The sequence below is a fragment of the Ochlerotatus camptorhynchus genome, unplaced genomic scaffold (genome assembly GCF_037179485.1).
Source record: "Ochlerotatus camptorhynchus isolate MF236.1 unplaced genomic scaffold, CSIRO-AGI_Acam_v1.1 ptg000056l, whole genome shotgun sequence".
Lineage (NCBI taxonomy): Eukaryota > Metazoa > Arthropoda > Insecta > Diptera > Culicidae > Ochlerotatus > Ochlerotatus camptorhynchus.
The window spans coordinates 960,426-2,113,858 of record NW_027040546.1 but is presented as its reverse complement, the minus strand read 5'-3'; the positions used below and the strand labels follow the sequence as shown (position 1 = coordinate 2,113,858).

Sequence of the window (1,153,433 nt, the reverse complement as noted above, 5' to 3'; positions counted from 1 at the left end):
TGTCTGTACCTAATGTAGAAATTATACCTATCGATCTGATACTTAAATGAGTTTGAATGGTGAAAACAAGCAGTTGATCACAAAGATTGCTTTTTACCGCATACATCTTAAAAAGTTATCATAGGAAATTTGTGTAACACCATTTGGTTAAAAGGTAAGCATAACCTTCAGTTGTATTTCCATGAAATCATTTTTAAAGATTATTATTTTTAATTTTTTTAATACAGGAAGCAACATGAGTGAACGAGCATGTTTTATCAGGTGCATTCGGCAGTTCGAGGAAGTCAAGTGCTCGAAAGAGCTGAGGAATATTTCGAATATTACCATCCAGAAATTAAAATCGATTGGATATTCTGAAGCATCAGGATTGAATACTGGTTTTCGCATTTGCACGTCCTGTCGTCTTCGTGTTGATAAACAAGCTCTTTTGATCTCAAACGAGGAACTGCATGTTGCCGGAAGCTCAAAGATGCCAACTACAGTGATACTACCTGTCGTACCGAGCTGTGAAAGCCTTACAACTGTACCATCAATGACATCAGTTACTTCAGTTCAATCGTACCAAGAATTTACTCAACCAGTCAACATCGAGATATTCAACCGAGGCATTGCAGGAATCCAGGTATCACCGATAGACGTGGGAAAACTCAACTACATCCACTACCCCGAAAAGAAGCACCGTGAAATCAACGAAGGTATTAGAAAGAATCTTTTCAACTTCGAGCCTGAGGCTGACGAAGTGAATGAACTCAAAGAAGTTTTAGAAAACATGAAGGAAAAGTTTTCCAATGCATCCACTGCAAGAAGTGAAAAATTATTAATTTTATCGTTATTGCCTTATTCATGGTCAACACAAAAAGTTATGGATCAATTTAATGCTAGTAGGGTAGAGAACTACTTCGGCCTAATCGCCTATTTTGGGCCTATCAAGCAGAAAACTTCAAATAAATCGATGATTTCAGAGTTAACAAGTCAATTATGCGTTTGGTACGATAATTTAGTTAATAAGCTACAGAACGAAGTCAATGAGAACGCGTGATATGAAGATTTGCACCCATTATTCTCAAAAACAAAAGAAGCGCTCCGACCGAATCAATTTTTATCTTCATCCGATAGGCCGAAGTGACTTCTTTGGCATTTCAATGGTGTTTCAATGCGTTGGGCCGAATTTAGAATCCGTAGGCCGAGTTTGGCGTCAAGAAGCAGTGTTAGACTTTTGCCAATATCTCAACGATTGGTTTCTTTTTATCAAATCTTACGGTACGTACGGAAAGGTAAATAAATTTGGAAGCCATCAGTAATAATAACATTCCGTTTGGTGCTAAACTGCGCTAGATTAAGAAATACTAAGTGCGGGTTGTGCTTAACAGGCCGGAAATGGGGTAGTTAACCCTAGATATATTGCAACAGAGGCTAAGTTGATAAAGGAAGGTCATTCGTCAAAAACCGCAAAATATAATTAAAGCCAAACGATACTCAAACTGTAATGATAATGATGCCAAAATATTCGATGTATTTAAGAAGTGATGTAAATAAAAATAGAAAGTAAGTATATTACAATGAAAATAAATTATGTATCATTTGTCCATAAGGTTTTCGAATAAAAGAAAAGTAAAAAAGAGCAGATAAATGTATTTTGTGGATTTAAGTTGATATTTTAAAATAAAAAAGTAGTCGGGATTCGCTATTACAAATTGTAATAGCGAACCCCGACTACTTTTCCGATAGGGCCTGTGTAGGAAAGCGCTTATAAAATAAAATTTTTAATACATTGCAAAAACGGCTTGCTTGATTGCTATGGTGTCTTCGGAAAAGTTGTGCAAAATTAAAATGCAATTCTTGAAAAAATATACACGGTTAAAAAAAATGTGTTTTTAATGAAAATGTAAAAATCGTGAAATATTCAAAAAACCATAACTTTTTTGTTTTTGAGTTTACCATCACCAAACTTTGCCAGTTAGTAGCAAACATTATGAGCTTCAATGAGGCTTAAAACGAAAATTTGAGAAATTATGAAAAAATGAGAAATTAACCTTTTTTAATAATAAATATAATTTTTTTCATTGATACAAACGAAATTTTTTACGTTGTATATTTTTTACACAATTGCCAAAATAATATCTACAACTTTGCTCTAGATCTCAAATCAATCGAACAAAGCGTTTCGGCAATATATATTTTTAAACTCATTAGTACTATTTTTACACAGGTCCTTTTCAAAAAGTAGTCGTAATTCAATATGAAAAACTGAGAGCACAAAATGGCGCCTATACTAAAAAGGAACAACTGTGCAAAGTTTCAGCGTAATTGGAAATGATCGGTCAGGATCGATTTGCGAACCTTCGTGGAATGCCTCTAATAGCTCAAGCAGGGCTAGAAAGCACCTCAGAGCGTTAGCAAAGCAACTTTGTGCATGCATCTCACAGCACACGACAAAGAGTGTGTGGTTCTCCCATTTACTTCGCACACTCTTTTTCAACGAATCTGTGAGAAAGCGATGCACACAATGAGCGGTACACTCCGTGCAGGGAACGAATATAATACAACAAGTGCTAATGTCTTCTCTGAATTCTTTGCAGACCTTGCTCTCCACGAGAACATGCATAGGAGATGAAGAAGGGCATAACGAAGAAGAATTTTGTCTTTTTGCTGGGTTTCCCATTTGCAACCCTACACTGAGTGGCGCTCTTTGCGCCGGAGCCGTCGGAGCGATGGCTACACATTAAGCTTTCGTTATTGCTGGGTGTGTGTCTGTCTTCTCTTCTCCGCTGCTTCACACTTGTGAATGGTGAAAGACAAGCAAACTTTGTGTATGCTTGATTCTCACTTTGTTTATTTCAAAAAATCAGTACATTGCGCACATTGACTGATCAGATGACAGCCCTGAGCTCAAGTTTTAAGTATAGAACAAAAATCTAAACAACTCATTATGAAGGAAAACCCACAAGGTTTGTCATGCCTAATAATGGTTACAGTTTATGGCGGTGTCGAACGAGGAACGGTGTTTCGACTTATCGTTCATAATAAGGTGCTTTGTTACTGAAAAAAAAATGTTGATCTTATTTGATGCTGTTTCATTTTACGCCATCGGTTGCTTGTTAAGTTACTTTTAGCCCAGTAGCCCCATACTGCGATCTGATGATGTTGCCATGCCAAAAAGCTTGTTTTCCTCCCCGATTCAACTCAATGCACGCACGGATGCTTTTCCTTTGTTCTGATGCCATCCGGAAGATTTTTATATTCGTAGGTCGAAAGATGCTACCTTTATTCACCGGTTTCGTGGAATCCTTTAGAACTTTTGCTACCGAATGGGTTTTTGCAAATGAGTTTCCCGGCCGTTACTGAGAAGCTCACTTATGTGCCGTTTCGTATGCGAATCCTTTGTTCGAATGCAACGCTTGAATGGAGGGTACTGATTTTTTTTAAGACGTTCCATTATTCGTGCACACAAGCAGTGTGAGCTGGAAAACCTTTCCAGTGCTTAACTCACCACTTTATGATAACCATAATTTGATGGTATTTTCGAAGCAAACTAACCCTGCAAACTCACTGGCATGCATACCTACCTACTGTGGGAAAAACGTCCCTTCGAATGAATTTCCACTGCACAAGTCAACCACGTTCTTGGAATGCAAATGAGCAATTGCAAACCGTCCTCGTTGGTCCGTAGGAAAAAGTTGCTTAGCTCAGCCACATTTCTTTATGCTCCTGGAAGCGCAACGAGTAGCTTCGAGTTGCATCCACAGTACCATTTCTCGAGCAAATTTGAATAAAACAATGATAAATTCCTCGCATAGTTCTGTGACCAAGTGGCAGTGGACGCAGGCCTTTCCCAAGCAGTATAGCTACGCAACGCAGTAAAACAGCTTGTAATTGTTGGTTGGCTTAATTAAAAAGGCACAACTTTGCCCGAGTCAGAAGGTCTACGCGGTCCTCGCGTGGGAGGGGACAAAGTGGAAAGCGATTAATTTTAACAGAAAGCATCGTCCTCGGGAATGTGCTAGTAAGACACTGAGCCGGGCGAAAAAAATGTTCGGTCCTCAGTCAGTAGTGGATGGGAAAAGTATGCGAGCAACTGGCCAGGAAAAATGAACTATTTTTGCGTACTCTTTCAAGTACGCTTGATTAAAATTCATTTCACAGAACGAGTGGCGGACGACGACAACGACGACGACGACGACGACGAGTGGATCGTTCAAGATAAAACAAAGTAAGTTGGACCTGGACTGGAAGTGGCTTGCAGCAATTCGTCGGTTGGTTTCTTTGCCCAACAATGTGGTTTCTACTCTGTCAGGCGCAAGAGCTATTGGAAGTAGATGCAGAGTGCAACCGTTCTTCCGGTTCGGTCGTCAGAGCCAATTACCAATGAGACAACTTTTCGAACGAAAAGGATGGTTCAATTTGAGATGGCATATTGTTCTGACGATGAACTACTTTGAAGATGATATGTGTGCTCCGGAAACTTGGAGTGTGAAATGCAGCACCTGTTCTGTTTGTCATTCTGTGTTTGGAAATAGTTAGTTGTTAACTTGATGACCAATGGAAATTTTTCTAAAGAAGTGCTGTGGCTGTTGTTCATCCACATAGGCTCCCCATTTCAAAGTGGTTTTTATGAGCATACGCCTCTATTTACCATTATTGACGATCCGATTTACCGTCTGAAATAGAATATTCATTGTTCCCATACTCTAGCAGAAAATTGCTGCCAAACCGCGAAGCGGCATAAATTCATCCAACAAATTGGTTGTATCTTTGAGTTATCTCATAATCGAATACACGACCCGAGCTAGCACAATAAATTCGATCACTGATATAGGAAGGTCGTATCTTCTCCCGCACGAAACGATTTCGCTGACAGTGGAAACAAAAAGAAGCGCAGATCCAGAGTCAGCTCAGGAAGCAACGTCGGCCAAGGTGGGAGGCTTCCGCCTTGATTCGATCCTGACTTTGATTGATTCTTACCCGCACTGAATAACGGGGCAAAAAAAAAAGAAAAGAGGCACTATACAAGAATTTATGGAAGCTATTTTCTGCTTCATTTTTTATGATTTATATGCTGCCAAGAGCGATGCGGTATCTGGGTCGCATGAAGCCCGGCACCCGGAAGATGGTGCTTATCTGAATGCTAATAAAACTCTTGATGAAGTGAGAGATATACGCGGCAGCTTTCTACTTGGGAATATATCTTTCGGGTGGCTCATTGTGATTGACTTTATGAATGGTTGAAGGCGGGTCTGGAATCGTGAGGCTTTTGTACATTACAGTTAGATCTCGACTATGTCAACACGTAGTTTTGTATGTTGTATGTTGGCCTAAGCGGTCAATGCACGGTATTAGCAAGCCGGAGGAAGTGGATTCGAGTCCCGGTCACCGTTCTAGGAAATCTTTCGGGTTGGACATTTTCTCGACTTCCCTAGACATTTCCCAAGGCTCTCAACTAACACACCGAATGCGGTGGGTAAAAAACGTTACGCCTACTACGAAGCCTCCGAAAAACGTGCAACGGCAAGTTTGCAATGAAATAACTCAGCCATTTATTGATGAATTTAAAAAAAATATTATAGTACCACTTGAACTCTTAAGGCCGTTCGCAATGCTGAGTTTCAAAATTGTTTCAAACTACTCGACAGGTCTAAAATTTGAAACTGTCAAAAAATGAAACTGTAACACGATCAGCGCAATGCACATTTTTTTTTATCTAGTTCGTTTATTTGGTAGGCTCAATCGCGTTAGCTTTACGGAGCCGATAGTTCATTGTTCTTTGTTTGTAACAAAATATACTTAATTCTATGTCTAGTAGGAGTTGTGCCGAATAGTCGCGGCTTACTCGAAGTTAGAGAGGTACATTGTCGAAGGATAGGATCAGCGGAGGAGCTTGGGGGTAAGGTTTCGTTGTCTCATCAGAGTGTTGTCGCCAGTATGAATGGTAGTGCGGTTCTAGTTTCATCTGGAGTTCGACCGGCTATTGTGACCAGTGGGCGACGATGAGACTCATCGAGACGGGGGGACAAGACAAACAAAAACTATTAAAGAGAGACAAAAGACAAAGGAATTAAATTCTTATACTAGACATTTAAAGAAACACATAAACCGACTGCATATAGCAGATATCGCGAGTTCCCAACACGCCTTTGATAGGAACATAGGGTTGTCTTCTTTGGGCCTCGAGGGTATTCAAAAGTCGCTCTCTGGCGGCATTATCCGTACATTGCCAAACTGCGTGATCGATGTCATCGTAACCGTTTTCACACCAACAGATATTGCTGTCCACGAGGTTTATTCTATTGAGATGAGCATCTAGCGAGTAGTGGTTGGACACAAGTCTACTCATCACGCAAATGAAGTCATGACTTAAGTCCAAGCCTTTAAACCACGCTCTCGAAGAAACATTAGAAATAATTGAATGTAACCACCGTCCAAGATTTCCATTGTCCCAATCGGTTTGCCAACTCGAAAGGGTACTCTGACGCACTAAATGGTAACATTCATCGTGTGAAATTTGCCTGTCATAAAATTAACCTTCCTGCGCGCCCACCTTTGCGAGAGATTCCGCCTTCTCATTTCCTGGGATTGAGCAATGTGAGGGAACCCATACAAAGGTAATCATATATGATCTTTCGGCCAGTACACTCATCTGCTCCCTTACCTTTGAAAGGAAATAAGATGAGTGCCTACCTTGTTTCATCGACCGAATAGCCTCAATCGAACTGAGACTATCCGAGAAGATAAAGTAATGGTCTGCGGGCATGTTGGAAATCATCCCAAATGCGAAGTTGATTGCTGCCAGCTCAGCAACGAAAACGGAACAAGGTTCCTGGAGTTTGCGGAAGGCGCTTGAGTTTTCATTGAAGACACCGAAGCCAGTGGATCCACAGAGACGAGACTCGTCTGTAAAATATCTGTTCACGCAATGGACGTGTTGGTACTTTTCAGTAAAAATACGCGGGATAATAATAGGTCGAAGTTGATCGGGAATCCTATGAGTTGCTTGTTTCATGGTCAGATCATATTCAATTGAGGAACTGCGATTGGTGAAGTGAACACGGTCTGGAGTATAACAAGGAAGACACATATCTGATGATATGTAGTGGTGGTAGATTCTCATAAATCGAGATTGTGTGTTCAGCCCAAGAATTTTTTCAAAATTAGCAATTATAAGTGTGTTCGTCACTCCGCATTTGATTAGTATTCTGAGAGAGAGCTCCCAGAAACGGTTCTGGAGGGGTGTTACTCCTGCCAGAACCTCGAGACTCATGTTATGCGTTGAGTGCATACAGCCGAGAGCAATACGCAGACAACGATATTGAATTCGTTCCAATTTTATTAGGTGACATTTTCTTGCCGAGAGAAAGCAGAAAGAGCCGTACTCTAGAACAGAGAGAATAGTTGTTTTATAAAGCGTTATGAGGTCTCCCGGATGAGCACCCCACCATGTGCCGCAAATTGAACGGAGAAAGTTGATCCTCTGCTGACATGTTTGCTTCAAATACGTAATATGGGTATTCCAAGTGCACTTTGAATCAAACCAGACCCCAAGGTACTTGAAAGACAATGATTGGGTAATGTTTCTGCCCAAAAGATTAAGCTGCATTTGGGTTGGGTACCGCTTTCGAGTAAACACTACCAGTTCAGTTTTCTGCGGCGAGAATTCGATCCCTAGATTCCTAGCCCAAGAAGACAAGTTATGTAAGGAACTTTGCAATGGTCCTTGCAAGCCCACGGCATGTGGACCTCTTATGGAAACCACACCGTCATCTGCAAGTTGTCTTAGCGTGCATTGTTCTGTGGTATGAGTTATGGTCAGACGCTGGTTTGCCAGGTTTTCGAATGGCTATTACTTTGACCTGTCTCCATTCAGGCGGTATAATGTTGTTTTCTAGTAAGGAATTGAATAAGTCTGGCAAGCGTCTTTTGGCGATATCTGGGAGATTTTTCAGAAGGTTGAATATAATCATATCGCTTTCCGGTGAGGAGTTTTTCGATGAAAGAAGAGCCATAGAGAATTCCAACATTGTGAATGGTCTATCCAGCGAGCTGCCGCTCGGAGACGCTTCTCGAAGAATGTGTTGTGCTGGAGCTTAGTCCGGACAGACCTTTTTAGCGAAATCGAATATCCATCGGTTGGAGTATTCTTCACTCTCATTAGAAGATGAGCGGTTACGCATGTTGCGAGCCACCCCCCACAAGGTGTTCATTGCGGTTTCTCTTGAAAGTCCCTCGACGATATTGCGCCAATAACCGCGTTTTTTCGCTTTGACTAATTGTTTCAGCTTTGTCTCAACTTTGAATATTCCTCGAAATATGTGGAAGTTTTGTGTCTACGAAAAGCTTTAAAAGCATCAGATTTTTCTACATACAATTTTGTGCATTCTTCGTCCCATCGAGGTGTGGCTGGTCTCCTTTTGAAGGGCGCACTTGGAACTTTTCTTTTTTGTGCTTCCAATGAACTTTTGTAAATCAAATCGGCGAGGAATCGATATTCTTCCAATGGTGGAAGCGTATCTATTGATTCAGCACCGATTGTCACCGCCGTTGCATATTTCTGCCAATCTATGTTCCTTGTAAGATCACATGGAATACGAGATGGGTCTGCAGAGTGAGGGGCACACTTAACTGAAATGATGATTGGCAAATGATCGCTACCATGGGGATCATTGATAACCTTCCACAGACAATCCAATGATAGCGATCTTGAACACAAAGATATGTCGAGTCGGCTTTCTCGAGCCGGAGGTTTTGCTATACGTGTCGCTTCACCAGTGTTCAAAATAGTCAAGTTGAAATCGTCGCATAAATCGTAAAAAATAGCCGCTCTATTGTCGTCATATAGATCGCCCCACCCAGTACCATGGGAGTTCATATCACCCAGAATTAATACTGGGGATGGAAGAATCGAAACTAGATTCCAGAGTTGACTACGGCTAATGGAGGTTCTTGGTGGAACGTATACTGAAGCTATGCAAAGATCTTTGTTCTTCACATTTATTTGGCAAGCGACGATTTCGACGCCTGATAGAGCAGGAAGGGAAATTTTGTAGAAAGGGTAGCACTTTTTGATCCCTAAAAGTACTCCTCCATAAGAATCGTCTCTATCCAGGCGAATAATGTTAAAATCGTGGAAGTTGAGTTCTTTATCGGAAGAAAGCCATGTTTCACAGAGAGCAAATATATCACAATCAGAATTGTGAAGTAAAAATTTGAACGAGTCTAGTTTAGGCACTAGACTACGGCAGTTCCACTGTAGCACCGTGATCATATCTTCAACCTCGTTCGACGAATTATCCATCGAAAGATATGATTGATGCAAGGAGGGGCCATGAAACAGTCAATCTGCTTAAGATATGATTCTAATATTGGAAGCAAGGCAGAAACTAAGCTTCTAAGAGGGTATTGTATGTTGAAAATGTTGATTATGAATTCCACAATGTCCGAAAAAGCTAGCAAATCTCGTTCAGACTTGGATTTCTTTTGAGAAGTTTGAGGAGCAGCTTTATTATTTTTCTTATCTTTTTTGGGTAATGGTGGGAAGTTCCTGCTGCTGCCAGGGATTGGATCAGCAGGAGCCTTCGGTTTCATTTTTTCGTCCCCATTACCCTGGGAATTTGTCAATCTTCCGGAGGTGACTTTAGTTTTTTACGGCGCACTTTCGGGGAGGGGCATTTTCTTTTTGAGGGTCCGTCCATTTTTGAAGGTGCGTGTACCACCGTAGAATCACCTTCATCGGATGAGTCAGAGTCCGATTCTTCAGCTGAAAAAATCGAAAATTGGTTTGCATCTTGGACGGCTGATGCAGCCTTCACCATTCGAGCATATGTCTGCTTGGATACGCACAGATTTAAAAGCTGTTTGGTATTCATCTCTACATATGTGTGCGTGTGGAAAGTTTGTGTGCTTCGGAGACTTTAGCACGAACGGAGAGGGTGATTCTGATTAAAGAATATGTTTTCTGTAACAAGATGATTACAACAACGCAATGCAGTGTCAGGTAACGAGTTCGAACAACGATAAGAGGTTCTGGACGATTCTGTTGTCGAAACATGTAAAGATTGCTATTCGATGATGGAGGAGCTTTCGGTGCCAATATTTTCAAAGTTGTGGGCACTAGAATGGTTCAAAATATCAATTTTGCTCCACCAGGCTCAATTGACTTTAAATCAGGTGCTCTCCCAAAAACGATGCGAACTCAAACTGCACTGGCTCCAAGAAGTTTATGTGGGAATTATGATGAGAAAAGTGAACTTTATGTTCTTAAAGTCCTAGTACTGCGCCATAATGATTTACGAAAAAGCTTTTTTATCTGCTCTTATGTGAAATTTTATCAGCTGCAACTTTGCGATAGACCACTTCTTGATTAGACTTCAAGGTAGGTGTGGGTTCTGGAAATACCGAGGAATCAACCAGTTTGCTCCACGATGCGGAAGCACGTCTTACCTATACTGCAGCTGGTATCCGAAAGAGGCCGAAGCTCGGTTTTGCATTGTCAAGTGGACTGCTGCAACGGGCTGGCGTTACCAAGGTGTACATATGAGGTGGGACCAACAAGTAGTGTGACGGGCAGTGCTGCCGTTTTATATTCTACGCCCACACAGTAGGGTAAACGCTCCTGCTCCTATAGTTGCGTTACGTTAGAAGCGTTAGGTTCCTATAGTTTTGCTTTGAGTCTCCATGCACAACTATCGGAACCTAACGCTTCTAACGTACCGCAACTATAGGAGCGTATCCCCTAATTAGTTATTATTTGATTTCGAAGCCGATAACTTTCTGTTATGATTTATCGACTGTTTTCATGGCAACATAGCATCTTTCATAGTAGCCTAGATTTTTTGCCCTATTCTTCGCGCCAAGTACACTAATGTTGACTGCTATTTATTGAGTTTATGGAGCATGTCAGAATAATTAATAAATGAGCTTGGTGGAGTATAATAGATATTTTGAACCACTCTAATGGGACTGAATCGCATAAGGAGATTAGGCAAGTGGTAAGAATCGATACTGATATGCTGAAACGGTAGCTTGCTTCAATGGTGGAAGCGGTCAATCTAGGTTTATAAGGAAAAACAGGCTCTGGATTACATTGAAATGAAGCTGCTTGTGATGTGGTTTACGACGGCACCATGTATAAGACAACGGCTGAGAGAAAGCTTTGGAGATCTCTAATCACCTGATGATTAGGCATATTTTATAAGACACCTGGCTTCATGCGATGTATCTAAGCAACGTGTTTTGAATTATTGGACTGTTTGAGATATTCAGAATGTTACCTGAATTTCTGAATCACGTGGTATCGTAAGGGAATATCTGAGAGACGCATTTTTAAGTGTTGGATATCATCAGAATGGTAACTATTTAATCTGAAGGCTTGGAAAAGTAACCTGAACATTAATTGAAGATCTCTGATCACCTGATGGCCTGTGGAATAATTTTTAAGCAACTTGGTATCATAAGAGAAAACTGAGAGACTTGGTTTGAATTAGTGGACAGTATAATTGATCAACCAGAGTATTGAAAAAAAAAATGCAGCGACATTTTTGGAAAAAAAATAGGAGTCATCTGATTTCCTGAGAGAATATCTGACACACTTTATATGAACTGTTGGACAGTTTGTGATCTTCAGAATAGTACCTGTGCACAGTTTGTTGACAACCCCGGTTCTGCAGCAGTCATCCGTCTGTGTATACTGTTTTTCTTGCTTATTTTTTCTATCTTCGCAACGGTTTTAATTTGTTAGTCATATCGCGTTTGTTGAGTATTGCTTCGCAGTGTATAGTGAGGGTGCAGTTTTGCTTTGATACTTGTCGTCGCCAGCGTAATTGTGCAATTGTGTAACCTTTGTGTTGTTTACAACGTCCATCGTAATCGTCAACGACTTATTTCATCGACAACTAATCATCGTACACGTTTGATTGGAAAAGCTTGGCTGGCTCACCATCCTGAATCTAGTATACTGGTAGGCGCTTTCGTTTTGACTTGACGTGGTACACACGATGGAGAAGACCTACGCAGATTGTTGCACGGCTGGCTATCAATGGTATCGACCAAGTTGCTTGCCGAGGCTTCTGTGGTGAGTGTTCCACATGCCGTGTGCTGGAGTGTGACGAGCACTTCTGGGATATTTCACGACGCACAAAAAGAATTTACTTTAGATGTGCGTCAAGTGTGCTTAATTGTTCGAGAATTCACACTTTTGTTCAATATAACGTTCTTATGAGCCTTCCCCACTCGCATCGTTATCGGAGGCAATCAACGATCTGCGTGTCGAAATTAGGCAGCTTTCAACTATGCCCGCCGCTCTACCTGTACTACCAATTCCACCAAAACCTGCTCTGCAGCCCCCTCAAGTTCCAAGGGTACGTCACACGCCTATCACACCAGCTCAATACGGTTCCAAGGAAACTACCAAGAACATTGTCACGGTCACGAATCAAAACCCTTCGGATGACAAGGACACATTCTGGCTTTATTTGTCACGCATCCGTCCCGACACAACCAACGATGTAATCTCAGCGATGGCCAAGGAATGTCTGGAAATCATCACGGAGCCTGATGTGGTGAAACTCGTACCAAAGGGTAAGGACATTTCGGGTTTGTCATTTATCTCGTTCAAAATCGGCCTCGACCCGAAGTTCAAGAACGTGGCATTGGATCCCTCAACATGGCCAGAAGGTATCCTGTTCAGGGAATTTGAAGACTATGGCTCCTCAACTTTTCGGAAGCCAAATTTGGAAGCTTAATCAACGTCCTCACAACCTGACGAGTACTACCCGGCAATCTTCGGGATGCACTGAAAAAAGCCTCATGGAAGTTCCGGAACCAGTCAAAGCAGTCGTGATTTGCAGTTACCGTTCCTGTCCTAGCCGTCCCGGACCTGCTTTTGACATCGGTGATGGGATCTTCCAACTCGCTACTCCAGGCAAGTACCAATATGTTAAGAACCCTACCGTGCCTGATGCTTCACTGTGTTTCAGCCATACCTTTGCTGCCATACGCTCTACTGATTCCACAATCTTGGAATTCACCTCACCGAGAAGCACGCCACAAAGCATCTTGGAAGCCCCCGAGCCCTCCGACCCAGTCGAGCCTGCAACGCCAACCTCCACACTTTCACTCTCCGGTGTATCCTGCCATAAAAGTCGTCTCGGCCCTGCGGTCGGAAATGGTGAGGGGGTCTTCCAGTCGGCGTTGCCAGGCAAGTACATCGATTCGACGTTCCATCCCCCTCCTTATAGTTTCGTGGTTTCCAGCTCATTATCCAGCGATGTCAGCAACAGCGCATGCACATACCCTCGCAGTCAAATTGATCCTATCTTCACCATTTACTACCAAAACGTAAGAGGTTTACGAACGAAGACAACCGAGCTCCGCTTAATGCTTTAAACATGTGACTACGACGTTCTGGTTCTCACCGGAACCTGGCTTCGAGCGGACATTCAGGACTGTGAGCTATCGTCAGATTATCATTTCTTCCGCTGCGACCGTAATCGAGCTACACCAGTCAGCTTTCCAGAGGCGGCGGTGTACTTATTGCGATAAAATCCAAGCATTCATGCACATCAGTTTCGCTCGAGAATTGCGACCGTCTGGAGCAAGTGGCTGTGCGCATCACTCTGCAGCACCGCTCGCTATTCATCACCGGAATCTATCTCCGTCCTCCCTCCAGCCCGGATTTATACACGTCTCACACTAGTGCACAACAAACTATCTTTGAGAGATCTTCGAACGCCAATATCATCTTGGCAATGGGCGACTACAACCTTCCGTTTCTGAGTTGGACTTTCGACGAGGACGTGAACGGTTATTTACCATCAAACGCGTCCACTGAACAGGAACTGGCTCTCATGGAACCGATGCTTGCTAGCGAGCTAATCCAAGTCAATTCACTGTCTAATTTGAATGGAAGACTGCTTGACTTGCCTTCATCAGTGATCCGGATAACGTTAACCTTCTTAAGCCTCCGGTCCCTCTACTGGATATCGAAAATCATCATAAGCCATTCATCTTACGACTTGATGCCGACTGCAATCCGCCCATGATATCGGACTGTGATTCGTATCCACCTGAATTGGATTTCAGGCACTGCGATTTCGGCTCGTTGAATAATGAACTGTCCACTATCAATTTGCAACAGATTCTGGATGGTGTTTCTGTCAACGCTATTGCTGACCAATTCTACGACAATCTGTATGAAACACTCTATGCGCGAATTCCCCTCCAGAGGCGTGTTACGAGGTTAAGCTCAGTGCAACCCTGGTGGAGCCCTGAGCTACGTAATTTGCGGAACGTATTGCGTAAGTCGCGCAAATGCGTGAAACGAGATACAACGGACTGTTGAAGTCTAGCTATGGAGAGTACGTCCAGCAAACGCAAGCGAATCTGAAGCAGCACGCATCGGCGTTTTGGAAGTTCGTGAAATCACAACGGTCTGGTAATCGTATTCTAGACATAGTTGAGTTTAACGGGATCGCTGCTAGCTCCCCTGTCGATGTTGCTAACTTGTTTGCGAGCTTCTTCCAATCAGTTTACAACACAAATTCACCACCTCTAAATCCTTCAAGTTTCGATCGCATCCATGAGTACAACCTGAATATCCCAACGTAGCGCTTCTCACCGGACGACGTTATGAAAGCCTTGAATGACCTCGATGTTTCTAAAGGCCCTGGGGTAGATGGTATTCCCCCATCTCTGCTCAAACATTGCGCACGCTCACTCGCTTCTCCGATCTGCTGCATATTCAACCGTTCGCTGAGCGAAAGATCACTTCCCAATGTTTGGAAGACAGCTTCAATTGTGCCAATCCATAAAGCGGGTAATCGAAACCGAGCTGAAAACTACCGTGGAATATCAATTCTCTGTTGCATTAGCAAGGTCTTTGAAACCTTAGTGCACAATGCTCTGTAAAATGTGGTTCATCCTATAATATCGGAGTTCCAGCATGGGTTTGTCCAGCACCGCTCTACTACTACAAATTTACTGTGCTACACTAATACCCTGTTTCGAGAGGTTGAAGCCCAGCGACAGGTGGACTCCATTTAAATCGACTTTTCAAAAGCATTTGACACAGTGCCACACGTGTACGCTACCGAAAAATTAAGAGCTATTGGATTCCCTACTTGGTTAGTTGATTGGATTCTCTCTTACTTGACCGACCGCCATTCCTTCGTTTCGATCAATTTTGCACGCTCGAAGGCCTTTGCAATTACTTCGGGAGTACCGCAAGGAAGTGTGCTCGGCCCAATGCTGTTTGTCCTTTTCGTCAACAATCTGTGCCTTCAGATTTCTTCATTTAAGCAAATGTTCGCCGACGACCTGAAGATATTCAGAGTCATCGCGACCGTACTCGACTGCCTCGCCCTGCAAAATGACATAAATGGGCTACTCCTATGGTGCCAAGAAAGTGGTATGAGTGTCAACATAGGAAAATGCAAGGTGATATCGTTTTCCCGTCGGAGCACCACCGTCAACCACCAATACACAATTGGATCCGTGTCATTAGAGCGTGTTACCTCAATTTGTGATCTTGGTGTTACTATTGACTCGAAGTTAAGATTCAACGAACATGTTGCACTTGTCACGGCTAAAGCTTCTACGGTTCTTGGATGCATTCGACGCTATACGTGGCAGTTTACAGACATTTTTGCACAAAAAACATTGTTCTGTACTTTGGTACGTAGCATCCTGATCATCAGAGTCGAAATAATTCAGAAGGTTTTCATTCGATTCGCGCTGCGCAACCTTCCATGGAACGACCTGCTAAATCTGCCTGACTACACTGCACGCTGTATGCTGATTGATTTGGAAACCTTACGTGCTAGGCGCACAAACATTCAGCAACTAGTTATTTTCGACTTACTGCGTGGCAACATTGATTGTCCTCAACTACTACAGGATGTCCCTCTATACGTTCCACCCCGACAGTTGAGGAGCTCACAACTTGTCACTGTGCCGGCTCACCGGTTTGGTTACGGTTTCAACAATCCATTCGACGCTTGTCTGCGAGCTTTTAACGATACTAACGAGGATTTCGATTTTGTGATTAGCAAAAGTACTTTTAAAAATAGGATTAAGAATATTAGGTAAAGTAGTCTGTACGATTTTTATTTTTTATCGAAGATGAAACAACAAATAAATAAAATAGTACCTGAACAACCTGAACATTTGAAAAAAAATATCCTGAGTACTATCGCTGCCGAAAAGTTATGAAATAATGTCTGAGTCGCTTGAAATCGTATGAAAAAGATTTTAATGGTTGATTATTTATGGAGATGGTCTTTGAAACAATTTCCAAGCAACCTGGTTTCGGAGGTGAATATCTGAGAGACGTTTTTTTTCATTGTTGGATAGTTGAAGATCTTCAGAATAATATCCTGAAGACTTGAAAAATATCATGGAAAGCTTTTGGAGATCTCTGCTCACCTGAAGGTATTTGTCTTTCTGAATCATCTGGTAGCATGAGAGAACATGTGGAAGATGTGATTTGAATTGTTGGACAGTTTGAGATCTTCAGAATAGTACCTGATCATCCAGAAGTCTTGACAAAGTATCCAGAGGACTTTGTGGAAATCCTAAAACAAATGAAGGTCTTTGGAATAATTTTTTAGCTGCCTTTTGTCATATGAGAGAATATCTGAGAGATGTGAGTTGGATAGTTGAATATTTTCAGAATGGTACCTGATCAACCTGCAGTCTTGAAATAACCTGAGGTTTTCATGGGGATCTCTGATCAGCTGATGGTTTTTGGAATAATTTGTGAGCTGCCTGGTATCATGAGAGAACATCTTATAATGATTTGAATTGTTGTATAGTCTTTAAAATAATACCTGGTCAACCTGAAATCTTGAAAAAATATCAAAAGGACTTCATGAAGATCTAAAAACCGCTGAAGATCATTAGAATAATTTCTGAGTAGCTTGGTATAATATGAGAGAAATTCTGTAAATATCCATGCATTTACATGAAGTTTTAAAATCTACTATAAATTTCCAGAACTTCTATGATGTTTCCCGGTCTTTTATGAAATACCACTCACTTCTATGACATTACGTGAACTCCAATTATACTCCTTGAAACTGTTTAAAAATGCAAGTTTCAAAAAGATTACTGTTCTCTATGAAACTCTCCTATTTTTATGAAGTTCTCCGAACTTCTCAGAAGTTCCCAAAACTTCTGTAAAATTCCCAAACTTCGTTAGTGAAAGCAGTCACGCTTACCACTACACCACCGGCGCCGGCTGTTTGTGTTTTGGAGGCATTGATTTTGATTTTCCACGTGGTAGCAAAATCAGCAAAGGCGTTAAGGCATCGTTGAAGTTCGTTCGATATTTCGCGAGGCAGCCTTCCTTTGACGGATATTGCGGTATCATCTGCGAACAGGAAAAACACGCAACCGTCACCGAGGGGAGGAATGTTGGAAGTGTAAATGCTGTAAAGCAAGGGGCCCAGCAGACTGCCTTGTGGGACTCCTGCTGGGATGGAAAACGTGTCTGAAAGACAACCATTCAACGATACCTTAAACGACCTTTGCTGGAGGTAGTTACGGGTGATTTTAACCAGATATAAAGGAAATTTGAAGTTACGAAGCTTGTACACAATTCCGTCATGCCAAACATTGTCAAACGCCTTTTCAACGTCTAACAAGGCCATGGCTGTGGACTTTGATACTTCGAAGACTTTGGATGCTATTCATCACCCGTACTAGCTGGTGATTGGTGGAGTGCCCCTTCCTGAACCCGAACTGTTCCGGTAGGAGAATGTTGGGCTCCTCGACAAACTTGAGCAAACAATTGAGAATAAGTTTTTCGAACAATTTTCTCAGCGCTGATAGGAGGTTGATTGGTCTGTAGCTTGAAGGCAATGTTGGATCCTTCCCGGGTTTTGCGGATAGGTATGATTTTTGCTATTTGCCAGATGCTTGGAACGTAGTGCAGTTCCAAGCATCTGTTGAAGACAGCAGCCAGTAGAGAGTGAACCTTCATGCTGAGATTTTCCAACACTAGGTTGAATATTCCGTCGAACGCATTGCCCAACCTGAACTTCGAGCGAACTTTGGATGCTGAAGCCAAGCAAGTGTGATTTGGCAATATGCTCACCAATCGCATTTGCTTTCTCCTGAGGGGTGATTATGAGCCGATCGTCATCATATTCATCAATGAGTGGTGGAATGCGTTTGGGATAAGTCTTTAGGACCTCGGTAACTTTCCAGAATGGTCTGAAGCGGTCGTTCAGATTCTGGCCGAGCCGCCCGAAACTTTGGTTCCGGAGTGAGACCATTCTGGAAGCAATCTCCTTGTTCAGATCAGCAATTTCCTCGCTAGATCTCCGATTCTTTGGAACTGGCGTCTACGATCATTTCTCAGGCGAATCAAGAGTTGGGTGTTGGAATCAATGGCAATAAACTTACCCCTCACAGGAACTCGTCGGACGTACGCCTCGCAGCCACGGTTCTGGCTTGATGGAGTCCCTCCAACACTCGGTCGATGTACTCGATGATGTGTCTGTCTACCACGCGTCCAAACTGGGCCCAGTTTACGCGATGGTGGTCCTTGCGCAGGCTTGGAGAAGGGTCCACATTGTAGCCCAGTTCAGCCACCACCGGTTGGTGGTCGGAGCTGAGTTCGTTCAAGACTACCGAATAGGACAAGCCGTTATTTGTTAGGAACAGGCCTAGTGTCGATGGGTTGCCCGCCGGTGATATAAATGTTCGTTCATCCGAAAACCAAACGGAGTACAGCCCATGCTGTGAGTGGTCGAACAGCAGACGACCGTTCTAGTTCTGCAAGTAGTTTCGCCAGGCCTCATGGCGAGCGTTTAGATCTTCTCCAACTACGAAGCGGGAACCGGTATAGGTGATGGTGGACAGGTCCTTCTTGAATTAAGTCGCTAGTCCACTGCTGGCGGCACAATGTCGAGGGCTGTAGCTGGCAATGAGCTGGACGTATCCAGTCGACGACTCCACCTCCACATCAAAGGCCTCGATGATAGAAGTGCGGATATGGGACAAACTGTGGTATTTTATCCAATTCTTGACGACGACCGCAACAACCCTCCCCCCCCCCCCTGGAGCTGGTGCGCTCAAGCCGAATAATGTTGTGGTCAGGCAACCAGAAGCTGTCGCCGGACTTTAGATGGGTCTCGGATAGAAGGCTCACGTCGATGCTGTGCTTACGGAGGAAGTCGGCAAGCTCAATCTGTTGAACTTACCGAGGACTTGGAACTGCTAGGGCTTATTCCGGCACTTACGAAGAGCGCCGGTCATGTTGACGAAGATTTCCTTCAGTTCATCTGCTGAGGAATCCTCCGTTCTGAATGCTGGAGTGTTGTCCTTCTTGTGTCCTGGTTGATTGTTGCTTGCCGCCTGCTTTCGGATGCGTTTGGAGCACTGTCTGTCGGAACCGTGATGTGCACCACCACAGTTGGCGCATTTTAACGCCACGGCTCCATCCGCAGGGCAGTCAGAAGTGGCGTGTTCGTGAGTGCTGCTGCGTGGTTTGATGTTGCAGTTGCAGGTACCGCGTTACGTCACGATGGCCGCCACGGTATAGCTCCCACCAAACGATGATGGAGTAGATCGAGCGGATGGCTTGCAGTGCATTGAGCGTCACCGTCCCTTTCTGGAAGTGCACCAGGAAAAGGTAATACAGGTACGTCTTCAAGTTTTCGTCGAAATTTGGTAGACCCCTGATGACTACCTTGAAGGGCTTCTCACAGGGGATGTGGTGCGTGAAGAATTCCGCTTGGAATCCTTCAGATATTTCACGGCCACCTCGTACTCCGCTTTCGTTCGGAGCATCACCTTGGTGCCGATCCTGCCGAGCTTAAACTCAGCTGCAACGCCGAGCGATGAGAGATCGCCAATCAGCGTGTTGAGTGGCACTTGCTTCACCACCCCACTCGGGCCGGCAGAATTATCATTGTCGACGGCGTCGCCGAAATCACCGATGATATTCGTCACGGTAGCATCGTCACGTCCTTTCGTACCATCGGACTGGCCCTGATGTTTCTTCCTCTTCTTGGTCCGCTTCACCGTGGCTAAGGTGGTATTCCCAACATCGGTCGGAAGAGTAGCGTACCTATTCGAAATAGGTACACTCAAGCTACCCTCACCGCTGTTCTTCTTCTCCGCTCTCTCTCGGAGCCGGGTGCTGTTTTACAGCCAATTTTCACTTCAGCTGATGAAGAATTCAACTTTAAGGAAATCATCCGAATTTCTAAAGCATATTGTTAAAAGACTCGAGCAATGTAATACCTCCATTTACGAACCAAACCACGGGTTCGTAAAACGAATTCGCGCTTAAAAAAACTCGTTATTTAGTATTTTTAGAATCGGAGTGACAGGTAGGAACCGGATATGCATTTCTGACACCATTTTGAATTTCAAGTTGGCGGCTATCAGATACAGAAAACCTTGGGAAAACTGGCAACTACCCCAACAATATGTGTATTTTTGAAATCGGGGTGACGTGTGGGGACCGAAAATCTATGTTTGACGTCATATTGAAACCCAAGATGGCGGCTTCCGGTTAGAGACAAACTTGGAAATTCTGTCAAGTATCCTTCAATATGGATATTTTTGGAATCAAGATGACGTGTAGAGACCAGAGACCAGATGGCGGCTTCCGGTGAGAGATAAACTAAAAGTACTGTCAAATACCCCACAATATGAGTATTTTTGAAATGTGGGCGACGTGTAGCGACCGGAAATTTTTTTACTGTCGCCATTTTCAAATCCAAGACGGCCGCTTCCGGTTACAGAAAAACTGGAAAATACTATCAATAAATTCACAATATGGGTATTTTTGGAATCCGGCTGCCGAGGAGAAACCGGAAATCCATGTCTGACGCCACTAAATCCAAGATGGCGTTTTCGGTAAGAGAAAAACTGGGAAATACTGCCTGATTACCCACAATATGGGTATTTTTGGAATCGTGGTGACGTGTAGGAACCTTAAACTTTACCTTGCAAAAGTTTAGAAACGTCGTGAGATGTTTGCTCCGCTACAGTTTAGTTTATTTTGATTTGTAGTAGATGCCTGTAGTAAACCAGTACTGATACCATATTGCTCTTCCCAACGTCAAACAAAATCAAATTCCTTTACCCTACGTTCAAGTTTCTTTAATAAAACAACATAATCGAGCTCACACAGACTGCCAAACAAAGGTAGTCAAATTTCACGGAACAACAACTTAACTAGACAGTGTACCAGTTAAACATAATTAGTGCACTTACAAAGTGTGCTCATTTGACACACGAGGCGGAGACTGTTCATAAGTTCATAAAATGTTATATCCCACCAACGAAAGGAGGAGCTGAAATTTGGCTCCAACAAAATTGCAATGCATATAGTACTGCTTCGTTCCGTAGATACAAGATTTTATAAACAATAACCTGCGCCTTGCTCACGGAACTTTCCTGCTAGCTGTGATGACAATCATTGTTAACGCAACGCAGGATGACTCCCTCCCCCACCACCACCCGGTCGGAGATGATTATGATGGGAGTGAAATTTAATACCCTATATGAGTAAAATCCGGCGGAAAACTGTACAAACATCCCATAACGAAATTGTAACAATGTTGCACGGAAGATAATGAGAAACTTTTACCAACGCATCCGGCCACCGCCACCGCCGCCAGCGCTCGACTTTCCTGGGACGGTAGCAGCAAATTGGGAACTCAGGTTTTCGGAGCCGACGAACATGCCAAGCGGATTTGAAACGTTCTCATTCTCGACGACAAGGACTAAACAGACGGCACCTGTCATCATCGAGTCAGTCATCGTTACCGCTGGTGTGTCGTTTTCCCGACTGCTCCCTTTAGAGCATTCCTCATTTCCGTCACCGAGTGGAGAATGATGGATGGGTTGTCTTTATACATACGCTGCAACACTTTTGTCTCCCTGTGAAAAGTTTGATAATATTCGAGCGAGGAAACGGAACAATGCAAAAGTTCCTACAAAGTGTCAGTCGCCGAATGCCACGAGCAAGCGTTCCGGATGGTTATTTGAATTAGCTAATTAAATTTCGTCTCACCGGTTAAATTACATCTACGGGTGGGGCTGTCGGGATGGACAACGGGTAGGTACTGACCTGAAATGAAAAGGAAACAGAAATTGATTTTTAATCCAACAGTCCACACAGTCTTCTGTCATTTACGCTAACTAGGTCTACTTGATATGCTCTGAAGCTATTTCCCAGAAACAGTGGAATGATACTGGCTCATTAGACGTAGTTTTTCGGAGAAACTATGGGGCTGGTGTTGCAGTCCCATGTAGGTTATGTGCGCACACATATGGCTGTGTGTGTTAATGCATCTGCTCATTGTTCCCCAGCACACAGAAGACAACGCCGCCCGCCACACCATCCATTCGTTATAGCTATTGTTAGGTCTCGTTCGTTCGACTTTGCCGTGCAGTCGTCGTCATTGTGTACTTTGTCTCAAAGCTACCATGAGCTATGCACGGACGATCAGATCGACTCAAAATTGAGTCGAGTCGGCTCAATTTCGCCAAAAGTGAATTTACTCAAAAGTGAGTTGAAATTTCCAGGCAAATCCAAGAACATTTTACTAAGTCTAGGAGTATACTAATAGACTGAGTGAAATCTCTGTCAATTTCCCTCATACTTAATCGAGAAGATTTTCCTGGAAAAGCCCGGCAAATTCCACTCAATCTTGGGTCGGTCTGATCATTCGTGTGGTCTGTGATGGCGTGGGCCGCACATTGTCATTCTTTTTTGTGTGTTTGCATCCTTTTCAACCGATCCTACGACATTAATCTGGCTATGTGCAGGGTGTCTGTTTGTTTTCCCGGAGTTTGGTTCGTGCTTTTCTCGCTTCTTGCCTCAGCACGGGTGTCTGCAGAGGGGCCATGGTGTACATGTGGATTTAAAAGCCGCCTCTTTGTGAGAACCGTCATGCCTTCAGAACGGTTTGATGGCAGAAAATGAGGCCAAAGTCAGATGCATTTTGATTATTAATATGGCCACTTGTTTCACCGTAATCAAGGGTGAAAATTAGGGCAATAATAGAGCATTCTTTATGCTTTATGCTCGAATTTTGCTGAACAAACTATGGATGTTCTCTAGACTGATGCAAAATTTGAAATTTTCGCTCCACAGTGCTCAAACGGTTCCAAATTGGGCCCTGATTAGCTTCCCAAAATTTGAACTCATTAAGTGAGAAACTGACTTGGCACAAACCATTTGAAGTTTATAAGGGAATTACTATGGAGAAACCATAATTTCGGTTCATATCTATCTCAAAATTCACCAGTTCACTCTACTTTAGAAAATGATAGCTGAGCTTGTTAATTTTATCAGCTATAACTTTGTTCAAGACCACTTTTCGATCAAATGTAAGGAACAAAAGTTATTAATGATTCAAGTCACTGATGTCTTATGATTATGCTCAATCAACTGTTCAGCAGGCAACATTAGTGTTTATGGCGCGCAGAATAAAGGACAAAAATCATGGCTTCTATGTCACACTGCAGAATATAGTGTTGCCCAGAATACAGTTGCTTAATCTTGCCATAAGATTATCAATCTCTTAAACAATTAATAACTATTTAGTTTGACGATTGGCTGAAAAACAATGTTCTGCAAAGTTGTAGCCGATAAAAATTCCCATAAGAATAGTAATAGAATTTGTTAATAATACAATATGTAAAAAAGCTAGAAGACAATGAACAAAAAGTTTTGTTTTCCCATAGTAATTTCCATATAAATTTCAAATGGTTTGTGCCAAGTCAGTTCTTATCAAATGAGTTTAAATTTTCGGAGGCTAATCAGGACCCGATTTGAAACCGTTTGGACACTGTGGAGCAAAAATTTCAAATTTTGCATCAGTCTAATGCTCTCTCAATTATCTTAAGTTTGCATTTTGAATTTATCATTTTGTCAAGCTTCTGCAAACATTTTCCATCAGATGTCACTGCTGTTGTTGGCGGTGGCATTTATAGGAAACTTTATATAATCTCTTTTCCGTTAATTGTTCACAGAGGACAGTGCAGTGCAAAACATATCTGGTACCTCTATATATCCGGAGAACTTTGAGATTTGGGCGTAATTGCTTTTGTAAACAAACACATCAATCGCCGATTTCTCGCGTATAAAAGGTCAATTTCAAGAACAAACTATACCTAATTAAATAGAAATCATTCCTCTATCTGTTTGTGCTATTAGTTTTTGAGATTGAGCTCTTATTCGCGAGAAATCGGTGATTGACGTGTTTGTTTACAAAATCAATTACGCCCTAATCTCGAAGTTCTCCGGATATGCATTTAGATTAATATCCGAAGTCCCTCCTTCTTTACACATTCTGCACTCAAAATAGCTCACCCCCTCACAGGATTTCCTGCCGAGTTGTATGAATGGAGCGGGGCACACAGTATCGTTTGTGCAGAATATGTAAAAAAGGAGGGACTTTGAATGTTAATCTTAATGCATATATAGAGGTATCAGACATGTTTTGTAGTGCCGGATACACTATTTTGTAATCTGTGAAAGGGAAATCGCAAATCGAGTGTCATAAAAATACATGGCATGTTGAGAGATTGAGCTCGGGAGAGCTAATTTTCTCTCACATATTAGAACTTTTTGGCTCTTGGGTAGCTTGTTTAACAATAATTTCCCGGAAAAAACTCAACGACAAAGTCACTGATTAATTCGTTCAGGTTGTCGTTCACTTTTTTTGAACTGAATTTGCACCGAAAGCGAATAATTTCCACTTCTCTCAATTTTTATATGGGGATTTTTATCACTTCCTACCAGCGGAACAGCCCCATCTCTGTGGAAAATGGTCGGACGATATGATTAATTATGGTTTGCGTTCCGAAAATATATCATCGATTTAACACCTTATAGATAATACAAGCTTTTGTAGAGCGTCGCTTGAAAACTTGTCTAGTTCTAGTCTTGATGAGTCCTGAGTAACTGATTCTTAGTGAAGCAGTTGGGTTAATCTTCTTTCCATGCAGAGTCATTTTCGAGTTGTTTCATTTGCAACAAATGAAATTTTCATCAAAATTTGTTTCACAGGATGTTAGTCTCAATGCTGTTCTGAAAGCCTACGTTTAAAAACAAGGAAAAACTTAATATTAACTTGATTTATGCCGCATGGCCAATTAGATGAACACTAGTGCCATAACTGGCACACTTTCCCTATTTTAATTCTAATTCGATGTCACGGAGTTCTTCAGCAAAATAGTTCTACGATACGTCGCTATGCCGAAAAATAATATGAAATGGGTTTTGTATGATCACGTTGAAACCCTAGATCTACAAAACCTCATGGAATTATGAATTAACATACAATCAAAGAGTTTTCTTCAAATAATGAGCTAAAATTGTTGACGATCAAGTAATCCACGATTAAAGATTGTACTCGAAAAAAAAGCAACATTTTCTTTTGGGAATAACTTTTCATAGCATGGGTAAAAATTGATGGAGTTTTGTTTAAAACTAGTTTAGAGGGCAATGTTTGCATGTGCAAAATCTTTACAATCTGTCAAGTGGTTATCGAGCTGGTTTCCTAGCAAGAAATTCTTCGACAAAAAAATATAAGAGCTGTCGTGGAAAATCCAGGCCAGTCCCACAGGTGGATTGCGAAACAGTTCGGAATCGAAAATTCAACCGTGTTCCGCATGGTAAAATCATTGAAGGAGACCCAGACGACACAGCGGTGGGCTGGCAGCGGAAGAAAAGCGAAGGCGATCGTTCCGGTGAACGCAAGGAAGGTGAGGGATTACTTCAAGAGCAATCCGAATCTTTCGATTCGGGACGTGTCCAAGCTGGTCAATTCTTCCGTCTGGTTCGTCCAGCAGACAATGAAGCGGGCCGGACTTCATGTCTTCAAGGTAAGGAAGGCGCCTAACTGAACCGATAAACAAAATACGGTGGCCAAATCCCACACCAGGAAGCTGTACCGCGAGTGGTTGGTGCAGCTGAAATGCATCGTAAGACGACAAGACGTACATTAAAACGGACGCCAAGCAGATCCCCGGCCTGGAGTTTTTCATCGGCAAGTCCCGCCTGGATGTTCCGCAGAAGTTCCGGAAGAAGAAGGTCGAAAAATTTGCCAAGAAGTACTTAGTGTGGTAGGTGATCAGTGGGTGCGGCCAATTCAGCAAGCCGTACATAACAGCCGGCACCATCAACGGCCAAATATTTCAAGAAGAATGCCTCCTTCCTCCTATCCCACGTAGGTGACACTCCGGTCACTCCGGTGACACTCCGGTGACGAAGCCAACGATGTTGTTTTTGTGCCGAAGAAGGCAAATCCGCCAAACTGCCAGAACTTCATGCAAGAGAATAATTCTAGGCGATTATGAAGGGCAAGCTCCGGAAAACAGGGAAGGTCTTCAAAAACGACAAGGATTTGAAGAAAGAGTGGATGAAAGTATGTAAGAAAGATGGCACAAGTGTTGCACAGGATTTGATGGGTAGCATTAAGTCCAATGTGCGGGCATTTATCCTAGAAGAGGAGGTTGAATAAACCAAATTTGCAAAAAACATAGCTAATATGTGTTTATTTATTTCCTGAGAGTTTCAAAAGTATCCGACATGAAATTAACTTTTTGTGATCACTTTTGTACAACCTTAGAAGAAAGGTTTGTGAATTTAATAATTTTACTAAGGTTCACGACCAGTCGAGAGGTGGAGCGGGAAGCGTCTTCCGAATGGTATCACCCGGGAACCACAAATCATCGCAGAGGCTCTAGGAGACCACTTTGCGTCACTGTCTGCCTTCAACTAATACGACACGGTTTTCATCCGTAGGAACAACGCGTCCCCGCAAAGTTTGAACAACATAGTTATTCCGGAAACTCCTACTCCACTACCGATCAACGCCCCATTCCAGATTGCCAACCTCAACCTGGCACTCAGCCACTGCGTTGGGAAATCAGCCGGCCCGGACGAAATCGGATACCCTATGCTCAGACATCTACCGTCGGAAACCAAACTTGCGATGTTGAGCATACTCAACAATATCTGGACGGAGAACATAATGCCGTCGGAGTGGACCCACAGCTTGGTGGTCCCCATTCCCAAACATGGGGAGATGATCTCCAAACCGAAAGACTTCTGGCCAATTTCGTTAACTTGTTGTTCTTGTAAAATCTTGGAGAGGATGGGCAATCGTCGATTAATGCAATTTTTGGAGGATAACAACCACCTAGATCACCGGCAGCACGTGTTCAGACCTGGTCATGGAACCGGAACCTACTTCACCGGCCTAGGAGAGGTTCTCCAGAACGCCATGGAAAACAATCTCCACGTTGACGTCGCGTCCCTGGATCTAGCAATAGCATACAACCGTGCTTGGACACCCTGGGTCATTCAGCAGTTAGGTGATTGGGGGCTGGCTGGCCACATTCTAAATTTCATTAGAAATTTTCTCTGCGGCTGGACCTTTCAGGTTTTAATCGGGAACCACCACTCCTCAATTCGAGCGGAAGAGACAGGAGTTCCACAGGGTTCCGTCATTGCGGTCACTATTTTCCTGGTAGCAAGGAACGGGATCTTTGAGGGTCCTTTTCCAAAGGAGATTTATATTTTCGCTTATGCAGACGACGTAATACTCTTGGCAATTGGCCGTACCCTCAAAGCCCTACATAGGAAACTTCAGGCAGCTGTATCGGCCACACAATGATGGGCGTTCCAGGTGGGATTCGTGCTCTCAGCCGAAAAAAGCGTAGTCTCTCACGACTGCCGATCCTCACACCGTCCATTACAATCAGCCATTGACTGTGATGATGGTACCACAATACCTTTCCGGAAGACGGTCACTATACTTGGGGTGCTCTTGGACCGGACGTTAAGCTTCGCTCCTCATTTTAACAATGTACGGAACAGCTGCCGCACAAGACTTAGCTTGTTGCGGACACTTTCCAGCCCTCATCGTAGTAACAACAGGAACATTATGCTTAGGGTAGCAGAAGCAATCGTCAACAGTAAAATCTTCTACGGAATTGAGATTTTCTGTACGGCTAGTGACCTCTTCATTGCTCGGCTAGGTCCCACCATCCACTCCTGCGGACTCGGCATGTGTTGAATTCGGTGTCCTGCCTTTCCGGTACCAAGTTGCCGAGACCCTGGTAAGCAAAAAAATAAGCTACTTGGAGAAGACTGCCGGAAACGAAGAAGTCTGTCTTCTCAGAGAGGGGAACAGAGCTCTAAGGAACCTGACTCATCAGGAGCTCCCCCCAGTGTCTTGGACCGGAACCAGAGGATGGGCGGAACCAAGCCTTCACGTTGACCTCTCGGTTGCTAGACGATTCCAGGCTGGTAACAACTCGGGGGCCTCCCTTAGCTCAGTTGGTAAAGGCGCAGCTACAAAGCAAGACCATGCTGGAGGTGATTGGGTTCAATTCCCGGTCCGGTCTAGGAATGTTTCGGGTTGGAAAATTTCTCGACTCCCTGGACATATAGTATGATTGTACTTGCCACACAATTATACTAATGCAAAAATGGTAGCAGGCATCGAAAGCTCTCAATTAATAACTGTGGAAGTGCATCTAGAACACTAAGTTGAGAGCACGCAATAAGCTAATGTGCCATAAGCAATAAGCTTGAAATGCGAAGAAGAAGAAGAAGAAGAAGAAGAAGACGAAGAAGAAGAAGAAGAAGAACAACTCGCGAGAAATGTACGCATACGTGACTGAACTGCTTCGTACGAAATACTCCGACCACCACCACAGATATACGGATGGCTCAAAGACCTTGGGAGGAGTCGGCCTTGGAATTGTAGATCCCGCTGCCAGTTTTCTCTTCCGACTCCTGGACCAGTGCTCTGTGTTCTCTGCAGAAAGTGCGGCAATCTTCCACGCCATTACCATGCACGCCAGCAAACCGCCCTGTATCCTTGTGGACTCTGCAAGTGTTCTAACAGCTTTGGAATCCCAGACATCCAGACCTCCTTGGATCCAAGGGATCCAACTGGAAGCTCCGTCGAACACTACCTTCCTATGGATCCCTACGGGCTACGGGCCGATCTGGAAGGCTCGCTACTAAAACCGTTCCAGGACCTGATATCAAGACTTGGATGAAGTTCAAACTTCGGAATGCTTTGGCACAGGAGTGGGCCAGCAAAAAGGGAACCGTTCCTCCGTAAAATCAAACGGGAAACCACCAAGTGGCAAGATTCCCCAAACCGTCATGACCAACTGATTCTTTCTCGTCTCCGCTCAGGACATACTCGAACGACCCACAATATGAAACGTGTGACTTCGTTTCGAAAACACTGTGATATTTGCAACACAACGATGACGGTTGAGCACCTCTTAGTGAATTGCCTAGGGTTCCAGGGAATTAGAAATCTTTATGGGATCCCGACGCACATTAGAAATGCCTTGGCCAATGACCCTTCAACCGAAGCAGCTGTTATATGTTTCATCAAATAAGAACATCTGACCTAACTCACTGACAAGAACCAACCATAACCGACCCACTGCATTGAACCAGGACCAACCTCTATAACGAACTCTGAATACACCACCATAACAATATGCCGACCAAAAGCACCAAACCAGAATCATCTACTAACTACGACAGGACCTCGACAGCCAACTCTGATAAACAAATACTCTATTACCAGGGAGGTCTCTTCTGGACTGTCCACTTCTGGATACCCCACCTTATTAACTCTATAACTAGGGGGTCCCTTCTGGCTCCCCAACGCTATTTCAAACTCTGTCAATAGGGGGGACCCCTTCTGGATTCCCCAATATTCGTCGAGAAATGAACCAGCCTCTGGCTGAAAGTCTCGCTAATAAAGGTAAACTAACCTAACCATCTAGCAAACTGCTCTAATATTTGCTTGCAGTTTAATACGGACTCGGGTAGCATTGTCCCCACAACGACTAAGACTATATCGTCTTCATATACGAATATCTGAACATCTTTGGGGAGACATTTGAAGAGGGGCTCCATGGCGATCAAAAACAGTGATACGGCCAAAACCGATGCTTGAGGGACTCCATTTTCCTCTATATAAGAGCACGACGACTGATTTCCGACAGCAAATTGGAAAGTACGATCGGACAAAAAGGATTGGATGAACTTTGGTAAGCTACCATTGACTTTCCATCCCGATTGTAAGCTTTTGAAAAATCGAGAGTCGCTATATCGATGTGCCTGTTTTCACTCATAGCTTGGTCGAGTGCACTTCCTAGGTCCGCCAAGTATGTTGATGGTCCACATGCTGACCGGGATTTAGGAGGTTTTTTTTCTTCAAGGTATCAAACGACGATTCACCATTCGTTCCATATTTTTTTCCAATGCAGCTAGTTAAGCTGATTGGTCGAAAATCACGTGATTCTGCATCTTGCTCCGGCTTTTGGAATTAGGATAACGGTACTATTTTTCCATTGTTCCGGGAAGAGTCCGGTGATTCAACGCTGATTATAGCTGGATTGATTTGTTCTTAAATAGTGGAAAACTCTAAACATATGTCGAAACCAATCTTGTAAATAAAATCCCAAATATATTGAATACTTTCGCTTCTTGCTGAGTATGAACAACCCTGAGATTTTTGAGGTTTGCACCGGAAAAAACTAGGAATTTCAAAATGAAAACTCACTGGCCACCGGGTATTTTTTTTAAGTAGACCTCCTTTTCGTAAATCACAGGTCTTTGATGTTTTGGGTAGCATTTTTCAATATTATGAAATGCACATCTTTACCCAAGAAACCATCTTCCTTGAACGATCAGTTTAAAAGATAGAATGGAGTGCCTTATTGTGCCTGCGCTAGAAATTTTGGCCACGATACCGGCCTAACTGCTCCAATGTTCTTCTGTCTTCTTGTCGCGATAGTTTTTTTTTTGAACCCATAGAACTTAATGAAACTCAATAACATTCTATGAGGCACAAATTTGTGTTGGCATAATATATATATACAGTAATACTCGATATAACAGCAGCACATGTCGATTTTCATAGAAAATTGTCAACTTTGACAGGATGTAGCTTTGTTGACTTCTGATCGATTGAGGTTTCATAGTCACAGAGCTACAAATGTATTCAATTTTACGATTACAAAATACAACATTTTTGGAAGCACCTGCCGGACTTTGCAATCGTAAAATTGAACACATTTGTAGTTCTGCTATTATATCGAACAGCACTGTAGTTCATCAAATTATGCTGGAGTTAATATTTTGAAGTTCTACGGACTCAACGCTGTCTTGGATGATGTACCAAATGAGCATGAGCATGATTGACCACCCGTGGATGCAACTCCGTTATTGCCAGATTAACTGTAATTACACAGAGAACCACTTTTAGATCAATTCTCTGTCAAATGAGCAAACGACCTGGCACGAGCCGCTCCGATTTTGATGAAACTTTCAACATGTCTTCATTCTATTCATTTTAAAATGGATTAACTGAAAATGTAACTGAACTTAACGTTAGCTTTCCATATTAAACAGTAATGAACGATGGACCAAAGAGCGATCCATCCCTGCCTCGCGGTACTGGAAACCACTTTAACGGCTTCCAGCTAACACTGTCCGTTTGATATTCCAACAGGCTCCATCCCGGTATCACTTGCAATGTATTTAATTGGCTCGCTCCGTATGTAACGTGGCATCAAGATGGAATTGGTTCTCGTATTTTTGGGTTAATTAAAATTTTGCGGGGTCACTGCATTCGCTGGATGGCACTTTGCCACCGTCGTTGGTGATTGGTGTACCTTCTGGATGAAAAAAATAACGTTCTATGTTTTTGAATTTCCGGGAAAACAGTAACTCAGCCAAATTGGATCAGGCATTCAGAGTTATTAAAAAAATGAAAAGAAGAGTTGATGCGTGCCCTCATCTCGATTTTAGCGTTCTCTTCCATTGTTGATAATTTAGAGCTGTGAAGCTGTGGGCATCAATTTAGATTCGTATTTTGTGTGGAAAAACGACAAATAACAAATTAATCGATCCAACCATCTTCAGAATGATAATTCCATACCATCTGTGCAAGGATAGGCCACGGTTTAATTAGTAAAATAAATTGGCATAATTTCCTCGCGTGAATCCGGCGTTGCGTGTCGAGTTCGTAATATCCTCGCTCGTACGCACGTACCTATCTACTTCTGGAAGCAAAAGATGTTTGGGCATTCCGGAGGGAAGTCCTATTTATTTGTCCGAAGCCCCTTTTTGTGAAGAGCGCGGATCCCGCCAGTAGGGAGTGCTGGATGTAATAAATGCAAAAGTATGTATATTTTAGGCAGCTTCGGAAGTAATCAAATCAAGTGTAACTATTTATAAAAATTGCAATCAAGAGAGGACAAATATACTAATTTTGAAACAGTTGTGTAAGTTTCCGTTTAGTGTGCTGCACTTAAATGGATCGAGTAACGCTATGGGTCATTTCTAGAAAAATTTCTAATATTGTATGGAAACGACCATCTTTTTAAGGTTTTCTGACAAGATCCCAGTTTGCGTGAAAAGAAACACAAGGTTAAAGGGTGATACGGTCAAAATTTGGTCAAGGGAAAACGCGTGTAAATCGGTGAAATCGTTTATTTAAAAAATCAAATTAAATTTCTTTTTCAAGTTCAATGAGTATAAAATTCAGGAAAAATATTCAGTTAGGCTTCCGCTTTTCCAAATCCGAATTGCCGGGCCTTACGCTTGACCCCTGCCATCAGATTTTGTACAGCCACCTTGTCCACCTTCTTCGCCGCAGAAAGCCAGTTTGCCTTGAACTGCTGCTCGCCCTTAGCAGTTTTTTTGGTCTTCTTTAGGTTCCGCTTGACAATAGCCCAGTATTTCTCAATTGGGCGGAGCTCTGGCGTGTTGGGAGGGTTCTTGTCCTTGGGAACCACCTGCACGTTGTTGGCGGCGTACCACTCCATGGCCTTTTTACCGTAATGGCAAGATGCCAAATCCGGCCAAAACAGTACGGAACAACCGTGTTTCTTCAGGAAAGGCAGCAGACGTTTATTCAAACACTCTTTCACGTAAATTTCTTGGTTGACAGTCCCGGAAGCTATGAAAATGCTGCTTTTCAAGCCACAGGTACAGATGGCTTGCCAAACCAGATATTTCTTTGCGAACTTTGACAGTTTCATGTGCTTGAAAACATCTGCTACCTTTCCCCTTCCTTTTGCCGTATAAAACTCCTGTCCCGGAAGCTGCTTGTAGTCGGCTTTGACGTAGGTTTCGTCGTCCATTACCACGCAGTCAAACTTCGTCAGCATCGTCGTGTACAGCCTCCGGGATCGCGCTTTGGCCGTCGTATTTTGTTTATCATCGCGATTTGGAGTCACTACCTTCTTGTAAGTCGATAGTACGGCTCGTTTTTTGGCTCGATGCACGGTTGTAGACGATACACCCAGCTTATTTGCGGCATCTCGGAGAGAGAGGTTAGGGTTTCGCTTGAAACTACCGGCAACTCTCTTTGTCGTCTCAGCGGCTTCCGGTTTTCGATTTCCCCCCGATCCAGACTTCCTGGCTGTCGACAAACGTTCCCCAAACACTTTAATTACATTTGTAACGGTTGATTTGGCAACTTTTAGCGATTTTGCCAACTTTGCGTGCGAGTAGCTCGGATTTTCGCGATGCGCGAGCAAAATTTTGATACGCTGCTCTTCTTGCTTGGACGGCATTTTGACAACTGAAGAGTGAATTCCAAAATCAAAATAGGAGCAACATTCTACACACACACACACCTTCAAAATGAGGGGTGTTCAGGTTTTTTAAATGCAAAATTGAAAGAAATACGTCAAGTTGATATTGACCAAATTTTGACCGTATCACCCTTTATACTCATCAAGGTTGACTAAAAGTATATTGGTACGTCTCTCGCGTGCTGCTAGCACACCTCTAGTGTTGGGAATCGAAAATCTTTGACAGTGGTTTGTTTACACTTCTATAGATAACAAATTGTGCAAGTTTGATCAAACTAGTCGATCGCGTTCAGCAATAACGTCAAATGGAACTCGAAAGAAGAAAAAATATTGTGCACAAACACCTGCAAAATCCGGAGTGGTCCGGTCTCAAGCTGACTAAAGTGCTGAAGATGCCAAAAACAACAGTTTGTCGAGTGCTCAAAACCTACAAGGAAACCCTGAGTGTGGAAAGGAATCAGTGGACCTTCGAAAAAACTGAAACCAGGGATCGTCAGCTATGCAGCAAGATGTTGAGGTGCATTAAAGCCAACCCCGGTCTTTCGGTCCGAGATGTGGCTAGAAGGTACAACGCCAACTTTCAAACGATGCAGATCATCCTTGCCAGGGAAGGATACAAGTCGTGAAGCGAATTGAAGAGAAAACTGGTGTGGATGCCAGATACAATTTATCAAAAAGACAAATATGAGTAGAGGGACGGACCTGAGGTGGAACTCACGACCTTCTGCTCAATAAGCAGAAACGGTTACCAATGAGCTGGATCACCGAGGTTGTGCCGGGCATACAGCAAGCTGCTATTTTTTGTTAAATACGAACATTATGGTATATTTAACAACCCGGTATTTCTGATGGCTTGAATGTTTTGGTTTACAATCGCAATGATAACATCGGCCTAGCGACAACCAATTAGGAATGTTGGCGAGATGGGCCGTAAACGGTCTCAGCCGTCAAACAGGACACAACAAAGAAAAAAAAGCCGGAGAGCAACCAGAAGTGTCTCCGCATTGAAAACAACGGGATGCGATAATTTAACGGCCCCGAAAATGTCGAATAAACAGCCTCTACGCCAAGTGGAAGGAGCCAGAGGCGCTGTGGGAAAATTCCATCTTTTTCCTGACCAGCAAGAAGAAGATCGAGAAGCACGGTGAGGAGGGCATTCCGTCGGTGAAGCTGTTGGTTCGGGATAAGAACGACAAAGACGAGGCCAATTTTGAAAAGCTGCTGGAGGTAGTCAAGGGATCCAAGGACGGAAAACGTTGGGCTTTTTCTCCAAGGGCAACTTTCCGGGTAAGTTCTGTGAATCGTGGCGATCCTTTTTCAAAGACAAGAGCTTCGATACGGTGAACATCAGCATCTCAATCGGGTACATCATATGCTACAACGAGGACTCCGAGGTTATCACCATCATGGAGATTATCGATGCTGATAAGCAATTAAATATGCCAAACTGTCAGAGGGCGTCGAGCAGGCTCTGACGGACAAAAGGTACGTCTCTAGTGTGGATACAAACTGTTTGGAGATGTGCTACCCGGTAACTATCCAGTCGTTCAACTTGAAGTTCAGAGCATTCAGATTGATCATGCTATAAGTACGCGTTACAAGTCCTACTGCTCCAATGTCGTCCGAACGTTGCTGGTCAATATGACTGAAACGTTTTAGAAGCACTTCACCTTTCTGCTCAATCTGGAAGATGAACTACTGAAGGTTATGATTCCGAGCAAGGAGCTCTCGGAGATTTTCGATGTCGAAATGGATTATTCCAGGAAGGAGGGTCCCAAGCTAAGACGTTCGCTTTTTCCATCGGGTTGGAGTTCCGGGAGAATTCGATCGTAGTACCTCAACCAATGAAATTTGGTAAAATTGTAAATTATTTGGCTTGAGTGAAAGCAATAAAAATTCATAAAAAATTTATGTTGAGGTAACGGCACGGGAATGGCAGGATGTAGCATTTTCACAAGCAGACCACCAGCACTCGGTCAATTGGTCATTTACCAAACCAAGCTCACTTGAACAATACCGAGCTACTTTTTACGGCACAATCACATGAAATCTGTATTGCTTCCACTCAAGCTAATTAACTTACAATTTTTTTATTATTTTAAAAATCGAAAACCATTTATTCCAGCTCGTATAAGATGACACGTATCCGAAAATAAAGCTACTCTGTTACTTAATTTTAAATATAACAGAAATCTCACATCAAATTTACATTACCCTTCATCGCCATAATATTGAAGCTACTATCATAGCATATTCAACGTTGCCACAGTAGTTGGACCCAGGCATGGAAAATCATTTGCATTCATTTCGTGCGTTCATTTACATTCATTTGTCCCTAACTTTTTTCAACAACAGAATTCTGCAAAATAATGCAAGGAGTTTTTGTAGGCTTTGTTATTAACTACAACTTTTGGTAACAACTCAAATCCATATCTCTTATGCATGATAAACTAGAGCGAACAGAAGCCACTACTGTTTTTCAGTGAATGTATTTTACATTCACTGAAAAACAGTAACAAGTTCTGCCCGCTCTAGTTCGTGATGCATAAGAGATACAGATTTGAGTAATGTACAAAAGTTGTAGCTTACAACAAAACCTACAAAAGCCTTATATATCATTTTGTGGAATGCTGTTGATGAAAAAAGTTAGAGGCAAATGAATGTAAATGAATGCATGAAATGAATGTAAATGATTTTCCATGCCTGGTTGGACCAGGAGTTCTTGATTAGCCAGTAATCTTTTTCTTTGAGTTTTCCGTATCCAACCACCACCACTGCATGATCCAATCCATCCCAATTGTTCTTGCATTTCGGTTCGTAGTACACACGATTTGCGTAGTAGCTGAAAGACTTGTGACCGGCATCGATAGCAATTGACAGCCCTCGGAAGCGTACATTTCGAATTTAAATGTGAACCGAGAAGTGAATTGCTGGTCTGACTTCCTCTAGTATATTCAATTTGAGGAATGTTTCTGAAATACACAGTAAAACAGCACGTAATGTTGTGAACAACTTCAATGACAACTGTCCAGCAGTGCTCCAATTTTATTTAATGAACAATCCAATGCCTACGAGCTTGTACCGAAGGTGTGCCGATGGATGTGCCCAAGCTGTGCCAAATCTACTGTCGGCACACTGTGCTGAGTGACTTACCCCTTGGGTCCTGCACTTTTTTGCTATTAGGAGTAAACTTATCTCACATTTGTATTGATCTCATTGACCATGTAGATCTACTGTTTTGTCAATAAGATCAACCCAAATTTGATTTCACTTTACTCATCATCGCAAAAAGTGTAGGAATTCAGCGATGAGTAAATTTGCCTCATGTTTTCCTTTTTTTTTAATTTAGGAGATGACTCATGTTTTCCTGTGGAAAACCTCAAAAATCTGCCGAAAAATGAGGAAAATTGTAGAAAATTTTACTCAGTCTAGGGGTGGTACCAATAGACTGGAAAAACATGACAAATTTACTTATCACAGAGTTTCTGCACTTTTTGAGAGAACAACCCAAATTTGAGTTCAGTTTACTCTTATTCTTCGTCTTCTTCTTCTTCACATTTCATGATTATTGCGAGCTCTCAACTTAGTGTTCTAGATGCACTTCCACAGTTATTAATTGAGAGCATTCCATACCTGGTACCATTTTTGCATTAATATAATTGTGTGGCAAGGACAATCATACTCTATACCGCAAAATTTACCTTCCCGAAAAATTCCTAGACCAGACCGGAAATCGAACCCAGCCACCTCCAGCATGGTCTTGCTTTGAAACTGCACCTATACCGACTGAGCTAAGGGAAGAGTTTACTCATAAATCGCAAAAAGTGCAGAAACTCAGTGATGAGTAAATTTACCGCATTTGCCGCATTGTGTGGGTGAACCGTTCGGTTGAGCTTGACGGAAAATTCCCATCATGAAACGAGCAAACGAATATCAACAGCAAGTTTGTAAAAAGCAATTAGCAGCTGAATATATGCCACATTTAATTATTAGTTTTTCACCAAAGGGATTGCGGAAAACGAAACCATAGGGTAGCAATTTACAGCGGGAAAATCTCCTATTTTTGGCCCCTCGAGTAAATATCATCAAATTAATCTATGATTTCGTCGTTACCGAGTAAACTGTACGATTGGGATGATACTTCAGTTCAAAAGCTTCAACAGAAAGTCTTAAAGAGCGCAAAGTATGAATATGTTCACCCCTTTGTTCTCAACATTTTTTTCCATTCCATTTCTGTCTTCATCCGTATGAAAAAGTAAATCCAATGACGTTCCCATGTGGTTCTACGAAATTAAAACTCGTAAGCCGAATTCGAAAGCAAGTATCAGTGTTGTCCTTTTAACAATAAATAAATAATTTGTAACTCTTTATCAAACCCAACGGTACATATGGAAATGTAAACGTAAGTAGAAGTCATAGGGTTTTTGATCTAATTACTGTACTACTGAGCACAACCCGCACTTTACTTCACGGGGGGCGACACATCTAAAATTAAATTTTAGATTGAAAAATATCACACTCGCGAATCAATCTTCAATAAAACAATCATTTTTCGCATCTACTTGCATCGCACATCATCTTTTTGCAGGAATTCTTCAGAATCGTCATCAATCTGCTTTCTATCTACTCAGCGTGCGCGCAGCTAGCCACAGCAAAATACAATCTTTCCTGCATCGTAGATAGAGGCGTCCCTCTTGCTTTACCTCTCTTTTTTTTAAAGGATATGAGCATAGAATTAAATCATTTGATTCTACTACACAACACTTTTAACATCATTTAGCGTTGAATTTGCTAAAGAGTCGCGATTGGATTTTCTTCGTCCGTGTTTGGATGAAAGCAGAAAAAACGGGATTTGCTAGGAGCACTTCTTTTGTTTTTGAGAACAATGACAATGAGTGTATAGGGGAAATGGATGTAATGTCGGCCTAAATGCCTCTAATTTGGGCCCATACATACATTCAGCAATCGACTACATTTTCAATAGCGACCAAAAATATCCATTGGTACGGTCCCCCCTGTGACGCATTCATCTAGATAAAATTGATAAATAGCAGATTTTAAGCGATGGGCCCAATCCTAGATCCATAGGCCAACATTAGAGCCATTTCCCCTATATTCATACAATGCGAGCTAATATTTTTTTTTTCTTTGATTTGTTTTCCGTCGATCTTGTTTTCCGCGCTGAGCACCAATGCTACCGACGTGCCAGGAAGGCAGCTCCCACACCTGGACCCTACCTATCGACCCATCAACTCATGAACCGGGGACCAACGGCTTTACTTCCCATCCGAAGGAAGGCGTGATCAGAGATGTTATGCCTCAGAACATCCCGGCGGCGTCGACTAGGCGTGAAATAGTTTCATGTTTTCTGATCGATAGATCGGGAATGGGCGATTACGAAGAATTAGCACTTTACCCTATATAGTAGAAACATTCTACATATTTTGTGGAAAAATCCGCTCAAAAAGGAGAGGTTAACTGCGGGTTTTGCTTAGTAGGTCCAACATTATATTCAACCCTTATATGGATGGAGTGCAGATTAAAGCTGTTTATTAAAACGAAGCACAACGAACCTAATTAGCTGCCGGAGTGGAAAGGGGTACGAATTAAAAAACCTTTGAAGACCGAGAGCTTCGAGGAAAAGAGAGCGGATTTGTTTGGCTTATTTAGGAGTTCTGAAAACATCACCATAGAGACGTGTACTGATTTATCACTCAGTGGAGAATACTTTGACTTGCAGCCCAGGTTACAGTGATTCGATCTCAACCAAGAAAATAAACAAAATGTATTCAGTAGGCCACACTTCACCATTCAAACAGATTAGTGAGAAAACAAACCTTTCATTCATCCATGTCTGATAGACAGATAAAGACGATTAAACGTCAAACAGGTCTTTTGAAGCGCCTTTGGGTTAGCGTTGCCAAATATACCGTTTTTCGAAATTGATAAACAGATGATTAGGTTCCACAGAATTCGGATTTTTGAGATTGTATTCCGATTTACACTCAGGTCTTTTTTTACACGGGGAATGTGTACCGTGTAAACAAACCTTCCTAAATTTTGATTTTTCATATGCTTCAAATCGGATTTTGATGCCATTTGTAATTATAGCGTGCTATGGTCCATATAGACATATTTTTAAAATTTCTGTATTTGCACCAAAAATTGGGATTTTTTGAAGTATGCCATTCGATTACCTATAGCTTAAAACACATAGTGCGATTGGAATCAAGTCGATAGGTTGTATCATTGTCAAGAAATCGTTAAAAACGTACCGTGTAAATCGCGAAAAACCGCGTAAAAACCGCGTAAAAACCATGTAAAAAAAGACTTCAGTGTACTTACAATTCGCAAAAAAGTGCTGGAACTCACCGATGAGTAAATTTGTCTCATATTTTTCTGTGGAAAACCTCAACAATCTTCCGGAAAATTGTTTATTGTTGCCATACATCAACAGGCTGGCTGTAGCCCAAATGATGTTAATAATACTAATCATAATAATAATAATAGTAAAATTACATCTCAAATAATCACAGAAAGAAAAACAAAGCTACTTGGTCAGAATGTAAAAAACATAAATGGAAATACACTAATTTTCTCGGTCAGTCATTGCGGCCGGCGAAAACAGATGAGAATCTCAGACGAAGCGCATCACGTGTGAGGAGAAAGTCGAATACAGATGCGACTCTGTTGAACACACGCTGTAATCCGCAAATCGCACCATATGCCCCATAGTTCGTGCGACGCAGTGGCAGTCTCAGCAGGAGGTTGTTACGGAGTGGTCGGGGTTGCACGTTTAGGTCAATTTGCCTCAGGATAGCCTCACAATCTATTCGTCCCCGTAGAGTGTCGGCGATAATCAAAGCTCGGCTGATGTCCCTTCTAATCCGGAGAGGTTCAAGGTTTATCAGTTGGCAGCGACTCTCGTAGCTGGGCAGCCGAAGCGGATCTCTCCAGGGCAGTCTACGAAGCGCAAAACGAAGAAAGCGACGTTGAACAGATTCGATTCTCTCGGCACCATTGTTGTAATTCGGATTCCAAACCGCAGAACAATACTCATGCGTCGATCGAACGAGGGAGCAGTATAGAGATTTTAAGCAGTAGACATCGGTGAAATTCTTAGCTATCCTGAAGATGAATCCTAAAGTCCTAAGCGACTTATAGATGACATAAGAAATGTGTTGCCTGAATGTTAGCTGTGAATCCAACACCACACCCAGGTCTTTCACCTGATTCACGTGTTCGAGTGTCGATCCAAGCAGGTCATAGCTGAATACAATCGGTTTCTTTTTTCGTGAGAACGTTATGGCAGAGCACTTTGCTGGGTTCACTACCATGTGATTTAAAGTACACCAACTGGCGAAGACATTAAGCTGATGTTGAAGATTGTGGCAGTCAGCGATCGAGCAAATTCGTAAAAATATTTTGAGGTCGTCTGCATATGATAATCGAGGTCCTTCGATAACCAGATTCACGTCGTTGAAGTAGAGTAGAAAAATCAACGGTCCCAGATGGCTTCCCTGCGGTATACCTGATGTGGAAAAGAAGCTAGCTGATTTGCAATCTCCTATAGCAACCATATCTTACATGGTGACCAGTAAGATACGAACGGAACCAACTCAAGAGATTACCGCTCACCCCAAGCCTGTCGAGTTTAGCAATCGCAATGTCATGATTCAACTTATCGAATGCCGCGTATAGATCGGTATATACAACGTCCGTCTGTACCCGTTCAGTCATACTATCGGTAATGTAGGATGTGAGGCATAGCAGATTGGTGGTTGTAGAGTGACCGCCAGTAAGCCCGTGTTGATCAGCACTCAGATAATGCTTGCTGTGAGAGAGCAACGGTTCCATAATAACAAGCACGAATAGTTTCGAAACAGCACTCAGCGATGTAATTCCACGATAGTTATCCACGGCTCGTTTGCTTCCCTTTTTGTGGACAGGAAACATGTGGGCAAATTTCCAGGAGGATGGAAATATGCCACTAGAGAGGGACATACGGAATAGACGGAATATGAGAAAAATTGACGAAATTTTTTCTTAGTCTAGTAGTACCTAGTACTCATATTCGGGAACTTTTTCTGAAACAGAAACTGAAACGTAAACTGAACCCAAATTTGGGTCGATCTCTTTGGCCGTGATGAGGTAAGCATGGCACTTTATTGAAGTACGAGCCGAGCATTTCAATAGCAGTTTATTCACGTCTTCATACTACTCCATGCACCGCACCAACCGACATTCAAGTAATCGAAGCCTTTGCTCTGCCGTGTGAACATCGTCCGAAAAGTTAATGTGGTTTGGCCCTGTTTGAAATCGTTCAGATGGGAGACGTTATATCACATCTAAACCTTTCAGTAAAGGAACCACAGCAACTCCAACATAGTCTACCGAGATAAACTTCCTCCTTCACCAAACTGTGCAATTCATCGCCTGGATTATAGATCATCATTTGCGAGTAAAAGTGGCATCGGTCCATCGTGGATACGAAAACAAATTATCCCAATTACACCAAGTGAGCTTCAAACACCACATACAAAGTCAAGTTGGATGGCAAAAAAAATCTCTTTCCTTGAGGGGGAAAAATGGAAATAGATCCATTCCATCACCATGCTCGCTCTGATTTCAATGCTATCGATAGCAAGTCGTTCAGATGTTCCACTGTGGCAGGAAAGAACAGAGTTTCTATGAAAGGAATAGCTTTTCTACATTGTAAATCCTCTTGAAAATGTCAGCACCATCACTCCATTCCTTTCTATCCGCACAATGACGCTTTGCGCGTAGCTCTGTAATCCGAGCATCCGAACATCTCTCGCTGGGGCTGTCTCTGGCTTGTATGTGTGCATAATGGTATTAACCAGCTTATGGAATTAAATTTCCATTCTTGTCGATAACGGCGGAATTCTGAACCATTTGGAGAATGGTCTTTGCTCCCTTCCCGACGGCGACCGTCGACAATGATGGAAAGCACCGAACAACGATGCCCGTGCGCATAAATTGTCGGATTCTGGAAACCTGACCGGTTTCGTCGATCCCACCACCATCTTTGTGCTCCGGGTCTGCAACATCCTACTGCAGCATCCCATAATTATAGAGATGTTGCTGTTGATAGTGCCTCCTCCGTCATTGTCATCATCATCATCATCATCATCTGCAGCAGCAGCAGCAGCAGCAGCACACTGCGATTCGGGTCGGACGGAAATTTAATCCTTTTCGCCGGGATCTGTCACTCTGTGATGAACAAAAGGATTTTCGCTTTCGCTGCGTTAACCGACGAGCGACGGTGGTGGTAGTGACTAGATTTTCCAGGCGATATTCAATTATCTGCATCCTTTTTCCAGACACATCAATCCTTCGTGGGTGGATGTCTATCAAAAAGCAGAAATAGCTCGCGTGCAATCCGAGCTCTTCGGTACGCGGGTGAAGCCTATATTAATAGTAGCAGGAGCAAGAAACCTACAGCGGATTAAGATGCACCGTAGGCCGACAAGACTGTTGATGCCCTGCTAGCCTACCTGGCAATCTACTGTTTCGTATGATTCTGCTAACCTCTCGTCCGGTGGCATGCACAGGCTCGCAAAATGCCGCTGGTGGCATAAGGGTAAGGGTTTACCAGCGATATTAACATTGACAGGCGGGCTTAAAGCCCAGCTTGCAAATACTCATTTCAGCTTAAATACTATTTTTCGGAATTATGGAACTATGAAATATTATAATGATAATTTGTATTTGTAAGATGCAAGAAGGGGGTGTAAAGTTTGTGTTTACACAAGAAACCTGTCAATTTCGCTTTCCAAAGGTTGACAATTAGCGATTTTATCATCGCTGAGTGCTCACTCATAGCGAGCGCGATAATGGACAACGCTGGGTATTTTGAAGTAAGTTCTATGAAAAGCTTGACAGAATTTGGGACGGGAGAGTGATCAATAAGAAGCCTAAAAGAAATGATAAATCATGGTCATATTACAATTGCTTGACCTGCAGGAACATTGTTATAACTTACGTCCTGTGGTAGTGTCCTTTATGGCAATATCTGCTTTCATATAATCGTGGATCGTTCTCGTGGAACTTCCATAACCATAAGAACTTGCGGATGTTCGCAAAGCTTTGGGAAACCCCAGGGTGATCGAAACATTAGAATTTTTATTTAGAGAACGGATTCACGGAATTTTTTAGTGTGTATATTGAGTATTTTTTGGGTTCGCTGTTTTTTGATTTTATCCCTCCAGAAAGCTTCCGGTGGCGCGGAGTTCAGTCTCAGTTTGTGATGTTTGTTGAAATGTACCCGTTCGTTGTGATTTTATGTTATAAATTTTACGTATGCCTCGAGGAATAGTGTTTTAAACGAGAACAAATTCTACGTGGATGAGAGAGTGTAGTTAGTAACAACGCGACCCGCTTCATTACTTAGCAGATTCCCACCATCACACCAGATCCCAAACAATAAACACTTTCATCGATTAGCCGAATCAGCTAATTGTATGCCAAGCCAGACGATAGTTAGATTGGATCACTTTCATTGGAATCACGACGATCACCGATAGCATGATGTCACCAGACCACCCAGCAGGAGAATCACCAGAACGCATTAGCAGCGTTTGCAGAAACAAATAAACACCCGCATTGCTCCCACACTCGATACTAACCCAGAACTAACTTCGTAGCATAAGTCGATATTGTAATTTAGTCTTAACCGATCATTGAATAAAAGTGGAGCATAGCTCCAAGAATATATTTTTTTGGACTTCCTTAACCGGAAATCCTTAACTGTGTTGTGCTGGAACTGGGAGATGAGCGTAAAGTTGGGCTTAGACAGGGCAAGTCAATTGATCAAGTCAGTTGAATTCAACTAACTTGAACGCGAATTGAACGTATAAACCATGCCATTCAATTGAGTTGATCAACTCACTTGAATTGAAAAAAGTTGAACCAGGCTCAACTTTTCAAGCCAATTGAATTCAACTGTGTTGATCATTTGACTTGCCTAGTCTAAATCCAGCTTAATGGCGACGACGACGACGGCATCAACAACAACAACTGAATTTCTGCCCGGAGACGGGGCGGATTTGGGTTCGCAGAAGAAACTGGTCAGTGTCAGTAGTGAACAGGAACAGGATGATCTGGATCTATTCCTGAGTGAAATCACAGTGCAATTTGATGATGGAGTGCAAACATTGTACGTTGGCCCCGTCGAGATTGTTGTTGATGATGATGATGATGATGATGATGATGATGATGATGGTAATGATGACCATGACGGCGATGGTGACGGCAAAGGTAGTGATGATGCAGAATGTGAAGTTACTCCAAAAGATGAACGAACAACAGAGGTAGATAGCATGACCGATCCTGAGCAGGAACCAATTACAGATGCCTCCTCCACTCCGGCCCAAGATGACGTCACTGAACAAGACGCCGATGTTGATCTTATAATCTCAGAAGCAGCATTAGCATCATTAACACCAGCCACGGTCGACGCGGCGGAAGCGACTCAACCAGAAGAAAGCAGCAGACAACAACTACCACAGCTTCCGTTGGCGTTGATTACTACGACTACAATTATGACAACGACGCCGCCGCCAGCACCACCGCCACAACCGGCGAGTGATGGTAATATTACTGTTGCACGGGCGGGGGGTGGGGAACCTCCCAAGGAGGCGGTAGATTCAGCAAACGATGTTATTGATCGGAAAAATGGTGAAGATTCGCAGACAGTCTCGAATGAAGATCTGAACAAACAACCAGTCCTAAGTGCGAAAACATCTCCGCTGAAGTCTTGTTCTACATTGCCAACAGCAGCCTCACTACCGGTCGAGATCGTAACGTCCCCGGTGAAGAGTACGGCCAAGCCAACGGATATTATTTCTCCCACCACAAAGCGCAAAGATTCGGAAGATCCGCAGTCTGAGTCACAGCAACAGCGGGAACAGTCACCTCCAGCAGAACCACACTCACCGCTAAATTCACCATCCAAGCACCCGAAAGTTGGCACGGAAGATCCAATCAAAGAAGAGATCAAGCAGCTTTCTCCGGTTGTTCCAACCGCTGCTAGCGAGGATAATCGATTGGTTAAGAAGCTGGAAGAGGAACAACAAGCATCGAGGGAAGCGCAACTGGTCGAAGAGGAAGAGGAAGAGGAGAGTCCCGAAGGGGAGCTTATTGTGCCGAACGTGATAGTGCCCGGAACGTACGATAAGGATTCTTCGCCAGCCGGCAGCGATAGCGGAAACGAAAATGAAGGTACGGATCTGAGTAAGATTGCCTCACAGGAAGAGGAAGAATCAGAGTTGACACTGGACGAGACTGTAAAGAACATTCCAGGGAAAATTATCGTAGGCGGAAGCGACGACGGCCGATGTTTTACCCCCTCAAAATTCTTCCCATTGTCTGAGTGGATATGTGTGGGTCGTTCACGGCGAGCACAAGAAACCTTGGGTGGACAAGTCGCTGATCAATTCCAGGTGCACTGCATTGGTTGAGAAGCACACAAAGAGGGTAAAAAGGTAAATGAATCATTAAGCAATGACGATGTTCCTTAATAAGTAAAAAAAATCTCCTGAAAATAGATCGGGTTGCTCCTTAAATGATTGATCAAAATACGTTAAAAATCTTAAAATGCTCAGTAAATATTTAAAGTACGCTCCCTAAAATAGAGAAAACTGTACATTAAGCATTTGAAAATGCTCCTTAGTATGCACCCTTTTGCACCATTTTGAAGTATAATTGTACCATATATCATCGGAAAAGCTGCTGTAGAAAGGTTAATAAGTACCATGAAATCAGATGAAATGTTCAGTAAAATGCACAAATGCACAAAATGATTTACTGAACATTTCATCTGATTTCATGGTACTTATTAACCTTTCTACAGCAGCTTTTCCGATGATATATGGTACAATTATACTTCAAAATGGTGCAAAAGGGTGCATACTAAGGAGCATTTTCAAATGCTTAATGTACAGTTTTCTCTATTTTAGGGAGCGTACTTTAAATATTTACTGAGCCTTTTAAGATTTTTAATGTATTTTGATCAATCATTTAAGGAGCAACCCGATCTATTTTCAGGAGATTTTTTTTACTTATTAAGGATAATTTCATCTGTTTTATTGAGCAAAAGTAGGGCTGCCCACAAAGAGGCACAGGTAAGCTTTAGCAGGGGTGGCGCGTTTGTGGATCGGTCGAAGATACAGTGGACCAGCGTAGTCAACACCCGTGACACTAAATGAACGACTCGCAATGACTCGTTGTGCAGGCAATTGTCCAATCTGCTGCTGAGAAAGTACGGGATTGAGTCAAGTACAACGGAAGCAACTTCTTACTGTACTATGTACTAGTCTACGACCCCTTGGTGGCCAGAATTCCTGTCGAATAGCAGTCAACAGTAGGCGCCCGCCGCCACGAAGCAATTTGCGGTGGAAATGCTCGACAATTAGGCGGGTGAACGGATGGTTGGTGGGAATCAAGGCAGGGTGCTTGGATTGGTAAGGCAATAGAGCAAAATCAAGACGACCTCCCACTCTCAACACTCCCTTTGGATCAAAAAACGGGCTTCAGCTGTTTGATTTCCGCAGCATTTCCATCCTCCTGGGCTAACCGGGTAAGATACGTTTTGGCTTTGTTGATTTCTGCTACGGTGAGTACTTGACTGACGGGAACAGTTGATGGTGAAGGCTGTGTGCGGGAACGGACGTTAGCGACGAAGCGAATGCAGTATCCGATGACGTGAAGCAGACGACTGTAGGACAACCAGCGCAGGAACCATGGGTGGACAGTCGATGACACTTGGGTAACAACAACGGACATGTTTCCACTGACAGCCTTTTGTGTATTGTTGGATTTCCGAGACTCTGATGGCCTCGTTGGTCGGCCAGACGTTTGGAGGTGATCGTTGCCATTGTAGTGTGACTGCGGAATCCGACCTTAAGTAGGATGCAGAAACGTTGACGACAATGGCCTTCTTGATGCGAGTGTGTAGTGTAGTGTGTGCACTGCTATCACCGACAAACCGACATGATTGATTATCCTTTGCGTGCCTAACGTCTAAATTTGCATAGATTTCATAATTCAATTAGCTCTAAAAACATAATTTCTGAATCTTTTTCTTCACAACACGCTGCATTTCGTCGGAAATCTATTGAAATTTTTGAATTCATCTGAAAACATTTGGATCAATACATGGTTCCAGAGTTATTCCAGTTCCCGTTGGGGTCACTTATGGTCGGCATTCAGCTTTACTGTTCTTTAATAAGTATACACACGATGAACATCATGTTTTTTTTTCTCTCAAATGATGTAATTGGACCAATGGCAGCTATACCGACGGTTCACGATCACATTGGGTATCCCGGAAATGTTCCAGTGGACGGTTCACGATCACATTGGGCATCCCGGAAATGTTCCGGTGGACCCGGGGAAGTGGCCAATTATCAACAAGAACCAAAACCCATCATGCGACATATCAAACTTCATGATTTGACAATTTTTGGCCAGCAATGGCCTTATTGAGAGTCCACGGTCACACTAGCCTTCCCAGACATGTTCCGGTGCCCCTGGAGAAGTGGCCAATTCTCAACAGACCCAAAACCCATCGTGCGACATATCAAACTTCATGATTTTACATGTATTGGCCGGTAATGGTCTTAATGAGAGTCCACGGACATACCAGCCCTCACGGGCATGTTTTTCCGCTCTCAGAAATGTTACGGTGCCCCCAGAAAGTGGCCAATTCTCGACAAGAACCAAAACCCATCGTACAAACTTAGTTTTTTTTTTCTACCGAACTCGGCTGTGCAAATCTCGGCAAAAAATGTTTTACTGAGATCTCAGAAAACATTTCATTTGTTTGCTGAGATTCAGCTAAGCATTATCCGAGACTCAGCAATCAAATGTCACTTTTGCTGAAATCTCAGTGAAACTTATTTTTGCCGAGATTTCAAACTTCATGGTTTTTCTTAACTCGGTGGGGAATGGGTTTATTGAGATGACATGTTCACATTGGCCACCCCCGGTACCCTTGGGGAAGTGGTAAATTTTCAACAAGAACTAAAACTGGTCGTGCGACACAGCACAGTTCATCATTAAAAAAAAAACTCGGATGGTAATAGCCTTCTGACAGTAAACGGTCACACTAGCTCTCTCGGGGATGTTCCGAGGCCCCGAAGAAGTAGGCAATTTTCGACAAGAACCAAAACCCGTCGTGCGATATATCAAAATTCACGGTTTTTCAAAACTCGGCCGGTAATGACCTTATTGAACCCCACAGTCATATTGACCTTGCCGGATTTGCTGCGGTGCCCCCGGGGAAGTGACTAATTCTTAGATAGTACTAAAACCTGTCGTGCGACACATCAAGCTTCATATTTTTTCTGATCTCGGTTATTCTGGTTTAATTGATAGTTCATGGTTATATTCGCCATCCCGGGAATGTCCCAGTGCACCCGGCAATGTACAAGTGTATACAAGGAAATTATTAATTCTCGATCTGAACCATAACCCGCCATACATCAAACCACAAGATTTAAGGTGATTCCTTGTGGAGTTCACAAATGGCCACCACGTAGGCTATACATGCACTTCCACTTCGAATTTACAATTACACACATATCGGAAAATAATGCCCCATTTCACCTGAAATTGCTAGAAGCTGATATTTGTGCAGTCAAAGTTCCGAAGTGGTTACGAGAATAAGGATCTCACAGCGAAACACCATAACGTAACTCTGTCAGTTTTAGTTTCAATGAGAGTCCACGATCACATTGGAGCTCTCGCGCATATTCCGGTGCCCCAAGACAGTGGACAATTCCCGATTAGAACCACAACCCGTCGTGTGATATATAACATTTTATAAGATGGTAATAGTCTTATAGAGAGTTCACGATCACATTGGCCTTCCAGGACATGTTCCTCATGTAATGTGTGATTAACGGAAATTTTAAGCGTCAATTCTTAATCAATTAAATTACATTTTAATTACCTTTGCGGACTAATAAGAGTGCTTTTGATGACTTTATTGAGCATCATCTTGCCGCTTTCATGTTGCAAGAATGTGATGTCAATTACTCAAGGTCTGACCCAACTAGTATCAACTCAAATTAGGTTCAGTGGTTATCGAGATATGTGGACTCTAAATAAGGCTGGCACAAGCATGAACTTTGATTTGCAGTGCTATAAGATAAGTCGCACGATAGGTTTTGGTTCTTGTCGATAATTGGCCACTTCCCCGGGGACACAGGAACATGTCCGGGATGCCCAATGTGACCGTGGACCGTCGGTATAGCTGCCATTGGTCCAATTACATCATTTGAGAGAAAAAACATGATATTCATCGTGTGTATACTTATTACAGTAATACCGAATGCCGACCAAAAGTGACTTCAACACGAACCGGAATAGCTCCGAAACCATGTATTGATCCACATTTTTACAGATGGAGAAAAAGATGGAGAAATTATGTTTTTTGAGCTAATTGTATTTTGAAGTCTTTGCAAATTTAGACGTTAGGCACGCAAAGGTTATACAAATTACAAAGGAATTTCTGATCATAGCACAAAACTGCCATCTGCTACCGTGTTCGCGGAAAATATTTACCCTAGCCACGAACGTACAAAATTTGTGAGTTGGTTCGTGTCTAATCTATTTCGAGCAAATTATTTTTATCTAGATAAAACATTGCTATGGTTTTGACAGATGCGATCGTTGCACATTTGAATCGGCCGTTATGGATTCTCGATCAAGAGTTAAGTTTAAGTTTCATGTCGGTTTGTCGGTGCTGTATCACAGCTGCACACAGTTCCAACCGGGCAATCGTGATTCGTTTCAACGGTGCTACACGGGATTTCGACACCAGGAGTTGGATCCTCACTCGTCCTTGACTGTCTTCACAGCGGGCGTACGTGCATGCACCGTAAGCGGTCTGGGATGCATCTGCAGGTGTGCAGCTGGATTACTGAATCTGGAAGGAAAGCATATCTGTCAACACGGTGTTCAGAGATCTTCGACAGTTCTTGCTGATACGTTCCCCATTTTGACTTGACTGGTTGTGGTAAAGGGTCATCCCAATCGCAGGAGAGCATCCATAGTTCCTGGATGATGATCTTCGCTCGAACGACTACCAGTGCGATGAGTCCAAGAGGGTCGAAAAGTTTGGCGGTATCGGAGAAGATGGACCGCTTCGTTGGAGGCTCATCGCTGATTCGAATTTGGGAATCAAAACGGAGAAGATCAGCTTCATGTTCCCAGATAATTCTCAACGCCTTGATGGATTCATCGGGGTTGAAGTGGAGCGCGTATTGCGTTCTAACCTGTTCGTCGTTGAGACCTTGAAGCACCTCAAGACGATTTGAAGTCCATTTCCGTAGTTCAAATCCACCGTTTTTTTAGCTCATTTGCAAACAGTTGGGTGGCCCCGGTTGCCAAAAGAGCAAGAAAAACTGAGCTAAAAGTGCACCCGCTAGCACCAGTTTTCTGGTGAGAAATAACAATCTCACTCAGTGTCGCCAGAAGCAACAAAGCTACATTCAAATTATTGCCCACATTAAAATACGTTAAACACTACCGCCATCTAGTCATCCGATCGCGTCATAACGTGAGCAAGGAGACGAACACATATACAATTTATTTTGACTTGGCTTGCGTCTCATCTTGTTTGACAGATCCGGAATGATTTGAAATTTGGGCGTAATTGCATTTGTAAACAAACACGTCAATCTCCGATTTCTCGACAATGAAAGCTCAATTTCGAAAACTAATAACAATGAGGTAAAGGAATTATTCCTCTTTCATGTGGCTTAGCTTACTTACGAGATTGAGGTTTTATTCACGAGAAATCGGCGATTGACGTGTTTGTTTACAAAAGCAATTACGCCCAAATCTCAAATCACTCCAGAGATCTGGTTGCAGTGGCATGTCGGTTTGTCGGTGAAAGTACGGCACTGTGCAAACTGTATATAGAAAGTGGAAAGCGAGCAAAGAACAATTTTAAGGAAGGTACGAATCGGATCGAGCATTCCTTTTACCAAACTCATACGTTGATGAGGGATGGTGAGGGGTGTTTCCCTCCGCCTTCACTGACAAAATGCATGATCGCCGATTCGCTCATGTATCTACGATGTGCGGAAACGATTCAATCGATTGTTCACTCTCAAGTCGCCATCTGACGTAAGTATGGCCGAAATGTATGGGAAATACGCCAAATTCAACTTGAAATATGACCATCGAACAAAGATAAAGCTATTGACAAAATGAGCCTGAGCAACAATGATCTAGTCGATGGTTTTTAAATTGCAGCTATTGTTTTCCTGCTGCAATTTCAAAAGCCGTCAACTGCTAGAAAAAGTTTCTTCATTCCAAACTGGTACTTGAAAATTCCTTGAAGCGTCCAACAATGGTCGTCATGATGGTGGATATGCCCTATCACTTAAAGTTTTCTAGACCGCAAATTTCGGGCAGTGTTGCGACAGCGCTTATGAAACTCCTTGTGTGCTTCAAGTTTCATGGTTGTATGTTTTGTGAGAGCGAGTTTGTTATTTGTTGCTCCCCTTCTTGTGACTTTCTACCCACATATTAAGAGCTAAACGATCTGGACCCACGATTGTGTCATGGAGTATTTAACGTTCTTCTTTTTCATCTCTTGACAACCGGACATGTCGATATACATCTGTACAGTATACATCCACAGACAAACAGACGTAACTCTTCATTGTGTGTCTTCGTTCATGCATTTAACGGTTGATTTGAATATTATCAGTTCCGCGAACTACTCGCCGCAGCGCTGGCATCGGATCACTTTGACGTTTCCATACATTCGATAGAACTTTTATGCAATATTGTTTACGAGTTAGCGAGCAATCTTGTTTTCCGCGAGAAGCCAGAGAGATGTCGTTACTGAGGTTATATGTTTTGAGATACTATGTTTTCAAGAACAAGTTTTTCAAAGAGTTACGTCTGTTTGTCTGTGATACATCTGTGACCTTTGTACAGTGAGAGGCTAACAGAAAAATCTCATTGCACAATTAAATTTTATTTTTAGGATTTCCATCACTGACTGCGTTGGTCGATGGGCTGACCATGTAGTGCTAAGCGTTTACTGAGCCTCTGACCTCTACTTTATTTCGCCGTCAGTCCAAATTATTCCGGTTGTCACCAGCAGAGCAAAAAATTGGCCTCGCAATGCGACATTCCAAAATTAATTACAGCGCAACAAATTAATCAAAGTTGAAACTCTCCACCCCTCTCCCTCACAGTACAGTAGACCTCGTATTTTTATTTACGTAAGATAAGATGTATAGGTAATTATATAAAAAAAAAATACTAGGATGACTATACGTGCTATGTATTTGATCAGCCTGTGTTTGCTCGACCGAAACAAAAAAAAAAAATCCGTCGTGATTGAATCTCAGTTCCTGGTCAGCACATTTTTTGTTTTGTTCGTCGCGTTGATGAATTTGTCCCGAGCACGTGTCACTGTTGCGCGCAACGGCGCTTTTGCTGAAGCTGAACAAATTCGCCGGAGTTCAATCGAAAGCGCCAGGGGAATTAGTTCACGTCATTTAAGTAATTTGTTTTCGTCCCTGTAGCGGACTGCGGCAAGCATGTGTGGTTGTGTGTAGTAGTAGACTTTTTGCAATCGTACGAATTGTCCCGTTTCACGCTGGAATAAGTCTAAATGAGTGCCGGATCGCTCCCGAATGAGGAAGAAGGAACTGGTTGACGGTGATTGGGAGTCGGAGGGAAGTGGTCCTCGATGAAGAGTGACATATTTAGGTAATTACACATCCAATCGAAGCGAGCCATTTTGTGCTGTCTACTGTTGTGTGGTTCGGCTAGTTCAATTACAGGCTTTGCTTGGCATGTTTGGAGGATTACTTGCTTTTGTTGTTGTGCTAGTTGCTTTGTGCTACTCTCATCAGCTATATGGAGATACGAAATTGGTTGTTGAAATGACAGTGGCAGAACCACGTGAAAATGGCATAACGGATTTGTCAACATGGTGGGAGGGATCGATGGGGGGGGGGGGGATACAAGTTAATTGCCTGCTCTGTATTTACTGATTTTAGTAATGATGAAGTTGTCGTTAGAGGCAATTTGAGCTGTAAACGTACGGTTATAATAGATAACTTGAGCCAAGCAGCATTGATGCTAATTATTGGATTAATGATTTCAATTGCCAATCTTTAATTATGGATCTATAACTATGGTTTACACTTTGCATTGTTGGTTCTCTAGATGTTGTTTTACTTATTAGTGCTGCAGGTTTTTAAGTTATTTTTTAATTAAAGTAAATTCTGCGAAAGATAAAAAGGATTGGATACAATAGTTAATTGAGTGGAATTGAAAGGAACATAATCTTTCTGCTGTTTAATTTATGCATTTCGCTTACAACCCTATTTCATTACTTCAATAAGAAGGATTTGTTTTAAGAGAATTCGGATAATAAATCATAGACTATTTCTGCAGCAAAAAGCTGAGAAGTATTCCAAAGAGCTTTTATAAAGCATTATAGTGACAAGCGGCTTATCTCCTTCCTAGTGCCACACAGTGGACACCGTCCATACAAATCTCGGACAAAAATCCAAAAGTTGTCTGAATTTGATGGAAATTTCATATTGTACTGATTTTTTGATGCTGCGTCCGTTTTTGATGTTTTTACTTTAAGTGGCGATCCATAGAGTACGTCACGCTATATTGAGGGAAAATCAGCCCATCTCTCTCCTCTTTCAATGCATTTTGCCTAGACTTAATACAGTGTTTGTCAAACATTATTCATGTCCCGCTCCCCCCTTAGAGCGTGACGTACTTTATGGACGCCCCCTCATCACCTTACTTGAAACCGCTTGAAAAACGGTTTTTTTACCCGAGACGCGCAAGGTCGAGTGTCATATACAATTTATCATTAACAATATCTGTATTTGTGTGTTTGTGTGTGTGTGTGTGTGTGTGTGTGTGTGTGTGTGTGTGTGTGTGTGTGTGTGTGTGTGTGTGTGTGTGTGTGTGTGTGTGTGTGTGTGTGTGTGTGTGTGTGTGTGTGTGTGTGTGTGTGTGTGTGTGTGTGTGTGTGTGTGTGTGTGTGTGTGTGTGTGTGTGTGTGGCTTTTCCAGGAAAAAACTTCTCGTATATTCGGAAAATCCACGGAAATTTTACTCAGCCTGGTCTATACTAATAGCATCAGAAACACAATAGTTATTCCCTTTTCATTGTTATATAAATTTTCTTAAAAAGAACAGACATACTAGGTGGTTTACACGTTCTGGGCAGTTCCGAGGAGAAATTCAGATCAATTCGCGAATACAAAACGAGGCATGTGGGAATAATTGATGTTATAATAGGCGCTTTGTATCGCGAATACCTACGCCGCTGGAACAATGCAAAACGAATGAATGAACGATTTCTGACAGCAAATGCAGAATGGTTAGATCAATTCATATTGGTGGAGCTTCCAGTTCCAGTTCAGGTTCGAAGCGTGGTCGGCTGAAAAAGGAATTCAACAGCAGTTGCGATAGAAGCAAGCGTCGCAAAACAGAGAACCTGAGATGAGCTTGTAGTTTGAGTGAGTAATTACTTTAATTGGTTATAACTTTGTTTTTTGAAACTAGTATTGACGCATTTCGTGCCAAATCGTATTCGGATCTGGCAGCAAGCTCTCAGATTTCAATAAAACTTTCTTCAGCACTTAAGTTCACTTTAATTAATCGAGAATTTCATATGAAAAGGGCTCATGATGCATTTCTCGCCAAATCGTATTTGGAATTGGCAGCACTCTCTCTGAGTTCAATAAAACTTTCTGGACATGTAGACCATGTCAAAACAATATCATTCTCTTATGCTGTTGTCTACTACTGAGGCAAAATCTGATAATATGTGTGAGAAAAAAGACAAGATTTTTCATATATCATTTATTTATATATTTTCAATGTTTGAAACCTATTTTCATACATGCTATTTTTTCCTTTTTCCAATCAAGTTTAATATTTTTGGCTCATCTTCTGAATTAGAATACCTTTTTGCCGCTACTTTGTCACCAGTTATAGGCACAAAACTGTGGAATTTCCGTGTGCCAGATATTGTCTTTGTGCTGTTATATAGTTCTTCGACTGTTCAGTGGATATGTACTCGAAAAGTAGTTTTGTGATATTTTTATCTGTTTGTTCAACTGCCCAGTTATATAATTCTCGTGGAGTTGTTATAGTGTTTCCATAATCTTGAGCAAGACTAGCTTTCTTTGCAATTCGCTTGAGAGTGCCACCAATGGCAGACATAGTTCTTCAGTAAACTTGGCCTGCACGTTGATAAAACTCGTCCTGGTTTTGGCACAAGCAATACTGGCAACACCGCCAGGCGTTTTTTTTTTTGAAAATGCGTAAATATTTTAGGCAATCACCCATATCGACTTCAATTTGATAATAAGATTTCGGACCCTGTTAAAAGCTATTTCTAGTGGAGAATCCATTGATTCTGAAAAGTTTCAGAAATATGCCACATACACGGCTCGTCTGTACGTCCAACTCTATGACTGGTACCACATGCCGACATCGGTCCATAAGTTGCTGATTCACGGACATTCGATAATTCACGAAGCATCAGTACCGATTGGCAAGCTTTCAGAGGAAGCTCAAGAAAGTCTGAATAACGAGCTTCGGAGGATGCGAAATGACAATGCCTGGAAAGGATCACGAGAAAAAACGCTACGCGATGTATTTTGCAGATTGTTGGTAGCATCAGATCCGATTGTCACCAGTTTTCGGCATGAAACAGCTAAAGCGTCGAGGGATTTGTCTGAAGAGGTGAAGTCCTTATTAATTTTTGATAAGAAAAAGATATAGTAAGCCTGAATTCGAGCCCAGCGATGAGAGCGATGACAGTTAAATGAAGTACATCAATATGGTTTGAGAGTAAATAAACGTTTTTGAGGATAATAACCCTATCTTTTTTTTTTCTAAGACATATCAAAATTTTCATCGTCAAACATCATCTCTATGAAAAGTGGACTAACAAAAATCAAAGCATCGCAAAATCCTTTTGTGTTACAAGGGGCAAATCAAGATGTACATTTCAAAAAAGTACAATAATTTTCCATCATTGTGCACTACAAGCGATCTTTTCGAACTGTTTCAAAAAAATGTAGAAGCTCCTTAAACATTAAGATTTGCAATTTTCTGCATGCCTTATCATTTATAGTCGAATGTAGGAAAGAGAAGGAATACTTGTATTGGATAAATCGAATGGCAAACATAAGCTGGATGGAAACCCTTCAAATTAAAACCATTTTGACCCAAATCGGACATATAGTTGAAAAGATATGTTCATATTAATGACAGAGGATTGCTGTTGTTTTTTTAAGCAAATTCTCACAGTATTTCTCGACCTCCTCACCTTTGAATAGCTGCTAAAAAATAATTTTCTTTATAATGTTGTGATATTGTGGAAAAACTTTATTCAATATGCATGTAAAAATAAAAAAAATTCAAACCATTGAAAATCAAAAAATAAATTTTTGATTAAAGTCCAGCTTGGCGCCATTGTGTGCCAGCGTGGAACTCTACACAGAGCTGCGCACGATGGTCCCCTGGTGAGACAGGAGGTTGATGCAGGGCCAACAAGCCACCCGGAATAAATATATAAAGTTGCAAATACCGAAGAAAGAAATACGGATATGAGCAATCGACACAGACCTACGCGACGAAATAAAGACTACGATTGGAAACTCGTATTGTGGAATTGTAAACTGCTCGGTTAATCAATGACGAACTTCAACCACGCAACTTCGAAGTCGTAGCAGGAACTTTGCTGGACGGGACAAAAGGACTTTCTACCAGAGATGTGGCACCACCAACGAGCTGGGAACCGCTGGGTAAGATGCGCCAACGCGTGATTGGTTGGCAGCCGATCAACGCGAGGATGTGCAAGTTGAGGATTAAGGGCCGTTTCTTCAACTACAGCATCATCAACGTGCACTGCCCACACAAAGAAAGACCCGACGACGAGAAAGCAGTGTTCTATGCACGGCTGGAGCAGGTGTTTGACGGCTGTTCGCAACGGGACGTCAAAATCGTCATCGATGACATGAACTCTCATTTAGGACGGGAGGCAATGTACAGACCGGCAATCGGGCCAAACGTCCTGTATGCCGTATCGATCGACAACGGCCAACGATGTGTGAACTTTGTAGCTTCTCGGAGTATAGTAGTCCGAAGTACCTTTTCCCCACAAAGCCACCTGGAGATCACCTGACCGACACACAGAAAACCAAATCGATCACGTTCTAATCGACGGGAAATTATTCTCCGACATTATCAACGCAGTGTGAACATAGAGATTCGAACCACTAAAGGGTGATACGGTCAAAATTTGATCAATATCAACTTGACATATTTCTTTCAATTTTGCATTTAAAAAACCTGAACACCCCTCATTTTGAAGGTGTGTGTGTGTAGAATGTTGCTCCTATTTTGATTTTGGAATTCACTCTTCAGTTGTCAAAATGCCGTCCAAGCAAGAAGAGCAGCGTATCAAAATTTTGCTCGCGCATCGCGAAAATCCGAGCTACTCGCACGCAAAGTTGGCAAAATCGCTAAAAGTTGCCAAATCAACCGTTACAAATGTAATTAAAGTGTTTGGGGAACGTTTGTCGACAGCCAGGAAGTCTGGATCGGGGGCAAATCGAAAACCGGAAGCCGCTGAGACGACAAAGAGAGTTGCCGGTAGTTTCAAGCGAAACCCTAACCTCTCTCTCCGAGATGCCGCAAATAAGCTGGGTGTATCGTCTACAACCGTGCATCGAGCCAAAAAACGAGCCGGACTGTCGACTTACAAGAAGGTAGTGACTCCAAATCGCGATGATAAACAAAATACGACGGCCAAAGCGCGATCCCGGAGGCTGTACACGACGATGCTGACGAAGTTTGACTGCGTGGTAATGGACGACGAAACCTACGTCAAAGCCGACTACAAGCAGCTTCCGGGACAGGAGTTTTATACGGCAAAAGGAAGGGGAAAGGTAGCAGATGTTTTCAAGCACATGAAACTGTCAAAGTTCGCAAAGAAATATCTGGTTTGGCAAGCCATCTGTACCTGTGGCTTGAAAAGCAGCATTTTCATAGCTTCCGGGACTGTCAACCAAGAAATTTACGTGAAAGAGTGTTTGAATAAACGTCTGCTGCCTTTCCTGAAGAAACACGGTTGTTCCGTACTGTTTTGGCCGGATTTGGCATCTTGCCATTACGGTAAAAAGGCCATGGAGTGGTACGCCGCCAACAACGTGCAGGTGGTTCCCAAGGACAAGAACCCTCCCAACACGCCAGAGCTCCGCCCAATTGAGAAATACTGGGCTATTGCCAAGCGGAACCTAAAGAAGACAAAAAAAAACTGCTAAGGGCGAGTAGCAGTTCAAGGCAAACTGGCTTTCTGCGGCGAAGAAGGTGGACAAGGTGGCTGTACAAAATCTGATGGCAGGGGTCAAGCGTAAGGCCCGGCAATTCGGATTTGGAAAAGCGGAAGCCTAACTGAATATTTTTCCTGAATTTTATACTAATTGAACATGAAAAAGAAATTTAATTTGATTTTTTAAATAAACGATTTCACCGATTTACACGCGTTTTCCCTTGACCAAATTTTGACCGTATCACCCTTTACTTAGTTGCAGTATGCATGCGCTCAAAGCTCTCGACGGTGCATAACACCCGACCCAACTTTGAGCAATTGATCATTTTGTCAAGCTTCTGCATTTAAGTTCCATCAGATGTGACAGCTGTTGTTTGTGGTGACATCTATCGGAAACTAGACACAACCTGTTTTCCTATAATTGTTCACAGAGGACACTGGTATAGGACATGCCTGGTACCTCTATATATGCATTTAGATTATTATTCGAAGTCCCTCCTTTTTTACACATTCTGCACACAAAATACCTCACCCCTCACAGAATTTCCCGCCAAATTTTATGTATGGGGCAGAGCATAAAGTATCTTTTGCGCAGAATATGTAAAAAAGGAGGGACTTCAAATGTTACAGCATATGCATATATAGAGACAGACATGTTTTGTAGTGTCAGGTACTCTATTTTGTAATCTGTGAAAGGGAAATCACAAATCGAGTGTCAACCAAATACATGGCATGTTGAAAGATTGAGGTCGTGAGAGCAAATTTTCTCCCTCAAATTTGATTTTTTGGCTCTATGGGAGCTGATAGTAAATCAGGTAAAACTGTATGGGGTTATTCAATTGTAGCTTGTTTAACAATAATTTCCGGGAAAAAACTGAACTACAAAGTCCCTGATTAATTTCTTTAGGTTGTCGTTCACTTTTTTTACCTGAATATGAACCGAAAGCGAATTATTCTCACTTCTCTCAACTTTTAAATGGGGATTTTTATCACTTCCTACCAGCGGAACAGCGTCATCTCTGTGGAAAATGATCGAACAAATCCATTAAATACGGAATACCGGAGTTACCCAGGATTACGCGCAGCAGCTGGAAGCTACAATACCCACGGAAGAGCAGCTTGGCGCAGCTACTCTTTATAATGACTGAAGGGACATCCGTTCCGCCATAGGCAGTACTGCTGCAGCGGCACTAGGTACTGCGATCCCGAACCGAAGAAATGACTGGTTTGACGGCGAATGCAAACTGTTAGTAGAGGAGAAGAATGCAGCACCGGCACGAGATTGAATGTGGAGCGATACAGACAAGCACGGAACAGACAAAACTCGGTTTTCTGAAGCAATAAGCACCAGCAGGAAGACCAAGATCGGAAGTTCTACAAGAAGCTAAATGCTGACTAAAATTAAATTGGTACGCCCCTCACCCGCCACTAGCATGCCTCTAGCATGCCTTGGGTATCGAAAATCTTTGACAGTGGTGTGTTTACACTTCTATAGTGCAAGTTTGATCAAAGTAGTCGATCGCGTTCAGAAATAACGTCAAAGGGAACTCGAAAGAAGAAACAATATTGTGCACAAACACCTTGAAAATGCGGAGTGGTCTGGCTCCAAGCTGGCTAAAGTGCTGAGGATACCAAAAACACCAGTTTGTCGAGTGCTCAAAACCTACAAGGAAACCCTGAGTGTGGAAAGAAATCAGCGGACCTACGAGAAAACTGGAAACAGGGATCATCAGCTGCACAGCAAGGTGTTGAGGTGCGTTAAAGCCAACCCCGGTTTTTCGATCCGAGATGTGGCCAGAAGGTATAACGCCAATTTTCAAACGGTACGGAACATCCTTGCCAGGGAAGGATACAAGTCGTACAAAGTCAGTCAATATCCGAACCCGCACATAAAGCAGAATTCCGTGGCCAAAAAGCATGCAAGGCCGTGTTTTGACGAAACACAAGGGCTGCACTTTGATCGATGACGAAACATACGTCAAACTCGATTTTAAGCAGCTTCCCGGTCAAAAGTTTTACATCGCGACTGGACGTGGGGATGGCTGGCAAATGACTGGGATAATGCGTACCACCGGTACTTCGGGTACTTGAACGTTATAAAATAGACCCGTCACGCAAGTGAAAGTGGTCCCAGTAACTCCTATCCCTTCCTCCCCGCGGCGCCTTCTGGGGTACGAGTAACCTTAGGGAAGATCAGGTAACCAACCCCGGTGGGAACTTTGGTCGTATGCTGACAGGGAAGGGGGAGCTGCATCTTTTTCGGATGATGTGGCTTACAAAACCCGAGCGTCTGTTCTGCATGTTAGAGGCGGCTCAAACAGCGTCTGACTGGCATCCAGCGGCTGAATACGAAATTTTTCTGCGCGAAAGCTTTACCCAAGATGGTAGTCCCATCACGGTGTATAGGAGACCTTAGGCCAACCACCTACTGTCTCCGAAACCTTCAAAAAATTACGAACTGATTTTATGGCAACGACTTTTAGCGCTAAACAACGGACAAGAATTGGAACATGGAATGTACTGACGCTAGCCCAACAGGGTAAACTGGCACAACTCGCCAGTGAGGCCCACCGTATGAAGCTAGAAATTCTGGGACTTAGTGAAGTCCGCTGGCCGAACTTTGGAGAACACAAGCTGCCTTAGGGACAGGTACTTTTATATTCTGGTATGCGAGGTGAAAACGCTCCGCGACATCGTGGAGTTACGCCCAAGCACAGGCTGCGCTCATCATGTGGGAACCTCTCGATGAGAGAATAATCGTTGCCAGATTCAGAACACGGGTCCGAAACGTTACCATAATCCAATGTTAAGCGCCAACCGATGCTGCCGAATTGCAGGACAAAGAGAACTTTTACAGTCAACTGAATGCTGTCGTGGATAAGACTCCAAGAGGTGATATCAAGATCTACACAGGCAACTTCAATGCGAAGATCGGCTCCGACAACTCGGACTATGAGCGCATTATGGGACGCCTTGGTCTCGGAGATATGAGCGAGAACGGCGAGCTGCTTGCAGAGTTTTGTGGCAACAACGACATGGTGATCGGGGGTTCGCTCTTCCCTCATCGCCCAGTGCATAAAGTCACATGATGGGTCTCCCGTGATGGATATACAGAGAACCAAAACGACCACATCTGCATCAGCCGAAACTCATCTCCTGGTCGGTGAGATCCGCCTACGCAGTGCGCGGGTTCAACGGCGGGAGGAGAGACTCGGGCGGCGATTCAACACACGCCGACTCGAAGACCCAGCAGTGAAGAGATCGTTCGTCGAAGAACTCGAGGCACGCGCAGCTAATATTCCGGAAGGTGACAGCGTAGAAGAACAGCGGACGAGCATCAAGAATGCCTTTACAGTGTTGGAAAAGTTCGAGATATTTCACGAAGTTCACCAAGGGAAAAGTTCGTGAGTCATAGTGAGTTTTCACGAACTTTTCCATTACTGGCCTTTAGAATGCTTAAGCGAGAACAACCTGGGTGAGCCGCGCACTAAGAGGAAGGAGTGGATCACCGATGAAACCTGGAGGAAGATCGAGGAGCGGAGAGAAGCAGAAACCGCGATAGAGCGAGCAAGGACCCGAGGAGCCAAGCACGAGGCCCGTCAGCTATTCGTCAATATCTGAGACACCGTGACTTTTCCGGCCGACTGGATGCAGGGCGTCTTGGTAAAAGTCCCCAAGAAGGAGGATCCAACTGTATGCGACAACTGGCGAGGCATCATGTTACTGTGAATTGTGCTCAAAGTTCTGTGTAAAGTTATCCTCAATCGGATACAGGAGAAGATCGACGCGACTCTCCGACGACAGCAGGCAGGATTCCGTGCTGGAAGATCCTGTGTGGACCATATTGTCACGCTCCGCATCATCTTGGCGCAGGTCAATGAGTTTCAAGAGTCCTTGTACTTGGTAATTATTGACTACGAAAATGCTTTCGACCGGCTAAACCACGAAAACTTGTGGGGTGCTCTGAGACGCAAGGGAGTCCCTGATAAGATCATGAACCTCATCGAAGCGCAGTACGAGGCTTTCTCATGCAGAGTGTTGCACAACGGAGCTTTGTCTGACCCGATTCAGGTAATCGTGGGTGTGAGGAAAGGATGTATATTATCACCGCTACTGTTACTCATCGTAATCGACGAGATCATGGTTGGAGCCGTTGACCGTGTACCGAACCGTGGGTTGCTGTGGCAGCCTATTACTATGGAGCATCTCAACGACTTTGATTTGGCTGATGATGTTGCGTTATTAGCACAACTGCGCTCTGACATGCAGAGTAAGCTCGACAGCCTTGTGGAACGCTCCGCTCTGAAGCAGGTCTAACCATCAACGTTAACAAGACCAAATCATTGGATGTCAACACGGAAAACCGTTCCAATTTCACGGTAGCTTGACGGGCAGTGGAGAAAGTCGAAAGCTTCCAATATCTTGGCAGCCAGATAGCGTCGGACAGCGGCACCAAGAGCGACATAGGTGCACGGATTAAGAAGGCGAGGGCGAAATGTATGGAGAGCGAATCAGATCAGTCGACGCACCAAAATCCGAATTTTTAACTCGAACGTGAAGTCTGTGCTGTTATACGCCAGTGAAACATGGTGTGTATCCGCAGAGAACACTCAGAAGCTGCAGGTGTTTATCGACCGATGCCTGCGGTACATAATTCGTGTCTCGTGGCCCCACAATTGGATCTCAAATTCCGAGCTTCATCATGTGTGCCATCAGAAGCCGATAGAGACAGAAATTCGTGAACGGAAGTGGAGGTGGGTCGGCCACACACTACGACGGAGCGGAAACGAAATCTGCAAGCAAGCACTGGACTGGAATCCAGCAGGACATCGCAGCATAGGTAGACCCAGAGGCTCGTGGCGGCGGAGCCTAAACAGTGAAAATAAGAACGTTGACCGAAATTTGACTTGGGCACAGGTCAAGGCCAAAGCTAGTAACCGCCCAGGATGGAAATCTTTCACAAAGGCCCTTTGCACCCCTGGAGGTGCGCAGGATCGTTAAGTAAGTAAGTACGGACATGGGGATGTGCCGGGAAGATTCAAGTTCATGTTTTCCGACAAGTTCGCGAAGAAGGCCATGATTTGGCAAGTGATTTGCAGATGTGACCTGAAAACAGTACCATTCGTCACATCCTCGTCGATGACATCCCAAGTTTACATCGAAGAATGCCTGAAAAAGCGTGTATTGCCGTTCATCCGCAAGTATAAAGGCCAAGTCATTTTTTGGCCCGATTTGGCCAGCTGCCACTACTCCAAGGTGGTTCTGGAGTGGTATGCTGCCAACGATGTTTTAACCCAAGCTAATAACTCCTCAGAATTGCCCGGAATTTCGACCAATCAAAAAATCCTGAGCTATTTCAAAGCAGCGACATTGACAAAGCGGCGGGGCAGTCAAGGATATCCAGCAAATGCGGGCAAAATAGAAGAAATGCGCTGATTCCGTGTCCAGCGGTGTGTATCTGGTTTGCCTACAGGAATTAACTCTTCGCCATTGTCATCGACTAAACTGAATTCCTGCGTTGAGAATGAAAATGTGATACTGAAAATGTGGCTCATCGCGATGTGATACTGAGGCTGCATTTATCAAATATTGCCAATGATGTAATTGAGAATGAAGTTTAGGATATGGTTATCAATTATATCGATTTTCATTGCCATTCTTTTGTTTTTGAAAAGTAACTTTTTTATCCTCTAGAACTATAGTTTATTTCATTAAGACTGCAAACTGTCGGTTTTTTTCGGTTAAATCTATAATGAAGAACAAATTGTTTTCAGTTATATTATCCAATTCTGTTGCAACTGTCCAAAAAATGTTCACTCAAGGTACCTTTTCCTCTTCCATTCTTGTTTTGCACAGGAAACACCTATTCTTCAAGCCAGCATAGTATGTCTTGTACGCCATTTCCGGTGTGCCGCACCATGCTTCCAAAACTTTACCTTTTATCATGGCAGTTTTCCAACCGCAGCTACGAAAACATCCATACCGTTCAGTAGTAATGGGCAGCTTTGCAGCTCTAACCAACTTCTCCTTCTGAATCACTCAACTTTTCCCGTTACTCTCGTCCGAAAACTATGACATTACCTAGGCAGTCCCCTCTTGATTGATGGCACCAAATCAGTCAAGTAGATGAACCAAAGTCATCTCGTTGGATGTATGTATATAATACATGGAATGGTCTGGTATCATATTGCACAGTCACCACCTACACACACAATCCCGTCTGAAGAAGGGAAGATGAGATTGATCATCATAGGCTACCTCTTTCGGTCCTTGGGCGGCCCGTGCTCTCTCAGCCTCACACACACACATACCAGAATTAGGGAAAAGTGAGTGTGATCAGTTTACCTAATGAGTATATTATTAACCGGACGGATTATACCCGATGATGATTGAGCAACAAGCGCGTCGTTTGTTTGTGTTTGGATTTGGCTGGTTGAAGGATGGGGACGCCTGACTATGCACCATGAATGATATGATGGATTAAGTCCACATCATTTGTCGGGGCAAGCAATTTTACCTTAACGAGAAACTAATCCCTGTCTGACATGAGTAGTTTATCTTAACTGCCCTCCGTTGCACCAGGAATGAGCTGGCATGAGCAAATTTACAGCCCACTTCAGAAACTTCCATCGGAGAATGGCAAACGACTCGAATTTCGTTAACCGCAAAGAACATACGTGGTTCTACAAATTGGAACTTACCGTCACCCTCCATTTCCGATGGAAACTTTTCTCCGGATACTGGGACAATATAGGACAACTACAGCCAGAACTACAGGCAAGAAACCCCATTTCAGTTGTCTATATGGCACAAAATGAGGCGAGTTGAATGTGGAAAACAAAAAGTGCTCCACAGAAGAACAGAAACTCTTACTTTGCGGAATCAACGTCCGGATTTAGTTCGTCTACTGCACCGGCTGCGATGCCTTTGAAGCTCCGGACACATCAGTCCCAACTTGTTTCATCACCCACTCACGAACTCGGAACTCCAGAACGGGCCACGAGGGAAAAACAACAATGTGTTTCGATTGCGAGACTGTACGATGACTGACTGAGAGGACTTTGGGCGCTAAATGCTCTCCCTTTGAAGAAGGGCTGCTGCTGCTGCAGCGCCACATGGATGAAACTGGCTCATTTTCTGTTTGTGTTTTAATAAAACTTTGTGAAACTTTCCGCACCGCAACCGACCACCAACCTCGGATAGTCCTGTAGGGTGAAAAACGGGAACCTTGCGAGAGCTTAACGGATACAAATGGAAAACCCACAAACACACACGCACACACACACACACACACACACACACATAGAGAAACAGGTTTTATCCTAGATCTCCCCCCAAGCCTTCAAAAGCCTTCGGTTTCCGCTCGCTGCTACGAGAAAAGGAAGAAGCTTTCGAAAAGTAGGATTACGGTTTTTTGAGTGGTGGAATATGCAGCGAAAAACTTGATGGGATGGATGAGTGTTTGTGTGGATGTTTTTCGAGCTGAAATTGAATAGATTGTGGAAATTTTTGACCCGGAAGCGGTGCGTGTGGCGGTAACAGCGGAGAAAATGAACAGAAACAAAAGCGCTTTGTGTGGTTGATTCACGAAACCGGAATAACCCGTGCTCGAGAGAACAAAGAAGCGGTGCGCTCAAGCTGGGCTGTGTGATTGGATTGAATAACAACTGGCTGGGATTAAATTCGATGCTTGTAAGATCGTAACATCCAAGCCGATTTCTACAAAAGCTGTAAATTCCGATAATTGGAGCATTCCAGCAGAACACGGCCGGTCCCATTGCAACTAGGATTGAGCGTTACTTCGTCGTAATCACCCATTTCCGTTGAATCGATCACAACGCATCAATAATATCAATTATCCCACCGTGCACAAATTAATAATACGGCAGTTCCGGTGCATTAGATCATAAGCTACGCAGGTCAAAGCCTTATAGAGCGCATTGTACGAATATTTACACCCATTGTTTTAAAACAAAAGAAGCGCTCCCTAGTGAGTCCATTTTTTCTGTCTTCATCCAAATCTGCAAGCAAAAGTCAAAATCTGGCAAATCAATTAGGCAGATTACTTTAAGAATCTGAATGATTGAAGAGGAATTTTCCAAATCGTTATCCAAGCAGGATAAACTCAGGTAGGGTCCAAACAAGAATCGGAGAGGAATAAGAGTCAAACAAGGTACAAAATCTACAGGTTTATTGAGCACTGAAAAGAGATGCTTAAATTTGTTGTAGCTTAAGGTAGGAGTAACACTTCCTTCAGCAGAAAGCAAATAGATCCGCACGGCAAGGGAGCACGATGCGGAATCTCTCCTCGTTTAATTTTAAGCTACAGTCGGCATAAACAACAAAATTGTTTACAACACTGCTGGTGTATGCAAAATCACATTCACGTTAATAACGTGAGCGCTATACATCGCACAAATGTACATACATTTTCCAAATCGTGAATTAATTAGTGTAGCTTCCCGAGTAGACGAGAATTTCAATAATAGCATATTCTGCTATCAGATCAATAACTGATTTATGCGTATTTTTACACTTGTCTTTCAAAAGCTTTATGAAGGAACGTGGAATTTAGTATAAAAGCAATGTTTAGGAGATAATTATTGGTGTTTTTATGAAGTTAAGCTTGTTTTTAAGCTGAATTCGAGTTCGATGAACAAGAGGTGAGTGTTATGCCTGTTTGTATGTGATCTGTATTGCACTGAGCACATCACTTTTGGAAATTATCTCACGGTATAATGGAAGTAATCAGAACTTACCGTTTGAAAAGACGTTAGTTTTCATCAACAAATTGAACTGGTAGAAGGCTTACCTGCAAAGAAAAAGAAATTACATAAATAGTCAGATTAATGTTATAAATTATTGATGCATGTTAATATATCAAAGTTCATCAGCTATATACAGTAGAGAATTAACATAAGTGGACTTATTAACTGTCGTTTGACGTTTTTCATCGAATGATCACAATTCATTCAAACGGCTACGAAACAAGTTAGTTCGTGATGCAAAGACAAATGACTTGTAAAATCTTTTCGATCCCAAACTACCCGCCCAAGAATTATGGAAAAGTCAATGGGTGTCGATAAAACGAATTTTTCATCGATGAACGACTTTGATTCTGACAAAATCAATGCTAGCTTTGCTAAGAGCTTTAGCAGTTCTAATATATCGAATGAATTTTGTACTGAATGTCGTAATGAACACATTCCTGCGACTGAATTCTTCTTAAATACCGTTAATGAGATTGATGTTATCAATGCAAAGCAACATGTTAAGTCAACCGCTATTGGATTAGATTTACTACCGTCCTTTAGTAATCAAACCAATTTCTCAAATTTTCAGGTTCATCATCTTGATGGACTGAACAATTATAAAATAATTCCTTTAAAAAAGCAATCTTCCAGTCATGCCATTGATAACCCACAGCCAATACGTATTCTTAGTGCTTTATCAAAAGTTTTTGAACGTTTGTTGAAAATCCTATCTGTCAATATGTTGAGCTTAATAAATTTCTCATTAATCTCCAGTCAGGGTATCGACCAAAACACAGCGCAAAAGCAGCAATGATAAAAGTTTTCGACGATTTTGGTATTAAAGGGTGTCCACGATGAAATTGCCACACTATGAAATTGCTCTAACTTTTTAACCGTTGGGTAGAATTTAATGAAAATTTGGGTGGATTTAGTTCATAGTGCATTATTTACATCCTGCAAGTTTTAAAGTCCTGTGATCAAAACTCGCGAAAATGGAGTCGAAAGAACAGCTCGTGCGTGAAAAAATCTTGCGCATTCATCACGAGAACAAGGATCTCTCGCATCGTTCCATCGCTAAAACGTTGGGAATCGCGAATTCCACGGTGTCACGAGTGATTAAGCGGTTCGAGGAACGGTTGACCACCGATTGGAAGCCCAGAAGTGAAGGAAAAAATATTCCGTATAACACCAAAAATCACAACCGCGTAGTTGGGGCCTTCAACCGAAATCCGAACGCCTCCGTTAAGGATGTGGCTAAGAAGCTGCACCTAAGCCGAAGTTTTGTCCAGAAGGCCAAAACTAAGGCTGGGCTTCGAACGTTTAAGGTACAAAAAGCCCCTAATCGCGACGAGAAGCAGAACAAGTCCGCCAAAACCCGTGCCAGGAAGTTGTACCTCAACATGCTGACGAAAGTTGAATGTTGCATCATGGACGACGAAACATATGTGAAGGCCGACTTCAAACAGATCCCCGGCAACCTGTTTTTCACGGCCAAGGATAAGTTCAGCGTTCCGGAGCATGTCCGCACTCAGAAGATGTCCAAATTTGCGAAGAAATTCCTGGTTTGGCAAGCCATCTGCACGTGCGGGAAGCGGAGTGCACCTTTCGTGACCCAGGACACGATGAACGGACAGGTGTGCATAAAAGAGTGCCTCCAGAAGCGGCTGCTTCCTCTCCTGAAGGCCCACAACGTCCCAACAATCTTCTGGCCGGATTTGGCCTCATGCCACTACTCCAAGGACGTGCTGAAGTGGTATGCGGACAATAAGGTCAATTTCGTGCCGAAAATGTTCAACCCTCCCAACACTCCGGAGCTCCGCCCCATCGAGAAGTACTGGGCGATTATGAAGCAGCACCTTCTTGAACGACCTAAGGTAGTGAAGACAGTCGAGGAACTGAAGAAAGTATGGGTTTACATGCAAAAAACGGTTGATTCACAGGTTGTGCAGAATCTTATGGCCGGGGTTAAGGCCAAGGTGCGGGTATTTGCGTATGGACTGTAAATAAAATACGAGTAAAATGGTAAAATGAAGTTTAATAGTTATTTCTCAATCCCTGAAAATTTGATGGCAATCGGATGAAAACTCGAATTTTGCGAATCAATTTTGTGTGTGGCAATTTCATCGTGGACACCCTTTATCTCTGATAATTCCAAGCCTGCTGTGTTGATACTTCTCGATCATTCTAAAGCTTTTGACACTATTTCTCATAAAATCATGAATAGGAAACTTTGATTTAATTTAAATTTTTCGAACCATGCTTCAACATTTGAAAGGTAGAATGCAAACTGTTTACAACAACGATTTGGTTTCTGCCTTCATTCCTATTTCATCGGGACTCTATTTCTATTTTCTATGTACCGTAAGATGTGGTATCTTTGATAATGCGGGTAGCTTTGATATTAGAATTTAATCACTAAACATTGGATCCATTTTGTAGCTTAAAGTATTACCTTTGATAACGTATAGAGTTTTTATAAAGTTTTTTTTTTTTCATATTTCCAGAAATTGTTTTTTTTTTTTATTTCCGCCTGTTTGAAAAGGTACTCATACAATCACGTATCAAATTTATTTCTGATAGAGCCATCACAGAATTAATGCTGTCTTCTTATTGCTTATGATGATTCTGATTAAATATTATTCAAAGTTTCATATTTCTTGAACTTGATTTTTTTATGTTTTACGCATATTTTTTTCAAAATTAATCGAGCATTATCAAAGTACCGTGGAGGCACCATATTCGAAGCGGTTCCTAAATCGACGCACTCAATAATGTTCGAGTATTTTCAATAATTGTTTTTGAAATGTTACTTCTGCATATATTAGTTTCAGTGCTCAAGGGATGATGGTGTAACAAGGTTTAAAAAAATATCTTGTCAAAATCGAGATGCGATCAAAAATAGACGAGTGCGTCATCATTAGGAACGCGTCAAATATGGTGCTGGCACGGCAACCCAAAAACAAAAAAAAAAACAAACTTTGATCACAAGACAAAAAAAAAGTGCAAATGCAATAAATTTCGTTAAAAATATTATTAACGAATTGACTTAGGATCCTCAGTACTTGTTTAAAATAAAATAAAATTTGAAAAACATTTATTGTTGTCAAAAATATTAGGTACGTATAGTACTTCAAAAAACTATCAAAGTTACCCCGTTTTACGCTACATACATGAATTGCCCAGCATACGAAAATATTATAAAGTTCATCCCTTCGCTGATGACGTGCAATTATACATTGATTGTTCAGGAAGTTCCGCATCTGAAATATCTGAGAAAATATATGCAGATCTAGCTTGAGTTTAACATAAACATAGAGAAAACGCATTCAATTTTTATCAGCATTAGCAGCAAAAGAAGTTATGTATTGAAACCCACCTTAATGCTTAACAATCAATTCAATGCTATTGAAAGCGCAAGCAACAAGTCCTGGAGTGACAATTCAACACAATTTCTCCTTTGACAAATTAATTTAGCAACAGTGTGGCAAAGTAAACGCTGGTTTAAGAACACTTACCCTTGCCTGTCCTTTTCTTAGTAGTGACACCAATATTAAATTGTTTAAAAGCTTACTATTTCCTCACTTCATTGCGTTTGACTTTCTATTATCCGACGCTTCGGCATTTGCTCTGTCTAGACTGCGAGTAGCACTTAATTCTTGCCTATTCTATATTTTTCAACTTAAGCCCATTCTCCAGTGTTTCACACTACCGCCATCGGCGTTTCTATTTAATTAATTGGAGTCTTTCAGAAGCAATCGATCGAGGAAGTAAAAACTTTTTGTTAGAGCCGTGATTCAATGGAATTCATCTCCCAACGATTTAAAATTAGAAAGATCTTTCCTAGCATTTAGATGTATTGAATACTTCAACTAAATATAAATGTTTGGTAAACTAATGGAATTGCATTTAATGTAAATTGTCATTAGAATTAATTTATAACAACGAGTTCGAAGTAGACTGCGCTGAAAATCTGACGTGTAGTTTTTTCAGCTGCGTTTTTCCTTCCGTAAATTGAACAATTATGATTTCAAAATACTTCAAAGTATGTGACAAAATGTATTTCCAAGCGTTCAAGAAATAGTCAGTGTCGATTTTCCGTCGGTTGTGTTTTCCCCCTTTATTTGGTTGCTGATCCGGTCAGAGTCTATAGGAGGTCGTTTGCCCAACCTGTTACCAGAGCCAAACTTCAAAGTGCATTTCTTCACAAGCTGCTTATTCATCTCCATCTACGGCTCTTTGTGAGAGAATTGCCTCTGATTCACGCTGACGAGTGGCTTGAACATGTTCACTTGAAGCATCGGAGCTGGTATAGTAATTTTTCTGGAACAGCTGATAAGGAGGAGCTCCACTTGACTATTTGGGTGAGATCGCTCTTTTTTTTATCTTCAAATAATTATGTTTTATAGATCATTACCAACATAGGAGAAAATTCGGTAAGATCCTTGCATTGCATTATTTTATGATTCTTCAATATTGTACAAATATTTACACATTACATACAACTACACATAGTAACTCGGACCGTTTGGTACGGTATGTCCACGCATCCTTCCACCCCTGTAGATTCGAGAAATGTTCCCATTCATTTCCAAGAATCATCTTTGCGGCAAATACAACGCAGTAGACCTGGCCGTATTGATGTTTATATCATATCTCAGATATGCTGTAAACAACAATTAGACAAGAAAAATGATTAGACCTCATCTAACCTAATCATTTTCCAGGATGCTTTCTCGTATTGGCTGCGTTTGTATTAGATTAGATTAGATTAGATTAGAATTAATTTATAACAACTCGAATTAGTCTAGAAATTCTACGCGCAAAACAAATGTAATGATTATGAAAAGATGAATGTATTATGTTACTGAATAGTACTGAATAAATACTAAAAAATAATAATAAAAAGGGTTACCATCGAGTTACCACTGCCTTTGGTCAACAGAACAGTAAAGTTGGCGCATCACACTATCAAACCACTCGACATTTTGGCAATCACCGACCAATGCCGAGGAAAGAGAGAAGACAACTCTCGCGCAACACGAAAAAAGGCCTAACATTGTTGATCTATTCTATTCATCGATTTTCTCTTTCGCGAATAATCCGACTGCAAATGCATTTCGCATTGAGTGTGTTGTTTCAGGCGCAAGCTAACATCATTTTCTGTCGAACCGTGCTGCGAGCTTAAAGAGAAATTCGTTTATGTTGCCGTGGTAAACCAAAGAGATAGTCGATGAAGAGAATCGATCAACGAGTATAGACGCCTTCAAATTTTACACGAGCACTAGTCAATATTAATCATAATCCCTGTGAAGGTTCACTACTTCGAGATAAGCACGGATAATGTACATATTTTATCGCAACGGCCTCTATCAAATGAAATAAGGTCTATAGCTCCAGGCACGCTGTTGGAACCGTTCATCAAGACGTCAGCACCTGCGACACAAGCACCAGAAAGTTGACAGGCATTCATCTAATAATCTTCCATAATTGTTCATTATACATCAATAACAAACTCTACGAAAACTTCGAGTTTCGTTTTCACCAACATACAATTCTACCTTTGCAACCGATGAATATCAAACCGTTGCAAATTGATAGCCACGTCAACATTTCAGAGTTTCAAAAACTCAACTTCAGAAACAGACAGTTCTTGGACGAAGTAAACTTGAAAAACAGGATGGGACTTGCATTGCTCAGCAACGCTATTATCCGCCTGCTTGCGTTCTTGGTCTTTGGCATTATTAAATATCGACAACTAATCAAAGCAGCACATTGTTCGGGACAATCAATACTTATGGAGGGAGCAGTTAAACGCGGTTCCATCTCAGCAACAGGAATTGACAACGCAGTAGCACTTGGCTTATCGACGCATGGAAACACCGGAGCAGCACTGCCGCTCATGGCAAGTCCGTCCCATAGCATTCAGCAAGCCGAGAAAAAGCCGTTTTGAGTTTTCATCGTACCATTGCTTCATATGATATGGGACAACCAGTTTGATTGTTCTTTCAAACTTTTCCAGAACAAAGTCGTTGAGTTCATACAGTTGCAAGTGAAAGCTCGTATATGCTGATGATCTAAAAATCTATGTGGTGGTACGCTGCATCGAGGACTGCTTTCCCCTGCAAAGGTTGCTCAACATGTTCGTTTACTGATGCCGCTCGAACTAGCTTGTCATCAGCGTCGCGAAATGTCATGTGATGACCTTCTATCGGTCCAAAGACCCGATAATTTAAGAATACCACATCGATGATACTGTTCTTAGCAGAGTAGATCAAGTGACGGATCTTGGTGTCGTATTGGACTCGAAGCTTTCCTTTCATTCCCATTATGCGTCGATTATTTCCAAGGCTAATCGCCAACTTGGCTTCATCTCTAAGATTGCCAAGGATTTCACGGATCCACACTGTCTAAAAGCATTGTATTGCTCACTCGGCCGATCCTACAAAATGCTTCAGTTGTATGGACTCCAAACGACGTAACATGGAATCTAAGAATCGAGCGTGTGCAAAAAAAGATTGATACGGCTTGCGCTCAGAAACCTACCGTGGCGTGATTCTTTGAACCTTCCAGCGTATCCCGATAGATGCCGTCTGCTTGACCTCGAAATGCTTGATCGAAGACGTAAGCTACACCGGGCTACGTTTATAGCTAAATTACCAGGAGACTGGCAACCCCATATCAATCCTATACGTTTGACAGTAGGCAAGATCACGGGCCTTATTTAAATACGGCCCGCCTGACGTATACATGAACGAAAGGGACGCAAAATCGTGTTGTAAGCAGAAAGACAAGAGCAGATGAAAGCACCAAAAACATGGCCGCCAGCCAGGCCCCTGTAAATTACTCAACGGAGACGTCGATTGCTCTCATCTTCTGTCACTGCTTGATTTCCGTGCTTCAGGAACGATGTTACGTCAGCAATCCCCGGTGCAACCGAATTTTCATCGTACTCTCTATGGCTACAAGCAGCCTATTTCTAGACTAACATTTGAAAGGGGCGGAAGAGCCAAAATGTAAATAAACCATATTTTGCCTTACATAGAGAGAACAGTTCACAAACTACTTGATAAACACGAAAAAGTAAAAGAAAATATTATTTCAAATCATCAAAAACGTTTCCTTTTACATGGTGTATTTTCTCTATGATACATCTGGTTGTCCGCCTTGCACCAAAACTAAGAATTATATTGTTTTAATATGCAAAATGTACTGATTCTGTTGTAACTAGTCACACCCGCCGATTCATTTGAAATGCATCCGATTTATATTTCTCGCGTAACATTTGAATAGGGCCTATGATCAAAATGTAAACAAACCGATTTTTGATACCATTCTGTAGCACTGGTAATTAGCTACCAGTCGTATAGGAATGTTCCGCATTATCGATAAAAATCATTAAAAATAACTTGATTTTAAAAACGACCGATCCACGAAATTTTTCCAATCATTCATTCTAAAACGGCCTAACCTCGGGCCTAACATATATTTTTTTTCGTTCGATGAGGTTCCATTCATAAGCCTAGCGACGTAGAAGGGCCGATGATTGAAAAAATTTCAAATCAAAGCTAGGCCCTACTGCTTGAGGCAGGGCCGATGATTTATTTGATGTTAAGAAAAGGCTTAGCAAAGGGCCTACAATTTATAATGACAAGCACAACGGCTTAACAAAAAGGGCCTTACCATTTAAAGATTCACAAAAAGGCTTATTACTGTGATATTAAATTTTTATCGATTTTCATGTATTTTTGAAAACGTTTGGCATTTTTTGGATGTTGTGTACTGAGATATAGTTACTATTGTTATTGTGAACAATATAAATGCCTAAAATACTTCAATTTATTTATATAGGAATTAAATACTGGCGGAAAAATTTACAATTCATTTTCTGGATTGTTTACATTTTCGACATAGGCCCTTTTCAAATGTTACGCGAGATTTCACGTGTAAACAACAAACAAAAAGAAGACCAAAAATCTCCGCTCGAAATTCCACGCTCACAAAATTTGCGAACGAAGAACCAGAAAACAAAAAATCCCGAGGGTGTATTTCCTCGGCGTATCACCAGTGTTGGCAGTTCAAAGGGTGGAAGATCCGGGGGGTAACAACATGTAAGAAATTATCAAGGCGTATGTGTTTTCTTCTCAATTTCACGGCAAAAAGAAAACTTTTTTTGCGGTTTTAGTGATGCACGATGATAGATTACACTATTAACTATATTTGACGCCAACAAAATCATTCAGGAAATGGAAAGTCGTGAAATAAGATTAATATTTAGGTCATCAAAATTCGGAAGCGATTTTCTCGATATGGTGATTTTGGAATTCCGACCTTTTCAAATGTTAGTCTAGATTTGTGCAATGGTTCGTATGTTTGTATCCGTCAACTCCGCGTTTGATTTTGGTATGTTCACACCTCAATTTGTGAATAGAGTAAGCAGACTGAACCTTATTTAAGATAACGAATAGTTTATTCATTAAGATAATTTTGTCAGATGATTTAATAATAAATAAATAAATAAATTATGAAAATATGAGTTGTGAACTACAATTTCCATTGAAAAACTCAGTTTTGACGAAAACGTAAATGGGACCGACTTGCGATGAGTGGCAGAGCAGTGTCAGCACTATCACCATCGGACACCTGCGGACAACGTGACAATCGGACCATCGTGACTAGGTGCAAGGTCAGCATAGTTAGAGACCTAGTTTAGAATTAAACTCACTGTATAGTTTGAACAGCCAAACGATGTAGATCGTCTTAGGTTTTGCTTTTGAAAACCCATAATCCTCGAGAAACGATTTAATTTATATATTAGGATAGGAATACTTTGTGTTTAGGTCAAGTAACTGTTTTAAAATTTTCGGCTATTCAACCCAAAATAAGAATCCGCAAAACAAATTTTTTTTAAATATTTTATGGCTGGTTGCATATGAAAAAAGAGGACCTTGATCCAGTGAACAACTTCACCAAAGGCAGCAACTTTCTAGATGGCAAGGATTTCAAGTTATAACATAAACTAGGGAATCACAAATTCAAGCACACTAGCACCGCGTAGTGAGAAAATTTAGAACTTCTGTGTACCAACTATTAGGTCTTGATCCAATGACCAACTTCACCAAAGACAGCAACTTTCTAGATGGCAAGGATTTCAAGTTATAACATAAACTAAGGAATCACAAATTCAAGCACACTAGCACCGCGTAGTGAGAAAATTTAGAACTTCTGTGTACCAACTATTAGGTCTTGATCTTTACTAGCGCCGCGTTATGAGAAAATTTCAAACTTCTGACAACCAACCATTAGGTGTTGATCCACTGAACAACTTCGCCCAAGACTGCAACGTTCTAGATGGCAAGGATTTCAAGTTATAACAAACTAGGGAATCACAAATTCAAGCACACTAGCGCCGCGTAGCCAGAAAAATCCGAACTTCTGGGCACCAACCATTATCCAATGACCAACTTCACCAAAGAAAGCAACTTTCTAGATGGCAAGGATTTTAAGTTATAACATAAACTAGGGAATCACAAATTCAAGTACACTAGCACCGCGTAGTGAGAACATTTAGAACTTCTGTGCACCAACTATTAGGTCTTGATCTACTGAACATTTTTGCCCAAGACAGTAACTTTCTAGGTGGCTAGGATTTCAAGATATAACATAAACTAGGGAATCACAAATTCAAGCACACTAGCGCCGTGTAGTGAGAGATTTCTGAACTTCTGTCCACCAATCATTAGGTATTGATCCAATGACCAACTTCTTCAGAGGCAGCAACTCTATAGATGGCAAGGATTTCAAGATATAACACAAACTTGAAAATCATCAATTCAAGCACACTAGCGCCGCTTAGTCAGTACAAGGATTCTGAACATCTGTTCAACAACCATTAGATCTTGATCCACTGAACAACTTCGCCGAAGACTGCAACTTTCTAGATGGCAAGGACTTCAAGTTATAACATAAACTAGGGAATCACAAATTAAAGCACTCTAGCGCCGCGTAGTGAGAAAATTTCGAACTTCTGTGCACCAGCCATTAGGTCTTGATCTACTGAACAACCTTGCGCAAGACAGTAACCTTCTATATGTTCAGGATTGCGACATATTCCATGTTGGTCCCTATTAAGTCAAATCCCATATGCTACGTGTACTCCAATTACGCGATTCCCTCGTGTAAACGGAATCATTCGAGACCAACGTAAATGGAATTCGTGTAGACCGAGTTCACGTTTTTCGGGGGGGGACTGTACTCGTATAAGCTTCGTGTTGTAGCTTATGAGCTAACGCATCGAAACAAACCTATTATTGATTTGTATTCGGTGAAATCATGGATATTATTGATGATTTCTGCTCGATAGAACGGAAACGGACAATTACAACGAAGTAGCGCTCTACCCTATTTGTTGAAGCTTGAAACTCAAAGTTCCCAAGTCTCTCACTCCAGACCCTGCTCAGAAAAACACATCCCAATCGAAACGATGACGACAATCACCAACACTCTGGCACGCATATTTATGCCCATCCATAAACCATTATGTTTGAACAGATATCACTCATGCAAAGCCGGACACGCATAGCCGAACGAAGCAGAAAACAAAAGCATAATTCCGATAACGAACATGGGAGCCGCGCGGAAAGTTTGCCTCCCAAAACTTATTTGTGTTTTTCGATCGGCATGACATCGAGGAGACACACCCGACCCAACACCAAAACAAAACCGACGAACGGAATCGAATGGCCTAGCCGACTGGAGCGGGGTTGGAGTGGTGCGACATGGAGAGAAATTAAATTTTCGTCATGCTCAGAAATTGACACAAATCCCCAGACGCATTGAAACACGGACTGACTGACACACACACACACACCACCAAGCGAGATACATATGTAGATTGCGCGAGCTTCTGTCTGTGGAATGCAAAATTCGCGTTCGCAATGGAAATGTGCGTTCCCTTCACGTGTGGTGCTCGTTAAGTTTTAATTCATCATAAAAAAGAGAGGAAAGTTCTGCCGACGACGGGGGGCCATCTTCTTTTGAAACTTCTTTTCGCTCAAACTTTAAAGTCGGGTAAGGGGGGAGCTGGTGGAGTTCAAATCCCAAAGGAAATTAATATGAGTTTTTTCTTCGCTTCCAGCCGGATGTGTGTGGGTTTGGGAAAATATGCTGCCGCTTTTTTCCTCTGTGACGCGCTAGGAAAACGTCAAAATCGGTGAAGTGTGAAATAGGTCGTTGAGAATAAGGCCATACAGGGGGCCCATCAGCGACGAAAGACGACGAAAATTGGGGTGAAAATATGACACTTGAGGCTTGGTACGGAGTGCTTGGGGACGCATGACGAGTGTGTTGATTTACTTTGGCAGTTGGGAGATGTGAGTCTGCTTTTGTTTTGACTTGAGTGCTGATCAAGTACCACGCGATATGTGTACTTTGGGAGCACTTTGAAAAGCTCGTCAAACGACATGAGTACCATGGAAACTCCAAGCCGAATTTCACCATGGCAACACAATTCGGCCAAAAGTATCGAATCTCAGTCGGAGGGAGTTCGATGTCGCATATTTCGTGCTCGGACGAACCACGCCCGCAAATCAATAAAAGCCATACCCCATTCCATCGCAATTGGCTTTCTCCAGTATTATTTATTCAATTTCAGCACAAATAATCTATTCCAGCGCGTTCGATCCGTGCGCTTCAACTCTCGATGATGGTACGGGAAGTCATGGAAACTATAGAAACCATGAAGGGAATCCACATTTTCATCATTTTCCGAAGCACGCAGACGAAAATGGAGTGGGAGGCAGAGGCGAACGGCACATGATAAAACATAATTTCCAAACTCATATACATGTACCGTAGCAGCAGCAGCACAAGGTTTCCTCCCTCCGTTTTTATTATATTGCAATTCATTTTTATACATTTCCATATATTAAGCATCAACAGCAGATTTTCGGCTCCAATGTAGTCAGAATCGACAACACCAGCTATAGAAGAACTTGGAACAGGAACGTAGTTAGATGTTCTTCACACAAACTAAGGAGGCGTGCGAAAAGGAGACTCAAACTGGTTAATTTGAATCTTCCGACATGTCAACAACCTGCCTTTTGCAGTGAGTTGTCTGGATCAAATATCTACCTCAATTAACAATATAGGGGAAATGGATGTAATGTCGGCCTAAATGCCCTCAATTTGGACCCATACATAAATTCAGCAATCGACTAAATTTTCAACAGCGACCAAAAATATTAATTAGTACCGTCCTAATGACGCGTTCATCTAGATAAAATTGATAAATTGCAGATTTTTAGCGATGGGCCCAATCTTTGATCCATAGGCCAACATTAGAGCCATTTCCGATTATAGATCAACGATCTCTCTTAACCAATGATTTGACTTGATCAACAACCTGCCTTCATCAAAGTTTTTTTCCATGATGAACTATCTTCACTGTTCAAAAGCCTTAATCAACAATTTTCTCTGATCAATAGCCTACCACGATCAACGACTTGCCCGGATCATCAATATCTAACTTTGTCAACAATTAATTTTAATCAATAATTTTCCTCGATCAGTAAACTACTTTGATCAACTACTAGATCATCAATCCATCTTGATCAATTATCAATATTCATCAGATATATGCCTTGCTCTACAATATTCAACTTGATCAACTTGATTAAGCATTTGACTTGATCAGCATTCGACCGTGATAAGCGAACTTCCTTGATCAATAATGTTCATTTAACAATTTTTCACGATCCAAAGTTTGTCTAGAGGATAGTCCATTTCGCATAAAGACGATCTTCGCAGAAGTTGACAAAGCTTCTCAGAAGTTCCCACAAGTGCAAGAGATCGATAAATGGGAGCTCCGCTTAAAGGGAAAGAGGTGCGTCTCTTAAATATTCGCGCATTGATTATTGAAAGATCTCCAGCTGATCAAACCATTCTGGTTATTTGTTGAAATGAAGACTCAATCATGTTAATCAAGATGGAAATCTTCAGTTGTTCAAACATTCAAATGGCATTATGGGATAAAAATAAACGTTTGATTTAAAATATGTACTCACCAAAATGGGTGTTTTTTGGAATCAGGGTAATGGCTAGAGGCCGGAAATTGATATCCAACGCAATTTTGAAATCTAAAGATGACGGCTTCCAGTTTTACCAAAAGTATGAAAAACTGTCAAGCCTTGTTAAGCCTTTTTCGCGTGAACCGAATACGCTGACGCAAACTAACAACACCATCGGGCAGAGGAAATTCTCCCCTTCCCGATAGTGCTCTTGGTTTTCGTGGGCGTACTTCGGTTCTCGTGAAAAAGACCTAGCAAATTATTTACCAAAGTTGATAGGCTCTTTTCAAATGTTACGCGAGCATTATTCGTGTGTTCATTTTTAGTTACAGGGCCCCGCTGCTGTGTCAAAAAAAATTCAGTAGATGAACAAAAGTTCACCCGTGCACAGGTCTATATTAGAAATACTCAGAGGGAGAGATGGGCGGAGAGAATGTTTTGAGCCAAATGAACTGTCATAATCTGAGCCAATCGAACATTCCAATTAGAATTTTTCTTATTCTTACTAGAATAAATTTGAGAGTATTGCAATCGAACAGAAATTCAATCACCTTTATGTTTTGTGTGCTTCTCAAATTCAACTAGTTTTTGGAATCAAAAACAATATTCTAACTCTATTGATTAATTGATCTTCGCCGGTTAACGAATGGCACCAAGAAATGTGCAAAATATTGCGATCCAATCAATTATTATTTTGTACCTAAATCGAATCAAAAATACAAGTCATGTGAAACGTTAGCTTCTAGCAAGGGTTGCAAGATAATTTAGGAACAAAGCCCTGCTGCCGAATTGTATTTTGTTTTCTCCGCCTATCTCTCCCTCTGAGTATTAATAGTCTATATGGGTATTTTTGGAATTGGGGTACTTCCAGTGTAAGAGCAAGTGGTTATACTGTCAAATGCCCATCACCCTGTGCTTTTATCAGAGAGCGTAAGGGCGTCGCCGTGTCAAATTGGTCGTGACACATTGCGAGTATGAGAAAGTTTTTTTTCTTTATTACCGTGATTTTTAGCCGTTGGCTAGTTCATCACGTTATATAGCAGATGGTCAGGCTAGATCCTGCCTAAAAACATAGGCTTCAATTTGACATTAACGTGATGTATAACTGGCTCTGATTTCCCAACGAATGAGACATCGGGGCCGTGGTGAAGACTGGGTGTGCGAACAAGGTAGAGCTCCACCGTAGGAGACAGCCCAAGTAACAATTTTGGTTTTATAAGGGTTCTGTAGACCATGATTTAGAGCTTGACGTCTAGGAGGGGTACGTTCTTGGTGTAGCGGGGACGGGATGCACCAGATCCCACCAGTCTGTCCGCAGCCTCGTTTCCGGGATCACCGCAGTGTCCGGGGATCCACGTAAAGACGGTTGAAGGTGGGGCGTACCGTTTAATGGCTTGTATCCAGGGGTGGCTCGAGGCTTCGGCTTTCAGCGCTTTGATGACGCTGTGTGAGGATCGGTTGATCTGCCGGAGTGATGGCTGCGTCTAGAATAGACTAGGCTTCAGCGGAAAAGACGGAACACTCCTCCGGTAGACTTTGACTCGTTGTAGTGTTCGGTCTTGCCACTCCGAGTCAAAGTCCAGCCCGCGACCGCGATCCGTCCGAAAAACGATGAACGTGCCAGAGATCAACTGACCCGAGAAACTCTGCAACAGAACGTTTCAAAGCTACAGAGCTATCTCCGGCTTTGGAATTCACTCTTAATCCGCGTATCTTTTTTGACGACGCTTGATCACCAACTCTTCTTGAAACTAATCCTGGTCATATTTCAGAATTTCTGTATTTCTTTCTTTTTGCAGTTTCTATATAACACCATCGCATACTAATTTTAACATTGATTCAATAATGCAGGGAGTGCACATTGCAAGTGCTCGGTGGAGCTAACGAAGAGTAACATTGGACGCGAGTTTCCTCGCAGAAGATCATGGGAATACAATAAGGTAAGGAGAAAACAGAAGAGAACGAAGTAAACGGCGGCGTTCGTTGCGAGCTGTGTGATGAAGACGAAGGCGTTTGGCGGAGGTCAACAAACAAAAGCTAAAGGTTAAAGTCCGGAAAAGTTAATGATCGCAGTCACGCAGACCAGTTTTGGTGAGATCATTCCATTTTTATCTAATAAATTAGGAATTTTGGGAACGTTGGAGGCATTTGGTGAGATCCTTAAATTATACTATATTATATAAACCATTCGTTACATCAAATATGATTGTTAAATTTCACTCTTAAATAACTCGGAGCGTTTGGTACGGAATGTACTCCACGGATCCTTCCACGCCTGTAGATTCCCGAAATGCATCGCTGATTAAATATATTTATTTAAACTCGAATCATTTCACAGAATCATCTTTGCGGCAAATGCAACGCAGATCTAAGATTGGGTCCATCGCTAAAAATCAGCTATTTATCAATTTTATCTAGATGAACGCGTCATTGGGACGGTACTAATCGATATTTTTGGTCGCTATTAAAAATTTAGTCGATTGCTGAATTCATGTATGGGCCCAAATTAGGGGCATGTAGGTTGACAGCACATACATTTCCTCTATCTCAGATATGCTACAAACATCAATGTTGACAAGAAAAATGATTAGGCGTTATTATAACCTAATCATTTTCCAGGTTGCTTTCTCGTACTGGCTACGTTTGTATTTGATTAGATTATACTGTCAAATACCCATCAATATGGGTATTTTTTTATTCGGTGTGATGTCAAGAGGCTGGAAATCGATATCCGACGCCATTTTGAAATCCAAGATGGTGGCTTCCGATTTCAGAAAAGCTTCAAATACTTAACAATATGGGTTTTTTGTTTCGGAACGAGGACGAAGCGCAGATGCTGAATATCGATATCTAACGTAATTTTGGAATCCAAGATAGCGGACATCAGAGTTTCAGTTAATCAGGATGACGTCTAGAGCACAGAAATCGATGACCGACGCCATTTTGAAATCCAAGATAGCGGCTTCCGCTTTTATAAACAGTGTGAAATACTGTCAAATACCCATCAACATGAATATTTTCGACATCGGGATGACGTCTAGAGGCTGTCAATTGAAATCCGACGCCAGTTTTAAATCCAAACTGGCGACTTCCGGTTGCATAAATCGTGAGAAATACTGTAAAATACCAATAAATATGGTTATTTTTGGAATCAGAGTGATATCAAGAGGCCGGAAATTGATAGCTGACGCCATTTTGAAATCCAAGATAGGGACTTCTGGTTTCATGAATACTGTCAAATGCCCATCAATATGGTTATTCTTTTGAATCGGGGTAATGTCTAGAGGCACCATTTCAAAATCAAAGATGGTGACTTTCGGTTACATAAAATATGGGAAATACCGTTAAACACCCATTAATATAGGTATTTTTGGAATCGCTGTGATGTCTAGATGCCGGAAATTGATATCCTACGCCATTTTGAAATCCTAGATGGCGTTTTCCGATTTAAGAAAAGCGTCAAATTCTTAACAATATGGGTATTTATGGGACGGGGATGAAGCGTAGATGCTGAAAATCTATATCAGACGCTATTTTTTAATCCAAGATAGCGGACATCGGGTTTCAGAAAAAAATGTCGAATACCTCACAATATTGGTATTTTTTGGATTCGCGATGACGTCTAGAGCCCAGAAATAAATGAACGACGCCATTTTAAAATCCAAGATAGCCGCCATTTTAAAATCCAAGATAGTGTTCGTAAATAGTGTGAAATACTGTCAAAAACCCATCAACATGAGTATTTTTGAAATCGGGGTGACATCTAGAGGTTGGCAATTGAAATCCGACGCAATTTTTAAATCCAAGATGGCGACTTCTGGTTGCATAAATAGTGAGAAATAAATATAATTATTTTTGGAACCAGCGTGACGTCTGCAGTTCGGAAATTGATATCCGACGCCATTTATAAATCCAAGATGGCGACTTCCGGTTTCATAAAAAGTGGGAATGGCTGTCAAATACCAAACAATATGGGTATTTTTGGATTCGGGGTAATGTATAGAGACCAGGAATTAATATCCGATCAAGGCGTGAGACAGGTTTACTCTGAGTTGCTTTTTTGTCTAGGAGCACGCAATAACCTTTAACTCCAACGCAGGCAACGGCTGTTATTAAATTAATTCCATTAACTAATGCTTAAATTGCATGAATTACACAATGCAGAACATTAACTACTTATTAACTCAATTAATTACAGTTGAAATTTCGCAATTAAAGTACATTAATTACATTTTCAATACTTTTAATTACATTAATTATGGATAGATAATTTTAATTACCGTCAGTACTACTTCAAAACGCATTAATAACTTTAAGTACTTTTGATTGCATTTTAACTTCAACGCACCGGTTTTTTGTATTGAGTTTCAGCGAGTTACTCGAGTAACTCAATGTACCTCAAATTTCATGGAATGAGAACGACCCAAATTGGAGTTTAGTTCACTCATAATCGCCAAAAGTGCAGGAACTCAGTGATGAGTAAATTTGTCTAATGGTTTTCTGTGGAAAACCTAAAAAATCTGCCGGAAAATGAGGAAATTGACGAAAATTTTATTCAGTCTCGGAGTAGTACCAATAGACTGAGTTAATGCAATCTTTACTTTTCTCAAATTCGGAAATTTTTCCCTAAAAAATCCTGGGAAAACATGAGACAAATTTTACTCATCGCTGAGTTCCTGCACTTTTGGCGATTATGAGTGAACTAAACTCAAATTTAGGTCGTTCTTTTTTTCTTTTTTTTTTTCCTTCGGTTTGTTTTTATCCGTCGATCTTGTTTTCCGTGCTGAGCACCAATGCTACCGACGTGCCAGGAAGGCAGCTCCCACACCTAGACCCTACCTATCGACCCATCAACTCATGAACCGGGGACCAACGGCTTTACTTCCCATCCGAAGGAAGGCGTGATCAGAGATGTTATGCCTCAGAACATCCCGGCGGCGCCGACTGGGATTGAACCCAGGCCTGCTGGGGTGAGAGGTAATCACGCTTACCACTACACCACCGGCGCCGTTAGGTCGTTCTCAATCGCCGTGTAGATATTTTCTCTGCTTACTCCGCTTACTACCTTTAGGAATATGCTTCTCATATTTAACGTCCGTTTTGTTTGTAAACAAAGCAAGTCCAAAGATATCCAGAGGCTTTCGAATAGCTTAAATATTATGGAAGAACCTGTGCCGGTGCCTACTTACTACCAGCAAGCACTTACAGCTCTAGCCAGCTTTCAGCAGTTGTTCTTCCTCCTCAGCAGCCAGTCCCAATTGTCACTTCAAAGGATCATCGCAGATCAAACTTCTTCTAAACATCTGGAATTCAACCTATAATGCAACGATCCCATTAGCACGAATGATCCAGTAGTCGTAACAGCATTAGCACGAATTACCAATGAAAATGGTAATAACTAACTCCGATCCCCTTATCGTTAGCACCATGTAAGTTAGCTATTGCGTGAAGATTCCATCACAGCACATCCAGTGAAATCCGCCGCTAGAGTTTCTGATTTGGAAAACATCTGCCCGGTGGGGCAACAACCGATTAACACCAAATTCCAGGTGCGACGGCAACGCTACCCGCCATTACCCCCGCGGAATATTCAGCCAGAGCAGCGGCCGTCATTTCCGAAGCCGTAGAGGAGGAAGACGTTGAAGTAACCGCTACCAATGTTTCCGGTGAGTGCGATCCTCGTCCGGACTTCAAACCCATCAATGATCAACCGGACGAAATCAAAGTGAAAACCGGTCAGGAAGACGAAGAACAAATCAAGCTGACAGATTATCTTCGTTGTAGTATAGTATAGCATCGTCATGAGAGGTGATCAAGTTCACAAGATCGCTACCAATCACTCGATATCGTCAGCGCTGTTCATAAACAGATGGAGACGAACAATAAATTCTACACCTGGGCCGCTATGGACTTAGCCAACGAGAAACCGAAGAACACGCCGCAGCAAAATCACAGAAACGGGACCGGATGGATGTCCACCGTCAGTAGAACGGCACAGTGGTAATTCAGAGCTCGGTTCGCAGTTTCATCCAGTTGCAGTTTATCAAGCCATTGGAACGGGATTGCTTCGACAAGTATTGTAATACGTGCAGAGTACGTAATTTGCTGGATTTAGAGTATTTGGCCAGGCAGATCGAGTTTTTCCACCATATCAAGCCAGACAAGAATTCACCGTAAGGTAGCTAGGCAGCAATAGGTTCCGTTCACGTTCACAGTTGATAAGGATTGAGCAAAGGTTATTAAGCAGAGATGAAATCCAAGACGGCCACTTCTGGCGTCAGAAAAAGTGGGAATACTGTCAAATATCCATCGCTATGGGTATTTCTGAAATCCCAGTGACGTCTAGAGGCCAGAAACCGATGTCCGACGCTATTTTAAATTTAAGATAGCGGGTTTAGTACAGAAAAAGTGTAAACATGTATAATACCCTTCAATGTGGGTACTTTTTTCAATCGGGGAGACGTCTAGACACCGGATACCGATATTCGACGCCACCTTGAAATGCAAGATGGCAGCTTCTGATTTGAGAAGAAATGTCAAATATCTTACAAACGGCCGTGCGTCCCCATTTTGAAAATACCCATGTTGTAGGGTATTTGACAGTTTTCTGATACACGATGGCCGCCATCTTGGATTCCAATTCCCGTATTGATGGGTATTTGTAAGTCTTTTCCACTTTTTCTGAAATAGGAAGCCGCCTTGGACACCAAAATGGCGTCGGAAATCGATTTACATACAATACAATATGCTTCAGAATCTGGCTGAAAATAACATATTTTGTAAATTTTAGGATGCTGATTCCGTTTTAAAATTATCCGGGTAAGGATAGGGATATTATTTTAAGAGCAACGTTCTCGCTGGCTGGAAGATTTATTCGAAGATTAAGATCGTTTGTTGAGAGATTGGGAAATCCCGCTTGTTGCTACTTTCATTCGACGATATTTTTATATTGTGTTTGGCAAGATACTTTCTCAAACTGGGGGTGATGCCATTTTTTCTTTGTTTATAGGCCGTACGACTGCGCCCCTTGATTTAATGCACGGCGGCTCTTTATTCAGGATTCGCTCCTCAAGCCGCTGCCATAAAATACTATCTAAAGTGCACACCTGTGTAGAATTTTCATTGCAATACTACTATAAACATTTGCAAATTTCACGAACACCATTAAGCCTGTTGGCCTGGACCTTATATAAAGGACATTGCGGTCATCGCCGCCGTGGTCTATTGGGGGCTGTGATTGCATTGGGCCAACTTAAGACTGATCTTATTCGCCTTATTCGTGATGGAACTTTTCCACATGCTTGAAGGAGGCAGTGTGTGACCGAACTGTCAAATGATTTTGACATTCAGTTTTACATTTTACAGGCATAATATTAACAGTGTAATAGTTGGATTTTCCCTGACGGCAGCTCTATTCATGTTTCCTGCGGGTCGTAAGTGTCGTTTGTCTCTTTGCTTTACGTCATCTTTGGTATAAAGCTAGCCAACTCGTTTCCTGCCTTTTGGAAGAAAGGTGATCGTAATCACTTCAAATCCGAAAGTAGTGAACCCCACACATCCAATGGATTTTGGAACAATCACCGTCCTTTGAGCCATCTTCAAAGTCCTGGTGAAGCTTTTGTTGCATCAACTCGTCTAATACATTGACTATTCTGACCCTCAGCTGCTAGCAAAGGAATCAATCTGGGTGTAGTGCTGAGTTTTGTCATTGTCATAAAAAGATTTCACGCGATTTTGAAAAAAATATTGTTGTTATTGCCACTGAAAGAATTGACTCTCATATAAATATTTTTCAAAATCTCATTCATTTTTTGTCAGTGATAAACATTCACCTGGTAACGAAATGTGTAATTTTGTTTTGTCAATATCATCGTGTTCTCGAAATCTCGACCATATTTTGCAGTAACGTGATTGCAGCTGAAATAAATTACATAGAAGTAACCACGACTGTTTTGCGACGAGTGTCCTACTAAGAATGCCATCTACAGTAGCTTCAGAGATAAACGGAACCATTTGTCACATCCTCGACGATGACATCCCAAGTTTACATCGAAGAATGCCTGAAAAAGCGTGTATTGCCGTTCATCCGCAAGCATAGGGGCAAAGTCATCTTTAGGCCTGATTTGGCCAGCTGCCTCTACTTCAAGGTAATTCTGGAGTGGTATGCTGCCAACAAGATCGATTTTGTCCCCAAGCTTATGAATCCTCCGAATTGCCCGGAATGTCGACCAATCAAAAAATACTGGGCAATTTCAAATCAGCGACTTCGACGAAGCGACGGGGCAGTCAAGGACATCCAGCAAATGCGGGTAAAATGGAATAAATGCACTGATACCGTGTCCGTTTCCCCTGTGTGGGCGCTGATGGGTTCCATCAAGAGGAAGGTTCGAGATTTCGTCCGAACTGGAGAAATGTAACCATCTGCAACCAATGCTGTAACTTTGAAAAATCGAACAAAGCTGATAGGACCTTCTATAATGTTCATCTAGAATTATATTCTGCAAGGAAGACAGTGTATCGATTGATATAGCTTCTCACTTCATGTTGAACTTTTGCAATCAGTGCAACACTTTGCAAAATCTTTTGAAACAAAATAAAAATGCCAGCATAGCACAGAAGTGGAACTTTGGATCAGAAAGTGGCTCCAATTTTCATTGGCGAACACTAGCGCACCTAGCGATAGAAGGCATCTTCTTGCCTGCAGTTAAAATAGGGCAGCATACATCGTATATTGAGCAGAAAAACGCACCCCTTTTTGATTAACCGATTTGTTTGCACTTCTCCTTCTGTTTTCTGTAAGTCAAGCATTCAACATTGCACTATTAAAAAAAAAAAATATTACGACGAGCCTTTCTATCATTCTAAGGGAGCAACACCCTCAACACACTGCTGGTACTACGCTTGCTACCTAATTTGAATTGCACGGCATGTTCGATTGAATTTGTACTCACACATACAGCAAACCAAATCATGCCCAATCCACCCGAAGAAACCACCAGAAGACAACACCGCCATAACAAGTTTGAAATTCACGAACGTCTTCCATCAGACCGCAACGTGTACCCTCCTCCCTCGCCACCACCGGCATACAATAGCGGCAGCTGCAAATGTGCACCCTCGTAAAACTTACGCCACCCCCCTCAATAAGGAGGAAAAATGAAAACGAAGACACAGCGCAAATTTTCCCAAGAAGTATTTCCAGATAAAAAAAAAACGTCAGCACAAAGCCAGGGACCGTCTTATTTCTCGTCGAAGAACACCACAAGCCCCCGTGTGAAGAAGTGCTTTTTATTACCTCACGCACTGCACGACATAAAACCGGGCAAAATTTTAAGATATCAGGGTGTGCCTCGTGGAAAGCACAAAAAAAAACGGGAACCTACCCGATCTCGGCACGGAAGCCGGCAGTATTAGTTTTGCATACAAAATGGTACATTATCTACAAATTGCTTCTGTTGGATGGAGAAGGAAAAAGTCGGCGCTTTCCTCCGGTTCGGGGCAAGAAAAGCGAATTCATGCGTGCCAAGCCGGACCAAGCCGGGAGCGAGACTATCCATGCCCTCCGAAGACTCGGAAAAGCGGAAAATTTATGGCCCTTCACTGGCGGAATATCAATTAGCGGACGATGCGGGGCCGGCCGGGAACGGAAGCCCGATCGGTTTGTGAAGATTTATCCCCGGAGAGCGATTCCCGGCATGGAAATGGAATTCGGAATCTTTGACACCCCGGAGAGAACATTGCGGTCAACAATGGCACGATAGTTCAGTTTTGAAGAAATCATGGGTTTTGTTGGGGTAGCTTTCGCTGGGGGTATTTTAATCATCGGAGGGAGAACATAAATTTAGGGATAGCGCGTGACTTGTTGTGAGTTTGGTTGGAATCGATCCCATGAGGATTGGAGGTCAATCCAAGGGGAAAGTTATGGGAGCGGTTTTCTCGGTCAGTTGTAAGTTGTGTGCCAACAAATCAACATTTAATCCAGTATTCTGGTATCATTGTTTGACATTCCCGTTCAACTTTCAGCAAAGAGTTGACTTTGTTTTCAGTGCGCAAAATAGGAACCTCCTTAATTCTACTGACGCAGAACTCCACCAATTTCTACCAGGGTCGTCTTTATCTTTCTTGGGAGCCCTGGTCTATTTTTTTTATTGAGGGGCCCCCTATGATTTGTTATCAATTAGGTGGTTCCCATAAAGGCTTTTCCCAGAGATGGCGCTGTTTTCTAGGTAGCCATAGTTCAGTGTTCACTCGGCTGTCGACAGAAGCAGACCACTCTCAATGTGTGTCATGCGATCGTCTGTTTACTCGGCAGCAACCATTGTGTGGTCCTCCTCATTGTTCTTCATCAGCAGTTTTTTCAGTCGATGCGTCGTCGACTTTGCAGAGCAACCGTTTCGTGATGAATGTGTGAGTGCTGACCACGTTTTGCGTCCATTGCTACAATGGAAGCGCTCTGACCCTCGTTGGCGAATCTGCCATACAAGTAAACCACTGACTGGAAGCGGTTCCCGTTCTGGTAGAGGAGGCTTATTGGATAGCGGAAGATAATTCTGTAAAGTTAATTCGGTTGAGCCTCATCAAATAAATTGATAAAAATAGGTAGATAGGTATATAAGTATGTAGGTAGGTAGGTAAAATTCAATATGGGAATAGAGAGAAAATCAATTATTTAAATAATTACAAGCAATAATCAAGAATTCACGCGGGCCAGTACAAAGGGATGGTAAATATATGAACTTTTACTTTAAAATTAACTGGATAATTTACTGTAAAATCAATAAACCAGTTCATTACCATACACTTTACGTTCAACCTTACTACCAAGAGAGTATGCTACTTTGTCTCTCACACAATTCTCTATATCACGAGCTGAATCTCTCAACATGCCATGTATGTTGATGGCACACAATCTGTGATTTCCCTCGTATTTTACATACTCGGAACAAAATACATTTTATAGGCCACCTCATTTACAAAAACGGCGGGAAATCCTAGTAGGGACGAGGCTTATTTAGAAAGTATTTTCTGTGTCGAGTATGCAAAAACGGAGGGACTTTGGATGTTAATCTTTGTGTATATATAGAGGTTCACTGAAACCCCCATTTAAGTCAGTGGACAAGGATGCTCTGCTTGAACGTCAAGCAGTACAGTTCGGTTTTTGCTCGCTCTGTCGAGTTGTTCTAAAGTTTATAGTTTGTTCCAAACATTCGCAGTTTAATCGCGTCGTCAGTAGTGTCGGTCGCTTCGTGTGATGGGAAGACAGCGCTCCCGGAGCAGGCTCCGAGAGAAATCGGAGAAGAAGAACAGCGGTGAGGGTAGCTTGAGTGTACCTATTTCGAATAGGTACGCTACTCTTCCCACCGATGTTGGGAATACCAGCTCAGCCACGGTGAAGCGGTCTAAGAAGAGGAAGAAAAATCAGGACCAGTCCGATGGTGCGAGTGGACGGGACGATGCCACCGCGACAAACGTCAGCGTCATTAATGATTTCGGCGACACCGTCGACAACGAAACTGCTGCCAGCCCGAGTGCAGCAGAAATGAAGCTTCCTCCACTGATGGTGAAGCATGTGCCACTCAAGACGCTGATTGCCGATCTCTCATCACTGAGCGCAACAGCTGAGTTTAAGCTCGGGAGGATCGGCACCAAGGTGATGCTCCGCACGAAAGCGGAGTACGAGGTGGCCGTGAAATATCTGAAGGATTCCTAGGCGGAATTCTTGACGCATGACATCCCCGGTGAGAAGCCCTTCAAGGTAGTCATCAGGGGTCTTTCAAACTTCGACCCCAAGATGGTCGAAGCTGTATTCAAGAACCGGTACAAACGAGCCCCAATCGCTGTCTTCCGAATGACAAGGAGAGATGAAAACGTGAAGACATACCCAGATTGTCTCTTCCTGGTGCACTTCCAGAAAGGGACGGTGACGCTCAATGCGCTGCAAGCCATCCGATCGATCTACTCCATCATAGTACCGTGCGAGCCATACCAAACGCGAGGACTTCAAGCGCATCCGAAAACAGACGAAGTCCCGGCATTTCGGACGAAGGATTTCCCGCCTCTTCGTGCTCCTCAGCAAAGGCAAGCGAATTCGCGGGTGCATTCCGCTCAAGCAACTTCCGGTGATTCTGCTGGCCAAGCTCTCCATCCTCCCTGGATTCTGGACACAACCAACAGCGCAAAACAACAACCCCGATCTGTTCTCAGCGAATGAACTGATGGAAATTTTCGTCAACATGTCCGTTGCTCTTCGTAAGTGCCGCAATAAGCCCGAACAGATCCAAGTGCTCGGTAAGTTCATCATCCAGTTTGGCGTCTAAACCGCTAACTATTGTCACCTGGAATGCTTGCTCTGTAAGAGCAAAAGAGATTGAGCTTGCGACTTCCTCTGCAAGCACAGCATCGACGTGGGCCTTCTAACCGAGACCCATCTAAAGTCCAGCGACAGCTTCTGGTTGCCTGACCACAAAATTATTCGGCTTGATCGCACCAGCTCCAGGGGGGTGTTGCGGTCATCGTCAAAAAAGGGATAAAATACCACACTCTGTCCCATATCCACACCTCTATCATCGAAGCCCTCGGTGTGGAGATGGAGTCGTCGACTGGATACGTCCAGTTCATCACCGTCTACTGCCCTCGACAGTGTGCCGCCAGCAGTGGACTAGCGGCTAAATTCAAGAAGGACTTGTCCACCATCACCGGTTCCCACTACGTAGTTGGAGGAGATATAAACGCTCGCCATGAGGCCTACCGGAACTAACAGCAGAACCAGAACGGTCGTCTGCTGTTCGACAACTCGCAGTTGTACTCCGTTTGGTTTTTGAATGAGCCAACATTCATCTCACCGGCGGGCAACCCATCGACGCTACACCTGTTCCTGACAAATACCGGCTTGTCCAAGCCGGTAGCCTTGACCAAACTCAGCTCCGACCACCAACCGGTGGTGGCTGAACTGGGATACAACGTAGCCCCTGCTCCAAGTCTGCAGAAGGACTACCACCGCGTAAACTGGGCCCAGTTTGGACGCGTGGTAGACAGGCACATCATCGACAACCCGCCGCTTGACACCGTAGAGGACATCGACCGAGCGTTGGAGGGACTCCACCAAGCCATAACCGTGGCTGACGAGGCGTGCGTCCGACGAGTTCCTGTGAGGGGTAAGTTTATTGCCATTGATTCCCACACCCAAATTTTGATTCGCCTGAGAAATGTTCGTAGACGCCAGTTTCAGAGGACTGGAGATCTGGGCAAAAATCGTGAAATGGCCGATCTGAACAGGCCGATTGCTTCCAGAATGGACTCACTCCGAAATGAAAGTTTCGGGCGTGTTGTCCAGAATCTGGACGACCGCTCCAAACCGTTCTGGAAGGTAGCCAAGGTCCTGAAAACTCATCCCAAACCCGTTCCACTTCTCAGAGTCGAAAATGATGACGATCATCACCCCACAGGAGAAAGCAAACTATCCAAAGTCCGCTCGATGATCAGGTTGCGCAATCCGTTCAAAACCTAGATGTCTCCCCTTGTGTCGTGCCTCCGACGGATATGATTACAGTACAACAGATTTGCTCAGCGCTGAAATGTACCAAGAACATGAAGGCTCCCTAGGCTGTGCGTTTGATCGAACCTGACGTTTGTTTTTTTCCGTAGAGTTTTTTTTTCTATAATCGGTTGCTGATCTGGCCATGACCAGGCCCAGGAGACAATTTCTAGTTCCTCAGTCCCTAAAATTTGCCACTGAGAAGCTGTTCCAAAGACAAGTAGAACCTCCACGAGGTGTCCCATCATTCGTCCCATCATTCGTCCCATCATTCGTCCCATCATTAGTTCCATCATTCGTTGAGTCGCAGCGTTGAACCTGACTATTGGCCATGAAAAGGCTTGCCATCAAAAATCGACTACATACATCCGAACATTTGTTTATCTCAAATCGACGGAAAACATTTCGCGCAACTACCATAAACCGGACTAGTTCCTGTTGATCTTCGTCAAGCTTCGTCTACAATTTGGACTTCTACATCAACACATGCCAGGCAGCCTTCAGCTTCAATTGGCTAAACTTGGTGAGTTCGTTCCTTTTTGTAAATTTTTATCTGTTCAAACCAGTAACGTTGGGAGATCACCTTTTTGTAGTACGTTACTGGTATAAGATCTACCACCGAACCCTAGGCGTTACAACTTCAAACTAAGGAATCAGGATTTTCCAGTAATCAAAGGATTACATTTTAGTGTTTGTTACTTTTTATAACTTGATAATAGTGACAAGAAGCGGCGCCGCTGGTGTAGTGGTAAGCGTGATTACCTCTCACCCCAGCAGGCCTGGGTTCAATCCCAGTCGGCGGCGCCGGGATGTTCTGAGGCATAACCTCTCTGATCACGCCTTCCTTCGGAAGGGAAGTAAAGCCGTTGGTCCCCGGTTCATGAGTTGATGGGTCGATAGGTAGGGTCCAGGTGTGGGAGCTACCTCCCTGGCGTCGGTAGCATTGGTGCTCAGCACGGAAAACAAGATCGACGGAAAACAAATCAAAGAAAAAAAAAAAAATAGTGACAAGACTCGGGTAGCGACCACCACTGTTATGCATTTCTATATTGTATATTTTAAATCAAAATTATTGATTATGTTCATAAAGTTTACATAATCCTTTTCCCTTTGTCCTACTCCTTTTTCTTTCCCTCTTCTCTTTACAGAAAGCGAGTAATGGCGCTAAAGCCATAAGCCATAAAAGGCTAGGACAAGAGTTAGTGCTCATGCCCCAACCGTCTGAAGAAAATGGAGCATCACTTAACCTTTCTAGATTTGATACTTCCAACAATCAACCAATCATATAATTACCAAAATCGGAACGTACGGTACGAGAAGTCCCCGTTTCATCCATTTATTGGATTCTGATGTCTTCTGAATCATCTTGCCCCTTAAATACTGCACAGTAGGCCTGGCCGTTTTGATATGTGTGACGCATCTTCGATGTGAAACATTTATCAAAAAGACAAGAAAAATGATTGAGGTATATCTATTATTTTCCAGGATGCTTTCAAAAACTAGTTGTGTTGGTATTAGATTAGATTATATTAGATTAGAAGGATATAAAATATAAAAAAAATCGCATTTTTCTAATTTTTTAGAACAAATTTACGTGAAAAATCATTTCTTGTAAGTTAGCATGGCATAAAGTTGAACTCAAAAAACCACAAAATATCGACCTTTTGCGTTTGCTGAGGGTCTAATTTATTTTCATGATGAGACAGTCACAATATTTTTACATGTAAATTTTCTCAGGATAATTTTATTTTCGAAGCGGCAAACTTCCCCTTAAAACAACTGATACTGTTCTGATCTTCTTCTGTCGTTTCCTCTCCCAACAACTGAATCCACCTGTCAAACGACCAGCCCCTGAGGTGAGCAGAAAACTACAGCTTGAAATGTAAATATTATTTAAATGCTTGAATAACTTTTCATTACACAATGGTCACGCCATTGTTTGCAGCTGTAAAGAGAACAGCTTCTTACCCGTCCCGATGCAACGGTACATATTTCTCCGTCTCTGTTTGATTCAATAAATTATTCATGGACCCTAATGAAGCAGCTTCAACTCTCTGGCAAATGACAGCTCTGTTTCAGAACCATCAACAGTAAACTCTTTCTTCGGAAAAAATTGGCAACTTTCTGTTTGAGTTTCGGTATCAAATATCATTACGCTGGCAAAAACATGTACGTATGCCTCCGGCTGTCGCCAGGAAATCTGTAAACCTGTCAAAAGGCAACACGTACGCAGAGCGCTTTGACCTGTCAACGAAGAGTCGTCCAGTTCACCTACCACCCCCCCTCCCTGGGACTTGTAAGGAAAAGTCATGACACCTACTCACCGGCAGACCCAAAACACCTACCAAATTTGCCACAGCATAAAAGGCTGGTGACAGCTGGCTCTGCTCAAAGTCCGCAGTCACCCGCAGCTGAACCATGAAACTAATTGGAGGCGTTAAAGCTTCTATATAAGCTTTATTGCGACCGACGACGGCGGAAAACCGAGGGTGGGTTGGTGGGTGGTTTGACGAATTTCCTTCAGTCGCTTTTTATCCGCAGGGGAAAACGGAAGTATTGAAGCTTACCATCACCGCCGCCGCCATCGTTCGCTCACGATTCAGGATCGTTTATCATAATGTTAGGCGGGTAAGTACGCACTAGGAGAACGTGCTTGTGGTTCGATACCGGTTCTAAGCACGCATCGGGTAAGGGGAAAAAAAAGGGTGCCAGAAAACTCATTTCTTTTCCACGGAAGATAGAACGCAGGCGGAAGGCTTGCACCATTCATTCAGGGAGGTGTCAAAATGAGCAATGATGATGGCGTGAAACAAAATACTCCTTCCCGCTGCCGCTGAGCTGGGAATTGTGTGTACATAGCCGTGACTAAGGAGGGAGAGGGGGATGGGGGCTGGGAGGAGTGATTACAATCTGCGTAGGATTCGTGCGTAACTGAGGAATGTCCTTGGTGATGAATGTGATACTCGCAGGACAACCTACCAAAATCGTTTATTATTAATGAAAAGTAGTAGCATGTTGGAAGGAGATCTAGATGTTCATGAAACTAACCTTAAAAATTAAACGGTTTTTCACGGTGTACGGGAATACGAGAGGAATTTTCTGCCTTTCGGTAGCTCCAAACCATTTTTTAATGTAGAAAAAATTAAACAAACATAATCTTGCAATGATGATTACGATGGTCGGTAAATGCTGTGTAATGCGCAATACAGATCCCATTGAGATCACTAGCCTCTTCCCAGCAACTCCTATCCCTACCTCCCCGTGGTACCGGCCGGGAACTGTGAGCAACCTTAGGGAAGATCGGGTAACCAACCCCGGTGGGAACTTGCTTCGGCAAGCCTGAGCGTCTATTCTCCAGGAAGAGCAGCTCACAACAGCGTCTGTTCCCCATGTTACGGGCGGCTGATCTACGTTCGAGTGCCAGTGAAGGACTCTAAGCACAACTGTGCTCCCTGGTCCTCCGGAAAGTTAGGGGGTTGGTGTCAGGCCCTGCGAGCCAGCCGTAAAAAAAATATTGCAACGGAAAATCAGCTACAGAGGAATACGAACCGAGACGAGCGGCAACGACCCCAGCGACGAAATCGGACTTGCGATTGGTAACTCATACCATCTACCAGAGTTGCGGCAACACACGCGAGCTGGGCACAGCTTTCATCGTGATGGGCGAAATGCAGAAGCGCGTGATCGGTTGGTGGCCGATCGACGAAAGAATGTGCAGGTTGAGGATCAAGGACCGATTCTTCATAATCAACGTGCACAGCCCTTACTCCGGAAGCACTGATGATGACAAGGACGCATTTTACGCGCAGCTCGACCGCGAGTACGATCGCTGCCCAAGCCACGACGTCAAGATCATCATAGGAGACCTAAACGCTCAGGTAGGCCAGGAGGAGGAATTCAGACCGACGATTGGAAAGTTCAGTGTCCACCAGCTGACGAACGGGAACGGCCTACGACTCATCGATTTCGCCACCTCCAAGAACATGGCCATACGTAGCACCTTTTTCCAACACAGCCTCCCTTATCGTTACACCTGCAGATCACCACAGCAGACGGAATCGCAAATCGACCACGTTCTGATTGATGGACGGCACTTCTCCGACATTATCGATGTCAGGACCTATCGTGGCGCTAACATGACCACTACCTGGTGATGGTCAAACTGCGCTCAAAACTTTCCGTCATCAACAATGTACGGAACCGACGCCCGCCACGGTACAACCTAGAGCGACTGAAGCAACCGGATGTCGCGCAGAATCTCGAGGCAGCGTTGCCAGAGGAGGGCGTGCTCGATGTGCCCCCTCTAGAGGACTGGCTGGAGTACAGTAAAAGCAGCCATCACCGACGCAGCCGAGAGCACCATCGGGTACGTGGAAAGAAGTCGACGGAATGAATGGTTCGACGAGGAGTGCAGAGCGATTTTGGAGGAGAAGAACGCAGTGCGAGCGGTAAAGCTGCAGCATGGAACCCGACAGAACGTGGAACGGTATAAACAGAAGCGGATACAGCAGACCCGCATCTTTCAGAAAAAACGCCGCCTGGAAGAAACGGAGTGCGAGGAAATGGAACTGCTGTGCCGTTCCCAAGAAACACGGAGGTTCTACCAGAAGCTCAACGCAGCCTCTTGACGGACGGACGTGAGGTGATTGAAAGATGGAAGCAGCACTTCAAGGCGCACCTGAATGGCGAGGAGAACGTAGGCACGGGAAATCAGCACAATGGAGGAAACGACTACGTTAGTGCAGCAGAGGACGGAACTGACCCAACTCCCACGCTGAGGGAAGTTAAGGATGCCATTCAGCAGCTCAAAAACAACAAAGCAGCTGGTAAGGATGGTATCGCAGCCGGACTCATCAAGATGGGCCCAGAAAAGTTGGCCACCTGCCTGCACCGGATGATAGTCAGGATTTGGGAAACAGAACAGCTACCGGAGGAGTGGAAGGAGGGGGTAATCTGCCCCATTCACAAGAAAGGCGACCATTTGGAATGTGAGATCTTCAGAGCGATCACCATTTTGAATGCCACCTACGAAGTGCTATCCCAGATTATCTTCCGTCGTCTATCACCTAAAATGACCGAGTTCGTGGGAAGTTATCAAGACCGCTTCATTGACGGCCGATCGACAACAGACCAGATCTTCACCGTACGGCAAATCCTCCCGAAATGCCGTGAATACCAGGTCCCAACGCATCATTTGTTAATCGAATTTAAGGCGGCATACGACAGTATCGACCGCACAGAGCTATGTTTCCATCATGGACGAGAACGGCTTTCCTGGGAAGGCTGATCAGACTGATCAAAGCAACGATGGACGGTGTGCAAAACTGCGTAAGAGTTTCGGGTGAACTATCCAGTTCATTCAAATCTCGCCGGGGACTGCGACAAGGTGACGGACTCTCATGCCTACTCTTCAACATCGCTCTAGAAGGTGTAATGCGACGAGCCGGGCTCAACAGCCGGGGTATGATTTTTACGAAATCCGGTCAATTTGTGTGCTTTTCGCACGACATGGACATTATCGCAAGAACATTTGGAACGGTGGCAGAACTATACACCTGCCTGAAACACGAAGCAGCAAAGGTCGGACTGGTGGTGAGTGCGTCAAAAACAAAGTAATTGCTAGTAGGCGGAACCGAACATGACAGGATTCGTTTAGGAAGTAATGTCACGATAAACGGAGATACTTTCGAGGCAGTGGAGGAATTCGTTTACCTTGGATGCTTACTGACGGCTGACAACAATGTGAGTCGTGAAATACGAAGGCGCATCATCAGTGGAAGTCGTGCCTACTACGGGCTCCAGAAGAAACTACGGTCAAAAAAGATTCACCCCCGCACCAAATGTACCATTACAGAACGCTAATAAGACCGGTGGTCCTCTATGGACTCGATACATGGGCTATGCTCGAGGAGGACCTGCAAGCACTCGAACCACGAGCTCGCTGCACTCTACGGCGAATCCAGCATCCAGAAGGTGGCCAAAGCCGGAAGGATGCGGAGGGCAGGGCATGTTGCAAGAATGCCGGACAACAACCCTGCAAAGTTGGTGTTCGCTACTGATCCGGTTGGCACAAGAAGGCGTGGAGCGCAGAGAGCACGATGGGCGGAACAGGTAGAGCGTGATCTAGCGAGCATTGGGCATGACCGAGGGCCGCAAACCGAGTATTGTAGCGTACTATTGTTGATTATGTCTTATCTTAAATGTTGTAATGTATAAATGTATGTATGTAACCATGCAATAGGATCGTCGATCAAAATTTGACCACCGCTTACTTTTTGAGATAAAACTACTTATTCTAACGAAGAACCAACGCATCTACCATTGAAATTTAATTAAAGAATAGTGAAACTATTTCTCATGTTTACAAATAGTGGTGACAATCTTTTGAAAACACCTTATTTATTTATTTATGTTATGGTCAACAGGTACAATATTCACCCCAATGACAGCATATTTATTCTAGACAAATTAACATAAAATACTCTTGAAATTGCACTTATTTCTAAAACGGGAAACATTGAAGTCAAATACATTGTAGCATCTGTTAAAGATGCGACACATCCTCCGCATGGGCTCATTCCATCCATAGTTGGTTCGAGAGAGGCGGTTGTTCAGGAAAGCATGCGATCGTAGATTACGGCTTCGGGTATTGATGTCGATACTACTCAGCAGTGTAGAACAGTCAATGTTTCCCCGAATAAGATCACCGGCGAAGCTCACCATTGCTACGTTACGTTTCGCCTCCAAAAGCTTGATAAAAGCATACAACGGCTTTCATAGCTAGGCAGATTTATAGGGTCATTCCAGCGAAAATGCCTTAAAGCATATCGGATGAACTTCCGTTGAATAGCATCAATACCCATGGTTTCATTTTGGTAGCATGGAGACCACACGACCGTCGAATACTCCAAAATAGGTCGCACCAACGAACAGTACAATGCTTTTAGGCAGTATACATCTTTGAATTTTTTGGCGAAGCGGAATATGAACCCGAGTTGTGAGGAAGCTTTGGATACTACGTATGCAACATGATCCTTGAAGCTGAGCTTGGAGTCGATCAGTATTCCCAGATCCTTGATAGTCGATTCACGTTTCAAAGTTATGCCCGTCAGGGTGTAGTCATTTATTTATTTATTTAATTAAATCTTCAACATAATGTTGTACAGATATTTTCTGGGCTAGGTATCGAATTCTATGTCTGTAAGTAGACTTACTAATGTTAAAATCATATACATCAAACGTTTCATTAAACACACGACAGCACAAAGTCCACGGTTCGTTGAATCCATAGTTGGTCCGATGGGTAGGTTGCCACAGAAGCGTGTAACTACGTAGAACTCTTCGAGGAGCGTTGATGTAGATTTGGCTCACAAGAGAGTTGCAATCCACGTCACCGTTAAGCAATCCAAACACGAAGAGTCGCTGAAGTAGTTTCCTTCTTGCTGCCAACGTGTCCAGGTCAAGCAGCCTGCACCGTTCTTCGTAAGGCGGCAAATTTACCGAATCGTTCCAGGGCAGAACACGTAAAGCGTATCTTACGAAGTTTCGCTGAATGGCTTCGATTCTGTTAGCTTGAATAGCGTGAAAGGGTGCCCACACAACAACAGCATACTCTAGAAGACTGCGGACGAGAGCACAGTATAGTGATTTCTGCGCGTAGATGTCCTGGAATGCGTTTGTGTTTCGTTTCAAGAAACCTAATGTGGCGAATGCTTTAGCAGTTATCATGGAGATGTGCTCATTGAATCTAACTTTAGAGTTGATGATAACACCCAAATCCTTCACTGAAGAAAAGAAGAGCAAACTACTGAGTCCTATTCTATAGTCATGTCGTAAGGGCTCTCGTGAACGGCTAAAAGATATTGCGCAGCATTTTGTGACATTAATCTGCATACCGTTCAATGTACACCAACGCAAAAGGGAATCAATATCCTTCTGGAGTGCGCAACAGTCAAGTCTTGATTTAATTGTACGAAAGATCTTTAAGTCATCGGCGAACATAAGTTTCGAAGAACACAGTCGACTACACAGATCGTTCACGAACAGGATGAAAATTAAAGGCCCCAAATGGCTACCTTGGGGAACACCAGAAGGTATCTCGAAACTAGGCGAATTAACACCGTTAATGCTCACATAGGCTGAGCGGTCAGTTAAGTAAGACTGTAGCCACTTCGTGGCCCAATTAGGTAATCCCATACACCTCATTTTGTCCACTGCAAGCACATGTGGAACCCTATCGAACGCCTAACTGAAGTCCACGTAGATCGCATCAACTTGTCGTCGTTTTCAATGGAGTTGATCAGCGAGTTGGTGAAGAAGCGAACGCTTGCGGCCAAAGGAAATTACAGAGCATTTCGAGACATTCAGTGACATGCGATTAATACGACGCCACTCAGCGAAGACTTCCAATTGTTGCTGCAAGAAAATGGCATCACTAGGTTCTTTTATCACGAAGTAGAGTTTGAAGTCGTCCGCATACGAAAGTTCAAGGCATTTCAGGATAGTATTCACGTCATTCATGCCAGAAATGGCCCAAGATGGTCACCTTGGGGAACGCCGGATGTCACGGGGAAGGATGAAGAAACATAGTCTCCAAGCTTGACAGACATGTTTCGACCACTCAGGTAGGAGTAGGTACGTGATGACCACGTTCTACTTCACGAATGGTGAACGAAGTGAACTTAACTAAATTGGTCGTCTTGGAACACTTGGGCATGAAGCCATGCTGATCCGTCGAGATACAGTGTGCAAAACTTTGAACCAATTTTTCGAGTATAATCAACGCAAAAAGTTTGGAGGCAGCACTTACCGAAGCTATTCCACGGTAGTTTGAAACAGTCCTTTTGCAGCCTTTCTTGTGGATTGGGAACACGCAAGCTGGGAAAACGCCAGACATCAAGAAGAGATTGAAAACGTTGGCTAGAGGTATCACGAGAGCAGTCAGGCAGCGTTTGAGGACTAACGCAAAATAACGGGAAAATAAAGGGTGATACGGTCAAAATTTGGTCAAGGGAAAACGCGTGTAAATCGGTGAAACCGTTTATTTAAAAAATCAAATTAAATTTCTTTTTCAAGTTCAATTAGTATAAAATTCAGGAAAAATATTCAGTTAGGCTTCCGCTTTTCCAAATCCGAATTGCCAGGCCTTACGCTTGACCCCTGCCATCAGATTGTGTACAGCCACCTTGTCCACCTTCTTCGCCGCAGAAAGCTAGTTTGCCTTGAACTGCTGCTCGCCCTTAGCAGTTTTTTTTTGGTCTTCTTTAGGTTCCGCTTGACAATAGCCCAGTATTTCTCAATTGGGCGGAGCTCTGGCGTGTTGGGAGGGTTCTTGTCCTTGGGAACCACCTGCACGTTGTTGGCGGCGTACCACTCCATGGCCTTTTTACCGTAATGGCAAGATGCCAAATCCGGCCAAAACAGTACGGAACAACCGTGTTTCTTCAGGAAAGGCAGCAGACGTTTATTCAAACACTCTTTCACGTAAATTTCTTGGTTGACAGTCCCGGAAGCTATGAAAATGCTGCTTTTCAAGCCACAGGTACAGATGGCTTGCCAAACCAGATATTTCTTTGCGAACTTTGACAGTTTCATGTGCTTGAAAACATCTGCTACCTTTCCCCTTCCTTTTGCCGTATAAAACTCCTGTCCCGGAAGCTGCTTGTAGTCGGCTTTGACGTAGGTTTCGTCGTCCATTACAACGCAGTCAAACTTCGTCAGCATCGTCGTGTACAGCCTCCGGGATCGCGCTTTGGCCGTCGTATTTTGTTTATCATCGCGATTTGGAGTCACTACCTTCTTGTAAGTCGATAGTCCGGCTCGTTTTTTGGCTCGATGCACGGTTGTAGACGATACACCCAGCTTATTTGCGGCATCTCGGAGAGAGAGGTTAGGGTTTCGCTTGAAACTACCGGCAACTCTCTTTGTCGTCTCAGCGGCTTCCGGTTTTCGATTTCCCCCCGATCCAGACTTCCTGGCTGTCGACAAACGTTCCCCAAACACTTTAATTACATTTGTAACGGTTGATTTGGCAACTTTTAGCGATTTTGCCAACTTTGCGTGCGAGTAGCTCGGATTTTCGCGATGCGCGAGCAAAATTTTGATACGCTGCTCTTCTTGCTTGGACGGCATTTTGACAACTGAAGAGTGAATTCCAAAATCAAAATAGGAGCAACATTCTACACACACACACCTTCAAAATGAGGGGTGTTCAGGTTTTTTAAATGCGAAATTGAAAGAAATACGTCAAGTTGATATTGACCAAATTTTGACCGTATCACCCTTTAGTGTTTTACAAATTCGTCGAAGAGATTATTAAATTCCATTAAAAAGTTCTCTGTTAGAAAAAATCTAAACATTTGAGTGTCAAAAGTAGCCTCGCATTTCAAAAGAAGCCCCGCACGACGGTACCTTAGAATAGCGCTTGTTCATCTGAACATCTTTACCAAAGACGGAAACCATCTATCTGGCCAAGATGTTAAGATATAGCGGACTATTCTTAGTTAATGTCACACTAGAGCTGTCTGGTGAGTTAATTCTGAACTAAACTCTTTACCTTAAGATTAGCCTTGTCCATCTGAACAACTTTGCGCAAGACGGGAACCTTCTGTCTATATAAGCTGTTAAGTAAGGGCAAACAAAATTAATGTCACACTAGCGCCACCTAGTGAGTGAATTCTGAGCTGAACTCTTTACCTTAGGATAGGTCTTGTCCATCTAAACAACATTGCTGAATACGAGAGCCAATTATATGAGCAGGATCGGTAGACAACGCTACATAATGTGTATTCAAGATGGAACAACTTGATCATTTTCGTTTTAGCACCATCTAGTGAGTAAATTCTGTCATACACTATCCATAGTTTTGAAGACCTTGTACTTGTGTACATCTTTGCAGAAGTAAGCAACATCCTATATGGTTGGGATAAAGCCTGACTAAAAGTAAAGTGGTATGCTCCTCGCTCGCCGCTAACAGGCCTCTAGTATTGTGAATCGAAAATCTTTGACAGTGTTTACACTTCTATATAGTAGGCAACTGGTGCAAGTTTGATCAAAGTAGTCGATCGCGTTCAGAAATAACGTCAAACGGAACTCGAAAGAAGAAACCATATTGTTCACAAACACCTGAAAAATCCGGAGTGGTCCGGTTCCAAGCTGGTACAAGAGCGGAACATGCCGAAAACAACAGTTTGTCGAGTGCTCAAAACCCACATGGAAACCCTGAGTGTGGAAAGCAATCAGCGGACCTACGAGAAAACTGGAACCAGAGATCATCGCAAGGTGTTGAGGTGCGTTCGATCCAACCCCGGTCTGTCGATCTTAGATGTGGCCAGAACGTACAACGCCAACTTTGAAACGGTGTTGAACATCCTTGCCAGGGAAGGATACAAGTCGTATAAACATCCGAACCGACATATGAAGCAGAATTCCGTGGCCAAAAAGCGTGCAATTCTCTTGTACGACCGTGTTTTGACGAAACACAATGGCTGCACTTTGATCGATGACGAAACATGCGTCAAACTCGATTTTAAACAGCTTCCCCGTCCAAATTTTTAAATCGCGACTGGACGTGGAGATGTGCTGGGAAGAATCAAGTTTGTGTTTGACGACAAGTTCGCGATGAAGGCCATGATTTGGCAAGCGATTTGCAGTTGTGGCCTGAAAACGGAACCATTCGTCACATCCCCGACGACGACATCCCAATTTTACATCGAAGAATGCCTGAAAAAGCATGGATTGCCGTTCATCCGCAAGCATAGGGGCAAAGTCATCTTTAGGCCTAATTTGGCCAGCTGCCACTACTCAAAGGTGGTTCTGGAGTGGTATGCTGCCAACAAGATCGAATTTGTCTCCGAGCTAATGAATCCTCCGAATTGCCCGGAATTTCGACCAATCGAAAAATACTGGGCAATTTCAAAGCAGCGATTTTGACGAAAGGAGGGGTGCAGTCAAGGTCATCCAGGAAATTCGGGCAAAATTGAAGAATTGCGCTGATTCCATGTCCGTTTCCACTGTGCGGGCGCTGATGGACTTCATCAAGAGGAAGGTTAGATATTTCGTTCGAACTGCAGAAATATAATCAACTTATGCTTTAACTTTAAAGTTTTAATAAAAGTTCTGTAAAGCAACCATTAATGGACTTTTTAGACTTATTGAATCACGAATTACAGGGTTTTTTGTGCGTACAAATTAACTTTCAGTCAGCCTTTATCATGATAAATATAAACATATCTAACATCTAAACATGCCACTGTATGGATATATTTGTACAAAGACCCCTCCGCGCGAGAGATCGGCCTCTCCAAAAACAGTCTGATAATATAAACTGAAATGCATTTAAATTTACTCTGCAAAACATATGAAATTTCAGAAATCCATTGAAATTACGTTAAGAAACGCCAATTTGAATTTGGGGTCAAATTGACCCCAGGGTACAGACCCTGCGCTTCGGTCAGAGAGCGTATAGGGCGTCGTTGTGCCAATTTGGTCGTGGCACATTTCGAGTATGAGAGAGTAATTGCAGATAGATCAAAAGTGCCTGAGAAAAATGCAAGTACTTTCGCAGATTACCCGAAGTTGTGATAGTGAAGGTATGATCACAGAAAAGCAGACATAACACTCTTGAAACGTTCATCAAAATCGTTTTTAACGGTCAATTTAAATGTTTCTTATTTGGTAGTACTGCCATTTGTGGTGCACATAATCAATTCTCTAGAGTTTGACGTTTACACACTACAACCATCTGTTGAGTGTATTGCCCATCAAAGTATATACGACAGATGGCGGTAGGGTTTAGAATTATAAATTTTCAATGTGTTGTGTCTGCTTGTCTGTGAAAAAACATTGAGGTAACGTTAGGATAAATTCAAAACATTGAGAAATATTACGCATCACTTTCAGAAATACTTCACTTCGCAACCGATGAACCATTCTGACGGCCATATGAGTACCCAAGTAACCATATAGTCGCAATATAGCTTGTATATTCTTACTTTGCTTGAGTATGGTTAGTTGGGGAATCTGATGAAACTGTCACTTCTTGAAACTGATCCCTTTCGTATTTCTTTCATTCTCCTTTCGCAAACGGAGCGCTCGATGGACCAGTGACTTTGGACGTGAGCCTCGTCCCAGATCACCATGGCAATTCAATAACATATGGTGGACATCAAACCGACCAAAAAAGGCGGAATCATATTAGAACCAACCAACCAAGGACGGTCTACGGAAGGAAATTGCCGGTGAAGCACGGAATGAAATACGAAGCGTTAGAGAAAAAGTCCAAGGGATTCCAAAAGAAGCAAATAACGACGGTGGAAGAGCAGAATATGGTGAGAGCTTTCCATTTATTAAAAAAAAAAAAAAAATATCAAAATTACACTAAATACATGCCAGGGTTGAAAAGAATATTTTCGAACCTGGACGCGTTTATGTATCACCAATATCCATTTGATAACGGTGATGCATACATGCGGGGCTTATTGTGATTGAAAGTAACCTCGGAATGGGCGTGACTCTCCAGACATTCTGAAATGGGTTGCTGGATCTGCAATAGAGCTCTCACCTTCTAACTCCCGGACTAAAGGGTGTCCACGATGAAATTGCCACACTATGAAATTGCTCTAACTTTTTAACCGTTGGGTAGAATTTAATGAAAATTTGGGTGGATTTAGTTCATAGTGCATTATTTACATCCTGCAAGTTTTAAAGTCCTGTGATCAAAACTCGCGGAAATGGAGTCGAACGAACAGCTCGTGCGTGATAAAATCTTGCGCATTCATCACGAGAACAAGGATCTCTCGCATCGTTCCATCGCTAAAACATTGGGAATCGCGAATTCCACGGTGTCGCGAGTGATTAAGCGGTTCGAGGAACGGTTGACCACCGATCGGAAGCCCAGAAGTGAAGGAAAAAGTATTCCGTACAACACCAAAAATCACAACCGCGTAGTTGGGGCCTTCAACCGAAATCCGAACGCCTCCGTTAGGGATGTGGCTAAAAAGCTGCACATAAGCCGAAGTTTTGTCCAGAAGGCCAAAACTAAGGCTGGGCTTCGAACGTTCAAGGTACAAAAGGCCCCTAATCGCGACGAGAAGCAGAACAAGTCCGCCAAAACCCGTGCCAGGAAGTTGTACCTCAACATGCTGACGAAAGTTGAATGCTGCATCATGGACGACGAAACATATGTGAAGGCCGACTTCAAACAGATTCCCGGCAACCTGTTTTTCACGGCCAAGGATAAGTTCAGCGTTCCGGAGAATGTCCGCACTCAGAAGATGTCCAAATTTGCGAAGAAATTCCTGGTTTGGCAAGCCATCTGCACGTGCGGAAAGCGGAGTGCACCTTTCGTGACCCAGGAAACGATTAACGGACAGGTGTACATAAAAGAGTGCCTCCAGAAGCGGCTGCTTCCTCTCCTGAAGGCCCACAACGTCCCAACAATCTTCTGGCCGGATTTGGCCTCATGCCACTACTCCAAGGACGTGTTGAAGTGGTATGCGGACAATAAGGTCAATTTCGTGCCGAAAATGTTCAAGCCTCCCAACACTCCGGAGCTCCGCCCCATCGAGAAGTACTGGGCGATTATGAAGCAGCACCTTCTTAAACGACCTAAGGTAGTGAAGACAGTCGAGGAACTGAAGAAAGTATGGGTTTACATGCAAAAAACGGTTGATTCACAGGTTGTGCAGAATCTTATGGCCGGGGTTAAGGCCAAGGTGCGGGCATTTGCGTATGGACTGTAAATAAAATACGAGTAAAATGGTAAAATGAAGTTTAATAGTTATTTCTCAATCCCTGAAAATTTTATGGCAATCGGATGAAAACTCGAATTTTGCAAATCAATTTTGTGTGTGGCAATTTCATCGTGGACACCCTTTACTTCTGCGTGAAGTTGACAATTTCTTAGGAAGGTACAAATCGATTTGATCATCTCTCTTTACCAAACTCCCCCGTTGGAGAGGAATGATGAGGGAAATCTCCCCCGCCACCACTGGTAAAAAGAGATGATCACCGACTCGCTCATGTACCGACGATGCGTTTGAAACAGTTCTATCGATTGTACCGCATTCTAGTTGTTATCTGAAGGAAGGCATCCAGTCGTAGGTTTGGAAATTTTTACACGTTTTTAGAAGCAGATTAAATCATGAAATTCATCTAGTATTAAGAAACTCCGGCGGACTTATTGGAATGGCCATAGATCGTGAGAATAAAACACTTGTGTATCCTACGATGTATAAAACTATAAGAGAGTGAATGTTCTTTATTACCGAACTTATATTGAGGTTACTATGGTATCATGGAACAAATTCAAAATTATTATGGCATGCTGCGTTTACACGTCGTTATTATCTCCTACAGAACGCACCTAGTCACGAAAGAATTAATAAAATCCGTCGTCAAATAAAAAGTTACAGTTTTTTAAAGCAGTCTGTGGTCAAATTGACCGCAATGTACAGACAAATTAACTATTACTTTTTCCATTTAATTTTTACGTGTTTGTCACGTTCAAATGAGTTCTATATGTTGTTAAAATTCACATTTTTGTAGAAGACATTCACCCGCTATCCCAAGTAACAATTAATGCTGAACAGTAAGAACAGAAGCTGATTATGGGTTGATTTAAGGTGTACAAAGCTGATAACAGCAGGCTGAATATAAAGTTGATTAGTAGTGCCTGAAGCTAATTGTATCCCCATAATTCAACCTCAATAGGTTAGCTGATCTAAAGATTGAACAAGCTTTATTTAAGCTTAACACTACTCCATACATCATTAATGCACTACAAATATTGTGATAGCCTGATTTGTTAAATGACTTTAATTTCACTCGTTGCATTTCCGGCATTTTAGTTATTATATATTCACTGTCTACCTTTCTAATCCCAAGCAGCGGCAGCAGTAGAGACAAGGTAGAGGATCTTTTTAGGAATAGCTCTAGGTACACTTGTATTTCTGTGTTTTGACTGCTATATTGCACTGAATTTTCAGATAGATATTCAAAAATATAACTCAGTTATGGCAGCAACACAGCTTCCACATGACGATCGAAATAAATCGCGCACTTGTCACCACATTGTGAAAATGAGATAAATTTTTTTGTTTACAATTCTGCATTGCTGTATAATACACTTCCGGTTGCTGTTATTCAATTTAAATTTGACGTGTTTCAAATCAATGATCATACCTTTTGTCACACATATGCTTAAGTGGTCCAGTAAGATGATTGATGCCTGTGAATCAGCGACTGCCGGTTCAAATCCCGAAATGAAAAGGTAGTTTTTAGACTTATGATAACAATTTAAATATATAAATCCAATAAGTTAGTCAGCACCTTGTTGCAGTCCCATCAAAATATTTAAGATATGAAGCGGTCTTCAATTATTTTTTTCCAAATAAAACTAGAAGGCTGAACAAGAGTTGGAAAAGACTGTTATTTAATGCCTTAAAAGGCTTACAATTCATATAACTGTTAAGCTTTTGGCTCATTAAAATCACCAGATTTAGATGTTTGAAAGCTGAACAAAGGTTAACATGGTCTATGTACAACAATTATTCCAACTAAGTCTGAATTAAAATCGATTGAACAACACTCGTTAAGCATCAAATTGTTACCTGGGATTCTTTGTATTTTCGGAGAGATGGTACAATTTTGATCCAAGTTTTCACATTTTTGTATTTTAATAAATCATACGGTGGCAAAAGGTGCCATCATAAGCGACACATATAAATACAAACGACACATATAAATTTCATAAGTGCAACTTATGAAAGATTTTCGTCTAACATAAGGTAGCTCTTATACGGCTTTAGCCATTCAATTTTCCCAATCGCTTGCAGACGTGTGGTCCAGACACAAGACCCGTAAACTCAGCGTCCATGGTTCAATTCCAGTCTGCTGCGTTTAATGATTTTTTTGGTCGACATTGATTTTCATAAGGCAAATCTATGAAATTCGTATCGATTTCTTGTGGCGAAAAATCATAAGTGGTTCTTATGGAATTCTTGCCTTCTTTTTCCTCGGTGTATATTAATAAAATGAACGGTTTTTGGATTAATTTCACGCGACCGCGTTATCTTCCATCTGCCCTTTGATTCAGTGAGGGTTGGGGCGCGTTCTGCCAGGTTGGTCGAGGCAGATTTCATGTGTGAGTAAGTAATGCCACTGGACATTGTTATGTGCAATTTACTTTAAAAGGTGCGTTTTATATTTCACCACAAGTAGTTCAACAGAGCCTGGATGAAATGTGGCGCTTGAGAAGATCACTTGAAGATACAATATGACGGAAAATTGATACTAACTGTATGAAACACAAGTAAATGCTTCCAGAAATTAGTTAAGATAACATATTGAAAAATGCATGAACCATTCTGAATTGCCATTCTGTTGTGGTTATAACACAACATTGCTAATAATGTGTATATCTATATCTTTTCCAGTACCTTGGAGTCAACTAAGTAAAAGTGAAAGAAGAGGTGCAAAATGAAGCACATGCGATACGACAATAGAGTGATGCTCGATAATAAAATACCCGGATACACTGTGTAACGGTTTTATAAGACGCAACTAGGAGCTCAAGATCATCATACAAAGATAATGTGCATTACGGGGCATTTAACCTATCTAACAGCCCCTTTCTCTATTGTATAATTCCCATAAGAATCTCTTCAGAACTACCTTTAATTCGCACGGTGTGTCTGAAAGAAAACCTTATTATAAGAAAATCAGTATCATTGAAACACTCACCAAACGAAAGCGTAGGTTCACGCAATGAAGATAGTGTCGAAATGATCAATGTTTTTCATTTTTTTTTCGTATTTTTTATTATGAATCACGTCTAAACATCATTGTTTTAACCCAACAAATGTATGGAAAACTAACCCTCAATAGAACCTTTCAGAACCCCCTTGGATCTGTCACCCACACGAAAATCGTGCGAGTGCAACGAGATGAACACGGGGTATTGTGAACGGAAGCATGTAATTTGAATATCTAAGAAGGCATAACAACCGTGTGTTTCCTACTGCAAGCTCGGCTTTGTAAATTAATCGTTCGGTTGCTAGGTAGCTAGCTTTGAAAATCCCACCGCACACCGGAAATCAAACCAACTTCAAAGACGTTATTCATCTCCGCTTCCGTCAACCCCTTGACGTAAGCTTCCATCCTGCCGGGACGCCCCGGAACCAGATGGGGTATCCCACATGGATCGAGATTAATGAGAACTGGCAACGCACAATCACACGCACTCAAACACACACTGACACACACGTTCAATCATTTCCTCCTTTCGTGTCTCTCAGGGGAGTGGTGGAAGAACTGTTGCTTTGCGTTCAGAAGCCCCAGTTTCTTGGAAAAGCTGACTTGATGGTCGAAATGGAAAGAATCATGTTGCCCCCAAGCAGAATACGATGTGTGATGATGCTACCGACGCTCGGTACATTCGAGTCTGTTATGGCTAAGAGCTAAGATCTCTGAGGTTATTAATTTGCCTATCTTTGATTAATGTTGCATGTGAGGCCAAATTATTCCCCGAGCTACTCAGCTACCACACACACTGCACTGACGGGTGGATGGTGTGATGAAGCAAGGCTTTGTTGTGCGCTCCTTTGCTCGAGAACCAACTGCGAGAACGACTGAGTCAAGATGTTGCCACAGTCCAATGCTTTTGTAGAACGGAAACACGAATGCAGTCGAATGAAAGGAAAGAATGGCGAGTTGGGCTGCGTCACCATAATGGTTATTAATCGTGTGATAAAGTACAGGTGAGACCGATATATCAAAATAAAACACGATTTATGGACGGTTCGGAGCAGAAATACAGTTCAAACTTAAAGCTATGTCGAACTTATGGACTCTAATGAAATGGCACTCGGTGGTTACGATTATCGCATCGTTATCCCGTCAAACCACAATCGGTTCTATAATTGAGCCTCAGTATTAACGATTATGACAATGATCCCAATCATAACCTCCCGGTTGGCATTATGCGGGGTGCATTCACCTCACCCCCCCCCCCCACGGCAGCACTTTTAAAATGGAAACAACGTTCCACCCATTCCTCAGAAGCCAATTCGAATGGTGTGATGCAGCCGCAAATCATCGTCATTTGAATTTAAGTGCCATCATTTTGATTGGAAACCGGGCTCCTATTGTTCGTTGTTGTTGATTGGTTAACATGGCGTAGTATTTTATATTTATTCCCATCATTTATCGGAACCAAATTGCACAAGAGCTCAATTTTTATGCGGTGCCCTTTGGCTCGCTGCTGATGGGAAGTCGTAAAATTTGTTTGATTCGTGGTAAATATTGAATTATGCATGTGGCCGTTCCGGGACTGATTCAACGGCATTTGAAGTATTTCACAGTGCACCTGGACTGCATTTCATTAGTAAGCTTAAATGAATACATTGAAAATGAAATTCAGCAGCTTATATGACGAATTCATTCGGTGTTTCCTACATCGAAATAGATTCGTACTTTTAATGAAGCTTTTAAAATGCCACAATCGCTTACTTATTTTAATTCGTATTGGGTACATTCGTATACTCAAAAACAGAATATGCATGCATTGTACGAAGATAAAACAAAGTTCAACGAAAATTTCGTTAACTAAACCAATGGTGTTTCTGGTTATCGTGGCATATACGTACAATCACAATTTTAGCTTTAATTTCACAGATGAGTTAAATTAGTAATTTTAGCGCTCCACAATAATTGATGAGGAGAAGATAAAAGCAAACTGATACAAACGGGCACAGGTTCATTAGCACCCATCTCCATCATCAACTTGACGATTCCACCTACATGGACGGCTGTCGAACAAATTTCTCAAACCCACCAGCATCATTCATAGCAACAAAATAGCATAACAGCAGTAGGTATAGTATATTAAACAGCAGCCACAGAAACCTTTCCAACACACAATACTCAACGTATCAATGCCATTAGAGTGAGCGCTCAACTTCCGAGCTGAACAGACGCGCTTTTGTTAACGTTCTGTGGAAGTCGAACACAAGCTAGTTACCAGTGCCAACTGTGTTTTTTTTCTTTTTCTCTCTCTGCTCATCGCTTAGCCGTTCCGTGTCGCTCCGCGTCCAAACGACTTCGCGATGGGCCGTCGAGAAAACACCTTTCGCATAGATTTTGCGAACGTGCCGAAGAAACCGGATAATGCCAAAGTGCACAAGTTCTGTGCGACCATATTAGGTCTGAAGTGCTACGAATCCAAAACAGTAGAACCCTCGGTGTTTCCTTCGTGAAAGTTGTCGACCTAGCATTGGCGCAACGAATTTGCGAGGAACACGACAACAAGCACGAGATTACAGTCGACGGGAAAAAGTATCCGTTGAGAATCACACTGGAGGAGGGAGCAGTGGAGGTGAGGCTGTACGATTTGTCCGAGGACGTGTCGGACCTAAAAATCGCCGATTTCCTAGGAAGATACGGTGATGTCATTGCTGTACGAGAGCAGCGAAATGGAACCGAAGTCGATTTTCCTGGAATCTCAACCGGTGTTCGTATGGCGAAAATGATCGTTGAAAGGAACATTGAGTCGTGGGTCACGATAGACGGGGAGATGACACAAGTGTCGTATTTCGGGCAACGTCAAACTTGCCGACACTGCCGGGAATACATCCACGTAGGAGCTACCTGTGTGCAGAATAAAAAACTGCTCGTGCAGAAGACGTATGCCGATGCCGCAAAGCAGATGAGTCCATCACCTAAGACTTCACAAACAACGAAGCAAACCGCATCCACTGCGAACCCAACGAACACAATATTAAACTTCGTCACTCCTGGTACCAACCAAACCAACACAAACTTGGCAAGTATGCAGCCGCCGAAACAAATTCCCCAACGAAAACAACAGAGGTTGTTACCACCACCGGTCGTCACTGATGAAAATTTTCCTACGTTAGCCTCTACCTCGGCTTCGCTTCACCCATCGGATAGCGGGCCGTTGATCCCCTCTACAGGTCAACACCCCCCTGCTAGTGGCGGAGTGGATCGCAAAACTGCTAGTGGTAAGTCCGATGGAAACGAGACAGATTCATCTGTCGGCTCATCCAGCTCCAAAAGGCATCTCCGCACTCGTCCACCAGGCAAGAAGCCTCGAGTGGAGAACGACGACGATACGCGAGATGGGAGTAACCGACCGTCCTAATGGCTGAGTTCTCCAGTTATAACCTCGCAACTATCAACATCAACAACATCACGAACACAACGAAGATCGACGCACTTCGGTCTTTCGTACGAACGCTGCAACTGGACATCGTTTTTCTTCAGGAGGTGGAGAATGAGCAGCTCTCTCTCCCTGGTTTCAACGTCATCTGTAATATGGATCACGCGAGACGGGGAACGGCAATCGCGCTAAAAGACCACATACAATTCTCGCATGTCGAGAAAAGCCTGGATGGCCGCCTCATTGCTTTGAGGGTGCAAAATACGACTCTCTGCAACGTCTACGCACCATCGGGGACAGCTTTTCGTGCGGAAAGAGAGAGATTTTTCAACGGCACGATCGCTTACTACCTTCGCTTCAACACGCAACACGTTATCCTTGCCGGTGATTTCAACTGCGTGCTAGGTCCGAGTGACTCTACGAGTGCCAACTCAAGTCCAGCTCTCCAGGCGACCGTACGGCAGCTGCAGTTACACGACATATGGTTTAAACTGTACCCCACATCCCCCGCACCCACGTACGTCACTCACAATGCGGCATCCAGGCTCGACCGTATGTATGTCAGCGCTTGGCTATGCGAGCATCTGCGAAGCGCTGCCACGCACGTATGTTCATTTTCAGACCACAAGGCTCTTACAACACGAATTTGCCTTCCCGACCTCGGCCGCGAACAAGGAAGTGGTTTTTGGTCCCTCCGCCCTCACCTTTTGACTGCCGCAAACATTGACGATTTTCAAGTCCGGTGGTAGTTTTGGACCCGCCAACGGAGGAATTTCCCCAGCTGGATGGCATGGTGGCTTTCATACGCGAAGCTAAAAATCAAGTCATTTTTCCGCTGGAAGTCGAGCGAAGCATTCAGCATCTATAACGCTGAACACCAACGTCTGTACACGCAGCTACGACTCGCATATGATGCGTACTATCAGAATCCCACCATGCTGGTGACTATAAACCGCGTCAAAGCGCAAATGCTGATGTTTTGCACAAAATTTTATCCGCGTCAACGAGACGTTCGTTGCGGGCGAGAGCTTATCCACCTTCCAGCTGGGCGACAGACGAAGGAAAAAAACAACTATAACAGAACTGCAGAACGAGCGAGGAGAACAAATACAAGGCTCCCTGGAGATCGAACAACACATGTTCCGATACTTCAGGGACCTGTATGCGGCTGGAGAGGCGAGGCAGGTTGGGGAAGAAACGTTTATAAACGAGAGAGTCGTACCCGAGAACGACGAAACCAACGATGCTCTAATGGCAGAGATCACTATTGACGATTTGAAAAATGTCATCCGAACATCGCAGAAACGAAAATCGCCTGGTACCGATGGCCTGCCGGTAGAGTTCTACCTACGAACATTCGACGTCATCTATCGGGAGCTGTACTTCGTAATAAATGAGGCTATGACGAATGAGCTCCCCTCGGAATTCACCGCTGGCACAATCGCGCTGGTCAAAAAGAGAGGTGGCGATGGGACAGCGAGAGCATACCGTCCGATTAGCCTGCTCAACGTCGATTATAAAATTCTTAGCCGTGTGATGAAGGCCCGTTTGGAACGCGTGCTGCAGATACATCGAGTTCTGAGTGACGCTCAAAAATGCGCCAACACCGACCGCTCTATTTTTCAAGCTACACTCTCGCTCAAGGATCGTGTGGCCCAGCTTATCGCAAGAAAACAGAAAGGGAAGCTGATCTCGTTCGACCTAGATCACGCGTTTGATCGGGTCTCTCATGAGTTTCTTCATCGAACCCTTCTCTCTCTGGGAATCAATCATGATTTCGTCGGCTGGCTCTCTCGAGTGGCCGATACCTCTTCATCACGACTGTTAGTGAATGGGCACCTTTCACAGTCGTTCCGCATAGAACGATCCGTACGTCAGGGAGATCCGATGTCGATGCTGCTCTTTGTGCTCTACCTCCATCCCCTCCTCACACGGGTGGAGCGTGTGTGTGGCGGTGATCTTTGCGTTGCGTACGCTGACGATATCACGGTGATAGCAACATCAACGCAAACAATTGAACGGATCTTTCAGCTGTTCGACTGCTTTGAAGTCGTTGCCGGGGCAAAACTAAATCGCCATAAAACAGTGGCAATCGATGTTGGATTCATCAATGGGGATCCACTGTTGATACCAGGACTACAGAATACAGAGAAGGTGAAGGTTCTGGGTGTAATTTTTGTAAACTCAGTGCGGCTGATGGTGAAGCTAAACTGGGATACGCTAATCAACAAAATTCGGTAGCTTATATGGATGCATAACATGCGCTCCCTTACCCTGCAGCAAAAGGTAATATTACTTAATACCTTCATCACAGCGAAGGTGTGGTACCTCTCTTCCATATTACCACCGCAATGTATCCACACGGCAAACCTGACAGCGACAATGGGGACTTTCCTGTTTCGAGGATTGGCAGCACGTGTCCCAATGCAGCAGCTGGCGCGCAGTAAAGAGCATGGAGGACTAAAACTGCAATTGCCAGCGATGAAGTGCAAAGCGCTTCTCGTCAATCGCCATCTTCAAGAGATCGATTCCCTTCCCACTATCAGTCCCTTCTCGCCCAAAATATTCCTTTCCCTGCCGATCTTCCCTGCCTAAAACTCCTCTCTCAGCAATTTTCCTTGTATCCGCACCACATCCAACAAAACCCCACCAGTGATCAAATTCACCGCTTCTATCTGGAGCAAACCGAGATACCAAAAGTGGAACGGAACCAGCCAGGCCTGAACTGGAAGAAGATATGGGCAAACATTTCGTCAAGAAGACTGTCATCGAGCCAGCGCAGCGATCTCTACTTGTTAGTGAACGAAAAAACGGAGCACCGCAGACTGATGAACATCATCGGCCGTGCAAACGACCCACATTGTCAGCACTGCATGGTGGTCACCGAATCTTTGCAACACAAGTTCAGTGAGTGCCACCGAGTAACCGCGGCATGGGCGTACGTGCAACGAAGGATGACGGTGACTCTCGGTGGGTGGCAAAGGCCTACGTTCGAAGACCTTCTACGCCCGATCCTGGGTACAATTGCAACAGAGACAAGAATCAATTTACTTAAAATTTTCATAAAATACATCAACTTTATTAATGCAAATATTAATAGTAGAATCGATGTAGGTGAGCTAGAGTTTGTTCTAAATCTAGAAGAATAATTAAATTTTTTATCTGTTTGAATGTGTTATTTATTATTAAAAACTAAATAAACAAAATTTTTACAAAAAAAAAAAAAAAAATTAGTAACAGGAACATGGACAATCTGAACGGACACCTTAGAAGACAAGAAGAGAAGCAGTTAGTACACTGAACCAAAACATCCGCAATACTTCGAATGATTATTGCATTGCTCGAGCCCTTTAACAATATGCATTCGAACTGTTCGTAACAGCTTTGATATTGATGGCTATGCCTCCACCTCGTTCGTCAGCTCAGATCAGCAAATGACGTTCGATAGAATTATTTACATCATAGTTTTGAATGATTTGCGTTATGAGGCTGAACCAATACCATATGCATTTCCATTTAGTTTGACAATCATTCTGCAGAGAGCACTACGCATTTTAACTGAAGGCCCTATCCCTTCTCATAACAATTTTCATCCTATAGTCGAGAGGAAAATCATATTATTTCAAAACAACCGTCATCTGGTTGCAGCTATCATTCGAAAAAGCGATTTCGATGTTTCGTTTTGAATGGTCTGAGGTTTGATTCGATCAGAGGATGGTGTTTGTGTACAGTTGTAGCTGAGAAAATTTTCTACAATCACTGCCAAGTCAGTTTCTTACTAGAGTAGTTCAAATTTTGGGAGGCTAAGCAGGGCCCAATTTGGAACCGTTTAAGCACTGTGGAGCGAAAATTTCAAATTTTGCATCAGTCTAATGTACATGCAGGCATGGAAAATCATTTGCATTCATTTCATTCATACATTTACATTCATTTGCCTCTACCTTTTTTCATCAACAGCATTCCGCAAAATGATGTATAGAGCTTTTTAAGGTTTTGTTATTAACTACATCTTTTGTACGTAACTCAAATCTGCAGCTCTTTTGCATCACGAACTAGAGCGGGAAGAACTTGTTGCTGTTTTTCAGTGAATGTAAAATACATGCACTGAAAAATAGTAGCGGCTTATGTTCGCTCTGGTTCGTCATGCATAAGAGAAATGGATTTGACTTGTTTGCAAAAGTTGTAGCTAATAACAAAACCTACAAAAGCTTTGCATCATTTTGCGAAATGCTCTTGAAGAAAAAAAAGTTAGAGGCAAATGAATGTAAATGAATGTACGAAATGAATGCAAATGATTTTCCATGTACACAGGCTACACGATGTTAATTTTCTACTTGTATTATCCAATTTATGTATGCAACCGGCTCTTGTTGCTGATGTTATTCCTCTAGCAAATGTGCTATAACCTCTTCTCCCATCATTCTCTGGGGGAGCGGAAGATCCGCACAAAAGCAAATAACCGAAAATCGAAATGCAGCACTCCAGCTTATCAGCTCAGCTCCGGATGCGAATTATCGACTCGAATGATTCACTGGGAGCTGTTTAGGATGACAACTCTCGGACCCGTCAAGCTCTCCGACTCGTCCAGCTCTTCTTTTTTTTCTCTCTCGATTATTCAGTATTCAGCTCCGGATCCGATTCTGAGCTGATGATCTGGAGCTGAAGCCGAGCATAGTGAGAGAAATTTTTCTGGAGAATTAACATCAGAAATAAAATCTGTATGTATGTTTACGCGATGCTTGATCAGTTATTGCGATAGTGGCGTTTTGCATTGAAAAGTAAAGCCATGTTGTAAGGTACAAATTTATTGGTTTAAACTACTTTTACGATTTTATGCAGGTTTAAGCACTAAAACTACTAATTAAAGTTCCGGTTTTGAATTTGTGTCATAATTTCAATAATAGCCGGTGGTGTAGTGGTAAACGTGATAACCTCTCACCTCAGCAGGCCTGGGTTCAATTCCAGTCCCAGGTGTAGGAGTTGCCTCCCTGGCGTCCGTAGCATTGGTGATCAGCACGGAAAACAAATCAAGGAAAAAAAATAATTTCTATAATTTCAATGTGAGCTGAAGAGCTGTTCAAATGAATCGACTCCCTTTAGTGAGCTGGATAGGTTTGATCCACTCAGCCAGATGAGCACCTCTAGTTGACAAATACACCGGGTCACCTGCCCAAGAGCTCGAAACATTCTTACCCAAAGATGCTAAAAATGGGACATCAAAATACAAGATCACTCCGGCGAAATCCGATGCGGAAACAGCCGTTGTGGCTTTTGACCCGTGTAAAGAAAGTAAGTGTGAACATCCTACAACTGATGGAGAAACGTTAACACATTTGTTGAAAGCATCGCTGGGTACTGGAATTTTGGCAATGCCAATTGCTTTTAGCTATGCTGGTTTTGTGGGAGGTATTCTGGCTACGATTCTGACCGCAATAGTTTGCACCCACTGTGCTTATGTTCCGGTGAAATGCGCACATACGCTATATCAGAGAACGAAACAGACAGCTATGACATTTGCGGAAGTAGCGGTAGTTGCATTGGAAAATGGACCTCGATGGGGCCGGATTTTCAGTGTTCGGAAAATCATTCTCAAATCTCATTCATTGAGCCTCCCTGCGAGAATAAACTCGCGTGCGAATGCGGCAAACAAAATTCCCGCATGAGATTCTCATGCATATTCACGCACTCACACTCACAACGCCGAAAAATCATTCCAGTTTTAAACTCATAAAATACCTCTCAAACGTCAATTAATATCATGCCTATGCATGTTGTGTTAGTTTTCCAACTCCTGATGCACAAACAATTTTTTTTCTTGATTTGTTTTCCCTCGATCTTGTTTTCCGTGCTGAGCACCAATGCTAACAGCCTTTTGGATTTCATTCTGATTTTTCGTGGTTTTATAACGGCAACAAGAAATTTTTTTAGTTTAAATACAGCAAAACATTCTTGATTAGCAGTTCAGCTTTATACTGTTTTAAAAACCCTTTAAGGCCTGACGAGAAAATCAAAAAGTGGTTTTTTAAAAAGAATTTAATTCAGCACTCTATCCCTTTATAAAACTGTTCAGTTAATCAATCGGGATTTGTTTTATTGATGTCACAAAAAAAAAATATGCCATAGAGGTGTTTTATAATTATAAAAGCTATTGGATGTGACTAAAAGATGATCGGGTGGTCACCCTATCATCGATCGGGGCTGATGGTTGCATTTTGATTGAACCATCAGCATAAAGCAATAACAAAACTTAAGGCGACGGAGTTCTCACCAAGAACTCCCAGCGCAGCAGAAAATGTGCACCGAGCGGATCGAAAGAGTCGTGGTAAACGGCCCTTGCGGGAGCGGGGCAAGCAATTTCTGATAGCAGAAACATTTTTGGTGACCCCGACGTGATACCGGCGCTAGTGCGTTAAGCCCGGTTGCGAGTGCAGCTAAGTGCATCTCTAAAAACCGTGATTGTCGGTGCTGCTCCATAGCAGTAAATTAAGGATCGTTTATTGATTGCCCGCGTGCAATCTCAGAGATACCGGCGCTAGTGAATTAGCCCGGTCGTGAGTGAAGCAAATTGCACTTCCTAAACGTGATCGCTGCCGGAGCACCGCAGTTGCAAATCTCAAGTGTGTGAACATCACCCGAAAGCGATCCTTAATTAATTGCGCGGGTGCAATCTCAGTGATACCGGTGCTAGATGGTCGGCCCGGGTGTGAGTGAAACTAATTCCATCTTAAAATCGTCATTATCGCTGCTGTCCAGCAGCCGCCAAATCAAGTGCGTAAATACCGCCAGTGCGTGATCGTTAATTGATTGCCCGCGTGCAATCTCAGTGATACCGGCGCTAGTGAGATAGCCCGGTCGTAAGTGAAGTAAATCATACTGCCTAATCGTGATCGCTGCCGGAGCCCCGCAGCTGCAAAACTAAAGTGCGTGAATATCGCCAGAGAGCGATCCTTAATTAATTGCCCGGGTGCAATCTCAGTGACACCGGTGCAAGTAAGTTAGCCCGGGCTGCGTGAATATTTCCCGAGAGCGATCGTTAATTGATTGCCCGTGTGCAATCAGAGTGACATAGTGCATAGTGAAAATTGCCGCCGGCAATTGAACATTACACTTCTAACGTAACCCGGTGAACAAATAGTGCACAGTGAAAATGCCGCGAGCTGATGAGGAGCGGGCCGAGCTGGTGGAAACCAGTAAAAACCAGATGGTCGCTTTGGAAAACAGTATGAAGCGGATGGCGAGTGACGCCAAGAAGTTAAAAGACTAGGCCCACACCTGGGTGCAGATAAAAACAACCACAGGAATGCTGGACGGCCTGTACGAGCAGGCGTCTAACGTCTTGCTGCGATTGGAGGGCCTTGATGGTCCTCAACAGAGTAGAGAGCCTTTAATGGCTGTCTACCTGAACGCTAAGGTGCTGCTGGAAGAGATGGCTCAAAAAGTAATGCCAGCGTCTTCAAGCAGCTCTTCGAATCCGCTGCTGGACCAGACTATCCAGCAGCCTTCAGGGCGATCCGACCACTTACCGCGGATCGAACTTCCAAGATTCAACGGTTCACCCACGGAGTGGCTCTCGTTCAAGAGCCGCTTCGAGAAGAGAATATCTGCTCTTAATGAAGATGCAGATAAATTCGCATTTTTAGGAAAATGCCTAGAGAACTTCGAGCCTGCCAAAAATTCAATTGAGGCACTCGAAAACTCGGGAACGAGCTTTGCCGAAGCGTGGCAAAGGCTCGAAACGCGCTTCTACAAGCGCAGGATAGCCTTTGAAGGATACTTTTCTAAGCTGCTCAAGGTGAAGAAAATCATGAGTCCCAATGCCAAGGGAATTCTGGCTCTGATCGATGCAGTAGACACCACAGTCCACGCCGCTCACCAAATCCAAGGTGAGCGGAATCAAACACTAGATTGCGTTGCCAACGGCCTAATTATTGCCATCGTAAAAGGCAAATTAGACGACGCAACCATATCCAAGCTCGAAGAGGGCTTGGATCTACAAAAGATATATATTTGGGCCGAATTCAAGGCCGAGTTGGAAAAGCGGGCCAATCAGTTGGCCTGCCAATACCTGGAAGAGGCTCCGCTGAGAGCGCGTCATAACAAGACCGCAGCAGTAGCTACGGCTACACAAAACAAAGAGCCAATCAAAAAAGCTCAATCACAAAATAACAAAAAAAAAAATTGCTTCGTTTGCGGAATTAAAGAGCACAGCATCTTTTATTGTGCTGCTTTCAACAAGCTTCCTATCAAGGAGCGGTGGGAGGCTGTGTCAAACGCCAGGCGGTGCTACAATTGCATCTCCTGGGGACACTCCGTACAAAAGTGCCCCTCTAGCCTCAATTGCAAGGAATGTGGAGCGCGCCATCATACGCTGTTACATTTCGAAGTTGCGGAGAACCCTCCGCAGACAACCCAAAAGGTAAACGAAGGATCAACAACTACGGCTTCGGCCTCGACCAGCACCTCCAAATGACTAGGAGGCAGCTACGTGTTCCTGGCTACCGCCCTCATCCAAGTGAGGGGAGCTACGACCTGGTACCAAATAAGGTGCCTACTCGACTCAGGCAGTCAGGTCGAAACTATAAGTGAAGAGGCAGCCCAAATCCTTGGCTTGCCTTTCTTGAAAGCCCAACTGACCATAAATGGGATCAACGGAGCTATTACTACACGGCGAAAAATTACAACTCGAATCGCATCTAGGAGTGGCGATTTCACAATGACAGTGGATATGATGGTAGGCCCGCGCCTGTTGGAGGACCAACCCAGTATCACACTACGCGCAGGGGAAATAAGGGTGCCATTGGGCATTGAATTAGCTGACCCGTCCTTCTATCAAAAGCAACCAGTCGAAATATTGCTTGGATCGCGAATATTCTTCCAAATTATGGGACCCAGATCCATCAATCTGGGCAGCGGACCAATCTTCCAAGAGTCCGCGTTTGGGTGGCTTGTCGGCGGACTAGCATCGTTGCAAGTACCACGTCAAGCTACTATGGCTGTTATCGCAGCTAAGCCTGAAGCATCAAGAGAGGCAGATTGCGCATCAGCCCCAGATCATAGTGACAAGGATCAAGGACTAGATAATCTGTTCAGGAGTTTTTGGGCGCTTGAGGAGGTGACTTCTGCGGAAGCGAAGCCCTGTCACAGCGCGAATGCATGCGAGGAACACTTCCAAAAATACACGACAATAGGAGCGGATGGGAAATATGTAGTCCGCCTTCCCTTTAAAAATGAGCCACAGCTATTGGGCCATTCATTTGAGCAGGCCAAGCGACGCTTACTATCTTTAGAGAAACGCCTTGCCCGCCATCCTGAAGTATACAAGCAGTATAGAGAATTCCTAGCTGAATACCTCGCGATGAATCACATGGAGATAGTCCACCCCAAGGACAAGTCAAAGATTAGGTACTACATACCACACTCTTGTGTAATCAAACCGGATTCCATTTCAACAAAATTGCGAGTAGTATTTGACGCCAGCGCTAAAACGTCAAGTAACATATCGCTCAACGACAGTCAACACAGTGGTCCTGTAATACAGCGGGAATTATTCGACCTGCTGTTGGATTTCAGATGCCACGATAAGGTGGCTACAGCCGACGTCGCGAAGATGTATCGACAAGCAAATCTCCACGAAGAGGATTCGTGGTTCCAATGCATCCTCTGGAGGAACGATCCCTCCGAGGAAATACAAGTGTACCGATTGAAAACGGTAACCTACGGCGAAGCGGCATCGTCCTTCCTGGCTTGCCGAGCGCTTCATGAGGTCGGAGAGGAAATTCGACTCGAACAACCTGAAATTGCTGAGGCTATTCAACAATGCTTCTACGTGGACAACTTCATGATGGGGGGAGATTCCGCCGAAAAACTTTTGGAGAAGCGGAAAGCAGTGGAATCAGCCCTGATGAAGAGAGGTTTTCCTCTACGCAAGTGGGTGTCCAACGACGTCAACATTCTCGCCGGAGTATCAGACGAGGACTTGGAGAAAGAAATCCGAAAAGGGGACCATGACATCATAAAAACATTAGGTGTAGCGTGGTCGCCTAAGGCCGATACGTTCCGATGCATCGCGGAGGACCAGGTAAATTCACATGAAAAAATGACTAAACGGCAGCTCGCCTCAGAGATATTGAGGCTGTACGATCCACTGGGCATCATGCAGCCAATAATCATCACAGCCAAAATCCTTCTTCAAGGACTTTGGAAAATTAAGCTAAAATGGGGAAATCCCCACTGATTCACAACATGAATGGCAACAATTGAAGAAAACACTGCCAAAACTCGCTAGCTTGGCAATTCCCCGCCAGGCAATCCCAAGCAATCCTGTGCACTTGGAACTACATGGATTCTCAGATGCATCAAACCTGGCTTATGGTTGCGCGATCTATGCGTATTGCATAGACGAGAAAAATCGAATGTCAATGAACTTATTGTGCGCTAAATCTCGAGTGGCACCAATGAAGGATATCACCCTCCCACGAAAAGAGCTTCTGGGCGCAAAGCTGCTGGCGGAATTAATGAACAGAGTGATTTCAATTATACCAGCAGACGTTCAGAAAACATACTACTGGTGTGATTCCCAAGTCGTCTTGGCTTGGATTCATTCAAGCGTACCCCACAGTGAAGTGTACGTTCGCAATAGAATCAACGTAATCCAGTCCCTCACGCAGCGAGCGAATTGGCGCTATGTGCCAACGGATCAGAATCCTGCGGACATAGTCTCGAGAGGTATCTCCGTGAGGAAACTTCTAACCACAAAAAAGGATATGTGGCTGCATGCCACAAACTATGCACTAGAGAACAGGGAGGCATATGACGCTCCGCAAGTTATAGCAATCTGTTCATCAACCGACAGAGACAATACAAGCAATGAGGTGGAGGACTTAATATCAAGTTACCCGCACCATAGCTCGTTCCAGAAAACGCGAAGGCATTTCGCCATCATCAATCGGGCCATGAACAACTTCATGGCTAAATCGGTGGCCATCAAGAGCCGCGGGGTTGACCGAGAGCCACGTTTCGGGTCCTTAACTGTCAACGAACTGGAAGCTGGTGAGCAACTAATCGTCAAGCATTTACAGCGAATCAGTTATTCCAAGGAATTCGCTCACTTAGAAGAACAAGGAACCCCTACAAAGCAGGGACCTCTTCAACATCTCAGTCCAATCATCGAAGATGGACTCATCCGCATCGTGAGTAGGCTTAGTCTAGCCGACCTGCCACAGAATCAACGACGTCCAGCTGTAATACCCCGAGAACATTTCTTTGGAAAGGTTATACTGGACCACATTCATCGAAGAAATCTCCACGCCGGTATGGAGACAATCATCGCGGACTTCCAGCAACACTATTGGATGCGGAACCTCCGAAAAATGGCCAAAACGGTCGTCAATCAATGTATCTTGTGCGCACGAGCAAGGCCGCGCAAGCTCCAACAGCAAATGGGTCAGTTGCCAAGGCCCCGGGTGAATCCATCCCCAGCATTCACTCACACCGGAGTAGACCTATGCGGTCCGTTCCAGATTTTACCAAGCCCACGGGCCAAGACGAGGATGACAGTGTACGTGTGCATCTTCGTCTGTCTATCAACGAAAGCGGTACATCTCGAAGTGGTGGAGGATCAATCCACCGGTGCATTCATCGCTGCTTTAATGAGATTCACTTCGCTGCGCGGTAAGCCAGAGGTAATCTATTCGGACAACGGACGGAACTTCGTCGGAGCAGGTAGGGAACTTGCAGAGCTAAGAAAAATCTATAACAATGAGATCTTTCAAAATGAATTGGTCGGAATAGCAGCCGACAAGGGGATAAATTTCTCCTTTATACCACCCCGAAGCCTAAACTTTGTAGGGCTCTGGGAAGCTAACATTAAAGTGGCAAAACGATTGTTCACGGCAGCAGCCCGTGGGGCATGCTTCAATATTTTGGAGTTGCAAACTGTACTCTACCAGGTGGCGGCTATAATGAACTCTCGCCCCCTCACAGTGGTCTGGACTGACGCTAGCATTCCAGAACCACTGCATTTTGATTGAACCATCAGCATAAAGCAATAACAAAACTTAAGGCGACGGAGTTCTCACCAAGAACTCCCAGCGCAGCAGAAAATGTGCACCGAGCGGATCGAAAGAGTCCGCTTCGATCGTACCGCGACCGTGCGGTATCATTATCTAGCAACCAGCGCGGCAACAAAGTATCACAATGTGGCCCTTTGGAAACGACGAAACGTTTGAGCACAGCAATATCACAACCCACGATGTGATATCTTATTCGCTAGACGGTGGCTTCATCCTGGTGGCCGTCGTCGTCGTCATCGTATGGAAGTGGCGGCGCAACATGAGCCGCCTAAAATCACTCGAAGCAACGTCGAGAAGGAACAATCTCAACGTCTAAGCGGGCGTCATCCGACGCCCGCCGAGTCAGCAGTTTTGGTGCACCCGGCACCAAGAAGGATGGCTCGGATCTGTGCACACGGCACCAGCAGAGTAAAATTATACCCAACTCTGTAATGAAAAATTCTAATAAAATTCAGTCTTGATCAGAACATCAACCGCGTCGAGTTGTTGATTTATATCACAGCTTCTTGCGGGAATAGGGTCTCGGCCTATTCCCTAGTTTTGCTAATTTCGAAGTTGTGGTAAACGGCCCTTGCGGGAGCGGGGCAAGCAATTTCTGATAGCAGAAACAGCTATTATAAAACCGTTCGGTTTCAAACGGGATCAAAAAGCATATATTGATGCGATTTGGTGTATCACAAAACCTCCCATTGTTAACAAATAAAACTAAACAGATAGATCCACCTAGAGACAGAGAAAAACATAATCGAGTGGGACTTTCAAAAGCAGAATCACAAGGATAATCGAGTAATAATTCCAGCCATGCTGACGACGGAAGAGAAAAGGAAACCAATTCCAGAACTCTCTGGAGTGCCTCACAGCTCTGCCAAAATCGGTCAACAACAACAACAGAGCAGGCGACTGAGAGAAGCGAAGTGAATGCGGTTTACGAAGCACTGAGAGCCGTCAAATAAGACGCTTAAAATTGATGGGAATACACAGCAAATTGTCAATGGCAGCCTTCTCCAGAAATAACGTTGCGATGATAATCTGAATAGCATTAGTGCCAAACTGGGACTGCGGAAAACTTCTGACAGGAAACTTCAGAAGCTGTTCGTCAGCTGAAATTTGGCTGCCTTCCGAACCATATTAACGAATTCATTATGCGAAAGGGTTAACTGTTCCAAAAATTCCAAGCAAGCGCACATAAACTTCATCGCATCATTCGGAAGAAGAAAAACTTTTCGAGAACGATTGAGCTTCCCCCTGTTCCAAGTTACTGCTTCCAATAGATGAATTGCCCTTATCAATAATGTCACGTAACTTGTTGATCCAACGCTGGAGAAGAACATCGTTGCAATGCTCGCACAACAAAACAATCGAAACATAAACAGATTTTGACGTTTAACTTTTTCCAGGCAACTTTACCACCATTAATGCCGTCATAAAACTAAATGGAATAGGGTCAACCAAAATGGCTTCCTATAAAAACAATTCAGTCTGCAAATTATCTTCTTAAAAGCCGCATTAAAATGCTTTGTATTTGTTAGCGATTTAATGTAAGCAAAATAGCTTTTTCACAAATGGCCTATGAAAAATTAATGTTTATGCTATCGCCATATTGTTTATATACCATTTGCTTTTTACAATTTTTCAAGATTGATTCATCAATGAGCAGTAATAGAGATTACGAAAATCATCAAATTGTCTCGGTGGACTTATTTTTTACGTACTTCCGAAGCACATTTCACATTAGATTTAATCTGTCATCTAAAAATATTTATTTTAGTAATTCTTTTACTTTTAATGATGAGGAAGTTTATGAGGATTTTTGACAGATTCATTTTTGAACATTGAATTTGACTAGATTGTACGATATTTATGTATCTCTTTGTATCTTGATAGATGCTTTATTTTTAGTGTGCTTAGCAAGCGTCAATGGCAAATGACACAAGTGTTGATGACAAATGGTTTTTTTTAACACTGCTAATTTTACACGTGACGGAATCCATCTTTGACATAAAAGATGAGACTCCAAGACTAAAAAGTTCGTTGCTCGGTGAAAAGGACGTTTGATCAAGCTATATTTCGTGTCTGTTATGACTCAAATTTATGTCAAAATTGACGCTCGTATATGTCACTCTCTGAGTACCTAAAATTACAAGATTTTTTTCACTTTCCATAACATACACACAACGAAAAAGACATGTACATTTCAGTGCCCTGAGACCGACACATGCAAGCGGTCCTTTTGACATAAGAATCAGTTGAAAAGGACGGGAAAATCAATTCAATCAAACGCACTTTTCGTCGAGTTGCATATGTTTCAGTTTCAGGACACTTAATTTTACATGCCATGTTTGTTTACGTTCCATGATTTACGTCAAAGCTGAATTACGGCTCGTGTAAAAATAATAATTTTTAAGTGTGTACTTTGGAACATGTTCAGTGTACACTGTCAATATCGCAACAAATTTTGAACTAGACATAGAGCATTATACCGGCACTGATATGAGCTTGCGCGTCATGATTGCACTTCTGCTAGTTCCATTGATTCTACTTTCATGGATTCCAAATTTGAAATACCTTGCACCAGTCTCGATGATTGCCAACGTCTTTACGTGTACCGGATTGGGAATAACATTCTATTATTTGGAGACTGACATGCCAGCTTTGTCCGAGCGGCCTATGCATATTTCTGTGTTAAGTTGGCCTTCGTTCTTCGCGATTGTCATTTTGCTATGGAAGCTATCGGCGTTGTTATGCCTTTGGAAAATCAAATGAAAACTCCTCAAAACTTTATCGGTCTGTGCGGAGTACTCAACCAAGGCATGGCTGGTGTTACCTTAGTTTATATTTTATTGGGATTTCTTGGACTCGGAGGTGCAGCATAACTCTCAATCTACCCGTAGAAGAAATTCCAGCTCAAGTCGTAAAGATTATCATTGTCCTTGCTGTATATTGCACATTTGGCCTTCAATTCTACGTCTGTCTGGATATTGCATGGATTGGTATTAAAGACAAATTTAAGAGAAGCCTATGTTTGTCAGCTATACAATGAGAACCATCCTCGTTACAGCAACTGTGCTGCTTGCCGTTGCTGTGCCAACTATTGGACCATTCATTGGATTAATTGGAGCTTTCTGTTTCTCGATTCTTGGTTTGCTCATTCCGATTTTGATTGAAACCGTTACTTATTGGGACCAAAGATTCGGAAAATTCAGCTGGTTTATATGGAAAAATGTAATGCTTTGCTTTTTTGGCAAAATTGCCTTAGTATTTGGATCTAAAAGTTAAATCATAGCTATTCTCAAGCTATACAATAAAGATTTCTTTTAGATTTCATTATTTTTTTGCTACTGCGCTACGCGTTGCTGCGAGGCACAAAAATACGTCCAGCTATGATTGTACTAATGCTTATTTGTACTTATACTCTCAAGACTATTTTGGGGATTATTTTGCATATTGATGAGTACGAACAAGCAGGGTGTTTTACAGAAGATCTTTGAATACCTTATGTGCATTACGGATTGTGATACAAACTAAGACAAGTGCCTAGTTTAATTCAAGGGTGCAAGTTTTGTAAAAACTGCCTAGAATGAAAATGGTTTCGTCAAATGTTAGATAACAACGTGTAATAAGTGTGTTTCTTACTCAAATAAACAAAGAAACAGGTTAGCTGATACATTGAAAACGAACATATAAAAGAAGTTGTTGAATTGCCGACTGATTGCTCGAATTGGCTTGTGTATAATTTCGGCGCCGTGGTTCAAAAAACAGAAAGTCGCGATGACGAAGAGGCTTCTCAGGGGCATACACACACTTAGAAATTATTATTTTTACACGAGACGTAATTCAGCTTTACGTAAATCATGGAACGTAAACAAACATGGCATGTAAAATTAAGTGTCCTGAAACTGAAGCATATGCAACTCGACGAAAAGTGCGTTTGATTGAATTGATTTTCTCGTCCTTTTCAACTGATTCTTATGTCAAAAGGGTCACTTGCATGTGTCGGTCTCAGGACACTGAAATTTACATGTCTTTTTCGTAGTGTCCATATTTAGCTGAGACAGCAGTGTTGCACATTCAATGTCACCCGTAAGCAGCTCACCTCTAATGGTTCGATTCCCAGGAGACGGCAACGCTCATCGTACGGTGGCAAGTTCGTTGGGTCACGCCAGTTGAAGAAACGAAGAGCATATCTCACAAACTTGCGTTGAACGGATTAAATTCTAGTGATTCAGCTAGCATGGAAAGGGCACCAAACAACTAAACTTGACTCTAATAAGGATCGCACAAGCGAGCAGCCTGAGGCATAGCGGGTCACGGAACTCGTCGGCAGTTTTGAAAATAAAGCCCAATTGTCGATTAGCTCTGAAAATGTCATTTTAGTGGAATCTGAAAGTCAGTCTGCAGTCTAAGGTAACGCCGAGATCCTTTATGAGCTCTATACGAGCAAAACAGCTTCCGTAGAGAACATAGTCAAACAAGATTGGTTAGATTTTTCGGTGATAATGTTACATTTTTCGATTCTTAGACTCATCAAATTGCTTGAGCACCAGACAGCAAAAATACCTAACATATTCTGGAGATCGCAATAGTCCGATACACTTTTAGTAATTTTGTAGATTTTCGTATTGTCTGCATGGAAAACTTGGCATCCTGATGGTATCAGAAAGGCGACGTTGTTTAAAAGATCGAAAACAGTAGCGGTCTTAGGTTCCTGCCTTGCGGAACTCCCGAGTTGTTTGAGAAAACATCCGATTCCGATGCACCAATCTTAACCCGTACATAGCGATTCACCATGTAAGATCTGAACCAATCCACAGCCGTTGACAAGACGCCAAGTATCTCCAGCTTGGCCAGCAAGATGTTATGGTCTACCGTGTCAAATGCAGCTTTTAGATCCATATCCATGCATCGCAGACAGCAGTAAACTGCACCAGGTTCGTGGACACGGACCGCTTCGGGTAAAAGCCGTGTTGTTCTGTATCGATATAGTTTGTGCAGCACCCGAACAGAGCATCATTTATGATAATCTCGAATTTTGAACAGCCTCGCCAGTGGAAGGCAGAGATTGGCTACACAACGTTTTAGAACTGACGACGGAGTGCCGTCAGGTCTGGCGGCGAACGAGAGCTTCAGTTTGCGTGCTGCGGCTATCACCGTATCTTCTGAAATCCGCGGAATATCGAAACGTGGCATCTCAAAAGTAGCATTCAGCACTTGTGTCGGCGAAGCGGAGAAATCGTGCAACACTTGCCTGAAATGACGAGTAAACAAGTCGCCTTTTTCTCTTTCGCTATTAGCCGAGTCATTCCCAAGAAACATGAAACAAGGCAACCCGGATTCCTTCCGTTTAGAGTTGACAAACGACCAAAAACTTTTCGGATTCGTTCGAAGGTTCGCTTCCGTGCGTCTCACGTGTCGATTATAGAGAAAACGATTGTAATTTCGGTAGCTACAACTCGCAAACTCGGGGAATAAGGATAAATGCTTCCTATGTAAGGCGGAGGGACACCGGATGAATTTCTGCCCTAAGCAAAGGCCCGTAAACAACAGCAGCAGCGTGAAAAATAACCGGATGTGGACAAAAGCAGGATTGGTGGTGTAGCGCCTAGAGGTGCATCATCGAACAGCAGCAGTCAGGAAACAAAGGAAGGGATAAAGGTGCTGCACGAAGAGGTGGTGAAAATGAATGCTAGGAAAATTAAATTAAAACTCACAAAAAAATAACCGTCATTTTGAAAGAACCCAGCAGAATTTTGAATTTTTGAAAAAAGATCTAATAAGGACCGAAACGTCGAAGTAAGACAGCATGAAAGTGTTTTCACTTCTGACTGCAGAGTCAAAACCCGAAAACGTGGTAGCCTCTCACCCCAAAGGGCCTGGGTTCAATTCCAGTCGGCGCCGCCGGGATTTTCTGAGGCATAAAATTTCCGATCACACTTTCTTTTGGAAGAGAAGTAAACCCGTGGGTGCCCAGTTCATGAGTTGATGGGTAGATAGGTAGGCTTCAGGTGTGAAAGCTGCTTCCCTGGCGTCGACGGAAAACAAAAAAAAAAAACTTTTCTCGAATCAGCTTACAATAAACATGGAATTTAATTGAACTGCCCTTAAATGCCCTAAATGATCTCCCTGAAGTTCTTCGTACGGTCTTAAAATGTGAAGGTTCCGAAATATTACTGATGTTTTCTTAAGTTCTCTGGACATTCCTGAAAATTTCCTCGAAACTTATTATTCTCGAAATTAATCATAAGTTAATGAGTCCGTCTTGAATTGATTGCAACTTACCTTTACTGTTGTGGGCTTCGTAAAGTCTATGGAACTTTCGTAAAATCATTGGAACACCCCTTAAGATCTTTGAATAAGGACCTAGGTTATCTGAACTATTAGAAACTTCATTGAAGATTCGGAATATTTTCCCAAGTTGTTTCAACTTCTCTGAAGTTCAATTGACTTCCCTTCAATTTTTTAGATATCCATGACGGTATTTAAACATCTCTAAAGTTTCTGCAGTTTTCCTGAAGCTCACGCCGGAGCCGCCTTGAAATGCATGGACCTTCTATGCATTTCCCATAACGTTCCAAAATTTTTCAAAACTTCCCTTATGCTCCCACAGTTCGTTTATGGAACTTGCCTAACATATTTGGCATTTCCTTCCATTATTCGGAACTTTCTAGTCTTAGTTTTTGATTCGATTGAAAGTGATGTTTTCGTGCTACGATTAATTGAATATGTCAAATACACCATTTTGAAAATAAATGCAAGATTCAAAACAGCCATATTTTAGCAGAAATTTGAATGAATGCCCATAACAAACAATGAATGAATGCCCATAACTTGCAAATCGGAGAAGATCGAGACAAAAAAATGTTTTTTGCGATTGAGATGTGAACCTCTTCAGAGGACCTGGAGTCGATCGATTCGGACCCGACTCCACAGCCTTGTATTGAACAATGCCTTGATGAATTTTTGAATCCGTATGGGGATGTTTACTTGAAATCAAAAAGTATTTCGTATATAGTATACGCATTCGTATAGCTTCGTGGGGATCATGTGGGCATAAGTTGTATTTGCAACATTTTTTAGGTTTATTAAAGCAACTGAATCTTAGATATTGAAATTCTTCAGACTCAATTAGGTTTTGCAGTGCCCCAAAAAATCATGTTGGATAGGGGAAATGGCTCTAATGTTGGCCTATGGATCTAAGATTGGGCCCATCGCTAAAAATCTGGTATTCACGGTATCCAGCGAAGCAGCTGGCGAGCCAGTTCAAAGTCAAACAGTGCGGAGACCCTATTGAAGAGTCTCTGTAAACTACCGATTGCGCTGAACATGCTATAATTAGTTCGCTGTATGGGCAGACGCAGCATTGAATTATTACGTTGGGCTTGGGGTTGAACATTGATCTCATCTTACTCAAGAAAAACAGGGTGCATCCTTGCAAAATATCCGCAATGCCCTTGCTGTATCTCTTCGGAGCGACATGGGCTCCAGATGATCCAAACGATTGCAAACGACTTTCGCAGCTAGGCAATCGGAAGGGATCGGTCCACGGCAGTTTACGTAGCGCATATCTCAGGAACCGTCGCTGAAAAGACTCAACTCTTTCGACACCGTTGTTGTAGTGAAGAGCAATGGTCAATGGAAAGAAGGAAAACTGAAACAATGGTCTTAAAATAGCATAATACCTACTGTTACATTGATCTATGCAAAATAAAACGCATTTTAAACGCCAACAAGATTTTCGTACTCGGATTTGTTCGTGTTCAGCCTTTAAAATACCTTTTTGAGCATGTTGAACATCAAGATTTATTATCCAGAATATTTTGGTGATCCCTAAATACATTGCCATTAAAACTATAACCTCCACATGATATTATGGAGCTCTAAAAATCTCTTCGGGTTCAACAAATTATTCGGGACATAGTATGATATCTCGTTGAGTCTGTAGATCATCAAGATCTTAGCATCAGTATTATTTTAAGAATTTAAAAAAATATTCGATTGCACAACTTTGTATATCACAAGATGTAACGAGGTCCTTCGATGCGTGACAAATTTGTATGCTTAAGTAAGACATCATACAAGATATTGTTCAGCAGGTAGAGCTTCAAAATCAAAATTTTAGACCCATAATTAATTTGTCATTATAGCTGTATCCCACATGATGGTGGTTCATTACGCTAAACGTGGTGGTTCATTACGCTACGGGTAAAGATATTTCGTCGGGACATTGCAGAACACCTTGTTAAGTCTGTAGAACGTTAGTTCATAGCTCCAATTTTGATAGCTCGAATTACTTCGTCATTACAAAACTATACTGAAATGAGCCTTTTTTTTCAGCCCCTTCACGCATCAGACTTTTATCTTTCCACTTAAAAAGCGCATGAGTTCCGTTTAACATTAGAAAACATGTTCAAACAGAGAGCTGATAAAATCGGGTCATTACTGTGTATACCATCCCCAGTAGCACATATCGGTCAGGAAAAGTTGCAGCAACCTATTTATGACTGAAATCACTATTATAGAAGTTTTTACAATTGATTTGCAACAAGAGTGCTATTAAGCATATGACATTATGATACTCCATGAACCTTAACTGCTTCTAGCATTCATTCGAATCTTACAAGAATACCTCGTTGAGTCAGTAGAACTTCAAGATCAGATCTTTGCACAACTAACAATTGCTGTAAAAGCAGCATAAACTATGTGTTGGGTGGGATGATTTGGAGAATCAAATACCCCGTTCACATTACAACCTATATTACGTGATGTGATGATCATGAAATTCTTCATGAAAATAATGAATTCTTCCGAGAAGGTCATTGTAGCGGAATTCTTAATTTTCTGCCATTCTGCTGATATTTCATTTTGCGCCGTAGTGATTTATAGCGGTACGGATTCCTTCAAGAAAGACCTCACACAAAATAGAGAAGCATGCCAAATCATATGTTTTTGACAGCTTTTACAGCAAAACAGATGTAATTTTAATACAAAGTATATACAGCTGTAGTATACATTAGGCTTGGTGGCCTAGTAGATACCGTTTCTGTTTAATGTGCAGAAGGTCGTGGATTCAATCTTAGGTTTTTCCCATCAATGAGGTGCTACCTCTTCTGTTTCCAACCACATTGGTATTGACACATGATTTATCGTATCGATTCCATTTGATTAGCTTCATGTTGAGGGTTAGGAGATGATGTTAGAAGATCAGTGCCCTAGTTGCGACCGTTTTTGCTTACTGAGCCGAAGATCATGGGTTAAATTACCGGCTACTTCCTGTTGCCCTTCGGTTTCTGTAAATATGACCAGTTAATCGCAACTGATTTTGAACTCTAAATGACCCAAAATTCTATCACTAGGAACACTTTAATGCTCCAAAATTGATAATTTTTTGTTTGGACATATTGCTCTTTTCTTTCGAATCAAAGCTGTGGCCGCTTGTCATTTAATATCAACAGTGATAACATACGTTTCATACACTTACACTTCTGTCGACTTATACCCAACTTCCTTCGAGACTCACCTGGAAAAAAGAACAAGCGAAAAAAACAAACATTAATAAATTGTACGCATAATTAATGCTCATTTGGGGAAAGAATCACTCATCTCCCCTTCAACCCACTCGCTTAGCCTCACACGTTGTCAGTGAAATTAACCAATTAATTATACAGTCATCCTTTAATTCACACCCCCACCCCAGCACCGCTTGATGAGGCAAGGCAATCAAACTTTGGCCGTAGATAGGAGATAAATCGCTCCTCTGCGGGGGTAAAGTTGTTCCTCATTTAACAGTCACTTCCGGGTGAACAACTTCCCATCACCGTTGAGAGCGCAACAGGAGCAGAGCACTAGTAGAAACCACCTGCCTCTAACATATCGCCAACAAACAAACAAACAAACTCACCCGCACACACGGGAAGGGTGCGAAGCTTACTCATGTCGTATGGAAAGATTTGTTAACCAATTTCCCACCTCGTCACCGGAACGAATGAAAATTTACTGCCACTTATCTTGATGAGATTCCTCGTTTTACGAAAAACTCAACAATTCTGGTCTGGTTTCTCTCCGTTCCTGTCGGCGGCGTGGTGGCGAAAACTTTTCTAACCAAATTAAAAGACCTAATTACACAGAACTCCGATTCCACACCATAAAGCCCGAATCTGTGCCCGTAACTAACTTTCCCCATCGGGTGGTAGAAATAGGAATAATCTGTATCGAGTTTCTTTATAACTCCGGGGAGCAGGAAAAAAAAATCCCAAATTCAATTATGTATATCACGTGAACGAATAAATTATGCAAACGTTTCGCGTTCAGCGAGCGAAAGCTGCGAATCCAGAACTTCCCGAATTTAATATGCAGTGCCCCATTAGCATCTCGTGAGAGCGGCGGCGTGAGAAAGTCATGTGAGGGCGAGAACCCGGTACACACCTTCGTCCATTCGGAATGAGAAAGGATATAAGCTGAGGGCTGCTTGCTTAAGCCACACATGCACGCACACACACACACTGACACTCACATGCAGAACAGATGACATTACCAATTCATGGGAATCCATTAACAGTGCACTAATTTGATGGGCGAGTCTCTCGACGACGACAACTTGCACGCATGTTCGTTTTCTTCTTGGGCTGCGGAAGATGAGAAAACTTGCCGATGTTGTAATTAGTGAGTTGATTGTTAGTTAGGATCAGCATGTTCCGGAGTATTTTTCACACGAGATGAAGAAGTGTTCTAATTGTTTGGAGGTCTCGGAATCTCAGGGAGCTTGTTTTCGGTTAATCAGTTGTTAGCAGTTCTTTGTGTAGGATACATTTATAAAAAAATAACTAATTGAATTGAGGACAAGATTTGAAATGCACGTGCATACTGGATGCCATTAGTGGATTCAAGTACCACTGGTTGCCGTAGCTTTGTTTTTTTTTTGCAAATTTGCAAACACACACACGTGTCCTGCCGATCATGTGTGCTTTGTTTCTTCGCATCTTCTAATTTTGCAAACAATTAAAATTAACTTGACTAAAAGTCGATCAACCGTAGAAAAGTAAACTTCCCAGTAATTTTGGAAAAATCTTCAGCGAGATTTTGAGTATGATGAGTATTTACAGACGTTAAAGGAACGTCTTGAAAGTCAAGGGCAGTTTGGATTAGTTTAGACATCATCATTTGATTTCAAAGAACTACGTAAAAGTTCGGGGGGATTGTAAAAGCTCAAAGAACGTTGTGGAACTACACGGAACAGTTGGCAAACACTGGAAATCTTGGACGGTGGTTACATTCAATTATTCCTAATGTTTCTTCGAGAGCGTGGTTTAAAGGCTTGGACCTAAGTCGTGATTTCATTCGCGTGATGAGTAGACTTATGTCCAGACTCGCTAAATACGCATATCCATAGAATAAACCTCGTGGACAGCAACATCTGTCGGTGTGGAAACGGTTACGATGACAGAGAGCGATACCCGCGAAGCCCGAGGAAGACAACCCTATATCCCTTCCTGGACGTGTTGTCATGCCTAGTATAAGAATTAATTTCCTTTGTCTTTTGTCTCTCTTTATTAGTTCTAGTATTAGTTAGTCATCGGTGCCTACTGGTCACCACAGACGGTCAAATTCCAGATGAATCTAGAACCACATTACCGTTCATATTGGTAACAATGCTTTGATGAGTCAATGAAGCCCCACCCCCCAAGCTCTGATCCTACCCTTCGACAATGTACCCCTCTAACAATGAATTATCGGCTCCGTAAAGCTAACGCGATTGAGCCTTCCAAATAAACGAACTAGTTAAAAAGCATACGGAACTTCATAGATCTTCATGAAACTTATCAGAACGTTAGAAAATTTTGAAATAATTCAGGAAATTGCGTAGAAGTCCAGGAAACTTTCTAGAAGTGCAGCAAATTTAGTAGACGTTCAGCTTACTTTGAAGAAGCTCAACAAATTTTGAAGAGTTTCAGCAAATTTTGTAGGAGTTCAGATAACTTTGCAGAACTAAGTAAATCTTTGTAGAAATTTTGCGAGGAACTTCGATAAACTTCAAGGACTTTGTAGATGCTCAGAGAGCATCGTAGAAATTTGAGAAGCTTCGTAGAGCTTTGGAGAATTTCGTAGAACTTCAGTGAACATAGTAAAAATTCTGGGAGAACTTCATAAAAGTGGAAGCTTTGCACAAGTTTGGGAACTTCATAAGGAAACTTTGTTTAGCTTCAGGGAACTTCTTAAAGAAACGTTTGCTTTAATTCTCATACCGTAGTCTGATGGACTTGAAGTAGGTCAGGAAATTCAGTAGAAGTTCTGGGAACTTCGTAGAACTTCTGGGAACTTCGTAGAAAATCAACGAAGTCATTTAAAGATCGGGTATTTTCGTAGAAGTTCAGCTTCATTGTAGGAGTTCAGTGAACTTTGTAGAAGTTTAGCGAATTACGTAGCACTGCTAGAAACTTCGTTAACCATCATAGAAATGTAGGGATTTTTTTAAGTTTCTTAGAAGTTCGGTCAACTTTATTGAAGCTTAGCTACATGTCTCTTCATTGAAGTTTGATAGACATGAAATAGGCCAAGGGATCTAGTAGAATTTCTGGAAACTTCATAGAACTTCAGGGAGCTTCGTAGACATTTAACGAGAGTACTTAAATATCAAGATCAGATATCTTCGAAGAAGTGCAGTGAACGTCATAAATAGTAGTTCAGCAAACTTTGTAGAAGTTTATCGAATAACGTAGCAATTCGAGAAACTTCGTTAAGCTTCATAGAATTGTAAGCAGTTGCGTAGATGCTTAGATAATAACCATATAGGCTCAGGGAAGAATATCGTAGAAGTTCAAAAAATTTGCAAGTACTTTAGGGACCTTCGCATCCGTTTAGGGAACTTCATAGTAGTTTGTCAGAAAACTTACTTCAAACAAGCTCTAAGAATTTCCTGGATGTTTTGGAAACTTTGTTTTATTTTTAGGAAGTGCCTAGATGTTCAGAATTACTCGTAGAAAGGTTCAGAGTTCTCTCAGAAGTTTGGAGGACTGAATTTATTGATTTCGATTGAAAGTGTTGTGAGTTGGGTTGTGGAACTGGTTTTACCGGTAACACCAGGTGATTTGGTAGCGGTAGGAGGTAGCGGTATCTGAAAATAGCGGTAGTTTTGGTACTGGTCATCAGAAAAATACTAAAGCTTATTTAAATTTTCGATGTTAAATATATTTTAAAGTATTTTAAGTAGTACTGTCATCTAACACCCCGATGGGTCTACGTTCAATCCCAGCCGAGGTCGGTGGGATTTTTCTGAGGCATAAAAATCTCTGGTCACATCTTCCTTCGGAAGGGAAGTAAAACCGTTGGTCCCGGCCCATATGTGTTGAATGGGTGCGATATCCTACGCAGGTGTGGAAGCTGCCTTCCTGCACATTCGATTGCCGTCAATGGATGGCAATCGATGTCCGTCGGTGATTGGCACTAGATTGCGGAACAGAGACCGACGTTAAATAAAGGAAAGAAGTAGTACTGTCAAGATCGATTTTGATATATTTTAGAAAACATCGTAAACCAACACGCTGCACACAACAGAGATGAAAGTAGTACAGTAGGTGAAGTCCTCAACGGTAATTATCCATACGCACTGAGACCACCTGCCAATCTATGTACTTTAAGAAGTTTAAAGATTATTTAGGGTAAGTTATAAAACGTTCAAGATAGTTCCATGTGCTTACAAAAAATCGTGAGTTTGATGAAAATCAGAGAATTTCATGACAGTTTCATCAACTTCAAGGATTTTTAAGAACTTCAAGAAATCTTTTGATAAGTTTATGGATCCATGTATTTAATCAGATATTTAATGAAATTCTGAGAATTTCAAGAACAATGTGAAAACTCTTCTTCTTCTTCTTCTTCTTCTTCTTCTTCTTCTTCTTTTTCTTCTTCTTTTTCTTCTTCTTTTTCTTCTTCTTCGCATTTCAAGCTTATTGCATATCGCATATTTAGCTTATTGCGTGCTCTCAACTTAGTGTTCTAGATGCACTTCCACAGTTATTAATTGAGAGCTTTCGATGCCTGTACCATTTTTGCATTGCTATGATTGTGTGGCAAGCCCAATCATACTTTTATGCCCAGGGAAGTCGAAAAATTTTCCAACCCAAAAAATTCCTAGACCGGACCGGGAATCAAACCCAGCCACCTCCAGCATGGTCTTGCTCTGTCGCTGCGCCTTTACCGACTGAGCTAAGGGAGACCCAAATGTGAAAACTCTATGGTTTTATTAAGGGGAAGCTGGGGAAGCTGGGAAAAACTGGTTTTCTAGGATTTTCCAGAATGGATTCATATTCATGTATACATATTTTCTCATATATACCTATTATGAGCAATGTTGGACTCTAAAAAAATCGGCAGATTGATTTTTGCGGTTTTAACATGTTTATTTTCGACCGAAAAAATTATATATAATTTTTTCTATATTTTTAGAATAATCAAAACGCAGTTTTTCTCGGTGGGGGAGGTAGCTCATCGATTCTTCCGGTTCGCCTCCTAGCATCGTGCTATAAGGTACCAGACGATAACCACGGTAGTTGATCGATAGCTCGATGACGTCATTTCGTTGGCGTCTGCAATGGGAAATTCTCATAGCAGATGTTGACGATGGGACGTTGTCGAGTTGTTGAATAGCAACTATCGTGGTAACTCACCGATTACCTGTCGATCTGCCAAATTTGGAAAGACGTCTGCATTGAATTGTCTCATATAATAATATTCCACCCACTATACCACAAGAAATTGCGAGTAGCTGAGTGGAATGGAGATAAGTTAAGCATTGGGTACAGGACCAAGTCTCCCCTGGGTGGTACCAGAAGATGAGCGCAATAGAATCATCAAGTTGCCATAAGGCACGGAATGAGACTATTGCATGGCTGGGTAGTCAAAGTCTTCCATTCGTTAGTCATTTCAGGTGGATTAGAACAGGTTTAGGTTTAGGGTGGGCGTTGGCCAGATTTGGATTTTTCAGATATAATCCTAAATAGGACCTAGATTATTTAATACACTAGTAACCTCAACTTCTGTCACAATGTTTCATTGTGACTAAATAATCAACACTCAATGGGTAAAATATCAAATTTGCGGTAAATTTGAAAAAAGCGAACTTCCTGTGCACTGCCCACTGGACGATTCTGAAGCCTGACCAAGTGAGTGGGTTACGGGGTTATTTATACGTACGTCATTTCCAAGTTATATATAGATACATTCATACCATTGGCATTTTGTATTTGAGATAAGACAGAGATAGGATGCGGAGGGCCCGCTTAGGGGGAGTGTAACCCATGTTATGGCTTCCATTTATTAAATAGTTCAGATAGGCTGGAAATGATAGGTTCATGGTGAGAAAATGTACCATATGGTGCCCGTTCACTCATAAAAATTAGATTCAAATTGTCAGGCCCTGCCCTGGAATAAGGGGATTGACGATGATTTGTCAAGTTTCATTTTGCATTTGCATATAATTGTATGTTTAGGTTTGCTTTTGTAATTGTAAGATAGATAGTTTGCCTCAATTGAAACGCTTATTCATTGCACTTTGAGTCATAAAGTAGTTTTATTTATTCTCCTACTAATCTATCTACACACTTAGTTTTTTTCTACCGAGCTTGGCTGTGCGGGTATCGGCGGGAGTGACATTTGATTGCTGAGTCTCGGATAATGCCTTTTCTAATAATCTGCCTATGTTTCTTTTCTTTGTTATCTTCTTTATCCCTGTTTTATTTTTCTGCTCTTCTTTTCTCTTCTCTTCTTTTGTTTTGTTTGTTTACATATAACTAATACTAATACCTCCTTGTTTTCTCTATAATTTGTCTACTATTTCCCACCATCACGATGAGAGATGAGCTACCGTACATGGTACACGCTCATATACACTCCCAAACTAGTATGCCGCAAGTAAGTATATCACAGAGGCAACTAAAGATCCAGAAACAAAAACCGATGGCACTGAAGATAATTAGCTGTGGTGATTTATATGACTACATAGTATTATTTATTTATACTAACCTAAACACAACGTGGGGTGACCCAAATCCAAACGATCACTAACCAAAATAATAGACTTATCTTTTTTTCAGCAGGTGTAATTTCTTTTAGTTCTGTTTCTCTCTTTTCAGCAAAACAACAACAAAAAAACCTCTATAACTCTTCTTCATTCTTGTAATCTCCTACTATCCCCTATAAATGTATTGGAAACTAGTGGGACTGTCTGTGCAAACAGAAACAGGCCTGCTAGTGGAAGAAGGTCGTTATGCTATACGGTCTAGCATAGGCCTACGGCCAGGTTTCAGTAGGTACACACTCGCTTAACGGCAGATTGGTTTACAGTGGTCGACCAGGGTGTGCGCTGATCAATTACAAAATTACAATTACAGCATTTTTTCATACATCAGCTTGAATTACGTTGTTCAATATTACATTTTTTTTTGCTGTGCACTACACCACCGGAGCCAGCAAAGTTCAACAATCCATCGTTGCTTATGCCTTTGTTGTCGTTTGGAACCAGTTTTGCGAGGTAGGCGACGATTGTGCGTATTTCTCGCGTAACTTTTGAAAAGGGCCTATTTATAGCCTGAACAATACGTAAAGAGCAAAGTGAAACATTGAACGTCGCGTGAAAGTGGAACTTAATGAAGGCCTAAGTACTTTTTCGTAGTTTTTAGTTTTCGGATTTGAAAAATCGTCGGTTACAGTGGCCTGCTTACTGAGCAGAAAAACGCGGTCCCAGGTCCTTACATATCAAAGAGATTTATGGTAAAATCGCTTGTGTATCGTGTATTTTGCGAAACTCGTTGTTGTCGTTGATTCCGGGTTTGAATGGATACAAAAATTTGAGCAACGGTATTATGTGATATGAGGGGCTCGGTGGCCTTAGAGCAACCGATTTTGCTTACTGAGCAGAACATCATGAGTCTAATCTCAGACCCATCCACATTCAAGATTCGTCAATCGTTTTATTTGTTAATATGACTACATGGTAATAACAGCAACTCGGTGATTAAAAAGGTGCTCGTCTGCCTAGTGGCAAACGTTTTTGCTTACTGAGCAGAAGACCGTGGGTTTAGTCCCAAGCTCCTTCACGTTACATGATCGTTAGGACATCAATTCAGCTTATCGTTTACCAAAACGAACCCTGCTGCAAACCCAACCCTCTTATCCAACACCCCAGTGATTCCTCGTGGAAGTGCAGAGGTGTTCTCGGCTTCCATCAAAGCGAGTGTCATGTCAACACAATCCTTCCCATTCCTTTCTTGACCTGTGTTCGGGCGCGGCCGGCGCTGGTATTGCCTAATTTAAGATTACCAGTTTTTACACATTGAGGTTGATTGCTAGTCCCAAGCAGCGTCCATTGGTTCTCTGTGTAATTACAGCTGATCTGGCAATAACAGAGTAGCAACCGTGGGCGGTCAATCAAGCTCAAGCTCAAGCTCAATAATCAAAACGCAGTTTTTCTCGGGTCTTCAAGCTTCTTCTTAACATCTGAAATCATAGTATTCAGCATTTCATGATAATACGAGAAATTCTAGGAATTGCTCTGAGAATTTCAAAAACGTCCAGAACTACGGTCTAAAAAGTTTTAAAATCATCAATTTTTTTATATATGGTGTTTATTTTTCCAGGCATTTGAAATTAAAAAAATAGTGACAAATTTCAGATGGCGCTTGAGTGTGAAAAATCGATAGAACTGTTTCCGCTCATCGAAGGTACCTGAGCAAATCGGCGATCACCTCTTTTGCCAGTAGTGGCGAGGAGGATACTCCTCATCATTTCTCCCTAACGGGGGAGTTTGGTAAAGGAGATGATCAACCCGATTCGTACCTTCCTCAAAATTGTCCTTTGCTCGCTTTTCACTCCCTATACAGGGTGACTGGTAGTTTGTGTTACACCCGAAAGGAGGTGAAAGTAGACCACATTAGCAGCATACAATTGTACGGCAAGGTAGGTCGGAAAATCATTCCTTATCGAACTATTGAGCAAATTAATTTTCTTTTGATTAAAAGTGCCCCATTTTGCTCGGGTATTCATAAGCAATCAAAAATGTTGCACGACCGTTGGATCGAATATCTCGTTCATTTTTTAACAACAATAACACTAAACTCAAAATTAAGTAAAAAGAACTCAAATTTTAGGTAGTTTTTTACTCCGTGCATAACCAAAACACTTGCGAAAGTACCAAACTGTCGAAAAAACTTAACCGTTGAAAGAGGTATCCTCATCGAGACTGGCTGCGCAGTAGTATCGAAAACACTGCAACACCGTGCTCTGGAGGTTTCGCACGAGGGTCAACCAGCGATCGCAAAGACATGCCGACATGCCCAGCGATGTAGCGAACTGAGTGGAGTCATGTAAAACTTGTTGTGTTAACGGAAAATCGGAAAGACCAACCCCTATACTTTCCTGGAGACGTGGGAAATGTACCGCCACCAGAAGTTGCACATTTAGTGTCTTACTGCAAGAAACAAAATAAAGCATTCATAGTTGGATGTGACGTAAATGCCCATCATACAGTGTGGTCCAGTTCAGACATCAACAGCAGAGGTGAGAGCCTTTTAGACATTATCTCAAAACATGAAACAGATATATGTAATAAGGTGGATGATCCAACTTTTATAAACACAATTAGGCAAGAAGTTCTTGACTTAACACTATGTAGTCCAACGATTTCTGACAAAATCAAGAATTGGCATGTATCGGATGAAGTATCTTTGTCCGATCATAAGCAAATTATATTTGATTATGAAGTTAATCAATAAATCATTGAAACTATAAGAGATCCCAGGAAAACTAACTGGGAGCAATACAACTCAAAGCTTATAGTTGGAGTCAATGAGAGGATATTCAAAAACATGTAATGAACTTGAGAAAAATTCTCATCAGCTTTCAAGCTTAATCCTACAAGTTTATTACGACAGCTGTCCTGCAAAGGAACGCTCTACGAATAGGGATGTACCTTGGTAGAATAAAACCTTTGAGAAACTTTGGAAGAAAACCCGGAAGCTATTTAACCGGGCGAAAATAACAAGACATTGGGATTAATAAAGGGAAGCCCTCACATGTTATAATAAGGAAATCCGAAGATCTAAAAGGAAGGACTGGAGGCATACATGTGAAAACATTGAAAATACTCCAGTTGCAGCCAGATTGCAAAAAGTCCTTTCAAAAGATCATTCAAATGGCTTATGAACTCTTAAAAATGAAGACGGCACTTTTACTAAGTCTGTGAAAGAAACATTAGAAACAATGATGAAAACACACTTTCCATGTTCAATTACAAACATAAATGAAGACCAAAATACACGTGCAGCGCAAACTAGCTCTGAAAAAATCAGGACGGAAGTTCAGACACCAATGAATGAATCGACTGGGTTAGAGATTGCCAGGAAAGACGCTCGTTATCTGGCCAATAGAATTTTTACAGAAAAACAAGTCGAATGGGCGATTGATTCTTTTGCTCCTTTCAAATCACCAGGTAGGGACGGAATTTTTCCAGTACTACTTCAGAAAGGAATCGAAACTTTGACACCCATTCTAACAGGCTTGTTTAGAGCAAACTGAAGATTAAGTTATATTCCGATAACTTGGCGTCAAGTAAAGGTTATAACTTCTAACTAAAACTTCTTCTAAATCCTTCAGGCTGATCAGTTTATCATCCATTATGCTAAAAATAATGGAGAAAATAATAGATCAGCATATAAAATCAACGTACTTGATTACAATTCCTTTGAGTAAATATCAGTTTGAATATCAAGCTGGTAAATCAACAGTAACAGCTCTTCACACGCTTGTTGCAAAACTAGAAAAATCTTTTGAATCAAAAGAAATGTCACTAGTAGCATTCATTGATATTGAAGGAGCATTTGATAATGCATCTTATAACTCCATGAAAAACAATATGTTGAAGCGTGGATTCGACAAAAGCATCGTTAAGTGGATTAATGAGATGCTTTCTAAAAGAGAAATCTCAGCAAATCTTGGAAGCTCATCCATAACAGTTAGAGCTGTAAAAGAGTGTCCTCAAGGAGGTGTGCTTTCACCTCTTGTATGGTCTTTAATTGTTGACGAACTTCTCAAAAACTTAGAAGCGAAGGGCTTCGAGATAATTGGCTTTGCTGATGACATAGTCATAATAGTACGAGGAAAATTTGATAATATCATTTCAAATAGAATGCAAACTGCTTTAAATTATGTTTCGTCGTGGTGCGCTAAAGAAGGGTTGAATATAAATTCACGGAAAAGGAAATTTTCTATAAATAACTTAACATTGAAAGAAACCTCTTTGGAACTTTCACGAACAGTCAAGTAAATATCTGAGAGTCATTCTTGACAGTAAACTTAACTGGAATTCACATATAGAGCAGGTTGTTAATAAGGCAATAAATGCTCTTTGGATAAGTAAAAAAACATTTGGTAGGAAATGGGGCCTAAAACAAAAAATGATCCACTGGATTTATTTGACGATTGTAAGACCCAGAATATCCTAGTTTGGTGGCCGAAAATTAATGAAAAATCGGCTCAAAAGCAGCTGGGGAGACTGCAAAGACTAGCTACTCTCTCAATAACTGGTGCAATGAACAGCACACCGAGTATTTCTCTAGAAGCTCTACTTTATCTGATTCCGTTGCATCAATTTATCCAATTAGAAGCTGAAAGGAGCGCTTTAAGGATTCAACGAACAAAGTACTTCCTTGAAGGTGATCTTACAGGACACCTTAGCATTGTAAACATGTTTGATATTGATTATCTTGTATATTATGACGTTTTCGTTTTTGCGGTGTAGCTACACCGGTGCAACACTTTTGCACCGAAACCGTTCGTTTTTGGTTTTGGTGTTACACCGGTGCAACACTTTTTCTGCACCACTCACGATGGTGTAGCACTCGAAAAATTCGCGGTGTAGCTATATGTTTATCGCAGAACACCAATACATCCAAAATACATGGTTGTCAAAACTCGCGTTTTCGTTGTGAGTCACAACTTGTGACGCAGCGATTACAGCTGATTACAGTTTTCAATTTTGCAAAAAAAAATGAGGTTGGAATGGAAGAACTATTTCGATTGTTTGAATCATCGGATTCAGAGAATGAATATTTTATGATGTTTAATATTCTTAACAAAAGAAGAAAAACGTTGCATCGAATGAAATAATTACTGGTGGGCGTAGTGGATCGTTATTCAGACGAAGAGGTAGGCATATTTTGCTTTTGAGAATAATCAGAATGATGGGTTGAAGGAAAATATACTTATGGTTTGCTGAACTTGACGGTTTTATCCGTCTCCGACAAACGTGCAAGCCGTAGCGCCAATCAAATTGAAAAAAAAAATCATTCGTAAGTTCTGTGTTGGTGGCAACTGAAAGATGAACGGCGACAAGATCAGCATCGCCGAGCGGTGCAAAATCTCGACCTCTGCTAACAGTGAGGTCACCGTCGGATGCCCGGTCCCCTATCTGACCTTAGTCCGCTCCGCAGACGGTGTTTGTGTTGCCAAAGGTGCCTTCACCGGTTAAACTTCGGCGGCTCTGCTTAAGGATCTGATCATGGATTGTAAGCCGGATGAACTGATCACCGACAAAGTTGTGCAAGGTCTGGTCGAAGGCCAGATGATCGCTTGCATTGTTAAGACGCTGCAGGACCTGAAGTCGGTCAAACCGAAACCGTTTGCTTCCACCAGACCACGATGTGTGGTGCAATCCACCTATTTTTTTGATCCACCTTGCTCACCTTCGTTGGCCAAAAAATCCACCCACACTCGCTTTTCCTGTCTGGGTTCTCTTGGACCATTTTTATTGGATTCCCACATAAACAATAACCATAACCACAACCAATCGACCACCAGTAAAAAACAATACTTTCTACTGTAACTGATAAAATTGAATGAGGAAATCGCAAAAAAAAAATCATTGTTGAGATACTTAACAAACCCTCTTGTTTACTGTAAAATCCTCAATAGAAACAATAAGTCCACCCGAAACGAAAATAATATTTATCAAGCGGCAGAAAGTTAACAGTGACAGATGAATCTGATATCACACACACCAATAAAGCCACACCGAAAGCGTTCGTTAATTCGGTGCAAAGTGTAGCACCACACCGGTGTAGTGCAACGCAAAAACGAAAACGACATTAAAAAATGAAGACTGGACGGAGAAAAAATATAATTTCGATCGTTTATACAATGCAGCAGAATTTGATTGTAATGTTTGAGAAAGTGGGGGACCAACTGTTCAACTATTTTTTTATACAGACGGTTCAAGATTGAACAACCGTGTGGGAGCAGGGGTGACTGGTCCAGGGATTGATATCTCAATATCCATGGGTTACTGGCCAACCGTGTTCCAAGCAGAAATTCAAGCAATTCTTGAATGCTCTGTAATATGCTTGCGCAGAAATTATAAACATTCGAATATCTGCATTATGTCTGATAGTCAAGCAGCATTAAATGCTTTAAAATCAGCAACATGCAATTCCAAACTCGTATGGGAATGTGCAATGTCACTTCAGAAATTGGCCTGTCAAAACCAAGTAAACTTATATTGGGTTTCTGGCCACTGTGGAATTTAAGGGAATGAAAAAGCCGATACGTTAGCCAGGCTAGGATCATCACAGCAATTCATAGGACCAGAACCATTCTGTGGAGTTTCTACTTGTTCTCTTAAAATGGAAATCATTAAATGGAAAAAAAATGAAAGTGGAGACCAATTAGAACAACACTTCCATTGCTAGACAGTCGAAACGGTTCATAATTCCGAACATTTCAATGACTAGTAAAATTCTCGAATTATCAAAGAAAGATCTCAGTGTCTATACTGGTTTGATAACAGGATATTTTCCAAGTAAATATCATTTGAAGCTAATAGGAAAACTTCAAGAGGATATGTGTCGATTCTGTGGTATAGAAAAGGAAGACTCTGAACACCTGCTATGCTCTTGCGCAGCAATCTTCAATGAAAAACGTATTTTTCTGGATAAGGGGCTGGCAGAACCCTTTGATATATTTGGAATGCAGGTCCCAGTAAAGTAGTACATTTCATTCGAAATGTAATACCTGGCTAGGAAAATGCTTTTGGTCAGTCTATGTCGGTCGTTTCACAAAATAGTGATACGACATAACTGATAAAGCAATATAAAAACGGGGCATATCACAATAGATCAAAGTAATGGTCGCAGTGATGACTATACCCAACACGGAAAAAAAACCCTATGCAACGGGTTTTCGCCCCAAAGACTGCTTGGGACTGTGGCTTTGGATTTTAATAGCCCTTATGCAAAATTCAGAGGAATTTTCATCCTGACTATAGGTCAAGATTCATTATCGCTCGTCCCGTGAAGTCAACTAATTTTAAAAGTATAAAAAAAGTTCTCGAGGATGGTTTTGACAAAAAGGGTTACCCCAAACCATTAAAAACAGACAATTGGCCCCCATTTAACGGTAGAGTTTTCGCGGATTACCGCAGACAACGGGACATTTCAATAACCTTCTCGACACCCCCTCTTTTCTTAACAAAACGGGGTAGCGGAAAGCTGCATGAAGCTGATTTACAAAGCGATATCGACAGATTCAGTGAACAAAACAAATTAGATCAAAGAACTTAAGAAAGCAATTAACACACAACGCCGCTGCACTCAGTATTAGCAAGGTACCACCCAAAGAGGTCATGTATGGACAGAAAATCACGCGTGGACTACCGTTAATTTAGTTAATTTTCCTCAAATCGGAAGCCACCGCCACTGTCTTAGATTTATAAATAGCGTCGGATATCGATTTCTGGCTTCTATACGCTACTCATATTTAAAAACCAGAAACCGCAATCATGGATTTAAAAATAGCGTCGGATATCTATGTTTATGCTCTAGACGTCATTCTGATTCTAAAAATAGCTGTATTGTATTTGACAAAATTTCACACTTTTTTTTAACTGGAAGCCACCATGTTGGATTCAAAAATGGCATCACATATATATTTCCAATCTCTAGTCACCCAGATTCCACAAATACCCATATTGATGGGTAAACAAACCACCCGATGATGATAAATTTGACATCCTCTTGCACAGATCTATGCACAATGCACTTAAATGAACCGAGTGAACAATCAACAAAAGTCAGAAAAACTGCGCGACTTTAGATCGCACAGCCTCGCTTCAACGCGAAAATAAGTTCATTTGACAATGAAAGACAAAATGAACACGAGTCAAGCTAACACAAACAGTATGAAAACTGATCGAAAGTGGTTCTGTTGATGTTGAAGGGGATCTGCTCGAAGGGAAGACAGAATGACTTTCAATTGAATGTGATGGTTGACAGCTCCGTCGTCGCTTGACTATTTTCGATTGAAAGTGACTTTATTGGGCCCTGGTTATTAGTGGACATTCGAACTCAATGTTTGCAGACGAAAGTTTTTTTTTTCCTTGATTTGTTTTCCGTCGATCTTGTTTTGCGTGCTGAGCACCAATGCTACCAACGTGCCAGGGAAGCAGCTCCCACACCTGGACCCTATATATCGACCCATCAGCTCATAGACCGGGGACCAACGGCTTTACTTCCCTTCCGAAGGAAGGCATGATCAGAGACGTTATGCCTCAGAACATTCCGGCGGCGCCGACTGGGATTGAACCCAGGCTGAAAGTATATTGCCTTGCTAAGTATGCCGTGTCACTGTACAGCTACCAAACTGTAGATGTATATGCAAAATAGCTCACTAGATGCTATTCAAGTTTCAACAATGGAATTGTCAAAGCTAGCTTGCCACAATTTCCTGACCGTAGGGTTAAGGGGGTAAAACGTGGGGAAAAACTAGCACCATAACAAAATTGTTGCAGACAAAATGAAACTTAATACAGATAGGGTTAACTACCCCATTTTCGGCCTATTAAGCACAACCCGCGCTTAGTCTTTCTTAATCTAGCGCAGTTTAGCACTAAACGGAATGTTATTATTACTGATGGCTTCCAAATTTATTTACCTTTCTGTACGTACCGTAAGATTTGATAAAGAGGAACCAATCGTTGAGATATTGTCAAAAGTTTAACACTGCTTATTGACGCCAAACTCGGCCTAACGCATTGAAACGCCATTGAAACGCAAATGAATTCACTTCGGCCTATCGGATTAAGATAAAAATGTATTCGGTATGAGCACTTCTTTTGTTTTTGTGAATTATGGGTGCAAACCTTCATATCACGCGTTCTCATTGATTTCGTTCGGTAGCTTATTAACTGAAGTATCGTACCGAACTCATAAATGACTTGTTAACTCTGAAACCATGGATTTATATGAAGTTTTCTGCACGATAGGCCCAAAATGGGCGATTAGGCCGAAGTAGTTCTCTACCATATTAAGTTAAACATTGAAAATTGTTCAATTTTTGATAAACACCAAAAAAGCTCTCTTATTGAATTTAATTTTGAAGGGGAGAGTAAAACGGTCAAACGTTGGGGTAAAATGGTCATTCAATCGTTAGGTTGGTATTATTATTTAGTTATAGAAAAGCTAAAAGTTTTAGGATGGCATGTTTAAAATACACGCATAACATTTGAAAAATACCTCAGCTAAAAAAATAAAAGATTTAGCATCATTCAACATTATTCAGCGGGATTTTTATGTAAATAATGCATTACTTATAAAATGACATAATATTCCCAGTTGATTCTTATAATTGATTATTTTTTTAGAAGCTCTACTAGAAAAAAATCTCATAATATTATTCCATTACAATGGAACAAAGTTCGAGTTTTAGGAAACGCAACGTTCGAATAACGAGCTTATTCCACGATTTATCTATGTTAAGAAATATTCGTTGAATAGGAAAAAAGTGATGTTTTTAAAACACACGATTTGTATGAAGCTCGCTTTTTTTTTTCTTTTTGGAACGAGCAACTTAGCTTCTTGGCATCCTCTTGCACAGATTTATTAATTATTGTATTTATAGTTGTAGATGGCAAAACTGGCATAAATATGAATATTTCAAGCTTAACGTTGCATTAAGTCTCAAGTAACAGTGATCGATTCTCTCCGTCAACTTTCTCTTTCGTTAATAATTTGAGTACATAACCGTTTCTTGTAGTGTTTGTCGTATTAGATGCTAGATAAAAGCTTCTTTTATTGATATGCGTACTGAAATTCGTGGGAATGTCTTTACATGGCCATGAGGATACAAAGAGAAAGTTGACGAACAGAATCTGACAATGTTACCTACGACCTAATGCAATGTTCAGCTTGATTTACGTCCGTTCTGCTCGAAAACACAAAAAAGCACTCATAACTAATCCATTCGTATGCCAAAGTGAAACGTTTCATTGTGTTTGAATTAGAATTAGATTTTTTATCAACATCTCAATTTGCGACTCTTTTTCTTAAATCTAACGGTTCGTATGGCAAAGCAAATTATTTAGAAGTCATCTCTGATAAAACATTCAATATTTTGTTCAAATCCGTTCGAAAAATGGAGTTAAAGTATGAAGGAAATTAGATCTTAACTCTACATGCATATCATTGCTGTTGAGACACGCCAGCTCACATGAACTGATCGCTTGCGGCAACACGTTCCGACATTTTTAGGTCACCTTTCTCCATTTTGTCGGTTTGTATAAAAAAAACGAAGAAAAATCAATTGTCACTCATCAATCCTTAATGCAAACACGCCGTCATTTTTCATCCTTTCATAGCTTCAGCGCCGACAACGAGGACGATGATGACGACCGACGAAGACGACGCCACCGCATTTCTTCTCTCAATCCCTCACTTTCCGATTCTATTGAAATTCAAAGGGGCCTTCCTCTCGGTCAAGCGGTTCCTGCCGGATTCCCATGCTTTCTCGGGACACACCCCAAAGGTAATTTTTCTTCGGGGGTTTTTTTTTGTTGAACAAACTTTCAATCCCCACTGCCAGAAGCGTTTCAATTTTTCGTTCGATTTCCGTCGCGCGTTTGCCCCCGTGCACCGGAATTGACGTATTGAGTCTCTTTCGGTGGGCGGTTAGGTAAACTGCATTGCCATCGATCTCTTTCAATTTATTCAAGTGTAAAATAATCCATTTTTGTGCTACCTCACCGGTGAATGGATGGAGCTTTTTTGGCCGTCGTTGGTTGATTGGATCGCACCCCCGCACATCGGCGTTGTCGCCGTCACGGAGAAGGAAATCGGATGCAAGGGCTAAGAATAGAATGCAATTTATTACACCTCCGAGCAGTAGAATGTTGGTGTTAAAAAGCCGAAGTGGTGCCCCCCATTTAGCACATGATTTCTTGAGGCTAAATAAATAGCACCCAACCGCCTGGTCAACCGAATCGTGTGCAAACTGTATCCCCCCAAGGAGAGTTATCGTATTCTGCCGAATTTTCTCGCACCTGCCACCTTGTCATCAATCACATTTTAGAGAATAAAAAAATAGCAACCCGAGCAAAGTCGGTTAACAAAATGAAAGCAAATCGATATTAAAGTGTGCAGTTCCTATCATAATGAAAACTCATTTTGATTTCAAATGTTGCGACATAAGTCTGATATCATATTGTGCTTTCATTATGCAGTCAAGACGTTTTAAATGAAAGCAACTTAACTTGAAGTTCTGCTGTTTACGTCTTGTTTAAAATTTAATTGAAATTCATCTGTCGTTGAACTAATGATTATCGTTTATCTGATTTGTTTAACACATTTTAGGTTATTCGTGACTTGCCCGCGGTGAGATTGGTGCCTAAGTCTTTCAGCTTGAGAAACATGAATGGTAACCATTTACTCTAGGCCCGTATTCAGTTAAACATTATGAATGCAAAATCAGTAATCAAATTGATTTCATTGAAAGCAAGATTAGTTTTCCGTTTGCTTCAACAGTGTAAATTTTGCTCTCATTTTTGCTGTGTTAACCGTTAAGTCAACCAAAATGAGATCAATTGGAGTATTCAATATAAGTTACATCATAACAGCAAATTTTGATTTCAATTTGATCTTCAGCTTTGCTCGGGAAGCCATCGCCTCTCTCAATAAGCGCCTTTTGGCCTGCCGGGCGGTTAGGTCAGCCCCGGGATTTGCTTCCGCCCCAGTTGCCTGCACCATCACGGCGTTGGGTTGGAGGCGTTTCTCAGTTCATTTGATGGAATGTAGTAAATCGTTCGATCGTTTTTCGTTCAGTCGTTCAGGGCCAAAAAAAATGTAGCAAAAACGTGGTATTTTTTTGGTCAAGCTTTGTGAAAGGATTCAACGGTTCACTAACGATGTACCTCGCTGTCAGGGAGGTGCAAATTTGCTGAGGTGACCTGAATCTTTTCACTTTGAAAAATGAGGTGGAAATAAAAGGACCATTGACTGGGTGGTCATGGTGTCGATCCGATGCAGCCCAATTGATGGATTCATTGTGCGAAAGGGGGGTTGGTGGATGAGTTTAGAGGAAAATGAATACGTTTTAGGTGTCAGGACGTAGTTACCAAACACGCGTCTGGGGTTTGATGATTATGTCAAACGTTTATACGTTCAGTATGGATTCCAAGAGTTTAGCAAAGTGATTAAGGGGCCTCCCTTAGCTCAGTCGGTAAAGGTGCACCTACAAAGCAAGACCGCGCTGGACGTGGCCGAGTTCGATTCCCGGTCCGGTCTAGGAATTTTTCGGATTGGAAAATTTCTCGACTTCCCTGGGCACATAGAGTATGATTGTACTTGCCATACAATTATACTAAGGCAAAAATGGTACAGGCATCGAAAGCTCTCAAATAATAACAGTGGACATGCATCTAGAACACTAAGTTAAGAGAACGCAATAAGCTAAAATGCGAAGAAGAAGAAGACATGAACAAAGAGATTAATGTGAATCTAGGAAGAGAAGAGTTCAAACTTGATCGATGCGATGATGAGAATGAGTGTGATTAACCGCCCGCAGTTTCTACTCCCTCATTGCAAGATCGCATGCCATTCTACAGAGAACCAACAGTTGATTTATCATCAATGTATTAAAACTGGCTATCTCATACTTTATAATAGGCAATTCCTGAGCCAATCACGCCTGAATTCAGATCAATTAGGAATTGTGTAGGAATGCGTTGACGTAATAGTCGCTTTGCTGGAAGCTAGAATACCCACTTCCACTGGGATGTTGTATAAAAGGGTTTAGTTTACAGCAGGGTTTGTATTGAGCAGTTCCAGGCAAAATAGCGAAAAACTACTCAAACTTTAGATTTTACCTCACCACACAGCTCTAGGAATCTTCGCAAAATTGTTAGCTAGGGACAATAAACTATGTTTGTACTGGAGTTCGATCATTAAAATTCTGGCCAAATTTATGGAAATGGCGTACTCGATATTTTTCAAAAAATCATAGCACGAAACCGGCTAATCAAATTGAAATGACGTCGGAGACAAAGTAGCAGGAAACTGGTTTGCCTTATGAGTAGCTCCACGGTAAATGACGAGTCGCAAAAAATTGACTTTTTCCAATTTGCATGAAACTTTGCAAAATTGTTTGTTATGGGCAATGATTTACATTTTTACAACTATTCGACCATTTTATATTAAATAACGATGCGTCCGCCCCTGACGTTGATGGCGTTGTTTAAAATAGTGTATAATCTAGCTGATATGGTACTTTGCAAAACATTTGCACTTTATTACTGTTGCACGATGAGCAGCACCATACTCTACAGGTGGCGATGGTGGCATTTGGTCCTTGGACATCTACAAGGTCCTTTTATCCTTTTCGAAATTATTCTTAATTTCTAAAAGTTCCGTCAAATTTTCCAAGCACCATCATACTTATCTCATAAAGTCTGGAACGCGCAAAAATGGGTCAACTTCAAATTGGTGTATTTCTGTTAAAAATGCATTAAAAAAAAACTTAAATACTGCATTTGGAAGATGATATGATGAGTTTTCACCGTTTGCTCAGTTTTCAAAATGACGTCCAAGCAAGCGGAGCAGCGTGTCAAAATTTTGCTCGCGCAGCAAGAGAATCCGACGTTCTCACACGCCAAGTTGGTAAAATAGCTGGATGTGGCCAAATCGACCGTGACAAACGTTTTAAAAGTGTTCGGGGAGCGTCTGTCGATTGCCAGGAAGCTTGGAAGCGGTGGCAATCGTAATCCCGACGTGTCAGCGACGAAGAAGAAGGTGCCGGTGACCTCTCCATCTGGGACGTCGCTGGAAAGCTCCATGTCTCCCATACTACTGTGCAGCGGGCCCAGAAATGAGCCGGGTTGTCGACGTTTAAGAAGGTGCAGGTGGCAAACCGAGATTACAAACAAAACACGTTGACAAAGCAGCGGTCCCGAAAGCTGTATACGAATCTGTTCACAAAGTTCGACTGTTTCGTCATGGACGACGAAAATTATGGGAAGGCGGATTTCAAGCAGCTTCCGGGACAGGAGTTTTATACCGCATCAGGAAAAGGGAAGGTGGCTGAAATTTTTAAAACCATCAAACTATCGAAGTTCCTGAAAAAATATCTTGTCTGGCAGGCCATATGCACGTCTGGTCTAAAAAGCGGCATTTTCATTACTACGGGAACCATCAATCAAGAGATCTACGACCAGGAGTGCCTGGAAAAGCGGCTGCTACCCAAGAACCACAACCATCCCAACAGCCCAGAACTCCGCCCTATCGAACGGTATTCGGCCTTGGAAAAAACGGAATCTAAAAAAAACTAATAAATCCATGGAAACGAGCAGCAGTTTAAATCTTACTGACGTTCGGCGGCGAATAACGTCGATGAGACCACTGTGCAAAATTTAATGGAAGGGATGGTTAAGCGGAAGGTACGCAGTTCGGATTTAGCAAACCAAAAGAATAAACTAACATTTTTTCCTTTAAATATATGAATTGAACTACCAATATTAAAAAATAAGAAGATTTTTGTGATATGAATTATGACTGAAAGAAACGATTTTTTTGTCGACCAATTTTTGCGCGTTCCAGTCTTTATCATACTCGATTTTCTTCGAATTTCAGGAACAACGTGATTCATTTTTAAAGAATTTCCGTGGGCAAAACAAAGTGAAATACGTTTACTGATTCAGTACCAGGTTTTTTCCGTTTATATCTGGTTCTTGCTTCAGACGTTCCCATGAGCTTGTGGGAGTAACCACTGTTTGGCATTACTGCCGAAAGTTAAATCAGTCCATAAAATGTAACACTTTTGGAAGTGAGTCTTTCCTGGGGGATTCAATATTATAACAACTGAACTAAAGCGCATTCGCATTCAACTTTTCTGAAGTTTACTTCATGAGCTGAATACACGGATACAGTATTTCAATTTTTTCCGAAGTGATTCAAAACTTTTGCAAAGGTCAGTACTGTTCAAAGTGATCCTGTACGTGCTGAGCTGTTCTGAAATGTTTCAGTACTAATCAAAGTGATCCTAAGCTATTCTCAAGCTATTCAGTACTTTTTGAAGTGATTCTGAACTTTTCCAAAGTGATTATAAGTTTTCCTAATGTAATATAATGTCAGTACAGATAGATCTCGTTTTTGGAACCATAACTACAGTGCACTCTCTACAACTCGGTATTGAAGGGGCCATCGAATTATAAAATTATTAAGATTAGAATTACAATCACATACAAATTCGCTTTCGCAGTACCCATGACTTTCATGTTTACTACGGTTCTGTAACTCGATATCGAGTTAGTGGACATCAAGTTGTAGAGAGTTGACTATACTTCATCTATGTTGCCAAAATCCAGACCTATTTCGATGTGTCACAATTGAGTGCTAATATGGCTTAACAATAAGAATCAATACTCCCTTAAGTGAATTCTGTTGAAAAACTATTGAAAATTCGTGGATGTGAGGAGGATCTCTCGGTTTCCAACAAAGCGATAATCACGTCAACACATTCCTTTTCATTCCCTGGTTGACCTGCATTTGGACGCGGCCGGTGGTGTTATTACCTATTGTAAAGTATGAGAACACCAGTTTTTACACATTGCAGATGCATGCATCGTTGGTTGCTTATCTGTGTAATACAGTTGACCTGACAATATTGGAGTTTCAACCGCTAGCGGTTAATCATTCTCATGCGTACTTATTTCTGTAAGTTCTGTTCCAACTTTTTATGATCAATTCGGATTTTTCTGAAGTGATATGAAATGATCCAGTGATTTCTGACTATTATGAAATGATCCAGTTATTACAAAGTAATTCAGTTCTCGTGAAAGTGATTGCAAACTTGAGAGAATTGAAACAATACGTGCCGAGGTTTTGTGAAGTGATTCTGTTCTTCCCAAATTCATTCACTTCTAATGGAAGTGATGACAAGCTTTCTGGAAAGATTCAGTATTTTCCAAAGAGATTCAAAAATTTTCTTAAGTCATTGAATACTATCCGAAGAATTTTCGAGCTTTTTTGAAGTGATTTCAAACTTTTCAAAAGTGATTCAGTTCTATTTGAAGTAATTCAGTACTTGCGAAAGTGATTACAAACCATCTGAGGTGATTCAGTACTTTTTGGAGTGATTCTGAGTTTTTTGGAAGTGATTCAGTACTTTCTGAAATGATTCAGTATTTCCGAAGTGATTCCGAACATTTCTGAAGTGATTCAGCTATTTTCGAAATGATGTTGTTCTTTCGGAAATGATTACAAACTTTCTGGGATGTACTTTCCAAAGCGAATCCGATTGTGAAAGTGAACCAAGTGTGATTCCGAAGAGATACTGAAATTTCCTGAATTGATTCAGTTTAGGATTCAGTACTTTCTGAAGTTATTTCGAAATTTCTAATTTTTGAAGAGAATCCGACCTTTTCTGAAGTGGTTCAGTAATTTCAAAGTGATTCCGGACATTCCTGAAGTTATTCAGTCTTTTCCGAAGTGATTCAATTATTTCCGAAGTGAACTTTCCGCATTGATTCAGTGCTTTCCAAGGTGATTTCGAATGTTTCTGAAGCGTTTTTTAACCTTTTATGAAGTTATTCAGTACTTTGTGAAGTGACTCTTCACATTACTGAAGTGATTCAGTACTTTCTAAATTGAATCCATATTATTATCAATCGATTCAGTTCGGTCAGAAGTGATTCCAAACATTTCTTATACATTCCGAAGTGATTCAGAATTTTTTGAAGTGATTGAAAACATTTCTGAAGTGATTCAGCAGCATTTTCCGAAGTGAGTTCAAACTTTTCTGAAGTGATTCAGTACTTTCCGAAGTGATTACGATCTTTTATGAAGTGATTCAGTACTTTTCGAAGTGATTACAAAATGTAATGAAACGATTCAATACTTTTCGAAGTGATTCCGAACTATTCTTAAGGGATTCAGTACTTTCCTAAGCGATTTCGAGCTTTTTGATATGATTCCAATCTTCTCTCCAATAGCTCACCGTGAGAGAATTTTCATAGCAGCATCAAGTCAAAATTTCTATATTTCTCCGCTAAGTCAGCCAATAAAAATTTGCACCGATAGTGGTTAACCTCAATCGGATGAACTTTTTAACAGTTCAGTGTTACTATTTAACAAATTTTTGCAAGTTTTTCCTTAATCATGTCTATCAGGGGCACAGGCCACTTTAAATTTATCAGTTAGTTTTGTTAGTTTTCTTTATTATCGAGACTTTCAGCCGTAGATCTCCAATTTGCATGAATCTTTGCATAATTGTTAGCTATGGGCAGTGATTGTAATTTTTGCTAATATTTTGCCATTTTGGATCTTGTAATATTTACAAAATGTAGTTTGTTAACACGTAATTGTAACACGGAAACGGTACTTCTGATCGTAATGACGTTGTAGAGAAAAATAAACATTAAACAATAAATCGCCTCCACTAGACTGATGCAAAATTAGAAATTTTCGCTCCACAGTGCTTAAACGGTTCCAAATTGGGTCCTGCTTAGCCTCCCAAAATTTGAACTACTTTAGTTAGAAACTGACTTCGCACAAACCATTTCAAGTTTATATGGGAATTATTATGGGAAATTAGCTTGGGAACAAAATTTACCGTAGGTTATTCAATTTTTATTGATGAGGATGGCCTTTGAAAACTGAAGATTTTGAATGAAATTGAAAACACAAATTTTTTATTTAACGGATATTCTTAATACCCTAAAAGCCACACATTTGTTTATTCAGTTTCTGATTTTGACTCGCAATCAGAGCTCTCGTCTTGCGCTTGTAATAACTGCATTGCAGTTGGTGCCAACAACTGAACTTTCTTTTTTCGCTGTTGTCGCAAACTTGCTATGAATGGATCTGAGGTCATCAACAGCCTTATATAAACATCATGATTGGTGGCCTCTCTGTATGTAAATATTAAAAGATATAAAAGATAATTATTCCAAATTGAAGCTTAAAAGTATTGCGTACCTTGAACATTTTCTTGAACGATTTTCGCGAAATCTTTTCAGGTCCTTGTTCCTGCACTCCTGTGGTTCTTCAGACAGGCATACGATTGGAACGATGGCAGCTACTATTATATCTGCGCCGTAAATTAGGACGTGGTGTACAGATGACGGCATATAGTACCATCCGTAATACTCTACGTAGCACTGTGCAGTTTCGTGGCAGAAGTCTCTGAATGCATCTATTTTGATTGGTTGGCCACATGCCCGAACACTTAGAATTGCTGCAAATTTCTCTACTAGTTTCTTTTTCAATCCAGTAATTTCCGAAGTCAAAGTTGGGTCCTCAAAAAAACGACGGGCAGTGTTCCCGTCATTGGAAGAGCCTGAGCCATGCTTCGGTATATCAATGAGCAATCCGATGCGTCGCTTGAAGCCTTGTTGAATGGCTTTCTTTCTTGAGGCCAGATTCTCCTTCTGCACCGGTGTTCTAGCAACATTTGCTCTCAAGGCGATATGAAATATGCAAAAGGCACTCCATAAACCAATATCAATGAATATTATAGATTAAAGTATGGAAAATAAAACATGCAGATCAACAAACCTTATGCGCGCATGCAATGGCGATAGGCCGAATTGAAAAGTGGATTTATCAACCAATCTCGATTCTATCGCATCAATCTCGTTGAACTGCTTCGGAGATGCATGGCACACAAAGCATTTCTGGCTTGAAATTCCTGTGACGGAATTGCACACTTTTCCGTCGACTATGGAACACACCATGACATGGTGAATTTTCAATCCATGTATATCAGTCGGCACCAAACGTTGAATTTGGTCATCAAAATATTCCTTTTTTGCAAGGAAAGTGCAGCCGTCTCCTTGACGAATTGCATTCGCATTGGCCGACATAATCTGGTAGAAGATGGTCTTTGATTCATCCAAAGAATTTTACCCGGATTATTGCGAACTCGCAATTGAAGTGGAACCATAGAGGTTATAAAAATAGAGCTGTCATCAGAATCATCACTTGAAAATGTTTGCTTATAGTTAGAATGATCAGATGATCCATCGAAACCCCATTTGGACAGAAGTTCCAGGTCTTCACTGGTTTCCGGAATACCTAGCAAAAAAATGCGTTTGACAGTATGGTCCATCAAAGATTGAAGCTGAGTTCCAGCAGATATTTCTGATACCGTTATATTCTCTGGGAGACACCTTTCACAAGCTTGAATCAATCTTTTATACGACGGGTAAATCTGTGCCACATTGCATTGCCTTGTTGTATTGCGTAATAAGGTCCATTGGTCCTTAGAGAAGTCCCCATCAATAAATAACAAACCTTCATCTTCAGTCATAGATCGCTTACATTTGGAATCATTGTGTGACTTCCAAGACTGTCGAACCAACTTAGCCGCATCCTCCGATCCATCAGTACTTGCCTTCATTTCCGTTGCATAAGCCAGTTCCTCGCTTGTTCCCGAATCTCTCAGAACTTGAACCCTGCGTCTCTTGTTTTGTTTATTCAGCTTAGTGAATGCTTTTTTCGGTCGTCCTTTGACACTTCCGTGTGAAATTTTTGGAAAAACGTTTCCTTTCAGCCAATCTGCGTTTGCAACTAGAAAGCGGCTAAGCGTCCTGTTAGCCCTGGTCCAGCGCTTATCTTGATCTGCACAGAACCTTGCAATAGATTTTTTCACAATTTCGCGGTTGTCTTTCGAAATTCCAACTAATTTTGAAAACACGTGATCCCGGACATGACACAATTTCAATTCGCGAGATTTGCCTAATTTCTCCTTCCATACTACTAACAATTCACTCCGATCCGGATGATAGGAACTCATTTTGCAAAGAAACTCAAACCGAAGAAAGAATAATCACTTAAACCGCAAGCAAACGCCAACTGAAATATTCACTTTGACAGCAAGCTCATGCTTGATCCTATATGACCATATTATATCGAGGATCAAAGTACACTCATAAAATAAATCACATAACCAGTGGAAAATATCCATGTGAATTTCACATAACTTTCATGTGATCCCTTAATTGAAAATTGCACCACTAAATCACATGAACGTTATGTGTCCAATGAAATCTATATGATTTCTCATATAGAATTTCTAATGCTATGTGATATTTAGGTAAAAATCATTGTTTTTGTTTTTGGAAAAATACTATGTGCGTTCCTAGTAGAAACTAAGTGAAAACTTTTTTCAGTGTAGGCTGTGCGAGTGGTAAAGCAAGAGATGTCTACATAAACATAAAGGAGAGACAGATGAGAATGTTTATTCGTGTTGGTAACTAATACTTAAACCAGTCTTCGGTATTGGACATGCAACGTAGTGTTCGAGATGAACGTGTTTTCGCTGTGTTGCTGCTTTTCAAGTGTGCACTCACACACAATCTTTTGAACCTTGTGTTCGAACATGTATCACACATGTGGGCACGTCCCATGTTTGTGCATAATGTTTGAACATTGTGTTTTGAACGTCTCAAACAACAACAGTTCAGCGAGTGGCAAAGTGTGTTTTGATTAAATTACGATTAATCTCCAGTGCCTTAATTTTGAGTTCTTGATGAACATGCATGCATTGCGCGTAACTAATGTTTTTGAGTTCACAAATATGTTTATGGCTGAATATAGGTATAACGTTGGTTCAAAATATATAGAGAACATATGGATTTTGTGTACCAACATTCGGTAAAGAAAAAGTAGTGAAGTAAAACGGTGATCAAGTGCACACCCCCTCCCACCATTTTTGCACCCCACCATATCGAGCCAGTTTTAAACATCTTTGGTGTTGCCTCCGCCGCACCACACCACTGGGCGCTCTGCCACCCTTGCTTGCTTCGTATAATACGTAAGCAGGCCGTAAAAAATGCGAATGTGCGATCTTTTTCTACTTTCCAATTTACAAAAGTATTTTTCATCATACACCCAGTGCCTGTAAAAAAAAAACAAATAAAAAAGCTAAATAAAGCTAAAGTCAAGCTGAACATTGCATTAGGTCCTAAGTAACATTGACAGATTCTCTTTTGACTTTGACTTTTTGACTTTAAATGATCTTTATTTCTTGTGTTTGTGTGGTTTACATGTATGAATTTTCAAGTGACACAGATGCGTCTTTTCAACTTTAGTACATTTGACATTTTAATTATTAATCACAGTGCCTAGTCCTATCAGGAAGCTTTTATCTAGCATCTAATACGACAAACACAACAAGAAACGGTTATGTGCTCAAGTTATTAACGAAGGAGAAAGTCAACGAACCGATCAATGTTACTTGGGACCTAATGCAATATTCAGCTTGAAGTGCGATTGTGTCAGTCACATGTTTTCATCAGGAAAGTATTCTACCACAGTCCATTCTACGCGCACAAGTATTGATAGTCCTAAAATGAGGATAACAATAACAATGCAACATTTTTGACTGGATTACTACATTGCCGTCCAAGAGTTTTTTGTTGGAAATGACTTGAGAAATATTTTTCTGGAACATTTAAAAACGATATCTCGTTTGGGAGATTTTTCAAACTGAGTACCCCCCTAAAAATCTAGAATTCATATAAATTCACAATACGACCATTATACCGTATGCGTGATAATATTTGCACCATCCTACAAATAAGGTTTCCGTTTCACCTGTGCATACAATGCCTTGGTTTTCTTTGCATGCACGTAACCTATAGCTCATACCGCAGTAGGCTGTGTATAAAATCAAACGAGTTACTTAGTTTGACAGTTGCACCATGACGAATTGGCAGCGTATTCGTGATTTGTTCCACGCGTAAATGTCGCAAAAAAACATTTTAATCGTCGTGGGAGTGTCCCGATTGTAACTAATGAAGACTTCCACCCGTTGCCGGGACGGCCGTCTTTACTAGTTTGCCGGACTAGCTCACCAAATAATAAAACTCAGGGTCGGCACAAAACCACGCTAGGAAAAGACTCAAGGCGAAACACTCCAACTATCGTAAAGGAAACCACACTAGATCGATTTCTTTGGTGCATGCAAAAGATGTTCGCGACACAAGCAAATTAGATTGAATTTTAAACTTTTAAAAATTTATTCAAAATGGAATTGGAACTTTTTTGGACACTTTTGACTCACTGTTCTCTCGTTGATGCTGCTCACTGCTACCGCGGCCTCGTTGGTGGTGCACCACGTGAATCGCTGACCTCGTTCCCGCGCTCGGCCGACCGCCTAACACGCCTCCTCGATGAAACCGCTACCTTCTTCGCACTTTCCGATTGTACGATGCGTTGATGGAGTTTTTGGAGAGGACCGTATGGTGACGGACGGTCCGTTCGACAGCCTGGGAAGCGGTCTAACGTGAATAGCACTCCGAAACTATTTGGCTTCTGACCGGTAGCTACAAACTATCACTGCACGCTCTTCAACACGTGTCGTTTAGAAAAAATGTCCAAAAGATTCACAGGACCACTTTCTAAGTTTGCGGAACACGGTTGGAATTGGGCACAACGTTACTCGAATGCGAGAACACTCCTTGACGTTTAGCGACCGATCAAAGGTAACGCGGCAAAAGAACTTCTGTTCTGAATTTTTTTAGAAAATTTTGTCGAACACTCCGTATAACTTCACTTCCCAGGATTAAGAGAGATTTGTGGGGGTGAAGTGAGCTTATATAGCTTTGCCAAGATAAGTTAGGTAGCATTCCAACTCATCGTACGATCATCACGCCATTCTCGATCGCCTGAGTCTGCGCGCCTTCGGCTCACTTCGTGCGTTCGAGCAGTTGGGTTCGAGTATCGGCAGCCCGGTCGAATTCGAACATGCGAGTCGCCCTAACACTACCTAGATTTTAGATGGCCCTAGCTGCTTCTACAATGCTCAAAAGAGATACAATTCGTCTCATTTGGCAGCACATCCCATATTTTTGCACCATGCTAGTCTTCTGAAATTGTTTTTTTTTTCAGGACAGCGTGACAACGAATTATATCCTCTTTCAGCATGATAATTTCAAAATTTAATTTAATTTCATTTATTGCATTTAATCGTCTTTTTCTTTATATAATTCAAACTTTCTTTGCATGATTATTTACATTTACTGACAATATTCCTGTAGATCTTAGTTCAAATTTCTCACCAAGCCATCATTTCTAGGTGGAAACTTCTTCGAAGGTTACACGATGGACCGTCAAAAGAGTTTTGAACCGAGAAAAGAAAGGACAACTATCCGCAAAGGTGGCCACAGGTCGTCCGCGGTCAGCTCGGGTTCCGAGGGTTATCGCTGCTATCAAAAGGAAGATTCAGGTGAATCCAGTGCGTTCAATAAGGAAAATGGTAAAGGAACACGGGATCAGTGAATTTATGGCACGGAAGATCGTAAAGGAAGATTGCGGGGCAAAGTCGATGGCACGGAAAAAACTCACATGTTTACCAACCGCATCCGGGAGCTACGAGTCGAACGATGCAAGAAAATCTTGAACTTCCTTAAGCGAAAAAATCCGGTAATCCTGTTCACCGACAAGAGCATGTTTACCGTCGATCCCGTATCAAATTCCCGAACCGACCGGTATATTAGTTCTCTTCCGGTAAAAGACGTGGTCAACGAGCACAAGAACGTGTATCTGACCAAGCATCCTGCTAGCGTTATGGTGTTTGGATTGATGACTTCCGATGGTAAAAAAACGGACCCGGTGTTCATTCCAGAAGGCGACAAGGTCAACACGGTGGTCTACATCGGGATTTTAAGTAAGTATGTTCTTCAGTGGATCAAAGAACAGTACGGTCCGAAGCCAAAAGTTGTATTTCAACAAGATGAGGCTCCGTGCCACACCTCGAACCGTACTCAGAAGTGGTTGCAGGAACATCTTCCGTTCTGGGCGAAGGATGTGTGGCCGCCATCCAGCCCCGATCTTAATCCGCTGGATTAATCAATATGGCGTGTCATGAAGGCCAAGGTCTGTTCTAAACGCCACCCGAGTACAGCAAGCCTCAGACAAACATTGACCCGTACTTGGAGAGAAATGGATCCAGACTACATTACAGGGCGGACTCGATTATCCGGAGTCTTGAAAAAAATCTCACTCCGAATAATCGAGCCCTGCGGATAATCGAGCCATAAATTTTTTTTTTTTTTTGTCTTATGTGGCCTCATTTAATGTTTTTAGTGGTCCCATTGAACGCTATTGGAGGATTATGGAATCGGACCACAGGTTTTGTAGATATGGTCGGAACAAGTTCCGGCGTTTATGCACCATGAGGCTAAATTTAACTTGAAAGGAACAAAACCCATTAAGCGACACATCAAAAATGATCATTTGATGTGTCGCTTAATGGGTTTTGTTCCTTTCAAGTTAAATTTAGCCTCATGGCGCATAAACGCCGGAACTTGTATAAATCAAAATTTGATATCAAGATCAATGGTGGCAAAAATTAAGTACCTTGGACCATATTGGCCACTTCCTGGCAAGTTCCGGGTGCCTCCGGAAAAGTGGCCAGAACCAGACTTGCATAATAACCTTTCATGCGACACATCAGATTATATCAAAATTCGATAACCAGATCAATGGTGGAAAAAATTAAGTACCTTGGACAATATTGGCCACTTCCGGACAAGTTCCAGGTGCCCCGGGAAAGTGAACAGAATCGGACTTGGATAATAACCTATCATGAGGCACATTAAAATATATCAAAATTCGATAAGAAGATCAATGGAATTGAACCCATGGACCATCCGCTTGAGAAGCGAACGTGTAGCCAACCACGCCATGGGACCCCTCAACTTGAGAAAAATCGTAGTCTCGCGACTCTCACGAGTGTGTAGAGACAAAGTTGAGCTTGGGTAAAAATCACGGCTACCGTGAAGGCACCATATTTGACGCGGTTCCTAACTTGACGCACTCGATCAATTTCGACCATTTTCCCTGAATATTTTTGAAATGTTAACATTGCAAATATTAGTTCCACTGCTCTAGGGATGATAGTGTAACAATTCAACTGATGGTTGCTGATAAAGCGGCTGCAGGCGAAAATAAAGACGAGAATGCGGAATTCGATGTCATGTCTGATGCTGACATAGTCAATGCTGTTCTTAACCATGATTCACATTTTTATGAAGGAGAAAGCGTGACGAACACCACTCTGGATGAAACTGCAAACATTTCTACAGCAGATGACAACCAAAATGAGGAGTACGAACCAGTTCCAGATCAGGGTTACTTCCACTCACTTCGCTATAATTTTTTTTTTTTTTTGGAATTATGGCATCATTGGATGCTATTATGAAAGTTTGTACTTGTCTGAAACAAGAAAAGGTTGGAAGGCATGTATTTAACACATAAAACCTGTCCATTTCGCTTTCAGTGCGTCACAATCAACGAATTTATGACTCGTGAGCGTTCACTCAAAGTGACGCACTGAAAGCAATAATGACAGGTTTTATGTGTCAAACACCTAGTTTTCAACCTTATCTTGTGACTTACAACTACTAACTATCATTATAATATCTAATAATTTCATAATTCCGAAAAACAATTTTTTTATAGCAAGGGAGTTGAAGCAAGCCTGTTCCAGATCAATCAGCGCTGAACAGTATTGACACTATCATCACATGGGCTGAGGAAAACCAATTGCCGTTGGAACGGCAGTTTTAACTTCGTGAAATCAGGGGAAATATTATTGATAAAATAGTCAATAAGGATTGATTTGTGATCAAATTTGCAATTCTCTTAGTTTTTACTGAATCAGTTTACTGATGAACTACTGTTTTTTTACTGAAATGATGAATAACTGAATTGAACTACAAAATAAGATAAGAAAATTGATATAAATTTTCAGGTATGAAGCCATCAAAAGACCAATTCTCACGAAACCCCCCTTTAACCCTCCGTTACTCACGCCAACTTTTCTAACACTAGTACTCGCGCGTTGTACTTTGTACAACAGTGTGAGTTTTCTATTGCCATTTTGCAGCCAAGCTACCAATCGATATGAAACCAACGGGTATTCTTTAAAAAACTTGTTTTTAACTAAACAAGCTAAAATTTTATCGCAGTTAACCCACAAAAATGCGGATAATAGAGAAAATGTGAATGGAAACCGCGTAAACGGTGTCCGTACTACGTGGGATTTGACTTAATTGGTTACAACATGGAAAATCTCGAGATCCTGACCAGATAGAAAATTACTGTCTTGGGCAAAGTTGTTCTAGAGATCATAATCTTTTTGCTGGTGGAGAGTAGTTCAGAATTTTCTCACTAAGTAGCGCTAGAGTACATGTGATACATCTCGAGATCATGACCAGATAGAATGTTACTGTCTTAAACAAAGTTGTTCAGAAGTTTAAAGCCTAGAGTTTATGAGAAAATTCTAAACTATTATTATTATTTAACTTTATTAGGGAGGCTTTCAGCCTTGGGCTGGTTCGCCTCCAAGTATTCTAAACTATTGTTCACCAGCCAAAAGACTTTGACCTCCTGAATAACTTTGTTGCAGACATTAACTTTCTATCTGATTATGATCTCGAGATATAGCATAGATCCCGAGCTATTGAATATGGGAGAAAGGTACGTATATACTAGCACCGCATAGTGAGAAAATTCTAAACTATTGTCACCCAACAAAAATATCTTGACTTCCTGAAAAACTTTGCCGAATACATTTACTTTCTATCTGGTCAGGATCTAGAGATATTTTATATGCAAGAGATTCACATCTATAGTAGCGCCGCAAAGTGAGAAAATTCTGAACTACTATCCACCTGCGAAAAAGCCTTGACATCCTGAACAACTATGCCGTAGACAGTACCTTTCTAATTGGTTGGAAACTCGAGATATTTTATATGAGAATTTCACGTGTGTACTAGCGTCGCGTAGTGAGCAAATTCTGAACTATTGAGCACCAAGCAATAGGCTTTGATTTCCTGAAAAACTTTGTGAAAGACAGTAACTTTTTATCTGGTCAGGATCTCGAGATATATCACATGCAAGAACTTCACATGTATACTAGCGCTACGTAGTGAGGAAATTCTGAACTACTGTCCGCCAACGACAAGGCTATGATCTCCTGAACAACTTTGTCATAAACAGTAACTTTCTATCTTGACAGAATCTTGATGTATTCCATGTTGTAATCAATTAAGTCAAATCCCACGTAGTATGGTCACAGTTTTCGCGGTTTCCATTTACATTTTCCCTATTATCCGCATTTTTAAGGTGTTTACTGTAATCAAAGTTTAGCTTGTTTAAATCAAAACAAGTTTTTTGAGGAATACCCATTGGTTTCAGATCGATTGGTAGCTCAGCAACAAAATGGCAATGGAAAACTCATGTGTGTTGTACAAAGTACAACAGCGCGAGTAACGGAGGGTTAAAGACCCTTTGACCCTTAAGACCCTTAAGCACGCAATACGTGGTCAGCACCTCACACACTCATCACGAAACGGTTGCTTTCCAAAGTCAACGACGCATCGACCGAAAGAACTGCTGATGAAGAACAATAAGAAGGGTTATTTCAAATTTAACATTAAAAAAAAAAAAATCCTCGAACTTGTTCATCGGGGACGCAAGTGTTCGAAGGTGACTGACTTATGAGCAGTGTATTTTTAATATTTAACATTTGAGTGAGGTTTTTCTCTCATTTAAACGTGTATAAATATATTTTTTGTAAGGTCAAATTGCTATATTTTACCTATTTTGTAAACTGTTTTTTCAGTTTTGAGCAAAGTAGTCGTCGACTACCCGTGACTTCCCGCAACCATAGCACTGAAAACATTCGAATTTTCTTTAACACTCCGAATACGGTGGGTAAAAAACTTTACGCCGACTACGAAGCCTCCGAAAAACGTGTAACGGCAAGTTTGCAATGGCACAACTTAGCCATTTCTTAATGAATTTGTGGTGTGTCCAGAAAAATTGTGGTACCTTTAGAATTCCTAGGGTTTCTAGATGATTTTGATTGCAAAAAACTTGAAAATAGAGTCGTCTACTTTTTTAAAAAGCGAAAAGATTTGTTACACGTTTTTTTGAAAGGTGTGTTTGTAGGGTTTTGCAAGTGGCGCAAGATATGTAATTTAGATAAAAGGGCACACATGTTCACAATTAGCCAGAATTCAGTCATGGTTCCTATGTATGGATCCTGGAGAAAACAGAACGGTCCTCGAAAAATTCGGAACATCCGTAAAAATGGTCAATCCATGATTCTGATCCTAGACCTCTGCGGTTTTTTTTTAACATTGGAACTGTGATACAAAAAAATATTTGGGGCCGTGACATAAACATGTACCTGAATGGCCATGGGACCGTCCTCCGGAAGATCCGGAACATCCGTAAAAGTAGTAAATCTACGATCCTAATCCTAGAGCTCCCCGTTTTGTTTTATAAACATTAGGAACTGTGATGATAGAAAGAATTTGGGCTTGTGACATAAACATGAACCTGGATGTCCATAGGACCGTCCTCCGGAAGATCTGTTGATGAAAAAAGTTATAGGGAAATGAATGTAAATAATTTTCCATCCCTGTCTACACCAGTTGCTTTGTTGTTCTTCAGTCGACCGATCGCCTCCTCAACTTTTTGAAGATCAGGGGCCAGTAGCCTGTCGTCTTCTGCACGTTGTCCAAGATCTGTTGCCGTGCCACCTTCGTTTTCTGCTGCATCACCGTTGCTTCCACCTCTCAATTTTATGGAGTGATCTATCTATCATGTTTAAGTCACGATCACAAATTCATTCTTATATCACAGTTCCTAATGTTTTTGGAAAAAAACTGCGGAGCTCTAGGATCAGTTTCATTGATTAACCTCTTTTACGGATGTTCTGGACTTACCAGAGGATGGCCCCATGGCCATTTGGGTCCATGTTTATGTCATGACCCCAAAATATTTCTTATATCGCAGTTCCACATGCTTTTGAAATAACCGTAGAACTCTAGGATCAGTTTCGAGGATCGACAATTTTTAAAGATGTTCTAGATCTTGCGGAGGACGGTCACATGGCCTTCTGGGTACATGTTTATGTCACGACTGCAAATTAATTTATATATATGGCAGTTCCAAGTGTTTAATAAAAAAAAACCATGCAGCTCTAGGATCAGTTCCATACATTGACCACTTTTACGGATTTTTCGGATCTTCCGGAGGACGTTCCGATGGCCATCTGGGTCCATGTTTATGTCACGATCCCAAAATCATTCTAATATCACAGTTCCTAACGTTTTCAAGAAAATCACGGAGCTCTAGAATCAGTTTCGTTAATTTCCCACTTTCACGAATGTTCCGGATGTTTTGGAGGATGAAGCCATGGACATCCAGGTTCATGTTTATGTCACAAGCCTAAATTCTTTCTATCATCACAGTTCTTAATGTGTTCAAGAAAACCACGGAGCTCTAGATCAGGATCGTGGATTTACAACTTTTACGGATGTTCCGGATCTTCCGGAGGACGGTCTCATGGCCATCAAGGTCCATGATCCAAATTCATTTTTATATCACAGATCCTAATGTTAAAAAAACGCGTAGCTCTAGGATCAGTTTCATGGATTGATCACTTTTACGGATGTTCCGGATCTTCCGGAGGACGGTCCTATGGACATCCAGGTTCATGTTTATGTCACAAGCCCAAATTCTTTCTATCATCACAGTTCCTAATGTTTGAAAAAAAAAAACGCGGAGCTCTAGGATCAGGAGAGTGGATTTACCACTTTTACGGATGTTCCGGATCTTCCGGAGGACGGTCCCATGGCCATCTGGGTCCATGACCCAAATTCATTCTTATATCACAGATCCTAATGTTAAAAAAAACATGGAGCTCTAGGATCAGTTTCATGGTTTGTCCACTTTTACGGATGTTCCGGATCTTCCGGAGGACGGTCCCATGGCCATCCAGGTTCATGTTTATGTCACAACCCCAAATTCTTTCTATCATCACAGTTCCTAATGTTTGAAAAAAAAAAAAACGCGGAGCTCTAGGATCAGGAGAGTGGATTTACCACTTTTACGGATGTTCCGGATCTTCCGGAGGACGGTTTCATGGCCATCTTGGTCTATGACCCAAATTCATTCTTATATCACAGATCCGAATGTTAAAAAAACGCGTAGCTCTAGGATCATTTTCATTGATTGACCACTTTTACGGATGTTCCGGATCTTTCGGAGGATAGTCCTATGGACATCCAGGTTCATGTTTATGTCACAAGCCCAAATTCTTTCTATCATCACAGTTCCTAATGTTTATAAAAAAAAGCGGAGCTATAGGATCAGGATCGTGGATTTACCACTTTTACGGATGTTCCGGATCTTCCGGAGGACGGTCCCATGGCCATCTGGGCCCATGACCAAAATTCATTCTTATATCACAGATCCTAATGTTAAAAAAAAACATGGAGCTCTAGGATCAGTTTCATGGTTTGTCCACTTTTACGGATGTTCCGGATCTTCCGGAGGACGGTCCCATGGCCATCCAGGTACATGTTTATGTCACGACCTCAAATATTTGTTTATATCACAGTTCCTAATGTTTTCAAAAAAACCGCAGAGCTCTGGGATCAGGATCATGGATTGACCATTTTTACGGATGTTCCGGATTTTTCGAGGACCGTTCCGTTGTCTCCAGGATCCATATATAGGAACCATGACTGAATTCTGGCTAATTGTGAACATGTGTGCCCTTTTATCTAAATTACACACCTTTCAAAAAAACGTGTAACAACTCTTTTCGCTTTTTAAAAAAGTAGACGACTCTATTTTCAAGTTTTTTGCAATCAAAATCATCTAGAAACCCTAGGAATTCTAAAGGTACCACAGTTTTTGAAATTCATTAAGAAATGGCTAAGTTGTGCCATTGAAAACTTGCCGTTACACGTTTTTCGGAGGCATCGTATTCGGAGTGTTAAACAAATACCAACCAATTTCCTAGCCATTTGCATGATATTTTTTTACATTTGCTTTCTTTTCATAAATAGTTATATATTCGAAATTTGCAGAAGTACATGTTTCTTGTATTTTGTTCGAATAAGAGTCTGAGTCGGTCGATTTAGAGCCGACTAGACAACGCTGCGTATGACGAAAAATGGCCTAGTGACACATTTGACCTAATGGCATTCGGCCTCGCGACATTCGGCCTAGTGGCGTTCGACCTAACGACCCACCACTGATTTACTAATGTATGCTTGGAAGCCGTCGTAAATCGCTGACACAGAGACCTATTCCACATCCGTGATTAATTTAGCATATTTTAAAACTATTAATTTCCGTTAGTTTAGACAGCTACCGAAACGATTATTATGGATGAAATAAATCCAAACCAGACCGTAACTTTCCCCTCCAAATTAAAATGGGAAACAACCCTAAAATAAGATCCAGCAAGCGAGTTCAAAACAGTCATAAAACAGTACTAAACTCACCTCAAGCTAATGGCAATGTTCTTAAATCCAACGTAACCTTGGTACCTGGAAAAATTACCAGCAATTTGGCCTTGCGGCATTCATTAAGTAGGGTACCCCTGGGATAAAATGGTCCCACGCTGTATTTCACAGCACTCCGATTGTCAATTCGTGAATTTAACGAGCGGCATTGCTAGTTCAGTACTTGAGAACCTCAGGGGTGCATTGTGAACTGTTCTCTCTTACTGATTGTACCACTTAAGAAAAGCTTGGTTAATGCCCAAAACGTCTATCTTATTGCACTCTTTTGGGAGCGTTCAAAGTTTAGTCAGAACCGTTCACCCTGTCAGGTGAATTCACATTCCTTTTTCAAGCAATCCCCCTGGTTACAACCTGCAATCCCGACCCATCCTGCACCTCGTCAACGGTGGGGTTATTCTGTTCGGATACTTCTTAAGACATCTCCAACACGCCCCACTCCCCTTCCTCCGACCAACACCAATGTCATGGAGAACAGGTTCGGCAGTGGCTCTTCCATTCTCCCGCTGTTCTTAGGTAACGGCGAGTGTAACGTCCAACTAGTTGCTACATCCGAACAGTGAGAGAATGAAAGAGACGACAGATTTACATTGCCGGACCTGTTCTCCGTGGCATTGGAACAACACGCTCAGCTTGAACTGCTTGACACCGGAGCAGAGTAGCGGAGCGGAGAGGTCACCTGGAGAGCGAAAAATGTAATAAAAGTATGTTTTCTTTTCATTAAGTTTAGTATTTCTTTTTATTTGCATTTTTCCTTCGCCAGCCAGCGCTGCTGTAGTTACCTGTGCATGCCAACCGTGGAGGATGGTACAAATTGGTGGAATGGCTGACAGAAAAAGCAAGAAACGGTGCAAGGGGGACTTTCTTTACGAGTTTCCACTTCTTGGTTGTTCCAACGCTCCGCTACTGAAGGAACTCACGGCGTTCATGCTGATGATGGCCTGGAGTGGTTTTGGTGAGCGCTAGCAGTAGCAGCATAACCGAGCTGCATCATCACGGGTGGTGGTGCTGGTGGGTGCCACCGGACGACGAACGGAAGTCATGCTGGGGGAGAGTTTAATCAACTGTACCGAGCGCAGAGAGCTATGAAATTTAGAACACACCCGGATGGTCCTCCGTCAGCAGCCAGCGCGGGGAAACGAGGAGTAAATGGAGCAGAAATAATAATTTTAAGAACGTGAGCGGAGTTCGCTACTTGAGTGATTCTCCCGGGTGTGAATTCTTAAAATTCGTTCCGGAGAAGTACCTACTCACTCGGCAAAATGGGAAATGGATTTCACTTGATTGCTTACTCGGAATTCCTTACACCGATGAACGAAATCCGTACAACCGTCTTGAAATAGAAGCAATTTAAAGGAAATTAATCAAATTGCTGATAGGATGCAAATCCATCTCGCAAGGTAACATTTTTCAAAGCGTTTCATTACAATTTCACCGGAAGACAAACACGTCCATTCGGCTAAAAGCAATCAGATTAATCGAAATCGTTTTTTCGACCTCACAACAAGCCGAGCCCAAGTTCATCGCAATCGTGCTGATTAAAATATTTACCTCATTTTTCTTTGTGACTGTGGGTATTTATTTTAAGCCAATCTCCTCTTCCTTCCTCCCAGCGGCGGCATTTCTGCCCGTCACTTTGCAGCAATGTCAACAGACACCAATTTCCATCGCTCCCAGAGCCTTCCGGCGACAAAAAAAACGGCGAAGAAAAATTACCTTCAAAAAGAGAACCGACTGTAGCACGTCTCTAAATTTGTGTAATTAATGAAAAACAAGCTTGTTCTGCGGTGTGGAAGCGGAAAATTTTGTAAAAGTTTTGTCTATTTGGGATTAACCTTGCAGGTCCAACTCGATGGATGTGATTCTGGCAGGAGAAGGATGGCACTGGAGCTTGTGTAAATGAACACTCGTAGATTATAAAATTTAAATCATCAACAGCAAGGTTGAGTTTGTTCTGGCGCTTGTTTCAAGTTTATAATTGAGGATCTTTTATGTGTGATGTTGAATGCTGCTTGGTATTCAATTTTTAGGACACTAATTAATTAAGATGATTTTTTGTTAGCTTGAAAGACATTCAAAAACTACAGACAGTCTACAGCCAGGAAGGTGGTACCCATATCTCTACTAATAACAAGTATCCATAGCGAGCATCTAGCGGCCCGCTTAGATTTATATGTGATCACGTTGTTATGCCATGTCTAAACTTCGGAAGTTTAGATAACTTCGCAAGTAACAATTTGTTGCTTAACAAGTGTTGTTTCAACGATTTTAATTCAGCCTTTGTTTGAATATTTTTTGTACATAGACACCGTTAACTTTTGTTCAGCTTTTAAACATCTAAATCTGGTGATTTTAATCAGCCGAAAGCTTAACAGTGATGTCTAGACTTTGTCCCAGTACAACCGACTTTACGGGATACAGCCCGAAGTAACGGTTCTCTGGACGAACCATTCACAATGCTGGAATTTTCAATCGCGCTTCTTTCGTCGAATAACTCTGCTCCGGGAAGCGAAATGATCAAATTCAACCTTCTAAAAAACCTCCCCGATATCGCTAAAAGTCGATTACTCAACCTGTTTAATTCCCTTACGGAACTCAATATAGTTCCACCAGCATGGAGATAGGTTAAAGTAATAACTATTCAAAAGCCTGGGAGACCAGCGTCTGATCACAATTAGGCCGGAACAAATATCAAGTTTTTCTTTTGTCAACCACCCCTTCAAAATTTTTGGAATATCACCAAGAGGGAAATAAAATAAAACTTTCAGTGTATCTTTAATTTTCGCAAATTCATTTGGGTATGGATACTCGCTTCGCTAGATTTTATTATGTTGTTGTTGTTGTTGTTGTTGTTGTTGTTGTTGTTGTATCACCTTGTTCTTTTAAAGAATTTTCACATAAATTGGTACTTGACCAGTACGGCATGACAGGTCCTTGAAATTGGATCAGCCGGTTTCAGTTGTTGAAAACGGATTTTATCGAACATCATTCCTAATCTTGTTTGGCAACTCACTACACCGTTTGAAAAATTCATGTAAATTTCTGCGAGATATAGCGCACATAAAATTAACGCTAGATGTAGCATAACTTTACGCGATATTTCGTGTAAATTTAAGCGCAATATCGCATAAATTAGCAATATTGTATGCAAGCTTGTAAACGATTTCGCTGTTTATGCCAAGTATAGCTCAAAATTAAACGAATGGAGATTTTACGCGATAGTTAAAATTCAGAATTTTTTTCTGTGTAGGTAAGCCACCTTCAATCTGATCGATCCCTCTTGTTCGTTGCGCACATCTTCGTTTTGTCCCAGTCGGATCACTACCAAGAACCATTTTCAGTGGGTCGCTATCCAACATTATTATGATGTGCCCAACCCACCGTAGTCGCCAGATTTTTGCATTAGATCTACATTTCTTAACTTACAAACCTTCTTCAATGATACTTAATGATTTACTTCTTTTCTACAGTGATTCAAAAATTTCCGAGCTAAATCCAATCTTTTCAAAATTGGTTTAAAATTTTTAGAAGTGAGATCGAATCAGAAACGATTCAGGAAATTCCTAACTGAGGTGACACTTTTCAAAGCAGATTCAAAACTAAGTCGGAACTTTTTTGAAGTGAGTTCAAACTTTCGAATAAGTCATCAATATTTTTCTTACTGAGTCTAAACTTTTCTGTCATGTTATTCAATCCTTTGTAAAATTGTCAAAACTTTTCTGACTTGATTCAACATATTCCAAATCCAATCTTTAAAGAATTGGTTTCGCATTTTCTGAAGTGAGGCAACATTAGCTGATTAATCCTTTTCCTAAATGAATCCAAGGTTTCCTGCATTGATTCAAGTTTTTCCGAACTGAAACCAAACTAGCCAGAACGGGTTTGATATTTCCCTAAGTGAGCTCCAGATTTTTGTTAACTGCTTTGGCATTTGGCAAGGACACAATCTTGCTTAGTGAAAGTGTAGAAAGTTTTCCGAAGTGAACCGACAATTTTTTGAGCTTAAATTTTCCAAATGGTGTCCAACCTTTTCTGAAGTGGTTAAAAACCTTTCTTAGGGAGTCCAAACTTTTCTGTTGAGTGATTGAATTATATTGAATGTTAGTCTGAGCTTTCCTGAAGTGATTTACCTAACTTTTAACGTAGATTCTACTCCCTTAGATCCCTTCCTCGTTCTTGTGAGATTCACATCGTTTGAAAATTATCCTGAGATTTTAAAGAATGGACCTTCGTGTGTTCATATCTGATTGTAGATTTTTTTTAAAGCAAACACAATTGTTGAGTTACCTGGGTTTTCATCCACAAAAGTACGTATTTTTATAGAAATTTGGGTTTCATGATCAGCCAAGTTGGATTTTGGCTCCGTCCTTTGAAAAACAGGCTTGGATGTTATGGAATAGACCATTGTGAGTTCATACGTGATGGTAGATTTTTTTGAAGCCAGGTTGGATTTCGGTTCAATCTTTTGAAATTTGTGCCTGGATTTTATAGAATGGAACTTGCTGGACGAACCTGGTTAATATCCACAAATGAAGATATTTTCATAGAAAATTAATTTTTCTGTTTTTCCGAACTGAATTTTGGCTTCTATCTTTGAAAAATATGCTTGCATTTTAATAGAAGCTGCTGAATCCATACGTGAGGGTTGAATTTCTTCAATTTTTGGGAACACCGAGTTTAAATTCACAAAAGTACGTATTTTCATAAAAACTTTGATTTTCTGTTCTGCCAAGTTGAATTTCGGCTCCGATCTTTAAAAATAGACATGAATTTTATAAAATGGACTTTGCTGAATCCGAACTGGGTTTAAATTCTCAAAAGTACGCATTTTTATAGAAATTCGGGGTTCTTGTTCAGCCAAGTTGAATTTCGGCTCCTTCCTTTGAAAAATAGGAGTGGATTTTACCGAATTGCTGAATCCATCCGTATTTTCATAGAAATTTGGTTTTTCGGTTCTGCCAAATTGCATTTTGGTTCATATTTTTGAAAAATAGGCTTGTATTTTTTAGAATGGACCTTGCTGAATCTATACGTGAAGGTTGAACCGGGTTTGTAACTCGAAAAGGTTTTTTTTTTTGGTTTTCCTTTTCTGCTAAGTTGGATTTTGATACTGTCCTTTGAAAGTTATGCTTAGATTTTATAGAATTTACCTTGCTGAATTCATATGTGATGATTATTTTTTTAAGCACACCCAAAGCCAGGTTTAAATTGACAAAAATACGTTTTTTTGTTAAAATTTAAAATTTAGATGGAAGACTCGCTTTCAATCTGTTTCGCAATTTTCGGAGCTGATAGTGCTCCGCCTTCTTGATTATAGCTCTGTCAATTCAGTCAGTTGCCTTTGAAGGACGCCCCGATCGCTTAGATGGTGAGATAGAACCACTCTTTTTGTACATCTGCACAATTCTAGCGACCGTATCTTTGTGAAGCTGGACAATATCGACAATATCACGGTAGCTTTTGCCAGTTTTGTGATGTTTAATAATCAAATTTCGGATACTGATTGAAATTTGGTCTTTTTTGGGCAAATAACTTCCAAATTTGAACACAAAACTGAAATTTTGAGCACGAAAATTTCAAAAGCACTATATGACAGATAGACACAATGTTTACATTCGATAAAGTTGCAGAATACACACTAAAACTCTGTAAAACACACTTAAATCATAGCATCCGTTTGGGGGTGGATAAACTTGTTTTGCGTAATTTTTTTACAATTTTTCATAATTTATCTCATGAAATCTCAAGAAAAGATATAAACGCTGTATTTTCAATGGCAATGTGATAAATAAACATACAGTGATAAATCAATGTAAAAGGAATTTTAAATGTTTTATTTTTTTTGGGTTTATTTTTATCCCCCCCCCCCCTCGACTGGTGTGAGCATCGAGGGACAAAAGAAAACTTGTGATTTGTTCCGGCCTTATGAGAAAAAAATTATCCTATCAAGACTTGACCATTGGGTTGAATCAAACAACCTACTTTCAAATACTACAAGTTCATGTTTAAGTCCCTTGCTTTATAATTTCTATGTCAAAGATATTGATAACTGCTTCGATAATCGATGCTCGCTTAGACAGCTTGCAAACGATGCCGTGGTTTCCCTGAGAGGTCCATGTGCGGAAATCTTGCAAAGATCATTGCCGGATTCCCTAGATAATCTGTCCTTCTGGGTCAGACATTTGGGGATCGAGTTTTTACCGCAAAAAACTGAATCGGAAGTGTTTACAAGGAAGCGGATTCCAGCACAACTGCGTCTAAATTTTTTGGGCAGAGACATCTCAATCTTTGACCTTCAAATACCTTGGAGTCTGGTTTGATTCAAAATGCACTTGGGGTACCTAAGGATCAACTTTCTACGATCAATTTCCGGGACATGGTGGGATGCTCACCCGGAAGACCTCATTAAACTATATAAAACGACTATTCTTTCAGTTATTGAGTATGGCTCTTTTTGCTTCCTCTGAGCAAGAAAAACCAACCTAATTAAATTGGAACGCATTCAATATCGAGAACTTCGGAGAAGTTACAGAGAACTTCAGAGAAGCTACATAGAACTTCGGAGAAGCTACAGAGAACTTCGGAGAAGCTACAGAGAACTTCGGAGAAGCTACAGAGAACTTCGGAGAAGCTACAGAGAAGCTACAGAGAACTTCGGAGAAGCTACAGAGAACTTCGGAGAAGCTACAGAGAACTTCGGAGAAGCTACAGAGAACTTCGGAGAAGCTACAGAGCACTTCGGAGAAGCTGCAGAGAACTTCGGAGAAGCTCAGAGAACTTCAGAGAAGCTACAGAGAACTTCGGAGAAGCTACAGAGAACTTCAGAGAAGCTACAGAGAACTTCGGAGAAGTTCCAGAGAACTTCGTAGCAGTTCCAGAGAACTTCGGAGCAGTTCCAGAGAACTTCGAAGAAGTTCCAGAGAACTTCGAAGAAGTTCCAGAGAACTTCGGAGCAGTTTCAGAGAACTTCGAAGAAGTTCCAGAGAACTTCGGAGCAGTTTCAGAGAACTTCGGAGCAGTTCCAAAGAACTTCGGAGCTGTTCCAGAGAACTTCGGAGAAGTTCCAGAAAACTTCGGAGCTGTTCCAGAGAACTTAGAGAACTTCGGAAAAGTTCCAGAGAACTTCGGAGAAGTTCCAGGGAACTTCGGAGCAGTTCTAGAGAACTTCGGAGCAGTTCCAAAGAACTTCGGAGCTGTTTCAGAGAACTTCGGAGCAGTTCCAGAGAACTTCGGAGCAGTACCAAAGAACTTCGGAGCTGTTTCAGAGAACTTCGGAGCAGTTCCAGAGAACTTCGGAGTAGTTCCAGAGAACTTCGGAGCAGTTCCAGAGAACTTCGGAGAAGCTACAGAGAACTTCGGAGCAGTTCTAAAGAACTTCGGAGTTGTTCCAGAGAACTTCGGAGAAGTTCCAGAAAACTTCGGAGCTGTTCCAGAGAACTTAGAGAACTTCGGAAAAGTTCCAGAGAACTTCAGAGAAGCTCCAGGGAACATCGGAGAAGTTCCAGGGAACTTCGGAGCAGTTCTAGAGAACTTCGGAGCAGTTCCAGAGAACTTCGGAGCAGTTCCAAAGAATTTCGGAGCTGTTCCAGAGAACTTCGGAGCAGTTCCAGAGAACTTCGGAGCAGTTCCAGAGAACTTCGGAGCAGTTCCAGAGAACTTCGGAGAAGCTACAGAGAACTTCGGAGAAGTTACAGAGAACTTCGGAGAAGTTACAGAGAACTTCGGAGAAGTTCCAGACAACTTAGGAGAAGTTCCAGACAACTTCGAAGAAGTTCAAGATAACTTGGGAGAAGATCCAGACAACTTCGGAGAAGTTCCAGACAACTTCAGAGAAGTTTCTGAGTAGTTCCAAAGAAATTCCAGATAAGTTCCCGAGAATTTCAGAGCAGTTCCAGAAAGATCATCAGAAAACTGAACAACTTGAACTCTTTCCTTTAAGCGAAGACGAAGACAACATATCAACCTTTAAGAAGTTCTATCTACTTCATTGATGCCGGAGAAGCTCCAGAGAACATTGGAGAAGTTCCACAGAACTTCGTAGAAGTTCCAGAAAACCTCAGAGAATTTCCAGAGAAGTTTCAGGGAAGTTCAGTGAAGTTCCAGAGAACTTTAGTGAAGTTCCAGAGAACTTCAGAGAAGTTCCAGACAACTTCAGGGAAGTTCCAAACAACTTCGGATAAGTTCCAGAGAACTTCATGGAAGGTCCAGAGAACTTCTTGGAAGTTTAACGTCATGTTTGTGAACAAGCGTATACAAGTAAAAATATTTTTATTTGTTTTTTTATATTTTACTTTAAATTTTTTAAAAAAATGCTACGAGCACGAGAAAGGAGTGATCTATGGCCCCGGTATCGCCGATTAACCGTAAGCTCCAGAAATCATGTTTTTACACAACCCAAAACTTAAAACGCGTTTTTCTCGAAACGGTGTTTTCCAAATTGGCGAGAAAGATAACTCAAAAAGTTCTCATCCAAATTACTTGAAACCTGGCGCATCTTAAAGGAAATAGATTTTAACTCTATGTGAACACTGATATCATGAAAAATTTAACAATAAATAATTTTCAGGTCTGCCTTAAGTGGAAAAAAAAAACAGTGAAAACCCAACTTTTTTTTCAGATATTTTTTTCTAAATTTTTAAATTGTTTTTTTTTTTAGTGGTTTTAGAGGTTCACATAGAAGAAAAATGTTTTCTGAATAAGGTCCAATTGATAAAAGTAAGTTTTGTCCATTTTTCAGGTCTCTAGAACGCCCGACAATTACCAATCCCCACCGGAGGCGACCTCCTTCCGATGTGACCCCAAGGAGCCGCAGAGGTCACACACCAATGAAAAAAATCTCAAATATAAAGGAAGAAATAAGCAATTTAATGCAAAAAACCCCAAACGTTTGCGTTGTTTCATTTGCTCACAATAAAATTCCGAAAATCGTCGAGTTTTTGACGTGTTACTTGTATTTCCCCCTTAGGTACGAGAAATGGATGAGATGGGTGAGCATACATTGCTTTTCCCGGTACGAATTGGATTTTCCCGGATTTTCACGTTTTTTTTTCTGGGCATTACAAATTCCCGGTTTTTTCCCGGTTTTTCCCGGTTGGATGGACACCCCCTGCTATTTGGCGTGGATGTGCTCTGTTGTGACATCGCTCATGCAAATGTTTCGTGAGCTCTCCTGCAGTTTCGAAGTGATTAGCCTTTACCATATTTTGAACGATAGCTAAATTTGTTAAGCTTACCATAAGACATTAAATTAATACAATATCAATTACAATACTCCCCGTGATTGTAGCTACCGCAAACGACCTCCCCCACCTGAGCCTCCCAATGATGCACCACCGGTTGTCGTTATTTGAAGAGAGACACACAAAAAAATCCGTACAATAATTCGGATGCTCCTTTCCGGTCTGTGCCTCATCTTCCTGTCCTTTCCTGCTCCTTGCTCCCCATTGTTGGCAAGGCTACCCCAACGACGATGAGGTTCCTTTGCTCTGTTTTTTTTTTTTTTATTGTATTCCGTTGGATAATGAAAATAAATGGAAAAGAATAACAATGCAAGGGACGAATTGTAAAGAGGCATATTTATGGTCCTTCGTCCATTTTCCATCGTTTGTTGTCTTATTCTTCTTTTTTCGGGGTTGTTTTGTTTTTTTGTAAGTGTGTCACTCTCCCGCAGTCGTCGAGTGTGGTGTCCTCTGCATGATAATGGCTCTTCCGGCGCGGGCGCGCGCTCGTTCTTTCTTGGGATGGGGATTATTAATATTCATTGCGATATTGTGTTGCGGGATCTTTCGGGTTGTGTTTTTTTTTATATCGGTTTTTGCTCGTGTATGTGAGCTGAGAGGGTCCCGAAAGGTCAATCTTAGATTGTGTAAAATTTACCGCGCGGTGAGGATTTATAACCTTCCTGAAAGCTTCCGGGAAAATCGATAAATTTCTAGCTCTTAACGAGTATCTTATCAGCCATTGTTTCTCAAAGCGAAAATGTTTCAACATCATGAGCAGCTCAACTCGTTTACCGTCGGTTTAATCCTGTTAAGAGCAACCCGTCTTCCGGGAAAATGTTCCGACCGTAATCCCATGAAGATTCAATAAAACTTTCTCCTCGAACGTCGAAAAAAAAAACCTCAAACTCAAACAATCAGTGGTGTGGCAGCGCGGTCCCCCAATTCGTAATCTCCAGACAAATAAAAGGCAATAAACAAATATTCGAATCGATCGAATGTGAATTTGAGCCAACCATCGCGCGCCAATCGGTAGGTGATGGCTTAGGTTGTGGACGTTGGATCCCAGCTCCAAAAAGAGGTCAGCATTGTCGATAAAAGTACGTGAGGGTGACTTTAATCGGCATGCGAACCTTTTTCTGATCCCCGATAAAGCTGCATTAGTCTGCTCGATTTGGGAACTGTTGGCTTCCAATACGATTAGGGTTATTTTTGTTTTTCCGATTTATCCCTCTTTAGCCTAACACGGTGGTGTTCATGATTGCTTCCTAACGTGCGAAGTATTAATGTTTGGTCACATTACAGAACAGCGTCGTGAGCGCTAGCCTCTTTAATTTTATGAAATATCTTCTGGTAACTTGTAATTTCCCTCGACAACCACCATTTCCATGGCTTCACCCCGCCCTAATCTCGGTCCCAAACCGACGTTGTTTCCTTGCTTCAATTTCTGCTTATCAAATTTCAAAGGGATTATATGGCAGACAATCATCTTCCTCACTTTCATCTTTCCCCTCGCATCGGAAGTTGGCAACACCCCAAAACCCCACCTGATTCCTGAAGCAAAAAAAAAACTGTGTTACATCTCAGCAGCTCGGAAGCGGCAAAGAAACTCTTTATTTCAACCTTCATCGAACCACTTCAAAGCGCGCAGGTCGGTTTCGAAGTTTCTGCCACCATCGTGCGATGATGTTGGTTCGATTGCCACATAAGAATGCTGGCTGGTCGGTCGATCGGATGGATGGTGGGTGATGATTGTGGCACACCCCCGGAAAGAAGCAATCAGTGAGCTATTCACTGCATACCTTCTTATCTTTTCCTGCTCCTCCTCCTACCCAATCACCAAATCAGCAAATCGATATTGAGCACCTGCAAATTCCTGACATGCTGGTGCAAGGAAACAGGTGGATTTCAATCCCCGAAGGCCAATGGAAAGTTGAAGATGACGTCGGATGCTCTTACCCACCCGAGGAGGACTGACACGGGGTGACCTCCAGCGGGGAAGCAAATAATTGCTTTCTCGAACTCTAGCTGGGAAAAATGATGGTGGTGCATACCTGGAAAGACAGAAAACGGAAACTTTTGTCAGAATGGATAAGATACTCGAAGCAATAAGTCGAGATGGGTAACAAGTTATTGCGAAAATCGACAGAATGGGTATCGAAGATTTTAGGAAGTGTGTATACGCTATGCAACTCGAAGTCACATTATCAGTCAGTTCAATTATTTCCGATGGGATGAGAATAATGAATGTCTGTGAGTGGGGCCGACCTTGGGGCTGCTGACAATGTTATCTTTCCTAATCCAATCTCCATCCGGCTCGGCCCAAGTCAAATCTTGTCTGGAAAGCCGGAAAATTAGCTCGGCCCAAGGCGTTTTCTGCCATCAACCCGGCGCCATGTCTTTACATCTAGTGGAGTAATAATAGACGGCTTGAATATGTGCTAAACAGCCGAGTGGACCAGGCAAACAGGCTTGGTGATGTCAATTTATGGACTAGAGTAAACGCTCCCATAGTTGCGGTACGTTGGAAGCGTTAGACTCCTATAGTTGCTTGTGGAGACTCCATAAGCAACTACTTACCCTAGAAATTTTGAGAGAGCCGTTCAAGAATTGCTGATTTACCAAAGTGCCATTGTCGTTCCAGTTATGCTGACAATTGCAATCGTGTATTTTTTGGAATTCCGAGTCAAGAGTGTTACAACTACGAAAACAAATTAGGTGAATGAAAGTTTCATACGGCAGTGAATGGCTCTCTTCCATTGCATAGGGAAGCGATAGCCAATGGGTTGCGGGCGGGTTTCAGAAATTTATACAAGTTGATTGCAAGATTTTTACAGTTCGGTAGATGTACTGGTAATCAACTACTGTCTTCGAAATCTGCAAATTATTACAAAAAACAACAGAGAAAGACATCTTCGAACTGTACGGAACATCACAATTGAAAGAGGATTTTTGTGAGAAGAGCAAGTATGAACTCTATCGATAATAAATACCTCATTGCTGTTCGATAGTAATGAGGTACCACGACACACACTGAACAAAGGACACGGAAATATCACGAACAGTGCTGTGCATGGTAAATTTATAACGGATTACTTTGCATGGTAAAATTATAACGGATTACTCAGAATTTTTTTCTTATATTCGCCTCCACGAAGTGTTTCCTACCCGGGACATCACGGAAAACAATTACCAAAAATCAGAAGATTTCTTTTGTGCGATACCAAATTTTCAGGGGAGGATCTTGTTTTCCGTGCTGAGCACCAATGCTACCGACGTGCCAGGAAGGCAGCTCCCACACTGGACCCTACCTATCGACCCATCAACTCATGAACCGGGGACCAACGGCTTTACTTCCCATCCGAAGGAAGGCGTGATCAGAGATGTTATGCCTCAGAACATCCCGGCGGCGCCGACTGGGATTGAACCCAGGCCTGCTGGGGTGAGAGGTAATCACGCTTACCACTACACCACCGGCGCCGTTAATTGATAGTCTTAATTTTAACAGATTTGTAGAACAATTTCCTATCAATTGATGTATTAAGAATCAAAATCCATCATCTCCGGATCAAAATCAGACCATTTTCATGGAGCGACTTTGGTTTTTGAAATTGCACCGCCAATGTTGCCTTATAAATACATGGTATGTCAGATTTATACTTATGGGAACTGACATCCGATGGATGACTTTGACATTTCTCGCGTCACTTTTCATATAAGCCAATCTACATTGATCGATTCTCTTCATCGACTCTCTCTTTCGTTGATTAGTTGGCTGCATTTATATTTCGGGTTATTTTTTCTACATAATCTATTAAAAGAAACTATTGTTAAAATGAACATGTTTTTGGAGCCGAGTTTTTAACGAAAGAGAGAGTTGATAAAGAGAATCGATCAAAGAAGATTGGTCTTTTTGAAAGTTAACGCGAGAAGTGTCCAGAAAATTCTCTTTAACAAATTAATTCTTCTTCTTCTTCTTCTTCTTCTTCTTCTTCTTCTTCTTCTTCTTCTTCTTCTTCGTATTTCAAGCTTATTGCATATCGCATATTAGCTTATTGCGTGCTCTCAACTTAGTCTTCTAGATGCACTTCCACAGTTGTGAATTGAGGGCTTTCGATGCCTGTACCATTTTTGCATTGATATGATTGTGTGGCAAGTCCAATCATACTTCTATGCCCAGGGAAGTCGAGAAATTTTCCAACCCGAAAAATTCCTAAACCGAACCGGGAATCGAACCCAGCCAGCTCCAGCATGGTCTTGCTTTGTAGCTGCGCCTTTACCGACTGAACTAAAGGGTGTCCACGATGAAATTGCCACACACAAAATTGATTCGCAAAATTCGAGTTTTCATCCGATTGCCATCAAATTTTCAGGGATTGAGAAATAACTATTAAACTTCAGTTTTACCATTTTACTCGTATTTTATTTATAGTCCATACGCAAATGCCCGCACCTCGGCCTTAACCCCGGCCATAAGATTCTGCACAACCTGTGAATCAACCGTTTTTTGCATGTAAACCCATACTTTCTTCAGTTCCTCGACTGTATTCACTACCTTAGGTCGTTTAAGGTGCTGCTTCATAACCGCCCAGTACTTCTCGGTAGGGCAGAGCTCCGGAGTGTTGGGAGGGTTGAACATTTTCGGCACGAAATTGACCTTATTGTCCACATACCACTTCAGCACGTCCTTGGAGTAGTGGCATGAAGCCAAATCCGGCCAGAAGATTGTTGGGACGTTGTGGGCCTTAAGGAGAGGAAGCAGCCGCTTCTGGAGGCACTCTTTTATGTACACCTGTCCGTTCATCGTGTCCTGGGTCACGAAAGGTGCACTCCGCTTCCCGCACGTGCAGATGGCTTGCCAAACCAGGAATTTCTTCGCAAATTTGGACATCTTCTGAGTGCGGACATGCTCCGGAACGCTGAACTTATCCTTGGCCGTGAAAAACAGGTTGCCGGGAATCTGTTTGAAGTCGGCCTTCACATATGTTTCGTCGTCCATGATGCAGCATTCAACTTTCGTCAGCATGTTGAGGTACAACTTCCTGGCACGGGTTTTGGCGGACTTGTTCTGCTTCTCGTCGCGATCAGGGGCCTTTTGTACCTTGAACGTTCGAAGCCCAGCCTTAGTTTTGGCCTTCTGGACAAAACTTCGGCTTAGGTGCAGCTTCTTAACCACATCCCTAACGGAGACGTTCGGATTTCGGTTGAAGGCCCCAACTACGCGGTTGTGATTTTTGGTGTTGTACGGAATACTTTTTCCTTCACTTCTGGGCTTCCGATCGGTGGTCAACCGTTCCTCGAACCGCTTAATCACTCGCGACCCCGTGGAATTCGCGATTCCCAACGTTTTAGCGATGGAACGATGCGAGAGATCCATGTTCTCGTGATGAATGCGCAAGATTTTATCACGCACGAGCTGTTCTTTCGACTTCATTTCCGCGAGTTTTGATCACAGGACTTTAAAACTTGCAGGATGTAAATAATGCACTATGAACTAAATCCACCCAAATTTTCATTAAATTCTACCCAACGGTTAAAAAGTTAGAGCAATTTCAGAGTGTGGCAATTTCATCGTGGACACCCTTTAAGGGAGGCTGGTGATGGGATGGTGGTTCTGAAAATGACCGATTTTTCGTAATGGTTGAGTAATGCTGAGCTATTAAGGTGTTCAACACAGATAAGGCAGGCAAGCTGTATATTGTTTGGAACAGTGACGAGCTTGGTATAGATGGCCAACAACGGCTCATGGCGAGCAACTGAAATCCGATCAGTAGCGGTGCAACTTCTTCCTCTTTCTTCGGCGAATGGACCGCTCAGTGGGCTGCAGCTCGCGCTTGCGGGCAGCAATTCGTCAAGTACTGGAGAACAATCTACAACGCCAAGCGCCGAAAGCACCGCTGCTGCTGCTGCTGATGATGACCACTGGAAACCACCACTCACCACACGCGGTGATTGAATAAACACCGTTCGGTGAAGCCGGAGTGAATCCGATTTTAAAATCTGTGTTAGGGAAAGCGCTTTTCTCAGTCAATCGGTGATAATTTTCATTATTTCTTTCGTGCAATTTTCAAAAGTGACCTTTTAAAAATTAATAAATAGTTGATATTAGGAGATTCGTAGATGACATTCCAATCGATTGGTTTGTTTAGAACTAACATCCATCCGCTATTGACAGAATAATAAGTGGTCAAAAACTGACCACTTTTCGTAACGCGGTCGATTTTGATTTTTTTGAAATTGCACCCTCAATATGTTGCTGAAAGACGTAATCCTACGTCAAAACGAACATGAGTGTACACTAGGGTGTTTCATTCTGGGAAAAGATTGATATTTTTGATAGGCCACCCCCTAGCTCAGTTCATAAAACAAAAACAAACATCTGTGCAAAGAATCAGCAAAATTGGTCAACATTAAGAGGTCGCGCCAACGATTTGAATTTTGTTAGGGATTTACGTCAAATTTGTATGGGAGAAAATGATGACCCACTAAAATCATTCTAACTTTTTTTTAACCGATTTGCATGAAATTAAAATATGTTATACTTAAAACTATAATAAACAACTTTGTTGAAGGCTGCAAGTCTATTTGATGCTCCATGAAACAGAAATTGGCTTTCGGAACTCAGATTGCAGATAAACCTTGATTTGAGCAGAAAAGCAGATATGATAGGGTATATTTCATAGCATGCTTTGCCAGATTATTTTTTTTTTTATCTCAATGTTTATAAACATATTGTGCTGTCATCTTTGGATACAATAATGCCATGGAGTTGAGAGGTGATATGGATAAGTGGTTGATCGGTCAGCCCATTACCAGGTTTACCGGTAATTCCGAGTAACCGAGAAATACTGCAGCTCTTCTTTTTTCATCGCGCACAATCTCGCTCCACGATACGACAATGCTGCTGGAAGGTGGTTCAATCGGCAGAAAAAGTTTAGTCAGAGCTCGTATACCAATGAGGAAACCAGCCATAGCCTAGTACAACGCCACGCGCCGAAAGCACTGCCGCTGCTGCTGCTGATGATGACCACTGGAAACCACCACTCACCACACGCAGTGATTGAATAAATACCGGTCGGTGAAGCCGGAGTGACATTTTGAAATGGATAAAAAGTTCATTTCAGGAGATTCGTAGATGATATTCCAATCGATTGGTTTGTTAAGAACTAACATCCATCCACTATTGACAGAATAATAAGTGGCCAAAACCTGACCACTTTTCGTAACGCGGTCAATTTTGGTTTTTTTAAAAACTGCACCCTCAAAATGTTGCTGAAAGGCGTAATCCTAAGTCAAAACGAACATGGGGGTACACCGATGGGGACCTAGCAACTTGAGAGAACACAAGATAACACTAACTACTAAATCCTCAGATCAATCCGTTTTTAAAACACATGAATTAAATTAAAATGATCGAGATTTCGGCTCGCCAAGATGTCTTTAACCCGCAAAGGTTGTTTTCCTCGGGCCCTGAGGGATGCGGATAACTCGGTTCTAGCAACACAATGTAAAGTGCATGACCAAAGCACGTGGTCGATATCGTGATAGCCACTACCACAAGCGCACAAATTGCTGCCTGCGAGCCCGATTCGGAAGAAATGCGAATCTAACGAGTATTGATTGAACATGGGCCTTGACATGGCACGTATAAAGTCACGGCTCATGTCCAATCGTTTGAACCACGGCTTGTTCGATACCTGTGGGAGAATAGAATGTAACCATCTTCCCAGATCCCACTCTCATTCCATTTTTGTTGCCAGTTGGTGAGGACTTGCTGACGGGTTATTGAGAAAAATTCCGCAAAAGCGATTTGTCGATCAAAAATATCGCCTTCCATAGCGCCCACCTTAGCCAACGAGTCCGCTTTCTCGTTACCCGGAATAGAGCAATGAGATGGTATAGGAGCAGTTAGTTGGTGATCTGGTATTCGACGGATTTCTTGCAACATGGTCAGATCAAAACTTACAGAGGAACTATAAAAGCCTTGGAGGCAAACACGAGAGGAATTGAATGAAGAAGGACCAATCTCCAGCGTCATGTACTCGTAATAGAGACTCATGAATCTTGTTTGATGATTTCTGTCGAGCAGCTTCTCAAAGTTTTCTACTACCAATGGATTCATTACTTCACAACGGATAAGAAACCGGAAGGACAGTTCCGCGAAACGACCTGTCAGTGGGAGAACACCCGCGAGTTCTTCGAGGCTCATCGTATGCGTCGAGTGCATACAGCCAAGCGCGATTCGGAGATGTGTGTTTTTGCCGCGGATTGAAAGCAGAATGTGCGCGGTCAAGGCGAATAATGTTGACATCGTGGAAAGCAAGATCGTTGTCTGAAGAGAGCCATGTTTCACAAAGGGCAAATGCATCAGAAAGTGAGTTGTTAACTAAAAATTTAAATGGGTCATGTTTTGGCATAAGACTTCTACAGTTATTGGCATAAGACAGTTATCCATCAAAGGATATGATCGATGCAAGCAAGGACCACCTAGAAGCTAGTTGCTTCAAAAGAGTTTTCACCATTGGCAGCACTAAATAATTAATGCTCCTCGTTGAGTCAGAGATATTGAATATACTCAAGAAGCTCTTGCTGATTATTCAGCTGCTTTTCTGGCCGAAAAACAGGGACATCTGGGGTTTTAGATGATCCTGGAAGTGACGGAAAGTTCTTGTCATAATTACAAGGTTTGAACCCCGGTGAAATGGGTTCCGTTACTTCTTGATTTTTCCAAGGTGGAAGGGTGGTCCGTACGAGTGGCCTTACGAGGCTGTTCGGTGGTGTGTTTTTTGGCTCGTTTTCTCGTATTGCCTATGAAGACAAACGGACTACCCTCACCGCCCTCTGAGTCAGAGACTAGATCATCAACTGGAAAAATGGAGAACGTGTTACTGTTTTTTGGTGTGGTCTGAGAAGATGAAGCGGTATTCTTCAAGAGTTCTGCTATTGTTCTCTTGGAGCGAGCTTGCAGAGACCGCTTAATTTTGCCTCCCTGCTGTTTATACCTCGGGCAGTCAGTCAGGGTATGCAGGCTCTCCTTGCAGTACACGCGTTTTGGAGGAGCACCGCAAGAGCCCTCTTGATGCTGCTCACCACACTGATCGCAGCGTGGTTTCTTCGAGCAGCAGTCCGATGTGTGACCAAGTTGTTTACATTTCGAGCAGTTCATTACCCGAGGTACAAACAGACGTACAGGCAGCCGAACCTTGCCAATAGTCACGTAGTGAGGTAACGCTGAACCCGAAAAGGTCACACGAAACGAGTTTGACAAGGAATAAGATTTTTTGGAGCCTACGACGGATACTGACTGCATTTGAAGGCAGTCCAATATCTTCACCTTCGGCAGAGCATGGTTTTTGAAGATTCCGAAGGAATCGGGACCCAAGAAATCATCACTAGTCAAACTCGCTTCGGTGACCACTGCTTAAATTTCTACCTTACTACTGGGTATGTAGACTTGGTATTCCAATGGAAAAAGCTCGCACGCAACAATGTGGTTAGCCTGCTTCCGGTCATCAATGGTAACGCGCAGTTTTATTGGTGTTACCTTGAAAATATCAGTAACGGCCGAAAAATGTCCTTAGAGATCCTCGGAATGTTCAAAGGTTTTTGTTTGGGCCGGATAAAAACAACCCATGGGCCTTTCGAGCCTTCTGGGTAAGCCTTTAGACGGGGGAGCGGGGTTATGGTGTGGGGAGTGCAGGTGAACGAGGAGGAGATGGTGTGGGGGGGGGGGGGCTGTGGTCGATAACTTTTCTTAGGATATGCTCCAGTATTTTTGCTGGAGGACGAGTCAACTGGAACGTCAAGGGTATGCATTTCAACAAGGTCCTCGAGATTATCGGATGTGGGGGACGTAAAAGGCTCATCGTCTGAGATGGAAAGCGACCATCCCCCGCCTTTATAAAAAAAAAAATTTAATTGGATTGACGCAGTGATTGACAGTTTTTATGATGTTTTCAGAAGTTTGTTATAAAGAAGGTTGAAAACACGTTGTTATGACATCTCATAAATTAATACAACTCATAAATTAGTTAACTCCTAATTTGCGGGGTCGTATTTTTCCTCCTACGAATCCAAAATGAAATCAAAGGTTGATGCAATTGGCTCCAAACATTAAAAAAAAAAGTTTATCGAAAAAAAAATGGTACATACATTTTTCTTCTATGTATACAAAAAGATTTAAGATTAGAAGAACTATTGGCGTGGAGTTTCCCCACCTTTTTGCTATAACTACAGAAAAAAAATACGTATGGTTTACAATGACATTTCAGGATTAATCGTTAAGTGGCAGGTCATTGCATACAAAATCGGCGAAAAATTTATACTTTTTTGATCGCAAACGTTAATATATTTGTTTGCTGTGTGACGCTTGGTGAGGAGCTAGCTATATAGTTATAAATAAAGGACGTAAATAGTTAAGAAAAAACCAAGACATAAGTTGAAAAGTTCAAAGAAGACAGAGAATTATAAACCACGGTAAAATTATTTTAATAGAATTGACTACCCCTTGATCCCTTTACTCATTTTACAGCTAGTATAATCAATTTGACCGATCGATGTCTTTCTATACCACTTGAAATCACTGAAATGGGGTCGATTTTTGATCATCGAGTTCCATTTATGTTATGTGCATCAGGAGTGCAGACTAGTTTGAAGCTGAGTTGCCGATAAAGTGATGTCACACACAAGAACACGTAAGAGCACACGAGTACTTTATAGCGAATTTGTTTATTATTCAGTTCCAACCTGGATCGGGTATCAAGATCGGCTCTGCTTGTTTTCTGAAAAACGTCAGTTTTTTCTTTTTTTTTAAACTACCTCAGGTTGAGGTTCCCACTGACAAAAAGTTCGGTTTCGCTCTGGGTTCGAATTGGTTCCAACCCCAATAGTAAACAAATTCGCTATTAGTTAGGGAGATCAAAATCGCACACATATAGGTGAGAGGAACACACACACACAAGTAAAATGAATTCGATTGTAAATAAATAAACGTAGGGTAAATAATGTGGAAGTATCGCTAATCGACAAAATATACCGCCTGAATAGTTCGTAACAATACATGTTTTCGTAAAATAACCATCTCCCTAGCTTCAATAGATTTAATGTATTCGACGTCACTTCGCGTTGTCCGTTATAGTTTTCGTGTCCCGTCCTCATGTTGAGAGTTTGAATGTTGGGTAGAGCAGTCCACTTCCAGATCGGGGCGACGTCTAGTGGCAAGTGACGAGACTACCGAAGATGATAAATTCAAGCTGAACATTGCATTAGGTCCTAAGTAACATTGACAGATTCTCTTCATCGACTTTCTCTTTGTATTCCATGACCTTGTAAAGACATTTCTAGGTATTTTCAGCATACAGATCGCTAAAAGAAGCTTTTATCTAGCATCTAATACGATAAACACAACAAAAAACGGTTATGTGGTGAAGTTATTAACGAAAGAGAAAGTTGACGAAGAGAATCGATCAATGTTACTTAGGACAATGCAATGCTCAGCTTAAATTCTCCTCCGTAGAGGTCTTTAGGTAAGCGTGAGCTCTGACTGACTCTCTGAGGGACTATCGTGCTTGTGATTTTATTGAGATAATAGGGTTTTCCCGTTAAGACGTTTAGTTGAACGCCATCTTGCCTGATCCGTAAATCCTTTCTAAAGCTGGGCTTAGACTAGCCAAGTCAAATGATAAACTCTGTTGAATTGAATATGCTCTTTCCATGCACCATCAATGTAGAGTGCGCTAGCCGATTTTGCGAGGAAATGTCATCCAATCCATTTGTTTACATCATAATGACGATTTTCAAAACTCAAAATAATGTTCATTTTATTGCACAACTTGCAAACTTCCGTCGAGAGTGGTCTTATGTTTCGATTATCTACAGATCTGAACTGATTTACAGCTGAAATAACCACACATTAAAAATCCGGAAGATCATAGCCGGTGGGACAATTTTATTATTCTAAATTTTTCCCTTCAAAAATATATGGATGCACCAGCCGGATCACTGCACACCGGATACAGCAAACAAAATATTCCACGTGGATGATGATTTCTAGCACCTGAGGTGGATAAATTAATCAGGAAAGGTGACAATATTTTCCTCTTCCTATGCTTCACGGTGAAAATTTCCACCCTCATCACCCTTTTAAGGGTTCCTCTATTCACCGCCAGAGGCTGAATCAATCGCTTAGTTCCTATTGGATTCGCCTATTGGCTTGAAAAGTTGAGTCTGGCTCAACTTTTTTCAATTCAAGTAAGTTGATTTATTTGTTTTCCGTGCTGAGAACCAATGCTATCGACGCCAGGAAGGCAGCTCCCACACCTGGACCCTACCTATCGACTCATCAACTCATGAACCGGGGACCAACGGCTTTACTTCCCTGTTAGAGATGTTATGCCTCAGAGCATCCCGGCGGCGTCGACTGGGATTGAACCCAGGCCTGCTGGGGTGAGAGGTAAGCACGCTTACCACTACACCACAGGCGCCGCTAAACATATTTAACTTAAAATATGTGAAAAAAAATCGATTAATATAGGTGCACAAAAATATTGTACGATTCGAATAAAATTCCTGAATATTTCCCTGTTTTTGCCGGTTGTTTTCGATTCCTGGTTTGTTCCTGGTTTTAACAATTTAGTGTTGCCATAACTTCAGTTGAGTTTAAAGATCTAAAGGGAAGTAACGTAGCTTCCGGTTGTTCTGTGAGCTCAGGGCAGTTCCAAATTGCGGGAACTTCAGGGAAGTTCCAAGAGTTTAAGGTTAATTTGAAGTACTGCAGGGCAGTTCAAAAAATCTAGAAAACAACAAGGAAGTTAAGAGAACTTAAGAAAAATGAAAAAAAACTTCGCATGAGTTCAAATTAATTCGCTTTTACAAACATTGCCCGCATTTGCCGCTTCGTCGAAGTCGCTGCCTTTAAATTACCCAGTATTTTTCGATTGGTCTAAATTGCGGGCAATTCGGAGGATTCATTAGCTTGTTGATAAAACCGATCTTGTTGGTAGCATACCACTCCAGAACCAGCTTGGGGTAGCGACAGCTGGCCAAATCGGGTCAAAAGATGACTTTGCCTCTATGCTTGCGGATGAACGGCAATACAAGCTTTTTCAGGCATTCTTCGATGTTTTTTTTTTTTTTTTTTTTTTTTTAACTCTTTATTTGTTCCAAATTCAAAATAAATTACATTTCATTTTTAACCTAGGTGCTCCAGTTACTGCAGTAACGTACCAGCCTTAATTGTTATGATATATATCTAAGTGTTTTTACATTGTTCATGTCTTGGCAATTAAGTATTTTAAACAGGTTTTTTAAACCTGCATGTCAGTATAACAATTGATATCTTAAAACTAAAAACTAAAACTAAATCTTATCTAAGTATAAAGGGAATTAATCGTTGCAATTGAGGATTGCAACGATTTTTGCCTGAAATTATTCATTATTTTGTTGGACATTTGTGCTAAAGTCTCAACATTCGAAATTCTATGTACCTCGGTAGTACTGTACCAGGGGGGCAACTTCAAAATCATTTTCAGAACTTTGTTCTGAATCCTTTGAAGTGCTTTTTTCCTGGTAGTGCAACAACTAGACCATATTGGCACAGCGTAAAGCATGGCCGGTCTAAAAACTTGTTTAAATATTAGAAGTTTATTCGTCAGGCAAAGTTTGGATTTCCTGTTTATAAGAGGATACAAACATTTAATATATTTGTTACATTTGGCTTGAATGCCCTCAATGTGATCTTTAAAAGTTAATTTTTGGTCAAGTATTAATCCAAGATATTTCACTTGGTTTGACCAGGAAATTGGAACTCCGTTCATAGTGACTATGTGACTACTACTAGGTTTCAAAAACGAAGCTCTAGGCTTGTGTGGAAATATTATAAGTTGAGTTTTGGAAGCGTTGGGAGAAATCTTCCATTTTTGTAAATAAGAGGCATTCTTCGATGTAAATTTGGGATGTCGTCGTCGAGAATGTGACGAATGATCGCTTGCCAAATCATGGCAAATCGCTTGCCAAATCATGGCATTCTTCACGAGCTTGTCGGCAAACACGAACTTGAATCTTCCCGGCCATCCCCACGTCCAGTCGCGGTGTAAAACTTTTGATCGGGAAGCTGCTTAAAATCGAGTTTGACGCATGCTACGTCATCGATCAAAGTGCAACTCTTGTGTTTCGTCAAAACACGGTCGTACAAGAGGCTTGCACGCTTTTTGGCCACAGAATTCTGCTTCATGTGCATGTTCCGCACCGTTTGGAAGTTGGCGTTGTACCTTCTGGCCACATCTCGGATCGAAAGATTGGGGTTGGCTTAAACGCACCTTAACACCTTGCTGCGCAGCTGATGATCCCTGGTTCCAGTTTTTTCGTAGGTCCGCTGATTCCTTTCCACAGTCAGGATATCTTTGTAGGTTTTGAGCACTCGATAAACTGTTGGTTTCGGCTGCTTCAGCACTTTAGCCAGCTTTTTAGCCGAACCACTCCGGATTTTCCAGGTGTTTGCGCACAATGTTTTTTCTTCTGTCGAGTTCTATTTGACGTTATTTCTGAATGCGATCGACTACTTTGATCAAAACTTGCACCAGTTCTTCTCTATAGAAGTGTAAACAAACCACTGTCAAAGATTTTCGATTCCCAACATTTCCCATTTAACTGTAAGTCAAATTCAGGATAAATTCAGGACAGCACCATAAAAAAATTTCAAATAATTTTGTTCATTATACCTGCTATATTCATTTTACCCCAGCGACAGTTTCTACCAGGATGTACTCACATTTTTGCTTGTTTTTTGACAGATTTTGTACTGTAACCAGCATCATACTCAGCAGGAGTTGAAGATGGCATTTGCTACCAACAAATTTCTGAGGATAAATTGCTTCGATGTTCCCTCATTTTCTCATTTCCATCAACTTTTCAAATTATTTTTTATCAAGTTCTATAATCAGTTTTTTTTTTTTCAATTCGATCAAGATTGCACAAACTTCAAGAGACTTTTCTAAGAATTTTTCCAAACATCAGAGCTAAACAAAGTATCCAAATCTTCCAGTGAGTTCTTAAATCAAACTCTGAAGTTCTAAGAAATATGCTAAACTTCTACAATGCTTCTTGTACTTCTATGGAATTCCCTGAGCTTCTACGAAGTTTGCTGAGCTTCTACAATGTTGGCTGAACTTCTACGATGTTCCTTAATTTTTTAAATAAAATCCCAGCGCTTGTATAAAGATTTACGAAGTTCCTCGATTTGCTACGTAATTTGCTTGAATTCTACAAAGTCCTCTGAATTCCTATTAAGTTCGCTGCACTTCTACAGAGTTCTTTGAACTACTAAGCATTTCGTTGATTTTCTGCAAAGATTTCAGAAATCCGACAGAATTTCCTGATGGTTATTAAGTCTATTAAATTTAACGAAGTGCTCTGAAGCTAACTTAGTTTTTTTTTTGAAGCTTATTGAAATTAAACAAAGTTTTCTTAACTTCAACGAAGATTCTCAAACATGTTTAAGGTTCCCAATTTTAAGAAGTTTTTCTTAATTTTTACAAAGCACATCAAATTTCTTGTTAAAGCTTTACAAGGTTCCCCGAATTGATATTAAATTTTCATAATTTCTACGATGTCCCCTGGTCATCTACAAAGTCCCTGAAGATTTAAAAAGTCTTATTAAAAATAACCCTGAACTTCAATAGTTTTTTTCGAGTTAAATTTCTTTAAAGTTCTCTAATTTTCAACAAGTTTTTATGAATTTATACAAAAATCTCTGATCTTCTACAAAATTGGCTGAAGTAAGTTCTACAAAATATGTTGAAGATCTATTAAGTTCACTGAGCTTCTACAAAGTATGCTGAGCTTTCAAAAAGATGGTTGAAGTTCTATACAATTTGTGGCACTTCTAGAAAGTTGCCAGATCTTCTATACAGTTAAATTAATGTCTACGAAGTTTTCCAAAGTTAAGCTATGTTTCTTGACGATCTTTGAAGCTCCTTGAAATTCTGCTTGTAGTACATAGTTTTAGTTTACGTTTAAGAAATTCTCTGAAATCAAATGATGATGATGTCAAATTTCAATACATTTTCTCAATACACCTGGGATCACTGAGCTGAATAACTTCCAGTTCATGTCAGAGAAAACGAGTACAGTAGTGAGAATTTATTGCGATATCTATTTTTTTAGCCGGCGCTGGTGATGTAGTGGTAAGCGTGACTCTTTTCTCACCCCAATGGGTCTGGGTTCAATCCCAGCCGAGGTCGGTGGGATTTTTCTGAGGCATAAACATCTCTGGTCACGTCTTCCTTTGGAAGAGAAGTTAAGCCGTTAGTCCCGGCCCATGTGTGTGTTGAATGGGTGCGATATCCTACGCAGGTGTGGAAGCTGCCTTCCTGTACATTCAATTGTCGTCAATGGATGGCAATCGATGTCCGTCGGTGATTGGCACTAGATTGCGGAACAGAGACCGACGTAAAATAAAGGAATGAAGAATCTATTTCTTTATTACGCTACCTTTACGGAATGTAATGACCCTAATAAAAGGTGAATGGTTATTTTGCTTACCGGTGTGTTTAGAGTATCATCCAAAACCATCTGTGGAATAGTTTTACCATTTGAATTATCGTTCGAAAATGGTTTTTTTATTTGAAGAATAAACGTGAAAAAGCCAAGGGGAGGGGCACAAAACTGAGAGTTCGCCATCTAAACAGAAATCCGGAGTACGGCCTTGAATGTATTTGAAAAATTTAAAAATTACCCCTAAATATTATTAACGATTTGGGAAGTGCAATAAACTTCCTATTAAAATTGACCAAGAGATTGATTTAAACTATCTTAAAAATTTTCTAATACGTAATGCATCATGGATTGTTATTTTTTCATTATCCCTCAAATTGTTTTTAAATTCTCCACAACATTACTATGGAATTCTTCCTAAAATTCGTTGGAGTTCCAGACTCCAGTTTGAAATACTTTATGTTTCTGCAACTCAAGCAAATTATGAAAATTGTAATATTTGTCATGTAACCTTGAAGTAACCAGGGGGAGGGATCACAGTGAAGCGGTATCGACTTTGTGTCTTTAGAGAAGTTGAACAAATGCAGCATTATTTGCTCACTAGTTAAATTAAGACAGATGTAAAACCTATTCTACGAATCTGGTGCCGCCCCCTACGTTTATGACACTACGTATAGCTATCAAAATCATTGGGAAGGGATTTATTTTATATCTCTAGCGAACAGAGCCATAATAAGCCATTATAAGAAAGCGTGGTTCACGGAAGAATATGCAAAATTACTTTCAGCTGCAATCCAAGCCAAGATCAAATTACATTGCAACATCTGTTCCATTCATTTCCAACTTTAACAAACTTGGATTCCACAAGCCAACTGCGCTTAGGCTTCGCATAACCAGCAAAAATTAGTCGAAACAAAAAACTTAACATCGAGTTTAATTTCCTCCCATTATCATTCCACTCGAACGACTTGCCTCACCTGCCGACACTTTGTTCTGCCCCGCTGACTTCCCTTCGACTGTGTACAGACCAGACCAAAGAGATAGTTGAAATTCCTGGCTCGTGCGGCGTCTCAAAGCTTTTTCTCCGGTATCAACTTTTCAGAAAGTTTCCACATCGTGCCATCGTCAACCGGAGCAGGAGTTTGAATTTTCGCACCGATTCCCGGACGCCTTAGGCGGAGCGAGAATTTCCTAATGGCACTTGACTGTGCTCCACCTATCCATCCGGTTGGTCGGTCGGTTTGACAGGTCGGTCGGCAAGCACGTGTCACTCTTGGCACAGCAGTTTAATCGATTTCTACACTTTTTAATGAAATGTAAACAGAAGATACGTAAAGCGGGTAACCTCTGGCACCGCACCCGTTCGCCATTTAACGATGAACCAACAAATGACTTCTGGCAGCAAAGAAAGGTTTCTTTTGTGATTTCCCGTCCATTCAGCGTTGTCGGCTGTTGTCACTGCGAGCGATATTAGGTTTCGGCAGAGACATCCCATTTCAAGCATTGAGAAAGGCGCACAAGTATTTCGGAATCCGGATCGTACATTTGTAGTAGCAGAAACCTCGGGCAATTCTTTCCCCTCGCTCGCCGCGGTTGTGTCGTTGTATGTACCTACACAGCAGCAGAAAGCAAACATTTTAAATATTGTGCTCCCCCTTTCAGGAGGTTGTCATCGCTGCCTGCCGCGTTCCGTATCTTTCTCTCTCTGCTGGGTTGGCCCTTTTGTTTCGATTCTGCTGTTGTTGTTTGGGACGATGCGCGCAAGTAGTGCGGAAAATAATATTTGCTCCTTGTTTGGTGCCTGCGGGGGACCAAATGCGACTCGCTCGGTTGTTGGTTCTATTGTTGTCCTCGAATTCCGGGTGTCTTCTACATCTACCAGCCAGCGATAGGAGATAGGGCACGTAACCACGTGTGCAGGGAATATATGTAGTTCATATATTTGTTGTATTTATTGGGGTTCCATTCCTGTGGTTCCCCTCTACCATCGACGCATGAACGAACCTCAGGTCTGACTTTGATGAAGTGGATTTGTGAAAGAATAGAGGAATTTGTTTATTGCTTCCTGGTTATGTTATATGCATGACTGCATGGAATTGAGTGGAAACTAATTGTTTTTTGACTTTTTTAATGTAATGGCTGGGAATTCGGATTCAGAGGGGGCTACAATGTTCGGTCAACAGTTTTTTGCGTCTCAATTAAGAACATATTTGGACAAAGTTAGCAATGTTCTAATCAGGGAAGTGACAGCATATTTTCTCTCTATGGAATTTAACAGTACTCTCTTAACTGCGCTATACAGTTAAAGCCCATGGGCAGGTTTGGAAAATCATTTACATTCATTTCGTGAATTCGCTTACATTCAATTGCCTATAGCTTTTCTGATCAACAGAATTCCGTGAAATGATGTATTTTTTGATATCAGCTACAATGTTTGTGAATAATTCAAATCTGTATCTCTTATGCATGACAAACTAGCGGGCAGAACTTGTTATTGTTTTTCAGTGAATGTAATTTACATTCACTGAAAAACAATGGTGGGTTCTGTTCGCTATGGTTCAACATGCATAAGAAATACAGATTTGAATTTTTGACAAAAGTTGTAGCTAATTATAAAGCCTACAAAAGCTTCATACATCATCTAACGGAATTCTGTTGATCACAGAAGTAGGAAGCAAATTAATGTAAATGAATACACAAAATTAATGTAATCGATTTCCAATGCCTGCCCATAGATCATGAATTTTATGAATTTTAGCCCACAGCAGGAGTTTCTAGTTATATAAACGAAACTGAATTTCAAGATATTCGGGGAGGTTGATTATCCAGGAAAAAATTAATTGAAGTTTTCGGATTTTCCCAAACATCGCGTACTTTTAAAATTCATTACTTATGAACTCATGGTGGCTACTTATGGTTACGCCATGAGTAACCAGCTTCAAAAACCGGTTATTATTATTAATATATTTTTTTAGTCAACATTAACTGGTCGCTGAAATATCAATCTACATACGCTTCTTTTATGAAAGATGCGAACCAAAATTCATGGGAGAATGTTTGGATGGTTCACTTCAGATTAAAATGCGTTCATACTAGAGATGGGCAAAACAGTTCAGTTCACAGAACCGTTCCTTGTAGAACCATTCCGCATAAAGAACTAGGTTCTTTGGAACCGTTCTTCGCTCTTACAGGTTTTTTTTCGTTAGTTGTTTGTTTGAAAAAAAAAATAGAAATGGCAAAAATAAATTTCAATCAATTTGATAATTTCCAATAAACTTTTTCTTCTTAATAAAACAACCTTTATTTTTGAAATCATATTTGAGTCTTTGGATTGTATTCAATGAGTTATTCGGTGATCGTTTTACAGTAATATAATACCAAGATTTTCTCAAAGGTTATGATTCAGGAAAATAATTTTCGAAACGTTCGTGGCCTTCAATCTGCTCCTTCTTTCGTTGCATATCTGTCCTGTTTTAGAAAAAATGCGTTCGAATGGTAAGAAGGTAGTGGGGATGCACAGCATTTCTTGCATTACAGTATAAAGCCTTGGGTAGATCGATTTCGGTTCTGCCCACCATGCTAAAGAATCATTGATTCTTGAGAGAAGAGGTTCTGCCAAGTATTTGTCCAGCTCGATACTACAAACACCAACGGGGTCTTGCTCATTCTGCAACTTGCACACGGAATCGTCAAAGTCTTCCCAGAGTAATGATTTTGGCATACTGGCTATCTGAGCTTCTTGAACCGCGGATCTAGAATTACTGATTGAGACACTAATTCCTTTAAGACTCTGGATCCTAATCGCTTGTTTATTCCGTCCATCAGATCGTTTCCAAGCTTCTTCACTTTCAGTGGGAGGTCATAACCTAACAAATATTTTTGAACGCGTTGCTTCATAATTTTAGTCAGTACCACACTGTTGGACAGTGATACGTTCCATTCAGCAGAAATTTCAACTGTAACATCATAGAATACTTTTAGCATACCAACAGAGTACTCAACTATGCGCCAATCGTCAGTACCTAAAGCCAGTTTAGTATTCAACAATGCCAGCGTCGAAATTACCGAATTTTTGCTAGTCAAAATCCGATCCAACATTTCGTAGTTAGAGTTCCAGCGAGTGATTACATCCTGTTTCAATTTTAATGGCGAACAACGGGAGAACTTATTGTCACAATAGACGAGTGCATGGATGGGTTTGAGTTCACTCACTATTCATTTTATTTTTCAAATGACGGGACGGGACGAATTTTCGCGCAAAAGTGATGTTTTACCTCTTAACGCTTATAAGATAAATTAACATTGTTAGATTAAACATAGTCGCTAGAACCGATGGAAACTATTTTCTATATCTCTACTCCAACAGTGTCCGTCATTTACGTGCATGCGAAAACAAGACCAAACAAAACAATTCTTTCTCTCACTATCTTGCATGAAGCCGAAAACATACCTGAGCGCTGAGCTATCGTTCGTTCGGCATACATGTCGTTCTCAGTCTTTTCAGTCCATTCTTTCTCGTTCTTGCTCTTCGTTCGTTCTTTCTCGTTCATACCGGGAGTACGCACCACTCAGAACGAACGAGAGCGACATACACTCTTATTGTGAACTACCACTCTAATTCAGAACTACCGTTCTTTAAAAAAAGAACTACCGTTCTTTCACTCACTGCCGGGACCTAGTTCTTCTGAACCGTTCGAGAACGAAGCGCCCATCTCTAGTTCATACAACATACAACATGAGAAATGTACTGTCTTCACCTTTATTTCAACGTGGAATAAAAATATTGCAAAATAAAAAAATAAAACAAGTATTTAAATGAAATTCTGCTTCCAAATTTGCAAATGTGCTATGAAATTGTGAGGGCATCAGATATAAAATTGGATGCGTCCATCATCTAGTTTGGTTTTACCAACCGGTGAACACTCGTGTTTATTTCAGTTACCGTGTGGACGTAATTTGTGATGAGCCCCGGTCCCTTTCAAATTGTATCATTATTTATGTACGGTCCATATATTTGATATGACGTTTCACTTTCATCTAGTGATGGCCGATTTTCATTCGAATTATCGATTAATCGATTATCGAACCGAAAAGTAAAATATTTGCAATCGGTTATATCATGCCGATATAAGCATTAACACAGTCCGCATCGTGCTCTCTTGCCGTGCGGATCTATTTGCTTTTTGCTGAAGGAAGTGTTACTACTACCTAAAGCTACAACAAATTTAAACAGCACTTTTCAGTGCTCAACCTGTAAAATTTTTCTACCTTGTTCAACTCTTATTCCTCTTCAATCCTTGTTTGGACCCTACCCGAGGTAATCCTTCTTGGATATCGATTTGGAAAATTCCTCTTCAATCCTTCAGATTCTTATAGTAATCTGCTTGGAAGTCGATTTGGATAAAAATTTACTGCCGCCATGGCGCCTAAACGCAAAAGAAAGGGGCAAACTCTTGACCCCCCTTCTGATGAAATTAATTTGAGTAATCAATTTGATTTGCTCACGGATGATGAGAATGATCCATCATCCAAGAAAAATTCTAGTAAACTTTCCCGGCTTAATGCCAAGAAGGAAAAGATTCCCCCTATTGTGATAACCACTACCGATTTCCATGCTCTTCGCATGGAACTTTTGAATTTCGTGAAAGTTAAGTTTTCACTACAAATTGGACGTCGGGGTGAATGCCGTGTATTGGCTGAAACCTTGGACGGATTTAAATGTCTTCTCAAGTATCTTACTGAGAAGAAGCACAAATTTTTTACTTACGACACCAAAACTGAACGTGTGTTCAAGGTTGTCATGAAAGGACTGCCCAATGGTGAATCCCTGGATCAGATCAAAGATGAACTGGCAAAATTACTTGGAGTTGTGCCACTCCAAGTAATCAAAATGAAAATGAAATCCCGTCCTGGCGATTCGCGCAACGGGATTTCTAATGATTTTTATTTAGTTCACTTCAAGTCTAGTGAACTAAACAACCTTAAGGCCTTAGAAAAAGCTAGCCTTATGCTCCATGTCCGAGTGAAGTGGGAACACTTCAGGAAGACTGGAGGAAATTTCCAAAACCTCACCCAGTGCCGTAAATGCCAGGGATGGGGTCACGGAACTAAAAATTGCTACATGCCAGCTAAATGCATGAATTGTGGTGATTCCTCTCACGCAAAGGACGACTGTCCTGTGAAGGAAGATCCTAAGAAATTTAAATGTTCAAATTGTGGTGAAAACCACAAATCCAATTTTTGGGAATGTAAGACTCGCAAAGCGATCCTACAATCTCGTTCCAACCGTCAGGTAGGAAACGCTCCACGTTTCCGACCAGGTACAAATTCCTCTGCTGTTAACAACGGTCAGCGAGGAACAAATTCTACATTCGTACCCGTAGGTACAAATATCTCCCCTGCTTCAAATGTTTCATCTGTACCTACTCCCCTCGCTGCTAACAATGTTCAGCGAGTTAATGGAGCTACCTATGCTGCTATTGCAGCGGGTAGAAATCAAAATACTAACCAACGTTCTAACGGAAATTTTGACAATTTTGACTTAGGAAGCATTACTGCCCCCAAAATGGAATTTTTACAGAATTCATTAATTGACATGATTTCTGATATGCTTAAATCTAACTCCATGTTTGATGCTATTCAAACTGGAGTAAAATTTGCAAATAATATTGTCATGACTTTAAAATTCAGTAATGGATTTTAAAGCATTAAATATTGTAAATTGGAATGCTCGATCTCTTAAAGATAATGAAGACGAGCTATTTAACTTTTTAAGAGTTCATAACGTGCATATTGCCGTTATAACTGAAACGTTCCTTAAACCTGCCCATAAGGTTAAGAAGGACGCAAATTACTTGATTTATAGAAATGATCGTCTTGATGGACCCTGTGGTGGCGTTGCCATCATTATTCATAGACGAATCAAACGTAAAATTCTTTCTTCATTTGAAACCAAAGTTTTTGAAACTTTGGGAGTTTCTGTTGAAACAAAATTTGGACAACTTACGTTTATAGCTGCCTATTTGCCATTCCAATGCGTAGGCCAGCAAAAGAATTTTCTCAAGGGTGACCTCCAGAAACTTACCCGTCATAGGTCTAAATTCTTCATTATTGGTGATTTTAATGCAAAACACCGCTCATGGAATAATGCTCAAAGCAATTTCAATGGTAATATTCTGTTTGATGATTGTTCTGCAGGTTATTACACTATTCAATATCCAAACAGCCCAACATGCTTTTCTTCTGCAAGAAATCCCTCCACTATTGATTTGGTCTTAACTGATTCATGTCAACTTTGTAGCCAATTGGTTACCCATGCTGACTTCGGTTCTGATCACCTTCCAGTAACTTTTGAAATATCCCAAGAAATAATTTCTAATCCCAACAGCTCTACTTTCAATTACCATAGAGCTGATTGGGAGCAGTATCGAACATTTATGGAATATAACTTCGATCCAAACATTCCTTTGCAAACCAAAGATGAAATTAATTATGCTCTTGAATCTCTGACTACTTCTATAGTTGAAGCAAGAGCTGCCTCAGTACCAAAATGCGAGGTTAAATTCGATTCAATTATAATAGACGATGATCTTCAGCTCTTGATCCGTCTTAAAAATGTCCGTAGGAGACAATATCAAAGAACACGCGATCCTGCCATGAAAGTTATCTGGCGGGATTTGCAAAAACAAATTAAAAAGCGATTCTCTGCCCTGAGGAACAAAACTTTTGAAAATAATATTTCTAAATTAGACCCGAGTTCCAAACCCTTTTGGAAACTCACAAAAATTTTGAAAAAACCTCAAAAGCCTATTCCAGCGCTTAAAGAAGGTGATAAAATTTTGATGACAAATTTGGAAAAAGCTCAGAAACTTGCTAAGCAATTCGAGAGTTCCCATAATTTCAGTTTGGGTCTTACTAGTCCTATTGAGAATCAGGTTGCTCGGGATTTTCTGAATATTTTCTCTCGGGAAAATATTTTTGATGATTCCTGGGGGACTGATTTGGACGAAGTAAGGTCTATAACTAAAAATTTTCAAAATATGAAAGCTCCAGGTGATGATGGAATTTTCTATATCCTCATCAAAAAACTCCCAGAGAGTACCTTGTCTTTCTTGGTAAAATTATTTAACAGATGTTTCCATTTGGCATACTTTCCTGATAAATGGAAAAATGCAAAAGTTGTTCCAATTTTGAAGCCGGATAAAAATCCAGCTGAAGCTTCTAGCTACCGTCCAATAAGTTTGCTTTCTTCAATAAGTAAACTTTTTGAAAAGATAATTTTGAATAGAATGATGCTTCACATCAATACGAACTCAATTTTTGCAGATGAGCAGTTTGGATTTCGCCATGGGCATTCAACTACTCATCAACTCTTGAGAGTTACCAATTTAATTCGTTCAAACAAATCTGAAGGCCACTCAACTGGAGTTGCTCTTCTAGACATAGAAAAAGCATTCGACAGTGTTTGGCATGAAGGTTTGATTGCTAAATTGAAAAAGTTTAATTTTCCACTTTACATTATGAAATTAGTTCAAAATTATTTAACTGACAGAACTCTGCAGGTAAATTATCAAAATTTCAAATCTAATCGACTACCTGTTAGAGCAGGAGTTCCTCAGGGTAGCATTCTTGGGCCTATATTGTATAACATTTTAACTTCGGACCTCCCTGATTTGCCTCAGGGTTGCCACAAATCTTTGTTCGCTGATGACACAGGCATTTCCGCTAAAGGAAGAAGTCTTCGTGTTATTTGCAGCAGACTGCAGAAAAGTGTAGATATTTTCTCTTCTTATTTACAAAAATGGAAGATTTCTCCCAACGCTTCCAAAACTCAACTTATAATATTTCCACATAAGCCTAGAGCTTCGTTTTTGAAACCTAGTAGTAGTCACATAGTCACTATGAACGGAGTTCCAATTTCCTGGTCAAACCAAGTGAAATATCTTGGATTAATACTTGACCAAAAATTAACTTTTAAAGATCACATTGAGGGCATTCAAGCCAAATGTAACAAATATATAAAATGTTTGTATCCTCTTATAAACAGGAAATCCAAACTTTGCCTGACGAATAAACTTCTAATATTTAAACAAGTTTTTAGACCGGCCATGCTTTACGCTGTGCCAATATGGTCTAGTTGTTGCACTACCAGGAAAAAAGCACTTCAAAGGATTCAGAACAAAATTCTGAAAATGATTTTGAAGTTGCCTCCCTGGTACAGTACAACCGAAGTACATAGAATTTCGAATGTTGAGACTTTAGCACAAATGTCCAACAAAATAATTAATAATTTCAGGCAAAAATCGTTGCAATCCTCAATTGCAACGATTAATTCCCTTTATACTTAGATAAGATTTAGTTTTAGTTTTTAGTTTTAAGATATCAATTGTTATACTGACATGCAGGTTAAAAAACCTGTTTAAAATACTGAATTGCCAAGACATGAACAATGTAAAAACACTTAGATATATATCATAACAATTAAGGCTGGTACGTTACTGCAGTAACTGGAGCACCTAGGTTAAAATGAAATGTTATTTATTTTGAATTTGGAACAAATAAAGAGTTAAAAAAAAAAAAAAAAAAAAAGCATTAACTTCTCCAGAGGATCATCACCGATCGTTTCAAACATGTGCTGCACTCTCATTGGTGGAAAAATGGCAGCACAGCGAACAAAAAAAAATCGATTAGTTGTTAATCGAGTAATTAAAAAATGGAACACCTCTGATTTTGGTGTGTTTGTTTTGATAAAAATGAGCGAAAAATTTCATCTCTATCGAGGGGGTAGCAAAACCACAAAATTACCTTGAATACGAGGGGTATTCAATGGATGAAAGGGACCGTGAAAGAGGACACTAAAATCGAAAGTTTTTCTTCCGACAGTTTCATCTTAGTATTCATCTTTGGTTTTACTGGAGCCGACTTAAGCGCATTAGTGCATGAGCTCTTGAAGGAGAACATATATTACTGCACCCATCGTGATTGAAAATTGTTTGCAAACAAATTCGTCTAAAACTGTAACATACAAATGTTCTCATTAGATGGAAAACTTGCTGCACCCATCAGATATAAACAGTTTGATTTCATGTATTTCACCTCATGAATACCAATGCGCTCCTAAATGCAAACCAAAAATTTATTACATTCATGTTAGTTGCATTTCTTATCATCCTCCGCAGTGAATGATACGTTTAACTTGGCCATGTATTCAGGCTTTGGAATTGTAGAGTTTGCATTGACACACGATAACAAATTGTCATCCTGGAAAATTCTCGTCAAACAACCATTTCTTGCCGCATGACAAAAACAAGAATCCATCGAGTCGTGACTCTCTACTTTTGTCCTACGTCTCTTATACTATTCTCTGTGACAAAGTATTACAGGTCACACTCGGCTCTGAGCTTCAAACAATTTTATACCCCAAAGCAAACTTATTCGTTCATGTTCGAATGTATGGATTCTGTCTCTTTTCTTTCGTCTACCAACCAAATTCAAAATGTCATTTATAAAGGAACATCACGACAAGAATCCATCCATTCTAATACGAACGTTAGATTTCACAAAAAGTCTGAAATAATATTAAATTCCCTCGAATATTGGTATTTCTGGAATCGAAATGACGTCTAAAACCCGTAATTAGATGTCCGACGCCATCTTGAAATGCAATATGGCGACTTTCGGTTTCAGAAAAAGTGGAGAATACTGTCAAATACCCTTCAATTTGCTTATTTTCGGAATCGGTATGACGTCTAGAGACCTAAAATTGTAACGTTCTCCGTGTTACGCTAAACTGACGGCTTAAGCGCCACCTTCCAAGGAAGGACCGTCAACTCATCCTTAATTACCCAGCAAGAAACTTCCCTTCTCAGGGCAGGTCACTCAGATGTTGACACAAACGAACTTACTTATTTTGACCCAAACGTCTAAAGCCAACCAATCGGATTAGGATACTCAAATTTAAAAATACCAATTCAAACCGCGAAAACGAAATAATTCTTTAAAATCAAGCAAGGGGAAATATACAATAGTTTTGTAAACCCAAACCAATCTAACAAATATAAACATATACAAATAACGTGACGCAAAAAAGGTGTGGAGTAACTAAGGGCCTGTTCATAAACTACGTAGACCCCCCCCCCTCCCCCTGTGTAGACAATTGTCCATACAAAAAAATTAAAATTTGTATGGGCCGTGGACAATTGTCAACCACCCCCCCCCCCCCTAAAACTTTCTACGTAGTTTATGGACAGCCCTTAATCTAAACTAGATTTTTTTTTATTTTATTCATTCCAATTGGATAAAACCCGAATATACTAAACTTAAGTTTATGAATTCAAAATTCAAGGGAAATAGAAATTTATTGAATTAAGGCAAACGCGCGTGAGCAAGTTAGGGGTATAGGCGTAGTGGAGTGATGAGCTGAAGTAGCGGTACGCAGCGCACGCCGCACGACTTGGCGAGACGAGTCGTTCCAACAAAGGCTACCAATTGCGCAGTAGCAGTGGTAATGGGTCGTAGCCGAACGGTTGTGCTACGAGAAAATGCGCAGTAGCAGTAACGGGTGGGCGTAATTTTCCGTCTGACCAACACACAGCATAAGACGGTGGATGTCCTAGCTGCTCGAAACAGTCCACTTCAGTTTCGATGATATTTACCAATTCTAGCACTAACCAATACAAGCCGATACAAGCCGCCCGCATTGACTGGGCAAGGAGGGCCTGTTAACGAGGAAACCTCACATAATTGGCTCATCAATTTACTCCTAACAAATTAGGCTTACCTGAATTTCAAATTTCACCAACTTCACAATATATATTCAATATCAATTTCTATTTTGATCAAAAGATGATCCTGCACACGTCAAATTAAAGAAAACTGCGGAAAATTATTTAAATGCATTTAAATCACCAAAATTCACAAACCGCCCGAACTTACTTCGAGTTTAGATGTTGCGCAGTAAATTTCAATCTATTGCCTTCAACTTAAATCAGCAATTATCAACTTCTGATAACTTCAAAGCACTCCACTCCAGGGTTACTTCCACTCACTTGCTATAAAAAATGTTTTTCGGAACTATGAAATCAGTGCCAACATTTCAAAGGGGCGTAATTGTATTTGTAAACAATGGTTTTAGCCGTCGATTTCTCGCAAATAAAAGCTCACTCATGAAAATTAATTACACCAGCAGATAGAGGAATGTTTCCTCTATCAGCTAGCATTGTTAATTTGAAGGACTGAGCTTTTATTTGCGAGAAATCGACGGCTAAAGCCATTGTTTACAAAAGCAATTACGCCCCTTTGAAATGTTGGCACTGAAATCATGAAATAGTATAATGCTAATAAGTACTTGTAAGTTACAAGAAGAGGCCATGAAGTATATGTTTGACACATAAAATCTGTCAATATTGCTTGCAGTGCGTCACAATCATCGATTTTACGACTCGTGAGCGCTCACTCTGAGTGAACGTTCACGAATCATAAGATCGCTGATTGTGACGCTCTGAAAGTGGAATTGACAGGTTTTATGAGTCAAACACATACTTTACACCCTCTTCTTGTTACTTACAAGTACAACATATCATTATAACATCTAATGATTGCATAATTCCGACAGATATTTTTTTTATAGCAAGTGAGTGGAAGCAACCCTGCTCCACTCAAATGATTCGATAGACGCGGAGTAGCTTGGGTTGTGCCTTAAAACTACTGCGTAATTTCTTCCTATTGGCAGATTCGAACTAATAAACGAAATTTGTACAAGGTGTTTAGCACAGTAGTCAAAATCTATTGAATTCTCTACGACGCAAAGGTTTTAAATTTTAAAAATGGTATCTTAAGTGCCGTGTCAAAAACTAGGTGGCGTCTACAAAAGGTGGATGTCTAAGATAGCATACAAACTGACGGCATGCTCTGAAAATTCATGGACATCCCAAGCTTTCATGAAACTTATCTTTACTTGTATGGGTAGTACGAACGAACGGGTAAACATGAATAGAAAAATAATAGGGTTCAAAACAACGTTGCAAAATCAATGTCCAGCGCCATCTTCAGATCAAAGTTGGCGGTTTCCGGTTGCATAAAAAGTCGGAAATACTTTAAAATACCCTTTAATATGAATGTTTTCGGAATCAGGATGACGGTTAGAGACCAAAAATCGTTGTCCAGTGCCATCTTGAAATCCTAGATGGCGCCTTCCGGTTTCATAAAAAGTTCGAAATAATTTAAAATACCCTTATATATGGTTATTTTTTAAATAGAGTAGACGTCAAGATACCGAAAATCGATGTTCGACACCAGCCACCAAGGTTACTTCCACTCACTTGCTATAAAAAAATATTATTCGGAATTATGCAATCATTAGATGCAATAATGCTATTTTGTACTTGCAAGTAACAAGAAAACGGAGTAAAGTATGTGTTTGACTCATAAAACCTGTCAATTTCGCTTTGAGAGCGTCATAATAAGCGATCTTATGATTTTTTTTTTTTTTTTTTTTGTAAAAGTACGTTTATTTGTTGTTGATTGTTTCATTAAAATTACTTACATAATTCTTTAAACCTCGACTTCAAAATTAAATTTCAGTGCATCAATATCTATCCTACCATTACAATTATCAATGAAGGTGATATAAATAAAAAGAATCTTCAGTATCAGTGTTCTTCTATTCACTGACAGTCTCTCCAGTGAGGGCCAGAGGAGATTATCGAGATGGAGAGAGCGTCGACTGCCAGTCACCACCAGCAGCTTTTGTTGAAGTAGATCGTATGCAGCCTGTACTCTAGGGCAGCCGAAAAACTTGTGTTGAATTGTTTCAACCATCACATTACAAAAAGTACATTGTTCTCCATCCGTTCGCCTCATTACATTCATCAGCCGACGATGCGAGATTTTTTGGTTAACCCAAAAGTACAACACACTGCGCTGCAAAGGTAATAAATCACGCACGGCTATATTCTTCCATACACGGGTCCAGTTGATTGTAGGGTTTGTTGTTTCCACTTTTGGTCTGTCTGTACGATCTATGAAGAATCGATGGATGAGATCGGCGGAAGGGTGTTGTTGGATTTGGAAGGGGAAATTTTGGACATTATTAAGGATTAGCTTTAAGCATGGAAGGTCTGAAATGGAATTTGCTTGGGGTGGATTTATTTGGGTTAGGTAGGAACTATAGTAAGGAAGGGATTCGATCTCGTGTAAGTGGCGGTTTATTAACAGCGCCTTACACTTCATCGCTGGTAGATGCAGATTAAGCCCGCCGTTTTCTCTACTGCGTGCTAGCTGCTGCATCGGAATGGTCGCACATGCTCCACGGAAAAGGTAATTCCGCATTGTGGCTGTCAGTTTTGCCACGTGGACTGCTTTTGGGTGAAGATTTGCAGCTATATACCATATTTTTGATGATAAGAAGGTGTTGAGCAGCGTTACCTTTTGATGCAAAGCCAAGCTGCGCAGTGAGTTTAGCCACACTTGCCGGGCAAAGTTAGTCACGAGCTTGTCCCAGTTTAGTGTGACCATCAATCGCACCGAGTTGGCGAAGATCACTCCAAGAATTTTGATGGTATTTTCTGTTCGAAGCCACGGTACCGTCAAAGGGCTGTTAATGAGGCCAACGTCGATTGCCGTTGTTTTATCTTCATTCAACCGTGCTCCTGCTACTTGCTCAAATCGCCTGAACAAATCTTTCATCGCGTCGAGTTTACCGACGCTGGTGACGATGGCACTGATATCATCTGCGTAAGCGACGATTAGATCTGCTCCACACACTTGTTCTAACCGCCGTAAAAGTGGGTGCAGATAGAGAACAAAAAGATGCATTGAGAGAGGGTCTCCTTGGCGAACCGAACGTTGGATCGGAAATGGTGCAGAGAGGTGCCCATTGATAAGCAGACGAGATGAAGAAGCTGCTGCTATACCGGAAAGTAAGTCAACAAGTGTCGTGTTGAAACCCAACGCTCGCATCGTATTGAACAAAAACCTCTGGTCCACACGATCAAATGCATGGTCCAGATCGAATGAAATCAGTTTGCCCTTCTGCTTGTTCGCTTTCAGCTGTGCTATTCTATCTTTCACTGCTAGCGTAGCCTGGAAGATATTTCGTCCAGTGTTAGAACATTTTTGCGAGCCTGACAACACACCATGGACTCGGAGCACATTTTCGAGACGCTGTTTCAGGATACGAGAGAGAATTTTATAGTCCACATTGACCAGACTTATTGGTCTATATGAACGTGCGTTTTCCCCAGTACCGCGTTTCTTCACCAAAACAATCACCCCATCGACGAACTGAGTTGGGAAGTTTGACCTGATTGCATCATTCATTATCAAGTTTAGTTCACGGTGGATCACATTGAAAGTTCGAAGATAGAATTCTTTCGGCAAGCCATCGGGACCCGGTGACTTTTTCGATGCACTTGTTCGGATGGCGGAAAGAATTTCGACTGTTGTTATTTCGCTCATGCAGGCTGCGTTTACATCATCCTGCTCAGGGATGACTCTCTCACAACGAAAGGGACCGTCTTCTGCTTCTTCGTCCACATGACCTCGTGCGTATAGTTCGGTGAAGAATTGAACCATATGATCCTGTATTGCAGCAGAATCACCGATGATCTCATCTCTCTCGTTTCGCAGTTGCTCGATGGTGGTTCTGCGGCGCCTTCGTTCCCCCAGCTGGTAGGTCGACAAAGGCTCACCAGCAACGTGGGTTTCGTTGATTCGCACGAACATCTCGGAAAAGCGTCGTTGATGTGAGAGCATTTCGGCTTTTGTCCGATTGATGGTGGTGAGCATGGCACGGTTGTGTTGGTAGCCGTCGTACGCTTGCCGTAGTAGCTCGTAGAGGCGTTGCTGTTCCCGATTGAAATCGTCGAAAGCGATTTTAGATTTCCAACGGAAGAAGGATTGTATTTTGGGCTTTGCGCACGATAACCACCATTCCATCCATGATGGATAATTTCGGCGTTGACGAGTCCAATATTGCCACCGTATTTGGAACTCGTCGATATTTTCTGTGGTCAGGAGGTGGGGACGGAGGGACCAGAAACCACGACCATGTGCTCTCTCGGGAAGAGGAAGGCAGATTCTCACGGTGACGGCTTTGTGATCCGAGAAACAGCACACATGGACAGCTGTTGATCTCAGCTGTTCTCGGAGACCGGCGCTTACATAGAGCCGATCGAGCCTGGACGAGGAGTTGTGCGTGATGTAGGTGTATTCTGTTTCGCGTGGCCGAAGCTGTTGCCACACGTCGTATAGATGAAGCTGCTGAACGGTGGCTTGTAGAGCAGGGCTCGAATTGTGCCCCGTCGCATCACATTGTCGAATCACACAATTGAAGTCACCACCGAAGACAATGTGGTCGGTGCGATGACGAAGGTAGTATGCGATGATGTTATTGAAAAACCGTTCTCGTTCGGCGCGATAGACGGATCCCGACGGGGCATACACATTGCACAGCGTAGTATTGTGTACACGCAGTGCGAGTAATCTCCCGTCCAGACTCTTCTCTACGTGGGAAAATTTGATGTGTTGTTTAAGCGCAATTGCCGTTCCTCTCCTTGCATGGTCGACGTTGCAGACAACGTTGTAGCCGGGCAAGGTAAGCTGTTCGTTTTCCACCTCCTGTAGGAACACGATGTCGAGCTCCATCGTGCGAACGAACGAACAAAGGGCGTTTAGCTTGGTTTGGTTGGTGATTGTGTTGATGTTGATGGTTCCGATATTGCAGCTGACGTACTCCATCATTGTTGCATATCTTCAGCGGTAATTTGGACGTGTTCGTGTTCGGTGGTGTTGGTGGTGGTGGTGTCTTCTCCGGAGTGTCTCATTTTCTTGCCTGGTGGTTGTCTACGCGAACGTCGGCTGCTGTTCGAGGCTTGTGAAGCTTGTGAGCTGTCCGTTTCGTTGCCATCAGTCTTGCGATGGGATAGGATGGTGCCGATCGGGATAGAAGCCGGCGTGAGTTGGATGACAGCTTGCATTGCGGAGGGTTTTGTTGTAGCAGGTGCAGCGGGAAGCGCCATCGTGGTTTTCGGTTGTGTTGTTGCAGCTCGTGTCTCGCTTGCTTCAAGGAGATTTGGGGCCAGTCCCGAAGTACCTGGTTTTCTGGTCACAAACGAACTGTGTGCTGTATTCAAACCCGATGATGTTTTTCGTGGATCTACCCGAGATTTGTTTGACGGAGTTTTGATTGGTGCGGGATTGTTTGCTTTCCCTTTCGTAACATTCGCGTACGATTGATCTGCTACAAGCTTCTGCACCAGCAGTTTTTGTTTTGTACACATGGGATGCCAATGTGTGCAAATTCATGGCAGTGCAAACAGGTTTGCCGCTGCCCCTTGTAAGCCACCGCAGTTTCCTCGCCTTGAATCGTAACGAGAGAAGGAATGTTCTTCGTTACCACTACACGCGCGACACGAACACCGGTTTTAACACCACCGAAGTCATTGTAACGGTTATCCCATAGTAAGTCACGAACGTAGATGACATCACCGTATTCGGCGAGGAAAACTGCGATTTCTTCGTTGGAGACGCCTTCGGGTAGCTCAAAAAACTTCACCTCCACCGCTCCATCCTCCATCGTAATTCGTAGCTTGTAGGACTTTCCGTCAAACACGAACTCGTGCTTACCATCGTGTTGCTCCACGATCTTCTCGGCAAGTTCGAGGTTGTTAACCTTCACGAAGGTACATCCAAGCCGCCTGCTTGGCTGAAGTTGAAGCACATTTTCGCGCGTTAGACCAAGTTCTTTCGCGACGAACTTGTGGATCTCGTCATGGGAAAGATGCTTCGGAAACTGCGAATAGTCGACGCGAAACGTATTTTCGCGGCGCGGCATCGCGGCAGAGGCGAACGCGATACTTGGTACGACGGTGGAAAATAACCGACAAAAACGTACAAAATAGTCTGTGAACGACTTCCAAAATCTGCTTGTCCGAAAACATTGACTGATCGGCTCGGAAGTTGAGCGCTAACTGTTGATTCGTGACCGTTCACTCAGAGTGAGCGCTCACGAGTCGTAAAGTCGCTGATTGTGACGCACTGCAAGCAATATTGACAGATTTTATGTATCAAACATATACCTCATGACCTCTTCTTGTAACTTACAAGTACTAATAAGCATTATTCTATATCATGATTTCATAATTCCGAAAATCATTTTTTATAGCAAGTGAGTGGAAGTAGCCCTGCCAGCCACAAAGAAAAAAAAAATAAAGTCGGTCTCTAGACGTCATTTCGATTCCGAAAATACCCATATTTACAAGTATTTGACAATTGTTCCCACTAGTGGAGGCAAACCAGCCCCAGGCTGAAAGCCTCCCTAATAAAGATAAATAATAATAATAATAATTGTTCCCACTTTTTTGAAACCAGAAGCCACCATCTTGGATTTCAAAATATCCATATTGAAAAAAAGCGAAATACTGTCAAAACCCTTCAGTATGGGTATTTTCGGAATTGGAATGAAGTCTAAATACCGGAAATCGATGTGCGACGCCATTTTGAAATACAAGACGGTGGCTTCCAGTTTCAGAGAAAGAGAGAAGTACTGTCAAATACCACTCAATATGGGTATTTCGAAATCCAAGATGGCGGCTTCTGGTTTCAGAAAAGTGGGAACAACTGTCAAATACTCTTAAGTAAAGGTACTTTCGGAATCGAAATGACGTCTAGAGACCGGATATCATTTTTTTGTAGCTTCCGATCAGAAAAAGTGAAATATCCGTCAAATACCCTTCAATATGGATATATTTGGAATCATGGTCTCGTCTAGAGACCAGATATCGTTGATCGACGTCAATGTCATTTTTAAATCCATTATGGCGAATATTGTCATTATTCGACGCACTTTTGAAATCCAAGATGGCGGCTTCCATCAAATACCCTTCAATATGGGAATTTTCGGAATCGGGATGACGTTTAGAGATTGACAACGAATGTCTTGAAATCCAAGATTGTAGCCACGGTAATAGCTAGGAACCAGAAATTGCTGTTTAATGCCATATTGAAATCCAAGACGGCAGTTTTCGGTTTCAGACAAACTGAAAAGTACGGCCAAATACACTCCCGATCATAAGTTTAAGGACAGCCCCAAAAAAACATGACAAATTTGTTATGTTCATATCTCTGTCATGTTACGTCCAATTTTCGTTCTCTTTAGATCATTTGAAAGGTATTGAATGGAACTTTCCTTAATTTAATTTAATAATTTTCTAATTTTGTGTGCTAAAAGTTCACCAAAAGTTATAATATTTTTCAAAATTTACTCTGAAGAATCGTGACCGATTTTCTCAGAATTGGGTTCGCCAAATTTTGAAATTAAAGTAGTAGTAGAACACTTATGCTTTACCATTCATACCATTCAAATACCCTTTGGATATTTGCATGGTTTTTGGGGGTGTCCTTAAACTTATGATCGGTAGTGTACCCCCCACAATGAAGGCCTAAAATCGATATCGATATCGATATAGATTTGTTTTAGTCTTAGAAGTATAAAATGAATTACTCACATATCTAACTCAAATTCAAGGCGTGTAACATCGATTGTATCATCAATTGAGTTAACATAGAAGAGGTTAGTTACAAATAACTTCATTATTCTAATTCTAGTGTTTAATCCAATGTTTTGTAAACTATGTTGGATAAGGTCTTCAAAGGAAAGTCGGCGCCAGGATGTTTAAAGGTTTTCAGGACACTCCCATTTATTTCAATACAGTACCAAGTACTGCATTTAGCCTAGTCAGTAAAGACACGGTATTACCAAGTGGACAAGGTTATCAGGACGCAGATCACATTATTTGGTTGACCAGCATTTGAACGTGATCGGCACTAGCATTGTCAAGTTTTAGATCACTAGTTCTTACACATTGAGGATGATTGCTAGTACCAAGCATCGTCTATTGATTATCTGTGTAATAAGAGCTGATCTGGCAATAACATAGTAGCATCTGCGGGTGCTACAATCATGCTCAGAAAACAGTTATTTATTTTTAGTGCCATGATTATTGCATACATTTTAAAAATTATTACTGTTTATATTTAATATAATCTAGACAAAGCTAAAAAGAAATTGTCCATGAAACTGCTTGGAAACTTAATTTTGGACAAGTGCTGTGTGTTTTTGGATGTCATTATGGATGCAGACCTCAAATATGATGTAATGTGGAAATTAACCATGGTGGCTTTTACGTCACTTATTCATCTCACGGCAGTAGAGCTATCCATCCAACTATATTTACGAGTCGACTTGTCCAAGAAGCTGCACGACGACGATTTCCCCTGATACGGCTTTGGATTAGAAACAAAAGCAAAGAACTTGATTGAAAAACTACATTTCCAATAAATTTCCAATCAAGCAAAGCTTCTTAGTAGTTGCCGGATCTCTTGCTCGCATAAATTTCCGTTTGCCCTTAATTGAAATACTCTGTTACTTTTTAGCAACCCACCACCACGCCGCACCAGAACCCTAGCAAAGAGCATCAGACTTCATCATCATAAAACAACACTCCACAACAGACGGTAGCAAAATCCAACGTGCCCTGCTTCCGCAAAGCGTAAATCTTGGCCCTGTCGATAGATAGCGTAAGAGTGCGATCTCCTTTTGCCTAAACCTGCTCCAAACTATCAGTCTCTGAGCTGCTTCTTGCACAACATCCAAAGGTACATCCAAACGACAGGAAGAAATAAAGCAGAGCCAGGAGCAGCTTCGGAGACCCATAACTTATCGCGTTGGCTACCCGAACAAATCCAGAACGTGTTTACTTTCTTCGCTGATTTTCTTTTTTTTTTTGTTGTTGGTGTTGTTCGGTTGATATCAGCTCGTTTCCTGCAAAAGTGCAAAGTGGATGTACCTAGTTGTTGTTGTTCGGAGGCGGAACAAATGATGGCAAAAAAAAAGAAAACGACAAAGTACGAGATGTGCAGCACTACAGCATTGGAAGCCGTAAAAAAGCAGTGAGGGATGGTAGGCAGGCAGGCAGAAGATTTACGGCAAAATGCTTCAAGTGGCCTCACCGAATCCCCACTTCTACGGAGCCGCTTATCGCTGGAACTTGCATCCCCGACGCCACCGACGCCACCGACGCCGCTAGTTGGATTTTGATGGAATGGCGTTCCCATGGAAAAGGGAAGGGGGGGGGGGGGGGAGTTGGAGTTTCATTGCACTCTTTTTGAACAGGACGACGTCTTTTTGCACTTATCCTGGCTGTCTCGCGAGCTTTATTCTTTTCTTCAGAGAGAGGACGAGAGCGTCGTCAGAAAACAGTAAAGTCAGTAGTGTACAAGAAAAATAAATAAGCAGCCGGAAATATTAGGCCCTCCGCGTGTTGGACGAATTGATAGTGAATAGTACAGGAAGCTGACTGGCTTGAATGCGGGTAGTTGGGACCGGGACGGGTGGGTGGATGCAAGTCGGTAGTAAAAAGTAAATTTTCTCGCTTTACTGTGCGGCAGTGTTTGAGATCGGGGAGTGAGTCGTCTTTGAAGAAAAATGAGATGAAAATGAATATAACTACTTGTTTGCATGTTTCTTCCTTTTGCCTGGCAGCAGAGTTGTAGACGTATGGCATGACTTCCTGGTTGTGATCCAACCCGTGGAAGCAATAAGGCTCCGGATGGCTTCCTGATTTGGTGTAAGGACATTTCAAATGAACTTATATGAAAATGTTTTGCATGGCAAGGAGTGAAGCTTTTCAACAATTTCAATTGGTGCTCACTGAATTTCATCCTTTGGACTTCTAAGGATGATTGCAGTTGAAGGAATGTGACCTTTTCATAGAAGACTTTTGCTCTCAAATCTTCCACTAGAAGTCTTTTGGGCGTGTAATAAATTACATTAATATAGCACATACAATGGTTCATGCATTTTTCCAAAAGTTTTTGTTCTACGATTTTTGGCAATATGTGTGTGACCAAAGCTTTCAATGTTTCGAAATTAAATTTTTCGTCTCCAAAGGGGTAGTTTGGTAAAGAGAGATGATCAAACCGATTTGTACCTTACTAAAAAGTTGTCCTTGCTCGCTTTCTACTTTCTATATATAATTTTCACACTGTCGTCCTCTAAAGTGGACCCTACACGTTTGTTTTTATTGACAATAATTGTATTGTCAATACATTCTATATTGACGTCAATACATCGGTATTGACAATATTTCTGTGTTCACATCATCAATATTATTGTCAATAATTCCCCTTCTCGTCAATATATTGATACGTGTGGGGTTTGCTTAAGGGAACTATCAACTCTATACTTTCATCTCTTCATCTATCGTATAAAAATTACCACTGTACGCGATGAACGCTTCCAATAGGAAAATGAACGACGTCATCGAATGGCGCACCCTGATTGGCTGACGCAGCCGAAGAAAGAGTATAAAAGTAAACAACATTCCAATTCATGTTTCATGATTCTCTGCTTGATCGTCAAGCAGTTCAGTTCGGTGTTAGCTCGGTCTCTCGAGTTGTTTGAAAAGTTCGTGGCGATAGTGTTCGCGCTCTCTTTCGCGGTTTGTCGTGCGTGTGTGTGTGTGCCCCGAAATGGGGAAGCATCGGACGCGAAGCCCGGGGAAGGAAACTCCGGTGTGCCTACCTCGAACAGGTTTGCTGTTCTCCCCATGGATGGGAATATCCAGCCAGCTGTGTTGGAAAAACGCAGCAAAAAGAGGAAGAAGAATCGAGGCCAGTCCGATGTCACTGCGACAAACGCCAGCGACATCGGTGATTTTGGCGACGCCATCGGCAAAGAAAATTCTGCCGGCCCGAGTGCGGCAAAAGTGAAACTACCTCCATTGGTAGTGAAAATGCTCATCTTAATGAGCTCATCGCAGATCTAGCGACGCTGGGCGTTAAAGCCGAATACAAGTTGGGTAGAGTCGGCACCAAGGTGGTGCTTCGTACCAAAGCGGATTATGACTTGGTCGTCGCCCACCTGAGGACTTCCAAGGCGGAATTCTTCACGCACGACATCCCCGGTGAGAAGCCCTTCAAGGTAGTCATCAGGGGTCTACCAAATTTCGACCCCAAGATGGTCGAAGCTGAAATCAACCGGTACAAGCTAGCCCCAATCGCTGTATTCCGAATGACAAGGAGAGACGAAAACGTGAAGACGTACCCGGATTGCCTCTTCCTGGTGCACTTCCAGAAAGGGACGGTGAGGCTCAATGCGCTGCAAGCCATCCGATCGATCTACTCCATCATCGTACGATGGGAGCCATACCGTGGCGGCCATCGTGACGTAACGCAGTGCCAGCGGTGCCTCAATTTTGGACACGATACCCACAACTGCAACATTAAGCCACGCTGTGGCAATTGCGCTCAAGACCACGCCACTTCCGACTGCCCTGCGGATGGAGCCGTGGCGTTAAAATGCACCAACTGTGGTGGTGCTCACCAAGGTTCCGACAGACAGTGCTCCAAACGCGAGGACTTCAAACGCATCCGAAAACAGGTGTCAACTAACAACCAACCAGGCCGCAAGAAAGACAAAGTCCCGGCATTTCGGACGGAGGATTTCCCGCCTCTTCGTGCTCCTCAGCAAAGGTAAGCGAATTCGCGGGTGCATCCCGCTCAAGCAACTTCCGGTGATTCTGCTGGCCAAAGCTCTCCATCCCCCCCTGGATTCTGGAGACAACCAACAGCGTAAAACAACAACCCCGATCTGTTCTCAGCGGATGAACTGATGGAAATTTTCGTCAACATGTCCGGTGCTCTTCGTAAGTGCCGTAATAAGCCCGAACAGATCCAAGTGCTCGGTAAGTTCATCATCCAGTATGGCGTCTAAACCGCTAGCTATCGTCACCTGGAATGCTTGCTTTGTAAGAGCAAAACATATTGAGCTTGCCGACTTCCTCCGCAAGCACAGCATCGACGTGGGTCTTCTAACCGAGACCCATCTAAAGTCCGGCGACAGCTTCTGGTTGCCTGACCACAACATTATCCGGCTTGATCGCACCAGCTCCAGGGGGGGGGGGGGGGGGTGGTGTTGCGGTCGTCGTCAGAAAGGGAATCAAGTTCTGCACTCTGCCCCACATCCGCACTTCTATCATCGAGGCCATTAGTGTGGACGTGGAATCACCTACTGGAAACGTCCGGTTCATCGCTGTTTACTGCCCACGCCAGTGTACCGCAAGCAACGGATTAGGAATCCAATTCAAGAAGGACCTGACCACCATCACCCGTACTAGCTCATCGTTGGGGGTGACCTGAATGCCCGCCATGAAGCTTGGCGGAACTACCAGAGGAACCGGAACGAATGTCTATTGTTCGACCACGCACAACATGGACTGTACACTGTGCAATTTCCGGACGAACCAACTTTCATCTCTCCGGCGGGAAATCCCTCCACGCTGGACTTTTTCCTGTCAAACATCGGACTATCCAAGCCAGAGGCGCACAACGATCTCAGCTCCGACCACCAACCGGTGGTGACTGAAGTCGGTATCAACGTGGTTCCTGCTAGAAGCTGCCTGCGTAAAGACTACCACCATGTCAACTGGGTGCAGTACGGACGAATGGTGGACAGCAACATCGATGAAAATCCACTGCTCGACACCGTAGATGACATCGACCGGGCGTTGGAAGGACTCCAACAAGCCATATTCGAGGCTGACGAGACATGCGTTCGACAAGTTCCTGTGAGGGGTAAGTTTGTTGCTATTGATTCCCACACCCAATTATTGATTCGATTGAGAAATGTGCGTAGACGCCAGTTTCAGAGGACTGGAGACCTGGGCAAAAAACGTGATATGGCCGATCTGGACAGGCAGATTGCTTCCAGAATGGACTCACTCCGAAATGAAAGTTTCGGGCGTGTTGTCCAGAATCTGGACGACCGGTCCAGACCATTCTGGAAGGTAGCCAAGGTCCTGAAAACTCATCCCAAACCCGTTCCACCTCTCAGAGTCGAAAATGATGACGATCGGCTTTTAATTACCCCACAGGAGAAAGCAAATGCGATCGGCAAGCATGTCGCTTCATCGCATTTGCTTGGCTCGACTATCCAAAGTCCGCTCGAAGATCAGGTTGCGCAATGCGTTCAAAACCTAGATGCCTCCCCTTGTGTCGTGCCTCCGGCGGATATGATTACAGTTCAACAAATTTGCTCAGCGCTGAAATGCACCAAGAACATGAAAGCTCCCGGGTTTGATGGGATATTCAACTTGATCTTGAAGAGACTCAGCATGAAAGTGCAGTCTCTTCTAACCACTATCTTCAACAGATGCTTGGAACTGCACTACTTTCCAAGCATCTGGAAAGTAGCAAAAATCATTCCAATCCGCAAGCCCGGTAAGGATCCAACATTGCCTTCAAGCTACAGACCAATCAGCCTCCTTTCAGCGCTGAGCAAATTGTTCGAGAAACTCATTCTCAATCGTTTGCTCAAGTTTGTCGAGGAAAATAACATTCTCCTTCCGGAACAGTTTGGGTTCAGAAAGGGGCACTCCACCAATCATCAACTAGTGCGGGTGATGAATAACATCCGAAGTAACAAAGCTGTATCCTCGTCCACAGCCATGGCCTTGTTAGACGTTGAGAAAGCGTTTGATAATGTCTGGCACAATGGGCTTGTATTCAAGTTTTGTAACTTCAACTTCCCATTACACCTGGTTAAAATCACCCGTAACTACCTCCAGCAAAGGTCGTTTAAGGTATCGTTGAATGGTTGTCTTTCAGACACGTTTTCCATCCCAGCAGGAGTCCCGCAAGGCAGTTTGCTGGGCCCCTTGCTTTACAGCATTTATACTTCCGACATTCCTCCCCTCGGTGACGGTTGCGTGTTCTTCCTGTTCGCAGATGATACCGCAATAGCCGTCAAAGGAAGGATGCCTCGCGAAATAACGAACAAACTTCAACGATGCCTTAACGCCTTTGCTGATTATGCCACCACGTGGAAAATCAAAATCAATGCTTCCAAAACACAAGCGATCATGTTCCTCCATCGGCAATCGCCCAAACTGAAACCGGATCCATCTTGTACTGTAATCATGGATGGCACAAGGGTTGAGTGGTCCGCTGAAGTAACCTATCTCGGGATGTTGATCGATGAAAAGCTCCTCTTCCGTTCGCATGTAGAGAAAACTGTAGTCAAGTGTTCTACGTTGGTTAGGTGTCTGTATCCGCTGATTTGCCGCAGATCCCGCCTCTCAAGGGTGAACAAACTGGCCGTCTACAAACAAATCATAGCACCTGCGATCCTCTACGCAGCTCCGGTGTGGGAATCATGTGCACAGACTCACAGGAACAAAATTCAGGTCGCTCAGAATAGAGTGCTGAGGATGGTTCTTGATCGTCCTTTCGACACTAGAATAACAAATTTACATGAAGAGGCAGGCATTGCCAATATAGATTCCAAAATTAACGAAATTAAGACTAAATTTGCACAAAAATGTAATTTATCAGAACATGCTTTGATAAGCAATTTGTATATAGTAGGTAAGTTGTATATAGTAGTTGTAGGTTAGTTATAGTTGTAAATAGTAGTTATAAGTAGTCTCCTTTTTCAAATTTAAAACAAACCAATCCCACCAAGGTGGTCATTCTTAAAACAGGCCTGATAGGACTAGGAACTGTAATTAATAATAATTGAAATTTCAAAGGAACTAAAGTTGAAAAGACGCGTCTGTGTCACTTGATAAGTAATACATGTAAACCACACAAATTCAAGAAATATAGAACATTTAAAGTAAAAAAAAATTCATGTTTCATTCTGTATCCTGCATTTAACCATTGAAGAGGAAGCAGCGAATAAACAAAGGCAGAATTGAGAACAGTGTCTCATTCTTTTCGTCCGAGAACGGAGATTTCCCGGGCATTCTGGCTTCGTCCAGTTCCTGTTCGTTCATCCACTGGTTGCATGTGGTGATCGATTCATCTTCCATAAGTTCCACCTAGTGGACACTTTTAAAAGAGTTGAACTTTCCTGTTTCCCTGCTCATTGGAGCCTTGTGTTTGGCAATTTTGCCGTGGTCCTTCGAGAGAGAGAAATTTACTTCGCTGGTGGCTGTAGTGGTTACAGTTACAGTGGTGGCTGTGAGGTGCACAGCTGTCGGTGGCTTGATCACGAGTTGTGTCGTGGTCCTTCGTTCGAGAGAGGCAGCCCGTCGCTGGTGGCTGTAGCGTGTACAGCCAACGGTGACCCTTCGATCCAAACGCTGGTGGCTGTGAAGTGCATAGCTGTCGGTGGCTCGATCACAAGGTAGGTTTTCGTCTGTGCTGTTGTGGTAAGGGCAATGAATCTACCCCAAGAGAAATTGAGTAACCACTTTAGTCTGTTATTTGAAATTAGCATCTTCAACTATGTAAATCGTTGACTTCACGCAGAAGTAATACAAAACATATAGTCAAAGTAAAATAAAATTGTTAAATTTGTTTAATACTGCAGAGAGTTAAGTTGTGTTAAAGTTCATATTTGATTTTGCTTTGGCTACAATCATCCCATGGGGTGCTTGAACATACAAACATGTCATCGATATTCTTCATACAATAGGATTGAACGAAAAGTGGTCCATAGCAAAAATCGCTACAATTGATTCCCATTCTGTGCATATAAAGAAGTGTAATAGCAGACCCACATCTTGAATAAAAAGACAATCCTATATTACCTCTCTCGGTACTTCTGACTTCAACTCCACAGCCATGATTGTGATATTGTCGGTGATACATGATTACTAACTTCCGATAAACCTTAACCCTTCATACATTTGGTAATTCTGCATGATCAGCACCACTGTGAAGACAACGTTTTTCAATGAAAATTTTTCCGACACGTCAGATTGACTGTTTTCTAACTGAAACTTAAGTCGCCAAGCAAGCCGATCCGCTTTGCAAATAGATAACGAACCTTTGTCTAATTTCCGCAGAACTCAATTCCATTCACTTGTGCCAAACACCGAAAGGAGCCGAAGAGCGAAAGAAAAACTAATCACTTGAAAATATGACTCAATTTCCGCTCGGTGACGATCGGAAAAGCAGAACAATACAACACGACCGTCCTTTTTCCTTGTCATCGAACGGCAACCAACGGAATAAATACCAAAAAAAAAAACGCTCCTATCTCACCCTAAGTCGCTCTCCCGTGTCTAATCAAGCAAATGTCTTATCGTATTCCGTTTGCCCGTTTCATTCCTCACTTTGTTTCCAACCCGACAACCATCTGATTTGTGGACGTGACATGTAGAAAAATAACCTCAGCGCACCATCTCTGTGACTTCAAAGTGGAAACAACAATATTTTCACAGCACAGCAGGAACCCGATGAATTGGAAATTGGGAGATGTGGGGTTCTCCCTCACCGCGTACCGCCCCCTTCCCCACCAGGGTGAGTGTTGTTTGTGTTGTTAATAACTTTCATCAACCCGTTTGAAAGTACTTCGAATGGAAAATGTTCTTCATTCCGTTCAATTTTTTTTTTTCGCTTCGGGTACTTCATCATCATTTATCATAACTGGCGGCAAAACCCTTTGCTTGTTCTGAAATCGATGGAAAATAAATTGTTTCTTTTGCCCATTTTACCACCTTCTGTTCGCGGAATCGACAAATCCTTGAATTTGACAAATCACTGGAGCGCTTCGAGGTTGCAACCAGCGGGGGGTGTTCTGATTTTAATGGTGATGAATGGAAATTATTTTCGATCACATCTTGCCTTTTGCAGGTGTCACTATATATTAATCTAGTTGGGTTGAAAAATTACGTTTTAAAAAAATTCAAATCAAATAATTTCCTTAATTGTGAAAGCAAAGGAAAATATCGTTCCCAGCACCAGGCAGCCCAATCCAGTGGAAAATTTCCAATTTCACAATAATCAGCCAACTGAAAAAACGACAAAATTAGTAACTCCGATTCAATTATCAACTCGCAGTCCCTTGCCACCCACCCATCCCCATCAGCCCACAGCCGAGTGCTCGAAGATAAACATCTGTTCGTCGAGATGCTTCATGCAATCATATTCCACTTCTGGCCTTCGGTCATCTTTTTCCAATTTTTACTCTCTCCGAGCTTCCTTTGACCAGAAGGCAAACAAGTATTTAGGAAAAGTTCTGGTGGGTTCCCATTCAGTGAACCGAATTTAATGGTTTCGATCTTTGGGGTTTCCATCATTTTTTTTTTTTCCTTTAAGCTTTTCATCAGTCCAAAGGGTTGCTGTATTGAGCTGAGATTGACTCTTCCGACGCGAAACTGCAGGAGTTTTTGTGCCCGCAGTAGCTGGAGACGAAGTTGACCGATGAGTGCGGATGAAATTGACCTCCGATACAGATGCAGTACTATTCAGCTGGATGAGAAAAAGATTAGGAGTTAAAACCTTCTTCATGTATAAAATTGTTACAATTGTGTCGTTCTACAGAACATCCACTTTCTGGGGTTTTTTTTTGGCTTCGGGGAAGCCAGAAACACTTCTGGAGGAATTCAGAAGACGATTTTATGCAAAGTCGGTTACATCTTCTTAGGAAGTTTGAAGACAAGTTTCCATAGGATGCCAGATAAACGTCGGAAGAAACTTCCATTATCTGTCCATAAAAAAAACCTTCTGGGGAAGTCTGGAGAAATTTCCAGAGGAAGTCGAAACAATTGAACTTGCCACACAATTATACTAATGCAAAAATGGTACAGGCATCGAAAGCTCTCAATTAATAACTGCAGAAGTGCATCTAGAGCACGCAATAAACTAATATGCGATATGCAATAAACTTGAAATGCGAAGAAGAAGAAAGAAGAAAGAAGAATAGCTTCCTGGAATAGTTCAGAGTAATCTTCTGCGTAAGTCTTCGGTTCCGCTGGTAGGTATCCCAAATTTCAAATGGGATAGCATCAACTGTGCTCAAAGGTAGCCTGTTCTGTAAATATGCTGCTGTATTTACAGCCTCCGCCCAGAAAGGTCTCGGAAATCCAGCGTCTAGTAGCATGCAAAGTCCCATCTCGTTGAAGGTCCTATTCTTCTTTTTGCCACACCATTTTGCTGAGATGTATAGCCAGCCGTGTATTCAGCTTTGATATCTTCTTCGGCGTAGAATTGTCGAATGCTTTGGCTTGTATATTCACCTCCTCTGTCCGATCGAATCACCTTGGGTTTCTCACCAAACTGGATTTCCGCAAATCAAACGTATTCACGAATCTTAGCTTCAACTTAAAATTTCTCTTTCAGGAAGTATACCATCGTGTATCTGCTATGGTCATCGATCATGGCCAGATAATATCTGCAACCACCCATAACCTACGTCGTCGGTCCACTGACGTCGCTGTGAACAATGTCAGTTAGCTCTCAACTTCCAAGAAGAATAGATGCGTGTATCGACTTTGTCGTGTGTGACTTTGTGCGTATCCGTGAGTGAGTGATCGCCGTGAGTTTCGTGACGCGTTTAGCCGCTATCGCGTGCCAATGTCGACTATGCGAATGTGCCGAAGAAGCCATCGTCCGAGAAGGTCCACAAGTTCGTTGGAGACACGCTGAGCAAGAAACGAGAAGAGGTTTAGCGGATTCAATACAGCCGCAACACCGGAGTTGCCTTCGTTAAAGCCGCGTTCCTCGAAATGGCGCAAAAAGTCGTCGAGGGAAACGACAACATGCACGAGCTGACAGTCGATGGGAAGTCTTACAAATTACGATTGGTGGTGGAGGATGGAGTGGTGGTAGTGAGGCTCTTTAATCTGTCAGAAGATATCACAAACGAGAAAATAACAAAGTTTTTCAGCGCGTACGGGGAGATACTCTCGATCCGACAGGAGGTATCGGACGAGAAGCACTTTTTTCCTGGTCTACCAACCGGCGTCCGTATCGTGCGGATCATCATCGACGGTGAAACAACACTCGTGTCGTACAACGGACAGCAGCAAACCTGCAGGTACTGTGGCGAGTACATACACAATGGCATCTCGTGTGTACAGAATAAAAAGCTGCTGGTCCAAAAACTTGCTACACACAGCTCTTCGTACGCTGACGCCACAAAAAACCCGACCCCGCCACGTCCAAAACTCCCACGGCCGAATCCTCTACGACCAAATCCTTCACGCACGAACAGACCGCGTCCAATTGACCCGAAGCCACATACTCCACCCGTCACACCGAAACCGGGAGCTCAAAAGCAGCTACAGACACAAGAATCAACATCATGATGATGACTTCGTGAAACCAACAGACGTCCAGCAAAAGGAGAACGACAGCAACACATAGACAAGAGTAACGCGCAAATCGGGGTAGCTTCAAAAAAGTGAGGGCAACGAGACTGATTCGTCAACGTCCAGCAGGCAAAAAATGCGCTGTGATACCGGCGATGACTCACACGACAGAGAATCCAACCTCTAAGCCGTCCTCTTCACCAGTTACAATATTGCTACGGTGAATGAAAACACCATCATGAACACGACCAAACGCTCTTCAAACATTTGTCCGAACGATGGATCTTGACATCGTATTTCTTCAAGAGGTAGAAAATGAGCAGCTTACCCTGCCTGGCTTCAACGTTATAGCCAACGTTGACCATGCGAGGAGAGGTACCGCTATCACATTAAAACACGAAATTCCATTCTCACATGTCGAGAGGAGCCTAGATGGCCACTTGGTCGCTGTGCGTGTTCACGATACCACGTTTTGTTGTGTTTATGCCCCGTCTGGAACAGTATTCTGCGCCCAGGTAGAGTGATTCTTTAATACCACCATCGTCTGCTGCCTCCGACACCACACCGCCCAAGTAACATTGCAGGTTTTATCGAGGTTTTATAGCATTCTACAAGTCTAAATCATGATCTACAGAACCCTCATAAAACCAAAATTGTTACTTGGGCGAGCACGTAATTCTCGCAGGCGACTTTAATTGTGTGCTACGGCAGTGCAATTCGACTGGATGTAATAAGAGCCCTTCTTTTCAAGCCACCAGCTTCATGACACGTGGCTAAAACTACGCCTGGAGACCCTGGTCACACGTATATTAAGGCAAATTCTTCATCAAGATTAGATCGTATTTATGTAAGTAGTGGACTGTGTGAGCAGCTGCGAACTACACACACGCACGCATGCTCTGCTCATTCACCGATCACATGGCTCTGACTGTTCGAGTGTGTTTACCTCATCTTGGTCCAACACAAGGGCGCGGGTTCTGGTCGCTGACATTGCTTCGGAAATTAATGAAATGATGGGCAGCAATGATGGGTAGCAATGATGGCATCATCTTTTTCGGGGATTTCAATCAGCCTCGAATCGTCTGGAAATCAGTGAACAACGTCTACGCATTTGCTGATCCTCTTGCATCAAATTTGTCTCAAGCTTGCCGCATTCTTCTGGACAGCCTTTCTTTTGGAGGGTTGAGACAACGAAATATGATACGCAATCACTTGGACAGAACGCTTGATTTGATATTTTCGAACGACTGCATGACATATTGCAGTTCAGTTGATGAGACCCCGGAGTCGGTTGTGGATATCGATCCTCGTCATCCAGCTCTTGTTGTCACGGTGTATTGTTCAGCAATCTTTCCATTTGTTGAGAACGTCGATGAACATCATCGTGACTTTAGTAAAGTTGATTATGACGCACTCAACTCTATGCTTTCTCAAGTTGATTGGTCTACTGTTTGTCGGTGTAGCAACGTAGGTGATGCTGTTAGTTGCTTCAACAGTATACTGCGCGATTGCTTCACATTCTGTGTTCCATTGTCAAGACCTCGGAGAAAACCTGCTTGGTCCAATTCTCGCTTATAGTACCTTCGACGTATTCGATCTAAGATGCTTAAACACTTCTCGGCACGCAAAAATGGTATCACCAAACTGGCGTTTACACGAGCTAGTCGCAACTATCGGAACTATAACCGTTACTTGTACGGCAGATACGTAAGACGTGTTCAGGACAATCAGCGAAGAAACCCTAAACATTTCTGGAATTTTGTAAACACGAAATGAAATGACAGCGGCCTTCCATCTACCATGCGCATGGAAGATCAATCTGCCTCAACCGCAGAAGCCAAATGCGAACTACCTATTTGCTGCACGATTTGCGAGTGTTTTTCAGGCATCAACTGCGTCTCCATCGGATGTTGAAACTGCGACAAGGTCCCTGCCCGTGGACGCATTCGACATTGATATTTTCGATGTTAATCAGACGATGGTGGAGAATGCACTGAAGAAGCTGAAATCATCTGTATCACCTGGACCGGACGGTATTCCTGCGTGTATATTGAAAAAATGTAGTGGCATGTTGATTACACCTCTGCAAGCTATATTCAACCTCTCTCTTCGAAGCCAGCAGTTTCCAATCGCTTGGAAGATGTCATACATGCAGCCTATCTTCAAGAAAGGCAGTAAAGTGGATGTGTCGAGTTATTGTGGAATAATTTCGTTGCCTGCCGGATCCAAACACTTTGAGATAATTCTCAATGATGTTATGTTCCAGGCCTGTAAAACGTACATTTCAACATCTCAGCATGGATTTTTTTCCGCAACGTTCAGTCATCACTAATCTGTGTCAATACACGTCGTTTTGCATCAGCGAAATGGAGCAAGGAGGTCAAATCGACAGCATATACACTGACATAAAGGCTGCGTTCGACTCAGTTAATCACGATATTCTGTTGGCTAAGCTGGAGCGACTAGGAGCATCTTCGAGAATTTGTAGTTGGCTGAGATCATATCTGACTGGCCGTCAATTGTTCGTGAAAATTGGATCAGCCGTGTCTGCACCTTCCATTCCTCGATGTGGGGTGCCGCAAGGGAGTAACTTGGGGCCGCTGTTATTCGCGTTGTTCTTCAATGATGTGTCCCACGTTCTTCTGAATTGCTGCCTAATGTTCTAAGCAGACGATTTGAAAATCTACCTGGTCGTTAGGAGCACCAATGATTGCCGTCAATTGCACCAACATCTAGATTTGTTTGTCAGTTGGTGTGCACTGAATCATCTAGCAGTCAGTGTGTCCAAATGCTGTATCATATCCTTTCGAAAAACGAGAAATCCTATCCTACATGACTATACTATCAATGGCACTGTACTGAATCGGGTTGATCATGTTAAAGACTTGAGTGTGGTACTGGATAAGCAACTCACATTCAAAATTCACTATTCGGAAATAGTTGATAAAGCAAATCGTCAACTTGGATTTATTCTCAAGATAGCGAACGAATTTGATGACCCTCTGTGTTTGCGATCTCTGTATTGCTCGCTAGCTAGATCAATTCTTGAATTTGCTTCTGCCGTCTGGTCTCCGTACGATGCTGTGTGGATTTCACGAATCGAATAAGTGCAGCGGAAATTTTTGAGATGTGCTCTACGAGGCTAGCCATGGACCGACTCATTACGACTACCACCCTACGAGCACCGCTGTGCGCTGCTTGGTATTGAACCGCTAGTGGATAGACGCAAGTTCAGCCAAGCTATCTTAGGAGCCAAAATTTTACGCTCCGAAATAGACTGCCCTGCATTGCTGAGTCAGCTCAACATCTACGCCCCTCAACGAGTGCTGCGATCTAGACAGCTATTGCGCCAGCCAACGAGACGAACACAGTACGGATCCAACAATCCCATCGATTCGATAAGTCGAAGACTCCAAGACAATTACAGCTTGGTTGACTTCAATATCTCTGCCAACTTCTTTCGAAACCGCCTACGGAATCGACCCGAATGATTGTGTTTTTTTTTGTACAACGTGTTAAAGTTTAGTTTTTAGTTAAGTTTTATTCATTAAGACCACGATGTCAGATGGATTTATACAATAAATACAAATACAAATACAAATACAAGTCGAAAGTTGCAAGTTTTTTTTCGTTAGAAATCGAAAAAAGTGTACGACGAGTTTCGTCATGCGCAGCAATCCCTTCATGACCAACTGCTATAGGACTACGACGAATACTACCTAATGGGGTGTTTACACTTATGCTATTTCACTAGCGCTAATGAGCTAGCAAAAAAACTCACTAGCATAATGTAAACATCAGCGTCTACCAGCATGAAATTTCAGGAGCAACTGAAATTCGCGCTAGTTGGAGATGGAAACACCTCATAAATCCGGCAATGTTATTAACTATAAACTGATCGCACTGCAGAAACGTTTCACGCAAGCCTTCGTTCGTATACGAATATATATATATACACGAGCATTTTGTAGCAGGACAACCTATTCGACCATTCCCAGCATGGTCTCTATTTCGTCTGGTTTCCGGACGAACCAACCTTCACATCACCGGCGGGCAACCCATCGACGCTGGACCTGTTCTTGGCAAACACCGGATTAGCCAAGCCGGTTGCCGTCAACGACCTGAGTTCGGACCACCAACCGGTGCTGACCGAGCTGGGCTGCAACGTGGCCCCTGCACCGTGCCTGCGGAAGGACTACCATCGAGTCAACTGGGTCCAGTTTCGACGCGTGGTCGACCGCCACATCGACGACAACCCACCGCTCGACACAGTGGAGGACATCGACCGGGCCCTGGAGGGTCTCCATCAAGCCATATCCGTGGCTGACGAAGAGTGCGTACGACGATTTCCTGTGAGGGGTAAGTTTCAAGCAATTGATTCCCACACCAAACTCTTGATTCGGCTCAGAAATGTTCGTAGACGCCAGTTCCAGCGGACTGGGGATCTGCAGCGTAAATACGAAATGGTCGATCTGAATCGGCAGATCGCTTCCAGAATGGGCTCAATCCAGAACGAGAGTTTCGGGCGGCTCGTTCAGAACCTGGTGACCGTTCCAGACCATTCTGGAAGGTTTCCAAGGTGCTGAAGTCTCACTGCAAGCCCATTCCACCACTTAGAGTCAATGACGAACGGCTTATCACCAACGAAGAGAAAGCCAATGCGATTGGGGAGCACATTGCCCAGTCGCATTTGCTTGGCTCCAAAATCCCAAGTCCACTCGAGAACCAGGTTGCGCAGTGCGTCCAGACGTTAGATGCCTCCCCTTGTGCCGTCCCTCCAGAAGAACGGATTACAGAGGAACAAATTTGCTCAGTGCTGAAATACAGTAAGAACATGAAGGCTCCCGGATTCGACGGAATATTCAACCTAGCGTTGAAAAATCTCAGCCCGAGGGTGCACTCGGTGCTGGCTGCCATCCTCAACAGATGCTTGGAGCTGCACTACTTTCCAAGCATCTGGAAGGTGGCAAAAATCATCCCGATCCGCAAACCTGGGAAAGACCCTTCACTACCGTCAAGCTACAGACCGATTAGCCTGCTCTCAGCGCTGAGCAAGCTGTTCGAAAAATTGATCCTCAGCCGACTAAACAAGTTTGTGGAGGAACATGACATTCTTCTTCCGGAACAGTTCGGGTTCCGTAAGGGGCATTCCACCAATCATCAGCTAGTGCGGGTGATGAATAACATCCGGAGTAACAAAGCTGTATCCAAGTCCACAGCCATGGCCTTGTTAGACGTCGAAAAGGCATTTGACAATGTCTGGCACGACGGACTTATATACAAGCTTTGTAACTCCAACTTTCCACCATACCTTGTGAAAATCACCCGTAACTACCTCCAGCAAAGGTCGTTCAGAACGGCACCGGTGGTGTAGTGGTAAGCGTGATTACCTCTCACCCCAGAAGGCCTGGGTTCAATCCCAGTCGGCGCCGCCGGGATGTTCTGAGGCATAACATCTCTGATCACGCCTTCCTTCGGATGGGAAGTAAAGCCGTTGGTCCCCGGTTCATGAGTTGATGGGTCGATAGGTAGGGTCCAGGTGTGGGAGCTGCCTTCCTGGCACGTCGGTAGCATTGGTGCTCAGCACGGAAAACAAGATCGACGGAAAAAACAAACCAAAGGAAAAAAAAGGTCGTTCAGGGTGTCGTTGAATAGTTCCCTTTCGGGACAATTTCCGATCCCAGCAGCTGTTCCGCAAGGGAGTCTGCTGGGACCACTGCTTTACAGCATCTACACGTCGGACATCCCTCCTCTAGGAGACGGTTGCGTGTTCTTCCTGTTCGCAGATGACACCGCGTTAGCCGTCAAGGGTAGGATGCCTCGTGAAATTACGAACAAGCTCCAACGATGCCCCGACACCTTTACTGATTATGCCACCACGTGGAAAATCAAAATCAACGCCTCGAAAACCCAAGCGATCATGTTCCTTCACAGACAATCGCCAAAACTTAAACCGTCTCCCTCCTGTACCGTAATAATCGATGGTACAAGGGTCGAGTGGTCCGCTGATGTTACTTATCTCGGGATGTTGTTCGATGAGAAGCTCCTGTTCCGCTCGCACATAGAGAAAACCCTAGTTAAGTGCTCCGCCTTGGTTAGGTGTTTGTATCCTCTCAAGGCAAAACAAACTGGCTGTCTACAAACAGATCATAGCCCCCGCGATCTTCTATGTCACCCCGGTGTGGGAATCGTGCGCTCAGACCCACAGGAACAAAATCAAGGTTGCACAGAATAGAGTGTTGAGGATGATCCTAGATCGTCCATTTGACACAAGAATAGCAGACCTCCATCAAGAGGCAGAAATACCCAAAGTAGATTCCAAAATTGAGGATATGACAACCAAATTTATCCAAAAATGCAATCAACATGCAATGAACATGCTTTAATAAGCAATTTGTACATAGTAGGTTAAGTGTATATAGTAGAGTAGGTTAGTTTTAAGCTGTAAACAGTAGTATTAAGTAGTTTCTCTTCAAATTCTAAAAACAAAACGAACCAATCCCACCAAGGTGGTCGACCGTGTACTAAGTCTAGGACTAATTCTGTAAAACAAATTTTGAATTTTGCCCATACCTAAAGATGAAGAAAGCATTATAATGTAATGTATATGGTAATCATCCAAGTTGAACTGAAATAAATATCATTTAAACTAAACTAGCAGGAGAACCTATGTCCGTGTTCCAGCTCAACGAAAAGAAAATAAAAAGATAGAGGGAAAGTCATGGACGACTCGCAAACCATTCAGTACCACGTACATCGGTATTTCTCGGAATTGTATTCTGATCCAGGTGGAGAAACAGTTCAGTCCGAGGAATTTCAGAGTGACCAGGTCATTCCAGGAAACGACGCGATAAACGAGGCATGTATGGACGCGATCACAATGTTAGATAGGGTTAACTACCTCATTTCCGGCCTATTAAGCACAACTCGTACTTAGTATTTCTTAATCTAGCGCAGTTTAGCATCAAACGAAATGTTATTATTACTGATGGCTTCCAAAATTATTTACCTTTCCTTAGATTTGATAAAGAGAAACCAATCGTTGAGATATTGTCAAAAGTCTAACACTGCTTCTTGACGCCAAACTCGGCCTACGGATTCTAAACTCGGCCTAACGCATTGAAACGCCATTGAAACGCCAATGAATTTACTTCGGCCTATCGGATGAAGATAAAAATTGATTCGGTCGGAGCGCTTCTTTTGTTTTTGGGAATAATGGGTGCAAACCTTCATATCACGCGTTCTCATTGACTTCGTTCCGTAGCTTATTAACTAAAGTATCGTACCAAACGCATGATTGACTTGTTAATTCTGAAATCATGGATTTATTTGAAGTTTTCTACTCGATAGGCCCAACATGGGCGATTAGGCCGAAGTAGTTCTGTATCCTATATGGGCCGCTATACAATCAAGCGCCTCTAAAAAGTCATCGGGCCAGACGGACTGCAGAAGGAATTTTATCTCCGAGCATTTGACGTCATCCATCGTGAGCTAAATCTCCTAGCACTGAAAGGTAGGATCGCTTATTTGAAGGTGCGTAAACAGGTCGGCAAACTGGTCTCCTTCGATCTGGATCATGCCTTCGGTCGCAAACCTCACACGCATCAATATATTGACGCGAAGGGGAATTATTGACAATAATATCGATGATGTGAATTCAGAAATATTGTCAATCTCGATGTATTGACGTCAATATAGAATGTATTGGCAATTCGATTATTGTCAATAAAAGCAATCGTGTAGGGTCCACTTTAAGCAAGGCACTCATTTCTCTTTGAGAACATGCGCAGCTCTACCCTCTTTCCGCTTGTTGATAAACGGGCAACTGACGACATCGTTCCCCATCCAGCGATCGGTAAGGCAAAGGGACTCAATATCGATGCATTTGTTTGTATTGTATCTACATCAATTGGTAGATTCCCTCGAGGTAGTGTGCGGCACAGACTTGATTGTGGCATATGCGGATGATATAAGCGTTATCACCACATCGACACACAAGATTCAAACAATGCGCGATCTTTTTCTTCGTTTTGAACGAGTGTCTGAAGCAGTCCTCAACCTGAATAAGACGACGTCTATTGATGTTGGCTTCGTCAATGGTAATCCGATTCAAATTGATTGGATAAAGACTGAAACCCATATAAAAATATTGGGTGTGATTTTTGCTAACTCTATACGGCTCATGATCACCCTCAACTGGGATATAGTGGTAGGCAGGATAGCTCAACAGGTGTGGCTGCATTCGATGCACACGCTAACCCTTCATCAAAAGGTGTTTCTTCTCAACACTTTCATCACGGCCAGGGTATGGTATCTGTCGTCCGTATCGCCACTGTACTGTGTCCATACGGCCAAAGTAACAGTTTTTTTTAGAAGACAGCCAGCGCGTGTGCCAATGCAACAACTGGCTAGACGACTTGATCAAGGAGGAGTGAAACTGCAGCTGCCAGCGCTGAAAACAAAAGCGCTGCTGATCAACCGACATCTCCAGGAGATCGGCTCCATTCCCTTCTACAATTCCTTCCTCTCTCATACAAATCCTGACCCTCCCCCTGCTGACTTTCCCTGGCTAAAAACTATCCCGCAAACATATGGTTTGCCCCCCCCCCCCAAATCCAACAAAATCCTTGTTACCTCGAACAAACTGACCAACCACGAGTGGAACTGCGACATCCTGCAGTGAACTGGAGACGCGTATGGCTCAACATTGAAAGCAGAAAATTGTCATCAGCCCAACGTAGCAGCTGGTAGTTACTCGTCAACGAAAAAGTTAAGCACAGACTGCTATGGCACACCATTCGGTGCGTGGACAGCGAGCAGTGCTTACACTGCAATACAGCAACGGAAACACTGAAGCATAAACTGAGCCTCGAGTGACGGCGGTGTGTTCGCATTTGCAGAACGTTTTAGCGACCATCCTTGGTGGTCGGAGACCTCTCTCTTTCGAGGACCTAATACATCCAGTTTTGGACAGAATAGGCAGAAGACAAAGAATTGAAATCCTTAAACATTTTATTAATTATGTCACCTTTATCATAGATTGTGATAACGCAGTAGACGTAGGCGAACTTGATTTTCACTTACAAGTTGAAATGTAATAAATTAAAGTGTAGTTAGTTTTAAACAAAATCAACTAAATAAACTAAATTATAAAACGTAAAAAAATGTCCAGAATCTCTTTTGAAGTCTTCACAGCCACTGCTGGAAAGGCGGGCCGCGCCATCTTCCCATCGAGGCAACATTCACATGTTATCTGGATTCCACAGTTCTTCACATTCATACCGGAACCGAATGGCACCAGGATCCCTATGGTCGAGTCTGCGGTGCCACACACGTTGGCAATCTTGACTGTGCCGTCGATCACCTACCATCAGGGAACGCGATTCTTCCACAGTATTCAGCCGGTACAAACCACCAGCTCGATCAGCCATCGCAATCACCACACCGTTGAACAACAGACTGCATCTTTCTACGTCGAATACCGCACGAACTCCTTTCTTTGCAAGCTTCGTCACTGACACCAGATTCCCTTCTAGTTCGGGAGCGTAAATCACGTAGGTCAAAGTTATTTTAAACTAGCGGACGTACGGAGTTGTCCAAGTGTAGAAAGGATTTGCTATCGTTTGTGAGGTGGGACGTTGCACCCGAGTCTACTACCAACGAATTCGCGATATCACTACGACTCCGAACCATGAACGCTATACTTCTCACCGACAGCTTTTCCGCTAGGAAATCACGGCAGTCCGTCTTCCAATGACCTTACTTGTCACAGAAGTGCTTACCTCTGCCAGCCATCTTCAACGCTTGCTCATGAGATGCTCCCCTGTGCTTGTTTTGCTTCTCTGCTTTGTCAATGAGTTTCACCTTTACCATTTCAAGCGTTAGGTCATCTTCATTACGAGCCTCTAAAGTCGTCGTCAGTGGATCGAAAGAATCCGGAAATCCTCGAAGAATGAGTGCTACCTGCAAAAGTTCTCGAACCCGGAACCCCCTTGACCTTTTGTCCAAGCGAAGCCTTGTTGTCTTTTCTCGAATGATGTTGTACTGACTCTCCTCCACAGTGAGATGGATCTACATACTTCCAAAGTTGTTCCCGTCTCAGCAGCGCATGATCCGCAAACGACCATTACTGGTAATTAGAATTGTTGAGTCTTGGAATTCCTCCCCACTCCATCTCGGGGTAGACAACTTCGCTTCTTGACGTTCACCTTTGACCTGATACTCTGACTTGATTTCTCTTATTTGCCTAGTGGTTCTACTCTGGACCCATAATCTGATAGAGTTATGCAGCTAGAGCGAATTGGAAACACAACTTGTTTTAGTGAGGTTTGTACAAGGAATGAAAAGTTTTATTTATTCTACTCAACAACTGCTAACACCTATACGTTGCTACGTTGCTTTGATGCCGACTATGTTGCTTCGCAACAATTTTCTCATTGAGAATAGACTAAGGGTTCTACTACTACTTTCATTTAAACATTTGTCCAACTCAATTCTGAGAAAATCCATCATGATTCTTCTGAGTAAATTATGAAAAATCATGTAACTTTTGGTGAACTTTCAGTGTACAACATTTGAAAATTACGTTAAGCCATTTCCCTACGAAAAAAGTTCCAATCAGTACTACGATATTTTTTTTGCGAAGCCAAACTTATGATTGGGAGTGTATTTTGTTCATCTGTGCACCATTGAGTGGCTACTTTCTCTCCCTCTCTCTCTCGAAAAAAAAGTAAATCACGTCAAGTCATCACGAATGGACACTGATCAGAATCGAAATGCGTTTGAACAGGTCCTTTTTGCAAAATATTAACCCAACCAGCATTCATTGGTGCTTTAGTCTCCGACAGAAGCCCTGTGTTTATTGTTCCGTAAAAAGCTTACTTAAAAATTCACGACCTCATGAATGATTTAGCTTCTTTTCTTCTGCGAAGGGTGAAAAACGAAAAGGAGAAACATCCAAGCTGCAGCTCGTTTCAAGTGCACACGTTAGAAGAAACTTCTAGCAAACCCTAGAACGGCAGAAAAGCTTATCAAACACTCGAAAAATTCTCCACAGACAAGCGAGAGGTAAATTGAAGTGAGTCTCCACAGCCAAAATCCTTCCTCTTGCCAGCCGCCGCGCCGTCGTTGTCGTCGGACCTACCATACATTTCTTTCCATCACGGCAGCAGCAATGCCTTGAAATTCAACCCCCCCACGCAGCTTTTGTACATTATACTGTTCATGTTTTCACCCGATAGTGATGTTTGTCTGTCTGTATACGCTAGAAGTGTGTAATCACACAACGGGAAACGAATCACCTGAGCTTCAAGGTGGGATCGCTGGGAGTGATACCGTCGTCGGTTTCGTCGTCGTTCGTCGAATAAAAACGAAAGATTGTGTAAATTGAAAGAGCTATAACACCTGGGGATTCAATTTCAAGCTTAAGCGCACTCCGTTTGAAGCTTTCAAACGGTGCGAGAAGGTGATTTACGACAAAGTAAATAAAATGCCTTACATTGACAGACGAGTAGCAGTGGAGACACATCGTTGGAATGCAGAGATGTTTAATGCTATCAAAAGCAAAAACCAAAGGACAGGATGAACACGAAACATCATATGAGAAAATAGATTACATTTAGAAAAATCCATTTCCGGTTTATTTAAACAAAGCGTACAGAACTGTCATCGATGTCCCTACCCCGACTTGCACAAATGGGATGAAACTTCTGCCATGCGACAAAGGAACATAATTTTCCCGACATGATGGACAACTCCGTTTTTCCTGTTCCCGAGCAAACGAATGCACATTCATCACAACCGGTACATTCAACTGGTACATGTTCCACGGTGATCGCATCATCCCTACCAACTAAAATATTCTATCCATAGATAACTGCTTCTGCCCTGTTCAGTTGGTGGCACTGTGCACTGTGGTGTCTGCCAGATAAAAGTGGATGGAAATTGCTTTTTCTGCCCGGTCTTGTCAACCCGGGGCGCATCTCCCGCTATGACACATCTTTCTGTTTCCCTGCCACTCACTTCCGCGTCCTCGCAGTTGCCAACGAATGTTCACCGTTCTGTGAAATAACAACCCCCACAGCAGCAGCAGCTTCCATGCAGTTGAGGAACCTCGATGCTGAACTATATCCCAATGAATGGAGAGGTTGGCCGAAAGTTGATAACATTCATGCAAATCTAATTGACGATAACAACCTTGAGAATTGAGCTTCCGGGATCCCTGGAATCCTCGGTGAAACAAAGCATGGAGAGTTGCTGAGAAAATACACGGGCATATTTTTTAGGCTTGCAGGTCGCTTGAGTGCTTTGAAGTTATACCGTAATGCACCGAAATCCCGAATATTAGTCCATAAATCTGGACACTTTTAAAAGTTGATTCTGAATGCCCGATGTCCGGGAGTGAGCCCAAAAATTCCACCCTGGATTATGTTAGTCACTCAGAGCAAACCACAACACCCACCCACTTTATCATCACCAAGAACTCTACACGGTGGAGAATCATAGAACTTGGCAGAACGATTCTGAAAAGAAATGTTTATACATTTGATCCGATTCGGAAGACATTGTTAACTGTTTTCGGGGATGTCATTTGATTTTAATAGCTTCGTGTAAGCGATAATGCACGATCGTCCGTCGTAGCTTGTTGTGATGTAAGGGGCACGGTGGCCTTAGAGCGACCGTTTTTGCTTACAAGGCTTTATAAGATCACATCACTTTCCAATGCGAATCCAAATCTAAATCACCGTTCCCACTAACAAAATCGTCCTTCCCGGTCGCTAGTAACAACGGGTGTCGAAATAACAATCCTTTCCCTCCCCGATGACCGTAAAGACGTGACCGGCGCCTTTGTTGACACACTGATAATGGATCGCTCATCCTAAGCCCCATTCATATGGTTCTTCCGCTTAATATGGTCAATCACGTATGTAGTAGCGACTACTGAAATGTATGGTCATGAATGCTCATGTTCTTGCTCACCAAGAACTCTACGCTGCGGACTACGACTGCAGTACAGTGTGAGAGTGTGGAACCAAGAGAGAGAGGCTCTCTATGCAATCGGAGGGCGATCGAATTAGATGAAGGAACAATCGTGAGACTTCGGTGTAATTTTAAGACTAATCACACACGCAGGGATAGGACAGCCAGGCCAACCTGGGTCCTCAACATGAATAGCAACCGGTTAGGAGGCCCAATGCAACCATTTCAATGTGTTCAATGTTCCTAGTATCAAATGTGTGAAATTAAGTTAATTGAGTGCTAGTAATTCACAATCTCGGTTGAAACCACCTCAGCATGGAACTACAACGGATGGATGACAAGACGGAATCCCAATAAACTACTATCCCTAAGAGTGCGAATACTTCAACACTCCGGTGCCAGGTGAAGTTCTTCCGCTGGCTACAATTCCTCTACTGTGATGGAGGTCGGTCGGCTTTTTTTTATTTTGGAGTTACGAATCAGTGCTGTCCTGGAAAGTTCTGATCTAGCCACTTACTAATTTTTGGTGAAGCTCTCGGTAATGCCTTTAAATACACGTAACTTTTATAAAGATCTCTACACTTGCGTACACTTCTTTAGACTTTGGAAGTAAGATGTCGCTCTCTACAGCTGTTTTGACACCAGGACGTATCGATCCTAGAGCACGAGCAGCAGCAAACCTCCAACCGCTCCCAAAACGCGGCTTCGGTGCAGGCAAAGCGTACCGTTCAAGCTTCGGACAGACTCGTCAACCAGAAAGGCCATCGACAGACGTAAGCTACGTCATGTGTGAAGAGTCGAACCCGTAGCTAACTTAAATTGGCCACAGGGCCATTCTTTTGATTTTCGTTTTGATCTCTTAGCCCACCGTTGGATGAGATTGAGCCGAGCGACTACGATGTCAGCAGTTACACAGCAGCTTGATTGTTAACTGGTACTGGCGGAACGGACGTGCCAACCCCAACGACGGATACGATCATGACGGCCGACTCAAGGTTCACACGCTTACCAAAAACACGGGAATCGTGGTGACGCAAGCGGACTCGTTGGTCGGAGGCGTCATACGAAGGATCACGGTGTCTCGACCGTGACGATGCAGCGAAACTTCCCGCAGATTACGCCGGTGCACCCAGCAGCATCGGGGGTAGTAAAATGGGCCTTGCGTGAGTAGAAACCCAAATATAAAATAGAATACTCGAGAAAAGTAGGGATATATAGCCCTAGTTAGTAAAGGAGAAGATGGCCGAAGTCTCGTTGGCTTGGTTCTCGTTGGGAATAAATTATTTGCTATGAATCTCTAAGTTGTGGGCAACCCAACTAACAATTTTCACAATGTAAACGCTTTACTCATTTCATTTATGCAGGCTCAAGCTTTATTCAAACGTTATACGATATGAGGAAACCTTTACTCAACCTCTATACAAGCAAATCTGGCGAACTTAGTCAGCTAATTATGGTTGTTGGGACGGTTGGGACAAGCTCTTATTGCATATCTATTAACGCTTCTATACAGCTGTTATCCAGCTGTTTAGTTGTGTGTCAACTTGAAAGGCGCTTATTCAACGTTTTCCCGGTTATCCAATAATCACTACACAGCTTTCTTATGAAGCCGGGTTAAATACTGTTTACGCTTTTTCTTATGGAGGAATTTATTGAGTTTATTTTGCTGTGAAACAAATTAATCGAAATTAGTTATAAAGCAACACCACCAAATTATTTTCACTGTACCGCAACCTGGAATCGAACTCGAGACTACCGCATTAGCTATCCTTGACACTACCAACTGAGCTACGCCAACACTTTGAACTGACGTAAACAAAGCTACATGCCCTTCTACAACAAGATCGCTGAGTAGAGGCTTTATAATAGTGCAAATGAATCACTTTTCTCGACTAGTTAATTCAGCTTTGTAAAGAAGCAGAGTAAAAGCTTTAAAACTGCACAAGCCTAAAAATGAACTTAGTTGACAGTGAAAATGCTTCCAAAGTAGCTCTGACTCAATTTATTAGCTGAGTACAGGATGTTTAGTTGTTGAAAAAGCACTTTTGATGTTTATGTTATTCAGCAAGAGTGGTTGGTTGTGTAGAAGCCATCAAATGAGTAATAAAAAATATTCCATTTACCTTGAAGTTGATTAGTATGTGTTTAAAAGAGACATTAGCGTTTTCTGGCTGTTGTTATTCAGTGCGACTGACAAATTGAATAATGGTTGTGAAAAAGTTGAGTAAACGCTCTCCAAAACTATTTTGCTAGCTTCTGCTTATAGCTGTATCTGCAGCTTCTTTTCAGCTACTTTATAGCACAACGTTGACGGCAATCGAATGTGCAGGAAGGCTGCTTCCACACCTGCGTAGGATATCGCACCCATTCAACATACATGGGCTGGGACCAACGGCTTTACTTCCCTTCCAAAGGAAGACGTGACCAGAGATTTTGATGCCTCAGAAAAATCCCACGGACCTCAGCTGGGATTGAACCCAGACCCATTGGGGTGTTATAAAGCAGTCACGCTTACCACTACACCACCGACGCCGGCTCTTTAATGTAAGTTGAAATGCCCTGAGGTTCTGCGATCTTATCTGTTGTTCTAAGAGATTTCCTGAAGATCTCGCTATTTTCCTGAAGTGCTTCTCTGAAGCTCTGAAATATATGAACATCTCCGAAAAATCTTTAAAATTGGCTACCTTCAAATTTCCGGAGCTTCTTAAAGATAATCGAAATTTTCCTGAAATTCTTGGAACTGACCTGTTGTTTTCGAAACTTGTCCTAACAAATTATTAAACTTTCAAAAATTCTGTAGTTTCATAATTTTTTTGGAATGTTCCTGAAGTTATTTGAACTTTACCTAAAATCACGGAGCTTCCCTGAAGATCTCTAAATCTAGCTTCCCTGTGTTTTTTGGAACTTATTAAAAAAAAATTACAACTTTGTTCAAGTTCTCTGGACATCTGTGATGTTATTTTGACTTCCTGGAAGTTCTCCAAACATCCATGAAATACTCAGAACTCTTTAATGTCTAATCTAATGCAACCACGTTGAAGTTCTTGAAGCTTCCTAGAAGAGCTCGTAACTTTTCCAGATGTTCTGGGAACATTCCTTATATTCTCGGAGTTCGAAAAACGTCTAAGAAACTTTCGGAACTTCCTTTCATTTTCCGACACTTAATCAAAGTTCCTTAAATTGTCGTTAAGTTATTAGGACTGCCCTGCAGTTCTCTCATATTTCCTGCAGTTATTCTAATTTACCTGAAGTTCTCGCACAGATATTTCTCACATATTTCCACAGATTTTCTGCAATTAAAGGAACTGCACTAAAGTTCTCAGAATCAGATCTTTAAGCTTCCCTGAAGTGCTGGAAACATCTGTACAGTTCCTACAATTTTCCTATACTCAATGGAACTACTTTGAAGGTCTTAAATTTTCGCAGAATTGGATCTTAAGACATTTATCTTCCCTGAAGTTCTCCGGACGATCTTAAAGGTTTTGAAAATACTCAGAAGTTTTTGGATATTCTTTGATAATTTTGGATTTTTTTTAAACACCTAAATTATTTTCCTGACTTAATCTGAACTACTAGAAAGTTCTCGAAACTTTCCCAATGCATTTGACGGTCATGGAACTGTAATTTTCCATAAGATGCATACACTTTTCGGAACTTTTTCTTCTCTGTAGTTAGAACATCTATAAAGTTACCACAATGTTTCTGATGTTCATGGAACTGATCTGAAGTTTTTTTTTACCCTTGATTTGTTTTCCGTCGATCTTGTTTTCCATACTGAGTACCAATGCTATCGACCCCAGGAAGGCAGCTCCCAAACCTGGACCCTACCTATGGACCCATCAACTCACGGACCGGACGGGACCTAGTCCCTTTGAGGTGAGCGGCAGCTACGCTTACCCCTACACCACCGACGCCACTCGTGGTTCTAAAGTTCTCAGAAGTGTTGAAAAGTTATCTGGTCATTCCTCAATATAATTAAACATACCTGAAGCTATCTGAGGTTCTTTGAATTTCTTGCAACTTTTGTTAAGTTTAATGTAACTGTCCTGGAGTTCTCTGATCTTCATTTAGATCAACGTTCCTCAATCTATGGGTCGCGACCCACCCGTGGGTCGCAGGCTGCCCTCAGGTGGGTTACAGGAATTTAATTTTTTAAATTATATGGAATCAAACCTGAGTTGGAACTTACACCTATTTGTAATGGACAGCCCTATGGGGTTGTACGCAATGGTGACGTAAGACTACGTGGTCTTACATAATAAATCTTATTTGTTAACTGCAGGAGGAGCTTGTGTTTTGTGTAGGATTAGGAATTTGAGCGGGATTCTCTCTGTTTATACTCTTGAGTATGACGTGCTTGACATAGATTGCCCACAGCGACTCCCGAAGAGCTACTGATTCCGATCAATAGCGGTGCAGCTTCTTCCTCTTTCTATGGATGCTCATGTTGGCTGCAGCTCGCTGCTTACAGGCAGTCTTTCGTTGGGAACTGGAGAACACCCTTACTCATCACGTGGTGATTGAATAAACACCGTTTGGTAAGACCGGACGATGATGATGATGATGGTCCCACCTCTTACCCCTACAAAGGTTTGAGCTGGACGAGTTATCTTTAAGATAATTAAATATAAACATTTTAACCCGGTTTGCAAACAAAATCGAGCTGATTACAATTACAGATATAAATGTCCTGTTAAATATGCTATAGGCATCAACCAAAAACATTCAAAAGTGTAACTAGTTATCAAAAGTCCAAGTATAGTCCTCGACAATAATTCCATTTACACGTAACCTGGGATTTACACGTTTAAGCTTCCGCAGTCCCAGGACTATATCCAAGGAAACGACTTCCAGCCAGCCCTTTACTAATTCAAGGCTTTTGCCACAATTTCCACGTATTAGTCATGTATACCTGTATTCCGCGCGCGAGGCTCAAACCATTGTAGACTACTCAAAGCTATTTTTACTATTACTACTACAAAATCAAAAAACTAAAAATCCATCATCACCATCGAGGCACACAATGTAGTTTTTTGTATATGCTACACAAATTACTAAAATGTCTTTATGACAGTCTCCATACAAAATAATCCGTTAGAGATAACTTTGTCAAGATACATGATTTATCCATTCATAAAAATTTAACTGCTCAATAAACAGCTTTTACATGCGAAATGCAGCGTCTCTTGAATTCTGTAAGTGTAGTTGCACGCTTGATGTGTCTAGGCATCGAATTGAAAACATTTCGACAGTGAGCATGCATAAGGGCGTATACGCGATGATCGATTCTCTTCATCGTTTTTCTCTTTGCATTTCTACAGCTAAGCGAAACAATGTTGTACAATTTGTTCAATGTAGAGTTGTAATAGGTTGTATTGGCTTTCAAAAGCAACAACAAACGCACCGACAAACGTTAAATCTAGCGAGTTATTAAGAAAAGAGAAAATCGATGAAGAGAATCGATCATCGCGTATACGCCCTTATGAATGCTCACTGTCGATTTATACCTTTGAAAAATAATGAATTTTGTGAAGCATTATTCAAAAGATGTGGTGTTCTTACTTCATCCGCGTTTCTAGTGTTATATCTATGAAAATCACTTCCTCTTTCAATCCGATCACACAAATATCGAGGCAGCAAACCGTTAACTACTTTAAAAATGAACACCATAGTCAAAAACACAATTCTTTGCTTCACTGACAGCCATTGCAAAGCGTTCAGCATAAAAGTTGAGGAAGTGAATTTATTACATCTTAAAATCAAACGCATTACTTTATTCTGCAAACGCTGTAATCTCGATATTTGTGTTTCATTGGCCAAAAATAAAATGGAAGGGTAAAAGTCTAGATGAGGGGAGATGATGTATAACTTATTTTACTACCAATAGTTAAATCGTTTTTCAAGCGACATAGGATTCCATACTTCTTGGCAATTTTCTGGATGACATTGTCAATATGAGAATTGAACTTGAGTTTGTCATCAATAATCACGCCAAGATATTTAATTTCAATAATCAATCAATAATCAATTATCAATAACAACAGAGACATCATCATCTACACGATTCCGCGAAATTACCATGAATGTAGTTTTACTTATATTCAATTTCAATTGTTTATACTTCAACCATCTACTTAGAGAACGCAAATCTTCATTCAAGCGTGAAACGGCTTCTTCTAAATCTTTAGCTGCAATGAATAACACAGTATCGTCAGCAAAAAGATTTATATCACAAAACCGTAAAACTCGTCGCATGTCATTAATATACATAATAAATATACATAATAATATACATAATAAATAAAGGGTCCTAATAAACTTCCCTGAGGCACTCCAAGGTCATTGTCAACGGGACAAGATACAAAATCATTAAAAACAGTCCTTTGTGTTCTGTCAGATAAATAGCTTTCAAACCATTTGTATGCAGAACCCGAAATTCCACAGCGCTTGATTGTTCTCAACAATAAGGGCCTAGAAATTGTCTCGATTGCAATTTTCCAAGTAAAATTTGACTTACTTCTCGTAATCCAAATTCGTTTGCGCTTTTTCTGATGAAAATAATGATAAATAGTTTTTTGTGGGTCTGGTGCTAAGTAGTTGTCGACCACCCGTGACTACCGACAACCGCAGTACTGTCAGACACTGGATATTAAGGCTTTCTAAGGCGATTCAATGCTATTTTAGGGTTTTTAGGGCCATTTTGGTGGATCTATTCCTTTTTGGCATCAATAAAAAAATTTAAAATTTTAGGATTGATTTATAGATTCTTGGTAATTTTTGGGGTTTTAAGAGCCATTTTGCCGATTCTAGAAAGCGTGATTTTCAAGGCTGTTTGACTTAACTATAATTTTAATTATAACAATATTGGTGGGTCGCGAGATTATTGAATTTCTCAAAGTAGGTCGCAATCAACGTTAGTTTGAGAACCACTGATTTAGGTTTTACTGAAGTTTATCAAACTGCCTTGAAGTTCTTTAAAAAAGCATGCGTTTGACTTAAGTAGCTCGTCAGTCATGCCTCCTCACAGTAGAAATTAGCAATTTTATCAACTTTCAGTCACTCAATCACCCACTCACTCAGGGATCATAATATCACTGATTGCGACCGTCAGGAAGCGAAATTGCCAGGTTAAATGTGTCAAACACAAACATTTTGCAACCTCTTTCTATCGCTTATGTATACAATATGTAATCTGATCACTTTATAACTTCGTAATTTCATGCTTTTATGCGAATTGAGAATTCACCGACTTAATATTTTTGAAACTCGCAATAGCTTGAGAATGGAATTTTTTTTCTCTTGAACACGATGAGCTTTCACTCAGTGTTTATTTTTTTGTTCGGTTAAACCATACAATTATCGACAAATTCTTTTCCGACGTCATTTCGATCAAATATACCGTTTTAAAGTTATGATTAAAAAAAATAGATTCCAGTTTTTGCACAAGCCGTTATACAAATATTAATCCGGAATCATTTTAAATTCTTAATGGAACGTATCATCTAGGGTACCAACCAACATATGCGGAAACGTTCATTCAAATCTGATAGAATCAGGACAAAAGTGCGAATTTGAGTGAACGGGATTCAAATATGAGTTAGATTAATTTACCATGTAGGCCCTTCGAAAAACTATCAAGCCGAACAATGCATTACGTCCTAAGTAACTTTGATTCTCCTCGTCGACTTTCTCTTTCGCTAATGACTTAGCCACAAAACCGTTTCTGTCCGTGTTTGCCGTATTAGATGCTAGATAATAGCTTCTTTTATCGAACATGGTCATAGTGATGTAAAGAGAAAATCTACGAAGAGAATCTGTCAATATTACTTAGGACCTAATGCATTGTTTGGCTTGCTATTACTTGACTTGACAGTTCATTGTGCGGTCGTGAGATGATCTATTTGACTTTTATTTCTATTCTAAAACCATCGTGATTTATGTTATCTGGATCAAACGGAAAGAAAACTCTGTCTCTTTCTTCCTCATCAGTTCTTTCGCGAGAAGTGAAAATGACATGGCTACGTATGAATGATAAGGAATTAAAAATAAGCGCGATTTCACATGCCGAACCTTTGTAGATCGAGGTTCATCTTCAATAGGACGAAGTTCCATCCAATTATAGACCCAATTTGAGTACAGTAGACTTCATTAGGATGCGAACTCATACTGCACTTGGCCCTTCGAAGTTTATGTGGGAATTGAAAAATTGAACGTTAGGATAATTAGTTATTAATTGATTAGGAAGATGATGTTCTTCTGACATGGTCCATTTACTACTCAGCAGACAACATTGGAATAATAGGACAAAAATCGAGGCTATTATGTCATAAGGGCAAGATGAAGTGTTGCCCTGAAAACAGCCGATTAATCCTACCAGCAAGTTATCAACTTGGAAATTAATTTATAACAAATTTTTTAGACTTTCAATTAAAAAGTGGTTTTCATCAAAGTTGTAGCTGAGAAATTTTCACGTAAGAGGGGGGGGGGCTCTGATGGACAACTTTTCCGTAAATCAATATGGTGCAGGGCTAGAACGATGAGTACAAAAAATACACTTTTCTTATAGTAATTCCCATATAAACTTCAAAGAGCCAGTGCAGAATCAGTTCGCAACCAAATTAGCTCAAATTTTGGGATATTGATCAGTCTGATTTGGATCCGATTGATCTTGGTGAATCAAATTGATAGGTATTTTGCAGCTGGCAGAGAACCAATAGTTCGGAGGGCCCTTTAAAAAATTTCGTTGTTGAAATTGATTCGTGTGACTTCATCCATCAGTATTTTCAGCCTTTCAAGCTGTATCCGACATCACTAGTTAATTCAAACATGTACTTAAATTTGAGAACTCTTCAAATATATTTAGACAAAAAGCATGGTGTGTTCGTCCCAAGTAGTAGTCAACCTGAAAATGTGATGAGAAATAAGAAAACTGGATTGTAAATTTTGGGATGAATCCAACATATTTGTCACACTTAACGGTCAGTATCTGAATCGAAAACCATGTTTTCCAAAATGTTTATTTAGTAGGCTCAATATCTTTGAAAGCTCTGCGGAGCCGAAGGACTAAACAAATTTTACAATGGGGTTCAAAATCGATTTCCTATATTTTTTGTGCTTGCAACGCATCGAATCTCGACAGATCCGCAAACCCTTTCTGTCGAGGATACTGATGTTCGTTTTTGCATGCTTTATCGGCCTCCTGAGGGCACGTCCATTATCACCACCTCTTCATGCAGCACCTCTACCACTTCCTCTGTTGATTTGCTGGTGCTGTCTGACAATGCACCTACAGTCACTACACCAGGGTACGAACTGCTATCCGAGTTGCAAGGAATTTTGCAGTTCTTCAAGAAACTTCGTGGTACTTCAGGGAACTTTTTAAAAGTTCAGGAAACTTTCTTGAAGTGCAGATTTTTCTTTAAAGTTCAGCTATCTTTGTAGAAGCTCACCGAACTTCAGTGAACTTTGTAGAGTTTCATAGAACTGCTTCGGTAATTCTTCTTCTACGTACCTGAAAAAGTTATAAGACAACGACACTTTACACTGAATGAGGCTAATCATACTGTCGCTAATGTGATTAGTAACACTTATGCTTCATTTAACTATAATGTTCCGTTAACTGTTTTCACTATAACACTGTCCTGATTTTGAATGTTTCTTTGGTATTATCATTATATTTTGTTTTATGCATTAAGACCAAAATATGTCAGATGAATGATGAGCTAAATTCAGTGAAATTATTTGAAGTTCTGAGATCATGGAAAAGTTCAGAAAACTTCGTAGAAGTGGGAACTTTATTCAAGTTTAGGTATCTTCGTAGAAGTTTATTGTTTAATGGCAGGGAACCTCTTTATTATTCAGGGACCTTTTTTATAACTTCAGAGCTTTTATAAAACCTCATGGACTTATTATAGTTCAGAGAATTCCGCACAAATTCAGGAAATTTCGTGCGTCGAACTTTGCGGAAAATCAACGAGAAACGTAGACGCGAAGCAAGCTTTGATGAAGTTTTGTGGACTGCGTAATAATTCGAGGAACTGCGTATAACTTCATAGAAGTACAGGGCATTTTGAAAAAGTTCAGGGAATTTTGTAAAGATAGAAGGCTTCAGGGATCTTCGTTTTAGTTTAGAGAACTTCATAGCAATTTGTCAGAGATCTTAAAAATCTCATTGGACTTCCTGAAGATGAAGATTTTGGACCATCGTTTAATTTCAAGGTTCTTTGAAATTTGAGTAAATTTTCTAAAACTTAAGGAAATTTTGTAGATGTCCAGGAAACATTGCATAAGTAACAGGATATTCCTTCAGATATGCTCCCTAGATAGCCAGGAAGATTTAAAAGATCAGCATTTGCTGATGTTCTTCTGATCTGAATTAGCGAGTTGCTAAAAAAAAAGGATGACTTAAGAATGTGCTTAAGTTTTTGAATATCATAATTTTTTAAATGGATAGATCAACTTTCAACACGGTATTTTCCAAATTTAAACCATACACTCTGGCAACATGGTGGCAACATGGTGATTTGATTGGTTGATCTGTTGCAGGTTGTAGCAGTGGCTGTACCACTTTCTGGTTTGTTGTAGCGAGATGGTGGCGCTTGGTGGTCACTTTGTGGAATTGGTGCCGATACTCAGGTGCTTCCTTCTGACACTGTTGGTATACAAAGGCAAGTTCGCCCATTATCTAACCGAAAAGGTTATTTCTTCTTAGCGATTAAGGACATCAACGCGAAAACGATGCCATCGAAACCCGCAGAGCAATGGTCAGCAGAAGCCACCTAGATCGTACCGTGCCAACCAGAAAGCGATTTGAAGGAACGGAACAGAAATTCGGTAGACTTGGTGATATTTATAATTGAAGTGGTAAATATATCACTGTACTGGTCTACACGCTCATCTGAGTTAAAGCCAACGATGCCCGTTCATGTCTCTATTTTGCTGCAGCTATTGGGTCACCGCTTCTGTTATAGAATTCATCTGAATGTTCGATCACATGAGGCACATTAAAAAAAATCTGAACATTTTTAAAGTAATGGTTACAAAGTACAAGTGAAAGCGTAAAGGTAATACGCCAAGAAAAAAATGTTCTGCAAAAAATTCTTCCACCCATTGAATTATCATATGCAACATTGCTGCATTCGTAGCATTCCGATATAATCTATTCAAAATACGTAACATTCCATCTAACAATGTATACCAGTTGTGATGCCGATGAACGGTTAAATTACGTTGAAAATGTGTGAACGTCTTGCAACGGTCAAATCCCCGTACTAAACAATACCGATACACTTTTTGTAGATTTTTTGTTCATTCTATATTTTGAAAATAACGTGTCAAAAGATGTTAGTCATGCAAGTGAAGTTAAGTGTTGAACCGGAAAAAAATGAACAAAGAATATTCTAATTGACCAGCCAATTAATGGCTTTTGCTATTAGAGGATTTCAAGAATTCAAGCACTGCAAATATATGCTACCTTTCCTCTAAAATAGGAATGGTTTGTGCAAACGCAAATGAAATGTCGGTCAAAGCAACCAAGTTTCAACAGACTGTATTTTGCTTACTTATACCTTCCAGAACTTCGAGCTCTGCAGTTCTAGCATTAATTGTACCACATGAGATGAGGCACATGAGATCAGCGCGAGCCTCCCGCACGCCAGGATTTTTGGGTGTCGCATTTGTTTCTCGCTCGTATCTTATTCTCGCGTGTCTCTTTCTCGCTCGTCACATGTTGTTTTCGTTGCGACGGGAGACGGTTTGTTGAGAGTCTCGGCAGCACATTTTTGCACACACGAGGAAAATGTAACTCTGGTCACGGCTACACGAATCTCGGCTGATCTGCTTCCTTCCACTGCTGCTGGTATTTCTGCTGTTGTTGCTGTTCCTGCTGCTGCTGCTGCTGCTGCTTCTGATGCTGCTGCTTCTGATGCTGCTGCTGTACATCCGTTGCTTTCAACAATCGTCACAAGAATGCTTCAACGAGCTGAGTTAGTTTAAATGATCTTTATTTTAGTTTAACTTGGACGATTACCATATAAATTTTTACTAAGTGATTTAATTGCTTTCTTCATCTTTAGGTATGGGCAAAATTCAAAATTTGTTTTACAGAATTAGTCCTAGACTTAGTACACGGTCGACCACCTTGGTGGGATTGGTTTGTTCCAACGAGCTGAGCTCAGCTAGCCCGTATTTATACCCTTCTTAATTTCCCCTTCTTTACCCAGTCAGTGCTACTAGCTGTGACGGGATTTCCCCTCACGACGTAATGGGATTTTGTTCTCCTGCTCTCTTTTCTACTATCACCTCTGCCATGTTCCACGCTAACTAGATTCTGCTCATATTGAATGTTTAATTAGGGGAATTTACGTATTCTCGGCAACCTAAGCAGCGACCTTCTTTCTATAGCCTTTTCTCTAAGGAACGTACACATATGCAGTATTGGTTTGTTTACAATCTTTTGCTGCCAGCTGCTCTAACAATTCCAGTCGAAAGAATTGTCAAAAACTGTTTTGAAACGCTTTTACAAAGCTCCAATCTTCTCTAGTGAGAGCGAGTATTGTCGGCAACCAGTTTTTCTTCGGCAACCGTTCCATTTGAACTGCATGTAAATCTGCTGTTCTATTATCGGCAACTCGAAATCAGCTACAATTTTTAGTGCGTGTGTTTCATTTTAAGAAAACCTTGCTAGATTGCTTTTTCTCAGTGGTAAAAATATAGTCAAATTGAAGCTGAAAGCATAAATAAACATTCAGCGAAGTGTTTTCGTAAGAAAATCCAGTGAAAATAGTGTTTCAATTTGGGTTGCCGAAAATATCCTGGCATGCCGAAGCCGTCATTTCCCCTACTTGATTTAATTCTCAAATTGTTGTACCTTCAAATAAAATTATCATTTATCATTAATATTCCACATCAACTCTATCTACCACAATCCACACTTTGTGTTTTCACAGAGAGCGCACTCTAGTGAATCTTCAGTGGAAACACTAAGTGTGGCCAAACGATTCAATTTTTTTGAAAAAATTTCGGGAGAATACTAGCGTTAACCTACGTATCTCTTTTAAGATGGATTTAATGAAAATTCAAATCGACTTAACGTTAGCTTTCAATATTGAAAAATAATAAACGATGCTCCAAAGAGCGATCCATCACCCAATGGAATCAAACCACACTCATCCCATTTATGCTACCTTTCCACGTTCATATAATCGGCCAACATTGAGTGAAGATATATCCCTTGTGGAACATTTTCCCATCGTCTCCAAGACATTATGCTGTCATTTCACCGGTGATTAATGTAGTTGAAAATTACGATGCCATTGTTCTTATCCATTTATTTTCGAGCCTCATTTCTTCTGACGGTGACCGTTACTGTCCACCGAAAACTGACATTCAAACCATGATACAACAGAAAATGGAATGAAAAGCAGACCATACTTCACGAAAAAAAAAAAATGAACATAAAATTCACTGACAAATTGTTTCCTCCTGCTTTTCCTCACTTCAAATTACGTATGTATGAATGCGTAGACTTTCGGATGTGTTGGTTCCAATCCGCCCTACCAAAAAAAAAGAGAATCCCTGAATCCACTCGAATCGACCCCAAAAGGCATCTTTTTCTTCGCAGGCAGCACCATCACTGACTGCCGCCGCCGCCTGTCCATTTCAAGTTCATGGAAAACATATTAAAAAGAAAATTATACACGAAAAGCTCCAGCTCCGGGGGCCGGCACACTTGAATCGAACTCGCATCCCAAAATGTAAACTTTTCCGGCCCATCAGTTGATTAGATTGCGCTTCGGGAAACGAGCGAAAGAGAGAAGTTTTTTTTTTATTCTTCTCCCCGGCAGGACAAATGGAAGATGGAATCCATCTTCTGACTGATCACTTTTTTTTCGGGAGCCCCCCCCCCCTCCATCGAAAAAAAAACGTAACTAAGAAAACGAGTAGGGCACGCCGGTCGGCAGCCGACACATGATGAATTGTTGGCGAAACTGCCTGCGAGCGATCTGGACGAAATCTTTGAATACGTAGCCAAGCTTTTGTGTTGGATGGCGGGGGAGGGGGCGTGGATAGTTACCAGTTAACAAATGTTGGAGAGCCTTTTGAACTGGAAAGCAGTTGCTTTGTCATCGTGCTTGTGGGAGAGTGGGAGGACACAAAGTGGACTAGGTAGTGATGTTTTGCTTTTGTTCGGATTTTAGCCGAGAGCGATTCTTGGAAAAGTTCGATGTTTGCTGAGAAACGGAACAATTGCGATGCAGGAGATTTCCTTGTTCCATTCCATGCTTGTTGAACAAGTTGTTTTGAGACACAAGTAAGCTCTGTTTTAATGTTCGAAGAGATGAGATGTGCTGAAATGTACATGGTTGATTTTGCCACGTGGCAAGCCAAGTAGGTATATTCAACTTAGCCACTCTTCAAGAGAGGGAGAAAGAGATCATTTGTTTTGTTTAAAACTTTGCCCAACTATAATGGTGAAGCAATTGTTCATGAAACTTCTAGTTCGGTCAGTGGCACGGAAACGAAAAAGTTCCTTTCAATTTACTTTTTTACATTGTTTAGTTTCATCCCGAAGGTAGGAGATACCATTGTGGAAGAGTAATGAGGTATTCGTTTTTGATACGGGTATCAATTGAATGAGGATTCATCCTGAGAGAGCCAGCATCTCTCAAGATGAATCCTCATTCAATTGTAGGTATGCCGTATCATTTGAAGAGTTCTGGGATCTCTCTAGTAGTAAAATAACGTTTATTTCTGTTAATTATGATTTTACGTTGTTTTAACATTTTAATTGATTAGCCTATCAGGTTCTTCATCTTTGTTTCATTTGTTATTATTATTTACGTATTCACGTTTTTCTACTAGTCTGCAGAATACCTCTTGGGGAGTGCGTTATGTTTGAATTGAAGAAAGGGATAACGTACCTTACTACGAGTATAACTTAGCCTAACGTGCCACGGATGATCGGATGACCTGATGAGTTGATCTCAGACAGGTGTCTCTAAACGTTTCCAGGATAAAAACTCTCCGTTCTGCTAATGTCTGAATTCCAGCCAAGAGGTGGATCTAAGAATTTCTAGTTCGCGGGGACTGTTTAGGATCATCCTAAGGATCTTGTCTGGATCCTTTAGAGTTTGAGGTGATGACATTTGGCGCAACTCTCACAGATTGGCATACCGTACTTGATTACGGGAAGGATGATTTGTTTGTAGACAGAAAGCTTATTTTTCAGGGACAGGGTAGACCTCCTGTTGATGAGTGGATACAAGGATCTTATCAGGATATTACACTTGGTTTTCGTTTTATCAACGTGCTCCCTGAAAATCAGCTTGCTGTAGACTACCTCTTTCGACCATTCCAACACTGTGCCGTTCAGGCAGATCTTATTGTTCTCCGATGGAACAAGTCTGGGAGATTTAGAGTGTGGAACAGGACAGACAGGACGTCCAGGCCTCTCTAAAGATTGGCGGTCAGAGTTCCGATGACCCCACCCTTGTAGAGGATGGATGTGTCATCCGCGAACAGAGACAACGATCCACCATCAGGGAGAGCCGGACTATCGGAGGTGAACAGGTTGAATAGAATGGAGCCAAGGATGCTTCCTTGTGGAACCCCGGCACCGATGTTGAAAGCATCCGATGTGATGCCATTCAGAGAGGCTCGGAACGTTCTGTCTGATAGATAGTTGTTAATTATCTTCACTAGAAGATTGGAAGACCATAATGGTGCAATTTGAACACCAGGCCATCATGCCAGACATTGTCGAACGCTTTTTCAATGTTCAACAACGCCATGGAAGATGTTTTCGAAACAGACTTGATCCGTCTGAGAATGTTTGTTACTCGAGTCTGCTGGTGGACGGTTGAACGCCCTTTCAGAAAGCCAAACTGTTCCTCGAGTAACAAGTTGTTTTCTTCGGCACCTGTTAGGAGCCGGTGATAGACTGCTCTTTCGAACAGTTTTGATAACTGAGAGAAGGCTGATTGGTCGATAACTTGAATGAGAGGACGGATCATTCCCAGGTTTCCGGATGGGTATAACTTTGGCTGACTTCCAACACGAGGGGAAGTAGCCAAGTCTGAGACACTGATTAAAAGTTGTAGAATGTAGAACTCAAGTGTTTGAGTTCCAGATTCAGGATGTTATCAAAACCTGTGGCCTTCATGTTTTTAGATGATTTGATATAGGACAACAGTTCGTCAGCCGTAATTTTGGATTCCTCGGGGAAATTATTAGGAATCTGATGGAGGTTGGTTGCGTTTTCAGCAACCTGAGCTTTGGGAGGGCTGACGAAGTTTTGTCCGAGATTATGGGAGCTGACGAAGTGTTGACCTGTCGCGGCAGCCTTCTCTTCTGGAGCTATCAAATGAACCACTGGGTCGCCGGGACTATTCATGGTGTAAGTGGTGGAATGGGTCTTGGCTTATTTTTAAGGATTTTGGTTAGTTTCCAATAGGGATTTGCACAATCTGGGAGAGAGCGGATCCTGAAGTTCTGATTTTTGAGGACCACCAACCTGACTTGGATGGTTTTGTTAGGCAATTACAGTGGGTCTTCAAGACAGGCAAGCCAGAACGTTGGTATTGCCTTCGAATTGAGCTACGGAGTCTAACCAAGTTTTTGGTAATTCTATCAATTTTCAGAGTGTTGCTCACCTGGCACGTGTTGTTCCCTGGTCCGGGATATCACCTCCTCGATGGAACGCAGACACCGATCACGTCTTCGGGCGTCTCCGGAAGGACACCGTAGTCGACAGTGGAGTCGACACAGTCTTGGAACTCATCCCAGCTGACACGATGATAGTTGCGTCGGGAAGCTTGGAATCGTTTGACGGGTGAGCCCACTTCGGCCACCACCGGATAGTGGTCCGAACTCAGCTCCTGATGGGTCACAGCTTGCGAGATGTTGTCTCCCATGTTGCTAACGAAGATGTCGACGATGGAGTGCACGCACGCCGGAAGAAATCAGCCGGGTGGGAGAGTCAGGCGCCAGGACGGTGTAGTGAGCCTCTTGCAAGTCGTCGTTCAGGATGGTGCCGTTTAGATTCCGCCTTTGGTTGCCCTAAGCTTGATGTTTGCCGTTCATGTTGACAATATCCCTCCGCAGGTCTGCCGCGGATCCATCCCTGGCGTTTCAAAAAGAACTATCCACTCTCAATGCTTCAACCATTTTCAGCTGGAAACTGGGTAGGAGCCGGCAGCAGATATTGTTCCTGGTAGTGGTGGCCACACCACCACCTCTAGAGCTTGTCCGATCCAGCCTCACAAGCCGGAATCCAGGAATAAATACGTTCATCTCCGGTTGATAGCGATGTCGATGCTCTGTTCGTTGAGGAAGTCAATGAACTCGATAATTTTGCTCTTGAGCGAGCAAGCGTTCCAGTTTGCGATTTTGATGAGCTCATGGTTCATAACTGAGCATAAAGGTAGCCACAGCTTGGAGCAGGTCGGATTTGTTTTTGATGGTGTTGGCAATGTCGTGCATCTTGAAAAAGATGATCATTAGTTCCGCTGCGGTAAACGAAGAACCATCGTTGATTTCGGGCTGCGGTAGGGACGGTCCATCCTGACGCCAGTTTAGCCCAGGGGCTGAGAGGAGATCCTGCGGCTGTGGAACAGCAGTCGTCTGTTGACCTGAGTTTGCAGAGGCTCCGGCAGTTTGAGCTTGAGTAGCAGCGGCATGAGCAACAGCCAATCGTTGATTGAGTGGCAGCACTGGAATCGGTCGTCGTGGAACCGGTGGGAAGTTCTGATCATTCATCTCCGGCACCTGCTTGCGACCGGGCTGGTTTTTCATCGATGCTTTCTTCCGGATTTCGATGTACTCGGCGCGCTTCGGGCAGGCCTTGCCTGTAGCTTTGTGAGCAACACCGCAGTTGGCGCAAATGGGATCGGCTTCATCGAGTCTGTCGCAGGCGTCGGTTTTGTGTTGTTTGCCCCACTTGATGCAGTGGCAATTCTTGATACAGCAGGCAATTCGAGCATTGGGTGACTCCACGGGAGACCAGCTTTTACCGCTGGAGGTCCATCAAAGTTGTTGAGTTCTTCTCAAGGTGAACCAGGTATAGCTGGAGGCGGTACTTGACGGCCTTATTGTGGCGGGCCATCTTGTGAATTTGCACCGGCTTCAGTCCAATAGCCACCCTCTTCCAAGAGGACGCCTGTGTCCATGTCGTATAATCCGCGCAGGACGACCTCCCGATGTCGTGGGAGAAGTACTCCACCTGTGATTGGTCCAGTATGGTCTGTACCGCCTTGTAATATTTCAATGCCGGAACCATCAGTTTGTATCCTTCCGTGCCCAGCTGGATGGTGCACCGGACGCCCTGAGTGATGAAGAAGTTTATTTTTTCCCGCAGTCCGGGAGGGAAGCCTTTCCGGTAGAAGACCGGCATTCTGTCCTTCTTCGACAGTCCTGTTGTTTCCGTCATCGGTTCTGCACCGTCCTTCAGAACGGAGAACCGATTGTTGTCGAGCAGCTTCTTCGCGGCTGTCGCACTGTCACTGTTGTTTTCAGGCCTAGACCGTTTCCCGGGATTGCCAGCACTCTCGCCACCGCGCGATTTTTACCCATGGCTGAGTCAGCGAGAGCGTCTCTATTCAACGCGAGATAAAACGGAACAACGAAATCGAACAAACGAAGAGAGCGAGAGAAAAACGTCAACTGTACTGCACAACAGTCTGGCAGTGGGACGAATAAAACGATATGCAAGCGTTTTTATTATCGCTGCTTTTCTCCTCCATTCCTTTGATTGTTGAAGGGGTGAGCGGTCAACCGAGCATTGTGCTCGTTCATGTGAGCATGCGCAATGTGTCGTGTGTTCGATTTGCGCTCTATCGTTGCGTCCGTGTTTGGGAATTTTGATTTTTTTTTAAGTTATCCCCAGTATAGAAATTAAAGACTTAGTACTACGTCAAAAGTATAATGCCACCTGGCTTACAGGCCTTGTTATGATGCCGTGAAGGCTAACAAGCATACCAAGCCAAATCGATCATTCACGCAGAATACCGTAGCTAGAACCCGTGCTCGAAAGCTGTATGACCTGCTGACCAAGTCCGATGGGTGCATACTTATGGATGATGAAATCTATGTAAAGGTCGGTTGCGGACAGCTTCCAGGACTAGAATTTTGCAAGGCCATGTTGGATTTTGGCTGCGTCCTTTGAAAAATAGGCTTAGATTTTATAGAATGGACCTTGCTGAATCCATGCGTGATGGTACATTTTTTAAAGCATGCACATTTTTTTTAGAAAACGGGGTTTAAATTCTGAAAATTATATATTTTTATTAAATTCAGTCAAGTTGAATTTCGGCTTTTATATTGAGTGATTGAATGATATTTAATGTCAGTCTGAGCTTTCCTGAAGTAAATTAACTACACACTTAGATTTTTTCTACCAAGCTCGGCTGTGCAAATCTTGGCAAAACAAGTTTTACTGAGATCTCAGCAAACATTTCATTTGTTTGCTGAGATTCAGCTAAGCACTATCCGAGACTTAGCAATCAAATGTTACTTTTACTGAGATCTCAGTTAAACCTATTTTTGCCGAGATTTGCACAGCCGAGCTCGGTAGAAAAAACTAAGTGTGTAACTTTTAATATACCCAAGTAACCACCAAGCCCGCTAACTACCCTATAATCGCCAATTTTGGCTCCGTTCTTTGAAGAACAAGTTTGGATTCTATATAATAGACTTTTGTGAGTTCATACGTGGTGGAAGATTTTCTTTGAAGCCAATTTGGATTTCCGTTCTATCGTTTGAAATTTGTGCTTGGATTTTATAGAATGGAATTTGCTGAATCCATCCGTGAAGGACAGACTGGATTAATATTCACAAAAGCAGGTATTTTCATAGATTTTTTTTTTTCTGTTTTGCCAAACTGAATTTGGATCCTATCTTTGAAAAATGAGCTTTTAGAATAGAATTTGTTGGATCCACACGTGAGGGTTGAATTTCTCATTTGTTTAGAAAACCGAGTTTAAATTCACAAAACTACTTATTTTTATAAAATCTTTGATTTTCTGTCCTGTCAAGTTGAATTTCAGCCCCTTCCTTTGAAAAATAGGCGTGGAATTTATATAATTGCTGAATCCATTCGTCTTTCCATAGAAATTTGTTTTTTTTTCCGTTCTGCTAAATTGCATTTCGGCTCATACTTTTGAAAAATAGGCTTGTATTTTATAGAATGGACCTTGTTTAATTCATACGTGAAGGGTAAACCGGGTTTGTAATTCGAAACGTATTTTTTTTTTTTTGTAATTTGAAATTCTTTTTCTGTTAAGTTGGATTTTGATACCGTCCCTTGAAAGTTTTCTTAGATTTTATAGAATGAACCTTGCTGTATTCATACGTGAAGATTATTTTTTATTTTTTTTTTTCACAAAGACAGGCTTCAATTGACAAAAGCACGTATTTTTGGTTTTATGTTCAACCAAGATGGATTTTGGCTCCTTCCTTTGAATAGTAGGCTTAGATTTTGTTGAATAGACTTTCCTGAATCCATACGTTTTTTAGGCACGCACAATTGTTGAAAACTGGGTATTAGATTTATAAAGCAGGTATTTTCATATCAATTTGGGTTTCCTGTTTTGCCATGTTATATTTGAATAAGGAGGAACTATCGAAAACAGAGTATTTTTTTGATAAACACTATTAGGTTTGTAGTATTCCTGGTTTACCCGGAATTCATCAAAATCCAAAAATCAGTTGCTTTGATCCTACTCATCTACATTATAACCAATGTTCTTCCTCAAAAGGATACAAAAACTTATGCGCGAAATGTCTTGTTGAAAACCCGAATAGTAAACATAATAAAGTCAACATTTCAACAACAGGAGCCACGTTATGCATTAGTGTCAAAAAATCACGGCTTCAAAGAAGTATAAGGCGAAGACTAAGAAGTAATGTAAAAGTTTGAAATATATGGTTCATTTTATTTTTAGTTTATTTATAATCCCCCCCCCCTCTCCCTCGGCTGGTGCGAGCATCGAAAAAACTTGTGATTTGTGCCAGCCTAAATAAGAGATTATATTTTGGTTAATAATCTAAACAAATTATTTCCACGCAGAATTCGGGGTTTTGATAACGAGACGTAATTTCAAGGAGGTGGTGGAGATATTGTGAAATTATATTTTTCAGTTTTTTTTCACAAATATTTACAGACTTTTGAAATCACTGTTTTACATCAGTAATCAAATTACACGTGCAGTGCATTTTGCAACACGGATTAGAAATTCGCCCGTTTTCAAAACCACACACGCTAGCTTGAAAGTACCCATTAATGGTTGAAAAGACCCATTTTGAAGAAAAGTGGCTTAACTCATTAAATGAGTTACTCATTAATGGGTTAAATTTGTTTAATCATTAATGAGTTAAGCCACTTTTCTTCAAAATGGGTCCTTTTTTACTCATTAATGAGTACTTTCAAGTTAGCGTGCACAGGAACGAGCTGTCACTGTTATAGAAGGTCATAGTTCTAGATAGAGTTGGAATAAGGGCGTAACAGCTTTTGTAAACAATGATTTCTCTCGAAGATTTCTAGGAATTCAAGGCATGTCCACGCAAACCAACATTACCGTCGGGTAGGGGACGTCTTACCCTACCTGTTCGTGATGTTGATTTGCGTGGGCGAGCCTTGACTTTCAATACATCATGGAATGAAGGCATTGTTTACAAAAGCTGTTGAGACAGTGTACGCGATGTGATTTAATTTCGATAAAATTAATCGACGCAATTCGGACGTTTCCTTATGGCGGAACAGATCGCAGATTTGTGGGAAACGCTCACGAAGATCGGAATCATGCGCGAGTGCGAAAAACGAGGATTGCCAACTGCCGGCAATAAAAAGACTATGGCAAAGCGAATCATCAATCATGACACGACGATGACTGCAAACGAGCAATAGGAGGCCGATGAGGCAGACGACGATGCTGCTTCGGTGCTATCTGCAAGGTCATAGGTTCAAGACCGTTACGGACTGCATGGCCTTCAAGGATTCGATGTCCAAGAAAAAGTTGCATGCTCGAATTGCACGCTGGGTAGTGGATTTAGCCAAATTCATCTACGAAGTTGAACATCGTCGGGGAGAAAAGCTTCCTCACGTAGATGCACTTTCAAGAGCAAGTGTAATGGTCGTGTCTGCACCGATTGTCGCAAAAATGCGTGCAGCACAAAACAATGACGACAGATTGAAGGCGATTTCATCAGCGTTGGATCAAGGTGATGAATCCAACGGCTACACTGTTTCCAATGATGTCCTGAACAAAGGTGATGGCGAATCGAGGCCAATCTACGTTCCGGAGTCTATGGAAGTGGAGATTATCCGATCGGCTCATGAAAGAGGACATTTCGGTGTCAAGAAGACGAAGGAAAGGATCGATGCGGATTATTTCATACCAGGACTGGAAGAGAAGATCAAGCACTGCATTGCCACATGTGTCACCTGCATCGTCAACGAAAAGAGAAAAAAAGGAAAGCCTGAAGGAGAGTTACAGCCAATCCCGAAGGGCGATATTCCGTTGTGGATCAGCAAGGCGTCCAACTATATCTTAACCACAGACAAACAGACGTAACTCTTCATTCTGGATCATCGTTTGCGCATTTAACGATTGATTTGAATGTTATCGTTTCCGCGAACTACTCTCCGCAGCGCTGGCATCGGATCACTTTGACGTTTCTATCTATTCGGTTTTTCTTGCATGCAACATTGTTTGCGAATCAGCGAGCAAGCTTGTTTTCCGCGAGAAGCCCGCGAGATGTCGTTACTGAAGTCCTATGTTTGGCGGTACTATGTTTTGAAGATAATTTTATTCAAAGAATTACGTCTGTTTATCTGTGTCTTAACGGTCATCGACCCCTTTTCCAAGTTTGTATTGCTATTCCTAACGAAGTCAACTACCGCTGAAGAAGCCGTGAAGAAACTTCGAGTTATTACCGACACCTTCGGTTACCCGAGGAGAATCATTTGCGATCGAGGAGCGGCTTTCACGTCAGGACCAAGATGATGAAGAACATCGAGTTACACAAGATCGCCACTGATGTGCCACGCGGCAATGGACAAGTTGAACGAATTCATCGGATCATTATTCCAATGATCACCAAGATTTCCGTAGATAAACCTGAAGAGTGGTTCAAGCAAGTTTCTGACGTTCAGAAATGCTTGAATAACAGCTGGCAGAGAGCGATTGGTTTAACACCCTTTCAATTGCTGACCGCCATGGAAATGCGGACCAAGAAGGACCAGATTTTACATGAAATGCTGCAAAAGAAATTGCTTGGAATCTTTGAGGAGGAAAGAGAGGAGCTGAGGAAGACGGCACCCAAGAGTATCCAGATAATGCAAGACGAGAATCGAAAATATTACAACCTACGCAGGAAGCCGGCTGAGAAGTATCAAGTTGGAGATCTGGTGGCGACACCGAAAACCCAGTTTGGTATCGGTCAGAAGGTGAAGCCAAAGTTCTTTGGACCGTACGAGATCATCAATGTGCTTCCCAATGATCGTTACGAAGTGCTAAAAATCGACGACGAAACCGAAGGGCCTAAGAAGACATCATCTGCTGGTGATTGTATCAAGCTGTGGACACTTCCGGGTCGGAAGTAGTGCCAGAAATGGCCGTGGGGAACGAACGGGTAGCCCCTCGGCCAAACTTGTGAAGAAATCAGTTATTACCAAACCGTAGCACGAAGTACCTCGCGTGTGCGCGTTGTAAGATTTAATCAGTTAATAAAGTTACTTTTTCGTTATTCTCTCAACTCTAAACCCTTCCTTCTTACATAAATACTTGCACTAATCATTATGTTGAGTTCCATGTGATTTGAAGTATCGCACGATGCATTTGGACGCATGTCAGAATCTGTCCACTTCCCGTGGGTACCCGGTACATCTGAAAGAGGCCATTGTGATCATTGGGTCTGAATATGTCCACCATTGATCTTATAGTAAATTCTAATGTGATTTGAAGTGTCGCATGATGAATGTTTGATAGATAAATCTTTTGCAAATTTCCCAGTGGAATCTGGAATTCACATTTTAGTTCATATCTTCGGAACTATAATTCCGATCGGGAAAAAAATCAATAGCAATCTATGGGGATCTGAAACACATCTTCTCGAACTTGTTCCACTCAAATTGATCCAGCCATTTCTTCAGCAAAAATTGAGTGAGATACACTCATACGAACTTACATACATACATTCATACACACATTAATACATACAAACATACATACAGAAACATTTTACGATCCCGTTGAGATGAGTCTATTGGTATATGCCATTCGTCTCTCCGGGTCTTGGAACGAAATTGTGTTTTTCAAGTGATATCATAGCCTTTCGGTACACCTTGGTGTACCAGAAAGGCAAAAAGGCTGGTATCATCAAATTGTGTTATATTTAGCCAAGTTTGTCTCCCCCAGTTGTGTAATTATTTTGCAAAATGTAATGAATATTTTGCTTGATATATCTTATTTTAAAACTGTGTTTGTAAAATGGTTACAACAGTGTTAGTGCTTAGCGCCAATTCATTGTACTTGGCTTCGTTGTACAGTACTCTCCATTTCTCGATGATCTTGATTTCGCTATTCTTAATCTTTTTAGCAAACCTGATCCTGATGCATCAACACTTTTTGAGCACGGAGAGTTTAGAATCGTATTAGTAAGCTTAGAAATTGCTCTTTTGATTGTCGATTTCTCCATATTTAGGTGGTGGAAAGTTGAATCTCTCACTAAGATGTGCTCGTTCCCCCGCTGCTGGCGTGCAAAAGGACCAGCACTAAGTTACAAACGGATTTCCACACTACATGGCATTTAAGATCGACTCAAATTTACTCAAGTTTACTTGTAGACTGAGCCTCATATATCTTTTTCGAATATGAAAAATTTACTCATTCTAGAAGTATATCAGTATAAATCACATATCCAATAAAAAATATTCATTAGAATTTCACTCAACTTTCATTTGATATCATATTAGGGAATTGCACCACAAAAGAGCATGGACCTTATGTGTCAAATGAAATTTAAGTGATTTATCATATATAATAGACTAATGTGATCACATGAATGTTATGTGAAATTCAGATTCTGTTAAAAAAAAACCTGGCATCTCTGCTCGACACTAGCATGAACAAAAGCCTGGTTCATCGCACCAACCGAAAAAGAGATCACGTGCCATCGAGGTCAAACCGGGGCACAAAGGGAAATGCGAGAGCATAACAAGCACAATTTTTTCAGCAACACGAGAACAAAACATAGGGGAAATGGATCTAAAGTTGGCCTATGGATTTTAGATTGGGCCCATCGCTAAAAATCTGCTATTTATTAATTTTATCTACAGGAACGCGTCATTAGGACGGTACTAATGAATATTTTTGGTCGGTATTGAAAATTTAGTCGATTGCTGAATTTATGTATAGGCCCAAATTAGGGCCCCAATATGGAAATTTGTTTAGTGACAAGCTAAAAAGATCCCGATTTTGGTAACATAGATAAAGTGACTACAGTATGGCCAAAAAATAAGAACCCATTGGTATATGTGAAATCCGTAATATTTCAGGATTTGGCACGGGAAATTGTCAAGCTTCCAAGATTCCTTAAATGTTTACTCCAGGAAATTATACAGAAATAGCCGGCATAGCAATTGAACATAGCTGAGCATCTCATCAAGTAAATAATAATAAAACAAAACAATCAACGTGTTTGGGCTAATCTCTTTATCTGCCATTTGACAAATCGGCAAATGAGAACATTCCTGTTCCCAATACCAATAATTCGATGTCATCGGTTAAACCCCCTCTGGTCAATCATTCAACACAAACATAACAACTGACAGTGTACAAACCTCCATTCCTTCCGTCGGTCATGTTTCATCGTTTCAAATGACTCACCTGAAAATAAATTCGAAAAAAAACCAAGTTAGAACGGACCATTTTGAAATAAGCATCATTGGATGCAAAACTAATTTTGCCAACGATAGCAAAGTAAAAAATAATCTGAAATCGGATACATTATGTCATTTGGTTTCCCTCTTTTTCTTTTTTGCTGAGAGTGAGGACTTAATCAAGCTACTTACATGCTAACTTTTCCCCCACAGTCAGTCCCAGATTGGACCAAACTTGTGAAACTCATTTCAACTGAGTTTGAATTTAATCGCAAATGGAAGAGGAATTCTGCAAATGGAAAGGTGAAAATCCCCTTTTTTACGAGCACACCGAGAAAGCGATGGGTGGTAAAGTCCTCCTAAGTCATGTTCTAATCATGCTGAAAGTGTTTGCTGTGAGACCTCGGAGCTGGCGCTCGGCTTCAAGGGAGATGGGGAGGTGATGGGGGTATCAACGCAGGTAAATAATTGAATTAATTAGACAGGAATCTGTTTTCTACGGTTGAAAGATTTATCGCAATAGATAAGAAGGAAATTTGTTGAGGGTGAATTAGAGTTTGAAAAAGACACAGAAAGAAATTCAAAATGATCCGGTGCACAGCTTTTTTGCTTAAATTAAATTCAATTACTTTCCCATAATGATAGCTATGTTCTTGCGCTTGATAAACACTGCACATATCTAGTCTGGGAAAAGCACTTCAATCTTGTTATGGTGTTTGTAGCCGCACAAGGAAGGAAATGTAAATCATATTGGCAATGGATGCTACGGATACAGATTTCCGTATACACAAGAACGTTTCCTGGTAATTGGATGCCTTAAGCATACACAATACAACCTTTGCAGGTTGGTGGAATCGTGTTTACATTCAGTTTGGAGTATGTGCATGAATTAACATCTTTGGTCAAGCAGACTTGACATGGAACTCAATTGATCATTGCCGCAGCGAAGTGAGATAGGTTCCAATTATGATGACCTGGATTTTAGTGAATCTAAAGGGTGATACGGTCAAAATTTGGTCAATATCAACTTGACGTATTTCTTTCAATTTTGCATTTAAAAAACCTGAACACCCCTCATTTTGAAGGTGTGTGTGTGTAGAATGTTGCTCCTATTTTGATTTTGGAATTCACTCTTCAGTTGTCAAAATGCCGTCCAAGCAAGAAGAGCAGCGTATCAAAATTTTGCTCGCGCATCGCGAAAATCCGAGCTACTCGCACGCAAAGTTGGCAAAATCGCTAAAAGTTGCCAAATCAACCGTTACAAATGTAATTAAAGTGTTTGGGGAACGTTTGTCGACAGCCAGGAAGTCTGGATCGGGGGGAAATCGAAAACCGGAAGCCGCTGAGACGACAAAGAGAGTTGCCGGTAGTTTCAAGCGAAACCCTAACCTCTCTCTCCGAGATGCCGCAAATAAGCTGGGTGTATCGTCTACAACCGTGCATCGAGCCAAAAAACGAGCCGGACTATCGACTTACAAGAAGGTAGTGACTCCAAATCGCGATGAAGCCCGGCAATTCGGATTTGGAAAAGCGGAAGCCTAACTGAATATTTTTCCTGAATTTTATACTAATTGAACTTGAAAAAGAAATTTAATTTGATTTTTTAAATAAACGATTTCACCGATTTACACGCGTTTTCCCTTGACCAAATTTTGACCGTATCACCCTTTAAACTGATTACTAAAAGAAGACTTTCCGAAGGGTTGGTATCTGCATTGTGTAAGAACTGAACTGTGTCAAAAATCTATCCAACGATTCCGCCAATCAGTGACAGCATAAAACTTCCACTGTCGTGTTCTATTCAAAGTTTTCCAGCAGATGTTGTTAGCATAACAGAAACTTGACACACTCGTAAAAGTTGAAACGAGATTTGAAAGTCATAAAAAGCTCAAAATCTGCCAACGGCTTTTTACGAGTTCAGCGTCTCCACCATCATCATCATCATCTTCATCATCATCATCCTCATCCAGGTTAACCCGTCCGTTATGTAGTAGTGCAGAGACAGTAAGCTCAAATTGCTGCTTATCTTAAATCTGGAGTTCATAAATCCGGCAACATTTAACGACTTTCGCTGGCAGAGATTTGCAGAATCCCAAAAATTGCTCAAATTTCTCCCTCTCTTCAGCAGTTTCATCAACCGTCATTTCCACGAGGAAAAACATTTCCCCACCAAAGACCAACCAACTGTAGCGTCGTCCGGTTTGAAATATAAGAAATTCGAGAAATTTAATTAACGAGTTTTCAACACACCCGGACGGAATACTGAATACTCGTCGACAGATCTCGCCCGCCTCCACACCTTTCACCATCCAGTCCCAACTCCAACGCGACAGCGGCCATAATGCAGATTTTATTGCCCACTCGGTTTTTTTTTATTAACTAGTGATTCCGGGAGAAATTCCTCCAAACGCTGACGTGTATTTCTTTTCCGGATTCCATCGCCGCTGGTTGATCGTCGGTTCACGTTGTGACACGTCCCGTCAAATGCGAAATTGCCCTAGAGAAAGAATAAACAACTCCTGGCGTCCGGAAAAACAGACCCGGAGAAGAAGCTGTCCTGGCTAATACTCGCTCATCATTCCGGTCACGGAATTCTTGTTTGAAGCCCATTTCGGAAGGAGATTCGTCAAAATAAAATCTTCCACATCCACTTTGGATTCGACTAAATACGACGAGCGAGGACGATGACGATGACGAAAAACTCAATTAATTAAAATGAATTTCATTTAATTCAATTGCCCACTCGTCGGACAAGCCAGGGAAACGATCAACTGCTGCTGCCAACTGCAAATAAATAATGTCAGTTCACGGTTAGTTGGATCGGGGAAGCTTCCGAAAGGCACGACAAGATGCGAAACAAGCGGAGGCGGACATTTTGGTTTGTTTTTTTTAAGGAGGCAAAATTAAATTTTTTAAAAGTCATCTAGCGAATGGAAGCTGGAATATTTAAATTATCCGCCAGGAGAATCATGATATGTACTGAAGATGATACGGCCCAGGAGCTTGAATGGAAGAGCTCATTTCCGCACTTTGATTCTCAGAATGCAAGTGAAAGATGAGCCAAAAACATATTTTCGGAATATCCATTGATCAATATTCTTGAACTTTTTTAATGAAACTCCATGAACTTGAATGATCCGAACGTTTATGATGAAACTCATTGAGCTTATTGGGCTGCCACGATGATGTTCCTTGAACTTCTATGGTGATGAACATCTTTATCTTATTTGATTAATTTATGTGCCGAAGTTTTTCGATGCATGTGCAGATGCACATCCTTCCAAACTTCTATGACAAAGTTGTATGAATTTCTATGATTAAGTTCTTTGAAATTCTATGATGAAGTATTCTGAAATCTTATGATGAAGTTATTTTTTTTTCTGCTCCTGATTTCTATGATGAAACTCATTAAGACTTCATTAAAAAATTTAAAATTTTCTATAATGAAGTACACTGTGCAACAATGGACAACATCTTCAAGCATTTTTATTAAGTTTGGACATCCATACTGTTTTTGGTCATCAATGATGAATTTTAATATCTGTAGGAGCTCTTCCAAATCATCGTTATGTCATAGATTCCTGTGAAACATATCGGATCTTGTCTTTATTTTTCTCTTAACTTTCATTCCATTATTTATATTGAAACATCAAATGCAGGGTACGGGAGGGTCAACCAGACTGTACAGACTCCCTGTCTTTGACATTTCGTGAATAGAGGGCGAGCTCTTCTCCCCACTCATTGGGACATTCTCCTTTTGGATGACCTGTTTTTTTTTACCGGTTGTATGATCCTGTTGTTGGAAGGAGATTCTCATTTATCCCGTGGATGCACGTGGGCAATGTTGCCCACGGATTCACCCAAACCGTGTTTGGACCTTCATACAATGGCAGGTTTAGTACAATTAGATGTTATTAAACTTGATCAAGTCGAACAGCGAGGATATTCCACAGTCTAACGACAGTTGTTTTACTACAGTGAGTGGTAGTTCCATATCATGCATACCATATCCATGTCATCAGTGATGAATTTTCATGAGATTCTAGGCTGAAGATCCTTGAAAGCTTTAAAAACAAAATCATGTAACTTGTAGAATGAAGTTTCTTGAATTTGTATGATCGTGAAATTTCATTAACACTAGCCCTTACTTACTGTAGTGACAGATTTAACTTAAAACAGAAAAGAGAAGAAGTAGAAGAAGACTATGAACTTCTTTGATAAATATCTGAGATGAAGTTTTTTTTTAACTTCTCGTATGAAGTTCTTCAATCTTCTATAATGCAGTTCATGGAACATATTTGCTTAAATTCCTTGAACTTTATTGATGAAATTATCCAAACTATTGTGATGAAACTACGAAGATGTTACTCGGCGTGTGTTAATATCAATATTGATCTCTTTGAATAATTTATGTGATGAAAGTTTTTGATCAAACTTCAATGAATTATGTATCTAGGGGTGCAACACATCTAAATATCAATTTTAGTTGGTCATACAATCCTACGTTAGCGAATCAATCTACTAAAAATAATTTTACATCTCTTGCATCTACGGGCAACGCGCTCCAAATTTTGCAGGATTTGTTTTTAAATCTCCATCAATCTCCTTTTTATCTACTAAGCGAGCACGCCTGTCACAACAGCAAAGCTAAATTTTTCCTGCATTTTAGATAGAGTCGCCCACCTCGTGAATTATTTTAACTTCTACGATGGAGTTCCTTGTATATATGTGATGAAATTCTTTGAATTTCTATGATGAAAGATGTCTGAAATAATATGATGAAGTTTTTAGTTTCTTGTGAAAGTCATGTGATGAAGTTCATTATAGCTTTTTTTCAACTCATTAAACTTATTTGGTTTGTACTATTTGAATATCAAAGATGAAGTTTCTTGAAATTCCATTCTTCAGATCCTTGAAAGTTTTTTTTTTTAAAGAAATCCTGTAATTTTTTGGATGGAGTTTCTTAAATTTCTATGATCATGAAGCTTCATGAATTTTTCATCAATTTTTGTGATGAAGTTTTTTGAACTTCTCGTATGAAATTCATCAATCTTTTAGTGCTTGGAACTTATTTGACATAACATGAGTTACATGAACTTATATGATGAAATTCTTTGAAATTTCGTGACAAAAATCTTTTAATTTCTTTGATGAAGTTCTTTGACCATTTATGATAAAATAGCTTGCAGTTTAATAATGCATTTATTTTTATTTTTTCTTCAATCCTACGTAAGCGAATCAATCTACGAAAAATAATGTTTCATCTCTTGCATCTATGGAAATCTATCTACTGGCAACGCACTCCAACTTTTGATTAATTTTTTTTCAAAATCTCCATCAATCTCCTTTTTATCTAATAAGCGAGCACGCCTGTCACAACAGCAAAGCTAAATTGTTCCTGCATTCTAGATAGAGTCACCCCCCTCGAGAATTATTCGAACTTCTATGATGGAGTTCCTTGTATTTATATGATGAAATTCTTTGAATTTCTATGATGAAAGCTGTCTGACATAATATGATGAAGTTTTTAGTTTCTTGTGAAAGTCATGTGATGAAGCTCATTATAATTTTTTTTTCTCCTCATTAAACTTATTTGGTTTGTACTTTTTGAACATCAAAGATGAAGTTTCTTGAAATTCAATTCTGAAGATCCTTGAAAGCTTTTTAAAGAACTCCTGTAACTTGTTGGATGGAGATTCTTAAATTTCTTTGATCATGAAGCTTCATGAACTTCTTTGATCAATTTCTGTGATGAAGTTTTTTGAACTTCTCGTATAAAGTTCATCAATATTTTAGTGCTTGAAACTTATTTGACGAAATTCCTTGAGCTTTAGTGATGAAATTATCCGAACTGTTGTGATGAAATCAATAGCAATTTTTTAATATATGTGATGAAGTTTTAACAACTGCATACATGAAATCTACCAAAACTTCTATGATAAAGTTCTTTGAGCTTCTATGATGAAAATTATATGAAATACTTTGATGAAGTTCATTGTTTTTTTTTTGCAGTCCAATGTTCTTTGAACTTCAATGTGAAAGCTATGGTTAAGCTCCTTATAACTTATTTGGTTTGAACTTCCAGGATGATGCTTCTGCATAATGATGATGAAGTTCTTGGAACATATTTAACGAAATTCTTTGAACTTTAATGATGAAATTATCCGAACTTTTATGATGAAACTCATTGAAGGTTTTTTTTTGATTATTACGATAATGTTGCTCGAACTCGTAGAATATTGATTCCTTCGATTAATTTATGAGATGAAGTTTTTTGAAATGCATACATTAAATCTATCAAACTTCTTAGATTCCATGATTAAACTTTTTGAACTTCGATGACTAAGCGCAATAAAATTCTACGATAAAAGAGCTTGCCTCAATGATGAAGTTCTTTACCTTCTATGATAAAATCGCTTTCTTTTTTCTAGCACTTCAGAGTTGATGTTTTCGGAACTTTTTTGAGGAAGTAAGGGGCATAAGGAAATTTTTTGAGAGGATTAACACCCTTCATCCACCTGCGTGGACAATCATCCATATACAGTGAGGAATCCGGATGAAGGAATATGGGCAAAAAAAAACCATCCGGGAATAAGGATTTCCAACTGTTTATTTGTTTTAAACTTATATGGACCATGACAATTGGACAAACTCCCTTAAACTGTCCACATTGTATATGGAATAATTCAATTTAATCAAGCAATAATAATATGTGTAATGCTTTTCTGTGATAAAATGCTATGAACTTCTGATGATGATGATGACGATGGTCCCACCTCATACCTATGATGGAGCGCTTTAATTTTCTATGATAAATCTATTTGCACATCTTGATTTTAAAGTGCTATGTTCGATAAATTTCTATGAGCTTCTATCATGAAGCTCGTTGATCTTCTATGGTGAAGCTCGATATTCTTCTATGCTGAAGCTCGTTGATCTTCTATGATGAAGCCCGTAGATCTTCTATGATGAAGCTTATTGATCTTCTATGGTGAAGCTCGTTGATCTTCTATGATGAAGCCCGTAGATCTTCTATGATGAAGCTCATTTGATCTTCTTTGATGAATCTCATAGATCTTCTATGATAAATCTCGTTGGTTTTCTATGATGAAGCTCGTTGATTTTATATAATGAAGCTCTTTGATCTTCTATGATGAAGCTCGTTGATATTCTATGATGAAGCTCGTTGATCTTCTATGGTGAAGCTCGTTGATCTTCTATTATGAAGCTCAATAATCATCTATGATGAAGCTCGTTGATCTTCTATGATGAAGCTCATTGATCTTCTATAGTGAAGCTTGTTAATCTTCTATGAGGAAGCTCGTTAATCTTCTATGATGAACCTCGTTGATCTTCTATGATAAAGCTCGTTGATCTTCTATGACGAAACGCCCACCTCATACCTTTGATGGTGCACTTTAATTTTTTTATGATAAATCTGTTTTCAAATCTTTTATTAAAGTGCTTTGTTCGATAAATTTCTATGATCTTCTATGATGAAGCTCGTTGATCTTCTATGGTGAAGCTCGATATTCTTCTATGATGAAGCTCGTTGATCTTCTATAATGAAGCTCGTTGGTATTCTATGATGAATCTCGTTGATTTTATATAATGAAGCTCTTTGATCTTCTATTATGAAGCTCGTTGATATTCTATGATGTAGCTCATTGATCTTCTATGGTGAAGTTCAATATTCTTCTATGATGAAGCTCGCTGGTCTTCTATGATGAAACTCGTTGATCTTCTATGATGAAGCTCATTGAGCTTCTATGGTGAAGCTAGTTGATCTTCTATGATTAAGCTCGTAGATCTTCTATGATAAATCTCGTTGGTCTTCTATGATGAAGCTCGTTGATTTTATATGATGAAGCTCATTGATCTTCTTTGATGAAGCTCGTTGATATTATATAATGAAGCTCGTTGATGTTCTATAATGGAGCTCGTTGATCTTCTATGCTGAAGCTCGATAATCTTCTATGGTGAAGCTCGTTGACCTTCTATGGTGAAGCTCGTTGATCTTCTATGACGAAGCTCATTGATCTTCTATGATGAAGCACGTTGATCTTCTTTGATGAAGCTCGTTCATATTCTTTGATGAAACTCGTTGATATTTTATGATGAATCTCGTTGATCTTCTATGACGAAGCTCATTGATCTTCTATGATGAATCTCGTTGATGTTTTTCATTAAACTCGTTGATATTCTATGATGAAACTCGTTGATATTTTATGATGAAGCTCGTTGATCTTCTATGGTGAAGCTCGTTGATCTTCTATGATGAAGCTCAATAATCATCTATGATGAAGCTCATTGATCTTCTATAGTGAAGCTTGTTAATCTTCTATGAGGAAGCTCGTTAATCTTCTATGATGAACCTCGTTGATCTTCTATGATAAAGCTCGTTGATCTTCTATGACGAAACGCCCACCTCATACCTTTGATGGCGCACTTTAATTTTTTTATGATAAATCTGTTTTCAAATCTTTTATTAAAGTGCTTTGTTCGATAAATGTTTATGATCTTCTATGATGAAGCTCGTTGATCTTCTATGGTGAAGCTCGATATTCTTCTATGATGAAGCTCGTTGATCTTCTATAATGAAGCTCGTTGGTATTCTATGATGAAGCTCGTTGATTTTATATAATGAAGCTCTTTGATCTTCTATGATGAAGCTCGTTGATCTTCTATGACGAAGCTCATTGATATTCTATGATGAATCTCGTTGATGTTTTTGATTAAACTCGTTGATATTCTATGATGAAAGTTGATATTTTATGATGAAGCTCGTTGATCTTCTATGGTGAAGCTTGTTAATCTTCTATGAGGAAGCTCGTTGATCTTCTATGATGAACCTCGTTGATCTTCTATGATAAAGCTCGTGTATCTTCTTTGACGAAACGCCCATCTCATACCTTTGATGGTGCACTTTAATTTTTTATGATAAATCTATTTGCACATCTTTTATTAAAGTGCTTTGTTCGATAAATTTCTATGATCTTCTTTGATGCAGCTCGTTGATCTTCTATGGTGGAGCTCGATATTCTTCTATGATGAAGCTCGCTGATCTTCTATGATGAAACTCGTTGATCTTCTATGATGAAGCTCATTGATCTTCTATGATGAAGCTCATTTGATCTCCTATGATGAAGCCCGTAGATCTTCTATGATAAATCTCGTTGGTTTTCTATGATGAAGCTCGTTGATTTTATATGATGAAGCTCGTTGATCTTCTATGATGAAGCTCGTTGATATTATATGATGAAGCTCGTTGATATTCTATAATGAAGCTCGTTGATCTTCTATGCTGAAGCTCGATAATCTTCTATGGTGAAGCTCGTTGATCTTCTATGACGAATCTCATAGATCTTCTATGATGAAGCACTTTGAGCTTCTTTGATGAAGCTCGTTTATATTCTATAATGAAACTCGTTGATATTTTATGATGAATCTCGTTGATCTTCTATGACGAAGCTCATTGATCTTCTATGATGAATCTCGTTGATGCTTTTGATGAAACTCGTTGATATTCTATGATGAAACTCGTTGATCTTCTATGATGAAGCTCGTTGATCTTCTATGATGAATATCTATGGTCAAAAACCTTGAACGGATATGATGATGATCTTCGTACTTCACTTATCTGAACTTTTAAAATAAATGTCTTAATGCTTCTATGATGAAGCCTGTCGAACTTCTATGATGTAGTTCTTCGAACATCTTTTTTGAAGTTAATTTGTCATAAACATCGAAATTGTTTAAAATCTTGTATGTAACATTGCAACATAACTTAAATTAAAAACCTTAAAAATTTACTCCAAATAGAGCGTTAACAATTACATGTATTTTTCAAACAGTGTAGAATTTACTTCTGAGAATTGAGTATCTAGACTTAGACCGTAGAACATGATTTCAATGCAAAGGCCTTCGTTGTTATGTAACGGTATTTGTCAAGGGATCATTTGAAAGTAGTTTTAATGATTTAATCGGATGCTAGGCTGCAGATTTCTGAACTTTACAGAAATTTCTTGAAGTTGTCTGCGTTTTGATGAAATCTTATGAAAATCCTTGCATTTTCAAAACGCTTTCGCAGTTCCCGGAGCACATTTGAGAAAATTTCCAAACATTTGCCAAGGCTTTAACAACTTTGAGTAGAACTTTAGGAACACACCTTTTAAGACTCCGGCCACACCCGGATTCATACGTTTGATTTTTTTTTAGTTTAGTAAATAGGGATTTCTCACGGTAGTAGATCTCAAAAATTTTTGGACTAATGTTCTTCTGCACGGTCAATAATTGCTGAATGCGGGTCTAATTGCTGATTGATGGAGGATTCAAAGAACCTTAAGCAATTTTAGACCCACATTCTGAAGACAATTTCTACTAACCGGCTGCAGCATGCTGGTTCCAAGCCCGTCAATCATCTTTCTACTTCGATGATACCCAATCAGCTCTGACAGCACTAATGCAGCCACTGAAGCTCAAGGGAAATCGTTCACGATCTGATCTGCTTGAGAGAAGCAACTTTCCTAAATTTGTAAACATATTTAACCATAAAAGCATCATTTATGAATTCTCTTATCAATCCTTTGGAGATTTTCGAACTTTTCTAAATAAGATTATGCTGCCCTTGATTCATTAGTGGGATACATTTCCAGAATTTTAAATTAATTTACGTAGAGGATTTAAGGTATTCTTTGACCATTTTGCTGGAAGAAAAAGGATGCATTTTTGTTCTTTGAATTTTACTATGTCTTTAATTCACAAGTTAATTTTTAACTAAAACATTGTCAATTTAACGTAGCTTAAAACGAGCAATTTTGCTTGTTTGCGACGCCAAATGTGATGCCCTCTAGCTTAGCTTCATCGTGTCAAACGAATTTCAAACGAAAATGATTTAGTTAAATTCCACTTGGAAGAACATCGAGTGGATCATTTCGGAAAACAAACATTTTCATTCGCCTGTGACCATCGCTAGCCGTCTTCGTTGGCGAATTGGAACCATAGAGGGACAAGCCGTACTGTGCAGAGGTAAACGACCATCCCGAAATGGCATGTGGATGAACCGGCACCGTTCTTTGGATAAAATGAAAAATGGAAAGGAACACCGTTCAAAAGACATCGGATCCTACCGGGGCACATCCACGTCGTACGCATTGAAAATAATGAACCCCTCCCCTCCCCTTCCCTTCTAATTCCAGCTCCCGACAAGTTGACCTCGGGTTTCCATCTCAGCGCTACCGGGAAAGATCACAGAAGCAGTAGCAGCTTTATGATCTATATCGTCAGCATAATTTTCAAGAGCTTGGCTATCTTCCATGTATCTACCTACCTACGTACATATCTGGAGGTGAACCTTCGTAGAAGACCAACGACTGACGACGACGACGATGTCAGGGGGAAGGTCGAAGAACACATTACGTAATTCGATGTGCTTGTGACTTTCGTGCTTCTGGTTTGCCGTTCTGTGCGAGTCTTGAGAGCCACCTTGAGTTGCAATAATGTTAAGCTTCTTGGCCACTAGTGCCGGTAACACAAGACGGCAGGTGAGGCAAAATTATACGTTCACGGAAGAACTTCAACTTTCTTTTTTACGAGGAGAAACTTCGGAAAAAGTTAGAAATTTTGTATGCCACTCACTCATGCACAACGCTTTTCGGTGCGAGCTCGTGACCGTTAACGTCATTGAAATTTATCGTCGATAACCGATCGAATCCAATTTTCCCAACGAGCTGTGCAAGCTGAACACCCGCTATCTGCCCTCGAGGGGAATGGGAATCAAAACTAATATTATCAAATCTGCATCCATATCCATATAAACTTGGTAGAACGCACCCTCCAGTCATATCGAATTTCCATCGAACCGAACCGGTCATTCCGGAACATGCACATACACTCAACCCAGGAATGCGGTGAAGCATTAGAAGGATAGAAACCGGGAACTCCAACCATGGAGACGGTAGAAAAACGCAAACAATCTCATAAATCTTACTTTGGCTTCACATATGCATGTCTGCACTGGTAAAAACAAAGTCGAGTCCTTATCTTGCCCTGGAACAACAGCTCCCCCCATTGAAGAACAGGATTCTGGAACCGTACCAACCTCAAATGCTCATGGGTGGTTTTTTGTCAATTTCCACATTTTTTTGTGTGTGTGAGAGATTTAGTTTTTGTTTGACGTTGGAGCTAGGGTAAATACTCGCAAGTCTCGAACTATGACTTACAGTGTAGAATACGGTTATCTGTCCCAGAATAGTATTGCGAGTGATATCAATGGATTGCGCTTCCGGTGAGTTGGAATCCTTTTAGGGAGTGCTTCTTGCTCTCTTGGATCCACAAATTAAAGCTAAACTGACATCATGACTATTTGAAAGTTGTCACATCGCGATGCAGCTTGCATGATTGTGGTCACATTGATTGGTTGGTGGTGAGTGGTGGGCGGTGTTTGGGGAGGGGTTGTGTGCAGCAGTGCCGTTAAGCCACCGTTCAGACTGATGGCTATATCTCGATCCAGGCAGCATAGGGTACTAGACCAAAGACCGCAAGAAGATGTAGGGGGACTGGAACAATTTGACATCCAAAATGTTATGAAAATCCAAGGTAGCACAAAATGTTCACCAACATTCAGATTACTAGGGTTGATAACTACTTTGACATAAGCGCCCATTTCCGTCATATTAAACAGAAACAGAAAATATATAATACATTCGTTACGATATTTTGGTTCAAAAGCTACAAATCAAAGTCTATTAGAATGCATACTATGAATGTTCTGAAAATTCTTCTCTAAACCAAAAACAGCTCTCCTAGTGAATCCATTGTTTTCCTTCATTCGCATCACGAAGTGAAATTCAATGGCGTTTCAATGTTTTGTGATGGAATTGAAACTTGTAAGACGCAATCTGAGTCAAGAAGCGGTGGTAGATTTTTATCGATATCTCAACAATTTGTGGCTCTTTATCAAATCTCTTCAGGTAAATCGAATTACCAGTTTTCATTCGAATTCGCATCAGAACTCACTTGGAATTTATGTTGAGATGTCTTTGGAGTTTTATCTAAAAGCCCGTGGCATACTCCCTCGACTATTTTGCTCAAAATTATGATGCAATTTTCCTTAAATGTATCCTGGAATTGTCCTTACAATCCTCATGGAATTGTTTTCAAAACTGCTATTCTTCTATTCCCAAGAAACCCGTCTCAGCAATCTCTGTGTCTAGCGCTAATTTTCCCAAAACTTCTCATTAAAATCGTCTTGAAAATTCTCTCAGAGTTTTACTTGGAATTGGTTTGTCCAATTTAACATTTGGTTCTGGAATGTGCATATTTCCCACAAAAATGAAATTTGAACAAGTTTTTGAAATTCTGGACTTAAAAGTTGTAATATTTCAAGAAATTTCCAAGTATCTGGAGTCCAATTTCTTGACCAGTTTTAAAAGCCTCATTCTAAAGAAGTTCTGGGTGAAACAACTTTGAGAATAACATCAAGTGCAATTTGCAATGTTAGTTCACGTGAAGCCTGAGATAGTTTTGAGTAGAATTTCAAGAAAACTCTGACATGAATTCAAAGTAAATTTTAAGGTAAACTCATAGGAATTTCTGAGGAGCAGAACTCCTGTCAACTTCAGAGTAAAATTCCAAAAGCATTCTGAGAATTGTTTCATGAAGTGGGAGAAAACGAATCCTAAGCATAAGCCCTTGGATTTTTTTTAGAATACTTAGGGTGGAGGAGGATGCTTAATGGAGGATTACAGTAAAATTTCAAAATAGCTCTAGGAGTCTTCAATGGAATTCGTAAAAAAAACTCCAGGTGAGTTTGCCAAACGAATGATGAAGGAGTAATCTAAACAATTTATGAGGAGAAATGCAAAGAATTCTTAGGAGACTTTCAATGTTAGTAGAATTAAAAGGGAAGTAGTGAGATTCAAAAGGAAATCTTAAATAAATTTATTTAAAATTCTGAACATCTTTCCAAAAGATTTCTTTCTAAGAAGAATTTCAAGGTAATTCCGAGGAAAATTAAATGAAAATTTAATTAGTACGATAGTTTCAATGCATATTTCAATGGAAGTGCGAGAAGCATTCCAAATATATTCGGGTACTATTTTTTAGAAAAGTCAGAGAAGCGTTCCAAGTAAATTTCTAGAATAATTTCGTGAGATCTCCGGGAGAATACAAAGCGAATGCTGAGGAGAACTCTAAATTTATTTTCATGATAAATCTTCGTTGAATATGGAATGGACTATTCTGAGTTCTTCAGAAGTACTTGAAAGTTAATAAAACTGTCTTAATATAAGTTGAACTTTTCAGACTTCCTAAAGTTTGCTAAATTTTCGTTACAATTATGGATCTTCTACGCAGTTTTAACAATTCGCTGAATTCTCGAAACTTCTTTAACATTTTTGTAATTTATTTAATGTTAACCCAAATGCTTTGCGATTCTCTGGTCTTTCCTGAAGTTCTCAAAACTTCTCAAATGTTTGTGCAGTTGTCATGAAACTACATGAAGTTGTTGTACTGACCTGAATTGAATTGAATTGCCCTAAAAAATTTTCCGTGAACTTCTGAACTAATGTGTAATTCTGAAAATCTCTGAAAGACTGGGAACTGCTTAAAATTTCCCGCTAATTGTCGGAAACTAATCAAACTGAACCCTCCCTGAAATTCTTCCTATTTTTGGAGCTTACATAACTTTTTTGAAATGCTCGAGCATTTTGCGAATGTTCATGAAAGTTCCTGAATTTTTCGGATATTCCCAGAGATTTATACTGAAGTGATCGAAATTTTCTGAAAATCTCTGCACTTATGTGGCGTATTTCGGAAGTTTCTAGAATTCCTTTAAGCTCCCTCAATACTCTCGGAATCAAAACGAAATAACTAATATAGTTTCACTGAAGTTCTCAAGATTATTCTGAAGTTCTTGGAACTGCCCTTAAATGAACGACACTAAATCAGAACTTCTCCAATGGTCTAGACTGCTAAAAAGATTTCTGAATTTCTTGAAAGCTCTGTATACTGCCCTGAATTTCTCGGTATTTTTTTTTTATAAGAACTCTCAATTTTACTGAAGGGAATAAAATTACCTTGAAGTTTCCACAACGCTCACGGAACTTTGCCTTAAATCACTCATTTTCTCTGAACTTTTCTATGCTTACCTGAAGATCTCTAAATTTGCTAAATGTTCAGACAGATTTCTGATATTTACATTCATTATTCCCTGGCGCTTCTGAAGTTTTCAGATCAATCATAGAATTATCGGAATATCCCATAATTTCACGGAACTTCTTGTAAGTCGCTGTAGTTAATGGGATTTTTCAGGAGTTATCTGATAGTACTCGGACCTTCAGTGATTATCAGAAAACTATCGGTGCTAAAAGTTCTTTCATTTTTTTTAACTAATGGAATTCGTTGATATTCTATAAGATAAACTTACGCTATTTTTTCAAATCCTTGAAATTTTCATTCCATTTCCATTCTCAAATTTCCTGGATGTTAACATAATTTGCTGTAGTTTCTTGAAATTTCACTAGATTCTCGAAACTTTTTAAATGGTTTTACAATTTCCTTAAATTATTTGAACTGCTCTTTTTGATTCTCTGATCTCCTCCAGATACCTCTTTTGGGTCAACTAAAGAAGCTTTACGGGCTAAGCATGGAGGATTTGGTGATCAGGTATTATTGTTGAACTCAAGAGGCGTTACATGAAAACTAAAGAGTTGATCGTTGAAGGTTTTATGGGACAACTCAAGCAACACATAAGTTCTATAACGACATGTGCGCGGCAAGAGTGAAGCTACCTCCGCTGGTAGTGAAAAATGCCCATTTAACGGGCTCATCGCGGATCTGACGTTGCGTTGCTGGGCGTCAAAGCCGAATTCAAGTTGGGCAGAGTCGGTGCCAAGGTTGTGCTCCGTACGAAAGCGGAGGACTTCCAAGGTGGAATTCTTCACCCACGACATTCCCGCTGAGAAACCTACCAAACTTTGACCCGAAGTTTATCGAACATGAAATCCGAAACCGGTACAAGCTGGCCCCAAGCGCCGTCTATCGGATGACAAGGAAGGACGAGAATATGAAGGCGTATCCGGATTGCCTTTTCCTGGTATACTTCCAGAAGGGAACGGTGACGCTCAACGCGCTGAAAAATCCGCTCCATCAATTCCATCATCGTCCGCTGGGAGCTATATCGTGGCGGCCATCACTGTGTGACTCAGTACCAACGGTGTCTGAACTTTGAACACGGTACCCGAAACTGCAACATTAAGCCACGCTGCGGCAATTGCGCTCAAAACCACGTCACCTCCGAATGTGCTGCAAGCTCTGCACTCTGCCCCACATCCGCACTTCTATCATCGAGGCCGTTCGTGTGGAGGTGGAATCACCAACTGGAAACGTCCGGTTGATCGCTGTTTACTGCCCACGCCAGTGTACCGAAAGCAACGGACTAGGAATCCAATTCAAGAACGAACTGACCGCCATCACTCGTACTAGCTCCCGATTCATCTTGGGGGCGACCTGAATGCCTGCCATGAAGCTTGACGGAACTACCAGCGGAACCGGAACGGATGTCTATTGTTCGACCACGCACAACATGGACTGTACACTGTACAGTTTCCGGAAGATCCAACTTTTATCTTTCCGGCGGGAAATCCCTCCAGCCTGGACTTTTTCCAGTCGAATATCGGACTATACAAGCCTGAGTCGCACAACGATCTCAGCTCCGACCACCAACCGGTGGTGACTGAAGTCGGTGTCAACGTGGTTCCTGCCAGAAACTGCCTGCGTAAAGACTATCACCATGTCAACTGGGTGCAGTACGGACGAATGGTGGACAGCAACATCGATGAAAATCGACCGCTCGACACCGCAGATGACATCGACCGGACGTTGGAAGGACTCCAACAGGTTATAAAGGGCGAACACGAAATTATTGCGACACCGAAAATGTCATGCCAATTTTCTTATAATGTTTAGAATCAAACCAAAATTTTAGGGTAGTTTTATACATATATTTACTTCAAAAATCAAAAGAAAAGTTAATCGATGGAGCCTTGAGTGTAAAATTGAACGCATTTTCGCTTGATGCCCTCCATCAAAGTCTTTACAGTGTCATCCGGTACCAGTTTCTCAGTTTTTTTTCCATTTTCTTAACATGTCCTTCTCGTCTTTTACTGTCTTCTTGCTCTTCCGAAGTTCCCGCTTCATTATTGCCCAGTACTGCTCCACCGGGCGCAGCTCCGGACAGTTTGGCGGATTCATGTCCTTTGAAACAAAATGGACAGAATTGGCCTCATACCACTCCAGGACACTTTAAGAATAGTGGCATGATGCCAAATCTGGCCAAAATAGCGGAGCTTCGTCGTGCTGCTGCAAGAACGGCAAAAGGCGCTTCTCGAGGCACTCAGATTTGTAGATCTCGCCATTTACTGTGCCCTTTGTCACGAAAGGCTCACTCCTCAGTCCGCAAGAGCAGATGGCCTGCCAAATGAGATATTTGGAGGCGAACTTCGACATTTTCTTCTTCTTAAATTTGTCGTCCACATCGAACTTGCTCTTGCCGGTGAAAAACTCCAACCCCGGAATTTGCTTAAAATCGGCTTTTATATACGTTTCGTCGTCCATCACACAGCAGCCATATTTTGTCAGTATCTTCTCGTAGAGCTTCCGTGCCCGAGTTTTATCCGTCGATTGTTGCCGCTCATCGCGGTTTGGGAAGTTCTGTACCTTGTATGTATGTAGTCCAGCTCTCTTCTTTGCATTCTGGACGTAGCTCTGTGACATGCCGATCTTTTTAGCCAAATCACGACTTGAGACGTTGGGATTTGCTTTAACCATCCGCTTCACCTTTCCCTCCGTCTTTTTGTTCTCCGGTCCCGGTTTTCTTCCAGCTCCTTTGCCGTGGTCCAGTCACGTTGTGTGGGGGTTCACTCAGCATGGAGGAAAGCCGATATCATGCGCAAAGAATCTTCGATTTTCATGAAACTTTACACAGGTTTCCGGTATAGTACAACGATTATGTTTCACGGGGGTCATTTGGAAACAAGCGTGATTTTTCACAAGGGTGTATTTGCTTTGGCGCACAATTTATTCAAACAATCCTGCTTGGAAAAACTTAAAGTCTAGCGCAAAGCCGTCTAGAAAAAAAAAATGGAACGCTGGATGCTGAATCAGCTGCGACAATGGAGACAATCAACGAATGGGGTCTGCAGGAAAGAATAGTTGGAATGAGCTGTGATACAACTAGCGTTAACTCTGGCGTAAAAAATGGTATTATAACCCGTCTTCCAGTTCTACTGAAAAGAAGCTTGCTACCATTGGCATGCCGCCATTACATCGCCGAAATTGTATTCAAACACGTTTTTGAAATATATGGTGATAAGTCGAAGTCGAACAATCTTGATTCTTTCAATTAATTCAAAAAAGAATTCAACCAAAATCGGAGCAACCGAAAATTCTGGACCGTTATGGATGATCCGGAGCTGAACCATGGAAAGACGGAATCATGGCGTTTTGTAACGACCAGCTGGTGATTAAACAACAACGATCGGATTACGAAGAGCTCTTCGAAGTGGTCGTAATGTTTTTGGGTGGAATTCCTCCAAAAGGATTAAGATTCCACAAGTCAGGTAGCCTCAGCCGTGCGAGGTGGATGGGTCACGAAATATACAAAAATGAAGCCGATGAAATATTGAAGTCTGAGCAGCAGCACGTCGACTGATAAGGTTTGAATAAATTGTGCGCCAAAGCAAATACACCCTTGTGAAAAATCACGGTGGTTTCCAAATGACCCCCGTGAAACATAATTGTTTTACTATACCGGAAACTTGTGTAAAGATTCATCAAAATCGAAGATTCTTTGCGCATGATATCGGCTTTCCTCCATGCTGAGTGAACACCCACACAACGTGCAGTGCTGCTAGAAAAAAAGAATAATGAGCAGTTCGTTTGGTTAGCAATAAGTAATGGCTAAATAACTTTTTCCACAAGCGTCGGATCGTTTTGCGGTCTTGGAAGAAAAGTTTTCTTGTAAAATTTCCTAGGGAGTAGTTGGGTTGATTTATTATTATTATTATATTAGAGGACCGCACCAGATTTTTATTTGAAAAAGTAAGTTTTCCCATAGAAAATCCTATGTAAAATTAAAATTTCACCAACCGACCTGAAATTTTACACAGTTATTCTAGGACCCAGAAGGAAATCATACTGGAGCTGGAATTTGAATTTTGTCCCACCCTAATGGACACGCAATCTTCATTTCCTAATTTCAAGAAAGATCGCAAGTGATCGCAGCTGATTTTTTACTATAGAGCATTTCCAGCCCAAAACGCAAACCGGTTGGACATGAGTGTTTCCGATTTGAATGAAACATTTCTCACGTGTTCGCTGCTACTAATGGTTGCATTTTTCATTTAAATATGATTTTTTGCTCCAGAGTAACTTTTGAAAAGGGCGTATAAAAAAATGGATTATTTTTTTTTTCAAAAAATCATAACTTGAAAACTATTGATCTGATCAAAATGGCATATGAGAAGAAGTTTTAGGTAGTTAAATTATCTTTGCGGAAAAAATAAACTGAAAGAAAAACTTAGTAAATTAGTATTTAAAAAAACGTAAAACGATGATTATCTCAAAACACCCCCCCTTCGATCTTTATAAATTTTTTTTTTCAAGAAAACTGAAAAAATGCCCTAATTTTTAGTGAAGAGTGTATGCTGGTAACTTTCTTAAAAAAAAATCTATATTTTTTGAAATTTTTGTTGGTTTTTACAAGTTGGTGAAATTGCATATTTTTTAGTAAAATAATAATTTATTTGGATTCTAGGCATAATTTTCAAAAACTTTGCATATATAAACTTTTTTCCTAAGTCCAGCCGTTCTCAAGTTAATGCAATTTAAAAAAAAATATTATAATAATTTTCTATATATTGGGCCATTTTCAAATGTTAGTCGTGATGTCCAGCAACGAGATGTTTTTCCATGAATAAATATTAAAAAAAAACAAACAATTCATTCTCAAATATGGTAGCTGTCAGACTTACCCGTTTCTATTTAGACACAGCGGAAAAGAAACAAGTTTATAAGTAAATACTCTCAAATATACCCAAATAATCAACAAACCCACTCATGTGCCTTTTTTCTGTCCTCTATTAGTTGTATACCTGGATAGAATTGTGTATGTCATAACAGAGGCTCAAAACATAAACAGTTAAACAAATATGTTATTAAACCTGTAATTGAGATAAATTCTCTAGGTACTTCTCTGACGTATACCATATTGTGCCTTAAGAGCTCATCCCGCGATATCACAACTACATAAAAAGGCACCCCGTGGAGGTTTCTTACACTCACACTTAAAAAAGTTTGCTATAATCAATTGTACCTAATGAAGATAGGTATAATGTCATATATATATATATATTGGGACGTTCTTCACCTGTTCCATTCAGTTCATCTCTCTTAGCGTTTCAAGTTAAAAAGCAAGTAGTTTTTTACGATGGATAACAATTTCAAGTGTTGTAAACCTCTACCTAAATCAAAAAAGTGTTGTTCAGATACAAGAAATTTGTCAGATGGAGTAATAGAAAAATTAAAATGTTTTGGCTGTAAAATACCTCTGGATAGTTCTTTGAAAATTTGTAGTAGATGTCGTCTTCAAGTTTACCGTTTGCCATCAAACAAAACGCCTTCGAATGACGGAATGCAGCAAGATCTGGAACAACCTTCTACCAGTGGTGTACGCTCAACAGCACCCATAGATATCGAGAGTGAATCCATGGTGAATATCATCCCATCGGTTACGTCTCTGGCTTCATCGACTTCAGCAGATTCTGTTGTTAATAGAATCTGTTTGTCCCATAATATTGAGACATTCAACCAAGGCATCATGGGTATCCATGTATCACCGATTACGACAAAGAGGCTGAGAAGCGCGTGTTATCCTCAACAGAAAACCAAAGAAATCATGGATGGGGTTAAGCGACACATATTCGATCTTTCGGAAGATGATGACCAAGGAATCCTCAACGCCAAGGCTAAGGATTACGATGAAATGATGAGCCAACTAAAGGAAAAATACGCAGATCCGGAATGCACTCGAGAAGAAAAGACCCAAGTATTATCCGTATTACCAAAATCTTGGCCTGTACAAAGAATCATGGATGAATTCGGTGTCAACAGATATACTGCAGCACAGGTAAGATTTATATTTTTTTTAAACACCATAAAGGAAAAATTAAAAATAATTTTCATTTTCTTTCTTCCCAGGTAAAAGATTTGGTCGCCGAAGATGGAATATTATGTTCCCCTCGTTCCAAAGCAGGACATGGACTGAGAGCAGAGTTAGTAGATACAGTTGTGAAATTCTACGAAGATGACGATATAAGCAGAGTTATGCCGGGCCAAAGAGATTATGTCTCTGTAGTGAAGGGTGGTGTACGCCAGGTAATACAAAAACGTCTACTAACAATGTCGCTCAACTTGCATTTTGCGGAAACCCATAAAGATATCAATATTAGCTTTAGCTCATTTGCAGCCTTACGACCAAAAAATTGTAAACTTCTTAGTAAATCAGGATCTCATAATGTTTGTGTATGTACGATTCACGAAAATGTTAATCTAATGTTGAACAGCCTGAAAAAAGATCGCATATTATGTGATCGCACTATCTATATGGAACAACTTCTTTGCGATTTACAATCTAGAACAGACTTTTGCCATCTTCGAACGTGCATGAATTGTTACGATACGTCATTATCCGAAACAAAATTATTAGAAATATTGGAAGAGAAACAAATATTAGAAGTGTCATTTGAACAGTGGACTACGACAGATAGGTGTAATATTGAGTTGAAAACTTTGCCTTCCGAAGATTTTTCATTTTTCTTTACGGAAAAGTTAGATAAATTAATATATCACGATTTTATAAAAAAATAAGCAGGCAGAATTCTTAAAAACAAAAAAACAAACACTAGAAGATGGCGAAGTCGTTGTTATTTGCGACTTTTCTGAAAACTACACATTTGTTCTGCAAGATGAGGTTCAAAGCTATCATTGGAATAATTCTCAATGTACAATTCATCTATTTGTCGTTTATTTTAATGATAATGGTACACTAAACCATTTAAGTTTTGTGGTTATTTCGGACATTTCAAAGCATGACACAGTAGCAGTTCAGTTGTTTATCTCAAAATTATTAGAATTTTTAAAGTCGCAAATAACAGTCCAAAAGTGTATTTTTATGTCAGATGGAGCAGCATCACAATACAAAAACATAAAAAATTTTGCTAGCATTTGTCGATTTAAAGATAAGCATAATGTAGAAATTGAATGGCATTTTTTTGCAACTTCACACGGCAAAGGTCCTTGGCGGTACCCTTAAGAGAATGGCAACCAGAGCAAGTTTAGCTAAGCAACACGAGCACCCTATAACGAACCCTAAACAACTGTACGACTGGGCAAATAGTCGTAAAGAAGATCTTCAAACAAAAATGTCATTTTGTTATGTTTCTACCGAAGAATACAAAAAGGCTTACACGGAATTTGATCCAATTTTTAAGAAAGTGAAACCAATTCCTGGAACTCGAAAATATCATTGCTATATTCCAGTTTCAAACAACCAAATTGCAGTAAAAATATTCTCTAATTCAAACGATACACCCAAATTATTCAATGTATTCAAATAATATGAGTTGTAAAATAAAATAATAAATATATACTGTTTCTTATCTCAACAAATCTTGTTTCTTTTCCGCTGCGTCTAAATAGAAACGGGTAAGTCTGACAGCTACCATATTTGAGAATGAATTGTTTGTTTTTTTTTAATATTTATTCATGGAAAAACATCTCGTTGCTGGACATCACGACTAACATTTGAAAATGGCCCAATATATAGAAAATTATTATAATATTTTTTTTTAAATTGCATTAACTTGAGAACGGCTGGACTTAGGAAAAAAGTTTATATATGCAAAGTTTTTGAAAATTATGCCTAGAATCCAAATAAATTATTATTTTACTAAAAAATATGCAATTTCACCAACTTGTAAAAACCAACAAAAATTTCAAAAAATATAGATTTTTTTTTAAGAAAGTTACCAGCATACACTCTTCACTAAAAATTAGGGCATTTTTTCAGTTTTCTTAAAAAAAAAAATTTATAAAGATCGAAGGGGGGGTGTTTTGAGATAATCATCGTTTTACGTTTTTTTAAATACTAATTTACTAAGTTTTTCTTTCAGTTTATTTTTTCCGCAAAGATAATTTAACTACCTAAAACTTCTTCTCATATGCTATTTTGATCAGATCAATAGTTTTCAAGTTATGATTTTTTGAAAAAAAAAATAATCCATTTTTTTATACGCCCTTTTCAAAAGTTACTCTGGAGGAAAAAATCATATTTAAATGAAAAATGCAACCATTAGTAGCAGCGAACACGTGAGCAATGTTTCATTCACATCAGAAGGGGTCGAGACAAAATTGACATTATTTTTAACGATTTGGGCTGGAAATGCTCTATAATCTTCTATACACATGTACTTATAATGCCTCATATACGGCATTACAGGATATTACAGGATAATTCAACTTTTTCATCACGATACATTTATTTTATAGTTTAAATAGCACTTGAAGACAATATTTTCAAAAACTGCTTCTACGAAGTCAAAATTAAGTGAAATCAGCTGATGGCATGTGGAATAAATATTTTAATACCTGCTTGATCACCATCCATTTTTGCAAATTAATGTGATTATCCCAACAACAAGTAGAGACTTATTCTTACAAACCAACACAATGCAACAACCGGCAAGTTTGATCGGATGCCTCAACGCGGTAAATTAAGAAAAAAAAAAGAGTACAAGGAATTGTTACCCTATCTCTGAAGTATACAATGCATGCATTCAGGGTCTGTTTTGGCTTATTTTGAGAATTCGACTTTTGGCCAGCTAGCGTAGAACAAATACCCCTCCGTGCGACGGTAGAACCATGTTGATGATTTTTAACATCAAACCGGTATCGAATTTCGATTATCGTAGAGATCGTATTTTTAAATATCGCTTATCGTATCGATAGTTAACATCCGATATTAATCGATAATACCGGTCTTATCGATATCGTCACAGCACTACATAGCACTAGTGACGAGGCATTTGAAATCAACCAAGCACTTGGTAGCGATTTATCTCGGGAAGCCATCCCCTATTACGCCCCCTCCAATACAGTAACGGTTAACACACATTCTCACAAATGTTTGCCAACGGATAGAGCAGCAAAATATTTCACAATCGCAATCATTTAGGAAAACAACGCTCCTCCAGTTCAGCCTACCAGCTTTGAGTTTGAAAAAGTGAGCATTCCAGCATAATGAAATAAATACTTGCCTTGTCCTCTGGCCGGCATCGTCGCGTCGTCATTTGCCTTTGTCGTTTGGTGTTTGTTCCCATTTCAGGCACACTCCATCACGCCGTGCGCGCTGTTTAGAGAACTCTCTGCTGGAAAGGTCACACAATCCCCAACAGCAGCAGCAGCAGCTTTGAAGCGGACGTGGAAGGCTCTAGAGTCCTTCGGTTGGCACTGAGCCCATCCCTCTATTCTATTATTATAAACGCTGCGCTTTGATGGCAAACAGGGCTGAGTTTGTCCCCGCTGGATGTGTGTGTGTGTGTGTGTGTGTGTGTGTGTGTGTGTGTGTGTGAGTATGACCCGGAATGAATTTTTGTTGATGCAGCTGCAAAATTTTCGGGCAAACATGTCTCTATCGTCCGGGTGCACGACACAGTTCTTAGATGTGATGACCATGAGGCAGCCAGCGATGATGGCGGTCAATGTTTGTGGAAACGCTTTTATCAATCCCCCATAATTCGGTCGGGGTCCATCGGCCGACGGTCATTGCGAAACTAGGCGGCAAGAAATCGCTGGTTATGGCTAGGGTGCGGTTTGGCTAGCTTGCAGTAAATTTCCTGCGAATATTAGTTGCTTGCTTGGCATGCTCGGATTTCAGATATCTCGATCAATTTCGTTTGAAAAACAAAACAAAGTGCAAGAGATGTTGCTTTCTTGTACACTCAAATGAAATGATATATACAATTTGTCCCACAAAACCTTCACCTGGACGATTTTCGGGGCAATGGATTTCTGGAAATCGGTATGAATTAATCACTTCATTCGAGCAGTTAAAATGACGTTTACTACCACTCGAACTTTGAAATAAAACATTATTGTGAGATTTTTTCTTCTAGAACCACGAAAAAAGTAGCCAACATTTGAGCGTTTTCATAAAAAAAATAGAAATTAGTTGGTCCAGTTTTGTGAAATCGCTGGTAGAAAGTCACGCCAAAACTGCTTGACAAAGTGGTCAATTACCTAATTGAACGCGGAATTTTCCAAAAAGTGTCTAAGCAAATGTGAACGAGAATACCTTTTTTGGTGTAGGTGAAGCGATCAACACGGACGACAACGGCGACAAAGTAGTAAATGCTCCTATAAGGGAGAACAGTCCATAATGCACCCCTGGGGTAGAATGCCCACTTATAGAAAAACAGGGATAACTTTTCTTCAGATGCATTTTCCGGGTAACGGATTGGGTTTGTTTTCAACTAGAGGTTTCACAAATAATTCTTGATCATAAAATCATATATTGACCTACTGATTCCTTTAAAAGAAATAGCATTTTGTGCAAAATATGACACAGTTGTTAAAATCGTCGACTGCAAATTAAGCTATTAACAGCATGTATCGCAAAAATTGAACAAATTCACTTTTCGGATATTTTTTAGATGTTTTACTTAATGAATCACAGTTTAAAACTCTCTTTAGATCTTATTTCTGATGTAACATAAAAGAATAATCATCAGGCGTTTTGCCCCGCTATCACTTTGGAACCAATTTATAAAATTCCTTGAAAATCATGAAAATTCATCGTTTTGTAGTTCGAAATCACTTGATCTTCGTAGAAAACATGGTAATGAACCATACACCATTACTTTCTTCTTGATTTTAGCTTTCATACGCCAACAATTGACGATTTTGCTTAAACGGTGCGTTTTGCACCATTGTACCCTACTGTGAAACGAAATGGAACTTTAATTTGCTCCAGAACAAAGAGGATAACATTTATCTTGTGCTGGTTGTGAAAAACCAAAATGAGCACTGGAATTGTGCTGGTTTTGTAATGGTGGGAACGACCTCGGCGAGAAGCGTGCAGAGCTTCCACGGTCAAGAACTTTCCAGCCTGACTGAAAACGGGGTAAGCAGCTACATATATGGTTTCCGCATAGGGAAATAAATATTGCACCATTATCGAGTAATTACCGGTTTTTATTTTTGCTTTATGACTGCCATTTTTCTTCAATTTTTCTACGGGTTTTTATTTGCTTAGATGATATAGTGGTACATACATGTGAAAACTGTGCACCGTGTTGTTTTAAGAGAAGGGTTGTAACCGATACTGTTTTGGGGTTGGGCAATACATTTTTTTTTAATTATTATATTCTGTTTAGTGTTGGGGAAAAAATCAATTATCACCAATGCCCAAGATCACGATGACAAAAGGAACAAGCTGTGATATCGTAACTACAAATATCAACCTGACAAAACTCACCAGCTATAATTCGAAAATGGACTGCACACGTTTGTTTTTTTTTACGTAGGACTACGTCTTTAATTTCTATACTGGGGGTACTGTATGCAAACCGAAAATGGAACATGCAACAAAATTATGAAAGATTTTGATCATTAATAACTCAGTTGCGCCTGGACCAATTTCAATAATGTTATCACCAATCGATCAGAAATATTTCTACGCATCTATAGCAATGCTTGCGACTGATGATTTTTCATCAATGTACAAAATAAAAAGTGATAATTGTATCACTGTTTTCATGAAATAAACGTTCTTCCCAAGCCCAGTCATCATAATCGAGTACCATTTGGTTGCACATCATTTTGCTTAAACCTGAAAAGATATAAAACAGCACTGCTGTCTAGCCTCAACTCGCCCCCAACGACCACATAAAATGCTCTCCAGAGTTGTAATCTTGTAACCAAATTTGGTGCATGTGATTTTGATCGATTGTCTTCATCAACTTTCTCTTTGAAAAAAAAAATACTACAAATTTGGAGTTAACATAATTGATGATTGATCAATTAAAAGAACTAAATGCTTTCCTCATTTGTTCCTTCCACTAGCGGTCCTACGTCAAGATTCCGTTCGTGCCTCTAGGCACAGACCCTTCTACTTTTTCTTGATTTGATTTCCGTGCTGAGCACCAATGCTACCGACGCCAGGGAGGCAGCTCCCACACCTGGACCCTACCTATCAGCTCATCAACTCATGAACTGGGGACCAACGGGGTTTACTTTCCGTTCCGAAGGAAGGCGTGATCAGAGATGTTATGCCTCAGAACATCCCGGCGGCGCCGACTTACCACTACACCACCGGCGTCGCTGTTTGCTTTTATTGACAATAATCGTATTGTCAATACATTCTGTATTGACGTCAATACATCTGTATTGACAGTAATTCTGTATTCACATCATCAATATTATTGTAAATAATTCCCCTTCGCGTCAATATATTGCGAGGGTATTGGCTTCAAAATTTTTCTGAGGTTGAAACCTGGCCCCTTCAGAAGCTTCAGTACCTCCTTACAGATCTGTTCGTCTTCTTCAACGGTATGACAGCGTGCTAGCATGTCGTCAACATAAAAGCTCTTCTTGACCACCAGCTCTGCGCCTTCCTCATCACACATGTTCAGACAACGACTGGCAAGATAAGGTGCAGACAATGCACTATGGGCAAAAATGGGTCAAAAATTACCCAAAATTCAATATCTCAACAGCACGCTGAATTCCGGCCATGAAAAACGACTTTTCCGAAGGAAAATCGTCCGGGGAATCGATTGCACGTGGTCCTATAGACCGGATAGCCTTTTAGGTATGTGTTTTGGACCATTTTACCCCATTTTCCCCTACGTTTTGGAGGAAATGTTTTTTCATAGCTCTATTTTTCGTAAAACATAAGCACTTTATGCATGGTTTTAGAATACTATGTCTTTAAACAACAGTTCATGAGATATAAGGGGAATACGGGGTACACTTTATACACTTAATATCTCATGAACTGTTGTTTAAAGACATAGTATTCTAAAACTATGCATAAAGTGCTTATGTTTTACGAAGAATAGAGCTGTGAAAAAACATTTCCTCCAAAAAGTAGGGGAAAATGGGGTAAAATTGTCCAAAACACATACCTACAAGGCTCTCCGGTCTATGAGACCACGTGCAATCGATTTCTCGGACGATTTCCCTTCGGAAAAGTCGTTTTTCATAGCCGGAATTCAGCGTGCTGTTGAGATATTGAATTTTGGGTAATTTTTGACCCATTTTTGCCCATAGTGCAATGTATCGTGGCTTATCCGCAATGACTCCCGAACAAAATCTCTCCAGAAATCTTGTGCAGCAGCTGATCTAGTTCGTACTGGCATACCATCCGGTACATTTTCTCTCGCCTACAATAGCATACTTGATCAACCGGAATCACAAAAAGATACGTCATTTAAAGATACACACGAATCCGTAGAACACGATGCCTCGAAAACTACTCTTAGTTTTGTGGTAGTGCTGTCTGGTTTCAGCACTGCATGATGTGGTAGGCAATATTGCGGACCAGTTTCCTCATCGTCGTATACTACCTCCGTCATATGACCTATGGAAAGGTACTCGTGCATGAAAGTCGTATACAACGCCGTTTCTCCATGCAAAGGTACCGTTTCTTCGCTATCGCCTTCGCGTTTCCCAGTTGATCCAGCATATGCTTCCTTTACTAGGATATAATTCAACATTTCCCATCAGGATCTCTTGTTGTTGGCTCCTCAAAGATGGGTTCACAGGCAGACTCCTCGATGAACAAACAGCTCGTCGTACGACTGGATTCTAAATCCTAGAACTTAGTTAGTTCCTCGAAGACTTCTTCCGTAGTTACCGATGACGAAGCTACCGTGCCATGGCTGACAACAGAGGTTTCAGGTAATTCTTAGTGCTGTGCACTTAGCAGCAGCTCATAGGAAACAGCTGCACCCAGAATCACATCGATAGATCCAGGTTCATTGTTCATATTCCACGATGAAACCTCGATGTGCTGCAGCGACAGATTTAGAAACTCAGTTTATCGAACTTAGAAATATATCAGTAAATTAACAGAACGGAAAGTTAATTTCTGGGCAGTAGAATTGCGAGAACTCCAGGTTAGCTCAAAATCATCAAGGAACATACAAAAAACCTCAGGGTAGTGCCATAAACTTGAAGTAAATTGCAAGAACTTTAAAGTAGCTCCGTGAACCTCAATAAATTTTAGAAAATTTCAGTAAAGTTCCGTGAGTATCAAACAGTTAGCAGATCATCAAGAGAATGTGGGAGCAGTTTAAAGAAAGTTCCATAAACTTCCATAAAGTTCCATTACCAGACAACCGCAAAAGCTTTTAAGAAGTTCTGGGACCTTCAGGTTAGTTCAGACAACTCCTGAGAAGTTTAGATGAATCAACGGCTTATTTTAATAATTTTAGAGAAGTTTAGAATACTTGGGGGACGCTCAGATAACTTCAAAGCAACTAAATTAATTGTAAGAAGTTGCAGTAACTTGCAAGAAATGCCGAGGAGCTATGTAAAATCCCGATAATTTCAGAGATGTTCCGAAAACTGGAAAATTTCATGATCTTCAGCAGTGTCCCATACATCCCAGGATGATTTCCGGGACATTAGGCAAGTTCCAAAAACTTCAGGGAAGTCCAGAGAAGCTCAGGGAAATTACAATACAATAACGTCAGGGAAGCTCCGAATTTGTTTGGAAAGTCTATTCTTTCAGGGCTCAGTTTGCTGAGCTTTAACAAAAATTACTGCACACTTAGAAAAAATTATGTAAATTTAGGTGCTCTGAGACTGACATATACGAGCGTCAATTTTGACATAAAATTGAGTCATAATAGACGTGAAATTCAGCTCAATCAAACGTACTTTCGAGCTTTTCAGTCTCGAAGCATTTAATTTTACATGACATGTTTGTTTACGTCTCTTCCTTTATGTCAAAGATGGATTCCGTTACGTGTAAGATTAGGTATTTCTAGGTGTGTAGTTACTACACTCTTGTCGAACATGGAAAAGAGGTGTCAGATGGTTATGACCAACAAAGTTTACTTAGCGGCAATTTTCGTTGATCAAAGCATTAACTTTAAAAATAGCCCATTCATAACGAACGAAGGAAGAGATGTGGCTTTGGTTAGCGAAATGTACAATCAAGTTGTGGTTTATTTACAATATCAAAGGAATTCTTGATGCTAACCTGGTCGAAGAGAGATAACGTTCCAAAAGATGCCTTTGAAGCATACATGCAATCTTTGGATGATACGAACAATAATAAAGAGGAATCTGAAATTATCGACGAGCTCAACAACTTGTCTCGATTGCCAACGTTGAAACTGCAGACCATCGTTGGAAAAGAGGAGACAATTTTGGAATGGTGTTTGTTAATTTATTTGATAAGGCTCAACCGAATTAACTTTACAGAGCCGAGGATTCTTGGTCACTATACAATACATCTTAAAACTATAGTCAAAAGGTACAACACAATAAACACTTTATCTTCCGCTATCCAAAAAGCCTCCTCCATCAGAACTGGAGCCGCTTCCAGTAGTTTCATTGTATGGCAAATTGTTGTACGCCAACGAGGGTCAGAGCGCGTCCATTGCAGAAGTGGACGCAAAACGTGGTCAGCACTCACACACTCATCACGAAACGGTTGCTTTCCAAAGTCGACGACGCATCGACCGAAAGAACTGCTGATGAAGAACAATGAGGAGGACCACACAATGGTTGCTGCCGAGAAAACAGACGATCGCGTAGCACACATCGAGAGTGGCCTGCTTTTGTCGACAGCCGAGTGAACACTGAATTTTGGAATGCAAATCAGATTGGATTTAGCCTTTGTATGTATAAGTATGCATTAATGATTTGAACGTATGTATTGGTTTTGGTACAGGAATACCAATACATATAGGACATTAGTGTTTATCTTTGTAAAGGGGGGAAGTATTGTAATTTTGCAGTTTTAAGTTTAACTATAAGATTTTCTAAAAAATTCTCGGCAAGTGTAAAATTCAGATTCAAATAAATTCATACATGTAAGGGGTCATGTACTTATTACGTAAGGGTTTATCGGGGGAATTGAGCTCAGCATTTTCTTATTTTTCGAAATTGCGTTATTTACTTATTTTTTTTCCGTCGATCTTGTTTTCCGTACTGAGTACCAATGCTACCAACCGCTTCCACAACTGGACACTACCTATCGACCCATCAACTCATGGCCCGGGAACCAACGGCTTTACTTTCCTTCCGACTATAGAAGGCTGTGGGGGGGGGGGGGGGTCTGGAAATCTAACTCATGACCATCCACTTGAGAAGCAAACGTGTAGCCAACTACGCCACGGGACCCTCCTCTGTGTACTTATAACTCGGATTTGTTAGAGAAAAAAGTTAATGGACGATCCTAACTAATATGAATAAGTATTTTATTTAAATTAATGCTAGTATAGACACACCGAACACCAACTTCAAGTTTACGGTTATGGTCTAATCTAGAATTTGTGGATCCGAAATCCGAAAGAAGCTCCAATTTCAATAATGGTCCTTCGACGATGATATGTTTGATTAAAGAACATAAAATAATGGCATTTTTTGTGTATAAGCTTGTTCAATATGTGATTTTCAGATAATATTTACTCTTTATTTCAAAATCACTGAGATTGCATCTTATCCGTCCATAAAGTTTATTCGGAAGTTTTTTATCCTTTCTCAACATTTGTATCTTTAAACTTGAAAAAAACACTCAAATTCATTGCCCTCACTATTGACCGAATATGCTGAATCTGATTCAGAAAGAATGTTCAGGATCTCTTCAAACTCCTCATCGCTTTCCGGTTCCGGTTCTGGATTATACATCGCCACGCTTTCACATACTGGATTCCTGTGTTTACGCTTTTAAGCTTCGTGTTTTAAAGCCGCCTTTTTGCCTTCGTTAAATGTGGCATTTTTATCTCTGATTCAAAAACTGCGCCCATAACACGAAGAAGTTACGCACGAATTGAGCATAATTTTTACATTCATTAGTCAGCTGGCAGTGCTGCCAAAAGCCAGATTAGTATTGAGTCATAATTTCTGTTAGTACTCGACATTATCATTAACGAAGTAGAAATGCATTATTACGCGTAATAAGCTATCGCAATCAATATTTCTTTCAATTTTAACGCAATCCTCACGCAACATTCATTTGAGAATTGATGTTTTATTTTGAATTCGGTGAAATGATTCTAGCAACCTTGTGAATCATCCCAACTGAAAATAAACACACACACCCTCTGAGACTGTGCCAACAAAATAGGACTGGTCATGTGTTTTATTTTTTCCCTTTCTCACTGGTGTTTGGCAATGATGATGACGTAAAACATTTTGCATTTTAAGAGTGCGAGAGTAAAAGAAACAACAAGCCTGACTGCCAGACCAATGCATAGAGAATTAAACAACAGGAAAGTGCTAGTACGGCGCCGGGGGGAAGCGATCGACGTTTCCAAATTTTCGCAAAGTTCGTTTGGTGAAGTTTTCGCGATTTTGTGCTAGTCGCCGCGGATTTTTTTAACGTTTTATTAATAGTTGAGTCATAGACCAACAACGTGAAGCCGTGTACAAGAACGAAAAGTGTTGAGAAACATAAAAAATGAGCAATGAACCAAAACATTGCTTTTTTGGAGTGTGTTAGTGTAGTGTAGTAAGAGGGTGTGCGTTGGCGGCCCAAAATAAAATGATGGCGTGCCTCAATTGAAATGGGCAGCTTTTTTATCGAAAAAGATTAAAACTCAGATTGATGTGAGCGGTATACTAAGGTAGGTATTTTAAGTTTTTGTTAATGGTATTCCCAATTTTCACTGTGCGCCGGAATCCACGTAAAATTGGGTAATTACAGTAGTGTCTCTCAAACACACATACACTCGAAAGTATGAGTTTGTATGTAGTTGAATTTTTCGAACTGATTTCCACCTTAAATCAAAAGCCACCAAGCCAAATTTGTTTTCTTTAGTTTCGAATATCCTGACAATCTCATGCACGCAAGTTAGCGTTGAAAGCACTATCAGTGCCTTGTCGATTTTTCTAACCAAGTTTAGAACTCAGTTGAAAGAAGAGGCACTCAAACATATTTTGTTCATTCGCCTTAACACTGATATGTTGAAAATGGTGGATTTCTGTAAAACCTAAAAAGAAACAAATTTTGACGAAGTGTTTTATGAATTATGTGATTCAAATAAATCGTTTTCCAGTATAAATGCATTATCGTATTTATCAAAAAGACCATGAATGGGTACTATTGATCTTCACTTGTTTATGATGTATGTATATACTTTTTTAAAGAATTTTCAATTAAACACCAACGCACCTCTCCCTTCACCCTTTTTTATTTATTATACAGCCTCTATTAAGCTTTTGAGGAGATGTGAATCCGTCACCTTGGCCATTTGCGCACTTTAAGTGTATATAAAATGAAATGCTATGTAACCTGAATTCGCTTTCCATTTATCGGCTGATATTGATATTGATATTGAGTCACTCTTCGTGTAGAATAATATTGGAAACTTTTTTTGCTTTTACCGTGGACCCCCGTTAATCTGAACAACACTGGGTTGATTTTTAATTTGAACTTCTAGTAACCCTATGACCATCAGAGAAGCGAGTTTCTGGTAGCCTTGTTTGATGTTTTGTTTGGATTCTGCGTTCCGTTTCGCAACGTTTCATATCGCTTTTCTCTGCTCCACGTGCTAGATGACATTTGAGCAATGTTTAGTTTGCACGGCGTGCAGATAAGTGTGCATATTAAGAACTGTCAGATTAGCGGGGGTCCACGGTACTAACACTAGGACTATTTGGAAATCTGTGGCCGCAAATTGTTTGTTTCTATTCAGCATCATGGTGACTGGTATGAACTGTTCTGAGAGCACTAACACATCTGAAGAATTCAGTTGCTGCCGTAGTAAGTTTTGTTGTTTGACAGGTATTCAATACAATTTGTTAGCTTTTTTTTACCTCTGCGATGTGTTCCTTGAACCTTGTTTCCGAAGTCCTTTTCGTCTGACCAATGTAGATTTTATTGCAATATGGTCAAGAGATTTTGTAGGCTCCGGCTTTCCCTAAGACATTTATTGAAACTTTTGTTGATCCTAACAGTGACTTCAGCTGATTTGTCCTGCTGCTGAATACGAAATCTAGGCCTAGTAGGCTTCAGCTACTGGTTTGAGAGTTGTCGAAATATGCCTTAAATGATCTTTCATCGATTACTGCTTGAATTGTTTTTTCTTGATACCAATTAGGTCTAGCGATTTCAAAAATGTGAGCTATTTCCTTTGATTTGCCTGTATCGCTAAGAAGAAGAGTTTGCATCCTGTGAACCATGTGGTCAAAAGCGGCCATTTTGTGTTGATGGGAATGGTTTGAAGTGCTTGGTGTTACTCTCTTTGTTTTTGTTGGTTTCCTATATATTTCGAAATTGAACGAAGACGTTTCCCTGATGATGAGAAGATCTAAGAAGGGGAGTTTTCCGCCTCTCTCTTCTTCGTGAGTAAATTTGATGTCCTTGTGAACGTTGCTTATGGTCTCCAAAGTTTTTGTTAAATCTTCCCTTTTGACAATGCTAAAAATTTCATCCACGTATCTACACCAACATTTGGGAAACAAATTCCTATCCTTCAGAGTATTTTCTATGTTAGCCATGAACAATTCACATAAAAATGGAGCACCTTTAGTTTGTTTATAAATATTTCCTCTGAAAATGAAATAATTTTCCTCCATAAAAAGACGAGTAAGCTTGAAATATGGCCGAACTTTGTTTTTCCAAGTAGAATCCTCACGTTGCTTCAGAAGCCAGTCCTCTTAAAGGCTGATGGCTTCCTTTACTGGTAAAATGAAACCATGACTTCATGCTTGCAGGCAGCCTTTCGTTGTGTACTGGAGAACACCACAACTCATCACGCGGTGATTGAATAAACACCGTTTGGTGAGACCGGATGGAATTCAACTTTGAAATCTGTGTTAGGGAAATCACTTTTCGCAGGCAAATGGTGATAATTTAACTATCATAGCAATAATTGCACATTCGTTTTCAATAGTGACATTTTGAAAAATGGTAAAGTCTTAATTTAAACAGAGTCGTAGAAGAAATTCCTATCGATTGGCGTATTAAGAATTGCAATCCATCATCTCTGAATCAAAATCAGACCATTTTCATGCAGTGAGCGACTTTGGTTTTTGAAATTGCACCCCCAATGTTGCCTTCAAGAACATGGTATGTTAGATTTAAACATATCTGGATAGAGCTGGAATAAGCCGTACCAGCTTTTGTAAACAATGACTTCTCTCGATGATTTTTTGGGAATTCAAGGCACGCCCACGCAAACCAACATTGCCGTCGGGTAGGGGAAGTCTTACCCTACCTGATGATTATGTTGATTTGCGTGGGCGAGCTGTGACTTTCAAGACATCATCGAAATAAGTCAATGTTTACCAAAGCTGTTACGCCCTAATTCCAGCTCTATCTTGTTATGGGAACTGACGTCCGATTGATGACCTTGATAAATGTACAAAAAAACTCTTTTACTAATTTATGGTGGACCTGAAAAGGACCGTTTTGTCGTGATGGTTGAGTAATGCTGAGATATAAGTGTTTTAAGCACAGATGATGCTGATGAGTTGTATGTTGTTTGGAATGAGGGTGACGCGCTTGACATAGATGGCTCACAGCGACTCACGAAGAGCTACTGATTCCGATCATTAGCGGTACGGCTTTTGCCTTCTTCTATGGATGTTCATATGTGGGCTGCAGCTCGCTGATTGCAGGCAGTCTTTCACACAGTGATTGGGCTGAATCCTATCAGTGCTTGAAGGGCAGCTTTGATGGATAGCTGCTTCCGGGGAGCCTTTCGTTGTGTTCCTAAAGGGTGTCCACGATGAAATTGCCACACACAAAATTGATTCGCAAAATTCGAGTTTTCATCCGATTGCCATCAAATTTTCAGGGATTGAGAAATAACTATTAAACTTCATTTTACCATTTTACTCGTATTTTATTTACAGTCCATACGCAAATGCCCGCACCTTGGCCTTAACCCCGGCCATAAGATTCTGAACAACCTGTGAATCAACCGTTTTTTGCATGTAAACCCATACTTTCTTCAGTTCCTCGACTGTCTTCACTACCTTAGGTCGTTTAAGAAGGAGCTGCTTCATAATCGCCCAGTACTTCTCGATGGGGCGGAGCTCCGGAGTGTTGGGAGGGTTGAACATTTTCGGCACGAAATTGACCTTACTGTCCGCATACCACTTCAGCACGTCCTTGGAGTAGTGGCATGAGGCCAAATCCGGCCAGAAGATTGTTGGGACGTTGTGGGCCTTCAGGAGAGGAAGCAGCCGCTTCTGGAGGCACTCTTTTATGTACACCTGTCCGTTCATCGTGTCCTGGGTCACGAAAGGTGCGCTCCGCTTCCCGCACGTGCAGATATCTTGCCAAACCAGGAATTTCTTCGCAAATTTGGACATCTTCTGAGTGCGGACATGCTCCGGAACGCTGAACTTATCCTTGGCCGTGAAAAACAGGTTGCCGGGGATCTGTTTGAAGTCGGCCTTCACATATGTTTCGTCGTCCATGATGCAGCATTCAACTTTCGTCAGCATGTTGAGGTACAACTTCCTGGCACGGGTTTTGGCGGACTTGTTCTGCTTCTCGTCGCGATTAGGGGCCTTTTGTACCTTGAACGTTCGAAGCCCAGCCTTAGTTTTGGCCTTCTGGACAAAACTTCGGCTTAGGTGCAGCTTCTTAGCCACATCCCTAAAGGAGGCGCTCGTATTTCGGTTGAAGGCCCCAACTACGCGGTTGTGGTTTTTGGTGTTGTACGGAATACTTTTTCCTTCACTTCTGGGCTTCCGATCGGTGGTCAACCGTTCCTCGAACCACTTAATCACTCGCGACACCGTGGAATTCGCGATTCCCAACGTTTTAGCGATGGAACGATGCGAGAGATCCTTGTTCTCGTGATGAATGCGCAAGATTTTATCACGGACGAGCTGTTCTTTCGACTCCATTTTCGCGAGTTTTGATCACAGGACTTTAAAACTTGCAGGATGTAAATAATGCACTATGAACTAAATCCACCCAAATTTTCATTAAATTCTACCCAACGGTTAAAAAGTTAGAGCAATTTCATAGTGTGGCAATTTCATCGTGGACACCCTTTAGAGAACACCACCGCTCACCACGCGGTGATTGAATAAACACCGTTTGATGAGAACGGATGGAATTCAACTTTTAAATCTGTGTTAGGGAAATCGCTTTTCGCAGGCCATCGGTGATAATTTGATTTATCGTAGCAACAGTTGCATAATAAAGTCATAAATTTAACATGAGATTTTACAGATGCGTAGAAATATTTCTGATCGATTGGTGATAACATTATTGAAATTTGTTCAGGGGCAGCTGAGTTATAAACGTTCAAAATCTTTCATAATTTTGTGACATGTTCCATTTTTGGTTTTCACAAAGTGAACCCCCATATAGAAATCACAGACGTAGTCCTATGTCAAAAATTGAATTTGATACGCCCGAATTTGTTGAGAGCGTGTAGCTTGTCGCGCGCATTGTTCTGGTCTCTCTTTTGTACAATTAATGTAGCGCACCATAGATTTGAGAGTCTGCCGAGGCTCCGTCTCACAGCTCGCTGTCGCATTTGTGTACGCGCGAGATTTCCGGAGGCCTGATCCAAGGTACTTTAACTGGTAAAAAGGGCCAACTTGAAAAACTTCCACACAATGTTTGCTGAACCACTACTAAGTTCTGTACACTTTTACGAAATGCCCAGAAATGTTATGTTTCCAATATGTTGATGATGTTTTATGAAGCTCTTTAGAGTAAAATAAAAAATCCTGCCTTCAAAGAAGTTCCATGAATATCTAGGAAATTCGCAAAATTTCTAGGAAATGCACCAATTTTTAATAAACTTCACACAATTTTATCAAAGTTTAATGAAGCTCTTCCTCAAAATTCCATGAAAAAGTTTCCTGAACTCCAATAGAATTCATAAAAAATTAGAATTTGTGAAATTGTGCGAGGTTTTGTGAAGATCTCCGAAGTTGCTTGAATTTCTGCAACTATCTTTGAACTTCACGCAGTTCTCTGACATCTGAAATGTTGTTTACAAATTTCCCATCTCTTCTAAGAAGAACTAAGAAGAAAGAGGCAATAGCAAATGTAAGTGCATAACCACTACTAAATTAACCATTACAGGACTGTAAAAGGGTCAGATCTTACCATAGGTGGATAAATTTAGGTTTTTACCATCAACTTGATCTGAAAATTTATAAATCCCGCTATATTATAGCACCCAAACTGAATAGAAAACATATTACCCCATCCCCATTTAAAATTATACTTTTCGCCAAATGAAGCCTCCTACGAAGCAAAGCCATGAATCACTGATGCAACTGATCCCACTCAAACAACTTTTCCTTAACAAAAAAAAATATTTGTCACGCAGATCTTTTTTCCGACAAAAAAAAACTTTCCTTTCTTTTTGTAAGAGTGACAGAGAAGAAGAAAAAAAAAATTAAACATCTTCCAATGGCATTCATGCACAAGGTGGCTTCCTGCCATTCACCCAACCACATGCACCGACCGACACAATAAGCCTATTTTCCTCAACTCAGATCGGAGTGCGGCCTTTGTTTGGTTCGGGAAGCGGAGTTGTTATACTTTTTTTTTTCTTAAATTAAAAAACTTTTCCTCCACTGTCTCATTTGCTTTCGGTTGCATTTTTCTTTCATTGTGTTGAATAGTTCATTCTGGTGGGATTTTTTCGCACTTCAGTTTAAGGTTCAATTTACTTTGGTGCGATGTCCGAAAAATCAAAACCCATTTATTTTCGACGCAAAAAGTTCTCGTTAGACGTAATGAGGTGAGTTATTTTACAATCTGACGTGCGTCAAATAAAAATGGGATTGAATTTTTGGAAAATGCATCAAAGTAAATTGCACCTCAAGGCGAGGCAAACAAAACTGGAAACGAAACTGCCAGTTTCGTTTCGTTTTCTTATTAGTCAAAACCAGGAAAATGGGACTGCTATGAATGCTGTGCATTGGTGAGGGGCGTTCCAGTTTTTTAATGTTTTTTTAAAAATGTTATTTTCTCAAATGGTTGTCAGTTTTTGTAGGTTCTGCCATTTCGTTAAATAATTTAATTTCAGAACTACAAGTAGCTGTAAACAATTTCATAAGAAACAAGAAAACAAGCATGGTAAAATGTTGGTCTGCTTACCCCTCTAGCAGCCGAGTTCGAGTGTTTTGGGAAACTTTTGTCTCATTCCGGAGGAGGCCTCTCGACAAAAACTCCTAACGAACGCACTAATTGAAAGCCGACAGTCGGTGACAATCATTAGCATGCCTCTTTTCATTCGTCGTTCGTGGTGTAACCTTTTGATTGGGTAAAATTCGGACCAAATTGAAATACATTCTCCAGACTATCTTGTCAAAAAAGGGTGGGTGGTTGTGGACGAAAATTTAATTTTCTTGACCGAAGACTACCGGTGTTCGCTCCGTTGGATAATCCCTTCCGGCAGATCCCCCAGTGACAGTGACGTATACGACACAGTGAGGATCTGCCGGCAATAGAACAAGAAAGATGGTTGACATTCCTGAGGCCAGATTTATTGTATCCATTTCCCGGGGAAGAATTGCTGCATAAATTTGCTCTCTTACAATCGTGCCCCATCACAAAGACACACACACATACACACATACACACATACTTTGGGGAACATGAGAAAATGTCTTTCATTCAGGAGACCGTCTCTTGCCAGTTGAAGAAGAAGAAGATGAAGAAGGATCGTAATTGCTGGGATCCGGTCGATGGTGTGACGAGATGGTCGGTACTGGCGATGTATGAGGAGGAGCAAAGGTTAACCTACTATCTATTGCATCCCAGTTTATCCGTCGGGTCTGACTCTTGAATGGAGCCATTCTTGAACGTAGGTGGCAAAGTGATACCTTGGCTGCAACAGTCTGCCATTTTGAAGTGAACGAATGGAATTTTGCATTTAACGTGATGGGAGGAGGTATGAAGTTGTCACGGATTCGCATTTTCTGGGTTGTCTGGTTTTAGTTCGATAGGGGTACGAATGAATATTATACTATGTGCCAATATTCATGTGTGAAATTTGTGACACGTCCACTGAGAGTGGCAGAAACTGAGTAGCGGTTACTTAATTTTGAGTATTTAATGTTGAGTACCTTGGTTTTTGCTAAAATGTGTGAAATTCTAATCAATTTTGAGATAACTTCAGTGCCTGCACACATAAGCCTCTGGGAGGGGACCTCTCATCATCTATCTACACCAGTGTTGCCAGATATTCGGATTTATCGTTATTTATACCGAACTTGATACCTTGATAGATATGGTTTCTCAGAATATCGATTTTTTAGATTTTGAATCGATTAATACCGATTTTTTTAATAATCACAATGATTGCCTGCCCGCGCTCGGAAGATAGCATTGTGAGAGACTTTTATCTTAGGGCTCAGTATCTGTCAGCGAGGGTAAAAAGAGTTTTACCCCCACAGACTCGTTTCGCGTGACCATTTCTGGTTCAGCCCTTCCTCAGTACATCGAGTTGGGAAAACTTCGGCTACCTGTGCGCTTGTTTGTTCCTCGGGTCATGATCTGCCAAAACTGCAAACAGTTGGGACATACGGCCTCTCACTGTGGCAGCAAGGCACGCTGTTCCAAATGCGGGGAGAAGCACGAGGATGGCGCTTGCACAGTCACGGCACCAAAATGCGTGTACTGCAAAGGATGTCCTCCTCATGGTCTCTCGTCGTGTCCGGTGTACAAACAACGCAGGGAAAAACTAGAGCGCTCTCTTAAAGAACGTTCCAGGCGGTCTTTTGCAGAAATGCTTAAGACAGCCAAGCCATCGACCAACGAAACAAATCCCTTCGCTCTTTTGTCAGATGACGAGTCTGGCTCTGACTTGGATGAGGAGGGAGTTTCTTTCAGTTTTCCGGAAGGTTCTGCCCGGAAACGAAAACGCATCCGTTCGTGGAAAGTTGCAGATCAAGAACCCCAAATCAGCTTGCCCAAATCAAGGAGTGGTGGAAAAAAGGAGACTTCTACTCCTCCTGGATTCCGCAGAACTGATTATACCCAGGATTTTCCACCTCTCCCGGGGACATCCAAAACCCCCGATGCCCCAATTTTCAGAACACAAGCCCCTGCTTCATCTGGGTTGTTCTCATTTGATAACATTGTGGACAGTATCCTCAATTACCTCGATATTTCTGATCCTCTGAAAAGCATTGTTCTGGCAATGCTTCCTACTGTGAAAACCCTCTTGAAGCAGTTGACATTGAAGTGGCCCCTCCTTGCAGCAATCATCTCCTTCGATGGATAATTTTCCAAACGAGTTCGGGGATTTGATCACTGTTCTACAGTGGAATTGTCGAAGTCTTATTCCTAAATTAGACTCTTTTAAGTTTTTAGTTCACAATAATGATTGTGATGCATTTGCTCTTTGTGAAACTTGGCTCTCTTCAGATACTGATCTTCCTTTTTATGATTTTAACATTATTCGACTGGATCGTGAGAATTCGCGTGGAGGCGGGGTACTTTGGGGGATCAAAAAGTGCCATTCCTTCTATAGAGTGAATCTTCCACAATTTCCAGGTATTGAAGTTGTCGCATGTCAGGCTTTTGTTAAAGGCAAGAGCCTTTGTATTGCTTCTGTGTATATTCCTTCCCCAGTTTCGATTAGTCAAAAACAACTTTCAGATATCTGTTCAGTTCTTCCTACTCCACGGTTGATTATGGGAGATTTTAATTCCCACGGTACAGGCTGGGGGGAACTGTATGATGACAACCGTTCTACTTTGATATATGACCTCTGTGATAACTTCAATATGACAATTCTTAACAATGGAGAAGTAACACGTCTGGCTGGTCCATCCTCAAATGGAAGTAGATTAGACCTCACACTTTGCTCTAATTCATTATCGTTGGATTGCACGTGGAATGTGATCCAGGATCCCCACGGTAGCGATCACTTGCCGATCGGCATTTCGATTGCCAGTGGGTTCAATTCGTCGGAATCCGTTAACGTCGCGTACGACCTCACCCGTAATATCGATTGGACAACGTTCAAGACCGCGATAGATGAAGCCGTGTCGTCGGTAGAAGAGCTTCCACCGTTGGAGGAATATAACTTCCTCTCCAATCTAATCTTGGACAGCGCGCTTCGAGCTCAAACTCGGCCGGTTCCAGGAACGTCTTTTCGTAGGAAACCTCCTACCCCTTGGTGGGACCAGCAATGCACTGAGGTTTATCGTAAAAAGTCCGACGCGTTTAAGCTTTTCCGGAAACGCGGAACACCCGAGTATTTCGAAGCGTACTCGACTCTTGAACACGAACTCAAGAGCCTCATCAAAGTCAAGAAACGCGGATACTGGCGGCAATTCGTGGACGGTTTATCGCGCGAAACGTCGATGAATACGCTTTGGAACACGGCGCGAAGGATGCGTAACCGGTCTTCAAACAACGAGAGCGAGGAGTACTCGGATCGGTGGATTCTCAAGTTCGCGCAAAAAGTATGTCCTGCAAGCGCTCGGAAGAAAGCATTGTGAGAGACTTTTATCTTCTTGAATATCTCAAATTGTTAGAGCCTGCTCAAAAAATTATTCATTTAAAACGCTTCATTTTTTTATAATTAATTTATTTGATAAGGCTCAAACGAATTAACTTTACAGTGCCGAGGATTCTTCGTCACTATACAATACATCATAAAACTATAGTCAAAAGATACAACACAATAAACACTTTATCTTCCGCTACCCAAAAAGCCCCCTCCATCAGAACTGAAGCCGCTTCCAGTGGTTTCATTGTATGGCAGTTACGCCAACGGGGGTCAGAGCGCTTCCATTGCAGCAATGGACGCAAAACGTGGTCATCACTCACACACTCATCACGAAACGGTTGTTTTCCAAAGTCGACGACGCATCGACTAAAAGAACTGCTGATGCAGAACAATGAGGAGAACTGCATAATGCACAGTGGGAATTTTGGCAGCAAATTGTCTGCCGCTCAAACCACACATTGTAACATATGACTTCCTTTGAGAAAAATATCAAGAATTTGTCCCCAAAATCTCGTATTTTCTGTAGTTCTGTCCCATTATGATACTTCACGGATCCAAATAGTCAGTACCTTTTATCAGTCATAGCCAATTTGTCTTCTAGTAGTCAGCTTGTGCCTTTTAAAAATTTATTTATTACATTTATAGGAGAGCATAGGGTCAATTAAGTCAGATTTTGTAATAAAATATAAAAGTTTTCCGAATTTAAACTCAATATTAAAAAAAAAATAGATGCTCAGAAAGTGGATTACAATAGTCTTAAGGACAAAACTGATTCAAATGCATGTTTTGAGCGTATTTTGCCCCGGAATCTCATATCAAAACAAAAAATAAATATGTACGCTGCACAAAATACTCAGTAAATTGGTTGCAATAGTCTAAAAGACCAAAATTAGGCATGTTTAAGCATAATCCTTGTTTTGCACCGGTACCCTTGTTACTCGATTTATTTGTTAAATTACTTGAATTGCAAGCCTTCTTTTTAATCAAGACCATTCTTTTTAATTTGGTTCGAAAATTTAACAAGTCAACATTACGGCCGTTTTACTAGTACAGACACCAGCCATTTTATATTTTGACAGGTCTACTGATTTTGGTTGTGGTTTGCGTAGGTATGAGAGTCACAACTAATACTTTTCACTCTCTCTTTCTTACCAACGCAAATCTAGTCCGTGGACCCCAAGCACGCTCAAGTCTGTACAGTTTTAATCGTGCATATGGGTAAGAGGGGCATAATGAGCATCCCGCACTCCAGTTCCAAACTTCTAATTGTTCAAATTAAATTAATTGGTCGTAGGTTCAATATCACCATTGCAATGATTATTGAGCAATGAATTTGCTGTCACCTGAGTGTCACGTGAGTGTCATGATATTTTGCATCACTGGTTCGAAACTCGTGACGAAGTTCAATGTTTCCCCTGGTGCAGTATGCCTCGTCGATTCGTACCTACTTGGAAGAACTCGAACTGTCTTTTGTGGCAATCAATGTTCTGAAAATGGCGAGGTAACATCTGGCGAACCACAAGGGTCGGTGATCGGCCCTTTGTTGTTTTGCTGCTTCATTAACGATCTCCCAACGGTGCTAAGATGGTGCTCAATTCAAATCTATGCTGAAGATGTTCAACTATATATAAGACGGTTTGGCCCGTGTGTTTGTGAGCTAATAAGAATGGTGGACGAAGACCTTGAGAGAGTTACTGAATGGTCTGATCGTAACGAGCTTTTTGTGAACCAGTCGAAAAGCAAGGCAATTTTCGTTAAGGGACGCCGTCGTAACTCTGTTCGCACTGATTCGCTGTCTGTTATCTCCATGAAAGGACAACCCATTGAATGGACCGACAGAGCTGTAAATCTTGGTTTCGTGTTTCAAGCTGACTTGGAGTGGGATGGACTAATTAATCAGCAATGCGGGAAAATCTACGCTTGTCTGCACACGCTCTATAGTACAGCTTCTGCCGCACCCACGAATGTTCGGCTTAAGATGTTCAAAGCTCTAATACTGCCGCATTTTCTGTTTGGAGATCTTCTGCATGTGCATGTCACGCGAACTACATGGGCAGGTCACTTAATAGCTGTGTCCGTTTCGTCTATGGGCTTGATCGGTACGCAAGAGTGAGTCATCTGATTGGTTGCTCGTTGCAGAATTTGTATGCATAACGATCTTGTGTAGGTACCAACAAGTCAATTGCAATAGAAAATTTTTCACTGATGGATCACGCATTGATGCATCCACTGGCTTCGGTGTCTTCAATGAATACTCAACCGCCTTTCGGAAACTTCAGGAACCTTGTTCCGTTTATGTTGCTGAGCTAGCAGCAATCAACTTCGCATTGGGGATGATTTCCGATATGCCCATAGACCATTACTTCATCTTCTCGGATAGTCTCAGTTCGATTGAGGCTATTCGGTCGATGAAACAAGGTAGGCACTCGTCTTATTTCCAATCAAAGGTAAGGGAGCAGATGAGTTTGATGGTCGAAAGATCATATATAATTACCCTTGTATGGGTCCCCTCACATTGCTCAATCCCAGGCAATGAGAAGGCAGACTCTCTCGCAAAGGTGGGCAACAACAAGGCGAGATTTATGATAGAAGAATTTCACATGATGAATTTTTCCCATTAGTACGTCAGAGTTCTCTTTTAAGTTGGCAAAACGATTGGACAAGCAATTCTCTTGGGCGGTGGTTACATTCCATTATTCCAAATGTTTCTTCGAGAGCGTGGTTCAAAGGGCTGGATGTAAGTCGGGGATTCATTCGAGTGATGTCAAGACTTATGTCCAACCACTACTCGCTAGACGCACATCTCTATAGAATAAACCTCGTTGACAGTAATATATGTAGGTGCAGAACCGGTTATGATGACATCGATCACGCAGTTTGGTATTGTCCGGGTAATGACGCCTCCAGAGCACGACTATTGGATACCCTAGTGGCCCGAGGTAGACAACCGTTCCGTGAAGTAAGAGATGTATTGGGAACACATGATCTTCACTACATACGATCTTCACTACATATCTACGAATTCCTTTGTTTGTCTGATGTTAGAGTTTGATGTGACCGCCCCCTCCTTTCCAAACAATTTCCCGCCATTGTGTCCCAGTCTTATTATCCTTCCAATCGAAATTGTTACTCATTAACCTCGAGCCCGCCACGAGTAATTGGTACCCAATACTAACCTAAAACTACTGCTATTTAAAATGTAAATTCAAACATTACTGATTTTGGGTCTGCAAAGTGTCACACACGACTGAGCCTAGTAAATAAACGAACTAGTAAAAAAAAAAAAAAAAACGATCTTGTGTATTTTTGTGGAAACTTGCCACCAACTTGTTTCAAAGCCATCGATCGCAAAATTTGATCCTTGCACCGAACAACACGTCAGGTTACGCAAGCACAATGTTCGTCAGAGGTGTGGTAAATTGGAATATGCTGCCTTCTACGATTAAACGTTCGACTTCGGAAGCAAATTTTAAGCGGGGCTGCCTCGAGTTTTGGAATTGTCGATAAAGGTTAGACATAAAGCTCGATTCAAAGTAAATCTGGACGCACGGTTTAATACACCACCGCGCCCCTGGTGATTGGAACAAAAAACGTTTAACTGGCATTTGTTGATGTTTCATTGACGAAGAAATTGGTGAAAAGTTTTGCTCGATCAATCGACGCATCCCGAAATTACGGATCATGGAACTTGAGAAAAGAAAATTAATTGTGGTCATGGTCTGCCTTAAAAATAGCAAAAGTGTTAAAATTCTTAAAATCAACGGTGAGTCTTGTAATCAAACGTTACAAGGATACTCTGAGTGTGGATAGAGCACAGCGCATCTATCATAAAAGTGGCACAAAGAGCTGAGGAGAAAGGTGTTGAGGTCCGTGAAAATCAACCCAGGTGTCTCCACACGTGATTTGGCAAAGAAATGCGATTCCAACTTTTCCACCGTGCGTAACATCCTTTCAAGAGAAGGATATAAGTCTTTTTGTGCCAGTAAACATCCGAATCGCTCCCTGAAACAAAATTTAGTGACCAAAAAGCGAGCACGATTACTATACGAACGAGATTTCTCGCGTAACATTTGAAAAGGGCCTATGTCCAAAATGTAAACAATCTAGAAAATGAATTGTAAATTTTTCCGCCAGTATTTAATTGCTATATAAATAAATTGAAGTATTTTAGGCATTTATATTGTTCATAATAACAATAGTAACTATATCTCAGTACACAACATCCAAAACATGCGAAACGTTTTCAAAAATACATGAAAATCGATAAAAATTTATTATCACAGTAATAAGCCTTTTTGTGAATCTTTAAATGGTTAGGCCCTTTTTGTTAAGCCGTTGTGCTTGTCATCATAAATTGTAGGCCCTTTGCTAAGCCTTTTCTTAACGTCAAATAAATCATCGGCCCTGCCTCAAGCAGTAGGGCCTAGCTTTGATTTGAAATTTTTCAATCATCGGCCCTTCTACGTCGCTAGGCTTATGAATGGAACCTCATCGAACGAAAAAAAATATATGTTAGGCCCGAGGTTAGGCCGTTTTAGCATGAATGATTGGAAAAATTTCGTGGATCGGCCGTTTTTAAAATCAAGTTATTTTTAATGATTTTTATCGATAATGCGGAACATTTCTATACGACTGGTAGCTAATTACCAGTGCTACAGAATGATATCAAAAATCGGTTTGTTTACATTTTGATCATAGGCCCTATTCAAATGTTACGCGAGATTTGACGAAATTTGATGGTTGTATTTTAATGGATGACGAAACATATGTCAAAATGGATTATAAACAAATCCCCGGACGAAAATTTTACCTAGCAACTGGTCGTGGGGGTGTCCCTTCTAGGTATAAATTTGTTTTTGCTGATAAGTTTGCTCGGAAACTAATGATTTGGCAAGGAATCTGCAGTTGTGGCCTTAAAAGCAAGGTTTTCATCACATCTCACACAATGACGTCGAAGGTTTACATTAAAGAGTGTCTGAAAAAGCGAATTTTACCCTTCATTCGGCAACACAAAACCAACGTTATGTTTTGGCCGGATCTATCCAGCTGCCACTACTCTAAGGAGGTACTAGAATGGTATGCTGCAAACAATGTTAATTTCGTCGCCAAAGAGATTAATCCTCCGAATTGCCCTGAGTTCAGACCGATCGAAAAATATTGGGCAATTGTCAAGCGAAAACCTCAAGGATGCGGTAAAAGTTATGGAATTATTTTTGTTCGCCTGCTTGTATGGGAATCTCTCATAGTGAACTGGTAGCAAGGTAGAGTAAGATTTTTAGTTGCCCATAACAAACAGCCACTTCCACATTCAATATATTTTTTCCACCATACAATATCATTCTCAACTCAACAAATATTGAAAAAGTATTTATTTAGCTAAGAATGGTTGCTTTTTTCTCCTGGGAAGAGGCATTTGATTTGCCAACTACCATAACCTCACCGAGACGTAATGATCATTAGTGGCGCAATAGCTCGGCAATCAACGTACCTATCGTGAGCGATAAGAGCACTTTTTGTAGGCTCCATCGCTCAGAACCCACAAAGAGTCAGCACTTTATTTGCCGGTAATCACTGTGGTGGAGTTTGCGATAAAGAAAGTTGGGTAATGTAGACAGCGCGAAAAGAAAAACTAACCTCTTTCCAATACCAACGCCGAGTGCGAAGCACGCAGCAAGGTAATAAAGAAATGGGCTCTTGCCGGCACGAAAATCCAGTGTAAAAATGGTTATCACTCCATCCAAAGAACGCGGATAACGGTCTTCGTTATCTAATTGTCATGCTAAAGCTTACGGTAATTGCGCTTTTGTTTCACGACTGACAGTTCAAAGTTAGATCGTCCAATTGCTTTGAATTTGTTCTGATATTCTAGGAGCGCATACTTACGGGGTACTCTAAATGTCATGGTGGATGTTTACCTGAAAAGAAAAGAGAGAATCCACGGTTAGACAAAATTTAATAATAAAGGCACTCTACACAGCACAGTAGCACATTGACACAAAACGACGCCGTGCCCTAGATTAAGTTCACTCCGGTCTCGTTTTTGTGGTCAATCTATTTTGCTGCCCGAAAACCACTGAACCCAAACCCGCAATATACTGTGCCAACTGCCATTATTGCATAAGGCTCGCGCTCGCGACAAACTCATGAACATCCCACTCTCGACCACCCCCTCCCCTAATCCCATTCCTTTCAGTCGGATTTCCGGCAGTTCAACCGTTCTCTAATCCCTTCGTTGAAAGCCATCGCATCGTCTCGTCGAGCAGACACAAGTTTCGCAAAGCCATATTCAGCCAGTCGCGTTGTCGCATCTCGAAGGACCCCCCCCCCATCTCCCCCTCCCTCTTCAAGTAGCAATCGCTTTGGAGCTCGATAAAACCAAACATCACCACAACACATGGCCCCACCCTCGGGTGCTGGGAAAACTTCTCATCGCTTTATCTATGTTTTGGCATTGTGGCGTCCTCTGTTCAACCGGGCAGCTGGTGGGGATTCCACGCGAAATCTGACAAAATGTTTCCCCGTAAAGAGTTGAAATTTTGAAACCGACCAATCGAGCAGTCTGGTCAACCTAGCTGTTGATTCGTACGTCGTACAGGTAGTCGGTCCATCAGCTGGTTAGTTGTTCAAATTTTCCGATTTACCGTGGAATTCACCCTGTATTCTGCATCCACGGCTTGCTCACCCTTCCTAATTGGTGCTCCGGAGTGTGCGAGTCTCACGCTGGACATAATTTCCGCTGCACTGGACATTGACCGCACTAATTCGCTGATAACTAACTGCTGTGCCCCATTCGGTAACCGTACAACGATACTCGTGGACGCACATAGCCATTAATAGCAGATACCTATCCCAGCATCGGCACCGTTTCAGGTTGGAGGACAACATTTGCAACGCAATTCACTGGCTATTGGTATTTGTACACGTTCACCGTTAATAGCCATCAACCCAACCAGAATGCGACTGGGGGACCCGACCCAGACCGCACTACAGACAATCATCGCTCTGTTTGAGGATCATCATTACAAGGTTCGCATCTTGTACACACATGCTCACCCAGAGAGGGCATGGTGGTACAGTCGATCTGGACGGTAAATTGGAAAATGTTCCCTTCTCTCATAAGGACGTCGTTGAAACAACAACGGCGACGACGACGATGATGATGATGATGAGAATAGCCGATGGCAAACAGAACTTGGCAATTGAAATTATTGTAAGCATCTTGTAAATTGTTTCCCCGATAGCTCCGACGGTGCTGATGGTGACATAGCGAAGGCTCAAATAGCCTCAGAAGCGGTGGTTCTCTATCTTCACCCTGTTGATAATGAGGTTATGTTTGTTTCTGGCTCAATTGTCACATCTCCACCATTGCTATGCGAACACATGGCATCCGGAGCCGACAATTGTGGAACGGATCGGGATGGTTTTGAATGACTGATTGCATTAGGACACGGTTGACGAGTTAAGTTCTAGGTTGTCAGAAGTGGTCTGGTGGTTCGCACAGACACGTTTAATTGGTGAGCACTGTTGCGCCAAGCTGAAGCCAGAAGATGTTGAGGTAATTTCTGGCAGTAGAGTCATAGGTAGATGGGAAGCACTAATTGTCAGAACTGCTCAGGTAGTTCCTTTACAAGAACAGGATTCAGGAGATGAATGCACATGGTTAGCACTTTGTGAATAATGGTGGGTGTGCAATCAGCGCTCTCGTTACTGGAACAACACACTATTTAATTATACTTACCTATACTTAGTTACCCACATATGTATGATTTGCAGAACTCTCGATTCTCTTCATCGGTTTTCTCTTTTGGTAACCCGTAAAAGCATGGGACAAACTTTTTATATTCAACTTTTTAGATGCCATGGTCGATTTTTTTAACACCATTCCGGTGAGTGGTTCTTACATGGGCAGTATTCCCCACAGGCTCCTCCCTTTTCCATGAATAAATATTTAAGAATATGTTGGCATTGCGACAACATATTAATTTATTTAGTGGAACTCAGTGTTCACTCGGCTGTCGACAAAAGCAGGCCACTCTCGATGTGTGCTACGCGATCGTCTGTTTTCTCGACAGCAACCATTGTGTGGTCCTCCTCATTGTTCTTCATCAGCAGTTCTTTCGGTCGATGCGTCGTCGACTTTGGAAAGCAACCGTTTCGTGATGAGTGTGTGAGTGCTGACCACGTTTTGTGTCCATTGCTGCAATGGACGCGCTCTGACCCTCGTTGGCATACAACAATTTGCCATACAATGAAACTACTGGAAGCGGCTCCAGTTCTGATGGAGGAGGCTTTTTGGATAGCGGAAGATAAAGTGTTTATTGTGTTGTACCTTTTGACTATAGTTTTAAGATGTATTGTATAGTGACCAAGAATCCTCGGCTCTGTAAAGCTAATTCGGTTGAGCCTTATCAAATAAATTAATAAACAAACAAAAAAAAAATTTAGTGGAACTCCCACAAATGATTGAGAATAACCATAAAACCCCCTTGCCTATCTTGGAACCGGTTCCGGATGTTCCAGATTATAGTTACCATATCAAGCAACATATCAAATCACGTCTACTCCACCAATGGCACACATAATGACAACCATAAAGCCATATGGCCATCATAGAACCATTTCTGGATAGTCTTCTGAAAGTCGACTCCCCTTGCACCATAAGCTTTATGAGCCTGTCCAGGGTTCACATTTGGCTGATAGACTCCATCTTTTTCTTCCTCGCATTTCAAACTTATTGCTTATTGCATATTTGTGCATTCGATCTTTTGTCCTTCAACCTTTTGTCATGCAACTGAGGACTGGTTCTAGTTTATAATATAAATTCTATGCAAAAGAAGTCATGCAAGTTTCCAACCTGTAAGAGTTTCTTGCCAGAACCGGGAATCGAACCCGTAGCCTTCGGCTTCGTAATACCAATCGGTGGAAACTATCGATTTGAAATTGGCTCACTATTTGACTAGCCTATTGGTCCCAAGCAAATCGATTAACCTACCCCATTCTAGTCAAAATTCTAGTACGACACTATGTTTGTTTTGGTTCGCTATGAAAGTTTGACAGATAAAATTAGGGGTTCGTGGATTTTGCTATGTTTCGAGGGGTGCATCGATTAGGTATCGATGGTAATACTGTACCTTACAGTGCAAGGGGACGTAGAACATTTTTCAATAAATTCTACGGTTCGTTTCCCGATTCTGAAACCCTTTCAGGTTGGAAATTTTCATAGCTTCTTTTGCATAGAATTGATATTATATACTAAAACCAGTTCACTCATCTGAGTCATCTCTCATTTCCGAAAAAAAGCGTGTGGTAAATTTTAGGGAAGTACACATACATACAGCACAACAAGGGAAACAGCCAGGAGGGGGAGGGGGTTGTGACAGAAGGACGTGATTAAAAACATTATTTTATATCGAAAATACCAGTTCCAAATCCTGGAAATCAATTTCCACTAATTTCACTAAAAATCATGCTTCCCAATTCTAAGAAAGCAAGTTAGATTTCCTGGAAAACAGCTAAAAAATGTATGCTAAGTATACATTTTCACTGACTTGGATTCAAGACGTTCCTTACAGAGGTTAATGACGATCCCGGAAGGGACTCCAGACGTTTCAGACTTAGATTCCAGATGTTCCCGAAGATGATTTCCTACGTTCCAGACATTCCCGATAAATAATCCAGATGATCCCGACTGCTACTAAAGACCTTTCCAAAGTATTTTTGGAAATTTTGGACGATTATTCCAGCGGGATTACAGACGTTCCTAATGAGGATTCCTGAAATTTCTGGCGAAGATTTCAGACGTTCATAACGGAAATTTAAGATGTTCGGTTCCGGCAACACTGTCCAACATCACTCTTTGTTTGTTGTCGTCGCAGATTTTAATTCGCCGTTTTTCGTTGTTTTTCGCGCTGTTTATTATCGGACGCGCTCGTTAGTGCAATATTTGGTCAAAGCATATCGGAATCTAGTGTTGTTTACCTAGTTGTGCCACAGTGTTTTATGCGATTGTGTTTTTGTGAAATACGCATTGTATCATCGTAATCGCTCATACCTACTTTCTCGCTGTCTCTCTTCCGAAACGCCATCTACCAGTAAACTTTGGAAGCTAGCACATCTCAGTAACCTGAACGTTGCATACATCTAGGTGCTTTCATTCTTACTTGGATCACCGTAATATTGCGCTGCATTAAACAACGGGAAGAGATTTCTCATCGTCACGAGCGCTTGTAATACTTGTTCGGAGCCTATTGACGGCAATGACAAATACGTTCTCTGCAGTGGAGTATGCAACAGATTGTTCCACTTTAATTGTGCTGGGCTCAATGTTACCAACTTCAAGGCATGGTCATCCAATGTAGGTCTACTGTGGTTTTGCGATGCTTGCAGAGTTAACTTTAACCCCGGCCCTGTGTGTGAGTTTGGAAACGTGGTCTTCCAAACTAATACCGCAGGCAAGTACGATTCATTCTTTTTCAGTCCAACTACTGATTCGTTGCTTGGTTTCAGTACTACACCGTTTAGCCGTCATTATTCAAGACCTTCAACTCAGCATGTTTCAACTCTGGGACGCAACGATACTGGCTATATGGAAGCCCCTAATCCCCCTACCACAGTCGAGATTTTCCCGTCATCGGCCAACAGTCGTCCTGGCCCTGTGTGTGGGGTAAGAGAAGGGGTCTTCCAACCCGCTATCTTTGGCAAGTACGTTTCTGTTTTAAGCAGTTCAACTTCTGATCAATCTACTGGTTCTAGCGTTGCAATCAACTGTCCCTCTTCAAACGTCAGCGAGTTTAACTATCCAAACAGCACGGTAGTGACCAGCAGCAATAATGATGCAGCTCATTCAGGACACAACTTTCTATTCGTCTACTACCAGAACGTCAGAGGTCTGCGCACTAAAACGACAGAATTGAAGTTAAGGCTATCGAGCTGCGACTACGATATAATTGTTTTTACCGAAACATGGCTCCGGTTTGATATAAGCGATACGGAACTCACTTCCGACTACTCTATATTTCGGTGTGATCGAAGTGAAACTACTAGTAATTCTTCGAGGGGTGGTGGAGTTTTCGTAGCTGTTAAAAATAATTTGCACTGTACTGGACGATTGTAGGCAGCTTGAACAAATTCCTCACCATTCGCTGTTGATCATTGGCATCTATCTTCCCCGAATTCTGACGCAAGTTTATATTCGGCTCACGCTACGGCTGTCCAGAACTTATTGGATCGTTCGTCGGACAATGACATTATTCTACTCTTCGGGGACTACAATCTTTCTCATCTGCAATGGTGCTTCGATGAGGACGTTAATGGGTTTATACCTTCGAACGCTTCCAGTGAACAAGAGCTCAATCTCACCGAATCCATCTCTGCGTGCGGGATGGTTCAAGTGAATTCTTATACGAACCCGAACGGTAGACTACTAGATCTAGCATTCACGAATTCTCCAGATGTCATTGAAGAACTGCGGCCATCACTTCCACTCTTATCCACCGACGCCCATCCCCCACCGTTTATTTTACTAGTGGATGTGCACAGCGTCATCATTAACCACCAAATCGACGCGGATTCGGATGCCATTGACCCAGATTTCAGGCAATGCAACTTTGATTCACTTAATGCCGCGTTTTCGTCGATCGACTGGCAGCTTCTTCTACATGAACACACTGTTGATGCAGGAAGCCTTGGTGGACGGCTGAATTGCGAAATCAGCGTAACAGACTGAGGAAAGCACGCAAACGATATTTCGCTGATAAATCGAACGAGAACAGAGATTTCCTTCATCTATTTAATTGAATCATCCTATAATGAACTTCTCTCTTCAAGCTACCAAGTATACATGCGCAAACTTGAATCCAACCTAAAACAAAATCCGTCGATGTTCTGGAGGTATGTTAAAAAGCAAAAGGCTAGCAATCGTGTACCGAATAACGTTAACTACGGTGATTCCATGGCCAGCACACCTGAAGATGCTGCCAAACTTTTTTCGATTTTTTTTCAAAGTGTGTTCTGTTCAATTTCTCCTATACCTCGCCCGGATTGTTTCCAACACGTGCCATCTTATGGTATCCACCTTTCAATCTTCAGTTTTTCTTGTGACAAAGTGTTAAGTACGTTGGCTAAATTAGATGCTTCGAAAGAAGTGGGAGTCTGCCACCGATATTAGTGAAGAACTGCGCTGCATCTCTGGTTGAACCATTGACGTTACTGTTTAACTGTTCGTTAGAACAAAAAACGTTCCCAAGTTTATGGAAAACCGCGTCAATGATTCCTGTACACAAATCTGGCAGTTTAAACAATGTGGTAAACTATCGAGGGATTTCAATTCTCTGCTGTCTGGGAAAGGTTCTCGAATCACTAGTGCATAAGGTCGTGCTGAATGCAGCGAAACCGATTATCTCTGAGTATCAGCACGGATTCATACCACACCGGTCTACTACAACCAACTTACTGTGCTATACCAACGTACTGTTCCGTGAGATAGGACGTCGCAACCAGGTGGACTCTATTTACATCGACTTTTCGAAAGCGTTCGACACCGTCCCGCATGCCTATGCCACAGAAAAACTGAAACACACACAGGGTAGCGTGTTAGGACCTTTGCTCTTTGTCCTCTTTATTAACGACCTGTGCCTTCGAATATCCTCTGGAAAGCTCCTTTATGCTGATGACCTCAAAATCTTCAGGCTTCTACTGCAGGCTAACATCGACGTAGTGTCAATCTGGTGCAAAGAGAATGGTATGAGCGTGAACATCAATAAATGCAAAACGATCACATTTAGTCGTTGTTTGTCAACGCTCACTCACCAATATCGAATTGACACTACTCCGCTAGAACGTGTGCAATTTATTCGCGACTTGGGAGTTATAATTGACTCTAAACTTAGATTCAGCGAACATGTCTCCACCATGACAGCAAAAGCTTTCTCCGTACTCGGGTTTATTCGTCGTAATGCTTCTCAACTAACCGATGTGTACGCATTAAAATCACTCTTTTGTGCTTTAGTGCGCAGCATTTTGGAATACGCTGCCCCGGTTTGGGTACCATATCACACGTCCCAGGTGATCCGCATTGAACGTATACAAAAAATGTTCATACGATTTGCACTCCGGAACCTACCGTGGAATGATCCCGTGAATCCTCCTGATTACCAACAAAGGTGCCGTTTAATCAACTTAGAGTTGCTATCAGTGAGACGGCTGAGATTGCAACAATTGGTTGTATTCGACATCCTGATGAACAACACCGACTGTCCAGATCTTCTACAGGAAGTTATGCTTAACGCACCTCAGCGCCAATTACGAAACTCTGCCCTTATTGTCATTCCCAGTCACAGGACTAGTTATGGGTATAATAGTCCGCTAAGTTCCTGTCTTAGAGCTTTTAATGCTGTTTGTGATGACTTCGATTTTAATTTAACTAGGCTCTGTTTTAAAAATAGGTTAAGAGTAAATGTGATAGGTTAAGATTAGTCTGTGCGAAACCATCGAAGACTGAATAAATAAATAAATAAATGTTCGATAACATCAATCCAGGCGTTCCCGACTGGTTCTTCAAACGTTACCGAAGTGTTACTCAGTGTTGGCAAAATCATCAATCAGATGATATTTTTCCGCTCTCATACGCTCTCAATATCACGCGTGATATTGGAACAAAATATCATGCTTGATATTGATTTTACAAGTTCCTTTGATATTGCGAGACTATTCGCAACGTGCAAAAATCAAGCTGAGAGTTAGCTCGAAACAAAAATGATTCCGTTGCACATTGTTTTCTTAGAAAGAGAAAGCATAGTTTGCTTTCTCTTTTTACTCTTCACCGATGGCAGACACGAAGGGACTGCTGCCAGCCGTTATGCAAGTTTCGGTTGCATTAGGGTGTAAAGCAAAACCCATTAAACTAAATCTCACCACAGTTTGGTGAGATTTGCTGCTGGCGAGTGTTGTTAGCTTGATATTCCGAGCTGCAATATCACAGCTTGCAAAATCATCCGCAGCTGTTTACTAATTGGTTTTTGTCTAAGAAAATCAAGCGTGATCTTAGGCATTGGTGAGATTTGATTTTTTGATATTTTCCCAACACTGGTGTTACTAAATAATCTCGATAGAGGTTCCAGACGTTCCTAACTTGGATTCCAGACGTCCCCGACGGAGGTTCCTGAGTTCCGTGTGGAGATTTAAGAAAATTTCGATTTGGATTTCAAACGATACAAACGGGGATTCCAGATATTCCCGAAAGAGATTGCAGACGTTCCAGACTTGGATTCGAGACGTTCCCGATGGAGGCTCCAGATGTTTCCAGCACGGATTTCAGCTGTTCTTGACGTGGATTCTAGAAAATTCTAACGGAAATTTCAGGCGTTACTGGCGGAAATTTCTTGATTCCAGACGATCCTAACGGATCCCTAAGACGGTTCAGATGTGAATCAGGAGCTGTCGTGTGGTTACTGGTGGTTACTCATGGTAACTTTTTTTTTAATCTAAAATAATTGGGCGCGAAAATCAATATGTTTCTACATGCGTTTCTCTAATAAAAAGCAAACGTTTGATATATATTCCGCTTACAAATCTCTTCTGCACTCATCAGGTATAACATTTTGCGCAAATATAAACTTCAAAAAAGTTCCAAGAACTACAGAAAAGTAAAGAACTTTGGGAGAGTTTAAAGATTTTCAAGGGTAAGTTCCAAGAACTTAAGTGCAGTTGAATGAACTGTAGGAAAAAATTGTGATCTAAGAATATGAAAGAACGTCATGACGAACCATTTATTAAATGCAAATTTCAGCAAGTTTTATTAAAATTTACTATAAAATTCGGTTCAGCTCAGGGAACTCCGGGAAATTTCTGATAACTTTAGGGCAGTTTCATAAGCATCCGGAAAATTGTGGAAACTTCTGGAATATTTTGAGAACTTCAGAAAAATTACAGTTTCTAACAAGACGTTTTAAGAACTAAGTCAAGGCTGGGTAAGTCACTCAGCACATTGTGCCGAAATTAGACTCGGCACAGCCTAGGCACATCCATCGGCACACTTTCGGCATACCTTTGGTACACCTTCGGCACAATGAAGTAGGCATAGGATTGTTATAAATAAAATGGGAGCACTGCTGGACAACTGTCTTTGAAGATGTTCACAGAATTACGTGCTGTTTGACTGTATATTCAGGAACATCCTCTTATTAAATTTATCAGAGGAACTCAGACCAGCAGTTCACTGATAGATCTAAATACGAAAATGTGTGGGCTCAAGAGAAAGAAGCAGTTAATCAGACCCCAATAGTACCCTTAATTCAAATAATGCTGCAACTCACACAAAACAAACTAAATAAGTCTATTTATCGTCCTCTATAGTCGGTCTAAATAGCAGCTTTTTAGCGATGAGCCTAATCTTAGATCCATTGGCCAACATTAGAGCCATTTCCTTTATGTTGTTTAAAAATTTGTTTATGATATTTTGCACTGCAGCATACATGTGATTACCATTTCCTGCATGAAATTTAAAATTTTAAATAACCATAATAGCGGCCATTTGTGTATTAAATCAACTTTCTTTTCAATCGACGGACCGGCAAGATTCAACCAACAACTTATTTTTTTTTCTAATCCATTCCCATCGCAAACCATTATAATATGAATTCAAAAGCTTCAACTCAGCTGTGCTTCCTTCGTGATGCAAATGTAAACTCATCAGCGAATCCTTCAAAGAAAGCCATTATCTTATTTCCATTATCCGCACTCGACAGACGCTCTCGGTAAAACACATTTTCTTGTACTTTGCACATCCGCTTCAAATTAACCGCTCCCTGCTGCATCCATCGCCTTCTCCAATCGCCTGGGCCAATCATATTCTTCCTTGGCTCTGAGTGGCTGGCACTACTACTGTGTGTGTCTGTATTCTCCACTTCTCAATCAGCCAATCCGCTCCAATTGCAGTGATTGATTAGATGCTTAAAATCAATTTACGCTTATTCTTGCTCTTTCTTCTTTCGAAAGATTCTGACGACGACGACGACGACGGCCAGCACTCGGACTTTTTGATTCAATCACTTTGGCCATTCATCCGGTCACTTCACCGCACAATCAGGACAGTTTTCGGAATTGAAGCATGATCCCCGACTTCCAGTAGCCTGCCTTTTGCCCACTAATGCGGGGGAACATTAATTCGGTCTGAAACTTTCCCTTCAAAACTTCCCCCTTGATTCCACTTCGATTCGAACTTTTTCCAAGCGGAGAAATTTGTATCACTCAAAGAAAAAAAAAAAAAAAAACCTACCAAGATGCAGAAAAAGGATTCCGGATTTCGGGAGGCAGAAGAGGATGGCAAAATTAATTGAGTTTAATTATTCATTTATTTTGGCCCGGCGTAGCAAGTGGTAAGATTCCGGTTTCTTCCTTGAAGTGGCAGTAGGATAAGATCTTTCCTGTTTAATTTTGAATCCCCTTTTTCCTCCGAGAACCAGATCTTCGGAGATACCGGTTCAAATGAGCACAAACACAGTTCGGTTGACACATTTTCCGCCCCGGATGGTGGTTTTCTTTTAGTTGTTCCGGTTTGGCTTGGGTGCCCGGGAAAGTTTCCTCGAAACCGAATCATCGGAAAATGTGCACTCGCACTGCCTGTGCTCGAGTGCGATGATAGGTCCAACTTTTCCAACTAACCAATATGTCAGCTTGTATTTGTCGTCGTTTTGGGTCCGCTCGGGTTCTGATTTGGGGAGAAAACTTGCCTCAGCACAGCATTTAGTAGCCCATTAAGGGGTTTGAAATATTGAAATGAGGCACAGTTTGCCTGGGTTGAATGTGATTAGAGAAATGTGATCGCCAGCTAGGAACGGGGGGAACATATGGGACAAGTTTTGGGAAGAAAATTGTGTGGAATTCGATGTAGGAATTCTTAATTTGTACGGGCGATTATCGAGCTTGGCATGTGGGATGCTGAATTATATATTTTATTGCAAAATGAATTAAACCGAATTAAGATAGCAGTCGTTTAGCTCAATTCCGTGAAACTCCCTGAAATCTCTTCTATCAGACATTGAAATTCATTCATCCCCACCCGCGTAGGGTCATGTGGCCTGTTCTTGGTTGCTTGCCTCTGACTAACCTCAAATTTCTAATGAATTTTTCTTCCTCAACAAAGAAGCTCCACTTGACATTTTCACTAACAAATTTTTTGCGAAGCATTTGCTTTTGATTGATGGATGTCGAATTCTTGTCGGTTCTTAAGGTGCTGATTTATGCCACCCGAAATTTATTATAAGTTCTCTATTACTTGGCTATTTTTTATTTCTATGAGTTCTGGGGAACAATTTTGACGTAGACGTAGAAAACTTTGGCGTAGAATTAATAGAATTTTCCAGTGCACATACAATTGAATTACATTGTGAATTTTTGTTTTCGTTAATTTAGCTGTGCGAATACAGAAAACTTCTGTGAATTTCGGGAAAATTCTGCAATCTTCAGGAAAACTAAGCAAACTTCTGAGAAGTTCTGAAAACTTCTGGAAAGTACTGCGATGTTCAGGAAAGTTCTGCGTACATATGTGAAGTTTAGCAAATTTCATGAATGTTAAGTTTTTTTTCCATAGATTTCGTGTGTACGATTAAGATCCTTCTTATTAAGAGTAGGGTACACGTTAACTTGTCAGCTGTCAATATCGCCAAAAAAAAGAAAATTTGACGAAGGGCTACGTCTGTGATTTCTATATGGGGGTACACTTTGTGAAAACCAAAAATGGAACATGTAACAAAATTATGAAAGATTTTGAACGTTAATAATTCAGCTGCCCCTGGATCAATTTCAAAAATTTTATCACCAATCAATCAGAAATATTTCTCCGCATCGAGAGCAATGCCACCAATTGTTTATTTTCAACATGAAACTTTTTAAAAAGTGGTAAATGTCAACCTTTGTCCAATTTACAAATATGTAGTGATAATTTTATCACTGTTTTCATGAAAAAAAAAAACGTTCTTCCCAAACCCAGTCGTCGTAATCGAATACCACTTGGTTGCACATCATTCTGCTTTAACCTGAAAAGACATAAAAGAGCGCTGCTGTCTATTCTCAACTCATTAATACTCTGAACCTTGACAGATCTACCAAAGACCTTATAAGACTCCGTAACACCATCCGAAGGCAGTACCAACGCTCTGGTCTGGTCTATCCTTAATACCCAATGTAATCGTCTAACAAAAACCATCAAAGCCAGAATGGTGGACCTCAGAAATCAGGACTTTGCCAACAGGATCCGCTCTCTCCCAGATTGTGCAAAGCCCTTTTGTAAATTAACCAAAATCCTTAAAAATAAGCCAAGACCCATTCCACTACTGGATAGTCCCGGTGGCCCAGTGGTTCATCTGATAACTCCTGAAGAGAAGGCAGCCGCGATAGGTCAAAACTTCGTCAGCTGCCATAATCTCGGACAAAACATCATCAGCCCTCACGAAGTTGAGGTTGCTGAAAACGCAACCAACCTCCATCAGATTCCTAATAATTTCCCCAAGGAATCCGAGATTACGGCTGACGAGCTGTTGGCCTGGTGTTCAAATTGCAGCAGTATAGTCTTCCAATCTTCCTAGTGAAGATAATGAACAACTATCTATCGAACAGGACGTTCCGAGTCTCTCTGAATGGCATCACATCGGATGCTTTCAACATCGGTGCTGGGGTTCCACAAGGAAGCATCCTTGGCACTATACTATTCAACCTGTTCACCTCCGATATGCTGGCTCTATCTAATGGTGGATCGTTGTCTCTGTTTGCAGATGATACATCCATCGTCTACAAGGGTATGGTCATCGGAGCGCTGACTGCCAAACTTCAGAGAGGCCTGGACGTCCTGTCTGGATATTTCAACAGCTGGAAGATCTGTATCTACGCGGCCAAGTCTCAGGTCATCATCTTTCCACACTCAAAATCTCCCAGACTTGTTCCATCGGTGAATAATAAGATCTGCCTGAACGGCACAGTGGTGGAATGGTCGAAAGAGGTAGTCTACCTCGGTTTAACACTAGACAACAAGCTGATTTTCAGGGAGCCCGTTGACAAAACCAAAACCAAGTGTAACGTCTTGATAAGATCACTGTATTCACTCATCAACAGGAGTTCTACTCTATCCCTGAAAAATAAGCTTGCTGCCTCCCTCAGCTCAGTCGGTAAAGGCACCGCAGCTACACAGCAAGACCATGCTGGAGGTGGCTGGTTTCAATTTTTCGGGTTGGAAAATTTCTCGACTTCCCTGGGCATAGAAGTATGATTGGACTTGCCACACAATCATACCAATGCAAAAATGGTACAGGCATCGAAATCTCTCAATTAATAACTGTGGAAGTGCATCTAGAACACTAAGTTGAGAGCACGCTATAAGCTAATATACGATATGCAATAAGCTTGAAATGCGAAGAAGAAGTCTACAAACAAATCATCCTTCCCGTGATAGAATACGGGATGCCAATCTGGGAGAGTTGCGCCGAATGCCATCACCTCAAACTCCAAAGGATCCAGAACAAGATCCTTAGAATGGTCCTAAACAGTCTCCCGCGGACTAGAAATTCTGAGATCCACCACCTGCCTGGAATTGAGACATTAGAAGAACGGAGAGTATTCATCCTGGAAAAGATCAGAGACACCTGTCTGAGATCAAATCATTAGATCATACGTGATCTGGCACGTTAGGTTAAGTTATGCTCGTAGTTAGGTAGATTTTCAATTCAAACAAGACACATCCCCTGGTACTCTGTAAACTAGTCGTAAAACGCAAATATTAAATTGTAATATCAAATTAAACAAAGATGAACAGCCAGGTAGGCTAATCAATTAAAATGTTAAATCAATGTTTGATGGAGGTAGAAACCTAGCAAGCGACGAATAATCGAAGCAACCTACAAATTAATGTATTCTCATAGTCTGAAATAAAATGCCATTCCAAGTTTGTCTCTCATAAAGCTAAGACGTATTTTCAAGTAGTAGTAAATCCGGCCTACGGCCATAGCACATTCAAGAGGACGGGCATCAATATTAAGCAGTGCGGTTTGGTTTTGCCTTGTGAGACCTGTCTGCAGGGAAAGATGGCATGACTGCCATTTCCAAAGGAAGCAACGAAGAAAACGACGGCTGTGATGGACCTGGTACACAGTTACCTGTGTGGACCAATGAGGACGGTGACCCCGGGTGGTCGTCGTTATTTCCTGACGCTTATTGACAACCACAGCCGGTACACAACGCTGTCTCTGATGCGAGAAAAATCAGAAACATTTGACGCTATCCAGGACTATGTGCAGAAAATGAAGACGAAGTTTGGCAGACCGCCGAAAGTGCTGAGATCCGACCAGGGAAGATCATGACGTTCTCAAGCGTGAAGGTATCCAGCAACAATTTACGGCAGCATATTCACCGCAGCAGAACGGAGTCGCAGAAAGAAAGAACTGTTCCTTGGTGGAGATGGTCAGGTGTATGCTTTTGGAAGCAGGTATGCATAATCGCTACTGGGGAGAAGCAATCAACACAGCAAGTCATCTGCAAAACATGTTGCCAACGAAAGCGGTTAATCAAACTCCTTACGAGATTTGGCATGGAGTCAAGCCGCACGTTTCGAACCTGCAAGTGTTCGGAACATCAGCATACGTATTTGTTCCTGAAGTCAAACGATCGAAACTCGAATCCAAAGCCGAAAAACTTACTTTTGTCGGCTACTCGTTGCAACACAAAGCGTGGCGTTTCATCAGCATGAAGACGAACAATGTGACGATTAGCCGGGATGCTCGATTCCTGCCTTCGATGATCGACAAGGGGGAAATTTCCACTGAGGACGAAGGTACGTTATTCTTTCCGTTATCGCTATTAAATCAAAACCGTAGTGAAATGGATACACCGGAGAAGCTGAGACAACCTGAGCCAGCAATCGATCGTGAAATCGTGGAAGAGGAAGATCTCACTATTCTCACTATTCTCCGTCGCCTGCCAGAAGAAACTTCTCATCAAACATGCACATGTCAAGACAACGTACTTGAATGGTGAGCTACTAGAACCCGTCTACATACGGTTGCCTCCTGGATGCACAGCGGATGCAGAAAACGTGGTTTGTTGTCTTCGCAAAGGATTGTACGCCCGTATTTCGAACCACAAATTGGACAAAACGCTGATACAAATGGGGTTCAAGCCGTCCAAGAACGATTGTTGTCTCTACGTCATGCAGAACAGAGGTAAAATCGCTTATATTGCTGTATATGTTGACGATTTCATTACAGCATGCGAGACTGAAAACGACTACAAGGCCATCGTTAATGAGCTGAACCAATATTTCACGGTGACGGCGCTCGGGGATATCCAGCACTTCCTTGGTATCCAGATCTTCCGTTCCGAGAAACACGTTGCACTAAGTCAGAGAGCCTACATCCAGAAGCTTCTGACCAGATTCGGTTTGGAAAACGCGAAGCCATCCGCTATACCATTGGACCCAGGCCACCTATATCCAAAGAAGGAGATCCCGCTGCCCAATAACCATCAGTATGCCAGCTTGATTGGTGGGTTGTTGTACGTGGCCATGTGTACTCGACCTGATGTTGCATCAGCTGTTTCAATCCTGGGGAGAAAAACTAGTTGCCCATCACAGGCTGATTGGGTGGAGGCGAAGCGTATCCTGAGGTACTAAAAAGGTACTATTGACCACGAGCTAATCCTGGGAGCCGATTCCACGCAATTGGAGGTGTACGTAGATGCCGACTGGGCTGGTGACACCAAAGATCGCAAGTCAACCTGTCAATTCGGCTTGAACTGTCAATCCTGCTACCTATAGTGCAAAGTAAACAAACATTACAATGCTATGAAAGGTCCACGAAAGGTATTGCAATAAAGGGTGTACTGTTTAAAATCCGCACACTTTAAATTCATTTTCAAAATTCGAGTTGTTATCCGAATTTGAATCTACCTAACTAATAATCAAAAATTTAAGTAAGGTAAAGGATAAAAATATATAGGGCTTTTGATCTAATTTCCGTCCTACTAAGCACAACCCACATTTTACCGCTCTTTTCTGAACGGGTTTGATAAAAAAATTAAATATTACTGACAAAGATTACTCCTAAATTTATTCACCGTTCCATACGTACCGTTAGATTGGATAAAAAGTCACAAATTGTGGAGATATGATTTTAAATCTAACATCGCTTCTTGATTCTAAATTCGTTCTAAAAGTTTCAATTCCGTCCTAACGCATTGAAACGCCATTAGATTTTCTTCGTCTTACGGATAAACGTATTCGCTTCTTTTGTTTTGAGATCACTGAGCTCTAAAAGGATTTAACGCAGTGTTCACTCGGCTGTCGACAAAAGCAGGCCACTCTTGATGTGTGCTACGCGATCGTCTGTTTTCTCGGCAGCACCCATTGTGTGGTCCTCCTCATTGTTCTTCATCAGCAGTTCTTTCGGTCGATGCGTCGTCGACTTTGGAAAGCAACCGTTTCGTGATGAGTGTGTTAGTGCTGACCACGTTTTGCGTCCATTGCAGCAATGGACGCGCTCTGACCCTCGTTGGCGTACAACAATTTGCCATACAATGGAACTACTGGAAGCGGCTCCAGTTCTGATGGAGGAGACTTTTTGGATAGCGGAAGATAAATTATTTATTGTGTTGTACCTTTTGACTATAGTTTTAAGATGTATTGTATAGTGACCAAGAATCCTCGGCTCTGTAAAGTTAATTCGGTTGAGCCTTATCAAATAAATTAATAAACAAAAAAAAAAAAAAAAGGATTTATGTTGTAGCTAATGAACTAACGGGGCTACAAAATGGTGAGTGACCATCTGGAAGGAGCGATATACCTAGCTCCGGTCCTCACAAGTTCCTACCTCACGCCTCCACGAGTCATATGATCACAAAAGACTGCCAGCTGAAACATGAACACAGCTGGTTGGCGTAGCCTGGGCAATGTTGTCAATCCGACAATAGCAGAGTGAGGAGGTGCGACGCGAACACTGGCGCGGTAACCATAGCACGGTGATAGAGGATATGCTTCGCCAACCCGAGCGTCTGTTCACCATGGAGGTGCGGCTCAAACAGCGTCTGACTGGCATCCAGCGGCTGAATAAGAAATGCTCTTCCTCGTTTTGAAGGAGTAAAAAGAAACAATTAAAATTAGATTTGGCATCATTCATTTAATTATTTCGCCTTTATATCCGAATGCGCAAACCTTAGCCTTGACCCAAGCCATAAGGTTCTGCACGACCTCAGAATCGACAGATTTTTGCATATTAACCCATATTTTGTTATTAACCCATGCTTTCTTCATTCTTTTACATTCTTCACCACTTTAGGTAGTTTTAGAAGGTGCTGCTTCATAATGGCCCAGTATTTTTCAATTCGGCGCAGGTCCGGAGTGTTCAGATATTTCGGCACGAAATCGATATCATTCACCTTATACCACTCTAGCACGTCCTTCGGGTAGTGGAATGATGCCAATTCCGGCCAGAAGATCGTCGGACCGTCGTGAGCCTTCAGGGGAGGGAGAAGCCGCTTTTGGAGACACTCTTCCAAATATACCTGTCCATTCATGGTGCTTGCGGCAACGAAATTTCTTAAACCGGAAGCCGCCATCTTGGACACACATTACACTAGTGCACACTGCAGTACTTTAGAGTTAGAGTACACTACATTATACTTTCCATTTAAGTTTCCCATTTTCCACTCTCCAAAAAGCAAAAAAATAAGAAGAAGCAGACGGAAAAACTATCGCGTTTACATATTAGATAGATATGTACATAACAATATTCACTACTATACTAGCACCACGTAGTGAATGAAATCTCAACTAATCTGCCCATCGTCCGAAATTTATTGGTCACCTGAACAACTTTACCGAAGACATACACTTTATAGATGGCCAGGATCTTAATATATGACTTATACAAATAATCCCTTATTCACTAGCGCCACTTTTAAATTAATTCTCTAATAATCTACCCACCGTCCAAAAGGTGTCGCACCGAAGACAAATATTCACTTGTATACTAGTGTCACATAGTGAATAAATTCTCAACTAATCTACCCAACATCCGGAAGGTATTGATCACCTGAACAACTTTGCCGAAGACAGCAATTTTCTAGCTGGCCAAGGTCTTATTATATAGCTTATACAAATATTCCCTAGTACACTAGCGCCACGTAGTGAATGAATAATATACTAATATGCCCTAACATTTTGATGATCTGAACAACTTTACCGGAGTCAAAACTTTCTAAATGGCCAGGATCTCAAAATATAGTTTATACAAATACTTGGACACTAGCACCGCGTAGTGAATAAATTATCAACTAATCTGCCCACCTTCCGTAAGATCTTGATCACCTGCACAATTTTTCCAAAAAAAGTCATTTCTAAGTGGCCACGATTTCAAGGGGCAAAACAAAATTAAGCCCTATTCAAAGTTGCTATGGAAAAACAATCTCTAGAAACTAACCACGTCAATAGCAATGCTTCTTTTTTTTTGAATTAGAGGACATCGAGTTATATAATAAAAACTACACGGGATAGCCCTACGGGAATGTACGCAATGGTGACGTAGGACTACGTGGTCTTATATAATAAATATTATTTGTTAACTGCAGCACGAGCTTGTGCTTTGTGTAGGAATTGGAATTTGAGCGGGGTTCTCTCTGATTCTACTCTTTAGTATGACTATGATTGTCCTGAAAAGAACCGTTTGATATTGATTTTAGTTGGGACATGTTCAGAAACTTGACTCTTTTGGAAAATCTTGGTGGCCCTGAAAAGGACCGATGGTAATACAGGCTTAAAGCCTTTGGAAGATGATGATGACGTGTAGGCAGTTGGATCAGAAAATCGGACCGAGCAATCCCATATTCTTCGGTTAAATGATTGGGCACTCGCAAGAGTATTAGCCCGTCTGCTACTGGACAGGGGTGGAACTGGTGTCTGCCGTCGAGTTATTAACGATACAGAAAGTCGATGAAGAGAATCGATCAAAATCACTTGCACCCCTGCTTCCAAGCTTGGTTACAAGATAACAACTCTGAAGAGCCTTTTGTGTGGTCCTTGGGGGCGTGTGGTTCTGAATATGATAATGAGTGTGCAAAATGTCACGCAATTGCAGTCTCCCTATTTACACAACCCCGAAGATCGGAGGTAAATGAGACTTCGACTTGTTTCGTCTACTAACGACTCTCTGATGACTGTGTTGGGGAAGCAGCAATGCTACATCGACATGTTTCGTTTACTAACGACTCTCTGATGACTGTGTTGGGGAAGCAGCATATTTACTTTACTTTTCCTGGTCCGACGTCCCTCAGGATTGCACCTGCGTTACAATGTTACGACAACTAACTCGGCTCGTGGCCGCTTGTCTCCAATTTCTTGACCGTCTCACACTTGCTAGATCTTGCTCCACTTGGTCTAACCTCCTTGCTCGCTGTGCTCCTCTGCGTCTTGTACCGGCTGGATTCGAGGCAAACACCATTTTTGCGGGATTGTTGTCGGGCATTCTTAAAATGTGTCCCGCCCATCGTACCCGTCCAACTTTCACGACTTTCTGGATACTGGGTTCGCCATACAGTTGCGCCACCTCGTGGTTCATCCTTCTCCTCCATACACCGTTCTCACATACGCCACCAAAGATGATCCTAAGCACTCGTCGTTCGAAAACATCCAGTGCTTGCAAGTCGTCCATGCCTCGTGCCCGTAGAGAACTACGGTTTTATCAGCGTCTTATACATTGTAAATTTAGTACGGGGTGAAGTTTACCCGACCTGCTGCAGTTGTTATCCAACAGCACCAATGATCCGAGGTACACAAATCCATCCACTACCTCGAACTCATCTCCGTCGATTGTCACGCTTTGGCCTATGCGAGCCCTATCGCGCTCGGTTCTTCCAGCTAACAAATATTTTGTCTTCGACGTATTCACCTTTAATCCAACCTTCTCTGCTTCCCGTTTCAGCCTGGTGTATTGCTCCATCATGGCCCGAAACGTTCTTCCGACAATGTCCACGTCGTCAGCGAAGCAGATGAACTGGCTGGACTTATTGAAGATCGTGCCCCGCACGTTTCATAACATCTTCTAGCGCAATGTTGAACAGGAAGCACGAAAGACCATCGCTTTTTCGAAGTTCTTTGCGAGTTTCAAACGGGTCCGATAACGCACCCAATATCTTCACGCAGCACTGTACCCCACCAACGTAGTCCTGATCAGTCTGGTCAGCTTCCCGGGAAAACCGTTCTCGTCCATAATCTTGCATAGCTCTTCACGGTCAATAGCGGCCTTGAAATCGATGGTGGTGCGTAGGGACTTAATATTTCCGACATTTTTGGAGGGTCTGCCGCAACGTAAAGATTTGGTCTGATCGACCGTCCACAAAACCGGCTTGATAACTCCCCACAAATCTGCTTGCTAGCGGCGATAGACGGCGAAAGATGATTTGGGAAAGCACTTTGTAGGCCGCGTTGGGATCAGTGATCACTCGATAGTTCTCACATTCTAGCTTGTCATCTTTTTTATATATTGGACATATAACTCTGTATCTGTATCCTAGATCCTGACTATCAGTCGGTGCAAACAAGTGGCCAACTTATCCGGGTCCATTTTGATAAGTTCCGCTTCGATACCATCTTTACCAGCTGTTTTGTTGTTCTTAAGCTGTCTGATAGCATCCTTAACTTCATTTTTCGTGGGAGCTGGCATTTCCCCCCTCATCCGCTGTACCGATGAAGCCATTCCTCCTGCTGCCTTGGTCCTTTGCCTCTGCGCTATTCAGATGTTCATCGCAGTGCTGCTTCCAGCTTTCAATCACCACAAGTTCGTCCGTCAAAATACCCCCTTCCTTATCCCGACACATTTCCGCTAGCGGCACAAAGCCTTTGCGGGATGCGTTGAATTTCTCATAGAACTTGCACGTTTCGTGAGAACGATACAGCTGCTGCATTTCTGCGCACTCCAGCTCGTCCAGGCGGCTCTTCTTATTCCGGAAAAGATGGTTTGGCTGTCTTCGCTTCTGTTAGTATCGCTCCACATTTTGAAAATCGAAGCAGCATATACATGTCCATAGTTGGTTTTTTAGTTATTTCGACGCGTATAGACAAAGCTTGACATTTACCACCTTTTCTATAGTTGGTTGTTGAAAATCACAACCAGAAGCAGGGCAATTGATGCGTGGACATTTTTTTAATCGATTGGCGATAACATTATTGAGATTGGTCCAGAGGCAGCTGAGTTATTATAGTTCAAAATCTTCCATAATTTCGTTACATGTTCCATTTTCGGTTTTCACAAAGTGTACCCCAAAATAGAAATCACAGACGTAGTCCTACGTCAAAAAATATATCATTGAAGGGGTATATTTTGATGTTAGAGATGTTTATGTCACGAAATCCCAACCTTATAGGATGTTGCTTCCTTCTGCAAAGAACGTTCAGGAATACAAGGTCTTCAAAAATGTGGATATTGTATGACAGCATTTACTCACTAGATGGCGCTAAAACGAAAATGATCAAGATGCGCCATATTCAATACACATTATCTAGCGCTATCTCAGAGGACATCTGTATGTGTGATCACGCCTCTACTTTATGTATTTGTCCAACACATTGAAAATTTTTCGGTTGGTTCTGGATGGAAATATAAGAATATGAAATAAAGCTTTTTAATTCTAGTCGAAAAAGGCATTTGTCACCGGTAGGTGGATTAATCAGGGATTTATTTGGTATTTGACCACTGTGGCGTGGTGTGAAACAACGAACGGAGATAATGCTGGTACTGTGCTGGGCTTCCTGTGCGAAGGGCAATTAATGCCATCAGAGAAGGCCATGTCGAAGCTGCCGGGGTTCTACTCCAACCGATATGCGGTCTGCGGGATTATCCGTGGTAGCGACGTGTCGCCACTGGCAACCGTGAGTAAGCCGTTGAATTTTGCAATCCCGTTTGACACGAACACCTTTCATGTGGTAGGAGGAGTGGGATGATTCAATAAAGAACGGGAGATGAGTCTGTCCAAAATTTTGGACTTCCGGAGAATGGAAGAATGGTGATTATGCAGAACCCATATCCCTTCTCGGAAGCGTCCGTGAAGCAGGTATTTACCACGCTTGGTGATTCTCCACAAGCTGTTGCAACGGGATCTAAGCAATAGGCTCTCGGCCTGGAATTCCCACCTTCAAAAGCCTAGAGGTTAACCAGTAAGATTAGGTAACTTACGAATACCTGATTCTGTTCCTGATACCAAGCAGTTGTGATGATCAGCCTGACATAAGAGATAAAAAACCGAAGAATAATTAAAAAAAAAAAAAAAATTTGCAAGCAAAATTATTTCTAAATAACAAAAAAACGTATTTGGATCAGTGCTGAGATTTTTCATCGTCATTCACAGACTTTCGCGCGATATTGACAAAATTGATCGTCACATAGTCACTGACAGACTTGGTTCTCAAAAAAACGTTCATCAAATTCTCATTATTTTTTCGTTAATGACAAAGATTCACCTAGTGACAAAAAGTGTAATTTCGTTCATTCTGTGTCACATTATTGTTATCCAAGTATTAATGTATGGAACATTAACGGTTCCATGTAATTGTGTTGCTCAGTCATGTAATTTCGTTACAAATTTAGTTAATTTAAAAATCTACAGATGTTCGTTACTGACAGCATTGTCATTGACATTTAGCTTAGCTCGCCTTGACGATGACTGTTAGCTCAAATGAGTGACAAATCAATTGCCATGTTACACCCAATGCGCTTTCTCTGGAATACATTTCACAAACCTTACGTCATTCAAACATTTTCAGTGTGCTATCAAAAACAGTTTCAATCAATCAGCCAGGATCGCATAATGCTAAAAATATTTCACTGTATTTGAAATAATCGCAACAATCTTGATAAAAAAAACGCGAAACACGATACCAGCTGTCATTCAACGAAACTGACTGCCCATTGACTTGAAAAAGCCGAAAAAATATCTTTCTCTCAAATCAACCAAAAAAATCTCAAGCGAGTACCGGGTTTGAACGCCAACGCCCAAAATCATTTCACTTGGAAGCAAATGTAACTTCTCTCACCCACATGAACCCCTCCCCCTTTCGCCCAATCCCACACCCTTCCATTCACAAGCACACATTCAAAAAACACATTCCAATTTTCCAAACGTTCTCCGTCTCCCTCTCTCACTGCTACTTTCGTTATACATAGAGCCGAACTCATCCACAAGCCAGAAATGGGTGCACTCTTGCCTGCCCCCCACATCCATTGCTCGTTCTGCAAGAGTGTAGTACTACAACACACACACGTATGATGAAAAACCGATTAAATTTGCCTTTTTCACGGGAATTCATTAAACATTCAGTTTCAGAGCTTTTTGAATATTTGAACAGGCAAGCTTCCCGGCCGCTCCTCCTCCTCCACCGAGTGAGCATGAGTGCTCTCGCGAAGTTAGTGCAGTACAATCCCAAAATGGCTTGGATCGAAAGAAAAATAAAATCCAGCCCAAAATGTTCGACATGCCGATGTGATGCCGCGGAATTTTGAAAAACGACATTCTAAAGCGATGATGGATCTAGTTCCGGCGAAAATAATTCATTTTTACAACCCCCCGCTGGAACCGTTCGCTCGTTCGTTCGTTCGCTGGTTCATGCGCTCGTTCGTTCATTCGTTGTCGGTCGAACGTTGTCGGGTTAGGTTTGGCACAGTAGGCTCTGCCGGCAGAGTGGGCAAAACTTGGATTGCCGCAGAAATACCCCCGCCTTCTCCGGATTGATTTAATATTCATGATTCGGTTTTAATTTTAATGGCAATGAAAGCCATTTCGACAGAGCCCGATGGTGACTATAGGCTCTCACTATGCAACACAAAGTGTCTGCCGTCTCAAATTGGGCACTTAGGAAATCTTCCTGAGCCTTTGCCGCCAAAGCAAGCGGAGCTCATTACGGCGAGTGACAGAGAGCTAGCTGCTTTCCGCAGTACAGAGCGATCAAGTATTCGCAACTCGTTAAAAGTTTTAATGAAATCGACAGGGGCTTTTCGGGTGAAGTCTTGTGCTACGAGGAATGGCGGGGACGCAGGATTCACACAAAAGTCAGATGATTCGGGGAATTTAAAACACACGCACTATTGATGCCTCCTCGTCAAAGTACGAATGACGCACGCATCGGCGTAGCTCGTTATGGTTTACAATGTGAAAGTTTTTTTTTTGGCGGCCAATTTACCGAATTCAGTTAGTACCAACCACTAGCCAGGGAGGGAGAGGGAAAAGGGAAAGCCTCAAGGGAAACCACTTTTCTCCTTAACTGTCTGATAATGAAGCAAGCAATATGTTGTAGGTATTTACTTTTCATCCATCGAGAAGTTGATGCGAGACCTTTTTGCGAGGCGTTTTGGCGTCGGGATGGGAATTCAACACCAGCCTGCCTCAGGGATGAAGCTTGTGTGTGTGTGTGTAAGCTGATGAGCGGAATTGTTGCTTTTGTGGCCCACCTCTGCTCAGGGATATCAATTATGAGGCTTTCTTGGAAGCGAACAACCTAATGAATGTTTGAGTCAGTTTTCATTGGCAACCAGAAGGGAAAATAGGTTATCAAGGGTTTAATAACGCGCGGTATTCATACTTTACACAGTCACGAAACTCGTGTGTGCGGGCGTGGCCAAGTTATGAAATAGAGACGACCAAATTTCGACCGAACTGATACATATTTCAAATATTGATTTGAAAAATTATTTTCTAGTCCCAGAATCTTAAACAAATAATACTCAAGTCTGGGAATTGGAAATGTTTACTAAGGACAACATTTGACCATGTCCTATAGTTTTGCAAATTTGCATGCCTACAAAAATTCCAGTAGAAGTTCAAAGGGTTGAAACACGTTGTTTTGTTGCAGAAGAAAACCATCTTAAGCCTCGATACCTAATTTTGAGGCCCTAGAGTGGGTTTCAAATTACGGATTTAGCTAAGAGTCCCAGGGCTTTTTAAAGAGGGAGGCTTTTCAATATACGGGAACCTGATAAGGAAAAAATTGCAATGATTAAATACTGTGGTTAAATGCGGTTTCTTCACTTGAATTACATTGAATTTTCTATGAACACCTCGGAAGTTCTATGAACTGCTCGGAAGCTATACGATTATCTCGGTAGTTCTATAAACTGCTCAGAAGTTCTAGAACATATCGCAAGTTCCATGAACATCTCGGAAGTTCTATGAACTGTTCAGATGCTCTGTGAACTGCTAGGAAGTTCTACGAAATAGATGTGCGTGGGGGCGCCAACAATAGCAATGACTGCGAGTGCCTGGTCGGCTTGACTATGGTCACACAGCTATGTCCATCGACACCGATGATGGCGGTCCGTGACCGGACAAACGTGCAATCGCTGAAGGACTCAGCGATTGATCAGATGAATGTGAAATCACTGGAGGCACTCCCAGCCGAACAAACTTGAAATCGCTGGAGGTCCGAGTAAACGTGATTCCAGCCAGGTCATGGTTGCGAAACTTCGGAAGACATCATGGGCTGGGTCATAACCAGTAATGGCATAATCATTGGCAAATTGATATTGGAGCAAAATATCATGCTTGATATATTGATTTTACAAGCAAGCAATATCAAGCAAGACTATTCACTACGTGTAAAGTTAAAGCTGAGAGTTGGATCGACACAAAAGTTACTCCGTTCAACCTCGTTTTCTTAGAAAGAGAAGGCAGAACAAGTATCTCAGATTTTCAAAATTTTATTTATATTCTTAACTTGAAGTTACTTAAAACATTCCATGTATATTTTCCCAGAAACACATTTGTTGGCTCTAAAACTTTACCTCAGACGTCATTTCGATCAGAAATGAAGTTTCCGTCAGTGGCCCAGAATACGGATTTAGGTGGAAGGATATGTTTTGAGTTTGAAATTGAAACTTCAGACTTAAAGTCTCTTCTACAAAATTGTTCATTATAGTTAGGCCCTCATTTTTATGGCAATACATTCTAGGGTGGTTCTTATTATCATTAAAATCAAAAATCTAACTTTTTTGTTTGAAAAAATTTAGGTATACTTGGGCAAAGTTATAACCAATGCTGTGGTTGTGACTAGTCGCGAGTAGTCGGCGACTACTTAGCTGCAAACCGAAAAACTCAGGTTAATTTAAAAATCAGTATATTTGAAATGACAAATTCAGAGAAAAAATATCAAAATCGTAAAATTTGAATTTTTTTGCGTCCCTGATAAACACGTTCTGGAAAACATTTAAAAAAGATATATTTGGAATGACTTGTGCCTCTGGTAAGCATGTTTGAAATGATTAATTTCGTTCAATTTAAAGTGGATAGCGCCTCTAATATAAATGTTCAGGGAAAAATAAAAACAGTTCAGTATATAAAATCATAAAAAAAATAAAATTTTTAAATAGATAGCGGCCCTGGTTGTTGTAAAAGTTGAATAAAAATATTGAATTTTAAGTGACACCCCTGGTAGACAAGTCCGGATGAAAATTAGAAATAGCTTGTGCACCTGGTAAACATGTTCAGTTTGAAATATGAAATAATCTGCGACCCTGATATACATTATCAGGGATACAAAATGGTTAAATTAGGAATTGCGCCTGATAAACATGTTTTGGAAAAAATGATAAAAAATTAAACTTGGTTCAGGGGCTTTGATTTAAAAAATGTCAAATTGAAAATAGCTTGCGCCCCTGGTAGACAACATCATGAAAAAAAAAATGAAAAATATGTTAAATTTGAAATGGCTTGCACTGCGGTGTGCAAGCACAAATTATTCAAAATAGTTAAATTTGAAGTCACTTGCGCCTCTGCTAAACATGATCTGAGAAACATGTAAAATCATATGTGAAATGGGTAGTGTCCCTTCCAAGTAAGTTTTATAAAATACTACAAAGCAACTATAAAACAACATTCATAAAACCCTGGTCAAGGCTATTTTGTCATTAATGCATCCAACAAAACCTCATTAAGACTAAAATATGTCTAGTTGGCCCACCTTGGAGAAGGTTCTGAAGGGTGTAGTCTCGATGCTCTTCAAGATTGATTTAATGGAAAAGGTTGTATGACGAACGCATTGAGAACCATTTGAAAGCTACAACAAAAGCTATTTAGCAACAATAAAAACCCTTTCCGAGCCATTTCCCCTAGCCGCTTGCTAAATCCACTAGAAAAGCATCAATCAAGATAGAAAAGGATTTATGAATCCGATCTTAACAAAATAATTAAAATAGAAACTGAAGGTATAAAAATCTTGTTGAATATTCAAATTTGTTACAATAGTTCTCATTGAGTGGCTTAGCTTTAAGTGCCTTATTAAATATTATGTGAAATGTAAGTGAAAACATCGAAAAAAAATTAAGTCCACCCTCGTAAAATGTCGATTTGAGTAATTATTTCACATTGAAAAAAAAAAATTATTCCTCAGATCGAGCTAGGTCGTGATTTTTTTATGCTTTTCACATTTAAATGTTTGCTCATTGCTAAATTTCCAAAAATAAAGTTAAATCCAAGAAAATATATATTGAAAATCGAAGATTTTCAAAAACAAGCAAACTAATTCTAACATGGCGTGGCAAAAAAGTTGATTTACATGGGTCATTTGTGAAAAAGTTGTTTTGCCTTCAAGAAATCCTTAACAAATTCATAAAGTTTTAAAATGGCTTTTGTGAAGAAAAATTGCATTTATCGACAGCCATTTTGCTTGATCCTAACACGTTCAGATTTATGGCAGCATTTATGGAGGCAAAGTAGCCTGCAAAAAGTTAAACGTCAAAGTTTGTTTATCTTTCGATAGTTGCCCTGTGAGATCCAGGATTCTTCCACGTGGTTTTCTTCCGATGGATTGGAAGCAGTTACTCTGATAGTTTGCGATACTGTTTTACAACATTTCGCATTTCGAACAGCTGGAAGTGCAATCGTTCCCGAAAAAGATCCCCTTATTCCGGATGGTTACAGAAGTGCACCATCCAACGATGCAGGGATGTACGTTTGAATGAAATTTTCGATGAGTTGATTCTTTCGCCGAATAAAATCGCTGCTATGGATCAGAAACCAGCTAATCTCCGCTACCTAACAGTTTCAGTAGTTTGCTGTAGGTTGTTATTTCGATTGTCATCAATTCGTAAGATCTGGAGAAGGCTGGTATGTTTTTAAACTTTCGACAATGTTTTATGAATTCGAAGGCCACGCTCACTTTAATCTTCTCCGCCAGATGATCAGTCGTTGATGGTATGCTGGTTCTTCTAAAGAAGTAAATTTTGCTGAAATCGACTTGAATTTTACATCCAAGACGAATCCTTCGAGATTTCTTAGTCATAAATTTGGCGATGAGGAACCATCTTTTAAACTCAATTTGTAGGAGACAGAGTGGGAAGTTTATGATGCACTTTAAAATGCCTAAAAAGCAACAATAAATGGTGTTTGGTCTAATGAAAAACCTAATGGTTTTATGGTTGCTTTTATAATGATAGAACGCGTTTATAAAGTATTTTATCAAGACATTAATAAACAATGGCTAATGACGTTTATGCTTGAATAACAGAACAGTTTTAAGGAGGGATTGAAAACTGTTTTAAATTTATTTTTAAAACCAGACAGTTTTTGACTTTCTTGCCAGATTATAGAAGGTTTTTAAAAAGCTGAATAACTCAGCAGGAATGTTTTACACTTTGAAATACTGCATTTAAGCTCAATGGTTTGTTCATTGCCGTTATAAAACTATCATTAACACTCCGAACACGATGTCTCCAGTAAAATGTGTAACAGCAAGTTGGCAATGTTTGAAAAATCATTGCTCAACCATTTATCCGAATATTTTAAATCTGATAATAGCGAATATTTTTTTAAAGTATGTTATTTGAAATGACGCTTATGGATTTGATATACGTTAATAGATGGTTGAGCTATGATTTTTCAAACATTGCAAGTTTTCCGTTACACATTTTATCGGAGGCATCGGGTTCGGAGTGCTAATCAGAGTGGATGCCAAATGGTTTCTGAATTGTTACTTGGGCTGGTAGACAAGTTTTCGGAAAAATCAAAAAAGGGCTTGTGCCCTTTGGAAATATGATCAAGGAGAACTAAAAAAAAAGTATAATGCTAGCGCCCCTGGTGTACCTGTACAGGAAAAAAATGATAAAAATCTTTAAATTTTGAAATATTTCACGCCCCTTACATTCAGGAAGAATTTTTAAACGTAGTCGGGGGAAAATTGACAAAAATTTTAAATTTGAAATGACTTGCGCTCCTGACAAACATGTTACGGAAACAATCAATCAAAAATATTGAAATTGAAGTGGCCTGTGCCCCTGATTGAGGAAAAATTAAAAAATAAAGTTAAATAATACCACTGAATTGTAAAAAAAATGTTCATCTGATTGAGGTTAACCACTAACGATTCAAATCCTCATTGGTGGACACAAGTTGGCGTAAGATATAAATTTGACACGATAATGCTTTCAAAATTCGTTCAAGGTGAGGTATGGGAGAGAAGTTTGGAATCATATAAAAAAGATCGACATCACTTCGGAAAGTACTGAATCACTTCATGAAAATTAGGAATCACTTCGGAAAGTACTGAATCATTTCAGAGAGCACTGAATAACTTATGAAAAGTTTGACTTTAGAAAAGTTTGGACTCACTTTTCAAGTGCTTAACCACTTCAGAAATGTGTTCAATCACTTCGGAAACTAATGAACCACTTAGGAAAATGTCGTATCACTTTAGAGCTGTTCGGAATCACTTCTGAACGTACTGAATCGATTCAGAACAGTTTAGAATCACCTCAGAAATGTTAAGAGTCACTTAACAAAGTACTCAATAACTTCATAAAAGACTGGAAACACTTTATAAATATTCGAAATCACATTGAAAAGTACTGAATCATTGTGGAAAGTTCATTTTAAAAATAATAGAGTCACTTAGGAACGCAATGAATCACTTCGGAAATGTTCAGAATCACTTCGGAAAAATACTAAATATCTTCAGGCATGTTTGGTATCACTTTGGAAAAGTTTATGATCACTTCGGAAAGTACTGAATTATTTCAGAAAGTACTGAATTACTTCGGAATAAAAAAGCTTGCCAATTCGTTTTCTTCGTCATTTACTTTCGAGCAACGGACGGATAAGCGTCGGACACGACATATGAGTGGAACAGCACGCATCGCACCAATACGAAGACGGCGACGACGACGAATGCACCCACATCGACCGGAGGAAAGGTTTCCCGCAATAGGCAGCATGACTTGGCCGCCGTCATCCGGTCGGCGTCGACTTGCACTGGTGTGTAGCTCTAGTTGTTCTTTCACAACAATCCAATTCAATGCTAATCAGACCACGCCTTAGTCTAGTGTGAATGCTGTCATATACTTGCAGCACCCTGACGAAAAATACTCCCAAAAGGCCAAAGGGAGGGGCGTAATTAGCAATTCTGCAAGTTTAAAAGTGACTGTAATTCAGTGAACGTGATCAGTTGCAATTCCATTAGCAGTGAGAACAGTCATCACAGCTAATTTAAAATACCCAGAAAGTGGACGCGGACATCAGAATGAGAAGCATTACCAACGGTAACGACATGCTTCGAACGTTACATAGCTGAGTTTGACTACAATGATCACCTGCGTAATGCTGCTGCCAGAAAAGCCAACTGAGCATGCTCTCTGGAGATACCCAAGTACACCAGTTTGTTCGCTTCGATCCAAAATGGCAGCTTTCAACCGCTGTGCAATGGTGTAAGTACGCCATCCCGAAAGTGCCAGCATCTAAATCTCTTGGATACCAAATGGCCTTTTTCAGGGTCGCTTTATTTCTACGCTATAGAATTTCTTTTAAGATCTATAGATGGAGGTTAAAACAGGTTCACAGAATTGAAATATTTTTGAACCATGGAGAGAAATAGCAGCGAAAAATCATCAATCAGTGCCAATAGCAGTGTTCGCAAAATCACTATCAGCTTTGGGTCATTGAGTCTCCGTGAGGGAATAAACTTGCGTAAATCATCCAGCTCTAAACCTTCCCGCAGACGTCAATTGGTAGCACGTTTATGCATTTCGTGTTTGTTCTCATTAAGAGTTAAGATAATAGTTTATCGATCAATCAAAAGAACTAAAAGCTCGACATCCCACTAGCGGTCCTACGTCAAGCTTCCGTTCGTGCGCCTAGGCACAGACCCTTGTACTTTTTTGTTTTTTGATTATAACTATGATCATATCCATAATCTTCCCCTTATTTAGCCAAGTACTTGTGACTTAACAAGGGGGCCTCGGAGAAACAAAAGTCCGTTGCGCCATTGCTTCCGTTAACGCAGTAAGGGCTTCATACTGCGGAAGTTTTGATTTGATAACAAACTGGTAGTTTTGGGAACTTTGTTTTGCCCTCGAATGTTCAGGAAAACCCTAGAAATTGTTCAAGGTTTTTTTCTAAAATTAGGAGAAAGTCAAGTATGATATGAGCTAAATAAAAAAACACATATTATTGTGCTTGGAAATTGTTGACCGAACTTTTGGAGACTAATCATAATTTCAAAACGAAAGGAAAAAACGACTTTGTAGATATTCAAGGCACATGAAAGCGATTTTCCGCCCCTCGGGTTTTGTTGTGTAGCGAATGCCACCTTCGCCACCTGTAGAGTACGGTGCTGCTCGATAAAGTGCAAATGTTTTGCAATGTACCATATAAACTAGATGATACACTAACAACGTCATCAACGTCGGTGGCGAACGCATCGTTATATTAGGCAGATTTATATTTTAAGGGCGCTGGTCAATATTGGGTGCGACTAGAGATGTACAATTCAGCTCACTTTGCAGAGCGGATCGGAGCTGCTCAGCTCACCAAAAAGAACCGATTCTTTAGAACAACTCATCAGCTCAGATTGATTTCACTATTATTTTCAATTATTTTTTTAAGTGAGAATTATACAAATTTACAGTTTTAGGCTGGTTTATTAAGTAGTTTCTCTTGTTTTTATATTTATTATAAAAATAGTATGGTAGATAGGATTAGTAAAGAATAATCAACAAGTTACGACAAATGGATCAATTAAAACATTGCTGTTGAAAAAAAGAATTTGTTCAATATGCTGTGCTGACAATCTGCTCCTTTTTTCGGTACTTATTTGGCCTGCTTAAAAAAATATTCGTTCGCAAGGAACCGATGTCGCTGGAACACAAAGACGCTTGCGCATGAGGCGAAACAGGTTTGGGTACACCGCTTTCCTGGTTTCCCACCACTCCACTGTGGTTTAAAAGTGCAAATTCGTGTGAACTTAATTGTTTTCTGAGATGTACGTACGTTTTAGCATTAAGGTGTCTTCAGAAGATTTTCATAGTTCTGGATTCCGCACCTTTTGGAATGTTCACTTTAATTTTTCTTAAGGTGCAACTGCACTTCAAAAAACTAACTTTTTTATATTAACAGATATCGAGATGATGTCTTCTACAAATTTGTAGAGCTTTCAATTTCAAGAAACTTTGCTGAAGACATCAAGTTGCCATGACTTCATTGTATGAAGATATAAGAGATTATTTGCCAGTTGCACCTTAAAATCAGTTGTTTGAGTTTTTCTATGTCTTATTCACGTTGTATCTCTTTGGTGTTTTCTGCAAAGTTTTAGATAATATCTAAACACACAACTTTTCTGAAGACACCAAAGTGCTATGATTTGATTGGCGAGAGATACAGTGATTTTTAAGCAAAAAATCACCATTTTTCAAAAAGCTATAACTAAGCTGGCCGCAAAGCCGCACTTGCAACAAGTTTCATTTGAAAGCTCAGAATTTGTACTTGAAATGTTGTGGCGATCATTAGTATCCGTTAGTATCCTGGAAACTGTGGTGGATTTTAGTAAACAAAGATTTAAGATTTTTGTATGGGGCTATTCAAGTAAAAACGATATTTTGCTATCTAACAATGGTCTCGATTTTTTTTTGTTTAATTTCTAGTTTGTTTTTTATTATTCTAAAGTAACTTAAAAGTAAAATAACATGTAAGATTAATCAAAACATAACACCGAATTTAAAAGTGATGTTTTTAATACAAAAAGATTTTGACATCCTCTCTTACACAATGGACCCTTTGATATCGAGCTAGGGAGATTCGACTGTAATTTGTTTTTAAGGAGGAAAAATGATCAAAGCAAACTATATTTTTTAATTGAAAAAAAAAAATTTAGTTTGTCGGCTGCTGTCGTAAGACCTGTTACTGCATTTCAAGTACCAAGAGAAGATCAGAACATCGTTTTCAAGAAACATCCATCGAAAATGTCCAATTATTCATCAGGTATTGATTTTAATCTTCGTAAAACTTATTGAAAATTGTGAAACATTGAAGGAACATGCTAACTTTTTTGTTCAGTTAAAATTGATAAGCGTAAATTGCTGCAACTCTGGAAGGAAACCCAAGGAAGTGAAATTGAAAAAGTTCGAAAAATGAGTCAAGAAGTGTATAAAGCGTACAACATTGACGAGTCTGATTTAAATAGAGATGATGTGGAGAAGGCTCTGTTACCGATTGGCAAATATTTTAAAAAGCTTTATCGCAAGTTCCACCGATCCGAGACATAAATGATCAAATGCAATATCCGCTACTTCGAAAAACCCTTCAATCTTCCCACTCTCTTGCTCTCTGAACTTCCTTCAACAAGCCGAGGTAGAACAACGACACCTTTCCGAGATAGTTCTGAGGCTGTAAAACGCCGAAAGACTGCGTATCTAAGACGGGGTCATTCCGTTAGCAACTTGACTTACGCTACTCAAATGAAGTTGCGTGAAGGTGGATCCGTAGATGCGGCAAAAGTAGTGAAGGAAGCAACAATGACAACCCCTACCCGAGCATCAAAGATACTTGTTTCGTGGAGAAATTCTCAGGAGAAGCAGCCCTTACAGTATTCCGGCTGGAAGCACTAGCAATGATCATAGATGCCAACTTGACCAAGTCACAATACCTCAAAATCCAAGGAGAAGCAAAACTGAGAAACGTGAATATGTACCCGTCGTACAACAAAATTGTCAATGCCAAGAAACAGTGCTATCCGGAAGATCAATTTATTATGGTTGATGAAAAAAATGCCGAAGTAAATCTTCAAAAGCTTTTGGACCATACCTCAAGTAGGATTGTTTTGGCAAACAAGGAGCATCTTGAAGATTTTTCAGATGACGAGCTCAAGCAGTTTGTACCTTTTTTATTTTCATTATAGAGACTTTGAACCAATAATTTATTTTCCTCAGGTTATACTTTTGGTAAAATGGGGATTCGATGGCAGCAGCGGACATGCGGAATACAAACAAAAATTTGAGAATGACGACGGAGAATCTAGTGATTCAAATACGTTTATTACTTCCTTAGTTCATATTAAGGCAGATGTAAAGGGTGATACGGTCAAAATTTGGTCAATATCAACTTGACGTATTTCTTTCAATTTTGCATTTAAAAAACCTGAACACCCCTCATTTTGAAGGTGTGTGTGCGTAGAATGTTGCTCCTATTTTTATTTTGGAATTCACTCTTCAGTTGTCAAAATGCCGTCCAAGCAAGAAGAGCAGCGTATCAAAATTTTGCTCGCGCATCGCGAAAATCCGAGCTACTCGCACGCAAAGTTGGCAAAATCGCTAAAAGTTGCCAAATCAACCGTTACAAATGTAATTAAAGTGTTTGGGGAACGTTTGTCGACAGCCAGGAAGTCTGGATCGGGGGGAAATCGAAAACCGGAAGCCGCTGAGACGACAAAGAGAGTTGCCGGTAGTTTCAAGCGAAACCCTAACCTCTCTCTCCGAGATGCCGCAAATAAGCTGGGTGTATCGTCTACAACCGTGCATCGAGCCAAAAAACGAGCCGGACTATCGACTTACAAGAAGGTAGTGACTCCAAATCGCGATGATAAACAAAATACGACGGCCAAAGCGCGATCCCGGAGGCTGTACACGACGATGCTGACGAAGTTTGACTGCGTGGTAATGGACGACGAAACCTACGTCAAAGCCGACTACAAGCAGCTTCCGGGACAGGAGTTTTATACGGCAAAAGGAAGGGGAAAGGTAGCAGATGTTTTCAAGCACATGAAACTGTCAAAGTTCGCAAAGAAATATCTGGTTTGGCAAGCCATCTGTACCTGTGGCTTGAAAAGCAGCATTTTCATAGCTTCCGGGACTGTCAACCAAGAAATTTACGTGAAAGAGTGTTTGAATAAACGTCTGCTGCCTTTCCTGAAGAAACACGGTTGTTCCGAACTGTTTTGGCCGGATTTGGCATCTTGCCATTACGGTAAAAAGACCATGGAGTGGTACGCCGCCAACAACGTGCAGGTGGTTCCCAAGGACAAGAACCCTCCCAACACGCCAGAGCTCCGCCCAATTGAGAAATACTGGGCTATTGTCAAGCGGAACCTAAAGAAGACCAAAAAAACTGCTAAGGGCGAGCAGCAGTTCAAGGCAAACTGGCTTTCTGCGGCGAAGAAGGTGGACAAGGTGGCTGTACAAAATCTGATGGCAGGAGTCAAGCGTAAGGCCCGGCAATTCGGATTTGGAAAAGCGGAAGCCTAACTGAATATTTTTCCTGAATTTTATACTAATTGAACTTGAAAAAGAAATTTAATTTGATTTTTTAAATAAACGATTTCACCGATTTACACGCGTTTTCCCTTGACCAAATTTTGACCGTATCACCCTTTAAACGGAAAAGTTTTGTTCCAAAATCCCCGACCATCATCAACCCGATTCTGTAGACCTGTGAGGATTCAGCTCGTGAGTGAAACTACGGAAGTATCAATCAACGAGAAGAAACATAAAGAGAATCAGATTGACCAGCTTGTTCCAACAGTAATTACGGTAGAAGGCCGTACCATTATTGTGCGCTATGAGATGGTTTTGACAATGGTAGACGGAAAGGTCTGCAATGCTGTTACGGGCAACAAATCGTTACAAACTTGCTATATTTGTAATGCAACCCCGAAATTGATGAACAATCTTGATTCAGCAACTGAACGCGTGGAGAACAGCGATGCTTTCCAGTTTGGGCTTTCAACTTTGCATGCCTGGCTCCGGTGAGATTTATTGAAATTAAGTGTTAAGTATTATGGTTTGATACAATATCAATATTTTATAGCTTTATGGAATACTTTCTTCACTTGTCTTACCGACTTGAAATTAAAAAATGGCAGGTAAGAGGACAGAATGTTCAAGCCATGAAGATTAGAAAGAATCAAATCCAAAAACGGTTCAAAGTGGAAACTGGCCTGATTGTTGACAAGCCTAAGCCTGGAGGATCTGGAACGTCCAACGACGGCAATACTGCCCGACGTTTCTTTTCCGATCCCTAGAAAACAGCTGCAATAACTGGACTGGATGTGACAGCACTGGAACGATGTGGTACCATATTGCAGGTAATAAAATGGAATACTGAAAAACCAGATGTACATACAAACAATACAATATTCTTAGGTATTAGCGTCAGGGCACAAAATCAACACGGAACGGTTTTCTAGTTATTGCATTGAAACAGCAAAGAATCTAGTGGACCTATACCCCTGGTACTACATGCCAGCTTCAGTGCATAAAATCCTGATTCATGGTGCCCAGGTCATCAATCATTTCACGGTTCCTATCGGACAGCTTTCCGAAGAAGCACAGGAATCGAGGAATAAAGACCTCAAACGATACCGCCGAGACCACACTAGAAAATGTTCCAGAACGATCTTGAATCTTGATTTGATTTGCCGTTTGCTAGTGTCTTCAGATCCACTAATCTCAAGCATGCGGAAAAGCCCCAAAAAGGAGACAAAAAATTTGTCTCAAGACGCAAAGTTCTTGTTGAGCTTAGATGATGGAGAAGAAATGGATTCGGAGGATGAACATGATGTTTCAGATGATTTTGAAGTTTAATTTGTTTATCAGAAATTTTTAATTGTTACTTTGGTTTTATGTTTGGATTAGTTTAACATGTTATTTAACTTTTAAGTTAGTTTAAAATAAGTAAAAACAAACTAGAAATTAAACAAAAAATCAAGACCATTGTTAGTTAGCAAAATATCGTTTTTACTTGAATAGCCCCATACAAAAATCTTAAATCTTTGTTTACTAAAATCCACCACAGTTTCCAGGATACTAACGGATACTAATGATCGCCACAACATTTCAAGTACAAATTCTGAGCTTTCAAATGAAACTTGTTGCAAGTGCGGCTTTGCGGCCAGCTTAGTTATAGCTTTTTGAAAAAGGGTGATTTTTTGCTTAAAAATCACTGTATCTCTCGCCAATCAAATCATAGCACTTTGGTGTCTTCAGAAAAGTTGTGTGTTTAGATATTATCTAAAACTTTGCAGAAAACACCAAAGAGATACAACGTGAATAAGACATAGAAAAACTCAAACAACTGATTTTAAGGTGCAACTGGCAAATAATCTCTTAAATCTTCATACAATGAAGTCATGGCAACTTGATGTCTTCAGCAAAGTTTCTTGAAATTGAAAGCTCTACAAATTTGTAGAAGACATCATCTCGATATCTGTTAATATAAAAAAGTTAGTTTTTTGAAGTGCAGTTGCACCTTAAGAAAAATTAAGGTGAACATTCCAAAAGGTGCGGAATCCAGAACTATGAAAATCTTCTGAAGACACCTTAATGCTAAAACGTACGTACATCTCAGAAAACAATTAAATTCAAATTGGTTTAGTTTATGGGGTGGTTTGTTAACTGTTTTCTGCATATCAGTGAACTTTACCAATGCAAAGCTACTTTTCTTGAAGTATTGAACAATTTGTTTCACATTATCGAAAATCGATTTGATGGACTTTCCAACGGCGTTTTGTACAACCAAATTAAGCGAATGAGCAAAGCAAGAAACGGTTTGCATACATTGTTGGGAAAATATCAAAAAATCAAATCTCACCAACGCCCAAGATCACGCTTGATTTTCGTAAGACGAAAATCAACAAGCAAACAACTGCGGTTGATTTTGCAAGCTGTGATATCGCAGCTCAGAATATCAAGCTAACAAAACTCACCAGCTGCAAATTTCAAATGAGCAGGTCATGCAGCGCTGTCCATTATCCATTATCCAATCTATCATTGTATATTATCCCTATCCCTATCCGGATAATTTTGAAGCCTGGTTCGTTTTTGTATCAATAAATCTGCAGAACTTTGAGATTTGGACGTATTTGATTTTGTAACCAAACATGCGAATAACCGATTTCTCGCAATTAAAAGCTCGATCTCGTAAGGAGACAATGCAAAATGATATAGAAATCATTATTCTGCCTGATTTTGATGTATGCAAGAAATCGGTGATTGGCGTGTTTTGTTAGAAAAGTAAATACGTCCAAATCTCAAAGTGCTCCAGATTTGTTAACACAAAAACGAAGCTCATGATCATCAAAACAACAACAATCATTACTTGTTGTCTGTGCAACATTCAGTAATGACGTCTGATCATCTAGTTACTCAGTCGACACTCAGGTTCCGAATGTCAGATATGAACGTCACTTTTTTGTCGGATCAATGTACGATTAATTTAAGGTCGATGTTGAGCCAATGTTGGGTTGATGTTAGGTCAATTTTAGGTTTATGTTGGTGTCGGGTTGGTTTAGCTTTTTCGCCGGAATGTCGACTATAGCTCCGTTTATGTGTATGTTGCACTCAATTGAATGATATGAAGCGTTTCTCAAATGAGAATGATCCATGCCTTTGTCAAATGACTAAGCAAACTGATACCACCCATTCGAAGGAAGTCCCTTTGATAGCGGATAGCTGTTTTTTTTTCATTTTCATCAAAAATGTTCAATTGATTTTGACAATATACAGCACTGGTTTCCGTGCTACAATTTATTAAAATATTTCAAATACGTCATATATAGAAGATTGTACATGATCCATTTAGGCCGAATTTTACCCACAGCAAACAATAATGCAACATTTAATGCAAATTTTAGAAGATCGAGCGATTCGTCATTTGGTGTGGAACTGTTCATGTTCGTTATCAAACTCGTCCGTAGCTTTTACCTCTGAGCGATGGTTGGCGAAATTATACCTGTCTCTCGGCGTTTATATAAGAAACCGTGAAAGTAACCTGTCTTTTTGCCATGTTGTCTTCGGTGAAACCCCTTTCCCATGTACACCTTACAGTAACGCCATCCAGCACAAAACTTTTCTAATTTACTTCCAAATTTACTTCCACATCCTTTTTTGCACATCCGGTCCATACCACGGAAAACCTACCTTATGGCATACCGAACAGGGGTTCAAAACCAACAAAAAAAAGTCCGTCGTTAATTTTGCCCCCCTCAGTCGCTCACACTTCTGTAAGCAGCAGAAATTCATCATTAAACCCCCGTCATTTCAGCTGAGACAACCGAAGGAGGACCAACAACCGTGTTCATCCGATAGAGAATGGTATTTTTTGAGCCATTTCAAACAGCGCTCTGCTATCATCATCGTCGAAATAATGCGAAAAAAAGTTAACCCATATAGCTTTTCGTGGGAAAAAAAAATACATCTAATTGAGATTTGCAACGTTATTTATGGCCCGCCTTAGTCACAGGAATGGGATGATTTATGAGCCCGCTGAAGAAAGTTTTTTTTTTCCCGCACCACCTGAACAGATGCGGATGGGAGGGATTAATTATTATTATCGGCGGCTGAAAGCCAGGTCTGGCTTACCCGGGTGAAGGAAAATGTTGAGATAAAGTACGTACCTGATGTCCGGAGCAGATCGATCCGTTCGGCACTCGTATTCTAAATGGACTATGTACAGGACACGATGTTCGCGGACCCCAACGCGACGGTCCGGGTAATGGCACTGAGTTAAAACTATTGGTATTGCTGCAGGGATTACAAAGGCCCGGCGGTGGCATCGGCCCATGCAGCGACAGCTGCGACGGCCCGTGGACCAACGGGGAAAAACCCATCCCGACTCCTACTCCGCTTCCTGCTCCTCCAACTCCTCCGAGTCCGCCAGGTCCCGGTCCTCCACCTATCATGCCGGCCAAGCCCGGACCGGGACCAGGACCCGCACCCGGTGGCCCCGGCCCGGGACCGTGATGACACATCGGACCACCGCAGTTCGGAATCGGCCATTGGCCACCGGGACCACCACTGTTCAGTCCGGCGCCGCAATATGGATCCACGGCGAAGTTTTCGGCGCTACCAGAGCATTGCAAGCGTAAGGTTGGCGGCGGCGAGGATTGTCTCGAGTATATTTTGGGAGGCTGCTACACCGGTGGTCGGGCGATGATGGTGGTGTTTTGCCTTTTTTTTTTCTTCTTCTTCTTCTGTTCCGGGCTTACTGCGCTCTGGCTACACTGTCAAAATGGATTCGAATCGATTTCGGAGACGTGCGGGGGCTCCAAAGTTCTTATCACTTGCTCTTATTCCACCCGGCACGGCAGCAGCAGCAACACCATTGAACGGGGGCGACGACAACGACAGCAACGGAGGCGATCGATACTTGGCGAACCATTATCACACTGCACAGCTCATTGGGCAATCCGTTTCCACACTTTTAGACTCGAGAGATGTCCGCTTGTTTATTGTTGTTGTTCACTCTAGTTTCCGATTGCAGATAATTTTGATTATTTTTTTCTCGCACCACTTCAGGCTAAATTCGTTCCATGAACCACTTTAGTTTTCTGATTTAAAGTTTTGCTATTTTTTTTTAGATATAAAATTAAAAGCTTTCTTTATCAACAAACCACAAACCTTTACTTGTTTTTAATTTTAGATAAATTTTACCTACTTTCTCTGATTTTCATTAAAGTCAATGTTTAATCTTCTTTTGACTATTGTTACTGTTGTTTAGTTTACTCTTTAAGGTACATACAAAAATTAGTTTAGAACTTTGTTAATCTCTTTTCCTTGTTAATTAATTAACGATCTTTAAATAACATTTGATGCTACTTTTGGTTGACGGTATTGATGTATGGGTGAGAAACAAATGAGCAACTTTTTGACGAATGTTTTTTCTTCACTCGTTCTCCACCACCGGTTTCACTTCTAAGGAAGACTGTTGATTTAACACTTCCTCCGACTGAGTTTTGCTGTGAGTTGAGTAGTTTTTTTGGTCAACAGCTTAGTGGTTTTCTGTTTCTGTTGGGTTTCATTGTAGGTTCACTTGCTTTGCTAAAAAATGGTGATAGAAAAGACGGTTAAGGTTGTTGATCAAAGTAGTAGCACTTACTTTGGTGACGACGGTGGTGATGGAAATCCCGAAGCGGCGATAGAAAGTGCTGAGGAAGGCGTTATTGAGTGTGAGTTTTTCTTCTACAGTTGATTCAAAATACAGTCAACCCTCCACAACTCGATATACTATAACTCGATAAATTCTGCGGTCCCTTCATTTTCCCATGTATTGTACTCTCCATGAGTCGATAAATGATGTCCCACATTAAATTGCATCACGGAAAAAAACACTGTAGAAAATTACGCATTGGGTATTTTCTCTTGAAAATTCGGGTAGAAGTAGTTCAGAGTGTATTGTTTACACTGTATTTTTATCGCTGTCAGTTTATCGAAAGTTGGCGTCACCCGAAAAGCAACGTCGTGAATAGATTTTGCGCAAGCACCTGGAAAATCTTCAACTCTCTCATCGGGACATTGGAAAACAACTCGGAATCGTGCAGTCAACGGTGAGTCGTATGATTAAACGTTACTACGAAACTCTGAGCATCGAACGGAAGGAGAAATACGGTCAGAATGGATGTTTCATTAGTGATCAGGATCACAAGCATGTCGTGAAAGCGTTTACGCGGAATCGCAATGCTTCGGTCAGGGATGTGGCCAAAAAGTTGAATCTGTCCAATTCTTTCGTTCAGGGAGCCAAGGACTGGGAGGGACTTCATACGTACAAAGTGTAGAAGGCTCCAAATCGTGACGAACAGCAAAATACGGTGGGAAAGTCACGGGCCCGGAAACTGTACACCAAGATGCTGATGAAGCCCCGGCGTGCGATGTATTCACACGTACTTTTCAAGCTCTTTCCTAACAGGATGGCTGCAAGTGCATCATGCGAGGTGTGTTTATGAAGGAATTCGTGTTTTGTTCGGAACTGATGCACCCCGGCAGAACATTATCCGACATTATCCAGGACTTGACGACTTTTCTGCATCAAGGAGAGGTAAGGCTCACGCACATTAGATCCGAATTGGACGCATTGCTACAAAGTGACAGCTAAATCTATTGTCTAACTGTCAATTTTACGTCAACGCAACGCAAACGGATCTAATGTGGGTGGCCTTGTACTCGTGTTTTCTACGAACCTGCACGCTCCTTAGAGGAAGAAAATTACGAGGATTACGACACTTTGCAGGACCCCAGTGCCGCCCGGTGGGACGAAATCAAAAAAACTACAAGGGGCAGCCTTATGGGGTCATACGCAATGGTGACGTAGGACGACGTGGTCTTTTATAATAAATGTTATTTGCTAACTGCAGCAGGCTGAAATGAAAATGGTTAACGTCAACTCGCCGTTCCACATCGGCGAGCCATGGTCACTTTCAATTGGAACTTGTAGACCACTGCATGCGAAAGCTAACCTCACTTTTGCTTGTACTTTTATTCGTCATTCTTCACAAGAGTGAAATAGATGTGCAGTAACGAACAAGAGCAAAACAAACCCAGCAGAAATGTCAAAGTTTATGGTGAAGAGTGGGTGCGGGGAAATGTAGGTTTGCTCTCGTGCAGTGGTTTATTGGAACTGATATTTTACGGTTCTCATTCTTCGATTGCTTCTGCAGCTTATTCATCAAATGTACGCAGATATGTAGGGATAACCTTCCTACGTCTGAGCAGTCCATGGCGATCAGCATCCTCTTACACTGCTGCTTTTCTTGTGGTCACCGTAGAAAATATTTGTCCTTTTGCGGTCATATTTGCAGACAATGTCAGTAAGTATTGTCATGATAAACAGGTGGTTTTTAGCTTCGAATTTCTGAACCATCGATCATAATTTGAGGTAAATCGAGTAACTCGGTCCATTGTACCAAGCAACAGGTGAGCAAAAATGAGCGGCACGCTGAAGGTATCAAACTGTTGGTTACCAAGTACCCTAATGCGATTCAATAAATAATATGGCACTGGACATCGAACGACACACTAGATGCTAACGACACCACCAAATGGGAGGAGCTTCGGTCAGCTACTGTATGGACGAAAGCAACAATACAGGGCATATCAGCTGAAGTTCCTTCTCTTTTTTACGGTTTAGTCGCTTGTCAATCGGACATGAAACAATAATCATTTTTTGAAAGCTAGCAAATCATGCCCCACCCATTTTGCGTATTTTATTATTATTATTTAGCTTTATTTAGGAGGCTTTCAGCCTTAGGCTGGTTCGCCTCCTTTTGCGTATTTTATCATACACATCACATCTGCTTTGCTTTTCTAAACTAAATTATGCGTTGTATAGAAACCAGTGCTGAGATTCGTCATTGTCATTGACAGACTTTTGCGCGATATTGACAAAATTGTTTTTCACATAGTCAATGATAGGCTTGATCCTCAAAAAAATCTTTGTCAAAATCTCATTCATTTTTTCGTCAATGACAAAGATTCACCTGGTAACAGAAAGTGTAATTTCTTGCATTTTGAGTCACATTATTGTTATCCAAGCAGTTCAGGACGTAGATGCTTATTCACTTTAATGGCTCCATATAATTGTTTTGCTCTTGCCATTTAATTTCATTTCAAATTTAGCTAATAAACAAATCAGCACATGTTCGTCACTGACAAAAATGCTACTGACAATTGACATGGTTTGCCTTGACGATGACTGTTAGCTCAAACGAGTGACCAAAGCAGAATTTTGAGTATCACCGTGTATTGTCGAAATTTTGCAGCACTGATAGAAACAACCGGTAGAATATCAGTGTCCAGCTAGCTAAAGCTCCTTCCCGTTTAAGTGTTTCTCGTTAAACTCCTTCTTTCAACAAATTGGTAAATCTTAGCCTTTAGCAGAAAGACGCTTAACACTTTTTTCGGCGAATTTATGATCCTGTTCCACGTCATTGTTCTTCTACTGCGCTAAATCAAACGAGTGGAAATAAGAAGAGATGTCGGTAACGCGCTCGAATAATTAAAATTTCGATAAATATTTAATCGAGTACCCGGACGATTAATCGCTAATCGCATAATTGGACTTTTAGGCATCACTAGAAAAAAGTAAAATTTCATGTTTTTTGGTGGTCCTTCGAAAATTTCGAACAGCATAATTGCAATCAGAAAGTGTAACCCAAGAACCAAAAGCGGTGCGATGCTAGTTTTCATTGCTTAGAAGCAGAGGGGTGAAAGTCAATTCTCTTCATCGATTTCCTCTTTTGATGACCATGGCTTTACTAACCTATTTCGCACTATTTCTTCTATGCTCTTCTATCATCCAGAACAACAAACGTATCAATGAATGTGTTTGCCATGGAGCTATTAACAAAACAGAAAGTCTATGAAGAGAATCGATCAAAATCACTTACATCCCTGCTTCCAAGCTTGGTTACAAGATTACAACTCTGGGGAGCATTTTGTGTGGTCGTTGGGGGCGTATGGTTCTGAATATGGTTATGAGTGTAGAAAATATTACGCAATTGCATCCTCCCTATTTGCAAAAGCCCGACGATCGGAGGCGAATGCCACTTCGACTTGCTTCGTCTACTAACGACTCTCTGATGACTGTGTTGGGGAAGCAGCGTATGCATGTACGTAATTGGTGGATTTGTTAGTTATTTCGACGCTTTTGGACAATGCTTGACATTTACCTTTTTTTAATAGTTACTTGTTGAACATCAGCAATCAAAAGCATTGCTATCGATGCTTAGAAATATTTCTGATCGATTGGTCATAACATTATTGAAGTTGGTCCAGGGGCAGCTGAGTTATCAACGTTCAAAATCTTTCATAATTTTGTTACATGGTTTTCACAAAGTGTTCCCACATATAAAAATCACAGGCGTTGTTCTTCTTATTTGCATTTCTAGCTTATTGCTAAGTGCATATAAGCTAATTGCGTGCTCTCAACTTAGTGTTCTAAATGCACTTCCACAGTTATTTATTGAGAGCTTTCGATGCCAATACCAATGCATAAATTTGTATATTGTGCGGCAAGCACAATGATACGCTATGCCCAGGGAAGTCGAGAAAATGTCCAACCCGAAAGATTCCCTCGACCGGACCGGGAATCGAACCCGCCGCATCTGGTTTGGTAATATCGTGGCTATGAGGCCCCTTAAAAAAAATCACAAGCGTAGTTCTACGTCAAAAAGTGGCCATTTGTGGCGAAATTATTTAGTGTTGCACTTTGATGTCTTCTAGAATGTTTTTTCATTTTTTGAGAAATTTATTTGTTGTGAAAATGTTTGATTAAGGAATAAAAAAAACTTTTTAATGTTAAAATCGATGGACATCTTAGGAAACATTGTAGATGAAGTCATTATAAGAAACTATGACTCAGTTCGCTCAAAACTGTTGGAACAGCAGCTGCGTGTTTTTTTTCGGTGCGAGTCACGCGATAGTCTGTTTTGCTGTTACTCCGTTGGAAACAAACAACTAGTAGAGATGTCGGTGGAAGTAAAACTGACGATCAGATTCAGCTTCCCCGTTGATCGGGGAAAACATCAATAGAAGACGTAGTGAAGCCGCTGGACGCGGATTACACAGATGATCGCCACATACCGCATAGCGGAGGAAAAATCTATGTTCATCAAGTTCAAATCAGAGGCTTGATGCTTCATTGTTTGTTAAACAACTGTGAACACTTAATTTTCCATTATGCCGATGGGAAGTCAGTTGAGGTACGCATGTCACCTGCTGGGGGGCGCCGTCCAGTTCGTGACGGTTTACGACCTATCACCAGAAGTCCCGGATAGCGATTTATCATTGCTGCTAGGGAAATACGGTGATGAAAAGCGTGTAGTATGGGAAAATTTGTAGCTACCTTTGACCTTGATATGGTTACAGGTGTGCGAGGTCTGTATATGGATCTAGAAAAGGAGGTTCCTAACTCACTGCCTTTTCTTAATCGCAAGGGAACCATATTCTACCAAGAGGACAAAAATGTATATTTTCTTTGCAAAACGGAGGGGCATCGGATGTATTCCTGCCCCAAGCGGAGGGATCGAAAGCAGCCAGTACAACAACGAAATTATATGGTAGATGTGGTGTAGATATGGTTGGTATAAAAAGAGAGAGAGAGAGAGAGAGAAAGATTAGTAATTTCCATTTAATTCCACTACCTTATTTGCTTTTCCTTGACATATACGCGTATTTCGTGTACAATGTGCAGACTTCTTCAGTGTCTTGTACTAATAGTCGAGTATTAGTGCACATTGTAGACGAAATACGCGTATCTGTCAAGGATAAGCAAATAAGGTAGTGGAATTAAATGGAAATTACTAATCTTTCTCTCTCTCTCTCTCTTTATACAGGTATTCCACTAAGACGCCCACATTCATCAGGATGGTTGGTATGTTATAATCATAATGATAATAATGTTTCAGTGCATTACATAAACTGAAAACTTAAGTCGTCTTACACTGAACTTGAGTGAAATCTAGTCAGCGTGTAGAAAGATTTAACTAAACACACTCTGCCGCACACAGATAGATGCATGTGTGAACGAACCGTGGAATGGCCTGAGTATCAGCGGTGCCAGATACACCGATTTGTTCGTATTTGTGCCGATTTTTAAACTTGATACCGATACACAGATAAGGCTCCTCAGGATACCGATTTTTTAATCGTATGCCAATTGATACCGATTTTTTAATAATCACAATTATTAATGCCTACCTGCGCTCAAATTTCAGAAAAAACTGCCTCAGCTCTGGTACTCTCTTCGGTTCCAAGCTAATCGATGCACCCCTCGAAACATAGGAGAATCCACGAACCCCTCATTTTATCTGTCAAACTTTCATAGCGAATCAAAACCAACATAGTGTAGTACTAGAATTAAGACTAGTATGGGGTACCTTAATGGATTTGCTTGGGACCAATAGGCTAGTCAAGTAGTGAGCAAATTTTAAATCGTTACTTTCTACCGGTTACTTTTATCGTTCTGAATATGCTCAAAAAAAATCCATTTAAAAAATATCTTAAAGAGCATCCATTAAGTCCGTCCCGCTTTAAGGGGGGAAAAGGGATAGCAAATGTGTGACAAGCAACCCAACTAACATTGTTAGCTGAATAAGGACTTATTGAGGCAAACATATGCTGCTTCAGCTAAAAAATATTCAGCTTTTAATCAGCTCAAACTGTTTGTTGGGATTGTATTAGGTAAAGGAAAAACGTGACAGAAGGGGGGAGGGGGAGGGGCTGAGTTTCCCTAAAATGACGTCACGTACTTGCATGCTCGCTTATGCTTGGTGGTATTTCGACTAGTGTTTCCATTTCCTCACCTTTCCTACCCAGAAATCGAAAAACTGGCTTATGGCTCATCACGGTAATTTCTGGGAATCGGGAAATACTTTTATCTTTTATGTCACCAAAAAAGTCCATCAGAATGTTAATTTTTAACTTTTTGAAGGTATTTAATCTAATTATGGTACTAACTTTTGCTTGAAGATGCTACTGATTTTCACCGGAAATTTATATCGACATCTCCCAGAAATCTCTCTCTTCCCGAATGTTTCCATATTTTCCAGGGAATCTTTTCCCAAGTAACAATTTTGGTTTTATGAGGGTTCTGGAGACCATAATTTAGACTTGTATCATGCTTCAAAACCTTTATAAACTTCTTCCGAATTTTTTTTCCCCGACTCCGATTTTTTTCCCAAAAGTTTTTTGAATTTTCTCTTTATTTATCTAGGAAGCTCCCCGGACATTTTTCCGACTTGTCTAAGAACTTTCCATTAAATTCCTCCACAAGAGCTTCGTTCTTCTTTCTCTGGATATTTTTTTGGGTTAATTCAGTAGCTAATTCAAACATTCCCCGGAAATTTCTTCCGACTTTCCTTAAAAGATCGGTCTTAAATAGGGGCATGACCCTAAGATTTTCCAAGCTAAAAAATAGTTCAAGTCATTCCAATACGAAATATCCCTTTACAAAGTGTCTGTAATTTTCACTCCAAAGTACTCAAACGGTTCCAAATCAGGTCCGGATTAGTCTCTCAAAATTTAATCTCATTTGGTAAGAAACTGACTTGGCACAAACCATTTGAAGTTTATATGGAAATTACTATGAAAAAACCAAACTTTTTATTCATTGTCGTCTAACCATTTTCCATATTGCAATGTTGGAAATTTCTGTTGGAAAGTTTTGCGGCCAAATGTCAAATTAAATAGTTATTAATTGTTTAAGAGATTGATAATCTTATAGCATGATCAAGCAACTGTTGTATGTGCAACACTGTATTCTGCAGTGTGACATAGTAGTCATGACTTTTGTGCTCTATTATACGCGTCAGAAACATCAATGTTGCCTGCTGAACAGTTGAATGACCATAATCCCAATTTCATTACTTCATTATGATGGCTACCAAGCCTTTGAGATTTTCCTTATTAGAGAGTTGAATGGATTTTTCTCCTTTTATTTACTTAAATCTTTGGTTTTAATTAGTTAGGTAGGTTCCCATTCAACACATTGTTGTTTAATTTTTATACCTGTGATCTTGACTTTTATACCTAGCGGATGAGTAGTTCTTTAGTGGGAATGACACTGATGAAGACAGACATTGTAGTCGAAATACGTATCTGTAATGGATACCAAAATTAATTCAATAAACTTTTACGAACTTCAAGAGCCCCGCTGCAGTGGAGGAAACTTCGTTGCAGTTTATCAGAGATCTTATTTCAAAGAAGCTCCATGCATTGCTTGGAGGGAACTTCGTTAAATTTCAAGGAGCTTTCCAGATGTTCAAGAATATTTAATAGGTGTTTTTTTTCAGAAGTGCAAAAGAGTTCAGAGATCTTCGTAGAATTAGGAGAGATCGAAAAAATATGAAATTTGGAATAAATTCAGGGAACTTCGTAAATGTTGAGTACATTTTGTAAATCTTAAGGGAGTTTTGTAGTTCCAGGATGTTCTTTCAGACATCCTTCCTAGACAACAGGGAATATTCAAATGATCTCCATATAGACAAAGATATTAGTAAAGTTCACTGGATATTTTTCCAAGACTTCAGGTTGATCAAGTTCTGAGAATCTCAACTTTCGAGACGGTAGGTTGTTCAGGAAGCATTCCAAAGTTTTCCTGCTAATTGAATCTGACGGAATTTTTAATGATGTATGTAGATTACATGGACATGTTTGTACATTATCTATAGGGAAGACCCGTGACTTGGCGATTTATTTATATTGTCAATAATTAGCACTCTAGCAGATGTCACTGAAGTTATCCAGTACCATACCATCCAGCATGTAAAGGGTGATACGGTCAAAATTTGGTCAAGGGAAAACGCGTGTAAATCGGTGAAATCGTTTATTTAAAAAATCAAATTAAATTTCTTTTTCAAGTTCAATTAGTATAAAATTCAGGAAAAATATTCAGTTAGGCTTCCGCTTTTCCAATTGCCGGGCCTTACGCTTGACCCCTGCCATCAGATTTTGTACAGCCACCTTGTCCACCTTCTTTGCCGCAGAAAGCCAGTTTGCCTTGAACTGCTGCTCGCCCTTAGCAGTTTTTTTGGTCTTCTTTAGGTTCCGCTTGACAATAGCCCAGTCTTTCTCAATTGGGCGGAGCTCTGGCGTGTTGGGAGGGTTCTTGTCCTTGGGAACCACCTGCACGTTGTTGGTGGCGTACCATTCCATGGCCTTTTTACCGTAATGGCAAGATGCCAAATCCGGCCAAAACAGTACGGAACAACCGTGTTTCTTCAGGAAAGGCAGCAGACGTTTATTCAAACACTCTTTCACGTAAATTTCTTGGTTGACAGTTCCGGAAGCTATGAAAATGCTGCTTTTCAAGCCACAGGTACAGATGGCTTGCCAAACCAGATATTTCTTTGCGAACTTTGACAGTTTCATGTGCTTGAAAACATCTGCTACCTTTCCCCTTACTTTTGCCGTATAAAACTCCTGTCCCGGAAGCTGCTTGTAGTCGGCTTTGACGTAGGTTTCGTCGTCCATTACCACGCAGTCAAATTTCGTCAGCATCGTCGTGTACAGCCTCCGGGATCGCGCTTTGGCCGTCGTATTTTGTTTACCATCGCGATTTGGAGTCACTACCTTCTTGTAAGTCGATAGTCCGGCTCGGTTTTTGGCTCGATGCACGGTTGTAGACGATACACCCAGCTTATTTGCGGCATCTCGGAGATAGAGGTTAGGGTTTCGCTTGAAACTACCGGCAACTCTCTTTGTCGTCTCAGCGGCTTCCGGTTTTCGATTTCCCCCCGATCCAGACTTCCTGGCTGTCGACAAACGTTCCCCAAACACTTTAATTACATTTGTAACGGTTGATTTGGCAGCTTTTAGCGATTTTGCCAACTTTGCGTGCGAGTAGCTCGGATTTTCGCGATGCGCGAGCAAAATTTTGATACGCTGCTCTTCTTGCTTGGACGGCATTTTGACAACTGAAGAGTGAATTCCAAAATCAAAATAGGAGCAACATTCTACACACACACACCTTCAAAATGAGGGGTGTTCAGGTTTTTTAAATGCAAAATTGAAAGAAATACGTCAAGTTGATATTGACCAAATTTTGACCGTATCACCCTTTACTAATTTGTAGTACAGGAAGCCATCCAGTACCATACCATCCAGAATGCATCATAAATCAACTATTGCATACTTCACGGCGTAAATGGAGCAATTGTGCTAAATTAACTTTTAAATCAAAATTTATTTTAAATCAAAATTATTTGACTCAGTATTCCCATCCAGCAAGTATTTGTAGAAAAATTTTCAAATTTCCTTGAAGAACTCCTCTTTGAAATACATGTGAATCAATCAGACAATTTCAAAACAATTAGCCAAGATGTCTTAATGTTTAAATGTCTTGTTTAGATATTCTAGAATATTCTAGGTGACGAACTGGAATGGTTTGTCACTGGTTTTCCCAAATTATATGTAATATCCTGGGTAATATCATTAATGGTTGTTAATTTTGATTTAAAAGTTAATTTAGCACAATTGCTCCATTTACGCCGTGAAGTATGCAATAGTTGATTTATGATGCATTCTGGATGGTATGGTACTGGATGGCTTCCTGTACTACAAATTAGTACATGCTGGATGGTATAGTACTGGATAACTTGTGACATCTCTAGTAGCTGAATTCCAGGCATAAATTTCAACGAAGAGATGTTAATTTTTATATATGTTTAATTGTGTAAGTTTTGTTTCTTTGAAATGTATGCCCAGAATTCAGCTGCAGGATGTTTGAATGCCTTAGCACATAAAACAAATCCGTGCTTTTTGTATATTCTGATTGAATAAATCAAGAACACTAAAAAGCTCGTGTAAATAATAAATTAGTACGTTCGAATGGGTTTAGCTAAAACTAACTCCAATTTAAATTATAAAACACTCCCAATACTCTGTACTTAAAAAAAAACTACAAGGGACAGCCCAATGGGGTTGTACGAACAGTTGACGTAGGACTACGCTCACATATTTTAACTATTTTGATCGAACGTTATTTAAAATTCCCGATATTATTATGAAATCCGTTGATTTCCTCCGAAGTGTAATAATTGATAAGTGTCCATTTTCCATTTATTACTAACAAGATTCTTTTTCAGTTCATGTATAATTATTCTTGTGTAAGAAAATAGTTCAAACTAACTCTTTCTTAGAAAATTGTGGTGGCCCTGAAAAGGGCCGTTTCGATGGTTTGTGGCTCTGAAAAGAACCGGTTTGATGTGGAAATAGTTCAAGATCTCAGGAATGACCATAGCAACCATTATTCAAGGTTGATAATTTTTAACAATCATTTGGCCATGATCGACATAATAAATTGAGCATTGTGTGTCCGGTGTATGAGCTCATATTTTGACATACAATTGAATTCACGACTCCAAAACACTGTACAATTACACGAAACTCTTTTACATCCAACTGAGCTGATTGGGTCAACCATAAACTTGTCACCTACTGAAAATCAGCCCAATTGGCTAGAAAACAGCAGAGAAATTGCGGTGGGTGGACGACTCCTCTCACCGGGCTTTTCGGGGGATTCTTATAATGGTTCATTTATGTGCGCGATCATCCTACATCGCTATTAGTTCAATCAGGCAGATCGACTTTTTGTTCGGCTTCGGCTTGTTTCGTGCTTCGGCGGATGTTCTTCGGCATGACGATGACGCGCTTGATCAAGATGGCCCACAGTGGTGTTTCTCACGATGAGCAACTGAACCCGAACAGTGGCGGTGTGGCTTCTTCAATACTTCTCTGGCTAGAGCAGGCTACCTTGGTAGCAAGCTGCTTGCAGGGAGCCTGTCAACCGGTTCACATGTCGTGTGTTGGGCGATCGATATGAACACGTCCGAACTTCCAAAGAAAGTTTTGCCTCGGCTTGTTTCGTTTGGCACCAACTATGTGATGGCTGTGTTAGGAAAGATACCTTGTAGTCTAAGCAATGGTATAGGAAATTTTAATGCTACCAATTTTAGTAAATTTCTTAGCTGTTTAACTATTTTCAATATATGTACTATATGCCACAACATTGCTAAATGAATTCCCCGTCAAATGGCATATTACATGACATTTTTCACATTAATGCTTTGGAGAAATATGCGTTCAAAATCTTTCATAATTTCGTTACATGTTCCATTTTCGGTTTTCACAAAGTTTACTCCCATTCAAAAATCACAGACGTAGTCCTAGGTTAATAATTATACTTGGAGAAATTGGCAAGAACCTATTCCCTCGGTATTTTTGAAGATCAAAACATCTAGATTAAGGCCCTTGCATCGTTTTCAAGGCCCATGACATTTGATGATAATTTCTAAGAAGCTTATTCCAAGGGAGTTCTGGGATAACTGTGAGAAAAATGTCAAGTGAAATTTGCTTTCAAGGTAGTCCAGGTTCTATGTGAAACCTGAATACCAAGGTAGATCTCAGTAGAATTCCAAGTAAACCCTGAATAGGATTCGAAGCAAAATTTAATGAAAATTGATTCGAATTTCTGAAGTTAATTCCTCAGGAATTCTCAAGGAAAATTTAAGTAGAAATCCAATGGGATTTTGAGGATAATTTCAAAAAGGTTTAGGGATAAAAAGAATCCGGAGCATAATTCCATGGGAATTTTCGGATAATACTTCGGGAGAATGCTAAATGGAAGGTTACCATTAAATCTGAAAACAATTCCAGGAGTACTTCAACCTTGGAATAGAACTCCAGGGGAGTTCTGATTTGTATGCCAAATAATTTTAAATAAGAATTCTATGGAATTTGTAACATCACTACAAGCGAAATCCTAGGAAATTGTCCATGTGAGTAGAATTCCAAGGGAAGAAGTGAAGTTCAAATGGGCATTCTGAAATGAATTCGGTTAAAATTCTGAGATTAATTCCAAAGGATTTCTTAGTGAGGAGCATTTCAAGGTAATTCTGAGGAAGATTCCATAGGAATTGAATTCCGAGGATGATTCCAACGAAATTTCAAGGATCATTTCAGGGGAATGACAATCATGTTCCGGTGATATTTTTTCTATAATTCAAAGGAAAGTTCCAAGAGAATTGTGAGGAACATTTCACTTAATTACTGGGAGTCCTGGGCAAAACTAAAAATTAATTCCTAGGAAAATTCCACAGGGATTTCTAGACAATACAATTTGGAGAATTTTATGCTTCAGAAACTCCCATCGGCGTCGACTTAGATTGAACCCAAGACCTTTGGGGTGAGAGGCAATCACGCTTACCACTACAGATACGCTTAGCGAAGTTTAATGATTTTGAAGAAAGTTCGGTGAGCATCAAACTTTCGAAAACTCCCGGGAACATTTTCCTGATAGCGGGTGTATAAATTTGAGATAAGCGAGGGGCGCACATATCAAAATTCAGTGAGTAACCAACTCTAAATTGACCACGACAGCACTGGTCAAAACTGATTCCGGGCTAAGTTTTGAAACTAACTTGATAGGACTTGTGTGTGGCCCAGAAGCGTCCCACAAAAGTCATGACAAAGCGAAGCGAACCAAAACAAACTCCCCCACATTGTTTCGTATCACGACTTGAATCTTTACGCCGTATTTATTTTTCTAATTGTCATCTTGGCCCACTTTAAGCATTTTTATTGCCCAACCAAGCTCGGCTCAGCAGTAGTGCCCGGCCAAAAACAAAAAAAAAAGGACCACGACGATGACGACGAAGACGACCGTTAAACTGTTTGACAAAGTTTGTTTCCACCCTCGTCATCAAGAAATCAAATAATCAGCCAACACGCAGCAGCCGCGCCCAATGTTCAGGATACGGCCAAAAGAGCGCAGGCCAATTTAAAACCTTGTCGGGTGGAAGTGTGGGTCGTTGCGGGTGGAGGAGGGAAAACTTTTTTCATCATTCTGCCATAAATTGTCCGCTGTCCATCAATGGCCACTTTCTTTTCCTTCTTTCTCTTCACCCCTTTTTTGCCGCTCGCTCTGAGGAAAATTGGAAGGCTCTGCATCCTACAGATTCTTTCAACAGATTGACGGCGTCCACGGCCTCTGCTGCTGCCGCTTCATTTTTGCTTCATTTGATCTATCCTATCGTTGTCCCAATAAAAAGTGGATTTTGACGGGAGCGCACAAAACTGTTAACTCAGCACTGTGAGCAACCTACGGCTACAATAACGATGATGAAAAAAGGACCTTCTAAGGAGGAGGGACAAAAACGCAGATTTAATGATCCAATCGATTCCGGTCGAGCGCAGGAAGGGTAACCGAATGGAATTTTACTCCGAGAATGTTTGCCATCAGCTCTCTCTCTCTCCCTTAACTTTGATAAAATTCCAATTAGTGGAATCCTAATCCCACTCTGGGCAATTAGTCTCCACGTCGCAATGGAGATGGAAGATTTTTTTCGCGGAACAAGTCCAAAATATGGCGACGCATGGTTCCCGTTCGAACCGAACTATGGCGAAGGCAGCTATAATTAGATAACCAAACTTTTCCGATTTCACAGTTTAACAACAATTGAATCATCGCAATCCCCCGCCGACCCCCCCTCCCCACCCACATTTCCTGGAGAGCTTAGCGTTCGTTTGTCCTAATTAGAAGCCGGGAAATCCACCAAAGATTGCCATCTCTTTGTCCTGCGTTACTTTGTGTCAATCTCATTTCCCGTTGATGGTTGAGTTTGCTGCTGCTGCTGCTGCTGCTTCTGAAGTAACTAACTGGGTTGATAAGTCGCATCTTGCTTGCCGGACGAAGCTCGTCGCTTTTAATTATTTTCTTCCGTCCCTTTTATTCCCCCCAGAAGCGCCCCGGAGGTGTTTTTTTTCTTCTTTTGTCTCATGTGAAGCTTCTTTTTTTTAATTCATTGATTTTTTGCTGTTCCCCGGAAGGAGGGTAGCATTTCAACCGAACTGAATGGAACATTGATTTCTCGTGCCACAGTTTATCTCGTTTTTACACCCCTTGGGGCAGTGACAGAAGGTAAATATTCCATCGGATTGGGTGTCAACTCGAAATATTTCACTAGCGTTGCACTGGTGTGTGAATGTATAAGTGCAATCAATAAAGTTCAATCTTCATTTATTTTATTTTTTGCATTATCTGCATCTCTTTGGACGTTGGCTCGACGCTTCCAGGGATTTTCGTTCGTTAATAGGTTTTTTTTTTCGATGATCGATTATTTGTTTAGGCTCAAATACGGAGCTGATTAAAACAGAGATTTCAAGCTGAACATTATTAGGTCCTAAGTAACATTGACGGATTCTCTTCATCGACTTTCTCTTTGTATTCCCACGGCCATGCAAAGACATTCCCAGGCATTTTCCGCACACAGATCGATAAAAGAAGCTTTTATCTAGCATATAATACGACAAACACAACAAGAAACGGTTTTGTGGTTAAGTTTTTAACGAAAGAGAAAGTCGACGAAGAGAATCGATCAATGTTACCTAGGACCTAATGCAATGTTCAGCTTGATTTGTGTTCTAGGACCAGCGTTTTCAGTTTTCCAGATTTATCTGGATTTTCCAGATTTTCAGTCGTCTTGCCAAATACACAGACAGACCACGTATATTTCCAGATTTTCAAAATATTTTCCAGATTTTCCTAGATTTTTTAAACATCACTGCAATTGATTTACTCTCTTATCAAAAAATAATAAGTTAAACTTTCAAAGTGTTTTTATGTTACTTCATACGTGAAGTTAGCGATTTTCAGAGTTGGTTGAAAATGCTAACATGAAGCTTTAGTGTGATAATTTATTAGCTAGAGAATGATCTTTAGAAGAGGGTAGGTGGATAGTTCCGTTCGAGTACGGCAGTTGAAAATGAGCGAAGCGCCATTAATGCGACAGTTTTTAAAGTTAGACGCACATCTTTTGCCTAACTCGTACGATGTTGTTACTTTAATTATTAAAGGCCATCAACGTTGGAGATTATTGCAACATCGTACATGGAATTGTTACAACATGTTTGCATGTTAATGGGTTGCAAAATCATGAAAATTGAGACATTTCCTAAAGATAATTGGCAGAAAAAAACCCTTAATTTTTTTTAAATATCGGGCCTTTCTTATTTGAAATTTTTTAGTTGATTTTGGCTATAATTTATTTTTTGAAATCGTGGACTAGAAAATCAAAATTTGAATATGGAGGAATTTTTATAATTTTGCAATTTAGAGAAATTGAAAACAGTTCAGGATTGAAAACAGCTTCAACAAACAATTTCAATCTGTGATCTAGGCATTACGATCGATTCGAAGCTAAGGTTTAACGAACACATAAACATCGTAACTGCTAAAGCATATACTGTGCTTGGTTTTATTCGTCGTCATGCTTCTGGTTTCACCGATGTTTATTGTCTCAAGACGCTATTCTGCTCGCTGGTTCGCAGCATTTTAGAATATGCTTCCCCGGTTTGGTCTCCATTTTACGTTACGCATATCCTTGCGGTTGAAAGGATTCAGAAAAGTTTTATAAGGTTTGCATTGCGTCAGCTCCCCTGGAATGATCCAGTCAATCTTCCAAGTTATCCCGACCGATGCAAGCTGATTGATTTGGAATCCCTCTCTGCCAGGCGTCTCAAATTGCAACGACTGTTTATCTTTGACCTCATAACAGGAAACGTGGACTCTCCTGAACTTCTGGAACTGATTCCATGGAATACTCCACCTCGACGATTCCGTAAATCCCCGTTACTTGCAATTCCATTTCACAGAACGAACTTTGGATTCAATAATTGTTTTAATTCTTGTTTGCGTTCCTTTAATGATGTTTGTAGCGAGTTTGATTTTATTTTGACCAAACATGTGTTAAGTGCTAGAATAAGGCGTTTAGATTAAATTAGGTTTTAAGTAATGAGTCTGTACGACGTAGTCGAAGATGGTGATCAAATAAATAAATAAATAAATATATTGACGCGAGGGGGAATTATTGACAATAATATTGATGATGTGAATCCAGAAATATTGTCAATTTCGATGTATTGACGTCAATATAGAATGTATTGACAATACGATTATTGTCAATAAAAGCAATCATGTAGGGTCCACTTAACACACCATCGACTGGAAATGCTCTCGCCACGTGGGGCTTTAGGTAGTGATGAAAACGTCGCTAGAACTATTCCACAGCCGCAGTCAGTTTATGAGTAACAAGAGGGACGCACATTTTTGCCTGTGGACTTGGAGACATACTTCAAGTCCCCGCGTACATCGTACGGGTTAGGCAAAAATGTGCGTCTATCTTGAAAAACTGTCGCATTAATGGCCCTTCGCTCATTTTCAACTTCTATTCAATTTTCATACTGCCGTACTCTAACGGAACTATCCACCTACCCTCTTCTAAAGATCATTCTCTAGCTAATAAATCATCACACTAAAGCTTCATGTTAGCATTTCCAACCAACTCTGAAAATCGTTAACTTCGCGTATGAAGTAACATAAAAACACTTTGAATGTGTTAAGATGATACTTAAGGAACGTTGATGGCAAATTCAAGGAATTGCTGGGAGCATATGTAAGGAAATCTGCGAGAAATACAATGAGTAATACTCATTGAGTATGCTGAAGCAAATCGTGAGAATAATTCCAATGGAATTCTGTCCAAAGTTTCTAGGGAGATTCATTTTTATTAAATTTTAAGAAAAAGTGTGACGGTCGTTCTGAAGAGTGAAATTTTTAGCAATATTCTAAGGGAATTTCATCGAGAAACTCGAGGCACAATAATGCAAATTATTGGGAATTATTACCAGTTTAAGGGAATTGTGAAATTGTAGAATGATATCTAAGAGATAACAAGAGAGCTCCTAGAATGCTGCTGAAAAAGTTTGGAGATTATCAAGATTATTTTTGGGGACTCCAGAAAAAAATATGACGGCATTCTAGGATGATTCAAAAGGAACTCTGAAAAAATGTCGAAGATATCCTGTGAAAAGTTTCAAGTAAATTCAGACTAACAAAACACTTCATGATCTGAGTTCCAGAAAAAATATAAATTCCAGAATTAAGAATCATTTCAAGACCCTGAGACTTCAAAAATGACGCATTCAGACTTTCATTTGAGTTATATAATAAACTATTTTATGGCATGAAATGCCATATGCGTGGTGCGTGTCATGCGTGGTTTATGTAAAATGTGCGTGAGTACCACCATCCCAAGTAACAATTTTGGTTTTATGAGGGTTCTGTAGACCATGATTTAGATTTATAGCATGCTCTAAAACCTCGATAAAACTTACAATGTTACTTGGGATGTGAGGCTTTGGTTCTTACTTCAGCCAGGTGACATTTTCATAAAATTAAAATTGCCTACTGATCTACTAGGTGTTATGTGTTGTACAGGGTGCGTGACGAATTTTTGCAGTAAATTTCAAATAGTAATTTCTCTTGCTTGCGGATCTTGATTAAGATATATTTGGCAGCACTGAATTGCTCATACTGTTAGGTGTAAGATGTAAACAAATAGTGTTGAGTAAACGTAAAGATGTCGAAACAAAAGAGCAATCGGTCAGCCGCTGTCGCTTTGTTGCGCGCCGGAGTAAGCGTAATAGAAATAATTCGGTGGATAAATGTGTCTGAAAGAACAGTGTATAATATAAAAAAGGCCTGGGAAAGTGATAAAACGGAGAACCTGCTCATACTGCTAATAAAACACAGAAATGGCTTGCGGAAAATATTTCGGAATTTTGGGAGAAAGAAATTTGGCCCCCAAGCAATCCCGATATCAATCCGTTGGATTATTTTGTATGGGGCATCGTTGAACGGAATACCAATAAAACCCCTAACACCACACTTAAGTCCCTAAAAGCTAAAATCAAGGTAGTGATGACATCTATGGATTAAAACATTGTCAAACGTCCATATGGCAGTTTCCGGAAGCGTCTAGCTACAGTCGTCGAAAGGGAAGGTGATTTTTTTGAATAAAATTAGTTACAACTTCCATATTTTGCGAAAGAAAATAAATCACATAACATTCATTGCTAGAATAGCTAACTGGTGTAATTTTTCTCAAATATGTCATTTACTGCAAAAATTCGTCACGCACCCTGTCTAGAACTAAATTGTTAGTCTGACCAGCCTCAGGGTAATATTAGAATTATTTAGAACTAATGAAATCTTTCAGACATATTCTTGTACTGCATCAAATAGTACGGGCTACATCGTCTATTGTTTGAAAAAAAAATCCATTTCATCAAAGTTGCTTGCTTCTTTGCTTCTCATACTTAAAAAAAAAGTTACAGTGTAAACATATTTTCTGCAGTATTTTTCCCAAAATTTAACTCAAATTTGAAATTATGTGTAAAGAATATTTAAAATTTGTGGGCACATTGTGCCAATAATTTTCTAACTTTTTGATGCTAACAAGTTATTTGCTTTATATAATTTATTTAGACATGTAATTCATAAACATTCTGGTACTTTAAATAAATTCCAGATGATTATACTGACCGATTTTTACGGGAGATTGGCACATCAATTTGATTTCAATTACAGGACTTTTTAGAGCTTTCCAGATTTTTCAGATTTTATATTTTAACTGGTCCTGATTTTTCTGAAAATGACCTGGCAACGCTGTCTAGGACTAAAAAATGAGGGTCTGTGTTTGAGTTCATTGCTTCCCAGGAGGTGACTGCTGTCTGCTTTCTTCGGTTTTCGTTTCTTCACTGCGTTCCTGCTGTTTCCATTAGCATTGACCACACCGTCGAAAAATTTGCTCTACCAGCAAATTTAGACAGTTTCTTATGGGAATTTCCGGTGGAGTGAAACGATAGTACAAAGTCCACCATGTTTCATGCACAGTCTGACGTTTTCTTGTGGATTTTCTCATAGGAGTAAAGAGCTACAGAGTCGCCGTCAACGCCAATAGCTGCTTTGTAGCGGTTCCTGGCTTCCACACGCTTGTTTTCTCCGGCCTTCGCGTTCATTTCGTCGATTACCACCATTGTCTGTTTTTATCATTTACCATCACACGCAAGGAGTAGCGCTTCAACCAAGTGTTGATGAATTGCGTTCGTTTTGAAATCTTCGCTGTTAAGTACGAGCGAAAAGAACAAATCAACAGTGAGCATGCATCAGGGCGTAAACACGATGATCGATTATCTTCGTCGATTTTCTCTTTTGTTAATAACTCGCTAGAATTATCGTTTCTCGGTGAGATTGTGGAATTTAATCACGGCCTAAATACTTTTTCGTAGCCTTTTGTTTTCGGATTTGAAAGATCGTCGGTTGCGGTGGCTTGCTTACTGAGCAGAAAAACGTGGTCCTAGGTCCTTTCATATTAAAAATGTATGGTAAGATCGCTTTTTTTTCCTTTGGTTTGTTTTCCGTCGATCTTGTTTTCCGTGCTGAGCACCAATGCTACCGACGCCAGGAAGGCAGCTCCCATACCTGGACCCTACCTATCGACCCATCAACTCATGAACCGGGGACCAACGGCTTTACTTCCCATCCGAAGGAAGGCGTGATGAGAGATGTTATGCCTCTTGTTTATCGTGAATTTTGCTAAACCTTTCGTTGTCGTCGGTGCCGGGTTTGAATAGTTATAACAACTTGAGTAACGGTATGATGTGATATGAGGGGCTCGGTGGCCTTAGAGCAACCGTTTTTGCTTACTGAGCAGAACATCATGAGTCTACTCTCAAGCCCATCCACATTCAAGATTCGTCAATGATTAAAAAGGAGCTCGTCTGCCTAGTGGCAAACGTTTTTGCTTACTGAGCAGAAGACCGTGGGTTCAATCCCAAGCTCCTTCGCGTTATACGATCGTTAGGACATCAATTCAGCTTATCGTTTACCAAAACGAACCCTGCTGCAAACCCAACCCTCTTATCCAACATCCCTGTGATTCCTCGTGGAAGTGCAGAGGACTCCTCGGCTTCCATCAAAGCGAGTGTCATGTCAACACATTCCTACCCATTCCTTTCTTGACCTGCGTTCAGGCGCGGCTGGCGCTGGTATTGCCTAATTCCAGATCACCAGTTTTTACACATTGAGGATGATTGCTAGTCCCAAGCATTGTCTGTTGGTTCTCTGTGTAATTACAGCTGGTCCGGAAATAACAGAGTAGCAACCGTGGGCGGTCAATCATGCTCATGCTCGTGCTTATGCTCAGAATTATCGTTTATCGGTGCGTTTGCTGTTGTTTTTGATAGTCAAGTTACAACTCTGCATTGAACAAATTCTAGAAAAAAGTTTCGCTTAGCTGTAGCAATGCAAAGAGAAAATCGATGAAGAGAATCGATCATCACGTATACGCCCTTATGGCATGCTCACTGTCGATATGAGTTCATTTCCCCTGATAAACATGTACCATATACTGACGATATCTTAGATGGTGCGACCATACCACATAAAATTGGGATGATATCCCGAATTGGTGGTTAGGCGCATCTTATGGTTATTGTTTATGCGGGTATACATCAACGAATACGCGTTGATTATCCAACCCAAAATTGTCAAAATCAGAAGCGATCCTCTAAAGCAAAACAATCAAATTCACTTTGGGCAAAATGATTATCAATTCCAGAGCGTAAAACCTCGATATTATCATCAATTCAGCATGAGGCTATATTTTCATAAATCTGTGTATTAATCAACACAACACGTTCTTAAGCGCTGTATTTGTGTAATATGAAAATAATTATTTTGCATTTCATCCTCAAAATCATCCCCACCAAGATGAAGATCAATATTGATATTGACAACAACACAGGTGATAATAAACTTCCAGCCACGAAGGAACAAAAACAAATGTTGACTTCGATACTCAGAGGTTGCCTTGATCAAGAGAATGTGTTTACACGGAACCGAAAAATAGCCCAAAATTAAGTTCTTTTCACTTTTCACTCATCTCCCATGTTCCGTTCAATAAGCTAATTTTCAGTAAACCACCTATAGTAGTTGACATTTGACTACGGCAAAAATAATTACTTACTCGTGAGTATTTTCTACCCTAAATTAAGTTCAATTGACTCAAATTTTAGAATATCTCATATACCCACTAGTAGCTAATTGAACGAAAGTCATGAGAAAGTCGAATCTCTCGTTCCGTTTTTGACAACAACAAAAAAGTGAGAGTGGTATGCAAAACTCAAAATTACCCAAAATTAAGTAAAAAGAACTTAAATTTAGGGTAATTTTTTTCTCTGTGTATGTCAAAATTCAAATTTATGCAGGTAGTTGGTCTATCTGTTAAAGTTGTCTTCAGCTAAGTTGAGTGTATAAGGAATGATTTTTATCAGCACCTCCAGTTCATACAGAAAACATATGTTTTTGTTTTGATACAACATAAACCCCTCCGATTACTTAAAAGAAGTGAGGTGAAAATTTCCATTTTCACATAATTATATACACCACGTACACCAGAGTACATATCGAGGTACAACTCTGATGGGATTTTTTCCCGCATGACACGCTTTACTTTATTGCATTTCACAAGCACCAACGCTAGATCACGGTCAGCAACTTCAGACGGAAGGATAAAAACACGCACATATTGAACGCAATCCCCCGCATGCGTGATAATGTTTGCACCATTGAGCAATGTCAAAATTTAAAAAAATCTCAAAAATTTCGTTTCAGAGTTTTTTTTTTATTTATTCAAAGGGGGATGTTTCTCAGAGTCTTAAACTATGTAAATCATTGATCGAGTTTCCACTTGCTGCAATTACGGCCTTCTCACGCTTCCGGAATGCACGAAAAGTTCTAATAATGTAGTCTGAATCCATTTCTCTCCGGCACGGGTCAATGTTTGTCTGAGGCTTGCTGTACTCGGGTGGCGTTTAGAACAGGCCTTGGCCTTCATGACGCGCCATATTGAGTAATCCAGCGGATTAAGATCGGGGCTGGATGGCGGCCACATATCCTTCGCCCAGAACGGAAGATGTTCCTGCAACCACTTCTGAGTGCGGTTCGAGGTGTGGCACGGAGCCTCATCTTGTTGAAATATAACATTTGGCTCGTCGACCACGTCTTTTACCCGAAGAGAACTAATATACCGGTCGGTTCTGGAATTTGATACGGGATCGACGGTAAACATGCTCTCGTCGGTGAACAGGATTACCGGATTTTTTTCGCTTAAGGAAGTTCAAGATTTTCTTGCATCGTTCGACTCGCAGCTCCCGGATGCGGTTGGTAATCATGTGAGTATTTTTTTCCGTGCCCTCGACTTCACCCCGCAATCTTCCTTTACGATCTTCCGTGACGTAAAGTCACTGATCCCGTGTTCCTTTGCCATTTTCCTTATTTAACGCGCTGGATTCACCCGAATCTTCCTTTTGATAGAAGCGATTACCCTCGGAACCCGAGCTGACCTCGGACGACCTGTGGCCACCTTCGCGGATAGTTGTCCTTTCTTTTATAGGTCTAACACCCCTTTGACGCTCCACTGGGACACTCCCACGGCGATTGAAATGTCTTTTTGCGACATTTGCGCGTGGGACAAATCACGAATTCGCTGCCACTTCTTCATGGTGCAACTGTCAAACTAAGTAAATCATTTTCTTTTATACACAGCCTACTACGGTATGAGCTATAGGCAGTGATGCCACATTTTATTGATTTTCAATCTGTATCTTCATAGCAAAAAATCTTTTTAATGTGTATCTGGCTGACAAAAATCTGTAGTTTAGCAACAAGCCCGAAAAGTTGGTGTTGCCAAAATCGAACGGTTTTATTTTTAAATTTAATTTTTAATTTAGATGATTATGAACCACCGTGAGTCATCTTTATTACATAGACGTTCTTTATAATTATTCTTTTATTAAAAATTGTAATCACATGGAACAAAAGTACGTTATTTTCAAAATCCGTTCGATTTCGGCATGGTCCTAAAATCGAACCATGCCAAATCGAACGGGTACTGAAATTTATTTTTTAATAACTCAGTGTGGATTTACCTAAATCTTCATTGAGCTCATTCCTAGTTCAGAAGGAGTTTGTTCAATGCTCAGAATCTTGAAAAATTACTGAAGTTTCCTTTCTAATGAATTGCATTTTTGTTTTTCGAGGGGCTGTTAATTTGAGTATCTTCGATTCCTCTACCCGAATTGAAAAGGTGTACTTTGTAATTTTCTGTATTTATGTAATTTTTTAAACAACGTATTTTCGATGTATTTTTGTGTATTTTATTTATGGTATTGAAGTTTCAAACGCTGCATTTTCTAAACATTACTTGATTTATGGTATTTTAGTTATAACGTGTACACATTTACGTATTTTTATGGATTTTTTTGAGTATTTTAGGAAGTGTGTATTTTGAATTTGAATTTGATCACCCCTCGTTTTTTTTTAAATCATGAAATTCTATAATCTGGATTTTTTAAGTGATTTGTATCTTTTCTAAAATTCAGAAAATACAAAACATTAAGTTACAGTAGTAGTAAGAAACAAATTTGTTTCCAACGGAAAATTCCCAGGTTAACTAAAATGACTTGTTTACCGATTTGACATACACTTATAGTTAATGAAATATTGTATCTGTCACCATATAAATTAAACAAAAAGAAAGGGAAAATAATATCCCTTTCAACGAGAAATCAGAACATCTGAACATCAGAAGTCCATTCAAAAGAGAAGAGAAGACCATTCGAAGGTAATCCCATCATTTTTTATTTGGTGTAAAATACGTTTTGGGTTTGATGCTCTCATATTGAATTCAAGCTGCTCAAAAGTAAGAAACGATCATATATCAGAATTTATAAATATAAAACATAATATAAAATATATTCTCCTAATTTAAAATATCTGTGTATTTTTCAAAAATCTGTATGGTTACAGATAAATCTGTATATGTGGCATCACTGGCTATAGGTTACGTGCATGCAAAGAAAATCAAGGCATTGTAGGCACAGGTGAAACGGGAACCTTATTTGTACGATGGTGCAAACATTATCACGCATACGGTATTGAACGCAATACCACCGACGAACTGACGTGCCAGCTCATAGAAGCTACATTCAAATTCTTGCCCAAGACGCCATATTTAAAATACGTTAAACACTACCGCCATCTACTTATCCGATCGCATCATATCGTAAGCAAGGATACGAACACACGTACAATTTATATTGACTTGATTTGCGTCTCACCTCGTTTGACAGTTCTAATCGCCCGTTTGCCAGATCGAATTGCTCATTTGACAAATCGAATTACGGACAAACGAAATGCTCCAGTGGCATGTCGGTTCGTCGGTGGCAATACCCCGCATGCGACTGATGCAAAATTTGAAATTGTCGCTCCATAATGTTCATAGCTCATAGCTGTGACGCAACGTTATGTCAGCTCATTTGCGAATGTAAGACAAGGTGCTAGACTGGAACAAGTCTGTGTATCACTGGACTTACATGTCTATAGACTGTATTTATGCGCTGTGTCGAAGTTATGGAAGCGCATATTGCCTCAGTCAAAGAGTTGTGCGACAAGGTATCTTGTGATGATAATATAAGCCTTATCTTCAATCGGGAATCGATGGCAACAGGGTCTACCTCACCGAAACATCTTCACTGACCGCTGCAAGTATTGCTCTCGTTGATGGAATGGATTTCGTTAATCTCAGTCAACACAATACAGTCCGAAATTAACTTGGCCGCACGCTGGATTTGGTATTTTGCAACGGTGAAAATGATTTCGATATCGACGAATCCGCTGTGCCGCTTTTACATATTGATGCTCACCATCCTTCCTTAATTCTGTTGCTACCTGTTCCACTTGACTGGCCATCTCACTCAGCTTGCAACGTGGATGATAGAGCAGGGCTTCTAGACTTCAAGAAAATTGATTATGTCTCATTACTGGTTCCTCTCAAAAGACGACCAATTTCCCCAGCTTGGAGTACTCCTCAGCTTAGAGTACTGAAGCGTGAGCGTAACGCAGTCCAGGTAAAATTACGTCGTCACAGAACAGCTGACACGAAGCGTGACTTCAAGCGTGCTAGTATCGCTTACTTTAAACATAACAGTACCTTGTACAAATCACATGTCCTCAGAGTCCAGTGAAATTTGCGGCATAACTCCCGAAATTTTTGGAGCTTTGTCAACAGCAAAAGGAAAAATTCGAGTATACCGTCTAACATGCTACTCGATGGGAAAGAGTTCACTTCTCTTAGCGAAGCGTGTGAGATGTTTGCTAAACACTTTGCATCGGTCTTCGATAAAAAATATGACAAGTGACGTTGAAGCTGAATCTGTTGCCTCTGATACGCCTAGTGACTTAGTAGAACTGAACACATTCGAAGTAACTCGATATGGTACTTTCAGCAGCAAGGAGACTGAAAACCTCTCTCTTTCTCCTGGTTCAGATGGAATTCCGGCAGTGGTGTTCTGCCGTTGCTCAGCTGCCGTAGAACCTTTAGCAGCCATATTCAATGCTTCCTTTGAGCAAGGAAAATTCCCAACATTGTGGAAGCAGTCGTATATGTTTCCTGTTTTCAAAGCCGGCAAATAAACGGGATATTAAGAACTCTCGAGGTATCACCAGGCTTTCGGCAGCGTCTAAACTTCTTTCCTTTATTTAACGTCGGTCTCTGTTCCGCAATCTAGTGCCAATCACCGACGGACATCGATTGCCATCCATTGACGGCAACCGAATGTGCAGGAAGGCAGGTTCCACACCTGCGTAGGATATCGCACCCATTCACAACACACACACATGGGCCGGGACCAACGGCTATACTTCCCTTCCGAAGGAAGACGTGACCAGAGATTTTTATGCCTCAGAAAAATCCCACCGACTTCGGCTGGGATTGAACCCAGACCCATCGAGCGTCCACACTGTTTGAGATCATCTTGAGCGAATTTGTCCTGAATCGCTCGAAGAACGACATTTCAACTGACCAGCATGGATTTATTACCGGTAGATCGGTAGCTATAAACCTTTTGGATTTCACCAGTACATGCATCACCGCGATGGAGGATAAGGCACAAGTCGACGTCATATATACTGATCTGAAAGCCACATTCGACAAAATCGACCAGAAGGTTTTGTTATGCAAGCTTTCGACTAGGAGCGTCTGAGCAACTTAGGTCGTGGTTGCGTTCCTACTTGACTGGACGAACTCTTCGAGTACGACTAGGATCTTGTGTCTCTTCTACGTACCTCAGGGAAGTAACCTGGATCCACTTTTGTTTACGTTATTCTTCACAAGGATTGTCATCGTCTTCAAGCTCTGCTAGATTTGTTTGTGGATTGGTGTCGTCGCAATTAGCTCATCATCAGCGTTCCAAAGTGTGCAGTTATGACGTTTCAATCCTTTACGACTACATTGCATTGAAAATGTAACGCTTCGCATAATAGAACGTATGTCTGATCTTGGTGTTCTTTTGGAAACAAAGTTGACCCTCAATCTTCACTATTCCTCGATCATCTCTAAGGCAAATCATCAGCAGGGATTTATTTCGAAGATTGTACGAGATTTCAAAGACCCTCACTGCTTGAATGCACTATATTGATCTTTAGTTCGGCCCATACTTGAGAATGCATTTGTGGTCTGGTTGCCATATGAGCTAGTGTGGAATCTCCGAATAGAACGTGGTCAGAAATAATTTTTGAGGTTGGCTGTAGCTTCTGAGCTGCAACTTTGTTGAAGACCACTTTTTGATCAAACGTAAGGACCAAAAGTTGTTAATGAATCAAGTCACTGGTGTCTTATGATTATGATCAATCAACTGTTCAGCAGGCAAAGTTAGTATTTCTGGCGCGTAGAATAGAGCACAATAATCATGGCTGCTATGTCACACTGCAGAATACAGTGTTTCCCAAAAAACAGCTGCTTGATCGTGCCATAAGATTATTATTCTCTTGAATAATTAACAACTATTTAAACCAACGTTTGGCTGAAAATCGAACTTCTGCAAAGTTTTAGCTGAGAAAATTTTCCATAGTAATGAAAATAGTAATTTAAAAAAAAGCAATATGGAAAATGGCTAGAAGTCGATGAACAAAAAGTTTGGTTTGTCTTTAGTCTAATCAGACTAATCAGGACCCGATTTGGAACCGTTTGAACACTCTGGAGCGAAAATTTCAAATGTTGCAACAGTCTAATGCAACATGCGTACATCCACTGCCTTTCCATTCACACATTTAATTCGGAAATTTGAATCTTCCGGATTAAATGTCAATTAATGCATATGGAGCATCAAATTTTCTGACCTGAGCTTTATGGAAATTGCTTTCTCCTACGCAACACGACACGTTGCTTCCATTTGAACGGAATCCGCATAAAGTGCTTTCGCGAAGTTAGTAATTTCGCTCATGGAGCCGCTCTGCCAAGAGCAGGGCCTCCATCGGGACCTTTCTCCAACGATCATTGTGTAGTCGTTATAGCATCAATTACCAAAACAATCAACCATAAGCAGGTTACAGCTCCAACCCTCCGACAATCCCAGACCAGACGTACTCAATGTGTGTTCGTTGAATTTCTGAACAAAAGCTTGATTGAAAAGCTTCTAATAACTGCACATTGATTATACAACTAACTAAGCACGTCCCCTGTACAAATAATAGGCCTATACAAATCACCACCAGTGGGCCAGGCAAGCATTGAAGAAAGCGTCACCCAAATCCGTTGTTTACATCAAATATCCTCAAGTATATATGTACTGCTTCTTTTGAACTTACGATAATAGCCCATTCCAGACGGAATTATTGAATCCCGATAAACATGCATACTGAGTTGTTTGATAAACTCGTTCCTCCGAAGCTCGAAGCTTCCAGCCACCATTAACGATCCATTATTGCTTTCAAGTGAATTAGGCCTCGACATTTAGGAGCTTATCGCAAAAGAACAGAAAAGATTTCCTGGAAGGCAGCACGTGCTCGTAATGCATTTTCTTATTTGCGATGGGAAATCCCATTAACTGGTGCGTGAATGGGTTTTTTTCCATTGACCCACAAATGGTGTACGGTGGAAAAAGTGAGTTTTAAAATCAACTCAGGTAGTCAGCTATCAAGCAATTTTACCAGTTTTCGCAATGTTTTAGTTTATTTTTCGACTCAATTTTGGGTTCCTCTCATCGGCCGTGTTTCCTAAAGTTTATCTCCATCGCAATTTCCCTCTAACTTTCCTCCGAGCCGAGTGCAATTTAAGTTGCTCATTGTTTCCCCTCGCTGGATAGTGGGGAACGTGGGCGCTGTCCAGCTCACTGGAGCATAACCGGAGGAAAACATAGCAACAGCCTTCCATCATCGTTCGCTCACCCAGCGGGCTGCATAATTAGGGAGAAATTATAATTTAAAATAAAAAGTATATTTCAATTACTATAATTATAACCCCCGAAACCCCCGAGGAGTGTGGAAGCCATACCATCTCAAACCAGAGAAGCATTCACAATCCACGCCCACGCGTCCCATGCGAATGTAGGCCAAAAACGTGGCAGCACCAAGCGAAAATTATCATTACTACTGCAGTGTTAAATTTCCAGTTCAACCCAGGGTCGGTTTTCGGTGGTTTCAAGTCTATGGGTGTGTGCGTTGGATGGTGTGGTTGCAAATTAAAATAAAACAGAGCATAAAAATCCGTCGCCACACCCCGACCTTCCCCTGTCATCAAAGAGATTGGGAAGCATAAAGCAACCGATCATAAAGCACATCATGCGGTCCGAACGGGGGGGAATTTGCGAGAAGACATACGTTCCAAACGGGGATGTGACAACCAACCCAGGAGGCAGAAAAAAAGAGGTGTGGCACTGTTGGTGCACATGTTGTTTGCTGTGCCTCTGAATTTCGGACTAATTAGTGCTTATCATTGTTCTCGCACCTCGATGAGAGGGTGAAGGAAGAGGAGGCATCATTAAAGCTTAGTTACACTGCGTCTGTTGACCGCCGTAAATTTTTTGTTTGGATTAAAAAAAATCAGAAGGGAAATGAGGAATGAGAAAACTCATCTGAAATATGAATAAAAATTTCGAAATCCGTCAATCATATCGATTCGCAAGCTGCACACATGGGTTTGTCCCCCTTGAACCATTTTGCAATTTGTATAGGAAAATCATTACTTTTTTCGATTTGTTTTAAGCAAATAACCAGTGATAATTAAATGCTCGATTTTGTATCAATTTTAATTAGCTTTTTAATGACATAGGTTGATTCCGGCCTCAGTTGTGGTGTACCTCACAATGCTATTGATGACATTTTGTCATTTCTGAATATGATTGATGTTTGTTTAAAGTTGTAAAATGGTTAATCGTGATGTTTTTATTTTATCCATTTTATACGTCGAGGATGTGCGTGGCCGCCATCAAAATTTAAAATAGAATCATTGGTGCTCATATTAAATGTCCAGAATCACATTGACCACATCCAGACTTGATCTCCGGGCAGTGAAGTTGCCAGTATTTGACTTGGGTCAAAGCCCAACAAGTAACGCTTTACACAATATGAGCTTTCGGTATCGCGATCACAATTCTCATAGGATTTGAAGTGTCGCATGATGGGTTTTGGCTCAAGTCAAATCATAACCACTTTCTTAGGGGTGCCCAGAACATGTCCAGTAGGATGGGTTATCTTTACGACCCCCTGTTCCCCAATGCTCTTCCATCATGTAAAGAGGTCTCCAACAACTGTGCAAAATTTAATCGAATTTGGTTATAATCTCGATTTTCCGGAGAATTTTAAATTGAGTATGCGAAAATGTATGGGAAACAGAATAATCCTATGCATTTGCTTACCAAAATTCCAAATATGGCTCAAATTTCACCAAATCTCGGACTAAGATTGAGAATATTATACAAAACAACTTCGTCCAAGACTGCAAATTGATTTGATTTTTGAACAAAAAGTAATTAAGCTTTCACTTTAGGCCAAGAGTTAGTAACAACGCGACCCGCTCCATTATTCAGCAGATTCCCACCAACACACCAGATCCATAATTGTATGTCAAGTCAGACGATAGCCAGATTGGATCACTTTCGCTGGAATCACGACGATCATCGATAGCATGATGTCACCAGACCACCCAGCAGGAGGATCACCAGAACGCATTAGCAGCATTAGCAGAAACATATAAACACCCGCATTGTTCCCACACTAATCAAGAACTAACTTCGTAGCAAAGGTCGAATTTGTAAATAAGTCTTAATCGATCAGTGAATTTAGGAGGAGCATGGGTCCTAAATATATTTTTTTGAGTTTCTCTCCGGAGAAGTTCTTAGCTCAAGTGTTCCACACGTACTTAGGTATACTTGAAAATATCGACACTTGGTTCGATTTTGGTATCGAAAGTTATCTACTGATAATTGCGATACTATCGCATCAAAGCATCATCACCACGCTCCGCATGTACTGGTTTCTTTGGTTTATCAAAGACGAGAGTCTTGTGGTGTCCCCAAAAATCGTACTCATCAGCATTTTCCTGAATCACACCAGGATCGCAAACATCCGCTTCAGCGTGGAAATCATCTGACAAAGCTGCTAGAATTTTGACCATGGCCTTATCGCAAGCTGTTGGATCTTGGACGTGAAAGGTCTTGAATCTGGGATCTAAAATGTTGACAATTGCAACTGGAGAAGACGGCTCAATTTGTCCAAACCTTGTCTTAAGCTGTTTTAAGAAACTGTCTTTAACTGAATGTATCGCTGGTAGGTCACTTGAATGTGATGATATTTATGATGTGAGGCAATTTACCATTAGTATGATTTTTGAAACCATACTAAGCCCAGTGCAAAAGATTCTCATCGATCAACACAAACGCAACAAATGCATTAACCAAAATCACGTCAATCGCGTTTGTCCTTTTTGGCAAGTAATATTTCACCATATTTTGACACGATTGAAGTGCATCTGATGTGAAATCAAAATTAATTTTATGCTGTGTAGTATCGCAACATCCCCACAAGTAATAATGGATAATAATAATGGATGTAATATTAAAATTTATTTTTTGCTGTGTGGTGTAGAGGCTGTAGATGCATTGTCATACAGCACCAGTAAATCAACAGAGGAAGTGGTAGAAGTCGATAAAGCATGCAAAAACGAAGCTCAGCATCCTTGGCAGAAACGATACGTTGCAAGAAAAAAAAGAAAATTGATTTAGATCACCATTGTAATATTAGTTTAGTCCTTCGGCTCCGTAGAATTTTCAAAGATATTGAACCTACTAAATAAACATTTTGGAAAACATGGTTTTCGATTCAGAGTGTGACAAATGTGTTGGATTCATCCCAAAATTAACAATCCAGTTATCTTATTTCTCATCATATTTTCAGGTTGACTACTACTTGGGATGCTTTTTTTTCCAAATATATTTAAGCAGCTCTCAAATTTAAATACATGTTTTAATTAACCAGTGATGTTATCGGCAACAGATTGAAAGGCTGAAAATACTGCTGGATGAAGCCACACGAATCAGTTTCAACAAAGGAAGATATTTTTAAAGGGCCCTCCGAACTATTGGTTCTCTGTCAGCTGCAAAATACCTATTATATTATGATGGTTTCAATTTGATCAACCAAGCTCAATCGGTTCCAAACCAGGCTGATCAATCTCCTTAAAATTGAGTTAATTTGATGACGAACTCATTCTGTACTGGCTCTTTGAAGTTTATATGGGAATTACTATAAGAAAAGTGTATTTTTTGTCCTCATCGTTCTAGCCCTATACCATATTGATTTGCGGAAAAAGTTGTCCATCGGAGCCCCTCCTCTTACGTGAAATTTTCCCAGCTACAACTTTGTTGAAATCCACTTTTTAATTTAATGTCAAGAAAATTAGTTATTAATTAATTTCCAAGTTGATAACATTCTGGTAGGATTAATCGGCTGCTTTCAGAACAACACTGCATCGTGCCCTTATGACATTATAGCCTGGATTGTTTGTCCTATTTTTCCAATGTTGTCTGTTGAGTAGTAAATGGAGCATGTCAGAAGAACATCATCTTCCTTATCAATTAATAACTATCCTTACGTTCAATTTTTTAACTCCCACATAAACTTCAAAGGGTCAAGTGCAGTATGAGTTCGCATCCTAATGAGAAAAAAATTTGTGAGAATGATCAGGAGCTGATTTGAAATCGTTTGAACTTGGTGGAGCAAATTCATGAACCATGAAAATTCCATGCGCATGGATCGGTAACAAATAACCCCGCCGGTAATTCGTCCGTAAGCGTTTAACTCATCTTCTGCTTGAAATACTTCTATAAAACCACAATCTCTTAACCCTCAAAAACTGAACACCAACCGATTCAAATCAATCATCTGTACCAGCAACACGAGAATGTGACAGGAATACTCGATCAACAATTCTCTGTTGTGTTCTTTATCACCAACCAGCCACTTTTAGCATGCACGCAGAACTTAGGTGCGCTGCCGATCTCCCTGGAGCTCGCCGACCTTAGCTCATGAGACACAGCACATTAAACAGAGAAAATCCTCCTCAAATTCTTATTCCTACACAAAACACAAGCTCCTGCTGCAGTTTACAAATAACATTATTTATATAAGACCACATAGTCCTACGTCACCATTGCGTACAACCCCATAGGGCTGTCCCTTGTAGTTTTTCGTAGATTTATTCGTTAGCGCGAGATTTTCGGACATCTTAGGATTGCACCCTAGAGGAGGCTACAATGTGTGGAATTCTCGGCTTATGGAGAGTACATTATATGGAGAAATGGAAGGATCACCGAATCCACCGAGTCATAGAAGATCTCGAGTTTTTTTTTAAGTTGAAATTAAAAAAGCATTGCGAAAACAGCAGTTCTTGCACAAAAAAACCCAACCACTTCAACCGTAAGACAGCCTTGTATTTGCTCGCAAAGCGTATCAAACCAATACACACGAACGAACGGATGTACCCTTTCAACGGGAAAACGGCCATTCTCATTTCGCCTGCCAACGGTCGATGTCAACTCTGCTGACGAATTCGGTTTTTGTTTTGTTTTACGGACGGATCCCTTCCAGCCAGTTTTCCCTTTGTTTGTGATTATTCTGCAAATCGCCCCAATAAATGGAATAAGGTGTTCCCACCCACCACCGCGACCACCGCCTTGCCGAATGCTAACCGTTGGGATTGAATTGCTGCATCCTTTTTTTTTTCGCCCTCACTGTCATTCGGTTCGTAGTTTGCGGTTTCAGCAAAAAACAAAAATGAAAACCTCAAGATGTTTCCGCAGCCGTTTTGGCGCAGTTTTGGCGGCACAGCAGCAGCACGTGGCGTCGGTCGGTGGGAGGCGCCATCTGGCGCCTGCTGGGTCACTTGATGGCTTATCTCCGACGAACGGATCAGTTCGATGCAGCTTCGATTGGGTTTTCCCTTTTTTACGATCGCGGCTAGATTGTGTTATCAAAATTTAAAATTCTGATCGCAAATTCTACGAATTTCAGCAATTTAATAACGAAAGACTTCCTCTGCTTACCGGAGAAGAAGTTTGAACTTCCAGTTCGTTGACTGTGTAATTTACTCACTCGAACCAACAGCGTTTTGGACTGGCAAGTTCTGAAAGCAACTGCTGTACGTATTAGCTTGAAACGAGCTCAAAAAAAATAGGGAAAATAAAATATAATAACAACTTTAGCTGAAGAAAAAAAAAAGAAGGGAAAAAGACGAGTAAAACTGAAATATAAAACTGACGCCTGGTAGGAAAAGGATAAAAACCATCCAACTAACCAGCCATCCGAACCGAACAAGAAAGGCAGCATTCAGAATCAGAAGAGGGACCGGGCAAAAACCGACGGACGATTCCGGCCAAAGCCACGATGGAAAAGTTCCTTTCTGTTGGTATTATTATTTTCCCCCAACTGCCATGCTGCCGGCGGTACAGTACGCGCGCCAGAGTCCTTGTTGGGTTTTGTGTGATGTGTAGTTATGTTACGTAACCATAGCGCGCGATGATGGGTTGGTTTTTTCTCTGCTCTCGAGTTCCGACAGACCGCATCATCACAAACGGACAAATCCCTTTCGGTTTGGCTTGCTTTGCCGGGTTGTGATGTGGTCCCGGCCCTCCTCCCCAGACATGGGCGGCGAGTGTATAGTTTACGGAACGAGTTTGAATTGATGAAAATGATGGACCCATTCAGCGTGGATCTGCACCTTATTTGTGCAGTTCAATTGTGAATGTATGAGTCGCACTTTTGAACGCGAAGTATGGTACCTTGGGGAGTCAAACTTGCGGAAATCATCCAACTAGGAAGTTGGATGGAGTTACTCCGCATTGAATTTTAAGTTTTTGGTATTACAGGCCATATTTCTTCTTGTGAAGAGTTTTTTTTTTTTCATTACAGTTTAGGATAGCTTTAGAGACTTTCAGCCAATCATTGACCTTTTAACACCATATACATTTACCAAATACTGGGTGCACACTAATCCAGGCCTCTAATGTTCGTTAAAAAAGTAAGAGGTCTTTGTTAGGGAAATCACTTTTCCCATCATGGAAACGCCTCGCATTTTCGTGCACAAAACGCACGGAAATTTTGGTTGTGGTGTTTGGTCATTGCGAGAATGTGTACATACCACGCATTTGACCACAAACGTTTGGTTGCTGAGTACATTATCAAAGAGCTTTGGGGTGATATGGTTGGCAGCAAGGCGAACGAAAGTTCAATGAAAGTTAACTCTTAAACAACAATAATTGAAAGAACCATTTTGTTGTGATGGTTGAGTAAGACTGAGCTGTATGTTGTTTGGGCCGAGGGTTACGTGCTTGGCATAAATGGCCCACAGCGGCTCATGACGAGCAACTGAATCCGATCAGTATCGGTGCAGCTTCTTCCTCCTTCTTCGGTGAATCGAGGGCTCTTGAGAGCAGCCTTGATAGCTAGCTGCATTCGGGGATCCTTTCGTTGTGTACTGGAGAAAAATGTACAACGCCACGCGCCAAAAGTACTGCTGCTACGACCGGACACCACCACTCACACACGGTGATTGAATAATCACCGTTCGGCGAGACTGGATGGAATTCGATTTTGAAATCTGTGTTAGGGAAAGCGCTTTTCGCAGACAATCGGTGATAATTTGAATTATCATAGCAACAGTTGCACATTCGTGCAATTTTCAAAAGTGACATTTTGAAAAATGATAAAGTCTTAATATTAATAGATTATTAGAAAATTTTCCAATCGATTGGCTTGTTTAGAATTAAAATCCATCAACTCTGGATCGATATCAGACCACTTTCATGCCGCGACTGACTTTGGTTTTTGAAATTACACCCCCAATAGTGCCTAAAAAATACATGCTATTTTAGATTTAAACTTATGTGAACTGACATCCAATTGATGACCTTGACAAATGTCCGGAAAATACTCGTAAAAAATTTATGGTGCTCCTTAAAAGGACCGTTTCGTCGTGATGGTTGAGTAATGCTAAGCTATTAGTGTTCAACACAGATGAAGCTGGCGAGATGTATGTTGTTTGAAACGAGGGTGACGCGCTTGGTACAGATGGCCCACAGAGAAAAACTACTGAATCCGATCAGTAGTGGCTTTTTCCTCCTTCTTCAAAATTTGAAATTTTCGAACCACAGTGCTAAAATGGTTTCAAATTGGATCCTGATTAGCCTCCCAAAATGTGAGCTATATTTTTTTTTGTATGGAAATTAATATGGGAAAAACAAAGTTTTTATTCATTTCCTTCTAGCCTTTTTCCATATTGCACTCTCAAAAGGCTCTATGACTATTCTTATGGGAAATTACAACTTTGCCCGAAATCGTTTTTCTGCCAAATGTCAATTTAAATAGTTATTAATTGATTGATTGAGATTGATTATCTTATGGCATGATAAAGCAGCTGTTTGGTGGCCAACACTGTATTCTGCAATGTGGCATAGTAGCCATGATTTGTTTTCTCTAATCTAGGTTCCAGTAACCCCAATTTTGCCTGCTGAACAGTTGATTGAGCATAATCATAAGACACCAGCGGCCTGAATCATCATTTTCTATAGCAGAGGTGAATTGATAGATGCATATGAGCAAAACAGTTGGATTCCTCATAGTGATTTACATATAAACTTCAAATGGTTTGTGCCAAGTCAGTTTCTTATTAAGGGGGGAGTACACTTTGATTTTTCAAAAAAATGCATTTTTTTTGCCTAAAATGTTCCTTGGGATGTATACTTTAATTAAGAAAAGACTCTAAGTACGCCAGAATATTCCTTACCGCTTTACGAAGCGATTTCCTAAAACGCGTTTATCTCGAAACGGGGTTTTTCAAACTGGCGTGGGAAATAACTCTAACCAGTTATCATCAAATTTGGATATCGCCTAGTTTTTCTTGTTCAGAATTAAATTCCGCTTAAAAATACGTATCCACATCGATTTTGTCAAAAATTGATTTTTAATCCACGATTTTGTAAGCATTTTTAGAGTGAAAAAAATGGACTTTTTTTTCCTAAGGCCACACACATTTTCTTTTATTTTAGGTCTTCACTTTATTGTACAAAGTTGTTTGACAAACTAAAATACACGTCTTTCTTGAACATACTATACCTGCATCATTTGAATACGATGAGTTATTCAGAAATTGAAAGAAAATATGTATTTTCGTAAAAACAAAAGTTGTTGGGGGTCCGTCCTCAAACAGCCCTCTCTATCTCGAATAAGATGAAATATACGACTGTTATGTCGTGAGCAAAGTTGATTGCAACAATTTTTGCTAAAACTTTGCTCAAGACGGTAAGCGTCTATCTCGACATTGTGAGAAAATAAATTTTCCATCTCACTTTTAGGGGGATTAATTACAAAATTCATATCATCCAAAGATCAACGTGTCATACCCATCAACTTTGCCGGAAGCGTCATTATTCTAAATATATTCTCCGTGGTGCTATTAATTAAGAGCGTCAAATTTGACCTTTAAACCACTGTGCAACGGTGTCAAATTAGACTATGCAGAAAAATTTGGCCCAATACTGTAAATCGATTAGACTTAGACCGAAGACAACAAATCAAGAAGACTGGCAACTCTTCCATTTTCTCATACGAACGCTATGAGACAGGTACAATCGCGTCATCTGCCGCTCAAAGGTAAATGCTTCGAACAAATTTGATAGCAAAGATTACATCCTCAGAAGAAAGGTTTGTGTATTTGCTCATTTTTCTATGCGATGCTTCCACCTTCACTCAAGCGCAGCGCTATTGTATCTTGATATGATGTTTTTGCTTAGACTGACACCACGCATACCTACAGGCGTATATATAAGCTTGTAGCACAAAACGTAAGGGGAAGTGCAAACAAATCGGTGAATCAAAAAGTGGTTAGTTTTCTGCTCAACAAGCAATGTGTTGTGGTAGTGTTCCACACGAGCTTTCTATGTGCACTTGCACTATCATAACATGCTGCCTATCTTAACTGCAGGCAGAAGATGCCTTCTACCGCTAGGTGCGCTAGTGTTCGCAAATGACATGTGGGGCCACTTTCTGAACCGAAGTTCCACTCCTGTGATGACGAGATATAACAGTAGTGCACGGTTTGGTGCAATAAGGCAAGGTTCCGTATTCAACTTTAGTTGGTAAAAGTACATTACGTCTCAGATAGTTTAATAACGAGCTTATTGACGATAAATTTTACCCATAAACCAGCGTCAATTAGAGAAAACAAAATTGAAGACTATTAGTCAATGGTGGGCACCTATGAAAGTGGCGCATACATTTGAGATGATCGAGGCACGCACATTCCTAATTTATAAGTATTCAAAAATGCTTACACACATTCGCAGTGCTGAAACCTACCGAAATGTAACCGTTATAATCCATTCAAATGACCCGCCATCAACCTGCGCTAGTTCCCCCAATGAAGCTGAACAATCTGCACGGCAGCAAGGATGACAAATTGGCTCTTAAGCTCCTCGCAAGTTGGCTCAATAGTTCAAGATCTAAAACCTTATCCCTCAGGGTTCAATTTCCAAACATTCGCACTTCTGCTTGCCAAAGCTTGTTCAACGACCAAAAACTCCAAACAGCACCAGCAGCGCAGTTGCGGCACATTTGGATCCCATTAATTATTCACAAATAAAACACATTTTCACCAAATCCGCTCGTTCCCATTCATGTCCCGGGAATCATCTTTTTCATCATTGCCCTGTGAGTTTGCTTTTTTTTCTCCTCTCGCTTCCGGAGTGAGCAGCGCTTTCATCCTTCATCCGATCTTGGCTTCGCATTCGTAGATTCGTAATCCCTGGCACTCACAGAAAGCGTTCGCCGTCGGTCGGTTGGATGACCCAGCTCACCACCACTGACCGGCCCCGATAATGTGTTTGGCCTCGTTCCAAACCTAGTTTTCTTTTTTCCGCATCCTGGGGACACACGCCGCGCTGCCTTTCAAATCCTACGTAACTAGCTAGTGTTGGTCCCAGGGCACAGCCAGAGCCGTAGACTGCGTGTCAATTTTCCGGGCAAAATGTACACATTCCCCTTTTGTTACGTGTCCGAAAGTTCCACTCCGTTGTGTGATGCGGTGCAAATGTCCAATTAGGTGTCAGGCAACTCCACCGTAGCAAATCATGAATATTTTGACGAACTACAACCGGGCCCGTTTGAGAGGAGCTACGGAAACGTGATGCCGTGCTACGGCTTCATATGCTCTGTCGACCGAAAATGAGATTATTCCCTTCAGGCTGCATAGTTGGTTTGCACGTCGTTTCGGTCGTTTTTTTTTCGGTGTGGATTTTGATATGGTAATCGGTCCACCGGAAGAGACTCTTTCCAGAGTAAAGCATGGAAAGGTCATGATGAATTTGAAGTGCTGCAATTTGTTTTGAGGAGAATTGAAGTTAATTTTTGAACACTCAGAGAATTGTTGTTGGGTACCGCAAAACGAGGTAACATTGATGGATTTTTAAAGTATATTTTGAATATTTTTTTCAAAAATGAACAAATTTTTTTAAACAAGTGCTGAGGGTCCTAGAGTAATTTCGTTAGTAATATGTTAAACCGAAATTATTGCACTATTGTTTTAGGCTTGTGACCGAATATCAGTATTTTGATTTGGGGTTGCTTTGAGAATATGAAACTTTGAATGAGAATACAATCAGTAAACATCATAAGCAATAAAAAGACAACACTGAATTTGTGATGGCTGTATCGTAAATTGAGGTGGTCGACGAGTTCGTGTTCACTGGTGACCGCCGAAAATGAAACCAGCAGAGAAATTCAAAGACGCATTATGGCAGGGAATCGTGCTTACTTTGGACGCCGGAGGACGCTCCGGAGAGGAATAAAATTTGCCGCCGCACGAAGTTGACAGCCACGAGACCGGGACTATGCTCGTGAAGAACCAACGCACCCTTGGAGTTTTGATGGATAGCACCGGCTGCTGGGAGAACCATCCATCGTCCACATTGTAATACTTGGGTAACTACGGTGGGCTGGGTACGTCGTAAGAATGCCGGACGACGATCCAGTGAAAATGGCTCTCGAAAGCGACCCAACACGAACAAGAAGAAGAAGTGCGCTGCGGGCAAGGTGGGTCGACCAAGTAGAAGGCGACCTAAGGACCCCTCGCAGACTACGAGGCTGGTGACGTGTGGCCATGGATCGAGTAGAGTCGAGACGACTACTTCGGACAGGAAAGGACAAGCATCGGAAATGCATTTCAGAAGTGATTATTTAAGTACCTTTTAAAACAGGCAAAAAACAAGAGAACTGTTTTATTATATGTTTGGAAAATATGTAACACACGCTCTTTAAAAACTCCAAACTATATCAAGAACAATACCATAAGCTACAGCTATCGAACCAATGTTTCGAATTCGGAAAAAGTGCAAGGAGTAAATTTAATCATTAAATTCTACTATCAAAGTAACACACATTACCAAAGATACCCCGTTTTACGGCACTTTTAATTTCAAGGGAGTTTAAAGAATCATTCGAGGAAATTCTATAGACAAGTTTTGTGGAATCCAGAGGAGAATTCTGGAAAAATTCCGAGGAAAATTCCACACAAGCTCGGAGAAGTTATCTAGAGGAATTTTGAGGAGAATTTCAGAGGAATTGTGAAGTTAATTTCAGAAGAATTTCCTCAAGAAAATATTTGCGATATCTGGGAGAAAATTTTGAAAGTATGCCTGTGTAACTATTTTGGCAGATAATTACCATTAATTCAACTTTAAACGCACGAGACGGAACATGATGACGATCTTTCGATAGGACTAGTACACATTCCGATTGTTTGACGTGCAAAGATGTTGAAGGCTAAATTAATAACAGATGTTTAGTTTTGAGTCTCTTGCCGGAAGGGTAAACAAACCCAGAAACTGTTTTACAATTATTTACGTTTTGAAACGCTTCCTTGGGTTTAGAAAGATTGGAACCTTTAACGAAGTTGTTCTAAATATAAGGAAGTTCTTCAGACTTCAGGGAGGTTTTATAAACATCAGTGTTTTCTTAATTCTTCCACGGTGTTACCAGAACATTTGCAGGGTTTCCCGAACGTCTCCAAAATTCCGATGCCTGTGAAGTATGCACAATTTCACCGGAGCTTTCAGCACTTCCGGGGTGTTCCCAGAACTTCTCCGGAGTTCCAATAGCTTTGAATTGAGCAGTTTAAATAACTATGAGGTTTGCAGATATGGAGCAAATTTTCTGAAACTATGGATGATGAAACAGTAAGCACACAGCAAAAAAATAATTTTGATATCACATCAAAGTGGATGCACTACAATCATGTCGAAAATTTCATGTAATTTTTATGACCACATAAATAAACAAATGCAGTAAAAGCAGCGTAATGTCAGTTCATGCATTGTATTAATGATAATTTTGTCCTTTTTAGCAAGTAATATTACACCATATTTTCGACATGATTGTAGTGCATCCACTTTGACGTGATATCAAAATTATTTTTTTGCTGTGCAGCACTTTTCTCCAAGTCGAAACACAACTTACAACTGTTGATAAATTCTATTCTAGGGTACTTGAGGACCTAAATAAGTAATAAGCTAATAAAGCTCCGGAGATGTTCTGGCATGTAAGATTATGAAGTTCAGTGAATTCTTAAGAACATCCATTAAGCTTCCAGAACGTTTCCAAAGTGCGAAAGTTTTCTGAAACTGATCATACATTTTATTTACTTCGGGTTTATTGGGGACCTAGAAAGTTTCTGGTGCTCAAGTAACTTCTATAAAGGTTTGAAAACTCCTGTGAAGTTTTGGGATCTTAAAATAAGTCCGTCTCATTTGCGTTTTGGTAAAAATTGAGATTTACATTGGGAATGACAGTGAAAGTTTGGAAAATGAGCCAAACCGATTATGCAATTGCATAAGAAGCAATCGAATGGACTTGTCATAAGTGGCAGTTCTCTGGAGGAGATTCCGAGAGTCTCGTAGAAGTAATGAGATCTTCAAATAAATTCTGAATACTTCTGAAAAGTTTTTGAAATTCGGGAGATGTTTTTGGAGCTCCGGTAAAGTTATGCGATCTTCTTTGAAGTTCTGTGAACTTGAGAGACATTCTGGACACTTAAGAGAAGATCTGGAACTTGAAAGAAGTTCTGGGATCTTGAGAAGAGCTCAGAGAACTTGAGAGAAATTATGGGAACTTAAGGTGATACTCTAAGGAAGCCTTAGCGTGAAACTTCAAAGGCACAAATTTCAGCTTCCACAAAACATACACATTTGAAATTGCTGCTCTCTGTTTGTCGTAGCACAGCAAACAAGGAGTAGCAATTTCAAATTTGTATATTTTGTGGAAGCTGACATTTGTGCCTTTAAAGTTTCACGCTAAGGCTTCCTTAGAGTATCACCTTAAAAGAAGTTTGGGGAACTTGAGAGAAGTTCGGGGAACTTGAGAGAAGTTCGGGGAATTTGAGAGAAGTTCTGGGAACTTTAAGGAAGTTCTGGAAACTTTATGGAAGTTTTGGGGACTTGAGAAAAGTTCTGGGAACTCGAGAGACAATATGGAGAAGTTCTAGGAACTTGAGAAAAGTTCTGGAAACTTGAGAGAAGTTCTGGAAACTTTAAGGAAGTTCTGTGGACGTGTGAGAAGCTATGGGAACTCCAGAGAAGTTATAGACACATAACACAAGAGAAGTTCAGTGTACTTGAGAGAAGTTCTGTGCATTTGAAAGAAGTTCTGGGAACTTGATAAAAGTTCTGGGAACTTGAAAAAAGTTCTGGGAGCTTGAGAGAAGTTCTGTGAATTTGAGAGAAGTTCTGTGAATTTGAGAGAAGTTCTGGAAACTTGAGAGAAGTTCTGTGATTTTGAGAAAAGTTCTGAGAATTTGATAAAAGTTCTGGTAACTTGAGAGAAGTTCTGTGAACTTGAGAGAAGTTCTGTGAATTTGTGAGAAGTTCTGGGAATTTGAGAAAAGTTCTGGGAGCTTGATCGAAGCTCTGGAAACTTGAGAAAAGTTCTGGGAATTTTAGAGCAGTTTTGTGATCTTGCGAAAAGTTCTGAAAACTTGAAAGAAGTTCTAGGAACTTTAAGGGAGTTCTGTGGACGTGTGAGAAGCTCTGGGAACTCTATAGAAGTTATGTGAACTTCAGAGAAGTTAAAGGCATATAACATGAGAGAAGTTCTGTGAATTTGAAAGAAGTTATTATTTATTATTATTTATCTTTATTAGGGAGGCTTTCAGCCTTGGGCTGGTTCGCCTCCAAAACTTGAAAGAAGTTCTTAGAACTTGAGAAAAGTTCTGGGAACTTGAAAAAAGTTCTAGGAACTTGAAAAAAGTTCTGGGAGCTTGAGAGAAGTTCTGTGAATTTGAGAGAAGTTCTGGGAATTTGAGAAAATATCTGGGAGCTTGATCGAAGCTCTGGAAACTTGAGAAAAGTTCTGGGAATTTTAAAGAAGTTCTGTGATCTTGAGAAAAGTTCTGAGAATATGATACAAGTTCTGGGAACTTGAGAAAAGTTCTGGGAACTTGAGAAAAGTTCTGGGAACTTGATACAAGCTCTGGGAACTTGAGAAAAGTTCTGGGAACTTGAGAAAAGTTCTGGGAACTTGAGAAAAGTTCTGGGAACTTGAGAAAAGTTCTGGGAACTTGAGAGAAGTTCTGTGAACTTGAGGAGAAATGATGTGACTTTGAGAGAAGTTCTGGGAGTTTGAGAAAAGTGCTGGGAGTTTGAGCGATGTTCTGGGAATTTGAGAGAAGTTCTGGAAACTTGAGAGAAGTTCTGGAAACTTTAAAGAAGTTCTGTGGACGTGTGAGAAGCTCTTTGAACTCTATAGAAGTTATGAGAACTCCAGAGAAGTTATAGACACATGAAATGAGCTTGAGAGAAGTTATGTGAATTTGAGAGAAGTTCTTAGAACTTGAGAAAAGTTCTGGGAACTTGAGAAAATTTCTGGTAGCGTGAGAGAAGCTCTGGGAATTTGGGAGAAGTTCAGGAAACTTGAAAGAAGTTCTGTTATCTTGAGAAAAGTTCTGTGATCTTGATCTTGTGAAAAGTTCTGGGAACTTGAAAGACGTTCTGTGAACATGAGAGAACTTCTGTGATTTTGAGAAAAGTTCTGGGAACTTGAGAAAAGTTCTGGGAACTTGAGAAAAGTTCTGGGAGCTTGAGAGAAGCTCTGAGAATTTGAGAGAAGTTTTGTAAACTTGAGAGGAGTTCTGTAAACTTGAGAGAAGTTCTGGGAACTTGAGAGAAGTTCAGGAAACTTGAGAAAAATTCTGAGAACTTGGAAAAAAGTTCTGAGAACTTGAGAAAAGTTCTGGGATCTTGCGAAAAGTTCTGGGATCTTCAGAGATGTTGTAGGAACTTGAGTAAAGTTCTGGAAGCTTAAGAGAAGTACTAGGAATTTTATAGAAGTTCTGTAAATTTGAGAAAAGTTCTGAGAACTTGATAAAAGTTCTGAGAACTTGAGAAAAGTTCTGAGAACTTGAGAAAAGTTCTGAGAGCTTGAGAAAAGTTCTGAGAACTTGAGAAAAGTTCTGAGAACTTGAGAAAAGTTCTGAGAACTTGAGAAAAGTTCTGAGAACTTGAGAAAAGTTCTGAGAACTTGAGAAAAGTTGTGAGAACTTGAGAAAAGTTCTGAGAACTTGAGAAAAGTTCTGAGAACTTGAGAAAAGTTCTGAGAACTTGAGAAAAGTTCTGAGAACTTGAGAAAAGTTCTGAGAACTTGAGAAAAGTTCTGAGAACTTGAGAAAAGTTCTGAGAACTTGAGAAAAGTTCTCAGAATTTGAGAAAAGTTCTGTGAACTTGAGAAAAGTTCTGAGAACTTGAGAAAAGTTCTGAGAACTTGAGAAAAGTTCTGAGAACTTGAGAAAAGTTCTGAGAACTTGAGAAAAGTTCTGAGAACTTGAGAAAAGTTCTGAGAACTTGAGAAAAGTTCTGAGAACTTGAGAAAAGTTCTGAGAACTTGAGAAAAGTTCTGAGAACTTGAGAAAAGTTCTGAGAACTTGAGAAAAGTTCTGAGAACTTGAGAAAAGTTCTGAAAACTTGAGAAAAGTTCTGGCAACTTGAGAGAAGTTGTGTGATCTTGAGAGAAGTTCTGTGGACTTGAAAAAAGTTCTGGGAACTTCAGAAAAGTTATGGAAACTTGAGAAAAGTTCTAAGAAGCTTTGTGAACTTAAGAGAAGTTCTGTGAACTTGAGAAACGTTCTGGGAACTTGAGAGAAGTTCTGAGAACTTGAGAAAAGGTCTGGGAACTTGAGAGAAGTTCTGGGAACTTGAGAGAAGTTCTTGTATCTTGATAAAATTTCTGTGAACTTGATAAAAGTTATGTGATCTTGAGAAAAGTTCTGTGATCTTGCGAGAAGTTCTGTGAACTTGAAAAAGTTCTGGGAACTTCAGAAAAGTGGGGAACTTGAAAAAAGGTTTGGGAACTTGAGAAAAGTCCTGGAAACTTGAGAAAAGTTCTGGGAACTTGAGAGACGTTCTGTGATGTTGAGAAAAGTTCTGTGAACTTGATAAAAGTTCTGGGAATTTGACAAAAGTTCTGAGAACTTGTTATAAGTACTGTGAACATAAGAGAAGATCAGTGAACTAGAGAGACGTTCTAAGAACTTGATACAAGTTCTTTGATCTTGAGAAAAGTTATGTGAACTTGATAAAAGTTTTGTGAACTTGAGGGAAGTTCTGTTAACTTGATAAAAGTTCATGTAATTTGTGAGAAGTTCTGAGAACTTGTGAGAAGTTCTGGAAACTTAAGAAAAGGTCTGGAAACTTGAGAGAAGTTCTGGGAACTTGAAAAAAAGTTCTGGGAACTTGAGAGAAGTTCTGTGAATTTAAGGAGAAGTTCTGTGAACTTGAGAAAAGTAATGTGATCTTGGGAGAAGTTCTGTGAACTTGAAAAAAGTTTTGGGAACGTCAGAAAAGTTGTGGGAACTTGATAAAAGTTATGGGAACTTGAGAAAACTCCTGGGAACATTATAAAAGTTATGGGAACTTGAGAATAGTTCTGGGAACTTGATATAAGTTCTGTGAACATAATAGAAGATCTGTGAACTTGAGAGACGTTCTGGGAACTTGATAGAAGTTATTTGATCTTGATAAAAGTTCTGGGAACTTGATAAAAGTTTTGTGAACTTGAGGGAAGTTCTGTTAACTTGATAAAAGTTCTGATAATTTGAGAAAAGTTCTGTGAACTGGAGAGAGGTTCTGAGCAGTTCTGTGAAGTTGAGAAAAGTTCTGTGAACTTGAGAGAAGTTCTGGGAATTTGAGAGAAGTTATGGGAACTTGAGACAATTTCTGGAAACTTGAGAGAAGTTCAGGGAACTTGAGAGAAGTTCTGAGAATTTGAAAGAAGTTTTGGGAACTCGAAAAAAGTTCTGGGAACTTGAGAGAAGTTCTGGGAACATGAGACAAGTTCTGGAAACTCGAGAGAAGTTCAGGGAACTTGAGAGAAGTTCTCTAATCTTGAAAGAAGTTTTGGAATTCGACAAAAGTTCTGGGAACTTGAGAGAAGTTCTGCGAAGTTGAGAAAAGTTCTGGGAAGTTGAGAGAACTTCTGGAAACTTTAAAAAAAAGTTTTGGGAACTTGAAAGAAGAAGTTCTGGGAACTTGAAAAAGAAGTTTTGGTAACTTGAGAGAAGAAGTTCTGGAAACATGAGGGAAGAAGCTATGGGAACTTGAGAGAACTTCAGAAAACATGAGAGAAGTTTAAGGAACTTGAGAGAAGTTCTGGGAACATAAAAAAAAAGTTCTGGGAACTTGAAAGAAGAAGTTCTTGTAACTTTAGAGAAGAAGTTTTGGTAACTTGAGATAATAAGTTCTAGAAACATGAGAGAAGAAGCTATGGAACTTTGAGAGAACTTCAGGAAACTTGGGAGAAGTTTTAGGAACTTAAGAGAAGTTCTGGGAGCTTGAGCGAAGTTCTGGGAACTTGAGAGAAGATGTTCTGGGGACTTGAAAGAAGTTCTAAAAACTTGATAGAAGTTCTGGAAACTTGAGAGAAGTTCTGGGAACTTGAGAAAAGTTATTTCTTTTCAATTATTTTGATCAATATATTCGATTGGTTCGAGAACGACAAGTTCTTCCAGGTTCTGATAGAAATCCACGGCTTCGGGATGGATCTGTTCAAGATAATCGATCGAAGACCCGTGATGACGGAAAAGCTGGATTGTAAGATTTTTCGACAGATTGTAAATGTGGTTGCTTTCCTGTACTCGTTGATCATTCTGCACCGGGCATCAAAAACGAGAACGTTATCATCGATCATGATTGCCATATCAAGTTGATGGACTTCGGATCGACGACGTTCGTACAGGAAGGGCAACTATTTTTTACCTTCTACGGCACGACCGAGTACTGCAGTCCGGAAGTTTTGGAAAACAACCGCTACTCCAACGCGGAACTGGGAATGTGGTCTCTCGGTGTGACACTGTACGTGTTGATGTTCTTCGAGAACCCATTCGTGGACGTTGGGAAAATCATGTAATCCGATCTGAATTGGAGTACGTCTTGCTTTCGCTGTTGGACAAGAATCTTAAAACTCGGATCACCATCCAGGAGCTACTGGAGACGGAATGGATGACACAGAAAATCTATTCGTCACAGCTCAATTTTGTCAAAATTGTCCCCTGTTAACCGTACGTTACCAATCCGTAGAAGTGCTACGTAGGTGCGAATATCTGCTCCAGCCAGACGGGATAGCGAGACAGATAGATGAATTTTCTTTCCACCGGTCTCACCAGTATGTATCTGAGGGAACCGGACGGAACGTGCATCAGTCTATTCGATGGCGATCGGATTGGCCAACAATCAACAACAGGAGCTTTATTACTACTAGAAGACAATTGTGATACAGAAGATAGTGGGATACTGTGCTGAGTGACCTACCCCTTTGTTCACACTCAAATTAGCTGAAAATCGAGGGAACCCTAATAGATAAATGAACACTTGCATGAATTTGAATTTTGACATGATAGAATTCTAATGATCAAGGCAACCGCTGAGTTTCGAAGTCAACATTTATTTTTGGTCATTCGTGGATGCAGAGTTGATAATAGAAGAGCTACGCAGACTGAAACCAAAATCTGCCTATCGACCTGTCAAACTGTCTACCTATCGAGCATGTTAGACAAACTGACTCTGTTGCGTGGGAAGAACTGTTATCGAAACTAGAGGAAACTTTCACAACCCAGGTGAAGTCATCCGAGGTGTAAACAAAAATAAAGGTTGCCAAAATTAAAATAAATGCCTATTAGTCGACATCAGTGTTGCAAGCTTCACTCTGCGTAACTCTTCTATTATCAACTCTGCGTGGATGCATGTTCGTTATCGTCTGTGCTGTAGTCTTATCAATAATCATAATCGTCTAGGTGGGGATGATTTTGAGTAAAGAGACTGAATTGGGTGAAGAGGTGACATCTTAACCATTTGACAGGTCGTCCGCTCGATTGAAATAACTTTTCCTATGACTTTGACAGATAATCGATTGTTCCAATTTTAACATGTCGTCTCTTTATAAATTAAGCCTCTTTAATTTTGAGTATGAAATGCAAAATGATTTTTTTTTTTTGTGATGTGGCTTCTCACACTCGGATGCATGGAAGACATCACTCCGTCGAATTGATGCTAATATCGAAGTTTTAACCAGTGGGTTCGATAATATTCAAAACAATAATTTTGCCAAAATGAATTGGAAAATCGCTTTCGATTTTGACAATGTTGGGTTTGAAAACTCAAGCGTAGATGAATATCAAAAAACGCGTATTCGTCGATGAGTAATGAACTCATCTGTTCATTTCACTCGTTCGAGACCGCGAAGATTTTAAAAACAAGTGCAACTCATCTGCACTGGGTCGAAGCGATGGTGAATGATAAAACACACACTGAATTCCCAAAACACATCCATACCAAAACCTTTTCCTTTTTGTAGCAGATTTTCGATGGCCAATGTTACCGAAACCGGTTTTGCACTCAGCAATGCCTTTTTGATTGAGGTATAAAAGTTGCGTGTCGGTTAAAATTTCTCCATTGCACAAGAGGGTGAAATCCAAGTCGATTTGACCCTCTTATGTGGTACTTTTTCCTAATATCCTAGGAAGGTTAATACATAAAAAGGGAACAGGAGGAGAGCAGCACCCAACAGACGTGAAAACCATTCCACAGAATGAGGTCAAAAACTTTCAATTTAATCCGCTATCCATGAGATAACATTAAAATTTTATTCCGGGTTAAAAATGAGCAGAAAAGCTGCTACAAAGAACCGGTTCGCCTAAATGAGCTGAACGGATCCGTTCAGTGAGACGAGCTGTTTTGCTCAAAGCAGTTCTGAGGAGAGCCAGAATTGAAGTTGAGTTGAATTCTAATGAGAATATCAATGACATTTTGTGGACAATTGAATCAAAATTCCAGGAAAGGAGAATTCCAGACTCCACTAGAGATAAGTTTTGTAAGTCAATCTAGAGTACTAGTAAAAAGTATTTCAGTGGAAATGATAGAAATTTAACAAGAATTAGCTGATGATTGTTGAGGTGAATACTAGATGCTAGAATTCCAGAAGAATAATGAAAACGTTTAAATCGGAAATCTTGAAAAATATCCTAGACCTTCTGAGTAGAATTTCAGAGCAATTTGATGAACAGTGAAGAACTAAGAGAAATGGTGGAGGTAGCTTCAGAGGAGCCCAGCAGGTACTTCCTCATGAATTATGAGAGGGTATTTTTCTACAGATTTCCAAAGCAAAACTGTGACTACCTGAAGAAGTTCTTTATATGACTAGAACCTAAAATGCTAAAATATCGAATTTCTTTATAAAATGTCAATTAAATGTATGGTTTGATTGTCTTTATCTAGCAGATTTTCAGCCGTAGGCTGGTTCATCTCTGTTCATTTCTGGGAGCCTCCAAGTTAAAAAGTTTTAAATTGTATCGCGGTCCACAAGCGGCTCCCCTATGGTTTGGGGAGACCAGAAGGGGCTCACCCTAGGCCAATTAAATTTATCTCAATGTCATTTCTATTGCTAGTTCATCGAAATCTAGATAGATTGCACATCCCATTTTCAATTATTTGACTTCCACTGCATTCGAGAAATTCCTCATTCTAATAACATCCGCAATACTCAGAATTTCGGCATTCAACTACAACTGGTCCGAGTATCTCGTCTTCCAAAGAAAAAATCACCCATTGAAATCAATACCTACATTCATCATCATGCCAAAAATTGACCAAACCCAACCGGAAACATGACACCACAATAGACCTTGTCCAGATCTACTGAAATAGAAAGAAAAACATGACACCGCTCGAAACCCGGATGCTGTCACCAAAATCCACTACATGACATCTACTGCTGCCATGTGCCATATTCTTCAACGACCCCGGACTCAAAAGGGCACCCGGAAAAGCTCCTATTTCAGAACTGGTACTCTCTCCACCCCCTGGCCAGTGGGATGGCAAAGAGGCCCACAGGCGGCAGTTGATTGAATTTCAATGCCTTTTCATCACGCACACACATACACTAACGCACAAAAGACCCATGTGCGTGTGCCAGGGGTTTTCCTCTGGACTTCCCGTTCCCGGCTCTCTTCCCGGCTCACGTGTCACAGTTCGTGCGTGCTGCGCCCATGAGTTGTGTTGGAAAAAAAAAATGGCCAGCCGGCTCACTTTTTATGATCTCCAATGGGTTCGGGTCTTTGGCGTGCAGGCACAAAAAATTATATGAATATTTATTGAATTTAGCCGTTTCTCTTGCTGGGCTGAGAAGAAACGTACACAGAAAAAAAACACGCATTTTTCCAATTTCTCTTTTTGTTACTCAGGAATTGCTCGTCTTTGTGTGCATGTTTGCTGTTCCAGAGCACGCGTAGATCCCCGCCCCTCCCCCCTCAAACCGAGCTAAGCCTAAGCTATTCTTCGTGTATCGAGAGAGAGAAAATACCATTGGAAACGGATAAAGTAGACCGAGGGGATAAAGGAGGGGATGGGCGAATCCTGTTTGCTTTAGTCTTTTGCTGTGGAGAGGAATCCATAATAAAAAGACTTGCCGGAACTATGGTTGTAAGGAAGCATCGATCTTCCGCCCGCCGTGCTCGGGAAATGGCGTGGTATCACTTCCAACGAGACCCAGGTTTAACGATTTCAGAGGATGGACCAGATGTCATCCATTTTTTACTCCGCTAGCAACAGTCTATTTGATTTGAAATTTATTTTGAATTGGTGAAGCTGGGAGCATTCATGGCCGTCTTTTTGGATGGCGCAGTTTGATCCTTTTGCTAGGAATTAGGGATAATTCCATGACGAAAATCCCGTAGTAGATTTTATTAATAATGGATCGCTTTCGGTCCCTTCTGCCCCTGTCGGCATGTTGAAGGACGAACGTCGTGTTGAATGAGGAATCGATTTCAAAGAATCCATTTGTGCCACCATCATCATCATCATAATCTAAACTTCCACAGAGGGAATGATATTGATAAGGTCGCAAGGCTCGGACGTTTATTGAGATGTCCAAACGGGTATAACGGACATGATGACCCATGTTAGGGGAAACCCGTTTCCGGTTCCGGTCATTCTCGGATGTTATCCCATTTGGATATTGTTTTGAATAAGCGTGCTGGAGCGATTTGCATTAGGGACACGTACCGTCGTCGTCGTCGTCGTCGAAGGCAAGCGGCTGGGGAATTGATTTTATGTCCAACATTTGGGACTACATGATCAAACATTTGCTGAAAGTTAACAACATTTACAACTCTGCCCGGTGTGCAAGCAAATTAGGATTCAAGACAGTCAATATTTGCTGGTCCAGTGTTAGAAAAAAAAAAGACAAAAGCACCATCTGATTGTGCTAACTTCCTCAACCAAATGCTGCTCGTGAGAAATCGACGTTTAACGTTGATAACATTGGACACATTGGCCCTTTTTACATATTAGTTGGGATTTGGCTCAAACGCACCAATTGTTTCATTCTCATACTTGACACGATCAATGCTGTCAAAAATAGTGATTTTAATGACCATGTTGAAGAAAAAAGTGACCAAATAGTGACTTATAGTTGTTAAAAAAGTGAAGAAAATGAGTCGTTCTGATTAGACTTATTCAATTAAATTGTCATAAACACTTAAATATGTACGGTAATAACCTTTAAAGCGAAAGATTCAAAAGGAAGTTTATGACTAAGCCTCCAAGCTTCTACTACCTAGAAAACCTTGAAAAACCGGAAATTCGGAGGGAATTTTATTTTTCCTGAAAATACCTGGAAGTATCAGAATTTAATAATTTTCTTAATAAGAATGCATTTTAAAGTAAAAACATTTAATATTTAATAACTGCAATCTGCTTTCATGGTACATCTAAGGAATTTAAGGCTTCATGTGAAGCTTAAGCCTAAGATAGTAAACTCCAAGCGAATTTTCATGAGAAATCTCCGTTGAAATGGAATGGACTATTCTGAGGTCTTCATAACTACTTGAAAGTTCCGAAAATATTCCTAAAGTTAATTAAACTGCATTGAAGTTTTTTTGTAGTTTGAGAATCTAAGGGGCTGTTCATTAACTACGTAGACAGTTAAGGGGAGGGGGGGGGTTGGAAATCATCCACGGCTCATAGAAATTTAATTTTTTTATGGACAATTCTCTACGCAGGGGGAGGAGGTTCAAGAATCCCAAAAAACTGCGAATAAATTAATTCAGTTCTATGATTTTCACTGAAGTTATCAATATTAGTCTGAAGTTTAAATAATCGAAACTAATTCATAACTTTTTCAATAGTCTAGAGTTTCTTGATGTTTTTAAAACTGCTTAAAATGTTTCTCAATTTCCTTAAAATTCTCCAGACTGCCCTGCCTTGGTATTTTTTTAAAAGAACCCACAATTTTACTGGAATTGATTTAATGTCTTTTCAGTTCTACAATTTTCCTTAAGTTTAATAAAGTTTATAAACGCTCACGGAACTTTGCCGTAAATCACTTATTTTCCCTGGAAGAAGTTTTCTATGCTCACCTTAATTTCTCTTAATTGATCAAATGTTCCGGTAAATTCTCTGATATATAGTTTTAGTTCCCTGAAGCTTTTAAAGTTTTTGGATCAATCATAAAATTCTCGGAATATCCCATAATTCTAAGGAACTCCTTGTAAGTCGCTGCAAATTTTCTTAAGTTATTGTGATTTTTCTGATGTTATCCGATCGTCCTCGAATTTCTCGGAACTTCACTGAATTTAATGAAACAATCCAAAAATATCTAAATTTCTTAGAAGTTCCCTGGAGTTTTTTTGGAAATATCGGTGCTTGCTAATAGTTTTTGCCTTTTTTTAATTAATGGAACTTCGTTGATGTTCTCTAATCAACTTGGCTAAATTTTCGATTTTATTAGATCTTAAAATTTCCATGATATAACACCCTTGAAATACTCACACACTACACTCTCTCGGATGTTCATACAATTTTTATTGCGTTTCAGAAATTTTCCACTGGTTCGTTTTGTGTCCATTGCTGCAATGGAAGCGCTCTGACCCCCGTTGGCGAATCTGCCATACAATGAAACCACTGGAAGCGGCTCCCGTTCTGGTGGAGGAGGTTTATTGGATAGCGGAAGATAAAATGTTTATTGTGTTGTACCTTTTGACTACAGTTTTAAGATGTATTGTAAAGTGAACAAGAATCCTCGGCTCTGTAAAGTTAATTCGGCTGAGCCTTATCAAATAAATTAATAAACAAAAAAAGGAACCCTCATGAAACCAAAATTGTTATACTTCTCTTGACTTGACCTAAAATTCTCTGGGTGTACTTGAAGCATTTAAAAATTCTTTAAAGATCCTGCAGTTTCGCTGTAGCTAACAGATCGGCCTTGAAGTTCATGAAGCTTGTCTGAACTTCCTTTGAATGTTCCAAAAGTGTTCGGATCTTCTGTTATGTTCCCGGATTTTTTTTATTAAAGTTCTCTAAATTCCTTGGCATTTCCTTTCATTCCTCAGAGCGTTTCTCAAGTTCCTAAAATACTACCCTAAAGATCTCTTATTCGCTCAGATATTTAAAACTTTCAACAAGTTCGCGGTATTCTCCTGATCATGTTCCTGGAATTTCCCTGAAATTAATAGAAATACCCTAAATATCTCTAAACTCCCTTGAAGTTCTTTGGAATTTCTTGGATCTTCTATGAAGTTTCATAACTTTTCTTCAGTTTACTAAACATCCCAGAAGTTCTTCGGACTATCCTTAAATTTTTAGAACTTATTGAAAGTTTCCGCTACAGTCTTGAAATCAATGAAGTTCTTGAAATTTACCCAATGTTCTCGGAAGTTCGCTGAAGTTCCTGCAAATTCCCTGATTTTCATGAAACTGCCCTGAAGTTTTCAGAACTACCCCAAGGTTTATTGAACAGTTTTTGTAGTTTTCCTGATGTTAATGGAACTGCCCTGATGCTCGGTGCAGTGCAATTTTGATCATATGAACGCAAAGTGGGTGGGCGTCCTGAAATTCCGATATACATTTTGGTTCGTAGCTTTTATAAGAGTAGCGCAAGTTGATTGATATTTTTACGTTTAGTTAATATTAATTAAAAATATTAAGAATAGTAATAATCGGTTTTCGGAGCTTATTACTTTTGGAGTAACCATGAGGAACCACCATGATGGCCTGGAACTGGCCTCAATCAAGTCAATGTTATCCATCTGAACAGCTTTGTCAAAGGCAGCACGTACTATCTAGGCTCTTAATCTAACGCTAGAAGTCAAATGGGACACTAGCACCATTTGGTGAGGGAATTTCGAACTGAACGATGCACCATCCAATAGTTCATGTCCATCCGAATAACTTACCCAACTCAGCAATCTCCAGTCTACTTGATTACTCAAGCTATCGTAAACAATTTGAAATCCCACACTAAACTTGCCTGGCGAGTTAGTTCTGAACAGAACTGGCCACCCAGGCATGCTTGGCATGCACAGTTTTACACATCAACTGCCCATTTGTTAATAACTTTTCACTCAGCTATTGAAAATTGATTTTCTTTAAAGTAATTAATAGATTAGGATCATAGCTTACTATAGATATGCAAAGAGTAGATAAATTTAACATTTGAATCAACACCAATGAATTTTTACACTTCAAGTCCGAGATGTGCAGTGAGCATTTCTTACTTGATTTTTACAACGCAAAAACAAATACAGTTTATTACTAGAATTAAAATCTGTTTTTTATTACGTACCTATTACAAGCTTAAATTTTATTATATCTACTGCTTCAAATAGAACTATGTTTTGTCAACTGTGTGCAAAGTTATTAGCAAATGAGCAGTTCGTGACCAAAACTGTGTATGCCAAGCATGCACCCAGGTCTTGTCCATCTGAACAACGTAGCCAAATACAGCAGTTAGTGGATCAGTCATGTTGATGTAAGCAATTAGAAGTCAAAGGGCAAACTAGTGAATAGACCAACAAGCGTGCTACTCCGTTTGTTTGCAATGTTAAACAGATAAACGGTTACTACAAAGATTGGAAGCCCTATAATAACCGTAAATCTGCATTATATGGCAACAAGGCGAAATATTGCACATGTTGATTACTTGGGTAGTCTGCCTGGTGAGAGATTTTCTAACTAAACTGCTAACATTCCAATAATTCATATCCATGTGAACAATTTTACCCAAGACAGCAAAGTTCTATCAAGGTAGAGCAAGCAATTTTAAGATAAATAGCCCACTATTACTGGTGAGCGAATTATAACATGAAGTGTTCATCAGGTCCAAGCGGTCTTGTCCATCTGACCAACTTTTCCCAAGACAGCAACTTTTTATGTGGTCAGAATCTCCATATTGGAACGAGTCCTTCTAGTCGCTCTTCGATGGCGACAAATGATGGTTCCATAGAATTCAATTGATTTTTATTTTAAATCGGTAAACTGGATCCGGTTAATGTTCCGGTGAGTACGGGTCTTGATACTAGAAACGACCTAAAACGAATAAAACCCATCATGCGACCACTCAAATCACATGAGAATTCAAAAAATAAACTGAACTTTTACCGGTAATCATAGCAAGTGCCCAGGACCACATTGATCCAACCCAGACTAGTTGTGGGTGCCCTGCAAATCAATGAGAATTTGAAAAGAAGATCAATTGTAGTTACATTGATTGCTAAGTAGCACATTGGTCACACCCGAACAAGTTCCGGCTGCCTCCCGGGGAGGCCAATCATGCGACACCTCAAATCACAAGAGAACTCACAAAGAAGTTCAATGGTAGCCATATCGAGTGCCCAGGACCGCATTGGTCACATCCAGACTTGTGGCCAGATTGTGACTTGGACCAAAATCCATCATGCGACACGTCGAATCAAATGAGAGTTCAAATGTAAGTTTAACGGTAGCCATATCCAGTTCCCAGGACCACATTGGCCACATTCGTATAAGTTCCGGGTACTGCTGGAGAAGTCACCAGATTCTGACATGGAGAAAAACCCATTATGCGACACCTCGAATCACATGATAGTTCAAAAGGAAGTACAATGGTAGTGATATTGAATGCCCAAAACCACATTTGCCAGACCCGGGGGAAGTGGCCTATATCTGACTTGAGCCAAACACCAATCATGTGACATGATAAATATTGACCAAACCGGGGCTGATTTGATTTAAGGGTTTGAAAAGAGCTTAAAATCAGCATGACATTTTTCAGAGGCATGTTCAATTTCAAAATTCAAGCCCATCCCAGTGGGCCATACAGATATGGTCTAATAGTTTCAAAGGAAAGTCTACCGGATTTAATAAACAATGCCTGACGGACTGTGGTGGGGCATTTCGTAAGTACATTCAGGATAAGCATATTGGCAATTTACAGTACCTGGAAAATGCAAAATATCTCAAGGAAAAATTCACGTAGCTGCAATTGGAACTTCCAGAAGACTCCCCGACAAGACTATCGAGAAAGTCCAAGAGTCCATCCATAAATGACGTAGCATTGAAGAGAGGAGGTGGGTGGGTAAAGAAGTTGTGACTAGCCATGCATTGGATATGACAAAATGAACCTTTCTACGAGTCCAACGAGATATGCAAATAGAACCAGAAGAGTCACTCGGGATCCTCTAGGACTAGTAAAATGAGCTAACAAATTACGAGGAATTTCTTGAGCAATACAAGTAAATATTACTTATTTCAAGGATAAGCTTAACCAACAGCAAGAGTAGACGATCGGATTTACACCAAAGACCTTAGAAATCCTGTGAATCATGCCTCAAACATTTTTCTCTACAGAACTAATCAGAACCACTATTTTAACCCAGCCCAAAGCCTTCTAAAGACCATTAAATTTGCCTTGAACAAAACCTGATTGTGATCCAATAAGTTCATAAGAACTATTGATTGAATACCTTTGGATTGCTTTGGGCCGTTGTCTAAATCAACCCCGAAATTGAAAATCGAAAGCGCTCAATTGGATTCTTCAAGGGTACTTAGTTAAATGCATATTCATAATTTGCATCAAAAATGGAACCCAAATCCAAAATTTTATCAATTTCGGTATGCTGGAATTATTTAAATAAGTTCGATTACATTTGCAACCAATCATCATCTTAGCGCCCCTCGGTGGCACTTGGTATGGGAGCAAGCTGTCAGTTTGTTTAAAAATGGAGCTCTTAAGCTAACGCTAGAAGTCAAATGGGACGCTAGCACCATTTGGTGAGGGAATTTTGAACTGAACGATGAACCATCCAATAGTTCATGTCCATCCGAATAACTTTCCCAACTCCGAAATTTCAAAACTAGTCGATCACTCAAGCTATCGTAAACAATTTGAAACCAAATCCCACACTGAACTTGCCTAGTGAGTTTGTTCTGAACAGAACTGTTTACCCAGGTCTTGTCCATCTGAACAACGTAGCCGAGTACAGCAGTTAGTGGATCAGTCATGTTGAGGTAAGCAATTAGAAGTCAAAAGACAGACTAGCCAAGAAATCAACAAGCGCGCTAATCCCTTTTTTGCAATATATATAGCAGATAAACAGCTACTACACAGACAATCGCCAAAACTTAAACCGTCTCCCTCCTGTTCCGTACAAGGTACAAGGGTCGAGTGGTCCGCTGATGATAAGTTGGGAATGTTGTTCGATGAGAAGCTCCTGTTCCGCTCGCCCATAGAGAAAACCCTAGTTAAGTGCTCCGCCTTGGTTAGGTGTTTGTATCCGCTCATTTGCCGCAGATCCCGCCTCTAAAGGCAAAACAAACTGGCTGTCTACAAACAGATCATAGCCCCCGCGATCTTCTATGTCACCCCGGTGTGGGAATCGTGCGCTCAGACCCACAGGAACAAAATCAAGGTTGCACAGAATAGAGTGTTGAGGATGATCTTAGATCGTCCATTCGACACAAGAATAGCAGACCTCCATCAAGAGGCAGAAATTCCCAAAGTAGATTCCAAAATTGAGGATATGACAACCAAATTTATCCAAAAATGCAATCTTTCTGAACATGCTTTAATAAGAAATTTGTACATAGTAGGTTAAGTGTATATAGTAGAGTAGGTTAGTTTTAAGCTGTAAACAGTAGTATTAAGTAGTTTTTATTCAAATTCTAAAAACAAAACGAACCAATCCCACCAAGGTGGTCGACCGTGTACTAAGTCTAGGACTAATTCTGTAAAACAAATTTTGAATTTTGCCCATACCTAAAGATGAAGAAAGCAATTAAATCACTTAGAAAAATGTATATAGTAATCATCCAAGTTGAACTGAAATAAAGATCATTTAAACTTTAAAAAAAACTTACTACAAAGCTTGGAAGCCCTATACTAACCGTAAATCAGCATTATATGGCAAAAAGGCGTTATATCGCACATGTTGGTTACTTGCGTTCCCAAGTAACCACCAGGCCCGCTGTGTCACTGTGTGCTAGCGTGCTGAGATAAGTTGAAGATAGCAGTTTCGGTTTTTGTGTTAGCTTATCTTTGTTTTTTCGTCCCTTTCTTCTTGTACGACTGGTTTTATTTTCGTTCCCCTCTTATTTGTGCTGAGGTCAATCTGTTGCGGTGGTACGTGAGTACCCGCAATGGATGTTTTAGATGATGGCGGGGGGATCTCACTCTCCGACGATGACTATCTGCTGGATTTTCTTCTTCTGAGGCGATGAATACCTCTGGTGGTGATGGGTCAGCCACCAATAAGTGCATCGGAGCGTAACCAAAGATTAAACGATCTTCACCAGCTCTTCCATTTCCCCCAGCTCCACCCGTTCCTTCGAGAACATCAACTGCCCTCCGCTCTAAGGCTAACCCAGAAGACTTGAAAGGTCCGTAGGTTGTCTTCTTCCAACGCAAACAAAAGGCTTTGAATGTTCATCAGATTTCAAAGGATCTGATTAAACATTTTTCAGCCGTGAGCGAGATTTTGAAATTAAGACCAAACGAACTACCGTTAGCAATCGTGTGCAGGCAAACAAAATTGTGGTATTTGAGCTTTTTTTTTATTTGAATATCGAGTGAATATCGATCCAAGTAAAGAAGTTGAAATCGAGGGAGTTGTTACCGATGTGAGTATAACTCGAGATGATTTCCTTAAAGGTGGAGTTGGTGTCTTCAAGAAATACTAGTTGGAACGAAGAAAACTTACACGCTTTCGGACTCGTTTCGTGTGACCTTTGCCGGGTCAGTACTACCAGATTACGTCGCGATGGGGATAATCCGATTACCTGTGCACTTTTTTGTAAGTACCAAAGGTAATCAATTGCAGAAAATGTAAGCGACTAGGGCACACTGCCACTTTCTGTAGTAGCAAGCCACGCTGTGATCAATGTGGGGAGAAACATACGGAGGGTTCTTGTCGTGCTTCCCCAAAATGTCCTTATTGTTTGGAAATTCCGCATGCTATCACTGATTGTCCAAGATACAAACAGCAGGGAGAAAAACTCCAGCGGTCTTTGAAGGCTCGCGCGCAGCGTTCCTTCGTGGAAATCCTGAGATCAGTTACTCCATCTTCCCGAGTTCCCCGTGTAGTAACCCTTTTGACCTTCTCTCGGTTGATGACCAGGGCTCTGACCCTAATGTTGGCGAGGGAAGTCATTTCGTTTTCAAAGCCCCACCTAGGAAGCGATCCAAAATTATCACGCAACAGCCTCAGGAGGCCTCTCGTATTGAACCTCGAGTCATCTTGAAGAAACCAGGAAGTAGCGGTAATGTTCCGAAAGCCCCTCCACCGGGTTTCAAACCATTTGATGTTGATAGGGACTTTCCGAGGGTTTCAGCTTCTTCCAAGGCTCCGGATACTACTGTTCCACAGAAAGGACAACAAGCAGCCATGTTTACATTTTCTGGAATTGTAGAAGGCATTCTCGAAATATTGAATGTGTCTGGCTCCATGAGGAACATTATTGTTTTGATGATTCCAATGTTGAAGCAACTAGTTGCTAAATGAGCAATGCTTTCGTCGATCATCAACTTTTACGTTTAAAATTACTAGCGTTTGAGAGTGTGATAGTGATTTGTCTGTTCATGTATCATTTTTAGTTTCTGTTCTCTTATCTTTGTACCTTCCCAAGCCCCTCTTTTTTTTTTTTGTTTCTTTACAGTTGTTAACAACCACCAGTCATCTCGAGAGAGATCAAGACCACTTTCTTTCCCGTCAGCTTACTGCATCTCTCATGGTCAATCGTCGAAAAACAGCCAGTAAACGGCGGTGGAGATAAATATATCAATCGCATTCTTGTGTACCTTTTCCTTGATCCCTTCCCTACCATTTATTAGACTGTAGCCCGTAACCTCGAGTAAGTCGCGGCAATTCGGACACCTCTTTTACTAACTCTATTTTTAAGAAACATTGTAAGCTTTCGCATTTGAACCTTGATAAATAAATAAATTTACAAAAAAGTCCTTCTAATAATTTCAAAGGAAAGTCCTCCGGAACTAATGGACAAACACCTGGGTATGCCTGACGGACTGTGGTGAAGTATTTCGTAAGTACATACATTCAAGATACGCATATTGGAAATTGACAGTACCTGGCAAATCCAAAATATCACGAGGAAAAATTCACGTTACTGCAATTGGAACTTCCTCAAGCCCCTTAAATGACGTAGCATTTATGAGGGGTTGTGGGTGGATTAAAAAGTTGTGACTAGCCATGCATTGGATATGACAAAATGAACCTTGGACTGGATTTACCCCAAAGACCTTAGAAATCCTGTGAATCATGCCTCAAACATTTTTCTCTACCGAATTAATCAGAACCACTATTTTAACCCAGCCCAAAGCCCTCTAAAGACCATTAAATTTGCCTTGAACAAAACCTGATTGTGATCCAATAAGTTCATCAAAAGGTATTTAGGATTGCTTTTGGCCGTTGCCTAAAACAACCCCGAAATTGAAAATCTAAAGCGCTCAAGTGGATTCTTCAAGGGTACTTAGTTAAATGCATATTCATAATTTGCATCAAAAATGGAACCCAAATCCAAAATTTCATCAATTTTGGTATGCTGGAATTATTTAAATAAGTTCGATTACATTTGCAACCAATCACCATCTTAGCGCCCCTCGGTGGCACTTTGTATGGGAGCAAGCTGTCAGTTTGTTTAAAAATCGAAATGAGAGTGTATTGGTTTGAAAAAATATCGTTGTGCTCAGAAAACGAAGCTTATGATGAGATTGATTGAGAATGGAGCTGATGAATTTTTCAACATTAAATAAACCAATTTACAATGTTAAGAAACATACAATTTTTGAGGACTTGTTGAACATTTTTAGACTGGTCTTTTTGAACTTACTGAAACTAATCAGAAGCTGCCGACTGTGCAAGTGCTCGTTGATTATTTTTTGAGGGTGGGCAAAATTATCCAGATGGGACGAAATAGCCTGAGAAAAAAAGAATAAACTTATTATGTACCTCAGGAATTCCGAAGATCCAACAGCAAAGCCCCTAAAACACTTTTCAGCATACCTATACCAGTTTCAAATCCAGACACTGAAGTGCATCGATACTTTAAATCTCTTGAATTTGGCTTCAGTAATCATCCTATCACCTCTCCTCCAAGTTCCGTAATAAGACCATTTTGGTGGACTTCCAGAGGCTTGAAAGACAAATTCAAAGAGCTTTACAAGCAGTGAATTGCAATAACTAATTCAGAGGATTCCATGGCCAAAATGACCAAGAGACATGACATTTATTTTTAAGTTATATAAGTTCAGTGGAAGTTGACATCTATGAAATCAAAATTTGAATTAATTATAGGCAAATAGTTTTTTTTTTTTTTTTTAAGATGTTGAACACAGATGCGAGCCAAACTGATGCCGTGCTTTTTGAGCTGTTGTAGTGACAGCAGAGCTGATTTTGTGTAAAGTAGTGAGTTCAGATTTCTCAGATAGTATTTTTTCTCTGCTAAGATGTTTCCAAGTGCATTGATTAGCAACAGGAAATCACTGATCTGCCTTCTGGCTCTAAATACTATAATTGGTATTGTAGCAGATAAACGTAAAATAACTAAAATTTGTTAGCGAACAATGGCTCACTCACGGATTTCAAATCTTTTCCGTGCTAACTGTTTTTCACATTCTTTCAGTTTCTCGCCGGTTCCAATCTACTGCATTGTCAGTTCCAAGTCTTTGTGGGGAGTCACTTGCTTGGAAAAAATCAACCATCTGTTAGCAACCTAGGATGTCTATTTTGAGTTTTGTCTAATTTTGGGGTTTTGAGCCGGTGATTAATCACCAAGCTAATTGGCAATCGATGGACGGCGGTGACTGGAACTCCATTGTGGAACAGAGACTAATGCTAAATATAGGAATGAAGGAAAGAAGCCTTATTTCAAATAAATATTCCCATGCTTGCAAGGGATGCTGCAAAGGCCTAACACAAAATTAGTTTACAACATTATTATCGTGCCGTCGTTAGAAGACTCTACCTGTTTGAAGAACGAGCTCAATTTATAACTCAGCTTAAATTCGAATTTTTCGCATTTTGACACTCAAGGTTTTAGCAGACAAATGCTTTTAGCCAGTTATAAAAAAACGAAATTACCCTACTAATCTTCTGTGAAAATGATTAGGAAACCGGTTCCGAAGGCTAGAATCGCCAGGAAGGACCCGATTTCATAAAAAAAAACTTCGAATAACCAAAGCATATTCATATTTTTAAAAAATCCAAGAAAACAGCTAGCGATTGACTTCAGCGGCCAAATCCAACGGGGCAAAGGTCCGGTTTCGATTTTTCGATAAATTTTCACCCAACCTCTGCGAATAAACCGTTTGTAAATCCCTCGTCCGATTTCCATTCAAGCCCCACTTCTGTTCGGTGACATATTTCCACAGTTCGAACGCAGCATCCCATAAAGTCCAAACTATCGGGCTGCGAATCAGACCTACATGCCCCCGGGGTTTTCCCATATTCTAACAAACGGCACGCACGGTCCGGGGATTTTCTGTTCTCCAAATACCTCTCGGGACAGGTAGGGTGGCAGTTGTTTTATTTGCCCGAATTGCTTCACATTTGGTGCAGCCCATTCCGGTTTGGAGCGGGGTGCCATTCCGATAGAGCCAAGTCGACGTCGTCGTCGTAAAACTTGTTTATGTTCGCCGGCCTCCCTGCTGCGCCTGCTGCCCGGGAAAAGTGGCAGATGTGACAGCTTTTTCACTTTTCCACTTTGAGGGGATAGTTTCCGCAGCTTTTCCCCTGGCATCCGATGAGCCATGAGAGCAGTTCCATCTGATGGATGGCGGTATATTTACGGCAGCAAGAGACAGCTACAAATTTGCCATTCTCTACAGTCCTGTGGTTGGGGTGGGTGAGGGTGGAGTTGGCCTGGGTTGTGCAGCCATCGTCGGCTGGTTTATTGCTTTGTTTGTGGAGGGAAATTTGTTTTCAGTGTAATACTTTTTATTTTATGAAGTAGTAATTTAACACCCGGATACTTATCATCGGTACAGCTGGGTCCGAGCTGACGTATGGTTAGTCATTTGGACCGGTTCAATTTCTTATTTCAAGATCCTACCTAACTGCAGGCAACTTATTTCAAGCAACAGATTCTTGCAATCCATGTCGGTTCACTTTAATCATAATATCCCGGTGCATCTGGTCTGCTTCGCAGAACTATTCTGATTCTGAAAAACCAGCATCGACTCTTTGTTCAGATGAACCCAGCATCAGAGCCGGAGCTGTTGAGTCCCACCAACCCCCCACCTTAAATAGTCAGTCAGGATTGGTTTGGCGTATTATTTCAACATTATCTGTAAAATATTGATTTAATCATTATTATCTTGGATCCCTTCGGCGAGGAGGACGACGACGACGACGACATTCTCTTGGAATTCTCGCAGCGTGGTCGACAATGTGCGCTTACACTGTACGTTAGATACTCTCAAGGGCCACCAGCCATGTGCTGTTTGTTCAAAATGGTGTGGGTGGGTGGCTGGTGCGGATATGGAGGGAGGGTAAACAATTGAAAAGAGATTTAAGATTTTTCTTTTCTTCGCAGCATTGCATTTTTATCCACGCCATTATTGGCAGTTTTGAGATTCGACGTGGGAAATGTACAGTTCATGTTACTGGAAAGGTGAAGGTTCATACATACTTGTATGTCCTGTTGGATTGAAGTCGAATTTCATTATTTAGAATGTTTTTATTTATTCATTAGTGAAACAGTTATAACACTTCATAGGATGTAATAATAAAATTATGGAAATTCCTATCGAATTTAAGTTAAATGAAAATTCTGGGAATAATTTCCGCTTTAAATCTTAGGAGAATTCTAAAAGCGTTTTGAAGAAATGTCAATGGGAATTGTCGGGAGAACTACATGTAAAATGTTCCGAGTTAGGTCTGAGCTTCAAGCTGCATGCAAGGAAGCTTCAATGAGAATTTCTTGCATTCAAGTGAATTCCAGAGTAGGTAGGTCTTGATCACACGAATAACTTTACTGAAGACAGCAACCTTCCCTAGCAGTACACTTGTCGCAAACCGGTTGAAGAAACTTCTATGCGACTTATTTAACTCACAATCAAGTTATTGCCACTTTTCGTAACGGAAGTGTGTTACTTGAGTTTTATCTAGTTGAGATGTCAACCTAAGCAAGCCATTAGAATCCTTTGGCTCTTAGATGCCCTACCAAACAATAGGTCTTGTTATTCAAAACAACTTTACTTCAGATAGCAAACATCTATCTAGTCGTGCTATCAAGTTAAAGCAAACAATACGATGTCAAATTGCACAATAGCGTCACCTAGTTAATAAATTGTGAACTGAGTGGTGCTCCATCATAAAGGTCTTACTCATCTGAACAATATTGTCCTAGACCGCAACCTTCTATCTAGTTGAGGTCGCTAGATAAAGCAAACGATTAGAAGGTAAATGACAGATTAGCGCCTTCTGATGATTGAACTTTTAAGTGAGATGTACACCACCACCATGTATAAAAGGTTTTATTCACTTAAACAACTTTACCGAAGACAACAGCCGTCTATCTAGTCATGATCATCAGGAGGGTTGATTCACAATCGTGTCACAAAACCGGTGAATTATGAACTGAGCTGTTTACCACGCGGACCGATGACATATACCAAAGTTCCCAAAAACTATGGTTACTCATTGACTGAGTAAAATTATCTTCCATTTCCAGCCTATGAGTAGCCTGCATTTTTTTGCGAATTTGAGTGAAAACCAACTCCATTTTGATTAGATCTCATCCAGGCCTGCTGAAATTCCTCATTATTGACAGTAGCATTGATGATGTGAAAACAGAAATATTGTCAATACCGATGTATTGACATCAATATAAAATGTATTGACTAAATGATCATTGTCAATAACAGCAATCGTGTAGGGTCCACTTGCGAGTTAAGGCAGCCTTCACCTCGAGTGAGTGGTGCCAGAAATGCTGTGAAGCTCGAACGAATGATTTGTGAGTAGGAATTCTACTCCTCAGAAAAATGCTCATTTCAGACTCGCGAGACCTGGTTTTCATATCCCATCAATCTACCTAGTTGAAATGTAAAGTTATAGCAAACCATTGAAATTTACTTTTCACCATCGAATCCGACAGATGTCGCACCGCTAGTGAAACCTAAACCAGTATAGAGATTTTCGGAAAATCGTCAAAACTTATCTTCAAATATTTCTTCTTCCGATGATAAAATTTCAACATTTTGTTCTCTGTAGTAATAGCAAGATGATCTAGAAATAATGTATAGAGTTAAGTGTACAATTATCGATATTTTAATAAAAAGTGGATTTCGTCATACATTCCCAAGTCGGTTTTCCACCAGCCAATACATTCGAATGCTGCTCGCTATCTGGTGATCAGTACTGTCAGAAGCAGTACGAAGCACCCAATCTAATGATAAAGTCTTAAGCTAACCCCAGCCCACCATTCAATAGATTTTGCCCATCTGATTAACTTTGCCGAAAACAGGAGCCATCTATGTATTTTATCGGATTGTCGATATTGAAACGAGTCTACGACGTCAATATATGTGGCAACCGCCACCTCCACAGACGAACTGACACAAATCATACAGGTTCTCTCTTTTAAAACTTTTTTTTTTTTTATCTAGATTGATTATTTGGAAGGCTCATTCGCGTTAGCTTTACGGAGCCAAACATTCATTGTTCATTATTTTTGACAAATTCACTTACATCTATGTCTAGTAGGAGTTGGTCTAGTAGGAACTTGGGGGTGAGGTTTCGTTGTCTCATCAGAGCGTTGTTGCCAGTATGAACGGTAGTGCGGTTTAAATTCGTCTGAAGTTCGACCAGGTATAGTGACCAGTGGGCAACGATGAGACTCATCGAGACTTCTTTTATAACCACTCTTAATGCTCTTTCAATAGTCATAACAAGCAAGCACGCGACTGGTTGATTGCGTCCAAAAAGTTTGTAATTTTTTTTTATATGGAAAAACTACTATAATCTTCATGGCAAACGAATGTTGCATCAAATCTGAATCAAATGGTGTGATAAGAATTTTAATTTCCTCCATAAATGGCTAAGTTATAAGCGTTTAAAACCTGACACTATTTCGACTCACTATTTTTACGATTTTCTCCCCCCTAAAAGACGTAGTCCTACGTCTTAATCCGTCGTTTTGTCATTATGGTGATGAACTAGCCCAGAATTGACTTAATATCATCCTTATAAAGCATTGAAAAAATGTCGTTCTGGCATCTAGGTTTGGTATGATAGGTATGCGTGATTGAAATTTCATCAGAACAACAAAAAACGGTGATGCAAAATGGCCACTACCATGTTTATGAATTATTAATCACCAGTACCAGAAACCATGCTAATGATATGACTGAAAATATCTACCCAATCATGTTGAACATTTTCCTATCTTCAGAATCCCGTAAAATCTCAGTATTGAGAAAAGTCCCGGATCGAAAAATTTCACTAAGCTTGGGATCTGAAACCACAAGGTGTGACGTTTTATCAATTTCTTATTTCTTAACAAGGGTTCAGCTCTCAAACCTCCAACGCTAATGAACTACCCCGATCCAGTTCAAAATATTTTCAGTATAGACAATTTTTTTTAGCTCCTTTAAAGCTCATCAAAACTTCAGGAGATTGTAGTTTTTTTTTTATGAGATGGATAGATAAAAAAAATCTGTTCAGAAATGACGCTATGACAGTTTTAGCATTCAACAGTATCAGACGATGGGGGTTTGAGGGCTACCTAAATAACCAATGAGCCCAATAAATGACCCTTTCTGCCTTATACGGGCCTCATAAGAACTAACAGACACTGGCATAGCCGTTTATCAGTTGTATATAGCTGAAAAGGCGAAATAACGAGCATGAAAATGAATGAATTTTACTCAAACTTTTGACCAAACTGAAGAGAAATAAATAAAAAAAAATCACAATAGTTCTAAAGGAATTTTAAAGAAAATGCTAACGGAATTTCTGTTAGGTTGCCAGATTCGTCTTAAACCAAAACCTTACTGCGAAACGTCAAATACCAATTGGTGAGAGTTTTCCAAAAAAATTCGGAACTTCTCGAGCGTTTCCAAGATCTTGGAATTCTCAGAACTTTCTGGAATGTAACTGCTGTAGAGATTTTTAAGCTGTCAGGATTTTCTCTGAAATTAATTTCACTTCTCTGTACTTCTCAGAACCTCTCTGGACATTCAGAAATTCTCTGGACTCCACTGAATTCCACAGATTTTCTTAAAAGTTACCACATTTTTCCGGATATTAATGGAACTGTCTTGAAGTTCTTTGATCTTCGCTGTAAAACTTTCCATTGAAATTTTATTATTTATTTTCCAAAATTTACTAGATGTTCTCGGAACTTCTCTTAAGTTGCCGGATTCATTTTAAAACCAAAACCCTTCTGCCACACATCGTGAGAATTTTCCTAAACTTGTTAAAACTTCTCGAGCGTTCCCAAAATCAAACTTTAAGATCCTGTTATTTTCTTGGAATTTTCGGAACTTCCCCAAAACTGACTGCTGTAAAGGTTTTTAAGCTTTCAGGATTTTCTCTTAAATTCATTTCACTTCCCTGAAATTCTCTGCACTTCCCAGAGCTATTCAGAAATGTTTTGGACTTCTCTGAATTCCACAGAACTTCTTAAAAATTGCCATAATTTTCCGGATGTTAGAAGAGTTGTTTTGAAGTTCTTTGATCTTCTCTGAAGAACTTTCCCTGAAAGTCTTGAAATCTTTAGTTAGTTTGAACATCTTTGGATTTCAGATTAGGTTCGTCTTAAACCAAAACTTTTCAGTGACACCTCAAATCACATGCCAAATGGTGGGAGTTTTACAAAAAAACGTTAGTACCTCTCGAGCGTTTCCAAGATCTTGGAATTCTCGGAAATATCTTGAATGTAACTGCAGTAGAGATTTTTAAGCTTTCAGGATATGTCTTGAAGTTCTTTGATCTTCGCTGCAGGAATTTCCTTTAAAATCTCCAAAATTTTTTGAACATCTTTGGATTTTCCTGAAGTGTCCTACATTTACTAAATATTCTCAGAAGTTCTCTTAAGTTACCAGATTCATCTTAAACCAAAACCCTTCTGTGACACTTCAAATCGCTTGCCAATTGATGAATTAATTCCACTTTCCTGAACTTCGCTGGACATTCACAAATTCTGTGGACTCCCCTGAATTGCACAGAACTTCTTAAAAATTCCCATAATTTACCGGATGTTAGAAGAGTTGCCTTGCAGTTCTTTGATTTTCCCTAAAAAACTTTCGATATTAACTTTAAATCTTTAATTAGTTTGAACATCTACGGATTTTCCTGAAGCTTCCAAAATTTACTAAGAATTTCTGCCATAATTTTCCGGATGTTAGAAGAGTTGTTTTAAAGTTCTTTGATCTTCTCTGAAGAACTTTCCCTGAAAGTCTTGAAATCTTTAGTTAGTTTGAACATCTTTGGATTTCAGATAAGGTTCGTCTTAAACCAAAATTTTTCCGCGACACGTCAAATCACATGCCAATTGGTGAGAGTTTTCCAAAAACAAAATGTTGGAACTTTTCGAGCGTTTCCAAGATCTTGGAATTCACGGAACTTTCTGGAATGTAACTGCTGTAGAGATTTTTAAGCTTTCAGTATTTTCTCTGAAATTGATTTCACTTCCTTGAAGTTCTCTGGACTTCTCAGAATTTCTCTGGACATTCAGAAATTCTCTGGATTACACTGAATTCCATAGAACTTCTTAAAAGTTACCACAATTTTCCGGAGATTTATGGAACTGTCTTGAAGTTCTTTGATCTTCGCTGTAAAACTTTCCCTTAAAATCTAATTTTTTTTTTCATTCTGTGGATTATCTTGAAGTTTCGAAAATTTACTAGATTTTCATGGAACTTCTCTTTAATTTCCGGACTCATTTTAAAACCAAACCCTTCTGCCACAAATTGTGAGAATTTTCCTAAAGTTGTCAAAACCTCTCGAGCGTTCCCAAAATCGGACTTTAAGATCCCGTTATTTTCTTGGAATGTTTGGAACTTCCCTGAAAGTAACTGAAGTAAAGATTTTTAAAATTGAAATTCTCGGGACTTCCCAGAGCTATTCAGTACTTTCATAAATTGTTTGGACTTCTCTGAATTCCACAGAACTTCTTAAAACTTTTCATAATTTTCCGGATGTAAGAAGAGTTGTCATGCAGTTTTTTGATCTTCCTTGAAGAACTTTCCCTTAAAATCTTGAAATCTTTAGTAAGTTTGAACATCTATGGATTTTCCTGAAGATTCCAAAATTTACTATGAAATTCGGTTTAGTTGTCAGGTTCGCCTTAAACCAAAACTTTTCTGTGACACGTCAAATCACATGTCAATTGGTGGGAGTCTTCCAAAAAATGTCTGAACTTTTCGAGCGTTTCCAAGATCTTGGAACTCACGAAACTTTCTGGAATGTAACTGCTGTAGACATTCAGAAATTTTCTGGTTTCCACTGAATTACACTGAACTTCTTAAAAGTTCCCACATTTTTCCGCATATTAATGGAATTGTCTTGAAGTTCTTTAATCTTCGTTGTAAAACTTTCCCTTATTTTTTTTTTCTTTTCCTGATTTTCCTGAAGTTTCAAAAATTTACAAGATTTTCTCGGAACTTCTCTTAAATTTCCGGATTAATTTTAAAACCAAAACCCTTCTACCAGACATCGTCAGAATTTAAACATGACAAAACTTCTCGAGCGTTCCTAAAATCGGACTTTAATATCCCGTAATTTTCTTGGAATTTTCGGAACTTCCCCGAAAGTGACTACTGTAAAGGTTTTCAATCTTTCAGGATTTTCTCTTCAATTCATTTCACTTCCTTGGAATTCTCTGAACTTCCCAGAGCTATTAAGGACTTTCAGAAATTCTTTGGACTTCTCTGAGTTCCACAGAACTTCCTAAAAATTCCTATAATTTTCCGGATGTAAGAAGAGTTGTCTTGCAGTTCTTTGATCATCCATGAAAAAAATTCCCTTAAAATCTTTAGTTAGTTTGAACATTTTCCGATTTTACTTCTAAGGAACTAAGAAATTAACTAAGAATTTCTGTTAAGTTGCAAGGTTCGTCTTAAACCAAAACATTTCTGTGACACGTCAAATCACATGTCAATTGGTGAGAGTTTTCAAAAATATGTCGGAACTTCTCGAGTGTTCCCATATCTTGGAATTCTCGGAACTTCCTTGAACGTAACTGCTGTGAAGATTTTTAAGCTTTTAGGATTTTCTCTGAAATTAATTGCACTTCCTTGAAGTTCTATAAACTTTTCAGAACTTCTCTGGACATTCAAAAATTCTCTGAACTAGCCTGAATATTACTAAGCTTCTTAAAAGTTCCCACAATTTTCCGGAGATTTATGGACCTGTCTTGAAGCTCTTTGATCTGCGCTGTAGAAATTTCCCTTAAAATCTCCAATTTTTTTCGAACATCGTTGGATTTTCCTGCAGTTTCCAAAATTCACTAGATGTTTTCGGAACTTCTGTTAAGCTGCCATTATTAACCCAAGACCTTTCTCTGACACGTCTTATGACATGCCGATTGGTGATAGTTTTCCTAAAGAGGTTGGAATTTCTCGAGCGTTCTCAAAATGGGAGTTTAAGATTCCGCAATTTTCTTCTCGGAACTTCCTTGATCGTAACAGCTGTGAAGATTGTTAAGCTTTTAGGATTTTCCCTGACATTAATTCCACTTCCCTGAAGTTCTTTGGATTTTCAAAAATTCTCTGGACTTCTCTGAATTCCATAAAATTTCTTAAAAGTTCCCACAATTCAGGATATTAAAAGAACTGTCTTGAAGTTCTTTGATCTGCCCTGTAGAACTGTCCCATAAAATCTGGATTTTTCTGAAATTTCCAAAATTTACAAGATGTGCATGGAACTTCCCTTAATTAAGTTGCTAGATTTGTCTTACACCAAAACCCTTTTGCGACACTTCAAACCACATGCCGGTGGGAATTTTCTAAAGTTGTCGGAATTTCTCGAGTGTCCCAAAATCAGACTTTAGAATCCCGCAATTTTCTTGCAATGCACACTGGGCAAAAATTGACAAAACCGCGACTAAATTGAATATCTCGGCTGCCAAACGGTTTCAGTCAACATTATTATTTATTATTATTTAGCTTTATTTAGGAGGCTTTCAGCCTTAGGCTGGTTCGCCTCCCTACTTCAGTCAACATGTTATACATATTCTCAAACGAAAAATTCTGTTGAATCGATTGGTGGTAGTCTCATTGGCCGGATACTTTTGCGTACCGAGATAGAGGGCCGGGATCAACCCGAATTCCCGGTAAAGTAGGAAATGCCACTATCTATCGACATAATTTTACACTTTACTTAACGCATATTACTGGAAATTGATAGTACTAAGTATATACGGTGTAAAGACACCAAATACACCCTCAGGTAAAATCTACTGGCCTTAAGGAGGATCCGGAACTACCGATTAAGTGGCCACATTATAAAAATTGACCTAGAACCTTGCGATTTTTTCTATGATGTTCAGAATCAAGAGATCAAAGCGAATTTTATATGGAAACTATATTTTGAGGTATAGTGGCCATATTCTGGATCTCCGGATAATCTGGATTGACAGAAAAAGTGGCCACATTATAAAAATGATCCTAGGGCCTTCCGATTTTTTTTCGATGTTGTTCAGAATCAAAAAATCAAAGCGTATTTTATATGGAGACTATATTTTGGGGTATCGTGGCCATATTTTGGTTCTCCGGATAATCTGGATTGACCAATAAAGTTTATAAAAATTGTTCTAGAACTTTGCGGTATTTTCTATGTTGTTCAGAATCAAGAGATCAAAGCGTATTTAATATGAAAACTATATTTTGAGGTATAGTGGCTATATTCTAGTTCTCCGGGTAGTCTGGATTGACCGATAATGTGGCCACATTATAAGAATTGTTCTAGAACTGTTGTTTGTTCAGAATCACGAGGTTAAAGCGTGCTTAATATGGAATTTATAGTTTGGGATCAAATGACCATATCCTGGTCCTCCGAATAATCCGGGTAGACCGATAAAGTAGGTCGTATAATCAAAACTGTTCAGCATTAGTCTACCGCATAAGTTGGGGAAAATTTTCAATTTAGGTATTGTCATCCGGGCCTCTAATAAGCGCCCAAATTGTTAATTAGTTTTAAATTTTGCATCATATTCCTACTAACATTCAAAATATCGGCAAATATGTCAGGCTCTGAAAGCAAACGGCGGGCAAGGTTGCCGTAATTGGAACTACCACTTCCTCCTGGTTTCGGATGGTTAACCTGTACTTTGAAATGTTGTTCAAGGTAGTCTGCAATTCGTCTGGCTTCCAACTTCACTTCCAGGTGAGTGAGGGCAAGATGTCCTGGTACTAATTTTTTGGCTGCTGAGCGGATGTCCCATTGAACGGAATTCACTTTATCGGTCAATCCAGATTATCCGGAGAACCAAAATATCTCCACTATACCCCAAAATATAGTTTCCATATAAAATTCGCTTTGAACTATTTATTCTGAACAACATAGAAAAAATCACATGGTTCTAGAACAATTCTTATAATATGGCCACTTTATCGGTCAATCCAGATTATCCGGAGAACTAGAATATAGCCACTATACCCCAACATATAGTTTTCATATAAAATACGCTTTTATCTCTTGATTCTGAACATCTTAGAAAAAATCGCAAGGTTCTAGGTCAATTTTTATAATGTGGCCACTTTATTGGTCGTTCCGGATCCTCATATAGGCCAGTAGAGTTTCCCTGAGGGCGTATATGATGTCTTTACACCATATATACTTAGTACTATCAATTTCCAGTAATATACGTTAAGTAAAGTCCGGCCCTCTATCTCGGTACGCAAAAGTCTCCGGTCAATGTGGCCACCACCAATCGATTCAACAGAATTTTTCCTTTGAGAATATGTATAACATGTTGACTGAAACCGTAAGTCGCGGTTTTGTTAATTTTTGCCCACTGTGCAATGGTCGGATTTTCGTAGCTGCGGTAAATATTTTTAAGCTTTTTGGATCTTCCACTTCCATGAAGTTCTCCGGACATTGAAAAATTCTCTGGAATTCTCGGAATTCTACAGAATTTTTTAAAAGTTCCCACAATTTACCGGATGTTAATGGAACTGTCTTGAAGTTTTTTGATCTTCCCTGTTGGAATTTCCATTTAAATCTCCAAATTTTTAGAACTTCTTTGGATTTTGCTGAATTTTGCAAAATTTACTAGATGTTCTCGGAACTTTTTTTAAGTAAAAGCGATTTTCCTAATATTCAAGAATCCTCTCTGAAGATCCTGTAATTTTTCTAGAATTCTCTGGACTTTCATGATGTTCGCCAATATTATCTGAATATTTCTCAACTTCTATGGAGTTTTTTGGACTCCCTAGAAATTATCAGGACTTCTCTATGGTTGATTTTCCTGACACTTTAAACTCAAAGAATTTACGCGGTGATGGAATCTTTTCCCTTCATAAAAGGATAAGTTTGAGATTATCTCTGGGAGTTCCAAAAAAATGTATTTATAACAGTCTAGAAATAATCTGCAGATCAATAAAAAAAAAGCATGAAATTCATCCTTAGATTTTCTCCGAAGCTTTCTTCCATTATCCAATTTAAAATTCACTTGAATTCTCTTTAGAATTATCAAGCAATTCACCTCACAATTGTCTTGAAATTTTGTTTAGAATTGTCTTGAAGTTCTCCTCCTTCTTCTTAAATTTTGCTTAGACATTTCCTTAAAATTATTTAAAAATTCGTTTCGGGATGTACTTGGAATTCCATTGAAGTTATTTACCCTCAAAATTCGAATGCTTTGGTATTTTTCACGGATCTTGGGATAATCACAATCGACAATCAATGGGAACCAAACATTCGTCCAGGATCAATTGTCTTTTGTACAGGCGGCTCTAGATTGGATAATCGTATAAGAGCACGAATAACAGGTCCAGGAATAAATATATCAATATCTATGGGCTACTGGCCTACCGTGTTCCAAGCAGAAGTCCAAGCAATTCTTGAATGTTCTCAAATTTGCTTGCTTCTTCTTCTTCTTATTCGCATTTCAAGCTTATTGCTTAGCGCATATTAGCTTATTGCGTGCTCTCAACTTAGTGTTCTAAATGCACTTTCACAGTTATTAATTGAGAGCTTTCGATGCCAATACCAATGCATGAATTTGTATATTGTGTGGCAAGCACAATGATACTCTATGCCCAGGGAAGTCGAGAAAATTTACAACCCGAAAGATTCCCTCGACCGAACCGAGAATCGGACCCGCCGCCTCCGGATCCGTGCCTTTACTGACTAGGCTATGAGGCCCCTAAAAATTTGCTTGCGTAGAAATTATAGACATTCGAATATCTACTAAGAGATAAACTAGCCTTCGGCTAAAAATCTCTCAACTAAATAAAAAATATCTACATTGTGTCTGATAGCTAAGCAGCACTAAATGCTTTGAAATCAGCAACATGTAGTTCTAAACTTGTATGGTAATTTGTGCACTGTCACTCCAAAAATTGGCCTGCCAAAACCAAGTGAAACTATTTTGGGTTCTTGGTCACTGCGGAATTCAAGGGAATGAGAAAGCCGACACACTAGCTAGGGTTCGATCATCTCAACAATTTATAGGACCAGAACCATTCTGTGGAGTTTCTACTTGCTCTCTTAGAATGGAGTTCAAGAAATGGGAAAACAAAATTAAAGTGTAGACCAATTTGAACAACACTCCTATTGCTAGGCAGTCGAAACAATTTATTAATCCGAGCATTTCAATGACTTGCAAAATTCTTGAACTATCAAAAAAAGATCTCAGAATGTACACTGGTTAAATAACAGGACACTGTCCATGTGAATATCACTTGAAGCTAATAGGAAAACTTCAAGAGGAATGTGTTGATTGTGTGGCATAGAAAAGCAAGACTCTGAACACCTGCTATGCTCTTGTACAGCAATCTTCAATAAGAGGCGTATTTTTTCTGGATAAAGTTCTGACCGAACCCTTTGATATTTGGAATTCAGTTCCCAGCCAAGTAGTGCAATTCATTCGAACCTGACTGGGAAATTGCTTTCAGTAAGTCTATGTCGGTCGCATCATAAAATGGTGATACGACATGCTGATAAAGCAATATTAAAACGGGGAATATATCCCAATAGATCTAAGTACTGGTCGCAGTGATCAAAAAACCCAACACAGGAAAAAATACGTGTCTAAAAATCTCGTAAGTATACTCTGAACTACATTGAAACTCATTTCAAAATAATCGTCTCAAAATTCATTCGAAGCATACAGTCTAGTCCAGGCATGGAAAATCACTAGCATTCATTTAATACATTCATTTACATTAATTTGCCTCTTACTTTTTTCATCAACAGCATTCTGCAAAATGATATAAGAGCTTTTGTTGGTTTTGTTATTAGTTACAACTTTTACTCATAACTCAAATCTGTATCTCTTATGCATCACGAACTAGAGCGGGCAGAACTTGTTACTGTTTTTCAGTGAATGTAAAATACATTCACTGAAAAACAGTAGTGGCTTCCGTTCGCTCGGGTTCGTCATGCATAAGAGAAACGGATTTGACTTGTTAACAAAAGTTGTAGCTTCTAACAAAACCACCTACAAAAGCTCTATACATCAGTTTGCGGAATTCTGTTGAAGAAAAAAGTTAGAGGCAAATGAATGTAAATGAATGCACGAAATAAATGCAAATGATCTAATCCAAGAATTTTTAAATTTTTCAAGGGCCATTTATAATTTTTTTCACACGGCGCCTATTTACAATTTTTGCAAAATGATGGGCAGACACGTGGTACTCGATTATGATGACTAGGATATGGAAAATGTTTTTTTTTTTCATGAATACAGTGATAAAATTATCTTGTTTTACTTGTACATTTTAGATTTTTTTTTTGAAAAAAAAAATTAAAAGTCTTTATTTCAGCAGATTTGTGGTGCTATTACCTATCGATTGGTGCATTTGGATTTCAATTTCATCTACAGATGACAAAATTATAAGCATTCAAAACTTATCACCTTTTGTGACGGTTGCTATTTACCCCCCTTACCTTCCCATAAGACGTATTCAACGTCAAAAAATCAATTAGGCCTGCGGTTGAACTCATGGATGCTCGCTGTATGAGCGTTTATGAATAAAATCAAACTTGCTTGTAGGTATCTGATGAGAGCAACACATTTTTCATACGCAGATGGATTTTTTCCAAACAACTAGCAATACTTTTTCCTCTTCCAGAGCACCGATTAAAATTTTTAGTTGGGCATTACGCGGTTGTATGTTTGCAGCGATATTTTGCTCATATGAGCGCATAGTTATCTAGATAGGCGACCAAAAATTCCCTTATGCGTTTAGAGGAGCACATGTAGCTCGAAATTTCTGCGCCCAAAAATCATTCTGTGGAGCTGGTTACTCCTGGGCTAACCATGAGTAACCACAATGCCAAGCCTGGTCATGGTTCATTTGCTGCATTTATGGAGTCAAAAGTAAAGGTGCCTTAAAGCTAAAGTTATGAAGCTTTAATATAACTTTAAGAATGATGCAAGATTCCTAGCGAAGTATTTTAGCAAGGCATGGAAAATCATTTACATTCATTTACATTCCTTTGCCTCAAACTTTTATCATCAACAAAATTTTATAAAATAATGATTGAAGTTTGTGTACCTTTTTTAAATTAACCAAAACTTTTGTGAATTACTCAAATCTGTATTATACATGACGAACTAGAGCGGGCAGAACTTGTCATTGTTTTTCAGTGAATGTAATTCACATTCAATGAAGTTCTATTCGCTCTGCTTCATCATTCACCTAGATAAAGATTTGAGTTATTCACAAAAGTTGTAGTTAATATCAAAACCATCACAGGTTTCTCACATTGTGTTACGGAACTCTGTTGATGAAACAAGTTAAAGGAAAATGAATGTAAATGAATGCACCAAACGAATTTAAATGATTTTCCATGCCTGATTTTAACTAACGGACTTTGAATTTGTTTCCAAGATTCTGAAACTAGGAAATCATATTTCAACGAGAATTTCTCCTTTCTTGAAATAAGACCAGCAGGGTGGGTAAACCTTACAGCCAACTGCTCTTTCGTGATGTATTGAAGTCCTCAACAAACGTGCCAAATTTGAAAAAGTTAGTTACGATCTGGATTTGCGGGAGACATTTATGGTGGTAAGCTCCAACCGGTATCATCCTCGGATTAAATCCCGAACAAGAACATTCGGCTGCTTTGTTGTCCACATCAGAGTTGATCAACACGACTCTAAACAAAAATTTTGCAAATCATTCAAACAGGAACGGTATTGAAGGTTAATCCGAGTTGAAGCTTACCGCCATTAAAGTTTGTATGGGAAATGGAACGAAATTATCATTTTGCTTGTCTTAGAGCAACCGCAACGGTGCGTTGCTAAAGCTATTTTAGCAACCTCCATCACAACGCAGCTACCGTACATGGGATCGTAAATGTACAAGAGCTATTTTCCATCAAGCATCCGTGTTCGTAGATAACAGAGCATGGCCCCTCTTCAAAACTCACGACACTAAGCAAGCCATAGGTGGGCCAGTTGTCGTGGAAATCACCTCCGGAATATAATCCACCCCTAATGCCCGTACGTACGTACGTGAAGAGACCAGAACGTGCGTCCCGGAGGAAAGGGTGGTCCTTCTGAAAATTTTCACCTGCCACTCACTGATGGGAGACGCAGGGGCCCCGGTCACGATGACGACGATGGACGTTAGTTTCAAGTCCGTAAGCTCCCTCGGATCACCCTTGCCCGGGACGAACGGATGTTTGGAAACGCTACCATTGCCCGGCCTATCGGTTCGTTCGTTCGGTCATATTTACGTGTCGAAGCAGAACAACGATTTTAATCCCCTGCCTCCCCATCACACCTAGCTTACTTCGCATGAATCGAACCATTTTCACCCGTTCGAAAGGATTTTGATATGTTTTTGATACACTCCTCTCTCTCTCTCTCTCCTGGCACGGTGTGTTGCGTTTGTGCGTGTGTGAAGAATGCCTGTTGGAGCTTTTTGCTTGTTTTATTTTTTTGCTTCTGATGAATCACACTCACATAATCCAAAAGGGACTTCTTGGATGGTGGTTCCAAAAGTATCCACACAGGAGGGCAGAGAAAAACACACTCACTAAGACCTTCCGGAGTTGAAGTTTGTGTTGTTTGTTCAGAAACTTTTGTTTTTTTCGCCTGGCATTAAAACAGCAGCCAGCACCAAGTTGGGACGAAAAACAACACACTGACACACATGATGAAAGCTGCAGGGATTTCCACCACCATCGACATTAAGTTTTCGCTGGAATCAGTAGACGAGAGGTTTTTCCCCGACACTGGCAGCTGTCATTTTTAGGGGTTAAACTTTTCGGATCAGCAGATTTACACTGTGGATCGGTTCTGGGTAGAGACAAAATAAAAACACTGCCACATCCAATTTGCGGACACGGGAACTGGTGAAAAATTAAACATTCACAAACACACTCACTCGGTGACTGTCACGAAGCGCACTTTTCCCGAAGATTTAGGTCAGCCGTCAAACTGCGAATCTCCACACACAGAAACGGATGGAGATGGAAGATCTTGGGTATATTTTTTTATCTCGCGACAGAAGTTTTGTATCACTTTTTAAACTATTTTACTTTCGGAGCAATATGCGTGCCAAACCGAATCACACCCGCAGTAGAAGATTAGAGTTCATGAAGGAGAAAAAAAAATTGCAATGTCGAAGAAACTGAAACAACTAGACACACAAGTGCACCAACGCAGGACTTCTGGTTGACTGTGAGATGAGATGAAATGTGAAGTGTTGGCGTTCTTTCCCGAAAGAAATAGTCCTGTTTTCCAGCACCCTTTCGGCTGAAGGGCTTCCGCTATACTGGTTCGCAATTCTGGACCATCAAGAATCTAAGGTGCAGAAGGTGTCTTCCACGCTCTACACGGCTGAGGCCCCGCAGCAAACTCCGGCTGTCTGTGTCACTTTACTCACTCACTCCGAGACCGACCGACCGAAACTGTACTCCTTCACCGACGTGAAAAACGGGGGCTCGAACAGAACTCGAGCACTCGAATGGGGCTCTATCTCGCAACTCCACACCAGCCAAAATGGTCGTTCCTCTGGCTCGTGCTAGGGAAAATTCTTCCTTCATCGATATTTTCCATCATTGAACCATTTTGGGACCGTCATCATCAAGAGCGATGCTCCCACGTTCACGCACACATGCACTGCACACGCCCGGAGAGACTCTCGCGCAGCATCCTTCCTTTCCTTTTTCTTACGATCTCGCACACGTGATACTCACCAACAAAACGGCACACAATGGGATATGGGAGCAAATTCCAGCTGTCACAGCCAGCATCCGCCGCGGAGCGAGCGAGCTTCCAAGTTACCTTGGAGACGACGACACAGCACAGCATCAGCATTGTGCAACCGGACATGCGCCCAGGATGCCAATGGACCACTCTCGCGAGCGTCTCGCATTCTCCATCACTCTCCGACAATCTCCCACCTGGTGGCTGGAGAGGATGCTGGTGCTGCTGCTGCTGCTCGGGAGCTGTTGCTGGACCGAAGAGATGAGATGGAGCCGTTCTCATCGTCATCGTCGGGACGGTAAGTGTGTGTTCTGGAATCATTGAGCTTTTCGGATGATGGTGAGCCACCGTGACAAAAAAAAGCTCGGAATGCTTTCAGCGGAGCTTGCCTGAGTGGAAAACGGGAGCAACTGCACATGTGTCTGTGTCCCGAGTGGTGGAACGCAATGAAACGGCGAAAGCTGGAAATCTGTTCGATTTGTGAGCAGCAGTCATTTGCATAATTAATATCGCAAATCAGTTTGCTACTGATGATTCAAATACAGAGTACGTCTAATTGCACATTTGATTGGTGTCACGTTAGCAGCGATTTCCAGTATTTTTAAACTTAAAAATACAGACACCATTAGTTTAGATAGCTTTGGCCGTAGGCTGATTCATCTTTCTGTTAGTAAAGAACTAAGCTTTGAACCGTTCTTTATAGTTTATTGAATGTCTCAGAGCTGAAAAACAAATGCACAAACCAGGGCTGTCAATGTCGGTTCTAAATTGACCGACTCCGACTTCGACTCAGATTTTTGTGATTAGAAAATAACTGGCTCCGACTTCGACTCCGATTTTGTTTTACCTATATGATTTCAGTTTTATTGAGTGAAACATTATTTCAATAAAACTCCATGGGGAATGCTTAATTAATGATTATTTTTTGTAGATTGGAATGTATACCGTTCTACGCATATCTGTCCCATCTTCAAAAAATGCATCTGAGAAAATCGCCAATAATGCTTCGAATCATTTCGACTCACTGGAAGAAATAAACATTTAAAAAAAATTTCAACAAAATGTTTTAGTGAAAACTACAGAAATGAACTCCGTTAAGGCTATTTTTATACGAACAATATTGAATGCGACTGTTATGCTTAAAAATTTGCTACGACGCTGGAAATTCGAAGCATGTCAGTATCGCTAGGAACTGTTACCCGGGGCGACCCCGGCGTAGTGGTTAGCATCCATACCTCTCACGCCAAAATCACGAGTTCTAATCTCACCCCCGGACAAGTCACAAATGACCCAAGAGCGTTAAAGTGACTATAATTTAAAAAAAAAAAAAGGAACTGTTACTTTCCGTGTTGCTTGGATGGTCACGTTGCGTTTGACGTATCTACTCTTATGTTTGCATGAGCATGCTTGAGTCCTCCGAGAATTTTTGGAAGTTCCTAAATATTTTACATAGGTTTGCATCATTAAGGTGAAAGTGGATCGGTTCAGAATGACTCACTTCATCGATTTTTTTACAAAATAACGTAACGCGCAATCGTGCAAAATTAAAAACTAAAAATTTCTAGCTGTAGCGATTTCTACGAGATTGGTTTATTGTTTACATTATCTGAAAACCATTTTTAAAGATCAATTATTGAACCACAATCATAGTAGTCGCTAATTTTGCTGATCAATTACACAAGTATATAGTATGAATGGGCATAATTGACTTTCGTAGATCGTTTCAAACTATTATTAGGAACATTTTGTCCGAAGACAGTAGAGCACTACTTCGTCGTAATCGCCCATTTCCGTTCTATCGATCAGAAAAGATCAATAATATCAATGATTTCACCGTGTACAAATCCATAATAGGTTTTTTTCCGATACATTTTTTATGAATATTTACGCGCGTTTATGAACATTTACGCGCGTTTTTATGAATATTTACGCGCATTTTATGAATATTTACGCTCATTGTTCTCAAAACAAAAGGAGCGCTCCTAGCGAATCCCTTTTTTCTACAAACGAAGAAAATCTAATGGCGTTTCAATGCGTTAGAACGGAATTGAAACTCGTAGGACAAATTTAGAATCAAGAAGCAGTATTAGATATTAAACGATATCTCAACAATTTGTGACTCTTCACCAAATCCAACGGTACGTATGGAAAGTCATGGAATAGAAGTCATCTTTGACAGAAATATTCCATTTTTAGTTCAAACCCGTTCAAAACGAGAAGTTTAGCGAGGGTTGTGCTTAGTTGGACGGAAATTAGATGAAAAACCCTATATCTGTAAAAAACATGATTTCAATACTAACATTTTGTTTTTGTTTTTGTAACGCAACCCCAAGCGTTAGATTTCGTTTTCCTAAGTAAACAACTGGCTTTTGTATGTATCTGTCCGTAAGTAGTCTCCAGGTGGAAGGGCAGTGTGATTCAGAACGATCGCACAAAACAGAGAAGCGAACAACACAGCGGGACGATCCATGGATGAATGAACAAGAAAAACCATCAACAAAGAGAGCATGATCAAGCTCGCGCGTGACGTTTTTCGTTCGCAATAATTGATGAATATTGTACGGTATTTCAAATTAAAAAAAACTATCGATTGTTGAATTTTTTTTTTATTTATCGGACATTTTTAAAGATAATTATTGAGATGAATTCAACTATTTTAGAAATTGCAATTACTAATGGAAATATTTTTTAAACCAAATTGTAAGTCCACCATCTTGAAAATCATTCGCCATCTTAAATCAACATCCGAGAATTAAAATGGCAGGACTTCCCTGAACTTCAGCAGATCTTTCATTGGCAAGTCTTGAAATTCTGCTCAGAATTATGTATGTTTTTCTCGAAATGCCATGTGAGTTGTCCTTGGAATTTTGTAACAGGTATCCCAAGCGTACGTTTCATTCTTGGTTGTAAATAGCAAATCAGTTGAATTCAAACAATAGTAGATTAGTAGTACTAGTACTAGCAGCTTTCAATTCCAACCATTTTTTTTTATGAAGAGTGGAAAGTCTTTATTTCAGCAGATTTGTAGTATTATTACCTATCGATTGGTGAATTTAGATTTTAATTTTATCTACAGATGACACAGTTATAAGCGTTAACCTATCACCTTTTGTGACGGTCGCTATTTACCCCCTATACCTTCCCATATGACGTAGTTAACGGCAAACAATCAATTAGGCTTGCGGTTGAACGCATGGCTGCTCGCTGTATGAGCATTTATGAATAAAATCAAACTTGTTTGTAGGTATCTGATGAGAGCAACACATTTTTCATAGGCCGGTGGAATTTTTCCAAACAACTAGCAATACTTTTTTCTCTTCCAAAGCACCGATTAAAATTTTCAGTTGGACGTTACGCGGCTGTATGTTTGCAACGATATTTTGCTCATATGAGTATGGGCGACCAAAAATTCCCTTATGCGTTTAGGTGAAACCTGGATTAGAGGAGCACATGTAGCTCGAAATGTTTGCGCCCAAAAATCATTCTGCGAAGCTGATTACTCATGACCTAACCATGAGTTACTACAATGACAGGCCTGGTCGAGGTTCATTTGCTGTAGATTTATGGATTCACTTCGTGTCCGTGAAAATCGTGGGAAAGTGGGATGGAAAGATCTAATGCAGCCTGTAAAAACGAGATGCATGACACTCGAACGAATCAACTTCAACGACTTGGTCAAGGCATTTGGGTGTGACGTATTTCCTGTAACCTACATTCTCTAAGGTATTTATCTGAGGACTCGAGTTTCCATTTGCCTGGAAACTCGAAATAGAGTAGGAAGTGTGGCTTTGCCTGTTTTACGCGGTAATCGAGGTACGAATTTGAAACATCAAAATCTTTCATGTGCTAATTAGTTGTGTTTAATTACAGTGATCTGAAAACAGTAAATTCAGTGCTAGTATTGTTACGGTAGTGAGTGAGAAAGTCATAAAAGAAAGGTAAAAGATTAGATTGTGCGTGAGGTGCGTCCAAGCAACACATAACACATCTTTTTGAAAAAGAATTGGAACGGCTTGTTGTATAAATGTATTATAAGTGATGCAGAAAACATTCCACGTTATATATGAGGTTTAAAGATGTTAAAGTCCTAGATTCAAACATTTTCCAAAATAGTTTTCTTTTGCTTTTATCTTTAAATGTTATTTAAACTTGCATCTTACTGTTTTAATACCACTATAAAACTTGTCGTATACAAAATCAATCTTAGTTGAATTCATAAAGTTCATGAAGAGATTCTGTACTTTCCAGATTGACGTAAACATTGACGGCGCCATTGAACCGGATTGTCTCTTCATGCAGTTATTGACAGTTTCTTATGAAAAAAAACCTCAAAAGCCTATTCCAGCGCTTAAAGAAGGTGGTAAAATTTTGATCACAAATTTGGAAAAAGCTCAGAAACTTGCTAAGCAATTCGAGAGTTCCCATAATTTCAGTTTGGGTCTTACTAGTCCTATTGAGAATCAGGTTGCTCGGGATTATCTGAATATTTTCTCTCGGGAAAATATTTTTGATGATTCCTGGGGGACTGATTTGGACGAAGTAAGGTCTATAACTAAAAAGTTTCAAAATATGAAAGCTCCAGGTGATGATGGAATTTTCTATATCCTCATCAAAAAACTCCCAGAGAGTACCTTGTCTTTCTTGGTAAAATTATTTAACAGATGTTTCCATTTGGCATACTTTCCTGATAAATGGAAAAATGCAAAAGTTGTTCCAATTTTGAAGCCGGATAAAAATCCAGCTGAAGCTTCTAGCTACCGTCCAATAAGTTTGCTTTCTTCAATAAGTAAACTTTTTGAAAAGATAATTTTGAATAGAATGATGCTTCACATCAATACGAACTCAATTTTTGCAGATGAGCAGTTTGGATTTCGCCATGGGCATTCAACTACTCATCAACTCTTAAGAGTTAACAATTTAATTCGTTCAAACAAATCTGAAGGCCACTCAACTGGAGTTGCTCTTCTAGACATAGAAAAAGCATTCGACAGTGTTTGGCATGAAGGTTTGATTGCTAAATTGAAAAAGTTTAATTTTCCACTCTATATTATGAAATTAGTTCAAAATTATTTAACTGACAGAACTCTTCAAGTAAATTATCAAAATTCCAAATCTAATCGACTACCTGTTAGGGCAGGAGTTCCTCAGGGTAGCATTCTTGGGCCTATATTGTATAACATTTTCACTTCGGACCTCCCTGATTTGCCTCAGGGTTGCCACAAATCTTTGTTCGCTGATGACACAGGCATTTCCGCTAAAGGAAGAAGTCTTCGTGTTATTTGCAGCAGACTGCAGGAAAGTTTAGATATTTTCTCTTCTTATTTACAAAAATTGAAGATTTCTCCCAACGCTTCCAAAACTCAACTTATAATATTTCCACATAAGCCTAGAGCTTCGTTTTTGAAACCTAGTAGTAGTCACATAGTCACTATGAACGGAGTTCCAATTTCCTGGTCAAACCAAGTGAAATATCTTGGATTAATACTTGACCAAAAATTAACTTTTAAAGATCACATTGAGGGCATTCAAGCCAAATGTAACAAATATATAAAATGTTTGTATCCTCTTATAAACAGGAAATCCAAACTTTGCCTGACGAATAAACTTCTAATATTTAAACAAGTTTTTAGACCGGCCATGCTTTACGCTGTGCCAATATGGTCTAGTTGCTGCACTACCAGGAAAAAAGCACTTCAAAGGATTCAGAACAAAATTCTGAAAATGATTTTGAAGTTGCCTCCCTGGTACAGTACTACCGAAGTACATAGAATTTCGAATGTTGAGACTTTAGCACAAATGTCCAACAAAATAATTAATAATTTCAGGCAAAAGTCGTTGCAATCCTCAATTGCAACGATTAATTCCCTTTATACCACAAGTTATTTCCCCGAATGTAACTTTTCCCCGAAATACAATTCCCCAAATGGAACAGTTCCCCAAAAATAATTTCCCCGAATGTACCATTTCCCCGAATCTGCGAATCTTCGCTGGTTAACTACTTGTATCGAGCAATACCACAATAAACATATTAATGTGTGTCGAATAAAGACAAAAATTTTACTTTCGTTAAAACAAAATGTAAAGGCCAACCTCCTGAAATCGATGTAATCATTGTAATCCTATTTCAGGAGCGTTTGACCTTTACATGTAGTTTTAACGAAAGTCAAACTATTGTTTTTATTCAACACACATGGATTTCTTCGTGCTCCATACAAGTTTAGATTCGGGCAATAAGGAGTCGCCATGTGACTAGTATGTATGTCATGGGGACGCATGATATCCTTTCTTTGTTTGTATGGAGTTTTTTCAACGTTCGTTTCTATCCAACACACACATGTTGTATGCAATTAGATCCATGGATCATACCAAATCATACGTCAAAGAATGAACTATGATTCAAAGAAGGAAAATTTCTTGAGACAAGCAAAATTTTCCCTTCTTTTTATCGCAGCGCGTTCTTTAACATTTTGAAGAATAAATATCTAACTAATTTTTCAAAGCGATATCTCATCGAAATAAAATTACCGTGATACAAAGAAAGGAAAATTATATCTCTTTGATATCAAAAATACCATAAACGAACGATAACCCACATGATCGAACCATTTCATTAACGGTTTGGATGATACCCCGAATACGTCGTTAAGCAAAATAACCATACAAAACTTATTAGGGTAGTTGTTATGCAATACACAGTAAAAATTCTGAATTTTAGTAGTGATGTAAACATTCATTCACGTAAACTTGTATTTCATTTCACGCAACCGAGCAACTTGTAAACAATGTTGTTTACAACAATGGGCTTTTGTATACAATATTTGCTTCATTGCATTAAATGTCTAAGAACTTTACATGATATATAATGTAAACTTATATGATATGTGACGCTACATTTATGTGCACCATACTGAACAGAAATTTACACTACTTTTTCGAACTGTGTACGAAAGTAGTGTTCGTAGTAGTAGTTCGAACTGTGACAACTATACGAAAAAGTCATGTAACTGTCGGTTCCCTGAGACCGACACTTGTAAGCGGCCTTTTTGACATAAGAATCAGATGAAAGAAACGAGAAAATCAATTCAATCAAACGTTCTCTTCGTCGAGTTGCTTATGTTTCGGTTTGAGAACACTTAATTTTACATGAAATGTTTGTTAACGTTCCATGATTTACGTCCAATATGGATTGTGTCTCGTGTAAAAGTAGTTATTTCTAAGTGTGTAGTCACTTGGCGACTCCTTATAGGCCGAACCCAAAATTGTATGGAACACGAATAAAACACCCGGATTTTCTACGTTAAATTGTAAGAGAATACTATAGAGAACAGAGTAACGCTATCGTTTTTTTTTTTTAATCGTACTTAGACATTCTGGGACATCCTATAAGTACCCGCTATTTGACTGAAGTTAATTGAGTTGCCTTTAATGTTCCACAATTTTCCGAAAGTTCTGTAAACTTCATTAACACTCTCGGACCATTGCCTTAAATCATTAATTTTCCTTGAACTTCTCTGGACATCTCTGCAGTTGTCTATGCTTCTCTGAGGGATCCTTAACATTCATAATTCCCTGACGCTTATGAAGTTTCCTGATCATTAATATAATTCTTCATATATCCCGTAATTCCACGGATTGTTGTGCAAGTCTCTGCAAACTGCCTTAATTTAATAGGATTACTCTGAAGCTCGATGAACTCGGGACTTTGATGCATATCATGAAACTGTCTAAAAGTGTATGAATTTAACGCATTAAGTTCTACAAATTCTCTCAGAGCTATGCTCAAGATTCCGGAATTTCCCTGAATCTCTTTAAACTACAGTTAGCTTTCAGCAATTTGCTTGAAACTATGTAAACTGCCCTTCGGTTCTCTTATCCCTCCAGAACAGAGAAACTTCCCTGAAGCTCAAAATTCTACAATATTTTGGCTCTACTCTGAATCAGTAGAAACTCTTGCCGCTTTTTTCATTTATTGAATAAACCAAAACTCACCGAATATTGATTCTGAGCACTGAGCATGCCAGACCGTACCTATCTTTATGCCTTTTGTGTAAATTTTAAGCCCCTCCTATTAAGAGAATTATGCCAAAAGAAATCTTACCGAATTCTCTTAATAGAAGAGGCTTCAAATTTGCATAAAAAAGCATAAACGTAGGTACCGTCCGGTAGGTTCAAATTCTGTGATTGATGTGTTTTTCCTAATACATATTTCATTTCTGCACCGCTATTATCTCCAAGAACATCGAGGACAAATTTCCACAGCATGGTTCTAAACTGGCTTCAAAGCTTCCAACCCATCGGTCCTTTTCAGGACCACAAATGACTGATACAAGATTTAACTAAAGAGTAAGAGCTTGAATCCAAGACATACCGTCCAGGATTTGCTTGTACTACATGGACATCGACAGAGCACCTCACAAACAGAACTCTCAAATTACTATTTACAAATTACTATACTTTTGCTGTATCATCAAAACTACTTTTCGTAATCCTAGGTCGACCGTAGAGTGTCTTGGATACAACAGCTTACTTTTTTCGATTTTTATCAGGTGAAGTATGGCTTCATTTATCATAATTTTAAAGCCGTCTTCTGTAGTTGCAAAATGCTTGATACATCTTTCACAACAAAACTGCAACTTTATATTCAAAGCTGTAATTGGACACTGCCGATTTAACTATCAACGGTGAATATTCAAAAAGTTGAATCTTTTTTGAGCGATTGTTGTGTATCCCACAATGGAATGTCTAACCACCCACAACATTCAGCACAACTGAAATTCTGAACAATTGGTTAACACTAATTAAGTGAGAATGATTTACAAAAATGCTTAATCTTAAGGACACACAATTTATTCTAACCCTCTTTACCTCTTTGCCACAGCTTTAGGCTCATGAACGCTTTTGCAATGCGATACTCTTCTTAGGAGTAGCGATAATTCAGTGAGGCTTCGACTGCCGAAGCGTTAATACGTGGTCTCGTTCGTTCGTGATTCGGTTGTGAAAAGTACCGGGCTACTAAGGTTTTCACGGCGTGTCGCGTTCCGGAGCGAACCGGTTCGAGACCGGAGATTTGTTTTTCGTACGCCACCCCATCTCAGACAACCGTTTTGAGATGAACAGCCGCAAGATCCGCGAAAACACGTTTCGCGTGGAATTTGCGAACCTACAAAAAAAACCAACCTCAGAAGAGGTACACACATTTGTTGGAGTACATCTCGGCATCACACGTACTCAGCTGGTGAAAATACAGATGAGCCACACAGACGACTGCGCCTTTGTCAAAGTAACGGACCAAGCTATTGCTCAACGAATAGTTGACCAATACGACAACAAGTTTGACTATGAAGTCAAGGGAGTAAAATACAAGCTGCGAATTCGTATGGCGGATGGTTGTGTGGATGTGAGACTACATGACCTATCCGAAAATACAACGGATGAGCAGATCCGAAAGCACATGTCGTTTTACGGTGAAGTCGTCTCCGTGCAAGAGTTACTATGGAGTGACAAACACTACTTTCCTGGTTTCTCATCTGGCATTCGTCAAGTCAGAATGGTTCTCAGAGAACCGATCAAGTCATATATCACGATCGATGGGGATACCACTTACGTGACGTACCCAAAACAAAGACAAACATGCCGCCACTGCGGAGAGTTTATGCATACTGGAATCTCATGCGTCCAAAATAAGAAGCTGTTGGCGCAGAAAATCGGGTTGAACGAGCGGCTAAGAGGATCCTCTTACGCTGGTGCTGTGCGTGGCAATTCAACAGGAAATTCCCATACCGCTGGATCTTCAAGGACGGCGGGTTCTCCAGGATCATCTGGCACATCGGGTTCGTTCGGAACGTCGGGTTCGTCCGGCTTTGCTTCGAATACGTCAGGCAACATGAACCCTTCTGGACAAGATGGAGAAGCTAGTCCATCAACAGGTTCTAAGACGACGCTGAACGAGGCAACCTCAGACACTACAGTGAACCTTACATCAAACGCCCAGTCGATTGATCCTGTTCAACCCGAACAATCGATGACTGCTGCTAAGGGAGAGTTCGTAATGAATGAATCTTTGGAATCATCAAGCATATCTCATCCAACACCTGTGGCACAGGTAACTGACTCGGCTACAGACAACGTTGTTCCTAGTACCTCTTCTGGTGGTGTTATGCAAGCGTTGCTGAAGGTCATCAATATCGACGGAAAGGGACAAGCGGAAAAACATAAACAAGACGACGGTGGAACCAGTGATGATTCTAATGCATTCACTGTGGTTGAGAAACGCAGCCGAGGGCGCCCGAAGAAGCTTAAACAGTAAGTTACATAACAACAAAGTACACTTAGAAATGGATTCAATAAGTTACAATATTGCAACGATAAACATTAATAACATTACTAACCAAAACAAACTTAACGCTCTACAGCATTTTACTAAGACATCGGAATTAGATATTTTGCTTCTTCAGGAGGTAGAAACTGATACAATGACTATTCCAGGATTTAACATTATATTCAATGTAGATCGTTCTCGAAGAGGAACCGCTATTGCGTTGAAAAACTATATTAGATTCTCACAGATAGAAAGAAGCTTAGATTCTAGGTTAATTTCTCTCAGAATACATGATACGGTCTCTATCATCAATGTTTATGCTCCCTCTGGTACTCAGAATAGAGCTTCCAGAGAAGAGTTCTTTAACTCGACAATTTCTTATTACTTCCGTCATGCAGCCGAACATGTCATCCTTGGTGGGGATTTTAACTCTGTAATACATGCAAAGGATGCTACAGGTGAGAGCAACTTCAGCCTCTCGCTAAAAAACACAGTTCAACAGGCACAACTCTTTGATGTATGGAATTGTTTACGGAAGGGTACTACTCAATACACGTACATCACCCACAATTCGGCTTCCCGCATTGATCGATTATACGTGTCATCTGGGGTGCTGAAAGACCTAAGACACATCGACACTCACGTTTGTTCGTTTACTAACCACCATGCCTTGACAATGAGGCTGTGTCTACCAAACCGCGGAAGAGATATAGGTAGAGGTTACTGGTCAATCAGACCCCATGTTTTGACTCAGGATAATATGGACGAATTTCAGCTCAAGTGGCACTACTGGACACGTCAACGAAGAAACTACAATTCATGGATGCATTGGTGGTTTTCATTTGCAAAACCAAAGATCAAGTCGTTTTTCCGGTGGAAAACTAAGCAAACATATGATGTTTTCCATAATAGATATCATTTGTTATACACTCAACTTCGTGAAGCTTATAATAGCTTTTATGGGGATCATTTGATGCTTTCCACAATAAACATACTAAAAGGTAAGATGCTACACCTCCAAAGAGAGTTTACACAAACTTTTGTACAGGTGAACGAAACGTTTGTATCGGGAGAACCCGTATCTGCTTTTCATCTAGGAGAGCGTAGACGTAAGAAAACTGTTATCAGTCGGTTGAACACATCCGATAGAGAATACATCGATAACTCCGAAGACATAGAAAATTATGTCTACGATTATTTCCGAGAGCTGTACACCGAAGGTGAAGTACGTGTAAACACAGAATTTATTTGTGACAGGATCATCTCCGAGGATAGTGATGCTAACACCAGGTGCATGGAGGACATCACAACGGAAGAAATATACTTCGCGATAAAAGGTAGTGCTTCCAGAAAATGCCCAGGACCAGATGGGATTCCGAAGGAATTTTATGAACGCGCATTTGACATTATTCATGGCCATCTCAATCTCATTCTCAATGAGGCTTTACGAGGTGAATTTACATCCGAATTTGTTAATGGAGTCATTGTGTTAGCAAAAAAGAAAGGTTCAAACAACACCTTGAAATCGTACCGTCCGATTTCTCTCCTTAACGTAGACTTTAAACTACTCTCTCGAGTGCTAAAAACCAGATTAGATTGTGTTTTAACTGAAAACTCAGTAATTAGTAACTCACAAAAGAATTCCAATCATGATCGGATCATTTTTCAAGCTACACTCACTTTGAAAGATCGTATTGTGCAGTTACGAGAGAAGAAGAAATGTGGAAAATTAGTGTCGTTCGATCTCGATCATGCTTTTGATCGTGTTGATCGCCGATTCTTATTCGAAACGATGTCCTCTCTTGGCATAAACGGAAACTTAATAGAACTGCTTTCTAAAATAGGCTCTCTTTCCAATTCTCGGATGCTCATCAACGGTCACCTCTCTCGAGAGTTTCCAATACAAAGATCGGTTCGCCAGGGCGATCCACTATCGATGCATTTATTTGTGTTATACCTACAACCATTAATGACGAAACTTGAACAAACCCTTAACGATATCGATGATGTTGTTGTAGCATATGCAGATGACGTTACGGTGATAACTACTAGCGTAAGCAAAATTGAGAGGGCTCGAGAGATATTCGAAATGTTCGGCAGATCCTCAGGCTCTGTAGTCAACCTCACAAAGACAGTTGCTTTAGACGTTGGGCATATACGAAACAATAACCAGTTGATCGTACCATGGTTAACAACAGCCGATTAAGTGAAGGTGCTCGGTATTGTATACACAAACTGCGTTAGGCTGATGATCAATGTAAACTGGGATTCATTGATAACGAAATTTGCACAGCAATTGTGGATGCACAAAATGCGATCTCTCTCCCTCCATCAAAAAGTCGTCCTACTAAATAACTTCGTGACTTCAAAAATTTAGTACACTGCTTCAGTTTTACACATAAACAAATCGCATATTGCAAAGTTAACGTCTTTAATGGGAACCTTCTTATGGTCAGGGCAAACAACTAGGGTTGCTATTAATCAATTGGCCCTAGATGTTGAAAATGGAGGATTAAAGCTACAGCTTCCGAGCTGTAAATGTAAGTCGCTGCTTATCAACAGACATTTGAAAGAGTCTGATTCAATGCCCTACTATGCATCAATGATATCTAGATCAGGAAATCCACCATACCTAGGAAATATTCCTACAAACTGCCCATGCTTACGAACAGTTTGCCAGGAATTAGCTTACCTCCCAGAACAAATCAAAGAAAATCCGGTTTCGAAACAAATCCTTACATTTTTCTTGGAGAAGGTTGAACCCTCCAAAATAATGCGAACGTTTCCAGAGATAAATTGGAAGCGTGTTTGGCGTAACATTGCATCTCGGAACCTAACTTCTGACGAAAGAAGCCTGCACGGGAAAAAAAGAGTTCCCATATTCGTGAACCACAGCCGTGAACCATAGTTCACGGTGTATATTTGAGAAAATTTTGTTCTGGATAGCTGGCCGTGATTTTTAGTTCACGGTCCGTTCCCGTTTTCGGGAACGGATTTTTTTCCAAGTGTACTATGTTCTAGTGAACAACAAAGTTCTTCACCGTAAACTACTTTTTACAATGCAGCTGACTGATTCAGCAACTTGCTTGGTATGCAATGTAACTGACGAGGATTTAGAACATCGTTTTGCAACATGTCAGAGAGTAAAAGATGCCTGGGAAGCATTGACGCAGATTATAGAGACCGAAGTAATGAAGAGACTAACTTTTTCTGAATTATTATTTACAAACATTAATACTTCAAGAGAAAAAAGATGCAAGGTCGTGAAACTATTTATAAACTATGTCAAGTTTATTAATGTAGTTAATAACACTGTTGATGCAAATGCTGTTAAATTTCATCTAGAAAATTTATATACTGAAAATGTAACATAATACGGTAGACTAATAAATGATTTTACGAAAAAAAAAATTCTCACCCGCTCACCCACTCACCCACATCACTCACCCCAATAGTGTAATCAAATGTAAGTACATAGATACCGATGAATTTAGTGTATCCAAATAGTTCCTGAGTGGCGGGATTCCTCCTATGGTTGAGGATCTTTTCAGATCGGAAAAAAATCTCAACTTGCCTGGTCTTCGTGTATCAAAGCGCTTGCCTCTTAATCTATATATTTAGATAAGTCGCAATCAATTAGCATGAGATGCAAAAATCAGATGATTGGTTAGTTCATGCTTTGAACTATTATCCTTTCAAATAAGTTGAAATCAGATAGCTTGTTCTTTCCCTATAATTCCACTAAGAAACTTTGATAGAATTCAAATTTTTCCAATACATTCTCTCCGCCCCAGTTAACTTCTTGACATGCAACCCCCTCTCACCGCAAATCGTTGTACACACACACACACACACACTGCCCCTTATCCACTTCATTCTTGTGCTTAGTACTTCATCACAGTTCCTCCGCCGTCGTCTGGCCCACCGGAAGCGAAACCCATCGAAGCGAGTGTACTTGAAGGAACTGGAGCACACAGGTGTTGCACATACATCAATTTCATCGTAAGCATAAACTTTTTAGACATCCACCCTTCCTCTAATCCGTTTTTATTTTCGTTCTTCGATATTTTTGCAAATTCTTCCACTTCAACTCGGAAGAAGTTTTTCCAACAAACCAAAAGAAAAAAAAAAGAATGTGGAAAACACGCGGAAAACAGGGCATGAAGGGTAAAAATCACTTTTGCTTTGAGAACTCCACTCACGGATGAATGGCACCAGCAGCAGCAGCAGCAGCATGAAGGCGCTCGCAGAAGTTAGCTGGTACGGGACATGGGAAATCTCTCTTGGATCCACCCTGTCAAAAAACAGGACGAAAACCGGGAACACGGCACCGAAAGCATATGCAATTTAGTTCGTGTGTTGGCTTGGCTGTTGTGAGTGAGTGAGGGGTCTTGCAATAATTACGTAAGCATTTTTTGGGGATTTTTAAAGAGCTGCACTCCCCTTGTTTTAAGACTTATGTTCTGTATATGACTTGTTTATGCTTAAGTATGACTAACACCCTCTTGCCCCTCAAGGGGCGTACGTAATTATTGAATGACTCCCAACAGACTTTGTGTATCACGCGACACGACACGACGATCAAGAGCAAGCACGTATAATGCAGAGAAGAATGAAGATGATAAACGACACTGGTGACTATAAAGAAAGGAAGTGGGTGGGCCGAGTTTGAGCTCAGAGCAATGCTATTGATTTAAATGCGATCGTCTTTTCGGAGTTTTGGAGCTGCCCAGGGGGGGGGGGGGGTATCAATGCAAAGAAGGAATTTTTCCGCGTATCATTTGAGCAATTTTTCCTCCTTCATCCGCAGAGAACGGTGATGTTTTGTTTTGGCTGATGTGCAACAATGGCGGAATGCACGCTGCTGCGGTACGTGCAGGAATCTCGGTTTAGCAGACAACAGACTGACTGACTGACTGACTGCCTGGTGACGTGCAGAATAGTGGAAAAGTAAATAATGCTTGAACAGTAAATTTACCCTCGCTTTGAAGTTTTTTTTTTTTTTTTGAAAACATGTAGCAATGCAATGTAGCAGGTTCGTGCTTTGTAAATTGCTTTCAAGCATTATTTTCAGCAATAATCCATCAAATAATAAACTCCGGAATTTTCAAAATATATTGTCACCTGAACTCAAAGGAAACAAAGCGCCGATTACGATGTGGGAACATGACACGATGTCATTGGGGTGCGTGATTCTTTTTTTTTGTATCGCTCATTCCATTTCGAAAATACAATTGCAGCCCTGCGGCGGCTCATGAAAATTTTTCGCAGTGCATGCGGATGTTGGTGCAAGCAAGCGAAAAGCGTTGAACAACGTGTGAACTTGATGAAGAACAACACAGCGCCAGAAAAAAAAAAAACGCTGCGACATCACCACCACAGTGACGCCGGGCGTTGAATGTAACAATGTTACATGACGGTGCACACACAGCACTCGAACGTATCCTTACGACGCGTGAACAAACAAAAAATAAGCGACTGCGAACGAGCTCATCTGATGAAGCGTGACGAGGGATGAAAAGGGCTTATTTCCTGGCCTAGTTGATTGGTATTTGCTATGCATGACAGTTGGACTGTTGTGGATGTCCGTTTTTTTTTTGTCGTTTTCGTCTCTCGATGGCGTGTGACTGAAGATGATGGCAGTATGACGCGCACACACACGCATTCGCTGAAGCTTGCGGCCTGAGTGATGCTTAACTTGGGATGAACAGTTAGAGGATAGGGATAAACGAAAAATCTCCCTTCATTCTCGGATTTAAAACTTCCAAGTCCATATAATTAAAGCTGCTTGGTCCTCTAGATGTACAACTAACAGAAGAAAGCTCAGGACACATCACGTTCCATAACACGAACAGCCAGAATCCAAGTGAGTAATTCTAATAAATAAATAAAAGTCCAACGGATTTCATTAGTCACGATCGTGAGAGATCAGGTGATAGTAGCTTCCTCTAGCTTCAGTCAATCGCAGTCTATCGTTTTCAATTCTACGGCAGCACTCTAGCAAAGCAACGAAAACACGAATAGTGATAGTCTTTGGATCAGGGTTCTGCATTTTCGAATCAAAGAAAAGAAAATGAACTCTCCGCAGAATTGCTTCATTTCGAGCAATATCATTTTTGCGTAAGTCATCGTGTTTCTTGTAATCGAGTCACGATGAACATTCCTCTTTTAAAACATGACTGGACTATCGCTTGTTTCGTTCGTCAAGTGCATCAGTTCATTTCATTTGAAGCAAAGACTTGTTTCAATTGACGCAATGAATGACTCGAAAACTGCTTCCTTCGTTTTTTCCACTTTCACTTCAATTTGGGACTCATTCGACTTGTCACGACCTGACGATTCAGGCATCATATATAGTATCCCGATAGTATCCACACAATATCGGTTGCCGATAGGGATGGCATCCGGATTATATGTAGTAATAATACATTATTTTATATTAAACGAAAATCAAATTAACGAGGTCATTCTGGATTCCAAGATGGCAGCCATCGGGGTCCGGGAAAGTCTCAAATACCCTACCTACAATACGGGTATTTTCGGAACGAGGACGACGTGAAGGTGCCGAAAATTGATATTCGACGTTATTTTAGAATCCAATATGGTGGCCATCAGGATTCAGAAAAGTATCAACTATCCTACAATATGGGTATTTTCGGAACGGAGATGACGACAATCGATATTCGACGCCATTTTGGAATCCAAGATGATGGCCACCAAGTTTCATAAATGGTGTCAAATATCCTCAGATATGGGTATTTTCGGAACATAGACAATGCGTGACTGCCGAAAATCGATATCCGATGCTATGTTGGACTCCAATATGGCGGCCATAGGGTTTCAGAAAAAGTGTCAAATACCCTACAATATGGCTATTTTCGGAACAGGGACAACGCGTAGATGCCAAAAATCAATATCAGATACCACTTTGGAATCCAATATGGCAGCCATCAGGGTTCAGAAAGTGTCAAATACCTTACAATATGGGTATTTTCAGAATGGAGACAACGTGTGAATGCCGAAAATCGATGTCCGATGCCATTTTGGAATCCAATATAGCGGCCATCGGGTTTCACAAAAAGTGCCAAATACCCTCGGATCTGGGTGTTTTCGGAACGAGGGTGACGCGTAGATGTTCAAAATCGATATTCGATGCCATTTGTAGGATCTTTGACACTTCTTCTGAAATCGGATGCCACCATCATGAATTTTAAGATGGCGTCGGACATCGATTTCTTTCATCTAGATGTCAGCCCGATTCCAAAAAACCCACATTGATCGGTATTTGACAGTTTTTCACAGTTTTTCTTAACCTAAGCCGCCATATTGGATTTAAAGACGGCGTGACATCAATTTTCGGCATCTACGTCTTATCCCCATTCTGAAAATAACCATATTTTAGGATATTTGACACTTTTCTGCAAATTGGAAGCCGCCGTCTTGGATTACAAAATGGCGTCGGATATCGATTTCCGGCTCCTAGACTTTACCCTGTTTCTAATAAAAACTTTTGTTTGGGTATTTGATAGAATTTACAACTTTTTCTCAAATCGGAAGCCGCCATCATGGATTTAAAAATGGCGTCGGATATTGATTTCCAATCTCCAGACCTCACCCCGATTTCAAAAATACCCATATTGATGGGACGGCATCAGCATTTCCCATTTTTTTTTCTGAAATAGGAAGCCACCATATTGGATTTAAAAGTGGCGTCGGATATCGATTTCCGGCCTCTAGACGCCATCCCGATTCCAAAAATTCCTATATTGATGGGTATTTGACTGTATTTCCCACTTAATCTAAAATCGGAAGCCGCCATCATGGATTTCAAAATGGCGTCGCATATCAATTTTCGATCTGTGGACTTCATAACGATTACAAAAATACTAATATTGATGTGTATTTGACTGTATTTCCCAAGGGGTAAGTCACTCAGCACATTGTGCCGAAATTAGATTCGGCACAGCTTGGCACATCCATCGGTACACCTTCGGCATACCTTCGGCATACATTCTGCATACCTTCGGCACCTTCGGCACAATCTCGTAGGTTGTTGTAAATTAAATGGGAGCACTATTGGATAGCTGTCATTGAAGTTGTTCACAACATTACGTGCTGTTGGACTGCATATTCAGGGACATCCTCTAATTGAATATACCAGAGAACCTCAGACCAAAAGTTCACTTATAGATCTTAATACGAAATGTAGGTTCTAGAGTGGGCTCAACAGAAAGAGACAGTTATTCAGACCCCATTCTTCTTCTTCTTCGCATTTCAAGCTTATTGCGTATGGCATTATTAGCTTATTGCGTGCTCTCAACTTAGTGTTCTAGATGCACTTCCACAGTTATTAATTGAGAGCTTTCGATGCCTGTACCATTTTTGCATTGGTATAATTGTGTGGCAAGTCCAATCATATTTCTATGCCCAGGGAAGTCGAGAAATTTTCCAACCCGAAAAATTTCTAAACCGGACCGGGAATTGAACCCAGCCACCTCCAGCATGGTCTTGCTTTGTAGCTGCGCTTTTACCGACTGAGCTCAGGGAGGCCCCAGACCCCATTAGCACCCTTATTTCAAATAATAATAAACTCACACAAAACAAACTACAGAAGTCTATTCATTTCCAACAATGTACCCCATCTTTCCGGCTGTTGATAGACCGTTGTTTTTCACAGCACGATAGGCTAGGTATCTGGTCTGCCTTCGAGGGCCTCATAAAATCCTAACACACAGGACTTTTATCATCCTATGAACATAAAACACCAACACCGCCACTTCCCGCGTCATCCTCAATCCGATTTATCCTTGTGATTTCAAACCAAAACATTCAAGGTGTCAGAAATACCGAGTTGCCGCAGCTTGCTTTATAACCGGCACAATCGGCAAACCTGCGGCACACTGACAAAAAAGATGACCCAAGATTGGTGTGTGGAGTGACCTACCCCTCGGTATTTCCACTTTTTCGTAAATCGGAAGCCACCATCTCGATTTTCATCCTCTAGACATCATCCCGATTCCCAAAAAACCTTTGTTGATAAGTATTTGACAGGATTTCCTACTTTTTCTCAAACTGGAAGCCGCCATCTTAGATTTCAAAATTGCGTAGCATATTAATTTTCAAGCTCTAGACGTCACCCCAATTTATGGGTAAACAAACCACCCGACAATGATAAATTTGACATCCGCGTGCACAGATCTATGCGCATACGCTTAAATGAACCGAGTGAACAAGCAATAAAAGTCATAAAAACTGCAGGAATTTGAATCGAATAGCTTCGCTTCAATGCAAAAGTAAGTTCATTTTACAATGAAAAAAGAAATGAACACGAGTCAAGCCAAAACAAACAGCATGAAAACTGATCGAAAGTGGTGCTGTTGATGTTGACGCGGATCTGCTCGAAGAGAAGACAGAATGTCTTTCAATTGAAAGTGATGGTTGACAGCTTCATCGTCACTTGACGATTTTCGATTGAAAGTGACTTTGAGGGACCCTGATTTGGATGTAGCTACGTTTCGGTTAACTTCTATATGCGAAGACAACCGACTTACATACAAGGTAAAGCTTTCATTTGCCTTTGTGCATGTAAAAAGAAAGAATGGATAGGAACAGTTATGGCTTAATCATTAGCAAATTACGCTCTTTACGCTCTCATACGCTCTCAATATCACGCGTGATATTGGAGCAAAATTCGAAGCGTCTGCTGTCAACCGTAAGCTTCGATTGCGTTCGGGTGCCAAGCCAAAATCATGAAACTCAATCTCAATCACAGCTTGGTGAGATTTTCAGCTGGTGAGTTTTGTTAGCTTGATATTCCGAGCTGCGATATCACAGCCTGCAATATCATCTGCAGTTGTTTGGTTGTTGATTTTTGGCTACGAAAATCAAACGTGATCTTGTTCTATGGTGAGATTTGTTGTTTCGATAGTTTTTCATAATAACACTGGGTAGGAATGCGTTGACGTGATACTCGCTCTGTCGGAAACCGAGAAATCATCTGCGCATCCACGAGAAAACACTGGGATGGTGGATACAAGGGTCAGGTTTGCAGTAGGGCTCGCTTTGTCAAACGGTACGCTGAACTATAGTGATGGGTTCAAGTTAAGAAAGAAAGCGACCAACGAATCTTGAATATGAAAAGGCCTAAGATTAAACTCATGATGTTCTACGCAGTAAGCAAAAACGGTAGCTCTACGGCCACCGAGACCCTCATATCACATCACACCACTTATGATCGAGTTGTAACCATTCATCCCCGGCACTCGATGAGCAACCAATACAACCAATAACTCCTAAACGAAGCATTTTAGCGCATTTTGGTCCCTTGGGCAAAGTTTCTCATCATAATAAGGACCATTCAAAACTCTTCCGCAAAGATGGTGTCACAAAATAACTCCTTTCTTTGATATTTTGAAGACTTGATGTCTCCGGCATAGTTGTTTATCTTGACAAAATAACTGTTTTTGTTTCATCTGTTTCGGTTTTTTTGCTTACAACAATATTATGTTATATTTTTCTCTTATGAAAATACGTTAAATAAAGAACTTTTGTCAAGAAAAATATTGGTTTATCCTTTAAATTTTGAAGATATTGTTGAATAATCGGTTAACCGTTAACCGATAATATCTCCCAATACGCAAAAAAAAATAAAAGGGATAGCCCTATGGGGTTGTACGCAATGGGGACGTAAGACTTCGTGTTCTTATATAATAATTCTTATTTGTTAACTGCAGCAGGAGCTTGTGTTCTGTGTAATAATAGAAATTTGAGCGGTGTTATCTCTGTTTGTACTCTTAACTATGACGCGCTTGACATAGATGGCCCACAGCGACTCACGAAGAGCTACTGATTCCGATCAATAGCACTGCGACTTCTTCCTCCTTCTATGGATGCTCATGTGGGCTGCAGTTCGCTGCTTGCAGGCAGCCTTTCGTTGTGCACTGTAGAACAATGTCAACACCACGTGCCGAAAGCTCTGCTGCTGCTGATGCCGACGACGGGACACCACCACACACGGTGAGTGGAACTGAATTCGATCAGCGGTTGTGGGCAGCCTTGATAGCTAGCTGCTTGCGGGGAGCCTTTTGTTGTGTACTGGAGAACACCACCACTACCCACGCGGTGATTGAATAAACACCGTATGGTGAGACCGGATGGAATTCAACTTTGAAATCGGTGTTTCGGAAATCGCTCTTCGCAGGCAATCGGTGATAATTTTAATTATCATAGCACCAGTTGCATATTCGTGCAATTTTCAATAGGGAAATTTTGAAAAATGATAAAGTCTTAAATTTTACAGATGCGTAGGAATATTTCTGATCGATTGATGATAACGTTATTGAAATTGGTCCAGGGGCACCTGGGTTATTAACGTTCAAAATCTTTCATAATTTTGTTACATGTTCCATTTTCGGTTTTCACAGAAATCACAGACGTAGTCCTACGTCAAAAACTATTATGCAAACCGAAGAAGATCGAGTCTGATCGATTGGTCATTTGTCGTGAAACTGTTCCATTCAAATCCAGATCTCTCAGCTTCCCTGAAGTTCTCTGAACTTCCTTGAATTTCTTGAAGCTTTGGTGATGTTTCCGATTTTTTTTTTCATTAAATTCTCTTAACTTCTTTAGGCTTCGCTGCAATTTTCGAACGCTGTTTAAAATTTCTACAATTTTTCTAAAATTAGGGGACCTGCCGAAACTTTCCAGATATTCATGACACTGCTTGAAATGGTACGAAACTTCTTTAACGACCTTCAAACTTCTCTTCAATTTTAGTAACTTCTGTTAAGTTCCTTCTTATTTTCTGAAGTTAATTTTAATTAAATAAAAAAATAATGATTGAAATAACGCTATCGGAACTTACCTTTAAACATCTTTAAACTTCCCAGAAGTTCTGTACGATAATGACATTTCCCGAACTACTCTGATGTTTTTGGAACTTCGGTGAAGTGCTTGGATCTTCCCTGTAGTTAATGGAACTTTCATAGAATTCCCAGAAGTTAGCTTTTATTTTCCTGAGGTAAAACCATAAAGTTCTGTTAGTCTTAAAGAAGTACTCGGAACTTTCCTAATTTTTCTGATGTCAAACTACTCCAAAATTCGATTGAAATCCCTAAAGATCTTTAAACTTCTTTAAAGTTTTAGGTTGTTTTGGAATATCTGTTATGACAATGCAATTCTTCTGAAGTAACTGAAACGACCCCAAAGTTCTTAATTTTTCGTAACTTCCCTAGAGTTCCTACATTTGTTTCTGATGTTCCTTAAGTTCTCAGACCTGACGCAAAGCTATCTGTTTCGTTCATTGGTTGATGTTATCCTCGTAGATTTGTGGATCACCCTGAGATAGAACGGCCCAGCGTAATCTACTCCTACAATGCTGAACGGGCGGCTTGGAACGACTCTTGAGGCTAGAAGTTGACCAACCTGTCTCTAAAACGAGTGGCTTAAGCGCCACCTCCGAAGAGGACCGCTCGTCAAAGTTTGATTTGCCCGGCAAGAAACCCAACCTTAGGCGGGTTTATGAATGGCAGAGACCGAAATTTAGTTTGAAAGCGATTCAGCAGACTGAAATTCAATGAGGGATTGAGATCCTCACAAACAGAGACCGCTTCAAACGGTCCTAACCGAAAGTTGATGCTAACCGTCGTTCTACCGAAACACAACAACCCTACTCACATTTATCATCACTGGTGGAACTTTCCCTTTCAGATTCCCTCCACCGATCTTGACACGTGCGGAGACTGTTTTCCCAGGCAGTCTAACCTGGAGTAAATTCAACTATAACAAAAAAATACTACCAAAAAATAACGCAAAATAGAACGACCAAAATGTGAAGATTAACGGCGCCGGTGGTGTAGTGGTAAGCGTGATTACCTCTCACCCCAGCAGGCCTGGGTTCAATCCCAGTCGGCGCCGCCGGGATGTTCTGAGGCATAACATCTCTGATCACGCCTTCCTTCGGATGGGAAGTAAAGCCGTTGGTCCTCGGTTCATGAGTTGATGGGTCGATAGGTAGGGTCCAGGTGTGGGAGCTGCCTTCCTGGCACGTCGGTAGCATTGGTGCTCAGCACGGAAAACAAGATCGACGGAAAAAACAAACCAAAGGAAAAAAAAAAAAAAAAAAAATGTGAAGAATCTAGCCAACAAAAATAACGTTACAGGGAATACTTTTACTTTACGAAAACAACATTTATTTCAGGGCTAAATATCGGAAATCATCATATGATTTATTCATGTTCCTAATCTAGGTTTTTATTCATGGCAATTGTTCCTTTCCCATTTGTTCGTTTGTTTGCTAGCCCTCCCTAATCGTGTGTGCGGTTTCGATAGAGTCGGGGTCTGGAGTCGTCTCCGTTGGTCCTTCGTTTACTGGAATCTCCAACGTCTCGTCCTCTACTTCGTTCTGTACCTGCGACATTTCCTCGGTCGGTTCGATCGTGAAACATACCTCTCATCCGAAACGGTTTCCAAGATTTCTGGACCCTCCCCTAGATCGATCATAGGTTTGATCCCGATAGCCTCCCAGAAATCAACTCCCAAGATAATTATCCGTGAAATTTCTGGAACTACGATTGTGGATATCTCCTTTGTCACATTCTTGTAGGTAAACGGGATGTTTATGAAACCGCGACATCCATAGTTTGCCCCATCTTCAGTGGAAACTCGAATCGCCGCTGGTTGCATCTTAAGTCGAAATCTTTCGATCAGATCTAGCGAGTTCAAAATACTAATTTCTGTTTCCAAATTGAAGTTTTTCACCTTGATGTGAGGGCATTGACTTATCCTACGTTTAATATGGTACACCTGTGCTAAAGGATCAAATTTTGGTTGGGGAACTGCGTTTAAAGTCGGAATGCATGATTCTCCTGACTCGCATCCCTTTTTCAATTTCCCTGCTGTCCATTTTCTTGCGAGTTAGCTGGCCTAACACATCGCTCGCAAGTTCTAATTGTCCTTCCCAAGTTACCACACCCATAGCAGAACATGTTCCGTAGTCGTGGGCACTGTCTCCATCCGTGACCCACCAAATTGACAATTCTCGCACTTACTTGTTCAGAATCCTCTCGCTGACGACTCGAAGTGTTCTGCTGAATAGTCTCGGTATTCGATCGGTTCATCGGTGGTCTTAGAGTCGGTGTATAATGAGTCACTTCAAGAGTGAAGCCAAGTCTACCTATTGAACACGCAGTGAGCATTATATTGTCATGTGATGCGTTTGGTAATGACCAGTGATGAGAATTTCCACTATTTTTTGTAAAGATAATTTGACAAAATCACTGATGTAATGATTTACTACAGCTGCTATTTTTTTTCTCGCTAGAAGTCATTTGAAGTTGATGTAGAAGTCCTCTATTGCCAAGTGAAAAGAAGAGGAATCTTTCGAAAACCGTGATGCTAGTTCAACTGTTTTTCTCTTGGCGTGACTCATTATACACCGACTCTAGGTGGTCTGTTCCGTGGCGGTGAATTGTAAAAAAAACGAATATAGGGGAAATGGCTCTAATGTTGGTCAGTGGATCTAAGATTGGGCCCATCGCAGAAATTCAGCTATTTATCAATTGGCTTTGTGTTCTTGGAACTGAGTTTAAGTTCAAGAAACATCTTGAACGTACAGGAATCTTCGTATAAGTTCAGAAAGAGTCGTGAAATGTTTGATAAATTTGTTGATATTCACGGATTTTCGATAAGATATCAATAAAGTTCAGTAATGTTCTGAAGAGCTAAAACTGTTCAAACCTTCAAATTACGTCTATCAGACATCCTTCCAAGACGGAAGTTTTATTAGAGAGTATTCAAAGGCTATACAGCTGATCGGAGATTCAAAGCCCTCGGGATGTTTTTCAAGACTTCAGTTTGATCAAATATTATTCTTAAGATATTCAACTGATCGTAGAATTCAAATTACGTGGTCAAACATTCAATTGGCTCTCTCAAGATAGCAGATCGGTCAGGAAGTACTTAAAAGATCTCCAGCTGATCGAAGATTTCAATAAAGTCCATTGTAATATTGGCTCAAAACTGCAAGTTGACCAGGAAGGATTCAAATGGTATCCAACTTATCGAGGATTTCAGTGTAGTCCTGTAAATATTCAATTGGATGAAATTTTATTCTAAAACATACGATTTTGGTTACGTTTCTCATATTAGACATTTTCAGGAAAGAGCTGAGCATATGAAGTTGAAATCTCCATTTATTTATCAAAAATCTTCATATGCCAGCTTTAAATTTAAAAAACCATCGGAAGTCTTATTCAGATTCAGCATGTCTTCAAACAACTAAACAAATCGTGAAATGTCTTCAAAATGGCTGCATGAAAACATATTTTAACAGACTTTTGAATGTCTTCAAAATGAAGATATGTTTTCAATTCTGGAGTGCCTAGTTTGCAGAAATCTCATTTTTTAACCAATCTTTGTAGGTTAAAACAATCAATCATACATTTCAGAACATCGTTAGAAAAAAATTAGGAGCATACGACTATTAAAACAATTTACTATCTTTATTCACTTCCCGGGATCCTGAGATTTCCCGGGATATCAAATAAACATTTCCCAAATCCTGGGATGGTGAAAACTGCCGGGAAGTCATATAGTTAAGTGCTAGAACTAAAACGTGCATGCCATGGTTTATGTTCGTGACGAATGTGGCTGTTAAATTAACGTAAAGGGAAAGAGATTTGAAATAGAGTATGCTTCGTTGAAAGATTTGTATGTAGTACCTATATGTAAAATATACTGATATCAAAAATACATGGAAGCATTCATTCGCTATGACCATTTTTAAAAGTTACAGTTATTGCGAATTACCCTGTAACTCTCAAGTTTTGGTATCCCGAATTAAGAAAAAGTTAATAATTCCGAGCACGATGAATTATTCAAGATTCCTAGTGAAATATTCGAAGAAGTGGGAATAGATTATTCTTAAAGTTTAATTTAAAATATATTTTGTCTTGTACATGTGTACATATTTAAATTTCAAATAGTACATGTAAAACTGTATTTTAGGATTAAATGAAATTCTCGGTTAATTGACAGATCGCATATTTTTCTTCAGCGAATGAAACATTTTTTTTGCTTTAAATTTGTTAATTTGTGCGCTGAAATTTGGTTTCAAGTGTTTATAAAGTTATCATTTAGCGATATATCGTGTTTTGCCTGTGTTTGCCTTGAGTGACTCGGTTGACCTTGAATCTAACCTCCAAAATATACGAAGCAGCTTGAGTTCCATTGTTCAGTGTCGGTTTTCATTGCCTCCCGGGAGCCCGGTTCTCCGAGTTTGGATGCTACACTTTTGGCGTGTAGTTCTATTGAAAGAGGGGTCCGGTTAGTGAATAAGCCCGGGAACGTGTTGATGATGTGTCCGTCGCGAGTATTGGTGGTGATTCAGTGGCCGACGTTGCCGTGAATCAGCAAGTTTTCCGCTTGCAAAAGTGCTCGGCTGTCGGTCTCTCGCCGGTGTCGGAGATTGCGAGCAATGTGGAAGATGCCTCGCTGGATACGCCCAAGACTGCACGGGTGGTAGTTGGTGGCCGTGGACTGTTCCTGGGGAAAGCACTAGACGCAAACCTCCTCCCAGATGACCATGGCAATGCAAATTTGTGTTCGTTGAAGGAAGTATTACGACAAAGGCGAGGACAAAGGTGCACCACGAAATGAGATGCATAGCTTAGAGAAAATCAAAACTACGGAACCCTTGGATTGGAGGATCAAACTGGTGAGACCAGTCCAAATACATTTTACAATTAAAAAAAAAACATAAACTAAATACGTGCCAGGTTTGAAAAGAATATTTTCGAAACTGGAAGCGTGTATGTAACACCAATATCCCAATCTTATTGTTAGTGAAAGTAACCTCGAAATAGGCGTGACTCTCCAAACATTCTGAAATGGGTTGTTGGATCTGCAATAGAGCTATCACCTTCTAACTCCGTGACTAAAGCTGTCTACAATGACCATAAATCCGACATTGTAGAGAGAGTTCTTCCATAATAACACTGCCGATCAGTGCAGGGAATACACACAACTGAAATTCCCGGTTAATTGCTGGTTTTTCTGGTTCATTTTCGATTCCCGGTTAGCTCCCAGCTGTTCCCAACAACCTACGATTTCTAACCTACGATGTTACCAGAAATCAGTTCAATAGAAGATCTGAATTGAATTCCTAGGTGATTCAAAAGATATTTTATGGGAATCGTCAGGAAAATGAATAGCAGGTGAGTTTTAAGGAGGATTTAAAGAGGATTCTAACGAGAATTCAAAAATAATTAATTTAGGGGGGGGGGGGGCGGCGTAGCGGTTAGCATACATGCCTCTCACGCCAGAGTCAAGAGTTCAAATCTTACCCCCAGATAAGTCACGAATGACCCAAGAGCATTAGAGTGACTATAATAGCAAAAGAAAAACAAACAAACAAAAATAATAAGGGTTACTGACGGCTTGGGCACCCATTGACTGTTTTCGGCAACCAAAATTTTAACGTTAATTTCACTGCATTTTTCCATAAAAACACTTCTTTGAATGTATTCTACCGATTCCTCAGTCTTTGAGCTTCAATCTGATTGCATTTTTACGACTGAGCAATCATGTTACTTCTTGAAACATACGCACTACAAAATACGGCTGATTTCGAGTTGCTGATAATAGAACAGCTGGTAAATACGCAGTTCAAATGGAAAGGTTGCCAAAGAAAAAGAGGCTGCCGACAATAGTCACACTCACCTGAGAAGTTTGGAACGTTGTAAAATCGTTTTAAATCAGTTTTTGACAATTCTGTCGATTAAAATGGATAGAGAAGCAAGCAGCATATAAATGTATACAAAAAAACACGTCATATGTATGCCTGACTCTGAGAAAATGGTAATAGAAGCACGAGAATGCGTGAATTCTTCTAGGTATAAACGGAATTTAAACGGTGTTTTCAGCTGATAATTTCAAAAGAGTACTGAGGAAGATTAAAAAAAAATGACTTTAATTGTTTGCTTTCATTTCATCTGATGGTGGTTATTTCACGGAAAGCATTCTGCGTCGGAAACATTGCGGAAATGGAGAACGGAGACAAAAATGTACGACCATCCAGTGACGATGGGGCAAGTGATGAAGCAAGCGAGGAAAGCGTACAAGAACATCCGAGCGATACCACTGAAGCTGACGAGACTACCGACACCGATGTTTCCGTCAGAGAAGGCAATGATGTTTGCAGCAGGAGAGTTTTGAGTTTAGCTCCGCCAGTGATCCCGATGACCCAACAACCGATACGGTAAATTCTGTACAAGAAAACCGCAGGACCACATCCATGCAAAACAACGCTAACACGCCTACCGACAATGCGAACCCTTGCAACGGTGTAGAAAGTCTTGACACGAGTGAACGTCTTCAAAAGATGGAGAAAGTACTTGCCGACCTCTCGCAAACAATAAGTTGTTTTTCACACAAATACTCGCACAAGCACACCATCTTTCCATGACACCGACTAAACTTAGAACACATCCGTTGGGCTTGCTAGTCCATTGTCCGGCGCTTCAACAAGCATTCGCTGGGACAACATGAAGCCTTCCCCAGTGGCCAACAAGTTGTGGGAAGAGTGCATACATAGAAAATTTTCAGATTGCAGCAACGCTTAGCAACGCAAACAATCCCGTTCAAAGATCTCAATTACTATTCTTTTCCATTGGAAATGAACTGCAGGGTATCGTGAGAGCCGCGAAGTTGAGTTGAGACCCGATCTGACCAACGTAAATTGCTACCAAGTCTTCGTGTCAAATATTAAAAATTATTTTCAATCAATGACAGACAGGAGAAAACTGAATCCGTTATCGCTTTCCATGCCCGATTAATGGGAAAAGTCAGGTTGGGTAGTTATAGTCCAACCGATCTGGATTTTAAAGAGTCTAAAGAACCTCGCTAAAACAGCTAGAACGTTCGGATATGACATCAACTTTATCGTGCAAGCAGTAACCCGTGATGAAGCTTTCGAAGCGGAAGTAGGCGAAGCAGAAGAACAGAAAGTGCATTTCATTTAGCAGTGGTGTGCCGCAAGAAACGTATTAATCGGGTCCAAGTGAAGAGGAATGATTCACCCGATCCAGACACTCACACAGATGATGAGCAGGTACTGAATAATTAAAACTATAAATCAGTGTTTATAAGAAGTTTTAAAATATTTTTTTTCTCAGAGTAGAGGGGAGACGAGCGGTATACAGTCATGAGCTTAAGAAAGTGTGAAATGAGCTGTATTAATGATTCGGTAGAAATGTATACGGAACTAAAGTCGACGTACACTGTATGTCGATTTGACCAATGTAGGCTATGCTTCGTATATTTGAAAACCCAGAGCTCATGGCTTTTCATTCCCAGGAGCTCCAAGAGGTAAGTATTAATTTAGCTGCAAGCTACAGCGTTGGGGGATTCCCCTTTGAACCAAGTGGAAATTCACAGGATCAAAGTGATATTTTTTATGGATCATTCTCACCGGTTTTGAAGGATTATTTGCGTGTTTTTAAGAATTTTTTTTTAAAATTTGTCATCGGTCGTTCCATCAATTCTAATGGTGCATGCTTAGAGCTGCCGATTATATTGGATTGTTCTAAGGCATTTCCATTAGACTCATTTCTGTGCTCAGAGTTATCAGAAGTCTTTAATAATAAATTTGGGATTCTTTCTAGGATTCCCTAGAAAATTTAAATGTATCAGAAATTCTCAACAGAACAATCTTAAACAAATCATAAAATTCATCCTTAGATTTTTTTCAAATGATATTTTTTTTTTATTTCTATGAATTCACTAAAGCTTTATTTTATTTTTTAAAATAAATTCGCTTGAATTCTTCAGTCGGCACTCTCAGTAAAAGAAACTGATAATAGGTGGCGTAAATGTAAGTTAAAACCTGAAGGGTCTTTTCGGGTTTTTAAAAAACACGCGAGCTCTTCGACAGTCGAAACAGAAGTGCCTTCTTTATTCAATTGTAATTATGAACTAACTATAAAATGCTAACCTAAGCAGCAGCTACTCGTTGACAACAGCTCACAAGTCAATCACCTCGTTGTGGTGCAGCGTCAGCGTCTCGCGGGTGCTCGGTTGTCCAGTGTGTCGATGAATTGGGAGTATCGAGCATTGATCCAATTTAATTTAAATTCCAAATAATGTTAAAATGTTACAGTCGTTGAGTTTTTCAAAAATTACATCCTTGAGAATACTTCTCATTGACTGTTTCATTACTTACGGGAAGTATGGGTTAGCTTACGGGTAAAATTTCAAATCGCTCATTTCAGTATAACACATGATTTCCATATGAATAGAACCAATGTGTAAGAACGTGTTGTCTTTGATATATCCGGCACCAGCGAACGGAAAATGTTCAATCCAGTTCCTCGAATCCGGTCCACATGGTCAAACATCATTTGCTGTTAAATTCATCTTCCAGCAGCTCAAACTCGTCTTAACCAACAGCCCACAAAGTTTATCACTGTTTTGCAACGAAGCAAAGAAGAACCGTTCAAATATTTGATTAGCACACAAGCGATTACCAGGCATTAATTTTCCATAACCAAAGCACACATCATTAGAAAAATAATGCTCATCTGGTGAAAGCTCAAGCTACACCTATCCTATCTCTCTAGGAGCCACCGGACCCGAAAACACACGCCGGGCAAATCGCACAGCTTGTTGCTCGACTAAACCGCATATGATGATGACGGCGAGGACGACAACGATCGTAACCGTCATCATCATCATCATCATCATCATCATCATCCCCATCACCATGGTCTTCGTCGCCATCGTAGCCGTTATTATCCATTACCGTCCTCCGCATTCGCATCCTCCGCTCACTCACCGAAGAAGAAACAAATCTTCTTACCAAACATCAAAGCTAACTGAAAACACCCCGCCCGAACTCCCAAGTAGGTCCCTTCTGCCGCTCGGGTAAACGGATTGTGCGGTGGTTGTCTGATAGCACTTTGTGGTTCGGTTCGAGTAAAGCAGCGGCAGCCAGCAGTTTGTTTAGGCTTCATTAAATTTCAATCACTCTTAATGGCCGCACAACAATCGGTCGGACGCGCAACGCCGACCGCACCGTCATCATAATCATCAGACTTGGGAAAACACGTCCCGCTACCGAGATGGAAGTGACGCCTTTGTCTACTGTTTCGCTGCGTCGTCGGTTGCATCATGCATCATATTCAACTGATTCGATTCGGAAGCTTGAAAGGATTTAAATATAACTGTCTATGATTTCCACGTAAATATTGCGCGGGACTACTTTTTCGAAAATGTAACGTTAATTTGAATTGTACAAAACACATTTGAATAGAATTGCTCACATTATATGGCTTGAGCCAACCAAACAGCTGCCCGTCAGTCAACAGCAACAGACTCCAGCGAAGTCAGTCTGAGAAGCAGGGATAGGGAACAGCACAAAGCACAGACGAGTAAACGCATACATCTGTGTGTTTGCACGTGAAATATAAAGAGAGCTTAAGCTAATGGAAAATGAAAATGTGCGTTCGTGCAGAATGTGCTTATTTTCAAAAACATTATATTTTTTAAAGTTTGAGTGAAGTATAATATTGTACCATGCTACGGCACTAACTTCCAAAAGGTTGCTTACATTGATTTTAGAACGGTTTATAATGGAATGGGTTTATCTTTTGCTCATTTTGAGTTCTCTTTGTGCGCTCTTGTCCTTGCCCACATTGTACGTCTCTCAAATGTCTGCGTGCTCTCTCAAAAAAAAAATCGAGTGCAAGTTTTTTTTTTTAGCTGTGCGTGTGCTTCCTGGCCTGCTGAGAGGTGGACACTTGGTGGGAAGTGTTTTACAAAGGTTTTATCTATGATGACGACCACTTGTCGTATGCTTTTCGCTCCGGACGGACGGCAGAATCCCATGGGGTAGTAAAGGTAATGAGAAGCTCAAACTGAAAAGACTCTTCAAAGCCGTCGCTTAGCAGCGTTTGGGGTTTTGTTGGTGGTTAAAATTAATTCGAGTCAGAAAATCCATCACAAATTTACGCACCTTGTAAGTGGGAAATCTTTAGCACCGAGGAGCCACCATAGGTTGATCGTGTTTCATCTGGATATTATGGGTGTAAAATTATACCGTTTATGTAGAAGGAGATTATATCTAATGATAAAATATCCCAGTTAGAACGGGTCATGTTATTGATTATGTTTGGCAATACTGAGGTTGTTACAAATTTATGTCTTTAATGAGCTCGTGCCTAAATATTAGCTGAACTATCGTTAAATACTTAATGAGCAATAAAGTTGATAAACGAGAAAGATTCATTGGATTGATGTTGATGCTAAATTAGTATTATGATGCACACATAAGGGCCATGATCGATTCTTTTCATCGATTTTCACTTCTCATTACCACAGTCTCAGTGAACCAATTTTCCGAAATTATCACAATACAGTACAGTGAAAAGTGGTGCTAGTGAAAGCAACATCGAACGCGCTGAGAAATGTTATTCCAGCTGAGTTATTACCAAAAAAGGATATCGATGAAGAGAATCAAGCATCGCCGTTAAGCCCTTATGGTTCTGAAAGCTAGATTTACATCTACATCTCAACTGCAAGTTTTCATCAGCGCAACATTGGGAACATTCTCTGTTGGTTATTTGAAAGATTTTTAAGCTTTTTTAATTTTAGTTTTGCTATATCGTGCCGCTATGGGAATACAGTCAACGCAACTCGATGAGTCAAATTTCAATGGCGATCACTTTTGACGTAGACTACGTCTTACGGGAAGGCACTGGAGGGTACCATCACGAAAAGGTGTAAGGTTTTGAACGCTTATAACTTTGTCTTTTATAAATGAAATTAAAATCCAAATACACCAATCGATAGGAAATAACTACCTCAATCTGCTTCGATAAACGTTTTTTAATTTTCCAAAAAAAAGGTTGTTAATTGTACAAAAAAAAATGTAAAAAAAAAAATCACTGTTTCAATGAAATAAACGTTCTCCCCAAACCAAGTCATCATAATCGAGTACCATTTTGTTGCGCATTGTTTTGTTAGTAAAACTGTAAAACTATATAAGAGCTCTGCTGTCGTTTTTAAGCTCATTTAAGCAGAAGCAGGAGCAAATCAGAAAAAGGTGAAATTTTTCCCTCAGCTTCTGCTGAACATTACCGCAGTTAGACTAGAGTGCTTCTGTCGTGAATCCGCTCATTTTCGCATTGGACGGACGGTGTGGTAAAATAGCAGCAGTCAGCGTGATCACCTTGATGACAACGAACGATGGGGTGGAGAGGATGTGGAATTTGTGGAGATCAAACAATTGGTCCATTTCAGGATCACAAATATTTTACAGAAATAGTTATTGAGACTGTTTTTGGTCCCGTTCAAATAATATGAAACGGGACAAATATTATTTTTATTTAACATACCCACCCCCCCTCCCCCCCATCCTCCTAAAACGACAACCTAAAAAAATTACCGTAATTTTTTCACCCACCAAAAGAGCCAAATATGCATGTCATGTATGCTGTACCTCTCACAGCTACAAAATAGTATAAAACATGTGTGGTACCTCTTTAAATGCAATTAGAATAACAGCTGAAGTCCATCCTTTTTTACATAGCCTGCACAAAAACAACTTTCTGTCACGCCCCAATATGTAAAAAAGGAGAGACTTCGGATGTTGTATACAAATTACAGATGCATTACTGTCAAAATCCTATGAATTTTCACGCTTGTGTTTGTGACATTCTGCTTGACGAACTGAATTTTGATGATTATGGGCCGTCCCTGCATTGAAGTTGTCTTGTTATCTTTAAGTTGTTTGTTAGAAAATGTATGCACTAAGTGATTTAACTAGTTTCTGGGTGGTGCTGTGTTTAGTTCGGTAGAACAAAAATTAAATCTCTGAAAATGGGTTGGAGCGTCTTTGCGTAAATGCAAGAATGGCAAAAAGTTAGGAGATATATTTCTGAATACTTGCAGTTCTAGTTCCTCATTAAGTGGTGGATAAATTCGAAAATTAAGCTATCCAATGAACATTTAGAGCTATGATCCTGTTTGGACGGACGAAGCTTTGATTGCTTGAAGTAGCAAATTATGATTAAATATTGAACATGGACCAAACTTTCTAATTTTGTGAACGCACAACTCTGAATATCAAATTTTCGATAATGATGATGGAAAGAAAGTGAGGGGAAAATCCCGAGTAACCAACAAGCATGCTTAGTAATAATCCGACTAATAATGCGCCCTGTATTAGTCGTATGTTATTTTAATTTTATTTTTATTAGAGTTATTTTATCGCTCTTGGGTCATTCGTGACTTGTCCGGGGGATGATACTTGAACTCGTGACTAAAGCGTGAGAGGTATGGATGCTAGCCACTACGCCAGGGTCACCCCCAAGTCGTATGTTAGCTTTATATAACAAAATCAATTAAAATTAGCCGGCTTATTGGTTACCTCCCAAGTAACAATTTGGGTTTAATGAGGGTACTGTAGACCATGACTTGTAGAGTGCTTTAAAACCTCAATAAAACTTACAATGTTACTTGGGCTGGGATGTGCAAAACATGCTTGTGAACGATCTCGCATCGAAGGTATCCCACTGCGATCAAGCGTTTGGTTAAACGTGTTATCCATAACAAATGTTCAACGGAGATGGGATGGGCATTGAAGTATGTACGGGAAATATGTTTTATAACGGAGGATTAAAGACAAGTGTTTCATATGTGAAAATATCCCTAACGGAAAGTTCAGAAACAGTCAGAAAAATATCTAATAAGGATGAGGGAATTGACATGTCAAGGGGAGAGGAAATTGAGTAAATTGAGGAAATAAGCTACTTCTACTGTATTTTAAATCAATATCAAGACAAATGCACGATAAGTTCACTAAACATCTCAACGTAGTCTACGTCGATCATGCGGTCGTGTCTTTTACACAACTCCAACAATTTTTTCTCTAACTTGATGGCATTTTAGGTCCCTTCAAACGGTTCACAAGGCATGTCTTATTCTTTATCTCGATCGTCCCTCCATATCGATCCATATCGATCGATTACGCCGTGCAATTTTCGTTTCTCTTCTATCCTTTGTGCTAATATTTTTATGATGTAATTGGTTTAGTTTTTCATTAAGTAGCATTTAACAATACTTTTGTGAAGTTTTCTATAACAAACGATGCATTCTACAACTCTAAATGTATTTTTTTAGAAGCTGTGATTCAAAATATCACAATACTCACGCGACACTCGTCAACGCATCAACCGACCGGAAAGCCATGGCAAACAACTATCACCAGTAATGGTCACTGCACACAGGTAACACACCAACAAACATTGAATGTTGAATAAGAGCTTATTCAGACAAAAACAAGCTTCTTCAGCTAAAAAATTGCTTATTCAGCTATTGATCAACTTAATTTTTTTGTTGGGACTTAACACTCGCTGCTGAAATCCGCATCGTGCACCCTTGCCGTGCAGAAAGGAAGTGCTACTGCTACCTAAGGCTACAACAAATTTAAACCGAACTTCTCAGTGCTAAATAATTCCTGAAAATGTTCTACCATGTTCGATTCTTATTCCTCTTCGGTCCTTGTTTGGACCCTACCCGAGGTAATCCTGCTTGTAAATCTATTTGCAAAAATCCTTCTCGATCCTTTGGATTCTAATAGTATTCTACTTGGAAGTCGATTTTGACAAACTTTCTTATGCCACCATGACACCTAAATGCAAAAGAAAAGGGAAATCTCTTGAGCAATCAATTTGATATGAGAATGATGCATCATACAGGAAAAATTCCATTAAACATTCCCGGATTAATGACAAGAAGGAAAGGTCCCCCCTATTGTGATAACCACTTCCGATTTCCATGCTTTTCGCACGGAACTTTTGAACTTTGTTAAATTCAAGTATTCACTTCAAATTGGCCGTCGAGGTGAATGACGTGTATTGTCTGAAACCTTGGACGGATTCAAACGTCTTCTCAAGAATTTTACTGAGAAGCAACACAAATGTTTCACTTACGAATCCAAAACTGAGTGTCTGAACCAAAGGTGGTGAATCCCTAGATCAGATCAAAGATGAATTGACAAAATTTTCTTGGATTTGAGCCAGTCCAAGTAATCAAAATGAAATTGAAATCCCGTCCTGGCGATTCGCACCACGGGATTTCTAACGATTTTTATTTAGTTCACTTCAAGTGTGAACTAAACAACCTTCAGACCTTAGAAAAAGCTAGCCTTATGCTTAATGTCCGAGTGAACTGGGAACACTTCATGAACATTGAAGGAATTTTCCAAAATCTCACCCAGTGCCGTCAGTGCCATCAGTTCTAGGGATGGGGTCACGGAACAAAAAATTGCTACAACATAAATCCTATAAGAGCGCATTGCATGAATATTTACGCTCATTGTTCTCAAAACAAAAGAAGCGCCCCTAGCGAATCCCTCTTTTCTACGTTTATCCGTAGGACGAAGAAAATCTAATTGCATTTCAATGCGTTAGGGCGGAATTGAGGACTCGTAGGACGAATTTAGAATCAAGAAGCAGTATTAGATTTTAAACAATATCTCAACAATTTGTGACTCTTTATCAAATTCAACGAAAAGAACGAAAAGTTTTATAAATTTAGAAGTCATCTTTGACAGAAATATTGAATATATAATTTTTGTTCAAAACCGTGCGGGTTATGCTTAGAAGGACGGAAATTAGATCAGAAACCATGAGTAGAAATTGTTTTAAAACCAGACTAGTAATTTGTTCCCTCATGATTTTCAGAAATTATGAAGGGGGGGGTGACAAAAGTAAAACATGTCAAACAGAGTGCAAAAATGCACGATTTGCTAAGAGAAGTCGAAACGCTGCCATCTTGCTCAATGATACGTTATACACATTATACAAATAATACGCAATATGCTTGGTAAGCATTATTCAGGAAAATTAATGCAAGATTTTGAGCTCCAACTACCCTAAAACATTAATTAGACAAAATTCATCTTCCTAGTGGATTATCGCCAAACCTACCCCGTAAACGGTGCGGGTTAACTATGTTGATCTGATACGAGGTTGTCCATAGCCACTAAAAGAATGTCCCTTCGAACGCCAATTGCCACAATTTTGGATCCCAAAATGGTGACAAACATCGATTTTGGGCCTATACACGTTGTCCCCATTAATAGTTTACGTTAAAGCAAAGGCCGCCATCTTCAATTTCTAAATGGCGTCTAGAATCGATATCCAGCCTCTAAACGTCATCCCCTCTCCGAAACTAAAGCTTGCTTCATTTAGAATTGGAACAAACTTTTGCTCATATTGTGGTGCTCCTGGTGAACGGATTTGGAAGTTCTTGGCGCCCACGTGTCGGGAATATTGTCAGCTTCACGTATGTATTTTTGACATTCCGCAAATCGACTGTACATTGTAAACAATCAACATGGAAGTCGAAAGAAGGGAAAAAATTGTGCACAGTTATTTGGAAAATCCATTGTGGTCTGCATCTAAGCTAGCTAAACAGCTGAAATTGCCCAGAAATACCGTATGGCGCGTTATCAAACGGTATAAGGAAACATTGACGACGATCCGGAAGCCTCAAGCCAATCGTCGGAGTGGAACTGTCGACCGGAAATTGCGTGGTAAGATTTTGAAGACGATTAAGAGGAATCCCAATCTGTCGGACCGTGATTTGGCCAGAAATTTCGGTGCTGCCCATAGTACCGTGAGGAGAACTCAACTCCGGGAAGGAATCAAGTCGTATCGAGCTAGCAAACAGCCAAATCGGACCATAAAATAGAATAGTGTGGCCAAAATCCGTGCGCGGAAGCTAAACGACCAGGTGCTGACCAAGTTCGACGGGTGTCTTCTGATGGACGATGAAACCTATGTCAAGGCTGACTTCGGGCAAATCCCAGGTCAAAAATTTTACTTGGCAACGGCTCGGGGGGATGTTCCAGCCAAATTTAAATTTGTATTTGCCGACAAATTTGCACGAAAATTTATGATTTGGCAGGGCATTTGCAGCTGTGGCAAAAAAACGAAAGTTTTCGTTACAAATAAGACAATGACGTCGGAACTATACCAAAAAGAGTGTCTCCAAAAACGAATTTTGCCGTTCATTCGATCCCACGACCATCCCGTAATGTTTTGGCCAGATTTGGCAAGCTGTCATTACAGCAAAGTCGTTTAAGAATGGTATGCAGAGAAAGGGGTCCAGTTTGTTCCGAAAAACCTTAACCCACCCAACTGCTCCCAGTTCCGCCCTATTGAGAAATACTGGGCAATCATGAAGAGGAGACTCAAGGCAAAGGGAAAGGTTGTCAAAGACATCAATCAGATGAAGACCTGGTGGAATAAGATAGCTAAAACGATGGACGAAGAAGGTGTGCGCCGCCTAATGAGCCGTGTTACAGAAAAAATTCGAGAATTCCTTCGAAAACGTGACGAATAATTTTATCCGTATTTTTTTCTTAAAAGTATGAAGAAAACGCTACATTTGTATAAAAAAGATCTTGAATTCAATTAATGAATGAATTATAAATAACTGAAATACAGGCAATTGTTTTTGTTCCAATTCTTTCTGAAGCAAGCTTTACCCATATTGTAGGGTATTTGACAGTTTTTCTTGACCCGATGGCCGCCATCTTGGATTCCAAAATGACGTCTGGTTTCGAATTCCGGCTTCTACGACGCTGCTTTTCTGAAAATATCCATATTGTAGGCTATTTGACAGTTTTTCTTGAACCCATGGCCGCCATCTTGGATTCCAAAATTGCGTCTGGCATCTACACGTCATCTCCTTTCCAAAAATACCTATATTGTAGGGTATTTGACAGATTTTCTTGAGCTGATGGCCGCCATCTTGGATTCCAAAATTACGTCTGACATCGATTGTTAGCCTCTAAACGTCATCCCCTATCCGAAAATAGCCATATTGTAGGGTATTTGACAGTTTTTCTTGAACCGATGGCCGCCATCTTGAATTCCAAAAATTGCGTCCGAAATCGATTTCTGACCTCTACACATCATCCCTTTTCCGGTTCCTGTCCCCACATTGCATAGAAACCTCTTATATCAGGGCTGGTAGCTATCAAAGCTGTCAATAATAGTGATTTTTGTGACCATGCTGAACAAAAAGGGACCAAATAGTGACTTATAGTTGTAAAAAAGTGACTAAAAAGTGACATAAGGGACGAAAATTAGTCGTTCTGATGGCATACCAAATAAATGTTTGATGTTTTAGACTTATTGAATTAGAATCTCATAAACACTTAAGGTGAAAGTTAATGCTTTTCTGTTGATACTGAATTCACATCCGTTCGAACCACACCCAAATTCAAAATGCACCAATACCAACAAGCTTTGCAAATTAGGACAATAAGAAGTATCGAAATTTTGATCGCATTAGTAAACACAATATTATTGCATAATTGTAATAATTCTTCTACTGAAACGACAACTTCAATTCGAGGATTACAAGTTCAGGGAAGTTCTGCTAATGCTCAGGGAAGTCTCTGTAGTTCAGGAAAGGTCTGCCTAACTTCAGCAAAGTCCTGATGAAGTTCAGGGAAGCCCTGCCGAAAGTTCTTCCGAAGTTCAGGGCAGTCTTGCCGAAGTTCAGGGAAGTCCTGCTGAAGTTCAGGGAAGTTCTGCGAAAGTTTAAAGAAGTTCTGTCGAAGTTCAGGGAAGTTTTGCTGAACTTCAGGGAAGTTTTACCAATATTCAGGGAAATCCTGCTGAAGTGATTTATTAGATTTTTCGATTGGTACGTATGGAGATTTCTTTTATATGGCGTTCTCACTAATCCAAACAGCGAAATGCAAAACTGGCTGCTTGGATTACCCTAGATTGAGAAAGCCATGTAAAAGATATCTCCTGCCGACGTTCAGGGAACTTCTGCCGAAGTTCAGGGAAGTCTTGCCGAAGTTCAAAGAAGTTCTGCCGAAGTTCAGGGAAGTTCTGCCGAAGCTCAAGGAAGGGCTGCTGAAGTTCAGGGAAGTCTTTTCATTTCAATTCTTGGGAATCAGGGAAGTCCGGATGAAGTTCAGGGAACTCATACCGAAGTTTAGGGAATGCCAGCCGAACCTCAGGGAAGTCCTGCTGAAGTTCAGGGAAGTTCTGCGAAAGTTTAAAGAAGTTCTGTCGAAGTTCAGGGAAGTTTTACTGAACTTCAGGGAAGTCTTACCAATACTCAGGGAAATCCTGCTGAAGTGATTTATTAGATTTTTTGACTGGTACGTATGGAGATTTCTTTTATATGGCGTTCTCAGTCTAATGTAATCCAAACAGCGAAATGCAAAACTGACTGCTTGGATTACCCTAGATTGAGAAAGCCATGTAAAAGATATCTCCTGCCGAAGTTCAGGGAAGTCTTGCCAAAGTTCAGGGAACTCCTGCTGAAGTTCAGCGAAGTCCTGCCGAAGTTCAGAGAAGTTCTGCCGAAGTTCAGAGAAGTTCTGCCGAAGCTCAGGGAAGGGCTGCTGAAGTTCAGGGAAGTCCGGATGAAGTTCAGGGAAATCATACCGAAGTTCAGGGAATGCCAGCCGAACCTCAGGAAAGTCCTGCCGTAGTTCAGGAAAGGCCTGTCAAAGTTCAGGGAACTCCTGCTGAAGCTCAGCGAAGTCCTGCCGAAGTTCAGTTTCTTAGGAGGCTTTCAATGTGAGTAGAATTCCAAGAAATCTTAAATGAATTCAATTAAAATTCTGAGTATCTTTTCATATGATATCTTACTGAGGAGAATTTCAAGGCAACTCCTAAAAAATTAAAAGAAAATTTGATTCGTTGAATAGTTGCAATAATTATTCCAACTATATTCTTATGATATTTTTTAGAGAATTCAGACAAGCGTTCCAAGTGAATCTCTGAAATAATTCTATGAAAATTTCGGGTGAATATGAGCGAATATTGAGTATAAATCCAAGCGAATTTTCATGCGAAGTCCCCGTTGAATATGTAATGGACTATTCTGAGATCTTCAGAACAACTTGAAAGTTCCCAAAATATTCCTGAAGTTAATGAAACTGCCTTGAAATTCTGTTGAAACTAGCCTGATGCTCTCAATACTTATAATCATTGATTTTAACTTTTCCAAACTTTTCCGGACTTCCTAAAGTTTCTGAATTCCTCTAAACTTCTTTAAAATTTATAAAATTTCGCTGCACTGGAATATCTCTGCTCTTAAGATATTTGTTCTTTCTTGAAGTTTTTTTTTGCTTTTTAGCTTTTTTCTGGAAGTTCTCGAAACTTCTCTAAAGTATTTGCAGTTCTCATGAAGCTTGTTGGACTACCCTGAATTTAATTGAACCTAATTCTAACAATTTTTAAGCTTCCGTGAACTTCTGGACTTATGTGAAAACCTCAATAATGTTCTTAACATCTCTAAAGTTCTCTAAAAATGTTTGAACTTCTTGAAATTATTCGCTCATTTAGTGAAACTAATAGAACTGAACTCCCCTGGAATTCCCCTTGTTTTTGGAACTTTACTTAACATATTTGAAATGCTCCCGAAATGTACATTATAGGTTTCTGAAGTTCTCGGATCTTCCTTTAAGTTCCAAAGACTTTTATGAAGTTCTCGAAATGTTTCTGAAGATCTCTGTGCTTCTTTGGAGTTTTCCGAAGTGTATGTATGTATGTATGTAAGTAGCCACCATCCTAGCTTGGGTCTTGCCCTGCATGCGGCTCCACTCAACAGCAAGATCAAATTCCGTCATCATTCTGAATTCAACATACTGCTGTATGAAGGGCCAAAAAGGGTTGGACGGGCCCGTAAGCAGAAGCACTTACGCGAAACCCGTGGGAATAAGAGAATCTCCTTCCAACAATATGATCCAACAAAACGAATAACGAAATTCACAATACATGTTAAGTTTTCCACGGGATGGTTTGTTTTAGAAGAGCGCGTTTTCCGAAGTTATTCTAAAATAATATTAAATAAACAATTAATTTTGTTCTATTATTTCCATTGAATTTCTCAAGACTTGTCATTTTTCGAAACTAATTCTAAATCTAGCTTAATAGTCTAGAGTTTCCTGACGTTCTAAAAACTGCGCAAAATATTTCAAAACATTCCTTAAATTCTCTTTACTGTCCTGTACCAAAGTATTTTTTTAAGAACCCACAATTTTACTAGAATTGATTAAATTGCCTTTGAGTTCTACAATTTTCCTTAAGTTTTATAAAGTTTGTGAACGCTCACGGGACTTTGCCTTGAATCACTAATTTTCCCTGGAAAGTCCAGCCCTAAAGTTTTTCATGCTTACCTGAATTTCTCCACATTTATCAAATATTCTGTAAAATTTTCTAATATATATTTATAATTCCCTGAATCTTCTCAAGTTTGCAGATCAATCATAGAATTCTCGGAATATCCCATCATTCCAAGGAACTCCTTGTTAGTCGCTGCAAATTTCCTTAAGTTAAGAGGATTTTTAGGATTTTATCTGATCGTCCTCGGAGAACTCGGAACTGCACTGAATATAACGAAATAATCTGAAAATATCTAAATTTCTTAGAAGTTCTCTGGAATTTCTTAAAAATATCGGTGCTTGCTCAAATTTTACTTCTTCTTCTTCTTTTTGTTCGCATTTCAAGCTTATTGCTTAGCGCATATTAGCTTATTGCGTGCTCTCAACTTAGTGTTCTAAATGCACTTCCACAGTTATTAATTGAGAGCTTTCGATGCCAATACCAATGCATGAATTTGTATATTGTGTGGCAAGCACAATGATACTCTTTGCCCAGGGAAGTCGAGAAAATTTCCAACCCGAAAGATTCCCTCAACCGGACCGGGAATCGAACCCGCCGCCTCCGGCTTGGTAATACCGTGCCTTTATTGACTAGGCTATGAGGCAGTTTTTTAATTACTGGAACTTCGTTGATTTTCTATAATCAACATAACTAAGTTTTCGAAAGTTTTAGGTCTTTAAATTTCCATGATGTGACATCCTTGAAATACTCTCACATTTTCCGGATGTTCATATAATTTTTATTGCGTTCCATAAATTTTCTCTGGGCAAACCGGATGTTCCTGGAAATTTTCTTCTAACTTTTCTAAGGTTTCTGTTTTTTAACTGCCCTTTAATTCTATCATCTGTCTTTAGTTCTATGATGTTCTCGGAGCTTCCTTAAAGCTCTGAATTCAAATGAAGATCTCGGTTCTGCTTTAAAATAAATGGAATTATCGTGAACGCCTTTAAACTTCCCTGGAAATCTCTGGATTTCTGTGAAGTTTCTGAAATATTCTGAAGTTTGCATAAACTTTCTGGAGGTCTTTTTACTGAATCTCTCGGGACATCATAAGTGTTAAGATTTTTTAGCCAATCCAATAGACTGGGCTAAAATTTCGGGGACTTACGCTTAAGATCTCTGGAATCCCCATGATCTACATGTCTAGTTTTTCTGAGATAAATAGAACTTCTTAAAAGTTTTCATAATTTAGCTAGTATGAAACTTCAAGACATTAAAAATGTTGTGATCTTAGACTTACTAAAATGAAGTGAAGCTGTTTCTTTAAAACTGATCATCATGTCTTAAAAACGTTTGCGTTAATTGTTGTTGTTGTTTTTTTTTTTTTGTAGGCCTTTCCTACGCACTGCAAGAAGAACGATCGAAGTTCACGTTATTTTTTTGTTTTTTAATAGTGGCTGATTACAATGAAAAGTGACTTTAATGACTTTGCCTTAATAAAGGAGGCTTTTTAGTGACTTGCTTGAAAAAAGTGACAAAGTCACTTCCCTAGCAGCACACATGTCACTGAACAATTGTGGTTACTTGTGTGCAACTTATTCCAGTCACAATCAAGTTGCAGCAGCTTATTTCGATCGAAGGGTGCTGCTTGGGTTAAAAGTGACTCGCTACCAGCCCTGTTCTATGGGCAAGCTTTCCACACATAACATATTAAGGAAGTTCATGTGCACACTCGCGCCGCATAGTGAGAGAGTTTTGAGTTAATATGACCACCATCGGAAAGGACTTGGTTATCTGAACAACTTTGCTGAAGATTGCAACTTTCTATATGGCCAGGTTCTCGAGATGTAGTTGATATAGGAAGTTCACATGTACACTAACGCTGCGTAGTGAGAGAGTTCTGAACTAATATGGCGACCATCCTAAAGGACTTGGTCACTTGATCAACTTTGCTGGAGACAGTAACTTTCTATATGGCCAGGATCACGAAATATTCTATGTTGGACCTAAAATCCATATATTATAGCGCCCGTCATAAGTAACATAAAAGTGAAGCGCCTCTAGCGGCGTAGTTCCCAATTAAACCTGAATTCAACGACACAGGCCGGTTGGTCTATCCCAGCACAACAGTATACATCTATATATTAAAACAAATGAGATAATCCACCACAGCCCCTATTAATGAAAATCCCATAAGCTGTGGGTATCCTTATTCGCGGATAGCCCGGCAATGAGGATCCGGCAATAAGGATTCCTGACTGTATTATTTTTTTTCAGCTAAATGATACTCTCTCAAGTTTTTTCAAATGGACTTAAAGCACTATGACCCCCAACGGTTCAAGACAAGAAGCTTGCCTTGCAGAAAAGGGAACTAAATTCTACTCAGCTTTCCAAGTCTTCCAGCTCGAATACAACAATGGCAGCGCAAATATTTGAAGCCTTCCAAGTCGTCAAAATCTTCAATAATCCTAAGGCAACGCCCGAAATCTCACACATACCCATCAAGGCAAAAACACGCTTACAATGCAACTCTCCGGCCTGCCATGCCATGTTCCCTTCAGAAACTTTGAAAAGGATTAAATTTCTATGCCCCGAAAAACACTTCCTGCTTGGCTGATACTAGTTTTGATAGCTCAGACTCCCCACCTCTCCACTTTCTCTCTCTCTCTGTCTCTCTTACTCTAGTATAAACGATGCCATGTTTACCGCAGTTCCTGACATAATTATCCTTCTTACTTTATGATATGTTTCTGATAGAACGGATAGAGCACGATGGTGATGGTGGTGTATATGTGGAGGTGTGGGGTTCATTATCGTTGTTGTTACTGCGCTGTGAGCAGCAAAACAATAGAGCAAAACATATCACACTGAAGCTGAGCAACAATGGCGGCAGAAGTGCACCAACGACCAAGGCATCGTGTGACCGAAAAGTTGATCCCATTCATGTAGCTGCCGTTGCTGTCCGTTGACGAGCGGTTGGGGATGGGGGGTCCGCACACGAAAATGAAAATGCTTTACGAGCCATCCCTCTGACGAATGGATGGACGGACGATGTTGGTGGTAGGTATCTTGGTCCTCCAAGAACGGATCGGACTCGTCACGAACTCCTCCCCTTCCACCCCAGTTTGAGAAAAGAGCTTTATGAGAGCAAAGCGCATAAAACTCTTGTTTATTGTGTTATGAAAATCGTACGGGAGAACCAGTATGAATAATAAACTAGCATGTATACAGGAAAAAAGATGCTTTCGGAAATGAAACCCGAAGGGTGGAAGGGAGGTGGTGAGTATGGGTGCGAACTGATTTGTGCTATCTTTCGGAAACATTTTTTTTTATCTCTTTGTTTTCAGTTGATGATGGTGGTGCTACTGGTTGCTCCATCCGACGGCATTATTACTCCCGGATGCTGCAAATTAGCAATGCTCCCTTAAACGGAGCAAGATTTGACGGTGCAGGAAGGATGAGCAACCACCCCACAGTTTTGCAATCGGGTGGACTTACAACTGTCCTATCGGTCGGCACGGAATGGTTTGTTTGGTGTGAAGAAATCATTTGTGCATTTATGCTTTTAAAAATTGGAATGTTTTACAAAGGCAGCCCTCCGCTGCTCACTCACCTGCTCAAGACCGTTTAATTAATTTTCCACCATAAAACCACCACGCACCATAAAAACGGGACCCAGCACCTACGTCACTCACCCCCTGCCAACATAACTGAAATGAGCTGCCAGAACTGTACAACAATAACAAGGACCACATCAAACACGCTCTCCCACGCCACCGGAGTTCCGGATATGAGTTCTGACGGCATACCACCTAGCCGGTGCCCCGAGGGTAATCTAATGGGGCGGGGGTGGAAAAATTTTCGGATCCTAATTGAATTATGCTGGACCGGTTGAGCTGTACTCCACCATACTCGGATGGTTTATGATAATCCTGGTCGACATTTTCGAGTGCCCACCGGAAAATGTGTTGTAATAAATCCGGGACCTGAAATGACCAGCTGCTGCTGGCTGGTCTACCCAACGTGCGACGGACGACGGTGGGCGAGGACATCGTAATTTGATTTGAACACCACCGTGGAACCAACAACGGGTCCCAGCGGTAGCAGTAGCAGCATGATAATAGGGAAAAGCATTTCCTACCTGTTCGTGGAGGTGTTTAATCTTATTTTCCAACTTCCAGCTGATGGTGGTACGGTGTACTGGCTTACCTGGAATGAGATGAGCGGAAAGGGAAATCATTAGATGGCGATAGAAGGGAGGTAGAGTCTCGAATTTCGAACGCATGGATTTGTGAACGGTTAATCGCAATTTAACTAGGAATTTCACACTGTGCACAGTGGGTTAGGAATGAAAATAAGGAGGAAAAAATAACAACGCACTGGGATTGCATCCAATTAAGTTGACATCTTCAGCAAAGGTCTCTTGGCTTAGTTGGGACCAGGGATGCCAGATTTGAAGACATGCTGCTTTCTAAGACATTTGAATTCCTGTGAAAACAATTTGTTTTTGCAGCCGTTTTGAAGAAATTTCATATGTTTTCAAAAATAAATTTTATTTATAAATTAATAATTAGTAATAGATCTTTTGTAGGATAAAACTATAATTTCACATTTCAATCAGCATCTTGAAACTGGCAATTTAGTCACGTAGGTTTAAAAATAGACAGGCGAGAATCTCTAATGATCTGATTTTATGTATGATGTAAAAAAAATCTGCTTTGGAAAATTATTTCGTCTTTTAACATTCCTAATAAATTACACAGAACAACTTCGCCCAAGACCTCAAATCGATTAGACAGCAGTGCAAAAAGTTTTCTTTTTTTTCAATGTTGATCAAGTGCTCCGCGCATACTAAAACACTTATACGGAGCACATGGCCATAAATAAAATAATAATAATAATAATAAAATCGTTGCTGCAGTAAAAAGACTCAAAGAGCCGTTAAACCCTTCAATCAATCCCTATAACACACCTGTCGCAAGCTCTCAAACTTTCGTACCAGGACATTCTGAAAAATCTACGTTTGTAGCATTGTTTTTAATTTTTTCTTGAAATTAAAAAAATAATATTTTGTGTATATTTTTTTCCATAAATACATTACTTTGTCTCAGGGAACAATTTTTTGAAAAATTTCAAAGACACCAATTAAATTTTTTTTGCAAGATCAAAAATGGCTGAATTTTAGCAAAAATGTGAATTATTGCCCACAACAAACAATTCCGCAAAATTTCACGCAAATCTCAGAAAGACGATTTAAGAATTCATTTTTTCGCGAGTGTGTCTGAAAGTGCTCTATTTTATTTTATAAGTTCATTCAAAAGAATAAATTCACATTTTCTTTAATTGATACTGATCAATTCAATCTTCTTCAAAGCAATACATTTGTATTAAGAGTACTATAAAATATATCACAAGAAATTTACAAAAATACGTGAATTTATGAATACCGTTTCTCAAAAATGCGCGATTGAGCGCTATACGTCTTCAATCATTATTCAATTAATGGGTTACAAAATGGGTTACAAAATACCTAGCTCTGGTCCTCACTAGTTCCTACCTCTCACCTCCTCGAGTCATATGATAATAAAAGACTACCAGCTGAAACATGGACACTAGACTGATGCAAATTTTGAAATTTTCGCTCCACAGTGCTCAAACGGTTCCAAATCGGTTCCTGATTAGTTTCCCAAAATTTGAACTCATTCGCTAAGAAACTGACTTGGCACAAACCATTTGAAGTTTATATGGAAATTACTATAGGAAAACCAAATGTTTTGTTCATATCCATCTAACAATTTACCATATCGCTCTGCTTTGAAAAATGATAACTAAGCTCGTAGAAAATTTTCTTAGCTACAACTTTGTCCTTAACCACTATTCAATATAATGTAAGAATCAAAAGTTATCAATAATTCAAGCCACTAATGTCTTACGATTATGCTCAATCAACTGTGTTTCTGGCGCTTGGAATAGAGCACAACAATCATGGCTACTATGTCACACTGCAAGATACAGTGTTGCTCACAAAACAACTGCTTGATTATGCCATAAGATTATCAATCTCTTAAACAATTAATAACTATTTTATTTGACGTTTGGCTCAACAACTATATTCTGCTAAGTTGAAGCAGAGAAAATTTTCCATAAGTAAAGCTTTTGAATTTTTGAACAGTGCAATATGGACAATGAACAAAAAGTTTTGATTTCCCATAGTAATTTCCATATAAACTTCAAATAGTTTAAGCCAAGTCAGTTTCTTTGCAAATGAGTTCAAATTTTGGGAGACTAATCAGGACCCGATTTGGAATCGTATGAGCACTGTGGAGCGAAAATGTCAAAATTTGCATCAGTCGAATGGACACAGCTGGGTGGCGTAGCCTGGGCAATGTTCCCAGACCGGCAATAGCAAAGTGAGGAGGTGCAAATCGAACACTGGCGCGGTAACGCTAGTACGGCGGTAGAGGAAATACATTACCATACCCGAGCGTCTGTTTACCATAGAGGTGCGGTTCAAAACTGCATCTGTTCTCCATGTTAGGAGTGGCTGATCACCGACCTAGTGCCAGCGTGGGACTCTAAACATAGCAGTTCAGCCACCCAGGAAACAAAATCATAAAGTTGCAAATACCGCATAAAGAAATGCAAATCGGAACAATCGGCACAGACCTACGTAACGAAATAAGGACTACGATTGGAAACTCGGAACATGGAACTGCAAATCGCTCGGTTTCTCGGGCTGCGATAGGTTGATCAATGACGAACTTCAACCACGCAACTTCGAAGTCGTAGCACTGCAGGAACTTTGCTGGACGGGACAAAAGGTATGGAAAAACGGGCATCGAGCGGCTACTTTCTACCAGAGCTGTGGCACCACCAACGAGCTGGGAACCGGCTTTGTAGTGCTGGGTAAGATACGCCAACGCGTGATTGGTTGGCAGCCGATCAACGCGTGGATGTGCAAGTTGAGGATTAAGGGCCGTTTCTTCAACTACAGCATCATCATAGACCGGCGATCGGGCCAAACAGCCTGCATGCCGAATCGAACGACAACGGCCAACGATGCGTGAACTTTGCAGCCTCTCGGGGTATCGTAGTTCAAAGTACCTTTTTCCCCCACAAGAATATCCACAAAACCACCTGGAGATCACCTGACATACACATAGAAAACCAAATCAATCACGTTCTTATTGACGGGAAACTCTTCTCCGACATTATCAACGTCCGCACGTACCGCAGTGAAAAAATAGATTCGGACCACTACTTATGTGGTGTTTACACTTAGGCTAGTACACTAGCGCTAATGCGCTCGCTGCTGGCAAAAACACTGACCAGCATAATGTAAACAGGGCATCAGCGTCTACCAGCATGACATTTCAGGAGCAACTGTAATCCGTACTAGTTGGCGAGTACACTAGCGCGAGTAAATCCGTACAGATGTAAACACCCCATTAGTTGCAGTATGCATGCGCTCAAAACTCTTGACGGTCCATAACACCCGTCGAAGTCGAACGCCGCGACCCAACATTGATCAATTACGGGACGCCGGAGTTGCCCAGGACTACACGCAGCAGCTGGAAGCTGCACTAACCACGGAAGAGCAGCTTGGCTGGAGGGACATCCGTTCCGCTATTGGTAGTAATGCTGCAGTGGCACTAGGTACTAAGATCCCGAACCGAAGAAATGACTGGTTTTACGGCGAATGCAAACTGTTAGTAGAGGAGAAGAATGCAGCACGGGCGAGAATACTGCAACACCGCACGAGATTGAATGTGGAGCGATACAGACAAGCGTGGAGCAGACAAAACTCGGTTTTTCGAAGGAAGAAGCGTCAGCAGGAAGACCATGATCGCGAGCCGATGAAAAATCTGTACCGCGTAAACGACACATGGAAGTTCTACGAGAAGCTAAATAGTTCGCACGAAGGCTACGTGCCGCAAGGCGATATGTGCAAGGACTAGGACGGTAACCTTCTCACGAACGTGCTCAACTTTTTGGCTCAGCTCTGGTACTCTCTTCGGTCCCAAGCTAATCTATGCACCCCTCGAAACACATGAAAATCCACGAACCCCTCATTTTATCTGTCAAACTATCATAGCGAACCAAAACAAACATAGCGTAGTACTAGAATTTCGACTAGAATGGGGTACGTTAATCGATTTGCTTGGGACCCAATAGGCTAGTCAAGTAGTGAGCCAATTTGAAATCGTTAGTTTCCACCGGTTGGTACTAGTGACGAGCACCTTAACGGTGATGCATCAGAAAGCGAAGGTGTCACGACAACAGACCTTGGAGCACGCGCAGAGGACGACAGGCTATCGACCCCTGATCTTCAAGAAGTTGAGGAGGAGATCGGTCGGCTGAAGAACAACAAAGCAACTGGTGAGTGAGCTATTAAAATACGGTGGTGAAGCACTTGCTGGAGGAGATATTACCGGAGGAGTAGATGAAAGGTATCGTATACCCAATATACAAAAAGGGCGACAAGTTGAATTGCTGCAACTACCGCGCAAACACACTGCTGAGCGCCGCCTACAAGGTACTCTCCCAAATGCTATGCCTCCCCCTGTCACAATTTGCAAAAGAGTTCGTGGGGCAATAGTAGGTGGGATTCATGGGTGCCCGCGCTACCACGGACCTAATTTTCGCGATTCGGCAGGTTCTGCAGAAATGCCGCGAATACAACGTTCATCATTTGTTCATCGATTTCAAATCCGCATACGACACAATCGATCGAGATCAGCTATGGTAGATCATGCACGAGTCAAGGCAAATTTGGATCGAGCTATGTGCGTTGTTCAAGTATCGAGGACACTCTCGAGTCCCTTTGAATTTTGAAGGGGGCTACGGCAAGGTGATGGACTTTCGTTTCTGCTATTAAACATCGCGTTACAAGGTGTGATCAGAAGAGCTGGGATAGACACGAGTGGCACGATCTTCAGGAAGTCCATCCAGCTTCTTGGCTTCGTCGATGACATCGACATCATGGCACGGAAGGATCAGACTGAAGACTGAAGCTAGGCGGATTGAAGTTGCCATCAACGCATCAAAGACAACATACATGAAAGGAAGAGGTTCTAGGGCAGACAATGTTAGCCACCCACCCCGAGTTCAGATTGACGGTGACGAAATCGAGGTGGTCGATGAGTTCGTGTATTTGGGCTCACTGGTGACCGCCGAAAATGATACCAGCAGAGAAATTCAAAGACGCATTATGGTAGGGAATCGTGCCTCCTTTGGACACCGGAGGACGCTCCGTTCGTATAAAATTAGCCGCCGTACGAAGATGACTGTTTTCAAGACACTGATTAGACCGGTAGTCCTCTACGGCCACGAGACCTAGACTATGCTCGTCGAGGACCAACGCACCCTTGGTGTTTTTGTAAAGTAAATATGTAAATTATTCAAAATGTACATCAAATAGACTAAAATTCTTCAAAATATCTTACGCATTATTGAAATATTTTGATTTTAATCAAACAATATACCAATGCGAAATTTTGAAAGAACTTTAAAACGATGAAATGTTAAAAAAAAACATAACGCCGAACCAACCTTCAACTCCAAAAAGTACGTTAAAACGCAATAAATGACCTTTAAATGCGGAAAAGGGTTAAATAGATTTTTAAATTATCCATACTATCTCTAAATAAACATTTTATAAAACTTTATTGAGGAGATTTTTAGTCTTTGGCTTGTTCATCTCTGGTCTAAATAAACTTATATCTACCAAAATGGCTTTTAATCACTAAAATGATTAAGCATTGCTTTGAAATACGCCAAAACGGCATACACATCGTTAATATGGCTTTGTAAGTCTAACCATAATTTTTAAACGTCAAAATCATACTTAAAATGCCAAAAATGGCTCAAATAAGTCAAAATAGCCTAGACTTTTTCTAAATTTACTTTCAAATTTAACAATAGCCATGAAACTACCCTCAATATAAAAAAAACAATAGTTTGCTATTGTAGCTCAGCTTGGATTACCCCAACATAATTCTAAAATCAGAACAAGCATATGACCAAGTTGCCTAAATTTCTACAACACATTTGATGGCAGCTCATGACCCACCAGTGGACATACACTGTCATAGAAAATCGACATTACTGGTTTGAAGGAGTTCCGGAAGATTGTTAAGTTCTTTAAGTTTGAAAGCCCTCAGAGAATCGGAGTATTAAGACTAAGGGTTAAGGTTTTTTTTTCCAATCAAAGAGAACTGATTTCCAAGAGTTCTAAACAGCGCCCCGTAGTTCAAAATGAAAATTTAGCAGGAAAGATGTATTTAAAGCCTGAAATTGAAATATTAGAAAAAAAGTCTCTTCTAAAGTCTGTTCCAGTTAGTATTTGTCCACTTCTATTTAATTGCTGCAGAGCCTCTAGTTACCATTGCAAGACACTAATAACGGCGTTTTGATTGGGAAGGATTGTTTATTTAGTAGTGAAAATTTCATCAGGATTCATATACTTGTTTAAAAGTTATCGAAGATGGAACGTGAGACGTTTTGATGGACGATGACGTAAAAATGGACTTCGGACAAATCGCGGGCGAAGCATTTTACTTAGCTAAACGTAAGGGGGGTGCTCCGGATAAATTCAAATTTGTCTTTGCAGATAAATTCGCTCGCAAGTTGATGATTTGACAAGGCATCTGCATTTGTGGTAAGAAAACAAAGGTTTTCATCCCTGGAGCGACTATGAATGAACAACTTTACAAGGAGGAGTGTCTCCAGAACATAACTATGCCGTTCATTCGATCACACGAAGGTCCCGTAAAGTTCTGGCTTGACTTAGCCAGCTGTCATTCCAGCAGGTATAAGCAGAATAATGTCGATTTTATTGAGAAAAGTATCAATCCACCACATTGTCCAGATGTTTGTCCCATTGAAAATTTTTGGGCAATTATGAAGCGCAAATTGAAGAAGTGTGGCAAAACAATCAAAACACCATCTGATTTGGAGAAGTGGTGGAAAAGGATGATAGATGAGGTTGACAGTACTACCAACAATCAATACGAAACTAACGATTTTAAATTGGCTCACTACTTGACTAGCCTATTGGTCCCAAGCAAACGATTAACGTACCCCATTCTAGTCGAAATTCTAGTACTACGCAATGTTTGTTTTGATTCGCTATGAAAGTTTGACAGATAAAATGAGGGGTTATTGGTTTTTCCTATGTTTCGAGGGGTGAATCGATTAGCTTGGGACCGAAGAGAGTACCAGAGCTGAGCCAAAAAGTTGAGCACGTTATTTCGGAACCTTCTGGTCTTAGAGTTACCTCTATGGTACTACTGTGCAAGACATGATGAGAGGTATTCTGCGAAGGGTGGTTTTTATTATCGTTGAACTAAAAAAATATTTGCAAAAATGAAGATGTACATTTTTCAGAAAATGTTAAGCTCAGATATTTTCATGCAACTGTGTTTAAGGCAACTTTTTTGAATCTCTTGAATTGACCGATTTACAGCAATTTTTCTCAATTGACTTATGGCTTCTTTTGCTCTATTTTTTACGTGATTGATATATGGAGGTACACTTTGTGAAAACCGGAAATGGTACGAGTAACGAAGTTATGAAACATTTTGAACTTTAATAACTCAGCTGCCCCTGGATCAATTTCAATAATTTTATCACCAATTGATCAGAAATATTTCTACAAACCGATGGAAATGCTGACTATTGGAATTATTGAAAATGTGGTATTTGTCAATCATTGTCCAAAAGCGTCGAAATAACTAACAAATCCACCAATTACGTACAAGCAAGCATGCTGCTTCCCCAACACAGTCATCAGAGAATCGATTCTAGACGAAAAATGTCGATGTAACTTTCATTATATTAGACCACGTAGCCCTACGTCACTATTGCGTACAACCCAGGTGTCCCTTGTAGTTTTTTTTTTATTTCAAATTTCTCAGCAAACTTGTTTGCAGGTAACATAACATTTTAAGACGCAAATTTTAAAGTAGGTCCCGGTAGAGAAGTCGAAATGTTCTGAGGCATAAAATCGTGATCTCTAAATCACGGAAAGTAAAGCCGTTGGTCCTCGGTTCATAAGTTGATGGGTCGATAGGTAGGGTCCAGGTGTGGGAGCTGCCTCCCTGGCATGGGTAACATTGGTAATCGATACGGAAAATAAGATCGACGGAAAACAAATCAAGTTGAAAAAACGCAAGTTTTGCCATGCAGAGCTTGTTGATACCTTTTGCCAATCAAGAGTTATTTACATTTTTCTTATAAGAAAATTGGGCAAATATTTAACAAAAATTTATTTTAACGGCCTTTAGAAGGGTGTATATTTTTTTTATTTACTATTAAATGAGAGATATGTTACAATTTTAACTTCCAGAAAATCTACAGGCCTGTGTTCTTTTGTTTTTCAAAATAACTTGGAATAACATCTTTAAAAAAAGAGATACAGGCGATATTTTTTGAACATGCGCCTTATAATGTTTTAAAAGTCTCTCGAAGATGACCTCCGTGAGATATCTGAATTCAAAATGTTACACGCAAAAGATAGTTTGCATAGGGCCACCCTATAGGTATATAAAAATATGTTCTAATACTTTTAAATTAATATTTGGACGTTAAGTGCCTTTGCTAGTTTTTGTGTTTAAAAGTCCCCTTCTTTTGATACTTGTCAACACAATAAAGGTGCTGAAAATAAATAATACTAACTGAAAATAATGGAAACGCGACACAACACTTGACTGTATCTTTTTTAACAAAGAAATTATACTTAATTATATGTGTAGTAAAAAATAATGTTTTGTTTTCTTTATACTACAAAATATGTTATATGTCCTTTCAAGTTCCGTTAAAATGTATGTTTTATATTTGCTCAAACCAGAGATATTATTATTTTTAAATGAATTTTCATAATAAAACCGTCAAAAGATATCGACAACCACTGCGTGGCAAAAATTGAGTATTCAAAAGTTCTCAAATTCATATCCAGACAACTTTGCTGTAAAATTAGAAAAAAGAATCAAAACAAAAGTAGATCTAAACACTGTTCTTTTTTTTTTTTTTAAGGACACCCTAAGTCAATAGAGAAGAATTGCTCTAAATCAGTCAATTCAAGATATACAAAAAAAATTGTCTTGGACAAAGTTGCTTTAAGGGGGTATTCCCAATCTTTTGCCTTTTTTCGGCCTGTTTTTCAATTAATTTTTTTTTCAAGGAAAATGAATAGTAATGCGCCTAACTCTTTGGGATTCTTGTTTATTGAACATTAAAGTTTACAAATAAATTTTTTTCGACATAAAAAAAGACATTATTGACGTCACAAAATGGCGACAAACAGACCCCTGTTCGCCGCAAACGCCTGGACGGGCGAAGACTTTTCTCTGGAACGGCTTCATCTGAAACAGATTTCGTGATGAAATTAATAATCTGCATAAGATTCTCTGGAGCTTCTCCCGTTGGCAGCAAAAAATCTTGCAAATTAACAAAATGGCGGCCATATGAAAAAAAAATTTGATTTTTTGAAAAAAAAAGATCGGGAATACCCCCTTAAATTACCTGAGCTACAACTTTGCCGAAAAAATGTATGTCTTTATCTCTGCAAATTAAAAAAGTTTTTTTTTTTATTTATACAGGGTGTTTAGTTCCTTAGTGCAAATAATGTTTGGAGCGATAGAAGATCACATTTGAAGTAAAAAAATTGTTCTACGCATATGATCAAATCTCAAAGATTACAGAGTTATTGAACTTTATCTGTTTTGGTCTATGCTTGCCATAAATTGGCTCTAACTCAAAAACTATGCCAATTAAGCAAAAAACTCTTGCCTTTATTGGACAGCTTGGTAATTTTCCTACTTAATAGTGTCATTTTTACTTTAAGTTAGCAGCATTTAGACACATTTTAGGGATAAACGAGTTGAAAACTTTTTTTTTTTTTTTCCTTGGATTTGTTTTTCGTCGATCTTGTTTTCCGTGCTGAGCACCAATACTACCGACGCCGGGAAGGCAGCTCCCACAGCTGGACCCAACCTATCGACCCATCAACTCATGAACCGGAGACCAACGGCTTTACTTTCCTTCCGAAGGAAGGCGTGATCAGAGATGTAATGCCTCAGAACATCCCGGCGGCGCCGACTGGGATTGAACCCTGGCCTGCTGGGGTGAGAGGCAATCACGCTTACCACTACACCACCGGCGCCGCTAAGTTGAAAACTTTTGTTTTCCTACGGGTTTTCCCTTATAATTTAAAAAAAATACGTTATAAAGTGTGTTGTTTTGTCTAACCAAAAGATACCTCTTAATGCGCGCTTCAACTCTCTCTTAGACACCAATTTTCTATCTTGTTTAGTTTTGTCGCAATTTTGTATTAAACACATCATGTTGGGTCGTTAATTAACGGTTGCGTAAAACACGAATTCAACCCCATCGTGCGATGCTGATGACGTCTGTTTGCGTCAAAATTGATGTCAATAGAAAATTGATGTCAAAGAGAGAGTTGTAGAGCGCATTAGAAGGCTTCTTTTGGATAGACAAAACAATACACTTTATTGCGTATTTTTTTTAAATAATAAGGGGAAACCCGTAGGAAAACATAAGTTATGACTCGTTTATCCCTAAAATGTGTCTAAATGCAGCTTACCTAAAGTCACTTTTAAGTAGGAAGAATTTTGTGCTACATGGTATAGTTTTTGAGTTAGAGCCAATTTATGGCAAGCATAGACCAAAACATAAAAGTTCAATAACTCAGTAATCTTTGAGATTTGGTCATATGCGTAGAACAATTTTTTACTTCAAATATGATCTTCTATCGCCCTTAAATTATTTGCACTAAGGAACCGAACACCCTGTATATTTTAAAGGTAATAAAAACCACCCCAGCATTAATTGACATCAAAATAAGTCTTTTAAATTTGTTGAACCTCTTAACGGAATCCCTCTAAGCTTTGAGTGTGTTGGTTTATTTCCTTTTAATTCCGTTATAATTGCTTATATTTTGACAGATATGCGTATTTTGTCTACTACTTGCAGACTTCATAAGTGCCAAGTACTCAACACCACTGAAGAATCCATCTTTTATCTACGAGTTTTATACTAATCAATAGGTATTCAAAATCACCTACGCGTATATGTCAAAAGATAACCAAAATAAGGACTTAACTGTAAGGAACAACATTGTAGAAGAGACTTTTTTTTCTTCTTCTATTAGTTGCACGAAGCTTCCTCACGTTCACTAAAGGACCATGCATAAATGGCGTAGTTCGTTGTTTAAAGGCAAAATTTGTGACCGATTATGTAGAACTTATGGAAAAAATACGCTACAACCAGGATCTAAAGTTTGTTAAAAAGATGCAACGACATTTTTGCTTCTAAGATTAAAGTTCATGAGCCATACTGGAACATTGTACATCTGCTCTCGGATCACTAGAAATTAGTGCTTTAAAAATTGCTACAAACTTTAAATGTTCTGAAATGAAAATTCACATAGAAAGCATTGAGTTTAATAACGAAGGAATCATTCCAATCCGGGTCAGATATTATCCTCAACCTCACATTTGGCACTACAGTAAAGCTTCAAAAGTAGTTTCTAAATGCACCACATAGGATGTAGAATCCAAATTCTCAAGTGGCAGCCACTCATATTACAAATATGCAACCTTCCCTCCTTAGACTGGCCCAAATTTATATGGTAGAAATTTTATTTCAATTTTTTCAACGGGCCAAACCCCAAACGTGTTCCATTAGGTGAGAAAACCACTCTCTGAAAGTGTCAGCTCAAAGGATTTAACACGAGCTGGCGCTTTAAGTTTCAGTCGACTTTCACTCTGCAATCAATTTCAACCAAAATTACCATACAAAATTTAGACTAAAAGCACCAAATGAGTTGAAACTTACAGCGAGCGGTTATCTCATCTAGGGGTTGGCTCGTGGAAAATTAGAACTTTTATTATTGTGGGCCAGTCTAGTCCTCATGCACCCGAGCTTGATGAGTAGGATAGTCCATTCTACGAACTTGAGAAAGCGTTGCATGGCAACGCTAGATCGTCGGGTGCAGCAGTCCAGCAGTTCTGCCACACAGGCAATCAGATGGTCAGTCAGTCTGCCAGTGCGGTTGCTATAATAAAGTGAAACTTTTTTCCAACCCCAAATCAACCACCAAAGCAATTAGAGAAGAGGCCACTTCAGCCCAAGCCGAAAAGCTCATTTGATGAAACTTTACATTCATCACATCGAACAACACATCCATACGCGTCCATAGCTAGCTTCCTATCGTCGAGCCAGCTCGATGAAATCTGACCGCACCAGGCAAGCTCCTCCGGCAATGATTTATTATGCACAACAGTTGATTATTAATGTAACCTAACCTAAATTGGGAAAATTTCCTTGATAAATATTTAAGAGCATCGTAGTTCACTTCCCATGCTCTGCTGTTCGCTCCGTTGCGCTCCTGTTCTTGCTACACTCCCATCACACAGACACACCCAGGTCCCGACCCGGGAGTGGGGCATTCTTAAGGGGGTAAAAGAACTAACTTTCGCCTCCGAAGATGCAAGCACCATTGCGAGAAAGAAATCCTCCGGAACAGCAAACTTTTATTTCCAGAGAGTAAATTTAATGTTATGCTTTCTCTGCCCACGCGGGACAACTTTGGTGCAAGTTTTTGTTTGTGAACCGAGCAAAGACTCGATGCCGCAAATTTTGCGCGCGCGTTTTGATCTCCCTGGATGCTCCTTTGCTTTGTGAGAAAAGCATATCGGGAGAAAGTCGGTAAACCCCCTGATGGTGGGGGTAAACAAAAAACAAACGCCACCATTGTCAGGGACTACTACAGTTCTGGTGCATCGCCGCTTGCCTTGGGAACGCAAGGGAAAAACTCTTGGAATATAATCAGTGGAGTTTTTACCGAATCAAAAATGTTTGTGCTTATGCCACCGAACAGAACCGGTGGGGATGGTTGTAGATAACTTATTCGGACGATGCACTTATCCGGAATTGGCGGAGTGCGGTTTTGGAACATTGTGCTTCATTCTATAAAGGGGAACAAATCGAGCTTGTGACACCCATATTAAGCTTCCCTGCACTTTGAAAATTTAAAACTGAACATTAAACATTGAAGTATTGAAAATTTACCACAGAAAAACTTAAACCCTACCAACATATGAAACAGCCATCAACAATAATATTATTAAGATAAATATGTTGCAAACATGGTTCTAAACAGATGCACAAAACATATACAGGGATTTCACATGAATGCAATTCTCAGTGGGTTTAATGAATATATGTTTATATATTTTTGTTTTAAATTCTGTACACATCTAGATGGAGCTGGAATTAGGGCGTAACAGCTTTTGTAAACAATGACTTCTATCGACGATTTCTACGAACTCAAGGCACACCCACGTAAATCAACATAACCGTCGGGTAGAGGAAGTCTTCCTCTACCCGATGGTATTGTTGATTTGCGTTGGCGAGCCTTAACTTTCTAGAAATCATTGAAAGAAGACATTGTTTACAAAAGCTGTAACGCTCTAATCCCAGCTCTATCTAGAAATGTCAGCTTGTATTGCTTAGATTGATTTTAGGATTAGAAGTGTCATTCGTTTTCGATTTCAAACAGCCATGGACGTGAACAGTGTTGGAAAAATATCTTAAAATCAAATCTCACCAACGCTCAAGATCACGCTTGATTTTCGCAGACAAAAATCAACAGGCAAACAACTGCGGTTGATTTTGCAAGCTGTGATATCGCAGCTCGGAATATCAAGCTAACAAAACTCACCAGCTGCAACATATGCAATATTTTTTCGTTCCTAAACCTCGTGGACAGCAACATCTGTCGGTGTGGAAACGGTTAGGATGACATCGATTACGCAGTTTGGCAATGTACGGATAATGACGCCGCCAGAGAGCGACTTTTGAATACCCTCGAGGCTCAAGGAAGACAACCTTATGTTCCTATCAGAGACGTTTTGGGAACTGGCGATATCTGCTATATGCAGTCGGTTTATATGTTTCGTCAAATGTCTAGGATAAGAATTTAATTACTTCGTCTTGTGTCTCTCTTTATTAGTTTTTTTGTCTTGTCGCTCCGTCTCGATGAGTCACCCACCATAGCCGGTCGAAGTCCAGACGACAACTGGCGACAACGCTCTGATAAGACAACGAAAACCCACCCCTAAGCTCCTCCTCTGATCCTGTCCTTCGACAATGTACCCTCTAACCTCGAATAAGTCACGAGTATTGGGCCCAGCTTCTACTAAACATAGAATTAAGTGAATTTTGTTACAAACAGTGAATAATGAATTATCGGCTCCGTAAAGCTAATAATAAAAAAAATACCCTTTGTCTTTTGTTTGTACATTGTAGCTGAGGAGATATCAGAAGAAGACAAACGAGCAAATCACGTCATGCAAGAAACCACTCAACGGAACGGAGAGGGATATGAGACAGCTACGGGATGGCGGTGAAAAGATTGTAGTGCTTAGTGAGAAAAACGGTGAAGGATGTTACACTGCGGGAAAACATTATGTACCAGATGGGCTACAAAATGGTGAGTTGACAACCTGGAAGGAGCGGAATACCTAGCCCTGGTCCTCACCAGTTCCTACTTCACGCCTCCTCGAGTCATATGATAACAAAAGACTACCAGCTGAAACATGGACACAGCTGGGTGTCGTAGCCTGGGCAATGTTGCCAGTCTGGCAATAGCAAAGTGAAGAGGTGCGACGCGAACACTGGCGCGGTAACCATAGTACGGTGATAGAGGAAATGCTTCACCAAACCCGAGCGTCTGTTCACCATCGAGGTGCGGCTCAAAACGGCGTCTGTTCTTCATGTTAGGAGCGGCTCATTACCGTCCTAGTGCCAGCGGATCTGTAGAATCAGTGTGGAACAATCAGCACAAACCTACGCGCGGAAATAAGGACTACGATTGGAAACTCGGAACATGGAACTGCAAATCGCTCGGCTTCCCGGGTTGCGATAGGTTAATCTATGACGAACTTCAACCACGCAACTTCGAGGTCGTAGCACTGCAGGAACTTTGCTGGACGGGACAAAAGGTATGGAAAAGCGGGCATCAAGCGGCTACTTTCTACCAGAGCTGTGACACCACCAACGAGCTGGGAACCGGCTTTGTAGTGCTGGGTAAGATGCGCCAACGCGTGATTGGTTGACAGCCGATCAACGCGAGGATGTGCAAGTTGAGGATTAAGGGCCGTTTCTTCAACTACAGCATTATCAACGTGCACTGCCCACACGAAGGGAGACCCGACGACGAGAAAGAAGCGTTCTATGCGCAGCTGGAGCAGGTGTACGACGGCTGTTCGCAACGGGACGTCAAAAACGTCATCGGCGACATGAACGCTCAGGTAGGACGGGAGGCAATGTATAGACCGGAAATCGGGCCAAACAGCCTGCATGCCGTATCGAACGACAACGGCCAACGATGCGTGAACTTTGCAGCCTCCCGGGGTATGGTAGTTCGAAGTACCTTTTTCCCCCACAAGAATATCCACAAAACCACCTGGAGATCACCTGACACATAGAAAACCAAATCGATCACGTTCTAATCGACGGGGAATTCTTCTCCGTCATTATCAACGTCCGGACGTAACGCAGTGCGAACATAGATTCGGACCACTACCTAGTTGCAGTATGCATGCGCTCAAAACTCTCGACGGTGCATAACACACGTCGAAGTCGAACGCCGCGACCCAACATTGAGCAACTACGAAACGCCGGAGTTGCCCAGCACTACGCGCAGCAGCTGGAAGTTGCACTACCCACGGAAGAGCAACTTGGCGCAGTTTCTCTTGAAGATGGCTGGAGGAACATCCGTTCCGCCATAGGTAGTACTGCTGCAGCGGTACTAGGTACTGCGATCCCAGACCGAAGAAATGACTGGTTTGACGGCGAATTCAAACTGTTAGTAGAAGAGAAGAATGCAGCACGGGTGAGAATGCTGCAACACCGCACGAGATTGAATGTGGAGCGATACATACAAGCGCGGAACAGACAAAACTCGGTTTTCCGAAGGAAGAAGCGTCAGCAGGAAGACCGAGATCGCGAGGCGATGGAAAATCTGTACCACGTAAACGACACACGGAAGTTCTACGAAAAGCTAAATAGTTCGCGCAAAGGCTACGTGCCGCAAGCCGATATGTGCAAGGACTTGGACGGTAACCTTCTCACGAACGAGTGTGAGGTGATTGAGAGGTGGAAGCAGTACATGACGAGCACCTCAACGGTGAAGCAGCAGAAAACGAAACGGCGACAGACCTTGGAGCACGCGCAGAAGACGACAGGCTACCGGCCCCTGATCTTCAAAAAGTTGAGGAGGAGATCGGTCGGCTGAAGAACAACAAAGCAACTGGTGTAGATCAACTACCAAGTGAGCTATAAAAAAAACGGTGGTGAAGCACTGGCTAGAGCGCTGCACATGGTAATTGCCAAGATTTGGGAGGAGGAGATATTACCGGAGGAGTGGATGGAAGGTGTCGTATGCCCAATCTACAAAAAGAGCGGCAAGTTGGATTGCTGCAACTACCGCGCGATCACACTGCTGAGCGCCGCCTACAAGGTACTCTTCCAAAATCTATGCCGCCGCCTGTCACCATTTGCAAGAGAGTTCGTGGGGCAATACCAGGCGGGATTCATGGGTGCCCGCGCTACCACGGACCAAATTTTCGCGATTTGGCAGGTTCTGCAGAAATGCCGCGAACACAACGTGCCCACACATCATTTGTTCATCGATTTCAAATCCGCATACGACACAATCGATCGAGATCAGCTATGGCAGATTATGCACGAGTACGGACTTCCGGATAAACTGACGCGATTGATCAAGGCGACGAAGGATCGAGTGATGTGCGTTGTTCGAGTATCGGGGACACTCTCGAGTCCCTTTGAATCTCGAAGGGGGTTACGGCAGGGTGATGGACTTTCGTGTCTGCTGTTCAACATCGCGTTACAAGGTGTGATCAGAAGAGCTGGGATAGACACGAGTGGCACGATCTTCAGGAAGTCCATCCAGCTTCTTGGCTTCGGCGATGACATTGACATTATGGCACGGAACTTTGAGATGATGGCGTAAACGTACATCAGACTGAAGGCTGAAGCTAGACGGATTGGGCTTGCCATCAACGCATCAAAGACAAAATACATGAAAGGAAGAGGTTCTAGGGAAGACAATGTTAACCTCCCACCCCGAGTTCAGATTGACGGTGACGAAATCGTGGTGGTCGATGAGTCTGTGTATTTGGGCTCACTGGTGACCACCGAAAATGATACCAGCAGAGAAATTCAAAGACGCATTATGGCAGGGAATCGTGCCTACTTTGGACTCCGGAGGACGCTCCGGTCGAATAAAATTCGCCGCCGCACGTAGTTGACTGTCTACAAGACGCTGATTAGACCGGTGGTCCTTTACGGCCACGAGACCTGGACTATGCTCGTGGAGGACTAACGCGCCCTTGGTGTTTTCGAAAGGAAGGTGTTGCGTACCATCTACGGTGGAGTGCAGATGGATGACGGAACGTGGAGGAGGCGAATGAACCACGAATTGCACCAGCTGCTGGGAGAACCATCCATCGTCCACATTGCAAAAATTGGGCGGCTACGATGGGCTGGGCACGTCGTAAGAATGCCGCACGATGACCCAGTGAAATGGTTCTAGAAAGTGACCCAACAGGAACAAGAAGAAGAGGCGTGCAGCGGGCAAAGTGGATCGACCAAGTAGAAGGTGACCTGCGGACCCTTCGCAGACTACGAGGCTGGCGAACTGTGGCCATTGATCGAGTAGAGTGGAGACGACTTCTTCGGACAGCAGAGGACAACAAGGCCTTAGCCTGATTGGTAAGGTAAGTACCAGATCCAGGAGCACCAGGCGAAAGGGTACGTGCATCGTGCTTCAGGTGAAGAATTAAGTTTGATCCCCGTCGCACCTGGGGGTTTTTTTATAAGGGTTCTGTAGATCATGATTTAGACTTGTAGCATGCTTTAAAACCTCCATAAAACTTTCTACGTTACTTGGGAGCCCAAGTAACAATCCAGTAACCATTTAGCATCCACTCTGATTTATGATGGTTTTATAACGGCAATGAACAATCCAATTAGTTTAAATATAGCATTTCAAAGTGTTAAACATTCCTGCTTAGTAATTCAGCTTTTTGCTGTTTTAAAATCCTTTTATAGTCTAGCAAGAAAGTCAAAAACTGTCTTGTTTTTAAAATAAATTTAAAATAGTTATCAATCCCTCCTTAAAACTGTTCTGTAATTCAAGCATAAACGTCATTAGCAATTGGTTATTAATGTCTTGATAAAATACTTTATAAACGTGTTCTGTCATCATAAAAGCAACCATAAAACCATTAGGTTTGCATAAGAGCAAAAAGCATTTATTGTTGCTTTTTAGGCTTTTTAAAGTGCATCGTTAACTCCCCAATTACTCTGTTTTCAAATTGAGCTTAAAAGATGGTTTCTCATAGTTAATAAATTCCAAATTTATGACAAGGAAATCTCGAAGGATAGACGAAGTAGGATGAAAAATTCAAGTCGATTTCATCAAAATTTACTTCCTCAGAAGAACCAGCACACCATCAACGACTGACCATCTGGCGGAGAAAAGTAAAGTGAGCGTGGCCCTCGAATTCATAAAACATTGTCGAAAGTTTTAAAACATACCAGCCTTCTCCAGATCTTGCGAATAGATGACAATCGAAATAACAACCGACAGCAAACCACTGAACTGTTAGTTAGCGGAGATTAGCTGGTTTCCGATCCATAGCAGCGATTTTATTCGGCGAAAGAATCAACTCTTCGAAAATTTCATTCAAGCGTACATCCCTGCATCGTTGGATGGTGCACTTCTGTAACCATCTGGAAGAAGGGGATCTTTTCGGGAACGTTTGCACTTCCAGCTGTTCGAAATGCGAAATGTTGTAAAACAGTAGTGCAAACTATCTGAGTAACTGCTCCCAATTCATCGGGAGAAAACCGCCTGGAAGAATCCTGGATCTCACAGCACAACTTTCGAAAGATAAACAAACTTTGACGTTTAACTTTTTGCAGGCAACTTTGCCTCCATAAATGCTGCCATAAATCTGAACGGGTTAGGATCAAGCAAAATGGCTTTAGATAAATACAGTTCAGCTTGCAAATTTTCTTCATAAAAGCTATTTTAAACCCTTATTAATTTGTTAAGGAATTGTTAAAATCAAAACAACTTTTTCACAAGTGACCCATGAAAATCAACTTTTATGCCACCACCATGTTACAATTAGTTTGCTTGTTTTTTACAATCTTCGATTTTCAATCAATATTTCCTTAGATATAACCATATTTTGGTAAATTTAGCAAATAGCAAACATTTAATTGCGAAAATAATTATAAAAAGTCTCAGCCAAGCTCGATCTGAAGAATATATTTTTTTTTTTATGTTAAATAATTAGTCAAATCGACATTTAACGAGGGTGGTCTTAATTGTTTTGATGTTTTCACGTACATTTCACATAACATTTCATATGGCACTTAAAACTAGGCCAATTAATGAGAACTATTGTAATAAATTTGGATATTCAACAAGATTTTTATACCATCAGTTTATATTATAATTATTTTGATAAGATCGGATTCATAAATCCCTTTCTTCCTTCCTAGTGGATTCAGTTTTTATTGTTGCTAAATAGCTTTTATTGTAGCTTTCAAATGGTTTCAAATTTTTATTTTTATTTATTTATTTTATTTAATTTTTTTTATTATGGTCACTTAAACACCCTTGGGTCGTTTGTGACTTGTCCGGGGGTGAGATTTGAACTCGTGACTTTGGCGTGAGGGGTATGGATGTTAACTACTACCCCGGGGCCATCCCATAACTAACTTTTTGTACTAACTTTAAAGTACCCAGTATTGGGTAATAAATAGCCATTTAAAAAAAAAGTGGCTTAACTCATTAAATTAGCAATTTTTTACCCATAAATGAGTATTTTTCACTCATTAATGGTTAACAGTTACTGATTTATGGGTAAAATATACTCATAAATGGGTTAAAAAAACTACTAATACTATTTAAGCCGCTTTTCTTCAAAATCAATCATTTTTTACTTATTAATGGGTACTTTTAAATTTGTGTGTTGGGTAACTAGTTCTCCAGCAAAGTGTGCTAAGACATACAAGCCAAATGTAAGCGATGTACCACGATGCCCACTCAAACTAACTATATCATCTGATAGAGCAAATTATCTCTCAGATGCTGGTGTCGGTTTGCCAGATTGAGTCTATATTCACGAGAAATCAACGTTTAAAGTCATTGTTTACATTTGGTAAATAGGCATTTTCTAGTTACTAGCTTTCTCTATCATACTTCAAAGCCATCATTGACCTAAACGATAAAGTTGAGTGTTGTGGAGCCCAAGCTGAGTAAACCTACTTACTAGTCGGATTGAAAACTATTTAGAACCAAATCGACTCCGGTTAGGCATCTTGATGTCATTTGTGTCATGTGTACTTGCCGTTTCCGATCCACTTCCGCCCACATTGCGTTTGTGCCTTTACTCTATTCAATGCGCTAGATTACAGCGAGGCTAGAACTTAAAAGCGTACACATTAAGAATGGTCAGATTACCGGGGATCCACGGTACTGCTGAAAATTTAACAGCTAAGGAACTACCAGAGGCGAAGCTACCAGCTGGAAGTTGATAAGTATATTATAAGCTACTGAACTTTGAAAACCTTTTTAATTTTCATCAGTAGCGCATTTTCGGCCAATATTTATTGTTGGTTGTGAAATCATTGAAATCATTCAAAAGCACATCTATGGTTAAGCATTCTATACGATATTCCTGCTTGGGGATTGCATTGTTGAATTCCATTTAGAAAACTCATGATTAATCACCTTACACGGTAGCCACCGTAAACACATTAATGTGTAAAATTGAACACATTTTGTGAAAAAACGCTTCCTATATGCCTTCAGACGAGTGGTGAAGACACAGGCCTTATAATCGCAACGTTCATGGTTCGAGCGCAGTCTGTTTCCTTTTCAAGTAAAATGACACCTCATTATGCTACAATCATGTATATGTTACATTATTGGAACACGTTGGGCTACTTGAACATTTACAAATATACAATTAAGAATTCAATATAGACACTAGAAAATTTTACCAAATGGAAACTCCACATAGCATAATCGGAAACTCATTCCAACATCCTGGTTTGAGACCGAAATGAGAAACCTTTGATTTGTTTAAACTGTACGAACAAAAGTTAAACTCCTTCATTGAGTGAAATCCGGTCTCCCGGAAGAATCGGCAATCTTGCAAACAAATTCACCATCTTCCTCCGAACTGAATACTTCGAATTGGCTGCTCAGGTGCAGCAATTTGTATCCATTTGAAAGAGATTTTCACATGAAAAAAAGACCTGAATCAAACCACTCCCGAAAAATTTGACCAGTGAAGAGGAATCTTTTCGCTTCAGGCTCAGACAAACAATCAACCGATCCGAAGTTGGCGATGACGATGGTGGCGGTGGCAGTCCGGAATCAATTCCTCCATCTCTACGGTGGATGGTTGCAAATACGGACAGATGTATGAATCAAAATGCACTTCAGGCTACAGTTTTCCAAAATCGTCAGGATGGTGGGGGACATATAGGCAGGCACCAGAGATGGAAATGAATGTGAAGTGGATGTGGAAAATCGAATAACCGGATGGGAGGGATTTGTGCATTGGGTTTGCTTGTTACATTGCTGGAGGCCGGGGGGTGGGAGAATATAAAATAAGTTGCATTGAAAGGCGGAGCAGGAGATGAAGAAATTGATTTCCAACAGAAGCTTATACCTAGTGTATGTTACCCGGGACATCCCGGGAAACTTTTCCCGGAAAATTTACCAAAAATTCAGTTTCAAAAAGATCAACCAAATTTGAGTTTAGTTTACAAAAAGTGCAGAACTCAGCGATAAGTTCCGGGGAAAGCAGAAATTTTCCTGCGCAGCTAAAAAAAATATTAGAGAATTTATTTCAAAGAAACTTCCAGAGATATCAAAACAAAAAAAAATCATCTTGGGATTCAATAGAAACTTTTAAGTGAATATTTGAACTTCCAGCGGAAGTTAAAATAAGCTATCGTGGAAAGCTGATGGACTTCTGGAAGAAGCTTCTGACGAAATCAGATGCTAATTGATTATTCTGGGAGAATTCGGAAATATCTTCTAGGTCAAAATGATCTCCCAAGGGACGTCGTACGAAAATTCCGGAAGTAGTCGGAAGAAGCGTTGAAGGTGTCTTGCAAGAATTTACCAATGGTGGCAAATGTTTTCTAGACCTATTTTATAAATCGTTCAGAAATAAACTAACTGCCATGAATTAAGCTGCATGTTTTTTCTGGTCTCTGAAACATTTCCCGATTCCCGGGAATTCCCAGCTAAACATTCCCGGTAAGCTAAAATGGAAACACTTCTTGTACCTGCTTACCAATGGTAACAATTCCGGCAGGGATTGGACAGGGCGGTTGCTTTGCTGTATCCTTTAGGAGCTCCCGCCGATGGCGAGTGTTTCCTGATGGAGATGAGTGTAGTAAATGTGGCTGTGTTCGTTTGTGTGTGCGTGTGTCCTGTGCTATTATAGTTGTTTTGTTGATTATTTATTGACTTTGCCCGGGATGCAACAAGTATTACAACTCTGCTGGAGCTACAAACCTATTGGAACGAACATTTTTCTAGGGGTATCGATCCGATCTAAATCGAAGCTGAGCAGATTCTCTCGAGATGGATGTAGGGCTTAACATCGATGCATGTTTTCCAAAGCCAGACATAGACATAAATGTTTCTTTATGTGCCGGTTCGTGGAGTAAGATTTTATTCGAAACTCGTTCGATCCATTGTTTAGTGTTATACCTTTGTATCAGTCGTGCTCCGGCAAAGAACAAGGAAATGGCAGACAGAAATGAGCTTTCACCAGGTTTAAGCACAGGATGGCACATTGATTTGGATGTAAAGTAGGAAAAAGATTACAACGGCTTACAGCTTTTTCAGTGCCGGAGTGGGATAAAGAAATTAATTCATCTCTCCGAGATCTAACCGATGATGCTAAAATACACCTCCCGGAGGATTTTTGTAGATTTTAGGCGTCCAAACAAAGTGATTACTGAGCACTTCCACTGTTGTTAGCTGAGAGCTATCTAAGCCTTTACCATTTTGCATTCGTCAAGAAAATTTTCCACCCATAAAAGTCCTTGCCAGAGCCGGGAATCGAACCCACTGTTTTCAGCATGGTCTAGCATTTACTGGAGTGGAGTCATCCACAAATATAGGTTTTTTTTTCACATAGGTTATCAAGTTTTGGGTGTTCAAGCCTATAACAGCAGAAACAGAAAATAGATATAGATGATGTGACTATGTTAGCAGTTTGCATCCCAAGCAAAGTGTGAGATAAAATTGAAATGTAAATTTGATGTTGTGATTTCGCTGATAATTATTACTCAGGTTGCTGTCGTTTTGGTCGTTTTAACGGTTAAAATATTTTAAATTGAGAGCAAACAAATCTTTCTGTGACATCACATTGAAAACTATTTCTGCTATCAGTGAGAGCAAACTGAAAACTAAATTTGATATTCATTTTTCCTGTTGATAACAAAACAAGTATTCAATTTGATGTTATACTAAGGCAATGAAAACAAACCCGCAACAACATATTTTTGAAGAGAAGATTTACAGCAAAATGAAAACAAAATTAGGTATCAAATTTTTCAATTGCGTAAGCTGAAATCAAATTATGATTTCAGTTTGATGTTGATATCAAAACTTGATTTCAATTTGCTGTCATTTTGATGCTGAACTTTGCTCGGGATAGGAGCCCGAGCAAAGTCCAGCATCAAAATGACAGCAAATTGAAATCAAGTTTTGATATCAACATCAAACTGAAATCCTAATTTGATTTCAGTTTACGCAATTGATAAATTTTGTTTTCATTTTGCTGTACATTTGCTCTTCAAAAATATGTTGTTGCGGGTTTGTTTTCATTGCCTTAGCATAACATAAAATTGATTACTTGTTTTGTTATCAACAGGAAAAATTGATATCAAATTGAGTTTTCAGTTTGCTCTCGTTGATAGCAGAAATAGTTTTCAATGTGATGTCACAGAAAGATTTGTTTGCTCTCAATTTTGATATTTTAACCATTAAAACGACCAAAACGACAGCAACCTGAGTAATCATTATCAGCGAAATCACAACATCAAAATTAGATTTCAATTTGATCTCAGACTTTGCTCGGGAGTACTTAGCAAAAATCCCAAACTTGATATCTTAAAAAATAACGGTAATTTCTCAAGATATTTGTCAAATATTGCACTTAAAACTGTCAAACGTCATTGTTTTCTTTCCTCTCTCAGGTATTGGCGCTTGATCAGGACATTGGCAAAAATGGAAAGGTAACCTATTCCATCAAATTCGGTCACGGGAAGGCGAGTAAAAACCGTATCGACGGCAACCAAACTTCACGCTCGACCCTTCGTAACCCAAGGCGGATCGTCGAATACGGAGGAAGCACAATTTCAGCATCAGCTTAGCAGAAAATCGGTCGACGGTCAATAAGGACCAATGAAGACAGGAAACTGGATGTCAATGTGTGTGTTAAACAGTTTACAGCAAACAGAAATGTCGATAAAGGCTTCCTAATACAGCATCATATCGATGGAAATCACAAGAAGAAACAGGGTGAACAAGGTTTCATTTCATGTTATTTCATGCGCCCACCTTCAAGATCAAGTATTCGAATTCTATTTTTATAACCTTGCCTTAAGAATAACACTTGTAATTGTATTGTTTAAGAAAAACAAATGATCTTCGTTTGTGTTTACTGTTAACATTGTTTTGACAGGCAAATTTACTCGACTCATGCGAAATTACAAAACTACGAAATGATTTCGTTCTCCAAAATCTTTTCGTATAGAACACGAAATCCAGAAAGACGGTTTTATTTTTCTTCAAAATTATCATTCAATGTATGTATGATGTTTTATTGGTATACGAATATATCGTGCTATTTGTAATGCTTGTTCTTCTTGTCACGAACAATTCGTATTTATTTTAAGACATATTCGTAAAATACAAAAATGTTACGAAGTAAATGAGTTTAGATATTTAAACGAAACAAGATTCATATATAGTACGAATCTATTTCGTTGCAGATAACAACGAATCGATTCGTGGAATTAACGAGCGGTTTCGTCATATGTACTAAATTATACTTTCAGTGCAGCATTGCTAATAATGTATGTATCTATATTTTTTCGGTACCATGGAGTCAACAAAGTAAAAGTGAAAGGAGAGCAGCAAAATGGAGCACATGCGATAGGACAATAGAGGGATGCTCGTTAAGAAAATACCCGGAGACACTGTATATTTTCCACACTGGTGTTACTGTTTTATAAGCCGCAACGAGGAACTCAAGATCATCATACAAAGATAATAGACGTGGAAAAGTCGTAGAACATAACAGAAATAAAATGGAAGACTTTCGGGAGACTAGTAGCGACTAGCAGTGATGCAAAGTAGAACAACGAGTTCACAAATAGGCGCGAAAGTTTGACAGAAGGTAGAAGAAACAGTGAAAGATGGTAAGATCGTTTTAAATTTTTATTTTTTATTATTGCTCATATATAAAAAAAACAACCTATTGTCTTTTACTCTGATTTATTGTAGTTTTATAACGGAATAAGCAATCTTTTTAGTTTAAATACAGCATTTAAAAGTGCAAAACATTCTTGATTAGTAGTTCAGCTTTATGCTGTTTTAAAGACATTTTAAAGTCTGACGAGAAAATCAAAAAGTTTCTAGTTTAAAAAATAAAATAAATGCAGCACTTTATCCTTTTATAACACTGTTCAGTAAATCAATCGGTATTTGTTGTATTGATGTCACGAAAAAATACTACATAAAGGTGTTTTATCATTATAACAGCAATTATAAAACCGTTCTTTTTTCAAAAGGGATTAAAAAGCATATATTGATGCGTTTTGGTGTCGATGAAGTGTATCACAAAACCTCCTACTGTTTACAAATAAAACTAAAAAGATGGATCCGCCTAGAGGCACAAGAAAGCATAATCGAGTGGGGCTTTCAAACGCAGAATCACAAGGAAATGCCAAATGATAAGCAAGTAATAAATCTAGCAATACTGTCGACGGAAGAGAAAAGGAATACAAGTCCAGAACATTCTGGAAGGCTCCGCAGATGGTGTTCATATTCCTCCGATCCGACAAAATCAGTCAACAAGAACAGAGCAGGCGACTGAGTGGAGCGAAGTGAATGCGGCTTACGAAGCACTGTAAGGCGTCAAATTAGACGCTTAAAATTGATAGGAATACACAGCATATTGTCAATGGCAGCTTTCTCCAGAAATAACGTTGCGATGTTGATCCGAATAGCATCAGTGCCAAATCTCAGTCAGCATCGTGCTCTCTTGCCGTGCGGATCTATTTGCTTTTTGCTGAAGGAAGTGTTACTATAACCTAAAGCTACAACAAATTTAAACAGCACTTTTCAGTGCTCAACCTGTAAAATTTCTACCTTGTTCAACTCCTATTCCTCTTCGATCCTTGTTTGGACCCTATTCGAGGTAATCCTTCTTGGATATCGATTTGGAAAATTCCCCTTCGATCCTTCAGATTCTTATAGTAATATGCTTGGAAGTCGATTTGGATAAAAATTTGCTGCCTCCATGGCGCCTAAGCGCAAAATAAAAGGGCAAACTCTTGATCCCCCTTCTGATGAAATTAATTTGAGCAATCAATTTGATTTGCTCACGGATGATGAGAATGATCCATCATCCCGGAAAAATTCCAGTAAACTTTCCCGGCTTAATGCCAAGAACAAAAAGATTCCCCTTATTGTGATAACCACTTCGGATTTCCATGCTTCTCGCATGGAACTTTTGAACTTCGTTTAAGGTAAGTTTTCACCAAAAATTGGACGTCGGGGTCAATGCCGTGAATTGGCTGAAACCATGGACGGATTCAGCATAAATATATAACTTACGACACCAAAACTGAACGCGTGTTCAAGGTTGTCATGACAGGACTGCCCAGTGGTGAATCCCTGGATCAGATCAAGAATGAACTGGCAAAATTACTTGGAGTTGTGCCAAGTAATCAAAATGAAAATGAAATCCCGTCCTGGCGATTCGCGCAACGGGATTTCTAATGATTTTTATTTAGTTCACTTCAAGTCTAGTGAACTAAACAACCTTAAGGCCTTGGAAAAAGCTAGCGGTATGCTCCATGTCCGAGTGAAGTGGAAACATTTCAGAAAGACTGGAGGAAATTTCCAAAACCTCACCCAGTGCAGTAAGTGCCAGGGATGGGGTCACGGAACTAAAAATTGCTACATGCCAGCTTAATGCATGAATTGTGGTTATCACGCAAAGGAAGATCCTAAGAAATTTAAATGTTCAAATTGTGGTGAAAACCACACATCCCATTTTTGGGAATGTAAGAGCCGCAAAGCAATCCTACAATCTCGTTCTAAAAGACAGATAGGAAACGGTCTACGTTGCAGATCAGGTACAAATTACTCTGCTGTTAACAACGGTCAGCGAGGAACAAATTCTACATTCGTACCCGGAGGTACAAATATCATCCCTGCTTCAAATTGTTTATCTATACCTACTTCTTTCGCTGCTAACAATGTTCAGCGAGTTGATGGAGCTACCTATGCTGCTATTGCAACGGGTAGAAATCAAAATACTAACCAACGTAATTCTAACGGAAATGTTGACAATTTTGACTTACGAAGCATTACTGTCCCTAAAATGGAATTTTTACAGAATTCATTAATTAACATGATTTCTGATATGCTTAAATCTAACTCCATGTTTGATGCTATTCAAATTTGAGTAAAATTTGCAAATAATATTGTCATGACTTTAAAATTCAGTAATGGATTTTAAAAACATTAAATATTTTAAATTGGAATGCTCGATCTCTTAAAGATAATGAAGACGAGCAATTTAAATTTTTGATAGTTCATAACGTACATATTGCCGTTATAATTGAAACGTTCCTTAAACCTGACCATAAGGTTAAAAGGGACACAAATTATTTCATTTATAGAAATGATCGTCATGGTGGACCCTGTGGTGGCGTTGCCATCATTGTTCACAGACGAATCAGACATAAAATTCTTTCTTCATTTGAAACCAAAGTTTTTGAAACTTTGGGAGTTTCTGTTTTAACAAAATTTGAACTACTTACGTTTATAGCTGCCTATTTGCCATTTCAATGCGTAGGCCAGCAAAAGAATTTTCTCAAGGGTGACCTTCAGAAACTTACCCGTCATAGATCTAAATTCTTCATTATTGGTGATTTTAATGCAAAACACCGATCATGGAATAATGCTCAAAGTAAATCCAATGGTAATATTTTGTAGCCAATTGGCTACGCATGCTGACTTTGGTTCTGATCACCTTCCAGTAGCTTTTGAAATATCCCAAGAAATAATTTGTAATCCCAACATTTTCAATTACCATAGAGTTGATTGGAAGCAATATCGAACATTAATGGAATATAACTTCGATCCAAACATTCCTTTGCAAACCAAAGATGAAATTAATTATGCTCTTGAATCTCTGACTACTTCTATAGTTGAAGCAAGAGCTGCCTCAGTACCAAAATGCGAGGTTAAATTCGATTCAATTATAATAGACGATGATCTTCAGCTCTTGATCCGTCTTAAAAATGTCCGTAGGAGACAATATCAAAGAACACGCGATCCTGCGATGAAAGTTACCTGGCGGGATTTTCAAAACCAAATTAAAAAGCGATTATCTGTCCTGAGGAACAAAACTTTTGAAAATAATGTTTTTAAACTAGACCCGACTTCCAAACCCTTTTGTAAACTCACAAAAATTTATAAAAACGTCAAAAGCCTATTCCAGTGCTTAAAGAAGGTGGAAAATTTTTATCGGAAATTCGGAAAAAGCTCAGAAACTTGCTAAGCAATTCGAGAGGTCCCATAATTTCAGTTTGGGTCTTACTAGTCCTATTGAGAATCAGGTTGCTCGAGATTATCTGAATATTTTCTCTCGGGAAAATATTTTTGATGATTCCTGGGGGACTGATTTGGATGAAGTAAGGTCTTTAACTAAAAAGTTTCATAAGATGAAAGCTCCAGATGATGATGGAATTTTCTGTATCCTCATCAAAAAACTCCCAGAGAGTATCTTGTCTTTCTTGGTAAAATTATTTAACAGATGATTCCATTTGGCATACTTTCCTGATAAAAGGAAAAATGCAAAAGTTGTTCCAATTTTGAAGCCGGATAAAAATCCAGCTGAAGCTTCTAACCGTCCAATAAGTTTGCTTTCTTCAATAAGTAAACTTTTATAAAAGATAGTTTTAAATAGAATGATGCTTCACATCAATACCAACTCAATTTTTGCAGATGAGCAGTTTGGATTTCGCTTAATTCGTTCAAACAAATCTGAAGGCTACTCAACCGGAGTTGCTCTTCTAGACATAGAATAAGCATTCGACAGTGTTTGGCATGAAGTTTTGATTGCTTAATTGAAAAAGTTTAATATTTCCACTTTATATTATGGAATTAGTTCAAATTTATTTAACTGACAGAACTCTGCAGGTAAATTATCAAAATTCCAAATCTGAACGACTACCTGTTAAGGCAGGAGTTCCTCAGGGTAGCATTCTTGGGCCTATATTGTATAACATTTTCTCTTCGGGCCTCCCTGATTTGCCTCAGGGTTTCCACAAATCTTTGTTCGCTGATGACACAGGCGTTTCCACTAAAGGAAGAAGTCTTCGTGTTATTTGCAGCAGACTACAGAAAAGTTTAGATATTTTCTCTTCTTAGTATCAAAAATGGAACATTTCACCCAACGATTTCAAAACTCAACTATAATATTTCCACATAAACATATCTGCCCAACTGAAAATTGAAAAATTCTAAATTGATTTGCATGGCTAAATTATCAGATTATAAATACCATAGACAAATATTTGACATATTGTGTTTATTTGCATGGCCAACCACTTGTGTTCAGTTATAGCCGGAAACCATTACCGAATTGCTCACATAGACGGCTAATGCCAACCAATGGAGACCAATGTTGTGTAGATTGATAGCTGGATAAATATTTCCCACTGCTATTGACCCATTCACCATGGCTATTTCACTTGTACCAATCAGCCTACATAATATCCCTGATTACAATGTTGATCTGATTAATCCTGGCCCATGCAAACGTACTCATTATTCAAACCGAAAATAAACAAATCATCGACCGCCACCAGTATGGCGAGGGGCCAACCAGAACGCATTCGAGGACGATTGACTTCCGCTTGGAAATGGATAATTAGCACGTTTTTACCTAGGCGCTTCCGGCTCGTGGCGAACAAAAATACAAAATGGCACAAAGTGCTTTTCTTTCAATTAGCCGGAAACAAACAAATAAAAAGCCAACGCCATCGGGTGGCGACGGTTGCCCGATTGTGCTGCTAATGAAAACATGACACTCTTTTACGAGTCATTTCGGCGCCCAAATCGCATTCCCCGACAGATCACGGCAACAGCCTTTTTTGGTGACGTGGAAAATCAACAAATTAGCGAATGTAGCCTTGAGAGCGGGGGTGTTTTCGATTTATGTGCAGATTAAGGCGGGTGTTGATCTGCTTCCGGTGATGATAGAGAGAGAGAGAGAGAGAGAGAGATATAGAGGTTTCTATTTGACATTTTAACCGCATCGGCGAATGTTTTGATTCGATGAAACTGTGACCATAGCCGGCCACAGCCGACCGGCAACTATCAAATATTTAAATTCGAGTCATGAAATAAACACGTTCCGGGATCAATCTGGCAGCGGTCGGCGGCCACTGTTTGTGGCTTTTTCTGGGCCCGGTTTAGGCGGCCATAAAATGACAAACGATGCAGGCAAACTTCCTGTTTAATAATTTTAGAGTAGTCTGAAGCTGAATTGCGATGCATTGTCAACGGCGAGCACTTTTTGATGAATGCGACTAGAATGGTTTCACCAGCATACTTTGCATAACAAAATTATATTCAATTGAAAACGATTCAGTTTTTGGTGCGCAGTTTGTTTGGGGAAATAAGTAGCAACATTTCAGAGCATCGCTGCAAAATGTTATTTTTTGGATGCTAGAACAACAGCAGACCACTCATGGTGGGTACTCCATGAGTGCCTATCGTGGCAGAATGATTTTTTAGGTACAAGCATTTTGATGTACATGCCCTGCTCTAATCAAGGGTGCCTCACAATGCATAGGGGAATTTTTGGAATATGCTGTATATAATCCCATATCAGTCTCATATGGAAAAATTAGGCACTGAGAAAATGGCAGTCAAACTTACAAAGTGCAATTTCCATGTTAATATTTTGGAAATCATAGCACATTTATTGATATTTTGACGTAGGATTACGTCTTTCGGCATCATATTGGGGTGCAATTCAAAAAAAAAACAATCAACCGCGTTACGAAAAGCGGTCAGGTTTTGACCACTTATAACCCTGTCAATAGCGAATGGATTTTATTTCTAATCAAGCCAATCGATTAAAAATTTATCTACGAATCTGCAATAAACACTTTATCAATTTGGAATAGGTGAATATTGAAAATTACACAAATGTTCCAACTGTTGCAATGATGATCAAAATTATCACCGATTTCCTCCAAATAAGTGGTTTCCCAAAAACAGTCGCCGAATATTGCTACCGAGCACGTAATCCTACGTCAAATCTACGGTCGTGTCTTGGATACAACCTCTTACTGTTTTCAAGTTGTAATACGATGCAATAGAGCTATTAGTGAAAAACATGGCGAACAGCGAAAACAGAACAGTAACTTAACCTCTGAACAATTGAATTTCAGGATGCATGCGATAAGGGATTACTTTGCTTAATGAGACAAACTAGATATTGTTTTCACATTTTTCATGATCACTAGATATTGTTTTCAAATTTTTCATGATCAAAGCCCGTAGTTTTATCACATAATATGAAAGTAGATCCCAAATGATGGTGGATAGCATTGTAATATCAAAATTTAAGAAAAGCCATATGGGACTGGTTTATGATTATAGGCAGCATGCATTCGAGTTAAATATCGCTGCAAATACTCAACATGAGAAAGTCGTCAGTTAAATCTCATGTCCCACACATTTGAATTTTTTTAACTTTGATACAATGTCAATAAAGGCTTATCCCTTATATTGTGAGTGGTTTTGTCAGTTTCAATAAGAAAAATTGCAGCAACTTTAAAGAAGTTCCAAAAAAATCAAGGAAGTCTTGAAATGATCAGAGATTCTCAGAGGATTTAAGGCCAATTTCATTAGTTTCAGAAGAATGTCAGTACTAGTACCGGACAAAAATATATAACATACTGCATTTTTCATTCTCTACAAAAGAGTTCGACGAGCTTTAACGATATAGCAAATTCGGAACTGTTTATCAGTATGATTTAGTACTTTATTGGACGAGTATTTCTGAAGTTTGAGGAATTCAGGGAAAACGCTTCATTTTAGAGTGCATATTTTCAATCATTTGATCTTTTAAACTCTTTAAATTTTGCTGTAATCCGTTTACGATAAGAAATGTTGCAATGTTGCTACTGTTCAGTTAGATTTGTTTCACCATTTTAAGAAAATAGGCCCATTTTTAATATAGCTGCATTAGAGTTTCTTTTTGCTGCCAACAATCTTGTCGTCCACAATTTATTATGCTATACTATCTGCTTTAAAAAATGGACGTCTCGATGTTGGATTCCAAAATGATACATTTTCTGCATGCTAAATATTCAAACTTTTCAAGCTGTTTTCGTAGTGAACATATTTCAATAAAGTGTAAGGCATTTGAATGAATATGTTTTGATTACAAGTGATTACAAATTTCAGCAAATTTGTTTGTTTTACTTCAAGGAATAGCCGATTAAAAACCTGTATTTATCAATGTATGGTGAGATCTGATCCTTCTTCCTGTATCCAATTTTGAACCAATCCCCAGGTGGTATCCGGAACATGTTCAGGCTAATGTGGTTCTGGCTTTTTAATGTTTAATGAGTTCTCATGAAATGTTCTGTGTCGCATGATGTGTTTTAGATCTGGATGTTACAAATGTAGCCAGGAAAAGTCGATATGTCACATTTCGACCAGGATCTTGTTGCAGAATTTTAGTGTTATTTGATGTGTCGCATGATTTGATTTGATTCTAGCCACTACCTTGGTGGTACCCAGAACTTGATTATTAAATTTTTTAAATTATTTGTTATTTCTTCATTCATTCTTTTATTCATTCATTCAATCATTCATGATTGAACTGTTTTTTTAACTTAAACTTAATTTTAACATAGCTTTAATAAAATTCATCTAATTAATTTATCATAAAACTAACTTAAATTTAACTTAACTTTAACTTAACTTTAACATAACTTTAACTTAACTTTAACTTAACTTTAACTTAACTTTAACTTAACTTTAACATAACTTTAACTTAACTTTAACTTAACTTTAACTTAACTTTAACTTAACTTTAACTTAACTTTAACTTAACTTTAACTTAACTTTAACTTAACTTTAACTAAACTTTAACTTAACTTTAACTTAACTTTAACTTAACTTTAACTTAACTTTAACTTAACTTTAACTTAACTTTAACTTAACTTTAACTTAACTTTAACTTAACTTTAACTTAACTTTAACTTAACTTTAACTTAACTTTAACTTAACTTTAACTTAACTTTAACTTAACTTTAACATAACATTAACTTAACTTTAACTTAACTTTAACATAACTTTAACTTAACTTTAACTTAACTTTAACTTAACTTTAACTTAACTTCAACTCAATTTTAACTTTACGTTAACGTTACTTTGACTTTACTTTAAACTAATTACTTACTTTACTTTGATTTTATTATAACTTAAACTGAGTTTATCTTTAAATAACATTTATTTAGTTTTATTTAACTTCAACTCATTAATTAACCATAAACTTGAATTAAATTTAACGTAAATTTAAGTAACGCTAAATATAACATAAAACTAACAAAACTTTAACTTTATTTTAACATAAATTTAAATAAACCTTATCTAATTCATTTAAAATAAAACTATCTTAACTTTGACTTAGCTTTTTACTTCAACTTAACTTTAACTTTACTTCAACTTAACTTTAACTTTACTTCAACTTAACTTTAACTTATCTTTAATTTGACTTTTACTTAACTTTAAACTAATTTATTATATAACTTCGCTTTTATTTTGTCTTAACTTGAGATTATCTTTAAATAAACATTTATTTAGTTTTATAAAACTTCAACTCATTAATTTATCTTAACATTGAATTAACTTTAACATAACATAGTTAAACCTTACCTTATTAATTTATCATAAAACATACTTCACTTTTACTTAATTTTTACATAAATTTAACTAAACCTTATCTAATTAATTTAATATAAATCTAACTTAACGTCAACTTAACTTTAACATGGATTTAGCGTAACTTAAACATGGCTTTAAGTTAACTTTAACATATCCTTAACTTAACTTAAACTAATTAATTAAATTGACTCTAAGTCAAAGACACATAAGCATTGACATAACTTCCACTTAAATTTAACTTAACTTTAAAATAACTTAGTTTTAACATATCTTTAACTTAGCTTTATCTTAACCTTTACTAAATAATATATTAACTTTGACTTAACTTTATCTTTATTGAAACTCAACTCAGCGGCGCCGGTGGTGTAGTGGTAAGCGTGATTACCTCTCACCCCAGCAGGCCTGGGTTCAATCCCAGTCGGCGCCGCCGGGATGTTCTGAGGCATAACATCTCTGATCACGTGGATCACGTGAAGGGAAGTAAAGCCGTTGGTCCCCGGTTCATGAGTTGATGGGTCGATAGGTAGGTAGGGTCCAGGTGTGGGAGCTGCCTCTCTGGCGTCGGTAGCATTGGTGCTCAGCACGGAAAACAAGATCGACGGAAAACAAATCAAAGGAAAAAAAAAAGAAACTCAACTTGATTTTATCTGGCTTTGGATTGTTCATGAATTAAAAAATAGCAAACTGTTACAAAAATATTAAAACACACACACACACGCATACGCCTATACACAGTGCGTACAGAATAATCTCGTCGGAAGCAGTAGGCATTATCGCCGGAATGATCCCTATCGGCATCAACTTATAGGAAGTTATTTTTAAGATAAAATTAAGTCAAAGTTAAGCTACATTTATTTTCATATTAAGTTAATGTTTAGTTTATGTTAAATTAAAATTCAGTTATGATTGATTCATTCATTCATTCATTCACTCATTAATTCATTCATTCATTCATTCATTCATTCATTCATTCATTTATTGATTTATTGATTTATTGATTTATTGATTTATTGATTTATTGATTTATTGATTTATTGATTTATTGATTTATTGATTTATTGATGTATTGATTTATTGATTTATCGATTTATTGATTTATTGATTTATTGATTTATTGATTTATTGATTTATTGATTTATTGAATTATTGAATTATTGATTAATTGATTTATTGATTTATTGATTTATTGATTTATTGATTTATTGATTTATTGATTTATTGATTTATTGATTTATTGATTTATTGATTTATTGATTTATTGATTTATTGATTTATTGATTTATTGATTTATTGATTTATTGATTTATTGATTTATTTATTTATTTATTTATTTATTTATTTATTTATTTATTTATTTATTTATTTATTTATTTCTTTATTTATTGATTTATTGATTTATTGATTTATTGATTTATTGACTTATTGATTTATTGATTTATTTAATTATTTATTTATATATTTATTTCTTTATTTATTGATTTATTGATTTATTGATGTATTGATTTATTGATGTATTGATTTATTGATTAATCGATTTATTGATTTATTGATTTATTGATTTATTGATTTATTGATTTATTGATTTATTGATTTATTGATTTATTGATTTATTGATTTATTGATTTATTGATTTATTGATTTATTGATTTATTGATTTATTGATTTATTGATTTATTGATTTATTGATTTATTGATTTATTGATATATTTATTTATTGATTTATTGATTTAATGATTTATTGATTTATTGTTTTATTGATTTATTGATTTATTGATTTTTTGATTTATTGATTTATTGATTTATTGATTTATTGATTTATTGATTTATTGATTTATTGATTTATTGATTTATTGATTTATTGACTTATTGATTTATTGATTTATTTAATTATTTATTTATATATTTATTTCTTTATTTATTGATTTATTGATTTATTGATGTATTGATTTATTGATTTATTGATTTATTGATTTATTGTTTTATTGATTTATTGATTTATTGATTTATTGATTTATTGATTTATTGATTTATTGATGTATTGATTTATTGATTAATCGATTTATTGATTTATTGATTTATTGATTTATTGATTTATTGATTTATTGATTTATTGATTTATTGATTTATTGATTTATTGATTTATTGATTTATTGATTTATTGTTTTATTGATTTATTGATTTATTGATTTATTGATTTATTGATTTATTGATTTATTGATTTATTGATATATTTATTTATTGATTTATTGATTTATTGATATATTTATTTATTGATTTATTGATTTAATGATTTATTGATTTATTGTTTTATTGATTTATTGATTTATTGATTTTTTGATTTATTGATTTATTGATTTATTGATTTATTGATTTATTGATTTATTGATTTATTGATTTATTGATTTATTGATTTATTGACTTATTGATTTATTGATTTATTTAATTATTTATTTATATATTTATTTCTTTATTTATTGATTTATTGATTTATTGATGTATTGATTTATTGATGTATTGATTTATTGATTAATCGATTTATTGATTTATTGATTTATTGATTTATTGATTTATTGATTTATTGATTTATTGATTTATTGATTTATTGATTTATTGATTTATTGATGTATTGATTTATTGATTTATTGATTTATTGATTTATTGATTTATTGATTTATTGATTTATTGATTTATTGATTTATTGATTTATTGATTTATTGATTTATTGATTTATTGATTTATTGATTTATTGATTTATTGATTTATTGATATATTTATTTATTGATTTATTGATTTAATGATTTATTGATTTATTGTTTTATTGATTTATTGATTTATTGATTTATTGACTTATTGATTTATTGATTTATTTAATTATTTATTTATATATTTATTTCTTTATTTATTGATTTATTGATTTATTGATGTATTGATTTATTGATGTATTGATTTATTGATTAATCGATTTATTGATTTATTGATTTATTGATTTATTGATTTTATGATTTATTGATTTATTGATTTATTGATTTATTGATTTATTGATTTATTGATTTATTGATTTATTGATTTATTGATTTATTGATTTATTGATTTATTGATTTATTGATTTATTGATTTATTGATTTATTGATTTATTGATTTATTGATTTATTGATTTATTGATTTATTGATTTATTGATTTATTGATTTATTGATTTATTGATTTATTGATTTATTGATTTATTGATTTATTGATTTATTGATTTATTGATTTATTGATTTATTGATTTATTGATATATTTATTTATTGATTTATTGATTTAATGATTTATTGATTTATTGTTTTATTGATTTATTGATTTGTTTATTTATTGATTTATAGATTTATTGATTTTTTTATTTATTGATTTATTTATTTATTGATTTATTGATTTATTGATTTATTGATTAATTGATTAATTGATTAATTGATTAATTGATTTATTGATTTATTGATTTATTGATTTATTGATTTATTGATTTATTGATTTATTGATTTATTGAATTATTGATTTATTGATTTATTGATTTATTGATTTATTGATTTATTGATTTATTGATTTATTGATTCATCGATTTATTGATTTATTGATTTATTGATTTATTGATTTATTGATTTATTGATTTATTGATTTATTGATTTATTGATTTATTGATTTATTGATTTATTGATTTACTGATTTATTGATTTATTGATTTATTGATTTATTGATTTATTGATTTATTGATTTATTGATTTATTGATTTATTGATTTATTGATTTATTGATTTATTGATTTATTGATTTATTGATTCATTGATTTATTGATTTATTGATTTATTGATTTATTGATTTATTGATTTATTGATTTATTGATTTATTGATTTATTGATTTATTGATTTATTGATTTATTGATTTATTGATTTATTGATTTATTGATATATTTATTTATTGATTTATTGATTTAATGATTTATTGATTTATTGTTTTATTGATTTATTGATTTGTTTATTTATTGATTTATAGATTTATTGATTTTTTTATTTATTGATTTATTTATTTATTGATTTATTGATTTATTGATTAATTGATTAATTGATTTATTGATTAATTGATTTATTAATTTATTGATTTATTGATTTATTGATTTATTGATTTATTGATTTATTGATTTATTGATTTATTGATTTATTGATTTATTGATTTATTGATTTATTGATTTATTGATTTATTGATTTATTGATTTATTGATTTATTGATTTATTGATTTATTGATTCATCGATTTATTGATTTATTGATTTATTGATTTATTGATTTATTGATTTTTTGATTTATTGATTTATTGATTTATTGATGTATTGATTTATTGATTTATCGATTTATTGATTTATTGATTTATTGATTTATTGATTTATTGATTTATTGTTTTATTGATTTATTGATTTATTGATTTATTGATTTATTGATTTATTGATTTATTGATTTATTGATTTATTGATATATTTATTTATTGATTTATTGATTTAATGATTTATTGATTTATTGTTTTATTGATTTATTGATTTATTGATTTTTTGATTTATTGATTTATTGATTTATTGATTTATTGATTTATTGATTTATTGATTTATTGATTTATTGATTTATTGATTTATTGATTTATTGATTTATTGATTTATTGATTTATTGATTTATTGATTTATTGACTTATTGATTTATTGATTTATTTAATTATTTATTTATATATTTATTTCTTTATTTATTGATTTATTGATTTATTGATGTATTGATTTATTGATGTATTGATTTATTGATTAATCGATTTATTGATTTATTGATTTATTGATTTATTGATTTATTGATTTATTGATTTATTGATTTATTGATTTATTGATTTATTGATTTATTGATTTATTGATTTATTGATTTATTGATTTATTGATTTATTGATTTATTGATTTATTGATTTATTGATTTATTGATTTATTGATTTATTGATTTATTGATTTATTGATTTATTGATTTATTGATTTATTGATTTATTGATTTATTGATTTATTGATTTATTGATTTATTGATATATTTATTTATTGATTTATTGATTTAATGATTTATTGCTTTATTGTTTTATTGATTTATTGATTTGTTTATTTATTGATTTATAGATTTATTGATTTTTTTATTTATTGATTTATTTATTTATTGATTTATTGATTTATTGATTAATTGATTAATTGATTAATTGATTAATTGATTTATTGATTAATTGATTAATTGATTTATTGATTTATTGATTTATTGATTTATTGATTTATTGATTTATTGATTTATTGATTTATTGATTTATTGAATTATTGATTTATTGATTTATTGATTTATTGATTTATTGATTTATTGATTTATTGATTTATTGATTCATCGATTTATTGATTTATTGATTTATTGATTTATTGATTTATTGATTTATTGATTTATTGATTTATTGATTTATTGATTTATTGATTTACTGATTTATTGATTTATTGATTTATTGATTTATTGATTTATTGATTTATTGATTTATTGATTTATTGATTTATTGATTTATTGATTTATTGATTTATTGATTTATTGATTTATTGATTTATTGATTTATTGATTCATTGATTTATTGATTTATTGATTTATTGATTTATTGATTGTTTGATTTATTGATTTATTGATTTATTGATTTATTGATTTATTGATTTATTGATTTATTGATTTATTGATTTATTGATTTATTGATTTATTGATATATTGATTTATTGATTTATGGATTTATTGATTTATTGATTTATTGATTTATTGATTTATTGATTTATTGATTTATTGATTTATTGATTTATTGATTTATTGATTTATTGGTTTATTGATTTATTGATTTATTGATTTATTGATTTATTGATTTATTGATTTATTGATGTTTATTTAATCACCGCGTGGTGAGTGGTGGTGTTCTCCAGTACACAACGAAAGGTTCTCCGCAAGCAGCTAGCTATCAAGGCCCATAACCGCTGATCGAATGCAGTTCCAATCACCGTGTGTGTTGTTGTCTGGGTGGTCGGCATCAGGAGCAGCAGCATCAGAACTTTCGGCACGTGGTGTTGACATTGTTCTACAGTGCACAACGAAAGGCTGACTGCAAGCAGTGAACTGCAGCCCACATGAGCATCCATAGAAGGAGGAAGAAGCCACACCGCTATTGATCGGAATCAGTAGGTCTTCGTGAGTCGCTGTGGGCCATCTATGTCAAACGCGTCATACAAAAGAGTACAAACAGAGAGTACCCCGTTCAAATTCCTATTCCTACACAAAACACAAGCTGCAGTTAACAACAAAGATTTGTCATATAAGATCACGTAGTTCTACGTCACCATTGGGTACAATTCACATTTGTGCTTTCAGTCAATTTTGATCTTGTAAATTTATTCAAAATGACGTCTACGTCATTTCTAAATAAGCTCGAAATTGCACTTCTGATCGAATTGAATTGTGCCGTTTTCAAATGAACTACGCCTGAACTTATTGAAGGATAAATGTCTTGCGCGGAGGGGTTGGAAAAATCGGATCATTACTGTATTACTTTTCTCCATCGAATCCGACAGTTGTCGCACTGCTAGTGGTGGCCTGACGCTCTGACCGAATTAATTTTTATCTTCATCCGATAGGGCGAAGTGAATTCAATTGCGTTTCAATATCGCAACAATGTGTAACTCTTTGAAAATTAAATTTGAAAGGCATTTGTAGTAAGAACTTTTCAGTTTGTGAAAAAAATTCGTTTGAAAAATAGAGGCAAAGATCGGGTTGTGCTTAGTGGGTCAAATATAGGAAATTAAGATAAGTGGGAATAATTTCTCTTTCGATGCAAATTCAGGTCAAAAAATGTGAACGCTAGCCTAAAGAAATCATTCATGGACTTTGTCATTCACTTATTTCCCGGAAATTAATGTTACATACAGTTTTAACCCACTTTACTACCAGTCCCCAGAGAGACAAAAAATAAAATTTGAGGGCGAAAATTCACTCTCACGAGCCTCATCTATCAACATGCCATGTTTTCTGCAAACGCTCTATTTGTGATTTCCCTCTCACAGACTACAAAATAGAGTACCTGATACTGCAACACATGTCTGGTACCTCTATGTATGCATTTAGATTAACATCTGAAGTCCCTCTTTTTTACATATTCTGCACAAAATATAACTTCTGCCCCACTCCATTCATAAAAAAACGGCAGGAAATCCTGTTAGGGGCGGGGCTTAGAAAGTTTTCTTTGTGCAGAATATGTAAAAGAAGGATGGACATCGGATGTTAATCTAAATGCATGTATATAGGTAGTTCTTTGTAGTAATAGCGATAATTGGCCTAACGTTCTCAAGTCGGTTTTCCACCAGCCATTACATTTGAAAACTGCTCGATGTCTGCTGGTGAGAGCTGTCAGAAGCAGTAGGTACGATGCATTCAATTAGAAACCTAATGCCACCAGTTGAACAGTCCACCACCAATAGATTTTGTTCAACTGGGCAACTTTGCCGTATACAGTAACCATTTATGTATTTACGTCAAACAATGTGACAACCGCCACATCCACGGATGAACTGGAACGAAACGCTATACGTCTCTCTCTCTCTTTCTGTTCTTTCGATAGTCATGGCAAGCAAGCAAAGACCGCGATTAGTTGACTGCGGCCAAAAAGTTCGGTCAATTTCCAATAGCTTTCAAATGATTAACTACTTTAGTATTTAAACCAAACGAATCTTATATGAAATCTGAATCAAATGGCGTGAATAAAATTGAAATCCATCCATAAATGGCGAAGTTATACGCGTTTACAACCTGACACTATTTCGTCACACAATGTTTTGATGTACACCCTCACAAAGGCGTCAAAAAAAGCTGGGTCAAAATATTTATTTCTTCCTAACTTTATTTGCTGGACCACTGTACCTCTTCCCTGTTAATTTCATGGCGAACTGTTTACAATCAAGCTTTACCACTACCTTAGCGTAAAATAGAGGAGCTGAACTGTGCTTACATGTATTTATACACTCCTACTATACAATTACGGACGCTGGTGAAAATTCAGCGAGTAACAAGCTTTCAATTTACCATGACGGCACTGAACAAAAGCGGCGAAAGGTTTGTTTGATGATTTGCTTTCGATATGGCAGTAGACAGTATGTGAAATTATAATGGTCTACTGAAGGGACAAGATAACCATTTGTTCATGTGCTGGTTTTTTTTTATAAATTTCACCATTTCAAACCATTCTGATCAAAATAATTGCATATTGAAATTGGATACCCATGGTCGCGGGGAGATTCAGCAGTCAAATCCACATGATTGCAACTAAAGCACCTCCAGCTTAACCTCACCACGTAATAAGCATACAAAAGTATTGGGGTGGTTCGAAATATGGATTTTGCTCTCACTCGGTTTTATTCCGAATCAGAACGTACTTGCTCTAAACCACTTTATGATTGAACTTCAAGATAATTAAATTGATCTTAACACCGATAACTTTCTGATGTGATCAATCGACTGCTTTCATGGCAACACTGCAACTTTGCACCCTATTCTTCGCACCAAGTACACCAATGTTGCCTGTTGAGCAGTTTGTGGATCATGTTACAAGATCATCATATTTCTAATGAATTAACAACTAATTATCTTGAAGTTTAATCAAAAAACGGTCAAATTTGTAGCTGATAAAATTTTACAAAAGTGTAGATAGCATGGATACCCATAACTTACTATGGCGAAGAGCTAGAATGATGAGAACAAAAAGTAAACTTTTCCCATAGTAATTCCCACATAACTTTTAAAGGGCCAGTACAGTACGAGTTCGCAACCAAATGAACTCAATTTTTTTAAGAAAATGTTCAGAAGCTGACTTCCGAATCGATTGAAAGGGGGTGGAGCAAAATCGAACCACCCTAATAGGTATGTACGTGCTCTCGCCCGAAACCGAAGTGAATGTAAAGTTGTAAGTGCCACTTCCCATTAGGTTGCAACAGGATTTTGCTGCGGGTGTGGAAAACGAGACCATAATCCACCACCAATCGATTGGAACCATACGCGCGGTGCTTGCGTACACTGTTTGTTTTCAATTTCATTAATAATACAACCATCAGCTGAAATAATCTCAATTTTCCATAATTAATACACCGGACAAAGGTGGGTGGGATTCGATTTTTCGTTCATGTTGGACTTGTAGAGAATGCAATCATGGGTACGACTGCACAATGTGCAGTCTCGCTCTCGCTCGCGAACACATGCAGATGCGTTTTCGTTATGGTTATGCATCAATAGTAAACTGCGACGCCAAACAATCGACGAAGTCTATTTGCATTGCTTTTGAGGGGTAAGCGAGAAAATCCCGAGCTCACAGTGTAACCATTTTGTAATTACAACACCACTGTGTCCACCATGGATTGAAAAACCTTCTACTGGAAGTTCATCGAATGGTGTAATTAATGGTTGTTGTTGAGCTTCTGTGAGCAAATTTCAAACTGCTGCCACCGAAACTCACGACAAGTCCACCGTGAAGCATTTAATTATTGTCCTGTTCGTTTTACATTTTATGGAATTTAACTATTTGACCCTTGTTCCTCCCCCTACTCGCCATCCAAAATCTCCCGGAGCAATGCCCGAGAGGGCTCAACACGAATAATTTATTTTCGTTTTTCGTTATCCAAAATGGGAATCGAGTGTAGTAGCACTCCATTTGAAATGAAATTACACTGCTACAGAAGCAACTATGTCTGCTCGCCGCTTGCTACAATATTGGATCGTAAAACTCGCTCGGAATGGCATGATTTGGTGCTGATTGTTATTGAAATCGCTTTGTTTAGGAATTTAGATAATTTTGAGCTTGCTTCCAGTGTACGAAATCCCCCCCGGAATAGGAGCTAATTAAAGGTTCACTTTAAGTTGAAAAGTTTCGCCCGCTTATTGGCTTTATTCTCTGAAGGGATTTCCCTATAACTCTGCACCTTTCCTTCTGCGGGTAAGTAAATGAATGGTCCAACCGGCCGACCCGACGAAGGGCCAAAACTCATTTGAAAAACCGACGCTGAGGTGACCGGCCATCCATCCGTCCGGCTGTCCATCCATTGGTTTCTGACCGGTGTCCAGCTGTGGGCAAAGTTTTATTGGATTTTTAATTTTAATTAATACTATGCAAATTGCAGTAGTGAGAGGAATGGTAAACGCCTGTCTGAACTATGGAATCCACCATTGGCTACTGGGGGTAAAGCATTAGTCTCTGAATTTTTCATTGCCAAAATGGCTGGAAAGCGGGGAGACTCGGGCTTTTGTTTGGCAGACTTTGATGACGAAATAAGGACTTTAAATTAGAATACCGGGAACTCTGGTAGGGGATATTCAATAGTTAAGTAAGCATTTTGACGGCGGACGAATTCTGACATGGAATGGAGGTGGTCTCACCAATATCTTGCGTAAACATGAACGGATCAAATGTACAACATATTCAGTGTAAGATCTTACTAAGGGTAGAAAGGGGTATTAAGTCTTATAAGAGGGGAATAAGGGGGTTGAAAAATTCATCAAAAACTGGTTACGTACTTACGCTGTATTATTTTTGTCATCTTATACGAAAAGTTCCCAGCTTTCAAATGGTAAACATAAGATAGATTTTTTTTTTAACTTTTCATTTAAGGATAGCTCTTTACTATCTAGATTCAAGACCAACAGAAACAATTAAAAAACTTCATTTATAAAAAAATGCATACACTGTTAAAATTGTAAATGTATAGTTTGACTTATCACAATTTGAATCAATAGTTATCAATATAGTCCTTAATTTTAAAAACTTGATTTTAAACGGAAATGCTGCTAAGTTCAGGGTATTATTCACAAATTACTAATTACTAATTAAATTTTTTTGGGTTCAATTCCCGGTCCGGTCTAGGAATTTTTCGGGTTGGAAATTTTTCGACTTCCCTGGGCATAGAAGTACGATTGGACTTGCCACACAATTATACTTATGCAAAAATGGTACAGACATCGAAAGCTCTCAATTAATAACTGTGGAAGTGCATCTAGAACACTAAGTTGAGAGCACGCAATGAGCTAAAATGCGATATGAAATAAGCTTGAAATGCGAAGAAGAAGAGAAAGAAGAAGAAGAAGAAGATCAAAAAATTTAAAAAAAAATCCTTACAATTTGCTCCATAATACCACAGACAAACAGACATAACACGTTGAATATTTATCACTGTAAAACATCGGCGCTAAAACATTACCACCATCTGTTGAGTACAATGTGGTGGGTAGTACGCTGAACAGATGGCGGTAGTGTGTAAACGTGAAACTCAAGGGAAATGACTATACGCGCCACAGGTGGTGGTACTACCAACTACGATACTTTTAAATTGACCGTTAAATGCTTGTTCGATGAACAACTTGCGAATGTTATGTCTGTTTGTCTGTGATAATACTAAAGGAATTCACTATAGAAGGCTCTATGGTTCACTCTGATTTTTTTTTTAAATACTTAATTGGGTTCAGTGCATTACTTAGGAATTACCCTCAGAATTCTTCCGAAATAAACTTCCATCAGTATTCACCAACCATTCTCCGAGAAATGACCAGAGAATTGTCTTCGGAATTTCCTCTAAATTTTACGCAGCATTCTCTTATAGTAATTCCGTAAATTCCATTAAATGTTCCTCAGAACTCTTATTTGAGTTCCCTACAAAATATTTCAGGAATGGCCTTGAAATTCTCCAAAGTATTCCTTAATCATTTACCTCAAAACTTCGTTGGAAATTTCCAGTGGAATTATTCAAACAATTTTCAAGGCTTTTCTGAATACCCTTTGAATTCTCCTTCTTCTCTTTGATTTCTACTCACGAGAACTAAGGAGTGCTCCTTATAAATCCTTAGAATTCTCGTCAAAATTATTTTGCAATTTGACATGCACACCTGTTGCTACCTCTACATAATAATTATGTGCAAGGAGATCCCTTAAAATTTACAAACATCACTCTCTCCCTAACTGGAGGGAGACATCCTCGATACTCGATGAGTTTTGATAAATTTTTCCGTGCATTTTCTTCATCTTGGGAAAATGGATGTAATGTCGGCCTAAATGCCCCTAATTTGGGCCCATACATAAATTAAGCGATCAACTAAATTTTCAATAGCGACCAAAAATATCCATTAGTACCGTCCCAATGACGCGTTCATCTAAATAAAATTTATAAATAACAGATTTTTATCGATGGGCCCAATGTTAGATCTATAGATCAAAATTAGAGCCATTTCCCCTATTTGGGATATTTGAAATTTGGAATATTTGGTATTTGGAATATTTGGATTTGGATTATAGGTGAGTTTTGAAATAATTGAAATTTGGAACATGTGGAATTTGAAATATTTGAAACTTAAAATATGGATATAGGGTAGACGTACCAGTTATGTCTATACGTTCCCATTATGGTATGTTCCAATTATGACCAATGGAATTCCATAGGCCATTATTGGAACACACCATAATGGGAACGTATAGCCATAACTGGTACGTCTACCCTATTGAATTTGTAATATTTGGAATCCGGATGTTTGGAATTTGTGATATTTGGAATAAAGAATACGTATCTGGAGCAAGAATAAAAACGACTCGATGTCTTCCTCACTCGATGAGTTTTGATTCAATTTTCCATGTATGTTCTCCATACATTTTGAATTTGGAATATTTGAAATTTGTAATTTGGAATATTTGGTATTCGGAATATTTTGAATTCGTAATCCTTGAAATTTGGAATTTCGAATTCTTGAAATTCGCAATTTTTAGTATTTTCAATATTTTAAGCCATGGATATTTGGAATTTGCAATATTTGGAATGAAGAATATTTAGTTGGAATTTGAAATATTTGGCATTTGAAATAGTTGGAATTTTGAATGTTTGAAATTTGGCATATTTGGAGTTTGGAATATTTGTAATATTTGGAAAATTTTGATTTTGGAATATTAAAAAAAAAAGGAATATTTGGAATTTGAAATATTTGGAACCTTGGCTATTTAGAATTTGGAACATTTGAAACCTTGGAAATTTGAGGTGTTTAGAATACTTGGAATTTGGATTAGATGGAATATTTGGGATTTGCAAGATTTGGAATATGGAATATTTGAAATACGGAATGTTTGGAATTTCGAAAATTTTAAAACAAGAATATTTGGAAATTTGAATATTTGGAATTTGGAATATTTGGTTTGTGGAATATTTGAAATTTGGAATAGTTTGAATTTGGGACGTTTGAATTTTAGAATACCGTAAAACGGGGTAACTTTGATAGTTTTTATTAAGTAGGGGAATTTACGTATTCTCGGCAACCTAAGCAGCGACCTTCTTTCTATAGCCTTTTTCTCTATGGAATGCACACATATGCAGTATTGGTTTATTTACAATCTTTTGCTGCCAGCTGTTCTAACAATTTCAGTCGAAAGAATTGTCAAAAACTGTTTTGAAACGCTTTTACAAAGCTCCAATCTTCTCTAGTGAGAGCGAGTATTGTCGGCAACCAGTTTTTCTTCGGCAACCGTTCCATTTGAACTGCATGTAAATCTGCTGTTCTATTATCGGCAACTCGAAATCAGCTACAATTTGTAGTGCGTGTGTTTCATTTCAAGAAAACTCTGCTAGATTGCTTTTTCTCAGTGGTAAAAATATAGTCAAATTGAAGCTGAAAGCATAAAGAATCGTTTGCATATTTCAGCGAAGTGTTTTCGTAAGAAAATCTAGAGAAAATAGTGTTTCAATTTGGGTTGCCGAAAATAGTCTGTCATGCCGAAGCCGTCATTTTCCCTGGGACAACATTTTTAAATTAATTGATTGAATATACTCAAATCAATATTGATAAATACCATTAACAAGGGTTTTGTCAAAATATGTAGTGGCACAATATAAAACAAAACAGAAAAGTACGTTTTCTCCCTGCACACTGAACAATCTCAAACAATCATTACACGCTCAAAGCAAAACAGGATATTTTGCTACGCCTATTTTGACTTGATATCAATGGTAAGAAAAAAATTATGACAAGAAGAACAGCTTTAAAATTAATTCCATTGGTGCTATCTACTTCTTCTATGTTCTTCGAATAACGAACTAATAAATAATTTACTTATTATAACAACTGACGTATAATAAACGCTTTTTAAGATTCCAGAGTACCCTAATTTGATATTTAAAAGGTCTTCTACCAACAATCTAATAACTCTTTTAGGTGATATTATCTAATAACTAAAAGATCACGTTTTGTTATTTTGATATTTATTTGATGCTTTACAACATATTTCGATGATTGATTAATATCAAAACAAGATTTTATGCTATAAGCATACTACACGGAGATGAAAAACTACCCAAAATTAAGTACTTTTCCCTCAATTCCGGGGCTCAGCCCAATAACCCAAATTTGAGTATATCGCATATAGTAGTTTCCATTTAACACCAGCAAAAAAATACATACTCTTAAGTATATTCTACCCAAAATTAAGTTTAATTCACGTAAATTTTAGAAAATGTAATTTACTCAAAAGTAACTTATTGGGCTGAACTAAATCGTTGGGTCGAACCTCTCGTTCCTTTTTTGACAACAATAAAAGTGCAAGTGAGAGGCTGAACTCAATATTAAGTATAAAGAACTCAAATTTTGGGTAGTATCATTTCTCCGTGTGATATAAATTACCATACACACTAATATTAGTTCACTGATTTCTGTGAAAATTTACCGAAATCTGAACAGCTGAACGTTCGGTAATCAGTTCGGAGATTTTTCACAGTTTTCCTACAATTTTCACGTGATATATTAAAGGAAATCTGTAAAAAATCACCGAATTGTTTACCGAAATATGTGAACTATTCTTAGTGTGTGCTTCATTAAGTTAGTCATATGTTATCGGTTAGATATGGGTTCTTGTTTGGGTTACGTTTCACCTGGAATCTGGACAACAAAATGAACATGAAAGGAATCCTCAAATATCACTTCATTCCTTGGAAATTCTTATCAAATTCTTTCATTGAATTCCATAAGCAAAAGATTCTGCAAGTACCAATTTAAAAAAAAACACATAATCTGAGCTCTATGAAAATATTCAATTTTCGACGTCTGAAATCTTTATTTTGATTCCAGATTCTTGAAATTTTCCAAGTCTGTATTTAATAGAACCAGGGTTTAAAATAATTTTCCAAGCTTTTTTTTTCCAAATTCCAAAATTCAAAATACAAAAACTCAAAAAACAAACAATTCAAATTCTGACATGTACACCTGTTGTTACCTCTACATAATTATTATGTGCAAGGAGATCCTTCACATTTACAGGCATCACTCTCTCCCTAACTGGATGTCACCCGTACTCGATGAGTTTTGATTAATTTTTCCGTGCATTTTCTCCATCTATTTCTCGATGAACATTTCAAATGGTCCTATCTGCTTTGATCGATTCTCTTCATCGACTTTCTCTTTTCATAACCACTGCCATGCAAACAGATTTCGCGCTAATTCTACCACGTAGTTTGATAAAGGAAGTTCTTATCTAGCGTACAAAACGTCAAATACAACAGGGAAAGGTTTTGCAGCTTAGTTATTAACGAAAGAGAAAGTCGATGAAGAGAATCGATCAAAGCAGATAGGACCATTTGAAATGTTCATCGAGATTTGAGATATTTGAAATTTGGCATATTTGGTATTTGGAAAATTAGGGATTTGGAACATTTGGATTTGGAATATATGGATTTTGTAATACTTGAAAATTGGAACATATGGTATTTGAAATATTTGGAATTTGGAATATGGAAATATTGAATTTGTAATATTTGGAATTCGGATGTTTGAAATTTGAAAAATTTCGAATAAAGAATATTTATTTGGAGCAAGAACAAAAAACGACTCGATGTCTTCCTTACTTGACGAGTTTTGATTTAATTTTCCATGTTTGTTCACCATATATTTTGAATTTGGAATATTTGAAATTAGTAATTTTTAATATTTGGTATTCGGAATATTTTGAATTCGTCATCTTTAAAATTTGGAATATTTGGAATTTCGAATGCTTGATTGCAATTTGTGCAATTTTTAGTATTATCAATATTTCAAACCATGGATATTTGGAATTTGCAATATTTGGAATGAAGAATATTTAGTTGGTATTTGAAATATTTGGAATTTTGAATGTTTGGAATATTTGTAATATTTGGAAAATTTGGAATTTGAAATATTTGAAATAAGGAATATTTTGAATTTGAAATATTAGTTTAATCTTGGCTATTTAGAATTTGGAATATTTAAAACCTTGAATATTTGAAGTTAAGAATATGTATTTGGAATATGAAATGTTTAGAATTTGGAATGCTTGAAACTTCCAATGTTTGGAATTTGGATTGATTGGGATTCGGAATATTTGGAATTTCGAAACATTTTACATAAGAATATTTGGAAATTTTAATATTTGGTTTGTGGAATATTTGGAATTTGTAGTATTTGAAATTTTGAATAGTTTGAATTTGGAACAATTAAATTTAAGAATATTTTTTACCTTGGATTTTAGGAAATAGTAATATTTGGAATAAATAATATCCTTTTGGAATTTGGCGAACATAGAATTTGACAATCTTGAGATTTTGCAATAATTGGAATAAGGATAAATTGTTATATGAAAAACTTTAAATTTGAAATATTTGGCATTTGAAATAGATGAAATTTGGTATGTTTGGAAATGGGAATATTTGGAATTTAGAATAATTGGAATTTTGAATATTAAAAATTTGGAATGTTTGGATTTTGGAATATTTGTTTTTGAAAATTGGAATATTTGATACCTTGAATATCCGGAATGTGTAATATTTGGAATTAAGAATATGTGTTTGGAATGTGAATATTTTTGAAATTTGGGCTAATCGAAATTTGAAGAACCGTAAAACGGGGTTTCATTGATAATGCGGGCAGTTTTGATAGCAGAATATAATGTTTAAAATTACTCACTGCACTTTTTATCCGAATTGGGAACATTAGTTCCATATTGTAGTTTAGAGTATTTCTGATGATATCGTATATCGTTTTTACATAGTATGTTTAACATATTTTGCAAACATATTAAAAAACTATTTTCTTGTTTTTCGTCTGTTTGAAAAAGCACTCAAACCATCACTTATGAAACATTATTAACAATATAGCCATCACAGATTTAATGTTGTATCAAGGTAACCCCAAATCAAATTACTGATTTTTTTTTTCCTTTGGTTTGTTTTTTCCGTCGATCTTGTTTTCCGTGCTGAGCACCAATGCTACCGACGTGTCAGGAAGGCAGCTCCCACACCTGGACCCTACCTATCGACCCATCAACTCATGAACCGGGGACCAACGGCTTTACTTCCCATCCGAAGGAAGGCGTGATCAGAGATGTTATGCCTCAGAACATCCCGGCGGCGCCGACTGGGATTGAACCCAGGCCTGCGGGGTGAGAGGTAATCACGCTTACCACTACACCATCGGCGCCGTTCAAATTACTGATGTTAAGTCACAAAACTAAAAAAAAAAAATGCAAATGCTTTAATTCCCGTTAAAAATATTTCTAACGAAATGACTCTACGATCAGTACTTTCAGTTTGAAAAATTGAGAAACAGTCATTGCTATAAAAAAATATTTAGAATATATTTTAAAAAACTGTCACGTTTTACGGTATTATGAATTTATCGGCCCCCGCTTTACTAACGTTAGTTTTAAGTAATTTTGTACCCAAACGATGAATATCGACTCCGCAAAGCTACGGCAAATGAGCCTGGAAAAATAAACGCATTTAAAAAAAAACGGTATTATGAATTTGGAACATTTGGAATTTAAAATGCTTAAATGCGATACTTGGAATTTTGATTCATTGGAGTGAGGAATACTTTGAATGTTGAATATTTGGAATTTGGAATATTTGATTTTTGAATTATTGAGGGTTTGGAATATTTGGAATTTGGAATATTTTGGACTTGAAATATTTAGAATATTTGGAATTTGAAATATTTGGAATTGAGAAAATTGGAAATTCGGAATATTTGGTATTCGGCATATTTTTATTCGGAATATTTGAAATGTGGAATATTTGGAATTTGGAATACTTGAAATTTGCAATATTTGGTTTCTGAATTAAGTGCAATTTGGAATTCTTTGAGATTGAAATATTTAAAATTTAGAATATTTTGAATTTGAAATATTTAGAATTTGGATTAATTTGAAATTGATTTTGAAATGTTTGGAATTTGGAATATTTGAAATCTGAAATATTTGAAATGATTGGAATTTGGAACACTTGGAATTTGGAATATTTGAAATATTTGAAATTTGAAATATTTTGAATTTGGGATTTTTGAATTTGAAATATTTGTATTTGAAATGTGGAATATTTGAAACCTACCTATTCTTCTATACAATCACTTTATGGGGTGGCTTTCTCAGTCTTTTAGTAGAAACGATTATTTTTTACGTTCCCGACGTTTCGACCGTTTGGTTGTGGTCTTTCTCAAGGGTTGTAATGTCTATCGTTTCCCGTTACAAACTTTTACGAATCGAGGACAGCGTAAATGTAGATTTTTCATGACCTGTTGTTAACTTTTAGGAAATTTTTAAAGTGATCTTTTGCACAGCACTGCAACGTTTGTTTTTGTTTTTTCTTTTGCAGTGCTGTGCAAAAGATCACTTTAAAAATTTCCTAAAAGTTAACAACAGGTCATGAAAAATCTACATTTACGCTGTCCTCGATTCGTAAAAGTTTGTAACGGGAAACGATAGACATTACAACCCTTGAGAAAGACCACAACCAAACGGTCGAAACGTCGGGAACGTAAAAAATAATCGTTTCTACTAAAAGACTGAGAAAGCCACCCCATAAAGTGATTCCAATCAACCAGTCGAAACCACCATTAGCTTCTATACAAATATCATAAATTCTTGATATTTGGAATTTGTGATATTTGGATTGAAGAATATGTAGGGAAATGGATGTAATGTCGGCCTAATTGCCCCTAATTTGGGCCCGTACATAAATTCAGCAATCAACTAAATTTTCAATAGCGACCAAAAATATCCATCATCTAGATATAATTGATTAATAGCAGATTTTTAGCGTTGAGCCCAATTTTAGATCCATAGGCCAACATTAGAGCCATTTCTTCTATTTGAATTCCGAAAAATTTATAATTTGGAATGCTGGAAATTTGCAATATTCAGAATTATGATTAATTGGAATTTGGAATACTTTGAATATGGAATATCTGGAATTTTGAATGCATGGAATTTTTCAATATTTTAAGTTTGGATTAACAAAAATTTGAAAAACTATAAACTTAGAAAATTTGGAATTTGAAATGTTTGGATTTTGCTATACTTTAAATTTTAATTATTTGAAATGAGGAATACTTTGAACGTTGAATATTTGGAATTTGGTATGTTTGGAATTTGGAATATTTGTATTTTGAAATATTTGGAGTTTGGAATATTTGGAATTTGGAATATTTAGAATTTGGAATAATTGAAAGTAGGAACATTTGGAATTTGGAGTATTTGGAATTTGAAATATTTGAAATTTGGAATATTTGAAACCTTGGCTATTTAGAATTTGGAATATTTGAAACCTTGGATATTTTAAGTTAAGAATATTTATATGGAATATTTAGAATTTGGAATGCTTGAAAATTCCAATATTCGGAATTTGGATAGATTAGAATTTGGAATACTTTGAATTTGGAATATTTGGAATTTTGAATTCAAGCATTTTTGCATTATTTGTAATTTGGATTAATTGGAATTTGGAATACTTTGAATTTGAAATATTTGGAAATTGTAATACAGGTATACCACAATATAACGTAACTTTCACTTTTGACTTCCATCGCCGATTTCTCGCAAACGATCATTCAAACAAGCAAAGTCATACCACTATCGAACAGTTGAGTTATTCTCCCATCCATTGGTAATATTAATTTGTATGATTCAATTTTTATTAGGGAGATTATCACGAATACTTCTATTTGGAAAAATAAATGTTTGAAATTAAAATATTTGCGATTTGCAATATTTGAAATTTGAAATGTTTCGAATTTGCAACATATGTAATTTTATTAGTTTGAATTTTCAATGTTCAATACATGGAATTTTTTAAACCTTGCATAGGGGAAAAGGATGTGATGTCGGCCTAAATGCCCTTAATTTGGGCCCATAAATAAATTCAGCAATCGACTAAACATTCAAAAGCGACCAAAAATATCCATTAGTACCGTCCCAATGACGCGTTCATCTAAATAAAATTTAAACATAGCAGATTTTTAGCGATAGGCCCAATCTGAGATCCATAAGCCTACTTGAGAACCATTTCCACTATTTAAAATTTGTAATATTTCGGATTAATAATATGTAGGGGAAATGGCTCAAATGTTGGCCTATGGATCTAAGTTTGAGCCCATCGCTAAAAATCTGCTATTTATAAATTTTATGCAGATGAACGCGTCATTGGGACGTTACAAGTGGATATTTTTGGTCGCTTTTGAATGTTTACTCGATTGCTGAATTTATTTATGGACCCAAATGAAGGGCATTTAGGCCGACATTACATCCTTTTCTCCTATGCAAGGTTTAAATTCCAAATATTCCAAATTGCAAATATTTTAATTTCAAACATTCCTTATTCCAAATAGAAGTATTCGTGATAATCTCCCTAATAACAAAAAAAAAGTTTAGTCGATTGCTGAATTTATGTATGGGCCCAAATTAGGGGCATTCAGGCCGACATCACATCCATTTGCCCTGTTGGAATATTTAAAATTTGAAATAATTGTAATTTGGAATATTTTAATTTTGATTTATTTGCAGTTTGTAATATTTGGATTATTTGGAATTTGGAGTATGGAATATTTGGAATTTAGAATACTTGTAATTTGGCATACAGGTATCCATCCCTTTCTCGCTATTCTGTAACTCGATATTGTATCTAAGTCGATAATTTCTTAAACTAACTTCATCACTCTCTACCTAATATGATATTTCTATAACTCAATGTTTCCCTTATTCCAAGATTTTTTTAGGAATTTTTTATATTTGTAATTAAGAATGCATGGAATTTGTTATGCTTGGAATCTGGATGAATTAGAATTTTGAGTATTTGAAATTTTAAATTTATGGAATTTGTAATAGTTGGAATTTAGAATGCATGAAATTTAGCATATTTTAAATAATTTTTTTTTTGCATTTGTAATTTTGTGAAACTGTATTTTTTCTGGAAAATAATTTATTTTTACAGGCTCAATCGATTAAACTTTACAGAGCCAAAGGATCATTTGAGTTATATATTATTAATATATTAAATCTAAAGTTAAAGGAGAAACTGTATTATTTTGAATAGGAAAAATTGGGAATTTTTAATATTTGGAATATGCAGTTTTAAATTTGAAAAACTTAGAATGTAGAAATTGGTTTCTAATCTAATTTCCATCCTATTTAGCACAATCAACGCTTCACCTAGTTTTGCTTAACGGCTATGAACGAAACATTGTAAACTTATACTATAGATGACTTCAAAATGTATTAACCATTTCATAGGTACCGTTGGATTTGATAAAGAGTCACACATTGTTGAGATATTGTTAAAAATCTAATACTGCTACTTGATTCCAAATTCGTCCTAGGAGTTCAAATTTCGTCCAAATGCATCGGAAAACTATAGGGTTTTCTTTGTCCAACGGATGAAGGCTGAAATATTGATGCGCTAGACGTGCTTCTTTTGTGTTTGAGGACAATGGGTGCACATAACCATACTATGCGATTGGATTCGTGTTGTAGTTTATGACCTAATGCACAAGCGTTGATTTATGGATAGTAAACTCGTTGATATAATTGATGTTTTCTGCTCAATAGTGATGGAAGTAGTGTCTACTCTATTTTGAGTATGGAATAATTGAAAAAATTTTAACTGAAAAATACTTGGAATTTGCAGTATTTGGAATACCCTTTCGAGTTGGTAAACCGATTGGGACACTGGAAATCTTGGACGGTGGTTACAATAAATTATTCCTAATGTTTCTTCGAGAGCGTGGTTTAAAGGCTTGGGCTTAAGTCGTGACTTCATTCGCGTGATGAGCAGACTTATGTCCAACCACTACTCGCTAGATGCTCACCTCAATAGAATAAACCTAGTGGACAGCTTAATCTTTCGGTGTGGAAACGGTTACGATGACATCGATTACGCAGTTTGGCAACCCTAGTAGCACACTTGTTACAAATCAATTGTAGAAACTTATAATGTTTTGAATTTGGAATGCTGTGAATTTGGAATATTTGGTTATTGGGCTATTTTGATTTGTAATATTTCGCATTTGAAGGTTTTTGAAGTTTTGATATTTTAAGAATATAAAAATTTTGAATTTAAAATATTTAAAAATTGGAATGTATGGAAATTGTATTTTTTGGTGGCCGTAAATTTGGAAATCCAAATATTTGGAATTTGGAATACAGTGAACTCTCCCTATGTTGATATTCTGTTGCTCGATATTTTCTCTGTTGGATGATTTTAAGATCTCTTCAATATTGTAAGCATTATTCTCTCCCCAATTTGATAATTCCTTAGCTCGATGCCTCCTTACTCGATGAGTTTTGGTTGATTTGTTCATGTATTTTCACCACCTATTTGAAATAAGGAATACAGTTCAGTCTCCCTAGTTCGATATTTCCAAAACTCGATGCCTCCCTTAATCGAAAAGTTTCGCTTATTTTTCTTGCATGTTCACCACGTATTTGGAACTAGGAATACATGGAATTTAAAATTTTTGAAAATTATAGTATTTCTAATTGAAAACCAGAGAAATTTGAATCAAGAATATGTATTTGGAATTTAGAATGCTTGAAATAAAGATTATTTGGAATTTTGATTATTTTGAATTTGTAATATTAGGAATTTAGACTTGTAAAAATTTGGAACATTTTTATTCAGAAATACTTGGATTTTAGAATATTAGGAATTCGTCATATTTGGAATTCGTAATTTTTGAAAGTCATAATAACCGTTACTTCAAATCTGTCTCATTCATAATCATGATAGATGTTTAAGTTATACTTTGCAGCAATAAGACCACTGGGTTTTGTAGAACTTTTTTTTATTGAAAATAAGCTGACACAATCAGGCCATTACAGTATTAAGAATTTGGAAAATTTTGAAAATTTTTAAAATTTTGAAATTGAATTACATGGAATTTGGAGTATTTAGAATAAGAAACCCTTGAAACTTGAAACCTTTGGAAAAAGAAATATTGGGAATTGAGCAGTTCCACGCCAAATGAATCAGAATTTTCACGCGGCATATCAAATTTCAAGAATTGACTGTCTTATACTTATGCTTCTTTCATATTGGCTGCAAATTCCAAATCAACAGCTCAGAACTTCCGTTAATGGATTTGTGAAACATTATTCGAATTCAATTGTGTAAATAAATTAGTCAGCGTTACTCTCTGATCAGGCCGATGAAATAATTCGGGATGCTTCCTAAGGAAGACCAAAATTTTGTTTTGTTATCCTACAAGTCGATCGTTCTTCGATGGTCTCTTCAATATCAGGTTATAGAGAGTTGACTGTATTTGGAATTCGGAATTGGCAAATTATAAACCGGAATTTGTAAAGTTTTGAATGTTTTGAATTTGAAATATTTTGCTTTTTGAATTTCCGGAACTCTGCATATTATTTTATTTTTAATATTTGGAATACTTGGAATTTAAATTGTGGAATATTTTGAGTTTTGAATATGAAACTTATGCCAATTATAATTTAATTTTTTTTTTAATATTTACAATTTAGAATTCAGAAATTTGGTAGCTGTTTTGCCAACCTTTGATCCTAAGCAGACCACTGTAAAATGCCCGCAATAGGAATTACTTTCCTTGCGGACATAACTAACTTAAATCAAAATCAATCCTTCCAACACCATTGGGCACCAACAGAAAGAAGTTGTTTATGTGTACATTGGCAGAAACGTGCACAGACTGCTATTGAACAGAGCAATGCTCAATGCCACATAACTTTGTCTTCCTACACCCGAAGGGCTTGCCGAGGAAATCAACATGAACGACACACATACACACAATCAGACCTTCAGGCACCTTTCACCGGCAGGCAATTACTCATTTGTTCACTTCCATCATAGATACCAATTTCCGCTCGCTTCTGCACAAGCATGTGTTTGTGTTTATGTTGAAGTCAACGCCATGAAGTCCATCGGAATCGATTGCCCTGAGGCTTTTGGTGTGGGTCACGTTTTTCACGACCGATAGTCATCATCTACTTCAATGTGCTAAATTCATGCAAAGCCGGTTGAAGAGCCTGAATTATTCAACACTAAACAAAAACTATCGATTGATCGGAACGATGCTGAGTCTTTCGGTTCCATGTTCCATGTTGCCATAGTGCCACCAACAACGGCACACAAAGTCCCACCACACGGACCCGGGAGCCCATGTTTATGTTGGTCTGCGACGATCTTTGAAGTCCGTGTGCCATTTGAAGTGCACTCGAAAGGCACTTACTTCCGCATTTTTATCACGTGTGCAGCATTCCAATGTACCTACACCAGTTGTATTCTATGGCCACCAGTGAGCTGCAGCAACATTCCGCGCATTCAGCACTTCTCTGGCGAGGCAACCGGTGACCATGTGAGGAGTCTATGGGGTGTGAGAAATCGGAAACTAATGTCGAATCCGCCATCGGCGATGTTCGCTCAACTCTGTCTGTCTATCGTCGCCGTCGTCCTCATGTGACTGCTGCTGCCGTGCAACGATGGTGGCAGCAGTAGGGTGAAAGAACGGACAAACGGAACCCACCCCACCACCATCACCCGTCCAACCAGGGCTCATGAATAGATACGTCTTGTTCGCTCCTTGGAGGAATGGTTGACAGCCGCAGCAGCAGCCATCAGGAATCCAATGTTGACGGTCCAATTTCTACACCATCGACCGCTGCCACCAGTGGGGGCTTGGCTGGCTGTCACACTTGTGTGTTTGTGATTGACGGTAGGTGTGTGGAGGCGGGTGCAGGCGCGTAACCGGAAACCGGCAAAAGTTGAAGGAATCAAGCATCACATCACTCATCCTCTACCTGTGAGGGAAATGATGAACCGCTTCGGCCATTGCACGTCTGTTTGTCTGTCTGTTCAGCGTAACGGTTATCAGCCTGGAAGGCATCGAGCGCTATTCTGCAAATAAGGAAAATGCAAGTAGATCGATTGATGCCTTCGAAGTCATGTTTTGAAGCGGACTTCAATCATCATAACTAGAAAGACAGCTGAAAGCTCAACTGAAATTTCAATCGACGGGCGTTCAAACTTCCAATAATTGATGACCAAATAACTCGATAGTTACAAAGTGCAACGAGTATCGTTAGTATGTTAAACGTACGTTTCCTTTTTGTTCTCAGCTGTATAATTTAGTTTCCCGCACAGTGGTGTTTTTCGAATAGCTCGAACATTAGTCAACGCAACAAAGCTATACATAAACTCCTGTTGCTAACCTACTCCGCTGTTCTTAAGCACTCGCTGAATCCGTACTGCCTCCTATACACCCATCAACCCCAAACGACCGAAAGCTCGGTTGGCATATTTAATCCCGAAAACGAATCCTTACAGCGAACTCTGTGCGTCCAAATATTTGCCTGTTGGCTTCGTTGTTGGAGTCAAAAAGTTACTCTGCATGCACGTGCTCCAGGATAGTCCCACTAACTGACTGACTTCTAAGGCATGAACCTCCTAACTCCTACGCAGTACACCCACACACACATACACCCACACGAACGCTTGAATCGACTAAAAGGTGTTTGCATGCTCGTCACTCCCGTGGTCGGTCGGTCCGGGTGGTGGCTGACTGTCTTCAAAGCAAATCCCAAGAGTGGTCGGTGCTGCCGTGTGGGAAGTTATTGGAAACTTTACAAATATTTGGCACTGCAACACTTGACTAGTCGTGTGCAGTGCACTCACTGCGATAAGAAGACTTTACGTAAACTTGTCAACGGACTACAAAGTGGATCGTCAATTCTAAGCCTCTCCCAAAAATAGCCGTGACTAGTCTCACTAGCCAGATCTTGAGTTTTTTTTTCCATCATTGAATCGTAAATAACATATGATTTATTTATTATTTTTAGCACAACTCAAGCTGAACAATGCATTAGGTCCTGAGTAACATTGATCGATTCTCTTCGTCTATTTTCTCTTTCGTTAATAACTTGAGTACAGAACCGTTTCTTGTCGTGTTTGTCGTATTATATGCTAGATCATAGCTTCTTTCATCGAGCTGTAGGTTGACAATGTCTGAGTATGGTCGTGCGCATGCAATCTGTCAATGGTACTTTGGACCTAATGCATTATTAAGCTTGAATTCTCAATGTCAGAAACTTTTCCCCTCACATAGATTGTTTCGAAATGTCAGTATTTCCACCCAGTTAACGAGATGGCATAATCCAGCAACAACAACAGCCTGGCAATTGTTCGTCCAATTTGACTTTGATTGCTGATGTCGCCGCCATCCGACTGGAACTGGACGATAAGATATCCCGCGTTTATACATATGTACACACCCACTCACCATGGCAGCGCAACCGGTGCGCGAATCACGAGACCCTGCCACGGAGGGGCTCGTGCAAAGCACGTGAAGCTTGGCTGGCGGGGCTCTTTGTATTTGTGGTTGCTTATCTGTACGTGAATACACGTGACGACTGGATGGATGCATCCGAAAATAAACGCTTCGCGTCATTTTGCTGAGGTTTGAGTGCTCCTTTGATGGGCGTTATTTTCAAGGTGAACTGGACAATTTCGATTCGAACTACGTACACACTGAAACTCGGTTGTGATGGGACAGAGTTATATAATTTTTCAAAACAATCTCACATCATCTGAAGAGACCATTATTCTAAAACATGACCTCATGTAGAGAGTTGACTGCATGTGCAAAGATAAACCAAACACCTGATTGAATTTGAATTTTGACATGACCGCCAGTGCTATCATGGTACTTTAAGGGGTGGCTATCTCATGTGCGCCCGATCATCTCAAATCCTCAAGCGACTATACAGTCAGGAATCTTTATTGCCGGATTCCTTATTGCCGGTATCTCTTATTGCCGGATCCTTATTGCCGGGCTATCCGCGAATAAGGATACCCACAGCTTATGGGATTTTCACTAATGGGGGCTGTAGTGGATTATCTCATTTGTTTCAATACATAAAGCTATACTGTCTTCGACAAAGTTGCTGTACTGGGTTAGACCAACAAGCTTGTGCCATTGAATTCAGGTTAAATTGGGAACTACGCCGCTAGAGGCGCTTCACTTTTATGTTACTTATGACGGGCGCTATAATATATGGATCATATTTCCAACATTGAATATTTCGTGATCCTGACCATATAGAAAGTTACTGTCTTCAGCAAAGTTGCTCAGGTGACCAAGTCCTTTCGGATGGTGGCCATATTAGTTCAGAACTCTCTCACTACGCAGCGCTAGTGTGCATGTGCAATTCCTATATAAACTGTATCTCGAGAGCCTGGCCATATAGAAAGTTGCTGTTTTCAGCAAAGTTAGGCAGGTGATCAAGTTCTTTTGGATGGTGGCCATATTAGTTCAGAACTCTCTCACTACGCAGCGCTAGTGTGCAAGTAAATTTCCTGTATAAGCTGTATCTCGAGAACCTGGCCATATAGAAGGCTACTGTCTTCAGCAAAGTTGTTCAGGTGACTAAGTCCTTCTGGATGATCGTCATATTATTTCAGAACTCTCACACTACGCGGCGCTAGTGTACACATGAACTTCCTTAATATGTAATGTCTCCAAAGCTTGTCCATATAAGATGTTGCTGTGTAATGTTAGAACAGGAACCGGATAAGGGATGACGTGTAGAGGCCGGAAATCGATGTCAGATGCCATTTTGGAATCCAAGATGGCGGCCATCGGTTCAAGAAAAACTGTCAAATACCCAACAACATGGGTATTCTCGAATAGGAGATGACGTGTAGAGGCCGGAAATCGATGCCAGACGTCATTTTGGAATCCAAGATGGCGACCATAGGTTCAAGAAAAACTGTCAAATACCCTATAATACGGGTATTTCCAGAGAGGGAACGACGTGTAGAGGCCAGAAATCGATGCCAGACGCCATTTTGGAATCCAATATGGCGACCATCGTGTCAAGAAAAACTGTCAAATATCCTACCATATGGGTATTTTCGGATAGGGAACGACGTGTAGAGGTCGAAAATCGATGTCAGACGCCATTTTGGAATCCAAGATGGTTGTCATCGTTTCAAGAAAAACTGTCAAATACCCAACAACATGGGTATTTTCGGATAGGAGATGGCGTGTAGAGACCGGAAATCGATGTCAGATGCCATTTTGTAATCCAAGATGGCGACCATAGGTTCAAGAAAAACTGTCAAATACCCTAAAATATGGATATTTTTGGAAGGAGACGACGTGTAGAGGCCGGAAATAGATGCCAGACGACATTTTGGGATCCAAGATGGTGGCCATCGGATCAAGAAAAACTGTCAAATACTCTACAATATGAGTATTTCCGGGAAGGAAACGACGTGTAGAGGCCGGAAATCGATGCCAGATGCCATTTTGAAATCCAAGATGGCGGCCATCGGTTTTAAGAAAAACTGTCAAATATACTACAATGTGGGAATTTCCGAAAATGGACGACGTGTAAAGGCCAGATATAGATTCCAGACGCTATTTTGGAATCCAATATGGCGGCAACATGTTTTCCATGGTCATTATAGCCGATCGAACTCCAGACGAAACTAGAACCGCACTACCGTTCATACTGGTGACAAATCTCTGATGAGACAACGAAACCTTGCCCCCAAGCTCCTCCCCTGATCCTATCCTTCGACAATGTACCTCTCTTACCTCGAGTAAGCCACGAGTATTCGGCGCAACTCCTACTAGACATAGAATTAAGTGAATGTTGTTACAAACAAAGAACAATGAACTATCGGCTCCGTAAAGCTAACGTGATTGAGCCTTCCAAATATACGAACTAGTTAAAAAAAAACATGTTTTCCATATATAAGGCTTACCAAGAATATTGCGTATAATTTATTGTGTATAGCGTATCACTGAGCAAGATCGCAACATAACGTGGAAAATTCCTCAAAACAATAAAACGCTTTTTATTGTTTTGTTTTTTTCTATCGTAAACTACAGATTTATTCCTGGACCCCTCTACAGTGAATATGGTTGATATTTTCATCCACCACCTGGTGCGCAGAAATCGAGTTAAAACTAAATCAACTATCCGAGGTCGAAAGTTTCTGCACATTGGACAGCAATGTTGAACGGAGTGCAAAAATGCACGATTTGCCAAAGGAAGTCGAGACCCATCTCACGGTGTGAAAGACCGAGAGTGAGTAGAATGCATAAAACATGACAGCGCTGGTTGGTTCTTTGTTATCGAAAGAGAAAATAAAATGTGGAATAAATCTGTAGCTTACGATAGAAAAAACAAAACAAATCAAAGCATTTTATTGTTTTGCGGAATTTTCCACGTTATGTTGCGATCTTGCTCAATGATACGCTATACACAATAAATTATACGCAATATGCTTGGTAAGCCTTATTTATGGAAAACATGTTGCCGCCATATTGGATTCCAAAATAGCGTCTGGAATGTATATCTGACCTTTACACGTCGTTTCTTTTCGGAAATTCCCACATTGTAGGATATTTGACAGTTTTTCTTAAAACCGATGGCCGCCATCTTGGTTTTTAAAATGGCGTCTGGTATCGGTTTCCGGCCTCTACACGTCCGGAAATACCCATATTGTAGGGTATTTGACAGTTTTTCTTGACCCGATGGTAGCCATCTTGGATTCCAAAATGACGTCTGGCATCGATTTCTGGCCTCTACACGTCGTTCCCTCTCTGGAAATACCCGTATTATAGGGTATTTGACAGTTTTTCTTGACCCGATGGCCGCCATCTTGGATTCCAAAATGACGTCTGGCAACGATTTCCGGCCTCTACACGTCTTCCCCTTTCCAAAAATATCCATATTGTACGGTATTTGACAGTTTTTCTTGAACCGATGGCCGCCATCTTGGATTCCAAAATGTCATCTGACATCGATTTCCGGTTCCTGTTCTCACATTGCACAGCAACATCTTATATGGACAAGTTTTGGAGTCATAACATATTAAGGAAGTTCATGTGCACACTAGCGCCGCGTAGTGTGAGAGTTCTGAAATAATATGACCATCATCCGAAAGGACTTAGTCACCTGAACAACTTTGCTCAAAACAGTAACCTTCTATAGGGCCAGGTGCTCGAGATACAGCTTATACAGGAAATTCACTTGCACACTAGCGCTGCGTAGTGAGAGAGTTCTGAACTAATAAGGCCACCATTCAAAAGGACTTGATCACCTGCACAACTTTGCTGAAAACAGCAACTTTCTATATGGCCAGGCTCTCGAGATACAGTTTATATAGGAATTGCACATGCACACTAGCACTGCGTAGTGAGAGAGTTCTGAACTAATAAGGCCACTATTCAAAAGAACTTGATCACCTGCACAACTTTGCTGAAAACAGCAACTTTCTATATGGCCAGGCTCTCGAGATACAGTTTATATAGGAATTGCACATGCACACTAGCGCTGCGTAGTGAGAGAGTTCTGAACTTATATGGCCACCATCCAAAAGGACTTGATCACCTGCACAACTTTGCTGAAAACAGCAACTTTCTATATGGCCAGGCTCTCGAGATACAGTTTATATAGGAATTTCACATGCACACTAGCGCTGCGTAGTGAGAGAAATCAGAACTAATATGGCCACCATCCGAAAGGATTTGGTCACCTAAACAACTTTGCTCAAGACAGTAACTTTCTATATTGTCAGGATCACGAAATATTCTATGTTGGAAATATGATCCATATATTATAGCGCCCGTCATAAGTAACATAAAAGTGAAGCGCCTCTAGCGGCGTAGTTCCCAATTTAACCTGAATCCAATGGCACAGGCTTGTTGGTCTAACCCAGTACAGCAACTTTGTCGAAGACAGTATAGCTTTATGTATTGAAACAAATGAGATAATCCACTACAGCCCCCATTAGTGAAAATCCCATAAGCTGTGGGTATCCTTATTCGCGGTTCCTTATTCACGCCCCCGTTACCCCGGCAATAAGGATTCCTGACTGTAATTGTAATTTGATTGTTTACTCGGCTATCGACGTAAGCAGGACACTCTCGATGTGTGTCACGCGATCGTCTGTTTACTCGGCAGCAACCATTGTGTGGTCTTCCTCATTGTTCTTCATCAGCAGTTCTTTCGGTCGATGCGTCGTCGACTTTGGAAAGCAACCGTTTCGTGATGAGTGTGTGAGTGATGACCACGTTTTGCGTCCATTGCACAGTGGTCCAGAATGCAGATTTAGGTGGAATGATATGTTTTTAGCCTGAAATTGAAACTTTAGACTAAAAGTCTCTTCTACAAAGTTGCTCCTTATAGTTAGGCCATAGTTTTTATGACAATGCATTCTAGGGTGGTTCCTATAATCATTAAAATCAAAGATCTAACCTTTTTGTTTGAATAAATTAAGGTATATATTTTTCGGCAAAGTTATAGCTGAGCTAATTTCAAGCAACTTTGTAGAAAACAACTTTTTTGTATCTCTTAAATTGGCCGATTTAAAGCTATTTTCTTGAGTTGAGTTAGGGTGGCTCTAAAAAAGTTTTCTTATTTCGAATTTCTCAGCAAAAAGGTCTTCAAACAACTTTTAGATATTGAGAAAGGTCAAATTTTTGCTGCACAAAGCTTGTCAATATCTTTCGCCGATCAGGAGTTATTGACATTTTTATACTAAAAATATTCACTTTTCAAATGTTAATATCTCTGGTTGGGGCAAACAAAAAAAAGTTTTTTTACGGCTTTTGAAAGGGCATATGTTATTCTCAATAATATGAAAAAATTGGAGGTATGTTATTTTTAAAACTCGTATAAAATTAATTTGAATTTATTCATATATTTTACTATATTTGGGTACATTTTTTTATTAGAAGAGATACAAACAACAAACATTCGTCTTAAAGAGTTTTAAAAGTCTCTAGAAGATGACTTTCATGAGAAATTTCAAATAAAAAAGTAAGTGCTAAAAAACTATTTTTTTCCAGGAACACCCTAAGTCAACTCCGAAAAATTACTCTAAAATGAGACCGTTAAGAGATAGAAAAAACATTTCTTGTACAAAGTTGCTCGCAATTAACTAAGCTACAACTTTTTTAAACAACACATGTTTTTATTTTGTAAAACAAAAAATAAATTTAAAAAATTCCCTAATTTGAGGACCACCCTGACGTTTGCAAACACCAAAAGAAGGGAATTTTTAAGAACAAAAACTCCTTCGGAGACACTAAATGTCCAACTATTGAAACAAATGTACTAGCACATTTTATTTAAATTTGTCATTAGAGTGGTCCTATGAAATTCATCTTTTGCTAATAACTTTTTTTTTTTAATTTTTCATGAATGTCATCTTCTAGAGACTTTTGAAACTCTTTAAGACGAATGTTTTATAGCAAATTTTGTTGTCTGTGTCTCTTCTAATAAAAAAAGATATACCCAAATATAGCAAAATATATGAATAAATTCAAATTGATTTTATACGAGTTTAAAAAATTAAATACCTCCAATTTTTTCATATTATTGAGAATAACACACGCCCTTTCAAAAGCCATAAAAAAACATTTTTTTTTTGCCCCAACCAGAGATATTAACATTTTAAAAGTGCATATTTTTAGTATTAAAACGTCAATAACTCTTGATCGGCGAAAGATATTAAAAAGCTTCCCGAGCAGGAACGAATATCTCGATACCTTAAATTGGTATGGATGAGCCTGACATAAGAGGTAAAATACCAAAAAATAATACAACAAAAATGTTCGCACAATACCATTCAAATACCAAATTATGATAATGCAATACTAAAACAATACCACCCAGGTATTCTTTTAGTATCCAGATATCAATTTTTGGTATTTACAAAGTATTCTGCATATAATTTTTTGGTATTATTCTTTGGTATTTTACCTCTTATGTCATGCTCGTCAATACCAAATTTTGGTATCAGATCAGAATTAGGTATTCATTACTTATTTTCTCCTGCTCGGGTTTGTGTGGCAAAAATTTCGGGTTTGTGTGGCAAAAAAAGTTATTTGGAGACACCTTTGCTGAGAAATTCGAAATAAGAAAACTAGAACAAAACAACTGTTTTTTTTTAGAGCCACCCTAACTCAATTCAAGAAAATAGCTCTAAATCAGCCAATTTAAGAGATACAAAAAATGACTTTGCCCAAGAATGTATACATTAATTTATTCAAACAAAAAAGTTAGATTTTTGATTTTAATGATAATAGGAACCACCCTAGAATTCATTGTCATAAAAATGAGGGCCTAACTATAAGGAACAACTTTGTGGAAGAGACTTTTAGTCTAAAGTTTCAATTTCAGGCTCAAAACATATCATTCCACCTAAATCTGCATTCTGGACCACTGTGCAATGCTGCAATGGAAGCGCTCTGCCCCCCGTTGGCAATACTCCCATACAATGAAACTGCTAGAAGCGGCCCCCGTTCTGATGGAGGAGGCTTATTGGATAGCGGAAGATAAAGTAGCGCAGCCAACGTCGGGGGTCGTCACCAAGTAGATTCCAGACGTTCTCAGGGATTCCATGTTGTTCGCGTAGCTTCTGGACTTTCGGGCAGACACCGGCCAATTTGCAGCATCCTCGCCTCGTTTTATCGCCAACTCTTCTCTCCAAGCCAGTGGACCCTGGCCACCCGGGGAAGGTCAAGGTTGGCTGTAGTGCGGAGGGCTCTGTTCCCCCTCATTGAGGAGAAAGATCCTATCGTTCCTAGATGTCTTAGCGGCAAGGGCAGCGGCTTTCGTGGCAATGGCTGCAGCAGATCGATAGCGGAAAGGGAGGATTCCGATTTTCACACATGCGGCGTCTGCAGGCGTGGAAGGGAAGAGGCCGGATACGATGCGTACGTAGGTATTGTATATCGGAGCGAGGGTGCGGTTGAACTTCTCGGTGGCTAAGCATGTAATTCGAGGTCGTAGAAAAGTCGACTGTCAATAACAGCCCGGGCGGCACGAAGGCGGATCTCACGGTTGCTGGAGCGGTTCTAGCTGTAGATTGTCCTGACGATGTTGATGCGGCTACGACAGTTTTCTTTCACCATCCTGAAGTGCTGATCGAAGCTTAGGGTGCGATCCAGAACTACCCCCAGAACACGTACTGTTTTCTTGAGCGGAATCGGATGATCTTGGATGGTGATCTTATGTTACGACGATGAGTACGTCATCGGCATAAACGATTACGTGCACGTTATTGGGCAGTCGGTTGGCAGGAATAGCGTTACCGCTATGGTGGAGCCCCGGGGTACTCCAGTTTCCTCGGGAAACGGATCCGAGCGAGTGTTCCCGACAGTCACCTGGAAAGTACGATCAAGGAGGAAATTGCGTACAAAATGTGTGATGTGACCTTCCAGGCCCCAGCCAATGAGCTGCCTGATGACGCCAGGTGTCCACGTTCTGTTGAACGCCTTTGAAATATCAAGGGAGACTAACTCCGCGTGGTGACCTTTGTCCTAGGCTTCCTTAAGTACTTTCCCGAGAGTCACAAAGTAAGTAGAGGAACCGTGTCCTTGCCGAAACGCATGCTGCTGTTCGTCAAGGAGACCGTTTGACTACAGGAACTGCTTGAGGCGATGATTTACTATTCTCTCCCAGGCATGGAAAATCATTTGTATTCATTTCGTGTATTCATTTACATTCATTTGCCCCTAACTTTTTTCACTAATAGATGATGTACGGAGCTTTTGTAGGTTTTGTTATTAGCTACAACTTTTATAAACAACTCAAATCCGTTTCTCTTATGCATGACGAACCAGAGCGAACAGAAGCCACTACTGTTTTTTATTGAATGTATTCTACATTCACTGAAAAACTGTAACAAGTTTTGCCCGCTCTAATTCGTAATGGATAAGAGATACAGATTTCATTTATGAGCAAAAGCTGTAGTTAATAACAAAAGCTACTACAGCTCTCTGAACCATTTTGCAAAATGATGTTGATGAAAAAAGTTAAAGGCAAATGAATGTTAATGAATGCATGAAATGAATGTAAATGATTTTCCATGCCTGTATCTCTCCATCACTTTTGCCATGCAGCAAGTGAGCGCAATCGTTCTAAAGGAAGAGGCTTCTCAACCCACCGCGTTGTTCTTTGGGATGGTCACTACCAAGCTTTGTTTCCAGAGGTCCGGGTACGAGTTAGTGAGCCATATATCGTTGAAGAGGGCACATAGATTAGTCCGATAGCTGTGAGCTCTCATAACTGTTGAACTTGATCAAGCTTAATAACCTCTGATTGTCATCAGTAAAGGCCAAAAACGAATGGATGGATTCATAGGCAATTCGTCTATTCATTTCTTCATCTCCTTCCAACAACTTGATCTACCAATTGGGCAAAAAACGAGCCATCCAACAGGAAGATGCCCAAATGAATGGGGAGAAGAGCCCGTCCTTTATCACGAAATGTAAGCAACAGGGAGTTGACATCTTCACTCTCCCCATCCAAATCGCTTCAATTGGGTGCTCTGATGGTCCCTTATGATCCCGATTTTTTTATATATTTAATATATCAGCTTTATATTTTTTAGTTTCATTTTTTTAGATAACTCTTTTAAAATACCTTTGCTTAAATTTGCTGAAAAAAGATCGAATATCGCCCCATATGGATCCAAAAAAGGATTGTTCTCGCTTTATGAGGTAAAGTTAACGATTTTCCACATAACGGTGACCCACCCTTATAACCGTAAACTCTACCTGTAGGCAATATTTCATAAACATTCTGTCTAGACCTGTGCGCCGATCAAAACATGCTCGGCGGCGCTTCTCACCATTCCTCTCCAACGGAGTAGTTTGGTAAAGAGAGATGATCAAACCGATATGTGCCTTCCTAAAAAGTTGTCCTTGCTCGCTTTCTACTCTCTATATGCAATTTTCACACTGCCGTACTCTAACGGAACTATCAACTCTATACTTTCATCTCCTCATTTATCGTATAACAAATTACCACTTTAGTTTGTTATTTGAAATTAGCATCTTCAACTATGTAAATCGTTGACTTCACACAGAAGTAATACAAAAACAAATAGTTAAAGTATCAACCTGTTTTTAATAATAATCACGTATTCACCTTTATGTTATTCCAATCCTCGTCAGTGAGCCACTGCTTACTGCAAAACTCTATTTTTGCAAATGCTGTAATTGTCATGAATGAAGATTGTTTTATCCACATTGTTAGGGTGGATGCCTGACCGACGTACATATACGGTCAACCCAGCTATGTCTAAAATTCGTTCACTTGGTGTGCTGGTGGCGGACACACACAATATCTTGCGAACCAAGGCTACCAACCTTCTAACCTTCTGCAGCTTTCTAATTTTTCAAAAGCATAGAATATTTCCTTCTGCAACGTTGATCGGGTATGAGGTAATGCGCAGGATCTATAGTTGAGGCAGAAGGAAACTCTAGTCCACTGTTTCCGTCGGATCGAGAGAAAGAGCCAGCTAGTTTCCTTCTGCCTCACCTATAGATCTCGTTCATCGAGACGAAACCACTAAACTGAGATTTTTGATGTTTGATCAGCGCAGTATCTCGAACAAGTGCGAGCAGGAGGAAAAATAATAATTCTTCGGATTCATCCCTGTGTGGTAGATAGAGAAAGTGCGAACTAACATCAAAAATCTAAATGACATTCGATGCCTCATACACGCTCCTTTGAGTTACTCAAAAATAAGTCAGACGTACTCATTTTCATAACTACTTTTAAACGTCAAATCATGAGAAGTTGTGATTTGTGAATTTGAGTAACATTGGCGTGGCGCGGCGGCGCTCAGGTCAAATTCTGACACCCTTTGGCCCATTTTTTTTTCGATAGTAAAAAAAATCATTTTAATTAAGTTTGTTCATCGGTATTTTCGATACGGGATAGATTTTTGTTTTAACCTTTGCGTGCCTAACATCTAAATTTGCAAAGATTTCTAATGATGAATGAAGTCTTTCCTCGGCAGCACGATCGCAATCAATGATGGGACGTCGTGACAGTGGCTTCAGGATTAAGCTATAAGAAGGGCTGAAGCCGTCATTTCCTATATCACACACATTAATTTTTAATTTCATGTAGTTTTGCATAATTGCTTCTTATGGAGAAACATTCACATTTTTGCTAAAATTCGGCCATTTTGCATATTTTTGCATATTATCACATAAATTCGTTGGGTAGGGATGGGACCCTGATTGAATCGATTTATATTATTGTTGTTAACATTTAGTGAATTGAAGGTGGGCTCTTCTCCCCACTCATTGGTACATCCCCTCGTATCGGTTTGGATCATTTTTATCATTGGAAGGAGATTCTTTTTGCTCCCGTGGATCACACGTGAGTGTCTCTGCTTACGGGACCACCCTCCGTTTTTGGCTCTTCATACAATGCTAAATTTAATACAACCAGGTATCGTATTTGATCAAGTCATACGAGGCGGACAGTCCACTGTCTTATGGCTGTACCCAGAAAAACAATGAGTGGTATTCTTTACATACATACATACATATCCCATATACGATTGGTAACTGGATGCAAGGAGCGAAGCTGCAGATAGCCCACCACAAAACAGAAGTGATGTTGGTCAGTAACTGCAAAGCAGCCTCGTAACGTGGGTGGATCACCTTTTCGTGGTACGTTACGGGATGTAATATCTACCACCGATTCCTAGTCTTGACTACTTCAAACTAGGGGATCAAGATTTTTCAGTAATCAAAGGAACACATCTTAGTCCTTGTTACTTTGTATACCTTGTTGATAGTGATAAGACTCGGCTTTGTTCACCGAGGATGATCTTTGTTCGAGGTGTCGGTAACATTGCCTCCATAAATGCTGCCATAAATCTGAACGGGATAGGATCAAGCAAAATGGCTTTGGATAAATACAATTCAATCAGGAAGTTTTCTTCATAAAAGCTATTTTAAAACCTTATGAATTTGTTAGGGATTTTATTAAAGCAAAAAAAAAACTTTTTCACAAATGGTCCATGTGAACCAACTTTTAAGCCACCGCCATATTACAATTATTTAGTTTGATTTTTACAAACTTCGTGTTCAATGTGTATTTCCATGGATATAACTTTATTTTGGTCAATTTAGGAATGAGCAGATATTTGAAATACGATAATCATAAAACATATCTCGGCTGAGCTTAATGATCAATCTGAAGAATAATAAATTATTCATCTCGATTTAATAAGTGAGATCAACGTTTTCCGAGGGCGGACTTTAATATGGCACCTACAACTTGGCCACTTTATGAGAACAATTTTAATAATTTTGGAAATTGAATAGGCATTTTATATAATCAGTTTATATTTCAATTATATTGTTAAGATTGGATGGTATTTTTGAATCCTTTTTTATCTTGATTAATGAATGATTTTCCATCGTGATTAATGAATTACTTGAAAAAGGTTTTTATTGTTGCCAAATAGCTTTTATTGTAGCTTAAATACGGGAGTTAGCGACGTAGCCACCTGGATGTTTTGACAACATGCACCAAGTCCACGACGTATGGAAAGCTTACATCGGCGGAACTCGGCGGGCCCGGCAACAGCTAGCTCAGCGATATGGATGCGGATAGCAACGACGGAAACCAGGTGCTGACATGGCAGCACCGATCGGCGCATCGGTTAGGAGTAGGGTTTAATTATATTGAATAAATCAGTCTTAGTTTGACGACGAAACCTAGTGGTAGCTTTTTTTAAAAAGAACCTCCCGCTCGTAGAAAGTTAACTGGCGCCCGAATAGGGACCTTCGCGTCGGGAAGTGCATAAGTTGAAGTGCGTTGAAAAATCTTAGTGAACACTGATTGAAAGATATCAATCGAATCTGCAGTGAAAATCTTGAAAGGTGGAAACCACCAATCTACGGTAGAAAGAGCCGTGCTGTAGTGACTGACCGATATCTGCTGTGAAGTAAAAATCTTTAAAGTGTTTTATAAAAAATCACAATTGCGGTTCAAAGAGCCGGACTTTATAGTGAAAAGTGCAAACGTGGTTCAAAGAGCCACCATCGACATCAACGAAGCGGAACGAGAGACACTGTGGAGTTCTCCCGATTGGTATTAGGGCCATCAGTAGCTGCGGCATACAGGATCACTCGAAATACCTGCTCTCTTCCCCCCGAAAGAAGCGAAGGACGTCCCGAAGAAGAACATAATTACTATGTTCACAATATTGTAAGTAACAATTCATTAAATTTCATTATCCTAGTTAAAAGTGCAAAAAAAAACTGAGTGAAAAGTGTACATAAAAGTGCGAGTGTGAGTGAGTCATTTTAATCGAATAAACATAATTTTTGCAAAATTTCTTTTAAAAAATCCAGAGTTGATATATATTTCAAAACCATCATGTCTTTTGGTGGAAATCGTGAACCTGCTCCAGCTCCGGCTCCAGCTCCACCACGTCCAGCAATGACAACCCAACAATTCATAGATGTGGGGAAAGTACCAGATTTTGTTAGGGACGTAAAGCCATTCAATGGTAACCCTACCGAACTTATAGATTGGTTAGCGGATGTAGACTCTATTTTTAGAGTTTATCGCGAGAAAAATGCCTCTGATTGTCAAATAGCTATTCTGGAAAGAACAATTCGTAGAAAAATAGGCGGAGAGGCAGCGGATATCCTCAACGCGAATAACATCCTTTGTGATTGGGAAACTATCAAAAACACGCTTGTTCTCTATTATAGAGACAAACGCGACATTAAAACTTTAGATTTTGAGCTGACCTCCATCAAGAAATCCGCAAATGAAAGTATCAGTACCTACTATAGTAGAGTTAATGAACTATTAGCTCATATAACAGCTCAAATACAAACCGACGATAAAATGAGGCCTAACGCCACGATTCACATCGATTACTTCAGAGATAAATGCTTGGATTCATTCATAAGAGGCCTAGAAAGACCTTTAAGCATCCTACTCAAAAGCTCAAATCCACAGTCCCTTGGACAAGCATATCAATTCTGTGTTGAATACTACAACATGGATGTTCGAACAGCTCCTTACAGAAATGAACTTGGCTTCCAACCAACACCTAAACCTCGTGAACCACCACGAGTGCCTCCCAGATCGAATATTCCCCATCCACGTTCGATTAATTCTCCACCTGTACCACCGCCAAGAATCAATCCATTTCAAAATACTTGGTCGACAAACCCATTCAGGCAAAACCCATTTCAAATGAAACCAAATTCATTTCAAACAAACCCCTTCAGACCAGCAAACCCACCACCAAGACCATTGCCTCCACCAGAACCAATGGATGTTGACCCAAGCTTACGAACAAGAAACTATGGCAATCGTCCTCCGATTAATTTGAAACGAACATTACCCCCTTCTCAGCAGCATCAAAATTTTAAACGACAGGCGCACCCGCTTGAGAACCCAAGCCAAGACATTGAACCATTCGAATACTATGACGAACAATACGACGATTCGTATTACCAACCTGCTTATGACGATTCATATTACCAACCTGATTACAACGTAGAGCAACCTATCGCCGACCAGGTAGAACCAGAACCATCTATGCCACAAGAGGCGAATTTTTTAGAATGGCACCCAAGTTGGTAATTCCAACTATGCCATACATTAAATTGAAAACTACCATAGGAGAATTTCCTTTCCTAATTGATACAGGTGCAAACATTAACTTGATTCATCCGACGTTAGCAAATTCATGCTCTTTAGCAAAACCATATCACTTTTCAGCAAATGATATAGGAAGTGCTAACGGGAAGTTTAATGCTAAGTCTGCAATTGATATAAACTTCTTCTACCCAAAGATTAACCATTGTGCTCGATTCTTACTGCATGATTTCCATCCATTCTTCCATGGGATCGTAGGAACGGGGATTTTAAGTGCACTTAATGCGAAAATTGATTTCAGTAAAAACATGCTTCATTTAAGCAAAGGGAACGAATTTTTGAATGTCCCAATGCAGCAATATTCTCCTCAGCAGCCAACTGCAAACACGTCAAATAACCTATCCCAACATTCCACTCATCAACCAAACACCACCGAGCACACATACAGAACATCTCACCTTTCATCAGATGAGAAAAGCAAGCTATTAGCTGTATTAAAAACACACGAGTCGGCATTTCACAAACCAGACTCTACATTGACTTGCAGCACGGTTGTCGAATGTGCTATAAACACGATCGACGACGTTCCTATACACCAAAAGGTTTACCCATACCCTGCCGCTTATACTGCGGAGGTAAACAAGCAAATTGAAAAACTTCTCCAAGATGGAATTATAAGGCCATCACGATCAGCTTGGACATCCCCAGTTTGGATTGTCCCCAAGAAATCTGATGCCTCTGGAGAAAAGAAATTTAGAATGGTAGTGGACTACCGAAAGCTTAACGAGAAAACCATTTCCGATAGGTACCCGATGCCTGAAATAGGTTACGTTATAGATCAGCTAAAAGGCCAAAATTATTTTACGACACTAGATTTAGCGTCTGGATTCCACCAGATAAAAATGAAGGAAACTGATATTGAGAAAACCGCCTTCTCAATCAATAACGGCAAATACGAATTTACACGTATGCCGTTTGGCCTGAAAAATGCTCCCGCAATATTTCAGCGATCAATTGATGACGCATTGCGACAGTATATTGGAAAGATTTGTTACGTCTATATTGATGACGTTATAATATTCGGCAAAACGCTCGATGAAGCTCTACATAACTTGGGAATAATTTTGAAAGCATTGAACGATGCTAATTTAAAAATTCAACTAGACAAGTCAGAATTTCTACACAAAGAAATCGAATTTTTAGGCTATGTCATAACATCTGATGGTATAAAGCCAAATGTTAAGAAAATAGCTGCAATTGAAAACTACCCTAAGCCCCAAACTATAAAAGAACTCAGATCATTCTTAGGAATGATGGGTTATTATAGGAGGTTTGTAAAAGATTTTGCGAAAATCGCAAAACCCCTTACCAACCTTTTAAGAGGGGAGGGATGCCACTCCAATAAAAAAGTCAATTTGAATGAAAATGAGCTGATCTGCTTTAACAGAATGAAAAGTTTGCTGTCTTCCTCAGATATTTTAATATATCCAGACTATAAGAAACCCTTCACTCTTACAACGGACGCATCTGATTTTGCTATCGGAGCTGTCCTATCTCAGGGAGAAACAGGAAACGATAAACCAATACATTTTGCATCCAGGACTCTGTCAAAATCAGAGGAGAGATTTTCAGTTCCCGAAAAGGAAATGCTTGCAATATTTTGGGCCTTGCAAACATTTCGTAATTACTTATATGGCACCAAATTCAAGATCCTCACTGACCACCAGCCGTTGACTTTCTCATTATCGGCTAAAAATACCAACGCTAAGTTAAAACGCTGGAAAGCATATCTATACAATCGAGTACAAGCCAGGTAAGAGTAATGTTGTGGCCGACGCTCTTAGTCGTATAGTCTGTTCATTGACAGGTACGCAACATTCAGCTGATGACAGCGATCATTTTTACATAATCTCCACCGAATCACCAATAAATGTTTTCAGGCACCAAGTGATCTTGAAAAAAGGTCCAGATAAAGTCACCGTACAACGACCATTCCAATTATACACCAGAGTACATGTGTTTATCAAAGACATTAATGAAGATTCACTCTTACAGGTACTGAAAAGTCACTTTGACTTAACTAAAACAAATGGTTTACTAACGACCGAAGAAATTATGGGACAATTGCAAGAAGTGTACAAAAAACACTTTGGGCAACAAAGATCACTCAAAATTCGATTTACTCAGTTTCAATTACAGGACATCGAAGAAGAAGACAATCAATGGAACGCCATTCGAGATGAGCACAACAGAGCTCACAGAGGGGCAGAAGAAAATAAGTTGCAACTTCAACGCAAATGTTATTTTCCGAAGCTTCCGCAAAAAGTCAAAGACTACGTAACAAATTGCAAAATTTGTCACGAATCTAAGTATAATAGAAACCCCATAAAATATCCCATCCAAAAGACTCCTATTCCTAGAGCACCTTTCGAAATCGCTCATATTGATATAATGTTTTTAGAAAATGAACACTTTGTGACTTACATTGATAAGTTTTCGAAATTTGCTCAAGTAAAGTTTGTAGAATCCCGCGCCTCCATTGATATTGCCCCAGCCATCAAAGAAATCTTATTGAGATATCGCACACCACAAGTACTTGTGATGGATGGCGAAAAATCTTTTATGACTGGCGAGCTTACAAATTTCTACAACACACACAATATAGCAACCTATATCACCGCAACAGGCAGAAGTGAAATGAATGGACAAGTTGAGAGACTTCACTCAACCCTTCTCGAACTTTATCGAATCACCAAAGCCGAAAATCCCGGAAAACCACTAGTTGAACTAGTGAACCTTTCCCTCCATAAGTATAATTCCTCTATACATTCCGCCACAAAACACACCCCTTATGAAGTAATCCTACCTTCTCCAAGAACACCCGACATAACAGAAAAAGTTTTCAAAAATCTGACTATAAAACAACGCAATGACTTGCGAAACCATAATAAAAAGAATAAACTGACGGACATATCAAAGGACGATATGATATACGAAAAAACTAGACAAAGACTAAAACATAAACCTCGATATAAAAAAATTGATATCGACAAAGTCAACACAAGCACTGTTACGACTCACGACGGCAGACGAATTCACAAAAACGATTTAAAGGTTCGACACATTACGTGACAAAATATTTCTAACTTCTTTCTAGACTATGGATCAATGGGCTATCCTCAGCTCAGACGATAGACTTAATTAACGTTGACGGACAACCAATAATTGCACTCGACCATGGGCAAGCTAGACTACAAATTGGATCATATTATTACATTCACCATTTTAACATTAGTTCAATTAGGTCATACGTTAATATTTTAAGGAATCAGTTCGAGGAATTGACAACAAATCAATATTCACCACTCATACTACAACAATTTGATGATATAGATTCAATATTTCGAAAATTAAATCCTATGAAAAGACAGAAGCGTTGGGACAAAGTAGGGACAATTTGGAAATACATAGCAGGGACCCCAGACGCTGACGATTTAAGATTAATAAATTCCTCGATAAACAACCTAATTGCAAACAACAATCAACAAGTCAAAATCAACAGAGAGATAACCCTTCAATTAAAAGAAATAGCTTTCAATACTAAAGAAGCAATACAATTGTTTAACTCTAGATCATTAGAATTTCATTCTATTACTATCTTGGAAAACCTTAAATATTTGTCTCAAAAACTTGAAAATATCCTTGAAACAATTACATTAGCAAAGATAGGAATATTAAATATCATAATTTTAAGTGACAAAGAAATTAATCTGTTTATTGAAGATTTAGACAGGGAAAAGGTCATCGTGTCAACCACAGCGGAAGCTATCTCCTACGCAACAACATCGATAGTCTCCAACCAGAAGGAAATCGTACTCCTGATAAAGTTACCAAAGCTCAACGACATAACATATAGGAAAGTTCACATCCATCCGCTTATACACAAAAATCAACAAATACACCTAGCAGACAGAAATTACATCATCTGCGACAACGAAACATACCTACATCGTGGAATCTTTAAAGGCAACCATATTCAAATTATCTGAAGTAAGACGTGAAAATTCAACGTGTGTACCAAGGCTTCTAGAAGGACAACCAGCTATTTGCAATTATACTTCAAATCCATCATCAGAGGAAATTATCGCCATAGACGATCAGCATCTGTTGATTAATCAGGCACAAAATTTCACCATAAGATCAGACTGTGGATTATCTGAAAGGAATCTCACAGGATCCTATTTGGTATCGTATGAAAATTGCTCAGTCAACGTGAGCAACATCATATTTAGCAACACCATTCATCATTTAACGGGAAAACCGATTCGTCTATCACTTGACGGAGTTGCAATAACCAGGGACCGGAATGTTCTGAATTTAAGTTTAGAACATCTACATTTACTACAAACGGAAACAAGGAAGGATTTGGAATCAATACGACTAGAAAACGACATTCTTCAATGGACCCCTTGGTCAATTTTTGGAACACTCACTTTCACCCCAACCATCATTGGCCTGGCCATATTTTTCTGTTTTTTCAGTCGCAGGCAGGCAATGAAAATACAACTTAATCAACAATCGAAGGAAATGCCAACCATCCACGATTCAACGATTGAGGTCAAACCCACGAACTTGGAAAATGTTATTCGGACGGAGCCTCGGTTCTAAAGGGGGACGAGTTAGCGACGTAGCCACCTGGATGTTTTGACAACATGCACCAAGTCCACGACGTATGGAAAGCTTACATCGGCGGAACTCGGCGGGCCCGGCAACAGCTAGCTCAGCGATATGAATGCGGATAGCAACGACGGAAACCAGGTGCTGACATGGCAGCACCGATCGGCGCATCGGTTAGGAGTAGGGTTTAATTATATTGAATAAATCAGTCTTAGTTTGACGACGAAACCTAGTGGTAGCTTTTTTTAAAAAGAACCTCCCGCTCGTAGAAAGTTAACTCGGGCTTCAAATGGTTCTCAATACGTTCGTCATACAACCTTTTTGCTGTAATTCAATCTTGAAGAGCTTCGAAAATATACCCTTCAGAACCTTCTCCAGGATGGGCCAACTAGACCGATTCTAGTCTTAATGAGGTTTTGATAGATGCATCACTGGCAAAGTAGCCTTGACCAGGGTTTTATGAATGTTGATGTATAGTACCTTTGTATGACTCCATAAAACCTAAAATGTTACTTGGGCACTTTACACCAAAATTTAAATTCTTTATTAAATTCGCTTTGATCTCATGATTCTGAACAAACAGAAAAATCGCAAGGTTCTAGGATCATTTTTATAATGTGACCACTTTATCGGTCAATCCAGATTATCCGGTGAACCAAGATATGGCCAGAATACTCCAAAATATAGTCTCCATAATAAATGCGCTTTGATCTTGATTCTGAACAACATAGGAAAAATAACAAGGTTCTAGGATATTTTTGATAATGTGGCCACTTCATCGGTCGTTCCGGATTCTCCTTTAGGCCAGTGGAGTTTATGGTGTATTTACACCATATATACTGAGTACTATCAATTTCCAGTAATATACGTTAAGTAAGGTGTAAAATTATGTCGATAGATAGTGGCATTTCCTACTTTACTGGGAACTCGGGTTGATCCCAGCCCTCTATCTCGGTACGCAATCCACGGCCACCACCAATCGATTCAGCAGAGTTTTTCCTTTAAGAATATGTACAACATGCTGGCTGTAACCTTTTGGCAGCCGAGATATTCAATTTAGTCGCGGTTTTGTCAATTTTTGCCCACTGTGCAATGCTTCATTATATTGTTTTCGTACATCACCAGTATTTGTGGCTGCCTAAGTAGCTAAGATTAGCGTTTGATTAGCTTTATACAAAGCAGATAATGCAAACATCTCGAGTTGTCAAAAACGAGAAGACACTATATTGCTGAATATTGCGGATTTTTCCTCCTTTCAGTCTTCAGTGGTTTTAATTATCTGATTTATTCACTTCCTTTTTATCTCTGCCCATCATCATAGGCTTAATTTAAATAACCGTTTTATATGCGAAAATAAAATAAAGTGCCTTCTATACAGAAACTAACTTAAACCGGCGGCTTGTGTCAATACACGGTGTCAAATCCATAGACAGATAACCAAATGTTAGTAGCGTGATCACTGATATTTTAATGATTTCCGTTTTCGTGATTGCTCGGTAATGCCTCAAGAACGCTGATATCAGCACGTTCGGTATTTGTGACAGCTGTGGTTTATTTTCTGCTTGTGCGTGAGTTGTCTCCATTTTTTCTGTACACGTTATCAGTCACGGGAAGGGGTATGGCACAGTAATGATGATTTTATTGCAATTGGAGCGCCGTTTTTATTTTTTGGATTGTGTGCGCTGACGTGCTGATAAATGCGACAGACACTCGCTTTCAAGTTCAATGACTATCGTTTTGCGATTGGATTCAAGCCGTTGAAAACTCTATCAAAGTTTAATGTTTGTATGAGCACTTAAAATTCACCGAGACGGGTTAAATGAAACGTGCAAATGCTGTGTACCTTCCGTCGAGCGGAGCCAGTAAACGATCTCTAGGTAAACAATATGAAAAATAGCTATTTGAAGTTAATAACCATCCAACTTAACGCATTCCCATTTCGCACTTTCATTCGCAAGCAAAGCATTCTCGCTGATAAGCAACAGCTAGCATCTGCAAGGCACTAGCACCGGGACTCTGGATGGGATTTTCTATTCCATTCAACGACCGTAGAATAACCGTTTTATATTGATAAAGTTTCAAGAGCCAATCAAGCGCCCTCCACAACAAGCGGACTCCGAACGGATGCTGTTCATTGTTCGAGAGCAGGTCCTTTAAAGCAGTGTGCATCCCCGTTCTCCCTCTCGGGAGTACACGTGTAGTAGATATGACAATGGATTCATCCCCCCCAGCTCCCCGAAAAAAAGTACTCTTCACTTCACCACCCTCCGAACGTCAACTAATTAAGCTAATGGGTGTCTATTATGAACCCTTCGATTTAATGGCACTTTGAGTGATTTCCATTTCCGACTAATTGAAAGTTTTTAAATATTCCGATGATATTTGATAGCAACCGATGATCCTTTCTTCCGGTGCCCTGGAGAGGAGCAATTTGGTGTAAATGCCTAATCGAACCGATGTTATCGGGTTAATGGCGATTGGAACAGCCTTTAAAAACTGCTGCGCACAGTGATCTGAGAACTGTCGTTGTTTATTGATTTCAATGCAGCCCGGAGGCCTATAAGCAAACGGGTCGGTTACATTTCCGACTGCATCGAAGTCGACGACGGCATTTGCATTGATGCAACCGGAAACTAACATCTATTTTGTGGTATATTTAATTTCCTCGACCGACAACAACGGGATGCTGCACCTGGCCTAGCATTTTCCTACATATATTGAGTTGAGTTACGTTCGAGCAAGGTAGTTTGTAATATTGATTCGAAAGGTTCGGCTTGTGAACATTCGGAGAAGGATAGGATCGAAGGTTGGAAGGATTGCTTGCCCGCAAATTTTCCGGAGCGTATCAAGGTACTGAGGGCAGCAAATAACAGTCAGTTATTGATTCCTTGATGTTGATTCCGAAAACTTCAATCGATTTTCACTTTGCATTTTCAGTAGCTCAATTTCAAGATGTTTAATAGTTTTCAATTTATTAACGGAGTAATGTTCATTGGCTCAATTTTAAGATGATCAATTTTATGATGCTCAATTTTCAAATGATCAGCCTTCAGATACTCAATTTTCTATTACAAAATTACCAATTAGTCTTCTCAGTCAACTCTCCCCAACTCGATATTGAGTTGTAGACAGGGATCGACTAAAAACTCAGAGTGGTGCAAAAAACACTGGTGCTACTCTAAAACTAGGGAGCGTGTCCCTTATATTTAGAAGGAGAAAGATACTAAGGAAAGAGAGATTTCATATTTAGGAGAGAGTGCTTGGACAGCTCAGGTGCTTCTTGCGTATAGCACAATCGAGTAGTGCACGGTGTTATGACGGGAGTAGCACTTTTCAATCGGGAGAGACGTGGCTTAGCGATTTACAAGAATGGGTGTATATTTTAGGCTGGTTGCACAATATGTTTACACTCGTATAATATATGTTGCAGTGACTGTATGGTATTCAAAAGCGTAGGAAAATGCGAATTCGGATGCTTTTCCAAAAGAGTTTTTTTTTTTTCAAGATCGATGTGTAATTTTCTTCACAAGGGGGTTAGCTCTGGTCGACTTTCCGGCGAAAAATCTAAACCAACCTGACTTCTATCAAACCCCAACCCGATGTTGACCCAACCTTGACCCGACATGAACCCCAAATTGACCCAACAACAACACGACATTGGGTCGACATCGACTTTAAATTAGCCTTACATTGATCCGACTTGCCGGTTCAGGACCATTTTGCTGGGTTTCTTCCACACTCCACTGTCGTATATCAAATGATAGTGGGTGACTCAATTGATAGTGACAATGAGCTTCGAATGATAAAGGAGCTCTTCAACTGATGGGCACGAGAATTTTTTCCACATAATCGATTTTATAGTTGTATTGGTTCATCTTCAATCGAATGATATGAAAAATAACAGCACTGATGCTAGCTATCCTACAACGCTACAGTTATAGAGAAAGTACACTGTCGGAAAAACAAAGAGAGAAAGAAAGAGACTTAACACCGTTGGAGCGGCAACACAAGAAAAATGAAATGTACTGCTTGATCTAAAATGCTCTTTCACGTCTCTTTGGAAATGAAAGTGCAGTCTCGCAACAGCGTGTGTTTTACTCGCAAAAAAATTAGGAGCACCCGATCCCTGCTTGTAGAACAATAGTAAAAATAAATATCATGGCTACAACGATAATGATTTCCTACACCCAACCGGTGGATGTAAGATTCGCTTACAATTATGTGGGATTCATCATCAGAGGATGTAAGTGGAGACCGCATGAACCGAGGATGCGATATAGCTAGCTGCGGTCCGATGTAAGAAAATTGGAGACCGAAAAATGTGGAGTTGTATTAGTGAGTGTAATTAATTATGTCGAAAAAAATAGAAAAAAGGTTGCCGACTGGACTCGAACCACGGACGTTGCGACTATCAGACCTGTGCTTTCTCCACTGCTCTCACCATGCTTCTGAATATGGGCAGCCTAAAAGCAAACATGAAGCGCTCATTTTCTCGCATGCTCGACTTCGTATGCTTTTTCTGCTGGAGAGATTCGAGTTAAGTGTGTGCGTCGTTCTACAAGCTTACTGGTACCTATAGTCGAAAGCGTAGATGCAACACGAAATAAAAATGCTCGACTTCGTATGCTTTTTCTGCTGGAGAGATTCGAGACAAGTGTGTGCGTCGTTCTACAATGTTCTACAATGTGCGTCGTTCTACAAGCTTACTGGTATAGTCGAAAGCGTAGATGGAACACGAAATAAAAAAAGACAAAAAACCATTACATCGCCTGCATGGTCAATTCCTAACATTCGTTGCGATGTTCATGAACAGAGGATGATAGCAACTGGAACTAACATTCATTGTAATAGATTTTTGGTTTGCGTGTATGGTTGCTCTATAACTATTATGTTTTCAAAGCTTTATTAGGGCAACTAAAATGTCCTATAGCTCGTTAGTCCCTTCAATATCGAGTTGTAAAGAGTTCACTTTCCTTCAATAAATAATTTTTCTACAGCTAAATTTTTCAATTGTTAGTTCAGAGAATTTGGAATTTTGAGAATCTGGAATACGGTAAATTTAAAATTTGTATAACTAGCAATTTGGAGACTTAATAAATTTGATAGTAAGGAATCTTAAGAATTTAAAATTTGGCGAATTCCTAATTTGGAGGGTTTGGAATATTCAGAATTTGAAATTTGGAGAATTTGTGGTTTGGAATTTGGTGAATTAGGAATTTCGAGAGTACGACATTTATAGAATGTGAAATCTGAGAGTTTGAAATTTGTAAGTTTGAAATTTTGAGGGTACAGAATTTGGAAAATTTGGAGAATATGGAACATGGAAAATTTGTAGTTTGAAATATTTGGGGAATTTCAAATCTGAAGAACTAGTTGTTCAATAACTTTTACTTTTTTTTTATTTTTAAAGCTTTATTATGGTCATTTAACAGGTCTATAATTCGATGGTCCCTCCAATATCGAGTTTTAGAGAGTCCACTATCGTTCACCAAATTATTTATCAACTGCTATATTTTCCAACTGAAATGTGGAGAATTTGATGCTACCGGAAATTGGAATTTTGAGAATTTAAAATCTAGATAACTTGCAATTTGGATAATTTGGAAATTGGAGAGTAAGGAATCTGGAGAATTTGAAATATGGAGAATTTGGAATTTGGAGGGATTGGAATTTGAAGAATTTGTTTATTGAAAGATTTGTGATTCAAATTATTTGGAATTTCGAGAGGCCGAAATTTAGAGAATCTGTTGCTTGTTGCTTTCAGCCTTTGGCTGTTTTTCCTATAAACTCGGGGCTACTGCGATAGTGGTTTCCTTTGGGGTTGTTGTTCTCCTTCTCTTTTTTATTTAAAGCTTTATTAGGGTATTTAACTGTTCTATAACTCGTTGGTACCTTCAATATCGAGTTGCAGAGAGTTTACTGTCCTTCAATTTATAAATTTTCTACTGCCAAATTTTTCAAGTTTAAATTTGGAGAATTTGGAATTAAGAAAACACGGAATTAAGAGTATTTAGAAACTGGATAGTTAGGAATCTGGATAATTTGAAATTTAGAGAATTCGGAATTTGGACGGTTGGGAATATTGGGAATTCGAAATTTTGAGAATTTGTGTTTTAAAGGATTTGGAATTAGGAGAATTTGGAATTGCGTGAGTATGAAATTGAGAGAGTGTACAGTCCGAAATTTGGTGGTCATCAAATTTGGAAAATTTTGAGGATATGGAATTTGAAGGATTTGTAATTTGAAGAATTTGCAGAATTTAGAATCTGGAGAACTTTAAATTTGGAGAATTTGGAATTTGAAGGGGTTTAGACTCTGAAGGCTTGGTCCCTTCATCGAGTTGCAAAAAATTCACTGTCCTTCAATTAATTAGTTTTCTACTGCCAAATTTTTCATGTTTTAATTTCGAAAATTTGGAATAAAGAAAATACGGAATAAAGAGTATTTAGAAACTGGATAGTTAGGAATCTGGAGAATTTGAAATTTAGAGGATTCGGAATTTGGACGGTTTGGAATATTGGGAATTCGAAATTTTGAGAATTTGTGTTTTAAAGGATTTGGAATTAGGAGAATTTGGAATTGCGCGAATATGAAATTGAGAAAATGTAGAGTTTGAAATTTGGTGGGCATCAAATTTGGAAAATTTTGAGGCTATGGAATTTGGAGGATTTGTAGTTTGAAGAATTTTCAGAATTTAGAATCTGGAGAACTTTAAATTTGGAGAATTTGGAATTTGGAGGGGTTTAGACTCTGCAGACTTGGTCCCTTCAATGTCGAGTTGCAGAGAGTTTACTGTCCTTCAATTAATAAGTTTTCTAGTGCCAAATTTTTAAAGTTTTAATTTGGAGAATTTGGAATTAATAAAATACGGAATTAAGAGTATTTAGAACATGGATAGTTAGGAATCTGGAGAATTTGAAATTTAGAGAATTCGGAATTTGTATGGTTTGGAAAATTGGGAAAGCGAAATTTTGCGAATTCGTGTTTTAAAGAATTTGGAATTAGGAGAATTTGGAATTGTGCGAGTATGAAATTGAGATAATGAAGAGTCCGAAATTTGAAGAATATGGAATTTGGAGGATTTGTAATTTGAAGAATTTGCTGATTTTTTAATCTGGTCGGTTTGGAATACTGGGAATTTGAAATTTTGAAAATTTGTGATTTAAAGGATTTGGAATAAGGAGAATTTGGAATTTCGAGTGTATGAAATTGAGAGAATATCCGAAATTTGTTGGACATCAAATTTAGAAAATGGGGAGCAAATTGAATTTGGAGAATTTGTCATTTGAAGAATTTGCAGAATTTAGAATCTGGAGAACTTGAAATTCGGAGGATTTGGAATTTGGAGGGGTTTAGACTCTGAAGAATTCACGCCTTTGGCTGGTTCGCCTAACAAATTCGTGGCTATGGTGATGGTGATTTCCTATGGGATTGATGTTCTATATAAGAGTGAATTAACAGTTCTATAAATCGATGGTCCCTTCAGTATCGAGTTTAAGAGAGTTCACTATCGTTCAATAAATTAATTTTCTTTGCTAAATTTTCCAGTTGTTAATTTGAAGAATTTGGCATTACGAGAATTTGGAATTTGGAGAATTTCAAATCTGGAAAACGTTCATTTTGGAAATTTGAGAGTTGGGAATCTGGAGAATTTGGAATTAAGAGAGTTTAGAATTTGAAGAATTTGTGATTTAAAAGATTTGTGATTTGAAGAATTTGGGGTTTCGAGAGAATGAAATATAAAGAATTTGGATTCTGAGTGCTTGAAATTTGTAGAGTTGAAAATTATGAATTTGGAATTCAGAGAGTTAGGAATCTTGAGATTTTGAAATATGGAGAATTTGGAATTTACAAAGTTTGGAACTTGAAGAATTTGTGAATTAAAGGATTTGTGATTTGAAGAATTTGGGGCTTCGAGAGTATGAAATAAAAAGAATTTGGAATCTGAGAGCTTTATTTTTGCTATAATTTGAAAAATTTGGAGAATATGGAATTTGGAGAATTTGGATCCTGGTGAATATAGAATCTGGAGAATTTTTTTTCCTTGATTTGTTTTCCATCGATCTTGTTTTCTGTGCTAGGCACCAATGCTACCGACACCAGGGAGGCAGCTCCCACACCTGAACCCTACATATCAACCCATCAACTCATGAACCGGGGTCCAACGGCTTTACCTTACTTCCGAAGAAAGGCGTGATCAGAGATGTTATGCCTCAGAACATCCCGGCAGCACCGACAGGGATTGAACCCAGGCCTGCTGGGGTGAGAGGTAATCACGCTTACCACTACACCACCGGCGCTGCTAGAATCTGGAGAAATTGCTATTTGAATAATGTTGAATTTGGAGGGTTTCGAATCTGGAGATTTTGCAATTTGTTGCTTGGTGCTTCAGCTTTCGGCTGGTTTGCCTATAAATTAGTGGCTACTGTGATAGTTGGGATCTTTGTCCTATAATTCTTAATTTTTATTTTTAAAGCTTTATTACGGTAAGTTAACTGTTCTATAACTCGTTGATCCCTTCAATATCGAGTTATAGAGAGTTCACTGTCACTGCTAAATTTTTCAATTGTTAATTTGTAGAATTTGGAATTCAGAAAATCTGTCATTTAAAGCATTTTTTTTAATCTAGATAACTTACAATTAGGAGAATTCAGAAATTGGAGAGTTGAGAATCAGGAGAATTTAAAATTTTGAGGGTTTGGAATCTGGAGCGATTGTGATTTAAAGAATTTAGAATTTTCGAAAGTTCGAAATTTGGAGAAATCTGGAATCTGAGAAATTGGAATTTGAAAAGCTCAAAATATTGAGGATCAAGATTGTGGACAATTTGCAGAATATAGAATTTGGAGAATTTAATGATAGGAGCATTTCGAATTAAGAAAAAATAGAATTAGCACACTAAGATTTTGTTTTCATGTTCGGTAAATTTTACCGAAAGCAGAACAGCTGAACGTTCGGTTAAACTTTGACCTTCATTTTAAAGTCCATTGAATTAAAAAATAGTTACAAAACATGTTTCACCTTGTTTAAACGAACCAATCTTGTCATTTTTTTTGTAGATTTAGTTTCAAAGTAACTGAAAAGCAATTGAATTAAATTGCATAAATTTTACCGAAAAGTTTAGCTGTTCAGATTTCGGTAAAATAACGGCGCCGGTGGTGTAGTGGTAAGCGTGATTACCTCTCACCCCAGCAGGCCTGGGTTCAATCCCAGTCGGCGCCGCCGGGATGTTCTGAGCCATAACATCTCTGATCACGCCTTCGGATGGGAAGTAAAGCCGTTGGTCCCCGGTTCATGAGTTGATGGGTCGATAGGTAGGGTCCAGAAGTGGGAGCTGCCTTCCTGACACGTCGGTAGCATTGGTGCTCAGCACGGAAAACAAGATCGACGGAAAAAACAAACCAAAGGAAAAAGATTTCGGTAAAAATTGCCGAGGTCGGCGATAATTTCTAAGTGCGAGGAGCATTTAGAATTTGCAGAATTTGAAGGATTTAGAATTGGTCAAACCTGCAAGGTGAAATTTTTTAAAATTTGAGAGTTTGGAACTAGGAGAATTCACAATATTCTGCAATTTGGAGAATTCGAAAATTTGATGGTTTTAAATAAGAAGAATTTGGAATTGGGAGAGTTTATTAATTGATATATTTGAAAATTAAGTGAATTTAGTGAATTTGGAGTTTCGAGATTTTGTAGCTTGGAGAATTTGTAATCGGGAGAACTTGAAAATTTGCAGAGTTAGGAATTCTGAGATTTTCAATGTTATAAAATTTGGAAAATATGGAATTTGTAGCATTTTGAATTGGGAGAATTTTTAATTTGAAGGATTCAGAATAAGGTGAATTTGGAATTTGGAAGTTTGGATTCCGGATCGTTTGGAATTTGGAATTTGAAAATTTGATGTATTTATAATTAGGTTACTTTGTAATTTGGAGGATTCGGAATTTTATGAATTTGGGATTTTAAGAGTTTGGAATGTGGAAATATGGAACTTGGAGTGTTTGGAATTTTAATAATATGGAAATTGGATAATTTGAAATTTGGAGCATTTAAAATCTGGATAACTTGCAATTTGAAGAATTTTTAAGCTGATGAGTCATGGTCATTTGTAATTTGGATAATTCGGAATTCGGAGGATTTGGAATGTTGAGAATTTGGAATCTGGAGAGATTGTGATGTAAAGGATTTAGAATTTGGTTTAATGACGAAGGTTTGAAATTTGGAAAAACAAATAATATAGGAGTTTCGAAATATTGAGGCTTCGGATTTTGGAAAATTTGGAGAATATGGAATTTGGTGAATTTGTAAATTGGAGCGTTGTAATTTTGGAGAATATAGAATAAGGAAAATTTGTATTTTGAATACTTTAGAAATTTGAGAGTTTGGAATCAGAGTATTCGCAATTTGTTGCTCGTTTCTTTATGAAAGAATCTTTAAGTCTTTGGCTAGTTTCCTATGAATTCGCAATTTGGAAAATTCAAAAATTGGATGAATTGGAATACACTGAAACCTCCGATTTTGAGAAACTGGAATACACTATGAAATACCCCTCAATATGGGTATTTTTTAATCAGAGTGACGTGTAGCAACCAAAAATCCATGTCTGACGCCATTTTGAAATCCAAGATGGTGGCTTCCGGTTACAGAAAAACATGGAAATGAAATTCTGTCAAATACCTTACAATATGGGTATTTTTGGAATCGAAGTGACGTGTAGGAACCGGAAATTGATGTCTGACGCCATTTCGAAATCCAAGAGGGTGGCTTCCGGTTACAGATATATTGGAAAATACTGTGAAATATCCCACAATATGGGTAACTTTGAAGTCGGATTGATGTGTAGGGACCGGAAATTCATGTCTGTCACCATTTTGATATCCACGATGGTGGCTTTCGGTTACAGAAAAACTTGCAAATTCTGTAAACTACCCCACAATATGGATATTTTTGGGAGCGAAATGGCCTGTAGGGTCCAGAAATCGATGTTTGATGCTATTTTGAAATGCAAGATCGCGGCTTCCGGTTACAGAAAAACTTGGAAATTCCGTCAAATTCCTCACAATATAGGTATTTTTGGAATCGAAGTGACTTTAAGGGATCAGAAATTGATGCCAGACGCCATTTTCAAATCCAAGATGTCCGCTTCCGGTTAGAGAAAAGCTTGGAAATTCTGTCAAATACCCTAAATCATGGGTATTTTTGGAATCGGTTTGACAAGAAGGAACCGGAAATTGATGCCTGACGCCATTTTTATCCAAGATGGTGGAAGGATGTCACCCAGATTAAAAAAAAACACCCATATTGTGGGGTATTTGGCAGTATTTCCCAGTATTTCTCTAACTTGATTTTGCCATCTTGGATTTAAAAATGGCGCCAGACATCGATTTCCGGTTCGTACACGTCACTCCAATTCCAAAAATACCCATATTGTGGGGTATTTTTTTTTTCAGAATTTCCAAGTTTTTTCTGTATCCGGAAGCCGCCGGTCATTACACGTCAATCCGATTTCAAAGATACCCAAATTGTTGGGTATTTCACAGTATTTTCAAATTTATCTGTAACCGGAAGGTGAAATTGGAATTTGGAAGTTTGGAATCCGGAGCGTTTGGAGTTTTAAGAATTTTGAATTTGGAGAGTTTGGGATTTGGAGAATTTGGATTTTTGCAGAATTTTGAACTGGGGTCATCCTCAAAAAAGATCACAGAACATTAAGAAGCAAACAATCTGAACCTAAAGAATATGAATATGGAAAACATGCTGACGACATTCGAAAGAATAGCAAAAGGCTTTGATTATGAATTTTGCTAATAAATGTCTGGAGAAAGTTTGGAGGCATTCGGAGCATGTCAAAGTATACTTGGAATCTGGTGAACTAGGAATTTCGAGAGTTTGAAGTTTGGCAAATTTGCAATCGGGAGAACTTGGAATTTACAAAGCTAGGAATTCTTTCCAAATATGGAATTTGCAGCATTTTGAATAAGAAGAATTTGTTATTTGAAGGATTCGGAGCCTCCCTTAGCTCAGTCGGTAAAGGCGTAGCTTCAAAGCAAGGCCATGCTGGAGGTGGCTGGGTTCAATTCCCGGTCCGTTCTAGGAATTTTTCGGGTTGGAAAATTTCTCGACTTCCCTGGGCATAGAAGTATGATTGGACTTGCCACACAATTATACCAATGCAAAAAGGGTACAGGCATCGAAAGCTCTCAATTAATAACTGTGGAAGTGCATCTAGAACACTAAGTTGAGAGCACGCTATAAACTAATATGCGATATGCAACAAGCTTGAAATCCGAAGAAGAAGAAGGATTCGAAATTTGGAGAAATTGGAATTTGAAGAGTTTAGTTGGCTAGTTCATCTCCGTTCAAAAATTTGGAATTTTAAGAATTTAGAATTCAGAGAATTAGAGAATTCGTAATTTGAAATTAAGGTCATCCGCAAAAAGATCACTGAACATTGAGAAGCAAACAACCTGAACCTAAAGAATATGTGGAAATCATGCGGAACGCATTCGAAACAACTTCAAAAGGCTTTGATTACGAATTATGCTTTAAGTGTCTGGATAAAGTTTGGAGGCATTTAGAGCATGTCCAGAGACGTTTTTAAGAAATCCTAATGTCATCCGACCCAGAAACCATCAAAAGGAGGCGTACAGGACACCGGGAGAAAAACCAAAAGACACCAGAAGCCGACATCCGGAGAAAAATGTATCCGGGGAACTTTCGTAAAATATTTGGAAGAAGTTCGAAGCAAACCGAGATCAAGCTGCGTTCGGAACAATTGCAGTGAAAATCTAGATGAAATATTGAAGAAATCCCAAAAGAAATACCAGAAGTAATGTGGACACAGCCAAGGAATCCCCAAGGAAATCAAGCAACATCTGCAGGTATCATAAGGGAGTCTAGAGGACATAAGCAGCTAATCGAAGAAAGATCAAAAGATATCTGAGTTGTCCGAGAAAGTCCAGAGGATGCTCAGAGACGAGCCATGTAACGTGTGTAGATCACCTTTTCGGGATGTAAGATCTACCACCAGGCATGGAAAATCATTTGCATTCATTTTATGCATTCATTTGCCTCTAACTTTTTTCATCAACAGCATTCCGCAAAATAATGTATAGAGCTTTTGTAGGTTTTGTTATTAACTACATCTTTTGCCTGTAATTCAAATCTATATCTCTTATGCATCACAAATTAGAGCGGGCAGAACTTGTTACTGTTATTCAGTGAATGTAAAATACATTCACTGAAAAACAGTCGTGGATTCTGTTCGCTCTGATTTGTCATGCATAAGAGATACGGATTTGAATTGTTAACAAAAGTTGTAGGTAATAACAAAACCTACAAAAGCTCCATACATTATTTTGCGGAATTCTGTAGATAAAAAAAGTTAGGGGCAAATGAATGTAAATGAATGCAAATGATTTTCCATGGCTGTCTGGCACATCGAACTCTGGCCCTAAGCCCTCATTGTTGATGGTTATAAACCTCGGTTTTGAGTTTGTATACAAGAAAATGATAAAAACACGGTTTCCGCTTGTATTTCCTACGAAGAAAACCCATTTTGATTGCTGATAAGGTACATATTTGAAGAGATCCCAGAATTTCCCAGAGATACGAAACATCATCATTGAATGAGGATTCATGTGAAATCTAACGCAAGCTCAAGAAACTTTTCAGTAAGACCCTAGGCACATTTTGCAGATTATAAAAATGCTAATTCAAGATGATTGGAAGTAAATTAAGCGTACCTACTTATCGTACTGCTTATGAACGAAGTGAAAGTTGTCTTTCAAAAACTGTCGTCACAACATGCATAGAATCAAAACTCACAAAATTTGATGACGACTCACTAAAACATTGGTGCCCCTTCCATTATCGCATATAAAGCACTTGTCTTTACGGTAATCATACAAAACATTACCAGCCTGCCGTGTACATGAAAACATATTTTTGGCCAAAGCTGCACCAATTTGCACGCCTTAGAGCTATAACCTTCAAGTCTAGTGCCATCACAAGTCCCCGAGTATTGGCTGTTGGCAGCAGCGTGCGGCGTCTGCCAGTTTAGCTAAATTTGCATCGCTCAATGTATGGGAGTGTTGTGTCGAGTATGAGCACCAAACACTCAGTAATCTATTAGACTTTATCTGGAACACCTCCAGCACCAGCAGCAGCAGCAGGGGGTGTAAAGTGCAACTCTGAGCTGGAGAAAAATGTGCATGTAAAACATTGGTTCACACGGAGAAGAGGTACGTCATATATAGTCATCTATCTATTCTAGCCGGTAACAGCAGGCAACGTTGCATCACACAGTCAAGGGAAATTACGACACCATCAGGTCAAACATGTGCCGGGCAATGGGGGAGGGGAGTCGGTGGAGTGCGGAGGTTCGATTCGACTGAAAGTTGCCATTCCTGGTGTCGGGATTGAATTTCAAGGCATCAGGCGCACACATGCACAGATCAAGTTCGATGGAAATTAGATGGAAATTTATGGATGCCACACGTGAATGTGGTATTGTGACTGTGTTTGCGTGTACGTGTGTGTGTGTGTGTGTGTGTGGTTTCAGTAACCGATGTCGAATAAAATGCAGCCGTTTTAGATTTTTGGGAAAATGCAGCCCTGAAATTCGGTTTCTGGAATTTGAAGCTCGTCCAATGAAATGCTTTGAGCTGAAATATAGATGAGCGTTTAGCTTTTAATTAAAATCTAACTTTCACACTAGTTTAAATGCAACTTTATACGGACGGAATCGGGAATGCTTTTTTTCCGTCTAAATAAGCAAACAACCATTCAACTTTCAAAGGATGTCAAACAAACGTTAAATCTTGCTCATTACTTTTTTCTTTCGGCGTGCGTGAAATTTAACATGAAAGAGGAACCATTTCCAGCGTGTAACGCTAATTGATACTAATAACTGTTAAAATTAATTTCCGTTCTCGTTACGGTACGATGGTGATGGGGCGTGCCAAATTCTTGACTCATTTATCCATGCCCAAGACGACGATCGGTGGCGATGAAGATAGAGATAAGGTTCAAAAATGATTTCCTTTCTGCGCCTTGCTGGAGGAGTTGTAGGTAAAACTTGTAGCGTGTTCAAGCTTGGTCGAAGAATCCACCAATCCATAAATTGTGCAGGGTTATCCAATTAATCCTTATTACAGGCTTCCTGCTTCCGGAAACAACGTGTTGAGTTCTTAAGTACCGTCGAGCGATAATCTATGGGAGCAATTTTTGATATTGATTGTACCGGAGTAGGAGGCGTGACTAAGCGGTTTTCGACAGGGGAAAGAAGATGAAATGCGAACCGATTTGGAAATTGGTGACAAATTGCGCTATGGAGATTGTGAAGCACGATTATTTGTCATGTTAAAGTGATTTGCTGGACTAAGTTGTTAAGTTTTTTTTTTTTTTGATTTACGGTTTAGCTTCTTGCAGTCAATTTAATTGTTTGTAAGGAACATACCGTAAAACGGGGTATCTTTGATAATGCGGGTAACTTTGATAGTATAATGTAAAGTTTAAATTTAGTCGCTGCGCTTTTTCCAAACTAGAAACATTGGTTCGATATTGTAGCTTAGGGTATTTCCGTTGATATCGTATACTGTTTTTATATAATATGTGTTACATATTTTACAAACATATTAAAAAACAATTTTCGTATTTTCGCCTGTTTGAAAAAGCACTGAAACCATCAATTATTAAATGGATTTCCTATACAGCCATCACAAATTCAATGTAGTATTCTTATTGCCTATGATATGTTCTGATTATATACTCATTCAAAGTTTCATATTTAAAGAACTAAATTGTTTGAGTTTCACCCATTTTTTCTACATTCATCGAGCATTATCAAAGTAACCCCAAATAAAAAAAACTGAACCAAATTAATTTACATAATAATTTGATTTATTAAATAATGAGAGATCTTCAGAACAGCCATTAGGCAGCCAGAAGAATTGCAAAATATGCAGGTATCGGGTTAGAAAGCAGATAGCGGATTTTGTTTTAGTTAGTTGATAAGTGACACAAGGTCGAAGACGGTCCTGCGAGACCAAGATTTTTATTGTAATTCGTGTTGTAGTTTGTATCGTTGTCCGTAATCTGCACCAACGATTGACGTGCCCATCGCTGATCCGTTCCCTGTCGACCAGGCATCCACCAATTGAGTTGAACACCAACAATCTACAGCTAAGGTGTTCACTACCTCCGAAGTTACTCCAGCAAAGGTCCAGGTAATTCTACAGTCGTGATTTGATTTATTGAAAAAATAAAGGTTTACAGTATAATAAGTAACTAACCAAAAGAATTTCCAAAATATAAAGAGAATATTTTGCAGGTCAATTAATATCCAGGGAACATTATGCAAGTATTTGATCAGTTGAAGGTCTGTGATTTGTGATTTGAATTACTAGACCGTTAGAGATCTTCAGAACAATGTTCGATCAATTTAAAATCACACTAAGTAGGTCTTTGATCAGCTAAAGGTCTTTAAAAATGTCTGATCAACCTAATTTCTTGCGATGATATCGGAGATACATGATTTGAATTATTGAACAATTAGAGATCTGCAAAAAAATTACTTATCATACAGAAGAATTACTGAAATATTCAGAGAATATTATGCTAACCTATGATCTTCTGAAAGTCATTGGAATAATTTCTGATAACTCAACGCTTAAGAGAATTTCTAAGCGCCATGATGTTTGATTTACAGAACAATTAGAGATTATTAAAAATAACTAGGGTGAAGCACTACTTCGACTTACTCGTCAAAAATAATGAAGACAAACAGTAAAGTCCAAACTTCATGATAAAATTCTTGCTGGCGAGTGTAACTTCATCGCATAATCCGGGAGAAGGGATACTTTTCGGGAACGATTGAGCTTCCACCTGTTTCCAATAGATGAAATTCCCCCTATAGAGGATGTCACTTGTTGAACTTGTTGATCCAACGCCAGAGTAGAACCTCGTTGCAATAATCGCACAACAAAACTATCGAAAGATAAACAAATTTTGATGTTTAACTTTTTCCGGGCAACTTTGCTACCATTACTGCCGTTATAAAACTAATCGGCATAGGTTCAAGCAAAATGGCTTCAGATAAATTTAATTCAGTCTGCAAATTGTTTCATGAAATCTGCTTCAATACATAGCGATTTCATGAAAGCAAAACAGCTCTTCACAAATTCTTCTTCTTCTTCTTCTTCGCATTTCAAGCTTATTGCAGATCGCATATCAGCTTATTGCGTGATCTCAACTTAGTGTTCTAGATGTACTTCCACAGTTATTAATTGAGAGCTTTTCGATGCCTGTACCATTTTTGCATTAGTATAATTGTGTGGCAAAAGTCCAATCATACTTCTATGCCCAGTGAAGTCGAGAAATTTTCCAACCCGAAAAATTCCTAGACCGGACCGGGAATCGAACCCAGCCACCTCAGCACGGTCTTGCTTTGTAGCAGCGCCTTTACCGACTGAGCTAAGGGAGGCCCCTTCACAAATGGCTTATGGAAAACTAATGTTTATGCTATCGCCATATTGTTATTATTCTTTTTTTTTTCTAAAATCACCGTTTTTCGAAGACAGACTCATTTCTTTCGATCTTCCGACGCACATTTCACATTAGATTTAATCTGGCACCTTAAACTAGGCCACAGTATGAGGACTGTTCATCATGATCAACGAGCCGAATGATAACGCTATGGCAGTGGAAGGTAATAATGATATAATCTTCTTCCTTTTTTTCATGACAAACAGCCCGTGCGACACAGCTCACTTGGTGCGGTAGACGGAAACGACCAAATTGTTAGTAAGCTGCTTCACCAAGTAAAGCCGAAGATGATTCACGTGTGTTAAATAATGGGATTTTGTTGTTGTTATGCCTTTTCTCGATTCCGATCAAGCTATGTCCTCAACCATGTATATTGCAACAAAGCAGGCAAGCAGTATACACTGAAACCTCCGTTAAGAAGTCTTTTTTACGCAGTATTCAAAATACGTCCCTCTTTTTACGGAGTAAATCACAAATAAAAAGTTTTCTTTTTACGAAGCAAATTCCAAATAACGAGTTTTTTTTTGCGATTTTGGGAATGTAGGAAAAACTATTAAATACTCCACAAAAAGGGTATTTTTGGAATCAGGGTTACGTGTTGAACTGTACAAACATAGATTTATAGTTCCTACACGTCACCCTGATTCCAAAAATACCCATATTGTGGGGTATTGACAGTATTTTCCAGTTTTTCATGAACCGGGTGCCACCATCTTGGATTTCAAAATGGCGTCAGGCATGGATTTCCCGTACCCAACGTATTTGATATTATTTTCCAGGTTTTCTGTACCCGGATGCCACTATCTTGGATTTCAAAATGGCGTCAAACATCGATTTACGGTCCCTACACGTCACCCTGATTCCAAAAATACCAATATTGTGGGGTATTGACAGTATTTTCCAGTTTTTCATGAACCGCATACCACCATCTTGGATTTCAAAATGGTGTCAGGCATTGATTTCCGGTTCCTACATGTCACTCCGATTCTAAAAATACCCATATTGTGGGGTATTTGACAATATAAAACCTTTTTTTACGAAGTAAATCCCAAACAACAATTCGATTTACGAACCCCCGGTTTGGTTCGTAAATGGAGGTTCCAGTGTGTCAGTATCCTTTTCCACTCGGATCGAGCTTTGTTGCAGAGAGAGTTTGTCGTGGCAGTCGTAACAAGCGTTTTGTCTGTATCGTTGGTTGCTTTATGTTTTTGAATTCGCTGATCATGATTGATGTTTTCTAGCGAACTTAACAAGCGCCCAAGGTAAATGGCACAACTTTGGTTTTTATGTATGTCAAATTGCTTTTATTGTAGTTTAAATATGGGTTTCAAATGGTTCTCAATGCAGTCGTCATTTAACTGTATTGCAGCAAGTCAATCTTGAAGTGTTTAGAAAATACACTCTTCAGAACCTTCTGCAGGGTGGGCCAACTAGACGGATTCTAGTCATAATATGGCTTTGGTGGATGTAATAAAGACACAGCTGCCTTTTTTCCCTTGATTTGTTTTCCTTCTTCTTTCCTTTATTTAACGTCGGTCTCTGTTCCGCAATCTAGTGCCAATCACCGACGGACATCGATTGCCATCCATTGACGGCAATCGAATGTGCAGGAAGGCAGCTTCCACACCTGCGAAAGATATCGCACCCATTCAACACACATGGGCCGGGACCAACGGCTTTACTTCCCTTCCGAAGGAAGACGTGACCAGAGATTTTTATGCCTCAGAAAAATCCCACCGACCTCGGCTGGGATTGAACCCAGACCCATCGGGGTGTTAGAAAGCAGTCACGCTTACCACTACACCACCGGCGCCGGCGGCTGATTTGTTTTCCGTCGATCTTGTTTTCCGTACCGAGTACCAACGCACAGTGGTCCAGAATGCAGATTTAGGTGGAATGATATGTGTTGAGCCTGAAATTGAAGCTTTAGACTAAAAGTATCCGCTACAAAGTTGTTTCTTATAGTTAGGCCCTCATTTCTATGACAATGAATTCTAGGGTGGTTCCTATTATCATTAAAATCAAAAATCTAACTTTTTTGTTTGAATAAATCAAGGTATACATTTTTCGGCAAAGTTATAGCTGAGCTAATTTCAAGCAACTTTGATGAAAATAACTTTTTTGTATCTCTTAAATTGGCCGATTTAGAGCTATTTTCTTGAATTGAGTTAGGGTGGCTCTTAAACAAACAGTTGTTTTGCTCTAGTTTTCTTATTTCAAATTTCTCAGCAAAGGTGCCTTGAAATAACTTTTAGATCTTAAGAAGGCGCAAATTTTTGCTACAGAAAACTTGTCAATATCTTTCGCCGATCAAGAGTTTTTGAAGTTTTTATACTAAAAATATGCACTTTTCAAATGTTAATATCTCTGGTTGAGTCAAACAAAATTTTTTTTATAGCATTTAAAGGGCGTATGTTATTCTCAATAATATGAAAAAATTGGAGGCATGTTATATTTTAAACTCCTTTAAAATCAATTTAAATTTATTCATATGTTTTACTATATTTGGGTATATCTTTTTTATTAGAAGAGATACAGGCATCAAATCCAGCTATAAAACATTCGTCCCAAAGAGTTTTAAAAGTCTCTAGAAGATGACTTTCATGATAAATTTCTCACCTTTGCTGAGAAATTCAAAATAAGAAAACTAGAGCAAAACAACTGTTTTTTTTAAGAGCCACCCTAACCCATTTCTTGAGAATAGCTCTAAATCGGCCAATTTAAGAGATACAAAACAGTTGTTCTTTACAAAGTTGCTTGAAATTAGCTCAGCTATAACTTTGCCGAAAAATGTATACCTTAATTTATTCAAACAAAAAAGTTAGATTTTTGATTTTAATGATAATAGCAACCACCCTAGAATTCATTGTCATAAAAATGAGGGCCTAACTATAAGGAACAACTTTGTAGAAGAGACTTTTAGTCTAAAGCTTCAATTTCAGGCTCAAAACATATCGTTCCACCAAAATCTGCCTTCTGGACCACTGTGCAATGCTACCGACGACAGGGTGGCAGCTCTTACACCTGGACCCTACCAATCGACCCATCAACTCATGATCCGGCGACCAACGGCTTACTTCCCGTGATCAGAGATTGTATGCCTCAGAACATCCCGGTGGCGCCGACTTGGATTGAACCCAGGCCTTTTGGGGGTAAGAGGCAACCCGAACAAAGCTGGAGATCAAATTGAAATCAAAATTTGCTTTTATGGTGTAACTTATTTTGAATACTCCAGTTGATATCATTTCGGTTGACTTAACGGTTTACACAGCAAAAATGAGTGCAACATTTTACACTGTTGAATCAAACGGAAAATTAATCCTGCTTTCAATGAAATAAATTTGATTACAGATTTTGCATTCATAATGTATAACTGAGTACGGGCAGCGGCGCCGGTGGTGTAGTGGTAAGCGTGATTACCTCTCACTTCAGCAGGCCTGGGTTCAATACCAGTCAGCGCCGCCGGGATGTTCTGAGGCATAACATCTCTAATCACGCCTTCCTTCGGAAGGGAAGTAAAGCCATTGGTCCCCGGTTCATGAGTTGATGGGTCGATAGGTAGGGTCCAGGTGTGGGAGCTGCCTCTCTGGAGTCGGTAGCATTGGTGCTCAGCACGGAAAACAAGATCGACGGAAAACAAATCAAGGAAAAAAACTGAGTACGGGCCTGGCGTAAATGGTTAGCATCCATGCTTCACGCTGAAAGACTTGAGCTCAAATCTCACCCCGGTCAAGTTAAAAATAACCTAAAATGTGTTAACAACGTTGCCAGATTGTTAACATGATTATCGGTTTCAAATGATTAAAAAATCGGTATTTATCGATATTCACTATTTTAATTAATTTTATTTTTTTCAAACTTTTGGCCTAACATCAAACTTTCCATGTAAGTCGGAAGAAACTTCTGGGAAATATTTGAATTAGTCTCTTTATGACACCGACAAAACTTCCAAAGGAAGAATAAAGAATATCTTGTGGAGAAAGTTTGAAGGAAGTTCAAAAAATATCTAAAAAAACATCGGATGGGGATCTTCCTAGGCAAATATTGAGAAAATTCTTACTTAAATTTCTAGAAACTTTCGGAACAAATCCAGAAGTCAGAAAAGTTTGGAAATCGGAAGCCAATCCTGGAGGAGTCATTTCCAGGAGAAGTTAGGAGAAGCTCGGAAAAACCTTCCAATAAGTCGGAAAAAAAACTACGGAGAGTGACTTATGGAGAAACTTCCAGAGGAAGACGAAAAAAACTTCTGGGAAAACTCGATAGATACATTCGGAAGAAATTTCCAGGAGACACTTGGAGAAACTTCTTAAGGTAGATTGGAAAAAGTCGGACGCCAGAGTGCTTACGGAACAGTTGAAAGATACTTCAAGGAGAAGATGGGAAAATATCTAGAATAAATTGATTTCTGGGGGATGTAAGCACAATATTCCCTGAAGTTCGTCACAAGCTCTATTGATCCAGCAATTTTCCTGATATTCATAAAACATCCCTGAAAATCCCACAATGTCCCACAATTCCTGAATTGTTCTTCGAAATATCCCATAATTCTTCGGAACTTTTTGAAAGTTCTTGCAATTTTCCTAAAGTTAATGGGGCTGTTTTGAAGTTCTCTGATCATCCTTAAAGTACTCGTAATTTTCCTGGTTATAATGGAACTACTGGAAAATCTTTTATCTTCTTTATAAGTCCCTGAAATTTCCTTTAGCGCTTTAATTTTTTTTTACGTTGGACTACGTCTGTGATTTCCATATGGGGGTACACTTTGTGAAAAACCAAAAATGGAACATGTAGCAAAATTATGAAAGATTTAGAACGTTAAATACTCAGCTGCCCCGTGACCAATTTCAATAGTTTTATCACCAATGGACCAGAAATGTTTCTACGCATCTGTTAAATTAAAGACTTTATAATTTTTCAAAATGTCAATTTTGAAAATTTCATGAATGTGAAATTGTAGCTATAATAATTAAAATTATCACCGATTGCCTGCGAAAAGCGATTTCCCTAACACAGATTTCAAAGTTGAATTCCATCCGGTCTCACCAAACGGTGTGCTTGTATTATCTTTTCAGACTTTAGATAACCTCAACATTTTGCCTGATTCTCCCCTTTTATTCAAGGAAAAAAAGTAATATCATATGATTATACGCCACATTCATATTAAACCCTCAGGTATTATCCTACTGAAAACATCTAATGGTGATAGTCGGAGGCGAACCAGCCTAAGGCTGAAAGCCTCCTAAATAAAGCTAAATTAATTAATTAATCTAATGGTGATAGTCCCATCTTAAGTGAACCTCGCATACCGTAGAAATATCATTCAATAGCTTTATGTGTCACAGGTTTCTCATAATATCAGCATCCACATTAAGAACTTCTGCAAAGTTTTTTTAATCAGAGAGAAGCCTTATGGCCATGTTTCCATTATTGGAACTTCCGCAACCTCCAATTTTCGGGCGGTTTACGTGCATCTTGAAATGCCCTTCGAATTCTTATCACTGACTACTGGTTTTTAAAAAAATATCGAAAATAAGGAACTAGGGGTAAAAGACTAAAATGTATAGTCTTCACAGACTGGTGATGTATGAAACCATTTTTAATGGATTCTGCAGATGTTTTTCTACAAGACTGATAATATTCCAGAACGTACATTCCCGATCATAAGTTTAAAGACACCCCAAAAAAACATGACAAATTTGTTATGTTCATATCTCTGTCATGTTACATCCAATTTTCGTTCTCTTTAGATCATTTGAAAGGTATTGAATGGAAATTTCCTGGTAAGAAAACCCAAACTTACAAAATTTTTCAAAATTTACTCTGAAGAATCGTGACTGATTTTCTCAGAATTGGGTTGGCTAAGTTTTGAAATAAAAGTAGTAGTAGAACACTCATGCTAGTAGAACACTATTCATACCATTCAAATAACCTTTGGAGATCGAAAATTGAACGTTAAATAAGAGCTCATTGAACAAAACATATTTGCATGGTTTTTTGGGGGAGTCCTGAAACTTATGACGGTAGTGTATATTAACCACAATGAGGCTTTTTTAAGTAATTCATACAAAACTTAAAGAAATTTGAGTAAAATGCTCCAAAAACCCCATTCTGCACAGGACGAAACTATTTCCAGTGGATTTCTGAGACTTTTTTTCCTATAAGAATGATTATATTTTGATCTACGATTGGGCCCATCGCTAAAAATCTGCTATTTATCACGGTACTAATGGATATTTTTGGTCGCTATTGAAAATTTAGTCGATTGCAGAATTTATGTATTGGCCCAAATTAGAGGCATTTAGGCCGACATTACATCCATTTCCCCTATGTACTTGTGTTCTTTTTATTTTGCTTATTTTGTTCAACGTTTCTCTGCAACTATGGTATAGATACTGAGTTTTTACGCCGAAATCCTAAAGGAAAAGGCTTTTACCCATCATGAAATAAATAAATAAATGTTATATTGATCGTTAGAAAATAAAATCGCGTAAAAACAGAATCAGGTAAATTTGTACTGATGAATAATTAATTCAACGTATCTGCATTCACTTGCAGAAAACAGTTTTTGCGTTACTCCCAATTCTCGTCGGTAAAGATATAGATATGGTGCAAAATTTTATTTGTTTTGGCAACACTTGTTGTATTATCTACGATCACATTTATTAGTTGCGTTCAACGCATATTTTAGCAGCAATATGTTTTCAATACTTACTACTGGAACTGGTCAGGACGACGTTACCTGTAAAGAATAAACATAAGATTAATGTTAGGTGAGTCCGAATCCTTAATGCAACTACACTTTAATCTTAAGTTATAGAAAAAAATAGACTCCCCTTACAGCCAACTGCAGACCCGCAGCAATCCCTAGAGCCCAATCGAGCTTACACCAGTCAAACCACAACAATTCATTAAGCAAACCTCAACCTACGTCCCAATCAAAGTTCTGCTTTGAATGATAATTAATTCTTTCCTATGGTCGTCGTTGTCTCCAATGATAACCCCTTGGGTTTCCCCCCTTTCAAGCATCAACCACGCCGCCGCAAACGTAAGAAAGAATAACCTATATCTTGTCCCAAACACACACGGGCCCACCACATCGAAAGGTGTTCGATTCTCCAATCATACACACCATTTACACGTCACACGGCGCAGACGGATGTAGGTCTATCGAAATATAAAAGCGCCCAGCCCAACCGCAATTTAGTCCAGTCAACAAGTTTTGCGGCTAGCCTCGCACGTGTGCTGATTCAAACTTTGAATTAATTTCGAAGCTCAGTGGGAAGAAAATCAAAAGTTAGAATGGTTGGCCGTACAGTGCAAGTGGTGTTGACTTTGCTGCTGCTGGTCCAGATTCTGGCGGTGGCAGCAGCAGAAGAAGAAGGTTAGCGTTCTTCGATTTAGCGTGTAGTAGTGTGGTTGTGGTTTTTGGGGTCTGCTGTCCCCATCCATTCCCGAAACCATATGCTGAGAGTGCCAATTTTCGCCCTTTTCGCCATCAGAGTCCGATCAGAGGATGCATCCGCAGTCCTTTATGTTTGCAACGACGACAAGGCAGAAGCGTTCCTCGGGGAAGCTGCCAAAGCTTCGCTTTCAACCGGCTGACATCGAGCGGCACCAGGACTACTGGAATAACGTGGCCCAGAGCACGTTGGCCCGGCAGTTAGGCAAAAATCAACTCAACACCGAGGTGGCCCGGAACATCATCATGTTCCTGGGTGACGGTCTTTCGATACCGACGTTGGCCGCCACCCGGGTCTTCCTGGGGGACGAGAGCACCGAGTTGTCGTTTGAGAAATTTCCCTACGTCGGTCTGTCCAAGGTGAGTGTGAGCGGTTGTGGCTGCTGAAATATTCAATACGTTGACGTGGTGGGCGAAGTAAGATGTTGTAATCCGATTTATGTTCTTGTCTTTTTTGTGGATGCATTTTGCTCTATCTCTCGCTAGACATACTGTGCTAATGTGCAGGTTGCGGACTCGGCCTGCACGGCCACTGCATATCTTGCGGGAGTGAAAGCCAACTACGGAACCATCGGTCTGTCGGCAGCTGCCACGCTGGGGGATTGCCACGCTCAGAACAACACCGACTATCACGTCCAGTCAATTGCTAAATGGGCACAAGACTACGGTATGGCAACCGGTACGTATACAGTTGAACTCATGACAGTCCGGCTGTCATTTACTCCAGACCGACGTCATCGGACTCCGTCAATCATTCATCACAAGTCCGAGAACGAAGCCAATCTTTTGGCTTGTTTGCTCTTGCCACACCATCCAACTCACCCACTTTGCGTCGTCTTTTCTCACCACACGCACCATTCAGTCAGACTCTACCCTATTCTCGTAAGCAAATTAATTGACACAAATTCTTCTTTTGCCATGTTCTGCTGTGGGAACCGTCAAAACAAAAAACATTTAAAAAAAAAAACAGGTTTCGTCACCACCACCCAGGTAACGAACGCCTCGCCCGCAGGTGTGTACGCAAATACGGCCAACCGCAACTGGGAAAACGATGCCAACGTCCGGGATGACGGATTCGATCCGAACGTTTGTTCGGATATTGCCACCCAGCTGATCCACGGGGACGTTGGACGACGACTGAAGGTATGTACTTTATGTCTGGCCCAAGGAGTTTGTCATTTGGTTGCGGAACTGTTTGCAATGTCTCTTTAATTGTGCTTATGATTGGATGGTTTTGGGGAAGATGGATTTCGGTTTCACTTGAAATGAGTCAATTGCACTCTTTTCGCTTGATATGTGAGTTCATTTAAAGTTCAAAAACTTAGAATCGAGCGAAAATTTCGTAGTTCACGGTGTGAATTGGGAAAACTATTTTTACATGGCCATGGAATTTGAGGTTTGGGGAGTTTTGTTTTAATATTATCGGACAAAATGGGCCGAAAGGTTTCAGAATTTCATTATATTTTGATTATATCAAGGAAAAAAAATCAGAACATTCAAAACATGAACTATCCAAAAAAAATTAAATGAAGTTTTCTGATTTTCCTGGACATCAAATAATTTAAAAGTTAATAACTCATGAACCAAACATCTTAGAAAGGACGGTGTGTAATAAAATGATGAGGAACATATCTCAGCAATCCATAAAAAAAAATTAAAAAATGATTTCCTCGAAAATTCCAAAGATTTTCCCTGCGATTTTCCTTCAAAACATTTTTCAAATAGCGTTACGGGATGAAATGTCAGCCATTTCGCCCTATCAAGCAAATAACTCATTCTTTCATTTATTTATGAAAAACTAATATCACATCTGCTGCAAAATTCTAATCCGTAAATCAATTTCCTATTTTTGGGACAAATTTTGAACATTCATTGCCCTTTTCAAATAAAAAGTTTAGTGAACTTATCTTAATTTTCGATTTCAAGGCGCCATGATCTTGTCGTATTAATGCACTAACGAAAATCTACGCTTCGAGGGTCATTAAAAAATCGGATAATTGCATGAATTGAATAGACTTACCTTTTTGTAACATGCTAGCCTAATAATTCAACATCACACTTCTCATTCTTATTACAAATTTAGAAGATTTCACGCTTTATAGCGCTTTATCTCTATGGACCGAACTTTAGGGACATAATTTTGAGACGTGTTCCTAGTTATGGCCTACGAACTTTATTTGATAACTTTGTTTTGGTATTGGCACTTCTATAGGAAAATGCCATAAGCAAATGTCGGATTTCGTGGAACATAGCGGATCGTTTGTTATCCTTTCACTCCACTGAAAAATCCCTTAGGTAAAAAATTAATCTTTGCGTGAAAGGAGAGGTCGACACGGTACACACGCTATTTCCAAGCAACCCAAATTTGTAAAGGATTAGCATTAGCATTAGTATTAGCATCGAACAAGTTGCACAATATCGTAGGTGCTACGAATTCAAAGCTATTAAGAGCAAGACGGATATGTATAACTGGACAGATAGTTAGTAGGAAATAATTACTATCTCCCAGATAAAGACATATCCCGCTTCAACAGTTAAGGATTGTCCTGGCCACGTCCTTACAACTGGTAGGAATAGGAAATAGTCTAACATTTACTTAAAAGAGATGCAGAGAACTCTACGACCCCTCATAAATGTCTCGAGAATTTTATAAGTATGGAAGGTAAGCCATAGGAAACACCCAGTCAGTGTTGCTGGAAAATGTAGATTTTTTTAAGTGTTGAAATTGCTGTCCAGAACGTCTGCTGGAAGATAATAAGCTACCCAAATTTGAAAAGGATCTACTCATATTCGTCAAAAGTAGGGTACCCCAAATTAGGTAAGCAAAGTTTAAACAAACAAGATGACGAATGGAAAACATCGACCTGAATCCGAACGAAGTTGTTCATTTGTCATCTTGTCAGTTTCAACTTTGTTTGTTCAATTTAGTGTAGTGTAGGATGTGAGTAGATCCTACTCAAATTTGGGTTGCTTAGCAATAGCATGCAGTCAATCCTCCCATCAAAACAAACTTCATGGTAAATGAGACCACTCATATTTGAGTACCGTTTTTTCAAACTCGCAAAAGCGTAGGGCACTCGTAGAATGAGTAAATTTTTATCAAATATGAGTAAATTTCATTCAAATAGTGACATTTACTCATATATGAGTGGGATTTACTGGGATTTTAGTAAAAATTTACTCATATATGAGTAAACATTTATTTATTCTATGAGTAAGCCACGGTTTTGCTATTTTGAGTGAACGTGATTTGAATATGAGTTAGATTAATTTACCGTGCAAGACCTTCCAAAAACTATCAAGCTGAACAATGCATTAATAACTTGGCTACAAATCAGTTTCTTGTCGTGTTTGCCGTATTATAGGCTTAGATAATAGCTTCTTTTATCGAACTATGTGTTGAAAATAGCTGGAAGTGCCTATACATGCAAAGAGAAAATCTAGGAGCTTATGCATTGTTCAGCTTGCTAATACGTGACTTGACAGTTCGTTATATGTGTGTTCGTGAGATGATCTATTTGGCTTTATTTTTATTCTAAAAGCATAGTGATTATGTTATCTGGATCAACCGAAAAAACACTGCCTCTTTCATCCACATTAGTTCTTACGTGAGAAGTAAAAGTAACGTCAACAATGTGTTTACGTATGAACTATTAGAAGTGAAAAAGAAGCGCGATTCCACATGCCGAAACTCTGTAGATCGAGGTTCATCTTCGATCGGACGAAGTTGCATCCATTTATAGACCCAATTTGAGTACATTAGACCGACATAAAAAATCATGAAATGAAAAAAAAACTTGCCATCCCATGAAATCGTAACAATGATTCATGATTTCGTCATGGAAATTCATGGTTTCATAATGCAGTGGAATCAAGACCGCTACAAGCGTTACACGTACTTGGCAAACCGTGTTCATAAACCGCACTACATAGGAATCTCTTATACGCCTTTTGTCTTCCATTTTATACAAGTACTGATAGTCTAGTGGTCAAAGAATGGGTTTAATGATCTCAAGGTTCTTAATTCGAATCCAGTTTTTGAGGCCTTATTTTATTCTTTTTACATTTTTTGGATAAAAGTAAAACCCATGAACTTAGATCATGATTAGATTTCGGGTCATTCATGATTTTGGGAATGTTTGCTGCGCTACGCAAAAGTTGCTCATGATATCATGATTATAATGAATGTAATGAAAATCATGAATATAACATATAACATGAAATTACACTTTGTTCATGAAATCATGAGTTATTTGTCTCATTTCGGAGATCGTATTTTATCCCGTGTAGAATGTTTTTATGTTAAAATGGTGAGGTTAAACAACTTTCAGTCGTGTCTTATCAATATCCAAATAATACGAATATCTAAGCTTACATGTGGACAGTGAAATATCGACTGCAGCTCAATCATTACATAAGATAGGTATAAAATGTAATTGAAGGTGTCATATTAGACCGAAGTTAGGGACATATACCCTACACTTTTCATGGATTTCTTAAATAATTTCCTTATCATTTTACTACGCAACCACTAAATAGACATGACCAGCGAATACAAATAAATAAAGCAGATAGATCTATAGGCCAACATTAGAGCCATTTCCCCTACATAGCTTGATCGGAATCGAGAGAAGACATAACAAAAAAATTCCTATTAACACACGTGTATCATCTTCGGCTTTACTTCGTGATGCAGCTGGTCAAAAATTTGCTCGTTTCCTTCTACCGCCCCGAGTGAGCTGTGTCACACGAACTGTTTGTCATGAAAAAAACGGAAGGAGATTTTATCATTATTGCTTTACAGTTCTGACATAGCGTTATCATTCGGTTCGTTAATAGCTTGACAGGACACGAACAAGTTGCTCATCAAACACACATTTAACGGTCAATTTAAATATTTTTTAGTTTGTAGTGCCACCACTTTTGGCGCGCATAAAGCTCTGCCAATTAAGATTCGGTACGCTTTCAATCGTGTGTATCTCTGAATCTGTTCGTTTTAGAATAAAACGTTATTAGAAAAATGTTATGTATTTTTTGTTGTTTAAAGATGCAATATGGGTTTGCGATTTTTATTCCTCTTAAATTAAAATTCGAACTTTGGGCCAGGCTTGCCTAAGCTTCTCGAACTGAGATTAATCGTGAGCTAGTTCATCCCTCACATATAAGGAGCAATGATGTCAAATCCAAAGAGCGCAAAAGAGCTCGAGCTCAGATTGATGCTCAAGCTGGACTTCCACAAACACGCATCGCGATGAGTGTTTCTATCTCCGACTCTATGTATGTATTCCCGGCATAGCCCAATATCTCTTGAATCTCAACTGCGATTTTAGTTTTCGACACAAGAGATGGTCCGCTATACGATGACAAGACAGTTGAAATGCCGAAATTGTGGTTCAGTTTACAAACACGGGAGACATTAGGTTTTGCCTAAAATAGGGGCGTTTGCCGAGAATATAGAAAGTTACCCTACGAATACAATTGCCACTTTGGAGTTACCGAATATATGCATAGTCCATTCTATGCGTACGAGTATTGATGGTCCGAAAGTAAGGATAACAATAACAAACCATTTTTTTTTGCCTGAAGCGAAAGTGAGGATAACAAACTTCGCCCTTGGAAGTGGGATACATTCCATAATGTTTTTTTTTTCTTCATTTCTTGGTTGTGCACTTTTTTCTCGAATACAATACAAAACCACTCATTCATGCGCACTGGGAGAAGCCATCAAGAGCCAAGCTCTCTACGAATACATCACGAAGCTCCAAGTGTACTGCTTTGCGCGAGCGCATCACGAAGTTAAAATTTCTACTCGGTCGATGTACAGTGCACTGGCAGAGTCGATGTACACCCGATAACGAGCTCTGCATCCCTCTCAGCGATGCGGGTTGGAAAGAGCCCAGCTTGAGCATCAAGTATAGCTCCGTGAGATCAAAATATATCATCATCAAAAAATGCTGGAGCTCAGCTTATTGATGACTCTTGATGGAGCTTGTGGCAAGCCTGCTTTGGGCTTAATACGTGCCATCAGCTTCTGTACAAGCTACTGATCAACCTGCTGCTTTTTTTTGAGTATCTGACCATTGTAGAATCCTTAGTCATTTTACCACTCTTCTTCAGTTTAGCTTTGATGATACCCCAATACATTTTGATTGGGCGGAAAATCGGGCAGTTTGGGGGCTCATGCAATTCCAATTTGACATACGTTTCATCGTCCATGAGGATGCATCCGTTGAATTTGGTCGGCACTTGGTCATACAGCTTTCGGGCCCGCGTTTTGGCCGTTATGTTTTGCTTTACGGTCCGGTTCGGTGCTTAGTAGCCCGAAACTTGAAGAAACCTTCCTGAATACGTATATTCCGAACTGTACTGCAAACAACACCTAGTTTGTTGGCAGCTTCCACGTCAGAAAGTCCTGGATTCGCTTTGAAATCCTTCATGACGTTCTGACGCAGTTTCCGACCCACTGTACCGCTTCGACACCTTGATTGCGTCTTCCGGGAAACAGACAAACGTTCCTTCAAACATTTCAGCACTGCACAGACGGTTATTTTGGCCATTTTATAGTAAACTACTATGCGATCCTTGTTCCCCACCATGTCGGGTTCTCGTGTGTAAAATTCATTCTTTTCTTTTTTGATAAATTTTGCACAGGATTTCAAGAGATAGACATTGTAGACAAATTTCTGTCAAAATATTCCAGAACCAAACCACTAGTACAGCGCGTACCGGGCATAAAGAAGTGGACCGATTCTAAATTGGCAAGGCTTTAGTAAATTCCTTTGCGATTGACGTTTACACTCTACTGCCATCTGTTGAGCGTATTGCCCATCACAGTGTACGCAACAGATGCCGGTAGTGTTCAAGTGACGATGTTTAGAAGTGACTTTATGTTTGGTTTGGTGTTTAAAAGTACGTGATATCCGTGATATGTTTCGCTCCTATAATCACATACTCAAACTGTGAATAATTTCATAAAATTCAGAGACGCCAAATAGCAAACAATTTTTTTTTAACTCTTGGAATTCCATAAAACTACACCTAATTGTTCCCAAGGAGCAATGCACCAAGTTTGTGCCGGAATTTGGCTATTTTAGCTGACGCATATTTTTTTTTCAAAATAGCGTACTCCTTATTTTTCAATAAATCATAGCTAGAAAACGGCTCATCTTATCGGAATGACGACTAATACCCCGTTCACATTACAGCGTATATCACGTGATATATGCTGTCTTGCAATGAGCACTCATACATCTAGTTTTCACTGGAAATCCTATGTATGATTGCTCATTGCAAGACGTGATATAGGCTGTAATGTGAACGGGGTATAAGACAAATTTTTAGGAAACTGGATTGTCTTTTCAGCATAAAATTCACACTTTATAAAGTCCCAATTTTTTGTCTTAAAATACACAAACATGAAATCTGTTTAAAACTTCAACCACAAAATAAGTACATTTTAAAGATTTTCAAGCATATGTCTATTTGACAGCGAATCAAAAATTCTCACATTTCTGATATTCGACACAATGGACACTTTAACATTGACCAAAACCGTAGCGCTTGAAGTAATTTTTTTGGACTCTTTTTCATTCATATTTTGCTTTGTTTCTTAAGAAGAAAACATTTGTTTGAGTTCAGATAATCATTTCCTATGCACAAATTACGTAATTATTGCGTGATAAAAAAAGTCCCAAGTTTTTTACTAAAAGCTGATGTTCTACAATTTTGGTCAATTTCAAAACCAAACAGCTTTATTTTTTCTATGGGGTTTTCTGTCCGATTGGTCATTTTAATGCCTTTGCTTTTAAAGTTGAGTGCAAAGGCCTAATACATCTCTTGATTACAGTAATATTCTTAACGTTCTAGACCCAGATTAGGATTGTTGGGCACAAGGGCGTTTTTTTTTAATTAGGGCGAAGTAGGGATCGTTACATGATGTGACTCATCAAATAACATGAGAATTCAGAAATAAGATCAGGGTCAGATGTCACCATAGATGGATGAATTCTTCTGGACGTGTAACCACATACAAACAGACACAACTCTCGCAAGTTGTTCATCGAACAAGCATTTAACGGACAATTTAAAAGTATCGTAGTTAGTAGTACCGCCACCTGTGGCGCGCAAAGTCAATTCCCTTGCGTTTGACGTTTACACACTACCGCCATCTGTTCTGCGTAGTGCCCACCACAGTGTACTCAACAGATGGCGGTAATGTTTTAGCGACGATGTTTTACAGTGTGTTATGTCTGTTTGTCTGTGGTGGAACAATGCTACTGATAAATCCTTTTTTTTAATATGACTCACGCTTGATCAGCGATTCAGAAAATAACGAGCTATAACGTAGCATGTTGGTTGAATTCTTCCAGAAACATCACATCATTTGAATAGCTTTGTGCTAGAAACATCGTCAATCGCAGTGATTGTGAGTTTGTTGTGAGGTAAGGGGCTCGGTGGCCTAATGGTGACTGATTTTTCTACTGAGTGCCATCAAATGGATCTCTGAGCATTTAAGCAGTTCCACGCCAAAAGACGAATCGGAAAAAGTCGACCTTCTCCGATTTGCATAAAACTTTACATAATTGTTTGTTATGGGCAGTGCTTCACATTTTTGCTAAATTTCTGCCATTTTTGACATTGTAAAATTGTCAGAATGGCGATTTTAAATGTTTTCGTGTTTTTCGTCTGTTGAAAAAAACACTCAAACCATCATTTATGAAAATTATATCCGATAAAGCCATAACAAATGAAATGTTGTATTCTTATTGGTTATGATGTTTTCTGATTATATACTAATTTAAAAATTCATATTTCAATAACTAAATTGTCTGATCTTCACGCATTTTTTTCTACATTCATCGAGCATTATCAAAGTAGCCCTAAATCAAAATAATGATGTTAGGTCACTAGGTCACATGACTTGACAAGTTCTGATCATTATTTGTTTAAAAAAAATGAGTAAGAAAAGTGAAATTGTACCACAAATATAGTCCTAATTTTAAGACCACCGAGTTGGAAAACAGTTAACTACCCTGGGACTAATTCAAATTTGTTAAACAAAGGCAAGGGAAATATTTAAAACACTATGCCTCAGAACTAAAAAATATCTTGCTAATTGAAACACTTTCAGCCAAAGAATTCTAAGGATAAAATTTTTCCTAGCAGATTTCTTCTTCTTTCAAACAAGAACAAAAAAATATTGTTGTTTTCGAACGAACTTTCAAAAATTTCAAAGAATATTTTACTTTTCTTGAAATTTGACCGGATATTTGGGGTTTAGAACCAAAAACAAGATACAGACACAATCTAGTTCCGATATACTCTCATCTTTGCATATGAGATATATTTTAGATATCAGCTACATTTTGTAGTATCATAAATATTTGAACTGATTCCCAGTAAATCCAGAACTTATCGGAAGTTGAAGTCGTGGCATGAAAAATTATGAGTGTAGACAATCGATAGTCAAATTTATTAAATGCTCTCGCCCAGTTCGTTCAACACGTCCATGCTACGTAGTTTGTCAGAATTTATCAAATCTTAGAGCCGGTCGATTTATACTATGCACAATCCGGCTACCCGGGAATTGCACGTGAGCTATTGTTCGATTGGTGCGATTGGATGCATGTGAGTAGACAGGCGATCACGTTGAAACGTGGTGTGCTTTACAAAATATCAAACATAGATGCCGTGATTTCGATAGAACATGAAGTCGCTTGACACTTAGCATATTAGATTTCATTGTGTTTGGTAAAGTTAACTGATACTAAGTGCTTTTTGTGGCTTATGAAATATATATTGGTTGACGGCAATACATAATGCTACGTTTAATTGATGCCGGTGGCCAAAAGGTGACCGTTTTTGCTTGCTGAGCATAAGATAATGAGATTTCTGGCTCCTTTTAATATTAAAATTCTGAGCACCATAGCGTTTCTAATAAGTTTTTTTTTTAATTGAACAATATTGCAGAAAATCGCTACTGATAAACTAGGTCGAAACGCTCCGTTTATCATTGGTAAAAAAATATGACGCATGTGTCTGATCCACCTTTGAAAACATTCTTGTCAGCTTCCGGGGATTTTATTCTATTTTATTAGCTTCCTGTTCCCAAGTTCAATTGTTGGTAGCAGTGATTTATTGTTATGTAGGGTGCTTGGTGGCCATAGAGCAATCGTTTTTGCTTGCAGAGCAGATGATCGTGGGTTCCATCCTAGGTCTCTCACTAAGTTAATATGGCTATATTTATTAACTTTCCAACGGGAATCCTGAACTAATTCACTCTTCCCAGTATCAAAAATGTCCTTCCATGACGCGACAGCCGTGGAGATGCAGAGGTGTATACGATCTTTAGTATCAACAGATGATGATATAACAATCACTTCTCGATGACCGTTAGAACGAGAAACTTTAAAGTTTGTTTGGGAATCACAACGAAACTAGTCATTAGCTTGCCAAAAATACAAAAATTGCTTAATTTTCATCAAACCAAGGAGAAAACTATGCAGAACAACATTGTTCATGATTGCAAATCGATTTGACTCCTGCACAAAAAGCAAAATCTTTGAATCCAAAGTTACTTCTGTGGAATAGAATTGACAGAAACGGGGAGTTACGAAATTTGCGAGGAGGAATGTTCGATGGAATCCGTTCCAGGAGTTCCGGAAAGTCCACATTGCCGATAATTAGGTCGAAGATAAACCGTGGTCTGGGTAGCTAGGAAGAATGACTGTAGCTGACGTAAAGCAAAACTCATGAAACTTTTCTGAATCGGTTCAATCACGAGAGTATGCGTAGTGTAATATATAGACCACACTTGGGAAGCATATTCTAAGATACTACGAACCAGCGAGCGGAATATTGTCTTGAGGCAATACACATCGGTTAAACCAGAAGCATGACGACGAATGAAACCAAGCACAGTGTATGTTTTGGCAGTTATGATGCTTATGTGATCACAAAACGTTAACCAGGATTCGATCGTAATGCCTAGATCGCAGAATGAGCTTATACGTTCTAGGAAATCCGGTCTCATGCAGTATGGATGAAGAGTAACGCTATTGCAGCGGGTGAAGGATATCACTTTGTATTTTTTGCTGTTGACTCGCATACCGTTGTCGCCGCACCAGACTAGTAAACGATTAATATCTTCTTGTACTGCAAGACAGTCGGCAGAAGAAACAATTACACGAAAAATTTTCAGGTAATCAGCATAAGACAGTTTGGACGATGAGAGCAGCTCACACAAGTCATTTACATAGGTGATAAAAAATAAGAAGACCGAGAACACTGCCTTGTGGTACGCCAGATGAAGTGTCGAAGGTCCTGGAGCGTATGGAGTTCACCACGTGTTTGGTAAAAACTCAGAAATTTTTGATATTGTGGCAAGCAGCTGAATAATTTCGGTCCGTTTCCCACACATTTCCCAAACCTTAAGTTCACCTGCAATTCTAGATCATAAACAAATGCGTTCAAATTTGGGACAGTTGTTGGGGACCTCTATACACATCGGAAGAGCAATGGGGAGCAGGGGATTGTGATCCACCGTACAAACTTGACCCACCCTAATGTAGATAGAGAATGGTTAGCTCATCCCAATCTCCATTTATTGAAGCTTGTGTTCAGTTTTGCTGGTACTTGTCAATCACGGTCATTTAAGTTCAAGCTCAATCTGGGACTATTTTTTTTATTGATCGAGATTCCGGCCTAGTTTGTTTGAGAACTTTACATTTAACTAATCAAAAGTATAACTTTTTTATATGTTAAAATAAAGGAATTCATTCTTCAGAAAAGTTGTAACTCAGCTAATTTCGAGCAACTTTTTTTAAATGAACTTTTTTTCATCTCTTAAATTGAATTATAACGAGCAAATTTTCTAAATTTCTTAGGTTGTTTCTTAAATAATAGTTGTTTTGTATATTTATTTTTTTTTATTTAAAATTTCTCAGGAAAGTTGTTTACAATAACTTTTAGAACCTTTGAAGAAGCATTTTTTTGCTAAGAGCTATTGGAGTTTTTCTATTGAAAATACGCCTATTTACATTTATATATCTGGTCAAGACATGTATTTAATGTCATTTAAAAATCCATACATCATTATAAATAGTAATTCTTTAAAATTAGAGGTAAGGATGGTATCGAAAATAAGTTAACAACATATTTTTCTTTCAAATCATATAAAAAATGATGTTTTATTCGAAAAAAAGATTGATATTTTATGGTACGAGAATGAACTTGAACATTGTGAAGACCGGATGAATTTAATATTATTCCTTCACGAATTTTCGAATTTTTCATCGAACATTTTTCATCAAGTTCCGGACAAGTGTTTCATCACATTTTTTGGACGCTTTTGCCCAAATTTTTTTTGAACTCCTGCATATTCCCAGCTGCTTTACCAGTCTTTTTGAAGACCCTCTTCACAATCGCCCAGTAACGTTCGATGGGCCAAGGCTGACGAAATTTATACCCTTTTCCGTGAGCCAAGAGAGTTGTTTTGGCGTAGTGCGACGACGCTATAACCGGCCAAAACAGTGGAGGGGTACTATGCTTCTCACATAAAGGCAGCAACCTCTTCTGCAGACACTTAGATCGATAGAGTTCCGCATTTATAGTTTCGGTAGTGTAAAAAATGGGAGACTTAAAACCGCAAATCGACCAAATTTCTCCACTTGAATCAACCTGTCCGCATCGCTTACATCCTCCCCTACGGCGGTAGTATAATATTGTGGACCTGGAAGGGTTTTTGAGTTCTCATTCACATAGGTCTCGTCGTCCATCAAAATGCATGCATCCGGTCGCGGCAAAATTCGCGAATACAATTTCCGGGCCCTTGTTGCAGCACGTTGCTTTTGTTCTGCACTTTGGCGATTTTCTGCTTCTTATAGGTCTTCAGGTTGTTCCGTTTCTTGATACGTTGGATCATTCCGACGCTCATTCCCGCTTTATTGACCAAATCACTTATCGACATTGATTTGTTCTTCCTAATTAGAGATACCACTTTCTGGTCCAGTTTCTGGTTGGAAGATCCGGGTTTTCTACCTCTTATACTACCTACTTCTTCTACCTGGCAGTTCATCCAAAGAATAGTGTTCCCCAAACTTGTTTATGATGGATTTTACACTCGCGTGATGAATTCCAAAGCGTTTCGTCAATTTTCGTATAGTTACACCCTTTTCACTTAGCCATGTGTCCAAAACCTTAATTTTCACTTCATTTTCAATGCGCGACATTTTGGGAAACGAAGAATTTAAACCGTAAACAAACGAAAGATGACAGTCAAACGCATCGGATGCAGTGATTAGCATATTAAAACCATTTTTTTTTTTTTTTTTTTTACTAGTAAAATTTGTTTTATTCGGAAAGTTAAAAAATAATTACAGTACAATCATTCAAACTTCGTTTTCCAAAGCAAATTCTAATGCGGTTACGTCGATTACATTATTACATTGCATAATAAAGGTGACATATTTTATGAACAATTTGAGTAATTTACATTTTTTGTTTGTGTCTATATTCCTTAATTGGGGCCTCAAGAGTTCGTCAATCGAGAGTCGGCGCCATCCATTGAGTAGAGTTGTTATCTTTCGCTTCAGTAGTCTCCAAGCTGGCTCTACCCTTACGCATTCGCTGAGCTTGTGCTGCAATGTTTCACATGCAGCGTTGCAGTGCAGACAGTTTTCTCCATCGGCTCTGTTCATTCGATACATCAGTTTTCGGTGCTCAAGCTTTCCGTTGACCAACAGAAACAAGGCGCTCCGTTCATTCGAGTTCAGCTTTCGCATGGATATGTTTTTCCAGATTTGGCGCCAGTTCGCTGTTGGATGCTCACGAGTTACCTTCGGTGCTTCAGTTTGGCCTATGAAATGGTTATGAATGCTATCGGCGGAGAGGTTTTGTTGGATTTGCGGAGGGAATGTTGGGACACGATGGAAAATGAACAGGTGGGCAGGAACTCACAGTCTCCCAGTGTTGGTGAGTTCTTTGCCGTTAATGTTCACGAAAAGTTCACTATTTTGCTATACAGAAATTCAAAACAAAAATTTTATCTGCGGATTTGAACAGTTTTTGACCTGTTTCATACTACCGGAAGGTGTATGCTGGTCACAAATGCCGTGCCAAACTGATTTCCTACTCAATTAATCAATCTTTGATGTGAAATTCGCTAATAAACACGAGGCGCATTTCGTATAGCAAACATGCCATAACAAAATGGGCATGGTTCATTTAAGTAAACAAACTAACACTTCTTCCGACTGTTACACCTATGTATTAGCCGTCTCGACACGGTGGGTTCTCATCACGCTTTCCAGACGCTGCTTGAGGACACGAGAGAGGATTTTATAGTCGAAGTTGAGTAACGAGATCGGCCTGTACGAATGCGCTGTTGGATCGTTTCCCTTCTTTTTTACTAGCACGATCACACCGTCGACGAATTCGGCCGGAAAATTTCCCGAAAGTGCCTCATTTATGACCAGTGTGATTTCTCTCCAGATGACGTCGAACGTTTTGAGATAGAACTCTCGGGGCAGAGAGTCTCCTCCGGGGGATTTGTTCGGGCTGCTCGTCTTGATGGCTGTGAAGATATCGGCCGGAGTCGAGACGGCTAATACATAGGTGTAACAGTCGGAAGAAGTGTTAGTTTGTTTACTTAAATGAACCATGCCCATTTTGTTATGGCATGTTTGCTATACGAAATGCGCCTCGTGTTTATTAGCGAATTTCACATCAAAGATTGATTAATTGAGTAGGAAATCAGTTTGGCACGGCATTTGTGACCAGCATACACCTTCCGGTAGTATGAAACAGGTCAAAAACTGTTCAAATCCGCAGATAAAATTTTTGTTTTGAATTTCTGTATAGCAAAATAGTGAACTTTTCGTGAACATTAACGGCAAAGAACTCACCAACACTGGGAGACTGTGAGTTCCTGCCCACCTGTTCATTTTCCATCGTGGGCCGGAGTAATTTCGTTCATACAGGACTCACTTACCGGATCGTTTTCTGGGATCACCCTCTCACATTCGAATGTGTCCGCTGCTTCCCTTTCCGTCTCACCCGCAGCGTATAGTGATTGGTAGAAACCAAGCATGTACCGCTCAATTGCGCCGGGGTCGTCGATGAGTTGGTTATCGTTGTCACGCAGCTGTGTGATGGTTGTTCGTTTCCTACGCCTGACACCCAGCTGGAACATCGAGATAGGTTCTCCAGAGATAAAATTTTCGTTGATGCGCATGAAGGATTGTGTGAAATTTCGCTGGAGGGTCAACATTTTTGCTTTCACACGGTTTATAGTTGACAGCATCGCAGGATTTTGATAGTATCTATCGTACGCTCGTCGTAGTTCTCCATAGAGGCGTTGATGTTCTTGATTGAATTCGTCGAAAGCAGCCTTTGACTTCCAACGGAAAAAGGATTTTATTTTGGGCTTTGCGCACGCTAGCCACCACTGCATCCATGAAGCGTAATTCCGCCGCTGGCGGGTCCAGAATTGCCAACGCACTTGAAATTCGTGAATGTTGTCTGGTGTTAATAAATGGGGACGGAGCGACCAAAACCCACGACCTGGCTCGCGCCCTGATTGTGGGAGGCAAATTCGCGCTGTCACGGCTTTATGGTCAGAAAAAGAGCATACATGCACATCAGCTGTTCTTAATTGACTTCGAAGGCTCTGGCTGACGTACATACGGTCTAGACGAGACGACGAGTTGTGTGTGATGTACGTGTAGCCGGGGATGTTTGGACAGAGTTGTTCCCAAACGTCGAGAAGCTGCAGATACTGTACGGATGCGAGAAGAGCGGGGCTGTGATTGTTTCCCGTTGCGTCACGTTGACGTAGGACACAGTTGAAATCACCCGCTACTAGTGTGCGTTCTGTGCCATGGCGGAGGTAGTAAGCAAGAGTATTGGTGAAGAAACGCTCCCTCTCTGCACGGAGTGCGGTACCAGATGGAGCGTACACGTTGCATATTGTTGTGTTTTCCAGTTGTAATGCAATCAACCGTCCGTCTAGGCTTTTTTCGACGTTTGAGAATCGCAGATGCTCCTTCAGCGCTATTGCCGTCCCCCTTCGTGAGTGATCCACATTGCACACAACAGTGTAGCCGGGCAATGTGAGTTGCTCGTTTTCTACTTCTTGAAAGAGTGCGATGTCTATATCCAGCGTGCGTAGAAAGGTTTGTAGTGCGTTGAGTTTTGTCGAGTTGGTGATAGTGTTGATGTTTATCGAGGTGATATTGTAACTGCAGAGAGCCATTATAGTTCGCAGTCTACCTCCTCGCTCGCATCACCGTCATAGTGTTGTCGCTGTTTCTTGCCTGGAGGACGACCACTACGGCGCTTGCTGCTTCCAGAGGCAGATGACCCATCGGATTCGTTACCATCGGTAGTTTGTCGTGTGACCATTCTGCTGACAGAATTTATCAGAGCCGGCGGCGCCATGAGAGTAGCATTTTGCTCGGACTGATTTGTTTTCGCCAGCTTTGACGCAATTGGGTTTTGTTTAGGTGACTTCGGAGCAGCGAGCGTAGGCTGCACGCTCGGTTGTTGGGATGGTGGATTTTTACGTTGTTGGTTCGTCTCAACGGGCTTCGGTCCGAACGGTTTAACGAGAGGCGATTTCTCCTTCGTTGCAGTGGGTTTCGTGGCGTTGGGTTTTGGCGCGGTGGGATTCGGGCCGATGGGGTTCGGGCCGATGGGACTCGGGCCGATGGGTTTCGGTCCGGTTTCTTTTGCTACATTGGCATATGTCTTCTGCACAAGTAATTTCTTGTTTTGTACACAAGAGATGCCATTGTGGACGAATTCGCCGCAATGACGGCATGTTTGCAGCTGTCCGGAGTAGGTCACATTCGTTGACTGACCGTCGATAGTGACGTAGCTTTCGATGTTACGTTGCAACATCATGCGCACAATCCGAGCGCCGGTCGGGCGTCCAGCAAAGCGGTATTTGCTGTCCCAGACTTGCTCGGTCACCGAGAGAACCTCACCGTATGCGCTTAGAGCTCGAGCGACTTTTTCGTTCGTGGTGAGCTCGGACAGGTCCGTTAGCTTCACCTCTACCGATCCATCCTCCAGTGTGATCCGAAGCTTGTACGTTTTGCCGTCGACCTCGATTTCGTGGATGTTGTCGTGCTCGGCAACGATTTTTTGTGCCAGCTCCAGGTCGACAACCTTCACAAAAGCGCATCCAAGAGCCCTACTTGGCTGGAGCCGGAGCACCTGCTCGTATTCTAGACCCAACTCGATTGCAACGAAATCATGAAGCTCCTCGAAGGACGGCTTCTTCGGCACGTTTTCGTAATGAATACGAAACGTGTTTTCGCGTCGGACACCCATCGCGGCGAAACTACGCGGCGACAAGAACTCGCGAAACAAAACTCTTCAAAATAAAGAAAACAATATAGCTTGCGAATGCCTTCCAGCGAGAATAAATCGACTGCTTCGCTTGGAAGTTGAGCGCTAACTGAAACCATCACAAATACGTGCGTACAACGCAAAATTTCCGATACATTCCTTATGCTATGTTTTAAACTTCAATTGATAGGACTTTATTGATTATTAAACGTGTAAATGGGAATAATTTCTACATAAAAAGATATACAGACAATGTTTTTTTGTAAAAAAAAATACGTATCTCATGAAGCTTCAAAACCAGTGCTGTGGTTGTGGGTAGTCAGGGGTAGTCGAAGACTATCTAGCTCCAAACCGAAAAAAAAAAGTTTCCAAAATAGGTAAATATAGCAATCCAATCAAATAACTAGCATCTCTGATGTACATGTTCAGGTGGAAATTGAAAAAAAATGGTAAATTTAAAATGACAAGTACAGGGAAAAATGATGAAAAATTATCATTTGTTCATTTTTCAAATGTTGTTTTATGAAAAATTGGAAAAGCATTTATTTCGGCAGATTTGTAAAGTAATGTTCTATCGGTTGGCGTATTTGGATTTTAATTTCATCTATAAATGACAATGTTACAAGCGTTCAAAACCTAACACTATTTCACCATTCATATTTTTTGATTTGCACCCCAGTATTGTCGATAAAGACGTAGTTCTAAATATTGAAATAATTTAATTTGAAGTAACTAACGCCCATGATACACATGTTGAGGGAAACATAAAAATGGATTTAAAATGGCTTGCGCCCCTGATAAACATGTAACGACAACAATGAATCTTAAATGGTAAATTTGTGATGGCCTGTGCCCCTGATCGGGGAAAATAGATAAAAATGTTAAATAGTACCACGGAACTGTTAATAACTAATCCGGTTGAGATTAACCACTAACGGTGCAAATCCTTACCGGCGGACAAAAGTTGGCACTACTTAGTGGCCTAAGATAGAAATTTGGACATGATAATGCTTTCAAAATTCTTTCACGGTGGGCGATAAGTTTGAAGTAAAGCTCAAAATCAGTTCGGAAAGTACTGATTCACTTGAGAATAGTTCGGAATCATCTTGAAAAGTACTGAATCACCCAAGAAAAAAAATTAAATCACTTCGAAAAGTAGTTAATCACTTCATAAAAGTTCGAAATCACTACATAAAGCACTTAGTCACTTTAGAAAAGCTTGTGCTCACTTCGAAAAATCCTGGATCACTTCGAAATGTATTGTTTCATTTTATAAATGTTCACAATCACTGCTGAACGAATTGAATCAATTCAGACCAGTTTGGAATCAGCTCAGAAAGCACTTAATCACTTTAGAAATGTTAAAAGTCACTTCACAAAGTATTGAATAACTTCAGAAGATTGGAAACAGTTAAGAGAAAATCAAAATCACTTTGGAAAGTACTGAATCATTGCGGAAGGTTCACTTCGGAAATAATTGAATTACTTAGGAATGCACTAAATCACTTCCGAAACGTTCGGAATCACTTCGGAAAATACTGAATATCTTCAGGAATGTTCGAAATCACTTCGGAAATTACTGAATCATGTTCACTTCGAAAAGTAGTGAATCATTTCAGAAAATACTAAAACACTTTAAAACCAAGGTTGCTAAGACTCATTTCAGCTAAAACAATGTTTTTCTAAATTATGAAATAATTAGATGCCATGATCAAATTTTGAATTGGTAGGATACAAGAAGAGGTTGCAAAGAATGTGTTTGACATATTAAACCTGTTTATTTCACTTCATGAGAGTCACAATCAGCGATTTTTCACAAACTCACTCACTCACTCACTCACTCACTCAGCGATCAGCAAATCGCTGATTGTGACTCATAGAAAGCAAAATTTACAGGTTTTATGTTTCCAACGCATACTTTGTAACCTCTTCTTGTAAGTTACAAGTAAAACATGCCATCATACCATCTTTTGGTTTTATTATTCCGAAAAACATTATTTTAGCTGAAATGAGTCTTTGCAACCTTGTTTAAAACATTCTGAATCACATCACAAAGTGCTAAATCACTTCAGAAAAGTTTAGAATCCCTCCGGAAAGTGCTGAACCATTCCAAAATGTTTGTAATCACTTCCGCAAGTATCAAATCACTTTGGAAAGAGCTGAATCACTAAAGGAAAGTTTGAAATCTCTTCAAAAAGTACTGAATCACTTCAGAAAATCTCGGAATCTCTTCGGATAATATTGAATCACGTCAGAAAATGTCGGATTCACATTGAAAAATACTGAATCATCCCAGAAAGTTTAAATCATTTCCGCAAGAACGGAATAACTTCGAAAATAATTGAATCAGCTAGGAATGCACTGAGCCACTTCAGAAATATTTGGAATCCCTCCAGCAGTACTGAAGCGCTTCAGAAAGTTCATGCTCACTTCGAAAGAACTTAATCATTTTGGAAAATATTGACTCAATTCAGAAAAGCTCGCAAATTCTAAGGATAGTATTGCATGACTTAAGAAAAATCCTGAATCTCTTTGAAAAATACTTAGTCTTTCCATAATGTTAAAAATCACTTCCGTAAGATCTGAATAATTTTGAATCACTTCACAAAACTTTGGAAAGTACTGTATCAATGGTTTAAAGTTTTCAATCATTTCCTCAAGAACTGTATCTCTTCTGAAAAATTGTAATCACTTGGGGAGCACAGAATCATTTAAGAAGATCATTTCTGAAAGTACTGAAACCCTTTAGAAAATCTAGGAATCAGTTTTAAAACTACTGAATGACTACAGTAATGCTTCAGAAAGTACTGAATCACTTCTGACATAATCTAGCATGAGAATGATTAACCTCTCGTGGTTGCGGTATTACAAAATCTCCTGTATTACACAGAGAAGCAACAAACGATGCATGGGACTAGTATCTGCAAGGTGTAAAAACTGGTGATCTCATACTTTACGATAGGCAATAACAGCGCCGATCGCGTTCAAATGTATGTCAATTTGCGAATGGTTAGGAATGTGTTGACAAAATGATCGCTTTGTGGAAACCGAGAAATCCTCCTCACTTCCATGCTTTTTTTCAATATTCAACAGGATTCACTTAAGGGAGTATTAATTCCTATCGCTTAGCCATATTAGGACTCAATTGTGAAACAACATAGATGTAGTACAGTCATCTCTCAATAACTTGATGTCGACTAACCTGATATCGAGTTATAGAACCATAGTAAAAATGAATGCCATGGCTACTACGATAGCAAATTAAGATGAGATTTTTATTCCATCACTCTATGGCCCCTTCAATATCTAGTTGTAGAGAGTGCACTGTAGTTATGTTTCCAAAAACGAGATCTATCTGTTCTGACATCAGATTATGTGAGAAAAGTTTGGAATCCCTTGGAAAAGTTCAGAATTATTTCAGAAAGTACTGAATAGCTTCAGAAAAGTTTAGGATCACTTTGGAAAGTACTGGACCATTACAGAACCACTTCGAACAGGACTGAACTTTACAAAAGTTTTAAATCAGTTCGGAAAAAAATTGGAAACACTGGATCCGTGAATAGCATCAGAAAAGCTGCAGTTCAGTAGGGAAAATAATGAATCGCTGAAGGATAGAACACTTTCAGAAGTAATGCCACAAACATCTCTGCTTGTTATTTCAGAGATTCACGTAGCTACGATTGCGTTATTGACACGCTCACATGCTCGGGGAATTTGGCATTTCACTTTTGCTAAAAGTAGCAAACGTTGGGTTCACGAGATTCCCTAGATAAAAGTTTCCTTTATGAAAATAAGGTTCTTGTATGAAAAAGTCACGACATGGGATGTACCATTTTACAATAATCTACACACTTAGAAACACCTAATCTTACACGTAAAGGATGAGACGTAAACAAACTGCTCCGAGACTGAAAAGTTCGTTACTCGTCGAAAAGTACGTTTGATTGAGCTGAATTTAGCGTACGTGTTGACTAAATTTTGTGTCAAAATTTACAATCGTATATGTCTTGAGGCTGACACACCTACATTAACATGAATTTTTCTAAGCGTGTAGTTTTGGAAACTTTGTTTTGCCCACGAATGCTTATGATTTTTTTTTTTTTTTAGAATTGTTCAAGGTTTTCTTGAAATTTTGAGAAAGTTTAGTATGATATGAGATAAATAAAAAACGAAAATTATTGTGCATGTAAAAAGTTGGCGGAACTTTTGGAAATTAATCATAATTTCAAAAAGGTAGCCCAAGTAACATTTCAGCAACCATTTGGCATCCGCTCTGATTTATGATGGGTTTATAACGGCAATGATCAATTCATTTAGTTTAAATACAGCATTTCAAAGTGTTAAACATTCCTGCATAGTAATTCAGCTTTTTGCTGTTTTAAAAACCTTTTATAGTTTGGCAAGAAAGTCAAAAACTGTCTTGTTTTGAAAATTAATTTAAAACAGTTTTCAATCTCTCCTTGCAACTGTTCTGTAATTCAAGCATAAACGTTATTAGCTATTGTTTATTAAGATCTTGATAAAATACTTTATAAACGTGTTCTATCATAATGAAAGCAACCATAAAACCATTAGGTTTTGCATTAGAGCAAAAAGCATTTGTTGTTGCTTTTTAGGCTTTTTAAAGTGCATCATAAACTCCCCAATTACTCTGTTTACAAATTGAGCTTAAAAGATGGTTCCTCAGAGTTAATAAAATCCAAATTGATGACAAGGAAATCTCGAAGAATAGACGAAGTAGGATGAAAAACTCAAGTCGATTCCAGAAAAATTTATTTCTTTAGAAGAACCAGCACACCATCAACGACTAACCATCTGGCGGAGAAGAGTAAAGTGAGCGTGACCCTCGCATTCATAAAACATTGTCGAAAGTTTAAAAACATACCGGCCTTCTCCAGATCTTGCGAATGGATGTCAATGGAAATAACAACCCACAGCAAACCACTGAAACTGTTAGTTAGCGGAGATTAGCTGGTTTCCGATCCATAGCAGCGATTTTATTCGGCAAAAGAATCAACTCTTCGAAAATTTCATTCAAGCGTAAATCCCTGCATCGTTGGATGGTTCACTTCTGTAACCATCCGGAAGAAGGGGATCTTTATCGGGAACGATTGCTGTTCAAAATGCGAAATGTTTTAAAACAATATCGCAAACTATCTGAGTAACTGCTTCCAATCCATCGGGAGAAAACCACGTGGAAAAATCCTGGATCTCACAGCGCAACTATCGAAAGATAAACAAACTTTGACGTTTAACTTTTTGCAGGCTACTTTGCCTCCATAAATGCTGCCATAAATGTGAACGAGTTAGGATCAAGCAAAATGGCCTTAGATAAATACAATTCAGCCTGCAATTTTTCTTCATAAGAGCCATTTTAAAACCTTATGAATTTGTTAAGGATTTCTTGAAAGCAAAACAACTTTTTCACAAATGACCCATGAAAATCAATTTGTTTGTCACCGCCATTTTACAATTAGTTTGCTTGCTTTTTTTTCAATCTTCGATTTTCAACCTGTATTTTGGTAAATTTACCAATAAGCAAATATTTAAATGCGAAAATCTTTTAAAAAATCTCGGCCTAGCTCGATCTGAAGATTTTTTTTTTTTTTCAAAGTTAAAAAATTAGTCAAATCAACATTTTACGAGGGCGTACTTATTTTTTTCGATGTTTTCACGTACATTTCACATAACATTTAATAGGCACTTAAAACTAGACCACTCAATGAGAACTATTGTAATAAATTTGGATATTCAACCAGATTTTTATACCATCAGTTTATATTTTAATTATTATGATAAGATCGGATTCATAAATCCTTTTCTATCTTGAACGATGCTTTCCTAGTGGATTTAGCAAGCGGCTAGGGAAAATGGCTCGGAAAGGGTTTTTATTGATGCTAAATAGCTTTTGTTGTAGCTTTCAAATGGTTCTTAATGCGTTCGTCATACAACCTTTTGCAGTAAATCAAACTTGAAGAGCTTTGCGAATACAACCTTCAGAACTTTCTACAGGGTGGGCCAACTAGACATATTCTAGTCTTAATGAGGTTTTGGTGGATGCATTAATGAAAAAAATAGCCTTGATGAGGGTTTTATGAATGTTGTTTTATAGTTGCTTTGTAGTATTTCATAAAACTTAAAATGATGCTTGGGAGATGTTCAAGGAGCATTAGAGCCATTTTCGGCCCTTGGCTTTTTGTTGTGTGGCAAATGCCATATTCGCCACCTGTAGAGTACGGTGCTGCTCATCATGCATCAGCGATAAAGTGCAAATGTTTTGCAACGTACCATATAACTTAAATAATACAGTATTTGCATCGTCATCAACTCCAGGGGCGGATGCATCGTTATTTTAGGCAGATTTATATTTTAAGGGCACCTGCCAATATTGGGTGCGACTACTTAGCTCAAATTTAAGGAATACAGCACTGTTCAAACCCTTGATGACTTTCATGAGAAACTTTAGTTCAAAGAAGTAGTGCTAGAAAACTAAATTTTAAGGTACACCCTAATTCAAAACATTGCTCTAAAATGAGAACGTTAAGAAAAAGTAACTATACTAACTTAAGAGAAAGTAACTATACTTCTGCAAAGCTGCTTAGAATTCATATTCCAAAAATTTGAAAGTTATAAATATCAGTTAATTTGAGGACCACCCTTATGATGACAAGTACCAACATAAGGAATATTTTAAGTACAAAATCTTCACTGAAGACCCAAATCACCTAGATATTGGAACAAAAGTATAAGAACATTTTTTTAATCTGTCCTTAGGGTGGCCCTCTGAAAAACCATCATTTGCGTGTAACATTTTTAATTGAAATTTCTTATGAAAGTTAGATAGACTTTTAAAACATTATGTGGGTAAAACATTAAAACATCGCATGGATCTCTTTATAAAGAAGTTATACCCTGTTATTTTCGAAAAACAATGAACTATGGAAAATTAAATAATATATTAAGGCGATTCTTTATAAGAAAAATTTCAATAATTTTTAATCAGCAAAAGGTATCGACAAGTTTTGCGCGGTAAAAAATGCGTCTTCAAAAGCTCTTAAAGTTATATCCAGACACCTTTGCTGAAAAATTTAAATATTAAATAGAGCAAAAATACTGGATAGAGACACTCTAAGTTAATTAAGGAAAATTGCTCCAATTCGGTCATTAAGACTTATGAAAAAATTCTCCATCAAGTATCTTGAAATTACCTGAGCTACACCTCTGTCAAAATTGTTTACCTATATTTCTACAAATAAAAATAATAAATTTTTGATTTCAATAGTAATATCAACCACCCTAGTAGCACAAACATAAAGGCTTAACTGTTAGGAACAACTTTGTTGAAGACTTTTCTTTGTTCTAATGTTTCAATATCATGCTATGAAAACATCTATTCTGCTAAATTCCCATTTTGGACCACTGTTCCACTGCACAGTGGTCCAGAAGGCAGATTTAGGTGGAATTATATGTTTTAAGCCTGAAATTGAAACTTTAGAGAAGGAAATTTTAAGAACAAAAACTTCTTCGAAGACGCTAAGTGTCCAACTATTGAAACAAATGTACTAGCACATTTTATTTAAATTTGTCATTAGAGTGGTCCTATGAAAACCATCTTTTGCCAATAACTTTTTTATTTGAAATTTCTCATGAAAGTCATCTTGTAGAGACTTTTAAAACTCTTTAAGACGAATGTTTCATAGCGAAATTTGTTGCCTATATCTCTTCTAATAAAAAAGATAAACCCAAATATAGTAAAATGTATGAATAAATTCAAATTGATTTAATACCAGTTTAAAAAATAACACAGCTCCAATTTTTTCACATTATTAAGAATAGCATACGCGCATACTTTTTTTTGTGTTGCCCCAACCAGAGATATTAACATTTGAAAAGTGCATATGTTAAGTATAAAAACGTCAATAACTCTTGATCGGTGAAAGATATTGACAAGCTTTGTGCAGCAAAAAATTGTGCCACCTTTGCTGAGAAATTCGAAATAAGAAAACTAGAGCAAAACAACTGTTTTTTAGAGCCACCCTAACTCAATTCAAGAAAATAGCTCTAAATCGGCCAATTTAAGAGATACAACAAAGTTGTTCCAAACAAGTTGCTTGAAATTAGCTCAGCTATAACTTTGCCGAGGAATGTATACCTTAATTTATTCAAACAAAAAAGTTAGATTTTTGATTGAATGATAATAGGAACCACCCTAGAGCTCATTGTCATAAAAATGAGGGCCTAACTATAAGGAACAACTTTGTAGAAGAGACTTTTAGTCTGAAGTCTCAATTTCAGGCTCAAAACATATCATTCCACTTAAATCTGCATTCTGGACCACTGTGCCACTGGTAACGAGCCATATGTATGTAGCTGTCAGTGAACCCCAGCCATCGTTCAGCTCTCCTGACCGGTCATTTGATAAAATTTAATCAGTGCCCAAAAGCTACCAATATCAAACTCAAAACTTCAAAACAACGCCGTCACGATATCAGTTTTAATTAACTTCAAGCATCCTGTCGATTAAACCTCATCCAGCAGAGATTACGCCATCCAGTAATTTTCCCCAAACGGACGCAAATCAGCCCCCCAAGATCTCATCATAATCCTCCCGAACCATCTCAGCGCATTGGTGGTCTACCCGCTAACCAGAACTTCTATTCCCACTCTGACCGCCATCTCCTCCCTTCTTCCGACTTTCCGTAGGTCATAATGGGCGGCGGTCGTCGTGAGTTCCTCCCGAATACCACCACCGACGACGAAGGCGTCCCCGGCCAACGGACCGATGGCACCGATTTAATCAAACACTGGCTTCATCACAAACAATCCCACGGCCATCACCGTGCCGCATACGTACAGAATCGTGATCAATTATTGGAGGTAATTAGACACAGAGGCAAGAAAAGAAACAACTAGGACCAAGATGTTGGCTTTTTGCTGACCCGAACACGAACGTGGTCATTGTTATTCATAATAATTTGATGTTGTTGTCCTCCTCTCCGATCTAGGTCGATGAAGATACCGAGTACTTGCTGGGGTTGTTCGATGCAAAGCATCTTCCCTATCACATCGACGCCGACGCCAAGGTGAAACCGACGCTGGAGGAGATGGTCGGCAAGGCGTTGGATGTGCTGGAACGGGCCAGCCACCATCGGGGATATTTTCTCTTTGTGGAAGGTACGTGACTTTTCCGGTGATTGGTTGGACGGTGCGGGTGAAAGGCTGGAGAAGTTTTGAGTGTGCTTGTGCAATAATATTCTATCATAAATCCGAGCCGATGTTCTGGCCAGCTCGAACGATTTCCATAGAGTTACCAGCTGGTTTGGTTTGAAATTGTCTCCAGAGTTGTTAGCAGTCTGATAACCGCTTTAATGAACGTTGTAACTTTCGTTCGTCTCGCATGAATAGGAGGACGCATTGACCATGGCCATCATTACACCCAACCATTGCGGGCATTCGATGAGACGGTGGAATTTGCCAAAGCAGTCGAGCTAGCCCGTCAGAGGACATCCCTCGAGGACACCCTGATAGTGGTGACGGCGGACCATTCCCACACTATGACCATGAGTGGGTATTCGGTGAGTGGTTGAATTGCTTGAATTTTATCTTGAACTGAATCCAATTTCCCCTTTTCCCTGGTGTTTCGCATGCAGAGTCGTCGGAACGACATACTCGGTATCAACGATAGCCAACCGGCGGAGGATAGTCTACCGTATGCAACCATTAGCTACGCGAACGGACCCGGCTATGAGCGCCACGTAGATCGAGATGGACGATTGAACCTGAACCAGGTGAACATGCATGACCAGCGATTCGAGTTTCCCAGCACCGTCCCCCTAGGCCTGGAGACGCACGGTGGAGATGATGTGGCCGTGTTTGCTAGCGGCCCATGGGCTCATTTATTCACCGGGACGTTCGAGCAGAACTACATTCCCCATGCCATGGCCTACGCAGCTTGTGTCGGATCCGGAAGGACGGCCTGTGGCGATCAGTAGGACCCTGTTCCGAGCGACGCCGTCACAAAACTGAATGAATCTCAAAAAAAACCATTTATCAAAACAGCAATCTTTTACTCCGCATTACAACGGCTTCCCACCAGGAATTAAAATTGTGAATCGCCTTGAAAACGTGCAAAAACAAAAACTAAAAGGAAATTTAATTTTCTTCATCATTTTTTTTTTTCCACCCGAAGAGAAAGGCAGCCGCAATAAGTTTTCACTTTTTCGTCCGCAGACTGCCCCACCCATCATCCCTCGCGGCCACACGCGCGTTTGCACTTTAAATAAATGATTGCAATTGTGTGCTTAAGCTAGAATTAATTATTTCGCACTCCCCGGTAGCTCGCGCGGGCTGCAGCTCTAAAAGGAAAAGATCACAACCCCTTTTAGAAATCTTGCCTGGTTTTGTGCACTCGTCCAACCCGGGTCAGGCAAGCGGAAGTTGAGCGAAACTATTGAAGATTGAAGACCTTTGTCGTTCTTTTGTCCTGGAGATGATGTGAAACTATTTTATTCTATTCTTTGCCCTGCATCAAAGAGTGTGGAATGGTGGTCAACCGAAGGTTGAACCAATGATACTTTGTTTAAACTTGCTTTGTGTTGGGGTGGGGATGTGTTTAATTACAATTAAAAGGGTACTAATTAATCATTGAACCAAGTTGGCACAGTGGGAATGCGAGATGAATGGTCGTCATCGGTAGTTAAGGGAAGATTTAATCAGCAGGAAGCAATCCTGTATTGAATAAATTATGCGGATTCATTTGAATATGATCACGGTTCCTTGAGAGGACAGGAACTAAAGCAATGCTGGGAAATTCTTGTGCTAGAAGATCATATTGGATTACAACCCCAAATATCAGTTAATTTCACAAGAGCAGGGGACAAACTTCACAAACTTGCACATAAGCGATCATCCTAGTGCAATAGTGATAAACATACAATCAAACATCAAATCTAACTCAAAATCATGATGATACATTGATTCTCATCGGGTGAAAAATGTGGAACAAGGAATGTCACAATTTTAATGAAACTCGACATGTCCAACGGGTTTCAGAACCTCGTGTGAATTTTCGTTAAGTTAGAAAACAGATGTAGGTCATTCCATCTCAAGCAGAGCGTCGCAATATCAGCTTCAATCGACGAAATCGATGTGACGAAGAGACTGCTAGCTTTCTTCTTCTGTTGAAGTCGAGCAGCTTTTCATCATTCTAGCACCTCAATCGGCGTCTACAAACAAATTTGCAATCGTTTGTCTCTCATTCTCCCGTCGCTTCACTCGTGTTTCTATCAAGCTTCGGTGAAGCGGACGAAAAGCCGGCACCGGTGGTGTAGTGGTAAGCGTTACTGCTTTCTAACACCCCGATGGGTCTGGGTTCAATCCCAGCCGAGGTCGGTGGGATTTTTCTGAGGCATAAAAATCTCTGGTCACGTCTTCCTTCGGAAGGGAAGTAAAGCCGTTGGTCCCGGCCCATGTGTGTTTGAATGGGTGCGATATCCTACGCAGGTGTGGAAGCTGCCTTCCTGCACATTCGATTGCCGTCAATGGATGGCAATCGATGTCCGTCGGTGATTGACACTAGATTGCGGAACAGATACCGACGTTAAATAAAGGAAAGGAGCAAGGTTGCAAAGACTCATTTCAGCTAAAATAATGTTTTTCAGAATAATAAAACCAAAAGATGGTATGATGGCATGTTTTACTTGTGACTTACAAGAATAGGTTACAAAGTATGCGTTGGAAACATAAAACCTGCAAATTTTGCTTTCTATTAGTCACAATCAGCGATTTGCTGATCGCTGAGTGAGTGAGTGAGTGAGTGAGTGAGTTTGTGAAAAATCGCTGATTGTGACTCTCATGAAGTGAAATAAACAGGTTTAATATGTCAAACACATTCTTGGCAACCTCTTCTTGTATCCTACCAATTCAAAATTTGATCATGGCATCTAATTATTCCATAATTTAGAAAAACATTGTTTTAGCTGAAATGAGTCTTTGCAACCTTGGAAAGAAGAAGAAGAAGCGGACGAATGAAAGAGCGCTCGATTTTGATCTGTTTATCTTTCATGAAGCACATCAACCGAGGTTTCATGACGTATTTGACGGAAAATGAAAATACACCATTCCATTGCGAAACGATTTAGTGGTTCTCACATTTTTGTAAAAATTTGTAGTTTTGTTCCTTATCGCAAAATATTAGACCCGACTATAATGCGACAAGTCTACCATGCGTCTCCATTTAAATCAGTGACTGTAACATGGGTACGACGCATGGTAGTCTTGGCGCATATGAATATTGAGCAGGGTTCTGCATTTTCGAAACAAAAAAAAAAGAAAATGAACCCTCCGCAGAATCGCTTCATTTCTAGCAATATCGTTTTCGTGTAAGACATTGTGTTTCTTGATATCGAGTCACGATGAACATTCCTCCTGTTCAACATGGCTTGGCTATCGCTTGTTTCTTTCGTCAAGATCATCAGTTCAGTTTATTTGCAGCAACAACTTGTTTCAATTGACACCAGTGATGCAAAATATCATGACACTCAAGTGACACTCGTCTACGCATCAACCGACTTTCGCTGACAAAACGTTTTGTCACGCAGTGAAAGGTAGACCCATGGTAAACAACAATCACCAGTAATGGTCGCTACTCACAAGTAAAACGATACACTCGCTGCTGATGATGAAAATCACAACGAAACAGTGGAGACTTCTACAGTATGTACGATCATGAGAAAAAGTGAAACGACAGAATAATATGAAAACAATGCCTACGCATTCCAAGTTCGTCTCGGCAGGCGCGACTGTGTGAGTTCCAAACAAAGCAGGCAACATTAAACGGAAGCTGTTGGGCTCACGCACCAACACACTCACATAAGTAAGCAAAGCAGCAACTGCTTCAAAACGAGCACAGATAAGTGTCGTGATTGTCGGGAATGACCAGATCGGTGATGGATCACAACCGAAGACGACATTCACCAGTTGCTTTTTACTTCTTTCGTCAACTTGATGGATGGTCATGGAGAGAGCTTCGACGAGCACATTGATAGGAATGTACAAAGCGTTACTACCATCAGCTGTTTGACGATCGTGATTGTGATAGGTTGCAACACTGATTGACACAATGAAATACTCGAAAACTGCTAGATATCATCCCGATTCCAAAACAACCCACATTGATCGAGTATTTTACACTTTTTCTGAACCAAATCCGCCATCAACTACTTCAAAATGGCGTTGAATATCGATTTTCATTCTCTAGACGTCATCCCGATTCCAAAAATACTCATATTGATCGGTATTTGACAGTACCCAACTAACATTTTCAGCTTTGTAAGCCAACTTTTCCAGCGTTGTGCTGTAAAGTAGCTGAAAAGAAGCTGCAGATACAGCTACAAGCAAAAGCTAGCAAAATAGTTTTGGAGAGCGTTTATTCAACTTTCTCACAGTTGGAGGCAAACCAGCCCAAGGCTGAAAGCCTCCCTAATAAAGTTAAATAACAATAATAATAATAACTTTCTCACAACCATTATTCAATTTGTCAGTCGCACTGAATAACATCAGCCAATAAACGCTAATGTCACTTCTATACACACACACACTAATCAACTTTCAACTTGTAGCTTCAAAACAAAGCTAACAAAGTGAATATATTACTCATTTGATGGCTTCTAAACAACCAGCCACTCTTGCTGAATAACATAAACATCAAAAGTGCTTTTTCAACAACTAAACAACCTGTACTCAGCTTATAAACTATGTTAGAGCAACTTCGGAAGCATTTTCACAGTCAACTAGGTTTATTTTTAGACGTGTGCAGTTTTACAGCTTTTACTCTGCTCTTTTATAACTAGTCGAGAAAAGTGATTCGTGTGCACTATTATAAAGCCTCTACTCAGCGATTTTGTTGTAGAAGGGAATGTTGATTTGTTTACATAAGTTCAAAGTGTTGGCGTAGCACAGTTGGTAGTGTCAAGGTTTGCCAATGAGGTCGTCTCGAGTTCGATTCCAGGTTCCGGTGCAGGGTATATAATTTGGTGATGATTTGTAACTAATTTCGATTAATTTGATTCACAGCAAAATAAACTCAATAAATTCCTTCATAAAAAAGCGTAAACAGTATTTAACCCGGCTTCAAGAGAAAGCTGTGTAGTGATTATTGGATAACCGGGAAAAGGTTGAATAAGCGCCTTTCAAGTTCACACACAACTAAACAGCAGGATAACAGCTGTATAGAAGCGTTAATGGATATGCAATAAGAGCTTCTCCCGACCGTTCCAACAGCAATAAGTAGCTGACTAAGTTCGCCAGATTTGCTTGTATAGAGGTTGAGTAAAGGTTTCCTCATATCGTATAACGTTTGAATACAGCTTGAGACTGTATAAATAAAATGAGTAAAGCGTTTACATTTTGAAAATTGTTAGTTGGGTAGTTCCCACTTTTATTAAACGGAAGCCGCCATCTTGGATTTCAAAATGTCGTCGGTGATCGATTTCCATTCTCTAGATGACATCTTGAGAGCGTGACATAATATGTGCATCACCCCTTATTGATGAGTATTTTCCAGTATTTCCCACATTGGCTTGAACCGGAAGCCATCATCTTGGTTTTCAAAATGGCGTCGCATATCGATTTTCGTCACCCCGATTCTAAAATCATCCATATTGATGGGTCGGCGTCAGTATTTTCCACTTTTTTTCTGAATTCGGAAGCCGCCATCATGGATTTACAAATGGTTCATCAATTCCGACCTCTAGGCGGAAATTTTTGGCACCGGTTTTGAAAATATGATTCCGAGATAATCGCGTTTAAAGTTTCAAGTTGGGTTTAGTCCACTATAAGTGAATATTTTTGTACGTCGCATAACTTTCACAATTTTCATCGGATCAACTTGATCTTTTGAGGAAATATTCTTGACTTTATATACTTTCGATTAGGACAATAAAAAAAATCGATTTTTTGAAAGTTTGCATGTAGGCGTAACCTCTTAAGAGGGTATTACACTTAGAAAAACTAACTTTTTCTACAAACAAGATAGACTTATGACGTCTTCAGCAAAGTAGATCTAATCATTTCATGAAACTTTGCCCAAGACACCAATTTTCTACATCTTCAAATTAATAAGATATATTTATTTTTCTTTCACGAGTACCTTAAAAGTGGTTTTTTAAGTTAAATCATATTTTAATCAAGTTTGACCGGTTCACTATATTCGAAGAAGTTTTAGATATCATCAAAATACATAACTTTTCTAAAGACGTCAACAACATTTATTGACTCTTGTTTGCTGTACTGTGATTTTGAAGGAAAAAATCATCAATTTTAGAAAATAAATTTAAAAAAATGTGAATGTTTGTGAAATGACACTAAGCGTCATTGAGTTTGTTAAAACTTTGAGCATACGTGTAGAAAAAATTAGCTTCGGGAACCCTCGGGAACAAAATTTATACAGCTATTTGATACAGCAGTTTTCACCATATATTCTACATTATTCTCATATAGTTCATTGTGTAAATAGATCCAATCGTACATACATGCACCGTAAGGTATTAAGTTTGTGTTAAGGTTGTCCTATTAACACTATATTCAATGATACATGATAAAGAGAATTTTAATATCTTTTGTTAAAGGCAATATCATTCTTGTACAACTTATTACTGGTGCATTGCTTGTTCTTCATTTTGTAATAAAAAAAAATGCCCATCGAAGATGTGTTTAAGTATTAGTTACCAACTCGAATAAACATTCTCATCTGTCTCTCCTTTATGTTTATGTAGACATCTCTTGCTTTACCACACGCACAGCCTACTTTGATCCTCGATATAATATGGCTATATAGGATCAAGAATGAGCTTGCTGTAAAAGTGAATATTTCAGTTTGCGTTTGCTTGCGGTTTAAGTGTTTATTCTTTGAGTTTCTCTGCAAAATGAGTTCCTATCATCCGGATCGGAGTGAATTGTTCGTAGTATGGAAGGAGAAATTAGGCAAATCTCGCGAATTGAAGTTGTGTCATGTAAGTGATCACGTGCTTTCAAAATTAGTTGGAATTTCGAAAGACAACCGCGAAAATGTGAAAAAATCTATTGCAAGGTTATGTGCAGATCTAGATAAGCGCTGCAGCAACTAACAGCACGCTTAGCCACTTTCTAGTTGCAAACGCAGATTGGCTGAAAGGAAACGTTTTTCCAAAAATTTCACACGGAAGTGTCAAAGGACGACCGAAAAAAGCATTCACTAAGCTGAATAAACAAAACAAGAGACGCAGGGTTCAAGTTCTGAGAGATTCGGGAACAAGCGAGGAACTGGTTTATGCAACGGAATAGAGCAACAAAAATTCGACAGTCTTGGAAGTCACACAATCATTCCAAATGTGAGCGATCTATGACTGAAGATGAAGGTTTGTCTTTATTTATTGATGGGGACTTCTCTAAGGACCAATGGACCTTATAACGCAATACAACAAGGCAATGCAATGTGGCACAGATTTACCCGTCGTATAAAAGATTGATTCAATGGAATGTTGTGGTTGAGTGACGTCGTCACTTGAGTGCTCAGCAACGTTTACAATCTTTTTGGTTCTAACACCAGCAAGCTGCCTGTTGACCCGAACCTTATATAAACGTCATTGATACGCATACGCTTAAATGAACCGGGTGAACAATTAAAAAAAAAGTCAGAAAAACTGCGCGAATTTGGATCAAACAGCTTCACTCAATGTGAAAATAAGTTCATTTGACAGTGAAAGATGAAACACAACACGAACACAAGTCAAGTTAAATCAAACAACATGAAAATTTATCGAAAGTGGTTCTGTTGATGTTGAAGGTGATCTGCTCGAAAAGTAGACAGAATGACTTTCAATTGAAAGTGATTGTTGACAGCTTCGTCATCGCTTAACGATTTTCGATTGAAAGTGACTTTGTTGGGCCCTGGTATTGAGCATGGATTGAGGATGGAATTGCGTAATATTTTGCACACTCATCGCCATATTCAGAACCAAACGCAAATTCTTCGAGATAACCACCATCCGTCGTCTGGCTAGCCGTGACGGTGTCTGACGTATCTCCGGTCTGATCTACGAGGTGTGCTGAAGGTGTTCCTGAAAAATGAGATCTGTGATGCTGAGGTTAAATCATCACCAACTTTGGCAACAAAACGGCTCTTTTCAGGGTCACCAAGCTTATTACAGTAAAGAGTAGGAATAGAATTCATCTGCCTGTTTGTCCATATTCAGAACCACACACCCCATCAACCACACAAAATGCTCATCTAACCAAACTTGGAAGCAGGGAAACAAATGATTTTGTTATGTTCTCTTCATCAACTTTCTCTTTGAATCGCCACGGCCGGATATTTTCGATGGAAGAAGCAACAATCAAGCATCTAATTCGACGAAGATGGCAGAAACATTTTTGAAGCGAAGTTATTTACGAAATAGTGAGAGTCGATGAAGAGAATCGATCAATGTAGATAGAACTTATTGAAAAGTGACGCGTGCTGAACACCAATGCTGCCGACGCTAGGGAGGCAGTTCTCACACCTGGACCCTACCAATCGACCCATCAACTCAACCGGGGACCAACGGCTTTACTTCCCGAAGGAAGGCGTGATCAGAGATGTTATGCCTTAGAACATGCCGGTGGCGCCGACTGAGATTGGACCCAGGCCTGCTGGGGTGAGAGGTAATCACGCTAACCACTACATCACCGGCACCGATATTTTTCAAAGTGATATCACGGCGAATTAGAACGACCTAAATTTGAGTTTAGTCAACTCATAAATCACATAAAGTGCAGGAACTCAACGATGAGTAAATTTGCCTCATGTTTTCTCAGGTTTTTCCAGGATTTTCCAGGGAAAAATTCCCGAATTTCAGAAAAGTAAAGATTGGATTCACTCAGTCTATTGGTACTACTCCGAGATTGAATAAAATTTTCGTCATTTTCTGGCAGATTTTTTAGGTTTTCCACAGGAAACTATGAGACAAATTTACTTATCGCTGAGTTCCTGCACTTTTGGCGATTATGAGTGAACTAAACTCAAGTTTGGGTCGTTCTCTTTCGCCGTGTACGCAAAAGGAAAAGAGCCAGTGTCGCTAATTGATAGCAAACTACTCATAATGGGAGGAGTCTTTGTAGCCTTTATACCACTTGGTTGCACATCATTCTGCTTTAACCTGAAAAGATATAAAAGAGCCCTGCTGTATGGCATTAGCTCATTTTCGCTTCGGACGGCGTGGTGAGCAGCAATAGCAGCAGTAGGAAGGTGGTGGCTGGTCCACTCCTTCACACCCAACAAGCAACAATTTACTGGTCGTGGCAAAGGAGGAAAAGGTCTGGTAAAGGAGGTGCCAAGCGTCATCGCAAAGTTCTTCAAGATAACCACCATCCGTCGTCTGGCTCGCCGTGGCGGTGTCAAACGTATCTCCGGTCTGATCTACGAGGTGTGCTTGAAGGTGTTCCTGGAAAATGAGGTCCGTGGTGATGTCACCTACACTAAACACGCCAATCGTAAGTGGCCATAGATGTCCTCTACGGCTCTTTTCAGGGCCATCAATCTTATTACAGTAAAGAGTTGGAATAGAATTTATCTGTGCCTGTTTGTCCATATTGTGAACCACAAGCCCCCAACGACAACACAAAATGCTCTCCAGAGTTGTAATCTTGTAACCAAACTTGGAAGCAGGGGTGCAAGTGATTTTGATTGATTCTCTTAATCAACTTTCTCTTTGAAAAAAAATACTAAAAATTTGGTACGCCTACAATTCAAAAACGGAAAGAGTTGAGATAATAGATAATTGATCAATTAAAAGAACTAAATGCTCTTCACATTTATTCCGTCCACTAGCGATCCTACGTCAAGCTTCCGTTCGTGCCCCTAGGCACAGACCCTTCTACTTTTTTAGCAAAAGCCAACTGAATTTCTGTGGAAAGCTACGAAAGACAATCGTTCGTTCCCTTTCAACAAATTTAGTATCTGAGAGTAGGTGGTTGATCTCAACCCATTTATCCAAGCGAAAAAGGATCATTTTCTCCAACAATTTTCGTATGCACGACAACATTGCGATGGGTCGGTACGCGTTGCAATCTGACGCGGGTTTTCCATGCTTTTTAATGGCTATAACTCTCACCCGCATCCAATCATCCGGAACAATATGGAGCTCCAGGAACTGACCAAACAAGTACAACATGCGCCTCTTAGTGTCGTCTGGGAGGTTCTTTGACAAGTTGAACTTGATCCTATCAGCCCCCAGAGCCGAATTGCCACACGAAAGGAGCGCGATTGAGAGCTCCAGCATTAAAAAAGGCACGGAATCAGGACACACTTTTCGCGCGAACTTGAGAATCCAAAGATCCGAGTACTCCTCGCTCTCGTTGTTTGAAGACCGGTTACGCATCCTTCGCGCCGCGTTCCAAAGCGTATTCATCGACGTTTAGCGTGATAATCCGTCCACGAATTGCCGCCAGTATCCGCATTTCTTGGCTTTAATGAGGCTCTTGAGCTCACGTTCAAGAGCCGAGTATGCTTCAAAATGTACGGGTGTCCCACGTTTCCGGAAACGTTTAAACGCGTCGGACTTTTTACGATAAACCTCAATGCATTGCTGGTCCCACCAAGGGAAGGAGGTTTCCTACGGAAAGACGTTCCTGGAACCGGCCAAGTTTGAGCTTGAAACGCGCTGTCCAAGATCAAATTGGAGAGGAAGTTATATTTCTCCAATGGTTCCGACGTTAGTGCTTCATCTATCACAGTCTTGAACTTAGCCCATTCGATATTACGGGTAAGATCGTACGCGACGTTAACGGGTTCCAACGGATTGAACCCACTAGCAATTGAAACTATCATCGATAAGTGATCACTACCGTGGGGATCTTGGATCACATTCCGCGTGCAATCCAACGATAATGAATTAGAGCAAAGGGTGAGGTCTAATCTAATACCATTCGAGGATGGGCCAGCCAAACGTGTTACTTCTCCATTGTTAAGAATTGTCATATTAAAGCTGTCGCAGAGGTCATATATCAAAGTAGAACGGTTGTCATGGATTTTTTTCTGCCTGGAACGTTCCTTAAGTGAGCGTTGCAGTTTCGAATAAGGGCGTCTATGTGAAGTTATGCTGTACCTGTTGTGGACATTAGTACAACCTTTTCCATAAACTTGTTAAGGACGACTGATGTACTGATTTTCACAACATAAAGAGCACCATTACGGAGGATTAGATTTGATCAAATTATTCGTAGTTCTATTTGTTCAACGCTCACAGCTGGGTGAAGGGTAGAGGACACAGCGGAAAGAATCAATTTTAATTTTGTAGCTTTAAACATGAATTGAGACATTTCAATTGGTATTAACATGGAGAAAACTATAATATTGTAACATATAAACGTAGAACGTCACGCATATGCTGTAAAATTACCACGTTGCATTTTTCTGCCAATTCTACATGTGAATAATAGCAATAACTCCATTGCCTACAAAGGCACAAATTATCAGTAGAAGACATATTCCCTAAAATATGACCAACCCGTTTCGCGAAGAGCCTACCCTCAAGAGCTACATAAATATCAGCCGTTCCCTGCTGTGCTCCAGCTTGTAACACAGTAAAGCAACAAAAGATTTATCCTTTATCCGCTTGATCTAATCCTCGAGCGAGTTGTCGGCACTCTCGGTAGAGCCATCTTTCTTAGCCCCCACCCCCAAGTCCCTCCTCCTGACGTTTAATGTCCCTAACAGTACGATGAAACCGATTGCATTTACCTTCCCGATCCCACCACCACCACCACCGCCAACCCCTTCATATTCGAGCAGGGGAAACTTTTCAAATTTCGCATTTTCCATCATTTCAGTTCGCGCTAATAATGAAATTTTGAATGATCTCGCCAACTGGCATTACAAAAATCGGGCTCGGCACACCAACTTTATCCGTTCATCCGAGGAAAGAAGGGCTTCACTTAGATCCCAAATGCGTCCGTCGAGAGCCATATAATGCAACGACGGCCACGGCCAAACTCCCCGGACTGGCCACTACAGAATTACTACCAGTAGGACTGAAGCTAAAGGTAGCCATAAAGCTCGGACGAACGAGAGTTTTATCGAAGTCCAAGCACGGCCAGAGAGTCCGTCCGTGCGGATGGGAAAAATGTGTGCAACCAGGGATTAAGTGCGAAATATGGAAATAGTTTTCCCTGCATTATGCCAGCTGATGCCCGGCTGCTACGAAGGCCAGTCGGTCGTCGACAACGCTGATGCGGACCAGTAGTTTATCGTGGATCTCTGTAATATATATATTTTTTTTTTTTGCTTTTCGGAATTCCGGATACAATAATGTATGGATGAAGATCCGGTTCCAGCGAAAGTGGGATAAGTGAGTGAGCCTTCGCGGTTTGTTCGCGCCAGTGATTATCGTAAATATGAAGGGAGAACGTGCAACGGCCGACAGCAGCATCAGCAGCAGCAGCAGCTAGATGGATAACCGTACTTTTTAGCAATTATTTTGCTGAAGCAGGAGGAAGCTGAATTCAAAATAGAGGAAACATAATCGTCAAAGTTTACTCCGGAAGCTTGAGTTACAAAATTGGTAAACATAATTTGTATACGTTAAACTTCGCCTCTGTGAGGAAAAATGACACTAGCGTAAGTGGGCATCGGTTCATCGGAAACGATGAGAATTAGACAAGCATTAAAGGTCAAAATTCACAATCCAAAATTTACTGACAGTTCATGTAAAATGTATAAATTTTATTTTACCAAATACATTTAATGGAATCTGAAATAACGGAATCATCAAAAATTCAAAATATAAACGATCGATGGACAAACATTCGAATGCAATTTTAAATTATTTTTCTAAATAATTGTTTTAAATAAATCAATTAATCCTGGCTCAATTACTGTAGCTTTGCGGTGCCAATGTTTCTTTAAACTAATGCTAGTTGGAGGGGCCGATTACTCGCGGCTATCTCGAGGCTACGGGCAACAATAAATTAACAGGCTGGGAAGGGATCAAGGAAACCGTCTTCCAGGGGGCGAATAATATGTTTTATCAAAATCGTCACTGTAATGCTGACAGATGGTTCACGGCAAAACTGCACAAAAAAGAGGCTTTGGATAAGACAACGATGGTCGGAGGCGAGGCCGGCTGCTCAAATTTCATAATCATACTGTACTGGAAATACTTCAGCATGTAATATGTACATCAAAATGAGCTGTGTTTGTTCACATCGACTGATACTGAGTGGTTGCGGTCACTTCTTTTTCTTCTTCTTCTTCTTCTTCTTTTTCTTCTTCGCATTTCAAGCATATTGTTTAGTGCATATTAGCTTATTGCGTGCTATCAACTTAATGTTCTAAATACACTTCCACAGTTATTAATTGACAGCTTTCGATGCCAATACCAATGCATGAATTTGTATATTGTGTGGCAAACACAATGATACTCTATGCCCAGGGAAGTCGAGAAAATTTTCAACACGAAAAATTCCCTTGACCGGACCGGGAATCGAACCCACCGCCTCCGCCTTGGTAGTACCGTGCCTTTACTGGCTAAGCTATTTTCATCATAGGAAGCATCAAACTAGTTGTGTTCCTCATAGAGTCAGATCCATTAAGTATTTCGAGAAGGCTATCCACAATTTTCAAAAAAAAAACGTTAGCATTGGATCATGTTGGAGTATTTGGAGCTTTGGAAGAACCAGGAAGTCGTAGAAAGCCCCTATCAAAATCAAATTCTTAACCTGACGGAGAGGTATTCTGAATACCACTTCCACAAAATTTCATCAAGATAATTTAAGGGTCCATACGAGAGGCTTTCTGAAGCTCTGCGCGACCTTCCTGTATCGCTTCCTAGATGGGCTTTTGAACACGAAATGGACAGCCCCAGAGACAGAGCCTGGAAGAAGATCAAAAGGTAGCGACCCGGAATATTTCTAGAAGATGGAGCGACAGTTTTAAGTATTTCCGCAAAGGAACGGTTAGAGCGAGCTTCCAAAGACCACTTGGGTTTTTTCTCCTGCTGTTGGCTTAACCCATGCTGGTGGGGTACGACCAGAACCTTCCGTATGCTTCTTCCCACATAGATCGCAGCGTAGCTTTATGCGATACAAGTCTGCAGTGTTCCTTGTGTTCATTATCTTTGGGACAAACAAGTACACAGAGAGTCAAATTCAATTGCGATGAAATCCGGTAGCACTGACCAGGAGAATGCCACACAAAATGAGTCCGAAAGCGTGTGAGTTTTCTTCGTTCCGACAAGGGACACTGAATGCATTTGAATGCAGTCCATTATTGGAATTTCCGGAAGGGAAGGCACCAACCTAACCGTTCAGAAAATCATCGCGAGTCAGACTCACTTCGATTATAATTCCCTCGAATTCCAAAATCGCAACTGGGAATGTATGCTCGATACTCCATCGGAAAGAGTTGAAAAGCAACCCTGTGCCGATGAATATTTAATATAAGACGAACTTACAGAAAAGAATTTAGGATTTTCTTCGACACATTTGCGTTCAAGAACAGTTCAAAGAAAGATCTTCGGATTTTATGCTTAATCAAGTTGAAGTCATAAAAAATTACCCAGAGGTAATAATTTAAATTTATGATTAACGGGAGGTCCTTCAAATAATTCACATGATAAGAACTGTTCCACTAGCAATCTTGGGAGAATGTTTTAAGGTATCATTCAATTTTTGTGAACAGTCGAAGATCTTCAAAACTATACTTAATCACACTGAAGTCTTGGAAACGGGAGTCCTATTTATGCACTTTAAGAATTGATAAATTTAAGCTCCTAAAAAAAACAACATGATCCCATAAAAACCTTAAAACGTGTGAATGATCCATTAAACATCCCAAGTAACATTTCTGGAATCATGAGTGTTCTGTAAACCATGATTTAAACTTGTAGCATTCGTTAAAACCTCGATCAGGCTTGGGAATTGTCAACCTCATGACGATAAACTATGTAGCAACGACAACAAAAAAAAGTCAGCACTCATCTGACAAGCACGATGCAACATACTTCTGCTTGAAAGACTGATCTAGTGGGCGGTCTCTCGACGAAACATTTTCTATTCTTGTCTTTCTCTCATTTGGTCACGAAACATCTGTTGCGTGACTTTTTCCAGAACGACTTAGTTGTTTCACGTACGTCGGAAGACAAGATGACGGAAACTGTCGACATGGTTATTGACGAAAAAAGTCTGTCATGTCATTCTTCCATTCTGTCGCGACAAAACTGCCGCTGGTCGTTTTCTAGTAAATCCATGTCGCTTGCATGCGAGACATAACAAGATAGAAATAACTGGAATTGTGTTGTTTTGACGTGATTTCACCTCTGACTCGAAGTAGCTTGAATCTTGGCGCTGAACTTCGTGTTTGCAGTGATGGGTATTTTTAGAACGGACACAACTGGAAGCTGCCGAAAATCGATGTTTGGAATCAAAATGGCGGCGTCCGGTTTCAGAAAAAGTGGGAAATACTGCCAAATACGTAAATTGCGGGATGACGTCTAGACTGAAAATCGATGTCCAGCGCCATCTGGAAATCAAAGATGGCGGCTTCCGATTTCAGAAAAGTAGGAAATATTACCAAATACCCTTCAAAATGGGTATTTCCGGAATCGGAATGACGTCTAAAACCCGATGAATCCAAGATGGCGGCTTCCGGTTTCAGAAAAAGTGGGAAATACTGCCCAATACCCTTCAATATGTATATTTTCGGAATCGAGATGACGTCTAGAGACCGAAAATGATGCCCAGCATCATCTTGAAATCAAAGATGGCGGCTGCCGATTTCAGAAAAAAAGTGGGAAAAACTGTAAAATCAAGCTGAACAATGTTCATTGCATAAGGTCCTTATTATCGAAAGAGAAAGTCAAAGAAGGGAATCGATCAATGTTACTTACATTGATCGATTTTCTTCGTCGACTTTCTCTTTCGATTATAACTTGAGCACAAAACCGGGGTTTGTTATATTTGTCGTATTAACTGCTAGATAAAATGGGGTATAATGTATTGTGGGGATACAAAGAGAAAGTCGTTGAAGAGAATCTTTCAATGTTACTTAGGACCTAATTCAAAGTTCAGCTTGAAATACTTTACAGTATGATTGCGTCGGACATCGATTTTGAGTCTCTACAAATCGTCCCCATTCAAAATATACCCATATTGTGGAGGTACTTAACATTACTATCCAGTTTATCTGCAACCAGAAGCTGCCATCTTGGAATTCAATATGGCATCGGACAATAATTGCTAGTCCGTAGTTATCACCGCGAATCCCAAAAAACCCACATTCATGGGTATTTGACAGTATTTTCAACTTTTCCTGTATCCTGTAGCTGCCATTTTGGATTGCAGGTCACTCATTTTCTATTTCGATGTGTAATTCTCTAGACGTCATTCCTTTTCTAAAAACACTCATATTGAAGGGTATTTGACTGTACTTATATCTTTTGCTGAAACCGGAAGCCGCCATCCTGGATTTCAAAATGGTGTTGGACATTGATATTCGGCATGTACATGTCGTCTCAAAAAATCTATATTATTGGGTATTTGACAGTTTTTCTAAAGTCAATGGCCACCATCTTGCATTACAAAATGGCGTCGTACATAAATGGTAGTACATGTTCGGAAAATACCCATAATGAAGGGTATTTGGCAGTTTTTCCGAATCTGAGAGCCACCATCTTGGATTTCAAAAATGGTATCGGACATCGATTTTCGACATCTACACGCGTCATGTACCGAAAATATCAATATCGTAGAATTTGACAGCTTTTCAGAAAACAACGGCCGCCATCTTGGATTCCAAAATGGCGTCAGACATCAATTTTCGGGATGTACAGGTCGACCCAGTTCCGAAAATATCCATATTATAGGGTATTTAACAGTTTTTCTGAAGTCACTTGCCACCATCCTGGATTCAAAACTGGCGTCAGACCTCGATTTTTTGGGATGTACGCGTAGTACTGGTTCCGAAAATACCCAAATTTGATAGTTTTTCTGGATTACAAAATAGTGTCAGATATATATTTTCGGGATGTACACGTCGAACCCGTTCCGTAAATACCCATATTGTAGAGTATATGTCAGTTTATCAGAATTTGAGAGCCACCATGTTGGATTAAACAATGGCGTTGAACATCGATTTCGGTCTCTAAACGTCATCCCGATTCCGAAAATACCCATATTGAAGGGTATTTAGTAGTTTTTCACACTTTTCCTAAATCGGTAGCCGCCATCTTTGATTTCAACATGGTGCTGGACAACATTTTCGGGTTTAAGACGTCATTCCGGTTCCGAAAATATCCATATTGAAGGGTATTTGGCAGTATTTCTCACTTTTTCTGAAATCGGCAGCCGCCATCTTTGATTTCCAGATGGCGCTGGACATCGGTTTTTGGTCTCTAGACGTCATCCTGATTCCGAAAATATACATATTGAAGGGTATTTGGCAGTATTTCCCACTTTTCCCGGAAGCCGCCATCTTGGATTTCATCCAAGATAGCGCTGGATATCGATTTTTGGTCTCCAGACGTCATGCCGATTCCATAAATATACATATTGACGTGTATTTGGCAGTATTTCCCATGAAGTAATGAAATTGGGTTGTTAGCGGAATGCTAAATAAAACAGCAAAAAAGGTTATCTTCCATTTAATTCCACTTAATTAATATTGGTATCCATGACAGATACGTATTTCGACTACAATGTGCAGTCTTCATCAGTGTCATTCCCACTAAAGAACTTATCAAAATCTAACCCCTAACTATTTCATTACTTCATTATGATGGCTACCAAGCCTTTGGGGATTTTCCTTTTTAGAGAGTTTTATAGATTTTTCTCCTTTAGCTTACTTAAATCTTTGGTTTTTATTAGTTAGGGAGCATCCATAAATGACGTAGCATATTTTTGATCAATTTTAGACACCTCCCCCCCCCCCTCGTAGCGTATTTGGCTATATCCAATACATGGCCGGTCACAAATTCTGAAACCCCCACCTCCCCCCTCAAATGCTACGTCATTTATGCATGTTCCCTTAGGTAGGTTCCGATTCAACACATTGTAGTTTCATTTTTATACCTATGATCTTGACTTTTTTACCTAGGGGATGAGTACTTAAGGGGGTTAGATTTTGATAAGTTCTTTAGTGGGAATGACACTGATGAAGACTGCACATTGTAGTCGAAATACGTATCTGTCATGTATACCAATATTAATTAAGTGGAATTAAATGGAAGATAACCTTTTTTGCTGTTTTATTTAGTATTTCCCACTTTTTCTGAAACTGGAAGCCGCCATCTTGTATTTCAAGATGGCGCTGGATATCGATTTTTGATCTCTAGACGTCATCCCGATTCCCAAAATATGTATATTGCAGGGTATTTGGCAGTATTTCCCACTTTTTCTGAAATAGGAAATACCAATATTGAAGGAAATTAACATTATTTCCGTCCTTTTTTGAAATTTGTCCTCCTTTTTAGAATGGATGGTTTCTTGTCGTGATCCTCCTTTTTAAATGACCTATAGTACAATGTCTCAAGGAACAGTATGAGTGACATATGTCTAGAATATTTAGTCGCGACTGGATGGATTCTTGATTTTGTCGTGGTGATCTTGTCGTGCGACAAGAAATTGTTGTTTGACGAGAATTTTCCAGGATGACCATTTTTTAATGAGGTCCTCGATAAAACTTGATATTTTTCCTTTTTTACTTTATTAGAGAGATTTTCAGCCTTGGGCTAGTTCGTCTCTTGAAAATGAATAAACGTTTTCACTGGCGAAAATGGAATTGGTAGCTCATCTTTTGATTCCTCCATTAAATTACCAAGAACTGAACCTTCATTCTGGCAACCCTGGTTAGAAACAACCCGTTTAGCGCTTGCGTTATCCTTCTTTTGCTTCGTTGACAGCCTTCGCTTGTTGGTGACGGTGATAAACTCATCCGATTCACTATCTGTCAACTTTCCGTTACCATTGTTTCCATTGTTGCTCTGTTGCTGTTGTGTGCTTTTGTTTTATCTTACTCTAATGGCAAGCTGCATTTGCTGGGCAAAAACGTAACTAAGGTCTGTATCCACATTAATCCGGACACCTTCAAATCACTTTTGAAATACTGAAAAACACGTGCGCGAGTGTATTTTTACGAACGTAATGTAAATCCTGACTTGTCAATACGGGAACTTGCAAACAAATTATATTTACCTAAATCCACTGTTCACGGTGTGCTCAAATCATTTTTGGAACGTACGACGGCCTAAATGAAACCGAGAAATGATAAAAGACATCCTGTCATGGACCGAAAGGTGAAGAGGATATTGAAGGAAAAACCCGAATCTCTCTGTTTGAACGGTGGCCCGTAAAATAGGAATTTCACCTGGTTTTGTCCAAAAATCAAAACAGCGTTTGAGGCTGAAGTCGTATAAAGAAAAAAAAAACAGTTCCAAATCGCAACGACAGCAAAATCACGGGCTCGACGTTTGTACTGCGAATATTTGACGATGTTTAATGGACGATGAAACTTATGTCCTGGAGGATTTCCAGCAGCTTCCAGGGCTGCTTTTCTATTCTACTATGGCCAAAAATGCTACAGTTGAGTATTACAAAACGAAAAATTCAACGAAATTTCCCAAAAAAAAAACTTTAATTTGCAAGAAATTTGCACGTGTTGCCGAAAGAATAAATCTTTCGTCACTACAGACATTATCAACAAGAAGATTTACCATAAATAGTGCCTGCAGAACCAATTGCTACCATTCATCAAAGGCATAAGGAAAACCCTTTGTTCTAGCTCAATTTGGCATCATTCCATTATGCTAAAACTGTGATGGGGTGGTACGAGGCAAATCAAGTGAATATTGTACCAAAAACCGCAAATCCGTCAAATTGTCCAGAGTTACGTCCAATCGAGAGATATTGAGCTCTGATGAAGCGGAAGCTTTCTGGAAAGAAACAAGGAATCAAAGATATCAAACACTTTCAACAAAGCTGGACAAAACGGCCACCATGGTATCTGAGAAGTCTCTACAAACCGTAATGGGTGGAGTTCAGCGCAAAGTTCGAAAATGTTATGCAATATATCGAATAACTATATTTTGATTTCGTGAATTTATAAATCATATTCCATGAATCTGAAATAAACAACTACAATTGATTTGCGAAATTTGTGTTTTACTAAAGTTTTGATGTGATCATTTAAGCTATTATCTAAAAAAAAAAACAAGAATTGTGGAACATCGACTCAAATAAATAGACCCGGATCATAAAATTTTACTAAAGTTGGGATCTGGGAACTTAAAACGACTCCAAAACAAGAGTTTTTAAGTACTGAGGAACCTAGAAGTGAAATTTAAAATCTCTTTTTAACTTTTCGGCTAAATGGCATTCAACCAAACGACCCATTCGGCCAAATGGCGTTCAACCAAACGTCTATGGGTTATTATTTGTACATATATCTTCCCTCACATTCATATCAAACCCTGCTTCTCTTTGTAGCAGATTCCTGGGGGTAAATGAAGTGTAATCTTTGAGTTGTCAAATGAGGTATGAAAAATTTTCATTTAAAAAAAAACATCAAGATACTACGATTCCAATACCATACGTATGTTTTCATTTTTTGAATACACCAGGAGGGCAATAGTTGGAAAAACATCAGTGAAGTATCGACATTTTGAAAATGGATCAACAATTTCCGCCCAACCTGCGCACATCATTGACGAAACATGCAACCACCATGCACACGGAAACAAACTTTTGTTCAGAACCTTGAGAAAGAGAAAAAGTAATCGAAAACCAGCGAAAGATGAGAGATGTGTGTTAACAAAATCGAACCGAAGTTCCGAAAGAAAGCTGCAAGGAGGAAAGCTCTCACAACTCCAGCAAAAATCAACTTTTAAGTTTTTTCATCCATCGCCGTCCTCTAAGCTACCATCACCGATTTGCTTGCTCCCGTAGCCCGAGTGGAAATAAATAACTGATCAATACCAAATTTTGATGATTAAAATAGGAAATCAGAAAAACTTGTTATGCTATTTGTTTGATCGATGTAAAATATCAAAAATAATATCTGAAAACCTATTGACTTGTATATGAATATGTAATAGGAAAATCAGTTATTGGCATATCTAATCTTGGTGAGGGTTTCTAAAGCTTCAAAAAATCAAGCCAATAATAAAAATTCAAGGTGTGGATTCAACGAGACTTACATATTTTTATGATACCAAAATATAATATCATTAGCAAATTATGCTTTGATTGGCGAAAAAGCTGTTAACTTGTTAAAGCACACAACCCGAGTAAAGTAAAATAACAACCTGATATCATCTTGAAAAAAGTCTTGTTATTCCAGATATCATTAAGTTTTCAGATGTTGTCGCATAGCTAATTTAGTTACCAACCTCGACTATTTTTGTTATCAGTTGGGTTTTTTTTATCTAGTTCGTTTATCTGTAAGGCTCAATCGCGTTAGCTTTACGGAGCCGATAATTCATTGTTCTTTGTTTGTAACAAAATTCACTTAATTCTATGTCTAGTAGGAGTTGGGCCGGATACTCGCGGCTTACTCGAGGTTAGAGGGGTACATTGTCGAAGGATAGGAAAAGGGGAAGAGCTTGGGAGTAGGGTATCGTTGCCTCATCAGAGCGTTGTCGCCAGAATGAACGGTAGTGTGGTTCTAGATTCGTCTGGAGTTCGACTGGCTATGGTGACCAGCATGTTGCGAGCCACCCTCCACAAGGTGTTCATTGAGGTTTCTCGTGAGAGTCCCTCGACGAAATTGCGCCAATAACCACGTTTGTTATCAGTTGGTATCATGAAAGAATATTAAATTATGCATGGTTAGTTCAAAACTTCAAATATTATTCACATGGTAAGGAAAAACACTCTACCAATCATATTTCAGTTATCAACGTAAGGTTTTAAGGTGAAAGTGGATCGGTTTAGAATTACTCACTTCATGGATTTTTTACAAAATAACGAAGCGCTCAATCGAAAAAAAAACTCTTCCGTGCAAAATTAAAGAACTAAAATTGCTATCTGTAGCAATTTTTACAAGATTGATTTATTGTTTAAGTTTTCTGAACCCCATTTTCTATGTTCATCAATTACACAAGTATTTTGTATGGAAGGTCATATTTTACTCCCGTAGATCGTTTTAAAATATTATTAGTAAAATTTTCTCCGAAGACAACATACCTGTAAAATGCATTATTTCAATGCAAACCGTTTTTTGTAACGCAATTCCAAGCATTAGATTTCGTTTTCCTAAGCAATCAATTGGCTTTTGTATGTATCTGTGCGTAAGCATGCTCCAGGTTGAAGAACAACGTAATGAACGTTCGCACAAAACAGAGAAGCGAAAAAAAGCCACCCGACGCACACAGGGCAAAAAGTGACAAAACCGCGACTAAACTGAATAAAGGGTGATACGGTCAAAATTTGGTCAATATCAACTTGACGTATTTCTTTCAATTTTGCATTTAAAAAACCTGAACACCCCTCATTTTGAAGGTGTGTGTGTGTAGAATGTTGCTCCTATTTTGATTTTGGAATTCACTCTTCAGTTGTCAAAATGCCGTCCAAGCAAGAAGAGCAGCGTATCAAAATTTTGCTCGCGCATCGCGAAAATCCGAGCTACTCGCACGCAAAGTTGGCAAAATCGCTAAAAGTTGCCAAATCAACCGTTACAAATGTAATTAAAGTGTTTGGGGAACGTTTGTCGACAGCCAGGAAGTCTGGATCGGGGGGAAATCGAAAACCGGAAGCCGCTGAGACGACAAAGAGAGTTGCCGGTAGTTTCAAGCGAAACCCTAACCTCTCTCTCCGAGATGCCACAAATAAGCTGGGTGTATCGTCTACAACCGTGCATCGAGCCAAAAAACGAGCCGGACTATCGACTTACAAGAAGGTAGTGACTCCAAATCACGATGATAAACAAAATACGACGGCCAAAGCGCGATCCCGGAGGCTGTACACGACGATGCTGACGAAGTTTGACTGCGTGGTAATGGACGACGAAACCTACGTCAAAGCCGACTACAAGCAGCTTCCGGGACAGGAGTTTTATACGGCAAAAGGAAGGGGAAAGCTAGCAGATGTTTTCAAGTACATGAAACTGTCAAAGTTCGCAAAGAAATATCTGGTTTGGCAAGCCATCTGTACCTGTGGCTTGAAAAGCAGCATTTTCATAGCTTCCGGGACTGTCAACCAAGAAATTTACGTGAAAGAGTGTTTGAATAAACGTCTGCTGCCTTTCCTGAAGAAACACGGTTGTTCCGTACTGTTTTGGCCGGATTTGGCATCTTGCCATTACGGTAAAAAGGCCATGAAGTGGTACGCCGCCAACAACGTGCAGGTGGTTCCCAAGGACAAGAACCCTCCCAACACGCCAGAGCTCCGCCCAATTGAGAAATACTGGGCTATTGTCAAGCGGAACCTAAAGAAGACCAAAAAAACTGCTAAGGGCGAGCAGCAGTTCAAGGCAAACTGGCTTTCTGCGGCGAAGAAGGTGGACAAGGTGGCTGTACAAAATCTGATGGCAGGGGTCAAGCGTAAGGCCCGGCAATTCGGATTTGGAAAAGCGGAAGCCTAACTGAATATTTTTCCTGAATTTATACTAATTGAACTTGAAAAAGAAATTTAATTTGATTTTTTAAATAAACGATTTCACCGATTTACACGCGTTTTCCCTTGACCAAATTTTGACCGTATCACCCTTTATCTCGGTTGCCAAACGGTTTCAGTCAACATGTTATACACACCTAGTTTTTTCAACCGAGCTCGGCTGTTCAAATGTCGGCAAAATAAGTTTCACTGAGAACTCAGCAAAAATGACATTTGATAGCTGAGTCTCGGATAATTCTTAGCTGAATCTCAGCAAACAAATGAAATGTTTGCTGAGATCTCAGTAAAACTTATTCTGCCAAGATTTGCACAGCCGAGCTCGGTAGAAAAAACTAAGTGTGTACATATTCTTAAAGGAAAAACTCTCCTGATTCGATTGGTGGTGGTTTCATTAGCCATTAGCCATTAGATTATCCGGAGAAACAGAATATGGCCACTACACCCCAAAATATAGCTTCCATATTAAATACGCTTTGATCTCTTGATTCTGAAAAACATAGATCGCAAGGTTCTAGGATATTTTTTATAATGTGGTCACTTTATCGGTCGTTCCGGATCCTCCTTTAGGCCAGTAGAGTTTTCCTGAGGGCGTATATGATGTTTTTACACCATATATACTTAGTACTATCATTTTCCAGTAATATACGTTAAGTAAAGTCTAAAATTATGTCGATAGTGGCATTTCCTACATTACCGAGAACTCGGATTGATCCCAGCCCTCTATCTCGGTACGTTAAAGTCTCCGGCCAATGAGACCACCACCAATCGATTCAAGAGAGTCTTTCCTTTGAGAATATGTATAACATGTTGACTGAATCGTTTGGCAGCCGAGATATTCAATTTAGTTGCGGTTTTGTCATTTTTTGCCCACTGTGCGACAGGGCGATCTACGAATTAGCAAAAAACCATCAGCACCGTCAGCAGGATCAAGCTCGCGCGTGACGTTATTTTTTCGCAATAATTGATGAATATTGTAAAATATCTTTTGGTATTTCAATTCGAAATATTTTGCGAAAATGATCGGATGTTATAATTATTCGGCAATATCATCTATGCGTTATTGCAAGAACTCCTTTATGAAAGCGCTTGAAAATAAATTGTGAAAATATTTCATATATCTGGATATATTTTTAAAGATAAATTGAATTATTTTTTAAATCACCCACCTTTGCCATTGCTAAATGAAATATTTTTATAAATCAAAAGGTTCTTAAATTTTCACATGTTGTTTCACAAGTATTTGAGAATATTCTGCGAAAATGTCAGCCTATTTGATGAAAGTATTCTGATATATATTGGTATTTTTAAAGATTATTCGATAATTCCATGAACTTAGGCAAAACTTCCCTGAACTTCGGCAGAACTTCTCTGAACTTCGGCAGAACTTTGCTGAACTTCAGCAGGAGTTCCCTGAGCTTTGACAGGCCATCCCTGAACTACGGCAAGACATTCCAGAGATTTGAGTGGCCTTCCCTGAACTTCATCAGGACTTCCCTGATTTCCAAGAATTGAAATGAAAGGACTTCCCTGAACTTCAGCAGGCCTTCCCTGAACTTCGGCAGAACTTCTCTGAACTTCGAAAGGACTTCGCTGAACTTCGGTAGAACTTCTCTGAGCTTCAGCAGGAGTTCTCAGAACTTCGGCAGGAGATTTCTTTTATATGGCTTTTTCAATCTAGGGTAATCCAAACAGTCAGTTTTGCATTTCCCTGTTTAGATTACCCTAGACTGAGAAAGCCATATAAAAGAAATATCCATACGTACCAGTCGAAAAATCTAATAAATCACTTCGGCAGGATTTCCCTGATGTTCGGCAAAACATCCCTGAACTTCGGCAGAACTTCATTGAACTTCGACAGAACTTCTCTAAATTTTCGCAAAACTTCCATGAACTTCAGCACAACTTCCCTGAACTACGGCAAGATTTCCCTGAGCATTAGCAGGACTTCCCTTCTCATTTTCTTAATTTGCAATGCTTGTTGGTACCTGGACTGGTGATCGATTACCGTAAGCTTAATCAAAAGACTATATACGATCGATACCCAATACCCAATATCACGGACAACCTTGATAAGTTGGGAAGGTGCCAATACTTTTCAACCCTTCCATCAAAAATAAGTCCGTAAAAAGGTTATTCAGAAAACTGCGTTTAGTGTCGATGGAGGGCACTACGAGTTTGTTCGAATGCCTTTCAGGCTAAAAAACGCACCTGCCACGTTCCAAAGAGTGATGGATAACGTCCTCAGGGAACACATTGGCGTGAGATGTCTGGTGTATATGGATGATATTATCATCTATTCCACCAGCCTTTAAGAGCACTTGGTCAACCTAAAAATAAATCAAGAAACACTTCGGAAATACAACCTTAAAATACAACTCGATAAATGCGACTTCCTTCAGAAAGAGGTTGCATTTCTAGGCCATATAGTTACTCCAGAAGGAGTCAAATCCAATCAAGAGAACATCAGAGTTATTCAAGAGTGGCCAATTCCCAAGAACGAGAAGAAATTGAGAGCGTTCCTGGGTGTAGTTAGTTACTACAGAAAATTTATTAAGGGCTTCACTAAAATTGCAAAGCATAACAGATGTTTCAAACTTTGCCTTAGGTGCGGTATTGTCTCAAGGTTCCATCGAATCAGACAAACCCATTGCATTTGCTTTCCGCACGCTGACCACAACTGAGAAAATACTCAGCAATCGAAAAGGAATTATTGGCCATCGATTGTGTGTGTAAAGACGAACACAAAACAACAAACTGCCAATGTGGTTCAATCCACAACTAAAACATTTGAAGAACAAAAAGCAGAAAGCACACAAATTATACAAAAAGGAAAGCACTAGCACAAATTTACAATACTATCATAACATATGCAACCAACTCAACACAGCCATTAACACTGCCCATGAAGAATATAATCGTAAAGTCTAAAATGAAGTCAAATCATATCCTAAGAACTTTTTCAATTATGTAAAAACGAAATTGAAAAGTAATAATTTTCAGTCACGAATGCATTTTGCTGGAAATGTAGGTGCAAATCCTTCTGAAATCTGCAATCTCTTTGCAAATTTCTTTCGGGAAGTATACACCACATTTTCTGAAAAAGATCGCGACCGCGACTTCTTTGCATTCATTCCCGAAGTCTCTAACAACATATCTGTCAATCAAATATGTCAACATGAAGTCCTCAATGCACTAAAAAATGTGGACGCATCTTAAGGACCGAGGACCTGATTCAGATGCTCGAAATTTTCATACCCGGATTTAACAGTATATAATATTACAAAATCTTTTATTGAGGTCGAGTTTCGAACGCCTTTGTATACGGTTGTGTTTTAAGTTTGTTCTCTGTTTTGTGCGTGCATTCATTTTCATAGTTTTCGGCTGCATTTGCCGGATTAGCGCTGGCACTCTGCCTCCCGGACGGTTATACGTGTGTGAGTGGTGGTTTTCTCGCTTTTCGAGAAGTTTTAGAATCGAGAAAGAAAACATGATTCATCATGTTTGCAAAATTGCAAGCATCAGAAGATTTGGCGCTATCTGCGTGGTTTGATTTTTTCTCCCGGACCAGAAATTTGTGGCATCGCGAGTGAAAATTTTAATTTCAGTTTATTTACGCGGTGATGAGAACGGTGCTGATCTATTGTTAGGGTTTTGCAATGTGTATTGCTTTTGGGCACGGAGTGACTTGAAAAAGAAAAGCGAAGAAAAGTGATATTTGCTTGTTGTTGGAGTCGCTGGAGGGGGAATTGTTTGGGGATGACTAGAGAAAAATATGCATGGAAGCATCGGGAATGCGCTTCCGGGTGTAGTGATTTGGTGAGTACGTTCCAGTTGAAGATTGTTGATAAGTGTATTTGTGGTGATGCAAATTATGGTTTAGATGACGCATGGCTTCAAACATTTTGTGTATCCAAATAAAACATATTACATACAAAATACGCACAGGGCATTGTCTGCTGACCATTGCCGCGGGTATATCGTGGGAGTCCCAGGTACCCGGTTCAAGCTTCAGTTGGCGGCGGTGGCTCTTCTTGACCTTCCACCCCCTGAGTAGTTAGTGTGAATAAGGGCGTCTATGTGATGTTTTGCTGTACCTGTTGTGGACATCTAGTGCATCCTGTTCCCCTAACTTGTTGAGGACACCCTGTCTTGCCTCAAAAGTTACCCTTTTTGAAGTACTAGTCTTCACAACATAAAGGGCACCATTACGGAGCATGAGATTTGATCAAATTATTCGCAGTTCTACTTGTCCAACGCCCCCGGCTGGGTGAAGGATAGAGGATGACACACACACACACACACACACACACACACACACACACACACACACACACACACACATCTTAAGGACCAGGACCTGACGAAATTGCACCTGTATTCTTGAAGAATCAATCAGAACAACTTACCCTTCCTTTAGAACGCCTTTTCAATATGTCTCTGAAAAATGGAAAATTCCCTGAAATTTGGAAATTGTCTCATTTGGTGCCTATTTTCAAATCAGGCAAGAAATCTGACATCCGTAATTATCGTGGAATTGCCATTATCTCTTGCATCCCAAAACTTTTTGAATCAAACGACAAAAATTTTCAGCTAGTAAGAAATCAAATTACAAACAAACAGCACGGCTTTTTTAAAGGTCGTTCAGCTACCTCTACACGCAAACCAAAAATCTATTACAATGAATGTTAGTTCCGTTTCCTATCATCCTCTGTTCATGAACATCGCAGCGAATGTTAGAAGTTGACCTTACAGGCGATGTAATGGTTTTTAGTCTTTTTCATTTCGTGTTCTATCTACGCTTTCGACTATATCAGTAAGTTTGTAGAACGACGCACACACTTGCCTCGAATCTCTCCAGCAGAAAAAGCATACGAAGTCGAGTCTGCGAGAAAATAAGCGCTTCATGTTTGCTTTTAAGCTATCCATATTCAGGAGCATGGAGAGAGCAGTGGAGAAAGCACAGGTCTGATAATCGAAGTGTTCTTGGTTCGAGTCCAGCCGGCAATCGGATTCCTATTTTTTTCGACATAACTAATTTACCTCACTAATACACTCTACATTTTTCGTTCTCCAATTTTCTTGCATTGGACCGCAGCTAGGTACATCGCATCCTCGGTTCATGCGGTCTCCACTAACATCCTCTGATGATGAATCCCACATAATTGTAAGCGAATCTTACATCCCTCGGTTGGGTGTAATCTTCTTGAATTTGTAACCTTCATTCTTAACGCAATGAACAATGGCAAGCACGTGCAAGCTCTTCATACTGACTTCAGTAAAGCATATGACCGAATTGACATACCATTATTACTCTTTAAATTGCAAAAAATAGGAATGAAATCTAGACTTCTGAATTGGCTCCAATCATACTTAACGCAACGCAAACAAATAGTTCGTTTTCAGAATAAACTTTCAGAACCTATTTCGGTCACCTCTGGGCCCAGGGCTCTCATTTAGGCCCATTTTTTTTATTTTGTACGTAAACGACATTTCCTACATACTTAAAAAAATAAAAGTTCTTATATATGCAGACGACATGAAGCTCTTCATGGAAATAAGTGATTCTAGTGACACAGAAGAATTCCAGAATGAAATTAACTTATTCAACACTTGGTGTAGTAAAAGTCTACTCCAACTCAATGTAAAAAAATGCAACGCAATTGTATCCAGCAGAAAAGTAGAAACACCTATTTTTGAAATATTTTTAGTCAACCAAAAAGTAGAAAAATGTAAAATTGTAAGGGACTTAGGTGTGATCCTAGACTCCAAACTCACTTTTGTAGAACATTATAATACAATCATAACGAAAGCAAATAGTATGTTGGGCTTCATTAAGAGGTTCAGCTATAATTTTCAAGACCCATACACTATCAAATTATTGTATATTACATACGTAAGACCTATTCTGGAATACTGTAACCTGGTATGGAATCCGTACATTGCCATACACGAGGAACGCATATAATCCGTCCAAAAACAATTCCTTTTATATGCCCTTCGGAAATTGAATTGGACCGCATTTCCTCTTCCATCATATGAAGCACGCTGTATGCTCATCAACTTACAAACACTCGAAGAGCGCCGCGAATTTTCAATGCTTTTCTTCATCAATGACATTATTTCACATCGCATAGAATCATCAGAAATACTTTCACAATTAAACTTCTACACACCCTGTCGGCATCTAAGAACACGAAAATTATACTCAGAAAAATCACACAGAACAAATTACGCAAAAAATGGCCCCTTCAGTCGAATGATGCGACAGTATAATCTACACTGTGAATTCATTAGCATCACTATGTTCAAAGAAGAATTTAAAACCAAACTAAAACATTATAGAAATAATGCATAGTATGTATGTAAAACATTGTAACCATTGTATGTAGCCTACTTTGCTAGACGAAATAAATAAATAAATAAACCCCTATCTATATGGACGCAAATTTAGCCTCTACACCGATCACAAGCCTTTACCTACGCTTTGAACATTAAAGGATCAAATGAAGGGCTAATGAGGTGGAAGCTACGGCTTGAGCAATTTGATTACGAAATTAACTACAGGCCCGGCAAACAAAATGTCATTGCCGATGGTCTATCCAGAATACTGCAGCAAATCAACTTCGACGAAAAAGAAGTCATCTTTAACGGGGAAGAAGAAGACGAAGAAGTAGAATCTTCATCAGATGCAGAAACAGCTCATTCAGCCGAATCCGATAATGAAGATTTAATTAAAATGAGTGAGAAATTCCTTAATCAGTTCAAACATCAGATCCTTATCATAAAAGGGGACAAAAACCATGATACTTATCAACAAATATTTCCAGGCATATACAGAAAGACCATGACCAGAATATCATCCGGAGTACCCGTGGCAAAGAAAATATTTAAAGAATTCATGCATCCCAAGAGGAAGAATAATGGTTAAATATTCTTCAAAGAACCTATAAAAATCACATCTCGCGAAATAAAATTTTCAAAATTAAATTAACACAGACACTCTTGCAGGACATCCCAGTAGAAGAAGATCAAGACAGCATGATTGAGGAAACGCACAGCCGAGCCCGTCGGAGAATAAAGAATAACTATCGGATAATCTCCTAGGAATTCTTCTTTCTCAACCAAAATAACCACCAAAACAGGATTAATGAAAGCTATTTTTACACTTTAGATTCTGTCACGATTATGCTGAACATAGATGTCATCAATGAACTTTTGGACAATATTCAAGAAGCAGTTACCCTTTCTAAAATCTCAGTTACTAATAACAAAATGCTATCAACACGAGAGCTGAACGTGATCAAATCCACCATGCAGGACCAGGGAATAAAAATCAACTTTCCGGACCGAAGCATTACAATTCGTCACCCCCAAAATTACAATCAAAAACAGAGAACTGCTTTACATAATGCTTGTTCTTCACCTGGAAAATTCAACATCAGTAATCAACTCCTATCCAAACCACATCTTACGGCATGGTAGTAAAATATTCACAACGGATTCCCAGAGACTTCGTGCAAAGATCGTCAAACATTAAAGAGTATGAAGACGAATGTATCCGATATATCATATTAGGAAAGCGATCGCGCTGCAGTTCGATTTTCAAAAACGACACGATACAACAGCTAGCTAACGAAAATACAGTTATCATTTCGAACGCAAAGAACCACACTTTGAGGACAAATTGCGAACCCGAAGATAGAATCATAACCGGAAATTGCGTCGTCATGTTTCGAAATTGCACAATTAACTTTAACAACCAGTATTTTAAAAGTTCGGAAATCATGTTTGATACCGATGTTATCCACCTTCACAACAGTTAATTCAATGGAACCTACATAAACACTACGAAATCGCTGAGATCAGCAATACAGCAATTGGCAACCGACAGAAGCTCGGACACATTTACTTGGAACAATACAGTTTAAAATTCAAATTCTGGACTTTGATTGGCGGACTTTCGTTTTCGTACGTCATCATCCTGATAGTTATTTTCGTAACTATCAAACCATTTTTTAATTTCTATCTCAGGGACTTTTTCTTTAAGTAAGCAACACGTGTCCAATTGATTCTTAGTCTATCTGTAAGACCGTGTATTTCGCGACGTTTCCTTTTTAAAAATGGCTTCCGAAAGCCTTAACTTGTTATTTATATATATAACACACTAATTAATGTAATCGTGATGATCAGCCTGACATAAGAGGAAAAATAACAAAGAATAATACCAAAACATTGCATGTCAAATATTTAGTAAATAACAAAAATTGATAAGTGGATACCAAAAAATACCCGTGAGGTATTGTTTTTGGCAATACCTTTGCATAGTTTGGTATTGAAATGGTATTGTGGGAACATTTGTTTGGAATTGTGTTTTGGTACATCACCTCTTATGTCAGGCTCATCCACACCAATTTAAGGTATCGAGATATTCGTTCCTGCTCGAGTTAACCTGACAGGATATGACAGTAAAATGTGTTATCATTTTGATACGATTTTACTATGCACCTCTACCCGGGAAGCAAAACCACCGACACCGACCCGATATTGGTGGAAAAAAAAACACTAGCATGAACTTAAGGGAAATAAAGAACATGCGATAATTTTACATCATAAATCTCAACCAGCTTTCGTAGGTCCTGATCTCCACCCTCTGACTCATATTTGTATACAAGTCCTCGGTCCCGTAGGCTGCCCGGAACTTCCAATCCAATTTTTCCGAAAGACTCGCTCCCCCATGTGACCAGCGGCGGCACAATTTGCGAAAGGATTAAAAGCACAAGGAGGAAATTCTTCAGCCGATGACTACATACATACCTGCCTGTTTGTTGTGGGATTTATGATGGCTTTAAAATGCTCGATGAAAAATTGTTGCTCTGTGTTCAGACTTCCCGCCCATTGAAAGCTGGGCGGCGATCATAAATAATTCTGATTTATAGATCCTCGCGCGAAGATAGGTAATGCTACTCCCGATGCCCCCGTGTCTGCCGGTGCGTGGTGGGGTAAAAGTTTTATCTCCATTCGCATCTTTTTTTTTTGGGATAATGGCAAAAAAGGAAACGATGGGAAAGTCATTTGTGAATATTTATCAATGATCGTGATGGTTTAAAAACAAAGCAAGAAATTCAATCTTTTCCGAAGGGATCAAGCATTGAAAGTCATCTTTTAATTTTTTTCAGTAGATCTAACAAAAATTTAAGGGTTTCTACCATCATTATCAGAAAATGTGTGATGTGATACATTATTTCTAAGGAGGGCGAAAATCAAATAAAAGCTAGTCAATTCCAGCCTACGAAATAGCGAATCGATTCGCCCATATACTTTGCGAAATTGATTTCCAAGAATAATCGAGCGCGGCACTATTTGCCTTCGGAGAAAAGTTATAACTTGTAATTTGATCACGAAACTTGAGTTTTATTCCAAGAAGTGAAACGAGGTTCACCCCCGCAGCAACCAAAACTCAAATGCTACTGACTGGTGGTTCACCCACCGTTGGTGAAAAGTTCATAACTAGGATTTCCCTCCACGAAACACCCGACACGGCGGCGCTGAATGGGGGATTTTCTTGTGTTTCAAAGAGCAAAGTGACTGTGAAATAGTGCAGTTCATCGGATGTTTTTGTACACTCGGAATGCCCGGTGTTCGGGAAATAGTTCACTTCGAGTTTGATAACTCAACAAAATGGACAGACGTCAGAACCTGCATCAATCTAATTTCCCGTAGCTTCACTTCACAGTGTCTCCCGGTAAAGTTAAACCATCTCAAGAACACACCGCGTGAGCAACGCGATTCCATTTCATTCAACCGAAACAAAGACCTTTGGGTAAACTTGCACCACATGCAACATCGCGCATCCATCATCCAGCACCAACAGCAGCAGCAAACGGGTGTCGCGTACCCGAGCCGAAGAAGAACTTGTAATTTTCCCCCCGAATGGTGAAAGACAAACAGGTTGAAACAAGCTGGGAAACTCTACCCTGTCCCCGGTGGTGGTTCGGATAAGTTTCCGAACAGTTGTCTTCATCCGCTGCTCGCTGAACCGAGAGCGATTTTCCGCCGGTGTGCGGTGGAAACGGAAAGCCTTTTCAATGGGGCGTCGCGACGGCACAAGAAGTGCAACATTTAATTAAATATTGGATGTTATCCGCTTTGTTGCACTTTGGCAGCGAGAACTCGCTCGTACGAAACACGACGAGAAATTGTTCGTGATTGAATCTGGAATCACCATCAGCGATCTATTCAATCAACAATGAGGTTCCCCGGTGAAAAGTGGGACAGGTGATTGAATTGGATTGGTTTTCAACTTTGGACAACGAAATTATTAAGCACATCAAATGGTGGAGAACAATGGATGTTAATAAAGGGGCGAGCAAGTGGAGGATAAAGGATGCTTGTTTACTTGGTTGTCAGACTTTTCGTTCAGAAGATGGCACCGGTTTATCGAGCCATTGACGGGGGAACAAAAGAGAATCAAAGCGCATCCACGCAATCTAACACCAACATCTGATAGAGCAAACTTCCTTTATCGAATGGCATTGTTAGTTTGCGTATGTGTTTTGATTCGTTTTTTAGCGTTTGGTTGTTCTGCCTATTTCAATTGTTGGCCTAGACTTTAAATACTGAGCATCGTATCTACACCGCATATTGGGCAAGTGAAGTTAGAAGATTTCATTCGAACGCCTGAAAAATATCGGCTGGCAAAGAAAAACACCATTGCAACCTTTCCCAGATAACCTGGAAAAGAATCTAGGGATAGAATTCATGCTGCAGAAACCTGAACTGGTAATGTGTACCTTTAGATCTGACTGGATTCAAAATACAAGTGTAGTATTCCTGTACACCAAAAAAAAATAGAAGGGTCTGTGCCAAGGAGCACGAACGGAAGCTTAACGTAGGACCGCTAGTGGACGGAACAAATATGTTGAGCCTTTAGTTCTTGATCGATAATCTATTATCTTAGCTCTTTCCGTTTTTGAATTGGTGGCCCTGAAAAAGGCCGATTGTTTTGACGTAGAACTACGTCTTTGTCGACTATTATGGGGTACAAATCAAAAAATATGTTTTAGTGAAATAGTGTTAGGTTTTGAATGCTTGTAACTTTGTCATTTAAGCATGAAATTAAAATCCAAATACGCCAATCGAAGGGATATTACTTAACAAATCTTCTGAAATAAATACTTTCCCAATTTTTAATCAAAGAACTTTTGAAAAATGCGCGAATGATAAATTTGGTAACTGTTTTCATGAACTAAACGTTTTTCCCAATACCACTTCGTTGCACATCATTCTGCTTGAACCTGAAAAAATATAAATCAGCACTGCTTTCCTGCCTCTGCTGGTGGTGGCTGTGGTGGGATCCACCGTTAACCGATTTCAAGCTTTCCGACGCAACAATCATCGTGCCGACTGGGGTCAGTTCCAACACTGCGTCGACACCGTTGTAGACTACGATGTCCAACCGGAATCGTTCGAAGACGTTGACTGGTGTCTGCGCTCCATCGATAAAGCAGTAATACTCTGAACCTTGACAGGCACACTAAAGACCTCATTAGATTCCGCAACACGATTCGTAGGCAGTACCAGCGTACTGGTCTGCCTATCCTAAAGACCAATTGCAAACGTTTGAACAAAATCATCCAAGCCAGGATGGCGGATCTCAGAAATGCGGACTTTGCAAACAAAATTTACTCTCTCCCAGATGGCGCTAAACCATTCTGGAAAAAGGCAAAGATTTTGAAAAATAAGCCGAGGCCCATTCCTCCCCTTTCCTCTCCTAACCAAAATTCGGATCCATCTTTGCTAACAACCCCAGTTGAAAAGGCCAATGCTCTTGGGCAACACTTTATGAATTCACATAACTTTGGCCACGCCATGGTGAGTCCCCACGAGCCTGCAGTATCAGAGGCAATGTCTAGAGTCGCTGCCACTCCCGTAGTTGTCCCTGACGAAAGTAGAATATCGGCTGATGAGGTAATAGCAGCGATTAAATCAACCAAGAACATGAAGGCCGCTGGTGTCGATGGAGTGGTCAACCTCGAGTTGAAAAAACTTGAGTGTTGACTTCTTCAAACACCTTGCAGTGGTTTTCTATAAGTGTTTGATGCTTGGCTACTTCTCTGCATGCTAGAAGTTAGCCAAAGTCATTCCAATTCACAAGCCTGGCAAAGACCCTACCAGTGCCAAAAGTTATCGCCCTATCAGCCTCTTGTCCTCCATCTCGAAGCTATTCGAAAAACTGATACTCAGCCGTCTGCTGGTGTTTTCAAATGACAATAACATCTTTCTCAAAGAGTAATTCAGGTTTAGCAAAGTCCACTCTATCATCCACCAACTCACACGGGTTACTAACAACATCAAGCGGAAAAAGTCCGTTTCCAATACATCTGCCATGGCATTGTTGAATGTCGAGAAGGCGTTCGACAATGTCTGGCATGATGGTCTAGTGTACAAGCTGCATCGATACAACTTTCCGATCTATCTCATGAAGATCATCAAAAACTACTTGTCGGGCAGATCATTCCAGGTCTACTTGAACAATGTTCCCTCTGATACATAGTCGAGTGAAGTCATCTACCTTGGTCTCACTCTTGACAGCAAGTTACTATGCCGTTCCCATGTGGACAAAACATCCACCAAGTGCAACATCTTGATTAGGTCGCTCTACCCACTTATCAACAGAAAGTCCACCCTTTCCCTTAAAAATAAGCTTGACGTCCACAAGCCAATCATCCTCCCCACCATTGAGTACGGAATGCCTATCTGGGAGAGTTGTGCTATGTGTCATCACCTCAAACTCCAAAGGATTTAGAACAAGATACTTAGGATGGTCCTCCACGGACCCGAAATTCTGAGGTCCACCGCCTGGCTGGCCTTCAGCCTCTCGAAGAACGACGAACGGTTTCCTTGGAAAGGTTCAGAGACACCTGTCTGAGATCAGATCTTCAGATCATACGTGAGCTGGCACGTTAGTTAAGTTAGACTCGTAGTTAGGTAGGTTATCAAATTTTTCAATTAAAACAAAACACACCCCCAAGGGGTATTCTGTAAAGTGAAATACGCAAATACTAAATTAGAATATCCAATGAACAAAGATGAAGAGCTAGATAGGCTAATCAATTGAAGTGTTAAATCAATGTATACATCATAAACAACAGAAATAAACGAAATTTTACTACTAATATTACTGCCTCTGCTCATTACCTGCTCAGCGGCTAAAGGTGGATCACGGCGTGACCACCACAATGAAGAATGAAACTGTATGTAATGTATGTAAAAACCCCTCCCTCGTTAACAATGACCCGAAAAAGACATGGATTTTGACGATCACTTTTTGCCGGGAAATAAATTTTAAGCAAGCCACAATTATTAGTAAAAACAAAAGTTCAATTCCGTCCATTTTTGAAACGTGGAGCCAACATTTTCAAAAAAATGCTTAAGAGGAGACATACACTTGATGAATTACCAACAACTGACTGTAAAACATATCTGGTACCTCTATATATGCAATTATATTAACATGCAAAGTCCATCCTTTTTTTACATATTCTGCACAAAAGAAACTTACTGCCCCGCCCCATTCATAAAAAAAACAACGGGAATTACTGTCAGGTGCGGTTGAACATCGTTCTGCTTGGAACTGAAAAGATATAAATCAGCGGTGCTCATTACCGCTTCGGACGACGTGGCACTTGGTCCGGCAGTAAATAAGCATCAATTTTGCGTGGTTCTACGTCATACTGCGGTCGTGTCTAGGACACAACCCCTTATTTTTTTTTAATCGTGTTTTTTTTTCTGGTGTCCTTTTGATCGTTTGGGACGGCAACCATGTATATATAGATGACAAAATAGTGATTATTGATACCTGTAATTGTAAAAGCTTGTTTGTGACATTAAGTTCTGAATGATGATATTACTCCTTACCTATATCAGTAAGTATGGGCCGATGGTAAGATGAAAAAGATGATGAATACTTTACATCTAAGATCTGGAATATGTAGCGCAAAGGCCGTGAGTGGTCAGAATAAAACGTGTTTGCTCTTAGTTCTTTTAATTATTCGAAAATCTATTATCTTAACTCCTTCTGTATTTGAATTGGTGGCCCGGAAAAGGGTCGTTTGTTTGTTGGTTGTTGGCTCTGAAACGGGCCTTTTGTTTTTCAAATGGTGGCCCTGAAAAAGACCGTTTGTTGTTTTTTCCTGGTGTCCATCAAAAAGGTTGTTGGATTTGGAGGGTACGGAACGAATACGTTCTAATCGCTGTTGCCTTTTGGTACTCCTTTTATTTTGGCGCTATTTGTTGATATTGCTGTTGTATTTGCTTCAGTGGAAGGAGAACTAACACGAAATGCATAAACGTGCTACCAATTAACGTGTGCGGGAAGGTTTGGAGCCGGATGATTTACGTAAGTTTATTCTCTCACGGAGACTCAATGACCCAAAGCTGATAGTGATTTTCTGAACACTACTATTGGCACTGATTGATAATTCTTTGCTGTAATTTCTCTCCATGATTCAAAAATATTTCAATTCTGTGAACCTGTTTCACCCACCATCTAGAGATCTTAAAAGAAATGCTATACCGTAGAAATATAGCGGATCTGGAAAATGCCATTTGGGATCCAAGAGATTTACATGCTGGTACTTTCGGGATGGCGTGCTTACACCATTGCACATCGGTTGAAATTTTGCAGGTGATCAATTTTGTAGCTAGCCTAACGGAACAACTGCAGTGGAACGTCCGAAAGATGGTGAACCTACTCAGAGAGCCTCCGATGTCCGCGTCTTACAGGTTCCTACCAAATTTGTAGTGACCATCTCCATCGCAAATTAAACTGCCATTTTGGATCGAAGCGAACAAACTGGTGTACTTGAGTATCTCCAGAGACAGCGTAATCAGTTGGCTTTCCTGGCAGCAGCATCACGCAGGTGATCATTGTAGTCAAACTCAGCTGTGTAACGTTCGAAGGATTTCGTTGCCGAATGCTTCTCATTCCGATGCCCGCGTCTACTTTCTGGGTCATATTAGTTGTGACGAATGTCCCCACTGCTAATGGCATTGCAACTGATTACGTTCACTGAATTACAGTCTGTTTTATGCTTGCATAATAGCTAATTAGGCCCATCCCTTTTGGAGTATTTTTCGTAAGAGCGTTCCTAGTTGCAAGTATATGGCAGCTTTCACAACATACCAAGACGTGCTCCGACCAGCATTGAATTGGATTGTTGTGATTGTTGGCGGCCCAGTCACGCTGCCTATTTCAGTAAGCCTTTCCTCCGGTCGATGTGGGTGCATTCGTCGTCGTTTTCGTATTGTTGTTGTTTATTAATTTATTTGATAAGGCTCAACCGAATTAACTTTACAGAGCCGAGGATTCTTGGTCACTATACAAAACATCTTAAAACTATAGTCAAAAGGTACAACACAATAAACACTTTGTCTTCCGCTATCCAAAAAGCCTCCTCCATCAGAACTGGAGCCGCTTCCAGTAGTTTCATTGTATGGCAAATTGCTGTACGCCAACGAGGGTCAGAGCGCGTCCATTGCAGCAATGTACGCAAAACTTGGTCAGCACTCACACACTCATCACGAAACGGTTGCTTTCCAAAGTCGACGACGCATCGACCAAAAGAACTGCTGATGAAGAACAATGAGGAGGACCACACAAAGGTTGCTGCCGAGAAAACAGACGATCGCGTAGCACACATCGAGAGTGGCCTGCTTTTGTCGACAGCCGAGTGAACACTGTTTTTGTATTGTTGCGATGCGTGCTGTTCCACTCATTCGTGAGAAAAAAAATATTTATTTCAACAGATTCGTAATGTAATATTCCATCGAATGGCGTATTTGAATTTCATTTTCATTTATAAATGACAAAGTTACAAGCGTTCAAAACCTAACACTATTTCACCACACATTTTTTTTTTTATTTGTACCACAGTATAGTCGACAAAGACGGAGTTCCACGTCAAAAATGTATGGACAATTGGCTACGCAGCGAGAGGGAATGGGGGGCTTCATAGAGAAAGAAGCGCGTGAGGAAGTTGAAATGGTAGATGTATCTCTTAGTGGAAGTGAATAATCGCTAAGATTATTTGTAATATAGTAGTTTGTTTGCGGTAGTACACAATGCCTCTCAAAAATAATTACAGTGAGTATTTACTGCCGCTAAGAGATACAAGTTTCTTTTCAACATTGAACAGGTGGAGAACCTCTATACGAGTTTTAGCTCTGACTTTGAAATTCAATAACTGAATCCCCCTAATTTTCACTTAATGTTGTACTAAGCACCTACTTATTGGAAACCAAACGTTTGATTTGAGAAATGTCACAGTATTCTATTTTGGAGCATCCTACGAACATGCTGTAAAGTACATAATGATGATGCATGATAAATTTATGTAAGGGTTGTCCTCCAAATTGGAGAACAAAGAGGTGCTTAAACCCCGTTTGATCGTTAAACCCCTTCCTCCCTTACTTTGCTGACATATGAACCAACATTTCGTTCAATATTTATAGTACCGTCTTCTGATAGGAAGAACAACTGCCTGTTGCGTTATCATAAAATGCAACATTCACTCTCTTCTCTGCTTTAGAGACATAATTTAAAACTAATGTAGGAGCTACTGAAAAAAAACTACAAGGGACGCAATGGTGACGTAGGACTACGTGGTCTAACATAATAAATCTTGTATTTTGTGTAGGAATATGAATTTGAGCGGGGTTCTCTCTGTTTATACTCTTCAGTATGACGCGCTTGACATAGCTGGCCCACAGCGACTCACGAAAAGCTACTGATTCCGATCAATAGCGGTGCGGCTTCTTCCTCCTTCTATGAATGCTCACGTGGACTGCAGCTCGCTGCTTGCAGGCAGCCTTTCGTTGTGTACTGAAGAACACCACCACCACTCACCACGCTTTTGGTGAGACCGGATGGAATACAACTTTGAAATCTATGTTAGGGAAACCGCTTTTCGCAAGCAATCGGTGATAATTTTAATTTTCAATAGTGACATTTTGAAAAATGATAAAGTCTTAATTTTAACAGATTCGTAGCAAAAATTCCTATCGATTGGCGTATTCAGAATTAAAATCCATCATCTCTGGATCAAAATCAGATCACTTTCATACCACGATCGACTTTGAATTTTGAAATTGCACCCCCAAGGTTGCCTTCAAGAACATGGTATGTTAGATTTAAACATATCTAAAAAGAGCAAGAATTAGGCGTAACAGCTTTTGTAAACAATGACTTCTCTCGATGATTTTTAGGAATTCAAGGCACGCCCACGCAAACCAACATAACCATCGGGTAGGGGAAGTCTTACCCTACCGGATGGTGATGTTGATTTCCGTAGGCGAGCCTTGACTTTCAAGACATCATCGAAAGAAGTCATTGTTTACAAAATTTGTTACGCCCTAATTCCATCTCTATCTTGATATGGGAACTGCATTCGATTGATGACCTTGACAAATGTCCAAAAAATACTCTTTTACAAATTTATGATGGTCCTGAAAAGGACCGTTTTGTCGTGATGGTTGAGTAATGCTGAGCTATTAGGGTGTTAAACACAGATGAGGCTGGTTAGTTGTATGTTGTTTGGAATGCGGGTGACGCGCTTGGTATATTTAGCCTACAGCGACTGCAGCAGCTCGTTGTGGGCTGCAGTTCGTTGCAGACAGCCTTTCGTTGTGTACTGGAGAACAATGTCAACGTCACGTGCTGAAAGAACTGCTGCTACTGCTGCTGATGCCGACGACCGGACACCACCACACACGGTAATTGGAAGTGAATCCGCCAGCCTTGATAGCTAGCTGCTTGCGGGGAGCCTTTCGTTGTGTACCGGAGAACACCACGCGGTGATTAAATAAACATCGTTTGGTAAGCCTGGATGGAATTCAACTTTGAAATCTGTCTTAGGTAAATCGCTTTTCGCAGGCAATCGGTGATAATTTTAACTATCATAGCAACAGTTGCACATTCGTGCAATTTTCAATAGTGACATTTTGAAAAATGATAGTCTTAAAATTAACACATGCGTAGGAATATTTATGATCAATTGGTGTTAAAATTATTGAAATTGGTCCAGAGGGCAGCTGAGTTATTAGTGTTCAAAATCTTTCATAATTTTGTTACATTTTCGGTTTTCACTAAGTGTACCCCCATATAGAAATCACAGACGTAGTCCTACGTCAAAATAACGTATTTTTTGGTAATTGTTTTATCCCACAACATGCATGCAAGGTTGCAAAGACTCATTTCAGCTAAAATAATGTTTTTCGGAATAATAAAACCAAATGATGGTATGATGGCGTGTTTTACTTGTAACTTACAAGAAGAGGTTACAAAGTATGCGTTGGAAACATAAAACCTGTAAATTTTGCTTTCTATGAGTCACAATCAGCGATTTGCTGATCGCTGAGTGAGTGAGTGAGTGAGTGAGTGAGTGAGTGAGTGAGTTTGTGAAAAATCGCTGATTGTGACTCCCATGAAGTGAAATAAACAGGTTTAATATGTCAAACACATTCTTTGCAACCTCTTCTTGTATCCTACCAAGTCAAAGTTTGATCATGGCATCTAATTATTTCATAATTTAGAAAAACATTGTTTTAGCTGAAATGAGTCTTTGCAACCTTGCATGCATGGCGTTTTTTTTTTGTACCACACGCTAACTTGATAGTACCATTAATGGGTAAAAATACCCAGTTTAAAGAAAAGCAGCTTAACTTATTGATGAACAAATGATTTACCAATTAATAAGTATATGTTACCCATTAACTGACGTAATCCCAAGCCATCGAAACTTCCTCAAAGTACCAAGGCTGCAAAATGCGTGCCGATTCATAGTTTACATGGCTGGTTCTTAGCAATGCGATGACCCATGGTTATGATTCAGCCACCAATGGAAAGATATGGCTATCTAATTTTATTTTGAATAAATAGAAACCCAATTGGACTTGTGGTTGGCCAGCCGGAACGGAAAACCCCGGAAAAGTCCCGAGCAAAATGTTGACATGACTGGTTCTCGGAAATTTGGCTACCATATCTTGAGATTGAGCCACTATTTGGAAGGAATTACTATCTACTTTTAAACGGAAAAGACAAAGAACCGATTGGAGTTGTGGGTGGCCAATCGAAACGATAAAACCCGTGAAAGGTGGCTCTGTGGAAATTCGGATTCACCGGGAAAATAGTAAGTAGACTGAAAGTAGACCTAGAGATCCGCGATTTTTTCCTTAATTGCATACAATCATGAGCATAGAGTATCGCCATATCGATTTTGCAACCAAGTGGCCAGAAAACGGTCCTCTGGATATCCGGAATCACCAGGAAATTAGACAATTCCAGAAAGTAGACCTAGAGATCCGCGATTTTTTCTAACTTGTATATATTCATTAGCATAGAAGAAATACGACTTCAACATATAGATTCTGCTACCGAGTGGCCAGAATACGGTCCTTTGAATATCCGGAATCACCGAGAAAATAGTCAATTCTTAAAAGTAGACCTGGAGATCCGTGCTTTTTTTAAAAATGTGAAGAACCCTTAGTTAAGAAGGTGTATCTCAGTGACATATTGATTTGGTCCCCCGGTAACCATTAAATGCCTTTATGGATATCCGGATTCACCGGGAAAATGGTCAATTCTTAAAAGTAGTCCTAGAGCTGCGCGATGTTTTCTAATTTGCAGACAATCATGAGCATAGAGGAAATATACCATCACCATATCCATTCTGCAACCAAGTGACCAGAAAACGGTCCTCTGGATATCCGGAATCACCGAGAAAATAGTCAATTCCAGAGAGTAGACCTAGAGATCCGCGATTTTTTCTAAATTGCATACAATCAATAGCAAAGAGGAAATATGACATCAACATATCGATTCTGCTACCGGGTGGCCAGAATACGGTCTTCTGGATATCCGAAATCACCTTGAAAATAGTCAATTCTTAAAAGTAGACTTAGAGATCCGTGCTTTCTTAAAAAATGTGAAGAATCCATAGTTGAGAAGATATATCTCAGTGCCATTAAACGCCCTTCTGGGTATCCACATTCACCAAGAAAATGGTCAATTATTAAAAGTAGTCCTAGAGATTCGCGAGTTTTTCTAAATTACATACAATCATGAGCATAGATGAAATATCCTTTCACCATATCGATTCTGTCACCGAGGGGTCTCTGGATATCCGGAATATCCGAGAACACGGTCAATTCGTGAAAACAGACCTAGAGATCCGTGATTTTTTTTTCTAAATTACATACAATCATGAGCAAAGAGAAAATATACCATAACCATATCGATTCTGCTAATGGATAGCAAGAAGACGATCCTGCGGATATCCCGATTTACCGGGGAAATAGTAAATTCCTGAAAGTAGACCTAGAGATCCGCGTTTTTTAGGAAATGTGATATATCTCAGTGGCATATTGATTTGGTCCCCCGATGGTTATTGAACACCTTTCTGGATATCCGGATTCATCGGGAAAGTTACCTATTCTCAAAAGTAGTCCTAGAGATTGGCGATTTTTTTATAAATTGCATACACTCTTGAGTATAGAGAACATATATCACCACCATAGAGATTCTGCACTGGGTCGCCAGAAAACGATTCTCAAGATATCTGAAATCACCGGAAAAGTAGTCATTTTCTGGAACTGGATCTAGAGCTATGCGATTTTTTTAAATGCATAAAGTCCTTAGTTGAACAAATATATAAAAAATAAATATAATTACGGTTGACCCGGAGCATCCCGAACATTTCTGTTAAAATGAACAGGGCTAATATGGATGTACGTAAATGGTGGATTTGTTAGCTATTTTGACACTTTCAGACATTGCTTGACATTTACCACTTTTTTTAATAGTTTCTTGTTAAAAAATCAACAGTCGGACATTGTTATCGATGCGTGGAAATATTTCTGATCGATTGGTGATAAAATTATTGAAATTAGTCCAGGGGCAACTGAGCTATTAATGTTCAAAATCTTTCATAATTTCGTAACATGTTCCATTTTCGGTTTTCACAAAGTGTACCCCCATATAGAAATCACAGACGTAGTCCTACGTCAAAAAGTGCTCCAAGAATGCTAAAATGAGAACACGTGTATGAGCGCAAAGGTCAGGAAGAAGAAGGCATTTACTTTTTAGACAATTTGGCAGCCTGCTCAGCTCAGCTCAGAAATGAGTGATAAAATTAAACTAATGCAATGCTAACCTTGTCCAGTTATTTTTTTTTTCTCAAGTCAACCTTATGAGCTTCCCAACTAATCCATATGTCCATTAATTATGTACTTGTCAATAAAGTGAGTCCAATGGGGTCTGTTCATTAACTAGACGTAGACAGTTTTTTTTGGATTCTTGATCCCCCTCCCCCTGCGTACACAATTGTCCATAAATATATATTTTTAAATTTGTATGCGTTGTGGATAATTGCCCCTAAACTGTCTACGTAGTTTATGAACAGCCCCTTGAAAGTTCTTAAAAGAACATTGAGTTAAGTGAGAGTTTATGGCGCAATTGTTGATCAAATGATGCATGGCAACCCTATGAGAATCATTACTCAATTTGGCACACATTTCATCCAATGTCATCATACATCCCCATAATGACCCATTCCCTCTAAAAACAGCTTTAAATACTCCCGTCCGCAAAGCACTGCATCATAATTACCGCATAAAAAAAAATCTTAATAATATGCCAAGCCCGGTTTTGTCAACTATCCTCCTCTTCTGAGCCGCCGTTCACAAAACACACAAATCTCGCCTCTTTCTCCATAATTTGATCTAAATATTCATAAGCAAGTTCCAAAAAAAAAACAGCAACTTAAAAATGAAGACCGACAACGACGACGACGACGACGCAAACCGACTGCAGCAGAAGACAAACAATTTTGGGAGAGCTGCCTGCTGCCTCATCAACCGAAGCGCATTGAAGGTTTCGGGGCCAAGCCTTTTTTAGTCACGCGCTTCTTCCGCCCTCTAGGTGACATCGGATAGATCGGAGGAAGGATGCAAAGCGAGAGGTTCAAAATGAGAGGATTGATGTTGATGATGATGATGATGATGATATCCTTGGCCAAACAGGACTACGCCAGCGGAACGACACCACCCGGTACCGGGAATATTTTTCATCAACTGCCGTCGTCGTCGTCGTCGTCGTCCTAGTCGCCCTACTGCATCGCCAAACATCGAAAAGTGCAAACGAAGATGAGACAGCAGCTCAGCAGCAACAACAGCAGAGCGATCCATACTGAGGAAGGTAAAGTAGAGGCATTTTTCAAGTGCTTCCAGTGTCGTTTGTCATCATTTGCGGGGCTTCATCCTGGGGACATTTGTCCGTACCTACTCTTAATCTAGCACTGCGGGAGATAGCAGATTTCAGCAGGATGTTCCACTTGCTCACTATCGACTTGATTTTGGGATGGATGTGCTTGAAATCCGTTCAAAATGTCTTTCCAACAAGCAAAACAAAGTTCTCTTACATTTAATGTAAGGTTGGATTTATTGCATCCTCTGCATCAAACAAGTTGCGGTAGAATGTAATGGAATCTTACATTTCCCGGTTGTGTTTATGAGCCATCAGATTTGATAACGAATCACAAACTATATAGAAAATATCGAGTTGTGGAGAGTTGACTGTATTTGATGTTTCTGCTCGGTGTGACGGAAATGGGCGCTTCTGTCGAGTCGAGTTCTCTACCCTTCACAAATGTACAGCTGTAGGAAGAAATTGAACCGGATTCCTAAGGAACGCAACGCTCCATCAAATTACTATTCGGGTGAATCGATACGAACAGAAAACTGTTGCAAATCGTTGCCGAAGTAATTTCTTAATTAAACAAAATTTGTGATTTATTGTTTAGTGATTGGTGGCCTAGAAGCCGAACCCGTCGACACTTTTCCATTGGTGACGACAACGACGACGGCTGGCTATGCGCCTTCCAGCTGTGAACGGTGGTCAGAAGGTTTTTGCAGAAAACTTTCCAAGCAGTCTATATAGCAGCAGATTGTGAGCCAGGGAATGGGGGAAGGCATCATAATGGAATCGAATAAAAGTTAACGATTTTGGAGTCACACGCCGATTGGTCCGAATCTTAATCCAAGACCAACTGCGAACCCTTTCCGGGGCCTTCCTCCTATGCTAGTAGGAAACTGCCAAGTTGCTGAGTTATTTTCATTAATTTAAATACCCTGATGTTTGGGTGGCTGGAAGTGGCTTATTGTTTTACGAGTTTGCCCACGCCTCGGCCCAGGATCGGGGCATTATTCAACAGGGGGATTAATTTTAATTTTTGCCCGTCCATCAGCCCACCGCCATCGCCCAGGCTTAATCGCAAGGCAGAACCAACGAGTTGGAAAGATTTTTATTACTTATTTTTTAACTAATTTTTTTTTACGAGAAAGTTATTACTCCCCAGTAAGGCTATTTACGAGCAGCGAAAAACTACACTGCTAAGAAGGTACTCTTAGTTCAAGACTTCCTCGCTCTCCCGACCCTTCGGCAGTTCGGGTGGCGGGGAAAATTGGAGGAAACTTATATTGCTACTTGCCACGCAGAAGTTTGGAAGTCATATGGTTCATTTCGTTAAGTAGTTTTCATTAAAATGACAAAGTTGGTAACGAACGTTACCATTAGCTGCCGGAGAGTGTGTGTCTGCATTGTGATGAAGAGTTTCTGTGGTAAAGAAGCTCCTCCGATTCGGTGGTTTGAAAGTTTGGCGGGGTATTCGACTGTAAAATGGCAGTTTTTCGTGGATCGCTGTTGCAACGGAGCCATAACGTGTAACAAAAACGCAACGGACCATTAATCATAATACAGGGGGGAAGAGCAAACAAACTGAAAACCCGAAGCCAGATTTCCGAGTAAATTCATTAATCAAATCATGTGGACGCGGAAAAAAAGAATATACAAATTTCGGTTCAGTGTTGAAAAACAAAGCTGATGCGATAACAAAAGATGAGTACTTTTTTTCGAGAGTAGCATCGTGGATAACAAATTGGGCATCACTTTCTGAAGGTGAGATAGAAATTTAGAATCGACGTATTCATTGAAAAATGCATGCACTTTTTGAGCACGGTTCACTGATTTTTCATTTTTTTTTATCATAAATCATACAAAAAAAGCAAATGACCTACAAAAATTTTTTTTTCAGGTATCCTCCAAACTAACCGGAGTTGTAATCATTAACAATATCGATAAAAATAAGCAATGGAAAATTTATGAACAAACTGATTTATGGAGTCTATGCGCATCAAATGCGATGTATGCGAGTTGTTGCATGTTCTCCAAATCGTCCTGGAATTTACAGCAACTGATTTGCTAGATCAACCAAGACTAGCATTGTATATGTAATAACGAATTATGCTCAAGAAGATTCCGAGAACCAATGGCATCACTCGCGATCCATTCTCATGCACAGTAGAAAATTCTGAATTTTGTTGCTGATTAAGCACCCATGCATGTGAACTTGTTTTTCTTATGACGCAAACTATCAACTTGCAAGAAATATTGTATACACAAATTCACGATTGCGTACAATATTTGAAATATTTTAATAAATATTTCGTATCTTTACGTGATCTATAAAGTAATGTTGTACGATATATGACGCTCATATTGAATAGAAATGTAGACTACTTTTTCGAACTTTGTGTATTTCAGATGTACCAGACTCTCCAAATTGTCCTGGAATTCATATCAAATGACGAACTGAAACAACCAAGACTAGGGCAATATCTGTAGTATCGAAATATTTCAAGTAGATTCATGGAGCCAATATGCACGATTTGTGGTAAATTCGCATACACGTCATATTTTCCAAGTTCTCCAAAACGTCCTGCAACTAGATCCAACACGACTGGGACAGTATATGTAGCAACTAAATATGCCTGGGATGAAATATTTCCTGCTTTTACCCTACCCGAGGTAATCCTGCTTGGATATCGATTTGAAAAATTCCTCTTCAATCATTCAGATTCTTCTAATAATCTGCTTGTAAGTCGATTTGGATAAAAGTTTTACTGCCGCCATGGCGCCTAAGCGCAAAAGAAAAGGGCAATCTCATGATCCTCCTTCTGATGAAATTAATATGAGCAATCAATTTGATTTTCTCACGGATGATGAGAATGATCCATCATCCAGGAAAAATTCTTGAAAACTTTCCCGGCTTAATGCCAAGAAGGACAAGTATCCCCCTATTGGGAAAACCACGTCCGATTTCCATGATCTTCATCCGGAACTTTTGAACTTCGTGAAATTTAAGTTTTCACTGCAAATTGGCCGTCACGGTGAATGCCGTTTATTGGCTGAAACCTTGGACGGATGCAAACGTCTTCTCAAGTACCTTACTGGGCAGCAGCATAATTTTTTTACTTACGACACCAAACCGGAATGTGTGTTCAAGGTTGTCACGAAAGGACTGCCCAGTGGTGAATCCCTGGATCAGATCAAAAATCAAAATTACTTGGAGTTGTGCCACTCCAAGTAATCAAAATGAAAATGAAATCCCGTCCTGGCGCTTCGCGCAACAGGATTTCTAATGATTTTTATTCAATTCACTTCAAGTCTAGTGAACTAAACAACCTTAAGACCTTGGAAAAGGCTAGCCTTATGCTCCATGTCCAAGTGAAGTGGGAACACTTCAGGAAGACTGGAGGAAATTTCCAAAACCTCACCCAGTACCGTAAGTGCCAGGGATGGGGTTACGGAACAAAAAATTGCTACATGCCTGCTAAATGCATAAATTGTGGTGATTCCTCTCGAGCAGAGCACGACTGTCCTGTGAAGGAAGATCCTAAGAAATTTAAATGTTCAAATTGTGGTGAAAACCACAAATCTAATTTTTGGGCATGTGCTTCAAGTTCTTCAACTATACCTGCTCCCCTCGCTGCTAACAATGTTCAGCAAGTAAATTGAGCTACCAATACTGCTTTTGCAACGGGTGGAAATCAAAATACTGATCAACATAATTCTAACGGAAATTTTGATACCTTTGGCTTAGGAAGCATTACTGCTCCTATAATGGAATTTTTACAGAAATCATTAATTGACATGATTTCTGATGTGCTTAAATCTTTGATACCTTTGCGAACAATATTGTCATGACTTTGGAATTTAGTAATGGATTATAAATCATTAAATATTTTAAATTGGAACGCTCGATCTCTTAAAGATAATGCAGACGAGCTATTTAACTTTTTGAGAGTTCATAACGTGCATATTGCCGGTATAACTGAAACGTTCCTTAAACCTGACCATAAGGTTAAAACAGACGCAAATTATTTCATTTATAAAAATGATCGTCTTGATGGACCCTGTGGTGGCGTTGCCATCATTGTTCATAGACGAATCAAACATAAAATTCTTTCTTCATTTGAAACCAAAAAATTTGAAACTTGGGGCGTTTCTGTTGAAACAAATTACGTTTATAGCTGCCTATTTGCCATTCCAATGTGTAGGCCAGCAAAAGAATTTTCTCAAGGGTGCCCATCAAAAACATACCCGTCATAGGTCTAAATTCTTCATTTTTGATTATTTTGATGCAAAACACCGCTCATGGAAAAATGCTCAAAGCAATTCCAATGGTAATATTCTGTTTGATGATTGTTCTGCAGGTTATTACACTATTCAATATTCAAACAACCCAACATGCTTTCGTTCAGCAAGAAATCCCTCAACTATTGATTTGGTCTTAACTGATTCATGTCAACTTTGTAGCCAATTGGCTACCCATGCTGACTTCGGTTCTGATCACCTTCCAGTAACTTTTGAAATATATCTTGAAATAAATTCTAATCCCATAAGCTCTACTCTTAATAACCAAAGGGAGCAATATCGAACATTCATGGAATAAAGCTTTGATCCAAACATTCCTTTGCAAACCAAAGATGAAATTAATTATGCTCTTGAATCTCTGACTACTTTTATAATTGAAGCAAGAGCTGCCTCAGTACCAACATGCTAGGTTAAATTCGATTCAATTATAATAGACGACGATCTTCAGCTCTTGATCCGTCTTAAAAATGTCCGTAGGAGATAATATCAAAGAACACGCGATCCTGCCATGAAAGTTATCTGGCGAGATTTGAAAAAAAAAACAGATTTAAAAGCGATTCTCTGCCGAGCCGATTTCCAAACCCTTTTGGAAACTCACATAAATTTAAAAAAAAACCTCAAAAGCGTATTCCAGCGCTTAAATAAGGTGGTAAAATTTTGATCACAAATTCGGAAAAAGCTCAGAAGCTTGCTAAGCAATTTGAGAATTCCCATAATTTCAGTTTGGGTCTGACTAGTCCTGTTGAGAATCAGGTTGCTCGGGATTATCTGAATTTTTTCTCTCGGGAAAATATTTTTGATGATTCCTGGGGGACTGATTTCGACGAAGTAAGATCAATAACTAAAAAGTTTCAATATCCTCATAAAAAAACTCCCAGAGAGCCTTGTCTTTCTTGCTAAAATTATTTAAAAGATGTTTCCATTTGGCATACTTTCCTGATAACTGGAAAAATGCAAAAGTTGCTTCAATTTTGAAGCCGGATAAAAATCCAGCTGAAGCTTCTAGCTACCGTCCAATAAGTTTGCTTTCTTCAATAAGTAAACTTTTTGAAAAGATAATTTTTAATAGCATCAATATGAATTCAATTTTTGCAGATGAGCAGTTTGGATTTCGCCATGGGCATTCAACTACTCATCAACTCTTAAGAGTTACAAATTTAATTCGTACAAACAAATCTGAAGGCCACTCAACTGGAGTTGCTCTTCTAGACATAGAAAAAGCATTCGACAGTGTTTGGCATGAAGGTTTGATTGCTAAATTTAAAAAGTTTAATTTTCCACTCATATTATGAAATTAGTTCAAAATTATTTAACTGACAGAGCTCTGCAGGCAAATTATCAAAATTCCAAATCCGAACGACTACTTTTTAGAGCAGGAGTTCCTCGGGGTAGTATTCTTGGGCCTATATTGTATAACATTTTTGGGGCCTCCCTTAGCTCAGTCGGTAAAGGCGCAGCGACAAAGCAAGACCATGCTGGAGGTGGCTGGGTTCGATTCCCGGGCTGGTCTAGAAATTTTTCGGGTTGGAAAATGTCTCGACTTACCTGGGCATAGAAGTATGATTGGACTTGCCACACAATTATACCAATGCAAAAATGGTACAGGCATCGAAAGCTCTCAATTAATAACTCTGGAAGTGCATCTAGAACACTAAGTTGGGAGCACGCAATAAGCTAATATGCGATATCCAATAAGCTTGAAATGCGAAGAAAAAGAAGAATGTATAACATTTTCACTTTGGACCTCCCTGATTTGCCTCAGGGTTACCACAAATCTGTGTTCGCTGATGACACAGGCATTTCCGCTAAAGGTAGAAGTCTTCGTGTTATTTGCAGCAGACTGCAGAAAAGTTTAAATATTTTCTCTTCTTATTTACAAAAATGGAAGATTTCTCCCAACGCTTCCAAAATTCAACTTATAATATTTCCACATAAGCCCAGAGCTTCATTTTTGAATCCTAGTAGTAGTCACATAGTCACTATGAACGGAGTTCCAATTTCCTGGTCAAACCAAGTGAAATATCTTGGATTAATACTTGACCAAAAATTAACTTTTAAAGATCACATTGAGGGCATTCAAGCCTAATGTAACAAATATATAAAATGTTTGTATCCTTTTATAAACAGGAAATCCAAACTTTGCCTGACGAATAAACTTCTGATATTTAAACAAGTTTTAGACCGGCCATGCTCTATGCTGTGCCAATATGGTCTAGTTGTTGCACTACCAGGAAAAATGCACTTCAAAGGATTCAGAACAAAGTTCTACTGATGATTTTGAAGTTGCCTTCCTGGTACAGTACTACCGAGGTCCATATAATTTCGAATGTTGATACTTTAGAACAAATGTCCAACAAAATATCTGGAAGAAAAAGATTTCTGGGGATGTTAGCACAATATTCCCTGAAGTTCCTCACATGCTCTAATTATCGAGCAATTTTCCTGATACTCATAAAACATCCCTAAAAACCCCACAATGTCATCCCTGAAGTTTTCGGAATATTCCTGAATTGCACTTCGGAATATCCTATAATTCCTCGAAACTCCTTGAAAGTTCTTGCAATTTTCTTGAAGTTAATGGGGCTGTTTTGAAGTTCTCTGATAATCTTTGAAGTACTAGGAGCTTCCCTTATTATAAGAAACCTACCAGAAAGCCTCTTATCTTCTTTAAAAGTCCCTGGAATTTCTTGAAAAATTCAGAACTTCTTTAGCGCTTTCATTTTTTTTTTTAAACATGGAACATCAGCAATGAATTTCTCTGAGCTTCCCCGTTTCCAAAATTTCCATGAACCTCACGGAACTTTGCTGAGGTTTTCGGAATTTCCCTAAGTTTCTCGGAACTCCTTTAATTCACCTGAAACAAATGGAACTGTCCTGAAAGCTATTAAATTTCCTTGAAGTTCTTTGGACTTGTGAAGGTTCCAAAATATTTTGGATAATTACTTAAGTTCACTGGATTTCTCTGAGCTTTCCTGAGATTCCCGGGTTCTCGAATGTTATCAGAATGAAACAATCTTCAATTTATAGGAACTTACACTTACAGATCTTTAAACTTACCCAAAAGCCTGAGCTATTCTGAAGTTTCAGAACTTCTTCCTGAACATAATGGACCGACAATAAAACTCAAGAAGCATTCCTGCAGTTCCGGGGAAGTTGAAAAACAAAACTGACGGCAGAAGCTTTCAAGGGAAGTCGAAATAGCTCTCCGGGAGTAATTGGAAAATCTCTTACAGGACTACTCTTGCTACGGCTGGTCTCACCAAGTCTTCAAAAGAGAGCCATCACCATTCATTCATGATGGCTTCTATCGTCAGCTGTAGAATCGTCCAAGCCGGGCCAAAAATACAAAATTTATGCAGAAGAGTATCAGTCATGTGATTGCCACAATGTGTGCAATTTTCGTCCGGTACTCTCTGCATCACGAACAGTAGTTTGCGTTGCTCTATTTTCCCATTCACGAGCAGGTAGAGTTTCTGCTTTATGGGGTGTTTACATCTGTGCGGATTTACTCGCGCTGGTGAACTCGTCAACTAGCACGAATTTCAATTGCTCCTGAAATCTCATGCTGGTAGACGCTGATGCCCTGTTTACATTATACTAGTGAGCTTTTTTGCTAGCCGCTAGCTCATTAGCGCTAGTAATATAGCATAAGTGTAAACACCCCATTACTGCAATGTTCCGCCACGTGCGTGGCCTGTCGTGTGCCAGTTTTGTTCCACCTTTGGTCGTTCAGTTTGCTTGACGAAATGCTGATGGATTTGATCGGCAGACGGGTTATTTTGGATTTGGAGGGGAATGTGGGATAAGTTTGACAGTATTAACTTCACCTCGGGAAGGACTATTGATATTGCTGGGCGGGGATTATCATGGAAAAAAGGGATCTATAATAGGGAAAGGAATCGATCTCCTGCAGGTGTCGATTTATTGCGAGTGACTTACGCTTCAGCGCTGGAAGTTGCAGCTTCAGGCCTCCATTATCTCTGCTCCGAGTTAGCTGCATCCAGGGATGCCATTCTCCCCAGTGTAAGCAGGGTGATGAGTTGAAAAGACACCTCGCACTACGACAAAAGCAAACTCACCCGGAGAGATCTTTATTTTGTTTTCACTATATACCGCTTCTCCAACTTCGCAAACAAACACAGCTTCTGACGTTCGCACCTCCACCAGTTCATCACACCAGAGAATATGAGTGATCACTTGGGAGCACCGTAGAGAGTTCGTTTGCTTCACCGGGGAGAATCACCCGCTCTGGAATGGGATGTACAATGGCGTGCTAACGCTGTAGCTGCCCAAAGGAGTTGAGATCGTTGGATTTGCCGACTACGTCGTCTTGACGGTAACAGGCGAGACGCTGGTAGAGGTGGAAGTGTTGGCGACCGAGGCGATCGACATGATTGGTAACTGGATGCAAAAAGCGAAGCTGCAGATAGCCCACCACAAAATGGAAGTGCTATTGACCAGTAACTGTAAAACGGTACAGCGGGCAGATATCACCGTGGGGGGCACGACTAAACTTCAACAGCCACGTCGAATACGCCTGTGAGAAGGCTTCGAAGGCCATCAACGCGATAGCTATAATCATGCCGAACAACGCTGGTCCCAACAGTAGCAAGAAGCGTTTTCTGGCCAGTGTGTTGTCATCGATACTGAGGTATGGAGGTTCAGTCTGAGTTTCAGCGCTGGAAACGAAGCAGAACCAAAGGAAACTGAGCAGTACGTTCCGGTTTATGGCCATGCGAGTTGGGAGTGCGTACAGAACCATCTCGTCAGAAGCAGTATGCGTAATCGCCGGAGTAATCCCTGTCGGCATCGCCCTGGCGGAGGACAGCGAGTGCTACAGGTGGAGAGATGCCGGAAAAGTTAGAAAAGTTGTGAGAGTGGAATCGTTGGCTAAGTGGCAACAGGAGTGGAACACGGCGGAGAACGGTAGATGGACACGTAGACTAATACAGATTTTTTCGACCTGGGTGAACAGAAAACACGGAGACGTCAACTTCCACCTAATGCAGTTCCTGTCTGGCCACGGCTGCTTCAGGAAGTACCTGCATCGGTGTATGAAACGCCGGAGCATGTGGTCTTCGACTGTCAAATGTGCGAGGCATTGCGAAGGGAGATGCCCGTCCTTAACGTGGAGAATGTCGTCGATGGAAGGCACTTGGAATGCCATCAGCAGCTGCAGCGAAAATGGAGAGAGGTGTAGTGATCTAGCAACACCATAACTCCTGATGAATATTGACGAGATGCCGCTTCATGTTGAATACCAAGTCAACTTTGAATGTTTTTCCATTTGCCTTGCAAAGCAGAAAACTCACAACCACCTTTTTGGTACCGTCGTCAACCCGCACTTTTTTCTTCGTGAATAATTTCGCACTTTGTCCCCTTGTATACGTTTTTCAGTTTTTTTGAAGTAGGACTACGTCTTTGATTTCTATATGGGGGTACACTTTGTGAAAACCAAAAATGGAGCATGTAACAAATTAAGAAAGATTTTGAACGTTAATAACTCAGCTGCCCCTGGTCCAATTTCAATGATTTTATAACCAATCGATCAGAAATATGGCTACGCATCGATAACAATCCTTCCGAATGTTGATTTTCAACAAGAAACTATTGAAAAACTGGTAAATGTTCAGCATTGTCCAAAAGCGTCGAATTAACTAACAAATCCACCAATTACCTACATGCATATGCTGCTTCCCCATCACAGTCATCAGCGAGTAGTAAGTAGACGAAACAAGGCGAAGTGGCATTCGCCTCCGATCCTCGGGCGCGTGCGAATAGGGAGGATGGAATTGCGTAATATTTTGCACACTCATCGCCATACTCAGAACCACACGCTCCCAACGACCACACCATGGTGGTGTTCGGTCGTCGAAATTAGTAGCAGCAGTAGCAGTGCTTTCGGCGTGTGGCATTGAAAATTGTTCTCCAGTAACAACGAAAGGCTGCCTGCAAGCAGCGAGCTGCAGAGCCCACATAAGCAACCATCAAAGGAGGAAGAAGCTGCACCGCTATGCTATGGATGGGAATCAGTAGCTCTTCGTGAGTCGCTGCGGGTCGGTCATCTATGCCAAGCGTGTCACCCTCGCTCCAAACGACATACAGCTCGACAGCCTCATCCGTGTTGAACACACACGATTCGTTTCTTTCGTTTAATCAATCACCCTTGTAGTGACGTCGAAAAGATTGTTTCAATCGGCGCTTACATATGAAATTTAATGTGGATTATAGAATTTTTTGCATGTTACCAAAATTTATGAATGGTTTGCCACTAAATGTTGAGATAATTTATTGATTATTGAATTATCACACTGTTTACCATGAAAAAGCAGCCTGTTGGTGAGTTTTTACCTGTTTTCAAGTAAGGAGTTATCATTAAAAAAAACAAATCGCCAGCGGGTATTTCCCGGCGACTTTACAAATAAATAAAATCAAACAAAATCATCATGCAGAACTAGCTAGGATTTGTTTTACTTCATATTTCACAAAATTGCTTTCGAGTGTTAAGACATCGTCTCCCGCAAAGTTTACATTTTTCCCTCTACCAACACATACATCAGGGCTAGATAGATCTCCACGCAGGATCTATAGAATCCACGCAATTTCAAAAAACAAAAATGCACAGCATTACGAAAAGAGGTCATGTTTCGACCAATAGCAGATAGATTTTAATTCTAAACAAGCCAAACGATTGGAAATTTATCTACCAATCTGCTAAAATTAACACTTAGTTAATTTTCAATAGGTCACTATTGAAAAATACCAAATGTCCAACTGTTGCAATGGTGATCAAAATTATCACCGAATGTCTGAAAACAGCACATTCCCTAACACAGACTTAAAAATCGAATTGGACGCGGTCCCACTGAACGGTGCTCATTCAATCACCGTAAGCGGTGATGGGCGAGCATCTAAAAGAAGCTTATAAAATATTCTCTATGATGCTTCTTAACACTCCGAACACGATGCAACCGGTAAAATGTGTAACAAAAAATTGGTAATGTTTTGAAAAATTATTTCTCAGCAATTTACAATTACAAGTTCGCCGTTACACATTGGACCCAGGTGCCCATTGATCAGCAGACGAGATGTAGATCAGCTAGCAATACGCGAGAGTCTGTGAGATTTTTGTGCGTTGCTCAAAACATTGTGGGTTCTCATCACTCGCTCCAGTCTGGTTTTGAGGATGCGGGAGAAGAGCTTGTAGTTGCTGTTGAGAAGCGAGATCGCACGATACGATCGGGCTGTGTTGTCACTACCCTTTTTCTTTACCAGCTTGATGATGCCTTCCACAAACGCAGCGGAAAGGTTACCGGTGAGTGCTTCATTTAGCAACAGATTTAGGTCTCGGTGGATGACATCGAACATATGGTGGTAAAACTCCCTCGGGATACCATCGTAGCCGGGAGACTTCCCAAGTAACATTGCAGGTTTTATCGCGGTTTTATAGCTTTCTACAAGTCTAAATCATGGTCTACAGAACCCTCATAAAACCAAAATTGTTACTTTGGTTCTGCGGTGCGCTTGCTTCTTCCGAGTAGAGGGTCGAGAAGTAATTGACCATGTGCGTTTCGATCACTTGTGGGCAATAGTTTCGTGCTGCTCTGTCTTCAGCTGCATGATGATGGTTTTCCTCCTTAACCCAGTTGAAGTATAGACATGGGTTCTCCCGCCTCATGAATGATTGGGAGAAATTTCGTTGAAGCGCCAACATCTCGCCCTTCAGCCTATGGATGGTGGTCAACATTTCTGGGTGCTGGTAATAGCCGTCATATGCTTGCCGTAGTTCCGTATAGAGATGTTCAGATGTTCGTTATAGAATTCTTCGAACACAAAACGAGATTTCCATTTGAAAAAGCTTTTTATTTAAGGCTTAGCGTATGTAAGCCATCATTGAATCCACGATTCATAACTTCTGCGTTGCCGGGTCCAAAATTGCTACTGTTTTTGGAACTCCGTAACGTTTTCGTCCGTCAGAAGGTGAGACCGAAGAGGCCAGAACCCACGGCCAGGCGCCTGTCCAAGATGGGGAAGGCAAATGGTCGGTGGTCATGTGGTCGATGAATGAGCACACGTGCTTGTGTGCTGCTCGAAGGTGTTGTTGCAGTTCACCGCTCACGTAGATGCGATCGAGACGTGATTGTGCGTTCCAAGTGACGGACTTGAATCCTGTCTCGCGTGGACACAGTTTTTCCCACACGTCGTGAAGCTGCAATTGTTGCAGGGGCTCGTGTTCGGGCTACTCGAATCGCATGCACGAAGCACGCAATTGAATCGCCGGCCAGGATGACATACCTATAGTGCGATGACGGAGGTGGTTAGCCAGCGTTCACATTGAAGAAATCCTCCTGAGTTGCACGTTGCGAGGAGATGGAGGGAGCGTACAATTGTCGTGTCTTGCACTCTCAGAGCTAGCAGACTTTTCTCAACGTGAGAGACCTGGATATGTTCGATCGGTGCAATGGCCGTTCCTCTTCTCTTGAGAAAATGACGAAGCCAGGCAAGGAGAGCTGTTCGTTTTCTACTTTTTGCAGGCACACAATATCGAGGCTTTGACTGCTGATGAAGTTTCGTAGCGCGTTCAGTTTTGTTGGACTCGGGATGGTGCCGATGTTGATCGATCAAATATTATACGACGTGAGAGCCATTTATGGGTGGGAATCCTCATTCTTCTCCATATCATCGTCGTCCCGTCGAGGTTTTTGCCCGCTGCACGTCCTCTGCTTCGTCTGCTGTTCGTGGATGTGTTCCCGTTGCCGCTTTTGCTCTGCGATCACGGTGCATTTTCTGTTTTTTTTTTTTTTTTTAAACATCGACCAACGACACGACAGCTTCCGGTGGATTTAGGAATGATGGCAACGAATGGGGTGCTGTTTGTGGGCATGACGACACAGCACCCACTGTAGGCAGGCTGGCTCATGCGTTTCGGCAGTTCGGGATAAACGTCCAACGATACCGCTAGTGGAGCGGTCGATTTTTGACCAAACGGTTTCGTGCTTGGTGGTTTCGCACCAGCTGGTTTTTTCCGATTGATGACCGGTTGTTCACCTATAACTCTGTCCAGTTTTCTTCGTCACTCCAGTTTGCTTCTTCACTCCACGATACCTTGCGAATCGAGATTACTTCACCGAACGCGCTTAGGAATTGTACGACCTTCTCTTCAGTTACTATTTCGGGGAGGTCGTAAACCTCCACCTCAACACTACCGTTTTCCAACGTAATCTGAAGCTTGTGTTTCTTCCCCTCACACTCCACTTCATGTATTCCACCATGTTCGTTAACAACTTTTTGTGCAAGCGTCAAGTCATAGACTTTGATAAACGCACATGCTCCACCTCTAAGGCACTGTAGTCTTTTGATATCTTCCCTTTTCAAACCGAGAATCGACCGACAAAAACCATTAAGTTTTTCGACCGACGGCTTGATGGTGAAGTTCGAATAAAAGCAAAAGAGTATCAAGCATACGACATTTTTAAAGAAGATTTTGTTATAGAGCAGGCTCAAAAATTTTAATGTTCAAAAAAAAATAAAAGTTTCTCACAATAATTTCCTCTGACAGTTCAGTGCGGGCAGGCAGTAATTATTTTGATAATTTAAAAAAAACGGTATAAATCGGTATTCTGAGAAAACTTATCTGTATATCGGTACAAAGTTTGAAGATCGGTATAAATACCGATAAATTGATATATCTGGGAACGCTGTTCTGGACGTGCAGATAATTTAGTCCGAAATAGCTGTCACTTCCTGTTAACTGTCCTAAAACCTTGCAAATCTTTCTATCGTGTTCAAAATCACTAGATCATGCCTATTCTACCCATAATCGCATATCAGTCCCATCTTTGCTTGATTTCCTATCCATACGGGACTGATATGCGATTGTGGGCAGTATTTACCATGCAACTTATATTTTTTGCTAATTAGACCACATCCTGATTCTCCGGACAAACCGAATCCTGTTTTTCGGTCATTTGAAGATTTTAGTGCCATTTTGGGGTTTACGTGTATATGTTGTGCGTTTTCCGACCATAATGCCGTGATGCGAGCATTTTGGCGTTTCTAAAATAAATTAACTTTCCTACAGCAGAAGATCAAATCAGAATAATTTAAAACGGACCCAGAAATGATAACAAATTTCAATGCATTAAAACTGCTGTTCCTGACCAAATTCATCTGAAAATGAAAAAAGAACAGCGCCTTACCCTCCATGAGAAGAGCCGAGACAGCTTCCCCCAACAGCAGAGCAAAGAAGCATGAATGCAAACAAACAAAAATCGCGAATTGCGGAAGCCCGGTGGCAAAGCACGCGGAAAATGAGTGAAACTATTATGAGGGGAGACAACGTCGAAAAATATCCAGCTAGCTTTTGTCAGGCTGCCGCTGGCTGGCGGCAGTTCAGCGCCATCTTCTCCGCTACCTACAAGTTCAGCATAAAATTTGCCACTCAAAGCGGAAAAGCCACTGAAGTGGAAAATTGATGAAAACTGCATCGCAACGCTGCCCACGCAGGAAAAAAGAAGATGGATTTTAAAGCTTTAAATAGCATATAACGAAAGCTATATCATTTTCAGCGGTGGAGAGTGTTGGGGGAAGTTGTATTTATTAAATTGGAACAATTTCAACGGGGATTTGTTTTTTTTTGCATTCCGGTTCTATATATGTTTTGTTTTCCAGAACTGCAAGATAATATTAATATTAAATTTAAAACTTTGTGCTTTTCTGCAAAGAACTCTTCTTAGACTCTTTTGGCTGTTCGTATCTGGTGAAGGCAGATGATGGCTTGGAAAAGAGATGAGAGTAACTAAAATAGACAGGAATTTCCGGACAAGAAATGCATGCCCGGTTTCGGTGAGGGTACTAATTCACAGGATATGCGTTTATATCGTAGCTAATATAATGATATTTGTTAATTCTTGGACCAAAACATTCGTTTCCAACTGCCTCTCTAGTCTCTATGCAAAATAATCTCGTCTAGCCCACCATACATCGAAAATATTCTATAATTCACCCCATTCCTTTTGCAATAATCCCTTTCCCAACGAAAAGCTTCCCCATCCCGAGGCCAAAGCTCACCCCCCAAAAGATATCTAGATCAGTCTGGATAAAATCCGAATGGAAAGTTCCGTCCCATGTACTCCCTTTTCACCGCCTGTTTACCGATTGTTCCGGAAAAAGGCTTGCTCCCGAGTGCGCAAGCTCAAGCTTTCAAGCCTGCTTCTCGGTGCCACCTATTGGGGGAAAAAGGAGCTTTTCGCTTCGGCTCCAACGAACATCGGTAAGGAAGATTCAAAATAAACACAACAACCTATAAACGTTAATATTAGAAGCCATGCTCGGAACGGCAATTCCGGTCCGGTAAAGCAGCAACTCACCTGTATGTGTGGCGATCCCAGCAGGTTGATGAGTTCGGCCTTCTCCCGGCCGAACTTGTGGCCCGGGGCCGAACTGATGGCATCGATTGTGTCCCGGCAGCGACTGATGGCATCGCCGGGTGGAGCCCGCAACGGATTGATAACGGAACTACTAACTCTATCGTAAAGCTGATAGTTTTTGAGTTTTTGGGGTGTGCGCATTTATGTTTCAATAGATAGAACGGGTTTTTCCAGCGAACCAAAAAGAAAAACGAGAAACAAGAAAAAAGAGATAAGATGATGTTGAGTTGAATGAATGCATGGGGTGAAAAATGTAGGGGTTCCGTGGACGAAGGGGGGATGAGTGCCTGATTAAGCATTACCTGGAGCAACTCGTGCAGTTTGATGTCGCGCAGCATGCTGGCCAGCACTTCCGGATCGCAATTGGCGTCTTGCAAAGCGGTAATGTCGTCTAATGAGTCGAGAACCTTCTGAATGGCCTCCAGGCCGGCTTCTTCGTCGGCCCATTCGTTCAGGCTCTCGGATGCGGTCCCGATCGCCACTGGAATGAAAACGGGGGGAAACAAACGGGGAAAGAAACGATAGAAACAATAGGCGAGAGAAGAAATTTCGGTTCTGGGGTGGGGTTGGGGTTGGGAAATTGTGAACAGTCGTGAAATGTGTCCGGAGTGGTAAGTTGTGTCGAATAGTAGTGAGTGGTTTGTGATAGAGTCGAAAACAACCGATACATGAATTGTAGCGTGACATTGTGTAGCAATCGAATGTGAACGAATGAGTTCTGAATAACATTTAAATTATAAGATATTAAGCACTAGGTCTAATTACGGTTAAATTAACTGTTGTTTACCTAAAACTAATAAGCTTCGTAATAATCGAATTTGAATCAATGCAAACAGAATACAGAAAAATAACAAAATACAAGTTTTTTTTTAATAATTTCCATACATTTGCTAGAGGGCTACCGCCTCGAAATTTATTTTAAAAAATCATCTGAGTCCTGAGGTAAAAATAATCCTAAGAAAACCAGTCTTGAATGCTGTGGATTTTTATGTCTGAAATCATGTTTGATTATATAAGTGTGAGCATATTTTATTATACAAATGTCCATTCCTGAAAGCAATATTAACAAACATGAAAAACAAGTTCAAAGACTTCATGGTTGGTTTGAAATGGATATTTAGCTGTCAGAATCAAAGATTCGAATACCCAAATTTTGGAAATATATGTATCAGAAATATCTACTAATGTTGGTAATATTTATTTGTGAAAAATTATAAAATATTTGAATATTTAGATAATTTCGATAACTACTTCAACTTCGATGCTTCGTATACATAGAGAGCTACCGGTAGTATCAACTTGTTATTCAAAGCGAACTAAGATTCCGTCTGTGAGCTACGGGACTTCATCTGAATAAGCAATACGTAAAACGTTCTATTTGGAGAGACAATAAATTTCTTCACCTCGGGTATGATAGCGGGTAACATCATTATCGCGTGCTCCAAGCTACACAAATTCTTCCACAAAATCGATTTATGTGTTTCTTCAAATGTCTAGCATAAACATTGAATTCCCCATTTCCATGCTCCTCAACAGATCCTTCCCACAAAAATGTTGGCCTTTCTAACCTCGAGTAAACCACCAGTAATCGGCCCACCCGTACTAGACGTAGAATAAAGTTATTCTTGTTTAACTACAATCAATTAAACTTCGACTCCGTAAAGCTAACGGGATTAAGCCTTTCAAATAAATAAATTTTACACACTTTACCGGGATGTATCCCCGACTTTGTGTAGATTATTCCTACAATAAGGTTGGTGAAGTGTCAGCATTTGTACCTCAGTGTCTGTTTGTATCATTTATCATCACACGCAATGACTAACGCTTCGAGCCAATGTAAAGGTTGACTAAAAGTAAATTGGTGCACCCCTCCCGCGCCGCTAGCATGTCTCTAGTGTGGGGAATCGAAAATATTTGACAGTGGTTTGTTCACACTTCTATAGATAACAACTGGTGAAAGTTTGATCAAAGTAGTCGATCGCGTTCAGAAATAACGTCAAATGGAACTCAAAAGAAGAAACAGTATTGTGCACAAACACATGGAAAATCCGGAATGGTTCGGTCTCAAGCTTTTTTTTTTAATTCTTTATTTAAGAGATTTTTAGCCTTAGGCTAGTTCATCTCTAAACTCGGTCTCAAGCTGGCTTAAGTGCTGAAGATGCCGAAAACAACAGTTTGTCGAGTGCTCAAAACCTACACGGAAACCCTGAGTGTGAAAAGGAATCAGCGGACCTACGAAAAAACTGGAACCAGAGATCGTCAGCTGCGCAGAAAGGTGTTGAGGTGCGTTAAAGCCAACCCCGGTCTTTTGATCTGAGATGTGGCCAGAAGGTACAACGTCAACTTTCAAACGGTGCGGAACATCCTTGCCAGGGAAGGATACAAGTCATACAAAGCCAGTAAACATCCGAACCGGCACATTAAGCAGAATTCCGTGGCCAAAAAACGTGCAAGTCTCTTGTACGACCATACGTCAAACTCGATTTTGAGCAGGTTCCCAGTCAAAAGTTTTACATCGCGACTGGACGTGAGAATGAGCCGGGAAGATTCAAGTTCATGTTTGCCGACAAGTTCGTGAAGAAGGCCATGATTTGTCAAGCGATTTGCAGTTGTGGCCTGAAAATGAAACCATTCGTCACATTCGCGACGATGACATCCCAAGTTTACATCGAAGAATGCCTGAAAAAGCGTGTATTGCCGTTCATCCGCAAGCATAGGGGCAAATTTGGCCAGCTGTCACTACTCCAAGGTGGTTCTGGAGTGGTATGCTGCCAACAAGATCGATTTTGTCCCCAAGCTAATGAATCCTCCGAATTGCCCGGAATTTCGAGCAATCGAAAAATTCTGGGCAATTTCAAAGCAGCAACTTTGAAGAAGCGGCGGGGCAGTCAAGGACATCCAGCAAATGTTAGCAAAATGGAAGAAATGCGTTGATTCTGTGTCCGTTTCATGGCTCCATCAAGAGGAAGGTTCGAGATTTCGTTCGAACTGGAGAAATGTAACCATCTAATGCTGTAGCTTTGAAGTTTTATTAAAAGTACTGTAAAGCAACCATTAATGGACTTTTAAACTTATTGAATCACGAATTAAAGGTCTTTTTGTGCGTACCAATTTACTTATAGTAAATTTGCACAAAATTTGTATAGCAAGGTAGGTCGAAAAATCATTCTGAGTTATTAAGTAATTAATTTTCAACTGATTCAAAGGGCCTCATTTTACTCGGGAATTCATAGGCAATCAAAAAAAAATCATCAAACATTAAATGGTTAGAACCTGATCAAATCCATCCGAAAGTAAGCTTGTGACGCCAATTGAATAGAGTGGTTAGTAAACAAATTTTAATCATAGTAGCCAAGCAATGCTTACTCCCTGGTGGGATTTGGTAATATTCGCTAGTGCCCGAGCAAAAAGTGGTAGTGTTGCTCGGCAATTTAAAATAAATGGATCAATAACTAGGTAAGGAATTATTTTTCGACCTACCTTTCCTTAACATTTTTTCCTGCAAATGTGGTCTACTTTCACCTCCTTTCGGGCGTAACACGAATTACCAGTCACCCTGTATAGGAGTACTAGTTTCATAGGTTCAAAAAAGTGTAATTTTTTTCTACTGTTCGAAGCCTAGGATTTTTCTTCTATAGGCCTGGGGATTCCTTACCGAGATTCTCATGGTTTGTCCCCAAGTATGCTAGTCTTATTCATAAAACTTACTATCCTTGTCTTCAGGTAACTGGTAATTCTTTCATTTATTTAACGTCGGTCTCTGTTCCGCAATCTACCGAATTCGAAATAAGAAAACTAGAGCAAAACAACTGTTTTTTTTAGAGCCACCCTAACTCAATTCAAGAAATTAGCTCTAAATCGGCCAATTTAAGAGATACAAAAAAGTTGCTTTCTACAAAGTTGCTTTAAATTAGCTCAGCTATAACTTTGCTCAAGAATGTATACCTTAATTTATTCAAACAAATAAGTTAGATTTTTGATTTTAATGATAATAGGAACCACCCTAGAATTCATTGTCATAAAAATGAGGGCATAACTATAAGGAACAACTTTGTAGAAGAGACTTTTAGTCTAAAGTTTCAAATTCAGGCTCAAAACATATCATTCCACCTCAATCTGCATTCTGGACCACTGTTCATTGGTTGTTCCTAGCATCCTTTATGGAGCGGAGTTGTAGAGTAGGGGCGGTGTTTCCCTGCTCAAGATTCTAGAACCTCAATACAATGAGGCAGATAGAATCTGTAGTAAAGCGTTGAGGTCTTCACCAATAGCTTCTCTATTGGTGGATAACGGTAAGGTACCTTTGATAAACATTGTTACCGAGGACCTGGCCATAAAGGCCATAAGATCGGTTGAAAGGGATCCCATCCTCAATGACAAGCCCACGGGAGTACACACTTAGAAAAAAATCATGTAAATTTAAATGCTCTGAGCGTGGCATATACAAGCGTCAATTTTGTTATAAATTTGAGTCATAACAGACGCAAAATACAGCTCAATCAAACGTGCTTGTCGTCGAGTAGCGAATTTTCAGTCTCGGAGCACTTAATATTACATGACATGTTTGTTTACGTCTCATCTTTTATGTCAAAGACAGATTCCGTTACGTGTGAAATTAGTTATTTCTATGTGTGTAGATTTTCCCTCGTTGTGTCAGCGTGTTAGGCTGTGGCAACGGGCTTGGGGTGCTAATACCCCGAAAGTTGACTGGATGGTTAAAGTTATGTGTGGGGCAGGGGCTAGCTCTGTTGTAACGAAAGCTGCATACAGGGAGGTTGCTGCTTCATACGAGGGTAGACCTTTGCTTTATGGTTCATTAATCGAAGAGGAAGTTGGTTATAAGGTATCTCGGGACGCTATAAGCCGCTGCGTCCGATTATCCGGTCGCTGTGGTATCTTCTCAGCTAAGGCCTATGCTCTCTAGCAAATGGGTATCTAACTGTTTTATTTTCTGATTCAGCGAGTTGTCTGTCTGCCCTTGAGCATGGGCAGGTTGGACACCCGTGGTTGTTGGAGGTACAGCAGTATGCTTACATAACGTTTGTATGGGTACCTGGACACGCAGGTATACCAGGGAATGAAGCTGCTGACAAACTAGCTAACCAGGGTCGTCTTGCTCATCTAGAGGTCACTAGTGACGCTACCCGCTAGGTGAAGCAGATCTCACGATCTACATGGGATGTATCCTGGCATAACAACCTTGATGCATTCCTACGCAAGATCATAAATACTACACAAGAGTGGAAAGATGTAAACGACCCTCGAGATCAGAAAGTTCTGAAGTCTCGAATGAACTAGCATCGCCTCTACCAAGGTATTTGTTTAAAGGGACGTTAATATAACGGGTGTTCAATAAAAAATGAGATTTTTTTCAGTCATATACTGCCGTTCTACGCATAACTGTCCCATGTTGCAAATGTTTCAAAAGAGAAAAGCGCGATTCAAATTTCGAATGAGTTTTGCTTATTGCAGGTAATATACATTACTATAAAATATTATATTACTCCCATTTGAACATAACTGTTATGTTTTAATGAAAACTGTAAAATTACATTCACTAAAGCTAATTTTTAAACGGTAAATATTCAGTGGGACTGTTATGCCTAGAAACTTGCCATGCAGCATGAAATTCTATGCATATCAGTCCCACTACGTCATGTTCTTTTTTGTGTTGCTTTGATGACAACGTTGCGTTTGACGTTATGCTCGTATTAAAGTCTTGTAACGAGGTGGAATCGTGCGTACAGATATTATCGGCAAAACTTTGGAAGTTTTTTAATAATTCGTGCCGTGATCATTCGAAACCGGAGATGTGTGCATTGGCTTTTCTACAAGCATCGTATGCAAGTGACGATAGTGATGTGGAAACGGAAGGTGGTGGTTTTTTCGGGTTCGATCTGGATGGTGCAACTGGAGAGCAGTTCAGTACCAACAAAGATGAACTGAAACAGTTTTTTGATAAGATTCCTGGTGATTTGACGAAATCTACCGTGGAAAATACTGGGGAAGCTGCGCAAGACTCTGATGACTTTTTCAATTCACCGAATCGAAAAAAAACTAATAAAAGGACTAAAAAAGAAATTTTACGCGAAGATGCTGCGAAGAGGCGCAGGTTGGCGCACAATGCTATCCTGCAGAACTGTGATTGCCGGAAACAGTGCATCAACCTTTTGTCTCGAGATGACAGGATGAGTATTCACGAGTCGTTCTGGAACCTAAGAGAAGTGGATCAGAGCAACTTTATTCAAAAGTACGTACATCCCGCTATTGCAGAAAAGCGACGCAAATGCCGTACTCCCGCGAACGAATTGCGTAAAACCCAATCGTACAAATGCACCCTTCCTTCGGCCAGTGATGACCCGATTGCAGTTTGTCGAAAGTTTTTCCTGAATACGCTCGGGTACGAAGAACACTGTGGGTATGTATTTGATATATTACATTAACTGAATAGTAGTTATTGTAAGGCAACCACGTCTTTTAATTTTTCAGTAATATTATCTATCGACGCATCAACAGGTCCAAAAATAGCGAACCTTGCCGTACAATACGGGGAAAGTATACCAGGAACTCGAATATACGTGATTCTATTATAGCTCACATCTTGAGTTACGGGCCAACGATTTCACATTACCGTCGAGAGCACGCTCCTAACAGACGCTATCTTCCATCAGATTTATCGCAAAGGGCAATGCACAAGCATTACCAAGATACGCATACTAGCCAAGTTAGCTATTCACTCTACTCGCGAGTCCTTAACGAAATGAATATATCTTTCGTTAAGTTGGGTCACGAAGAGTGCGAAGTTTGTGTCAGCATGGAGCAGCACAAAAAGGTCAATGTCAACAATTCTGAATGTACCGACGATTGTATCCTCTGTTCTGACTACAGTAAGCACCTAGAACACGCTAAGCAAGCACGGATCGAATATCGCATGAATGGAGATACAGTCACCGCAGGCCAATTGGTAATGGCAGTTGACCTCCAGAAGGTAGTTACTAGTATTAAGATTATTTTTTTATTCTATGACTAAAAGCTATACCTTTTTAATTTTTAGGTAATACAATTGCCTCGCTTGGACGGGCTAAAAACGATTGTTTTTTCCCAACGAATTTTGGCTTTTAACCAGACATTTGCACCTGTCGGGGCATTTGCACGAACATTTCCAGTTGTTGCCTGCATCTGGCCAGAATCTGTCAGCGGTCGTAGCAGTTCTGACATTAACAGTTGCTTCCATAAATTCATTCTTAACTATGGCCATCTCGAGAAGTTAACGTTCTGGTTAGATAACTGTTCTGCGCAGAATAAAAATTGGATTTTTTTTTCTTCATCTTATTCTGCTCATTAACAAGATGAATGTTAATGTTAAGGAGATTGTACTCAAATATTTTGAGTCTGGCCATACATTCATGGCAGCTGACAGTTTTCATGCTGCGGTCGAAGGTTCAATGCGACATGGTCGTGTAGTGGACTTCGATGATTTCAAGAAAGCCGTTGGAAGCGCCAAAAAAAAAGTTGAAGTTCTGGACATGAAGGAAACGGATTTCTTCAAAACGGAGCTGACTGTTACTCAATATACGCTGAATCAACTACATCCGCGGCCGTTTATTGAGGACATTCGTATGATGAAATTCACCAAAAATCGATATGAAGTTGGATATTCGGATTCCGTGAACGGCACTCAGCTGACCTACTGCAACCTTTTATCAAAGAAACAACAAAAAATTGTTGCAGCTGATAGCTTTTTGCTGGATGAGTACCTGAAGTGGCAGAAAGCTCCTCGAGGAATACAAGAACAACGCAAGAAATCCTTGTTGTCCGTGCTACTTCCGGTTGTTGCAGAAGACAAGCAGTCTTTTTTTAAAAATATGCCAACGATGAAAGATTCCGATGCATAGTAACTTTGAATCGTTTGACTACCAAATATGTTGATTTTTATCGTTATTGTTTGTTATTATCGTTTATTGTTAAATCACTGACTAAATTTAACTTCTATTAAAGAAATAAAAAAATAACATGATAATTTTGTGTTTCGACATAAATTTCATTTTTACTTCATAAAAAAGTATTTTTCAACTTGAAATACAACATATTTCTCTTGAAAAGGCTCCAATTCCTCACTCTGACATAAAACATCCTTCTTTAATAATTCCTCAACTCAGAAAACAATAAGATTGTCGATCGATGATTTCAAGAAAGACTTTGGAAAAGTTAACATGCACAGTAAGGATTTCATTAAATTCAACCAAATGAACGTATTTTTTCAATCATGCCAATATTGGAAGATGTTTATACATCGTTGCTACAAACGATTGAATTTTAAATCATGTTATTTTGTCTTTGGTTTATCTGGTCTTTTGGTTTGGCTTATCTGCTTCTTATCAATTGATTATTATTACTCTAATAATGCACAGTTTGAAATCTGAACTATAATCTGGTGTTTTAATATGAATTCCCGTTTCTCTTAATACTTTTCATCATAAAATAAAGCTTCTACTTCCCGAAATGACTTATTGAGTTTCTTTTGATCATATAAATCCTGTTACAATCATTCGTACACTCAAATCGATTCGTTAATAAAAGATTCAGTAAAAAAATCTTTGTGTGACAGTTATGCGTAGAATTTCAACATGGGACAATTAGACTTGATGTTGTTTTTATATAAACCCAAAACAAATAACATGTTTTTCTATTTTCATTCGAAAGTTTACCAATAAAAGTACTGTTTTATGAACAAAAGTGAAAAACGTCCAAAAGTAACATGGGACAGTTATGTGCTAGTTAAAAAAATGTATCAACGAATTCAGTATTTTTTATTACAAACATAATGTTTATTCTTCAATGAATATTGGAGAAGGGGCCCTGGTCAGCCGTACGACGCAAATTAGTCGCGATGCTCTCACAAGAGCGCTGGACGGCACTGACGTCCATCTTCCGGATACAATTCCGGATCCTCGTGGTCAACTGCTTCGTATCCTTGACCCGCTAATTATTTTTGTACACTAGGGGGCTGAGGGAGCCAAAAAAATCCTCAATGGGACGGCACTGTATCTTTTTCTGCTCAAGATACTCCAGCGTCTTCTTGGCGTAATGGGAAGACGCCTTCCCAGGTAACACAAACTCATAGAATCATGTTGAGTAAACTTCTATAGAACCAAACCGAGTCATACAAAGGTTATATAAACTGTTATAGAACATGTGTGTTGTTTGGGTTGTCCGGCCAGAAGACGCATGATGCTCCTTTCAGAACGGCAGAAGAATTTTCTCAAGACACTTCTCCTGGTACACTTGTTGATTGATGACCAGACCGCTCGGCTTGAACCAAAGGTCCCTCTGTCCGATATGGCGATGTACAGCATAACTTTTTTTTTCAAATTTATGCCTAAACTTATATTTTACTTCGGGGGGTGTGACCGACTTGTCGCTGGAATAGTAGCTGTCATTTCCTGGAATGTGGGGCTTCGAGATCGGAAAGTAACTTTCGTCGTCCAGCACGGACGACGTCCCGCGGTAGTTCTTCGTCATCCACAGGCACTGCGATTTCACGGTTGCTATCGCCTCGTCCGTGTACTCGGGGGACCGAGTCTTCTTCCGACAGATGATGCCCTCCATCTTGAGGGTTCGGTGAATCAAGGTATGGGAGCATTATCTTCGCCGGACGGCCGCTACCGGCCTTCCGCTCCACGCTCAGGGATGCCAGGATCCAGTGAACTGTACTCACGGGCACGTTTTCGTCTCGAAAGTGGTCTACCGTAAACTTTTTTCCACGATTACCATGCGTTTCGTAAAACCGTACAACACGCTCGCGGAGTGCTTGCTGTTTCGACGCCATCTTCGATTGAACTGACAGAACCCGAGCGAAAAGAAACATGCCACCCATTTTTAGGGAGTCCAGAGAGCAATGCGCTTGGAGAGAAAAAAATTTATGCTCTTTACTTTAATTACAGAAAGGTATTGAAATCATTCTCATTTTTTATTGAACACCCGGTACGATACGAACCACAATGACATTGTTACGCCACGTTTGCTGTACTGCAGCCAGGGTGGCCAGATTATTTGATTCATTATCGGTAGCTTCTCAAAACTTTTATCTGTAGTTATCGGTAGGCCGTTTGCAGAAGTATTTCCCGATACTTGAAACCTTTGTGAATGGGGGGGGCTTCAGTTCTTCTGCTTTAAACGTGTAAAAATCAAAATTTTTAATTCGAATGCTAATTCTGACTACAAGGACAACAACACATAGATATTGAATATTTTTCAAGATTACTAAAAATCTGTGATTCTCGGTAGGAAAAGTGAAAAATCGGTAGTTTTTAACCTTTTGTCTGTGAATCGGTAGGCATCCCAAAAATCAGTAGGACTACCGATAAATCGGTAGGTCTGGCCACCCTGACTGCAGCATACATGAAGTAACAATTTTAGGTGAAATGGGGCATTAATTTGCGAGATGTGTATAATTGATAATTTGAAGTGGAAGTGCATGTATACACACTAAGAAAAAATCATGTAAATTTAGGTGCTCTGAGAGTGACATATACGAGCGTAAATTTTGACATAAATTTGAGTCATAACAGACGCGAAATATAGCTCAATGAATCGTACTTTTCGTCGAGCAACGAACTTTTCAGTCTCGGAGCACTTAATTTTACATGACATGTTTGTTTACGTCTCATCTTTTATGTCAAAGACGGATTACGTCACGGGTAAAATTAGTTATTTTTAAGTGTGTAGCCTACGTGGTGGCCATTTTTTGGACTCTACAAGGAATCACCTTTAGAGTAAATTTTCATTGAACGTTCGCTCGCATTGCTGCCAGCCACATCACCCCCAAAGCTCTTTGATAATGTACCCAGCAACAACAACATGACCATGTCAATTAACCAGAAACACTTCGTAAGCTTTTCTACAGGACGGTAGACAAAGCAAAAAAATCTCGAACTTATTTGATTGATCGCGAATATCTCGCTATTGGAAAAATTTTAACGAGAAATTCCTTCTATCAATTTTCGCTTTTTTTAAATTTTTTTTTTTCTTGATTTTGATTTTCGTCAATCTTGTTTTACATGCTGGACACCAATACTAGCGACGCCAGGGAGGCAGCTCTCACACCTGGACCCTTCCTATCGACCCATCAACTCATGAACCGGGGACCAACGGCTTTACTTCCAGTGATCAGAGATGTTATGCCTCAGAACATCCCGGCAGTGCCGACTGGGATTGAACCCAGGCCTGGTGGGGTGAGAGGTAATCACGCTTACCACTACACCACTGGCACACCCCAGGATTTTTTTTTTCCAAAAAAATGGATATTGGAAGACACTTCCACGGGAAACCAGAAAGACTTTTGGAGAAGTAGGAAGAAACTTCGAGGTGAAGTCGCAAGAGTCATTCGAAAAAGCCAGAAGAAATCTCGTAACTTTTAAAAAATCCTGAAAAGCAGAAATAAACTACTGGAGGAGGAATCTGGATGAAACTTGCGGAGAAAGTTGGAACAACTTTTGGGAAAGTTGAAAGATTCTTCGAAGGCCAGTTGAACAAATATTTAATGTGAAGTCAGGAAAGCTTCCGGACGAAGAACTGGCAAAACCAGTTGACGCTTCAGGGGCAAGGTGTGGGCAAATTTCCAGGAGAAAGAGACTTTCGGAGAAGCCGGAAGAAACTTTCAGACGAATTCACAAGAAACTTCACAGTGAAATGGGAAATATTGAGGATTGCAGTGGAACTTCAAAATGAATGAACTGAGAAAGCAACATGTTGGAGAACCGTCCAAATCGTGCTCTCTTGCCGTGCGTATATATGTGCCTTTGCCTTAGAACTTCGTCTGTGATTTCTATATGGAGGTACACTTTGTAAAAACTCAGGTGCCCCTGGCCCAATTTCAATAATTTTATCACCAATCGATCAGAAATATTTCTACGCATATGTTAAATTTTAGACTTCATCAGTTTTTCAAATGTCACTATTGAAAATTGCACAAATGTGCAACTGTTGCTATGATAATTAAAATTACTACCGATTGCCTGCGAAAAGCGATTTCCCAAGCACAGATTTCAAAGTTGAATTCCATCCGGTCTTACCAAACGGTGTTTATTCAATCACCGTACTGGTAGTGTTTTTCAGTACATAACGAAAGGCTCCCCGCAAGCTGCTAGCAATCAAGACTGGCCTCAACCGCTGATCGGATTCAGTTCCAATCACCGTGTGTGGTGGTGTCCGGTCGTCGGCATCAGCAGCAGCAGCAGTGCTTTCGGCACGTGGCGTCTGTTGTCCTCCAGTACACAATAAAAGGCTACCTGCAAGCAGCGAGCTGCAGCTTACATGAGCATCCATAGAAGGAGGAAGAAGTCACACCGCTATTGATCGGAATCAGTAGCTCTTCGTGAGTTGCTGTGAGCCATCTCTACCGAGCGCGTTATACGAAAGAGTATAAACAGAGAGAACCCCTTTCAAATTCCTATTCCTACACAAAACACAAGCTCCTGCTGAAGTTAACTTCTTCTTCTTCTTCTTCTTTGCATTCCAAGCTTATTGCATATCGCATATTAGCTTATTGCGTGCTCTCAACTTAGTGTTCTAGATGCACTTCCACAGTTATTAATTGAGAGCTTTCGATGCCTGTACCATTTTTGCATTGATATGATTGTGTGGCAAGTCCAATCATACGTCTATGTCCAGGGAAGTCGAGAAATTTTCCAACCCGAAAAATTCCTCGACCGAACCGGGAATCGAACCCAGCCACCTCCAGCAAGGTCTTGCTTTGTAGCTGCGCCTTTACCGACTGAGCTAAGGGAGGCTGAAGTTAACAAATAATATTTATTATATAAGACCACGTAGTCCTACGTCACCATTGCGTACAACCCCATAGGGTTGTCCCTTTTATTTTTATTTTCTGAAAGAAGTGCTACTGCTATCTAAAGCTAAAACAAATTTAAACAGCATTTTTCAGTGCTGAATATTACCTACAAAGTTTTAACCTTTTTCTATTCTTATTCCTCTTCTATCCTTGTTTGGACCCTGTCCAAGATAATCCTGCTTGGATATCGAATTGTAAAATTCTTTTTCGACCCATCGGACGTCGGTTTGGAGAAACTCACTTCTGCCGCCATGGCACCTAAACGCAAAAGAAAAGGGCTATCCCTTGATCCCCCTTCTGAGGAAATTTATTTGAGCAATCAATTTTATATACCCACTGATGATGAGAATGATCCATCATCTAGGCAAAATTCCATTAAACATTCCCGGCTAAATGCAAAGAAGGAAAAGGTCCCCCCTATTGTTATAACCACTTCCGAATTTCATACTCTTCGCACGAAACTTTTGAATCTCGGTAAATTAAAGTTATCACTTTAAATTGGCCGTCGGGGTGAATGCCGTGTATTGGCCAAACCCTTCGACGGATTCAAACGTCTTTTCAAGTATCTTACTGAGGAGCAACACAAATTTTTAACTTACGGCACCAAAACTGAACGTCTGTTCAAGGTTGTCTTGAAAAGTCTTCCCAGTGGTGAATCCGTGGATCCGATCCAAGATGAATTGACAAAATTACTTGGAGTTGAGCCACTCAAAGTAATCAAAATGAAAATGAAATCTCGTCCTGGCGTTTCGCGCTTCGGAATTTCTAAGGATTTTTATTTAGTTCACTTCAAGTCTAGTAAACTAAACAACTTTAAGGACTTAGAAAAAGCTAGCCTTATGCTCCATGTTCGAGTGAAGTGGGAACAGTTCAGGAAGACTGCAGGAAGATTGTATGACAAACGCATTGATAACCACTTGAAAACACGATTTTTTTAACATCACAAATCAATTTGTGAGCAAATCACTTGAATGATTTTCTCACAAATTGATTCCAAATATGTAACACAAAACGGTTATATATATTTGTTGAAACAATCACCTGTTTTTAATCCTGGCTGATGAAAACATTGATGCTCACATACAACATAAGCGAAATAAAGTTGTTGATGTTGTTATTATTTATTTAACGACACTTTACACCGAGTTGGTGCATTCGTGTCGCAATAGAGATAAGCTCTATAAAACACATTTTACTAGTTTTACCAGGTATGCATCCCTCACTGTCAATAAACATAAAGTGAAATTGCTAATCATTTTGCCTCAACGCCTGATCTGTGATAATCAATTATTCCAGGAACTTGACTGTAATCATCATTTTAAATAAAAGTCTCTGTCTCCTGTTCTTTTCCCTGCCAACTGTTTTCTTTTTCTCCCTTGTATCAACTTACGATTCGAGCAACGACACCGAAATCTCGACATGAATCTGTCATACTTCTTAGAAGGAAAAAGAAAACAATCGAATACTACCGATGACGACGGTCCACCCCCGGGTAGAGCGAGCCAAGAGACTGTTAAAAATGAAATCAAAAAGTCATGACCCGTACAATGGAATGCTCAATACTCGGAACGTCATCCATGGATGATTTTTTTCCCACGAACCAGACTGGAACGGCGAATGGTGTGCTGAGCGAGAGATTGAATTAAAGTTCGCAACAAGTGCCACCAAATGGTAATAAAAGCTTTTGTTGTGCTCTGGGCAGAAACTTTGTGTGGGATAAGGATGAAAATAACCTCCTCCGACGGTCGTCTTAGGGCAACCTTCCGCTTCCGACACGTGAACGGAAAGAAGACCCTTTCGGGCGACTATTAACTCCACTTTAAGACCGGCTATAATGCTTTTTAATACACTCTCAAGAGAGTCTTAAAGAAAAAGTGCGAGCGTGACTTTCGTCCGAATCCTTCCCGTATCCGTTGGAAGGTGTGTTTTTATCACCCTGCACACCCAACTGGCTAAGGGGTGCTATCAGTCGACGACGATGCCGGTATCGGAAAGTGCGGAAAAATCTCTTTACGTCCGACCTGCGACAAGTCTAACAACCGTGAGTCCTTTGTTAGAAAGAATGAGAAGAGAGAGAGAGGTCCTGCAGCATCCACAGCAGGGAGTCATCGCCGAAAACCGATTTGCTTGGCCAAGTGGAAAGGCAAAACAAAAAATCTTAATAAAATACAACGAAACTTACTTGAGTCCGTATCGGCACAGCAGAGTGGATCCAGGGCGACCCCACCGGCGACCGCTTGCACTGCTCCCTTCAGCTTGCGGCGAGCGTTGTAACGTTTCAGCTCTTCCACCGTGTCACCGAGATGGTTTCGCTGAAGTTTGTCACGGTCCTGTGTTCGGTTACCACCACGGCAGATGGACAGGCGACAGGGCCACAAGAAAAGAAGAAGAAACAGTTAAATTGGGTCTGCGTAGCGTTCCACACACTGCCACTTCTTACCCTTATCCATGGATGCTCGAGGATTTCCGAGATGGTCGGCCTATTAATTGGATTCGGTGCGAGCATTTTCAACACCAGGTCCTTGGCGGTCGAGGAGACGTGCTTCCATTCCGGTGTGTCAAACTAGAAGTATAGAGAGAAAGAGAGTGATCCGGTTCAACAATGTGTAAACAGGGGATAATACCACGCACGGGGGATTGCGGCGACAAAAAGGGGATTAACTATGAAGTGTGTGTGTGTGTGTGTAACGCCCGCCAGATGGGAAAGTTTCGAGTGTGAACTCAAATGGCGAAGGCTTGACAGAGTGCGTAATGAGCATGTGGAAAGATTTCAAATGGTGAAATAAGTAAACAATTCCAATGGAAGCTTATCGCATATTGCTTTAGGAATTTTGGGACTGATGAAAGCTCAATATAAAACAGGCTTGGATTTAACACTTCTTCTTTGGTTAGTTCGTCACAAATCGAAGATAACGTTTTCCTTTCAACCTAGTATTATTTAAACACTGAACAAGATGATACCAGTTCTATTAAATGTGGGTTCAATGTTGTTGTACCTAATAATGACACAATTAACAATTCAGCGACCATTTGGCATTCACTCTGATTTATTATGGTTTTATAAGGGCAATGAACAATCCATTAAGTTTAAATACAGCATTTTGAAGTGTAAAAAAATCTGTTGTTGTTTACAAAACTTTTTTTATAGTATGGCGAAAAACTCAAAAACTGTCTTGTTTTAAAAATAAAATTTAAAGCAGCTCTCAATTCCTTCATAAAACTGATGTGTAATTCAATATTAAACTTTATTAGCAATTGTTTATTAATGTCTTGATTGAATACTCTATAAACGTGTTCTATCATTGTAATATCAACCATAAAACATTTGACTATATGTTTTAGTATTACTTCTACGTGAAGTCAACGATTTACATAGTTGAAGATGCTAATTTCAAATAACAGACTGTAGTGGTAATTTTTATACGATAGATGGAGTAGATGAAAGCATAGAGTTGATAGTTCCGTTAGATTACGGCAGTGTGTCCTTCCATCTCTTTTTGCCAGTGGTGGCGGGGGGGGGACACACCCCTCACCATCCCTCTCCAAAGGGGGAGTTTGGTAAAGAGAGATGAAAAAACCGATTTGTACCTTCCTTAAAAGTTGTTCTAGCTCGCTATTCTAATATCTATATGCAATCTTCACACTGCCGTAACCTAACGGAACTATCAACTCTATGCTTTCATCTACTCCATCTATCGTATAAAAATTACCACTACAGTCTGTTATTTGAAATAAGTATCTTCAACTACATAAAACATTGTTGCTTTTTAGGCTTTTTCAAGTGTATAACAAAATCACCAATTACTCTGTTTACAAATTGAACTTAAAAGATGGATCCTGGATGGATGGAATGAATGAAAGCCAAATTTATGGCAAGGAAATCACAAAGGATAAATGAAGTAGGATGAAAAATTCTTCATTAGAAGAACCAGAACTTCCGTTTGAACCGGTACCTGATGACTGATCTGATTTTAGACTTTAATATACTAGATGGTCAACACCAGTCAGAACGTAATGCAAACACCTTCGACAATGTTTTACGTATTCGAGGGCCACGCTCACTTCACTCTTCTTCACTAGATGCTCAGTCGTTTGGAGTCATTCAAACAATCGCATCGTTCAACATTTTTATGAATTAAAATAAATTTAGCGAGGGTTCACTTTTACCCCTTACTCCCCTATAAAGTGTACCCCGTATTCCCCTAATATCTCATGAACTGTTGTTTAAAGACATAGTATTCTAAAATCAGGCATAAAGTGCTTATGTTTTACGAAAAATAGAGCTGTGAAAAAACATTTCCTCCAAAAACTAGGGAAAAATGGGGTAAAATGGTCCAAAACACATACCTACAAGGCTGTCCGATCTATGGGACTACGTGCAATCGATTCCCCGGACGATTTCCTTTCGGAAAAGTTGTTTTTCATGGCCGGAATTCAGCGTGCTGTTGAGATATTGAATTTTGGGTAATTTTTGACCCATTTTTGCCCATAGTGCAATGTGTTAAAATTCAATAACTTCGGTGCTCGCTGGAACAAGAGACTAAAAAATAGTCATTCTTATAGAAAAAAGTCTCTAAAATCGATTGGAGTGGGTTTCATCTTGGGCACGATAGGGTAAGTTGGGGTTTTTCACAGTTTTGCCCTAAAATCTCCTATTTTGTATGAATGCTGTATCTCAAGATACCGATGATATAGACGGATGATTTCTTCGGCAAAGTTGATCAGGGGGTCAAGCACTGTTGGATGATGAACACAATAATTCGGAATTCCTCCGCTAGTTAGTGCTATCTATGATCTTCTCTGGCTATTACGTCCCAACTGTAACTTAACGCCTGCTCTCAACTTAGTGCTCTAGATGCACTTCCACTGTTGTTAATTGAAAGCTTTCCAGCCTGTTCGATTTTTACTTGTGCATATTGTGTGGCAAGTACAATAATATACTATGCCCAGGGAAGTCGAGAAATTTTCCAATCTGAAATCCTAGACCAACTGGGATCCGAACCCAGCCACCTCCAGCATGGTTTGCTTTATAGTCGCTGGCTCTACCGATCGAGCTTATGGAGGCCCCCTGATCTAAGAATGTAATCAAACTAAAATGCGAGATGATAGCCTAATTAACAAGTTTTAACGACAATTTGGTGAACCTAGAACGTCTTAAACATATCGAATTCAAACGTAAATAATGTGCATGATATGTTTAACCCTGTTTGGAGATGAAGGGCTGTGAATCAGTGAACCTGGATGAGAATTTGATCTGAACTCAAGGACAATTTGGAGAACCGTGAGTATCTTATACACCTCAAAATCAACTATAAACGAACAGCAGAAACTGTATAAACGTGTTTCGGAAAGTTTCGTCGGTGAGATCATCGTGCAGATTTTAGTTGAACCAGTAGATCAAATAATCTGACCTCTAGAACAATTTGAAGAACCTAGGACTTCTGATACACCTTAAATTGATGTTGTTTGGAGACGTTTAGTTCCTAAGGACCTTGTATCAGTTACGGTTGATCAGGTAAATCATTTGATCTGAGCTCAAGACAATTTGGAGAACCTTGATTATAAATCAAAATAAATCAAAAACGATCCGCAGAAACTTAATGAACATGTCTTTGTAGGTTTTGTCGCTGAGGACATCGTGCAGTTCATGGTTGAGCCAGTAGATAAAATAATCTAAACTCCTAAGCAACTTGGAGAACCTAGAACATCTCATACACCATCAATTACAATGAAAATGATGTGCATTATAGTCATGGACCTGGGTGCATAAACTTGCAATAATTATAAAAATTTGCCAAAAAAAATTTCTTTCTGTTAAAAATGTCAAAATTAAGCGGGAAATATGAACCTCACTGTTTAAAACTTCTTTTGAGTTTTCAACATTCTTATACGGTGGACGTCACTTATCCGTAGAAACAGTGAAAACATATTACTCTTTCTCCGAAAATGTATGGTTACGTCACTTTGTCTCCAGGCTTCCAAAACACATTTTTATCACGAAGAGAGTGTTTTCTGGTGTATCTTAGGGTATAGATTATGAATATGAAGAAAAGTGAAAATTGACCATGGTGGCGTTACGTCACTTTGTCATCTCACGGCAGTAAGGGCCTTGTACCGGTTATGACTGACCTGGTACATTATTTGATCTGAGATCAAGGACAATTTGGTGAACCTTGAGCATCATATATACATAAAACTGATCATGAGCGATGTACAGAACCTCTTTGAACATGTTTGAGCAAGTTTCGACGCTAAGGACATTGTGCAGGCCTTGGTTGTCAAATGTTCTAAACTGCAGAATGCTTTGGATGACCTAGAACGTCACGTGAGCTTCTTATATACATCCAAATAGATCAAAAACGATGCGCAGTAACTCCTTGAACATGTTTAGGCAGGTTTCGCCGCTGAGGTATTTTGCAGGACATTATCAAAAAGTGATGACCGGGTCATAGAACTTGTTATCAATTTGATATTTTACTTTGCTCGGGATTATGATTACATAGATCGCTACGGAAAAGTTTCAAAATTGGTCATACAATTCCGGAGATACGGCCGGAACAAGTTCTTAGTGTCTCAGGGAAAACAACCAGCTTATGAGTAAGTTGAAAACCCATCATGCGATACAATAAACTACATCAGAATTCGAAAACAAGTTCAATAACAATGATATCTAGTACCCTGAACCAGATTTGCAGAATCCGGATATGTTCCGGGGTGCACCGGGGAAGTGGCCAGATTTGACTTTTTTAAAATCAATCATGTGCTACATCAAATGACGTGAGAATTTTTAAATAAGATTATTGGTAGTCATATTGAGTGTAAATAGGGTCAGACCATAGGTGAATAAATTGGGATTTTTCCTATACATATAAGCAAGTTTGGTCTCTTAATATCTATTAAAATATAAACTACAGTAATGACCTGATTTTATCAGTCCCTTCACGCATTATTCTTTTAATGTTCAGTAATTTCCTATATCTATAATTTGAAATCTTTTCCATTAATCTTCTTGATCGATGTTTAGGGTAAAATTTGGTGCAATAAAACCATTGAAATAGCGCATGGGTTTCGTAGAATATTAGAAAATATTTTCAAATAAATAAATAATAAAATCGGGTCATTATTGCATATATTATATCTTTAAAAAAATCCACCGGCTGGAGCAGGAATCGAACCCTCACTCCATGGCACACGCAAAATAGCTGTTAGACGGGTGACGCCGCTAACCACTCGACCACGAAGACCACTTTGACGCGAAAATGTCGTCATCGAAACCCAATCCAAAAGAATTATTTGTTTACTCTTGTTTCTTGCGTGGCAGTAGCTCAGTGTAGTGCAGTTCTTACGTGGTGTTAAATGTGTTCCACTGAATTTCATTAAGCAAAATGCTGTCAAATAAAAATATCGTTGAGGAATAGTTTGCGTCTGGTCGAGATAAAAACCGTTTACTTGACTTTGTGTCTAGGGCACTGTCGAAAGCACCTGCGGCGGTTGCGCAAGGTGTTAAAAACTGGATTGGTCCATTTAATCGGCGATGGTCAAAAACCCACAGTAAGGATCGGTTCTTTAAGAAGAATACAGAGTGGCTTGAAAGCATATTCGAGGTAAGAATCCCTGGGCGTGCTTAATTTTAGAAAGCAGCATAAATTAACGAAGACATTTTTTTAATACGATACCGTCGAACATTAAAAAAATTACCAGTTCGGAAAAATTGTACCTGTTGAGCGAAGTGCTAAATTTTCAAAAAACAACGGATTCCAAACCAATTTAAATTGAACTTGACTGAAAATTAGTAAAAGCGTGGAAATGCGTTAATGTAAAGCAAGACATATGTACTACTGATGAAATCTTTTTTTGTTCATGTTACTAAGTAATCAATAGCATCAACCGCGATTGGAACAAGGTTTGTCTTTGATGTCTTTGTATGAATATTTTATAAAAATCCTAAACAAAAACTACCGACTCTAAATTTTACGAAAAAACATCCAACAGTCCTTGACCTCCTGATCAACTTTGCCGAAGAAATCATCCGTCTAAATAGTCAGAATCTTGAGATACAGCAGCACAAATATATTCACTTTCAATGCTCACTAGCGCCACCTAGTGTTGTTGTTATGTATGAATGCACGATTGCATTCTTGAGTCTGTGTTGGAGAGATTTCTGTTGCATCTCGTTTTACGAATGCATCCATGGTACAAACAGGGATCAACTGCATACGGACGACGAAAGCCCATTTCTTGTAGACCTTCGCTGATTCCTAACCCTGACTAGGAATGGTAGTACCGGTTTTACCGGCTGCACATATGATATAATAATTGGAACAGAAACTAGTTGGTCTGAAAGTATTAATAGCGAAAAGGTCTTTGGTAGTAAATTCAGTGTGTTTCTATGTGACCGCAATTTACCATTATCAGGTAAAAAATCAGGTGGTGGTGTACTCATTGCTGTGAATGCTACATTTCAAGCTGAACAAATTGCTAGTGAAAAACATAAAGAATTTGAAGTTGTGTGGGTTAAAATTTTAATAAATGGTGAAGAACATCTTTTCGCTTCTGTTTACTTTCCTCCACACTTTTCCAAAAAAACCAGCTTACGAAAAGTGTTTCACTATTGCAGAACTGAAAATTCAAAAAGAACCAAAATTCATATTTATGGAGATTTTAACCAGAATATTGTTAATTTTATTCAGGATAGTGATAACGATTCTCTGCTGTTACCAATTGTAGGTGAAAACGATACTTTGCAATTCATCTTTGATAAAAGCAGCCACTTAGGACTTCATCAAATTAACCATGTTCGTAACCAGCTCAAATTCCTTTTTGGATTTTATGTTTACTTATTGTACAGAAGATTTTTGTATTGTAGAAGCAGCAGTTCCATTATGGAAGAATGAAAAATTTCATACGGCTATTGAATACTCAGTGTTCACAGACTCGCATAGGTCACGCCCAAGCGTTGTTGATTTTGAATTAGTTTATGATTTTAAAAACGCAATTGTTCCTGAATTTCACAGCAGACTGAATAACATAAATTGGCAAAACCTTTTAAAAGATGAAAATAACATGGACAAGGCTATTGACATATTGTATAATAACTTATACAATATCATTGAAGTATTCGTTCCTAAAAGACTAAAGAGAATAGTGAACAGCACCAAATATCCTGTGTGGTATACACAAGAAATCAGAAATATTAAAAACAGGAAGCAAAAAGCACACAAGTCGTATAAAAAGTTTGAAACTACTCAACATTTACAAAAATACGTTGTTATTTGCAGAGAACTTGAGGCAGAAATATCGTCAGCATATGAGAATTACAGCTCAAGAGTAGAGAACAATATAAAATCTGATCCCAAAACGTTCTTTAACTTCGCGAAGGAAAAAATGAAGTCATGTAAATTCCCATCACGCATGCAGTTTGAAGAGTTTGATAACACTGATAGTGAGGATATTTGTAACCAATTTGCTTGCTTTTTCCAAAACATATATTAGAAATCCAGTAATTCTCTCGATTTGAAGTATTTTTCTTACCTACCTGAAGGGGAAAATGACGTATCAGTTAATAATATCACTGTTCAAGATATTTGTATGACTCTTGAAAGTATCGAGGCCGGCAAGGGACCTGGTCCTGATGAAATACCTCCATTTTTATTGAAAAAATTAGCAACTAGTGTTGTTAAACCATTGTTTTAACTTTACAATTTATCTCTCAAAACAGGTGATGTTCCAAAAATTTGGAAAAAAAATCATTTTTAGTCCCAACGGTAAACGGCAAACGGTCAGACTTTAAAAACTATAGAGGTATTGCAATTATGTCATGCATTCGTTAAATGTTTTAAGCAATTGTTAACCAAAAAATATTTAACCAGGTTAAGCATCGCATTTCAAATAATCAACATGTTTTTTTAAAGGTCGGTCTACATCTACTAATCTTTTGGAATTTGTAAACTTTTCTATTGAAGCAATGAATAGAGGTAATACCGTTGAAACCTTATACACTGATTTTAGTAAGGCCTTTGACAGAGTAGACATTCCCTTACTTCTTTTTAAATTAAAACGTTTAGGTATGAAAAGTACACTTTTAAAATGGATTGGATCATACTTGACAGAAAGAATACAGATGGTCCGCTTTAAAGGAAAAATATCTTCGCCAGTTAATGTTACCTCGGAAGTTCCACAGGGATCTCATTTAGGTCCTTTATTATTTATTTTATTTATGGATGACGTGAATTTTGTGTTAAATCGTTTAAATGTGCTCATATATGCTGACGATATGAAACTGTACAAGGAAATCTTTAAGAATTCTGATTTGCTACATTTTCAAAATGAAATTGATGTTTTCTACAATTGGTGCGTTAAAAGTCTGCTGGATATTAATGTTAAAAAATGCAATATTATATCTTATTCCAGAAAACACACTACTCTAGAGTTTACATGTACTCTAGGAAACCAGCTGGTTGTATGGTGCGATAAAATTAGGGACTTAGGAGTAATTCTTGACTCGAAGTTGTAGCAAGTACACTTTATGATTAGCACATCAATGAACATTTTCAAACTACAATCATAGTTATGATATCTATAAATTGTTTATTCTGTTATATGTTCGTTATATGTTATATATCGTTTTTCCAAATAAATCTTAAATGTGTTCGCCGCAAAGGAACACCCATTATTAGAATGGGTAAAAGAGTTACACTAGCCATAAAACTGTTCAAATGAGTTTCCGTATACGTTAGCTACAAGCGCAAAGCACATGTCCCAATAGCATGTTGAGGGTGGCTTCTTGTTCACATTACCGCGTCGATTCGCGTGCATCGACCTGCGCCTAAAACAATTAGGAATGCATTGACCTTTCCTGTTCGGCTTTGCACTTTCCAGAACTCGGGAGAGGAATTTGACTGGACGATTAAAATTCGTTCGGTGGAATGAGATGTCACTATTTCTATAGGAATTGTCGCATGCTCAATTTTGAGAATCGGTTTCGTGATTTTGGCCTTCGTCTGAAATCGCGATTCCCGGGGACAAAGGTCACCAAGCGCGGTATCTGAGGACACACTTAGCCTTAACTCGTCCACTTTGAGGACAAGAGTGGTCAGTTTTGGATCCGTGCCGTGGTGTGTGTTAAAAGGTGAATAGTAACATGTGGTCTTGATAGATGTTAACTTAAACTAGATTTTCCTTCGCCTAGTTAGCAGTAGTGAGCGAAGATAGATTAGCTATTTGGCGGTTATTGGTTAGCGTGTGACTTAGAGCAAAAGGTAAAGTGCAAAGTTTGTAGATTAGCGTTAGCGTTAGCGTTGTTATGATATACTTCGTAGATTGGATACTAGCGACACTCACGTCTCTTCTGAAATTCTCAGTTAGACTACTTTCAGGAATAATGCTGAGGAGTAAACATTGGTTCCAATCTAAACAAGAGTAACAGAAGCATGACTGTCGCTATTCCCGGCCACGCCCATCTTTACCATAACTAGGGATAGGGAAGGAAATGTTGATGTAGTACTTACTTAACGAGAGGCCACCGACTTAGCGACACTCTCATAAGTGCTACGGAGTTGGAGGGTAAAGTGCAAAGTTTGTAGATTGTGCGTAAACTAAGAGGGGAAATATGCGTCGTTATTTCCATAGATTCGTGGCAGCACAGGTCATTTGCCGACACACCACCATTTCGTTGGAACCACTCTTTGACCCCACCTATCCGTTGAAAAGATTCCCGGGTACATCGTCAAGTCGCGCCTGGGCAGGCAGGTCATTCGTCGAGGAGAGTACGTTCAGCCAACGTACGCACGAGCGTTTGTACCACGCTGTCGCGTAAGACCGCGAATCGGTGAGGGAGGCACATCATCAGCCCTTGTCGCATCCGCGATCGTTTCTGGGCCGGAGTAGTGCACCAAGCAGCTTCGATACCGCCGCCAGTCTCCCCACCAAAGGACACCACGTAAAACCTAGGTCGTGAGTAGAAAATGCATGCATGTTTGTTTGTGTCGTCCATGGCCATGTGACTCGTTTGAGGCACACTCAAATATAGTTATCCCGTAAACCGTCAATGAACGGGAGTAGCCTTTAGAATAACCAATTAAAGAAATGTGAAGACGACCATTGAAGCAATCGATCGCTGAGTTACCACAGAGTGCACACCGGAGGAATACATGGGACGGATACAATAATTTCACACGCTAGGAAAGATAGGTAGTACGCAAGGGAAAAGGATGACAAACAACTAGGCCTAGGCAATGAAAAGGGGAACAAAGCTACGAGAAATAACGTCTTTGTATATGTTTGAATTTCTGTGCTTTGAGCTTTATGGTAGAATAGAGCTGTACAAATGTTGATCCCGCTTGAAATAAATCAGTTTACTTTACACTGAATGTTTTCTGTTGTGTATCAATGAGAGATAGTTTGGTTGATGTCTTTTGAGGTTTCATGTTACTTCGCGTTCGTTTTGTAGTTTTTGGTGTATGATGTTTATTGGGTAGTCAGCCCAAATCTGTCTAATTTTCTGGCAACTCTGGAATTGGAAGCGTTTCAGTACCAACGGGAACGATTAGGGCTAGGCCGGTGATGATAACCCCCGTCCACGTGTTCCTAGTTTTTGGCCGATTGTCGGAGTCTGATTTGCGTAAGTCTCATAGGAATTAGGGATATCTTGCGTGTCTAACGTGAAGTACACCGAACGCGTGTTAGTCAGTCAGTCGGCTTCCTACCCGAAATTCGGGAAACTTGATCCTTTCCCTAGGAAGGTCTCAAAGCCGGGCAAGCTACCAACTGTTGGATGGTCTCCTTTAGGAGTGGCGCTTAAGCCATCTTTCTTTAAAAGAGGAAGCTCGACGGGCTGGTCCGTTGCAAAGTTGACATTGGTAGATCATGTGAATACCACAATTCACAAAGCAAATAATATGTTGGGATTTATAAAAAAAAATTTAGTTATCATTTTAAAGACCAATATACCATCAAAACACTTTATATACAGTGGTAGACATTCGTTTAGCCGAGACCCAGTTTTTCTATGTATATCGAAAGTAATACACAATGAATGCTCGGATTTGGTCTTGTACGATAGATTTAATTTATTTCTAACAAATTCATTAATAAAACTTAAAATTACGTTATGTTTGGATAACAAAATTGAAAAAAAAATATCGGTACATGGGTAGACATTCGTTTAGCCGAATTGTTAAATTTTACCATGAAGATTACTTTTATTAAATAATGTCGAAGAAAATCGATAGTTAATACTTAGTATGGCCGCCATCGTTACGAATCACTTCAAAAATACGGTTTGGCATCGAATCAGACAGCTTTTGCAGTGTTGCTATGTCGATTTTGGCCCAACAATCTTGAACTGCTGTTTTAAGACTGGAAATGCTGTCAAACTGACGTCCGTTTGCGTAAACCATTCCAGCCAAGATTCCCCATAGGTTTTCTATGGGATTACAATCAGGACTGCAAGCTGGCCAGTCCAGCAGTGGAATGTTTTTTTCATCAAACCAAGCCTTGGACTGTTTGGAAACGTGGATAGATGCATTGTCCTGCTGAAAAACGATGTCCTCATTTGCGTCGTTTTCAATATGACCGATCAAAATGTCATCCAGTAGCTCCAGGTACATTTCGGAATTCATCCGGGTTGAGATGAAACAAATCGGAAGCTTTGCATGGTAGGAAAAGCCAGCCCATACCATCAAACTTCAACCACCACAGTTTCGCTTCGATCTAACGACGCTGGTTTGATTCAAATCGTGCCAGTAGCAACTATAACAATCAGGCCCGTCTTCCACTCCATGTACTTCCGGGCGAACTTCAGCCGATTCTGCTTATGAGTGAGATTGAGCTTCGGTTTTCCTTGTAGTTTCTTCCACTTGATGTTTGGCGATTCATTCAGAATCCGCGCAATTTGTCGGGAAGTATCCGGAACATCGAGCTTTTGCTTTATTTGTGAACAGGACAGTCGATTCTGTGTTGCTTCATGCCTGATTTGACCTTTCATCCTTAAAGATACTTTGGTGCGCCCTTTGGTGGCACGTTTAATGCCATATTTCGAACCCATTTTAGCGACTGAGACATTTGAGTGGCCCTCTTCCTTGAACAATCTTATAATCCGCCGTTCTTCCTCCGTCAGTCGGGCACCCTTCGCCATTCCTGAAACTATTACATTTGTCATTAATCAATAAAAATTAAACACCGCATTATTGACGCACTTTGTTGATTTTAAGTTGTTTTATCGAAATGCTTTAAAACACACTTGAAAACCGCGAGATATTTGCCAAAAACAAAACTTTTTCGCACCTCGGCTAAACGAATGTCTATGGTGAAAACGCTGTTTGAATGTTTACATCCGCCGCTACCGGTTTGGTGAGTGTGGGCGTGCGACTCGTTCCTCTCTCATCAAAGTGATGCAGATACACTACCACTACGACAAATCACATCCCGAATAGAAACATGTTTTAAATATAATTTTTGAATATTTTCAAAAATTTTAGCTCTCGGCTAAACGAATGTCTATCACTGTAGCTTACGTGAGATCAATTCTCGAATATTGCAGTGTGGTTTGGGCTCCATATCATGAAACTTATATAAATCGTATAGAATCAGTTCAAAAACAGTTTTTGTTATTTGCTCTTAGGAAACAAGGCTGGACCTCTTTTCTCCTTCCTTCTTATGAGTTCCGTTGCATGTTGATAAGCATTGAAACACTTAAGAAACGAAGAAAAATTTCCATGTTTCCTTTGTTAATGATATTATCTCACAACGCGTAAATTCAGAAAAAAATATTAGCAAGCTTAAATTTTTACGTACCATCACGCATGTTAAGAACTCGAAATGTATTTCAACTGTCACCTCACAGAACGAATTATGGTAAAAATGGACCAATCAACAGAATGATGAGAGTTTATAATAATTATTGTGAGCGTATAGATCTAACGATGTCTAAAGATACAGTAAGGAGAATACTAACTGCTAGGATTTCATCTCGTTAATATATAAAAACAAGCTTCTTCAGTTAAAAAATAGCTTAATCAGCTGTTGATCAACTCAAATTGTTTGTTGGGTGTTCGCATGCATAGATATTTACATCACTTTAAGGGATGAACGTGCATTCGGCTAAAAATCTCTAAAAAATATAATGCCTAGCCCACTGTGCATTGGCAGGGTAATATTAAATGCAAACTTTTGGAATGTTCAAAATTATGGACACCTCAAAATTGAAAAAAAAAAATCGTAGAGCAAGGACTTTTGGTCAAATTTTTGAACGGTTGGTACGGTTATTCCTATCAAGAAAACTATGCTTGATCTATTTTAAACCGTTTCCTGTGAAACATTATCTTCAAAAAATGAGCTAACTATATTTAAAAAAAAAAATATCAAAAATTCTCGTTAAGAATTTTTGGAAAATTATTTTATATTTTACATTCCAAAAATTTGCAGTATTTAAAGAAAAAAAATTCAAAAATTTAACAAGGACCTTTTGATATAGAGGAAATGGTTGTAATGTTGGCCTAAATGCCCCTAATTTGGGCCCATACATTGATTCAGCAATCGACTAAATTTTCAATAGCGACCAAAAGAATCCATTAGTACCGTCCCAATGACGCGTTCATCTAGATAAAAATGATAGATAGCAGATTTTTAGCGATAGGTCCAATCTTAGATTCATAGGCCCACATTAAAGCCATTTCCTCTATCGGTTCGAAAAAAAAAACCAAAAACTTCTCCCATCATTTTTCCAGGAATCCAACGTCATCACCTCGCCTCTGCTCGGCGAAACACGACAAATCACTTTCGCGCATTCCCGTGATAACTTACCATCACCCTTCCCCGTGCGATGGCCTCCTGCAGCCGTTTGCCAGAGCCGAGAAAGGGCAACCGGCCCGACAGCAGCACGTGTAACATCACACCGGCACCCCAGACGTCGCACGCCTTGCCGTAGATCCGTCTCGTCACCACCTCCGGAGCGATGTAGTGTGGGCATCCGACGCGACCTGAAATGGCACAGGAAAATACGACAACAGCTAAGTACAGTGATATCTACATATATACAGCGACGGGTCCTATCTCTCGATTTCGGTTCACATTTACACACAGGGCAGATATGTGCAACAGGAGAATGGGATCAAACGAACAGCTACCGACACACTACTGTCGTCTTGATGACAGAGATAGAAAGATATAGGCTGAGAAGGACGGAAAGGATTACATTCCGGTGAGATGAAGAAAAGTTCCTAAGACCAGGAGATTACTTTCTTCTTCTGAAGAAGTTCTCCCAAACTTCTTCCGTTCCGATTTTCCAACTGATCAAACTGCCCATCGTTCCGGATCGAAAATCGATTCCGTGTAAATGAAAACACATAAATCACCAGCAGCCTGTACTGTACAGCCAACGTGTATAGTTATTAGGGTGCCAATGAAATGATTGGCAAAAAGTGACTGTGGAATTTTTCTAATCGACCCTATATAAAATGTCCATTGCATCGAAAAAAGTCCGTATGCAAAATTTGGGCAACTTCCGAAATTTCCGCCAACCTAAATTGTGGATTTCTTTCAAAGTATCGGCATCGTGGTCGGCATCGATTTTCATTTTCATTGGCACCCTAGCTGTGTATAGACAAAGGTTGTATCGAATTTGCTTGTGCAAGACGGTCTCACAGTTTCCCCGCTCCAATCCCCGAGATTCACACCCAGTCGTCAGCGATGAGGACCATTCCGTCGGCCGTTGGTAGCAAATCCAGCCTCTTGGGGCGATAGAACCTCGTTTATAGGCTCCGAAATTGACACCCACGCAAATTGTCGGATCTTTCCTTTCTGACCGTGCGGTGGTTTCATGTAAAGCGGCCACCGTCGCCCGTGAACGCATAACCCACAAACTAATGGGCCTGGGGTCAACCTTGGTGACAGCTGAGCGATGGAATAAATTATGCAAATTTGATTGCCGAACAGGGACCGGCCCGGATTTGTCATTAGGAGCGGCGGAAAACATCAACATTGAACTGGACGGGGCGAGAAATCGTCAGATCGTCGATTCAGGGATGAGACTGATTAGTTAAGCTTTGGCGCAGGTCATTTGAATTTGTTTGTTCTAGGTTCGGGGGTGAACTTGTTACCAAGGTCGTAAAAATAACAGTTAATCTTTAATGGGATGGACATTTACGCAGTTTAATGACTGGAGCTGGCAGTTTCCGTTGCGATTAAATCGGTTCTATCTTTATCCTGGGAAAGGATGGGAAGGAGAATGTTTGACACTCAGAACTGGTGGACACTGTCCAGCTCTACCAGGTATTTCGGTAATTAAAAAGTTCAATGCAGTAAACGACAATCATTTGGACCGGTATTTAAATATTCAGCGTATTTTCAGCTTGACAGGATATTGGTTCGATGGCAAACGTGAGGAGGATGTCATTAACGATAACAAACAAAATGAATCCCTATATTCGAATGTCTCTAGGAGAGCACGTCCCATCAACTCTGTTGAATTCATAACACTGAGAGGACTTAAGTCATTAAAATGAAATACGTCAGGAAGCGAGAATTTGATTTTGCCACCCAACAAAAAAAAGTTTCGGTTTGGCGTCTCTGATCGTCTCTGAGCATGGTGAAAAAAAAAGCTCGATGCAACCCAACCTCCGGGACCGCCTTCAGTCCTACCGAGTCAGCAAACAACCGACTCGGACCAATGTGGCCAGAAATCATGCCTGAATGCATTATGACCAGACTCTGACCAAATTCAACGCAATTTTTTCTTACCCATGGTTCGGTGCCCGATTTTTCCAAATGCCACACTAACAATAGTTTTCATAGAGTTTTTTTTTATTTGGAACTAGAGTGCTCAATGAAGAAAACCAAATTCCCTGTTATTCCCTGATTTTCCAGTAATTTAAATAAAAAAATCCAGCTGCACTTCTTCTTTTTCTTCTTATTCGCATTTCAAGCTTAATGCTTATCGCATTTTAGCTTATTGCGTGCTCTCAACTTAGTGTTCTAGATGCACTTCCACAGTTATTAATTGAGAGCTTTCGAGGTCTGGTACCTTTTTTGCATTAGTATAATTGTGTGGCAAGTACCATCATACTCTATGACCAGGGAAGTCGAGAAATTTTCCAACCCGAAAAATCCCTAGACAGGACCGGGAATCGAACCCAGCCACCTCCAGCATGGTCTTGCTTTGTAGCTGCACCTTTGCCAACTGAGCTAAGGGAGGCCCAGTTGAACTGTTTACCCGTTTTTGGCAACACGATCCCATCAGCTATTACTTTCCTTAGATATATATATATAAGTGCTTCCTGGACAGTTTCTCATGAAATACACCATGAACCTCTAACCCATGAAAACTGCTCCAGTTCAATTTCAAATTGAATAAAGCGTTCGATACATTTTATAGAATGCAAAAAAGACAACCGCATATTGCCAAAAGCGGAAGGCACCGCGGTTTTTCTAAATATGAGAAGGAGGAGCATAGTTAACAGGTTGGGCGTAGTGAGTTTCCCGTGCTTTAGCCTTGGATTTTTTATGGCTCGAAACAAATTAATTGGTCATCTATCAGATCTAACAGATCGAAGCCCATTGAATAGTCGAAAAACTCGGGGCGGCGGAGTGCTGATGGCCGTATCATCTAGTTTGTGCTGTTGTATTGATCCGGCTCCGATTAGTAATGCTCTTGAGCATCTTTGGGTTAAAATCATGCTTCCCATGTGTGCCGTCAGCGTTGGAGTGCTTTATCTGCCACCAGATCGTACAGATGATCTGTTTCTCATTCAGCAGCATATTACATCTATCGATTCTGTTTCATCGCCTCATTATGCCTCATGATGTCGCTTTTCAGCTCGGTGACTATAATCACCCTCAACTGCATTGGATACCTTCAGAAGATGGAGGTCTCAAAGTAGATTCCAGCAGGTCCCGACTGACGAGAGCTAGTAGTATGTTGTACGATGCATTCTGCTTCCATAGCCTGACACAGGTAAATGGCGTTGTGAATTCCAATTCACGGATTCTCGATTTGGTACTCGATAATGATACTGGGTTACAAAGCTGTAGTGTTTCCGACGCAGCCGAATCACTTGTTGATACTGACACCGCACAACAGCGTTGCCAAGTCATTTTCAGAAAAATCTAGACCAAGTAAAATATAAAATCTGGAAAAATCTGGAATGCTCCAAAAAATCCCCTTTTTAACGTAAAGCTTTTGAAATCAAAGTGATGTGCTAATCTTCCGTAAAAATAGGTCAGTATGATCATCTGGAATTTATTTAAAGTACTAGAATGCTTATTAATAACATGTTTAAATAAATTATATAAAGCAAATAACTTGTTAGCATTGCTAAAATCATCCAAAAGTTGAAAAGTATTGACAAGGTGTGCCCAAAAAGTTCAAATATCCATTACGCAGCATTTCAAAAATTGAGTTAAATGTGGGTAAAAATCAGCAAAAATATGGTTAGAATTGTTTTTTAAACTGTAACTTTTTTTTAAAAAGAATGAAAAGCAAAGAATCAAGGAAATTTGATGGGATGGATTTTTTGAACTAATAGTCGATGTAGTCCTTACTATTTAATGCAGTACCAGAATTTAAAGATTTTATTAGGTCTAAATAATTCTAATACTCTGAGGTTGATCAGATCTACAGTTTAGTTCTTGACATCATACAACACACAATACCCAGCAAACCAGTAGGCAATTTTATTTTGAAGCCAAATTCACCGGGCTGAAGTGGGAATCAAAGCCTAACATCGTGGAACTCACACACAGTTTGCCTAAACTACGGGTAAATCCACTTTTCGCATGACCATTATGCCAAAGAATAATTTTATTATATTACTTAAATGAAAGTCTGGTAGCTTCATTTTTGAAGTCTCAGGATCTTGCAATGATTTTTAATTCCGGAACATATATTTTTCTGCGTCCCAGATCATGATTTTTTTTGTTAGTCTGTATTTACTTGGAACTCTTCACAGTATATCTTCGCCTTTTTTTTAGTTCAATTCAATCATCCTAGAATACCATCATATTTCTTTTCTATATTCCCCTAAAATAATCATGAACATATTTAAACTTTTCCAGTAACATTCTCAGAGTTCTTAGCATTACCTCTTGAAATCTCTTATAAATCACTCTCCAATTCCACAACTTCTTCAAATTGGTAATAATTCCCAAGAATTGGCTTAATTTGGTGTCCATTTTTCTCTATGAAATTCTTAAAATATTCTTAACTATTTCCTTGGTACACTTTTCAGAATGACCGTCATCTCTTCTCAGACTTATCCGATAATTTCCTTTAAACTGCTTTGTAGGTAAGGGTAGAATTGTTTTGAAATCCTTTTCAGTATTACCTAATGTGGTGTCCAAAATCTGCTGCTTCCTCCATAACGAACTACTCGCCTCGAAAATAAATCTGCATTAGGAGCATCTGCATCTGCTTTAGCGTTTCGATAGATATCAAGCAGACGGGGTCCAGCCTTGACCTTGATTCTTGTGACGATTTTCGAGGCGAGTAGTTCGTTATGGAGGAAGCAGCAAATTTTGGACACCACACCTAAGAACTCAAGTACTTTGCCAAAATGGTTTTGAAAGTCTCCCAGAAATTGCGCTTAAAATTTTATCAAAATTAATCTCCATAGAAACATTGGACAGAATTCTCACGATTCGTATCAGCATACTTCTTAAGTTTCATCATAAGAATTTTCTATGATTTCTCTTTCGTGTTGTATTGATCCTTTGTTGACAAAATCTCCATGCAATTGTCATCAGAGTTCACAAGACAATTGACACCGTCTTCACCCAGAGGTTGCACAGACTGAATACTTAACACTAGACAACGGACAGCACCCATTAGAACAGTAGGGAAATTTTCAGGTTGCCAAAATTTGCACCGGCTGGAGCGGGAATCAAACCCTCACTTCGTGGCACTCATAATACGCCTAAATGATGGCTGACGCCGCACGACTCCAAAGCCCACAAAGATGCAAGTAGCTTGAAATTCTCCTTTGATTTCACAAAGAATTCGCCTCACACTTAACTGTGAACTTAACTTAAAATTCCAATAATGTCCAACGTTGATGGCCATTAATAATTAAAGTGGCAAGTTGGGCTTTTTTTCAGAAGCTATATTGCAGTGATATTTTTAAAGCAACATGTTTAAAAAATCTGGAACATATTTAAAAATCCTGGATATATACGTGGTCTGTCTGTGTATCTGGCAAGACGATTAAAAATCTGGAAAATCCAGATAAATCTGTAATACTGGCAACGCTCCGCACACCCTGATATCGAGGTCACCGTATCTGTTTCTTCATACCGATGAATTTTGCAACGCGCCACAGATGACGACAGATGCAGTGAAGAAACGTATAACACTGAACTAAATTTATAGTAATTTTTCTTTTGCTCTTTGTTTTTACTTCCGTTTTTGATTTCCTTCGTACACATCTTTTTTGTAACTTTCTAAAATCAACCAGAATAAACAAAACGATCAAGTACAGTCCACGGGTTTTTACTACGTCTCGAAATTTTAGGTCCTACATCGCCGGATTTTCGAGGTATTTTCGCGTAATCTCGGTCGATTTATACGATTTGCACGGTTCATGGTCGGAACTGAATGCTTACTCCTGTGAACAGGGCTGGTAGTGGATATGTAATATAATAGTAGTGGCTTTAGTGACTAAAATAACGAAAATAGTGACCAAATAGTGACTTAAAGCAAAAAAAAGTGTCTAATAGTGACATTTATTAATCGAAAAAAAAATGGTTACAATATTTCGTTGACTGCAACCTACTTCGAGAAATTTTATAAACTCACAATTAAAACCCATCCTGAGCATTTTTCATGCCCCTTTAAAATAAAACAAATAATGGTTAATCGATCCCATAATTTGTCCCGAAAAATTGAGATTTATTTATTTTACAGTGAACCAAGAATTCAGGAAAACCGGGAAAAAAGCGCGAATTCGAAATCACTGGGAAAAAACTCGAGAAAAGCCCGTAAATTTCGATGACAAACCGGGAAAAATAAGATCCTGGACCATTAAACAATTGCAAGACCCCTGGACTGGAAAATGTTTTCAGTATACAATCACTTTCAAGTACTAAATATTATGAGAATTTTAAAAAGATTTTAGGATGGATTCTGCAGATAACAACAATGTTTTTTAGAGAAAAATACCAATAGATCTTTTTTTAAGAACTCGAAGAGAGATTTCAGTAGAACTCCGAGTCATTTGTGGGACTTCAGACGTTCAGAGTAGAATCTTCAGGTAGTTCTGTTGGAAAATTCTTGACGATTGTGAAACTGATTCCAGGTCCTTTTAAAATGAATATTCAAAATAAGTTCTTAGAAGAATTCTCGCGTAACATTTGAAAAGGGCCTATCCTCGTTGGTCGATTCTCTTCATCGACTTTCTCTTTGGTTCACCACGGCAACATAAACGAATTTCTCGCTAAGCTCGCAGCACAGTCCGACAGAAGATGCTGTTAGCTTGCGCCTGAAGCATCTCACTGAATGGGAAAATCATTTGCAGCTGGGTTATTCGCGAAAGAGAAAATCGATTAAGAGAATCGATCAACGCGAGAATTGTGATGACAATTCGAAGGAAATTCTTAGAAAATTTAAGATAATATCAAGTGAACTCTAAAGAAAGTTTCAATGATCTCACGATAAATTCGGTATTCTAATTTTGAGGGAACAATTCCGAAGGAATTCTGAGGTGAGTTTAATGAGAATCCCGATTTTAATTCCAAGAGCATCTCGAGAAGAATTTCAAGGGTATTCTGAGGAGAATTTCAAGCGAATTTTCAGAAGAATTATGAGCAGAATTGTATGACAATTCTGAGGAGAATTGCATGAAAATTATAAGGAATATTCAGACTAATTCTAAATAGAATGCAAAAACAATGTAAGGAAGAATTCAGTAAGTTTTTTTTTAAACGAATCTTAGGATGAATTCTTCAATCTCAAAACAACCGGGAAAATCACCAAAATTAGGGAAAACCCCGGGAAATTACAAATGTGGATTTGCTGGTCACTTTGATTCTTGTTTTATGCCACCCAAAATTTGAAAATTTAGCTCTTTTTAAAATCGTTTTCCACTCTACGCTTTATCCTAAAAGTACACAAAATATTGTTTTTATTATTAATTTATGAATTTATCATTAAATGAGTTGCTTATACGTACTTTTTTTATTTAATATTTGCCCCTTTTCGACCTGTTTGAGTGATGTCGGACATAAAATGAATATATTATTTGCATCATTCTTTTGCCTTATGATTACCTAATAAAATCAAATAATAATAACAAGACAAATGTTGACAATTTTTAGAAAATCAATTTTAAAGACCTCGGATATAGAAACTTTTGAAACACTTCAAATTTTCATAGCTCCAGGACTTACACATTTTTTCTAGATAGCGGTCAAAGAAGAAATCTCATTATTATGGAAAGAGGAAAATTTTCCAAGATGGAAAGATCGTGAATGCACACGGCAAGTTTATCTTACTCATATTAGAGTCAAGTTCACTTAAATTTACAAAAACATATGTCACAAGAATGAGTAAAGTTTTACTCAAAGATGTGTAAATGTCACTCATATATGAATAAATGTCATTCAAATATGAGTGATATTTGCTCAAATTTGAGTAAACATTTACTCAAATGCGACTTTTAGTGAACGGAACTCACATATGAGCCAGATTTATTTGCCGTGTAGAATATTTTCCATGCGTCTCGGACTTAACCTCTGAAAATCGAAAAAAATTGAAAGATTCCGAGATAAATTTTAGAGATTTTGGACCAATTTTTCAATGCTGGGGCTTAAGCATTCGAAATTCTTAAAACAAGTTAGTTAAGAAACGGCCCGTAATAATTATCATATTTTGAATACCTGGAATGTAAGTTCACTGTCCTTGAAGAATTTAAATACTTTTGAAACGTAAATAACATTTTATGATCTTGGACAAGCATGGGCAAGTTTATTCATTCACGCGAGCATAACATAATCAAAATAGCCATTCTCACCTACAAACAGATTGCCGAACGAGTGTAAATTATTCCAACCAAGTGACTCTGCAGCGATGTGCGGTATAAGAGGTGAGGAGAAAGGAAACTAGTGGACTCTTTCGTTCTCGCGTCTTCTTATGCAGCAACAGACGTGACGTCACGTCTGCTGTTGCATAAGAACACCGTCAGAATGAAAGAGTCCACTAGTTTCCTTTCTCCTCACCTCTTATACCGCACATCGACTCTGCAGGTCGACTCAGAACTGACAGCAGTAGAAGGAAAGAAGGATAAAGGTGTATTCAGATCTGAGCGATATTTCACGCGCGATATTTCACACGCTCCGCTAATGTACGCTTAGATCTGAATACACCTTAAACTGAAAGGCAGCCGAACAATTTTCTCTACCGAGGGAGAACCAGATTGAATGCGTAAGATCCGAATGCTAACGATTTAAATAGCCGAGTCAGATAGTTTATGGCTCACTGATTTAATTCAGTTGAATTGGCTACAGCAATTTTACGGTATTTGCTTAATAAAAAGTGATTCTTTCTACAAAATTCTCATTCAACTCACTCAGCAGAATGCAATCGTAAAAGGTTCAGCATGGAAAAAATAATAAGATAGGAATGATCCACACTACTACGGTCAGAATCATTCATGTTACGCTCAGCTGTCTGTTTTGCTCAATTCTGCGTTCCTCGAATAAAATAGAAGCAATGCGAATACGAACGAAATCAGTTCGGCTCGCACAAACTGCTGTTCGTTTCTGATGTTGTATGCATGTGAGTGAGTAGTAAATTCAAAATGAAACAATTTTTCTCATGCTTGATCTTGGACATTGATTTTTTTTCTTAAATCTAGTCTTGGAAATGTTTGGACGAATATTAAAGATACCGAGCTTCAAAGATTTTTCAATTAAAGATACCGAGCTTCAAAGATTTTTCAATTTTTCAAAATTTTTACCGAGCTTCAAAGATTTTTTTAGTCTTTGAAAAAATGTCTAGCGCAAGTAAATTTTCCAAGACCATTATTTGAAATATTTAAGACTTGGAAAACTTCCAAGATCACGAAGTAAAGAAGTTGGAAGCAGATTTTTCTATCGAAACTATTTCGAGGTCACAAGGCACAGGAAAAACTTAGAAATTTTATAATCTGGTCTGGAAAAAATATCGAAGATAATGGACCTGAACGTCTAGATCACGAAGATGAAAAAAATAAAAATATTAGTGATTCCATCAGCAATAAATAATTGAACAGTTTGCAACTTTTCGTTGTCGGACTTAACACGCTGATTTTTAATAAATCTTTTTAACACAAATTTGTTACTAAATCAATCTGTTACTTACTTGATGTGATTTTCTAAAGGCATATTATTTACTCTTGACATTATTAGTCGTAAAAAAAGTGACTTTAGTGACTAAATTTTAAGAAATAGTGACTTTAGTGACCTTTAGGTGAAAAAAGTGACTTTTTAGTGACTGACTTGAAAATAGTGACCAAGTCACTAAAAAGTGACCTGCTACCAGCCCTGCCTGTGAAGAATCCGGATTGGGAGGTGTTCAGCATACCAGTCGGAGAGCAGAAGCGGGTACAGGCAAAAAACCAGCGGAAAAAGAAAATGGCGGAAGAATTTCAAGCTCTCGTCCAGCAGCGAGGAGCCGTAAAAGGCAAGGTTACGCGAACCAAAAATGTGCTACAACGGGCTGAACAGAAACTTACTGTTCCAGATGAATGTCTTCTAAAAACGCATCTCAAAACGGTTGACGCTGCTTACGAAGAGTTTAATAACTTCCAGAATAGGATTTACGCTTTAGCACCAGGAAATGCTGAAGAACAGGAGGCAAAGTACGTCGAGTTCGAGGATCTGCATAACGAGGTGAGAGCAGCTGTATGCAGATTGTTAGAAGCGGTCAAACGTGAAGCAAACATCGTTCTTGCACCATTACCTGTCCAGCAACAGGCAGTACGAGTTCAATCATCGCAGCTGCTTCACACACCGCTGTCAACGTTCGATCGCAAGGCTGAGAAATGGTTCAAGTTCAAGGCCATATTCACCGATGTCATGAACAACTACCCGTAGGAATCTGATGCTACGAAACTCTACCATCTTGACAAGTGTTCGGTTGGTGATGCTGCAGGAGTAATCGACCAGCAAACGATGAACGACAGCAATTTCGACGCAGCTTGGCATTATCTCACGCAGTGGTATGAGCACAAACGAAAAATTGTGGACAGACACGCAAATGGTTTGCTCAACCTCAAGGCGATGACAGGTGAAAGCGGAAAACAATTGCACAACTTGGTGGATGAGTGTAAACGTCATGTGGAGGCACTCAAGTTCTACGACCACGAAGTGGAAGGTGTTTCGGAAGTTTTGCTTGTCAACATTTTTTCTTCGAAGATGGATCTGGAAACACGGAAGCTTTGGGAGAAATTCCAACTTACGAAGAAACGACTACCTTTCTCACAAAGCGGTGTTAAATTTTGGAAAGGATTGAATCCAACACAATTGCTGCAACACTTTCCCCCGTGTCACCATAACTTCCGGTTGGGCGTCACCAGAACTTGCCACGTCCAGCACAGCCAATTTCGTAGCAGGTCTCTTTAATGTCCCTCCTGATGTCTGCACTTCCGCTCGACGAGTCACTCCATCCTTTCCCGGAATCGTTCGAATTACTCGTCCTCGTAACCACCGATTCCAAACGTTCCACTTTGTCCGTCGAATGATGGTTGGTAGGTATTCTATCACCCACCGACGCCAAAAGTTGTCCAAAGTGTGCTTCACCGTGTTCCAACTATTCCTCAACGCCATTCCTGCATCCGTCGGGAACTTCTCCGGTTCTCACACACAGGAGCAAAAAATGATTGGGAGTCAATGATTCATGGTCGGCAGTTTCTAGAGGAACGAATGTAAGTGGTCTGGAATTGACCATACTTTCGGCTTCTGCCAATACCGTAGCGAAAGACTCGTCACCCAGCTTGCGCACTACCGGAACCGATCCTAATGCTGATTCTTTCCTAACAGCCCCCCATGTTGATGTTCCATATAGAGCCAGCTGACCATTCGCAACCGGTAACAAAACGTTTCATTCTCTCTGAAATCGCAGAAATCTTCGATCCAATGGGCACCGGTGGTGGTTGTTGCTAAGCTTTTTATGCGTCAGCTGTGGAGGGCAAAGATGTCGGGGGATGAAGAACTACCAACGAAACTGCTGGAGGCATGGAAACGATTTCGTGCTGGTCTGCAAGCATTGACGGATTTGAAGCTCGAAAGCCTGGTAGTTTCGCCTCGGAGGATTGCAGTCGAGATACACGCCTTCTCTCATGCAACTTTGGAAGCCTTCGGAAAGTGTGTTTACCTTTGAAGCATTCATGAAGACAATATGGTGGAAGTCCACTTACTGGTCAGCAAATCACGGGTAGCATCCAAAGGTACTATTTCTAGACTTGAGCTGTGTGGCTTTCAGCTCATGGTAAGGTTGGTTACGCAAGTGTTTTTTTTTTTAATCTTTATTTAAGAGACTTTTAGCCGTAGGCGGTTACGCAAGTGGCAACGGCACTCAAGATTGTCCATGACTGACATGCCTGTACTTACGAAGTTCAGTTCCTTCAGACAGCTGCAGCGTGTCTTACGTTATCCGTTTTTACAATAAGGCGAGCAGGGTGCCTTCCATTCATTTTGACTAAAAAAATGTTTTAAGAAATTATGAAAATATTTGAAAATATGTATTATGAAAATATTTTGATTATGTAAACAACAAGAAAAGATTGTTAAGTATGTGTTTGACACAAAATACCTGCCAATTTCGCTACGTGAGAGTCGCAATAAGCGATTTTGTAATTTATCTCACCCACTCTTCGCTCTTCACTCTTCGCGAAGAGGCGATCAGAAAAACGCTCATTGTGATTTTGTCAAAGCTAAATTTGCAGGTTTGATGTGTGAAATACAAACTTTACAATCTTTTCTTATTACTTACACATACAAAATATCATCATAATATCCTATAATTCCATAATTTCAAAAACAATTTTTTTAGTCAAAATGAATGGAAGGCACCCTGAAGGCGAGGAAACTCAGGATGGTAGGTGATGATTCGAAATACGTTACAGTCAAGGAGATGAGATTGGACCTTCGCGCAATCATCAGAATGGTTCAACAGCAGCAGTTAAGCGAAGAAATTTAGCAGATCGACAAGTGTCAGAAGAACGAACAACAGGGAAGATAGGTAGGAAGACTACTAAGCCTGAATCCGTTGATCGATGAAAATGGAATCTTGCGGGTTAACGGAAGAATCAAGTATGCCAACGTGTGCTACGATCAGAAGCATCCTTCTATCCTTCCTGCTGAGCGTCCAGTGACAAAGTTTTTGATACAAGCTATTCACAACGAGAACCTTCTCGTTGGTCCACGTGGTACCCTCTCGATTATCAGGCAGCGTTTCTGGATTGTCAACGGTCGGAACGCTATCCGACAACAACTCTGAAAGTGTATAGTGTGTTTCAAGGATAGCAAGATCTACATGGGAAACTTACCAAGCTACAGGGTGACCCAGACACATCTTTTTCAGCGTACGGGGATAGATTTTACGGGACCTATTTATGTTCGGAAGGGACACCCAAGGAAACCAGTCTACGAAAAAGGATACGTGGCATTGTTTATATGCATGGCGACAAAGTGCATCCAGATCGAACTTGTGTCAAACCTTACGACAAGTGCCTTCATAGCAGCTCTGCATAGGTTCGTTGGTGGTCGCGGGCTTCCATCCGACATCTTTAGCGACAACGCCACTAATTTTGCTGGCGAAAGCTCGGAACTGCATGAACTCTACGTACTTCTGCGTCAACAACAGACAATCAAAGCAATCGAGGAATTCAGAATGCCACGAGATATTAGTTGGCATTTCATACCTCCACGATCACCACACGTAGGAGATTTATGGGAGGCTGGTGTTAAATCAGCAAAATACTTTCTGAAGCGCACAGCAGGAGAAGCTAAACTAACCGAAGAAGAGTGGCATACGTTGCTGGTTCAGATTGAAGGCTTGCTAAACTCACGCCCTCTGATAGCACAGTCTTCCGATCCAAGCGACTACAACGTGATTACACCGGGCCATCTGCTGATTGGTCGTGCTATCAACGCAATTCCTGAACCAAGCTACAATCAACTCAAACCGGGAACACTCTCTAGATGGCATCACATTCAGAAAATGCGAACGGATTTTTGGAAGCGTTGGTCAGTTGACTATTTGGCAGAGTTGCAGCAGATACAGCAGTGGAACAAGCATCATACCGAGGTCAAAGTTGGTTATCTTGTGCTGATGAAGGAGGATAGTATCCCACCAGCTCAATGGAAACTTGGAAGGGTGATCGATATCCATCCAGCTAAGGGCAAGGTACAAGAGTGGTATCGATGCGAACCACGGGAGGAGTATTCAAGCGTTCGACGGCGAAAGTAGCGATACTTCCGTTGTATGATGAAGAAAAGCTGCTTGTAGCTGATTGAATTTCCAAGAAATCCAATTGCGGGGGAGAATGTTCCGTCATACCGATGGATTTCGCAACGCGCCACAGATGGCGACAGATGCAGTGAAGAAATGTATAACACTGAACTAAGTTTATAGTAATTTTTCTTTTGCTCTTTGTTTTCACTTCCATTTTTGATTTCCTTCGTACGCATATTTTATTATTTTCTATTAATTGGTGTATTTGGAATTAAATTTCTTCTTTAAATGACAAAGTTATAAGCGTTCAAAACCTTACACCTTTTCGTGACGGTTGCAATTTTCGATTTTCGATTTTCGAACCCCTTGTACCTTCCCGTAAGACGTAGTCTACGGCAAAAAAAAAGTTGTTCAATATTACCGTTTTTGCGAACAATATTTGCATTTTGCATATTACATCAATATTTCATACATCAATATTTCATACATCAGATATTAAATTTTGATAATATACGAACTTGTCATTTTTTCACACAGAAGTAGGTCATAAAAAACGGGCATATGTTATAAATTCAGTAGATATTATTCCCATGACTTACTAGACGAAGACCTTCTGAAAATCCCTTGGTTTCGTGGCTTTGTGCTACAAAGAATAGAGTTTAGTCTGACCCGAAACTTCAAAACTAACCATCATTCCCTTTAGATTCTAGTAGTGACATAACTTGAAAAATCCATCAAGAGACGAGTATATTGAATTTCTCGAAGCAGGACACAATCGGCGAAAGTTTCTGAACCACCATCCGATCAATATGAATGCTCTGAAAAACTCCCACTCTCCTCTGTCCGCATCGAAACAATTACTCATCCTATGAGCCCTGTCAGGATAAATATGATCCATCAATAAAACTCGCATTATGACCCAGTCTTTCCCCGTTTCCTTGAAAAGCACTTCTTATCTTTCCGAGTGTATGAAGATTCACCGTATTTCATCGTTTTCGCCATAGGCTTTTAAGATGAAATCGATCCACAGCAGGTCCTCAACCCACCACACTCTATCCACGCATTTTATTATGTCGGTGAAAATCCTTTCACCCTGAGGTGAACGTTGAAAAGTAGCTCGAAATAAAAATATAAAAAAGAATCACAGCTTTCGCGGCAGATTCAACACGCCCAGCCCAGGTTGAGTGTTTTAAAAGTTCGACCCACCGACCGTCACCGTCTTCGCTGTTGGTTGTTGGCGGTCGGCACCTTCTATTTCCCCCCCCCCCCCAAAACTGAGAGCTTGTACCTGCTACCTGCTTGCTTCCGAGAGAAAGGACCAACTTTTCGAGGAAATCTTTCTTTTTAAGCCACTCGAAAGTTTCCGCAAGCAGGTGGGGCGATGTTCGAGTCTTACGAGTAGCTCACATGAGGATCTAGGGAGGGCTATTGTTTTCCTCGCCAATACAACTTACATCTCACATGGTGGATGCAAGTTTTTGAGCAAGTAGACCACAGGTACACTAAGTGCCTCCTAATCCGATTGAGGTGAGGCAAAGTTGGACTGAAGTTGAGAAATGCGAATGGAATTTCCCTGAATTAGAACTAGAAAATCTCTTTGAATTACTCTTGCCCAAAACAAACTCAGACATTCCTTTTCCTGGAATCATGATTGCCAAATAACCGAACATCATCAATATCCACATCCCTCGCAAAACTTCGCTTCAAACTTCTTCCAATCATAATATCGACGATAAATCTCAAAAGAAACACCCACCATTTCGCCGCGACGCGCATGCAAACCATCAAACCCGTAATTCCCCACGCCACAAACAACTCCCGTCCCGTGACTGACTGTGGATCCGCGGAGCTGGTTTCATGAAATTTGAACTTTTATCAGCCATTTCTCTTGCGCGTAAAATGTTACGTCTTGTGCAACTCTTTGCCAACAACTTGCTTGGCGGTTGAGTTGAGGGGAATTGATGAGCACTTGCCGTATTTACTTGCTAACGATCCAAACTAACGGCCAATAATTCATCTACAACCGTCTTTTTTGTGCTTGCTTCGTTTCTTTGAAGTTGAAAATTGCTCAAGGCATCCATCCGTGCCTTCCCGGTAGTGGGAACGGGACTCAGAACAAGCGAAAATAAGCATAATGGTGTACTCAAATGAATTTTTATTAATTCAGGATCATCCGTCGTTGCTTTGGCAGGCAATTTCCAGGACATTCAAATATTCGTCAAGGAAGAATCCATCCAAATGAATCGACAATTCCGGGAGCTCGCACTCGCGGAAAAGTGAATCCTTTTAGTACTCTGGATAAAAGGTTATGGAATTACTTTTAGCGGCTCGTCGTCACATCGTGGCATTGCTCAGGGACTGTTCCGGGACGACGCAATTTCGCATCCAGCTAATGAGCAAAAAACTAATTGGAGCATAAACAAAAAAAAAATAATCGCTCGCGTGAATACCACGAAAAAAAATCGCCGTCCACGCCATGCCAGGCCGAACGAAGCAGGTGTGAGTAACCGAAATAATGTGAAAAACATCGTTTGTCCCTCTTCGAGTGCGATTGAAGACGCTGAATCGGTGGCATCAATTTGAGAGCATAATTTACTAATAATTGGGATAATTATCATTTTTGCAAGGGTACCCGGAACTAGTCCGGAAGGGGCCAATGTGGTCTTGGGCACACAACCTGAACAGCAATGATCATGTTTTTTGGATCCTCCTGGGATTTGATGTGTCGCATGATGGGGTTTGACTCATGTCATATTATGTTCACTTTCTTGAGGGCAATCGGAACAAGTCCGGATATGGCCAAGTGGTCTTAGGCACTTTAGTCAAACACCAATTATCGTGTGTTTGCATTATTAAGTTATGTTATGTGTAGCATGATAGCATAGCATAGCATAGCATAGCATAAACCAGGTTGCATAATGTCGTAGGTGGTACGAGCTCCAAACGGTTGTTAAGAGGGAGACCCACCTTCGTCCGTTGCTGTTAGATAGTAATTTGTGATTAATTACTACCTCTTAGATAATGGATGTGTCTTCCACCAACAGACTAGAGTTATCCAGCATCTAGTGGGGAAAGGGGAGGAATGTTAGTCCGACATTTACCTTAGAGAGATGCAGAGAACTCTACGACCCCTAAGTGTCACGGGAAGGGTTGCTGGCCCAACCGGCGTTGCTGGCAATCGATATATCAAGCATTTAATAAATAGCTGTAAGTAGTTTATCTGTCCGTTGTTGTTGCCCATTACCTAAACATATTATTCAAAACAGTCTTCAGATTTTGGAATTAAGAAATGTTATCAGCTCGAATGCCCTCGAATGAAATGAAAAAATGCCCATTTCAAGAACGCAAACATTCCGAAGCTTTTTTCGGAGACCTTTGAGATTTTGGCGTAATTGCTTTTGTATACAAACACGTCAGTCGCCGATTGCTCGCGAATAAAAGCTCATTCTTGAAAACAAACTATACCAAATGATAGAGGAGTCATTTCTCTACCGGTTTGTGTTGTAAGTTTTCGAGATTGAGTCTCAATTCGCGAGAAATCGGCGATTGACATGCCTGTTTACAAAAGCAATCACGCCCTAATCTCGAAATTCTCCGGATTTTTACAAATGATAACCCAACAAACAATTCACAGTCACAAATAAGCATACACATTGAATAAATGTTGTACAACAGTGTACAATGCTGAATAAAACAAGATGTCGATTATGTGCTGAAGAAAGCTCATTGAGATCGATAGATGCGCCTTTATTCCGCCGTTTGCTCTAATATGATTAATTTACTTATTAAAAGCTTTATAAACGTTGACTGTCTTCCTGATTCAGAACCAGAAGTTTGATCTAATAACAAACTGAATAAGTGTAATTTTCACATACATTGTCGCTTTAATTCGACTGTTTTCAATTGCTTTAATAAAATGCTTTATTAGTCATCTTATAAATGTTTTCTAGCTCCATTATTAGAATTCATTGCATTTCTTTACAATATTGCTGTATAAAGGTGAATACAGTCAGCAAAATAGCTCTTATACCACTATGCGTCCATGTTTTAGTTGAATGCTTTGTAAATGCTTTATAAACGACGTATTAGATTCATTATTCCACAACACTGCCCAAAACAAAGTCACAAATAAGCATATAGATTGAATAAATACTTTATAACAGTGTACAATGCTGAGTAAAACGGGTTGTCAAATTATGTGCTCAGAAAACCTCATTGAGATCGATGATGCGCCTTTATTTCGCTGATTGCTCTGATTTGATTAATATACTTATTAAAATCTATACAAACGATGACTGTCTTCCTGATTCAACACCAGAAGTTTGATCTAATAACATACTGAATAAGTGTAATTTGCACATACATTGACGCTTTAATCCTACTGTTTCAATTGATTTAATAACATGCTTTATTATACGTCTAATAATTGTTTTCTAGCTCCATTACTAGATTCCATTGCATTGCTTAACAATATTGCTGAATAAAGGTGAATACAGTCAGCATAATAGATCTTATACCACTATGCGTCCATGTTTCAATTGCATGCTTTATAAATGCTTTACAAACGGCGTATTCATTCATTATTCCACAACAGTTCTTCAGGCTAACAACAAAACAAAATTTGTAGCATAGTGGTTACCGTTTCCGTTTTTCAAGTAGAAGGTCGCGAGTTCAATCCCAGCCTCAACCCTTTTTTTATTTATGTTCTACTCCTAATTAATTTAAATCGTAATCATAAATCGTATCACTCACGACAACCAATTCATAGATCTATCGAAAAGAATAGCATCCTTTCCATCGAAATTAGAGAGATGGAGAGATAACGTTGGTCTAATGTTGAACAACTATGAATGAATTAATCATTCTCACATCTCCTTGAATTAGCTAGCGTTATGACTGGAAGTGCTGATAGGTTTTCAAATTCAAGCTTTTATAGCTTATTTAGCTGCTCATATGATGTATTCAAGGATAGCTCAGTTGGCAAGGCAAGCGGCTGGTGATCGGAAGGTCATGGTTTGAATCCCATTTAACGACATGTGTGTGTATGCATGTATGTAATAAATTCGACAGAAATAATGACACAACAATCACTAACGAGAGAACCCTGCTCGTGCCGCTCTTTTCGGATTAATTATCCCGTAGTTGAATAATCGTTTAATAAATGTATAATGATGTAATAATTAAACATTATTTCAAATCAGAATCAAGCGTCTATATACACCTTTATACCATCGCTGTTAAAAGAAGTACAGATGGTCTAATAAACGCTGAATAATCAAAAATTTGATCGAATAAGCTCTGTTACAACTTTTGTAAGTCGAATAAAAGCTTCTCGACATACCTTATTCAACACCAAATATTTCGATGTTGTGGTTGAATAAATTCTCCAGATTTGTGTGAACAAAGCCTGAACAGAAGTTATTATTAAAAATAGTACAAGTATTATTAAGCATGAAGTGGAATAAAATCGTCAAGAAGTAGTTTCTTCAATACGCAATTGTTTGTTGGGAAGCCCCACTCCAATACATTTTCGATGCAAATATACACCATTGATAATGTACTGAAACGTTCAACCAAGCAGTAGTGCAATACTTGATTGACGCGTATATAGTAAGTTTTGAAATGATCGTTTTTAATTAGATGGATATTTCCTATCGAGGACAGAGGAACAAAAAAGTAAATAAACTTAGCTGAGCGTAACTACACGTAGGTTCAAGGAATCAAAAATCTCTCCAAATGACAAAATGACAAGCGATCAACGAACCGAATAATAACGCTATGTCAGAAGTGCAAAGCAATAATGATATAATCTTGTTCGTTCTTTTTCATGACAAGCAGCCCGTGCGACACAACTCACTCGGGGCGGTAGAAGGAAACGAGCAAATTGTTGGCAAACTGCTTCACGAAATAAAGCCGAAGATGATACACGTGTGTTAATGGGAATTTTTTTGTTATATCTTTTCTCGATTCATATCAAGCTATGTCCTCATCCGTGTATATTGCAACAAAGCAGGCAAGCAATATATCATTATCCTTTTACTACTCGGATCGAGTTATGTTATAGAGCGAGTTTGTCATGGTAGTCGTAGCAACCGTTTTGTCTGCATCGTTGGTTGCTTTATGTGTTTGGATTCACTGCGTAGGTTAGAACAGTCGGAACCACATGCAAGGGATAAGAATTTATAAATGTTCACTTAATGCACTTTTCAACACCACTTCTATACTTTCGAATTAATACTTTTTAAAAATTGTAAATTTATAACATTTTCACTAGAACAAAAACGACGCAGCAAAACAAAAACACGTAATTTTTGCAGCGCGGCCTACTTCGATCTCCGTTATTTTATGTGTAGCATGATAGGTTTTTGATCATGTTAGGAATTGACCGTCGAGTGAACCAAAAATGTTCTTATCCTTGGAACCAAATGTTCGATCGTGATAAAATTCAATAGAGTTCTAACAGCAGCTGTTTTATCAATACATAGGTATCAAATGTACTTACATTTCAGAATTAAAAAAAAAAACGATTTCAGATTTCAATTATCTGATTTTCTACTTTATATTTAGGTAATCAAAAGTCGAGAGAGCGCCCGGTTGCGCAATCGCTTAGTGGTTGTCGCAACGTTCCCGGACCCGTGTGGTCCGGGACTACCGAAGACGTCCAGGACAGCAATCTTCGCCGATGGTCGCAAGATGATCCCTTTCGCTGTTTGAATCCTAGCCTTCCAAACCTGTCCATCTTAAGCAACGCAAACCTCCGTGACCCTCCCTCTATTCCACTGATTCATCAACCACGATCACAATATCGCCTACCTGGAGTGGCTTCACCGGTAGGTACTCATGAGTCCAGCGGCGCGAGAATTCGTCAATCTTCCATTGAGCTAGCTTCTAACTATCTCTCAGCGCGCTACGATAGTCTATTGGCTGGTTGATTTATTGCCTGCGGTACCCAAGTAACCACCAAGCCCGCTAACTACCCGATAATCGCCCTTTTTGCGATATAAGGTAAATATTAGGGTTTCCAAACTTTATATCAGTCGTACATCAGCCTTTTATTGCAAAAAGGCCGATTAGCGGGCTTGTTGGTTACTTGGGTAGTTCCTTAATCTGAGGATTCACAGGCTCATCATTTCGTCCGTGACTTTCCACCAAATTAGAAGTGTGCGCGTTTGTTCGTGTCCATTAGTATAACAAAAAGTATGCTAATGTAAAGTGATGTCAATTATTCAATTTAAATAAACTTTTGCTGTTCGTTCTAGAGTTTAGTTAGAAACTAAAGTGTGCGTGAATTAGTTGTGTGTGTTAGGAGAGAGTTGCTAAGGAAAAAGGTAATTTGGTGTGCTTGAAATGTGCTGTTTTGTCCGCGCCCGTGCTTGTGTTCAACTTTTTGTTGTAGTGTTGTACCTTCATTCCGCAGCAACCAATTGCGCACCCAAGCGCGATACTTCTCCCCGTCGGACGGAGTTTCCCGGCAATTGCCAAGAGGCAGGAAGCGGACAGATCCGTAATCACATCGGTCCGAGGAGGCTCGAGGGACCTCCACGTGGACAGGATCCACACGCCGGTTCGTCACCAAAACCGGCACGGCATAGTAACCGCCATCGTACCGGCGTGTGAAACGCAGAACCGCCATTTGCCACCGTCATCAAAGGGGTGACCGTTTCTACGCGGTCATCGAACGCGACACCGAGTGCGTCGAACCCGCCGACCGGTCATCGACTGTGACCGTTGGCGGAAACCCACGTAAGTTAATACAAGCCATCATCTGGTGAGTCAATCAAGCTTTTATTTTTTTTATGGAGTGTGGCGTCCAGTGAGGGCCCCACGGAGTAGTTATCCCAAGGCTGCTGTAATTTGAGTCAAGTTTCGTGACGACTTGCCGAAACTCGTGACTCGTCGATTACGCTAAAAGCATGCGCGCGTAATTCGACGCTGCAAATAATTGTCACCAGGAGCACATGCCCTGGTAGAGCTGAGCTACCGATTTGTGACGACACCCAACAACACATAACACCGAGCATATAAGCCCATGAGAGACAAAAACGAGAATGATAGTATGCTAGGGAGAGAGAAAAACCGCAGACAATAGGAGAGCGAATAGGAACAAACACACAGAAACAAAAATTAAACGAATTTTGTACAAATCTCGATGAACATTTCAAATGGTCATATCTGCTTTGATCTATTCTCTTCATCGACTTTCTCTTTTCATAATGACTGCTATGCAAACAGATGTCGTGCTAATTCTACCCAGTTTGATAAAGGAGGTTCTTATCTAGCGTCCAAAATGTCAAATACAACATGGAAAGGTTTTGCAGCTGAGTTATTGACGAAAGAGAAAGTCGATGAAGAGAATCGATCAATGCAGATAGGACGTTTTGAAATGTTTATCTAGAAATGTAAATAAACAGTAAGAGACACTCATTATATCGTCGGTCATGTTATAAATAAATGTTGTTTTCCCGTTCCAAATCTCCCTAGCTTTAATTATTTGAATGTGTTTGATATCACTCCGCGTTCGTGTTAGTTTCCGTTGCCCGTCCTCTTGTTGAGTTTGAATGATGGGAAGTACATTCCACTACCAGATTAGGGGACGTCTAGCGGCAGGTGAAGGGACTGGCCGATGATGAGAAGTTCTCTCTCGTAGAGTTTTAGGGTATGCGTGAGTTCTACCGTTTCTCTGAGTGACTTTCTTGATTGTGAATTCATGGGGATAATAGGGAATTCCCGTTTGGTTGTTTAGTTGGAAGCTGTCTGGAACGATCCGTAAATCCTTTCTAGGAATCTTTGGACTCGCCCTTAGGAGAGTCTCATCCGGGTAAATTAACCTTGGACGTGTGGTCTCCCTTGTTCCTGCGCTCAAGCCACGCATATTTAAGCGGGATCGTCCGGGCAAGCTACACAATGTCTGGCTCGGTAGCTTGAGGTGTTTGACCGTTCGTACGTTTGACAAAGAGTATCGTTGCTTCATAGTAGCTCCGGAAACTATCAGCTGGATCCGCTGTGACTTTTCTTCAATCCTGGACACGTCACCTGTCCAGTAGAGATGCAGTGGTGCTTCTGGACCTTCTATTCCAAGCAGTTCAGCTACCTCAGTGTTCATGATCGTCGACGTTGACCCGTCGATGTTGCCAGGAAGGCAAACACGTTTACCAGTTTACCGTCTGCGGAGAGTGTAATCGGTAGGTAATGAAAAAGAGAGCAAGCTTTCAGAAAATGGTGGTTCTGATGAGTAATTGAGCTTTGAACGAACTGGGATTCTTTTTGATTGGAGCTGAACAGTGCAACAGTGAGCTGTGACGTAATCGGTAGTTCCATTTTTTTCCTTGGTTTGTTTTCCGTCGAGCTTGTTTTCCGTGCTGAGCACCAATGCTACCGATGCCAGGGAGGCAGCTCCCACACCTGGACCCTACCTATCGATCCATCAACTCATGTATCGGGAACCAACAGCTTTACTTCCCTTCCGAAGGAAAGCGTGATCAGAGATTTTATGCCTCAGAAAATCCCGGCGGCGCCGACCACTACACCACAGGCGCCACTGGCAGTTCTCGTATCCGCATCCCCGTTTTGAACGACAAAGCCATCATTTGTGAGACAGCAAGCAGATGCGACACCAACCTTTCTCTCGGACTGCTTTCCATCGATCCTCAACCAAGTCAACCATAAGCTCGGTGAAAGTGGACAGGTTCACGTCTAATCTTGTTCGCTTGTAGTTCGCCCGATCAAGCTTGACGTTCGGTGACAATCTTTCCACTAACGCGTAGAGCAGCATAGGGTTTGACAGATTATGTTGTTGTTGTGCGACGACCATATGCTCGACCAAATTCTGGCCGGCGCCGGTGGTGTAGTGGTAAGCGTGACTGCTTTCTCACCCCAATGGGTCTGAGTTCAATCCCAGCCGAGGTCGGTGGGATTTTTTTGAGGCATAAAAATCTCTGGTCACGTCTTCCTTCGGACTTCCCTTCCGTTGGTCTCGGCCCGTGTGTGTTGATGAATGGGTGCGATATCCTTCGCTGGTGTGGAAGCTGCACATTCGAATGCCGTCAATGGATGGCAATCGATGTCCGTCGGTGATTGGCACTGGATTTCAGAACAGAGACCAACGTTAAATAAAGGAAAGAAGAAGAAGACCAGATTCTGTACTGCCATGCCATATCTGATCAACGTCTTCAGGTCGTCCACCCTCGGAGCAGGCACGTTGCGCAGTTGCTTGAGTGAATCGTTTATGATCACCTCCGGCCGTCCATACAATCGCTGTACAGGGTGAAGAAAAATTATCCGTGTTTTTTCTCTAAGTGTATAGCTCGAATTTGTCAGTTGCTGAAATGAGCACACCTCTGCCAATTGAGACCTTGATACATAATGAACAAACGCTTGTAGTTTCGTTTGAATCAGTTCACGTGTATTGCCGTAATGAAGTTCAGTCCACTACGAAGTGCGGTAATTAAGCTTTATAAACAAGGAATTCGTCCGTCACGTATTGCAAAAACATTGCAAATGCCTTCGCAAACAGTTCGGGATGCTATAAAATGGTACCATGAACTCGAAAATTTGGAGGACCGTTCAGGAAGAGGCAGACAAAAGAAATGCGAGGACCCCTCAGAACCGGAACATACGTCGTCTTAGGATTAATCGAGATCCTAGACGGTCTATCGGAAAAATGGCGGAATCATTGAAAATCGACCCAAAGTCAGTACGAACAGCATTCTTACAAATTTTCGAAGAACCATTACCTAAATGACAGGATGAAAAGGAATCGGTACCAAAAATCCAAGATTTTATTGAAGGCTTTCGGCAATGGACGGCATCGCACGATTTCATTCACCAAAGAGAAGATTTTCACTGTTGAGCAATACCACAACCACCAAAATGATCGCCAGCTATTGCCAAAGGGTTCTTCTAACCGTACGATGGCAACATCCAGCTTCGGTGATGGTTTGGTCGGGAATTACGGCTTCCGGTAAAACTCTTTTAATATTTATCGAAAAAGGCGTCAAAATCAACCAAATAGTCTACCAGAAGCGGACGGACGGACGGACACAGTTGCACCTTGGGCACGTACGAATTTCGGTAACAACAATTGGACACTTCAACAGGATTGGGCACCATCGCATGGAGCGAAAAAGACGCTGGAGCTTTGTAGCAAACTTGTTCCTAGATATTTGACAAAAGATGAATGGCCTTCAAACTCTCCTGATTTAAATCCAATGGACTAATCCGTCTGGTCTTTTCTTGAGTCCAGAGCCTGTACTAAGTCACACATATCTTTAGATCATCTGAGAGCAAGTTTGACAAAAGTCTGCAATATCTGTGGAGGAACTAACGTCCATCGTCGATAATTTCCCTAAGAGGTTGAAGGCGTGTGTACGAGTCAAAAGAGCACATTTTGAGAAATTGTTGTGAATATCATAAACTTTGTTGGTGTACCTACATTTCCCATAAATATGTTGTAATTCAATACACAAGCAATAAAGTTACGACTAAATCATTAAACACGGATAATAATTTCTCACCGTGTAGAGTGGTCATCACATGAGGAACCGATTCTGGAATCATTTGTCCATATCCTATCCTATATGGAACTTGTGTTTGGGTTAGTGACGTACGAGGAATAGTACTAGAATTTGTCAACGACATTGTTCCAGTAGACGAGCTAATCGTTGGTAAACTACGTGATATTGGTAAATCAGGCATCGGCGGTGGCACCGATGCCAACGAACGAAACGCGGGATGCACATGACAATCCCATGTTTCAAACCTAAGTGGATGATTCGTATTAGACGGTATAGCTCCTGGGATGTTCTGGTCAGTAGGTTAGCAGATGGGGATGGCACGAACGGCAACGAATCATACACTAACTGAGTGTAATGACGAGACGATTCCAGGCCTAGCGGTGGTTGTTGAACGAAAGAAATACGTGACGGAGGTAAGTTATACGCTGTATTTACTGTAGGCGCTGTCGTTACGAGACCAATATCAGCATGATGAATGGACTGCTCGGTCCTCGAATGCACGGTCCCGAATGCACCGTCGTTGTTTAATGGAACTGTCCTTGGAAGAGCTTCTGGCGCCTACATATTCGAAATCATACAGTGCCCATTGATTACTGCTGATGACGAATTCGTCATATCTACGTTGAGATCCATAGCAACACTCCTCGTTGGTTAAACTAGTATTTAGCAACTCGTAGCTGCTGTCAGAATTAGAACCGGGTCACTAGGACGCTTGTAAATGGCTAAATGGCCTCGGTGGTAGCACTTGTACTGACGAATAGGTTGCAAGCTTTTCTAAAGTGAGCGCTGGTTTCAGCACTATTGACACTGTTGGCGCGGAGGGCTACAAAATGGTGAGTTGACAACCTGGAAGGAGAGTGATTCCTAGCTTCGGTCCTCACAAGTCCCTACCTCACGCTTCCACGAGTCATATGATTACAAACGACCAGCTGAAACATGGACACAGCTGGGTGGCGTAGTCTCGGCAATGTTGTCAATCCGACAATAGCAAAGTGAGGAGGTGCGAAGCGAACACTGGCGCGGTAACCATAGCATGGCGGTAGAGGAAATGCTTCGCCTCCGAGCGTCTGTCCACCACGGAGGTACGGCTCAAAAAGCGTCTGACTGGCATCCAGCGGCTGAATAAGAAATACTCTTCCCCGAAAAGCTACGCCTAAGACGGCAGTCCCATCAGAGGATAGGAGACCTTAGACCAACCACCTACAAGAAGGCCAACATACGACAAGAAGGAAGATGGTTATCAGTTAGGCAAGTTAATTCATCATCAAAGGAAAGTCACCGTTTATACTTTCACAAAATGATAGCATATGCATATAAAACATTATATTATTATATGAACCAATAAATGATGGTCAGGGAAGGGACTATTGAAGCGATTTGTATTCGGAGAGTGAAATTGTCAACTCCCTGTTGTTAGCATCTCTTGGAAAAAGAGCGGGCTCTTCTCCAAATTCTTCTCCATTGTATCCTTCTATTCTCTATCATCTCGTGGAAGCGTATAGGTGAATTACCTATCGAACCACCAAAATCGTTTTTGGCCCTTCATACAGTGACATGTTGAGGACAATCAGAGGCTATTAAGCTTGATTAAATCAAATAGTGAGGAGCGCCCACTGCTATCGGACTTAGTTTCCATGTTACAATGAGTGGTAGACAATTATCATACATTTTATATATTGACACTGTTGGCGCGGACGAAACGATCGCAATGATGTTGGGAACCGAGACATCAGGTCCCGGAGGTAACACTGTTGTAATCAAATCCACCGTGACGACTCTCTACAGCATACCATGCCCCGAAGATGACACTGCCTCAGTAATAAATTGGTTTTAAGAGGGTTCTGTGGACCAAGATTCAGACTTGTAGAATGCTATAAAGCCTCTATAAAACTTGCAATGTAACTTGGGTGGTACAATCGTACAGGATCTACACTTTCCCTTCGATTCAACTGTCTCATCTGGAAGAACGTTGGATTCTGTTGAAGCATCTTTAGGAGTACTTGTTATTATGGATTCCGGAGGAACCTGTACCGAAACGTTCGGCTCTTCTGTTTGTCCTACAACAGTAACGACCAGTGGTTGAGCAGCTGCTCCATCATTGCTCGGTGAAGGCTGTTGTGGGTAAATACTGGACAACTCGGCAGCATTAATGTTTGCTCCTTCAGTCTGACCTCCATTTTCAACCATGACTGAGTGTTTTCCCTTCGTTAACTAGTTCCACTCCTCTTGCTGGCCTTGCCATCGTCGCGATCAAGCTCCGATTGAAGTAACTCAAATTTCTTCTTCAATAACTTATCCGCTGGTGCAAATCGCATCCTCCTGAATCTTTTCTCTTCGTCGATTTTCTTCATCCGGAGACAATTTTCCTCTTCCAACTTCTTCAAACTTAATGCCAGCTGAGCAGTAGCTCGATCTTCTGGACAAGCTTGAAATCATTTCATCCTTCTCCGTACACTGTTTACATAGGAAACTACGATCAGGTTTAGCTATCGACTCGTTCACCCCTGTGCACTAAATCATCGTTCGAATCAGGACGATCTCACACAATGCAATGCCTTGCGGTTACTTCACCTAGATTCTGGGCAAGATCCGTCGTAGAATCCTTAGTTTCATCCATCGCATTCTGATAATGTAATTTCGCTATCGACATCGATGAAATCTATGAAGAAAATGTTGTGATTCCAATTATCTGATGTTCTACATTAGATTGAGGTTAGGAAGCTAATTAGATTAAAATTCTAATTTTTATAATGTAAATGACTTACGGATTTTGAGTAATTTTTTTATCCAGGAATTTCGTCAAGCAGCTGCTAGGCTACTTTTCATTTTTAATGAGTTTTATGAAACTTATCTTAATGTTGTAGACCAGAAGAAACAATTTCTAGAATTTATGTTATATCAACATTTAATAGTTTGCATAATAAGTCGTCTTCAGGCTCTACAAATTGACCAAGAGTTCGGGATTTTTCGTTAACCTCAGGAAACTTCGTAAAACTTCAAGGAATTCTGAGCAGTTCTGGGAAAATAGTAAAAATTAAAGAAACTTGTCAGAAATTCTGAGAACTTCAAAGAGCTTCAGAAAAATTTGTAGAAAATTAGGGAGCTTTGAAAAAAATCAGGAGACTGTGCCCAAGTAACATTGCAAGTTTTATGGAGGTTTTAAAGCATGCTACAAGTCTAAATGATGGTCTACAGAACCCTTATAAAACCGAAATTGTTACTTGTGTGTAGAAGTGAGAACGCTATTTAAGTTTTGGAAATTTATAGAAGTTAAACATTATTTAATTTCAGGTAACCTCATTTTTTATACGAGGATCTTCATATAATTTCAAGCCACTTTTTTGAAGCCTCATGAGCCTGGAATAGTTCAGGGAATTACGTACAAGCTCAAGAAATTGCGGAGAAATTTCGCGAATTTCGTAGCATTAAGAGGAGTTGCATCAAACTTCGTATAAGTGCAGGGAGTTTTGCAGAAGATCTAAAAATAGCTCAGCGAACTTCTAAGCACTTCAGAGATCCTCGTTGCAGTTTGTCAGAGATCTTTTTTAAAAAAAGCTTAATGAACTTCCTGGAAGTTTTGGGGATTTCGTTAAATTTCAAGGAACTTTACTGTTCAAGAATATTTGTAGATGCTGGGGGTCATTACAGAAGCTCAAAGATGTTCAGATATATTCGTAGAATTAAGAGAGATGGAAAATATGGAATTTGGAATTTCAGAACTTCAGAAATTTCTGAGAACTTCGTAGAAGTTCAGGAGATTTTGTAAAACTTAAGGGAGTTTTGTACAGGGAGTGGTGCAACACACACTTGTACTGCTCTCAAATGCAGAAGCGTGCCACTTATCTTTGGTAGGAGCAAGAGACAAAGGAGAGAGAGATTTCGTACCTGGATGAGAGCATAACACAATCGAGAAGTGCACAATGTGTTGACGGAAGTAGCACTTTTCAATCGGGAGATACGTGGTTTAGAGATGAACAGAAATGACTACGGACGATAGGCTGGGTGCATAATTTAAACACTCATGGAAAATATGTTGCGGTTGGTTTTCAATAGTGTGGCAAAATACCATATTATTTGTTTTTACTAATGTGATCTTTTACGATGCGTAATGCTCATTTAAATTCTTGTAATGTAGCTAGTTTGGATCCTTACTGCACATAAAATAACAGAGAACTTCAATCCATCTACCGAATGCCATTCGAAAGTTGGGTCGGTTTTAAAGCTGTTAAACTGTAGTTTCGCATACAAAACAGCATCAGCAATTAAATTAAAGGTTGTCAACGATTGAATTAAAAGTTGTTTTACACAATTTCACCTATAATTACTAGGCTATCTAAAGTCCCATTGTTTACTTCATCTTCACACGTATCTGAAGTGGTGGATTAATCTATTTTCATGTAACTCGTCTTTTCATCATAAAAGTTAGTATGTGTGTCAACATTCCTTAATCGATTGGTTTTAAAATATTCTAATGAGGATAAATTGAATTATTTGGGTTTTTTCCTAATTTTCCATACAAATATGTGTAAATATGCTTTAATTTTACACCGATAGCAAATTTTAAAATCACCCGATTAAGGAATGTAAAAATCCAAACTAACTTTGAGTAAAGAAAGCGCCGAGGTACATGAAAGCTGGTAAATCCACCAATTTGGACACTGCGTGCTGCGCTTAAGTATTAAACCAGTTTAACGGTGGTTTAAAGTTTGATCGCAGGTGAAGAAGTCGGTCCAAATCCATTAAAAAAGTAATGCAGTACAATGCTGTTTTTTCAGCATAAACATTAAACATATCAAATGGGTCGTTTAAGTTCTCTGTAAGTAAAGCACGAGAGAGTTTACTCTTATTATTAATACGGACCAATGTTTGATTTACATTTCTTGCTGTTACTACCTTTTGCCATGACAACTGATTGCCTGAGCTTGAAAATAACACCAGTATCTAGCTGTACTACAGCGCAAAGCTGTAGTAGCTAGCTGTACTACAGAAAAAGCAGAAAACGCAAAAGAGCGATAAAGAGCGAGAAATAAAGAGACTTTACACGCTTGGAGCTCTCCATCACAAAAATAATGAAATTGCACGTTTCAAAATGTCCTTTCATATATTCTTCGAAGACTGCACAAATCTTTTATCCCTATAAAGTACGAGTAAATAGTGTATTGGTACCGAATAGGTTCAAACAAAACCGATTCCATCCAATGATCCTTATTTGAACGAATTTTTCTCTCGAAAAATGATGTAAGTCTCAGAATCTAGGTATGTTTCCCAAGATCTTTAATATCGATTTCATTTTGGAGTAAGAAAGATTCAAAGTTGGTCCGTGAGTTCAAAACTTTAGGTTATTTTATATTTTTCAATATTTAAAAATTTCTGGAGTTTTTATAATAACTTGAATGTTTGATTAGATGAAACATAGTATAGTTATTAAATTTTCAATTAGTTTTTTGTACTGTGACTTATTTCAAAGTCAAAAATTTTGAAAATTATAAATTCAAAGTCATAGAATTTAATTTTGGCACAGACTTTTTGTTCGTATCCGGTGGGGATGAACCGTATTCCATGCTGTTCGAGCGAGAAAAGAGCTCCTTGAAAGGTTTATGTGAATTTAGGAGTCATACTCATGGGGGGACCTATTAGCAGCATTGACTTCTTTTTATTCTTCTTCTTAATTCTTTTATTTAACTTTGGTCTCTGTTCCGCAATCTAGTGCCAATCACCGACGGACGTCGATTGCAGGAAGGCAGCTTCCATACCTTCGTAGGATGTGCCACTGGAGGTGCGCAGAATACATCAGTGAGTGAGTGAAAGTCTCTCCGAAGCTCTTTGCGGTTTCCATAGCTTTTCTGAGGTTTTTTGAGCTGTTTAGAACTTCTCTGAATCTCTCTGAAATTCACAGAATTTTTTAAAGCTATTCGAACTTCGACCAATTTCCCCAGCTTGGAGTACTCCTCAGCTTAGAGTGCTGAAACGTGAGCGTAACGCAGTCCAGAGAAAACTACGTCGTCACAGAACAGCTGGCACGAAGCGTGACTTAAAACGTGCCAGTATCGCTTACGTTAAACTTAACAGTGCCTTGTACAAATCACACGCCATCAGAGTCCAGTGGAATTTGCGGCGTAACCCCCGAAATTTTGGAAGCTTTATCAACAGCAAAAGGAAATATGCGAGTATACCGTCCAACATGCTACTCGATGGGAAAGAGTCCACTTCTCTTAGCGAAGCGTGTGAGATGTTTGCTAAACACTTTGCATCTGACTTCGATAAAAATATGACAAGTGACGTTGAAACTGAATCTGCTGCCTCTTATACGCCTTGTGATTTAGTGGAACTGAGCACATTCGAAGTAACTCGGGATATGGTACTTTCAGCAGCAAGGAGACTGAAAACCTCACTCTCTCCTGGTCCAGATGGAATTCCGGCAGTGGTGTTCTTCCGTTTCTCAGCTGCCTTAGCAGAACCTTTAGCAGCCATATTCAATGCATCCTTTAAGCAAGGAAAATTCCCAACATTGTTGAAGCAGGCGTATATGTTGCCAGTATTCAAACTTGGCAATAAACGGGATATTAAGAACTCTCGAGGTATCACCAGTCTTTCGGCAGCGTCCAAACTGTTGGAGAGTATCTTGAGCGAATTTCACTCGATTGAGGATTGTCATCGTCTTCAAGCTCTGCTAGATTTGTTTGTGGATTGGTGCCGTCGCAATAAGCTCATCATCAGCGTTCCAAAGTGTGCAGTGATGACGCTTCAATCCTTTACGACTACTGCATTGGCAATGTAACGCTTCGCAGAGTAGAACGTATGACTGATCTTGGTGTTCTTTTGGACCCAAAGTTGACCTTCAATCTTCACTATTCCTCGATTATCTTTAATCTAATATCATCTTCTGTTGAACTATGCTGAGAGCTTAGCAAGAAATTCGTTTATGTTGCCGTGGTAAACCAAAGAGAAAGTCGATGAAGAGAATCGATCAACGAGGATAGGCCCTTTTCAAATGTTACGCGAAATTCCTTGGAATTACCTTGACATTCTCCTCAGTAAGAAACCCTTTGGAAAGATTCTCATCCTTCCCTTTCTACTCACATTAAAAGTTTCCTAAGAATTCAATTGCATTTCTCGTCACAGGTTTCTTAGATTTCTCCTCATAATTTGTTTGGCAAACTCTTCTGGAATTCTTGCAGGAAACCAGTTATTCTCAAAGTTAATTGTAATCAACCTTTATGCATCCTTCTCAACTCCTACGTATTCTTCAAAACTGTCCAAGGACTTATGCTCCGGATTCTTTTTCTCCCACAAACTTCATTTGTTTGATATAATTTCATCTGACTTCAAGTCTTAATGAAACATATGATAGGGAAAAGCCTTTAGGATTTAGGCGTAAAAACCCCATATGTTTTAACAAACACATTACAATTAAGGAACTTACAAAGGATTGTTCAACGTAGCACAAAAAGACAACAGGTAGAACAAACTTCATCAAAGTAAATAATTGGATAGACGCTCACCTACGCCATTAGTGGATTGCTTCCTGAGCCGTATCAAATCATTTATCGCCTTTATATTGGCCTAAGATGGATCCGGTGACGGAAGGTTTCAGCTGTACAGTTGAAGTCAAACAATGTGTTGAATCGCGATGACATGAACCGTACTGGATCATGTAGGCCGTAGACCGTATGATTTACAGCCGGTTGGAAACTCATCCCGCTGCCGCGAAATGTTGAACAACTTTGATAAAGGAATGATGAGGTCAGTCGAGCATTTCTTCAGTACGCAAGAAGGGATTCCATCAGGACCAGTAGCATTTAAGAATTTCAGCTTCCTAATTGCAGATTCGACGAATTCAAGAGTAACCGTGAGGATATTGAAGTTAAGCACATCGCTGGGAGTATCTCTGGGAGTATCTCTGGGAGTTTCATCAACTTGGGACGGCGAAGTGGAAAAGTCGTTGAACACGTTCCTAAAATGTTCAGGTAGAAGATTACAATTCTCGAGTGTCGTGTGGGCGCGTTTATCTCCCAGATGAATTTCTGTCGGTAGACTATCCTGATTTGTTTTCGTCTTTACGAACTACCAACATAGTTTTGGATTGCGGCGAAGATTATCTTGCATGCGTCTTCATTAGCGTTTATAAAGAAACTGCTTATACATTGCTGGCTACGGAAAGCGAACGCTTGGTGAACGGGTTCCAAGTTGGGTAGTATTTTCTAAGAGCTTTAGAACTTAAGGGCTTCACGTGCCGTAATTGAGCATTGCCCCACGGTGGTTTTGATGCAGGTCTACGTAAAGGGATCTGGTCACTTCCCAAAATCTGATAAATCAGACGAATCAAGGAACTGCCAATCTGCCTGGGAAAGTGAGTTAGCCAGCGCATTGAAATCAACCTTGCAAAAATCCAGACCCTGCACATTAACAGAATTTTCGAAGAGAACGGGAACAGAGAGATTGATACGAATTTCTAGCGCGAGGTGGTAAACGTCGAGACTTATCAGCGGCTCCGAAGCTTCAAAAAACGGAGCACTCTGGTAAAGCAGTTTCATTCGCCAACACGAGATCAAGCAGTCGAGAGTTGATTACGGAGGTGATTTGCGTTAAGCCATGTAGATTGAAACCGTCCAGGAGAGCACAGCTGAAAGCTGGCATATGTGAGATCATCGATGGTTGTAGTCGCTAAACAGCAGAGCGAGGCCGTTCGCGAGAGTGCAGTACCAATAGAACTGATGTACTGAACTCAGCGCAGACTAAATCTGATTTGTGATCTGGAGGTAAGTACATAGCACCAAGACTGATCACTCTGTCAAGTGTCTTTCTATTTATCCACAGCTGTTCGAGGGAAGTAAAGACTGGGGTAGTATCAATACAACAACTAAATCGTTTAGATACTGCAATCAAGACAACACCGCCACGTGATTTGATACTATTACCGAATAACTGTGCAGATTGAATTTGGTCATCGAGCCAGGTTTCAGTGAGAACAGTAGCGTCGTAACTTGACTCAACAGCTGTCAGGAAAAAATCGTCATGAAATTATCTTCAGAATGCCCTTGGAATTTTACTATGAAGATAACAGGAGTTCTGCTCCTCAGAAATTTCTATGAGTTTTCATTAAAATTAATTTGAATTCAAGTCAGGGCTTTCTTGAAATTCTACTCATGAAATCCAAAATTCATCAGAACTACCGTGAAAGCAGATTGCTGTTGATTTTTCCCCAAAGATTTGTTTCCCAGAAATCCCTTGGATTGAGGTCCTTAGAGAGCATAATTAAATTCCATGAGAATTAAAAACTGTGCAAGGAATTTCATCTTTTCTGCTAAAATCATTCATTTGTTCCATCTCTTAATTTCCAAAACACGGCCTAGACCAAATCAGCCCAATAGCGTGCGACTTTGTGATCTGTGAGTTGAACTGTTTTCAAGATTCTGGGACTTTTATAAAGGTTGGTGGCTTACTACAAACTCTGTCCACCTTTTATACAACATCGCAAGAATACAACATAATAGTGGCGCCGGTGGTGTAGTGGTAAGCGTGATTGCCTCTCACCCCAACAGGCCTGGTTTCAATCCCAGTCGGCGCCGCCGGGATGTTCAGAGGCATAACATCTCTGATCACGCCTTCCTTCGGTAAAGCCGTTGGTCCTCGGTTCATGAGTTGATGGGTCGATAGGTAGGGTCCAGGTGTGGGAGCTGCTTCCCTGGCGTTGGTAGCATTGGTGCTCAGCACGGAAAACAAGATCGACGGAAAACAAACCAAGGAAAAAAAACATCACAAGAATATCAGTGTTCACTCGGATGTCGCGATGTGTGTGTTTTTGATGACCACGTTTTGCGTCCATTGCTGTCATTTTCAGAATATTGATGCGTGCAATCATAAGCTTCAATAGGAAGCAAAACATTGCAATGTGTCTCAAGAGCTCCCTAGCTCTTTTAATGAATAAGTCGGGTTTTCTTTCAAGCACCCTCCAATTAATCTCAAAACTTTTCCAGCAAATGCATTTCTACTATTTTTAAACCGAGATTTGAATACCTTTTTCCCTAGCACCAATTACTTGATTTTTTCATCCAACCATACTAATGAGCAGGCTCATCTGACCCTTCAGGATTTTTAAAAGTAGCAATAAGAAACATCATGGTTCCTTTTTATAAATGGGAATGCTACAAAATTTTAATCACAGCATCATCCACCATCATTAACTGTGAAACCTTTCGAATAAGTTAGGAGAAATGTGCAATAATTCGAGGCATTTCGAATAGCGAAATGCTCAACCTCAGACTAGCGACGAAATTCCATAGACAGCGTAAAAAAAAAGTGAGGGTTTGCTCTTGAGGGAAAAAAAATATCGTCTTTTTTCATTCAACTCTGACCTAATGATTACGAGCTGCAGGAGAAAAAAAAAGCATGAAAAACAAGTTCGGGCAACCGGGAAAATTGAAGAATTGTGTGATCAGCACTGGGACTGAAAAGAAACGGCAGACAACGACAGACACACAGAAAGCCACCCAATCCGGAGGTGAAGCGAAAAACGATGGGAAAATGAGACCGGAAATGTAGAAACAAAAACCAAACCAAGATGAGATGGATTGGAGGAAGCAATTTTCTCCTCTATTTGTTTTCTCGTCAGTCAGTCCAGATCGAGGGAGATAGTACTTTTCCCGGCTGTTGTTTGCCGTCGAGAACTGAAGGATTGTGCTCCCCTCCCCCCCGCGCCCTCCGGGCAGGCAGGATTGATGGTATCTTTCATCTTTTGATGAACAATGTGGATGAAAGGTCGGTGTCGAGCCACTGTTGTTTCAAGAAATTATGGGGTCCGTTTTGGGTCTTTAAAATTGTTTTCGACAAAATCAGCAAAATATTTAATCGACTCTAAAAGCTATCACTTGACCGACGAAAACACCCATCGTCAAACTATTGTCCCTCAGTTGTGATGTAATCCCATTTATCCCGAAGTATACCCTGTGACCGTAGGGAAAACTATAGCCCTACTTTACGGTGACAGTCCAGAGAGCAGCTCTCGTTAAATGGTGTAAATGTTACGGGAAATTTGAACCTCCCCCCCCCCTCCTGTCCTCACACAGTCTTACATAAAAGCTACTTCAGTACTGTCGGTTAGCCAGCTTCTCAATCGATAATGGAAGATGACAAATTTTCCTGACGATGTAAAGTTTGGTTACAGGCAGGAGGTTTCCCGTTTCGGACTGGCTTGCCCATGTTACGCTATCAAATCGACAACGACGATAAGCTGGACGTCTATTATATCCGTCCAAACCGATGTAAATATTTGAGATCAATTTGCTGCCCGGTCTTTCATCTGGAAGGGTTTCCGGGGGGTGGGGGTTATGATTGAATGATTTATTTGTTAGGTCACCACGCCGGAGAAGGACCTGGGACTGGTCGTGAAGGCGGGTTTTCTATTTCCGATCTGTTTGTTTGAATATAAGTTTGATCGGTGCTGAGAAGGTCGACAGTTTAGCTATATATATATTAAATGTGGACCATAAGTTTAACAAAAGATTGTCCCTTGAATTTAATGAACGTTTATTGTTAAGAAGGATCACATTTGACACGTGAAGAGTTTCCCTCGTTATTTAATTGCAGTTACTCATTTTCTAAAGTGGACCACTATTTCGTCATCACTCTTTCCTCTTCTAGGCATTTACGCTTCTGTAGCGAGCGTTTTACCGGATCTCAACTTGGTGATCTAGATGCACTTCCATAGTTATTAATTGAGAGCTTTTCCAACCAAGCCTGTACAGATGGTTGCCAATTCCGAAAAGCGATTTGTTTTTGACACTTTGTGAAAACCGAAAATGGAACATGTAACAAAATTATGAAAGATTTTTAACGCTAATAACTCAGCTAGCCCTGGACCAATTTCAATAATTTTATCACCAATCGATCAGATATTTTTCTACGCAACTGTTGAATTAAAGCCTTTATCATTTTTCCAAATGTGACTATTGAAAATTGCACGAATGTGCAACTGTTGCTTTGATAATTAAAATTATCACCGATTGCCTACGAAAAGCGATTTCCCTAACACAGATTTCAAAGTTGAATTCCATCCGGTCTCACCATACGGTGTTTATTCAATCACCGCGTGATGAGTGGTGGTGTTCTCCAGTGCACAACAAAAGGCTCCGCGCAAGCAGCTAGCTACCAAGGCTGGCCTCAACCGCTGATCGAATTCAGTTCCAATCACCGTGTGTGGTGTCCGGTCGTCGGCATCAGCTTGAACGCGCAACTGACTTGAACGCGAATTGAACGTGTAAACCATGCCATTCAACTGACTTGATCAACTCACTTAAATTGAAAAAAGTTAAACCAAGCTCAACTTTTCAAGCCAATTTGATTCAACTGAGTTGATCATTTGACTTGCCTAGTCTAAACCCAGCTTAACATCCATAGAAGGAGGCTGAAGCCACACCGCTGTTGATCGGAATCAGTAGCTCTTCGTGAGTTGCTGTGGGCCATCTTTGTCAAGTGCGTCATACTTAGGAGTACAAGCAGAGAGAACCCCGCTCAAATTCTTATTCCTACAAAAAACACAAGCTCGTGCTGCAGTTAACAAATAACATTTATTATATAAGACCACGTAGTCCTACGTCACCATTGCGTACAACCTCATAGGGACAGCCCCTTGTAGTTTTTTTTTTTAATAATACTAACTGGGCGCAGAAATATCAACATGCGTTTCTGTTATAAAAGCTGTGTAGCAAAATACGTAAGGGAAGTTTTGGACTACAGTGCGATCTTTATCCGCACACTTTACATAATGCAGGTTCAGTCAGCAGTGTTAGTTTTAGCGTTGTTATGATATACTTTGCAAATTGGTTACTAGCGACACTTACGACTCTTTTGAAATTCTCAGCCAGATTACTTTCAGGAAAAATGCTGGGGAGTAAATATTGATTCCAATCTAAACAATAATTTCAGAGTCAGCGGCGCCGGTGGTGTAGTGGTAAGCGTGATTACCTCTCACCCCAGCAGGCCTGGGTTCAATCCCAGTCGGCGCCGCCGGGATGTTCTGAGGAATAACATCTCTGATCACACCTTCCTTCGGAAGGGAAGTAAAACCGTTGGTCCCCGGTTCATGAGTTGATGGGTCGAAAGGTAGGGTCCAGGTGTGGGAGCTGCCTCCCTGACGTCGGTAACATTCGTGCTCAGCACGGAAAACAAGATCGGCGAAAAACAAATCAAAGGAATAAAAAAGAATTTCAGACGCATGACTGTCGCTATTCCCAGCCACGCCCATTTTGACCAGAACTATGGATAGGGAAGGAAATGTTGATGTATTACTTACTTAACGAGAGGCCACCTATTTAGCGACACCACTTATGACGGTGGAGGTTCGGGTAGGGTATTCAGTTAGGATTTGCCTCAAGTTGGCGATGCCACCAAAAGTATATATTGTTTATGTGTTGCTCATTTAACCTCTCGATAGCCTACTATCGAAAGAAAATATTAATTTTGTATAGTGATCATTCATTTTAAGAGTCATGATGGAGAGCTTGTGATTAAACCCAGGATTTTATGTTCATTTAGCAAAATCGATCCCTGCAGGGTCATCGAGCATCTCAGAACCATAACGCTCCGCAACAAAAAATGACTACGTTTTCGCTTGGTATGTAACAACCGACTGAAATGCGCGATAATGCAAACAGTTTCCGAGGTTGATGGTTAATCTCAAATATTAAAATGCGATGGCGATATATTGTGCTGTGGAAGAGCCTGGGGTTAAGCCCATGATTTTCTGCTCAGTAAGCAAAAACGGTCTCTCCAGGGTTACTAAGCATCTCACAATCCACAGCGGTTCGCGTCAAAATACGATTAAGCTCTCTAAATCCAAGAAGCATAAAAGGGTAGCAAGAACTTCAGGAAAGATAAGAGAAATGCAGCGTGGTTCACAACAATTGTAGGAAGAAGTTTCAAGGAATAAAGAAAACACCGTAGTTTTCGAAGAAGATTTTATGAACACACTGCGGGATGATAAGGGCATTTTTTGCAAAATTCTAGGCATTTCTGGCTTCTAGAACATCAAGGTGTTTCCATCTTTTTCAGGGAAATTCAGGAATATTTAAGAAGATCTAACATAGATACTATAAAACTTTAGATAAGTCAAGAAAACTTCAGAAAAGTTCAGAGAACTTGCGGAAAATTGTGTAAACTTAATAGAAGTTTCAAGAACCTTATTGCTTTCAAGATCTTTAGGACAGTCCCAGCCACTTCAAGAAAGTCCAGACTTTCGGGGAAATTTAAAGGTTAGTTTTTTTTGTGAATTGCAGACAGCACCATACGCTTTTAAGTGTTTTTTATGACTATTTAATTAATTTCAGGGCAATACCAAAAACTTCAGGAGAAATTTGAAAATTTCAGGGTAACATTGAGAACATCACAGAAGATCAGGATAGTTAAATTTACGTCAAAAATAACACAATTTTACTATGGAATTAATGTATTACAAATTCAAGAGCAAGCGTTTCAAAAATATGTCGCTTACTATGAAAAACTGTAATCATCTGGTATAAAAAATTAAATCTGATCTGTACTCATCTGCTATAAAATATGCTGTACCCATCAAGTTCAAATAACATGGGAACCAGCAAATCCCGATTAGCAATTTCCCGTGTAAATAACGGATTTTTGTTTTTAATTTTATCGAATGGTATCGAACATTTATGGTTAATTAAAATGTAAAACCGCATGTGATTAAATGGCATTATCTTGCATCCAGAGTTTGGATTTGCGTTCAAAGCGTTCAAAATTTGTCTATGTTTTAATTGCCTTGAAAATCCGTTCAGAACTCTGTACAGGATTATATTTGATTTTTCTAAGGCATTTCCATTAGTCTAATTTACCATCAGAGAGTTATAGAGAAGTATTCACAAATAAGTTTGGAGTTCTATCTGGAGTTTCCTAGAAAATTAATTTGTAACGAAAACTCTCAACAGATCAATCTAAAACAAAACATGAAATTCATCCTAAGATTCTTTTCGAATGTTAAATTTGTATTGCTAAGAATTTAGAAAAGCTTTCTTTTCCTTTTTTAATTAACCCTCCGTTGCTCGCGCTGTTGTACTTTGTACATCACATATGAGCTTTCCAATCGATCAGAAACCAACGTGTATTCCTCAAATGACTGGTTTTGATTTAAACAAGGTAAACTTTGATTACAGTAAACCCACAGATAATAGGGAAAATGTAAATGAAAACCGCATTATAGTTGTTCATCCTACGAGAGATTTAACTTAATTGGATACAACATGCAATGTTTCGAGAGTTGTTCAAGAGATCATAACCTTTTTGCTAGAGGACAGTAGTTCAAAATTTTCTCACTACGTAGCACTAGTATATGTACATGAGAAATTCTCGTTTGTAATATATCTCGAGATCCTGACCAGATATAAAGTTACTGTCTTCGACCAAATTTTTTAGGAGGTCAAAGCATATTGCTGGGGAATTTACTCACCACACGGCGCTAGTATACATGTGAAATTCTCGAATTTAAAATATCTCCAGATCCTGACCAGATAGAAAGTCATTGTCTTCGTCATAGTTAATCAGGAGGTCAAGACCTTTTGGATGGTGGACATTAGTTCAAAGTCTTCTCACTGCACGGCACTAGTATACATGTGAAATTCTTGCATATAATAATAATAATATAAAATCTCTAGATCCTGACCAGATAGAAAGTAAATGTTTCCGACAAAGATCTTCAGGAAGTCAAGATCTTTTCGTTGGTTGACAATAGTTCAGAATTTTCTGACTACGTGGCGCTAGTACACAGGTGCAATTATCGTATATACAATAGCTCGAGATCTTGACCAGCTAGAAAGCTACTGCCAGGGGGTCCAGACTTTCAAGACAAGTGTGGACAGTAGCTCAGAAATATCTCACCAAGCGGCGCTAGTATAAATGTGAGTCATTCCAGCTCAAGTATATGCACCACCTGTGGTCGATGCCACCGATTTAAAACGAACTTTTCCAAAACGCTTATTTTGGCACACTGAACAAGCGAATTTTTGGTTTTGCACTTAAGTGCCTAGATTCGTCTAAAATCCTGGATTTTCGAGATTTTATAATTTTTTCTTAAAGGAGAGATTACTTCACAACCAAGCTATTTTTGATCGTGGGCCGGCATTTTGAAGGTTAAAATACAGTATACCTTTAAAAATATATTTTTAAAGGTATACTGACATTTTATTTATGTTACAGTAACTACCGTTACACTAATTTACAGCATGTTTGAACTTTGTACGCTGATGGTCATTTTCCATGTAAAATCATGCGTTGAATTCAAAAATGTAGTCCAACAAATTCTCAGTAGGACAGTTTTCAAAATATAGTTAAAAACATAAAATTTTAATTAAAAAAATGTGTTTACTTAAATACAAATATCTCCGACTGTAATGATGCTATATTAATTATTTTAAAACCAAAATAAAGATGATAAAATTTTCTTCGAATCGTTGAAACCCCATTTTAAGTAAGGTAAATGGTACGATCACTACAAACATTTTTATTTACACTACTAAAAAACTTAGCAGAAATTCGATTTTTCTCAAAAAAAAAAATGCAATATTGAAAATAAATAAATAAGCAAACTACAAACTTGGCGTTAAAAAAACAGTCTCATTAAAACCAGATATATTTGTATTTTAGTAAACACACTTTTTTAAAGGGAATTTTTATGTCTTAGCTGTGTGTGTGTGTGTGTGTGTGTGTGTGTGTGTGTGTGTGTATGTGTGTGTGTGTGTGTGTGTGTGTGTGTGTGTGTGTGTGTGTGTGTGTGTGTGTGTGTGTGTGTGTTTGTGTGTGTGTGTGTGTGTGTGTGTGTGTGTATGTGTGTGTGTGTGTGTGTGTGTGTGTGTGTGTGTGTGTGTGTGTGTGTGTGTGTGTGTGTGTGTGTGTGTGTGTGTGTGTGTGTGTGTGTGTGTGTGTGTGTGTGTGTGTGTGTGTGTGTGTGTGTGTGTGTGTGTGTGTGTGTGTGTGTGTGTGTGTGTGTGTGTGTGTGTGTGTGTGTGTGTGTGTGTGTGTGTGTGTGTGTATTCAATCTAACCCCCACTGGCCGGCAGTGGTATTATGGAAGAAATGTGCTTACAACAATCTTTGATGTAATAATTTAAAGCAAGTTTAGTCCGGGAGTTAGAAAGCGATAGCTCTACTGCAGATTCAGCAACCCATTTCAGAATGCCTAGTAATTCACGTCCATTCCGAGGTTACTTTCACATACAATAAGCCCCGCATGTAAACACTACCGTTATCATATGAATAATGGTACTGCAAACACACTTCCAGATTTCGAAATGTGATGTTTTGAAATCTGGCGCGTATTTAGTAATATATGGAAATATGCATATATGATTGATTATAAATCAGATGGATCTCACCAAATTCTGCCTCCGAAAAATGACCGGTTTGTTCACTTGCGGTAATCGAAAAAATCTTCCGCGTTGTTTTTACAACCCAACGCGACATTATGAATCACATTCGAAGTTTTTCATTTGCACCGAATTTTTGCTTGACACCTAATTCGCGTGCACCCTCCGGAAGGCAGAACGCCAGCACCAAGAAAAGAAAAAAAAATACCCGGTAAAACTCTTCTTGGGAGGGAGGCAAAGCACCAAAAATAAACGAAATGAAAAACCGACCGACGCGACACCACAGCAACACAGCTACTTGAAACAAATTCTTGTCCCAGATTTTTCACGTTAATTACAATATCACTAAAAAACTTCTTAAGACGTGATAGATCTTAATTTACACTTATCCACACGCGAAAACTAATATTTGTTTGATTTGGTACAATTAAAAAATATGCGAAAAACAGATGAAATCCAGAATTTTTATGTCTTAGCTGTATCTCAAAAACTATTCTTCTGAGATTTTATATGACTACATTTTTGGATTCAGCGGGATTATTCTTAATATTGTGGGCTAAAATTTGCTCCACACTTTGGAAACCCCTTCTACTTGACGTGTTTTCCTTCTAATTGATGTGATTTGAGCAAATAGTATTTAAGATATGACCAGATAAGTGACAGGTAGTTCTACTATAGTCCATAATCATATTTATTTATTTCGTCAACCAACGTAGACTAGTACATATTAGAATACAGTTTTGTTTTCTTAAATTTATTTATTTATTTCGTCAACTTTGGACAAAAGGTTAAAAGTATAATTTTTTCTTTAATAAAAATTAAGCAGTGTCAGCTTTCCTATTTTTTATGAGTTATAATGCCTTATGGAGTAAAATATTGTTTTAGTTTATGCCGAGACATTGTAAAGTCAATGGTTTCGCAGTATTGATTGTAAGAGGCCATCATGCGGTTTAATGGCCCATATTTTGCATAATTTGTACGATGATGTTTTATGGCAAATAAATTTCGATTTCGGAGTTGCCGAGTAGGTGCATGGAAATTTAATTTTGATAAAAGTTCTGTGGAGTCAATGCGTTGCGAAACGATATCGTTTACAAATGAAACCATTGCATATTCACGACGCTCTTTTAATGTTTGTATGTTTATAAGCATGCAGCGTGCTTCATATGATGGAAGAGGAAATGATGTCCAACCTAATTTACGAAGAACGTATAATAGAAATTGTTTTTGTACGGATTCTAATCATTCTTCGTGCGTGATTGAAAAAGGAGACCATACAATGCTGCAATATTCCAGTATTGACCTCACATAGGCGATATATAGTGTTTTAATTGTGTATGGGTCCTGAAAGTTATAGCAAAAGCGCTTGATAAAGCCTAGCATGTTATTTGCCCTGTGAATAATTGTGTTGTAATGGTCTATGAAAGTTAGTTTAAAGTCTAAGATAATTCCTAAATCCCTAACTCTTTCACATTTTTCTACATTTTGATTTCCTAGTGCAATTGAAATATTTGAAGTTGTTCTTTTCCTGCTAAATGATATTAAGTTACATTTTTTTACATTCAATTCTAGTAGACTTTTTTTGCACCATATGTAGAATATGTGTATTTCATTCCGGAATATATTGATGTCTTCTTCATTTCTTATTTCTAAAAAGAGCTTCATGTCGTCGGCATAAATAAGCAATTTAAGTTTTTTGAGAATGAAAGAAATGTCGTTTACGTATAGAATAAAAAGAAGAGGTCCCAAATGAGAGCCTTAGGGGACGCCTGAAGTGACTTGAATTGGACTCGATTTCTTTCCGTTGAATTTAATTATTTGTTGGCGGTTAGTTAAATATGATTCAAGCCATTTTAGGAGCCCTGACTCAATTCCAATTTTTTGCAGTTTAAAAAGTAGCATTGGTATGTCTATGCGGTCAAATGCCTTGCTAAAGTCTGTATAGAGAGCTTCTACGTGGTTTCCATTATCCATTGCATTCAATGAATAGTCTATAAATTCAAGTAAATTTGTCGAGGTCGAGCGACCCTTGAAAAAGCCGTGTTGCATGTCAGTAATTCTATTTTTGATTTGGAGAAATAATTTTTCGTTGACAATTGCCTCGAAAAGTTTAGGAATGCAAGAGATAATGGCTATACAACGATAATTACGTACGTCAGATTTTCGGCCAGATTTAAAGATAGGCACTAGGAATGAGCTTTTCCAAGTTTTTGGGAAGGTTTCAGATTCCAGGGACATATTAAAAATCCAGAACAATGGAGCAGTGAGTTCCATTGCTAGACATTTAATAAAAACTGGAGGAATTCCGTCAGGTCCAGGACCTTTTGAGGCGTCTAAATTTTTTAAAGCCTGCAAAATATCCTGCACTTGAAGTTGATTGAGGCCAATGTCCCTTGAAAATTCTGGAAAAAATGCAAAATAATCGCAGTCGCTCTTCTTCAGAAAATGTCGTATAGATTTCTTGAAAAAATTTTGCAAATAGATTGCAGTTTTTTTCCGAGCTATCACCGACATTTTCGTCTAGTTGCATTATTGAAGGAAAATTGTCAGATTTTAATTTGGTTTTTACGTAATTAAAGAAGTTCTTTGGACAGGACTTTATTTCATGTTCTGTTTTTGCATTATATTCTTCAAATGCAGTACTGATAGCTAAATTCAGTTGATCGCATAGATCCAAATAAATTAATAAATTATTACTACTATTGTGTTTTTTATAAATTTTATGTGCTTTTTGCTTCCGATTTTTCAAGTTTTTTATTTGTCTGTTATACCAGACTGGATTTTGTGTGTTTCTGTTGCGTCTTTTTTTCTTCAAAGGAATTTCTTCCGAAATTATTTCTGTTAAAATTTTGTAGAACACGTCTATACGAATTTCGACATTTCCTACATTCCTTAAAATTAATTGCCAATTGACACTGTTTAATTTAAATTTTATTTTTTCGTAGTCTGCTAATTTGTATTCAAAGACTTCTTCGTATTCGCAGTCGTTGGGTCTTTGGTTTTCATGCACAAATAAAGAATATTCAATTGCTGTGTGAAACGCTTCATTTTTCCACAGTGGATTTAGTGATTCGGTCACACAGAAATCTTCATAAATATTCGTTAGTAAAAAGTCCAAATAGCAATTTTGTTGGTTTTTGATGTGGTTAATTTGGTTCAGTCCTAAATTAGCAGTTTTGTCAAAAATGAACTGCAATGTTTCATTATCCCCAACGACTGGGAGTAAGATACATTCATTTTCAGAGTCCAGAATGAAGTCAGCATGGCGTTGATTAAAGTCTCCATAGATGTGAACTTTAACCTCAGGAGGAAGCTCAGATAGAATTTGTTCAGCACTTTGGAAGAAGGTTTCATAAGTGCTTTTATGTGCATGGTCTGGTGGAAAATACACTGAGGCGAACACGTGCGTTTCACCGGCTATGTGTGATTTCACCCAAATATGCTCAAATTCTGTAAATTTTGGTGTAATGATGAGTTCTGAGTTAAAATTGGTCGAAAGAGCTATAAGGACTCCACCGCCTGACTTCTTCTGAGGTGCATGAAAATTTCTGTCGTCTCTGAATACATTAAAGGCATTTCCAAAGATTTCTTCACTTTTCACGCTTTCGTCCCAGCTTGTTTCAGTTGCCAGAATGACCGAGAAGGATGAGCATAATAAATTTTGATAGATTTCCTTCATTTTAGCTGGGCTTTTCATGCGATTGAAATTTTGACAGTAAATCAAAATTTCAGTCGCATTCTGTTTATGTGAAGAAATTGTTGGAAGTACGTTGGTTGATAAAATATTTTCATTATTATTATTATTTACACTTACATTTCCATTTTCTTTTGAAAGTGTCCGAAGAGTGTTGTCGTTTGATAAGGTTTCTTCCGAAGTGTGCGTCAATGTCGAGGAAAAATTTGGGTGCTGTAGAATTTATATGCGGCTTCCCGTGTGTGCTGCAGTCGTTGTGTGCGTTCACTAGATAAGAACGCACGGTGTGATTCCAGGTCTGCCAGGGCGTCAATGCGTGGGATTCCAAGTTCTTCGTGGACGTCCAGAAAAATTTCACGCAAAAGTTGTGTATCCGTTGGTAATCCTTCGGCTGCTAGCATTAAAGTTGAACTTGTTTTCGTTATTCCGCGGACACATACTGAAGGCGGTTGGTTATGCAGGAAAGACAGATAGGTTCGCACAGTATCCATGATTTTAGGGTCCCGCAGGCGTGCCTTCAAAAAGCGTCTGTCGCCGGCTGCAGATTGTTCCGTAAGCCTTACGACAGGCGGGCGCATAGGGTCTAGGAGTGGTGGGTTAGGTTTTTCTATGCGGTAAGGGTTAATAGTTTCCCCTTTTTGAAAATTTATAAATTTCGGTGTACTGTCTTTACTTGGTGGTCCAGAAAATTATATGCGTGCTGCGGCTAATAATTCTTTGTCCAGGGGTAATGATGTCCATGTGATATTTCCATTTCCGTTGTTGCTGATGTTGTTGTTGTTGTTGTTGTTGTTGTTGTTGTTGTTGTTGTTCTAGTAGTTGTTGTTGTTGTTGTTGTTGTCGTTGTTGCTGTTGTTGTTGTTATTGGTGTTGTTGTTATTGTTGATGGTGTTGTTGTCGGAGGTGGCGTTGTTGTAGCGGCTGTATTCATTTCCTTGGATGATGTTTTTGGTACTGCTGGTGTGAATTTGTTGTTGTTTTCGTTGTTTTCTGCAGCGTTTGGCTTTTTCTGCAGCTTTTTCCTGCAACCTGCGAGTCCGTTGTTTTGCGTCAAATTTAGACCAGTCTTGCTTCCAGTGCCATTTGTTGCCTAAAAACCGCCATCCAGGAGATGAATGGTCAGTTTTTGGAGATATTGTATTTTTGTGTACTGGAGGACTTTCAGCTAATTCTTCCTCCAAGGTCTTCTGATGAGGTTCTGCAGCATTTATCTGAAGACTAGAAACAGCCCCAGATACAAATTTCACTTCCTCGAGAATTTCCAGAAGTTTTGGCTCTGGATGATGATGATGAGGTGATGATTCGGCCCCTTTTATTGAAAGTACCATGTCATTTGATAAGCTTGATAGCCGTTCGTCAAGTAATTTTGTAATTTTTTGTGACATCAACGAATTTGATTCGTTGATGCCGGTTATTGTCGCGTGCGCTTGTGAATCACACGTTTTCATATGCTGGCCGACCGCGCTGCACATGTTATTATTATTTTTATTTATTACTGCCAACGTTTCTTTTACGTCATTGAGCAGGTGCTCAATGCTGTCGAATAATTCTGATACTAAGCAGAATTTTTTTAGGTCAGCAGCAATGCGGTGATTCGCGTCCGTTTGAGAGTGGATTGCTTCCACAAGTTGCTCCTGTTGATGAAGCAGCTTCCTCACGTCGGCTTCCTTCCGTAAAATGTGCTGGCAGTCAGCACACATTGGCACCATGAATGCCGTGATGAAATGCTCCCGTTGTCGCTGTACTCCGACACAGGCAGCATGGTATTTTTTGTTGCAGAATTCGCACTTCCATAGAAAGCGGTCGTCGTTGATACTGCATGATATTACACCGCACGGCATAACTGCTTATGTTGTAAATATTCGACGAATACTATAAGGACAAATGGACAGCGAAACCCACACGCGTCGTTGTCGAAGTGTAAAAAAAATATTTATATATGTACAAATTACTTGCGGACCAAAATGCAAATGCGTCCGCGCCCGAAGACAGCTCGTGGCGAAAAAATATGTGGCTTGCTCGACTCTTCCAAAGTCGTGTATTGTCGATAGCAAAAAACACCTTTGTTCATTTTTGTAGCATATGACAAAAGTGTCGTATCTTGACGATATGTGAAGTTGGCAGTCCAACCGGTTTATTCTTCTGGTGTTGAAATCTTAATGGTATTTCTCTATTATTTTTAAAGAGTTATCTTTTTCTGAAATAATGATTCCAGCGGGATGCTGATGTACAGGTTATCTGTCGTTAGGGTATGCCAAGATACCTTTCATTTGTCATCTCTTGGAGAGTTCGATGTCTCATATGGTCCCGCAGGTTATTTTTCAACATACACCTCAAGGTTGGTAGTAAAAAATGTCTTGGCATCACACTTGGAATATACTGTATCACAGCGCCCTCGAAAGGATGTAGGATTTCGTCAATAGTAAATATATAATTTTGATATTCCCTAAAAATTTGTCAAACAATTGATCTGATTGCCGCCAATATGTCTTGTTCTCTCCAACCCGAAAGAGGGCCTTTATTATCGCACAAAATGATTGACGAGTGAAAGAGAAATCGGTTGTCCATTACTGCACTCAGTATCTGCATTAGACTGATGCAAAATTTTAAATTTTCTCTCCACAATGTTCAAATGGATCCTATTTGGTTCCTGATCAGCCTTCCAAAATTTGAACTCATTTAGTAAGAAGCTGACTTGGCACAAACCATTTGATGTTTATATGGAAATTAGTATAGAAAATCAAATTTTGTGTTCATATCTATCTAATAATTCACCCTATTACTCTGCTCTAAAAAGTAATAATTGTACTTGTAGTAAATTTTCACAGCTACAACTTTCTTGAAAACCATTTTTATATAAAATGTAAGGATCAAAAGTTATTAATGATTCAAGTCACTATTGTCTTATGATTATGCTCAATCAACTGCTCAGCAGGCAACATTTTTGTTTCTGTGAAAACAGCATGGCTAATATGTCACACTACAGAATACAGTGTTGTCCATAAAACAGTTGCTTTATCATGCCATAAGATTATCAATCTCTTAAACAATTAATAACTAATTTGATGTTTGGCTGAAAAACAATATTCCGCAAAGTTGCAACTGAGAAAACTTTCCATAAGAATAACTATAGAAATTTTTACCGGTGCAATATGGAAGGAGAATAGAAGACTACGAAGAAAAAGTTTGGTTTCCCAATATTAATTCCCATATAAACTTCAAATGGTTTGTGCTCAGTCAGTTTCTTACCAAATCATTTCTAACCTTGGGAGGCTAGTCTAGACCCGATTTGAAGCGAAAATGTCAAATTTTGCATCAGTCTAATCTGCATGCCCGAACCATCCGATGCCCACAACTCCCTGACATTTACATGATGACCTTTTTTGGTTCCAATAAGAAAAATAATTCTCAGCAATGACATAAGGTTGCTTTTGCATCTATAGTTCTGTTGTATTTGCCTGCCTTCTGATGTATGGAATGGTTAGTGCAAAGGACGATTTCATCAATCATATATTTTGTGAAATGAGTTAAGGAAGTTCTGAGTCGCTTTCAACAGCTATTGTCGGCCCTGACTGTTTGTGAATGATGCTTTTAGCCTTCGTTTTGGACGGGGCAGCAAAAGACTCTGTCCTCCACTTTGATATACCATCTTTCCCCTCTAGAAACTGCTTACCTACTTGGTCGTTGTCATCATCTTTTTCTGATCCAGCTTGTATTTTCAATGATGACATCATCACTTAAATCATCATCGCTTTCTTTGAATGGAGGAATTCCCTCGTCAAGGTCCAGAAGTGATTTTCCAACTTCCATAGAGTTCGGAGTTGACCTACATAAATTAATGCTCACATTCCTTGAACTTGCGCGTATGTAGGGAAAATGTCGGCTTTGGCAATACCTTAACCTATTATCGTCAGGGAGTAAACAAAGTCCTAGAGCACTCACATTTGACCAATTGATGCTCTGAAACTCAATGTATCCACCTGCCAAAATTGAGCTGTCAAGGATGTTGTTTACCCACTGACGATAATAGAATAAGGTATTGCCGAAGCCGTCATTTACCCTATGTAAATAACTTATGTTTCGACCGAAATGAATAAAACGCAGACCGGAAATAATGCGTTATAGCATTAATCGAAATGGACGCGCAGATGACCGATACTCAGCTCAATAAAATAATACGCATTTTGTCACCGAGCGCATGGGAGATCTTATTCAGGTAGGTACAGACAAAAGCCATGATGAAAAGGCCTAACAATATGAAATTATCATATCTTTCATTATACCGCTATTCTTACGCTACTAGGACTGTGACGTCGAATTTATGGTTACATACACCTTATCCAAAAACTATCCAAAAAAGAATAGAATCTACTCAGTTCGTCTAAAATGTACACGCTGTGGTTCAACTAACACAGTAGTGGGATTGTTTTACTCAGTCGTCTGGGGAAATTTCCAAAAGCGCTGAGTAAAAAAATCATATTTACTCTGGCATGCTAAATTTACATGAGGAAACATTATCCAAACATATAAAAATACTTTAGCATGTAAATGTATAAATATTCGGTGGTAGGTTTTTACACATTTTATTTTTGTGGTATCAGATAACTTCAGGATAGTTCCATTAATTTCAAGAAAATAACATACAACTTATGGACGGTATGATAAATTCAGGGCAATAGCCGAGTTATCTAGATTATTTTCGAACAGTACAGTGATGTTCCAAGAACTTAAGTGAATATCCAAAGCTTTCAAAAAAGTTTCAAAAACTTCAGGAAAATTCCAAGAACTACAGCACAGTTCAGAACTATGGAGAAAATTAATGATGTTTAAGGGATGGTTTTGAGAAATTCAGTTCAGTTCTATTAACTTTAGGAAATTTAGATGAAGATCAGAGATCTTCACAACAGTACCATTAACTTCAAGAAATAACAGGGATTTTACAAGACCTTTAACAAACTGCAGGTAAGTTTATATATCATTAAGAAAATTCAGATAACTTCGGGAAAGTTCTGAGAATTTCATGGCCGCTCGACGAACATCCGGAAAATTTCGAAAACTTTAGGGGAAACTGCTGGGAAATTCTGAGAGCCTCTGGTCCATTTGATTAACTTCGTAATAATTGTAAGAATTTTAAAGATGTTCCAAGAACAGAGTACAGAAAACTTGAAAGTCCCTTAAACATCAGAAAAAATTCGGGAACTAAAATGAAATTCCAATGAAGTTGGAAAATTTTGAGAACTTTTTGTTATCAAGAAAGAGAGAAAGCTTAGTAATTTCCATTTAATTTCACTACCTTATTTGCTTCTGTAAAGGATAGATCTATAATGTGAAGACTTCTTCAGTATCTTGTACTAATACTCGACTCGAAGAATTCTGTACATTGTAGACGTAATACGCGTATCTTTCAAGGATAAGCAAATAAGGTAGTGGAATCAAATGTAAACTACCAATCCATATCTCTTTCTTTCTGCAGGTATTCTACTAAGACGCCCACATTCATCAGGATTTACTTTTTGTTAGTTCCAATAACATCAGATCTGATAAATTTCATTGAAATTCCAACAATTTAAAGAAAATTCCGAAAACATCAAGACCGTCCTGCACCTGTTCAGACCAACAAGGAAATTTTAAGATCATTAGAGTAGGTTCCGATTGCCTCAGGACAGATACAAGGACTTCAAGAAAGTTTCGAGAACTTCAGTGACGATCCAAGAGCTTCAGAGTAGTTCTATTAAATTCTGGAAAATTGCAGGAACTTGAGGCCCCCACTACTTCATCATACGGAACCCATTTCCGTCATACACCTCAAAAACAATGAAGACAATCAGCTACATCCAACATTGATGCATCAAATTCATTGCTCACGTTTATGTCGAATAGTCAACTTAAAGAGAGTGTGTCGAAGCGAAGTAGTGTGCCACACCCTATGTCTCACCCGAATAGGTTTTATACCGACGCGTTCTTTTCCGTATTGTGCTCCAGCTGGTTTCCTGAAATTCCATTCTGAGTCGTGCTTTGTAAAATAGCACTGCAACTAATCCTCCGGAAAGCAATCGTTACCATAAACTTCCGAATCTGGTAAATCGATTCAACCGAAAATGCCACCACAAAATTCCTTCGTTCCCGGTGGAAAGACGGCGTCCTTTATCCTAGTTTATTTATTCATAGCCTAGCGTTTAAGAACAGTGGGCAGAAGCTCGATGGAGTGCTTACTGCATCGTTGAGGTTTCCCGAAATGTGTTCCTCTTCAGTCGCAAAACTACTGCAGCGAGTAAACATCCACAAATAGGGAGTGACATCACATCGGTGCAAAGATGAAAATCCGCCTTGCGATGGCTGTCGAGCTTTTCAAGCAACACTATTTCTTCCCTTTTTTTTTGCTATACCTAATGCATTGCTTGTGACAGAATCTTAAGCCCCCCTCCCCCATTGGAGCGTGACATAATAAATGTATCACCCCATAGTGTAGCGAAACTTTTCTCGTTAGGATCCATATTGAATGCTGTAATAAGGCGTATCGGTTGCGGGTGGAAATGTTGGTCGTCGTTGTTGTGATGCTCGTCAACGAGCTACTGCGAATGAACCAAGATTCCTAATTTGGTGGAATGATATCTATTTCTGGCAATGGTGGGCACGAGAGCTGGGGTGGGGGTGTTTTCGTGCTTCGCTTAGTTGGTTTAAAAGTTATATAAAGCCGATACAAATTTTTATTTTATTGTTTGTCATCCCCCAGGGGCGTAAAACACGAATTTAATTGACGGCGTCAGCCCCAGTCGTCGCTTACTGAATACACCGATTTTCGAGACGCTTCTGATCAGCTGATTTTTTTATTCATGATTGAGCACTTACAGGAAGGAGTTGTTTCAGACAAATCGGTTTCTGTCATAATGGACTATAGATCATAACAAATTAACCTTCACTTTGTGTTTGCAGCTTGTTAGATCCTATCTTACAAATAGAGCTAATCTAACGAATGGGCACCGAGGAAAAGTAGAATTTAGTAAAAAATACTCCAATTTTTTCCGATATAATATTTTAGAACCACTTGAGATCAGTTTTCATGCTGTTTTGTCTTTCATTGTCAAATGAACTTACTTTTGCATTAAAGCGAAGCTGTTCGATCCAAATTCGTGCAGTTTTTATGACTTTTATTGCTTGTTCACTCGGTTCATTTAAGCGTATGCGCATAGATCGGTGCACGTGGATGTCAAATTTATCATTGTCGGGTGGTTTGTTTAGCCATCAATATGGGTATTTTTTTTAATCGGGGTGACGTCTAGAGATCGAAAATTGATATGTGACGCCATTTTGAAATCCAAGATGGCGGCTTCCAGTTTAAGAAAAAGTGGTAAATGCTGTCAAATACTCATCAATAAAGGTATTTTTGGAATCGGGATGATGTCTAGAGGATGAAAATCGATATCCGACGCCATTTTGAATTCGAAGATGGCGGCTTCCGATCTACGATAAAGTGGAAATATAGTCATATTCACATCAATATTGGTATTTTTGTAATCGTTATGATGTCTACAGATCGAAAATTGATATGCGACGCCATTTCGAAATCCATGATGGCAGCTTCCGATTTCAGATTAAGTGGGAAATACTGTCAAATACCCATCAATACAGGTATTTTTGGAGTCGGGATCGCGTCTAGAGGCTGGAAATCGATATCCGACGCCATTTTTGAATCCAATATGGTGGCTTCATATTTCAGAAAAAAAATGGGACATGCTGATGCCGTCGCATCAATGTGGATATTTTTGGAATTGGGGTGACGTCTGGAGATTGGAAATCAATATCCGACGCCATTTTGAAATCCATGATGGCGGCTTCCGGTTGGAAAAAAACTTTTAAATTCTATCAAATACCCATACAAACGGTTTTTTTTTTAGAATCAGGGTAACGCGAGGGAATGCGAGCAAGTAGGCTCTTGCTCTAGTCCCGCAAAAACGGTTCAAGCACTTCATCGTCCGAATCCACCAGATGCGCTCCCCCTTACAATTTTTTACCAGAATGTCCGCGGATTAAGAACTAAGAACGTTTGGCATTATCATCTTGTGACTATGACGTCATTGCGCTGACCAAAACGTGGCTTGGCAGCGACATATTAAACTCTGAACTCTCGTCCGACTATGTGATTTATCGTCTCGATCGGGAACCAGCCACATCTCAACTGCTACGTGGTGGCGGCGTTCTGATCGGTGTCAAAAAAGCATTTACGTTGTAAGTTGGTTCCACTAGTTAATGCCAACTGTTTAGAGCAAGTGGCCGTGTGTGTTTCGTTGCCAATGCAGTCGGTCTACATATGTTGCGTCTACTTAAGGCCTAACTCGGACTGCGCCATGTACTCCAATCATGCATATTGTGTTCAAGAATTGTGTGAGCTTGCTGAAACTACCGATACAGTCATAGTTTTGGGAGACTAAAGGGTGTCCACGATGAAATTGCCACACTATGAAATTGCTCTAACTTTTTAACCGTTGGGTAGAATTTAATGAAAATTTGGGTGGATTTAGTTCATAGTGCATTATTTACATCCTGCAAGTTTTAAAGTCCTGTGATCAAAACTCGCGGAAATGGAGTCGAAAGAACAGCTCGTGCGTGATAAAATCTTGCGCATTCATCACGAGAACAAGGATCTCTCGCATCGTTCCATCGCTAAAACGTTGGGAATCGCGAATTCCACGGTGTCGCGAGTGATTAAGCGGTTCGAGGAACGGTTGACCACCGATCGGAAGCCCAGAAGTGAAGGAAAAAGTATTCCGTACAACACCAAAAATCACAACCGCGTAGTTGGGGCCTTCAACCGAAATCCGAACGCCTCTGTTAGGGATGTGGCTAAGAAGCTGCACCTAAGCCGAAGTTTTGTCCAGAAGGCCAAAACTAAGGCTGGGCTTCGAACGTTCAAGGTACAAAAGGCCCCTAATCGCGACGAGAAGCAGAACAAGTCCGCCAAAACCCGTGCCAGGAAGTTGTACCTCAACATGCTGACGAAAGTTGAATGCTGCATCATGGACGACGAAACATATGTGAAGGCTGACTTCAAACAGATCCCCGGCAACCTGTTTTTCACGGCCAAGGATAAGTTCAGCGTTCCGGAGCATGTCCGCACTCAGAAGATGTCCAAATTTGCGAAGAAATTCCTGGTTTGGCAAGCCATCTGCACGTGCGGGAAGCGGAGTGCACCTTTCGTGACCCAGGACACGATGAACGGACAGGTGTACATAAAAGAGTGCCTCCAGAAGCGGCTGCTTCCTCTCCTGAAGGCCCACAACGTCCCAACAATCTTCTGGCCGGATTTGGCCTCATGCCACTACTCCAAGGACGTGCTGAAGTGGTATGCGGACAATAAGGTCAATTTCGTGCCGAAAATGTTCAACCCTCCCAACACTCCGGAGCTCCGCCCCATCGAGAAGTACTGGGCGATTATGAAGCAGCACCTTCTTAAACGACCTAAGGTAGTGAAGACAGTCGAGCAACTGAAGAAAGTATGGGTTTACATGCAAAAAACGGTTGATTCACAGCTTGTGCAGAATCTTATGGCCGGGGTTAAGGCCAAGGTGCGGGCATTTGCGTATGGACTGTAAATAAAATACGAGTAAAATGGTAAAATGAAGTTTAATAGTTATTTCTCAATCCCTGAAAATTTGATGGCAATCGGATGAAAACTCGAATTTTGCGAATCAATTTTGTGTGTGGCAATTTCATCGTGGACACCCTTTATAATCTGCCCAGACTATCATGACATGAAATGAATTCTTAAATCCCGACCAACGCTTCATCTGAACAAGAAATCGCATTGACCCAGTCGATCCTTGCATGTGGATTACAGCAGGTTCAGGATGTACGTAACGTAAACGAGAGATTACTTGACCTGGTTTTCGTTAGTGATACTGACAGAATCGAACTTTTCGAATCGCCCTGTGGAATTTTAAAACTCGACGCTCATCACAAATCTTTTATCATCAAATTTGACTACCTTCGTAATACTGACGACGTTTGGCTGGACCGCTGTTATTACGATTTCAACTTCTGCAATGCGCCCCTTATCAACGCCCGGATAGGCTTGATAGACTGGACGACGCTTTTGACTGATTGTGACGTTGACGATGCTGTTTTCCGGTTTTATGGTGCCATTTTCGATATCATCCACGAATATACTCCTATTCGACGACATTGCCTCCGTGTTCACTACAATCAACCATGGTGGACCACGGAACTTAGGAACCTCCGAAGCAGGCTACGGAAAGCAAGGAAACGTCTTTTCAAACAACGGACTGAGAAAAACAGGCGATTACTTCACGACATGGAGGAGCACTACACCAGCCGGTTGAACACAGTTTTCCATGAATATGTATTGCGCATTGAGTCGGAGGCAATGCGGGACCTACGTGAAGAAACTTAGGCGGAATGGCGGTATGTGTCCTATAAAGAAGCTCGTGCTGACTCCGCGGAAGAAGCTTCTGATCTCTTCGCAAAATTCTTCAAGGATGTTTTTTCGACTACCCCTCCCGCTCATTCTCCGGATGATCGTCGTGACTGGATGAGCAGCATAGCTCATTACAACTTGCATTTGCCGCAGTTGGATGTATCTGTTGAAGAGGTGATGAAAGTTCTTTCATTTGTAGATCCCTCTAAAGGCCCTGGTCCAGACTGTTTGCCGCCATCGTTCATTAAGAAATTTTCTGCATCTCTCGCTTCACCTGTGTCGATTATCTTCAATCGTTCGCTAGTTAGTGGTGTTTTCCCCACAATGTGGAAGGTTGCGTCCATCACACCTATTCACAAAGCTGGAAACATCCACAACGTTGAAAATTATCGCGGAATTTCGATTCTAAGCTGCCTCCCAAAAGCTGTGGAGAAGATCGTATATGAGGTCGTATATCAAGCGGTTAGGCCAATAATTACCGAACATCAGCACGGCTTCGTGAGGCAACGCTCTACAACAACCAACTTAATGGTGTTTGTCAACTCGCTGATCAACTCCATTGAAAAACGACGACAAGTTGATGCGATCTACGTGGACTTCAGTAAGGCGTTCGATAGGGTTCCACATGTGCTTGCAGTGGACAAAATGAGGTGTATGGGATTATCAAATTGGGCCACGAAGTGGCTACAGTCTTACTTAACTGACCGCTCAGCCTATGTGAGCATTAACGGTGTTAATTCGCCTAGTTTCGAGATACCCTCTGGTGTTCCCCAAGGTAGCCATTTGGGGTCTTTAATTTTCATCCTGTTCGTGAACGATCTGTGTTCTTCGAAACTTATGTTCGCCGATGACTTAAAGATCTTTCGTACAACTAAGTCAAGACTTGACTGTTGCGCACTCCAGAAGGATATTGATTCCCTTTTGCGCTGGTGTACATTGAACGGTTTGCAGGTTAATGTCACAAAATGCTGCGCAATATCTTTCAGCCGTTCACGCGAGCTCTTACGACATGACTATAGGATAGGACTCAGTAGTTTGCTCTTCGTTTCTTCAGTTAAGGATTTGGGTGTTATCATCGACTCTAAAGTCAGATTCAATGAGCACATCTCCATGATAACTGCTAAAGCATTCGCCACATTAGGTTTCTTGAAACGAAACACAAACGCATTCTAGGACATCTACGCGCTGAAATCACTATACTGTGCTCTCGTCCGCAGTCTTCTAGAGTATGCAGTTGTTGTGTGGGCACCTATTCAAGCTAACAGAATCGAAGCCATTCAGCGAAACTTCGTAAGATACGCTTTACGTGTTCTGCCCTGGAACGATTCGGTAAATTTGCCGTCTTACGAAGAACGATGCAGGCTGATTGACCTGGACACGTTGGCAGCAAGGAGGAAACTACTTCAGCGACTCTTCGTGTTTGGATTGCTTAACGGTGACGTGGATTGCAACTCTCTTGTGAGCCAAATCTACATCAATGCTCCTCAAAGAGTTCTACGTAGTTACACGCTTCTGTGGCAACCTACCCATCGGACCAACTATGGATTCAGCGAACCGTGGACTTTGTGCTGTCGTGTATTTAATGAAACGTTTGATTTATATGATTTTAACATTAGTAAGTCTACTTACAGACGAAGAATTCGACACCTAGCCTAGAAAATATCTGTCCAACATTATGTTGAAGGTTTAATTAAATAAATAAATAAGTAACGTCTAGAAGCCGGAAATCGATATCCCACGGCATTTTGTAATCGAAGCACGCAGCTTCCGATTTGCGGAAAAGTGTCAAATATCCTAATATATGATTATTTTCAGAATGGGGATGAGACGTAGATGCCGAAAATTGATGTAACACCGTCTTTAAAATCAAGATGGCGGCTTTGATTCAGAAAAAAAAATCTGTAAAATACTGTCAAATACCGATCAATGTGGGTTTTTTTGGAATCGGGCTGACATCTAGATGCCAAAATTCGATGTCCGACGCCATCTTGAAATTCAACATGGTGGCTTCCGATTTCAGAAGAATTGTCAAATAGCCTACAAATGGCATCGAATATCGAAAATTCCCAGATCTTAGGGTACTTGACACTTTTTGTGAAACCTGATGGCCGCCATATTGGATTGGATTGGAAATGGCATCGGATATCGATTTTCAACATTCACACGTTGTCCCCATTCCAAAAATATTCAAATTGTAGGGTATATGACATTCTCTGAGCCCTGATGGCCGCCATATTGAATTCCAAAGTGGTATCTGATATCGATTTTCGGCATCTACGCGTCGTCCCTGTTCCAAAAATAACCATATTGTAGGGAATTTGACACTTTTTCTGAAACCCCATGGCCGCCATATTGGAGTCCAACATAGCGTCGGATATCGATTTTCGGCAGCCACGCGTTGTCTCCGTTCCGAAAATACCCATATCTTAGGGTATTGGACACGTTTTATGAAGCTTGATGGACACCATCTTCGATACCAAAATGGGGTCGAATATCGATTGTCGGCAGCTACGCGTCATCCCGTTCCGAAAATACCCATATTGTAGGATAGTTGACACTTTCTGAATCCTGATGGCCGCCTTATTGGTTCCGAAAATACCCATATCTTATGTCGTTTTCGTTTTTACTACACTACACCGGTGTAGTGTAAGCAGCAATAAGCGCGAGTCATTGACAGCTCATCATAATTTGTTTGTAAACAAAGGTACAACCGATAGCTACACCCTGAAATTTTTCGGTGTTCGGTGGTGTAGCACCGGTGTAGCTACACCGCAAAAACGAAAACGACATTAGGGTATTTGACACTTCATAAAACCAATGGCTACTATCTTGAATTCCAAAATGGCGTCGGATATCGATTTTGAGCATCTGCGTGGCATTCCCGTTCCGAAAATACCCTATTGTAGGGTATTTAACACATTTTCTGAAATCCGATGGCCGCCATTTTGGATTCCAAAATAACGTCAAATATCGATTTTTGGCACCTTCGCGTCGTCCCCATTCCAAAAAAAACCCTTATTGTAGGGTATGTGAGACTTTCCCTGACCCCGATGGCTGCCATCTTGGACTCCAGAATGGCATCGTTAATTTAATTTTCGTTTAATATAAAATAATATATTATTACTACATATAATCAGGATGCCATCCCTATCGGCAACCGATATTGTGTGGATACTATATTTTGATGCCTGCGTCGTCAGTTCGTGACAAGTCGAATGAGCTCCGAATTGCAGTGAAAGTGGAAAAAACGAAGGAAGCAGTTTTCGAGGCATTCATTGCGTCAATTGAAAAAAGTATTTGCTTCAAATGAAATGAACTGAAGTACTTGACGAACGAAACAAGTGATAGTCCAGTCATGTTTGAAAAGAGGAATGTTCATCGTGACTCGATAACAAGAAACACGATGACTTAATGCTATTTCCGTTTAGAATCCGGAATAATAAAATCATCTGTATCTCGGTAACGGATTGACGTAAAAATAAGGTTAATACATCAAAACAAAGGTAATTCACTGTTCTTTTAGGAAAAAATATCAATACAAATCATTTCTCTTCGTTTCTAATGAAAATTCGCACACGGGGTTGCTAGTGTAATAGGATGCTTTGCTGATTGTTCATTAACTCTTGATTGCTTGTAATACTTATGAATATTTTAGGTGGACAAAAAGGCGAACTAAGAGGTGGACGCCTGAGCTTTTCCACATTTATATCGCTGTGAAGCAACTGTAAACTTTAGAGGGAATTTATATCTGTAACTGAAACCCGTTCGATTTTGTTTGCCAACCTGGTTAAAATGTCATATTCAATTATCTTAAAGATAAATCGTCCAGCTCAAACCTTTGTAGGGGTAAGAGGTGGGACCATCATCATCATCATCATCATCATCTTCTTTATTCCTCCCATCAAACACTGCATACCTCCGGAGTCAACTTCCTTGGCACAGTTGTTCCACATTTTGGTCATTTGAATCGCGTCCCGAGCCGTTTTTCCACTTTTCTTGAGCTTCCGCTTCATTATTGCCCAAAATCTCTCGATGGGCCGGAACTGCGGGCAGTTGGGTGGATTTATGTTTTTATAGATGAAATCTACGTTATTATCGCGGTACCACTGGATGACTTCCCGGCTGTAGTGGCAACTCGCCAAATCTAGCCAAAACTTCACGGGACCTTTATGGGCTTTAATGAAAGGTAGTACGCGGTTTTTAGGCATTCTTCCTTGTACAGCTTCAAGCCCATCATCTTATTCGTCACGAACACTTTGGTCTTTGCTCCGCAGCTGCATATCCCTTGCCAAATAATCAGCGTTTTGGCAAATTTGTCCATAAAAGCAAACTTAAACTTCGCAGGAACATCTCCTCGTGCCGTCGCCATGTAGAATTTTTGGCCAGGAAGCTGTCCGAAAAGCATTTTGACGTAGGTTTCATCGTCGATGAGCAGGCATCCTTAGTACTTCGTCACTGCTGGTAAAATTTCCGAGCTCGAGTTTTGGTGACGAAACTGTGCTTCAACGTTCTGTTTGGTTGCTTGCTGGCTCGATAAGAACAATATCCTGCTCGCAAACGAATTCTTCGAACGGTACTGCGAGCAGCAGCGTATTTTTGTGCGATTTCATTATCTGATAGTCCAGGGTTTGCTCTGACGGTTCTCAACACCTTCTGGTTCAGCTTGCGGTCATATGTTCCACTACGACGCTTACCTTGAGGCACTCCTTTGGTTTGTTTTTTTCGTCGATCTTGTTTTCCGTGCTGAGCACCAATGCTACCGACGTGCCAGGAAGGCAGCTCCCACACCTGGACCCTACCTATCGACCCATCAACTCATGAACCGGGGACAAACGGCTTTACTTCCCATCCGAAGGAAGGCGTGATCAGAGATGTTATGCCTCAGAACATCCCGGCGGCGCCGACTGGTATTGAACCCAGGCCTGCTGGGGTGAGAGGTAATCACGCTTACCACTACACCACCGGCGCTGTTGCCTTGAGGCACTCGATCCACGCTCTTTCGCTCCCTGAAACGTTTGAGCACATCATAAACGGTTGATTTGGCGATTTTCAACGTTTTTGCGATTTTCATTGCGGACCACGTCGGATTATCAACGTGGGTGTGCAGATTTTTTTCTCTCCTCTCGGCTTCCATCTGGAATAATTTTTAACTCACTGCACGAAACACCGTGAAATGTATACCACAGAAAGCGGGCGCCTAGGTAAACAAACCGCTGTAAAATAATTCTTGCACCGGTCACTTGCCGTGCCACTGCAACACAATAAGTGATTCCGGATTCTAACTGGACAGAACTGTACACGAAAATGGTATTGCTTAAAATGAAGCGATTCTGCGGAGGGTTCATTTTCTTTTCTTGGTTTAGAAAATGCAGAACCCTGATCCAATTAATTCAAAAGCATTTTTCAAGATCTTGAAATAGCAATTTTTACTTGAACTAGAATTTTTTAACCGATTACCACTATCCATCAAAGTGCTTTGTTACTTCATACGTGAAGTTCACGATTACAGAGAGTTGGGAGAAAATGCTATTCTAATATCATCATGAAGCTTTAGTGCGATAATTTATTAGTTAGAGAAAGTTCTGAGAAGACGATAGATTGATAGTTCCGTTAGAGTTCGAAGGTGTGAAAATTGAACAGAAGTTCAAGTTGAGTGAATGGCCATTGATGCGACACAATACTAATCAAATGCGCACTCTTTTGCCTAGATCGCTTGATAAATGAGGGGACTTGAGAAGATCAAATCCAAAGGCAAAAGAGTGCACGTTTGACTTGCTCGTATACTGTCTACAGCTGTGTAAAAGTTCTAGCGACCTAAAGCCCTACGTTGCCGAAAGCATTTCCAGGCGATGGTGTGTTATAATGCAAGTCTTCTTTACTCAAGTATTGTTTGCATCTCGTAGTCAAAGTATTCATCTCAGAGAGAAGCGCAGTAGGGTGGTGTTGCATGCTGTACCATCATCAGCATTGTTTACGGTTACTCCCGCCCTGAGTTATTACATTCGAACAAAGTGTTTTGTTACTTTATACGTGATGTTTACGATTACAGAGTTGGAAGAAAATACTATACTAATGTAAACACGAAGCTTTAATGCGATAATGTATTAGTTAGAGAAAGCTCTAAGGAGGATACCGCTAGGCAAAGCAGTGCGCATTTGATTAGTATTATCGCAACAATGTCCCTTCGCGCAATTTTAAATTCTGTTCAATTTTCGCACTGCCGTACTCTAACGGAACTATTAATCTATTCTCTTCAGAACTTTCTCTTGTTAATAATTTAACACACTAAAGCTCCATGTTGATATTGCATTCCGAACCCGATTACAACCGTTGACTAACAGGAGATAAGTAATGTTCGGAAAATCATTCTCAAATCTCATGAGGGAATAAATTGGTGAGCGAATTTGTAAGCAAATCTCATGCATTTTCACACACTCACACACACACAACGCCAAAAAATCATACCAGATTAAAATTCACAAAAACCAGTCAAATGTCAATTGATGGCTTGCACATGAATGTTTTGATAGTTTTCCAACGAATAAAGTAGAAAGCAATGAACTTTTGTACCGAAAAGCTCATCGATGATTATTGCGCAGTTGAATTCCGCAAGACATAAGTCCTAAGCGAATAATCTCAGTTGTTTAAAATATATATATATATATTGAAAGAGAGAAAGCTTACTCTCGTTCAAAACACACAACACACGGTCAGTTATTTATTGGTTTCAACTGAATTGCCTCCAGATTGGGTGTAAATTCCATTCAATATCAGTCATGGAAGATTTTACACTCGATCTCAAAACTATTCAAAGAAATTTTTAAGATTCCAAGCTTGGAAAGTTGATGCCAGACTTTCACACGCTGCGTCTAGTTTCCCTTCTTAGCCAACCCATCGCGTGCGCTCACCTGAGCTCATGTAATATTCAAATCACAATCCCTCGGAAGTGTGCGCTCTGCTGCTCTCTGGCCTGGAGTCGATTGCTCCATGTCATCAACCACACATGATCTTTAGCCATGCGTTCGGTACCTATAAGTTGGCACACCATGGGGAGAAAAATTTATAGCCTCCAGGAGTATAAGCACCTGCGACAGCGAACATAAAGGGAGTGAAATTTTCCTTCTGGTTTAATTCCAGCCAGCATATGAGCATATTTTTCCGTCACCTATGGCTTCCACGTCCACACAAATATTCCCAACTACGACGACGGACGGAACAAGTATAAAATCCATCATATAAAGGTCGAATGAAAGTGAGTCTCGTCGGTCGGCAGTTTTTTCTTATTTTTTTCCCCTGGTTAATGCTGGGCCAAAGAGCGCATACTGACGGAATAAGTGGCTGGGTAATGAGTTAAATTACGACCCAAATGGGCCACATGGGAAATTTTCCTAACTACTGCTACTGCTACTTGAAGTAGTTAACTTTACGAGAACAATAGTACAAGGACGTAGAAATGCGCAGTATGTATAGGGATAAAGGTTCCTATGTTGGTCATGTTATGGCGATATTTAACATATTTTACAAGTTTGAGGTCTTGAGTAAAGATTGTTGATTCAAATCATATTCATCTGGGAACACGAAGATTGTGGTTCAATCGCTTTTCTGAGGTATGGCCAAAATAGGAACCTACGACCAATACTGGTGCACTTACTCTACTAAATAGTTGGATAATTAAATCTTGCTGTACTTTACGATTCAAATGCCAGTACAAACTTTCGCTGTATAATTGAACTGTAAAAGTGAGGCTATGCTCCCAGTTGATTGCATTTTTGAGTACATTATGTAATACAATTTGTAATCACACACCACGTCATCAATAATTTACCAATGCAACGGGATAGTGTGCATTTATGAAACTGTATCACGATGTGTGATGACGATTTAACTGTTTCTGTACGCCATTTAGAATTATTGCTGTTCGGAAAAGTCACACAAACCCATTGACAAATAATCGCTTACTGAGGCAGCTCACGTTTCTCCGATATTAAACGTGGGTGAATGTTTGAAGTTCTCTTATTTAACTTTTAAAAACAACTATATGAAGCATGAAAACATCACAACCAGAGACCACGTCGCTTGGAAGTATGGCGTTCCCACCATTGCCACAAGCCCATATAGTTCCACGAAATTGGGAATCTTGGTTCACTCGTTGTAGCCCGTTCACGGGCAAAACAACAACGACGACCAACATTTTCACCCGCACCAATACACGGCCGATGAGATCGACTCAAAATTGAGTGATATTTCACTCAGAACTGCTACTACGTAGGCGTAAATTTTACTCAGTTTCGGAATAAACTACTAATATACTGAGTCAGTCTACAAGTAACCTACGTTTTTTTTTGCGAATTTGAGTGAACGGAACTCAAATATGAGTCAGATGCAACGGCCGTGTACGCCTTATTACAGCATTCAACATGCATCCTAACGAGAAAAGTTTCGCTACACTATGTTGATTGAGAAGCTCGACACACACAGAGGGTGCCTTCGTCTTTGCCTCGATGCGATGTCACTACCTATTTGCGGATGTTTGCTCACATGCAGTAGTTTTGCGACTGAAGCGGAGCGCATTTCGGGGAACCTCAACGATGCAGTTAGCACTCCATCGAGCTTCCGCCCACCGTTCCTGAACGCTCGGCAATGAATATATAAACATGGGATAGGGGAAGCTGGTAGGAATTCGGTGGTGGCATTTCTGGTTGCATCGATTGGCCAGATACGGAAGTTTATGGTAACGATGGCGTTCCGGAGGATTAGTTGTAGTGTAATTTTGCGGAATACGACTCAGAATGGACAACTTCTAAAGGATGGGGCTAATGGTTTCCAGTACCGGAAATATAGGGGTAGGTAGACAACTTTTCCGGGTGAGACATTTTGTGAACTTTAGAAATCCACGCAAGGGAGCTACGATGGAAGCGGTGCTTGTTTAATCTTTCCTCAGTCTGATATGGTTGCAATTTGCACCAAGTTGCACCATGAAAGCTCAGGTTGAATGCGACAGCGACGCATCATTCAATTAGTGTCCATGTCCACAAGCTTCGATCTTTCCCCCCCTTTATTTAACGTCATTTCCGGATGTTTAAAGCTTATCGGTATGTCTAAATAAATTAAACTATGGACTCAAAACGGAAAATTTACTCCCCAGGATTAGATTCTAGAATCTTCTCGGGAACGTTTGAATAAGCTTCTGAAGGAAGCCGATAAAACTTCTAGAGAATGAATAAAGAAGCTCTTCTGAAGGAAATTTGAACAAATTTCTAAGGATTACGAAAAAAAACATCCCCTAGCAGCACCGATGGTGTAGTGGTAAGCGTGATTCCTACTCACCCCAAAGGGCCTGGGCTCATTCCCAGTCGCAGGGCTGGTAGCGATCAATGCTGTTAAAAATAGTGATTTTAGTGACCATGTTGAAGAAATAAGTGACCAAATAGTGACTTGTATTTGTAAAAAGAGTGTAAATGTAATATTTGTAAAAAGAGTGAGCTATGGGAAGAAAATTAGTCGTTCTCATGGCATACCAAATAAATGTTTGATGTTAGCATTAGCTTCGAACAAGTTGCACAATATCGTTTTCACGAATTCAAAACTATTAAGAGCAGTACGGATATCTATTACTGGACAGATAGTAAATAGGAAATAATTACTATCTCCCAGATAAAGACATATCCCGGTCCAACAGTTAAGGATTGTCCTGGCCACGTCCTTACAACTGGTAGGGATAGGAAAGGTATGTTAGTCCAGTATTTACTTAAAGAGATCCAGAGAACTCTACGACCAAATAAATGATTGATGTTTTAGACTTATTTAATTAGATTCTCATAAACACTTAAATATGTACGATAGGAACCTTTAAAGCGAAAAATTTAATAGAAAGTTTATGACTAAACCTCCAAGCTGCTACTACCAGGGAATTCACAAAAAACTGGAAGTATCGAAGAATTTTAAAATAAGAACATTTAATATTCCAAGTTATTTTCATTCACACATTGAACTTTATATATCCAAAATGGATTAATCTTCAGTCACAAATACATAAATTTATAAATTCTGAACTGAAAAGTTATAATACTTCAAGAAATTTTCAAGAATCTGGAGTCAAATTCCTTGCACAGTTTTAAGGCTCATGGAATTTTATTATAATTTCTAAGGACCTCATTCCACGGGAGTTCTGGAAAAAAAAATCTATAAGAAAAACATTAACTGCAATCTGCTTTCATGGTACTTCTGAGGAATTATAGACTTCATGTCCCAAGTAACATTGCAAGCCTTATAGAGGTTTTATAGCATTCTACAAGTCCAAATCATGGTCTACAGAACCCTCATGAAACCACAATTTTTACTTGGGGTGAAGCCTAAGCTTAAGATAGTAAATTCCATGCGAATTTTCATGAGAAATTTTCCGTTGAATATGGAATGGACTAATCTGAGGTCTTCATACTTACTTGAAAGTTCCCAAAATATTCCTGAATTTAATTATACTGCCTTGAAGTTCTTTTGAAGTTTGAGAAACTAACCTAATGCTCGCAATACTTCTCATCATTTCTATAAACTTCTCTAAGGCTTTTTCAGACTTCATAAAGTTTCCACAATTTTTCTAACGATCATGAATCTTCTCTTAAGTGTTGTTGCGACGAATGCGTCTATCGACGCGCCCCCCGAAAGCTTCAACCATTTGGACACGATAGTGTGAGTAGGACGTATACATGCGAATACGAATTGTCAAAGTCGGTGATAAGCATTGATACGAATATTATTGTTTTGAAAGCAACGTGAATTGAAGAAAATTGAAGTAAATTAAAATTTGTTTGTTTTGCCATTATAAATACTAATTAAACTACTGATTACAGCTTAAATTCTTAATTACATAAGTATAAACCTAAATTTGAAATTAAATTAACAATTACGAGACCAAATGTAAGTAAACTTTGTTATTCTATCATGCATCTTTTCTAACCAATAAATTTGCAGCTTTGAGCTGATTCTTACTGGCAAAATTGTGAATTTACTACAGAGATTTCCGAAAGGTTACCCCGACCGCAACATTCTCAAAGATTTGAGACCATTGGCATCAAAATGCAGCAAGGATCGTTCGTTCGCCAAACTCGGTCGAAGACTCGAGCAACCCAAGATGCAGCTACCAGGGGTTCTCAACCTCCTTCCAGTGACGGTGCACGGACACGGTCTCGCGATAACGAATCTACAAGGGAATTCCAACCTTCGGTGATTGACGTAGAACACGGTGAGGAATACGATTGTGTGGAATGTAAGCGGCCCAACCAGAGGTGGCAACAGTACATTTTTTGAAAAACCATCGTGCAGAGCGAAACAAAACAGCCAGCACACGGGCGACCGTGTATAACTACATTCCAAGCGAACAGCGGAGGTAGAGAATAAATAAAATCTCGCAGCCTGATTTTTCCAAACAGTTTATTGTAATGAAATTTTAGTTGCAGGCTTGCGTGTGACAGTAAATTACCAACTCCCTTATTTACGCATAATTTTAACATCAATGCTTATGAGTGGTTAGTCTTCATTCTTATCTTTTAATTCCATGCAATAAACATCAAATAAATGCAGTAATTAGCCAGAAATCAGCAAAATTCTACACGACATAAATTTATGTCGCGCGCGCCGCCGGTCTTGTCTGCTTCTTTGTGCGAAAATGTTCTGTCGCTGGCAGAAAACAGTTTAGAAATGTCATGACATTTTTGCCACTTGCCAGTTTGTTTTTGTGTGTCGTCACAATGGTTATCGCAAAATGTATCAAATGTTATGGAAAAAATGTTAAACTCCAGGACTCGTGCCACCACTGGGCCCAACAATGCCGAGTTATACATGGTACAGTGCGGGAAATGCAAGCATTGGTATCATTTCTCGTGCGGAAAGGAAATGATATTGCTACAGTACGATCCAGTGATTTCATCTGTGTGAAGTGTGTACCGAAGGTCCCTCCACCCCCGCTAGTTCGAGAACTGGGCGGTCTAACACTTCAAGTTCTCGGCGTGCCCAGATGGCATGGGAACTGAAGAAGTTGGAGGACGAAATGCGTTTACGGGAACAGCTGGAAGAAGAGCGGCTGCAAAAGGAAAAACTGCTGATCGAGAGGACGATGAGCGATAAACTGCAACGAGAAAATGAATATTTGGTACGGAAGCACGAGCTGCTGCGCCAACACGACGATGATTTGGCAAGCGTGCAAAGTGGACAAAGCAGTCGGAGCCAGAAAAGCAGCCGACAGAAGGTGGAAGTGTGGTTCGAACAACAATTATCCACCCACGGTGACCCCGCTATCGACTCACACTCTACCCGATCAACACCACAACGGTGCGTCCATGTAGTAACGAAGGAGGACATGGCAGAGTTTGATCCACGGCGTAAATGGTACCTTCCGCTTGGCGTGGTACTGAATCCAAACAAGCCTGGAAAAGCGCGCTTTATTTGGGATGCGGCAGCGAAAGTGAACAGAGTGTTGTTAAACTCGATGCTACTCAAAGGGCCTGATCTGCTGACTCCGCAGCTATATGTTATCTTCAAGTTTCGGGAACGCGAGGTAGCGTTTTCCGGAGACATCCAGGAAATGTTCCTACAAGTCGGAATCAGGAAGAAGGATCGAAGTGCACTGCTATTCGTCTTCCGTAACTCACCAAGTGAACCGATGGTTACAATGGCTTCCAACGTCGCCATTTTTGGTGCAACTTGTTCTCCTGAACAGTCACAGTACGTGAAGAACTTCAACGCAACGGAGAATGAACGAGACTAAGCAGCGGCAGCGATCAAGGATAGACATTATGTCGATAACTATCTAGACAGCGTCGACACGGAAGCGGAGGCCATCGAACTAGCGCTGGAAGTGGCGCAAGTCCACCGGAAAGCAGGATTCCATATACGCAACTGGGTGCTGAATCGATCTTCGGTCCTGAAAGCCATCGGTGAAGTGAGTCCAGCTACGGTTAAAACTCTTTCGATGAACAGCCAGAGCGGTTTCGAGCGGGTGCTAGGAATATCGTGGCTGCCGAGTGAAGATTTGTTCTGCTTCACGATCAATCTACAAGAGGACATGGAGAGTATGACCGCACCAACTAAAAGGGCGTTGCTGAGCTTCATGATGAAGATCTACGATCCTTTGGGGCTTGTTGGCTCACTAGTAGTTCAAGGGAAGATTCTGCTGCAAGACGTGTGGAGAACGAAGGTAGAATGGGACGAACAGATATCTGAGGACCTATTTGCGCGATGGAAACTGCGGCTGCAGGGTCTAAAGGAGCTCAACAATGTTCGAATTCCTCGAAGTTACTTCCCGGGGTACGATGCAGCCTGCTACGACGACCTGGAGCTCCACATATTCCTGGACGGGAGTGAGCAAGCGTATTCATCTGCAGCCTACTTCCGCGTACGAGATCGGAGACAGATACGCTGTGCCCTTGTAGCATCCAAAACCAAGGTAGCTGCACTACGGTTGACATCCGTGCCTCGAATGGAGTTGCAGGCGGCTGTGATCGGAGCCCGTCTTCGCAAAACCATTGTGGATGGTCACTCGGTACAGATCAAACGAACTTTCTTTTGGAGCGACTCAACCACCGTAGTTTCGTGGATCAAGTCGGATACCCGGCGATATCGACAGTACGTGGCGTTCAGAGTCAACGAGATCCTGAGCCTGTCGAAGACGAACAGATATCTGAGGACCTATTTGCGCGATGGAAACTGCGGCTGCAGGGTCTAAAGGAGCTCAACAATGTTCGAATTCCTCGAAGTTACTTCCCGGGGTACGATGCAGCCTGCTACGACGACCTGGAGCTCCACATATTCCTGGACGGGAGTGAGCAAGCGTATTCATCTGCAGCCTACTTCCGCGTACGAGATCGGAGACAGATACGCTGTGCCCTTGTAGCATCCAAAACCAAGGTAGCTGCACTACGGTTGACATCCGTGCCTCGAATGGAGTTGCAGGCGGCTGTGATCGGAGCCCGTCTTCGCAAAACCATTGTAGATGGTCACTCGGTACAGATCAAACGAACTTTCTTTTGGAGCGACTCAACCACCGTAGTTTCGTGGATCAAGTCGGATACCCGGCGATATCGACAGTACGTGGCGTTCAGAGTCAACGAGATCCTGAGCCTGTCGAAGATCGAGGAGTGGCGTTGGTTGGGAACCAAAATCAACGTTACTGATGAAGCCACAAAGTTGGGCAAAGGCCCGAACTGTAAGCCTGATAGCCGATGGATACGTGGACCGGCATTTCTGTACAGCGATGAGAAGGATTGACCACAGGACAAGCTCGGGATAGCGGTGTAGGCATCACAAGAAGAGCTGCGACCGGCCTACGTTTACAATCACTTTTTGTCGGCTCCGATCATCGATGTAGCACGGTTTTACAAATTCGAGCGCCTACTGCGAAGCGTGGCGTATGTTCACCGGTTCAGTGAGAAGCTTCTCAGACGAATCAGAGACGAAGCGAGAGTGGAAACTACGGATATCAGCAGTGAAGATTTGCGGAATGCGGAGAGGAGCCTTTGGCGGCTCGCGCAGTCGGATAGCTATCCAGATGAGGTGGCTACAATGAACCGGAACGCGCTATCGGCACCCCAACACAGGCGAGCCATTAGCCGGAGCAGTCCACTAGCGAATTTTCCACCAATGCTGGACGAACACGGATTGTTACGCGTAGACGGTCGAATTGCGGCCGCAAATTGCGTAGAACGAGATACCAAGTTCCCGATAATACTGCCAAAGAAACACCCGGTTAATAACCTGTTGCTGGACTGGTACCATCGGAAATTCCGACACGCCAACAATGAAATGGTGCCGAGTATACAAAGCTACTCCGGCAATTCCGAAGATGAGCCAGCTGCCCCAATTTCGTATAACACCATTCGACCATTCCCATTTGTAGGCATAGACTGCGGACCTTATCTAGTGAAAGTTGGTCGTAGTTCCGTGAAACGCTGGGTAGCGATCTTTACGTGCCTAACAGTTCGGGCCAGCCACATAGAGGTAGTGCACACCCTCTGTACCGACTCGTGCAAGAAAGCAGTTCGACGATTTGTCGCACGCAGAGGTGCACCGCGAGAAGTGTACAGTGACAACGGCACGAATGTCATAGGCGCTAGCAAGCAGCTTGAGGACGAATTGCGAGATATCAACCGTAGCTTGGGTAGCACATTCACGGACACAAACACCGAATGGAAATTTAATCCACCGGCAGCCCTACATATGGGAGGATGTTAGGAACGGATGGTTCGATCCGTGAAGGCGGCACTTGGTACATTACCCACATCACGAAAGCTGGACGACGAATCGTTCGTCGCAATGTTGATCGAAGCGGAGCACATGGTTAATTCGCGGCCGTTGACGTTTCTACCACTAGACAGCGAGGAGCAGGAATCGTTAACTCCGAATCATTTCCTGATGCTCAACTCAAGTGGGGTCAGGCAACCTGTTAAAGCACCAGTGGATGAACGGCAAGCCCTGAAGAGTAGCTGGGAGCTGATTCAGAACAGGTTGGACTCATTCTGGAGACGTTGGATCGTTGAATATCTTCCAGTGATATCTCGACGATCGAAGTGGTTCAGCGACGTTGCACCAATCAGAGAATGAGCGTTGGTTGTGGTGGCCGACGGAAAAATGCGGAACCAATGGACTCGTGGTCGCGTTTGCCGTACATATCCAGGCAAGGACGGAGCCGTGCGGCTGGCGGACGTCGAGACATCCAACGGAATTTTGAGGAGGAGAGCGGTCTGCAACCTAGCAGTTTTGGAAGTTAGCGGACATGACGAAACGGATATAGGCGGTCGTGGTGATGCAGATAGCGGCGTGCGCAGTCACACAGCTAGTGGCGTAAATGGTGCCGTCGAACAAGTGTTCGTACGACACGTGGCGGAGGATGTTGCGACAAATGCGTCTATCGACGCGCCCCCCGAAAGCTTCAACCGTTTGGACACGATAGTGTGAGTAGGACGTATACATGCGAATACGAAGTGTCAAAGTCGGTGATAAGCATTTATACGAATATTATTGTTTTGAAAGCAACGTGAATTGAAGAAAATTGAAGTAAATTAAAATTTGTTTGTTTTGCCATTATAAATACTAATTAAACTACTAATTACAGCTTAAATTCTTAATTACATAAGTATAAACCTAAACTTGAAATTAATTAAGTGTTAACAATTCACTGAATCGCCCGAAACTTTTTTGAAATTTATGTAATTTCCCTACTCTGGAATATCTCTGCTCTGAGGATATCCATTGTTTCTTGAAGTTTTTATTTTGTTTAGCGAGATCAATATCTTTCTCGAAGTTTTCGCAACTTTTCTAAAGTGTTTGAAATTCTCATGAAGCTTGTTGTACTACCATGAATTTAATTGAACTGTTCTAAAAATGTTTAAGCTTGCGTGAATTTTTGGACACATGTAAAAATCTCAATAATTTTCTTAACATCTCTAATGTTCTCTGAAAATCTGGGAGCTTCTTGAAATTTCCCGCTTATTTAGTGAAACCTATTGAACAGAACTCCTCTGAAATTCCCTTTGTTTTTGGAGCTTTACTAAACATATTTGAGATGCTCCCAAAATGTCCATAAAAGTTCCTGAAGTTCTCGGATCTTTCTTTAGGTTCCATAGACTTTTATGAAGTTCTCGAAATGTTTCTGAAGATCTTTGTACTTCTGTGAAATTTTCGAAGTTATTCTCAAAGTTCAGGAACTTCTTTAAGCTTCCGCTCCGCAGCGAAATAATTAATTTAGTTTTATGATTTTCACTGAACTTCTCAAGATTTGTCTGAAGTTTAAATTATCAAAACTAATTCATAACTTCCTCAATAGTCTAGAGTTTCCTGATGTTTTTAAAACTGCCCAGTATATTTCTCAATTTCCTTAAAATTCGCTAGACTGCCCTGCCTTAATATTTTTTAAAGAACCCACCATTTTACTGGAATTGCCTTTAAGTTCTACAATTTCCCTTAAGTTTTATAAACGCTCACAGAACTTTGCCTTAAATCACTAATTTTCCCTGCGAGAATTTTTCTATGCCTACCTTAATTCTCTAACCTGACCAAATGCTCCGGTAAATTTTCTGATATATATATATTTTAATTTCCTGAAACTTCTAAAATTTTTGGATCAATCATAGAATTCTCAGCATATCCCATAATTCCAAGGAACTCCTTGTAAGTCGCTGCAAATTTCCTTATGTTAATGGGATTTTTCTGATGTTATCTAATCGTCTTCGAAGTACTCGAAACTTCACTAAATATAAGGAAACAATCAGAAATATCTAAATTTCTTAGAAGTTCTCTGGAATTTCTTTAAAATATCGGTGCTTGCTAAAATTTCTCGCCTTTTTTTAAACTTCGTTGATGTTCTCTAATCAACTAAGCTGAATTTTCAAATTTTCTATAGATCGTGAAATTTCCATGATATAACACCCTTGAAATACTCTCACATTTTCCGGATGTCATTGCTGTCATTGGATTTTTCATATAATTTTATTGCGTTCCAATAGCTTCCGTAAATTCCGGTTTCTGCAATTTACTTGAAATTTTTTGAACTACCCTTTAATTCTCTGATCTGTCTCTCTCTGATGTTCTCGGAGCTTCCCTAAAACTCTCGACTCTAATGAAGATCTCAGGTCGGTTTTAAAATAAATGGAATTCTTGAAAAAACTTTTAAACTTCCCTGGAATTCTTTGGATTTCTGTGAAGTTCCTGAAATATTTCTGAAGTTTTCATAAATTTTCTGAAGGTCTCTATACTGAATCTTTCGGAACATCTCGGGTTCTCGATTTAATTCCAGCTCCTCATGAGACTATCCTGATCTTCTTCTAAACTCACGCTTATAAATTTTTAAAGAAATTCAATGGTCTGGGCTAAAGTTTCGGGGACTTTCCCTTAAGATCTCTTGAATTCCCTAAAGATCTCTAGATCTAGCTTTTCTGAGATCAATGGAACTTCATTAAAGTTTCCACATTTTTGATAGTACGAAACGTCAACGCATTGTGATCTTAGACTAACTAGTGTTCAACTTCAACATTTAATGGATTTGAGCTAAAGCTGTTTCTTTAAAACTGATTGTCATGTCCTAAAAACGTTTGCGTTAAAAACTTATTTTTAACGCATTTTATTAATAGCATTATAAAGCTGGAAATTATCCGCCAAAGTTATGGAAAAACCTGGAAAACTCAGGGAACTTTTTTTAGCCAAATGAGTGGGCACCCTGTAGATAGAGAAGAACGATTTAACGTAAAAAAAACTCTATACTAGGTCGTCAACTTTGAATTGTTCATACATAGAACAAAATGTAGGCCTATCCAGAAGAATGATCAATCTTGAAATAAATTCACGTTTAAAAAGGTTTGAAATAGTGACTTATTACAAGAAAAAGTGGCTTTAGTGACTTGGCCCTAAAAAAAGAGAAGCTGGCTTGAAAAAAGTTAAAAGTGACACACTACCAGCCCTGCAGTCGGCACTGCCGGGATTTTCTGAGGCATAACATCTCTGATCACGCCTTCCTTCGGAAGGGAAGTACAGCCGGTTGTCCCGGGTCTATGAGTTGATAGGTCGATAGGTAGGATCCAGGTATGGGAGCTGCATCTCTGGCGTCGGTATCATTGATACTCAGTACGGAAAATAAATCAAGGAAAAAAACATCCGGGCAATATCCAAGTCAATTATTGAGAAACTTCAGGCGAAAATTAAAGATACTTTAGAAAAAGTTCGGATGACACATCCTGAGGAAGCCAGAAATGCTTTGGACATGTGAAACCAATTTCAGAAGTGCTGGCCAAAAATTCAAAAATATATGATTTTTTATAAAACTTAAGACTGACCCACTGTGCACTGGCGTTGACTGACACAGGACAGACAGCTTATTCTCTTTCAATTAAAACGAAGCGGAATTAACAACACACGAGAATGAACGTGGGAACTGCGCAAACAGCGCTGATAGCAACATTTTCCCTTTTAAAAAATCCTCCCCCCAAAAGGAAATTAATCTCCATGTTAAACAATCCCCTTTTCAACAGTTTCGTCAACCGGAAAACTTTCAACTGTCTAGCACACTTCTAACACGAAGACAACCAAGCCGACGTGGCTTCGATGGGTCCGTCGGAAATATATCATTAGAGACCTACAGTCTTCACCCATTCTTCCCCATCCCAATATAGCAAGGGTTAAAACAATGATGGTCCTTCTTCACGAAAAGGATTCCGCCTTCTTCTCACCAGCTTCTGGCAGTCTGAGACTGAAACTGAGACGGCTTCGGCTTGAGTGGGATTTTAAGTGGGACCGGTTATTAAATTAGGGTGAACGGGCACCGAGTGTCGACGGGTTTTCTTTTCTTTTTTTTCGCCAGCTCGACAGGCTATTGAATTAATGCTCTCGACGCAGGATGTTGGGGGTGGTCGTAATTTGTGCAATTTTGGGACGACGGCAGCTGAACGGTAGTCAATCAACCGATTGCGAGATGGTCTCGTCCTGTTTGATGGCGTCGTCATACATATGGACGAACCACGGTTCGACTTGCGGTGTCATCGTCTGCTGGTGAATTCATGTCATAAAATTTTATTGACTCGCTGTAAGCATTTATGAGCCGACGTGAAATGCAACGAGTGATAAAACTCAGCAATATCAACAAAATGTCCGACTGGTATATGACTTGAGTACATGTCAATCGACGAAAATGTTTGCTTCGTTTATATTGTCCAAACAACGTGTAATTTTACGAAAATACCGAGTCGAGGAGGGTTTTAGGACTTTGGGATGTGATTCATGCTTAGACCCGCTGAAAATTCCTAAGCATCATTGAATGCTTGTGAAGATCACAAGAGCGAGGTACTGGTAAAGCTTTACCATTTGAGCAGTTCCAGGCAAAACGGCGAAAACAAAAAGGATTTTTGAATCTACATTCTCCAATTTGTATGAAACTTTGCGTAATTGCATGTTTGTTATGGGCCAGGATTCACATTTTTGTTAAAATTCGGCCATTTTGTATCTTGTAAAATTTTCAAAATAGCGCCTTTGAAACTTCTGAATGAAACAAAATAAACAAAAAAAAGTGTCGTATTTATTTTAAATTAAAATTCAATTCAAATGTTACAAACCCAAATATCTCAAAATGACTTTACCGTATTAAAAAAAAAATAAGAAAGCTCAACAAAAAATTCAAAAATTTTTCATTTCTGTGCTGCAGTTTTTTTTTTTTAATAGTTCAAAGATGCCCTTTTGAATATTAACAAGATCAAAAATGGCCGAATTTTGGCAAAATCTAAATCATTGTCCATAACAAATAATCATTTGGCGTGGAACTGCTATGTATAAATTGTTCAGAACACTTCTACAGTGTTGGAGGCACAACTTCGGAAATCTGTGTGGTTTTCAAGAAGTTCAAAGAATGTTCTGAAGGTTTTCTTCAAGAAGTTTGAAGCAAAGAGAATCTGATGATTTCGAGAAGCTACGGTTACATGAAGAAGTTCTTCTGAAGAAATGTTTAATGTAGAGGAATTGGGCCGTATGAATACAGAGTAAAATGAACTCTTCCGTGTTTCTCTTATGGAGGAAAGTAAATTGAACTCGTGTATTAATATGGCCCGTTTTTACTATGGAACTAAAACTTGAAATTTTAGTGGGTATCAAGCTGTGGAGAGTTGACTGTCGTTTCGTTCCATTTTCCATGTCTTTTTCTATACAAATGTTTAAGATCTCCCACAAATGCAGATCATAACCAAATTCATTAAAATTTGACACAGTTGTTGGGGACCTCCAGACAGAATAAAAGAACTACTAACCCACCTTAACTTACATTAAACATATTAGCTGCATTTGTTAAAATAAAATAAATTGATTGATTCAAATCCAAATACCTCAAATATAACTCTAGATACTTCTGAGATATTTTGAGGAATTAAAGTCTTTTTGATGTACATTTTAAATAATTGACGAACTTTTTGCGTTCATTTGCGCAATTTTTAGAAATTTGATTCTATCTGACGGCTGTATTTTTTTTTTATTTTTTTCAAATTTCATGAGATCGTTTTTAAATTGATTGATGAGCGTTTTAGTAGAATAATGTTATACCGTATTATATTGTTTTTCATTTAAAATAGTAGTAGAATTAAAAGGAAAAACAACGTAATAAGGTATGATAAAGTTTGGAAAGCGCAAAAATTGGTCAACTTCAAATTGGTGCTATGCATTTTTAATAACAAAAACCTGAAATGATGCATTTGGAAGTTGAATTTCTATACAATGGTTGCTATGATGAGTTATAACGGTTTGCTCTTCAGTTTTCAAAACTGACGTCCAGTGGGGAGTGTCTGTCGGCCGCCAGGAAAAATATAAGCGGAATCCTAACCTCTCCATCCGGGACGTCGCTGGCAAGCTCAATGTCTCCCATACTACTGTGCAGCGGGCCAAGAAACGAGCCGGGTTGTCGACGTTTAAGAAGGTGAAGGTGGCGAACCGAGATTACAAACAAAACACGTCGGCAAAGCAGCGGTCCCGAAAACTGTATTTGAATCTGCTCACAAAGTTCGACTGTGTCGTCATGGAAGACGAAACTTATGTGAAGGCGAATTTCAAGCAGCTTCCGGGGCAGGAGCTTTATACCGCATCAGGAAAAGGGAGGGAGGCTGAAATTTTCAAAACCATCAAACTATCGAAGTTCCCGAAAAAATATCTCGTCTGTCAGCCCATATGCACGTGTGGTCCAAAAAGCGGCATCCATCAAGAGATCTACGTCAAGGAGTGCCTGGAAAAGCGGCTGCTACCATTCCTAAAGCAACATAATAGACCTGTGCTGTTCTGGCCGAACTTGTCGAGCTACCACTATGGGAAATAGGCAATCGAGTGGTACGATGCGACCAAATTGGTTTTGTACCCTAAGACCACAACCCACCCAACAGCCCAGAACTCCGCCCTATCGAACGGTATTGGGTCTTGGTCAAACGGAATCTTAAAAACTCATAAATCCATGGAAAACGAGCAGCAGTTTAAATCTAACTGGCGTTCGGCGGCGAATAAGGTCGATGAGACCACTGTGCAAAAATTAATGGGAGGGGTTAAGCGGAAGGCACGGCAGTTTGGATTTGGAGAACCAAAAGAATAAACGAACATTTTTTCCTTTAAATATATGAATTGAACTACCAAAAGAAAAATAAGAAGATTTTTGTGATATGAATTTTGACTGAAAGAAACGATTTTTTATCGTTCCAGTCTTTATATATATTTTACAGTTCTCTAAAAATAATAGCATTGATGTGCAAAAGATTGAATTGATCAGTTCCGATCGAGGAAAAATAATAGAAGTATTCTTTTGAACGAATGTTCGAAATATAATATATAATATAAAAAGTAGAAGGGTCTGTGCCTAGGGGCACGAACGGAAGCTTGACGTAGGACCGCTAGTGGACGGAATAAATGTGAAGAGTATTTAGTTCTTTTAATCGATCAATTATATATTATCTCAACTCTTTCCGTTTTTGAATTGTAGGCGTCCCAAATTTGTAGTATTTTTTTTTTTTTTTCAAAGAGAAAGTTGATTATGAGAATCAATCAAAATCACTTGCACACCTGCTTCCAAGTTTAGTTACAAGATTACAACTCTGGAGAGCATTTTGTGTGGTCCTTTGGGGCTTGTGGTTCTAAATATGGACAATCAAGCACAGATAAATTCTATTCCAACTCTTTACTGATGTAAGCTTGATGGCCCTGAAAATAGCCGTTTTGTTGCCAAAGTTGATGATGATTTAACCTCCGAAGCTGTACAGAGTTCATCTGTCACTTCAAAGCGTAGACGACATCGATGGCCGGAGACACGTTTGACACCGACCAGTCAATTGTTGCTTGTTAGGTGTGAAGGAGTGGACTAGCCACCACCTTCCTACTGCTGCTATTGCTGTTCACCACGCCGTCCGGAGCGAAAATGAGCTAATGCCATACAGCAGCGCTCTTTTATATTTTTTCAGGTTAAAGCAGAATGATGTGCAACAAAGTGGTATAAAAGCTACAAAGACTCCTCCCATGAGTAGTTTGCTATCAAGTAGCGACACTGGCTCTTTTCCTTTTGCGTACACGACCCAAATTTGAGTTTAGTTCACCCATAATCGCTAAAAGTGCAGGAACTCAGCGATGAGTAAATCTGTCTCGTGGTTTTCTGTGGAAAACCTAAAAAATCTGCCAGAAAAATGAGGAAATTGACGAAATTTTTATTCAGTCTCGAAGTAGTACCAGTAGACTGAGTGAATCCAATCTTTACTTTTCTCAAATTCGGGAATTTTTCCCTGGAAAATCCTGGAAAAAACTGGGAAACATGAGGCAAATTTACTCATCGCTGAGTTCCTGCACTTTATTTCTTAATTCTGAGATAACAAATCTCAAATTTGGGTCAATCTCATTCGCCATGATATCACCTTGAAAGATATCGGCACGGGTGGTTAGCGTGATTACCTCTCACACCAGCAGGCCTGGGTTTCAATCTCAGTCGGCGCCACCGGCATGTTTTAAGGCATAACATCTCTGATCACGCCTTTCTTCGGGAATTTAAGCCGATAGTCCCCGGTTGAGTTGATGGGTCGTGTTGATGGGTTGCTTCTTCCATCGAAAATATCCGGCCGTGGCGATTCAAAGTTGATCAAGGTTGATCAAAATAATGTGTACCCCTGCTTCCAGTTTGATTACATGAGCATTTTGTGTGGTCGTTGGTTCTGAATATGGACAAACAGGCAGATGAATTCTATTCCTACTCTTTACTGTAATAAGCTTGGTGGCCCTGAAAAGAGCCGTTTTGTTGCCAAAGTTGGTGATGATTTAACCTCCGAAACCAAACAGAGTGCGTCTCTGTCACTTCAAAACGTAGATGACATCCATGGCCGCTTACGCTTGGCGTGTGTAGTGTAGGTGACAGCATCACGGAACTCATTTTTCAGGAACACTTTCAGCACACCTCGTAAATCAGACCGGAGATACGTCACACACTGCCACACAGACGACGGATGGTGGTTATATCGAAGAATTTGCGTTTGGTTCTGAATATGGCGATGAGTGTGCAAAATATTACGCAATTCCATCCTCCCTACTCGCACGCGTCCGAGGATCGGAGGCGAATGCCACTTCGACTTGTTTCGTCTACTTACTACTCTCTGACGACTGTGCTGGGGAAGCAGCATATGCATGTAGGTAATTGGTTGATTTGTTAGTTAATTCGACGCTTTTGAACAATGCTGGACATTAACCAGTTTTTCAATAGTTTCTTGTTGAAAATCAACATTCGAAAGCATTGTTATCGATGCGTAGCCATATTTCTGATCGATTGGTGATAAAATTATTGGAATTGGACCACGGGCAGCTGAGTTATTAACGTTCAAAATCTTTCTTATTTTGTTACATGTTCCATTTTCGGTTTTCACAAAGTGTACCCCCATATAGAAATCAAAGACGTAGTCCTACGTCAAAAAAAGTTTGTATCGGTGTGCCATCTTTGCGGCAAAATCATGAACTATTTTTATTCACCAAATTGTAGTCCTAACTAATCCATGAAACTATACTCAAGACGTCAACTCAATTGTATGTAATCCCAAGGCGTTATTATTTTTTCCTGATACATTTTATTGCTGGGTCACCGTGCATTTTTTTAAAGATACTCAAACATTCTTCAATGGACGTTGGAAACACTTCTACTGAATAATCAAACGATTTATGGAACAAGACAAAATCTAGAAGATTTTTAGCAGGCTTCCAGGCGAACCACAGTAAAAGTTCAAAAGAGGAGTTCAGACCAGGGCTGGCAAATGTCATTTTCAATGAAAGATTTCACGCGATATTTACAGAGATACTTCTGTCACTATCATCAGATGAGAAAACGATGATAGAGATTTTCTTCAAAATCTCATCGAATTTTTCGTCATGACAAAACGTGACAGTGTTGTGATTATCGTAATTACTAGCTCATTTATTACTTTTAAAGTTACTTGTACCGAAAAAATCGTAAAAATATATTCACTCTACCGACAACATACGGTTACATGCTTGAATTAATCTAAATCAGTTAGAAATGTAGATGTAAAAACCGTAATAGAATTATTCTCATGAGTGCTTGATCATTGGAAAATGACAAGAAAACGAATGATAGATAGTTTCGTCTCGTGATAGTGAGAGGACCTGTTTTCTCATTCTCACATGACGGCGGTGAAATTTACCAGCTCTGGTTCAGACCAAATAACTTGGAACAGATGTTGTTCTTTTCTTGAAAGAGAGACTTTTCAAAGATGTTTCAATAAAGTTAGATATTTAAAAGTTTTACAAAGAAAGCTTTCAGACATTTGTTTTGGCCTAATCGTTCATTTTCATCCAATCTAGCAGATAACATCAAAAATATCTGTGATTTCGGCGCTAACGTCTCAGTTATCCGTCTGGTATGATACTTTAGTTTGAAACCTACAAAACATAACCTATAGGAACGCAAAGTAAGAATATGTACACCCTTCGTTCTGAAAAAAAGCGAATCCATTTATTTATTCAATTCTTGCCTTCATCAGTATATTCTTTCTAAATCAAGTGAATGCACCACTGGTCGTCAATCGTGTTTGGATTTGGCTAGTTTGTTCCAGTTAAAATCAATCCATTTATTGTCCGGCAGGATGGCCTCGATCGCGCGTAATTGATTGTTCGGTTTTAGTTAAAATAAATTTTATTTTGTCATTTCTAGCTCAAATGAGGGTGCAGTTGAATCTTAATTGATCTCTGGCGGAACGTGGTATGTTTAAAAAAAATGTGATACAGTTTGGAAAACATTGTTGACTGCTTTCGGTGTCGTAACTTCATTTGAATAGCTTCTTTTACGAGGACTTGTAAAATCGTTGCGTAGCTTGTTGTGACGAAAGGTACATGGCATCCTGAACGATGTAGCGGTTTTGTGGGTTCTGTTCCCGTCTGTTCCCGACCAAATCGAAACAATGAGAGTAGAGTTTAATGAAGGCCTAAGAGCTTTTTTGGTAGCTTTTAGTCTGCGTGTTTGAAAGATCGTCAATCGCAGTGGCTGATTATGGGGCAACAACGTCGGATTTTAATGGTTGTATCATCAACTTGATCAGAAGTAGTGTGTTGTGTTATGATTGAATCGGCTGCCCTAACACAGCCATTTTTGCGTACTGAGCAGAAGAATGTGGGATCAATCCCTGGTCCTTTCATATCAAAGAAGTTTACAGTCGTCGTCGGTGCCGTCCAATTACAACAGCAACTCAATCATAGTTGGTATGATATGATATAAGGGGCTCGATGGCCGTAGGCGACCGTTTTTGCTTAATGAGCAGAACATCATAAGTTTAATCTCAGGCCCCTCCATATTCAACATTCAATAATCGCTTTATTTTTTTAATATAAATACATGATAATAACAAAAAATCGATCACAAATAGTATGTTGTAATATAAGGAGCTCGTTTTCCTAGTGGCAAACATTTTTGCTTATTGAGCAGAAGATTGTGGGTTCAATCCAAAGCTCCTTCGTGATAGAGGATCGTTAGGAAATCAATTCAGCTTATCGTTTATCAAAATGAATCTTGCTGCAAACCCATGCCATTTATCAAACATCCCAGTATTCCAGAAGATTTCTCGGCTTCCATCAAAACGAGTGTCACGTCAACACATTCATACCCATTTATTTCTTGACCTGGGTTCGGATGCAGCTGGCACTGGTGAATACTAGTCCCAAGCATCGTCTATTGGCTCTCTATATAATTACAGCTGATCTGGTAATAACGGAGTAGCATCCGTGGTCTGTTGTGACAACCACTGGGTCGTCACCGGGCGCTCCCTCAACTTGGCTGAATGACAGATTGTATCAGGAGTGTCAACCGTTGAAATTGAAAACAGTAATAAGAAGAATTTTTCTAAGAACCGAGTTAACTTTAATTAGTAAAATTCATCTGATTGTGGAATTATTTAATACTAATATAAACCTACATTGCCTTAAATTAGTACTAGAATAGTGCTCTGGATTAGTATCATCTAAAATTATAAATCCGTATGTCATTTATATTATTACATTCAGAAATTGATCTAATTAGCTCCCTAACCTAGATTCACCGTTACCTTAATCTAAAGTAGAAAATCAGATAATTGGAATCTGAATTCGTTATTCGAATACTGAAATGTAAGTACATTTGATACCTATATATTGATAAAATTGAATCCTAAATAAATTTGCAGCTTTGTAGTTGTAAGTAACAGCTAGCAGGCAGCTCCCACACCTGGACCCTACCTATCGACCCATCAACTCATGAACCGGAGACCAACGGCTTTACTTCCCTTCCGAAGGAAGGCGTGATCAGAGATCAAGCCTGCAGGGGAGAGAGGTGATCACGCTTACCAGTCACCACCGACACCGCTGCAGAATTTTAGTGTTTTGCATCCAAATTATCGCAACACGGTCAATCAGGCTTATGCTCCATTTTAGCCTTCATCCGCATGGCGAAGTAAAACCAATGACGTTTCTATGTGTTGTACGGGGGCTGTTCGTAAACCGCGTAGACACTTTAGAGGGGGGTTTGAGAATGTCTACGGTTCCTACAAATTCCCAGAAAGTTGCATGAACGATTTTCTACGCGAGGCTAGGGGGATTTAAAACCTGTCAAAAACGATCTACGTAGTTTGTGAACAGCCCCTAGGCTGAATTAGGAATCAAGGAGGTATTTTTAAAAAAATATAAACAACGTACAATCAACTGTATTTTAGAAGAAAAAAAATACGTAAAGTACGGGTTGTGCTTACTGCGCATAACTGTCCCATATCAATAGAAAATCAAACAGAGATGAGACAGTTATGCTTTTATGGGCAGCTTGATAGGTCTAAAATTGTATCTAAACCCAAGGATACGTTAAAAATGCTTCAATTGAATGACCAAAGCACTTTTGTGTAACTTTTATAAAAGTTTGAAGGAGAAGACTTGTTTGGTGCATCTTCAGCAGATGATAAGAAATCTTCCACGAGAAATTTTTAGACCTTCTAAAAGAAGGTCAGTTGAATTTTTAAAAGGATATGAAGAATTCTACGAGGTGTTTGAATTTCTTCGAAGGATAGTTCAGAGGTGAAAGCACTATACGCAATGATCCAATGATATCCGGAATAATCCTGGATGCCTTCAAAGTTATGTTCTAACGAAGATGTTCCATGAGATATTTCGTGTCAACGTGAACACCGAAAAGCTGCAGGTCTTCATCAACCGCAGAAATGGCAGGTGCATTAAGAAAACAATCTTCAACGAGCCCCCTCCCCCCCTGCACGGGGACGCATGTTTGAAAAGTAGCGGTGAAGACATTGAGTCCAGCTCGTTGAAGATTGTTTTCTTAACCCTCCGTTACTCGCGCCAACTTTTGTAACACGAGTACTCGCGCGTTGTACTTTGTACAACAGTGTGAGTTATGCATTGCCATTTTCCAGCCGACCTACCAATCGATATGAAATCAACGGGTATTCCTTAAAAAACTTGTTTTTAACCAAACAAGCTAAACTTTTATCACAGTAAACCCCCAAAAATGCGGATAATAGAGAAAATGTGAATAGAAACCACGTAAACGGTGTCCGTACTACGTGGGATTTGACTTAATTGGTTACAACATGGAAAATCTCGAGATCCTGACCAGATAGAAAGTTACTGTCTTTCACAAAGTTTTTCAGGAGGTCAAAGCCTATTGCTTGGTGCTCAATAGTTCAGAATTTGCTCACTACGCGACGCTGGTATACATGTGAAATACTCATATAAAATATCTTGAGTTCCCAATCAGATAGAAATACTTCGAAGCAGTTTGTTTGAAAGCCTACTTCAATAAAACTCAATGAACTTTCACGGAGTTTTTGGAACTGCAGTTAATTTCAGGGAACTCCAGGATTTCAGAAACGCATAAGGATTAGGAGAGCTAGGAGAGGATATTCGCACAACTTCAGGAAACTTAGTTGAAATCCAGCGAACTTCCTAAACTTTTGTATGGGCTATGGAAAAATCTTAGATGCTCAGGGAACTTTGAGGTTCAGGGAACTTCATAGAGGCTATGAGAACTTAATATAAGCTCTAGACTTTGGATAGCACCTTAGAGAGCTTCATTTAAGTTCATGGAACTGAGTGACAGTACAGAAACTTTTATATAAATTTTAGACACTCCGTTGAATTTTAAAAAGCTTCGTTGATATTTACGGAAATTGATAAGATATCAATAAAATCAAATATAACAAAGAACTTTGAGTGTGTATGTTTATTTTCTCTTACTTCCGTTATAATTGCTTATCTTTTGACAGATACGCGAATTTTGTCTACTACTTGCAGACTTAATCAGTGCCAAGTACTCAATACCAGTACCAACCCCAGTGGTGTTGAGTACTTGGCACTGATGAAGTCTGCATATAAACATACGAAATACGCGTATCTGTGAAAAGAAAAGCAATTATAACGGAATTAAAAGGAAATAAACCAACACACTCAAAGCTCTTTATTGAAGGGATTCTGTTAAGAGGTTCGACAAATTTAAAAGATTTTTCATAGATTACAGTTAATTTCTTTTTCATCAATCCCGGTTGATCAAGTATTATTCTAAAGATCATATACTGTCCGAAAAAAATCGTCTATCATATCTCAAGATGGCTGGTTAATCTTACTATGAGAAGTATTCAAATTTAAATAATGTTCACAAGCTATTTATTTGAAAGCTTCCGGATGATCAAGATGAAGATCAGAAGAAATTATAGTGAACAAAAATTTAAATGGAATCTCTAAGATATTCTCTCGGGATGGTAGGTTTATCAGGAAGTATTTTAAAGGTTTACAGTTGATCGAGGATTTCAATAAAGTCCTCTGCATTCACAACTTCAGGTTGATCAATAATTATCCGGAAGATCTTTAACTCTTCCAAAATTCGAATGCCGTTTTTCAGATATTCTCTTTAGATGGCAGGTTGATCAGGGTGTATTCATAAGCTAATCGAGCCATCTAGGAATGTTCTTTTTGCAGACGATATTTTTACACGGCTCCCGACTATTCAAATCAGAAACTACCTCGTATTTATATTTCAATATCAGATGTAGGGTGGGGGGGGGGGGTGTAAGGGGGTGGTTCGAAGAAAAAACCTAAAAAGTTCAAGTTATTACTCTGGACGATCGGTTGTAGGGGCAAACCAGCTGTACTCAGAATTAATATTTTTGTAGTGAGTAAATAAAGACTGGAACGTGCAAAAATTTGTCGACAAAAAAATCGTTTCTTTTAGTCAAAATTCATATCACAACAATCTTTTTATTTTTCTTTTGGTAGTTCAATTCATATATTTAAAGGAAAAAATGTTCGTTTATTCTTTTGGTTCTCCAAATCCAAACTGCCGTGCCTTCCGCTTAACCCCTCCTATTAAATTTTGCACAGTGGTCTCATCGACCTTATTTGCCGCCGAACGCCAGTTAGATTTAAACTGCTGCTCGTTTTCCATGGATTTATGAGTTTTTTGAGATTCCGTTTGAACAAGACCCAATACCGTTCGATAGGGCAGAATGCTGGGCTGTTGGGTGGGTTATGGTCTTAGGGTACAAAACCAATTTGGTCGCATCGTACCACTCGATTGCCTATTTCCCATAGTGGCAGCTCGCCAAGTCGGACCAGAACAGCACAGGTCTATTATGTTGCTTTAGGAATGGTAGCAGTTTATTTTTCCAGGCTCATTTGCCGTAGCTTTGCGGAGCCGATATTCATTGTTTGGATGACAAAATTTCTTAAAACTAACGTTAGTAAAGCGGGGGCCGATTACTCGCGGCTATCTCGAGGTTAGGGGTAACAAATTGTAACAAATGGATGGCAGGGTAGGGATTGAGAACACAAGGTTTGGAGAGCAATGTGCTTTTTATCTCGAACTAAGCGACCAACTGACGAAAAAGACAAACATGGGGGTACACCGATGGGCAGCTAACAACTTGGGGGAACACAAGATGACACTAACTACTAAATCCTCAGATCGATCCGTTTTAAAAACACATAAATTAAATTAAAATATTCGAGATCTCGGCTCGCCAAGATGTCTCTAACGGGCCGCATAGGTTGTTTTCCTCGGGCCCTGAGGGATGCGGATAACTCGGATCTAGCAACACAATGTAGGGTGCATGACCAAAGCACGTGGTCGATATCGTGATAGCCACTACCACAAGCGCACAAATTGCTGCCTGCGAGCCCGATTCGGAAGAAATGCGAGTCTAACGAGTAGTGATTGGACATGAGCCTTGATATGACACGTATAAAGTCACGGCTCATGTCCAATCCTTTGAACCATGGCTTGTTCGACACCTGTGGGAGAATAGAATGTAACCATCTTCCCAGATCACTCTCATTCCATTTTTGTTGCCAGTTGGTGAGGACGTGCTGACGGGTAATTGAGAAAAATTCCGCAAAGGCGATTTGTCGATCAAAAATATTGCCTTCCATAGCGCCCACCTTAGCTAGCGAGTCCGCTTTCTCATTACCCGGAATTGAGCAATGAGATGGGACCCAAGCTAAGGTGATAGTATAGGAGCAGTTAGATAAAGTACTCAATTTTGCTCGGATTTCGGTCAGGAAATACGAGGAGTGCTTTATCGGCCTCATTGATCGAATAGCCTCCAACGAGCTAAGGCTATCAGTAAAAATAAAATAGTGATCAGATGGTAGTGAGGCAATTTGCTCTACTGCGTAAAATATGGCTGCTAGTTCCGCAACGTATACGGAACAGGGTTTTTGCAGTTGATATGAGGCGCTATGAAATTCGTTGAATACTCCAAATCCAGTGGAAGCGTTTATAGTTGACCCATCTGTGAAAAAACTCTTATTGTTACTAACATGGTGGTACTTGTTTGCAAAAATTAAGGGAACAACCATCGACCGATGGTGATCTGGTATTCCACGGATTTCTTGCAACATGGTCAGATCAAAATTTACAGAGGAACTATAAAAGTCTTGGAGGCAAACACGAGAGGAATTGAATGAAGAAGGGCCAATCTCCAGCGTCATGTAATCGTAATAGAGACTCATGAATCTTGTTTGAGGATTTCTGTCGAGCAGCTTCTCAAAGTTTTCTATTACTAATGGGTTCATTACTTCACAACGGATAAGAAACCGGAAGGACAGTTCCGCGAAACGATCTGTCAGTGGGAGAACACCCGCGAGTACTTCAAGGCTCATCGTATGCGTCGAGTGCATACAGCCAAGCGCGATTCGGAGGCAACGGTATTGAACCCGTTGCAGCTTCAGGATATGTGTTTTCGCCGCGGATTGAAAGCAGAAGCTTCCGTACTCTAGAACCGACAAGATGGTTGTTCGGTACAACCTGATCAGATCTTCCGGGTGTGCTCCCCACCAAGTTCCAGTGATTGTACGAAGAAAATTGATTCTTTGTTGGCATTTTTGTTTCACATACGCAATATGTTTTCCCCATGTGCTTTTGGAATCGAACCAGACACCTAAATACTTGAAAGATATACTTTGAGTGATTGTTCTACCCTTTAGTTGAAGCTGTAACTGTGCAGGATGATGCTTCCTAGAAAAAACAACCAACTCAGTTTTCTCCGGAGAGAATTCGATACCCAGCTTCATAGCCCAAGCAGACAAATTGTCTAAGGTATCTTGCAATGGTCCTTGCAGGTCCGGTGCACTTGGCCCTATAACGGATACAACGCCGTCATCTGCAAGCTGCCTTAGCGAGCAATTTTCATCAAGACAACCATCAATGTCTTTTACATAAAAATTATAAAGAAGGGGGCTTAAACATGAACCCTGGGGGAGACCCATGTAACTAATTCGTGAAGTTGTCGAGTTTCCATGAGAAAAGCTCATATATTTCTCAGACAACAAGTTGCTCAAATAGTTGTTCATAATTGGTGAAAGCCCACTATCGTGGAGTTTATCCGAAAGGACATCGATACAAACAGAATCAAAAGCCCCCTTAATGTCCAAGAAAACTGAACCCATTTGCTGTTTTTGCGCATAGGCCAGTTGAATTTCAGTTGAAAGCAACGCAAGACAGTCGCTCGTTCCTTTGCCTCTCCGAAATCCAAATTGCGTATCTGAAAGTAAACCATTCGACTCGACCCATTTGTCTAGACGAAAAAGAATCATTTTCTCCAACAATTTCCGTATACAGGACAGCATCGCGATGGGACGGTACGAGTTATAATCCGACGCGGGTTTACCGGGTTTTCGAATGGCGATAACTCTTACTTGCCTCCAGTCATCCGGAACAATGTTGTGCTCCAGAAATTGATTGAATAAGTTCAACAAGCGTCTCTTCGCGACATCTGGGAGATTTTTAAGCAAGTTGAACTTGATTCTATCCATTCCTGGAGCTGAATTGTTACATGAAAGGAGAGCAAGTGAGAATTCCACCATCGAAAACGGGGAATCTATTTCGTTATTACCCGACGGACGATCACGAACGTTGGTTTGAACCGACACCGAATCCGGGCAAACTTTCCGCGCGAAGCTGAATATCCAACTGTCCGAGTACTCCTTGTCTTCGTTAATCGGTGATGACGCGTTTCGCATTCTCCTGCCGACATTCCAGAGTGTTCTCATGGAAGTCTCTCGCGACAAACCATCGACGAACCGACGCCAGTAACCGCGTTTTTTTGCTTTAATTAAGTCCTTAAAAGTTTTCTCGAGGTCGGTGTACCGCTCGAAATCCCCGACCTTGCCGTGTTTGCGGAACCGTTTAAACGCGGCGGACTTCTCGCTGTTCGCATTGGTGCAATCCTTATCCCACCACGGGGTGGGAGGTCGCTTGCGGACGGAAATACCCGGAACACGTTTCGTCTGTGCTCGCAGCGCAGAATCGATGATAAGACGCGCGAGAAAGGAGTACTCGTCCAGCGGAGGAAGTACGTCAACCGATTGGCTGGCATCAAGAACCGCGGTCGCGAATTTTCGCCAGTCAATGTTTTTTGTAAGATCGTACGCGATGTCGACCGAACGAGTAGAAGATGAACCATTGGTAATAGAAATTTTGATTGGCAAATGGTCACTACCGTAGGGATCTTGAATTACTTTCCACGAGCAATCCAACGATAGTGAACTCGAACAAAGTGAGAGGTCTAATCTGCTTATTTTTGCTGGAGGTTTGGCTACTCGTGTTGCTTCCCCGGTGTTCAGAATTGTCATTTTGAAGAAGTCGCACATGTCGTATATCAAGGTTGAGCGGTTGTCGTCGTACAGTTCCCCCCAGCCTGTACCGTGAGAGTTAAAATCTCCCAAGATCAACCGTGGCTCCGGCATAGCCGTGCAGATATCCGAGAAACTTTGACGAGAAATCGCAGTTCGCGGTGGAAGATATACTGAGGCAATACTGAGGCATTTACCTCGAATATTAACCTGACATGCAACAACTTCAATGCCTGTCACCGAAGGCAGATCGATTCTGTAGAAGGAATGGAGCTTGTTGATCCCCAGAAGCACCCCTCCATACGAATCTGCGCGGTCAAGGCGAATAATGTTGAAATCGTGGAAAGCAAGATCGTTGTCTGAAGAGAGCCATGTTTCACAAAGGGCAAATGCATCAGAAAGTGAGTTGTTAACTAAAAATTTAAATGTGTCAAGTTTTGGCATAAGACTTCTACAGTTCCACTGAAGAACAGAGATCATATCCCCGACCTCATTCGGAGAATTATCCATCGAAAGATATGATCGATGCAAGGAAGGACCACCTAGAAGCTAGTTGCTTCAAAAGAGTTTTCACCATTGGCAGCACTAAATTAATAATGCTCCTCGTTGAGTCAGAGACATTGAATATACTGAAGAAGCTATCCACAATACCAGAAAACGTGAACATGGGGGCATGTTCTTGCTGATTATTCAGCTGCTTTTCTGGCCGAAAAACTGGGACATCTGGGGTTTTAGATGATCCTGGAAGTGACGGAAAGTTCTTGTCATAATTACAAGGTTTAAAACCCGGTGGAATGGGTTTCGGTGTATTTCCGTTACCTCTTGAATTTTCCAAGGTGGAAGGGTGGTCCGTACGAGTGGCCTTACGAGGCTTTTCGGTGGTGTGTTGTTTTGCTCGTTTTCTCGTATTGCCTTTAAAGACAAACGGACTACCCTCACCGCCCTCTGAGTCAGAGTCTAGATCATCAACTGGCAAAATGGAGAACGTGTTACTGTTTTTTGGTGTGGTCTGAGAAGATGAAGCGGTATTCTTCAAGAGTTCTGCTAGTGTTCTCTTGGAGCGAGCTTGCAGAGACCGCTTAAGTTTTTCTCCCTGCTGTTTATACCTTGGGCAGTTAGTCAGGGTATGCAGGCTCTCCTTGCAGTACACGCATTTTGGTGGAGCACCGCAAGGGCCCTCTTGATGTTGCTCGCCACACTGATCGCAGCGTGGTTTGTTCGAGCAGTAGTCCGATGTATGACCAAGTTGTTTACATTTCGAGCAGTTCATTACCCGAGGTACAAACAGGCGTACAGGCAGCCGAACCTTGCCAATAGCGACGTAGTGAGGTAACGCTGAACCCGAAAACGTCACACGAAACGAGTTTGACAAGGAATAAGTTTTTTTGGAGCCTACTACGGATACTGACTGCATTTGAAGGCAGTCCAATATCTTCACCTTCGGCAGAGCACGGTTTTTAAAGATTCCGAAGGAATCGGGACCCAAGAAATCATCACTAGTCAAACTCGCTTCGGTGACCACTCCTTCAATTTCTACCTCACTACTGGGTATGTAGACTCGGTATTCCAATGAAAAAAGCTCGCACGCAACAATTTGGTTAGCCTGCTACCGGGCATCAACGGTAACGCGCAGTTTTATTGGTGTTACCTTGAAAATATCGGTAACGGCCGAAAAATGTGTTGTTAGATCCTTAGAGATCCTCGGAATGTTCAAAGGTTTTTGTTTGGGCCGGAAAAAAACAACCCATGGGCCTTTCGAGGCTTCTGGGTAAGCCTTTAGGCGGGGGAGAGCAGAGGTTTTTGGGGGCAATGGTGTGGGGGGTGCAGGTGGACGAGGAGGAGATGGTGGGGGAGAGGGTTGTGGGCGATACCTTTTCTTGGGATATGCTCCAGTATTTTTGCTGGAGAGCGAGTCAACTGGAACGTCAAGGGTTTCCATTTCCACAACTTCCTCGAGACTTTCGTGTGAGGTGGAATTAAGAGTTTCGTCGTCTGAGATGGAAAGCGACCATCCCCCGCCTTTATCATTTTCATCCATTGCGGTTAAATATCGCCGCAATGGTGTTTTTTGTAAAAAATTTTACAAATAATTGCAGTAATTTCAAATAATATCAAAAAAAAAAATATATATATATATATACATAGTTTCACTCTACTAACGAGTAATACATGCAAAGAAAAAAAAATCAAAAAAAAAAAATAAAAAAAAAATAATGATTATATACTATTTAGAGAGTTTTGGATCACCCTAAGTAATACAAAAATAATAATAAAAAAAAATCAAGAAGAAAAAAAAATCAAGCGAAAAAAAAATTGGATTTTTGGATCACCCTAATTAAACACCAATCTAAAATTGGACCAGGGAAACAAGGAAGATGCTATACTGGCGAGAACAATACAAACGACACGATTTATACCTAACGCACTGAGGCGGCAGCAGACTGGAGAGATATAATTGTTTGATCCAACTGCTGCAGAGTCAATAACCTCGATGCTGGTGTGCCTCGGTCGACTCGGTAGGCAATATGACGCTCTTTCGTTGTTGCTATCGGTGGGGTGATGTACCGATAGTGGTGATGATTTTGCTGATGATGTTGCGATGATGCTGGGTTAAAGCTGGACCGTAATGAAAGCACTCGGCATATCATTAACGGCTTCCTCACTCGCGCACTAGTCGTCTAAACACTATGCCAATTAACTTTGGAGAGAAAAAACCCTCGCGTGGGGAAAAACTCAAAACTAAATGATAGTGTCGTACAACGAGACCGATGCGACTTGATCGGCTCAGCGTGCGAGACGGAATGGGTGGGTTACATTATTGCTGCAAATATTGTGCTTTGAAATTTTTTGTGACCATAGGGTTTTTATTAATTTCCTCCTACTAAGCATGACCAGCACTTAACTTCTCTTTTTAAACGGATAGGAACCCAAAAATGGATTGAATCTACTATAGATGACTTCAAAATTTATTTACCTTTCTATACGTACCGTTGAATTTGATAAAGAGTCACACATTATTGAGCTATTGTTAGAAATTTAACACTGCTTCTTGATTCCAAATTCGTTCTACGAGTTTCAATTCCGTCCTAACGCATTGAAATGCCATTTGTTTTTCTTCGTTCTACGAATGAAGGCAGATAAAATGGATTCGCTAAGAGGACTTCTTTTGTTTTGAGAACAATGAGTGTAAATCTTCATACAACGCGCTAGTATAGGCTTTGTTTTGTAGATTATGAGCTAACGCATGGGTACAAACGTTTTATTGGTTTGTGCACGGTGAAATCATTGATATTATTGATGTTTCTTGCTGGATAGAACGAAAATGGGCGATTACGACGAAGTAGCGCTCTACCCTAGTCTTTGATGTTGCATGAATAGTGGAAAAAGGCGAAACCCGTGTGGTTTTTTCTAACGTCCAAACGAGCAACTCACTATCAGTGTTTGTATTCGCGCACAATGTTGGTTAACGCAAACTAAAGCACGCACGCTCGGTGGTAGTGCTTTCTTTTGTACTTTTGATAAATAACTACCCAAACGAGAACAAACACTTTTCTTCCACCACCACCACCACCACCAGCTGACCTCGGAAAATTCATTTTGCTTTATGGGCTCTGTAGTTACCTCCTTTCACTCTACCATCATCCGACATGAGTGTTCTTCAACGGAATAGCCTTCGTTTTTGCATTAGGGTAAGACGAGGTAATATGCCTAACAGCGTTGTATTACGACATTGAACAGTATCATACTCAGCAAATATTTGCCACCAGAGCAGTTCCAGGCCAGATAGCGAAAAAATAAACAAATTTTAGACTTTAATCTCTCAGAATTCTATGAAACTTCACATAATTGTTCACTAGGGGCAATGAACCAAGTTTGTGCTGGAAATCGTCCATTTTAGCTAATATTTAATTTTTCAAAATGGCGTTATAAGTATTTTTCAATACGGCTCATATAAACAATGACGCTTGAGACAAAGTTGCAGCAAGCTAGATTGCCTTTTAAAAAACAAAATAGATACCCTGAAAAAAGACAAATTTTCGTCAAAAAATTTAAAAATCTCGGACAAAAACAGTTAATTTTAAAGATAAGGCTCATTTTCATTGAAAAATACTAAATTTTGTGAAATGCAAACAAAATCTTTTTTGTTTTTTTTTTTTATTTTATTATCGAAGTTTTTATCCACGGCAGGCTTATCTCTCACGAACAAAATAGTTCAACATAAACTTTTGGTAAAATTTATAAATTTAAAAAAATCACTAAACTGGGATAACACAAAGAGAAAATTTATGAAGACAATCGATATCACAGTTAGGCCCTTATGGTTCTGAACGCGGTTGATTTTCGAGCTGTCACTAAAATAAGCTGAACTACCACCGATGAAATGATATGAAACAGGAGCATAGGTTAAATGAAACTTCTCAAACTCACATGAGGGTTAATTTGGTACTTCGTTGCTGATCAGAGTCAGTGAAATTGCACAGAGAACCACATAGATGGAGCTTGGGATAATATTTCCATCTTCAACGTACAAATTCACTGATTCATTATATTTATACTGATACCGACTTCGGCCACGTCCTCACGGTCTTTGGGGAGGGGAAGGATTCACTCTGGTACATTAAGCGATCAGTAAAAGCAGCAGACTGTTTTTTTTTTCTAATCTAGTGGGGATAGAATAGGGCATAGCGAAAAATTTCAAGGAAGGGGACGGGTCAGGGAAAGAGCTCCCGACCTTCTGATCAATAAGCAGAAACGGTATCCACTAAGCTGCCGAGCCTCGTCACTTCTCAAACTCACGTGAGGTTAGCAAATATTCTGGCCAAGTAAGTTTAGGTATCCCAAGAAACAATTTGGGTTCTATGAGGGTTCTGAATACCATGTTTGAGACTTGTAGGATGCAGTAAAAACACGATAAAACTGGCAATGTTATTTGGGTAGCCCTCAACGCCGTTCCAATATATTTTTTTTCTAAAGAAGCTTTCAGGAAATGTCTGCGACTTTCAAAGAGAGAAGTTTAGCGAACTTCAGCGAACTGCATCGAACTGCAGTGAACTTTAAGAATGTTTTGCAAACTTAAAAGGCGTTTTGTGATCTTCAACGCAGTTTTGTGAATTTCAGTAACTATGTAAACATTCTGCGAACACTATTGAAGTTATGAAAACTCCAGTGAAGTTCAGCGAACTTCAAAGAAGTTCTGTTCATTTTAGGGAAGTGCTTCAAACTTTAGGGACGTTCTGCATTTTTTCCGGCAAGTTCTTTGAACTTAAGCGATATTCTGAGGTTCAGTAACGTTCGGAAAACTTTAGGGGCATTTGGCGAACTTCAAAATATTTTTGTTAACTTCAAGGAAAATCTGCGAACTTAAAGAACCTCTGCGAACACATGTAAGTTCGTCGAACTCCAGGAAAGTTCTACGAACTTCAATGAAGATCTCTGAAGTCAATAAAAAATTTAATGAACTTTAATAAAGTTCTGCGAACCCTAGGAAATTCTTGCTAACTCCAAAGAAACAGAGAAGCTCAACAACCTTCATTCAGAGAAGTTCATTGAACTTCAAGGAAGTTCTACAAACTTCAGAAAAATTCTGCAAACTTTTGAAACGTACATCATACTTCAGAAAAGTTCTTCAAACTTTAGAAAAAGTACTGCAAATTTTTGAGAAATACTGCGATCTTCATAGAAGTTCTACGAACTTCAAGCAAGATCAATTGTGAATTCTGCGAACGTAAAGAGTATTATGTGAACGCTAGCAAAATTATACAAACTTTAATGTAGCTCTGAAAACTCCAGGAAAATTCAACAGATATCAGAAAAGTTCGTCAAACGTTAGGAAATTTATACAAACTTCAAGGACGTTCTGTGAACCGCAATCTAAAAAATGCCAAATTCAGAGATGTTTTGCGTTGAAGTTCTAAGAACACCAGGAAAGTTTGAAGAGCATCATCGCGGTACTATGAAATTCAGGCAAAGTCTACGAACAGGGATTTGAATTTGAGTGTAGCTGCTATCAGCTGTCTAGTCGGATCGTCGGTTGAAACTCCCACTTCATTTAAAAGAAAACAGAAAACATCTTAATTACGGCTCTGATACCAATGCAAAAGGACACCTAGATTGCAAACCTGTTCTTATCAATTGGTATTTGAAAAGTACGATAAACACGGCCGTTGTTCATATTATCATGTGGCGCGTTTTACACCCCAGTTCCCCAATATTCATACCGACATGCTAGCAGCAGCAGTTTGCTGCTGAACACGGTAAACATCAAACACATTTGAGGTAGGAGGCATACTCGGAAAATGTAGCTGAAAGAAATAAACTTTCCATCAAGGCGCTTTCGGTTTCGCCGTAAAAAGATCAACCTCATACAGCGGTGTGGCGAGGCGGGGGTAAACTTTGCCTCTTTTGCCACCTTGCCCACCCAAGGAATATAATGTTGGACCATGTCAAGTGAGATACGGATCTGTCCGAACGGGGGTTTTTTTTTTCTCGACCAACGTAAGACGGCGGTGGGTTGTTTAAATATTTAGATAGTACAGAACGCGCATCCATCTTGCCAGGGCCAAGGGATTTGGGCTGCAACCGAAGAAGGACTGAATTTTCCCAACTTACCTCCACCTCCAGTTTGGGTCGTGATGTGCCTATATGTGAAGATGAATGAACCAAAGTGCGGAATGTGATTATATTGAAAAAACCCCATTCGGAGAGGGTTCTTCTCTGGGTCCAATATATGAACATTGTGTTGACCACATTCTCCGGAAAGGGTTTTGCTGTGGTCTCCCGAAAGCGGGTTGGGAATAGTATTTAAGAAAGTTTTCTTCCTTTCATTATGTGGTACGATGAGCTGGAACACGATCCTTCAATATTTAAATAACTTGAATTAGTTTTCGAAAAGACATCGAGGGGCGTGTTGAGGATGACCGAATCTGTCATAGAACGGCAATTATTAGTGGAAATTTGGAGGGTATTTAGGAAACATTTAGTGCTTCGTAGAAAACGTTACAATTTCCGATGAAAATAAATAGAATATTTCGAGGAAAGGCTTGACAACTTTTATAAAGTTGAGAAAAAAAAGGAACGGGTTTGCCAAAGGATGTTAAGATTGTATTATATTGAAGTAGGTCAATTCGGCATTGTCAAATAGGCTATGTAATGGGAAAAATTAGTCAACTCCTCCTTATTCCATAGTCGGTATCCAGATAACTCGATGATTTTCAAAGTTCGTTCAATTTCACCACAATCGCTACCTAATTTCTCGATATTTCGCTAATTCGATGTCTCCCTGACTCGATGTGGTTTGATTGATTCCCCGTGTATATTTACATCCCTAAGTCGCTTTGATGTTATTTTTCCTAAAATTTCAGATTAAGTCAAACCAGTCAAACTGAGCCTTTTTCTAAAGAAAATTTACCTAACCTGTGATAAGCTCACAAGATATTAGAAGAAAAATATGCGGGAATTGTTAAGCTAGGAAGAGTAAAAAAATATAACACCATGACAAATAAACTAATAGAACATTCAATATTACTTTCAATTTCATTTTAAAATCTCCAGATTCTTCGAACGGCTCCCACCCTGAAATTGACCTGCGTAAAAGCAGGCTTGATGGAGCCTCGCTCGCGAATTTGAAATGAACTGAGCGAAGCATTTTTCGGAGGAGTAGAATGCCTACTGCCAAATCATTCTACTGAGCTTTAGAGCTTGTGAGCGAAGGGAGAAAAAAAATGGGAGTGAGGTTTGCTGCCATTCATGTTTATGTTTTCTAACACACGCTATTACTCTCACTCTGGGTGAACTCTGAGCTTCTTGCTTCGAACAAAAAAGTCATCCGGAGTCTCGAAAAGCGCACTTAACGTCAAATAATCCTTTCGCTGAAGTACACTCTCCTTCTCTCTCGAGGAGTTTTTGTTTACTTCTTCCATATTCCTGCCGCCACTCACTCGAGGTGAGGACTGGCTAAACTCGCAGGACAAGAGTTTTTTAAAACCTCCAGTGAGTTTCAGGGGTTTCAGCAAGCCTGCGTAAAAGCACGGACGACCGCACATACCCCTCGACATCGTCTGGAATCTCCAACGGGAACTGCTTGAATCACTGTCGGAAATGACCAGGAACACATCGGAAACGTTTGAACCACTCGACGGGGACATCTGGGATCTCCTTCGGGAATCGGAAACGTCCGGAATCTCGTCGGAATTTTCCAGAATAGCTTAGGGAATGTCTTGAGCACCCGACAGACAATTCTAGAATATCCACCGTGAACTACTGGAATCATCGCCAGAATTGACTGAAGTCACTTCGAGAATGCCTGGAGTACTCATCGGGAACGTCAGATTTTTTTTATTAAATTGATTTTGAGACACCTCTGGGCTAGTTCATCATCAAGGGAACGTCTGAAATTTCCATAGGAACTGCTGGAATCCTCCTGTCCAGATTCCACGTCAGGAATGTCCGACTTCATGGTGTCTCCTTCGAGAACAGGTGAACTTCCTGATAATTCCTGGAACTTCTGGAACTGGAGACAAAAGGTACATCTTTAATTCTCATCAGGAATGATAGGAACATCCTTAAAGACCAGCTGAAATTCCCACTGAGAACGTCTGAAATCTCTATCAGGAACGTCTGAATCCAAATATGCAATTCAAATGTCCAGAAGCTATGTCAGTAATGTCCGACAATATTGAGAATGTCTGGTATCTCTTTCCAGAACAGATGGAATTCCCACCGGAAACGTCTGGAATCTTCAATGGGAACATCTTAAATTCTCGTCAGAAATGATTGGTATCTCCTTAGAGACTTGCTGGAATTTTTAACGTCTGAATCCAAGATTGCAATTTGAGAAATTTCCATAGTAAGCTTCTGGAGATCGTCTGGAGTCTCAAATGGGAACATCTAGAATTTTTGTCAGGAATTAGACGTGCTGGAATTCCCACCGGGAACGTCCGAAATCTCCATCAGGAACATCTGAATCCAAATACTTAATTTTAGAAATGTTCATAGGAAACTTCTGGAATCCTCATCAGGAATGTCCGACGTCAATGGGAATGTCTGGTATCTCTTTCGAGAACTGATAGAAATCCCACCGCAAACGACTAGAATCTCCAATGGGAACATCTAGAATTCTTGTCACGAATGATTCTTCTTAGAGACGTGCTGGAATTCCCACCGGGAACGTCTGAAATTTCCATCAGGTACGTCTGGAATCCATGTATGCAATACTCATGACGAACGCTTCATAAACATCTGGACTATCCGTTATAAACGTCTGGAATTCAAATTGGTAAAATACAGAATTTTGGAAACAGCTCGAATCCCTGCTAAAATCTCCGTCGTGAACTGTTGGAATTCTTGTCGGGAATGTCCGAAATAACTTCGAGAACGTCTTAAATACCAGTCGGGATCGTGTGAAATTCATATAGGAAGTTGCTGGAATTCTCGTCAGGAATGTCCTAGCTCGGCCCAGGAACATCTGTAATCTCCATCGGGAACTTCAGGAATTCATCTCTTACGAAAACAGCTGGAATGATCTCTTTTTTTTTCCTTGATTAGTTTTCCGTCGATCTTGTTTTCCGTGTTGAGCAACAATGCTACCGACGCCAGGGAGGCAGCTACCACACCTGGACTCTACCTATCGACCCATCAACTCATGAACCGGGGACCAACGGCTTTAGTTCCCTTCCGAAGGGAGCGCCGACTGGGATTGAACCCAGGACTGCTGGGGTGAGAGGCAATCACGCTTACCACTACACCACCGGCGCCGCTGTTAGCTGGAATCATCGTCAACTGCCCGAAATCACTTCAGGAACATCTGGAGTACCCGTCTGAAAAGTCTAGAATCTCAATTGGGAATCATAATCATCGTCGGAAATTCCCAGGACCGTCGGTAATTTTTGGGAGCGTCGTCGGAAATGTATGGAATCTTAGACGGGAAAGTTTGAATTCAAGTCTGCAATTTTAAATATCACAACACGCAATTCTCATGGCCCATTCCCAACTGCAACGTCAGAATATTCCATCGTGAACTGCTGGAATCCTTGTCAGGAATGTCCGAAATCTCTTCGGGAACGTCTGGAATCTCTAGAATACTAGAATCCTCGATGGAAAAGTCTGGAATCACTTCGCAAAGATCTGGAAGCTCCATCGGAAACTGCTTAAATCCCACCTGGAACGTCTTAAATCTCCGTCCTGAACTATTGGAATTCTTGCCGGGAATACCTGGAATCACTTCAAGAACATCTTAAGTAACAATAGGGGACGAGGAAATTTTTTAAAGGGAGCTGCTGCAATCCTCGTAAAGAATGTTCAAGCTCGCTTCGAGAACATCTGGGATCTCCATCGGGAACTGCTGGAATCAATGTCGGGTATTAAAAAATCAATGGAATGTCTGGTATCTCCTACGGGAACTGCTTGAATAATCGTCAAATGCCCAAAATCACTTCAGGAACATCTGGAGTACCCGTCTGGAATGTCTAGAATTTCAATCGGGAATCCTGATCATCGCTGGAATCATCGTTGGGAATTCCCTAAATTATTTCGGGAACATTTGGTATCCGTCAGGAACGTCGGTAATGTTTGAGAGCGCCGTCGGGAACGTTTGAATTCAAGTCTGCAATTTTAAATATCAGAGCACGCTACACTCATGGCCCATTCCCAACTGCAACGTCAGAATATTCCATCGTGAACTGCTGGAATCCTTGTCAGGAATGTCCGAAATCTATTCTGGAACGTCTGGAATCTCAATCAAGAACAGCTGAACTTACTGTCGGGAATTTCCGAAACCATTGCGGATGCCTGGAATCACATCGGAAACTACTAGAATCCTCAATGAAAAAGTCTGGAATCACTTCGGAAAGGTCTGGATAGATATTGCTTGCATAGATGCTTAGATATCACCTGGAATGTCTTAAATCTCCGTTGTGAACTACTGGAATTCTTGTCGGAAATGCCTGGAATCACTTTAAGAACATCTTAAGTAACAATAGGGGACGAAGGAAGTTTTTAAATTGAGCTGCTACAGTCCTCGTAAGGAATGTTCAAACTCACTTCGGGAACATCTGGAATCATTGTCGGGTATTCCTAAATCAATGGAATGTCTGGTATCTCCTACGAGAACTGCTAGAATACTCGTCGGAAATGCACGATATCAATCCGGGAACTTCAAGAGCGCCTTGAATCTCAATTGGTAATCACAATCGTCATTGAAATCATCTTCGGGAATGCACAAAATCATTTCAGGAAAACATCTGACGTATCCGTCAGGAGCATCTATAATCCAATTTGGAAACATACACAAGGAAGCAGCAGGAACGTTTGAATTCATGTCTACAGTTTCAGAAGTCAGAACTTCAGAATATTTCATCGTGAACTGTTGGAATCCTTGTCAGGAATGTCCGAAATCACTTTGAGAACGTATTGAGTACACGCAACACTGATCACGAACGCTTCATAAACATCTGAAGTATTCATCAGAAACGTCTGGAATCCAAGTTGGGAATGTATGGAATTTCCTTTGGAAACTACTATTAGGAACTCCAGACTCATTCCGGGAACATCTGGGAACTCCATCGTGAACTGCAGAAATTATTGTCGGATATTTCGAAAATCAAAATCAATGGAATGTCTTTTATCTTTTACGATAATTGCTGGTATCACTGTGGGAAATGACCGGAATAGCATCGGGAACGTTTAGATCACTCGAATGGAACATCTAGAATTAACGTCGGTAATATCTGGCATCGGTAGCATCTGGATTCTCCCTAGGAAACTTCAGGAATCCCAACTGGATACATCTGGAGTCTCCATCGTGAGCTGCTGGAATCCTCATCGGAAGTTTTCGGAATCACTTCGGGATCGTCTGGACTTCCCTGAACTCAAGAAAGTTTAGAATCACAGGAATGACCGAAATCACATCTAAAACGTCTGGAGTACCCATCAGGAACACTTGAAATTGTCATAGGGAGCTGCTGGAATCCTCAACAAGAATGTTCATAATCCACGTTAGGGATGTCCCAAATCATTGGGAATGTCTGTTATCTTCGAGAAATGATGGCATCCCCACCGGAATCGTCTGAAATCTTCAATGGGAACATCTGGAATTCCCGTAAACAATTAATGATATCTCCTTTGAGACTGCTGACATCTCCAACGGAAACGTCTGGAATCTCCATGGGGAATGTCTGGAATCTCTGTCTCTACATATGAAGTATGCAATTTATGCTGCCAAAACACGCAACACTCATGACGAACGCTTCATAAGCATTTGGTGAAGCAGGGTTTTTTCATCTAATGGCTCATATATTACACTTCTAGTAGCATCTCTCCTAGATTTCTACAATATTGTTGATCTTCTGCAACGGAACGGGATCTCCAATGAAAATCATAGACTGCTTGATCTATGTTTCCTGAGCCGTGAACTCACTTCTAATTGCTCGGACCAAGAGGCACCCGAACCACTAGTTAAACGTTGTAGATACTATTCAGCTATCATTACACTTATATCAGGCTTGCACTTTTCGGGTTACCGTGGACAGCGATTTGTACACGCAAACCAAAAATCTATTACAATGAATGTTAGTTCCGTTTCCTATCATCCTCTGTTCATCAACATTGCAACGAATGTTAGAAATTGACCATGCAGGCGATGTAATGGTTTTTTGTCTTTTTTATTTCGTGTTCTATCTACGCTTTCGACTATACCAGTAAGCTTGTAGAACGACGCACACACTTGCCTCGAATCTCTCCAGCAGAAAAAGCATACGAAGTCGAGTATGCGGGAAAATGAGCGCTTCATGTTTGCTTTAAAGGCTATCCATATACAGAAGCATGGGGAGAGCAGTGGAGAAAGCACAGGTCTGATAATCGCAACGTTCGTGGTTCGAGTCCAGTCGGCAGTCTGTTTCCAATTTTTTTCGACATAACTAATAGCGAATTTGTTTTTGATTCAGTTCCAACCTGGATCGGGTATCAAGATTGGGTTGGTTTGTTGTCTGTCAAACGTTTGTTTTTCTAACCTGGCTCGGATTGAGGTTCGCACTGACAATAAGCTCGGGTTCGCACGGGTTGGAACTGGTTCCAACCTGGATAATAAACAAATTCGCTATAATTTTCCTCACTAATACACTCTACCGAACAATGTCTCCAATTTTCTTGCATTGGACCGCAGCTCGGTATATCGCATCCTCGGTTCATGTGGTCTCCACTAACATCCTCTGATGATGAATCCCACATAATTGTAAGCGAATCTTACATCCCTCGGTTGGGTGTAGTAACCCTCATTGGTTTAACCACCGACTCAAGTGACTGAAGTCATCCAAACGAGCTGCCTTGAAGAAATTTGGTAAACTTTGAACGGAGGCATCGAAGAAAATGTAAAACTTCGCCAACAAGCAGTATAAGCGGTTCAACAAACAGCTTTATCAAGCCCATCAGCGCCATCTATAAACTAAACTCAAAGCAAATAGCACGTGCTTCTAGAATCATATGAACGATCAACGGAAGGAATTGAGTTTACCTTCTATCGTGTACGGATCGAGAAGATCTGATACGGAGGGAATCGCTGAACTGTTCATGTTACAATTCAGCAGTATCTTCGTCAAAGATCGAATGCTGTTGGACCGAATTTTTTAAACGAAGACCTGCTCTACGATCATCATTAGTCGAGATAGGCTCTCGACTAATGATGATCGTAGAGCAGGCCTTCGTTTGAAAAAATCTTTCCGCACTGGCCCTGACGGAATCCCTTCCGTGGTTATTAAGAACTGTATTTGAGTGCTGGATTATGGGATCTTTCCCGACGGCTGGAAGGATTCTTTTGTTTTCCCTATCTTCAAACAAGGCAATAAGTAGTCTGTGTAGTCAACTACCGTGACATCGCTGCTTTATGAGAAGTCTCAAAACGTTTTGAGCTATTGGTGCTAGATTATTTAAAACACACTTGCTTCAGTTACATGGCGTCCAAACAACACGGATGTATGTCGGAGCGGTCGACCGCTACAAATCTCGTACAATACACATCATCAATCATACGGGAGATCGAAAGAAGTCATCAAGTGGATGCTGCCTACACCGATCTTTCAGCTGCTTTTGATAAACTCAATCACGAGATTGCAGTGGCCAAACTAGAGCGACTTGGCTTTCACGGTTCCCTTCTTGATTGGCTTCGCTCATACCTCACCGGTCGACATATGTCAGTGAAGATAGGAGATCATATTTCTCAACCATTCACTGTTTCTTGTGGTGTACCTCAAGGCAGTCATCTGGGACCGTTCATATTTTCAGTGTATCTAAATGACGTTCACTTTGCTATCCGTTGCCTGAAGCTGTCTTATGCTGACAGTTTCAAACTATACTATACATCTGGAATCTCAATCGAGAACTGTTGGAATCATTGTTGGGTATGTCCAACATCAATGGAATGTCTGGAATCTCCTACGAGAACTGCTGGAACCATCGTCGGGAATGTCCGAAATCACTTCGGGAACATCTGGAGTAAACATCAGGAAAGTCACCATCGAGAATAACAACAAATATATTATATTAACAATATGATCCACTCTTTTTAGCGATGAAAGCACCTCTGTGGCCAAAAAGGCTACCAATGTATTTGTTTATCGTTACGGGGGGTAAACCAAATGAAAATTTGTTTAATATTTCAAATGAATATATTTCAGCATATTATTTTATTTGATGACAACAGTGACCTGTCAGCCAAATTTTAAAGTAATATACACAATGTAATTAATGAAAATAATGTGACTCTTACTTTTGTAATAAGTGATATATTCGCACCCTACGATTGTAATTGAATAATTGTTGCTGACCTTTTTCAACGCTAGATGGTGTGTGAAGCAATATTTTGTGGGTCACCATTGCAATATTTGGAAAAGGCATAAATGGATCATATTGTTAATATGATATATTTGATAACAATCATCGCTGAAATCATCGTCGGGAATGTACGAAATAACTTCGTGAACACCCGAAATACCCGTCAGGAAAGTCTGTATTCAAGTTGGACACATATGTAATCTCCTTCGTCGATAATGTATGGAAACACCGTCGGGAACTCCCCAGTAGTTACGCCAATGAGTCTTCCATTTTAGATATCAGAACACGAAACACTCTTAACCCATTCGCAACTGAAACGCCAGAATATTCCACCGTGAGCAACTGGAATCGTTGTCATGAATTTCCGGAAATTCTTCGATATCATCTGGATTATCGATTGGGAACTGCTGTAATTGTAGAAAAAATGGGAATATCCGGAATCACTTCGGGAACTACTGGAATCCTCTTTGGAAATGTCTGGGATCACTTCGAAAAGATCTGGAAGCTCCTTTGGGAACTGCTGAAATCACCGTCGGGAACGTCCGAAATCAACAAGAATGTCTGGTATCTTCTTCGAGACGTACTGAAATCACCAACGGGAACGTCCAGATTCTCCGTCGGGAACGTATGAATTCAAGTCTACAACTTTAGATGTCAAAACACCCAAAACTCATGACGAACGCGTTTCGCGCACGCTACTAGTTTGACAGAACAGAACATTGAAAAAATCTACTGACAAATCAGATTAGAAATATTGTGTATTTCATTGGGAAAAATACGCCGAAACCTGCGCAGAAATCGTCGCCAAAGGAATGCTATGGTGACGATTTCTAAGATAGCGCGTTTTGCCTCCATTAAAAGGTCTGTTCCCGTATATGTTTTTCTGTAAGATTCTGTAGAGCAAATAGCAAAAGTAAATTTCCGTACTTTTTGCAGCATATGATTTTCGTACAGCAAAAGAAAAAAAGCAAGTACGGGAACAAGGCTATTACAATGCTCAATGGCGTTACGCATTCGTACCAGTTTAACAAATTCTAACTGAGCACTGTTTAGTTGTAATTTTAGCTATTCAAACTAACGGGGTTCAACTGTAGATCAAAACATTATAATGACTTCCCCGTTGTCTACAATATGAAATTTCACAGTTTCTGTAAATCACTCTTGGTAGGAATTATATGCACAGTAGTGTGTTCCAGCGATCGCAAAACAAGCATTCGAAAGAGAGAGAAACATCAATTTACGGTATAACAACGGGTACAGAAACATTACAAGTGACGTGATCAAAACCAAACAAGATAATAACAACCAACTATGGAAAGTTGCACAAAATATGATGTGAAATAGTTATAAGTATTAGTGGACAGTTTAAGCGTGTTTGTTGATTTGTGGGCATTGTATTGCTTAATGAATGTGTGTGAATTTAGACCAATGCCATCCAAAGTTTCAACATCCAGACAAATTTGCAGTTCTTCCAGGTTCTAAGCCTTCAGCAAGCGTCATCACCTTCACAGCAAAAAAATAATTTTGAAATCACGTCAAAGTGGATGCACTACAATCATGTCGAAAATATGGTGTAATATTACTTGCTAAAAAGGACAAAATTATCATTAATACAATGCATGAACTGACATTACGCTGCTTTTACTGCATTTGTTTATTTATGTGGTCATAAAAATTACATGAAATTTTCGACATGATTGTAGTGCATCCACTTTGATGTGATATCAAAATTATTTTTTTGCTGTGTTCAGAACAACAAACCTTATAGGAAAAACATTGAAACTTTTACATGACATAGGTGTATTATCATTGATGTGAGTAGTTGCTCAAAGCAGAGTTTTGCGAGGTGAGAGAATGTGACAAATGGATCAAAAATACATCTGAAAGTCGTGTGAATGCTAATTTATCTATATGCATTTCAGATGCATTCTTTCCCAGTAGCAAGAACATCAAAACAGCGATTCCATTAGAGTAATTGCAAAATGTTATCATTGGAGATTATCAAAAGCAAATAACAAAACAGAGAGCCAAACGAGAATTCGATTAAACACAAAAAAAAACAGAAAAACAACATCAACGGCCGAAACAAACACTGAGTCAGTTACAGCGAGAGGAACAGATTATAATCATCTTGATTTTTTTTTTGCTCCTCTCCTTGTTTCACGAACCGAAACGGCACGAAAAGAGAAACAATAGCAAAGTAAAAACAAATATTTTTTTTCCAGCGCTAAACAAAAACATTGTTCAATGCATCTCTGCTTACCCTCGCCATCGGATTTAAGGTAGAGCTTTCCTCGGGGACTCAAGTACGAACGGTGCGATTCTGGTGGTAGAGGTGGATTGAATGTTGGGATGTTGTTGTTGTTGTTTTTGTTAAAGTTGTTATTGTTGATGTTGTTGTTGTTATTATTGTTAGAGTTGGGAGTTGGTTGTGGTTTGGTTGTTGCGGTTAGTTGGAGTCGGAAAAATCAAGAAAGCAACAGACATAGAAAAAGAGAGAGAGAGAAAAAAAAGAAATGAGAAATGACGATGAGAAACTTTTGAATTTGTCTCTTGTTACATCGAGATGTGGAGTATGGATGAGAAATGCGATACAAGAAGGGTGCGCGTCAATCATGGTTAGTCTCCAACTTGAGGGAAAAGAGTTTTTTGATCTGAAAACGGAGGAATGTGCCGAATCTATTATTATTATAAAGAGCGGCGAGAGCTGCTTCGGAATCCAGCAATGGTAGTGCTTTCCAAAATCAAATTTTTCATGAAAACCGTTGGAGGATGATTTTAAAGGATAAATTTAGTGGTAACATGAGTTGGCATGGGACTTCTCGTACAGTCATTCCGTGGTTCAATTTTCCCACAGTGCCGTGCCTGACCATTTCGACACGCAGCAAGCAGAACACAAGCATACACATAATGAATGGAAAACCCGAACCCTGAAACCCACAGAGAACCGCAGTTTGGACAACATTTAATTCAATTTCATTTCCTCCCGAATGAAAAGCACACACCAACTGGTTCTCCTTAGCTATGAAGGTATGTACAACGCTATCCCCGGGGCCTTTTTGTACCATGGAGTAAACACAAAATGTACAACTCCCTGCATGCTTCTCATTCCCGCGGTCGAGATTGAGTTTGAGAAGAACGAGGCTGAGCTTCCCCACGCAGAAAAAAAATGAAAGGTAGGACCTACTTGAGCTTCGGCTGTTTGCAAGTCATTCGCAAATTAAAGAAACTTCCCAAGTCATTCCTTACCTAGAGGTACCTTCGCTTCGGTTGTGTAAATCTTCTCTGTTTTTTGCAGTCACCTCCTCTTTAGAGACGTGCTCTAAGCACTCTCCATTCTACTACTAATGGACGAGTTTGGATGAGAATCACCTTGATAAGGAAGCGGTTCAGATGCGGTGTGGAGTGACGGTGTCCAACCGGATCCGACTCTAATCTGATTACGAGGAACAGATTATGTGATTACGTGATTCGGAGGACAATGATGTTTGTTCAAATGCAAGCTGAAAGGGTTGGTTCTCCAGTGCCAGTTAGCCGGTGAGCTAGGTAAAAGATCCCTGGGGAGATTTTGCAGGAAGTTGTGAACGGGTTTCTAACGGGGGTTTCTGTGCGACGTTTTAGCACTAATTGGATGAAACTTGCATATGATAAGGAAAAGTGGAGTTGAGAAGAACTCTTGAAAAATGATGCAGAAAATTCCTGTGACAGATAAAAGTCATCTTTTTTTGGAAGTTAATACAAAGAACTTTCTACAACTCGATATTGAAGAGACCATCGAGTTATAGAATTATCCAGTTATACAATAACAATTACATATAAAATACCTATCACAGTATCCATGGCATTCATTTTTACTATGGTTCAATTACTCGATATCGAGTTAGTGGACATCAAGTTGTGGAGAGTTGACTGTATATTTAAATATAGTCGTTAGATTGTTTGGTAAATAAAGATCCTTAATTGTAAAATATTGAAAATGACTATTGGCCCGCGAATGAGGAGCTTTACCCTATCCACTTCGAACGACATCGATCGGCACACGGACAGCTTCATCTGACAATTACATGAATTGCTTTATCTTTCTTTCTCATTGCATTCCAAGAGGAATCACTCTATGTCAGGGACGATGGGACAAGATGGCCACCCTAGGCTTAAAGTAAAATTCAAACAAAACTACACTAAATGTCCACGATAAATTAAGTATATATTGATCTATACAGTACTTTCCCTAATTACATTGATTTTCAGCAAATTTCCTTTTCAATTGATGATGTTTTATCATGAATGAAGAAAAAAAATAGCGGCGCCGGTGGTGTAGTGGTAAGCGTGATTGCCTCTCACCCCAGCAGGCCTGGGTTCAATCCCAGTCAGCGCCCCCGGGATGTTCTGAGGCATAACATCTCTGATCACGCCTTCCTTCGGATGGGAAGTAAAGCCGTTGGTCCCCGGTTCATGAGTTGATGGGTCGATAGGTAGGGTCCAGTTGTGGGAGCTGCTTTCCTGGTGTCGGTAGCATTGGTGCTCAGCACGGAAAACAAGATCGACGTAAAACAAATCCAAGGAAAAAAAAATGAATGAAAATAATGGCCACATGGAATATAACACGATCCTGGCCTGGCCATCTAGAAGGTTACTGTCTTCAACAATGTTGTACACTGAAAAAAAAAAAATCTGAATTTTACTGGTGATGTAAGGATGCATGCATACAAACATTCATGCATGTAAACTTCCTTTTCACGTAAACTAGCAGCTTATAAGAAATTTTGCAAACAAAGGTGGATAGTTGAATACAATATATGGAATAGTGCATGACATGTCTCATAAATTTACACGATCATTAATGTTAACTTGTATAATATATGAAGCTCCATTTATGTGCATAAAGAAACGGAAATTTACAATACTTATTTTTAGCTGTGTACAGTGGGGAATGGCTGATTGGTTAGGTATCAGCAGTCTTCACGAAAGCCTTCTGGCTTGTGCACAAAAATCCAAGCGAATGTTTAGCTTGAACTTGCGTGCAATGTTGAACCCATACATGTACATATCACGCAATACATTCTGGTGTATCAATATTGTTCGCAAGTGTATGCGCAGATGTTTGTACACGGGTTACACACGGGCTTAAACACGGATTTAAACTAGAGATGGGCGATCCGCTCCCGAGCTGTTCTATAGACCCGATTCTCTAAAGTGAGCTGATAACCCGCGGACTCATTACTCCACTCCACACATTGAACAGTCACCGCGTAAACCAAGACGCGCGCGTAATACAACATGTGCCTACTGATCGACAGCACCAACGTCAACATCATGCGCTACACGATGTTAATTTTCTACTGGTATTATCCAATTTATTTATGTACCCGGCTCTTATTGCTGATGTTATTCCTTCAGCATATGTGCTCTCACCTCTCCTCCCGTCATTCTGTGGGGGAGTGGAAGATCCACATAAAAGCAAATATCCGAAAAGCGAAATGCAGCTCTCCAGCTTATCAGCTCAGCTCCGGATCCGAATCATCGACTCGAATGATTCACTGGGAGCTGTTTAGGATGGCGACTCTTGGACCCGTCCAGCTCTTCTGATTTTTTTTGACGTTGGATAACGTCTTTCGGCAACATACGGGGGTACACAATTGAAAACAGTCATTTTGGATGCGTTACGAAAAATTAAAAGATTTTGAACGATAATAACTCAACCGTCTCTCGATAGATTTACAAGATAATGGCATCAATCGATTGGAAATATTTCTAGCAATTTTCCTGAATGTTTCAAAACTATTCATTTCATTCTGTAAACTATTGAAAAATGGTAAAAAGTAAACCATTGTCTAAAGATGGTGAAAATCGATTGATTTTTTTATATTCTTATACTTTCTCCAACCGAGACATCAGATGCGAGTATCTGACACCTCTGATATTTTCTGTTCTACTATATAAGCGTCCAACAAGGTCGCTCGTTCCATCATTGTCTATCCGATCGTCAACCCAGCAGCAGTACCAGAGCAGCGGAAGCAGAGCAACGGCAGCAGAGCAGCGGCAGCAGAGCCTGGGGGCGAAAGGGCAACTACGCCGAGTGCGTTGGTGCCAGTGCTCCGGTATACTGGGCCGCCGTCATGGAATGCCCAGCTGCTGCAGTTCTCAGTCGGTCGTATTCACCGTCTGCTCCGCAAGGGCAACTACGCCGAGCGCGTTGGAAAAATGGCCACAACATTATCAAGAAAGAGTTCAACGATTAATTTTCTAATGCCTTGCCGACACTTTAATATCGAAAGTTGAATCTTCGCAGAGCCATATTTTATCTCGAATAATAATTTTAAAATTCTTAACAATGGATGATGCTACGAGAATCTTGAAAACATAATAAAATTTACTTAGAAAGTACCATAAAATATATGTTATTTTCTAGTGGTTTGGGCAAAGACCTTTTCACTTTGATGCTACATGAAAATAAAGTGAAATTTATTTCGAAATCATATACCGGACCCGCTGTGTTAGTTTTCAAAATCTCGAAAACAAACCCCCGTACACGTTCTACTTCGTTACTTAATCTGGACTAGAACGGAACGAGCGAATTAAAATTTTAAAAGTTCACTACAACTCTCTTGAATTATTGTCGATTTTTGTAAAGATTTCGACGGGGTAATTAAGCGCGTTCTCCACGAATACGACGAGCCAGCTGGATGTCCTTCGGCATGATAGTGACACGCTTGGCGTGGATGGCACACAGATTGGTATCCTCGAACAGACCGACCAGATAGGCCTCGCTAGCTTCCTGCAGAGCCATAACAGCTGAGCTCTGGAAGCGCTGATCGGTCTTGAAGTCCTGGGCAATTTCACGGATCAGACGTTGGAAAGGCAACTTTCGGATCAGCAGTTCGGTGGATTTCTGATAGCGACGGATCTCACGCAAGGCGACGGTGCCTGGCCGGTAGCGATGGGGCTTCTTTACACCTCCGGTGGCTGGAGCGCTCTTGCGAGCGGCCTTCATTGCCAACTGCTTGCGAGGAGCCTTCCCTCCAGTAGACTTGCGTTGGTTGTGATGTGTATTCAATGAGAGCACACATAGCTAGATAGATAGAGCACAGCACACAATGATATGATTAATAAATAAATGTGATGTCGAAATTCTTGAAACAGAACTCTTTAACTGTATTATTGGTAGTCCTGAAAAGGACTGTTTTGGGTAATTCTGTGTCGTTGAACATCAACAACATGTTCGAAGTTTACTTCTTGACGACCTTCTTCGGGGCCGCTTTCTTGGCTGGGGTGGTTCTCTTCGGCTTCGGGGTCTTTGGCTTCTTGGCAGCGGTATTCGAGGGCTTGGTGGCCTTTTGCTTGGGAGTAGCAGCCTTCTTCACGCCTCCGGCCTTCTTCGCGGTCTTGGCAACGGCAGCCTTGGCTTTCTTCTCACCAGCTGGCTTCTTGGCAGCTTTAGCAACAGGCTTCTTGGCTTTCTTATCACCTGCTGGCTTCTTCGCTCCGGTAGCTTTCTCGTTCACTTCGGAAAAGAATAACTGATAGTCGTTTCGACGGTGGTGTCTCGTTTTGTGCCCGTAGCATAAGAAGCGAAACTCCTCCCCTTTTCAGTATTTTACTGTATGGATTATTATTATTTAACTTTATTAATGAGGCTTTCAGCCTTGGGCTGGTTCGCCTCCACTACTGTATGGATTGTTCCCTCCCTGTATTAATAATATGCTACTCGACGCAGGTATAAGTATACCCTCGACGAGTGAAATAAACCGACCTATCTGGTCTGTCTGTTTGCCATTCACGCTAAGCGTGTCAGAACTATGCCAAAGGACATTCAACTGGCTCTTCGTATTTGTGGTGAACGCTCTTAATTTCTTCGTTGAAATCTATCAAAACCGGCCCTTTTCAGAGCCACTAAAAGATTCCACAAGAGAGTTGGGAAGGACATTTCTGCTGCTTACAACTGATCGCATCACAGTGAATCCTGATCTAAAAATTGCAACCGGCAAGTGCCCTAGAACCAAAAGCGGTGCGATGCTATGACGATGACTGTAAGGGGCTTAGAAGCAGAAGGGTGAAAGCCAATTCTCTTTTTCGATTTCCTCTTTTGTGATGACCATGGTTTCCTATTTCGCACTATTTCTGCTATGCTCTTCTATCATCCACAACAACAAACGTATCAATGAATGTGTTTGCCGTCGAGTTAACGTTATCTGACCGTGCACTTCGTAGTTGCTCCTCCGGGAATGATCACAACTCAAGAGCAAATTTTCATTACGTCGAAAGTAAAGGTAAACAAAGTCGAGCTATCAGTGTCAATCGATGCTCCTGCTATTACACTATATACTGTCCGAATATAGGATCACATCCCATTTTTAAATTTATTTACTAGTCAAATAGCTTTTTGACGTAATCACCTTCCGATCAAAATAGTTTTCGATGTTACTTAAGTCACCCGATTTCTATGGAGATGCCGTTTGCCTTAAGTAACAGCGCTGAGAAACCCGTGAAAAGTGTTCGTTCGTCGTTTCGCTTTCTCATTATTAAAGTGAATAAATCGAACTGTTGGTTGCTAAGATGATTTCGGTGGTCCTAAAATGATGAGGGCTGCACGTAAAGAGACGTAATTGATAATTCTCCAGAATATCCTGGTAAATACACTTTGACTTAAGTAACAATAGGGGCCACCAAACGACGTATAATAACTTTTGACTCAAAAACCAGTATTTTTTAGCATGAAAGCTAGCGATTTGCATTTGTATGATTAAAACCCTGCTAAATATGTTAAACATTGCTATCACTATGAGAGTATATGTATTTAATTGGAAATAGTAATAACTTTTCGGCGTCTGGCTCGACGTGGTTATGTCAAGCGCCTCCGGTCTGATCTTCGAGGAAACCCGAGGTGTACTGAAGGTGTTCCTAGAAAATATGCGTGATGCCGTCACCTACACTGAACACGCCAAGCGCAAAACCGTCACGGCCATGGATGTCATCTACGCTCTGAAGGGACAGGGACGCATTCTGTACGGTTTCGGAGGTTAAAACTTATCACCAATGTAACAAAACGGCCCTTTTCAGGGCCATCAAGTTCATTTCAGAAAAGAGTTAGAATAGAATTTATGTAGAGTATCCCTTGCTTCCAAGTTTGGTTACAAGATTACAACTCTAGAGAGCAGCGGCGCCCGTGGTGTAGTGGTAAGCGTCCCAGTCCCAGTCTCGGATACATTTTTGATATGTTGTTGGCATATTTTGCAAGCATTTTGGTTTACGCGGTGGTTGATCAGTTGTTGCGTTAGTAGCGTTTTCCATTGAAAAGTAAAGCCATGTTGAAAGATACGGATTTATTGGTTTAGACTACTTTTGCGATTTGATGCAGTTTTAAGCACTAAAGCCACTAATTCTTTTTCCGATTTAGAATTTGTGTTATAATTTCTATAATTTCAATGTGAGCTGAAGAGCTGTTCAAAAGAATCGACTTCCTTTAGTGAGCTGGATTGGTTTTATCCACTCACCCATATGAGCTTTATTTGCCCACCTCTAGTTTAAACACGGAGCTAAATTTTCAGTTAAACTTGCTCGCCCTTTTGCGCGCCAGCAGTGTGCAGGTAGGTAGTCGGCGCGCATGTTTGCAAAATTTTGGCGCACGTTTAAGGGAACATGCATTAAGTACGTCACGCAAAATGTAGCGTAAATCAACCTCCCTCTCATTTCATCACGTTTTTCCTATACCTCCTAATACATTGCTAGCCGCATATCTGTGAACTCCCCTCTCCCGCTTAGAGCGTGACGTACTTAATGGATGCTTCATAACTGGGCTACGACAGAACGATTTTTAACTTATGCCAGGAGTCCACTGTTGTGGCGGAGGTGTGGCATCTGTTAGCATGTTAAAACGTCATGTCAACGGGTACCACATGCCACACGACTTCGTCATGATGTTTTGACATGTTGCATGATACCACATCACCGCTAAAGAGCCTGAATTTATTAAGAGACGACATGTCAAAATTAAAACAATCCATTATGTGTCAAAGTCATAGGAAAAGCCATTCCATTCGAGCAGAAGACCTGTCAAATGGATAAGATGTCGTCTCTTTATAAATTGACTGAAATTGTTATGCAATTGGATTCTTTAGGGGTATTGAGGTAATTGCATACTCGTAATCAGAATAACAAATGGAACCGAAATTCAAAATTTCGTCAATTTGGGAGCACTGGAACTACTTTAAATACAAGTGATTACATTAGCAAAACTCACCATTTTAGCACCCCTCGGTGGTACTTTGTGTAGGAGTAAGTTGTTAATTTGCTAGTTTCAAGTTAGTGTCAAAAAACGAAGTGATTATTTTGATTTAAAAATCGAGATGGAAGTTATTGGGATCGAAAAAGTAATATTATTGTGATCAGAAAACGAATCACTTTCAGATGATGTATAGAAACCGATATATTTTTTTTTTTAATTTAAGAACCCAATTGCTCAAGCGTAACTTCTTCTTATGAGTAGTCTTCACGGTACAAAATGTGTGCGAGGTACACGTTAGCTTTGGTACTCGCTTGTTCCCCTCGTCTTCTGAGCTTTTGCAATTGCACATGATTTTGTACATTGGTGCGAGCTGAGGTGCAAGCTGAAGTTCACATTTGTTCATTGTGCTTGCGTTCAAACTTGTGTACAAATGGGCTTGAACATAGACGAACATAGAATTCCGTAAACAAGCGAGTGCAAAAACTAACAACGTGCACATCGTACTCATGCTGTGCTGCGAAGACTGGATATCAGTAGTTTATAATTTTCTAACCATGCGACGCTAATCTGCAAGTCAATTTTCTGTATAAAAGATTGTAGCGTTCACGAATTTGAAAATGAAGATCTTGATGTGTAAATAATTTTTAAATTGTAGCTTCAATAAACATTGAACATCGCGTGAAAGTGGAACTTAATGAAGGCCTAAGTATTTTTCGTAGTTTTTAGTTTTCGGATTTGAAAGATCGTCGGTTACAGTGGCCTGCTTACTGAGCAGAAAAACGCGGTTCCAGGTTTTTACATATCAAAGAGATTTATGGTAAAATCGCTCGTGTATCGTGTATTTTGCGAAACTCGTTGTTGTCTACATGGTAATAACAGAAACTCGGTGATTAAAAAGGTGCTCGTCTGCCTAGTGGCAAACGTTTTTGCTTACCGAGCAGAAGACCGTGGGTTTAGTCCCAAGCTCCTTCGCGTTATATGATCGTTAGGACATCAAATCAGCTTATCGTTTACCAAAACGAACCCTGCTGCAAACCCAACCCTCTTATCCAACATCCCAGTGATTCTACGTGGAAGTGAAGAGGTGTTCTCGGCTTCCATCAAAGCGAGTGTCATGTCAACACAATCCTTCCCATTCCTTTCTTGACCTGTGTTCGGGCGTGGCCGGCGCTGGTATTGCCCAATTTAAGATCACCAGTTTTTACACATTGAAGATGATTGCTAGTCCCAAGCATCGTCTATTGGTTCTCTGTGTAATTACAGTTGATCTGACAATAACAGAGTAGCAACCGTGGGCGGTCAATCAAGCTCAAGCTCAAGCTCAAGCTGTAGCTTCATAAACACGATCGTCACTTTAAATCTCACTTGGGGCACACCGTCATGAAGATAACGGCTGCCCTTCTCACTTGAAGTACCCCGATTGCTCTTGTGAACGCACCCTCTCAACTGACGCTTCGAAATTCAAAATCTTCTACACACACGGAAGCTAGATTTGAAGATACACTGGAGTCGCTTTTTACGCAGGAGATACGTGCCGCGTAAAAAAAACCGCGCAAAATTCCAAAATTCACATCAATGGAGATTTTTTTTAAATTCTTTGTATTTTTTTAAATGTAAAAACCTATGTTGTCTCCCGTATTTTTCGCATAAAAGAAATGTTAGATTACACCAAGCGTTGTGTTCTTCTGCAGTTTTACAAAGAAGATATCTCTTAAAAATTCTAAATACATTGAAACCTCCGTTTACGAAGTCTTTTTCTACGCAGTATTAAATTTAGCAAAGCTTATCACGGACAATGCAAATGTTCTGTTCAAGTGTGCTAATTGTCTATCAGATCAGAGTTGCGACGAGCAGAATGATCTGATCTCGCGCGTCAAAAGGATAGAGGCAGAAATGAAGAATGTATTTCAACTCTCGGACACTGGCATGCGAGATCACATTGCTGCTCAGATACACATCGCGTTAACACTCCGAATACGGTGGGTAAAATACTTTACGCCGACTACCTCTAGAATTTCTAGGCTCGGTAGATTATTTTAATTTGCAGAAAGATTGAAAATAGGGTCGTCTACTTTCAAAAGCGAAAAGAGTCGTTCACGTTTTTTTTTTTTAAAGTCGTTTATGGGTTTTGCAAGGCTTAAGATCCATAATTTAAATTAATGGGCACAAATGTTCATAATTAGCCAGAATACAGTCATGATTCCTATATATATGGAACCTGGAGATAACGGAACCGTCCTCGAAAGATCTGGAACATCCGTGAAACTGGTCTATCCATAAACCTGATCCTAGAACTCCGCGGTTTCTTCTAAAACATTAGGAACTGTGATATAAGAAAGAATTTGGGTTCATGACATAAACATAGACCAGGATGGCCATCGTCCTCCGAAAGATCCAGAACATCCGTAAAAGTGTTCAATCTATGAAACTGATTCTTGAGCTCCACTTTTTTTTTTTTTTTTAAACACTTGGAACTGTGATATATAAATTAATTAGAGGTCATGATATAAACATGTACCTAGAAGGCCATGGGACCGTCCTCCGGAAGACCTGGAACATCCTTAAAAATGCTCAACCCATGAAACTGATCCTAGAACTCCGCGGTTTTTTCTAAAACATTAGGAAAGGCCATGCACCAGGATGTCCATCGGAAATGTAATATAAGAAAGAATTTGGGGTCGTGACAAACATGGACCCTGATAGCCATGAGGCTGTCCTCCGAAAGATCCGGAACATCCGTAAAAGTGGTCAATCCACGAAACTGATCCTAAAGTTCTGCTTTTTTTTATTGAAAACATTAGGAACTGTGATATGAGAAACAATTTGGGTTCATGGCATAAACATGGACCCGGATGGCCATGGAGCCGTCCTCTTGTATGTCCAGAACATCCATAAAAGAGGTCAACCAATGAAACTGATCCTAGAGCTCCGCCGTTTTTTTTTTTTCAAAAACATTAGGAACTGTGATATAAGAAAGAATTTGGGGTCATGACATAAACATGTACCTGCATGACCATGGAATCGTCATCAGAAGATCTGGAACATCCGTAAAATGGTCAATCAATAAAACTGATCCATGAGTTCCCCGGTTTTTTTTTTTCGAAAATACGTTAAATTGGTGCATCGATGATACTGATTCTAGAACTTCGCGATTTTTTCGAAAACACTTCGGTCTGTGAAGTTTTCGAGAAAAAAATCACAGTTTTTTTCACAGTCTCATGTATGAAACACTTTTACGGATGTTCCGGATCATTCGAATGACTGTCTAATGGTCACGACCCCAAATTCATTCTTATATCATAGTTCCAAGTGTTTTCGAAAAACCGCTGAGCTCTAGGATCAGTATCGTGGATTGACCACTTTTAAAGATGTTTCGGATCTTCTTGAGCACGCTCCCATGGCCATACGGGTCCGTGTTTATGTCATGAACCCAAATTCTTTCTTAAATCACAGTTCCTAATTTTAAAAAAAAACCACGGAACTCTAGGATCAGTTTCATGGATCGACCAATTTTACGAATGTTCCGAATCTTCCGGAGGACCGTTCCGTTGTCTCCAAGATCCATTTATAGGAAACATGACTGTATTCTGGCTAATTATGAAGATTTGAGCCCATTAATCTAATTTATGGATCTTACGCTACTTGAAAAATCCATCAGCCTTCCTTTAAAAAAAAACGTGTAACAACTCTTTTCGTTTTTGAATAAAGTAGACGTCCCTATTTTTAATCTTTTTACAATCAAAATAATCTACAGAACCTAGGAATTCTAGAAGTACCAAAATTTGTGAAATTCATCAAGAAATGGCTAAGTTATGTCCAGATATGGGAATTGTCGCGTTTGTCATTGAAGCACGACAAGATACATTAAAAAATGGTCATCCTGGAAAATTCTCGCCAAACAACAATTTCTTTTCAAATTGTTTTTATGTTACTTCATACGCGAAGTTAACGATTTTCAGAGTTGGTTGGAAATGCTAACATGAAGCTTTAGTGTGATGATTTATTAGCTAGAGAATGATCTTTAGAAGAGGGTAGGTGGATAGTTCCGTTAGAGTACGGCAGTATGAAAATTGAATAGAAGTTGAAAATGAGCGAAGGGCCATTAATGCGACAGTTTTTCAAGATAGACGCACATTTTTGCCTAACCCGCACGATGTACGCGGGAACTTGAAGTATGTCTCCAAGTCCACAGGCGTACATCGTACGGATTAGGCAAAAATGTGCGTCTATCTTGAAAAACTGTCGCATTAATGGCCCTTTTTCTGATATTGGAAGCCGCCATCTTGGATTTCAAGATGGCGCTGGATATCGACATTTGGTCTCTAGAGGTCATCCCGATTCCGAAAATATACATATTGAAGTGTATTTGGCAGTATTTCCCACTTTTTCTGAAATTGGAAGCCACCATCTTGGATTTCAAGATGTCGCTTGATATCGATTTTCGGTCTCTAGAGGTCATCCCGATTCCAAAAATATACATATTGATGGGTATTTGGCAGTATTTCCCACTTTTTCTGAAATTAAAAGCCACCATCTTGGATTTCAAGATGGCGCTGGATATCAATATTTGGTCTCTTGAGGTCATACCGATTCCAAAAATATACATATTGAAGGGTATTTGGCAGTATTTCCCACTTTTTCTGAAATTGGAAGCCGCCATCTTGGATTTCAAGATGGCGCTGGATATCGATATTTGGTCTCTAGAGGTCATACCGATTCCAAAAATATACATATTGAAGGGTATTTGGCAGTATTTCCCACTTTTTCTGAAATCGGAAGCCGCCATATTGGATTTCAAGGTGGCGCTGGATATCGATTTTTGGTCTCGAGACGTCATCCCGATTCCAAAAATATACATATTGAAGTGTATTTGGCAGTATTTCCCACTTTTTCTGATATTGGAAGCCGCCATCTTGGATTTCAAGACGGCGCTGGATATCGATTTTTGGTCTCGAAACGTCATTCCGATTCCAAAAATATACATATTGATGGGTATTTGGCAGTATTTCCCGCTTTTTTCTGAAATTAAAAGCCGCCGTCTTGGATTTCAAGATGGATATCGATATTTGGTCTCGAGAGGCCATACCGATTCCAAAAATATACATATTGAAGGGTATTTGGCAGTATTTCCCACTTTTTCTGAAATCGGAAGCCGCCATCTTGGATTTCAAGATGGCGCTGGATATCGATATTTGGTCTCTAGAGGTCATCCCGATTCCAAAAATATACATATTGATGGGTATTTGGCAGTATTTCCCACTTTTTCTGAAATTGGAAGCCGCCATCTTGGATTTCAAGATGGCGCTGCATATCGATATTTGGTCTCTAGAGGTCATCCCGATTCCAAAAATATACATATTGAATGGTATTTGGTAGTATTTCCCACTTTTTTTCTGAAATCGGCAGCCGCCATCTTTGATTTCCAGATGGCGCTGGACATCGATTTTCGGTCTCTTGACGTCATTCAGATTCCAAAAATATACATATTGAAGGGTATTTGGCAGTATTTCCCACTTTTTTTTTAAACCGGACGCCGCCATCTTGGATTCCAAACATCGATTTTCGGCAGCTTTCAGTTCTGTCCGTTCCAAAAATACCCATCACTGCAAACACGAAACTCAGCGCCAAGATTCAAGCTACCTACTTCGAGTCAGAGGTGAAATCACATCAAAACAACACAATTCCAGTTATTTCTATCTTGTTATGTCTCGCATCCAAAGCGACATCCATTTATTAGAAAACGACCAACGGAAGTTTTGTCGCGACAGAATGGAAGAATGACATGACAGACTTTTTTCGTCAATAACCATGTCGACAGTTTCCGTCAATCTTGTCGTCCGACGTACGTGAAACAACTAAGTCATTCTGGAAAACGTCACGCAACAGATGTTTCGTGACCAAATGAGAGAAAGACAAGAATAGAAAATGTTTCGTCGAGAGACAGCCCAAGCAGAATTTTGTTGCATCGTGCTTGTCAGATAAGCGTTGACTTTTTGTTGTTGTCGTTGTTACATAGTTTATCATCATGAGGTTGACAATTCCCAAGCCTGGTTATGTCATTGCAAACTTGCCGTTACACGTTTGTCGGAGGCATCGTATTCGGAGTGTTAAAAAGCGGGATGGCAGACATTAGCCGAAATGTAAATGGTATTGAAAAATCAATATGTGAAACATTGGACAATATGAAAAACCCATTTTTTTTTAAATTACTGCAGAAAAACAATTAGCTGTAACGAACGACCAGCGCAATGTATCTAGGACGATTCAGTCGGAATCGGACCAAAAAACCGAACGCAAACGTAAATAAGTAATTATTAATAATGATAATAATGATGATGTTTTTCAAGAAAATGTGAGATTCGCGGAAGTTTTAAAAATAACAAGTTTAGTGTTGTAATTGAAGTCGATGTCGATACGAATAAATGTCTGTTATGAGCGAAAAAAGTAAATGTAGGGTTTGATCGGTACCTGATAGTTCCCGCGATTGATGTGTTGAGATGCTTCAAATGTGGGGAATTTGGGCACAAGAGCATGGATTGCAAAAATGGTGATAGATGCTCTAGGTGCAGCTAACAACACAAAACGTCGGAGTGTACGTCAACTGTATTGAAATGTTTTAATTGTTTGAAAATTAATAAGGAAAGTAAAATGAACTTGGACGTCAACCATGCCGCATTTAGTTCAGACTATTTAGTTTATAAAAGACTTTTTGATCAGACTAAAAGCAGCTTGCGTTTCAATCAATAGCAGCCAAGTTCCAGGAATGTGAATCAATTCGATTTTTTTGTATTTGAATATTGCGGGGTTGTCAACAAACTACTAGTAATAACTAACTAATACTAGTAATGCTAATGTGGAAGAAAAACGTCCTCTTTTAGTTTTGTTATCTGAAACTCATATTGTAGAAACCAAAGCTTTTGATAGTATAGTATTCCGGGAAATATTGTTGCTGCTTGTTTATCGCATTTTAGACACACTGTCAAAGAATCAGTTTAATTCAACCTTCGTACTAACGAATATGATGGCAACTGGTTCTTGGGCATTACAGTTGTACGTGGCATGAAAATGGGTAATTATAGTGTTTTGTATCATTCTCTTAGTTCTAGTGATCAGCGTTTTGTTGAAGTTTTAGAGAACTGGCTCAAGACATTCCTTGATTCTAGTAAATTAAATATATTAGCTGGTGACTTTAATATTAATTGGCGTCATAACCATAATTCGAATCATTTGAAGCGTTTAGCTGAGTTTTATTTTATTTACAGCAAACGGTAAATGAATATACGCGTATTTCCAGGCACAAAAGAACTTTAATTAACCACGTTTATTCCAATTTTGATTCCATTTGTTCAGTTACGGATACTGATTTAAAAATAACCGATCAGGAGACCTTGGTGATTAATGTCTTAGACCATGTTAACGATAACGATAATTTTGTAAAATTGAAGTACTGGAGGAAAAATTCGGAGCACGCTGTTTCGAATCTTGTTGAGAGGAGCGTGGATTTTCCATTCGCGGCCGGTAACTTAGATGAATCTACAGCTGTTCATAATAACGCTTTGAAAACGTGTACAAATCAACTAGTTGAGCAAAAGTTTGTTTCTTAGAACAACTCGAACATCTGGTACAATTTGGATCTTTTGCGTCTTAAACGGAAAAGGGACAAATTTCATTAACATTAACATGTTGGTCACGCTACCTGGTTTTGTCATTGCACCGTAAAATCCAGATTGTTATTTTCAAACAACATTTTCCAGAAGTCAGTAGTGCAATTGAAAATTCGACTATGTTGTATTCTATTAGCTATTTTTATTAGCATTCTGCGAAAAGTATGCAAGGACAAATCAGTCAGTTTCAACTTGCTAAAACGGCTTGTCTACCAGCTCGACATAAATTGAAATCGTACCAACCACCATGTGATATGTCCATTTTAACCATAAGCAAGGAAAACCTTTACTACAAGATAATCGATTAAAAATCTATCACTGCTTCTTGATTCAAGATGCGCCCTACGAGTTTCAATTCCGTCCTAATGCATTTAATTGCCATTGGATTTTCTTCATCCTATGAAATCAAAATCGTTAGCAGCGCTACTTTTGTTTATAGGAACAATGAGTGTAAATATTCATACAATGCGCTCTAATAGGCTTTGTCTTGTAGCTTATGATCTAGCGTATCAGATCAAATGCACTATTGATTTGTGCACGATGAAATCATTGATATTATTGATAGAACGGAAATGGACGATTACGTTGAAGAGGCGCTCTACCCTACCAAAAGCATACATTTATATTTATGCTTTTTAGATCAATACCAACCACCAGCTAAGGCAATAGCTCTGTTTTTCTATCAACAATCAACTACTGCTTCATAAAACATGCTAAGCTTTCATCAAACAAATTTCAGCACTTTCTCCAACTCAAACACCATATTGTCAGAACCACATCCCCACTCATAAACCTCTCCATGACCGACGGCGAACGGAAAAGTTCAGCACAAGAAGTGGCCAACCCCTTCCCTACACCGCCTCACTGTCCTTCCTAGATGAGCGGAACGTTTTTTGTGTGCATAAGCGCACACTTGCTATATGCACATATAAACCTCCCCCTACACACACACACACACACTCATTTACGCAAACAACCGGACTGAATTCAATGTGTTAATGAACACGTACGCGCCTGCAAACACCACCCAGTTGGTATACTTGCGAATGGAGGAGACCACTTTTTTCGGGTGCTATTCACAACAGCGGCTGCTGCGGTCGAATGCAAAGGTTATTCTCAAATTAATTACCGGGCGCGAAAATGTAGCATTGAAACTGCTACAGGTCAGGGTTGCCCCGTAGGGAAGGCCATAGATTCAGAAAACCTACGGCTGAAAACAATCAAGCGAATGGCACATGCCGGTCGCGCTCGGGTGGAAACGAAACAACGGAGACCAACGTTTGCTGCGGCGAACAAGAGACCGATGAGGGTTGTGATAAGAAATGCAACGACAACAACACCAATGAGGAACAACTTACCATGCGTTTCCACCGAATCACGTCCATTGGGCAGCTGTACGGCGGATCCGAAACCACCCAGTTTGACGGGAGCGGAGTTGTCGGCGGTCGCCAGGAGGGCACATGCCGGTCGCATATCCCGATGAATGATATCGTTCTCGTGGCAGTAGCGCAGAGCCTCCAGAATCTGGCGCATGTAATGGCTGTGGACGAAAGAGATTATTTGAATTATACCGGTTATAGAAAGTTGGTTCAATTCCCAACATCGAGTTGTGTAGTCGAGTGCAGAAATCAACTACCCTGACGTAATTTAGCAAAACTTTGCCAAGTCTGATGGAAGTCAGTCCATCAGTAAATAGCGACCCATCACGGAATTCTGCACCCGATTGCTCCATTATTGGCTAATTCAATTACCCTAATGTAATGTATACGGTCTTTCTCTCGCAAGCCTAAAAGATTCGAGATTCCCCGATGCAAACATCCCGAGCAAAGTGTGAGCTCAAATTGAAAACAAAATTTGATGTTTTGATGTAGCTAAGAATGATTACTCTGGTTTTTGTCGTTTTGGTCGTTTTAACGGTTAAAATATTAAAATCGAAAGCAAAACAAACATCAAATTGAAAACTAATTCTGCTATCAGTAAGAGCAAACTGAAAACTTAATTTGATGTACGTTTTTACTGTTGATAACAAAACGAGTATTAAATTTGATGTTCTGTCCTATTTGTCAATCGTAAACTAAAATCAAACTTTCGATATCTATTTACTATCATTTTGATGTTGGCCTTTGCTCGGGATGCTATCCTGCCTCGGTTGATTGGTTGGTTGCGTCCAGCTTCGCAAATCGCTAGCAAAGCCCAACCCGTATTTTTCCCATCATCTGATTAAGCAAGGGCTTAACTCGCGGGTGCCCTGGATGTTTGTTAGCTAGATCATATTTCGCCCAATCAGATTTATGATGTAGCTATCGGGAATCGATAAGTCAAACCATACACATTCTATCTGAACACTCGGCCAATGGACTGTCGACTAGCTGCCTGTTTTTTTCCTTCCTCATCCCTGGCATTAATCCGAATGACTATCGTTTATTCAACACTACACCACCCGGGATTCCTAGCCTCTCTATAGCCACGAGAATAAAAGTGAAGGAAAAGCCCACCCACATCTACCTACGTCACACTTACCACGCTACTGCTTCGCTGTACACGAATCCGGCCACGGCACGTCTGACCACTTCGAAGCAGATATCCGATCCTTCCATGCTGAAAGATAAAAAACACACACAAACACATTTAGATGAAATAAGAATTAGCACCAAAAATGACGTTCTCAAAAGACAGTTGTAAGGCAAAATCGATAGCATTCGGTGTGGTAGCAAAGGCGAAACGATCCATGGTCCGATGGATAGTGGGATTATTTGTGTTGTGAATTATAGGAAAAATTTCGCAAATCATCTTAAATTACGCACCCTTGTTAAATTGAGGGTTCCGGAACCGAAAACTGTGTGGCACGATGTGAACTACGGTCGAATGAATTGCATTTTGCGAGTTTTATAACTGATTTATGACACTTATGACAAAAGGTTCACTTATGGCACTTATAGCATAAACTCGGTCCCAGGGCAAAAAATATACATTAATTATTTGGAACCTATGTTAAATAAAGAGATCCGTAAAAAACAGTGCAATTCTTCAACTCTCTGAAATTAGAGTTGAAGCAGAACGAATGAGAAATTAACTATTTATGTCTCGTATTCACATTAATAAACTTGATTAAAGAGAATTGTAACTGAATTACGAATTCAAACAATAATTCAAAACAAAAACCTGGCCAAAAACAAACATAATTATTAATAAAATTGAAGAATCAAAATGCCAATGCTCAAAAGTAATTTTTCTGTCTTGGAGTTTGACTCCATCTTTACAACATGAGCAGTTATTTTACAGATAAAGGCTACTGTACAATTCAACTTGAAGTGCTCACAACTCATTTATCACACTGGGAGATGATTCCTTCATGAGAATATCAAATGGTTGCTATTCCTTAATTGGTCAGAACAAGTGAAATTGCACAATAATTCAACTAAATGGGGTTAGGAGTGCCCTTTCATTCTTATTGTATAAGTTTCAGTGACTCCAAATATTAAAGATCAATATCGGCGTCGGCCACGTCCTTGCAATCAGGTGGAAGTAGGGAAGGAATAGTAGAGCGACCTTCGTTATTTTGGGGATCGTGCATTCCCACAAATATCACAGGAGGAATATTTTGTTAGTAGCTTGGGTTCGCCTTGATAAGTGATGCAATCGTTCTGGTGAAAATTTCAGATAATCTCTTAACGTGTTTGAGTATTTACCCAATAATTAATGGCATGCCATTCTAAGAAAATCATAAAACAAACAAACATAAAATGACCGTTTTCATTTTCATAACTTTCCTATGAATGGTCGTTAGTTTTTCGGTCATATCCAAAAAACAGTAAGAGACGGTTGGAAATACTAACATGAAGGTTTAGTGTGAGAATTTATTAGCTAGAGAATGATCTTTAGCAGAGAGTAGGTGGATAGTTCTGTTAGAGTACGGCAGTATGAAAATTGAATAGAAGTTGAAAATGAGCGAAGGGCCATTAATGCGACAGTATAATGTCAAACGCACACCTTTTGCCTAACCCGTACGATGTACGCGGACATCCTGGTCTATACAAGGTCTCGAATTGTAGGCCTAAATGTATTGGTGAACTTCGTTTTTCCCTCGGCTTTTATTTTGTTTCGCACTATTCGTTTCTTTCGTTTACTCAATCACACTTGTTGTGACGTTATAACGTTTGTTTCGATCGGCGCTTGCAGAAGAAATTTAATATGGATTATAGAATTTATGTATGTTACCAAAATTTATGAATGGTTTGCCACTAAATTTATTGATTATTGAATTACCATACTGTATACCATGAAAAAGCAGCCTGTTTGAGAGTTTTTGCTCTTTTCAAGTAAGGAGTTATCATAAAAATACAAACCACCAGCTGATATTTCCCGGCGACGTCACAAACGAATACAATTGTTTTACTTCTTATTTCGAAAATTAGCTTTCGAGTCTTATGACATCGTCATCATCGTTTCGTTTCCCGCAAAGTTTACATTTTTCCCTCTTCCAACACAAACGTCAGGACTAGATATCCACATCTTGTATAGACCAGGTTGGTACGCGGAAACTTTAAGTATGTCTTCAAGTCTACAGGCAAAAGATCTGCGTCCGCCTTTTGCTCATTACTGACTGCGGCCCATTTTGTCCGATAATTTAGTAGTACTTAGAGAGTAGTCCTTTTGTCTTTAACGGCAACACGAGGAAGTGGTCCAAAACAAACGTCACCCAAAAACCTCGTAAGGCCTCTCGTACGGACTCTCAACCTACCTTGACAAATTTAAGAGGTAGCGGAAATGTAGCAAAACCCCCACCACCGGGATTTAAAGTTAGTAATTTTAACAAAGACTTTCCGCCACTTCCGGGATCATTTAAAACCCCAGATATCCCAGTTTTTCAGCCAGAAAAATAGCTGAATAATCAGCAAGAGCATGATGCCATGATCACGTTTTCTCGAATTGTGGAGAACATCTTCAATATATTCAACGTCTCTGACTCAACTAGGAACATTATTAATTTAGTGCTTCCATTTGTGAAAACTCTTTTGAAGCAACTAGCTTCTAGGTGGTCCTTCCTTGCGTCGATCATATCCTTTGATGGATAATTTTCCGAATGAGGTCAGGGATATGATCTCTGTTCTTCATTGGAACTGTAGAAGTCTTATACCGAAACTTGACACATTCCAATTTTTACTTCACAACTCACTTTGTGATGCATTTGCTCTTTGTGAAACATGGCTTTCTTCAGACACCGATCTCCCTTTCCACGATTTTAACATTATTCGTCTTGATCGAGCAGATTCGTATGGAGGGGTGCTTCTTGGGATTAATAAGTTCCATTCCTTCCATAGAATCGATCTGCCTTTCGTGACAGGCATTGAAGTTGTCGCATGTCAGGTAAATATTTGAGGTAAAAGTCTCAGTATTGCCTCAGTATATCTTTCTCCAAGAACTGCGATTTCTCGCCAAGGTCTCTCAGATATCTGCTCAGCTTTATCTGAGCCTCGGTTGATCATAGGAGATTTTAACTCCCACGGTACAGGCTGGGGGGAACTGTACGATGACAACCGCTCAACCCTGATATACGACCTTTGCGATAACTTCAATATGACAATTCTAAATACAAGGGGAAGTAACACGAGTGGCCAAATCTCCAGCAAGAGAAAGTAGATTAGACCTCTCCCTCAGTTCGAGTTCACTATCGTTGGATTGCTCGTGGAAAGTAATTCAAGATCCCTACGGTAGTGAGCACTTGCCAATCAAAATTTCTATTACCAATGCATGCTCGAACGAATTGCATTTGAAGTTTATATGGAAATTACTATGGTAAAACAAAACGTTTTTTTTTTTTTTTTCATTGTCTTCTAGCCTTTTTACATATTGTACTATTAACAATTTCTATTGCTATTGTTATGAGAATTTTTATCAGCTACAACTTTGCAGAAAATCATGTTTCAGCCAAACGCTAAATTAAATAGTTATTAATTGTTTAACAGAATGATAATCTTATGGCAAGATTAAGCAACTGTATTGCGGGCAACACTGTATTCTGCAGTGTGACATAGTAGCCATGATTTTTGTACTCTATTCTACGCGCCATAAACACCAATGTTGCCTGCTGAACCGTTGATTGAGCATAATCATAAGACATCTTGAATCATTAATATTTTTTGTTCCTTACATTTGATCGAAAAGTGATCTTGAACAAAGTTGTAGCTGAGAAAATTTTCAACAAGCGCAGCTATCATTTTCTAAAGTAGAGTTAACTGGTGAATTTTGAGATAGATATGAACCAAAATTATAGTTTCTCCATAGTAATTCCCATATAAACTTCAAATGGTTTGTGCCAAGTCAGTTTCTGACTAAATGAATTCAAATTTTGGGAGGCTAATCAGGGCCCAATTTTGAACCGTTTGAACACTGTGGAGCGAAAATTTCAAATTTTGCATCAGTCTAATTGTCACTATTGATTTAATTCTTTAATTTTGTTGCTAAGGAATCCAATTTTGACTGACAAAGGGGCGCGCCTTTGGAAGGTATTCCAACACTCTGAAGGGTATAAATAGCGGGCCCTTTCAATTAGAATCGATTCCTTGCGATGAAGGCAAGAATGACAACTGTATCAAAACCGAATACTTCATCATTTCTCAATAGTGATGGAGTAATACGACATGCACTAAACTAAGGACACGGATATACTACAATAGATCAAATTACTGGTCGCAGTGGTTTTAGGTCCCGAACAGAGGAAAAAATACAAGCGGTCGTTGCGCTACGAACATCTGATCGTGAGTTTATGTCACTATTCAAATCTAGTGATGATGGCGACTGTCACGCAAAACAATTTTAACAAAATCAATAAGGAAACAACAGCTAAATGAGATTTCCTCTTCTAGTTATTGTTAAGAAGATTCGATCACTAATTGGAGCCTATTTCATACCTACAGGAACGTGTCATACAAGTGGTACACAGTGTCCAGCCATTTACCAGCCGGAATTAATAGTAAAGACAGTTAATTATAATTAATCAATACCACATCTCATTCTGCGTGGCTGGAACTTTCATCATAAGTACCAGTCATTCACTTCAATGATCAAAGCTACATGATCGCAGCATCTATTATCAATGAAAATGCACCAAAAGCGCTTGAACACAAGCATGACTTTCACACCAACCGAACAATAGATCAGGCGCGATCGAGGAAAGGCCACGTGAAACTATATTTTGAATTTCAGAAAATAGAAATATCAAGACATCATGCGTCATTCCATTTCAAGTGGATCAATCTTCTCCGATTTGACTATCTATTCAAGGTCGATTTGGACTAATGTGGCAGTCCTACCGAGCGGTCACATTGGTAGCTCTTTCTAGCGAATTTTAATTTCGGCGCATTTACGCGAGTGAAAAGTGCTTCAATGAATGTACAATTTGGTGGAGTTGTTGTTATAAATAAGTGGAATTGATAAGCTATCACAGTGAAGACAAAACGAAGTTTGTTAGCAGTGTTTGACGACGAAGAAAAATGTGTGCTGTGGGAAAGTTGTCGTCACTGGGGTCAGCCAGCGTTATAGGTTGCCTGAATGGAGGCGAGAATTTCGTGTGTTTTAATATAGGGAGTAAGAAATTGACTTGGCCCATAAGTGGTTTTGCTAAAAGTTGGTGAATTATATATTTTAACTTGAGTGTAAAAGTGTTTGAATGAATACTCGGATTCGGAAGCTTTCGAAGTCAAAAGAAGTGAGTGTGAGTAAAACAGGAAAGACATTATTTCGTACGATTAAGGTGTATTCAGATCTGAGCGATATTTCACGCGCGGAGAGAGATTTTGCGAAGGTACGAGAGGGACAAAAGTACAAAAGTACTAGTTGTCTCTCTCATTCCAACGCAAATTTTGCTCCGCTCCGCTAATGTACGCTTAGATCTGAATACACCTTTATAGTGTTTGTGCTTCGTAAAGGCGGTAAACAGAATAATTTTTTTTTTTTTTTTTTTTTAGTCACTTTAACGCTCTTGGGTCTTTCGTGACCTGTCCGGGGGTGAGATTTGAACTCGTGACTTTGGCGTGAGAGGTATGGATGCTAACCACTACGCCGGGGTCGCCCCCGGTAAACAGAATAAATACAGTCTCATAGTCGAAAAAGTGACCGAAGAAGTGTGTGTAGCATAGTGTACCCTTTTAAAGCTTGTGGAAACGATAGTCTCTCTCTTTTTCTGAAGTGGAAACGCATAAAGGGAACCCCACACGTATCAATATATTGACGTGAATGGGACTTATTGACAATAATATTGATGATGTGAATACAGAATTATTGTCAATACCGATGTATTGGCGTAAATATAGAATGTATTGACAATACGGTTATTGTCAATAAGAGCAAACGTGTAGGGTCCACTTAACATAGGTGGTATTGATAAGGTGATATACGTAGCACTGAATGTGTGTGAATGATCGATTGTAAGAGAGGAAAGTAGAAATGAATGGAAAAATGCAATAAATGCGGATATATTGACTAGGGTAATCTACGCTTAATGGTAGCGAGTGCTGATTACCTACATGGTAATTCTTAATTTTTACAATACTCTCTCAGCATAAAGCATTTTCCATTCACGTTAGCTGTTGTATAGCATGCAAATATGCTTATGATCTCATGATTTTAATCATTCTATTGCAGCAAATCCTGATAATGGCATTTTCAACTATGGAGAAACTCATTTTTACGAAGGCTAATGATTCTTAAGCTGCTTTGATAACCTCAGATGACACAAAAAATCAAATCTGTATATTTTATTTTTCAGACCGCAAGAAGTCAGGATACCCAAGGGACAATGCAGCACCATGAGAACCTCCCATCGATCAGAATGAATTGTGCATATGCTTAGGAACAACGAAATTTTCAGGTGCAAAGAAGCAACAGGATCGAGATGATAACGTTTATCAATTCCGAAAGCTGAAGACTGTTTTGAATAATGTTTTTAGGAAATGAGCATCAAGAACGGCCAACAGATGAACTACTAACAGCTTTCATAGCTTAAATACTTGATATAACGATTGCCATCACTGCCGGCTGGGCGTATCCTATGGCTTACCCTCACTACTAACAAAATTCTGCCTTTTCCGTGATGTTTATGAGGGGTCGTAGAGTGCTCTGCATCTCTCTTAAGTAAGTATCGGACTAACATTCCTCTCCCTTCCCCACCAGATGCAAGGACGTGGCCAGGACAGCTCTGGTCTGTTGGAGGGAGACACATCCTTTATCTAAGAGGTAGTTAGGTTAGTTAGTATTCACAAATTACTATCTAACAGCAACGGATGACGGTGGGGCTCCTTCTTCATAGTACGAGGCTCGTACCATCTACGACATTGTGTAAACTGGTTTATGCTATGCTATGCCAATCGGACTACTCGTGGCTCTAGTTACTACCCTTCCCTTTTTGCCGATTTTAAATAAACACCAATTTTCATTTTTGCATACCTCTAGAACCAATAAACACATCCGTTTTGAAGGATTTTAAACGATTATTAGGTCTGTTTCCCAACTTGATTTTTTGCTTTTGCTCTACGTTGCTGCAGCTGCAGTTGCTTTGAGAAAATAATACGGTGCAGCAAGTACGGGAACATGCTTTTGCATTTTGCTGTGCAAAATCTTACAGAAAAGGAAATACGGGAACAGACCTATTGAATTTCCACAGTGTTGCCAACTTTGCGATTATAAATCAAAAAATATGTTGCCATGTGACAGAGATATGCAAAAATTAAAGGGAGGTAAGATTGGCACAAAACTTTAGATTTTTGACGTAGGATAATGTCTTTCGGCAACATATTGGGGGTGCAATTTCAAAAAACCATAGTTGACCGCATTACGAAAAGTGGTCAGGTTTTGACCACATATAACTCTGTCAATAGCGGATGGATTGTAATTCTAAACAAGCCAATCGATTGGAAATTTTACTACAAATATGCTTAAAATAAACAATTTTTTAATTTTCAATGAGTCACTATTCACATTCCTTTTCAACTCAAGTCCTTTTCAGGGCCACAAATGACTGATAAAAGAGCTTGTATCCAAGACATATCAACCAGAACCCAATATAAGTTTACTGAGTTCTGTTTGCACAGCTGTCGCAACAAGAGAATACATTCCCAAACAATCTTTGATGTACATTTGTAAGCACGAAGCGCTTTTAGCGCTGCTTGACTGTCAGAAAAATTACAGATGGCCACACTGTTGGACAATGTCCCATCGCTACTGAAATATTTGTCCCAGGGCCAAAGATTCCTGCAGCTGTTTGTGTTCCAATTTTTGAGCCATCTGTGAAAAATATAATTGAGCCTTGACGAACGCTAGGACCACCGACTTCCCGATCCGAACGCAACATTTCACATACGTTGAAGGGAGTGTCATAATTGTCCTCTGGTTTCATCCAGTCTCCATTCATACTCATCACTGGTCCTCTTTGGAAGTATTGTAAAATGCTTAGATGATCAACCAGGTTACCAGGCATGACTTTTTTAGACCTTTTGAGCCTTAGAGCCCTTTTTTCCGCTTCTAGTTGCACGTATTCATGCAAGGGCAGTATATTGAGAATTGCATCTAACGCTTTTGATGGGGTGCTGCGCATCGCACCATGCTAAACGTTGTAGTTTTGCCAGCATCCTCTGTGCGGTAGCCTATTTCGTTTTTAGCCACCACACTAACGAAGCATAAGTTACTTTTGGACGGATTACTAATGTGTAAATCCACATTGTCATTGTTGGTTTCAAACTCCATTTTCTACAAACAGTTTTGGATCATAACCACAGGGCAGTGGTTGCTTTGTTGATCACAGAATCAATCTGAGCATTCCAATTCAACTTGGCATCCAATATAACTCCTAGGTATTTGACCTGTTCACTAAGATGGATCTGTTCTCCTGCAAGCTTGAACTCCTTTAGGTTGAACTTCCTCTTTTTAGTAAAAGGAGCGATTACTACTTTTGACGGATTAATATTTAGGCCCTCCTTAATACACCAAGGTTGGGTAAACTTTAGAGCCTGTTGCATTCTTTCTGAAATGATAGCGTCAATCTTTCCTCTAACTACGATGACTATATCATCCGCAAAGCCCACAACTTCGAAACCTTTCGCCTCTAGGCTTCTTAGAAGATCATCTACAACTAAAGACGACATTAGTGGTGAGAGGACTCCTCCTTGAGGACAGCCTTGCGTTGTCTTTACTGTTATAGATGAGCTTCCCAGCCCAGAAGTGACTTTTCTTTTTGCAAGCATAGTACCTATGAATCAAGTTGACGATGTGCGTGTCGAAGTTCCTTTTCTTCATGGCGTCAACCATAGAAGAATAGGATGCGTTGTCAAAAGCTCCTTCAATATCCAAAAAAGAACAAAGAGCGATTTCCTTAACTGAAAGTGATTTTTCGATTTTAGTTACCAAAGTATGGAGAGCAGTAACTGTTGATTTTCCAGATTGGTACGCAAACTGAAAATTAGATATTGGATGCGTTAACATGTAAGTTGAATTGATGAAGTCATTCAACACCTTTTCCATAGTCTTCAGTAAAATTTATGAGAGACTAATGGGGCTAAATGCTTTTGGCTGCGTTTTATCACGCCTCCCGTTTTTCGGTATGTATATAACTTTTACCAAGCTCCATTTTGATGGAATGTAGTTTAATCTTAAACTTGCCTTATAAATCTTAGTTGGAGACGGAATCAGCATTGCTTCACCGTTTTGAAGTAGTGTCGGGAATATGCCATCCACACTCGCAGATCTCACAGCATTCTCCACTCTGGCAATTGTGAAACTTTCATCAGCTATATCTGGTATGGTGTTTTCTGTTCTCTGAGACACTGGAAAAGGTCTCTATAGAACACATTTCACCAACAGAATCAGAATTATCTGATTCCACACACAATACCGAACCATCATTAAATTTCCATCATGACATTTAAGATTACCAAGTTCAATTATATGGTCTTTCGCAAAAGTTTTCGGTAATCTCACGACTATAGGAGTACTGTTTATATTTTCACACATTTGAATCCAAGACCGCCTAGATTTCCGTATTTCATTATTATATTCAGATAGGGTTTTCTTATATTGAGTCCAATCAGAAGTGATTTTCGCCTTATTGAACATCTTACGTGAAACTTTCCCAAGGCGTTCCAATTTCAAATTCCACCACGTCACATCCCTGACGGTCGTGTCTTGGATGGAACCTCTTATTTTTTTTAAATTTTGGCTTTAAATAAGTAGTTCCACCAATTTTGGTTCGAATCGAAGAGGGTCGATGAAATTGTTCGGTCACTTGAGATGGAATGACCCATACATTATTGTTCTACAATAAATACTAATATCTAACATATTAACATGAAAAATTACATTAGGAAAAAACATCATATTTGCTACAATTTTCAACACAATTCACCCACTATGCACTAAGTGGAAGCGTTATCTCGAAATGAAAATCATCAATCATGGCTATGGTTGCATTTTCGCTCCCTTCGGTTTTTTTTTTCTGCCACATCCGTAACAGACGTGTTGTGATTCCAGCTCTAGCAGTGTTCCATTTCTAGAAGCAAACATGCTTACAGTAGCAAAAACAACCCTCTTTAGTAAGCTAATAATAAATGGACACCAACCGATGACTATTGCTAGATTTAACCACATTTTGCCCCTCATCTGAAAAATTGTCACACTTCCAATCTTGTGGGCGAGAATAATCCTCACAGTAGTAAGCAACCATGTTATCCTGAAAAACCCAACCAACCGCAAAATGTAATTCGCAAATTTTAAGCTACCAACTTACGTTCAACCAGCTGAGCCCTTGACCGGATGAGGAAAATCACCACTGACCACACTGAACACATCTTACCGAGGGAGATAGTTTGGCAAATTTTGCCACCCTAAAACTACTATTATTTAGGACAGCTCCAGCTTCCCGCCATTGCAAGCAGTTGTGGTCAGCCAGATTATTTGATGAAAAATCACCTTCTAGGACTGAAATTTCATTTATGCATAGCTTCTTCCAACAGTTGTTTGTTCATTAGATTATCGTTTTCAATTTAATAACTGTCCAGGAGTTCCCAATACTCAAACCGTAGAACTCGCTCCAGCATATTCATCAACAACTTTTCCAAACCGAAGGTGGTGAAAAAATTATATCCATTAAAGTGATTTATAAACACTTGAGATGCGTCACGGGGATTCAAGCCATAATCATAACGATGACTAATGGCGACCGTCCATTCCTGAGCGTCTTGTACTGTCGTCCTTCAGCAGCAATTGTCGGTTTTCTTTTAATATATTCCACCATTTCTGAACTGTCACGAAACTCATATACGCCAAATTCCAACGTGCCTGGCCTAACGGCCGGACATGGAAAGTGACGTCAAGAAGTGACGCTGTCTTTCCCCGCCTCACCTGCGGGAAAATTGGGCATAAAGCTACCATCAGCCCCTCCCTTCTCGTCCTGTATTAAAACCATAAACAAAAAACGACAATTTTAAATAAAAATGACCCCCGCGGGAGGACGACCTCTGCCAGGGACCTCGACAAGAGCTTGAAGTTTGAATTTTAATTGAAAATGTTGCCGAATTAAAGCGTTATGAATATTTATGATGACGGTGATGATTATGGCGGAACAGCGAGGCGGACAGGATCGTGATGAAGGAAAACCAACTTCGGATGGTTCATATCGCAATGGAAACAGGTGGAAAGTGGATGGCTGCTGCTGAATTTGACGAGGGATCAGTCAATAGGACGAGGGTTCTGAAGTTGGCCTATTGATTGAAGGACTCAGTTGATTTGCGGGAACCGGCTAATGAAATCAATATGAATGGAAAAGTTTGAAGAGCACATGTTGGCATCGCGAAATTTCACGGTTAACCAACACCACACTCAAACCTGCAGCATTATTTTACATTAACTACCGGTATGCAGGGTGTCCGAAATTTAATGCGTGTAAAATCACTTCATCTCTAATTGAGAAATGCTTTGAGTCGAAATTGAGGATGAAGAAGCGTTTCTGAAAAATCCATCAAAAAAAATATCCGATGAAAAAGCGAGCAAACTCAATTCATTCGAATCACAAGAAGGTCCGTGAGTGGTAAAATATACAAACAACATTGGCTTCGGATGGAATTGCTATTCAGTTATTCAACTACACCGCTCTCATATCTGCGGTAGATCGTCCTTGGGTTCATATTTTCACCATGAAACCCACCATGGCAAACTGCAATTTCAACATAATCATGTTTGCGTTCAAACACTGCTATTTGCTTTAAAACTCAACGCGATACCGCTAATTAGGACCGGGGTGCTTTCCATTGTTGGCACGCTAATTGGCACGGAACGCGTGTTTCTATCAAATCCAACCCTCCCTAATATTCTCCCATTCACGAACAACAACAAAAAAAAACCAGTCAGTTGAAGCAAAGCTTAGCGAAGCACCATTTCCGCTTGCTTAACCAAATTTCGATTCGGCCAGGTTTAATGAGAATAGTAACGCATTTCTCCACACATACACACAGAGAGAGATAGAGCAAGTCCTGCTTTTTCTCCCCGGGCGTAGCACACACAAAAAAAGCAAAACCGGAAGATATGGCTCATTCAGCAGGTTTTGCCTCCTCCGACGGGACGACGATGCCCGTCTGTAACTGTAACGACGACGGTTATATTTAACTATCATGGCGATGGTCAAGGCGAAATTGGACTGCTCTCATTTTATTGGGGGCATTTGGTTTGACTTGGCTTTTGGGAATCGGGGAGGGGAATGAAACGAAAAGAAGGCAGTTGAAAATAACGATGCCCATTAACCTGTAGCGGGGTGAGGAGGGAGAAGGAGAAGGATATCTAACCGGAAGAAGTCATCGATATTGGGTAAAATTTCTCCAGTAAGATAATACTGTGGTAGGGGATAAGAAGAAATGCTATCGGCGAAGTTCGTTTATGCCTGGTACAGCCCAATGACGGGAGTTAATTCGTTCATTTTAACAAACGTTAAGCTGCAATCTTGGATTCCAGTATGGTGGAAGAAATTAAATGTTGGAGATTTATTATTCGAAAATCAGTTGATTCCCATGCAGTTTGTTATTTTGATGACTGCTACTGAAACTTACCTGCTCAGAAGTGCCAAAACATTCCTAAATGTTTATGTTTCCGACAAATCGTCTAGGTGTCGACGTACTGCTTTCTTTCATTATATTCAGAAGTGCTCAAAAGTAATTTGACAAATTGTTAATGTGCTAAGATTTTTGTTCTGCTCAAGTTTTTGACGTAGACTACGTCTTACGGGAAGGTACAGGCAGATATGCCAGATCTACGGAAATCTCCGTAGATCTACGGATATTACAAATTTTTGCAGAAATACGGATCCGTAGGCAAAATCTACGGAATTCGGTACAGTTTCTACAGATTTTTTTTTTCTTCAGTATACGTCTCCCTTCAGAAGCGAATTTTACAATCTAGAACATAATCTGATTCTGAAGGGAAAGAAGCATGAAGTAAAATACACCCCTGCAACTTGTCAATCGTTTTCTTGCTCAATTATCCACTTTTTGATAGAATTGGCGTTGACGGCGACTCTGTAGTTCTTCCCTCATATGAAATATCCCGTAAGCAAACGTCAGACTGTGCGTGAAACATGGCGGCCTTCGTACTATCTCTTCACTCCACCGAAAGTTCCCATAATATACTTGTTACGGTGTTTCGCGCCAACCCCTCACAACCAATTCCTCAGTTGGACACCCCTCGGATGAAACCCGCTGAAAGAAGACCAAGATGACAGCTGAAACTATCGTTGTGTGAGAATTGTAAGACGTCAGAAGGGATTAGGTCTGCACTCGGGTCAAACGATTAATAGAAAAATATGGAAGAAGAAAAGCAAAGTGAATTATAATTTAAGTGAGTTTTCAGAACGTTTATTTACCAAATTTATCGCCTGTTATTCTATTCAAACAAGATAGTAAGTAGTTCGAATTACTATGAATTTCGAGAACTAATTCCTAATAAACCCGAATAGGTTAACAGTACCAGGGAACGTTTTATAATCATTTCGTGAGGAGAGCTGATGGTTAGTTTGGGGTTATGAAAACGTGAGTAAACAAAATTTGAAGAAATATATATTGTAAATGAATGATTGCCTTATAGCCTAGGAAACATTGCTTGAATTATTCTTGTTGGGTACGTAAGGAGATAGTAAGGAGGAACCGATGTAGGTACCAATACATCTAAAAAAATCAATTTATTAATAAACTTGCAGCTTTTAGCTTGCGCTCGGAAATACAAAATCCAGGTGTACTCAAAAGACTCTTCGAAAGAGAACTCCATCGCCAAACAATACTGTCAATCTTTGCTTGAAGAGAAAATTTTTCGACGGTTCCGTTTGAAGGCGAAAAAAAGTCGTGTCGAGACCAGTATTGTAAGCGGTCACCGTAGTCGACACATTTTCTATGATAATCGACTGCCTTTGCTTCCAACACTTTCAAAACAAGCTTCCAAATTACAGTACCAAACTAAAATGTCATACGACAGGCCCTGTCATACGGCAGTGTTGCCGAAGGCCGTCACGAATGTATGTATTTTAGTTTTTCTCATAATAAGAGCTGCTGATGTTGTGCTTGTGTGAATTCTGAAAATAGCAAGCAACGATGCCTTAGTAATAACATTTCTGATCAGAAATGGTTTAATTTACACCAACTTGAGGAATTAGAACGAAACTACATTTGTCATATGATAGTTATTTGATAATTTGCTTTTTGCTCGAATGTTGTTCTACCGTTTGCGTTGTGTAAGAGAGGCGACGCTCTCTTCCCCGTCAGCTCGATGATGATCAGGCCTTCAACGTGTTCATCAAAAAGCACGTAATCCATAAGTCATCGTATTTGTTCGGTTTTATAAAGCAAACTACGGTTAAAACGTGGCTTTCTTATTAGATTACGACACCACTGTACCGCCACTACGGGATCAATTGATCAGATCGCCATAGATGTTCTTGAAACCCCTGCAGTTGATCCTCAAATTGAGCTGGAGACCATTGTCGTGAATAATGAGACAGAATTGCTGCTTGGGAAACGCTTTTTTGGAATGAGGACAAATGCCTGGAGATCGCTCCCGCGCAAAACAGGGTTCCTCTGTCATTAATATATAACGAGCTTGGCGTAGAGATAGCTTTTCCTGCCATATGTTTAGGCCATCTACGGAAATTCAAGCCAGGGCGGGTGACATATTTTAAAGAGCCTGAATTATAAAGAGACATGTCAAAATTGGTACAATCGATTCAAAGTCATAGGAAAAGTCATTCCAATCGAGCAGAAGACCTGTCAAATGGATAAGATGTCGTCTCTTTATAAATTCTTTAACATATTTCATGATGGCAACCATTGAAACTCGTCGTCAAGACAGGCGTGTGGCCAAACCACAACATTTGTTGTATATGACAATGAAAGTTCTTCGCCTTAGAGTTTCCGAAGGCTTACAATGCACTTTTAAGTGCACGGGGCCGGAAAAATTACACGTGTCAACCTTAAGGACCGCCTTATTCATGGAGCAGTGCATTGAGCGAAATCTATCCTACCTCAAATCAATACCGAATTCAGTACAGTATTGGCAACAAAAGAAGAGAAATTTGTTCACCATGATGCGACAATTGTGAAAACCTACGATGTTCCTCACACTCTGTTCAAATGAGATGAAGTGGCCCCATATGTTGAATCTCCTACATCGATTGACAGAAGGAAACAATGGAAATGACTTAACAGGATAGGAATCAAGGAATTGACTACACTACAAAGAGCTACTATGGTCAATCATGATCCAGTCACGTGCTGTGTGTACTTCAACAAGCTGACACGATTGATTTTCAGCACCGTGGAAGTCCTCACGCACACGTCTTGCTATGGCTGAACAAGGATCCGCGGGAATCAATCAGTGAAAGTATGCCATAAACTACAGGTGCAATAGTATCATGGTATTCATGCCTATACTAGAATCGGCCCTTTTCAGGGCCACCAACATTTAAATTTCTGAACATGTCCCAACTAAAATTCATATCAAAAGCTTCTTTTCGTGGCAATCACAGTCATACTAAAGAGTATAAACAGAGAGAACCCCGCACAAATTCCTATTCCTACACAAAACACAAGTCCTGTTACAGTTAATACATTACATTTATTATATAAGAGCACGTAGTCTGACTTCACCATTGCGTAAGTTAAGTACAGCACTTTCCTGAAATCATACCAGAACCCAATTACAAGCAATTCAACAAATTCCGAGACACAGCAACGACACTATCGACAGGAACTTCAGTCGATATCAGCAATAATAAGACACAACGGCAACAACAACAACAACAACAACAACAACAACAACAGCAGAACTGCATCCTAATGCATAATCATATTTCTGTATATCAGCATTCCCATTCCTTTCCACGAGGCGACCATCCATCAGCGACACCGAGCCGGTTAGCAGCAGACGAAACATAGATAGCATATAAGTAATAATTCGCGCACTAGGCGTTTTCCATTAAACCCTTTAGTATATAGCACATTGTAACTTTTTGCTTTAGAAGAATAAATTCATTCTAGTTCAGACCTTCAGTCGAGTAAGTTGGTAGTTCTAATTTTATTTTTTAAAAACGCCCCCCGAAGGCCCGAACTAATAACTGGCGCAGTCGGTAGGATTGTGCTAAGTATCCGCGAGTGTTTTTGCAAGTGTTCCGTGAAGATTAATCGACGGTTTATCGAAATCAACGCCTTGACGAGAGGACATCGCCAAGTTGAGGACATCTGTACCAGCACCGGAAGACGCGCAATCCGAAGAACCAGACGAAGGAACATCGTCAAATCAATCAACCGGATCCAAGGAACATCGGTCAAAGTAAATCGTAAGTACCCATTTCCTATCCTTCAAAACCAATTCAGAAATAGAAACCCGGCATAGGTTCACTACTTCTGACCATCCTCTAAACACTACTAATAGCACAGTCTGGCGGCCCCACCCGTGGTAACCAATAGACTAAAATATCACAGTTAGGCCGCGAACTAACCTTAACAACACAAAAAATAAATAATAAATCCAACAACAAATAAATTAGTGAACTAAATAAATTAGCAACAAAGTGAATTATTTATAAGCAGTCAGTGAAGTGAATAATATTTTTTAGTGCATGTTAACAAGAAAAATGTCCGAGACACTAATGGACAAAATCGAAGAATTGGAGCAAATGCTGCTTGAGCAAAGAAGGCAAATCGAATCGTTGCAAAACACCCCGCGAAGCGTTGAGCAGCGCCCACAACAAAATTTTGATGTAACGCGTATTCCTGACGTGATTAAAATGATCCCAGGATACGATGGTGAAATCAAGGCTTTGCCATCTTGGCTTGCCTCGGTCGACCAAAAATTAGAATGTGCAATAAAATTTGTACCAGATGGTGATACGCGCACTGTGCTACCTATCTGGACATCAATTATCCGAGATAAAATCACTGGTAAGGCCAATGAAGCCTTAATCAGCAACAATACTGAGTGCAAATGGGATGCCATAAAACACACATTAAAGGAAAGATTTGGTGACAAACGAGATCTATCCACAATTTTGAGCAGGATACCTTACTTGAAGCAAGGTTATCTTAGCGTAGAAGATTTTTACTACAACTGCGATGGATTATTAGCAGATATTCGAGCTAAGGTTATGTTGGACGATAACCTCAAGCCCTGTTCTACAACTGTCATGGCAACATACGAAAGTATGATGACCAATGCTTTCATTGACGGTTTACATGATCCGATATCTGCACTTACCAGAACCAGTAGACCTGATAGTTTATTTTCAGCATACCAGCATGCCCTAGATCAAGATAATGCTGCTAAAAGAACAAAAGTTAGTCAAAAATCAAATTCAGAACCTTCTAGATTCTCTCGATTCCAACCACCGCCTAATCAAAATAGAGCATGGTATCACAATAACCTACAACCAGCTGGACCACAAAATCCACCTGTATTATCTAGACCTCAGCCAATGAAAAATGCGTTCTATACGCATCGACCCCAATTCTCGACAAATTCTTTCCCTACATCAAAACCACCGTTTAATCCAAACAGAGAAATCCCAGCATACATGCAGAATACCGTACAACCTGGAACACGGTTCCCCTCCATAAAACAGGAAAAACCATCATCTTCAAATTTTAAACAAGTTAGAGGCAATCAAATTAATATGCATGACGAATATCTTGATTCTGTTGATGTCGGCACTGAAGAATTCACCGAAAACGAAAACCAATATCAGGAGGAAGAATTAAATTTTCCTTCAGATGTGGGGCATCAAGAAATGGATTGAGTTTCCTTCCTTATTTAGAAATCCTTTCCAAATCAAAACCTCCCCTTAAACTACTTATCGATACAGGAGCTAATAAAAATTATATTTCTCCTGAAATCGTCCCCTTGCAATCTATACGTTTAGGCTCACAACACAAAGTAAAGAACATAAATGGATCACACAAGATAGAGCAATATACCTTCTTCAACCCGTTTTCGAAATATTTTAAAAATATTCCTTGCCAGAAATTTCACCTATTCAAGTTCCATGATTTCTTCGATGGATTGATAGGATTTCAAACTCTTCATAGATTAGGATGCATTATAGATGCATCAGCAAATACGCTTGTTCTAGACAATACAACAATACAACTAAAAAAAAATTTCCTGGTACAATTGAATTAAATTTTCATGAATCAATGCATATGATTCAAGAAATCCCAATCTCTATTAACTCAGGAGACTTCTTTCTTGAAAATGACTTAGAAATTACATCCAAAGTTTATGTCCCGTCTGGATTATACAGTGTTCACCAAAACAAAGCCAATCTACTCTTTGTCAATATACATCAAGAACCCTCTGTAGAAACTATAGACTATGAAAAAATTACCACTGAAATAAATAACTTTGAAGTAATGGATTTCCCATCAAAAGTTCCCCCTACAATTACTAAAATAGCACAAGATATCGGAAAAGAGGTGCGAACTGATCACCTTAACTCAGAAGAACGCTTAAAATTACTTAGATTGCTTCGAAAATATCCCAATGTTTTCTACACGGACGGTGATAACTTGTCATTTACCAACGTAGTTAAACATTCTATAAACACATGCGACGAATTACCTGCCTATACTAAAAATTACAGGTATCCGTTTGTCCATAAAGATGAAGTACAAAAACAGATTTCAAAAATGCTCGACCAAGGTATCATAAGACCTAGCACATCCCCTTGGGTATCACCCATATGGATCGTACCAAAAAAGGCAGATGCATCTGGCGAACAGAAATGGCGTTTAGTAGTTGACTATAGGAAGCTCAATGCAAAAACTATAGACGACAAATACCCTTTACCCAATATCACAGAGATACTGGATAAACTGGGTAAATGCCAATATTTTAGCACGCTCGATTTGGCCTCAGGTTTCCATCAAATCGAGGTGGATCCCAGAGATGTACCAAAAACAGCATTTCAAGTAGATCATGGTCTATACGAGTATTTGCGTATGCCATTTGGTCTAAAAAACGCACCAGCTACTTTCCAGCGCGTTATGGATCATGTACTCAGAGAATATATCGGAAAATTTTGTCTCATTTATATGGATGATATTATCGTTTTCTCTACCTCTTTGCAGGAGCATTTAGAAAATTTGGAAAAAATATTAAAGGCCCTTGAAAAAGTAAATTTAAAATTACAGTTAGACAAATGTGAATTCCTAAGAAAAGAAGTAGCTTTCCTAGGTCATATTGTCACCGATCAGGGAGTCAAACCGAACCCCAATAAAATCGAAGGTATCAAAAATTGGCCTTTACCAAGAAACCAAAAACAACTTAAAGGATTTCTTGGAATTCTCGGGTACTATCGGCGGTTTATTCGCGACTTTGCGAAAATTACCAAGCCACTTACAGCTCAATTACGTAAAGGCGAAGTAATTGAACACACACCTTTATTTGTGAAAACCTTCGAAAAATGCAAGGAATTGCTTACACAAAGTGATGTATTGCAATACCCTGACTTCAATCAACCATTCGTCCTCACTACTGATGCAAGCAATTTTGCTCTCGGAGCAGTTTTATCGCAAGGCTGTATAGGAAAGGACAGACCAGTCGCGTTTGCATCTCGAACGTTAACAAAGACTGAGGAAGGTTACTCCGCCATAGAGAAAGAACTTTTGGCCATAGTATGGGCGACACAATACTTTCGACCATATTTGTTCGGAAGGAAATTTACCCTATTTACAGATCATCAACCACTTACCTATGCACTAAACCTGAAGACACCAAATACCAGATTAGTGAAGTGGAGGTTAAAACTTCTCGAGTTTGATTTCGAAATCAAACATCGACCAGGGAAGCAAAATGTGGTGGCAGATGCTCTTTCTAGAATCACTCATGAAATTAATATTAACGAAGATGACCCTACGGATGAAGACTCTGTACATTCCGCTGATTCAGACTCTTCAGATCTTATAGAATTTACAGAAAAACCAATTAATTTCTTCCATAATCAAATTATCTTGAAAATTGGAGAAAATGATTCTGAAACTTTTGAAACAATCTTTCCAAAAATACATCGTAGAACAATCACCAAATTCCACTTCGGGGTCCCCACATTAATTAGAATTTTCAGAGAATGCATGGATCTCAAGAGGCAAAATTGTATAATGTGCCCTGAGAGCATGATGCAATCCGTACAAATGGTCTATAAGAATTATTTTAGTAGGTGTAGAACTTTTCGAATAAAAATATCCCAGAAAATACTTATTGATGTCATGAGAATGAACAAGATTTGTTAATCGAGCAAACTCATGAAACCTCTCATCGAGGAATTCGGGAAAACCATGCCGAAATTCTGAGAAGGCATTTCTTTCCCAGAATGAAATCAAAAATTAGAAAATACGTTATTTTGTGCGAAATATGCAACAAAATGAAATATGAGAGGAAGCCATACCGAATCCAGTTAGGCGAAACTCCCATTCCCAAGAAACCATTGGAAATTGTCCACATGGATATTTTTATATCACAGCCAAGTATATTTCTCTCGGCTGTTGACAAATTCTCAAGATTTGCATCTTTGATTCCAATTAAGTCCAGATCTACACCAGACATAAGGAAAGCGTTAATTAAATACTTTTCTCTTTACGGACAACCGCGTCTCATCGTTTCTGACAATGAGCCAGCCCTAAAGTCTATTGAGGTTCGAGGAATGCTCGCCGACTTAAGGATTCAACAATATTTCACACCAGTGAATAATAGCGAAACCAACGGCATAGTGGAACGCTTTCATTCAACCTTGATTGAAATATTTAGGTGTAATAGGCACAAATATGTCAACCTTTCACTTAAAGAGATGTTTTTACTTGCCTGCACATTATATAACAACGCAATCCACACTTCCACCAACCTAAAACCACGTGAAGCGTTTTTTGGAGTAAAGGATGGGGAGGAGAGACCTCTCAACAGAGAACAATTATTTCTAGCCCGAGATAAGCTCTACGATGAAATTTTATTGACAAATACTAAAACGCAGACCAACCAGCACACCTATCATAACACTAACAGGGAAACACCACCCGCACTTGAAATAGGACAACCAGCTTTCGTAAAAAGTCAAGGCATAAAAGCTAAACGCAGACAACGGTTTGAACCGACAAACGTACAGAATGACAGAGTTCAAACATTCTACGACGAAAATGAAAGAAAATTTCATAAAAATAAAATGCATCGCATAAGGAAATAGACACAGGTTTGAGTGGAACACCCGCTCTTAAAATGTCAACACCAGCAGTTGTAAGACCTTGACAAAATTCATCGTAAATAGTTGTCTTAAATCATTAATCTATATTATTCATACCATACTAATAAGGCATTCCTTTTAGGAAACCCAACGAAGGGAGAAGAAGAAAAACCCAACTTGACGTCGCGATGGAAGTACGCATCACAGTATGTATCGGCATCCTATCCTTTCTTCTTTCAAAATCCCATGTCCATACCCAATCCATAAAAATTACAAATTTAAATCCAAACCCTGGTCTAATCACACTCCAAGAGGGATTTAGCTTTTTGAAGATAGGAGAACACAAACTCTCCCATACGATCAACTTAGATAATTATAACCCTATCTTCAGGAAGCTACGGATAAATATTAACGGAATTAACTCTTTTGGCAATTTTACCGAAATGACGGACCTCCTAAGCACAAAACTGAGCAATACCTTGCAACTATTCACTGAGCTACAGCCTAGAGTTAGAGCCAAGCGAGGACTGTTCAATTTTGTAGGGAGCGGAATTAAAGCTATCACTGGCAACCTTGATGAAAATGATTTAATTGAAATTTCAAAAAGTATTCAAGATTTATCTATAAATAATAAAATTCTTATAAACGAAAATAATGAGCAGAGGAAAATCAATTTTCAATTTCAAGACAGCATAAACAAAATAATCAATCAATTATCAAGAGAACAAACACAAATTAGTCAAAATTTGATACTAGCTAGAAATAATAACGCAGGAAAAAACTTTACTGTTTTTAAAGAAATTTTTAAAATACATTTCAACCTAGATTATTTAAAGGATCATTTAGAAGATATTTTTGAGTCAATTAAAATGGCAAAAATAGGAATTCTGTCAAAAAACATTTTGTCACCCCAAGAATTAGATTTTGCAGCTATGAAATTAGAAGAGAAGGGAGTTGTACTCACCAGTCTCGAAGAAACATATGATTATTTAGATTTATCAGCTTTTCATAATAATTCGAAGATCATTTTTGTTATTTCGATCCCTCTGATAGAGGATTCTGTTTATGAAAAATACTATCTAGAACCATTGCCATTAGGAAATAAGATTCTAAAACTTCCGGAGACCCACGCCATGAGGAACGACAAGACTACTTTCATCATCATCAACAAATGCAAACGTATACAGAAATTATCTTTGTGCACCCGGGATAACGTACAAAATATTACCCAAGATAAATGTCTACCAAACCTACTTCAAGGACATTCAGCAAATTGCTCTTTTACAAATTGCAAGAACCCTACAGAAATTAAACTGATCACAGAAAATTTGCTAGTACTAAAGGAAGTCCAATCATTGGAAATCAAATCCACCTGTGGAATCACGAGCAGGAACCTAACGGGATCATATCTCATTGAATTCCACAATTGTTCACTGAGCACAAACGGATCAAAATTTGAGAATGCCGAATTTTGCCAAGCCGAGCCTCCAATAATGTTACCTTTGGATGGTCTCATAATTGCAGAAAGTAATTTCGAACCACTATTGAGGGTGAAAGAAGTCGACATAATAAACAGACATGCGTTGGAGAATTTCACTAATCATCATGAAATTCGAACCATCACATCCCTAATCATGTCAACCATAAGTATCATGATTATCGTCATTATCATGACATACGTAGCTAGGAAAAAACTCAGCCGGAAGCTCAACAGTGTTGCTAGACAACAACCGTTAGATGCATCCACTATCCTCTACAAAAAAGCCGACGGTCATTCAACCTCAGAAATTGAATCGGGACGATTCGAACTTGAAGGAGGGACGAGTTAAGTACAGCACTTTCCTGAAATCATACCAGAACCCAATTACAAGCAATTCAACAAATTCCGAGACACAGCAACGACACTATCGACAGGAACTTCAGTCGATATCAGCAATAATAAGACACAACGGCAACAACAACAACAACAACAACAACAACAACAACAACAACAACAGCAGAACTGCATCCTAATGCATAATCATATTTCTGTATATCAGCATTCCCATTCCTTTCCACGAGGCGACCATCCATCAGCGACACCGAGCCGGTTAGCAGCAGACGAAACATAGATAGCATATAAGTAATAATTCGCGCACTAGGCGTTTTCCATTAAACCCTTTAGTATATAGCACATTGTAACTTTTTGCTTTAGAAGAATAAATTCATTCTAGTTCAGACCTTCAGTCGAGTAAGTTGGTAGTTCTAATTTTATTTTTTAAAAACGCCCCCGAAGGCCCGAACTAATAACTCGTACAACCCCAGAGGGCTGTCCCTAGTAGTTTTTCAAAAGTTCTTTCATCGATTTATCATTTTACGTCAAATATCACCTTTGACTAAAAAAAATCCGTAGAAATCCGTAGATTTGAAGTCTACGGAATTGCATAGAAATAAACCCGGCATCTCTGGGTACAGGGGGTAAAATTGCGACCGTCACGAAAAATGTTAGGTTTTGACCGCTTAGAACTTTGTCATTTATAGATGAAATTAAAATCCAAATACACCAATCGATAGGAAATAGCTTTAAGAATCTTCTGAAATAAATATATTTCCAATTGTCCAAAAAATGCTTGTGAAAAATGTACAAACAAAAAGTGATGATGTTATCATTGTTTTCATAAAATAAACGTTATCAGCAAACCCAGTGTTCATAGTCGAGTACCACTTGGCTGCACATCGTTCTGCTTGAACCTGAAAAGTTATAAAACAGCGCTTCTGTCCAGTGTTGCCACATGTACAGATTGATCTGAAAAGGTACAGATTTATTATATTAGATTCTGTACGTTACAGATTACACACTTGTATGTCAAAGTACAGATTGGTAGATTGTTTCGAGGCCTGAAATTGTTAAACAGGATCTTGTTTGTTTTTCTCACAGTAGTGTGTCTGTATCCACATCAATCCGGACAACTTCAAATCACTGTAACTTTTGAAATATTGCACGTAGGAGTAAACAATTGCACTAAGGTATAGCTGGGAGTCATTGATGAAAAAACTTAAAAAAAAAACACGGATTTTGTACGGACGTAAAGCAAATCCTGACATGTCAATACGAGAACTTGCAAACAAATTAGATTTACCAAAATCCACTGTTCACGGTGTGCTCAAATTATTTTTGGAACTGAAGGAACTACGTGTACAGGACTGTGCAATAATGAACAGGCCGAGACTTAACGAACAAAAGTATGTTTTATTAAAGCAAACTTGAATTGCTCACATCGAGCTCTTGAATTGGAATAACAGCGAAAAATAACAGGAGTGACCAGGTCAGGTAATCCAACGGCTACTTTGATTTCACCCCCTCTCGCTTGGATAGTCCCAGCATCGACCGAATCGTCCGACGTCCAACGATTTAGTGAAGAAGTCAGCCAACTGGTTGTTGCTGGCAATCGGCTCCACCAATAGCATACCAGCAGCGACATGATCACAAAGAAAATGGTGTTTAATGCCAATGTGTTTGGCTCTCTTACTCTCCAAATTCTTGGTCGTACCAATGCATCCACGGTTGTCCTCGTATATGGTGATTGGTTCAATGTTCAGCTCACCGAGATCGTCTAGAACACCGACTAGCCATTTTGCTTCCGATGCTGCAGCACTCAACGCTACATATTCAGCTTCGCTTGAAGAAATTGCAACTGTTGTTTGCTTCTTGCTTGACCACGCAACAGTACATCCGAAAACACGGAAAACAAATCCGCTTACTGATTTCCGGTCATCAGTATCGGTGACCCAGTCTGAATCAGCAAACCCGATGAGTGGCGCCGCTTGATTGTCTCGTCAAACGTCAAGCAACACTCCATCGATCCTTTTAAGTATCGTACAACCCGTTTCAGAGCTGTCCAATGTTGTTGTCCAGGTTGAAGTTGGAATCTCCCCAGATATCCGATACGAAAGCAAATGTCCCGGCTTGTAGACATCATCACGTACATCAAGCTTCCCAATAATTCACGGTACGTTTCTTGAACATCTTCGGCTTCTTGACGATCCAATTTCAATCCTTTCTCCATTGGCGTCCTGGTTCTGCAAGATCTTTTCCAGGCTGGTTTCTTGAGACAGCATCATTTTACCATTTTGTTGATCGTACCGTATCTTCATCCCAAGAAAGTGAGTCAATCGGTCATTTCAAACATTGCCGACAGTTCGCGTTTCAGCTTCATTATGGTGGTCAGCTGCATACCAGCTATCAGGAGATCATCGACATACAGCACGATAAAAACAATGTCTTTCCCCCTCTTGTCGATACGGGTGTACAGGCAATAGTCGTGCTTGGAACGTGTGAAACCTAGCTTCAGCAGCGCTTGATTGATTTTTTCGTTCCAACAACGAGGAGACTGCTTCAGATCATACAACGATTTCTGTAGCTGATACACCAGCCCAGGGTCTGCCTTGACGCCATCCGGAACAGCCATGAAAATTCTCTCTTGTAGCTAACCATGAAGGAACGCCGTCTTGACGTACATCTGATGGAACTGGAATCCCCTTTCTACGCCTACGGCCAGCACAATTCGAATCGTCGTCAACTTCGCAACGGGCGCATATGTTTCATTGTAGTCCAGGCAAGCCTTCTGCAAGAAACCTTTGACTACCAATCTTGCCTTGCATCGCACATGGTTTCCTTCTTCATCCTCTTTCACGCGAAAGACCCACTTCGACTGCAAGGGCTTGACACCGGCAGGGCATTCCACCGTCGTCCACACCTTATTCTCCTCAAGAGATTTTAACTCGTCTCTAACTGTGGTCGTCCAGAGCTGTCGATCTTCTCGATCTTTGATTTTGGCGTACGATTCCGGGGGATCTGGGAAAGTTTAAATTTTACTAGCAGATGTTGCTCTAATCCCAGTAAATAAGTCAAGTAACTTACCTGGGAGCCTGCGCTCCCGTTCACTGCCCCTAGTGTCAGACTCTGAATAGTCATCACCTCTATGTTGTGAAGGGAGCGCCCCAGGGTTTTCGGATTGGGGCATGAAGTAGTTTGCCTTCTCGTGGTGTGCCCTGGAAACGTTAATTATCGAACCCAAGGGAGAGATATTGCGGCTAAACGAACTACCGCAGAGTAAGGACGCTGGAACCCCATCCAGGAGGTTGAGAAGCCCTGCACAAACCCTCGTTGTGCAAAGGCAGGAGTGACACCGGGTTCTTAAAGTGCTTAGCACACGCAGCTAGCAAGTGGTCACATCTGTCCTGTATGGGTCCTGGACAGTTGGCTGGCTATCACGTCTGCTCTAGAACTCAGGCGAACAACGAACAGCGAACAACAAGAGGAAGGCCCTGCACAGCTGCTCACTGTGCAGTAGCGAGTGTCACGTCGGACACAACACCTAGTGATGCGCCATAGCGCTACCGGCCCCCTCCCATGACGTAATGCTTTCGGGCGCTTCCGGGGAGGGCAAGGACCTAGAGCACAGGGTAAGGTTTAGTGGGTCGGGAGAGCTACTTCTCCCATCCCCACACCCTGAGTTATCTTCTCAAGTGTCTGGGAGCAGATTCCCCCCTGTATAAAAAAAGGGTTTCCAGATGGAGCTTCTTCGGTTCCCAGATCAACGGTGCTTTGCGTATTCGGATCGACTTCATCTTCGGTTTCGCTTTCGATAACAGCTACTGATTCTTGTCCGGCCAACGAATTGTCCCCCTCTGGTTGATACAGCATGGGAATCACTGAAGGAACCTTAGAGTCTTCATTTTCCTCATTTGCATATGGTAAAGAAGCTTCTTCTTCTTCTTCGCATTTCAAGCTTATTGCATATCGCATATTAGCTTATTGCGTGCTCTCAACTTAGTGTTCTAGATGCACTTCCACAGTTATTAATTGAGAGCTTTCGATGCCTGTACCATTTTTGCATTGATATGATTGTGTGGCAAGTCCAATCATACTTCTATGCCCAGGGAAGTCGAGAAATTTTCCAACGCGAAAAATTCCTAGACCGAACCGGGAATCGAACCCAGTCACCTCCAGCATGGTCTTGCTTTGTAGCTGCGCCTTTATCGACTGAGCTAAGGGAGAGGTAAAGAAGCTTCATCGAAGTTGATGTCACGAGATATGAATACTTTTCTTGCTTTTCTGTCCCATAAGCGGTAGCCATTTGGAGCATAGCCAATCATGACCGCCTCCCGACTCTTGTTGTCCAACTTCTTCCTCAGCTGGCTTGGAACACACGAAAACGCTTTACATCCAAAGATACGCAGCTTGGAGAGATCAGGTTTCGCGCCTGTCCAGTGCTCAACAGGTACGATTATCCGACAGAGCAGCAGTAGGACACCGGTTCAACAAGTACTATCCAGTAAGTGCTGCCTCTGACCACATGAACTGTGGCATATTTGAGTCGATAAGCATGGTTCTCACCTTTTCTACAAGGGTTCGGTTGAACCGTTCAGCCACACCGTTTTGTTGAGGCGAGTATGCAACGGTTGGCTGAATTTGAATTCCATTTCGTTTGTAGTACTCTTTCTGTTCTTCGGAGCAATACTCACGTCCCTGGTCGACAGTTAGCTTGCAAATTCGTTTTCCAAACTGGGTGGTTACCATGGCTTCATACTCTTGAAAATGTACGAAAACTTTGGACTTTTTCTTCACCAGGCAGATGCACGTAAAAATAAAGGAGACGAAACTAAACTGTTAATCAGATGGTCACTACATCCGGAGTCCACGTAGAAGATGGTTCACTTGTTCTGCACCTTCGGTTGTGTGCGGTATCAATACCCCTCGAGTACAGATGGTAGCTGTAAGCTACCTATCGAAGAGCCCCTCGACTTTCAGGCTCGGCAAGCGTTAACCTTTTGGCCCCGTTATACGACGAGCCATAGTAAGCATCGCCATCGATCCACTCAGCTCTCCTCATCCGATAGCCACAGGGTACGGGCGCACAGGTAAGTAGATCCAGCTACAACGGTATAGCCGCGCAACGCGGCAAAAGCTAAAACTCCACATTTGGCTCTTCGATAGGTAGCTTACAGCTACCATCTCTACTCGAGGCATATTGATACCGCGCAGATTGCTTCTGGTTCACCATGAACGAAACTGATTTGCTTCCAACCGCTGCGTTGACGTTACCATCGGTCTTCTTGACACGACAATCTTTGATCATGTGGCCAGTTTTGCCACATCGATGACACTTTCCGTTGAACTTTCATTGCTTCTTATTTCTGCCTCCAACAAACGCTGCTGCCTTGTCTTCGCTCGAATCTTCCATCCTATCATACCGCTTGGATTCTTCAGCCAGAACCGCTGTTTCACAGTCTCCAATGTGAGGTCGTTCTCGTTGATATTCTCTAGAGCCGTTACAAGGGAGTCGTAGCTATCGGGAAGGGTGAGAAATAATTGCGATACCATGTCGTTCTCTTCGAGCTTCGTGTCCATGTTGATCATGCATGACCTAATGTCATGTAAATCAGATGTTCAATGTTCTCCAAATCGTCGTGAAGTCCAGATATTTGTTCTGAATGATCAACCCAGACTCGGACAATGTCTGTCTGCTGCATCGAAATATGTTCAAGCGGGTTCATAGTCCTCTGTATATCATGCATGACCAATTGGCATGTTTATCAGATGTTCTATGTTCTTCTGATCATCATGGAGTACGGATAATTTGTTCTGCAAGATTTTTCGTTGGAAGCGGACCAAAATAATCCAGGACCACGTAGCTAAACGGACGAACATTCATTGCCAGGACGAGCATTGCGTACCTGTCATAGTTGCCACTTGTATGCGATCCTTTTCAAGAGCTGACGTAAGTTTGAGGTGGTGTAACGCTCAGTGCTTCGAAGGCAAGGCAGCTACTATACGGCTTCGTAGCCGCAACAACCCGGCGTCGTCTACTGCTGGCATCAACTTGAACAGCTTGCTTTTCCGATCAAGGGACACCTGGTAGTCGTTCGGATTGAACTTATTCCGTTCGAGGGTTGCCGTTTCATCTGGATAGCTCTCACGCTGTACACGCTTCAAAATCGCGCACTCTGTACCGAGTTGCACGGCTTGCGTAAGGTATCCACGCAGCTTCCGTTCCGGTTTGGCGATGTTGAAGAGAAAACATAGAACGTATTCCGTGGTGCGTATCATCTTCCTCCACGCCGAAAATCGTTCGAAGTCCAGTACTGGTTTAACTGCGAATCAGTTGGCTCGGCCGCCAGAGGTCGTAAGAATTGTGACCCGTAAAACCATTGGCTATCTTGGTTAAAGTAAGGTCCACGACCCCACTTGGTTGCCTCATCTGCTAGGTTAACCTTGGACGGCACCAATCTCTAAAGGGTTTGTAGCGTCGTGGGTCTGACCGGATCCATGATCTCGCTGTCGTAGAGTCTGTCCAGAGAAACCTTTTGGAAAATACGGAGGATTGTCTTGCACGAATTTTAGTGGACGCGAACCGAGAACGCATCCTTGCAGTTCCAACCTTCGCATAGACATCGGTTTTAGCGGCACCATCTTAGTTTTACCGGAAATCAAAGCACAATGGGTCGTTTAAATGTAGCCTGCACACGAGTTTGCAATAGACTGATGCAAAATTTGAAATTTTCGCTCCACATTGTTCAAACAGTTTCAAATCGGGTCCTGATTAGCCTCCGAAAGTTTGAACTTATTTGATAAGCAACTGACCGCTACAACTTTGCAGAAAATCGTTTTACAGCCAAATGTCAAATTAAATAGTTATTAATTGTTTAAGAGATTGATAATCTTATGGCAAGATTAAGCAATTTTACTGTGGGCAACACTGTGTTCTGCAGTGTGACATAGTAGCCATGATTTTTGTCCTCTATTCTACGCGCCATAAACACCAATGTTGCCTGTTGAACAGTTGATTGAGCATAATTACAAGACATCAGTGACTTGAATCATTAATAATTTTGGTTCCTTCCATTTGATCGAAAAGTAGTCTTCAACAAGCAGAAAAAGTTTTCAACAAGCTCAGCTATCGTTTTCTAAAGTAGAGTAAACTGGTGAATTTTGAGATAGATATGAACTGAAATTATGGTTTCTTCATAGTAATTCCCATAGAAATTTCAAATTGTTTGTGCCAAGTCAGTTTCGCACTAAATGAGTTCAAATTTTGGAAGGCTAATCAGGGCCCAATTTGGAACCGTTTGAGCACTGTGGAGCGGAAATTTCAAATTTTGCATCAGTCTATACAATCTCACAGCATCCTTATACGATGTTGCAGTGACTCGTGAAAAGTAACATCTCGGTACCTTCACGGTTGATATGAAGTCGATCATCCAGCGATTCCAGTGCTCGAATACTTCATCGCCTACCGCTTCATTCCAATCTGTTCTAGCTTGCCACAAGCCTTGGATCAGCACATTTCCATGAATTCTTAACGGTGCAAGTAATCCCAGCGGGTCAAACAGTGACATTACGCACCGGAGTACTCAATTCATCCGAGCTTGATGACCACAGCATTCCGAGTACTCGGTTCCCTTGTTCACAGATCACAATCACAATAAAGGTTCTTGCTATCTACCACCGCTGCTTCGCCGAGTTTTGCTAAGACTTTTTCCCTGTTAGATCTCCAATTTCGTATGGAATCCTCCGTTGTGATGGACCAGCCGTATTTCTTTTGAAACCTTCTCCGCTTCACTTTCGCTGCCAAAGCTGTCGAGGAAATCGTCGACGTAGTGACTCTTCAATATTGCTTCGTCAGCCCTTGGGTACTGATAAATGTGTTCCTTGGCGTTCAAATTTTTCACGTACTGCGTGGAAGCAGGTGAGCATGTCTGCATGTTCTGTCGGCTAGTCGAATGCCTTACTCATGGAACATTTGCGCAATATCTGCTCTGACAGCTACGAAGTACAGACGGAAACGGAACAGTACCTACCGCAGGTATGAATATTGGTCATTCGGCAGGATATCCAGAAAACATAGGAAGATCTCAAGCCAAAGACTGACGAGAGGTTAATTGTTGTTGTGTGGGCAGGAGCTCTATTCCTCATTCTTGTTCATTCAGGTTTGGCAGCGAAACCCTCGAAGATATCGAAAGATCACCAACCGGAGGTTGCTGTATCGGAACGTGATACATCGGGAGATGCTGCACTGAAGACTGCTGCACTGAAGACTGCTGCACTGAAGACTGCTGCACTTAAGACTGCTGCACTTTAGGCTGCTGCACTAAAGGCAAATGCACTGAAGGCTTCTGCACTGAAGGCTGCTGCACTGAAGGCTACTACACTGAAGTTGCTGCACTGAAGGCTACTGCACTGACGGCTGCTGCACTGACGGCTGCGGCACTGACGGCTGCGGCACTGACGGCTGCGGCACTGACAGCTGTGGCCCTGAAAGCTGCGGCACTGAAGGCTGCGGCCCTGAAAGCTGCGGCACTGAAGGCTGCGGCACTGAAGGCTGCGGCACTGAAGGCTGCGGCACTGAAGGCTGCGGCACTGAAGGCTGCGGCACTGAAGGCTGCGGCACTGAAGGCTGCGGCACTGAAGGCTGCGGCACTGAAGGCTGCGGCACTGAAGGCTGCGGCACTGAAGGCTACGGCACTGAAGGCTACGGCACTGAAGGCTGCGGCACTGAAGGCTGCGGCACTGAAGGCTGCAGTACTGAAGGCTGCGGCACTGAAGGCTGCTGCACTGAAAGCTCTGAAGATCTCGAGCCAAAGATTGACGAGAGGTTAATTGTTGTTATGTGGGCAGCAGCTCTATAACTCTTTCCTGTTCATTCAGGTTTGGCAGCGGAACCCTCAAAGATATCGGAAGATCACCAATCGGAGGCTGCTGCATCGGAGACTGATACATCGGAAGCTGCTGCACGGAAGGCTGCTGCACGGAAGGCTGCTGCACTGAAGACTGCTGCACTGCTGCTGCACTGAAGACTGCTGCACTCAAGGCTGCGGCACTGAAGGCTGCACTGAAAGCTTCTGCATCAAAATCGGCTGCATTGGAGACTGACGCACTAAAGCAGCGCGGAATATCCCACAGTACAAATAAATTTATGAGAGCAAGTTGAAATCTGTGTCAAATAGACTCGTGTCACATTTTTGGTAGCGTCACTCCTAGATGTCACTGAAAGTTGATTCCGGTTGCAAAATGTGTGTTTTTGAAAGTTAGTAAAAGTCACAAAATATCAACTCTGTAGCTTGTTTCGTTGTGAAGCTTCAGCAATTTGTAAATGTTGCTTGGGTCATATAGACCCTAATGCACTAGGAAGGTTATGGATCGCCAGCAGATCGTATATTTCCGAGATTTTTTCAAGACGCAGCGTTATGAAGTTTATTCTTAACATCTTCTTAACATCAACTGTTCCAAAATTAAAATGACGTCCACAGATATATTCCCTAGATAGCAGGTTCATCGGGAAGTGTCGGAAAGATGTCCAGCTGATCGAAGATTTCTGGATCTGTTTTCAAGACTTCAGATTATTCTCATACTATCCTGAAAATGCTGTTCAAAATTTAAAATTAGGTCTATTCCCCCTCGTTTGAGGACATACCTAAAATCCCCTCATCCATTAAAGGATGAGCTAGGTAAAGGAGTGCGCATTTGATTAGTATTGGCATTAATGGCCCTTCGCTCGATTCAGCTTCTGTTCAATTTTCACACTGCCGAACTATCAATCTATCCTCTTCAGAACTTTCTCTAGCTAATACATTATCGCACTCTACCTACCTCATGTTGAACTCAGAAGATTTCAGTTAAGTCAATTGGATATTTTTCAAACACTTAAGCTTGAGTGTTTTATTCTGAAGATCTCCCAACTGTTCAAAATACAAAAGATAGCACTCAGATATTCTCACACGAAGGCAAGTTGATTTCGAAGCATTCATTTCCCCAACAAATTGAACTTTTCCCTACCATACTGTGCATTTCGATTAAGTATTATTAAGAAAAAAAAACTGATCTTTATAACATTATTCATGATCAACATTTTCAACAAAGAGTTTAAAATATGAGGTTGAAATCTTAATTTCTATAACAAAAATCATCGCATGTCTGGTTAAAATTAAACAAGCATCCGAAAGTCTTCTTCTGTTCTGAGTGACCTGCGTTTTTAAAAACATTACTCATAAATAAGTAAAAGGGACTCATTCTTTGAATTAGTTTTGTTTTCAGTGTGGAATGAGGGATTGAGTAAATGGCAAGCAATTCGTCGAACAAATAGTTCCATAATCCGGAGGCAAATTGATCACTTATTAACGTACTAATTTTAATAAAACCTATTATCTTGTTCTGCATGATTGCATATCAACCCTCTGGTTAAAATCTAGATAGAGCTGGAATTAGGGCGTAACAGCCTTTGTAAACAATGACTTCACTTGTTGATTTCTTGGAATTCAAGGCACGCCTACACAAACTAGCATATCAATCGGATAGGAGAAGTCTTCCTCTACTCGATGGTGATGTCGATTTACTACGGAGAGCCATGATTTCCGAGAAATCATGGAGAGAAGTCATTGTTTACAAAAGCTGTTACGCCCTAATTCCAGCTCTATCTAGAAATAGCTTCTGAGTGAGTGTCGTAGAGATGAACCAGCCTAAGGCTGAAAAAAAAGCTTCTGAGTGATTGAAATCAGATGCTTAAATCCTTGTGCGAAGCTGATTTTCAACAGGAAGGCCAAAAAAGACCTCTTGAAATGTATAGTTTCGCCTACATGTAGGCAATTTAGTTAACAAATCACTGAAATTTTTGCGAAAACCATTCATTCTTGATATTTGAATCAATTTACCGTCATTTTTATATTATTCGGATTCAGTGACACTGACTGGTCATAATCCAAAACACAACTTTCAAGCTAATTACAACAATGACTGCTCAAATGCGAATATTGAATGCTACAGAACATCAACAAAATAAAACTTAAATGTTTGCAGTAAAATATACTTATTTGTTATGAGAAACTCATCAAAGCAATCATTGAAGTCTAATGATGAAATGCTACCAAGATTTCTAGATGGAGCTGAAATTAGGGCGTAACAGCTTTTGTAAACAAAACACTTAGAAATTCCTAATCTAACACGAGACGGAATCCATCTTTGAAATAAGGGATGAGACGTAAACAAAATGTCATGTAAAATTAAGTGCTCCGAGACTTAAAAATTCGAAATTACGTTTGTTTGATCTGAATTTCGCGTCTATTATGACTCAATTTTATGTCAAAATTGACGCTCGTATATGTCAGTCTCAGCGCACCTAAATTTACATGAATTTTTCTAAGTGTGAATGACTTCTATCGATGATTTCTAGGAATTCAAGGCACGTCCACGCAGACCAACCTAACCATCGGATAGGGGAAGAATTTCCCTACCCGATGAGGATGTTGGTTTCCGTGGGCGAGTCTTGAATTCCTATAAATCATCAAGAGAAGTCATTGTTTACGAAAGCTGTTAGGCCCTAATTCCAGCTCTATCTAGAATTTCTCTTGTTATTGATTCGTGAATTAGTTCAAGGCAAGGCATAAATGATCAATTTCACCCCGGTGATCAATTTACCGAACGATAAGATAAGAGATGCGATGATAAAAAATACATAAAAATATATTGCGTCATGTAGGTACGACCAATAATTATTTTCAGCAAAATTTCGATTACTCCAAGTTATCACCATTTTAGACAACTTTATGAACATAGACTTCCCTCCTGCAAACACCATGGCCATGGTTCCGACCGCATTTTAGCATGATTTCAGATTACATTCAATTTGCATTTTTAATCAGATCGCGCTTCTTCTCCCTAACGCATGTAAACACAATTCCATCGCATAGGCAGCGAGCCGGGATGGTTTCCTAGAACAACCGATTTTTTTTTTTGGCATATTTAAATATTCAACATTCAATGTTGTAGCTTTAACAGAAATCATTTCATACGTTATGAAGCAGTCGTGCAAGAGAACAAAATAATTGTATGAATAACTTTTTCAGCAGCTTCCGGAGAGCAGACATGCAATATCCGCTGTCGGATGGCGGCTCGTAGCGATACGAGATCTATTTGCGAGATTTGCAGTATATTTATCAAATCCAATTCAAGTTGCAAATTTAGACAGAAGTTGTTTCGTTGAAGAATTGATCCCTGAGCCCTATCGGCACTGTGAGTTTATCCTAATTTTAATTCCATTCTAGCCTAAGCGAAATCCGGAATCAAAACCTTAACAAACACTACGTTGACACGGGCATGGAATGCACGAATGTCAGCACCATTTTTTTATATCGCTAGTCGAAGCTTACCTCTACATATGGTGATGCTGATCAAAATGAATAGCCTTAGTAAGTAACGCGAATGGGGACCTCTATGCCTACGAATAGGGAAGTTTTAGTTTTATGCGAGGAAAAAATCCAGGCTTCCAGGGTGAACCATTTGCCATTTCGGAGCATACCATCTGCAACAAAGTGTAATCGGGTTACGGTTAAGCCGCACTGCACTGCACTGACTTTCATCAACGAATGTGGTGTAGCCAGAGAGAGATAGAGGAAAATAAATGCACTCTGACGAGCTGTGGGGGAAAAAACTCGGTCATATATGTTCGCTTGCGTCGCGGGAGTTGCTCTTATGAAAACTAAAAAAATGGAGATTTTGAACTAAACGAATGTTCTAAACGGATAGTGTAAAGCTAGGGGGTCAAGAGGCTTGATTTTGTGATGACTAGATTGCGTTGTTCTCTCAATCGAAAGAGGGGACACAAGAATATGTGCTTGATGTGCAAAATCAAAAGGCATCGTGAGAATGAAGAATGGAACGGAAAGAAGACGAGCAGAAAACAGAAAATATGGCGGATTACCGAGTACCTGGCGATTTTGGTTTTGAAATACAGTGAATTTATCCATGCCCCGTCCATATTTCTGGCCGAATAACCAAAAAAAAAATACACACCAAATTCACAAAGCACTACGTATGGTGTTGATGCCAACAACAACTCAAAATTCTGCCCTTTCATCACCTAGCAAAAAAAGAGATTCCATCCTGCCTACCGTTAACTTCCCTTCACACGATTCCCGGTTGAATTAGAAAATCAACGCCGTTGCTTTCGGAACAACCGGAACGGTACCGGCCTTAACCATTCAATTAGCCTTTCGTCATCCGGATCAGCGAATCCCGTCGTTACGTTGGTGTGGTCGTCCCACTGGTTGCTAATTCCACCATTTGAACGGAGCCAGTTGATTACAGCTAGCATCGTTGGATGTTTCCTCCCTTCAAGAGTAAAATTCGGGCCTAGGAGTGATGGACGTTGAAACCGTGTGCAAAGGCTCAGTGGAGGTAAGTAATTGAGTTGTGTCCCAACACCTTCCTTCTCCAGTAAGCAACACATCATTGGACATGGACACTAAAATGGAAAGATATAGATGACAAATCCCTAATCACATTGACAAGTTTGCTATAGAATCAAATCGAAAATATTTCCCGATTCTCACACTGTCTTCAAGAGGCTTAACATATATGCAATAGGCCCCGTACGTATCATACATAACATCGATTCATTTCAAGAGGATTATCATCCTTCTCGTCCTGCTTCCAAAACAGTGTCTCTCGTTCTTGTGTGCCCATTTGGATGGGTTACCAATCGCTGTATCGTCGAAATGTATCTCTCGGTATCAAAAACGAATAAATCGCATCGCTCGTTATTCAATAAATGGAAAACTCAAGCTGCTGTTTCTTTGTTCACTGATGCTGCTGTTTCTATTAGATGGAATGATTGGACTTGCTCACACGCATGCATACACTTTGCATTAGAATAGTCGGATTTTCTATTGAATTAAATTCTCATGGAAAAATGGAACAAGGCTACAAACATGATCATTTATCGTCTATAAATTCCTCTCTCATTCCTTTTCATTTCTTTTTATTTTTACTGCCTCATTGTTCTGCATAGATTTTCTCGTTTTGAAGATAAGAGCGTTGTGCCGTTGCTCTTCTCTAAGGAAATAGATAAAAAAAATAGAAGCATCACGAAGAAGGTTTCAAGATCTTCCTTGAAGAAGTAGGGAAGAGCACTAACATGGCAAAGTCGCCTAGAATCGAGCAGGAAAAATCAAATAAATCCATTGTTTCTGAGTTGACAAATCAATTATGCGTTTGGTACGACACTTTAGTTCAACCCAGGTAACAATGTGATGCATAACAAGCGTTGTTTAAACGATTTTAATTCAGTCTTTTACCAATAACCAGCTTCTGTGCTTAACGTTCAGCTTGAATTATTACTTGGGTAAAAACAGAAGCTGATTATTGGTTGATTTAGGGAGTATGAAGCTGATTAACACCAGACTGAATGTATAGTTGATTAGTAGTGCATAAAGCGAATTGTATCCCCATAATTCAACCTCAGCTGATCTAAAGACTGAACACGACTTATTTAAGCTTAACACTACTCGACAAATCAGCAATGTGCTACACATATTTTGATAGCCTGATCGAATAATATGAATCTATTGCACAATAGTGTTAAATGTCGTCAGTGTTACTTGTTGTGTTTCCAATATTCAAGTACTTTCTAATTACAGTTTTCTCTGTAAACCACTTTATATTGCACTTAATTTTCAGACTGCATTTCAAAAATATAACTCAATTATGGCACTAAAATAGCATCCAAATAACCGTCGAAATAAATCGCGCACTTGTGTCCGAAAATGAGAGCACTAGCTCCGCGTAGTGAGAAAATTCCAAACTTCTGTCCACCAACCTTTAGGTCTTGATCCACTGAACAACTTTGCCGAATTCAGTAACATTCTATGTGTCCAGGATCACGAGATATTCCATGTTGGTCCCTATTAGGTCAAATCCCAAATGCTACGTGTACTCCATTTACGCGAATTCGATTTACGCTGTACGTATTACTCGAACTCTTCGGAGGGAGAGTCTACAGCTATCCCCCGAAGAAGGCGTTACCCACTGCGTTGCATTCACCGCTTTTTTCTCGGTCAAACAAGTTTTCAAGGCTCATGGAATTTGACGACAAATCTTTGAGTAACTCATTCCATTAGAGTTTTGGGAGGCACTGTTACGAGAAATCTTCTTTCGAGGTAGTTCAGAGGAATCTGAGTATAATTCCAAGGCAACCCTGAGTAGGATTCAAAACAAAATTTTATGGAAATTCATAACAGTTTTTGAATTCTTAAGGAATTATGAGTAAATTCGTAAGAGAAGGAGAATTATACCATGATAATTCTGTGGATAACTGCAAGGTAATGAATGAATTGACCATGACGCAAACTTATTGATGATATGACTACAACCGTGAAACTAAACCTAATGCTTGCAATACCACTTTTCATTTTTTTAAATTATATATCGACATATTGAATATGATCTAAACAAAGCAAAACATATGAACCTTATAATTTTCCAGCACCTATGTATGGCGTCACTTATGTGTAGAGATAGTGATAATTTGTCACTGGACTCTTCTCCAAATGCATGGCTAACGTCACATTTCTTCTATGCTTCAAAATCCAATTTTGTGCAAGTGGTAAGTGTGCTTGCGTGTGAAAAACGCAGTAGGCTCTGCCCGCGAACGGTTGGTTTTGTTTTCGCTGGCGCTGATATCATCTGTTTTTCCCATATTTTTTAATTGTACCAAATCAAACAAATATTAGTTTTCGCGTGTGGATAAGTGTAAATTAAGATCTATCACGTTGCTGTGGTGTCGCGTCGGTCGGTTTTTCATTTCGCTTGTTTTTGGTGCTTTGCCTCCCTCCCAAGAAGAGTTTTACCAGGTATTTTTTTTTCTTTTCTTGGTGCTGGCGTTCTGCCTTCCGGAGGATGCACGCGAATGAAGTGTCAAGGAAAAAATCGGTGCAAATGAAAAACTTCGAATGTGATTCAAAATGTCGTGTTGGGTTGTAAAAACAACGCGGAAGATTTTTTCGATTACCGCGAGTGAACAAACCGGTCCTTTTTCGGAGACAGAATTTGGTGAGATCCATCTGATTTATAATCAATCATAAATGCATATTTCCATATATTACTAAATACGCACCAGATTTCGAAACGTCACATTTTGAAATCTGGAAGTGTGTTTGCAGTACCATTATTCATATGATAACGGTAGTGTTTACATGCGGGGCTTATTGTATGTGAAAGTAACCTCGGAATGGACGTGAATTACCAGGCATTCTGAAATGGGTTGCTGAATCTGCAGTAGAGCTATCGCTTTCTAACTCCCGAACTAAACTTGCTTTAAATTATTACATCAAGGATTGTTGTAAGCAAATTTCTTCCATAATACCACTGCCGGCCAGTGGGGGTTAGATTGAATACACACACACACACAGTGGTAAGTGTGCTTGCGTGTTATTAAGAATGCAGAACTCGAATATTGTGAAAAGTGAAAATTGAACATGGTGGCGCGTACGACACTTTCTCATCTCACGGCAGTGATTTTTCTAGAATTCTGGAAAGCTAACAATTCGCTGAAGCTCTCGATTTTTTTTTTTTTTTTTTTATTAATTCTATTTTTCTAAAGTTTATGGAACTGTCATGAAGTTCTCAGTTCTTTCCTGAAATTCTAGAATCCTCTCTAACGCATCTGCAGTTCTCGTAAAGTTTGTTGTACTGCCATGAATTTAAATAAACCGTTCTAAAAAGGTCAAAGCTACCGAGAAGTTCTCTGAACTTATGTGAAGAACTCAAAAAATATCTTAACATCTCTGAAGTTCTATGTAAATCAGGAGATTTCCCTGAAAGCTTAGGAACTTCTCAACACTTTCCGCTTATTATCTGAAATTCATGGAACATTCCTCGAGTTTCAGAAATTTTTATGCTATGAAGCTTCTTTGCAATGTTCACACATTTCTCTAATGTTCATGAAACATACGTGGAGTTTCATGGACTTCTGAAAAGTTCTCGATGTTTTTCTGAAGCTTTTTAATTTTTTTTTCTGAAATGTCTTTGCTTCGATGAAATTTCTGAAACTTTTTAAAGTTTCTTATATTCTTTCTGGAATCTAAACAAAATAATTAATATAGATTTGAGATTTTCAACGAAGCTCCAGTTTACACTCCAGAAAGCTCCACTCACCTTCTGGAGTGTAACCTGTGCTCTTGAGACTTAGCCTTCATGCTGTCTGGAACATAAAACAAAATTCAAAGATTTTCACATAAGTTCTCGATATTATCCTGAAGTTCATGGACATAACTTTTCCAGTAGTCTGGACCTTTCTTATGTTATTAAAACTGTCCAAATCATTTCTCAATTTCCTTAAAGTTCTCTAGATTCCCCTGAATTTCTCAGCATTTTTATAAGTACCCACTATTTTACTGAAATTTATTGAATTGCATTCTATTTTAATAAATTTCTCTTAAAATGTTGTGAACTTCATAAGCGCACGGAACATCCCTGAAGTTTTCTATGCATATCTAAAGGTCCCTGAATATTAAATGTATTAAAAAAGACGCATTATGGCAGGGAATCGTGCCTACTTTGGACTCAGGAGGACGCTCCGGTCGAATAAAATTCGCCGCCGCACGAAGTTGACTGTCTACAAGACGCTGATTAGACCGGTGGTCCTCTACGGCCACGAGACCTGGACTTTGCTCGTGGAAGATCAACGCGCCCTTGGTGTTTTCGAACGGAAGGTGTTGCGTACCATCTACGGTGGAGTGCAGATGGATGATGGAACGTGGAGGACTAGAATGAACCACGAATTGCACCAACTGCTGGGAGAACCATCCATCGTCCATTGCAAAAATTGGGCGGCTACGGTGGGCTGGGCACGTTGTAAGAATGCCGCACAACAACCTGGTGAAAATGGTTCTTGAAGGCTACCCAACAGGAACAAGAAGAAGAGACACGCAGCGGGCAAGGTGGATCGATCAAGACCTGCGGACCCTTCGCAGACTACGTGGCTGGCGAAGAGTGGCCATGGATCGAGTAGAGTGGAGACGACTTCTTCGGACAGCAGAGGACAACCAGGCCTTAGCCTGACTGGTAAGGTAAGTAAGACACTTATGAAGTTTTAAAATCATTTATAGATCATGGAATATCCCATAATTACACGGAACTTTTTTGTTAGTTTCTGTAAATTTCCACAATTTAATTAGATTGTTCTAACGCTATCTGATCGTTCTCGATGTACTCAAGACTTCGCAGAATATCATGAAACTATTGTGTAGCTTCTACATTTCGTGTAAGATCTCTGGAATTTCATGAAGTTTTTTTTTTTAATTAATGGCGCTGCCTTGAAGTTGCCTCATCAATTTTGTTGAATTTTCGCCAATTGTTTAAGATCTTAAAATTCTCATGATAATGATTTAATTTTTTTTAAATACTCTCTCATTTTCCTGATGTTAATACCTTACGATCTGGATATTCTGTCAGAGGCTTGTTGAAGATTCCGAAATTTCCCTGAATTTCTCGAAACTTCTGTAAGCTTTCTGCAATTTTCTTGAAATTATTTGAACTGCCCTCCTGAGCCTTACAACTCTACAATATATGAGTTTTGTTCTGGAATAAATGGGATTCTCCTAAACTCTTTAAATCTTGGGCGAAGTTTTCTGGACCTCTATGAAGGTCCTAACATATTTCTAAAGTTTTCATAATTTCCCTGAAGTTTTCATAAATTCTCTGGTGGTTTCTATACTCCGCACAGCTTAACGATTCTCGCGTTTGTTTTTCCTGTAGAACATGGAGCTGTCTTGAATTCATCTACTCTCATGCTTATAGTTTTTTAAACTGCTCCAAATTTCTGGACTTTTCTGAAGTTACGGGAACTGCCCTTAAGATCTCTGAAATTTGCTAAGGTTCTCTAGAACTAGCTTTTCTGAGGTATTTGTAACTTCTTAAAAGTTTCCACAGTTTTTCTCAAATTCTCTCCATATTTCTGAATTTCTTTTGACTTACGTTAAGTTAGTGCTTAGTAGTCAATGACTACTCAAGACCAACCACAATCACAGCACTGAGGTGAACTCCATTTCTAAAACTGCGTAGACAATTTTAGATATATTTTATATCTCGTTGAACACCTCTCCCTCCCCCAAACCCGCCCGACTCCCATTCCCACCAGGACTGACAATCGTTCATTTTTTTTTTTTTTCACTCTAGACACTGACAAACTACCTTAAACTGACTACGTAGATTATAAACAGCTTCTTTGAAACAGCAAGCTGAGAAAAACGCCGTTGAAGATTAGTTTTGGTATTGTCCGCGACATTTTCTGAACAAAACAGGAAACGTTTCATGTACATTGTAAAGTAATGCTACATGAAAACCGATTCCAATGTAGCACTCATGTCAGTGCTGTCATGGTAGATTAAGAGCTGGTTGCTCGTTGAATTTTAATATGTGTGCCCCGACCACGTTAAATTCATGTGCTCCCTTTCTAAATACATGTAAGTACTATTATGTTCCTTGTTAGAACTTCCCTGAACTTCACAAGACTTCTGTAAGGATCTCAAATCTTTTTGTGAATTTCTTTGGATTTTTCCCGTAAGTTTTCTGGACAAATTCTCTGAACATTCTGTGGGCTTGATCTTCCCCAAAGTACACGAAACCAGGCTTCCAGTGCGCGCGCTACGGTATGCGAGACGCAATACGAATAGTCTCATAATCATAGCAGTCTCATGCGCAAGAGATTTGTAGCACTCTGTTTCTCTCTCTTCAGTTTTGTCGCATCTCACATTCTCATAATGTCTGTGTGTCGCACTGTTTTGTAAGCACAGCACATTTCCGGATGCATGCGTTCCATGAGAACGAGTATCATGCGACGTCGCGTGAGCCGAAGCTCATGCGCTTTTCGTAATGAGACGTCGCTAAGCGACGTTTCAATGCGACATCGAAATAACAAACTCAACTGGAAGACCAACTCGTGTTCTTGATGTGGGGAAAGTGTTGTTTTGTGCTGGAAACGATGGAAAGCGACCTAGCTACTACACTCTTATCGAACATGGAGAAGAGGTGTCGGATGGTTATGACCAACAAAGTTTTCCTAGCGGCAATTTTCGTTGATTAAAGGATTAACTTGAAAAATAGCCCATTCATAACGAACGAAGTAAGAGATGTGGCTTTGGTAAGCGAAATGTACAATCAAGTTGTGGTTTATTTGCTCGTTAATATGCTTTTTTTTAATTTCACCGAGGGTCCACGGTACTAACACTAGGACTATTTAGAAATCTGTCGTCGCAAATTGATTGTTTCAATTCAGCATCATGGTGGCTGATATGAACTATCCTGTGAGCGCTAACACATCTGAAGAATTCAGTTGCTGCCGTTGTAAGTTTTGTTGATTGACAGGTATTCAATACAATTCCTGAAGCAAGAAGCTTAGCAACAATCCGTAATACAGATATGACACAAATTGTTCCTAAATTTATTACTTTAACCTTAATCCAGCATTTCGTACCTACGTACACTGTGGTGCAAAGTTGATCGGACAAAGATCGTTTTCATACAAATTAGCCAAGTTTAACATGTTACAAATGTGTTCTGTTATGATCAATTGGGCTGAAATTTTGACGCAAAACTACAAATATGTTGAATTTCACGTGTAAGAAATACCAAATTTTTTGAAGCACCTGCTGGAAGGTGACAATAAAAATAAAATGTGTGCATAGCTGATCGAACAAAGGTCAATGGAAAAGCAAGTTTTGTGTCAAAAATTTCAACTCAATTGATCTGACAGAACACATTTACAACATGTTAAACTTGGTTAATTTTTAAGTGCAGACTTGTGTGTATGCAATGAGAAGTCACCACCAACGTTTTTGCAGCAAAGTACACTTCTGCATTGAAAATAATCCCTTAAAATAGTGTTCACTGAAGCCAGACAAATAAAAATATTAATCTTCAGAGTTCTATTATTACTAGCGTGTTGATATGATCGGTCAAGTCAGACCGAAATGTGAATTTTTTATTTGATTTTGAGAAAAACAAATTTAAAGTTGGCTGTTCAATATTGTGTCTTATGTAATGGGAAAAATCATTTGACCGTTTTCTCGTGCTACTCTAATTTTGCAAATCTGGCTGAAAAAGTGAAATTTAGCTGAGGGAATTCTTGATCTTATGATATCATTAACTCATTTTTTGTTTTTATTTTGCTACTTAGTCGCTTCTGAATTAACGCCGACTATATGATCTTGTATAGCAAAATGTAGGGCTATTTTACATTCAAAATCGTCCATTTATATTTTTACTGGTCTGAGTAAAATTATTCTGAGGGATTCTGAGTTTAATTTGGTGCAAATGCGCAATAACTTGTTTATTTTTCCACCAAATGGGCTGAAAGTTTCAGAGGCTTCCAAAAAATGTATTTTAGAAGATTTCCGCATAAGGACTTGTTGAAGGACACATAGTTCCACAGATATTTGGGTGCAAACATGCTAACGGTATCCCAACTACCGTAAGGTTGCCATCCACCGCTCACGTAGCCTTCCTTTACCTTCCTTTAGCATCCTTTCGACAAGCAATTGCGTCTTCCTAGGATCATTAGTGGTGATCTTACGGTGATTCCAGTATATCTCTGGAACCATGAGTTGAGTCTGCTTGAATCTATACTAGAAGATATTTCTGGAACCATCTAAAAACTTTACCCCATTTCAAAATCCACATGCAAAGGGCCACAAGTCTCGTTACCCGACAACATCACTTATGATGGGACCGCGAGAGTCAAAGCATGCGAAACAGCGCACGGCGATGGCGCCCTGAGAGAGCGCATTGAGATGTTTCAATGAAACAGTCGCATGTGATTGAATACATGCGTCGCATTGAGAGAGCAATGCGATGAGACAAACAAAAATTGAAACGCTCGAATTTGTTGAGAGCGTGTAGCTTGTCGCGCGCATCGTTCTGGTCTCTCTTTTGTACAATAATGTAGCACACCATGGATTTGAGAGTCATGCGACGCTCCGTCTCACAGCTCGCTGTCGCATTTGTGTACGCGTGAGATTTCCGGAAGCCTGCACGAAACTTCTCATAAGTTAACAAAAACCACCCTTAAAACCTCCAAACTTCGCTGGAGATTCCAAACCAGCTCCAAAAATCACGTTAAATCCAGATATTTCTAAACTTTGTTGACGTTTCCGGACGTCCTTTTTCATTGTTATAAAAATATTTGTAATGTTCCTGCAATGTTTCAGAAGTTAGTGAAACAGTCCTAAAATTCTCAATTTTTCAAAACTTTCCTAAAGTTCCTGCAGTTTTTCAGATGTTCACAGAAGATCGTGGAACTTCATAATCTTCCTCAAACATCTTAAGGTTAGTTCCTGAAGTTTTCTGGACTTACTGAAATTCAGTAGTTCCTGAAATGTTAATTCCATTTTGTCAAAGCTAATGGCACTGAAGCTGGAGTTATTCATCTACAGTAGTGGGCAAAACAAAGTCCAAACAACCTCAAAATCATACTTCTTCTTCTTCTTCTTCTTCTTATTCGTATTTCAAGCTTATTACTCTCTCTGTATAGCATATTACCTTAGTGTTCTAGATGCAGTTCCACAGTTATTAATTGAGAGCTTTAGACGCATGTACCATTTTAACATTAGTATAATTGTGTGGCAAGTGCAATCACACTCTATGCCCAAGGAAGCCGAAAAATTGTCCTATCCGAAAAATTTTTAGAACGGCCCAGGATTTGAACCCAGCCACCTCCAGCTTTGTGATCTTGGTTTGTAGCTGCGCCTTTACCGACTGAGCTAAGGAAGGTCTACACTGCTGGGTTCGAGCACATCTATATTTTTGTCCGGTACTGTATGTTCCCGAAAATTTTCCTGAAATTCATGGAACTGCCCTTAAGTAATCGGAATTCACCCTTAAAGATCTTTAAACTTCTCCGAAAAACCTGAACTTTACTGAAGATTTAGGATCTTCCATAAAGATATCTGAGCCCCCTGATTATTTCAGGTCTTCCCTGAATTTATATGAACTTCTATTGATGATGATGATGATGGTCCCACCTCTTACCCCTACAAAGGTTTGAGCTGGACGATTTATCTTTAAGATAATTAAATATAAACATTTTAACCAGGTTAGCAAACAAAAACGAGCTGGTTACAGTTACAGATATAAATTCCCTCTAGACTTTACAGTTGCTTCACAGCAATATACATAAATGTGAAAAAGCTTAGGCGTCCACCTCTTAGTTCGCCTTTTTGTCCACCTAGAATATTCATAAGTATTACAAGCAATCAAGAGTTAATGAACAATCAACAAAGCATCCTATACACTAGCAACCCCGCAATGATGCTATTATAATTTTCAGCAATGTCAGGAATGCTCACGAACCCCCGACATTCAGCCAGAAAACTTAATACTAACTCAAAGTATCTTCCAAATAAGCTTCAAAGTTGCATTTTTTTTTTATCAAATGTTAAATTCAGTCCTCTATATCCGTAATACGCGCGCGAGGCTCAAACCTTTGTAGACTACTACTTTTTTTTTTTTTTAACTACTACTTTAATTCAAATATAAAAAAAAATCCATCATCACCATCGTGGCGAACAAAATAGTTTTTGCAGTGCTACAATAATTATTAAAAAGTCGTTATGACAGCTATCCATACAAAATAATCCGTTATAAATAACTTCGTCAAGATACATACTTCGTCCATTCATAAAAAAAAAAAAAAAAATAAAAATCACTGGATAACTGTTCAAAAGACAGTTTTAACGTGTGAAATACAATGTCTCTTGAATTCTGCTAATGTTGTTGCACGTTTAATATGTCTAGGCATCGAATTGAAAACATTTACTCCTTTAAAATACAATGAATTCTGTGAAGCGCAAGTCAAGAAATGTGGTGTTCTTATTTCATCCGCGTTTCTAGTATTATATCTATGAAAATCACTTCCTCTTTCAATTCGATCACACAAATATCGAGGCAGCAAACCATTTACTACTTTAAAAATGAACACCATAGTCAAATAAACTATTCTTTGCTTCACTGACAGCCATTTTAAAGCGTCCAGCATCAAAGTTGAGGAAGTGAATCTATTACATCGCAAAATCAAACGCATTATTTTATTCTGCAAACGCTGTAATCTCGATATTTGTGTTTCATTGGCTAGAAATAAAATGGATGGGCAAAAGTCTAGATGAGGAGAGATGATTGATTTGTATAGCTGTATTTTACTGGCAATAGTTAAATCGTTTTTCAGTCGACATAGAATTCCATACTTCTTGGCAATTTTCTTGATGACATTGTCAATGTGAGAGTTGAACTTAAGTTTGTCATCAATAATCACGCCAAGATATTTAATCTCCCGAACGCGATCAATAGCCTCATCATCAATTACCACGGAGACATTATCATTTACTCGGTTCCGCGAAATTACCATGAATTTAGTTTTACTTGTATTTAATTTCAACTGCTTACATTTCAACCATCTACTTAGAGAACGCAAATCTTCATTCAAATGTGAGACGGCAACTTCTAAATCCTTAGCTGCAATGAATAACACAGTATCATCTGCAAAAAGATTAATGTCGCAAAATCGTAAAACGCGTCGCAAATCATTAATATACATAATAAATAAAAGAGGCCCTAATACACTTCCCTGGGGCACTCCAAGGTTATTCTCCACGGGACTGGAAACAGAATCATTAAAAACAGTCCGTTGAGTTCTGTCAGATAAATAGCTTTCAAACCATTTATAAGCAGTACTCGTAATTCCAAAGCGCTTGATTGTACTTAACAGTAAGGGCCTAGAAATTGTTTCAAAAGCGCGTTTCAGATCCAAAAAAAACAGCAACAGTCGTATCTTTACGCTCCAAGTTGTCTTTCCACTTTGCTAACACCAAATTCAACGCAGTTTCACAGGAATGACCTTCCCGATATCCTGATTGTTCTGGTATCAACAAAGAGTTGCTATTCAAATACTCCAACAGCTGGCCTTTAACAACAAGTTCTAAAATTTTCTCTAATGTGTGCAACATGTTGATGGGACGAAACTCTTCGGCTTTAATCGTTCCAGCAACTTTTTGAATAGGAACCACTAAGGATTCCTTCCAAATTTGTGGCACATGTCCAGTCTGCAAAGATTCATTAATAAGGTCCAGCAAGATGTGGCCAATGACATGAAAGCAATCTTGAATAACTCTAGAATTAACATTATCTACTCCAGCCGATTTTCCTAATGAAAAGCAAATAACTCTAAGTTCATCTAAAGTAATTTGGTGAAAACCTTCAAATCTACAACTACTATTAACTGACTGTTTTATTTCGTCAGGTTCATCGACCAATTCAATGGATTGATTAATCAATGAAACACTTTCGACAAAATAATCATTAAACATAGATGCAATTACTGGTTCTGACTGTTCTAATGTGCCATTAAAAGTTATGGACCGCGGTTTGCAATTACTAGGTTTTAATAAAGATTTCAAAATTTTCCATAACTCTTTGCTGTTGTTTTGATGCTGATCAATCTTCCTCTGGACATATTCACAACGAGTTTGTTTTATCGATTGTGAATATTTATTACGCGCGATTGTGTACCTATTCCAATGATTATCATTATTTGATCTGCAAAACTTTTTGTACCATTTGTCCCTCTTACGTTTAAGACGCAAAAGTTCCAAATTGTACCAGCTGTTCGAGTTTTTCAAAGAAACAAACTTTTGCTCAACTAATTGATTGGTACACGTTTTCAAAGTGTTAGTTAGAACAGCTGCAGATTCATCTAAATTACCGGCCGCGAATGGAAAATCCACGCTTCTCTCAACAAGATTTGAAACAGCCTGTTTCGAATATTTCCTCCAGCACTTCAATTTGACTAAGTCATCGTTATTATTGATATTATCTAATACATTAATCACTAAGGTCTCATGATCGGTTATTTTCAAATCAGCATCCGGAACTGAACAAATGGAATCAAAATTGGAATAAACGTGGTCAATTAAAGTTCTACTGTGCCTGGAAATACGCGTATACTCATCTACCGTTTGTTTTAAATTGAAAAAATCAGCTAAACGCTTCAAATGATTCGAATTATGGTTGTCACGCCAATTAATATTAAAATCACCAGCTAATATATTTAATTTACTTGAATCAAGGAATGTCTCTAGCCAGTTCTCTAAAACATCAACAAAACGCTGGTCACTAGAACTGGGAGAATGATACAAAACACCATAATTACCCATCTTCATGCCACGCACAACTGTAATGCCCAAGAACCAGTTACCATCGATGACTTCGTTGATTCGAAGGTCGAATTGAATTGATTCTTTGACATAAATAGCAACACCGCCAGTGTGTCTAGAATGTGATAAACAAGCAGCAACAATATATCCCGGAATACTATACTGATCAAAAGCTTCAGTTTCTACAATATGAGTTTCAGATAATAAAACTAAAAGAGGACGTTTTTCCTCAACAATCTGACGTAATGGTACGTAGTTTGTTGACAACCCCGCAATATTCAAATATAAAAAATCAAATTGATTCACATTCCTGGAACTTGGCTGCTATTTATTGAAACGCAAGCTGCTTTTCTTCTGTTCAAAAAGTCTTTTATAGAGCAAACATTCAGGACTAAATGCGGCATGGTTGACGTCCAAGTTCATTTTACGTTCTTTATTCATTTTCAAACAATTAACACATTTCAATACAGTTGACGTACACTCCGATGTTTTGTGTTGTTGGCTGCACCTAGAGCATCTTTCACAATTTTTGCAATCCATGCTCTTGTGCCCAAATTCTCCACATTTGAAACACCTCAATACATTAATCGCGGGAACTATAGAGCACCGATCAAACCCTACATTTACTTTTTTCGCGCATAACAAACATTTATACGTATCGAAATCGACTTCAATCACAACACTGAACTTGTTGTACGTGAAGCGTGGATTTTCAAACATGTTAACTACTTTTACATCATTTATAGCGATGTCTTCATTTTGACTTTTTAAATAGTCAATGAAGACATCGGAGGAATACTGATCGCTCATGCCCACTATTTTCAATCTCGGCACCGAAGTGGGAACAACAGCTCTATAGTTTTCACCCAGATTGCTTTCAATACCATTTTTGACATCACTTACATTTGCTCCTGTTGCACACTCAACAATAATGGAGCCATCTTTACCATTTCTAAAATTACTGATTTTGTGTGTTTTTGGATCCAACTGAGTTTTCAAAAACTTACGAGTGTCTTCGCAAGCTTGTTTGGACTCTTTCGGTTTAATCACAATGACCGGACGAGTCTTACGATTATCTTGTTTGTTACTGTTACTGTTATTTTTACTGTTACTGTTACTAACATGTTTACTTTTACTAGCACGACTGTCTCTTTTTACAACATCCGCAAAACTCGCATTTTCTTGATAAACATCATCATTATCACTATTACTGATTACTAATTTACGTTTTTTGCGTCTGGTATTTTGGTCCGATTCCGACTGAATCGTCCTAGATACACTGCACTGATCATTCATTACCGCTAATTTGTTTTCCGCATCAATTTTAAAAAATGAACTTTTCATATTATCCAATTTCTCACAAATTAAATTTTCAAAACCATTTACATTTCGGCTTATATCTGCCATCCCGCTTTTAACCGCGATGTCTATCTGAGCAGCAATGTGATCTCGTATGCCAGTGATAGAGTCCGAGAGTTGAAAAACTTTCTTCATCTCTTCTTCTATCCTATTGACGCGCGAGATCAGATCATTCTGCTCGCCACAACACTGACCTGATAGACAGTTACCACATTTGAAAACAACATTTGCATTATCTGCTATTAGGCGCGCCGCAGTCTTAGTGAGTGCCGCACAATTGAAGTGGAACATTCCATTGCACGGACCTACACATGTGACTGGGAGCCCACTAATAGTAATAGACTCCTTGCAGACATTACACACATCCATATTACCACGCCAAATTAAACGCGCACACTGTTAGCAGTAGACATATACAGGGGAAGAGAACACAAAATAAAATTTTACCGCCGCAGCTCACTATACAAAATCAATAGCGCGCTGGGGGGAAAATCAAAATTAAATCCAAAACGAGTTGCTAGGCAACCGTTCTCTACTTATCCTGTTAAAAACAACACAACGGGCACGCGTTGGGATGATCCTTTCGCGGCACACGGCACTATTTCACACGAAATTATGTATTTATTTCCACAGCACAACTCAACAAAAACACTACTTTGTTCGCCATATCACGGTAAGTTCCTGCAATATTCCTGAAGTTATTGTAACTGCTCGCCACTACGATTCCTAAAAAGTGTCACGGGAAGGCTGGATGTTTGTTCGTATGCAGAAAGAATAAGTCACATAGAGTTTGATAAACGTTATTTGTAATTTTCCAACGTTAACATTATTTCAAGTGGGTGGAATCTAAGATTGAACTCACGACGTTTGTGAAGCCTTGATTAGAGATGCGCATGTAGATCCACTTGTCTGCGCCCAAAAAATCATTAGCACGTTAATTATTGAGTAACCATGAGTAACCACCATCATAAGCCTTACTCAATTTCGCCAAAAATGCTAATGAGATTGTACGCACAATTTATCATGGTCTAATAGCATTGTTTAGAATCATCTCACATAGTTATTATAAAATAATGTATGCGTAATATTTAATGAAAATTGAAATGCATGGATTACCGGACCTTTAGATATTTGGTGCATTGTGGCAATGCTTTATAGTTGAAATTCAAATAGGAACAACTTGTGATAGCGTCAGACGGCGGGATCAAGAGCAACAAAGTTGCAGGGCTTCATCAATCGATGCATGGTGGCCTCACAACTGGATCTTGATTTTTGAGCTCCATCTTCGATGTCATCAGATGCCGATATCAACAGAAATTCGGCCACACACTACGAAGGGGTGGAAACGAAATCTGCAAGCAAGCGCTGGATTGGAAGCCGGCAAGGCATAGCAATAGAAGCATGCTCATGGCGGCGGAGCCTTAACAAGGGAAGAAAGGAAATCGCCAGGAATCTGATCTGAGCCCAGGTCAAGGGAATAGCGAGCAACCGCGCAGGATGGAAATCTCTGCAATAGGAGTTTGCAGGCTACATGAGTGAGTGAGTGAGTATAGCGAAGTTGATACAGAATGGTTATTGAAACTGTTATGTTTCAAATATTTTCAAATTTTATCGAATACCAGAATTGGTCGGACCAGCTGTTCTTTTCCTCAGGAATTCCTTTCTCATTAAAAACCACAACCACAATTGTTTTTACTAATAAAAAAAACACTTGAATCCACCGTCTTCAAATCCATGCAGGTATTTGCCTTTAATCTCTTTTTCTAAGTAGATTCGCACTCCGTAACGAACGAACGAACAATGAACCAGGTGTGCTCCAGAGCACATACCCACACATTCAGACCAAATTTACGGCTTTATTTGAGTTCTTTCCTCACGCCACACATGCCATTCTCGTTGATCTGGTTGGGCCCCTTATAAATATAGGTGGGCATTATTATAATTTCCCAACATTCCTCGAGTTCCATGTTGTGACGGCAGATGCTAACGATGTGTCTCAAGCTTGGTTCTGTGTTTTTGGAGTTTGCCTTTTGTTTCGGATTCCCGTCGGATTTCAAATTTGGCAGCACACATACACACTGCACGCGGTTGGTTCTGTGATGAGTTGAAAATGCAGTCAGCCGGGATTTGAACTTTTCCTTTGATGGATTGCTGGAAATGGAACGCTCGTAAAAGTTATATTAAGACGTTCCACTTTCGTCGCGCCATGACTGAACGGTTGTTTTCAGATTTAGATATGACCGGCATTATTCCGCAGAATCACAGCAAATGTATACCACTCTGAACCTAATGCTAGGAAGAAAAATAAAAACCGGAAAATACGTTGCTTCAAATTTATGTCTCTGGAACTGACAGACCCACACCCCAGCGGGAAAATTCCGAGAAGGAAAAAAAAACTTCTCAACCGACAGTAAACAGCTGAACTCTACATGGAGATCTCCATTCCATGCATGCTCCTCACGAGGGAAAACAAGAGACCATTTTCCTACACTTGAACGCACTTATCCGAAGCCTCCTCCTCCTCCTCCTTCACGCTGAAAAGTGTATGAAAGATGCCTCCTCACACGGCCAATGAGAGAAACTCAGTGACCGAGTTGAATCCGACTCAAAAGTGTCGTCGATTTTCCTTATATTCAAGCAATTTTTCCTGGAAAAAAATGAGGAAAACCCCACTTTTTACCCAGATGCTGAGTAACATTCATTGGCCGTGCATGGTCCGAACTGAACTCTCCTGTGTGTCATTCATATCTTTCTGGATTGTTTTTCCTCGACATCTGCCCATCCCGGGGCTAAAGTATTCAACATGATGGGAAATTGTTTCGAAATTGGTCGTCCACTTGTAGCAGCTTTTTGTTTCATTCTCGAATGGCTTATCCTTCGATTTTTGGTACACGAGGCTGTGTGATATCGGAGATGGTGATGGGGGCTGGTGGTAACTAAACAAACAATTACGTGAAATTTTCGAATGGTCAAATTGGCCAGGCCGAATGTTTACCGAGTGCCAGAGGGAACCGCAAACTTTCCTGTTCCGTATGCAACAAAGAGAATTGAAATATCATACTTCTTCGTCTTCGGGGAAACGGCTGCCAGGGAAGCTTGATGTAATTAAAGCAACATGATTAAAACTAATAACAATTAAAACACGTCCCGGTCCGAGTCCGAGAGGCTGCCTAAGGAATAAGAAACCGGGATCAACTTGTCAAAGCCGCATGTAAATGGCAGATAAGAACAAGAAGATGTCGTATGGGACAATGCGGCTACCTACTGCCTCTGGTAGGGGATGTTGAACATAATTGTTTGTTCAGTTTCCATTTCCAGGTAGGTGAATGTCTGTACGGGAGGGAAACAATGACAACGGCAACATTAGGACATAAGTCCACTCTCAAAGGCAGTTTTGTTTCCTTTGTCCGTCCTACGCAAGCTGGTTTCTAATCGGAAACAAATTGCGGAAGTTCTTGCCCTGTTCGGTCCAGAAGGATGTCCAGAGCTAGTTTATGATCCTTGACTGTAGGGTTTCATGTTGCACAATAGCAAGTTGGCATAGTCCATTCCCCGGACTATGGAGCAGACTTCAACGATAAGTCATACGAAGCTGAGTAATAGGAATGGAATTGCAAAAGAAAGGCTTGTATGAATCAGAATAGCAATTAACAGATTTTTGGAATATTTCTGCTTGAATTTTAGATTAATTCTATGATGCATTCCTTGAAAAATTCAACAGAAAATTTAGAAGATGATTTTTAAATAGGACGTATCTGCTTTTGTTGGAACTCTTAGCTCGCCCACGCAAACTAACTCCACGAAATGTTTTCCCAACAAGATGGTGATGTTAGTTTGCGTCAAGCTTGCAAATGCTCATTACAGCTAAAATGATATTTTTCGGATTTATGAAGTTATGAGATATTTTAATGGTAATTGTTATTTACAAGATGCAAGAAGAGAAGATAAAGCTTTCAGAGGGTCACAATAGCGATTAGCTGTAACGATGAGCAACGCGATAAGCAACGCGATGAGCGAGCAATCAGCGATCATAAAATCGCTGTTTGTGTCCATCTGAAAGCAAAACTGACAGATTTTATATGTCAACCACAAACTTTTCCACCTCGTCTTGCTTCTTACAAATTAAAATTATTATTATAGTATCTCATAGGTTCATAATTACGAAAAATAGCATTTTAGCTGTAATGAGCAATTACAAGCCTGGTTTGCGTGCTTATAAAGAGCACGGATTTTTGACAAATTTACGATAGAATCTACAATTTCAAAAGAAGATACGCCTGGTTGAAAAATATTTTTTAATATCTTCTCAATTTCGATAAAAAAAACATCATGAAAAATTAAAAAAAAATATTCCAAAATAAATACAATCAATTTCCACATTTAATTCCTAAGCATTTCAATGATGAATTCCTCAGAAATTACATTATGACTTTGTAAAGCAATTCCAAAGTATAGGAGAGTTAAGTTCCCCAATGTTGCGCCCATATTATTATTAGCAATCAAAAATATCCATTAGCATTGTCTAGAAAAAATGACGAACAGAATTTATCGATGGGCCCAATCTTGTGATCCATAGGCCAACATTAGATCCATTTCCCCTATATCACAAGAAGACCAACTGCAGTCCCAGAGCAGTACGCCAAATTTCTGAGTGTTTCCACGATGAAGTCCAAGCGACTTCTATGACAATATCTAGAGTATTTTCATTATGGATTCTAGTGAAGATTCGTGAAAATTCTAGAGAAATTTCATAATGTATCCCAGAAGAATTCCATGCTGAAATACTGAGTAAATTTAAGCCTGGAGAATGTCCATGCCATGATGAATTCTAGTGAAGCTCCATGATGAATTCCAGATGCGTTCCATGATATATTCTGGAGAAATGCCACGATGAAATGTAAAGGAATCTGTCCTAGCTGAAAGAATGATCCTCGATCGAATCGGACCCGATGGAACAATATAATTTGGTGAATTCCATCTCGGATATTAAACAATCACGTTGTCGTTGCCAAAATATCTCTCAAAACTGATTTTATTTTCATGCTCGTCTACTACCAGAAAAAAAAAACATTACTCAATTGCGCTAAACTAACGTTGAACCACTGTATCAAAACTCACCAAAGAACAAGATCAAGCTCGATTTTCGTAGACAAAAATCAACAAGCAAACAACTGCAGTTGATATTGATATGAACCACAGCTTGCAATATCAACTGCAGTGATATCGCAGCTCGGAATATCAAGCTAACAAAACTCACCTGCTGCAAATCTCATCAAGCTGTGGGGTAGTGGTAAGCGTGATTACCGCCCACCCCAGTCGGCGTGCTATTTTTTCTGAAATGGTTCAGTACTTTCCAAAGTGATCCTAAGCTAGTCTCAAGTTATCCAGTACTTTATGAAGTAATTCTGAACTTTTCCAAGGTGATTCTAAACTTTCCTAATGTAATTTAATGTCAGTATAGACAGATCTTTGGAAACGTAGCTACAGTGCACTCTCTACAACTCGAGTTATAGAATAACAATCCCATACAGATTCGCTATCGCAGTAGCCATGACACTCATTTTTATTGTGGTTATATAACTCGATATCAAGCAAGTGAATATCGAGTTGTGGAGAGTTATCAGTACTTCATCTATGTTACCAAAATCGAGACCTTTTTCGATGTGTCACAAATGAGTGGCTTAGCGATAAGAATCAATACTCCCTTAAGTGAATCATGTTGAAAAACTATTGAAAAATTCGTGGAAGCGAAGAGGATCTCTCGGTTTTTGACGGTCTAATTGATCTACATTTGGAAGCGGTCAGCGCTGTTATTGCCAATCGTAAAATATGAGATCACCAGTTTTTACACATTGAACATGCTAATGCATGCTAGTTTGTTGCTTCTCTCAGGTGATCTGGTAATAACGGAGTAGCAACCACGAGCTGTTAATCATTCTCATGATCAATTATGACTGTACTATTTGAAGTGACCCAGTACTTTCTGAAGTTTTATTCAGTAATTCAGTACTTCTCAAACTGATTTCTAGATTTTCTAAAGTGTGTCAGTACTTTCAGAGGAGATTTTGAGCTTTTGAAATGATTCTGTGCTTCCCAAAGTGATTCCGATTTTCTAAAGTAATTAAATGTTTTCTGAAGGGATTTCACACTTTTTTGAAGTGATTAAGTTATTACAAAGTGATTCAGCTTTTGAAGAAGTGATTGTAAACTTGAGAGAATTGATATAGTACTTTCCGATATTGTGTGAAGTTGTTCAGTTCTTTCTGCAATTTTTTAGATTTTACGGAATTCTTGAAAGGTTAAGTATTTTCCAAAGTGATTCAGAAATTTTCTTATCAATACTATTCGAAGAATTTCAGAGCTTTTCTAAAGTAATTCAAACTTTCAAACTTTTCCAATGCGATTCAATTATTTCTGAATTGATTCAGTACTTTCGGAAGTAACTCCAAACCTTTCTGAAGCGATTCAGTACTTTCAGGAGTGATTTCAATTTTTTCGGAAGAGATTCACTACTTTTTGAAATGATTCAGTGCTCTCAGAAGTGATCATGAACATTCTGTAGCGATTCAGTATTTTCAAAGTGATTCCGAACGTTCCTGAAGTGATTCAATGCATTCTGAAATCATTCAGTACTTTCCGAAGTGATCATGAACTTTTCTAAAGTGATTCCGAACATTCCTGAAGATATTCAGTATTTTCCGAAGTGATTCCGAACATTTCTGAAGTGCTTTAGTGCATTCCTAAGTGATTCAATTATTTTCAAAGTGAACTTTCCGCAATGAATCAGCACTTTGCACAATGATTTCAAATATTTATTAAGTGTTTCCGGTCTTTTCTGAAGTTATTCAGAATTTGTTAAATGTACGTTCAGAAGTGATTTCGCACATTACTAAAGTGAAACAATACATTCCTAAGTGATTCAGTAGTTTCCGAAGTGAGGCCAAACTTTTATGAAGTGATTCCGAGCTATTCTCAAGTGATTCAGTACTTTCCGAAATGATTTTTTTTTTTTACCTTTGGTTTGTTTTCCATCGATCTTGTTTTCCGTGCTGAGCACCAATGCTACCGACGCCAGGGAGGCAGCTCCCCACCTGGACCCTACCTATCGACCCATCAACTCATGAACCGGGGACCAACGGGTTTACTTCCCTTCCGAAGGAAGGCGTGATCAGAGATGTTATGCCTCAGAACATCCTGGCGGCGCCCATTGGGATTGAACCCAGGCCTGATGGGGTGAGAGGTAATCACGCTTACCACTACACCACCGGCACCGCTCTTTCCGAAATGATGTCGATCTTTTTATATGATTCCAAACATCTCTCTTATACCTCACCGTGAAAGAATTTTGAAAGCATCGTCATGTCAAAATTTCTATCTTACGCCACTAAGTAGTGCCAACTTTTGCCCGCCAATCAGCACTTACATCGTTAGTGGTTAACCGCAATCAGATGAACTTTTTAATAGTTCAGTGGTATTACATCATTTTATTTTTTATTTTTTATTTTGCCCCGATCAGGGGCACAGACCATTTCAATTTTACCATTTTTGATTGATTGTTTCCGTAACATGTTTATCAGAGGTGCAAGCCATTTCAAATTTAAATTTTTTTAAATTTTCTTCTTGCAATTAAGGGGTGCTAACTACTTCAAATTGAAAATCAAAAATATCCTTTTTAAATCATTTCCAGAACGTGCTTATCAGGGGCACAAAACGTTTAAAATTTTACGATTTTTCTCCGAACTTGTCTACCAAAGGGCACTTGCCATTTCAAACTTACTGATTTTTAAATTTACCTGAACATGTATATCAGATGCTAGTTATTTCAAATTTAATATTTTTTAAGCTTTTCGTCGAACTTGTCAATTGGTGGCGCAAATGTTCGAGGGACTGACTTGAGTACAGTGTATTTTTAATATCGACATTGAGCATGCATACGGGCGTATACGCAATGATCGATTCTCTTCATCGATTTTCTCTTTGCATTGCTACAGCTAAGCGAAATAATTTTCTAGAATTTGATCAATGCAGAGTTGTAACAGGTTTTATTGGCTATCAAAAGCAACAGCAAACGCACCGGGAAACGTTAATTCTAGCGAGTTATTAACAAAAGAGATAATCGAAGAAGAGAATCAATCATGACGTTTACGCCCTTATGTATGATCACTGTCGATATTTAACATTTGCGGTGAGATTTTGCTCTCATTGGATTGCTGTATTTGATCTATTTTGTAACAATTTTTTTCGCCGGCTACCCACGACTACCCACTACAACAGCAAGTTTGAATCCAGCCAATACTCCGGAACTAGGGCCAATTGAGGAATACTGGTCAATTGTGAAGCACAAACTATAGAAAAAGGATGGAACTGCAATTGACCTGAAGGATTTCAAGCGGAAATGGAATTTGGCAGCCAAACAAGTGGGAACGTGGGCCGTGTACGAAGAAAATTTCGAGCAATGGTCTATGGTAAAAAGGAAGACTGAAACAATGGTCTTACACTAAGTATAATACACCAAGCTGTTACATTGAACTATGAAAAATAGAACGCATTTTTAAGCCCCACAAGATTTTCGTGTCCGGATTTTTTTCGTGTTGGTTTTATTTGGTATTTCTATAAATGTTTTCAAATAAATTAACGCTTCAGAAATGATTCAACATCTCATCATGTCCTTGATGGTTCCCAAAACTATTAAGTAAGTAAGTAAGAAATTAATGTTGAATTCAAAAGAAATCTTTAGCTAGTACGTAGCAGGATACTCATTAACACTCCGAATACGATGCCTCCGAAAAACGTGTAACGGCAAGTTTGCAATGGCACAACTTAGCCATTTCTTAATGAATTTCAAAAATTGTGGTACCTTTAGAATTCCTAGGATTTCTTAATGATTTTGATTGGAAAAAACTTGAAAATAGAGTCGTCTACTTTTTTTAAAAAGCGAAAAGAGTTGTTACACGTTTTTTTTAAAGGTGTGTTTGTAGGGTTTTGCAAGTGGCGCAAGATCTGTAATTTAGATTAATGAGCACAAATGTTCACAATTAGCCAGAATACAGTCATGGTTCCTATATATGGATCTTGGATACAACCGAACGGTCCTCGAAAAATCCGGAACATCCGTAAAAATGGTCAATCCATGATCCTGATCCTAGAGCGCTGCGGTTTTTTTGAAAACATTAGGAACTGTGATATAAACAAATATTTGGGGTCGTGACATAAACATGTACCTGGATGGCCATGGCACCGTCCTCCGGAAGATCCGGAACATCCGTAAAAGTGTACAATTCATGAAACTGATCCTAGAGCTCCGTGTTTTTTTAACATTAGGATCTTTGATATAAGACTGAATTTGGGTCATGGAACCAAATGGTCATGAGACCGTCCTCCGCAAGATCCGGAACATCCGTAAAAGTGGTAAATCCACTCTCCTGATCCTAGAGCTCCACGTTTTTTTAAACATTAGGAACTGTGATGATAGAAAGAATTTGGGCTTTTGACATAAACATGAACCTGGATGTCCATGGGACCGTCCTCCAAAAGATCCGGATCATTCGTGAAAGTGGAAAATTAACGAAACTGATCCTAGAGCTCCGTGGTTTTCTTGAAAACGTTAGGAACTGCGATACTAGAATGATTTTGAGATTGTGACATAAACATGGACCCAGATGGCCATCGGAACGTCCTCCGGAAGATCCGAAAAATCCGTAAAAGTGGTCAATGTATGGAACTGACCCTAGAGCTGCACGGTTTTTTTTTTTCGAAAATACTTGGAACTGTCATATATAAATTAATTTGCAGTCGTGACATAAACATGTACCCAGAAGGCCATGGGACCGTCCTCCGCAAGATCTAGAACATCTTTAAAAATGGTCAATCCTCGAAACTGATCCTAGAGTTCTACGGTTTTTTCGAAAGCATGTGGAACTGCGATATAAGAAATATCTAGTAAGTCCAGAACATCCGTAAAAGAGATTAATCAATGAAACTGATCCTAGAGCTCCGCAGTTTTTTTTTTCCAAAAACGTTAGGAACTGTGATGTAATAATGAATGTGTGATCGTGACTTAAACATGATAGATAGCCATGGGACCGTCGTTCGGAAGATCAACAACATCCGTAAAATGGTCACTTCATAAAATTGAGAGGTGGAAGCAGTACTATGACGAGCACCTCAAGGTGAAGCAGCAGAAAACGAAGGTGGCACGGCAACAGACCTTGGAGCACGTGCAGAAGACGACAGGCTACTGGCCCCTGATCTTCAAGAAGTTGAGGAGGAGATCGGTCGACTGAAGATCAACAAAGCAACTGGTGTAGATCAACAACCAAGTGAGCTATTAAAATACGGTGGTGAAGCACTGGCTAGAGCGCTGCACTGGGTAATTGCCAAGATTTGGGAGGAGGGGATATTACCGGGGAGTGAAGCAAGGTGTTGTATGCCCAATCTACAAAAAAGGGTTGGATTGCTGCAACTACTACGCGATCACACTGCTGAGCGCCGCTTACAAGGTACTCTCCCAAATTATACGCCACCGCCTGTCACCATTTGCAAGAGATTTTTTGGGCAATACCAGCAGGGATTCATGGGTTCATATTCGCGATTCGGCAGGTTCTGCAGAAATGCCACAAATACAACTTGCTTACACATCATGTGTTCATCGATTTCAAATCCGCATACGACACAATCGATCGTGATCAGCTATGGCAGATTATGCACGAGTACGGATTTCCAGATAAACTGACGCGATAGGTCAAGGCAACGATGGATCGAGTGATGTGCGTTGTTCGAGTATCGGGGACACTATCGAGTCCCTTTGAATCTCGAAGGGGGTTACGGCAAGGTGATGAACTTTCGTGTCTGCTATTCAACATTGCGTTAGAATGTGTGATCAGAAAAGCAGGGATAAACACAAGTGGCACTATTTTCAGGAAGTCCATCCAGCTTCTTGGATTCGCCGATGACATCGACATCATGGCACGGAACTTTGAGGCGGAAACGTACATCAGAATGAAGGCTGAAGGTAGGTGGATTGGACTTGCCATCAACGCATTAAACACAAAATACATGAAAGGAAGAGGTTCTAGGGAAGACAATGTTAGCCTCCCACCCCGAGTTCAGATTGACGGTGACGAAATCGTGGTGGTCGATGAGTTCGTGTATTTGGGTTCACTGGTGACCGTCAAAAATGATACCAGCAGAGAATTTCAAAGACGCATTATGGCAGGGAATCGTGTCTACTTTGGACTCCGGAGGACGCTCCGGTCGAAAAAAAATTCGCCACGAAGTTGACTATCTAAAAGACGCTGATTAGACCGGTGGTCGTCTACAGCCACGAGACCGTGACTATGCTCGTGGAGGACAAACGCGCCCTTGGATGACGGAACGTGGAGGAAGCGAATGAACCACCAGCTGTTGGGAGAAGCATCCATCGTCCACATTGCAAAAATTGGGCGACTACGGTAGGCTGGGCATGTCGTAAGAATGTCGCACGACGACGCAGTGAAAATGGTTCTCGAAAGCACCCCAACAGGAACAAGAAGAAGAGGCGCGCAGCGGGCATGTTGGATCGACCAAGTAGAAGGTGACCTGCGGACCAGTTGTGACCTTCTGAAAGCAAAATTGACAAATTTTATATGTCATATACAATCTTTACCACCTCTTCTTGCATCTTACAAATAAAAATTATCATTATAGTAACCCGTTGTTTCATAATAACGAAAAATAGCATTTTAGCTGTAATGAGCAATTGCAAGCCTGCTGTGGACCCTTCGCAGACTACGAGGCTGGTGAAGTCTGGCCATGGATCGAGTAGAGTGGATACGACTTCTTCAGACAGCAGAGCATAACAAGGCCTTAGCCCGATTGCAAGCCATAAAATTGATCCAAGAACGAAAAACCGTGGAACTGTGATATTAGAATGAATTTGGAGTCTTAACATAAACATGGAACCGAATGACCATGGAACAGTCCTCCGAAAGATCCGTAAAAATGGTCCATCCATGATACTGTTTCTAGAGCTCCGTAGTTTTGTAGAAACACTTCTAACTGTGATATATGAAAAATTTAGGGTCGAGACATCAACATGAACCTGGATGGCCATTGGAACGTCCTCCAGAAGATCCTGATCATCCGTAAAAGTGGATCATCGATGAAACTGTGAAAAAAACCGTGGTTTTTTTTTCGAAAACTCTTGGAACTGCGATTTAAGATAGAATTTAGGGTCGTGACATAAACATGGATCCGGCTGGCCATGAGACTGTCCTCCAAAAGATCCGGAACATCCGTAAATTTATCATACTGTGAAACTGATCTTAGAGCTCTGCAGTTCTTTTTTAAAGACTGTGATATAAGAAACCTCTGGATCACTTTTACGAATGTTCCGTATCTTCCCGAGGACGGTCATATGGTCCGTGTTTTTTATCTTTATTAAGGAGACTTTCAGCCCTGGGCTGGTTCGTCTCCGGTAAGTGTTTATGTCATGACCCCGAATTCTTTCTTGTATCGCAGTTCCACATGCTTTCGAAAAAATCCGTAGAACTCTAGGATCAGTTTCAAGGATTGACCATTTTTAAAGATGTTCTAGATCTTGCGGAGGACAGTCCCATGGTCTTCTAGGTACATGTTTATGTCACGACCGCAAATTAATTTATATATGACAATTCCAAGTTATTTCGAAAAAAAAACGTGGACCCTAGAGTCAGTTTCATACAATGACCACTTTTACGGAATTTTTGGATCTTGCGGAGGACGGTCCGATGGCCATCTGGGTCCATGTTTATGTCACAATCCCAAATTCATTCTAGTATCGCAGTTCCTAACGTTTTCAAGAAAACCACGGAGCTCTAGGATCAGTCTAGTGAATTTTCCACTTTCACGGATGTTCCAGATCTTTCAGAGGACGGTACCATACCCATCAAGGTCCATGTTCCGGATCTTCCGGAGGATGGTCCTATGGACATCCAGGTTCATGTTTATGTCACAATCCCAAATTCTTTCTATCATCACAGTTCCTAATGTTTAAAAAAAACGCGGAGCTCTAGGATCAGGAGAGTGGATTTACCACTTTTACGGATGTTCCGGATCTTGCGGAGGACGGTCTCATGGCCATCAAGGTACATGACCCAAATTCATTCTTATATCACAGATCCTAATGTTAAAAAAAAAACACGGAGCGCTAGGATCAGTTTCATCGATGGTCCACTTTTACTGATCTTCCGGATCTTCCGGAGGACGGTCCCATGGCCATCCAGGTACATGTTTATGTCACGACCCCAAATATTTGTTTATATCACAGTTTCTAATGTTTTCAAAAAAACCGCAGCGCTCTAGGATCAGGATCATGGATTGACCATTTTTACGGATGTTCCGGATTTTTCGAGGACCGTTCCGTTGTCTCCAGGATCCATATATAAGAACCATGACTGTATTCTGGCTAATTGTGAACATTTTTGCTCATTAATCTAAATTACAGATCTTGCGCCATTTGCAAAACCCTACAAACACACCTTTCTAAAAAAAACGTGTAACAACTCTTTTCGCTTTTTAAAAAAGTAGACTACTCTATTTTCAAGTTTTTTCCAATCAAAATCATCTAGAAGCCCTAGGAATTCTAAAGGTACCACAATTTTTTAAATTCATTAAGAAATGGCTAAGTTGTGCCATTGCAAACTTGCCGTTACACGTTTTTCGGAGGCTTCGTAGTCGGCGTAAAGTTTTTTACCCACCGTATTCGGAGTGTTAACAGTCCGACGTAATCCATCTATACCGAAGAAAGTTCCTCAAAACGCGACACGATTGAACCACGAAATGGGGCTACCCCAACATCCCTGATCTGCTAGGCAAAGAATGTCGTACTTATGTAGTTTGCAGTGATTCGCATCCAAACGTTCAACATACGCTTGGTCTTGAACTAAACAAAAGTCTCCATACTGCTGCTTTCAATTTTCATCATTTAAAAGTTGGCGTTATTCTCCTCCAGATCGATTACCACATAAATGTTACGGTTCAAAAGATACTCTCCCTGTTGCACCTGATACGCGGATAGAGAGATGTTTCTGGATTCTCTTTTTCATAAACAGAATTAAAATATTTACCCATCAACATGATTTTACATTTCATTTCGATTTCAACAGATTAAAACTAGTAATAATATCATACTTCTATGCCCAGGGAAGACGAGAAATTTTCCAACCCGAAAAATTCCTAGACCGGACCGGGAATCAAACCCAGCCGCCTCCAGCATGGTCTTGCTTAGTAGCAGCGCCTTTACCGACTGAGCTAAGGGAGGCCCCAAACTCACTTGCAAATTCTTATTCTGACGATGGGTATGTTAAAAACCCTCTGAAGCCCATCGCACAGCAATCCGCCTTCGTTACAAAATTCCAATTCCATTCAAATCAACTTAAATTGAAATTCATACAAATCAAAAACTATTTCGCATTCCGTCCCCCAGGGCGTACTCCCATACCCATCTACCATTATCAGGGCTTATGTATGTATGCTTGAAGCAACCTGTCACAGACCTCAAGCCAAACTCATTCCACATTCATAACCTCCTTCAAAATGTTTACCGAGAGTTGAGGTTGCTTCCACTCACTTCGCTTAAAAAATGTTTTTCGGGATTATGAAATCATTAGATGTTGTTATGATATTTTGAACTTGTAAGTTACATCAAGAGATTAAAACCAGAAAGTAATCGCTCACGAATCGTTTAATCGCTGATTGTGACTATCTGAAAGTGGAATTAACAGGTTTGATGTGTCAAACGCATACTTCGCACCCTCTACTTATAACTTACAAGTACAAAATATCATTAAAACATCTAATGATTTCACAATTCCGCAAAACATTTTCTCTAGCAAAATAAGTGGCAGCAACCCTGCCGAGAGTAGGATACTCCCCGCAGAGGAGACATCCTGCACCGTCAAAATCATTTCGCTTTTTGGTGTATTGTTTCGTTGCTCTGCCAGCCACAAACGATGCTGCCGCCTGATGTTTATAATATTTACAACTGCTGCTGTGCATTCATTATTTCATTTTTTAATATATACTCACAATTCGAAGACCATATAGAGCATTCCCTCGGAGCTGTACGTTTCGAGCAGCTCGACGATGTGGGGATGCTTCAGCATGTGACATATTGTTGCTTCTCGTTTCAGATCTGTTTCAAAAGAGAAAAAAGTGAAGAACAACATTATAATCCGTGGAACGGAACGTATTCACAACATATCGAAGAGTAGTTTTTCTGTTTGCAAAAACGCCAACATAACGATCTCCCTTGCATTATCGTACCATCTTCCATATAAACACACATACGCAACACACATCCGAAGCACATAAGAAGACAGCTCAAGCAAAACTCATATCCTTTTCAAGCAAACAGACCGTCAGACAACGAGATAGACGGATTGGCAGAGGCGCACACACATAACGAGAGAGCACTTCATCTTCCCACGCCGCCGTGGATTCTGCGATTCACAGCAAGGAATCCGATGCTACCTGCTGTACCTTCTCTGCATCAGCATCATCCGAGCGGGTTGCATGCTGGTAGGCGGCTGATAGATGAAGTAGAGATCAACGGTGAAATTGAGTCGAAAATGGCGGCGTCGTTCGTGACTGATATCGAATTCATTCGTTCGGATGGTTGATGCGATAAGTGAAAAAGTTTTACTGCTGCTCCATGCCAGCAGCAGTGGGGTCTGTCAACATGCGTGCCTGGTTGTGATGGTGCTGTTTCAGAAAAGATAAATAGTGAAGTAAGCGCGTTCCATGGTACGGATTACTCTGACATACACACACACACACATACGGTGTAAGTACAGCTTTTTTCGCGGGATTTAAAGCAGGGAATTATATTTCACGGTGCAACCATTCGCTAAATGGAATAACCAAATCCCCTATGAGCGCGAGTGGTGCTTGTTTGCAGAGGATCACGGCAGATGCTTCTATGGCAACATGCTAACACAACAAAAGTGTTTCGATTTGTGCAAACATTTTTTTTCATCGGAACAAACTGTGTGCTTCTTCGAATCATGGGAAAATTGAATTTCACTGTTGACCAAACAACAACGCAAACTGGAAAGCGCCATCGGAAGCTGTTCTGCCCACGGAGTTTTCGGAAAATCGACTTCTAACTGATTAAACATTGCTTTCTTCTTCTTCTCGGCTTTAACGTACCAACTAAGTCGTGGCGTGCACAATAGGGTGCTTCATTCTGAAAAAAGTGATGAATTTCTGATGGGCCACCCTCCAGTTCGATTCATAGCCCCAAAATATGAACCTGTGCAAAAATTGGTAAAGATTGATGAAGGTTTAGAGGTCGCGCCAATGATTTGAAATTTGTATGGGAATTACTATGGAAGAATTTAAAAAATCGCTTATATCGCTATAACTTTGCTTCTACTTGTCCAAATGTCGAAAAAATTTAGTATGTTATTGCTATGGCAATAAACAAAAAGCCTACAGTTGCTACGCTCAGTTTTGCAGCGTATCAAGAATTATAAAAATGTGAAAAAATGGCAAAATAGGGTAAATTGACAGATGAATATGTACAAGGCAACAACGCCAATTTCATCGCAACAACAACAGGCTTGTTGATCATTGTCATGACAACCACATATTTTTTTTTTTCAACGTTTGGACAACTACAACCAAAGTTAGAGCAATGTAAACGAAAATCAATAATTTCCCATACTAATTCACCAAAATCTCCATACAAAATCCAAATCATTGGCGCGACCTCTAAACCTTCATCAATCTTTACCATTTTTTGCACAGGTTCATATTTTGGGGCTATGAATCGAACTGGAGGGTGGCCTATCAAAAATTCATCACTTTTTTCAAAATGAAACACCCTAGTGCACAATCATACTCTATGCCTAGCGACACTCACGTTTGCCTCTGACAGATCCACTGATGGATGCTGAACCTGATGCTGATTACACTCATCTTCATTTGTCATTTTCCATCATCTGGGGAACCAAAATGTAAGCCATTTCAACAGCAGCAGCAGAAACTACCATTCTTGGTTAGATAAAGCCCAACACACCACGGCATTATGTTCCTTCTTGGTTCCTGGCTCGTCATCGGATCTGATGAAGCAACATGTTGTTTCCATTGGTGGTGGGTGGTGATATTGGGAGACAAGTCAACCCACACACCACCCAACCCCGTCGTCGAAAGACACAATCAACAGCAAAAGTTGATGCATATGGATGAGCGATTCCATTCCCAGCATCATCATGATCATCAGACCCATTTCTGGAGAGCCGAAGCCACTTCATCAGCATATTGTCTTCCCTGTAGTAAATTCCGCGCTGGGAATGATTTTCCCAGCCCTTATCTGCTAAAGGGCGTGGGTGAACAACTTAGTCAGCGCCCTGTTTTACATACGAGGGAGAGGGAGAAAACGAGTTGGAATCTGATCCATCTTGCTTGCCTCGTCGATGCAAACCACGCAGATTTGCATTCCCATTGGCTATAAGGAAAAATACTTGCACAAAGACGGTTGAATGGCGAAAATGTGTCATCGGTTAAGAAGACAATGATTCGAAGATTGAAGCAACCGCATGGATAAGATTCAATTTCGGGATAAGTACTGGTAGGGGTTTTCGTATTGCAGAGTTCTTACATTGATTCGAAGAGAGCAATCAGAAAACGTCTGAAATAGTAGGTAGATGAAATATTGCAACTATGCGAATTACCATTCACTTCGGAAGCATCATGATCTTTGGATTGAAAGGGAAATTGTGGGCGTGTGGGGAAAATTTGTGTCTGCTAGGATCTCCGCTTTTCACTCGGGTATGCCTGCAAATACATTGTTGATTGCAATTGAATGATATACACTCCCCTGGACTAACAGGACTTGAGCAGTTCCACGTTAAATGACGAATCGATCTGCTGCGAACTTCTTCGTTTTGATATTGATTTATTGAAATTTGCATCGTTCTACCAATTGAAATTTTCTGGTGCAAAATTACCTCGGGCAAGTTTGTATTGAAAATTTTTGGTGTAAGATTTGCAACAATTTGCTGCATGGAGGGGCAAGCTGAATTGAAAATCTCTGATGTAAAAATTGCACAGTTCTGGTGAATGGAGGGGCAAGCTTTATTGAACATTTCTAGTAGAAAAACCCGTCGGAGACGAGCCAGCCAACGGCTGAAAGTCTCCTTAATAAAGATATAAAAAAAAAAAAAAAAAAAAAAGTAGAAAAACTACAACGTTTTGGTGAATGGATGGACAACTTAAACTTGACTTCCGAAAAGAACCTCAAGGGTATTGAATTCTGTGTACAGTTCCAAAAGAAAATATTTCTTGGGAAAATTTCATGAACATTCTGCGAATAATTTCTAGTCAATCCTATTTGTATTTCCAGGATAATTTAGAAAAGAATACCGAGAGAATCAAATTTTGAATGAAATTCCAATGGGATGTTAAGGAAAATTTCAAGGGAATTTCAAGGATAATTTCAAGCTCATTCTGGAAAAAAAAAATTCTGGAGAATACAGAGGAAATTCTTCTAAAACTATAGGGGAATTTCAGTTCCAAGGTGTTGGGAGAAAAAAAAGTTCTAAAATATTCAGAGAAGAACCTCAAGGATATTGAATTCTTAGGATAGTTCCAAAATATTTCTGGGGAAAATTCAAAGAAAATTCTGCGGATAATTTCTAGTGCATCCTGCAGCTATTTCCAAGATAATTTCGAAAAGAATACTGAGAAAATCAAATTTTGCGTGAAATTCCAAAGGGATTTTAAGCAAAATTTCAAGCGAATTCCGAGGATAATTTCTAGCTCATTCCGGGAAAAATTTCTGATACTCTAAAGGAATTTCAGTTCCAATGTGTTCTGAGAAAAAAATCATGAATAGTTTTAAATACAATTCCAGTGGACTTCTGAGGAAAATTTCAAAAGAGCTCTTAGAAGAGTTCTAAAAAATCCGAGAAGAACTTCAAGGCTATTGAATTCTGAGGACATTTCCAAAGGATTTCCGGGGAGTATTCGAAGAAAATTCTGCGAATAATTTCTAGTAAATCCTGCAGAGATTCCGATAATTCCGAAAACAATACCGAGAAAATTAAATTTTGAGTGAAATTCCAAAGGAATTTTGAGGAAAATTTCAAGGAAATACCGATAATTACTAGCTCATTCCGAGAATAATTTCTGGTTAGTACTGAGGAAATTCTTCCGAAACTTTCAGAAGGAATGGAATTTCAGGTCCAAGCTGTTCTGAGTAAAAGTCAAGAAGAGTTCTAAAAATAATTCCAGAGGACTTCCGAGAAGAATTTCAAAAGAGCTCATTAGGTTCTAAATATTTTGAAAGGAACCTCAAGGAATTCTGAGGATGGACTTTTTCGCAACTGTACAAAGTTTAAAGACAGCTTTTGGATTCCCTAATTGAAAAGTGGATACTAATTTGCCATAGAACCTTGGTCTATTGTTGTCTTACTATGAATTTGTGTAAGAATCTTCTCTGAAAATTTCAAGTCATTTGTTACCGTGGTTTATGTGCGCTGCAATAAATTCGGGATTGTCCTTTATATAATTTTTAAAATACGTTGAATGTTCGGCATCATTTCCTGTCACCCGGACTGGCGGTACTTTAGGACAGGGTTGACATGCTCAATCCGTCGCACAAGTCGTCATTCCGTTCACAATCCTGTGCTCGCTTGTCAAAATAGTTGTGTGCGCTTTTGTTCCAATCTTTACTTATGTTTTAAACCTTTTTAATGTTCCTATTAGCCTTGGCATTAAGGTCAAAATTTGAAAAAAAAAATAGAACGACAATTTTTGCTGAAAATGACCAAGTTTAACGTACTCGCAACGGTAATAGTAAAGTGTAACTACAACAGCATATAAGGACTTACAAAACCTTGAAAAAGTCAAAAATAAACCTTAACAATGCCTTTAAAATATACAAAAACGCACTGCAAAAAATTTCAGAAAGGTAACTGAATAAAATATGAGAGCCAGTGATGCAAAATATCATGACACTCACGTGACACTCGTCTTCGCACCAACCGACTATCGCTGACAGATCGTTTTTTCACGCAGTCAGAGTTAGAGCAATGGCAAACACCAATCACCAGTAATGGTCGCTGCTCACAAGCAAAACGTTACACTCGCTGCTGATGATGAAAAGCACAACGAAAACAGTGAAGACTTCTGCAGTACGATCATGAGAAAAGGCGAAACGACAGAAGAAAATGAAAACAATGCCTACGCATTCCAAGTTCGTCTCGGCAGGCGCGACTGTGTGAGTTACAAACAAAGCAGGCAACATGAAACGGAAGCTGTTAAGCTCACTCACCAACACACTCAAATAAGCAAGCAAAGCAGTAACTGCTTCAAAACGAGCACAGATGAGTGTCGTGATTGTCGGGAATGGCCAGATCGGTGATGGATCACAACAGAAGACGACATTCACCAGTTGCTTTTTACTTCTTTCGTCAACTTGATGGATGGTCATGGAGAGAGCTTCGACGAGCACATTGATAGAAATGTACAAAGCGTTACTACCATCAGCTGTTTGGCGATCGTGATTGTGATAGGTCGCAACTCTGATGAGAGCAGTACCTTGAAGAACATATTTTCTTTGGTTTATATTTTTAACCTGTAAAGAAGAGCATGACGCAAAACATTATCACGACGATTCCTACAGGGTTCAGAAATTGGAAGAAAGCGACCGAGTTATTGGGCAAATACAATCGCAGTGATACCCATGTTGGTAGTATGGAAGCGTGGAAGAATTTCAAAACCAGGAAGGGAATCGACGAAGAACTGGACCACCAAAAAACAGCTATGATTGCTTACTAGGCAAAGCTGCTACAAAATCGCTATATAATGGAACGTTTCATCGATATTGCGCATACTTTGCAAAGGTGGCGGACATTCGGAAGGATCGGTGCCGATGCCGCCCAGTTGGTGACTAACTACGATCTGCTGGAAAAACACTTGGCGGAAGGTGCCAAAAATTGCCAGTACACAAGTAACCGTATTCAAAATGACATGATTACGTCGTTGTCCAATGTAATGTTGCGGAACATTGCGAAAACCTTGTGAGGAAAACTAGTGGCAATCATTGTAGATGAGACGAGCGATTTCGGCCACCACGAGTAGTTGGTGATTGTCATCAGGTATATTGATAATGATGGGATTAAATTGCCAATTCCATTGGATGTCTGAGAGCAGTTTGCATTGAAGAAGATGAACCCATCCACCACGCACTTTGGAGTACTCCCCATCCCCAGATTAAATGCACCATAGAAAAAAAAATTGCCCCTCCTTAACAAGATTCCTGTGCACGCTAGTGCTCCAAAAACAAATAACGTTTCAACATGAATAAAATAATAACTCATCACACCTACGCAACCGAACAATGGATCACGCGCGATCAATGTTATCCCGTCGAGTAGCAGAAGGAAATCAAAAGTTTTTTTTTTTTTGTAATGACGCAAATTGCACTCGTTCGAAGCTGGTAGGACTTCTTCGGGATTTTCTGTCGAGAATACATACGAGCAGATTCGAGTTTCTTGTCTTATTGAACACCCATTTATAGCGATTTGCAATTTTCTTTATTTTTGCGATAAATTTCCAAATTCCAATTAGAAGTAGAGTGTTCTTCTGTTAAATCCACATGATCATACGTGTAAATCTCGATCGAGTTCAAACTGCTAGAACATACATGCCCTACTCAGTGCATGCTGTTTCAACTACATCGCATTCGCTCTTGCGTTTGTAACGGAGTAATTCGTAGATTGCATACTGGCAACTGTCATGTATCTAATTTAACGTTCTTATTTTGATTTCTTAAGAAAAACTATTTGGGAGTGAATAGTTCTCCAATCAAAGTTCAGAACAGGAAAAGCATGACGATTACCATTGCCAGCCACGCCCATCTTCTCCGTAACGGTTAAAAGAAGGATATTGTTGATGTAACATCTACTTAACGGGAGGCCAGCGACTCTTAGTTAGGATTAAGCAGGCGATGCGACCATGGCAATTTCCCAAATAGAGCTTGAGAGTAAACCCACGTTCTTCTACTCAGTAAGCAAAAGCGGCAGCCACCAAGCCAACCGAGCTGCTCGATTTTTTCGTATTCACTTTTGTTGCCAGAAAATCGAATAGTTTATGTTTATGATTGTAAGGGTAGTTTAAAATTGCATTTATTTATTTATTTATTGTTTAGCAAATCATCCGACAAACAGTCCTAATGAATATCTAAATTATGTTCAATCTTTTTACTATATTCACACATTGAGGCGTTGACATAACAAAATTAAACGCGGATTCAACCTATGCAAACAAACGAACCATTGCAGATATAGGCTGGTTAGAACCATACAGAGTACGATGAAATCCCGGCGGCATCAGGGACTGCTGACGTAATATCCTACCTGACGCACGGAAGTCGAGGAGTGATAGAAGATAGGAGCAATCGACGTCACCGTTGAGTAATTTAACGACAAACGTAGCTTGTTGTAATTTTCGTCTTCGTTCAAGCGCTTCAAGACCAAGCAGACGGCATCTAGCGGGATACGCTGAAAGGTTAGACGGATCACGCCATGATAGATTCCTGAGAGAAAGCCGTATGAATCTTTTTTGGACTCGCTCGATTCTTAGGTTTCATTTAACGTCGTTTGGAGCCCATACGAGTAAAGTGTTTTCTAGAATCGGTCGCACGAGGGAACAATATAGCGCTTTTAGACAGTATGGATCCGTGAAGCTCTTGGCAATTTTGGAGATAAAGCCAAGTTGAAGGTTTGCCTTGGAAATAATCGATGCGTAATGGGAATGGAAGGAGAGCTTCGAATCCAACGCAGCACCAAGATCGGTAACATGGTCCACCCTATCAAGCACAGTATCATCGATGTGGTATTCATAAATTATCGGGTCTTTGGAACGATGGAAGGTTATCACGTGGCATTTTGCGATGCCAGTGAACAAACATTTTGAGCAACATTTGCAGGTGAAGACAATCCTCGATGCAGCGTACCACCACATATATCTTTAGATCATCAGGATATATGAGCTTGCATCTATAGCCAATATGACAAATAGTAACGGCCCCAAATTGCTTTCTTGTGGGACGCCGGACGTGCTAGCAAATGGCGATGAAACACACGATTCGTGCTTAATATGCAGCACCCTGCCAGTCAGATACGATGAAAACCATGACACCAGTCTATTCGAGGCTCCCAATCGTGTTAATTTCCTGAGTCTGAGTAACATTTTGTGATCGATTTTGTCGAAAGCCGCCTTCAGGTCCGTATAGATTGATTGACCGAGATGTGGGTCTTTATAGCACGCAGAATATGATCGCTGACGATGATCTCGAATAGCTTCGAAGCGGCAGAAGGGCTGGTTTTCCCACGGTAGTTTCTGACATCTCGCCGGTCACCGCAGACAGGAGACATGTAAGACAGTTTTCAGCTCATGGGAAATGCTCGAACGAGTGGTTGAAAATCAAGGCTAACGGCTCAGCTACTGCGTTTGCACAGCGACGGAAAACAACAGCAGGAATTCCATCCGGGCCAGGAGCAAATGAACTCTTCAACGTTTTTGACGCACCGATAAACATTGCAAGCAATATTTCGAACGTGTCCAGATCAACTGCGTCTAGCGATATATTTGACGCAGCCGGTTCGGCCTCGGCGTCGGACAATGACTCTGAATGGAAGACGGATGCAAAAGAGTCGCGAAGAAATCGCACGCTTCTGCTGCACTCTTGGACTCCCTCCGTCATAGACCACATTGGGCGTAGTTCACGGATTTTTCCTCTTGCTATTTACGAAGCTCCAAAAGGATTTTGGATCCCGGCGTAAACCAAACTGCACCCGTAGAACGTGTGATTTATAGAGTGCTGCATTCAACTTTAGGTAGTCATCATTCGCTCGTTTGAAGTTAGCTTTGATGTTTATACTGTCCAGAGGCGCTATTAAGCTTAACGGGCATATAACGATTTTTAGGCTTCATTGATCCTGTAGAACTTCGAGATTTGAACCTGAGAATTATTTAGAGAGATTTTAATATCTTATTGAATCCATTCGATGATGTGCATATTGTCAGAAGGTTATCTTGAACTTCACGGACTCACAATGTATTTTAAAACAATGTTCATTACTTAATTGATCCTATGCAATTTCAAGATCTTGACTCCACAATAGTTTGCAGATCGTTAAATCATTTGTTGTCAAAAGGCTCCCGTGAACTCTGTAAAATCTGTGGAATATTTTGGAGATCATTATTACAAAAATATCATTTGATGATATGCATGTTGTCAAACTCCCCTGAACTTCCTGGACTCATAAAGACTTTCAGGAAAATGTTCAAGACTTCATTTAGCCTGTCAATCTTCAAAATCTGAACTCCCGAATGTTTTGGAGAGCAATAAATATCTTATTGAAGCCATTCGATGATGTACTTGTTGACAGAAGGCTCACTTGAACTTCACGAACCCTTATAGACTCACAGAACATTGTTCATGGCTTCATTGAGCCTGTAGATCATCAAGATATTATTTCCAAAATACTTTGAAGAGCATAAAATACAATATTGAAAACATCCGATGATGTACATGATGACAGAATGCTCCCTTGAACTTCACGAACTCAGAAACACTTTCAGGACATTGTTCGAGATTTCATTGAGCCTGTAGATCTTAAAGATCTGAGCTGCAGAATACTTAGGAGAGCATTAAATATCTTATTGCTACCATTCTAAGACGCACATGTCATCATATAGCTTTGTAGGGATCTAATGATTTGTTGAATACGGGCGTATCAAACCACATTGAGTCAATCGAACATCAAGATCCTAACTCTAGGACATTTTGCCAAATCATGCCAAACAATGCAGAATGTAGAACTAAAATATAATGTGTATTTTGCACTCGATTCGAATTTAATTATTACTAAATATCACGTTTTTAAAGATGGCACGACGCCACTGCATAAAACAAAAATAATCGTGATTCCTGGAAATTAACGGGAAGTGCCAACTTAACAATTCTTGGTTAGCCAAAATTAGCTGGAAAATGGAAGCTCTGCTTGGAAAACTGTTCAGTTTTATATTCAAAAATGAAGCAGAAGGTTTTGGGTCAAAATCTATGATGCAACTCATGGACAATTTCAAACTGGTTAGGTTAAGTTTCTTTAATAAAAAGACTTTCAACCGAACTTCAAACTGGCTTCTAAGCTCTCATAACGTTCCAGAAAATAAAACCGAACCCGACAAACAATGGTTCAGCAACAACAATTCCAAAATCAAGACACAATGCTCGAGTACACTTGCTACATCTTTTCACCGAAAACAATACAACCTTGCGAAAAGTTGCCCGCCTGTCACTCTAATTCGTTTCATTCTCCGTTTTCTCAAGATCGGAAACCTTTCAATTAAATCGCCTTTCTCATTACTCCCACTTCCACACTTTCTCCCACCGAAAGATCCATTCGGAACCCAATCGAAAGGACTTAATTCCTTCCGTCATTGTATAATACCACAGACAGATTTCATTCTGCCAATCAGACCACCACCTAAAGGCGGTCACATTGGAGCAGTTCCACGCCAACTGACGAATCGATTTTTCCGCTTCAAATTCAACTAAACTTCGCATACTTGGCCGCTAGGGGCAATCCAGTTGATTAGATGAGCCATTTTCATGCCAGGATTTATTGAAAAATATCGAATACTCCATTTTGAAAAATAAGGTGTGAGTGAAAATGATCGAAAACCCAGCACAATCCTGGTAGAATCTAGAATTTGTTTATTGTTTCGCTATTTGGCCTGGAACTGCTCATGGGCTGAAACGTTCTTCTCGCAACTTTTCTTCTTTGCCAAAGATAGATTGGATTTATTCTAATTAACTCGCTGGAATTGTGCTGCTATTAGTGCAGTAAATTGTTAATTAATTGCCACCAACGAAAGTTCTTCTTCCTTCGGATTGGGATGCAGCTCTTGCAAGGGTGGGCGATTGCTTATGTGATGGAAATCGAAAGTTCATCAATTTCAATTATCGCAGCAAATCACATTCAATGAATGCTGTACATCTGAGTTTACCGCCGGAAGCCTGAAAAAAAAATCCGGAAGCAGATGGAGGAAAATTGCGTTCATTTTAAGTGGCTTCGCACTATGCCGTAAAATTAGGCATTCAATTCACATAAGGCCCGGCGGGTCCTACTGCTGCCTGAAGCACAAATGTTCCGGAATCGATCAATTTACCCTCCGGCTGCTGCTCGTTGGATGGTGAGATTTTGCCTTGCTCGTTTCAAAAGCGGAAGCGGAATTCCCATTCACCGTGTGCGTGGTTTATATTGCCGGAAGAAACATTCATGCCGCTTCGCCAGAGAAGTGAGCTACGAAAAGTAAAATTGAACCAGCAGCCAAAGTCATCACGAGGCAAAGGTCCATAAATTTCCATCGGATTTTCCATTGCCTTGCCACCACCGGCGTCCTTCGCGGAGAAAATTCATACCGTATTTGGTTCGGCTGTATGTGCTTCGGAAGAAGGCTTGCGCTGTAACGAGCAATTGTTGGGTGCGTGGAAAATAATACAAAAGAAAAAATAGCAAGCAAGATGTCACGATTGAATGGTGGTGGCTGCTGCTCGATTTTCTAACGTTGTCACAGTTTGCGAACAGCGATGCCACAAATACAGATTGGTGTAGAAGATAACAGTTGAAACCCTATTGTTTATGGTGATACCGGTAATCTAAAAAAATAGTTCAATAAATTAACTATTTTTTTTAGCTAACAAACTTACGGTGTGAAAATAAATAAGAGTGTCCCAACTTATATTGTGTACAACAATCTGTATTTGTGGCAACGCTGTTTGGGAGTTTGATAACTTGTGCGGGATCAACGATCGTGTGAACTTATGTGACATGTGGGGAGAGTAGCAAAGGAGCAAACAAGTATTGCGATTGAGGGCTGTCGTTGCAGGCGGTTATAAAATCGGATTAGATGCCTAAGAGCAAGAGTAACATTCGGCTTCTTCTACTGCATGGGACTGTTACAATCTGAGCCAGATTTGACTTTTCAATTTATTTATTTTCGGATCGGTTCGGTTGTAAAACTGCAAACAGAGGGCGACAGCATATTGAATGCTGCAGGCAGTAAGCGTTCTGATAAGTGGAAAATTTCTGTACCGGAATCTGACTAGGAGAAATGCTCCTATAGTTGCGGTACGTTAGAAGCGTTAGGTTCCTATAGTTGTGCATGGAAAATCAATACAAAACTATAGGAACCTAACGCTTCTAACGTACTGTAACAATAAGAGTTACAGTTAGTTTACCCTAGTCGTTTACAAAGCATAGCACATTTTTGTGATAATATTGTCAATGGATGAAGGGTTTACATTTCCCTTACCTTTACCACACTTATATCATCAGTATTCCTACCACTGCTGAGATTTGTCATTGCCATTGAAATATTTCACGCTCGAACTCCAGACGAAACTAGAACCGCACTACCGTTCATACTGGCGACAACGGTCTGATGAGAGAACGAAACCTCACCCCCAAGCTCCTCCCCTGATCCTATCTTTCGACAATGTACCCCTCTAACATCGGGTAAGCCGCGAGTATTCGGTCCAACTCCTACTAGACATACAATTCAGTGAATTTTGTTGAACAATGAACTATTAATTATCGGCTCCGTAAAGCTAACGCGATTGAGCCTTCCAAATAAACGAACTAGATAAAACAATATTTCACGTTATATTGACATAATTATTTTTGACATTGTCACTGAAAGAATACATAAATCGTTTAAATCTCATTCATTTTCGTCAGTGACATTCACCTGGTAACAAAAAGTGTAATATTGAGCTTTATTATTCACATTTTCGTTATTGATGCAGTTGAGGACGTAGGTGCATGTTGTGGGTAAAATTCTTTCATTTTTCTTGAAGTTAATTGAACTGCCCTGAGGTTCACTGTTCTTCCTCGATGTTCCCAAAGTTACCCTCAAGTTCTCACATATCTCCTGAAGTTCTTGGTACTGCCTTGAAATTAATTGAGCTGTCCTAAACGTTTTTAAACTTCCCTGAAATTCTCCGGCCATCTGTCATGTTCCTATAAAATGTCTAAAATAATTGGATATTCTTAAAGTTTCTCAAAATTATGATAACGATCATGGTACTGTTTCTTAAGTTATTGTGACTGTCGTTAAGATGGCTCAGAGATCTCCCTGAAGATCTTTAGATCTAGTTTCCCTGAGGTTTTTGAATCTTCTTCAAAGTTCTCACATATTTTTTCCCAGTTCTCTGAATTTATCTGAGGTTTTCTTGTCTTCCTTGAAGTTCTCTGGATATTCATTAAGTTCCTAAAACTTCTTAAAAAGAAGGTCGTTCGGTTTCCCTGAAACAGGTGGTGCTATGGATTAAGTTTGCTTAGCTCATTTAGTTTAGTTAGCAATCAGTAGAAAACAAAAATACAAATGTTCGTCACTGACAAATGACATGGCATGCTTCCCAAGCAACATTGCAAGTTTTATCGAGGTTTTAAAGCATTCTACAAGTCCAAAGCATGGTCTACAGAATCCTCATAAAACCAGAAATGTTACTTGGATTTGTCAATATCGCCGTGTACGATCGAGATTTAGCATTCCGCTAACAACCCAATTTCATTACTTCATTATGATGGCTACCAAGCCTTTGGGATTTTCCTTATTAGAGATTTGTATAGATTTTTCTCCTTTAGCTTACTTAAATCTTTGGTTTTTATTAGTTAGGTAGGTTCCGATTCAACACATTGTAGTTTCATTTTTATACCTATGATCTTGACTTTTTTACCTAGGGGATGAGTACTTAAGGGGGTTAGATTTTGATAAGTTCTTTAGTGGGAATGACACTGATGAAGACTGCACATTGTAGTCGAAATACGTATCTGTCATGGATACCAAAATTAATTAAGTGGAATTAAATGGAAGATAAACCCTTTTGCTGTTTTATTTAGCATTCCGCTAACAACCCAATTTCATTACTTCACCATCAACCTGCCAAGACGATGTCATAGCGGTGCCGGTTGTGTAGTAGTAAGCGTGATTACCTCTCACCCAAAAAGGCCTGGGTTCAATCCCAGTCGGCGCCACCGACATTTTCTAAGGCATAACATCTCTGATCACGGCTTTCTTCGGATTGGAAGTAAAGCCGTTGGTCCCCGGTCTATGAGTTTGATAGGTCGATAGATAGGGTCCAGATGTGGGAGCTGCCTCCCTGGCGTCGGTAGCATTGGAACTCAGTACGTAAAACAAGAGTGACGGAAAACAAATCAAGGGGAAAAAAACGACGAGCCATGTTGTGATGGAAAGCCATTCATGAGTTTGACTCTTTTTTGATATTTTTAATCATCTCATGCCTAGCTGATGCAGGCCATCAACATGTCCATCAAATGGAAGTGAAAAAGCACAGAGTAATTAAAATCAACTATGAACCAATCTGTACACTTCGTGACCAGGCCGATATCGTCACGCTCACGCTCTCGGGATTATCCTTTCATTGAGGAAAAACAACTTTTCTAGAGTGTGGGGAAATAACCACATCTTTTTTTTTCTAGCTTCGCAGCACAGTTTCTAGCGTACACTGATCATGAATGTGGCATAAATAGAGTTTGATATTAAAATCTGTCACATCAAAAAATCAGCCCATCTTTCTTCTACGCATAGGTTTTTTACGATTCTTTTTTATTTTTTTATGTATGTATTTGTACAGGCTCAATTGAATAAACTTTATGATTTGCGTTATACATACTTAATTTTAATCTTAAATCTAGAGTTACAGGAATTGAAACGAATACTCACGGTAGTCTCGAGGTTAGTGGAGATCTACAACCCAGATAATTTAAGAAATAAAAGCCAGATCAATCTATTTTTGAATTGCATGTAGATTATGTAAATTAAACTCTTTTGCGACTTTCAGTTTCTTAATCAATGACCTATTCACGGCTTATGATTGGCTTTCATAATGTAGGTTGGAAATGCTAACATGAAGCTTTAGTGTGCTAATTTATTAGCTAGATAATTATCTTTATAAGAGGATAGGTGGATAGTTCCGTTAGAGTACGGCAGTATGAAAATTGAATCTTTATTGATTTATTTATTTTATTTATTTGTTGTCAATCAGTGTAGACCGTTTTACAATAGTTCTGTTGCCTTACATGCTATTTAAATTCAAACGTTTTATTTGAAATTGTCAATAAATGTAAATTACATATACAAATATCTAAGAAATAAAAATTGTTTAAACTTAACGAGATGAAATCTTAGCAGTTGCTGTTCCCCTTACTGTATCTTTAGACATCGTTAGATCAATACGCTCACAATAATTATTATAAACTCTCATCATTCTATTGATTAATCCATTTTTACCATAATTCGTTCTGTGAGGTGACAGTTGAAATACATTTCAAGTTCTTAACATGCGTGATGGTACGTAAAAATTTAAGCTTGCTAATATTTTTTCTGAATTTACGCGTTGTGAGATAATATCATTAACAAAGGAAATCATGGAAATTTCTCTTCGTTTCTTAAGTGTTTCAATGTTTATCAACATGCAACGGGACTCATAAGAAGGAAGAGGAAAGGAGGTCCAGCCTAGTTTCCTAAGAGCAAATAACAAAAACTGTTTTTGAACTGATTCTATACGATTTATATAAGTTTCATGATATGGAGCCCAAACCACACTGCAATATTCGAGAATTGATCTCACGTAAGCTATATAAAGTGTTTTGATGGTATATGGGTCTGTTCGTGCAGGCAACTACTACTGCCTCTCCCCTAACATAAAGTAACTACTGTACCTACTCATAGATGTCACCACTTGTCCCCGTATCATTGTCATTGCTTTTGTAGTTTCCTTGTTATGTTACAATAAATAAACGTTTATAGTTCTCATACCTCCACCATGGCAGGACGGTCAAATAATAGTTCTCGTTTAAATTAATTATCACACAACGTACAAATCGGGTCCTATCCGTGCACGATCATAATGGTGCCGTGACCAGTTGCGCGAACCGTTGTGAAAGTGACCGATCGCAAAATATTGAACACTTGTTGTGATTCAACACCAGTGCTATGAAGGATTCCACTACACTGCCGGCTACGATGGTGTGGCTTTACAGTAGCCATCTGGCAGAGCATCTCGCACCGCGTCTAGCTCACCCTACGGTACTGCTGCAGACGGCACAGTATTTGGCTATTAGCAGATGCTCAATTCCAACGGACTAGTGTCTACGTCGGATACACAATAGACTGAGTGTTAACAGCAGTGCACACTCTTTTTATCGATCAACAATGGACAACAAGCAGCTCGCTTATTATCGCAGAATGTTCTACATATAACAGCAGAGTCACTGTCGAAATCAAGTCAAATAAAAAAACTCGTTTTTGGGGGGGAGTATGTTCGTGCAGGCATAACGTTAAACGAGAACTATCATTTGACCGTCCTGCCATGGCGGAGGTATGAGAACTATAAACGTTTATTTATTGTAACATAACAAGGAAACTACAAAAGCAATGACAATGATACGGGGACAAGTGATGACATCTATGAGTAGGTACAGTAGTTACTTTATGTTAAGGGTAGAGGCAGTAGTAGCAACCGGTGGAAACTAACCATTTTAGATTGGCTCACTACTTGACTAGCCTATTGGTCCCAAGAATATCTATAAGCGTACCCCATTCTAGTCGAAATCATAGTACTACACTATGCTTGTTTTGATTCGCTATGAAAGTTTGACAGATAAAATGAGGGGTTCGTGGATTTTCCTATATTTTGAGAGGTGCATCAATTAGCTTGGGACCGAAGATAGTACCAGAGCTGAGACAAAAAGTTGAGCACGTTTCTTCTGGACCTTACTGTCTTAGAGTTACCTCTATGGTAGTAGTTGCCTGCACGAACAGGGTCTTTAAAATGATAACTAAATCTTTTTATGAATCCCAACATATTATTTGCTTTGTGAATTGTGGTATTCACATGATCTACAAATGTCAACTTCGAGTCTAGAATTACTCCTAAGTCCCTAATTTTATCGCACTTTACATCCAGCTTGTTTCCTAGAGTACATGTAAAATCTAGAGTAGTGTGTTTTCTGGAATAAGATATAATGTTGCATTTTTTAACATTAATGTCCAACATGCTTTTAACGCACCAATTGTAGAAAACATCAATTTCATTTTGAAAATGTAGCAAATCAGAATTGTCAAAGATTTCCATGTACAGTTTCATATCGTCAGCATATATGAGCACATTTAAACGATTTAACACAAACTTCACATCATCCACAAATAAAATAAATAATAAAGGACCTAAATGAGATCCCTGTGGAACTCCCGAGGTAACATTAACTGGCGAAGATATTTTTCCTTTAAAGCGGACCATCTGTATTCTTTCTGTCAAGTATGATCCAATCCATTTTAAAAGTGTACTTGTCATGCCTAAACGTTTTAATTTAAAAAGAAGTAAGGGAATGTCTACTCTGTCAAAGGTCTTACTAAAATCAGTGTATAAGGTTTCAACCGTATTGTCTCTATCCATTGCTTCAATAGAAAAGTTTACAAATTCCAAAACATTAGTAGACGTTGACCGACCTTTAAAAAAAAACCATGTTGATTATTTGAAATGCGATGCCTAACCTGGTTGAATATTTTTTGGTTAACAATTGCTTCAAACATTTTAGGAATACATGACATAATTGCAATACCTCTATAGTTTTTAATTTCAGACCATTTGCCAGATTTAAATATTGGGACTAAAAATGATTTCTTCAAAAATTTTTGGAAAATCACCTGTTTTGAGAGATAAATTGTAAAGCCAAAACAATGGTTTAACAAAACTAGTTGCTAATTTTTTCAATAAAAATGGAGTTATTTCATCAGGACCAGGTCCTTTGCCGGCATCGAGACTTTCAAGAGTCATAAAAATTTCTTGAACAGTGATATTATTAACTGATACGTCATTTTCCCCTTCATGTAGGTAAGAAAAATAGTTCAAATCAAGAGCATTACTGGATTTCTTCTATATGTTTTGGAAAAAGCGAGCAAATTGGTTACAAATATCCTCACTATCAGTGCTATCAAACTCTTCAAACTGCATGCGTGATGGGAATGTACATGACTTCATTTTTTCGTTCGCGAAGTTAAAGAACGTTTTGGGCTCAGATTTTATATTGTTCTCTTCTCTTGAATTGTAATTCGCATATGCTGACAATATTTCTGCCTCAAGTTCTCTGCAAATCACAACGTATTTTTCTAAATTTTGCGCATTTTTAAACTTTTTATACGACTTGTGTGCTTTTTGCTTCCTGTTTTTAATATTTCTGATTTCTTGTGTATACCACACAGGATATTTGGTGCTGTTCACTATTCTCTTTAGTCTTTTAGTAACGAATTCTTCAATAATATTGTATAAAGGGTGATACGGTCAAAATTTGGTCAATATCAACTTGACGTATTTCTTTCAATTTTGCATTTAAAAAACCTGAACACCCCTCATTTTGAAGGTGTGTGTGTGTGTAGAATGTTGCTCCTATTTTGATTTTGGAATTCACTCTTCAGTTGTCAAAATGCCGTCCAAGCAAGAAGAGCAGCGTATCAAAATTTTGCTCGCGCATCGCGAAAATCCGAGCTACTCGCACGCAAAGTTGGCAAAATCGCTAAAAGTTGCCAAATCAACCGTTACAAATGTAATTAAAGTGTTTGGGGAACGTTTGTCGACAGCCAGGAAGTCTGGATCGGGGGGAAATCGAAAACCGGAAGCCGCTGAGACGACAAAGAGAGTTGCCGGTAGTTTCAAGCGAAACCCTAACCTCTCTCTCCGAGATGCCGCAAATAAGCTGGGTGTATCGTCTACAACCGTGCATCGAGCCAAAAAACGAGCCGGACTATCGACTTACAAGAAGGTAGTGACTCCAAATCGCGATGATAAACAAAATACGACGGCCAAAGCGCGATCCCGGAGGCTGTACACGACGATGCTGACGAAGTTTGACTGCGTGGTAATGGACGACTAAACCTACGTCAAAGCCGACTACAAGCAGCTTCCGGGACAGGAGTTTTATACGGCAAAAGGAAGGGGAAAGGTAGCAGATGTTTTCAAGCACATGAAACTGTCAAAGTTCGCAAAGAAATATCTGGTTTGGCAAGCCATCTGTACCTGTGGCTTGAAAAGCAGCATTTTCATAGCTTCCGGGACTGTCAACCAAGAAATTTACGTGAAAGAGTGTTTGAATAAACGTCTGCTGCCTTTCCTGAAGAAACACGGTTGTTCCGTACTGTTTTGGCATCTTGCCATTACGGTAAAAAGGCCATGGAGTGGTACGCCGCCAACAACGTGCAGGTGGTTCCCAAGGACAAGAACCCTCCCAACACGCCAGAGCTCCGCCCAATTGAGAAATACTGGGCTATTGTCAAGCGGAACCTAAAGAAGACCAAAAAACTGCTAAGGGCGAGCAGCAGTTCAAGGCAAACTGGCTTTCTGCGGCGAAGAAGGTGGACAAGGTGGCTGTACAAAATCTGATGGCAGGGGTCAAGCGTAAGGCCCGGCAATTCGGATTTGGAAAAGCGGAAGCCTAACTGAATATTTTTCCTGAATTTTATACTAATTGAACTTGAAAAAGAAATTTAATTTGATTTTTTAAATAAACGATTTCATCGATTTACACGCGTTTTCCCTTGACCAAATTTTGACCGTATCACCCTTTAAGTTAGTATAAAATATGTCAACAGCCTTGTCCATGTTATTTTCATCTTTTAAAAGGTTTTGCCAATTTATGTTATTCAGTCTGCTGGGAAATTCAGGAACAATTGCATTATTAAAATCATAAACTAATTCAAAATCAACAACGCTTGGGCGTGACCTAAGCGAGTCTGTGAACACTGAGTATTCAATAGCCGTATGAAATTTTTCATTCTTCCATAATGGAACTGCTGCTTCTACAATACAAAATTTTTCTGTACAAATAGTAAACATAAAATCCAAATAGGAATTGAGCTGGTTACAAACATGGTTGATTTGATGAAGTCCTAAGAGGCTGCTTTTATCAAAGATGAATTGCAAAGTATCGTTTTTACCTACAATTGGTAACAGCAGAGAATCATTATCACTATCCTGAATAAAATTAACAGTATTCTGGTTAAAATCTCCATAAATATGAATTTTGGTTCTTGGATCTTCTCTTTGAATTTTCAGTTCTGCAATAGTGAAAAACTTTTCGTAAGCTAGTTTTTTGGAAAAGTGTGGAGGAAAGTAGACAGAAGCGAAAAGATGTTCTTCGCCATTTATTAAAATTTTAACCCACACATCTTCAAATTCTTTATGTTTTTCACTAGCAATTTGTTCAGCTTGAAATGTAGCATTCACAGCGATAAGTACACCACCACCTGATTTTTTACCTGATAATGATAAATCGCGGTCACATCGAAACACACTGAATTTACTACCAAAGACCTCTTCGGTATTAATACTTTCAGACCAACTAGTTTCTGTACCAATTATTATATCATATGTGCAGCCGCTTATTTTATTTTGAATTTCATTTATTTTATACGCACTACGCATACGGTTAAAATTTTGGCAATAGACTGTAGTTTCATTTAAAAAAGAGCTACTTGATAAACTAGCGACATGGTCACTTACGTCGTGCTGGTCAGGGGGTGAAGTTGCTGCATACTGCCTGACATCCCTCAAGTTATGTGAGATGCCATGATCCTCAGGCTCAGCTGTGTTGTCATATTCTACCTCAGATGAGTACGTCAGTTGCACCGAAAACACGCATGTCTACATGTGCACGGCTGACACGATGTAGAGGAAGAATTCCCCGGAACCATACCATGTGAATTTGGAAGACCGCTTACTGGGTATGGGTTTATAGTTTCCCCTTTTTCAAACTGCATCGTAGGTTGATAATTAACCGGCTGCCTTTTGTTTTCTTTGCCTTCTAGCTTTTTCAGCTAGGGTCATTAATGCGACAGTTTTTAAAGTCAAACGCACATCTTTTGCCTAACCCGTACGATGTACGCGAAGACTTGAAGTATTTCTTCGAGTCTACAGGCAAAAATGTGAGTCCTCCTTTTGCTCATAAACTGACTGCGGCTGTGGAATAGTTCTAGCGACGTTTCATTAACCGGTGACCAAACTATTGTGTTGCTCCTCTCGTCACAATATCACAATATGTTCCTGTTTGTGAACAAAATCTCTGAGGTATAGCTGGGAGTCATTGATGAAAAAGACTATGATTGGTGTTCACATTCTTTGTTTAGTGTTAAAAATAGCGACGAATGAAAAACACGTGCCTGAGCGAATTTTGTACGGACGTAATGCAAATCCGGACTTGTCAATACGGGAACTAGTAAAAAAATTGATTTACTTAAATCCACTGTTCATGGTGTGCTCAAATCATTTTCGGAACGTTTGACGGTCGAGAGGAAACCGAGAAGTGATGAAAACAATCCTGTCATAGACCTGTCATAGACCGAAAGGTGAAGAGGATATTGAAGGAAATCCCGAATCTCTATGTTCGAAAAATAGGAATGTCACCTTGTTTTATCCAAAAATTAAAACAGCGTTTGAAGCTGAAGAAGTAAAACCAGTTCCAAATCGCAACGACAAACCGAATTTGCCAGCAAAATCACGGGCTCGACGTTTGTACTGCAAATATTTGACGAAGTTTTCATGCATTGTTATGGACGATGAAACTTATGTCCTGGAGAATTTCAAGCAGCTTCCAGGGCTGGCTTTCTATTCTGCTACGTCCAAAAATGCTACAGCTGAGTATTTCAGGACAAAGAAGGCATCGAAATTCCCCCAAAAAAAAACCCTATTTTGCAAGAAATTTGCACGTGTGGCTGAAAAAGTATATTTTTCGTCACTACAGGCACAATCAACAAGGAGATTTACCAGAAAGATGGCCGGAAAAAACGAATACTACCCTTCATCAAAAGTCACAAAGAAAACCTTTTGTTCTGGCTCAATTTGGTATCAAGCCATTATACTAAAACTGTGATGGGGTGGTACGAAGCAAATCAAGTGAATATTATACCAAAAACCGCAAATCCGCCAAATTGTCCAGAGTTACGTCCAATCGAGAGATATTGGGCTCTGATGAATTGGAAGCTTTTTGAAAAGAAATAAGGAATCAAAAATATCAAACATTTCCAACAAATTTGGACAAAGACGACCACCACGGTATCTGAGGAGTTTCTACAAACCCTAATGGATGGAGTTAAGTGCAATGTTCGAAAATGTTATGCAAATACCGAATAACTATATTTTGACTTCGTGAATTCTTAAATCATATCCCATGAGTCTGAAAAAAAGAACTGCAATTAAAATGCGAAATTTGTGTTTTATTATAGTTTTGATGTGTCCGGTTTATTGTGGATACAGACCTTTTTTTATTTATAGGAATACTTCCTTCTTTTAAACATGAGCAGTTCTTTCGAGTTGTACTGATTTCGGAAATTTTTAAACAATCAATGTATTACATTTTTAGAAATGCATCAAATGTACAATAAATGCAATACATTTTAGAAATGACCCATTCGGCAAAATGACGAAATGACACAGCCCCGAAATGGACAGCTAGTGATGGTGACTTATACACAGTGATTTCATTCCACGTACTCTGAAATTAGAGCGCATTTCAGTAGCTATCAGGAGATGTCGGCTTCGGCAACACTATTATGGTCAGGGGGAGTAAACAAAGTTCTAGAGCACTCAAGTTTGGCCAAAACCCACATACAGCGGGCGAGTTGCCAGCAGCGCGTTCACGGTTTGCCCGGCGGACTGGGCGGACTTGGGTGGAGAGCCCCTGCGGCGTTATTTGGTCGCCCTTTGCGCGCCCCCGCGTCACCAGCGCGCATATTTCTAGATAGAGCTGGAATTAGGGCCTAACAGCTTTTGTAAACAATGACTTCTCTTAATGATTTCTTGGACTTCAAGGCTCGCCCACGCAAACCAACATCCTCATCGGGTAGGGAAAGACTTTTCCTATCCGATGGTTATGTTGGTATGCGTGGGCGTGCCTTGAATTTCTAGAAATCATCGATAGAAGTCATTGTTTACAAAAGCTGTTACGCCCTAATTCCAGCTCTATCTAGATTTGCAACATTTAAACGTGTGAGGCGAAAACGATACCTGTCAAAAGACTGAATGTTTTAGCCGCTTTGGTCACCCCTTGTCCACCCCCAGCTGACCCGGCGGCTGTAGTTTGTGCACCACCATTTTCTTTCTTTTTGCAGTTTTAATAATAAAAAGTAAATAATGTTGAACCCTGACATGACTTTATTTAAAATTATTTTACTCATACATACAACAATAATTAGTTATACTAAAATATTTGATTTTTTTTTTCATTTACAAATCTTGAACTAACAATAATAATATACAAACTTACAAACTACCCAAAATCAGACGATATTCCCAGAGATGACTCATCATTCAGGTTCAGGCCTATCACAGGTGCCCTGGGGGAAGCATCCAGTAACTGATTAGATTTTATAAGGTTAACTCCACCATGATTCGACACATCAAATTACATGAGAATTCTATGACTGGTTTAATGGACCTCAAATTTAGTTCCAAGAACCGCTTTGGACAAATCCGGACATATTCCGGGTTTCCCGGGGGAAGAAGCCAACATCTGATTAGGGTTAAACCTATCATGCGACACATAGAATTACATTAGAACTCTATGACTTGTTCAATGGAACTCAAATTTAGTTCCAAGAACCGCTTTGGCCAAATCCGGACATATTCCGAGTGTCCCGGGGGAAGAACCCATCATGCGACACATCAAATTACATGAGAATTCTATGACTGGTTCAATTTAACACAAATTTAGTTCCAAGAACCGCTTTGGCCAAATCCGGCATTTTTGGCATCGCAACGATGTCTAGAGATCAGAAATCGATATTGGATGACATTTTGAAATCAAATATGGCGGCTTCTATAGATGCTCTGATGATGATGATGCTCATGCCAAAATTGAGCTCTCTAGGATGGTGATTACGCGTGAGGATGTTGTGTTGTGACGATAGTAGAACAAGGCATTGCCGAAGACGTCATTTACCCGACATAACGAATGAGGAAATTATTTAAGGAACGACAGGCTCAGTCAGAACAGCACTCAACTTCTTATTCTTCTTCGCTTTTCAAGCTTATTGCATATCGCATATTAGCTTATTGCGTGCTCTCAACTTAGTGTTCTAGATGCACTTCCACAGTTATTAATTGAGAGCTTCCCAACCCGAAAAATTCCTAGACCGGACCGGGAATTGAACCCAGCCACCTCCAGCATGGTCTTGCTTTGTAGCTGCTCCTTTACCGACTGTGCTAAGGGAGGCCCCTAAGGGCTGACTGAGCTAAGGGAGAACAGTACTCAAACAAATATGTTTACCCAAAAATTGAAAACAGTTATATGATAAATCGCTAAATCCTTCGCATTAGATACCTGCACACCTCGTTAGTGATGTTTTTTTCCCTAGGGAAGAATTCCAAACTGAATCGTTTAGTCAAAGTTCAAAGTTTAGCTGGAAACCAGTTCCCCTAGTTTTCGGAGCTCAGTTGCAAGCACTTTTCGCGAGCGAGGTGGGGTGTTAAACAGTCGTAATATATTTCAATTGCGTTAGAAATTTATTCCGAGAACTTCCGGATGATATTTTCGACAACAGGTCGCCGTCGTCGTCGTCGTCTTATTTCTCCGAAACCCCCTTTGTTGGCGCAAGAAGATTTTCTTTAATGGCTTCCAATTTATTACACATATAGACATCCACCCCCGTTAATGCTGGGCACAAGCAGTAGATATAACAGTGGCATGAGCGTCAGCCCGGGGGGGCTTTGTGTGATAAACCACAACTCGAGATGGTTTGCCGCTGAAAAAAGATCCTCTCTAGTAAGGTATGCGGTGATGAGCACACGCACGGTACACGGAACACCTTTAAAGCATACACGTGGTTTGTCAACGCTGATGACAGTTACCATCCTGTTGCGGTTTCGTAGTCATAGTTGCCACCGTCGTTGTCGTCGTCGTTTTAGGTCGGTTGGGGCTTATCACCAACGTGCGCCATTAGTGCTTCCCTTCCTGTGTCTTTGCAATGCTTCGATAAAGAAGCTTGGTGCGGAATTGTGGGTTCACATTGATGAACAGCCAAAGGCTTCTGGTACCGTCGTCGTCGTTAGTTTCATTCGCACATTTATTAGGTGAACCCTTTTTCGGTTCAACCGGCGGCGCGTTATCTCAAGGACTATAAATCAGAGCAGACGAGCATATAGCGAATGAAGATTAAATGAGTCAAATCAGGAGCAATGATGGTAGGGTACCCGCCTGAGGGTGGATTGCGGATCATTAGGGAGCGTCGGTATAAATCATAAACTTCGAGCAATGTGCCGTCTCGAAATTCTGTTAAAGCTCACTGCTGAAATTCCTCAAAGAACTGTTGTAACCAAATTTCAATCGAACAAATGTTCAAAACATAATTCAATCACTGTACCACTCCATCACGTCCTCCTCGTTCTTGCTCGTGCTTATTTTTGTTTGCTTTCATGGAAATGAAATCCGCTTGAAATTCGACTAACGAAATTAAGCTTCTTGCTCCGCAACCGAGGCGTACCGAGTGGCGTCGGTTCGGAATCATTCTTCTGAATGTGCACATCAACACACTGGCACTAGCAACACACGCACCAACCAGCTCACCCATAAAATATCGAATTTCTTTCACACTGGTAAGGAACGGTTCCTTCGCCCAAGTTCAGTACCCTCCGAGTCTGCAAAATCAGAACACAGATAGACCCGGAAGGGGGGGGGCAATGCTTCAGGCATTGCGAAACAAATGCTCGGATCATGAAAGTCAAAAAGCGCCCATAATTTTACTTGCATGGCTGGGTGGAACATCTATAATTGCTTCTGCGAAGTGATTAAGTCAATTGTCAGGGGAATAATGTTTGCATTGGTTTTAATTTTGAAAACAAATGGAATGGAAATGGAACAAATGGAAGAAGCTTTTACCTATACAAATTAACTGACAATACGGCAGAAGATTGTTTTTGATGAAAGATGATGTTGTACTGATCTTGAGATGTAATACTAAGAAGAAGAATGTTGCCAGTAAGCCAAGCAACCAAAAAGCATTAAAACATGCTCTATATTGGTATTTTTAATTGATTTCATAATTTGTGATTGATATTTATAGATATTGAGATGTCCTTTAGCTCAGTCAGTAAAGGCTATTCTGATCGATTCCCGGTCTGGTCTAGGAATTGTTGGGGTTGAAACATTTCTAGACTTTCCGGCGCCGGTGGTGTAGTGGTAAGCGTGACTGCTTTCTAACACCCCGATGGGTCTGGGTTCAGTCCCAGCCGAGGTCGGTGGGATTTTTCTGAGGCATAAAAATCTCTGGTCACGTCTTCCTTGGGAAGGGAAGTAAAGCCGTTGGTCCCGGCCCATGTGTGTTGAATGGGTGCGATATCCTACGCAGGTGTGGAAGCTGCCTTCCTGCACATTCGATTGCCGTCAATGGATGGCAGTCGATGTCCGTCGGTGATTGGCACTAGATTGCGGAACAGAGACCGACGTTAAATAAAGGAAAGAAGATTTCTAGACTTCCCAGGGCATGAATATGATTGTAGTTGCTACCAGGCATGGAAAATCATTTGCATTCATTTCGTGCATTCATTTACATTAATTTGTCCCTAACTTTTTTCAACAACAGAATTCCGCTAAATAATGTATGGAGTTTTTGTAGGCTTTGTTATTAACTACAACTTTTGTTAACAACTAAAATCCGTATCTCTTATACACGACGAACCAGAGCGAACAGAAACCACTACTGTTTTTCAGTGAATGTATTTTACATTCACTGAAAAACAGTAACAAGTTCTGCCCGATCTAGTTCGCGTTGCATAAGAGATACAGAGTTGAATTATGGGCAAAAGATGTAGCTAATAACAAAACCTACAAAAGCTCTATACATCATTTTGTGGAATGCTGTTGATGAAAAAAGTTAGAGGCAAATGAATGTAAATGAATGCATGAAATGAATGTAAATGATTTTCCATGCCTGGTTGCTACCCCATTAGACTAATGCATAAATGGACAAGCTTAGAAACATTTTAACAACTGTGGAAGTTCTCAAAAGAACACTAAGTTGAAAGCCAAGGAAGAGAGAAAGAAGTACATGATTTGTGAAGGTAATCCCACTTCGCATTTTCAGGATCACTTATCTCATTCCCTAGAAGTCGTGCAAATCTCAAAATGTATTTCTCTACTTGCTTCCCGGCAGCAAATACTGAGTTACATTTAAATATTTGTGTATAAGGTAGATTTCTAAATGTGAGAACAAGGAAATATGGTAAAATATATCGTACAAGAAAAAGCCACCACCCGTAATTCGTTTTCTCAATATTTTTGTCAGCCTTCTGTATTTGTGCACACACAAATACTGACCACGATGTTTTCCCTATCAAAATATGAACAAGCCCATGAGGTGCTCATATAATGCTGCATAAAGGCGTGTCAGAATTGGCATTGTTGATTTAAGCTGTTGCAGCATGAGTACTGATTTAAGACTTCGGACTAATGCTTATAATTCCTTGGGTAGAACTGTTCTTAGAGGGCACTAAAAACTTTGTGTGCTCGCCTTCCTAGTGCATTGGGGTCATTTTTGGCCTGGAAACACTGTGTAAATTTTATCTAATGTATTGGCAGGTTAAACATAAAATATTGATAATATTCGATCTTCGCTCGGTGATTCCTTTGATACCGAATTAAGCAAGGGTTCATAACAGGCACAAAGTTTAGTATAGTCAGCTTGGACGTGTATTACCGTCTCTAGCAGAATATCAACAGAGTCCTACGTAGGACAATCCCACCGGAGATTCCACAAACTTAGAAATACCTTATTTTACACGTGACGGAATCCATCTTTGGCATAAAGGAAGAGACGTTAACAAACATGTCATGTAAAATTAAGTGCACCGAGACTCAAAAGTTCGTTACTCGACGAAAAGTACGTTTGATTGGGCTGATTTTCGCGTCTATTATGACACATATTAATGTCAAATTTGACGCTCGTATATGTCAGTCTCAGAGCACCTAAATTTACATGAATTTTTCTAAGTGTGCACCGTAGGCTAGACTCGAGGAGAATCTCAACATGGATTACGACAAATGATAATCGTAACAAGGATTCCTTCGGAGCAAAACAGGAACGCCGAAAAACACTCCCAGCAAGGATTTCACCGGGAAATAATCCCAATAGAGATTCCACTGACGAAGAATCCCATAAAAAAAAACATCTGAGAACAATCCTTACAGGGATTTCAACAGATGACAATCCCATACAAGATCCCGCCGGAAGAGAATCCGAACTGTGATTCCACCGAAGGAGAATCCTAACAAGTGGTGTATCCCAACAAGGATTCCAACGGAAGAAAACCATAACAGCGAGTTCACCCAACAGAGATTCCATCGGAGAAAAATTCGAACAAGAATACCACCAGAGGAGAATCTCAATGGGATTCCATTGAAGGAGAAATACAGCGAAAATTCGTTCGGTGGAGAATCCCATTATGATTTTTGCTAGAGAAGTATCACAAAATGGATTCCGTCAGTGGAGAAAAATCCCATCAGTGATTTCTACAGGGAAAAAAACCAACAGTAGTTCCGATGCAGAAGTACTGACAACAGAGGACAATCCTAACAGGGATTCTGTTGCAAAGGCTTGCAAATGACTGGGATAATGCGTACCACCGGTACTTCGCGTACTTGAAGGTTATAAAATAGACCAGTCACGCAAGTGAAAGTGGTCCTTAGCCTCTTGCCCAGTAACTCCTATCCCTTCCTCCTCGCGGCGCCGGCTGGGGTACGAGTAACCTTAGGGAAGAATCGGGTAACCAACCCCGGTGGGAACTTTGGTCGTATGCTGACAGGTAAGGGGGAGGATGTGGCTTACAAAACCCGAGCGTCTGTTCTCCATGTTAGAGGCGGCTCAAACAGCGTCTGACTGGCATCCAGCGGCTGAATACGAAATGCTTCTCCCCGAAAGCTATACCCAAGATGGCAGTCCCATCACGGCGGATAGGAGACCTTAGGCCAACCTACTGTCTCCGAAACCTTCAAATTGTTACAGAAATCTACACTCAGGTATTTTTTTACACGGGGGATACGGTCCGTGTAAAAAAAACCGTGTAAAAAAAAACCTACGAGATTTTGATTTTTCGCATGCTTAAATGTTTTTAAAAAATCGGATTTTGATGCCATTTGTAATTAAAGCATGATATGGTCCATATAGACATATTTTAAAAATTTCTGTATTTACACCAAAAATTGTGATTTTTTTTTTAAGTATGCCATTCGATTACAAATAGCTTGAAACGGATAATGTGATTGGAATCAAGTCGATAGGTTGTATCGTTGTCGAGAAATCGTTAAAAACGTACCGTGTAAATCGTGGAAAACCGTGTAAAAAAAACCGTGTAAAAAAAAACCGCGTAAAAAAAACCGTGTAAAAAAAGACTTCAGTGTATAGTGAAAGATTACGAACTGATTTTATGGCAACGACTTTTAGCGCTAAACAACGGACAAGAATTGGAACATGGAATGTACTGACGCTAGCCCAACAAGGTAAACTGGCACAACTCGCCAGTGAGGCCGGCCGTATGAAGCTAGAAATCCTGGGACTTAGTGAAGTCCGCTGGCCGAATTTAGAAGAACACAAGCTACCGTCGGGACAGGTACTTTTATATTCTGGTATGCGAGATGAAAACGCTCCGCGACATCGTGGAGTTGGCTTTCTGCTTAGCGCCCAAGCAGAGGCTGCGCTCATCAAGTGGGAACCTATCAATAAGAGAATAATCGTTGCCAGATTCAGAACACGGGTCCGAAACCTTACCATAATCCAATGTTATGCGCCAACCGATGCTGTCGAATTGCACGACAAAGAGAGCTTTTACAGTCAACTGAATGCTGTCTTGGATAAGACTCCGAGAGGTGATGTCAAGATCTACACAGGCGACTTCAATGCGAAGATCGGCTCCGACAACTCGGACTATGAGCGCATGATGGGACGCCATGGTCTCGGAGATATGAGCGAGAACGGCAAGCTGCTTGCAGAGTTTAGTGGCAACAACGACATGGTGATCGGGGGTTCGCTCTTCCCCCATCGCCCAGTGCATAAATAAAGTCGCATGGGTCTCCCGTGATGGATATACAGAGAACCAAATCGACCACATCTGCATCAGCCGAAAATGGAGACGGAGCCTTCTTGATAGTGCGGGTTCAACGGCGCGAGGATAGACTCGGGCGTCGATTCAACACACGCCGACTGGAAGACCCTGCAGTGAAGAGATCGTTCGTCGAAGAACTCGAGGCTCGCGCAGCTAATATTCCGGAAGGTGGCAGCGTAGAAGAACAGTCGACGAGTATCAAGAATGCCTTTATTGAAACAAGCGAGAACAACCTGGGTGAGCTGCGCACTCAGAGAAAGGAGTGAATCACTGATCCCAAGTAACATTTCTGGTTTTAAGAGGGTTCTGTAGACAATGATTAAGACTTGTAGAATGCTTTAAAATCTCGATAAAACTAGCAATGTTGCTTGGGATGAAACCTGGAGGAAGATCGAGAAGCGGAGAGAAGCAAAAGCCGCGATAGAGCGAGCAAGGACCCGAGGAGCCAAGAACGAGGCCCGTCAGTGGTATTCGGCTCTAGAGAGAGAAGATAAGCGTTCCTGTATACGGGACAAGCGGATGGATGAACCCAAGGATGCCTGTGAAGGACGCGACTGGACAGTTGCTCACCGACCCCACTGACCAGTTGAAACGTTGGTTTGAGTGAACAACTTCTCGAAGTTTCAACGGTCAACCAACCATCAACATCTCGGCATGATCCGCCAAGGGTGAGGCGCGTTACTCGCGTCAACACTGAAGCTCCATCATTGCAGGAGATAGAAGCAGCCATCCGAAGTATCAAGTCCAACAAAGCTCAGGGGGTCGATCGCATATCAGTTTAAAGCTGACCCCATGCTATCCTCACAAATGTTGCATCATTTATTCGTCAATATCTGGGCACCGCGACTTTTCCGGCCGACTGGATGCAGGGCGACTTGGTAAAAGTCCCCAAGAAGGGGGATCCAACTGTATGCGACAACTGGCAAGGCATCATGTTACTGCACCCAACCGGTGGATGTAAGATTCGCTTACAATTATGTGGGATTCATCATCAGAGGATGTAAGTGGAGACCGCATGAACCGAGGATGCGATATACCTAGCTGCGGTCCGATGTAAGAAAATTGGAGACCGAAAAATGTGGAGTGTATTAGTGAGTGAAATTAATTATGTCGAAAAAAATAGCAAAAAGGTTGCCGACTGGACTCGAACCACGGACGTTGCGACTACCAGACCTGTGCTTTCTTCACTGCTCTCTCTATGCTTCTGAATATGGTCAGCCTAAAAGCAAACATGAAGCGCTCATTTTCTCGCATGCTCGACTTCGTATGCTTTTTCTGCTGGAGAGATTCGAGTTAAGTGTGTGCGTCGTTCTACAATGTTCTACAATGTGCGTCGTTCTACAAGCTTACTGGTATCGTCGAAAGCGTAGATTGAACCCGAAATAAAAATGCTCGACTTCGTATGCTTTTTCTGCTGGAGAGATTCGAGACAAGTGTGTGCGTCGTTCTACAATGTTCTACAATGTACGTCGTTCTACAAGCTTACTGGTATAGTCGAAACCGTAGATGGAACACGAAATAAAAAAAGACAAAAAACCATTACATCGCCTGCATGGTCAATTTCTAACATTCGTTGCGATGTTCATGAACAGAGGATGATAGGAAACGGAACTAACATTAATTGTAATAGATTTTCGGTTTGCGTATGTGTATTATTCTCAATGTTCTGTGTAAAGTTATCCTCAATCGGATACAAGAGAAGATCGACGCGACTCTCCGACGACAGCAGACAGGATTCCGTGCTGGAAGATCTTGAGTGGACCATATTGTCACGCACCGCATCATCTTGGAGCAGATCAATGAGTTCCAAAAGTCCCTTTATTTGCTATTCATTGACTACGAAAAAGCTTTCGACTGACTAAACCACGAAAACTTGTGGGGCGCTCTGATACGCAAAGGAGCACAGTACGCGGCTTTCTCATGCAGAGTGTTGCACAACGGAGCTTTGTCTGACCCGATTCGGGTAATCGCGGGTGTGAGGTAAGGATGTATATTATCACCGCTACTGTGCCTCGTCGTAATCGACGAGATCATGGTTGGAGCCGTTGACCGTGTACCGAACCGTAGGTTGCTGTGGCAGCCTATTACTATGGAGCATCTCAACGACTTCAATTTGGCTGATGATGTTGCGTTATTAGCTCAACGGCGCTCTGACATGCAGATTAAGCTCGACGACCTTGTGGAACGCTCCTCTGAAGCAGGTCTAACCATCAACGTAAACAAGACCAAATCGTTGGATGTCAACACGAAAAACCGTTCCAATTTCACGGTAGCGGGGCAAGCAGTGGAGAAGGTCGAAAGTTTCCAATATCTTGGCAGCCAAATAGCGTCGGACGGCGGGACCAAGAGCGGCATAGGTGCACGGATTAAGAAGGCGAGCGTGTATCAGCGGAGAACACTCAGAAGCTGCAGATGTGTATCAACCGATGCCTGCGGTACATAATTCGTGCCTGGTGGCCCCACAATTCGATCTCAAATTCCAATCTTCATCGCTCGTGCCATCAGAAGCCGATAGAGAAAGAAATTCGTGAACGGAAGTGGAGGTGGGTCGACCACACACTACGAGGAAACGAAATCTGCAAGCAAGCACTGGACTGGAATCCAGCAGGACATCGCAGCAGAGGCAGACCCAAAGGCTCGTAGCGGCGGAGCCTAAACAGTGAAATTAAGAACGTTGACCGAAATTTGACTTGGGCACAGGTAAAGGCCAAAGCCTGAATCACCCAGGATGGAAATCTTTCACAAAGGCCCTTTACACCCCTGGAGGTGCACAGGATCGTTCTGTTCTGTTGCAAAAGAAATCTCTTAAAATAATACAAAGAGGGGAAGATATCTACAAGATTTGTGCCGGTAGGAACCTTTGTAGAGATTCCACAGAAGAAGTATCTAACGAGAATGATTTTGCTGGAAAACAATCCCAAAGGAATTCCTTTAGAGGATTCCACATAAGAAAAATTTCAATAAGGAAACGACCCGAGTTCGCTTCCAGCAGGGATTCCGCAAGAGAATTCCGTTGGAGGACAACCTTAACATGGATTCTCCTTTAGGAATTTTGACAAAAGAGAATCCCAGTACTGATTTTGCTGGAAAACATCAGCCCCAGGGATTCTGCAGAAGATGAATCCAAACAGGGATTCTCCAGGAGGGTATCCCAACAAATATTACATCAATCTTAATTGATTGATGAGCATTTCAGTAGAATTATTGTATACCTTATTACGTTGTTTTTCCTTTTAACTCTACTACTATTGTATCGCATTCACTTTCACTAATTCATTATTCACTTTCACTAATTCACTATTCACTTTCACTATCACTATAAAAAGGATATAGCAGAAACGTATTTCGTTTACTACTTGCAAACTTCTTCAGTGTATAGTCACTGAAGAAGTTTGCAAGTAGAAAACGAAACACTTATAAAAAAAAGTTATAGTGAAAAAAAATAGACTTACTGGATTACCACTTCATCATGGTCCAATAGGTTTCGATTGGGCGTTGTTCTGGACAGTTCGATGGATTCCGACTTAGCCTGTTACCATTCCAGCACGCTTTTAGAATAGTGACATGAAATAAGATCTTGGAACTTATCTTTTCTGGTGTAAAACTACTGTCCTGGTATTTTTTGGAAGTTAGCATGACGTATGTTTGATCATCAATCACACAGCAACTGTATCTGGTCAACATTTCCCTACGGGGGTTTTGGCAAAAGTTTGCTGGCGTTCATCGCGATTTGGGAAATTTTGAACCTTGAATGCATTTAATCCAGCTCTTGCCTCGACCTTCTGCACGTCACATCGAAGCGCAGTATCAGGCTTTCCCGTGCAGAGTTCTGCATAACGGACCCTTGTCTGACCCTATCCGGGTAGTCGCTGGTGTGAGACAAGCATGTATACTATCACCGCTACTGTTCCTCATAGTAATCGACGAGATCATGATAGGTGCAATTGACCGATCACCATGGAGCATTTCAACGACTTCGATTTGGCTGATGATGTTGCTCTACTAGCACAACGGCGCTCTGATATGCAGAGTAAGCTCAATGACCTAGCCGAGCGCTCCACTGCGGCGGGTCTCACCAGCAACGTCAACAAGACCAAATCGTTGGATGTCAACACGGGCAACCCTTCCAACTTTACGGTAGCGGGGCAAGCAGTGGAGAAGGTCGAAAGTTTCCAATATCTTGGCAGCCAACTAGCGTCGGATGGCGGAACTAAGAGCGGCATAGGGTCACGAATCAAGAAGGCTAGGGCTGCTTTTGCAAGTTTACAAAACGTATGGAGATCAACGCACCAAAATCCAAATTTTCAACTCGAACGGGAAATATGTGTTGTTATACGCCAGCGAGACGTGGTGTGTATCAGCGGAGAACACTCAGAAGCTGCAGGTATTCATCAACCTTCATGCCTGTGGTATATAATTCGTGTCTGGTGGCCTCAAAACTGGATCTCGAATGCCGATCTCCATCGTCGATGTCATCAGAAGCCGATAGCAACAGAAATTCGAGAGCGAAAGTGGAGGTGGGTCGGCCACACACTTCGACGGGGCGGAAACGAAATCTGCAAGCAAAGCGCTGGATTGGAATACGACAGGGCATCGCAGCAGAGGCAGACCCAGGGGCTCATGGCGGTGGAGCATCGACAAGGATAGGACATCGTCGGTCGATAGGTCGATAGGAATCTGACCTGGGCCCAGGTCAAGGCAAAAGCGAGCAGCCGCCTAGGATGGAAGTCTTTCACGTTGGCCCTTTGCACTTCCGGTGGTGTACAAGACCCTTAAGTAGGTAAGTAATTTCAAGTTTCATCGAGGTTTTAAATCATTCTACAAGTCTAAGTCATGGCCTACAGAACTCCAATATAATCAAAATTGTCACTTGGGTTGTTAACCGCAAGAATCCCTGTCGGGATTATCCTCCGACGGAATCTATGTTGGGGTTCTCAACCTGTTTTCGCTTTCCGTCATCTACATTGGCTCGTGAGCTTTACTAATCGTACATCCAGTTGGGCGTGCTTATATTGATCATTTAATAGTTTATTAGACTTGCCATGAGACCTTGGTAATTCTTAGATCTTTTTCAGAAATAACTTAAATTGAAAGTATCTCCAAGTTCTTCTGAATTTGTTCATGACGTCAAATGGGAGTCTTCAAGGATTGCTTTGAATATTTCACGCAGAAAAGTTCCAAGCCAAATACGAACAAAAAATTCAAAATTCTTCATTTGACCTTCTGCATAAACCTTGCATATTTGTTTGTTATGGGCAATCATTCACATTTGTTCTAGAATTCGGCCATTTTGAATCTTGTATTTTTTTTTTCAAAATGGCGTATTTGACATTTTTCAATGAATCGTAGCACGAAATGACGTCTGAGACAAAGTTGTACACACTTTGAAAAACTACTCAAATTTTACAATTACATATCTGTCAAAAGTAAAGATACTCAAAAATTTATTTATTTATTCGTCAATCAAAAAACGTAGACTACATAATAGCATTATAACTTATAATCTATGATTTCGCAATGCTTGGAAATATGTTTTCAATTTGAGCGGAGGCATATTTAGATCTATCATTTCAGAGTGTCAGTGTTCACTCGGCTGTCTACAGAAGCAGACCACTCTCAATGTGTGTCACGCGATCGTCTGTTTACTCGGCAGCAACCATTGTGTGGTCCTCCTCATTGTTCTTCATCAGCAGTTCTTTCAGTCGATGCGTCGTCGACTTTGCAAAGCAACCGTTTCGTGATGAATGTGTGATTCCTGACCACGTCTTGCGTCCATTTCTACAATGGAAGCGCTCTGACCCTCGTTGGCGAATTTGCCATACAAGTAAACCACTGGAAGCGGCTCCCGTTCTGGTAGAGGAGGCTCATTGGATAGCGGCAGATAAAATGTTTATTGTGTTGTACCTTTTGACTATAGTTTTAAGATGTATTGTATAGTGAACAAGAATCCTCGGCTCTGTAAAGTTAATTCGGTTGAGCCTTATCAAATAAATTAATAATAATAAAAAAACAAAAATTCAGAGTGTAGATTATAAACAGTCATCATCTGACTTATCGATCTATATTTCGCGTAGCTAGTGCGATGGTGTTCTACCGCGAACAAATCTCGCGTAGCACTTGAAAATGGCCTATCCTCGTTGATCGATTCTCTTCATCGACCTTCTCTTTGGTTTACCACGGCAACATAAACAAATCTCTCGCTAAGCTCTCAGCATAGTTCGACAGAAGATGATGTTAGCTTGCGCCTGAAACAACACACTGAATGGGAAATTCATTTGCAGTCCGGTTAATCGCGAAAGAGAAAATCGATGAAGAGAATCGATCAACAAAATAGGCCTTTTTTTGCGCGAGAAATTTCGATTACGCTATTGACGAGAAGGTACGTACAAATTAAGTCTGTGTTGGAAAGCGATATTGTTCACGGAAGAGACCATAGCATAATCCTGACGCTCTTTTAATGCCTGAATGTTGATCAACAAGCAACGTGATTCATAAGATGGCAGAGGAAATGCTAGGATAGAGCATTCATTCCCGATGTCCTTTGTCTCGGTGTATCTTCCGTGTGGAAAAATACCAGATCGTAGAAACCAACTATCAAATATACTCCAGAGCGTCGAGGGCCCATCCTGGTACTAGGGGACATGAACGGCCACCATCTCGCTTGGGGCAGCCCAATTACAAATACCAGAGGCTCCACTCTGATGGAAGTGGCCAGAAAACTGGATCTTGTCGTTCTCAATGATGGAGGCACCACATATACCAGTGGTCAGTGAGCAACATCTATAGATGTGTCCCTTGCTAGCGCCAACATAATCAGCAGACTCCTATGGAGCACCGAGGAAGATCCCATGGGTAGTGATCATCACCCGGTGGTAATTCGACTTGACGATCAGCCACGAGACATCTCACGTAGACCACGTTGGAGGTATGAGTTGGCTAACTGGTCACTTTTCCAGGAGACTATTAGAGTTAATTTTACCAACTCGACACCGGAAAATATCCACGATTTCATCAGCTCTGTCTACCAAGTGGCAACCACATCAATCCCGCGGACAAGTCCCAACCCGGGAACCAGGTCGTTACCATGGTGGTCTCCTGAGACAAAAGCTGCTGTTAAGGCCAGAAGGAAGGCTTTAAGGGCAGCTAAGCGACTACCCGCGGACCACCCCTTGAAGGAAGCGGCACAAACTGCATACAGAGCTAAACGGAACGAGTGTAGACAGACCATCCGTACCACCAAAAGCTTGAGCTGGGAGAATTTCCTCGACGGTATTAACGCTGGACAGACGGCCTCTGACCTATGGGGTAAAGTCAACGCGTTGAGTGATAAGCGAAAGTACCGTGGCATGGCTATTCGAATAGACGGCTTAATAACCAGAGACCCCGACAAAATTGCACATGCTATGGGGGAGTACTTTGCAACTCTTTCGGCTCTTGAAAGATATGATGACAAATGTGCTTATAATCACATCTGTCCGATGAACCACCATTTACTCCGCTCTCCAATCAGCATCGATGAAAGGATTATGCCCTTCAAGAGGTCTATCCGCATCCTCGGCCTACGACTCGATAGGCATCTAAACTTTGTCGACCACTTTAATGAGGTGAAAAAGAGCTGCCAAACGAGGATTGACTTACTCCGAACACTGGCCAAAAGACACTTAATGAACAACCGTGCCATTCGTATGCGTGTAGCAAAAGCGGTAGTTGATTCCAGACTGACCTACGGTTTAGAACTGACTTGCCTGGCTGCTGATAGGCTGACTTCCAAACTGGCTCCAGTGTATTATCAGGCCATTAGGGTCACATCAGGTCTCCTCCCATCCACCGCCAGGTTGGCAGCCTGCGTGGAGATTGGAAGGCTGCCTTTTGAAAATTACATTGTTGCATCTGTTTGCAAGAAAGCAATTGGCTTTGCAGAAAAGACTACAGGGACAAGTAACGGAGTGTCCGAACGATCTCCTGAATAATACCATCAACCTGGAGCTCCCCCCTGTAGCCAGGGTCCACTGTTGGAGCCAGAGGTTGGAACTCACCCGGTCTGTCCATCGACCCGGCGATAAAGAACAGTTTCCGGGCGGGAACCAACTCCCTTGCGCTAGTGAGAACAGTAGCCGAATTACATCGAACCAATTACAACAATCATCAAGTACGATACACCGACGGATCCCGAAGTGGCGGTAGAGTTGGTATTGGAATTTCCGATCCGGAGCTGTGCACCTTTTACCGACTACCAGACCCATGCAGCGTTTTCACTGCTGAAGCAGCCGCCATTCTCGTAGCTGTCACCCTACCCTCGAGCAAACCGATCGTCATATTCTCCGACTCTGCCAGTGTTTTAGCAGCTCTTCAGTCTGAAACAGCTAAACACCCCTGGATCCAGGGTATCCAGCAGTTCGCACCTAAGCAAACAACCTTTGTCTGGGTCCCCGGACACTGTGGGATCAGAGGTAATGAGGAAGCCGACCACCTGGCGGTATCCGAAAGACAGTCCAACTTTTACACCAGAAAGGTTCCGGCCCAGGACATAAAGCGGTGGATCACAATCACTATATGGAACTGCTGGACTAACGAATGGATGCGATCTCGAGACTTATTTATCCGGAAGGTAAAAGCGGATACCAGGAAATGGGAGGATCCACCTGAACACCGACTTCAAGTAATTCTATCCCGGTTGAGAACCAGCCATACCAAAGTCTCCCACAACATGGAAGGCGGAGGCGGATTCAGCCGACAGTGCGATACGTCCAATGTTCCACTTACAGTGGAGCATTTCTTATGCGAATGCCCCCAGTACCACGGACCCCGTTTCCTTTAGGGGATCTCAGGTAGCTTCAGGGATACCCTGAGATTCCCCCAGCATCGCTGCACTATTCTGCTTCCTTCAAGAGGCAGGTCTGATTAACCAAATTTGATCCATGAACACCCAAGCAACGACAACGGACAATGATTCGGACTCAAAACTATACCTCGGCAACAAATACTGACTCGGACACGGATGAACGAAGATATTGAACCAAGCAAAGCACGTACAATGACACGGAAATGGACGAATAACGGCACTAAAATTAAACACAGCGACTACAAAGGAACAGGACACGAAACTTGACCACGATTATTCAAAAGGATAGTAACATCGGTAGCATTAAAGTAAAATCCTCAACTCTGAAATGGAGACTCCCTTCTAGAGCTTCCGCCCATCTCCTAACTCCGTATCCTCGGGGTTCTCTTCTGGAACTTCAGCTCCCCTTCGTATTAGCTCTGTAATTGGGGGGACTCCCGTCTGAAGTCCCCACCCCTCGTTTTTAAGAGATGAACCAGCCTAAGGCTGAAAATTTCTCTAATAATGCAAAAAAATCCCAATTTACGTAGTGCATATAGTAAAAACTGCTTTTGGATTCGAAACCACAACGCTTTATAAAATTAAACGTATTGCCTGCTCTATAGATTTGCCTGCTGTCGTATATATTTGTCCCATTGGAAATGGGGGATAGGAAATAGGGAACAGATTCCTTGATTTGTTTTCCGTGCTGAACACCGATGCTACCGACGCCAGGGAGGCAGCTCCCACACCTGCACCCTACCTATCGACCCATCAACTCAAGAACCAGGGACCAACGGCTTTACTTCCCATTCGAAGGAAGGCGTGATCAGAGATATTATGCCTTGGAACATCCCGGTCGGTGTGACTAGGATTGAACCCAGGCCTGCTGGGGTGAGAGGTAATCACGCTTACCACTACACCACCGGCACCGCTAGGGAATAGCAAATGGTCAATTGGAAAGGAAGAATTGTAAATTGAATTGGAAAAGGAAATCTCACTAGAAACTGATCGATCTAGAAATCTAATGGAGATTGTAATGGAGTTGATGAAACAATCTAAATGTAAATCTCGCCTATTCGCTTGCTGAACTAAGTATCCATTTCAATCTTCGGTCCGCTGATAATGACTATTTTATCACTCGACAAACATCATAGAGAAGCGAATTCAAACGGAAGGAATAAGCTAACAAACTGTTAAATTCTACTTCCACTCCAACAAGTAGATTACTTTAACACAACCGGCACGACGCAATTCACTTCACTCAAAATTTCGAACATCGCACGCATCACCAACGAATGAAAATTTCAAAGGGGCTGCGGAGACGTGCTGGGACGAGACAAGAGTGATGAAATTTAATTTGTTTCAATATTTACGATGAAAAGGCAGAAAATTATGCTTCAACCATTTCCGACGTCGTCAGTCCTTGCTGCCTCTTTTTTTCCGATTGAGTGTACACATATATCACCCACGTCACATGTGGAAACGTATCTTGGATTCCCAAGAGAGGAAAAGCTTCCGGAGATATGAATGGTTACACACGAAATGATCAATCGTTATCGTTGAATGTGGAAATGTGAAAATATGAGCAGAACGCACTGATAATCGTGTGGATTAATGTCCTCAGGTGGATTCGAAATGTTCAGCATGCCATCACTTCGCCAGGAATATTCTTGATAAAAAATGTGTTTGCTACTCAAAAACCGTAAAGGAACATCACAAAACAACTGAAGTTCCAATTAGCGAATTCATCACAAAAGCGCAAAATTACAACCAACGAACAACAACCTTCATTCATTTTCATATTTTCCCCTCATGCACACAAGATCGCGGACCTACACAACTTCAATTTCAAAAAACCTAATTTAAGCCTCTGCCAGAACAACTAACACCCCTTTCAGAGTAATACTTACCGGACGTGCTCAGACCGGGACTGGCGGTGAACTTTGCAACGTCAACGATTTTCACTGCAAACTGCTGGTTGGACTCCCGATGGATGCACCGGCGGACTATCGAGAAGGGACCCCTGGAAGAGAAAAAAATAAAAGGAGATAAATATACGAGTGAAAATAAAGTGCCTTCTCAATTAGTTGGGAAACTTTCTGCAGCGAGCTTCCGAGATGCAGTGTATTTATACAATTATAGAACTATGCACATAGACACATTCAAAAGGAAGGTAGCAGACCTGCAGACTGCTGCTGCTGGAATGGTGGAATTTTAATCTTATTATACGTCAACTATGCACTGCACGGAAATGCATTCTGAGAGGGTACTAGCAGCAGCAGCAACAAGGTGGTTCAGCTACATTTTGCAACGGTGGGCAAGTACAGGGTTTGGGGATGCTGTTTTTTTTTCTGTACAGAAGTTAATAATTATCTGGGCTGTCGTACCCTCGGAGAAGGAAAACGAAGAGTTTCGCGTAATGAAAAATGTGCTTTTGTTTTAATGAATTGCACTGCACGAATCGTCTGCAAAACAATACAGTTGAGATGTAATTTATGAAACGAGAATGCTGTACTTTATAGCCCCTAGTACAACGAACGTTTGGGGATAAAAAAAAAAGATGAATTGGTCAACATTTGACACATTTAAATCTACAGATTAGCTGTGCTCTACCACATAGTCATTGGCAGCGTTGCCAGGTCATTTTCAGAAAAATCTGGACCAGTTGAAATATATAATCTGGAAAAATCTGGAATGCTCCAAAAAATCCTGTTTTTAACATAATGCTATTGAAATCAAAGTGATGTGCCAATCTCCCGTAAAACCCAGTCAACATAATCATCTGGAATTTATTTAAAGTACTAGAATGGCTATGAACTACATGTTTAAATAAATTATATAAAGCAAATAACTTGTTAGCATTGCTAAATCATCAAAAATTTGAAAAGTATTGACACAGTGTGCCCAAAAAGTTTAAATATCCATTTCGCAGCAGTTCAAAATTGAACTAAATGTGGGTAAAATATTTCAGAAAATATGTTTCGAAATGTTTTTTAAACTGTAACTGCTTTAAAAAGAATGAGAAGCAAAGAATTAAGCAAATTTGATGGTATGGATTTTTGAACTAATAGTCGATGTAATCCTTACTACTTAATGCAGTACCAGAATATAAAGATTTTTTTAGTTCTAAATAATTCTAGTATTACCCTGAGGTTGATCAGATTTACAATTTATTTTTTGACATCATACAACACACAACACCCAATAGACAAGTAGGCAATTTTATTTTGAAGCAAAATTCACCTGGCTGAAGCCGGAATCAAAACTTAACATCGTGGTACTCACACAAATTTTACCTAAACTACGGGTAGCTCCACTATTCGTGCATGACCTGTTGGCAATTGCCAACGATTCGGGAAATTCCGAAATAATAATCCCGGAAATAAAACGACCGGTACTGAGGTGTTACTATCCGGTTGATTATTATTTTCCTGTAAATATAATTGGTTTTAACATGTTGTGATGTTTACATTTGTTTCAGACAAAACGGTCCGTGTTTGTACCTTATGTTATAAATGTTTTATGTTCAAGTGTTCGGTGTTTGCTCATCATATTTCCAATCATGCATGAACTTACGTTTAGTCCATTTTTATGTGTTTCGTGTCCGTCAGCATAGACAGTTCTAGCTCTGGTCCTAATCGTCTACTTTCGACTGTCTGGCAAATTTGTTCGTGCAATCACAACATTTTCCCGTACTATTCAACCGTACTATAATATAATAAGTCAGGCGTATTTTACATAAATTAAGGGGGTTTAACTTACACTCGTTGCAATTTGTAGGTTTAGTTTTAACGGGGAATTCACTTTGTAGGAATTAATCACTCAGTAAATAAAGTTATTTTAGGAATAATTCAATTTCAATCCATGTATGTTTTACCTAATAAATTCAATAGTATAAATAGTAGCTCTTTTATTTTAATTGGTAGAACTTGAACACTATTATTAAAAAATAAATGCAACATGATGCTCTGATTGATGAACTTTTCTACTTTCAATGTTATCTACTTTTCCTCTACCTTGTTTGTTCACTATGTTTATCTTTAGTTTTCTACCCACTCACCACTACTGACGTGAAGATGTTCAGACCGGTGCGCATTGGGTTGGTTGCACCAGAGACGTTAAATAGAGACACGCATAGACTGAAGCAAGAAGAACCAAACGAACCATCAAACGCTGAACCAAACGAGCAAAGTAAATAAACATTACTGTTCGCTCAATTCACCAGAAAGGAGTATTGTTCTCTATGATGATAAAAGTGTTTAGTTTTTTTCACGAAATATTTGATATCTGTTATTTATTTATTTGTTGATGATTTAATCAAATACAACATTTATAAGTGATAAAAATCTATTTCGAATCGGAACGTTTTATTTAGTGTTATGGTAATAAAAATGATGGCGCTGCAAGCAAAACAGTAAAATATGACAAAAGTTATGTCATGGAGCGACGACTTGCATCTCTCGTCTTCGCTTTATTTTTGCAAAATGTTGCCGCGCTCTTAATTTTTAGTCAGTTCCGGTCGAACGTTCAAATTTTCTGAACAACATTGCGGCACTGTATGAAAGTCATTTGAAACCACTCGAAGAAACATGGTTGCCAGTGACATTGCCAAAAGGTCCCTCAAAAACCGTGCTGCTGTTTTGACATAAATTTTCTTTGCGCGTCTCTATCAACGTCTCTGGGTTGCACGAGGGTCGAAACCGAGCTGCAGTCGACTTACAGTAGCGGCGCGTTGGCGTGGACTCGCCAACATGACCATTACGAATAATTTTATGCCAAAGAATAATTTTATTATATTACTAAAATGAAAGCCAGATAGCGTAATTTTTAAAGTCTCAGGATCTTGAAATGATTATAAATTCTGTTAGTATGAATTTTCTTGAAACTCTTTATAGGATATCTTCGGTCTTTTTTCTAGTTCCATTGGAATTATCCAGGATGTCATCATCTTATTTTCTGGATTCCCCCAAAATAATCTTGATAATATGCAAACTTTTCCAGTAACATTCTAAGAGTTCATAGTATTAAAATATTCTTAATAATTAACTTGATGCACTCTTCAGAATGACCGTCACACTCTTCTCAGACCCATCCGATAATTCCATTTGAACTGATTCGTAGGTAAGGTCAGAATTATTTTGAAATCCTCTTCAGTATTTCCTAAGTACTCAAGTACTTTACCAAAATGGCCTTGAAAGTCTCCCAGAAATTGCGCATAATTCCGTTAAAATGTCTTCAAATTTTATTAAAATTAATCTTCATAGAAACATTAAACATAATTCCATTGAAATTATTCTCACGATTCGTATCAGCATACTCCTTAAGTTTCAGTATAAAAAATGTCTATGATTTGTCTTCCTGATTGTATACTGACACTGAATATTAAATAGAATAAATGACGGCTTCGGCAATACCTCAACCCAGTGATGTCATTTCATCCAAATGCGGCTCTAGCGTACGTATATTTTGCCTCCTCTGAGGATGTATCCATTGCAACTCATGCGAGCAAATCACCACGTTTACGGTAAGAGCACGACAATCCATGTGTGAGAGAGTGCTTATTGAGAACTTCTGTGGTGAAAACTAAAACCACTCTCTCTAGATAAATGAATTTAATGTGCTCTCGAGTTCACTCACCTAAAAGCTCTCGGGGGTTTACCTCTCGAGAGACTTCACTGCAGAGCCCACTCTCCAGAGCATAGGTTTGAGCGCTTTTGAAGCATTATTTTGGTGCAAGCATATTGCACAAAATGGACCTACTACATATGAGACACAAACCAATCCCACCAAGGCGGTCATTCTCTAAACAGGCCTGATAGGACTAGGAGCTGTAATTATTAATAATTGTAATTTCTAAGAATTAAAATTGAAAAGACGCATCTGTGTCACTTGATAAATCTACATAAATGCAAGAAATAAAGATCAGTTTAAGTCAAGTAAGTTACTACATATGAGCGTTTCGCGTCGTGCGTAGGGTTACCATATGTTACCAAATTGATTCCTGGTCTGCCAGAAATAATTCTGGTACAATAGCAGGTTTCTTTGAACATTTTCTATCTGTCAAATTTAAGTTGAAATTCACCAACGGGGGCCACACAGATTGAATCCAACATTTGTTTGATTTTGACGTTCTGGTTCTATGGGATTTTAGGTATTTCAAGCATAACTATTCAAGTCAACGTATCTGATTTTGTAAACAATCACTTCAATCGACGATTTGTAGTAACTGCAAGCTCACTAGCTAGTTTCCCTTACCTGCTGATGGTGTTTGTTTGCGTGGGTGAGTTAGCAGTTAAGACAAATCGTCGATTGAAGAGATTGTTTACAGAAGCAGATACGTCGATTTGAATAGTTACGCTTGATTTGTTTCGGCCGCTGCCATACTGAGAGCAATGAGGCACGCGAAGCGTGAAATCGAATGTAAGGGATAATATCAATAATAAGAATTCTTTTGTATAGAACGCTAAGCGCGCCTCTTCGCTCTCACTATGGCAGCGGCCATAGTGGTAAAATTAACAGGCTGCTTAGATGTTCCATGTTGGTTTCAATCAGCGATTACATATATCCTGATTTTTTTTTTTTTTTATTAATTACTTTATTTGTACAGGCTCAATCGAATAAACTTTACAGAGCCGAGTTATCATTTTCGTTATACATTATTGATGTCTTATATTATATATAAGTTAAAGGAGCTGGACCGGATACTCGCGGTTGTCTCGAGGTTAGTGGAGATTTACAATTTTTTTGGATGGGAAAAGGGAGAGGGAGGTTTGAAATGTGGTTTTCGATACAAATATTTAATTAATCCTAAAACATGAACTAATTTCTATTCATCTTGAAAACAAACATTAAAAAAAAATCTACACGCACAATACACAAACTAAACACAAGGTTAATAAAACTTACAATCTAAGGTTAGTATTTTTAAAGTAAACATATATGAGTTTCATAAACTCCAGATCACGTCTAGCCAAAATATCCCGAACTGGAACATTAGGTTGTCTACCTCGAGCCCGAAGGGAATCGCACAGCTCAGATCTGACTCCACGATGCTCAGCACAAGACCAAAGGATGTGATCGGCGTCTTGGTAACCTTGTCCACATTCACAGAGATTGCTGTCTCCCAGCCCAACACGAAACAAGTGAGCGTTTAACGAATAGTGATTGGACATGAGGCGAGACATCAGACGAATGAAGTCTCGACCCACATCCAACCCCTTGAACCAAGGACTCTTCGACACCTTAGGGATGATCGAATATAGCCATCGTCCCAAACTCCCTTCACTCCACTTATTCTGCCAGCTGACGAGTGACTGTTGACGATAAATGAAGAAAAATTCGTTGTAGGCGATTTGTCGATCGTAAATATCGCCTTCCATAGCGCCCACCTTAGCAAGTGAGTCCGCCATCTCATTGCCCGGAATCGAGCAATGAGATGGGACCCATGCAAAGGTGATGACAAAAGATCTTAAAGATAAAGCACTTAAAAGCTCTCGTATTTTCATGAGAAAATACGAGGAGTGCTTTACCGGCCTCATGGATCGAATAGCCTCGACAGAACTGAGACTATCCGTAAAAATAAAATAATGATCTGGTGCAAGTGAGGCGATCGTTTCTAGCGTATAATGTATTGCCGCCAGCTCAGCAACATATACGGAACAAGGAGCTTGAAGCATTCGAGAGGCGCTATGAAATTCATTAAAAATACCAAAACCAGCGGACGACTCTATTAGTGATCCATCTGTGAAGAACGATCTTGCGGAATTAACTTGGCCAAACTTTGCAGCGTAAATTGACGGAACAATCATGGAACGATGATGTTCTGGGATCCCACGAATCTCCCACGTCATAGATAAATCAAAACTAACTGAATTGCCGAAGTCAGAGAAGCATACACGATGAGGATTATGCTGTGAAGGGCTGACATCCTGTGTTATGTACACGTAGTACAATGTCATAAAACGAGTTTGGGGGTTTAGCTCAAGAAGCTTCTCAAAGTTTGCAATCACCAGTGGGTTCATAATTTCACAACGGGTGAGGAGCCTGAGGGATAATTCCGAAAACCGATCAGATAGTGGCAACATGCCCGCTAACACTTCGAGACTCATCGTATGAGTCGAGTGCATGCATCCTAACGCGATACGAAGACAGCGATACTGGATCCGTTCCAGTTTGATGATGTGCGTTTTAGCCGCCGACTGGAAGCAAAAACTACCGTACTCTAAAACCGATAAAATCGTTGTCCGGTACAACGTCAGAAGATCTTGCGGATGGGCTCCCCACCACGTTCCGGTAATTGTTCGAAGAAAATTGATCCTTTGTTGGCATTTTCGTCTCAGATACTCAATGTGGGATCTCCAGGTGCATTTGGAATCGAACCAGACCCCAAGATATTTGAAAGACATGGAATGAGTGATCGGCCTACCCAAAAGTTGAAGCTTCGGTTGTGCTGGGCTATGCTTCCTAGAAAAAACGACCAACTCAGTTTTCTCCGTGGAGAATTCGATACCTAGCTGAATAGCCCAAGTAGACAAATTGTCTAAGGTATCCTGTAAGGGTCCTTGCAGGTCGGCCTCTCTGGGCCCTGTCATAGACACAACTCCGTCATCTGCAAGTTGTCTCAGCGTGCAGTTGTCACTTAGACAATTGTCAATTTCTCTGACGTAGAAATTATACAAAAGGGGGCTTAAACATGAGCCCTGGGGGAGGCCCATGTAACTAAATCGAGAAGCTGTAGAGTTTCCATGAGAAAAGCTCATATGTTTCTCTGACAGCAAATTGTACAAAAAGTTATTAATTAATGGAGAAAGGCCACATGCGTGGAGTTTGTCTGAAAGGACCTCAACCGATACTGAATCAAAAGCCCCCTTAATATCCAAGAACACAGAAGCCATTTGCTCTTTTTTAGCAAAAGCCAACTGAATTTCAGTGGAAAACAACGCGAGACAGTCGTTCGTTCCCTTGCCCCTACGGAAACCAAATTGAGTATCTGAGAGTAGGTGGTTCGTCTCAGCCCATTTGTCCAAGCGAAAAAGGATCATTTTCTCCAACAATTTTCGAATGCACGATAACATCGCGATGGGACGATACGAGTTATGATCTGACGCGGGTTTTCCAGGCTTTTTAATGGCTATAACTCTCACTTGCCTCCAATCATCCGGAACAATATTGAGCTCTAGGAACTGACAAAACAAGTTCAACATGCGCCTCTTAGCGACGTCTGGGAGGTTCTTCAACAAGTTGAACTTGATTCTATCAGCCCCCGGAGCCGAATTGCCACACGAAAGGAGCGCGAGTGAGAGCTCCAGCATTGAAAAAGGCTGGCTGATCTCGTCTACCGAATTCGTCGTTTCGCGAGGAATCATCCGTGCCGGCACGGAATCAGGACATACTTTTCGTGCGAACTTAAGAATCCAACGATCTGAGTACTCCTCGCTCTCGTTGTTTGAAGACCGGTTACGCATCCTTCGCGCCGCATTCCACAGCGTATTCATCGACGTTTCGCGCGATAATCCGTCCACGAATTGCCGCCAGTATCCGCGTTTCTTGGCTTTGATGAGGCTTTTGAGTTCGCGTTCAAGAGTCGAGTACGCTTCGAAATACACGGGTGTTCCACGTTTCCGGAAAAGCTTAAACGCGTCGGACTTTTTACGATAAACCTCTGTGCATTGGTGGTCCCACCAAGGGGAAGGAGGTTTCCTACGCAAAGACGTTCCAGGAACCGACCGAGTTTGAGCTCGAAGCGCGCTGTCCAAGATCAGATTGGAGAGGAAGTTATATTCCTCCAACGGTGGAAGCCCTTCTACCGACGACACGGCTTCCTCTATCGCGGTCTTGAACGTTGTCCAATCGATATTACGGGTGAGGTCGTACGCGACGTTAACGGATTCCGACGGATTGAACCCACTGGCAATCGAAATTTTGATCGGCAAGTGATCACTACCGTGGGGATCTTGGATCACATTCCACGTGCAATCCAACGATAATGAGTTAGAGCAAAGTGTGAGGTCTAATCTACTTCCATTCGAGGATGGTCCAGCCAAACGTGTTACTTCTCCATTGTTAAGTATTGTCATATTGAAGTTATCACAGAGGTCATATATAAAAGTAGAACGGTTGTCATCATACAGTTCCCCCCAGCCTGTACCGTGGGAATTGAAATCTCCCATGATCAACCGTGGAGCAGGAAGTACCGAACATATATCTGAAAGTTGTTTTCGATTAACAACGGCTCTAGGAGGAATATAAACAGAAGCAATACAAAGGCTCTTACCTTTAAAAATAGCCTGACATGCGATAACTTCAATACCTGGAAATTGTGGAAGATTCACTCTATAGAAGGAATGGCACTTTTTGATCCCCAAAAGTACCCCTCCTCCACGCGAATCCTCACGATCCAGTCGAATAATGTTAAAATCATAAAAAGGAAGATCAATATCTGAAGAGAGCCAAGTTTCACAAAGAGCAAATGCATCACAATCATTATTGTGAACTAAAAACTTAAAAGAGTCTAATTTAGGAATAAGACTTCGACAATTCCACTGTAGAATAGTGATCAAATCCCCGACCTCGTTTGGAAAATTATCCATCGAAGGAAATGATTGCTGCAAGGAGGGGCCATTTCAATGTCAATTGCTTTAAGAGGGTCTTCACAGTAGGAAGCATTGCCAGAACAATGCTTTTCAGAGGATCAGAAATATTCAGGTACTTGAGGATATCGTCCACAATTTTATCAAATGAGAACAACCCAGATGAAGAAGGGGCTTCTGTTCTTAAAAATGGGACATCAGGGGTTTTGGATGTCCCCGGGAGAGGTGGAAAATCCTGGGTATAGTCAGTTCTTCTGAGTCCAGGAGGAGTAGAAACTTCCTTTTTTCCACCACTCCTTGATTTAGGCAAGCTGATTTGAGGTTCTTCATTTTCAACTTTCCGCGAACGGATGCGTTTTCGTTTCCGTGCTGAAAAAAGGAAAGAAGTTCCCTCCTCAGCCAAGTCAGAGTCAGTCTCGTCATCTGACAAAAGAGAAAAGGGATTTTTGTCGTTGGTCGATGGCGTGGCCGTCTTAAGCATTTCTGCAAAAGACTGCCGGGAACGTTCCTTAAGTGAGCGTTGTAATTTCTCCCCGCGTTGTTTGTACACCGGGCATGACGAGATACCATGAGGAGTTCCCTTACAGTACACGCATTTTGGTGCAGTGACTGTGCAGGCGCCATCCTCGTGCTTCTCCCCGCATTTGGAACAGCGTGCCTTGCTGCCACAGTGGGACGCCGTATGTCCCAACTGCTTACAGTTTTGGCAGTTCATGACCCGGGGAACGAACAAGCGCACAGGTAGACGAAGTTTTCCCAGCTCGATGTAGTGAGGAAGGGCTGAACCAGAAAAGGTCACACGGAACGAGTCTGTGGGGGTAAAACTCTTTTTACCCTCGCTGACAGATACTGAGCCCAGTTTTTGGACATCCAGTATCTTCACCGGGGGAAGCAAACGGTTCTTGAAACGGCCAACCGCCTGCTTCTCCAAGATCTCGGGGGTCAGACTCGCTTCGGTGACCACACCTTCGATCTCCACATCACGAGATGGGATGTAAACTCTATACTCGAGCGTGAAGAGCTGGGAGGCAGCAATCTCGTTAGCCTGCTTCAGGTTAGAGACGGAGACACGAAGTTTATTGTGCCTGACCTTCGTGATTTCAGTCACGGCCGAGTATCGCTTCGTCAGATCATTCGTAATTTGCATTACGTTCAAAGGTTTGTTTCTGGGCTGAAAGTAGACAACCCATGGGCCAGTCGAGTCATCTGGATAGGCTCGCGATCGGGGGTTTATCTGAGCCTGTCCTTTGCCAGACTGAGACGATGAACCAGGGATGACATCATCTTTCTTCTGAGATGACGTACGTTTTCGACCCTTCTTGCCATCGCGTGGCAAAGTGGTGTCATCTTCCGACAAAACGTCCATTTCGTCTTGCGACAAAATGTCCATTTTGCCGTACTAGTGGGAGCGAAAAACGCTCTACCACTGAAACGATAATCACTCGGACACAATACACAACAAAAAAAAACTACAAACACAGAACACAAACTTAAAATTTTACAGATGGGCGAAAGAGAGAAACAAGAACAAAAACTTATCTGATACTCCTATACTACTACCACCGAGCGTTTAAACAGCAGCAGCGGAGCGACGCGCAGCGTGGATGATCTTCGATCAGCGTGTGCGGGCGGTCTTCGTTGGTGTGTGCTTGTATGAGGGTCGGCACTCAGCTGAACACACGATGATAGATGAGCGGTGTAAATGCGGAGGCAGATGCTGACACTCGATGACGATGATCCGTGTGCAGGTATGCGTTACCACGCACCGATGGTGCGCAAAATGGTTGGCGAATTGGCAATCGCCAAAACAATTTTCCTTGCGATGATGCCGAAAACACACTTTCTTCTCAGAAAAAAAAACTCACTTTTAGTTAATTGTTTAACTGGGAACTATGTCAGGAAACACTAAGCGAGAAAAACTGATAATTTAAATCAAGTGAATATCGAGAAAACTTCCAAAATAGCGGAGCGCGAACTAAGTCGACCGTACTTCTTGCTAGGACGCAGTGGGAATCAATCCTGATTTTTGTACATGTTAAAAGTTGGGATGTTTTTAAGGCTGTAAAGCTGTAGTTTTAATGCAAATCAGGTAGACTAGATCATTTCCAAGTATCAAAAATTAATTATGAAGGCTAGTTTGATACCTTTTTCAGTAGTATAACGAGAAGATGAATTGAATTGGCAACTACTACAAATGAACAATATCAATTGAACCTTTGTAAATCACGTATTTTGTGATACCGCACATATTACTAAAACGATTGATAAAAACTCATTGTCCTACTTTAATGTTCAGAAAAGTAATCATTGTCCGCCTTAATCTCCAAACCTCAAATGAAATGTCCTCCTTTTCAAGTTTTTGATATGGTAACCCTAGTCGTGCGTGTCTGTTGTGCATTTGGTCTGAGCGTGTATTTGACAAATAAGAAAAACTGAATGAATAAAGAAAATTGGAAGATGTTGTCCAGCAAATTTTCAATAAGAAAAAAATGATAAATAGTTACGGAAACGAGGTTTTCTTATCTTGGTGTTCATTGTGTGATGAGGCTGGTAAACCATTTAAATGTGATTCTACGGATTCTACGTTCAATTTGTCACGACATTAATTAATCAAGCATAAGCAAGAAGCGGAAGATAGTGGAATTAGTGCACCAGAAGGACATGCTCCAGTGCCTAATCGAATTTCTTGTCATATCCATAAGGCTCATAGTGAAAAATATCTAGAACAGCGTTTTTTTTTCAGTTTGCTGCTGGGACAATTTGCTGAAAAGGACAGTTTTGGGAATCTCCAAAAATGTTTTAAATGGGGTGTAAATATGTTATGATCTATATATTTACCTGTAGCATTTCATAGGCACCATTCTAATTTCACTGCTTCGGAAACATGCACGGAAGATTGTTGTATGATCAATTTAAGAGTTTTCATAAAATGAGAAATTATAAAAAAAAAAAAGTTGCCAAACACGTTAACTACGCTTTGCCATCGCTGCCCAATAGCGATAGCAGCACGCGAAGCGTTTTTATAAATAAAAATCCAATTGGGGTTGCGGCACGATAAAATACACACAAGACACCCGCAATTCCATGCAAGAACATAGCTTCTTATTTATTATTAACTCTCCTTTGTTCTCAGCAGAAGCTACAACTCTTTATTCCCATGGTGAAATTTCATAAGTTAACTGTAAATCTACAAGAAAAGTCGGTGTCTTCCACACGAATAAAGCACAAGGATGACACGCATTGATCAAAGATACCGGTATTGGTGATGACGAGTGTGTTGATTTTGTATGCGGTTTTGCGTGAGAATATGAAGGAGAGAAGAGTTTTTATTTGTTATTCACACAATAGTAAATAAGAAACACCGTTGGACTAAAGATAGTCTTCCGACTCAAATTCAGTCGTCAGCGTTAATATCGAATGGAAAATTGGAAAATCATTCACAATTGCACTTGCTCTATATTCAGAGGACCAACCACCCGAGCAAAGCTGAAGATCAAATTGAAATCAAAATTTGCTGTTATGATGTAACTTATTTTGAATACTCCAGTTGATCTCATTTTGGTTGACTTAACGGTTAACACAGCAAAAATGAGAGCAAAATTTTACACTGTTGAAGCAAACGGAAAACTAATCCTGCTTTCAATGAAATCAATTTGATTACTGATTTTGCATTCATAATGTTTAACTGAATACGGGCCTAGAGTAAATGGTTACCATTCATGTTTCTCAAGCGGAAAGACTTAGGCTCCAATCTCACCGCAGGCAAGTCACGAATGACCTAAAATGTGTTAAACAAATCAGATAAACGATAATCATTAGTTCAACGACAGATGAATTTCAATTAAATTTTAAACAAGACGTTAACAGCAGAACTTCAAGTTAAGTTGCTTTCATTTAAAACGTCTTGACTGCATAATGAAAGCACAATATGATATCAGACTTATGTCGCAACATTTGAAATCAAAATGAGTTTTCATTATGATAGGAACTGCACACTTTAATATCGATTTGCTTTCATTTTGTTAACCGACTTTGCTCGGGCAGTTCTCCCACTCCAGTGTTCTCTGGAGTGAGCTTCTGTGAGTTCACTGCAGAGTGTTCTTGAGCTCTTATGTCACTCACTAGTTTCCACCAGTGTAGAGTGATCTAATCTCACCGCGCAGTTCATTCCGAAAACTACACACACAGTAAGGGTGTAGTGAGCAATATAGTGCGTGTAGTGCTCTTTCTAGAACGAACAGAACGAGAAGATTAGAATGTTAGCTCTTGTCTCTCACAGAGGAGAATGACAAGTATGCCTCTCAACCTAATATCGTCAGGGGTATAAATGAAATCCTGCTGGGCTCATTTGTTGCATGCGGACAGCGAGGGGCACGCAATAACTTTTAACTCCGACGCATCAATAAGTGTAATTAATTTAATTCCATTAATTACTGATTTAACTAATTTTATTACACCCTGCCGACCATGAAGTATTGTTTTAGTCTGTAATAAACAGTCGTAATTTCGTAATTAACGTCCGTTACCTACATTTTCAGCACCGTTAACTGCATTTTGATTACTTTTAATTACATTAGGTACGGCAAATTAATATTGAGAAGTTCCACGCCAAATAACGAATCGGAAAAACTCTTGCATGAAACATTGCATATTGAAGTATTCAAAACTATGGACACTTGAAAATCCAAAAAATCTTACATCGTTTATTGTGTATATGGCTAGTTCATCTCTTAAGAAAAAATGGGTTCTCAGAAGGAGATTCCCAATCTTGGCTGTGGTACATTTATCTTGCTAGAATGAAAAGGTGTAGAAAGCTGCCAAAAGAGCCATCAAACTGGAAATACAAACAATGAACACTCAGATATTGTGGTAAAGACTCGCCTCCTTTAGGAAGATGATGAGCAGCAGCGGGTCGGGCACTCGTCGCCCAACAGGTTCCGAATGCTGATTGACTCCAAGCCGAAGGCAGCCCGATGGTCCTCCAACTCCACGCAGTTCACGAGGATGTGCTCCACGGTGGCTGGCACTCCGCAGGTATCGCAGGTCCTCCGGAACGGTGTTCCTCCGAAGTTGTGGGAGACTCTGCTGTGCCCGGTGCGCAGCCTTGACATCACTCGTTGTTCTCTTAGGCTTGGTCGATCCTTCCAGGTTCCGGTGGTCGCCTTGATCTTCCGAAGGTGGTGTGTCCTGTTGTTCCTCCACTCGGTGTCCCAGGCTCTCCGAACCGTCTGCTTGATCCACTTTTTGACATCTTGGAGCGGTACATTGCCGGTGGACCTGGGTCCGGTGTGGCCTGAGCCGGTAAGGTGATCGGCTATTACGTTCCCTTGGATCCCGCAGTGACCGGGTACCCACATGAATACAATGTTGGGCGGCGCGTGCTTTACCGTCTCTTGGATCCACGGATGCTTCGGTGTTTCTGTTGTTAGGGCCAATATCACACTGTGTGAGTCAGTTACGACTAATATCGGCCGGTTGGCCGGTAGCTTAACCGCGTGGAGAATGGTCGCTACCTCAGCTGAGATCACCGAGCATTGGTCGGGAGCGATCTGCTCACAAGCAGACCATCTCCGGGAATCCCCATTCCCACTCCGCTCCTAGAGAGAGAGCCGTCGGTGTACCTAACTTCATAACCTTGGTAGTGTGCCCCGAGAGTTTCGAAAACTGTCCGGCGTAAAGACAGCGGTTCGTGATTCGGCTGTCAATTTTGTTCTTGTGCGATTGCCAACTTCTGTCTCCGTGCCAGTGGACCCTGGCCACTGGAGGGAGATCCACGTTGGCGGCCGTGCGGAGGAGTTGGTTAGCCTCGTCGAGGAGAACGATCCTGTTGTTTCCCGACGTTTTAGCGAGAAAGGCAGCGACTTTTCTAGCAGTAGCTGCGGTGAAAACGAGCCGAAAAGGTAGAATACCGGCTTCAGCGCATGCAGCGTCGGCCGGGGTAGAGGGCAGGAGACCAGAGACTGTTCGAACGTAGCCGTTGTACACCGGTTCCAGAATCTGGACGGCTTTCTCGGTGGCAAGGCTCGAGCTACGCGAAAGCGAATTTCGCGATTGTTGGATCGGTGGGGGCGGGAGATGATCTTAATCAGGTTGGACTTACTGCGACAGTCCTTCTTTACTTGTTGGAAGTGCGGCGCAAAGGATAAATTCCGATCGAGGAGCACTCCCAAGACCCTCACGGTGTTTTTGGTCGGTATTGGTTGTTGTTTAATCATGATGGGCTGTTCGTTGTTGCGTTGTTGTAAAAACATTAAAGTCAAACATGAGCATGCTCATGATTGACCACCCATGGTTGCTACTCTGTTATTGCCAGATCAGCTGTAATCAGGGCTGGCAAATATAATTTTCAATGACAGATCTCACGCGATATTTATAGAGATACTTCAGTCACTATCATCGGATGAGAAAACGATGATGGAGATTTTCTTCAAAATCTCATCGAATTGTTTGTCATGACAGAACGTGACAGTTTTAAGGTCATCGTAATTACAAGCTCATTTATTGCTATTAAAGTTACTTGTACCGAGGAAATCTTAATAATGTATTCACTTAACCGATTACAAACGGTTGCTTGCTTAAATGCATCTAAATCAGTTAGAAATGTTGATATCAAAGCCGCATAAGAATTATTCTCATGAGTACTTGATCATTGGAAAATGACAAGAAAGCTAATGATAGGTAGTTTCGTCTCGTAATAGGGGGATCACCTGTTTTCTCATTGTCAAATGACAGCCGTGATATTTATCAGATCAGCTGTAATTACACAGAGAACCAATAGACGATGCTTGGGACTAGCAGTCATCCTCAATGTGTAAAAACTGGTAATCTCAAACTAGGCAATACCAGCGCCGACCGCTCCCGAACACAGCTCAAGAAAGGAATGGGTAGGAATGTGTTGACGTGACACTCGCTTTGATGGAAGCCAAGAAATCCTCTGCACTTCCACCGAGGAATCACTGGGATGTTGGGTAAGAGGGTACCACCGATTCCTAGTCCTGAGTACTTCAAACTAGGGGAACAAGATTTTTCAGTAATCCAAGGAACACATCTTAGTTCTTGTTACTTTTTATGCCTTGTTGATAGTGACAAGACTCGGCTTTGTCTACCGAGGATGATCTTGAAACAAGGAAAAAAATGAGTTAGTTGTCTTCATCTATGTGATTCCTAATCTTCTATTCGTTGTTCCCTAGTTTGAAGTGGTTAAGACTAGGGTTCTGATACATGGTCATTATCGGTGTCATACCTTAATTTTGTTGCTAAGGAATCCAATTTTGACTGACAAAGGGGCGCGCCTTTGGAGCGTGTTTCAACACTCCGAAGGGTATAAATAGCGGGACCTTTCAATTAGAGTCGGATCCTTGCGATAAATGCAAGAGTGGCAACTGTAAAAAAAACGAATACTTCATCATTTCTCAATAGTGATGGAGTAATACGACACGCACTAAACTAAGGACACGGGATATACTACAATAGATCAATTTACTGGTCGCAGTAGTGTTAGGTCCCGAACAGAGGAAAAAAAAAAAAAAAAGATGGTGTTCAGCAAGGTTCGTTTTGGCAAACGATAAGCTGAATTGATGTCCTAACGATAGGGAGGGGCTACTGTATAAATAAATAAAAAGGAATGATCTCACTCAAATAACTAAGTGGTTCTGCGCCAAAAGCAACCGGCCTCCTCGTAGACTTTCTTCGACCCATCGCAGGTATCTCCTTCAAACACAGACGTCAAAATTCCGGATCCATCTCGTCGATATATAATTAATGAAATACAACAAAATACAAACAACCTCGATTTTAGTCACTCAATTTCTTCAAACTCAATCTATATAGGAATAGGTATTTGAATTGCATGTTATGATTGAACTCTGCCTATTTTATAAATCCACAATTTAAGTAAAGAATAAATTTTCTTAATAATCACATTGAGAAGCTGCTCCACCGAAATCCTCAAACAAGATTCATGAGTTTATACTATGAGTACATGACACTGGAGGTTGGTCCTTTTTCATTAATCTCCAATCGTGATTGCTTTCAAATCTTCTATAGTTCCTCTATAAATTTTGATCTGACCATGATGCAAGAAATCCATGGAATACCACATCACCATGGTCGATGGTTGATCCCTTTATTTGTGCAATCAAGTAGCACCATGTAAGTAACGATAAAAGTTTTTTCACAGATGGGATTTGGTGTATTTAATCAATTTCATAGCGCCTTCTATAAACTGCAAAAAACCATGCTCCGTATACGTTGCGGAACTCGCAACAAAATTTTACGCAGTAGAGCGGATTGCCTCACGACCTTCTGACCATTATTTCATGTTTACGGATAGTCTTAGCTCATCCTGCTTGAAATACAATCTAAACTGAGTGCTTTATCCAACTGCTCCTATACTATCACCTTAGCTTGCATCCCATCTCATTGCTCAATTCCGGGTAATGAGAAAGCGGACTCGTTGGGCGCTATGGAAGTTTCATCAGTTGGCAACAAAAATGGAATGATGGTGAAATGGAAAGATGGTTACATTCTATTCTCCCACAGGTGTCGAACAAACCATGGGTTGGACATGAGCCACGACTTTATCCGCGTTATATCAAGGCTTATGTCCAATCACTGCTCGTTAGACTCGCACTTCTATCAAATTGGGCTCTTAGGCAGCAATTTATGTGCGTGTGGCAGTGGTTATCACGATATCAAGCATGTTGTTTGGTCATGTACCCTAGACCGTGTTGCCAGATCTGAGTTATCCACATCCCTCAGAGCCCAAGAAAAATAACCCGCTATATCCGTTAGAGATGTCTTGGCTAGCCAAGAACTCGACTATTTGAATTTAATTTATGTGTTTTTAAATCGGATAGATCTGAGGATTTAGTAATTAGTGTCATCTTGTGTTCTCCCAAGTTGTTAGCTGCCCATCGGTGTACCCCCATGTCTGTCTTTTTCATCAGTATGTCGCTTAGTTCGAGATCAAGAGCACATTGCTCTCCAAACCTTGTGTTCTCAATCCCTACCTTGTCATCAATTTGTTACAACTTGTTCCCCTAACTTCGAGATAGACGCGAGTAATGGGCCCCGTTTTACTAACGTTAGTTTTAAGTTATTTAGTGATCTAAACAATGAATATCGGCTCCGCAAAGCTACAGAAAATGGGCCTGGAAAAATAAATGCATTATAAAAATAAAAATAAAAACAAAGATAGCTCGAGCTTCTAAAAAAAATAAAATAAAAGCACGTAGCGGAGCAAAAACACACAACCGTTCTCGAACGATTCTCAAAGCGGACTCCATAACGGCACATTAAAGTCAAACAATGCATAAACGTCATTAAACGCATTAGCAACGGCACGGTTAGGTTCATTCAACCCGTATTGCCGATTACGAACAACGAGATGTACAAAATTACGCTGTCTAATCACTCTCTCAGGTGCGTCAAAGCAGAGCTAAGTAATTCGGAGGAATCAATCTCGCTGGTAATGATCTTAGCAGCGAACACAGCTTGCGCGTTCCGTCTTCTTAGTTCCAAGGTTTCAATTCCAAGCAGGCAACAGCGATCCACGTAAGACGGCATGTTAGCCGTGTCACGCCAGGCCAGATGAGGAAGTGCGTAGCGAAAAAACTTCCTGTGTACACTCTCAAATTTGGCTATCCAGCATGCTTGGTACGGGCACCAGACGACAGCACAAGCACTATACTCTAAGATTGAACGTACTTACGAACAATACAGCGCCCGCAGGCATAGCGGATCGCAAAAGTCTTCAGATATTTTGAACATACAGCCAAACTGCCTGTTAGCTTAAGTCAGGATGTCATTGTAGAGCGGTTTGAAGGTCAATTCACAGTCGAATGTTACTCCCAATCTGATCTGGTTAACGTTAGAGAGCACGTTTGCCCGAAAATGGAATAATCAAATATTATCGGGTTTTGTTTGCGGTGAAATTATATCACATTGCACTTGTTGATGCTGAGCGTCAAGAAGTTACGGGAGCACCAGCTCTGCATAGATCGACAATCAGTGATGCAATTGATGACCATATACATTTTGGCATCGTCAGCGTAGAATAGCCGCCATCCAGGTGGCAGTAGACACGAAAGCTCGTTGACGAAAAGTGAAAACAGAAAGGATCCCAGATTACTTCCTGGGGAACGCCGGAAACGTTCGTGAACGCTTCAGAACGAGACGCTCAAATCTTAACGCAGAGCGAACGGTTCGTAAGGTAAATTTGAACCTCGATATGAAGGATCCAGACACTTCGAGTTTCTCAAGCTTGCTCAGAAGAATGTTGAGGTCTACTCGGTCAAATGCAGCCTTGAGATCAGTGTAAACAGCGTCGATTTGTCCGCCAGAGCCCATGGCAACACGAATTCGGTCAAATTGGTTGTAACTGACCGTTTTGGGTAGAATCCATGCTGAGCGTTGCAGATGTAGTGTTTACAAGAGCTGAAAAGTGCCTCATTGATGATGATCTCCAATACTTTGGAGCAGCAACATAGTGATATGATGCCTCTATAATTCCTTTTATCGCCATTCTTGTGGACAGGGAACATATACGAATATTTCCACGCCTCAGGAAATTTACTCTCCTGTAGTGACAGATTAAATAGCTTCACCAAGGGAGTGAACAACGACTCCGAACACAACTTCATTCAGAATGGATGCAGGAATGCCGTCTGGGCCGACAGCAAACGAGCTTTGAAGCTGCTAGATTGACGGTATGTTCACTGATGTGAAACGGACGGAGCTCAAATGTATCTCTAGGAGAATCACTTAAATATAGCAATCGTGGCCGAAGATTCATTGAACGAACCCCCATGAAATGTTGAGTGACAAGGTGACATTTCTCTGGTTCAGAGCTAGCGGTTTGCTCACCGAGATGAACTGACAATGACAATTCGACTTCGTTCTTTTTTTAATTTACTGACGACCAAAAACGCTTTGGATTTCTGTTAAGATATGATTGCGTACGGAAGACATATCGTCGATACAGGAACCTGTTGTATTTTCTATAGTCGTCACTGCGGTTGAACTCCTGCTTCCTTATGAACGAACGATTTTGGCAGTATCTTCGGGGCGATTTTGCCCTATATCGTTTCAGTCGACGCAAGTGACCGTTAAGCTGGGTTTAAACAGGGCAAGTCAATTGATCAACTCAGTTGAATTCAACTGACTTGAACACGAATTGAACGTGTAAACCATGCCATTCAACTGACTTGATCAACTCACTTGAATTGAAAAAAGTTGAACCAGGCTCAACTTTTCAAGCCAATTGAATTCAACTGAGTTGATCATTTGACTTGCCTAGTCTAAACCCAGCATTAGACCACGGAACTTTGGTGCAGAGTGGGCAATAGGTACAAATTCACCCATGATGTCCCAAATCGTTTGATTGAAATATTCAACGGCATCGTCAACCAGCCGAAAATAGCAGCTTTAATCGCAGCAAAGTCGGCTCGACGGAAATCCAGGGTACGATTATTTTCGGAACAATCCTCAAAAACGATTGGCGCTTGTAGGTTAATCAGGACGTCTAAAGCAGGGTGGTATGCATCAAGAAAGATCAGAGGTTCTATGGCTTTCGAAACTGTGCATGCCTTAGTTGCAGCTTCGTTAGACAAAACAACGCCTAAAAAGCGAGCGTTCCCATTCGATACACCATTGATCTGCGTGCGGCCATGTCAAGAGCAAATTTTCATTACGTCGAAAGTAACAAAGGTTAACAAAGTCGAGCTATCAGTGTCAATCGATTATCCTGCTATTACACTATATACTGTCCGAATATAGGACCAAATCCCATTGTTAAATTTATTTACCAGTCAAATTGCTTTTTGACGTAATCACCTTCCGATCAAAATGGAGATGCCGTTTGACTTAAGTAACAGCGCTGAGAAACCCGTGAAAAGTGTACGTTCGTCGTTTCGCTTTCTCATTATTAAAGTGAATAAATCGAACTGTTTGTTGATAAGATGATTTCGGTGGTCCTAAAATGATGAATGGGCTGCACGTAAGGAGACGTAATTGATAATTCTCCCGAATATCCTGGTAAATACACTTTGACTTAAGTAACAATAGGGGCCACCAAACGACGTATAATAACTTTTGACTCAAAAACCAGTATTTTTAGCATGAAAGCTAGCGATTTGCATTTGTATGATTAAAACCCTGCTAAATATGTTAAACATTGTTATCACTATGAGATTATATGTGTTTACTTGGAAATAGGAATAACTTTTCGGTCATCAAAACAAAACTTTATTTTTCTCGGATTGGTGCGAATGTTACTTACGACATAATGAAGATTTGCTCTTGATGTAAAAAGAAACCGTCGATAAGCGTGGAACTAGCAGCCGATAGAACCAATTGAGACTCAACCTGGAAAGACCCATCGTTCGACTTACTCCACCGGAGCAAAGGTTGGTTATAATCTCCGAGCTGTAGAACATAGTCATTGAATTCCGAATTGAAAATAATAGCCGCAGCTTCCCTGGTGAAAGATTCCCTGGCAAAAGAGTCCCTATCCGATCTCCAGCATCAAATCAACAGAGTTTATCTTCTCAAACATGTCCGTCATCACAGAACTCATTTGAGCAATTCTCTACGAATCCGCAAATCGGTTTATTTTTGTATTTTTTTATTTGGTTGAAAATTTACAGAAACGTTCCTTATGACCGACAATGTCATTTGGTATCTTCATATCGCCATTTTGAATCCAGCCTTATTTTTGAAAAGAGCATATAGAAAAAATATCAAGCTTATCTTCAGACAAATTTTACTCGAAAACTGTTTGCCCGATCGGTTTGGTGTCTTGGGCAATATTGCAGATAATGGATGAGACTATTTGAAAAAAAAAATGCACTCTAAAAAAAATTACCCAACTTTTTTTTTTCAATTTCAAATAAAATCTTAAAGACAATTTTTCCCAAAAAATGATTTTTTGTATTTTTGTTTTATTTGTTGATATGTTTAAGGGGCCAAAAAATGTCATTTATTGCACTATAGGTCAAGAAAGAGAAATGATGGACAAAAAAGTTATGATTTAAAAAAACTCAAGTTTTTGGGAAAATATCCAAAACTTGGTCCAATTACTGTTTCGACATTATATAATGAAAGGACACCAAATTTACATTAAAAAAGCACATGGGTAAAATTTTGCAAAGTCGCACCGTTTTCGAGATGTAGCGGTTTGAAAGTACATATTTTTTAAATTTAAAATTTGTATTTTTAATGTAAAATTTTTTGATCTTTCCGAAAAAAAATATTTTCGGAACTGCGAAATACATTTGAAAATGGCCAAAAACAATATTTTAAAAATATCTACTTTCAAACCGCTACATCTTGAAAACGATGCGACTTTGCAAAATTTTACCGAAGTGCTTTTTTAATTTAAATTTGGTGTACTTTCATTATATAAAGTCGAAAAAGTAATTGGACCAAGTTTTGGATATATTTCCAAAAACTTGAGTTTTTTTTAACAATCATAACTTTTTTGTCCATCATTTCTCCACCTTGACTTATAGTGCAATAGATGGCATTTTTTGTCCTCTAAAACAAACCAATAAATAAAAACAATACAAAAATTCATTTTTTAAGAAAAATTGATTTTAAGATTTTATTTGAAATTAAAAACAAATTGGGTAATTTTTTTAAGAGTGCATATTTTTTTCAAATAGTCTCATACATTTTCGGCAATATTGCCGATTGGGCAAACAGTTTTTGAGTAAAATTTTTCTGATATTTTTCTATATGCCCTTTTCAAAAATAAAGCTGGATTCAAAATGGTGATATGATGATGCAAAATGGCATTGTCGGTCATAAAGAGGGTTTCTGCAAAATTTCAACCTAATCAAAAAATACAAAAATAAACCGATTTGCGAATTCGTAGGGAATTGCTCGTCAACTTCTACCTCTTCTTATCCTGCTACTCAAACCATTATCACCAACGCACAGTGGTCCAGGAGGGTGTTTTCAGGTAAAAACTAAAAAAGTGCATAGAGATGTAGTTTAATCAAGTTGGTATCTTGAGACAAGTTCAGATTTGAGGAAAGGCGCATCTGATAAAGGGGTCGTCCATAACTTTAATTCCTTAGGACAAAAAATAAAATTTCTAACTTTTTTTCTATGCGTTTTAGAAAAATAAAATGTTTCATAAAGCTGTAGATCTTATCATTTCCACAAACTTTGCTGAACACATCAATTTTTTAAATCGTCGTTTTCATTGAGATATGAAGTATTTGTTAAAGAAGGTCCCTTCAAATCGTTTTTTCAACCATAACATTTTTATATGATTTTTTTTTATGGCATACTATGTTAGAAAGAGTTTTACCAAAACAAGCAACTTTCTAGAATACCAAAAACCATTTACCAAAACAAGCAACTTTCTAGAATACTTCAACACGCTACCTTACAAATGCAACATGTTAAGAGCGTTTATGTGTTCAAAACATACGATATTCTGGTCATGCTTGAAGAAGAGTGACGTGTTTGTGCTTGCGATCCGCGTTTTTTTATCAATGTAAGGTGTTGGTGAGAAAAAATAGTTCAAGTATGGAATAAAGTGTTGCTGCAGCTGCTGAAAATTACTCCGAGTTAAGAGTCAAGAAGCAGTTATGAACAAAATCTCCATTGCACTTCCAACTTCCTATCGTTCGATGCAAGTTCATATCAAGGAGAAGTAACTGAAGGAGGTCTCCATTAGTGAAATTTCGTAGCAATTTTTTAGAGACTGGAAAAGTTTATGATGATCACATGCTGGACTGGTCGAACTCAATTGTTTTTGTTCATTCAAGGATGCGTATTCATTATCGTGCACAGAGTGACTTTAAGAAGAAAAGTGATATTTAGTTATTGTGTGGTTGGATTTGCTGGAGGAGGAATTGTTTTAAAATGACTAGAGAAAATTAAGCATCGGGAATGCGCTCCCGGATATATTGACTGTCGGGTACTGTTGACCTATTTGCAGGAGGCGTGAAAGACTGCTCGCAGTTTCATTGCAGTGTTTTCGGGTTTCAGAATTGCATGATGTGGCATGTTTATAATATCCAACTCCGTTATCAGAATTCTCTTCGAAAACTTCAACCATGTGTTCCATGTCCCGATACTCCTCGACTCCATACCACTCAGGCTCTAATGCGTTACAAAGAGAGGAGTTCAATGCCCGCTTCAGAGCCATTTATTCCATTTTAAGTTTTCTTAGCGCATAATTCCGGTTTGGATATTGTTTTATTCGTAATTCAGAGCTGGAGCTGCATTTTAAAATACCTCTGCCATCTGAATGTCCCTACAAATCCTATATTCCTTACCATCCATGCAAGCGTTCCGATCGATTCTCTTTTCAATATTTGTAGGTTTTATACAACTCACTATCACATCAAATAATTGACTTTCTTGAAATCTAATTAGCCATTTCTATTTAAAACCTTGTTTTAAACTGCAGCTCCAAGCACCGAAACTCATTGTTCTCCTAAATTGCATCCAGTATGCGATGGACGCTAAATAATGCAGAGCAAATAAACGAAGCCACAACATGCATCTATTTACTCAACCCCTATCTACCCTAGGGGGGGTAAACCCAAGTTTGAATTCACGTGCCAGCAGCGCGAAATCGTTACACTTACCATTTACATTGTAAATGAGCAAACTTGGTAAAGTTCGCGTGCGCCCGGAGGACGCTGATGATGGGAAATGTACCTCTCGAAGCGTGTTAATAAAGTGAATAGTGGTTTCTGAATGGTGGAAAGAGCTAGAGAGGTTGTTTTCCTAGTAAGTTGGTTGACTTTGTATAGCGCACTGAAAACAGCACTCCCAAAGGTGCCGGCAATGAAAATAAGTTGAATGGGAAGGAAAATTGCTGCTTTTGTGTTCCATGGGATTATCCAGTGATGCTCATCCGGTCGGTGAGCGGTGATGGGGGGACTCCTCTCCTTGGTCTAGGTTCTGTTGTTGGTCTATCGCTTTTGTTTGTTGACAGGATTTGTCACGGTTGTTTAACCTTGTTTTACAGCATTTAATCTTCACGGATTCGGTAGACCTCATCTCATCTTTCGAGCCCATAACTGTCGGTACATCCCTACTGGTATCATTGCTTTGCTGTTTTCCCGCAGTCCCTCGAGCAACCGACGACGGGAACACAGACTTTCAATTTACTTTAACCTTTTTAAACTACCAGAGCCGTGATTCCGTTTCGGAATATGGCTTTTTGCCTCGTCGGTTGGTCGGTTTGGTGCAGTAATACAACTCGAGTTAGTAGGTGGTTCTCATTTCAACGACGATGATCCAGCTCTGGTAATTTCATTCCCCGGGCTAAAGTAGGACAAAATGGGGTGCTAACTAGCTTAGTGTATGTACACATGGGGGCGAGCCGTGTCTCGCGCCGGTGGTAATGGTGGCGAAGATGAAAATTGAGAACAAAGCCACGATTTTTACAACAGTGTACCGAGCTTTCGCCCCACACCTGCCTATGTAGATAAACACAACAATTTCAGTTCCCGGAAATTGAATAAAGTAATTTCCAACGGCGCCCGTTCAATAAAATGAACTTTTCATGAGCTTGAGACGAGGCCTCTAACAGACGCGAGGAAAATAAATGAAAAAGGACATACAAACCCAGATAACCTAACCATAATGCATTTATGTTATGTTGTTTCCGAATTATGAAAACGTACATACCGACAATCAAATCGTAGATAATGCTAACAAATTATGTTTACGTTTAGATTTTCCTTCTGTGCAATTGTAATACACTTCTTACGATGCACAGCAGTCTTCATCGTCTACATAGCTATTAAGGCTGACTAAAAGTAAATTGGTACGCCCCTCGTACGTCTCTAGTGTTGGGAATCAAAAATCTTTGACAGCGGTTTGTTTATACTTCTATTGAGAACAACTGGTGCAAGTTGGATCAAAGTAGTCGACCGTGTTCAGAAATAACGTCAAATGGAACTCGAAAAAGAAAAAATATTGTGCACAGACACCTGGAAAATCCGGAGTGGTCCGGTTCCAAGCTGGCTAAAGTGCTGAAGATGCCGAAAACAACAGTTTGTCGAGTGCTCAAAACCTACAAGGAAACCCTGAGTGTGGAAAAGAATCAGCGGATTTACGAAAAAACTGGAATCAGGGATCGTCAGCTGCGCAGCAAGGTGCGTTAAAGCCAACCCCAGTCTTTCGATCCGAGATGTGGTCAGAAGGTGCAACGCCAACTTTCAAACGGTGCGGAACGTCCTTGCCACCTTGCCAGGGAAGGATACAAGTCGTACAAAGCCAGTAAACATCCGAAGCGACACATGAAGCAGAATCGCGTGGCCAAAAAGTGTGCAAGGCTCTTGTATGACCGTGTTTTGACAAAACACAAGGGCTGCACTTTGATCGATGACGAAACATACGTCAAACTCGATTTTAAGCAGCTTCCCGGTCAAAAGTTTAACATCGCGACTGGACGTGGGAATGTGCTGGGTTAGTGTTTGCCGACAAGTTCGCGAAGAAGGCCATGATTTGGCAAGCGATTTGCAGTTGTGGCCTGATAACGGAACCATTCGTCACATCCTCGACGATGACATCCCAAGTTTATATCGAAGAATGCATGAAAAAGCGTGTATTGCCGTTCATCTGCAAGCATAGGGGCAAAGTTATCTTTTGGCCTGATTTTGTCAGGTATGCTGCCAACAAGATCGATTTTGTCCCCAAGCTAATGAATCCTCCGAATTGCCCGGAATTTCGACCAATCGAAAAATACTGGGCAATTTCAAAGCAGCGGCTTTGACGAAGCGGCGGGGCAGTCAAGACACCAGCAAATGCGGGCAAAATGGAGAAATGCACTGATTCCGTGTCCGTTTCCACTGTGTGGGCGCTGATGGGTTCCATCAAGGGGAAGGATCGAGATTTCGTTCGAACTGAAGAAATGTAACCATCTAATGTTGTAGCTATGAAGTTTTAATAAAAGTACTGTAAAGCAACCATTAATGCACTTTTCAACCTTATTGAATCACGAATTGCAGGTCTTTTTGTGCGTACCAATTTACTTTTAGTCAGCCTTTACGTTCTAACTGGATTCCTCTAAACAGTTCCAGTTCTTTTTAGAAAATTTATTCTGAAAATAAGGATATTTTAAACGTAGAAATTAAGTCTCGGCGGAATATACTGAGGTGCATAATAAAAACATGTGCAGCGAAATAGGTTTTAAACTTGGCATGTTTGGCTCATCTATAGATGTTTTTATATTATTAATATACCATATCACAATGGTCCAGAAGTCGTATTTAAGGCAGGGCGTTCTTCATAACGCTACAAAAACCAAAATAATTAATGGGGTCCACCCTTCTGCACCTATTTTAGGCGCAATTTCGTAACAACACAACTAGAGTGCATTTTGGAGCTTCGAAATGTAGAGCCCTGCTTACAATGCTACTCTAAAAGTACCAGCTGATAATTTCAGTACTGAGCGGTTCCATACTAATTCGCTAATCTATTTATTCTTGTATTTTTTGACTTGAATGAAAATTTACAGAAACGCCCTTTTGTTCAAAAGTGCCATTTTTTCATAATTAAAATACATTTTTGAATCAAGCCTTATTTTTGAAAAGGGCCTATAGACAATATTAAGCTCATCTTTAGAAAATGGTTTGTCCGATCGGTTTGGTGCCTTATGCAATGTTCTAGGTAATGGCTGAGACTATTTGAAGAAAAAATGTACACAGTGAAACTTAGAAATATTTTATGCAAATGATTTTTTTATTGTAAATGTGATGTTCTTTTTTTATCGCCTAAAACTTATAAACAAAATTGCAGAAAATTCGTTTTTGAATAAATTGATGTTTAAGCTTTTTTTGTATATGGTGCAATTATTTTTGAGTGCGCATATTTTTTTATATTGCCCCAACAATTACCTACAACATTACAACAACCATTCAAGACCAAACCGATAGGACAAACCATATTTGAGTAACAGTTTTCCGAAGATAAGCTTAATGTTTTCTATATGCCCTTGTCAAAACTAAGGCTTGATTAAAAATTGCGATTTGAAGGTGGACAATGGCATTTTTGGACAAAAGGAACGTTCCTGAAATTGTTCATACTATACAATAAAAAATACAAGAATAAATGGATACCTTATTAGTATGGAACCTCTCTACTTGGTACTGGAATCTGTAATCTGGGATAGGGAAATGACTTTTTTCCCACCACAGAAACGCCCCATTTTCTTATGCAAAATAAAGGACAAACACACGAAATCTTTAAGAAAAATCAATACTTAGAGTTGATTGGAAATGCTATACTAATACAACCATTCCATGGCAAATCGATACAGTAGATCTTAGAATTTCATAAAAATTGGTCGACTGTTATTAGAACCGTTTTTTTTTTTCTTTTTATCATACTGGTGGTCATTTCCATGTAATTATATTATATTTTTCTTAAACATTATTTTCAATTACCTTTCATTTGATATTTTGGTCAATGAAATCAGCGTAGTGGTTCAAAATTTACAAATTATTCAAAAAAGTCATTTTTGAAAAAAAAAACATACACACACGGTTTTTTGGACCACCCTAACGACAAAATTGAAAAAAAACGGTTCCAATATTTTGCTACATGGAACCACTAGGGGAAATGTTCGCTTCGACAATACCTTATTCTATTATCGTCAGGGGCGTAGCTAGAAAATTTATCTGGAGGGGCCGAAGGGGGGCCTGCTGCACTTTTTTAATTTTGCAAAACTACGGGTTATTAAAAACTCACTCAAACTGCGTCCAAGGCAAATTATTTTTGGGTACATTTTTTTCTGTGATCAATAATATGACATTGAGGCTAACTATTATTTTAATGGTGAAACAATAAATTTGATTATATTTATTCCATAGCAACGATTGTGACCTTTGAACAAGCAATGATCGTTTGTTCATGTTTTTTGTAATAAAATCACAGTCTGGATCTTGTAAATGTAAGCATCTCAAACTTAAGAAAATTCTCAGAGTTAGGTAATTTCATGAATTTTGTAACTAGATTTTTTTATTGATCAGTCAAATCTCAGACATAGGAACCAAAATTAAATTCTAGTAGTTTGAATTTTATAATTTTATAAAATTCTGGCTGTTTCAAGGTAAAGTGCACACAGAATAAAATTTAATACATTAAGGACGTAGGAAAATGTTAAAGATGCACGATTTTTCGACGTAGGACTACGTCAGTGATTTCTATATGGGGGTAAACTTTGTGAAAACTGAAAATGGAACATGTAACGAAATTATGAAAGGCTTTGAACGTTAATAACTCAGCTGCTCCTGGACAAATTTCAATAATTTTAGCGCTAATCGATCAGAAATATCGATAGCAATGCTGTTGATTTTTAACAAGAAATTATTTAAAAAATGGGAAATGTCAAGAATTGTTAAAAAGTGTCTAAATAACTAACAAATCCACTTATTACGTACATGCATATGCTGCAGATGTACAATCCTTAACATTGTTAATGTTAAAATAAAAATAGTTTTTTTCAAGATTTTGTAACTAATAAAAAAGGTTATTCGAAAAAAAAAGAAATTTACACATATTAGGTATCTGCAGAAATTGAAATTTCTGCCCAGAATTTAGCTGCTGAAGTGCAAATTTGTAACAATATAGCTAAAACACCAAGGCACGGGTCTTTCCTATAGAGAATGTACAAATATGGCCATAAAATCAAGATTCATCATTCAAGATTCGATCTGATTCCATTAGCTGGAAAACTTTTGAATACTTCCTGGTCAATCTACAACCTACCAAATATCCAGTGAACTTTACTAATATGTTGGACTATATGGAGATCTTTCGAATATTTCCTGATGTCTAGGAAGGATATTTGAAAGCATATCCTGTAACTTATGCAACGTTTCCTGAACATCTACAAAACTTAGGTATTACAAAATTTCCTCAACTTCTACGGAGTTCCCTGAATTTATGCCACATTCCATATTTTTTCCATTTCTTTAAATTCTACAAAGATCTCTGAACATCTTTGCACTTCTGGAAAGACACCTAAGACATCTACAAATATTCTTGAACACCTAGAAAGTTTTTTGAATTGAGCGAAGTTCCCAAAACCTCCAAGAAGTTCATGGAGCTTCTTTGGAGTAAGATCTCTGAAAAACTCCAACGAATTTCCCTAAACTAAGGTGCAGATCCCTGAGGTTCTTAGAAGTTTATTGAACTATTTTTAAAGCTTTTAAAAAAATCCCTAAACTTTTTCAAAATTCCTTACACTTATATGAAGTTTTACACAGCTCCTCAAAATGCTACAAAATTCGAAAATCTTCTACAAAGTTTGCTGTTGAATTTCCACAACTATTCCAAGTCCATGAGGCTAAAAAAAACTGAAATTATTTAGAGGTTCCCGGTCAATAATGAGCTTCCCAAAAATAAAATAATGTTCCTTTAACTTCTACGAAGCTCCTCAAATTTTAAATGAATTCTCTACTTCTACGCAGTTTTCAAAACTTTCCGAAGCTCCTTTTTTCTACGAATTTTTCTGAAGGTCTATGAATTTCCCAGAATATTTACCAAGTTTTTTTTTCTATTTGAAGTTTTACGAAGTTTCCACAAGTTAAAGAAAAATTCCTGGGCTCATGGCCAATTTGTAGAGCCGGAAGACGTCTTATTGCCATCGATTTGGTATAATATTATTTCTCAAAATTGTTTCTTATAGTCCAGAACATAACAAAAGTAATCAACATAAAGGACTTTAAAAAATCTTCATTGGTGGTCCAATTTTATTAATCACTGTTAAATAGTAGCATTGAACTTAACTAGAATAAAAAAAAATACCGGTGAGTCAAAACAAACACCAAAAATTCTGGAGTGGGCCTAGATAATTCTGGAGGGGGCCTGGCCCCCCTGGCAGCCCCATTAGTTACGCCAATGAGTGAAACAGAAATTTTAAATTTGTTAATTTGTGTGCTGAATTTTGGTTTCAAGTGTTCATAAAGTTATCATTTAGTGATATATCGTGTTTTGCCTGTGATTGACGAAGCAGCTTAAGTTCCATTTTTCCGTATCGGTGTTCATTGCCTCCCGGGAGCCTGGTTCTCCGAGTTTGGATGCTACACTTTTGGCGTGTAGTTCTATTGAGAGATGTGTCCGTCGCGAGTTTTGGTGGTGATTCGGTGGCCAATGTTGCCGTGAATCAGCAAGTTTTCCGCTTGCAAAAGTGCTTGGCTGCTGGTCTCTCAACGGTGTCGGAGAATGCGATTAATATGAAAGATGCCTCACTGGATACGCCCAAGACTGCACGGGTGGTATTTGGTGGCCGCGAACTGTTCCTGGGGAAAGCACTAAACGCGAACCTCCTCCCAGATGACCATGGCAATGCAAATTTGTGTTCGTTGAAGAAAGTATTACCACAAAGGCGAGGACAAAGGTGCCTCACGAAATGAGATGCAAAGCTTAGAGAAAATCAAAACTACGGAACCCATGGATTGGAGGATCAAACTGGTGAGATCAGTCCAAATACATTTTACAATTAAAAAAAAACATAAACTAAATACGTGCCAGGTTTGAAAAGAGTATTTTCGAAACTGGAAGCGTGTGTGTAATACCAATATCCATTTGATAATGGTGATGCATACATGCGGAGCTTATTGTAAGTGAAAGTAACCTCGGAATGGGCGTGACTCTCCAGACATTCTGAAATGGGTTGCTGGATCTGCAATAGAGCTATCACCTTCTAACTGCCGAACTAAAGCTGTCTACAATGACCATAAATGCGACATTGTAAAGAGAGTTCTTCCATAATAACACTGCCGGTTAGTAGGGGTTGGATGAAACACACAGACACTTTTCAACTTTAGTACATTTGACATTTTAATTATTATTTACAGTTCCTAGTCCTATCAGGCCTGTTTTAGAGTATGATCACCTTGGAGGGATTGGTTTGTTTTGAATTGAAAAAAAAAAACTACTTATAATTACTATTTACAACTACAACTAATCTATGACCACTATATACACCTAACCTACTATATACAAATTGCTTATCAAAGCATGTTCTAGTGTATTGCATTTCTGCACAAACCTAGTCTTAATGTCATCAATTTTGAAATCTTATTTTGGAACGTCCGCCTCTTGGTGGAGGCCTGAAAATCTCCTAAGCACTCTGTTCTGAGTGACCTGGATTTTGCTCTTGTGAGTCTGTGCACATGATTCCCACACCGGAGCTGCGTAGAGGATCGCAGGTGCTATGATTTGTTTGTAGACAGCCAGTTTGTTCACCCTTGAGAGGCGGGATCTGCGGCAAATCAGCAGATACAGACACCTAACCAAGGCGGAACACTTGACTACGGGTTTCTCCACATGCGAGCGGAATAGGAGCTTTTCGTCAAACAACATCCCGAGATAGGTTACTTCGGCGGACCACTCAACCCTTGTGCCATCCATGATTACAGTACAAGATGGAGCCGGTTTCAGTTTCGGCGATTGCCGATGGAGGAACATGATCGCTTGTGTTTTGGAGGCATTGATTTTGATTTTCCACGTGGTGGCATAATCAGAAAAGGCGTCAAAGCATCGTTGGAGCTTGTTTGTTATTATTTCGCGAAGCATCCTACCCTTGACGGTTATTGCGGTATCATCTGCGAACAGGAAGGACACGCAACCGTCTCCGAGGGGAGGAATGTCAGAAGTGTAGATGCTGTAAAGCAAAGGGCCTAACAGACTTCCTTGCGGAACTCCTGCTGGGATGGAGAACGTGTTGAAAGGCAGCCATTCAACGATACCTTAAACGACCTTTGCTGAAGGTAGTTACGGGTGATCTTAACAAGATTCAAAGGAAAGTTGAAGTTACAAAGCTTGTATACAAGACCGTTGTGCCAGACATTGGCAAACGCTTTCTCAACGTCTAACAATGCCATGGCTGTGGACTTGGATACAGCCTTGTTACTTCGGATGTTATTCAACTCCCGTACTAGCTGATGATTTGTGGAGTGCCCCTTCCTGAACCCGAACTGTTCTGGTAGGAGAATGTTGTATTCCTCGACAAATTTGAGCAAACTATTGAGAATTAGTTTCTCGAACAATTTGCTCAGCGATCGGTCTGTAGTTTGAAGCCAGCGTTGGGTCCTTCCCGGGTTAGCGGATAGGTATGATTTTCGCTGTCGTCCAGATACTTGGAACGTAGTGCAGTTCCAAGCATCTGTTGAAGACAGCAGCCAGCAGAGAGTAATCTTCATGCTGAGATTTTTCTACACTAAAGGTTGAATATTCCGTCGAGCTCGGGGACCTCATGTTTTTGGTGCATTTCAGCGCTGAGCAAATCTGTTCCACTGTGATTCTATCCTCCGGTGGGATACCACAAGGGTAGGAATCAAGGTTGACTACGCAGTGCTCAACCTGAACTTCGAGCGGACTTTGGATGTTGAAGCCAAGAAAGTGTGATTTGGCAATATGCTCACCAATCGCATTTGCTTTCTCCTGAAGGGTGATTATGAGCCGATCGTCATTATATTCATCGTTGAGTGGTGGAATGGGTTTGGAGTGCGTCTTTAGGACCTTGGCAACTTTCCAGAATGGTCTGGAGCGGTCGTCCAGATTCTGGACGAGCCGCCCGAAACTTTCGTTCCGGAGTGAGACCATTTTGGAAGCAATCTCCTTGTTCAGATCGGCCATTTCACGTTTCCTCGATAGATCTCCGATTCTTTGAAACTGGCGTCTACGAACATTTCTCAGGTGAATCAAGAGTTGGATGTGTGAATGGCAATGGACATTTCCCCTATATCGTTTTGCTATGGAATGGCTGAAAATCAACATGAAGCTTTAGTGCGATAATTTATTAACTAGAGAAAGTTCTGAAGAGGATATGTTGATAGCTCCGGTAGAGTGTGGCAGCGTAAAAATTGAATACAAGTTGAATATGAGCGAAGGACCATCAATGCGACAGTACTACCCACGTAACCAAAACTTCCGCATTCAACGATTAAAATCACTTCCAAGCTCCGCAAAGTTCAAATAAAGTTCCGACCGAACCTTCAAGTTCCATAAAGTTCAAATAAAGTTCCGACAGAACTTTCAAGTTCCATTAAGTACGAATAAAGTTCCGACAGAACTTTTAAGTTCCATATAGTTCAAATAAAGTTCGGACAGAACTTTCAAGTGCCATAAAGTTCGAATAAAGTCCCGACAGAACATTCAAGTTCCATAAAGTTCAAAGAAAGTTCCGACAGAACTTTCAAGTTCCATAAAGTTCAAATAAAGTTCCGACAGAACTTTCAAGTTCCATAAAGTTCAAATAAAGTTCTGACAGAACTTTCAAGCCACATGAAGCAATCCGCACAAGTCTTTATTAGTAACAAAATTTACTGTACGTAATTATGAAATGATCAGTGGCCCAAATAAATCATAATTCTTATATTTATGCAGTGCATGAACATTCTATCCAAACATAAAAAAAAAATAAAAAGTAATTTCCTGGATTCGAACCCGTGTTTTTGGCATGCGATCTACGAACGCTAACCACTGCGCCACAAATGTGTTGGAATGCCATGCGGGCAAACACCAATTTAAAATTCATCAAGGTTGTATTCAAGTCAGTCAGCTGGACTGAAAACTCCAACAGTAGGCGGGACAACAGCTCACTTTATTATATCTCAGATGACGCAGCGGTACGTGGTGGAACTCTCACACAGAAGGACTGGGTTTTAATTCTTCAAACAGCTCCAATTCTCTACTACTAATGCTGATAAATCAATATACATTAATACCTGCCTTTAGAAATAACTTTCATAAAAAGTGCGAACTTAAATATAGAATTGGTGTAGAGGACAAAAACCTTTTTTAATATTTTCTAAAAGTTCCGTTCAAGTTCCGCCAGAAGCTGCTTAGAATGCTCTTCAATTATGATACCGGAACTTTCAAGTTCATATAACGACTAAAAAATAAGGCTGCTTAGAATTCTATAGACCAACACCAACCAAGCTGCTTAAGCCACAAATAGCCTTTTATCAGAACTTTTGGTTACTTGGGTAGTCTATTCGTAACCTTTTTTTGTGCAATTCGTAGGTAACCAATGTACCGAGAATTGATAGGAAGGATTTATGGCTAAACTGTTCTGATCGCGAGACATTCCCGATAAATTGCAAAATGTCGCATAAAATAGGTGCAAAAGAGTGCACCCCAAATTGTTTTGAACTAGCCCTACCTTAAGTGGAATAAACTGTTTGTGCTTAAGGTAGGACTTTGTTCAGGACGCTAGAAATAAGCAAGAAAAACTACAAGGGACAGTCCTATGGGGTTGTGCGCAATGTTGACGTAGGACTACGTGGTCTTATATAATACGTATGTTATTTGTTAACTGCAGCAGGAGCTTGTGTTTTGTGTAGGAATAGGAATTTGAGAGGGATTATCTCTATTTATAGTCTTTAGTATGACTATGATTGCCCTGAATTTTAGTTGGGAAGTTTTGATTGCTAGCTGCTTACGGGGAGCCTTTCATTGTATACTGGAGAACACAACTACTCACCACGCGGTGATTGAATAAACACCGTTTGATGAGACCGGATGGAATTCAACTTTGAAATCTGTGTTAGGGAAATCGCTTTTCGCAGGCAATAACTGATAATTTTCATGATAATTATCATTGCAACAGTTATACATTCGTACAATTTTCAATAGTGACATTTTTTTTTAAATTATAAAGTCTTAACTTCAACAAATGCGTAGAAATATTTCTGATCGATTGGTGATAAAATTATTGAAATTGGTTCCCGATATAGAAATCACAGACGTAGTCCTACGTCAAAAAATGAAGAGCACAATTCTGCACCTATTTGATGCGAAATTTCGTAATTGTTCGCGAATATTTTTCGATCAGAACAATTCAATGGAAAATCACTCAAACCAATTCTCGGTGCAACTTTTATCCAGCAAAACAAATTGAGTAATTATTGCTTATTTTCAAAGATTTCGTGCGTTTTGTGCATGCACATCCATCATTTTGCATAAAAAAATGGAGCGTTTCTGTCGAGAGAAAATAGTGATTTCCCTTTCACAGACCTCAACATTCAGTACCTAGCACTGAAAAAATCAGACGGTTCCCCGTTAATGCTTTTTGTTTTGATTCGTCCTGCAGTTTCCTCCGAAAGATTTTTCCGACATCATTTCGATTGGAAGTAACGTTTTTGGGTTATGATGTGTTGAAAAATATCGACTACGTCATTTCGAAACTTTTTACGATCGATTTGTCATTTGGCGTGAAACTGCTCTATATAGATATTTTTGAGCAAAATTGAACTTCGGCATACATTCAAGACAGTTTTCTAACAAGCAAATAGGCGAACGACAAGCAAATTGAACAGCCTTCACAGAATACTGTGAATATGCAATCATTTTAATTTTTGCCACTCATTAAACCAAATTCCGAATGCTAACAGGTCGGATTGAACCAAATTTTTACTCGCTGTCTGAAGAGCCCGATATAAATTACCCAGAAAACGGAACCTACCGCTCCAGCCATAACCACCACCCACCCGATCTCATACCAAAAACCGAGAGCGCATTAAAAAATCCCACCTTGTATTCCATTTTCTTTCCAGTATGAAGTACGTGTGGAACTGCTCAAATTTCAAGGCTGATTCCATTTGCCGAGATCCGGTTTCCGGATGGGACGCCCGTGATGAATGCTTCAAGGACGTCGTTTAAGTGGTTAATTATGCAGCATCACACGCCATGATTTTGTCCCGTTAATGGGAACGGTAATGAGTTCCACGTAGTTAACGGTTAACGAAATTCTTTGTCAGATTAAAATTTAGCAACAACGATTGCGCTTATCCATTGAATTGGCGGTCCACGTGGACAGCTTCGCCCGCTGGCATCGACGGTAACATTGTCCAGCAAAGAGAACATCTTAATTATAATTGAATTTTATCATCAAATAAAAAGACCGCTTGATGTCGGTGCATTTGAACTAGAAACAATTAATGACGCCGGTGGAAGGAGGTTGAACAAATTAAATTGTATTAAAACATTCGCTTCGTAAGCCTGGGGCTAAATTCCAGGTTAGACGCAGTAACTTTTTGATCTTCGAAAGTGCCCTGGCCGAAGTCGAACCCGTTGGAGTTGGTTTACTTGGGGGTTCAGCTCTGACTCTGTCGGCGAAATTAAAGTATTCACAATGCATAAAATGTAATCAAAACACACAAAATCACTGCAAGAATGCATTAACAATGTTGCAATTTAAATGTCAACACCACTTCGTCACAGCTGTCAAATGAGCATTTCAATTTATAATCACCCGCATTTAAGCGGATCAACAGCCATGGACATCCATATTCCCTGAAATGTGTATTAATTATAGACAAAAAGCTAAATGGACACCATTGAATGTGCCTCATCTCCACCAGATAATGCTCCAGCATCGGCTTCTCTATGCACCAGCACCGACATTAGTGAATAATTTATTCCTGATAATACCGAGAAAAACTCCAAGCCGAAATTAATTAATTATGAATTCTACTTGCGGCCATATTTAATGCAGTGACCATCACACAAACCACATCGGTCATCATATTATGTTGCTTTCGAATTTGCGACCCCCGGGGCTTTATAGAAAAGATACGAAATTAACTAATTTGAAAACTTATGCCTGCCCCGAGCCAGACGGGTTTCCTCGCACTGCAAAAACAAACAGGACGGTGACACTTAGCAGCTGGTTCAACAGCGAACATTATCTCTGCAAAACTCCTGACAGGTACGACACTAAACAACTGCAACGCAATAATATGGCGCTGCAGCAGCAGTCCGACTCGGTTGGTATTTTGTTTGTGAGCAAAGTTAATTAAGCTGCATTGGGGCATTTTGAGACTGAACTGAAGCTTTAAAATGCTTCAAGTACAGATTCCACATCAGAAACTAAAACTGCAATTTTACGGTCGAAAATTCCCAAAAGTTCGCCACCGCCAAGAGCCAAGGTTGGTGACACGATATTCCCTCAGCATCGTTGCCACCATCATCGTCTTCATCATCGTCGCCCGATCCGCCACACGGTCGTTTGGTCTTACTCAGAGAGAGAGAGAGTAACTTCCACTCAGATGAAAGAGAAATTTTTAAAAACGTAGGTCACTCAGTTTTAAGAAATGTCTCTTTCATCTCAGTGGAACTTACTCTGTCTCTCCCTCTCTCTCTCTCTGAATGAAATTAAACGACCGTGCCTCGGAACACAAGTTCCGACATTATCGCTTTTGCAATTTCCATCCTCTTATTCGTTAATGAAAAACTTGGTTGCACGCGCCCGATGGAGGATGGAGCAACATTGAACAAAAGCACCAATTACAAGTTTTATAAGCGGCCCGTTTTGGTGGAAAGTTGCCCATTGTCCTTCTTTGAAAAAGTTAGCACAAAAAATCACTGGATGCTACCCACGGTTCACCTGTGGTGACCCCTTGGGATGGCGGTGGACATAAAGTTTGTCTGAATTGAGCCACCTTTCAGGAAAATAGTACGAATTAAGGGCCCCGTACCTTAAATGTTGAAAATAAATAACAGAGAGGAATTCTTATTCACGGATGGATATTTTGCCGATATTCCATTTTCTCCGGATTCGGATTTTTCGGATTCCGGGAGTCGTCAGTGGCACAGCGAAAAGTTGCTTACAAATGCCAAAATTTCTGAAAACAGTAAAAGAGGGCTTCAAAGCATTCTTTGACAAGAGATGCCACATTTGTAGGCATGTCTGTGAAGGTGCCGACTTTTCATTTTTGTTGCAGACATTTACCAGAATTTTTAATTTTGTCACAGACATTTACAGATGTTCGTGGTATGATAGATTATATTTTACTAATCTTATCAGATGATCTGCCAAATAAATCATTGATTTTACTACAAATCAGTTTTTTGTAAGCCTAACATTTGACACATCTGCTTAAAGTCTGAGGTCAAGTTTCCAACGGTTTAATTCGAAATTGTCACGTTTAATCGTTAAATAACCACGAGTTTCCTCTCTCAGAGAGTCAAAAAAATATGTTGAGAGACAGAGCGCTAGTTGTGTTGTCAATATATTGATAAAAAGTTTAACATTAAATTAAATTAGCAGAACTGTTTTCAACGTTCTCTATGCTAGGCTATGCTCCAAATGTGCTGAAATCTTCACTGAATATCCTCAAGTTCGTTTGAAACATCTAAACAGGAAAAGCTGGGAGATTGATAAAATGAATTAAATTACTCTAATTATTTTCAAAAATACCTTCATTTATAAAATAACCTACTACTGGACGCACTGTTTATTTTACTGCTGTGCTCCTAGCAGTCGGATCTGGAATGTTTTGACAGCAGCTTGTTTTGAAATGTTTCCTCTTTCAGTGCTGAAAAGTTTGTCACGATTAATTTTATTTACAAGAAGTTACACTTTATGAAAGCCGCGAACCTAAAATTAATTTTGGACACTTATTTAGAAAATCCGACGTGATCAAGTTAAAAAATCGCGAAGTCGTTGAAATTGGCTTAATCCACCGTCCGCAGTGTTCTCAAACGTTTCCATGAGCGGCATACTATCGGGTAGGATCATAGCAAGCGTCGTAGTGGAACTAAGGATCGGAAGCTGCATTTGAAGGTGTAGAGAACGGTTAGGGCAAACCCAGGGCTGTCAGATAATGATATAACCAAGAAATTCAATGCCAGCCAAAGCACCGTCAGAAGGATTCGTCACCAAGAAGGATTTCGATCTTTTCGGGTCAGTAAGCAACCAAACAGGACACTGAAGCAGAATCTAGTGGCCAAAAGACGTGCCTGGAAGTTGTACAATGAGGTTCCTACAAAGTACGAAGGATGCATCCTCATGGACGACGAAACGTACGTGAAGATGAATTATGGCCAATTTCCCGGACAAAGGTCTATAAAGCCACTGGTCCAAGTGATGTCCCTAGCAAGTACAAATTCACATGAAATCTTATGATCTGGCAAGGTATTTGCAGCTGCGGACAAAAAACCCAGGTTTTCGTGACAAACAAGACTATGGATTCCAAAGTGTACAAGCAGGAGTGCCTGAAAAACGCATTCTTTCGTACATTAAGGCTCACAATGGACCTGTAAAGTTTTGGCCTGATTTGGCAACTGCCACTTAGTGCTGGGACTCGGATTATCCAGATATTTTTATTTTTAAATTTTATTAAATTTTGGCAATTAACAGATCTGTCATTCCACATCAGGTCACATGGGCACCTTAAAATCAACTTTTGGACAACTATTTAGAACATTAAAAAATAAAACTGTTATAGGGAGAATAAATTGGAAATTTCACTATCCAGATATCCGGATAGTTACAGGGGATACTCAAAATAACTAGGATAGGCAAATTTTTGATCAACTTTGGAGTGTTGTAACTTCGTCAAATATAATCCAATTTTAAATCTTACAAAAGCATTTGACTGGAAAACTAATATTGTTTTACGCTGCAGCCACGAAAATAACTTTGGTCACCGGATACCGGAGATATTCCGGGTTTCCGGAGGGCTTGTCTAACTTGCTAAATTTGTGGGGAAATTTTATATATGATGCTGGTTAAGTACATATATTTTTAGTAAATACAACAAAAGAAGAACCATTTTTTAAGCGAATCATATGCCAAGAACTTAAATCGGCCTATAATCAACCGAGATATGGCCATTTCACTGGAATCGGTTCTGGTGAAGGGTTATGAATGCGGGCAGATCATTTAATCACTCAAAACATGCCGTCCGACAGCTCTTTCTTCATGGTTTCTCATCAATAGACTTTCGATAAACTTTAAATGCATCATTGACCACATTGGCCACTCTCAGAACATCCAGTATGCCCCCAGGGGAACCTGGAGCAGGGGACAATTGCATTTTTACACCAAAACATGCCGTGCGACAGCTCATTCTTCATGGTTTTTCAAGAATAGGCTTTCCATAAACTTCAAATGAATCATTAACCACATTGGCCGCTCTTGGAATCACGGGATAACCCGGGATCCTGTAAGAGGGGTCAATTGCGTTTTTATACCAATACATGCCGTGCGACAGCTTTTTCTGCAAGCTTTTTCATGAATAGGCTTTTGATAGACTTTAAATGGATAAGTGACCACATTGGCCGCTCTTGGGACCTCCGGTATGCCCCCGGGGGAACCTGGAACAGAGGACAATTGCATTTTTACACCAAAACATGCCGTGCGACAGCTCATTCTTCATGGTTTTTCAAGAATAGGCTTTCCATAAACTTCAAATGAATCATTGACCACATTGGCCGCTCTTGGAATCACGGGATAACCCGGGATCCTGTAGGAGGGGTCAATTGCGTTTTTACACCAATACATGCCGTGCGACAGCTTTTTCTGCAAGCTTTTTCATGAATAGGCTTTTGATAGACTTTAAATGGATAAGTGACCACATTGGCCGCTCTTGGGACCTCCGGTATGCCCCCGGGGGAACCTGGAACAGAGGACAATTGCATTTTTACACCAAAACATGCCGTGCGACAGCTCATTCTTCATGGTTTTTCATGAATAGGCATTCATTAAACTTCAAATGGATCAGTGACCACATTGGCCGCTCTCGGAATCACGGGATACCCCGGGGGAACCTGTAGTAGGGGGTAATTGCGTTTTTACTCAAAAACATGCCGTACGACAGCTCTTTCTTCATGGATTTTCATGAATATTCACACTAATCGAGTCAGTACGGTTTTACTGAGTTTTTGAATTGCGGTACTGTTCGGTAAAAGTTTAAAAATCTGTGGAAAATTTATTAATGAAAAAAATTGTTCTGAACTTGTACATACTTAGTTCTGTTAACCCCATTTAATGATAGAAAATAAAATTGGTCGATTTCATTGATTCCTTACGGATAACGGTCATTTGAATTTCTACCGACTTTTTCAGCAATTCAAAAACCCAGTAAAAAAATACTGACTCCTGTAAAAAAATCTTAGTGTGTTCTTTCTATAGACTTAAAGTGAATCATTTACCACATTGGTCGCTCTCGGGACCTCCGGTATGCCCCCGGGGGAACCTGGAGCAGAGGACAATTGCAATTTTATACCAAAACATGCCGTGCGACAGCTTATTCTTCATGGTTTTTCATGAATACGCATTCATTAAACTTCAAATGGATCAGTGACCACATTGGCCGCTCTCGGAACCACTGGGATGCCCCGAGAGAACCTGTAGCAGGGGACAATTTCGTTTTAACTCTGTGGTAAATGATTCACTTTAAGTCTATAGAAAGAATATTCATGAAAATCCATGAAGAAAGAGCTGTCGCACGGCACGTTTTTGAGTTAAAACGAAATTGTACAAATCTGAATTGGCATGACTAATTGATTTCAAAAATACTTTAAATTAGATTATTTTTTTTAAATACCCCGATAAATACAAGCCCATGCTCCAGATATGATTAAATCTTTACAGAAATATCCTAAATACTTTTGAAACAACACACGGGAAATTAGGTTTAATTTGACTTATAAATAATTCAAACTGAAATTGCCAAGCTGCGTGTTTTCCGAGGTGTTTTCTAAAATAAATTAAATTAGCAGAACTGTTTTCAACGTTCTCTACACTAGGATATGCTAAAAATGTGCTGAAATCTTCACTGAATATCCTCAAGTTCGTTTGATACATCTCATGCGAATGGAGATTCAATTTGAATTATAAATATTTCAGTCTGCAGAGGAAAAGCTGGGAGATTGCTAAAATGAATTAAATTACTCTAATTATTTTCAAAAATACCTTCAAATACCGTAAGCGTGATAATGTTTGCACCATCGTACAAATAAGGTAACCATTTCACCTGTCCATACAATGCCTTGGTTTTCTTTGCATGCACGTAACCTATAGCTCATACCGTAGTAGGCTGTGTATAAAAGAAAATGATTTCGACAGTGAGCATGCATAAGGGCCTATACGCGATGATCGATTCTCTTCATCGATTTTCTCTTTTGTTAATAACTCGCTAGATTTAACGTTTCTCGGTGCGTTTGCCGTTGGTTTTGATAACCAATACAACCTGTTACTACTCTGCATTGAACAAAATTTTAGAAAATTGTTTCGCTTAGCTGTAGCAATGCAAAGAGGAAATCGATGAAGAGAATCGATCATCGCGTATTCTCTCTTATGCATGCTCTCTGTCGATTTACTTACATTGACAGTTGCACCATGACAAAGTGGCAGCGTATTCGTGATTTGTCCCACGCGCAAATGTCGCAAAAATACATTTCAATCGCCGTGGGAGTGTCCCAGTGGACCGTCAAAAGGGTTTTAGACCGAGAAAAGAAAGGACAACTATCCACGAAGGTGGCCACAAGTCGTCCGAGGTCAGCTCGGGTTCCGAGGACTATCGCTGCTATCAAAAGGAAGCTTCGGGTGAATCCAGTGCGTTCAATAAGGAAAATGGCAAAGGAACACGGGATCAGTGACTTTACGGCACGGAAGATCGTAATGGAAGATTGCGGGGCGAAGTCGAGGGCACGGACAAAAAAACTCACATGATTACCAACCGCATCCGGGAGCTACAAGTCGAACGATGCAAGAAAATCTTGAACTTCCTTAAGCGAAAAAATCCGGTAATCCTGTTCACCGACGAGAGCATGTTTACCGTCGATTCCGTATCAAATTCCAGAACCGGCCGGTATATTAGTTCTCTTCCGATAAAAGACGTGGCCGACGAGCACAAAAACGTGTATCTGACCAAGCACCCTGCTAGCGTTATGGTGTTTGGATTCGTGGCTTCCGATGGCAAAAAAAATGGACCCGGTGTTCATTCCAGAAGGCGACAAGTTCAACACTGAGGTCTACATCGGGATTTTAAGTAAGTATGTTCTTCCGTGGATCAAAGAACAGTACGGTCCGAAGCCAAATGTTGTATTTCAACCTGGAGAAAATGGATCCATACTACATTATTAGATCCTGCCGTGCATTCCGGAAGCGTGTGGAGGCCGTAATGAGGCAACTCTCACACCTGGACCTATCGACTCATCGACCTATCGACGGGGACCAACGGCTTTGCTTCCCTATGCCTCAGAAAATCCCGGCAACATCGTTGGCTTCGTACCACTCTATCGCCGGTTTCGCGTAATGGCATGATGCCAGATCCGGTCAAAACAGAGTGTCACCTTCGTGGGACCGGAGGAATGACAGTAGGCGCTTCTGGAGGCATTCTTCTTTAAATATTTGGGTCGTTATGTACGGCTTGCTGAATTTGCCGCACCCACAGATCGCTTGCCACACTAAGTACTTCTTGGCAAATAAGTCAACCTTTAATCTACGTCTCGTCGTCCATTACGATGCATTTTGTTGCACCAACCACTCGCGGTACAGCTTCCTGGCGCGGGGTTTGGCCACCATACTCTGTTTATCGGTTCGGTTAGGCGCCTTCCTTACCTTGAAGACATGAAATCCGGCCCGCTTCATTGTCTGCTGGACGAACCAGACGGAAGAATTGACCTTCTTGACCACGTCCCGAAGCGAAAGGTTCGGATTGCACTTGAAGTTATCCCTCACCTTCCTTGCGTTTACGGGGTCTTTCGTTTCCGCTTTTCTTACGCTGCCAGCTCGCCGCTGGGACGTCTGGGTCTCCTTGAACGATTTTACCACACGGGACACGGTCGAATTGTCGATTCCAAACTGTTTTGCGATCCATCTGTTGGACTGGCCTGGATTTTCCACGACCGCTCTCATATTTTTTTGGCTAAGCACTTCTTGCTTGGAGGCCATCTCGATAACCAGGTGACAGATTTACATATGTATTGCATTTTTTTTTTCGAGTACAATATTTATTACTAAAAAATCTGCAAGAGGCTTATACTACCAGAGTTCCTCAGAAAAGTTTATTCGTCCTGCAATTCTTTGGGAATTTTAACATTACCCATGGAATTTTCAAATTCTCTTACTAAGGAACGTTCATATGTATAACATTTTATTTCACTCATTGAACTTCATTGATGCGGACCAGATTTATCTTCGGTATCAAATAAATTTTAAAATTTAGAGGCCTAATTATGTTATGGAACAATGATATTTTTCACAGATTTTACACTTAATAATTATTTTTTAAATTCTGGTCTTAAAAATATGCATTCTTCAAGACATTTTCAAGAATCTACAATGAAGATAAATATTCATGATTCTGAGCATTGCACAGAATAACAGATTTGAAAACAAAAATAAACCAACCAAGCAAGTTTTAAAAAGCTCATGGAATTTGATTCGAACTTCTAAGGAACTCATTCTCTAGGAGTTCTGAAGGACTACAGATTCCATGTGAAACCTAAGGAGAATACCAAGGTTGTTTGGAGTAGAATTTCATAGCAATTATGAGTAGGATTTAAAGGAAACTTTATCGAAAATTCATAGGAAATACTGAGCTTAATTCCTGGAGAAATTTGAAAGAGAATTCTGAGGATTATTTCAAGACAACTCTGAATAGAACTTCAAGGCAATTTAAATGAGAAATCCATGGGAATTCTGATGATAGTTTCAAGAAGTTTATTGGAGTGAAATAATCCAGAAAAAAAATTCCATGAGAATTTTCCAAAAATACTTAGAATTTATGCTAAAAGAAGGATTACAATTACATAAGAGAATAATTCCTAGAGAACTTCAAACGAATTCCAAGAGAATTCTGACTTGAATGGCAAACAAATGTTGAGAAGGGATCTTAATTTAAAATTGTGAGGAAAATTTAAACTCCAAAAAACTTCTAAGTAAAAAGTTGTTTAAGAGCAACCTTCAACGATATCTGTTTTAGGCTAGACAAGTCCATTGAAGGGTACATGACAATGAAGAAAAGTTTAGATATTTTAATGAGAATTGCACACTGATTCGTGACGTGCATACTTTTGTAAACAAACAAGTCAATCGTCAATTTGTTGCTATTCAAAGTTCAATCTCGGAAACTAACAACACAATCAGGTAGAGGAATGATTCCCGTACTATTTGGTATAGATTGTTTGTGAAATGAGTTTTGATCCGCGAGAAATCAGCAAAAGATCTGTTTGTTTACTAAGTAATGTTTTCAGAGGTTTTAAATAGCAAGTGGAGAAGTCTTCAATTCATGAGTTAATTCAGAAAGTATCAAAAACCACTTCGTAGATATACAAGCTCAAGTTTAAATGAAAACTAAAAAATCAGTTCAGATAATTTCTACAATAAGGCTTTTAGATCTTACCCTTATACTACAAATCTTATGAACTGAACCTATATAATTTTAGGGGATTTTCATAAACTACATCGGTACTTTCGAAGGGACGTCCAAAGAAACGTCTTTAAATCGATCTACACTGCTTATGAACAGCCCCGTAGACTTGAATTTGTAAATCTATAAAGTTCTATAGACCTAAAGATCTCGCAGAAACTCTTCTAACAACTTGACTCCTCCATTTTCAAGTGCTTAGGTAAATAATTAATCATCAAGTTCTCAACAACTTAAATTAATCCATCTTCTATCAATACGCAGACACTCCCGTTCATGCTGTTGCCGCTGCTGCTTTTGCTCCCACTGCCACCGACACAGTCACTTTCATCCTCATCGCCGTCATCATCATCATTGAGGAAAGCACTTATACCCAGCACACAACTTAATCGAATCCACCGGCAGCTTAGCTCGTCTAGTCCAATTTACCTGTAACGAAAGGTGGAGATGGTAGGTATAAATTAGTTTTGCTGTTGTATAATGTAAATGTATAATTTCGATATCATCAAGGAGCAGAGCAGAGTAACACGAGGGAAAGAGTACCTACAAGTTGGACACCGATATTTTTCTCATACTACAGTGAGCTTTCATGTCCCTGCCGAACCGGTCTCCCCGGAGTGGGCCATGTCGTCCTAATGAAGATAAATGATCATGATGTGAACGCACACAGGGTTAAATCTCCCAGTGAGTGTTCTCAAGATGGATAGAATTCAGCAGCTAACTACCTAGTGCAATCCAAAATTTACGAGTTTTGATTGAGTTGTGAGAAGGAATTTAAATTTATAATGCGATGGAGAAAATTGACCCCCCAACAACGGTGAGCGTAAAACATTCCCTAAACTAAATAAATCATTCAAATTGATTCAACCAGTTCAAGCTTAAGATTTCAATGGAAGGGGGAAGAAACAATATCCATGGCAAAGCTAGCAATTTTCCACCAGACTCTCTCTCAGTCATATTTACACACAAAAGCCCCACAGCACAGACTGGATAGGGTGAGTTTGATCATGTCTGATGATCCTTTTTCCAGTAAACACCTGCCTCTGCAATGGACGCGCGACACGGTCGCACACCGTTCGTTGTGCGCTGCGATGGAAACTAATAAAGTGGATTTGAGATTAAGGGCTAATGGCAGAGATAATTAAAATTGTTTGTTCTACACTCTCTGGTTGGAGCATGGTGCGTGGTAGGACTGTAGAGAGTGGTAGTCAAAGATTTCCAATACCGATTCGACTAGATCGGTGTGGCACCGTGCGGACAAGGATCAGTAATGAGAGTAATAAAGTGCAGAAAAATGGCAGGGAAACACGCCTCGTAGGGGTGTGATTTAAAGATTCAGAGCCATTAATTACGATAACTTTTTGTCGATCCGGGGAGGGGCTGCTCTACGCGCTTACATTGTAGAGCAGCATGCCGAAGGATAATAATGGATGGCTCAGGCAAAATGACAGATTTTAATTTACATTTCCTGCAGATAATGCCTGGAATCATAATCGGGGGCTTTCGTCGTGCTACGAATTAAATTTATGCTAATTAGGATTCGAGCTGTTGTCAGGAAATGTGATTCTGGACGATTCGGATAGATAGACAATCTTCATGATTAGTAAACATTGTTCGCAGCTTGTGTCACTTTTCCTCAAGTGAGTGAACTCAAATCCATTGGTGAACTCGTCCACTATTGAAATAGTGAGAGGCGTGATGAATAGCTCTGATCCTGAACATAATCTTCTCCATTTAACGTATGGTTTGAACAATAATTGCTACGCAATTATTTCGAGTGGCTACCTCTTCCTGTTGGTTTTCATGTTGATTGATTGAAAATAATCAAATGAAAAGCTTGCATCGCTCCCACATTATCACCCAATGGCCAATTATTTCCACATCATCCTTGTCATAATCATCGCAAACCATACGAACTATATTTATAACCTCCCATTGAGTTCTATATGAACGGTTGTATTCCCGCCCACAAATCAACCCTTATTCATTCATGTCCAACCAACCTGGGCATAACATTGAATGCGTGAAATACGATTTACACTCTTCTACCACCTTCTACCGCTGACTGGCAAAACTATCCGTCGTCGTCAATCGGGAAAACGGAAAATGGAGGAAAAGAGCCGTGGGACGGTGTGGCTAGGGACGATCCGATATTTCCGTTACATCACAATATCGATATTTTTCCTTTCGATATCCAATATATTGATAGCAACATTTTCCTTTCAATGTATCGCCAATTTAAACATTTTCAGTTCATTGTTTCACAAAATTAATGCATATCACATTAAAAAATATCCCCTTCTTTTGGTCTCACCTCAAAAAATGCGTCTGAAGCGAGCGTTTTGCCAACTTTTAACTAATTAGTTGAGACCTTTCTATGTAGTATTTACTGACATTGTTATTTTATAGCTGGTTACTCACTGGCACGCCCTGATCACTTCAAAGCCATGCACCCCCATTCAGGAGCACCCTTAATTCTAAATAATATGGGAATTTATGTACATGCAATTTGGTTACCTCAAACTGAAACTGAAATATGAGTAAAACTTGTCTACATTCAGCATGCCATGAACCTATCTGATACGTACTTCTCTGAACTGTGCTAAAGTTTGTAACTGCCCTAAAAACCTGTAAACATGTTTGACTTCATAGAATGCCTTGAAGTGCTAAGGATTTCCCTGCAATCTCTGGACTTCCTTGAAGTTCAATGTAAGTCCTTAGAACTTCTTAAAAGCTATACAGTTTTCCTGAAGTTAATGGAACTGCCTTGAAGTTCTTCCGAAGCTTTCGAAAAAAAACTCTGATGCTCACGGTGCTACTCTTGAAATTTTTAAATCTACCCTAATTTCTCTACACTTCCCTAATCCCTAAACTGCCTTAACGATCATGCATTATTGTTGAAGTTCCCGCAATTTTTCTGGAATTAAAGGAACGTCGTGAAGTCTTAAACATTTCCATGAAATTCACAAAAGTTCTTTAATTTTTGGAATTTTCTTGAAATTAAAGATTGTACTAAAAAAAAAAATTGCTTTTGCATGGGTAAAAATTGATGAAATTTTGATTAAAACTAGAGTGTAATGTTTACTTGTGCAAAATCTCATCACAATCTGTCACGTGGTTATCGAGATGGCTTCCAAGCAAAAAGTGCTTCGACAAAAAATTGTGCGCGCGGTCGTGGAAAATCCAGGTCAGTCCCACAGGTGGATCGCAACACAGTTTGGAATCGACAATTTGACCGTGTTCCGTGTGGTAAAATCGTTCAAGGAGACCAAAACGACCAAGCGGCGAGCTGACAGCGGAAGAAAAGCGAAGACCACCGACCCCGTGAACGCAAGGAAGGTGAGGGATTACTTCAAGCGCAGTCCGAACCTTTCAATTCGGGACTTGGCCAAGAAGATCAATTCTTCCGTCTGGTTCGTCCAGCAGACATTGAAGCGGGCCGGACTTCATGTCTTCTAACAAGGCGCCTAACCAAACCGATAGACAGAATACGGTGGCCAAACCCCGCGCCAGGAAGCTGTACCGCTAGTGGTTGGTGCAGCCGAAATGCATCTTAATGGACGACGAGACGTGAATTAAAGCGGACGCCAAGAAGATCCCCGGCCTGGAGTTTTTCGTCGGCAAGTAACGCCTATATGCTCCGGAGAATTTCCGGAAGAAGAAAGTTGACAAATTTATCAAAAAGTACTTAGTGTGGCAGACGATCTGTGGGAACGGCAAATTCAGCAAGCCAAACGCAACGACCGGCACCATCAACGGCCAAATATATAAAGAAGAATGCCTCCAGAAGCGCCTGCTGTCCTTTCTCCGGTCCCACGAAGGTTACACTCTATTTTTGGCGGATCTGGCATCGTGCCATTACGCAAAACCGGTGATGGAGTGGTACGAAGCCAACGATGTTGTTTTTGTGCCGAAGAAGGCAAATCCGCCACTCACCAGAACTTCGCCCAACAGAAAAATTCTGGGCGATTATGAAGGGCAAGCTCCGGGAAACAGAGAAGGTCTTTAAAAACGACAAGGATTTGAAGAAAGAGTGGATGAAAGTGTGTGAGAAAGATGGTGTAAGTGTTGCACAGGATTTGGTGGGTAGCGTTAAGTTCAGGGCGTGGGCATTTAGCCTAGGAGAGGAGATTGAATAATCCAACTTTGCAAAAACATAGCGTATATGTGTTTATTTATTCCCTGAGAGTTTCAAAAATATCCCACTTCAAATGAATTTTTGGTGATCTTTTTTATTTTTTGTTTTTCTTCATTTGTTTTCCGTCGATCTTGTTTTCCGTGCTGAGCACCAATGCTACCGAGGCCAGGAAGGCTGCTCCCACACCTGGACCCTACCTATCGACCCATCAACTCGTGAACCGGGGACCAACGGCTTTACTTCCTCTCCGAAAGAAATCGTGATCAGAGATGTTATGCCTCAGAACATCCCGGCGGCGCCGACTGGAATTGAACCCAGGCCTGCTGGGGTGAGAGGTAATCACGCTTACCACAACACTCCAAAGTTCTTGAAATTTTCGTTTTTCTGAGTTTAGAAGCTTTTTAAACATCTCTGCCGTTTTCTAAACTTCTTTAAATCCAGGAAGTTCTTCAAAAATTCCCGCTATTTTTTCTAAAATCAATAGATTTGCAATGATCTTCCGTGACGTTCCCTCAATTCTCGAAACAGCCTTAGAAACTGTCTTTTAAAATATTTTTGCATTTTCCTTGTGTACTCTACAATTTCTCTAAAGTTTTCTGATATTTTCTTACGTTCTCTAGAATTTCTCTGAAGTTTCCGCAGTTTTCCTGAAATTTTATAACTTCCTTTGAGTTCTTTGGAATTTCCTGAAATTATTGTATCTTCTTTAAGTCTTTAAGTTTTCCTAAGTTCTCTGGAGATCTCTGCTTTGAATTTCTCGGAACTTTTTAGATATCTCTAAATTTTTCTAGCTGCGGACGTTCCAGAAGGTGGCAGCGTAGAAGAACAATGGACGGCCATCAAGAATGCCTTTATAGAAACAAGCGAGAACAACTTGGGTGAGCTGCGCACTCAGAGGAAAGAGTGGATCACAGATGAAACCTGGCGGAAGATTGAGGAGCGTAGAGAAGCAAAAGCCGCGATAGAGCGGACGAGAACCAGAGGAGCCAAGAACGAAGCCCGTCAACGGTACTCGGCTCTAAAGAAGGAAGTCAAGTGCTCTTGCAGACGGGACAAGCGAGCGTGGGTGAACTCCCTGGCCGACGAAGGGGAGAAAGCCGCAAACACTGGCGATATACGCCTCCTCTACGATATCTCACGACGCCTGAGTGGAGCAAGGATGAAACCGAGGATTCCAGTGAAGGACACGACTGGACAATTGCTTACCGACCCCACTGACCAGCTGAAATGCTGGTTTGAGCACTTCGAACAACTTCTTCAAGTTTCGACGGCCAACCAGCCATCAACATCTCGGCAGGATCCGCCTAGGGTGCGGCGCATCACTCGCGTCAATTCCGAGGCCCCATCACTGCAGGAGATTGAAGCAGCTATCCGAAGCATGAAATCCAACAAGGCTCCAGGGGTCGACCGCATATCAGCAGAGATGCTCAAAGCTGACCCCATGCTATCCGCACAAATGTTGCATCAACTATTCTGTGATATCTGGGACACCGCGACTTTTCCGGCCGACTGGATGCAGGGCATCTTAGTGAAGGTCCCAAAGAAGGGGGATCTGACTGTGTGCGACAAGCGGTGAGGCATCATGTTACTGTATATTGTTCTCAAAGTTCTGTGCAAAGTTATCCTGAATCGGATACAGGAGAAGATCGACGCGACTCTCCGACGGCAGCAGGCAGGATTCCGTGCCGGAAGATCTTGTGTGGACCATATTGTCACGTCCGCATCATCCTGGAGCAGGTCAATGAATTCCAAAAGTCCCTTTATTTGGTATTCATTGACTACGAAAAAGCTTTCGACCGTCTCAATCATGAGAATCTGTGGGGCGCCCTGAGACGCAAGGGAGTCCCGGATAAAATCGTCAACCTCATCGAAGCGCAGTATGAGGCTTTCACGTGCAGAGTTCTGCATAACGTCCGACCCTAACCGGGTAGTCGCTGGTGTGAGACAAGGATGTATACTATCACCGCTACTGTTTCTCATCGTAATCGACGAGATCATGGTAGGTGCAATTGACCGTGTACCGAGCCGCGGACTGCTTTGGCAGCCTATCACCATGGAGCATCTCAACGACTTCGATTTGGCTGATGATGTTGCACAACGGCGCTCTGATATGCAGAGTAAGCTCAATGACCTAGCCGAACGCTCCATCAACGTCAACAAGACCAAATCGTTGGATATCAACACGGGCAACCCTTCCAACTTTACGGTAGCGGGGCAAGCAGTGGAGAAGGTCGAAAGTTTCCAATATCTTGGCAGCCAAATAGCGTCGGACGGCGGGACCAAGAGCTACATAGGTGCACGAATCAAGAAGGCCAGGGCTGCCTTTGCGAGTTTACGAAACGTATGAAGATCCAACCAGATAATTCAAAGCACCAAAATCCGAATTTTCAACTCGAACGTGAAATCTGTGTTGTTATACGCCAGCGAGACGTGGTGTGTATCAGCGGAGAACACTCAAAAGCTGCAGGTCTTCATCAACCGATGCCTGCGGTATATAATTCGTGCCTGGTGGCCTCACAACTGGATCTCGAATGCCGAGCTCCATCGTCGATGTCATCAGAAGCTGATAACAACAAAATTCGAGAGCGAAAGTGGAGGTGGGTCGGCATCACACTTCGATGGGGCGGAAACGAAATCTGCAAGCAAGCGCTGGATTGGAATCCGGCAGGACATCGCAGCAGAGGCAGACCCAGGGGCTCATGGTGGCGGAGCCTCAATAAGGAAATTAAGCAAGTCGATAGAAATCTGACCTGGGCCCAGGTCAAGGCAAAAGCGAGCAGCCGCCCAGGATGGAAGTCTTTCACGTTGGCCCTTTGCACCGCTGGTGGTGCACAGGACCCTTAAGTAAGTAAGTAAATTTTTCTAAAGTTCTTTGCCGTGTAGATAGGCGAATTAAAACGACCCAAATTTGAGTTTGCTTTATTAATAAATCACATAAAGCGCAGAAACCAGGTTTATCCAGAAATGAGAAAAGTAAAGATTGGACTCACTCAGTCTGTTGGTACAACTCCTAGACTGAAAAAATTTTTCGTTAATTTTCCTCATTTTCCGGCAGATTTTTGGAGCATACCACAGGAAATCATGAGGCAAATTTACTCATCGCTGAGTTCCTGCACTTTTGGCGATAATGAGTGAACTAAACTCAAGTTTGGATTGTTCTCATTTGCCGTGTAAACTTACGCTTACAAAACTTAAGCTTACGCTTAAATCTTCCCAGAATGTCTGGATTTTCCTGCAGTTTTCGGAACTTCCCTGAAGTTTTTGAAATTGCTTATAAGATGCTTAGTGGTCTTGTGGTTTGCGACGCCACCCGTCGTTCAGGCGTATTGAATGTACCGCGTAGTGAGCGCGCTCCAGCCGGTAAACGTTTTCGTAAAAAAAGAAATATCCCTAATGGTCCGTTGTCTAGAGTTATGTGTTCAGTCAGTGCAACCTCTAATTGAAGACGATGTCAATTGTCTTTTAAGATCTCTGTAATTCCCCAAAGGTCTCTAGATCTAGCTTCTCAGAAGTACATGGAATCCACAATTTTCTTTGCGTTCTCTCTGCATTTCTGAAATTCTCTTGACTTTCTTGACGTTCTCTGGAGAATATCCAGAGTTCTCAAAACTTCTTAAAAGTTTTTGCAGTTTCCCTGATGCAAGTAGAACCACTATGAAGATCTTTAAGCTCCCCTGAAGTTTCCAAAATACTCCAGATTTTATCGGAATATCCCCTATGTTCTCGCAGTTTGTTAATGAAACTTGCTTGGAATTATAAGCATTTCCATTTTAATTCCTCAGAACTTCCGCAAAGCTCCAACAATGTTTATGAAGTTAATGGTACTTTCCTGAAGATCTCTAATAGTTCTTGAAGTTCTCACTAATTTACTAATGCTGATCTGGAATTGACCTAAAGATCTCTAAACCTTCCTGAAGTACGCTGGATTTCCGAGAGCTTCTTGTGGAGTTTCTGAATTTGTTCATAAGTTCACTAAACTTCAATTAATGACACTGCCCTAAAGTTCAAACAAATCTACCTGAAGTTTAAACTTATATCTGAAATGATGACAACAACTATAAAGTTGTTGCAATCTTCCTGAAGTCAACGAAACTGCCCCGAAGCTCTTTGATATTCGATAAATTGATTTTTTGTGAAATCTATGGAACCGTATTGCTATTGGAACTTACCCTTTGAGATGCATGATTAAATTTCCCCGTAGTTGATGTTCCATTTCCCTGATATTTTTGTCTACTCAGGAATCGGGAAATATTTTTATCCAGTGACTAATTATTCAGTTGATGGTTTTTTTTTTTAGAACTTCATCCGACATTGCACGAAAGTTTCTCCCAAAGGTCCAGGATGTTTCTTTCACCTTGCACTGGAAGATTATTCCACATTTACCCGAAAGTTTCTTCCATGTATGTCCAGTATGTCTGACTTTCTACGGAACTTTTCGGAAATCTCCTGGGACTTACTTCTAAATTCCGATTTCTTGTTTTCCGACATCCACGGGAAGTTTATTCAGAGTTCCCCGGAAATTCCTTCCGACGTTTTATGAAAGTGTCTTCGAACTTTCTCCGGAAATCGAAAGGTTCTACCAGCCTCTCTGGAAGTTTCTTCCCTTCGGCTTCCTCTGGAACTTGACCGTAATTGTGATATAAGCTGCTCGGGGTCCTTGTGGTGACGCACCTTTGAATCGTTAGGACCAGCATATACCAAAACGAATCCTGCTGCAATCCCAACCCTTTTTTTCAACATCCCAGTGGAAGTGCAGAGGTGTTCTGGGCTAAAGTGAGTACTACGTCAACATATTCCTACCCAGTCTTTTCTTGACCAGCATACGAAGGTGGCCAGCGCTAGTATTGCCTGGTTTTAGATCACCAGTTTGAGGACCATTGGGAATGATTGCTAGTCCCAGGCCAGGAAGTGTTAGTTTGTTTACTAAAATGAACTATGCCCATTTTGTTATGGCAAGTTTTGCTATAAGAAATGCTCCTCGTGTTTATTAGCGAAATTCACATCAAATATTGATTAATTGAGTAGGAAATCAGTTGTGACCAGCATACACCTCCCGGTCGTATGAAACAGGTTAAAAACTGTCCAAATCCACCCATAAAAATTTTTGTTTTGAATTTCTGTATGGCAAAATAGTGAACTTTTCGTGAACATTAACGGCAAAGAACTCACCAACACTGGGAGACCGTGAGTTCCTGCCCACCTGTAATTTTCCATCAGAAATTCAAAACAAAAAATTTTATCTGCGAATTTGGACAGTTTTTGACTTGTTTCATACGATCGGAAGGTGTATGCTGGTCACAAATGCCTTGCCAAACTGATTTCCTACACAATTAATCAATCTTTGATGTGAATTTCGCTAATAAACACGAGAAGCATTTCTTATAGCAAACATGCCATAACAAAATGGGCATGGTTCATTTAAGTAAACAAACTAACACTTCTTCCGACTGTGGCACCTCTCTTACTCGCCTGGGCCCCAGGCAACGTTTATTGGTTCTCTGTAATTACAGCAGATCTAGTCATAACGGAGTTGCATCCTCGGACGGTCAATCATGCTTATGCTGATTAGAATTTGTTGTACTAAACAGTGTTCGGAAAATCATTCTCAAATCTCACTCATTGAGCCTCCCTGCGAGAATAAACTCGCGTGCGAATGCGGCAAACAAAATTCACGCTTGAGATTCTCATGCATATTCACTTTACGCACTCACACTCACAACGCCGAAAAATCATTCCAGCTTTAAACTCATAAAAACCACTCAAACGTCAATTGATATCATGCCTATGCATGTTGTTTTAGTTTTCTAACCCCTCATGCACAAACAATAGTAATAACAATGAATAACGCCAAAATATAAAGCAATGAATTCTTTAACCTGAAAACTCATCGGTGATTTTTGCGACGTTGAATTTTGCAAGGCAAAACTCATAGGTGCATAAACTATGAGAATTAATGTTCCCCATATTAAATCTCAACCATACAAAAAATTTATGATTTTTTTTTTAAATTTCTATCTAATCAGTAATTTGACTGATCTGACTATTAATGTTGTGCCGATTGTTTGTTTGTGTCAATTTAATTAGCAAAACAATTAAAACCACGTCTCGAAAGTAGCCCCTATATTTCCATTTTTGATTGTGGTTTGATAGCTATATGGCGAACGTTTTCTATAATACTTCTCATTACAAACCATAACATAACCCTTTTGGATGTACATTCTTTTCATATTTCACGTACACCAAAACAGTGTCCAAAGGGACTTCTTTCTTCGACGGTCTTCAATTTCCACGAAAAGTTTTTTACAGTTTTTTCAGGAGTTTCCTCCAGAGGTTTCTACCAGCTCCTCTAGGTGGTTTTTCTGATTTCCCCAAGTAAATCAAAAAGTAAATTTCCCGAGTGGTGTAGCTTCTGTACAAAACAGCTATTTCCCGGAAAGTCAAACCGTTTCTCGGAAATCGGGAAATGTGAAATTTGGTAAATTTACCGGGAAGCAAACACTAAATACAAAAAAGCGTTATTTTAAAATGTAATATCCTTAAAAGACATGGAACATATTTCCCACCACAAGTGTTTCCATTTCCCGGCAATTTTTGGGCTACCCGGAAATTCCCGGGAATCGGGAAATATGTTTATCCCGCCGCCGAACGACTGATGAAGCATTAACTAGCTTAAACCAATAAATTTGCATAGTTTTTTAGACCTCATAATGAAGCATCTTTTGTCTTCGCCTAGAAGTTTTACTGGCAGCTACTGGAAGTGTTTTCCAACTTCCCGAAATTTGTCAAAAATTTGTTCCAACTTCCCCGAGAAGCTCCTGTCAGTTTCCTTCGCAAGCTTCTACCAGTTGCTTTAAGAAGAAAAAAAAAAACTCTTCGGGATTCTCCTGGAAGTTTTTTCTGACATTCCCAAGTAGTTTGTTCTTTTTTACTCCAGTTGGTTCTTCCTTTCTTCAGAGGTTTCTTCAAACTTCTCGTAGAAATTTCATTCAATTTTCCCCGTAAAATTTCACCGGAACAGGCCCACCGTTGTCACGAGTTCAAATCACATCCCGGACAAGTCACGAATTACCTAAAATGTGTTAAATTGACTATAATAAAAAAAAAATCTTGCTGGCCTCCTCCGACAAGGTCTTCCGACTTCTCCTGGAATTCGCATCCAACCTCCCCAGAAGTCCTCCTGGCTTCCATTGGAAGTGTCTTTCGATTTGGACAAGAATTTTTTTTAAGTTCCCCTGGAAACTGCTTCCGACTTTTTCCGGAATTTTCCTCCAAATGTCGACTGATCCGGATAGGTTCTACTTATTTCCCCTACACAGATAAAAATTCTGAATTTTAATTGTGATGAATACATTCAATCACGTAGACTTGTATTTCATTTCACGCAACCGAGCCACTTGCAAACAATGTTGTTTACAAAGATGGGCTTTTGTATACAATATTTGCTCCATTGCAGGAAATGTGTCAGAACTTTACATGATATATAATGTAAACGTATATGATATGTGACGCTCCATTTATGTGCAACATATTGAACATAAATTTACACTACTTTTTCGAACTGTGTACTAAATCAAATCAGTAAATATTCCAGGTAATGTGGTTTAGTAGCATATTTCAGCCACATTAAATTGCAGTAGCTTGATGATTGTTGAGACGCCACATATAAGTTTACACAGCCGGTCTATAGGGTTTCCCAGAAAATATAAGCACACCTTCAACTCACCGCTTTTTCTACCCCGATGAAGTAATCAGCTGTTCATCGATGTGTGTTGTTGTTTACTTATTGCTCAACAAGTGGGCAAAGTGCATTTTTTTATAAAATCATCTAAATGTGAGGCATTTCCGAGGCAAAAGCGCAACCAGAGTAAACACAAATGGTGCACTATTCCCAAACTATCAGTAAGGAAGTTGGCGAAAATGGAGACCTTAAGTATCGGAGCAGTCCAAACCGCTATCCGGAAGTCCGGTGTAGAAGTTACCTTCGAGGACACATTGAAATCTGGCCGTAAACCGGGACCAGTGGACCGAAAAGTGGACCAGAAGATCACCAAGCTTTCGTCAATAAGAAAAGTGCCTCTGTTCGAGATTTGGTCAAAAAACTGAGAACATCTGAGAGTAACGTCCAACGTGCCAAAGCAAGAAACGGGTATGAAACGTCCAAGCAGCAGAAGAAGCCGAAACGGAGTCAGAACTAAGCCGCATCCGTCAAACCGAGGGCTGGGAAGCAAAAATTTTGTAAGAAGGCCATGGTCAGCGATCTGTGAGTGTGGTAAGTTGTCAACACCATTTGTGACAAAGGAGACGATGAACACTGAAGTTTACGTTTGAGAGTGTTTGAATCGACGTCTGCGGCCCATGATTCGACAACATGATAGCCCAGTACTATTATGGTTCGGTTTGGTGTCAATTCACTATTCGAAAGACACGGTAGCTTGGTACAAAGCAATCGAAGTACAATGAGTGCCATAAGAGATGAATCCTCCGAATTTTCCGGAGGCCCGGTCAATCGAAACTTGTTGGGCCCTTTCCAAGGTAAATCTACAGAAACACTTTAAGGTAGCGAATTCAATCGAAGAATTTAAAAAAAAGACTGGACAATAGTGGCCAAATTATCGCCAAGGAATCTGTGCTAAAGCTCATCGGCAACGTCAGATGTTCGCTTCTTGGCATACGATTGAAGGAAGTGCAGATTTTTTTCATTCAATTGAAAGAGAATACTATAATATATATATAAAAGATATTATAATATAATAAATATATTTGAAATAAAAATTTTAGTTCATTAATATAACGTTGTTTTATTCCAAAAATAAACTGTGCCTTTATTTTCTGGGACATCCTATAAGACAAGTCTGTTTGTGTAGAGAAGTGGGTAGCCTGTTTATAGAGAAAATGTAGCAAACAACGGAACATGGAAGGATCCTTACCATGTTTTTTTTTAGATAGGTTCTAGAGGCTAAAACCAAAGAATGCAATATCCGGATCGATGCTTGCTTAAACATCAAATTCTTGAACTAAGTAGTCGTGTTTGTCAAACTGTGTTTTTCATGCTTTTCGATCATCAAGCAAATCTCATGTGATATTTCAATATCTCAATGGTTTCGAAGTTTAGTTTCGATAATTGTATCGAATGAAATATCGACATTTTGCAATATCGGAACGTCCCTAGATGTAGCTGACGTTCTACCTTGGTCAAAATGATATGCTCAGCCATAATCATTTCCTATGAGGCTTTTCGACTTTTGGTAGAAAATGGTCAAACTTCATCAGTTTGGTTCGTTCTGCTTTTACGTCATTCGCATTCGAGAGGGTGATGATCGAACCTTCGACATTTTTGTCATCGTTGTCGTCGTCGTCGTTAGGTTGAACTCAATGCAATATGCGGAAATATTGTAATTTAACGGGTTCCTATTTCGGAACAGATGACACATTTTTTGCTGAAAATATTGGAAAAGTCAAAATGGTGCCTGATGGTGTTAGTTTTATGACATTAAGAGGAGATAGAAAGATGTTATTTTCGTTCACCACACTGCGGTTAAACAGCCAGAATATGAATGATCGATTCCAATTTCCGGCTCACGGTGTGGATTGAGTGACGTAGTCAACCGTACTTCCGAAGTTGTTCAGTTGATTCGATAGAAATGGCCGGCTATAGTCGATTCGTGTTCATTTAGTTGGCCGTTTTGCAACCATGACAAGGATTTGGGTTCAACTAACGAGGCAAATAGTGGGAAACATCTGTGTGTCAACTGGGAAATAATTTTCCTGCAAATGCTATTTTGCGTATTGTGAGGTGCAGCTTATTTCGTTTAGCACAGAGAAATGAATGGTAATCATGTCTAATAAGCGTCCGGAACCGCTTACTATAATGTCCCACGTTGCCAGCCGTCTTTAGCGGTATAGAAGAGGAATACATATAAGTCGCAGAAGCCTATTAAGAAGAGAAATAAAATGCCGGTTGTTATATGATAGTGCCTTGCCGGCGCTTGGGAAACAAATTGAAAGGTTGACGAAGAATTGCTTCTATCATCCGGTAGGGCTGAGTCGGATTTTAATTTGAACCGTTACAGATGTTGCGGATTTTATTCCTGGCCATCTGTGTATGAATAAATGCTACACTGAAGAAAGTTATCACTTAATTCCCATTTGAAAGTCTTACATTTTTTTTTTTCACTAACGAATCAAATTTTATGTATCAGATTTTCGCATAACATTTATGAGGCTATATGTATTGAAAAAAAGAACTCTTAGCTGAGAGATATAACATCTTCACATCATGTCGCCAAAAAAACCGAGCAAGTATTTTCATAGGCAAATTGCCAACAAAAGTACTCCACGATGAACTTCCGGTATACGAAAAGTTTTCCTCGCCATATCCTGTCTACAAAACTATTCAGCGACATCGAGGACCATCAAGACTTTCGCTTGAACCCCAAATATCCACCAACAATGGATGAACCTACAAACTGCTAGTTTTGCTTATGCTAGTTAACCTCACATTGCCTCGTACGCCGAGCACACATATATACATATTAATCCCGCAGCTGTATTCAGATAGCAATAACAAAAAAGTTTCCCTTGCCAATTTCTCCTCTGTGCTCCTATTCGAAAAACTAACAAAAACTTTCATCCTTCCCTAAATCTCCCGTCCCTCTCTTTCTGTCGGATTCTGCCGGTCTTTGTTGTTCTTTTCCCGGTCTGCCGTTGTGGAACCGTACTTCGTATGTGCCTACCATAGCTGTTGGCATGCATGCAAATGTTCCTACCCTGGTACACCATCGATGCTGCAACTGGCAGCAGATTTTATGATGGCCTCGGGCAACATAAACGTAATGTATCGCTATAGTTGGTTAGAAGAAGAAAACAGAAAAACCGAAAGCCAACAAGCCGTTTATAAAATTTCAGTCACCTGAAAACACGTTTCTGCTCCTACTCTGGCCCTTCGGGCACAATGCTGATGGACGAGCGAGTGGGAGTAGGATTTTTACATCCATATACAAACCCATTTTCCATGCTTCTTAATGCGAAAATAAGTTCGGTTGATATATGTCGTCTTGTCTTCGAGCAAGCAAGCAAGCAAGTGCACATCAGAGAAGAAAGGATAGTGCTTGTGCAGACTAACTAACTAGCAGACGACAACGACGACGACGACGTCAATGTTCACGTACCAACCGTAGAAACTCACTCAGAACATGATAGTGAACTTTTCATCAAAGGTATTCGGGTGGAAAACTGATAATCTTTGCCATGGGAACCGGTTGACTTATGAAGGTGAGCGAGACTCTCTGATTTCACCTTGTTGCATTTCGACAACCTATGAAGAGACATTTTCCCATGGGTCTTATCGTGTTCTTTGATGTAATATGGCAGTTAATGAGTATTTTTAGATGTTCTTGTTGGATTCCTCCTTGTATATAACTAGAGTAGAGAATGTCATTCGGGAATCTTTAAATCTTGTTTCTTCCTTGGGACGTCGAGAGGAAGTCAGTCTTATAATTTAGAAATGCCAAGTGGAAAACAACTCTTGACAGAAGTAGGAAACCTTTCCAAAACTTTGCACTGGAAATTTTGAAGTGGAATTATTCTTCAAAGCATCAGCTTGGTTTTTTAATAGAGCTTGAGCTTGAGCTTGCTTGAGCTTGATTGACCGCCCACGGTTGCTACTCTGTTATTGCCAGATCAGCTGTAATTACACAGAGAACCAATAGACGATGCTTGGGACTAGCAATCATCCTCAATGTGTAAAAACTGGTGATCTTAAATTAGGCAATACCAGCGCCGGCCGCGCCCGAACACAGGTCAAGAAAGGAATGGGAAGGATTGTGTTGACATGACACTCGCTTTGATGGAAGCCGAGAACACCTCTGCACTTCCACGAGGAATCACTGGGATGTTGGATAAGAGGGTTGGGTTTGCAGCAGGGTTCGTTTTGGTAAACGATAAGCTGAATTGATGTCCTAACGATCATATAACGCGAAGGAGCTTGGGACTAAACCCACGGTCTTCTGCTCAGTAAGCAAAAACGTTTGCCACTAGGCAGACGAGCACCTTTTTAATCACCGAGTTGCTGTTATTACCATGTAGTCATATTAACAAATAAAACGATTGACGAATCTTGATTGTGGATGGGCCTGAGAATAGACTCATGATGTTCTGCTCAGTAAGCAAAAACGGTTGCTCTAAGGCCACCGAGCCCCTCATATCACATAATACCGTTGCTCAAATTTGTGTGTCCATTCAAACCCGGAACCAACGACAACAACGAGTTTCGCAAAATACACGATACACAAGCGATTTTACCATAAATCTCTTTGATATGTAAGGACCTGGGACCGCGTTTTTCTGCTCAGTAAGCAGGCCACTGTAACCGACGATCTTTCAAATCCAAAAACTAAAAACTACGAAAAAGTACTTAGGCCTTCATTAAGTTCCACTTTCGCGCGACGTACAATGTTTCAATTTGCTCTTTACGTATTGTTCAGGCTAGGCCCTTTTCAAAATTTACGCGAGAAATACGCACAATCGTCACCTACCTCGCAAAACTGGTTCCAAACGACAACAAAGGCATAAGCAACAATGGATTGTTGAACTTTGCTGGTTCCGGTGGTGTAGTGCAGTAAATGATGTGATGTATGAAATAATGATGTAATTGTAATTTTGTAATTTATCAGCACAAACCCTGGTCGACCACTGTAAACCAATCTGCCGTTCAGCGTTTTCGGTTTTTGTTTCTGGATCTTTAGTTGCCTCTGTGATATACTTACTTGCGGCATACTATTTTGGGAGTGTACATGAGCGTGTACCATGTACGGTAGCTCATCTCTCATCGTGATGGTGGGACATAGTAGACAAATTAGAGAGAAAACAAGGAGGTATTAGTATTAGTTATATGTAAACAAACAAAACAAAAGTTAGATAATGCGGCACTGTAACTACTACTATTTTAGAGGTATGATTCGTCATGTTTAACTCAATGTTTCAATTGAGGCAAACTATCTATCTTACAATTACAAAAGCAAACCTAAACTTACAATTATATGCAAATGCAAAATGAAACTTGACAAATCATCGTCAATCCCCTTATTCCAGGGCAGGGCCTGACGATTTGAATCTAATTTTGATCAGTGTACATTTTCTCACCATGAACCTATCATTTCCAGCCTATCTGAACTATTTAATAAATGGAAGCCATAACATGGGTTACGCTCCCCCTAAGCGGGCCCTCCGCATCCTGTCTCTGTCTTATCTCAAATACAAAATGCCAATGGTATGAATGTATCTATATATAACTTGGAAATGACGTACAATCAAATAAACCCGTAACCCACTCACTTGGTCAGGCTTCAGAATCGTCCAGTGGGCAATGCACTCTACACTCCAAGTTCCCTTTTTTCAAATTTACCGCAAATTTGATATTTTACCCATTGAGTGTTGATTAGTCACAATGAAACATTGTGACAGAAGTTGAGGTTACTAGTGTATTAAATAATCTAGGTCCTATTTAGGATTATATCTGAAAAATCCAAATCTGGCCAACGCCCACCCTAAACCTAAACCTGTTCTAATCCACCTGAAATGACTAACGAATGGAAGACTTTGACTACCCAGCCATGCAATAGTCTCACTCCGTGCCTTATGGCAACTTGATGATTCTATTGCGCTCATCTTCTGGCACCACCCAGGGGAGACTTGGTCCTGTACCCAATGCTTAACTTATCTCCATTCCACTCAGCTACTCGCAATTTCTTGTGATATAGTGGGCGGAATATTATTATATGAGACAATTCAATGCAGACGTCTTTCCAAATTTGGCAGATCGACAGGTAATCGGTGAGTTACCACGATAGTTGCTATTCAACAACTCGACAACGTCCCATCGTCAACGCCTGCTATGAGAATTTCCCATAGCAGACGCCAACGAAATGACGTCATCGAGCTATCGATCAACTACCCTGGTTATCGCCTGGTACCTTATAGCACGATGCTAGGAGGCGAACCGGAAGAATCGATGAGCTACCTCCCCCCATCAGCTTGGTTTTTTAATAGAGAAGGGAAACATCTCGAATAAACTGATCATATATCAAGAGAGTTTAAATCTTGGTTGGAAATATCCGGCTAAAACTATCCTCTGGATTTTTCACAGTCTATCTTAGGAGTTAATCTCTCAGATTCCTTTGAATCTCTTCACAGTTTCAGTTGAACTATATTAATGATTCACCTTAAATTCTACCCAGAACCATCTTGGATTCAATTCAATATTCACTCAATTTCCTCAGAATAACTAAGTTAGAACTAGCCCGAATTCCATTTGAATCCTCTTTAAAATTCTTCGTAAAATTCATTGGGAAATATCCTCACAATCTCCTCAGAATGATCTTTAGCATTCTCTAAGTATTCTGAAGATAAACTTTCCATGGAACTATAATTCAAACTCCGTGTGAATTTTTCTTAAAATTAGCTGCTCAAATTCTCGTGAAAGCATCGTCAGAAGTCCTTTGGAATTTATAGCAGTATGCCATAGGAAATACACTAATTCCTCCATTGATGCGGTGGGTGGTACCGTTGAGTGTTCTTGAGCTGATTTTCTGCAGGTAACTATTTAGTTTATGGTTGACATTAATCACATACAAAAAATCAGCGTAACTGGTTGAAGGACAGCCGAGAAACAGCGGTTGGTGGACGGTATCACCCACCGCATAAATGGAAGGATTGCCACACAATATTAAACTCTTCTCCCCACCCAGAGCGTGACGCTCTAAATAGATGCTCCTTCAAATAGCCCTTTAGATTTTATTATTCTTATGAGATTCTAGAAAAAAAACACATTCAAATTCTCCTTAAAATTGACCTAAAGTTCTCCCCCACAACTCCATCAAAAATGTTCTCAAAATTGTCTTAGAATTAAAGTCAGAACTCCCATGGAACTCTGAACAAAATCAGATTTCTTCTCTGAATTCCATCAGAATTCCCATTAGGATTCGAAGCAATCCAAAAAGTTTGGGGCCTCCCTTAGCTCAGTCAGTAAAGCCGCAGTTACAAAGCAAGACCATGCTGGAGGTGCCTGGGGTCGATTTCCGGTTTGATCTAGAATTTGTTCTGGTTGGAAAATGTCTCGACTTCCCTGGGGATAGAGTATGGTTGTACTTGCCACTCAATGCAAAAATGGTATAGGCATTGAATGCTCTCAATCAATAACTGTGGAAATGCATCTACAACACTAAGTTCAGAGCACGAAATAAGCTAATATGCGATAAGCAATAAGCTTGAAATGCGAACAAGAAGAAGAATAAGAAGAAAACTATCCAAAGAGTTCACTTGAAGTTCATATCGTCTTTAAGAATTCTTCTCAAAAGTCCTTTTAAATTCTTACTAAATTCCACCTGGAATTCTCCTCAGAAACCCGTTGGAGTTTTTTTTTTCAAGTATTCTCCAAAAACTGCCACGAAATTATGTTCCTATTTCCATTAGAATTCTCGTCGAAACTCCCATGGAATTCCATTTATAATTCTCTTGGAATTTACCTTGAAAATACCTTGGAATTCTCCTCGAAACCCTCAGAACTCCCTTGAAATTTTCCACAGACTTTTTTCAAGAACTATCTTCAACAGGTCATTGGAATTCTCTTCAGTGTTTCCTTTGTTTCTTTATTTAGAATTTCCTTTGAATTACTCAAGAAATATACTCAGCATTTTGGGACTGAAATTTTGAATAGAAATTCATATGGAAGTTGTCCTCATAATTTGCTTAGAATTCTCCTTAGCAATTTTAGTCAGAACCCTCTTGGAATGATCCTCAGCATGCTTATGAAATTCTTCTTCTAATTCTTCTCATCCTCACAATCACTTTTGAATTTACTAAAATCATAGAATTATTTGTCCATTCCATTTGATTTCTCGTCAGAATTCCCTTGAATTTCAACTTTGATTTACCTTACGTGAATACGTGTTGGAATTCTTCACGAAATTCCCTGGAAACTATCCTCAGAATTCCCTTGGAATTGTCAACATGTTTTTAGGAATTATTCCCAAATCTTCTTTTGAATTCTTTTCAGAGTTTCCTTTGCACATTCTTCTGAATTTTCATTGAATTCTCCTCAATATTCTACTGGAAATCTACTCAAAACCACCATTGGAATTCTCCTTGGAATTCACTTGAAGTTCTCTCACAGTTTCCATAGGATTCTCCTCAGAGTCAGAATTATCTAGGCATTCTAATCAAAATTGCCTTGTAACTCATCGTAAAACTCCGTAAGAGATCTTCAAGAATAAAGGGTGTACCGTATAAAATCCACGCACACAAAATTCATTATCAAAATTCGAGTTTATCCGATTATCACCAAATATTCAGAAAGTATCTAAAACGAAACAATTAAAGTTAGTTTTGGCTTCATTCATTTAATTTATTTCGCCTTTATATTCAAATGCGCGAACCTTGACCCAGAATCGACAGTTTTTTGCATATTAACCCATGCTTTCTTCATTTCTTCAAAATTCTTCACCACTTTAGGTCGTTTTAGAAGGTGCTCCTTCATAATGGCCCAGTATTTTTCAATTGATCGCAGTTCCGGAGTGTTTGGGGGATTCAGATCTTTCGGCACGAAATCGACATCATTTGCCTTATACCACTCTAACACGTCCTTCGTGTAATGACATGATGCCAAATCCGGCCAGAAGATCGTCGGACCGTCGTGAGCCTTCAGGGAAGCCTTCAGGGGAGGGAGAAGCCAAATATACCTGTCCATTCATGGTGCTTGCGGTAACGAAAGGTGTACTCTGCTTTCCGCAAGTACAAATCGCTTGCCAAATTAAGAATTTCACACTTATCCTTGGCAGTCACATACAGGTTTCCTGGAATCTGGTTGAAGTCCTCCTTCACATATGTCTCGTCATCCATTGCGCAGCAGTGTGATTTCGTTAACTTCTGATTGTACAACTTCCGGGCACGGCTTTTTGGGTTTGGGTACTTCTGAACCTTTCACGTACGTAGTCCAGCTCGAGTTTTGATATTCTGCACGAAAGTCTTGCTCACATGCAACTTTTTAGCCACATCTCGAACTGAGGCATTACCAGACACCGTGGAATTCGCGGTTCCCAATTTTTTTCCCGATGGCACGATGCGACAGATCCTTATTCTCAAAGTACGCATGCAAACCTTTTTCGCACACCCACTGTTCTTTCACCGCCATTTTGAAACAATACACATTAAACTATGGTTACGCAAAATTTCAATTAATTTTACCCAACGGATCAAAAGTTAGAGCAATTAGAGTGTGTGTGGATTTTAAACGGACACCCTTTACCCATTGAACTGCTCCGTATGAGTCATCTGAAATCAGAATTCCTCTGAATTACGTGGGCTTCTTCTCAGAAACAACTTGGAAAAAATCCCTGGATCTCACTTGAAGTTCTCCTTCCAAATCCTGTCAAACTATTCTCAGAACTGCTTAGTTTAACTGCTTTCACAGTCGTAAACACTCTAACGTTAAGACTGAAAAGGTTGTTAAACTAAGCAATTCCTCTCGAGGCCCAGTCGTCATCATCATTAATCCTTTCAGAACTATCTTAGAGTTGTAGACAGCACTCTCCTAAAATTCCCATCAGATTTTTCAAGGATTTCCCCTCATACTTCATTTGGAGTTATCCGTTGAATTCTCTACGAATCCTCTTGATAATCAATCGAAGCGCCAGAACCAGCAATTTTCAATCCTAATATTTGTATTTCAAATATACTATATTGGAACCATTCTAAGTTCATATCCGTTCTAGAACCTTCTTAAAGTAAAAATTTGTTTATTCGAGGTACAGAATTAAAAAAAAATCTAAAATTTCCTTCTAGTAGGGGAAATGACTCTAATGTTGGCCTATGGCTCTAAGATTGGGCCCATCGCTTAAAATCTGCTATTTATCAATTGTATCTAGATGAACGCGTCATTGGGCCGGTACTAATGGATATTTTTGGTTGCTATTTAAAATTTAGATTGCTGAATTTATGTATGGGCCCAAATTAGGGACACTTAGGCCGACATCACATACATTTCCCCTATATGAAAAAAAGATCAAACTTCACGATTTTCTAAATTTTTTCAAGTCTCAAAATCTTCATGATTTTTTTAGCCTGATATCTCGAAAATGTCTCCCTGGATTTTATATTTTTCCTGCATAAAATATTAGAAACAATTTCAAATTCACAACTCATGGTTTCCAATAACCGGCCTTATGGCCCATTCTGCCCAACAACGATGCACTATCATTCGAATGGATGATATTGCTCTGCTTTAACAATTGACGAAAGCATGGTTTATCTTCAATTTAGAAACGGTAGAAGTCATTCAATTGAATGTAACCTGCGAATAAACGCAACTCTGGTTGTCATTTCGATAAAAATCGGGATCCATCTTGTCACAAACTATGTTTCTAGCCCCACATGAGCATGACAATACACCCATACGGTTTTGTATCCATACTCTCGTGTTCACCGGCTTGTTGCTTGGCCACCAGGTAGAAACAAAAGTTCCCAGTTAGGTTCCAGAGTTTGCAGCATCGACGAATTGAAAATCTTGCACAGCTTTCGGGTTTCGGCTTTGGTTTTGATTCCATGCTCTCCGGATCCTAAACTAGCTGCTCGATCTTGTCAGTCGAACAATTGGCTCCAGTGCTTGCTTCATCTACGGTTTCAGCGCACTCACCACCACTCGCATGGATAAGTATTCCACGCTCTCAAGCTCCTCTACAGACAAGGGCGTAGCCAGGTTTCGAAAGGGGGGGAGGGTTTTTTTTTCAAATGAAAGATTTGTCCAGACGCCATTAGGCCGAACGCTATTATGTTGAACGCTATTTGACCAAATAAGAATAGGCCAAAGGGGTCACTAGATCAAATGAGTCGCTGTCAAACTGCATAAGCATTTTTCTTTTCAGTTTTTTTCACAATTCCATTAATATAATTTTGAGAATCTCTCTGATCTCCTTGAAAATTTCTTTATAACAGTCCAGAAATTCAATGCAGAACACTCCTAGCAAGAACCATGGAATTCATCCTAAAATTAACTACGAACTGTTAAAGGTACTTCCGAAAATTGTCTGAAACAGCCTTTCATAATCCCATTTAAAATTCGCTAGAATGCAATTCACCTCAGAAAAGTCGTGTAATTCTGCTCAGAATTGCCCATATTATTCTCAAATCGCCCTTGTAATTATTTTCCTTATTCTCTAACAAATCTTCTCAGAATCCCATTGGAACTCTCTTTAGAATTCTCACGAAGCTAATAATGATGAAGATGTGATTGCATCATTTTCCAGGATTCTTTCAAATGGCAGTGAATGTTCAGACTAGGCTGGAAATTATTTGTAGAATTTCCTTGAAATTAGCCCTAGAATTACTGTGGAACTATTCTCAGAATTCAATACCCTCGGAGTTCAATTGGAATGATCATCTGAGCTCTCCATAAATTCTCAGAACTTATTTGGAATATTCATTACAAATGGATCGGGGTTCCTTTTTACTACCGTCATGGAATTTTCTTCAGAACAACCAAAAACTTCAACTCTAAACTCTCTTTTTAAAATTCTCCTCGCGCATTTCTCACAATAACGATGGAACTTTTCATACAATTAACTTGGAGTTCTAGTCAAACCTCTCTTAGAGGACTTTCCAAAGCTTCCTAGAAATTTTTCTCTGAAATACTTTTGGTTATTTTCAAAATATTTGTATGTTGACTGAATTCCAGTCTAGTCCAGTATATTTTTCAAGTTCAAAATATTATTTATTGTTCTGAAAAAAAAACTACAAGGAACAGCCCAATGGGGTTGTACGCAATGATGACGTAGGACTACGTGGTATGATATAACAAATATTTTAGTTAACTGCAGCAGGAGCTTGTGTTTTGTGTAGGAATAGGAATTTTAGCGGGGTTCTCTCTGTTTATACTCTTTAGTATGACTATGATTGCCCTGAATGAAAAGAACCTTTTGATATGAATTTTAGTTGGGACATGTTCAGAAAATTAACTCTTTTGGAAAATGGTGGCCCTGAAAAGGGCCGATGGTAGTACAGGCTTAGAGCCTTTGGAAGATGATGATGACGTGTAGGCACCTTCAGCACACCTCGGGTTACCTCGTACATCAGTCCGGAGATGAGCTTGAGACCACTACGTCGAGCCAAACGACGAATGGCAGGCCTTAGATGTTATCACACGATGACATTTGGCGACTCCTTTACCAAATCCTTTGCCACCCTTGCCACGACCAGTCATGCCTCCTGGTTGTTTACCGTTGAACGGGTGAATCGCAACTAATGCGAAGGCGCAGTTAGCTACCTGTCATATAGACAACCAGCTCTGCCGGTACCATATTTTCTCGCTTCCTATTGGCTATACACAGTAACCACAACTCTGGAGAGCATTGTGTGTGGTCATTGGGAGCGTGTGGTTCTGAATATGGCGATGAGTGTGCAAAATATTACGCAATTCCATCCTCCCTTTTCGCACGCGCCCGAGGATCGGAGGCGAATGCCACTTCGACTTGTTTTGTCTACTTACTACTCTCTGACGACTGTGCTGGGGAAGCAGCATATGCATGTAGGTCATTGGTGGATTTGTTAGTTAATTCGACGCTTTCCGACAATGCTGGACATTTACCAGAGGTTTTCAATAGTTTCTTGTTGAAAATCAACATTCGGAAGCATTGTTATCAATGCGTAGCCATATTTCTGATTGATGATAAAATTATTGAAATTGGGCCAGGGGCATTTAACTCAACATTAACGTTCAAAATCTTTCATAATTTGTTACATGTTCCATTTTCGGTTTTCACAAAATGTACCCCCATATAGAAATCACAGACGTAGTCCTACGTCAAAAACTTATTCTTTCGCAATTTGTCATCTACTCCTGTATTTTAAGGCGGCCATTTTAGATTCCAGACTTTTCCGGATTTTCCGACTAATGAACCATTGCAAAATCTCAGTGATCGACCTTTATTTAAAAATAATGAGTAATCGGATTTAATGATCTTAAATTTCGAAAAAATGCACACCTACAAAGTATATACATATTTGCAAAATCTAGGACTGAAAGCAATTTTCAAGATTTTGGAATTTGACAATGTATTTGAGATCACAAACTTCGAAAAATGTCCTAGTATTTCTCAAACTTGATGTAGAAAAAACTAACATATTCAGTGAAAACCAGCTCCAGAAAACAAACAATTTTCACGATTCAATGACTTCTGCTAAAATATATTTTTATACTTGAAAAATTAAACTGGTTGGTTGCAATTTGAAGTCCACATATATCAAGCTTAAGAGTTTTGCTAAGCACAGTCTGTTAACCATGGCCGTTAAAAAATGATTCTCTTTAGTTATTGTTGACTTCAACTTATTTTTAAAAGAAATTCTGTGCAAAAGAAAACTCATAGAATTAATTTTGAAATTATGTTGATAGTCATTTTAATTTTCTCAAAAATTCAAACTCATAGAATTAATTTTGAAATTATGTTGATAGTCATTTTAATTTTCTCAAAAATTCAATTTGCCCCCATATTTTTAAATCTCCATAGAATTTTCTAGGAAAACTCAGGAAAATTATCTTGGAACACTCTTTGGATTTTTTTTTCATGAATTCAGAACAGAACTCCGTTTTAAGTTTGCTCTAAATTTCTGAACACTCTTCAGAATTTTCCACAACATGGCCGTAAAATTCTCTTCTCCATTTTCTATGCATCCATCCCAATTCCTTTGAAATTTTCCTCAAAACTCCCTTGAACGTGATCTCAGAAATATATGGGAATCTTCAGAACAATCTTTAAATTGTTTTCAAAATACTTCTTTAAATTTTCGCAGAATTGTATAGGAATGCTATCAGAGATTTACTTAAATTTCTAATCAAAGTTCCTTTAAAGAATTAAATGTTATTCAATTCTCCTGGAATCTTTATCATCTTTTTTAAACGTCTTTGAAATTATGTTCCCTTGGAAATTCTTCTAAGGATTTATTTAAAAAATCTACTCAGAATGTTTTGGAGTAATCTTCAGGATTTTCACAGATGTTTGTCCAATTTCATTTAACAACCGGATTATGTTAAGATGCTTATGGTAGTGAAGAATTTCAAGCAATTGTGTACTTATTGTACTATGCCGCAAACTACTCGATATGGTAGAAAGAAAACCTCTCTGTAAGTGCTGTAGTACATTGAATTAGATTATAAGCTACCGCCACACTTAATTTATGCTAGATATTCTGAAGTCCTGAAACGGTATTACATTAGCACCGGTTGCTAAATTCTGTGTTTCGAATGAAAATATTGACTTCAACAAGGTGTAACAGTAAACCTGCTTGAAAGTAGACGACCCAAATTCAAAGCGGTACAAACGGAACGATACGATACCCAAAATCGCCACTTTCAGGGGGAATATGTTACGTATGGCTTTAACGGATTCTGGTACTCAGAGATGAGACGGAATCAGGCTAGGTTGTAGTAGTTTATACCGAACCCTTTCTAACCCGGACCAACGTTGACCAAAAACCCTGAATCGAAATCAACAAATCCGCTTAAGCGCCAACACATACAAAAATGTGATGCGGAAATGCGTGTTTAAGTTTGCCAAGCTAGCTCACTCAGGGCGGGTCTAACGTACGCGATCAAACTCATGCAATCAACGTGTGTCAAAAAAGAGATTAATTCACTAAAAGCATTCAATCAGGTTCATTTAACTATGTATATTTACGGGATCAAAGGTTGAGATTGAATTTGCAGGTTGGTTCTCGCTCACAAAGAGAAACTAAGTGTGGGCAAAGAATACAATTTTGGAAGCTACGTATTTCAGGTTGTTATTTGATACATGAGTTAAACTTAAAACTAAAGCGCTCTAACCTTTTCTTTCGATGGCAACCCGGGTTACTTGCTGCTGCTGATGCACGTGGAGGTGATCGAGGTCGGCGGAATGCCAACGCCGTTGTTGCCAATCGCCAATCGGAGTGACGATTCGTTCGCTGAAGCGGACGGCCGGAAGCCGCGTGGGTAGCGTTGTTCGACTGCGGGATCGCTACAGTTCGATCGACGGCCTATTGCTATCGGCCGGGGGCCACAGCGTGCTCTTCGATGTGCTACGAAGTCACGGCGGTGTGAGTCGAGCCTCTCGCGGATCCCGTTGGCTACCCGTGCCGACGAGTGGTGCCGACAAAGGTTCGGAAACGTAGGCGGCGGAGCGTGAAACGATCACGGATTACTAGCGGTCGAGGGCCGCGGCGTGGCTTGCGTAGTGCTGCAGAAAGCAGAGAGCACTTCTTCGGTGGGTGACCACCGAACGACGGAAAGCACTAGAGGGCGTGATCCGAAAACGCACTGCACACCGAGATACTTTGGTGTAAGATGGCTGCTGTGTGCTTGTTTCGACCACGAGGTGGAACGTCGATGACGCCGATAGTTTTCGGTCCCCACCAAGAACCTTCTTTCGAAGGATTGACCTTCGAAACGTTATTAACCTAATTAATTTCTTGCCACACACTTCACTGAATTAACTAATTACCTGGTATGATTCACCGAATCGATAATCTCGGTGATACACTAGCACTATAAATTTAACTATTTGTCTGATGGTGATATCTATCACCCAAAACACTACATTAGAATTTTATTATTTAATTCGATTAGAAAATCACTTACTTTTCAAAGTACCGATCTCCCGCACTTGACAGTGCCTTAGCACTCACTGCTCGGTAACTTTATAATTTACGGTTTAGCTTTAAATCTTCTAACTGTCTAGCTCGATAGCCAACTTGCAGATGATCTCACCACGCGCAGAGTCGTGTTTATATCCCCTCTGCATTTTACACGCGGCCGATTCTGATTGGCTGCTTTTGTTGCATAATCTTTTCTTATCAATCTGTAGATTGCATGGTATGAGAGGGAGACAGCTGATGTCTCAATACATCAAGAACACGAACGCTTCGCGATGGGTTTGGTTGTTGTCCGCGCTAGAAATATCGATAATGGGGTGTTACGAATGATCGTAACACCAATATCAAACTAGCCTCATTATGAAGCGTCTCCGCTATGCTGTCAGTCTGATGATAGCTAGCGGAGGCGTTACAAAGGCTCTTTTTCCACAAATTGCAATCCTCGTTTGAAAGTTTGTGATCGTGCTGGATGTTGATACATTCCACCATCCCTTGTCAGAGTCCAAGGAATATCAACAGTGGTGCTTGGCGCGGCTTCCACTATATAGAAAAATGAGCAAATACGCAATCCTCGTTTTGAGATTGGCATCGTCTTTCGGAGCTTCGAGCGGTACATGGTGGAAATGTGTCTCAGCTCGGAAAAAGAGTGCCTGAGAGTTGTCTTCCAGTGCACGAATCAAAAACGCTAGAGCTGTCTTTGCAAGTTTACGAAATATCTGGTGGCCTCACAACTAGATCTCGAGTTCAATCGACGATGCCATAACAGGTGAGTCGTCCCAAAACTACGAAGAGATGGAAAACTAAATCTGCAATCAAGCACTGGATTGGAGTCCAACGATGCCAGATCTACGGAAATTCCCGTCGTTCTACGGAATTGTTCGATTTTGGCAAAATTTTCGGCAAGATCTACGGAATTTATCCGGATGTTTGTGGATTTCTACAAAATAATACGGTTTTTAAGAAACTGTACGATTAGGCGCCCTTCATACTACTAGTGGTCACTCTACCAAAATCCCACCATCCCACTTTCAAACGCCATGACATCTACGGAATTGACCCCAAAGAAATCTGGCATCACTGCACAGTGGGGTCACCGACTGACTTTCATTTATAGTTTGACAACGAAGACATTCAGCAGTGTTTCTCGGAATTTAAATGCTCTCCAGTTGCTTTAATCAATGTTCAAGTTTCATCTAGCTGAAATGGGTTCCAAATCCTCTGGGGAGTTATTTTATGCAATGAAGTTATGTTTTGTTTACCATTTGTATTTTCCAACATTTAGAAATTTCATTTAAACAGAAAAGATACCTTGGAATCTACGTACGAAATATCAGATACTGCAGAAAAACGGAATTCGATTGAGAAGTTCATTCGTGATCGGGTGAATTGCGATGTTGAAGCTACAATCAACCTGTTCTGGCGTGGCGCTGGAATTCACTGGCAGAAAAGTCAACGCAAATGGAACCGATTCATGCTAGTCAATAATGACTGGCTCGAGGATGTTGTAGTTTTCCAAGGAACCCTCTTCTTCATTCGGTATCGCCAACAAGCGAGAACGAGCAGCAAAAGAGTTCGATGAAAGTTGTGTTCGTAGCAAGCGCCGTAAGACCGAACTTCTGCGCATGAGCAATAGTTCAGGTGAGCTACTTTTTGCTGCAAAAATGAGTTTAAGAACCGAGGGAAACGCCAGTTTGACATCATGTGAGGACTGTGTTCCAGCTATTTCTAGCGAGCAAGCACTGGCTATTGTATGGACGCATTTATTGACTAAACGAAGCTATAATTTGGTTAGAGAACAGGTAAAATCTATCTATTAATGGTATAAACGTCTACACGCTTCTTTTGATCCTCAAGTGGGATTGCGATCGAACATCCGGAATTCCAGAATATAAACAAAAATTCTCTAATTCCGATTCAATCCATTGTACGTCTAAGATTTGCTTCAGGGGATGTTATAATATGGGACAACCCGATACCGTCATCAACCCGCTATTGTAGGCCAGTTTCTCTCCGGTTCAAAAGGGAAACTGCAAATACGACTCGAGAGGAACATGAAAGAATGACCACCGAGATTAACAACTTATGTTTACTGGATGGGATTGAACTGAAAATTAAGTAGAATCTTTCGATGACTATGGTGGACGGGAAGGTGGTGAACGCAAATTGCCAAACACATAATCTGCACAGATATGTTACCTCTGCGGAGCAACCTCGACGGCATTTAACAGCATTCATAACATTCAAGTAGAACGGCTCCAGTATGGCATAAGTTCGCTTCATTGCTGGATCCGAACATTTGAATGCATGCTACATATTGCATATAGGCTCGACTTCATGAAATGGTGCAAAACAGGGCATGAGGCTGAATTCACAGCAATGAAATTGCGCATTCAGCAAGAGTTTCTTGACAAGATGGGCCTTCCCGTCGATAAACCTCTTGCGAGTTGTGGAAACAGCAATGATGACAACACTGCTCGTAGGTTTTTTGCGAGCGCTGATATTTCCGCAGCTATTACAGGTATCGACGAAGAATTGATAAAACGGTTGCAAACAGTATTAGTTGCCATCTCATCCTGTGAAGAAATCGACAAGATATATTCGAAAGCTTTGACTACGAAGCAGCACAGCTATATGTGGCTTTGTATGGATGGTACCGAATGCCAGCAACACTGCATAAAGTTCTGATACATGGGCATGCAATCCTCGATAAAGCTATGCTAGAGCTAGACTGTTCGAATGTTTGAAGAAGCACAGGAACACATGAATAAGGAGATACGCCGATTGAGAAAGGATCATGCCCGTAAATGTTCCCGGGTGGCAAATTTGGAAGATATATTTAACGTCTTACTAGTTTCGTCGGATCTCAAGGTATCGAAAGGAAACAGAACGAAAGCACGATTTACCAGAAGATTTTAAAATGCTTTTGAAGATGGAAGATGATGACAGTGATTAAAGAACAAAATGAACGAAAATAGATTTCAGTCTTTTTATCAAAGTGTAAAGAAAATGTTATATTCGTGAACCACCCTGGGTATTAATTTTAATTAAAATACCACCCTGACTCGAAAAAAACTCTTGCTTCATCATGTTTTTACAATCCTCAGTAAACTATTAAATAACCGGCAAAGTCAAAAGAGAACTTTTTCATTACTCATTAAGATTGATATAAATAGGGAGGAAAAACAAATGTATCATCTTGTTACCTTAAATAATTTTTTTAAAGCAATATTTAAAAAAAATATTAGAAGTAAATAATAATATAAACCGTATAAAGCAGCATTTTTTCATATTTAATAATTTTTGGAACCACCCTAGTCAGTTGTATCCATAGGTCTGTTTGATGGAAAAATCGGATTCAGCACCCCAAATTTTCCCCAAGATGATATTTACAGCATATTTCAACCATTCTAACATGTTTGTCCAGCTTTTATATGGAGTGGATCCATAGTGAACTGGGCAGGACGTCGCAACAGAAACTGACGCAGCATCTCCTGATTCGAACTAAGTTTCAATTAGCGTATGTGTGGGAGTGGAATTCAGTTGATAGATTTCTGGAAACAATACACATTAGCGACAATAGTTGGGAGCCTGTCATTTTTCCGTTCTATATTTCAGGGAAAGTGCTAGTAATTAGCAAAACAGTGAACAGAAACCATTTTCGGTTCACAGCCCGTTGGTCACGGTTATTAAAAGCAGCTTGAAATGGTAGCTGGATATGCACATCCTCACTCCTCTCAAGCTCAAGTTCTGCCAGCATTTCAGTGTTCTGCCAATTACTGCAAGCCCTAGACACAACAGTCATCATTTGAAATGCTACAAATTTGTCTCGTTAACAACGTCCTTCAACTGTTTTGCACCGCCGTTAGCAACCCACAGTCATAATCTCCTCCCTTCCACGATAGTCCCCCCCAGCAGCAGCAGCAGCCACACACCGTTTCCGGGCTTGGTGAATGGGGAAAATGGTGTACAAAAAAATGTAATCGCTGATGACTAGTGAATTAAACCTCCCTGCTGCTGCATGAAGGCAAAAAGAGTAGCAGGGATAGCGGAGGGAACAGCACTTATTTTCGTGTACTCGAGTGCCACCACTCCTCGGTGCCACAGGAAGCAACTGGCAGTCAGCTGACGGTTTTGCGGAATTGTACGTATGGCTCCGTATGGTACTGATGTCGACGAGGACGAGAACGACGACGACGGGAACGTAAGCTAAGACGACACCTTTCCTCGGAGGTACTTGAGACACTTTTGGTAGGCACGCCAAGAAGGAGCCGGTCGCATCAAAGTGACATAATCTACCGCGAATGGTAGCCTGCCGCAGTGCTCTGAACGAACGAAACACTTTGCGGAGAGTTACGATTCACCAAGGGGACATAGATTGGTTTTGTTTTTAAGAAGGCTAAAGAATTATTGCATTGAAATGGGAAACCAAGTCCACTTGAAGTTGAAACAATCACCTGATCGTTCCAGGAGGTGGCTGTTTTCAAGGGTCCTGTAAATGGATTGCAGTGCCGGCTCCTGTGGCGCTCGATATATTTTCCCATGAAGAAGAAGGTCTAAGAATGTTGATGGGTATTCGCGTAATAGATTCCTCTCCATGGTGGCGCACGCAGTGGGTAGCTCCCAAAGCTCATTATGTTTCAGGCTTTAGTGGAATCCTTCTCAGCTGGAATATTTTCTTTTGATGGGGGAGGGGGGGGGGGGGGTAGCGGTGGATAGAAGTCAGCAACGATACTGTTCACAACATTTATGCGTCCCACATTGTACGTGCTTGTGCAAACGGCCTGAGATTAGCCTAGAAAGCCACAGCAGCCATATGAACCACGAAAGATTACGATTCACGTAAAATTGAAGTTATTAAATATACATTAGACTCTGCGTGGGAGGGTGGCAACCATATTATGCCGCTTTATGTTATCACAGCATAGATGAAGGAGACACCGTAAAGGCTCGAAATACGGATGCTTAGTCAATAAATTCGGGCGCTTTTAAAGTTGATTCTCTCTGCCTACTATACTGGAATTTGCAAGTAAATCTTATCATGGTCTTTTAGTATCGTTCTGAATCATCAGACTCAACCCTTCTTTTACGCGGGTAAATTTTTATTTTTCTGTGGTGAAATTGGAAAATTTCACATAGTTTTCTTTGATTAATTGTTCTGATTTTTGACACCAGTTGTCCCAATATTGGTTTTAGTCAAATACAACATATCAAGAAGACTGGCAACTCTTCCATTTTCTATGAGACAGGTATAATCGCGTCATCTGCCGCTCAAAGGTATTTTTTTCCTTTGGTTTGTTTTTTCCGTCGATCTTGTTTTCCGTGCTGAGCACCAATGTTACCGACGTGCCAGGAAGACAGCTCCCACACCTGGACCCTACCTATCGACCCATCAACTCATGAACCGGGGACCAACGGCTTTACTTCCCATCCGAAGGAAGGCGTGATCAGAGATGTTATGCCTCAGAACATCCCGGCGGCGCCGACTGGGATTGAACCCAAGCCTGCTGGGGTGAGAGGTAATCACGCTTACCACTACACCACCGGCGCCGTTTCTCAAAAGTAAATGCTTCGAACGAATTTGACAGCAAAGCTTAAATCTTCAGAAGAAAGTGGCCAGTCTTCTTGATATGATGTCTTTGTTTTAGTAGAACATTAAAAAAGTAAAACAAGACCACGTAGAAAAGAGTTTGGTCAAGTAGATATAATATTTAATATTAAAATAACTGTCTGAATTAGCGGACCATCCCATATTCGTTGCATTACGGTGGTTACTCGCAGAATGCGCAAGAGCGTACCAAAATATCAGCGGAGAAACTTTGCGAACAGTAATCTTAGAAATTATGACCGAAAGCTCATTTGTTCGTCTTCTACTTTAACGATGGGTATTTAAACGGAGGGTGGGCGTGAGAACCTGCTAGACGGTTGTTTAGGATACACCCAACGCTTATTGGGACTGGTCGATCGAATTAATTTTGCTTCCGCAAAGTAAGTGGTGAAAATTTCCGTTGCTGGTGCCGGGTTACGTTACAGCATACCGAGTAGACAACAAACGGTCCGCAATCATCGGAAATATAAGGATTTTGGCAACATATAATTATTGAATTTAAAAGCTGTCGACAAGTTTTCATAATTATTAATCTGATTATCTGATCACGTTCACAGCTTCGCAATTATCCGGAAAGTCTAAAAAAAGGGATTGAGGTTTTGCAGTGTTGAGTATAAGAAAATTAAATACATTGGAGGCATGGACACATACTGTACGTGCAATGTGCAATATGGGTCAAGTTTGTATGGTGGATCCCAACCCCTGCTCCTTACAGTTCTTTCGATCTTTATTGAGGTCACGAACAAATGTGAAAAAAAATAACGAACTTGGTTACGATCGAATTTGCGGGGGAACTTCAAAATGTGTATGGGAAAATGCACGAGAAACGAAACGAAACTATTCAGTTGCTTGAAAAAAAAATCAAAAACTGTTCAATTTTGACAAAACCTTAAACTTAGATTGGAAAAGTTATGCAAAGCAAGTGCAAAAAAAGTAGAAGGGTCTGTGCCTAGGGGTACGAACGGAAGCTTGACGTAGGACCGCTAGTGGACAGAACAAATATGTTGATCATTAAGTTCTTAACATTTTCCGTTTTTGAATTGGTGACCCTGAAAAGGGCCGATTGTTTTTCAAATGGTGGCCACACCAGTGCAAGTCGATGCCGACCGGATGACGGTGGTCTAGTCATGCTGCATATTACGGAAAGCCTTTCCTCCGGTCGATGTGGGTGCTTTCGTTGTCGTTTCAGTGATGTCACATATACAGATGTATCGATGTATCTGTAATGATACACATTTTTTCTCAAAATTTATTACAGATATCTGTATATACAGATTACAGATGTTGCAGATTTTTCAAATAAGTGGAATATATGTTTAACTCTGGATTATATTTATTAATATCCATGAATAATAATAATTTCTTCCTTTAGAGTAGGTACGAGCACCTAAACCTAACCAAATCTCAAATTTTCACTTTTTATTTTATTATCTTCGTGAATTTTGAACGGACTTCTGATGCTCAGCTGTTCTGATTGCTGATTGCTCGTTAGGAGGGATGTTAGTTTTTAATTCTAATTGTTTAATTAACCATATCACATGGTGACAGGTACTATGATTTATTTATCTTTTTGATTTGTAGAATCGGTAAACAAGCCCTTTTAACAACCCGCAAGCTGATTCATTACAGATTGTCAGTCGACCAGTCAACTGGATATTTTGACAATTGACTAGCGTAATATCAGAAATAAAGAATATTCTATGCAATTCTACTAAACATCAAAATAAAAGTTATGTGTTGTGACAAAATACAATTAAGTTGATAAAACATATGAACACGATTGCAAATAGACAAATACAGATGAAACCAAATGATTAGATAAAGTTGAAATTTGGTTTGATTAGAAGAATTTGAGAAAATGAAACACCGAGCATAACATTTTACAACTAATACTCCATAAAATTTTAATGCTTATTTTTCATTTTCTAAAATTGTTGAGTAAAAAAATGACAAAAATTTTCACAATCTGGGACATAAAAAAAAATCAAATTTTACGAAAATATTATTATTTTTTCATTAATTTTTTTTTTTTTTGGGTCGTCTCACATTACTGGGACTTGATTTCTTGTATTTTTAAACTTTTAGAAAACATACAAAGCACTCAAAACAAAAATCAAGATTCTGGATTTCGAGGTCTTTTAAATAGATTAATTCTTTAGAAAGCAAACTTAAGTAATTCTTCAAGATTCTCAACTATGTACAAACTATTTCTGAACTTCAAATGAACTCAAAGTATGATTACGACGATCCGCAATAAGATCATACTATAGAATGTATACACATTATTTTATAGATTTTTGTCAGCCCGAAACAGATTCAAAAGATTTTTTTACGGTTAAATACAGATACAGATTTTTTTACAGATACAGATTGAAATTGAAAATAATGTGGCTACACTGCATCGTCTTCGTATTGGTGCGATGCGTGCTATTCCACTCATACGTCGTGTCCGACGCTTATCCGTCTGTTGCTCGAAAGCAAATGACGAAAAAAACGATTTGGCAAGCGTTTTTATTATCGCTGCTTTTCTCCTCCCTTCCTTTCATTGGTGAAATGGTGAGCAATCCACCGAGCATTGAGCTCGCTCATGTGAGCATGCGCAATGTGTCATTTGTTCGATTTGCGCTCTATCGTTGCGTCCGTGTTTGGGATGTTTCGTTACATGTCTGAATTTTGATTTTTGTTTTTTTAATGTGATCACCAGTGTAGGCATTAAAGACGAAGTCCTACGTCAAAAGGTGTTGATTTTCCATTAAATTCCGCTTAGGCTGTGTTCCATTTGGTGAATTTTCACTTAAATTTGACATATGGATTTTTTTTAAATAAACCTGCTATTGTACCAGACTTATTTCTGACCGACCAAGAATAAATTTCGACAAACACTTTTTCGAAAATTGAACGATCAACAACAGAGGGATCTTTGAACATTACAAATTATTTTCGAAGAGTCAAATTTAAGTGGAAATTCACCAAATGGAACACTGCCTTAGTATGTCATGGACAGATACGAATTTCAAATGTGCAGTCAGTGTCATTTCCACTAAAGACCTATTGAAATCTAGCCCTCTTAAGTACTTATTTCCTCAGTAAACATTTCAAGATCAGTTATAAAAATTAAACTATAGCGTGCACAATCGAAACCTACCGAACTACTCAAGTAACCACCAAGCCCGCTAACTACCCGATAATCGCCCTTTTAGCGATATAAGATAAATATAGGGTTTCCTAACTTTATATCAGTCGTACATCAGCCTTATATTGCAAAAAGGGCGATTGGCGGGCTTGTTGGTTACTTGGGTAATAACTCAAGATTCAAGTAAAGAAGGAAAATCTAAACGGTGACCGGACAATAGCCATAAATTTGAGGTTTGCCATACGACACACGATTGCCAGAATATACATTTGAAATAAAAATATGTATGATAAAATCAATCAACTCTGTACTGAAGTTAGCTATTTTTTTAATGAACTGGACGCTAGCCATACATATTCTTCATATCAAACAGAAAGCAACAAAACTAGCTAGCTAGAAAGTTATGTTGAGCACAATAAGAAACATAAACATAAACTGACAATGAGTGCAAGTCAGTGCTTCCCTCGTCTAGTATCTAATGTAACCAACAAACTTAACAGGTCTAACTTTGTAGAGAAGAAAACTAAATGGACATTACCATATTCAGTAATTTGTATACAATAATTAATCCTGATGAATGTGGGCGTCTTAGTGGAATACCTGTATAATGAGAGAGAGAAGGATTAGTATTTTCCATTTAATTCCACCACTTTATTTGTTTATCATTGACAGATACGCGTATTTCGTCTACAATGTGCAGACTTCTTCAGTGTCTTGTACTAATACTAATACAGTCGAGTATTAGTACAAGACACTGAAGAAGTCTGCACATTTTAGACGAAATACGCGTATCTGTCAAGGATAAGCAAATAAATTAGTGGAATTAAATGGAAAATTCTAATCCTTCTCTCTCTCATTATATACAATAATGGCTAAAGTAATGCGCATTTATTCATAATACAGGTCTAACTCGATTATTCAGAGAGTTGAAAAAAAATCACTCCAGATAATCGAATCACCTGGATAATCGAGCCAGGAAAGTTTAACGCATTAGCACCCAGTGATCTATTTATAGATCAAAAGCCTCTAACGCCCACTTTTTTCTTTATTGTCGAGAAACTAGAGCTCAAAAGTTATACATGTCTTAACCAATCAGTGTTCAGAAAATCATTCTTAAATCTGATTCATTGAGCCCCCCTGCGGGAATAAACTCGCGAGGGGGCTCGCCAACAAAATTCACGCTTGAGATTCTCATGCATATTCACTCACTCACACTCACAACGCCGAAAAATCATTCCAGCTTTAAACTCATAAAAACCACTCAAACGTCAATTGATATCATGCTTATGCATCCAACCCCTGGTGCACAAACAATAGAAACAACAATTAATAGTGCTGACATATAACGAAATGAATTTTAGAGCCTGAAAACTCATCAGTGATTTTTGCGACGATGAATTTTGCAAGGCAAAACTCATAGGCGCATAAACTCATGCATGAGATTTCACTTTTTGAGTTTTTCCAAACGACAGTGTTAGTGACAGTACCAATATAGATCTATGGACCAATCTCTTGAAAATAGCAATCAAATTAATTCTGAATTAACTCACTATGTGGTGTAAGTGTTTGCAGAAAACTTCGTTTTATCAACTTTTATAGAATAAAGATTTCATCATATGTGTTAGATAGAAGAATTCGGTCTTCTGCAATGCTGTTAAGCTAACGAAGGTCAACACTACAGTGTATTTTGCAGTTTAGAATTCTCTCACAAGGTGGCTCTGTGGAGTTTGTGAAAATGCAATATTTCATGATCCAGTCTATAAGCAAAGTTGCTTTTTTCTGCAATGTTGTTCAGTAGACCAAGACCTTTGTAATCGTGGACATTTTAGTTCGGAATGCTCTCGCTAGGTGGCACTAGTATCATTAACATCTCGAGATCCTTGCTACATACAAAGTTTCGGTTTTGTGCATTATTATTCAGGAGGCTAAAACCTTTTGAATTGTGGAAAGTTTAGCTCAGAATTCTCTCACTAGGCGACACTAGTGTTCTTATGAATTTCAACATCTCAAGATCTTTGCTATGTACAATGTTACTGTTTCCAGCATTGTTGCTTAGGAGACTAAGACCTTTTAAATTGTGAAAAGTTTCGTTTGAAATTATCTCACTAGGTGGCACTAGTGCTGTTATGAATTTCATATAACTGCTGAGTCGATATATCGAGATCCCTCCTACACACTTAGAAATTTTTACAGAAATCTGTAAAATTTTACCGAAATCTCAACAACTGAACGTTCGGTAAACAGTTTGGCAGATTTACTGTAATTTTCACAAATATACGTGAATTTTTCACAGATACTTGTAAATAATTACAGGAAAACTGTAAAATTGTTTACCAAACGTTCAACTGTTGAGAGTTCGGTAAAATTTTACAGAAATCTGTAAAATAATCTTAGTGTGTAGATACAAAGATGCTGATTTCTGCATTGTTGTTCAGAAGGCTAAGACCTTTTGAATTGAGGACAGCTCAGCGCGGAGTTCTCTCACTAGGCAGCATGCTGGGTCGACATCTCGAGATCCCTCCTAGATACAAAGTTGCTGTTCTCTGCAATTTTGTTCAGGAGGTCTTGGCTTTTTGAATTGTGGATAATTAAGTTTGGAATCCTCTCGCTAGGTGGCGCTAGTATTCTTATATATTTCGTGTAAATGCTGGACCGATATCTCGAGATCCTTACTAGATACAAATATGCTGTTTTGTGCAATGTTGTCTGGAGGCCAATGTTTTTTGAATTACGGACAAAGTAGTTCGGAATTCTCTAGACAGGTAGCACTAGTGTTCTTATGCATTTCGTGTACATGCTGGGTCAAAATCTTGGGATCTTTACTACACACGAAATTGCTGTTTTCTCCAATGTTGTTCTTGAGGCCAAGACCTTTTGAATTGTGAAAAGTTGAATTCGGAATTCTCTCGCCAGGCAGCACAAGTATTCTTATAAATTTCGTGTAAATGTTGGGTCGACATCTCGTGATCCTAGCTAGATACAAAATTGCTGTTTTCTGTATTGTTGTTCAGGAGGCTAAGGCCTTTTTTATTGCGGACAATTTAATTCGGAATTCTCTCACTAGGTGACACTATGATATATCGATACCTTTAGGGATTCTTTCTCACTATAGGAAACATCTTAAAACTATAGTCAAAAGGTACAACACAATAAACACTTTATCTTCCGCTACACATCAACAAATAAATTTCAATATTACATCCAAAGGATGCACTTCAATCATGTCGAAAATCTCATATAATTTTTATGGCCACAAAAATAAACAAATGGAGTAAAAGAAGCATAATGTCAGTTCATGCACTGCATTAATGATAATTTTGTCCTTTTTGACAACACCATACACCATATTTTCGACACGATTGAAGTGCATCCACTTTGATGCTGTATTAAAATTATTTTTTTGCTGTGTACCAAAAAGCCTTCTCCATCAGATTGGGAGCCACTTCCAGTGGCTTCATTGTATGGCAGTATCGCCAACGGGGGCAGAGCACTGGACGCAAAACGTGGTGAGCACTCACACACTCATCACTAAACGGCTGTGATTTTTCCTAATTTGAGGTATAATTTTGGCATGGTTTCTATTTTAAGATAGTAGTTCAGATGAATAATACCGATTGGATGAGAAACAATACAGTTCAATATTTTCTTATCAGGCAGCATTACTGTAAAATTTCACTCCAAATTGGTTGTTGTTGCTGGACAGCTAAACTAACAGGTAGTTTTTCATTGGTAAGGTTGTTCAGAAGCAGTGAACAATAATTTGGTGAATTCTACCACCACATGGTCTGGCTGTCTGATTCTTTGGTAAATCTTTATTTGTTCTTCTTCAAGGATACTTTGTCTCTAATCCAGCTTTGAGGTTACCTACAACCTTTTTTTTTTTTTTCCTTTGGTTTGTTTTTTTCCGTCGATCTTGTTTTCCGTGCTGAGCACCAATGCTACCGACGTGCCAGGAAGGCAGCTCCCACACCTGGACCCTACCTATCGGCCCATCAACTCATGAACCGGGGACCAACGGCTTTACTTCCCATCCGAAGGAAGGCGTGATCAGAGATGTTATGCCTCAGAACATCCCGGCGGCGCCGACTGGGATTGAACCCAGGCCTGCTGGGGTGAGAGGTAATCACGCTTACCACTACACCACCGGCGCCGTTGTTACCTACAACCTGTCACTTGTAATATTTATATATATATATATTTTTCAGCTTTTATTCTTATTATTATAGTCACTTTAACGCTCTTGGGTCATTCGTGACTTGTTCGGGAGTGAGATTTGAACTCGTGACTTTGGCGTGAGAGGTATGGATGCTAACCACTACGCCAGGGTCGCCCCCTTAAACCTGTGATATGAAATATGTAATTGTATAAAAATATTCTGATAAACTATGAAGTGTCGAATCGTTCCGGTCATGATATAACGCTTCAACCCCATAGATCCTTTTGTGAGCTACTAAATAAAACTACAAACGCCACATGTCACACAATCAACCAACATTTTAAATTTTTAATGAGATAACACTATAGGTTTTTTGAACAACTGAAAGAACGAAGCGCAAAAAACAATTGCATCTACTAATCGTTGTCCTACGTCAAGCATCCTTTCGTGCCCCTAAGCATAGACCCTTTTTTCACCGCAAAAAGCAATGTTTGAAGAGAAATAGTCAATATCTCCATATCGCAAAACTAGTTATCCACACCTGTCGAATTTGAAGGTGGAAAGTATTACCCAATAGTACTGAATATTTCACTTATCGGTATTGCCGATTTGTTGTAGTTATATTCGGAAATAAGTTTTGGCAACTCTGTTTAAAAGTCGACGTATAAATTATAGACAAACTAACAAACATTATACATATTTTCCGTGTAAAAAGCTTTTCCGCTACCGCCAGGCATCGCTACTGTCCGTGAAAGTATGAATAATTTGCTTTCTACACGAGATCCACTTCTTTTCTTTGATCAAAAAGTAGCTCCAGTATGTTCTACCAGTCTTCATGATATATTATCTTCGGATTCAGTAAGAGTTGGCTGTATGTCAAGACCCAGCACGATCAAAACCATTCAACCGGCGTTGTACAACTTTCGAAAAAGAGGAATTTGTTTTGACGAAATATTCAACAACGAGAGCAGAGTTCATTCGCAAGAATTTACCCATCAAGAATAAATTCCATATAAGTAGTGAGCGGTCTTTGTCAGCACCGTCATCGTTAAATTCCTAACCTTTCCAATTAACCTCACTTTCGCTAGCCCGGCTATCATCATGCTTCGCTCTGCTGCGTGTCTCCAACAGTGTGAACTTGTTTTATATATCACAAGAAATCTTGCGATAATTCCCTACCCCCCCTAAAGCATCGTCAACTTCGATGCTCTCCTGGACCTGCGGTTGTGCGGGAGCGAAATTCTATACAACAATGACGATGATAACGACGATGGCGATGATGGTGGTGGTAATGGTGACACTACGTATATCTATCGACCACCTCAGTCCAATCGTTAAATACCGTCGACAAGGCTCTCACGACGAGGGAGCAAACCCAAATGGGTATGTTCACACGTTTGGTGCGAAAATTATTCAGTGAAATTAATTGGTATCTAACCATCTGAACTGAACTTTGTCCAAACATTTTTCGCCCCCTTTGGAACAAGTTTTGCTCAACGGATACGAAACGACATCTGACGCTTCGGTAAATTATAGCTATTAGTACCAACGTTGAAGTGAGAATTCAATCACGTTTGAACGGTGTAATTAATCTGATAGATAGTATTTGGATTTGATTGGATGATTGAATTCTTAAATTTCTACAAACATATCAATTCCATTAGCATGTACCGGTTGCATGAAAGTTTCTAAAACTGGTCAGGAGCCTGTCTTTCAAGTAATTAGAAAACTTCAACAGGCCATCACCCGCATCAAATTCTATAAACCTACAGTGGTTTTTCCCTCCTGCTGCTCGCCTTGATGAACTCATAAATTCACCACAACAAATCGCTCCGAAGCATGAAACCATTCATAGTACATCAAATCTCAATCCGTTTATTCTTCGCAGTGGTGCGCATAAATCTAGCCCCCGCACTTCCACACGCATATACCCAGCGTACATCAGCATCCAGAATGAACCAACCACGGCAGGAACCACAACGCAAAGTAGTTCGACGACCACACCGACAAGCAATCTCCCAAGAGGAGAATCAACACTCGTCCACACGGTTGATGGTTGATGATTCTCCACTCTATCGAGATAAGGTACCAATCAATGTCAGACTGATTTCCGAAGAGTCCTTGTCGTCAACGTCGGTTCCGAACGGAAACATAAAATCAGTAATATATTGCAACTCACGGACGGACGACGACCCAACCCATCATCGTACCGTACCGTTCGTCATCACAGCATCCTTCATGTTCAATACAGGATGGAAGATGGAATCTCGACCCCCACCCACCGAACCGAGTTATTTTCCACTCCAAGACGTTCGGACGGATCTCGAGATATTACCTACATCATCTACTTGAAAATGTTGTTGATTAAAGCCGTTGCTATAGAGTAACATAGTGAAACTATCGATTTCAGCACAATATTTTCAAACATAGGATAACATTCAGTATGACAGTAAGCAAAACAACCGTCCCCTGTCGGCTATCCAAAGTTGATAAACAAATCATCTGAAAGCCGTGCAGCACCAACCAACAAGCGCATGCAATTAGCCATAATTGGCATGTACGGGCAACCATCGCCCAGCACGTGGTTGCACTGCGGATCATCAATGCAAACACCTCAGGTGAGATTAAGTAATTAGATTTTCGGTTTCCTGCCACCCTCCAACAAACAGCGAACGTATATGTATTTGCTGCAGTGCGCAGCTTACAGGTCTGACATATGTTTATATGGATGCACGCTTAGAAGCTAACATTACGTACCTAGATACAATTCAGCTTCTGTCCTTTTCAATTCAATAGAATGTTAACGTTTACTATACCGCATTGTGGTGTGCTTTCTTTCAAAAATTATGTCCAATTTAGTTGTGCTCAACCGAACAAATTTTGCACAAAATTTTACATTTGATCGCGAATATCTTGCGATCGGGACCGAGTTCCGGAAAATCCTTCCAACAAAATCTAGATAAATCTTGATGAACATGGGCGTCTTAGTGCAATACCTGTATAAAGAAAGGAGAAGGATTCGTAATTTCCATTTAATTCCACCACCTTATTTGCTTATCGTTGACAGATACTCGACTATAAGTACAAGACACTGAAGAAGTATGCAGAATTAAATGGCAATTACGAATCCTTCTCTCTTTCTTGATGAATAAATCGATTGGCAGCACAATTAATCATCAATAAAAAACGCGAAATGAGCAATTAAAAATCTCAAATTGGCCACTGAATACTACAGGGGTGCACCAATAAACAAAAAACAAGTTGGAATAGAAATGAAGAAAAAGGCAATAAACAAATAAAAAGCTTCTTTTAATAATTTGAATGTGAGCGGTAAAAATGGCAAAAAGGGCAATAGTGAATACAATACGCTCAATTAAATAAGGATGAATCTCCACTAAATTAGAAAAAGCCCTAAATAACTCACTTTCGTGACCTGCAGTTGAACATATTTTCCCATAAAAGTGGCAAAATGAGCAATGTCATATTGAATAACCGCAATAAAAAAATCTAAAATGTCCCACACAAAGCGCACAATTATCACTGTTTTAATCCAATTATGCTGTAAAATCGTGATTATTTCCCCAAGAAAAAAAAATTAAAATATCTTTTAAAAACTGAAAAAGTTCCAGGAACCAGAAGATAAATGTATGCTTGAACATGAGGATGAGCCATCGTAAAATATGAATCGTTCTTAAAGAAAAGAACATAATTCATGCAGGAAAGTAAAAATGAGCAATCAAAAACGAACTCTGCGCAATCTAAAATAAAACAAAATTCCAATGATATTCAGGAAATATTCCTTTAAATTGAAAGTTTATGAGCCAATAACCCAGATCAATTTCCATATGGTATTTTCAAGACAGCGATAAGTAGTGATACTGTGTCTTGGCTAACAAAGTCGATGTCGATAAAGAAGATTAACGAATGTGGGTCTCATTGAAAAAGGTACAATTAAACAAAATCAAAAGAGCACTAAAAACAGCTGTTTGAACAATATATACGTCACAATAGAGCACTAGAAAATGCCATTTGAGCAATATAAAGGTAAAAAAAGACACAAAAAGCACAATGAATGTCACAGGGAAAATTTCAAAAACGCTCAACAAAAAATAAGAAATGAGCAAGAAACGTATAAAATTAGCACTCTGAAAAATAAATTGAGCATTTTATTGGCCATGAAGGTCACTAAGAACGAAAACAATATCTTTTGAAAACCTGCAAATCTTCATCGAACCATAGACAAACAGACATAACACTCGCATCTTGTACATCTTGTACATGTGTAAACGTCAAACGCAAGGAAATTAACTATGGGCACCACCGGCGGAGGTGTTATCAACTAACACATATTTAAATTGACCGTTAAATGCGTGTTCGATGTACAAGATGCGAGTGTTATGTCTGTTTGTCGATGAAGATTTGCAGGTTTTCAAAAGATATTGTTTCCGTTCTTAGTGACCTTCATGGCCTATAAAATGCTCAATTTATTTTTCAGAGTGCTAATTTTATACGTTTCTTGCTCATTTCTTATTTTTTGTTGAGCGTTTTTGAAATTTTCCCTGGAACATTCATTGTGCTTTTTGTGTCTTTTTTTACCTTTATATTGCTCATATGGCATTTTCTAGTGCTCTTTTGTGACGTATATATTGTTCAAACAGCTGTTTTTAGTGCTCTTTTGATTTTGTTTAATTGTACCTTTTTCAATGAGACCCACATTCGTTAATCTTCTTTATCGACATCGACTTTGTTAGCCAAGACACAGTATCACTACTTATCGCTGTCTTGAAAATACCATATGGAAATTGATCTGGGTTATTGGCTCATAAACTTTCAATTTAAAGGAATATTTCCTGAATATCATTGGAATTTTGTTTTATTTTAGATTGCGCAGAGTTCGTTTTTGATTGCTCATTTTTACTTTCCTGCATGAATTATGTTCTTTTCTTTAAGAACGATTCATATTTTACGATGGCTCATCCTCATGTTCAAGCATACATTTATCTTCTGGTTCCTGGAACTTTTTCAGTTTTTAAAAGATATTTTAATTTTTTTTTCTTGGGGAAATAATCACGATTTTACAGCATAATTGGATTAAAACAGTGATAATTGTGCGCTTTGTGTGGGACATTTTAGATTTATTTATTGCGGTTATTCAATATGACATTGCTCATTTTGCCACTTTTATGGGAAAATATGTTCAACTGCAGGTCACGAAAGTGAGTTATTTAGTGCTCAAATTTCCTAATTTAGTGGGGATTCATCCTTAAATAATTGAGCGTATTTTGTTTACTATTGCCCTTTTTGCCATTTTTACCGCTCACATTCAAATTATTAAAAGAAGCTTTTTATTTGTTTATTGCCTTTTTCTTCATTTCTATTGCAACTTGTTTTTTGTTTATTGGTGCACCCCTGTAGTATTTAGTGGCCAATTTGAGCTTTTTTATTGCTTGTGCTTTGTTAATTAGGGTACGTATATATTTTAGTCAAATCGATTATCTATCGATTGAGTAACGAACATTGGCATGAAATTATTTTTTCTGGAAAGATTTACAGTCAAGATTCGTATAGTACGGTTAATAGGGACCGTACTATAGGAACCGGCATTAACGAATACACGTAGCATATGCGATTAGATTGATTGATTGATTTATCTTTATTAGGGAGGCTTTCAGCCTGGGGCTGGTTCGCCTCCAAATATGCGATTAGAGCTAATTGGGACCAAACACTGATTGTACGGTAATTTGAAGAGATAGCTTTCTGATGTCTTGTGAGAAGTTGTTAAGCAGAAATTTGACCACCTTTTGGGACGATTCAGTTTCCGGTAGGACACAAGTCTGATCCTTTGGAAGATCCGGAACATCCGTAAAAGTGGTCAATTCATGAAACTGATCCTGGAGCTCCGCGGATTTTTCGAAACCATTCATAAACGTCTTATCAGAATGAATTCGGAGTTGTGACCGAAAAATGGACCCTGGGGACTACGAGATGGTCCACTAGAAGATCCGGAACATCCGTAAAAGTGGTCAATTCATGAAACTGATCCTAGAGCTCCGCGTTTTTTTAGAAACCACTCATAAACGTCTTATCAGAATGAATTCGAAGTTGTGACCGAAAAATGGACCCTGGGGACTACGAGATGGTTCACTAGAAGATCCGGAACATCCACAAAAGTAGTCAATTCATGAAACTGATCCTAGAGCTCCGCGGCTTTTTCTAAACCACTCATAAACGTCTTATCAGAATGTATTCGGAGTTGTGTTTGGAATATGGACTATGGGGACCATGGGATGGTTCACCGGAAGATCCGTAATGTCCGTAAAAGTGGTCAATTCATGAAACTGATCCTAGAACTCCGCGTTTTTTTAGAAACCACTCATAAACGTCTTATCAGAACGAATTCGGAGTTGTGATCGAAATATGGACCCTGGGGACTACGGGATGGTCCACTAGAAGATCCGGAACATCCGTAAAATAGGTCAATTCCTAAAACTGATCCTAGAGCTCCGCGGTTTTTTATTTTCAAAACCACTCATAAACGTCTTATTAGAATGAATTCGGAGTTGTGACTGGAATATGGACCCTACGGACCACGAGATGGTTCACCGGAAGATCCGGAACATCATAAAAAGTGGTAAATTCATGAAACTGATCCTAGAGCTACGTGGATTCTTCAAACCACTAATAGACGTCTTATCAGAATGTATTCAGATGTACAGGATGGCCCACCGGAAGATCCGGAACATCCGTAAAAGTGGTCAATTCATGAAACTGATCCTAGAGCTCTACGACACTCTTTAATGTAAACCTTCTACGTCATTGTGTGAGATGTGATGAAAACCTTGGTTGTAAGGCCACAAATGCAGATTTCTTGCCAAATCATTAGTTTCCGAGCAAACTTATCAGCAAAAACAAATTATACCTGGAAGGGACATCCCCACGACCAGTTTCCAGGTAAAATTTTTGTACCTGTGATCTTGACTTTTATACCTAGGGGATGAGTACTTAAGGGGTTTGATTTTGAAAAGTTCTTTAGTGGGAATGACACTGATGAATGGATACCAAAATTAATTAAGTGGAATTAAATGGAAGATAACCTTTTTTGCTGTTTTATTTATAGAAAGTTGTTGTTTTCGGCAAAGTTTTTCAGTGGATCAAAACCTTATCGTTGGACAGAATTTCGAAATTTTCTCACTACGCGGCGCAAGTATGCTTGAATTTGTGATTTCTTTTTTATGTGATATCTTGAAATCCTTGCTATCTAGGAAGTTGGGGAAGTTGTCGACAGAAGTTCGGAATTTTCCCACTACGTGGTGCTTGAATTTTGATTCCCTTGTTTTTATCATATCTTGATATTCTTTCGATTTAGGAAATTGCTGTCATGGACGAAGTTGTTCTGTGGACCAAAACTTAACGGTTGGTGGACAGCAGTTCGGAAATTTGTAGTGTGCTTGAATAAGTGATGTTACATGTGAGCAATTCCCTACGAATTCGCAAATCGGTACATATTTGTGTTTTTTTGATTTGGTTGAAAATTTGCAGAAACGTTCCTTATGACCGACTATGCCATTTTTCATCTTCATCAATTTGAATACAGCCTTATTTTTGAAAGCGGCTTATAAAATAATATCAAGCTAATCTTCAGAAATTTTTTACTCGAAAACTGTTTGCCCGATCGGTATGGTGTCTTGGGCAATATTGCAGATAATGAATTAGGTTATTTGAAAAAAATATTAACTCTAAAAAATTTAACACAATTTTTTTTTATTTCAAATGAAATATTAAAAACATTTTTTCTCAAAAACGGATTTTTTGTACTTTTTTTATTTTTTGATGATTTAGGGGACAAAAAATGCCATCTATTGTACTTTAGGTTAAGATGGAGAAATGCTGGACAAAAAAGTTATGATTTTTTTTAACCTCAAGGTTTAGGAAAAATATCCAAAACTTGGTCCAAATACTTTTTCGACTTTATATAATGAAAGTACCCCAAATTTACAATACAAAATCACTCAAGTAATTTTTTTTCTAAGCCGTACCTTTTTCGAGATGTAGCGGTTTGATATTTTTAAAATGTTGGTTGTTTTTGGCCGTTTTTAAATGTATTCCATGGTTCTCCAGTTCCAACAATATTTTTTTCGGGAAGATCGGAATTTTATATGTTATATGTTACATATTACATGCTATATGTTACATGTTACATGGTTCAAGTAATATGTTTTATGTTCTATGCTTTATATTTTATGATTTTGTGTCAACTTCACCAAATGCAGCATCTTTCTAGATGGCAAGGATTTCAAGTTATAACATAAACTAGGAAATCACAAATTCAAGCACACTAGCGCCGCGTAGTGAGAAAATTCCGAACTTCTGTATACCAATCATTAGGTCTTGATTCACTGAACAACTTCGCTGAACTTTCTAGGTGGCAAAGATTTCAAGAATGTGAAGATAAATGAAAAGTGAATTTCAAGAGTTTTCTGGAAAGAATTCTTAAATTCTTCTGCACAGATTTTCGAGACTGTAATGGAAAACATGTCTAGGGAATACCGGACGGAATCATAAGATTATTGAGGGAAATTCTGAAGTAAAAGTAATTCTGAAGGTTTTTTTGCAATGCAAATCTTTGACAAATTTGCAAAGATATCCAGAGATGAGTTCCTAAAAATCGATTAAGTAAACTCAAATGAATAAAATTTATCAAGAGTGCCCACAAATTCAATATTATCAAAAATTCTTACGATTCTGAGAATTCGATTGTGAACAAATTCCAAGATCATGGTATTTGAAAATTGTTCAAGATTATGGAGCTAGAAACTAAAGAAAAGTGTTACAATATGGAATGTGAAAAAATCCTATATGGATGTGCATTGAATATGCTATGAATGGAGGAATTTTCTAAAAAATGATACATGAAAAGATTCCAAGGTTCTAAAATTATTAAAAATTCTCAAAATACCAGACTCTTGGACATTGATATTTGTTTTAAGATCTTAGACTTAATTTTTGGTATACAATGCAAAAGTTAACAAAAATCTGGTTAAGAAGAAATATTCAAGATTTTAAGAGAAATATGCAAAATATCGGACTCAGAATGTTTATTAACAGGATTCGATAAAGGCAAGAATGATGACTGTATCAAAACCGAATACTGAATTCCTGGTCGCAATGGATTTATGTCCCGAACAGAGAAATAAAACAGAATTGGATTAATATAGGTACAGCCAAATATTGTAAAGTTTCAATCAAATTTCCGGTAAATTTTCCGGATTTTCCAGATTGTTGTCGATTGCCGGTTAGTTTCCGGTTTTTCCGACAATTTATCTCGAAGGAGCCTAGATAACCCTGAAGTTGCCTGGCCTCCCTGATACCCCCATTAGCTACGTCAATGATAAGGAACGTAAATAAAGGGTGATACGGTCAAAATTTGGTCAATATCAACTTGACGTATTTCTTTCAATTTTGCATTTAAAAAACCTGAACACCCCTCATTTTGAAGGTGTGTGTGTGTAGAATGTTGCTCCTATTTTGATTTTGGAATTCACTCTTCAGTTGTCAAAATGCCGTCCAAGCAAGAAGAGCAGCGTATCAAAATTTTGCTCGCGCATCGCGAAAATCCGAGCTACTCGCACGCAAAGTTGGCAAAATCGCTAAAAGTTGCCAAATCAACCGTTACAAATGTAATTAAAGTGTTTGGGGAACGTTTGTCGACAGCCAGGAAGTCTGGATCGGGGGGAAATCGAAAACCGGAAGCCGCTGAGACGACAAAGAGAGTTGCCGGTAGTTTCAAGCGAAACCCTAACCTCTCTCTCCGAGATGCCGCAAATAAGCTGGGTGTATCGTCTACAACCGTGCATCGAGCCAAAAAACGAGCCGGACTATCGACTTACAAGAAGGTAGTGACTCCAAATCGCGATGATAAACAAAATACGACGGCCAAAGCGCGATCCCGGAGGCTGTACACGACGATGCTGACGAAGTTTGACTGCGTGGTAATGGACGACGAAACCTACGTCAAAGCCGACTACAAGCAGCTTCCGGGACAGGAGTTTTATACGGCAAAAGGAAGGGGAAAGGTAGCAGATGTTTTCAAGCACATGAAACTGTCAAAGTTCGCAAAGAAATATCTGGTTTGGCAAGCCATTTGTACCTGTGGCTTGAAAAGCAGCATTTTCATAGCTTCCGGGACTGTCAACCAAGAAATTTACGTGAAAGAGTGTTTGAATAAACGTCTGCTGCCTTTCCTGAAGAAACACGGTTGTTCCGTACTGTTTTGGCCGGATTTGGCATCTTGCCATTACGGTAAAAAGGCCATGGAGTGGTACGCCGCCAACAACGTGCAGGTGGTTCCCAAGGACAAGAACCCTCCCAACATGCCAGAGCTCCGCCCAATTGAGAAATACTGGGCTATTGTCAAGCGGAACCTAAAGAAGACCAAAAAACTGCTAAGGGCGAGCAGCAGTTCAAGGCAAACTGGCTTTCTGCGGCGAAGAAGGTGGACAAGGTGGCTGTACAAAATCTGATGGCAGGGGTCAAGCGTAAGGCCCGGCAATTCGGATTTGGAAAAGCGGAAGCCTAACTGAATATTTTTCCTGAATTTTATACTAATTGAGCTAGAAAAAGAAATTTAATTTGATTTTTTAAATAAACGATTTCACCGATTTACACGCGTTTTCCCTTGACCAAATTTTGACCGTATCACCCTTTATTTGCCTGTACCTTCAATTTCGCTAAGCTCTCTCGAAATTTTTAAATGTGTGGAAAAACAAAAATGTATTCAATCGCTTAGAATAGCCCTACCGTCGGATTTTTAGGAGCAACAGAATGCCAAGGAGTAACCCATTGATGGAGATACAAACTAGCACAGCTCCCGAAAACCCTCCCAGCCACAATTACACCTCTTGGAATCTCTGAAGATATCAATCACCAATCAGTATCAATTCCGGTAGCACAGATTCGGCTTCTAAGCCTGAACGGAGTCATTATAGCACTAGCATTATTGCATGTCTACCCTGGCCATGTAGGAAAAACTTCGATGCATCGTTGCGAAAGCTAACAGGCAACTCGGGTTCATTTTCAAGATCGCTGACGAGTTTCGCAACCCTGCCTGTCTAAAAGCTCTATACTGCTCTCTAGTGCGATCGATCTTGGAATTCAGCTCGGTAGTATGGTACCCGTATCAAGCAGTTTGGATAGCGAGGATTGAATCTGTTCAAAGGAAATTTGTTCGATATGCATTTCGTCACCTTCCTTGAAATGACCCTGTGAACCTTCCGCCGTACGAAGATCGTTGTCAACTCCTGGGTCTTGAAACACTACCCGAGCAAAGCTGAAGATCAAATTAAAATCAAAATTTGCTGTTATGATGTAACTTATTTTGAATACTCCAGTTGATCTCATTTTGGTTGACTTAATGGTTAACACAGCATAAATGAGAGCAACATTTTACACTGTTGAAGCAAACGGAAAACTAATCCTGCTTTCAATGAAATCAATTTGTTTACTGATTTTGTGTGTGTGTTCAATCTAACCCCCACTGGCCGGCAGTGGTATTATGGAAGAAATTTGCTTACAACAATCCTTGATGTAATAATAAGCAAGTTTAGTCCGGGAGTTAGAAAGCGATAGCTCTACTGCAGATTCAGCAACCCATTTCAGAATGCCTGGTAATTCACGTCCATTCCGAGGTTATTTTCACATACAATAAGCCCCGCATGTAAACACTACAGTTATCATATGAATAATGGTACTGCAAACACACTTCCAGATTTCGAAATGTGATGTTTCGAAATCTGGCGCGTATTTAGTAATATATGGAAATATGCATTTATGATTGATTATAAATCAGAAGGATCTCACCAAATTCTGCCTCCGAAAAAGCACCGGTTTGTTCCCTCGCGGTAGTCGAAAAAATCTTCCGCGTTGTTTTTACAACCGAACACGACATTTTGAATCACACGCGAAGTTTTTCATTTGCACCGAATTTTTGCCTGACACCTTATTTGCGTGCATCCTCCGGAAGGCAGAACGCCAGCACCATGAAAAGAAAAAATACCGGCAAAACTCTTCTTGGGAAGGAGGCAAAGCACCAAAAAGCAAGCGAAAAGAAAAACCGACCAACGCGACACCACAGCAACACAGCTACTCGAAACAAATTCTTTTCCCAGATTTTTCACGTTAATTACAATATCACTAAACAAACTTCCTTAAATGTGATAGATCTTAATTTACACTTGTCCATACGCGAAAACTAATATTTTTTTGATTTGGTACAATTAAAAAATATGCGGAAAACAGATGAAATCAGCGCCAGCGAAAACAAAACCAACCGTTCCAATCAATTTGTTTACTGATTTTGCATTCATAATGTTCAACTGAATACGGGCCTGGAGTAAATGGTTACCATTCATATTTCTCAAGCTGAAAGACTTGGGCTCCAATCTCACCCCTGGCAAGTCACGAATGACCTAAAATGTGTTAAACAAATCAAATAAACAATAATCATTAGTTCAACGACAGATGAATTTCAATTAAATTTTAAACAAGACGTAAACAGCAAAACTTCAAGTTAAGTTGCTTTCATTTAAAAAGTTTTGACTGCATAATGAAAGCACAATATGATATCAGACTTATGTCGCAACATTTGAAATCAAAATGAGTTTTCATTATAATAGCAACTGCACACTTAAATATCGATTTGCTTTCATTTTGTTAACCGACTTTGCTCAGGTAGAACATAGGCGGACGATTAGTCAGGCCGTGTTCGCAGCGAAAGTACTTATTGGTGATATCGACTCTCCAGGAATCTTGGCAGAATTCGAAATCTACGCACCCGAACGAGTTCTTCAGTCGAGGAGTTTCCTACATCTTGGACCTCGTGCTGCGAGCTACAGCTTGCATGACCCAATACGGTTCATGTCTGGGCGTTTCAACGAGTTTTACGAGTTTTTCGACTTTCGTCACCGTATTCAACGCAAACTCCTGAGAAGGTGTCCAATTAATGTACACGTGAAGGATTGTGCTACCTGTTTATTTTTTTGTTTCCGGTTCAACTGCATGACGAGGACTTCTACCTGATTCACGGACAACTCTATGCCATAGGAGGATAACTTTTTTTATGCTATAGACTTGATTAATGTTCGTTGTAATTGTATTGTATTATTGTGATTCATGTATTTCGAAGAGATATGGGGTTTTTACGCCTTTTCTAGGCTTTTCCCCGTCAGGCTTCATTTAGACACGTTAAGTCCGATGAAGAAAAACAAATAAAATAAAATGTGTTGTGCAGTACAAGTTATGGCTGATTCTATCTCCCATGGCCAGTTCTGGCCGTGGTCGATTGTTGACTGCATAATGAAATCGCTAAGGAAGCCAATCCATCCCAAAATACACCAGCTCTCCACAACCTAATGTCAGTATGTCGTCCTACATCGTACAGCTTCTTTACTAAATTTGATATGTTTTGAAACGCACATGGCTCAACTCAACAAAACGGTATTTTTTTTTATCGAAATTATGCCATTCTACCGAAAAATACAAATCAAAGCCTCCACCTCCATACAGCATCACAACAGCTGAAAATAGAATCGACGTTTATTTTTCTCACTGATCCATGGCATCCATGGCAAACTTGATGACTTCCCCAATGTTTTTTTTTCGTCCCGAATGTCAAATTGGGGCACTCACTAAATAGATGTTGAACCTGGAACTTACTGTCAATATGAATATTATTTCAGGAACCGATGACACTAGTTTTGCGGAAACTGTTGATATATTTACCTGTAATGAAAGAAGAAAGAAATTCATTAGTAAATTGAAATAATATTAACCCAACAACAGAACAAAGTTGATTAACTCGAAACTTATCAAGGATTTCTTTGAAACTTAAAATCAAATTGTTAATTCTAGATGAACGATTCAATAGGTCCTATCCGATTCTCTTCATCAACTTTTTCTTTTGATAACCATGGCTTTGCAAATAGATTTCATGCCATTTTGCCACATGGTTTTAAAACGGAGATTATCATCTTTGAACCGCCAAGCACAACAGGCAATGTTTTTTCAGCTGAGTTTTTAAAGAAAGAGAAAGTCGATGAAGGGAATCGATCAAAGCAGGTAAGACCTTTTGAAATGTTCATCTAGCATTCAACTCAAACATTCGGTCAAACAGTCTAACCCGATCAGATGCGTAAGAACGGTATTTGATTAATTTCCTAATGGCCATATGTCTGAATTCCAAACACAATTAGAAGGAATCACAAATCGAATTCGTCGAATGGAATGGAATTCCTCGCTGTGCAGCATAATTTAATTTAAAATCTTCAATCAAAAATATACTGATGCTTAATTCCAAGACGTTGCTTGCAACCGTATGTCTTTGGCATCGATAGCCAAACTTCTGCTTCTTGTCTTCGAATAGAAAAAAACTGCACTCTCATAGTACCATTTCCATTAATCTTCTCCGGGCATAGGAAACGTTCCTTTTTTCCGGTAGATGGAAAATTGGAAAAACAGGACAATTTGGAGTCACTGCAGCAAATCGTCGTCGCCGACGTTGTCGAGAATCTCGTTGTTGTTGTCATCGTCATTGTCCTGATCATCTCAATTCACTCCCCGTCCCCCTTTCCGGCTCCAGTGATGCTCCAATAGCAGCAGTCTTTCCGGCTTTTTTAAAATCAGGTCACAAACCGACCCGACATCATCGCTATCGACACCCTATATTCATGACTTTCTTCCAACTCCGCACACATCATCTAGCGCAGGTTTTCCCTGACAACGGCGACGGCTGATGAAGCCCGAAAAAGAGGAATAATGGAGACGACACAGACACGCTCTTCATCTTCATTCGATAGCATTTTGCACACTGGATGCTTGTTGTTATGATGACACACAACTTTTCAAACCTTATTTTGTCAGTCACGTACGTACCGTGGCAGCGTCCCTCTTGACCTAGTCCCCCGTATGTCAGCTTTGAGCTCGCCATCATCGAACATGGGTGTGTGCGAAAAGTTGCAGATGAGCGGAAAAGTGCCGGAAGAGCAGAAGCGCTTTTTCCAGTTTGCATACATACCTAGGTGATCATCAGAGTGTTCAGCCTCGAGGCCGGACAAGTTTGTATTCGTATGAATTTTTGGACAGCTGTTGAGTGTTACTCTAACTGTGCCATCTAGTTGAAGGGACCATAGTTTTTTGTGCACGTACATATTTGGAACTAGTGGGGTTTAACGTGCGTGAAACAGCAATAATGAATGTTCATTAAAACTTTATTTGGCAGTTCGATGTGGTTATTTTTAATTAGAGTGTTAAAACGGATAAAAAAAAGAATAAAGAATAGGTAAATATTACATTTCCTGAAAAAAATTAACCTCTCTGAATTTTTGATAATTTCTACACCGTGTAAATTTCAGCGATATCTTCTGTTATTTCATATAAAATTAAGCGCAATATCGTAAATCATTTATGATGTATACTATGTAAACTATTCTTTAAAATTAAACGAGAGGGATTTCACGCGATGATTAAAACTCAGATTTCTTTTTCTTTGTACATATAACTCAATTAGTTACCATTTAATTCATCTTGGTATTTTGAATCCATGACACAAACGTATTTCAACTTAAATGTGTGTAAGCCGGCGCCGGTTGTGTAGTGGTAAGCGTGACTGCTTTCTCACCCTAATGTGTCTGGGTTCAATCCCAGTTGAGTTCGGTGGAATTTTTCTAAGGCATAAAAATCTCTGATCACGTCTTCTTTCGGAAGGGAAGTAAAGCCGTTGGTCCCGGCCCATGTGTGTTGAATGGGTGCGATATCCTACGCAGGTGTGGAAGCTGCCTTCCTGCACATTCGATTGCCGTCAATGGATGGCAATCGATGTCCGTCGGTGATTGGCACTAGATTGCGGAACAGAGACCGACGTTAAATAAAGGAAAGAAGAACTTCAATGTGCAGTCCAGTGATGGAAAAGTTCGCAAAACTCGGGAGCTTTTCCCTTTGTGCAGTGCAGTTATCATCACTGTCATCCCTCTGATATGCATTACATTGCTGAAATTGTTGCTTTACTGCGTTCTGCCAATTCTGTCGAGGCAGGTTTCAAGTGTGAGCAAGTGGCGAGATCAACCGTTGTCATGTGGAATTCACTTTTAATCAATATAAAGGGTGTCCACGATGAAATTGCCACACACAAAATTGATTCGCAAAATTCGAGTTTTCACCCGATTGCCATCAAATTTTCAGGGATTGAGAAATAACTATTAAACTTCATTTTACCATTTTACTCGTATTTTATTTACAGTCCATACGCAAATGCCCGCACCTTGGCCTTAACCCCGGCCATAAGATTCTGCACAACCTGTGAATCAACCGTTTTTTGCATGTAAACCCATACTTTCTTCAGTTCCTCGACTGTCTTCACTACCTTAGGTCGTTTAAGGCCCCCGTCTGGAAGTATTATTGATATTATTCCCTTGCTGGGATTTTTTAGAACATCTGGGAAAACCCGCAAAAATGAGCTAGAAAAATAAGCTAATCAAAAAATCGAAGCACACTACGCTCTAGCATAACTTTCTGGCAACATGATAGTTGGAAAATTTTTGGGAAAATCCAACCCACAAAAAAACTGGGTTGTTTTTCCGACATGAAGACCACCCAATTCCGGCCACTTGATTGCATAGGTGTAGATACCATGTTCTATCTTTCCCCTCTGATAGCTCGTGATCTTTATTCTAAAGTACCAGATAATTATATACTATAAGATTCGTGAGAATGTCAGGAATCTTTTGGTGTACTTCAAAGTACAATTTTCCGACTTTCATCGCATCGTTTTTCCATTTTCATTTCATGCATACCATTTTCCCGTTGTACCGGTACATGGCGAACAAGGCATGGGAAAGAAAAAAACTGTACTAAACACGAATACGCGCGAGGAGCTTTCGGCTCACATGATTTCTGCCGACGGCTGACTGCAGCATGCGAATAGTGGTGTCGCATGTTTAGCAAAAAATAATTCAAGTTGTTGATAATGAAAAAGGTCAGCAAGAAATAAAATGCCTTTCCCTACATCCTCCATTTCGTCCTGAATGACAATGGGTCCAAATATACACTGGGAAACATAGTGTTCCCTGCAGGTCGATGAAACTAACTAGTTTACTAGTGTTTTCTTTGTTTGGAGTAAACATATAAATATTGTTTGGAAAGCAATATAAGCAATAAGCAAAATATCCTCCCACTTTGATATTGGCTATATAATCTACACAGCAGGTATTATCGATTTCCGTATCTAAGAATCACATTCAAAACTTCATATGGTATAATTGCCAATACCTCAAGAAGCTCCGCGATGCGGATAGAGTCACTATTGATGGTGTGATTTGTTGTAAGATGTAGATCTCACCGAGCTAATTCAATTAATAATTACGATATTACAGCCGATAATGACAAGACTTTGCTATGATGTATTCAGAAACTTTTAATAACTTATATCAGCAGAAAAAAAAATGCATCAGTTAGTTGCAACATAGGGAATTGCTTTCTTCCAAATGACACTAACATTTATTGATAATGTGAAAACGTGATAATTATATACTATACTCAACTGTTGTAAAAAATTAATGCTTCGTTCAGAGTTGGGCACAGTTTAGTTAATCCACTAGGAACATTTTCGATAGCGATTATCGCTTCCGCTAATTTTTTAACCGATATAAAAAATCAGAGCAACCTGTATTTTGAGACATTCATGCATATCGTTACCTCCCGATAATCACATTATTATTTTATTGTTTAGCGATTATCTAATTATATTGACGCATTATCTGTAATAGAAGCAATAGTAATAGTTTTTGGTTTGTTTGACAAACCTCGGTAACTTTATATAGATAGTGTAGCAGTCAACTTCCGGCAGATATGAAAAGCGACAATTACTTGCGACTACGATACATATCATTCTCATGAGAAGTGATCATCCCTACTTTCAGAAGAAAGAAATATTTATTTGCTTCGCGAAGAACGTCGTCAGCTTAGCGTACACTACTGTTCATAAATTTGGGGTTCCCTAGATGTTTCACTATCATGTATCTCGCATAATATCTCTCAAAATATCATAATATCAGGCATAACATTTGATAACGGCACAAAAGCATTTGTAAACAAACTTTCTAAGGCCCTTTACACGCGAACCAAAGTACGCCCACGCAAACCAATACCACTTTCGGAAAGGTGATAGTGGCCCCTATATGATGATGCTGTTTGTTTGCGTGGGCGTAGTTTGGTTTGCGTGTAAAGGGCCTTAGAAAGTTTGTTTACAATTGCTTTTTTGCCGCTATCAAATGTTATGCCTGATATCATATTATCTAACATCAGCGTAAAGGTACTTTACAACATTACTCGAAAAAATTACAAAGATTATCATCAACATTTATTCATCATATCATTTTATCCTTCATTTCCACATCAAGGTCAGATAGGCTAGGTGATGTAGAATTTAATTTTTCATTTATGTGTTCCCGAACTTATCCTTGGTAGTGTACGAACAGAAACAGTGCAATGACGTGTACTAAAACCGAATATGAGCAACAGTTGTTCGTATTTTTGATTTTCATAAACCGGACCGACGCATCGATCAGTTCCAGTCTACAGCATGATGTGCTCCTCTCTACACATATCAGTCGGGAGTACGTAGACTTGGAAGTATGATGGTCAGCATTCTTATGTTGAACCGGCCTTCCCCGATACTGCGCCTTGAAGGATGTTGCTTATGGCCATTTCTGAGATCCGAAAATATTTTTCCAGCTTTCCGAGAACGCCAAGTAACCAACTCCAGTGATATGTAAGAAAAAAAAACCCGTGGTTTCAATACCTACATGTGGTGTTCAGCATTTTCCCGGAGAAGCTACCTCCCCGATACTTGAAAAATTGTTCCTGTGAACATTCCTTAGATTCGGTAATATTTTTACGAGTTTTTCGAAATGCCAAGTGACCATCTTCATTCATTCAACTACCGGTGTTTTCAGTAAGAGGAATTTATCCTAAATGTGGGTTCAGCATTTTTATGGAGAACCGACCTTCCTAGATACTGAACCATGAAGTTCTCATGGCCATTCCTGAGCTCAGGAAATATTTTTAAAAGTTTCTTGAAATGCTAAAAGGGCCAACTTCATTGATATTTCATTTCAAATACCGGTGATTTCAGTGGAAGGAAATTTACCTAAATGCGGTTATCTTGAAATGCCAAAGGACCAACTGCATTTATATTTGACTTCATATACCGGTGATTTTAGTGAGAGAAAATTAACCTAAATGTGGTGATCAATATTTTTATGGAGTATAATTCTTTCCTTATAATGGACCTTGAAGAATAGTTCCTGCGGCCATTCCTGAGGTCCTGAAATATTTTTCCGAGTTGTCAAGGGACCATCTTCAATGATATTTGATTCCCCCACATCGCTGTTTTCAGTAAGAGGAAATTATCCTTTATGTGGGTTCAACTTTTTCATGGAAAACCGGAAATCCGGAAATATTTTTAGTTTTTTGAAATGCTAACGGATCAACTTTATTGATATTTGACTTCAAATACCGGTGATTTCAGTGAGAGGAAATTTACCTAAATGTGGTGATATATATTTGTATGGAGAGTAGGTCTTCCCCTATACTGAACCTTGAAGAAAAGTTCCTATGACCAGTCCTGGGATCCGCAATTTTTTTCCAAGGTTCTTGAATATACCAGCTATTTCTACACAGGGGAATCAAATAAGTAGTGATCAATATTTTTATGGAGTTCCTCCCTTCCCCGGTAGTGCACCTTGAAGTTTTATTTCCTGTGGCCATTCCTGAGTGCTGGATTTTTTCAAGGTTATTGAAATGCCAAGGGGCCAAGTGCAATGACATTTGAAATCAAATACCATTGATTTCAGTGAGAGGAAGTTAATCTAAATGTGTGTTCTGCATTTTAATGGCGAATAGGTCTTCCCCGATACTGTACTTTGAAAGATAGTACCTATGACTATTCCTGAGATCCGGAAATATTTTTCAGAGGTTTTGAAATGTCAAGGGACTAACATCAATGCTAATTGTATGAGTTCAAATACTGGTGTGTTCCGTAAGATAAAATCAACCTAAATGTGGGTTCTGCATGTTCATGGAATGCCGGCATTCTCCGATACTGTACCTTGACGAATAGTTCCTGGGATTCAGATATATTTTTTGAGTTTCTTTAAACACCATGAAACCAACTGCAATGATATTTGAGCTCAAATACCGCTATTTGCAATAACAGGAAATCAGCCTTAATATGGGTGCAGCATTTTCATGTAGGCCTCCCTTTGCTCAGTCGGTAAAGGCGCAGCTACAAAGTAAGACCATTCCTGAACGTCACTGGGTTCGATTCTCGGTCCGGTCTAGGTTTTTTGGGTTAGGAAATATATCGAGTACCCTGAGTATAGAGTATGATTGTACTTGCTACTCAATTATACAATGCAAAAATAGTACAGGCATCGAAACTCTCAACTGTGGAAGTGCATATAGAAAACTAAGTTGAGAGCACGCAATAAGCTTGAAATGCGAACAATAAGAAGAAGATTTTCATGGGAAACCGGCCTTTCCTGATACTGGACCTTGAAAAATAATTTCAAGGCCATTTTTGAAATCCGGAAATATATTTCCGAGTGTTGTGAAATGAAACGTGATAATCTTCAATGATATATGAATAAACACAGAAAAAACATTCTGAATTTTACTGGTGATGTAAACATCCATGCATGCAAACATTCATGCATGTAAACTTCCATTTCACGTAAACTAGCAACTTGCAAGAAATGTTGCTTACAAATATGGACAGTTGGATAGAACAAATGGAATATTTCATTTCATGTCTCATAAATTTACACGATCTATGATGTAAACTTATAGAATATATCACACTTTATTTATGTGCGGTTATTTACGTTACTTTTTTTTAACTGTGAAGGAATTTACATACACGTGAATTTTCGGAGCCTTTCTTAGCTCAGTCCGTTTTAGTATAGTTCCATTTTGGAGGCGGCTGGGTTCGATTCCTAGTTCAGTTTGGTGGTTATTCAACTATGCAAACATTGTATAAATTTACGTTATTTGATAAATCTCAGCTAATCATGCACACCAAAAAAATTTGAATTTTAATGGTGATGTAAATATCCATGCATGCTTAAATTGAAGCATGTAAACTTCCTTTTTACGTAAACAAGCAACTTGCAAGAAATATTACTTACAAAGATTGATGGTTGCATACAAAATTTAGAATATTTCATGAAATTACTCATAAATCTACACGATCTGTAATGTGAATTTGTATGGTATGTGACGCTCCATCTATGTGCATCATAGTGACAGAAATTTACACTACTTTGTCGAACTGTGTGATATTCACTTATTGCAAATAAAATTAATGAAGAAAAGAATAGTACTGCAGTCCTGATTATCAGAGTTAAATAATGTAAATATTATAGACCTGTGCATCCAAGAATTGAGTATGATTGTACAGCTTTCCCTAGAAGACGCTTTTTCTTGACGGGTTTTCAACCAACCGCTCTGATTTTCAGCGAATGGCTTGTTAAAACCGCCGAGAAAAGCGGTGGGTAGACCGCAGTGCACAGTTAGAAAAAGTAGTGTAAATTTCTAATCAATATGATGCACATAAATGGAGCGAATCTCTGATACTGCACTTTGAAGAATACTTCCTGTGGCCATCCATGAGATCCGCTAATATTTTCTCAAGTTTGGAAAATTCCAGGCGATTAACTTTAAAGATAGACAATCGAAATACCGGATAATTCCAGTAAACGGGAATTTAGCTAATTGTGGGTTTCAGCATTTTCATGAAAAACCTACCTTAACCGATATGAAAGATAACCTTCCCCGATGCTGTACCTATTGCATTCTATGAGCATTTCTGTGAACTGAAAATATGTCCCTAAGATTCTAGAAAAGCCAAGTGACCAATTTCAATGATATATGAGATCAAATACCATTGATTTCAGTACAAAATGTACCCATAAGAATTTTTATGGAGATGCAACCTTCCTAGATACTTCCCTTTGACGGCAAATGGCCATTCCTGGGATCCGGAAATATTTTTCAAGTTTCTTGAAATGCTAAGTGACCAACAATGGTGACCATATTCGAAGTCTATAGATGGTCACATAGACCTTCCGGGACATAATTTGGTTCCCCTGGGGGCTGAGATAGCCTAGTCGGTAAATGCACTGTATTATTAATTCGATGGCGGTAGGATTGATTCTCGGTCTAGTAGAGGGAATCTTTCGGATAGGAAATTTTCTCGACTTCCCTGGGCATAGAGTATTTTTGCGCTTGCCATACAATATACAAATGAATGCATTGATTGGCATAGAAAGATTTCAATTAATAACTGTGACAGTGCATTTAGATCACTTAGTTGAGAGCCGGAAATTGTTCGCTACAGAAGCGTGAATCTGGTGAATCGATGACAATAGCGTAAACGTGACATTTACACATAAAATTTCGTACAAGTTTCCCTAAAATTGATGAAAATTTACATGACACAATCAAAAATATCGCTTTAAATCGAATCCCAAGAAAACCTCATTTCTACACTATTCACCATTTCATAAGATTGATCCATTGTGTTTTTCTTGATTGTTTAACAAAAGAAATTCTGAGTTTGCTTAGTTGAATAATACATTTTTGTATATTTATTTATTTTATAATTATTGTAATCAGGTCAATCGTTATAACTTAAAGATCCATAGAGAACAATACTTCAAATACGGTCCACGGTTAATATGTGCCTACTTCATACATATTTGAACGCTGTAGTTCTTCTATCATTGCAATTGTTGGGATTATGTTACGATCCATGAAGCTTTGACGAACAACAATTGGGCAGTGAGCGTTGAAGGATCAGTGAAAAACCATTGATTTACTTGTCCATAACACCACATTATGAGCCTTCAAATTATATGGAAGCTGTGGTTTGATAAATAGCTGTGACATCAAGGAAAAATAACCAACATCATCAACTACAGTTGGCCAAGAATCAGTCATTCAAGCAAGTAGTAGCCAATCATCTAAACAGGACATCTGATGTGGCATTAACCACTGTGCTGATTCTACACCGTACCATTTCATATGTTTTCATGTGTTTGAAGAATAAATACTTTCATGTCATAAGTCGTTCGCAATAAGAAGTCGGTATCTTGTCCGAGGAAAAATGAGTCATGCCTTTGAAAACTTGTTTAAAAGAAATTCAACTACCAGGATGGATATTAGCACGTTGATAAAATACTCAACTCAATCATTGACCAGTGGCGTTGGTGGTTTAATTGTGCACAGTATAACCTTTTCGAACCACTTGTTTGTAAACCATATAGGGGAAATGACTCTGGCTCTAAGATTGGGCCCATCGCTTAAAATCTGGTATTGATCAATTTTATCTAGATGAAAGCGTCATTGGGACGGTACTAATGGATATTTTTGGTTGTTATTGAAAATTTAGTCAATTGCTGAATTTATGTATGGGCCCAAATTATGGACATTGAGGCCAACATTACATCCACTTCCCCTAAGTTGGGTAGAATTTTGTTGTACCAATAAGTATCATCAAATTCGACGATATATTTGTTGTATATAGTTGGATCTTCCACAAAATAATGTATAAAATACATTTTAGTATTTTGGAACAATGCAGTACTGTTAGTGCCTTATTCATGGTTTTTGTGTCCATTTCAGCTGTTGTAGGTTAATTGCGCCTGTCCAACCGTCTTCTGCGTTTAATTAATGCAATATTATCCCCCTCATTTGAAACACCTATTGCAAAAGTATAATTAACAAATTATATATAATAGGGACCATAAAACGGTGTCAATTTGGTTTGCGGTGTGTGTTTGATCACTGAATTCTTCATTATTTTTCATAAAGTTTAATATTTTTGTTGTTTCAAGAGGAAAGAATACATCCCATTTTAATGCATTTCAGCAAGTATTGTATCACAAAGACTACGAGAAAACCCAGAAATCAATTTCAACCCGCTGATCTATTTTACTCCCTTGACATTAAAAAAAAACTCTGAAGAATATTTTCGGATCTTCGGAATAGTCATAGAAACTATCCTAGATTTAGATCTTAGATTAACTTTCTCTCACTGAAATCAGTGGTATTTGATTTCAAGTGGCATTGAACTTGGTCCCTTGGCATTTCAATAACTTTGAAAAAAAAAAATCCAGCACTCAGGAATGGTCACAGGAAATATAACTTCAAATTGCACTATCGGGTAAGGGAGGAACTCCATAAAAATAAGTTGATTACCATGTGTAGAAATAGCTGGTATTTAACCTTATATATCATTGCAATTGGTGACATTTCAAGAATCTTGGAAAAATATTTGTGGATCCCAGGACTGGTCATAGGAACTTTTCTTCAAGGTTCAGTATAGGGGAAGACCTACTCTCCATACAAATATAGATCACCACATTTAGGTAAATTTCCTCTCACTGAAATCACCGGTATTTGAAGTCAAATATCAATAAAGTTGATCCGTTAGCATTTCAAAAAACTAAAAATATTTCCGGATTTCCGGTTTTCCATGAAAAAGTTGAACCCACATAAAGGATAATTTCCTCTTACTGAAAACAGCGATGTGGGGGAATCAAATATCATTGAAGATGGTCCCTTGACAACTCGGAAAAATATTTCAGGACCTCAGGAATGGCCGCAGGAACTATTCTTCAAGGTCCATTATAAGGAAAGAATTATACTCCATAAAAATATTGATCACCACATTTAGGTTAATTTTCTCTCACTAAAATCACCGGTATATGAAGTCAAATATAAATGCAGTTGGTCCTTTGGCATTTCAAGATAACCGCATTTAGGTAAATTTCCTTCCACTGAAATCACCGGTATTTGAAATGAAATATCAATGAAGTTGGCCCTTTTAGCATTTCAAGAAACTTTTAAAAATATTTCCTGAGCTCAGGAATGGCCATGAGAACTTCATGGTTCAGTATCTAGGAAGGTCGGTTCTCCATAAAAATGCTGAACCCACATTTAGGATAAATTCCTCTTACTGAAAACACCGGTAGTTGAATGAATGAAGATGGTCACTTGGCATTTCGAAAAACTCGTAAAAATATTACCGAATCTAAGGAATGTTCACAGGAACAATTTTTCAAGTATCGGGGAGGTAGCTTCTCCGGGAAAATGCTGAACACCACATGTAGGTATTGAAACCACGGGTTTTTTTTTCTTACATATCACTGGAGTTGGTTACTTGGCGTTCTCGGAAAGCTGGAAAAATATTTTCGGATCTCAGAAATGGCCATAAGCAACATCCTTCAAGGCGCAGTATCGGGGAAGGCCGGTTCAACATAAGAATGCTGACCATCATACTTCCAAGTCTACGTACTCCCGACTGATATGTGTAGAGAGGAGCACATCATGCTGTAGACTGGAACTGATCGATGCGTCGGTCCGGTTTATGAAAATCAAAAATACGAACAACTGTTGCTCATATTCGGTTTTAGTACACGTCATTGCACTGTTTCTGTTCGTACACTACCAAGGATAAGTTCGGGAACACATAAATGAAAAATTAAATTCTACATCACCTAGCCTATCTGACCTTGATGTGGAAATGAAGGATAAAATGATATGATGAATAAATGTTGATGATAATCTTTGTAATTTTTTCGAGTAATGTTGTAAAGTACCTTTACGCTGATGTTAGATAATATGATATCAGGCATAACATTTGATAGCGGCAAAAAAGCAATTGTAAACAAACTTTCTAAGGCCCTTTACACGCAAACCAAACTACGCCCACGCAAACAAACAGCATCATCATATAGGGGCCACTATCACCTTTCCGAAAGTGGTATTGGTTTGCGTGGGCGTACTTTGGTTCGCGTGTAAAGGGCCTTAGAAAGTTTGTTTACAAATGCTTTTGTGCCGTTATCAAATGTTATGCCTGATATTATGATATTTTGAGAGATATTATGCGAGATACATGATAGTGAAACATCTAGGGAACCCCAAATTTATGAACAGTAGTGTACGCTAAGCTGACGACGTTCTTCGCGAAGCAAATAAATATTTCTTTCTTCTGAAAGTAGGGATGATCACTTCTCATGAGAATGATATGTATCGTAGTCGCAAGTAATTGTCGCTTTTCATATCTGCCGGAAGTTGACTGCTACACTATCTATATAAAGTTACCGAGGTTTGTCAAACAAACCAAAAACTATTACTATTGCTTCTATTACAGATAATGCGTCAATATAATTAGATAATCGCTAAACAATAAAATAATAATGTGATTATCGGGAGGTAACGATATGCATGAATGTCTCAAAATACAGGTTGCTCTGATTTTTTATATCGGTTAAAAAATTAGCGGAAGCGATAATCGCTATCGAAAATGTTCCTAGTGGATTAACTAAACTGTGCCCAACTCTGAACGAAGCATTAATTTTTTACAACAGTTGAGTATAGTATATAATTATCACGTTTTCACATTATCAATAAATGTTAGTGTCATTTGGAAGAAAGCAATTCCCTATGTTGCAACTAACTGATGCATTTTTTTTTCTGCTGATATAAGTTATTAAAAGTTTCTGAATACATCATAGCAAAGTCTTGTCATTATCGGCTGTAATATCGTAATTATTAATTGAATTAGCTCGGTGAGATCTACATCTTACAACAAATCACACCATCAATAGTGACTCTATCCGCATCGCGGAGCTTCTTGAGGTATTGGCAATTATACCATATGAAGTTTTGAATGTGATTCTTAGATACGGAAATCGATAATACCTGCTGTGTAGATTATATAGCCAATATCAAAGTGGGAGGATATTTTGCTTATTGCTTATATTGCTTTCCAAACAATATTTATATGTTTACTCCAAACAAAGAAAACACTAGTAAACTAGTTAGTTTCATCGACCTGCAGGGAACACTATGTTTCCCAGTGTATATTTGGACCCATTGTCATTCAGGACGAAATGGAGGATGTAGGGAAAGGCATTTTATTTCTTGCTGACCTTTTTCATTATCAACAACTTGAATTATTTTTTGCTAAACATGCGACACCACTATTCGCATGCTGCAGTCAGCCGTCGGCAGAAATCATGTGAGCCGAAAGCTCCTCGCGCGTATTCGTGTTTAGTACAGTTTTTTTCTTTCCCATGCCTTGTTCGCCATGTACCGGTACAACGGGAAAATGGTATGCATGAAATGAAAATGGAAAAACGATGCGATGAAAGTCGGAAAATTGTACTTTGAAGTACACCAAAAGATTCCTGACATTCTCACGAATCTTATAGTATATAATTATCTGGTACTTTAGAATAAAGATCACGAGCTATCAGAGGGGAAAGATAGAACATGGTATCTACACCTATGCAATCAAGTGGCCGGAATTGGGTGGTCTTCATGTCGGAAAAACAACCCAGTTTTTTTGTGGGTTGGATTTTCCCAAAAATTTTCCAACTATCATGTTGCCAGAAAGTTATGCTAGAGCGTAGTGTGCTTCGATTTTTTGATTAGCTTATTTTTCTAGCTCATTTTTGCGGGTTTTCCCAGATGTTCTAAAAAATCCCAGCAAGGGAATAATATCAATAATACTTCCAGACGGGGGCCTTAAGAAGGTGCTGCTTCATAATCGCCCAGTACTTTTCGATGGGGTGGAGCTCCGGAGTGTTGGGAGGGTTGAACATTTTCGGCACGAAATTGACCTTATTGTCCGCATACCACTTCAGCACGTCCTTGGAGTAGTGGCATGAGGCCAAATCCGGCCAGAAGATTGTTGGGACGTTGTGGGCCTTCAGGAGAGGAAGCAGCCGCTTCTGGAGGCACTCTTTTATGTACACCTGTCCGTTCATCGTGTCCTGGGTCACGAAAGGTGCACTCCGCTTCCCGCTTGTGCAGATGGCTTGCCAAACCAGGAATTTCTTCGCAAATTTGGACATCTTCTGAGTGCGGACATGCTCCGGAACGCTGAACTTATCCTTGGCCGTGAAAAACAGGTTGCCGGGGATCTGTTTGAAGTCGGCCTTCACATATGTTTCGTCGTCCATGATGCAGCATTCAACTTTCGTCAGCATGTTGAGGTACAACTTCCTGGCACGGGTTTTGGCGGACTTGTTCTGCTTCTCGTCGCGATTAAGGGCCTTTTGTACCTTGAACGTTCGAAGCCCAGCCTTAGTTTTGGCCTTCTGGACAAAACTTCGGCTTAAGTGCAGCTTCTTAGCCACATCCCTAACGGAGGCGTTCGGATTTCGGTTGAAGGCCCCAACTACGCGGTTGTGATTTTTGGTGTTGTACGGAATACTTTTTCCTTCACTTCTGGGCTTCCGATCGGTGGTCAACCGTTCCTTGAACCGCTTAATCACTCGCGACACCGTGGAATTCGCGATTCCCAACGTTTTAGCGATGGAACGATGCGAGAGATCCTTGTTCTCGTGATGAATGCGCAAGATTTTATCACGCACGAGCTGTTCTTTCGACTCCATTTCCGCGAGTTTTGATCACAGGACTTTAAAACTTGCAGGATGTAAATAATGCACTATGAACTAAATCCACCCAAATTTTCATTAAATTCTACCCAACGCCACTATGGGCAAAAATGGGTCCAAAATTACCCAAAATTCAATATCTCAACAGCCCGCTGAATTCCGGCCATGAAAAACGACTTTTCCGAAGGGAAATCATCCGGGGAATCGATTGCACGTAGTCCCATAGACCGGAGAACCTTGTAGGTATGTGTTTTGGACCATTTTACCCCATTTTCCCCTACTTTTTGGAGGAAATGTTTTTTCACAGCTCTATTTTTCGTAAAACATAAGCACTTTATGCATGGTTTTAGAATACTATGTCTTTAAACAACAGTTCATGAGATATTAGGGGAATACGGGGTACACTTTATAGGGTAGTAAGAGGTAAAATTGAAAATACAATCAATGTTTTTTTTAATAAAAATCAGTTTTTTTTAATTTCATATTTTTTTCTTAAAAATACTTTTAATTAACTTTCATTTGGTATTTTGAGTTCCGTCATCGGCCAAACAGTTCAAAAGTTATAAATTTTTGAAAAAAAATAGAATAAAAAATTTTTGTTTCACCACTCTAATATATAAATAGTCACCCTAATGACAAAATAAAAAATACGGGTCTAAAATGTTGCGATAAGGAACAAAACTACCAATTTTTACAAAATTCTGAGAACCACTATATCGTTTTGCTGTATGCAGACAAAAAAAGTGAAAACTCTTTTTTAAACAGATAGCAGTAAATTAAAACTTATTTAACCCCAATTAACCTTAAATTTCGAAAAAAAATCTCATTATTGCAGGCAACCTTTGGGGTCATTCAAACAATCGCAACGTTCAACATTTTTATGAATTAAAATAAATTTAGCGAGGGTTCACTTTTACCCCTTATTCCCCTATAAATTGTACCCCGTATTCCCCTAATATCTCATGAACTGTTGTTTAAAGACATAGTATTCTAAAACCATGCATAAAGTGCTTATGTTTTACTAAAAATAGAGCTGAGAAAAAACATTTCCTCCAAAAAGTAGGGGAAAATGGGGTAAAATGGTCCAAAACACATACCTACAAGGATCTCCGGTCTATTGGACCACGTGCAATCGATTCCCTGGATGATTTCCCTTCGGAAAAGTCGTTTTTCATGGCCGGAATTCAGCGGGCTGTTGAGATATTGAATTTTGGGTAATTTTGGACCCATTTTTGCCCATAGTGCAACGGTTAAAAACGGTCCAGCTCAAACCTTTGTAGGGGTAAGAGGTGGGACCATCATCATCATCATCATCATCATTAAAAAGTAAGAGCAATTTCATAGTGTGGCAATTTCATCGTGGAAGCCAATTTTCCAATTTTCGAGTGTGTCACCACATGCAGTTCCAAAGGCCCCAAATGAAGTGTGGCGCTTGCAATCGTCACCTGAAGATGTGGTAAGAATGACCATCGTTTTTGTTTTTGGTAACGGAGTGACCATCAGGCATACAATAGAAAAGGAATGGATGGAGTGGCAGGGAATGCCAACTCGCTGTCTTTAACATTTCGTGAATAGAGGACGGATCTTCTCCCTCTTCTCTTTTTTTTTTTCCTTTGATTTGTTTTCCGTCGATCTTGTTTTCCGTGCTGAGCACCAATGCTACCGACGCCAGAGAAGCAGCTCCCACACCTGGACCCTACCTATCGACCCATCAACTCATGAACCGGGGACCAACGGCTTTACTTCCCTTCCGAAGGAAGGCGTGATCAGAGATGTTATGCCTCAGAACATCCCGGCGGCGCCGACTGGGATTGAACTCAGGCCTGCTGGGGTGAGAGGTAATCACGCTTACCACTACACCACCGGCGCCGCTGTCCCTCTTCTCATTGGAGCATTCTTCAGTTAGATGGTTTGTTTGTTGACCGATTGTTTGATTCTGTTGGTGGAAGGAGATTCTCATTTATACCGTAGAAGCGCGTAGGCAATTTTGCTTTCGGATCTACCCAAACCGTTTTCGGCCCATCATACAATAGCAGATTGAGTTTATTAAGCTTCATCAAGTCCAACAGTGAGTATAGTCCACAGCTACAGACAAGTATCTGTGGGGTAGATCCATATCATCATCACCTTGGGATATTGCCGTAACCTATCAATAATAATAAATAAGAAGAGCCATTTATAAAGTAAAGACCAAAATTGGCGAAATGATAATATACTATTTAAATATGTGAGCTGTTCAATGCTAAATGACGGAACGATTAGGCGAAACCTTTTCCGATGTGGATGATTGTTTCGTGAGCAATCATTCACATTTGTGCTAAAATTCGACCATATTGAATCAAGCAAAATCAAAACGGCCTATTCGACGTTTTTCAATAAATAATAGGAAAAGCTTGCCAGTTTTAACAATATTAGCCCTAAACTCTAAATCAAATTTAAAATAGGTTGTATGGGTTTATTTACTTAGATACAAGGCAAAACATGTGCTCTAACCTTATATCAAAATGAATTATGTAAAGAATGAAAAATGTGTAATTTACCATAGGATCAATTAGAGAACCACAACGGCCAAAAACTGGCACACTTACCCTAACACGAAAACTTCATCATCACTTTTAATCTAAATAAAGCCTAAGGCAAAGTCCTAGAAAAAACTACAAGGGACAGCCCTATGGCGTTGTACGCAATAGTGACGTAGGACTACGTGGCCTTATATAATAAATCTTATTTTTTAACTGCAGCAGGAGCTTGTGTTTTGTGTAGGAATAGGAATTTGAGTGGGGTTCTCTCTGTTTATACTCTTTAGTATGATGCGCTTGACATAGATGGCCCATAGCGACTCACGAAGAGCTACTGATTCCGATCAATAGCGGTGCGGCTTCTTCCTCCTTCTATGGATGCTCATGTGGGCTGAAGCTCGCTGCTTGCAGTCAGCCTTTCGTTGTGAACTGGAGAACACCACCACTTACCACGCGGTGGTTGAATAAACACTGTTTGGTGAGACCGGATGAAATTCAACTTTGAAATCTGTGTTAGGGAAATCGCTTTTTTGCGATTTTTTTTTTTTTGCAATCGGTGATAATTTTAATTATTATAGCAACAGTTCCACAATCGTGCATTTTTCAACAGACATTTTGAAAAATGATAAAGTTTTAAAATTAACAGATGCATAAGAATATTTCTGATCGCTTGGTGGTAAAATTATTGAAATTGGGCCAGGGGCAGCTGAGTTATTAACGTTCAAAATCTTTCATAATTTTGTTACATGTTCCATTTTCGGTTTTCACAAAGTGTAAATAGAAATATAGAAATCACCGACGTAGTCCTACGTCAAAATAAAGTCTTTCTAAGAAAGATACCCGAGCAGGAGAAAATAAATTATCAATACCAAATTCAGGTATAATAACAGCATAATTGGCAACCTAAATACGGTAAGAGCCTGACATAAGAGGTAAAATACCAAAACTAATACAAAAGTTCTACGAATAATGATAAATAATATAGCTATTATAATCAATAACGAATAATCAACGCATTTTTTATGCCAGAATACTAGGCATATTTTATATCATCATTTCTCACACTTTATAGATAATTCTATCTTTATACAGCCATTCCATAGCAAAACTACATAGTGGTTCTTAGAATTTCATAAAAAATTGTAGTTTTGTTCCTTATCGCAAAATATTAGACCCGCATTTTTAAATTTTAATTTTATCATTAGGGTGACACAATTGCCATCTTAGGGTGGTCCAAAATATGTATTTTTTCAAAAGTTCATATATTTTGAACCACTGCACAGTTGGCAAAAATTGACAAAACCGTGACTAAATTGAATATATCGGCTTCCAAACAGTTTCAGTCAATATGTTATACATATTCTCAAAGGAAAAACTCTGCTAAATCGATTGTTGGTGATCTTATTGGCCGGAAACTTTTGCGTATCGAGATAGAGGGCCGGGATCAACCCGAGTTCCCGGTAAAGTAGGAAATGTCACTTTCTATCGACATAATTTTACACTTTACTTAACGTATATTACTGGAAATTGATATTACTTTGTATATATGGTGTAAAGACAACATATACACCCTCAGGAAAACTCTACTGGCCTAAAGGAGGATCTGAAACGACCGATAAAATGGCCACATTATGAAAAATGTCCTAGAACCTTGTGATTTTTTTCTATGTTGTTCAGAATCAAGAGATCAAAGCGTATTTAATATGAAAACTATATTTTGGAGTAAAGTGGCCATATTCTGGTTCTCCGGATAATCTGGATTGACCTATAAAGTGGCCACATTATAAAAATTGTCCTAGAACCTTGTTAAAGCTAATTCAAAACTGAGTCGAATAAGTCATAAACATTTTTCTAACTGAGTCTAAACTTTTCTGTTATGTTATTCAATCTTTCTTAAAGTTGTCAAAGCTTTCCTGAAGTAATCCAACATATCCCGAAACTTAGATTTAAATTAAAGAATTGGTTTCGCATTTTCTAAAGTAAGGCCACATTAGGTGAATAAATCTTTTTCCTAAATGAATCCAAGGTTTCCTGCATTGATTCAACTTTTTCCGAACTGAATCCAAACTTTGACCGAGCGGGTTTGACATTTTCCTAAGTGAGCTCCAAATTTGTGTTAACCGCTGTGGCATTTGGCAAGGAGACAATATTGTTTAGGTCATCTAGCTTTCTTTAAAGTGTAGAAAGTTTTCCGAAGTGAACTGACACTTTTTTTAGCTTAAATTTTCCAAATGGAGTCCTTGGGGAGTCCAAACATTTCTGTTGAGTGATTGAATTATATCTGAGCTTTCCTGAAGTGATTTAACTAACTTTCAACATAGATTCCGCTCCTCTAGACCTCTTCATCGCTCTTGTGAGATTCATATCCTTTGAAAATTAGGCTGAGATTTTAAAGAATTGACCTTCGTGTGTTCATTCCTGATGGTAGATTTTTTTAAGCAAGCACAGTTGTTGAGAAAACCTGGTTTTACATCCACAAAAGTGCGTATTTTTATAGAAATTTGGGTTTCTTGATCAGCTTTGGCTCCGTCCTTTGAAAAAACAGGCTTGGATGTTATAGAATAGACCTTTGTGAGTTCATACGTGATGGTAGATTTTTTTGAAGCCAGGTTGGATTTCGGTTCTATCGTTTGAAAATTTGTGCTTTGATTTTATAGAATGGAACTTACTGAGTCCGTACGTGAAGGACCAACCTGCTTAATATTCCAGTGGCGTTTCCTTAACCTCAATCTACCTGTGCACCAACTCTCAAAACATAAACAATTATCCAAATATCGCTTGCAATTGATGGATATCGAGTAAACTAGAAGATTAAGTGTATTTTTCAACCGATTCGAGCATGAATATGGCATTAAATCTGGTTTTGAAAGTCGGTGCGCAGGTAAAAGTGAGGCTACGGGACGCCACTGTAATATTCACAAAAGTAGGTATTTTCATTGAAAATTTGATTTTTCTGTTTTACCGAACTGAATTTTGGCTCCTATCTTTGAAAAATAGACTGGAATTTTAAAGAATAGAACTTGTTGAATCCATACGTGAGGGTTGAATTTGTCAATTTTCGAGAAAACCGAGTTTAAATTCACAAAAGTACGTATTTTCATAGAAACTTTGCTTTTCTGTTCTGTCAAGTTGAATTTCGGCTCCGATATTTGAAAAATTGACTTGGATTTTGAAGAATGCACCTTGTTGAATCCATACGTCAGGTTTAAATATTTGAATTTTTGTGAAAGCCAAGTTTAAATTTTTAAAGTTTTAAATTCACAAAAATACGTATTTTGATGGAAGTTCGGGTTTCCTGTTCAACCAAGTTGAATTTTGACTCCATCCACAATTGCATGCCTACGGCTAAAAATCTCCTAAATAAATAAAAAAAAAATTAGAAAACAGGTTTTAAAATCTCAAAAGTACGTATTTTCATAGAAATTTGTGTTTCCTGTTTATTCAAGTAGAATTCCGGCGCCTTCCTTTGAAAATAGTCGTGGATTTTATAAAATTGTTAAATCCATACGTATTACCTTTGTTACTAGCGTAACATAGGTATTAGAATCGATTTTCACACGTCTTGCCGTCTGCGCCCGATAGCCATCCACACAAGCTATCTCACCTGTATAAAACATTCTCAATCGATAGAACTCGGCTCGATCTGGCTCAACAGTTTGAATACGACACCGTAGAATCAAATTGAATATGAAAAATCGACCCGGCAAGATGAAATTTGCTGATGTCTGTATGTACGTCTATGGACACGTTTCATCTAGGCAAGCTTTTTTTCGAGATGGCTCATTCGATCAATATGGTTGGTATCTCGTTTGAAAGGCCCCATTGCGCCATTGATCGCTATTGAATTTTTTCTCGATCTGACTTCCGGTTTTGGAGATTTATATGGCAGAATAATTTTAGTTAACGATTTTTTAAAAATCAACGGTACGCTTATCAACATGATTTTTTTAACAGTAGAAAGACCTCATCCATATCTACTTGAGATAAAAAATTCATACCGATCTGACGTTCGGTTCCGGAGATTTACAGGATATAATGATTTTAGTTAACGATTTTTCACAAATCAACGGTACATCCCATCAACGTGAAATTTGCAGCAGTGGAAAGACCTCATCCATATCTCCCATAGAAAAAAAATTATACCGATCTGACGTTTGGTGTTGGAGATTCCGCCTTATTACCTTTGTTACTAGCGTAACATAGTTATTGGAATCGATTTTCACACGTCTTTCCGTCTGCGCCCGATAGCCATCCACACAAGCTAAGCTATCTCACCTGTATAAAACATTTTCAATCTATAGAACCCAATGGATTCCCAATTTCATCTCAGCAAGATTTTTTCGAGATGGCTTATTCGACGAATATGGTGCATGTCGGTTAACCCCTGTTTTTTTTTAAGTCAGGGGAAGGCTTTATGTTAAGTTTGGGCGTTAGCATCAGAAGAAGAAATCTTGCGCAAAATCGTGGAATGTAGGGGAGAGTAGCTTATATTGCACCCCGGGGTAAAATGGCCCCGTGGAGTTTTTCGTTGCTTATCCATTACTAATTCTGGAAATATCATGTGCCAGAATGTTAGTTCAGCGGCGCCGGTGGTGTAGTGGTAAGCGTGGTTACCTCTCACCCCAGCAGGCCTGGGTTCAATCCCAGTCGGCGCCGCCGGGATGTTCTGAGGCATAACATGTCTGATCACGCCTTCCTTCGGAAGGGAAGTAAAGCCGTGGGTCCCCGGTTCATGAGTTGATGGGTCGATAGGTAGGGTCCAGGTGTGGGAGCTGCCTTCCTGGCGTCGATAGCATTGGTGCTCAGCACGAAAAACAAGATCGACGGAAAACAGATCAAGGAAAAAAAAAAGAATGTTAGTTCAAGCACTGAACTAGCAATGCTGATTGTTAAATTCATGAATTGACAATCGGAAAGCTATGAAAAACAGCGCAGGGCCATTTTACCCCAGGGATGTGTTTTGAACCATCCTACTCTACGTATTCCAATAGACCTTTTCGATGCTTAATCGTCTTTCTCTATCTATCACACAAGAAAGAATCAACGGAGTGTTTCCCTCTAGCTTGCACTCGTTGGATTTAAATTGTACAGTAATGTGCACCGATAAGACGTCGAAAAGCTTTATAAGACCAGTCAGATGTTGTCCCTTCACATTTGTGCACGGCCGATGAGATCAACCCAAATAAAAGCCTCAATAATCTGCTGGAAAATGAAGAAAATTTACGAAAATTTTACACTGTCTAGTAGTAGTACCAATAGACCGAGAAAATCCAATCGTTAGTGTTATCATATTCTGGCATTTTTTACTTGAAAATGCGTGAAAAAACTGGAAAAACATGGAGTAAATTTTTGTGTATTCCTGCACTTTATGCGATTTATGAGTAAAGTTAAATCAAATTTGGGTTGATCTTCCACCTGTCTGCACACGTTATTTCTAAACAATCAAATTTTTAGTAAGATCTACTTATTTCCATTAGAAGTAGGGCTAAACAATATAGAGCAAACTAGATTGTAACAGACAAGATAACAAATTAACATTCGGATTTAGGTCGATGTTGTTCATTCGCCATCTTGTCGGTCCCAACTTTGTTTACTCAATTTTCGTGGATATCCTACTCAAATTTGGGTTGGTTGGAAATAGCGTGCATCCTTCTTATAGACCTTTTTGACGTTTAATTGTCTTTCCTATCTAACTCACATGGAGAACGGACGGTTTGTTTTCCCACTAATTTGTTTCCCTCTTACTCGCGCTCATTCAATTTAAATGGCACAATAGTGTGTGCCCATTAAACATAAAAAAGTTCTATACATCTAAACATCTATACTAGACTAACATTTGAAAAGGGCGGAGCTCCAAAATTACCATATCGAGAAAATCGCTTCCGAATTTTGATGACCTAAAAATTAATCCTATTTCACGACTTTCCATTTTCTGGATGATTTTATAAGCTTGACATATAGTTAATAGTGTTATCTATCATCATGCATCACTAAAAACTCAAAAAAAGTTTTCTTTGTCGTGAAATTGAGAAGAGAACATCATACGCCCTGATAATTTCTTACATGTTGTTACCCCCCAGATCTTCCATCCTTTGAACTGCCAACACTGGTGATACGCCGTTGAAGTACACCATCGGGATTTTTTGTTTGTTTTTGCGCCTTGGTTCTTCGATCGCAAATTTTGTGAGAGTGGAATTACACCCGGAGATTTTTTTGGTCTTCTTTTTGTTCGTTGTTTACACGTGAAATATCAAACGGATGCATTTCAAATGAATCGGGCGTGACTAGATACTACATAATCAATACGTTTGGCATATTAAAACAATATAATTCGTTGTTCTGGTGCAAGGCGTAACAACCAGTTGCATCATCGAGTTGAAAGTTGGAAATACGCCATGTAAGAAGAAACATTTTTGATGATATGAAGAGATATTTTTTTCTACTTTTTCGTGTTAATCGAGTAGAGTTTGTGAACTGTTCTCTCTATATGTGCCAAAATATGGTTTGTTTACATTTTGGCTCTTCCGCCCCTTTCAAATGTTAGTCTAGTATACATCTAAGCAAAGCTCTTTAAACCTTGGTCTATACATCACCCTCATTTTTAAAAATCGCTATTAGAACTGGTACATCGTGAAACAAATCTGGAAACTCTGACCGATCAGGCAACGGGGCCAAAAAAAAAAAAAGGCAACGGTGCCAAATTTGTTCGTATTTTGAAAAGGGCCTATCCTCGGCCTCTCTCTTTGATTTATCATGGCAACATAAACGAATTTCTCTCTAAGCTCGCAGGACAGTTCAACATAAGATGATGTTAGCTGTATAGTCGCTATATTCATAGCCTGGCGGAGAGAATCTCAGGAACCAATTGAGCTGTCAAACAGCTGTTTGACCAATTGAGCTGTCAATTCACGACCAACAACAGAAAAAAGTCACATCAGCTATTACGAACAAAACTCGTAAAAACTTTTCTCGTGACTTAAGCCACGCCTACGCAAACTAACACCATCTTAGGAGAAAATTTCCCCTATCCGATGATGCGTTCGATTGGCGAGGAAAGCATAATCAATGTTTTGTTTATAAAACTTGATAGTACGTTTTCAATTTTTGGTCTACAATATATTGAATTTGTTCTGCTTTTTGATAGATCAAAATTCTATCCGCCAGACTATAAATATAGCGACTATAGTTAGGTTGCGTCTGAATCAACACCCTGAATGGGAAATTCATTTGCAGTCGGGTTATTCGCGAAAGAGAAAATCGATAAAGAGAATCGGGCTGACTAATTATTAAACTTAACTGGTTCGTCAAATATTATTGTAATATATTCAATGAGATTGTATATAATTAGATTGTGCTTAAAGTATGTAAAGCACAATAAAGCAGATTAAGTATAAAGTCATAAAGCTCCAGTTGTAAGCCAAGAAAAGGCCTCGTCTATCTATGGATAATATCAAAAACGAGATTATACTGTGTAACAAAGGTTCTATTAGGTTTTACATAGAAATTCGGTTTTTCGGTTCTGCCAAATTGCTTTTCGGGTCATATATTTGAAAAATAAGCTTGTATTTTATTGAATGGACTTTGCTGAATCCCTACGTGAAGGTTTAACCAGGTTTGTAATTCGAAAAGTATATTTTTAGAAATTTGGGTTTTCTTTTCTGCTAATTTGGATTTTGATACCGTCCTTTGAAAGTTGTGGTCCTTTGCTGAATTCAAGCTAAGACCTGAAGGGTCTTTTCGGATTTTTAAAAAAGGACGCGAACTCGTTGACAGTCGAAACAGAAGTGAAATATAATTTTATTTCAATTATGAGCAAAGTACAAACTAAGCAGCGGCTACTCGTTGACAACAGCTTGGATTCCTTACGGGTTGAATGCCTCGATGTGGTGCAGCGTCAGCGTATCGCAGGTGCTCGGTCGTCCGGTGTGCTATTTTGATGATTTGGTGGATCGGGTGATAACTTTCATACGTGATGATTATTTTTTTAAGCACACACAAAGCCAGGCTTAAATTGACAAAAGTACGTATTTTTATTAAAATATGGGTTTTATGTTCAGCAAAGATGGACCTCTGAATATTAGGCTTGGATTTTGTTGAATTGACCTTCCTGAATCTATGGGTCTAGTTAGATTTTTTGATGCACGCACAATTGTCGAGAACACTGAGTTTAAATTCACAAAGTAGATATTTTCATATTATTTTGGGTATCCGGTTCTGCCATGTTATATTTGAAAAAGGAGGAACTATCGAAATTAGAACGTTAGAACGGAATTTATCATATGATAACCCGAGTGTTGCACATAATAAAGTCAAAATTTGTGGCTTCCATTATGCATTATTGTCGAAAATCACGGCTTAAAAAAAGTATAAGAATAAAGCGAAGGCTAAGAAGTAATGTAAACGCTTGAAATATACGGTTTAGAAGTGATGTAAAACGAATTTTGAATGATTTTGTTGTTAATGTTTTATTACCCCCCCCCCCCCCCTCTCGACTGGTGCGAGTGACAAAAGAAAAACTTGTGATTTGTTCCGGCCTAAGTGGGTCGCAAACAACAAAGTTTGGAATCCTTTGTTTGACTCAGTTTAGAAATCTAAAAGTTTATCAAATCCGTACCCATCAAAAAATTTTTTTTTAATAAATCGCGCTCTACGACTCTAATCTAAACGGAAGCAAAATTCACACAAAATTACGGAACGTTACGCTCATTTAGGAAAATTCAATTATTCATGAACTAACTATAACTACCGTGATTTGTCAAATACCTCTTAAGCCACTCAACATCTGAGCCCAATTATGCATAACGTCTTAACTTTCCCAAATCAAGTGGAGCTGGCGCAATCAAAGCCTCACATTCAGCATCCATGCCATCGTCCAAATTAGAAGTCAGACAGAACACTTAGCACCCCGCATCGTCGTACACGAACACACGTATGTCTAACAAACCCAATCATGAATGCCGATCTGCAGCGTGCATAAGTTGCTCTATGACATTTACTAATTAATGTATGAAGCAGAGAGCAATAAACAAACCCAATCATTAAATTAATGTCGTCTATAATTGTGCGCAGAGCCGCAGACTGCACCGTGTGTTGGGCTGGCGGGTACAAAAGCTCCGGATACACTGCACGTACGAATATGTGAATGCATCATCGCATGCTCATGCTTCTGTGATACTATACTTACAAGGGACTACCAAGAATTGTCGCTTTGATTGAGATGTATTCAGTTTCTTGGTGTTGTTTGTTCTATCGGTTTGCCGGTCTGGTGAGAACGTTACTTGCGGTTCCGCTTCACCAGACGATATAGACACATTATACCTCGGTTCACTGTTGCCATGTGATGTATTGATTCCAATTTGTCAGGGAAACTCGAACATATGTATTTCAGCTACGGCAAGAACAACATCAGGGTCAACAAAAGTCATCGTTTCAATGACTCTCGAGATGGAAGTTTGTGCAAATTTCTTCCACATCAACAATGATTGATTTTCCACTATTACACACTATGCCACAAGAAGCAAATATACGGAGGCTAAATTATGCACCCGACCGACCGGCGGACTGGTCGTTCGGTTGGTACCTAGACCACATTTGCAAAATAGGTTAACCTACTAAGGTTGAAGAACAGGCTCTCGGAAAAATGAACCGAATCGATTTTCCCTTTTACCGTTTTAAGTTCTTCATAAAGGCGTGAGGCTTTCCGGCTACAAGCAGGAACATGGGTGCCGTGTCGGGTAACACCACTTCTGCTCTCCAGATTTATGGAGCTTGACTTGATATATGACGGTCGACAACGGTGATGGAGGTGATGGCGTGGCAATGCCAGCGGTCGATCGGAAGACTTTTTCCTTCCTCGTGCCACCATCACGTGGGGCGAGTAATACCTATCTACGTGCTGCCATTGCCCCTCGCGGAGATTTGCCATATATGATGCGCTACTGCTGGCATGGGCCAAGCCGAATTGGCTCACGTTTGGCATGAAATTCGAATTCCGACATAGCTGCTACACAGTCACTGTGGCGAATTGATACGTCTACAACCATTCGGCAAACAACAATTTCGGGTGGAAGCTTCGTGGAAGAATGGGGTTCGCTGTTAGCAGCTGGTGGAAAACAACCGTCGGACTTTGGCCAATACTTGAATGTTGTATCTATCTTTTCTTCACGGCGAAAACGGACCGGTAAAGGAAACCGACATAAGGTACCGCATATCAATTATGTCAGTTTTTATGCTTGGTTGAATTCTCGGGATGGGACGTTTGCACAATTTATCGTTATTTTGTGTATAGCGGTGAAATATTTCCTCCCAACCACCGAAGCCGATTTTTCCGACGAAAAACAAGTTCTAATTTCGCCCCAGCAGTCCGGCACGTAGCTGCAGAATAGTAGTAAACAAAACACTGAAATCCTCTTAAACAACCACCGGAGACCATTAACTAAGTCTGGGAAAACAACCTTAATACTACACGCAAAGCAAATGTCTCTTACATCCAATAAAGTAATTTTTCCAGAATGATTTTTTTTTGTAAAAACTATCACGACATTACTTTCTAGACGCGATGCATTTGGGAAAACAAACTTCGTTCGAAAAATAAGCAAATTACAGAATCTATTATGTCACGAAACGTTTCAAATGCTGCATACTTTTCATGCAAATCTGTAATAGAATCTTACATTTTCCGGTTGGGTGTATACATTTCTTGATACGCCATCAGAGCAAGTGAAATGCACAGCTCAAGGGAGCAAAATATTTTGAACAATGACAGTACATATCCGGGTAGAGGGGGATAGCAAAACCCGGGCAAAATAATATCTCATTTTACTATCAATATCTTATTACGTGATTGGTAAGTTGTGTGCTCTAACATGTTAATAGCTTATTCTGCTATGAGAGTATAATTTGTTATTTTAATTATATTTTAATATTTAAAAATATTATAAAAATATCAAATTGTGATATGATCACAGAATGAGCTATTACTATATTATTGTTATTTTATCCATAACAAATTGAGATGCTTTTGTACCTTTTGGAAAATTGCCCTTTCCCGATGCTCATAGTATTAATAAGTTATTTTGTCCTGTAAAGTTCACGCGACTCACGATCTGCTATACTTTCATCTATGAAAAGCATAACCATGACAACCGAAGAAACTGTTGGTCCTTTTTCCTCCTACCTTCAACAAGAAGATATTTTATCTCTTATATCGATCAAACCTCATCGATAAAAAATGTTCTTTAGATTTCATATTATTAATATCAAAATTTGCCATTTGTTGGATATTTTATTCTGCTCGGGTACACTACACAGGATAGAGCAGCTTGTCGATGGCGATGACACCTCACGTCCTGGAAAGTTCCACAATAGAGTCCCATTTCAAACGTGTTGTTTATCCGTGTTTGGGCAGAATCGAGTGGTAGATAGGTACTGAGCGTATGGTTCAAATTTCGTCGCAAACAGCATCACCACATTTGAATTGTTTTTCGGTATTGGGTGCGAAAATGAGTCAACCTATACATGGGTGGAAATTGCCTAGCACCATTATGGCGGTTCGCAGATGGGTTATTCTCATTGCGATGCCTAATCGAGCCTTTCCATCTTAATATTTTTGGAAAACGAAGTACACGATTGCCAACCCCTTGCAACTAGATCCAGTTCTTGAAACATCCGAAAACATCAGCAGCGCTGTTGTTCTAAAAAACATTCCTAATTTTCCGCAATCATCAAATAAAATGGATTTTGCTGTTTTCGAATTGATTTTGTCAATTTCCCGCAACGCAGCGTGACATGTACCAAGCTTAATCGTAGAGAGAAAAAGGGGGAGCTGTCAAATTAGCACCAGAGCACCAGATAAATTTGGCTTCACCCGAGTTGTTCGCAGATGACAGGCTTTGCAGTCCTCTGATGGTGGCCAGTAGGCTTCGCTTCTTTAGCGAGCGTTTTGCCAGCTCTCAACTCGGTTCTAGAAGAACTTCCACAGTTATTAACTGAAAGCTTTTTATGCCTACCAATGCATGATGAATTTGTATATTGTGTCGAGGGATTTCTAGATTTCTAGAATTCTAAGTCGCTAGATTTCTAGATTTCTTGATTTCTTGTTTTCTAAATTTCTAAATTTTTAGATTTCTAGATTTCTAGATTTCTAGATTTCTAGATTTCTAGATTTCTTGATTTCTAGATTTCTAGATTTCTAGATTTCTAAATTTCTAGATTTCTAGATTTCTAGATTTCTAGATTTCTAGATTTCTAGATTTCTAGATTTCTAGATTTCTAGATTTCTAGATTTCTAGATTTCTAGATTTCTAGATTTCTAGATTTCTAGATTTCTAGATTTCTAGATTTCTAGATTTCTAGATTTCTAGATTTCTAGATTTCTAGATTTCTAGATTTCTAGATTTCTAGATTTCTAGATTTCTAGATTTCTAGATTTCTAGATTTCTAGATTTCTAGATTTCTAGATTTCTAGATTTCTAGATTTCTAGATTTCTAGATTTCTAGATTTCTAGATTTCTAGATTTCTAGATTTCTAGATTTCTAGATTTCTAGATTTCTAGATTTCTAGATTTCTAGATTTCTAGATTTCTAGATTTCTAGATTTCTAGATTTCTAGATTTCTAGATTTCTAGATTTCTAGATTTCTAGATTCCTAGATTTCTTGATTTCTTGATTTCTTGATTTCTTGATTTCTTGATTTCTTGATTTCTTGATTTCTTGATTTCTTGATTTCTTGATTTCTTGATTTCTTGATTTCTTGATTTCTTGATTTCTTGATTTCTTGATTTCTTGATTTCTAGATTTCTTGATTTCTTGATTTCTTGATTTCTTGATTTCTTAATTTCTTGATTTCTTGATTTCTTGATTTCTTGATTTCTTGATTTCTTGATTTCTTGATTTCTTGATTTCTTGATTTCTTGATTTCTTGATTTCTTGATTTCTTGATTTCTTGATTTCTTGATTTCTTGATTTCTTGATTTCTTGATTTCTTGATTTCTTGATTTCTTGATTTCTTGATTTCTTGATTTCTTGATTTCTTGATTTCTTAATTTCTTGATTTCTTGATTTCTTGATTTCTTGATTTCTTGATTTCTAGATTTCTTGATTTCTTGATTTCTTGATTTCTTGATTTCTTGATTTCTTGATTTCTTGATTTCTTGATTTCTAGATTTCTTGATTTCTTGATTTCTTGATTTCTTGATTTCTTGATTTCTTGATTTCTTGATTTCTTGATTTCTTGATTTCTTGATTTCTTGATTTCTTGATTTCTTGATTTCTTGATTTCTTGATTTCTTGATTTCTTGATTTCTTGATTTCTTGATTTCTTGATTTGTTGATTTCTTGATTTTTTACTAACTCTCTTTTGGATATACCGGGATTTTCTTTTCGAGCGTGCAGGATCGAATCATGACGTGCTTGCTCCGGTGAAGCCATGATGTAAACAAATGAACATACCCTGACAACCAATGCCTACTGTGATTCTTAGCTTGATTCAGTGAAATTAAAAAAAAATACTCATAAAATGGCAGCGTCTTTTCTATTCTATTTTCTACTCTATGTTCTATTTTATTCTCGATTCTATTTTCTACTCTATTTTCTACTCTATTTTCTCTTCTATTTTCTATTATATTTTCTATTCTATTTTCTATTCTATTTTCTATTCTTTTTCCTTTTCTATTTTCTATTCTATTTTCAATTCTATTTTCTATTCTATTTTCTATTCTATTTTCTATTCTATTTTCTATTCTATGTTCTATTCTATTTACTATCCTATTTTCTATTCTTTTTTCTAGTATATTTTCTATTCTTTTTTCTATTCTATTTTTTATTCTATTTTCTATTCTATTTTCTATTATATTTTCTATTCTATTTTTTATTCAATTTTCTATTCTATTTTCTATTCTTTTTTCTATTCTATTTTTTATTCTATTTTCTTTTATTTTTTTTCCATTCTATTTTCTATTCAATTTTTCATTCTGTTTTCTATTCTATTTTCTATTCTATTTTCTATTCTATTCTCTTTTCTATTTTCTATTCTATTTTATATTATATTTTCTATTATATTTCCTATTCTATTTTCTATTATATTTTCTATTCCATTTTATATTCTATTTTCTATTATATTTTTTATTCTATTTTCTATTCTATTTTCAATACTATTTTCTATTCTATTTCCTATTCTATTTTCTATTCTTTTTTCTATTCTATTTTCTATTCTATTTTCTATTATATTTTGCATTCTATTTTCTATTCAATTTTCCATTCTATTTTCTATTCTATTTTCTATTCTATTTTCTATTCTATTTTCTTTTCTATATTCTACTATATTTTATATTATATTTTCTATTCTATTTTCTATTCTATTTTATATTCTTTTTTTCTTTTATATTTTCTATTCTTTTTTCTTTCTATTTAATATTCTATTTTCTTTTCTATTTCCTATTTAATTTTCTATTCAATTTTCTATTCTATTTTCTATTCTATTTTCTATTATTTTTTCAATCCCATCTTCTATTCATTTTTCCATTATGTTTTCTATTCTATTTTCGATTCTATTTTCTATTATATTTTCTTTTCTATTTTCTATTTTATTTTATATTATATTTTCTATTGTATTTTCTATTCTATTTTCTATTCCATTTTATATTCTATTTTCTATTCTATTTTCTATTATATTTTCTATTCTATTTTCAATTCTATTTTCAATTCTATTTCTATTCTCTTTTCTATTCTATTTTCTATTCTTTTTTCTATTCTATTTTCTATTATATTTTCTATTATATTTTCCATTCTATTCAATTTTCCATTCTATTTTATATTATATTTTCTATTCTATTTTCTATTCTATTTTCTATTCTATTTTCTATTATATTTTCTATTCTATTTTCTATTCTATTTTCTATTCTATTTTATATTCTTTTTTCTATTATATTTTCTATTCTATTTTCTTTTCTATTTTATATTCTATTTTCTTTTCTATTTCCTATTCTATTTTCTATTCTATTTTCTATTCTATTTTCTATTATATTTTCTATTCTATTTTCTACTCTATTTTCTATTTTATTCTTTTTTCTATTCTATTTTTTTTTTTCTATTTTCTATTCTATTTTCTATTCTTTTTTCTATTCCATTCTATTCTATTCTATTCTATTCTATTCTATTCTATTCTATTCTATTCTATTCTATTCTATTCTATTCTAAACCCATTCCACAGTGGTCCAGGAATGAAAATTAGTGTCTTTGTTGTGATTTTTTTGTTTAAAAAAATGCTTTTAATGAAAGTTGCAAATAGGATGGTCCTAAAAATGACGTAATCAAAAAATATATTTCCTCTTTTTTCCGATTTATGTTGCATTCCAGTTCAACTGCTTCCGAATTCTGCATATCTTTAAAACAAAAGTGTAACAGAATCGTACCTTGCCCGGTCAAACGTGTGAATTCTGAAGTAGGTATGTCTTGAATTTAAACATCATGGATTTCGATTTGTCACATGTCTCGCATTAAAATGACTTCCTTGAACGGCCGGAATAAAAACGCCACAGGAATGATTTGATTAACCTAGTTCTATTCTTTCACACTCTTATCGTCGTCCAATATAGATGTACTGACGTTAATGGGAGCATACTTTTGAACCATATAAAGCAAAACAAACCCATCCATACAGAACTTGAACAGCAATGGAAGGAAAAAAAAACCGAGACCATATTTCAGTCAGTGGGAAAAAGGTGTTAAAGGATTAAGCCCTCGGGCGAAATTTATGTCATTGTATTATCATTCAATTCTGTCTCTCCACTTCACACAGTATCTTTGTCGAGTGTAGGTTCACGCACACAACGAGAGCTTTTGTGTTTCAGTAGTCGGAAAATCGAAAAAAAAATAACACCGGAAAGCTTTCAATCCTTATAAAAGCGCCAAGCCCGCTTTTTCCATCTTCTGGTCTGGTTCTCTAAATATAGCCGCAAAGCAAAAAGAAATAAATCTTCGACACCCTCCCTAAGCGAGGCCGAGCGAGGAAGGAGACGAATCGTACCGAAAAGTCCTCGTTCTACCCGGCGTACTAGAAGGAAGAGACAATAAACGTCACACAAGTCAAACTTGTTCCGCACGAAGGAAAAGCTAACAGGCCGCCGCTGGTCGTAGTAGGAATACGGAAGCTGTTCCTTTTTTCCGCAACAATAGAGAAACTCCTTCAGCATTGCATACACACACACCCAATAAAAGTGACATTAAACAAAACAGTGCACAAAACGGTTCCCAAAAACTGCTGCAGAACTTGGCATCGCATGGGCTTGGAACTCAGGTGGATACTCGCCAGGTCATCCCGACTAGTGTTGCATATTTGATAGACCTGTGAATTTTTTACCATCCCGGGTGAACGAAAGGTGGAACCAGCTTGTCTTTGGTTGTATGAAATAGTTTACAACCCCACCCGAGATTACTCTGAAGCAGCCCATTTCCCAACTAATAAACAGCACAGCAGAGAGCACATTGGGCGCAATGCAGAAAAATACAAATTGAACTTTTTGAACTTGCTCCCACCCGCAAAGAAAAACAGAAAAGAAAATCGATTGAAAACTGCAAGCATTTCATGATGCATTTAGCGACATCGTACTACCGGTTTGATTTGTTTTAATAGTAAATGGTTTCAACATTGACGAAGGGGGAATTTGAACTCGCCGGGCGATAGTTGCTCCTTCCAAACGAGACAGGGCCGACCAAGAAGTGCGGGGTCCTCTCCGGAACGGATGTACACAGAGAAGAATAATAAAGATCGATGATTGCCGTCGGTGTTTCTTCGATGCTTCCGCGTAGACTGAAATACATTTGACCAGACGCCGATGGCGTAGACGGTGATGAAACAGCATTTTGATGAACAAATTTATAAATAATACAGCAGCTGGTAGCAGGTGGGAGATGATTGATTTCGATGGGCAGCTGGTGGGAACTTTTGCGTCCGGGGAGGTGCAAAACTTTGAGATTTGTGTTTCTTCGATTTCGAAATACTGCTGGGGACAGAATTGTGCCAGACAGAGAAACTTAAGCGTGAAATACGTGAAAATCACAAAAATTTCCATCGAGACAAAATATCACAAGCACCTGGTGAAATGATTGGGAAGAGCCCGCTCACTATATACATAATTTTAGCAACGAGAAATTAGCCAAACTAAATCCTTGATCAATCTCTGGATAACCAGCCGTGATGTTCCCTTCCAAGGATCATGATTTTTCTTACATCTGCATTTCGCATCATTACCGGAGAGATAAACCTTTCTGCGACTGCAGGTTTGTTTGCAGTGTAAACTCTTCCAAGCAAGTGCACATAGATTTGGATTGGACAGCATTTTGACGCGAATACCTATGGCATAATGAGAAGAATTTTAAAAGAATGTTGGTGTTAATTTCACAGAAATGCTGAAAAGGATTCCTACCAAATTCTGGGGAAAATTCTAAGGAGTTCACGAATGAATGAAATTCAAGGAATGAAATCCAAGGAAAAGAAATTAAGATCTGAATTGAATTCCTAGGTGATTCAAATGATATTTTTTTAGGAATCGTGCGATTATTCTATCAGGTAATATTTTAAGGAGAATTTTAAGAGAATTCTAATGAGAGTTCAAAAAGAAGTAAAAGCCACATTAGCACCCAACGGTCGATCCGCGAACCCACGCACTCAAACTCGATGATGAACAGATTAGAGAGGGAGAGAATGATAAGGATTTATAAGAGATATGAGATGTAAGAATGTAAACAAGTCTGATTGTGCTAGGATACTGTTTTTGGATTTTTCATATTTTGTTGAAGCATAGTAGAATAATTTTTATACTAAGGTAATTTGTTTGAATTCATATGTAGCTGAGTGTGCCCGGCCTTGCTCGGGATTCAATATTAGCTTGAGTTTATGCACCAATTCAAAAAAGCATGCTTTATTTTTCTGTTTCATTTATATGGGAGCCCTCCTCCTTAAATATGGGGGAAGGGTCTCGAACCATCATAAGAACCTTTCCCGGCTTCAAAAACTCTTGCATAAAATTTTTCACGCCGATCGGTTCAGTAGTTTCCGAGTCTATACTGCCGTTATACGCATAAGAGTCCCATGGTACATAAGGATTGCATAGAACATGGGAAAGTTATGCGTATAACGGCAGTATAAGGGTCATACAGACAGACAGAAATTCATTTTTATACATATATAGATTAAATTACTAAACATAAAACTAAATTACAGGCTAATAATAAGAACTTCACGAACTGTTGTGACCAATATTAAACACATAAAACGGAGACTGAATTGTGAGTAAAAATATATAAATTGGTCCTAAACCTATACTAATATAAAAATTAAATTCTAGTTTTAAGCTAATATACACTCAACGCTGAGTTGTTTTTTGCTGGAAGAACTCCGGGAAAATTTGTCACAACAAAAGGAATTCAGGCAAAAATGTCAAAGGAATCGTTATCTGGGGATAATTAAAACAATGGATGAGAAGAAGATAAAATAAAATGTAGAAGAGAACTTTAGGGATCTCTGAAGAGAGTTTTAAGTTCAAAGAAAATGTTTAGAAGAATTTGAAAGGAATCTAGTTCTCATAAAAGTTGTACAGGGATTTTACGACGGATTCCAAGCAAATGCTCAGGAGAGTTTCAAGGGAATTCAAACGACAATTCCTTGGTAATTAGGAAGAGAGCTCCAAGAGAATTTGAAAAGAACAGTTACTCTTCGCAATGTTGAAGAATAGAACACTAATAAACATTACCCTGCAAATTTATTAGTCTAGCTTGCGTTGATTTTCCCGGTTCTCTCATAGAATTCCCGGTTTTTTTTTCGGTTTTCCCGGTTCACTGGCCAAGCTGTTTCCAGTTTAGTATTCTCAATTTATTGTCAGTGTAAAGCCTGTTTAAAACCCCAACGTCAGAATTACATGAAAGCAGAGATTTACCTTCGGAAACCCAAGCAACATTGCAAGTTTTATCATTCTACAACTCTCAATCATGGTTCATAGAACCCTAATAAAACTAGAAATGTTACTGCCTATATTACTGCAAAACGTGTCTTTAAATCGTCTAAATGACCTTATAACTGATAAGTGGATAAAACAAAGGCTGAGCCAAAATAGTCTTAAAACTTTCAAAATTTAAAACGTCAGCATGTCTTAGGAAACATCAACATACACAGCAAAAAATTTTGAATTTTAATTGTTATGTAAACATTCATTAGCGCAAACTTGTAGTTCATTTCACGCAAAGGAGCAACTTGTAAGCAATTCGGTAATTATCCGGATTTTCGAATAAACTGTCAAGGCGACGATGAATCGAGTGATGTGCGTCGTTCGAGTATCGAGGACACTTTCGAGTCCCTTTGAATCTCTAAGGGCGTTACGGCAAGGTGATGAACTTTCGTGTCTGCTATTTGACATCGCGTTAGAAGGTGTGATCAGAAGAGCTGGAACGATCTTATGACATCGAGTGGCACGATCTTATGACATCGACATCATGGCAAGGATCTTTGAGACGATGGCGGAAACGTACCGTATGCATGATAATGTTTGCACCATTGAGCAATGTCAAAATTAAAAAAATTCTCAAAAATTTCGTTTCGAGTTTTTTTTTATTTATTCAAGGGGGGGATGTTTCTCAGAGTCTTAAACTATGTTAATCATCGATCGAGCTTCCACTTGCTGCAATTACGGCCTCCACACGCTTCCGGAATGCATGGCAGGTTCTACCCTAGTAGCACGCTTGTGTTTAATAGGTTGTGGAAACTTCTATACGACTTATTTCAGTCATAAACAAGTTGCTGCAACTTATTGTAATGGAAGTTTGCTACTCGGGTAATAATGTAGTCTGGATCCATTTCTCTCCAGGTACGGGTCAATGTTTGTCTGAGGCTTGCTGTACACGGGTGGCGTTTAGAACAGGCCTTGGCCTTCATGACGCGCCATATTGAGTAATCCAGCGGATTAAGATCGGGGCTGGATGGCGGCCACATATCCTTCGGCCAGAACGGAAGATGTTCCTGCAACCACTTCTGAGCAGCGTTGGAAAAGTTCACCAAAACTCACTATGACTCGCGAACTTTTCCCTTGGTGAACTTCGTGAAATATCGCGATCTTTTCCAACGCTGCTTCTGAGTGCGATTCGAGGTGTGGCACGGAGCCCCATCTTGTTTTTTTTTTCCTTTTGGTTTGTTTTTTCCGTTGATCTTGTTTTCCGTGCTGAGCACCAATGCTACCGACGTGCCAAGAAGGCAGCTCCCACACCTGGACCCTACCTATCGACCCATCAACTCATGAACCGGGGACCAACGGCTTTACTTCCCATCCGAAGGAAGGCGTGATCAGAGATGCTATACCTCAGAACATCCCGGCGGCGCCGACTGGGATTGAACCCAGGCCTGCTGGGGTGAGAGGTAATCACGCTTACCACTACACCACCGGCGCCGTTAGCCCCATCTTGTTGAAATACAACATTTGGCTTCATACCGTACTGTTCTTTGATCCACGGAAGAACATTCTTACTTAAAATCCCGATGTAGACCTCCGTGTTGACCTTATCGCCTTCTGGAATGAACACCGGGTCCATTTTTTTTGCCATCGGAAGCCACCAATCCAAACACCATAACGCTAGCAGGATGCTTGGTCAGATACACGTTCTTGTGCTCGTCGGCCACGTCTTTTACCGGAAGAGAACTAATATACCGGTCGGTTCTGGAATTTGATACGGGATCGACGGTAAACATGCTCTCGTCGGTGAACAGGATTACCGGATTTTTTCGCTTAAGGAAGTTCAAGATTTTCTTGCATCGTTCGACTCATAGCTCCCGGATGCGGTTGGTAATCATGTGAGTTTTTTTCCGTGCCCTCGACTTCGCCTCGCAATCTTCCTTTACGATCTTCCGCACCGCAAAGTCACTGATCCCGTGTTCCTTTGCAATTTTCCTTATTGAACGCACTGGATTCACCCGAATCTTCCTTTTGATAGCAGCAATAACCCTCGGAACCCGAGCTGACCTCGGACGACTTGTGGCCACCTTCGCGGATAGTTTTCTCGGTCTAAAACCCTGTTGGCGGTTCACCGGGACACTCCCACGGCGATTGAAATGTCTTTTTACCACATTTGCGCGTGGGACAAATCACGAAAACGCTGCCACTTCGTCATGGTGCAACTGTTAAACTAATATCGTTTTCGTTTTTGCTACACTACACCGGTGTAGTGTAAGCAGCAATAAGCGCGAGTCATTGACAGCTCATCATCATTTGTTTGTAATCAAAGGCACAACCGATAGATACACGATGGGCCCATTCTTTGATCCATATGCCAACATTAGAGCCATTTCCCCTAGTTGAAAAGTGACAGCTGTTTATGAGACTGATGCAAAATTTGAAATTTTCACTTCACAATGTTCAAACGGTTTCAAATCACCTCCGAAAGTTTAAACTCATTTGATAAGAAACTGACATGACACAAATCATTTGAATTTTTTATGGAAATTACTTTGGGAAAACCAAACTTTTTGTTCATTTTCTTCTAGTCATTTTACATATTGTACTTGCTTGAGCTTGAGCTTGATTGACCGCCCACGGTTGCTACTCTGTTACTGCCAGATCAGCTGTAATTACACAGAGAACCAATAGACGATGCTTGGGACTAGCAATCATCCTCAATGTGTAAAAACTGGTGATCTTAAATTAGGCAATACCAGCGCCGGCCGCGCCCGAATACAGGTCAAGAAAGGAATGGGAAGGATTGTGTTGACATGACACTCGCTTTAATGGAAGCCGAGAACACCTCTGCACTTCCACGAGGAATCACTGGGATGTTGGATAAGAGGGTTGGGTTTGCAGCAGGGTTCGTTTTGGTAAACGATAAGCTGAATTGATGTCCTAACGATCATATAACGCGAAGGAGCTTGGGACTAAACCCACGGTCTTCTGCTCAGTAAGCAAAAACGTTTGCCACTAGGCAGACGAGCACCTTTTTAATCACCGAGTTGCTGTTATTACCATGTAGTCATATTAACAAATAAAACGATTGACAAATCTTGAATGTGGATGGGCCTGAGATTAGACTCATGATGTTCTGCTCAGTAAGCAAAAACGGTTGCTCTAAGGCCACCGAGCTTTTCATATCACATAATACCGTTGCTCAAATTTTTGTATCCGTTCAAACCCGGAACCAACGACAACAACGAGTTTCGCAAAATACGCGATACACAAGCGATTTTACCATAAATCTCTTTGATATGTAAGGATCTGGGACCGCGTTTTTCTGCTCAGTAAGCTGTAACCGACGATCTTTCAAATCCGAAAACTAAAAACTACGAAAAAGTACTTAGGCCTTCATTAAGTTCCACTTTCACGCGACGTTCAATGACAGGGTTCTATCCAGGATTACATCTGAAAAATCCAAATCTGGCCAACGCCCACCCTAAACCTAAACCTGTTCTAATCCACCTGAAATGACTAACGAATGGAAGACTTTGACTACCCAGCCATGCAATAGTCTCATTCCGTGCCTTATGGCAACTTGATGATTCTATTGCGCTCATCTTTTGGCACCACCCAGGGAAGACTTGGTCCTGTACCCAATGCTTAACTTATCTCCATTCCACTCAGCTACTCGCTATTTCTTGTGATATAGTGGGCGGAATATTATTATATGAGACAATTCAATGCAGACGTCTTTCCAAATTTGGCAGATCGACAGGTAATCGGTGAGTTATCACGATAGTTGCTATTCAACAACTCGACAACGTCCCATCGTCAACGCCTGCTATGAGAATTTCCCATTGCAGACGCCAACGAAATGACGTCATCGAGCTATCGATCAACTACCCTGGTTATCGCCTGGTACCTTATAGCACGATGCTAGGAGGCGAACCGGAAGAATCGATGAGCTACCTCCCCCTTCTAGTCATTTTACATATTGTACTGTTAAAAAATTCTATTGCTATTCTTATGGGAATTTTTATCAGCTACAACTTTGCAGAAAATTGTTTTACAGCCAAACGTCATATTAAATAGTTATTAATTGTTGAAGAGATTGATAATCTTATGACATGATTAAGCAATTGTATTGTGGGCAACACTGTATTCTGCAGTGTGACATAGTAGCCATGATTTTTGTCCTCTATTCAACGCGCCATGAACACCAATGTTGCCTGTTGAACAGTTGATTAAGCATAATCATAAGACATCAGTGACTTGAATCATTAATATTTTTTGTTCCTTACATTTGATCGAAAAGTGGTCTTGAACAAAGTTGTAGCTTATTCAACAAGCTCAGCTATCATTTTCTAAAGTAGAGTGAACTGGTGAGTTTTTAGATAGATATGAACCGAAATTATGATTTCTCCATAGTAATTTTCATATAAACTTCAAATGGACAGTTTCTCACTAAATGAGTTCAAATTTTGGGAGACTAATTTGGAACCGTTTGAGCACAGTGGAGCGAAAATTTCAAATTTTGCATCAGTTGGTAATTATCCACGGCCCATACAAATTAAAAAAAAAAGGTATGGACAATTGCCTACGCAGAGGGAGGGGGGCCAAGAATCTAAAAAAAACTGTCTACGTAATTAATGAACAGTCTCTTACCATGTCACATGGTGATAGATACAAAGGTTAATTAATTTTTTTTTTGTCAACTCGGTAAACAAGGCATTTTATAAAACCCACAAAGTGGTTTATTACAGTTTGTGAGTCGAAGAATCAACTGGATATTTTCATATTTGAAAAGCGTAATTACGGAAATAAAGATTATTGCATGCAATTCGACTAAACATCGTGTAAAAATTCTGTGTTATTTCCAATGTCCACATAAAGATTAGCATAATCTCAGACATAACAAAAATCCAATTCTAGGGAATTGCGATAGTTACTTCATTAAGGAAATTTTCAGTCGGAAACAGATTTGTCTTTTACAACTGGTACTTAATGTTCTGCATTTTCAGACAGTAGAAGAGATACAAAACACTTTTAAAAATCAAGATTGTAGGATTTCATGATTTTTCAAATAGACAAATTCTTTAGAAAGCCAACTTTATTAATTTTTCATGATTCTAAACATTGAACAAACTCCTTCTGAACTATGAATTTGCTCAATGGAGATTTACGTAAATCCGCACTGAGACCACAATACAAAAATTATACAGACTAAAAAGATTTTTTGCGATGAAAATACAGATTGAACTTCGGAAAAATGTGGCATCACTGATCACATTCAGTACGGGAGCTCATGTTCAGCGCCGAACTGAGGGTTCACTATGCCACTGGCAATCTATGGAAATTGAGTCCCTTTCCTATTTGATTCAATCAAATGGCAGGTTTCGAAACAGAGTGAGGCATGTTTTTTTCGATTGTCCATATTTCTTTATGTTTGGGAGTCCAAATTTAAGCAGTCCCAAATCTTTAAAAAATAGCCAATTTTTTTTTTGGATATAAACTGATACATTAATTTTGGATTGTTTTTCGGGTGTTCGAATTTCGATCCCACTATCGTGATCGTGTTTGAACATGTTTAATAGAGTTTATTTCAGTTGGTCAATTTTGAGAAGCGTGAAATGTGTTAGAATTAACGGTTTTAATTTCATCCTTCTCTGGACCAAAGGAATGCAAATGTGCAGTTTGAATTCATAGTGTATGAATCCGCATCTTTGGACATCTATCGTGGATTGATTTGGTGAGTTCATTTCTATTAGAAAATATTCTAATACATTTATTACCATTGTTCATGATTCTCGATTTTTACCCGGTGACCCATCTTGAAATCTCGTTAATAGAGATGAAAAATAATTAAATAATTAATAATTAAGAGGATTCTTTCCGTGTAGTTCTTCAGTGAGGGAAATCATCAGGCGGGAGGGAAAAGCTTCCCCAACCTGATGGTGGTGTTAGTTTACGTGACTCAAATATAATGTTGCTGACCTGCATCCCTCCGTGTCACTAGAACCTCCAAAAAAGGAGACGCACGGTGTTTCGCTCCTGCCAAACCGGCACCGTCCAATTAATCTTCTCCTCCATAAATGGGCAAACCACTTGTGATGTCAAACTCCCGACAAATTCCACGAAAATTGAGAGTCCTGTCCTGCGTAAACAGCTGCTGGAACATGAAGAGCAACATTGTTCCGACAGCAGCCGGTGGTAGTGTCACAGCTACATGCCAAGGCCAGCAGCATCAGCCACCTCTCGAGTTGGTCTCAAGAGGAGACATCGACACGAAAAACATCGTTCAATAAGTATCCTCCCAGCCAAGTCATAAATATTAATATTTCTCTCGCTTTCTGTCTTTTACCACTCGACCGTGGCGAAAAGTTTCCAGCCCCCGCTTCGTCACAATTTACATCCTGATTTCCCGCCCTCCGGGCCGGGGTAGCAACAGCAACATCAACCTCAGGACCGGTGAAAAACGATTAAAATGAGGCGCTTCTGTTGTTTCTGCTGCTGGTTGCGTCCGGCCGGGTGTTGGTTCGTGCGGTCATCGAATACTTTTCACGATGAATATCTGCCTGCGTCGAGGCCCGGACCCCCATGGCTGAGGGAGTTGGAAATAAGCATCCTCTTCACCTCAAGTTGATAATAATCCGTGCGTTCATTTTGGCAGCGCCATCCAACTGGGTCTTTTGTTTCGGAGGATTCATGTGGTTTCGTCAAGAGGTTCGCTGTGAGAAGAGTGGGACGATGTAAACTTTTGGTAAAAGTTTTGTGGCTTCGTTATTCATTCGCTTCGAGAGGCGGAAAATTTTATTTCATTTTGTTTCAAGTTTCCGAGCTGGTGGGGCGTGTTTATTGTGTTTAGCTTCCGCTTTTCTTGATTTATCATAAATTTAAGTTTCATCATGGGAGTTTTACGTTGGTGGGAATTTCAACGATGGTAGCTGTGCATGCCGTAGACGTCATCACCCGTGGAGTTTTCCGAGAGGAAGGAGGCAATTCAAATTTCCGTTTTGGAATATATCTAATCATATGTGCGACAAAGTCATCACATGCACACGGTAGTAGGTGGCGGCTCACAGCGGGGGCTTATTGGGATACTCGGTCTCATCGTAGCACCTGACACCTGACCTGAGAGACAGGTGCGATGCTCAAATAAAAACAACTTTTAATTTTGAAACCCTTCCGCAGCGGAAACAGCGTGGCATCGAAAGATAGATAGAGAGCACCAGAAAGAAGCCATCTCCGTTTGCTTGCATAATTTAGAAGCCCTGTTTGTTTCGATGGTCTCGAACCTTGTCCTGGAAAAGATGCTGGTGCTAGTTGGAACGTTTTCAAGACTCTGCCGAGTTCGACGAGGTTATTTAGGTATGAGGTATTTTAATTTTCCGATACCCCGTCGTAGTTGAAGCAGAAATGAAAGCGCAGAGATTTCTTATTTTAACTTATTTTGTTCGACTTCGTTGGATGTTGTTGAGATAGACCTGTTATTTTGCGAAATGAAATGAGGGCGTATACCGTTGAAATACTGGGTATAAAATAGGATTCATTGACAGAACATGTATAATGGGATGCAGCTTTCAAATGTCTGGGTGCGTGGAAATCGATTCTTGAGAGAAACGAAATAAGTGCGAAGTGATGTTCACCTTCCGAGGAATGACGAAAACATTGTCACTCAGAAGGAACAACCAATTTCTCTGAAAATTAGCAAAAGGCAACCGACTCACAGTGGTCTTGAACTGTGAAAAAACGGTCCAAAGTCATTATTTATGGAAACCCCATTAAAAGTAATTTTTCCTACATAAAATAATCTTTAACTCACTACTGCTTTGAAGTAGTGCTGTAGTAGATAGAGTCAGTGTTGAATAAATAAATTGTAGAATCGAGTGAGCGTGAAGCGTGATAGTCCGCATGTAAACGGAATCTCATTGGTTAGAGAATTTTTATAGGTTAGCAGGTATAAATATGAGGTACCTAAGCTCGTTGAAGACATCAATTCTCTGTTTGATCGTCAAGCAGTCCAGTTCGGTCTCGGCCGCTCTCTCTGTGTAGAGTATTCGTTATCGATCGATAGTGTTCGCGTCTCTCTTTCGCGGTGTTAAGCGAAAAATCGATTGATCCCAGCATGGGAAAACCGCCGCGTGGTCATGCGGTTGCAAGCTCGTCCGGGAAGCGTCCCCGACAGGAAACCGCCAACGCTCAGTCGGCATCGAAAAAGCTGCTGTCAAACAACCGGTACGCCATTCTCGAAAATGGTGATGAATCGGAAATAAAGAAAAAGGAGAAACTACCACCCTTCTTCGTCAAAGAATTTTCGCCCGGGCTTCACGAGAACATCAAATTCTACACCGAGCAAGGCTTAAAGCGCACCATGTGCACCAGCAAGGAAGTACTACAACGCCATCGAAGAGCTGCTGAAGCGGGAAAAATGGGAATATTTCTCTCACGATGTCGAGGAAGACAAGCCGCTCAAGGTGGTCCTGCGTGGTCTACCCGACATGGAAATCGCCGCGCTGTCGAATGAGCTGAAGAAGAACGGTTTAAAGCCGTTGCAAGTCTTCAAGATGAATCGGCACGACGTCTCCCGTAAGTACCGTGACCAGCTGTATTTGGTCCACCTAGAGCGAAACACAACGTGTTTGAAGGACCTGCAGTGTATTCGGGCGCTTTTCCGCATCGTGGTTAAGTGGGAACGCTACCAACCTCACCCCTGTAACGTCACCCAATGCTCAAACTGCCTCATGTTTGGACATGGGACCAAAAATTGCCACATGGCTCATCGCTGCAACGAATATGGCAAGCACACGCACCCAAAGAATGCGAGAGGATGGAGAACGCCGATCCACAATGCGCAAACTGTGGTGCAGCACATCGAGCTACCAGCAAGTCTTGTCCGAAACGTTCGGAATTCATGGAAATCCGCAAAAGCGCCTCCACGCAGAACCAGCCGGGTCGAAAAAAGGTACCGGCACGCAATGAGCAGAATTTCCCCGCCATTAGCCAACGGCGTCCGATTCCGATTCTTCCGCCACTACCGCTCAACAACAGTATGGCTGCTGCTGCTACTGCATCGGTCCCTCCAACTGCTGAGGTGTCAAACCATCCGGCTAATCCGAGCCGTCAGTCCTATGCGGCAACGGTTTCGTCCCCTCCCCCGGGACTATCGTGCGTTGAGATGATGCCCCACCATCGCATGTAAACGAAGAGCTACTCACAACAGAGGAACTCATTACCATCATGGCAGAAGCAATCATCATCAAGCGCTCCTGCAGAACCAGAACCGAGCAGATTCTTGCTGCATCACGTTTCATCGACAATTATGGACCGTGAAACCATCAAGATCGCCAACTGGAACGCTTGATCGCTCAACAGCAAGATCATCGAGTTCGTTGACTTCCTCAACAAACAAAACATCGACATTGCCGTTATCACCGAAACCCACCTGAAACCGGAGGTAAACGACTACCTTCCTGACTTCCGGCTTCTAAGACTTGATCGAACCAGCTGCGGGGGAGGAGGAGCTGTAAGGCGAAACATCTGCTGTCGGCTTCTTCCGAGCTTCCAGCTGAAAACCATCGAAGCTTTAGGGGTAAAAGTCTCCACTCCTGTCGGCCCTATCACCATCATTGCGACCTACTGCCCCAAGCAAGTCACCATCAGGGACGGGTCGGCAGCAGACCTGCGAAGGGACATCATCAAACTAACTCGACGGCGCGAAAAGTAAATCATCGCTGGCGACCTGAACGCCAAACACCAGACTTGGGGCAACAGTCGACGCAACCAAAACGGCACCATCCTGGACGACGACCTGCAAGAGGCTCGTTACACCATATTAGCGCCGGACTGTCCCACCCGGTTGAGCCGGTCTGGCGTTCAATCCACGATAGACATCTTCATCAGCAACATGGGAGACAACATCTCGTTACCTGTGACCCATCAGGAGCTGAGTCCGGACCACTATCCGGTGGTGGCCGAAGTAGACTCATCCGTCAACCGAATCCAAGCTTCCCGACGCAACTACCATCGCGTCAGCTGGAAGCAGTTCCAACACTGTGTCGACTACACTGTCGACTACGGTGTCCTTCCGGAGACGACCGAAGACGTTGACCGGTGTCTGCGTTCCATCGAGGAGGCGATATCCCGGGCCAGGGAACAACACGTGCCAGTATCCAGACAGGTTAGCAATACTCTGAACCTTGATAGAATTACCAAAGATCTCATCAGACTCCGTAACTCCGTCCGAAGTCAATACCAGCGTTCTGGTTTACGTGTCTTGAATTCCACCACTGACCCCACTGGATAGTTCCGGCGACTCAGTGGTTCATCTGATAACTCCTGAAGAGAAGGCTGCCGCGATAGGTCAACACTTCGTCAGCTCTCATAAACTCGGACAAAACATCGTCAGCCCTCACGAAGCTGAGGTTGCTGAAAACGCAACCACCCAAGTAACATTGCAAGTTTTATCGAGGTTTTAAAGCATGCTACAAGTCTAAATCATGGTCTCATAAAACCAAAATTGTTACTTGGGCAACCTCCATCAGATTCCAATATTTTTTTCCGAGAAATCCGAGATTGCGGCTGACGAACTGTTGGCCTATATCAAATCATCTAAAACAATGAAGGCCCCAGGTTTCGACAGCATCCTGAATCTGGAACTCGAACACTTGCGTTCCAGATTCTACAACCATCTGGCACTGATTTTTAATCTGTGCCTCCGACTTGGCTACTTCCCCTCGTGCTGGAAGTCAGCTAAAGTCATACCCATCCGGAAACCTGGGAAGGACCCGTCCTCTCCTTCAAGTTATCGACCAATCAGCGTTCTCTCAGGGTTATCAAAACTGTTCGAAAGAGCAGTCTACCACCGGCTCTTAACATCTGCCGAAGAAAACAACTTGTTACTCGAGGAACAGTTTGGTTTTCGGAAAGGTCGTTCGGCCGTCCACCATCTGACTCGAGTAAAAAACATTCTCATACGGAACAAGTCTGTTTCGAAAATATCTGCCGTGGCGTTGTTGGACGTTGAAAAAGCGTTCGACAATGTCTGGCATGATGGCTTGGTGTTCAAATTGCAGCACAACGGTCTTCCAATCTTCCTAGTGAAGATAATTAACAACTACCTATCGAACAGGACGTTCCTAGTCTCTCTGAATGGCATCACATCGGATGTTTTCAACATCGGTGCCGGGGTTCCACAAGGAAGCATCCTTGGCCCCATTCTATTCAACCTGTTCACCTCCGATATGCCGGCTCTGATGGTGGATTGTTGTCTTTGTTCAAGGATGACATATCCATCGTCTACAAGGGTAGGGTCATCGGAGCTCTGACTGCCAAACTTCAGAGAGGCCTGGACGTCGTGTCTGAATATTTCAACAGCTGGAAGATCCGTATCAACGCGGCAAAGATCCAGGTCATCATATTTCCACACTCTAAATCTCCCAGACTTGTTCCGTCGGTGAATAATAAGATCTGCCTGAATGGCACAGTGGTGGAATGGTCGAAAGAGGTAGTCTATCTCGGCTTAACACTAGACAGCAAGCTGATTTTCAGGGAGCACGTTGACAAAACCAAAACCAAGTGTAACATCTTGATAAGATCACTGTATCCACTCATCAACAGGAGGTCTACTCTATCCCTGAAAAATAAGCTTGCTGTCTATAAACAAATCATCCTTCCCGTGATCCTTAGGATGGTCCTAAACAGTTTCTCGCGCACTAGAAATTTCTGAGATCCACCTCCTGGCTGGAATTCAGACATTAGAAGAACGAATAGTATTCATCCTGGAAAGGTTCAGAGACACGAAGCTGACGAATTTTGAAGAGCACGGAGAAGCAGCAGCAGAAGCGGCAGTAGCTGCTGGAATAGCAGCCGAGAAAGCAGGATCGCGGATTCGTGTAGCCGTGACCGAGGCTGGAAACCTCGGTCCGGTCACGGCAGTGCACAAAATTGATCAAAACATCAGTTTACACAAACTTTCAGAATATTCCACCGCTCTAGATTCTGAAATAGGCAGGTAATTCTTAAATTTGTTAGAAAAATGTAAATTTTTGCCATTTGATAGCAATCATTTATCCGTCAGCTTTGCATATCCAGAAACAGACACCACTAGTCTAAAATACAAGATTCACGAGATAATGACTTTTGACTGTCTTCTCCCACGTCTGGACCACTGTGCGACTGTCGTTGAACCAACAGACGAGCACGTGCAAAATGAAAGAGTAGAATCGTTTGATGTTCAAATTAACATTTCTCAGAAAAATGTTATGACTTGACTTGAGTCATTTCTGAGATTGGTTTGAAGATTATTTTTTATTTGAAGTGGAATGGAAAATAAATTGAAAATGACAACTTATAGAATGTTTCGACTTATTGACACTTAAAAATAGTATAACAAGAAGTTTTGGTCGAATTTTTGAACTTTTTGTTAAAACGTTTTTTCATACTCAAAAAAACGCGTAATAACAGAAAGTTTAAAAAAATTATCAAGAGCTATTGTTTAACGATTTTTGTCAGTTTTCAAGTGTCCATGGTTTTGAACATTCCAAAAATTCCAGACAGCGCTTAAGTGATGACAATAAAGGAAATCAATCATTGAAACGTTTTGATTAATTAAAATTACAGGAAAATTACAACTTTATGGCTTAGTTACAAAGTAAATTGTAAACCTCGTCATACCTTAATAGGCACAATGTTTTATAGGTGTGGTAGTTGCTGAATTTGGTTTCTATAGTAGAGGAAATTATTGTTTCTCATGGATTCTACTATTCTAAAAACATTATCGCAATTATATTTAGGTGCAAAGGAGCAATATCTTATCAAAAATGTGTTCGTTTCCGAGCAAATGTTAAACCTTTAATTGGATATGTAAACCAACCATTATTCCAGCAAAAGCCACATACCGCAGCTGTTGAAACCAGGGCCCCACAAAGTCACTTTCAATCGAAAATCGTCAAGCGACGATGAAGCTGTCAACCATCACTTTCAATTGAAAGTCATTCTGTCTTCTCTTCGAGCAGATCCGCGTCAACATTAACAGAACCACTTTCGATCAGATTTCATGCTGTTTGTTTTGGCTTGACTCGTGTTCATTTCTTCTTTCAATGTCAAATGATCTTACTTTTGCATTGAAGCGAAGCTGTTTGATCCAAATTCGCGTAGTTTTTATGACTTTTGTTGATTGTTCAGTCGGTTCTATTAAGCGTATGCGCATGGATCTGTGCACGTGGTTGTCAAGTTTATCATTGTCGGGTGGTTTTTTACCCATCAATATGGATACTTTTTGAATGGGGGTGACGTCTAGGGATCGAAAATTGGTATGCGACGCCATTTTTAAATAAAAGATGTTAAATAAAAGTATCAATAAAGGTATTTTTGGAATCGGAATGATGTCTAAAGGATGAAAATCAATATCCGACGCAATTTTGAAATCGAAGATGGCGGCTTCCGATTTACGAAAAAAGTGGAAATACCACTAATCGTGGGTCATCTTTTATGTCAGTGTGCCGCAAGTACACAGCAAAAAAAAAATGTAATATCGATCAACGTAATTCAAGCTGATGTATGAAATAACGATGTAATAGCAATAAGCAGATACAATATTACATCAATAGATCAGGACCCGATTTGAAACCATTTAAGCACTGTGGAGCGAAAAAGTCAAATTTTGCATCAGTCTAATGCTGCACGGAGTGATTATCTTACCAATAACAGATCCAATACGGCAAATTAAAAAAAAAATTAATAATTAAAAAGATTCAAGAGACATCCCAAAACTACAATCAAGATAAGATTTAAAATATAATCTGATCTGAGATAAAATCAACTTCTATAGCTAATATCAAACTCCGAATCTTGTTCGAAATTTATGAACATTTCAGTGCTTACGAATATTTAAAATTTTATACAAATCCGGGATCTTCCCATTTTCTCAAGTCCTATAATCCAAATTACAATTTCTGACGAGGCTCGGTAGCTCAGTGGTTACCGTTTCTGCTTACTGAGCAGAAGGTCGGGAGTTCAATCCCAGGCCCGTCCCCTTCCTTGCAATTTTTCACGTTGCCTTATCCTATACCCACTAGATTTTAATGAAAACAAATTCTTCTTTAACACCGATCGCATCACTTACCACAGTGTGGGTCCCGATCTAAAAATAGAAATTGGATGAGTGCGCGCGCGTGTGTGTGTGTGTGTTTGTGTATTATAATCGCTCTACCAAAAAACGATCCCTGCGTGTGCGTGCAACCTTTCCCCACATCCAACATCCCAGTGATTTCTCGTGGAAGCACAGAGGATTTCTCGGTTTCCTTCACAGCGAGTACCACGTCAACACATTCCTTCCCATTCCCTAGTTGACCTGCATTCGGACACGGCCGGCGCTGGTATTGCTAAATATTAGATCTCCAGTTCTTACACATTGAGGATGAATGTTAGTCCCAAACATCATCTGTTGGTTCTCTGTGTAATTGCAGCTGATCTGGTAATAACAGAGCAGCAACCGTGGGCGGTCAATCTAATTTTTTTTTTTTTTTTTTTTTTTTATAATCCACATTACAATTTTATCAATCTTTAAAATTTCTCTAAGCTCGAGATTTAATTATGAATGGGATCTTCTTAACATTTGAAAACTCGTGGTATTCTTTGATTTTCTGAATTCAGTATTTTGGTTTGACATTTGGAATTACTCTGGATCTAGATATTTTTCGATATTTCAAGATTTTAATTCAGCTGTTTCCAAGTCCGAGATCCGATCAATTTCATTTGTCTCACAACCTGGATGTTAGCTCAGAGTCTAAAAAAACCTTGATCATGATATCATTAAAGTTTTGAATGCAGTTATTAATATGTATTGAGAAAATTTCCTGGAAATGAAAGAAAGTTCCTCGAGATTCCCTGAGTTTCCAGGTTATGAATAAAATTCCATAAGTTTCCATGATTTTCCAGCTTTTTCAAGGTAGTCGACACCCTGATACTCTATGCCCAGGGAAGTCGAAAAATTTCCCAACCCAAAAAATTCCTAGACCAGACCGGGAGTCGAACCCACCCACCTTCAGCATGGTCTTGCTTTGTAGCTGCGCTTTTACCGACTGCAATAATGGAGGCCCCTGTTTGCAAAAGCACTTATATCTATTTGAAAAAAAATTCTGAATAGAGTCTTCAAATCATTCAAATTAAAACTTAGTTTAATTCAGACTAAGCCAGGCCAAATCTGAGATGAAAATCCGCGAAAATCACGAAAATCAGTCAGAGAGTTAACAGGCGGCTGCTATTTCTGAGCATCGGCTGCATCCGCTCCACTGTTGCCTCTGGGGACGTCACGTCCATTTACACCTGTTCTTCCAACATCTCAACCGAATCCTATGATTCCTTATCGTTATAAATAGTACAACGATGCACCTCCATTCACTACACCAGCGAACTTACTGCTATCACTCTGTTCTTCGTTCCGTTGCTTTTCTGACTGCTTCCGGGCCTTTCGCTTGGCATAGAAATAATTCGACGTCAAAGGCAATTGCGGTGATTTACTGTGCTCGATGACTCCTGATCCGTTCATCGCTTGCAGCCAATTTTCGACAGCCATCACAATTCAACCGGACACTGGAACGCACCGAAGGCCTCATGGAAGCCCTTGTACCTCCCACTGTAGTATACCATCAAACAAGCTGCAAACACAAACTTCAATGCAAAAAATCACACACCAATCATTCTAGCACCAAGTCATCGATCGGGCATTTATGCAATCACAAACGGCACATATGGAAGTCATTCACCGCCGGGCTGCATCGGTCTGTGTTTTCCTTTACCTCCCTTGGTGAGGTCCGGAGCCGATGGCATGCAACTCGGAAGAGTCAGATTACAAGCCAAGCCAAAGTGATCGCGGTAAGTGACCGATATTGCTGAATATGCAAGGATGAGCATTTTGTCACATAGTCACTCCAGCGGTCTCACTTAGACAATAAATTACTCTTTCTGACTTACATACGTGAACAAACAGACCTACGTATAAAAACCCTAGAACTTCAATAAATGGGCTGATTCTTGCGAATGAGCTCGACCCAATTGGATGTTTCCAATTTTGGCTATCGACGACTGATTGAAGAATCCGTATGCAACCCTACTGGTATAAGCCAGATAGGCCATCCGTAGTTTGCTGTGCTACTCGGTTATTTGGGAAGGCCATCGCTAGGCTACCTCGTTGTCAGTGCGCGTAATCGATTTCAACTACTGATTGGGATCTGGGATCTAGAATGAATGTAAATGCAGAAGTATGAATAACCAACCAGGATAGAATACCACCGCAGTCGAGCCATTCCAGCCAGCGTTCAGCAGTCGTCCCGGCGCTGCGTACGGGAATAGTGCAGGGATCTTCCAACTCGACAGCATACCCAACAAACAATTTTAGCTGCAGCTTAGCTTATACAGGCAAAAACTAGCTGCATAAGGCAAATTTTGGCTGTATAAGCTAATCTGCAGCTAAAATTGTTTGTTGGGTAGGCAAGCCAACTTCTGTTATCGATTCAACGACTCCTGATCCGTCCATTGCTTCCAGCCAATATTCGTCTGCATCATCAAGGCATCCTTCGTAAGTTTCTCAGACTCTAGGACGTATTGAAACTACACACTACGAAAAAGACATGTAAATTTCAGTACCCTGAAACCAACACACGCAAGCGGCCCTTTTGACATACACACTTAAAAATAACTATTTTTACACGAGAAGTAATCCATCTTTGATGTAAATTATGGAACGTCAACAAACATGTCATGTAAAATTAAGTGTTCCCAAACCGAAACATACGCAACTCGACGAAAAGTACGATCGATTGAATTTATTTTCTCGTTTCTTTCAACTGATTCTTATGTCATTTGGGCCGCTTGCATGTGTCGGTCTCAGGGCACGGAAAATTACATGCCTTTTTGGTAGTGTGTGTGTAAGAATCAGTTGAAAAGGACGGGATAATCAATTCAATCAAACGCACTTTTCGTTGGGTTGCATATGTTTCAGTTTCAGGACACTTAATTTTACATGCCATGTTTGTTTACGTTCCATGATTTACAACAAAGCTGAATTATGTCTCGTGTAAAAATAATAATTTCTAAGTGTGTATACTTGCTCCTCCTGACTTGCTACACACTACTAAAAAGTCATGTATATTTCGGTTCCCTGAGACCGACACATGTAAGCGGGCCTTTTGACATAAGAATCAGTTGAAAGAAACAAGAAAATCAATTCAATCAAACGTTCTCTTCGTCGACTAGCTGATGTTTCGATTTGAGAACACTTAATTTTACATGAAATGTTTGTTTACGTTCTATGATTTACGTCCAATATGGATTACGTCTCGTGTAAAAGTAGTTATTTGTTAGTGTGTACTGTATTATCAGAACGTCGGAGGGAACAATAGCTCTCTATCTGACTACAAGCTCGCATGCTTCGACGCGTGTTATCACATATCTAGATAGAGCTGGAATAAGGGCGTAACAGCTTTTGTAAACAATGACTTCTTTCGATGATTTCTAGAAAGTTAAGGCTTGCCAACGCAAATCAATCACACCATCGGGTAGGGAACGACTTGCCCTACCCAAAGATTATATTGGTTTGCCAAGGCGTGCCATGAGTTCCTAGAAATCATCGATAGAAGTCATTGTTTACAAAGGCTGTTACGCCCTAATTCCAGCTATATCTAGATATACACTTTCACGGAGACTTGGTTGAATGAAAATACGTTGCCTAAACAATTGTTCGACGACAATTGTTGTGACAAGTGCTCTGGTGGTGGTGTTTTGTTAGCCATCCGTTCTATCATCAATTCGCGTCAGGACTTTCCTCCAGGTAATTCCGCTGTCGAGCAGCTCTGGGTTGCAGCAATTCTGTTCGGCGTGACCACTTTCATCTGCGTTATCTACCTTCCTCCTGACCGCGACAATGATGTCGATGTCACAGAAATGCATATCAACTCGTTTAACGGCGACTTCAACATCCATGGTATCACTTGGCAGTTTAACCCCAATAGGTTCTTCTATCCTGACGTCACTCGTTCCGGAATAGTTACACATCCGGATGTTTGCTGGACGCTTTCTGCACAGCTTGCCTTAGACAGCTTAACGGTGTCGTGAACGAAAACGATCGTTTGTTGTACCTCTGTTTTGTCAGTGATGAACTCGGTACTCTTCTTCTTCTTTTTCCGCGCATTTCAAGCTTATTCCGTATGACATATTAGCTTATTGCGTGCTCTCAACTTAGTGTTCTAGATGCACTGCCACAGTTATTAATTGAGAGCTTTTGATGTCTGTACCATTTTTGCATTAGTATAGTTCCCAAGCAACAATTAGGGTTTTATGAGGGTTATGTAGACCATGATTTAAATTTGTAGAGTACTTTAAAACCACGATAAAATCTGAAATGTTACTTGGGTTGTGTGGATAGTAGAATCACCGACAAACCGACATGACACTTATTTCTGACTTATGTCCTAAAATCGTAAGCGGCCGATTTAATTGTGCAGTGATCCGAACTGTCAAATCCATAGCATTATTTGATCTTGATAAAAATAAATTGTCCAGAATAAATCAGACACGAATCAATTCATAACTTTTGCATGGGGGTTCATGGTTTAGCTAAATATTTCCCGCAAATACGGAGCCAGATGTCAGTAGCGTGCTTTGGGCAGAAATTTTATTGTTTTTGCTATGGTCATTCATGTCGGTTTGTCGGTGGCAGAATCATACTCTATGCCTATGGAAGTCGAAAAATGTTCCAACCCCGAAAAATCCTAGAACCCAGTCACCTCCAGCATGGTCTTGCCTTGTAGCTGTGACTTTACCGACTGAGCTAAGGGAAGCCCCTCGGTACTCACTACAGCATGATTTGAGCTCCATGTTCGTTGGTAAAAGATTGCAGGCATCATCCTCCTTTGCAATTATCGTTGCAGTGTGATGTTCGAAGTACTTTCGTTGATGCTAGTGCTAATACCATATACTACGACTTCAGTAAAGCCGATTACGCCAGTATGAACTCCTTTCTCACAGGCTGAACTAATACGTGATTGCGATTTAAAACCTAGCTGCTAGCACTGTTTGTAACATACTACTGTTACAAAAAGAACAAGTTTACCCTCTGGACCAACTCTCGTTTGAAACGTCTAAAAAAGGTTAAAAGGGAAGCATTGAAAAAAATCAGCACAGCAAAAACTACGTCGTCGAAAGCCCGTTACCTAAGAGCCAATAGGGCATATAAAAGACTGAATATGCAGCTATATCGTTTGCAACGGAGTCTAAAATCGAAATCCGAAGGATTTTGTTGTCCTAGCCGCAGCAAAACGATTGAAAAGTTCCACCAGTTGCATTCCAGTCATTATCCTTAAAAATTGCATCCATGCAATTGCATCTCCGTTAGCATCAATATTTGATTCTTCGTTGGCTTCTGCTGTTTACCCTAGCTGTTGGAAAAAATTCTCAAGTCATAAAAGAGGATGCAAGCGTGTTGTTCCAACTATCGAGGCATTGTCACTTTGTGTGCGTCGTCAAAACTTTTCGAATTAATTGTCCTGGACTTCTTATCACGGAAATGTTTGCAATATATCTCATCAGATCAACATAGAACAATATATCTCATCAGATCAAACGGTCGACTACGGATCTGTCGGCTGCTTTCGATAAAATGGATCACGAAATTGTCCTGGCAAAGTTTGACCGATTAGGAATTGACGGTAACCTTCACTGTTGACTGCGCTGGTACATGGCTGGACGGAAAATGTCCGTCAAGCTTGTTGATCATGTTTCGTCTTCTAGCAGATTTTAGACGTTCCTGGCGAGAATACCAGACATTCTCGACGGAAGTTTCAGACCTTCCCGAAAATCATTGTTCATTCCCGACGTGGATTTCAGGCGAGGCCGATTTTGAAAGATGTTTTCGAAAATCATTCCAGCTGTTCATGACAGAGATTTCGCAAGCTGCAGACGATTATTCAAGAAGCTCCCAACATAGATTCCAGACGATTCCAACGAAAATTTCAGACTTTCTCGAAGAGCATTCCAGAAGTTCCCAACGGAGATTCCAAACGTTTTCAACATAAATTCCATACTTTCTCGACGAAGATTCGGAACTAGGCTACCCAAGGAATAATTCAAGTTTTATCGAGGTTTTAAAGCATTCTTCAAGTCTACATTATGGTATACAGAACCCTCACAAAAACTCCAATTGCTACTTGGGTAGGCGTCATTCGAATGTAGGATGACAGCTCGATGAAAATGCTTCTGGAGAACTGAAACTAGACGAAAAAGCACGAACGGGATAAGATGAATCGACCAGTTGGAAGGTGAGACGACTTCTATGTATAGTAAAGGATAACCTCGAGTTAGAGGTGGCCGAGATGTAGGATAGGATCTGAAGTTGTGGGAGACTCGGAAGATGTTATTGGTGACACATTGACCGTGGATGCGATTGAGAGCATGGTAGGTCTGAAAGCTGGGAGTGTGAGGGAACGTTTATTTGTTTCACCAACGGATTAGGTGTTCAAGAGGTATGTACACGCTTCGGAATCATCGATATGACAGACCTGGACGATTAATAAACATTCATGGACCTAGGATTTGTAATCACTTAAAGTTAGTTTGGGCGCTTCAATTCACAAATTGGTTGGTTCTGAAATATTCTATTGGGAAAAATTGTGCAATTTTACAAATGGAGGTTTAGTTTCTGTAGATCTATTCACAAATATTTATATATTAAATTACGATAAAATTGATTCATTCCAATAGGGGCTCCGCGCTAATTCATCGTTTCCGTTCTATGTGCTAAACACCATAAAAATAAAACTTTTTCAGATTAATTACAAATGATATTGAAATATTTGCACTCATTCGTAAAATTTGCGATTTTAGGAGGTGGAGTACGATGAAGTGGTGCGGAGCCCTTTTCCCCTAAGTAATATTTTAAAGCCAATCGAATTAGGACTGTTAGCAGTCAAACTTGATGTTTCCGTTCACAGCGTGCGCGTGTGAAGCAAACTGCACCAGCGGGTTATACTTGAAAATTTAGTGGACTGTTTTGCATGCAAAAATACAATGGATTGAAGTTCTCTTCAATTTGTTTTCCTACACTGACCCAAGATAGCTTCTTCACAACAATTAAATGTGTAATATTCAATCAAACTTCTAAAAAATCTGCGTTATGAAAAGCATCAAAATTTATATTTTCCCACGCTATTGAACACCAACAGTCACTGTAACATATATTATATGAGTGTCAAAATATTATGCACCCAGCCTAACACTTGCAGTCATTCCTGTAAATCTCTAAGCCATGTCTCCCCCGATTGAAAAGTGCCACTCCCGTCATAACACCGTGCACCTACTGGATTTTGTTATAGGCGAGTAGCACCTGTGCAGTCCAACTACTCTCTCCGAGTATGAAACCTCTCGCTCTCCTAAGTCTCTTTCTCCTTCCAAATATAAGGGAAGTGCTCCCATATTTGAGAGTAGCACTTGTTTGCACCATTCTGAGTTTTTAACCGATCCCTGGTTTGAGCCTACAACAATCGGAATTGGTGGAGTTCCTTTGGCTGTAGGATGGAGCTTATTTTATAAAACAATTCGGGATATGTTTTCCCATGTGGTAAATTATTATTGGGACTAATTATGTAACATATCAAAAATTGAGCTATTTTCGTTGGCATTTAGAGTTGGCGCTAGGGCTCTAAGTCTAAAATTTCGAACGATGAGCTTTTTCAAATAAAACACATGGTTCTTTAAGTGAACACTTGATTTTGTGACCTTTTTGTCCATTTTACGATAGCTTCACTAGATCTTGAGATATATGGTGATAGTGAGGTTGCAATATGCAGCCTGAGTAAATATGAGAATTAGAAAGATAAAAGAGAATGGTAGAGAAAGAGAGAGAGAGAGAAAACGAGGAAAGGGAGGAGAAAAGTTAAACTTTCTCTAAATAGATATTCAAGCGAACAACGAGTTAGAAAAGGATTAGTACCCTTAGTAGCCTAGATACCCTCCGAGGGAGAAGGAGAGTTGACTTTGTTTGAAAAGTGATCTGATTTCAACGTTATGTATTAGGAATGCTTATCAACAATTGTTCTTTTATGAAGATTTTCAAGATTTACCTTTACAGCTAGGATTTGGAAACTATCCTTGTTTCTACTTATGCTACCATTGCCATTTTCAATCATCATGCTGTCTCTTTCAGCGGGATCGTTTACGACCTCCTAATTCATTATTAACTGTTGTTTCCATGAATACAGGGTTCATGGCCCAGGCAAATTCCCGAACACTGGAAAAGCTGCAATTTATACCGAATTTATAAAAAAAAAATCTGTTCTTTGTTGTTGATATTGAGGTGCTTATCGTATCTCTTAGTGATATAATCCGCTTTCTCCCTGTTAACTGGAGCCACATTATAGAACCAAGCCGAAACGACCATTTTCATATAAGCGACTTCCCGCTGATCTCAAACTTGGGGAGTGGAGGTGACTTTTTCGTTCCATATCGTGATGGTTGTCATTGATAATGGCAGGATCAATAAGTATTTCACGTAGATACAACGTGCGTGCTTCTTTCTAAATCCTTTGAGTTTAAACAAAAATCTTGAGATCTCCAGATGTTCTCGTTCAGACACCAAGACTCTATGATTGCAATGGTAACATATTTTGTTTTTTGTTCTATTGTCAATTTAACACTCTTGGGTCATTCGTGACGTATTCCTAATTCGTTGATCGCAAATATCTATTTATAACGAGTTAGCTGTAATAAGTTTTACCTTTATTTTTCGCTCTCGTTTTCTATCTCTCTCTTTCTTCATCATTCTCTCTTATTCTTCCTCATTCTCATATTTACTCACGCTGCACCTATCACCGCATCGCTACGCAATATATCTCAAGAACTAGTGAAGATATCGTAAAATGGACAAAATGTTCGCCCTAAGTGGTCACAAAATCACGTGTTTACTTTTAGAAGCAAATCGACAGTGAGCATGCATAAAGGCGTATACGCGATGATCCATTCTCTTCATCGATTTTCTCTTTGCATTGCCACAGCTAAGCGAAACAATTTTCTAGAATTTGTTCAATGCAGAGTTGTAACAGGTTCTAACAGGTAAGGAACAGCAAACGCACCGAGAAACGTTAAATCTAGCGAGTTATTAACAAAAGAGAATATCGACGAGGAGAATCGATCATCGCGTTTACGCTCTTATGCTTGCTCACCGTCGAAATTTTTTATTTGAAAAAGCTCTTCGTTCGACATTTCGGACTTAGACCTCTCTCGATAGCTCTAAATATCAACGGAAAAAGCTCAATTATTGATATCTCGTGCAAAACGAGAAAAGGGCCTGTCATTGTTGATCGATTCTCTTCATCGATTTTCTCTTTCGCGAATAACCCGACTGCAACTAAATTTCCCAGGGAAAGTGTTGTTTCAGGCGCAAGCTAACATCATCTTCTGTTGGACTGTTCTGAGAGCTTAGCGTGAAATTTGCCAGTCTTCTTAATATATTATCTCTGTTCTTTTTTTCAAGGTTTTCATGTCACTCATTGAAAAAATCTAGATTTTTTTTAAGTTTCCACTCAAATATTATTCAAATATTCAGATATTCTGATTATCTTTTAGACAAATTAATAAAGCCATTTGGATCTACATCAATGTGGTTTTTGTTAAAATCTTTTTTGTTATGCTCCGCACGAAATATTTCACGGCTTTTAACCAAATATTGCGAGCTTTAACTAGAATTTCAATTCAATCAAATTTAAGGAAAACATATTAGGCTTGAATTGGAATATGATGAAATCAGTTTTTCGAAGATTATTTTTCACTTTTACGCAGTGGCGTCCCGTAACCTCACTTTTTACCTGTGCACCAACTTTCAAAACCAGATTTAATATCGTATTTATACTCGAGTCGGTTGAAAAATACACTTAAATCTTCTAGTTTACTCGATATCTATCCATTACAAGCAATATTTTGATAATTGTTTATGTTGTGAGAGTTGATGTACAGGTAGATTGAGGTTAAGGAAACGCCATTGCTTTTGCCGAAAATTACAGATTATAACATTCTTCATCCTAGTTGCCTGTCGAACAATAATAAATATTTCAAAAATGTACCGGGATTCCAACAAAAAATGACATAGCTACGCCATCGCCAATCGTTTGTTGCAAGTTGCCTCTCATCTCATCCAACCACACGAAACTATATATGTACAATGTGCATATTCAATAGATCTTCAGTCTCGCGAACATAAATACATAGCATTTCTACATTGTTGCTTTCCCTATCAAATCCGGTAGATCCATCCGGTTGCTGAGGCTTTTCCTGAACAGCAACTCTTAGCTAGCAGCTATTATTGGCTTTTTCGAATTTGTCATTTCTCGCGTAACATTTGAAAAGGGCCTATGATCAAAATGTAAACAAACCGATTTTTGATACCATTCTGTAGCACTGGTAATTAGCTACCAGTCGTATAGGAATGTTCCGCATTATCGATAAAAATCATTAAAAATAACTTGATTTTAAAAACGGCCGATCCACGAAATTTTTCCAATCATTCATGCTAAAACGGCCTAACCTCGGGCCTAACATATATATTTTTTTCGTTCGATGAGGTTCCATTCATAAGCCTAGCGACGTAGAAGGGCCGATGATTGAAAAATTTCAAATCAAAGCTAGGCCCTACTGCTTGAGGCAGGGCCGATGATTTATTTGACGTTAAGAAAAGGCTTAGCAAAGGGCCTACAATTTATGATGACAAGCACAACGGCTTAACAAAAAGGGCCTAACCATTTAAAGATTCACAAAAAGGCTTATTACTGTGATATTAAATTTTTATCGATTTTCATGTATTTTTGAAAACGTTTCGCATGTTTTGGATGTTGTGTACTGAGATATAGTTACTATTGTTATTGTGAACAATATAAACGCCTAAAATACTTCAATTTATTTATATAGGAATTAAATACTGGCGGAAAAATTTACAATTCATTTTCTGGATTGTTTACATTTTGGACATAGGCCCTTTTCAAATGTTACGCGAGATTTGATGGTTTTCGGCCTGGGCTCTTCACCTCCCGCGTTAAAAAATCCCGTACTTGCCGGCAGGCGTCATTTGTTTACTTTTTTTCTTCGATGAACTCTCATTAAAAATACATTGCATGGAACACGACCGCAGCGCGGCAGCATAGGAAAATTTTGCTGAGCTGTTTTCCTGTTTAAGATTGGAGGTTTTTCGCTACAAAGTAATAAGAGATTGGGAAACCTGCGGGAAACACGTTACAGATTGATTACTCGCACTGAGAGAGAGAGAAAAAAAAAGCCTGCTTGATGTCCTTATTTATCGTAAACAGTTGCCGGCGGTAAGCAGAGCATGTCCTTGTCGTAATATGTAGTTCTGCTCCTACAATTATTCTACACATGCACCATGAGCGTGCATATACCGCACAGCATCCCGGTTCGAAAACAAGCAAAAACAACTGCAGCAACAACAACAGTAGCAGTGGCATACAAACATCAGAAATTACCCCGTTTCGCGTAACAAGGCAAAACTTCAATTTGTCGTTTTCCGGCCCGTTGGAGTCGTTTTTGTGCTGGCTCAGTTCTGTGGTCTCCTGCATATGCATTGCCTCACGTTCTCGCACCAACCTGGCTACTGCTCCTCGCTCAACTCGGTGGGTGGTTGTTGAAGCACCCGTTTACACACAAACTCATACAGGCAAAACCCGATGCGATGACAGACGACCCGGTTGTAAGCAAACGGGCGTCCTTCCGTTGCGCATGTCTGCCTATGTGTTACCTACGGGAAAACATCTATTGTACTGTAGAGCTGTATGCGTAAGCATCCGAAGATCAGCGGGTTCAATGTTGCTGACGGTTGAATGACAACAAAAGCCGTGTAACGCGTGCTTGACGGTGGTGTGGCACTCACACCGACACAAGTGAGTTCCATCGTTTTCCTGCTGCCTGATACCATCGCTGACTGAGTGAGTGGTAGGAAACTCGACAGAGCGGGTGGGGCGAAGGAAAAATTGGCTCTAGCTTTTCATTTCCCATTCCCCGTTCACCTGCGATACAATTCCTACTGGGATGCATGGGTATACGGATTACTGTTGTTGTTACTGGTTGTTGTTGTTGTTGTTGACGGATATGTCGATATGTTGTAGAAATTATTCCTTTTTTTTTGGTATGTTGCACTGTGTGTTCTGTATCGGCATCTGCACATAGGGTTAATATCTAATGTCGGTCATATTGAGCAAAACCCGCGCTTTATCTCTCTTTTTCGAACAGATTTGAACAAAAATTATAATGCTTGTGTCAAAAATGACTTCTAAATGAATGTACCATTTCATACGGTGCGGATTTTATAAAGAGTCACAAATTGTTGAGATACCTATTTGTTAAAAATCTAACACTGCTTCTTGATATTAATTCCGTCTAACGAGTTTGACTTCATTGGATTCACTTCGGCATGCGGATGAAGGCAGAAAAATTGATTCGCTTGGTTTTTACGAGAAGAATGGATGTAAATATTCATTACATGAGTTAATAATAGCCTTTGTTTTGTAGCTTTTGAACGAAACTATCGTACCAAACGTATTTTTGCTTAATTCTTATAGACATTATTGATATTTTATTATGTTTCTGCTCGATGTGACGAAATTAGGCGCTTATATCGATGTGCGGAGCCATGAGATCCCAGGCGGCGTCCATTAATTACGTAAATAATCGTCCCCCTCCTTTAAAGTAAATCCATAGAGGTAACTCTAAGACTAGAAGGTCCCGAAGAAACGTGCTCAACTTTTTGACTCAGCTCTGGTACTCTCTTCGGTCCCAAGCTAATCGATGCACCCCTCGAAACATAGGAAAATCAACGAGCCCCTCATTTCAGTTGTCAAACTTTCATAGCGAATCAAAACAAACATAGTGTAGTACTAGAATTTAGACTGGAATGGGGACGCTTATAGATTTACTTGGGACCAATAGGCTAGTCAAGTAGTGAGCCTATTTAAAATCGTTAGATTCCACCGGTTGGTAAATCCCCTCTATTTATTACGCAACACTCTTCAATTTTCCCAGACTCATTTAAATTGTTGATTTGGTTAACTTGGATAACTTCTATATTTCGAAGTAATTTAACATATATTCAAAATAAAAACAATAGATAAGCTTTCTATCGAGTACTGTAAAACGGGGTAACTTTGATAGTGTTTAAAGTATATTCTAAATATTTTTTATAACATTTTTTTTCAAATATTATTGTTTTAATACAAGTACTGAGGAACCTAGAGCCAGTGCTGAGATTTGACAATGTCATTGACAGAATTTCGCGCAATATTGACAAAATTGTTTATCACGTAGTCACTGGTAAACTTGATCCTCAAAAAAACTTTTGTCAAAATCTCATTCATTTTTTCGTCAATGACAAAGCTTCACCTAGTAACAAAAAGTCTAATTTCGTGCATTTGTGTCAAATTATTTTTCTCCAAGCAGTTCATGACGTAGATTATTGTTCACTTTAACAGCTCCATGTAATCATTTAATCTCATTACAAATTTAGTTAATAAAAAACTCTACTCATGTTCGTCACTGACAGCATTGTCACTGACAATTGACATGGTTTGCCTTGACGATAACTGTTAGCTCAAATGAGTGACCAAAGTTGAATTGTCAATATCAACGTGTATTGTCGAGATTTTACAGCACTGCCTTGTTAGTAATATGTTCAATGGAAATTACTGGATTTGCACTATTCTTTAATTTCTTGTGACAAAGTATTTTATTTTGGGGTTACTTTGATAACACTCGATAAATGTAAAAAAAAACATGCGTGAATCTTAAACAATGTAAAGACTGTATTCGAAAAAAATGAGACATCCAAGAATGGTCACCAACAATTTTACTAGAGTCCGATTCTCTTCAAACTTTCAGGAAATAAATTATTATGGTTAACATTATGGTTGTGTTTCAACATCATTAAAGCTTGGAACGCGCAAAAATTGGTCGACAAAAAATCATTTCTTTCAGTCAAAATTCATATCACAAAAGTCTTCTTATTTTTCTTTTGGTAGTTCAATTCATATATTTAAAGGAAAAAATGTTCGTTTTTTCTTTTGGTTTGCCAAATCCGAACTGCCGTGCCTTCCGCTTGACCTCTTCCATTAAATTTTGCACAGTGAACCTCATCGACCTAGATTTAAACTGCTCGTTTTCCATGGATTTATTAGTTTTTTGAGATTCCGTTTGACCAAGGCCCAATACCGTTCGATAGGCCAGAGTTCTGGGCTGTTGGGAGGGTTGTGGTCTTTGGGTACCACAACCACGTTGTTCGCATCGTACCACTCGATTGCCTTTATCCCATAGTGGCAGCTCGCCAAGTCCGGCCAGAACAGGTCTATTATGTTGCTTTAGGAATTGTAGCAGCCGCTTTTCCAGGTACTCCTGGACGTAGAACTTTTGATTGATGGTTCCCGTAGTAATGAAAATGTCGCTTTTTAGACCACACGTGCATATGGCCTGCCAGACGAGATACTTTTTCGGCAACTTCGATAGTTTGATGGTTTTGAAAATTTCAGCCACCTTCCCTTTTCCTGATGCGGTATAAAACTCCTGTCCCGGAAGCTGCTTGAAATCCGCCTTCACATAAGTTTCGTCGTCCATGACGACACAGTCGAACTTTGTGAGCAGATTCGTATACAGCTTTCGGGACCGCTGCTTTTCCGACGTGTTTTGTTTGTAATCTCGGTTCGCCACCTTCACCTTCTTAAACGTCGACAACCCGGCCCGCTGCACAGTAGTATGGGAGACATTGAGCTTGCCAGCGACGTCCCGGTTGGAGAGGTTAGGATTCCGTTTATATTTCACCGCCACCTTCTTCGTCGTCGCTGCCACGTCTGGATTACGATTGCCGCCGCTTCCAGGATTCCTGGCGGTCGACAGACGCTCCCCGAACACTTTTAAAACGTTTTTCACGGTCGATTTGGCCACATCCAGCAATTTTTCCAACTTGGCGTGTGAGAACGTCGAATTCTCTTGCTGCGCGAGCAAAATTTTGACACGCTGCTCCTCTTGCTTGGACGTCATTTTGAAAACTGGAGAGCAAACGGTGAAAACTCATCATAGCAACCATTATATATGCACTCAACTTCCAAATGCAGCATTTTAGGATTTTTATGCATTTTTAACAGAAATACTACACCAGTTTGAAGTTGCGCGTTCCAGACTTTACTTTATTGAACCTCTTCTCCATAGCCAAATGCCCGCACCTTTGCCTTGGCACTGCTTATTAGGTTTTGGGCAATGGTGGAGCCAACTCTTTTCGACAGTTTCAACCACTATTTCTTCAAACCCAGTTCATTTTCCAACACCTTGGTTTTGCCAAGTTTTGCCTTCATGATATCGGAATATTTCACGATTCGGCCAAAACAGCGTCTGGCCTCCGTGGGACTTCAGGAAGGGCGATTCTGAAGGCATTAATCCTTGTCAATATGCCCGTTAATGGTGCCAGATGTGATGAGGGTCTGACTCATTTTACCACATCCACAGATCGTCTGCCAGACAAGAAATTTATTGGCAAATTTTGACAGCTTCTTCTTGCGGACGGTCTCAGGAACGGCCATACTGGATTTAGCGACGTAGAATTCCTGTCCCGGCATCTGTTTTGTGTCGGCCTTGATATACGTCTCGTCGTCCATAACAACGCACCTTGGTTTGGTGAGCCACTGCCGGTACAACTTTCAAAGGCGAACTTTGTATACTTGTAGTATACGTTTCATTATTTTTGCACAAAACATATTGAAACATTTGCCATCTTTGCTGCATCCCGAACCGAAAGGTTGGGTCGACACTTGCGTTTCCTGTCGCTTCCAACCTTGTTCTTGCTCGTCTGATGCTCCTTGCTTGTCTTGATCCCACAGGATATGGTTGAATGTTGAATTCCGTTGCGCTTGTGTTCTTGTTCCGACGCCATTACTGTAACCACTTGAACGATTGTGATGAAACTCTGCCGGCGTACTCGTAGCTAGTTTCAGGCAAACATCCAGCATTTTGTACCTCGTCTGTATTGCAGAAGTAATTTCAAAAATTCAATTTGCTTCAGGGAGGGAATTGGTTTCTTATTTTTTATGGAAATAAGACATCCCCAAATTTCCCGCCCGTGTCACGCCAGAGGACGTCATATTTGAATCACCCTGTAAAAAATGACAAGCTTAATATTTTACGATGTTGGGGTACCGTGGAGATACTCTTGCGATAATCAAGAATTTCTTTCTTATAACGAGCGTGACCAACTTGGGCTGCGCACTCTGAGGAATCAATGGATCTCGGCTGAAACTTGTCGAAATATATGTATTGAAAAGTCAAGGGAGTCAAGGGCTCCAGCAGACGGATCAAGCGAATGTGGGTGGACCAACAGATCGACGAAGGGGAGAAAGTTGCACCAACAGGTGATATCCATTTCATCTACGGCATCTTACGACGTCTGAGTAGAGCAGGGATGAACCCAAAGAATCCACTGAAACGTCGTCGGTTTGGGCACTTCGAACAACTTCTTCAAGTTTTGACGTCCAACCAGCCATCAACATCATGGTCTGCAAAGTGTGCGGCGCAAAACTTGCGTGAACTTCGAAGCACCATCATGAAAACGATCGCATATCAATTGATCATTTTAGATGGTCAAGTTTTGAACCCACCACAGCATGCTTTTAGCGCTACTGTATATGGACGATCACATGTAAAATACTGTGGTAGCCACAGCATAGTTCTGTCAAAACCTCAGCATTTTCATTGATCCATAGAGATGCAAAAATCTGATTCCTTGCTATTGGCGTAACTAAGGAAAAATCCTGAAGGGGGCTAAATTTATGTTTCAAATCTCTCAACTAGGCAATTAGCGAACAATTTTAATGTGTAAGGAAAATAATTAATTGTAGTAACAATTCTAGAGGGGGCTACATTAATCTTAGGGAAGGCTCTAGTGCCCTTCCCTCTTAGTTAGGCCAATGTCGCTTGCTATATTCACCTGTGTGGTGACAACTGGCTTCTTGTTATTTCTCATATTCTCTGATCTGTTCCTGTTGATTTTTTTATCGGCAGAGCCTGCCGTCCCAGAAATTCACAGCGCTCAAAATAGTTTTCAAAAACAACACGCAACACGACGTTTCCGGCCACCTGGCTGCAAGGAGATCTGACTACGATAAATGACGAGACATCATGTTACTGTGGAATGTTCTCAAAGTTCTGTGCAAATGTTATCCTAAATCGGATACAGATCTTTTGTGGACCATATTGTCACGCTTCGAATAGTCCTGAAGCTGGACACAGGTTAACGATTAGGAAGAGTTCCTGTTTTTGGTATTCGTTGACTACGCAAACTTTGGACCTACTCAATCACGAGAACCTGAGGGGCTACTGAGCCGCATAATTGTGCATAATTGAGTCAATTCAGAATTATTGTTGGATTGGTGCGTATTTTCGAAAAACACTCACAAGCTGCAGGTCGTCATTAACCGATGACTGCGGTATATAATTTCGTGCCAAATGGATCTCGAATGATGAGCTCTATCGTCGTCGTCGTCATCAGAAACCGATATCAACATAAATTCGAGAAAGGAAGTGGAGGTGGTTCAGCCATCACAGAAAAGGCAGCCCCAGGGAGTCATGGTGGCGGAGCCTCAACAAATAAATCAAGCAAGTCGGCAGGAATTCGACCTGGGGTCAGGTTAAGGCATAATCAAGTAGCCGCACAGGATGGAAGTCACTGTAACGTTGGCCCTATGTGCACCACTAACCTTGGCACTAACCTGTGCACCACTACAAAGTTTACTAATCGTTCCCAAGCTGGCAAGTAGGGTGGGTCATCATGATCATTGTTTTTCAGAACAGAACAGAAATTGGAGACGATTATTTGTTGTTGTTGTTGTTTCTTTATTACGGAGCCCAAGGTCTCAAACAACTGTGCATTGGTTGTAGCCCGGCTTTCCGCATTACTGACAACAAATACTGAGTACTCTTGGGTATATAGGTTCGAGCAACAACAAGCGAATTCCATATTCTTTTTATCTGCCAAATGCTAAAATAAAGTGGAAATCTAGTTTTATTAGAAGAATTTGAGAAATTGAAAGTTCAAACATTAAAATTTAAAGAAGAATCACGGGTTTGTGATTGATGCTAAATTGACGCTAAAAGAAATTTTCAGCCGGAAGCAAGTTTGTCTCAAGTGACTTAAATAGAAATTGTTGGTTGCAACTAAAACTGAACTGGTCCAAACATGTAAACAGTGTGATAAAAGTGCACGTTTACGTCAAATCGGTTTATATCTGATTCTAATCCAATAATAATGAACTGCACGTGATATTCTACTATGTTGTTCGGAGTCAGCAGTATTCAATCGCTCAGAATATGACGTACATGCTAAAAAATGACGATCACCTGGAGGTGTCAACAATGGAATTTTTTAACACTATGCATCACCCAGGGGCCAGTTCACTTTGAGCTAATTTAGACTTGTTTGTCACCTTTTCTCCTTCTAATGTTGTCGAAAACGGAGGAACAAAACCACCCAACAGGGAACCCAACGTAGAGTATAATCATATTTACCTACTTTTGGGCAGAAAGTGAGTCGAAAATTTCATACGAATTTCATACAAGTAAATCAAAACTACTTTGACCCGCTATACCTACTTTTGGCGTCCTGCACTACAGTGCCGAGATGAGTGAAAAGAACTTTCTTTTCGGTACTTTTTTCTTACCGTGTACGTTCAACAATTCTCGAGCAATCGAGCTTTTGTAAACAATGACTTCAAACGTCAATTTATCGAAATCACGCCGTTCATTCGGATCGAGAATAAAGGGTGATACGGTCAAAATTTGGTCAAGGGAAAACGCGTGTAAATCGGTGAAATCGTTTATTTAAAAAATCAAATTAAATTTCTTTTTCAAGTTCAATTAGTATAAAATTCAGGAAAAATATTCAGTTAGGCTTCCGCTTTTCCAAATCCGAATTGCCGGGCCTTACGCTTGACCCCTGCCATCAGATTTTGTACAGCCACCTTGTCCACCTTCTTCGCTGCAGAAAGTCAGTTTGCCTTGAACTGCTGCTCGCCCTTAGCAGTTTTTTTGGTCTTCTTTAGGTTCCGCTTGACAATAGCCCAGTATTTCTCAATTGGGCGGAGCTCTGGCGTGTTGGGAGGATTCTTGTCCTTGGGAACCACCTGCACGTTGTTGGTGGCGTACCACTCCATGGCCTTTTTACCGTAATGGCAAGATGCCAAATCCGGCCAAAACAGTACGGAACAACCGTGTTTCTTCAGGAAAGGCAGCAGACGTTTATTCAAACACTCTTTCACGTAAATTTCTTGGTTGACAGTCCCGGAAGCTATGAAAATGCTGCTTTTCAAGCCACAGGTACAGATGGCTTGCCAAACCAGATATTTCTTTGCGAACTTTGACAGTTTCATGTGCTTGAAAACATCTGCTACCTTTCCCTTTCCTTTTGCCGTATAAATCTCCTGTCCCGGAAGCTGCTTGTATTCGGCTTTGACGTAGGTTTCGTCGTCCATTACCACGCAGTCAAACTTCGTCAGCATCGTCGTGTACAGCCTCCGGGATCGCGCTTTGGCCGTCGTATTTTGTTTATCATCGCGATTTGGAGTCACTACCTTCTTGTAAGTCGATAGTCCGGCTCGTTTTTTGGCTCGATGCACGGTTGTAGACGATACACCCAGCTTATTTGCGGCATCTCGGAGAGAGAGGTTAGGGTTTCGCTTGAAACTACCGGCAACTCTCTTTGTCGTCTCAGCGGCTTCCGGTTTTCGATTTCCCCCCGATCCAGACTTCCTGGCTGTCGACAAACGTTCCCCAAACACTTTAATTACATTTGTAACGGTTGATTTGGCAACTTTTAGCGATTTTGCCAACTTTGCGTGCGAGTAGCTCGGATTTTCGCGATGCGCGAGCAAAATTTTGATACGCTGCTCTTCTTGCTTGGACGGCATTTTGACAACTGAAGAGTGAATTCCAAAATCAAAATAGGAGCAACATTCTACACACACACACCTTCAAAATGAGGGGTTTTCAGGTTTTTTAAATGCAAAATTGAAAGAAATACGTCAAGTTGATATTGACCAAATTTTGACCGTATCACCCTTTACTAGTGTAATTATCACATTTGAAGCGGAAGAAGACAAACGGGTCATGAATGAGAGTTGGTTGGAAATGCTAACATGAAACTTTAGTGTGATGATTTATTAGCTAGAGAATGATCTTTAGAAGAGGGTAGGTGGATAGTTCCGTTAGAGTACGGCAGTATGAAAATTGAATAAAAGTTGAAAATGAGCGAAGGGCCATTAATGCGACAGATTTTAAAGATAGACGCACATTTTTGCCTAACCCGTACGATGTACGCGGAGACTTGAAGTATGTCTCCAAGTCTACAGGCAAAAATGTGCGTCCCTCCTTTTGCTCATAAACTGACTGCGGCTGTGGAATAGTTCTAGCGACGTTTTCATCACTACCTAAAGCCCCACGTTGCGAGAGCATTTCCAGTCGATGGTGTGTTATAATGCAGTTCTTCGTTACCCAACTGTTGTGTTGCTCCTCTCGTCATGACCAACGTGATCATCTCAGAGATCAAGCAGTAGGGTGGTTGTTGCGTGCTGTACCATCATCAGCATTGTTGACGGCTACTCCCGCCTTGAGTTGAGCTCTAAGACCAGAAGGTCCCGAAGAAACGTGCTCAACTTTTTGGCTCAGCTCTGGTACTCTCTTCGGTCCCAAGCTAATCGATGTACCCCTCGAAACATAGGAGCCCCTCATTTTATCTGTCAAACTTTCATAACGAATCGAAACAAACATAGTGTAGTACTAGAGTTTCGACTAGAATGAGATACGTTAATCGATTTGCTTGGGACCAATAGGCTAGTTGTACCATCGGCGTACACATCAGAAGAATATGTTTCCTGGTAGGCCATGATTTGTAGCCATGGTACGAAAGTAACAAACTGAAAATATTTTGGGAGTTTTAGTTCCAACCACCGAAGAGACAAGTCGAAATATAATTAGCTCTTAAACCTAAACCTACGGCAATCCCCACACCCTCGTTTCGGACAACGGTACCCAGTTTGTCCGAAACGAGGGTGTGTGGGTTGCCGTACCTTGCGAAAGTTTATTGCAGAATGTCGCTGTAGTAGTTGTACTGCGGGATCTGAAGATTACCGGCCACTTCGAATAGGCGTCGACCACGACGAGGTAGTAAGAACCATCAACTGGACCTGCGTAGTCGATGTGGATCCTCTCCCACGGTTTCGTTGGAACTTCTTGCGAGTGACTTCATTCGGTCTATTCCGGGGTGTCCACGGTGGAGTTGTCGGATGATTCGCTTGCGGAATCGTTCTGGAACTTCAACTCTGTCAGCGAACATGACGCAGTTTTGCGTGACCTGGAGGCTCTCTTGTCGGGAATAGAACAGACGAACAGCTGTACTAATCAAGTAATGAGCCAATTCAAAATCGTTAGTTTCCACCGGTTTCCAACGGCGAATAAGAACGGCCCAAGTTTGAGTGAACTAAACTCAAATTTGGGTCGTTCTCATTCGCCGTGTGCTTCTCTGAGTCGTACAGAATCTAAAGAAGCGGCATAAAGTTCGTAGCTGCTGAAATTTCGTTCAACGACATGTTATTGTCTTAGAGGAGGGAGTTAATACGACCGGTTGGGTTGAAACATGAGAGTAAACTAGGCTTTATTGATGCAGTACTGACATTTATAGCATACTAGGATTATTATAATTTCACCGAGTTGCTTCGATCTCCTTCACTCCTCCTCAAGCTCTGTGAGTTGCTTCGATTACTCCTCCTCAATCTCGGCGGGCTGTAGACCAATTTTCAGGCGCATCTTCTCCATCTTGACGCGAGCCAATGGTTTTGTTAGACCTTCGGCAACCATTTGTTCACTAGGGCAATAGCGAACGTCCATCACACTATTGTTGACCAACTCCTTCACAAAATTATAGCGAGTGTCGATGTGCTTTGTTCGGTTGCTACCGCCGGCAGATTTCAGCATCGCAATACAGCTTTGGTTGTCTTCGTGTACAACTACAGGAGCCAGAATTGGTTCTCCGACGTCCTTCAGTAGCTTGATCAGCCACATCAGCTCACGGCTGGCTTCGGAAAGCGCCACGTACTCCGCTTCGGTAGACGAAAGAGTTACACATGGTTGTTTCCGGGCTGCCCAACTGATTGGTCCTCCAAGACAGAAGACGAAACCGGCGTTTGATTTCCGGTCTGTCTTGTCACCAGCCCAGTCTCCATCGACGTATGCTTCCAGCGGCCGGATGAACCTAGACGTAGGCTCCAATCAACTGTTGACTGGAGATATCGGAGCGTCCGTTTTGCTTCGGTCCAGTCTGCTTCTGTTGGTCGACTCACCTTGCGGCCCAGAATTGCGGCGCTTATGGCGATGTCCGGTCTCGTGTTGACCACGATGTATAGAAGAGCACCCACCAGGCTCTGGAACTCGTCGTTTCTGGGCATGGGCTCCAGAGGAGGGAGTCAATACGACCGGTTGGGTTGAAACATGAGACTAAACTAGACTTTATTGATGCAGTACTGAGATTTGTAGCATACTAGGATTATTATTATTTCACCGAGTTGCTTCGATCTCCTTCATATTGAAAGGGCCAGCGTTATTAGTTTCGCGCTTCGCAGTTCACCCATAGAGGTAACTCTAAGACTAGTAGGTCCCGAAAACATGTGTTCAACTTTTTGGCTCAGCTCTGGTACTCACTTCGGTCCCAAGCTAATCAATGCGCCCCTCGAAACATAAGAAAATCCACGAACCCCTCATTTCATCTGTCAAACTTTCATAGCGAATCAAAACAATTATTGTGTAGTAGTAGAATTTTGACTAGAATGAGGTGCGTTAATCGATTTGCTTGGGACCACTGGGCAAGTCAAGTAGTGAGCCAATTTAAAATCGTTAGTTTGCACCGGTTGGTTAACCTGCGAATCTGTCAGAAAAACATCGATATTTCTGCTGAGAGATCCAGATCATCATCCATTGCCTCGTCTAACAGGCCAAACGGTTTCAGTTTTGGCATTTTGCCACAAATCTACGTCATGGATGTAGCAATGTTTGGAGCTACAACGTGTTGATCATGTCAGAGAAAATACGCTTAAAACTGGAATGCGCGGGACTTTGAAGACCGATTTCTTCAGTAGAAAAGCGGAGGCCTTTGAAAAGCCTCGCTATGTGTATGACTTGAGCTTGAGTTATTTAATATCTGGCCCCGTAAAAAAAAATGTATTTCTGAACCATCTTAATGAAATAAAAATGTGAATTCTCAAAATGAAGGTCATTTATTGCACTTTAAAGGAAAAATAGCAAACAAATTATTCCGATTTGGCTTTGATGAAATCTCGAACTTTTCTTCGAAAACCATTCATCATATTTTGGACACTCTGTTGACTAACCTGACCGGCTGTTTTGTTCCACCATCTCTATCGCATCCCGAGTCACCTTTCAACTCGTCTTCAACTTCTGTTTGACAAATGCCCAATATTTCTCAATTGGGCGGAATTGAGGGCAGTTCGAAGAAATCTACTCCGTTGTCTCGATACCACTGTAGAACTTCTCCGCTGTAGTAGCAGCTTGCCAAATCAGGCTAAAACTTTAGGTCCATTGTGAGCCTTAATGGACGGAAGAATATGTTTTTTTCAGGCACTCCTGCTTGTACATTTTGAAATCCATAGTCTTGTATGTATGTATGAAGGGTAGAGAACTACTTCGGCCTAATCGCCCATTTTGCAGAAAACATCAAATAAATCCATGATTTCAGAATTAACAAGTCAATTATACGTTTGGTACGATACTTTAGTTAATAAGCCACGGAACGAAGTCAATGAGAACGCGTGATATGAAGGTTTGCACCCATTATTCCCAAAAACAAAAGAAGCGCTCCGACCGAATCAATTGTTATCTTCATCCGATAGGTCGAAGTGAATTCATTGGTGTTTCAATGGCGTGCGTTAGGCTGAGTTTAAAATCTACAGGCCGAGTTTGGCGTCAAGAAGCAGAGTTAGACTTTTGACAATATCTCAACGATTGGTTTCTCTTTATCAAATCTTACGGAAAGGTAAATAAATTTGGAAGCCATCAGTAATAATAACATTCCGTTTGGTGCTAAACTGCGCTAGATTAAGAAAGAATAAGTGCGGGTTGTGCTTAATAGGCCGGAAATGGGGTAGTTAACCCTATGTATGTAAGGTAGCCCCCACATTTTGAAATCCATAGTCTTGTTTGTCACGAAAACCGATGCAGGAAAAATTGTGTTTTGCTGTGTTTAGCTGCACGCACACTGAGTAGATAGAAAGAAGATTGATGACGATTCTGAAGATTTCCTGCAAAAAGATGATGTGTGATGCAAGTAGATGTGAGAAATGATTGAAGATTTTTCGAAGATTGATTCGCTAGTGTGAGATTTGTTGAGCATCTAGAATTGTGATTTAAATGTGTCGCCCCCCTCGAAGAAAACCTGGGTTTTTTGTCCGTAGCTGCAAATACCTTGCCAGATTATAAAAGAAAACTTATTTGCTATATTTGCCAATTTATCAGCAAAAACGATGTGATCTTGCTAGGGACATTACCTCGACCAGTGGCTTTATAGAACTTTTGTCCGGGAAGCTGCCCATAATCCATCTTCGCGTACGTTTCGTCGTCCATGAGGATGCATCCTTCGTACTTTGTAAGAACTTCATTGTACAACTTCCGGACACGTCTTTTGGCCACTAGATTCTGCTTCAGCACTGAAAGCGGAAACATTTCAAAACAAACTGCTGTCAAAACATTCAAGATCTGACCCCTAGGAACACTGCAGTAAAATAAACAGTGCGTCCAGATATTAAATGACTCAAGCTTTATCTGGATAGTACAGACACAGTAGCTAAAAATATTTCCAATAGCATAGACCACCCTCCAAGTTTAGAGATCGCACAAATCTGGATCAACAATAGAAAAGGGCCCATCAGCATTTGTAAACAAGCTCTTTACTCACAAAGCGAAGGCCACCCACGCACACCAACACCATCATCGGATAGGGGAAACTTCTATCTACACGATGATGGTGTTGGTTTGTATGGGCGGCCTTCGATTTGTGAGGAATGGGCTTTGGAACGGTTTGTTTACAAATGCTGATGGGCCCTTTTCTATTGTTGATCCAGAAATGGTTTGAAGTTTGTATGGGGATTAAAGGGTGGAACGGTCAAAAATTGGTCGACTCGAATTTGGCGATTTTTTTTTTAATCGTGCTTTTTTAAAACTTGAATACCCCTCATTTTGTAGGTCTGTGCGTACAAAATGTTGCCTCTATTTTGTTTTTACCATTTTCCATTCAGTTGTCAAAATGGCGTCGAAGCAAGAGGAACAGCGTATCAAAATTTTGCTCGCGCATAAGCGAAATCCAAATACTTTCCACGCAGATTGATTGCGTTATAATGAACGATGAAATATACGTCAAGGCAGATTTTAAACAGCTCCCAGGTCAAGAGTTTACACGGCAAGCGGAAAAGGAAAGATTCAAGATACCTTTAAACAGAAAAAGTTGTCAAAGCTCCCGAAAAAATACTTGGTTTGGCAGGCGATTTGCACCTGTGGGCTGAAAAGCAAAATTTCCGTCAACCAAGATATTTATGAAAATATATGTTTTTCAAAAACGATTGTTGCCTTTTTTGAAGAAACACAGTTGTTCCGTGCTGTTTTGGCTACGGGAAAATGGAAAATGGCTCAGGAACGGTATACCACCAACAACATGCAAGTCGTACCCAAGGAAAAAATCCCAGCTGCACCCAATTAAAAAATATTGGGCTATCGTTAAACGAAACCTCAATAAAACTAAGAAAACTGTTGGAAATGAGAAACACAACAGTTGTAAATTCGGAAGCCTAATAAAATTAATTTTCAAAAAGAAATACAGTTCGATTGCTTATTCAATAACATAATCAGTGTGCACTTAATCATGATGGACCAAATTTTGACCGTTCCACCCTTTACTATGGACGCAGAATACAAATCTCGCGCAACACGAGGAAAGGGCTGTTGTTGATCGATTCTCTTCATCGATTTTCTCTTTCGCGAATAACCCGACTGCAAATGAATTTTCCAGTGAGTGTGTTGTATTAGGCGCAAGCTAACATAATCTTCTGTCGAACTGTGCTGCGAGCTTAGCGAGAAATTCGTTTATGTAGCCGTGGTAAACCAAAGAGATTGATTGATTTCTTTATTATAGAGACTTTCAGCCGTTGACTGGTTCGTCTCTGCGCCAAAGAGAAAGTCGATGAAGAGAATCGATTAACGGGGATAGGCCCTTTTCTAATGTTACGCGAGAAATATCGCTCTAACATAACAACATTGTAAAAATTGAGTATGTAGCTGCTTTGACAATGATAAATCCGTATGTTTTTGTTACGGTCAGTATGTAAGCATTTCAAGAAAAAAAATGTGAGAAAATGACGAAATAGGATAAAGTGATATTTAAATATGTACCTGACAACAACATCGATTTCAACAAGACTTGTTTAACGTTATCATGGCAAACACATATTCTACTCTGACAGCATTCCTACATTGAACGATGTAAGTGAAATTCAAAAATCTAAATAAGGCCTAAAACGCAAAATGGATCTGGAATTCAATTTTTAAATATAATCTATTAAATATATTCAAAGGGTAGGGGGGTTGTTTTTGTAAACAATGCATCGTCAGTTTGGCGTAACTGGTAGCTCACTCATGCGTACTAACACCACTATCAGGTTGAGGAAAATCGCCCGTATCTGATGGTAGTGTTAGCATGTAATGTTGACGTAAGCAGAAACGTCCCTTTGAAAAAGTAATCGAGAATTATCATTTTCTAATCTATCGTTATAATGTAATCTGCAATTTAAGGTTACTCTTATATAAATAAATAAATAAGATATAATGTAGAATCTTCTCCGAAAACGTTAGTTACAAAAAGGGTCCCACAAAAACTCCACAGTTCAACAAAAAGATCACAATTCTTCATCAACATTTCAAAAGGACGAAACTGCTGACTTTTGCCGTCGAGTTCTCGTAAGTTAAAGCTCGCACATGCAAACTAATAACACCATCATCAAGTATGGATATGATTCCTCTACCAGCTGGTATTGTTAGTTTGCAGCAGTGAGCAATTATTTGCGAGAAATCGGCGATTGAAGTCATTGTTTACAAAAGCAGTTCCGCCGTAATAGAATGTTGGCATCGAATTGTACCACGATAAGTCGGACGAGTCCTACCCAGAAGGACGCGTCTTCTTTCTGCTTTTTTTCATTGGCACATATTCTAGTCCAGAAGACTGTAATGGAAGCTTTTCAAATAGCTGCCAATCAACTTTTAAGCCACTGAAAAAAACTGAAATAGCCCAAAATCGAACCCCTCCTCTCCCCCCAACGCTATCCTACCTACCTTCCTATCACCTCACAAAGCTCGTAAACATCGTCGAAGAGAATTTCGTCGTCAGCCATGGTGATAACGTTTTTACTTCTTCTTCTTCTTGTTGTTGTTGTTGTTGTTGTTGTTGCTGCTGCTGCTGCTGCTGTTATCGTTTATCTTCTATTAATAAATTCAAAGATGCGCCTGTCTATTTACACAAACTTGTATTTTTCTCCTTATGCTCGCTAAGCACTTTCACACAGAGCTTGATAGATTTTTTGTTGTTGTTGTTGTTATTTCTAATTTCGGTTGATTACGATTCTTCACGATTTGCTTTTTCTTTCTAAACGCAATGGAGCGCTTACGAAGCACTTTTTCACCGGAATTTCGTTATCACCTCAACGTAGTCGGTCTTCTTTATTCATCATTCAATATTTGCTTATGATAATAAACAACTCGTCTCGTGCGACACCCGACTTCTGAAATTCGACTCGATGATTTTCGATTTCGCTGGTGTAGTTTTTCAAGTTTGTAACAATTTCCTATTTCCGAAGCGGCTCGCTCGCGGCAATGGCAATTGAATTTCCAGCTCAGAATGGGGTCTCTGATGTAATTAAGCGCGAACACAGAGATTTTTATTACCCAGTTGCTCGTCTCAGTTTAGTGCCAGCACCACCCCGTAGTTGGTAGGTGGGTAAACAAATTTTCCCAGCGTAAATAAATCACTGCACAGTTGGCCAATGGTGCACCAGTGACACGTACGGAAAACACACGGAAAGGGAAAGGAAAACAAAAATAAAATAAACTCGAAAAAAGCACACGCTCTCGACACCGGAAAGATAATTCCAGTCACGCACACGAAAGTCCCGCGTTACGCCGGATAAACACCGTAGAAAAATGTTCCGCACTTCCTGATTCGATCAGGTAGCGCCACTATACGAGCACAAAAATAGAGCTATAGACTTATACCGGTGGCTGGCACAGTAATCTTCACTTTCGCCTAGATTCGTTCGCCGAAAGGGGGTCCTGCGGTGAGAGGCTCTCCTGAAATGATGTCCAACAGCGCCGTGCCTCCACCGCGTGTCCAGCAGTCTCTTTGAACAAGGACAGAGAAAGAGCACGAGTACCAGCCGGGTGGGTTCACCACGCTGACACCCGGGGAACAGGTCCTTGGCACAGGTACCCTCTGTAGAACCGGTGTGTCTGCTCGATTCGGGTTCTCCTGTAACACTGACCGACAAAGTCGTGCGAACGTCGGTGGCAGCTTCCTTGCGATAATCCTGGGACCGCAAATCTGGCTCGTTGTTTTTCACCGATACCAACGAATAGTGGGTGGGTAACTCACAGTCACACTTACACACGTGTCACGCCGGGGATTACAACTTACAATTCCGTTACTCACACGTGCGCTATTCCAGGGCACTCACAAATTGTTTACCGCACGCTTTTAGCACTCGGTAGCTCACCTTCGCTCTCGCTCCTGTTTCCTTTCGCCACTGAGATACCACTGCTGCGAGGAGTTTTCCACTTTTCCAACCCTCAGTCACTCCACATGCGGGGACGCTTTTCCTGTCCCCCTGCACAAACACATACACAACACAAATACAATAGGCTGTATTTTACTGCTTCTGTCAAATCTCTACGGCTCTAATGATCAATTACTGTCTGTCTATGTCTACCAATTATATTCGGTGGCCACACAAAACATCCCGTTCGCGAAAAAAAAAATAATCACTACCAATCAATCCATGACGGTGAGAGATCCGTAGCACGCTCCAAAATTCGTATCTTTGTCAGCAGACGACCTTCTTACCCAATCCGTGCCTAGGTACATCGGAGGGTGGGGCGTTTTTTCGCCTGATTCGCTCCAGGAAAACTTCAAGTAAAAACCCACACCACCTCTTTCAGCCTGTCACAATTCACAGTTCAAGATCGCTTTCGCGGTGAATCAATTCCAAGATATCGAGGAAAACTGAAGGAAGCACACTCGCATTAACAATAACTAGCCACGGTCGGACGGTGAAAATTCCGAACCGTCAGAAGAGTCGCAACCAAAAAACACAAAAGCACCGCACACCGATTGAAGATTTCTTCCGCCCTCTCTATATCCACCTGTGCGGGTTGGTCCGTCAATATCCGACGAATTGAACCGACCTCAAGCACAATCAGCTCCCTAGCAGACACCAAAATCAGCCAGATTCCGCACTCTACGTGACTTTGAACCGTCGAAAGGGAGGAAAACACACATCACAAGCGTAACCTTAGAGTGAAAACTCCACAATCCATGGAAACGGGAGAAGCTGCCCCGAGATTTCCAAATCGAACAATCTCTCACACAAGTCACTCAGTCACAGATTCGCCAACCGAAAACCGTCGTCAGCCAGTAAAAGGAGGTGCACTCATTTTCACAGGGGCGAGTTCTCTGCGAAGCAAGCAAGATCCTGACCCGTCGTGAGACCCCGTTTTTAGGAGCGGGTGGGAGTGGTTCTCACGCTTTTCCTGTTGGGATTGGGAGGAAAAATTCTCATACGCGCACACACACCACGAAACAAAATTACTCTACGTCCGATTCCGAATCGGTCAACCACTTTGCACTTGCACCGACGACGTTGTGTTTACGCAAACGATATGCCACTTGTTTTAATTTTTTGACCTACACAATTTCAAGCACCACCCACTTTTCACGAGACCGTGAACCTGTACGATTCTCTTCTCTCCTGTGTTCGACACCGCACTCGATCGAAGGAAAATGCTTCTGGGCCTGGCTGAGAAAGAATCTTGTCAGAATCCAACGAAGACGAACCGAAAGTGTAGGTAGTCAACACTGTAACACGGAGTAAGCGAATTTGGGGATGTAAATAAAGTAGACCGAAAACATCTGGGGTGAATGGGACGGGATGTACAACAGACCTTCGGCCGCCGTAAGACGGACAGAGACCGGACGATACGAACGTCAAATTGATAACAGAGGCTTGTGCGCATGACGTGTGCAGCTGCAGTGATTCGGTTTCTTGTTGGAATGGTTCGAGTATCAGCTGTTGTCGAACTGGTCTAGATCACATATGGCGGTGTTGGCAGATTTCATATTGGAAATTGGATTGATCAACCCGCTGAGATCAGGAAACTTAGACGAAGTAAGAGGACTTTTGAGAAGTTGTGAGAACTAGTTTAATTACAGAGAAAATTCTGAGAACACCAGATAAATTCTTTGACAATCAGAGAACCTCGTAGAACATCAGGGAGCCACGTAGAATTCCAGGGAACTTCACAGAACTTAGGAAATTTCCTAAAAGCTCAGGAAATTCACCCAAATGCGCAACTGTTCATGACTGGAGTTCAGGAAATTTCTTAAAAGTGCAAGATCTTGGTAAAAGTTCAAGGACCTTTCAAGGGCTTCAAGGAACATGGTAAAAGTCAAAGAAATTTGGGAAAAGATCTTGGAGCGTGGCAGCTCAATAAAGATTGGGGAAGTTCAAAACGCGTTGTAAACGTTTAGAGTAGAGTCGGTGTATAATGAGTCACGACAAGAGAAAAACAGTTGAACTCGCATCACGGTTTTCGAAAGATTCCCTTTCTTTTCACTTGGCAACAGAGGACTGCTACATCAACTTCAAATGACTTCTAGCGAGCAAAAAAATAGCGGCTGTTGTAAATCATTCTATCAGTGATTTTGTCCAATCATCTTAACAAAAAATAGTAGAAATTCTCATTACTGACGTTACCAAACGTATCCCATGACAATTTAATGCTCACTGCGTGTTTATGATCATTTCTTCGATTATATTTTATATTTTATTGCGATACCTTTCGTGGACCTTTCATAGCATCGTAATGTTTGTTTACTTTGCACGATAGGTAGCCAGTTTGACAGTCCAATAGGTAGACTTGGCTTCACTCTTGGCGTGACATTATACACCGACTCTAGTTTAGAGTACTGCATAGCAGCTCAGGAAACTTCCTTCATATTTCAGACGTAACGAACGACACAAAAGTTATAGCAACCCCTAAACTGATACGCTGATACTCTTAAACTTAAACGAAGTTTTCTGAGGGTGGTAAGCTCTAACCGGTATTATCCTCGGATTAAATCCCGACCACTCATATCGGGCTGTTTTGTTGTCGACGTCAATGTTTTCAATACGATCCTTAACATACATTTTCCAAATCCTCCAATCAGGGCCGGTATTCAAAATTAATTCGAGTTGTGGATTATCAGTTTGAATGTCTACGAAGTTTCCTTTCAATGATGAAATCAGGCGTGTGTGTAAGGCCCTTTACACGCGAACCAACAACATCATGCCGTCCTTAACACTTCCGTCTGTATCAATGGTACATCTGTTCCCAATCAGGAGGTCAGCCCGTATCCTCGGAGTCCGAATCGACCGACGTTTGACCTTTTATGCCAATCTTCGACGAAGTGAACGCCTGCAAGACTCGTCTTAATCTTCTACGATCCATCGTAGGTCGACACCCAGACAGTAAACGGCCCATCCGGCTTCGAGTTGCTAGATCAATTCTGGAATCATGTCTCCTATACTGCCTATAATAGGATATCAGTCCCAAATGGATTTTCGTCAATTTTGAGATAACAACGCTATCCACTATCAATTGGCATTTACTTTCATATTACGTAATAAAACTAGGGACTTTTATCGTAAAAAATGTGAAAACAATATCATGTCAGTTTGTCCCATTAAGCAAAATAATCGCATATCAGTGTCATCCTGAAATTCAATCGTCCATAGTTCAAGTTAAAGTTCTGCTGTTTGCTGATAGGGAAAATGCATGTAATGTCGGCCTAAGTGTCCCTAATTTGGGCCCATACATAAATTCAGCAATAGACTAAACTTTCAATAGCGACCAAAAATATCCATTAGTACCGTCCCAATAGGTCGTATGAATAAAAGCGTTTACTTTACTTTTCCCGTAAGAAAAGCACGGGAAAATAAAAAAAACTCTTTTTATTCATACGCCCAATGACGCTTTCATCTGTAGATAAATTGGATAAATGCCAGATTTATAGCGATGGGCCTAGATCCATATAGGTTAATATTAGAGCCATTTCCCCTATAACAAAACATGCAATCTTCATCGCAACTGATCATATATTATATTATCAAAGAATTTACTATGATTTTTCAAATATTTACATAGGAATTGCACTTCGTAGCTTCGACAGTCATTTTCTCAATGCCTTTATATAGGCGAGGAGGTCGCGGGGGGGGGGGGGAGTGCGGTTTTAGAGCAAATTGTAAACAAACTCGGTCGCTGTCCCATACAAAAATCCAACATTACTGAATCATGAATTTGACACATTAGAACACCTACACTAAACGAAAATCAATTAATTATAAGATTTGAGTAGAAGCTATACTGAAGATCGGAGAGATGTCGCCCCTTCAGTGGTAGGAAAGTCATTTTTGCAGTATGGAGAATATCAGAAAATCCACGATTTGTGACTAAACATGCTTTCACAGAAGGAAACAAATAAACGAGTGTTTACCTTATCACCATAGTAATGTACTCGTGCAATTTTTGTGCATCTAAAACTGCCCATAAAGTGGATAATGAATAAAAACTGAAAATTTCCATGCATTTTCAAATGGTTTCCTACCATTCCCATATATTCGAAGTGACTGGCCCTCTGGATGTGGATGATGTCAAAAACAACAAAACATGATTAATTATTGAAAGATTGCCGCAAAAGCTCAACGCAGATGTCGCCACTGCATGATGATGATAATGTTGACAGACTGCATATAAAATTCGTGAAAATTAGCGTTAAATCATAATTTTCATCAAGCCTGCGTGAAATCCTTCCAATATAACATTCGAATTGAAGAAGAAAACGTTTTTACGATCAGACTGATGTGCAGCTTTGACTTTTCCAGGTGAACTTTCATAAGATATATTCATTTCATTTCACGGCTCCATCAATGCTGCATCGTAAATATGATGGTAAACAAAAGTAAATTGCTCAATTACTCAAAATAAAGATGATTTGTCATCTTGTTATCACTTTGAAGACCATCTAGCACCATTTTATAGTATGGTGCGTGTTGAGTAAATCAAGCTCCGGAGCGTTTTTCGTCAAAAATTGTGAGTATCAATATGTTTGCTTAAAAAAGGCCAAAATGAGCATTTATTGAATTTGGCGTCCCATACAACCAATTCTCTTTTACCACTAGCATGATACAACCTTTCCTAAGCAAATTCACTTGATTTCCACTTTCATCTTAGTGAAAATCGCACATATTAACCATTTTCTGGAAAATGCAGCTGCGCAGGAGGTAACCTCTCCCTGTGGGTGCAAACTTGTTATGCATAATTTGCCATGAAAACATCTCTGATCCATACCGAAATAATAACAAATAGTTTTCAAACACGTTTTCTTACACGATTCAAGCAAAAGTTTCCACGGGAAATTATTAGTTTTTCTTTATGGACCGATTTGCCCCAAAAAGCGTCTGTTTTGCTTGGAAAATTTGAAAACTATCCTCCTTCTAGTAGTTCTCACTTCGAAATGTAGGTGGCGAAAGCTTGGAAAAGTTTCACTGCAAGACGCCAATTTTGTTCATGTGTTTCACTTATACATTTTTGACAAAACATTAGCCTTATACATTCCATAAGACAAAACACATAGGTCCTATAAGAATGCATAAAAGGTATGTGTGACCGCTTGTACATTTCATTTGACACATGATATTCATTAACTTTTTACTAAAGAGCCTGGATTTATAAAGAGGTGACATGTCAAAATTGGAACAATCGATTGTCTGTCAAAGTCATAGGAAAAGTCATTCCAATCGAGCAGAAGACCTGTCAAATGGATAAGATGTCGCCCTCTTTATAAATTCAGGCTCTTTACTTTTTACAACTGTCATGTCAACTGGATGTCACGACAAAACTGAAAAACTTACTTAAATACTTTTACTTAGGCTGTGAACCATTTTTTTTTTTTTTTTTTTGTAAAAGTATTGTTTATTTCTGTGTTAAAACATTAATTTACACGTATTATTGTTCACAATCGATGTAAAAATTTAGGGCACTAACATCTATTCTATCGTTAACAGAATTAACATAGTCGATGTACAATAGACCTTTTTGACGTTTAATCATCTTTCTCTATCTAGCACACATGGATGAATGGACGGTTTTTTTTCCCACTAATCTGTTTCCCTCTTGCTCGCACTCCTTCAATTTAAATGCTGCATTAGTGTGCACCGATTAAACGTCAAAAAGCTCTATACAAAGATTTTCAAAATTTCGTTTAGTTTTCTTAGCCCTATGTTCAGAAGTTCTGGTCGAAGCAGATCCTCGATGGACAGCCTTTGCCAGCCACCGAGTATCGTCCGCTGAACTTGTGCTGCAATGTTTCAACCGTAGCGTTGCAGTGCAAGCAGCTCTCGCCGGCTGCCCGTTGGATGATCTTCATCAACCTTCTATGCTCCGTCTTCTCGTTGATCGCATATACAAGCTGCTCCGATGGCTTGATGACAGTTGTTTCGACCCGATATTCGTCCAAATACGTCTCCAGTTTGATCCAGGATATTTTCTCTCGACCCGTGGTGTATCTGTCCGCTCCAGAAGAACACGATGAATTTGGTCGCTGCACAGCAAAAAAAAAATGTAATATCGATGAATGTAATTCAAGCTGATGTATGAAATAATGATGTAATAGCAAAAAGCAGATACAATATTACATCAATGAATGTAATTTTGTTCGCAAAATCGATGTACATCGTACAACGTTATATTACACAACCGATGGATTGACCTGGTTGCAGCAGTTTGGATGTAATATTCAACAGCTTTTTTTTCTGTGTGGAGGGGTGTTCTCGGATAAGTGGGGGGAGAAGTGGAATTTGTTGGGCTAATAGTTTAAGGCAAGGAAGATCTGCGGGAGGAGGAATTGCTTGGTTCAGAAGGGACTGATAATAGGGAAGGGAGCCACTATCCTGTAAGTGACGGTTCACCAGAAGCGCTTTGCATTTGAGTGCCGGTAGCTGCAACTTTAGTCCGCCAGATGCTTTGTCTCGTGCCAATTGTTCCATAGGAACCCGCGCCGGTTGGCCGCGCCACAAGAAGGAACCCATGGTTGCTGTGATTTTCGCTGTGTGAACACAATATGGTGGAAGGATTGATGCCACGTACCAAATCCTAGCCGTGATATAGGTATTTAGCAAAATAACCTTCTGTTGAAGGTTAAGTCCCCTCATCGAGTGCAGCCACAAATGTTGAGCAAATTTGGTAACTTGAGCATCCCAATTAATCTTAGTCATTGCGCGGATTGAGTTAGTGAAATAAATGCCAAGAATCTTCACCGTTTCTACTGTTTGCAACCATGGCACATTCAGTGGATCTCCATCAATGAGCCCGACGTTGATTGCAACACTTTTCAATCTATTGAGCTTTGCGCCGGAGGCACGTTCAAAACGTCCGAACAGGTCATTGATGCGCTCAATCACGCGTGTATTGGTAACTATAACAGACACATCATCTGCGTAAGCCACCACGAGATCGGGGCCGACGCCCGCATAAACGCGAACCATCACATGACCTTACCGATAATGGTTATAAATTGTTTATAATCCCTGCTAAACTTCAACTGAAATGGTTATGGAACTTTACATGAACGTTTGTGTGATAAAGTTTTAATCTTATGTATTATGGTTTTTTGGAAGCGGACCTTACAAATAATGGGTTGTTAAGAACCATTACCATTCCAAATTCTTGTTTTTTCCATAGATTTTCGGAAAGAGAACTATATTAGAACGTTTTTACTTATGGTTTGAGAACATTAATGGTTATGGTTATGGTAGTCAGTAAGGCTCATTAATGGTTTTGTATTATCGCTCAACTTTACGTGAAATATATCGTGATTGGTAATCAGTAATTTACAGGCAACCAATTCGCGATATATTCCACATAAAGTTGATCGATGTTACAAAACCAAACGCTTATGCGGGCGAGTCGCTTCAGTTGTTGCAGAAACGGATGGAGGTAGATGACGAACAGTATCATAGACAAAGGGTCCCCCTGGCGAACCGAACGTTCGATGGCGAAGCTCTGCGAGAGATGCCCGTTGACCAGCAGGCGAGACGAAGATTGTCCGGCAATACGAGCCAGTAAAGCGACGAGGGCTGGGTTTATCCCCAACTGCCGCATCGTTCCATAGAAAAATGAGTGGGACACTCGATCGAAAGCGTGATCGAGATCGTAGCTTATTAGTTTCCCTCTCCGCTTCCTCGCTATCAGCTCTGCAATGCGATCCTTCAGAGAAAGAGTTGCTTGAAAAATTGAGTGCCCTTCGTTAGAGCACTTCTGCGCATCGCTCAAAACCGGGTACGACCTCAACACAATCTCCAAACGAGATTTGAGTATACGGCTGAGGATTTTGTAGTCTGCGTTTAGAAAGCTGATCGGTCGGTATCCTCGTGCCGTGTTTACAGTTCCTCTCTTTCGTACAAGCACGATCACTCCGTTGACGAACTCAGCGGGGAGCGGGGAACTCTCGGTGGATGACATCGAACGTACGTTGGTAAAATTCGCTGCCAGCAGCCTTCCTTTTAGCCGATGTGCGAATAGATGACATTATTTCTGCTGTTTTTATTTCAGCCATACACGCCTCGTTTCGCTCGTCACTTTCTGGAATCACTCGTTCGCAGTGGAAAGATTGTACCTCCTCGCTCTCGTCAGACGCTGTGTAAAATGCTGTCCAGACTGGAGAGTTATAACATGTTATAACGGTTGTCAAATAATTGCAACACAGAAACCACCATCAAGATAGCGCTATAACATGTTATAACTCTGTAGTCTGAACGTACTATAAAGCTCCCTGAAGTAGTTTAGCAGGTGGTTTTCAATTGTTTCGGAGCTGTTTAGAGTCTCGCCGATCTCGATACCCAGCTCTGTTATGACGGTTTTTTTTTTCCTTCGCCTCTCGCCAAGCTGGAACGTGCTGATATTTTCCCCTGCGATGAATGTATCGTTGATACGCATAAAGTGCTGGGAAAACATTCGCTGGTGAGTAAGCATCTGCGCTTTCACACGGTTGATCGTAGCCAACATCGTTGGATTTTGATAGTAGTTGTTATATGCTTGCCGAAGCTGCGAATACAAACGTTGGTGTTCAGCATGAAATTCCCTGTACCGAAAAAAAGAAAGAATTTTCGGTTTAGCGCATGATATCCACCACGTTATCCAGTTTGGAAAGTTCCGTCGCTGTTGGGTTACATACTGCCATCTAATCTGGAACTCTTCGATGTTCTCTGCAGTGAGAATATGGGGACGAAGGGACCAGTAACCGCGGCCAGATTCGCGTCCGAGGCTAGGGAGGCATATTCTTGCGGTAAGCGCTTTGTGGTTCGTAAAAGAGCATACATGCGTGTCTGCACTCCGGAGATACGTGCATAGACCATTGCTGACGTATATGCGGTCGAGCCTGGAGACCGAGTTGTGCGTTACGTATGTGGAGAAGGGGGTCGTGGGGTACAACTTAACCCAAACATCGTTGAGTTGTAGCTGCTGTACCGTGGCCTGGAGAGCGGGGCTGCTGTTGAATCCCGACGAGTCACATGATCGTAGCACACAGTTAAAATCTCCGGCAAGTATTAGGCCGATGACATAGTAACGCGGAGCGTCGAGCAACGCGTGTTGTTAGCGTTTGCTGAATTTCAATAAAGCGTCGAGTGATGCGTACTATGACATACTCAACGCGTTTTTGAAAGCGCAGCTCGCATTGTTGTCAGTTAAAATAACTGGTCTTCACGCTAATTCTAAACTACCTAATTTTCAGTAAAGTAGATTGAGTAAAGATGTTAAATATTTAATGTTAGATGTGAAATACTGAATGTGTATGTCAAATGCGAAATGCTGAATATTAAATGATACATGTTAAATGTAAATTGTTAATTGTCACATGTTACATATTCATTTGTCATATTGTTAGTACCAACTTTTAGCACTCAATTTTGAGTAGCCCTAGTTTCGAGCTACTCAAATTCTGTCGAAACTAGGGTTACTCAAAATTGAGTGCTAAAAATTGGTACTAACAAGATGGCAAATGAACATGTAACAATTAACAATTTACATTTAACATGTAACTTTTAATATTCAGCATTTAGCATTTGATATACACATTCAGCATTTAACATCTAACATTAAACATTTAACATTAAACATTTAACATTAGCAATTAATATTTGACAAGCACATTTAACATTTAACGATTAACGTCTAACATTTTTTAAATTACCATCTAACATTTGGCATTAAACATTTAAGATTCAGCATTTCACATTTAACATTTAACATTTAACATTTAACATTTTACATTTAAAATTAATCATTTAAAGTGTTTCGTGTAAAATGTAAAAATTAACATTTAACATTTAACATTTAACATTTAACATTTAACATTTAACATTTAACATTTAACATTTAACATTTAACATTTAACATTGAAAATTAACATTTAACATCTAACATATTACATTTAACATTTATATTTCAACCTTTAGCATTGAGGATTCAACATTTAGCATTTAAAAATTAACAAATTATATTTAAAACTTTACATTTTACATTTAACAATTAATATTTAACATTAAACAATAAACATTTGACATGTAATATTTAACATGTAACATTTAAAATTTAACATGTAACATTTATCATGTAACATTTTACATGTAACATTTAACATTCTGCTTTTAGCATTCATCATTTAGAAATTAACATTAAAACATTTTTAATTTTACATTTGAAATTTAGAATTCATTATGTAGCATTTAACATATAACAATCAACATTCAACGATTACCATTTAACATTTAACATTTTACATTTCACAATTTATTTTTAACAGTTTGTTTAACATTCAACATGTAACATTAACAGAACACCAATGGCTATGTTTCAAACGTCCCATCTACCGATGCTATTCATACGTAATCGCAGTTACCTAGTCGATCACCATTTAAATTCGATGGCACTACAACAGTCTTTCCCGTGCACGCGCGTGAAAACACTTCAAGGAGTGCTTTGACGCTATTGCTGACGCATTGCAACGCGTTTACTATGACATGTGTAATCGTTTCACCAAGCATTTTGCATGGACGTTCATCAAAGCAGCTCAGACGCACACGCACACGCTTCGCTACACGCGTTACTATGTCATCGGCCTTAGATGTTCGGTGTTATGCCGAAGATAAAAGGCGACGGTATTATTGAAAAAGCGTTCTCGCTCGGCACGCATTGCTGTGCCCGACGGTGCATATACGTTTGCCAATGTGGTGTTTTCAACCCGCAGAGCAACGAGCCTGCCATCCAAGCTCTTTTCTATATGGGAAAACCGAATGTATTCTTTTAGCGCTATAGCAGTCCCCCTTCTCGAATGATCGACATTAGCGACAACGTTATAGCCAGGAATCGAGAGCTGCTCGTTCTCCACTTCTTGCAGAAACACGATGTCAAGCTCCATCGTTCTGATAAAAGTTCGGAAGGCGTTGAGTTTTGTTTCGTTGGTGATCGTGTTTATATTGATAGTAGCGATGTTGTAGCTGGCGATTGGATTCACGATTGGTTTTCGAGATCCCGCTCGTCATCGATACCATCTCGTCGCTTTCTGGTTCTAGGGCGTCCTCTAGAGTTTGTGCTGTGCGTTGACATTGCCGAGTCGTCTGTCTCGTTGCCATCGGACTTTCCACCATCAGGGGGCTGTTGACCGGACGTGTTGGACAGCGACCTTTTCTCCGGCGGCGGTTTTGGACCCGATACGGGTATGATGGGGAGAGTGAGTGGAGGAAATTGTGTCTCCGACTGCGTGTTAATTGGTTTTTGTGTAACCGACAACAACTGCTGTTTCGGCTTCTTCGACGGTGAGGGTTTTGTCTGCAACGTTGGCTTTTGGCTCCGTGGCTTCGCATTTGGTTTGGTTGGTGTTGGTGCAGGCTGCTTTGTCGCATCGGCATACGACTTCTGAACTAGCAGCTTTTTGTTCTGCACGCAGGTGGCGCCGATGTGGATGAAATCCCGGCTGTGTCGGCAAGTTTGACGTTGACCAAAATAGGATAACAACGTCGATTCCCCATCGATAGTGACCCACGACTCGATGTTGTGTTTCACGATCATCTTGGCAATCCGAACACCAGTGGAAATGCCCGGAAAGTACAAATCACCTCCGCACATGTGTTCGCGAACTGAGATGACGTCACCGTACGCGGACAGGAATTTGATGATGGCTTCGTCCGATACGTCCTCAGACAGATCATACAGCTTCACCTCCACTGCCCCGTCTTCCATGGTTATTCGCAGGGGAACCATCTTCCCCTCACTCACTTGCACTTCGTGTTTTCCGTCGTGTTCTTCGCACACTTTTTGTGCCAGCTCCAGGTCGACGACCTTCACGAAGGCACACCCGAGACTTCTGCTACACTGTATTCTCAGCACTTCACCGGGCTTTAAACCCAACATGGTTCCAACAAAGTTTTGCACTTTTGCATTGTCCGGTTTTTTCGGCAACATCGCATAATCTATGCGGAATGTGTTCACGCGACGCGCCATCGTGGAGTCGTAGTACGCGGGAACGCGCTACGGCTCGGCGATGGAAAAACGCAGCGCGACAAACGATATATAGCTTGAGATCGACTTCCAGAAATAGCGATAACGTAAGTACGTCTGCTTGGCTCGGAAGTTGAGCGCTCGATGCCATTTGCTGAGTTAAATTTATCTCGTGGTTAAAAGTGACATTTCGAAAGTTATTTTCTATATTCGAAAATCCCCGTGCTGTCGATCGACGGGTTTTCAAGCCACGGTTGTCAAAATTTAACTTCTTGTCTGTCAGAAATAACCACGCTCGGATAGCAAGGGATAGCAGGGTTAATCGATAACTTTCCATCTGTCAAATTTTAACCAAAAGTTAAAAAAATCCACCATTTCGCGATTTTTTTTAACTTTTGGTTAAAATTTGACAGATGAAAAGTTATCGATTAACCCTGCTATCCGAGCATGGTTATATCTGACAGACAAGAAGTTAAATGTTGACAACCGTGGCTGAGTTCTTCTCGAAAACCTAAGAGAAGAGGTGACAATACGGGGGCGAAAATGAACCACTTTTCTGTTAAACGTGAACCAGCTCCTGATTGGTCGATTTCATGTGCGTAAGATAGAGATAGAGATAGATAAAGATAGAGATAGAGATAGAAATAAAAGAGGAAGAAGCCAATTGTCACCTCTTCCTCTTAGTCGAAAACCGGTCGCACAGCACAGGGATTTTCGAACATACAGAATAACTTTCGAAATGTCACTTTTAACCACGAGTTAAATTTAACTCGGCAAATGGTTCACAGCCTTAGAGGACTTTAGTGTTTACATCTGGGCAGATTTGCTAGCGCTAGTGTACACAGCAAAAAAAATGTAATATCGATCAACGTAATTCAAGCTGATGTATGAAATAATGATGTAATATCAAAACGCAGATACAATATTACATCAATAGATGTAATTTTGTTCGCAAAATCGATGTACATCGTACAACGTAATATTACACCACCAGCGGAATGACCTCTGTGCAGCTGTTTGGATGTAATATTCAACAACTTTTTTTACTGTGTACTAGCCAACTAGCACGATTTTCAGTTGCTCCTGAAATCGCATGCTGGAAGACGCTGATGCCCTGTTTACTTTATGCTGGTGAGCTTTTTTTGCTAGCAGCTGGCTCATTAGCGCTAGTGAAATAGCAGAGACGAACCAGCCAACAGCTGAAAGTCTCTATAATAAAGAAATCAACCAATCAATTTTCTAGCCTTTACAAGCAGTCTCATGGAATCATGATGATCCTTCGTGATCCTTCGAAAGTCTAGAATTTCGAAGCTTGATGCAGTGTCGAGATGGATTTCCGATTATACCAATTGAGTTGCAATGTTCCGGATTTTCCACCCCATGACCTCCAGGGTTCACATTCCCGTCATAGATCCAAATTAATTGATATAGCTCCAAAACATGTAATCTCATTGGATTTCCATGGAAATTTTCTCACACAGGGTTACAAGCACTGTATTTAACCGAAGAAAAATCGTTTATTTGAAACGCAAATACCACTAACGTCTTAGCTTTCCTCTACTTCTTCTTGCCTTCATCGCCTACGAATGGGTCCAGTTTTTCGTTCATCAATGCCAGCGAGGCTTCGGCAATCTTGGTCATCACCTCGGCCAGCTTGTGCTTGGAGTAAACCGTGTAGAGCTTTCGCTGTTCCGAACTGATAACGTCAGCTAGTTGTAAACTCTCATTGTACCGCCCGGAAAGGGTGAAAATCTGATGCAACAACAGCACCACATCCGGAATGCAAAGCTTTCTCAGATTCTCCATCTGAACGGCCCGGTTGAGCCAGTCTTCATCGTCCCCATCGGAGCCCTCATTCCCATCAAAGTCCGGATCAATCAGCCATCCCTTCTCCGGGAAAAGCAGAATGTTGTACAGCAGATCCCGGGTGACCGTGGTCTGCTCCTGTAGCTGCGTATGCCAGCGTTCCAGATCGTTCCGATACGTTTGCTCGCGATGCTCGGAAGCAACCCGCTCCGTAAAGTTGCTAGATTTTACCAATTGCGGAGGTTTCGGCTTCATGTTGTAATAATACTCCACCCAATCGTTGTATCCGTCGATTGCGGCCAGATAGGTTTGATGGCAAAGATATTCCTTAATGCTGGCTTCTTCTTTCCGTGGAAGTTCGTCCTTGGAACCGTAGTTGTTGATGATCTGCTGGATCGTATCGACTGGAACCGTAGCGAAAGCTTTCCGAGCGGCTTCCACGTTACGTTTGGCTAGGAATGCCCGGATCAGCCCATTCGCTTGCCAAAGCAATTCTCCCCTTTGATCCGGATAGAAGATCAGCCACTCTAGAGATGAGATTTTCATCTGATCCAAAGGAGTAATGTCACCTGGAACGAAACATCGTTTAGCTACTTGCGATGGAAATCTGTTAGATTAAATTACAACTTACCTTCCTGTGGTTTAACGTCCGATTCCTCTTCCCGATTGCGAATTTTCTCCACCGTGTAAACCGTAATGGCCGGAACATCCAGCCCAAAACTGTACGCTTCCTCTAGTACGCGTTTTCGGACCTGAGTTTCGTTGACCGTTTCCAGAAACTTGGAATACATCAGAAGCTGCAAATCCGTCGGTAGGGCTGCCGTGTAGAAAGCTACCAGTTGCGCGTCGCCATGCTTTATCAAACATTCCACATAGCGCTTGATGACCTTATCGGCAATGTCCTCCTGGCATTGTTTCCCGATCTGGCGAATGAACAGCACCAAATGCGAAAGGAAACGTAGCATCTGTGCCGTTAGAGGGAAAGAACTGTCCGCCAACCAGGCATCGAATTGACGCATCAGCTCCGGAATATCATCCAAGATGAGATACTTTTGAATGACGCGATCCACCTCCTGTGCGGACGATCTTATGCGGATGTTCTTATGCGCAGCCAGTTCTTCGAAAATTTGTTCTAACGACATCTTACTGTTCCAGTATTTTTCCGGCATCGGGAGATAGCTTTTGACGCAGTGCGAACGGATTTCGCTCTCGACGCGGATGTCGATTTGAGTCTGCAAAAACTCAACGATTAGTTAACTTAAAAACTCAAACCATCAATGAAAATTACCTTCAAATAAGCCCACAACACATCGGTCCAGTTGTGTTCGCCCAAGATCGCCAACAGGGCATTCAAATTGCCACAGAAAGCTCCAATGGTTGCCCGTGTGTACTCATCTACGACCCGACTTTCGGCCATCTTCCAGGCAAATTTTTTCCACAAGTCCCGTCTAGGATTACCCTCAATGGCCTGTTTGACTCCGGTCGTCAAAGCCCTCCCGGAAGTACCTGCCGCTGGTTCATAATTAGGATCATGATGCAACCTCCATCCCTCCAGAATCGCCGCCTGCCATGGTTGTCCGCAGTGCTCGCAAAGATTCTGCGCTTCTTCGATTCTACCGAATCTTACCTCCTGGAAAATTTGCCTCGAAAGGCGCGCTTGATCCTCTACATCCAGATCATGCAGAGGACGACGCTCTCGGGCCGGTGCATCCGGGTCCAGACTTTTGACGATTTCCCTCGTACTTCCAAATGCCGTAAGGCCTACATTTTGCAACTGATGCAGTGTATTCTCCCACGCAATTGTTCGATCCGTAAAATGTCCAATCTGCATCCGATTCTGCTCCAGTGCCGTCTGTTCCAACCAATCCACGATCAACTGATACTCTCTGAGATTAGCATTCGCTGTATACAAGTGCTCCACAATTGCCCTTTCGCTGTTCACCAATGGCAAATCATCCATCTCCACATCTTCCTTCTGCACCACCAGTCGATCTTTATACAAGGCGAACAGCAACTTCCAAGTGTCCCGCTCCACGGTCAACCACGCTTCATCGGCCAACATTTTCCTCTCCTTACCAAATGTCGATTGCGCCATCATCTTATCAATCCCATTCAATGCTTCATCCAACGTTTCAATCAAATCTTCCACCGTTTCAAAAACCTCCGCTTCACTGTTTCTTCTCTGCAGTACCTCCAGAAACTGGCCAAACAGAGCCTCAGTTCGGTGTCTCACATTCACCCCGGTCGTGCTGATCTGGCTGCCGGCCAAGCTCAACCGACTCGCCGAAAGATTTTGCTGTTGATCAAACATAAAACTGCGAATCTCCTGCGGACCCACCGTTAGGGACAAATCAAAGTCCATGGCGGTGGAGTCATCCGGACCACCCGCCAGCAGCGACTGATGCGGACTACGTAGATCGCGATCTTTGGCCCGGAGTAGACCCCGCTTCGATTTGACGACTGACTCGTCCAATAGAAGTAGCGAGCGTTCCAGTTGGCTCATTATGACTTGCGTTGCAGTTCCGGATTTAACGTTCGGTGAATGGTACTTATGGCAGCGGTAAAATCATAACCTGAAATTGTGCGGAATATACTGAGGTTTCTATAGAAGATTAAATTTAGAGTTTCAATTCGACATACCTTTACGGGAACAATAACAAACTACATAAATTTTTACGAAGACTTGGGAAATGGTAGGGTGGCAAAAATTGCAAGATTTTTCCGATAGTAACTATAATTTTGCTAGCAAAATCCGCAAATGCGAGTAAAGGCTCGGTCTGTCTCTGTATTTGTTGTGACACTTTCAGATTTTTTGTTTGTGCTTTCAGTCAATGACATGAGTGGCATGAGCTACTGGATAGACTGGACTGGACATGAGGTCGACAGCGGGCCGACATTCAAAATGAGAACTCACTGGGCTCTCTGGCAAGCACTCACGCTATTTGGGGCTACTCATTTTTGAGTTGACAATCAAACACACGGTTACAAAAAAGTCACCAACGGCCAATTCACTTTTACCTAGTTTGTATCCTTTTCTCCTTCTAATGTTGTCAAAAACGGAGGAGCAACAGGGGTAGTCTAGTCAATAACCCACATTTAAGTTGTCAATTCTCGCAAATGAGAGTTCTTTTACTGAACATTTACTAAGAAAAACAGATCGATTTTACCGAGGATTTGCCAATACATATTTGTTGGCGACTGTGTAAATTTTAGACAAATTTGTATTAAACTAACTCATTTATGGATTAAACAAACCCATCTCTATTTATCGTACGCACGCTACGTCACGTATACGTACACGGCGAATGAGAACAACTAAGAAAACGGGTTTGAAAACTATTTGTTATTCTTTCGGTATGGATCGGAGAAGTTTTCATGGCAAATTATGCATAACAAGTTTGCACCCACAGCAAGACTTTACCTCGGACGTTACCTCCTGCGCAGCTGTATTTTTCGGAAAATGGTGAATATGTGCGATTTCCACTAAGATGAAGTTGGAAATTAAGTGAATTTACTTAGGAAAGGTTGTATCATGCTGGTGGTAATGGAGAATTGGTTGTATAGGACGCCAATATTCAATAAATGTTCATTTTGGCCTTTTCTAAGCAAACATATTGATACTCACAATTTTCGACGGAAAACGCAACAGAACTTGATTTACTCAACACGCACCATACTATAATATGGTGCTAGATGGTTTTCAAAGTGATAACAAGATGACAAATCATCTTTATTTTGAGTAATTGAGTAATTTACTTCTGTTTACATCATATTTACGATGCAGCATTGATGGAGCCGCGAAATGAAATGAATATATCTTATGAAATTTCATCTGGAAAAGTCAAAGATGCACATCAGTCTGATCGTAAAAACGGTTTCTTCTTCAATTCGAATGTTATATTGGAAGGATTTTACACAGGCTTGATGAAAATTATGATTTAACACTAATTTTCACGAATTTTATATGCAGTCTGTCAACATTATCATCATCATGCAGTGGTGACATCTGCGTTGAGCTTTTACGGCAATCTCCCAATAGCGGAAAATTTTCCTGACGAAAATAAATCACACTTTAGCAATCTCTATCCAGCATTTTACGAGCACTTATGGCCACCACAATCTAGCTGAGTTTTTGGTAGGGAATATATGATTTGACGTTTGGGTTGTGTCGTTTGACGTGTAAACGTTCAAATTTGCTCGTTTACACTTAAAAACTTTCAAGTAATATTTATAGGCATACAACATCGAGTGTAATAGCAACAATCAATACGAAACTAACGATTTTAAATTGGCTCACTACTTGACTAGCCTATTGGTCCCAAGCAAATCGATTAACATACCCCATTCTAGTTAAAATTCTAGTACTACACAATGTTTGTTTTGATTCGCTATGAAAGTTTGACAGGTAAAATGAGGGTTTATTGGATTTTCCTATGTTCCGAGGGGTGAATCGATTAGCTTGGGACCGAAGATAGTACCAGAGCTGAGCCAAAAAGTTTACATGTTTCTTCGGGACCTACTAGTCTTATACCCCGTTCACATTACAGCCTATATCATGTAATATAGGCTGTCTTGCAATGAGAACTCATACATAGGATTTCCAGTGAAAACTAGATGTATGAGTGCTCATTGCAAGACAGCGTTTATCACGTGATATACGCTGTAATGTGAACGGGGTATTAGAGTTACCTCTATGGTAAAACTGGCCATGCGACACCTAGTTTTCAGATTTGCAATTACAAAACTGATGATGTACTAAAAAATATTCCATACGATTTGATAGGTAGCAAAACGTCATTATCATTTTCACATCATTTCCATCTGCAGGTCAACCGTCACGTAAATTCATCAATGGGTTATTTCGGTTTTCAACTATGCCGACAATAATAGCAATCACATTTTGGGTAGTTTTTATTTTCCGCGTTCTTCTGAATGCGCCTCTGGCGGAACTCATCGTCGGCTTCCCTGTCAAAGTCAAATAGTCTCTCACCCGCCGATCGAGCGTCACTCTCGCCTTTTTGTCCGAAGAGTGCTTTTGCGAGCCGCGCTTCTTTCGCCGGGATCAAGCAAAAAATAAAATATATCCAATCAAAAATTCGCTGTTTGCTCGGCAGTTTTTCCACTGGCCAAGCTTGATAATTTTGTTTACGTTCCGCGCATCATCTGCATCCGGTTGTTCCTGCTTTCATCGCATCGAGTCTGGCTATGCTACCGGTAAGTGAAAAGGCAATTCTCCAAATGACGCAAGGTGCTTATTATCGATGCTTTTGCTTTCGGACAGCGCAATAAAATCTTTGTCGGCAGCTTGCCGCAGGCAACGAAGCCGGAAGAGGTTCGGCGCCTGTTCGAGAACTACGGCGTCGTGACGGAGTGCGACGTGATGAATCGGTGTGCCTTTGTGCACATGCAAACACCGGATATGGTGGACAATGCAATTCAGGCACTGCACAACAGCGATTTCAAGGGTGCCACCATTAACGTGGAACGGGGCAGAACCAAGGATCGTGGTGGTAGTGGAGGGGCGTCGTCCAGCGGTGGAGAGGGTGGCGGCCGTGGTGGAGATGGTGGCGGTCGTGGTGGAGACGGCGGTGGCCGTGGTGGGGATGGTGGTGGCCGTGGTGGAGACGGCGGTGGTCGTGGTGGGGAGGGTGGGGGCCGTGGCGGATTTCGCGGTGGATCAAGAGGGGGAAGAGGAGGAGGAGGAGGAGGTGGTTTCCAGCAGCAAACGAGATCGAATTTCGATGGTGAGTGTTTTTTAAGCTTTGTTAAGATATTGAAATTGAATGCATTCAAATGGACTTGCAGACGGTCAACAGGATCGCTCAGGAGGTCCTATGAGAAATAATCAGAGTCGGGGTAACATGCGCAATCAGCCTTACGGCGGAGGTCGTGGTGGAAGCTTTGACGGGCAGAATCAGAGTGGTGGCAATTTCCGAGGCGGATTCAATCGTGGAGGAGGAGGAGGAGGAGGAGGAGGCAGTCGAGGAGATTACAATGACCGCGGCAGCGGTGGAAGGGGTGGATTCAGCAGTGGTGGTGGTGGTGGTGGTAGTGGCGGCGGCGGCGGCGGTGGCGGTGGCGGTGGGGGCGGCAGCGGAGGTGGTGGTGGTGGTGGCAGTCGATTCTCTGCTGGTGGACAACAGTTCAACAGTGAGGATCGACGCGGGTTTGCATTGCCCAATGAAGGCGGAGGTAGATTTTCTAGTCGACCTGGAGGACTGGCCATTAGTCCGCTACTTGACCCGTACGCGCGCAGAAGCGTTGGAGAGGGTGGTACTACAATTGGAGTAGGAGGAGGAGGATAGTAAGATTGATTTTGAAATGGTTTCATAGTACTGGTATGTTGGATAATGGAATTTATTTTTAGTGTTAACCGAGGAGTATACAGCCAAGGTAATAATGGCGCGACACCCTTGGCATCGTCCGAATATAATCAAGCTTTCCCCCCGTTGGGAAGCGACATGCCTCGGTAAGTGCAGCTTCGAAGTGTAAGTTAAAGCGGTTATTATTATAAGGAATCAACTTTATGTTTAATGAGAGTGTCCTTTTTATAATCTAATTGAACTATTATCTTTGGCTAGCAATCCAAACCGTGGTCCCCCAGAGCAACAGCCACCACAACAGCAACAGAGGTGGATGCAGTAATCGCAGTTTTCCGCTACCTACATACACATATACAAGGCACACGCCAATCCGGAGTGTGCCTGTGAGCTAACTTTGTATAAAGGAATCTACACACTGCTCATTGTAGCTCGAACCCACTGATGACTACCTTATACATTTAATTTTATAATTATAATTTTTTCGTTTCGACGTTTTGCTGTCGATTCAACATCTTAGCTCCACCCATGCACCATTCTCTGCGCTGGTGCATACAATAATCAACATTTAGTTTTTTCTCTGTTTAAAGTAGACATTTTCTAGCTTTAAGTTAGAGCTTTCGTGCTCACCATATGGATAGTCTTTCTGTTCGTTTTTCAAAAACTGATACCTACCTATAGAAGTATTCTTAACGGAGCACTCAGCGCCGAGAGGAGAATTCGTCGGGTACCGAAATGGCGTTGATAAAACAAACAAAAAATGTGGAAGTAACTTTAAGCAGTGTAAGTGTCAAAATCAACAGAATACCTACCGTTTACTTATAAACAGATCAGAATTATTTAAATATAATCGATAAACCTCTTAACCTATTGGGTCGTTTGGAAATGGGGCGTAAGTGACAAAATCACCGGGGAATTGGAACTGACTGAATACCTACTTCATATTTTCAGGAGCACTAAGAAATAGTATTTTCCATTGAAGTTCAAGGTGTATTTAAGAACTTTTGAAACGTTGGCATAATGTTCACAAACCAAATTCTTGTAGAATTTGATGAGAAATACTCCTCAAAATCTACCATCGAAGTTGGACCCGAACTTGGACAAACATGGCAAAACGTTCAATCTGCATTGATCACTCCACTTCATCCATTCCATGAATACCAAATACCAAAAATACTGTGAGTGTGACAATAATGGCCCACACAAGATTTTTCGGCAACAGGCCTGTTGCCGCCGGAGAATCGGTTCGATCTTTTTCTGTGTGCTATTCAGGATAACTTCACCATGCCTTATCAATACTCGATGAACATTTCAAACGGTCCTATCTGCTTTGATCGATTCTCTTCATCGATTTTCTCTTTTGAAAACCACTGCTATGCAAACCGAAAGGAGATAACACAAGCCAGAATCTGTTGAAAATAGTATGATTTTGAACCTATAGATTGTTAATAAATACCTAATAGATTCTGCTATCTCACCAAACTTTCAAATACTAAAAGTACTATAAATTTGCTCAAGTCCATTACCGATAGAACTGCTCATGGTATATATATATGAAGTATAAAATTCGAATTTTCTGATTATAGCGAGTTACCTCTAATTTTAAGATTTCAAAACTTCAAGGAGTGTTTTGTTCATGATAAGCCTAAAAATTCTGCATTTTTTTTGTATGAAATCTGCCCGCGTGTGAAAAAATAAGACCATTTACCTGGGGATCGTCCATTAATTATGTCACACTTTTAGGGGGAGGGGGTTTTTGGAAACTGTGACGAGCCTTACAAAAAACAATTAAGGTCCATATAAAAAATGTGACGAAGGGGGGAGGGGGGTTGATAATGGGCCAAATTTGCGTGACATAATTGATGGACCTTCCCCTGTCAGAAAACGCCAGGGGTCGAATTGACAAGTGCTTTCGTTGACACCGTTGAGTTAGATTACGAGGGGCATGTTCTCGAGAAGAACGAAACTCCCAGATTTATTAAAATTTTATGAAAAACAATCTTGTATTTTTGGTGAACCGATTTATATCTAAATTATTCCTGGGGGTGCGATACATATGAATCTCCATTTAAGATGGTCGGAAAATCTCACGCTAGCGGATCAATCTACCTACAATCTTGCATCTTTTTTTAATCTACTCGTATCGCCCTTCACTAAGCGTGCGAGCATCTCACAACGCAAAGCAACATTTTTCCTGCATTTTAGATAGAGTCGCCTCCCTCAAATAAATCCATTTTACCGATATAATTTTTTAAAGTAACAATATCGTTTTTTATCGATCACACCTCTAAAATATCGGGTCACATCTCTAATTATCTCATGACAGATCACGGTATATTTGATGATGCTACATCAATGACGTTTATATAAGGTCTGGGCCAAAGGGCTTATTGGTATTAGTGAAATGTGCAAATGTTTACATGGGGAATCGAAAGAACTCAAAATTAAGTCTTTTGAACACGGGGGCATCAATCACGAATTTCGGCGGAGCTCACATCAATGTGATAAATAAAGTGGGTAAGGAGGATGACTGCAACAGACTACTCTTTCTAGCATTCAGCACTGCAATGCAAGTGTGAAAAAGTAAGCTGTCTTGTTCTGTCGTGCCTCCGTCAGTTTTACCGCTGTCAGTATGTCCAAAAGTGTCAGATTTTCCAAAAATGTCAAGATCATGTGAGCTATGGTGCATCTATATGTGGTTGACAGGGATAGGGTCCCCCTGCTTTTGAACTCATCTTGACAGCTAAGTGCAACCAGTCAAAATTGAGTTCTTTGCGAAGTATCCAAATTTAAGTACTTTAATAAGACTTCGTATTGAGTAAAATGTAACTGTTTCATTAAGAGTGTACGTTCGGTGAAAAGTACCTAAAACTGTCTTTTCATTTTAAAATAATAAATGAAAACAAATATTGTTCTGCCATAAACCTATCATATTTCGCTTGCGTATAAAAAAAATAATACAGTAGATTTATTTATTAGCATAGGGGTACAGCGAGGGGTAGAGAGGTAGTGTTTACATTACAAAAAGTAGGAGGCTTATAAAAAAGCTTCGAGCTACTCAACAGTTTCCGGGTCATTGATTATTTTGTAGGGCGAGATCCGTTGCGTTGATTTAAGCATCTACTGGGTTGGTGAAGACAAGTTCTAAGCAATCTCGTTTCCCGTTGGATCTACTCTTGGCTTCCCAGACTGCAGCTGTTATTCTCATCCAAATCACTCTGCAATTATGTGGTAAGAAACGAGGTAAGAACACAAAGCTGGGTCAAAAAACTAAAATATTCTTACTTGCACTAATCCACTGCCGTCAGATGCTGGGTGATGGTGCACTTCACTGACTGTGGAATCATCAGCAGGTTGGTGGAGGCCATTTCGCTTGTAATTGACCTTCTTCCTTGACTCAATGTATGGAGCAAGGATGACGTATGGCTCTACAAAGGTTCCAGACATGTCTGCATAGGGAACCTACGAAGAAGTAAAGTGTAATATTACTTAATCAATTAACTTTATAAATTTACTACATACCTTCTTCCGTATGGTTTTAGATACGCTAATTTAAACGTTTGGGAAATTGCTTCTTTCGCCAGCCGACAAACCGAAATAAACATGGCGCACGTTACAAATTTTCATCCAAAATCAACTGCAATCGCAACAGTTGATTTTGGATAATTTTAAAGCTTGGAAAACTAAACAACTCAGTCAATTCAGTCTCTTTACTGCGAAGCTAAGAGAAAGAGGAGACAACTGGCTTCTTTTCGCGCATCTATACTTCACCCGACTGTAGTAGATGAGTTAGTGTTGAATAAATATGTATTCGGTGAGAAATGGAGGTCTAGATCTTATAAAAAATTGTTGGTTGGGAGCATTATACGAATAGTATCAAAGTGTGCTTCTGCTGTAGATGGTTGGAGGAATGTAGATTTATACTCCAATTTAAAATCGTTAGTTTCGTATTGATTGTTGGTATTAGCACAGACAAACAGACGTAACTCTTAGAAAAACTTGTTCTTGAAAACATAGTATCTCAAAACATATTGTGATTCTTAAGAAAAATCCACATAATGCCCAACAACTTATGCGCCGATCAGTTGCGCGCCGGGTTGTGCGCCAGCTATCTTGATGAATATGTAAACAAACAAACGTCAAAAAAAATCCGTATCGAACAGCAAATTTTCCGAGTTTGTTCTATTCATAACAGTTTCCAAATCCATACTTTCCATAACATTGACAAAATGTATCGAATTAAAGAAGAGGTACTTGGCCGACATGCATCAACCAATACGAAGTATCACGTGCTGTACGGGTTCTATTTCCTGGGCTTGTCCAAATCGCAATTGGCAAAAATGTACGGGAAGCATCACACTACAATTAGCAGCTGGATAAAACGTTATCGCGAAAGTGGATTGGTGGCTCGCAAAGAGAGAAGAAAAGTGTCCTTGCAGTTTAGAGCAGAGAAACGACGGTGGTTAATCGAACAGTTTAAAAGAAAATCCGACATTATTCTTAGATGAGGCCAGGGATAGTTTTGAGAAAACTTTCAACTGCTCCATCAGTACGTCCTCTGTTTCCAGAATACTACACGAGCAAGGATATACGTGGAAAGTTCTAGAGCGTCGGGCGATCCAGGTTCAAGAATCTCAGATTTGTCATTTCGTCAATGAGCTGGCTGCAATAAACTGGGACCTACATCACCTTAAGTTACCTAAAGTTGGAGACATATGCATGATGGCACATCTGAAAAAGAAACACTTATTATGAAATGCATTTCATTTGAATTGATACGAAAAATATTTTACCTGCGATTCAAAGCCGACGTCGAACGGGCACAGCAGAAATCAAATGAAGCCGTTAGGAAAAATGAGTTGACAGTTTGTTTTGTTTTGTTTGGTGAAGGGTACACAGCAAAAAAAGTTGTTGAATATTACATCGAAACTGCTGCAACCAGGCCAATCCATCGGTTGTGTAATATCACATTGTACGATGTACATCGATTTTGCGAACAAAATTACATCCATTGATGCAATATTGTATCTGCTTTTTGCTATTACATCATTATTTCTTACATCAGCTTGAATTACGTTGATCGATATTACATTTTTTTTTTTCAAAGTGTTTTTTATGTTACTTCATACGCGAAGTTAACGATTTTCAGAGTTGGTTGGAAATGCTAACATGAAGCTTTAGTGTGATGATTTATTAGCTAGAGAATGATCTTTAGAAGAGGGTAGGTGGATAGTTCCGTTAGAGTACGGCAGTATGAAAATTGAATAGAAGTTGAAAATGAGCGAAGGGCCATTAAAGCGACAGTTTTCAAGATGACGCACATTTTTGCCTGTGGACTTGGAGACATACTTCAAGTCCCCGCGTACATCGTACGGGCTAGGCAAAAATGTGCGTCATCTTGAAAACTGTCGCTTTAATGGCCCTTCGCTCATTTTCAACTTCTATTCAATTTTCATACTGCCGTACTCTAACGGAACTATCCACCTACCCTCTTCTAAAGATCATTCTCTAGCTAATAAATCATCACACTAAAGCTTCATGTTAGCATTTCCAACCAACTCTGAATTTTTTTTTATTTGTTGATTTGCAACTGTTTTATGTGAAATTATGATTCACTGGCCCGAAATACATATAGGTAATAACAAGTTGAAGCTTTAAGAAGGGTAACGTCAATATTTAAAGACAATTTTTGAAGCAATATAAGATTTCGTAGGAGCAAATACACAACTTAACAGCAGCAGTGACAATGTCGCACACTTCCAGGGTCAGTTGTTTATAAACAGTTGCTACCGCGTCGTCAGCGATGCGCGCTGGCTTAACTAGGTGCTTCGCGAAAGGTCAAAGTAAACATTGATGAGTAAGCATCCTACATAGCCGTTCCTACCGCGAGGAGCATTAATTCTTGTTAAAAAAAACAGACACCGACTTTCCAAGAGAAAAACTATCTGTCTCGCTTTATATGTACATACTGGAGAAAAACTATTGTGTAGAGTTTAAGTAACAAATTCATGTATAAAAGGTTTCGAAGAATAAAGAATCGGGGCAGTTGTTCTGATGAGTTTATTATCCGAGGTTTGCTAGGTGCGGACGAGCACAGTTCCAACCTCAGGATAACTGATTTATCAAAGAGCTTTTTCCATACAGTAGAAATGGAATTGCACTGTCTTTCATTTCACGGAGAAAGAAAGACCACGCGAGTTGTTGCTCTACGTTGGGCGCTTCAACACGGGAGTGAAACATGGGTGCGCAACGGAGTATGGGCGCTTCAGAGTCAACTATCAGTCACATACCCTTGCGCACAAAAGAGTGACAGCTGAGCAAATCAAGCTTTTGCTAGAATTTCTCTGGAACCACAATATAACCTCAGTAACGACATCTCTCTGGCTTTTCGCGGAAAACAGGCTTGCTCGCTAACTCGTAAACAATATTGCATAAAAGTTCTATAGAATATATAGAAACGTCAAAGTGATCCGATGCCAGCGCTGCGGCGAGTAGTTCGCGGAACTGATAATATTCAAATCAACCGTTAAATGCATGAACGAAGATGCACAATGAAGAGTTACGTCTGTTTGTCTGTGGTATTAGGGTAGGTTTTGCTTTTCCATGTTTACTTCTATGCTTACAAACATTATTTTGAGCAACAGCTTCACAAATCATCAATTACTATGATAGATTTGCAACTCACTGATACCGGTGAAGATATTGGAAACTCTTTCACTCGAAAGCAAAACTTATTACAAGCTCATCGTGATGCGAGCTTGGAAGTGTGATTGTTTCTCAAATGTTTTTGTTGCGTATAAATTGGTAAAGATTGAAAATCGAAGCAATCACAAAAAAGTGAGAATCTTGCCCTCGCAATATGATGATGTGATGATCGAGATGATGATGGCATCAAGGATGATATCGTCCTCTTCCCTCGGCTGATCATTAAAGTCCGCGCTAGCATCTGTCATGCTGACACCTGTCAGTTAAGGCCCACGCACATTAGATCCGGATCGGACGCGATGCAAACGGATCTAATTTGGGTGACCCTTTATTGAGCACTGATGGTGAAGTTGGTGGGGGACTCTCAACAGTTTCAATGTGCACTCATCAGATTGCAGTGCGATCACATAAGAGTGGTGTATGCCGGTGTATCCATTACCTTGTTCGAGGAATTGATAGGGATATCTTGTTAATTAAATATCTTTGATGAATGTATTGTATAATTAAAAGAAAAACAATTTGATGCTTTTGAAAATTTTCAGGCATTCGATTAACTAAATCGATTGAATAAATGAAAAAATAAATGAAAAAATAAATGAAATTAAAAAAGCTTGCAAATTCTAGCTTCACCTTATTGAGTCCGAGCCATGATTGCTTCGGCAGTAGTCACATAGAGGTAACTTTAAGACCAGAAGGTCCCGAAGAAACGAGCTCAACTTTTTGGTTCAGCTCTGGTACTATCTTCGGTCCCAAGCTAATCGGTGCACCCCTCGAAACATAGGAAAATCCACGAACCCCTCATTTTATCTGTCAAACTTTCATAGCGAATCAAAACAAACATAGTGTAGTACTAGAATTTCGACTAGAATGGGGTCCGTTAATCGATGTGCTTGGGACCAATAGGCTAATCAAGTAGTGAGCCAATTTACACGGACAGAAAATTCTTGCATTGTGTGTGTGTGTGTGTGTGTGTACAATCTAACCCCCACTGTCCGGCATTGTTATTATGGAAGAAAACTGCTTTTTATTACCCTTAAATTAAAGCAGGTTTAGTCCGGGAGTTAGAAGGTGTTAGCTCTATTGCAGCTCCAGTGACCCATTTCAGAATGCCTGGTAATTCACGACCACTCCGAGGTCACTTCTACTTACAATAAGCCCCGCATGTTCACTCTACCTTTATCAAATGGATAATGGTATCATAAACACACTTCCAGATTCAAAAAATATTATTTCCAAATCTGGCACGTATATAGTTTTGAAATTTGTTCAACTGTATTAAATCGATTTGAATGGACATTTCTTACCAATTTTGTTTCGAATACCTCTTGATTCATCTGCTGGCAGCACTTACTGGCCCTTACCGGCGACCAACCCTTACTCAAATGCTTCAACTTCCCTGATGGCGGCCCGCTTGATTCACTCCATCTTGATGACCTTCTGTTTGCCTATCAGCCTCTTCCACTTTTCGTCCTTCAGATACAAATCCGGAATAAGATCTTTTTTTTTACACCATCAATTTTAGAGTTTTTTTTAATCGTTCAAATTGATAAAAACCATAAAAACACAGAGACTTTTTTTTAGCAAAATCAAAACACGTCATTTCCCGGCCTTCGTGTTCTTTTTATAGACTATAATTATTTTTAGGTTGCAACTCACGGTGAACTCGGACGGGGAAAATAAAAACTTGAAACGCCCGAACTTATTGACTGTTTACAGAGTACTCACGGACAGAAAATTCTTGCATTGATCCAAAAAAAACTTTAGTTGTATTTAAACAAACAATTCCGGTTGAAATTATATTGCATTTTGTTGTTTCAATAATACCTATTCATATCAATTCAAAATAGGATTCTTTTTGTTTTAATGAGCCACTTTTCAACTGCAATTATTGTAAAAATAACAATTTCTATTATTAAGCCAACAATACTTAATTTTAATTTAGCATTTATTTGCTGTGTCCATTCCCCGGGTCGGGTCGAGTTTCGAACGCCTTTGGATACGGTTGTGTCTTAAGTTTTTTCTCTGTTTTGTGCGTGCATTTGCTTTCATAGTTTTCGGCTGCATTTGCCGGATTAGCGCTGGCACTCTGCCTCCCGGACGGTTATACATGGTTATACCACAAACGAAGTTACAGACGACTAACTGGCGAAGAAATCCATTAAAATAATGTGGTTCACTGTAATAGAATTTTCTTGGAAGCTTGTGCCATCATCCACCAGATGGGTTAGTTTTTTTGTTTTGATTTGAACAAAGTTGATTTTGTGTACAATGATTCTTTGACAGAGTGCAAAGAGTGCGTATTATTTTGTCATTTTTTTATGCATTTCAGTTTTGAGTAGAGTGAATGAGATAGAACCAAAACATTCTAGTACATTTGGTGAAAATGCTAGTTCAATCTAATAGTAGTGTTGCCATGTGGTACAGTCCAGTAGTAGTGGTGTTGCCGTGTGGTACACTGAAAAATTGCAATAGCAGGTTAGTCACCAAAGTTTTCGAGCCGCTCCGTCTGTCACTTCGTTTGTGGTTATACCATGTTATACGTGCGTGAGTGGTGGTTTTCTTGCTTTCCGAGAAGTTTTAAAATCGAGAAAGAAAACATGTTTCATCATGTTTGCAAGCAACAGAAGATTTGACGCTATCTGCGTTGTTTGATTTTTTCTCCCGGTCCAGAAATTTGTGGCATTATTTACTAGTGAATGGTAAATAGTGCATCCGGAATCAAGTGCAAATAAAGTTTACAAAAATTACGATGGACCAGGTAAGGATAAAAATTCTTGACCACGATCAATGGATCACCGACATATTTCGTCAGTAATTGTTTATTTAACAAATCCAATTATTTTCCAGGCATTGTCAGCGATAGCATGATTTGATTGCAGGTTATTTATCTACATACTTAGATTTTTTCACCGAGATGGGCACCACCGAGCAGCTCGGCATTTTATTTTGCTGGATCTCAGTGAAAAACTTGCCGAGATTCAGCTAACAAACGGGAATTTTGCCGAGATCTCAGCTAAAAAACATAACATCGGGCTCTAACACATTTCGGCGTCAAATAAATTTTTTATTGCACGTATCACAAGTGCAGTGACAATTTTCAAATTAAATAAAAACTGATAAATATTATTTCAAGACATCTTAATTCAAATTAACTGAAAACGGTTGTAAAATTTAAAAAATAGTGGGAAAATCAGTTTAACAGAACAGTTCGGTAAAAAATTACCAAATCGCTCCCCAAAAAAAGTACCGAATCGTTCGGTAATTTTGACAGCTCATCAAAAAATTGGTTTACTGAAAGATCGGTAGGCATTTCGTTTACCGAACTGATTACCGAACGTTCAGCTGTTGAAAGTTCGGTAAAAAATTACCGAGTACGGTAATAATTTCTGAGTGTGTAAGTGTGCCTGCGATTTGCATTGAGTGTCGGAGATTGTAAGTAATCTGAAGGATGCCTCGCTGGATACGCCCAAGACTGGACGGGCAGTAGCTGGTGGCCGTGAACGGTTCCTGGGGAAAGCACTAGATGTGACCCTCCTCCCAGATGACCATGGCAATACAGGAAGTATTGGTATTGGAAGGTAATTGCTATTAGATATTTTGCAAACAGTGACAGATAGCGGACATGAAGAACCAGTTGAGGTGCCGGGCAAAGGTGTTTATCCTAGACAAATGGTAAGTTACAAATTCTCTGTTGTCGTTGTCGTAGGCGCCGTCGTAGTCGCTGTCGTAATTGCCGTCGTAGTCGTAGGCAGTACCGTTAGTTTATTTAAAATTAACCACGAACCGCTGAAAATATGAATTATCGCGTATTTCTGTTGTTCATTACATACCAAGTAAAATTCGAGAACGTAATTTCATTTGAATAGCTTGTTCAACCAGGTCTTAAACAATCGTCACGTCGGTCATAGCTTGTTATGATTACCTGAACCATGCGTAAAGAGAAAATCGAAACATTTAACGCCGCGTGAAAATGGCTCTTAATGAAGGCCTCTTTCATAGCTTTTAGTTTAAGGATTTCAAAGACCGTCGGTTGCAGTGGCTTGCTTACTGAGCAGAAAAACACGGTCCCAGATCCTTTCATATTAAAAATATATGGTTAGATCACTTGTTTATCGTGTATTTCGTAAAACTTTTCGTTGTCGTCGGTGCCGGGTCTGAATAGTCATAAAAACATGAGTAACGCTATAATGTGATATGAGGGGCTCGGTGGCCTTAGCACAACCGGTTTTGCTTACTGAAAAGAACATCATGAGTCTAATCTCAAGCCCATCCACATTCAAGATTCATCAATCGTTTTATTTGTTAACATGACTACATGGTAATAACAGCAACTCTCTGATTAAAAAGGAGGTCGTCTGCCTAGTGACAAACGTTTTTGCTTACTGACCAGAAGACCGTGGGTTCAATCCCAAGCTCCTTCGCGTTAGATGATTGTTAGGACATCAATTCAGCTTATCGTTTACCAAAACGAACCTGCTGCAAACCCAACCCTATTACCCAATATCCCAGTGATTCCTCGTGGAAGTGCAGAGGTGTTCTCGGCTTCCATCAAAGCGAGTGTCACGTCAACACATTCCTACCCCTTCCTTTCTTGACCTGTGTTCAGGCGCGGCCGGCGTTGGTATTGCTTAGTTTGAGATCACCAGTTTTTACACATTGAGGATGATTGCTAGTCCCAAGCATCGTCTATTGGTTCTCTGTGTAATTACAGCTGGTCTGGCAATAACAGAGTAGCAACCGTGGGTGGTCAATCATGCTCATGCTCATGTTTCCATTCCCCGGGTCATGAATGCAAAAATAACTATCAATCATTCCCAAACAATAACAAAACTTGTGAATTTCGGGAAATAATTGCAAAATTTCCGAAAATCTTGAGACTTTAGGTAAGTAAGTATGCTGCAGTTCGAGCTGCAGTTGCTAAATATAATCAATTTTCTGTTTTTTTCCTTGATTTTTTTTTTCCGTCTATCTTGTTATCCGTACTGAGTACCAAATGCTCCCGACGCCAGGAAGGCAGTTCCCACACCTGGACCCTACATATCGACCCATCAACTAATGAACCAGGGACCAACGGCTTTACTTCCCTTCCGAAGGATGATCAGTGAAAAAGAAAACAAAACATAAAAAAATTGGCATCATTATTTCCGGAGTGATCTGAGATTTCAGATCAATCACCGATTTCTCGCGAATAAAAGCTCAATCTCGAAAAGTAATAACACTATGAGGTAGAGGAATGATTCCTCTATCATTTGGTATAGTTTGGATGTGACTCGGCTTGTGAGATTGAGCTTTTATTCAACAGAAATCAGTAATTGACGTGTTTGTTTACAAAAGCAATTACGCCCAAAACTCAAATCACTCCGGATTTTTTAATCAATAAACATATTTTTATTTCTACTGTGTGAATTGTTAGACTTCATAAAATAAATATGATTGAATCAACAAGAAATCTCTTTTAAAAAAAAACATATTTTTGTTGTTGACCCAGTTGCCAAATTTGACAGCTTACGTCAAAAGTAGCCAACATTAAATTAAATTTTGTGCGTTTCATAAAAAAATAGAAATTAATTGGTCCAGTTTTGTGGAATCGCTGGTAGAAAGTCACGCCAAAACTGCTTGACAAAGTGGTCAATTGAAAACCGAAAATAAAAAAAACGCTGTCAGTGGGGCCAAATTGACAATTAGTCAAACAAAAGGTACAAAAAACAAAAGGCGTAATCAAAATTGATGAATATAAAGGGCAAAATCTAATTTTGAGGATTTTCAACATTAAAAACACAAAATAAAAATCTAAACTTCCATGCACTGATTAACTAGGTTCAACTCAAGCTGAACGGTGCAAATAATAGACCTGCACTGCTTACTGATTTTAAAATAAATCCATTTTTTCGCTTCGAAAACTTTGACAGTCTTTTTTACAACTTGACATCATTGTTAGTTTCGCCCTTTTTAAATGTTGATGCCGATTTGTTGGTCCAGTTTTGTAAAATATCTGTTGATGTAATATTGTATCTGATTTCTGCTATTACATCATTATTTCATACATCAGCTTGAATTACGTTGATCGATATTACATT

General features: G+C 40.0%; 6 protein-coding genes and 1 pseudogene across 10 annotated transcripts; 5 read left to right on the top strand and 2 right to left on the bottom strand.

The window, feature by feature from the left end:
• Positions 1 to 44,618: 44,618 nt before the first annotated feature.
• Positions 44,619 to 86,600, top strand: LOC135717460 (histone-lysine N-methyltransferase SETD1B-like). Its single transcript, XM_065239548.1, has 3 exons — positions 44,619 to 45,972; positions 86,230 to 86,235; positions 86,356 to 86,600. The coding sequence occupies exons 1-3, from the start codon at positions 44,619 to 44,621 to the stop codon at positions 86,598 to 86,600; spliced, it is 1,605 nt and encodes a 534-aa protein (XP_065095620.1).
• A 43,389-nt stretch (positions 86,601 to 129,989) lies between these two features.
• On the top strand, positions 129,990 to 130,874 carry LOC135717459 (proton-coupled amino acid transporter-like protein pathetic; annotated as a pseudogene).
• Positions 130,875 to 270,812: 139,938 nt separating this feature from the next.
• On the bottom strand, positions 270,813 to 1,121,769 carry LOC135717477 (peripheral plasma membrane protein CASK-like). Of its 5 annotated transcripts, XM_065239578.1 has the most exons (13): positions 1,118,996 to 1,121,769; positions 941,051 to 941,163; positions 900,160 to 900,265; positions 834,519 to 834,596; positions 833,357 to 833,538; positions 816,376 to 816,435; positions 708,536 to 708,711; positions 695,175 to 695,297; positions 694,917 to 695,064; positions 680,187 to 680,365; positions 679,825 to 679,992; positions 591,193 to 591,219; positions 487,255 to 487,269 (listed from the first exon to the last, which is right to left on the bottom strand). In XM_065239578.1, exons 1-12 carry the CDS (start codon positions 1,119,052 to 1,119,054, stop codon positions 591,205 to 591,207), a joined length of 1,407 nt encoding a protein of 468 aa, XP_065095650.1. In that variant the 5' UTR covers positions 1,119,055 to 1,121,769; the 3' UTR covers positions 487,255 to 487,269; positions 591,193 to 591,204. The 5 variants fall into 5 exon arrangements, with proteins under 5 accessions (XP_065095649.1, XP_065095648.1, XP_065095647.1 ...); XM_065239577.1 differs by lacking the exons at positions 487,255 to 487,269; positions 591,193 to 591,219 and adding an exon at positions 270,813 to 270,894; XM_065239576.1 differs by lacking the exons at positions 487,255 to 487,269; positions 591,193 to 591,219 and adding an exon at positions 319,344 to 319,554.
• Positions 591,723 to 619,437, top strand: LOC135717474 (membrane-bound alkaline phosphatase-like). Its single transcript, XM_065239565.1, has 8 exons — positions 591,723 to 591,861; positions 591,980 to 592,299; positions 592,426 to 592,618; positions 592,910 to 593,082; positions 617,995 to 618,168; positions 618,297 to 618,465; positions 618,697 to 618,866; positions 618,942 to 619,437. The coding sequence occupies exons 1-8, from the start codon at positions 591,780 to 591,782 to the stop codon at positions 619,281 to 619,283; spliced, it is 1,623 nt and encodes a 540-aa protein (XP_065095637.1). The 5' UTR covers positions 591,723 to 591,779; the 3' UTR covers positions 619,284 to 619,437.
• LOC135717456 (uncharacterized) lies at positions 685,295 to 687,853 on the top strand. Its single transcript, XM_065239546.1, has 3 exons — positions 685,295 to 686,302; positions 686,374 to 686,872; positions 686,939 to 687,853. The coding sequence occupies exons 1-3, from the start codon at positions 685,518 to 685,520 to the stop codon at positions 687,227 to 687,229; spliced, it is 1,575 nt and encodes a 524-aa protein (XP_065095618.1). The 5' UTR covers positions 685,295 to 685,517; the 3' UTR covers positions 687,230 to 687,853.
• A 12,275-nt stretch (positions 1,121,770 to 1,134,044) lies between the features above and the next one.
• On the bottom strand, positions 1,134,045 to 1,137,111 carry Nup107 (nuclear pore complex protein Nup107). Its single transcript, XM_065239561.1, has 4 exons — positions 1,136,972 to 1,137,111; positions 1,135,620 to 1,136,904; positions 1,134,963 to 1,135,563; positions 1,134,045 to 1,134,900 (listed from the first exon to the last, which is right to left on the bottom strand). The coding sequence occupies exons 2-4, from the start codon at positions 1,136,832 to 1,136,834 to the stop codon at positions 1,134,083 to 1,134,085; spliced, it is 2,634 nt and encodes an 877-aa protein (XP_065095633.1). The 5' UTR covers positions 1,136,835 to 1,136,904; positions 1,136,972 to 1,137,111; the 3' UTR covers positions 1,134,045 to 1,134,082.
• Positions 1,137,112 to 1,139,344: 2,233 nt separating this feature from the next.
• On the top strand, positions 1,139,345 to 1,141,517 carry LOC135717485 (uncharacterized). Its single transcript, XM_065239590.1, has 6 exons — positions 1,139,345 to 1,139,545; positions 1,139,613 to 1,139,925; positions 1,140,037 to 1,140,075; positions 1,140,137 to 1,140,635; positions 1,140,699 to 1,140,800; positions 1,140,913 to 1,141,517. Exons 1-6 carry the CDS (start codon positions 1,139,537 to 1,139,539, stop codon positions 1,140,974 to 1,140,976), a joined length of 1,026 nt encoding a protein of 341 aa, XP_065095662.1. The 5' UTR covers positions 1,139,345 to 1,139,536; the 3' UTR covers positions 1,140,977 to 1,141,517.
• Positions 1,141,518 to 1,153,433: the final 11,916 nt, after the last annotated feature.

Bases quoted from the DNA above. Each gene is read 5' to 3' on its own strand.
- LOC135717456 (XM_065239546.1), top strand. From the start codon at position 685,518: ATGCATATCAGTCCCACTACGTCATGTTCTTTTTTGTGTTGCTTTGAT. The intron at 686,303-686,373 runs GTATGTATTTGA...TTAATTTTTCAG, and splicing joins GGGTACGAAGAACACTGTGG to TAATATTATCTATCGACGCA. The intron at 686,873-686,938 runs GTAGTTACTAGT...TTTAATTTTTAG, and splicing joins TGGCAGTTGACCTCCAGAAG to GTAATACAATTGCCTCGCTT.
- LOC135717474 (XM_065239565.1), top strand. From the start codon at position 591,780: ATGGTTGGCCGTACAGTGCAAGTGGTGTTGACTTTGCTGCTGCTGGTC. The intron at 618,169-618,296 runs GTAATTAGACAC...TCTCCGATCTAG, and splicing joins ATCGTGATCAATTATTGGAG to GTCGATGAAGATACCGAGTA. The intron at 618,466-618,696 runs GTACGTGACTTT...TCGCATGAATAG, and splicing joins ATATTTTCTCTTTGTGGAAG to GAGGACGCATTGACCATGGC.
- LOC135717485 (XM_065239590.1), top strand. The intron at 1,140,076-1,140,136 runs GTGAGTGTTTTT...ATGGACTTGCAG, and splicing joins AACGAGATCGAATTTCGATG to ACGGTCAACAGGATCGCTCA. The intron at 1,140,636-1,140,698 runs GTAAGATTGATT...ATTTATTTTTAG, and splicing joins GGAGTAGGAGGAGGAGGATA to TGTTAACCGAGGAGTATACA.
- Nup107 (XM_065239561.1), bottom strand. From the start codon at position 1,136,834: ATGAGCCAACTGGAACGCTCGCTACTTCTATTGGACGAGTCAGTCGTC. The intron at 1,135,564-1,135,619 runs GTAATTTTCATT...GAGTTTTTGCAG, and splicing joins TGTTGTGGGCTTATTTGAAG to ACTCAAATCGACATCCGCGT. The intron at 1,134,901-1,134,962 runs GTAAGTTGTAAT...GTTTCGTTCCAG, and splicing joins GGACGTTAAACCACAGGAAG to GTGACATTACTCCTTTGGAT.
- LOC135717477 (XM_065239575.1), bottom strand. From the start codon at position 1,119,054: ATGGCTGACGACGAAATTCTCTTCGACGATGTTTACGAGCTTTGTGAG. The intron at 900,266-941,050 runs GTAAGTATTACT...CTTTTGAAACAG, and splicing joins TCCCGGTCTGAGCACGTCCG to ATCTGAAACGAGAAGCAACA. The intron at 816,436-833,356 runs GTAAGTTGTTCC...CTCTACCACCAG, and splicing joins TGATTCGGTGGAAACGCATG to AATCGCACCGTTCGTACTTG.
- LOC135717460 (XM_065239548.1), top strand. From the start codon at position 44,619: ATGGCGACGACGACGACGGCATCAACAACAACAACTGAATTTCTGCCC.